The sequence below is a fragment of the Myodes glareolus genome, chromosome 5 (genome assembly GCF_982192425.1).
Source record: "Myodes glareolus chromosome 5, mMyoGla1.1, whole genome shotgun sequence".
Lineage (NCBI taxonomy): Eukaryota > Metazoa > Chordata > Mammalia > Rodentia > Cricetidae > Myodes > Myodes glareolus.
In genome coordinates this window covers 50,413,131-51,566,563 of record NC_142030.1, presented here as the reverse complement: position 1 = coordinate 51,566,563, position 1,153,433 = coordinate 50,413,131, and the positions used below count along the sequence as shown (strand labels likewise).

Here is a 1,153,433-nt window from a genome sequence, read left to right as displayed (position 1 = left end):
GAGATGCTTCCAGAACCCTGAGGGGGCTGCTGACTATTATCCTTACAGGAATATTCAAGCTGAGCCACCCTCCTTGCAAAACAGCAAATGAGCTCACTCAAAGTATCCTCAGGAAAAGGATAGCCAAGAGGGCAAGCGAAACGATTATCATACAAACTTAATTTCTGACCAACTTCTATAATCACCTTCTCTCCTAAAAGTCAGTGAGGCAGGATCTTGTCAATCACACAGACCTTGGGCTGCATGCCGACATCTCAGCCTAAGGACCGTTTTGAAAAACAGATGCGTTTTTTCCGACCTGTATCTCCATTTTTCTGCAGGCAAGGTCCACCTGCTGGAACACAGTGCAGACTTAGACAATGATGGTTTAGGGGAGCTTTTAACATTCACAATATGATGCTCAGCTGAGAAACTAGCATGTCCCACTTCCTCCAGAGAGTATATCAACATAGAGAACTAAGTGGAAAAAGCATCCGAAGGAAATAGTTGGTGATCTCTGCAGAGTTGGATTAAGAACAGTTTTGATTTTCTTCTCTTTTACTGATGTGGCTCCTAAATATAAAATTCAAGAGCACTAGTTACAGAATAAAAACAGAGCAATTATAAGAGATTTAAAGATATAGAATGTCATTTACAAAAAGGTTTTCGATTTACAAAAAAGCAAAGAAGAAGTTCCACTAAAATCAAACAAGTGACTGGCGCCACTGGGAAGGAACTTCATCCTAGTTCAGGCAGCTTCATCACCGCCATCACTACTTCCTAAGTACGTGCTTCATGCAAGTCCCTGTAGTTGGAATCAGTAATCGTGTAAGCAGTTCAATTGGTGACGAAGTTATTTACATCACTGGGCACTCTACCAGGGATATTGAAGACAGAGAACCCGAGAAGCAACATTCAACGGGTTAATAATACAGGTCTGTCTGCCCTGTATTCCACCTTCCTTGGAAAGTCTTTTGCAACCTTGCCAAGTAAGATGAAGGACAATGAAGTAGGCAGCCAGCAGTCAGATATACTCTGGGCCCTGAGTCACAGCTGACTCCAACATGGGGAAAGGCCTGCACTAACCCAAGCCATTCAAGGAAGGATGTTAGGTGCATAGACAACAAAAGAAGCACCCACAGAAGAGACACAGGACCCATCCCAACAGTGACTTCCCATCTCTCTCCTTCTACACATTAGGCAGAGTCCTGCAGTGATGGATTCCCTGTATCATCTTGAATGCACCAAGGCTGACCTAATTAAATGCTATTTTGGGGTGTGTCAATGTTTCTGAATGAGATTAGCATTTCAGACGGTACACTCGGGTAAACAGGCTGGCTTCCCCAAAGCAGTTGGGTACCACTCAAACCCTAAAAGTTCCAAACAGACTAAAGGAAGGGGTAACTGTCTTTTCTTCTTCTGCCCTGCTATCTGAGCTGGGACACATCTTCTGGTCCTCTTTGGTCCTCAGTCTGGAATCTGCACCCCCAGCTATACTGCTTCCCAAGCTATTGAGCCCCTTGCTTTCCTGGGTTTACAGCTTACAGATGACACAGCATGCAAGTTCTCAGCTTTCCTAATTATGTGAGCCAACTCCTCATCATAAATAAGCAAACAGATAATTAATTTATTGGTTCTGTTTCTCTGGATAATCCTGATGAACATCAGCCTAGTTGTATTGCCTGTCCTCCCTCTTCAAAGCCATGTACCCAAGTAAGGGTCTGTTTATCTCCCATAAGGAATAAACCTCATTGCTTTAAAACAGAGAAAGAGTTACTGTTGCTCTAATAGCCACCCTTCCAGTTCCTAGGACAGCTTGACCAGAACCACCTAGTACAGGAGCCTCTTACTCATTCAAAGGCACACACACACACACACACACACACACACACACACACACACACACACCATACGCACACATATACCACTTCCAACTGTGGGTAGCCTTTCCTCTTTATCTAATATGCTGCTGACCAAACTATTTTCTATAACCCACAACAAAATAAAGTTGATAAGGCACTTGGTGATCTTGGCCAGTGTCTGACTTGGGAAAGAATTCTGGTGCTGCTGGTAGTTAAAGAAAAAACTCTGCTGTTAAGCGGAGATAGATGAGAACAGTCTCTTTGGTCAATGGTGCTGTCATATCTGCTTGAGGCTCACCAAAAAACCAAAATGAAACAACAACCAGAAGACAGCTGGTCCAAGAAGGAAGTCAACACAGCAAAGGTGGAAGAGGGGAAAGAGCAGGACATGGGGATTGTGATGACATCACTGAGCCAGTGACCTACAACCAACAGTGACATCCTCCAGCAGGGATTCCGTCCTGATAGAATTCACCTTTCTTAGTCTCCTAGGTTTGGATTTTTGGATTTCAAAGGCAAGTCGGTAGAGCAATTCAGAAAATGCTTGTCGGGGCTTAGCAATCTGTCACTGGTTTACAGCCATCCTGTATCCAAGAGGTGTGACTGGTGGACATGGAGGGAGGAAAGCTTTGCCTTTTAACGCCCTTATTTTCTTAAACCATTTCAAGCTGACTTTTTGATTATTTGCAGCCAAAAACATCTTCAATGATAAATCTATCTGCACATAATTAGCCGGAAATTTATGTATCCTCCTTTGAGTGAAGACTCCAGAGAAAAGGTAGAGAGATCCATAATTCTGCCAACATTCTCCCAAATCCTTAAATGATAGATCCTAAATGATTCTTTTCCAAAAAAAAAAAAGAAAGAAAGACAAGTAAAAAGCCAGAAAAAAAAGGTGAATTATGCAACCACCTAACCCTCATCTGAGATCCATAAATCACCCACCTAGAGACACCTTGCCTTTCTCAGCATGGAACCAGGCAGCGTCATTTAGAAATTCCAATCTGTGTGGTAGATCATCCTTTCTGGGAATAATCTCCCTTTCTCGTTTCAAGAGCTTTAACATACTTGGCCTTAAGGGAATGCATAAAGAGAAAGTTATCACAGGCAATCCCAACCCTCAAATCCTGTCACCAGTATGGATCGCCTCCCCTCCAAGTCTTAAATACATTGAACGGGACGTGCCAGACCCCACAAGGGACAACAGATAAAGACAAGTGTAGGCTGTTTCTGCTTTCCTTAAAACCCACCCTGTTTCCTCTGATCTTGCCTAGGTAGCCAACTGCAGGAGAGCGAGAAATGGGTTTGCCTGATATTGGAGAGAAGCTGAAAGTATTCTGGCTCCTTAAAGGAGTGGTGACTGTCACCCCCATTCCTGCCAGTACTTTCAATAGGCATAGTGACAGGCTGCTGAGAACATGGAGACTTTGACCTTGAAGGCACAGTAAAGAACACAACCTCTTTTGACTAGAAACAACAAAGCTGTATTGCACTGGGCAGGCAAGAGGCCCCGAATGTGATTGGTGTAAGATGGAAAAGATGGAAGGGCCTTTTCCTCGACGTTCTGGGCCATCTCAGGCCTGATGTACTTTTGCACCAACGACCACAGATCAGTATACAGGTCAAATAGCACCGAGTCGGCTTTTCCCAATATTTAAAGGGAAACTATGACCAGGTCTGTGCCTATGCATTATTAATTATTAAAATTGTGTCGCTCTTCCCTCCAGAATACAACATACCCTCCTGGGGAGTGGGGTGAGGGGTGATCACATGACTCACATAGCTCAGTGGCCTTTAAGACTCACAGTGCCCTTTCCCAGGGTTATATAAGCAGTGTACAATTGCTTCTGAAGAAGAGCCATGCATAGAGGGCCGGTGCCGTGGCTTCTGGAGTTCAGCCATAGAGCTGCAGTGGGGTTTTCAGGGATGCGGGTGCTCCACACCTAGGCTCCCCTGAGCATGCCCACTAAAGGCACTGCTTCACCAAGCTGGCACGGCTGGACTGGGTTCTTGGCGGTCTGCTGGGAAGAACAGGCTGTTGTTAACATGTCCCCAGGAAAAGTCACACCACAAAAGTCACACGTGTAAGATTTAAAACAGTTTCTCAAAATGACACTTTTAAGTCAGAATGCGAACTCCACGTGTATATTTGGTTGGTTTGACATGTCCTCAGTTTCTGAAGGATACCATACCCCCAGGACAGTTTCTCCTTAGTCACTCAGCATATTCATCACTACGCTTTGTAAAGGGAAAGCTAGGAAACAAGGGGCCCCTCGGATGGTGAGCAATGTTAAACGTGATTAAACAGTCACGCCAAAGGTGACGACAAACTCCTATCTTAATTCTCTTACAAAATGTCCCACCCACTCATAAGAAGTTGCTTGATTCTCAATGTACCGGGCATTAATGAGGAATGAACGCAAAAAAAAAATGAAGTGCCCTATACACACAGGTCTTAAATTGTTGAGGTTCCCAAACAATACCAAAGCATTTCAAGTCACACATGGGATGGAACGTGAAAACGTCCTTAGAGGGATCCATCTCTAATAAGACTTACCTACTTCAGAGAGTGCTGCGCAGCTCTATTAACACCAGCTGAACACTTTAAGATCTTCAAATAAAATCGTGGTAGAAATGCAAAGTATTATTACTATAGCTCTGAAATAATTTCACACCTAGGGATGAGAAAACCCCAGGCCAAATTTTACCACTTCTCTTCTGCCTGATAAACAAGAAGTGCCAAGTATGGAGGTGGTGACAGGCAGAACAAAGACATCAGGGATCCTCTGTCACCAAGGTTTTATATTTTCCGCCATGTCACTGTAGGGAAACTTTCAGAGGAAAGAAAGACCCTTAAAGGGGAGGGTTCAAATGGGGATAAACTTTTCATTGTTTTTGTACCAGGCCAAACAATAAAGCTAACAGAAGTAAAATCATCTAATCCAGTTCTCTGGGGCACATTCCCTCCAAGCATTTCCCAAATTTAAAAATGGTGAGACGCATCCTCACTCGAATCACCACCAGTATGATGTCACTTACTAGGTCTGAGAACAGACGTTTTAGCAAACATCAGTGTAGTATGATGGCCTGCTTGTTGGCGTTTCTGTCCCGCCCGGTACCCCACAGTCGGCAAGCAACAAAGAAAAATCACACACAGGACTCCATAAGGTTATAAACTGATTGGCCCATTAGGTCAGGCTACTTATTAGTTCTTATGACTTATTTTAACCTATTATTCTGATCTATGTTAGCCACATGGCTCCATACCTTTCCCAGCTGGGCAAGTTACATGCTGCCTCTTCGGTGGTCTGCGCAGGAGTGGCTGAGGGAGCGTCCTGCTTCCCAGAACATTCCTGTTCTCATCGCCCCACCTCTACTTCCTGTCTGGTTGACCCACCTATACTTCCTGCCTGGCCAATCAGCGTTTTATTAAAATACATGATTGACAGAATACAGACAATTCTCCCGCACCACACCAGGACTGCTACTTGGCAACTGAGGGCACCAATCGACACAGCCATACATCACGGATGATGGTAACCGTGGTGACTGACAGTGAGTAGCATCAACGGAACTATGATAGAGGAAGGACAGAACACAGACCTGGACACTGCCTGTGGGGCACACCCCCCACCCTGTGCTAGTGATCTGGCTACGGCCTTGAGAGTGCCACACAAGCACGCTCTTGCTCTCCCTCTTAGTCCTGCTGATTAGCATAGCGACGGAAGGAAGTGACAGCATCCATCACAAGTGTCTCGATTGGGACAATTAATCCTTCAGAGAGCTGACCCTAGTTGTGCTCTGGACAAACTACTTGTCTTAAGCCTTACTTTCCATATCAATAAAATGGAAACATTTCCTGGCCCATCTACAGCTACCTTCTTCATAGGATACTTAGGAAAATAATTTTTGAAACCATGCATTAATTATAAACTATATTAGAATTTACATATTACAAGAAATAACCAACTAGCCTATACCTCCTGGCTCACTGTGGAAAAGCAACATCATTACAATGATGCAATAATTACCTACAGATTTAAGCAAAATTTGGGATATGACTGTATTAGAAGGCTGTGGGAAATGGAAGTAGCCAGAATGGGAAACATCAGAAAGCTAGTGTTAGAACTCACATATAAGGAAAAGGTGATATAGATATTTTATTAGAAACAGAAAAGGGAATAGCAATAGAATCAGAATAGAAAGAGGTTAATTTAGGGAGATCCGAGGAAAGGGAAATAGGTAGAAAGGAGAAAGATGCTGCAGCTTTTCATCATTTGCTTCTTGATGCAATTCTACTTAAAGAATGTAGATATGTTGTTTTTATTAAATGTCAAAGGACAGTTCACAATATAAGATGCAATACTTCTAGGCCAGGCGGTGGTGGCGCACACCTTTAATCCCAGTACTTGGGAGGCAGAGGCAGGCAGATCTCTGTGAGTTTGAGGTCAGCCTGGTCTATAAGAGCTAGTTCCAGTACAGGCTCCAAAGCTACAGAGAAACCATGTCTCAAAAAAACAAAAAACAAAACAAAACAAAAAAAGAGATGCTATATCACTTACATTTTAAAGGCTGATAGAACTAATTATACACAGTTCTTATGCAGTTCTTAAGAGTGTACAAAATAGTTAACTTTACCCCAGGTAAACCATATCCCTAAAAATACATCTGTTGAATTGACTTGAGAGAGTGACAGAAAGTCATATACTTTATAATTTGCCAAACATGTTTATGTGCATGATTAGTACGTGATCCTCACACAGCCCTGTGCACTGCTAAGTGACTGACTCTGTGGATGAGGAATGGGAACTGCAGGGAACGGTAGGACTGTAGGACTGTTGCCCAGAGCCCAAAGCCAGCAAGCTGCAGAGCCAAACTGGAAGGCATTCTTCGTTTAGTTGAGGCTCTTCCTAGCATGCAACCATGTGACTTAGTAGCAACAGGGGAGCAAAGATGATGTCCCTGTGTCCCTGTGAGAACAGTCACTAAGGATTTTTGTTCCAGGACTTGCCCCAAACAGAGAAGTAGGCAACAAAGAAGACATAAGGGAAAAACTGCCCGTTGTATTCTCAGGAAACCATAAGAATGTCAAAGACCCAAACAATGAAGTTTTCAACCACATTTTACACATCAACCAAAAGGGGTTCCATGGAACACAAAAACCAAAAATGGTATTGAAAAGAGAAATTAAAATTCAGGGAAAAGTAAAAAACAAACAACATTGTTTTATTCTGAGATGTTGAGGTAAATTGCAGCCCTTCCCAAGTCTAGGCCACAAGGAGCTCAAGACCCTAGGCATTAGATGGGTGCCCTTCCCATCTCTCACTATGTGTGTGAGCATCCTGCATTCTCAGAGAAGCCATCCGAGCATCTGTATCAATGGGGGTCATCGGGAGTGCACCAAAATAGTGTGTTTTGAGATCTGTGTTAGTAGTCTACTGTAAAGCATTCTGCTCTTACACAGAGTGAAAGAAGGTAATGGATGCTCTCTTCATGAAATCTCCAAACAGGCACTTAATCGAAATCTTGCTCACCAATGTCTAAGCTACTAGTTAGGGTTCTCAAATTGTTAGCAAGATAAACAAACTGGCTATATTTAGATTAAGAAAGGCACCTGGTGGTTAGATAAGGCATGGAAAAGACAAAACAGACATGGACGCTAACTACCGGGAAATGCTATCTGTGATCTCATGGGTAGGGCCAGGCCAGAATGTCCACCTGGGACAAAGGAGAATGTTTTAGTAAAGATCTGAATCCCAAAGAGCAAGCATGCTCTTCAACGAGCTTGCAGCCGCCCTGTGTATAGGACTGCATCACCCTAAAGGAAATGAAAGCTCTGAAGAGAAAAAGTACAGAGCAGAGAGAAAATGGGGGAGGGTGTTCATCTACACTTACCACGGCTTCCTTCAAAAATTGCTTAACAAACTACCAAGCAGTGGATCACTAATTCCGAAGAAGATAATTTAAGACTACTGTAATTAGTAATTGGCCATGCAGAGCCAAAAGGTCTATCTTCCTGACGCTCGCAAAACTTAACCTGTTCTTTTCTTCTTAAAGTTTCTTATATTTCTTTTTTATTACATTTTACTGATTCTCTCTCTCTCTCTCTCTCTCTCTCTCTCTCTCTCTCTCTCTGTGTGTGTGTGTGTGTGTGTGTGTGTGTGTGTGTGTGTGTGTTTGGCCATGGTATAGGATGCAAGTAGAGGTCAGGGGGATAGGAATGGTAGTGAGTTCTCCTGCTGCACCGTGTGAAGCGTGGTGATCAAACTCCCGCCATTGGGGTTGGCAGCAAGCATCTTTATCTGCTGAGCTGTCTTAACAGACCCATTCCTAATCACCTATTCAAAGTAACATTCTCCTTTTGAAAACATCCTGAAAAATCTTTGAAAAAAAAAGCAGGCACCAGAGATTGTTCAGAGCATAGCAATGATTGCTGCTCTTACCGAAGGCCCATTAACCAGGCCAGGTCAGGCAGCCAAAACTTACCTGTAACTCCAGTTTCTGGGGGATCTGACACTTTTGTCTTCCACAGGCACCTGTACTCAAGTGCACATACTCACACACAGGCACACACATACTTTCATAACTTAAAACAATTAAAAAATTAATCATTAAGACTATAAAAAGAATGGCCATGGCTGGAGAGATGGCTCAAGCCATAAGGAGCATGCTGGACAAGCAGAAGGCCCTGAGCTTGATCCCCAGCATCTACACCAAAAAGGCTGCCATGCGCAATCTGATTGCTAGAGAGGCAGAGACAGGAGGATGCCTGTGACTGGCTGGCTAACCAACTTAATCCAATAGGTATACTCCAGACTAAGTGAGAAGGTCTCAAAATACAGTCAGAAAGCCATGGTGGAAGATACCCAATGTCACCCTCTGTCCCGCACACATGTACACACACACATTTATGAGCATATGCACACACACACACATACAGATGCACACACATACACATATAAACACATGGATAAATAAAAAGAATATACTTTTCAAAATATCTAATAAATTTTTAAGGCTGCCATTGCTCATGACAATGGGGATCAGGAGGAGGAAGGGACAGTGACAGCAGTGACAGTAAGCAGCCTCTGCTTGTCATGGACCAGGACAGGCTCTTGCACACCAACCACATGAGGTAGAGTATATCTTATCATCTCCATTTCACAGACAGGGAAGAGAATGAACACTTTGTTCATGGTCCAGTAACCAAAGTAGGGCCAAACCCATCCACAGTGTGAAAACACTCCCTCCTCCAAAGGACCGCAAGCACCACAGCTACACCATCTAACTGCAAAGTCCTCGAAACGGCCTTATCACCACTAACTCCAATGCTATCGAGTCCTGCCAGGTTCCAGGAAACGGCTCAAGGCTGCAGGGATTTGAATGATATATGGAAATGAGGATCATCCGCATCTTCTGGTATTTTCTTCACAACGACCACCACTATATCAAAATCCCAAGGCAGCCAGGCTTCATGCACCAGAACTTGACCACCCCAAAGCAAATCCTCCACACAGGTTTTTAAGGATGTTTTCAACATTCCAAAAAGATCTCTCTCCAATTTCTTTGTAAAACTACACTTTACTCTCAAAATGAACATTAAAAACTCATTTGTCATAAAGTTAAAAATAACTTAAAATAGAAAGTAAATCAAAATTGCTTTTCAACTTTAACCAAAGTGGTCACGGTCATAATTACTATAATAAAAATGACAGAAAAAAAACCTAAATTTGTCAAAAACATAATTGATGATGAAAACAATTGTAAAATTATGGCATATTTCACCCTGGCCACCACAGCCTCCTGATGAAAGTGCAGCCCTATAATTCCTCAGAGTGAATTCTCTAAATTAAAATACTTCATGCAGAACAGAAATTAAACAATGAATCAAAGAACACTGCTGTACAGAGGTACGCTTATAAATACACTTGCGAAGGAGAAACAATTACATTTTCCCATGCAAAAACCAACTCAACCGTAATGTTTCACAGAACTGGTATTTTTGGTATTGCTTTGAACTTGGAAGTTCACTTCCTGTAACTCACTTAGGACCCAGTGTGACTGGTGGAAAGGTAATTAGCCCCACCAAACTGGAAGGTTGCCTCCGTGACGCAAAACCAGCTCTTCCACTCAACCACACGACTGCCTTCCGTGATAAATTTCATCCGACCCAACTGAAATGCCACTCTGCATTTTATTTTAAATGCTTTCGTTGGCCCGCTAGTTTTATTTAAATATTGACCAGATATTTAAAAGTGCATTCTTCTTCCATCTAGCATTAATCTTGGTAAACCTAGCTCTATTGAAATGTCTTAGGCGCTGAAAAGAAAGCAAAAGTCAGCAAGCACACAATTGCGTTTGGCCACCCTCAGCACATCATTCCATTTCCTCCTGCTCTGTGCTGACTACTGCTCAGCACTTCTGCCTGTGAGGGGAGACGAGCAGGTGGTTAAGGAAGTTGTCCTGTCAGCTGTATCTTTAATCCAAGTGCTTAAATCTCCGAATAAAGGAAAAATCAATGTGGTAAAGGCAATGTTTGTCAAGGCCACGTAACAAATACACTTACCTTTACAGACTGTTCTCGGTGGATTTTTCCTTCTTTGCTGAGCTTCAAAGCTACGGAGAGATAAAAATGAAAGACTGAGATGCTTGAGAGCAAACCACCAAATGTTCCTTTTCCGCGTTTCTCAACAGAATTTCCATGGGCCGTGGTCTATGGCGCTGGCTAAATATGCCATCGATGAAACTCGTGCCTCACACCTGTCCAAGAGGCCAGCCAGGCACTGACAGCTACAGGTTTTAACGTGCCCCAGTGCTCCATGTGTCAAAATTTAATTTCTATCACGAGGCATGAAGAGAATAAAAACTTAATCTGAATCTGGTTAGAGGAAAGGATATCAAGAGATCATTAGGCATGAATAAGGTTACTAGGGTAAAGGCTTCGGGACTGAATTCTTGATCCTGATGGCTTTTATAGAGAGAAGGAAAGAGACTAGACAGTCATGACAAGAGGTGTGTGTGTGTGTCCACATCTGTGTGTGTACATGTGTGTACATGTGTGTATGTGTACATGTGTGTATTGTGAAAGAGACCAGACAGTCACGACAAGAGGCATGTGTGTGTCTATGTGTGTGTATGTGTCTGTGTATGTGCATGTATGTGTGAAAAAGATCAGTCAGTCATGACAAGAGACATGTGTGTGTGTGTTCATATCTGTGTGTGTCTACGTGTGTGTATGTGTGTATGTGTGAAAGAGATCAGACAGTCACAAGAGACATGTGTCTACATGTGTGTCTATATGTGTGTATATGTGTATGTGTGTACATGCGTGTATGTGTGCGTACATGTGTGCATATGGGAAAAGATCAGACAGTCACGACAAGAGACTGTGTGTATCTATGTGTGTGTGTGTCTACATGTGTATGTATGTGTGTCCATCTTACTAAAGGAGTATGATCTGTGAAGACAATGCACACATTGGTATATATGGACACACACACCTGTACTCCCTGTCTCTTGGTATGCGATAATCTGCTGGCCTTGGTGTTCTGCCACAAAGACACCATGGCTAGATGGAGCCCTTTGACCTTTCACCTTCAGAACCACGATCCATATAAACCTTTTAGATTTTTATAATGCCCCTTCTGCTGTGGTGTATCATTAGCAAAAAGGAAACAGGCTGATACAGATACAAACTGAAAACAGCACACGGTTGCTGGGATCTGCACCACCCAGACTTGGTCACATCTACAGTTCAACCTTGCAGGATGTACGCACCTCAGCAGTGAACGGCGCATGAACTGTGTGGTGACGAGGTGCATTAAACATCAGGATGGCACATGCGACCTGACCAAGCACTCATGTATGTTTGGACCCTTTTCCTACCATGATTTCCACCTCCCACAGGAATTTTGAGTTCTGGAAGGTTGTTCCATTCCTTGAAGGCACGTGGGCCAGGAGCTCAGCTCAGTGTTGTTGTCCTATAAGAGAGAGGGTGGTAGCTGCCCACACAAGCACAGTCATCTTCTCTCCAGGAAGAGTGCAGCTTATTTTTAGGAGAAACTCACAAGAGAGCAGAAGGTACAACTTCGTATTTCAGATCAAACTTCTACTTGTTAACTTCCCCACTTATCCAAATATACTATATGCTTGCCACCTCCTAATCAATGAGATCCGTGAAAACACCTGCAAAATGACAGCTGTTGACAAATAATGACAACCTATGGTTTGGGGAGGCTGATTCTGTAGCGTCCAACACCACTCACATAGTCCATGAAATTATTGTAATTTGCCTCTTCTCATATCTTGGCTAGGTTCTCATTCACCCTAACAATGTAATAGTTGAAAAATACAAAGCTTTTTTTCTTTTCAATATTCTGAGTGATGGTTTTAAGTCTTACAGAACTATTTCCCTCCATGTTCTCTAACTCCACCAAAGAATAGGCAATATTCACAGGCAACGCTATAAACCTTAGAATACTAATGCTGGCCCCTTGATGGAAAAGCATAAAAAATTTTTCTCAAGCCCCTCCTAACTCCATGCAACAGCAGGGTTGGTAAAAGCATAATTTGGTAATAAATAAATGAAATTATATAACATTTCCTTTCGTGAAACATGAGAAATTTATGGTTTTTAACCCCTTCTATTGAAAATACATAGAAATGCTAAGTAAAATAAAGAATTACAAGTGGCTGGGGCTGGAGAGATGGCTCAGAGGTTAAGAGCATTGCCTGCTCTTCCAGAGGTCCTGAGTTCAATTCCCAGCAACCACATGGTGGCTCACAACCATCTGTAATGGGGTCTGGTGCCCCCTTCTGGCCTGCAGGCATACACACAGACAGAATATTGTATACATAATAAATAAACAAACAAATAAATAAAAAAAAAGAATTACAAGTGGCAAGGAGAAAGACCAACATGGAACAACAATGCATACCAATTTTCTAGAATGAAAGCCATGAGCCCTCGTAAAAAGCACACTGAAATCATACGATAAATACAAGAAAAACCTAACTTAGATACATCCAAATGAAACTACAGGACATCAGAGACAGAATGGCAGCCCTAAATTCAATAAAGAGTACACCTACAAAAAGCAAGTTACCCACCCATAAAATGAAAGCAAGGTAGTGATGGTGTAACATGTTCAAAGTGCTGAGAATGAAAAAGATCAGTAAACTACACTCATGCCAACTCTATCATTCAAAATGGTATAGAAATAAGGACATTATTCAGATAAAAAGATTGCTATCCATATACAGTAGTTTGCTTTCACTGAAAAAAATCAAGGTGAACTTGAATCCATAGAATTTATCTCAGAGGGAAAGGATGATGAGTAAAAAGCAACGGTGACCAAAGAAAGTCCATTGAAGTGAATTATTAATGATGAAAATTAATAAAAATTCAGATTGTAAAGAAAATTATAATCATAATTCTGGTTGTAAAGAAAAGGGAAATTGATGTGGGATTCCCCTCTATGTGCTGTGAATACCATTGGTTAATAAAGAAACTGGATGGTCCTTATAGGGTAGATAAGTGGGGAAAACTAAACTGAATGCTGGGAGAAAAGGAGGTGGAGTTAGGGAGAAGCCATGGAGCTGCCACCAGAGACAGATGCACTGAAATTTTGCTGGCAGGCCACGACCTCATGGTGATGCACAGATTAATGGGGATGGGTTAAATTAAGATGTAAGAGTTAGCAAATAAGAAGCTAGAACTAATGGGCCAAGCAGTGTTTTAAGTAATACAGTTTCTGTGTGATTATTTTGGGTCTGAGCTGCCAAGCAACCGGAATGACCAAGGGGCCTCCTTACAACAGGAAATATCAGTGATGATGTCTTAGCCAGAGTCACTGTTGTTGAGATGAAAGACTGTGACCCAAAAAGCATACACTTATACATCAGTGTTCATCATCAAAGGAAATCAGGACAAGAACTCAGGCCGGGGATGAACCTGAAGACAGAGCTGATGGCAGAGGCCACGGAGGGTGCAGCTTTCTGACTTGTTCCCCATGGCTTGCTCAGCCTGCTCTCTCACAGAACCCAGGACCACTTTCTTACAGCCAGCCCAGGGACAACATCACCCACAGTGGGCTAGGCCCTCTCCATCAGTCACTAATTAGGAAAATGACCCACAGCAGAATCCTCTGAGGCATTTTCTCAATTAAGGTTCCCTCCTTTCAGACAATGCAAGCCCGTGTCAAGTTAACATCAAACTGGCCAGCTCAGAGGATAACAACTGCTGCTTAGTGGGTGGGTAAATGCAGCTGAGAAGTTTACCCCAAGCACATGGAACGTGGTAAGAGAGAGAAGGGTTAGAGGAAGTCAGAGTGTTTACATTACATGTCAACATGTGTGAGTTCTCTGAAGTTACCTAGCCGTTCCTTATCCACATAACCACAGACTCATGCAGCCATGCTCACATCCATACAGAAACTGTCCAAGAACACCATGGATAAAAACAGCATGGCAAAACACGGGAAACAACCCGAATATCAAAGCAGTACAATAAAATGTTCACAGATTTTTTACATCGAATAACATACGAGCCAGAAGAGCTGATGGATCCATCATCAGCATTAACAAGGATGGGGGAAAGCAAGGCATAGAAGACGGTCTTCCATAGTATCATTCCTCTGCACACATCCCAAAAGGGAAAAATAAATACCAGGTTGTTTGAGAGTATAACATAAGTAAAGAAAAGCTAAAAACGAAAGCAAAGAAATGTCTTACACAGAAGTCAGAGTCCCTGTCTTGGAGTATGGGTACGTATCTATGGAAGAACATGGGGGTTCCGAGTATGGGATGGTTCTGGTCTGAGGGAAGGTAGTTAGATGATTGTTTTATTATTTTCTTCCATATATTTAAACATTTTCATAAAAAAATCTACATGTTAAAAACCATTTGTGTGTATATATATATGTATACACACACACACACACATATATATATATATATATATGTATATGTATATATATCCTGATCTCCTTTGTCCTTTTGTTGTTTTCCTGAGAAGGGGTCCTCACTACATGCCCCAGAACTGGCCCCCGACTCCCAGAACTTCCTTCTCATTCTCCTGAGTGCAAGGACTAAAGCATGTCAGATGTACAGGCAAGATTCCAAAGGCGTGTGTCCCAAGACAGAGCCAGGCAGAAGTTACCATTTTTAGGACAAAGGATCAAAAGTCACACAATATTATTAGCAATCTCACAAACCCCACCTGACAAAGACATGCACCTGCACCTCCAAAGGGTGTCACACTGTAAGATCACATGGGCTGTGTACCTGTGTAGGGGCAAACATGTTTGGGGAATACACTGTTCCTCAATATTCAGTAGCAAACCAACCTGTAGTGAATGCTCTCTTCTCAGCAGGCAAAGGCACCACAACCTGAATTGATCCTTTAGCCTCCACAAAGAACAGAGAGAAACAACCAATGCCTACAGGTCAGCCTCTGACCTCCACAAGCATGTTGGGACACACATGAACCTACAGACAAAGCCACACATTATACGTGAACACATAAATAAGCAAAAGCATTCTTAAAAGTTCAAAACTCAGTCTTCAGGGCAGCTTCCCTTCAGAGACTAGTGGTGGGAGACTGTCTTAAACAGCTTTGGTGTCCCGTGTAACATCCTGGGATGGATATGCAAGATATTATTTGAAAGTATTATGTTCTGTGTACTTATGTTCTCTGATCTTAAACAGATGTTAAACCTATACCTGCCATTGTTCAAACCCGCCTACCTTATGCTTTGTGAGCCCGAGATTTTATCACAACATCCATAGTCATTCATTAAAACACTTGCTGGACAGGCAAACGTTAGTGTAGCCTATATACAGCTTTTATAACATTTTTTGTGCCTGAAAGTGTGTGTGTGTGTGTGTGTGTGTGTGTGTGTGTGTGTGTGTGTGTATGTGTGTGTTCCCATGTGGGAACAAGTCAGGACCCAGAAGATCTTATTCACCGTGCCCAAAATGCCAATCTCTAGACAAAAGTCAGAAATCGCCACTCAGCATTAGCCTTCCCTTTCCTTTGGCTCGGTCCAGGGACCTACACTTGCACGGCCTGGCAAACGTTCTCCTCTGCAGCTGCAAAGCTGCTCCACTCCCCACTCTCCCGACTCGTTTCTACAGCAGACAGTGCCTACATCCTTCAGATGACCTTCTGCAAGCCATAAATTAGATTTAAATGGATCCAAATAGGATTGGGCTTCAGCTGCTCCTCAAAGAAATAAACAGGGAGCCAAAACCGAACAGGCCAATGAGAAACCGATTTATCTTGGTGTTTTCTCGCAGCTTGACAAACCCCAAGCTCCTCGAACCGTGACCCACCCCCAGATCCCTTACAAACTGATCTGAACTAAAAGCAATTGCCTTCCCGAGGCTGCGTACAGCCTTCCCAAGCACACAGGTGGGCTTTGACTGTGGCCCCGCTTCTCGCACTTGAAAGCTATTCCTAAGGAGCATCCAGGTGTGCCTTGCTGCAGAGAGAAGGCTCAGAACTGGGGCATTTGAGCTGCTGTCACATTCTGGAGCCCTCACCCGACTTAACTGCCATGTTGAGGGATTGGCTATTGACCTTTAAGTCTGTAACAATTATCTCCACAGCTCGGGAAGAGGCTGTGCGTTCAGGTACAACAGTGAAGACACCGAATAAATTCAGTGCTCATTTTCATTTTTATGCAGCATTCACTGAGCTGTTACTGCAGACAAATTACTGCGACAGGCTTTCAAATGATAGCCAATTTCGACGAAGAGAAGATTCTTAAACCACTTTCTAAAACCTTTCTCAACATATCGGTAAAAACCAGGCGGCGGGGAAACAGGCCTGGGTAAACCACCTGATGATAAATGAATAGTCTTAAATACATGGAGTTATTTAAGAATTTATTTAATACAATAACTTAAAACAAGGAGTTATTTAAGTTATTTGATAATCTGCACAGTGATTTAAACATCCACAAGAAATAGCAGCAAGACCCCAAACCCTGACACATTCTCCAATACACTCTTGGAAATTGTATTTTAACTTATATGTATATATTCTATATGAGCTATTCTGAGACTTTGTGAAACTTGGGTATACTCGGGGTTCGGAGTAACCTTACCTTTGTGATTTAAATTATGTTGTAAAAATAAGAGGAAGTCCTTTCAAAAAATCTGTAACTACAATAACGATTTGATCAGTGCTGCATCTACATCTTCTCTAAGCATCTAGCAAGTAGGAGGCACTCAGCAAAGCTTGCTTAACACAAGAGCATGTTTTCACTGCTACTAGTACACAGGAGTGCATCCTCACTCTTACTAGTATACATAGATTTGCAATTCTAAAGCCATGGTTACTTTGGGGATTTGTTCTTTGTTTTCATTTGTTCCTTACTTTCTCCTACTTTGAATTTCAGTTTCACAAAAAGGAAGCACTCTCTGCTCAATCCTGCCTCCCACCACCTGCAGCATTTTCACGTGCATGCACGCATACACACACTGCGCACCCTCACCATGCCTGGTCAAGACGGTCGTATTTGATAGGCATTATTGCAAAGGTAAACTCGCCAAGGAGCCTGAGATCTGAAAAGTACGGCGTGACATCTGAGGAACAGAATACCAAGCGGTCAATAATGACCACCTCAAAATTTACCGAATGACAGACAAATCAGATTCCATGAAATCTCGGGGAGTATGACCTGAGCTGGGTAAGTGCCCTGAAAATGGGGGGGGGGGGTCAATGAATTTGTCTGACCACCCAGACAGGACTAGACCATACGGGACTTATCTCAGGAGGAGACAATGTGACAATGTGGTATTTGCTCAGGGATGCCCTAACATGCCCCCAGCATGTTTTCTCAGAATGAGATGACATTTCAAGTCAAACAGCTCTGCTTCCAACAGCCCCAGCCCTCCCCCAAACTTTACTGAGAAAAAAGAAGTTCATCTGTAGAAAAAACTGAGGGTTTTTCTGTGTGCTAATTCAGACTTAGAACCGTTCAGTTTCTAAGATGCCAAAGCAGACACAGAGCAGAGCCTCATTGCTCTCTTCCTGGCATTCCTTAAACAGCAGTCTAAAAACTCGCTCTCATTTGAACACATTCTTCCTCCTGGATTCCCACACTGGATACTTTTCAGAGTATATTGAAATTAATTAGAAAGCAGTGTTACCAAGAGGCAGAGAGAGTGGCTGTCGGTGTGTTGTGGTCTCACCAAGCCCCTGCTTCCCAGAGAGGCTGTCCATGTGACATGTGAGTCAGTCTAAGGACCAACAGCCCCTGCTCTACCCTTCCTAAAGTCACCTTTCCTGCCCGGAAGAAACTGGAGATGCTGAGGATGCCAGCTCCCCATTATGTTTCTACACTTGCCAACTCTAACCTCTGTGTGACTTGGGAACTCGCCCTGGAGCAAAGACCAAGAAGAGGGAGCCAACACCTCCCAGACTGACAAAGCCCTGGGGTAAGGGTGGTGCCTCTACCACAGAGTCTATGTGTACCCCCACTGAATCTGCTCCCACCCAGAAACCATAATGCCTGTTCTGCCAGACCCTGCGCTGCTTTAAGACCAGAAAACAGTCTGTGCATCTCCTGGCTCCTGGCCAAGGGCTCAAATGACCCAGCGACGTCACTGGAAAAGGGAGTCTGGCTGTGCCCTCCTCTGAACTCTCCATCTGGAAGGTTCTCTGGCCTCCTTCCCTCTCATTTTTAATCTGACAGACACTGCTGGACAGGGACACTCAAAGCAGACCAAAGTTCATCTTCCCGTCTCTACTTCTCAGCCTGGATAATCACAGGGGCAGAATGAGGTTGGCATGGAGCAGGATGCCAGGAACTAAATGAGGATCCCTGACCACTGGACCACATCAGAGCTGCCTTCCAAAGTCTTAATTGGCCCTTCTCTGCCTGGCACTCCCTTGTCCCTCTGGAACCCACTGAGGTGGCGGGCTAAGGTGCCATGCTCGCAGCAAGCATTCAACAAAATACTTGTTGGGGATGGCAATCAAAGCCTATTGGCTCATGACTTGGCAAAAAACATCAGTTTGGAAGTCTGGGCACCGGCAGCAAGATTTTTGCTCCCTGTTCTGAAGTAGGCAATTCTACCAGCTTTATTCTGGGTGATAGTCAGCCTCTAGCTCAATTTGGAAGCAAAATGATCTTAACAAACAGAGGCAGACTTGACAGACAGGCTTCTGAGCCTGGGGACCAAAACATGGGATGAAAAGCAGAAGAGGGGAAGGATATGGAGCAGAAGAGAGGGAAATGGTATTCAGACAAAGACAGAGCAAAGGGCAATGAGGATGAAGTCAAGGAAAGGGAATGGGACAGACTATCTTTGGAATTTTGATGCCAAGACAGACTCAGTGGCAGCAGTGAACAGATTCATTTGAGACTTTTCAAAAGACAATGAGTCTTAATTCTGTCCTGTTTTGCAACTCTTGAGCTTCAGTGACACACTGAAATTTGCTATTTTTCTAAGAGGACATTGATAAATACAATGGAAAGTCTGAATACATTTTCCCCTCTGCATTCATTATCTCTGGCCCTTATCCACGGGCCTATTGCAGACTAAATTGGATTTTGGATCACTGGTACTAAGGCACTGCAATTAATTAACAATAGAAACATAATATTTATATCCAGGCCTAACAACATCTGACATTTAAACTATTCCGCCAGTCGGGCAAATTCCATTCGACAAATTTTCATTTTAATGAACATGGCAGGCCACAGTTTACTTGATAGGCCAAGATGCAGAAGCAAGTTGATTTCTTGGCATGTGCGTCCAAGGACTGGTCATGCCACAGAAGAAAGAAGATGGGCAATTGTCAGAATAACAAAAAGACCTGGTCCCCAGTCCTACCCAGACATACCAAGGACCTGCCACCCTTGTGACTCTCTTAAAACGGCCCTGGACAAGGCTATCTTCATTTCCTACATGTGCTCAAGATTAAGTCCCCTTATACCACCCCTTATGATCCTCTGGCTAATGGTTCTATCGTTGAGCTACTGATATTTTCTTGGGGGCACTAAAATCCCTTAGTCCTTCCTAATTAAAAAGTGATAAACGGTTTTCAAGGCATGCAATAATGTGCAAAATACACGAGAGTTGGATCTGACACAGCTTTTTCAGTTGGCACAAACCGGCCTTCCGTATCTTGCCAGATGGTGTATCTCAGTAAGTCCTCGATTTCTGACTCAAGTGAGAGGCACTGTCACCATGATGCTGACGCAGAGATGGTCTTAAATGCTATCTTGTTTTGCATTACGCTAACACTATGGACCCAACATTTATTCCTGCTGGAACCTTCACAGATTAAAGAGGCTTTCGTTCTCCTGTGATTCATCAGTAATGCTAACAAAAGATGGCACAGATAAGAACCTTCCACCTTATAGGAGCCACATAAAGTATCTGGTCTCCAAGGTCCATCATGGAGCAAGGGCATCTCAATGTCAAGGGCAAGGTCAGCAAGCAGAGCTCACAGCCCAAAGTTTTCTTGTTCTTTCATGGCTACAGGGCTAAAGGAAATGGGTGAAAATGGTGTGGATTTACCCAAAGCCATCACCACTACTCCCAAAACATGCATGTAAAGAAAACAAAGATGAAAAATTTAATCACACCATTACAAGATGGAGAGAAGCTTCACAGACATGGAAGCAAAGTATAAAACTAACAATGGTCTTTATAAAGGATCCCTTCCTAATGGAAGTGCAATATATTTCTAGCTCAGGTATCTAAAATACCCATTATCTAAGTTTTAAATGTCACTGTAGATGAAGTAAAATAAAAAATGTGTTTTATAAATAATACTTCCTTGGAATACGGACTTGGCTCATAAGCTACCATCAGCACCTGAAATATCCATCTTTGTGGTGGTGATCCACTCTCAGGCTATGTATGTGGTCACGTGTGAAATAGGAACTAGGCTCCATGTCACGTTTAGATATGGCCAAGACACCAGACTATTAATTCCTGTAAAGATGAAAGCGTTTCTTTTACGTGACCTAATTTAGAATCAGCGAAATACTTTTCAGACCAACAAAATTTTGAATAGGGACAAGCACAAACAAGGTCTGCTGTGTGTGCTATCAGTACTGTTATGAAGTCAAGACACAGTGAGGAAAGGTACTTACAACTACGGAGTCCTCCTAAATTCAAGTCCAAGGTCTGAGCATTTAAATGGAAGTGTAGGGAGAAAGCTTGGTCCCTCTCCCTCTTCAGCTGTGAGCTCCACAACACAGTGGCATATGACAGCATCCACAGGGGAAGCAGCATGAAAGAATCGATTCTTTTTGCCAATAGTCAGAATATCTTTTAAATATCAGGTATGAAACATTTTCAGACCACCAGATGCTTATATAATTTTGAAAAAAAATCAATTTTATGGAGCTGCGACACATAGTTTCATGTTTGTTAATGCCTGGTTATATTCTTGTAGAAGTAAAGGACTTAGAAATCTGAAAATGCCCGTTTTTGAAAGTCAGGAAACAAAACAGGACTCAGACAGAACTGAATGGAAAATGTCTGGCGGAACACAAATGAATAGTCTACGACGTTACCATGCCATTGTGGGTGACATGTTCTAAAGTGGCCATATCGAATGCGGAACACAAAAGACTTAACATGCTTATTGTTGTAAACAAAGGCATTCGGTTAAATGAAAGTTCCATCAAAGGATTAATAACTGAATTCAAGTGGGCACAAAGTGAAGGGTTATAAACTTTCTGTGGTTTCAGTAATAGCTAATCTAATAATGACAAATGGAGGGTTATTGTTGATTCCTTTGCCTCTGGTTCATAAATTAGATAAAGCAACCTGGCAGTTACAGTACTTTAGAGTTTTATTCGACTAAGTGATTTCCAAGCTATCTTAAAATATAACAGAGTCCTGACTTGAATGGCTGCTGAATTGCACCTGGCTTCATGTCACCACGTTCAGACTTTTCACCGGTGTGAGGTGAAGCCTTCCTGTTAACTAAAAACAACTCCATGAAACATAGCTTCTGTCTACAGGGCCGAGCCATTTAGACAGCAAATGTCACTGATGCAGTATTATGTGATGCTCCGTTTCATCAGGGCCAAGCTTGTAAAATACAAACGGTAAGGGCAGTCAAGTGTTATTTATTTCCTCTGAATCAGAACTCGGGAACAGTAGAATTTCTCTGCTTAATGATTTCTCATAGTACGTTTCCCATTTCTCCCCGACAGTTTATTGATCTGGAATGCTAAAGCGGTTTCTTTTCCGACTGAAGAGTACACAGAGCCTATGACCAAGGTTCCTTTGGATGTGTCTCCCAGGGACAATGAAAGGGAGATCTTATCAGTCAGCCAAGGTGCCCTAATGTGAGCCAAGGTGTTGTACTTGAAAGCACGCACCAGCTCAATTTCAAACCTTTTGATAACAGCACCATCCTGGGCCTGTGCAGTTGGACCTGAGGCTCAACTCCTGCGGTGGGGACCTGGCGAACTGCCCCCTCAGAGGCAGCCTGCTTTCCCATACTTTCCCCGTGTGCTCTGATATGGTTACTTTCAATTATCATGAAAGCCCAACAAGAAAAGCATCCCTCCCTTTGTATCGAATGCACATCATAAGAATTTGCGAGTTGTTTTGTGTGACGGATGAGGATTGCGCACTGAAGCAACCAGTTCCGCCTGTCAGCTCCCGAGAACCTACAGCCATGAGGTACAATCACGATGACATTACTAGAGAAGTGGGTCAAACGCATTGTCACTTGAAAACAGAACGTCAGTCAGTCTTTCTACTTCAGTGACTTGAGATGGTGATGCTCAAAACACACTCGGAGAGAAAGAAAGAAGAGAAAAGAGTCCGCACCAACACAAACGAAAGCACTGCTCAAACGCTGCTCCCGCTCCCCTGCACCCCAGAGCAGGCTTTCCGGCCTCCAGCCGGTGATTCCAGAAGCATTATTGGCATCAAGTACGAGCCAGACGTGGAACCAGGAAGAGAATGTTGAAGACAGACACAGCTTCTGCCTTAGCTTAGATCACAGGCAAAGGAAAAGGACAAGCGTTGACGTGCACCGGAGATTCATGTAAAATAACATGTGACGTAATGACTTGAAGTACAGGACCCGAAAGAGGGTAAAAAGCTAAAAACCAAGTAAGTCACGTGGGTCAGAAAAGGTTTTCCTGTCAGAGGGACATTCGAGCCGAGGACAGGTTAAAAAAAAAAAAAAAAAAAAAATGAAGGGAAGGCGACTTTCCCTTAGAACGTTTCCTTTCAAAAATCCAATGAGATAAAGTCAGGAAAACCAGGTAGAAAACAAGCCAGTAAATGAAACCGTGTGGTCCATCCATCACTGGGGGAGTTATCATTTCTTGTTGTTAAAACTAGCTTAAAAAATTAATTAAACAATTTAAATGTCAGTATAACTTTGTCCTGTCTTGTCACATAAAATCAAAAGTTATCCCTTAATGTTCAAAGACCAAGAAAAAAAAATTAAAATCAAAAGTTAATCATAAACATATTTCCTCATTGATCTATATATGTTAGGTAGATTTTATTTTTAAAAATCTAATTTATCTTGACTGCACAGATTAAAATCCACAGGTTATTTTTAAAAACATGTTTTGACAGCAGCGAAAGTCGCAGCACATATAATACTAAGAGCAGAAAATGTGTTCAGAGTACAAGTCCATGAAAATTAACACAGCAGTGGTAAATATAATTCACTAAAAAATAGAGACTGTGCTAGAATTTCAAGTGTTATGTAATATATATTTATATCAAAGTATCACATGGTACCCTATGAAACATAAAATCTTAAGCGTTAATTAAATTTTTGATGTTAAATAAGTAAATGAACAAAATGACTGCAACCATCTACAAGCCATGATGGGTAGAAATGAAGAAGAAAAACGTTCTATGGCTTCATATTTGATCCTGAAAACTCTGACTTCCTCTTGCAGAAAGTTGTTTTAGATTATAATCCATGTCTTTCACAGTGCATAACTTTCTTCCACGAGATCTACAAACTGGAATGGAGAGGGAAACCGAACATATTCATGAGTGTGCCTGCCCTTTCTGCTAAACCCCAGAGTGTGCCATTTGGATTATGCCATTTGGTTTTCCTAACTCAAAACCTGTTCTCATAATCCAAAATCAATTTTAAAAATTGTATTAGCATAACCAAGGGTTGAGTCTGGCCCTAAAAATTCAATGTCTGAGTTGAGCTAACATAGGAGAGGTTTTTATTTAATGTCTATAGTTATTAACTGCCAGAAATGACTTCAGCAGGTGCTTTCAAATGAACAGTGGTGGTGGGATGGAGGAAGGGTGGATATGGGAGCAGGGAAGTAAATATCTTAATTAAGGGAGTCATTTTAGGGTTTACAAGAGACTTGACTCTAGAGGGGTTCCCAGGTCCAAGGAGAGGTCCCCAGATTGTTCCTTGGGCAGCAGAGGAGAGGGTGCCTGAACTGGCCTTGTCCCATATTCACACTGATGAATATCTTGCATATCACCATAGAACCTTCATCTGGCAATGGATGGAGATAGAGACAGAGATCCACATTGGAGCACTGGACTTAGCTCCCAAGGTCCAAATGAGGAACAGAAGGAGGGAGAACATGAGCAAGGAAGTCAGGACCACGAGGGGTGCAGCTACCCACTGAGACTGTTGGACTGATCTAATGGGAGCTCACCAAAGCCAACTGGACTGGGAGTGATGGAGCATGTGGTCAAACTGGACACTCTGAATGTGGCTGGCAATGAAGACTGACTGAGAAGCCAAGGACAATGGCACTGGGTTTCGATTCTACTGCATGGACTGACTTTGTGGGAGCTTGGTTTGTTTGGATGCTCACCTTTATAGACCTGGATGGAGAGGGGAGGACCTTGGACTTCCCACGGGGCAGAGAACCCTGACTGCTCTTAGGACTTGAAAGGAAGGGGGAGGGAAAAGGGAGGCAGGGAGGAGGTGGAAATTTTTAATAAATAAAAAAAGAAAAAGAAGAAGAAGACACCACAAGGTGCCCACCAGGAGGATTAACAGTCCCATTCTTCCTGTAAGTGAAGGCAAACTATCCCACCCAGTACACAGCTTTAACACAGGGAAAGGGACTTTAAAAATCAGCAGGTTTGTCTTCGATACAAGGAAGTAGTACCCCGGGCCAGAGGCTGGAAACAGAGGTGATTCTGGACAAACAGAATCACACTAATCCGCGCCACTTTTCTTGCTGGTAATTCCCTCAACCCCAAGTCCCTTTGCCCTGCCACACTGTCACCATTCTCTGCTCTTCATCCAATCCTGCTTAGAAATATTCGCCCCAACTACATCTCTGGAACTGGGTTTCTTTATGAAGCCCCGATTTCACCGAAACATTAAATAAGATGGCGTGCTTGCTCCAGCTCACCTCTCCCTGCAGTCCTCCCTGGAGTTCCGTCAGAAGGGCACAGCTTAGGAGGAACAGAAGCCAAACTTCTCAAAAGCGAAAAAAAATCAACAGGAGGACCACACAAAGGGGAGGGAGTGGCTTTTCGGACCTCACATGAGCAACCTGGATATTCTGCCTGGAGTAAACCGAGGGAGACATGAAAAGTGTCTTTATCTACTCAGCCTTTCTGTTTGAGTGGGTGCTTCCTCTCAGCAAGGCCCCGTGAGCCACAATGCAAGGACAACAGCGAGGGACAGAGCCAGATTCTGAGCATGGTGAATTGAAAAGAACTTGGATGTTCCTAAGCAGCTCCGCAGAAAGCTGTGTGAGCACAGACTCGGAAGCCAGCTCTGGAGTCAAAGCCTGAGGCAAGGTGAGTGGAGGCTCTGGAGCCCGCTGACACATAGATACATACATAAAACACACATCATGTCTTCTGTCTGTACTTAGTCCAACCGAAATCCGTTTCAATCTCATGTCATAGTTCCTGAAATTCTAGAGTTTGGGAACTCCTACAAAAACAAAATGACCGACCAAAGTTCTAGTCCGGCATTAGCATTTTCCATTTCTGGGGAGTTTAGAAGTGTGCAGAATGGCCATCAAAGCAGTGTTCATGATAAAGAATCATCCCTTACAGGATTCAAAGATGCACTCCAGAAAAAGCAGATAGGACCGGATCTTCACAGAAGACTAGAAAACCCCCAGTGAAATAAGTAGCTCCTATCCTCATTACCATCCTGGGTATGGATGGTAAACTACAGTTCTGAAACTGTTCTAATTAGAAGAAACTGGTTGAACTGTGCCCAGAATTCTTTCTATCCTGATCTTACGCATGCATGGGAACGTGTCGTCTGAAAGGAATTTCATTTAAAAAAATAATCTGAAAGTTCTTAGCTATGTTTACTGATCAGATTTAAATAAGTGCCAGAGAGTGCCTTTTATATGTAGTATTTTTAACAGCAGTTAATTAGTTCAGCAAATATTCCTAAGCATTTCTTATGTGCTAGGTCCTGTACTAGGCAGCGAAGTCCACTGGCCAACCTAGCCCTTCTGCTCTACACTGAGAAAAGGGGAACAGATGCCATCTGCACGTTGTAAAGAGTAGCAAAGGGAGAGAATACAGAGTAGGTCACCGAGGAGGATCTGGGGGGGCTCACAAAGGAAGTAGTGCATACTAGACATGCAGAACCACCTCCAGGGGACTACACGGGCAGAGAAATGCCCAACTAGATACCCATTTAGGGACATGGCCTTACCTCTTCACCCTTCATCTGGCATAGCTCTGAATAACGGAAGACCATACTTTGGAACAGGTAGTGGGGTGCCCTTTGAGTGACTGTCTTAGTTAAGGTTTCTATTGCTGTGAAGAGACATCATGACCACGGCAACTCTTATACAGAAAACATTTAAATGAGGTGACTTACTTACAGTTTTAGAGGTTCAGTTCATTGTCGTCGTGATGGGGAACATGGAAGCATCCAAGCAGACATGGTACTGGAAGTGACAGCCCTATATCCTACAGGCGACTGAAACATGGGGTGGTATCCTGAGCATAGGAAACCTCAAAGCCCACCCGCACAAGGACACACTTTCTCCAACAAGCCCATATCCACTCCAACAAAGTCACACCTCCTAATAGTGCTACTCCCTATGAGCTTCTGGGGGCCAAACACAGTCAGACTCCCACAAGGAACGAGAAGGAAATCTAAGGTTTAAGTTCACGTTTGGAGATACAAGATGGTACAGATGTCAAAACAAACCACTTGCTACACTCTGTGAGATGAACTTCCTCAAAAGGCCCCCAGTGTACAACTTCCTGTCCTGCACCAATGTCTCTGACCCCTGGGAGGAGAACAAAGGCCTTGGCTCACTACCCAGAATAGAATATGAGAGTGTCTACTAATATAAGAGATTAGGACAAAAACCGGGAGTCTACAAAGAGCATAAAACCACCTGGAGATTTTGTATCTCAGACATTGCCAGCCACTTACTGTGTGTTGTTAGATGCTAAAGTGCGCAAGAGCCCAGGCAGCAGGATAGGAAATGAAGACACAGCTGCCTATGCCTCTTAGTGGAACAGCCGCAGGGCCAGAATACTATGGCTCACTTGGGCCCAGTCTGGCTGGAAAGACATGGGTTTCAAATAAGACTAGACAGGAGAACAGAAAAATAAAGCTATGGAATAGTCACATAATGGAACATTATACAGCAGTCACGTCAAATAATGCAACGCACAGAACCATGTGTATTGCTCATTGCTCTCTGTACAAGGAAGGCAGGGAAATAATGTCTATTCTTTTCCCAGTGAGTGCTTAGAAAACAGTGAGAAGATATCAAAGGAAGCTACTTTTCTTAGTGCCTCCCCGAGAGAAGAGACCAGAGGCTAGGTTGTAGGAAGAGTAACAGAAAAGAGACTTCAGTTCAAAGATTCTTTTTAATGTCTGAGTTAATAAATAGGTTACACACACACACACACACACACACACACCACACCAGAATGCTATCCTCCTTCATCTCACTAAGAATTAAGAACTAAAAGAAGGCTGCCGCAACTGGCAGATGGTGGGAGCACAAAGCAGAACATCCTCCAAGGCCCTGTGGTGACGGGCATCTCCAGCCACCGGGTTCAAGCATGGACCTGGATGTCGATCACAAAGACTTCTTCCAAGGCAGCACATGGATAACCTTAGTTTCTCTGCATATGGGCATGTCTAACGAGACGAGAAAGACAGACATCAGAACCAGAGCAGGGATTCCCTCCAAGTGGCAGGACCACAGGTGAGAACATTCCTGCAGTGAGCATTGTCACCGCTGCAGTGAGAGATAAATGGAGATATATGTGTTCCTTTTTGTTCCACCGCAGACTACCAACTCCCGGGACAGAGGGCATGTGACACTCATCCCTCTCTTCTGTCACCTCTTCCTGGCTCCCTGCATATAGCTGCTAGCTATCCCAAGACCACCAGCAAGGGGCAAGAGAGCACTGCAGACATTCCTTTGTATCTCTGGCTGGCTGAGCAGATACCCGTTTCTAGATTTTTCCTTATGGATGAGTCACACCCTCTGTTTGTTTCAGCCAATCTAAACTAGGTTTTCTGTTACTTGCAGCTGAAGGCATTCTGCCACACTTAATACATCATATATATGTTAGGGTAACATTTTTAACTAGCAATATTCACTAATCCACTATTAATAAATAAACCATGGTAGCAGATTAACATATTAAATAATATATGATTTCTTTAGGCTGAACAACCAATCCAGCATGTTTATTTTGATCAACCAGCAGAGCCTGGAGAGAGATGTGGCTAATTGTCCCACCAGCCTCAGGCTTTACAGCTCTCTTCTGAAGTCCCTGCAAACCGGGGCCCGGGGAGGGGGGGGGACTGTTAAAAGGATTCTAAGTCTATAAATGAGGCCTACCTGCAGGAAAATGGGGCACATAACCCTGAAACTTACAATGTGGCCCAGAATCTCCATTTCTAGGAATGCATCTTAAGAAAAGGGCCATGGCTGATGACATTCACGTGCAAAGAGTCTTCATTAGTATGTACCAGAAAGAACGGGGAAAAAAAAAGATGGAGGAAACCTAAAAGCTTAATAATTTGGAAAGTTTAAAAAATAATGTTGTGTTCGAACAAAGATGTACTTTGGAAACAATAAGGAAATGTCAATCGCCCAGTTCACTGATGAGTGAAAGGTGACCCGTCTGCATGTGGAGCACGAAGAAGAAACAAGTGTAGCTGAGCGGTTTCAAAGAAGGAAAGGCGCTAACTGAAAGCATCAGTGATGCCAGATAAAGGTAAAACGCCAATGCCATCTTATTTAGAGAGCATTTCTGCAATGAGAAACATCTAAAATAAGTCTACTTTCTTATGCGTTAAGTAAAATGAGTGAGTTAGCAAGTCAGTTTAACAGCAAAGTATTATAGAATATTCTGGGCCTTCTGACCAAAATGTTGGCCTCATAGACACCAACTTTGCCTGATGTTTGCCCATAGACTTAATGGAGTTAGCAAGAAACAATTTATTTTTGTGTCTTAAAAATAGACTGATGCCAACAGCTGCAAGCTAGGCTACAAAGAACGATAGAGAAATTCGATGTTTACTAGGGAATCTGCCTTACATAAATGCAGTATGTTTCTTTAATTTTATAAATACAGTTTAGATGTTGCCAATTTGAGAAAAACATTGACATTTCCTTAAATAAGTCTGTTCGCCCTCTTGTTTGAAACTGAACGATCTTGAAAACAATGAGAATGGATGTTGACGTGCTGTGTCTCCGAGGGAGAGCAAGCCTGTCTCTAGGCCCGTCCCTCCCCATCAGACTTCATCAGACAGAGAGGGCAGCTAGCAGGCCGGTCACCCTTCTGATGGCATCTGCCGGGAGAGATCAAGCTCCCTATTCACATGGCCTGGAGGCCTGCCCGGCACTGGCCAGCTGGACATCCTGGGCATTTACTCAATTTCTCGGGGGCTTTCCTTGTCTCTCCTGTGAAGTCGTGGTAACCAGTGCCTCCGACTCAGAGTCACTACAAGGATGACATGAGACAACATACAAAGGTCTTGTATTCACGCCTGGCACACGGTAATCTGGTAAAAGGAAGAGGCCCTAATTCATTGTTTATGCTTATGTGAAGACAGACAGAGGGCCTGGAACTTTAGACTGTATGAAGGCCTCAACATTCTGCTTAAGAGTTAACGCTGGGTCTTGATTCCCCAGTGCTGTTTTGACACATTTATTCCACAGAACACAAAATAAATGAGACCTTTAGGACAAATATTTTGGACCATAAGTCTTGTTTTTTTCCAGTTCCTTCATATTTAAAGTATCTTGATTAATAATAAAAATGACCCCCCAAATGATTGCTAACACGTATTTAGTGCCTGCTGCAATCCAGGAAGCACCCTATGTGGTTTCATATGCTTTCTTATGTAATCCTCAGACTAACCAGTGAGGCAGTGTGTCCTACTATAATTTTCAGATGAGGAAATTGACATATGAAGAGACACAAAAGTGCTATCAAAATACAAAAGTCGTCTGCAACAACATGCTGCTGCATACATGACATATAATAATCTATATTAATGTTTTATCATATAACAGCAATTACAACATCACTGCATTATCAATAAATCCTATGCTCTGCCCAATTCAGCACTTGATGCTACAATGCTTCCCAGAAACATTTTCCCTTGTCTACAACACCCTTGCTCTCTCCTCGTGTGGTAAGGCAGCTAAGGGCTCATGTGGGGTACCAAAGACACAGATCTACCTAGCCCAAAGTCAGCTGTCTTACCCTTCTGCAGACCATGAGGAAAGAGCTCATTCAAGCCCAGAACTTCTCTACCCATGTCCCTGCATGTTGGAGAGTGACGGGATTTCAGGATGATCTGTTCCAAATCCTGGCTTCACTAAAATGGAAAGTGAGGCCCAACCAAGGGAAGACATGCGTGCCCAGCGAGAGCCAGAGTTGGCCCCCAAGGCCTCCCAATGACTCTGCTCTTTGGTGGCAGAGTAATGCTCGCCCGCTGTGAGTTTGTGTCCTTGGTCACTAGGAAAGCAAAGACAGGTCTGGCCACAGGCCAGTGGGGACTGCAGTGTGTGCTCCCTGTCCCCTGAGACTGTGAGATGTGTTTCCAGGCACCTTCAGAGCTGGCCAGAATGCAGAGGATTCGCAGCCAAGACAAGCAGCACCAAGAACTTAGGTGGTGATCCGTCTGGATCCCAGCTCCAGTGCCCTTCTCCTGCCACAGATCCAAGACCAAGGTAGAAGTGTTGGCTCAGTTCCAGGGTCTCTTTCTTAGACAGACACAATATACACAGCTCCTGCAGACATTATTTGAATCAGCATAACACCTGAATTTTTAAATGAAAGGCACATCTTTCTTACTTATGTAGTAGATAAAAATAGCTTGCATCATAGAGAATTTTTTTTAATAGCGGTCTGAGAGAGCTGAATTAAAAATGCATCCAGCATTATGTAATCCTTGAAAGATAACAGTTGTTTACTCTGCTTTGATTTCTAAGCTTTCTCTTTGATGACAAATATTAATATTTATCATTTTTCTGGTGCTGGACTAATGAGAATCTTAAGTGTTTATGAGAAGGCATTTAAATATTACAGTACTGCAGATGTGTTTATTTTCTGATTTATATTCCTGTCTGTTGCATCAACCAGCATTTATTTTTTATGCTGAATCCTAGGTGGTGTTCATTGACATTTCCAGTAAATTCTACATGCCCAGCACTGATGGTCTCTTTATTTATTGGACGATAAAGGGAATGTGAAATTTTACCAACTAACACTGTGCTAGGAGCACAGCTGACCTATGATTTTCAATGTGAAGACTGACAGGCATGTAACTATTAACCAGCAACTCTAGGCAGACAGGTTTAATAATCAACATTCCATATCAGGCAGAATTTGCTGAGTGCTGTGTCAGGCACTTCCTGTGGTCTGACTTACATCCATTCCCTTGGTACTCACGACACCTAAGCTTAGTGGTGTTATCATCTCAGTTTACAAAATTATTGCACAGCTCAGAGAGGCTGAGTACTTTGCTCAAAACAGCACAGTAAATGAGAAACAAAGTCAGAAGTCAATCTTTAGAGCACGGTGGCAGAGACATGTCTTAAGAGTCCCACATCGTCAGGCCAGCATTGAAAATTCCTGTTATCTGCTCAGCATAAAGAATCCATCTGCCAGGATCAACAATCGTCAGAACAGACAAGCCTGACTTTCAGACCTTGATGGTAAGAGCGAGGCGTCTTTTTGTCTATGCATGGAGACAGAGGATAAACGGAACAGCAGTGGTGACCCTCAAGGAGCTAGAGAGCGAAGACAGACAGTACTCATATCATTAGCCAGTTCTGACCCCTGACACGGGAAGGGAGCAGGACTGTGCAAGTTCAGAGAAATGGCAGGAACGACTCCTTACCCCTATGCACCGTGCAGGTAAAAATCAATTGACCAGAGAAATAATTCACAGCCACACAGACAGACAGCACAGACATAAACTGGGGTGGTATAAAGTTCAACAGTGAACTGAAGTTAGGGACCACGGTGAAGAGATGGTCACGGGGGAGCAGGCACTACTTTTGCCATCTTATAGCACTTGCATTCTGGAGCAGATAAAGGTTCTTGGTAAGACATTATAGGTAAAATAAAGGCTGGTTTTTGCTTGTGGGTTTGGGGGTTTTTGTTTGTTTGTTTGTTTGTTTGGTTGGTTGGTTGGTTACTTGCTTGCTTGCTTGAGTTTTTTTGTTTTGTTGCTGTTGGTTTGTTCGTTTAAGTCTAGTCTAGAAGCTTAGGAAGTAAAATACAAGGACCTAGCTCAGAATAGAGAGAGGTCAATATGATGCTACTGACTCCATCCATGACACCATTGAGTCACTCATTCACCTTAGAAGCAGTTTTCTTAATGTTCAAATAAGGACGTGGAGCTGTGAAGCTCTTTTCCCAGTGTGTCTTAGGGCCATGATGAAAACAACATCTTCCTCCTTCTGTCAGCAGATCCTGAGCTCTTCCCTCCATCCTGCGTTTCCCCTTCGACTGCATCCCTCCCGCAAGGCTCTTTTCATGATTGCTGCAGCCATACGGAAGAGAAACCAAACAGGAGTGACATACATGTGCTGCCCCATCGGGAGCAGAAACAGGCGGAGCAGACACTGAGCCGAGGCAGGTGGAGGAAGTGAAAGCGTCCTGGTTGTACATATGGAGCTTAACGTTTACTAGTGTGTTCACAGAACAGCAGTCTGTGGAGATGGGAGGTGGTATATACCCTCGGCTAGAAACAAAACTGATGTCCTAGCAACAAGGAAGAAGAAGGAGTCTAGGAGAAGATGTGGCAGATGAAGAAGACCCAGACATCAAGAATTCAGCTCCAGCTCCAGCACTGAAGTCCGGGTACCATTACCCAAACTCGATGCTTCCTTCTCAGGCCCTAGGGAGCCTGGGCTTATGGGCAACCTTATCCAGTCTATCTAGTCAACCCCGACAGTCTCTACTAACCACAGATGTCACCTTTAAGCATGGCAAGTTCTTTCCACCTTAACAACTGGTAAGGCTGTTCTCCTGCTAAGAACACCATTCTACAAGCTGTTCACATGGCTGGCTCCATTGCATCCTTTATGTGAGTCTCTGCTCAACATCCCCATATCCCCAGCTGTTTTATCTAAAGAGAATACCCAAACCCCCTTTCATCGCAGTACTGTGCACCTGTCCTTCTTGGACTTGAGGGCTTTTAATCACATTTTCTGAGTGTTTATTTCCCGGTTCTGCCACAACTCTCTATCTGACCGCTCCATCCATACCTAGCACAGTATCTCACACACAGAAGTTACACAACATTCTTAAGGAGTTCCCATTAAAATCTACATTTTAAGGATGAGGAAATGGAGCCTGAACCAAGTAACCAGTTCAGACTCATGCAGCTGGTGATTATTAGTAAGACCCATGTTTGGGCTTAATATATCTGGATACTTGAGCTCAAAAGAGTAAACATGTAAAATATTTTAATAATTACATTTATCAGGTGCTTACTATACAAAGGGTGTTGTGAAAATTCATGTTTTATTAGTTATTTTTGCATATCTAAGAAAAGGCCTGGCAAACAACATAAGGGAGGAAGACTCACTCTGGCCCATGGTTTCAGAGCATTGTGATAGGAAAGGCTTAGCTGGGCATCTCAGGTCACAGGAGCAAACTGTGTGCTGAAGGCCATTTACATCCCAGCAGGCAGGAAGCAAAGAATGATGCCAGAGCCAGGGGCAAGATACCTATCAGCAATATCCTTCTTCCTGCAGGCTCCACACCTTCCCAAACTAGTGCAACCAACTAATAAACAGGCATTCAAAATATAAGGCTGGGAGACATTTTAGGTTTGAACCACAATTACCACCAAATTCAGACCTACTAAATAAAGAGTATACCATTCCATCCATCTTATTGAGAATACCTACAAATTGAAACAACTTGCTCAATAGTCCTTGAATATGTATATATATATATACACACACACACACACACATACACATGCACACAGAGAGAGATTAATAGCTAGCCAGATATATTAGATTTGTGAATTATAAACAATTTTTCCTCATAACATTAAAACAGAATGATAAACTCATACAGATTATACAGACTAAAACTTTGTTATTTCAAGTGAGGACCACGGACTTCATCATGAGCAAAACCATGGAGGAGTTTGCTGAAAACGCAGATGCTTCTGGCCTCCCTGGGACCCATGCATTTGGCTCCAGCCAGCCCTTGACCCACAGGAGTTGGGCCCAGCTGTTCCATCTGCACTAGGAAGCCAAGCCCAGCCAATTCCTCTCGGCCAGGGAAACCTTGGCCTCCTGCCTCCTGGAAGTTCAGGAGGCCAAAGGAAGCCTAAGCTTGGAGGAAGCTTTATCCCTGCTCCACAGAGCCAAGAGGGGGCCTCAGCTGCAGATTTATCTGTGGCCATTGGCAAATAAAGCTGCCTGGCCTTTCTTTTACCCCCTAAGCCAGAACTTCGCAACTAGGATGTCAAGATACAGTAGTCTTATGTCTCCCGTATCATTAACCCTCTGCTCAAAGTGTCCCCATCTCCATGTAATCAGACTGCCTCTGTATTCAGACACACAAGCTGTGCACACAAGGCAGTCCTTTCCTACTTCTTTTGAGCCAACCTCTCGTCTCAGAGCTGGGAGTGTGCCCCCAGCCTGGCCCATCCCAGCATGCCTGACTCTGGGGACAGGAATAGTTCTAAGTGGTAGGTTCATAACTCAAGCTGGAACACCTTCAATCTATTAATTATTTGGATATTATGCTCAAGTGGATATATTTCAGCTAATAAAAACTGAGACTCTAAATTTGATGGTAAATCTGAAAACCTTAAAATACGTTATATCTGGTATGTTTTATAATATGGTTAGAATTTGAAGTTAGCCTGATCATAGTTGCCACGTTTTTTTGCATATTTTAACCTATGTGGACTGCTTTCTAAGCAACAGTTTGCATGTGGGATACAACTTAAATGACCAAGATCCTAGGTGATTCAGAAGGGCTTGGTATCTCTCTCTGGCAGTCAGATTTAAGACACTGTTACTAGCACCTGAGAGAAACTATTTTAACAACAGAAATTTGTAAATTGACTTGCAGTTTTGGAGACTTAGTAGAGTACTTGGCTCAGCAGTTCGGAGCCTCTGGTGAGGCAGGAGCCCTCACAGGAGTGTGTGAGCAGAGGAGGCTGGTCATATGGCAGCAACCAGCAAGCAAAGACAGAGAGAGGGGGGAGCTAGGGGCCAGATAGGCCCTTCCTTAAAAGGCACACCTCCCATGTGTCCTGCCCCTCCAGCTAGGCCCCACCTCCTAAAGTTACCAGTGCTTCCTAGTACTGTTACCTAAGGAAGAGTCTATCAAGAGATAAGACCATTGATTAGGTCAGAGTCCTCAAGCACCGCCCTTCCCTGAAGCTCATTGGTTGGTAACCAGTCCCATAGCACAGGGTCCTTTGGGAAAAATCTGTCACATCCAAACCAGAGGCGCACTTTATCTTCCACTCTCCTAGAAGATAACCACTCATTTCTCTACCACGTCTCCCCATAATTAAATGTGCCAGTGAGTACCTGTTAAATCAGACCATCCAGAGAGTGAGCCCAGCTCAGTGAGAGGAGACCTCTTTCGTATGACACGGAAGGAGCGAAGCACGTTCCTTCCTGCTCCGCTCAATCTCTCTACTGCTGCTGTTCATACCCATGCACACACCTCTCCTTTTTTTGTCTCCTTCACCCTTCTGTCCTCTGTGTCCTCCCACCACCTCCTCGCTGCGGGCTCATCCCTGGGAAGGTGAACTGGAATTGCCAGTGCTCCAGGGTTGACATAGCCTTTATTTTAGCAGGTCCCACCTCTTCCCTGTACCTGTCCCAAGGGCTTTGCTTCTGTCTATAAAATCCTGCTGCCATGGCTTACACAGCTCCCGATACAAGGGGGAAAATATCCTTTGGGTCATGCAGAATCTGAGGACAAAGCCAAAGTTTTATTGTTGCTTTATTTTGGTGGATTTTTTTTCCAGAACTGAAAGACATGGGAAAGAGACTTCAAGCCTTGCAGAAAATGAAAATTTTGTTCTTACCACATACCACAAACTTCACTGATTAAATGACTACAGGCTGTAATCTCCTCTAACTAAAATACGCATGCATTAAACCTCATGGGGAGTACTGACACCTCAACATTATCTATGATGGGTTTAACTCTAGTAACTGTGAGTCTGAGAAACTGCGAAATACATTGAATTTTAATAGGATTCTGATTGCTAATAGAAATAGGCAAACCTGAAAGAGGGGGGAGGGGGGATTGCTAACAAACACACAAAAGACCTTTCCTGTCTTTACTTTCCAGAACAGTCAACCGTACCTTCTGTGAACTTTCTTAGCACTGCCTCAGACTTCTCTTATTCATACTTAATTCATCGTTAAAAGGAAACACAGGCCAAAACTCTAAAAATGTCACGACTCTTACGTATGCAATGTTTCACTGCTAAGCCCAATGGCAACAATCTTCTTCTTCCCGCATTTTCTCTTCCTCTCTATGGTGTCAACACACCAGGAAAACAAAGCTACCACATTGTGAAATAGCCTCCCACTGAGTAGAGACTCCAGAAATGCTGCCGAATAACATGGTGTTGGCTAATATACATTCAGGCCGGGAATGCTTCGAGCCGCTTGAGAAGGTTTTAAATATAAATATTCAAACATAAGCTTGTGCATTTTCTATGGGGGAAAAAGGCTTTTAAAAAGAGAGTTCTGGCAGTGATCAGAACCTGTCTGCCCCAAACACACCACCTTAGAAGAGTTGCTACCTATGTGATGGTAGTTAATCAGCAGCCCAGGGAGGGAGGGTTCTTTCAACACCTCCCCAGCTAGCTGAAAGCAGGGTGTACATTCTCTTTGTGATAGAGACGTGTTTGTAAGGGTGTGCCCCTCTCCCGACCAAAAGGAGCATGACTATGTGCACAGCAAGCCTTCATTTCCCATCCATTTCTGTAGGCACCTCCTCCTAACTCGCCCTACCACCCATCTCTCCTCCTTAAGCAAGTCACCTCTCCCTCTGTTCTATCTGCACAGGGCATGCAAGCCCCAGCCTACCTCCTCTTCCCAGTGTTCCTTCTCTAAAGTCTTCCACATGCATACCTCATAAACAGCTTCCCCTTCGCAATCTCCCCCTTTGTACGCCTAATTTTAGGGCCCTAGAAGCAAGACCTAAGAGGGGAGAAATTTTCTTCCTCTTCATATAGATAATTCAGAAAATAAAAGGCATCTAATCAAATTATCTTAATTAATCTGCCAATGGAAAATGGGAGTAATTATTTAAGGAAAGGAACCAAACTTTCGGAGAGGCGGCTCTGAGGAAGCCATGCATTTCGGACAGCTGCACTAGAAAGAAGTATTCACTAGTAAGAGCGGCTGGTACTTTCTCGGAATGATCCTTTAGACCTCTGTGCAACCCTCCCATGGCTTCTGAAAATTTCTTCTAAACATAGTTGCCATGAGTTGGTTGCTTCTTGTTGCCAGTTATTTAGAATGAAGCAAACTCAATACCAGGAAGAGAACCCCAACCTGAAAGTTCCCAGTGGGAGAATCATGACTGGGATAAGCAAGGCTAGAGATACAAAGAGGGGCGGGGAGGAGGCATAGCAGAGCGTGAAATGAGGACATAGCCCAGGGTACCACCACCTCTACTTACTCACTAATTCCAGAACTTTGGACGAGACTTCTCATGTCTTTCACCCCAAGGCTTCAAATGCTACTTTCCGTGTATCTTTCTCCATAACTATGACATGGTAATCACTTGAGAAACTTTCAAAAGAAAATACCAACCCTGCCCCCTTTGCCAATCTGACTGGATCCATCTGCATGAGAACAGCCAGTCCCAGGTGGGGATGGGGGAATCTAAGGGTAACTAGACAGCCCTGAAAACCACATATTGGAAAGCAATCCAAACAGATTAATATTATAGAAAGGAGAAAGAGATTTCCATTTCAAAGCCTCAAAGTCCCTTCTTAATAACGGAGCTTTGACTTGAACATGGTATGTTAAGGACCTTGGGTTTTCCCATGGAAACCAAAGAGGCTCCACTACAGTCTGAAATCCCTCTCTGCCCATGGTGGGATGCACAAATATGAGAAACAAGGTTTTATTGTCAACTTCTCTCCTTCTCTCCTGAAGCAGGTTATAAAATTTAGGCAGGATTTTCAACCTTCTCATGGAACAGGTCATAAAACCCTCATGAGAAATAACCTCCCTCTATCTGAGGAAGGACACATCCTTATCTCTGAAGAAAGGGATCATGATGAAGAATTCTATCTAACAGGCCCTCTGTTTCCTTCAGGGTACTGACATCACATAATGGTGAGGACAATTGTTTGTATTCTATTAATTATGTTTTAAATAAATGCTGATTGGCCAGTAGCCAGGCAGGAAGTATAGGCAGGACAACCAGACAGGAAGTAGAGGCAGGTCAAAGAGAACAGGAGAATTCTGGGAAGAGGACGCAGTCCTGTCCTGTCACAGAAGAAGCAAGATGTGACTGCCTCGCACATCTTGTACTGAGCCACATGGCTAACATATACTAGACTAATGGGCTATATAAGTTATAAGAGTTAATAAGAAGCCTGAGCTAATGGGCCAATCAGTTTATAACTAATGTAGACCTCTGTGTGATTTCTTTGGGACTTAATGATTGTGGGACCCAGCAGGACAGAAAACCGCAGTCAACAACATCACACTGGTTTTATATGGCCCTATTAACCATGACTCAATCTACTTCATCAACCCTGGAATAAAAGTACACGGGATTACGGTCTGCAACTCATTGTTACCTCATAAGGACCCCAGTTAATGTAAAACTTACAGTACACAAATTTGTAACTTTTTGAAAGTTGTTCACCAGTCTTTTGTTTAGGGGAATGGGGAAGTAGGGGGGCTCCCTTGGCCATGAGTCTAGGATGAATGAAGGAAAGATATTTCAATTTTGCTGTACCAGTAATATTTAAATCGATACAAATTGTTGGAGAACCTCTAGACATGGTTTGTGCCAGGGGAGCTAAAACAATAAGGTTAAAGATAATATTCCATCCAATGTTCAATTTATGATAAGCAAGGAAACATGAAATAAAATGCACCAAGTTGTGATTTTATTTATTTATTCTTGGTTAGTTGACTCTTTGTGAGTGTCTTACTTGGTAAACTTACAAGTCACTGTATGACCCAGGCTGGCTTTGAATTCATGATCCTCCTGCCCCTACCTGTTGAGGACTGAGACTACCAGTGCTTGGCTACCACTGTGCTTGGCTACCACTGTGCTTGGCTATCACTGTGCTTGGCTACCACTGTGCTTGGCTACCACTGTGCTTGGCTTATGGGGCTTTTGTTTTGTTTTGTTTGTTCGTTTGGTTGATTGATTGGTTTTTGTTTGTTTGTTTGGTTGGTTTGGTTTTTTGAGACAGGGTTTCTCTGTGTAATATGTAATAGATATAGCTGTCTTGCAACTAGCTCTTGTATTTCAGGCTGGCCTCGAACTCACAGAGATCCGCCTGTCTCTGCCTCCTGAGTGTGCTGGGATTAAATGCATGTGCCACCGCCCCCTGGCAGCTTGTTTTTTTTTAATTACTGTGAATAATAATAACAAAATGAAAAGTTACCATTACTGAAGACAGCTACTGGTTAAACATTTTCTATGGGTCATATGGAAACTGAGGCTGAGAGAAACTGGAATACTTTACCCTGAGTCACCCAGAGGGTGGGACCAAGATTAAGAACCAAAGTCCTTTGTTCTTTCGGTCTGTGATAAGGTAAATGAGAATGACCTCCATAAGAACCTGTGCTGGGATACTTGGTCCCCAGTTGGTGAACCTGGGAAGGATTAGGAGGTGTGACTTGTTGGAGGAGATGTGCCCCTGCGAGTGGGCTTCGAGGTTTTCAATCCCAGTCTTCTTTTTCTGCCTCTTGACTGCAGACCAAGATGTGAGCTCTTAGCTGGTCCTTCTGCCTTTGCTCTGCTATTGTGGACCCCAAGCCTATGAGACTGTAAGCTCAATCGAGTGCTTTCTTTTACCAGCTGTCTTGCTCACAGTGCTTTGTCACAGCAATAGAACAGTGGCTGAGACAGGGTCCACTCTCTCGCCTACTCTCATCCCAGCTCTCACCAAGAACCTAAGAACTGCCTGAATACTTCCTACTCGGAGTACAGGTCATGAAGCAGTAGCAAGAGTCTATTAGACAGACTAGTTTTCTGCTTTATGTTTATCTACCAAATCGAAGGACACCGGCACATGCCAATGTCCAAAAAACACAGATCTATGTATATCAGCCCTTCGAGGCTCAAGGAACATGGCAGCAGAGGGGATCATGGGATGAATGAGCGCTCCAGGAAGATGTCAGCTCAATAAAACATGGCTGTTACACTAATGAACTCATGGGATTACCTCCACAAGACTGACATAAGATTACAAGATTGGGCCCATCAGCAGCATGTCTGCAGGAACACGTGAGGGGTTCATAAGACCTCACCTCTCCTTGGACAACTTTTGGAAATTAATGTTTGATATGGGGTGAGGTGTCAGTCTCCTCAATGGTAAAGCCACGGATAAGCTGCCAATGCTTTAATAAGTACCCTTCATTCACACTCATGCAACTAGCCATAATTAAACACAATGACGTCTCTCTCTCTCTCTCTCTCTCTCTCTCTCTCTCACACACACACACACACACACACACACACACACACACACAGTAGGAGAAAGACTTACTGGGAGGAAGATTATAACGGGGGTAGAAATTACCAAAAATTCATCATATATGAAACTGTCAGGTGGAGGCAGCAAGCACATTTGTAGATATTTTTTTTCTACATTAACTACTGCCTGTCACTGATTTACCTTACCCATTAGATCTATACTTTTAAAACTATGCAAACATTTCATTTCCTCACTTGAGACGGGTAGGTGATTTCCCAAATTCCCTTGGAATAAATTTCATGACTCTCGCAGAGGCTGGGCGGTGTAGAACATTATTGTCCTTGTTTTCTTTCTATTGCAGTGATGAGCAACACGGAGAGGAAGGCATTGATTTTCTCCTAAGGCTTCCAGTCCTTCAGGTGAGGGCAGGAACTGAGGCCGTCTGTAGGGGGATTATGCTTACTGGCCTGCTTCTGGTGGCTTGTTCAGCTTTCTTCCTATAACAGAGGATCACATGCCCAGGGTTGGTACCGCCCACAGCGGGCTGGGTCTCTCATGTCAATCATTAATCAAGAAAATGCCCCCCACAGACCAGCCACAAGCGAATCTGATGGAGGCAAGTCCCCAGCTAAGGTTTCCTCTTCCTGGCTAACACTGCTGTGTCCAGGTGACAGGAACGAAGCAGCACAGCTGTCTGTGCATCCTCGCCTTGTCAGCTTCTGCATTCAGTGGACATCATGCTTGGGTACCCAGACCTCCATTCCAGTCCCCAAATCCCGGCAATTTCTTTCTTCCTTCCCTCTAGAATATACCACCACTCACCACCATGAGTACCTTCCTATGTATACATTCAAAGCTCTCTACAACTGGTAAGTCGCGGAGGGCCTAGAGGACCCAGGAGCACACTTTCTGCGTGTGTTCAGTGTTTAGGATCCTAGAGACCGCTACCTTTCCTTTGTCCACTTAGCCCTTCCTTCTTCGTTTGCCCGTGATCCTCATCTCTGGTCCTCCTTCTCTATCACGGAGTCACAGATAATGATGTCTTTATCAGCACCATCAACTTTAGAAACAAGCCACCAGCTGCTGCCCCCGAATTACGCACCAGCTGGAGGACGGTTGCCTCTGCTGAACCCTGAGGATCCTGGCACAGGTTTTCCTCCTTTTCACAGGTAGACAAAAGGCCTCACTGACACAAACCAGCTGCTCCTCAGTCTAAATTTAATATCTGCATGGAGCCATGGGTCAGGCTTCTCAGCAGGAAATTCTCACATTCAGTCTTTACCCTCTCCCTGCCCGGAAGAATACCACTGGAATGACAAGACGGGTTTTCAAGAGCAATAAAAATTTTGTACTTTACATATGATGGCCAGCCCTTCCTCCTTTAAGAGGACAAATAAAAAATTATTTTGCTTTCACATATCAAGTTTACATAGACAATGACAAACTAAGACGTTGTATTTATCTATTTACTGCAGGCTCCTGGGAGCCTGGGAGCATGCTCAGAGTTTGAAACTCTCTTCTTATCCTCACCCCATTAGGCAAAAATGCAGAGATGACACAAGCCTCACAGAAGCTTCAGAGAAAGATCTGGGATTTAAATCCCAGGACGCCACGTGACTGAGATGTGTTGCCTTTATCTAGATGCCGTTTCATCTGAGAAGTCAAAGACATGGACATGGCCACATAAAGCCCTTTGGAAGATGACCTCAGAGGCTGAGATGTCTCTCTGCCATGTTCACGTTGAAAGTAACATAACCTACATCTTATCTTTCAAAGCTGCATTTCTACCTTAGAAGAGACAAGCAAGATGGGAAAATGCCGGGGGAGCGGCACTCAGGGGCGCTAATGTATGCAAATCCACAGACCTGCTCTCTGTCTTCTTGTGGTCAGACCTGTGGGGTGGTGTATGACCAGCCTACCACGTGGAGATCATGCAGGTGGCTGGGGAGACCTTTGTGCATAGCAACTTGCTCTGAGTGTTGAGTCAGTGATGTTCAAGGCTGTGATGTCATTATCTAATTATCCAGAAATCATCTCTCACATGGGAAAAGGTGAGAGGTGCTTGCTCACATATCTGTGAATACATAACTGAAGGGCCCGTGTGTCTTCTCGAACCGAAGTTCTGGGAAACACACACAGTTTGTGTACATTTCCAATATTTCATCTCATACAGAGCATCTGTGATATCTGTGAGGGTAAACACAGCACCAAAAATGCATTCTCTCCTCTTCGGAGGAACAGAGGAACCTTGGGAACCAAGTCAAAACTAACAGAAATGGAACATACCGAAGCTGCTTGTACATATAAATTAAGATGAGAACACGGAAGCATCCCTAACACACGCCATCAGATATTTGCAGGAGGGATGTGGAGTAGGGACATCAAGAGGAGGCAAGCAGGCAGGCCTCTGACGATTCGGCCCTGTGAAGCCTCAGGAAACCCTCTTTTTGGCCCAAGACACGAGAGGGAGACTGTTGGCCCACTTCTCTACAGAATGGAAATGATAGAGATGATTCCTACGAACTTCCAGCTCTAGCACACAGGGCACCTGTCATTTAAACAGCCCTTGCACCTGGAGAGATGAACATATCTTTATATGTTTAAAATGTTTCTCAGGAAACATTTGTTGAATTAATGAAATCGGGCAACTTTAGCCATGAGAAAAAATCTTGGGAACAGAGGAGGATAACATTATCCAGATAGCTACACATCCACTGTGCCTTCTAGCTTATTGCTTTTGCAAGTAAGATTCTGGGGAGTAGTTTCGTCTCTCTCTTAAACCAACAACGTGACCCCAGGCAAACTGCTCTGCCTCGGGGACCACAGCTTCCTCATCACTGAAATAAAGGTGCGCTCAAGCTATACATAGCTACCATTTTTGAAACCTCGACTGCCAGCAATTGTTCTGAACTCCTTGCCCTGGACTTGAAAAAGCTCAAAAGGTTTTGCAACACTAGCATTTAGTGTCTAATTTCAGAAGTGTCATTGTGCAATTGAAAGGTTTTGTATTCTATAGTCCAGCAGGCCAGAGTCTCAGAATGCATTCTGTGAGGTAGGTTCTTTTGCTAGGAAGAAACAAACTAGCAAACAGAAGGCTCTACAAACCCAGTACTTCTATTATCAAAAAAAAAAAATCTCTACCATATCGCTCTAAAAGAATTTAAATTATAAATGAATCTATAGCACAATTTTGCTGCAGCTATGAAACCATGACAGCCATCTCAGCCATCTTCTCAAGCTTTGTATTATGGGAGATACAGAATTATTTGAAGACCGTGTAAGCATGCATTAACAAAAACTTCATACCTAATACTTTGCATAGCATATGCAATCAGAGGGGGAGAAAAAGAGATTGGGGTGTCTTCTCTAAACCTTTACCTTTAGCCCCATCTTAATTAAGCAGATGGACAAAGAAGGCTGCCAAGAAGGGAGGGCATGTGGGAGTCGTAGTTCTACAGGACAGGACTACCTCCTGGGATTCCCGAGAGTGAGACTTCAACTCCCAGAAGACATTTCTCCAGGTCAAATGGCACATTGGGAGCTGAAGTACCAGGCCAGCAGAGTGCACGGAGAAGGACTGCAAGTCCCAGAAGCCTCCGCAGCCCAGGTCTTGGGTCATAAAAGGGAGTCAGGGAAAAAAAAAAAAAATGGAGCTTTCAGTTGCAATCCGTTTAAGCACAGGTTTGAGCTGGGCTGCACCTGGCAGTCCAGGCCTCGCCCTAGTTATGCCCGAAACAACCACCGGGTATTTTCAGCACAATTCTGAGCGACCAAAAATAAGCCCTTTTCCACTGACAAACTTTCGCGAGCCTGGCCTCAAGGTCGAGTACAGCTCTAGGCAGCTTCTCTGGGCCACTAGAGCAGGAAGCTGATTTTTTTTATCCACGTGAGGACCGCTGGGCCGGTGGTCCAGAGTACCAGGGCAGAGGCAAACCCGCCTCCTTCCTTCTACCTACGTTTACAGCTTCCAGGTCCCCGCGTGTGAAACCCAAATTGAAACGCACGGAGGTGTTAAGGTCCGACGAGTGACGCGTTCTCACGCCACAGGGAACGGATGGGAGTTTGTCGGCTTTTCTTTATTTTGCTTTCACACTTATCAAAGGCAAATTCTTTCCGGAAACATTGTGCTCGGTGTGCCCGGCTCTGCTGCTGCCCTGGCACCGGTTCAGATCTTTGGGGACTCTGGAGCTAGGTTATCTGTTTAACCCAGACCTGTTTGAATCAGAGGTCCCTGACACTTGTCTACGGAACTGACGAACTATTAACCAACTACACCTCGAGGACCCGCTGGCGCGACCCCGTGCCTCAGTTTACCCCGAGGGTCTTGCAGGTGCTGGCCTGGCCCCGCCCCGCCGGCCGCAGGGGTACGCGCGTGGGAACCCAGCCCGCGCCCCACGTTCTCTTCCACTTGGGCTCGCTTCCCGGGCCCCTACCTTCCAAGATCTTGGTGGCTGGAATGAAAGGCAGAGGGCGGGAGCGCCGCCTGAGTGGTTGCCCACTGGGGTGGACCGGGGAGCTGAAGGGGGAACGGTCCCGCTGCTGGGCCAAACGGGACGGACTACAATCCCCACAGCGCCTCGCGGCAGGGGCGGGATCCAATAGGTGACAGGCGCGGGGACCAATCGGTGAGAAGCACGAGCTTACGCCCTGCCAATCGGAAGCCAAAGGGCAGTGACACCAAGTCTTGGAGTAGATTGTCTAAGGTGACACTCCCTTTTGAAAGGGGATTTTTGTCATAAATCACACAATATTTGGCTTTTTCCAAAGGAGAAAAGGAAGCACGATTATGTTCTCTTGAAATGAAAGCCTGCCCTGTACGTTTGCTTTCCTTCCTTTCGGAGCTGATCTAACGATGCTGCGTCTCCTCTCCCCCACCTTGGCTCCTTCTTGTTTCCTTAGGACCTTTGTATTTCTCGCAGAACACATTCCCAAGACCCCCAAAGCCCTACTTGATCCAGCATACGGCTCCCTTTGTCCTCCCCTGGCATCCTGTCAAAAATCACAGCACAACCTTCCCATGCCTTTCCCCCGCCTTAATCCTCCGCCTGTGCATTATTTTCAACTAGGCTCTCACCAGCGAACACTGCACGTTACTTATTGGTGCCTTTTATTGTCTTACTGTTCCACCAGGATTCTTGAAGAAGTAGATTTTTATTTGGCTGCCGTATTTCTTACACCTAGGGGAGCGAAACGAGTCAAACATAGTAAATAAGTTTTGAATAATTGAGTGATATCTAGAGATGACCTTCTCTTCTCTCTATCTCTCGCTCATATCCATTCAACTCATCTCTGATCACCACGGGTCTTTTATGCCTGCTCTTTTTCATTTTTATTCAATCATTTCCTCGGTGTATTCTTTACCAGATGCTGCATGAACGGCGGAGAAATCGTTGACTTAGCCGATTCCAAACCTAAACACATTCCGGGTCTAATAATGGATGAGAGAAACAACTTAATTTCCCAATGAATGCAGTTGCAAATTGTGGAGCGACTATATGGTTGATACATGATCATGCAGCTCCTTAGCAGGGAGTAGAATCTTCTTTCTTTCTTCTTAGAAATGCCCCTTCTGCAAGGCAGTGGTGGCGCATACCTTTAATCCCAGCACTTGGGAGGCAGGCAGAGGCAGGCGGATCTCTGTGAGTTCGAGGCCAGCCTGGTCTACAAAAGATAGTTCCAGGACAGACTCCAAAACTACAAAGAAAGAAATCCTGTCTCAAAAAAACTAAAAAAGAAAGAAAGAAAGAAAGAAAGAAAGAAAGAAAGAAAGAAAGAAAGAAAGAAAGAAAGAAAAGAAAAGAAAGAAGAGAGGGAGAGAGAGAGAGAGAGAGAGAGAGAGAGAGAGAAATGCCCCTTCCTCTTTCTTCCATTCTCTCCCAGATCTGAGTACGAGAAAAGAAAGATATTTGCTAGTCTTCTTTAATGTTTCTAAACAACGAGCAGTAATGATATGTCGCTGTCTTCTGCGGCACAGGACCCTTCCCCTTGCCGTTCTTTCTTGACTTTCAGCAGGAGGTGGTACAAGTCTCCGACTGCTCACCCTTTCAGAAGTTTGAACCCCATGCAGAGTATCAAGGTGTGCTGTAAAGCATCCTGGTAAGAAATACTGATGTCCTTGGAAACTACTTTGGGAGAATGTCACACAGGATGCTTGTCAAATACGACTATTAACACTGAGACCCTAGGCAAACTATGAATGAAGGTGAAACATAGAAAGAATAGCAGTTAAAACAGCAAGAATGCAGGTCGATGTGTACGCAGAACTAATCCTGTGCATAGGGATTAAAACCCCCTCCGGGCTTCCTCACACAGGCTTCTGTCGGCTTAAGGTTATTTTCTATAACACAACAATTCTTTTTAGCTTCTATGAGCAGCATAGGGTTGGCTCCCCAGTCCCAGCTTTGCTCTAGCTGATCAGCATGAGAGATGTCACCACCTGTGTCTACTATGTAGCAGAGTGCCAAACTAAATGTGGAATAAAATCCCTGGGCCATAGGAAGCTGGGAATCATAACACTTAAACCCCTCCCAAGGAAGTATCAGCCTGTAGTCATTACATTTTCTACTTAAAGATGAATATGAATACATTTAAGATATGACATTGTGTGCTCTGATTGTTATAGCACTGGCAAACAGCTTATTAACATAGCTATATGAATATAAGCATTCGGCTGTGAATGTTTCTGGGTTAAAGGTGAACTGCCACCTTTAGCAATATAAAGAACAGCAAGAACACCAAGACATGGTCTTGGAGCTTGGACTTTGGATCTGGTCTTTGATCCAAAACTTCTTTTTTTTTGGTGTGTGTGTGGGGGAGTTGAGACAGGGTTTCTCTGTAGCTTTGGGGCCTGTCCTGGAACTAGCTCTTGTAGACCAGGCTGGCCTCAAACTCACAGAGCTCTGCCTGCCTCTGCCTCCCAAGTGCTGGGATTAAAGGCGTGCACCACCACCGCACGCCTTCTGCCAAGATTCAAGACTTCTAAGCACCAAGACAATCAACTGGAAGGTTACAATCTAATCTACAAACTGACTGAATAATTCCTTCAGGGTTTTCCAGAAGCATGTCCTGAAGTACATATTCCACAGAGAGTTGTTTATCACACAGTACTTACAGGAAATACCAGAAAAAGAATAGGAAAGTGAAACAGGGAAGAGAAGACACGCTCCCCACCCCCCACCAAGTGGACCATCCATCATTTCACTTGCGGTGGCAGCTGTAGTCAATCCTCCTGCGGAATCTTTAGAAAACTATACTGAATTGATTTGTCCCAACAGGTAAGTAGAAGACCTAGGTTACTGAAGCACTAATTCCCGTCCCTCAGTAGGGGATGCTTTAGGGGGTATTTATGTTCTGAGCTGTCAGACCTCTGGGAACACAGAAAGTTAGAAAGTAAAGTCATGCCATTGGAAATAAGAGGACACAGCACTGAAAGATCCGCCACTGCTGTGTCATGGAGACCAATAGAATAAGAATAGTTCCAAAATGAGGTCAATATGTGCCAAGGTGTGTGTGTGTGTGTGTGTGTGGCAGGGTGGGAGGTGACTCATGCACACACACACCTGGTCATGTGCAGTCCAAGCTGCTTACTGCTTTACCCTCGTACCCTCTACCATGTGAACAATTAAAATAGACTATCCTCTTTAACAATCTTCATTAAGGCATGTAAACCAAACAGTAACTCTGGGAAATAGGAACTCCTGAGGACTTTAAGAGAAGTCCTGGTGAGTAGGGTACATAGAGGAAAGATCAAGAGATGTGGAAAGGAGACTTAAAGAACATACTGCTGAAGACATGCTCATTTTTTTTTTGTTGTTGTTTATCTCATTGTTTATCTCATGATCTTAAAGAAACACAAGAGCTTCAGGGCAAGGGAAGAGAGGCAAAGATCGAGGTAATGTGTAGACCTAGAGGGCATTTCTTGTAAAAGAGTTCTGTAAGTCATACTTCCACAGTGTTTCTTCAGAGCAAATAGCTTTGCTTAAAACTGTAGCCACTGTTTGTCATTCTGCTCTTCCCTTGTCTCCTGCTATGCAAACTCTGAGAAGCAAGCACTTTCTGTCGAACTTCCTCCTCGATGGGAGTCAAGAAAGGAGCATGCCACCATAGCCATGCTATAACCACAGGACGCACACAATGAAGAACTAGAAGAGTCCCAGAGTATTAAGCGAAGTCAGGAAGCAAAGGCATCCAGACGACCTCCCTGTAACCTTCCACTAAAAGAAATACAGGATCATCCTCCCCTGTAGGGAGCCTGAAGATCACATAATGGAGTCCCAAGAGCATCCTCTTCAAGCTCACGGGACCCACAAAGAAATCTTCACTGTGGAAAGTCTCAAAACTAAGCAGTCATTGGCAGTCAAAGAGTTCAGCCCTCTGCATAATTCATTTTAGCCATATGTTACAGGTCATAAACTAGACAGTCAGACAAGCATTCTGAGGGCATTTATTTGAGAAAAATACATCCAAAATGAAACTATATTAACCCAAGGAAAGCAATGTTTTGTTTTTATCATCCAAACTATACAGAGACTGGGAAATTCAGCAGTCCTGAAATGCTCCAGTCTCCTTCACAAATCCCGGCTTGTAATCCTGGAGATTTTCTGGCTGTCAGGGAAAATACAGTTGCTAAAAAGAGCAAGAACCATCTTATGACATACTAAATATTGTCCAAATTTTCCACGCTCTCTTGTTCTGTCACTTTGTCCTATTTATTCTTTTGTTTTCACATGTTAAATAGATTCCTCGGGTAGATCTACTCATCAGACATTGAAGAGATCAGTATATTCCCTATAGTTAGAGAACATACGGACGCTGTCTCTTTTTAACTATGCCTCATAAATAATCACACTTAATCCTCCTTGGTGCCATCTTCTGCAATCATCTCCCGGTTACCTAGAGCATAAGGTGCATAAAACTAAGCTCAGTGTCCACGCTGCGCTCTCACCGGGGTGGCTCAGAGAAAAGCTGTGCCTCCTCATCACTCTCCCTCAAGACAGGATCCATCCAGACACAAGGTCCAGGCTCACTGCCGCGTTAAAGGCGTTCCATCATTCAGGAAGATTAAAATCCATTCAAAACATTTCCCAAAAATTAAAAAGCTGTATTTCTTTAGTAGAGGACTGTCCTGGTGTGCCTGCCTATTGCTGTGATAAACACCACAAACAAATGGATTTATTTTAGCCTCCAGGTTACAGGTTCTTCCCATCTTGGAGGGAAGCTCAAGAAAGAGCCTGGAGGAAGAAGCTAGAGCAAGGATAACTTCCTGGGTTGTTTCCCGACTTGCTTAACTCCCTCTCTCATGTGGCCCAGTCCTGCCTGCCCTGGGGTGGCACTGCTCACAGTGAGCTAGGCCCACCCACATCAATCAACAGTCAAATACAGTCTGTGGCATAACAGTCCAGTGATCAAGGAGACAGGGCAATCAGAGAGGGCCTCTCAAAGGAGGTGACATTTGGATAAACGTCTGTTTGTAGAGGCATGAGTCTGAAGAAATGAGGAGACAGACCCCGAGGAAGTCTGTGGAAGAAAGTTCCAGACAAAGGAAACAGCAAATACAAAGTCTTTAAGATGCAAACAAGTTTGGCATGATAGTCAACAGTCAGTCTTACTAGTGAAAAGTCATGTTAATGAAAAGTAAAACGATAGGAGATTAAGTCAAAGTCTTAAGGGAAAAGGCTAAATCGGTTCATAAATACAGTTGCCAGACAGTGCATATATAATATCCACTTGTGTAAGCCTGGAAAGATTAGGTATTGCACAAGGATACACACACAAACAATTACTCATGTCTCTAAGTACATGCATAAAGCTTTTGGAGCAGGTGTATTTTGGAAACTGATAAGTTTTGTAGACAAGTATCATACCTATACTCCCTGGTGTACCCTGCTCAGGTCCTCTTGGGACAGCATCCTGTCAACAGACATTACTATGTAACAATCCATGGATATAACAAGCAAGTGCATTAAAAATACTCAGTCAGGCTAACCTTTTCGCTTCCAGAGATTGATTGATTGATTGATTGATTGATTTGGACTTCATAGTATGGATCTGTGCTTGCACTGGCAAGGAAACTCCTGGGAGAATCCCACGTGATTCTGAAGAACCCCTAGGAGCTCTCCAAGTGGGGTGATTGAGTCAGCACTGCTGTTAGGAGACTCTGTCTTTTGGCTGCACACTATCCTAAACTTCTGAACATTTTCTTAATATTTTTAACATATAAAGAACATGAAATTCTTTTGCTATTAAAGTGGTACAAATTTGAAATTTTTAATGAAGATATAAAGGTTTTTAATTAATGTACTATTTGAATGTTAATAAAATAAATTAATAAAATGCATAGTATTAACAGAAAATGTTCTCAACAAAAAAAAAGCTTTTTTTCTTTTATGTGTGTGTATGTGTGTATTCAGGACTGTGTGTATGTGAGAGGATTCTTATGTGTGTGTGTGTACTCATGTATATGGAGACTGGGGATCATCCTGGGGGAGGAGGCTGTCACTCCTCAGCTGCTGTCTACCTTGTTTTATTTTGAGAAAGAGTCTCTCTTTTGCTTGGAGGTCACCATTAGACTAGGATGGATGGCGAGTGAACTCTAGGGATCTACTGGCTCCTGCCTCACAGAGCTGGGATTACAAGCATGCACCACCACACACAACATTTTTGCATGGGTTCTAGCACTGAGCTCATGTCCCTCTGGGTGTATGCTAAGCACGGTGCTCAACCGGCTCCCTCTCCAGACTTAGAAATGATTTTTAACATGGATCATGAAATCATTTCTAAATTTGAATTCAACTTTTACTCTGTACTTTGCCTTTCAGACCTTTGTCTTCTAAGTTTGGCTCTGTATTAGAATCATAGTAAAAATGGGTTTGAAAGGAAGATGAAATCTGTGTATCAAATTCAAAATAAAGCATTCTTTAAAAATTTATGTAAATCATAAGTAATAGTAGCTAATGTCTGGAGAAGTTTTTTCCATTCTATTCTAAAAGGTGGTCCATTCTCAGGATTTGGGATATTTCTGTTTTATTTTGTTTTGTTTGTTTTTAAGGCAAATCTCTGGGACTTTTTTTTTCTGTTTTGATAACAAGATGTCATGCTTGTGATAAATACTCGCCTGAAAGATATTTATAACGTAAAAATCCCCTAAAATATTTAGACATTTTAAAACTGCAGTTAAAACCTCCCTATCTTCTACCACTCTTTCCCCAACAAAAAAAACGCAGAGATGTATTTAACAGACAGCGCATTTCATGGTGAACATTATTGGCTGTGTGGCTGAAAACTGTAATTAGCCATGCCTCACTGATTCATACATGAATCATTTTGAGGTTTGTTATTCCACTGGAATGTTAATGAGCACGGATGCAAAGTACTCTGAAAGCTTTTCTTTTTATCCTGGTAAAGTACATATGGTAAAGCAGGAAAACAGGAAAACATTTAAAATAATTAATAAAAAATATTTCATGTATATGAGTAGCCCAGTGATGTTTTTCAAGTAGTAAGGAAGACTGGATAATTGATCAGAGCCAGTTCTCTGTGATATGGGCAGTGCTTTTGCAAATATTAATGAAGGAAGATTCCAGACTCTTCCAGGTAAATGTTAATAAAACCCAGGAGCCCTAGTTCTGACCTCACTCTTGTTTCCAGGTAAGAAATTAGCTGACTAGGATGCTTCTAGATCTTTGAATGAATTATGGGAATGAAACCAACATTCAGAGTTCAGATGTCATTTATAAGTAGCATTCTCTTACGAACCCCATTGGAAATAAAAGTAATTTAGGAGAAACGGTCAGCACCGCTTTAATCTAGCAGGGATTTTCCTTGTGAAACAATTAAACACAGACTGGAAGTGTGACTTAACGCATCCTGCCTCTACACTTAGGGTCACTAAAGCATACTGTAAATGGAAATCAGCTTGCTTTAGAATCCAAGAACAAACTCTGCCTTTGACCTTTAGAAAGCGCGTGATGTATATGCCCACAGAATAAACAAAATAATTTCTAAGCAAATTCGTTGAGTGTACCTGACCTTTGAAGCAGAGCGGACGATGTTAATCAGATTTGTATAATATTAATCTAGCTCATCCTCCATCCCTCCGTGTAGTTCTCAAATATCATAAAGAAGAATTTCACACCAGGGGATCTGTGCCATCAGAATCAATTCAGATATGCAACAGAATGTACGACCTGGCTTAAACACTAACGTGGGTAACCCAAACGCAGAAGCAAGGGAGCACTGTGACTATAAATCTATACCATATACACCTAGGGGGGAAATGACTTTGAAAGCCATTAACCTGAGTACGTTATAGACAGTGTCTCAATAAAACATAGCTTGAATCCTGATACTGTGCAAAAATATCATTAGGTCAACTTTGAGTTGAAAATTGCCTGCATATTATAAAAAGGTAGTCCTTCTGCCTTCTTCTTCCTCCTCCTTTCCCTCCTCTTCCTCTTCTTTAGAAATATTTTTTGCATTTTGAGATTTCAGTGTTTGAGTCACAACTTTTTTGAATACCCTATTAAGTAACTTGGTACATATACTCCTTTGTTTTCAATACTACCTCACAATGATAATCAAATCTGACCTCTTTCCAATAATAAAACTCTACCCGTGGCTGTGATGGAGCTGACCATGGATGTTCCTGATCTATGTAGCTATGGCAGAGCTGACCATGGCTGTTCCTGGTCCACATGGCTGTGGTAGAGCTGACCTTATCTGTTCCTGATCTCTGTAGCTGTGGCAGAGCTGACCATGTCTGTTTCTGCAGAAGTAGAAATGAATACAGAGAAATTCACAGCAAACAAGCTTGACCAAAGCATTAAATGCCACCTGGCTAAAATGATTATCTCTGAGAAGACAACAACCCCAAGCTAAGCCAATTTCCTGTGGTGTTTTGTCACAAAGATTATTATTTTTTGTTTTTTTTTCATAAAATGATACCAGTGTGAAGCTGCTGTTTAACTTGTCTACCTAGGAATTAAGTCCAGCAGGGCAAACCAAGGGCAAGAGAGGGCTAGAGAACTTAGAGAATGGCCAAGGATAGCATCTGAGAGAGCAGCTCTGCCCAAAGCTACTCCTCTACCCGAAGCTACTCCTCAGGTTTGTAGCTTTTCTGAGCTTCTTCTTGTGTCAACTAAGTTGCATTCGATTTATACTTTCAAGCACAGGAGTTCTGGTCAATGAACAGTTCAGCTACCAAACTTTTAGCTGATCCCATTGTATTGCACTTTGGGGGATTCCTAGACCTGGAATCGGGCTAGCCTTAGCTCTACTGTCCAGAAAAGCATGCCCAAATCTCACTGTATTCTTCTAATAACTGCAGGTACCTAGTCTGTAGACAAGAATACATGATGGACCGTGGCTCTCAACCATCTGAGGGGTCACTTCGTGAGAGAAGAGCCGGGGGCATACTGTGGGTCTCCGTGTACCACTGAAATACTCTCCCAACAGAAGTGTTAACTTTCCTAACAACAAAAGCCATGTCTGCTTATACTGGAGTCTATCACCTTCTTTCTTTCTTTCTTTTTTTCTTTTTTAAGGTGATGTGGGATTTCCCTCTGCATTCTGTGATTACCATGAATGAATAAAGAAACTGCTTTGGGCTCATAGCAAAGCTAGAGGGGACAGAGTTAGGCGAAGAAAACTAAGCTGAATGCTGGGAGAGAGAAGATGAAATCAGAGAGAAGCCATGGAGCCTCCGCTGGAAACAGATACACTAAAACTTTGCTGGTAGGCCACGACCTCGTGGTGATGCACAGATAAATGGAGATGGCTTAAATTAAGATGTAAGACTTAGCCAATCGGAAGCTAGAGCTAACGGACTAAGCAGTGATTTAAATAATACTGTTTCTGTGTGATTATTTTGGGGCTAAGTGGCTGGGAACCAACAAGCAGCCCTCCTTCAACATTAAGATTTTAAAAAATAATGTCTATATGTCTGTGTATGTAAGTGCAGTACCTATGGAGTCCAGAAGAGGGCGTGTAATCCCCTAGAGCTGGAGCCACAGGGGGTTGTGAGCCTGGCAAAGTGAGTGCCAGCAATAGAAGGTAAGTCCCCTGAAAGAGCTGTATGTGCTTGCCACCACCGAGCCATCTTTCCAGCTCCCTCTACTACTTCTGTTAAGTGAAATTTCCTCGAATGACTTTTAAGATGACCCGTATTCCCTGATTGTAACTGCATTTCATGATGGCCATCATATCTGTATTAAAAACTCCCCTCAATTTTCCAACAAATCACAGATTTCTATAGATTTATCATATAAAAGAGGCAGATGCACTGAATGCAAGTGTGCATGCATTCATTCTCTGTGCCTTTGACTGCACGTGTGACTAGCTGCTCAGGTTCCTGCCACCATGGTTTCCCAGCTAGGGTAGACCATCCACTGGAACTGAAAGTTAAAGCAAACCCTTTCTCCCCTCCTTTGTTTTTGTCATGTATTTTATTAAGCAACAGCAGATGATGCTAAGATAGAGGTAATATTTGAACAGTTTAAATTATAAATAAGGCTTGGTTTAGAGCAAACAAATCATGTGAACCAACACTTCACTGAACTCTGACTTGGAAAATATCTGTGCCAATGATAATTTCTTTAAAACCATGGAAGTGTAATATAGTAGCAGCCTATCAAAGTATCTGCAATGAAATGAAAATTTTTCTGTCTTTAGTGTTTATAGGCATATAAACAATAAGTGGCAATACAGGAAGAGTTACCACACGTTCTCGGGCAATGAATGCAGGCTCCTCCTTATCAGTTTTCCATACAACCGTGAACTCAGAGGGCCCATACGCATGGCATGCCTGTTCTCTATGGCATTCATTTGTGGACTTCCAATGTATTTTGTGCTCTCAAAAAAAAAAAAAAAACCACCCAGTACCTAAGAAAAGATATGAAAATGTTACTTGCACACAAGAGTTGCCACAGCAAAGCAATGACATCATTGCAGATATGCAAACGCGAGAGTTAGAGGTTCAGCTACCTTTAAGAATTGTTTGAAAAGACAGAACCAAGCAACAAGGATCAAAAGAGTATCTGTTGGCACTCCAAAGGAGAGCTTGAACACTATCCCAGACCAATCACCAAAGATTGCGTGAAAGCTGCTTTAGAGAAAATTGCATCAGAAGAGATGTCCATCCTTCAGAAGGTTAAAGAGCACAGAAGCATGTTTGCCATGTAGAGGAATGTGCACTTCTCCGGGACAATGCTAAGGAACCCCCACTGTAATGCTGGTCACAACAGCACCCCCAGCTCCAGGAATGGAGCATCCCCACCCAGCTTGTACCTCCTCATTAAACAGACTGTGGGTGCCGAAAACCCAGTGAGGAAACTCATCCAGACAGAGGAAACAAAAAGGGCAACTTATAGAATTGGTAGTTTGGAAACCGTAAGTGATTCATTGATACTCAAGAGGAGAGGAGAGGACAGCGGTTAAAAATGAGATTGAGACTATATTCAAAAGATTACAGGGTGGAGAGATGGTTCAGCAGTTAAGAGCACTTACAACTCTTGCGAAGAACCTGACTTTGGTACCTAGCATGCAGACAGCAGCTCTCGACTATAACTTCAGTTCTAAGGAAGCCATAGCCTCGTCCGACCTCCTTGGGGCCTACACATATGGCACATGCATACACTCAGACACATACACATAGAAATAACTCTTTTTAAAGAGTTACTAAAGTGCTGATAAAGCATTCTCTAGGCCTAGGGCACTTGAAAAAATAAATGCAGGGTTTCATCCCGCGAGCAATACGATCAAGCTTATATTTGTAGAAAAATCTAGAAAGATTGTGGAGACTTACCTGGAATGGGATATAACCTGGGAGAAAATAAGAGAAGGAATCACTATGAGCAATTAGACAAATTATTTGACTTTTCAAATTACTAAACATTAAGTAAAAATGAGTAGTAAGCCAGCCAACAGCTGGGGGTACTCGTCTTTAATCCCAACGCTCAGGAAGTAGCGGTAAGTGTATCTCTGTGAGTTCCAGGCCAGCCTGGTTTACAGAGAGAGTTCCCAGACAGCCAGGGCTACATAGAGAATTCCTATCTCGAGGTGTGTGTGTGTGTGTGTGTGTGTGTGTATGTGTGTGTGTGTGTGTGTGTGTGTGTGTGTGTGTGATAAAATAGGTCTCGTTAAATTTCTAAGAAGCTTTTTATAATAAAGTTTTGTTGTGAAAATTTAAGATGCTCAGGCTGAAAAACTTATGCCCTTTGACCTACCAACTCAATTTCTATAAATATGTAACAAAAAATAGGAGATACACATAAAACCAGATACACATAAAATGTTGCTGCCATTACAAGGCTTCCTGTAACCCCACTGCCAAGAAACATTGTCCCAGGATTTGTGTCAATTCGAAAAGCAAAGCACAGCAGTCTACATATGGCAGGAGCCTAAACTCATGTAAGAGTATAAAATACAGTTGCAGTTTTCCTCCGGGTAGTGGTGGTGGAACTATTTTTTTCTCATATTTTTCCCATTTTAAATCATTGTATGAATATGTACAAATTTCATAGGTAACTGCTAGTCTGAGCCATTTAAAAATGCTTACTAGACACTAAATCGTAGTCCCACCCCAGTGCCTATGTTGAAGCTCTGACTCCAAGTTTGTCTGGATTTGGGATAATTTCCTGGATAATTTTGATACTGTATGTCATTGGATTCGGATGAGGTTTTGGGAGGGTGGGACTCATGAGGGGACCATTGTCTTTATAAGAAGAGGAAGAGGTGACAGAACTCGTCTCTCTTTTAGACAGAGGAGGAAGAGGCTAATGAGTCGAAAGTAAGATGATTGTCATCTACATCCCAAAGCCTGAGATACCATGTTGGTAAGCTAGTCATGGATTTCCAAGCTCCAGAAGTTCAAGAAAATAAATTCCCATTATTGAAGCCTATGGTGTTTGGTAGCATTTATCTACAGTATTCAATAGTAGACTAAACCGATTAAGACGATGCTTATCTGATTCCAGAAATGGCAATTGCCTATAATTAAACCTACACAAAAGCGAAATAAGACAAAAGCCATTTATTTGCAGTTCTTTGCGGCAGATGCTAAGAGTCAGGACAAAAGCCACAAAGGTAAAAATACAAACTTGGGGTAAGGTTGACAAGGCAGGCTTGAGGAAGAAGTGGGGGCTTCTAAAAACCGTGTCCAGAGCTTTTAACAGTATGAAACTGGGTTCCAGAAGGAGCAAAGAACATTAGAAATGCCTGCCTGGTAGTTCGTAGGTGGCCTCCAATAATCAGTCCCTACCTGCTGCTGTCCACACCTTTGGGAAGGCCTTGTCCTCAAGTTAGCTTAGCCCTGCACATCGTCTCCCACTTCTCGCCGTTTGCTGTATGGCTTTGTGAAATGTCTGTTGTCGTCTCACTTTTCAACTTCACAACCGCAGGACAGAAATACACATTCAGTGGGAACCATCCTCGACCTTTTTAATTTTAATACTTTTTAGGGCTAGCAACGCACACCAGAATACTCTGTCAATAATAGATGGGCAGTCAACAGCCCTCCACAGGACCCCGCCCCCTCCACTCAGTCGGGATCCTTATAGTAACAACTGCTACTCTAGACAATGCTTCATCTCCAGTGTTTGCTAACTACAGACAATCAATCAGCTCATTAAACCTTCAACAATTTAATATGAAACAGGTGTTATGTCAGATGACTGGGTCAAACCCTAGGCGAATGAACATGTTCTTGGGACATTTAAGGAAGGCTAGACTAGACAAAAATGCTTGGTAGGCATATTTAATGTACTTGTAACATAATGAGACTTTCAACTTAACCGATTAAAGAAAAAGATCCTAAGATACAACCATTCAGGAAAAAGATTTGTTTGAAAAGCAATCTGATGAATGACTTTTATTCTTGACACAGCTTTCGGGACCCATGGGGCTTACGTGTGTACTTTAATAATTGTGTATGTTCTGGAAGCCCACAAACTTCCAAATGCTCCTAACTGCAAAATTCTAAATCTGCACTTTTTACTTTGCTAGAATAAACTTTTTAAAAAATGTGAACCTATACATTTTTTTTTAATTACAGAAAGACTTAACAAGATAGTTTTCTCCAAATTCTTTTCAGTGCCTGAGGTAATTCGTATGTAGTGATTTCGTATCAACTTCCTTTCTTATTCTGGGCTGTCATGGACATTGACTTAAGGTTTATAGGTACAACTATTAACTCAAGCTTTTATAGTACAGTTCAGCAATTATATGATACACAAATCAGTCCAAGAAAATCTAGTCTGCTGAGAACCATTGATTGCCTTTTATTGTCTGGTCCTATTAATGACAAGATAATCCAGAAAACAGAAGCAGAAGAATATGTAGTGAAGAGATTTGGCTCACGAGACCCACGTGCATTAACTACAATGCTTAATCTTTAAGTAATTTCTTGCTAAGATAATGCTTTGAACACACACACAAACACTCACATACACATTTACATACATTAATATACACACATTCACAAAAACACAGACACACACATATAGATACACATATACACACATAAGTATATAGACACAGATACACAAACATATATATATACAGACACATATATACATATACACATAAACACATAGACACACATAGACACACATAAACATAGATACACACACACATATATATATACACACATAAGAATATAGACACAGGTACACACAGATATATATATACAGACACATATATACATATACACATATAAACACATAGACACACATATACACACATAAACATATAGACACAGATGCACACATATATATACAGACACATATATACATATACACACATAAACACATAGACACACACATATACACATATATACACATAAACATATAGACACAGATACACACATATATTTACAGACACATATATACATATACACATAAACACATAGACACACATAAACATGATACACACATATATATATATACACACATAAGCATATAGACACAGGTACACACACACATATATACAGAAACATATATACATATACACACATAACCATATAGACACACACATACACACATATACACACATAAGCATATAGACACAGATGCACACATATATTTACAGACACATATATACATATACACACATAAGCATATAGACACAGATACATACACATATATATAGACAAATATATACATATACACAGAAACATATAGACACACATGGACACACATAAACATAGACACACATATACATATACACACATAAGCATATAGACACAGATACGCATACATATATGTATAGACGCACATCTATACATATACACACATGAACACATAGACACACGTATATATGTATACACACATAAGCATATAGACACAGATACACACACACATATATATACAGACACACATATATACATATACACACATAACCATATAAACACAGACAACACATATACACACATAAATATATATACACACACACACACATATATATATATATATATACACACACACACACATAAACATATAGACACAGACACACACATACCTCCTACTTATCTCATCACAGTGTGTCCAGCAAAAACTGTGGAGAATTCCTGAGTCTCCGGAAGCGCACCGAAAGCATTCATTCATGCATCAGAATGAAATGTTTATAAATTCAGGGGTATGATTCAGAGTTAATTATTACAATGTAAAGCTAGAAAATCTCTTGCTCTAGCCAAATGCAAACTAAACCCATGGGAAACACTCAGGTACCAGGCCCAACCCACAAGAGCAAGGAAAGAAGAAACAGGAAGCCTGGGGTGTGAACTGAGGTGTGAACTAGGGCTTGTCCTAGGACAGCTGGATTCCGTGATCCTTTCTCGTTTAGTGCTGTTCTACAGAGCTGACAGGTCTCAGTCAACTGCCTCTCGCCAATCCTACTGCAGACTTTCCGTTATATGCAGTGGTTAAGTTCCCATCCCTGGGCTGTCTACGTGACTTCCAATTGGGTATGGAGGGTGGGCCTGCTTTTCCCTTTTTTTAGTATTTCGTTTCATGTCTCACTTTGATTCTCCATATACTTCTTGCATATAGTTTGCTACTTTCAAACACTGAATGAGAGTGAGTCTTGCCGTCTAGATTTCATTTTACTAAATCATAGGCAGACGCTCTTTCAGAAATGAAATGGCAAGAAACCTTTGAGCTGTCTTTGATGTAATTAAGCTAGTATCGTCGATTGTGTCCCATAGAAAATACAATAAATAAAATATGGATTGATGCAACGAATTCATGCATATTGGGAAGTAGATAATCGGGTAATTCTCATCCTCTGTCTCAGTTGGCTAGTAAGAATCTCAGCTGTGTGACCCCTAGAAAACCTTGTAACCTTTTTGTGCCTTGGTTTCTTAGTCTAAAATAGGATAACAATTCTTGCCTTTAGGATTAGCTGGGATTAGTCTAGGATTAACTTGGATTATGTGACTCTCATGACAGTATGGATGATATCATTTTTAACATTTCCCACAATCTTCTGAACTTCCTTTTTCAAAAAGATTTTGCAACATCTCTGGAACTTGAATATCCTCACCTAATGAGTATTATACAGAGTTTTCATGACATTGTTATCCATTTGAATTAGAAGCCTGAATTGGGTTGCAGCATCCCCAATTGGTGGCTGGTATCTAGTTAGCACTTAAAATGTAGCCGGTCCTTGTATGAGACAGATCCCGCTGCTGTAGTGAATAACAAAGATCTCCAGATGAGAAAGACTTAAACAAAACAGAATCTTTTCAGTCCTCACTGAGAACCAACAGGATGTTGGTTCCACGATGTCCAGGCTTCTTTCATCTTACACTGCTGTAATCCGTGGGCATCTTCCATCTTTGGATGTGAGAAGGTTGCTTCATTTCTTCCACTTCCCCTCATCTCAGTAATGGAATAGAGAGGTCGTTGAGTTTTCAGGCTATATATTTCCCATCATAAATATAAAACACATAGTGACATAACACAGAAATTACGGGTTCTTGGAAAGGGATTTGGAAAAAGCATAGCCAAGATGGCTCCATGTTGGGACTTTGGCATCAGGGACTTCATCTGGGAAGAACTGAGGATCAGATGAATCAGTGGCTGAGGGATGTAACCACCACCATGCTTTCCTTAATGCCTATGTCTGAGGGTTAGTAGAGCTGTTTCCTGACATGTATGCAGCCTGGAGTCCAATCTTCAACCTTACACACACACACACACACACACACACACACGCACACACACACACACACACACACACACACACACCAGCATATATGGGGCTGGGGAAACATGAAAGTCTAAATTATTATGTAATCCTCAGAATGACAAAAATTCCTTGACTAGGGGAATAAGCTTAGACTCTGGGAGAGGCCGCTGGGTTGGACATGAGGAAGGTATGGTGAATACAGTAGGGTCTATGGACACGTTGGATGTGAGGTAGGAAAAAGGAACATAGAAAGTGGTGGTAAGGTTGGAGGCTCTGGTTTGTGTTGGAAGCTCCCCAGGCATCCAAAGCGAAAGGTAAAGATGTGTAGCACTTCTTGTTTCCTGGACAAAAACTCAAGGTCAAGTGCACAGATTGGAGCATCCCAGCAGTGATCTAGAAGGCCTTCCTCACAGTCTAAAGGCAGAAATAGCGTCACCCTGAATGCTAGGGTGGGGGCAGGATTAAATTTTTCAGATGGCTAAGGAGAGAAGAGAGGTGCAGGGGTGAGCCTGTAGTCTTGAAGGTTATTTCTGCAAGAGTAGTGGACACAAAGGAACTGGGCATTCAGGATCCAAGCACAATAGAGCTCTGAAGAAATTGAGTCCCTTAATTCCCTCAAAGTCATGGCCTTTGCTTCCTTCATGCCAGGTACCCAGTAGGCAATCCCCAAGTACCAACGACCACAAAAACGATGTTGCCAGCCGAGCAGCACAGCCTCTCATTTGACCAATTATTTATGATTGTTCAGCTGATTTCCTGCTCTTGTAATGGCCTTCAATTTTACTGCAAACACAATTAGGGCATGCCAACAATCATGCTTTACCACCACGGAAATAGATCTTACCGCCCACTGGACACCTTTATGACTAAATCTCTGGCTACAAGACATAAGAACAAAGTCCTAGGTAAGGCTTTCTTGCATGTAGAGAAAAGCCAGTGTGCTGGAGTCAGCCCCCGAAGTTGGAATCTCTATCTTCATTCTTCCCGTCTTTGCTTCATCTGCTTATCATCGTTTTGTTTATAATATCCACATCTTTAGAGGTTAAAATACGCATTTTTTCCACTTCAAAAACCGAGCATCAATTGATCCAAAAGGCATCGTCTTAGCATTTTGGGTTTTATCCCCCCCCCCATTCCATTTCTCTCTACAAGCCATATTTAAGTCAAAATGAGAAGAAAGGGGTTTGAAATCACATTATGTCCCTAAGCCAGGCATAATCCCAGCATTCTGGAAGCTTGAGCCAGGAGGATTGAGACTTGGAGGCCAACCTAAATAGTATAGCAAGACCCTATCTCAAAAAAAAAAAAAAAGAGAGAACAAAACAAAAAAGTTAGCTACTACATTATTTCCTGGACAAATGCCATTGGATTTTTTTCCTCTGGGAATACCTATTTTTCCATTTCCAGACTTTCCCCTTTGTTTATCTCTTCGCTGTGATTATGTTCTTACTTTTTGTTATCAAAAGATTTTGCAACATAGAGCCTATGCATGGTTCGATCCTTCCCCTGCCAGTCTCAGCTTTCCTTTTGTCCAGCTCGGCTCCCACCCACCTCCACTCCTGCTCCTGAAGGTGCTATCAATCCTGAGGATAAACAAGAGCCTAGAAGAATTCCAGAACAAACAAGAAATGAACTCTGAATCATAAAATCCAGAGCCAAATGAGGGAAACAACATATTTTGGACACCCAAGCACCATTGATTAGCATGACTAATCGATATTTGATCTGTTTTCTTAAAATTGAAGCACAGGTCTTAACCCTTACTGCAAAGCTGTCTAAGAAGAGCGTGGTAAACAACACCCTACTGATGACAGCAACTCTTGGGTGTGAGGACCTGTCTTGTATAGTTTTTTGTTGTGTTTTTTGTTTGTTTGTTTGTTGTTTTGTTTTCTCCTTAGAGTTGTGTTACTCTTGTGTTTCTGCTTTAACTTTTAGACCTTTGGTAAAGGAATGTTTTTGTCCATTGAAAGCTAGTTCTTCAAGTGTGATTGTAATGGTCTCTCTTGTCCCTTTAAGAGACAAGCCCCACCCAATCCCTCCCCTGTATACCAGCTGGGGAAATGTGGAACCCTGGGCTCTAGAACCAGGTTTCTTTACAATAGCTCTGCATCCTATCTGCCTCAACACCGACCTCTACACCTCTAGGCACACCAGCAGCTTCGGTGATGAGTTTTTCCCTTCCAGGTCCCAACCACAGACTTCACAGCTATGGTTGAGCCCTTTGCTGGCATTCATCTCTGGTTGCTTTCTATAGCCCAAAAACATGACCAGACAACCCAGGGTTGGTCCTCCCATGCTAGCACTGCACATGCTGTTCAGTGAATTTGATTAGGAGCCCAGGGGTGTTGTGGGAGTAACTTCCGCTGCCTCAACCAATAGTCGCTGAAATACGAGCCCACAGTGCAGCGGGGAGCGACTTCCGCTCCGTCAGCCAATAGCTGCTGAAATACCAGCCCACTGGGGCGTGGTATATTTCTCTTTTAAAAAGAGAAGCAGATCCGGATCAGGCTCTCTTGGTTCCGGCTCTTGGTTCCGGTGCTTGCTCCCGTCTCCTGCTCCAGGCTCCTGCTCCCGGCTCCTGCTCCAGCGACTAGGCTCCCTTCCTGACGGTTTATGGTGTATGTAAGTTTTACCCCCCAAAATAAATAACCCCTTAAAACATAACTGGTGTGGGATTGATTCGCCGATACAGGGTTTCCCCAATTTTTCTTTCTCTTTTATTTTTTTATTCTTTTCTTTTGGACCACTTGTAAGTGGTCCAAGCCATGAGAGACCATTCAGAGCAGCCTCTAGCCTCTCTGGCTTCCAAGTCGCCTGGACCGAGTCAGTCAGGTTTTAACACCCAGCCTGTAGAGAGAGGATGTTCTTCAATAGGCCTTGTGGTGTTTTTGAAGGTTTTCACATTTTCAGCTATGGTATAAACCCTCAAACTATCCGTCACCCACCCGTGAGTGTTCTGCCAGTGTCCCACCAGCTCTGCATTTCCTCAAACTCTCCCTGCCACCTCTACCACTGATCCCACAGAAACTGGTCTGCAAGGAAACTGTCTTCAATTCCAGTCTTTGCTCCCCGCTGCAGCTTGTGGTATGGTAGCTAGGCAACAGGGCAAATCACGCCTCTAGGTCTCTCTTCCATATGACATGTGACTTCTGCCATTTTGACGGAGGTCAGGTGACCTTACCACCATCTTAACTGAGAGCCAGGTCAGGTAACCAAGTCCTGCCACTTTTACTGAGGTATTCCCTGCCTGGTTCCCTGGTATTGACTCTGTTACATGTGTGTTTTGCTCGGTGGCATGTCTTTGGAAGGGCCCACCAAGAGCATCCACTTTGAATGATGGATGGATAGATGATAGACAGGATAGATAGATACATAGATAGATAGATAGATGATTGATAGATAGATAGATGATAGATAGATAGATAGATAGATAGATAGATAGATAGATAGATAGATAGACAGACGGATAGACAGACAGACAGACAGACAGACAGGTAGATAAACAGACAGAGAGGGTCTCACTGACTGGCCTGGAATTTGCTATGTAGCCCTGGATGGCATTAAACTCACAGATATCCTCCACCTGCCTTTGCCTTCCTAAATCTGGGATTAATGCTATGTGATGCCATGCCCATCTTCATCTTATATTTTGTATTCAGGGTTTCTCACTGAACATGGAGCTCATCAATTTGGCAAAGCTGGCTGGCCAGTGAGCTCTAGGAATCCATCTGTCTCTTCCCACCTCCACCACACATGTATTCACATACACCACACTCATCACACATATGTACTCATTTGCATAATACACACATTCACATACATACACATTCACATACATACACAATTCACATACATACACACTCTTTCACATGCATACACACATTCATATGCATACACACATTCACTTGCATACATACACACATTCACATACATACACACTCATTCACATATATACACACATTCCTATACATATACACACTCATTCACATACATACATACTCATTCACATACATACACAGTCATTCACATACATATACACACATTTACATGCATATACACATTAACATACACACATATTCATTCATATACATACACACATTCACAGACATACTCATTTGAATACATACAAATATACATTCATATATACACACATTTACATAATACATATACACCATTCACATACATATGTACACTCATTCACACACACACACACACACACACAGGGGCTCTAGCAAGTGTGTATCTGACTCTTTATGTAGGTGTTAGGGATCCAGACTCAGGTTTTCATATTACACGGCAAGCTCTCTACTGAGCCATTCCCCAGCCTCCTTATCATAGCTTCTGCAATTAGCACTATTCCCACATTTTATAGACTAGAAAGTAAATCTCAAACAAAATGAACAAAATGAGCAACTGATTAATAAACAGTAAAGCTAAAAACTAGGCCCCGGGAAACCAAATTTTGTTTTGTTTCTGCGTAAACACAAATGAGTCTTTTTAAAAGTGGTTTTGCTAGAAAGAATGATGGGGTAAAACATGTGTGAACTGGAATTTAGACATGTATCTTACCAGACAAAGTATCCCACAGTTTCCCCCATAACGCTAATCAAGAGCCTAAATTATTATATCATTGTCTTCATCCGTTTCGGTTGTGCTTTGCATCCTATTAACACATTAGAACATATCAAACGGATGTGGAGACTGTTAGTCTCAGCGTGGCCTGAAGATTCCCCCTGTAGTGAAATTCTTTTCCATTGTAATGAGTTTACTGGTACCATTGTTTACCAATTTCATTTTCTATTACTCTCACACTGACTGTAAAAATCTTAGCAAGTTGCCTGGAAAAATTAACTCAGAGCATCTATATCATTAGAGGTAAAATCATGTCTCTGTGAAAGAACCAGCCTCCGTTTCTGAGCGGAGCCGTGTGGAATCACACTCGATCTCAGCCGTGACAGATGTTGTGTCTTCACCATTAAAACGACGTCAGATAACTTTGGTCAAAATAATGCAATAAAACCTAACACAATTGCCTGAAAAAAAATCACGCAGTTGTAATTTTTTCATATAAAAACTGATAATTACCGAGGCTTTCCCACCTTCACAAGTGGGGAGTTTTCTCCAGTTTGTAAAATAAATGACCCCGAATGGGTGACTTCTGCTGAGCTATATTATTATGTTTCTTTCTCTAACTTCATATTCTGAAGCTAAATGAATCCTCACATTTCTCAGCCAGGGGTCTCGCTGTCTCACATTTTATTTTTATGTTTCTTTTGCTTAATAGCAGACTCTTTTGCTTTCACATTTCAATTTGACACTCCAGATTGTTCAATTTGTTGAAAGACAGAAGGCTTAAGAAACACATTAATCTGTTTTTCTATAACGGTGGCACGCCAATAGTCGCCTCTAAATTTTTCTTAATAGTAGCTGCAATAACTCTGCAAAATAAATTTTCCCTCATTTAGTGAGCAGAGAATTTCTTCTATACTTTTCATTGCAAATTAACTCAGTAACCATCTGATCAGTTACTTTCGAACATGCATAGTTCTACAGCAAGAATTCTAAGCCGGCTAGACTACATGTGATACCCTACTAAAAAAATGTTCCAGAAAGTCCAGTTATTGCATGGTAAGTCCCTCTATGCAGTCATCTGCAGCTGACCTATGAACTCTACCATCTTTCAGTTAGCTTGTTATGAGATTATTTGTATAAATATTTCATTTAGAATCAGAGTTTGAGGAGACCTGCTCTTTCAAATGTTTGACTCTTCTTAAGGTCCTAACCATCTTAAAATTAAATTATCTTTCAGAAATGATCTTTAGTGGAATTTTAATGTCACAGAACTTCAATCCATGTTTAAAAAAATATGAAAAATTCGCAGTGCCACAGCCAGTTTCTCAGAGATCTCGTTTGTGAGTTCCAGCTCTTCAGTCTCTTGTGAGAGAACCATACGCAGAATTTGACACTTTTCTCCCATTATAGGTGAAACACACCTCTCTGCCCTGTTGATAAAACCCCCTGGGGACAATGAAATGGAAATAGCAGCCTTACAGGTGCTTGCCTCCTCCATTCTGCTCATCATCACTAGAGCATCGTTCACAAGGAGCTGAGACAGGCTGGGACGTTACATGGAGGAAATCTAAACCTAACACTTGGGTCTAATCCGAGTTCACCTCGTCCTCACCAAGCACAGCAAGGCCTTAGACACACATCCACCAGCAGAACAAAACCGAACGCCTGTAGTTGAGAGACCCTGATGTTTTGGATTGTTTGTTACATGGCGTTTCTACAGCAGCTGCTGCCTGTTACAGAGTCCCAGGTCACCTCATTAGTTTTCCTTTGTGAAAAGATTAAAAGAGTTAATGAATTTCAAGTGTTTCTCTGTTTTCACTCTTCGTAGTCCTGCTCTGGCTGAAGGTTTACGTTGAGAGACTCATGTCTCCAACTCTCCAAAACTACATTGCCAAGGCAGGACGAGGTCATTCATACTTACTCTATGGCAAAGTTTATGGTTCTGTTGATTTCAAAGACAGATTAATTTCATTAAAGGGAAATTGGGTAGTAGTACAGAAAAAAATAAAACAGAATCTAACTTCAAACACTGAGAAGTGGATTTCTGGAAATCATAGACAAGTGTGGTTGTGCAGGGAAGGTAAAAGATAGAGTATTAATATAATTCTGTTTAATTACTAATTCAGCTTCAAAAGTCTATCTATAGAAACTAAATGTTGCTATCTCAGCTACACACAAAGATTTATCTCTACAGAACCTTGGCATTCTTTTAGAAGGAAAAATAATGGAAACAATGTAAATATGTAATAAGGGATTCATTAAATAAATTTTGATATAAATAGGATAGAACGAAGCCATATAACTTTCCTGCTGTGGAAAAACAATGTATAGTATGGAAGATTGCCCATTATATGTGACTTTAATAGAAAAAAGCTTATAAAGTATTATTGCAGCTCAACCACACTTCTTTTTAAAAATACATATTTAGCAACCCGAAAGGATATTCAGCTTCACAGATGTAAGTGAAAATGCAAATTTTAAACATTAACAATCATTCCCACTTATGAGTGTGTCAAAGACCCAGTGTCCAATCCCACTGTGTAATGAGAATTAGAGATGCTATGCTCATCCACTCCTGATGAGATCTAGGTCGCAACATTTATGGTTCATATTTTGGCAATATTTATCAAGATGACATATTCACCATTTTTGACTAATCAGTGCTACATTAACATTCTAGATATTCTAAATTTCAGAGTCTAAAAATTGGTTCCAAGCTATACTCTTTTATTGTAAAATGACTCACTAAATTTGGATGTTGAAGGCCAATCTTTAACACCTCAGAATGTGACCTTATTTGGAAATAGTGTTTTGGGGGTTTGTTGTGTGTGTGTGTGTGTGTGTGTGTGTGTGTGTGTGTGTGTGTGTGTTGTGTATGGGAAGGGATATTTGCACAAGAGCCCATTTACAAGTCAGATCAACTCCTCAGAATATGTATTTTTGCCATAGGTCCTCTCACTGGCTTCTGGAGCTCACCGATTAGGCTGGGTGGCTGGCAGCACACACAGGAACCCTCCTGTCTGTCTCCCAGCACCGGAATGATGCCTAGTTTTCCATGTGGGTTCTGGGAGTGGAAGTTAGGTCTTCAGGTTTGCAACTATATCTCTGTGACCTTGGAAAGAGGTAGTCACTATGGCAAAGACTAATAAATATAACTAATGGAATCCAAAAATATAATCATAGAAAGAAAATGATGAAAGGGGATACAGGGAATATGTAAACATCTACAAGCCAAAAGGAGAACCCTTCTCAGAACACACAGGAAACGAATCCTGTTGATACCTTGATTTGGGGTCTCTAACATCAGAAACACTGGATGAAATAAAAGTATAATCTTGGGGCAGTGAAATAGGTAGATTGTTTTGTCTTAACATTTTTAAATTATTACCTTTGCAATTATTATAATCACTGTGACATTACAATATCATGCCATTTAAAACAGAAACTCAGAGACCCAACGAAAAGGAATGGTTCATTTTCTTTGCTTTTTAATCAGTGTGCTAGAAAGCACATTAATAGCAGGATATTAGAGAAAACCTTCCAGTTATATTGTGGCCAAACAACCAGAAAACAAAAGCAATTATTAAATAATTCTCATGGCTATCTTCACTTCCATGTACAAAGCCAAGGGGGATTGTTTTCTTACAACAGATGCACATGCAACAACTTATTTCAGTTAATTTGCTTGGAATATAAAGACTTTTATTCACCGGGATATTATTAAAAGAAGGCCTCTGTGTGCTTACTCTGACTGTCAGCCTTCATGGAGCTAACAAAAGACCAGCTCCACCAAGGTAAAGAAGCAGGCGCCTTTCCTTACCATGTAGAAGATCATTAATAAACCAGACTATATGTGAAGGACCATCTCTCTGAGGAGAGAGATGGAATTGAAAGCAGGTATTCAAGCCCTTGTTGGTTCACCAGTGAACTGACAAACTTCTCTGTATAATGAATCATAGAGCCCACTAAGATAAACCCAGCAGTCATTCTACTGTACAAAGAGCAAAACAGCTCCCACAGGCATGCTCTAAAATAACCCATGAAGAAGAAAGCCTAAATAAAGTGGACTTTAAGGCAGGCTTTGAAAAAATTCCATTTTCCTATGGGATAATCTGAGTTAGTGGTAGACATTTGTAGACTTTCTACTGTTAAAATCTAGAGAAGGAAATTACTTTTAAGGGGGGGTGCACAATTTCTAGTCTTTTGATACGACAAAGCAGACAATACACCCTCATATTTATCTTTAATGTGCAACTATCAGAGAATGTGTCTTTTGCTGTGTTAAAATCTTGCACAATCAGCAGCGATTTTACAGAGTACTATATTGATTTGAGGGTCCAGGTGAATATGCCAATTGTTTGGGGGCAGGACCCAAGTGCTTATTAGTTCTTATTCCTTTCCCCCTATAGAAGTTGGCATAAAAGCATCGGTTGTCCTTTATAAAAGAAGTAATATCCTGGTACGTTATCCTGGTCCTTCCTAGAGAACACAGAGCAAAAAGATGTCTCCACACAACCCACAGTCATGAAGGATGCTGATATATCAGGACAATGGATAGCTACTAGAAATTATATCTTGGGCAATTAGAAGGTATTTCCAAGTGACCAAGGAAGGCATCTTATAATGATTTTAAGTGAGCTCTAAATGATCACATGGCAGCTGGAGAGCTGGTCCAGTTGGTAAGGGTGTTTGTTGCTCCTCCTGAGGATGAGAGTTTTATCCCAACACCCACAGCAATGACTCACAACTACCTGCAACTCCAACTCTAATGTATCCAACACCCTCTTCCGGCCACTGTGCAAACCTGAATGCATGTGCTCATACACAGACACATATACACACAAGTAAAATAAATTAATAAATCTTTATAATATGAATTTAGCTTAAGACAACCCCAGGAAAGGTGCTGTGCAGATGCTGCTTCTACTTTATACCTTTTGTTTGTGTACAATGAGGAAACACAACAGAAATCGACTTACAGACAACCATGTTGCTCAGAACACCATGTACAGATACTCGGGTAGACAGCCTGGCTGACCTCCCAGTCAAGCGTTAACCTCAGCTAAAACCATATGGCTGAGGCAACCTTGCCTGTCCTACCACCAAGTCTCCAGACTGCCATAACCCTGGCTGACATGAAGTATAAACACACTTAAGATCCCAAAGAAAAACTGCCCAAATGAACCCTTTCTTCATTCAGGGTCACAGAAAATTAATTCTAGGTCACAGAAAAATGAAGTAGGTATTGTAAGCTGTTTACGTTTAGAGTCATCTGTTGCACTGCAAAAGTAAGAGTCCTCTGACAAGATCATAAAAATGACACACAAATTTAAGCCATCAAAGTCTTTTAAACATAGGCCAAGCAGTCACCCTTTGATCTGCAAGAACATTTGGTACTTTTCCACTCAATTTCAGGGCATCTCAGCTCTCAATACCCCACTGATACTTGGATCTAGAATGCAGACTGGATGGATAGAGATGTCAATAGCTCTGGGAGCAATTGTTCTTCTCATTTAAGAGCCAATGGGACAAATGATTCCTGAAAGCTAAACAAATGCTGCTTTAGCAAGAAGTCAGTATGGAGAGGAAGTCATTGCTCAAGTCGTGACCAGGAGTCAGGATATTGACTACTCAGAAATACCTCACTTGAGCACACATGGGACGTCCATATCCTTTTTATTCTTTAGCACTCTTCTTCCTTTGCCCATATTATTCAAGGTCAGTCAGAGTAAGGTCTGAATTTCTTTACTTTGGTCCACAAGCCCAGCTAAGCAAACAGTACCAGACACACCCTGAATCCAGCTCACACAAAGGGGGCATGATTAGACAGCTTTCGTGGGTTTCTGTCCTCACCAGACTTGCCAACAAAATCAATTGTTCTTCTTGAATCGGGAGGGACTTCTACAAACGATAAATGACCGAGCATCTTAACTGCAGCTACTCAGATAACCTCCATGTCATCCTGGCTGGCCTTCACAACCAAGTCTCGCTCCGGCGTGACACTTGCCTCATAATGATAAATTCTTACGCTGATAAGCAGGGGAACCATACCTGTCCCTATGCTAAGAAGTGAAATTTGAAGTCTTGCCTGAGTTACAATGTTTTATATGAATACTATTTTAAAGGTATTCTGTTGCAAAGAAATTTAGATTTCTTTCTTGCAGATGTTTTAATGATTTTTTTTCTATTACCTAACCTCTTCCTACATTACTTCTATACATCATGCAAGAGTCAAGCGCCTGGATATGAGATGTTATTCAAAGTTATCAAAAGAAGAGGTTAATCAAAATTATAAATGAGTTTTGGTAATTGGAGACCTTTAAGTAAAGAGTCCTGTAAGACATCAATGACATGGTTCCTGCTCTCTGAAAGATTCATATAAAATAAAAATCTTCCAGGATTTTCTTGATTAACATTTACTCCTATTCTGCACAAAGAATCTTGGTTTTCCTTGGAGAAATTGACCTTTCCTCATCCTTAGCTCTATGTTTCGTATAGGTAACTCTCCCTTCTACCTATTGTGTGCATGATCACACACTCACCAGGGTTTGCCATCCAGAACACTCTTAGAATAATAAAGGGAGACAGGGACATTCAGGGAGCTCACATAAGCAGATACTGCAAAGCACTATCTACAGATTAGTGTGGGGAAAATCCCACGGGATGTGGAGTACAGGAGACGAAGTGAAAAGTGAAAATCATCCAAGAAACCTTTGGATGGCTTTAAGGGAATTTGACATTTCTCCTGGGACCAATCCAAGGGCTTCTAAAAGGGAAGTTACGAGGTCATTGCTATACTGCTGTTTTTTAAAAAATTATTTATTATGTATGCAATGTTCTGCCTGCATCTATTCCTGCATGCCAGAAGAGGGGACCAGATGTCATTTATGGATGGTTGTGAGCCACCATGTGGTTGCTGGGAATTGAACTCTGGACCTTTGGAAGAACTGCCAGTGCTCTTAACCTTGGAGCCGTTTCTCCAGCTCCTCATGGCTATATTGCTATAACTAAGTCACCCAAGCTTGCCTTCAGTCCACTCTGTAGCCCAGGTGTGGTGCCCGAATCTGCGAAACCCTACTCTCTGATATGGGTGCGCCTCCCGTATTGAACCGCGAGTCTGGATCAATATCCTAGGAGTTAAACAGACACACACACAGAGACCAGGATCATTTGCCCAAAGGGTAAATGTCGACTTTATTCAGCACATGTCGGGTTTATATACTTGGGGGCAAAAGGACGAGAGCTTCCTCCCACCTGGGAGTGAGATCATAGTGTTGATCGCTTGGCGCCAAGTGGCAGAGCAGCCAAGCAGGGGGTATGGAGCTGGTGGCAGTGTCAGAAGGGGCAGGCACCGCTATGAGAACCTTTGCTGGCAGGTGGAATTACCATATCAAAAGAGGACAAAACTCTCTAAGCTAATTCCCCTAGCCGGAGGAGTGAGCAGAGGAGAAGACAGGAAGCTAGATTGGTAGGAGATACAGCCCTGCATAGCGCCTCAAAGAGCCGGGAAAAGCCTGGGTACCAACACCCAGGCAGGTCTTGAACTTGCTATCCTCCAAGCTCAGTCTCAAGACCAGCACCTGGGACTATACACTTGTGCCACCACAGCCAGCAAAAAGAAGTAGAAAGGATGTCTGTCAATTTATCTTGGTTATCTGTTCCAAGGTGCTGAGATGAAGAAATGTTACAAGGTACTTTCTGTTGGAAATTATTACAGTAATATTTTAACAAGATAAAAAAAAAACCCTGACAGAATAAAAAATAGCTGTTAACAGGCCACAGTCAAACAGGGAAAAGTAGGGTGCCAGGAGGTAAAAACCAAAACACATGCTATTTAATATCTTTATTAATGATCTGAAGCACGGAGTATAGATTGTACATTATTCTTATTTGTGGAAAATCATAAACGGTGAAAGATAGATCAACAGTGCAGCATAATACAGAGGCCTTGGAGAGGCCCACCGGTTCAAGTGAGCTGGGTTCAATTTATAAGAACATAAAACAATACGCTCTGAGAGAAGCCATATGAGACACAAACAAAAACCGAGAATTCTTCTAAAGAGAAAGCAAAAAAACCAAAGAAGATTTGGGGGTGATAGTAGAGCGCAAACTCACAAGTGCTTAAATTGTACACTAGGACCATTTTATAAAAAAAAAAAAAAAAAAAAAAAAAAAAAAAAAAAAGGCAGGGGCTGAATATTCGAGAAGCGGAACAGCATGAGATTAACAGTGAGAGCTGAATCACAGAAGTAGTAATCTCATGACTTCAAATCACCCTGCCATTTTGTAATGTCTCCTCTAGCAAAGCGTCTAGCAAAGACAGCCCTCGCTGTGACGAAAATGCTCTCCCCAACTTCATACTTCTAAAACAGCAAGTCACGTAAGACATGAGGCTACCTTCATAGGAATAAACTGGGTGTTTGCCGCAGCGGCAGTAGAACTCCCCCAAGCCAATTGTCCTTCGAGGACGTTGAGTGAGCAGAAGCACAACATCGTTGTTACACACGCTGGATTTCGCCATGGTTGTCTACAAAGGAACATCAAGGCAAATTACATCGCCTTGGTGCGTTTCCTCATCCACAAAACCTCATCAAGAAAGACTATCAACGATAATATGCAAAGGCGTACATATATCTCCCAGATGTAGAAAAGGGAGGCGCTGGTGAGGCGGCTTAGTGGGTGAAGTGCCTGCATCACAAATATGGGGAGCTAAACTCAGACGCGCAGAAAAAATGCTGAGGGTGACAATGTGCATTTTGACAACCGGTGCCAAACCATTAAGGGATGGAGAGGGATGGTGGAACCTTGGATCTCACTGGCCCGCCAGTCTACCTCAACTGATATGCTTCCAGTTCAGTAAGAGACCCTGTCTCTAAAAATAAAAGTGGGGAGTGACTGATGAAAGATACCAGTGTTAGCCTCTGGCTTCCACATACACACACACACACACACACACACACACACATGTGCATGCTCACAAAAACACACTGAATGATATGTAATTCTGGAATAGACCCTTGGCTTATCCTGTAACCTGGTGTGGTAAGTCCAAAAAGAACACAGTACATGAGGTCTGCGCAGCAGGAGCAGCAGTGCCAGGCTAAGGCACAAGATGCTCTCAGCTGCGTGTTAAGCAGGTACCATGCCCAGTCTGGGAGAGGCAAGAAGACCCTGTCCAGTCCTTAAGGAATCACTGAAGAGTGCTAAGTCACAAAGGGATGCAGCGCATAAGCACCACTCTGGCAGCCGGGTGGAGACTAAATTATTTGAGGGAAAAGATGCCACTGTCTAGGGGTAGGGAGCTATAAGAGACATCTGGTGCTTTTGTCAGGGCTATGGGTGGACAGAGCACCTAAATTCCTTCCAGGAAGTTCTTTCCTTGCTAGCTGTGTCTTTGGTCAGAAAGTGGATGGATGTTAAGATGAACAAGGCAGAGTTACCATGTTTCCCACTATTTTAGATTAATAAGTATGACCAGGAATAGAATCACATTCTCTTTTTTTTTTCCTAAAAGACTATGTGCCAAGTTGCAATTATTAAAAAGCCTGAGAACTGGCAAAAAAAATAGAAAATATGTAACTGTTTCAGATGAGCTACTCAAAAAGTTGTTTAGGAAACTTTTATCTTTGAGGGGTAAAGCAGTTTAACACTCAGAAATATTGCGTTTCCCCAGTTAGCATCAGATGCTTGAAGCCCTGTTCCAGACCTCTAAAAACATAAAATCAAGCCATGACATCATGAGAACTATTGAACGGGGGACTCCCCAAGCATTCTCCCTAAGGGAAAATGGGGAGAGTGCTTAAAATGATTTTTTCCATTAGGTACAGCAATGAATCAATCTGAAATTATTGAGTGGCCGACACGGTAACACAGAGGAATAATGTTCTGGAAGTCTCTCTTAAATTACTGACATCAGATATTAGAGAATGAATGGATGTGAAATGTGCCCACAGGTAAGACACCGTGTATGCAATTATTCTTTTAATTTCAACTAGGGAGACGTGCTTTTAAAAGCTCAAAATGAAAGTTTTTTAATTACATTGCCCATTGTATGTGTAATTGTGCAATCACGAACACAGGGCCCTTCGTTTCCTCTAATTGGAAATTGCAAAGTGAGTGTATCCTCACAGACAAGTTAAGTATCAGATAAAGGCAAGGGTCAACCCTCACTTGTGTCCCCCATCTTCAAGGACTCTGGAACAAGTCTTGAGTCTTTGGATGTTGCTCTCGGTGGCAACTGGCTTGTCAAGGGCATCCAAGCCATGCTCAGTCCTGCCCCAGGACCCCTTCTTTTGTACAATTCTCCCACTGTTTGCCTCTCTCTGCCCCTATTCAGTCCATGTAGAAGGATATACTCGGTATCTCCCTCTATGAAGAGCACTACAGTCATTCAAAAGACCTGACCTGGGATTAACCCCTTCCAAATTTACCCTAAACTCATCCTTAACAGTTATTTGCATTGATCAAACATCTCATTGTAGTAGCATTTCATTTGTATTTTAATAAATAAAGCTGTCCTGAAGATCAGAGAGTAAAACAGCCCCACTGGCCAGCCTTACACACCAGGTAGCAATGACACACACCTTTCATCCCAGGAGCCACACTAGTTTGTCATAGAAAGCAGGTGGTAGTGGTGCACGCCCTTAATCCCAGAACTAGAGAAGATTATAAAACGGGAGGAGACAGTTCTCAGTCTCATTCTCTTTATGAGGTCTCCTGGAGGCAGGATCACTATTTTCAGACTAAGGTCGAAGTAAGAGCCAGTGATTGACTGCTTTGCTTTTCTAGTCTTCAGGTTGAACCCCAATATCTGTCTCTGAGTTTTTATTAATCATGTAACATCTCGTGTTGTTAATCTTTTAACTATATAATCTCTTACTATGCCTGTAGCTAGACCATGCACTCCTCTATCAAATATTCCCTTACTCCTATGTACAGACATGGTCATTTGTACAAAAATATCCCAGCTGGAGGGAAAACTAGACACAGATGTCGTCTAGTTGGAGGACTAATGCTTTAAAATATTCAAATAAGAAGTATGTTGCTAAGAATAAAATTATTGTGAACACTAAGACAGCTTCAAGCACATGACAGGAAGAGCATGAATCCATGCCGTCTCCCATCGGAACTTATTTGGTAGGGTGGTCCTTCCTGCTCTCAAGTACCTGGTTGTTCTGCCTGATTTCCCCTGAATCACATCCTTGCTGTAGTTGTCCAGCCCTGGAGAGCAGGCCACTGTTCAGGCAGCTTGTCCAGGTCCGTAGAGACAGACCAGGCACTAGTCAGCAAATCTTGGCCACAGGAAGTACTGTCACCAGTACCACCCAGCATACATCCCGTGTTATTTCATCGGCTTATGTTGGGTTATATACCCAACCTTTTAAAAAAAAGAATTATTTATTTCTATTATTTGTGCGTGTGTGTTTGCCTGTTTGTGTGTATATGCACCATGTGTATGCCTGCTGCCTTCGGAGATCAGAGGAGGGTGTGAGATCCACTAGAATGGAAGTCATGAGTGGTCGTGAAGCAATGTATGGGTACTGGGAATAGATCCCGGGTTCTACGTAAGAGCACTTGCTGCTCTTAACTTCCGAGACATCTCTCCAGCCCCATATACATGAGATACTCAAGGAGTGTCAGCAAAGCAGCTGGGACCATTAACACAGTCTGGACTCAGAGGAGCAATCTGAAGCATAAGCATTTGCATGTTAAAGCCTTGGAATTGAGTATCCAGACAGACATAGATGGAGAAAGGCATGAGAATCATGACTGCAAAGTTGAGGAACTCCAATATTCAGTGATTGGAAAGAAAAGATAACTGGGAAGGGGATGGAGAAGGAGCTGTCATAAGGCAGTCTATTATAGACTAAGTGGGACAGGGACCTTTTTATACTCCACCTGTCTCTTAGGTTGCATCTAACACAGCCCCTGCACCCTGCAAGTGTTTGTATCATCTTTTTCCGATTAGCAACAATTATCCTTTCCATTTAAACACCATTAATTAATGACTATCATGATTTGTACCTTAAAAATATTATTACTCTCAAATTGCCTCTAATATACAATTTATCACTTCGTGATACCCACACACATTAGGGCCAAAAAAAAAGAATTGCATAGGGCTAGAGTGATGGTTCGGTGGGCAGTGTTTTCTCTACAAGCTTGAGAACCTGCGTTTAGATCTCTGGCGCCCATGCAAAGACCAAGGCAATGTGGTATATGCCTGTAAACCCACTACTGTTGCAGCAAAGACAGACAGATCCCCCCCCCCCCCCCGCCCCCGGAGCTTCTTGACCAGTCAGTCAAGCCAATCCGTGAGCACTAGGTTCAGTGTGAGACTCTGTCTCCAAAATTAAGGCAAAGAACAGTGAAAAAGACCCCTGCTAACCTGCAGACTGCACGTGACCTCAGAAGAACACGAGCACGTGCCCATCACGCACATACACACGCACAGACATAAAAAGAATTCCACATTTACTATGTTTCTACTTGTTTCAGCAACCAGAAGATAAATTCTTTTGTAGATCTTATAGCCCCTTTATCCTCAACGCCCTAGCTCAAAAGTTTGCCCATACTAGTTTTTCAGGAGACTTTCAGTGAAAATATCTTTATTTTAAACGATTTCTGGCATTTTCTGCACATTCCCAGTGTCTTTAGTTTGAGGGTATGAAACAGTCTTACTGTCTTTGCATTGTGCTTAGAGCCAAGTCTACCCTGTGTGGTGGTAAAGAGAAGTAAACCCAGGAAACAAAGCATCTATTTCTAATCCACACCCATCTCACTCCCAAGGTCAAAACCATCAAACAGCATTTATTTTTACTAACTATGCCTTTGCCATTTAATCTACAGCTCCTCATTATTTTTTCCTAATGGAATGGTTAATAATTTACCAAGTGCAAAAATGAAGATTGTGACTTCAAGGAAACATGCCCTCCTCCCTTTTTTAACCAGATAATTGCTAATAACATTAGACTGCTGTCAATCAAGCCACCCCATTCCAATCCCATGTTCCTAAAAGGCTTTAGGATTCATTCGCTGTCAGTCTCTTCGATGGCCAACATTTCCAATTAATTCTGGAAACTCTCTCAATTATGTGAAGGCTGTCTCACTTCTAAGAAAGCTAGGTCTTCAACACGACCTGTATGGACATCTGCTTACTTTAAGGTACCCAGCAGCTATGCTGTGAGCCCATGGAATCATTGTAAGTGCAGAAGAATGAAGAAAGGCCACTGCACAAGTATTAAAATAAAAATATTTCACACTCATCCGTAAGAAAAAACAAGTCACATCCGAGCCAATGACAAAGAAGAAAGCTGGTAGCTGAGAGCAGTAAATGAAAGGAACAGCGCACAGCTAATATGTCCAGAGATGCCCTTTCCAAGAAAGTCCCTTGGACTTTCACAGCAACGCCACTGACATCTTCAGTGGAGGAAAAAGGCCTGGCCTACCCCTTACCGTCTTTTGAGAACTCTCAAACAATGGGATGTAATTACAAGGAGAACTGGGCCATCTTGCAGTTTACCTGCTTTGAAGTTTAAAGCTTTGAGCCTCTCAAGCTGTCAGTTAAGCTGCCAATCAATCATCAAAGCCCACATTGAGTGCCTTCTGCAGGTCCATGTGGAGAGGAGGCGAGACTGCAGTACCCGCTTCCCAATCTGGCGCCTTTCATTAAATTACAAAGACACTTGTCTTTGTCTCTTGATTAAAAGAAATTAGTCTATGTCCAGTCTTCCCTTTAAAAAGTGACAGAACTCAACCATGCACTATTCATTAGTTCCTTTTGGCAACTCCATTTAGTTCATGGAAAATCAGGTACATTCATGTGCAATTATAAGATACTGAAAAATCATAAAATGTCTAACTTTCCTTGCTACAGCCCCACTCCCAGGTTTTCCTCTATCCTTGTGAAGAAACACACCCAGTTGCAATATGTCAATGGGCCCGCGTAGCGTTGGCAAGTGTTCACCTTACTGAGTTCCTGTGTGGTGTGAAAAGAAGCCAGAATTGTTCCTTAGTTTTTTCCTTCACAGATCTGTACCAGATACGTTCATGTTTATTCAGAGTAGGTAAAAGTTTATGAGGAAGGACAGGGTTGGGGGACTATAAATCAGGAAGGTTGGGTTGGGGAATTACACATCATTCTGTACGATGATATTCAATTGTATGTAGGTGTCAGCTGGAGTGAGCTAAAGGCTACTCAGACACCTGGTAGAGAACTATTTCTGGTTACTATTTCTGGTCTCTGAGAGTATTTCTAGAAGGGACTGGCATTCAATTTGGTGGACTGAAAAGGGAAGACATGTTGTCCTTCAGTGTGGGTGGGTTTCATCCAATTAGTCAAAGACAGATACCGAAGCAAAGCTCACAGGAAATACGAACTTTTGTATTCACTCTCTTCTTCCCTTCCTTTTCCCCCAGGCTGACACATCTGCCCTGTTCTTGGACCTCATAACTCCAAGTCCTTGTCCCTTTGGACTCCGGGCCTAGTTCCTTCCTACCACCACTCATGAACACACTCCTAATTCTCTGATGTTGCTCACTCTAAGGTACTTTGCACCTGGAGTGAACAATGCTATTGCATTCCCTGATTCTCCATCTTGCTTGCAGTGTTGGCCTTCACAGTCTCCACACTCCTGAGTCATTTCCCCTCATGAGTTCTTCTTATCTATGCAACTCTGTCCCTTTCTCTCCCCTTCTCTTTTTCTTCCCTTTGCATGACTTCATTTTTAGAGAATGCCAAGCACTACAGACAGTTCCTTGGCAGAGCCATTACAGAACCAGGGCCTAGGAGAGAGGAAGGCATTGGTGGTTCAGTGTTCATTGTGGAGCCATAGAGGGTCACTGACGGGATCTGAGCCGTGTGTCTGAGTCTCAGGATCTTCATGTAGTGGATAAAGACAATACTAGAGCAAAGTCAAGTATTAGGGTGAGAGAGAAGAATAAAACATAATAGAGTGCCCAAAACCAGGAGGCTAGATAAACCATATTTTTCTATAGTCCTTTAACAATATCAAATTGACAATATGCAACTATGTTTCGTTGTTTTGTTTTTGTAAATCAGGATTTATTGGGATCATGACCAAAAATAGGCTCCAGTAAGTAAGCGTCATCTAAGTGCAAGGTTGGAATAAATCTTTATTTAAAATAATGACAGTTGATTCAACATGTTTTGAGGGTTTTTTTTTTGGTTGTTGTTTGTTTGTTTGTTGCATTACCTTTGAGTTTGTAAAGCATTGCATGACAAGATTGTTTTCTTGGGTGACTGTGTCTTTGGGTCCTCACTTGCCTTGCCTTTGTGCTGACTAATTAATAGATGTCTACCACATGGTGGGAACATCTATCTTTGTACAATCTGAGTGGGCAACATCCAGTCAGCTGAAGACTGGAATGGAGCAGAGGGGCAGAGAAAGGAAAGGTAAGTCTGCAGACACTCCTTCCAGCCATGGAAGGCTGGAAGGCTTTGTACTAGGAGCCTGTCTCCTCTGACTGTGAGTTTCACAGCTGGGGGTGAGGTAGGGGTGTCAGCCAGTCAAAGGGGTGCACGGTTGTTAGCATATATCCCCATTTAACATATAAATATTTCCTTTCCTAATGCGAGGAACAGTAAGAACCATAGTGAGGCAAATGAAGTGCTAGCTTCCCAAACAAAGTTTGAGGAGATGCCAAAGAGCCAGGCTCCAGAGAGCATCTTCAGGTCAGTTTTTCTTCCAAACAGTGAGCTGTAAAACTTACAGTCAGCTTGGAGTCATGCTTTTGCTTGTTTTGTTTTTAATTTTTTTCTTATTTATTCTTTGTATCTTTTACACCGTGCCTCCCACGCCCACCCATTCCCCCACACACAATAAAACAAAATAAAACTTAAGAGAAAACAAAAAGGAAGGAAAATCTCATCGTGAAAGACACAGTGTGACACAGGGAGTCACACAGTAAACCCCTTATCCATGCATCTTTACATACAGCCAATCATCACAAAGAATCATTGGTCTGGTTTGAGACCCCTAGTCTCTGCTACACCCTTTACCCTGGGCCCTCACTGGGACTTTTCCTGGACATCTCTTTGCTGCCCTGTGTCATGGAGATCCCGTAACCCTGGATCTTCAGGGCTCCCCACCCAACCCAGTGACCCAGCAGCTCACAGATGGGATGAATGTTGGGGTGGGCCAACTTGTAATCTTGGTTCTGGGCCTGTTTAATCGCCAGTGTGTCAGCCCACCAGCTCTCCCCTATCTTCACCACCAGGGTGCGTTCTCCAGCTTTGCCCTGGCTAGTTCATCCCAGGCAGTTAAGAGCAAGGGGCAGGGCCAGTTCTCCAGCTTTCTTGTCCTCGGGGTCTGCTCTCCCACACCTACACCCCTTCAGGGTAGTTTTCACACACAGAGGAAGACCAAGAGCAAAGGGCTACAAGGGCCCTCTGGGGAGCATCATGGCAATAAAGGAGGAGGAGAAACGAGTCAGCTACTGAGATTCCACTGAGTGAGCTGCTGAGAACATTTTTCCGTTTGTTTCTCTAGAACCCATTCCTCCCTCACAGAGAGCCCCATTTGGCCCTGGGGCAGCCTCTCCTCACGTTGTCTTTGCCGTCCCAAGAGGTAGATGAGTGTCTTTTACCTTCCTATCTGTCATTTGTTCATCTATTTCCTCCCTGTGTGGCAGGCAGATACACTTTTTCCATTGTTCATTTGTCTGTTGCCATTCGAATTCACATACACCCAGCTAATAATTGTAGGAGGTGAGAAAACTTTTCTCCTCCTTCCCACGATTATTTAGAACTCTGTAACTGCTTCAAAGTGTAACTGATCTGAGGCAGGTTGGTCTGTTGCTCCCCATCACAACACTTCGGGAAGAAAATAAAGATAGATACTTAAGAGTTTCCCAAATGAACCACAGAAAGGAATAAGAGAAGAGGAGGAAGAACAGGAGGAGGAGGAGGATAAGAAGAGGATGAGGAGGAGGAGGAAGAGGGGGAGGAGGAGGAGCAGGAGGAGGAGGAGCAGAAGGAGCAGGAGGAGCAGGAGGAGGAGGAGGAGAAGAGGAAGAAGAGGAGGAGGAGGAGGAGGAAGAGGAGGAGGAGGAAGCAGCAGCCACCTTCTTCACCTGGCCAGGAACCATCTTTACCCTCCCCCCTACTCTCAACAGAATAACATCACTATGTTATCTCACATATGAAAATTACGATGCTTTTGCAAACCAGATATAACCAAACAAATTTGACCCAACGCATGATTTCCCTTTAGCCTAAAAGCTCTTCTTACTCTGTTAGCAGACAAAACCAGACCCAAATAGAGGAAGCAAAAAGGTCTTAAAATAATAACATTTCTCCAATTCAGCCTTGTTTTTGAAGTCAGGTGGAGCCTGTTAAGAACTCCTTCTGTGTGTTGGGTGTGGTGGTGCTTATTCATAATCAGCGACGTCCTACAACACAGAAAACCTACCCATCAGATTATTCTCCTCTTAATCCTTCACAGCAAACAAGATTTTAATCTCGCCCTTTAGCCTGGCTGTGTTTACCTCGCTGCTTTATGAGCCGAAAGTTTAAGCAAAGCGGTGCCCACAGCCAAAGGCGACTGGAGAGGTCGCCTGGAGTGGAAAGGCAAGAGAACTGTAGTTTGGTTTGCATTTCCGCTCTGAGGTTTCCATAAAAGGCATGCTTTTCTAAAACAAATAATCCTGGTGGGCTGAGCATGGATATCACATCCAGATCTTTGCTCTGTTGGACGGGCCTCTTCCCTTTCTACTTGAGGTCTCTGCCATTCCCTAGGAATATTGAATTCACCCGAGCAGCTGCGTCTCAGGGAGCTGAGACCCTTCAAGCTGGAACACGGTCTTCCACTTGCATGGGCTTTTCCCCACGGCTGCTTCTGGGATTGGCTCGGAAGAGCAAGAACGTGCGCCAGCCAGCAGGACTCTCATGGCTGCGCTCGCCTGTCAGTCAGGGAGTCACACTGATTCCAGCTTCATCCTATTTGCATCTGAAATCTAGGGACCCATTCCTACTAAGACTCAACAGGGAGAAACGGTAGTGATGGCCTCCTAAATTCAGCCACATTCTGCCACCCTGGGTATAACTACAACCCATCGGAGTATATCTGAACGTTTTAAAAATTAAAAGTTGGTGTACAACTCAACAAAAAAAACTTGAAAATGAGCATTTCCTCCTGCTCAGCAAATATATCTTATTAAGATAGGCGAACTTAACGTAAAAGGAAGCCTGTCCTAATACAAGTTAGAAATCGAAACTCAATAAACTTTGCAGGGGTGAGAAAATGCATTAGGTAAAGTGCTGACCGTGGTTTGCAGAACTAAAGTGGGTGGGTGCTGGGTTATACAAAGGCACGAAAATGCAACCAGATCACCCAAGGCCGAAAGCTGCCTCTGAATAAAATATTAAATAACTTTACACACCACAAAATGCAAGCTGTTCCCATGTAGGGCTAAATCGGGTGTGAAGAAAATAGACCTTAAAAACAAGTGACGGCCAAGCAAGGGAGACAGCTCAGTTGGTAAGACGATCGTCTTGCATGCAGAAGATCCAAGTTCTGCTAAGTTTAAAAAAAGCTGGGCATGGTGACCCATTATCCTAGTATGCTTCCTCTTGCTCTGATAAAACACCTAGCAAACCAACTCAGGAGAGAAAAGGGCTATTTGGCTACTGCTTCGCGGTCAGTCAGGGAGGAAAGTGGGAGCCAGAACCATGGAGGGACACTGTCCGCCGCCCCCCCAACCCCGCTTCCCCTGGCTTGCTTTGCTACCATTCTTAGACAGTCAGCAGGGTGAGAGGTACACAGTGAGCTAAGCCCTCCCCTATCAGATGCACCACAGACTTGCCCTCTGTCTGATCTGATAGAGACAAATCTTCCACTAATGTTCCCTCTTCCCAGGTCCATCTAGGTTGGTATTTATCTGTTTTGCTTAGGCTGTGTTTTAGCACAACAGAAAGCAAACTAGGGAGGTACACACAACCTGATAAAAACCGTGACACACTTCCTTGTAGTTCCAGTGTTGGGGACAAAGACAGGTAGATCTCCGGGGCTCACTGTACAGCCAGCCTAGCCTGTATTGGAGGACTCCAGGCCAATGTCAAAAATGTCAAAAATGAATTTGGAGGCTGGAGAGTTGACTCCGTGGGTAAGAGCACTTGTTGCTCTTGCAGAGGATCTGACATCAATTCCCAGCACCCATATGATATCTCATAACTGTAATGCCAGTCCCTGGGAACCTGATGCTCTCTGTTCTCTGTGGGTACCAGGCATGAGGAGTGCATACATACATGCAAGCAAAACATGCAAACACATAAAATAATTAAACAAATCTTCAAAAAATTTTATTAAAAAAAGTTAGATGCCCTCTGTGGAATGACACCCAAGGTTGTCCTCTGGCCTCCCCACACACTCTGCACACATGTGAATGTGCAACACACATGAACGGGAATAAGTACGTGCACACATGTATAAACATATGCATGCGAAAGCGAGAGCTACCACGCCCACATGATTCCCTGTCTCTTGTCACAGATGCCGTGTACCACTTGGGACTCTGCCAGCAAGGAGACCGTAACCAGATGTGCCCCCTAACCTCACAGGTCCAGAACTACGAGTTGAAGGTGGAGTGCAGGTCCCGGCACACGCGAACTGTCAACAAAATGTTTAAACGATGACATAATTATAGCGTCCAAAGAGAGAGAGAGAGAGAGAGAGAGAGAGAGAGAGAGAGAGAGAGAGAGAGAGAGAGAAACGAGAAATTTTATCTTTTGGTGGTTTTTTTGCAGTGTCTCCTGGTTAGACTAGTTGCTGACTGGAGTTTGTGAGCTAGCAGCAAGTAAAACTATTTAAATTAACATGAGCTGGTTTGCTTTTTTCCCCCTCTCTGGAATCTCAGCTGCAGTCAGAGAACCCCGCTGCAGGCAAAAGTGAGGACAGCCTGGCCTGCAGGCCCCTCAGCATCTCAACAGAAGGACTAGGACACGAAAGGCCCTTTTCTCGCACCCTCTGTGACTTCAGGCTCCAGAGAAGCTATTGCCCTCCATAAGGGGACCGCTGGCCTGGCAGGAGAGCTCTGGGCTCAGAAAACCACCAGTGAATGGATCTGTTAGCATCATTTTGGAAAGATCTCATTTTCAGGGTAATTGCTTCTTACCAGCCAGTGGGGACAAAGCAGGAGTTTAACAAATAGTTGCTAAATAAAGCTCCTTGCAGATTTGGGTTCTTCACTAACAGTGTTTGTGACACTTCATGTCCAGTTATTCTTTTATCTGTGTACACCCACACACACCATGAAATACACACTGCTTTGTGTCAGGAAGAAAATCCACAAGTGAACTACTTTCAGAGTAAAAGTCCAAAATCAAAGACATTGGCCAGACTATGAAAAGACTCGTGAATATCTTGTGGAATAGATGGAGGGGTGCATTACCCAGGTTGCTCCTGGAAGGACAGAGTCTAATGAATCTAATCAACCAGAAAACTCTCACCCTAGTCCTTGTGGAGAAGTTTCCATAGCTTGCATTTTCAAAGAGGGAGATGCACTGCCCTTACCTTCCCTTTCCTGGAAGATGTGGACACATACACTGTCAGTACTGAGACACAGCAAAGACACAGAAGTATGGTCCAATGATGAGTCTTGGCTACATAGAGGGTTGGGGGTGAATCCAGATCACCCCAATACCCTTCCGTCTCCTTTAGCACTACTAAGATATAAGCAATGACTTAAGCTAGCTTTTTTACACTGAGTTAGGAAAATTAGGGTTCTCCTAGAAACAGAGCCAACAGGATGAATACGGCTAGCAATGGGGCTAGCTTGTGTGATTACGGAGGCTGGCAAGCCCTAACTGTGTAGGGCAAACTGGCAGAGTGGATGTTACAAAGCCCACAGGTTGTCTGGTCGGCCAATTCACTCCGGGGATTTCAGTCCTTGTTGTCTTAAGACTTTCAATAGGGTGAGGTCCGCTTGATAAAATGCAAACCACTTTTGCTGATTTTAATGTCAATCTCATTTTTCAAAATTCCTTCACACCTCACTTAACATTTGATGAAATAGCTGGGTATTGTGACCTAGACAACTTAGAGAACTCTGTCATTCTGAAATGACATGTCTGCTGCCGTATCAAAATCAGAGTGGGAAACTCTCACAGGATTGGGCCCATGAATATCCCCTCCTGGATAGAAGACAGGGCTTGTGAGTAGCCTCAGAATCACCAGAGTTCATACACAGAACCCTGCCTCTCCCTGAGGATGTACAAGCAGTAAATGGTTGCTGGGGATGGGAGGAGCCTCGGGAGCTGTGTTGTGAATTCACCAACCTCCTCCACACCCTTCTCACACAGGCTGCTGTAATCTAACACAACTAAGTCCATTGGGTCATCAAGCAAAACTTGGGTGGAATGTGTCTTTTGTGTATCATTAATGCCCTGTCTGGTGTGAACAGACCTGTGTTCACACCTCCGCAGCAAAAGTTAAAGCAACACAAATAAATGCACAAAGTTAACCACTACAAGGAGGACAGGGCAGAGGCGGGGAGCTTGAGGTTTCGTTAGTAGGCTTCACTATAATCGATCCTTGCAAAGAGAGAAGAGATCAGAAGGCTGATTCTAGACGTATTAGCAAAGGTCTTTTTTCTGTGAATTGCAAACTGGCTTACTCTATTCATACATCAAAGCATCAGGTCTGCATTAACTTTTCTACTATCTTGCAGTCTTGCTCTGAGGCACTAGGAAGTATCTTTGAGGGGGTGGAATGAGGTCCATGAATAGGAGTGGGGGCGATCACTAGATACTTCCCACGCTTGACAGTGTGCTGTCCTCCCAGCAACCCTCAGAGACAGATAGATACCTGTCATCCATCTTTCACGGATGAGGAAACAGGATTAGAGGTGACGAAGCCATTCTCTAGAAAGCCAGGAAACACGGGGCAGAACACTGACTCAATGTCCATAGTACCACAAAACCCCACACCTCTCTTTACGCTGTATTACACAACACCTGTGGGGTTCCCCACGAATCTCAGGTTCCTATAGTTGTACAAATAAACTGTGAGCTATTTAGGCTACTGGAATAGGAAATGACAAACAGAGAACAGTTGCTGGTCTGCTCCCTCCCTTTCTCTACTGTTTTCTCATTTAAGGAACCCAGCCAAGCCAACCCGTGCTTGCCAATAATATTAAGTTGCTGCCTCATATATTTCCTTCAGTGGTTCCTGAAAAATAAAATGAAGTCATCACCCAGGTACAGAAAGGCAATTTATGAATAAGCAAGCAAAATGGCAAGGGAGAGAGATGTCTGACATGGGGGGTACCATTCTGGGAAGGGTATGAGAAATTACCCTCATCAAATGGGCACAAATAGCTCCATTGCTTAGATACTCACCTAGAGTGAGTCAAGGATGCCATGTACGCTGTGCCGTCACAAAGAAGAGGGCAAACTATTTCCCCAATACAAATAAGCACCAACAATAATGTTCCAGGGATTCCCAGGAGGTGAACAAACCCCTAAGGAGCCTGGCAGGTAGTTCAGTGAGTATAGAACTTGCTGCCCAGGCACCGGGACCTAAGTTCAGATCCCCAGAAAGACCTATGGTGGTGCATGTCTCCAACCTGAGTACTGCGAGAAAGTGGGGTGCAGATAGGAAGGTCTGTAGGGCTTTCTGACTAGCCCGTCTAGTTAAATCTATGGTCTCTAAGGTTCACCGAGAGACCCTGTCTTTAAAAATGGGGCAGAGAGAGTGATGAAGGAAAATGCCCAGGGTTGACCTCTGTCCTCCATGCACACACAGTGACATGCAAACACACACCATGCATGTGTGCACCAAACACACACAACACAAACACTATACAAAGATGACAACAACAGCAATAATAATCCTTGGTCTTCTAGATACTCTAAGAAAACTTTAAGAAAAACAGCAAGTCCTTGGGCATGAGGCAGTAAAAACCACTGACATCTTTGGAAAAAGGTTGAAAGTACCATGTCTCAGGTAGGAGCCCCCAGCTCAGGCATACCCGGGTAGCAAGCTGCTGTGACTTCCTGACTGGTTCCTCTTCACAGTCCTCGCTTCTACAAGTGGCATCCAAAACAGTAAAAGTGGAGGGGATTCTTCTCCAGGTTAAGTTCAGCAAGGCAAGATCGCCAATGACTGTGGACTCTGCAGACTGTCTATGAGTCTCTGGGGATCAGAACAGTTGATTCTGTCTTGGCTTCCTCCTGAGTCTGGGTACAGTATATACCCGGCACACAATCAGTGTTCAATAAAGAAGTAAGGGAGTGTCACCACCATCCAGTGAAAAGCCACAGGGTACCATGGAGATGTTGTTGACCTTTGTTGTGAGCTCTTCCTGTGTCTTCTCCATCCCCATCATAGACAGGTTAGGAGGTGTGTTTTCTTATCTCAGAGGAAGTCTGAAGCCAGCAGCAACTGTCTTTTGTGGAAACCCTGCAATCACTTAAACTTGTCTGTGTGTTGCCTTGAGCTTTCAGAGAAAGGGAAGCATCACGTTAAAGTCTATAGAGAGAATGACAGACATTCGTCAAGAAAGACTGAAGAAAGGTTGAAGACATCCTTTAGATAACCAGAGCTAGTACCCGGGACCTCAGAGGAGGAGGATGCTAGGCAGGCTGGAAACTCAGCTCCCCATCTCCTGCTTAACCCCAGTTCTGGTACTCTAATCCCCAAGCCATCTTGGGGGCCATACAGTGTTCTCATGTTCTCCGCAGAGCCACATGAAGCTTAATCTGTCACACCAGGGCTATAAGGAGAAACAGTGTGTGTTCATGACAGATGTTAATACTAGACCCACACTCCAAGGAAAGGTTGGAACACTTCTCTTTAGTCTGGTGTATGACTATGTAGTTAATATCTAGCATGCTGATGGGATGTGGTTGGCCATGGTCACCACTTGGTGGGTAGCTGTAGTATCATAGCATAGTCCCTACAGTTGTCACCTCAGAGTAGAGACCGTGTAAGGATTCCTATTTTCCAAGTGAACACAGGAATCCAGAGAGATCATGAGACTTCTTCCACTTACGGGATAGAGATTGGCAACTGTGGTCTAACTTTGGCTTATCATTGCAAACTGTAGATGTTAAGCCTCATTTGGTGACACACTTGCACCCACAACCGAAGGTGAGTTAGTGAATACCATTTTGCACGCAGCATACTGATTCAGGGCCCTGCTAGAGTACAGTCCCAGCATTGGCACTGGGCAGGAAGGCCTGACACACCCCTGGGACTTGTTGCTTAACAGCAACCAAACTAGAAAAAATGATGATAAAAAACAGCAAGAGTAGACTTAACGTCGCTGTAATGTTACAGAGAACAGACTAACCTCTTTGTATAGCTCAGTGGCATTTCCAGATGAAGAAATCGAAAGCTACAACTGCTCTAACCTGCCACAGTACGGCCTCAGCATCTATAGGTCCAGTGCTGGCTAGCGATCTCTAGAGTCTACCTATGTTACACAACTAAACTCCACGCTCATTCGTAAGCCAATTGCCCTAGTCACTTCTCTCTATACTTCGGCCACCACAGGTTATTTGTTTCTTTGAATTTGAGCACTTTTACATAGAACACATGCGGGTATTTCTCCTTCTGCATCTGGCTCACTACAGTTGAACATAATATCCTTCCAGGCTAATTCAAGTTTTCAAAAATGAAGAATTCCTTGTTTTTTTTAAAGATAAATAATATGCCATTGAGTATATCCACATATATACAGATCTACACACATATATGTCATTTTAAAACTGTAATTGCCTAATTATCTCCACACTTTGGCAATTGTAAACAATCCTGCAAATAATCATGAAAATTCTAATGACTCTTTAAGATCCTGACCTGCAGTCAAGAACGCTATTTCTGGCTCATCTAGCAATGTCCTCTTTTGGTTTCTTTTGGCACTACACTCACATGATTTATCTTCACACAGCTACACACGTGTACATGCACACACATACATACACACACACATGCATACATCTTATAAAGTGCTGCAACATTGTATATCCCCTGTATAAGAGTCTCAGTTTCTCCAAATGCTCTCCAGTCCCGTTATCTTCCAGCTGTGTGTTAACAGTTATCTTAACACATGGGTGATAACATCTCATTGTGGTTTCAATTTGCATTTTCCTGATGGTACCCTCTGACCATAAGTATGACTTCTTCAGAGAAATGGAGTCCTTTACTTATTTTGATCTCTTTGGTTACTGAGTTGGAGGACAGAGTTCATAGTTTTAAGTTTACAGAATATTATTTAATATGCAATTACAATGACCTCTGCTTTCTGTGACTTCAGAAACTCAAGTCACCACAACCGGAAAATATTAAAAATTACCCATAAGTTTTGGGTCAACAGCCGTTCCCAGCATTACAATGAACTCTTGTTCAATCCCACGCCATCTTGCCCAAGGTAGCAGTCATTCCACGCTATGCATGCTACCGGCTCTCAGTGGCTCAGGTCACCTTGCTGTAACATGATCTGGTACAGAACTACAGAACTGTATTCAGGAGAAAATGACATGAACCTTCATCACAGATATTTACATAGAGCATTAACCCAGCCTGCACAGGGTTCAGCACTGCCTATGGCCTCTGGCATCCATGAGGGGGGGTGTCTCAACTGGTAGTAGCCCACAGTTGCTCTGTGGTTTGGTGGTAAACATGCTTCAAGCCACAAAGACCCATAAAGCCCAACCTTACTACATCCTAAAATCCCAGTTTTCTACTGTCAGCGAGGCAGGATCCATGTCCTTCTCTATACCCTTGCCAAAATGTTCTGTCCTTAAGCATCCCTTCTAGTAAACCGGGGTTCTTCTCCAGTGCCATAAAGGTGGCATGTTACTCTTCCTGCTAGATGCAGTACATTTACCCTAGTGAATCCCAAGTTCCAGTTAACTCAGTGCCCCTAGGCGACAGACACCACATTCACAGCAAGAAGGAGCTTGAGGTGTATATGAACACACACACACACATACACAGTATGTAAATGTTTGATATTAATGTATGCAATACATGATATTAATGTATACTGTGTGATATACAACTTTTATATTGTTATATTAATATAGTGCAAGCTTGATTTGGTTTGCACATGGATAGTGATGTTTAATGCAATGAGAACATTTAAATTTAGAAAAAGTATAATAAGTACGCAATAGGATGTTCTACTATGAGAAATATAGTGACAAACTTATTGAATTATTCAAAAGTGTAAGATTGTCAAAGATCAAAAGGAAATTTGGATAAAAAAAATACCTTTGGCTGGGAAGATGGCTCAGTGGGTAACTGGGCACTATGCAAGCTTGAGGACCTGAGCCTAGATCCTGAACACCCACATAAAACAACATCTCTGCAACCCTAGTGCTGGAGAGGACCTGCAGGAAGATTCTGGAGCTCATCAGCCAGCCACTGAAGCAGTGAGCCCAGGAATGGAGAGGGACCCTGTCCCCCCAAATAAAAATAAAGTAAAAAGTGATGGAGGAAGACATCTAAGGTCAACCTCTAGAAGACAGAGAGGAAAAAAAGGGAGAGAGGGAGGGAGGGAGAGAGGGAGGGAGGAAGGAAGGGAGGGAAGAAGGGAGTAACAGTGGGAAGGAGGGCAGAGTAAAAGGGGGAAAGAAAACAAAACAAAAAGGAAATGGGAGGAAAAAAAGGAAACTACTTCACTTCTTGCGGAAAAGATTTCTCCAAAGCGAGTCTCATCTGGATTTGGGCTGTCAAGCTCATACCTGCGAAGGAAGTGCAAGGAAGTGACTGACCGGTGTGGGGAAGGAAATTAGAAAGTAGGAGAGAGCTGGGGAGGAGGCAGCCCCAGGATGCACAGAAGTCACCCCTTGTTCAGGGAAACTGCACCACTCAGGGGTGGCTCACTCTGGAGCATGTTGGGGGGCGGGTGGCAGGGGGCAGTTCCTCTAGCAGCAACGTCACCATCTCTTGGTGACTTGCCAGAGCAACAAATGCTTAGGCCCTGCCCCTGACTGCTGCTAAGGAAGAAGGGTGGAGCCCAACTTCCCGGGAAAGGAACCTCCTGAGACCCTGAGCTGGCTAAGTTGCAGGTGCAGAGCCTGCAGGGGCTGTTAATGTCCCACACTATGGGCAGAGACCCAGCAGGTTTGGGAGGTACTGGCTGTGTCTACCCACAGCTCCGACACTCTGTTTTTGGCAAAGAGGTCGATGGTACTAAGGAGACTTGCCCAAACCAGATAATTCATCAGCATCAGTGCCAAGATTCAAATCCGGGTCTACTGCACTCCAAAACCAATCGGTTAACCAAAACATCCCAACACTCCAAGGCAGGGGTGGGGAGAAAGGGCAGGTGCCTGTTCCCTGTGGCTGCTCCACACCTTATTTCTTCCCCAACTAACATGCACAGGATGAATCAATTACCTAGGCAAAATTCAGTTTGGACAGCAACCCGCCTATCAGTGGTAAAATCACTTCCCTCGTTGAGAGAGACATTATCTCTAACCCGACAGCTCAGTAAGGATATACAAACTTCTTTTTCGCGAAAAGATGGGAGGACGATGCAGGCAGGTGGGGGATCAGTACCAAAACGGAAAAGCTTGCCTTTGGGCTCAGTCCATATGGATGTCTGTTTACACACTAATAGAAAGCAGCATATAAAAGGGGGATTTTATGGTTGTTTTCTAAGTATCCCAACAGAAGTACCTAGAAAGAATCATGACCCACACAGGAGTTCCTAAATAATGGCCTATCTTTTTGTCAGTGTAGCAAGAACTAGCAAAGCTTGGAGAAAGCGACTTCATAAATAAATGTGTTTCTAAGTGCAATTTATTTACAAGCCACGAGACATACAGTGGACTGCTACCATGCCTTTTCTGAGGTTTCACAGGCAAGAATTCATAGATTTTGCATTACAGGTCATCAGTTATACAAATATTTCATACTTTCGTAAGAAAAAGGCCTTACCATCTATAACAAGAAGACTTAAGTTTCACTATGAATTCTATTTCCTGGTTGAAACACAGCTCAATCAATCAGGCTCGAGAGACTACTACGTTACTTACAATAATGTTTCTTTATTGTTCTCTTTGGGACACAGTCTGTGTAGCTCAAGGTGGCTTTAACACGACGATCCCCCTGCCTCAACTTCCCAGTGCTGAGATCACAGGCAGGCACCAGCACATCTGACTGTTGTTGGTATTCGACAGTTAATATCCTTGGGTGCATTCTGTGAGTTTTGCCTCTACAACGAACCCCTCTGCTGCTCAATGAGAACCACTGTGAAGATGGAGCCTGGCTTCTCCGAATATGGATTTGCACCAGCAACACCTGCCTGCATCTTTTAGGAGACTTTCGGAAATGTCAGATCTCAGGCGCCACCAGTATCTGTTGAGGCAGAGTCAGCACTGAATCCCAGAAAAGACCTTTGGAATCGAATCCCAGCAGCAATAGTTATGTGTATTATTTAACCTTCTGAGCACCAAAAGTCTCACGTATAGGTGAAGATGATATCAAGTTATACCCTAAACAGTTGCAGTGAGGAAGAGCGACAGAGTGCCCATAAAAATGTCAGTTACACAGTGTAATCCAGAGCACTCAAAACAGCAATAACAGAACACTGCTTTTCATAAAGATGGTTTTTTATTTTGCCAAAGGAGGAAGCATCATAAATACCCATTGCCAATACTGCCATCTACATTTGCAGAATAAATATGTGGGTTTCCTACTAATTTGTTAATGGCTGGTAGGCCCAGTATCGATTGCTTAATGGCAATGTGTAACCTGAGAGTTTATCAAATTCTGTGCACAGTCGAAGTCGATTTCCAGAAACAGCGTTTAAGCTCAGCTTGATAGAAAACTACGTCTGTGCATAGAAAAAAAAAATGAGAAGATCGAATTGGAAGCTCTCCTCCTGGCAGACTGCTTCTACACGAAGACTCAGTACACGCTACTCAAATTTACATCTTTTCTGCGAAACCTCTTTATCACTGACTTGCGTCTTCGAACTCTGCCTCGTGCCCAATTCAGTGTGACAGAGATGAAGCCCCGTCAACAGCCTCATCGCATCATTATGGCAACTGTCACACAGCTGTCCTGTTAGTCGCTGAATTGTAAATATCCCTGGTTTGCAGGGAGACCCCAGTAGCTCTCGCAGAAGGCTTAGCCTAGTGTCGAAAGGGGCTGTGTGTGATGACGATGGGAGTCACGACAACTTCACAACATTTTACAATTAGGCCTCCTTTGCAGTTCAGCTTATTTTCCTTCCCAGAAGGCCATTGGCGGGGTCCCTGAGTCTTCACAGTTGACCAGACGTCAGCTATGAAAGCATCAGATAGGACTTGGCTCTCCTTGTAAAGCCCAAAACAGGGCACTAATGCCCAAGTCACCCAACAGAGTGACTTTCAGATGGAGCGCTTGGTGTCCGTCAGGTCGCTGGATTGCAGCATGAAGAAGAGGGGAGCACTGAGGATCACGCCCATCTTTTCCAGAATACACAAGGATTATCTCATACTTTATTTCTGTGATATTGAACTGGAGTGGTCCCTGAAACAAACCAGGCGTTTGGGGAGTGCTTGGACCTACAGCTGTATTCAGAGCTCAGTGAGATGTCTGAAGCTAAAACCTTTACTCACAAAACAGCAGAATTACACGATTAAAGAGCCTTAGCTGAGTCCTGGATATGAAATGTTCAGTAGCTATAGGATATTATTGGGACAACTCGGGGAAATTCTACAGTGTGCTATATATTAGACAATCACTTTAAATTGAAGTTAAATGATTCAGACTAACTGCATGGTGGTCACAAAAGAGAAGGTTCTTGCGATTATAAGTCTTAGTTATAGTATCTGTAAGTAATTCTCACATGATTCAAATATATATATATACATGCATTATATACAAACACATTTATTCATATGCATGGAACTATGAAGACAAATGTGGTAAAATGTTAACAATTGATATGTTTAGGTACAGTATATAGGGCGGGACACTACTATTGTTTTTGTATTTTTTTCTCTTACCAGTAAAAAGCTGGAAGAAAAAATCCATTATGATGCAAAGCTTCAAATCTGATGGGAGAGAAATGGAAAAAAATAAATATACAGGTATCAAGAAAACATTATAGCACAATGGTGTGCAGAACATATAAAAATTTCTTGGAAACCAAAAGCATCCATGTTACAGTGGTCTCCATAGCGATGATGTTTGACCCATAGATAGATAGATAGATAGATAGATAGATAGAACATACCTTTAAAATAACAGAACTAGAGGGAAATGACCCAAGACAGCTATGCAAAAACCAGAAATAGTCATAAAAACAAGTTGAGAGAGGAGGGTGGGTATTTTGGACCTCTTGTCTCTGGGGATAAGTCTACCCGTAGGTGGCTGGCAGAGTGGGCACCCTGGCCTTCAGGCACTCCGGTGAGCAGTGGCATGCCTTGTGGCCTTGCAAGAGCTGAACTCATCAGCTCTGACGCTAAACACTAGAAGAGAGTCAATAAGCCAACAGAGTTCTCACATTCGTCTTACATCTGATAAATATCCCTTTCATTCATGTCTATTCTTGTTTTTAAAAGGTTGTCTTTTGTTTTTACAAAATCTGATCAACCCACTTCCTCCAGATACATTCTTCAAACTCATCGGCGTGCAGTGTAGTAAGTGGAAAACAGGACGGTAAAGTGAGCCCCGAAGGCTGAACTGCCCCAGTGCCGCCTTCTCAACCGCTCAGTCTCGGGGTCCCCATCTGTGAGATAAGGAAGACGATGCTTCACTTTAAAGCATAGGCATTCTGATCTTATTAAATTTAATAATGCCTTCAGAATAGGACCACACACTCGAGATACTACACAAATATCAGCCAAGATTACTGATGACTTATTTCAAAGTATCTGCTTTCATTTGTCTCCCCAAACAAAAGCAGAAATATTTGAGGGCTCTGCCTAGAACTCCAGAAAAAAAAAAGCTACTACACAGACTCACAATTGTCTAAGGTCCCTAGACATTGCATGGGAAAAAATACCATGGATTCTGGAATTTCTCAGAATCTGCCTTTGACTCTTTAACCACTTCTCTTTGCCTTTGTGTTTACTGAAAACACCCATGATCTCTCTAGATTTCTGTGTTCATTTGGAAGATGGGAATCAGGACACGGTCTCTGCTCTGAGGTGACAGCCTGCAGCTACCCACCAGGCGGTGACGATGCCCACCCACATCCCACCAGCTGAACAACACAGTCACACACCAGTCTTAAAAGAAGTGATATTTCAGATAGCCTCCCCTGTGGCCACAGCTACTGAAAATATCACCACTTCCAAGAACTGGCTTTGGAATCATGTGATTGTGTTCTTTCCTTAAACTGAAGTATTAAACACATGGAAAGCCTTGCCAACTCTTTAATAACACTCTTCGCAAACATACACCTGGATGAACTGTCCAAATACGAGACTAGTCCCCCACCACGAGGTGGGAGAATTTCTAGCATGGTCAAACCAGCACACACCCCTGCTCTGACCACAGCTCAGCTTGCTTTGTCTTGAGCCGCTGTGAATATCATGGCGCAGTGCATTCCCTTTTATTTTCTTTTTTGGTGGACACTGCCTGCTCTTTAGAAAACACATTAAAATGTCCAGGGTGTTTCTGATGAGACAAATCCTGGTTTCTTCCAAGAGCTGTTTTATTATTTTATGTTATTGGGAACCTCCTTGTCTTGGTTTCACGCTCACTTGCTGTTTGTTTCAAATCAATTCTCTGGACATGCTCCGAGAGAAATGGCCTGTATCCAACCATCTTTCAGGAACTAAATGACGGCTTCTGCTGTTCAGCTGAAATGAAGAAGGCCTGGGTGTGGTCATTCAAGTACAGCTTCCGGCGGGGGGGGGGGGGGAGACACAGGTGGGTGCTGGGTACTTTTATCTAACCAGCAAGCACGTTCAGATATATGTGGCTCAGAGCACCAATGTTTCCTGATGTGTTCGGGAGGGGCATGGAAATCCAATTATGTAGGGTTTGGGGGAAAGAAACCTCAATAGCAAGAAGAAGCAACTCCAGAAGACAGCAGCCAAGAGGGCAGAATTACAAAAGCAGAAGCGGTAAGAGAGGAGGGCAAAGGTTTCTGGAAACACAATAGGATGCTACACCCAGGGAAACAATGGCTGCTTTTGCTAAACCAGAGGCAAAGGAGATGAAGAGAGACGGGAACAAGTGTCACTATTTTGTCTCAGTCTTTAGCACAAGAATGAGGCAAACAAGAGATCAGCAAGATACATATTAACGGGTCTCTGGGAATACGAAGAAGCAGAATTAATAAGAGATCGGTAAGAGAATGGTTATACAGTTTTAATATTTATAAATCAGCAGAGCTAGGTGAGAATCGGTTGAACATTTCGACAACACAGCTACGCGGGATGCACTTCCCCTGCTATTTGCTGCGGAGACTTATGTACCAGGGACATCTAAGCAGGCTGATTTAGCGCTGGAGATAAAGCAGCCACAAGCAGATCTGAGAAGAGGTGGGCTAGTTAACGTTTCCAAACCACCAGTCAAAATCATGAATGAAATCATAAATCAGCCCGCTAACACCTTGAGGAAAATAACATGGTAAGTAACGGCAGAAGAGGTTCATAAAAACAGTCTGTCAAAGCAAGTTAATCCATTTTGGGATAGGCTAAGAAATTCGGGGAGGCAAATGGATATTACAAACATGGTTTAGGGAGTCCCCACAGAGGCCACCAGACAACTCCGTTAGACCAATCTTATTTAGATGACGGCTATTGCTCCACTATTTCCAACAGAGGGAGGAGATTTCACTCACATACTTAATATGCAGCGAGATGACTCCTTATTCATTCCCCCATGACACCACCGCATGGGGTTTAGTTACTGGGTAAATACAGTCGTGCCCAGGAGTACAAACTAACTGTTTCCCAAATGAGACTGATAAAGATTGGTAATTTTGGAGCAAACTGAACTGACATCCTTTGGAAAATCAATGTGTGTGTGTGTGTGTGTGTGTGTGTGTGTGTGTGTATGCATGTTGTATGCCCATGTGTGCAGGATAGTTAGCAAAAACAAATGTTTTTGTTTGAATTGTTCATATGGTTTTTGAAAACATGAGGGATTGTATAAATACAAAGACCTTCATAAATATAAAGGCTGTATAAAATATAAAGACCCAAACAGATCATCAGGTCCCTCTGATGATCTACAGTGACTTTCCATTGTTCCTTGGCCAGAAGCCCACCCCTTTGACAGGTTCCCACCTCACCCCCTCCACATTCCTCGGCTGTCTGAGGAAGCCAGGCCTCTTCTGCTCTTCGGAAACTTCCTATTGCTCTTCCCTCTGGCCATCTGCAAATGTTGGCCTCCCTTTCATTTGCTTAGGGTTCACTTTTTTCCTCAAATCCCGCTTTGGGGGCGGGAAGGCTTTTTAAAATTTCAAGACCGTATGATTTCCTTTGGACTTCACTCTGGCAAGACCACAGCTCCTTTTCTAGAAGCACTAATTTTAAAATACAATTTTACACACGTCCTTCAAGAGCGTCGGCTTACATAGCCCTCCTCCACTAGCCCACGAACCTCACAAGGACAAGACTGGGTACATGTTATTTGAAAATTTCATCCCAGGACTCAGCACGGTGCTGAGCACAATAAATGCTGTGATCCAATCTCAACCCTAGGAACCCATATGCAGAGGGCTCCCTTTGGAAGCCTGCCGGGGAGAGTATCTCTCCTTCCTGGGTATTATAACATTCTCTTCAGCCTCTCTTTCAAGTACCAGGGAGAAGTCTTTAATGAGGGTCTTGTTGACAGAGGTGTAAAAACAGGAGGCAGCTAAAACTCGGATTGTCGGATTCTGCATTTGCACATTTACCTTTACCTCTGATGTGTTCCAAAATTTCATTTCGTGGCGATAATGAATCTGTAGGAAATTAGCAATCCTATCACTCTTCACAGGAGAGTGTAAGAGGAGGTTCACGAATCAGGGGGGAAATAAAACATTTTTCAGGTATCCAACTCTGCCACTTCCCTCCCTGCCTTGACAGTGTTTGTCTCACGCCTCAGAGAAACGTAAAACACCAAAGTACGAGGCACCATGAAGTTAGTGGGGTAGGGAGATCACATTGCTTATTATGAGCAACAGGGAACTTTCTTTTGCTGAAATGTTTAGATGCCTGTCTGTATTTTTAAGTAAGAATTGTTAAGTTAAAAAAAAATCAGTGACGTTTTGACATTTTCAAGGGCATGAAGAAAGCTGTGACCAAGAGAGTATAGAACAACAGTTTCTGATCGCAGTCCCTTGACTTTTCTTGAGTTCCAAATGAAACTGAATGGTTCCCATGAGCTAGTGACTGTGCTAGGCAGTCAGGAAGCAAAGGTGAAAGTGAAACCTAAATCTAATTAATCATAGCAACAGAAAACCAGGAGTCAGATATCGGGATAAAAACCCGGAAGATCAGAGAGCCGGGGACAGCTGTCACTGCTTCTTTCCTCTCTCCTTCCTCGGTCCGAAAATGCTCAGCTCCTGTCTACACCCCTTCTTACCACTTCGTGTCTCCGCCTCCTGAGTGCTGGGATTAAAGGCCTGAGCTACCACCGCCTGACTTCTATGGTTAACTAGTGGCTAACTCTGCCCTTTGATCTCCCAGGATTCTTTATTTGTCAGAACACAAACAAATACCACACAGCATGAAGGTACTGTCCTTGTGCAGCGTGGTCCCCTGCGCAACCGCAAGGGGTGATACCAGTGTGGCCACTCTTGGTCCCTAAGTCACATATCTCCACTCTCTACTGTGGCTACAGCTGAGATAGGAAACTCCTCTGCTGTGGCTACAGCTGAGATAGGAAACTCCTCTGCCTGCCTACTGGTTTCCCTCCTGTCTAAAGAGTCTCTGTATGGTTCACTCAGCGATGGGCCTTAAAGCCTACAAGGAGTGGTGACTCATCCCTGGAGGCAGCCATCATCCCTGAGGGACTGAGAGTCACTGAACAGACGCCATCTTTTCCCTCCATCCTTCTGAAGGACAAGTCTGAGGGTCACCCCACATTTTCTCCATTGTAATAACCAGCTCCACACTGTATCTCCACTGATTTTTCTCATTTCTATTCTCTTTCCCATTGCTCCTCACAACTGCTTCCAAAAACAGGAGCACCAATGTGTAATGTCTCTGAACAGGTGAGTACAGGGATGATTCTAGAGCCATAGCTACAAACTGAAACACCTCTTCTTGGTTAGCCACACAGTCACTCCACATGGATTAGTTTTCAATTCTGTCTTACCTGCATGAAGATTGTGTTGTGAAGCACTGAGAATAAAGATGAAGCGTGGGGCTGCCAAGTCACGGGCTAATCACCTTGTTAACTAGAGACGCGTATAGGGAAGAAATGAATGTAGAAGCAGAGAAGGTGAGGCCAGCACGCCTGCCATACGAAAAGAACGGGGAGGATAAATGATAAACAACGAGATGCCAGAAGAAATCTGGCTATTGGGAGCTGCCCTTTTGGAAACAGACGTTGAAGCTGTGTAATATGTTATGAAATCCCTCAGGTTCTTCCCAGGCATGCAATGGACCCCGGGCACTGCTCTTACTCATGAGACTGTATACTCAGGATCATGGCTTCACAATCACTTCTGTAACCTGAGCTGCAGACAGTCCTGGGACTCGCTGTGGCTTACCAAGAACCCCCAGCACACAAAAGACGATCCAACAAAGGAGAAGTCAAACAGCAAAGGTGTGCTCAAATGTCCACGCAGGGCTGACATTTCTTAGGTTACTTATTTGTAGAACATGCCTATAACACAGAAAAAAAGAGGCAGAGTCAGGGAAATCGTCCCAATCGGCATAAATCAGGCCCAGAGTGACTTGCTTATGAGGGTGCCCTTGAGTTAGGGTGACAGCTGTGTCAGGGCTCCAGCACCCAGCATGGTGCCTTACAGATCAGTACTTAACACTTAATTGTGAACCAAAACAGGGAATAACAGGAAGAAGGGAAAAAATTGGATTAGATTTTCAATTAATGGGTCATCCATCAAAAAGATTTTAAACAATGACATAAATTCCAGATGGGTTCACAGACCCCAGGAAATTAAATCTTCACAAGGAGGAAGACAATAACAACTCAGGGCCTTCCTGAGTCCCTTTGATTAGGAATGGGGACCAGGACTGGAGTGATGGAGGGAACGCTGTGTTTGCACTGAGGAGGGGATGTTTGTCCTGCACAAAGCATCAGTGGGTAAGACGGTGCTCTTTTATTGGTAATGAGCTTCCTTCCAGAAAGAGTGGAGTCTTCCAGTGAATCTTGTGCCCTTTGACGGGAGCACTTCTGGGAAGACATCAGCTGAGAAAGAGCGCGAGAGACATTTGAAGAGGCCATTCATGTCCTCCTCTGCTGTGCCTTTGATGCACACAAAGGATTTAGCCCTGGACGATGACAATCTCATCCGTTTTGCTCTTCCCTGGGGAAAACTTGTCTCTGTATTTCTCTGTTGGCATATGATCCCAATGAATAGGTGCTAGATAATGGGGTCTTCTGACTATCCAAGTGCTCATTATTGAAATTCCCATAGGCTATAGATTGCACAGAAAAGCAAAACTTATCATAGCAAAATTATTTACCTATGAGATTATTGCTTAAAATGTTATCCCCGATTTTAAGATTCTTTGCCAACTACAAATAACTAGACAACGCTGAAAAGCCCAAAAGCCACTCTGAACAAATTGCACCATTCACAACAGATAGTAGCATCATGAAGTCGATCAAAGTGGTTGTGGGAATCATCTGAATATCAAAAGGGCTCCTTAGGGAAAACGACAAAGTGAGTATTTTTTTTCAAGACGCCATTTAATAAGACTCGTGTCTAAACTTAAGCGTGACATGAAAGGTATCGGTCCATGCTTCCTAAGTCTGTCCTGACAAACTGGGCCTCGGAAACTCCAGTCTACTTCTACATTTTAAACACTAGTTCATAATTGTGGGGACTCGCTACATAATTTTTGATATTACAAAAAAACCCCTCTGATTTTGGTTTTGTTTTTCAAGCGGAGTTCCAACTAAGTCTTTGGCCTCACTAGTTACTGAAGAATGGAGTCTCTCAATCAAATGGCTTCATCTCCTCTGTTGAGCCCCACTGTCCATCCTCCACTCCTGCTTCTGTCTGCTTCCCCCACCATCAGCCCACGAGCAGTTCACATAGATAACTACAGCAGCCTCCCCTTCTGTCTCCTCCTGAACCGCCTCTGATTTTCCTCCCCTTTGTGGTCAGAGTTTATCTCTGTCCTATCTGCAGTCTTTTCAAGGGGACCATTCAGTTCAGTGTACATGGTCCTTTATGACCGAATACCTGTTCTCTCTCCTGAAACCTCAGCTCCTGCCCCATCTGGGTGATCTCTCCCTATAGTTCGCTACCTTCTCTGGATGCACCGTTGCCCTGCACCTCTGACTCTTAAACCACCTTAATGCCGACTAAGCTTTCAAATCTCAATTCAGACAACCTGAGTTAAGAGTCCATCCTTTATGGCCCTGCAGCGCTGTGTGATGCCCAGCTCTCTGTAGGCTACCCTGGGCCTCAGGCTTCAGGAGGCTTCAGCACTTACACAGTATCTGAGTCGGAGCAGATGTCTAGGAAATGTTTAATAAAGGAATGAATGAATACATTTTGAACAAATAAATGGCGAATAGAGGAAGCGCCAAGCAAACCAAAGCAGAATGAATGACATGTCGTGAAAGGAATTCAAGCATGCTTGTTAGGCTGAAACATTTTCAATTCTAGTGGCCACAGAAAAGTGAAGACATCAAAATTGTTCAGGCTAGAGATATAGCTCAGAGGTGAAAGTCTTGCTTGACATATGCACAGCCCTGGGTTGATTCCCTAGTACTGAACAAGATGCTGCTGCTGATAGTTATGATGATGGTGATGATGGTGATGGTGATGATGATAGTGATGATGATGATGGTGAGGATGGTGATGACGACGATGATGGTGATGATGATGGTGGTGGTGATAATGATGGTGATGGTAGTGATAATGATGGTGGTGGTGATGATGATGGTGGTGGTGATGATGATGGTGATGGTAGTGATGATGATGGTGGTGGTGATAATGATGGTGATGGTGATGATGATGGTGATGGTGAGGAGAAGGAAGAGGATGACCTGTTCCCAGTACTAGTTTCTAGAAAACAGAATGAAGAGAGTGTGAGGAGGGAATTTCATTTACAAACAAATCTAACAATTGTTTGCCATTACCCTAAGTATGCGTTATCATGGTAATTAAAGATTTTAAATAATAAATTCCCACAACTACATGGCTTTTGTTGGCTTTAAATTAGAAATTATAAATTTCTAATCACCTTCTCCTACTTCTGAATCTGAAGATTTGTTTTTGTTTCCCCTTCTAAACTGCATAAAAATAGGAAACCTTTAAAACTGCCAAAGAAAGTAAGTGGTCTGCACACTTAGCTTATTTGATAAGCAATATTTGTGCAGAATCTCAAGTCTGGCCTAAAACTCACAAGCCCTCCTGTCTTATCCACCCAAGTGCGGAGACTATAAGTATGTACAAGTATAGGTGTGTACAAGCCAGGTTTTAGAATGTTGGGATTGTTTTTCTTTATCATGTGTGTGTGTATGTGTCTGTGGACATGTGTATGTACATGGGTGTGAGTGGTGTGTATGTGTGTGTGTGTATGTGTGTGGCGGGCCATTGAACAAGGTTGGGAATTAATTCTTACCTTCCTCCGTGTTAGGCAGGGTCTCTCTTGTCCCTGAGACTCCACACAGTATACTTCATGCTAGCTGACCCACCAGCATCCTGTCCCTTCTCCTGTCTCCTCCTCCTATTCTTCAGTACATATGCTGAGGTTACAGGTTGGTACCACGCATGAGAGGCTCATATTAGGTTGTCAGGTTTGCAAGTGTTTTTACCCACTAAGCCACTCTCCAGCTCTAGAATGTTTTTAATAGCAATGTGTCTTAAGAAATGAATGCTATTCCTTCAGTGATATAAGCTTGACAAAGAACAGAGACAATTTTGAGAGGATTTCTACTTTCCACTAAATATTATAGTGGGAATTGTTACCAGGGTTCCAAAGATAACTCAGTGGATAAAGCCCTCATTGTGAAAGCATGGGGACCAGAGTTCAGATCCCCACAACCTGAAGAAAGCCAGATGCAGCAGCAAGTGTTTACAATCCTAGTTTGCCGAAGACAAGATGGAAGGCGGAGATGGAAATCTCCAGATGCTCTTGAGCCATTTGGACAAGGGTAATCCAAAATGAACAACCAAGAACCCTATTGGAAACAAGACAGACGGCATAAAGCGTACAAAGCCATGCTCTGACCTCCAGACATGTGCTGTGACCTTAAGCTCACACTGAAATGTATACATACACAACACACACCCAAAAATGGGTTTTTTAATTGTACAAGAAGCTCATATTACTTCCACAATAAAATAAAAACTAATTAAAAATGTAAGAGCAAATACTGGCAAACATTTCATGAGGCTTTTAAAAAATGCATTAACACTCCTGGCAACAGAAAGGTAGACATTACCTTCATTTTAAAGATGAAGAAACTGAGACTCCAAGAAATTCTGTGACTTGTCCAAGGTCATAAAATTAATAAGCTGCAGACTAAGGACTCCAACACAAATCTGATTTCAAGGCCAAGGTAAAAGTCTTTAAAGGGAAACTGTGCAATGTTTGTTTTGTTTTATTAAAGAAGCAGATAGCGGTGTGCTCAGAGGGTAACTGTGTTATTTGAGGGGTGGAGGGAGATTTATTTCCTTAGTTTAGGGCAGTAATAAAGCTTAGGGATACAAAATAAATGCTTTCCTGGCCCAGGGTACCCTAAGAGGAATCAGATTAGCTGCCAAATTGAAAACGAATTTCCTTCTAACACTATTATTAGTATCTTAAGCATTGTAATATTTCCTCCATGCTATCTCTCAGCTTTGGCAACAATAAAGCCTTAGATGTGGAGCCTTGCATGTAAGAAGATATTGATTCCGATTTTAGTTCTGTAGAGTATACAAATGCCTATATCTAGATGCATGTATGTGTGTATTTTCACATGCGTATTTGCGTATTTCAGAAAAAAAATGTACACCAAATTTCAACTGTTATTGTACTCAAAGAACAAATTATGAATTCTCTGGAACTTTGAGTATTTCATTAGTCTGAAATTGAGGGGGTTTAATGCAAAGTATGCTTTCTTTATTTCTTGTGTTTACTTATTTGCAGGGTTATCAAGGGACTCAGTATAAAACATACAAAAGCCCTTAGCACATTCAAGACCTTTGATAAATTAATCTACCCCTTGTAAATCCATGTAAAGGTGGGAATGACTCTGTGTGTGTGTGTGTGTGTGTGTGTGTGTGAGAGAGAGAGAGAGAGAGAGAGAGAGAGAGAGAGAGAGAGAGAGAGAGCATTTTTTGTGCAGAGGCCAAAGATCAGCCTCAGGTATCATTCTTCTGGAATCATCCACTGTTGTCGTGGTTGTTTTTGCTTGGTTTTTTGTTTTGTTTTGTTTTGTTTTTGTCTTTTAAGAAAGTGTCTCTCAGCGACCGGGATCTTGCAAAGTAATCTACTCTGGCTGCTGAATGACCAGTGAACTCCAGGGTGTAGTTGGAGGCTGCTCGTTCATTTCCTGATCACCCAGCCCCCAAATAATCACACAGAAACTATATTATTTGCAACACTGCTTAGCCAATGACTCTGGTGTATTCTTAGCTAGCTCTTACATCTTAAATTAAACCATTCCTATTATTTTATATTTTACCATGAGGCCCATGATTTACCAGTAAGGTTCCCTGCCTTTCTCCTCTGGCAGCTACATGGCATCGTCTTTCTCCTTCTTTCTCCCAGCATTCAGTTCAGTTTTCCCACATAGCTCTATTCTGCCCTGCCTTAGGCCCAAGCAGCTTCTTTATTCATTAACCAACAAAAGCAATACATATGCAGAAGGACTTCCCACATCACCAGAGATCCTCCTGTCTCTGCTCCCCCACTGCTAGGATCATAAACACCTACCAGCATGGCCAGCCTTCTTACATAACCATGTACTAAACTGCCTGAGCTATCTCCTCCGTCCCCTCAAAACCTTACTCCCCACCCCAGTTCAACTTTTTAATGCTTACTTTCTTCAAGGAGAGCATCTTCCAAGATGTTATGCTATGATTCTCCTTTGTAAAATATGGAAACCAACCATTGAGAGCTAATGTGGCTCACCCTGGGTCACCCACACAGAAGAAGCAGGTCTGAGGTTGAACTCGAGTCATATGAGTCTCCAAACCCAAGTCCTCTACTGCTTCTAAATACCACTAGAGTGGAATATCAACTCACATCAAACAAAATCTCAGTCAGCAAGGGTTCCCAAGTCTGCTTCCTACCTTCCACCACTCAGAGGTATGTGTGTGCCTGTGTGTTTGCATGTACATGTGCACATGTGTGTGCATGGGTGGGTTTGTGCATGTGACGGTCAGGTCAGATTGCTTTGACAGCCTATGGGAATCCTTGAGGCAAATGTCAGCTCTGAGCAGCAAGAGCCCCAAAGGGTTAACAGCGTTGTTCCCTGAAGGGCACCAGAAAGTCAAGCAAGCAATTCTTGACCTTTCAGAAGCTATTATGGGGAAAACATAAAGAAACAATTCTCCAGGCTTAATGAAGGAACGCTGTGAAAAGTGTAATGGGCTATTTGTGCAACATCTCAAAAGCATCATGTAATTTGGCCCAATTGGCAGCCTATTCTCCAGTGTGGCCAAGCAGGCTGTGTTGCTACTTAGGCCCAAAGTGCCTTGGCAAAGCCAGGTCCCCACCTCCACCCCTGCTCTAAAGCCCGGGGTGTCCCATGATTTAATTTTCAAGGCTTAAATATCAGCCGCTGTAATGAGATGTGGCACAGGTTCACTTATTTTCCCCAAGTGCAAAAAACATGTTTTATATTTCAAAATGCGAGCCCTGTTTTGGTTGGATCCCCCCCTCCCCACAAGTCTGGAGCTCTTTTTCTCTTTTAATAACATTTTCAGGCAATTAGTTCATTACGCTGATGCAGCTCTTCATGATGTCGGTGGGAGTGGGGGCTGGCGGAAGACCGAGGTGGGAAAGTACTTCATTATTTTTAAAAATGGTTATTGGCCGCGCTCGGTTCCCATATTTCACTCCTGATTTCATAAGGGCATTTCGTATGCAGGCTCTGTGCGAAGCACCATCAGCTGCTGCATGAGCAAAATGGCTCTTCTTGGAGCCATAACGGTCCACTCTGGAAATGATCCGTGGATTATGTAAGTTTATAAGGTCGGATACACTTACAAACAAAGACTTTTTTTTTTACCCTTTTTCATTATTTATTCCTCATTAGGCTCCCCCACCTTTTTTCTCTCTTTATTGTGAATGCAAACCGCACACTCATTGGCAGTAGCGGGAGACGGGAAACACCCCCACGTAGTTTTAACTAAAGCTCAGAGAAGAGTAAGGATGCAATGGTTACAGTTAATACTGGCTACACGTGTGCTTCTGTTCACACTCCGAATGTTCTTCCAAAGACGTGACAGAGCATGTGGCATCCAAGGCCAAGGCTCTCTATATTATCCATTCCCATGTATTTCTGGGCAGGGCTATCATAGGACATCCATGGGGTTGTCCTGTTCATAGTGAATGATCTGAATTTACTACAGGTTCTCTGTGTTCCCAAACAGGAGCACAAGTGGGGGGATCAACAGTGACAAGATGTGAAATATTTTAATCAAGTTTCTGTAAAACTGAGAAGCTTGGTCTCATGATGGCAGACAGAAAAAAAAATGTCTTCAGTGAAAGGCTGGGATGGGAGCCCACATTTGGGAAAGCCATTTACAAAAGCAGCAACAAAAATGAATCTAATGACAACATAGCCATGCCCAGGACAGCTGTCACTGCTCATATTTGATTGGACGATATTTTACTAGTGGTACAGCCTTGCCCTTCACTTCTGACACCAGGCAATAGATCGTTTCCTTAGGAATGTAGTAGTCAAATGCAAGGTGTCTTGGACATCTCTGGGAACATATCCATCAACAGCTGAGCATTCATCATCTCTCCCTTCCAAGACACAGAAACTGATGGCAAAAGAAGAAACCCATAACCAGGACAGACGTGAAGGGGAGGCAATTCATGGATGAGGCACCTCACCACTTTTCAGACAGATGGGAGGAAAGTGGGGGATGGTGGTGGATGAAGGCAGGTGCAATGAATGTATGCATCGGGAGGAAGGACATACCACAGAACCGGTTTCTATTGTTGTGAAAAGACACTGTAACTGTGGTGACTCATATAAAGGAAAACATTTAACTGGGGCTGATTTACAGGTTCAGAGGTTTTAGCCCATTATTGCCACAGTGGGAATCCTAGCATGCAAGCAGGCATGGTGCAGGAGAAGGGAGTTGAGAGTTCTATGTATGCCTGGATTGGCAGGCAGCAGGAACAGAAAGATACTGGACTTGGCTTAAGCTTCTGAAACCTCAAAGTCTACCCCCAGTGACATACTTCTTCCAACAAAGCCACACCTCCAAATAGTGCCACTCCCTCTAAGCCTATGGGGGGCATTGTTATTCAAACCACCACCTCCCTGTTCCAGCCCTACCCCAAACATTGCAGCATTATGTTGATGGGAGATAGGGGCTCCCATGCTACCTTTCCCATTCCCCAACAAGCCAAGATAGAGTCCACACTACAGCCACTACCTTCCATCACCAGCAGTTTTATCTTCGGGCTGAAAAAAAAAATATCATTCAAGACAAACTGAAGCAGCTGCCTGGAGAGGAATGAATGATCAGGTGCACTGTGGTGCTCCTCAATACAGTTTCCTGCCAGTGGGTGCCCTGTGGTGCTCCCTGATACAGTTCCCTGCTGGTGCACTGTGGCATGCCTCAATACGATTTCCTTCTGGTGTTTGCAGGCCTTCTGCCTGGAAAACAGCTCCCTGTGTGTTTGTCTTGAAGTAAAGCCATCCCAACAGTACCCTCACCTGCATCCTCAGACCTACTAGACAGCATCGTAATCCTCGGGATAACAGTACCAAGATTCCATGGACCAGATAACAGATGTCAGCACTACCATCATCTTCTTCAACACTTACTGAGTGCCATGTGACTTTACATCCTGCATCTCTTGAAGACTTTAGAAGTTCTTGCCCAAGGAAAGCTCATAACCCTGCCCCAACTCCCACCCTTAATGGCTCCTCTTCCAATATGTCTTCTCTCCTCTTCCAATATGTCAACAGGGCACCGACTGTATGACATACACTGATCTCAGCACACCACAGGATAGCAGATGAGTATATAGAGATATATAGATAAATTCATAGATACACAGAAGACAAATGTCAATAAATTGAAGTGGTGGTTAGTTGTAAAGCTTATCCCATTAGGGAGTTAGGTTTTATATGTGTGAAGGAACTGTGGTTATGTTTTTTAATACATGGTCTCATCAAAAATTTAAAGAATGGCTGCACTTTAGCAATGTGCATATGCTAGGAGAAAAGCTGAGCCTTGAACAGATTTTTGCACAAGCATGTCTCCAGTAGCGTCATATGCACAGCAGGCAAAAGGTAGAAATCACCTGCATGTCCCTCTGAGGCTGAGAATGAAAGAATAGCTTGGATACATACAGTGTGTGCATATGGCCCATACAAAAAGTTCAGCTTTTTATAAAGGAAGAAGTTCTGCAACAAGAATGAACCTTGAGGGCATTATGATGTTGAGCAAATGACAAATTCAGAAGAACCCACCTCGAGGGGGCTGCAGAGGTGGTTCCCTAATTAATAGTCCTGGCTGGGTTTGATTCCCAGAATCTACGTGGCAGTTCACAACAGGCCAGAACTTCAGTTCCAGGAAATCTGACACTCTATTCTGGCCTCCACACACACTGTATACACATGGTACATTTACATGTATGCACGTAAAACACTCATACACACTAATGAATATAAATCTTTTAAAATACGACTGTAGGAGTACCTGCAGTAGAGGAATTAGAAGTACAAAGATGCTAGCTGGGGAAAGACAGAGTGAGCAGTTATGGCCAATAAGGTGTAGAGTTTCCATTTTGGAAGCTGAGAAATTCGGGGATATAAAGGTGCTTAATAACTCTGAATCATACTCCTAAAATGGTTGAAATACTACATTTTCTGTTGTACATATCAGTCACTTTTTATATTTTTATTAACTATGAAATTTTTATATAATGCACCTTGATCATACTCAACCGTCAGCCTTCCTAATTCAGATCCATCATCCATCTCCCTATCCCTCGCTACCTTTATGTCCTCTTTTCTTTTTTTCATCTACCCTGTGAGCTCAATTTGTGTTCCCCACGTATTCACAGGTATGGAACTGTGTTAGTTACTTTTCTATTGCTATGACAAAACATCATGACCAAGGCAACTTATAGAATAAAAAGTTTATTTGGACTTATGCTGTGGGACAATGGTCTGTACCCTCTCAATTGTATTTTAATAAAATGCTGATGGGCCAGTAGTCAGGCAGGAAGTAGAGGTGGGGCAATGAGAATAGGAAAATTCTGGGAAGAGGACTGAGTCTGCAGCCATCACCTAGATGCAGAGGATGCAAGATGTGACTGCCTCACCAAAAAAGGTACCAAGCCATATGGCTAATACAGACAAGAATCATGGGTAATGTAAGATGTAAGAATTAATTAATAAGAAGCCTGAGCTGCTAGGCCAACCAGTTTATGATTATTGTAGACCTCTGTGTGTTTATTTGGGACTAAATGGCTGTGGGACCTGGTGGGACAGAAACGTCAGACAACAGGCTTAGATTTCCAGGGGATCGAAGTCCATTATGGCAGGAACAGTAGGGTAGCAGGTAGCAGACATGACAGAAGGAGCTGAGTGCTCACACTTTGAACCACAAACTAAACTGAGGATGGCATGGGGCTTTAAAACCTCAAAGGCCTTCCTCAGTGATGTATTTCTGTAGCATTAGGGCCTGCTTGTTGGGGTTTCTGTCCTGCCCAGTTCCCACTGCTGGTAGATCCCAAAGAAAATTATACAGAGAGTCTATATTAATGATAAACTGATTAGTCCATTAGCTCAGGCTTCGTATTAGTTCTTATAACTTACATTAACCCATTATTCTTATCTATGTTAGCCACATGGCTCAGTACCTTTTTTTGTGGGGTAGATCACATCCTGCTTCTTCCGTGATCTGAGCAGGACTGAAGGAAGAGCTTCCTTCTTCCCAGAATACTCCTGTTCTTATTGCCCCGCCTCTACTTCCTGTCTGGTTTTCCCACCTATACTTCCTGCCTGGCTACTGGCCAATCGCCATTTATTTAAAACATAATTGACAGAATACAGAATTGTCTCCCCATATTTCCTCAACTAGGGCCACACCTCTAGAGCACCACTCAACAGAGTCACTAACTGGAGGTCAAGTATTAAAATGCCTAAACCTCTGGGGATCATTTTCATTTAAATCACCAGAAGGGCCATTCACTGGGAAGTGGTTGATCTACCAGGGCCCACTGACTCTCTGAATCACCTTCCCCTAGAAGCCTTTAGCTGTCTATCACTCTTTGGTGAAGAATGGGTCTAATGAGCTCTTCCCCCTTCTGTGGCAGAGTATTGGCTTGCTAGGTCTTGTGCTTTTGTAATGTCTAGAAAAGAGGTTGACTCTGGTCCTCAGGCTTTAAAAAAATATCTCTCTTCTCTCTCTCTTTTCTTTTTCCCTCCTTCTCTCCCTCTTTTCTTCTCTCTCTCTCTCTCTCTCTCTCTCTCTCTCTCTCTCTCTCTCTCCTGTCTCTTTGCTGTTGTTATTTTTTGCTCTGTTTTTTAAGACAAGGTCTCACTGTGTATCTCTGACTGTCCTGGAAATATGTAAACCATGGTGACCTTGAACTGGAAGAGATCCACCTGGTCTACCTTCCAAGTGCTGGGATTAAAAGTGTGTGCACCACCAGTCCCTGGCTTAAAAATTCTCTGTCTTCTTTTCCTTGATGATCCCTGAGCCTTAGAGGAAGGTATGCTAGAGAAGCCCCATTAGTAGTGAGCACTCCACAGATGTTTATTCTCTGTGCTTTGACCAGTTGTGAAGTTCAGCACTGACCACCAACCACTGCACAAAGAAACTTCTCTGATTAGGTCTGAGAGCTGCCCTAATCCACAGGTAGTGACATGAATTTAGAGGGAAGTTGGATGATGTGTCCATTTAGCAGTATTCCCCCACCAGGGCTTCTTGGCAAGGTGTACATGGTCAGGCATGTGTTGACACTGTAAATCTGATCAGAAACCCCTTAAGTTACTCTTCTTGTTATGGCAAAACCCATGATAGAAACAACTTCAACAAGGCAGTGTAGCTCACAGGGTCAGTTCATCCTAACAGAGAAGTCATTGCAGCGAAGACATGTCACACTGTAACCACAGTCAGGAGGCAGAGAGGTAAGAACACTGAGGCTCACACTTTCTCCTTCCCACCAGTCCAGGATCCCAGTCCATGGGATGGTACCATTTGTACTTAGCATGCACAAAGGGTGGTTGAACTCAGTGATGAAGAAGACAATTCCAAGATCGCCATTACTGAAGTTAGTGATGCGGGACACAGCGGGTGTGAGGTGAGGGGACCATGTTTTCCATTGGGAAAACGTTCCACCACCTCCTACTAGGTACAGAACAGATCTGCCGCTCTAACTTTTCTGATAGAAACAGGAGCCTGGAGAAAAATCACTGCCCTCAGCTGGGAGAAGACCCCTCACCCTGGAGAAGACCCCTCACCCCACAGACTTTCCAAAGTAAGAATTTCGCCCACAACACTCTCAGGGTCTTCCCTCCCAGCAGCAGTCATTGCAAGCTTTGGAGACTGAAATGAGCCCCCGCTGGACTGTTCTCTGGGGAAAACTTTTCTGTCTAGTGAGTCAGGAAAAAAATGTCACAGCAAGACAGTGTAATCGAGGGTTTTAGCCTTAAACAGGCTTATCCAACCCTGCAATGAAAAGGGCCCATCTGAAATCATAATATTAAGTTGGTCTTTCTCTCCTCTGGTATTACGATTATTTTGGTTTGACACTCATATCGATGACGACAAACACGCATTTATTTATACTTCCACCTGAGACAAACAACCACAAATTGTAATACGAACCCTTATAGTAAAGGCTATGAAGTCTCTACTGTCATCATCTCAGAGAATCAGTTCTATCTGGGGTCCCCACCCCACCCCACCCTCCACAGATACACAAATTTCAAGGTGTCTTTGTTGGACAACTATGAACGATGGCTGCTTCACTGATTCACATTGCAGGACATTTCTTGCGTACTTGCTCTGGGTCAGGCATAGTAGTTGGTGCTAGGAAGCGAGGGACATTGCAGACCCTGAGTAGATACAGAGACAACTCGGAGAGCATGTGAGATTTACAAGATGCAGAACGAAGCCTCTGGAACTTCCCCTTATCTGACTAAGCCCAGAAACTTCTGGAGATGAGGCTGTCATACATCCCGTCTTTAGGGCAGCATCTCTTCCAGGAAGGAGACTTTGCATACAACTGACATAAATCCCTCTGCAGGGAGTTGACAGTAGCCAAGGAGAAGGTAGAAAGGCTAGGCTGCTTTGTCTGCATGAGCAAACATCACCACAGACCTTTTCTTGACTTGTTCTTCTGAAAGTCCATTCGTCCAGCAGAGAAACTCACTTGCTCTCCCCAGGGAAGACTTTCCTCCCCCATCAGCCTTTTCCCCTTATTATAAAGGCTATGAAGTCTCCACCTTCGCCATCTCAGAGAGTCAGTTCTTCCTGAGGTCCCCACCCCCACCCCACTCTCCACAAATACACAAATTTCAAGGTGTCTTTCCTTTGACTAACCTACTTATCACCATTTGAATTCAGAAGCTCTCAAGCACTGAACCCAAGAAACTAGAATAAAAGATTTTCTTTCCCAAAAGATGAGGACAGGCCAAAGTCTCATTCTTGGGAGAACTATTAGAGAATGCACTCAGAAAGAAAGAATACGTGGATAAGTACTTAGAGGTTGGAATTTCTGACACAGACCAGTCAGATGAATTCATACAAACTGCTACCAACCCAGTGATCCCCAAGATAAACTCACTACTGGTGCCATGTAGGCATATACAGGTGGGTGGGATTTGTCCCCCACCCATTAAAGCCTCAAAAGGTAGGAAAAGTTTGAAAGTCAAGCAAAGCCAACATTTAATTCAAAGAGGACCATTGTATTAGAATATAAACTAAAAATTCAGGGCAGGCAAGATGTAAGCCAGGCCTCCCAAGTCAAGCAGGCATGGAGGGCCGTGGCGCGGCAGAAGGCAACGTGCGGTGATGGTGGTGGTGAGGTTGAAGAAAGAGCGAAACCTAACCTGTTAGGAAAGCCTGAAAGGTCAGAGAAAGCAGCATGTGTCACAAAACTAGATAGAAAGAAGTAATTCAGAAAAGCAGGCAGACCACAGAGCAGCCACCTGTCCTCTGTAACATTGCAATAAGGGGCGGGGAAACCCATAAGGGAAAGTAGGGTATCTCATTAGTGGGATGACTGCTACACCCATCTCTTCAGCATGGCTTAATGTGAGCCTGCCTTCCTAGGAGCGGTTCCACCTTTCCTGAGGGGTGATTGATGGCCCCAACTGGACTAATTCCCAGATTAATTCATTTGTATTTTGAGCAGCACGGGATACTAGGTCTCTATTTGTAGGGAGCCACCTGGAGGCACAGGTGGTCCTGCAGTTTGGAGGTATACAAGTCCATACCTGGCTTAACCACGTGGGGCTGAGCACCCTTGCTTGCACATGCTCAGACCAGCAAATGGCATTAACCAATCAGGACAGCATTCAAGCCTCTCCACCGTTTAAAAGCAGCTGCCTCTGGGCTCTACTTCCTCTCTCTCTCTAAGCTTTCTCTTGTCCCTGCTCTCTCTCTTCCCTTCCCCCAATTTTCCTCAACCGAATGCTCCGAATAAAGACGTGACCAGGGAAGGAATTCTCGTTTTTAGTGGCGTTCATTCCTGCTGGTCAGGAAGCGCGTCACATCTATTCACGCCCGACATTTTGTCTTAATCAGAAGGAACTAGTTTTACCTTAAGCAGGTCTTTACTGTTTCTGTATCACGGCTCGACAATACAGGTGCCTGTTCTGATTGGCTAGCTCCTATGTAGTTCTGTATCCAGAGCATCCTCCTGCCTTGCAACCCCGTCCAGACAGGTGACACTTAAGGCAGTGTCCAAAAGCACAGGGAAGAGCCAACTTGGAGGAAACAGAAAGAAGAGCATTCCAGGAGGAACAAGGAGGTTATGCGTTCAGGGTAGAGGGCCACACAGGACTGCAGAACAAATGAGCATCTCCACCAGCACCCCTGGTCCATGCTGGTGTGTTCAGAATGTGGGACATAAAGTTTTCAGGCTGATAAGAGAGATGTGAAGTTACAAGAGACCTCGGGATACTAAGTCAGAAACTCTGTCCAGTAAATATGAGCTAAGCCATTCAAAAGCCAGGAGCAGGTGATAGTTACAGGCTTCAAATAAAAAGTGGAATCTCCCCAACCCTTAGTAATAGGCAAAGGGAAGAATGCTGGACATCTGAATAATGGTGAATGTGTGGATGAAGCTGAATCCCGAAGCAGAAAATTAAAAACCAAGGCATTCAGCAGCTTGTGAAATATGGTCCCCAAACAGATCTGACACACAATTGTGTGTTAGCTTTCCCTTCTATAGAATGTGGATAGAAAGACAGGGTCACATATTAATTTTTAGACTCGAGAACAATAGAGAACTCGAGAACAAATGGTCTCGTCATTTGTTCTTACTTAATTTCTGTTACTATAAAAAACCTTGACAACAACTTAAAGAAGAAAATTTTTTGTTGCTGTTGTTTTCTTTTTTGTTTGTTTTTTTGTTTTGTTTTGTTTTGTTTTGTTTTGGAGACAGGGTTTTTCTGTGTAACCCTGGCTGTCCTGGAACTCACTCTGTAGACCAGGCTGGCCTCGAACTCACAGTAATCTTTCTGGCTCTGCCTCTCAAGTGCTGGGATTAAAGGTGTGCACCACTATGCCTGACTAGAAAGGTTTATTTTAGCTCAGAGTTCAGGTGCAGTCTTTCATGGCCAGGAAGTAAAGGTAGCAGGAGCCTGAAGCAGCTGTCACACTATCCACAGCCAGAAGCAGAGAGTAATGAATGCTTACATGCTTGGACTCAACTTCTTCCTCCATCTTGCCAGTTCAGGGTCCCGTGTCCAGGGAATGATTCCCCCATCCACAATAGCAATGAGTCTACCCACATCAACTAATCAACAAAATCCTCCACTCATCAAGGTAAGTCTAGAAACTGTCATGTTAACAACACTAACCTGCATGCTTAGGTCATCACGTGCACACTGTCCTGACATCACAGAGGACAGCCCTAACGCCTCAGGCCCCTGAGTTACAGAGAAGACTGACTGCCTTAAAGCGGCGTTTACAGTGTCAAAGGGAAAAGCATCCCAAGCTACATGACTCTTATATTCCTAGAATTCTGTCTGGCACCGTTTGCTGAGGACTTGGATTTAATTTTTTCTAAAGAGAATGAATTTTATGTCATCCTCGAGGAAACACGGTATTTAAGGTTAACCTTATTACAGGAGGGTTCCTGGAAAGACATAATAGAAAGCAACAGTTGGTAGATCAGAGCTGGAGGTCACTGTAATTAAGAAAGGAAAGACTAAACGGAATGCAAACAATCCTATTTCACACTAAACAATTCAACGTGGGGAATCATTTGAACGTAATGACTCAAGGGCAGATTACATCCTCAGATGGGCAGGCACAGCCCCTTTTGACTTTCAGCGTAGACACTGATGCATAGCTAGGAACAGTCTGGGGCCTGCGGGCTGCTGAAATAAATTGTGTGAGTCAGTTTAAAATGCAGCCAGATGTTTTTTACTCTGAAAATAAAAAGACATGGGATCGGGTGGGGGAAAACCACAGATGGCCCTCAGAGCAGAATGCTGGCCCAGGAAGCTTTTAACGGTCAGGTGTAGCTGGTAAATGTGACTTCTCATATCTTGCTATTTAGTACCTTCTTAATCACATGTTCATTTCCTGCCATCTCAATTACCTGCTAAGAACTGCCGTCCAAGCATACTAACTCAGGAGCTCCACATATGAGCAATCCACAGACAGTGACTTGCAAACCCTTCTAGATGAAGTCTTACCCTGACCTTCCTTCTCTCTTGGGTTAGAGCCATTTTTGTGTAGAGTGGATCTGAGCAGTATATTCTACTCAGCTACGAATCGCTTGGCTTCCATCTTAGTTTTCAGAACAACAACCTGGCACCACAAGGCTTGCATGTATTTCAGAAACCCAGCTTTGCAAAGGTCCCAAGTTTAGCAAATTCAAGAGCGGTGGTGCTGGTAACTCGGATCTGAAAGAAAGATACCATAAAGTTTATCGTAAATCTGTGTACCTACAAAGAGTGGAATTCTACCATAGGGAAAATATTATGTAGAAAGTGTTGGCTAGTGTTTTAGGTGCCAGACATCTAGTAAGAGTGTGTTAGAGGAGAATAGTGTTCTCCATTAAACAAAGAAAGGTAAGCATTTTTGGAAGGTCCTTCAATTTTAAGTCACTCGAATGAAAATAAAAATCGAGTGACCTGAATCTGGACTTTACAAAGCTCAAATGCTGGCTAAAGAAAGGATACGATACATGTGCCTGTAAGATCAAACAAGGGCAGACATTTGGGTGATAACTGTGAAAAAGAGAAAAAAAGGGGGGTTGCCTATAGACTAGAAGTTTTATGGAATTTTAGGATAATATTATGGTGTTTAATATGTTCCAAATAGATAACTGTTGATACTTGATGATAAAAATAGAGTACCTATGCTGTGGAATCATTCTTTTGTATACTGTGAGGATTTGTCACTCCAATAAGTTTAATAAAGAACTAAATGGCCAATAGCTAGGCAGGTAGAGATTTGTCGGGTATGGGTGGGAAGGCAAAATTTCCAGCCAGACACAGAGGAACTAAGAGATGAACCTGCTATGCTATGTGGTAGAGTGTAGATAAAGAAATACACATTAATTTAAGTTGTAAGAGCTAGTTAGTAACAAGCCTAAGCTAATGGCCAAGCAATTATAATTAATAAGTCTCTGTCTCAGTATTGGGGAGTCAGCTGGTGGACAGTGATGAATGGCAGAACAGAAAACCCTGCCTATAAATGGCACCCAACACAGAGCCCATATTTTCAATTGGGCCCTTTGAAAGCTAAAGAGAGAGAAAGAGAGAGAGAGAGAGAAAGAGAGAGAGAGAGAGAGAGAGAAACAGAGAAACAGATACAACTTCCTTAAGAGACTCTGCCATACAGTAAGCCATTGAGTAGTCAGTCTTTAAGTAGAAATGAAAACTTAAGTAAAAATGCCTACCACAGTGAGAAGCACCAATTTCTTAGAGCTGGGGGTGGGGGTCGAACATTTCCTGGTCCCACACCTCCAACCAGCCAGCAAGCTGAAGTCTAGGCTCTTACAGACCCTAGAATGGGATGGAGCCAGCCACCAAAGCCATGGCAGAGGATCCAGTGGTAGCTCAGTAGTTTATAATTTTGCTCATGCAGACAGAAAAGGCTAGAGATACGCAGTCAAGCAGGTTTAGACAGAATAAAAAAGAAATCTCTAAAAAGGTTCCAGTGTATTTAAAAATGTATGTGGGCTTAAGAAAGAAAAGAAAATGGGCATAGACACTCATAGAAAAAAATCAAATAGTTTATAAATCATAGAAAATAAGCTACACAGAGACGAGAAATACACATGGAGTCTGGATCCTGTATGGTATTGTGTTGTCTTTGAATTTTTAATTGCTGCTGAATGAATGATAGCTGCTAAGAGGCATTGAATTGTGGAAGCTGATGTAGTAAAGCAACTTATGTATTTTAAAAAAATATCTTGATTTCAAAATGGAGATCAAAAGGTGTGTTGCTTTCTGAAAGATGCTAGGCTTTTTCTCCCACAGAAAATGAAAATCTTGGATTCATTCAAGGTTGAAGATAATCATGTTTGATGAAGGAAGACCCCTGAAAGTCTTGGAAATAAACAGAAAGAAGTAAACTTAGAAAAACAACAACACATGTAACACACATTTTACATACTCAAAAATAAACAAAAAAATCATCTTTGACTTGTGTACAGCCCACAGTCTACATTTTTATTAATGAGGTTATATATATTACCTTTGAAAGTTTATGTATTTAAGAGCAAGGGTACCAAACACCAATAAAAAGGAATGGCCTAGCTGATCCAACATCTCAGGCCATGTCTGTTGCAGGTTCCTCAGAGTTCCAGATTTAGAACAGTTTCAAGGCTGTTGGTTGAGATGGTTCAGTCTCACAGGCTATGCCAGTAAAGACTTAATCATTATCCTAATTTTCTCAAGGTTCCCTCACAGATGCCAGTGCTCCCAAACAACAGGAAGCAGTCTAGAAAAAATGATACCCACATTTCCAAAAGATGGGTTATGGGTATTTATCATCATTGGGGGGTGGGGTGGTACAAGTTGTTATTGATCATGTTCCCCCCCAAAAAAGCTAAATGAAAGAGTTAGATTTGAGAATCTCTTTCTGAAGAAAAAGGAAAAGTGAGAATATTAAAATGATAGAAAAAAGAGTAGATTATTGAATCTACTTTAAAAAGGGGGAATATAGAAATGATAGAAAAAAGGTAGATTATGAATTTATTTTAATCCAAAAAGCAACCATTAATCTCAAAATATTTTATATTGGTATGAATTTTTGTTTATTGTTAGAAATTTAAAATATTTTTTGTTATTCTGTATGTATGTTTCTACTCTTGTTTAAGGTATTATGATTATACAGATCATTTAAAATATAATATGTAATTAAGAAATACAGGTTAGTAGTTAGTTATTTATGATAATCAAATATGTAGTCATATTAGGTATATTTTCAAGGTCAAACAGATATAATTAGATAGGTGATTTTCAAACACTTCAAAGACCTACAGAATATGGCATTTAAAATGTTTTGGCATAATGCTTTTTCTTGACAAGAGGATGTATCTGCTCTTGGCAGCACCAATTTACTTCAGATAAGATGATGGGCACTGAAGCAACTTCATATGGAGTTTTCTTTCTTTGTGGCAAAAGCTAGCCACTGGGGTCTTTGATGGTGTTAAAGACTAAATAACTAGACTTAAAGTTTTCTTTAGTTATGATAAAAGGTATATTAGGTATAAAACTTTAGACTCACAAAGATAAGGTACATAATAAAGCATTTTCTCTAATTTTGCCAAATACAAATAAACTGGGTATTGTAACTATAATTCTTATTGATAACTGTTTTTGTTATATGTAGCTTTACTATTTAAAATTAAAGACTTCCTTTTTAATTAGACAAAAAGGGGGAAATGCTTTGGGATAATCCTTTTGTACAATGTGAAAATTTGTCATCCTGATTAGTTTAATAAAGAGCTAAATGGCCAATAGCTAGGCAGATAGAGGTTAGGCAAGACTAGTGGGGATGGGGGAAGCATGGAATTCATGAAGGAAGTCAGAGTTGCCAGCCAGACACGGAGGAAGCAAGAGATGAACATGCTGTACTGAAGAAAGGTACCACCATGTGGTAGAGTGTAGATAAGAAAAATTCATTAACTTAAGTTATAAGAGCTAGTTAGTAACAAGTCTATTCTAGCAGTTGAGCATTTATGATTAATAATAAGTCTCTGTGTGGTTATTTGGAAACTGACTGGCAGGACAGAGCTGAATGGCAGGACAGAAAACCTCATCTACATACCTAACAATGACAATAAAGGCTAGGGATATGAGTACTTGCCTGGAATGTGTGAGGCTCTAAGTTTGTATTCAATTCTAGAAGAAGTAAAAAAGATTATGATTAAGTAGGAGTGGTGATTTACTAAAAATGATGGCTGGTACCTATAATCCTACATTCTGGAAGTTGAAGCATGAGAAATACCTCAAGTTCAAGGCCATAGCTATAGCTAGTATCAAACCATTCGGGACTATATAGCAATGGATTATCTCAATGATCAAAAGAGGGTGAGATAGTTTGTAGCTATTTAAAAATAAGGTACTGAAGAAAATATTTAAGAATTTGGAAACTTATTGAAGAACCATCAAGTAAAAAGCAGTTAGCTAAATGTTATCTACACCTGAGTTCATTTTTAAATGAAAGAAACATATTTTCACATTGGTTTGTTTGCTGAGGGATAGAAAGGACATGTATCATTAATGCTTACTTACTCATACTATAATTAAGAATTCTGTACTTCGTTTTGCCTTTTTTCATATGCATTTTCTACACTAAATATATGTAAACAATAACTGTTGCAGAATATTTAGCTAAGTAAAGATGTGCTTCAATTTTTTGCTACAGAATATTATTTTAGCTGTGTAAAGGTGTGTTGCATTTGTTTCTGTTGCCTCTGTTAACAATGTAAAGATTGCTACGTATCTTTATGCTGCATTTGTTTAACTATATAATGATGTGTTGCTGTTTCACTTTGCCTGCCTAAGGCACATGATTGGTCTAATAAAGAGTTGAATGGCCAATAGCAAGGCAGGAGAAGAATAGGTGGAGCTAGTGGGCAGAGAGAACAATTAGGATAAGGAAGAAGAGAATGAGGGAAAAAGAAAGGTCTATACTCAGTGCCTGAAGCCAGGCAACTGTCATTCAGTCAACATGAGAATCAGTGAAAGTAAGATATACAGAAAAAAAGAAAAGTAAAAAGCCCCAAGGCAAAACATAGATGAAGAGAGACAGGTTAAGTTATAAGAGTTAGCAAGAAATGAGCCCAAGATAAGGCTGAGCATTTATAACTAATATTAAGTCTCCATATCATGATTTAGGAGCTGGTTGGTTGTCCAAAAGAAAAAGCCTGATATATTTAATCAAAAAAATATAAAAGTATTAAAATGGGTTTTTTTTTAAAAAAAAAAAAAAGGTGTGAATATGGTACAAAATGGGAATGCAGGCATGGACTGGGAGAAGGTAGTGCTAGAGCTGGTCTGTGGTGGAGGAGAAAAGAAGAGAGGCTGGGGAGATGGCTCAGCTGGTAAAGTGCCTGACATACAATCATGAGGACCTAAGGTCAATCCTCAGCAGGTATATTAAAGTCAATCATAATTAAATACATATAACCCAGTGTTGAAGGAGGCATAAGGATTTATGAAGCTTAGAGGCCAGTCAGCCTAACTGAATCTATGAGCTCAGGTAAGGGAAAGACCCTGTCACAAAAAAATAAGGTGGAGAGAAATTCAAGAAAGATACACAATGCTGACTTCTATTCCACCCAACAGACCCAAGCAAGTACACACAACACATAACTAATATGCCATACACATTGAAGACTCCTATGCACACACACAAAATGAAATATACCAAAAATCTAGCATTTACCTCTGTCATGAGAATCTTATCATGCCCTTTGAGTAGCCTGACTTCACAAAAACAAGTCTATGTGGCCCTCAGCAGCTGTGGGTCAACTGCCAACAGGAAAAAAGGTGTGTGTGTGTGTGTGTGTGTGTGTGTGCGTGTGTGTGTGTGTGCGTGTGTGTGTGTGTGTGTGTGTGTGTATAAATTCATTTCTGTGAATTTCTGTTCACTTTCCACAGCAAATGTGTAGAGGACGGAAGACAACCTCAGATGTACAGTATCGCTTCCCACCTTATTGGAGACAGATTCTACTTGTTGTTTCTCTGTGTCAATGTTCATGAGGGAGATTGGTCTGTAACTCTCTGTCTTAGTTGCATCTTTATGTGGTTTTGGGTATAAGGATAGCTGTAGCTTTGGGAAAAGAGTTTGGCAATGTTTCTTCTGTTTCTATTGTGTGGAACAATTTGAGGAGTATTCGTATTAGTTCTTCTTTGAAATTCTGGTAGAATTCTGTGCTGAAATGATCTGGCCCTGAGTTTGAATGTATGGGTACAGGAGATCACTTCCTAAATATAACACCAATAACACAGACACTGATAACAAAAATTAATAAATAGGAACTCCTGAAACTGATAAGCAAAGAACACAGTCATTAAGTCAAAACAGCAGCCTACAGAATGGGAAAAGATCTTCACTAACCCTACAACCTCTGTGACTAATTTCCATAATATATAAAAAAAAACTTAAGAAACTAGACATCAAAATACAAAATAATTCAATTTAAAAATGGGGTACAGACCTAAACAGAGAATTTTTAACAGAAGAAGGTAACTATTTGATTAATAAATAAATCAATAAACTTGAAAGTTATATAATTGCAGAAAATATTACCATCCAGGAACTTAATAACCTTTTTGCTTATACTATGGATGGTATTCTTATATGGTTTTTCTGATACATCCATTTATTGGATATTGGGACATAGTTTTTTTTTCATATTATATCCTTAAGAAAATGGTTTGATAACAGAACCAAAAATAAGGCACTTTTAGAAATTATGCAATCTTTACAGAATAATAATGAACATCTAGCTGATAGGAATAATACCATCAAAAATCAAAAGTTAGCTGAAAATTAATACCATTGAAATGAACAAAATTTGACAGACAAAATTCAATCCATGCCAAAAGGGTACAGAGAAATTATCTGAAAGAATTCATACTGTTGAATTTGATAATCAAAATCTATTAAAATGTTATGATAGGTTAGCAGATAGAGTATTTCTCCAGGAAGGCAATATTCACACTATCCAAATAATGTCCATGAATGAGATTTTATCTTTAAAGGAAAAACTTGATACCTTGGAATCACATGTGCAGAATGAGGACCAGAGGCTAGATACCTCAATGAAATCACTAGAAGTATATACAGGCCGAGAGAGTCAGGCTTTACAAAAGACAGTAGTAAAAAGATTTGAAAAGATTGAGGAAATTATTAGAACTGATGAGCAGGGAGAGAAGAAAAAAGGACAGGATTAAACATCACCAGTACCTGCCAGAGTGAGAGATGACTTACCTAGGGTTTTAGCTTCCTACATTGTAATCAACTCTTAAAAATTATCAAGGTCTAAATACCCAAAAGGATCCAAATAATGTTGAGGCATAAATGATCTAAAAGAAATTAAGCAAGCAGTAGTATATCATGGTTTGCATCCACCATCATTTAGGGGGATTGTAAAGACATGGGCTTCTAGTCATAAAGCAACCCACATGTTTGGCTTCAATTAATTTCAGCAGTCCTGGAAGATGAGCCACAACTACTGTGAAAATGTTATTTGTGAAAAAAGTAAAAAAATTTAGAACAACATGGAAAAGCAAAAGGTCTTGAGAATTTTAAAGTCTAATTCTTGGCAAGGGCACTTACGCGGACCCACAGGATCAAGCTCTTTATGATGAACAAATCTTGTCGTTATGCCACAAAGCAGCCTTAAATGCTTGGGACAGGATTCAAGAACTAGGAAAATGGGGCCAGAGAGAATCTTTTAGTGACTTTTTACAAAGATTAACTAAGGCTGTACAAATAGGAGTAATAGACCCAAATGCTAGATGAGTACTTATGGAATCTCTGGCTTTTGAAAATGCCAACTTAAAATGCAAAAAGATACTTGGACCTTTAAAGATTAGATAAGCACCAACAGATGAATGGAACCTGCATACAATGAACATCGAGACATTTCACTATAGTACTGAGACTTGGGTAGGAGAAGCAATTTCCACACGTATGAGAAGACATCAAAATGCCAAATATTTCACGTGTTGTAGAATAGGACATCTGAAAAAGGAGTGTAGACAAGGAATTCCTAGAAATAATGTCTCCTCTGGGAATGGAAAAATTAGAAGGTCTCAATCTTCTGGATTATGTAGAAGATGTGGCAAAGGCTGGCACTGGACAAATGAATGTAGAACAACAAAAGAAAGACAAGGCAACCCAATACCATCAGGAAACTCCTTGTGAGGGCCTTCCACAGGCCACCAAGTCAAACATGGTTCAGTCATTCCCAGTCACTGTGGAGGACATGTCACACCAGGAAAATATAAAGATCCATTGCCTGTTATTTAAAAAAAAAACATATTTTTCTGGATGATGGAATAAACATGGATGATGAATCAGAAATTCCAATACGAAATAGGAAGCATATATTTTGGCAGACTTCTATAAATGATCAAAACCCAAAACTAAGAGTGCATATAGATAACATTGTAATTGAGGGATTACTAGACACAGACGCAGACATAAATATCATTAATTCAGACTCTTGGCATCTGAATTGGCCTCTTCAAGAGGTAGATGTTCAATTCCTAGGAATTGTAACCCTATGCCAAGTGAAACAAAGCATGAGATGGGTTGAATGCATAGGGTCAGAAGGACAGAGAGGAAGGCTGAAGCTATATATGGTTAATAGCACTTTGAATTTATGGGGTCATGACCTGCTGCAGCAAAGAATACCCAGTTGACATTACTTCAGTCCCAGAAACTCATGTTTCTGTGAAGGATATGATAAGGTACAACACACAAAGTTTACCAACCATCCAGGCTATAGAAGATCACAAAGAAACTACCAAATGTTTAGAGGTACCAACATCTCTACCTTTAAAATGGTTAGCTGAGAAACTAATATGGGTTAAACAATGGTCTTTGACAGAAGAGAAACTGTAGGATTTAGAACAGCTGGTACAGGAACAACTAGATGGTCACCATATTGAAAACCCAATCAGTCCTTGAAATTCTCTTGTATTTGTTGTTAAAAAGAAATCTGAAAGATGGAGAATGGTGATAGATCTAAGAGCTGTCAACAAGGTAATTCAACCTATGGGTATTCTACAATTTGAAATTCCTTTGCCTTGCCTTTTGCCTTAAAGGATAGCCTCTTATAGTTATTGATCTAAAATATTGTTTCTTCACTATACATTCACAGGAAAAGGACAGAGAAAAAAATTGCCTTCACAATGCACACTTATAATTCTCAGCCTATTAGAAAATATCAGTGGTGATGTAGGTGGGCCTTGTTTTTATGTGTTGCTTTCATTGATTAATTAATAAAAAAACTGCTTGGCCTGATAGGTCAGAACATAGGTGGGTGGAGTAGACAGAACAGAATGCTGGGAAGAAGGCAATGAGGCAGACGCGATAGCTCACCTCTCCAAGATGGATGCAGGTTAAGATCCTACCCAGTAAGCCACCACCTTGTGGTGCTACACAGATTACTAAATATGGGTTAAAGTAAGATGTGAGAATTAGCCAATAAGAAGCTGAAACTAATGAGCCAGGCAGTGTTTAAAAGAATACAGTTTCCGTGTAATTATTTCAGGTAAGCTATCCCGGACCTGGACAGGAACATAGACCACTCCTTCCTTCTACAGAGTGGCGGTGGGAAACGGCCATCCATTCTTTTTACAGAGTGGCGCCCAGCGTGGTTATGAACTCCACGTAAAACCTGAGAGGGCTTTAAAAAAAGGGGGCAAAAGAGTTTTACACAACTTTTTCCTGTTTGCTAGGACGTGCCATAGAGAGATTTCCTGTTTCAGCAATAGCGGCAGAAAAAAAGCTGCACCATTTTAAAACGAGGCTTCCTGGGCCCTGCTCCAGTGCAAACTCTGACTATGGAGCATTTCTGGGCCTGGACGTTTGTGTGCCCACTTGGGGTCAGGAACAAAGTAGCTGAGACCATGCCGGTGGCTCAGCTCTTCCTGCCTGGGTAGACAGCTGGATCAGGTCTACTAGAAAGTGGCAGTTTTGAAATATCAGTTTCTGTGCTGTGCCACCATCGCAATCTCTGTCTGGCTCCTGCGGGAGATGGAGCTTTTGAATGGAACATTTGGAGTAAAGTGATACAATTTGTTTGATGGCAACTAGACTCACTGTGTGCCCAAAAGGGGGTCATTGCATGCTGCAGCTCAGAGGCACAAGGGCCTCCGCCATGCTAGCCATACAATGTGCAAGGCTCAGAGGCAGGAGCAGCTCTACCATGTTGGGCTGGGCGGGGCAAGCAGGCAGTACCTGTTTTTGACCTAGGAATGTCACAGCTTAGATTCTTAAATGCTTAAATGATTTAAAACAAAAATACTCCTAGACAGTAAAAAATTACAGATTCACAATGGAAAAATTTAGACATAAAAGACCTCTAAATGGGTCACAGTGTTGGATGAGTGTACGTAGGCTTGGGAGAGAGAAGAAAAAGAATATAGAAAATAAAGCTAATGCCTTAAAAAAAAAAAAGGTAAAGTCTTTAAAGAGACAGAGTACAGATAGTTAAAGATTAAAAGACATAAATAAAAATAAGCCACATAAAAATGGAAAATTCACAGAGAGTTTGGATTCTGTATATTGTGTTTTCTTTAACATTTTTGACTGTGAAGGAGCTAAGTACAGAGAGACATTTCATTATATGGGCTGCCAAACTAAACCAGAATGGATATAAGGGTATTATGACTTCAGAATTTGGATCTAAGGATATGATACTTTGGAAAAGAGATTCTTCTTTTGTTTTCACAGAGGATGAGACCCTGTGGATTGCTTCTATCCCAATATGGTATGATAGACCACGTCCTCCTGAATGGTTGCTGTGAACACCCTCAAAAAATTACTTCATTCAACTGCCAACTGAGATGAACCTAGCACACAGGTTTTACCATGAAAGACCTGATTAACAGCATCCTCATATAGCAGGAAGCAGTTTGGAGAGAAAAAACTGTGCCCATGTTCCCAAATATTGTTTATAAATGTTCTTTTACATTTAAACGGGAATATGATATAGATATGAATAATTTGCATTGGTATGGATTTTAAGGTCAATTTTGTTATATGTATACGTATTTCTGATCTTGATTAAGGTATTGTGATTGTGTAGTTCATTTAAAAATGTAATGTATAATTAGGAAATACAGGTTGTTATGAATAATTACCAATAGTAATCATGCTTGTAGTAATGTTAGTCAGATTTTCTAGATATATAGAGATATATATCAGTAAGATATGCATTCTTCATATCTTTCTAAGACTACAGAATATGGCATTTTAAATGTTTTAATAACTTAGGGCTTTTCATGACAATGAGACACGTCTGCTTCTGGCAGCACCAATCTACTTCAAGAGGAAGATGGGCATTGAAGAGGCTCCTTATGGAGTTTGATAGCCATTTGGGCAAGAAACTGCTTTTGCCTGGACTGTTGCATAAACTAGACACAGAGAACCCGCAGAGAGAGGACTGTTGAACTTTCCTAAAGGTGAGATGGTCTTTCAGGGTTCCTGATTCATGAAAGAGTCTGTGAGACATTCTACAGGACACAGCAATAGTGACTGAACTGTCTTTGAATTTTCCTGCTTCATGGAAATGTCTGCTGGATACTATGGGCCTGTAGGCTGAAGATGGATGCCCCAACAGTATAAAAAAAACTTTAGGTAACTATACAGGCAGCGAGATGTATCTATCATTTCTAGAGTTTGAAAGTTGCTTATTTCTTGTTTACTTAGGTAATATTATATTCTTCTAGAGTCTTTGATGGAGTTGAAGAATGGTTAGTTATAGTTATAGTTTTCCTTAGTTATAAAAGATAAAATATAAATATTGTATCTGTAATTTTTGCTTTATAACTGTTTTGTTATATGTAATTTTACTATGTTAAAGTTGAAGCCTTTCTTTTTTGTTTAAACAGAAAAAGGGGAAATGATGGAGGAGGGTCATCTGTCTATGTGTTACTTTCATTGGTTCATAAAGAAACTGCCTTGGCCCTTTGATAGGACAGATAATTCGGTAGGCAGAGTAAACAGAATAGAATGCAGGGAGGAAGAAGGCAGTGAGGCAGTCGCCATGACTCTCCTCTTCAAAACAGATGCAGGTTAGGACCTTTCCTGGTAAGCCACCACCTCATGGTGCTACACAGATTATTAGAAATGGGTTAGATCAATATGTAAGAGTTAGCCAATAAGAGACTACAGATAATGGGCCAGGCAGTGTTTAAATGAATACAGTTTCCATGTAATTATTTCAGGTAAAGCTAGCCGGGCAGGCAGTGGGAAGCGACCCACTGTTCTTTTTACACAGTGGACTGTCCTCCCACATGAAATGCTCAATATCCCCACCCAGTGCCAATATTTTGTAAGTCAGCCATTGGAAATAATATGTAAACAATTCCCTAAATCTATAATTTACCATTACATGGATGACATTTTGCTATCAGATTCAAATGTAGACACTTTAGAAAGAATGTTTGAAGGAGGAAAGTTTAGCCTAAACGGGGATTACAAATTGCTCCTGAAAAAATACAAAGAGGAGATTCTGTCAACTACCTAGGTTATAAAATAGGTTTGCAGAAAATTAAAACACAAAAGGCACAATTAAGAGAGACCAACTGTGTACCCTTAATGACTTTCATAGATTGTTAGGAGACATTTCAAGTCTATGACCAGCTTTTGGAATAACACCAGATCTAATAGTTTATTTAAACAAAACCTTAGGTGGTGATAAAGGTTTAAATAGTCAAAAGGAATTAACAACTAAAGCTGAAAAAGAATTGATTGTTGTTGAAAAGAAATTACAGGAGGCACATATGGATGGGGTAAATCCAAATCTTAATTGCATTCTAGTCATATTGCCTTCCAGAATTTTCCCTATAGAAATTTTAATGCAAAGGGAAGCTATTATCTTAGAATGGATTTTTTTTACCACATAAACCAAGTAAAAAATTAAAAACTTTTGTGGAAAAGGTCTCTGAAGTAATTACAAAAGAAAAATTGAGACTTCATCAACTAGCAGAAAGAGACTCAGCAGAGATTATAGTGACTTTTACTACTGATATAAATTATGAAAAGACAATGAAACATGGCAAAGAGCTTATACTATTTTTTAGGAGAGATTAATAGCAATTATCCCAAAAGTGATAGAATTAATCTTATAAAGAGAACTACTTGAATCCTTCCACACATTGTACATGACACACCAATAACTGGAGCCCATACATTCTATAGTGATGCAAACAAATCAGGAAAGGTAGATTACAAATCAGATTTAAGTAAGGTGAAACAAAGTCCTAATATTCTGTCAAAAAGGCAGAATTATATTCAATTCTCAAGCTACTACAGGGATTTTAAAGAACCTCTTTATATAGTTACTGATTTGCAATATGCAGAACTATCTTGCATATTGAAAACACTGAATTTATACCAGATGATACAGAATTGACTTCATTACTCATTCAGGGTGAAGATATAATCAGGAGTAGTCTTTGTCCCATATACACATCTGATCCCATATGAGTCTGTAGGTCCTCTAGCACAAGGTAATGCAGAAATTGACTGATTATTGACTGGATATGTGCTGAAGACCTCAGAATTTCATAAGAAACATCATGTCAATAGCAAAGGTTTAAAGAAAAAGTTTTTATTACACAGCATTAAGCTAAGGAGATTATAAAGAGATGTCCTACTTGCTCTTTTTATAACCAAACACCATGACCTGCAGTAAGAAACCCAAAGGATACACAAAGGAATGAAATCTGGCAAGTGGTTGTGTTCCACTTTGCAGATTTTGGAAAATCAAAGTATGTACACCACACCATTGACAATTATTTAGGTTTTCAATAGGCAACTTTTGAGCTCAGTAAAGGCTGATTCAGTAGTCACACATTTATTAGAAGTTATGGCCATCATAGGTATACCTGCACAAATAAAGACATTGAAGAAGGGGTTTTGCTCTTGTTTCCACAGGAAAAGAAAAGCTATGGATACCATTAAAATTAATAAATATTCAGTTTGAAAATGAGAAACCTCTTGAGAAGGAAATATGACAGCTCATTCATAGAGGTGACAACCACATAAGTGGTAAAGAAACCTCATAAGGGTTGAGGAAGGGTTATGTTCTTTTCTTTGCAGGAAAAATACTCATCTTCAGGCTGGAGAGATGGCTCAGAGGTTAAGAGCACTGGCAGCTCTTTCAGAAGTCCTGAGTTCAATTCCCAGCAACCACATGGTAGATCACAACCATCTGTAATTAGTTCTGGTCCCCTCTTCTGGCAAGCAGGAATACATGCAGACAGAACACTGTATACATAGTAAATAACAAAATTAAAATAAAATAATAATAAATAATAAAATTTTAAAAAAAGAAAAATACTCATCTTCAAAAAGTCAAGAGATTCTGGGCATCTAGATGCCTAAAAAGGAAAAGATAGCTATTCAGATAAGACTACCAAGTAAAGAGAATTATGACTTATGAGGACAGGTCATCTGAGGAAAATTACTGAATATATTATACACACATACATACATACAAACACACACACACACACACACACATATGTGTCCACTATAATAATAGTCATGACTCCCTTAAAAATCAAAGTTAACTTTGGAGTTGGACGATGGCTCTATCCTTCTCTAAATCAAAACATGTTGTTAAAAAAATTCAGAGTTTCTGTCTCATGTCAGGAACCATCTGGTATGGGAGAGAAATAAGAAAGAATTCAGAAAAAAAATTTACTTTTCTCCAATACCTATTTTTGTCTTTATCATGTCTTGCATTGAATATATGTCTATATAATTAACGTTTATATTTTCTACAATCAACAATGAATTTTCCTGCAATAATATTTGAAGTTTCCAGGAAGAAGATGCAGCTCCACAACAATGACTCTACCTAGTTGATATGACATCATGATACTGATAGCACTACTATAACAACAGTTTTGGTTACCATCTACTCAAGATGGCTCCAAATTAGTTAGCTGAAATGGTGAACCTTTTTTACAACATTCTGGCCAAAATTCCAACTAATAACCTCAGAAAACCCTATCAAATACTCACAGACTATTTGCAATTATAACAGACAGTAATCTTGAAACTTACTCATCATTTTACTTTCACAGGATCCCATAGAAAGAACATCACCCTCATGACAGCTGGAAGTAATTCTAGAAGACGATGTCCCTCTCCCAACAAAGTTTGTCATCAGGGTTAGGGACATCAATTAGGGGTTGATTATAACTGGTATAGGGTTGGGGGTTGGGGTGCAAGTTATTTAGGCTCAGAGATCTTTTTGAAAAAAAGAAAAGAATAAAGGAAATTGGATGGGATAATAGGTAGATTAGTATGACCTTACTCACACTAATAATTATCATGAATAGTAGAGTGAATACTTGTGAGCTATTATTTGATGTGGGATTTCCCTCTGTACGCCGTGAATACCATTGGTTAATAACTGTTTTGGGCCTGTGATAGGGTAGAGTAGAACTAGACGGGGAGGCTAGGCTTAGTGCTGAGAAAAAGAGGGCAGAGTCAAGGAAAAGACATGGAGCCACTGCCAGACACAGACATGTTGAAACCTTGCCAGTATGCCACAAGCCTCATAGGAAAATGTAAAATAATGGAGATGGGTTAATTCTAGATATGAGAGATAGCTAGCAGTATGCTTAAGTAATTGGCCAAGCAGTGATTTAATTAATACAGTTTCTGTGTGGTTATTTCAAGAGTCTGGCAACCAGGAAACAAAAAAGTGGAGGGCAGTTGGGAACATACTAGCTGCCTCCTACTACAAGTCGGTGCCCAATGTGGGGCCAACTAAATCCACTTAAAGTCTGAGAGAGCTTGAAAAAGAATTCTAGACACTAAAAGAAAAAAATTAGCCACATTTTTTTTTCAGGATGGGTTCTGCTTGCTGGCAGCATGCTGTGGCTCCTTTAAGAGAGGTTTTCCTGATTCAGCATTAGCAGGAAAAAAGCACATTTTTTTTTTCAAAACAACAACTTTCTGGGCTTTGCTACCAACACAAAGTCTGGTTCTTTCAGGATGTCGAACATTTAAATGGAGTTTGTGGGCAGTGTGTTGTAAGTTACTGGGTGGCAGTATGAGCCAACTGGTTATCAGAGTTGAGATGGTAAGGGAGGCTTCCACCTGGTAGTCTCAGAGGCAGTGAATGAACTTCTGCCATGTCGGACTGGGCTGAGCAAGCAGACAGCACCATATTTCCCCTAGCAACACTGCAGCTTAGGTTCTTAAGAGGTGCTTAGCATTTTAAGAAGTGCTCCTGGATGGAAAAGTATTTCAGATATACAATAGGACAGATTCAGACATAAAAGACCTCTAAATGAGATACAATGTATTTAAAAAATGTGCATAGGATTGGGGGGAAAAATAAAATATAAAGAGTTATTAAAAGAAGTAAATGTTCTTTTAAAGTAAAGTCTATAAAGAGACAGACTTTTTGCAGTCATAGATTAAAGGAGTAAAGATAATAAAATAAATATTAAGTAATAGAGTTAAAATAAATAAGCCATGTAAAGATGGGTTATAAACAGAGTGTCTGGATTATGTATATTATTGTGTTTTCTTTGAATTTTTTGACTGTGGAGGAGCTAAGTAAGTGACATATATACTTTAAAGGTATCTTGTCTTCAAAATATGTGCCTAAGGATATGTTGCTTTGGAAAAGAGGTTCTGCTTTTGTTCCCACAGAAGATGAGAACCTGTGGAATTAATTCCAGACTATTGTGGTTTGATTAATCAAGACCCCCAGAAAGGTCGCTGTGCACACCCCCCAAAATTTACTTTGTCCAACAAAAAGCCAGAAGCACTTTGGAGATAATTATGCCCAAATTCCATAAATGATTGTTTATAAATTATTGTTTACATTGAGAAAGAGATATAATATAGAGATGAATACTTTGCATTGGTATAGATCTTGGTTTACTGATACAAATTCAAGGTCAATTTTGTTATAGTGTGTATATGTATTTCTGTACTTGATTAAGGTATTGTGTTTGTACAGCTCATTTAAAAATGTAAAGTATAATTAAGAAATATAGGTTAATAGATAATCATCTGTAATAATCAAGCTTGTAGTCATATTAGTTAGGTTCCTATATAGAGTTATATTTCAGATATATAGGTATTCTTTAACTACTTCAAAGATCTTCAGATGGCATTTAAAATGTTTAAGAACATAGGACTTTTCATGACAGTGAGACACATCTGCTTCTGGCAGCACCAAACTACTTTAAGAGGATGATGGGCACTGAAGAGGCTCCTTATGGAGTTTGTTAGCCATTTGGGTAAGAAACTGTTCTTGCCAGGACTGCTTGATGCTATGTTGTATGAACTGAACATGTGGGACCCAGAGAAAAATGACTGCTGAATTTGCCTAAAGGTGAGATAATCCTTGAGGGTTCCTGCTTCAAGAAAGAGTCTGCCAGACATTCTGCAAGATACAGAAAAATGTGACTGACAAAATATCAATATAGATGGAACTGCCTTTGAAATTTCGTGCTTCATGGAAAGTCTGCAGGATTCAAAAGGGGTAGTAGACTGAAGATGGGTGCCTGCAACGTTACTGAAGAACTTTGGGTGACTGTCCAGGCAGCAAGGTGTCTCTGTCAATTCTAGACTTTTGGAAGTTGCTTACAATGTACTTCCTGTTTACTTAGGTAATATTATATCCCTCTGCGGTCTTTGATGGAACTGAAGAATATATAGTTATAGTTTTCCTTAGTTATGATAAAAGATAAAGTAGATATACAGCCATATAGGCCAGGCAGTGGCGGCACACACCTTTAAGCCCAGCAGCCACAGCAGTTAGTCACAGAGTCCGGGCGGTGGTGACACATGCTTTTAATCCCAGCTCTAGAGAGGAATATAAAACAGCATGTGACAGGAACCCTCTTTTCAGTCTAAAGGTTTCATAGGTGTGAGTCTTGTGCACTTTTCCCACTACATTTTTATATAGAATTCCATAAAAAATTGACATAAGAAATATAAAAAATCATGCCCAAAAGAATTTTATATAGTATTAAAAAAATACCATCCCTAAAGGCTAGAGAGAGAGCTTGGCCCTTAAGGACATTTGCTGTCCTCCCAAGAACCCAATCTCGGTTCCTATTATCCACCAGAGGTATCAGGTGTCTCCCAACCACTTGTAATTCCGGTTCTAGGTGACCCAACACCCTTTTCTGGCCTCTGTAGGTACTTCCACATAAATGTTGCAGGCTCATAGAGACATAAATAAAATTAAATCTTTATAAATATGTAATATAATATGCATATGGAACTGGGAAGGTAAATAAAACAGGCCAAGTCCCTCGGTCTCCCTTTTCCTGATGCCAAGAAGCATATAGGATAATCATCACTCTGTCACCTCTTAACTCTACCATGAGGAAAATTGTAATACTCATTCCGTGAAAAATGACTACTGACCCCCTAGCTTCAGTGCTCACTGACACTGGGGACTGTTGAGGACATCTGGACAAGGATGAACTCCTGGCCCTCAGAAGAAACTCTCTGCTCAAGGCCAGCTGTCACTGCCACTGGAAAAAGTGAACTCCACACTGTTACAGTCTCCAGTTTTCCAATACAGGAAATCCACGCTCTCTGTGATACGCCCCGATTGTTTAATACTGTTGATTAATTAAATTTAATTTTATGTCAGGGACTGTAACACAAAATAACCACCAAAGGGAAAGGACAAGTCAAAGACAGAAAGAAGTTCGGTGGATAGTGCTGGAAAAAGTGACTCATAACATGGAGGAAAGGAAGGCTGGATTTAGAAAGAGTACACACAAATCCTGGGGAATGGAGGGTTCAAGGGTAGAACACATGTTTAGCATGTGGGAGACCCTGCATTCAATCCCTGGCATAAAGACAAAACAGGGAAAAAAACATAAAAATTGAATCCCGATGTGAATCGCCATATATATAAAGAATGCAGAAGCTAATGCAATCAAAGCAACAGGAAAAAAACATAGGAAAATATCTCTGTGACCTCAGCATAAAGGAAGAACTCTTCGGCCAAACTTCAAAAGCACCACTCGAACACACGGATGGATGCAATTACGTGTCACTATAAACAGAGTAAATGGGTCTGGCGGTGCAGGAGATGCTCTAGTGTCTATCAAACACAGGATTCATGCACAGGATGGAATGGAATGAGAGACATGGAGATAGTCTGCAGCAGGAAATAAAAGTGTGCTGTTCATTTCTAAGATACATTTTTCTATCAATCTTTTCAATACGTTTTTATAAAATGTATTGCTCAGATTTTTTACATCTTTCAAATCTTAAATGTACAAATTTTTATGCATGCTTTATGCTAATGGCATGTCTCAATTCAGACTAGCCAAGATTCAAGTGTTGAACAGCCACATTTGACATATATACATATATATATATGTATATATATATTTAATCATGTTGGAAAAGTCTAGAAAAGACAGGATTCTTCCAATAAAAAATAATAACAATTTTTTCAGGTGTCATGGCGCACACCTCTAACCTTCGTGTCCAGTGGGCAGAGACAGGCAGATCTCTGTGAGCTCAAAGCCAGCCTGATCTACAAGGCAAGTTCCAGGCCAGTCAGAGATACACAGTGAGACCATGTCTCAAACAATAATAATAATGCTAGTAACTTGATGTCAACCTCCATAGGAAAATGAACAAAGGATAAGAACGGCTTAGTTGTATACAGGGAATATTAATGTTGTGAAGAGAGGTTCAAATCACTAGTAATTAGGGCTAGTGAGATTCCTCAAGTCTGATGACCTCAGATCCCTGGATTCACATGGCAGAAGGAGAGAGTATGCTTCTACAAGATGTACCCTGACCTCTACATAGGCACCATGGACATGGCATGTGTGCACCTACACCCATCCTGCATAATAAAAGTTGTAAAAGCATTATCAAGTCAGAAAGCATTACATTAAATATACACATCAAAAAAACTCCCACAAAGTTGGGTATGTTAATAGTTTGTGGGAATATTGGTATATAGATTTCTTTCTTATTCGCCAGGGGGAGGCAGACAAGTACAGACACTGGGGATGCTCATTTCATCAAATTAAATGGATGACAACAATTAGTTTTGCTGTTGAGCATAGATCCTAAAGAACTGCTTGCGCAGCTCACGTGTTTATTTTTGTTATCTGCGTTCCTTGGTGTGATGGAAATTCAATCTAGGAAAAAACTTCTCGTCAAGTCTTTGAGGAAGTTTCTAGATCAGGTTCAGGGAGGTGGAAGCACCCACCTAAACACTGGCAGCGCCTTTCCCTAGGCTGGGACTCAGACTGAACAAAATGGAGAAATGAGCAGAATGTGTTGGTGTTCTGCCCTCTGCTTCCTGACTGCGGTCTCCATGTGACCAGCTGCCCCACCTTCCAGGCGCCATGTGTTGTACTCCCTCAAACTGTGAGCCAAATAAACCCTTCCTCCCTCTGTTTGCTTTATTTGGGATAATTGATCACAGCAGTGAGAAAAGTAACTTATACAGCCACTGAAAACATAGGATATCAGAGATTTCTGTACCGTTTTCTTTGTCTCAGTCTTGATTCATGGCAGACACAACTCTTCCAAGGATGAATACTGAAGTGCAAAGTGGCCATCCCCGACACTGTGTCTAGGGCCAGCCGAGAAGGCATTAACACATAGTCTAACAGCCTAGACCAACTATGATTGGTCCATTCTGTATTTCCACGTGGCGTCTTGACCATTTCAAACAGAAAGTTGGGTTATAAATGACTGCAAAGGGCAACACTGTTACAGTTTCCAGATTAGATCAGAGCATACCTACACAGAGGAAAAACTCCCTCTCCACTCCTTCAGATCTTCTTGGGTTATGCTTTAGCTAGAGATTTTATTTAAAAAAAATGTTTTTTAATAAAAAGGAAAGTAAGGGAACTATGACCAATGTAAAGGCTTTGTTCTCCTGCTCACATTTAGCATTTAATAACAAGGTAGACAGTCTCAGACAGACACAAATCAAAGCTTTCTTCTGGTCCTGAGTGTTGAAAGGGTTAATGCTCAGCCTCTGCTTTGTATACTATGAATTCTTGCCTTTTTCTTTCTCCCCATAACTCTGATCAGAGATCTGGAGGAGCTCATTTGAATACGTACTTCATTTTCTGAGTTCTTTTTGGCCTCCGTTCCCTGTCAGGTTTCACCCTACGTGGGTACAAGGGCCCACTCCACACCACCACATATCCTCTCCACCCACTATTTCATGAATCAAGCACTAACTAACTCTGAAGCAAAAGCAAATCCGTCTGGAAATTGGCATTTCTACAACATGTTTTTAAAACAGCTGCTCATCGCTCTCAGTATGTACACACGTGTGAAAAATTCCAAAGATATTTAAGCACGAAGCACTGGAAAGATTAGGTGCACATTTAGAAGCCAGACTGCTTGCCACAGGGGGAGGGCATATTTTTGAGGGTGACGAAGACTGGCTCACACTTGTATCAGGTATACTAAATATTTGACCAATTTGACTAAATGCTTTTAGTCTGAATGTATTCTATACTCTGTTTACCTAAAGATTATCTCCCGATTGTAAAAAGGATTACTGTTGCACAAAGTCCTAACACAGATCCCCTTTCTTCATTAGCTAATTAATTTATGCCCAGCCCTGCTTTTTTCACAGGAAGACTTGAGGTGGCCTATAAAGAAATTGATGGAGTGGATTATCTATGGAAAATCTCTTTCCAACGCTGATTCCCTATTTCCAAGCATGTGACATTACTAAAAGTCACCACAAAGCAATGTTTCTGAATTAGTAGCATCCTTGGAGTGTCTCTTTTGTGCCACATTCTGCACAGTGTAGGTTTTTTTTTTAACTTACACAGCCATTACTTTTTTTTTTTAACTTTCTCTGTAATTATTCTCGGTGTCTTTTACATCATGCATCTCCATCCCATTCATTTTCTGCCCCTGCATATCTGTCCTCTGTCTTGTAGCAACCGCCTTCCCCCAATAAAATCTAAGAGAAAAAAGAACAGGAAAAAAAGAGGGGGAAAAGTCTCATCATGGAAGCTGTAGTGTGACACAGTGAGTCACGCAGTAACGCCTTCTCTCCATATAGCTTTACTAGCAAGTGTTCATTGCAGAGTCCTTGGTCTGGTTCGAGGCCTCTGGTTTCTGCTACACTGTCAACTGCATGGTAGATTTTCCACACATTTTCTCATTTAGCCCTTATGATACTGAGATCATACGCCCGTTTTATTTTCATTCACAGATAGGAATATTGATTTTGAATAAGAAGAGTGCACAACTACATGTAACAGAGGGAGCTGGTACTGGACACCAAATCTGTCCTAGAAAACCCTCCTGCCAACCCTTTCCCACTACTTTCCTGATAAGAGATGGAAAGGTTCCTGGTCCATCCCTTGGGTTCAGGTGACTCCTAAGTAATTATCTAGAAAGACAGGTGACCAAGACTGAAGAAATAAAGAAGAAATATGTAATGACCTCTTGTTGCTCATGTTGGGTAACAGGGCTGTCAGTGAAACATAGTGACCTATAACCTACTGCTGGGGCCCAGGATTCCAGCTAGACTTCAAGGCAGTGACCATACCTACTTTATGTACCATTCTATCTCCAATCCATTGCATATGACTGGCATCCAGCAGATGGTCACTGAATATTTGTACTTAAATTAATATACCACTGAGCCACCAACTCAAAAAAAAACCCGTCTGTGTTCTGTTTTGTTTTCTCTTTTTTTAAATGAGAATATCCTCCGTAGGGTCACATATTTGGTCTCCAGTTGGGGGTGCTATCTGGGGACTTTTAGGAGGCATGGCCTTGGCAGAGGAAGTATGTCCCTGGAGGCAGACATTAAGGGTTTAAAGACATACCATTTTGTCAGCTGTCTCTCTGCTTCATGCTTTTACATATGTGGTTAAGATGGGAGCTCCCAGATTCCTGCTTCAGCTACACGCACCCCTGCTATGCCTCCCCACTATGATGGTAAGGGACTCTTAGCCCCTGAAACTAGAAGCCCAAATAAACCCTTCCTTCTATAAGTTGTCCTGGTTGTGGTGATCTGTCACTGCTACAGAAAAGCAACTGACCCTCTATCTCTCAGGGTGAGAGTATATAAAGAGATGCTATCTCCAGAAATCCAAACACACAACAGAACACAAACGATGGGCCACTTCTAAGGTACCCCTAGTGATCCCCCCTCCCGATAACCACGTTTTGTGGAACACCCACCCTTTGATTGCTGGCCAGATTTTCTGGCTGCTTATAAGAGAAAGCATATGGCATAAGGGATAGGGTGCCATTTCCAAAATTAGGTAATAAATAGACTGGAGCTTCTGAATTATTCTCTTCTGTCCCCCCAGTTCACTACTGTCACATCGTGTGGCTACTCAGGCAGCCTATGGAGTGTCCATATGGTATAACAACTCAAGCCGCAAGCAACCGCCCAAGGAAACTGAGCAGATTTTCAGAGGCCTGTCAACAGCCACGTCAGTGAGCCTGGAAATGATTCTCCAGCCCACCACATGAGTCTACAAATGACAGCGGCCCCAACTATAGAGAGGATGACTCACCCTCACAAGACATCACCTCAAGCAGAAACCCCCCCTCCCTCAACGATCTCATGCCCTTGCTCCTTACACACAGGAACTGGAACATGCATAGGAAATTTTTGTTGTGTTAAGCTGCCAGATGTGGGGGACACTTTGTTATGCGTCAATAAATCTCATCCATAAAGATCATCGCTCCCCGCATAGCGTCCATGTGTATTGGTCCTTACTTCCTGGCTTACCTCCTCATAGCAATGGGCTATGGCAAATTTCATACAGAAAAGGACCGCATGCAGGGGCAGCAAAGAAGTGAAGATGACTGGGAACACTGAGCCTCATTCCATATAGTTATATTTTTGTAAAGGGAAGAAAGGCAGGCATGGAGAACACAACTGTTGGCCCTATGGAAACTTCTTGCTTCTCCTAGTTTTCTAAGCATGGTGCTTGGGTGATAGATGGGGGAAGCAAGGTTCAACGATAAGCAAGGGAATGTCAAGGAACGACGTATTAAAGGAAAAGAATGCCTTTCTCTGTCATGTAGTAAGTCACTTGAAAACTGCTAGGGCACTCTATGATGCCTTCTGAAACCAGGTTCTTGGTGTCCATGCTAAAGGATATGCATGACAGGCAGAGTCACTTTCATAATCCAACATAGCTACTTGATTTCTGAGCTTAAATCATCAACCCATCAGTGGATGGAGGGAAAGGCAAAGAAAGGCACACTCATCCTTCCCAGAGCACATGGCACACTGGCCAGGTCGTATTTCCACAGTGTACCTAGCTGCAAAGGAGGCTGTGAAGTGCCTCACTACAATAAAATGTTTCTCTATTAAAAAGAAATTAGAGAAGAGATAGCAGGAACTACTTAGGACTCTCCACTAATAATGGGTTATGTCTCAACCAAACCATTGTAAGCTGAAAAGATATTAAGTCACAAACATGTTCTCTATGTCTAACCTGCTTCGCACCATGGCTCAGCCGCATGGTACACTGCAGAGTGTCAATTATGCACCCCGGTGACTATATGCACACTTGGAGTCCTGTTTGTTGTTGTTGTAGAGCACAACACCCATGAGAGGGGATTGTACCACTTATCACTACCAAGGACAGGAACAAAATTCAAACTGACAAGTATCGTTCCTGCCGAACAAACGTTGTTTCGTAAGTGGAAAATTTATGAAGTCAAACCACTGGAGGCCATCTGGATACCTTAACCTGTGATCAGATAATGAGATTAACAGAACTCCAGAGGGCTTGTCATTCTTTCAGAGGTGTCCCTGATGGGAACCACCTCACATTTCCAGGTTTACCCCTCTTCAATCAACCCTTCTGAAGACTGAGCTCTCCTCTACGCCTTCCGTCTTTAATCCTTTTGTCATGTTGGCCCTGCTGATGACACTCAACCTGGAATAACTGACTCTAGTATCACACCCACTGTTACTCTGTCTTCCGAGCTCTCCTCTGAAAACACACAGTCTTGATTTATATACCTTTAACTAAGCCATAGCTTTGCGCAATACCTTAAGTGCTTGCCAGTGTGTCTCAGACGTGGTCTTTCTGGTTTCGTTACATGTATCCAATGTATACTACATGCTTGACATTGTTCAAGGCATTGTAGCAAAAAAAGAAATCCATGATCCCTTTCTTATGAGAACTGAAAAAAAAGAACTATGAAATAAGAGCATCGTGATATAAACCACAAAGAACTAGAGTAGCAATGCATACAATGTGATCAAAATCCTAAACCTAGTTTTGTGTGGTGATGTAAGCCCTTTATCTGAGTGCTTAGGAGGCAGAGGTTGGCAGATCCCTGTGAGGTCCAGGCCAACCTGGAAAAAACATCAGCTATCTACAAAGGCTCAGAGGTGAAGAAACAGAATACAGCTTTTATGATGCAAGAAGCAACTTGGTAGGACCAGAATTTAGTACACAGAGTTAAGAAAATAGAGAATCCCCATGAATGCCTGGGGCAGATGGGAGAACTGACCCTGAGGTCACAGGAGTAGGAAAGCTGTCCCTGCACCCCACCACTAGCTGAAATTCTTGGGAGAACAGGCCCTGCACCTCACCTTAGAAACACAATAGAGCCAACCCTGTAGGCAGAGGTGTGGGTGAGTCAGCCCTGAAGTTGAAAGCGGGGGCACTGTCCCCACTACTCATTTGTCATGCAGCAGCAGGGGTGAGGGGTGCCCCCTTACTTCTCGACCCCTACCACCAGCAACAGACTAAAGAGCTGACCCCATTTCCAGCTGCAGCACTCAGGAAAGCAGGCCCTGTCCCTCACCTAGACAACACGGCAAATCTGGCCTTGTAGTTAGATGTGAGAGTGACCCATCCCCCAATGTTGTGAGCAAAGGAGAGTTGTCCCTGTTCCTCATCTGACATGTGGAGCACAGGCAGAGGAGAGCTGCCGACCCATTACCCCAACCCCCATCAGCACCTAAAACAGGTGGAGGAGCTCACCCTGGTGGTGAGGACAGGGGAGAACTGGCAGGCAGACCAACCATGCAGCTGCCCAGGCCCAGACCCAGGGTTAGGACTTGGCCTACCCCAACACCCACCCCATCTATGACCTGCTAGAGCATGTGAAAGGACCTGATCCGCAGACCCAAAGCTACAGGATCTCCACAGAACAGGGTAACAGCAGGTTATTCGAGAAAAGTCCCAGTGAGGGCCCAGCATTGATAGTGTAGTAGAAACCAGAGGCCTCAAACCAGACCAATGACTCAGTAATGAACATTTGCAAGTAAACATATATGAACAAAGGGGCTTACTGCATGACTCGCTGTGTTGCAGCTTCCATGACAAGATTTTTATTTTTTAACCTTTACTAAAATTTAATTTTATTTGACTTTTTATTTTTCTCTGTTTTTCTTTTCTTTTCTCATAAATTTTACTTTACTGGGGTGGGTGAAGGGACAGAGGGCAGAGGCAAAGGGACAGGGAAATGAATAGAATCAGGATATATGATGTAAAAGACACATACAATAAATAAAAAGGAAGAAAGAGAGAGAAAGAAAGAAAGAAAGAGAGAGAGAGAAAGAAAGAAAGAAAGAAAGAAAGAAAGAAAGAAAGAAAGAAAGAAAGAAAGAAAGAAAATAAAGGATCTTGTTAGAGGTAGATATGTGTCCCCAATTCAGTAAGGAGCTACCTTCAGATGTGATGGGTCCTCTAAAGGAGTTCCTTAAGTGAATACAAATTTATTTTTCTAATCAAACATGGTGTCTAAGGCTGGTGTAGATGTCACAAACCCGTGAAGGATTTGGGGAGTGTCTACTGCACTACAGAGCCTCTCTGAATGTGGACTTGACCCGTGTAGTCACATATGATGACTCTACCTTAATATCTTGTCTCCACACTGGGCAAGAAGAAAAGCACACAGGAAAAGCTAGGAATCAGGGAGCTCTGCTTGCCTCTCTGAGAAGTCCATTACTTGTAATTGGCCAAAACAAAGCCTTGTGCCTCTTAGAAAAGTCACAGCTGCTGCAGATTCTGGTAAGGAGAGCTGTAGTGGTGCTCATCACTGTCCTTCACCATCAGGATTCTGTGATAAGGGATTGTGTGGGGGTAGCCAGCCGGGAGTTGAACCTACTTTAGCCCAACAACAGCTTAAAGATAATCCCTCCATCATGGAGAAGGAGTGGGCCTAGTTAAACAAGGGGGCAAGGAACTGACCAGATTTGCATTTAGAAAGCACTACCGCTTAAGAAAAGATTGGGGGTAAGAGAAGGACAAAGCCAGAATGGCCAAGATCAAAAACACTGATGACAGCTTATGCTGGAGAGGATGTGGGCTAAGGGAAACATTCTTCCATTGCTGGTGGGAGTGCAAACTTGTACAGCTGCTTTGGAAATCAGCATGGCGATTTCTCACAAAATTAGGAAACAACCTACCTACCTCAAGATCCAGCAATACCACTTTTGGGTATATACCCAAAGGATGCTCAATTGTACCACAAAGACACGTTCATAGCAACATTATTCATAATAGCCAGAACCTGGGAACAACCTAGATTTCTTTCTCAATTTCTTTATCATTTGTATACAGAAGGGCTACTGATTTTTTTTTTTAGTTGTTCTTGTATCCTGCCACATTACTGAAGGTATTTATCAGCTGTAGGAGTTTCCTGGTAGAGTTTTTGCAGTCACTTACATATACTATCATATCACATACAAATAGCAAAACTTTGACTTCTTCCTTTCCAATTTATATTCCCTTGATATCCTTTTGTTGTCTTATTGCTCTAGCCAGAAACTTCAAGAACTATGTTGAATAGATATAGAGAGAGAGTGGACAGTCTTGTCTTATTCCTGATTTCAGTGGGATGGTTTTGAGGTTCTCTCTGTTGTTGTTTAATGTTGGCATGTTCCCCGAGCAGCCTGCAAGCCAGGCAGAGGCTGCCGCCAGAGGGGTGCAGGTTCCCTGCGGCGAGCAGCAGAGCTGGTCCCACCATGTGGCCCAGAGAGCAGGCGGGTGGGTGCGGCGGACGGCGGAGTAAATAGACATAAGGCTGAACATAAAGCTAAACATTTATTACTTAAATAAGAGGCAGAGAGACAGAGAGAGAGAGACATAGAGACATAAAAACATAGAGACAGAGGAGACACATGTGCACATGCCGAGAGAGGAACAGAAGAGGTTAAGATGGCAATGGAGAGGTCAGAAGTGGCTGGGAGTGGGCGTGGCTTGCCCTTAAAGGGACCAAACCAAGAAGAATAACATTCTCCATTTAATTTGATGGCTGCTGCCAGCTTGCTGTATACTGCTTTTATTATGGTTAGATATGTTCCTTGTATCCCTGATCTCTCCAAGACCTTAATCATGAAGGAATGTTGGATTTTGTTGAATGCTTTCTCGGCATCTAATGAAATGATTACATGGTTTTCCCCTTTCAGTTTATTTATATGGTGGATTATACTGACAGATTTTTGTATGTTAAATCATCCCTGTATCTCTGGAATGAAGTTGACTGGATCATGGCAGATTATTTTTTTTTTATGTGTTCTTGGATTCAGTTTGCCAGTATTTTATTGAGTATTTTTGCATCAATGTTCATGAGGAAAACTGGTCTATAGTTCTTTTTCTTGGTCGAGTCTTTGTGTGGTTTCAGTATCAGGGTAACTATAGCCTCTTAAAAAAGAGTTTGACATTGTTCCTTCTGTTTCTATTATGTGGAATACTTTGAAAAATATAGGTCCTCTTTGATGTTCTGGTAGAATTCTGCACTGAAACCATCCAGCCCTGGGCTTTTTTTTTTTCTGGGAGGTTTTAATGACTGCTTCTACTCCCTTGCAGGTTATAGGTCTATTTAAATTGCACACCTGGTCTAACCTGGTCTTGATTTAATTTTGGTATGTAGTAACTATCAGAAAATTGTCCGTTTCTTTTACATTTTCCAATTTTATGGAGTATAGGCTTTTGTAGTATGACCTAATAATTCTCTGGATTTCCACAGTGTCTGTTATTATGTCCCCCTTTTCTGATTTTGTTAGTTTGGATGTTCTCTCTCTGCCTTTTGATTAGTTTGGACAACAGTTTGTCTATCTTGTTGATTTTTTTCAAAGAACTAGCTCTTTGTTATATTGATTCTTTGTGCTGTTTTCTTTGTTTCTATTTTATTGATTTCAGTCCTCAATTTGATTATTTCCTGTTGTCTAGTCCTTCTGGGTGAGTCTGCTTCTTTTTGTTCTACAGCTTGCAGGTGTGCTATTAAGTCGCTAGTGTGTGATTTCTCCACTTTCTTTAGGTAGGCACATAGTGCTATGAACTTTCCTTTTAGCACTGCTTTCATAGTATCCCATAGGTTGGGGTATGATATGCCTTCATTTTCATTGAATTCTTGGAAGTCTTTTATTTCTTTCTTTATTTCTTCTTTGACCCAGGAATGGTTCAATTGAGCACTGTTCTTTTTCTATGAGTTTGTAGAATTTCTGAGAGTAGTGTTGTTGTTAAATTCTAACTTTAAACCATGGTGATCCAATAAGGTTCAGGGTTTTTTCTAATTTTTTTTGTTATCTGTTGAGGTTTGCTTTGTACCAAGTATGTAGACAATTTTAGAGAAGCTTTCATGAGGTGCTGAGAAGTTATATTCTTTTGTGTTTGGGTGAAATATTTTGTAGATGTCTGTTTAGTCCATTTGAGTCATGACATCTGTTCTCTTGTTTCTCTGTTAAGTTTCTGTCTGGTTGACCTGTCCTTTGGGGAGATTGGGTGTTAAAGTCTCTTACTATTAGTGTGTGGGGATTGATTACTATTTAACCTTTAGTAATGTTTCTTTTATATATGTGGGTGCTCTTGTATTTGAAGCATAAATGTTCAGGATAGAGACTTCATCTTAATGGATTGTTCCTCTGATGAGTATAAAGTGTCCTTCTCCATATCATCTGATTGATTTTAGTTTGAAGTCTATTTTGTCCGATATAAGGATAACTACACCTGTTTGTTTCTTAGGTTCATTTGATTGGAAAATCTTTTCCCAACCCTTTACTCTGAGGTAATGTCTGTCTTTGAGGTTAAGGTGTGTTTCTTGTATACAATAGAAGAATGGCTCCTGCTTTTGTATCCATTCTCTTAGCCTGTGTCTTATTGTAGGTAAAGTGAGTCCACTGATATTAAGAGATATTAATGATCAATAATTGTTAACTCCTGTTATTTTTCAGTAGTAATGTTTGTGTGTTTCCCTTCTTTGGGGTTTGGTGATGTGAGGTTATTTTGTGGGTGCAGTTAGCTTCCTTGGATTGGAGTTTTCCTTTGAGTACTTTATGTAGGGCTCATTTTGTGGATAGGTATTGTTTAAATCTGGTTTTGTCATGGAATATCTTGTTTTCTCCACCAATGATGATTGAAAGTTTTGCTGGGTATAGTAGTCTGGGCTTGCATCCGTGGTCTTTTGGTGTCTGCAGCACATCTGTCCAGGACATTCTGATTTTCATCATTTCTATTGAGAACTCAGGTGTAATTCTGGTAGGTCTGCCTTTATATATTACTTGGCCTTTTTCCTTTGTAGCCCTTAATATTCTTTCTTTATTCTGTATGTTTTATGTTTTGATTATTATATGGTGAGGGGACGTTTTTTAGGTCCAGTCTATTTGGTGTTCTATAAGTTTCTTGTGCCTTCATAGGGATATCCTTCTTTAGGTTGGAACAATTTTCTTCTACGATTTTGTTGAATATATTTTCTGTGCCTTTGAACTGGAGTTCGTCTCCTTCTTCTATCCCTATTATTCTTAGGTTTGGTCTCTTCATGGTTTCCCGATTTCCTGGATGCTTTGTTAACACAAATTTGTTGAATTTAACGTTTTGTTTGGCTGATGAATCTATTTTCTCTATAGTATCTTCCACATCTGAGACTCTCTCTTCTATCTTTTGTATTCTGTTGGTTATACTTGCCTATGTAGTTCCTGTTCATTTATCCTGATTTTTCATTTCCAGAATTCCCTCAGTTTGTGTTTTCTTTATTGCCTCTATTTCAGTCTTCAAATCTTGAACTGTTTGCTTCACCTGTTTGATTGTTTTTTCTTGGTTTTCTGGGTTTCCTTAAGAAATTTGTTGATTTCTTCCAATGTTTTCCTTATCTTTTCCTTCATTTCATAAAGGGTTTTTTTTTCATTTTCTTTTTAAATATCTCCATCATCCTCATAAAGTTACATTTAAAATAATTTTCTTCTGATTCTTCTGGGTTAGGATGATCAAGTCTTACTGTTGTATGACCACTGGCTTCTGGTGTTACCATGTTGCTTTTTAGGTTGTTGAATGAATTCTTGCATTGGTGTCTACCCATCTCTTCTTCCAGTTGGTGCTGGCAGTGTTTGTGCCTCTTGGTCCAATCCTTGCAATTGCTGTCTGTGTCTTTGGAACCTGTTCTTGGTCTGCCCTGTACTGCCACTGTCTGTCTCAGGGAGATACTGAGGTCTCCCTTAACCTGCTCTCTTGGTCCACTCTCTTGGTCCTCTCTATGTCGTTGCAGCCTGTGCTTCAGAGTTCCTCTGAGGTCACAGGAAATAGGAGGGTTTGGGGGCAGAGTAGGACTTGTAGCTTACAGCATCTGATCAATGGGATGGGGGTGTTGGAGCAGCCTACCTGCAGGAAGATTGCCTGCTGGCTCTACCTATTAGTCATTAGCATGTCTATTACATATGCTTAAATTAGTCATATTAAAGAGGGATTTTGGAGATAAAAAAAAAAAGGGAGAGAGAGAAAGACAAAGCAGGAGACCAAATGATTACTGACAGGAATCTGTTGTGGGAAGAGCTGGAAGTCACAGTGTAATCATGGGTGAACAGGTTAGTAGTGGATTCATCTGTACCCCTCACACAAAGCTAGTGTCCACCAACAACCTCAAGTTAAAGTATTATTCAGAGAGTCTTTGAAGGTAGAATTAGGTAAGGATTCAAAGGCTAGGTCTTTATGGGGTGAAAATATAATGAGAATTTCTTCAAGAAATGTGAGAGGATGCAAAAAGACACAGAGAAGGACCTGCAGTGTCCTGCCTGGTATGGAGACACAGAGAAGGACCTGTGGTGTCCTGCCTGGTATGGAGACACAGAGAAGGACCTGAGATGTCCTGCCTGGTATGGAGACACAGAGAAGGACCTGCGGTGTCCTGCCTGGTATGGAGACACAGAGAAGGACCTATGAGACAGAAGCAAAGATGGAGTGATGGACCCACAAGCCGAAGAACATTGAGAATATCCAGCAGCCACACAGACCTTGGGAAGGACCAAGAACAGTTGTCCCTCAGAACCTCTTGATTTGGGCCTTCTGGACACCTGACCTAAAAAGAAATTGCTTTTTGCTGTCCTAAAGCCACCCTGCCTCTGCCTATTTGCCATAGCTGCTCTCGATGATGGACTCGGGGACTGAAAACCATGAAGAAGATGGCATCAACAGGAGGTGTGAGCAGGCGCCAAGACTCCTTGGCTTGCTCTTTGGCTAGCCGAACACATGTCAGTGTGTTCACGGAGGTGGGAACACGAGGAGGGACAAAAGCGATAGAGAACAGGACTGGGTACAGTGTTTGCTTTTGAAGCACCTGAGAAACCTAAGGGGACAGCCTTGTGGTGAAGACTCAGACCCCTCAGGGAAGACACCGTCCTTCGATCGCCCAACATTTCCTCTCAGAAAGATGAGTCTTTTATACAAGAAAGAATTCAGGAACATGAGTAGAGAGTTTGAGCTAAATTGCTAGAATGTGGAGTAAATCTATTTCAGGAAACTTGAATTAAAGGAAATTAATTGTGAGGTGGACAGAATGGCCCATATCTCCATGTTAAAAAGCAAGTTGTCTCCATTATTTTTAAGAATGGTGCAAGCCTACCATAGTCTCTGGCTAAAGTGGCTGTTCTAGTTCAGAGACCAGTTCTATCATATGTGTGGGGTAGCACAAATTTGTAATTTGTCTTAATAATGAAAACCTAGAGTCAGATACGGGAGTTAATGCTGAAAGACCAGAGCAGCTGGGCAGTCAGCCACTAATTCTTACCTTCTCCGAATCCTCAGACCAAAGGAGCGATCCTGTCCCTATGAATTCTCAGACTGAATGCCGTTTCTATAAAAGCTCAGGCTGAATCCTTAGCTCCTGTCTCCTCCCACCTTCTATCCAACTCTCTAGTTCTGGGATTAAAGGTGTGAGCCACCACCGCTTGGTTCTGCTTCTCTTTGAGACTGATCCAATCTTGTGTAGCCCAGGATGACCTTGAACTCACAGAGATCTGTCTGTCTTTGTACCCTGAGTGTTGGGATTAAAGGTATGTGCCACCACTGCCTGGCCTCTTTGGCTAACTAGTGTGACTAGCTCCACAATCTGATCTCCAGGCAAGCTTTATTTGTTGGTAAAGCACAAACAAAATCTCAGCACATGGAGATGCTCACAAAATGTTAGAAGTAGAAATCACATGTCTTGTCCAATCTCCTCCCACATGGAGGGAGTCCATCGGGTTGTGGGTAACTTGCACAAACTTGAACACAGGCTTGGCCTCATTCCTGAAAATGACATTACCAAATGCATTGTGGGAGAAAAGGGGGGGGGAAAATTCTTCTGGAGGAAAATGAGATGTGGCTTCATCTCTAAAAGTCAAATGATGAGAAAATGAGCAGACGAAAATATAAATCTTTTCTTGGCTTCAGATCCAAAAGGCCAATGCACCTATGCATATCAGTAAGAAAACTTTGGGGTGGGGTGGGGTGGGGGAACCCAGCGAGTAAGAAAGTGATTGGTTGGCATCATTGACTAAATCCATTGGTAGGAAGGTCTTTGGATGTGGTCTGAACAGAGTTCCAGTGTTGTTTGTGCTGTTTCCCAGGCTCGGCCCTTTTAGCACCACCCCCGGGCTGGTTTCCTAGAGAAGCCACACTAAGGTCTGTCTGGCGGTCCAGAACACAGAACTTCAGCACAAGGCCATATCAAGATGGGAAGGTGGCACTCTCCTCGGTGGGGTGAGCAACAAAAAGTTGTACTAAGCGCAGAGAATTTTCAAACAACAGTAAAACCAACAAAATTGGGTCGACGAGCATCATGACCACACGGTGGCAATCTGAAAAGTCAGGGAGAGAATGTTCCTCACATCAAGCCAACTGTGATACTCATTGTGCTACCCCCAGAGCCCCAGTAACTGGCTGGATGACGTCATAGTAGGTGGGGGCACAGAATGTGCTGACTGACTAATACCAGAACCAGAGTAACTTGCTGGATGATGTCATGGACCTGAACCTTGAACAGGTCCCTTGGGCAATTGTGTGACCCAAGTCCCTGTTATATCTTGAGCATTTTATAGATGTACAAACCCATTTAGCCCAACACCATCCACTAGATATAGCTGTTGTGATTATACTTGCATATTTGCTAGGATTCCCAACAGAAAACATATAGTAGGCACAAGATTAAACTGTTAGGAGGGTCTCTTTACAGAAATGCTTGTCGAGCCGGGCGGGGGTGGCACAGGCCTTTAATCCCAGCACTCAGGAGGCAGAGGCAGGCGGATATCTGTGAGTTCGAGGCCAACCTGGTCTGCAAGAGCTAGTTCCAGGACAGGCTCCAAAGCCACAGAGAAACCCTGTCTCGAAAAACAAATAAAACAAAAACAAATGCAGAAATGCTTGTCATAAGGGTGTAGGGACCTAGGCTCCATCATCATTCCTGGGTCTATACTGTGTTATCTAAACCTGTTCTCATCAAGTTGATCAAAGCTGGTTTGGACAAGTTCAAAGTCAACCCACGGTGACACCTTCGAGGTGGGAACCTTGGGAAGAAAATACCATAGATTTCCTCCCCTTCTGCCCTCCTAGAGGAGGACCAAAGCTGCCCACTGGCCAGCATGAAAAGGAGCAGAGGCCTCAATAGTCCATTTTAGCAGAAGTTGATTTTTTTTAAAGGAAGATGGGTCAAGGAGAAGCTAGCTATCCAACACATTCCATCCTGCAGACGCGGACACAGGGACTTGGAGAGGTTGGGTCACTTGTCCCATCTAGAATATGTGTTCTTTACCACTCTTGCAACTTCTCAGAACAAGACACCAAGCAGAATTGTGTGTGTGTGTGTGTGTGTGTGTGTGTGTGTGTGTGTGTGTTTATTTCACACATCAAGGAGGTTCTTTCTCTACTTCATTTTAGTTTTTGCTGCCAAAAAAAAAAAAATTACTGATGAAATCAAAGTCCAGCTTTTCACCAGTCAGCCAGTGAACTAAGCCCTCCTCCCCCTCTGGGAGAAGCCTGTGTCCCACCACCCACAGGGTTTCCTAGAACCTAGGGACCACAATATAAATGTAAAAGCATGCTTCTCTGCCTGCCTTTCTAAGCTAACTTGAATTGCTGGCTGTACCACAGAAATAAATCAGACTGTGAGCGTCTGTGAAGAGGTTCCATTCAAGGTGCAATTGATTTGTTGCACAATGCATGCAGCACCCCGAGCCACGCAGACTAAGTAAACAGGGTGACTGACAATGTGCACAGATGCCAGCAAGCACTGCCTACCGATCCCCTCTCTCGAAGAAAATCAAAGCTCTCCACTGCCGTCTCCCTAATCCAATTCAAGCTCGCCTCGCTCTTGTCAGAGGGTGGGTGGCAGGTATTATTTATCATCCCGGTGTCAGTGCTAGGCTCAGAAGGGTGACATGATTTAGCTATTGTCAAACCAGTTTTCATAACAGCTAACTCCGTTTGACACATTCCTTTCAGCAAGGCAAATACGCTGTCGGTCCATACCGTGAATGTGTCAAAATAACTTGCAAGCAACACCCACAGCCAGGTCCCATTTGACACAGTTGGGTTAGTCACTTGGGGGAGTTACTCCGGAGGTTACTCGGAGAGGACGAAATAGGTGTTCAGACACTCTGTCTCACATCGGGGAAGCTGAGTTTACAGTAATGCCATATATGGAGCACAGTCTGCAGCCGGGGCACCACCACCAAGTCCTGGTTCTTGCAAACTCCCATACGGACCATGAGGGTGCTATGGAGGGGATCAGACTGTTCTGTCTTACAGAGGAGGAATTTGAATCTAGAGAAATGGCTAAAGGGCTGGGAGGCAGGGCTATGAAAAGGATCTGCACACTATACTCGGCTAGCACTGTTTGAACACACTAGGTGCTAATTTAGGCAGCAGACTCTCAGGCTGAGAAGCCAGCAGGACAAGATTCTGGGAGGTGCTCAGTCCAACAGGCCCCAGGAGGGCTGAGGGAGAAATGCTCTAACACATGATGGGAGCTGAAACAGGGCCATAGGTAGACTGGACCCGACGTGGGGCGTGGAAGCTTGGATTTGACGTTCCTGCTGTGGGAAGCGGGGAAGTAACGAGAGCTGATGCACATCTTAAGGAGATTACTCGGGTGATTACTACGTGGAGAACAGATTGAGGAAGCAGGGACGCCCAACAAAGCACTGTGGTAAGCCGCTGTACTCTTCACAGCTCTCTACAGGACAAATGGGACAAAACTCAGGGATGCTAGGAAGGCATCTGGAGAGCCTACATGCAACTGTGTGTGAATTGCGTGTATGTGTAATCTGTACACACATACACACACGTGTAGTGTAAGGCATCTAAGGAAAAGCCACATACAAGTGATTTGCAGGTCGGAGATGTGTGAACGAACACACACACATACAGATATATTTCAATGTGAAAAACCCAACCAATATGTTCTGCACCAAGTTTACATCCAGGATATTAATTCGTGGCATGGATTGAACTTGTTTCTATGTAACCTAAGATTAGAATTCCTTTACCCTCCCTGCTTGAAGAGCCTCGGGGATGGTCTAAATAAGATGATTAAGGACAGTGCCACCGTCTATTGTCTGTTTGTCTGGCAGTGATGGGGATGCAACCGAGGAACTCCTGTGTGCTACTAGGTAAGGGCTTTTGTGGCTTTGTTTCTTTTTGTTTTATTGATTATTTCAAGTTAGCGTACAAAGTAATGGGTTTTCCCATGATGTGTGTGTGTGTGTGTGTGTGTGTGTGTGTGTGTGTGTGTGTGTGTGTGAGCGTGCATACACAGGAGAAGCCAAAGCAATGTCTTCCTTTATCGCTATCTTATTTGGGGGACAGGGTCTCTCAATGAATCTGGAAGTTACTCATGACTAGACTGGCTGGCCAGTGAGTGCCCAGAATCTTCTTATTGCCGCTTCCCCAAACAGAGCTGTAGGCATACTCTATCACGACAGCTCTGTACATGGGTGCCACAGATCTGAACTCATGATCCCCAGGCAGGAACAGCAAACACTCAACTTGCCTTCTCCCCAGTTACCTTAAACCCATTCTTCAGACTCTAATAGTCTATAACCCGAAGAGAATAAAATGGCAGCGGAGCCCATAGACGCTCCCTTTATCCAAAGACGGCGGCTTCACAGTATTTCTCAGCTTGTCTGACTGCCTTTAAAGACAGGAAAATGCTTTTAATTTTAAAAATACTTATTTTCCAGATTAAAGTAATTATCCGTCCATATATCTACAATGTGTGGAGGACTGTTGCGGCACAGCGGAACTGGAATCAAACAATAAGAAGGCGAAATCTGCTTTCGTGGTGTATAGAATCCTAAAGTCACGGGACTCGGTGTAGGCGCATGTCAAGGGAGAAATGGTCTGCTTCTAAAACCAAACTATGAAGTGCTCAGACTTTCTGCCCAGCTTTTTGTTAAAAAAGAAAAATGCCCAGTAAGAGCAAATCTTTGGCCATTTTAAAATGTCTTTAAAGGGGGAACTGACACAGTCTTAGAGGTTTCTGTCACTGACAAGAATCAAAGACTGTGGCTCTGACCCAGCGGGGACGTTCTTACGTATAAAATACACCTGCCTATTAGAATGTACAGCTGGCCTGTTCTTGAAAAGTGTGCCAATAAAAGGATAATTAATAAAAACAAAGATTTCTATAATGATAAACGTTTATAATCAAGTCTGAGCCTGCAATTAAAAAGGAAACGGGGCTGCTGCTGTAGGCATTAAAGTGTGTCTAAATCCAAACTCTACCTGAGATATTTATTTTTCGCCCACACCCTCAGCTGTTGCTGTTAAGAGTTTGTGATTGTCAGCATCACCATGGCAACCTGTTTGCGAGGGGCTGGGGAAAAAAAAAAAAAAAAAGATGTACCTCAGGCTGCCTTCGAGCTGGTGTTTGCCAACCAAGCTCACATCCTTCAAATTAAAAAGGTGAAGTTCAAATTCTTGGGGCAACCAACAGCCTGTACCAAACAACGTGGTCTTTTCCTTCCTTCCCTCCCTCCGTTCCTTCTTTCCCCCAGCCTTCTTTCTTCCTTCGTCCTTCCTCCCTCCCTTCCTTTTTTCCTTTCTAAGAAGATTATCTGATAATTAAGAAAATCATTGAATTCTAAATATGATCTGAAACCTGATAAGATTTCACATTTGTAATCCAAACACGGCGAAAGATCTGTCAATAGAGCACGGTGTGCCGATCATATTACCATAATTGTTGACTGACTGATAGATGACACGAGCAGTCTCAACACAGATTTTCTTCCCTTTTTAAAAATTCACTCTTAATTCTAACGTGTGGCCTTACCGTGTGAATTTTGAAGCCACTAATTTAGAATTTGTGATTCAAATTCAATCAAAATGTATTGAGTGCCTACCAGGTGCCTCTACATGCATCTTTCATTTAATTCTCGGAGCTACACAACCATTCTAAGAAGTAGATATTATCACATCTATTTTGCAGATGAGTAAACAGAAGCTGTTCGAGGTTCAGTAAGTTGCCCAAGGTCATCCGATAATAAGGGAAACGCTGAATCGAGTAAGACACTGGGATCTCTCTCAGACCCCAACCAACGTCGACTGCGGCTTGCTTAGCAGTGTTCCCATAATTACCTGCCATAAAACGCTAGGACAGGCATTAACGTAAAAGAGGCGATTATTTTCAATTATTTTTAACTCTTTAAATATAATTCAAATCCCTACAGATTTGACCCTCCCAAATAGCTGATTCGTTTTAGGTAACCCAGAGATGGTGCTTTCAAATATTTGGCTTATTGTTGCAATTATGTGATGACCTTGGGAGAACTGCCTTGCGTATCCTGTTTGTTCCTCCAAACCCACCCTCTACCTGTGTCCATCTTACCGTCCTGCTCTCTGCTCTGGAAACCCTTTCTGAACCTAGGAGACTTCCCTGTCCTCTCTGTTCCTAAAGGTGTCCTTCAATGGTAGGGAGACCAACAAGCACCTCCCTAAAAGCTAGCAGCAGGCACAGTCCTCCAGCCAATGCCAAGCCCTACCAGGCGAGGTGTCGTCGTCTCCTACAACTGCAGTTCCCACTATGATGCAGCAAAAACCTCCCCTTCTCATCCTCAAGCTCAAACCCGGAGAGATTCAAGCTCCTGCCGCAAACCCTGGGGAGTCACTGTCCTGTGCTGTCTTTTAACCCTTTTCTTTTTATCAACAATCTCTTTTTTATTTTAGGAATATATATTCTGAAAATGATTCAATAATTCTTGACATAAAATTCAAATATGGTTACAGGATAGGAGATCCTTGATATAAACAAAAGAGATCGCTTAAATAGGTCTCACATTTTTAGATGTGTGTGTGTCTGCATGTGTGTCTGTGTATGTATATTTTACAGAAACATACTCCTAGTTCCTTTAAGATACTAGTATGGAAAGGTAAATCAGATGAATCTACATTGACTGACTATAGTCATCTCTGACTGTCTATAGGATGAGTATACATGTAAATTTGGGGTTTTTTTTTTTTGCATCTCTCTCAGGGGCTCTCCTTTCTCTTCAGTATTCCTTATTGCTCATTTTCTCACTACTTATAATAAAGTGTTGATATTCTGGCATTTAATATACCATTTTTGCCTATCTTTATCAGTTCTCCAAGATAAAACTTACATCAAACCACAGTGCACACTTTTTTTTTATAACAAACTGAGAGATGGAGACATCACACTTTTTAATTCCACGATTATCTTTTCAAAAGTGAAAGAAATGACGAAAATTGATTCGCGGCTTTAAAGGACTTCATGCTACCGAGTATTCCATTTTATTACCGTGCTCGGAAATCACTTACTGAGACAAAAGAACAGACGTCACTCCTAAATATTCATTGTATTTTTTCTAATTTCATGAAAACTACTGCTAAGACTGTGACTTGGGCCAGTTTGCAGATGGTCTGTCTGAGTTAGTTCTGCTGTCGATGTTATTTTCATCTCCTACATCTTCTTCATCACCACCACCCACTAGGTCCCCGGGCTCACACTGTATTATACCAGGGAGCCAAGGAATTCAGACAGCACTCTTCCATCGGGGCCATATCCAACCCAGGCTCTAAAGAGAATCCGCAAGGTGTCATTCCGCCTCTTTCAGGTCACTTGTAGTGGGTCCCTTTCCATCCTCCACAGTGACTGCCTCTTAAAGAGTGTACCACAAGAAAGTGCCATCCCTGGACCAGGTCATCCCAGAGGCACAGAAGGAAGGAAGACCGGAGCTCCGAGCTGCACACTACATGGTCATGGTAGAAGCTTGTATTGCTAACTGAGGCCTTATCTTCTTTTTCTTTTTTCTTTCTAAGCTGACACATTGTAGCAATACCTATTGGTGGAGAACATTGTGGCTTTGTTACATGGCTTGAAAAGCCAGTTCAAGTCAGCCAAGACATGTATCACTTCAAACATGTGAGGTGTTACATGATGACATTTAAAATCCACTGTCTCTGTAACTCTAAGATGTAAAAGAATTAGCTATACTCATCTCTATACGCAACAACCCCCAACAAGGGGAAAGAAGGAGCGGAAGGGAGGAAGGAAGACAGGTCAGAGGTGAAAGGGAAGCTCTTCCTCCCATCTCACTGAGGTCTGGTATCCTGTGAGGATCTTCTCAGTCTCCGGTGAGTCTACTCTGTTCCCCAGTCCAGTCATTTCATAACCTACATATGAAGGAATCTCCTTTCTGTTTGGCTTCTCTCTTGAGCACACTTCCGGTTCCATTCATGCTGTGCAGATGACAGGAATGTTCCTCCTAGCGCTGTGCCTTCTCTCTTTATCTGCTTGTCTACTGGTGGACACAGGACTTGATTCTCCAACTTACCTACTATGTTCCTTCTTTATAGTTTTCACTTGTTTCGAATAAGCCTTTGCTTGGAAGTTAATACAAGGTTTTCAAAAACAAGCACCCTGCTAGTCAGCTGTGTTACAGTGATAACCTGATTATAATGCTAAGAAACCAAAAAAGAAAGAACAAATATACTAATAAAATGCATTAATAATAATACTAACGCTCTGATAAGAAGATACCAATGCAAATTACACATTTGAGCTCCATTGTTCCGACATTTTAAATGTTTGATGCCCCATTTTCCATCTTTGTGGGCTGTTTATATCTAAACATTAATATCATCATATTAATGTAATCATTTTGGTTTTTTAGTCTTCCCTCTAAAGATATAAATGCTTAGGCATCATGCTTACAATATTAACAGTTTGAATTTGTGGTTTCTCCGTAAATAATTTTTACACCTTTTAATGTGTACCTTTTACTCATCACACTCGCTTTCTTTTAGTTTAGAAAACTCCATTTAGCAGGGTTTCACTGTAGTTTTAGAGTCTGTCCTGGAACTAGCTCTTGTAGACCAGGTTGGCCTCCAATTCACAGAGTTCCTTTTGCCTCTGCCTCCTGAGTGATGGGATTAAAGGCAGGTGCCACCACCCACCCAGCATCCATTTAGCATTTCTTAAGTTCTCACTACTGATGTATTCTCATTCATCTAATTGGTGGAGGAAGGCCCAGCACACTCTGGGCATCACCATTTGCTGGGCAGGAGATTTGGGGCCATAAGAAACGGAGCTAAGAGTGGGCCTGAACGAGCCAGCAAACAGTATTCCTCCATGGTGTCGGCTTCAGTTCTTGCCTGAGCTCCTGCCCCGACTTCCCTCAGTGATGGACAGAGACCTGGAAGCATAAGTCAAATAAAGCGTTTCCTCCCCTACGCTGCTTTCGGTCAGAATGTTTTATCAAAGAAGCAGAAATCAGATTAGAACAACAGGTTTTCTCCTTCGGTGTGGAAATGTTATGTCCCTGTCTCCTGGCTGGTGACGGACGTCTCTGCTGAGTTTACCCCAGACAACCTGACAGCCTTCCCTCTTAGATTTCTCCCAGGGACTTGAGGTGTTTTTCTTCATCTTTCACTTTCAAGCGTTGGTTATACTGAGGCTTCCGGTGGATTTGGTTGAGTGGAATCTGACGGGTGAGTTTGGAACTTCCTGGAAGCAGGTACCCTCCTCTTTCTCTGAGTTGGGGAAGTTCTCTGTTATTAGCTCTTTAAACAGCTCTCTCCCCTTTGGAACTGGCTGAAGGACTCTGCAGTGAACACAGGTCTCCAGGCTTTCTTCAACATACAAACAGTGCTATAGAATATTATTTTAAAGTGTGTTACATTTGTTTATGCCCTGAAACATTTGTTTAACGATGTAAAGATGGCTTGCTTTCGTTTATGCTGCATTTGTTTAACTCTGCTTAAGCTACGGTTCTTTGCCTGTCTAAAACACCTTACAGTCTAATAAAGAGCTGAAAGGCCAATAGTGAGGTGGAAGAAAGGACAGTAGGTGCTGGCAGGCAGAGAGGATAAATAGGAGGAGCAACAAGCAAAGCGGGAAGGAGCAAGAGGAGAAGGAGAGGAGGGCATCAGGGCCAGCTACCTGGCTACACAGCAAGACACAGAGAAAGAAGCAAAGAAAAGTATACAGACATAGAGAAAGGGAAAAGCCCAGAGGCAAAATGTAGACGGAACAATTTAAGTTCAGAAAAGCTGGCTAGAAACAAGCCAAGCTAAGACCGGACATTTATATTTAACAATAAGACTCAGCACATGTGATTTATTTGGGACCTGGGTGGCAGGCCCCCTCAAAGAGAAAAAGAGTAAAACACAACAAGAATCAAGTAAAAATGTTTTCGATAAATATTAGGTGAGATTACTTCATCACATGCTAATTCTCTTGGTTTTTTAAGGACTTTTCATACTGTGTTCCAAAACTGATAAATTCGTTTACATTCCTTCCCACGATGTGTGAAGGTTTCCTTTACTACATCCTCACAGAAACACTTAGTATCTTTAGTGTTTTTATTAATACCTATGCTAACAGATGTATTTTGTCTCTTCTTTCTGATTATTACTGTCAATCATTTAGTTCATGGGTTTGATAGCTCGTCATACCTTCTCTGTTTATAAACATCGTCTATCCGGGTCCCCTAGTACAAGGCGCTCTCAGTGGGACGGGGTCACAGGAGCAGCCTGGAGGGGCCTGGAGGTTCAATGGGTCAGAATTAAAGAAGCGGCTACTCTACTCAGTAGAAATACAAGGTTGCTCTTTGCCTCCCTTCCTGAACAGGATCTGGGGATGACTGTGGGGTTAAGCTCACGGATACTGCAGAACTAAAGTCTGCTTGTTGGGAAAAGGTTCACTTTCCAGTCTTCTCCCTGTGTGACCCCAGTGGTCTGAGGAGAGTCCTGGGACTGACCAACTAGGGTTCCAAGGCGGTCAGGACTCCCCGACTCTTTTGGGCTCTGAGGACGAACTCTGCTCTTTGCTGGCACTGACTGCTGATCAGGTGCACCTGCTGGCAAACACGCTGAACTTTCATCAAAATCTGCTCACTGGGTTCTCCAGGCTCTACCACCATGCTTTGTTACATGACTTCCGGTGGCCTAGCAAAGCAATTTCATCCTAAATCCTTAAACCCTCGCATGGTGAGAACGGGTAGCACTCCTAAGGAGCTTCTCAGAGGGATGGAGAAGCTGGTACCCATCTCCCTGGTTCTCCTTCACCCTCCTAGAAACCAAGAGCCATGGGGAGACTTTTTAGGGTGTTGTCTTGTGGGGGGGGAAGGGGAGGAGAGAGGAGAATACAGCAAAGGCGGTGGTGTGCCTACAACTCTGTACCTGGGGTGCCATGTAACTCAGGCCAGGGGTTTTTCTGGTCCTCTCCATAATGTTATTATCTGTGGAGAACTGTCATTTGATACTTCTGAGAAAGTGAAGCTGCCTCCTTCTGCCATCTTGATGACATCATCACGTTTGACTTTTCCTCTTTCCTGATGTAAGCACTCATGCTGTCTAATTTATCTTTCATCCCTGCTTTCACTGTGCCCCCTGTGTTGTGAGACGTTGTATTTTCATTGGCTTCAAAGTATGCTTTACATCTCTGGAGGCAACGTTGTCTACTGGGTTATTTAGAATCATATTGTTCAAGTTTCAAACCCTGGGTGCTTTTTCTACTTTTGAGCCTGCTGCTGGCTTCTGTTCTGATTCTATTGTGGTCAAAGAAAACCACTCTCTATATGATATCAGTTTCTGCACTTTCAGAGGTTGGTTTTACGGCTCATGATGTAGTTCACTGTACCACGGACAAGAAACACAAACATGTGTGTTCTGTTGCTGATGGGCAGTCTGCTGCAAACATCTGTTTGATTCTGTGGGTTGATCATATTGAGTTCTATTTGCAGGCTTTATGTCAAGGAGTTCTCCTGTCAGTCTTGAGGGAAAGACGTGGAAGTTTTCAGCAATCACTGTGGATTTGTCTATCTGCTTTGCAGCTTTGCTGATTAATCTCTCCGCTGTTGCCTGGAAAAAACAGGACCCTCTGGCTTTCTATTCAGCATTTGCTTAGAGAGAGATGGGGATGGGAGGGAGGTCAACAGTTTTTTTCCATGATGTTTGTCCACTATTCAGTAGGTGCTATCCAACCATTCTTTAACAGGTGGCCCTTTTCCTCATGTCTTGGTTAAAGGGGGGAGCGGATCCTTGTTGGAGGTTTTTAATCTGCACCTTTTGGCAGAAGTAAGTAGCTAGTTTCTCCAGTGTCTGATCTCAGATACAGGGATGGTGATCATGGGACAATGCTCACCATTATGTGAGTCCTGATATCCCTGTCTAGTCTGCCTCCACAGCAACCTCATCACCATCATCATCCTCTTCTTCCATCTTCATCATGCCCCTATCTCACAGTCCTCTTACACATGTTTCATGTATAGTAGCCAGGGTTTTCAATTATATTTAGCAAAAGAAGCAGGGTAAAGTATATCTAGTTCATGTGCTCGTAAGTAGGAGCATTCATATTTGGTAGGTTTTTATTTTAGAGTGTGTGTGTATGTGTGTGGATATATATGAGTGTGTGTGTGTGTGTTTCTGTGTGATTTATTCATTTTATATGTATGAGTGTTATCCTACACACACACACACACACACACACACACACACACACACACACACACATATATATATATACCATGAACATTCCTGGTACCCATGGGGAGTCAGAAGAAGAAATCAGAAACCCTGGAACTGGAGTTACAGAATGGTTATGAATCATGAGTGCTAGAAATTGAGCCTTGGTCCTCTGAAAGAGTAATAAACACTCTACACTACCAAGCTACCTCTTCAGCCCTATGTCTGATCATTTACAAAGGAATTTAGTACAAGGAACTCTCTGCCAAGATTGAATGAGCTGGAAAGCCAAATGGGTAGACTGAGGCAACCCGATGATTCGCAAACATCAGAAGTGATTATCACTCTAGGGAAAGTTGGCCAGAGAGCAGTCGGATAACCATGGCAAACTGAGAAGCTAGAGGTCTAATTTCTAATAAGAAACTGAACTAGTAAATTATGAAAAACAAGCATTTTAAAGACTGCTTTCAAAGTGTCACTTTTAATAATAAATAATTACTACAGTGATCAAACGTCTTAGGTTTTTACTGGTATTTTTGGAAACATATTCCTAACTCTGAGAGCAATAAATCAATATTTTATTAAAAATACCTCATAACTCAGATACGTTAATAAATGTCATTCAGTGGGTTAGGGAATTACTTCTATGCTGTATGGAGGAGTGTGCGTTTAAGAAAAATACATTATGTCTATTCTTTCTTTTGCGTGTGTGTGATTGGTGTGTGCATGTATACATGCACAAGTATGTGTTTGGAGGCCAAACAGCAATGTCTTCTTCCATCATTTCCATCTTAGTTTGAGAGGGGCTCTTCCCTGAACCTAGACCTCATGTCTGGCTAGCTGGCTAGACTGTAAGTCCTAGCTACCCATCTCTATCTCCCACAGCGCTAGCATTACAGAAGTGCACAGCCACACTCAGCTTTACCCACGGATTCTCAGATCGAGCCTCAGCTTCTCATGCTAGCTCAGCAAGCCCTTTTCCCACTCAGCCCTCTTCCCAGCCTCTAATTTTCACTCTTTCAAATGAGTCGCTTCCTTCATCGGTAGGATTTTCTTAATTATCACTGCAAACTGTAGCTATTCGAAGTCAATGCAAGAAGTCTCCTTTGACTGTCAATCAAAACGAAGTTTGAGAAATAACTCAATATGGAGTTGAGGGGGCAGGCAAGCACAGTGTGTGCAGCTGTTTAGTAATGCACAAGGATGGCCAACACGGTACTCAAACAAGATGGGGGTGACAGAAGTCAATTAAAACCTTGAGACAGTTTCTGAGATACGGAATATTAATTACAGGAAGTCACCACAAAATACTGGCAACGCCAGGCACACATTTGAGATCTTGTTTGTAGTTCATGAAGTCATTTTTAAAAGAGCACTTGAGAGACTGAAAGGAGGCATCTAGAAAAGAAAGCAATTAAAATAATTCAGAGCTGGAAGATGTTAGGTCGACTTGGCCTGTGCAGTCCGCGAGGACATGGTGGTCAGCGGGGCTCCCCGGGAGACTGTCGGCACAGCTGCTGCTGTTAAGCTCTGGTGTTTGTGTTGTCTGGAAAAGGGCCACTCAGGAAACAGAAACACAAGAAAGGCCGTTACGAGTGTGCAGCCTTGCCCACTGTTATGAACCACCTCTTTTTCCAAATGTAAGCGAACACAGGGCCATTTCTGAGCTGGTTAAGCAAATCCTATTTGTCTGCAACAGGATTAGGGATACCACAGACTGGGAGGCTTGGCTTGTTTCTGTGGCCCAATATTTGCCCTGCAAAAATAAAAATAACATCTTTTCGGGGAGTCTTTGCATGCCAAGCACTGTAGCATGGTTTATTTCTTCCAGAAGGAACATAGCATGGAAGCAGGTAAGCTTGCTCATTTTGAGCATTCTAACTGCATGCATGTCCAGTACCTGGTATGTTAGTTGGCACTCAACGAGTATTTTGGTAACGCATGGTGTATCTATAATGAGTGGATCTTTGTGTGTGTGTGTGTGTGTGTGTGTGTGTGTGTCCAGATTACTTCTGTATTCCAGAAAGAAAATGAAATTGTGACTTTGCCACTTCTTGGCATCCATGCCTTTGAACAAGCTCCTGGTCTTGGGACAATCTAAATGTAGTACCCCACTTGAAAAGAACGGAATACAGAAAAATTCATTCAATGTCCCTTGTGAGACTTGAGCCTCCATCTTGCCCTCTTTTCTGTCTCACTTGGCCATGTGGGAGAAGCTGCCATTTTTGAACTACCCTGTAAAGAGGCCCAGATTGTCGGGACTCAGGGAGATAAACAGTCAGAGAGGAAGTGAGACTTCAGGGCAACGACCTATGAGAGGCTATGTCTGGCTGATAACCATGTGGGTGAACTCAGAAGCAATTCTGGGCCCTGGGAGAACCCTGAGGGCACCTCAGCCCCAGCTGTGCTCATTTGTGAGCCACCCTGAGCCAGAGTTGCCCCCAACCACCCAACCCACCCCTGGATTCCCAGCATGCTCTACCTAATGGGTTAAGTATTGGTTGTGCTAGACTTCTCAATTTATAAGGTGTCTGTCTGTTAAAAAGCCAAAGGCAGCTAATGTGTTAATCTAGAGAAGAGTTTTCTTCCTCTTGTGTTATCATTTCTTATTTTCTAATCTTTATGGGATGTATTGTTTCTCAAAAGCTGAGCCTGCGCTGGCGATGTGCTAGAAGCTGCTTCTCCTGTGACCAATGGATAGGGATAATGTTATAATTAAAACCTTACTTTCTCACTCTAACATGCGACCCTAGCATGTTGACAAAGAGATCTCTAAACAGTTCCAAGGAAACCAGCATTGAGTCCAAGAGGGAAAAATAATTTGAAATCCATTAGGCTTGTATAGCATAGCATTGCATGTATCACAGTGATACTGGTTACTAAAATTAATGTCTAAATACCTTCCTGCGGAAGGTAAATAGGCTTTCACTGTCTAGATCCATTTACAGCAATAATGATCCCATCTGATTTTGTATTTGTTTTTATAAAAGGAGCAAACAGCTGTACAAATGAGTCCTGTGGCTTCACACCAGCTCGGCATTCCATCTTAAACACAGTTAACACCTTATTGTCTGCCCCCAAAATTCCAACAATGCCAATACATTATATTTCAGTTTCACATTGCCAACATATAAGCTCTCAAAATCTCTACGTCTGGTACTATAATAGAAGCAACATATTCATTATTTGAACTTAAAGGTTATTGTGAGTTTCCATCTTTATATAGTAAGTCTTCTTATTCTAGGCAATTAATATGGACCTCTTATCATGTAATTTTATATTGGGCCTTTTATTTATTTTCCACTCAACTATAGGTTTTATCACTGAACAGCACCTGACATGTAGCACACTGTCAAAAGCACATGCTGAAGACAGGGGTGATGAGGTATACCAGTAATTCCAGCACTCAGAAAGCAGAAGCAAAGGATTGGTACAAGTTCAAGGCTGACCAGGGCTACATTGTGAGATCCTGTCTCCAGATAGAGAATTGTATGCCTAATAAATTAATATACAAACCCTGCCCTCATTCATCCAATCATTTATATCATTCTAGGCCCCATGGACTGGTGGAGGAAAAGAAGAACTACATGAAATAATAGAAGACAGCAACAATTGCTTTGTAATCATCAAAGTAATATTAGGGATTTCTTTTTAAATATGATAATCCTTAGGGGTTAGCTGAATGTTTAACTTTACCTTGGTTTAAGAATCATAGATCACAGGGCTGGAGAAATGGCTCAGCAATTAAGAGCATTGACTGCTCTTCTAGAGGTCCTGAGTTCAATTCCCAGCAACCACATGGTGGCTCACAACCATCTATAGTGGGATCTGATGCCCTCTTCTGACCTAAAGTCAATAGAGCACTCATACATAAAATAAATAAATCTTTTAAAAAAATCATAGATCACAGAGCTTGACAACCTTTTCCCTATAACCGTACAGAATCAGGCATGACCAACCTGTAGCCATGGGCCACATGTATCCCTGGATAGCTAGGGATCAGCACAGCACATTTATACCTTAAATAGTGTTTAATTTTAGGTGGTTTGAAGACCATCTAACCATTGTTGTGGATACTCAGTCCTACCATTGCAGTGCAAAAACTACTGCTAACTATCAGAGTGGATGCACCTACATGCCAATAAAACTTCATTTACCAACACTGAAATCTGAATTTCACATACTTTCCTTGTGTGTTCTTTTTCTTTTTCACTTAGTAATCAACCTTGACTCTTGGCCTACACAACAGACAACTGCTCAGTCTGGCCTTGCAGCTGTTCTTTACCAGCCTTTGGCGCAAACAGCACAGGCTCCTGAATCTTCTCGGCCTCAGTCTGTGCTGCAGCCCTTCTGTTGTCTGCCTGGTGAAATGAGTGTGGTATTTATCCATGGAAGACTTGCTCTTCCTCCCCTAAGACACAAGCAACTGTAGTAACAACACCTTCATCCTTGACGTAGCAAGAATCTTGAAGGCCAAAGAGAAGCAGAGGCGGGCTAAGAAGCCTGTGTGTTTTAAAAACAACTGCGCTGTTTGAACATCACAGTAAACATGTTTTCTTCTTACGTGCCAATCAGGGAGCTAATCTGGACATGGATTTAATTAGATGCAGTCGGCCGTGTTGCTAATACACCCCTCTCTCTTCATCATATTCTGCTACACAGCGGTCATTTCTCTCTGGCAGTTGTTGTTGTAATGTGATGAGACTTCACCGTAACATGTCATGGGGTGTACCAGGCAGCATCTTTTATTTTTATATGACTAGATTTTAATGGGGTTTTACGATTCAGCTCTAGGACATCTAGCCTGCCAAGTCATTCAGCAAATGCTAAGGAAATTGTCTTAACTAGCACACTACAAGGAAATGGTTTAATTTAATACATCATAAAAATAATAAAAAGAAGAAAATAAGATGGATAGGGACGGGGGAAATTGTTTTGGGGGAAAAAAAGTCTGGCTTTCTCCTAAATTAAGGTTTTAGGAAATAAGGTTTATCTTTCATTTCTGACAGAGTTTATAGCTGGTGTAGTCATGATTTTCTACCGCCACCCACAAGAAGACAGATCCTCCGTTTAATCACATTTCCTTTATATGGTACTCAATAAGCAGTAGGCTAGTCTCGTTTCAACAACCTGCCAGTAATGAAGCATCATAAAGGAACAATGCTTAACTAAAAGAATGAATGTCCAAACGGCACAGTTAAACTCATCGAAGTAGGAGCAAGAGCACCGCGATGGGGGCCGAGGAACAGAAGAGCTGAAGACAATATGTCTATATACGTGTGTATGTATATGTATAAGCCCAGTCATTCTACGTGCAGACCCAGGGAAGGGATACACGTGTGGTCACAGAGTGTGCCATACTCCTGACAAGTCACAGATCATGAAATCCCGAGAGCTGACTCCCGTCGGGCTTCGTGGTGGTGGCACAGTCACGCTGAGCAGGCAGCAGAGAAGGTGGATCTGGGCTCAGCCCAGGATTTCTGGTTGGGACTGTACTAGAAAATGGTGAAAACTCGTAATCATGTTCAGCATCATTGTGGTATGAGAGATCGATATTCAAAAGTCAATTGTATTTCTAGATATTAGCAATTAAGAACGCAAAACCAAGCATAAGAAATAATCCCGTTTATAATAACATTAAAAAGTGAACTGTTATACTTTGGTGTAAGTTTCATAAAAGTGGAAAATGTAAACCCTAGCAATAGAAAACACTTTAAAAGAAATTTAAGATTTAAATAAATGGAAAACAATTCCAACTCTTAGATTAGAATATTTGATGATAATAACGAAAGCTTCCAAACTGATCTACAGATTCAGCACGATCCATATGGGAGTCCCAACTGTATTTTTTTTTTTCATAAACTGGCAAGCAGATCCTAAAATTCATCTGGGAACACAAGGGACACAAAACAACCTTGAAAAAGTGAAGAATAAAGAATGAGTGCCAATTTAAAAATGAAATACAAATGGGCAGTAATCAAGTCAGCATGTTATGTGTCTATCAATGGGCTAAATCAGGAATGCAGAGTAAGGCTAAGAAGATGGCTCGGTGGTTAAGAGCACATACTGATCTTGTAAAAGACTTAGGTTGAGGTCTGAGCATCCTTATTAGGTAGCTCAAGCCATCACTCCAGTTCCAGGGGATCCACAGCCCTCTTCTGGCCTCTGTAAGCACCTGAACATGCATGGTGTACATAAACTCAATGAAACAAACACACATATACATAAATAAAAAATAAATGAATATTTTTTTCATCTTTCCGTTTCTATGTGTTGCTTTTCCGAAATATTAAACACTCACCTCTTATGAAATACTGACAGGAACTCCACATATGTGTCACTCAGACATTTTCTTCTCTATAATAAAATATCTGACAGAAACAGCTAAAGAAAGGAGAAACTATTGCCCGTGGTTTTAGAGATGTCAATCAACTGAGAGAAGGGTGGGACAAATTAGAGCCATTCTCATCATAGCACAAGGAAACAGCATGGATATCTGGGCTGATGAGATCTCCTCTTTCCTGTCTGATTCCACTGACTCCCTGTCTATGGAATGATGTGTGGATCCATCCAGGTCTGGTCTTGCCTGCCTAGTTAATCCTCCCTGAAAAAAACCTGTGTAGGTCTCCTCAGATAACATGTACATGTCTTACTCCTTATATAACCTGTGAAGCTCTCACTCCTTGTGTAACCTGCATAGGCTCTGACAACTTGTATAGGTCCAACTTCTCTGTGAAAGCTAAGTATCTATTGGCAGTGAGGGAAGGAGCTATCTGGTCCCTTCACCCTGCACTCTTCACCCCAGTTAGAGTGTTTAATGCACTTTAAGCTAATCCTTAAACAAGTGGGATGGTCCAGGGCCAGGAATCAACAGCCTTCTTCTTCCCTTTAGTCCCTTTTAGTCATTGTTCAGGGAGGCAGTTGGTTGGTTTGTTGTCGTTTATTTATTTATTTAGAAACGGTGTCTCACTATGTAACTCAGGCCGGCCTCAAAGGCAATGTCCTCCTGCCTTACCCCTTAAAGGCTAGGATTACAAGCGTGTGCCCATCATGCCCGGTTTGACAACCATCTTCTTAAAGGGACAGATAGGAAGCACTTCAGGCTTGCAGTCACACATAGATTGACATAGTCCAGGGTTCCTTTAAGGTGCCATAGAACTTAATCAGGTGGGTGGGGCTATGTGCTACCCATAAGCCAAGGATCTCAGCCCCTGACCAACGGAAGTTTTGCATTATCTTAAAATCGAGCCTCCTGACTTCCTTGGACTTTTGGAGTACCTTTCTTCTTTCTTCTCTCCTGCCCGAAGAGCCACAGCTCTGGATTCTGGAGAACTTGGCTTTCTCTGCCTCTCTAGAGAGTGGAAGACTTTGTTTTATAAAGCCTCGAATTACAAAGCAATATTACGATAATTAAAATACTGGCTGACATTTACTGAGGGCTTTACTAAGTCTCAAGCATGGCACAAAGACTGTCTTACGACAATTACACGAGGCCATCCCGCCCCACCACTGTGGAAGACTGATGGCTGCGCCCATCGGTGAGGAAACGGAGGCCTGCCGAGTACTAGTATACAGCTCCAGAAAGAGGATGATTTCACCCCAAGAAGCCAGAGTCTAGAGTCTGTGACCCTAAAGGTCATGCATTTTTAATGTTAGAACTGACTGGGCCTCATGGAGGCGTCTTCCAAACCTAAAGAAGGGATAGTACCTGACTTCAAAGAAGGCTGGATTCCCCCTAAAACCAAGGGAATAGAAGAGATTACAAAAGGCAGATACTTGGGCCCCATTGCTCCCCAGAACCAAAAGCACAAGATCCTTTGATGGAGTAAGGGAGTGGATCCCTGGGCACTGAGCAACGAGCTTTGCTAAGATGACATGAATTCCCAATAGCCATTTCTGCACGGAAAAGAAGCCTTTAAAACTACCTTCCTTAAAAGAACCCATGCTGGACAGAGACAGAACGGTGATCAATTATTTTCCAGCCCTTAGAGATACAAATAACCCTAATCAGACTCCATACCTAACAGACTAACAAGGTGGAGGTTGGTGTAGTTTAACTTAACAAACTGAAATGAGAGTTGGCTAAGAGCTATAGGACAAATCCAGCATTACGTAGGTGGAGGCAGAGGGAAGAGATACTTTCACAAAAGATGCTGAGGAAATGGATGAAAACACAGGAAGTTTAACTTCTTGTTTGGAGGAGCTGGTCATATGAGGCACGGTTTTGAAAGGTAAGAAAGGCATGGCTAATCGAATCCCATCTTCGTGATGACAGTAGGCGTACTTACTACTCCAAGAAAAAAGACTACTCTGCTCTGTTTCTTTGCTAAGCTATAGGACACCAAACCACAATAAATTCAGTGGCTTGCTCCTGAAAAGACTATGAACTGCACTAGTTATACAATGAAGTTGATATGTTTGCATCAAATTCTCATCTTTTGCCCAATAATTTCTGTTTGACAAGATTTGCTTTAAAGGTCCCCCTAAATCCTATCGTCTCTACAGATAATTCCTTTCCTGACCTCCCCATCTAAGACACTAACTACTAAGGGCCCCTTAAAAGTGTTCTTTCTTCCTACCCCTGTCAGTCAAATTAGTACAATTCTGACCAACAGGTCTTCCTAAAGATTTCTGGAATAGGATGGAAACCAAAGACCAAAGACGCAAGGTGGATCCATTAGCGCTGGATAGCCACTGGGAATTGGAAAGTGTTTCGGTGGGGCTTGTTGTTGCCGATGTTTGTCTGGATTTATGAAGGAAGAATGGAAAGGATCTCCCAGCACAGGGAGAGACTCCAAGGGTGGAATATAACTTTTTTAAGTTCTCCCTCCAGGACAATGGAAAGAAGCAATAGTGAGGGAAATCACAGCGAAAACATTATTTGAAGGGGGAAAAGATGGGGATTAACTGTAAGGGGGAGGGAGACAGGCACAGAAGGAGGGGGAGGCAATAACAGTGAGGTTATCTAAAAATCTCTTAAAAATCATATTATTGTCGATTTACCTAAAATGACACATAATACATATAAGTCTGTGCATACACATATGTGCTGGGTCAACTTGACGCAAGATAAAGTCAACAGAAAGAAAGAAACATCAGTGAAGAAAATGCCCCCATAAGATCGAGTTGTAGGCAAACCTGTGAGGCATTTTTTTCAATGCCCAATGGGGAAGGGCCCAGCCCGTGGTGAGTGGTGCCATCCCTGGGCTGGTAGTTCTGGGTTCGACAGAAAGCAGGCTGAACAAGCCATGTGGAGCAAGGCTTTGCATCGGTTCCTTTCTCCAGGACCTTGCCCTGTTTGAGTTCATGTCCTGACTTTCTTCGGTGATGAACACTGATAATGGAAGTGTAAGCCAAACAAACCCTTCCTTCCCAATATGCTTTTCAATCAAAACATTTCATCACATCAATAAAAACTAAGAAAACGTATGTAGTTTATTTCTTAATTTGATAAGGTTTATTATAAAACTTTATTCTTAAAAACCTGCAAATAAATAAAAAAAAAATTTCAGGCCAAAATTAACCAGACCCAAAGTCTATATAATTCACTTCACTCTATACTGTTAGGATAGGCATTAGCAACAGAAGCTGTGGGGCTTCTCCCTAAGTTACATATGTAATCTAAATGGAATTCTCTCACCTGGGCTGGCTACCCTCAGCCAGACATGAGAAGCCCTCTTACAAATTGCTGGTCAGGATAGTTGAAGAGACTGCTGCTGCCCATGGTTACATCCTAGAGGCTGAAGGCCAGTTCCCATCGCTGAAGACACCATGCACTTTGGACACAGAGTCTGAAGGACCTGAGCTGAATCTGATCTGAAAGCCCTCTCCTTGAGGACTAGCTTTTATGGTACCAAATGAAGCATGCAGGCTACCAAGGGAGGGGAGCAAACAATAGTCCTATGTAGCTGTGGTACCTCCTAACCACAACAATGACCAGCATGGCAGGATCTCGCTAAGAGCACAGTGCTGGTACCCATGCCTTGGAAGTCACCAAAATATCTCTAATTGTGTTTACACCAAAAGGGAGATCATGCCTGATGCTGAAAACCTAGCCAACTAGCCACAGCTAATGAACCCATGGATCTTCAAGGAAACCCTACAACCACTTGCTAAGCCAGCATAACCCCAACTACCTTTTGAATATTTGTCTTTATACACACACTTACATGCAGCTTCCACACCCATCAAAGAAACTTCTCCTTGCAACAGAACAACAATCCTGTCACTACAGAAAATGGCAGCTGACCAAAATGCAAAAAGCAAGAGACTGTATGGGGCCCAGTCACACCTGATCCATCTATAGGACGACTCTTCCAACCAAGGCTTAGGGAGCATTTCGGAAAGACCATAAGAGCCAGAAGGAAAGAAAGTCTGCTTTGAGATCGCGCCTCCTAGAAATGTCAGGAAAGCTACGCCCATGGAGTCACCCCAGCATGGCTGCCTACATAAGACCTGAGCAAGGAGGATGCCAAACAGACATTCTAACAGAGAAGAGTGAAATAACACAGGACACTAGCCCTAGACAACTACAGGCAACTGAGGAACGCTGGAAGTGGGAGAGCATTCCCCTCAGAATAGAAACCCCCAACTGGTTAGCCAATACCAAGTGGTCAGTCCTGAAACTGTTTACATAGATAGATTTTATGGACTGAGCAGACTGTACTTATATATTCAGGAATGCACAGAAATGCATGTGTGTGTATATGTGTGTGTAAACAAAAGATGCAAGAGGCCATGAATTTGAGAGAGCGTGGGGAGAGGGTGACTACATGGTGATATAAATATTTTGTAATTAAGAAAAGTTTCCAGTCTGATGGTGGTGGCATACGCCCTTAATCCCAACACTGGAAATCAGAGGCAGGCAGATCTCTGTGAGTTTGAGGTCAACCTGGTCTATAAGAGCTAGTTCCAGGACAGGCTCCAAAAAATCTACAAAGAAACCCTGTCTTGAAAAACCAAAAAGAAAAAGAAAGAAAGAAAAAAAAAAGAAAAGAGAGAGAGAGAGAGAGAGAGAGAGAGAGAGAGAGAGAGAGAGAGAAAAGAAAGGAGAAAAAGAAAAGAAGTTCGCCCTCTAGTGTCAGGGAGGGGTACAGCAATGGACAATTCCATTCCATAACCCTTCATACCAATAGTAATTTAAATCATGTGTTCTTATTGCTCCGACAAAACATAAGACTCTAAAATATTGGTAATAATTACACAGCAGCTATTAGACTATTCTCCCCGGAGTCCAGCACTTTTCTTTCTAATTTAGCCCTAAAGCAAAACAAGCCGGCCTAACAGAGTAACAGTACAAGGTATGACCATTACCTGTTGCGTGAATGTAAGAATTATAGAATGGGAGGCATGTCTGCCTATCTAATGGGTGCAAAGGTGCGAGAATGGGAAATCTTGCCAGGGTCCACTGTGTACCCATCATGTGCAGTCCCGTTTCCTGGTAACGACTGGTCCATAAATCAAATCACCCTCCAGGGGTTTAGTCCTGGGTCTCCTTCCACCTTTTCCTCTGCAGCCAACTTCCTCTCTGAACTCACTATCAATGAGACCCAGAGGAAGTGGCAATCTTTCTTACAGAACACGCTTTGTTCCCGAGCCCCAATTATTTTTTAACCTTAAACCTTAGAGAGAAAATTACCTTTTCAGATGGGGAAGCAGAGTTTCTGTCTCTGTTCAGCTTTAGTTTGCATATGAAACACTTCACTGAGTAGGTTCTGTGCTCAGAGCTGAACATTTTGAAGATGGATGGGAGAACTCTGAGGGGAAGGAATGAGTGGGTAGAGAGGTTTTACAAGTAATACGGAGGTACATTTCCACTCGAAAGACAAGCATGCGTATCAAAAACTTGTGAGAACATGGACGTGTAGACATGGCGCGTGGCTCAATTGTAGAGCATCTGCAAAGCTTCCATGAGGTCATTTTTCAATCCCCAGTGCCATGAGACTGGAGAGGGGAGAACCAGAGAAAACCAGGCGGGGAGAAGGGATAAGGAAAGAGGCAGGAGGCAAGCAGAAGGATGTGGAAGGATTCTGTCTGGACGTCCATCCTGAATACCTGGCAAAAGGGCAGGGAATATCTGCCAGGTCAACTCACTGAGCAGAATTAGGTCGGATAGTTTTTAATCACAAAGGCATGGCTCCTATATTTTTAATTCAGTCTCTGACAGGAGTGGAGGCTAGCAGGGATGCTACTAAGAGTTCACTCAACACCCCTTCATTCAACATTTGAGCCCCTGAGTGGGTCGGCCGTGCTAGAGCCGGTGAGGATGGAAGTCCTGACCAAGCAAGCTTCTAATCTAAGGCTCTGTGACGAGCAGGCACGGCTGAGTAAACAGACAAGAGAAAAATCAAGTTCAAAATGAAATTACATCTGAATGGTAGACTTTCTACCTCTTAAAACTTATCTTTAAATGACAATAAGAAGTAACTAAATTAGAAAATATACAATGATGGTAAATACCTGTTGCATATTCGTAATAAGACCCAGCACTTAGGAGGCAGAGGCAGCGGATCTCTGTGAGTTCGAGGCCAGCCTGGTCTACAGGGCAATTCTCCTTAATAAGAAAATTTATTATAATGATCTATATAGTTTTGTGGGTTTTTTAAATTTTCTTTTTTTATAATTTATTCAACTTTATTTTATGTGCATTGGTGTGAAGGTATCAGATCCCCTGGAACTGGAGTTACAGACAGTTGTCAGATGCCATGTGGGTGCTGGGAATTGAATCCAGGTCCTCTGAGAGATGAGTCAGTGCTCTTAACTGCTGAACCATCTCTCCAGCCCCGTTCTATATAGCTTTGCCATTAACAAATAAATATATCTATAAATCCCCATAAAGGAGAAAAATATATTTTAAAAGTCAGAATATTATGGGTGAGCAGGCACACAAAGAACAGAGACATCTCCCCCCACCACCGCCACCAGGCCCCTTAGTCTGGGGTGTGCAGAATCAGTCACGAACCTGCCCAGAGCCTCTGGTGCTGAGTGGCCAGGCAAAATGAGTATAAGATGAGGGCATGGGAGAGAGAAAGAGGCAGAAAGACTCATAGCTGGGAAGAGAGGTGGAACTGGGGAGGAAAGGATGGTGAGGAACAGGTTAGTAAAGGTATCTACCCTGCTTGCTGGCCAGAGCCATGATGACGTCTGGGTCTGAGCTGCTGCCAGGGGCCATGTCTTTGTGGTCCTGATGCAGTGGCAAAGGTCTGTGTTGATGTCTGTGGCTCCTGCTACCACCAAGGGCCCTATGGACACATGGAGTGACCAGGTTGGTGTGTGAGGGATGTGCCCCTACAGAAAATGCCTGTCTAAGAGGCCTCCACTGCCACCCAGAACTGCTGCCAGGAGCCACAGCCCTCCTGTGGTTAGGCTCTGAATTGACATCCTTGGCTTCTGTTGCCACAGAGGGCCCAGTAGAGACACCAGAAGCATGCAGTCTGGGCATGAGGCCCTGTTGGTCTTTGAGGATCAAGCTGCCTCTGGTGTCATTTAGACCTGGGAGGCCTGAGCTGCCACCTGAGGCCATAGTGTCTTCATGGCCAAAGGCCATGTCTGGGTCAGTGGCCCTAGCTTGACTGGAGTCTGTGTTGATGTCCATGGCTCTGGTTATCATCAAAGGCCAAGCAGATGCCCAGGATCTGGGCTGCCACCCGAGGACATGTTAGCACTCTAGGGCCACACCATCATTGGCGCCATGCCCATATGGATGATTTGCAATGCCAACTTGGGCCATGATGAGATGATATTCAGGTCCCGGCCCCTGCCAATGACCATGTCTGGGTCTGTAGGTCCTGCTGAGTCTACGTTGATGTCCATGGCCTGTGCTGTCACCCAAAGGCCACATGGAGAGCCAGAATCCAGGCTGCCATCTGTGGCTATGTTGGTCTCAGAGGGCTGTGCCACTGTCAGTCCATACAGACTTAAATGATAATCTGCTGCTATCTGGGGCTATGGTGTAGTATAGTCCATGGCCCTGCCACAGCCTTCATCTGTGGTGAGCTTCATGGCTCCTGATGCCACCAAAAGCAGTGAAGATAGGGCTACACAGAGTCGGCCCCACCCCTTATCAACTACAACACTAGGTAGGGAGAACTGGCCTTGCCCCTCACCAACTGCAGCATGAGGGAGAACAGGCCCTGCACCACCCGAGAGCAGCACAGTTGAGCTGACTCTGTTGGGGGAGGGGCAGTCCCACAGGTTATCAGCCTCCTCTAAATCTCCCCACCCCTCATCTGCCATATGCTGGAAGACCTCCCCCTCCACCTCTACCCCTTACTTCCCGTGGCAGGTGGAAAAGTTGGTTCTATCCCTTACCCGGTGCAGCACACAGGAGATCAGGCCCTACACCTTGCCTGAGGAGCACACTGGAGCTGAACCTCTAGTTCAGCAAAGGTGAGCTGATCCTGTGGGTACAAGAACAGGAGAGAGACACCAGCCCCCTCCTGCCTCTGCCAAGTGATGGCATGGGTGGAGAAAAATGCCCTCCCCTCCACACCACTTGCCAACTGCAGTAGATGGGAGAACCAACCTTGGGCTCATGAGAATGGAAGAATTGGCCCTGTCCCTTACCAATGGGGAGAGCAGGCCATAAACCTTGTCTGAGAAAAACAATAGAGCTAGCTCTGGTGGTGTGAGCATGGGTGAGCTGGACCCAAGGGTATGAGCGGGAGAACAGGCCTGTCCCCTGCTTTCTGCTACATTGGATGGGCTAGCTGGGGCAGTGCTGGAGAGCTCGTCTGGTGTGACAGTGAGGGAAAGCTGGCAGTCTGACCAATCCAGCTACAACCCAGGCCCAGAACCAGGGCTACAAGGAAGCCCACCCCAACATCCATTTCATCTGTGAACTGCTGGAGCTTGTGATGGGGCCAGACCTGCAGATCCAAAGCTACAGGATCTCATGACACAGGACAGCAACAGGACATCCAGGAGGAGTCTCACTGAAGGCCCAGTATCAATAGGATAAAAGAGTCGAAGGCCTGGAGCCAGACCAATGATATATGGATTAAAGGGTACACTGTGTGACTCCCTGGGCCACACGACAGCTTCCACATTGAGATGTTTTGCTGCTGTTTTGGTTTGGTTTTTCTGGTTATACTTTTAAATTTTGTTTTGTTTTTGAGGGGAGGTCACAAGGGCAGAAGGCAAAAATGAGGGGGCACAGAGATGAGTGGGATGCATTGTGTGAAAACCATGAAGAATAAAATGATTTTTAAAAGTCAGGCTATTAACTGTAAAATTTTTTAGAATTAGAAATTACTTGTTTTCATAGTCTTACTTTTCTGGTTTTTCAGTTTTTCTATGCCAGATATACTTTCTTTAAGTTCTTCAGAAGACTTGTGTTTCTTCTTTACTGTGATTACATTTATTTACTCTGTGTGTGTGTGTGTGTGTGTGTGTGTGTGTGTGTGTGTGTGTGTGTGTGTGCAGGCACGTCTCAGCACACATGTGAAAGTCAGAAGACAAACTTTAGGAACTGGTTCTCTCCTTCCATGTCAGACCTGAGATCAAACTCAGGTCATCAGGCTTGGCAACATATGCCTTAATACATGGAGCCCTCTCACCGACTCAGAAAGGCTGAGTTTTAGAGGAGAGGATCACCCTCATAATTCTGCATATACAAGATCATCAGAAACCAACAAGGCCAACAGGCTTCCACAAGTGTACCAACTTGTTCTTAATACCACAGGACATTATTCTCGCATCTCAAATCTTATCTGTGGGTGGCATGAGCGTTGCTAATCCACAGAAAAGAACCATATCGTCTTAGGGTTACAAGTGCTATCGTGAAACACTGACCAAAAACAAGTTGTGAGAGGAGGGGTTTATTCTACTTACACTTCCACATTGTAGTCCATCACTGAAGGAAGTCAGGACAGGAACCTGGAGGCAGGAACTAACGTTGAGGGATGACTGATGGACGTTGCTTAAAGGCTTGCTCCAGATGCTTTCCTCCGCCTACTTTCTTGGAAAATCCAGGACCCACCAGCTCAGGGATGGCCCCACCCACCATCGGCTGAGCCCTCCCCTATCAATCACTAACTAAGAAAATGCCTTACAGGCTTGCCTAGAGCCCAGTCTTACAGAGACATTTTTTTCAACTGGGGTTCTTCTCTCTTAGATGACTTCAGTTTGTGTCAAGCTGACATAAAATTAGCCGACACACGTGCCAAGCCATCTCTGGGAAGAAGACCAAAAAACCTCTACAAGAGATCAAGCCTGGAAACAGTCAAGAACTCGTTCTGGGGAGCCAACACCTGGAGTGGCAAACTCGGCGAAATTACACATATCTTCAGCGGTTGTTAATTGGCCTCTTGTTTTTATTCAACAGTTCCCAAACACACAGAATTTGGGATGGTGTAGTGTGTGTTTATGTTCTATCCAAAGAGACTGTTCTTCTAAACATAAACAGAGACAGGCGCTAACAACTGTAATCATCTCTGCTTTGCCAGGCTTGCTAAGACCCTGGCGTGGGGTTAGCCATCACACACACATTAGTTCATCCTGAGTCTCGTGAAGCAGGTCCCATTATTCTCCTACTTAGAAAGGAGGAAACTGAAGAGAGGTGTAGAAGGAACTCACCCAAGACCGAAAACAGAAGAGGTGGCTTCGCAGCAGGGACAGGTAATTACCACTGCTTCTCTTTCCTTGGACCACTAGGACATTTTCAAGCCGCAATAATGGATCTTTTCCTCCAAAAACAAGGTCATGCAAAATGGAAGTTTTAATAACCTCTGTGTATCCTTTTAGCTAGCGTCTTATTTTATTTCCCCCAAGAAAGTAAGACTGAGAGGAAGGAACCATTTTAAAAATAATTTCTTTTAGGGTGGCAAAAAATAGCTGTTATATATTATTTGATTATTTCTCCATATTTTATCTTGAACTTGATAGTTAAAAAAATGTATGTTGTGCCATATTTGTCTTTCTCAATAGTCTTGAGAGATTCCATATAGAAAACCTTGTAGGTAGAAAAATATTCCTTCTGATGAATTCACTGTTGTTTATTATTCCAGAAAGCCATGGAAAGATTCTTCCTGAGAGTCACAAAGTTTATCTAAACTGATCCAATGCTTGTTTTGTGTATATTCATTACACCAATAGCTAGCAAGTGGTTGGGAAAGGGGCTATAGTGTGGAAACCTGTAAAAAAAAAAAGTCATAAATGGGAGCAGGTTAGTGTGAGCCATGCTCAGGTAAACACTCTGTTGTCCTGTTAGTTCATGTGTGGCCAAGTGCTGTGTTGGTAGGATGTGCTTGAGTAAGATGCCACATTCTTATTCAAAGTCTTCGAAGCAGAGTGACTCTCACTGATCAAGGTCTCTTAAAAATGAGACTCACTGGCTTCAGCTTCAGATTTTCTGTCTGCCTTGCGCATCTGGAGACCTAGATAAAACAAGATCATAATTCAAATGTAGGTATCACATGATCACATGATTCAAACTTTCAGAACTACCAGCGTCGAGACGATGAATCAAAACACATGATCCAGAGGTGGCCAAGTCTAATTTTAATTGTAGACTCCCTGCTTATACACACAGTGTCTCTGACTTCAGTTCCTACATATGTGAAGTTGGGGAGATTGAAAGATGATTTCTCAATGTTGTGAGAAGTTCTGAAAATTAAATTGTTATATAAAACATGTTTGACTTTGCTGTGACTATGAAATCCCCCAAGTTTCTGTAAAAAGCCTTATTTAGGGATTCAAATCTCTCTCTCTGCAGTACAAAATATGCTCAGTTTGACCTTAATTGGTGCAATAATTATAACTGGTCTTCCTGGATCCATTCATGCAACAAACAAATAAATAAATCTCACAGCACAGAAGACAAATTAATTTCTTATCAAAGTAGTCCACACTAAACTGTAATCTTTTCCAATGTATTAGTTGGGTTTCCAGCTTTTAAGGCATCGAGAGCTTTCCCACCATCGATAGTAAATGACTGCCAGAGGCTGACACCACTATTTTCAGGGATGGGACTCCCTAGTAGGCTGCCCACGCTCCAGTGCATCGTAATACTCCCATGGGCATATGGACACCACTAATTGGCCTCCATGAGTTACAAAAAAAATTAAGAGAACAGGAAGTTGGGAGGATGATGGGGGCTCTGGAAGGAATAGGAGAAAGGGGAATGAGCAATCAAATTCAATTAAAATAAACATTTTATAAAGGTATGAAATTCTCAATAAATAAGTTTTAAAAGAAAACTTTATAAACTTGCATTGGTGTGTTGATAACTAAACTTCAGGCTTGGTTTGAATTTCTCTAATCTTTTTACTATTGTGTCCTTTTTCTCTTCCTTAATCCCAGCTAGGCTACCACATTCTCATTAGTCATCTTGGGTTCACTCTTCTTGGTTTTCATGACAACTTTAAAAACTGTATTTTGTACAGTTTATGAGTTAAAAAACTCAATTTGAGTTTATGGGATTACATGATTAGGTGGGAATTAAAACTGTTGCAAAGGAATACTCCTGGCTGTGTTCTTATTGGGGTTATGTAATGCCCCTGTGACTCATGCTTGAGACGTTCACCTTGAATCCATGGCTGTTTGGCAGCTTTGGTTCCTCTATAGAGTCATTACCTTTCATTTCCCACTCTGTTTCCGGGGAGTGAGTCATCTAGGTGGATGTAATGGGACATCTTCGCATCTGAGTTTGTAGTTTATGAATCTGGATGTGATTTTTGCATTGTATGGTACCCATGTGTCACTTCCTTCTATGGTCAGAGGAGAGGGTTAATCCGAAGGAAGAGTGGGTTGCAGTCCAAGTGTATTTAATCCACATCTCACAACCCAATTAAAAATGATGACTACGGGGACAATGAGAGAAGAGGGCAGACTACCAGGAGTTAAAGGATTTAGCAGGGGTGGGGGCAGGGGACAGGTGAGAGAAAAAGGCCATAGATGGATCAACCAAAAATATATGAAGAAGCTTTATGGTTTCCCACCAGTTAGGAAGCTAACATCAAACTACAACAATAAAAAAGAAAGGGGGAACAAAGTTCAAATAGAATCATCCTGCATGGGTAGACAATGTCACTCCCCCAATGATATGGGTTAATTAATGAATGGGAAGGCCCAGGGGTAGCCAGAACAGCACAGGGCATGTGCCACTGCTCTCGATCACCCATCACAGTCACAGGGGGAGTCCCTGTTGCAAAAGACACCACACACTTAGGCTGTAGCACATGGAGATGTCATTCTTAAATCAAAACGAAGTTCCTCCTTGCTGACTGGATGTCCTAGTGCTGGAAAGTGCTATGCCCAAACCCAAACGCTACTCAAGCCATGACTTTTTAGTTCAGCCTCGCTCAAGTCTTCAGGACATAGGCAGAACACAGCCAAATTCTTCGCCAAAATATAATATATTGGCTCTGAAGTCTTACTCATTTCTCCTGGAAACCAGTTCAAAAAATGTAAGAACCACATGGTCAAGTTTGGTACCAATTTTCTATATCACTTATTTGTCTCATCATTGTGACCAAATACTTTGCAGAAGCAATATACAGTAGGAAGATTTTATTTTGGCTCACGGTTTGAGGGGACACAGCCCATTGTTGTGCAGAAGGCACAGTGGCAGGCAACTCTATAGAGGCAGGAGTGTGCCGATGGGGATCCTCACACGTCAGCAGAACAAGAAAGAGAGGATAAGCCAGAAGTATGGGAACAGGCTTTAAGGGTCAAGGCCCTGCTTCTAGCAGCCTGCTTACTCTGGATAGACCTCCAAATTCCCAATGATTCCATGCATTCCAAGACAATACCATCAACCAATGTCTTAGTTTCTTTCCCTGTTGTTGTGATAAAATGTCCTGACCAAAACCACATAAGGGAAAAAGAATTTATTCTGTCTCACAGTGTTCTCAATAGTTTTAGGTCAGCTTGATACAAGCTAAAGTCATCTGAGAAGAAGGAACCTCAGTTAAGAAAACTCCTCCATAAGATTACACTGTAGGGAATTTCCTTACATAAGGAAATTATGTAAGGTCCTGGGAAGGTCCACCCACTATGGTCCTGGGTTCTACAAGAAAACAGGCTGAGCAAGCCATGAGGAGCAGCCCAGTAAGCAGCACCCCTACATGGCCTCTGCATCAGCTCTTATCTCCAGGATCCTACTTTGTTTGAGTTTGAGTTTCTGTCCTGACTTCCTTAGACGATGAACAGTGGTGTAGAAGTGTAAGCTGAATACTCCCTTTCCTCCCCACCTTGCTTTGTGGTCATAGTGCTTCCTCACAGCAACAGAACCCCTAGCACGCACACACACACACACACACACACACACACACACACACTATGGAGGCACTGTGTGTGGTGGGAAAGTCTAGGCAGCAAGAGCTAGAACATCTGGCCGTGATGCATCCATAGTCAGGAAGCAAAGACAAATGCTTGTACTCAGCTCATTTTCCTCTTCCTCTTGAGTTCAGTGCCAACCCCAGAGAATAGAACTGCCCAGTGTGTGGGTCTTCCCATATCAAGCAACTTAACTAGGATGATCCCGACAACCAGGCCCTAAGGCTGGCTCCCAGGTGGCTCTATATATTATCAAGTTGTTTTTATTAGAGATTAACCAATTGAGATTAATTATCACACTAGTAACTGAGTGTTCAAATACATAAATCTATATGGAAGACACATTATATTTAATGCTGTGAGACAATGGTCTATACCCTGTCAATTATATTTTAAATAAATGCTGACTGACCAGTAGCCAGGCAGGAAGTATAAGTGGGACACAGGAAGGAGAGGCGTGGCAACGAGAATTCAGGGAAGAAGGAAATCTCAGGCTGCAATCATGACCCAGACGTAGAGCACACAAGATGTGATTGCCTCACCAAAAAAGATACCAAGTCATGTGGCTAACACACACAAGAATAATGGACAAATATAAGACGTAAGAATTAATAAGAAGCCTGAGCTAATGGGCCAATCAGTTTATGATTAATGTAGATCTCTGTGTGTGACTAAATGGATGTGGGACCTGGTGAGACAGAAACCTCAGACAACAATTTAAAACATGACAGTATGCATACATGTGTGGATGGATGGATAGATAGAAAGATAGATAGATAGATAGATAGATAGATAGATAGATAGATAGATAGATAGATAGATAGACAGACTCAATTTCCTATACTTACTTTAAGGTGATCTAAATATTATATCCATCGTTACCTCATAACTTCCAACTTAGTATAATTTCCCTTCTAATTATTGTACAACCCATGTTTCCTTTTAGCAAATTCTTCCTAGTTCTACAAAAATAAACCACTCATGCTTATATATTAGCACACAGGGATAAAATGATTGTAAATTATTTTTTCCTATGATATAAAGGGCAAGATACCTCTTTTCCTGAACTTCATGAAGTAGCCATGTATATTTTTATTCACGAAGCATTTGCTAAGATACCTATTTGGTGGCCCCCAAGGACTTGGAGATGCAGATGGTTCATTAGGATTCTTTGTTTATTTCACCTGGAAGAATTTACAGAGTGCATGATTTATTAGGTAGCTGTAGCAAACACATCTGGTGCCCTGAGTCACATACATCCACCCTTTCATCTGACGGTAACCAGGTTGGAACAGATAATTCCATCCAATACTAGACTGGTAAGAGCCTTTCTCTCACTCACACTGAGAACTTGGTCTGCCCCACCTGTCTTGAGTGCCAATAAAATGCTAATCCATACATACACCCACAGAAAGAGTAGGAGACAATCTGGATCAATGGACAAGAGCTCCCTCTGAACCACTGTGTGAGTAACTTGAAAGAGCACCATACAATCCAACAGAAAAAAAGAGCCCTGCTGCCCAAAACCTCAAAATATATCCCCCCTCCTTTTCTGTCCCCTCTCACCATCCTCCTCCCTCTCTCTGTGTCTCTCCCACCCTCTATCTCTTGTCTCATTTACAACCCTGAGACCATCTTTTGGAGGAACCTATATGGCCTACCATAAAAACCTCTTCTATTTAAAATATATTGTCATTTAAGTCCTCTCAAGTTCAACTTCACATTGATAGCTACTCTTAAGCCCCTGTTTCTATGGCATGAATTCCTAGACCATAAAAACAATGAACCAGTACATGTGTTCTATTACAGTGCCATCTAGTGGCAAGGATGAATCAAAGCTCATGCATCTAAGTGACCGTGGTACAGCTATTAAATAGAAGCACTGGGGACTTCACATGACATTAGATAGTTAGGTGCATTCAAGGGCCGGCAATCCTACTGAAGGTCAAAAAGATAAATGCTTGAGGGAGGATATTAAAAAGACGGGGTAATTTTATGATATGTGGGTAACGCACCCTAAGACAATAATAAAAATAATCAAATCTCACGCGTGAAAAAGCAAAAGCTAGCCATGGACAAGGTCAGGTGGAGCTTTACCTCTGTGTTTCAATTGAGTGGAAGGCTAAGCCACACAACTGGCTCTCACGGTACACAAATCTGCCTCCAACAGTCAGGGCTAAAGAGACATCTGCAGAGAGTTAACAACTGATTAGTAAGATGTAAAGGTAATAGCAGTTACCATCGAATGAGTGTGTCTTATGTCCTGGTTTATTGCTAAGTGTTATATTCATGTGATCTCATTTAAGTCTCAAAATAGCCTTGGAAGATGAGTATTACTGATGTCTTATGATGGATAACTTTGGCTTACCCAGATAGAATATGAGGAGATGAGGAAATATTCCTCAAGTTTCTCAGGTCACAGATGTGGTGAAGAGCACAGGGGTCAGGTGAGACACTGTTTGGATACAAAAGCTGCTCCTCCACTTAGCTCATGATTCATGCGGCATTAAAAATCCTGACTAATTTTTTTTTTTTTTACCAAGTACAAATTAGTTAGTGATGGGAGTTATCTATGAGGGCCTCTTCATTCTGCAAACGGAGTGCTGAAGCAGTCATGGTGATATATTGCCTCGGGTTAGCTTAAAATGGACTGCTGAAATTAAGATTTCTTGCTCACTGGACTCTAGTCAAAATATATACTCTTTCTCATGACTGACTTCTGCCAGCAATTAATTTATAACCTCAAGCAAATTATCTGTTTGCCTTATCTGAACTTTGTGGGACTGAAAATGCTATTATTAGATAAGATAATCTACAGAACCATGAAGAAACTTCACTCCAAAAAATTTAACTCAGCGCCATCTTCTGACAAAGAGTTTCAAAGTTCTGCCAAGTTGAGGGTGCATTACAAGTAAGCTGTCAGCAAGTTCAGTCCTCAAAGCTCCCCTTAACTCAGCGATGAGATGGACTGACCACCATGGTCTGTTTGAACCTCACTATGTGAAGAGAGCATCTCTCAGGTAGGAGAAGAGTCTTCAGGATGCTATTGAGAATCCATCCATCAGCACAGCCTTGGACACAATAGTTAACCTATCTGGGACTTTGTTCTGTATCGTGGGTTGAATGAGAAAAAAAAATAAAACCAACTTCACAAAACAGTTCTAAGAATTTATCAACATAACCCAGAAGAACACATTATACATAGTGAAACTTATAATTTTTTTCTTTTCTTTTTTTCCTGTTTCAAAAAGAATTTTGATGTTGCTTCAGAAAATGATCTCAGTAGTGTCATCTCTCCTCCACTTTCCTCTAGCCCAGTGAAGAAACACTTTTATAGCTAGTTGAAAACCGTATAGCACTTCAGAAGTGAACACTACTGAAATAGCTAGGCTTGCCAATGGGGAACCGTTGGGCACAGCTAACAACTTACAAATGCAAATGCTGTCTGATCTAGCAGTCCACCTATGGGAAATTATCCTACAGATAAATAATGTATTACAAGACTATGCATTGCAACAATAATTTCCATAAGAAAAGATCTTTTGAAATCTAAATGTCCATCAGTAGAGGCTTGGTTATTTAAATTATGATGCATGAAAGACTATACAGCAAGAAAATACACAGCTAGAAAAAAATCCAGGACATAGTTTTGAGTGAGAATAGCAGATAATAGAACATTATGTATAAGATGCTACTATCATATAAAAGGAGGGAAATAAATATGTTAATATTTGTTTATATATGTAAAGAATAACTAGAAAGATATTCAAAGAATGTGGAGTTCTCGGTACGGTGAGGGAAAACTATACCCAAGAATGAAATGGGTGAAAAGGAGATTTTTATTCTATCTTGTTTTTTGTCTTATTTTGTTTTTTTAAATGGCAAGATGCAGAGAGATAGCTCAGCTGATGAAGGCACTTGCTGTACAGGACTGATGACTTGATTCAATCTCTGAGCCCATGGGGGAAGGAAAGACCTGATTCCTGGAAGCTTTCTTCTCATGTCCACTTGTGTATTGTGGCACATGTACGCCCAAAACCATCATACACATACATGCAACATCAAAAATAAATTTAAAGACACTAGTGTCAAAATTTTAAATAAATCAGTTCTAAGTACAAAAAATATTTTTAATTAAGTGTGTATCTGCTGTCAGTATGCTGTCTTATTTTACATAGCCACTGTCAGAGTTAATCCTCATTGTCAACTTGACTTGGATTTAAAATTATTATGAAAGCACAATTGTGTTTATGAGGGTGTTTTCAGAAAAGACTAACTGAGGGGAAACAACCCACCATGAATGTGGGTGGCCCTATTCCACATTATGGAGTCCCAGACTGAATGAATAGGAGAACTTTTTGATTGCCAGCATTCATTTCTCTGCTTCCTGCTGTGGTCAACCTGACTCTGTTTGGAGCTGGGCTATAGAAGGAAGGTAAACGAGATGGAGCTGTGGGCTTGAGGCACCTAGAGATCTGTAAACAGTACTTCATAATCCTTTCTTATGGGAGTTTGGAAGAGCAGAATGTTGAGAGAAATGCAGACCTTGGAGGCTTGTTCACAAAAGTACAGTGAGAAGCAAAAACTGAGTTGGGCTAGAGTTGACTTGTTACTATGTAGCAAGATTCTTTGCTTTATTCTGCCCATGTCTTGAGAACTTGGAGTGGGGTGAGACTGGAAAAAGTGGGCTTACTTCTATGGCAGTGAAAAATTCAAGACAACATAGTGTTCAAGACTGTGTCTTGGCTTCTGCTCACTGCTCTCATTCAGATCTACAGTGACAAAGAGCTTTGGGTGTAAGAAAAAGACATGAACATAGCAAGAAGAGGGGTGAAAGCTTGACGCTGAAAACAAGCACACTGTAACATGAGGGGCTGGCTTGTTGGGGTTTCTGTCCCGCCCGGTACCCCACAGCCAACAAGCCCCAAGGAAAATCACATGGAGTCTACATTAGATTATAAACTGATTGGCCCATTAGCTTAGGCTTCTTATTAGCTCTTATAACTTATATTAGCCCATTACTTTTTATCTATGTTAGCCATATGGCTTGGTACCATTTTCAGCTGTAAGCTCACATGTTGCTTCTTCGGAGATCTGGGCAGGAATGGTGGAGGGAGCTTCCTCCTCCCTAGCCTTCTCCTATTCTCATTGCCCCACCTCTACTTTCTGTCTGGTTGACCCACCTATACTTGCTGCCTGGCCAATCAGCATTTATTTAAAATATGATTGACAGAATACAGACAATTCTCCCGCACCATTTCCCTCTTTTTTTTTAAACAAAGGAAAATACCCATAGTCCATTTGTTGGGAATGTGGGCGTAGTATTTCAGGATACTCCCTGCTGGTTGGTGGTGCTGATAATCCTATGGGGATCTAAAGAAAATTTAGAGTTATATCAAATCAAATCCTGACTGGAGTATCCTGTGAGTCTCGATCATCTCAGGAAGCAGTCTTGAATCAGCTCTGGATGTAGAACAAAGACATCCAGGCCACCTGTTCCTACCAGGGATTTCTCAGATGGTCTTCCTTGATCAAATCTGATTTTTCTCAGAAATTTTAGCTCAGAATGAATCCACAACCTCTCATTTTCTGTGGAAACAAAAGCAAAATCTCTTCTGCAAAGTAGCATACCTTTTGACTTCAATTTTGAAGCCAAGGCATTTTCAAAATATCTATCTTGAATTAATTCATCAGCATTTATAAGCAAATAGCTTTTAGCAGCTGTTGCTCCTTCCTCAGCATTCAAACAATTTAAAGACAGAAACCCCAACAAGCCAGCCCCTCATGTTACAGATGGTGCCCAATGTGGTTAACTAAATCCACTTAAAAACCTGAGGGGGCTTTAAAAAAAAAAGGGGGCAAAGAGAGTTTAACACAGCTTTTTGCTGTTTGCTAGGACGTGCCATAGAGAGATTTCCTGTTTCAGCAATAGCAGCAGAAAAAAAAAGCCAAGCCATTTTAAAACACGGCTTCCTGGGCCCTGCCGCCGGTGCAAACTCCGGCTATGGAGCATTTCTGGGCCCGGACATTTGTGTGCCCACTCGGGGTCAGGAACAAAGCAGCTGAGACCATGCCCATGACTCGGCTCTTCCTGCTTGAGTAGGTAGCAGGATCAAGTCTATTAGAAAGTGGCGGTTTTGAAATACCAGTTTCTGGGCTGTACCGCCATCGCAATCTCTGTCTGGCTCCTGCAGGAGACAGACCTTTTGAATGGAGCATTTGGAGTTAAGTGCTATGATTTGTTGGATGGCAACTAGACTCGCTGTGTGCTTAAAAGGGGGACAAGCACCTCCGCCATACTAGCAGTGCAATGTCCAAGGCTCAGAGGCATGAGCAGCTCCACCATGTTGGGCTGGGTGGGACAAACAGGCACTACCTGTTTTGACCTAGGAATGTCACAGCTTAGATTCTTAAGCACTTACTGATTTAAAACTGCAAAAACAAAAATGCTAGTAGATAGTAAAAAAATTACAGATTCACAATAGGGCAGATTCAGACATAAAAGACCTCTAAATGGGTCACAGTGTTGGATGAGTGTATATAGGCTTGGAAGAGAGAAAAAAAAGAATATAGAGAATAAAGTTAATGCCTTTAAAAAAAAGGGTAAAGTCTTTAAAGAGACAGAGTACAGATAGTTAAAGATTAAAAGAAATAAATAAAAATAAGCCACATAAAAATGGAAAATTCACAGAGAGTCTGGATTATATACATTGTGTTTTCTTAAAAATTTTTGACTGTGAAAGAGTTAAATACAAAGAGACATTTCATTGTATGGACTGCTATGCTGATCCAACATGTATGTTCTAAAGGTATCATGACTTCCAATTTTGGGTCTAAGGATATGATGCTTTGGAAAAGAGTTTCTTCTTTTGCTTTCACAGAGGATGAGACCTTGTGGATTGCTTCTATCCCAATATGGTATGATAGACCACATCCTCTTGAAAGGTTGCTGTAAATACCCTCAAAAAATGACTTCACTCAACTGTCGACTGAGATGAACGTGATACACAGGTTACACCATAAAAGACCTGATTAACAGCACCTCCATACAGCAGGAAGCAGTTTGGAGAGAAAAAAACTGCACCCATGTTTCCAAATATTGTTTATAAATGTTCTTTTACATTTAAAGGGGGATATGATATAGGTATGAATAATTTGATTGGTATGGATTTTTAAGGTCAATTTTGTTATATGTATATGTATTTCTCATCTTGATTAAGGTATTGTGATTTTGTAGTTATTAAAAATGTAATATATAATTAGAAAATATAGGTTGTTAATGGATAATCATCAATAATAGTCAAGCTTGTAGTCAGGTTAGTTAGATTTTCTAGATATATAGAGATATATTTCAGTTAGATAGGCATTATCTAACTGAAATATATGATATGAAAGTCTTCATATCTTTCAAAGACTACAGAATATGGCATTTTAAATGTTTTAATAACTTAGGGTTTTTCATGACAATAAGATACGTCTGCTCCTGGCAGCACAAATCTACATCAAGAAAAAGATGGGTATTGAAGAGGCTCCTTATGGAGTTTGCTAGCCATTTGGGCAAGAAACTGCTCTTGCCTGTACTGATACATAAACTGGACACAGAGAACCCACAGAGAAAGGACTGCTGAACTTGCCTAAAGGTGAGATAGTCTTTCGGGGTTCCTGATTCATGAAAGTGTCTGCGAGACATTCTGCAGGACACAGCAGATAGTGACTAAACAGTTTTTGAATTTTCCTGCTTCACGGAGATATCTGCTGGATACTATGGGCCTGTAGGCTAAAGATGGATGCCCCAACAGTACAGAGGAACTTTGGGTGACTGTGCAGGCAGCAAGATGTCTCTGTCATTTCTAGAGTTTTGAAAGTTGCTTACTTCTTGCTTACTTAGGTAATAATATATCCTTCTGGAGTCTTTGATGGAGTTGAAGAATGGATAGTTATAGTTTTCCATTATTATGATAAAAGATAAAATAGGTATAGGTATTGCAATTGTAATTCTTGCTTTATAACTGTTTTGCTATATGTAATTTTACTATGTTAAAATGAAAGCCTTTCTTTTTTGTTTAAACAGAAAAAGGGGAAATGATGTAGGTGGGTCTTCTGTATTTCTGTTGCTTTCATTGGTTAATTAATAAAGAAACTGCTTGGCCTGATAGGTCAGAACATAGGTGCGTGGAGTAGACAGAACAAAATGCTGGGAAGAAGGCAATGAGGCAGACACCATGGCTTTCCTCTCCCAGATGGCCATGGGTTAGAATCTTCCCGGTAAGCCACGACCTCATGGTGGCATACAGATTATTAGATATGGGTTAGTCAAGATGTGAGAGTTAGACAATAAGGGGCTGGGGACAATGGGCCATGCAGTGTGTAGTGAAGGGCTGCGGGCAGGCCTGCTTTTCATCCTGCCCGGCTCCCACACAGCTAGCTTAGCCCCAGAAATAATAACACACAAATTGTATTCATTTAAGCACTGCCTGGCCCATTATCTCTTAGAGAGTTAGTTACTGACTAACTCTCATATCTCTTGATATTAACCCATTTCTAATAATCTGTAGCACCACGAGGTGGTGGCTTACCGGAAAAGATTTAGCATGTCTGACCTGGTGGCTGGCTCCATGGCGTCTGGCTCATAGCCCTCTTCCCAGCATTTTGTTCTGTTTACTCCGCCTACCTAATTTTCTGTCCTATCAAGGGGCCAAGGCAGTCTCTTTATTGACCAATGAAAATAACACAATAGATAGATAACCCTCCTCCATCAGCAGTGTTTAAATGAATACAGTTTCCATGTAATTATTTCAGGTAAAGCTAGTCAGGCAGCCGAGAGCCGGGCAGGTGGCAGGAAGTGGCCTGCGCTCCTTTTACAGCACACTGCAGAGAAAGCATCTGTAGTGGTTAAGGTAGTTCATGCCCATGAAATTATAAAACCTCACATTCTTCACTGGAGCAATAGAAAAGCCCTGAGGGTAAGACCCCTCTCATTGAGATCTCCAATGCACAAACTGCAAATCCATTTAAAGGGGGAAAGCCTGGGTTGAGGATGGGATTACCTGCTTTAACACAGGTCTAGGGAAGCGTTTTCTTGGGTTCTTCCCTGAAAGCACACAAAGGGCACAGCAACTCTGTAACCCATGTCTGTCAAGGGTGCCCGACATTTTAACACTGTGAAGTTCCCTTGTGATCTGTTAACATGTTAAGTCTCTTTCATAGCTATTCTGGGATTCATGGGGCCTACAGACAGAATCTTCCTGCCATCTAGCCCAGGAAGGCCATGGTCCTTTTGCTTCAGCCTCTCAGATCATAGGCATGGGTGACAAATCCCTGTCAAACTGTACAATGCATTCCTAAATAATCCATGCTCTATTTGGAAGATATTTCAAATTAAATCACATGAAAATTTGTAGTACGCTAAAGCATTGCTGAAAAGTGAAAATAAATGTTAAATGATGAAGATCATAATGAAGAAAATGCTAAAATCAAAGAGTGAATTCTCACAATAGAGAAAAACAGAATTTTATGCAAAATAAACAGAAGAAAATAAATCAATGGCATAGAAAACAAAAAACAATGAAAAGTCTATGTACAAAGTAATCAGACCAATAAGACCACTAGTGAAACTGAGAAAAATAAGAGAGAAACCTGAAAATCATTAATATCAGGAATGGGTAAGGAATGTTTTGTGATTTTTTTTCATTCTGGATACTAACAGCATGGTACAGAATGTTACCAACAGCTTTACACCCACAAAGTTGATGAGCCATACAAAAAGAAAAATTTTCTCTTCTTTATTGCATTTAGTTATTGTGATATATATATATATATACATATATATATATGTATATATATATATATATATATATATAGAGAGAGAGAGAGAGAGAGAGAGCATAAACATGCACATAGGTGTACAGGTGTGCCATGATATGTATATGGAGGTCAGAGGACAACTTGGGGAAGCTGGGTCTCTCATTCTGTCATGTGAGTTCAGGGACCGAGCTCGGGTCATCAGGCTTGGCAGCAAGCACCTTTATCTGTTAAACCCCCTAGCTCCCCCCCCATTAACAGACTTTTAAAGAAGACTACTCATAAAAGTTGACGATGAGCCCCCACCGCAAAAAGAAACAGTCGAGACAGGAAACCACTGAAGAGAGTCCTTAAATTTGAGATAAAGATGCTGAAGTATAGCTCCTAACAGTTGATGGCTCTCTAGGGGTTGGGGTGGTTGAGGGCATGGGAACAATTCAGCTTTCTTTACGGGAGTAGCTACTAGGAGTTTGACCATGTTCCAGTGAAAACACAGACTGAACTTGGCATTTTTTTTCCTTTTGGGGGGAGGAGGTACCTGGGAGGATGTACCTGGGAGGAACAGGAAGTGAGCATTATTGAGGTGTGTTTTATATGATCCTCAAATAATCAACGAAAAAATATTATGTTGGAAAAAATTGATAGAAAAAATATGCTAAAATTTGAATGGCCCACGATTAGTAAGAATGTAAATTTGAATCTATTATTTTTTAAAAAAATCTTTCTACAAAGATAGTTCTTGATCCAGATGGTTTCACTGGTAAATTTTATCTAACATTTAAAGAAGAAAAATAACCATCTTAAGCCCACTTAGAGAAGAGAGAATTTCTTGTAGCTCATTTTATCAAGGCCCTATTACATTGATACCTAAACCTAGCAAAACGTCCTTTAGAAACTGCAGCCCAATATCTCTCATGAATATAGATGTCAAAACCTTCAACAAATGCAACTGGTCTTTGACTTAGAATAGTCTGACATTGTTTTTCACTTTATAGTACTGTGGGAAGTCTACGCCTTCAGTAGAAACCAAACAGCATTTTTACATCTCATCAAAGCAGATATGCAAATGTAAAAAGATGTTCAACGACATTAGTCAACAAGGACCATTAAAAATCACAACACACTGGCCTTAGAAAGTGGTTAAAATCAAAATGACGTAAACAGCACCAGATTATTGGCAAGCCTGTTGGAAGAATGACAGATTGATACCCTGCTGGTGGGAATATAAAACAACACAATGACGTCACAAGATAAAAATTAAACCCTGAGAGGGCATAGCTCAATGGTAGGATACACACTTAGCATGCATTAAAAGTCTTGGGTCCAATCAATAGAAGCAAAATTGCTAGGCATACACAGAACCTCAAGTTTCACAATTTGAACATTGTTGGTCTGTTAGATCAGCCTTTGCCGATGTGATGTCTCAGGTACCCAGCACTATGCTGGCCTCTACTGGGTGCCAGTGATGATCATAGATGTCAAATGTTCCAGACACGGAGGAAATCCAGAGAATCATCAGGTCATATTTCCTAAACCTGTACTCTACAAAATTGGAAAACTTAAAGAAAATGGACAACTTTCTGGGTAAATATCACTTACCAAAATTAAATCAAGACCAGTTAAGCAAATTAAACAGACCTATTAACTGCTAAAGAAATAGAAACAAACATCAAAGTCTCCCAACTAAAAAAAGCCCAGAGCCAGATAGTTTCAGCTCAGAATTCTACAAGATTTTCAATGGAAAACTAATACCAATACTCCTCAAATTGTTCCACACAATAGAAACAGAAGGAACATTGCCAAACTCATTTTATGAGGCTACAATTATCCTGATACCCGAACCACAGAAAGGCATTACTAAGAAAGAGAATTACGAACCAATCTCACTCATGAACATTGATGCAAAAACACTAAATAAAATACTGGCAAATCAAATCCAAGAACACATCAGAACCATCATTCACCATGATCAACTTGACTTCATCCCAGAGATGCAGGGATGGTACAACATACGAAAATCTGTCAACATAATCCAACATATAAACAAGCTGAAAAATAAAAGCCACATAATCATCTCATTAGATGCCAAAAATGCTTTCAACAAGATACAACCTCCCTTCATGATAAAGGTCTTGGAAAGAGCAGGGATACAAGGAACATACCTAGACATAATAAAGGCAATATACAGTAAGCCAACAGACAACATCAAACTAAATGGAGTGAAACTCCCAGTGATTCCACTGAAATCAGGAACAAGACAAGGTTGTCCATTCTCTCCATATCTATTCAACATAGTTCTTGAGGTCCTAGCTAAAGCAATAAGACAGCAAAAGGAGATCAAGGGAATACAAACCAGAAAAGAAGAAGTCAAACTCTCACTGTTTGCTGATGATATGATAGTTTATATAAGAGATCCCAAAAATTCTACCAAGGAACTTCTATGATTCATAAACACTTTCAGTAATGTAGCAGGATACTCAAAAAAAAATCAGTAGCCCTCCTGTACACAGAGGATAAAAGGGCTGGGAAAGAAATCAGAGAAATAACACCCTTCACAATAACCACAAATGGCATAATATATCTCAGAGTAACTCTAACCAAACAAGTGGAAGACTTGTATGGCAAAAACTTTAAATCTTTGAAGAAAAAAAATTGAAGAAGACACCAGAAAGTGGAAAGATCTCTCATGCTTCTGGGTAGGCAGAATTAATATAGTAAAAATGGCAATCTTACCAAAAGCAATCTACAGATTCAACACAATGCCCAGCAAAATTCTTAAGACTTCGAAAGAACGGTACTCAACTTCATATGGAAAAGAAAAAAACCCAGGATAGTCAAAACAATCCTGTACAATAAGAGAACTTCTGGAGGCATCACAATCCCTGACTTCAAACTCTACTACAGAGCTACAGTACTAAAAACAGCCTGGTAATGGCATAAACACAGACAGGAAGACCAATGGGACCGAATCAAAGACCCAGATATTAACCCACACACCTCCGAACACCTGACTTTTGACAAGCAAAAAATATCAAATGGAAAAAAGAAAGCATATTTAACAAGTGGTGTTGGCATAACTGGATATCAACATGCAGAAGAATGAAAATAGATTCATATCTATCACCATGCATAAAACTCAGGCCCAAATGGATCAAAGATCTCAACATAAAGTCAACCACACTGAACCTTACAGAAGAGAAAGTGGAAAGTACACATGAATGCATTGGCACAGATCACTTCGTAAATATAACCTCAGCAGCACAGACACTGAGAGAAACAATTAATAAATGGGACCTCCTGAAACTGAAAAGCTTCTGTAAAGCAAAGGACAAGGTCAACAAGACAAAATGACAGCCTACAGAATGGGAAGAGATCTTCACTAATTCCACATCAGACAGATGGCTGATCTCTAAAATATACAAAGAACTCAAGAAATTGGTCATCAAAAGAACAAATAATCCAATAAAAAAATGGAGTACAGACCTATGGTGCAGGAGAATTGTCTGTATTCTGTCAATCATGTTATAAATAAAACGCTGATTGGCCAGGCAGGAGGTGTAGGTGGGAAAACCAAGCAGGAAGTGAAAATGATGCAAGGAGAGCATTAGAATTCTGGGGAAGAGGAAGTTGATTCCTCCCACTCCTGCCCAGATCACTGAAGCAGCAGGATGTGAGCTGCCCCACTGAAAAAGGTACTGAGCCACATGTTAACATAGATCAGAAAAATAGGTTAATCAAGATGTGAGAGTTAGCCAGTAAGATGCTAGAGATAATGGGCCAATCAGCTTTATAACTTATAGAGATTTCTGTGTGGTTTTTCTCTGGGACTAAACAACTGGGGAAACTGGGCAGGACAAGAACCTAAACAAACAAGCCGGCCCCCTAATGTTACAGACCTAAACAGAAAACTATCAACAGAGGAATCTAAAATGGCTGAAAGACACTTAAGAAAATGTTCAACATCCGTATGAAAATCAAAAAAAAAAAAAAACTCTGAGATTCCATCTTACACCCGTAAGATAATGGCCAAGATCAAAAACACTGATGGAAACTTATGCTGGAGAGGTTGTAGGGTAAAGGGAACACTCCTGCATTGCTAGTGGGAGTGCAAGCTGGTATAACCCCTTTGGATATCAGCGTGGTGATTTCTCAGAAAATTAGGAAACAACCTTCCTCAAGACCCAGTAATACCACTTTGGGGTGGACATCCAAAGGATGCTCAAACGTACCACAAGGACATGTGCTCAACTATGTTCATAGCACTATTGTTTGTCATAGCCAGAACCTGGAAACAACCTAAATGCCTCTTGACCAAGGAATGGATAAGGAAAATGTGGTACATTTATACAGTGGAGTCCTACACAGCAGAAAAAAATAACATCTTGAAATTTGCAGGCAAATGGATGGAGCAAGAAAACATCATATTGAGTGAGGTAACCCGGACCCATAAAGAAAATTATCACATGGACTCACTCAAAAGTGGCTTTCAGACATAAAGCAAAGAAAATCAGCCTACAAATCACAATCACAGTGAACCTAGACAACAAAGAGAACCCTAAGAGAAACATACATGGATCTAACCTACATGGGAAGTAGAAAAAGACAAGATCTCCTGAGTAAATTGGGAGCCTGGGGACCATGGGAGAGGGTTGGAGGGGAGGGGAGAAGTAGGGAGGAGAGAAGAGAAAAATTATAGCTCAATAAAATAAATATAAATAAATAAATGTCAAATGTCCCATAAGTGAAAAATTTGCTTCCAGATAAGAACCTCTATCTACTCTGCCATCTAACCATTGCACAGCCTATTTGCTTAAGAAAGCAAAACCATATCCCAAGAGAGATATTTTGCAGTGAATACATGTACTAACAAATCCATAGTGTCAAGAATTGATATCTAATATGATAGAATTAAGAGGTAAGGCATTTGGGTTACATCAAAATGAGTGGCATTAAGTGCCTGCATAAAAAAAAAAGATTCCAGAGAGTGCAGCATAGTGGCCCCATGCCTTTAGTCTCTGGACTTAGGAGGCAGGAGCAGGTGGGTCTCTGTGAGTCCAGTGCCAGCCTGTCCTACATAGTGGCTTCCACTCAGAGCTACATAGTGAGATCTTGTCTCTAAGAAAGAAAAGACCAAAAAGCTTTCTTGCCCTCTTTACTTATGTGAAGACATCTGAAGTCTGGGTGCCAACCTGATGCTAGACTCCCAGCCTCCAAACCAGAAGAAAAAAATGTTTGCTGTTTTACCATCCATGCCACTATCATTACAGCCTGAACTAAGGTAGATTTGTGCCCAGACATTTCTATGAATCTTATTCTCAATAACTGAAAATGGTGGAAAAATACAAATTCACTCAAAAGACAGGTGATTGAATAAATTGTAGTGAGCTCATGCAATGTATTAATTCGTGTATTTTCTCCGTTTCTCGTGTGTCACCACCTAACCCCTGTGTATATGAACTTTCCGTGAGAAAAGAGATGGCCACTGTAGTCCCAATGTGACAGAGAGACGGTAGTTCCTGGAGCACGGTAGACACAGATACTACACTGAACGAATGAGTAACTTTCAATCTGTCTCCTGACGTCAGTTAATCCCTCTGTCTGTTTCTGACGTATGTCACATCTCCCTCTGCCTAGAGCATTTGTGGTTCTCAATGGTAGTTCATGAATATAAAAGAATTTGTTGTTGTTGTTTTTTTTGTTTTGTTTTGCTTTGTTTCATGACAGAGTTTCTTCGTAGGTTTGGATCCTGTCCTGGAACTAGTTCTTGTAGACCAGGCTGTCCTCGAACTCACAGAGATCCGCCTGCCTCTGCCTCCCGAGTGCTGGGATTAAAGGCGTGTGCCACCACCGCCCGACCACAAAAGAATTCTTATCCTAACATTAAGATATTTGTTTGTTTGTTTGTTTGTTCAATATTGGCATTGCCACTAATGGTTCTGCATCAATAGTGACTAAAGCCATCTTTTAGTGCCCAGAGTCACTTAATGTTCTTACTAAAAGAACAGAAATGCAAGTTGGGGAAGTGGCTCTGTCCATAAACTATCTGCTGTGTAAGCATAAGGACCCGACTCCTGAGTCCATGGAGAAAACTGGGACCAAGCTGGAGAAATGACCCCCTGTTAAGAGCAAATACTACTCAAGTAGAAGATCTGAGTTCAGTTCCCAGCACCCACATTAGGCAGCTTATAACTGCCTGTAATTGCAGCTCTATGGGCACCTGTACTCACAGACAGACAGACACACACACACAAACACACACACACACATGCATACACACACACATGCATACACACACACACACACACTCACACACACACACACACACACACATAATTTAAAATATGACTCTGTCTCAAAACAGCAAGCAGTCACTAGACACCGGCTTCTGGCCTGTTTCCACACATGCGTGACCACACATGGACAGGCAGACACACAGAAAGAATCAGCGATCGCTTACTTTAAATTTTCAGCCCGAATACATGTAACTTCAATATTCTTGCGACAAAATGGAAAGGACACCCACAACTCTTGATGTTGCATAGTGAGCTCAATGGTCACAGCCAGGAACAGAAGTGCTGCACTGGACTGGATGACAAACCAAAGGAGCCGTTTTCCTCATGAAATAAGGTATAGACGTTTAGACTTCAGAGTTGGAAGACCTTGCATGACAACCTTATTTATGTGGTTTTGGATGTTGAAGATTGAACCCAGGATCTCGTGTGTTCTAAGCCTGTGCTCTTCCATTTTGCTGCATCCCTAGTCCACTGTGTTCTTAACAATGAACACTGAGTGTCTGGAGAAAAGGCTCGTTGGTTAAGAGCACTCACTTTTCTTACAGAGGACCTGGGTCCTCTTCCCAGCAGCCATGGCCACTGGCAAACACTTGCAACTCCAGTTTCAGGGATTCAATGCCTCCTGCTGACCTTGGGGAAACCAGGCACACATATGGTGCCCATACATACATGCAAACAGTACAATCATACAAACAAAATAAATAAATCTTTAAAAAAAAATAACACAATGAATTCATCTGTTCAAAACAACCAACAATATGTGTTGCCTGGCTTCTCATAATTTACTTGATCTTTAGAAAAAAGTTACATTAACCCCCAATGCTTTTATTCTTTTAGTATGAAATGAAATAATGAATGTGATTTTTTCCATTTTAATTTTGAATTCGGCAATTAGAGATAAATGTATCTCAAGTAAATAAAAGCTCTTTGGGAGCCTTGATTTCTTTCTTTTATTTTTTTCTTTAGTAGTACAATAACACATAAATAGAATAAAATGGATTCTTTTAATCATTTTTTGGAATATAATTCGATTTCAATCACTGTATCGACAAGCACTTATCAGCGCACATTTGTAGAGCTTTCAATCGTCCCAAACAGAAGTTCAGCTCACCACTCCCCTGCCTTCAGCCTCTGGGAATCTCTGTTCAGCATCTCGCAGCTACTCTAGGTGGAATCACACAATTTGTTTTTGCTCTTGCTTGTAGCTAACGTTTTTCAGTTAGCATCATGTTTTCATGGCTCATTCATTGTCTGACTTGGGTCAGAATCTCGTTCCTTTTAAAGACTGAACAGCATTCTATTGTACGACATCCTGTGTTTGTTTATCCATTCCCTTGTTAACAGACATTTGTGCAAATCTGGGTTTATGAACCTTGCTACGCAAGTATCTGAGCTTGTACCCATAATTCTTTGGAGGGGGATTGCAAGATCACTTAACAACTGCAAGGAGTACATTTGCTTTGTTTTGTTTTTGTTTGTTGTGCTTTGTTTTTTGAGCCAGTGTCTCACTACACAGCCTAGATTGGTTTCAAATTCGCCACCCTTAACGCCTCAGTCCCTTACAATGCTAGCGTCTCAGTGTGAGCCACCAAAACTGGCTTATATGTTTTCCTTTTGAGGAATCCTTAGCAACTTTCAACAATGTCAAAGAATCTAAGGCCAAAACCAAAAGTTAATAGTTGTGATTCTAGAACATTCCAAATTTTGTGCTGATAACCCCTGCTTGTTATACAAGACAAAGACAGCTTCAGGCTGTCATGAGGTTCCTCTAAGTGATGCATCTGCTGTTTTCTGTTTTCCCTCTCTAAACTGAAGTTCTCTGAGGGCAGGATTCAGAGTTCTGCTATTTAAGCTCATGTCCTCTGGAACCTGAGGGCACAGTAGGAACGCCAGTGGTCTATCTTCAAAAGAAATAAAAGATTGTTGTATGCTGTGGGATATTAATTTAAGATGCATTACATTTGTTCATGCTGTGGATCATTTGTTTAATGGTGCAAACGTGTTGCATTTTTTTTTACGTTGCACTTGTGGAACTCTAAAGCTATGCTACTGTGCCTGTCTACAACATCTGATAGATCTACGGAAGAGCTGAACGGCTAACAGCACGGCAGGAGAGAGGATAGGCGGGGCTGGCAGGCAGGGAGAAAAAACAGGAGGAGAAAACTGGAGAGAGGGATGGAGGATCAAGAAAATGAGGAGAGGAGGCTGTAAGGGGCCAGCCGCTCAGCTACACAGCAGGCCATGGAGTAAGAAGTAAAGAAAGGTACACAAAAATAGAGAAAGATAAAACCCCAGAGGCAAAAGATAGATGGGATAAGTTAAGGAAAGCTGGCTAGAAACAAGCCAAGCTAAGGCTGGCCATTTATAAGTAAGAATAAGCCTCAGTGTGATTTATTTGGGAGCTGGGTGGCGGACCCCCAAAGAGCCAAGAGAGTAAAGAGTAAAAACTACAAACGGAAGTTGTGTGACATGCTCTATAGGAAGATTCGTAAATTTTTACCGGTATGTCATTGTCTATCCACACTGCCTGGAGGACTGTGTTGAATATATTCTGAGGTCATGTGGAGGCTTATGGGAGGGAAGCAGGGAGTTATTAGCAATACAAGTGGAGCACAGAAGAGCTGCTTTTGCAGACCTGATATTCCACACAGGGAATGTTATTGCTTGGGCCTTCAAATCTCATTCTTAATACTTTATCTGAAGAATCTGATTCCTCTCCTGTGAATATGATGGCTGTGGCCATGCTGCAAAATCCACTCGTTTCCAAAACACGCATGCTGACATTCCCCTTTCAGACTGCGTCGGCGTCCCAGGAGCCCCCCAAGATCAAGAGTTCCTTCTGGAATTCTTCATGGAGTTTTCACAAACACATCAATGCCATCTTATGATAATATGAGGCAGTTAGACTTGAAACGAACCACACTGCTTTCATCTAGGGACGCATTTCTTACCCAAGTAGCATTCAGAGACAAATATATACAGCCCGCATGTTCACTTTATTTCCAGTTTCGTGCCTTCGGTTGTGTTTATAAAAAGCTACACGTTGTTCAAAAATGAAGACTATTCAAATGTGCATTATTACATTATTTTTACAATCTTCGGTGTACAAATGGACTCCTGTCTGACATCTCAGAAATTACAGGCTGTGATAAAAATGAATGCTGTTGCAGAAGAAAGACTAATGATATACAATAGGATTGGGGAGTCTAGAATCATGATCGCCTCCATTTCAGAAAGGAGAAAAGCAGGGAGGTACCAATGAGCTAATCCACGAGGGTGACATCAAAGGTTGTCACATCACAGCATTAGCTTGCCAAGGCATGGCTGCACATGTGTGGAAGGTGGACTGAAGATGTGGCACCCAGAGATGACCTTTCATGAGTGTTGTCTAGATTTGTGTAGACATTACGAGGCCTCGGAGAGCATGCTATGTGCTTACCTTAAACTCACCCCACAAGATACAGACAACAAATGGAGAACTGAAATTTATATTCAAATCTAAGTGAAGGGAAGTTGCACATTCTTGAAGAGGGGGAATGGGAAGTGTGGGACTTCTTTCCCAAGCACACATGTGGAGCAGCACATTAAGGGAAGACAACATTATGACTAAGGCGTTAGTATGACTAAATCCCAAATTTTACAGTGCTTTTTCCTTACAAAGACACACTCATGTGTTATTTCATCTTATCCTTCTAAAGAGCCGGTAAGGGTAGCGGGCAGGTTTGCTGCTCTCCAGATTTGTGCAACACTCTTACCACTGCCGTTCTAGAAGGTTTGCAAATGCATTGGAGAGTATTTGTATGGGAGCTCTGTCTGCTGACTCACAGGAAATGAAAAAACAAATAGACTGTTTTACTGCCCAGGGATACCATCTCTTACCTTGGGAGTCGAACTTCCCTTATAAATATTTAACACAAAAATTAACAGCCTGGCAGTAGAGACATGTGCCTCTAATCCCAACACTGGGGAGGCAGAGGCAGGCAGATCTCTGTGAGTTCGAAGCCAGCCTGGTCTACAGAGCTAGTTCTAAGAATGTCAGGGCTACACAAAGAAATCCTGTCAGAAGAAAAGAAGAAAGAAGGAAGAAAGGAATGAGGGAAGGGGAAATGAGGTAGGGAAGGAAGGAAGGAGGGAGGGAAGAAGGGAGGGAGGCAATGAGGGATGGAGGTAAGAAAGCAAGGAAGGAAAATTAGCAATAAACATGTCTGTTCTGCTGAGTTATAATGAATATCACCACACAAGGTGTTCCTATGTGGCTAGGACAGGAGCTAAGCCTGGGTTGTCACCCTAAGAACCATATGTAGCATAAAAGCCACTGATAGAAATTCAGGTTGGACTGGGATGAGGGCGTTTGTTTTGGTTTTTGAGACAGAGTTTCATGTAGTCCCGTCTTGTCTCAAACTCACTATGTAGCCAAGGATAACCCTGAATTTCGGATCCTGCTGCCTCTAGCTCCTGCATGGACCACTGCAGCCAGTGTTAAGAAGCACTTGGGACCCACCCCAGGGCTTCCTGCATGCTGGATAAGGGCTGTTGTAACCAAGAGGCACAATCTCCTTAACTCCATACCAAATGTTTCATTCTCTCGGGCCTCTAGATCAAAAACCAAGAGGAGAGGAACATATTAAATGAGGCAAAAAAAAAAATGACAAGCGACTCTCCTGTATATACTGAGCTTAAATGAAACTTTGTTTCATTTAAAATTAATATATGTATTAGTTTGTCTGTGCCTTATCCAGAATATGAGTGAAAAGCCTTTATTAAATGCTAGAGAGACACTAGGCAGAGTAAAACACTTGCATTTAACAACACTAGCATGACCTCTGTGTGTGCTCTTCCCTGTAGTAAATATAAGCATTCCTCCTCAGCCGGTGATGGGCAGGACCCAGGACCATCTACTTGTTTCATATTTTGACTTCCTGTTGAGCTGAGTGGAAACTGTTAATCATCTTAGCTACAACTTCTGACATGAGTATTGGCTTTTATATTTTTACCTTTTTCTACATACTTGAAATCAATCCTGATGAGTTATTTATAGATGGACGCATATACCTCAGCCATATGTACACCTGTAATGTGTATGTAGGAAGACAGACACTGTGAAACGTTTCATCTTGGTGTGTAAGAGGGAAGGGGCCACTATTTCTTGCTGGAGGCACTAGTTTCTGAACACCCACAGCACTCCCTTTAAGTTCAGACCTTGACTGAATCAGCAAAAAGACTTTCTTCCTCTCCCATTGTGTTGGATTTTCACCACTGCGGTAAAGCTTGGGAAACGCGGCCTAAAGGCAGAACATTTATTTTGGCTCAGTTTTGGAGATTTTGAGTCATGCTCGTCGGGCGCCTTTGGGCAATCATCATTCTAACAATGACTACGGCAACCACAGCTTCCTCGCTTGTGAAATGAAGGTACTAAGGACCTAGGAGGTTAGAAGAATTAAGAAAACTAGGAATGGGGGGGCGTGTAGCACACAGAAGGTCTCAGTGTCAGGAGGCAGCTGGGCCTCTAGATAGTTGTACTGTCCTTGACCCCAAGAGCAGGTAACTTATGCCGGGTGGAAGACACTGGTTTCAAACTTTATTTCCTGAGTTCTTCACTACTGACCTTTCCAGGATATACAATACTGATATCCAGAACCACATTAAAATTTGTTTTTCAGCCTGAGGGTATAGCTTGCCTGGTATAAACGGTCATTTCCTCCTTCTGCTCTGCAGTACCTCACACACCTGCGTGTCCATGATTTTTTTCATCCTGGCTCAGAGAATGACCATCTGCGAACAAAGATCTTTTCTTGATCGTTAACTCTGTCTCCTCTAGCGCCTCTGAAACGTTCCCACATTGAGGACCTGGGGTTTCCTGGTGCACATAACAAGTCACGTGGCTATGTCTCCTGTAAGCAGAATTTCTTCCTTCTTTTCCTCTCTGCTCAGCCTCCTATGTCTCCTGATGCAGGAAGATTCCCGAGAGAGCTAACGAAAGGTATGAAAAACAAAGTATTTTGACTCATGATTTGCTATCTATCTTTATTTTTAAATATTCTTGCCATGAATGTATATGCTCCATTCCTCGGGCCACCATAACTACGTCTATCAACGAGGTAGTCCAAGTGATGGAATCTTGCTGTGTTCTGGGTCTGAAGTGAGGCATACAGACTGAAGGTGCGGGCAGGACAGGTGCTTTTCTGAAGACTTGGAGAGAGAATTGGTTTCTTCTCCAGCTTCTGGCTCCGACTCAACTGTTGGCTACCTAGCCTTGTAGAATCGCCATTCCTCTTCTGCCTCTGTAGCCACCTGCCGTTCTCTCTGTGTTTCTGCTCCTGGCACTCCCTCCGATCCTCTCAGTTTGACTGTTATTCTAACAAAGTATCACAGGTCGTGTAGCTTGAACAACAAATATTTGGTTTTGGAGACTGACAGTCTCAGGTCAGAGTGCTAGCGTGGTGGTTTCCACGATGGCCGTCTTCCAGGTTACTGACAAACAAACTTAGATGTTCAAATGGCATCAAGAGGATGAGAAAGATCTCCGAAAATCCCTTTAAAGGGGTGCTAATTTTACTCATGATGCCATTTCTTTCCCAAGTGCCCCATCTCCCAACACTATCACATTGGTGTTAGGAGTTCACCATGGAAGCTTTGGAGGAACACACATTTTAGCCCATTCAACCCATTACAGTGATTGTACCCAAAGAGAAGGGCCTTAAAAGAAGTAATTGAATTGAAATGAAGTCATAAGGGCAGGGTCCTAAGCCAACATCAATGGTGTCCTCATACGAAGAGAGAGAAGTGAGGGGGAAGATGATCAGACACAAAGGGAAAGTCATGTTTTAACCCAGCAAGAAGGTAGTTCTTCTGCAGCCCAAAGAGAAACAATACAAGAAAACAGCACCAAAGAACTACGACAGAAAACATTTTGGTGGCTTTAGCCTTCAAGCCCAATGGTTCTCGACCTTCCTAATGCTGCAACCCTTTAACACAATTCTTCGTGTTGCCGTGGCCTGCACCCATAAACTTATTTTGCTGCTAATGCATAGCTGTAATATTGCTATTGTTATGAATCGTAATGTAAATATCTGATACGCAGCCTACAGAGGGGTCGAGATGCACAGGTTGAGAACCACTGTTCAGGTCTCTGTGTGGTAGACCAGATGGACTAAAACACTGTACCATTTAGTTCTCCTCTTTGTGCCATTGATCCCTGTATCAGCAGATCCAGTCCTGGTCTCTCAAGGGCTTCAGGTAGGCTGCCAAAGGAAGTCGCTTTTAACATGTCCACAGAAAAACTGTCACTCAAATGTCCTACTCTACCTCTGCCCTGCATTGAAAACCACTCCCCCCAGAGACAGCCCCCCTGCGCCAGACCCATGGGCATCTTCTCCCTGAACTTGCATCCAATCACAACCCTGCTGAATATCTCTCGATAATATTGCTCATCAAGTTCTATCTTCCATGCTCTCTCTCGCCATCACATAGGTTCAAGAACTCATTATCTCATACCTGTGCCATTGAGCAGCCTTCTAATTGGTCCCCCTGCATCCAGTCTTGGTCCTGTAAGACCATCTCTTCCAAAAAGCTAGAATTATTTACATAAATTGCAAGTTGTATTTTCCTCCCACCCCCAGCTCCTTAACTTGCTCACAAAACCATCTCTTACGTGTCTTTCACATTCTTGCAGTCAAGCTCTTGCCTCTCCTCGTTACGGAACTAGTATCAAAGTGCTTACAGACAGCAGGTCCTGTGTCTCTCTTCCCCCATGTTAGTCCCTACAGGAAAACCAACTTCCGCTCTCTTCCTTTTCTCAACCTTTGAGACACAGTTCAGATGTGTTGTGCCCTTCAAAAAGCCACCTCTGAGAGCCATGGATGAAACAAAGCATTTTTTTAATGTGTCCAGAGCTCCCTAATCGGATTCAAGCAAACACCTCAGTGATAAATATAGTTATCATTTTATGATGCTTTAAAGTATTTTCGTATTTTATTATGAGACTGAAAGCCACAAGGAATGGGGACGTCTGTCTGTCTTCCTGGGTACCTGGAGCTGTGCCTGGGCATAGATACCAATAAACACTTCTACAGCAGACCATGAGGGCAGAAGTCCTGAGTTCAAAGACTTCCGCAGTGCAGTGTGAGAAAAGAGGGCTGGAGAGAAACCCAGATCCCTGCAACCTCCTGACCGTAATTGTTCAGTGCCAAGGGAGGGAGGGGCTGGTTTTGGTTACTGAGGGGACAGAATCATAGCATTTATTCATTCATTTCCTGTTTGCTTATAATGAACAGATACATGTTCCACTATGTGGGTTCAGGGGATTGGACTCAAGTTGATGGCAAGTACCTTTATCCACTAAACTATCTTTCTGGACCCGGATATTATTCATTTTAAAACATATATGTTCAGTCTGCTTCAGAAAGCAATTGCTAAAGACATGGTGTCCAAAGACAGGCATAGTTAACTATTCTAGAATTCCTTCAACCTGTTGGTTAACAAAGAAATGGCCATTTGGATAACTAAACATCACAGTCCTTACCCTATTTTGTATAGATCAAAGTTTCTCAGTCTTGGCACTTATGACATTTGTGCTGGGATTTCCCCGAGGACAAAAGTCCTAAGCATTGCCGAACACTTCGTGGCATCCCCCACTTGCCAGATGTCAGCAGTTTCTCACCTCCGGAGTGTGACAACAGAGGGAGGTCCCCAAACACTGTCAGATGTCCCCTGGCCAGAGAAGAGGGCAGAACTGTGAAGGTACAGGGAAGTGGGACAGCCCGCAGCACAGCCTGACCTTTAATGTCAGTTCAGCTTGCCATAGTGCACTTCTGAAGGCAAGGATTCCCAGAACACTTCACTTGGTCCCTCAGGAGAGCATTTATTCTTTATAAGAATGCATCTGCCAGGGTTTATCATATGTTTTTAAAGGCATTTAAATCAACTGCATGTAAAACCTTTAAGAGTTTTTCTAATATAATTACCTTGTAAAAAGATGAGATCATGTCATTTATTGTTCTATAAAAAATGTAGGGTTGCTTTAAAAAAGCAACCATGTGCTGATTCCCATTTGGAACGGAGAGCGGTCTGTAATTTAATTTGAAAGCTGCTCCCCTCTGCATAAGAGGGAGGGAGAGAACCGAGAACAAAGACCAAAGGAGAGGAAGGGAGAAAAGGGCAGTGGTAACGTTGGATCCAAACAGGGAGAGGGAGCATCTCTCCTAACTACCATTCCCTTTGCTCCCTGTCTGGTTGTAACCCATTGCTCTTGATCAATGTGGTCAGCACTAAACACAGCCCGAACAGGTAGTCTAATCCAATGCTCTGATGGACACAGTTCACATACTCAAAGTATTCTATTATTGAATACAGCAAACAGGGAAACTAGACTAACACATTCCGAAAATTATTTGAGGTAAAGAGGCTCCTGCCTGTGCTAGGATATGTGGGGTTTTATTTTTAACGCCCTGCACAGATGTGAACTCTATTCTCTGAAAGTTTATTATCTAGTTGGGGAATATAAAAATTAATGAAATAGTCACACTGATGGGGGTATAATTACAAACTGAATAAATGCTAGGCAGAAAAGTAATTAAGGAGCCTGACCTAGACTCGGGGAACTGACACTGGAATTGAGCTCTGAAGGAACCCGGATTTAACTAAGAGCTGGAAAAGCAGCCACAGAGGGACGTGACAGCATGAATAAATGTCCTTGACTGGGAGAAGCAGCCCAGGGAACTGAACTGAGAGCCAGGAGGAGTGGTGGATATGGGGACATGACTAGGGCCTGGTAGTTTGGGTAGAAGGGCTAAGAAAGCACCTTGAGTGTGCCGTAAAGAATGACAATTTGTAAAGCTGGGGGCGGGGGAATGCCGAGAGGGTTTCATGTCTCACATCTTGATCCTGGCTATTCTTTCCAAGCTCAGGCAGAAATCTCTCCACTCTGTATAAACTCTGAATCACTGGGCCTGAAAGGACCCACTGACCAAGTCAAGGAACCTGTCACTTAGACCACCGCATGTGAGACATCCAGACACGCAAATCCATAGTGAGAGATAGAGTCTGGACAAGGATGTGACTCATTTGGTTATAGGTAGAAATTACCTAGGGTTAGACAGTGGTAATGGTCGCAGTGCTTAATATACTAAATATCAATGGATGGAACGCCTTCTGGCACCTGAATCGCATCCCAATAAACCTATTAAAAAATAAACATCATTGTGTTTTAGGACAAACTAAGTTCTAAATTCTAGGTAAATATAAGGTCAAGAACTAGCTTTCATAATTTCTAATTTTAAATTCGTGTCTTTTAAAACATTTTTTACATCCTAAATTTCAAACAGGCAGAATAGAATATGGATGCTTCTAAAATAGAGACATTTAAATAAGAACAGCTGATCAATGATTGACAGAGAGCTCTGGAATTCCCAAATCTCACTTTTTATTAAGAAAAATTATAACAAACCAACTACTGGGAACGCGATCAATTGGGATTTTTCTACTTTGCCAGTACAGTCAAATGGTGGATTTTAACTTTGAGCACGGCTGCCATTTTCCACCCAGACAGTCACTTAGCAGATGTGTGACATCAATACTGGTCTCCAGCCCTAGCTTTCTGCGTGAATTCCACAGGGAAGTGATTGTACAAGAATGTGTTTTAAAACGCAAATCTCAATGACCTCATCATTACCTCCACAGTTGGCTAAGTCACCCGGCCCTTGTGTTAGACCAGATCTCACTAACACGAATCTTTTAATGTAAACCACACAGAACGTGTGTAACTGCTCTAATTGCTATGACCACGGCCTGTCTTTAAACTCAGATTTACACTGATATTAGGAACAACACAACAACAAAAAGAATCCTATATAGGGACATTGTCCTGGTCAGGATTCATTCTGATATGACAGCAAACCCAACTCAACATAATGTAACTGGAAATATGTAATGATCTTTAAACGCAATGTTCAGGGTTCTCAAACCTCTCTGCTGTAGGTACACAGGTTCCCCATTTTTCCGAGGCGCTATGCAGGGCCGTTCTGCTTCCTGGTTCCACTGCATCAGCTTGAGGGTGTAGCATAGAACTGCCCTCTCTTGTTATGTTAATTTCACCTACGGCCCAAGGGTGTAGCTTAGAGAGAACTCTCCCTCTACTGTCATGGTAATTCCACCTGCAAGCAAGGTTCTCGCCCGCAGGCAAGGTTTCCCCCCACACACCCGGGTCAGCTTTTCTCTGAGCCTGAGCACGCCCACCTGGCTTCCTCTTTTCTCTGTTCAGCTGCTCTCCGACCTTGGGTGCGGCCCCCTGACTTTTCTCTTTCCTTGTTCCTGATGGGGGGCTGGTGTCTTTCTGCCCCACAGTATATATACCCGACTTATGCTTAATAAAGCTGCCATTTGCCACTTGCTCCTTGGCAGATGAGCCCGGTCTCTTTGTGTGTGTGTCATGTATTTTAACCCCTAGGACAATCGTCCGTTCTCGTGGGCTCGAGTCAGGAAAAGCGCGCGCCTGTTTCGAGGTTCGGGTGTCCACAGAAAAGTGCGGAAGCCTACACTCTGCAGCAAAGTTGACTTAATCTTCCAACTCAAGTGTGTCCCTGGTGGAGAAGCAGAGCCTCCCCTTACATCTCTACAGTTCTACAAAACAAAGAAGAAAGACTTTGACTCCTAATGGAGCCTGGTGCTCAGTCATAGATCAATGTCAATCAATCCCAATGTCCGTGAGGATTTGTCGTCCTAGAACCCGAATCCCACTTACTTACCACATACAGATTGGGAATACTCATGTAACTATTGCAGATGGAAAAGGACACACCCCTACAAGGAAAGCAAGGATTCTGATGGAAAGAGAAGACTGGGGCTAGCCAGGAGAACGACAAATTCCCATTTTATTTCCTGTTAAAAGACCAGCCAAGCCCAAGGGAGGGCAGCAAGAGGCCAGGGGACAAGAGCTTCCTTTTGGGGCTGCAGTGGGTAAAAAATTTCCTTATTGTATGACCTAAGATATCACGTCGTCAGTTGTAGATAGAACAGTCACAGCCGATGGGTAACACTTGATCCCTAGCTGAGAGCTATCACAGAGTGAGGTGGGTCGGGTGAGAAATATTCAAGTCTCTAGAGGTGTCCTCAACAGGGATGTGGGACTCTGGTCTCTTCCAGTTTCCCTTTGTCTCCCAGTCATGAGGTGAGTGTTGTTGTTGTTTCAACATCGGCTTCCCCAAAGTCACAGAGCGACTGACCATAGACAGACTCACAAGATCCTCCAAAACTGTGAGCCGAAATAGCGTCCTCTTTAGATGTTCTCTCCAGTAGCTGTGATGTCAGAAAGACGGACTCATGCACCGTCCTTGTGGACAGCTAAACCCTGCTGATGGCTTTGCCAATAATACCTTGATGAAAGTCTTCAAGGATTACCTAACTTGATTGCACCATCTATTTCCTGCTGAGGTTCTCCCTCTCTTACACACACACATACATACATACATACACACACACATGCACACTCTACCCAACCATGCACACACCATACACCACACTATACCTATATACCACACACACACACACACTCACCAAACACCACACAAACTACACACACACACCATGTACCACACTATACCTATATACCACACACACACACACACCAAACACCAAACAAACTACACACACACACCATGCACCACACTATACCTATATACCACACACACCACAGACACACATACACACTCATCAAACACCACACACACTATACACACATACCACACATCACCTCTCATACACCACATGCACACACCCCATATATCACACCATACACACATACCACACACTACACATACCACACACTACACATACACACACTCACCAAACACCACACACACACTACACACACACACACACACACAAGCAGCCATAGTTTACTGTTCAACATCATTTAACCCTTCCTGATCATCCCCATAGTTTTCTTATGAGGTCGGTATTCTGACTGCCTGTTTGACAGATGAGGAGGCACAGTCAGCGAGGCTCAGTGACTTGTCCGAGGTCGCACAGCCAGTAAGCGCCAGCTGACACTGGAAGCCAAATCAAAGTTCTTGTGGTTTTTGTTCAAAGGTGTCATCTCTGGTCCGAACACAACTTCCAAACCTGCTCTTTCATAGTTTTACCCCACACAGCAGCAAAAACCCTACTCTTCTGTAGACCTAAAGAGACCGACACAGGGGTTTGTTAGTACAGAACAGTGAAAGCATAGCTCTGTGACTTTACCTTCCATATATAGTCCATATATATGGGGCATATTCACATATTCTGAATGTAACTATTACATAGTATGTTCATACTCAGAATTTGACTCCTTAGGTTGGGAGCAACATAAGAGGTACTGAACCTAGGGATCCAGTTTTTCTGAACCGGGCATACTTATCTTCTCCTCTAGAAAGCCTTCTGCCATGCCAGTGTGGGTACCAGCTCTGCCCTGAGGTACCTGTCTCTACCCTGGCATCCATGGCAATCCTGTCTGCTTGCCTCCATGTCCCACATGCTTGTCTATTCACCTGTCTCTCTTAACCGACAGGTTCTAGGTTATGAGAAGTCTGTCATTCTTTCTCATACATATGTGCAAAGTGCATCAAGGCTGGCCATTGAAAACAGTCATTAAATCTCTTCAAAAGCATGGACTGCAGCAGCAGAGACTGTACCCAAACTCAGTCAGGGATTCAGAATATCAGGGTACAATCTTATTGGGTAATGAGTTTCTCACATGGCGTGTGCTAATAAATCTTCAAGTATCTCATATATTTTGGACCAACCATGATCAAATACCTAAATATACTGGAGATAATAACCAGATTAATCACTGTTGGAGTAAAGACTTCAGGACACAAACTGATGAAATTCAAATGAGGCCTCTCATTTAGGCAAGCATACTCTCCCAGTGTTAATTTCTTGGTTGTGATAATTGCACTGGTTATGCGATCCGTCAACTTACGGAGAACTGGGTGGAGGCTCATAAGCAAGTTTGCGGTGTTCTCCCTTCCTGTGCATCTTCAATTGCAGTTCAAAATGAAACTGGCCAACAGCACAATCTTCTAAACCGGACTCTTAGCAACTGATATGGAGATGACACAATTTCACCAAGACTTTGGTGGGGTACAGCACACCGTGGTATGTAGGATCACAGGAGCTTTGACTTACCAGTGACCGCCCAGTGTGCTGTTAAGGGAACCTTCTTCAGAGTCCCCAACAGCACACAGCCTTTACCAAGCCTTCTCTAGGGACAGCAGTATACCACCATCCTAAATGGTTGCCAGAATTGCTGGCGATGTCTTCCCACTTCATCCCAACAAGTCACAATGTGTCTGTTGTTGAGTCTATAGACCCACATGGTAACTCTTCAGAACAGAGAGGGCCAGCATGGCGCTCCTGTGGTTTATCTCCTCCAAAAGAATAAGGACGCAATTGTGCACTAAAGGGGGCCTCTGAGCTTGATGCAGTAGTTTCCAAAGCATTTCCGTCAGCCACAGAAATCCTCATCAACATAATTCTCATGTGGAAGTCTGTGTGGAAAAGGTATCTTTGAGACAGGCTCTCACTCTGTAGCCAGGACTGGCCTTGAACTCACAAAGAGCTGCTTGCCTCTGTCTCCCAAGCACAGGGATTAAAGGTATTTGCTACCATACCTGCAATAATCAGAACCTTTAAAAACCAGAATAAAATGAAACAAACTTCTTTAAATCAAAGTTGCACGAAGACATAGGGTCCTCAAGTCTCAAAGTACTAACAGAACATGCTTTCTGCTTCCCAATGTAGCACAGGTACCACCCTGACATAAGCATATGTTGGGCCATACACGGTGAAAGGCCTAATAATTAATATCTGTGAGGTTATAGGAATTGACTCAAGGAATACTAAGGCACAGGTATTGAGACCATCCCATTTTACAACTGAGCAAGCAGGCACACAGGTAAACCAGCATACCCAAGAAAAGTGACAGAACTGAGCTTTTAACCCTAATTTCTCTGACTTCCAAGTAAGGGCTTTAGCCACTGTGTTCCTGGTCTCTTGGGTATGGATTATGGGACTTCAGACCACTCCCATGGACAGTCCCGTGACTATCTGGAACCCCTTTTAAAGAAGATTGGTGGGGATGAATCATAAAATATTGTCCCTGAGATCAGTCTCATATGCATACAACTGTGCATCCCTGTTACAAGGAGGGCCACTTGTTGGTTCCAGTTGCTAGGACCAGAAATAATCACACAGAAACTGTATTAATTAAATTATTGCTTGGCCCATTAGCTCTAGCTTCCTATTCGATAACACTTACATATTAATTTAACCCATTTCTATTAATCTGTGTGGCCTTGGTTTACTGAATAGTCTCATCCAGCTCCTGCGGGGCTACATGGCTTCTCTCTGACTCCACCTCCTTCTTCCCAGCATTCAGTTTAGTTTTCCCCCACATAGCTCTGTTCTACCCTATCAGGTCAAGCCAGTTTTATTTATTCATTAATGGTAATCACAGCATACAGAGGGAAATCCCACATCACAACCCCTTTCCTCTTTAAATAAAAAGAAAGGTTTTAACTTTAACATAGAAAAATTACATACAACAAAACAGGTATCAACAACTTCCAAAACTTGAGAATTGACAAAGACATCTTGCTGCCTAGATAGTCACCCAAAGCTCTTCCGTACCATTGGGCAATCCATCTTCAGCCTAAGGCCCATAGTATCCATCACTTTCTTCTATATCCTGCAGAGTGTCTAGCAGACTCTTTCTATTCTTTTATGAAGCAGGAACCCTGAAGGACAGTCTCACCTTTAGGCAAGTTCAGCAGTCATTTCTCTGTGGGTCCTGCATGTCCAGTTTATCAAGTAGTCCAGGCAAGAGCAGTTTCTTGCCCAGATGGCTAACCAACTTCATAAGGAGCCTCTTTGATGCCCATCTTCCTCTTGAAGTGATTGGTGCTGTCAGGAGCAGATGTGTCTCATTGTCATGAAAATTCCTAAGTTCGTAAAACATTTTAAACACCATATTCTGTAGTCTTTGAAAGGTTTGGAGAATGCCTATTCATCTGAAATATATCTATATAAATCTAGAAAATCTAACTAACATGACTACAAGCTTTACTATTATATATAATTATCTATTAACCTATATTTTTAACTATACATTTTTAAATGAGCTGCACATACAATACCTTAATTAAGGTCATAAATACATATACACAATATAACAAAATTGACCTTAAATTTGTACCAATAAGCCAAGATCCATACCAATGCAAATCTCTATAGCATATTCTCTTTTAAATGTAAACAAACATTTATAAACAATATTTGAGAATATGGACATAGTTCTTCTCCAAACTGCTTCCTGGTTTTTGTTGGGCAACATAATTTTTTAAGGATGTTCAAGGCCACCTTTCAGGGGGTTTTGTCCATCAAACCACATTAGTCTGGAATGATTCCATAGGTTCTCATCTTCTGTGAAAACAAAGAAGAACCTCTTTTCCAAAGTAATATATCCTTAGACCCAAATTCTGAAATCAAGGTACCTTTAAAATATATATATATACTGGCTTATTTTAGCAATCCCCAGAATCAAGTGTCTCCCTGCAGTCAAAAAAATTCAAAGAACAATAGTATACATAATCTACACTCTCTTGCATATTACCTCTTTATGTGGCTTATTTTTCTTTACTCCTTTTAATCTATGACTGTCTGGACTCTGTCTCTTTAAAGACTTTGCTTTATTTTTTCTCTTTATAACTCTCTATACTCTTTCTTCTCTATCTTAAGTCTATGCACATTTATCCAACACTGTGACCCACTTAGAGGTCTATATCCGTCTGAATCTGTCTTTATTATGAATCTGTGATTCTTTACTGTCTAGGAATACTTCTTAAAATGTTAAGCACTTCTTAAAAACTTAAAATGTGGCATTACTAAAGTGTATATGGCACTGCCTGCTTGCCCTGCCCAGCCCAGCAGAGCTATTTGCTGCCTCTGAGAGCCATGCTCACAGGCCCATTTTTAGGCACACAGACAGTCTATGTTGCCATTAAGGAAGTTGTAGCACTCTGTTCAACACTGTGACCTATTTAAATGCTCCATAGCCAGACCTCCAGAGAGAGCCAGAAATCCCCCTGGCAGCATAGCCCAGAAAGTCAGCATTTCAAAGCTGCAGCTTTTCTGCTACTACTGAATCAGGAAAACCTCTCTTAAAAGGAGCCACAGCATGCCACCAACAAGCAAAGCCCATTTGGTAAAATGAATGCAGCTAAACTTTGTTTTGTAGTGTCTAGGATTCCTTTCCAAGCCCTCTCAAGTTTTAAATGGATTTTAGCTGGCCACAAGGATGCCAATTTGTTGTAAGGAGGCCACCTATTGGTTCTGGAAGAGAATTGAACATCTTGAGTATTGGAACATGGTCTAAAGAATGATGCATGGTTTAACAACACTGTGGGGAACTGTGAGAGAGGCTCCAGGAAGAAAGGCAGGCGGAGGGCCTTTACCTCAGGTGCATTCTCTTCCCTGGATTGTTCTCTGGTGTAATTTCTTGTCCCTTGTGTTTACAATTGAATTTACATTCAATTTATAAGACACGCTCATTCTTGTTGGATGTCAGAACGTAGCTATAGAACCCAAACTGGTCAGTGTACCCTGAATCTGGATATGGCCTTCTGCCTTGCTTTCATGCTTTCCCAGATCTAACCAATAGTATGTACCAAGTAATTGTGTTTAAATTGGTCTGTCCTGGGAAAGTTCTAAGAAAGGGCTGTTGATAATTAGTATGTGTTTACTGACATTTATTTACATGTTTTTCTGAACCAAACAACCTTCCTTGGATCATTGCTTTCATTGTTTCATAACTCTATAAAAGTACACTGAACCTGAAGTAAGGCTGTCTACATCATTAGACTATAGTCCATCTCATTCTTTCAGGCCCTAAGATCTCAGGTCCAGCAGACAAGGATCTGCATAGGTTGAGAAATGTCAACACAGAGGTTTAATGCTTTTCTTTCCTTTTTTCTCCTTCCTTCCTTTTCTTCCTTTTCCCTTCCTTCATCCCTCCCTCTGTCTTCTCTTCATCCTTCTTTTTTTCCTTCCTCCCTCCATTGTTCCTCTGTCCTTCCTTTTTCCTTCCTTTCTTCTTCCCTCCCTCCCCCTCCATTGTTCTTCTGTCCTTCCCCCTTCCTTTTTTCCTTCCTCCCTCCATTGTTCTTCTGTCCTTCTTCCTTCCTTCCTTCTTTCCAACAGCTTTCTTATTGTATGTAAGATCTACTCAGTAAGAGCTGTTGGTTACCACCAAGGTATGCATGCCACTACTACACCCTTAGAGTTATCCTGCCATGCTGGTCATTGCTGTGGTTCATAGGAATCATAACTGCTTAGGACTACTTCTTGCTTCCCTCCGTTGAATGCTTGCATGCTGTCTCATGGTATTATAATAGCTAGTCCTCAAGGAAGAGACATTCACTTCAGTTCCAGCTCAGGGGCTTTGACTCCGTTTCTGAAGTACATAGTGGCTTCAGAATAAAGACTAAACTTCTACCTCCTGAGGGCAACCAACCCAATAGTAAAAGCCTGTAATGTTTCAGGAGTCCCTTGAACAACCTAAACCAACAATTTTTAAAGAGTTTTTATGCCTAGTGTTGCTTGGAGGTTTTTGTTTTGTTTTGTTTTATGTTTTGTTTGTTTGTTTGTTTGTTTTTGGTCATCTTTGGCTCTTGATGAGAATATTATCAGCCCAGATGAGGAAATTTCATTTAACCCGTACATATATATTTATACAGAGACTTACCCCTGTTAGCAGGTGTTTTTAACTCTCCTCTTGTCTGTATTTATCTCTCTCACACCTCCCTAATTAACCCACAATAGTGTGTATATCATAGTCTCTTACATTTATTGCTTTGTAGTATCTTATGGTAAGAATGTACCACAGTCTGTATATCCATTTACCTGTTAGTAGATTCTTGTATTATTTTCCAGTCCCAACTCTTAAGAATAAAGTACCATCCTGGTCCACAACTTCAACAAAGTCCCCTGTTTTATGAGAGGTCATGCCAGTACTCAGAATTCCAGAACCCCAGAAGCAACGCTGGCACCCAGACCTCCAGAGGCCACACCAGTACCAAGAACCCCAGCAGTTACTCAGGTACCCCCAGTGGAGGTACCCTACCACATTAGAGGACTCACCAGTCACCAGTACTGCAAACCACTCAGGCCAGAAGACCAGAGAGAAAACATAAACAGAGGGGGGGAACACCCATCTAACAAAGACAAACTCAGAAGGTTGCATCTAAACTTATAATCACCCAAAACCTAGATGCCTAGAGGCCAGTATAAGAACACAATCAACAACAGACAGGGCAATATGGAATCACCAGAGACCAGCTATCCTCTGACAACAGGCCCTGAATATTCCAGTACAGCTGAAACACAAGAAAAAGACCTTAAAACTAACTTTATGAATATGGTAGAGGTCCTTAACTGGGAAATGAATAAATCCCTTAAAGAAGCCAGGAAAACAGAAACAAACAATTAGAGGAAATGAATAAAACTATTCCAGACCTGAAAATGGAAATAGAGGCAATAAATAAAACACAAACTGAGGGAAGTCCGGAGATGGAAAATCTAAGTAAGCAAAGTAAAACAGGAACTATAGATGCCAGCATGACCAAAAGAATACAAGAATTACAATGCAGAATCTCAGATGTAGAAGATACCATAGAAGGAATTGATAGATCGGCCAAAGAAATTTTTAAATCTAAAATATTCCTAACACAAAATATTCAGGAAATGTGGGACACTATGAAAAGACCATGACTAAGAATAATAGGAATAGAAGAAGGAGAAGAATCCCAGCGCAAAGGTGTAGAGATTTTTTTTAACAAAATCATAGAGGAAAATTTTCCAAATCTAAAGAAGGACGTGACTATAAAGGTACACGAAGCTTACGGAATATCAGATAGTTTGAACCAGAAAAGAAAGTCTCTTTGCCACATAATAATCAAAACACTAAACACACAGAAAAAAATATTAAAAGTTGCAGGGGGGAAGGCCAAATAATATATATAGGAAGAATAATGCCTGATTAGAATAATTCCCAGCTTCTCATGAAAGGGCCTGGACAGAGGTCCTGAAGACTATAAGGGATGATACATGCCAGTCCATACTTCTATACCCAGCAAAACTTTCAATCACCATAGATAGAGAAAATAAGGCAATCTATGATAAAGTCGAATTTAAACAATATCTATGCACAAATCCAATCCTACAGTAGATACTAGAAGGAAAACTCCAACCCAAGGAGCTTAATTACACTTATGGAAGCACAAGAAATAAATAATTTCACACCAACAAAAGCAAAATAAGGAGGCATACACATACACACAAAACCAAACAAACAATTTTTAAAAATAACAGAAATTAGCAATCGTTGGTCATTCATATCTTTCAATATAAATGGACTCAACTGCCCAATAAAAAGACACAACCTAACAGAATGGATATGAGAACAGGATCCATCCTTCTGCTGCATACAAGAAACACACCTCAACATCAAAGATAGGTGTTATCAGAGAAAAGGGTTGGAAAATATACAACAAGCAAATGGACATAAAAAACAAGCAGGTATAACCATTCTAATATCTAACAAAATAGACTTCAAACCAAAATTAATCAAAAGGAAAAAAGAAAGATGGAGAAGGGCACTTTATGCTCATCAAAGGAAAGATCTACCAAGATGATCTTTCAGTTCTTAATATCTGTGCCCCAAATACAAGGATACCCACTCCTGTAAAGGAAACATTACTAAAGCTTAAATCATCCATCAACCGCCACACATTGATAGTGGGAGATTTCAATATGCCACTCTCATGAATAGACAAGTCATCCAGACAAAAACTAAACAGAGAACTATTGGAGCTAACAAACATTACTGAACCTAGCATATTTCCACAGAACATTTTGCCCATACCCAAAAGAATATACCTTCTTCTCGGAACCTCATGGGCCCTTCTACAAAAGTGACAACATACTCAGTCACAAAGCAAGTCTCAACAAATATAATAAAATTGAAATAACTCCCTGCATTCTTCCAGACCACTAAAGATTAGAGCAGGATTTCAAAAACAAGATAAACAAAAGAAATTCTACAAACTCATGGAAACTAAACAACTTTCTATTGGATCAAGGCAGAAAGAAAGAAATACTAAAGACTTCCTAGAATTCAATGAAAATTAATGTACAACATACCTAAACTTTTGGGACAAAATTAACGTGGTACTAAGAGTTCACCATGCTAAGTGCCTTCATAAAGAAATTGGAGAGATCTCATCCTAGCAACTTAACAGCACACCTAAAATCTATAAAACAAAAAGAAGCAAACTCACCCAAGAGGAGTAGAAGGCAGGACGTAAACTGAGGGCTGAAATCAATAAAATAGAAATAAACAGAACAAGACAAAGAATCAGTGAAACAGGAGTTGGTTCTTTGAGAAAATCAACAAGATAGACAAACCCTTATTCTAACTAAAAGACACAGAGAGAATATATCCAAGTTAACAACATCAGAAAAGAAAGAGGAGACATAACAACAGACACTGAGTAAATCATCAGGTCATACTTTAAAAAACCTGCACTTCACCAAACTGGAAAATCTAAGAGAAATTGATAGATACCACTTACCAAAGTTAAACCAAGATCAGATTAACAATTTAAATAGATCTATAAACTCTAAGGAAATAAAAGCAGTCATTAAAAGTCTCCCAACCATAAAACCCAGGGCCAGATGGATTTAACACAGAATTCTTCCAGACATTCAAAGAAGAGCTAAAGCCAATTCTCCTCAAATTATTCCACAAAACAGAAATTTTCTTATTAGTGCATTTTATGAATTCTTTATGTGTACTAGATTTAAATCTAAGATGTGTGACTTGCAAATATTTTTTCTTGTCTCTGGTTGTTCCTGTCTTTCTCACACCAGCACATTTGAAAGACCAGGTTTTAGTTCTGGTGATGACTGAGTTCTGGATTTTACTGGAGTTTTGCTCTTCTATCTAATTTTGTCTAGCTTCAAGTCAAAAAGGTTTCGCAGCTGACTTCTTGTGGAAGCACTTACTATTCGGTTTCATACATAGGCCTGTGGTTCACTTTAGGCAAATATTTAAGTGTGACGGGAGTTCTGGAGTGTGATACATTTTTGTTTACATGAATATTCAGTTGTTGGAGACTATTTTTTCAAATATCATTCTTTGAATTGCCTCTGTATAAAAAAATCTATCAGTTAATACATTCAGGTCTATTTCTGGACTTTCTGTTCTATTCTATTGATCTGCTTATCTATCTTGACAATAATACCAAAGCACTGAAATTACTATAACTTTAAAATAATTTTCAACTTCAAATAGTGCCATTTCTTCATCTCTAAAATTCATTTTCAAAGTAATATAGGCAATTTTTAAAAGACTGTACAGGTAAGGTGGTTCAGGAGGTCAAGGTCCCTGCTCCCAAGACTGACAACCTGAACAGAATCCCTGAGACTCACACAGTGGAAGAAGAAAACAGACTCTTAGCAAGCCTCCCTCTGACACACACCCCACACACATACACATGTGCTCATGTGCACACGCACATGCACACACATACACACATGCATGCACACATGTAAAATAAGTAAATGTAATTTTAAAATATTTTTTTAAACAGCCTATTGAGATTTTGGTTAGTTTGTATAAATTTGTTGGGGAAAATTCACATTTTAATAGTACTGAGTCTTTTGACCCATGCAAAACTACCTAAATCTCCCCCATTTCTATTTTTTAAAACTTCTACCAGAAATGGTTTACAGTTCTGGGTAGATCTTAAGCATTTTGTCAAATTTGTCCTAAGTATTTATTTTTGCAATGTTACTCTAATAATCTTGGTCTTAAATTTTCAAATTTCCAGATATTTATTGCAAAGTGCGACTTCTTCTTTTCGTTTAAGGGAAGATTTTAGGATTCTTAAGCAACCCCAGAAAGTGCTTTCCTGAGTCAGGAATAAACCCCGTCCAGTCATCTATAACCAGTCTGGAATAGTGAGGTATAGCTCACTCCCCTCTCCCACCTCAAGGATCAGCCTAATGTCACTTGACCTAATGAAGAATGGCCCTAGACTCACCAATTCCATGCTTTGACTAAAATTCCCACTAACAAGAAGAACATTTTGGACTGACTCCTCATGTTGTATTTTTCCATTTTAAAGCAAAAAGCCTCCCCATGGCTAGGGTGTACCAGCAAAAGGAATCTTACTCTAAACCTCCAGCTTTATCCTGCTGGCAGATCTAAATACAGCCATATGGTCCTAGAGGCCAGAGTGTTACAAATCCCACCTACAACAGGAAAGTCTTCGTTCCTGGGAGACCATATGTCTAATGATGCATCCCGGCCCTTTAATTTACACTGTGGTCTGCCAACAACTTGCTTTTCACTGGTCTGAGGAACACAGAAGGCGGCATAGCTAAAGGGACCCGCCGATGAATACTATCATGGAGGAGAGATGCAATTCTGGGACTCAGCCTCCACCCACTAACACATCTAAAACATCCTTCTGAATCCACATCAGTTTCAGAAGGAGGTATCTGAAACTTTAGTTTTCTCTGTTAATTATGATATTCTTCCTGTTAGTCCCTGTTCCTTGGTTTTAACTTTTATTTTCTTACATTGATTCATCCAACAAATACACATACAGAAGGAATTTGTGTCTCAAAGTCAGGATAGCAGTGGGGATGGGAAAGAATAAACAGACTTAGAATAGAGCCAAGAAGATGGCTCAGTCTATAGAGGGCTTGTCAAACAAGCCTAAGGACCCAAGTTTGGATTCACAGCAACCACATAAGAAGTAAATCATGATGGTATACACCTGTAATGCCAGTCATGGGCAGATAGAGAGGAGGACCCCTGGGGCTTGCTTGCTATCCAGTCTAGCCGAATTGGTTCGTGTTGGGTGCAGAGAGATCCTATCTCAAAAACTAAGGTGGAGAAATGGCTCATCAGTTAAGGGCACTTGCTGCTTTTGCAGAGGACAATCACACATGCAAATACAGTTAAAATAAATATTTACAAAAATAAAGCTGCAAACAATCAAGGAAGAAACACAGTGTCAAATGCTGGTCTCCATATGTACATGTATGCATGTTCATGTTCACACATACTACACATAAACAGTACAGGTGTGTGCACAGAGAGAGAGAAAGAAAGAGAGAGAGAGAGAGAGAGAGAGAGAGAGAGATTGGTAGCACAGGATTCTCACACATTGTGGAGGAAAGAAAGACAAAAGCACACTATAAATACATACTTACATACAGAACACTGTACTTTATGAGCTGCAAAGCACATTCAGTTAACAATTATTTCTTTATTCAGAAGAAGAGACTGCTGTGGAGAGTGGGGAGTAACCCTGCATGGCTTCCCAGAAGACAGACAAACATTCAGTCTGAATTAGGTAAACGGGAGTCACCTTACAAGGAAAGAGTTTCTGTTCTGCCTGATCCTTCCTTCGGAGCATCATCAATTATATACAAGGAACCTGGAGAATATGTGGTAGATATCTATGGTGGGTTAATATTTTCCAAAGATGACCAACTTCTCCACCAAGAGATGGGATCACTTCTCCCCGTAGCCCTTTGCATTCAAAGGAGGAGAGACAGAATGCAATGTTATAAAAGGAGAAGGAGGAATAAAGGGGGTAGACTGGATAAAGGGGAACATGAATGAGGAGGGATCACTAATACTAAAGACCTTCTGAAAGATTATGTGAAAAGCTAATACTTAAGAAGTTTCCAAAATATTAACATATACATATATTTTTTTCTCTTTTTTTGTTGATTTTTATTGAGCTCTACATTTTTCTCTGCTCCCCTCCCAACATATACATATATAAAGAGTTTAAATGGAGTTGCCCTCAGGTGGGCAACAGTGCCCCTATTAAACACCCCAGACTAACAAGTAGAAAGTCCAGAGTCAGGGAAGGGCTATCCCTGTTAGAGTTGCTGGCCAGTGAGATCCCATAGACACCCACATGTAACAGGCTATGGCTATTGCTCTGGGTTACTCTCTGAAATATGACAGTAAGATCTTGTTGCTGACAATACCACATACTTGAGTCATAGGACACACACATACACGCATTAAGCTGGCAATGACCTGGAATCTTATTAAAACTGACTAGTTTTCATAGTGCTGGAAGGTGCTCTGTGTGTTCTCAGAGGTGAAAAGGGATCTTCTATCTTATTCAACTCTGAACCCTTCGAGATGTACTAATGACCTGCCTACTGGTGCAATAGTGGCAGGAAGGGTCTAGAAGTAACCAACTTTACTACTGATTTAAAGACTGCTCTACAAGATAGAACCCAAGCCTGGTAGAGTCATCAGGACCAAGAATCTGTGGCTAGGACAGGTCATGGCCCTAGGAGAGAATCTACTACCATTATGATGCTAAAGGGATTAGTTGTATTAATCCAACTCCTAAGGACTTCTTGTTACACCAATACATTAGTACATCTCTCAAGTTTTGGTTGTGAGCTTAGCCTTTAGCGGCTGAGTCATCTCTCCAGCCCTAGCACAGCTCGCAGACCTCATCAGAGATGCTTCTTTTTTGCAATATGATTCTTAACACAGAGATCCCCAAGTGATCAAGGCGCAGAGAGTAAATGGGACATTTTATCACACACACACACACACACACACACACACACACACACACACACACACATACACACACACACCATCCTCCCAAGGCTCAGATGACACTGAAGAAGAGGGGGTGGCAATACTTTAAGAGCCAAAGGCAGTGAATTACGACACTAGATGGGTGGCTCTCAGACACAGCGGGGCAGATGTACATATGAATGCACCGTCGTTGTAACAGCAAGACTTGAGTAAACTCAAGCTAGACAAAAATTTCCAAGTGGAGGGTGGAGCTGGGCACAAGGTCCTAGCCCTAGCTGAGAAGCTGTGGGCATTAGCCACCAGGAAGGAGAGAGTTAGCTTTCTTTAAGGGTGTGGACCGTGGTAGGCCTAACACGTCCCAGTGAATGGCGACACACCTCAAAGAATCTAGGTGGCATTACTGGGTGGGGGTCAGTGGGTCTTTCAAAGAAAATGAGGACACAAACTTGGGTGAGCATGGGATGGGCAGGGGACCTGGAAAGAGGTGTGGAGAGGAATGAAGGCGACTAACCTACAATGTATGAAATCCCTAAAGAAGCGGTAGAGATTGTAATAGCGAGTTGAGCATTGCTTCTGAATGGGAACTAGGTTTTGTGACTTTGGCTAACAGAGTGTAGCTGACAAAACACCACCGTCTTGGTTCCTTCTTGTGTGCGCTTCAGAAGGCAAGAGTGATGCCGTGCTTTATAAAGAAAGGTGGCTCTTTCGGGTCATAGACTGGGTGACACATCTTACAAGGGCCTCACAATACATCATGACTGGCTTTGGAAAAAGCAGAAGGTGAACAGGCATAGGAACGTACAGAACTAACAAATCACGAGGGCAGTCTCACTTCCTAATGGCCCACTCTTCAGATGACTAATCCAGTCCTGAGAGAAGGCATTAATCCTCCTTAATTTAATTGCCTCTTGGAAACACCTCCTCCCCTCTTCACCACAACAGCAATCGAATTCAGCATCCTTTTAGAGGGGACAAACCATAGTAACTTCTTACAGCATTAAGCTAACAATCCAAAAACAAAATTTCATTTTCTCTCTGTTACCTGGCACATACATGTGGGAGCCCTGAACTGCCCTCTGCGTGTTTCCTCCTCTTGAGTGCTCTTCGTGAGGGAAGCCTTCCTCAGCCACGCCGAGAACTTACAACCAAGTCCCAGGGCTCTGTAATGAGAGAACAATGCCTGGGTAGTCCGCGCTTCCCAGCTCCAGCCATCATCTGATTGCAGTTCAGACCTGCTCAGTTGAGCTCTCCCCCAATTTCTGACCCACAGAAGCCAGGAAATACAATAATTAGGATTGTTTAAGTCACAAAAGCATTAGGGTGATTGGTTAGACAGCAACAGAAAAGCAGGGCAAAGGGGTAAGAAAAGGGGACCATACCTCCCCACAGAAGGAAGCAGAAAAGCCCACCCTCCGTTTGGCAACATGCCAAAACATACCTGAGAGTATTGGTTTTGATATGAAACAGCATGTAACACAAAAACGAGATAGCTCCAACAATGTATAGCATAGTTACGTTCATACCTACTAGGACAACTGAACAGGACAGGCTGAACCAGCAAATATGGGCCCTGCTCTTTCAAGTGAAGAAACAGCCCCAATATTATTGATAGTTTAAAGAGACTTTAGCTTTGGAGCCTGCCCTGGAACTAACTCTTGAAGACCAGACTGACCTCCACAGAGATCCACCTGCCTCTGCCTCCCGAGAGCTGAGATTAAAGGTGTGCACCGCCACCACCCGGCGTTAAAGAAAGTTTCTTAAGAGTGCGTTGCAGGTCCTGACATCTTTGACCTCTTGGCTCTAACAATCCTCCCACCCTGGTCTCCCAGGTGCCTGAACTAGGGGTTCACAATACTACGTCCAGGCTCTGCTACTTCAAACCCATCAGAACAACGCTTTATATCGGGTTTGGTTGTATAAATAAATGTCCGTTCATTATTCATTTATTCATTTATTTGAGGTAGGGTCTCACTTTGTAAGCTATTCAGGACTCAAATTCACAATCCTTCCACCTCAACCTCCACTGGGCTATGATGGCCAGTGTGTGCCACACCATGTCTAGCTTGGGAAAGTGTATTATTCACTGAAAACCTAGTGTGTCGCTGGTGTGGCATTACATTCTTTCCAACTCCAAGTCCACTTTGCTTCTAAATAACCCTAGGAGGTAGTTGCTCTTGTCATTCCTGCAGGTAACCACAGGCAGTAAGCGCGACTAAGAAACTTCCAGGAAGTCGTAAGTGGTGCGGACATAAAGGCCCACAGTCTGGCTCCACGGCACTGCAGAGCTCTGTGCGCTACAAAACTCTCAGAACAAGGGACCCGAAGGAATGACATGGGACTAAAACTTAGCTCAGTTGTTTTCAATCTCTTATCAGCACGCTACCAAAAGACGACTGAGACAAATAATCTTCCAGAACGACGAGCAAGCAAACAGAACAATAATTGCAGGGTTAAGAGGGGAAAGGGAAGGATCCAGAGCCCAGCCTCTCTCTATTAACATTATCCATTCTTCCAAAGGCTAGAGGAAATGCAGAACGCAAACACATACCAGAAGAAAACAAAGTTATCACTGGGTAATTGGTGTCCTTTACAGGAAATAAGGGTGCCAGCGAGAATGTCCTTCCAGGATATTATCTTGGGTTTTCCTCCTTTGGATCCGTCTTAGAACTGCATGACTACATGCATTTGGTTCAGCACCTCTTTCTGAGGCACACTTCATTATATATTAATTTAGATCTGCCTAGGGAAGGATTACCACTGAGACATCAGAAGAGGTGAGCATTAGAGCTGTAGCTGATCACCCTGTCTCCTGTGTTTCTCCCTCCACTCTGAAGTGCGGTGGGTTCTACTCACACATTTGTCACTAGAAATGGGGCTGTCTCCAGTATGTCCTTATTTCCCTCCCACGCCTCCCTTTCTTTGACAGCCCTGGGAATTCGGACGGCTCTGAAGTGTGAGGGGTGGGTGGGAGTTGCTATCCAAAATCCTCCATCCCAAACTGCTCCAAGCTGCTGTAGATTCCCCACCCCACCACCCTCCACACCGACCAAGGCAAGAGCACAAAGAGCTCCATGTGTTGAAATTCATTTCTCCTTTATGCTCATCCTCCGAAGGAGCACAGTACGGTTAGATGATACGGTCACCTGATGAAGGGTTAGTGAGTGTGTAATTGCTCCCACAGTATTTTCAGAGTGATGCTCCTGCTGGAAGGAACCAAGTTTGCTAGAAAGAATCTCACTAAGCCACCCAAAGCCTGTAATTCCATCCATCCATGACCATTTTACTAGCATCCCAAAGACTCTGGAGCCATTTATCCCCTCAGCCTCACTTCAGGCAGGCCAGCAAGCTCAAGTGTTGATGGTCTCTGTCTCTGAGGGTGAACAGCTGCTGACATTAGTGCTGATGACTCTGGAACCTTCTTTTCTACAGCAGAATTTGCTAATATTTAGATAAGATCTTCGAGGTCTGGATTATAGACAAAACCTCTCTGCTGTAAAAGATCACGTTCGTAGAGTGGGAGGGATCCTACAACTCTTGATTTCTGCTTGAAGAAATCTTTTTACCTGAGAAGTTTTCACATAACCCCGTGAAAACTATTGTTACACAAATAGGCATACAAATGAAACATTTACTGGTTATAAACCATAAATTTACTTCACAATTCTTTGTTAGGCATACAGTTTTACCATTTAAAATGAACACAAATCTACACGCTAACAAGATGGTTATGCTCTTTGGCTTTCACATAAAGAATAGTCCCCTTGCTGAATACTTGACACTGTAAGACAGCATATCTTCAACATATTCAGAGTTGATTAATATTTGACTTTATAATCAATAGGGACATTGCTACCTTATATAAATATGTAGTACAAAATGGCAGAAATATGTTTAGAATGCCATTGCAGGCAATTTTAGAACTTCTACCTCAATCCCAAGCCACGGTTCACTTAACAGCTTTTTTGTGGAACTCAACCCAGCAATTCAAAGAGGGATCTTTAAAATTTTTATTCCAAAGATACAGTAATTTGACACACACTGAAGAACTATGGTAGGAAAACATTAAAAGTCTTTTCAATAATTAAATCATTCTGTTTCTATAAGAGCAGAAAATTATATGCAAGGTTAAAGGGGAAATACAGTGCACTTCACAGCATGCCAGGATTAAATCTGAACTGAGGTGTTGTGGCAGCTTCTCTTATTGGTATTACATGGAATGGCTGCATACACAGAGCAACATTGAACACACAATGTTGCATGTTCAAAACAAGGGTTGCACGGAAGTCATGTATGACCACCCAAGTGAGAATTCACAGACACCTCTTGGATTCATTACACATGTGATCTTGAATTAGGTTTTCATGGTTGTGCTTCACAAACATACAGCTGCCAGATTTTTCCACATGGAAATTTTCAACCCCATGGCCCCTTACGCCCTTGCAAGTCACAGCTAAGGACGACATTCTCTATTTCACAACTCATACAGCTGAAAATAGAATTTCTGTGAGTGCTAGCTACTGCTCTTCCCATTCCCCCCCACAATGCACAGCGACTAGGCTAAGCTTACCTGTGGTGAGGTGGCCTACCGATGCATACAGTCAGCCTTGGTAGACAGGGTCCTGTCCAAGCTCTCACCGGTACTAGCATCCCTTTTAACCAGAACTCTGCCAATTTTCCACTGTCTCAGCATTTATATGAGTTTTTCTTCTTCACCACCTCCCCCTCTAATTTCCATGACTTTGCCTAGAGAGTGCCAGCGCTTGAGGGAATTGGGCTCCTCATGTCTCCAAGTTCGGCTCAGCAAGAATACGCAAGGCTTCTATGAGAGTCTCCCTACTGTGCGCCCTTGTTAGGACTGAATTACGGGAGTCATAGCATGGATACCCAAAGTGTGGGAAACGCTTCCAGAGTGGATACACGGAGACTTCCGGTTCCTTCCTCGTTTCCGCCCACGGGATTTTCACTTCCTCTGGGAAGCACAGGGTTAGTAGTCTTTCCAGTTCACTCCCTTTGGAAGGTAGTTTGGTGAGGAAAGAAAGCCTTGGTATGCCTGCGGCTCCACAAGGCAGTTCCAGAAGGAGACAGCAGTGTTCTGGACTCTCCAGTCCGCTTCTGGGAAGCCAGGCAGGATTAAAGGATGGGCTCTGCCCGTGTCTGCCATCACTTCCTTCCAGTCACTCAGAATACAGAAGGGTTTTCCGTCTCTTTGCATTTCTTTCCCTGGCTCTACAATTTTAGCATTTTATTACCGCCAGTTAAGCCCTCCGTTTTGTCACTATAAACGAACCACTCACGGCACAAATCGCTCAGTTTTACTATGATTTACTTCTCAGACTTTGGGGACAGAATTGGCATTGGGTTAGTCTTTCGGTATCTATCTCCATTGTTGCCTCACGCACAAGAGGAATGCATCATTGTGGGCCTGACATTATCTCTTTTCTCATATTTATTTTGTGAGCTATTTTATGTATATTTTTTATTCCTTCCATGTTACTCAATGTAACTGGCAACCCTGGGAACATACACTTACTACAGACCCACCGGGTGCTTCTCTCCTTCCCAACATCGTTCTAGTGGGATAAGCTGGTAGGCAGTCAGGAAGATTCTTAAACAAGCAACAAACAAACAGGTCTATTAACACATTTTTTTCCCCACTGGTGAAATACCTGCAAGTAAGTTTATGCAGAATAGAGACTTTTTCAGCTTACAGTTTTAGAGGGTAGAAGTCTAAGTTTTATTCAATCCCTTATGTCCACGGCAGATCACAAGAGAATACAGCTCTGAACCAGCACTGGGTTTGGCGTTTATAACATCTTGCTTTTAGGCAAAAACTCCCTTCAGGCCATTTAGTATGTCCTTCTGAGGAAAGGGTCCTCACTGACCTAAGGATGGGTCTTATTCCACACCTGTTAAAGGATCCATTCCACCTCCCTGTATGACCACACTGGACACCTGTTCTGGTTTGGCTTCTGTGGCTGTAATAAACATGGTGACCATCTATGGTTTCCATGTAGTGGAAGGGTTTGTTTGTTTGTTTATTGGAAGGGTTTATTTTATCTTACAGCTCCAAGTAACATTTCATCACTGAGGGAAGTCAGGGCAGAAACTCAAGACAGGCATTTATGGAAGAAGAGACCACAGTGGACAGCTACTTCCTGCCTGGTTCCCTCTGGCTTGTTCAGTTACCTTTCTGTTAAAGACCCAACCCTCTTGCCTACCGATGGTACTGCCCACAGTAGGCTGGGTCCTCCTACATCAGTCAAGAAAATGCTCCAGAGACACGCCCACGGGCCATCTGAGGAAGACAAGTCTTCAACTAAAGTTTCCTCTTCACAGATGTCTTTAGTTTGTATTGAGTCAATAATAAAAATTAACTAGCATAAGACCAAATTCCCTTTGGTAGAGGGGAAAATGATTACAGAGAAAATCCCAGTAATTTTTAAACATATAGATTACAAAGTCAACTATGGAAATTGAGAGGAGAAAGTAGGAGGATAAAGTGGTGTCTGCAGTTCCCTGTAGATAATTCAATGATTGGCTCAGTTGTCAGAAAGAAAAATGTAGTAAATAAAAGACAATGGAGAAATCCAATTTACAAGCTCAGAGTGAGGTTTACATGGAGTGATTGCCAATCTGTAACGGGACAGTCTCTTTTCAAAACTCCTCTGGTTACAAGCAGCGCAATTCTACTTAGAGTCCCTCTAGTGAGAATAGGACCTGGGGGCCAACAGTGATGAGACAGCCACTTCACAGTCGGAGGAGAAGAAGGAAGTCACTTGGGACAGACAGCCACTTCACAGTCGGAGGAGAAGAAGGAAGTCACTCGGGACAAGCACATAAGCAAGAATGTGCAGGACAGATGCCCAGGATGTCTCAAGGTGTCTTCTCACACTTCTGTGTCTGAGTCTGTTCTCCCCATCCTCTGTTCTGCCTCCCTGCCAACTTACCTGACACACACTCCAGCAGAGACAAATTCAATCCCCCAACATGACTTGTCCACCTGTTCTAGTGCCCATCTTCAACACCACCTTGCCAGGCAAATCTCTGGATCTCCGTGCTTGACTTTGAGAAGTACCTTAGGAGTTACATATGCTTGCTAACCAGAGCTCAGAGGCAGGCAGACTTCTACGAGTTCAAGGTCATCTTGATCTATGTAGTGAGTTCCAGCCAAGATCTCACAATAAACCAAGGGAATAAGAGGAGAAAATAGAAAGTGCCAGAGGTGAGAGAGACAAGAAAACACACCTACTAATTTTGGGGGGGGGTTGTTGTTTTTGTTCTTGTTTTTTAGTTTCAGTGCTCTTTGAACTTACTGGTTTTAGGAACATTGTTTTATTTATGGTGTGCTTGTCATCTAGTTGAAAGACTAGAACATTGGAGCCATCCTTTACCTGTTGAGTGATAATGAATGCATGCATCAAACCACCCTCTGCAAGATACAGTCACACAGACAGACGTAGCGATAATCAGAATAACACAAAGTAACAAGTGCTAACGAGGATACAGAAAAGCTAGAGTGCTCATGTATTACTGAGAAGAATGTAAAATGGCCTATTTCATTTGGAAAACAGTGTGGAAGTCTCTTTATAAATGTTGAATATGTCACATGTAGTAGCCACGCCCTTCAATGACAGCACTGGGAAATAGAGGCATTTTTCAACCCCATCATTTATCAACTTGTATGAACAGATAAACAAAATGACATCGATTCACACAATGGAAAATAATTAAAAAACAAACTGGAGAGAAATGTAACAATGTAGGTGAAGCCCAAGTACACAGAGTAATGCTAAATACCAAAGACTCCATGCTATGCCATGTCATTTCTGTAACTATTTTCTCCCAGCGACTCTACAGAAACGGAGGGTGGGTATGAGAACAGAATACCAGGAAAAATGAGCACAGGGGGCACTGCAGGGAATACCCCAGAGTTAGATTGCTGTGGTGTTGGCACAACTATAAAGACCCTAAAGAATCACTAAATTAGACACTCAAAATTAATGCATTTTATGACTTACCAACTATACTGTCTTCAAAAATCTGTAGGACCAAAATGACCCACGTAAATTACCTGTGACTACCAAATCCTCCTAGCCAATCAATTGCCTTCCTCTGCTTTGGAACAGATTTATACCTGGACCACTGAAAGTTTCACATCTGCCATACAATCCAACAAGTGAGAAAATGAACCTCACAGAATCAGAGGGATGAGCCTATTTATTCTGGACTTTAAAGACCAGCTGAATTACACACAGATAACATCACCAGGGACAGCTCAGATGGTATCCAGTGTGGTGGCCTGGTCTTCATCTCTGCGGCCTGCGTGACTAGAAAAGACATTCTCCACAATATGGACAACTCACTTATCTAGAGAGGTATTACACAGGGTTATGATATGGACCATTTGCTTGCCTGAGAAAATAGAACCAGCTGGTCATTTAGGCATTCATAAAAACTACAGCGTTGTAATTGGCTGGTGCAGAATGTAACTTCACTGTACAGAAATTGCTGAACGTTACATCCTTCACTGGCTATGCCATGATGTTCCATAACCTCTTTAACATAATCTTTCCCACTGTGAGTATGGGGACTCATTCCATGACAAGTATGTGGAGTTGGAAGACAGCTTCGGGGAGCCGGTTCTTATCCTTCACACTGTCAGAGGCAGGGTCTCCCTTGCTGTCCACTGACTTCACTGTGAACTCCAGGCTGGCTAGCCTGTGCGCTTCTGCATGCTCCTATCTCTGCCTCCCATCTTTATCCCATGGAGAAAGGACAGAGAAGACGTAAAGATTTAAAAAGAAGCCAAAATATTTCTCAGTATTGAAGTGGTTTGAATGAGAATGACCCAAATCGGCTCATATATTTGAATACTTGGTCCCAGATGGTGGAACTGTTAGGAAGACTTAGGAGGTGTGGCCTTATTGAAAGAGGTGTGTCATTAGGGGTGGGTTTTGAGATTTCAAAATAGCAGCCTCATTCTGAGTTAGTTCTCTCTCTCTCTCTCTCTCTCTCTCTCTCTCTCTCTCTCTCTCTCTCTCGTGCTCATGCTTAAGGATTAAGGTGTTAGCTCTCAGTTACTGCTCCAGCACCATGCCTGCCAGCCTGCTGCCATGCTCTCTGCCAAGATGGTCATGAACCCTCACTGTAAGCCTCTGAAACTGTAAGGCCCAAATAAACTCTTCTATAAGCTGCGTTGGCCATGGTACTTTATCATAGCAATAGAAAAGTAATCAAGACAAGTGACTAGTCTCCTTTTTCCTTGATGGTAATGGAAAGACCGTGGTGAGGAAATATATAGTTTTAAATAACTGCAGGACAGGAGATGGATCTGTGGGCAAAGAGGCTTGCCATGTAAGCCTGATAGCCTGAGTCTGGATTCGCCTGGAACCCATGTGATTGCACACATCTGTAAGGATGGCACTCCTACTTTGAGATGGAAGGCAGAGACCGGACAAGATGCAGAAGTGCACAGGCCAGTCAACTTGTGGGACACAGTGGCGTCAGTGGACAGCAAAGGAGACCCTGCCTCATACAAGGTGGAAGATCAGGATCAACTCCCCAAAGCTGCCTTATGACTCCACATACGTGTCAGGGAATGAGTCCCCACACTCACAACTGTAGCATACACCACACACACAACAACATGGTTATACCTTCATATCTTATAGAAACGTTTTAGGTCAATAAAAAACTTACTTGTGTCCATTTAAAACACCACCACAATCCCTGGCACTCACAGAGAATTTGAAGGTATGATTTAATATAAGGGCTTTTTCGAGTCTTTTACCTTTTCACTTTTTCCAGAAAGTTTTTTTTTTGCTAAAATAATGTGTCTTTTGTAAGCTTTTACTTAATTCCCTAGCTGGTTCATAAATTATACCCAAGTGTAAGTTAAGGATAACTCACTTCTATTTAAATACCCTATGAGTTCTCTAGACTGCCTGATGATTTATCTGAAGAAGTAAACATCTTCATGCACATATGTGTAGACTTCTGCACAAGTCATTTTGAGCCAAATATCTGGTGAGTCCCCGTGGAGAAACCCTTGTTGTGCACGTGCAAACAGGAGGAGGGCCGCGCACAAGCCCTACTGGTGACAAAGTGATTTCAATACAATATTGCAAGGGTTACAAATTTTTGAATTTTTAAAATTTAATTTCTAAAAATTTTTTAAAAACAGCAAATAAGTGCAAAAAGAGAGGGGTAACCACACAAATAGCAACTATACGCTGTGAAAATGCATGGCAAAAGATGAGCTAAGAATTCTTTAATGGAAAATCAAATGATAAAATGTTTGTTAATTAACCAGAACGCCTTATACATATTGATTAGAACTTAGGAAAAACACTAAGCCTGGGCATCATAAATCAAGCAGAACAAAAGCTTTAAGACATGACAGGCAAAAAATAATGCACTGAACCTATTAAACGTCGATGGCGAAAATAAAGGAGTTCTTATGGCAACCTGTTCCTGCTTCCTGGTTATCCTGCGGTCACATGAAATAAAACTCGAAGCGTATTCTCTAGAAGCTGAAATCCTGGTCTTACTATACTGGTAGGGGAAATGAGAAGGGGTCAGTAAAGCTCAGTAGATAAGGGTGCTTGGTGGCAAATAATACGGCCTGAATTTGCAACCCGGAACTCACATGGTGAAGGGAGAATAGATTCCCACATGCATCCTCTCTGACTTCCACATACACACCATGACACATGTACAGCCATGTACGTGTAGGCTGACGCACATATAAATACATTATGCACACTTACATTGGCCCACTGGATAAATGAATAGAAAAGAAAAAAATCAACCATTCCAAAGTACTATATGAGTCACTAATTTTTGACAATAATAGGAATATTAATAATAACTTGATACTGGAATGGGAGTCTGTAAACAAAATCAGGTCTGAACTTGAGGAGTCTGTATTTCAGAGAGCGTTTGTGAGGCTGGAAATGTAGCTCGGTGCTGCAGCGTTTGCCTAGCGTATGTGAGGTCATAAGGTCAATTCTCATCTCCACGGAGAAAAAAAACAAATGTAATAAAAGGGAGGTGTTATTTGTTTTAAGTTTGTTTACAAGGTGTTTATCTTTACTGTGGTTGACTTAGAAAATATCTAAGCTTAAATCTTAAGATGAAAAGTTCAGAAAAGTCACGTTTTTTTTTATATACTGAAATTAAAAAAGCAGATTTTGAATCAGGTGGGAATGGGGAAATAACTATTCAAGAGGGTGTGCTTTGTGAAATCACACCGCTTTTGGTTAATGAGAAGAAGGGCAGCCTAAATTAGCAAAATATTAAATTGAAAGTATTTTAAAAGAAAACAAATGCTGTTATTTTTCTAGGTCAGGCCCTTGAGATGAAAAAAAAAAATTACAACGTGTTGAACCTGATATTATGGCTGGTTTTAATTGGCATACAAGACTGGTTCACAAATATGCATTAATTGGTTTTCGCGCCTAGACTAATCACCAGATCGTTACTAAGTTCCTTTCTCCATGCCCACTTGCATACAAAATGCTGGGGCAGACATTCCGAAACAAGGCAACTTCAGAAATCTGGCTTCCTTGGGGAATCAATGAATTTATTGACTTGCCTGCCCAATTAGAGTCAAATAATTCTTAAAAGGTCACAGGTACCTCCATCAGTACAGAAAACAGACTTCACCAATAGTCACTATTAAGGGCGTCTGCTGCCCTGAAGTATCGCCCGGTGACTCTCGTGAGCTGTGAGGGAGTTCTTCAAATATTTTCAGGTTGCTCTTGAAACGGAAAGGTACCCCCTCAGAAGCCTGAGTGCTTGCACAGCTGGTCCCCAGCTGGCTGGTGGTAAGTTTGGGGAGGGTGAGAAACAGTTGGAGCAAGAGGGATGGCTCTCGCAGAAGAGTCTTTAAGAGACAGAGGTCAACTCTACTCCTGGGTCAAGCTATTCTTCTAGAGTGTCACCCAGGAGTGAAGGACCAGCCACAAGCTCCAGCTACAGAGAATCCCACCGGATCCTCCCTCCCAAAATGTATCCCTTTCTATCTTTAAGCTGCTTCCGTTTGGTATCTTATCACAACAACAATAAAAATAACAAACATGCAGGGTTTGGTAATGTCTCTGATCCTAATTCACCGCTTATCCTCTATCGAAATGGAAAACCTGACTATGTGTATACACATGAGTACATGCTAATAAGGAATAAACCCATGGTTTCACATATGCTAGACTAGACAAGTACTTTCCCACCAAGCTGTACCTTCGACCTCTTTTTGAGGTCAGATCTCAAGCAGACTTCAAACTTTCCATCCTCCTGCCTCAGCCTCATGAACACGCTGGAATAAGTCCCTTATTTTCCTCTGAGTGCCTTTCATGGAATAGTTGAGGCAGACATTCCTGCATGGCAGCTTCTGAGCTGGTCTGCTCTAGTGGGTACCTGATGTTTGCCTATTGTCATGATCAAGATTTTACTTTAAGGGACTTTCTGTTCTTTCCTTACTACCCAGACACACAGGAGTGAGCAAGAAGTAGACACAGGTAGTTAGTAGAACAGCACATATTTTATTATGCTGAGGGTCATCGCACACTTCAAATTTCCAACTGCCGTCCTAAGCCTCTCATCCCAAGGTTGCTCACCTGTGTGTGGTATCTTAGCTGAAGGTTGGGTCAAGTCTCTTACAGTCTCTGATTCAAGGGGAGACTCTCCAGCCCCAGGGCACATCAAGGTGACATTTCTGCAGAGCAGAGCGTTAGTTACTCTTGGCCTCTGCTTACCCACTGTCCAGTGGATGTCATGGGGTTCTAGGACTGTGTCTGGATATCTTGAGTGAGTGATGTCACTGGGTTCTGGTTATCAGGTGCAGCCTTGGGTGTAGTGGGGATCCCGACTAAGCTATTTTTACATGTATAAAAGACAATTTTTAATCTGTTTATTACAAACATACACATACACACACATTCTTACAGTATGTAAAATTTAAGTCTATGGTCACCCAGTTTTGGCTTCTCAAACTCATCTGCCTTCCTGACTATAGCCACTGGCAAGAAATGATGGGCAAATCCATCCAGGCTAGTCCTGGGTTTTCCAAAACTACTAAGAACGAAAGCTTCCTTCTTTGGTCTGCTACAAAGACAGCATGACATTGAATCCTGATTGTCAATATTACTGTCTCAAGAACCACCTCAGATACTGGGAAGCACACTTCTAAGCTGTTGTTGATGAAGGTGTTTCCATAGAGATTGCTCAAGACGATTTGTCAGGAGCCCTATACCATAGAGTGGGGCCTGAATGGAAAGGCATCCCCTAACATGAGATCCCCTGCCTCTCCTTCCCCTCTACATTCCCCCCTCTTCTTTTCCCCCTCCTTCCTCCTCTCCCTCTTTTCCCCCTTCTCTCTTCCTCTTCTTTTCCCTCCCTCCTTTCCCTCTCCCTCTCCTCTCTATTTTCTTCCTGATCACCCAGAAGGCGGTCTTTATAACCCCTAAAACTGTGAGCCCAAAAGCCCTTAAAATTGTTTCTCCTTTAAACTCTGTCTTCAAACCTGTCTCTGATCCTAATTAACTGCTTACCTTCTATATCTAGAATTGCTGGGAAGACAAGAACAGCCTCTTAGACGTGAATGCAGACACACCTTTCCTAATTAAATAATATTCCATGTGCCTTCTAGCTTCATCATATCACAATATTTACCTAAGCAGGATTAACTCCAAGTCTTCACAGTCACTTAAGGGCATGGATTGCAGTACCAGGCACAAATGTTTCGTACAGCACTGACTGCTGAGTTATGGCTGCTTTAGATCTCCGCCAAGGTTAGTGGACACACCTCACCTATGGGTCTCACTCATCCTTGGCAGGCCCGGGTCATTAGGCAGATGATGGGGGACAGAGGCAAAAGTAAACAGAGACATAAAGTGTCAGTATGGCTGTGACAATGGATGACTCTACAAAGCTTCTGTCCCAGGAGGCAAATCACTCATGGAGAAGCTCCACAAATCAGCTGCACTATTTAGCATACATAAAATATGTGCAATCTTAATAATAGCTTTACTCATGAAGGCTTGCTGGAGACCAGCCTCTTTGCTGGGATCTCAGCCATCTCTATCACATGCTCATAGCCATGCCCACAAAGCTGTAGCCAACTCTACCTATCAGTTCCTGGGCTAGGGAACAGGCTCAGTAACCTGTCCAAGGTGATACTTTCAAAAAGAAAAAGGGGCTGGAGAGATGGCTCAGCCATTAAAGGCTAGGCTCACAACCAAAAAGAGGAAGGAGGGCTTCAGACTTTATGGCTCATTGTCTCTGGAAGCTAAGCCCATCACATTACTCCACCACTAGAAATGGCCTCTGGGATACAGTTTGATTCAGCTGTACCTCCACTCTACCCTCCTCTATTCATGTGCATTTATGCACCTATATGTATGACGGTTCATAGGTATGTTGTGCCAAAGGTCAAAGATGGATCTCATTCCTCAGAAAATATCAATCTCACTCTCTTGAGTCAGGGTCTCTCACAGGCCTGGATCTGGCCATCAAGGCCCATTCTGTCTCCCAATGCCATCAGGTCTGGTTCTTTAACATGGTAATGGGTATCAAACTCAGGGCCCAACACTTGCAAGGCAAGGAATTTACTGGCTGAGTGAATTCTCCCTCCAGCCCTCTGTTGACTTTTTTTTTTAATGGTCACCAAGTACACGCAACCATTTCTAAAGGTACGTTTCTGTGTCATTAGTACTTGTACACTTCTGTACACATCACCCCAAATGGACACTGTTTCCTCTCCTTTCCATATTCCATGGCATGTGTGTAGGACACTTTGCTTATCTATTCCACAGTCAATGGACTTTTGGTTTGTTTCTACCTTTCTGTTCTTGTAAATAATGGTGCTGTGAACAACGTTACATAAATATCTAGGTTCCTGCTTTCAGTTTTATTGGTATAGACATGGAGGGAGGGGTATTAGGCAGTCATAGGTCACATGACAATCCTATGTTTACTTTCTTTAGGTACCACTACACTATTCTCTATAACAGCTACACCCTTTATCTTCCCACCAACCATGGACAAAGTTTCTGATTTATCCATACTCACGCCAACACTTGTTATATACTGGAGTTCCTTCGGGGAGGGGCAGTTTTCCAGAACAATTATCCTAATAGTGGTGGAATTCTTATCCTGGACCTTATTTACGTTTGCCTAATGATTAACGAGGTTGAGCGTCTTTCATGTGTTGATTTTTTTAAGACTATACCTTCTTTGAAGGTGAGGCCTTTGCTATTTGTGAACTGAGTTGTTTGTTTGACATTTGCTGTGATCTTTAAATATTTTTCAGATTAATCCACTACCAAAAACTTGACTTGCCAATCAATATTTTCTCCAATTCTATGAGTTGCCTTCTTACAAATTATTTCTTGATGCAGAAGGATTTTTAATATTTATACATACATATAATGTGTTTTGATCAAGTTTACCCCAATTACCTTGCTTTCTTACAAATTATTTCTTGATATTTCTTGATGCAGAAGGATTTTTAATATTTAATATTCATACATACATATAATGTGTTTTGATCAAATTTACCCCAATATCCCCTCCAACTCCTCCCCATCCTCCCACTACTTTTTTCTCCAAACTTCACATGCTTTTTTTTTTTTATAATTTAATACCAATTGAGTCCATTTGGTTCTGGCCAGAAGTACATGGTTGTGGAACCATCTACTGGTTATGGATAACTCTCCCAGCCCACATACCTGAAGAAAACTGACTCTCTGTCTTAGTCACTATTCTATTGCTGTGAAGAAACACCATGACCAAGGCAGCTCTTACAAAGGAAAGCATTTAATTGAGGGCTTGCTTATAATTTCAGAGGTTTAGTTCATTACCATCATAGTAGGGTGTTATCTGAGGTTTTTGTCCTGCCTGGTTCCCTGCAATCATTAAACCCCAAAGAAATCACACAGAGGTCTATATTTGTTATAAACTGATTGGCCCATTAGCTCAGGCTTCTTATTAACTCTTATAACTTACATTAGCCCATTATTCTTATCTGTGTTAGCCACATGCTCAGCACCTTTTTCAGTGAGGCAATCACATCTTGCTTCTTCTGTGGTGGGCTAACAACTGCAAAATGAACTTCCTTCTTCCCAGAATACTCTTGTTCTCTTTGACCCACCTCTACTTCCTGTCTGGTTGTCTCGTCTATACTTCCACCTGGCTACTGGTCAATCAACATTTATTTAAATTATAATTGACAGAATACAGACCATTCTCCCACACCAGTAGGGAGTATGGAGGGTTTCAGGCAGGCAGTGGAGTCTTAGTTGAAAGCTACATCATGATCCATAGGGAAGGAGAGAGACTCTGAACTTAGCATAGGCTTTTGAAACCTCAAAGCTCATGCCAGTGACACACTTTTCCCAACAAGGCCACATCTCCTAATCCTTTTAATCCTTTCAAAGGCTGACACTCCCTGGCGACTAAGCATTCAAACATATGAGCCTATGGGGACCATTCTTATTCAAACTACCAGGTTCTGCTCCCTGGCCCCTGTTGACTTCTAGCCATATCATAATGCAATATGCATTTGACACAACTTTCAAAATCCCCATAGTCTTTCAAAGTCTCTTCTGAGACTCAAAGCAATCTCTTAACTGTAACCACCTGAAAAATCAAAATCAAAAAGCAGATCACATACTTACAATATACAGTGGCATGGAATATACATTTCCTTTCCAATGAGGAGAAAGGAAAGCATAATGAAGAAATACTGGATCAAAGTTGGACTGAAAACCAGCAAGATAAATGTCACATACTGAATCTCCATGTCTGATGTCATAGAACTCTTCAGCCAGCTTTATTGACTGCAACACACTTCTCTCTCTTGGGTCACTTGCACACCCAGTCTGTAGCTTTGCTTGGTAGGTAATCCACAATTCTGGCATCTGCAACATCTTGGGGTCTCCAACATCTTTTGGTCTCCAAAACTGTCCAAGCTTCACCCTCACAACTTCATACAGTGGTCTTTCTGGGCCTGCCAGCAGGAACACCCCTGGCATATGCCTGGCCGCAGCATCTTTTCTTTGCCAAGGAAGGCGATTCTACAATCCTTTTCTTTTATTGTTGACACTAAAGCCAGAACATGTGGCCAAAGCTGCTTGCTTGGGCTAGAACTTGACCCACTCACTCAAATGCATTTACACCAGCCTTCTGGTTTTGACTGTGTCCTTCACTGATTAAGCTTTCCTTTACTTCCTTTGCTCAAATTAGATGGTTAGCTGGGTGGAGTCTTGCCCTGAGATTACCACTCCCTTTATTAATTTAGTATCTGGCTTTTGTTTTATCTCCTTGAGCACTGAACTTGACTCCAACATTACATTTCTTGGAGCTCCTTTTCTTCTTAAAGTGTGCATTTTGCTTGCTTTGCTTGCTTCTTTTCAAGCAAAGATATTCCTAAGAGTGACCACTAATAACCAATTGACACAGTCAGAGTAGGATGTCTTGGAATCTCCTCTGCCAATGCCATTAATCCAAAAGTCATCCATTTAACTTCAGGCAATTTTTTAGGACAGGAGCAAAAAGCAGCCACTTTCTTTGACAAAATAAGATGATAATGGTCTCTAAGCTACTTGCTAATATTCTTCCCTTCTGAACCTTCTTGAATTAGGCCCCCTCAGTTCAAATCCTCCTCAGCATTTTCCTTCATGCCTCTCCTAGGAGAGCCCATTAAGCTCTGTTTAAAACAACCAACCACTTTTCTAGTCCAAAGTCCCAAAATCCCAAAGTCTTCCTTCTTCCATATTCAAAACAGCTGGGGTATTACTAGGGCACCAACTTTTGTCTTAGTCATTATTCTGTTGCTATGAAGAGACACCATGACCCTGGCAACTCTTGCAAAAGAAAGTATTTAACTGAGGACTTGCTTACAGTTTCAGAAATTTAGTACCCTACCATCATGGTGGGGCACTGAAGCAGTGGCTGAGAGCTACATTATGGTCTGTAGGCAAAGAGAGAGAGAGAGAGAGAGACTCCAGGCTTTGCATGGGCTTTTGAAACCTCAAAGTTCACCCTCAGGGAAATATTTCCTTCAACAAGGCCACAGGTCCTAATCCTTTTATTCTTTCAACGGCTGCAGTTCCCTGATAACTAAGCATTAAAATATATGAGCCCATGGGAGCCATTGTTATTCAAACCACCACACTTTCCTTGCCCCAATAGCTATCAATTGCCAATAGCTCCTAAGACAAGGGTGAGACTTCACAAGCTCTTCCCCTATCCATACTGGTCTGTTGATTGTCTTGATCTTGTACAGGTCTCGCACATGGAGTCCTAGCAGTGATGAGTTCGTGTGTACTATTGCACTGTCACTCTGACAAATACTGTTTTTCTACAGATTTCTATCCCTTCTGGCTCTCAAGATCCTTCTGTCCATCATCTTTGATATCTACTGAGACTTAGTGGGAGGAAAGCTGGGCACTCCTCAGTCTTTTATTCTCTTCAAGTTGACTGTTGGTAGGACTCTGTATTAATTGTCATCTACTACAAAAAGAAGCTTCTCTGATGAGGTTTTAGAAGTGCACTAATATATTAAGATATGTAATGATATAAAGATAAGAACTTAGGGGCCAGTTTCTTACTATGACCTTTGAACAGAATAAAATCCCTGGGTTCTCCCCCAGAGTCTATAAGTAGCCATGGGCTTTTAGCCCAGTCAACAAAATCAAGTATATGTAACATGTGAAGTGAGCTTTAAATACAATCAGGAAGTGGTTGGTTTCTCCTGTAATACAGTATTACTCAAGCGGTACTAGCTTGCAAAGTAAGATACTATTTTTAGCATACAGGGTCTCCAGATGTAAGATATTGATGACTTTTCCCCCTCGCCATGAAAAAGATCGCCAGTAGGGTTGAAGACGACAAGTCAGCGTTCTTCCATGTATTGTGATACCAGTATTGCTGTCTTCAGCAATGGGGTCTTACTATCAAGGGTAGCAAACAACAATGCAATAGTCTGTAATGTTTGAGGCATCTGTGGGATCCCAATGGTTACCAGTTCAAAAGAAGGTAACCTAAAGTTTTATCACTGGGCGCTTTGATAGCCTATGGTGCTGAAGAAAAGGATCACCCCTCCTCTTAAAAAGTTAGTCCATTTAAACCTCTTTATTTGTGTGTATTTTAGGAAGTTTCTACAGTAGTGGGTTAGTTATCCTACCCCACACCCTCTCCTCTGCATTGCCCTCCCATCTCCACCCAACTTAACCCTTCCTATGGCATTATTCAACACCCCTTCTTTATACCACTTGCAGTCTAACCTAGCACCCCTGAAATTTTTCAAACGGCCCCTGCCTAGTGTCCTGTTTTCTGATACTCTAATTTAAACATACATATCTCAAGATTCAAAGCTAACAACCACAGGGGAGAGAGAGCATGTGGAATTCATCTTCCTGAGTCTGAGTCACCTCACTCCAAATGATGATTTCCAGCATCATGCATTTACAAGCAAATTTAATAAATCTGGTTTTCCTTGTAGCTGAATAACAGTCTCCTGCATATATCAACCACAGTTTCATTATCGTATTCATCATCTGATGGGTATCAAGGCTGTTTCCATTTCCTGGCTATTGTGAATAGTGCAGCAATGATCATGGATGAGAGGTACCTCGGTAGTAAGACAGAGTCCTTTGGGAATATGCCCAGGAGGGGTAGAGTTGGATCATGTGGTAGATAAATTTCTAGCCTTTTGTGGGACTTAACATACTGGTTTCCACAGTGGCTGCATCAGTGTGCACTCCCACCAACAAAGAATAAATGCCCCCCCTTCCTCCATATCCACAAAAGCATTTCTTGTCATTTTTTTTTAACTTTAGCCACTCTGACTCAGGTAAGATGAGATCTCAAATTAGTTTTAATTTTCTTTTCCAGAATGATAAAGGTGTTGAACATTTTGAAAAAACTTTTCTTGTCCATTTGTAATTTTGTTATTTGAAAACTCTCTTAGTTCCATGCTTCTTTATTTTCCTCTTTTGTTTTGTCTTGTCTTTTGAGACAGGGTTTCTCTGTGTAACAGCCCTAACTGTCCTGGGACTCACTTTGCAGATCAGGCTGGCTTTGAACTCACAGAATTCTGCCTGCCTTTGCCTCCCAGGTGTTGAGATTGAAGGCGTGAGCCACGGCCACCTGGTCCATGCCCCAATTTTTAATTGTGTTGTTTGCTTTCTTGCGCTTATTTTTCTGAGTTCTTTGTATATTCTAGACACTAACTCCCCTTCCGATGTATGAATACCAAAGACTTGCTCCCTCTGTAGATGGCCTCTTTACTGAAGGGATGTTTCCTTTACTGCACAGAAACGTTTTCATCTTGTGGATGTCTGTTGTAGCTTCTACTGCCTGTGCTCTGCAGAGAAAGTTCTTCTTTTTTCCTGCAAGTGGAAGAGTGTGCCCGTCTTTCTTCCCTGTCACCTTCAGAGAATCAGGTCTCATACTGAGTTCCTTTCTTTATTCTGCATTTTTAATGTTTGAATTATAATTTATTGTGGAGAGTTTCTTTTCTGTTTATACCGACTTGCTGTTCTGTAAGCCTCCTGTATCTGAGTGGGAATCTCTTTCTTCAGGTTTGGGAATTATTTTTCTGTGATTTCATTGAAAACATTCATAGAAGACATTCACATCTTCACTATGGTGACCTGCTCCTCCTCTTCCTCTTCCTGCTCCCATTCCTCCTCTTCCTCTTCCTGCTCCCACTCTTCCTGCTCCTCTTTTTCCTCCTCATCCTCTTCTTCACTTGCCCATAATTCAAAGACTAGGTTGTTGTATGGTGTCCCAAGGTTCTCCCACATTCTGGTCTTTGATATTTTTGTGGTAGTGGTGGTTGTTTTATTTCTCACTGATTTACTTAATGATCTGATTTCTCTACTTTGCCTTCCAGCCCTGACTCTCTTCTGCCAATGAGACTTTCCAATGAAGGCATTTGTTTTGGTTTGATTTTTGTTTGTTTGTTTGTGTATCATCCACAAATAAAGTTCAGCAGGAAGACAACCATAGTCGTTGCTGGCATCTTTTTTCTGGCCACTTTTGTGAGCTAGTTTATGTGACAGTTGTGACAAGAGTCACGAGGCTCATGAGGTTGAAAACATTTACTATGCGACTATTTCAGAAATAGTTCAGAAATAGTTCAGAAATAGAAATGATGTGTGCTTTTAGGTTATGTCATTACCAGCCTGAACTGTTACCCTAGCAAAAAAATAAATAAAAAATAAAAAGGATCCCTGTCACTTGAGACAAAGTGCTTTCTGAAAAATTCCTTCTTGGGTTTAAGGATAAGTAACATGATATTTCGAGGGGATGTGTAACTGTCTTGGAAGCACAGGTGATGACAGAATAGAACCTGTGCCCTGGTCTCCCACAGACACTAGCTTCACGGATGTACAACCTGAGTGACCACATATATCTGTGAACGTCAAAAGAACCTGGGCTTGGTTATGACACTATCAAACCTTAAGACTCTTAACCATTTTTGAACAAGCCCTGATTTTTGATTTTTCACTGAGCACTGCAAATTATGTCACTGGTCCTGGGCCTACCCATGCAACCTGCCCGACCCCACCAACCCTGCCCTTTGCCAATCGCATTACACTTCATTACGATTTCAGTCACACCTACCACAACAATGTTAGAGAAACTGATACCACAGCAGCTTCTGAGTTTTAATTTGAACATGATTTATAGTCAGAAGCACACGTTTTCCCATCTTTATAACGAAATTAATTTTATCCAAGGTTCTAGTAAAATAGCTGTAATTTTATTTTTTCCCATGTGATTTGATTATTCTCATGATCATAATTGATTTCTATTTATTTTGTGTTTTGCTTGTACTCTGGGAGTAGTGCAGCTGAGTGGATAGATTTAGAAAGTTCATACACTGGGACCAGGATTTGAAGAATGGTGCCTGTTAGAGAAACAGCTGGCCGTGGTGGCGATGAAACTGAAAACTTATCTAAAGTGGATAGATATCCCCCAGCAGAGGATTAGACAAACATAAGGAAACAGAAAAAGGAGGGAGAGCTCAGAGAAAAGCAGCAACGCCGTTGTCCACTCTTATAAGCAGCCCTCTAACCATGTTGTCTTAGGTTAACGTCCCCTGGGTTCCTCGTTTGTCTTCGGTCCCTACCCCTTCTCACTGTTACCGTTTTTATAAATAACCCAAACCATATATGGCTATTGTAGAATATTTTTCAAGCAAAGGTGAGGAAATTCATTAACATGAAACCATTTTTACCACCCAGCAGTCACTACAGTTAACATTAATTTTTGTCATTTTTAACATTTAGAGTATGTCTTTCCTACTTGGTTTTCTATGCATGTAAAAACTTTTAAAAATGGCATCACATGGTACCCAGTGTTGGTCTGTCACACGTGTGTGCTTCCCCATGCCATCATTAGTTTTCTGCGTTGGCATTTTAAGGGGTACACTCTGCATCATCTGTATAACAAGTTCCCTGTTGGGCTTTTGGGTTATTTTCCATTTCTCAGCCATTTGAAGAAACACCTCCACAAACACTCTTAGAGTGATAGCTAAACTGTGTCTCTTTCTTTATTTCATGTTATGCTAAAGACAAAGAGAAGAGATCTGTAATCTGCATGGCTACACAATTTCTCAGGCCTTCAGTCCATTTTTCAGGAGCATGGGATGATGGAGTCAGTGCACACCTGGCAGGACCATGGCTTTTTAGCAACCTACACGAACAAAAATGGCAGCTTTGCCAATTTGAGGATTTATCTTCATGAATTGGCACTGCTGGACCTTCAGAGTTATGACACTGATGCACAAGGCAAACAAGAAACTGACAGGCTTTTGAACAAAATAGAAGAAAAAAATGAAAGAACTGAGTCAGGACAGTACTGGGCAGGTTTACCACCCATAGTTCGAGGACAGATACTGGCCTACTGTTGATGGACGCCTTGTTGAGTATGACATAGATGAAGTGGTGTATGATGAAGATTCACCTTATCAGAACATTAAAGCACTCAAAGCAGTTTGGAAATATTCTCATCCTTAGTGGTGATGTTAATTTGGCAGAGAGTGATGTGGCATATACTCGAGCCATCATGGGCAGTGGCAAAGATGTGCTGATCCTGGGAGGCGGAGATGGGGGCATATTATGGGAAATTGTGAAACTGAAACCAAAGATGGTCACTATGGTAGAGATTGACCAAATGGTAATTGACGGATGTAAGAAATTCATGCGAAGAACATGGGGAGATGTCTTAGACAATCTTAAAGGAGACTGCTATCAGGTCCTCATAGAAGACTGTAACCCAGTACTGAAGAGGTACGCCAAAAAAGGGAGAGAGTTTGATTATGTGATTTGACAGCTGTCCCAATCTCTACATCTCCAGAAGAAGATTCCACATGGGAGTTTCTCGGACTGATTCTTGACCTGTCAATGAAAGTTTTGAAACAGGATGGGAATCACACAGGGGAACTGTGTCAATTTGACTGAAGCCCTGTCACTCTATGAAGAACAGCTGGGGCCTGTATTGCCCTGTGGAATTCTCAAAAGAGATTGTCTGTGTCCCTTCATACTTGGAATTGTGGGTATTTTACACTGTTTGGAAGAAAGCTAAGCCTTAAAGATGAGCATCCCCTGAATGTCGTGTGCTGCAAACCGCCTTCCTGACTTCCATTTGCCCTGTATGCCATCAACCGAGTCAGGCAACTGGTCATGAATTCCTTCAAGTGTTTTGTTGTTGTTGTTGTTGTTGTTGTTGTTTGTTTGTTTTTAATTATTATTTTTAATTTTAAAAAGCCAATGGAAAAAATGTATATTTTGATGAGCTAGGGTGTTAATTTTTGAAAGTCAGCTGAAGGACAATTAGACAGCCCAGCGAAGACTGCGGAATGCACTGACCCCCTAGAATATGACTTTAGGATCTATCTTTTTTTTCTCTGTGTGGAGTTTGGGTTTTAGTTTTGGCTTCAGTAGACTTTAATTTGGACATGTGGAGGAATGAACATCATTGTTTGTCCTGGAGAGAAGTTTTCCCCCCAACCTCCAAATTGACTTAGATCTTAAAATTTGGTGCTTTCAAAAGACATGATTAACAGTGCTTCAATTAAAATTATAAGAGAGAAAAAAAAAGAAGTGTGTAGCATAGAGCCTTGGCCAACAAATGATGGCAGCTAATAGCATCCAGGGTACAACCTTCCTTGTGCCAAAATCAAAGGACAATTTTCTTTAGCTGCCATTTATGATCCTAAACATATCTTTTTAAAAGAGATCTCAGAGTGTATTTTATCACGCCATAGAAGGCGAATTTCATTAGTTAGTGCCCATAAGAAAAAACAGGATATTCTTTTAACTCTCAGTTTCAGTTTCATTATTTTATATTTCAGAATTGGATAAATCATGTGTGTATGTGTGTGTGTATGTGTTTGTGTGTGTGTGTGAGTGTATGTGTACATGCAAAAACAGGCATATAGAGGTCAGAGGGCAGCTTCAGGTGTCAACCCTCACCTTCCACCTTGCTTGAGACAGGGTCTCTCTTACTCACTGCTGCATACACCAAGGTAGCTAGCTTGCGAGCTTCCTGGAATTCTCCTGCCACTGCCCCCCCCATATCCCCATAAGTGCATTGGAATAACAGACGCATGCTCTCTAAGTTCTAGCTTGCGTGTGGGTTCTGGGAATCAAAACTCAGGTTATCAGGCTTGCAAAGCAAGTTTCTTTCCCCACTGAGTCATCTCCCCAGACTAAGAAATTCATCCTAGGCAATTCAAAGGAGACATAAAACCTACAAAGTTATGGAGACATATTTATATGCAAAACAGAGCTCTTTGGGTTTTTTTTAATTTTGCTACTTTTAGAAATGAAGATTCAATTCCAAGTTCATAAAAATTAATAGATGGGATTCAGGATTTTCCATTTTTATGTTAAATATGTCTGATAGTTTATTATAACTGGCAGGTAATTTTAATTTTAAAAAAATAGATTAAATACTAATAATAAGAGGATTAAATTTCTTTCCCATTTGATCCAATGTTCTACAAGGGACTTGTGTCTTTTTGACTTTCCAATAACTGAGCTTACAAGAGGGTAAATTTTCATTTAGGTGGCAACACGGAAGCCCTGTATATGGCAGGTTTTCTGCAAATCCCTAAAATACTAATCACTGTAAGCACATTGAAGCTCCCTTTTCTGAGCGCCTAACATACAGAGTACAATAAAATTCTACTGATAAATAAGTGAATCACTCAAGGCCATCAGATATTATCAGTATTGTTAACAACCAAGATAATTTTTACTTATTCTCTTCATTTATAAGCACCAGAAATGCATGACCTCTTTGGTTCACTCATCTGTACACTCAGCGCAATGGTTATAGCCATGGAAACATATGCAAAGAACATAACACTAAGTACGGCACTCAATAAGCTCTTAAAACTTAGATGGTCCCATTAACCATTACCCACAACATACACATCATCACTACCGTCATCACCACTATCACCAGCAGCAGCAGCATCATTACCACCATTACCATCATCACCATCACCACCATCTCCATCATCATTATCATCGTCATTTATACAAATGCTATCTTCCTTAATTTTTAAAAGCAAATTTGAACTTTATTTTCTCCTTGAGAAAAAGGTTGTTCTGTTATCGTCTGGATTCAGAAATATTCCTTGTCTGGAAATACCATACAGAAGACAGTCAGTGAGGAGAAGTAGAGAAAGAGAGCCAGATATTTTGAGAAAAGTGAAATATTCCAAAATGTCTTAGCCTAGTGTGACAGGAAAATGGCCTCTGCAATTTCAGTGGGTTTGAAGCTTGACTTCCATGAAGCCAGAAGTTGGAACTGTACAATCAAACAATTCAAAACTGTCCAAGGATCACTTTGTATTGCCTGAAAGTGGATTACACACAAGACTTTTTATAGAGAGGCCCTATTTGGCGTGAAGTCTGAGGCAAGACACAGGATGTAACAGGCTATCAGCAGCTAGGTTGAGCTTGAAGAAAAGGAATCAGAAATGGTACATCAGTATAATATGAGCAAAGCGTAGGAGGAGATAATGGTGGTATTATCCAGAATAAAGAGCATGGGCTCTGTAGACATCACACTACAGGAAATATGGGAGGAGGGTGCTTAATTTTTTTTTTTTTTGGTACACTGACTTTTATTGATTTAATTGGTTTGGAGAAAGGCATTTAACATTCCAATCTGGATGGAATCATTCATCAAGATATTTATGAGGAAATCTGTCATTAAAAAAAAAAAAACTTTTAGGGGGGAAGTGGTTCAGTGAGTAAAGCTTGCTACCAAAGCATCCTCAGCAGTCACCTAAAAGCTAGGTGCAGTGGCATGCAGCTGCAACCCCAAGGATGGGAACATGGAGACGGCAGATCCCAAGGGCTTGATGACCAGCCAGTCATGCTGCAGGTTCAGTGAGAGAGCTCCTGTCTCAAACTCCAGCGTCAACCATAGGCCTCCCATGAACATGAGTGGACAAGTGAACACACACACACATTCTTTTCTCATTTCTGAGTGGAGAATAAATAAGATTTCAGGTTAGAGAATGAAGACATGGCAGAATGAAAATTTCCCTAATTTCCAAGAAGAAGAGAAGGAGGAAGAAGAGGATGAAGAGGTAGAGGAGGAGCAAGAGGAATGTAAAAATGTTTTCCGCTAAAATCCACACCTGCAAAAGCTACTGTATCCATTAACAACTGATGGCTGATAAGTAGGGAGCCTTAAAAAGCTTACAGTTCAACACAGAAACAAAAGCACATACATGTTCTGCCTCATTGGCAGGATGCTACTGCAATTGCTGACCTCAGCTGCATGCTGCTCCCTGGCTTCAGGACAGACCACTGGCTGATCCACGAGATTTTCACGTTCTGATTTCTGCAACAACCATCGCCATTTCTCATCCACTAGAATTCAAACTGTACAAAATGTCCTAGGTGACGAATCAGAGCTGTATTTTAGGATGTTTAGAAGCCATTTTTTCTAGTAAAACAGGTAAATTATGAACTAGAACAGGACAACAGCACTAAAATTCAATCCATCATCTTCCTGGGAACATTCGTGCTGATTTCTGGCAGTAAGTTACTCCAGGTTTACAAAGAATCAACACCGTGCCTTGTGATTGCTGTCTCTGTATCAGCAGAAAGCATCTTCAAGAACTAGATGGTTTCCATATTAACATGTTCTAAAATGCCTGTGATTGGACCATGGTCTACCTGCTGGGGTTAAAAACCGAAGGATTCTTTCTGGTAAACTCTTTGTTGCTACAGTGGCCTGCAAAGGGAATGTTGGCTGCAGCCCCAGCCATTAGCCTTCCAGTCATCCTGAGAGGGCCGTCTGAATGATGCCTTGATTGCAACCAATTATCTCTGCTCCCACTAGCACATTGACACACAGCCAGTGCAGATTCTCCCATGGGTGCTGGAGCCCTCTTGATGAACTGAGTGGCCTTGCTACCGCCAAGCTCACTTCCTTCAATCAGTCCTAACCAGAACTATCAGACAGTATTTGAAAACAGGAATTGGGTATTGCCAGCACCTCACTTGAAAGCACACCCATTGCAAGCCCCTTTCCTTCCAGACTTAAGTTCAAAATCTGAAGACTAACAATTTAAAACTCGTGTGCTGGTTATTTTATAAGCATTCCATTTAATATTGCAATATTATTATAATTATCAAACTTAAGATTTCCCCTTAAGTCATGTAGCCTGTGGTTTTTCAATTGTTGAATAAACAGTTCGATTTTTTTTTTCTGAGCAGCAGATACACATCACAGTAGTGGTTTCCCAACAGGAACAACGTAGCCTGCAGGGGACATTTTGATGGTAGAACTGGGAAGAAACAACCCGTATCTACTGTGTGGAAACAGGAATGTTGCTAAGCATCCCACAGCGGGACAGGACAAGGCCTAACTACCAACCCCAAGTGTGAACAGCGCCAAGGTTCAGAAACTCTGCAATAAAACGATTTGTTAAAATGCCACTGAAGCTATGGCCGTGAAATTCAAGTTTGACATCTCATACTATAGAAGTGGACGCGGGCAGCTAGTGGATGACTGCTTCGGGGAGCGATCTTTGGCTTTGTTTGGGGTTATGGTGGCTTCTAAAGGAGAGGGGACTGCACTGTATCAATATGTATGGCATATCAGGTGGGACGATGTCTTTAAATGAGTCAGACAAGCAAAGGGGACAGAAGAAATTGGAAATTAATAATTAAAGTAGCAAAGAAGCCCCCACATGTCTATCTGAAGAATGCAGGTGATGTGAGAAACTATTCTTTGGAGAGAATGCAAAGGGAAAAAAATCTACTGAAACTAACGATCTACTGAGTCCCTTGCCGCAGAAGTCTCCCAACCCAGCTCCTTCTGGTGGAGCTTCCAACTGTCACCATCCTTGTAGGACAAAGATATGCACGCGAGATACTGCTCTTGGGAGTCAGACTGAACTGGGCAAGAACAAAGGAATTCTAAAATCTCCCTTTAATCTCTCAGAAGTAAAGCATTGCATCTGAAGGAATTTCCCCCTTACCGCAAGCCAGAGATACCAGGACATCAAGATGAGATTAAAGGACATTTGTAGCTTCCCAGGCAGGAAGTTAAGAAGGATGCCTGTATAGTTGGGAGACACGTGTATAGAGTATGTAGTGTGTAAAATACGGGACCCGGAGAAAGGATGAAAAGAGGCAGCAAACTAGAGTACGGGCTCTCCTGGAGGTTACGGAGCAGAGGTAAGGCCATGTGAGAATGATAGAGGAACTGATAACGTTTGGTTTTGGGTCACACTTCACACTGCAATTCTGGAAGGGGACCTTTCACAGACTGCCTCCGACAGCTGCGCAAAAACGAAGGGACAGGAAACACAGACAGATGTGGCAAGAGACGATATGACATAATCCAGATGTGTCCATATATATCAGTAAGGAATGTTAACGTGCTATTATAAGATCAGGGGTCAGGAGTTAAATGAGAGGTGATTTTATGGTAGAGACTGGGTGCGCTCAATGTTTGGATGCAGGGGTAGAAGGCTCTGGGGTCGGCACTAAGACGTTCCTATCGACGTGAGAAAGGGAAACACAAAAAGAACACTAACCAAGAAAGCATGATGAGCCTTTTACCATCTTAGAATTCAGCGGATGCTGCCAAATGGAACTAAACATATCTTCATAAATTCGACAAGTCCAGCAACATACCCAGGAACCCCAACCCTGGTCCACAGCAATGTACGGAGTAAGCGTCCAGCAGACATGAGCTTAGGAGAAACAGTCAGCATCTGAGAGAGGCAGACCTGGAGATCTTTCAAGTGTGAGGAAGAGGAAGGAAATGGACACTCATGGATTTGGAAGAGAGATGCGGAAAATCAACAATCAATCAGACTCTAAAAAGCTAAATCACACCATTTAAAGCATTAACACCTAGCTGCAATTACAAACTCCTATTTACATAGGATGGTTATATGCAAAAATGAGAAGCTAGTACATTCCCCACATCAGAGTCAGTAAGTGGAGAAGCCCTGACCTCCAAAGATCTCTCTTCTGTGCTTCCTTTTTATCACATTCCAGAGCATCTTGGTGCCTGGCCCCACCCTTTCCTGCTTCCACAGGTCATAACATCATGCCTTTGTCTTCAGCACAGGTTTATTCTGCAAACATACCATGCCTTTCCCTTTTTTATGGTTTTGGGGGGAAAAATCTTGCTGCTTCTCTGTACTTCCCACATACTCCTTTTCTCTCTCCAACTTGATTTCCTCTTTTACTATAACTTAAACTACTTTGGGGTAAGTTGAGGCCCTCATTAAAGATACCAAGAAGCAAATTGACAAACTCTCGTTTCCCACATCATTCCCAGGAAAAGCACTACTATTTCTCCTGTTTGGTTTTCCTCTGAGCAGAACGACTACCGTGTTCACAGACTTGGCAGTGTGGGGTCACACCACTGTTGTGGTGGTTTGAAAGAAAATGGCCCTCATAAAGAGTGTCACAAATAGGAGGTGTGGCTTTGTTGAATTAGGAATGGATTTGTTGGAGGAAGTGTGCCACTGTGGAGACGGGCTTTAAATCTCCTCTGTTCATTTACACTTAGTGACACAGTTTACTTCCTGTTGCCTGTGGATGAAGATGTAGAACTCTCAGCTTCTTCCCCAGCACCATATCTTCCTACATGCTGCCATGTCCCACCATAATGAAAGAAAAATACTCAACTTCATAAGGAAAAGTAAAATTCCAGGATGGCCAAAACAATCCTGTACAATAAAGGAACTTCTGGAGGCATCACAATACCTGACTTCAAACTCTACTACAGAGCAACAGTACCAAAAACAGCCTCGTACTGGCATAAAAACAGACAGGAGGACCAATGGAATCAAATCGAAGACCCGCTTATCAATCCACACACCTAGAAACAGCTGATTTTTGACAAAGAAGCAAAAAATATCAAATGTAGAAAAGAAAACATATTCTACAAATGGTGATGGCATAACTAACTGGTTATCAACATGTAGAAAAATGAAAATAGATCCATATCTATCACCGTACACAAAACTCAAGTCCAAATGGATCAAAGATCTCAACATAAAACCAACCACACTGAACCTCATAGAAGAGAAAGTGGGAAGTACACATGAACACATTGGCACAGGAGACCACTTCCTAAATATAAACCCAGTAGCACAGACACTGAGAGAAACAATTAATAAATAGGACCTCCTGAAACTGAAAAGCTTCTGAAAAGCAAAGGACATGATCAACAAGACAAAATGACAGCCTATAGAATGGGAAAAGATCTTCACTAACCCCACATCAGACAGAGGTCTGAGTTCCAAAATATAGAAAGAACTCAAGAAATTGGTCATCAAAAGAACAAATAATCCAATAAAAAAAATGGAGTACAGACCTAAATAGAGAACTCTCAACAGAGGAATCTAAAATGGCTGAAAGACATTTAAGGAAATATTCAACATCCTTAGTCATTAGAGAAATGCAGATCAAAACAACTCTGAGATTTTATCTTATACCTGTAAGAATGGCCAAGGTCAAAAACACTGGTGACAGCTTATGCTAGAGAAGATGTGGGGTAAAAGAAACACTCCTGCATTGCTGGTGGGAAAGCTAACTAGTACAGTCACTTTGGATGTCAGTATGGCGATTTCTCAAAAAATTAAAAAACAACCCTCCTCAAGACCCAGCAATACTACCTTGGGGTATATATCCAAAGGATACTCAATCATACCACAAGGACATGTGCTCAACCATGTTAATAAAAGCATTATTCGTAATGACCAGACCTGGAAACAACCTAAATGCCCCTTGACTGAAGAATGGATAAGGAAAATGTGGTTCATTTACACAATGGAGTACTATACAGCAGAAAAAATAATGACATCTTGAAATTTGCAGGCAAATGGATGGATCTAGAAAACATCACCTTGAGTGAAGTAACCCAAACCCATAAAGAAATATATCATATATACTCACCCATAAGTATCTTTTAGACATAAAGCAAAGAGAAACCAGCTTACAATTCAAAATCCCAGAGAACCTAGACAGCAATGAGGACCTTAAGAGAGACATATATGGATCGAATCTACATGGGAAGTAGAAAAAGACAAGATCTCCTGAGTAAATTGGGAGCATGGGGATCATGGAAAAGGGTAGAAGGGAGTAAAGAAAATATTAGCTCAATAAAACAATTTTTAAAAAGTTGCTGTGGTCATGGTGTTTCTTCACAGCAACAGAAACCCTAGGATTTTTGAGTGCTGCAACCATGTCAAGGGAATCATTCTAGATTCTCAAGTTTTCAAAACTTGGATCAATCTTCCTGCTGAAAATAATAGTGGAAATCTGGTGTGATGTGCACAGGAAGGGTGAGCTTAAGCTAGGTAGAGATAATAAATTTATCAGCTATGTGTTGTTTTCTTCCACATCTCTTTTTCTGGAAGTCTCTATGGCATAAGGGAAATATCTTTTATTTCATAAAACATACAGGGATAAATGATGTATATTCTAAGTGCTAATGAGGCCTCCATAGAGGCCAGCATTAATTGCAATATTTGAACTATCAGTTATCAAATGTTGGAAGACGACATGCCTGGAGGACCAGTTCTCAGCACAGCTGTCTTCCATAACATACACAAACACCAAGGCCCGTTTCTGTAGATTCCTGCATCTTCCCTATAGATTACTCTGCTGAGTGTTGCTGCCACTCCGGTCTCCTCATATCATCATGCCAAACCTTAGCTACACTATTCTTCAAGTGCGAATGATAATGGGTCACATCCATGATTGAAATCCATTGTTAAGATCCCTAAAATGAGCTACAAGGCCTGAGTGATCTGACAACCCTACCCAGCTCCCCAGCCCCATCTCTTTGCACACCAATGAAGCCACACTAGCCTTTCTGTGGACCCTCATGGTCTCTACACACTTCTGGCCCCAGAACAGTCATAGTTTTAGCACATACTTTGTGAAGCTCTCCTTTAGCCTTGCTAATACCAGCTCATCCATCCATTCTTAGCTAAGGCATAATTTAACAGGGAATATGTTCCTGGCACCTGAGCAGGCACAACTCTCCTTCAGTCAGCAGTGCATCCCTCTTCAAAATCACTTTCCAGCGAATGATCTTACTTGAATTTGGATCACCCGACACATGTTGGTTGTCACCCCCAAATGCTTAATTCTACATAGACGTGAGCTACATCGGCTTTCATTTAGCATTTCAGGACTCAATACCTAATGATGATTGAAATAATGAATTACCCATTGATGTGCAAATTTTTATTCAGTATATAGGCTCAGTAACTAAATATCACTAAAGATTACAACTCATGGTATCTGAAGGCTGTAACATGAGGGCCAGCTTGTTGGGGTTTCTGTCCTGCCTGGTACCCCAACAAGCCAGCAAGCCCCAAAGAAAATCACACAGAGATCTCCATAAGTTACAAACTGATTGGCCTATTAGCTCAGGCTTAGTATTAGCTCTTATAACTTATATTAGTCCATTATTCTTATCTATGTTAGTCACATGGCTCGGTACCTTTTCTCAGCCAGGCAAATTACATCTTGCTTCTTCCGTGATCTGGGCAGGAATGGGAGGAATCAATTTCCTCCTTCCCAGAATTCTCCTGTTCTCATTGCATCATTCCTGTCTTGTTTTCCCGCCTATACTTCCTGCCTGGCCAATCAGTGTTTATTTTAAACATGATTGACAGAACACAGACAATTCTCCCGCACCAGAAGGCAACAAGAAGTAGGTTCCCAGTAAAGATAAATACATCAGTCATACTATGACTCTAGGGGAAGAAATGACACGTAGAAATCTTAGGGCTCGAGAGGCAGAGTTAGGAGGCTCTCTGCAACTTGATGGCCAACCAGTCTTGCTGAATAGGAGAGCTCCAGAACTAGTGAGAGACCTTGCCTCAAAAACCAAGGTGGAGGTTTGGGGCTGAAGAAATGGCTCAGCATTTAAGAATATTTGTTACTCTTACAACAAGACTGAATTTAGTTCCCAGTATCCACACAGTGGCTTACGATCCATAACTCTAGCTCCCAAGGATCCAATGCCTTCTTCTGAACGTTGAGGACATGTTGATGGACACACAGACATAGGCAAAACACTCCTGGACATAATTTAAAGTAAATATCTTTTAAAATCATAAGACAAAACAAAATAGCAAAACCCAACAAGGCAAAAAAGTCTAGTACATGCCTTTAATCACAAGACTCAGAAGACAGAGGCAAGAAGTCTAGCCTTCTCTACATTGTAAGTTCTATGCCAGCCAGGACTTCATAGCAATAACTGGTATAACACATGTATATATAAACAACAGTAAGTGAACTCAATAGATAGATAGATAGATAGATAGATAGATAGATAGATAGATAGATAGATAATAGGTAGAGATGATAGATATAGATTAGATAGATGATAGAGAGATAGATTATAGATAGTAGATAGATAGATAGATAGATAGATAGATAGATAGATAGATAGATAGATAGACGTGTGTATGTGTGTATAAAACGATAGTAATTAGAAAAGAAGAGGTCAAGAATTCAAGAGGGACTGTGGTAGGGACATGCAGTACCTGAGGGAAAACCGTTGTTTAAATGTCTGGTGACTGATCTTGAAAGGACAATTTTCAGCTTCATACAAAAACACAACAAACCAAGTCTAGAAAAAACCAATCCTGAATAATAAAAGAGCTGTGGGCAGTGTCACCATCCCTGATTTCAAGTTGTACTACACAGTTATAGTAATAAAAGCTGCATGGTATTGTCACAAAGCTGGATACGATTAATGAAACGTCACTGAAAACCCAGATATAAATCCATCAACCTATAGACATCTATACATATCAGAAAAAAAGACAGCACCTTCAACAAATGGTGCTGGACAAAGTGGATGTCTGCATGGAGAAGAATCTAAATAGATTCAGACCTCTCACCCTACACAAAAATCAACTCCAAATGAATCAAAGACCATAAGGTAAAACAAGATACACTGAATGTGATAAAGAGAAAGTAGGGAACAGCCTTGAACTCAGGGACACAGGAAAAGTTTTTCTGAACAGAACACCATTAGCACAGGCATTAAGATTAACAGTTAATAAATGGGACCTCAAGAAACTAAAATAGTGCTGGGAAGATGGCGCAACAGTTAGGAGCACTGGATGCTCCTTCAGAGGACCTGGGTTCAATTCCCAACACCTACATGGCAGCTCACAACTGTTCTAGAATATCCAGCACCCTCATATGGACATGCAGGCAGGCAAAAATGTCAATGCATATGAAATAAAAATAAATAATTACAAAGAAATTGAAATGTAAGACAAAGGGTACCACTTGGACAAAGTGGCAGCCTACAGAATGGAAAAAGATTTTTAGCAACTGCACATTTGATAAAGGACTAAGATCAAAAATATTTAAAGAACTCAAAACAACTAGATACCAAGAAAACCAATAACACAATTTAAAAATGGGGTATAGCTCTAAACAGAGAATTCTCAAAAGAGTAAACAACTCAAAGGCCTCAGAAACACTTAAAGAAATGTTCAACATCCTTAGTCATCAGGGAAATGCATATCAAAACTACTTTGAGATTTCATCTTATACCCATGAGAATGGCTGAGATCAATAAAACAAGTGATGACTCATGCTGGTGAGGATATGAAGTAAGGGAACACTTATCCTTTGTTGGTGAGAGTGAAAACTTGTCCAGCCACTGTGGAAACCAGTATGCTACTTCCTCAGGAAGATGGGAATCAATCTACCTCAAGATCCAGCTATACCATTCTTGGGCATATACCAAAGGATGCTTCATGCTAACACAGAGACAATTGCTTAATCATGATCAATATGCTCTATTCCCAATAGCTTGTGTCTGGAGACAACCTAGATATCCCCCGGCCAAAGAATGAACAAAGAAAATATGGTACGTTTGCACGATAAAGTATTATCCAGTCATTTTTTAAGAAAAAAAAAGATATCATGAAATTCAGAGGTAAATGAAAAAAAAACCTAGAAAAAGACATCATCCTGAATGAGGTACCCCAGACCCAGAAATATTAATGTGGTATACATTCATACAATCCATAGAACCCCAGAGGGTAAGTACAAAGTCAGGGACTAAGTACAGACAGATCTTGTTAGCAAATTGTAATATAATAGATAGTTACAGATGGATGGAGTAGGGGAGGGCTGGAATGGGAGGATTAAGTAAGGAGGGGGAGGAAAGAGAAGAATGAGGGAATACAGGAAGAGACAATTAAAATTCAGGACCATTTGAGGGATAATATGAAAACCTAATACTTAATGTGAAAACCTGAAAGTAGAAGCTTCCTACTGTCTACAATGTCCAGGGTCCTGACAACTAGACCCTCCTTGTTTAAGGTCAAGCCAATTTCTATTACAGCTTAAGAAACCCATGGCCACTGAAAATATGATGAGCTCAGTTTAGAAACAAGCTCACCCAACTAGGAGACGATAGCATTGGGTTAGAACCTAGTAAGTCTAATTACAGAATTCTCCTCATTGCTGACAGAGCAGATTCCCAAGTGCTGGGTCATTTCCAGCAGGTCCTATGCTAACCTGCTTGGTTCAAAACTTCATTCTTGAGTCACTAGCAACTCCAAAGCATCCATGTTTCCACTCTTTATTTAGAAGGGCTAAAGGATCAGCTGGAGCACAAATATGTGGACTGTTCACCGACACAGGTTTTACAGGCCTGTAAATAGAGCCAGCCAGTTTCTAACGCAGGCTGGACACAACGGCAGAAGGGCTAGACCCAGACAGTAAATGATTTTCTCTGAAGAGTGACCAAAGCTGACCTTGGGCCTGAGTCAGCGTCCAGTCTGAGTAACGCCCCCAGTTCTCCTGTCCTCTTCCCAAACCAGAGGCTTTTATCATTCTGGGAACAGGGAACATCCCACAAGAATGCATCTAAAATTTGTATCTGACGCTTCTGCCTCTCAGACTTTAAGACATCGATGATGCTTCAAAGTGAATGAGTCACTCTTGAGAGAAGAAAATGGTTTCAAGGGAAAAGGGAAACCGCATGGGGGCTAGGAGCCCGACCCTGTTGGGGTTCCAATCATGCCGGTGACCTTTCTCCACGGGAGCACACTGATGCACAGTCGTGTAAGCCCACGGCAGAATAAAATGCACATAAACACATTGTTGGAGTCCAGTGAAGAACTCAAAGCATTTCTCTGCCTGTGTTGATTACAGCTCCCTCACACATACAATAACAAGTTTCTGGTTTCGCTGGCACATATGTTTGAGCAATGTGCTGCTGCATCCCCGACAGTTGGTGACATTTCCTTCGCAATCAGCAGGATTCGTACAGAGGCTGTGTGTCCAACGAAGAGATTAACATCCTGAGTCCTGCATTTGCTGTTAGTCATCATTTGCAACTTTATCCCTCCTCTCCCCGCACTCACTGAACATCTACTGGGGGCTCAGCCCCCTTCGATGCAAAGACACCCAAAGTAGCCTCCGCCCTCTCAGAGGCATGATACATGCACCAAAATCACGATGTTGCTCACTGCCATTGATAGTTAAAACAGGAACCGGGAGAGAGCCGGTCAGTAACGCACCTGCTGACCAAACATGAGGATGGGACTTTAATCCCCAGATCCCTAGCACCTTCAAACACACCTGCCTATCATCCTAACGTTGAGGATGTGGAGAAATACAGGTCCCTGGGTCTTGCTGACCAGCCAGCCTAGCTTAATCTAGGAGCCTCTGGTCCCAGTGAGATGCCTTATCCAAAAACACAAGAAGTGATCCCTTCAGTTGGCCTCTGACCTCCACAGGCACCTGCACACACACACACACACACACACACACACACAGAGAGAGAGAGAGAGAGAGAGAGAGAGAGAGAGAGAGAGAGAGGGAGAGGGAGGAAGAGAGAGAGAGAGACAGATAGGCAGACAGAGACAGAACAGTTGCAATTAACATTTATTTAAAGATATATTTCAGAGACAGTCTTAAGTATTAAGCATGGAATGTTTCTCTTTCAGTCTTCAAACCAGTGTTACTATTACACCCACAGATTAGAAACAGCCAGCATGGTGCCACGTGCCTGCTACCCCAGCACTGGGGAAACCTAAATCCAGAGCACTGAGAGTTCAAGGCCAGTCCAGGCTATATAGCGACACTCTATCTAAAACTTAAATAAAATAACAATAAGGACCATGAGGAGGCTTACATTTCCCAAAATCATACTTGAATAGCAAGAAGGAGGCAGAGGGGAGAGGTCGCAGCCCCTCAAAGCCACGCCAGGACGGCTCAGCAGTGGAGACTGCGGGGGAGCCCATACAGCCGCTGCACAAATGGCATCGCTCTGTTGAGGAAACACGAGCCTCTTTCTTTGTAAACCTCACCTTCAAGGACCACTGTTAGCCTACAGCCTTCATCAGAGAGACGCTCACGAATCTGCCGCTGCTGATAACAGGCTTAACAAGAAGATCTTAGGCTTCTATTGATCTCTTTTCAGAGCTTGAAAAAGTTCATCCCATTGGTCTGTTGTGTTTGAGATCTGAGAACTCAGCGGGTCGATTAAACACAGGAAAGAATTATCACAGAGTTAGAAGATCATTTGAAGAAACTGATACCGGACAAATTTACCTACTGGCTAAAAATCCATTATATAACAAAAAAAAAAAGTCTCCACTGGATGAGGCCCTAGACATAAGTCAGTCTAATACTTTAATTTTAAAAATGAAAGAATGGAGACCATGAATAGTCAGGAGAATCCTCCAAACATGTAGTGAGTGCAGAGAGCGGTCACCAGAGTCTTCTCGTTCTTTCAACAGTGTGCGTGCATACGTGCGTGTGGGGGCGGGTGTGGGTGTGTGTCTGTGTGTAGAGACTAGAGGTTGATAATGTTTGTCTCTCTCTCTCTACCACTTTCCATCTTCTTTGGGAGGACAGGGTCTCTCTCTGAACCTGGAGCTCACTGATTCAGCTAAAGTATCAACCCAGTGAGCATCGGGGGCTCTCCTCTTAGGATTATAGACAATCGCAATCTGACTTTTACACAGGCGCCGGGGATCAGAACTTAGATCCTCAGATCCCCATGCTTGAGCCCTTTCCCCAGCGTGTCAGCTTGTGTGTGTGTGTGTGTGTGTGTGTGTGTGTGTGTGTGTGTGTGTGTGGAGAGAGAGAGAGAGAGAGAGAGAGAGGTTATCGTGTTGGCTTATGTGATATTGCCTAGGTAAGTCAATAATGGCTGTCTTTACAATGGGAAGACTGAGAACACATTAACTGTTCGGTCCACAGGGCCGAATGCCTCAGTGGATCCAGGCTGGGATAAAGTCCCAGACAATTGGTGTCAAGCCACTGGTCTTCAGTACACATTGGAAGGATGAAGAAGTTGAGTTCTGATGTCAGCAAAAAATGGTAGCCACAGAGATGAGCCTATCATATAGTAAGATGCTATAGTAGATGAACCCGCCAGCACAGGAAGGCAAGCAGGCAAAACGTTGAGAGTTTTTTCATTATGGTTTCTTATCTAGTGTTGCTTTATCTTTGGCACAGTGGCTGTGCCTTAACCTACTGCTATCTCAGCCAGCAATTGAAACCCGACAGTTACCAACCTGCTTCTCTGGCAGCAGCCTGTCTGCTCAGGCTGAAGCCTGGAGGAAATTCTGTTCCCACAGGCACCAGCTCTGTCGCTGCTGCTAACAGTAGCTTTAACTAAATCTCTAACCAGTCTATTTATAAATAAGACTCAAGATTCAAAGGCTGGGGTGAAAACCTACAAGCTCAGAGAGGTTGAGTAGCAACTAACTAGCCTTCTCTCCTTGCTGGCATCTTCCAAAAAACAAACAAACAAAAAAATGTCCTTCGGTTCCACCAAAACAAAAAAAGTCACGCCACTCAGAATCCCTCCACGTTACCTCTGGTGCATCCATCTCTTCCAGATGCCCTCTGATGCTCCATGATTACTTCCTGTCAACTAGTTGCTAACTCAGCTCCTGACCCAAGTTTAATTTTATTTAATTAACATAACACAAATGCTAACTCAGAGTTTACAGCATAATCAAATATCCCCCAACAACCTAGGCTGGTGTTGGAAGGTGCTATTCATCCCTCAAGAGGACCATTGTACAGAATCGTAATTGAGGTATTTAAACCTCATTTTGAATACACAATTTGCTCCATCTTTCGTGTGTATCATGCTGTGTGTATCTCATATATGATAGTGCAGGCACATGTGTGGAGTATCTGTGAAGGTCAAAGGACAACCATCTTCCACCTGTTTTGAGGTGGGGCTCATTATCACTCACCACAGCATAAGCGAGCCTAAGACACTGACCTAAGACGCTGAGAATTTCATGTCTCTCTCCTGTCTTTCCACAGGAGCATGGGGTTAACAGACATACTGTGGCTGGCTTTTATTTGAGTCGTGGGAATCTATCAAGATCACCAGCCTTGCATGACATGTCCATTAAGCACAGAAACATCTCTCTGCCCCTACAGTCTGTTCCATTTTAACACATAATGATTCATCTATGAAACCATCACCACCAGGAAGATAAACATTGTGACGGTTCCTAAAATTTTCCTTATGCCTGTAAACTGCATTCCTAGGCAACCACTCATCGGCTATCATTCCGCACTTACATTTTGACAATCTTATGTAAATGAACTCATATAGTATATGCTAGTTGGGGCTGGCTTCTTTCACCCACATAAGTAATTTGAGGTCTGCTCATATGTCTGCCCACAATTAATCCCTATTTATTGTTGAATAGCATTCAATTATAAGGCCATGACTTATTTCATCATTAACATGTTTAAAGATTTGTCTTTATTATTTTTAATTATATGTCTATGTGTGGGTGTGCACATATAAGTCAGGCACCGTCAAAGACCATAGTCATCGGGTCACCTGAAGCTGTTTGTGAGTCACCCAGCATGGGTGCTGGGAACCAAACTTGGGTCATGTGTAGGAGCTGCAGGTGATCTGCATTGCTGGGCTATCGGTCCAGACACTAGCATTAAGGCAAAATTTGGGTTGTTTCCATTTTTAACAATCATTGCATGAACAAACCCATAATATACAATTCTATACAAGTGTCTATGTGGGCATATGCCTCCTTATCTCTTGGGCAAATATCTATGGGTAGATCTATTGAACTATATGCTAGGTTTATCTTTTAGAGGAAATGCCAAAATGTCTCTCAAAGTTGCACCTTCTTACACCCCCACCAGTGTCTGTGACTTCTAGCTCTCCATAGCCTCCAACAGTTAACACCAATTGTCACAGAATTATTCTTAGCTAATGCTGATCCCCATCGCAACTGATGTGAAACGATTTGATGCTACACTGGTCAGGGGATCCACTAGCTGTCTTTGGTGGGATATAATATTTGATTTCTAGTGGCAATATCAAGGCAAACTATAGAAAGGCCTGGTTTTCTTCGAGATGCTCCTTCGTGGTGACTATGGCGGAATAGAAAGTCTTATCATTTAACACATAGGAAGAAGGTGTCACTGCCACCACTCTGGCGTTAGATGCAATATTCACTCAGAGGCTCGGGGACCAAGGTCAGGTTTCAGGAAGGTTCAGAGGTATGAAAAAAAAAGGAAGAGAGTAAGAAAGTTTACCCACCTTCTGCTTTGGAATGCTCTCCACGGGCACTGGTGACCTTTTTCCTTCCCTAGACCCTGAAAGGGGACCCCCACCTCTACATCATCCCTCTAAGTAACCCGTAAATACATATTATTAGTTGTCTGATTGTAATAACTGTTCCCATTACTATAGACCTCATGTCGGCACAGTGCTGAGAATTCCACACCCGCTGCCTCATTCTTGGCAGCTACGACATGCCTTTTTTTCCTGGCCTTATTTTACACAGGAGGAAATTAAGTCACAGTGGAAAACACAAATATCACGTTTTCTCTCCTGTGGAATCTAGACGTGGCCTCTTTGTTCTTCGGAAATGATAGTAGAAGAGGGACTATTAGGGAGGATGAGGAACTTACCAGAAAGATGGAGAGTGAGAGGGGAAATGATCAACTTATATAGCAAGCATGTCATAAAGTCTATTATTGTCTATTATTTTATACAGTTAATACATGCTGCTGGGTCATGTGATCAGTCCATGACTCCCAGTCTTACCAGAAGAGATGTATTTGAAGTCACGTCTCTCTGATTTAGGAGCCCAAGCTCTTAACCTCCAGACTCTCGATCTTTGAAATGATTGGCTACAAATGCACACTAATATGAACCCTTTCAGACCTGAGCCTTGAGGGATCTACTCTGCAATACCTGGATCACTTGAAGGAATTGGCAACATGCAAGGAGTTCTTTCATTCTTGAAATGTTGACTAAGAGTTGGTCCTTTGGGCACCTGAGAACAACCTGCAGGGGAGAAAGAATAAACATTTAGAACTCAATTACTAACTCTACCAATATTTTCTGCCTGGTTTGTTTTTCTGTTCTACTATTCCCTTCAAGCTAGTGTTTCATCAATAGCCACTTCTTCTAAAGGATCTGAATAAATATCTCCCAACAGCCCAAGAGTTTCAAAGGCAAGGTCCCTAGCTTATAGTGCTACTGGGGCATGGTAGAACACAAGAGCTGAGGCTTACGTGTAATTCATCTGGTCCAACAGTAGTATGTCCTTGAAGGAGATACTGAGACACACAAACCAATACCACCACCACCCCTGATGCTACCAGTTCCTTCTCTTCCAGCCCACCATGAGGTTATTGGCTGTTTCCACCCCATGTTCTCCTTCATAATAGTCTGCATGGCAACAGGTACAAAAGGCTTGGACTAATTATCCACAAACTAGTATCTCTACAACCATAAGCTGAAATAAAACGTTCTTGTATTAATTGTCTCAGGTTTGCTGTTTCACTGGTGGAAGTCTGTGTCACAGTATACCTCCCCATCGCCCCCACAAGTCTCACCTGGGGAACCTCAGCCTCACAAAAACAGAGGTGTAACACCCCTGCCCTCTGGGATTCTAACTCAGTGACATTGTTGTTAAGCCTGGTACCTGTGTTTCCAGCAAGCACCACACAGATACGGCAGACACGTTTTACCTTGTGTCTGCCAATCATTTCATTCGCTGACCTGAAACCAACAGTTTTACTTAGAGGGACTGTCCCCAAGATCCTCTGAATTCTACAAATTCCCTCCTATTTACTCAAATACCTATTCTAAAAATACAGTCTTTCCTATTAAGTTAGTACACCGTGTTGTGATGTTTGCAATCAAGGGTATCTTGGGAAGTTTTTATACAGGGATCCAAAACCCAGCCTTTAGAAAGTACTATGCTTGAGCCGGGCGGTGGTGGCGCACGCCTTTAATCCCAGCACCCGGGAGGCAGAGGCAGGCGAATCCTTGTGAGTTCGAGGCCAGCCTGGTCTACAAGAGCTAGTTCCAGGACAGGCACCAAAAACAACAGAGAAACCCTGTCTCGAAAAATCAAAAAAAAAAAAAAAGTACTATGTTTAATTTTCAGAGACTCTCTGCTTGATCATTCTTGGTAAGGGCAAGTTAGCTCAACTATCATTAGCCATCATTTCTGCAGAAGCAGTAGTAAAAAATATTTGCAAAAGAAAAAGGGGTAATTCTATTATAATATTTTATTCTTCTTTTTTTTGGCCAGCATATAGTCTTTTTGTGTAATGTAGAGTGTCTTTGGGTGTCTTTTTTTTTTTTTTTTGAGACACTGACTTAGTTCCCAAATGCTGTTCTTGGGCTGTCAAGTCCAGAATGATCCTCGCTATTTTCTTTCCTTCTGCACCTCAGAGCCCTCGCTAGTCTGAAGTAGAAAAGAGTTGGTTGGGAGAACCAAGCAAGCAGCTGACAAGTCACTAATTAGCTGCCGGGTAGAGTGTTGATGTGGCCATGACCTCAAGAAACTGGGTACAACACAAAGATCTATAGAAAAGCCTGGAAAACCAAAGGAACACCATTATTAGCAACTCCCGATGAGATGATGACACCCCAATGGTAACAATAGATGCTAATTGTCCCTTCCAAGGAAGTTCCTATGGTGATAAGCCCTTGGTCACAGATTTGTGGCTAAAGAGTTAGTCATTGCAGAACAAATTACAGCAGGAAAGAATGAGGGCTGTGACCCCCTTCTCCCATCTCACGTAATCTTATTTACTTTGGTGTTACGTAGTGTTGTCAGCAGCAGTCCTGTTGATCTTCAGAACCCGGGACTTACAGTAGAGAACCAGTTTCCAAGGCTTTTGACAGACCAATGTACATAACTACCTCTCTCTCAGGATGGCATCCCAACATGTCTCTAGGATACCCAAATTCTCCCATCATTTCCTATGTCATTTTAATGAGCTGGCATCATCTCCTTAGTTTCCAACACAGGCTTAGTTACTGGGGACATTTAGTTTCCCTGCATGTGACAAAACCCGACCGATAAGAATCAGCACTGAATGCCCACTAGAGCTACTAAGAAAATGGGTTTCAGCTCCAGACAGTTCTTCTAGCACTAACAGAGAGGCCATGAAAGAATCAAACCTGCTCAGGGGAGAGGAAGGCCAAGAGACCAAAGAAGGAAGATGCTCTGATATCACCAAGTGAGTCCTTGGCTCCTGCCATGTCTAAAGTACCACTTCCCTCTGAGTTTTTCTATGACAGCAGCAATAAGGCCTTTTCTGGTTTGGCTTAAGGAGGTTCTGTCACTTGGAACCCCAAAACCCTGATACATAGACAGAGGGAGCCATACACTGGTCTCTACAAAGGTAATTTAAAGAGGCAGATGATCCATTCGCCTAGAACTTTCTGTTCTTCTGTTTTGAGTCCAGAGGGTGAAGAGATCTAGACATAAGAAAGGGACAAGAAGCTCTTATAATTGAGTCCTCCCACAACAAACACTTGCCCACACATTTCCTAAGCTTTGCAGGAAAAATCTTATTTCCCCGCTTTCCTTCTGCACAATGTTTTCAAATTCAGAACATATGCTGGAGCGCTCCAAATGAACTTGACTTCTGCTGTTTCTCTTTCTCCAGGAAACCATTTCCATTTTTATGAAGTAGCTGGCCGCCCCCCACCATCTTGATGCCTTTCTTCCAGCTGTGATTTCTCCAAGAAATTCTACTTGGCCAAGGCCGGGAGCCCACCCATCACCACCCAGGCTCTGAACAGGCTTTCCCTCCCAGTGAATCAGGGAGAACGCACATCGAACTTGCCTCCCTGAATTCAATCCAGTGTGCACACTCTGCTCCCTAAAGAGCTCCTACACAGTAGGGAATTCCAGTCTCTTAATATTTGATTGCCTCTCTGGTAAGATGGGACGGAACTACTGAGCATCCCAACAAGCCTCACTAGCTCAGAGTTTTAAAGTCAGTTCGCAGCCTATTGGCATCCTTGACTCCTTGGAAGCAATTTATTATCAAACCCTCTGATCTCTGTGCACAAAGAACTTCACAACAAAATGTATGCTGCTAATGAAAAGCACACAAGGGGATTTTCAATACCCCCAGATTGGGATCTGGATAACCCCAAGATCAGTTGTAGTAGATCTAGAACAAAAATAAAGTCTGAAACCTTGTGAAGACTGGTGACAACTGAGGACACAGAAGAAACACGAGTATTAAGAAGACTATCTGACGGCCATGCTGGAGGGTCTCCCTCTGGAAGTCAGGCATCGAGGTAGAAAGTAGACAAATACTAACAAACACAAAAGAATCTTAACATGAATATGAGGTTCATTTAGAAATAGAAATCACCACTGCCTGTGTATAAAGATATTGAAAGTTTACCCGGGTTTTTTTTTTAATTTCTCTTTAAATTTTTACACAACATATTTTGATCCTATTTTTCTTCCTTTCAAAGATTTATTTTAATTTTATGTGTTTGAGTGTTTTGCCTGTGCACTGCATGTGCGCAGTGACTTCAGAAGCCGGTAGAGGTCATCAGATCCTCTGGATCTGGAGTTGCAGATGGCTGTTAGCTGCTTTATGGGTATGGGAACCCAAGCCCAAGTTCTTGTAATCACTGAGCTATCTTCCCATTCTCCTCCCTACCTGAATAGACACTGTCCATAATATTCAGTACAATCTGTTCACTTAAACCTTATAGTTTATTGTCACCCTCCAAACCACTAAAACTACAAACATTTCAACTCTTTTATCAGCTAACTACTTAATATTTGAGAAATAGCAAGTATAAAGAATGGAAATAAGGATAAAGGACTGGAGATATAGCTCAGTGCAAAGTATTTATTCAGTATATGTGAGGTCCTGGATTTAATCCCATGCAACACACACACACACACACACACACACACACACACACACACCACAATTATACAGTGAACATGGAGTTTGAGAATGAAATCATAAATGCTTTGGAAGTATCTTATATATAGTATATAGAATGCAGTATAGTATATAATAAAATATATAATATTCTCCTAGATGGGATTCTCCTCTTTGCCAATAGTAACTAACCACTTGAGCATTAAAAATGATCTATGTTTCTCTGTTGCAAAATGTTCCATCATAAACGTGTATTGTACTCTGTGTCATGAAGATAGATCAGTGGATAAAGGTGCTTGACACTATGACTGATGACCTGAGCTCCATCCCTGGAACTCACACCGTGGGAAAGGAAGAATGACTCCCACGAGCTGTCCTCTGGCTCCACTCTGTGCCACACACATGATAGATGATAGATAGATAGATAGATAGATAGATAGATAGATAGATAGATAGATAGATGGATAATGGACAGACGGACGGACAGACAGACAAATAGATACATAGATACATAGATGGATGATAGATGGATGGACGGACAGATGAATGGACAGACAGACAGACAGATATATAGATAGATAAACAGATGATAGATAGATAGATAGATAGATAGATAGATAGATAGATAGATAGATAGATGGATGGATGGATGAATAGATAGATACATAGATACATAGATACATAGCTACATAGATAGATACATAGATCACTTTAATGTACTAAAATCTATTTAACCAGTTCTTCAGTTGATCTTGGCATTGAGAACTGATTGTGGTGAACTAGCCCAAATGTCACCAAGCATTTGAACTTCTTCAGATTATACACAATAAACAATGCTGCAGTAAACATCATGATATACACCTTTTCACACACACACATCTATGGCTGTTTCCTATGCTATTAGTGTTTGTAAACTGAGCGTGAACTAGTATCATGTGGGAAAAGGGACACTCAGTTGAGGAAATTCCTCTATCCCATTGCCCTGGAGTCACGTCTGTGTGGCATTTCCTTGATATTTTATTGAAATATAAGACAAGTAGTTGAATGTGTTCCTGAAAACAATCCAGTAGCTTTCCTCTTCGGTTCCTGCCTCTGTTCCTCCTGGAGTTCCTGTCCTTATTTCCCTCAGATGACCTGTGACGTGGAAGTGAAAGCCTTCCTCCCTAGTTGGTTTTGGGTCACAGTATTGATCTCAGCAAAAGAAAGCAACACAAGGACAAACTCCTAGAAGTGAGATTGTTGTCGCTCAGTGTTGAGAGCATTTTCCTGATGACCAACATTACTGACTTCCCCTCCTGGGCAGTTCTAACCAAGTTGACCTCTGACCTTCTTATGCATTCAGGTAGCCTCATGCACATACATATACATACACACAAAGAAAAGAATGAAGCTGGGGAGCTGGCTTAGTGATAAAGTGCTTACGTAAGCATGAGGATATGGGTTCCAATCTTGTTGTATAAAAGTTTGTCATAGTTGGGGACATCTCTAATTTCAGCACCAAAAATTCAAAAACAAAACAAAATTGCCCTCAGTAACTTTTCATTCTGGTAACAGACTGACAAGTGTTTTATATAACTCATTCACATTTCTCTAAATATGACTAGACATTACTGGTCTGTAGAAAAGAACAATGAAAATTTTATTTTATGATTAATGATAGACAATAACTACAAGACAGGAGCAAAAAATGAAAATTAAAAAAATAATAAAAGACAGGATCAAATAAACCAAATAAAAAATAAACCAGGTTACTGAGCATGGTGGCATACACCTATAATCCCAGCACTCTGGAAACTGAGGCAGGAGGATTGTGAATTTGAAGCCAGCTTGGATAGCAAAATCCTGCATAAACAAACAGGCAAACTAAAGCAGGTCAAGTGACCCTGAGAAAAATCTAGCTGCTTCAGGATCAGAACATATCTACCCTTCCTGGCAAGCTTCTTGTGCTAATGACTTCCTACAGACTGAAGCATTCCCTACTGGGGGGAGGGGACAGCTCTTTAACTCAAGAAATAAAGGAACCTCACAAGTTCCAAGCAATTCTTGAAACATAAAAAAGTTAAATAAGCAGAAGCAATTGCTGGGGAGGGAGGACACCCCATCTGGCAGGGCTGCCTGTAAACTGTGCACAGAGTCCTGGGGATGCAGTTTCCCATGATGCCCTGGCTGGTTTCCTGATGCCACAGCTACCTTTGAATCAGATGTGCTCCTGGAAGTAACTTCCCCAGCCTTATTAATTCACTGAGCTGGACTTGGATGGAACCAGAACTTCGGTATGTTGTTGGTGCCCTATCTGGGGTGAATTGACATTTGCTCTCATCTCTCCGGGGAAAGTCACGGAACAACTTGAAAGGTTTGTTTTGTTCAGGTTCCAACAGTAAACATTGCAAGTTTTGCAGCCCCTGGGTCCCTGCTACACTCACTCAGCAATGCCAACGCAGGGTCAAAACAGCCTGAGACAAAGCGCTGGCAGAAACAGACCATGTCGCAAGGTCATTTCACAACACACCTCCTCCACCCTGTTGTGAAAGAGCACCCTTCGCCAAATGTTTTCACCATTTAAAGCCATGAAAATCAGCCCTCGCCCTTGGAACTGATTTGGCCCGTGGGTCACAGATACTAATTTCTGATTGAAAAACCTACATATTAGCCCAGTCGTGGATGTTTCAATATATTTTCACTGATTTCTGTTGTTCAGATTTGAATGTAAAGTGTCCCCCATGGGCGGGCATTCTGGGTGCTTAATCCTGGAGGCACTATTCTGAGAGATGGTAGAAACTTTAGGAGATGGGCTCTGTCTAGAGGAGTGGGTCGCTGGAAGCATGACTTTGAAAGGTTTCCCTGATTATTCTCTCTCTCTCTCTCTCTCTCTCTCTCTCTCTCTCTCTCTCTCTCTCTCTTCTTCCTATCTACTTTGAGGTGACTATGCTCCTCTACAAAACCTGACACCATGATGCTCTGCCCACCTATATGGGAACAAGCCTCCATGGACTGATCTCATGGAAACAGTGACCCCAAAAAGATAAAAGAAATCCCTCTTCACCCACATTAGGTCTCCTGTCAGGTGACGAAAGGGCAGCTAATACAAGCCACTGGCAAACCTCTAGTCATGTCTAGCTTTTCCACTACACACAGTACCTGGATGGTGTCACTACACACACAACCTCTGCATCCTTTCCAGGCCTCCCCAGCCTGTATCGGAATCGCCCATGTCCCAAGCAGCAGCCCATCCGACAGTGTTACAGAGGAGGATTCTCAGGACGAGATCAGAGCAATCCAAATGCAGAGGCTCTTTTATTCCTCACCCTAATTATTCTTTTGTTGTTGTTGTTGTTGTTGTTGTTTTAAGATTCTACTATTTGGTGAATAGGAGTGTTTACCTGAATGTACATAAATGCGCCAAATACATGTAGTCCTCGCAGAAGTTTGAAGCAAGCCTCCGTTTCTGTTCCCCTGGATTCCCTGGAAATAGAGGAACAGATGGTGGTGAGGAGGAATTTAGCTGCTGGGAAGTGAACCCAGACCGCTGGAACTGCAGCGAGTGCCCTTAACTGCTGAAGCATCTCTCCAGCCCCCAATCATTCTGTTCTTCAAGGATGTCAGATTCCTACGTCTTTCCTGACGAATCCTGCAGCTTCTGTTCACCGACTTCTCGTCCTCACAACCATTTGCAGAGCCATGTTGATCCACAGAGACGCTTCTCCACCCAAGCTGGACCGTGCCTGCGTGTGTGCCTTGAGCTGTCCCCTGCTGGTTGAACATGACCACTTCTGTCTTAAGGCAGAGCTGCCACGGCTAACTGCACAAGACCCTTCTGAGGTCAGGCCTGTTAAGCTACGCAGTGGATGGGGATGAGATCCTTCGGCACTATAGCTGCAGGTGAGTGAGACATGCTGGGGAGTGGAATGTTCTTGGAGTCTGGCAGTCTTTGAGGAACCTGTAAGTAATCCCTATAAATACAAATCCTGATGAATTCACTGGTCCACCAAGCTGGGCTCGGCAGTCAGTGCCTTCTGCGTGGGGCAAGCAGACATTTTCTTACGTGGTTCCAGGAAGTCAGGCAACACAGCATCCTCCACCAGGCATCCCTACCCATCTTCATTTTTGATAGCTAGTTTGATACAGTGTTTCATCCCCTCTGCTGCTACATCTCAGGAACCTACACAAAGGGTATTTTTGATTTTCTTCCCTCCCAAAGATCCTCACACACCTTCTTTTTTCCCCTTTACTTCAAAATTTTGAAGTAAATATTTTAATTGAAGAGAAACCATAACCACGGCAACTCTCATAATGGAAAACATGTCACTGAGGTGGCTGACATCTTCAGAGGTCTAGTCCATGGTCATCATGGTGCAACATGGTAGCATGCAGGCAGACATGTTGCTCAAGAAGGCATTGAGAGTCCTACATTTCGATCTGCAGACAACAGGAAGTGAACTGAGACTCTGGGCATGACTTGAGCATACATGAGACCTCAAAGCCTACCCCCACAGTGACACATTTCCTCCAACAAGATCACACCTATCCCATAGCAGTGCCATTCCGTATAAGCTCATAGGGGCCTTACTTACATTCAAAGTACCACAAGCATCAAATAAAATCTTGTTCAATACCATAGAGTAGAATGAAGGTCCTTCCTTCCTGCCCCACCCCTAACGGCACCTACTGCCAAGAGGCAGCCACTGTTATCCAACAAACTGAGATCTAACTACAGAATTGCATATCTGTAACTACCTCCATTAAACAAGACACCTCACTCCTCTGGACCCTGGTTTTGTCATTTATAAATAATGGTAATTCTTTCTTAACTGCGTTAGCCAGGGTACTCTAAAGGAACTACATTGATAGAGTGTTATATATATTGAGATTTATTAGCCTGGCTTACAGGGCGTGGTTCGAGTTGTCCAACGATGGCTGTCTCATGACAAGAGCCTGCTAGCCATCGGGTCAGTGAGGTTAAATGTCTCAGCAATCACAGTCGTAGAAAAATCCTACAGAGCTGTGAGTCTTCTGTCTTGGCCTTTCACCTTGCTCGAGACAAAGTCTCTATCTTGTTTGCTGCTACACTGCAATTGCCTGCATGCAGCTTGTCTCTGCTTCCCATCATGCAACAGAAGCCCTGGGATTATACCACCCCACCTGGCTTTACATGGATCCTGGGGATTTAAACTTGGATCCTCATACCTGTACAGCAAACATGTTATCCATTGAGCCATCTCCCCAGTGTTAAATGTTTTAATCATTATTTAAAGTTTTTGTCCTTACATTTTTTTCAGCATAATAGTGTTTACTGATTCTTTGGGGATTTCACATCATACACCCCTATCACATTCTTTTCCCAGTCCTTCCCTATCCAACACCCCATCCTTGTGACCTCTCCCCAGCAAAATAAAAGAAATCAGTCCAATTTATGTTATCTATATACTCACTGAAATATATCTCACTCAATGGTCTGCTCCTTAAATAGAACCAAGTTCTTCCCCTTTCACACTGCTACCAAAAGTCACCTATTGAGCAAGGTGACACTTCAGCATCCTTACCATGCTTTTTAAGAGTTCTCTTTGATGGCTTCCTGTTTAGGCTGTTACTTGAGGGGTGGAGCTGGGGTGCGAGGGGTTACCAGAGAAGCCTTCCATGTCCCTCTTAACTGTTTGCCTGCAGCTATCATTACCATAGCCAAAGTAGCATATTTGTTCTTTATGGTCAACAGGAACATGGATCGTGGCTTTCCACATGGTTTCCGGCATCAGAAGAGACCGAGAACAGGGCTCCTGGCTGCAGCAGGGCCATGGACCCAGACAAGGACCTTGGACGCAATAGGTACTATCGGCGAATCAATCCCACACCAGTTATGTTTTAAGGGGTTATTTATTTTGGGGGGTAAAACTTACATACACCATAAACTGTCAGGAAGGGAGCCTAGTCGCAGGAGCCGGGAGCAGGAACCAGGAGCAAGCACCGGAACCAAGAGGGCCTGATCCGGATCTGCTTCTCTTTTTAAAAGAGAAATATACCACGCCCCAGTGGGCTGGTATTTCAGCAGCTATTGGCTGACAGAGCGGAAGTCGCTCCCCGCTGCACTGTGGGCTCGTATTTCAGCGACTATTGGTTGAGGCAGCGGAAGTTACTCCCACAACAAGGTACCATCAACATCTCCATGGCCTCAGGCTGCAACATAGACCACAGACATTCGCCAGGCCTTCAGTGGTGACACGGGCCACAGGCATCAGCAGAGCCTAGCTGCAGTAGGACCAAGAACCCCTTTATGATCCTCAGGAACAGCATCAGTTGAGACCATCACTATGGCCTCAGAGGCAGCAAAGCCCACCCACAGACATCCACACGGCTTCCAGCTGTAGCACTGACCATTGACTTTATGGTCTTCAGTGGTAGCATGGGTCACAGACATCAACACAGACCCAGCCTCAGTAAAATGCAGACCGGGACATCCCCTCTGTGGCAGCAGGGACCCGGACATCTCCATGGCCTTAGGCGGCAGTGCGGGCCGCTCGGTTCATTATGTCCCCCAGCAGAAGCACATTTATTTGAAGTTTTTAAAACAGATCTTTCAACGCTGGAGGAGCTGTCTTGGAACATAATGAATTGAGTATTTCTAGGAATATTCTCTTAGGATGAATTCCCCAAGCTGGAATTGCATCAATCTGCAAAGGACATTTTTATTCTGATAAAATGTCCTATTTTTATACATTCAAAATGTCCTCTATTTATTCCAAGAAAAAGGTCATCCTAAGTCATCTGCCCAGATTCCACAATACTTCAGGCCATCGGCCTTCCACACTTCCCAGGCCCTTGCCTGTAGAAAGGCCTTGAACATTAGTCAATACTGTAAGCACAAACACCATTTTATTGCTAATCTGAAACCTTAATTCCTCTGTCTCCTCCCAAGGGGATGCGACACGAAGCTTCTCCACTGACCTGGATGCTGCAGTGAGTCCACTGTAGACGCAAACCTCAAACGACAGCCTAAAACGGACGGCATGAGCGAGGGACAGACACTTGTTTAGGCCACTGTCACTTAGGTGGTGCTGGCCACTGTGGCATAGCCTGCGGCAGGCACCGTCCAATCCACGCTCCTGCCAAAGAGGCGACTACTTTCCATCTCTTTCGCAATTTTCTTCCTGTTATAGATCTCTCTTTTCCACTAAACTCATTAGAGATGATCAGAAAACGCCGTGCAATGCCGAAGCCACTCGCCAAGGCTTTATTAATATCACACCTGCTTATTAGAAAATCCTGTTTTCCTCAAAAATATCCTCCCATGCTAATAGGCAACTAAAAGCCTTCTTCTCATGCTCTTCGGTTGCTTTTTCACCCCGCATTATCCAATTCCTTTTTTTCTGGCCTAATCATATGTTCAATGCCTTAGAAATGTGCTACCATCTCTCCCCTGGTCATGGTTTTCACCCTGGCCCACAGAGAAAGTAGCATGCACTGTATTTTGTATGCGACCATGGTGAAGAGTCCTTCTGAAAAACTCACAGCAGCTCCTCCAAGTCGTTCGCATTTTTTAAATAAGGAGAAATAAATGTGAGGCCCTTTATCTGTTGTGGTCTGGATTTTAAGTGTCCTAGAAATATTTCTGGTCTTAAAGTGTTGCTCCTCAGCTGAGAAGTGATTGGATGTCAATGCTGGGATCTTATCAATGAATTAATCCACCGAGAGATTCCTAATTTCATGACATCATTGGGAAGGGTTGAAAGATCGGGCAGTAGGAACTATTAGAGGAAGTGGGTCGGTCAAGGGGCGTGTCCTTCGAGACTACATTTTGTTCTATCCTTCTTCCTCTCTTTCTCTCTGCTTCCCACCCACCAGGAAGTGAAAAATGTATGCCCTTGGTGTCCTCTCAACCAACCGTGGTTACTTCTCCCTCCTCAGGCCCAAAGCAATGGAGGCAGTCGGCCATGAACAGAAACCTCCAAATCCGTGAGCCACGATGCTCTCGCCTCCTCTGAAATCTCGCGGGGATTTATCACAGCACGGCACTCCAGCCTCCAACGCCCACAGATGCATCTCCCTACAGGAGCGGTCCCTTTGTGTGCTCAGCTAGAGACCAATCCGGGCCTCCGCAGTCGAGCATCTTTCTCCTGACTTGCAGTGCGCGCTCACCGCCGAGCTGCAGTTACAGGAGCATGCTTGTTCTGCCCCTTGTACCGCTGCATTACTCCCTCATGGGAGTTACATTGCAGGGACTGAGCACAGCTCTGACCCAGAGGCTAAGGAAAGCGTGTGGTCTGTACACAGCAACGCGTTCCCAGGAAGGATTTGGAAAATCCTTGATTTTTATGCTGCAACCCCATGTGGAAACTAGCACTCGCTGTATTTTATATGCGACCTTAATGGTCTCTTTTGGAAAAGGAAAGAAAAAAAAAAACTCATTTTGGGGATCCAGTCTGTTTGGATACTCACCTTCCTGGACCTGGAGGGAGGGGGGAGGAACTTGAACTTCCCACAGGGCAGGAAACCCTGACTGCCCTAAGGGACAAAGAGGGAGGAGGAGAGGGAGTGGGGGGAGTGGGAGGGTGTTGGGAAGAGGGGCGGAAATGGAAACTTTTATAATTTAATAAAATTTACTTTAAAAAAAAAAACTCACACCATCGTTACCAAAAAATTTACTTTCATCCTTTTAATAAGAAGAAATAAATGTGAACCATATATCTATTATGGTGTAGATTTAATTTGGTCTTAAAATACGAGTGATCAAATTCTGAAACTCGAAGGGTATAGGTGAATATATTTTTCTGTGCATTAAATCATTCTGCTGACTTGGAGCTGGAGAAATGGTTCAGCAGGAAGGAACACTTGTTCTGGCAGAGGACCTGGGTTCATCTGCCAGCATCCACATGCTGATTAACACCACCTATAATTCCAGTTCCAGGGAATCTGATGCCTTATTCTGATCTCCACGGGGCTCCAGGCATTTGTGTGACACACGGGCATAAAGGCAAAATACTCACTTTTTTATACTATAAAATACTATAAAAAATATAAATACTATAAAATATATTTTTTTGTTTTTTTGAGACAAGGTCTCACTATGCATACTTGGCTGGCCTGGGGCATACTACATAAACCAGGTTGGCCATGAGCTGATAGATATCTGTCTCCATCTACCTCCAGAGTGCTGAGGATATTAAAAGAATGTACCACCACACCCCCCAAAAAAATCTTTTTTAGTTTCTTATTTTATATTTTTGTTGTTGTTTTGTTTTGTTTTGAGACAGAGTATCTGTCTGGAGCTCCCTAGGCTGGCCTTGAACTCACAGAGATCCACCTGCCCTGGCCTCTCAAGCACTGGGATTAAAGGCGTATGCCACCACCATCCAGTTTAATTTTTTATTTTAAATAATTGTTCTGTCAATTAAATCCAGGGCTGAGGAAGGGGGGTTTTGATGTGCATAGTGTTTGAACCAAGACTCCTCTGGATAGACACTAGCTGGTAAGAATGTTGTTAGACAATGCAAGCCAAACAAGGCCGGACTATTGAGATAAATGCAAAGATCAGAGTTATCTAGAGGATTTAAGATTTTAAAAAAAAAAAGAACATTATCGCTGTTCAGTAATTGTTTACAACATGCTTGGATGCAAGACAATGTACTACATGCCCCAAATCTTGTTGCAGTAAAAGCCAAGTTGATCTCAAATCCTGTCACTCACAAACACACATCATTGGATATGCATTTATCTTCAAGCAGGCAAAAACAGGAGTCACACGTGCCCATGCCAAACCACCTCATAGCTCTTTAGCCTGTGTACCTGACCATTATTTTTGCATGAAGCAGAGACGGACAAAAGCACACTTTTAGGGATCATCCAGCTAAACTCGTAGCCAGCACCAGGTAACTAGAATCATCCAAGTAGGTAGATGAGGGTAGGGTCACATTACAGTCAAGCCTCACCTAACATCCTGAACCTGGAGAGAGCTCTGGAGTTCAACATCCTGTTCATGAGCAATTTCGAAATGGCTCAAAATATTATAGTGTATCTACTTATCTTGAATACCAGTCATTTTGCTAAGGAATTCATCTTTTAATATTCATCATTATATATGACCTGTGTTGTTGGTCAACAATAAATATAACTAAAGTTTAAGTTCACCTGAAATATAAATTTAGGAATAAACACCTACTGACCACCTATGAAGCATATTCCCTATATGGGAGACAGCTATAAACCACTATCACCGTGATTTAACTTAAAGCTCATCAATACGTTTAGATCTCCTGCTCTCTTTCTCCTCCAAAGCTCAATGTAAAATCAAGTACAGGAGCTGAGGATGTGGCTCCATTGGAAAAGAGCTTGCTCAGCACATGCAAAGCCCTGGCGACATCAGCATAGCACAAACACTAGCGATGATGCTATCCACCTGTAATCCCAGTACTCAGGGGGCGGAAATAGAAAGATCACAACTTCAAAGCCGTATTTGTCAATATAGTGCATTTGAAGCCAAGGTGGGCTGGACTACATGAGACCTTGTCTCAAATAAATAAATAAATAAATAAATAAATAAATAAATAAATAAATAAAACCGATCCACATCTCCTGTGGATCCCACAAACCGTTTCCTCTTGACTTCGCAGAACTCAGCACCTGGACTTATAATCACCCCAAACCCAGATGTGTAGGTGTCATCATAAAAATGAACACAATAACAGCCAGGACAATATGCCTCCGCTAGAGACCAGTTATCCTACCCCTGTAGGCCCTAAATATTCCAACATAGGTGAAGCACAAGAAAAATACCTTAAAGTCAACTATGTGAAGATGATAGAGGTCCTTAAAGAGAAAATTAATAAATCACTTAAAGAAAGTCGGGAAAACACAAACAAACCATAGGACAAAATGAATCCCTTAAAGAAAGACAAGAAAAAAGAAACAAAGAGTTGAAGGAAATTAATAAAATTGTTAAAGACCTGAAAATGGAAGCAGAAGGAATAAAGAAAACACACACTGAGAGAATTCTGGAAATGAAAAGTGAAGAGTTTGAAGAGGAACTACAGACACAAGCTTCATCAACAGAATACAAGAGATGGAAGCAAGAATCTCAGGCTTTGAAGATACGGTAGATGAAATGGATACATCAGCCAAAGAAAATGTCAAATCTAAAATTCGTGACATAAAACACTCAGAAATCTAGGGCGCTATAAAAAGACTAAACCTAAGAATAATAAGAATAGAGGAAGGAGTATAATTTCTGCTCAAAAGTACAGAAAATAAATCACAGAAGAAAATTTTCCTAACCCAAAGAAGGAGATGCCTATAAAGGTACAAGAAGCATACAGAACATCAAATAGAATGGACCAGAAAAGAAAGTCTCCTGGCTACATAATAAGCAAAATACTAAATTACAGAACAAAGAAAGGATACTGAAAGCTGCAAGGGAAAAAGAACAAGTAACGCATAAAGGCAGACCTATTAGAATTATACCTGACTTCTCAATGGAGAGTCTAAAACCAGAAGATGTCCTGAAGACTCTAAGAGACCAGAGATGCCAGCCCAGATTACTATACCCAGCAAAACTTTCAATCAACATAGATGAAAAAAAAAACAGATATTCCATGATAAAGTCAAATTTAAACAAGATCTATCCACAAATCTAATCTTACAGTACTAGAAGGAAAACTCCAACCCAAGGAGATTAACTACACCTATGAAAAACACAGATGGATATAGCAAGAGATGTCAAAGAAAGCCAGAAAATCATAAGGGCATACTTTAAAAACCTGTACTCCATCAAATTGGAAACTCTAAAAGAAATGAATAATTTTCTCAATAAGTACCACTTACCAAAGTTAAATCAATATCAGATACACAATTTAAATACACCTATAAACCCTAATGAAATAGAAACAGTCATTAAAATTCTCCCAACAACAACAAAAAGCCCAGGGCAAGACAGTTTTACTGCAGAATTCTATTATCAGATTTTCAAAGTGTTGATGCCAATACTCCCCAAAATAGAAACAGAAGGAACATTGTTCAATTCATTTTATGAGACCACAGTTATTCTGATACCCAAACCACATAAAGGCTCAACAAAGAAAGAGAATTATAGACCAATTTCCCTTATGAACATAGACATAAAAATACTCAATAAAATGCTTGCAAATTGGATTCCAGAACATATCAATGGATCATCCATCATAATCAAATAGGCTTTATTCCAGAGACACAGGCATGATTCAACATACAAAAATCAGTCAATGTAATCCACCATATAAACAAACTGGAAGAAAAAAAAACATGATCATTTATCTAATTATATGCAGAAAATGGCTTTGACAAAATCCAACACCATTTCATGATAAAAGTTCTAGAGAGATTAGGGATACATGGGACATACTTAAACATAATAAAGGCAATGTATAGCAAATCTCTAAATATTATCAAATTAAATGGAGAAAAACTCAAAGCAATTTCAGGAACAGGGCAAGGTTTCCACTTTCTCTATTTCTATTCAGTATAGTACTTGAACTATAAGTGATAAGACAATTGAGAGAAAACAAGTGGGTACAAATATAAAGGGAAGAAGTCAAAATATCATTATTTTTCAGATAATATGATAGTATACATAAGTAACCCTAAGAAATTCCACTAGGGAACTCCTATTGGTGATAAACACTTTCAGCAAAGTGACTGGATACAAGATTAACTCAAAGAAATCAGTAGCCCTCCAATACACAAATGACAAATGGACTGAGAAAGAAATCAGAGAGTCACAACCTTTCACCATAGCCCCAAATAATATAAAAGTAACTAACAAAACAAGTGAAGGACTTATATGATAAAACTTGAAGTCTTCAAAGAAAAGAAATTGAAGAGGATTTCAAAAGATGGAAAGATCTCCCATGCTCATGGATCAAAGGGATTAACATAGTAAAAATAGCCATCCCTACCAAAAAACAGTCTACAGATTTGATGCAATCCCCATCAAAATTCCAACACAATTCTTTACGGATCTTGAAAGGACAATATTCTACTTCATATGGAAAAATAAAAAACCCATGATAGCCAAAACAATCGTAAGCACCAAAAGGACTGCTGGAAAGAACATCAACACTGATTTCACATTGTACTATAGAGCTATAGTAATAAAAACCACATGGTACTAGCATAAAAACAGACAGACTGATCAATGGAATAGAAGTGAAGACCTAGAAATAAATCCACACATCTGCAGATATATGACAATGAAGCTAGAAACGCGCACTAGAAAATAGCATCCTCAAACAATGGTGCTGGTCAAACTGGATATCTGCATACATTAGAATAAATAATATATTCTTACCACCCTGCACAAAACTCAAGTCCAAGTGTATCAAAGACATTGGCATAAAACCAAATACACTGAACCTGATAGAAAAGAAAGTGGGGAATACTCTTGAACATATTGGCACAGGAAAAGAATTTCTGAACAGAATGCAATAGCACTAAGATCAATAATTAATAAATGGTATGTTATGAAACAGACATGTTTCTGTAAGGCAAAGGACACTATCAATTGGACAAAGCTTCAGTCTACAAAAATGAAAAAAGGTTTTTAATAATTCTATATCCAATAGAGCTCTAATATCCAAAGCATATTTTTTAAAAAGTCCAAAATAACAAATAATCCAATTTTAAAATGAAACAGAAAACTCAATAGAGGAAACTCAAATGGCTGAGAAACAAATGTTCAACATCCTCATTCGTGAGGAAAATGTAAATCAAAACTACTTTGAGATTCCATCTTACACCTGTCAGAATGGCTAAGATCAATAGTAAGTGACAGCTTGCTATTGGAAAGGATATAAAAAAGGGAACACTCCTCCACTGCTGATGGGAGTTCCAACTAGCATAACCACTATGGGAATCAATATGGTGGTCCTCAGGTAGTTGGGAATCGATCTACTTCAAGACCTAGCTATACCACTCTTGGACATAAGGACACTTAATCTTACTACAAGGACACCTGCTCAGTCATGTTCATGTGGCTTTATTCTTAATGACCAGAAAGTGGAACCAACCTAGATGTCCCCCAACAGAGGAATGGATAGAGAAAAATGAGGTACATTTACACGATGGAGTATTATTAGTCAGCTGTTTTAAAAATGACACCATGAAATTCAAAGACAAACAGATGGAATTAGAAAAAAAATTAGCCTGAGCGAAGTAATACAGACCCAAAAAGCAAACAAGATATGTACTCATTAATAAATACCTATTAGACATTAAGTAAATGATTATCAAGGTACAATCCAGAGACCCAAAAAGGAGGAATTGGGGGTGGGGGGAGTAAGACTCTGCTTGGGAAGGAAAAATAGAATAGATTTAGTAAGTAGACTCAGGATGAGTGGGGACAAGAGAGGGAGGTACCAGGTGGTGGGGTGATGAGACAAAGGGGGAAAGTTTGGAGAAAGATGGTTAGAATGGGGAGGGTACAAGGGAGTGGGATGGAATTCTACTTCAGGGGAAACTTCCTGGATCTATAAAGGCAACCTTAGTGAGGGTTCCTGGTAATGGGAGATACGGAATCTGAACTGGTCATCTCTTGTAGGCAGGCAAGGTTTCCAGAGACAGTGCTAGATTGTATTAGGTTGAGTTGTTGGTCAAGGGTCCCAGGTGGAGATTTCCCCAAACAACCCAGGCTAATGCTAGGACAGAGGGTTGCTCTCTGCAAACTGACAGTGGGGCCCTTTGCCAAGGACAACTCCACACAACTTATTAAACGTGGAGAGGTTGAGTTGGTGCTTGTATGACATCTTTACCCCTGTATTCTAGTCTCTTTGGTGCAGAAAGGTATTCACAGGCTATGGAAAGAGAAACCTAAACACCAACCCAGTTACAATTTGACCTTTGACCTACAATCTGTCCTGCCTGCAAGAGGTGCTGGGGCAATGACTGCACATAACTTGTGAGGGTGACCAACCAATGTCTGATTAAGCATGAAATGAAATGCAATGAAATGATTCCTAATGATCTATATCATGAATTGGTGCATGGTCCAGTTGTCATCAGAAAGGCTTCCTCCAGCGACAGATGGGAGTGGGTGCAGAGACTGCACAGTCAGACATTAAGAGGAGAGAGAGTCTATATTGGAAGTCTCTATCAGGTTCCTCCCCCTCGGAGCTCAGGGAATGCCACAGAAGAGGCAGAGTGAAAAAGGACACTTCAAAGAAATCCCTCACTAGCTCAGAATTAAGCATAATAGAGGGTTATTTATTTAGCAGTAGACTCACAGATCACAATCCTCTGCTGGAACAAGGTACAGCAACCAAATCCCGTGACCGGAAAAGAGTCAAGACGCAGACTTTCCATCAGCATATATAGTATAAAAGGCCACACCCAAGTGGGCGGGTAACTTAAAGGCTATTGGCTGAATGATTTCCTACAGCACCTCCCCCTTTTGTTTAAATAAGAAAGTTCTAAGCCTAATACAAAGTTATATACAATAAGAACAAATAACAGGTATAAAAATTAGAATTACAACCAGCATAAAAAATATCAAGCAAGAAGCATGTAGTAAATGTTTCAATAATTATCCTATCCTAGTGAATTTAAGTCTTGTATAATAAATAACTTGGCCAAGTCATGAGAGGAAAGTAACTACAACTATCTAGCCTTCAACCCCAACAAAGACCTGAGAAGGGAAATAGTATTACTTGAGTAAGCAGGAAGAGCAACTTATAAAATGTACAACAAATGACAGGGACAACTGGCTATCTGGACAATCTCCCAAAGTCTCATTTGCAACGCTGGAGCAACCAACTTTGGCTAAGGCCTAGGGTAACTGACAGACCATTTTCAGAGACAGGGGATTTTTCAAAACTGTTTTACCCTGGCGAGATTTGACAGTCATTTTTCTTGTATCCTGCTTGTCCTGTCCAGACACCATGCATTTTATCAGTGGTTGATACATGGGTAGTTCTTTGCCCAAAGGCCATTTTTGCCAAAAAGAAAACAAGCTCCAAGTGGAGTGTTTTCTTTAGTGCTCAACATTCTCTCGGGAAGAGATCAGTGCTGCCAGGAGCAATCTGGCAATTCTGTCTCACTTCAACAGAACCCAAAGTTATTTAAATGCCATATTCTACACCTCTTTAAAGTAGTTGAAGATTGTCTATCTACACAGAATACAATCTCTATGTACCTAAAGAACCTGATTTGTCTAATTATAAGTATGGCAAACATGGATGACTATTGACCTATGAATCTTAATACCTATATAACTTAAAGACTAAGATTTCATATTAGAATGTTAAACAATCTTTAAAATACTGTTCAACAAATGAGGATAATGATTTCAAAATGTATAAGTATCTTGATTGGAGGTAGAAATGTATATTGCAATATGATAAATATATCCTAAAATTGTATAAATATACAAAATGTCTTAAGCAGAGGTAGAAGCAAGCATGCATACAATATGACACAGTAACTTTGCTTAGATATACAAATATTGTAGATTAAAATAGGAACATATTCAATATAATTTAAGTTTGTATCAATATAAAGAATCTATACCATTATAAATTACCTATAAATAATAGCTCACAAGTACTCACTCCATTACACACTATTATTATTAGTGTGAGTAAGCTCACACTAATCTATTTTCTCATCCAATTTCCTCTTTTTTTTTTCAAAGAGATCCTGATCCTACATAATTTTCCCCCAATCCTATACCAATCATAATCAACCCCCAAATGATGTCCCTAACCCTGAGCACAAATTTTGTTGGGAGAGGGGATGACATCTTCTAAAATTACTTCCAGCTGTCATGAGGGTGATGTTCTTTCTATGGCATCCTGTAAAAGTAAAATAATGGTTAAGTTCCAAGATTACTATCTGGTATAATTTCAAATAGTCTCTGAATATTCGGTAGGGTTTTTCTGAGGTTCCTATTTGGAGTTCTGGCCAGAACGTTATAAAAAAGTGCACCATTTCAGCTAACCAAGTTGGAATCATCTTGAGCAGCTGGTACCCAAAACAGGTCTTATAGGAGCACTATCAGCAGCATGATGTCATATCCACCAGGTGGAGTTGTTGTTGTGGGGCCCAATCTTCTTCCTGGAAACTTCAAAGATTACTACAGGAAAATTCATTGTTCATTGTGGAAAACTTAAACATTATTTATTTAGACATATACAGACATAGATATTCAATGAAAGGTACAATAGAGACAAAAGTGGATATGAAGAAAAGTAATTTTTTTTCTAAATTCTTTCTTCTTTCTGTCCCATACCAGATGGCTCTTGACTCTGAATTTTTCTTTTAAAGACATGCTTGGATTTAGAGAAGGACAGAGCCATTGTCCAACACCAAGTCCAGCTCTATATATTCGTGTGTGTGTGTGTGTGTGTGTGTGTGTGTGTGTGTGTGTGTATGTTTTGATCACCTGTCCTTACAAGTCATATTCCTTTTATTTGATGATCATTATTGTATAGATACTTTTCCTTCTGTCAACATCCAAACATACAGGGTCTCTTGAATTTTTGAACATGTGTATTTTCCTGTAAAGACAAGAGCAGAACCCTGACCCAACTCTTTATGGTTTCCTTACCACCTGTATGGTTGTCACCGTTGTGGATGAGCTATCATTTCTCCTTACCAAGAGATTTCTCTTTTTCAGAGTAAATCTTTATTAATTTTGATGGTATCCATAGTTTTTCTTCTCCTGTGGAACCAAGAGCAAAACCCATTTCCTAACGTAGCACATTTCCTGGTTTCCATTGTGAGGTCAACACATTCTTAAAATACACGAGCTGATTTAATTCAGAAGACATTTCTATTATCCAATGTCTCTCTGCTGCTGTTGTCCCTTAACGTTAAGAAAATTCAAGGTTAATAAAGCATTATATAATCTATTTCTGGGGGTATTTTCCATCCCTTTCTGTTTGTTTAACATATCCTTTATAGTTCAGTTTCATCTTTCTACAACTGCCTGACCTGTAGGATTGTGTGGTATACCTGTAATATGCTTTATGTTATAATAAGCAAAAAAATGTTTCATTTTCCTAGAGACATAAGCTAGACCATTATCTACCTTATTTGTGCAGGCATACCCATGACGGCCATAACTTCTAATAAATGTGTGATTACTGAATCAGCCTTTTCTGAGCTCAGGGCAGTTGCCCATTGAAAGCCTGAGTATGTGGTATTTGGTTATAGAAAGATCAAGTAGGACATCTCTTTATAATCTCCTTAGCTTGTTGCCATGTAATAGAAAACTCTTTCTTTAAACCTTTGTTATTGACATGATGTTTCTTATGGAATTCTGAGGCATTCAACACACTTCCAAAAAGTAATCAATCAATTTCTGCATTACCTTGTGCTAGAGGACCTGGCAGACCCATATGGGATTGGATGTGTGTTATGTATATGGAACAAAGCCTATTCCTGATTATATCTTGAACCTGTATGAATAATGAAGTCAATTCTGCATCATCTGGTATAAATTCAGCTGTTTCAATAGCAAAACAACTTTTTCTGCATATTGTGCATCAGTAAATATATTAAGAGGTTCTTTAAAAATCCCTTATAACCATGAGAATACATATAATTCTGATTTTGGGGCAGAATTAGAAGGGCTTTGTTTCACCTTACTTAATTCTTCTGATATGTAACCTGCCTCCCCTGATTTATCTGCATCAGTATAAAATGAATGTGTCCCAGTTATTGGAGCATCAAGTACAATTTGGGGAAGAATCCAAGAAGTTCTCTTTATAAGATTAAATCTATCATTTTTGGGATAATTGCTATTAATTTCTCCAAAAAAAATGAGCACAAGCTCTTTGCCATGGTTCATTGTCTTCCTGTAACTTTTTTATTTCATCAGTAGTAAAAGGTACTATATATAGTCTCTGCTCGGTCTATGCCTGCTAATTTACCTTTTATAATTAAATTGATAAATTATATAAGTCTCAATTTACCTTTTATAATTAATTCAGAGACTTTTTTCACATGTTTTTAATTTTTTTACTTGGTTTATGTGATAAAGAAGATACATTCTAAGATAACATCATTCCTCTCCATTAAAATTCCTGTAAATTCTGGAAAGCAATATGACTAGAATACAATTAAGATTTGGATTCACCCTATCCACATGTGCTTCCTGTAATTTCTCCTCAACAATTGTCAATTCCTTCTCCACTTCAGTTGTTAATTTTCTGGGACTTTATCACCGTCTAAGGTTTTGTTTAAATAAATTATTAGATCAGGTGTTATCCCAACAGTCGGTCATAGACTAGAAATGTCTCCTAACAATCTTTGAAAGTTTCTCCCAATTTATGCCTTTTGGGATGCTTTTCCTCCTGTCAGGTTGGCATGTCCAGCCTCAGTGTGAGGGCTTTTGCCTTGTGTTACAGATAGTCTTTTTGTGTGTGTGTGGTTTTGGTTGTCTCTTGGAGGCCTGCTCTCTTCTGAAGGAAAACAGAGAGGGACTAGATCCAGAGAAGAAAGGAGATGGGAGGTGTGTCTGGGAGAAGTGGAAAGAGAGTCAAATATGGTCAGAATTGCTGTAGAGAGAATAATATTTAATAAAAGAAACCAATTACAGACTTGAAGATGTGAGTTCACTCATATGAGATCTGAGAGCATAAACCTTAGGATACCAAGCCCAGCTCTTAGAGCTCATGTTGGGCATGAGTAGGTAGAACTCCTTATGTCTCTGGTCATATTGGCTTTTGTTGCAGTGCAATAAAGGAGAGATGATCGCCCCCCAACACAAATATTTCTGGGGCCTGTGTGCTATGGAGAACCTACCAGGAAAGATTTTGGCTCTACAGAAACCAAGAAAAATTTTCCCCATGTACCGCCTCCCTCCACCCCTCATAGCTCCTCGGATCTATCACTGGAACACTTGCAAGGATACCAAGATTTCCCATTTACCTCCTGCCATATCCCATGCATAGGTTCCCTAGATACCAACATCCCCCCAGCAAAAGTGTTCATCTCTTGGCTGATGCACCCACTTTGGCACATCGTTATCTCACAGTGTTGATGGATTGAGGGATGTTGCTACCCATTCTAAGGGTCTAGAAAAATGTTTAAGGATGTCTATGGTGTGGGAGAATTGTCTGTATTCTGTCAATCATGTATTTTAATAAAACGCTGATTGGCCAGGCAGGAAGTATAGGCGGGTCAACCAGACAGGAAGTAGAGGTGGGGCAATGAGAATAGGAGAAGGCTAGGAACGAGGAAGTTCTGCCCAGACCACCAGAGAGGAAAGATGTAAGCTGCCCCCACTGGAAAAGGTACTGAGCCATGCGGCTAACATAGATAAGGATAATGGGGTAACATAAGTTATAAGAGCTAATAAGTAGCCTGACCTAATGGGCCAATCAGTTTATAACCTAATGTAGACTCTGTGAGATTTTCTTTGTGGCTTGCCGGCTCTGGGGTACTGAACGGGACAGATACCCCAACAAGCCAGCCCTCGTGTTACATGTCTATACAACATTTCAGCTCCATATGAAGTAGTTGCACTAACGTGCAAATCCTCTGTGTTCTGCTATTCATACCCCTCTTTCTGGATTCCACTGATCTTATTAACCCTCTCCAGAGCCTTAATTTTTCAAGGTCATATCAATGGAATCATATATCACTTATGCAGCTTGAACAGAACTGGCTTATGTCTCCTTTAGAATCTTTAAGAAGGCTATAATGGGCTGGCAAGATGGCTCCATGGGTAAAAGTGCCTAAGGCACAAGTCCTGTGACCCTGAGTACAATCCCCAGAACCCACATAAAAAGCCAAACACAGCAGTGTGCATGAATAATCCCAACACCGCAGGAGTACACAGCACAGCAGAAGGAAGACCCTACATCAAAGGCAAGTGATGGATGGGCTAGGGAGGCAGCTCAGCAAGTAAGAGCATTGACTGCTCTTCCAAAGGACACAGGCTCAGTGTCTGGTACCCACATGGAGGCTCATAACTGTCCACAACTTCAGTTTCATGAGACCAACACCAACTTCTGAACTACATGGCTGGAGGACACATACAATTGTTCCATATGGGCCTAGGAACCAAGTTCCAGTCCCCTGGATTTGCAGGAAGTGATATTAATCACTGAGCCATCTCTCCATCACCTCAACCACCCTCTTTGGTGCCTCTTGTAGATGTGTTTTATGACAGTCCCAAGAATGACACTAGACCACACACACAATAATATTAATATTCTTCCTTTTCCATCTTGGTCTCAGAGAGGCAGCTTCTGTCTCTCTTTCCCCTCTCTCTCTCTCTCTCTCTTTCTCTCTCTCTCTGCCTCTCTTCTCATCTTCCCTTTTCCTTTCCCCTCCATAACCCACTAAATAAATATCTAACATCACTCTGCAAAGAAAATTAATATTAATAAGTAATAATAATAGCAATACTCAGCTTTTCAAAGGGAGTATATAATTGCTCATGTCTGCAATCTCAATACAGGTTGGGGCAGGAGCACAGCCATGAGTATGAGGGCAGTCTGTGCTACAGAGTGGATCCCAGAACAACCTAGCCTAGACTGAGGCCGTCTCAAAACACAGAAACAAACAAACCAAGAAGAGGATGTAAAGGAGAGCAGATCCTGTAGGCCTTATTAGCTTCCTGCTTCTTGTCCCCAGTCTCTATCTCGGTTACTCACTATGTGCATGGAGCCAGAGCAGATGTGAAGTTCAAAGCAAGGGTTCTGGACCATTCTCACAGTCCTCTCTGCCCTTCCTTGCACTCATCACTCCTCTCTCTAAAGAATATTCTCTATGCAGTGTTTTGTGTAACAAGGTCCCCGTAACTCTTCACAAGCCAAGGGTCAGTATCTGAAGGTACGAATGATTACACACGCCCTTTACGATTTCCTCCGTATTTACATAATGCCGTTAAGTGTTTTTTAAATGTGTTTTGGGTCAGTGTTAATGGATGAAAAGTGTTGAATGGTGAGGCTCTAAGTAGGTATCTAGATTTTTTTTTTACAATAATTCTTATGGAAATAATTTCTCATTATAAATCCTTGCACTTTAAGTTACATTGTTCCCGGGAAATAGCCTTAACATGTGATACAGGCCCGTTTTCTGGCATATTTTAACCCCCATTAGAAACTCCAAGGGCAGGATTTTATTCTACTTTATCTCTGGATGTCTGACATCTAGCTATTTCCATGGAGCATAAGAGACCTTCACTCCGTATTTGACACAGACACATGTATTTGCATGGTATATGTAAACCCACGAAGGTGGATGGGAACTGGAGGGATTGTGAGTAACCATCGGACATTAGTGGTTAGTTTGATCATTCTTCAGGCCATGGTTAGACTTAACCTTTTTCTCAAATTATATTAACATTTCAGTGTGTTTATGTGGACTTTTATGCATATAAAAATAATTTAAAATATCTTAATTTTGTGTATGACTAATTTTGTATTGTCCAGATGCATAGAGGGCATTGGGCCAACCCTACAAATGTTTGCCTGAAACTTAACCAGTAGTTTCCACATTATTAACAGACTCCAAATTGAGGGTACAATTGGTAGCTAAGAAGCTTGATAGCTAGAAGAAACTTTGGAAATTATTTCATAATATGATGTGTGTTTATTTTATATTCACTATGTACACAGCTGTGTGCCAAGTACCTTGCAAGCATGATTTCATTTAATCCTGCTTCCCTTCTGCCTTGGGCTCTGACATGACTTGGCAGACCATCATTACCGATTTTGTCTTATTGAAAAAAAATGTGTGTTTGCTCCTCACGAACTTTTGTAATAATTTTGATTTTTCAATCTTCTCTCTTGAGATTATTGAGGTTAGCAAGCCCTCTCTAGTTTTGAACCATCTTCCAAGTCACAGGCTCGAAAGGCCAACCTTCTATCTTTGTCACTATAGGGAAGAGGAAAGTGGGGGTCAGAAGGGTGGCACGGCACCGTAGTTTATGGGGGGGCAGTGACAGTGTAGTAAGATCAGATTCCCAATGTCTTAGCTTTCGCACATAATTTCCCAGATGAGGGAACTCAGGATGTGCAGAGGAACTGAACAGCTCTAGAGAAGAGTCATTGTACAAACCAGGATTCATCTCCCCCTCGACCGTGGCAGAAGGAGCCCCTGGGTGGAAAGCAGCTCCATTATTCTCCAGGCAGCACTGACTGCAAACTTCATCCTTTCTGCAACTCTTGATGAGTCATTACCTAGGAAAGCATCCAACACTCTTGGCCTAATGGTGATCAGCTTTTTAGCACAGAATTTGGAGAATGTTCTTGGAAGGCATTCATTCCTTCGTTTCCTCCCCCAAGACTCTGGGATACACTGTAGAATATGAATCTAAATGGACAAAAGGGCACATATATACAAGTAAAACCTGGAGGGCTGTGGTAACAGAGAAAGTAGAACACAACTGATATCAAAGGGGAAAAGGAAATGAGGAGGAGGAAGGGTTAGATGAGGAAAGGAATGGGAGGGTAGGGCTGAGGAGAGGTGGGTTGAGGAATTAGTAACACACGGAAGTTTGAGAAAACTTGTTATTCAGTAAGCTTCATAAACTCTCTCTCTGTCTCTCTCTATCTCTATCTCTGTCTCTCTCTATCTCTCTCTCCCTCTCGCTCTCTTTCTCTCTCTCTCTCTCATGAATGTGTGTGTGTTCATATAGAAGACTTTAGTTGGAGTTACCTTACACAGGGGATAATGCTCCTCCCAGAAGACATGGGTTGCCAACTAAAAAGCACAGTGTCAGATTATAGAGTACCTCCCCTATGTTCTTGGTCAACAGTCTCCCAGAAACATACCAGAGCACAAAAGGTATTGATTGTCATTGTCCTTACTCCTGATAAGACCCCAATTGCTGAAGACACCACATCCTTTGGTCACAGGACACGGAGACATCAAGTTGCTACTGATCAGGAAGCTCCCTCCATGTTGTACTAAGGTCACTTGTTCGGTTTTCTGACCCCTAGCAGCTCAGAACTGAAACAATCACACAAAAACAATATTATTTAAATCACTGCTTGACCCATTAGCTCTAGCTTCTTATTGACTAACTCTTACATCTTAATTTAACCCATTTCTATTAATCTGTGTATCACATGACTATGGCTTACTGGCTAAATTTCTGGTGTCTGTCTTTAGCAGGGCTCCATGGTTTCTCCCTGACTCTGCCTCCTTTTTCCCAGCATTCAGTTTAGTTTTTCCTACCTATCTAAGTTTTGCCCTATCAGGCCAAGCCAGTTTCTCTATTGACCAATGATATTCACAGCATACAGAGGGGAATCCCACATCACCTCCGTGCTGGTTACTTTTCACAGTACTGGAAAGTGTGGTGAGGCTGCAAAGGGGAAAAATATCAACAATCCTACCCCTCTGTGAACCCTGTGAACTACAATGATGATTCTCATCACAAAATATCCCCATATATTCAATGCTGGTGCAGCCAGAATGGGGATAACCAAGTACATTCTGCTTAGACTTAAGGCCACCTCCATAGGAGGAAATGCATACCCACTACTATAAGGCCAGCCAAAAACCTATGGTTGGGGAGCTCACAGCGAGTGAACTACCATTAGTCTGCAAAATGGACCTAGTGTCAAATCTTCCTCTGATTTGTGTCTTTTCCCCCACATAGTCACATGTGCCTCAGACCTAATCAGAGGAGATTCTTTATTCAGTGAAAGATAGTTAACGAAGAAGCTCACAACTGGTCCAAGTGCAGAGAATAAGAGTCTCTGGAGTGCTCATTACAAACGGGACATCTATTCCACCACCTCTGCCCCCTCCTTCCACCCCATCCTGCAAGGCTCAGGCACCTCTTCAGAAAGAAGGGGAAGAAAGTTTGTAAAAATCCGAGGTGGGGGAGACAGGAGCAAAGTACGTCTTCTGGACGTGAAAGGCCCACTCACTCATTGCCTCATAAGAGCTGTGGTTGACAGCACACACAAGAGCAAGTCAGTCAAGGTTCTCACATGGAGGCAAGAGGGTCTCATGAGCTCTTCTCCCTAACTGAGGAGCTATTCATAACTGATGGAAGAGAAGGGAACGTCAGGTGCTTTCTGAAGTGTGTGGCCCCCAGAAGTTAGACATCCCATGCTCCAGTAGATAGCCCCACACTCATGATCCTCCTGCCTCAGTCTCCCTAGTGCTGAGATTATCATAAGCATAGACCACCACACCCAGCTCATTCATTCACTGTAAATGTCTGATATATGACAGATTATAAATAAAGGGATGAAAGACTACAGCCTTTTTTCTAAGAACATAGACTTTCTGCTCTGTCTACCAGGCGACCTTCCAGAGAGAAACCTGCTTATCCCCGAAAGAGACCTGGTAGGAAAGCAGAAGTATAGGGGGTAGAGGCTCCATTGAACAAGGAAACACATTCTCTCTCCATTGGCAGCAATAAAAAGCTACTGCAGGCTGGTTATGTGCAGCTTCTGCTATTTGCATCAGCTTTTTCCTGTGCCCTATGCATAGATTATAGGTAAATATAAGGATTGATGACTAGATAAAACACACAGCTTCAATTACGCCCCAAACTGGAGAGAAGTAATATAATCAGCAATACGCAAAGTCCAACAGCACAAGCAGCATCTAAGCAACCAGTTATTTCATCAACCCCTTGCTGAGGACACTGAATTCAAGCCTTGCTACGGTGTTGGGGATCGGAGCAATAGACTCAGTAAGAGCTGCTGGACCCAGGAAACGAGTTACCTTCAAGAGAAGGCTACGCCCCTGTCGTTCAACTCTGTCTCCTGAGCTAAAAGCCATTTCCATCTTAGTCAGAGTAGCTGGGACTAGCACAAGAGACCCTCAACATTGGGCCTCTTGGTGTTCCCTCATAGAAGGGGGCTTTGCAGGGGGTTATCCTCCCCTGAGGGATCAGCCGCTCCTTTCTGCCCCTTCTTGCCAGGTGTGTGTAATTCACCCAGCTGCTCTGGTCTTGCAATGTGGCAAGGGGGTTGACTAAAAGGCAGACTCCATCCACGCAGCTATGTGGAAGTTATCATCCATACTGAGGTGAGTCTTTTCAGTCAGATAGTTATATGGGGTCACCTACACACCTTCTGGGTGACGTAAGAAAGCCCAATAAATCTGTTAGCTCACCTAAACAGTATGGCTACCCAGAATGTGCAGTACTTGAGCGGGTGTTTATAGATCACGGTGTAACATGAATGTGAGATTGTTTTTTCAATTTCTCAACAATTTGTATCGGTGGACTGGATATACAGCTCATCAGTGGAACACGTGCCTGGTCTGTATGAAGCCCCTGTTGCCACCACCAACACCGTCACAAAAAATGGCAGCTACAGAGAACACTCCTTGCCAGCCACCTTTTCTCAAGACTTGAATTCTTGAATTTGCAGCGGGGATCACAGCCCCTGGCCAAACCTCCACAGAGCTTCAGAGAGGTTCTGGGAGTTACCGGATTTTGTCTTATTTCTAACAAGACCAAGAGAGCTAAGACAGATTTGGAAATGGTTACTGGATCTATAGCCTTCCGATCCAAGAGTCACTTTATTTGTAAACAAACCTTCGAAAGGCCATTTAAGAGAGCAATTCAGAAGTTCCATGTCAACGGGGCAGCGGCAAGATAAACAACACAGCTGAACGGAACAAGAAAAGGGCTGGGTTAAAACATAAAAATGTCTGTTTAAAAAGTGCTTTCCCGGACCGGGCTGGAGAGGGGCCCTCTCCAGAGGCCAGGAGCTATAAAGCTGGAGGGCATCCCTCTGAGACCCAGACCTTGAACTTCGGCACACACAGCTGCTCAGAGTGGGCAGGAGCGCAGAGTGGGCAGAGTCGAGGGGCAGAGTGCAGAGAGGAGATAATTTGTTATTTCCGCATAAAACTGAGTCCCTCCGAGTACAAAGCAAGGAGAAATGAGCCTGTTTACTAGCGGCAATCAGACAGAACTCTCTGGTCCATCATTCACCTCTTTGTCTCTTCGGCCTAATGTGTAGCTGTGTCCAGGCTGTTGGCACTACGGCCCAATATTGTGGGCTACAAAGCTCACGCTTGGGAAGCATGTACTTAAAACTTTATCATTATTATTATTACTTCATACTGTGCTGGGTGATGTTGACTGGTTTTGAGACAAGGTCTCACTGTGTAGCCCAGCCTATCCTGGAACTGGCTACAAAGCACACACTAGCCTCAAACTCATGGCAACCCTTCTGCCTCAGTCTCCCAAGTCCTGAAATTAAAATGTGAGCTATTTTTACTACATGTGGCACATTTTTGGAATGCGTTTAAGGCAACCTACAGTAGCAAAACGCTTGGAGGCAATGTGATGTAAAGATGGGCCTGTTTTCCTTCTTCGTTTAACTCTTTCCTTTTTCTTTTGTCTTCCATAGAGAAGAGAAAGATTGAGTCTGTTGGAAGTGCTATGAGGCTCCTCATCAATGTGCTAAGTTAATGGCAGGCAATCGCTTAATTTGCCTAAGCCCAGCTGGGGTAATAGAAGACATCTTCAGACATTTGACACTGGGACGACCTCAAATGCCTTTCCAAGAAAGGTGGGCAAGAAGGAAAAAGTTAGGCTCTGGAAGGTAGTTAGGTCACTAGCAAAAGACAACAGTCTTTAGGTACTAGAAAGACAACAGTCATCTTGGCATGACAATGTCCCCCTTGGCAATCGAGCTCAGTCTCCTAGATGCTCAAATTGTTTATTTGTTTAAAGGGCCCCATGAAGTCCATGAAGAACACTATTAAAATAGCCTTTTCCAAGCAGTGTCCAAGTGGATCTTCCCCCACCCCACTGTTTGCCTGATCTGCGTTATTTTTTCCCAGACATTCTTCTATGTATAATATCAAGTATTCAGATCACAATGGATAGATAGATAGATGATAGATAGATAGATAGATAGATAGATAGATAGATAGATAGATAGATATCTGTTAACAGATAATGGGATGATACTACTGCTTCTCAATGCAAAAATAATTGTCAGCTCTATTATGGGAGGAGGTCTTAGTAGTCGTGCCAGAACTACTTTAAATCTAAATGAACATGTCTCAGCATGATGATAATATATCTGCATAGGATTTCACTAAACACAGAGGTGCTTCACTGATAGATCCAACCTGGTTCACTTTTCAGAAGTGTTGTCTTTTATAGGCCAGAGTAGAACTCACGTAGCACAGAGCAGAACTCACCTAGCACAGAGCAGAACTCACCTAGCACAGAGCAGAACGCCCCTTCTTAGTTTGCTACCAGTCTAGAATAAGGAGGAGGGTACAAGGGTAATTCTCTAACTCAGGTTCTCAGACACAGAGATCTGCTTACCAAATGACATTTAGTCAAGAACAGAAAAGAAACACGACTTACAACCAAAGAAGCAAGCTAGTCTTGTGATGCAGGCCTGTTATTCCAGCCACTCAGGAGCCTGAGGCAGGTGGGTTCCAAGTTCAAGGCCTACCTGAGTTACAGAGTTGAAATTCATGGTCCAGCAGATGCAGAGCCCCCTGCCTTTATTCTCAGCACCATAGAAAGAAAGGAAGGAAGAAAGAAAGAAAGAAAGGAAGGAAGGAAGGAAGGAAGGAAGGAAGGAAGGAAGGAAGGAAGGAAGGAAAGGAAGAAAGAAGCAATTACATTAAATTAAAAAGAAGACCCCAGCACTTGGGAGACAGAGACATGCAGAGCTCTGTGAGTTTGAGGCCAGTCTAGTCTCAGCCTGGAAGTTCCAGGCCAGCCATAAATACATAGTGAGACCCTATCTCAAAAAGATAATATTGATACATACAATGGGGCTGGAAAGATCACTTGCTCTTGTAGAGGGTTCAGTTCCCAGTACACACATGGTGGCTATAATCATCCCTAATTCCAGTGCCAAGGGATCTGACACCCTCTTCTGAACTCTGAGGGCACCAGGCACACATATCATACAAATAACACAGGCAGGCAAAACATTCATACACACAAAATAAAATAAATAAATATAAATAAAAGCAGGCATTTTGTGAGAACACTTGCCCACCTTCATCTCAGAACACATCGCCATCTTGTTTTGACAGGACCCCAAAGTCTCCATCACAATCCAACACAATCTTTGGCTGGGATTGAATTCTCGGAGAATCCTGGAGTAGCTTCCAACTGACAGTTAACCAGAACACATGTACGTGTGTGTGTGTGTTTGGCACTGGGTATCATTCTGGAGTCCACGATGGCCTGGAACTTACTATACAGACAAGACTGCCTAAAACCAACAGCGATCCTCCTGCCTCAGTCTCTCAAGGGCTAGGATTACAGGCGTGAATTAGCAAATCCAGCGAGAATGCCAGTCTTCAAATGAAACTGATGACATAGGAAGAAAGAATAAGGAAGCCAAGCCGGTTCTGCGGGGCGTGTCTGCAACTCTGCATCAGTCTACACCCGAAGCCAGCGTATCTTGAAAATCTCTGCTCAATAAGCAGAGAGATCCTCCTATCATGTGAGCTAATGTGACTCAAATTTTCCATTTCTTTGCAAACATGTAAATCTGGTGCCAGATTAGAGGCCATAGGCCCTTAGAAAACTTCAAACACTACTGAAACTCTCTACATTGCTTAGGGATTAGCCGCTTAGATGGAGTAAGACATCTTCGTCAACAACGTTGCTGTTTACTAAAGTTGAATGTATATTTTTTAAAAATATTTTTAACACTAATGAAGAAAAATCTATTATTTGTGGCAGAATGGCAGATTTTGTTCAAACATTTCACCACGGGAAAGGAAGTGGAAGAGGAAATCATTGCCTTCATCACCTCCATGGCAATTTTGAAAGTCTCCATCATAAGATGGTTCCTTCAGTCAATCACCCACAGTCTTGGTTATTTAGATGGCTGGTGGATTTGAGAAAGAAAGATGGCAAAATTAAATAGAGTCTCGAGACTTTAGAGATAAAGACATTGTTTCCTCCTTTCTTCTGAAGGTCATCAAGAAAATAGCACACTTAGAAGCACAGGTCTCAGGTGGTCTAGCCCTTGTCTCCTCCTTTCCCTTGGTCTGCATCCACAAGGCTGCTATGTTGCTTTTCGGGCAGACATGATTACTTCACAGGTCTATTGTTGACATCCATTTGCTACACCAGGGGTTGCTGCCTTTTCTACTAAGCCTTTTTCACTGTAAGCTGGATTTAGAACGGAGACTCTCAAGTGAATTCATGCCATGAGAAGGCTGGTCTAGGACATACCATCTGTAGGAATGGGTGATCAGACTAACCCATGAAGATTGAAAAACTGAGAAATCGCTGTTCAGTTGTTTGTTTAGGAGAATTCAGTTGTCAGTTTTGAATGGTTACTAACTAGCAGGTGCATTACCTGCTTCATGCTCCGAACTGTTCGTGAAGAAGCCACTGTTACATCCATTCTACAGACAGACAGTAAACCTAGGGTGAGATTAATCATTCAAGATCTGAGAGATAGTAAATGACAAAGTCAACTTCAAGTTCAGGCCATCTGACTTCGGGCTATTTGCTTTAAAACTCAGTGTCTCAACGCAGGTGTCATTTTGGCTAAAGTTTCATTGTGCCTCTTTTTGTGAAGATCCCCCAGTATTTCTACGAGAAAACGTCTCTTATAGCTTAAGTTGGTTTCTGCATTTTACAAGTAAAAGTGTCTTAAAGAGAGTATTACTGACAATTGGGAATCAACATTTATAGTTCCCAAGAACTCAATAAACAGTAAATGGAAAAAGCAAACCGCACTCAGTCACTCTGTAGGCTTCAGGACATCGTAAGTCAACCGCTTCCAACTCAGAGGCGCTGAGCAATGCTTGTGGTCTGTCCCCTGAACACAGCAGATGCCCCATGCCTGGGCATTTTGGTAGTGGGTGGATCATTTCCTGGATCTGGAATGCATTCAGGAGAGGAAACACAGACAATGCCCTCCCTGCAAAGCTTGGCATTTTGAAGGACAGATTTGGGACTCAGTTCTCAGTTAGAATCCAGAGGAAATTGCATTGAGATTGGATTTTGGAAAACAAAGCCATCCTACTTATGGTGAGATTAACTCAAGGCTGAGGATCCAGATCCAGAGTGAAGCAAATTGGAATTTGAGTGCTGGCCAGCCCCACCCGGAACAGTTCTGTGACAATTAAACAGGCTTCTGAACATGGCTATTTCGAAGTTTCGCAAGTTTTAAAATATTACTTTAGGAATTGAACACAGACACCCAAGTAAGCACAAAAAAGAAAACAACCCGCCATATTTCTTTCAGAACAAGTGTCATTATATCGTGGCTCCCTGGCCCCTGTCTTCTCTGTTTGTTAAGCAAGTTGATTAATATGGGAAGTCACCCAACAGTGTTCATAAAAATTACTATTCATTATGAACATAACAAACAGAAAAGCTCGTTTTTATCAGCCAACCTCCCCAATCCAGAATTTGTCTTCTCATTTACATTTGGAATACACACACACACACGTAACCAACCCTCACCTTCATAGATACAATATAATTTGATAAATATATATATATATATATATACTTATTTAGCTTCCATATAAATAGAGAGACTTCCATATTAACTTCCATATATATGTATGTAGATAGACAGACAGACAGCTAGAGATAAATGCAGTTGAGGAGGTGAGAACTGGCCACATAGTTTGATAGACTAGATAAAAATAGAAATACTTTCAAAGATCAGCTTCACCTTAGTCTTTAAGTAGCATATTTAATTATATTTGACACCAAGTAAATAAATGAGAGAGGCTAGGTGGCTTAGCAGGTAAAACGTGCTTGCTGCTAAGCCTAGTTTACCTGAGTCCAACCCATGGGACCCACAGAGTAGGAGAGAGCAGACCACCCTGAGCTGTACTCTGACTCCACATAGTGCGCACACACATACACTCACACTCACACCGCACACACACAAACACCATACATGAAGAAATGGAAGTCTAGAAATTTTAATAAATCAAAGAAACTGTAGATCTCGAAATGTTCAATTTCTAATTTTCAATTTTTATTATTATTTTATCATATTATGATGAAGGGTGTTTTGCTGCCTGTGTGTCTGTGCACCATGTGCATGCCTAGGTCCCGCTGAGACCAGAAGAGGGCGCCGATTCCCCGGGGACAGAAGTTGTGTGTGGTCATCTGGATGAGGGGAACAGAACATGGATCCCCTGAGCTGACTTTCCGTCCCTCTCCTTTTTGTTGTTGTTGTTGTTGTTTTGTTTTTTCGTTTGTTTGGTTGGTTGGCTTTTGGTTTGTTTGTTTGTTTTTTCTGGACAGGATCTTACTCTGTAGGTCAGGCTGGCCTCAACTTCAGTATCATCCAACTTCAGCCTCCCACATTCTGAGGTCACAGGTATCACCACCACACCCCCACTTTCTAATCCTCCTCCTCTTCCACTTTTTAGCTAATGGACGAGAAATAGGTTTGATAATTTGCTCTTCTTTATTTCCGCTCCTTTCCCCCATCTCTCCTCCACCCTGCACCCGTCTGCCTGCCTCCAGTAGACACTGTTCTGGTTTCCCATGGCAGCTCTGCCACCAGTTACCCACACTCACCCACACATATGTAAATATTAAAGGCTAGGAGCCGTGTGTGGGAGAGAACATGTGTCTCTGAAGCTGACTCACCTCACTTAATAAAACAATTTCCAGATCCATTTACTTTCCGGTCAGCTTCTTAAGTTCCTGTTTCCTTGCGGTTAAACAGGATTCTGCTGTGATATGAACCACATTTGTAGTATCCATTCATCTGTGGATGGGCATCTAAGTTAATTTCCTTTCCTTGGGGTTATAAATTGAGCAACAATACAAATGGATATGCAGGTATCTGTGGTAGAATATAGTCCTCAGGGTATGAGCCCAGCAATGGGACAGCTGGATCATATGGTTTCTGTTTTAAGTTTTTGAGAAACTTCCACACTCCCATAATCGCTATACCAGTTTACGCTCTCACCGGTAGTGAATAAAAGCTTCCACACATCCTTGCCAGCATTTCTTGTCCTTTGGTTCTTTTGAAGGAGCCATTTTCATCTGGGTGAAATGGAATTCCAAAGTGCTTTCAATTTGCATTTCCGTGATGCCTAAGAATGTTGAACAATTTAAAAAAAATACTTATTGGATATTTATGTTTCTTCTTTTGAGAACTGTCTGTTCATTTCAGTAGCCCTTTGACTGACTAGCTTGGTTACTTTTACTGAGTTTTTGTTTTGTTTGTTTGTTTGATGTTCTGTTTTTACAGTTCTTTTTTTTAAATGTTATAGCGTTTATTTATTAATTCATTCATTTACTTATTTTGTGCATGCGTATATGTGCATGGAGGCATCCACGGCTCAGTGCGGCTGTGGAGGTCAGAAGACAATAAGAAGGAGTTGGTTCTCTCCTTTCACAGTGTGGGTTCCTTGAATTAAACCTGAGACATTAGGCTTGAGAGTCAGTCACAGCTGCTGAGGCCCTATAGTTGGTCACATGTCCCAATGCTGCCAATCGGAAGTGTAACTGACAGAGGTTTCCTCCCGTTCTGGGGCCACCTGTTCAGTTCACTGCTAGCTTCGCTTGTGTAGACACTTTTACTTTCACGTGGTCCCTAATGTTTAAAGTATGCATTCAGCGGCATTCAGTCAATTGGCCACCGCCACCTCATCGTCTCGGAAGGATACCCTGTGTCCATAAGCTTTCACCCCCAGCCGACCTCTCCCTCGGTCCTGACAGCCAAGCAATGGCTTTCTTGCCCATGATGAGCAATCCTTAAATGAAATCATGGTGCCTGCTTTGTCGCCTGGTTTCTCTACTCAGCATTTCCCCAAAGTCCATCTACGTTGTAGCCTTTGTCGGAATTTTGTTTACTTTTCTAGCTGCACACCCTTCCACTGCATGGACGAGCCGGCTGTTTACAGTGTTTCCTATCAACAGTTAGGTGTTTCTGCTGCTCCTACCTTCCAGTTATCATGAGTAACGCTGCCGTTGACAAAAGTTTTGGGGGAGACTTAGGCTTTCAGTGTTGCCGCTGCTCCTATTGTTTGTTTTAAGGGCTGGTTTTGGTTCATGTATCTCAGCTCAGCCTCCATCTTGAAATGTCTTGAAATGGCATTAAACTCCTGATCCACCTTCCTTACAGGTGTCTACTACCCAGCCTGGTTTACACAGTGCTGGGGATCAAACCCAGCATGACCCAAAGTCGGCAAACACTCTACCAACTGAGCCGTGCGTGCCTAGTCTGTCAGTTCTCTTGGGCATGTACCTCAGGGGAATTACTGACCACATGACAATTGTGTTGGTTGTATTGAAGTATTATCAAACTTCTCTGGAAGCTGCACCATTTCACATCCTGTTTCCATCACTCATACCGCACCTTCATAGGCATCCCCATGAAAGTAAAAGTAAATTCCTAAGGTCAGTTCCAGGACTGTTTCAGCCATATTGTACCATTGTTCTTCTCATGCTTGGATGTTCATGATTACAGTCAGGCAATTCTTCTTCTTCTTCTTCTTCTTCTTCTTCTTCTTCTTCTTCTTCTTCTTCTTCTTCTTCTTCTTCTTCTTCTTCTTCTTCTTCTTCTTCTCCTTCTCCTCCTCCTCCTCCTCCTCCTCCTCCTCCTCCTCCTCCTCCTCCTCCTCCTTCTTCTTCGTTTTCTGAGACAGGGTTTCTCTGGCTCTTGTAGACCAGGCTGGCCTACAAACTCACATCCGCCTGCCTCTGCCTCCTGAGTGCTGGGATTAAAGGCATGCGCCACCACAGCCTGGCCAGTCAGGCAGTTCTTAACCCAGCATCTAATACTTTCTTTCTCACTGTCTGCCCGTGTATAAGCTGCCAGTTGATCAGCCTTCTCTGTAACCCATCTTATACCACTGCCAGTTTATTACTGAAGAAACAAAAATTGAACTTTTCTCCAAGTGGAGAGATGGTGAAGCATGCCTTTAATCCCGGCATTCAGGAGGCAAAGGCAAGCAAATCTTTATGAGTTTGAGGTCAGCCAAGTCTACATACTCAGTTCCATACTGACCAAAGCTAAATAGTAAGATCCTGCCTTAAAAAAAAAAAAAGGAAGGAAGAAAAAAGAAATAAAAAAGAAATAGAGAGAGAAAGAGAGGGGGAGGGAAGGAGGAAAAAAGGAAGAAAGGAAGGAAGGAAGGAAGGAAGGAGGGAGGGAGGGAGGGAGGGAGGGAGGGAAGGAAGGAAGGAAGGAAGGAAGGAAGGAAGGAAGGAAGGAAGGAAGGAAGGAAGGAAGGAAAAAGTTAACTCGATTCTGGAAATAACCAGGCTAGCTAAAAGATAAAACAATTACATTTTTATTTATTATAAGGGGGAAAACTCACAAAACAGGAATGAGAAATCCAAGCTCACCTGTGCCACAAGGGAACCAACCACACATAGAGAGAGCACATTTGGGTCCCAGAAAACCACACCTTAACTTGGTCCCACTTCTTAAAGATAATTGGTTAACAAGGCTTCCCCATCAAAGGAAGGAAGGAAGGAAGGAAGGAAGGAAGGAAGGAAGGAAGGAAGGAAGGAAGGAAGGAAGGAAGGAAGGAAGGAAGGAAAAGAAAAACAACAACAAACTAAACTCTTCATTTTCTCCCACACAAGTTTTGTATCAGCCATCTTTCAGGCTTGGAACTCTCATCTCCTGGCGTCTATGACAGCTGCTTGTTTTCTTATTTCTTTGTTTTTGTCTTTTATTTTATGTTTGAGATTATAATCATATCCCATCCTTGCTCTCCTTCAAGTCCATGGCTTCTTTTTCATTAATTGTTGTTGCATAAATATATGTACAACTATACATACATATATAATCCTAAATACAACTTGTTCAGTCTGTATACTGTTCCTTGAATGTGTGTTTTCAGGGCTGAATGTTGAATAACCAGTTGGGGTGCTCTTCCCTGGGGAAGACTATTTCTCCCACCCTCAGCACTAACTTAGTTGCCTGAAGTTTTTTGTGTAGGGTCAGCCCCAATTAGAATGTACTGTTTCCGACCTCCCTGAGGTGAACTCCTTGAGCGGCCATGTTGTCTGATCCTGCCCCACAGTTTGCATCCATTTTGTGTCTCTTAGATTTTATGTGTATCCGTCCAAGTTCTCGCCACAACTCACATGTTTCTGAGTCTGGTGAGAAACAGACGAGTGAGCAAAAATAGGGTTGATTAGTCATCAATGAGATACAGGCTTGAGCTCAAACTTCATGAGATACTCCAGCTGCCTTACTCCCGCCCCCAACTCAGGGATATCTCCATTTCCCCTCCTGTGAAATGGGGGACAGTGCTGACCTGTGATGATCCTTATAGTTAACACTGTGAACGCCACAGGCTACCAAAGGGTTGTAGAGACAAAGAACAACAGAGTTTGTCTTCACCTGTCTTCTGTCTTTCTCTGGTCACAGACAGATGTTCAGACACCACTACAGCATGTGGTAGTCATTCCACACTTACCTGCCAGCCTTGGGGGAAGGTTGACAACCAGGAGAAGTCTCTTCTTCCACTGTACTTGCCAGCATTGTGTATGAGACATATCCGTTTGTTTTTCGGGTGTGTTTTATAGCCATATCATCCAAAACGTTGATGAGACGCAAATATTCTCTTGTCTGAGCAGATTCTTCCCCAAAGCCACTTCAGAATATTAATGGAGACAGGAAGGTGCCACCGGCCTGTCTTTCAACCCAGTGAGTTCCTAAGTAACAATTCAATACAATAGATCTCAGCTGCCCTCTGCTCACAGACCTTAGGCACAAGCGCTGACTGAGTTTGCCCCAGTTGTCAACAACCCTAAGATAGGGACGGGCCCCTGCCACCAGCCCTCGGAAGTAAGGAGATTGAAGGTCAGGGTCATCTTCTCAGTAGGCTCGGTGGATGGAATCTGAGCATTTCAACCAGCTGCCTGCCAAGTCCTTTCTCTTCATTCTGATCCTGTGACACGGGGCAAAAGATTTGGACTCCCAAAAGTGAGCAAAGGGGACCTGGTCAGGAAGATTAGTGTCTGTATAACCTTAATGAGGGACAGGGGACATGGTGAAATGCCTGACCTGCTAATACACCCAGCTGGAGTCCTTCAGAAGTTGGACAGGACAGGAAGTCCTCACTTTGCCTAAATATGTACCAACTGGCTTAACAGTTGTCAGGCCCACCCCACCCCCAATATGTTTGAATAGTAGTAAAATTTGGTATGCTTATGCAGTTTTTCAAGTATTGGACCAATATTCAAGGAATATTATTCAGTGGGAAAGACTAAACTTGGCATGGGATGTTTTTTGATCTGTCGGAAGGGAATTTAATTGGAAAGTTTGACTATTAAGTGTGTCATATATTTAGGAGGGCCATTGTGTTTGCAGCAGACACTCTGTCTTCTGGACAGACTGGTAATTAGTTTCTCAGAACGAAGTTAGGCAGGGCTTGGTGTTACATGTCTGTCCTTTCAGGACTCCGGAAGCAGAGACAAGGGGAGTCCAAAGCTAATCGGAATTAAATAGTGAGACTCTATCTCTACAAACCGAATAATTAAACCCTCAAAAATGTGACTTGAAGAAACTGTCTTGCCACTGGGCAGTGGTGGCACACGCTTTTAATCTCAGCACTTGGGAGGCAGAGGCAGGTGGATCTCTGTGAGTTCGAGGCCAGCCAGGACTATAGAGCAAGATCCAGGACAGCCAGGGCTGTTATACAAAGAAACCCTGGCTGCGGAGGGGGGGAGTGGAGGGACCCTGTCTCAAAAAGAAAGAAAGAAAGAAAGAAAGAAAGAAAGAAAGAAAGAAAGAAAGAAAGAAAGAAAGAAAGAGAAAAACAGGAAGGAAGAAAGGAAGGAAGGAAGAAAAGAAGGAAGGAAGGGAAAATGAAAAGAAGAAAAGAAAAGAAAAAGAAAAGCTATTATCTTTATTAAAACCTCTTAACAGTATCTCCATCAATATTATTAAAATTTGATTAATTCTTATCATTTTTCTAATGTGAAAATCAAATGTCGGTTATGCCTAAGCATCCAACATATTAAAGACATCAATCCAAGCATTATATTAAAATGAGCCCCCGCACGCCCCATGTTCTCATACCCCTGCTGAGGTATCGGAATAACAGTCTCCAAAGATAACCAAATTTTAATCCCTGGAACGCATGGCTATGTCACAGCCCAAGGAAAGGGACTTTGCAAATGCAACTCTGTGGTTTCAGGGACAGGATCAACATGAGATGGCCAGGCACATCCTTGTCATCGTGAGGGTCCTTACTAAGAGAGACGGTAGGTTAGGTGGAGAGAGGCTGAAGAGACAAGCTAGGTTTGGGGATGGATACCGGCAGCCTTCCAAAACTAGGAAATCTCTTCCAGCATCCACAGGTGAAGAGCAGTGTTTGGACTTCCAGAATTACGATGCAGGTTCCTGTGACTTTACACCACTGACCATGTCCATTTGTTGCAACAGTCCTAAGAAACTTCCAGATCAGCCTCTTTTAAATCACACAATACCCCCATGTTCAATTCTGACTGAATGTTAAGACATAACATAAAATGACGTCACTTTTAAAAAGAAGTATTCTGGCCTAATATATAAACGCACTTGCTGCCCAAATCCTGTCAGGGAGCAGGTGAGGTGAAGATGGAGGTGCAGGAGGAGTGCAAGTGGGTGCAGGCAGGTGCAGGTGGGGTGCAGGCAGGAGCAGGCAAGGTGCAAGTGGGGTGCAGGTGGGGTGCAGGCAGGGTGCAGGTCAGGGTGCAGGTGGGTGCAGGCAGGTGCAGTCGGGGTACAGGTGGGGTGCAGATGGGTGCAGGCAGGAGCAGACGGGGTGCAGGTAGGATGAAGGCAGGGTGCAGGCAGGTACAGATGGGGTGCAGGCCAGGTGGTGGTGCTCAGTGTAAAAAGTGAGATGCCAAAGCATTTGTAAGGCCACCAAAGCATTTGTAAGGTCACAATTCCGGCGGGAAGATGGGGAAGGGTAAGAAAGTCAGTCAGACAGGGGTTGACTGACCTGGACTATGCTGCACAGTGACAGAAGCAGAGAGTCCCTGCCTCAACAAGTTTGGCGGGTAAGAACTGACTCCTGAAATTTGTCCTCCAACTGCCACACATGGACTGCACACAATAAGTTTGGATTTTGGGAAGGGGGAGTGGTTTTGTTGTTGTTGATGTTGTTGTTTTCATTTTAATGGACTGTGTTCTTTATGATTAATCTCCAAGAAAACCAAACCTGTCCTCCGGTGACAGTAAAAGGGAGAAGAGAAACAGAGGCGGGTGATGTGCAACTGAACCTTTCTGAGGAGCGGAAACACCATCTATAAACGTGAGGATAGTGGCGATTCAAAGGCTGCTCTTAGCTCTACACACACCCCTGCTCTTCTAAGGGACCTGGTTTCTACTTCCGACATTCACATTGGGCAGCTCACAGCCACCTGTTGGTGTAGGGGCGTCTTCTTTCTATGTGTTGCTTTCATTGGTTGAATAAAGAAAACTGCCTTGGCCTTTTGATTAGGCAGCCCCACGTTGGGCGCCAATCTAAAAAGAACTTTAGGTGACTGTACAGGTAGCGAGATGTCTCTGTCATTTCTAGAGTTTTGGAAGTTCCTTACTTCTTGTTTACTCAGGTAATATTATATCCTTCTGGAGTCTTTGATGGAGTTAAAGAACAGATAGATAGTTATAGTTTTCCATTGTTATGATAAAAGATAAAATAGATATAAATGTTGTAACTGTGATACCTGTTTTGTTATATGTAATTTTATTATTATGTTAAAGTGAAAGCCTTTCTTTTTTGTTTAAACAAAAAAGGAGAAATGGTTTAGGAGGGTCTTCTTTCTATGTCTTGCTTTCATTGATTGAATAAAGAAAACTGCCTGGGCTTTTTGATAAGGCAGCCCTTAGGTTGGCAGAGTAGACAGAACAGAATGCTGAGAAAAGGAAAGTGTGGCAGATGCCATGATTCTCCTGCCCCAGACAGACCCTGGTTAGATGCATGCCGGTAAGCCACAATCAAGTGGCGATACATAGATTTAATGGAAATGGGCTAATCAAGATGTGAGAGTTAACCAGTAAGAGGCAAGATATAATGGGCCAGGCAGTGTTTAAATGAATACAGTTTCTGTGTAATTATTTCGGGGCTAAGCTAGCCGGGCAGCAGGACATAACCCGCTGCTCCTCCATACTACAACCTGTAACTCCAGCTCTGGGGTCATCTGATGCCTCTGCCATCTGTGGGAAACTGCACATGCACACACAATACATACAATTTAAAAAGGAATCAAAGCCTAAAGAAACATAAAAACTACATAAAAGGAGGGAAAACACAATCTCTTCAATTTGGTGTATTTTCTTTTATATCAGTGCCTTAAGACTTAAATGCATGGAACAGAAGGATGGCTCAGTGGTTGAGAACACTTGGTAACTCTTCCAGAGGACGAAAGTTGAGGTCCCCCACATCCTGATAGGACTATTCACAATTTCCTGCAAGCGCCAGGGGATCCAATGACCTATTCTGGCCTCCCAGACAACGCACCAGCACCTGTACACACATAACACACATACACACATAAAAAGTTTTTTTAAGAATTAAATTCAGTAATAAATTAGAAGTGTCCAGTGTAGCTGGTCAAATCATAAGCACCAAAAATGTTCAGGAAATACTAGCTCTTGTCTGTTTTCTAGAAGAGTACAACAGCCGCCAAGACAATAGCATCTCAGCCTTCCACCCAATATCTGCCTCCACTTTTGAATATTTCAGTTATAAAGTACATCCACCTGCCGTCAGGTGGCACATTCCCCAGAACAGGAGGAATAAGAACCTCTAAAAAGAAACAACCCATGAGAACATCATTAAGTTCCAGCATTTGACTGCTGAATACTGAAAGCTCCAATCAATATGTTTCAGTACTTGGACAAAATGTTTATCAAGAAGTAGTCACAATGTGTTATGAAGAAAATGATTTTTACTAGTTTTTAAGTATTTATTTTTCATAAATTCTTCTGTATTTTTGTTATACAGAATTTTAATTTTCTGTATGTGTTTTGAATTGTGGTACAATGCACATAAGATAAAATTTATATTAACTGTTTCTTCCATTTATTTTAAGCATGTGTGTGTGTAGTGTCTATGTGTGGGCATTAGTCTGTTGAGGCATGTGTGCGTGTGTGTGTGTATGTGTGTGTGTGTCTGTGTAGTGTCTATGTGTAGGTATGAGCCTCTTGAGGAATGTGTGTGTGTGTGTATGTGTGTGTGTGTGTCTGTGTAGTGTCTATGTGCAGGCATTAGTCTGTCGAGGCATGTGTGTGTATGTGTGTATATGTGTAGTGTCTATGTGTAGGCATGAGTCTGTCAAGGAATATGTCTGTGTGTGTGTGCACATGTGTATATGTGTAGTGTCTATGTGTAGGCATGAGTCTGTCAAGGAATATGTCTGTGTGTGTGTGCACATGTGTATATGTGTAGTGTCTATTGTAGGCATCAGTCTGTTGAGGTGTGTGTGTGTGTGTGTGTGTGTGTGTGTAGTGTCTATGTATATACATGACCTGTCGAGGAATGTGTGTGTGCACATATGTACATATGTGCATGTGTGTAGTGTCTATGTACAGGCATTAGTCTGTTGAGTCATGCATATGGAGGACAAGGACAGCTTTTTGAATTCAATTTACACCCCCCCCCCGTCCCCAACCTGGCTTGGGTCCTGGGGATTAAAGTTGGGTCTTCAGGCATATATAGCAAGTGCTTTGCCCACTGAGTCATAGAACTGTCCTAATTGCACAGCTCAGTGGCATTGGCTGCATTCACATCGTAGGACAACCATTAGCACCACTACCTCCATAAATGCCTTCATCTTCCTTATCTGGAACTACATATTACACAACCACTAGGGTTCTCCCCTCCAGCAAGGCACCAGGAACCAACATTCTACTTCCTGCCCCAGAAAATTAGATTACATAGTTCACGTAAATGGTCAACTAGTGCTTGTCCTCTTGTGACTGTCATCTTTCATTTAGCATGTTGTCAAGGTTCACTCTGTAGCAGCACATTCAAGAGTAGTTTTCCTTTTCAGAACCAGTTAATATTCCATGGCAGCCCATCTCGTATGTCCTTTTAGCAATCAATGGATGCCCGATCCTTGGCAGCTGCCTTGCGTGTCTTCTTATCAATCCGCAGTGTGTTTCCACCTTTGACTTTCAATAAAAATGATCTTCAAATGCTGATATTTGAATACGTGTGTTTTTTTTATGGGTTGCTATTGTTTGAGACAGAGTCTTACGGTGTAGCCCTGAGTGGGTGGAACTCCCTAGATCAGGCCTGGCTCAAACTCACAGAGATCTAACTACTCAGTCTCTTGAGTGCTGGGTTAAAAGACAGGAGCCTCCATGTCAGCCGCCAATTTAAATGCACTTGTCATTTAAATACTTAAACCACAGTGACTGAAACTCACCCCCATGCCCTTTTACTTTTGTAGATATTTAATATGACATTCAAAATTTACTATTATTGACCTGTGGAAATATACAAGTCAAGCTTTCCTGGAGCAAGAGGAAACAACCGGCAGCCAATGTTCATGTGTAAATGGTAGTGCTCTGAGTCAGCCTAGTCAATGCGATCCTAGGCAAATGCTTTCGTCTTCTAAAACTTTGTCACCAAGTGAAGAATTAACTATGCTCTATGTGTTGAGGGGACCACTCCACATGCCGTACAAAGACTGCGATCTGCTCGAAACCACCCTGCCTGGGTCCTGCCTTTATCATTCGGAACAGTAGTCGAGGGTGTGCATTTGGTAATATCTAGTGCTTCTACTTCCTGGGACCTGAGTTAAGCCGATTAACCATGTATTTATTCCCTCCATTGTGAAGCAGAACTGACAGTGGCATCCTAGGGTGCTGTTATCATGATGAGGTGAGAGGGTGTAAGAGGTGCCCTTTGGAAGAAGTATTCATCTGCATTGCACATTAACCTTTGAAGCTGACCCTTCACTCAGCACAACCCCATCTATAACGGTCATGCCTTAGGAGTACATGAGAATTAATGGTAATATTAGCTGAAATCAAACAAGGTTTGGTAAGTCACCTACCCTAGGGTTTCTATAGCTGTGATAAAATACCTCAGCCATAGAAAACTTGGAGAGGAGAGGCTTTATTTCATCTCACAGCTTCTAATGCATCATCCAAAGGAAGTCAGAGCAGGAACTCAGGGCAGGAAGCTGGAGACAGAGGCCATGGAGGGTGCTTGCTGGCTTGCTCCTCATGGCTTGCTCAGCCTGCTTTCTTTTCTTTTCTTTTCTTTTTTTTTAGATTTTTATTATTTATTATGTACACAGGGTTCTTCCTGCATGTATCCTACAGTACAGAAGCAGATACCAGATCTTATCATAGATGGTTGTGAGTCACCATGTGGTTGGTGGGAATTGAACTCAGGACCTCTGGAAGAGCAGACAGTGCTCTTGACCTCTGAGCCACCTCGCCAGCCCTCAGCCTGCTTTCTTACAGAATCCAGAGCCACGCTGGGCAATGGTGGCACATGCCTTTAACCACAGCACTCGGGAGGCAGAGGCAGACGGATCTCTGGGAATTTGAAGTCAGCCTGGTCTACAGAGTGAGTTCCAGGACATGTAGGGCAACAGCTAGAAAAACTGTCTCAAAAAACCTAAAAGGGAGAAGAGGAGGAAGAGGAGAAGGAGGAGGAGGAGGAGGAGGAGGAGGAGGAGAAGAAGAAGAAGAAGAAGAAGAAGAAGAAGAAGAAGAAGAAGAAGAAGAAGAAGAAGAAGAAGAAGAAGAAGAAGAAGAAAGAAAGAAAGAAAGAAGAAAGAAGAAAGAAGAAGAAGAAAAAGAATCCAGAGCCATTTGCCCAATGAGTGGCAGCACTGCTCACAGTGACAATGATCTGGGGCTTATGCCAAGTTGACATGAAAACATCATATTACCTTTTAATTTATATAAAAACAATGTAAAAAATTAAATGGTAATATTTATCAAGTTGTTTCCTGTCCTCATGTAGATTGTGGCAGCACTGAATTCGCAGGGTCCTCTCTGAGAGCCAGACCAGCTTGGACTAGTTGCTTAGTCATGGGGCCTCATTTCCTCCTGGACAGATGTGGGCGCAGAAATCAGGTATCACTAAGGTTTCCTTCCATTCTTCTCAAAGATGCTCATTGTACCAATCACCAGAAGACCATGGAGGTAACCATGGATCTTTTGACTTCTAGGACGTAATGTGAGCGATTTTATTTGCATGGCATACCCTTTCCAAGGGAACTTGTACCAGTTCCTCTGTTTCAGTACAAATCCCATGTTACCCAATGACACCTCCCAGATTCTGATCAGTTGTAAGGTTCTCTTTCAGGGAATTTCCACTGGTTAATTTACACCTCTTCCTTGACTTTTATCTTAAACTGTTTTGTTTGGTTTATAGATGTATATCCAGGAACCTTGTCTTCTTTATCTTTGGGATATTCAGGAAACTTAGGACAGCATCTTACAGTTGCATAGAATTGACTATTTGGATGCTATCTACACTACTACACTACAGCATCTACCTGTAGAATTGAATCTACTATTTGGGTTCATGGGGTCAGATCTGATAACTCAATGTATGTGCTTTCCTTGTGTACCTCACGCCCATCCACAGCTTAGACAATATCCAAATGGGTTATTTTTCATCCCAACTCTGTCTAAATCTTCTTAGTCAGAAATAGAGAATAAGAAACCAGGAATCTGAATAAAAATATTTTTTTCTTTATTCTGGATAAAGAAATCTTCTCCTTACACTGGATTGGCACTGTCCCTGATGACCTAATGAAAAGAAAAGCTGACTTTGTCTGGGATGACTTTATTAACATGCTGTGAAGGTCCTAGAAAATAATCAAAAGAAAGTCATTGTGGATAATCATCATGAATACTGAAGTGGACCTATCCCATCAGAAGAAGAAGAAAAAAAACCAACTTTGAGTATTAGAAATAGCTGGAAGCATGCAGACATGGACCCATACCAACTGCAGCTGAGATGAAATGGATGGCCTTTTGTATTTAGCAAAGCTATTTATAAAAGTCCACAGGATTAAGGATTAAAAATAAAGTACTAAAGAACTGGCAAGGAGTAAAATCCACAGGCTGATGTCCAGACCTGACGGTTCACCTTATCAGTTCAGAGGGGCCCCTGCATCTCCCTTGGAGAACCGAATGGCACATGGTGGCAAAGGCACAGGCACCTTGGGACCAGACCTATCACACGGAATATAAACAAAGACGTCAGCTGGCAGGCAGTATTTTCCATGAATAATTTAATCTAGGATTAGCAGAAGCCAGTCTCCAAGTAGCTCCTAGATGAAAAACCAGCATACTAAAGAACCTTAGGGGACGTTTCCCATGTGTTAAATGTGAACCACAGTCTAAAGACTGGGCCGGGCTCCTGGAAAGAGAAGAAACTGGCTAGTTTCTGATGCTAACTCCAAAGCACTGTGGCCACCTGCTCAGTGATTCGGAAGCCCAGTCTTTCTATTTTTTAAGTAAAAATGTATAAATATTAAAAGACGGGTATTTCTTTTTATGCATCCATACATATTTTGGTATGTTTGTGTGCAAATGCACATATGCTTGGGTGTGCATATGAAGACCAGGGTTTAACTTCAGGTGTAAATCCCTCAGGAGTCATCCACCTTCTTTTTTGAGATCTTCCTAGATCTGGTGGTTTAACCGCATTGCCACCATGCCTAGCCAACTCAGGTCCTCATGCCTGCATGACAGACGCCCTACATTTGCAGCACCCAAGACCTACACATGTTATTAAAAGTGTCTGTACTTTCAGGCCATGCATAGTGAGATGACATCGCAGAAAATAAATAAATAAGCCATGTGTGGTGGCACACGCCCTTAATCCCAGAAGGCAGAGGCAGGCTGATGTCTGTGAGTTCAAGGCCAACCTGGTCTACAGAGCAAGTTCTAGAACAGTCAGGGCTACACACAGGAAAATCCCTTCTCAAAAAGCAAGCAAACAAACAAACAAATAAACAAATAAAGATAAGATAAATAAACAAGCAGAACTAAATAAATAGATAACTGTACTTACTTTAAAGAACCCAGAGGTGACTAAAACAGTCTCCCTGCAGTGTGGAGAGAGGGCACAGAGGTTAAGAGGGCTGACTGTTCTTTCAGAAAATGGGGGTTCTAGTCTCATCGGCCACATGGCAGCTCACAACTATATCTAACTCCAGTTCCAGAGAATCCAATGGCTACACTTTTCTGATCTCCTTGAGCATAAACAAATGCAGACAAAATTCCCACACGCATCTGTTGTGGGATACCCTTCTGCATGCTGTGAATATGTTTTGTTTCCATTGACTAATAAAGAATCTCCTTTGGCCTATTGCAGGGCAGAATATAGTTAGATGGGAAAGCCAAACTGAGTAGAGGGGAAAGAAGGCAGAGTCGGGGGTCACCAGTCGTTGCTGGAGAAGCAAATGTGACATAAAACAAGCCATGAGTTTCGTGGCAAAATATAGAATAATATAAATGGGTTAATTTAAGTTGTAAGAGTTAGTTAACAATAAGCCTGAGTTAATAGGCCAAACAGTATGTAATTAATTAATTAATATTAAGCCTCTGAGTGGCTATTTTAAAAGCAACTGCAAGACCAGGTCAGATGAGAAACCTTCAGTTACACATATTTTTAAAAAAAAAAAAAAAAGTAGAAAAATTTTAAAGAGCCTAGAAAGTTGACTCTGTGGTTCAGAGCACTTCCTGTTCTTGGAAGGGACCTGCGTTGAGTTCCCAAGACTCATACAGTGGCTCACAACCATCAGTAACTCCTGTCCCAAGGTATCCAGTGCTCTCATCTGACATCTGCAGGCACCAGGCACACATGTCATGAACCAAAATACATGCAGGCAAAATGCCCATATATATGATAAATATAAATAAACATTTTAAAATAAGTAAAATTTTTTTAAAAATTTAAGAAATATTGTATGTGTCTCCATTTATTTAATCATCTTTAAAATTTTCAGAAATATTTTCAGTATAAAAGACTTGGGAGATTTTTAAGTATTTTATGTTCAACAGAAATAAGTAAATAGAATTTCAATTATTTTCTGTTTGTGACTTCCATATAAAACTGTTTGTTATATATTAAATTATCTATTGATACTATACAAATGCTTGTTAAGAGTTTTCTTTCCTGGTTTGTTGAAAGGAGGAACTGATCTAATTGATTTTCAGATACTGAGTAAGTCTTACACACCTGTAATAAATCTCAAAGGACATTGGGTATAATTCTTTATACATTGCTATATTTTTTTACTATTTTGGTAGTTATTTTTTATACCTGTTTACAAAATATGCTATTTTTGGTTTTCTTTTTTTCTATTGTCTTTCTTAAAGATTTATTTGGATGTGTGTGTGTGTGTTGTGTGTGTATGTTCATGTGTATGTATGTGTGCAGTGTGTGTGTATGGTGTGGTGTGTACAAGTGTGTGGTGTGTGTATGTGTGTGGTGTGTGTATATGTGTGTGGTGTGGTGTGGTGTTGTGTGTGTGTGTATGTGTGTGTGGTGTTGTGTATGTGTGTGCATGTGTGTATGTTGCATGTGTGTTGTGTGTATATGTGTGTGTTGTGGTGTATGTATGTGTGTGGTATGTGTATGTGTGTGGTGTATGTATGTGTGTGGTGTGTATGGTGTGGTGTGGTGTTGACTGTGTGTGTATGTGCATGTGTATGTGTGTGTGGTGTGTGTATGTGTATGGTGTGTGTGTATGTGTGTGTGGTTTGTGTGTATGTGTGTGGTGTGTGTGTGCATGTGTGTATATGTGTGTGTTGTGTATGTGTGTGTTGTGTGTATGTGTGTGTATGTATGTGTGTGTTGTGTATGTGTGTGTGTGCGTGTGTGTGCATATGTGTTCTTCTATGAGCTTATGTGCATTGCATGTGCTAAGGAACCCACAACGGACAGAAGAGGGCACTGGATCCCCAGACCTGGAGTTATAGGCAGTTGTACTGCTCTGTGGGTGCTGAGATGCAAACACAGACCTCTCAAGAGCAAGCGATCTTAATCACTGTGCCTTCTCTCCAGCTTCTTCTCGGAGTTTATTCATCTGCATTTGGTGGAAGAGTCATAACTTCAGAAATAGAGGCCAGCTTCTCTCTAATTTTGTTACTTTTCAGTTTTCCTCACTGATGTTTGCTCTTTTTATTTTCATATTCTTCCCTGTGCTTTGAATTTATTTTGTTCGTTTTTTTCTAATTTCTTGTAGTTTCCTGATTAAAACGTAACCGTTCAGGTGACACCTGCCCTTCGGAGACTGAACAGATCAAGGACAGACCCAATCACAGGGCAAGCCTGAGGTCAGCCTAGGAGATTAGACCTTCCCTCCATTCTACCAGGACCTCTCCCTCTGCACACTGCTTCAGGAGCATTCCATGTGTTCATTTTCCTTGAGTTTAAAATATTTTCTCTGGATGCTTCCATTGTGAGCCATGGATTATTTGGAAGTGTGTGTTTAATTTTCGCGTTAGTGAATTTTCTGTTATATTTATGCTGTTGGCTTCTACTGTAAATCGTTTGTAGTCAGAGAACATACCTTGTGATTTCAATTTTGGTATTTGTTTGGTATTCTGAGGATTAAACTAGAGCCTTGAACAGGACAGGAAGCCTGGTCATAGAGCTGCCTTCCCATCCCTTTTAGTGAACACACTGAGGTCCATTTAAGACTCAGGACATGGCTTGTCTTGATGAATGTTCAGTAGACTCTTTGCTCTTGTGTTCATAGGAGGGATGTCCAACCTTTGGCAATGTGATGTGTTGTTACCTACAAACATGTTGGGCTTGATTCATAGTCATCAGGGAACATGTGTGACTTGAACATAGAATGATGTTGTGATTTTTATCAGTAAGTAAATATTGTTTATGATGTTTGGGAGTACAAGGATATTGTGTCTATCTATATAACTCCTTTTCTCTGATCTTTTTTTCCCTGTGCTCCAAGAGTCCTTTTTAGTGTTATCTTCTTGCCTAAAAAGATCTTTAAGCCAGGCTTCAAGATTAACTCTATCAACCCCAATTTTTTAGGCTTTGGTTTTTTTGCTTTCATTTTGTTTTAACGGTAATATTTTTATTTGCCAAATCATCTATCATATTTCTACCATTATTGATAGATAGTTGCTTAATTTTAAAATCTAAACAACAATAACAACAATGATAATAATAACAATAATAAGTAAGGTATCTTCTGGCCTCTAGGATTTGCAAGTGAGGATCAGATATGTTACCCACAGTTAATTGTGAAACATCTTCCACAGACTCCTAGCTAGAGGAGGCTCGTGAGGGTCCTGGCTATCAACTCTGCTTCCTGGCTGGTACCGTGTGAGCTGCTGTACCATGCCCTCTCTGCTATGGTGAGCAGAAACCTCTAGAATACTCTCTTCCCTCACGTTGTTTGCTCCAGCAGTTCACTGTAATGTGAACGGGCATCACTCGACTCTAACTTGCAGTAACCCTGACCACTTTCAAGGTTTCCTTTGTCTTTAGTTTGCTAATGTTCAGTTGCAGTGTGTCTTTGCAAAGGATTTCTTTGAGTTTGTCATGTTTGGAATCTGATCAGTGTCTTAGGCTTTTTGTTGTTGTAAAGAGTGACCATGATCTCAGAAACTCTTAAAAAGAAAACATTTAATTGGGGTGGCTCACTTACAGTTCAGATGCTCAGTTCATTATCATCATAGTGGGACATGGTGGTGTGCAAGCAGACATGGTACAGGAGTAATAACTGATAGTCCTGCATCTTCCAGGCAACAGGAAATAGACTGAGACACTGGGCAGTATCCTGAGCATAGGAAACCTCAAAGCCCGCCCCAATAGTGGCACACTTTCTTCAGAAAACATACCCACTCCAACAAAGCCACACCTCCTAATACTGTCACTCCCTATGAGATTATGGGGGCCAATTACATTCAAAGTCCCACAATCAGCTTCTTGGAAATGTAGATTTGTGTCTTTAGCCAAATTGTACCTCTTCAAATGTTAACCTGGCCCCATGCCCTTCCTCCCACCTTCAGTAATTCTGATAACCCAAATGTTAAACCTCTGCTGTTTTCTACAGGTCCTCAAAAAGCATTTTTTTCTTCTATTATATCTTTTTTATTCACATAGAATTAATCTTATTTTACTGTCTTCAAAGCCATTCGTTCTTTCCCCTTCTTCCCCATGTTGAACTTGTCAGCCTACTCTTTTTATAACTGTTTTTAATGAGATTTTTGGTTTTTCATTTTGTCTCAAAAGAATTTGTATTTAATTTTTGAAACACTTTTAGACTGGTTGCTTTAAAGATCAGACCTATCTTGATATTATCAATTGATTATATTTCTCGTTCAAATTGTAATTTTTTTTCTTGGTACTTGGTTACTCTAAGCGGAAATTGTTCTTTAGTTTCCCATCTGCCTAGACCTGAATAATCCCACAAAAACTATATTAATTACAACACTGTTTGGTCAATGGCTCAGATATATTTCTAGCTAGCTCTTACATCTTAAATTAACCCATTTCTATTAATCTGTGTATCATCATGAGGCTGAGCTTTATCACTAAAGGTTCTCTCCTTTGGCAGCTACACTGGTGTCTCTTTGACTCCACCTGCTTTCTCTCTCTCCCTCCCTACTGTGTTTAGTTTTCCTACCTGGCTTTACTCTGCTAAACCACTGGCCAAAACAGCTTTATTCATCAACCAATAAAAGCAACACATACAGAAGAACATCGCACATCACAGAGCATCTGGGCAGTTTCTAGTTGTATCCTATACACTGCTCTGTTTTATTAGGAGACTATGGGTCACACATACATGTTTTTACTTTAGTACTAAACCATACTATGTAGACTTAGCATGTAGATCACAGTTGGCCTTGATATGCTGTGATTTCTATGGTGATTTAATTAGCAGACTTTGGCAATTTTACCTGCTTTGTTTATCTCTTGCCTCTGTTGGTGGTGGAGTGAGAGAAAGACTTTTCAAGGCCACACTATTCTTGCCTTTTAGTGAGATATGGAAGGATGTACCCAAGCTACACAGTAGTACAAGGGCGCCTGCTCTCTCATACATGCATACATCCCATACATATACAATAATAATAATAAAATAAATTTTAAAGAACAAATAAAATATTTTTGAGAACAGAGTATAACTGTGTAGATGTGGTTGGTCTGGAACTCACTGTGTCAGCCAGGTTGGCTTCAAGCTCATAGTCTGCCTGCCTCTGTCTTGTCATGGGGGGATTAAGGCTTAACATTAAAAAAAAAAAAAAAAGACAGAAAAAGTTATAGGATTATTGAGATTTTTCTGTTTCATCTTGTATCAGTTTAAGCAAGTTGTGTTTTTAATGTAATAATTTTTACTGTCTTATACTTCTTAAATAATTTTATTATTTTATAAATATATAAAATAATATATATTATTATTTTATATATAATAAAATATATATAAAATATGTATGTATATATTTTATACATACTCATTATGTATGAGTGTTTTGTCTGCCACGTGTATGGTGCCTGCAGAAGTCAGAAGCAGCTCTCAGTTTCCCTGACACTAGAGTTACAGACAATTATAAGACAGCATGTGAGGGCTGGGAATCAAACTCAGGTCCTCATAAAAGCAACAAGTACTCTTTTTCTTTTTAAGTTGATATTTATTGAGCTCTGCACTTTTCCCTGCAAGTAGTTAGCATAAAATTGTAAGACTGTATTTTTAATGCTGGTAGGAGTTGTAACAATGAGACCTATTTAATTTCTCAGACTGCTGATTTGTGTTTTGTTTTTCTTCTGATCATCTAGAGGTTTGTTGACTTTGTGTATCATTTCCACAAACCGATTTAGCTTTCAGCTTGTGTGTATGAGTGTGCACACTGTGTGTGTATGTGTGTAAGCCTGAATGTGGGAATATGCATACTGTGGAGCATGTATAAAGGTCAGAGGACAGCCTCGGTGTCAGTTCTCACAGCTACGTTGTTTGAGACAGGCTCTCTTGTTTATTCCAGTGCCTGAGCCAGACTGGCTGTGCTGCCAGCTTCCAGAGATCATCTGACTCTACATCCCAGCCCTCCATAGAAGCACCCAGATTACAGAGGCAAGTCTAGCTTTACTCCCATCCTGGGGACTCAAGCCCAGGACTCCACACTTGCATGGCAAGCACATTGCTCACTGATTTGTCTTCCAAGCCTCCAACTTCTTGATTAATTTTTGGTATTGTTTATTTGGATTTTGTTTTTCTCACTGGTATGCTTTTGAGGTAGTTATTTCTCCCTTCTACATGTTTGGGTTTACTGTGGTTTCCTTAAGTTGACTTGATATAAGTATACCACAATGATCACTGGTGTAAGAATTTAAAGTTCAATCTTTCATCTAAATGCTTTTGTAGTTTGAGCCCACAAATTCTGACACATTATATGTTCATTAGCACATATTTTAAGACACTAAGTTCCCTAGTGATTTCTAACAGACACATGAATTATTTAAACGTATGCTACTTGATTTGTGAATGCTTGGAGCTTGCCTTTGTATTGTATTAATTTTTAATTTTTAAAAGCATACTTTATATAATTAAATTTTCCTAACTATATGGAGACTTGGTGACTTAACTTTGATAACCTGATGTATGACCCATTTCTGTCAGTTTAGGATAAGTCCTTTAAAAGAGGCTTGTCCTTTAATTTCTGAAATGTCTTGTAAATATCAGTTCAGTTGATTTAGAAGATGATGCTATTCAAATTTTCCAGTTCTTTCTTATTTGGGGAGGTCTAATTTGCTATCAATTGTTATGAGGTCATAAAACCTGATACTATAAGCACGCAATTGTCTATTTCCTTTTAATCCTATTGATTTTTCTTCATGTATTTTGTTGCTTAGAAGTAGAAAACGGCAGGATATAACTAGTAAATGTTCAAATTTTGGTAAGACCAGGCATGGTGTAATATTGATATTATTAATTTTCATCTCTATTAAGTAATGACTGCATGGGTAGCAATAACAACATTATCATGCTGGTTTTCTCTCATGCTGTAAGACTTTATTACAATAAAAATAGTTTTATCAGGAGAATCTGCAGGCTCTTCCAGAACAAAATATCATTAGACAGAGTGTAGATGAGATCTTTTATAGAAAACAGTTAAAATATATAAACATAAGCAGGAGGTATCATAATCATTATCATTATAAAATCAGAGACAGAATCCCCTTCCAACCACATCCATTCAGGGGCAGGTTGCTTTCTCCAAAGCCTTTAGTACTGACAAAGCCGATCAGAGCTGTTTTGAAAATACACACAGAGCCATCGCTGTGTTAGCAAATGGGAATACTTCTGTTGTTTTATTTTTTTAAGGTGTTGGGGGCATAATTCCGGCATCATCTGATCAGTCCACTGAGCCACACGTCCCCACTCCTGGAAGCACTTTTATGAGTGGAAAAATAGAAAATATTCTAAAAATTACAAAAGGTAGTCGTGTGGAGTATACCACGATGAAGAAGAATGAATTCTGTACCACAGTGATCAGAATATATTAATAAATGAGAAGGAATGTCATTTAATGTGGTCGAACTTTCTTTGGAATGCCAGCTTCCAAATAATGGCATGGAGACTTCTTATTAAGTATGAGAGCTTGGCCTTGTCTTAGGCTTGTTCCCAGTTAGCTCTTAAAACTTAAATTAACCCATCTACATTACTCTATGTTCTGTCACATGGCTTGTTACTTTGCCTCCATAATGTATGTCCAACTAAATCTACATCTCCCTGACCAGTCTCATCTCTCTTCTTCCCAGAGCTCCTATCTCTCCCCGAATGTCCCGCCTATCCTCTCCTGCCTAGCTATTGGCCATTCAACTCGTTTTGAAAGCAATCACAAGGTGTCTTGGCAAAGACACATCACAGTGCACAAAAAGATTATCTAACAACAGTTTAGCAATACATAATTGGGGAGGGTTGCGCAGTTCAGGGATTGTTTTGTTTTGTTATGTTTCGTTTTGTTTTGTTTTGTTTTGTTTTGTTACAGGGTCTCTCTATGTATCCCTGCCTGTCCTGGAACTTGCCATATAGACCAGGCTTGAACTCAGAGATCCATCTGGCTTGCCTTCTGGAGTGCTGGGATTAAAGGACCACCACACTGGTCCAAATGTTTTGTTTTGTTGTTTTGTTTTCAAGCAGACAGCTTCACAGGCATGTGTGAATGGATAATGAAATTGTTAAGGACAGACAGCTCCGCAGGTAAGGACTTCAGAAGGGTGTCAGCTTGCATGCAGGGCAGAGAGTGAGAGACAAAGGAGACCAGGAGTAGGACTGCCTCTACTTTTTTACTTTCTGTAGCTTTGTGTTGTTTCTCTTCTCTTCTATAGCCATCATGTATTATTAAACAAAAACTCTATTTTAAGTTTGAGCAATTATCCTAAAAGTGATAAATACTTACTAAAATAAGGACAAATTTTCAAATATTGGGATAGGTTAAAATCTTGACGCTTGGTCATGAGGGATTCCATATGAATTCTCAAGGCACTGCAGACTTCCACACCTAAGTTTTGCTCTAGCTGGAAGCTTCAATTCCCAGGCAATTAATAATAATAATAATAAAATCATAAAACAGCTAACATGGGTTGAGACTCATCCTAAGCCAGGCTCTATTTTAAGTGCCTTCATGTATTAACTCACAAGTCTATGAAGTAAACACTTTTATTTCTTCCTATTTTCGGGAAACTAGTGTACTGGGTAACTCTGCCTGCATCTCACATCTCGGAGGTAGCAGAGCTAGGCTGTAATCCCTGGCATTTTGGCTCCAGAATCTGTGCCCAATGCTTCCACAAAATGTCCTCTTAGAAATAAGCTCTCTTGGGGCTAGAGAGATGGCTCTGAGATTAATAGTGCACCCTGCCCTTCTGGAACTTCAAAGTTTGGGCCCTGCTACCGACATAAGGCAGTTCACAATAGCCTGTGACTCTGGGATTAAATGCCCTCTTTTGACCTCTACAGGCGCCTGCATACACATGACACACACACATAGAAACAAATTCAAAAGTAATGTTTAAAAAAGAAAGAAACAAGAGCTGGGAGTGGTGGTTCATTCCTTTAATCCCAACACTCAGGAGACAGAGGCAGATGGGTCTCTATGAGTTCAAGGCCAGCTCGGTCTACAGAGGGAGTTCCAGACAGCCAGGGTTCTTACCCAGAAAGAAACCTTGCCTCAAAAAACAAATAGTAATAACAATAACATAATAGTAATAATAATAACAACAGTAATCTTAACAATAACAATAATATTGATGATGATATTAATAATGATAATAAAGAAGCAAAGTCTCAGAAGGCAAAAGGGAGGAGTGACCTGAAGAGTGTGTACTTGTTACAGGACAAGTAAAGTCTTCCCTTGTCAGCTTTGCCTGTGCTTCAGGCCTGCACTGGGCTCTCATCTCCAAATGGCCAGTTTGCTTTTCATTTGGTGTGTCTGTTAGTTCAACAGCCAGAAAGTATCTCCATGTCCAAGGTCACCGCAGCAAGGCAGTGGGGTGCCCCTCCCAGAAAGGACGTCAGTTCCCAGGTCTTGGTCATTGAGAGAATGTCCCACACTGTAAGAAATGGATGTGGGGTCTCAAGTAAATGACCGCACAATCCAAAGCATGCTAGCAAGGCAAAAAGTTTACTTCAAAAGAATACTGCGTAGGCACACCGTTACAAACAAGCGCATCCACTTGGGGTGTTGGGGGCACTGGGTTTGTTTTACTAACACAAAGGAACCTTGTGCCTCCATTGTGAGTGGTCAGAGCGTGGCCTCACATTTTTATGTGATTTAAAGCCACAGAGTTGATGAGCAGAATACAGTTCTCAGCGTTGAGGGCAATCTTTAGCACACGTTTTCCTTTCCAGATGTGCTGACCCTGGAGGAAGTTGAGTTCCTGACAAGATGATAGACAATTTTTTTTGAATAAAGTTTTCTAGAGCTGGAGAGATGGGTCAGAGGTTAAAAGCAATCTTCCTCTTTCCAGAAGAACTAGATTCAATTCCCACCACTCACATGGTGGCTTCCAACTATCTGTAACTCTAGTTCCAGGGCCATCTGACACTTTCTTCTGATCTCTGTGGGCAGCAGGCATACACATGATGCACAGACATCATATAAGCTCAATACCCATACACACAAGATAAAAATATATTTAAAGTGTTGTCATATGTAATCTTTTGTTCTTAAGTTTCCCACAGTCACCAAATCATTCCAAGTTCAATCTCAGTGCATTTCTGTCTTCTTTTGGCAAAAGCACCAAGGCAGGCAAAATTCATTCTCCATTTGGTAGGGTGACCAACCTCTTTCCCCAAATCTCTGCCTCCCAGTACCCATCCCTTCACCGCTTTAGCTGTTGGCTTCGTGATGCATTTCCTACTGGATAGGTTGGAGGTTCGGGAAGCCATCTTTCTTGTCAATGTTTAGAGACAGTGGGCTATTATCCTTTTGGATGAAAGTTTAGTTATCCTTTATTGAAAAGGAGCGTCTTAGTCACTGTCCTATTGTTGTGAAATAACACCATGACCTAGGAAAGGTCTATAAAAAGGATGTACGTAATTAGGGGTTTGCTTATAGTTTCAGAGGTTCAGAGCCCATTGTCATCATGGCAGGGAGCATGGTGACAGGAATGGTGCTGGAGAGCAGTTAAGGGCTACATCCTGATCCTAGAAAGACTCTGGGCCAGCTTGAGCTTTTGAAATCTCAAAGCCCACCTCCAGTGACACACTTCCTCCAACAAGGCCACACCCTTCTACTCCTTCTAATCCTTTCAAATAGTTCCACTTCCTAGTGACCAAGCATTCAAATCTATGAGTCTGCAGAGACCAATTGTAGTCAAACCACCACAAGTCGTCATCAGGAAGATGGCTTGGTCATCAAGGTGCTTTCCACACAAGCCCAAAGAACTGGATTAGGATGCCAAACTCCCATGTGAAAACCAAGTATGAGGGCACATGACTGTCATCACAGTGGTAGGGAGTAGAAAGAAGTGAACTCCTGGGACTCGCAGGCCAGTCACTCTAGTCAACTTGACAAGTTCAAGGTTCAGTGAGAAACTTTGCCTCAATAAATAAATAAGTAAATAGATAGATAAGGCGGGGGAACCTGTAAGGTGGATTAGCTTGTAAAGGTGTTTGCCACCCAACCTATTGACCTGAGTCCCACCTCTTCAACCCACATGGTGGAAAAAGAGAACAGACTCTCACAAGTTGTCCTATGACCTCCGCACCTCTACCATTGCATGTGTACACTCACAAGTTAAATAAACAAATAACATACTTTTTAAAATTTAATTAATAAGGTAGTGAGTGATTGCGGAAGACATCCAACATTGATCGTTGACCTTTACACACCACACACACGTGCATGCACATGATTATGTTTGCATATATAAACCATATATACACATGTACGCTTACACACACACACACACACACACACACACACACACTCACAGAAGCCACTGAGGGATAGGATCATAGTAAAACTTCCACTTCCCAGTTATTTCTTTCATCTGAGGACAGCCTGACCACTAACAAGAGACCAGGTGCCCGTGCTTCTGTTTGTTTTCCGATATCCCCTAGGAGCAACTTTCACAGTGAGGATTCCTAGGATCAACAGTGTCACTACAACTTCCCTAATGAGACAACAATTCTCAACCCTAGATATGATCACCAAGAGACAACAACAACAAAAAAAAATCAGGACCACGCCCCAAACCAATCACATCAGAATCTCTGGAGGTACCGTCTGAACAACAACATTATTGAAAGCTCCCCCGGCAATCTTCATGAAGTAGAAAATCATTTCCTTAAAATAACATGTGACCTTGTTGTTAAAATATCCCACTTTCAAAAAGATAAAATCTGGATTCTTATGCAAATGTAAAGCACGCATGTCGAGCTGTTTCAACTCATCAATGAGGAAGCCAGTAATATGTCAAAGACGGTTCAAAGAGCGTGTGAGGAACTAAATATTTATGGGCAATGTTAGTATAAGGTTGTTGTGTTAGAATCAAAACTAATTAATGTCATTTCCTGAACCAAGTTATAGATTCAGTGCAAACTCGATCAGCATTCTAAAGCTTTGTTTGTTTGTTTGTGTTTGTTGGTTTTGAAGAATTGGGGGTTCCTTAAAATTCTTCAGGAATTATAAACGACCCCAAGTCACCCAAACGATCTTGGAAAAGCAGAAGGTGAAAGGCTCACATTTGCTGATCTCAACCCTTGTTAAAAAACCATCCAAATTAAAAAGTGGTGTGAAACGGTCATAAAGACAGACAGATATTGCAGTGGAATTGAATTAAAGGTCCAGACAAAAACCTGTTTCTCTACAGATGTTTGAATGAAGAAATGACTGTCTTTCCAACAGTTGACACCAACACAACTTCACATGGAAGAAAACACACACACAAACAAACAAACAAACAAAGCAAAGGTAGAGTCAGGAATGTTGCTTGGTTGGCAAAGCATCTGTCCAGCCTACAGGGAGCTCTGGGTTCAGTTCGGTCCTGATCACTGCATAACAGCAATCCCAGCATTTGGGGGGTGGAGGCAGGGGGATCTGATGATCAAAATCACTTTCAGCTACATAGCCAGTTGAAGTCTGCTGGGATTATGAGACCCTATCTCAAAAGATATGAAGATGTGGGCTGGCTCAACAGCTAAGCCCTGAGTTCAGTTTCACACTGAGGAACTGACAGCGGCCTGTAACTCTAGTTCAGGAGTATACGCACTCTAGTTCAGGTTGGCCATAAAATCCCCCAAAAGGAAAATAAATGTTCAGAAAGATTTGGGGAAATTAGAATCCCCATTCATTACTGCTAGGAATGTTAAATGACATAGCTGCCATGAAAAAAAGTTTGGTATTCCCTCAAAAACTTAAAGGCGAACTGGATGTGATGGCCCACACCTTTGATCACATCACTCTGGAGACAGAGGCAGGTGGATCTCTGTGAGTCTGCGGCAAGACTGGTCTACACAGTAAGCTCCAGGACAACCATGGCTACATAGAGAAACCCTGTCTCAAAAACTAAATGAAACACAGAACTAATACAATACCCAGGTGTATGCCAGGTATTTGCTCAAAAGAGCTGAAAACTGGTATTTAGAAAAATACCTGAGTACCATTATTGATGACAGCCAAAGGTGATAACAATCCAAGTGTTCGTCAGGAGATGAACTGAAGCACAATTAATAAAAACTCAGGGTCAGAAATTTGGGTTCAACCTGAAGATCTGAAAAGCAAAACAGCCATCCACTGGCTCTTACCTCAGCCTGAAATGGCGATACTGCTTCCAGGAATCTTAGAACGAGACTGTGTCTGAGAGCTGTCTGCCCTGTAATTGGCTGTCCTGTCCCTTTAAGAGACAAGCCCCTCCCCCTCCCTTATTCTCTGCCGAAACAAGTGGATCTTCCTTCTTCAGCTTCCAGCCCATGAGCCTTCCTTTCTATTTCTCTCTGCTGAAGAGGTAGCTTCTCCTCTCCCCACCCCACCCTCTCAATCTCCTTGTCTCCCTTCTCCCTCCCTCTCCTCTTTCCCCTTCCCTTCAATAACCCACTAAATAAATATTCAACCTCACTGTCTCTTTCCTGCTGCAGCTTTTTGTGGAACCGGCTGACCCGCCAAGGTCTCTCACCTGCAGCATGGCTCCCTGCCTGGGACCTGCTGCCCCTCATGGCCTACGGGCCCCTCAGGGAATGGTGTTGCTTTATTTTTACCATTACATCCCCCCACCCTCCATTTTATATTCCTCTTTAGGGCTGAGATTAAAGGCATACACCACCTAGTTTCTATGGCAACTAGTGTGGCTATTGGGATTAAAGGTGTGTGTTACCATTACCTGGTCTGTAAGGCTGACCAGTGGGGCTGTTTTACTCTCAGATCTTCAGAAAGTCTTTATTCATTAAAATACAATTAAAATGCCACTACAATGAATGACTGATGGACTACGGAATACCATCCAGTCAACAATAGGAGTGAAGAACCAAGAGATCCAAAGCTACCACAAATACATCTTGAAAACATTGTTCTAAATGAAAGAAGCCAGACACAAAAGGGTTGGTGTCATTTATTGAAATACTCAGAGGAAGTCAATTCTTGGAGACAGAAAATAGATTAGTGGTTGCAGGGATTGGAGTATGGTAGAATATGCAGGGTTACTTTGGGGTAGTGACGAAAAACATTTGCAACAAAAATGGAGATGGTGTGTGTGGAAGATTCCAAATGTCTAACACATCACTGAATTCTACACTTGGAAATAGTTATTTGGGACAAAAAATAGTGGTTCAGTGATGAAGAACACTTTCTATTCTTACAAAGGACCGTGGTTCACTTCCTAGGACCTACCTCAGGCAGCTCAAACCTGCCTGTAATCACAACTCCAGGAGACAGTCTTCTGGTCTCCATGGTGCACACGCATGTGTGTGTACAGACACACACAACACACATGTGGAGACCCAAAACTGTGAGCCTATTTCCACCTTGACCAAAGGTCAGAGAATTGGAACTTACCTCTATTCCTTCAAGGTTATTGTGTTTCTACCTCAAACAAAGGTCTAAGGATCCAACTAAGGTTCCAGTTCCTTTAAAGGGATAACATTGGAGTCTACTCAAGGAGAGGTTTGCCTACAGAACGCTTTGGTCTTTTGGTCGATGGTGTGAGTGTGACTTGTTTTGTTCTAGCAACAGAATGTTTAACTATGGATGTAGCCTGGAACCTTCAACTGGTCTGTTCATTTCCTAGTATCATGTTAATACAGTTTTTTTTTTTTAAATCTTACACCTACCTCTTAGGGTCAGGGTATTTTAAGCAAGTGGAAATTAAACGTGGGCGATTTCAGTATTCACTCCCTCCCAGTACTATTCGATGGTTTCTGTTTTATTATTTTAAACACATCTCCATATTCTTTACTTATATCTCTAAATCTGCACACCTGAGGCTGGTCCATGACACACACACACACACACACACACACACACACACACACACATATATATAAATAAATAATGAAAATAAATCTTTAGAAAAAAAATCATTCTTTTCTAAGATGGACATGGTAGTGCATGACTGTAATCTCAACACTCAGAAAGTAAAGATAGGGGACCAGGCCAGTCTCCACTACAGATCAAATTCAAAGCTCTCTGCACCTCAAATATTATATGAATAAATAAGTGGCTAACTTTATGCTACATAAATTTGACTCCAATGACAGGGTTACAAATTATAATCTGAAGGGTGACCCATTCTTCCTAATAGAAACTAATTTAACCTGGTTAGATTCTGTCAGAAAAAAAATTAAAAACAAACAAACAAGAGCAAAAAAAAAATCTTAATCTCAGCCCTGTGGATTGTGATGACCCTGGTGACAGAAGGTTATCTCTATCCTAAACTAAAAAATAAGGGAGGGAGGGAGAAGGAAGGGAGGAAGAAAGGGGAGAAGAAAGGAAGATCAGAGAGGGGTAGGTAGGTAGGTAGGTAGGTAGGTAGGTGGGTGGGTGGGTGGTTGGGTGGGTGGATGGATGGAAGGATGGTCCATAGGCAGGTCCTGGTTTTTTTCTGACTTCAGCTCCTGCTCAATCTTCACGAATACTTCACAAGTACCCACTTTCACCATTAGAAATATACTGAGACTCGGGGAGGAAATGGCTGGGATCTACATTTCTTTAATCTCTAAAAACTGTTTTCAGCCTTTATGCAAATTCACTCCGTTCTTCCCAATAATCAGAGACCCTCCGTGTGCGGATTTATCTGACTACGTCTGGAGGCTGTGTTTATCTCTGTCCACAATGGGGAAGGCAGAAATGTCTTTCAGCATGTCTGCAGAGCTGGGTTCTTAGCCCTTTGAAAGCAAAAAGTACACAGCCTCACCAAGCCGTGCTGGGGAAGAGTGAGGGAAAGGGGGAGGGGACGGATGAAGCGATGTCAGATAAGAGTTGACAATGGACACATTGGCGTGTTCATTCCTGAAATTTCCATTATACTAAACATTTGGGCATGGCAGTACTGTTAGAATTTTTAAAACAGGGGGAAAGAGAGAAACAAGCCATCATGGGACAGGGCTCAGGGAAGGATATTTTATTGGGAGAAGGGAATGGGAAGTCGGGTAGAGGAGGGAGGAAAGGAGTAGAAAAAAGGAAGAGGTGGGCAGAGCTTGTGGCTTAAAGGGGGCATAGCGGATACACAGAGACCAAGTAGTCAGAACCCTGGGCAGACCAGAGAACCAACTGAGCGTGCATGTGTCCTGCCAGGTCCCCAAGGACAGGCTAGTGCAGGTGCCTGACTGCTAACAAGTACTTCTTGGGAATTTAAAATACATTGAGGGCTATAGTTACATAAAAACAGACATGGATACATAAACGCAGAATTTCATAGATAGTTCAGATGATTTGGACTTCAGAAAGATTGTTAGGTGAGAAGTTCCTCCGAAAGCCAGTGGAATGGCCAGGGTAAACCCTTTAAAATGCTCACTGTTGAAGTTGGGACTGCAATTGGGTGAATAGAGTGCCTACCTAGCGTGAATAAAACCCTGACTTGGGACCCCAAACTATCTAAACTGGGCACTTGGGTGCCAGCCTGTCGTTCCAGCCCTCAGAGGTGAAAGCAAGAGACACAAGGTCATCCTCCGCTACAGTGCTCAGTGCGCATGACTGACCCATCTGTACACAAAACCTCTAGTCCGTAGCTTTCGTCTATTTAAAAAAAGATCCACAGGAAATGCGAAAGTGCTCCTTATACTTGTAAGTTCTGAAATGAAGGACTCCAATTGTGAACAGGCAGGAAACCATGAAGGAGGGAGCTTCTTTACAGACTTCCTTTTCTCGGGTGTGTTATTTTAACTAATTAGCCAACTACTGTTAAAAGACATTCATTTTGAAAACCTTATTTATTTTGCTCTGCCACATTGATTTGCTCAGAGCCACTCTTATGTGCATAGATTACTGGTTAATGAAGTCTAGAACGGCTTACCCAGCATGCCCTGCGATCTAGTCTGAGAATGCAATGTGCCCTACCAACTTCTCACTGAAATTAATCGTATTCCGTTCTTTTCTCAGCTTGACTACTTTTTATAGCCCTACTACCCCTCCCGTTCCAAAACTCATTATTTTCATCTGCTAATTTACTTTTTTAATTACTTATTCAGCCACAGTTGCACAACAACATCCAGTAATTCCAGTAAACCTTGGGCTATTTCACAGGAAATGAAAGATGTCAGAATGTGTCAGAATGGTTGTGTTTTGTTTTGCTTTGTTTGTTTTTTCTTTTGAGGGGAGTCTAAAGTTAAAACCAAGATTTACTTTGCATGTGCCATTAAAGGTGATAAATCTCTCAGCTTCAGTTAAGAACATAATAGCATCAAATGTCATGGAAATTCCCTCTGTACAACACTTATGTCACTATGAAGTCTAAAGTAGAATTTAAGGTCTTATTTTTTGGAAATAGCCTAGTTTGGGTGCACAATACTTCTGTGAAACTGAGGAAAGAGATACAAAACCAGGCTTGGTAATTCGAGTGCTGATGGGAACCAGTATGGACTGATCCTTCTGCTTATTTGGCGTCTTATTCTGACTGGTTAAAGGTTCAAGGTGACCAGTTTATCCCCTTTCTCCTAGGATCTCTTCAGGTTCAGCACAGAAAATCCAACATCTCCTCCCAGTTCTCAGGAAACTGTGACAGTTGGCCACCCTAGTTGCCCTTTTCAGCAAAAACTCAGCAACAGACACTCAAAATCACCCCAGTCCACATTCTGTAAACAACTGCCCCCCACCGTGTTTGTAATATACTCCAGAAAAATTGTTTTAATATGCTCAACTTAAAACACATTGAAGACCAGAATGGAAATTGCGTGAATATTATGTCAGAAAAGCCTCGTGGCAGGAAGGCTCATTTGCATTGGCATTTACAATGGGGGAAATTTACATATTCCTTGTGAAATTAAAGAGTTTCTTAAAAGAGTCAAATTTGGAAATCTGCCTATCAAATGTTAATCTGAGAATAGTAAAGAATAGAATTTTCCTGCAGCTCGGATTTGTTGTTGTTTCTACAATTTAATTATATTCTTTGGAACAGATAATAAATGTATATAAAATTCAAAAGGAAGGCAAAGTTAATGCACAATGAAACATCCTTCCCTCTTTGTCCCCAGCCATTCAACTGTCCGAACAGTTAATTTCCAGGCTATTGTTGAGAGATAGTTTACAGAAAGACAGACAAATACGCAGAAGTTTTACTAAGTAAAAAAGCAGAAATGGAGGGCTACCAGGCCCTAGCCTGGGGCAAAGGTTGGAGAAGTCTCACTCCGCTGCCAACTCTTGGGTCAAGGGGCATGAGACCATCAAGTTGGCAGGGCAAGGGAGCTCAGAGACACAGCTGGAAGCTGAAGGGACTCTAGCCAGCTCAGGCTTGGCAAATAAGTCTTCTGGCGGGCTTCCCCCCCCCCCCCCCCCCCCCCCCCCCCCCGCCTTGCAGATAACCAGATAACCAGTAGATTACATTCCTAAACCCAACCACCAAGGTCTATTCCCTTATTTGGCCACTTCCTCCTCCTAAGGTAGAATACCAGGGTCCAGCTATCAAAGTACTGAAACCCAACCACGACAACAAAATAAAAACCTTTGGCTCACCTAATCAACATGCCCAAATAAAATTAATCCCCTCACCTAGGATGGAGGGAGGTCCTCCTTTATCTTTGTAAACTGTCATTTGCCTTGGTCACATCTGTCCAGAGGCTGTCTTTTGTCCCTCCCTGCAGGGACAAAAAAAAAAATCTCCCTTTCTCCTGTTCCCTTCCCCTCTCCCTTGTTCTCTATCTCAGAAGTTTGTCTCTTCCCGGCAGAGTAATCTCCTTTGTGATGAGAATTTGATCTTGGGGAGTCCTGGACCTATACTGATCTCTTACCTTTAAAGGAAAGCCGCTAGAGAAAGGGCAGGGGGAGATGGGTGTGGAGTCAGCAAATACACCAGCTTTCTACAGAAAAGCAGTTTTTGTATTAGAAGGCTGTGGGCTAAGCCGGGCTGTGGTAGTACAGGCCTTTAATCCCAGCACTACAGAAGAGGGAAAGGCAGGTGGGTCCTGGATTTCAAGGCCAGCCAGACTATAGAGTGAGTTCCAGGACGGCCGGGGGCTACACAGAGAAACCCTGTTTGGAAAAACAAAACAAAAACAAAAAAGTGTGGGTAAAAAGAAGTGGACTCAGCTCACCTCAGGAGGCAGACAGGGGAAATCCTGAGAGGCAGTTCAGTTGCTGCCAGGCCAGGGATGGAGCGACCCGTGGGCAGCAGAAAAGGTTTCTGCGTTCAAGACCAAACCACGTTTTGGCCTAGGCTGAGGAACCACAGCAAGGTATTGACAAAGTTAAATATTAAAGGGCATTGTTTCACCAAGGGTACCCACCCCCCATCCCACCCACACCACACCCCACCCCACCCACATCCTCACCACGCCCCACCCCACCCACGCCCACATCCAGACCCCACTAAACTTCCTGATGCAACCCCAGATTTCTAAATTGCGGGGAAGGGTCTCTTCCAAGCTGCCCCACCTCCTCCAATTAGGGCTCAGCCCTCCGATTGACTGCGACCTTTCAGAAGACATTATTTCCCACTCACAAAACTCCTGGGAAAGACGAGCGGTCCTCCCTTGCCCTTGGCGCTGCGAGGCAACAGGGTGCCGGCTGCTGTCAGCTGCGAGAAGATTCCCTTTGCTCAGCCAGAGAGCAGGAACTCCCGCTCTCAATGGAACGACTTGTCCCACTGCGAAGTTGATTCCAAGAAAGCAAAGAAAATTGCCAAGCTGTGCCAGGCAGGAGTCCTCTAACTTGGCTCTGTATTAGAGTATCAATGATGCTTTAAAAATTTTTTAAAAAAAACAACTAGATATACTATGTCAGAAATGGTAAAGTTCTGCTTTTAACATCCCTGGGGACATTGGGATTGACCATAGGGAAATTCTGTCTGTAGAGGAGGCTTGGACTGAGTCTTCGAAGAATTTGCATTGAGCCTGTCGGAAGGCTTCTTTCTGGTGACAATGCAGCCTGAACAACTCGCTAGTCTCCACAGCAGGGAGAAAACAAACCCGTGTTGGGACACATCGGTGACGTTTAACGCGATAAATGTGTTCCACAGAAGGAGTGAGGAAAGCAATATTTTACAGAGTATTTTAAATGGATAAGGGGACCTAGAATTGTAGAGTGGTTTTAGCGGCGTTTCTCAGACCATGCAAAATATCTACACATAACAAAAAAATAGAAAACCATGAATGTAAAAGCCACTTCTGTCTCATCTATTTCCTCCCAAATACTCTATTTTTCTTTATATTATACTCATTTAAGTAAACTGTATTAGATTTTATAAAATCTGAGTGCTTCTCTTTTCCCCTTATTTACATATGATAATGCTAGTCCCTGTTAGGAGATAGACAATCCCTTATTCTTGCACAGGTAGAACGCATGTACCATATGTCTACATATATGTAACTATTCCTCTTCTCATGGACAGTCCCCACCACCACCACACGCCAATATCAATCGTCCAACAAACATTCTGAAAAATATATCCTTGTTAATATACCGTTGGTCACATATGAAAATAGCCTGGGTTTTGGTCCTGTAAGCATATGCTGACAAAGCAGTAAATCGTAAAGAAAACGTGGGGGAGACCACTCAGCACGGAAAGCACCTGACGAATTGGTTTAACCAAAGGAAAGAGCGCAGACTTTGCATGGTTTTCTCTGGTTTCATGTGCACTGCCATATGTGCAGGCATGCACATGCAGAGAGATTAAAAATTCATAGAATTTAGCAAATTTAAAAATTATTTTTGGCTCGCAGTTTTGGTGCAAGGTTGAGAGAGAGGCCATATCTAGCAACGGCTTTCTTGTTTGGCAGAGAGCCAATGTGGCACAGGCCACCACATGGTAACGAACAAGGAACACATGTGTATACATGTCCTTTCTCTCTCTCTCGTTATTTAAAAAAAAAACAACATTTTTTCGCCAGGCGGTGGTGGCGCACGCCTTTAATCTCAGCACTTGGGAGGCAGAAGCAGGTGAATCTCTGTGAGTTGGAGGCCAGCCTGGTCTACAAGAGCTAGTTCCAGGACAGGCCCCAAAGTTACAGAGAAACCCTGTCTCGAAAAAAATAAATAAATCATTTTTTCAGTCATGGAAAAATGACTGAAAATGACTTAACCCTGATGACCTTATCTTAGCTCTGATTTAACACCCCAAAAGCTCTACTTCCAAACCCTGTGGTCAAACTGTATTCAAACCACGTTAGCAACTGATTGGACAGCTGCAGGATAACATACCAGTAAGATCCATCTCCACAAGTAAAACTGCTATCTCCTCATCAGATTCAGTAGACAGTCCCAAAATATATTCCAGTCCCCAAAGACACCAACGTCCACTCCTGAAGGTACGTGTGGTGGTCTTACACGTGTGCATTCATGTGTGTGTGTGTGTGTGTGTGTGTGTGTGTGTGTGTGTGTGTGTGTGCTGTGTGTCTGCTGGGAATTGAAGGTAAGGCACTCATGCACACGGGGCAAATCCTGGCTACCATCAGCCATTGCATGCAGGGCTTTCCGACTGCTCCAGAGACTGTTGTTCACACAGCCCAGTCAGAGTGAACAGAGGCAAAAGTAGAGTTGATCGAATGGTGCAATATTGCTGAGATAATGTGGAGTTTAATAAAGACTGACTTGCCAACTCTGGGACCAAGAATGTCAACATGGATAACTCAGGCAGGCGTGTTCTAGACAAAACTGCCGTGAGCCAGCACACAGGCCTCAGGGACACTTGGGTTTTCCAGGTAAGCATAACAACATCACTGCATGAAGACGGATTTGTGCCTCAGTCAATTACCCATTGCCTCTGTCTGCCACAGGGTTCCCTAAACACTCATTTGATGGCGGCTTGCTGAATGAACAAGGGCTGGGTCACAAAGCAGTCTTGAGCCTGGAGAAAGATTTCTATTGGGGTCCCCGCCACCATGGGCAGAAAGAGAATCCTGCTCCCGGGGCGGGGGAGGGGAGAACGGGACTCAAGTATTAAAGTTCAAGGACAGAATTTCATGGGGAAGGCACCATAAATGGCAATCACCCTGGGCTGTTTTGTATCCTTATCAAACAAGTGGAAAAAAGACATTCATCTGTAAAGCAGCCATATCAAATACGAAAACTGACCCTCACAGATCTAAATAGTTCCCATCAGAGAATACATACAGCCGAACGGTACCCAAATCCATGTACTGGTTTGAAAATGCTCACTGTGGACATTTTTCATCCCACTGAAGACCATACCAACTGGAGATGGGGCCCCTCTTTGGTACTCTGGAGGGTGTCAACAACCATCCCACCCTGGCTAGATCTTGCCTTAGCAGAATCATCGCCTGCTTTAACAGGCCACTAACTGCACGCTATACCCACACTTTACAAGAGACTAGAAAACAAGGTATGTTTGAAAATGCTTGTAATTCCAGTACTTGAAAGACAGAGGCAGGAGGATTAACACAAGTTTGAAGCCAGCCTGATGGTCTGCTTAACAAGTCCCAACCCATCAAGGGTTCCACAATGAGACCCTGTATCATTGGGAGGTGTGCTGAGTTCCAGGACAGTCAGAGCTGTTTGTTACACAGAGAAACCCTGTCTGTCTTGGGCGGGGGTGGGGGAGTGAAAAATACATCAAGATATTAATTAATCTGGCAATAAGAAGAATGATTAAAATTGTGGTGTTTTCAACAGATAGTCAATATTTTCAGGGATTTCTGTCCCTTTGTCATTTGCACTTTTCAGAATCGTGGAACAGAGGTGATAGACTCCCTTTCAAAAATAAGGACATGGAAGTCTAGGGCATCCACACCAGAAAGGTAGAGTCAGAATGACTCTAGATGCTGATGAGGATGTGGAACAAGGGGAGCACTCATCCATTGCCACTGGGAGTGCAGCCACAATGGAAATCAGTGTGGCAGCTCCTTGGACGCTGGGAACAGATCTGCCTCAAGATCCAACTACACCACTCTTGGGCATTTACCCAAATTACCCTGCACCCCACTACAGAGACACAGGCTCATCTGGGTGCATTGCTGCGCTACTCATAATTGCTAGAAGTTGGAAACAGCCTAGATACCCATTAACAGATGAATGGTTAATTTAAATGTAGCACATTTACACAATGGAATATTACTCAGCTGTTTAAAAAAATAAAATCATGGAATTTGCAGGTAAATGGAATTAGAAAAAAAATCTTCCTGAGTGAAGCAACCTAAACTCTAAAAGGCAAGTATGGGATGTATGTTCTTATATGCGGGTGTTAGATTTTTAAGCCTCTGATAGGCCACAATCCATATAACCATAGATATTAGGTATAGAGTATTGAGGGAAAGGAAGGATTTCCTGAGGAAGGGGAATAGAATATATAGTCATGGAGAGACATGGGAGGAGGTAAGACTGGAATGGGGGGATTAAATGGCAAAAGAAAGGGAAGAGGGAGGTAGGGGAGAGAATACAGGAGGGACGGTTAAAACTAAGGACCATCTAAGGGGTCAATACAGAAACCTACCATAATAGAAGCTTCTTATAAGAATATATGAAAAAGCACATAAATGAAAGACATCTAAATGGAATCACCAAATAACAGGGAGACAGAGCCCCACCTAGACATCTCTTGCCATCAAATGAAACCTCCAATATCAACAATCGGTTGCATCTTATTGAGTTGTTGGCCAAAGGGACCCCTTGGAAACCCCCAAATAACTTGGGTTATTTCCAAGTCTATTGGGTGCTCTCAAGAAACTGAGGGTAAGTCCTTACTGCTGAAAAAAATATCAACATAACTCACTGAACACAGAGAAGTCAATCTGGTGCCTGACTAGATTCTTTGTGCCTATGGAATAGTGTTCATGATACTGAAAGGTACTCTGTAAGATACTTAAGAATAAAGGTGAATACCAACCCAGATATAAACCCTTCAGTCTATGATGGTGACCTGCCTCCACAATATACTGGTGCAATAGTGGCACAGAGGTTATGGGAGCAACCAACCACTATCTGATTGAATTTAAGGTTTGTTCCATGAGATGGAACCCATGTCTGACACTGCTCAGACAGCCAAGAATCTGGGACTATATAGATCATGAACCTAGAGGAAACCCAAATACTATTGTTCTGCTAAAGGAATATAGCGATAAAATAGCTCCTAATAACCTTCTGCTATACCCATAGATCAGTAGGTTGCTCAGCAATCATCAAAGATGCTTCCTCCTACCTCAGACAAAAACAAATACCCACATTGGACAGTGTGGAGAGAGTAAGAGACCTTTGAAACCCAATCCTAAATAGAATGTTTCCACCAAATCATTCCCCTCAGAGGTCAGGGAATCCCAAGAAGAGGAGGTGGAAAGAATGTCAGAGTCAGAGGAGATGGAAGACACAATGCCTTCCAAAAAAGGAAAAATGGATGCACCTATGAATTTGTGCAAATGCGGACATCATACATGATAGTCTCCATTGGTCCAAGTCAGATAGAATCCAGCCCTGACAGGGGATGTGGACATGTTTTTCCAAGCCTAACCAAGAAGTTATCTCCAACTGACAAACCTCAGAAAGAAAAAATTAGTTTTCACCAATGGAGTGTCACTAGGTATATAAACCACTCACAAGGGCAGGCCCCATGTCTAGCTATAGATGGCCAACTCAAGGGTATTTGAGAAAGTTGTTGCTTGTGTGGTTGTTGTCTCAGAAAGCTTATTGTGGACATTTGATTTTGACCTTACTGGTCTTTTGCTTATTCAGTGTGGTTTCTGAGTTTGTGTTTTTAATGAGCTTTCTTTGCATGACTATATATGTGCTTCTCATACTTTTTCTTTATTTTGCTTTTCCTCTCTGTTTTTTGTTTGTTTTGTTCTGTTCTGGTTTGTTTGTATTTTATTTGCCTGCTTGTGTTCTAAAGAGAAGAAGGTGTGGCGTTAGGGGGTGAAGAAGTGGGGAGGATCTGGGAGGAGATAAGGGATGGGAAACCATGATCAGAATATAATCTATGGGGGAAAATCCATTTTCAATTAAAACAAACCAAAAAGGCGGGAGGGGATGCGAGAATGTTCCTGGAATACAAGCTTTCCAGAGTATGCCCATGTATTCTTTCTGTCACTACCTTCCATCACGGAGGACAAGGTCAGTGTGCTCTTCTGATTGCCCAGAAGGTGACACAGACTCACTGAGACAAAGTTATCAAATGAGTGTTTGTGGGAACGGTGCCCAGAGCTGCCACCTGCCAAATGGCTTGGACAGTGAGTTGCAGGAGACACTCCTGGCTCCCTGGTGCCTTCGCCAAGGTCAGTCAACATCAAAGGGCAGAAGAAAAGTTCCAAACAAACTCTAGAAGGCTGTTTACCAACAAGTAGAGATGAAACTGTAGGGGGCTGACCAAATCGGGAAAAGAAGAGCCAGTGAAAGGGATGCTCAGGGGACCTTCCCTTTGTTTCTCCCACCCAGTTCTGGTATACAGACATGCATGCCAGACACATGCGCAGACACGACAAGATAGCCAAGTCAAAAACAGAAGACTTCCCTTTGGTCATACTAAGAAATCCCCAAGACACTTGTGACAACCAAATATTTCTATTACTCTATGCGTACCTACAGATGGGACCGCTCAGCATTTGCAGGACCCCTACCCCACCTCATCCCCAAAATTGCTCTTCAGTCTTTTTCTTTTCTAAGTCTTGTAATATATCCCTGATACAGCCAAGGATGACCTTGAACTTCGGATCAGGCAGGCCTGGAGCCCAGATTCACCTGCTCCTGCCTAACAAGTGCTGGGATTAAAAGGATGGCCACCACACCCTGACCAAACTTCTAATCTTCTTGCCTTCGCCTCCAGAACAGAGAGATGAAGGACAGGCACCACCTATGAGGCTGGTTTGTGGGATTCGAGGAACCTAACCCAGAGCTTCCCGCAAAGCAGAGCAAAGCTCTAAGGACTCTGCTCCTGTCCCAGCTCCTTCCCCACTTCACCAGTTAAAGACTGAAATGGAAGATCACATAAGTAGAGGCCATTGTCCAAGAAAGTCCACCTCCCAAGCCCATTCCCAGTCAAACCAGTTTGTTCCCAGCGAGGAAGGCAGCCAGTATTTCTTAGGAAAACAGTGTGGTGACTAGTCAGACAGCGATGTCCTCTCCAAGACAGGTCCTACGACTCTGCTGGGGAATCTCATTAAACCACGCCTATGCCTGCACCCCGCCTCCAACCCGCCCTGCCCTGTGCCTGCTTCCTCAGATCCCCCAGTCCTGTAACACTGTGTGTTTGTCTTCTAAATCTAGGGTTTCTATTTCTGTTGAAAAATGTTCTAGGTGACTCTGCTGAGTCAAGAAGTTTGGGAAACCCTGCCTGCAGGCACTTCCTGTTTCTAAGGCTGCAAAATAGAACACCCTTCGGCTAGCAAACGCAGATTTGAAAGTTAGCTTCTTGAAACATATAGTCAAAGGGTTCTTCCTTCTTATTAATGTCTCTAAGGAAAACAAAACAGGAAAGCAAGCTTTCTCCAGAGATCTGACATCCATCAGGGCTGCCACGCTATTTAAGGGTGCACCAGAAAAAGGAATATTAAGTGGTAGAGAGACGGTTCAATGGTTAAGGCCACTGGTTGCTGTAATGATCTGCTCTGTCTCTTTAAGAGACAAGCCACGCCCACTCCCTCTGCAGTCTGCTGAGAAAAGCTGTTAGATCTTCAGCTTCCAGCCTGAGTTCCTTCTCTTTTCCATCTCCGTCTCAAAGAAGCAGCTTCTGCTTCTCCCCACTTCTCCCCTTCCCCCTTCTGTCTCTCCTTTCTCCTTCCCTCCCTCCCTCCCTCTCTCCCTCCCTTCCTCCCTCCCTCCCTCCCTTTCTCTGCTCTTCTCCCCTTCTTCCTCTCCCCTCCATAACCCACTGAATAAATATCCAGCCTCTGTCCACATCTCTGTCTCTTACCCGCAACCACGTGTCTCCCGCTGCCCTGGACCAGCCACTGCTCGGGGACCTGTAGCCATCCCTGCCTGGGACTGGTTGCTCTCAGAGCCTGCTGCCTGCCACCATATGGTCCGCTGCCACCACTTGGGGACCTGCAGCATTTCTGCTGCCTGTCACCACTGGGGATCTGCAGCATTTTTAATTTTTTTCATTACAGTTGCTCTTCCTAGGTTCAATTCCCAGCCTACATGGCAGCTCACACCCAAGGAATCTGTATCCATGGGCATCAGGCATGCAAGTGGTATTACCACATATATGCAAGCAAAACACCCATATGCATAGAAATAAATAAATCTTTTTTTTTTTAAAGAAAGCCAGCCTACAAATCACTATCCCAGAGAACCTAGACAACAATGCGGACACTAAGAGAGACTTACATAGATCTAATCAACATGGGAAGTAGAAAGTAGAAAAAGACAAGATCTCCTGAGTAAATTGGGAGCATGGGGACCTTGGGGGAGGGTTGAAGGGTGAAGGGGAGAGGCAGGGAAGGGAGCAGAAAAAAATGTAGAGCTCAATAAATATCAATAAAAAATGGAATATTTTGTTAAAAACAAAACAAAAGAAAAAAGAAAACTTAAGAACTGGCACAGCCCTCCTTGAAAACCAGGCTAAGTGTACTGTCCTGTTTCCCAAACGCCAATTCCAAAGGCAAACAACACAGCAACTTGCTCAAGAACAGAACAGTGACTTGAGATGGGGTGGGTAAAATTACCTGGCCTTGAGTGAGACCACTATGCAGGTCTCCAAAGGCGGCTGATCCCTGGTACTGGGCAGGGAGACATGCGGCTTGCGGTGGCAGGCAAGAGATTGAGATTGATAGGCACACCATGCAGAGTGAAGTTGGATATTTATTTAGTGGGTTATGGAGAGGGGAGAAGGGGAGAAGAGCTGGGGGGGGGCAGAGACAGAAGCTGAGGCTTCGAGAGGGAGACCATAAAGAAAGAGACTCAGGCTGCAAGCAACAAGGAGGAAGGAAGAACTGTCTGTCTCAGCAGAGGGGTGTGTGTGGCTTATCTCTTAAAGAGACAGGACAGACAGACCATTACAGTGGGGACTGACGAGAAAGGAAGACTCTGTTTGAAACTATCATTTGTAATAATCTAATCTCAGTTTAGAAATATTATCTTAAGGCTTTTACAAATTATCAGACGTCAAACTATGGAATTAAACTAAGTGTCCACCGTGAGAGAAGTGGCAAAGAAGACCTGGTGGTTGTTGTGCCCAGATTGCGGGGTCCCCCCAAAACCACCATGGAGTCCACACTCATATGCAAAAGCAAAGAGCCTTGATTCAAGCTCAAGCTTGGGCCCTCCATCCATCTAACATGGTGGTGAGGTCAGAGAGCCACGAGCCCAGTCGGGGTGAGGAGGGGATTCCTGAGGTTCAGGACCCCTGACTGGCTGACCTTTGTCTAGGAGTGTCTTGGTGAAAGGTGATGGGTGTGTCCTAGGCTAAGGGACTTCAGGTGATCCTATCTAAGATGGTTGGAATGTTAGGTATTTACCCTAACATTACATAGGTGTTAGGTATTACATCACCCTCCTGGGTGGTGCCTGGGTGGTCTCTGTTGAGCCTACCACAACTGGGCCCTACAGGGGTGTGGAGAGATAATGAACTATTATTCAAATATTAAAAACGAAATCCCATCATTTGTGCAACTTGTTTGAGCCTGGAAGAGACGGTGCTAAAGCCAGGCACAGAACTAAAACTGCCCACGTTATCACTCATATGCAGAAATGAAAAAAGTTGATCTCACAAATGTGGAAATAGCAATAACTAAGGTCAGTGGGGGTGGGGGAGTTGATGGGTACAGATTGCAATCAGATGGGAGAAGTGCCAGCATTCTGCTGCACACTAGGTGACAACCATTTAAGAAGGAGTGCTCAACATCATAGCGCAGGTTTGTAATCCTAACATGCAAGGGGTGGAGGCAGTAGGATTATGAGTTTTAGGCAAGCCTGGACTACAACAACCTGCCTCAAAAACTTAACAAGGAATGGTGGGAGAAGGGTAGAGGAGGAGGTGGGAAGATGGCTGGGTCTGTAAAGTGCTTATCTTATAGGCAAGAGAACCTGAGTTTGAATCCCAGAGCTGGCGTTTAAAAGCCAGGCATGGCAATGGAGGTTTTTGATCCCAGCATTAGAGATACAAAGTAGATACTTGGAGCCAGACAGTAGTAGGACATGCCTTTAATCCCAGCACTTGGGAGGCAGAGTCAGACAGCTCTCTGAGTTCAAGGCCAGCTTGACTGACTGAGTAAGTCCCAGGACAACCAGGGGTACACAGAGAAGCCCTGTCTCAGAAAACAAACAAACAAGCAAACAAACAAACAAAAACAAGAAGATACTTGGGGTTCATTGGACAGCCAGCTTAGCCTACTCAGCTGACTCCAGGTCTGTGAAAGACAATGTTAAAAGAGAGAGAGAGAGAGAGAGAGAGAGAGAGAGAGAGAGAGAGAGAGGAAGAAGAAGAAAAAGAAGAAGAAGAAGAGAGAAAAGAAAGAAAGAAAGAAAGAAAGAGAGAGAGAGAGAAAGAGAGAGAGAAAAGAAAGAAGGAAGGAAGAAGGAGGAGGAAGGAAGGAAGGAAGGGAGGGGTCTTGGGTGTAAAGACCAACACTGGAGTACTGGAAGGTGTCCTTTAGCCTCCGTGCGAACACAACACATAGGCACAGACACACCTGGTCCCCAACCCACACCGCGGAAAAATGATTGATTGTACTTCTGTTTTATCTATGTGTGGTTCTGATCACAAAGGGTCAGCTTTACAAGAAAGGGTTTTGGCTTCTGCATGAACACAGGCATAGCCACTCTATTCTTAGAAACATTATTAAAATAACTCCTGGTATCAGTTGATTAAATGTCAATGTGCTTAAGAGTCCCTTTTCCAGCTAGCTACATGCAGGTTCCTAGGCCTGAAGTTTTAATTCGTTTATCAGTTCTGGAATGAAGCTGTGGAGAGTCTCACACTGAGGACCCATTTCTAAGATTCTTCACCAGCATAACGTGTGTACTTCTTTCGGTTCTCACCACCCTCTTGCACTCCAAGGGGAACTACTTTTCTGTTTAACACAGCACTGTCTGGGGTAACTCAAAGAGCTCAGGGTTTCAAGAAAATCAGGTGGCCTGCCAGTCATGATTTAGGAAACAGCTGGGCTAGGTAGATCGGCGCCCCCTTGTGGAGCGTCTTCTGTGGCAGGTGCAAGCAGGGTAATTGAACCACTAGTCTAGGAACAGAACTGGACAACAGTTCAAGCAAGAATATTCTTCTAGGACTTGGAACTCTGGGAAAGTCCGTTGACTTGCTGTGTCCACCCTGACTTCCTTTCTTTTCTCTTCTTTGGTTTTTTGAGATGGGGTTTCTCTGAGTAACAATCTTGACTGTCTTGCAACTCACTTTGTCAATAAGGCTTGCCTCAAACTCACTAGGATTCACCTGCCTCTGCCTCCCAAGTACTGGGATTAAAGGCCTGTGCCACCACTGCCTGGCTCTCACTTGATTTCTTACATCTGAGCTGGTATTTGGATAGCCCATCCTCCTGATGGCGGGAACAGAATTAACCGAATTAGCCAGTTTCCAATTTCCATTTGCACAAACCAACTCGGCATTTAATTCCACAAAGTCTGCTTTTCTCAAAGCCCTCTATTTAAAAGGGGAAAAATCCCTAGATAAACAATCCACCTTCAAAAAAAAAAAGTTTTTCCCTTTGCTGTTTCCAAAGACAGATAAGTTAAACGAATTTTTGTATAATAGCTTCCATCATCATTTCTAAAACAAATATTTTTTTCGAAATCTCTTAATTCTCTGGTAATCTCTTGTAATGTGTGTTTGCTGTATTATTTAAGATTACTCAATTCGGCAGTGTAAAGTAAAAGAGGCAAATAAGAAGAGATGAAACTAAACACAGAAGCCACATTGACGATGCATTGGAACACAGATAAACCAGGCAGAGCGATGTCTCCACCAAACACAAAGGAAGGGACATGATAGCACACAAGCACCAGGTATCCCTGCTACCAAGATACAGGCAACATTTTCTTCTTCTTTTTCTTTGTCGCAAGGTCTCCCATTGCTCAAGCTGGCCTCCCACTCACATACTTGAGGTTGACCTTGAACTCATGATCTCCCTGCCTTTGTTTCCCAAATGGTGGGATTCCAGGCCCATCACATCAATGTGACTGGATTGGAGACAAAATTTGGAAAGGGATGGAGGGCGCTGAAGAGATGACTCAGTGGTTAAGGACACTGGTTGCTCTTCTAGAAGATCCAGGTCCGATTCCCAGCATCCATATGGCAACTCACATCCATCCATAACTCCAGTTTCAGGGGGTCTGATCCCCTCCACAGGCACCAGGCATGCACATAACGTAGGCAAAACACCCATTCACATGGAGTAAAAGTGAATACATCCTTTCTTTTAAAAAGATTTGGAAAGGGGATGCTATGCGGAATGCATCGGTTGTCTCCAATGACAGGAAGCTTTCAATCAATATTCTGTGAAGTCTTAATTGGCTTCTATGGTGATATCCATTCCTGCCAGGTTATCCCTTTCTATCCAAGAATGATTGTGGCTACCTATTTTGTTTATTTTGCGAGTTATGAATGTTGGCCAGGGGTACTGTCCAACATGACTTTGATAGAGCAAGAGCGAACCTTGATCCCAGAGGTCTTGTCTGTTAGGTGTCCTGCTCAAACCTCCGGTCCTGATAAACATCTAACCCTAACCCTAACCACCATCACTGAGGATACCAATGCGGCTGAAAGAGAGAAGAGAAGAAAAAGACTACAAAGTCTCAGGAATTTGGATAGCATGGGATCTTCACCCCATAGAGGCCCTGGAGGAAGCACACAACCTGGTCCAGCATTCCTTCCCTTATCAGAATCTATGTGTGGCTGATTCCGTGAACCATATGACCTGAGCAGCTCAAGCTGCAAGTGTCCCGTTAGCTTGCCTAGTAGCACATTCCGGAGCTACGGGGACAACTAAATTCCCCAAGTGTCTCCTGTTCTTAATCTTAATCCTGTTCTTAAGCTTGTTTTGTTTGACTTTGTTTCTATTTGTTTGGTTATTTGGCTTTTGTTGTTTTGTTTTGTTGTTTATTGTGCTGCTGGGAATCCAACCTGGGGTGTTTTCTATACATGAGGCAGGCTCTCTATCACTGACCTGCACCCTTAAGCTTAAACATTATTTTAAGGTCCATCAATAAAGACTGCATATATGCTGGGTTAACAGTATTATCACATTACTACAGCCCCACAAACATTAATATGGAAAGTGTACTAATTAAGAATCCATAGACAGTGAGCGTCTGAAGACCTACAACTAGTAACCTGTTGGGGAATATTATTTTCACATGTGTGACTTTTGTTTATGCTGCATTTGATTAACTGTGAAGCTGGGATTCTTTGCCTGTCTAAAACAGCTGGTGGCCGGGCAGTGGTGGCACACGCCTTTAATCTCAGAACTCAGGAAGGAGAAACTGGTGGATCTCTGTGAGTTCCAGGCCAGTCTGGTCTACAAGAGCTAATTCCAGGACAGTCAAGGCTGTTACACAGAGAAATCCTGTCTTGAAAAACAAAAATATAAATAAATAAATAAATAAATAAATAAATAAATAAATAAAACACCTGATGGTCCTAATAAAATGATGAACAGCCAATTGTGAGGCAGAAGCAGGGATAGGCGGGGCCAGCAGGTAGAGAAACAGGGAGGAGAATAAGGAGAGGACATCAGGGGCAGTCACCCAGCCAGTCATGAAGTAAGAAGGAAAAAAAGGTATACAGAAATAGAGAAAGATAAAAGCCCAGAGGCAAAAGGTAGTCAGGATAACATAAGAAAAACTTAACATAAGTTAGGAAATAAACCAAGCTAAGGCTGGGCATCCATAAATAAGAATCACCTTCTGTGTGTGATTTATTTGGGAGCTGGGTGGCAGGTCCCCACAAAAAGCCAAAAGAGTAAGACTTCACACAACAGTAATCAATGCACCAGAGAACTCCTTACCTAAGAACTTCAAACTCCCCATCTGAATCCTAAATCAGCACCAGAAGAACACGTGTGTATAAGCGTGGGGTACATGAGTGTAGGTGCACACTCGATGGTACTGACATTGGCATCTTCCTCAGATACTCCTCCGCCTTATTCTTTGAGACAGGGTCCCTCCCTGAAGCTGGAGATTAGTTTCAGCACCCTTGGCGGGCCCCCAAGCCAAGCACATCAACATGCCTCTCTCCCCTAGCTGAGTTACAAGCATTCACCTCCATGCCTGGCTTTTGTGTAGGTCCTGGGGATCCAAACTCAGAGCCTCATCCCTGTGCACCAAGTGTTTGACTCATTGAAACTCACAACTTTTACAAACGTTCATTTGGTTTTCCTTTGTTTGTTTTAGAGATGGAGTCTTGCAGCGCACAACATTTGTCTGTGCTCTATGCGCTACCATACAGTTCATGAGCTTCGGGCAAGGGGCTGGAGGTTGAAACACACAAAGACTCACAGAGACAGAAACACAGACATGGACCTCTAGTCACTGTTAACAAGCCCTCTATTCAATAGCACCACAGAGGCTTATAATACCCAACATAGTCAAGTGGGCCAACAGGTGAAAACCCTAAAATCTGATCCTCAAGGCAAGGCAACACGTGCTCCTGAAGCAGAGCTGGTAAACAACTTTGACACAGCCTTTAGTAACTAAAATCAGAGGGAAAGTAAAGATCTCAAGCAGAGATCCACCTGCCCCTGCCTCCTCCTGAGTGTGTGTTGCTGGAAGATGTTCTATCCTGCCTCTTATTTGGAGAAGAGTCACATACTTTGTGGTCCTGTTATGCGCCTCAGTTGGTAGAGTTCTTCTCTACTGCTCTACCTGGCACTCAGTCTCCAGGACTGAGGGCACCAGATGTGACGGCACACGCCTGTGGTCACAGCAATCGGCAGGTTGGGGCAGAAAAATCAGACCTTTAAAGTCATCTTTGGCTACCCAGCAAGTAGGAGGCCAGCCTGGAATTCCTTTTCCCCTGTTCTATGGTAAACTATGTTTACCATAGTTCGGTAAGTTGATTAAAAATGAAAACAGGCCATTGAAATGTCTCAGTGGGTGAAGTTCCTGTCACCAGGGCTAACAACCTGAGCTTGGTCCCCAGATCTCACGAGCTGGAAGGAGGCGCACGCAAGCGCGCACACACACACACACACACACACACACACATACACACATACATTAAAACCCTCTACAAGGTACCTATTTGACCTCAGCTTCATGAAATAAAGGGTATGTTTCATCCCTTCCATTTTCTTACAATAAATATCCATCAAGTATTCAGTCCATGGCAGCCTGGTCATGGAACACAGAGCATAGCAGATGCTGTCTAAGCTGGCAGGATGGAGAAGGCCGCCTGGCCAGGACAAACCCACGTGTGGGCAAAGGGAGGTGCCAGGTGTGAGGACCTGGGACTTATAGCGACCTTGGAGAAACACTGAGTAATTTCCTGTCCACAGTGACATCTATGACCAGTATCCCAGGAAGCAATATAGGCTCTGGATTTCCAGACCTGGTTTTTCGAAAGAAAGTGGGAATGTGTGTGCATCTGTAAAATCCTGAATTTCTTTGTTAGCAACTAATTCAAGCTATTACAAAACACTATGAGAAAGAAAAAAATGCCAGTGGGCCTAAGATAATTCCAAGTGTGACATTCTGCCATGTCTAAATTTAAAAAAACAAAAGAACAAAAGATTAAAACTCTGATGATTTCAAGATGATGTCAGCAAAAGTATCAGAGGGTTTTAGATGTCAATGGTAAAGTAACAATTCAGTTAAAGAGATGAAAGTTCCATGCATAGATATCAAATAAGCAGAATGTTCACATAAAGTAATAAAAGCACAGATAAAGTTTCAGATGAAGGCTCTATTATCTTAGTGGTGGGAAGACTTTGAACACTGGGAGATTCGACATTTTCAAATGATGTTAGTGCTTTTTATAAAGCTCAAACACAAAAATCGTGAACTTCCCAGAAAAACAGACTAGAAGCTGTCTTCGTGTGACATGGTAAAGATACGATTTTGAAGAAGGAAGGAGAGAAAGAGCTTTGGAAACCCACACACACAAGGAAAGTTAGGATAGCAAAAAAAAAAAAAGTGCAAGGAAATGGGGGGCTAGCAAAACAGGTGTTGAGGGTGCGGAAATGGGGGGCAGAAGCCTCACCCTAGAGGCAAGCCAGGCAGGCCTCCCACCGGACAAGCCCACAGCCCTCACAGCTGTACAGATTTCTCCTGAGGGATGGGTCGACAGCGGAGAGTCCCTCAGCTCAGAGTAACAGTGGCCCTGAGCCATCCTAAAAGAGAATCTGTTGTTCAAAACTGAGCTATCCTTGGCACTTGGGAACAGGTAAAACCCACAAAAGCATGAACCTCACCTGTCAGAGCCCCAAGGTGAGAATCAGCCCTAGGAGGCAGTTGAGGAGAACTAGAATCCGGCCGGACAAGCTAACAGTGCAGGCATCAGGAAGCTGCTGCAGGCCCTGAAATGTGTAAGCAACGATAGAGCTGCACTCACCGCCTGACAGGAAGTCTCGTCACCAAAGAATAACTCTGGAACGTGTGGAGCTACCTATCTATGGTGACAGCTCTGGAAGGCCTGTGGACGACGGACACCTACAACCTCATCCCTCCTGTGGGGTCATTAATGTTTGATGGGTTTTAAAAGCATGAAGACAGGTCTACCTGAACATGTATCTTTGGAGAGTTTCCTTCCTCCCTTCCCAATGCATGTGGGAGACACAGACACTGCACACAACTGTAACGTGGAATCTCGGCATGGGGGACTCCACCCACCCCAGAGATCACAAAGGTAAAGGGCCAACCAGTACACAAAAAAGGGAAACTAAACAACAATCCTGGTGGACACTGGACACTTTTCTAACACAGGCTCAGCACCAGCCTTCTATTCTCTTTTCCTGGCCACCCGTGTCATCACTGTTTCAAACTGCCACTGTACTTTTAGTGAATTTTAGCTTTCTTTCTAAAATTTTTTCAGGAAAACTTTTATTTTCTTTTATTAAAAAATAATTTTTACTTTTATGTGCATTGGTGTACATGTATGCCTTGTGAGGGTGTCAGGTCTTGAGCTCCAGACAGTTGTGAGCTGCCATGTGGGTGCTGGGAATTGAACTTGGGTCCTCTAGGAGAATAGCCAGTTCTCTTAACCACTGAGCCATCTCTCAAGCCTATAGCTTTTATTGTCATGCTCCCCTTCATACACTTATTTAGTTTGGGTTAATTTTTTATTATTATTTTAAAAAATCTTTTGCATTATTACTTCTTGTTTTTCTGTTCCTTTGGTTTTTTCTTTTCACAATCTTTATTTTGTTTTGTTGTTTGTTTGAGATAAGATCTTCATACACATCCTTGGTTGACCTGGAACTTGTTCTGTAGTCCAGGCTAGCCTTGAACTCATACAAATCCTTTTGCCTCTGCCTCTTACCTCCTGAGTGCTGGGATTAAAAGAACATGCCACCAAACCCAACCTTCATGGTATTCTTACCCTCTCCATGTAGTTTCATTCTGAAGAGGCAAGGATGGCTCAGCATACACAAATCAACCAATATAACATTGGACATAAACAGACCTAAGGGCAAATTACACGGTCCTCTCAATAGATGCTGAAAAAAAAAAAAAAACCCTAACATCTATTCATGGCAGCCTCAACAAACGGTGCTGAGAAAACCTAAACAGGCTATCCCATAATAAAGACTGAAACTAGATTCATAAACACCAGTTCCAGAGGGATTACACACTTTAAGGCAGGATCTGAAACTTCAAGAAAGAGGCATAGGAGAGATGTTCAGGAAAGAATTCTTGTAGCACAGGAAATAACCCCAAGAACTAACAAATGGAACTATATAAAATTTAAAAATACTTAGCGGAGTAGTCACTAGAGGTGACTCAGTGATTAAGAGCACTTGCTGCTCTTCCACAAGACCCCAGCACCTATCTGGTGGCTCACAACTGTCAGTAATCCTGTTCCAGGCCATCTTCGGGCCTCTGTAAACACCAGACACATATAGTACCCAGACATAAACGCAGTCAAATACTCATACACATTAAAAAGGGGGCAACTGTTAAAATATCATCTAGACAACTAATGAGCCAAATAGACAGCTCTCGCGGGGAGAAATAGGAAAGAGGAGTAGCATGGAGGAGCACAGATGATCGGAGAGTAAGAGGGACAGCACGCTGGGCTGGAGAGGGTTTAGTGGAGACTGAGTAGGGGATCGGAGATAATGGGGTGAGGAGGGAGGTTAACCAAAATGAAAGGGGGATAGAAAAAGCTATATAAAAATCAATTTAAAATATAATTTAAAGAAGTTTGGGGCCAGGTGTGCATGCTTAGCATGCAGAGACCTGCCCTGTGGTTTCACGACCAGCTAGCATTACATTGTGAAACCCTGTCTAACAAAACAAACAAACAAAAACCAGAGTTTAAAGAGAGACTCCCTACTGTGGAAAGCCAGGGCCGGCTGAGTTTTGGGTCCAGGGAATCCCGAAGTCTCCCCAGGCTATACAAACTCTTCTCCTTCTTTTTGGTCACCAACCAGACTCAGATAATAAGGGCCTCAGCAGCAAAGACACCGCATACCACAAACTTTGCTCAGGAGATAGAGAAGCCAAGAGGGAGCTGAACCAGAAGCTGGATTTCACAGTTTGACAAGTGGTGTGTGGGAAGGTGGTGTGCACACAGCTGGGGAGAAATGTCACCAGTGGTCTTTCTTACCCAGAAAACTAATATACAAACTTGCCGGACAAATAGCCCTTCGGATGCAGTAGAGGCAGGATTGTTCTCGAGGTAGTCTGCTGCTTTTTGGTTAGATTTTAACCCTCAGGGGGACTCTATACCTATTGCAACAAGCCCAAGGCACGGCTAAGACGGTCATGGGCCCTCAGGGGGACCCTACAACTGTTGTTTCACTAAATGGACATGATGTCAAACTACCCTCTAAGTATTTATTTGTTTGTGTGTTTGATTGGTTGGTTGGTTGGTTTTTCAAGACAGGGTTTCTCAGCGTTTACAGACCTGGTCGTCTTGAAACTCACCCAGCTATTGAGTGTATAGCTCAATTATTTTTTTTTTAATAGTGCTACAGTTAGCTTTGGTTGGAGAACTGCTTCTTACACTGGACAACAAACTGTCTTAGTGTTCTGTCTCTGTGAAGAGACACCATGACCATAGCAGCTCTTATAACGAAAGACATCTAACTGGGGCTGGCTGATATTCCATTATCATCATGGCCGGAAGCGTGGTGGCACGCAGGCTAAAGATGCAGCTGAGAGTTGTACTTCTCAGTCGGCAGCGGGCAGAGAAAGACATTAGGCTTGAGCATTTGAAACCCCAAAGCCCATACCCTGTGACACATTTCCTGCAACAAGGCCCCACCTGGTCCAACAAGGCCATACATACCTCCTAATTCCTCTCAAGTAGTCCCACTCCCTATGACCAAGCATTCCGATCTATAAGCCTATGGCGGAGGGGGACGCCTATTTAAACCACCATACTAGTTAACGCAAAGTCTCATCACTGGTCGGAGAACAAGTGACTCCTGAGTGCTCAGGTCCAGATGAGGCTGTCTGCCTCAGCGCTCTGAGGCTCACGAATCATTGCAGAACAGGACAGGACGTGCTCTAAAAATACTGTCTCGTGGACATGATTTACCTGCTCCACCCAGGAACGCAAGGCGGCAGTGGTGTGCACATCACTGGCCCACCAACATTCCGTCCTGCGTGGGAGAGGGCTTATCAGGCCTCGCCCCTTGCTGACAAGCTACAGGCAGTAAGAGCCTGGCAGGAGAGGGAGTCACAGTCCACACTGGTACGCTGCCCTTGGTCAGTCTCCCATCTCTGTTCCTGCAAACAGCTAGAATTAAGTGTAATATGTCACAAAAACAAATGTGGGAGATGACAGATGAAATTGGGGAAACTTTGATCAAAGAACATATATATGTATATAATTGTGAAAGAATAAAAACAAAATATAATTATTTGAAAAATAATACTATATGTGTGTGTATGTGTGTATATATATATGTATATATGTGTATATATATGTGTATATATATATGTATATATGTGTGTATGTGTGTATATATATATGTATATATATGTGTATATATATGTGTATATATATATGTATATATATGTGTATATATATGTATATATATATACAAACATATATATATGCTTTTATGCTTTTGCCCATTGGTGGAGAAGCTGGGCCAAGTGGAATTTTGCAAGTTTGCGGCCAGTATGGGCTACAGAGTGAGATCCCAACTTAAAAAATAAAAATACAGAGAAACCCTGTCTTGAAAAGAAATTTAAAAATTAAAATAAATAAATAAAGCCATATGGCAGCTAGTGAGATGGCTCAGGGGATAAGGGCACTTTCTGCCACACCTGACCATCTGAGTTCAAGCCCCAGGGCTGCAGGGTAAAGAAACAGACTCCAACAAGTTGTCCTTGGACTTCTATCCCCTCCCTGCAGCATGTGCAAGCATGCTTGCACACATGCAACCACCACCAAATAAATATAATTCAAATTCAAGAAGCAATTATATTTGCAAAAAAATATCAATGAGGATATAGATCTGTGTACATTGTCCAGTCCTTGCTACTTCTGACAATTCAAATTTAGATCTAAGAGGGCTAGGGTACGGCTCAGTGTGAGCATGCTTGCTCAGCGTGAGCAAGGCCCCATGTTCCGCAGTACCAAAACAATTGCTTCAAATATTTGATTTTAGCTGGGAGTAGTGGCGCATGCCTGTAATCTCAACACTTAAGGGATGGGGACAGGAAAATCAAGAGTTCAGAGTAGCCTCAGTTATGTAGGAAGTTTGAGGCCAGTCTGTGAGAACCTACCTCCAAAAAAGCAAAAGTAACTTAGGGGCAGAGGACTTACATATAGCATGAGAAAGGCTACAGGCTCGGTAGTCAGTACTGGAAATGGAATATTCCTGACTGACCATCATCCCCACCCCCTATGTTTTTATCCTGTTATGAATCTACAGTTTACAATTGGGAAATAGAAATGGTGATGTAGTTGCCTTGCTTTAGTAATATAACTCAAAAGTCAGAAAAATCAAATCTGCCAGCCATTTGAATTTAAATAAAGAAAGCCATTATGACTGACATTCTGAAAATGAGGCTGAGTGGGTGTGGATATTTGGCCGCACAAGGTGAGAAACTTTCCACAGATGAAATCACAATATTTAAACCAAGGGGATATTAGTGAGTTCAAGAGTTCTTAATACAAACGTTAGCCTTTGACCTTAGGCAAGTTATACTTTTCCAAACATTTTACTTTGTAAAATAAAGATCATTAGGTAAATGTCCTGGTTAGCTTTTTGTCCAAACTTGATACAAGCCATAGTTACCTGGAAAAAGAAACCTCAGTTGAGAAAACGCCTCATCAAATTGCCTATAGGCAAGTCTGTAGGGCATTTTCTTGATTAAAAATTAGCCCAGTGGTGGTGGTGCACGTCTTTAATCCCAGCACCCAGGAGGCAGAGGTAGGTGGATCTCTGTGAATTCAAGGCCAGCCTAGTCTATAGGAGCTAGTTCCAGGACAGGCTCTGAAGCTACAGAGAACCCCTGTCTCGAAAAACAAAACAAAAACAAACAAACAAAAAATTAATGAGTGAGGGCTCAACTCACTAGGGGTGGTGTAATTCCTGGGCAGGTCGTCCTTGGTGGCATAAGAAAGCAAGCTGAAGAAGCCATTGAAAGCAAGGCAGTCAGTAGAGTTCTGTCATGGTCTCTGTTTCAGTTCCTGCCTTGGTTTCCCTCAAAATTGAACTGAGATCAGGATGTGTAAGCCAAATAAACCCTTTCGTGCCCAAGTTGATTTTGATCATGGTGTTTATCATAGCAATAGAAAGTAAACTAAGACAACATCTCTCAAAGCCCTGAAGAAATGATGAGATTGTGTAACATCCGATCACACCCTCTGTAATCAATAAATGCCAGTAATTGTTATCAACTGGCCACCGGCCTTCCATATGGCGGTCTGCCGGGAACAGAACTGGTTTGCCTCCTACAGATTCTTACCCTTAAAGTCTATGGGACTCTTTTTAGGTCACAGTTGGGGCCAACAGATGGCTTCTTCCAACGTAGGTCTGCATCACTAGGTGGGCATTTGTTTAGTCCCTGGGAAATTGCTTTAATGGGCCTCCCAGAAGACCAGATCCCGGTTTTCTCACCACGATCTCTTCTCTCAGAGGAGGGTGAGCCCAACTCTCAGCTTGTTTGCTTAGAGATAAAAATAAAAGGTCACGTCCCCAACTGTAATATTAATTAGTACCAGCTAAGTGTTTTAGAAATGTGAAAATATGGTTGCATTTTTAAAGGGTGAAACATAAATGTTAAAATGGTTGGGATTTATCACACAGTGGAGGGAATGCGAGGATTTTAGTATTTTTTTTCGGCAGGAGAACATTACATGGTGGTGGTAATAACATTTCACTCTCAGAGGCTGAGGCTCGGGGGTAGCAGAGCTGAGAGGAGCCTCAAAAGATGAGGTGACCCTTTGAAAGCTGGGCTAGGAAAGCACAAAGAAACCAGGCGTGGTGCAGGGCTGCATTCTCTAAGACCTCTCCAGGGAAGTGAGCTTGCTCCTAGTTCCCGGCGACTTTTACTCTTGAGTGCCTCTAGTTTGATTATGGAATTATTTGCACTCAGATTTTTCTCTTCGTCACCAAGAGTCTCCCTGTTGTATCTAAAACTGCTCATTTCACTTGTGGGAATGAGGGTCCCTGAGTCACAGGATCAACATAACAATGTTCTATGAGCTGGCTCCTTAATATAGCAGTGAGTTGTTCTAAAATCAAGATTTGCCTAAGGACTATTGGATTCTTTTCTTTTTGGCAAAGCAGAAATAGTATCCATTTGACCGATAATATTCACATAGGATTTCCTGATAGACAGAGAAAACGACCATGGCTCACCTTGGGGTAAATGTCCATCACAAACAAGAGTTACTAGTTGTTCTTCTCTTATGAAGAATGATACACTTTATTTTTATCGTGGAAGATTTCCTATGGGGTAGATGGACATTCTCTCCATGGCTGGGAGGAAATTGGGGCATTTGGGTGTGGTGGCGGACTTTTCCTGACTTTGCAATGGAAGTTAATGAAAGAGCCAAAATTAGAATTCTCAAGTTCCGGCCCACTCTTTTCGCTCCAATAAAGCTACTTCATTCCAGGCAGCCTCCCTTCACTATTTCCTGTTTGCTCTCTGAAGGCTCAAGGCTATCCATATGGTTTTTTCTTTTGTCTGACTTTCCAAAGACAGGAATATTTATGAAAGCCCTCCTTCCAAAAGCTCCGCTAGTCACCAGCCATTTGGGGATTTTGTTTATGGGACAGGTGACATCCGGCTTTGGTGGATTAGTCTGATTGAGACACTTGCCTCTGCAAAGGGACCAGTGAGGGCGAGAGAGCTATAATGTGGACCCGGAATAACATGTCACCGTCAGTGAGAAGAGGAAAACAGGATCTCAGGAAGATTGTGAGTAGTTTGAATGAGAATGGCCCCCATAGGCTCATATGTTTGAATATTTGATGGAACTGTTTGGGAAGGATTAAGTTTGGCCCTGCTGGAGGTGTTATGTCACTGGACGGAGTACAGAGTGGGGCAAGTGTTGAAAATACTCACCATTCTTAATGTTTCTCTCCCTGTTTTGCTGCTTTTGCCACCGTGTCTTTGCTCCACTATGAAGGATTTTAACCCTCTGAAATTATAAACAGCAACTAAACACTTTCTTTTTATAAGTTGCCTTGGTCATGGTGTCTTATCATGCCAACAGAAAGGGAACATGGAGTATTAAGGAAAAAGAGATAGTAATTGGTGTTGTACAGGATTGAGAACAGAGAACAGAACAAAGACTGAAGTTCCTAGAAAGAGACAAAAAGAGCTGTGTGTTGCTTGCTGGTGCTGACCAGAAAATGTATAGCTATGATGGTGATGATTATGATAATGGTGAGGGTGGTGATGGTGATGATGGTGATGGTAGTGATGGTGGTAGTGATGGTGATGATAGTGGTGATAATGATGGTGATGGTTGATGATGGTGGTGATGGTGGCGATAGTGGTGATGATGGTGATGGTAGTGATGGTGGTAGTGATTGTGATGATAGTAGTGATGATGGTGGTGATGATGCTGTGCTGATGATGATGATGGTGGTGATGGTGGTGAGGTGATGGTGATGATGATAGTGATAATGATGATGATGGTGGTGGTGGTGGTGATACCTCTCAGGTTTGAATGCAGTGCTGTCTTGGAAAAATAGAATGGACTAACGGAGTGTCTAAGAATTGTTTCTGTTCTGTGTTCAGAGAGAGTGTTGGAAGTTAACACAGATGCAAAGACATTGTTCAAATGCAAATTCTGACTTGCATACCTAGCATTTTTCTTTCTTTCTTTCTTTCTTTCTTTCTTTCGTCTTTGTTTTTTGATACAGGGTTTCTCTGTAGCTTTGGAGACTGTCCTGGAGCTAGCTCTTGTAGACCAGGCTGACCTCAAACTCACAGAAATCCACCTGCCTCTGCCTCCTGAGTGCTGGGATTAAAGGCGTGCACCACCACCGCCTGGCTCAACCTAGCATTTCTTTCAGTGAAGGTAGTCTGTACATGGGAACACGTTCACACAGTGGCCAATGGTCAGTGTTGGATATCTTCTTCAGTAACTGTCTAGCATATTTTTTGAGACTGACTCTCTCATTGAACTTGGAGCACACTGTCCAGTTGAGCTTCAGAGATCTGCCTATTTCTTCACCAACAGGCCTGGGATTGACAAGAGTTTTTTATGTGGGTGTCAGAAATCCAAACCTAAGTCCTTATGATGTGTTTTCAGTCCCTTTATTGAGTCAGCCATGTTTTCAGTACCTTAGTTCATTTCTAACAGAGGAGTCTGTTGCTGGTTTTCAAGGAGTAGCACTATTAGAAGATGTGGCCTTGTTGAAGTAGGCAAAACAGTCACAAACCTAATGTTAAAAGAAGTCTTGAGGCTAGAGAGATGACTCAGAGGTTAAGAACACTGACTGCTCTTCTAGAGATCCTGAGTTCAATTCTCAGCAACCACATGGTGGCTCACAACCATCTGTAATGAGATCTGGCGCCCTCTTCTGGTATGCAAGCATACACACAGCCAGAACACTATATACATAATAAATAAATAAATCTTTTACAAAAGAAATCTTTAATAGCATGCCCAAGATATTATATAATTACCATGTACTATGTAAGATTCTTTGTATTCCTCCCCTTTCACCTCTACTAAATTTGTGAAATCTGTTTTATATTTCACAATTACAAAACATGTCAGTTTGGATCCTTAACATGTGGTCGAGGCTAATAGCCTCTATATTGAGTGCACAGGGTAAGACAATGAAAGCAACAATTTGAGAGTGTAGAGACATAGTACTGATGAACAAGAAGGGGCTGAAGTCATGATGGGAAACAGGCATTGCTCTAAAAGAAAGGCATGTGTGTCCCTCCATGCCAAGAATGGAAGTGGTGAAGGCATGATGGGACACAGGTGATGCTCTAGACTCTAAAGAAAGATGCTTGTGCCCCTCCATGGCAAGAATGGAGATGGTAGCAGCCAAGTGGGACTTCCCAGGAAAGGACTTGCTACCTGTCTCACTTCTGCGTCTTTTGGACTTTGTCCTGTGGCTTTCTGCAGATTACAAGACTACTCCAGGCTCAACAGAGAAAAGTTAAGTGCTTTGTCTCCCATACCTGCCATATAAAGAAAGCCACTGTCTTTTAGTGATTTCTGTTGTCTTATTTCTTGTGGAATACCCAGAAACTAAGACTAGGTTATGAACTGGAGCACTTGCCTCCAGAAACGCTAGTGGCAAACTGAAAACAACTGTCCCTTCCAACCCCAAACCTTTCAGGCCTGATCCACAGAGGACCAGAAGCATGAGGAGCTCCATTATTTCCCAGCCATCTCTGTAGTCCACACTAGATTGCAACTAGTATGATTATATTTCTAGATGAGGGTTGATACAGGGGCCTCCGCAATGGCCATGGTCATAAGAAATAAAACAATAGGTCGGTTCAACACAACTAAATAGCCAGAGTTAGATCAAACTTCTAAAATAGCTACTGTTGGTTTAAACTTCAGGATTCTGGCCCCTAGTATGGTATTTTAGGTACATTTAAACACAGTACAATTTGATGAAAAATTTCTCTGCAATAATTAGCTCAATCCAATGGGCACAATAAAGCTTGAGATGTGACCGCACCAAAACTCTTTGTAAAGTACATGTGACATCTTCTATAATGATTGACTCCATGTGACACCTTCCAAAAACATAGGTTCTATAGATTGACAAGTTCACAATAAGTGTCTGGGGGGAGGGGGGAATCAGTGTGGTCTCAGCCACATATGGCACAAAGGTCACCAGACTATTAACCACAGATGCTGGGCAGATACTTGTTGTCTGAGATTTTCTGTCCTGCCCAGTTCCCACAGTCGTTAAGTCCCAAAGAAATCACACAGTGGTCTACAGTAGTTATATACTGATTGGCCTAGTATCTCAGGCTTCTTATTAACTCTTACAACTTATATTAGCCCATTATTCTTATCTGTGTTAGCCACGTGGCTCAGTACCTTTGCAGCGAGGCAGTCACATTTTGCTTCTTCTGTGGCTAGGACAGGACTGTAGAAGAAACTTTGTTCTTCCCAGAATTCTCCTGTTCTCATTGACCTGTCTATACTTCCTTTCTGGTTGTCCCACCTATACTTCCTGCCTGGCTACTGGCCAAACAGCATTTATTTAAAATATAATTAACAGAATACAATTGTCCCACGCCAGATAATAGGTTTTGCCTCTCTCCCTTTGAAGGGACAGCCCTGTGTGTTTAGCATTCCTGGTTCCCCTAATGCTTATCTGTGAGCACAGAACCGCTCTGCCTCCCATTTGTAATCCTAGGACTCAGGAGTTTGAGGCCAGCCTGGGCTACAAAATAGCCCACTTCAAATATATGAAAAAGACATTGACTATCTATGCACCAAAACATAGAGGAATCATGGTCCTCTTCCTTTTCCTTGATGCCACTGTGTTTTCTATAGACAGGGGGTTTGAACTATTTGCCTCTCTTTCTACACTGACTGTGTTTCACTTACTCTTACATCCCTTTTCTTCCCTAAAATCTAGCATTCATTGCTAGAGAAATGACAAGACCCAGAATCCAAGGGATTCTAATTAGAAGGAGAGTTTTCCACTCTTCACCCTGTGCTCCATATGGAAAACACGAATGAACATTGGAATCACAATGTCTGGTTCTCTCCAGACTTTAGAGTGTGTTAGCATGGGGTGTACTCAGCCTGTCACGAGTCTTGAAAGCTCTTAGGAGGCTCAGGCCAGCAGCAATGGTGGAAAAGAGCTGAAGTGGACAAGCCACAACTTGAAACAGGCAAGTGTTTCATCAGAACCTCAAGATCTGCCTTCTGGGTGTTCCCTGGCCATTCTACCCACTGCACACTTCTACTCCAGAGAAACCCTCAAAAGCTTACAAGGTTTTCTGGCAAAATAAATTTTTATTTTTCCTTTTAGAATTTCTCATGTATAGCACCTTGCTGAGAATTAGCCATTTGAGAAGGTTTGAGAAAAAGAAAAAAAAAAAAAACCACCCCTGCTCCACTTCCAGGGACACTGATATAATTATTTGGGGTGCCCCCTGCAGTCTTTGGTTTCAGCCTCCGCTGGTTACTCCATGCAAGGAGTAACACCCATAGCAGTGCCACTCAGTTGCATGAGCGTATGCATCGTCTGTGGATTGCATTAAAGATGCAGATTCTGCATCTGCAAGTCTGGACAGACTCAGGTTCTGCATCCCGCAGGGAACAATAGTAGCGAGAGTGCCAGTGGTTAGTAGCCCTGGAAAGCACTGCCCTGGCTTTCCACTTCTGCAACTTTCTAGCCCCGTGGCTTCCCACCAGCCCCTTCAGTTCTCAGAACCTTTTCCTCATCCACAAAGCAGTAAGACTAATAAGACCCCACACACACACACACACACTTTAGCCACGGTAAAAAGTGTCTGCAGATGTGAGCAACCTGGGTAGCTGAGTCGGAGGTTGAGTCTCTTGAAGTCATTTCCCACTGAGGCCAGATCATTTCCAAGAAGTCTGTTTGGCCTTCTCGCTGATCCTTTGCTGTAACCAGGAGTTCAGGGCATTTCAATAAGTATTCCAGACCCAGCATCCCGATTGCTCTGCGGCTGTCAGGCTCTTTGCTTAGCAAAGCAGAATTGGAGGTTACCCGTGACCTGCGCTGTCTCTTCGCTGCTCATCCTCATTACCTCTGGTCGCTATCCCACCCACTTCGCCTCTCCCCAGCGCTCTGGATTAATGGCCTCTGTGTCGTCATAAATCACAGCAAGCACCTCGTGTTTCTGCGACCGTTTCGAAATAAAACTTCTCCTTTCTCATCATCTGCATAGCTTGCCCTCAAGTCTGAATCCTGCAAGTTCTCAACCTCCACTTCTCAGCGCTCAGAACACACACTAAAAAAGCACCCCGTCTTTGAACTGTATGATTGTGCAAATCCTTTTCTTTTAGCCAAATGTGGCTAATGGAACGTTGTGTATCATGTGACTATAGATGTCATTAAAACAAAACAAAACAAAAAAACCAAAACTCTTCTCAAATAAAAAGTCCTCACTGGTGGCACACACCTTTCATCCTTGCACTCAGGTGGCAGAATTAGGTGGATCTCTGAGTTCGATGCCAGCCTGGTCTACAGAGTGAGTTCCAGGACAGCCAGGGCTACAAAGAGAAACCCTATCTTGAGAAACAAAAAAACAAAGCAAAACAAAAAAGCGTTTGTGCTACAAGGCTGTGGTGAGTGCACCACATAAGAAATGAATGAACACGTGTGGTGCGTCTTCCCACAATGTCACGATGTATTGAATACCAAGTCCCTGAGGGACAGGGGTTTCAGCGGCAATAACTTACCAAATACTCTGGCTTTCTCTGATGGCCCTGGCCAAAGCAAAGGCAGATTCAACTCTTCGGGTTTCAGGTGCTGAGAGTAAACTCTCAGAGCACACCTGACCCACAGCACAGCGATTGCATCTACACGTGCACAACTAGAGACTGCAGAATAGTCTTCACGTAAAGAGGTCAAAACAGAGTTCAAGGACCTCCAAGGATGCCCGGCTGCTGACAGGAGGGAGCTGAGCTGACCGGGATTGGGAGCCTCTGCTCCAATCAGATCCCTGCCTGGGCTGGAGGTCTGTGGCGACCACCACAGCTGTAGAGTCAGACTGCTTCCCGGTCGCAGGTTTGAGCAGAACTACAGAACGGAGCCCAGTTGTGGAAGGGAGATACAGGACCATAGTGACTGTAGAGCCAAAGGGAAGGTCCAGGTCTAGGCAAGTGAACCTGTAGACTGATGAACAGCAGGTCCAGATAGACGTCATCAGCAGCCAGGACCAAATCAAGTTAAAATTCCTAGGATGGTGTTTGCCATCAGTCCTCAAAACCAGAGATCTGCCTGTGTCCGCCTTCTTAGTGCTAGAATTAAAGGTTTGTGCCACCCTGGTTTTCCTGACATGATTTTAAGATGCCACGTGTCTCTGCAGAGCCACTTGGTGAATGTGTAGGGTGGCACCGTTTCTACAGTTAGAAGGATGTCACTGATCAGTCTCCATGTGTGGTCCTAGGCAGACGACTCCATTCTCATGTCCTCCAAGGTGCAAAAATATCTTCCATCCTCAAAATGGAATCAAAGGCCGCTAGTGAGCTGGTAAGATGGTCAAGAAAGGCACTTGCTACACAAGCCTGCACTCTGAGTTCAATCCCTACATAAAGGAGGAAGGAAATAGCTGACTCCATTAAGTTGTTCTCTGACCTCCACATGTGTGCCATGTCACACATGTATACACGCATGCACACAGACATACACACACAAACACACACACCCGTTAAAAGATGTATTTGGTTTTTTTTTTTAGGTTGTTAGTAAAATCTTTCAGGACAGGGCACATGCATGTCTGTGTACTACTATACGTATGTGTAATTACTGTTTCACAATATGGCACAGCTTGAGATTAGGCTACAGCTTGATCTCAACATCTGTAATCTCATTCCTTAGGAAGAAGAGGCAGGAAGATCATAAATTCAAGGCTAATCTTGTCTCCCTAAAGACTTTGGGTCAGCCTGGGCTACATGAGACCTGTCTCAAAAAAAAAAATGTTTGCTTTGTCTTCTGACAGTGCTTGTCAGAGGTGTTTGGAAAGTTAATAGCTCCCAAGGGATACTTATCACCTCTATTAGTGTTTTTTAGTTCAACAGAGGTCTCCTATCTGAGTTACTCTTAATGTGCGTTTCTTCCCACTGCTCCCCATCCAAGTATCTAACTCTCAATTTCAAGTTCTTGTCTTCTGAGGGATCAAATAAATCAAAAAGCCTTTTTATTTGCTTCCCTGCAGAGATGTCCTTATGGCTGAAAATGTGTTTTTGATTCAAATTACAACAAGAAAAAAATATACAGCTTTTCCATACCAGTGACTTAAAAGAGGCCTTCAGGGTTGAAGAGACGACTCAGTGGTTAAGCCCAAGCATAGTGATTAAAGAGACCCCGTGAACACCAGGTGGGTATAGCAGGGAGGGCCCACTTGTTGGTTCCTGGCCGTCCGACTGCTCAGCCCCGAAATAGTCACGCAGAAACTGTATTAATTAAATCACTGCTTGGCCCATTAGCTCTAGCTTCTTATTGGCTAACTCTTACATCTTAATTTAACCCATCTCCATTAATCTGTATAGCGCCACGTGGCAGTGGCTTACCGGCAGAGATTCAGCATGTCTGTCTCTGGCAGTGAATCCATGGCATCCCTCTGACTCCGCCCCTCTTTCTCCCAGCGGTCGGTCCAGTCTCCCCTCCTACTTAAGTTCTGCCCTGTCAACAGGCCAAGGCACTTTTTTTTTATTCATTAATGGTGATCACAGCACAGAGAGGGGACTCCCACATCAGATGGGTGTGACAGGTAGTAGTGTATAAGAGGCAAGGGATCCCCAGAGCAAAGCTAATCATGCAGATGAGTTCTAGGTTTGATTGAGAGTCCCTGCCCCAGTGGATGAAGTGGAAGATGGTCAAGGAGGATTCCTGACATCAACTTAGTGACGCCACACACGTTACACACACACACACACACACACACACACACACACACACGAGAGAGAGAGAGAGAGAGAGAGAGAGAGAGAGAGAGAGAGAGAGAGAGAGGAAACTGTCAGATGATTCAGTGCACAAGGACGGGGTCTACTGGGTTAGGAAACAGAAGGCAGGGTTGGCAGAAGAAGGAAGAAGAGGTACAAATCTAGTCCCTGTCCCAAGGGCTGGAAACCCTGGAAGGGAAGGAAATCCACACGCTTGAGCACCTTGGTGTGCACACAATGACAAAGACCTTTCTCACAGCCTTCTCAGGTCCCCGGGGACCCTTCCTGGTCACAGCACAATAGGACTCATTGTGTCCAAACCCCCGGTTGGTCCCCTAGGGAGGACTGAAAACCGTGAGGTCAGAAACCTTATCTGCATATCTCTTCGAGGTCCTGCAACACAATGGCTGCTGATGAGGAGGGGGAGGGAGAGAGAGAGAGAGAGAAAGTGAAAGGAAGGTGGGCTGGGAGGGGGGCCGAGGGAAAAAGAGGCCAAACAGCAGCGGTGGGGACTGAAGACTGAGAAACGGTGCCAGTGGCGCAGGCGTTTGGGCCTGTTGATGGAGGTGCAATTTAAGTCAGACTTTTCTAAGGCCGGATAAGTATTACACTGAGCCAAAGGCCCTCCTAATATTGAGGCGGGAGAGCAAAGCCTTACGCAGTCAGCCTGTGAGCAAAACAAGGAGACAAAGAGGAAGGCAAACACGTCTCACTCCACCCCCCCCCCCACACACACACCCCCTATGCAGGCTGAGGGAGACAAAGACCGGCTGGAGCACCAACAGTCACAGAAGCACCCGAGAGCGTCAGGGACGTACCTACAGGTCGCTTTTTAATACTGAAGTGCGCACCCAAATGCTAATGAGACACGCGACGCATGAAATTGTATGTATAACTACATGTAACCCCGCTGGAGGTGCCTTTTGGACACCAGTGTCACCTGGCAGCAGAATGACGTGTGTCCCGTGAGCCTGTGATTCCAGCATTTGGAAGGCAGACGCAGGAGGATGGCAGCAAACTTGAGGCCAGCCTGGGCTACAGAAGGAGTTTCCAAGCCAGCCAAGGTGTGATGTTATCTCAAAACAATGAGGAGGGGGAGGGAAGGAGGAGGAAGGCTTTAGGGAAGGTGTGGTAGCCCACGCTCCACTCTGAGACTGAGGTGGGGGGCGGGGGAGGGCGGTCAGGAATCCAGGCCAGCATAAAGTATGTAGTGAGACTCTTAAAAATAAAAACACAGGCTGTGGAGTCAGCTCAGAACCGAAGGGGCAGTCTGGGTCCCCATAACCCAGGTAAAAGCCATGCGAGTGTGGCTGCCCACCTATATAAGCCCAGCCCAGCAGCCTCCAGGGGATCCCTGGAAGAAGCTGGCTGACTAGACTAACAATCTAACTCAGTTCAGCAAGAAACCTTGTTTAAGCAAATGTATGAGATGCATGAAGAGCTTATGGGATGGCTTAGGGGTAAAGTCACCTGCTACTCTAATGACCTGGACTTGATCCCAAATAATGGTTTTCTGGGAGCGTGAAACACAGTGGGTGCTGAGTGAGGAAGGGAGGAAGGAAGACAGGAACTGCAAGGTGGAAGGGGGTTGTTCTCTGACTTCCATTTGCACCCCCTCCCAAAATAAATACATGTAATAAAAAAAACTGAAGTAGAGAACAAACAAGGAAGATACCCAATACCAGCCTCCAGGTACACTCATTCACACACATACACACACACACATACACACACATCACACACACCACACACATCACACGTACATCACACATGCACATTACACACATCACACACACATCACACATACACACACACATACACCTACATCACACTCACATACATCATACACACACATCATATACACACACATCACACACGCACAGGGGAGGCAGGGAGAGAGGGGAGAGAGAGAATTTATTTTTAAGTTATATGAGAAGGCCAGCCAGATGGCTCACATGGCAAAGGTGCTTTCTGACGAATTTGATAGTCTTACTTTACTTCCCAGAATCCACAGGGAAAAAGAAGAGGACCAGTCAACTCCATGTGCCCACAGTGGCACACGTGCACCCACCCACGCTCACACACAAAATGAGTAAGTGTCAAAATAAATTAAGAAAAAGGAAGTCGATACTCAAACTGTTACACACACGTTTAGCATGCCTGAAACTCTGGTTCAGCCACTTTCCCATGGCTGTGAAGAGACCCCATGACCAAGGTACCTTAGAAGAGAAATTGGGGTCTTGTTTACTTTTTTAGAGGGTTAGTCTGACATCATCATGGTGGGGAACATGGAGCAATCAAACTGGTGGACATGGTGCTGGAACAGAAACAGAGAGATTACATACAATCCACGAAATGGAGACCAAGGAAAAGGGACAAAGACTGGGCTTATTGTGGACTTTTGAACATCAAGGCCCACCCCCAGAGACACACCTTCATCAAGTTCCACAATTCCTAAATCTTCCAAACAATTCCACTAGCTAGGACCAAGCATAAGAGCCTGTGGAGGTCATTTCCATTCAAACCCCCACAAGGACAAAACCCTTCATGCCTTTTCCTCACTAACCCAACACGTATTACTCTATGTGTTGAGCCCATTAAGGTTCTATGCAGGCTGTGTTCTGGGTTCTGGGGACCAGAACAATATAGATCTGTGAGTTCCCTGCCTGGGTGAGGCTTAAACTCCAGTGGAGGAAGAAGGTCGCAGTTTTAAACAGCAGCAGGGCCATGCAGATGTGACGTGGCAGGCGTGGCCCCTCATTGTGAAGAGGACAGTGGTTTGTAATAGTCAAACAGGAAGTAAGCATCTCTGGGGCTGAATTTGGAAGAAGTGAAAATGCAGCACCCCAGAGATGGGGTCGATACCTCCAGCTAAAACACTGGGCTTAAGAGGGTAGCATTTGGTTCCACAGGGGAATACTAGACGGTGTCTGGAGATAGTTTGTTTGTCACATGCTGAGTGGGGCTTGCATTCACATGTTGTAAGGACCCAAGTTTGGATTCCCAGAACCCACATAAAAAGCAAGACATGGAGGCAAGCATCTGTAACCCTAGTGCTGAGCTGGGGTGTGGAGAAGGTGGAAACGGAAAGATCTTTGGGACTTGCTGCCAGACAGCCTACCCAGCTAGTGAGCACCCCATTCAGCTTGCCAAAAAAAAAAAAAAAAAGAAAGAAAGAAAAAAAGAAAAAAGAAAGAAGGAAAGAAAAGAAAAAAGGAAAAGAAAAGAAAAAGTAAGTTAGTGCATAAGAGGGCTTGCTGTGCCAACGTAAGGACCTGAGTAAAACCCCAGCCCAGAAACACACACACACACACGCACACACACACAAGCACACGCACGCACGCGCACACACACACAGAATTTTAAAAAGTGTGTAGTGTAAAAGTAACTCAGCTGTTAAGAGCACTGGCTGCTCTTGCAGAAGACCTGGGTTCAGTTTCCAGCACCCACATGGTGGTGCACAACCACCTGTGACTTCAGGTCCAGGGGATCTGACCCCCTCTTCTGGCCTCCATGGGTACCAGGCACACATGTTTTAGATGAACACTCATCTATATGATAAAAGGAAGTAAATATTTAAAAATATAAGGTGAATTGATGGAGGAAGAATCCGATAAAAATCCCCACCATTCCAAGTGCACGTACATACAGCACGTGTGGGCACAAATACACACGCCCCCACCGCACAATCACAGAAGAATTATTTGACCCAAATGTCAGTTGTGCCTAGGATAAGAAACCCCGAGCCTGCAAGGGGGGCAACTGCTGTGACCTTGAACTAGGAACTGAAGAACTCTGAGGGCAGCTGGCGTCAGGAACCATGCAAGCAGTGAAGGAAGATGGAGAGGCCAGGCTGGAACCTTCTGGGGCTTTCCTGGTGGTGGCAATGAGTACATCATCTTATCTGAGTCTTCAGAACAATTAAACTGGACCCCATGGTTTCCACATATTAGGGTTTTAGGTGGATAAGTTATTTTCTCTAATAAATTTAAAATAAATAAGTCATTGTATGCAGACAACTATTCCCAGCTCTCTGCTATTCCAATAACAGAGGGAAAAATGATTTCAGTACAATTTTCTTCTGAGAGATTGAAGAAAAGGACTCCTAAACAATCAGGCCCTTCATTCTGAGAATCAACAAAATTGCTGCGGCAAAGAGGGTCCCAGGAAATGGAATCTTGTTTAACCTTGCTTAATCCAATTCTCCGGTCTTCTGTCATACAGCTCTATGGCTCTTTCGCCCACCTAAATTGCTAATGTGGGAAGAAAGACACCTTCATTATCAAGGGCTCAGAAGTGATGGATGGTGAAACAATGATTGATTTGCCGTCGGTAGAAGACTGAGCCACACATGTCAAACCCACAGCAGAGAGAAGCAAGATGAACAGGTGTCTGGCTCTTAACATGGTTGGGGAGAATCATGAAGAAAGGAGCTTTTGGAGGCTTCTGATGTTCATGCGAATGCACAGTCAATAAAAGTATTCACAACCGTCAGTTATCACTCACTCTGTCTTGCACGCTATGCTACCCCTGAGCTACTGCTGTTCCACACAGGAAAATGTGCATGGTGCCACAAGGTAAAAAGGAAAGTAAGGAGAAATTGGTTCTAATTTAGAGTCGCTAGCAAGGTGTCACATAGACAATGAAGTACAGCATAATCCAGGATCAAAGAAATGCCAGGCTGAAGCTGCAATCATCTGGAATTTCTAGCCTGCCTACACACAGAGACAGCAATTTTGGCTTTTCTCTTTGGAGATGGTCTTTCTCTCAATCCAAGGGGATCAGATCAGGGTGGTAAGGTTTTTCTGGACAGTTGTTTGTTTGATGTTGTTGTTTTTGGTTTTAAAAGTTTTGAATTTTAATTTTTATTTATTATTTGTGCATATATGTGCATGTGTGTGTGTGTGCATGTGCTCATGCACATGTAATGGTTGCTTCTGTGGGGGTCAGAGGACAACCTGACAGCCAGCACCCACCCAGTCGCATCACTGGCCCATTGGCTTAGAGCTCTAGGATGGACTGTGATGGAGACACTATTGGCTTAGATCTTTAGATGGGTTGTGATGGAGACACCACTTAGCTCTCTAGGACAGTTTATAATGGAGACACCATTGGTTTAGATCTCTAGATGGGTCATGATGGAGACAACATTGTCTTAGATCTCTAGGATGGGTTATGATGGAGACACCTTTGGCTTAGATCTCTAGGATGGATTGTGATGGAGACACCATTGCCTTAGATCTCTAGGATGGACTGTGATGGAGACACCATTGTCTTAGATATCTAGGATGGGTTATGATAGAGACACCATTGGCTTAGATCTCTGGGATGGGTTATGATGGATACATCATTGGCTTAGATCTCTGGGATGGATTGTGATGGCAACACCATTGGCTTAGATCTCTAGGATGGGTTATAATGGTAAATGCTCTTATTTGTCACCCATATATACTCTTCTGTGTTTTTTTCTTTTTAATTTTACTGTTAAATCTTGAGAAGCATTTGTTTGTTTCTTTATAAATCAGCAGTGTTGGGGAGTTAAGGTAGAGACTCATACAGGCAGACAAGTACAATGCCACATTCTCAGCTCTGAGTCTTGGCATTTTTTTTTTTTCTTTTTTTTTTTTTTTCTCTCCTTGGCATTTTTTTTTAAAGAAAATTCTACATACCAATTGTTGGATATCTAGTTTTCAAATATTTCATTTAAATCCATAGAAGTGAGCAAGATGGCCCAGCACACGCCGGCACTTGTCACCAAGTCTGATAACCTGAAAGTTCCATCTCTGGAGCCACATGGTGGAAGACAGGACCAACTCCAGAAAGATTTCTGCTGTGTACACATACATAAATAATAAAAATTAAATTGGGCTGTGGTGGCATACACCTTTGATCCCAGCCCCCAGGAGACAGAGGCAGGTGGATCTCTGAGTTCAAGGTTAGCCTGGTCTACTGTCTGAGTTCCAGGGCAGCCAGGGCTACAGAGAGAAACCCTGCCTCAAAAAACAAAATACAAAATAATAAATGAATAAATCCATAGTCCACCTTGCCTGTATCTTTCTCAGAGTAAAACTTTTTAGACTAAGTCCCTCTTAGAAATTTTTTTTTCTATTGTGAATTTTGCTTTTGATATCTTATTGGGGAACACTTTGTCAAATGAAGTACACTGCTCTCACCAAGAGATAAATGTGTTCTATGGTGCTTTGTTTTGCATTTAGATTTATGGTACTTTTGAGTTAATTTGGAGCAAGATCTAAGTTTGTAGGTTATAGGATTATCATTATTATTTTGGGTAAGATCTTTGGATCCCAGATTGGCCTGGAACTCACCTTGTAGGTCAGGCTAGCTTTAACTTGGGTCAATTCACCTGCTGTGTCTTCCTAAATTCCAGAATTACAAGTACTGGTTACCATGCCCTACAGCACAAAAAATTGCTTCTTTTCCTCGTTGATGCTCAGCTGGTCTTTTACTTTTGCTGGAAAAAAAGTACCATGTTAAATCCCTTAGTGTCTCTGTAGAACTCAACTGGCCAATGGGCAAATTTTGGAATTTTCTATTCTGTTACATTGTTTTGCATATGTAAAAGGAGCGGCAGGCTGCTTCTCACAGCCCGCCCGCCTAGCTTTACCCCAAATAATTACACGGAAACTGCATTCTTCCAAACACTGCCTGGCCCATTATATCTAGCCTCTTATTGGCTAACTCTCACATATTTACTCAACCCATTTCTAATAATCTGTATCTCACCACTAGGTCGTGGCCTACCAGGAAAGATTCAGCATGTCTGACCTGGCAGCTTCATGGCAGCCGGCTCTCTGCCTCTGCCCCACTCTGCTTTCTTTCTCCCACAATTCTGTTCTGTCTTCCCGGCCTACCTATGTTCTGACCTATCAGGCAAAGCGGTCTTCTTTATTAATTAACCAATGAAAGCAACAGATAAATAGAAGACCCTCCTACATCACGTATGTCTATGCCTCCACTGATACTATATTGACTTGATTAATATAGCTTCAAACCCGCGACTGAGTAATAATGGTATCCAGTTTCCTTTAGCTTTCTCGTAATCACTTGGCTATTCTAGTTCCTTTACTTTCTCATATAAATTTGGGATCAGTTTGTTTGTTTCTACAAATATTTCTTCTGGAACATTGTTGGAAACTATATAAATCCATGTGTTTGATGGAAATGGAGAACCCTTGGTAACATATATGGGTGAACAAGTGTGTGTGTGTGTGTGTGTGTGTGTGTGTGTGTGTGTGTGTAAAGGCTCCAGGTCAAGGTCAGCTGTCTTCTGAAATTTCCTTTCTATGGTGTTTGTTGAGGCAGGGTCTCTCGCAGAGTCTGGAGCTCCCTTATTAGACTAAACTGGCTGGCCAGCAAGTTCCAGAGATCCTCCTATTTCTAGTTCCCAGTACTGGGATTACAGGTGTGTACCACACCACACCTGGATATTTACGTGAGTGCTGAAATTTGAATTTGGGTCCCCACAGTTGTGTGGCGAGCACTTTGTTCACAGAGCCATCTCCCCACCCATGAAAACTGACATCTTTAATGCGTCTACTTCATGAGCATGGTAGTTATTAGTTATTTACTGTTTGGGTCTCAGGTCAGTACTTTATAGTTTCCAGCATACTGACCCTGCAGATTAACGGTTTATATTAATCTACCTTCTGCCATGTGGCTCGTTACCTCTGCGCAGTGCCCTGTATCTCTCTTCTCCATGCGTGGCTGGCGAATCTCACCTCTCCTCAGAGTTCCTATTTCTTCCCGGAAGTCCTGCCTATCTTCTGCCTAGCTATTGGCCATTCAGCTCTTTATTAAACCAATCCAAAGGTGCCCTGGCAGAGACACATCTTCACAGAGTACAAAGATTATTCTACAACACCCAAATGTGAGGCTCATTAATCCTCTGGGTGACTCTCAGTGCGCTCACCCTGACTATCAAGATTAACCGAGATTAACCCTCTATCTCCCCGCCACACACACACACACACACACACACACACACACACACACACACACAGGGTTTCTCTGTATAGCCCTGGCCATGGCCTGTCTCTGCCTCCAGAGTATTGGGATTAAAGAACAATGGAATTAGGAATGTTATGGGGATCCTAACTCAATTTATTGGTCTTGCCAGAAGGCCATGTGCCAACTGAGCCATCTTCAGTGTTTTAAAAGCTTATCTGTTAGATGCTGCAGTGTTCTTCCCTGAGGAGACAAATAGATGGTACCCCTTTTAAAATAAGCATCTCCCAGAAACTCAGTCTCCACCTCCCTTGCATCTGCTTCAGTCTTATTGGTCAGAAAGGTATCATGTGACTATCCTGAGTTACAAAGCAGGATGGGAAAACTGCATGTATGAAATGAACCGGGCTAGGACTGCACCCAGTGCTACCACACACTAAACCGGAGTTCTCTCTGCAGGGATAAAGGGCTTGAGGAGCCACGCAGACAGTGAGCACTGTCCACCACAGTGTAATGAAAACCTATGACTAAAGCAAGTGATTATTGTTCTTTAACATTTGCTTTTAAATTGCATTTATTTATCTGTATGTGTGTGCATGCACGTGTCTGGCTCATAGGACTTGTGGGAGTTGATTTTCTCCTACTATGTGAACTTCAGTGATTAAACTCAATTGATCACACTCTGCAGGGAATATCTTTACCAGCTGGGCCGTCTTCCTGGCATAAGTAAACTTGTGGATGACTACTAGCCAGTAAGACTATGACTAAGGTTAATAGTAACAAGTCACGTGACTTTCTATTAAACAAGTCCACTCGGATACTGTGTGTACTACGGGAGCAGTAATCTTTTCAGATATGACGTCTAATGTTTCTGGTAATTTTCCTTAAAACGACTTGATTTGCTAAAACGAACTCTTAGTTTTTCTGACATGCCCCTGTTTGATATGCTGAAAGGAATATGTTCCTGGGGCTTTTCAAAATCCTCTAATGAGTGCTGGCTGAGCAATGAGCCTCGTAGTGTCACATAAGAATGAGAATGAGGTGGGTTGGCGGTAGAGTTAAGGAAGCCGTTATTTGACTTTCTGACTACATTTTCTCTGTCAAAGCCAGTTTCATGGGACTTCATTAAGGCAACGAAACTCTAAAAATTTTTTTTTCAAGTGACTGTTTTAGCTCAACATTTTCAGGACAAGCGCCTGCAGTTTCCATCACGTTGGGGTGACCCACAGTTGCCCTTAGCGCCAACTCCAGGAGACGGACGCACTCTTCAGGCCTCCGTAGGCACCTGCACCCAAACACATATACACACATAAAAACACAAAACTTAAAATTGTTTTTCATGGCAGAGAAGTTTAAAAATCTAAGACTCTAGAAGAGAAAATAAAACTGACTGACGGTTTTGGTATCCTGAGAGGACCATATACACATTTTAGTGCAGTCATTTCCTGTTTTTAATTTAAGTTTATTTTTAAGACAGTAGCTCTACTTATTTTTTTTATTGTCGCAATCGACGTGAGAATAAACTGTGAGGAGTTGGGAAGGCAATGCCGTTCCAGAACGGTGGTGACAAGGTGTGATGCAGCCCTGTACCATAGGTTAAAACCGGCTTTCCCCGCAGAGGGCACAAGGGCGGCAGACAACACAGTTCTGGGTGACGAGATTTCTGTTAGCATCTGCCATCTGGGATGTCTGCATCAGTGAGGGAGTTTCAAAACAAGCGACAGGAACCCTGGGACAGGAACCCTGGGTCCTGATTACCGCATAACCATCAGGTATAGGTGAGAAGCCATCAGCACTGCCTTAAATCCCTCCCAGCACATAGATCTATAAAAACAAACTTACAATCATGGCTGTCAAGCAGTGTAAAGTTTTGCTCCTTGCGGGAGACTCTCATTTTATGATCTTTTAGCAAGCTTTTTTCTTGCTGGGGGGTTTCCTTCGAGGGAGTAGTAATTTTTTTCCCCTCCAGGCTTAGTTTCCTTCAGTTTTGATTTGTCAAATTCTCTACTTCTGACAAGTCCGGGCTGCCATAAACTCTTCTTGACTGCTGACCCCGAGGTCACGCGGTAGGATGCAGCCGACAGGTCAGACTACCCCTGGCTTGGGGCCAGGCTCTAATTCAATGCATTTTTTAAAGAGACTTCTTTATTTTTATTTTATGTATAAGGGTGTTTTCCATGCCTGTGAGTCTGTGCACTACCTGTATGCAGTACCCTTAGAGTCCAGAAAGAGAGCATCAGAGCCTCTGGAATGGGATCCTTGCTAGTCACCACATGGGTGCTGGAAACCAAACCCAGGTCCCCTGGAAGAACAGTTTTGAACTTCTTTGAACTTCTGAACCATCTTTCCAGTCTCATTTAAAATTTTTGAACATGTGTTTTTTTTAAATAGTGTTTTTCAGATAAAGTTAAATATGCATTAATTAGTCCTGCCCGGTGGCCACTGAGTCCAGAAAAGGGCTTATTGGATCCCTTGGAACACAGACGGTTGGGATCTGCTGTGGGGGTGTGGGGGACAGAACCTGGGTGTGAGAGCAGTCAGTGCTTTTAACCACCAAGCCCTCTCAGTCCTTTTGTCCTGATTTTTTATTCTGTCTCCATCAACATCATTGTAATGGCAATACCACGAGACACTTGACACTGGATTCTTTTAAAAATATATTTTTGTCAGTTTATAATTTACTATGTCAATATGCTAAGACTACCTTCACAGACATTTTTAAGAAACATCAATTTTATTTCCTAGGCCAAATGACAAAATGTTTGAGGCTTCTGATGAACACCATTGTGACTGAATATGATTTGTCCCCTCACACCAGGGCAGGGTTGACGCTCCACTGTGGAGTATGGGGAGGAGATGTTGGGAACACTCATCAGTTGTCACAGCAGCAGGCTATTCCCGGTCCACAGCATCTACACAATCCTGTTACTCTGCTCGGCCTTTCATAGTGAGCTCCGCTAACAAGACTGCAGGACTCACTTCTGAGCTTAGGGTGTCTAGCGATCACATTGTCCTCCAGCCGTTGGTTATTCCATTCTGGACTCACCTAACCTTTTAGGACCTTAGTTTCCCCATCACATATATGATTACTTATTTGTTTGCTTGTTTGTTTTTCAAGACAGAGTTTCTCTGTCGCTTTGCTGCCTGTCCAGTAGACCAGGCTGGGCTCGGACTCACAGAGATCCGCCTGCCTCTGCCTCCCTACTGCTGGGATTAAAGGTATGCACCACCACTGTCTGGCTAATAATTTATTTTATATGTATGTATGTTTTGCTTGCCATGTGCTTGCCTTGTACTCATGGGAGAGGGATTATGAGATCGTCTGAGGTTGGAGTTACAGACTGTTGTTACCTGCCATATGATTGCTGGGAATTGAACCCAGGTCCTCTGGAAGAGCAGGCAGTGCTCTTAACTGCTGGTGCATCTTTTTAACTCCACTAAAAAATTACATATTTGCTGGTCCCAGAACTCATTTTGTAGACCAGGCGGATCTCGAACTCACAGATATCTGCCTGCCTCTGCCTCCCAAGTGCTAGGATTAAAGGCGGGCGCCACCACCGCCCAACACCACTCCTATTTTTTGTTTTGTTTTGTTTTTTGTTTTTTTTTTGTTTTTTTTTTTAAGTCAGTGGCTGGCTGCTTTGCTTTATGGGTCTTGAGGTTGAACCCCAATTTCTCTCTTTAAATTTTATTAATTGTGCTTCAGGCATCAGATCCCATTATAGATGTTGTGAACTATCATATGGGTTCTGGGAATCAAACTCAGGATTTCTGGAATCAGTGTTCTTAACCACTCCAGCCCCTGTTTTTTTTTTTTTTTTTTTTTTTTTTTTAAAGACAAGATTGTATGTAGACCAGGCTGTCCTGGACCTCAAACTCACAGAGATCTGTCTGTCTCTCCCTGCCCTCTGAAGGTGGGAACTAAAGGTGTGTGCCATCACTACCTCCCCACTTTTTGTTTTTTTGTTTTTGGAGACAGGGTTTCTCTGTATAACAGCCCTGGCTCTCCTGGAAGTAGCTTTTGTAGACCAGGCTGCCCTCAAACTCACAGAGATCTGCCTGAGTCTGCCTCCCCAAGCGTTAGGATTAAAGGTGTGCGACACCACCACCTGGCTAACCCCACATTTTTAAATACACTTTTAAAAAGATTTATTTTATTTATGCGTATGAGTGTTTTGCACACATGTATGTCTGTGTCCCACATGCGTTGGCTGGTACCTGAGGAGGAGGTCAGAAGAGGTCATCAGATCTCTTGAAAATGGAGTTTCCAGACAATTGTGAGCTGCCATGTGAGTGATAGTCATTTTGGCCTTGCCTTTCGTCTTTCTTTCTTTCTTTCTTTCTTTCTTTCTTTCTTTCTTTCTTTCTTTCCTTCCTTCCTTCCTTCCTTCCTTCCTTCCTTCCTTCCTTCCTTCCTTCCTTTCTTTCTTTCTTTCTTTCTTTCTTTCTTATTTTTTCTTTTCTTTTTGGTTTTTTGAGACAGGGTTTCTCTGTAGCTTTGAAACCTATCCTGGAACTAGCTCTTGAAGATCAGGCTGACCTCAAACTCACAAAGATCTTCCTGCCTCTGCCTCTGAGTGCTGGGATTAAAGGCATGCACCACCACCACCTGGCTTCTTTTCTCTTAAGTTATTAATTTTTTCAAAATAAATACACTTTACTAAGTTTTAGCTTTTTCTTTTTTTGTTTTTCTCTTCTTCCTCCCCCTCCCCCTCCTCCTCCCCTCCTCCTTTTCTTTCTTCTCCTCTTCCTCCTTTTTCTCCTCCTCCCCTTCTCCTCTTCCTCTTCCTCCTTCTCTTCCTCCCCCTCCCCCTTCCCTCCTCCTCTTTTTTGTCCTCTTCCTCCTCCTTCTCTTCCTTCTCCTCCTCCTTCTCTTCCTCCTCCTTCTCCTCCACCTTCTCCTTCTCTTTTTCCTCTTCTTTTTCTTTCTCATTCTCCTCTTCCTCCTCCTCCTTCTCTTTCTCCTCCTCCCCTTCCTCCTCCTCCCCCCCAGGGTTTACAGAGCTCAGGCTGTCCTTGAACTTCCATTCCTCTGCCTTCACCTCCTGGGGGCTCATATTAGAAGGGTTACAGGCATGAATCAACTTTTGATGGCTAATAAACTGCGGAAAGCGTCTGTTATGGTTTTTCTCATCTGGTTGTTTGAAGTAAGCAGACCTGCCCTAAGTGTCTCCAGTGACTGTGGACATCAAAAGTGGTCCACAGGAAAGCTCTGCTTTTGCTTTGCTCCCGTAACATCTGCCTGGCAACCTTATCCATCCCGTTGCTATCAATACTGTGCTGTTCCTGCTGCCACTATACTTTTTTTCTCTTTTATCAGTAGCGCACACCTTTAACCTCAGCAATTCGGAGGCAGAGGCATGAGGATCTCTGTGAGTTCAAGGCAACCCTGGCCTAGAAATTGATTTACCTTAAAGTGATCCTGGAAGGTAGACCCAGAGTCAGTGGTTGAGATGCCAGTGCAGGCGTGAACTGGCTGTGTGTGATGAGGATGCTTCTGCAGCACTTTTTAACAATGTAGTAATGACACTTTTCTCCGTGTCTGCAGTTCCAGCACACTCGTTTGCCCATATTAGGACCCAGCTTTATGAGGCTTTCCAAGATGACTTGGAAACCAATGGCTTTCCAGGAGCTCCTCAGGCTTTCAGCATGAAGCTGGGACTGCAGAAACATCCAGCCTCACAGACTGAGGGATTACTGGATTCTCAGCCTCTCTAGTGGGAAGACAGTCTTCTCAGACTACCCAGAGAATATCGTGTCAGGCATTTGTGATGGCTTCAATGACAGTCGTGCCCATAAGCTGATTTGTTTGAATGCTGGATCTCCTGTTAGGAGAGTTGTTTGGGAAGAACTAGGAGGTATGGCCTTGTTGGAGGAAGTGTGACACGGGCTATCCCCAGGATGTTCTCTTGGCTGCTGCTCCAGCCGCCTGCTGTTGCTTCCCCCACTCTACTCTCAGGGACTCTAACCCTCTGAAACTGCAATTTGCAAAAAAACTCTTCTCATGGAGGCTGCCGTGGTCACGATGTCTTATCAGAGCTGTAGAACAGTAACTAACACGGCAATCTAATGCAACCTATCTTTGTCTCTTTGGTTTAAATTCTCTCTCTCTCCTCCCTCATTCCTATCTCTCCGTCTCTTTCCTGTCTTTCTCTGTCTCTCTTTCTCCTCAGTGTCCTCTCTCTCTCTCTCTCTCTCTTTGTAGTTTTAAGGAAAACTTGTGGGAAGCAGGTCTCTCCGTCCACCACGTGGATCCCAGGCATTAAACTCAGGTTGTTAGACTACAAGCACCATTATCAGCCAAGCCATTTCACAGGCTCAAATACTCTTTCAATATTCAATTGTTTCATCGTTCCCTTGAGAACCCTAACTAGCACAGCCACCCTATCTCACTTTTAATTTCTTCTGCACGGACATAAGCTTTGGGACGCGTAGAATTGGTTCGCTGTTTCACAATCATTCGTTCGTGGAGGTGAAGATGTGGAAAGGATCCAGCCTGTCTAACCTTTGGATGCCATGACTACAAAATCAAGTTTTAGAAAGGAAATTAAAAAAAGTCACGTAATGTTTGGAGTGAGTTTGTGACTTTGTGGCGTTTGTAGCTGTCCCGAGGCGCGAGTGTGCCATGGGTCACAGGTTAGGCATGCCTGATGAGCAAAGATGGTTCATGGGCTCTGTGTTAGTTCCCTCGGACTGGATCACAAACTGGGTGGTTGACAGTGATAGAAACACACTGTCCTGAAGTTCTGCAGGCTGAGTCCAAAATCAAGGTGCAGGAAGAACTTTGCTCCACCTCAAACCTGCAGGAGAATTCTCTGCCCACAGCCCGCTATCCGTGGGCTTTTACTGACCATGCTACCCACACAGCTGCATTCCTTCACACTGTTTTCCCTGTGTGTTTTTCTGTCTCTGGGTCCACATTTCCTCCTTTTATATGAAACCCTGTCATATTGGCTAAGAGCCCACCCCAACTATGTCCTATTTTTGATGGACTTCCACTGTAAAGATCGAATCTGCAAAGACGGTTGCATTCTGCTGTACCAAGGGTTAGCGTTGTAACTTGTCTTTTTCAACACATCTTCATCAATTCAATCCCTAACAGGTACTAATTAGTTCTACTGTAGATGGAGTGGATCCTTTGGGGGAGAGGGCCACATTACTTCTTCCCACCCACACATGTAGATGGAATGGCGGGCTGCGTTCCCGCCCGCCTCCCAGCTAGCTTTACCCCTGAAATAATTACAAGGAAACTGTACCCGCCTGGCTCCCGCACAGCTAGCTTTACACCCGAAATAATAACACACAAATTGTATTCTTTTAAACACTGCTTGGTCCATTATCTGTAGCCTCTTATTAGTTAACTCTGACATATTGATCTAACCCATTTCTAATAATCTGTGTAGCACCACGAGGTGGTGGCTTACCAGGAGGATTCTAACCTGCGGCTGTCTTGGAGAGGAGAGTCATGGCGACTGCCTCATTGTCTTCTTTCTCCCAGCATTTTGTTCTGTCTACTCCACCTATCTAAGCTGCTGTCCTATCAAAAGCCAAGACAGTTTCTTTATTCACCAATGAAAGTAACACATAGGCAGTTAGCCCTCCTCCATCACACACATTCAAGTCCCATCCTTAGAGATGAACCTCAGTACTCCCTCCCGTCAGGCCTACAGTCTGCTCCACACCCTCTGCCGGGGCAACGTGGCTGGCTTTGATAAACAACACACATTCTTGGATCATTTGTACCAACTGCTCTAAGGCTTAGTCAAGGTCTCCAGATGCCTTGTAACTTTCTCTTTCTATTATCCGGTGATCTTTCTGTGAGTCTAGATACCACTGGCTAAGCATAAGGGAAGCTGACCCTGCACCCTAGCATTGACACTGCAGACTGACCAGCAGGACTGCCCAGCTACACCCAGCCAAGACTGCCGGTCTGTAGCATCGAGAACAAATAAAATGCATGTTGTTTTAAGCTTCTAAATTTCGGAGTGATCTTCTGTCCAGCAATGATGATCTGGTGTGAGAAGTTTGAGTCTTCTGTTGCTCACCTTCCAATCACCTAAACCAAATCGATTAATTTTTTTTTTTTTTATTTTCGAGACAGGGTTTCTCTGTAGTTTTTGGTGCCTGTCCTGGAACTAGCTCTTGTAGACCAGGCTGGCCTCGAACTCACAGAGATCCGTGTGCCTCTGCCTCCTGAGTGCTGGGATTAAAGGCTCCAAATCAGTTAATTCTAACAGTTCCTGTGTTTTGCTTCTCTGGCACCATGGAACCCTGATTTCAGGTTTTTTTATTTCCTAGGTAAAAATCCAACTAAAGGGCTAGAGAGATGGCTCAGAGGTTAAGATACTTGTAGCTCCTGTGCAGGAGCTGGGTTTGGTTCTCAGCACCCACATCAGATGGCTCACAATCAGGGGTTTGTAACTCTTTTTGGGGGGATCCAACACCTTCTTCTGGCCTCCATGGACACTCGTATACATGAGGTGCATATATAACCAGGCAGATACACACAAGATACATGATGAATGCATAAATAATTTAAAGCAACAACAACCCAACTCCAAGAGCCACACATAGGGAAATTCATCAGCTCCAGTGAGTGAGAAGCCCAGGGTATGCTACAGCTTCCAGTATAACTTAATTCAAGGACTTGTATGAAAATATCAGAGATCCGCTGGCCCTCTACTTCTTTTTTCTGCTTCCCTTTGTAGGTCTGCTGAGATGTTAGACAACCTTGTTCTACCTGAGGCTTGTTTGGCAGTTCAAAGTTGAAGTTCATCCTGTTTGGCAAACCTAAGAGAAGGCTGGATGTGTGTACATGTTTATGTGTGTGTTCATGTGCTTGTACATATTTATGTGTGTGTTCATGGGGGTACATGGGTATAGAAGCCAAGGGTCAACATTGGTCCTTATTCTCCAAAATCATCCACCTCATTTTTTCTAACAGACTCTCACTGGGTCTGGGTTTCTTCATTTGTCTAGGGACTACCTTTCTAGCGAGTCTCTACACTCCATGTTGGTGCAAAAGAATTGTCTGTATTCTGGCAATCATGTATTTTAATAAAACGCTGATTGGCCCAGCAGGAAGTTTAGGCGGGTCAACCAGACAGGAAGTAGAGGTGGGGCAATGAGAACAGGAGAAGGCTAGGAAGGAGGAAGCTCCCTCCACCATTCCTGCCCAGACCACCGAAGAAACAACACGTGAGCTGCCACGCTGAGAAAGGTACTGAGCTGTGTGGCTAACATAGATAATAATAATGGGTTAATATAAGTTGCAAGGGTTAACAAGGAGCCTGAGCTAATGGGCCAATCAGTTTATAAACATATGGAGTCTTGTGAGTGATTTTCTTTGGTACTTGCCGGTTGTGGGATACCAGGTGAGACAGATACCCCAACTAGCTGGCCGTCATGTTACAAATAGTGCCCACGTGGACAATTGTATCCACATAAAGCCTGAGAGAGCTTGGGAAGTAATTCTGGACAGAAAAGAATATAGTAAAACATGGCTTCTTGGTAGTAGCAATTTCTCAGGTCTGTGCTGCTTGCTAGGGGCAAGCAAGCACTCTCACCTAAGAGAGGCTTCCTGACTCAGCTTTAGCTGCAAAACTTTGCAGCTCCTTTAAGAGGTCCTGCCGCGAAACACTTAAATGGTGTTGATGAAAAGCTGAATGCGTGCTTTTCGGTTTTCAGCCGTAGCAGGAAAAAAGCTGCGCTGTTTTAAAATGCCGGCTTTCTGGGCTGTCCTGCCAGGACAAACTCTGACTCTTGCAGGCAGGCAGTCCAACTGAGTGTGGTCTGTGAGCAGAATGCTGCAACTTGCTTGCTGGCAGGGACCTTGAAACGTAGAGTTGTGACGATAAAAATGACTCTGGCGGTACTGCTGCCATGAGACTGGAAAGCTAGCAGCCATCAAAGCCACGGTTTTAGACTCATGTGGTCAGAAAAAGAGAGACATACAGTAAAGAGAGATTGAAAGACAAAGAAAACTTCTTAATGGTTTACAGTGTGTTAGACATATATGCAAGATAAAAGTTAAAGTTCTTAAAGTAAAGAGAAAGAAAGAGAGTAGTTGGGTGTGGTAGTACACACCTTTAATCCCAATGCCTGGGAGGCAGAGGTAGATTGACCTCTGTGACTTCAAGGTGTGGTAGCACACACCTTTAATCCCAATGCCTGGGAGGCAGAGAAGAAAGGTCTCTGTGAGTTCAAGGTGTGGTAGCATACACCTTTGAGCCCAGCACTGGGGAGGCAGAGACAGAGGGATCTCTGTGAGTTCAAGGATAGCATTGTCGACAGAGTTATTCCAGGACAAAGATTTATACAGAGAACCTGTCTCAAAAAGCCAAAAGTTAAAAGAAAAAATAAAAGAAATAGAGGTTAAAATAAATCACACAAAGATGGAAAATACACAGAAAATCTTGATACTGTATGCTATTATGCTCTCTTTGAATTGTTTGAATGCTAAGGAAGGAGCAACAGCTGCTAAAAGATTTTTGTTTATAAATGCTGCTGAACTAACCCAAGATAGGTATTTTGAAAATACCTTGCCTTCAAAATTAAAGTCAAAAGGTATGTTACTTTGGAGAAGAGATTTTGCTTTTGTTTCCACAGAAAATGAGAGGCTGTGGATTCATTCTGAGTTAAGAAAAATCAGGTTTGATAAAGGAAGACCACCTGAGAAATCTCCGATAGGAACAGATGGCCTAGATGACAGAATTCTTCATCCAGAACAGGTTCAAGACTGCTGCCTGAGATGATCAAGACTCACAGGATACTCCAGTCAGAACTTGATTATAACTCTAAATTTTCTTTAGGTCCTCATAAGATCTTCAGCGCCCCCAACCAGCAGGAAGTAGCCTGAAATACTATGCCCACATTCCCAACAAATGGACTATGGGTATTTTTCTTTGTTTAAAAAAAAGAAAAAGAGGGAAATGGTGCAGGAGAATTGTCTGTATTCTGTCAATCATGTATTTTAATAAAACGCTGATTGGCCCAGCAGGAAGTATAGGTGGGTCAACCAGAAGTAGAGGTGGGGCAATGAGAACAGGAGAAGGCTAAGAAGGAGGAAGCTCCCTCCACCATTCCTGTCCAGACCACCGAAGAAACAACATGTGAGCTGCCACACTGAGAAAGATACTGAGCTGTGTGGCTAACATAGATAATAATAATGGGTTAATATAAGTTACAAGGGTTAACAAGAAGCCTGAGCTAATGGGCCAATCAGTTTATAATCTTATGGAGTCTTGTGAGTGATTTTCTTTGGTACTTGCCGGTTGTGGGGTACCAGGTGCGACAGATACCCCAACAAGCCAGCTGTCATGTTACACCATGTCTCCAATTCCCCAGCACGAGGACCCAGCACAAGGATTACATGTTTTGTTTTTTAAAAAATGTATCTTGGGTCTGGAGAGATGGCTCAGAGGTTAAGAGCATTGCCTGCTCTTCCAAAGGTCCTGAGTTCAATTCCCAGCAACTACAGGGTGGCTCACAACCATCTCTAATGGGGTCTGGTGCCCTCTTCTGGCCTGCAGGCATACACATAGACAGAATATTGTATACATAATAAAATAAAATAAATATTAAAAAAATAAAATAAAAAATGTATCTTATATTTTGCCTGCATGTGTGTCTGTGTACTACATGCATGCCTGGCACCCATGGAGGCCAGAAGAACCCATTAGATCCCCTGGGACTGGAGCCACAGATAGTTGTGAGCTGCCATGTGGTTGTTGGGAATTAAACCCAGGTTCTCTGGAAGAGCAGCAAATGTTCTTACCCACTGAGCCATCTCTCCAGACCCCCCATGTCTGGCTTTGAAAATGGATTCTGGGGATTGGTTGTAGGTCTTCATACTTGCTACAAGGGCAAACAATTTACCAACTGAGCTATCTTACCAGTCCCAAGAAGATTTTTTTTTCTCTTTTTTTTTTTTTTTTTGATATAGGGTGCCATGTCATTGAAGTTGGCCTCAAACTTGCTACATGGTGGAGGCTGGCCTGGAAGTTTTTATACTCTTGCTTCTGCCTCCCAAATAGTAGAGTTTGAACGTATGTGCCACCAGACCTGGGTACCAGCAAGAATTCTGACCGTTGTTGGACCAACTGGCAGTCAGGCCAGAGGGAGGAAATGTTCTTGGGGTCAAGGTTAGGCACCTGTCCACGCTGAGCTGGTCAGTGGACATGGTGGGGGGAGGCATAGCCTCACTGCAGCCATCTGGGAAAGTTTTTCACGAAGGAGAACGGGGAAGGTATTTCTAGAAGAAAAGGAAGCTGAGCAGCTAGAAAATAACAGATGTTCGTTCTCTATCGTATTGCGGGGTGAACAGATAACAGTAATAGCTTACATTTATTAAATACTTATTAGGTATCTGGCACTTCTCTAAGTACTTTATGTATATTAATTCCTTTTAATCCTCTCAATTTAGGAGCAGATGCAGCTATTTCCCCCTGTTATATACGGGGGGGGGGGGGGGGGAAGCTGGGGCACCAAGCGGCCACCCTGCCTGTCTTTATGCAAATATACCCAACAGGAGACCCGCCGAACCTGCCTGACAACTATTGCCCCTAACCACCAGTCTGCACAGAGAGATGGTCCTTGATTTAGGATGGAGTTGCGATGTATTGGCCGCAGTAGGAAAGCAACCAACATTCAGCAGAGACCATATTTAAATTTTTAACTTTGAACTGTGTTCTTTTCTCTGACTAGCGATGTGTCGTATAATTCTCACTGGACAGGCTGGGTGCCCTCAGGTCTTAGGTGACCAGTGGGTCACAAGGAGAAACGGTGCGCTGGCTACTAACTCCAGTGTATTCATCATTTTGTAGACAAGCTAGGGTCATCTGGGAAGAAAGAAGTTAACTGATGAAGCGCCTCCATCAGATTGGCCTGTAGGCAAGCCTGGGGGGTATTTTCTTGATCAATGACTGCTGTGATGGGGGGGGGCCCAGCTGACCTTGGGCAGTGCGACCCCTGGGCAGGTGGTCCTGGGTGTACTAAGGAAGGTAGCCGAGCATGCTGTGGGGAGCAAGCCAGTAAGTAGCTCTCCTCCATGGCTTCTGTTTCACTTCCTGCCTTCAGGTTCCTGCTCTGGCTTTTCACCTCTAGAATTGATGGATTGTGATTTGTCAACTAATTAAAAGATTTCGTCTCCAAATTTCTGGTGTTGTTCTTGTTGTTGGTAGTGTTTGTTTTGAGACAGGGTTTCTCTGTGTATCCTTGGCTGTCCTGGAACGTTCTCTCTCTGTAGATCAGGCTGGCCTTGAACTCAGAAATCTGCCTGCTTCTGCCTCCTAAGCGCATGGTTCCAGGGTGATGTTGAGCAGTGTTTAATCACAGGAACAGAAAACAAACTAGAACAGGGTTTCACTGTGTAGTTAGGTGAGCCTTGAACTTGTGATCTTCCTACTTCAGCCTCTGGAGTACTGTGATTACAGGTGTGTGGCAACAAACCAGGCTGGTATATATAAAATTTATGATGGATTTATTGGGCTGTAAGACATCATTCAGCAAAAGGCACTGGTACTCCTGCTAGGTCACAGAGCCATGGGAGACAGAATTCTAATGTGGTTTCCAAGATGCTCAGTCTCTGATATGTAATACCCTCTTCACGAAAGTGAGACTTCCCATGTGTCTGGATAGCTACTCCCTTAGTAGGATTGTATTGCAGTACAAAATGGTGGAACAGTCTCTCTCAAAGACGTCTAGTCAAGAGAGAAGTTTCTTTTACTGGCTTTGAAGAAGGAAGTTACCAAGATTCTAGAGTAGTGGTTCTCAACCTGTGGGTTGTGGTCCCCCCCCCCCAACCGCCCCGTGGTCACACATCAGATATCCTGCATCTCAAATATTTACAATTCATAACAACAAAATTACAGTTAAGTAACAACGAAATAATTTCACGGCTGGGGTGGGGGTCAAGACAACACCAGGTACTGTATTAAAGGGTAGCAGTGTTAGGGAAGTTGAGAGCCATTTTGCTGGAGGGATTCTAAATGAAAGCATCCCTTGGCTAAGAGCCAGTAAGGGAGAAGATTCTCCTACAGTCATTGGGAGCTGAGTTCTGTGCCGATGAGATAGGAAGAGAACCCTCCAGCCTGATTGACACCTTGGTTCGGTCCCAACGCCTGAGCTCTGGCCACCTTCCCTTCCACCCCCTCCCACGCTGAGAGAAAACCAGTGTGTGGGGAATTTGCTATCAGTAGTAGTGTCTTTTCTGTGGCAGTTTTTAAGTGGTCACCATGGTGCCAAGCCCCTCCCTCCAGCTCTGATCACTGCACTACCTCACAACATCTGAGAGAGGAGTGCTGCCTCACTGGCGCCAGGTAGAAGCCCAGGTGTGTTGCGAGATCATTTTGTGCCTTGTCAATCGAAAACAGAGGTTTGCTATGCATTTGATTTGTAGAATGAAAGCGAAAACACATTTGTGTAATAGGCCCATGGATTTTTGTGGTAAACTTAAAAAACCTTTTCTGAGACAAGGTCTTGCTATGAAGTTAGGCTAGCCTTGAATTTGTGATTCTCTTGCCTCTGCTTCCCGAGGACTGGGATTACGGGTATGTGTTGATGTGCTTGGGTAACACTTTTGGATGTTTTGGGAGCCTCTAGACCTTGAGGTGTGCTTTCAATATCCATTTGTGTTAATCTTCAGCCTGGGGTCCCAGCACAGGCAACAGTCAGGACAGACTTAAAGTCATGTAACTAATGAGCACAGGGCCCCATACACTGCAAGGGGCATGATCTGGAAGCTGAACAAGCTGGGGTCCTGGAACCCCTCCTTTGCCGGTCACATTTAATGTCTTCTCAACCCCTCCCTCCTTGGACTTCCCAAGGTGAGGCAAACAGGCTGGCATGTCTTGGTCTCAGTATATCCAGCCGAGCGGGTGCACAGTCCACTTGCTGAACCAGCAGGGTATAGAAAGAACCCAGCATTGTGCAAAGGGCAGCTCCTATGACATCTGTTCCACAGATAAAGCTCAGTTGAGGACGCTGAACCTCCTGAGATTCAAGTCCCACCAACTGGGCGATGAGGAAGGGGCAGTCATTTCCATTAGGGTCATTTTAACCTATCTTACTCTCATTGGCACCTGAATATCCTCCAACACGTCTTTCAAAATAACTAGTCATCACAAGCATTCCCTTGGTCCCTCGACTGCAATAATGTCAGGAAAGACCAAATTCCAAAGCAAGCATACCGGTCTCATTGCCCAGCCCCGGGTGGGCGTTCGCAGGTTTGGCTAAACATAGAGCTGCGGGCCCTGCTCAGAAGCTTCCTGGCTTTTACTAGTTTGTCACCCCAAACCTAACTTCTCAAAGGCTTTTCTTTGCAAGTGTGGGTGCGAAACTGCTTTCCTAATCACACCATGCTGCAGGCTTTCAGAACATCTGTATATTATTTGAAAACCGAAAGAACATCCGGTTGGGTTGTTCGGGTGGGTGTGGGACCATGCCGCGGTGGGATGAAACAGCAAGGGGACACTTTAAAAACATGTCCACATTCTTTTCAAAGAGAGGCAGAAAAATTATGGGAAAAAAACCCTTACAAATTACGTTGGTTCAATTACAAATTTATTTTTTATTTTTTTAAAAAAGCGAAAAGTCAAAAGTCGGTCTTCCTCACTTTTAGCACCGACGTAGGAGGAAAAAAATAGGTTGCTGGGAAGCCCAAGCGATAAAGATCTCAGTAAGAGCCAAGGGACAAAACTCATTACAGATAAGCCTAGTCCTCGCATTTCCCCCGGATGCCTCTCCCTTGTAGCTTACTTAAAGCGTGGCTCCTAGGGAAGCTGCCGGAAAATCCAGTCCTGCCCTGCGGTGTTGCTTTCCTCTGCCCCGGGTGAGAGGCGCGCTTCACTCGTCCACTGCTCAACCAGGCCACGGTGCAGCCACCTTCTCTCCAGAGCGAGAGTTGGGTAAACTCTGCCACAGACCTTCGCGGCTTGTGGAAAGCGAGAGTAGAACTGGGGCTGGATTTTGCAAGCCCGAGATTGCCCCCCCCCCCCAATCTTACAGCCGTAGGCTCGGCCAATAGAAGCTCGGAAAGGGGAAGGAAAAAAAAAAAATCAAATCTCAAAGCAACCCGAGTGCAAAGGCCGCTGGGCTTTGTCTCCTAGCCTGGAATGCACCAGGAGAGGGACGTAGGGGGTGCAGGCACGGTCAAGGAGGTAGGGCCGTACGGAAGTCCCCTCTCCAAGAAAAAAGGTAGCTGCCGGCCCCTCCTTCGCCCCCAGATTCTAACCCCGCTACCCTTCCCTTCTCCCCAAAGTCCCGGATCCACGAGCTACGCCAGCCAGGGATCTCTCCGAATCCGCGGAGAACGCTTCGTCTTTAAGAGCTCGCAAATGGAGCAGAGCCACGTTGACCCCAGAAGACAGCGGGTCTCTACGCTGTCCTAGACCGAACCACGGCTACTAGTTCCCCTAAACGTACACCCTTTGCCCTGGGCACGCCTGGAGAGGCCAATAGTGCAAGTCCTTGGAAGCGTGAGCCCAGCGCGGGCGCTTTAAGAGAGTGCAGCGCGCGTGCCCGCCGGCGGCAGCCCGGGGATGCGCGTCCTCGCGCGCCTGTGCTCGCGCGCCCCCGCCGCCGCGCGCCCCCAGCTCGCTTGCTCGCCCGCTCGCCGGCTTTAAAGTCTCTGCCAGGATTCATGCTCACATGTTACTTCCTGTATGGAGGCATGGCCAGTTTCCAGCCCCGCGCTCTCGGTTCCTCCCCAGCCTGCGCCGGAGCCACAACTTTCAGGAGCATGGACTGAAGGCGCCCTCGCCCCGGCGCCCCTCTGAGATCCTTTGTGTTTCTCTGCGCTCCTCCGGCCGTTTCTGTTCTGGGGGGCTCTGCGCTCCGCCCCGCCGCTTCCCTCCCTTTCCCCGCTCGCAGACATGCCTCCTTCCTTGCCGGGGCCCTGGAAGGAGCTGCCCGCCTGAAGCCCGGAGCCGCCGTGCAGCGCACAGCCCCGCCGTCGCCCGCCGGTTCTCGGGCTGCGCTGCGCTGCCGACTCAACTTGGGGCTCTTCCGCTGCTCGCCGCCGCCACCCGCGGTCCCTGCCTGCCCCGGGCCCCGGGCGCTGCCGCCGTGCGCCTTCTCCTCGCCCTGCCCGACCGGCTGAATCGTGTCTGAGCAGAAAGCCGCCCTTCTCTTCCTAGAGGATCGTCCCTAGAGTGGCTTTGCATCCCCGGTCACTTTTTGAGGTTTTCCTGGGGACGCTTGGCAGCATCCAGGATTCCTGTGGGACCGGTCGCCGAGCGTGGGGAGCCTGTGTGGTGGCGAGCGAGCCGAGAAAGCCTTCAGGTTTAGCGGAGCCTCGCTCGGAAGCAAGAACTTATTCAACAAGTTTACCCCCCTGCTTTTCTCTTTTTCGATGTGCGTTTTCGGACATGCGGAGGTTACTGGAACCGTGTTGGTGGATTTTGTTCCTGAAAATCACCAGTTCTGTGCTCCATTATGTGGTGTGCTTCCCGGGTGAGTGAGGGCCGCCGACGGGACACGGCTCCGGCCCGCGCGCGCGGGGTATGCGGAGTTGTCGCCCGGGCGCGGAGCTTGGGCGCCAGTCTAGGGACCGCGGAGAGGGTGAAGGGGGGCCGGGCTGCCGGGGAGGAAAGAGGGATCTGCTTCATTGGCTCCGGCAGTGTTCTAGGAGGCTGGTAGTCGGGGAGGGCAGAAGCAGTGGCGGGCTGGAAAGGATTGGGGACTAAGATCTGCTCTGACTGTAGCTTGGGAAGCTTGGAGCAGCTTGAGTCGAGGGGTGGAGAGGTAGGGGGATTGGTTTGCTGATCCGGAGCAAATCCGGAGGGCTAGAGTTGCAGGGTGTCTGGGGAGACTGGCTGTGGGAAGGATGCTCTGTTGGTTTAAGTAATATGGGGTGCTCCCATTGCTCCGGCGGGGATGGACGGAGCTCATAGCGGAGGCTCGTTTTGCATTCCTCTGACCCTTTGTAGGGGGGTGGTGTTTGGCGGAGGCTGGCTGCAGAGAGGATTCAGGATGTGAGGAGCAGTCCGCGTTGTGGTCGCCGGGGCCGGGGCCACCTCCTTTCAGCCTTGCTCCGGGCTGAGGTGCGGGCTACGCCTCAGTGCCGGCGCGAGACAGCTCTCTGGACGCGGGGTCTGGGGGCTGCTGGAAGACAGGGAGCAGGGGTTTTTGGCTAGATCAGTGCCTCTTGGGGCTCGCGGCCCCTGTCAGTACCACTCTTAAGGTCTGGGCTGCGGGGTCCAAGTGCAAGGGGCGGGTCGGCGGTTGGGTTGCTTTTGGCGTCCGGGCGGATTTTTTTGCTGTCTGGCGCGCCCTGCCTACCTTCGTCTTTGCCCTTTTGCAGGCTGAGTGTGCCTGCCAGATTCAGACCCAGACCCACTCCTTTTCTAGGCAGGTTAGGACTGGAATAATATTGGCCACTGACGACAATCCTAAATCACTGCACGTAGCGGTGTGCCGCCGGCGACCCTCCACTTCCAGCCTTCAACCTCCCTCCCCCGCTTCGGTGAGGGCAGAGGCCAGCCTCTTCTCTTGCAGAGTCTGAGGGCTGCAGCTCCAAGCCTCCCTCAGGCTGCCCAGATCCTTCTCTGTGGGTGAAGGCCACGTCCTCTGTCCTGGCTGGGGGAAAAGGGTGGGAGAGGGTGCGATTTGCTTTTCTTTCCTCGATCACCTAAGGACAGAACACTCAGTTTTTCTGCTTTCTCATCCGCCCGTTCTGGGATATTTGGAGGCGGCGGTTATTCTAATCAAGAAAAAGATACGTGCCCCAGTGTTTCCGCTTTCCCTGGTTAATAACCGCTTGTGCTTCGGTTGCCAGAGCGCGGGGTTTTGGTGCAGCGGGTACCCCCAAGCCCGTCTTGCACCCAGGAGCCAGGCGTGAGGACCCTCGCTGCCCCCAGGGACCCGCTCGAGTGGTCCCTTTTTGGTAGGTTCGAGGATGGTTGCAAGGAGCAGAGGGTAAAACACTGCGGGTTCTTATGCCGCCTTTTCCCTCAGCATATCCTCTGGTCTCCGGAGCTGTCCAGAAACCCCGCTCGGAGGATCGGTCAGGGTATGAGTGCCTACTCACTTGGAGGCCCAGGGTTTGCATCCTGGGGTCCTGCCTCTATGGAAGTAGACACCGAGGAGCATCTCCTTTGAGAATCAGCACTTCTCTCCCTTAGAGACCATTGAACAGCATTTGTTTTTATCATTGTCTCTGACAAGATTCCCCCCCCCCCTTTTTTTTCCCCAGAGACTTGCCAGCTGAGTGCGCTCGAGTGCACTCGGGGTCGAGCCTAGTAGGGGACACTTTTTAATAGGGGCGGTGGGAGGCAGTCTTGCAAAACAGAAATTTCCAAATCCGTTTCTGGCTGACCCCTCCGGGCTGTAGCCAGTGTTTCTACAATGCCTTTCTTCCTTCTGGTGCCTGAGGAGGCTTGCAACCCAGTATGGGACCGCTCGGGATGCCGCCTTGTTGAGGCTTGAACCATCTCAGTTCTCATTTTTGTTCCTACCTAGGCTTCGAGGCAACTAGCCCTTACCCTCACCCCAGGAGCCGAGGGAGGTTTGTAAGAGGAACGGGGAAGGCAGCTTTTGGAGTCAGGCAAAGTAAAAATATCACAGCCCTGGGAGATGCTGGTTTTAGGTTTGCCGAGGCCGCTGGACCTCCAGGGGCGCCCCAGAGCCACCTGTCAAGCTCCTGCTTCCTCTAGATTGGCTCAACCACCTGCACACACCAAAGGGTCCGGGCGCACGCGTCCAGGTGCCCTGGCTGGGGGTTTGCGACATCTGGCGCTAGGCGGTACCCACAGCTCAATGCTGCCGCCCGTGGTAGGCTGGAAAACCCTTGGGGACCGGTCGCTTTGGGACCTGGCACTTCTTGCTGCCATAGCTTCGGAAACATTTAACGTTTGTCTTGGGATACATTTTGTTTAGCTTTTGGTTTTCATCAAGGTACTCCTTGTGAGTTCTTAACTGAAATTTCGTGTTGGTTATTTTTATTTTTTATTATCCCACCGACTTTTCGGCTGCATGTGAGCCCCCAGCTCTTGTTCAGAACTCAGAGTCGCTGTGGTTTAGGGAGGCCTTTGGAAGTAGCTAGGGCTTGGGTGTTTTCCAGCGGTCGGAAGCAGGGTTATGGCTCTTAACGGCGCGGCAAGTGTGGAATCCGGGCCACAGCTGGTGCTACAAACGATGCCTTCAGAGTGCCGAAGGAAGAATTATCAAACACGACAGTGGGCACTTCGCATTTTTTTTTTCTAATTCTAAAATATTAGTGTGGAAAATCATGAGACGACGTAGTTGATTTTTTGATATCTCCTCTGAAGCCTCAACAGTTGTCCGTGATTTCATCTAGATTCTCAACCTCCTCAGCACACTAGTGTGTGTGTGTGTGTGTGTGTGTGTGTGTGTATGTGTGTGTGGGTGGGGGGGTGCCTGGATTGGGAAGGCAAAGCTTACTATCTAGCTCAAGCTGGCCTCTAACCTGAGCTGGGTGAGGTAGGCCTTGAATCCCCGATCCTCCTACCTTCAGGATTGCTGGGGTTACAGGCCCATTGTCAAACGTAAGATTTTAAATACAATTTTGAGTGGTTGACATAACTATTTTGTCTCTATCCCCAGGCACTGGGAACTGCATCACCTCTGACAGGATGTAAAGCAGATTACTTGAAAGGGTTAACTTTTGCCCCCCCCACCCCCAAATTAATTTGCACTCTTTAGCTGTTCATACAGATTCATGAAAACCAATTTCTTTTGGCTGTTAGAGTCCTTCTCTTGGATTCTGCTGGCCTGTGTTGTGATGACATTATATCTAGCAGGTTGCTACTGGAATACTTCAGAAGGAGGAGCCTGACTGCTTTTGTCCTGGAAGGGTCAGAATCCAGTGATTGACATCCGATGTCCTGTGAATCCTAGCTGGTCCAGCAACAGGCTTCTCTAGCTGCTACGTATGTGACTTGGGCATTTCAGTGGCCATGCCTGGGACCTCCTCAGGCAGAGACTAGGGCAGAGTTTGGAAGTCTTCACTCTTCGTCTTAGAAGTGAGGTCTGACAAGTTTCTCACTTCCACGTATTCATGTGAGAAAGACTTTGTTATCTCGTCTGTACACCGAGTCCCGCTGACATGATTAGAATCAAATCTTCCATCTCTTCTTCCAGACATTGCTTTTGGTGAGGATAGCTGAGGTTAGAACCCAAACACAAACAGGCATAAATACGCAAAGGCGTACCTGGGTCTTTCCAAAATAGAGGACATTCCCGTCTGAAGAAGGGGGCATTCTGTAGAAGGGCTTTGAATAACACTGTTTACACTGAAGCAGAGACTATGTTGCTTAAATAAATGTCCAGGAAATATTGATAATTTAATGCTGTGAGAAAAAGCAAATACAAAATAGAAAACAACCACCAAGCTAAACCGACACCCCCCCCCCCCCTTAACATTTCTGTTGTTTCCTCTTAAGTTGTCATTACAATCTCCTGGAGGAGTTGAAAGGAGTGTCTGTGCCACACGGTGCCCTGTACTGCCTCTTGTCCCTGCTCTCCCTTTCTTGCCTCCATCTTTAGCCACAGAAGCAATCTGGCTTCTACCTGCACCTTCCTGAGGCTGGAAAGGCCATGGAACCAAGTAGGCAAGCTGGCCTGGACCATGCCTTTGGTGGTAAACTAAGCCTTTGGTGGTGTTTATTCTCTTTCTGTTCAGTGTTCTAATGGTAGCCCGGGGGGCCATATGATGCAAGGTGCTGATGACAGGTGTGTCTACGATCGACACTTTCGTCTCAGGCTGTGTCTCTTGTGTTTATAACTTGGAGCGTTATGGAAAGACCTAAGGATCCCAAAGTTCCATCTGCAGTGGTGACGTCCTCCTGTCGGCCTGTGATCTGCCTTGGTGCCAGGTTGACCACTCTTGGGTCCTGGGTGGTCATCTGTGACCTTGGGATTCTGTCTTTACCCGTGCAAGGAATAAAAGCCACTGTGTTTCTAGTGATAGAATGAAGCTAAGGAAGAAGTCCCTGTGCTCAGTTTCCCCGCTGCACTTGATCTAGGTCAAGGTAGTAGCCATGTGCAACAGAGGGAGGGACTTGGATGTGAAGCTGCTCTCAGCAGAGCGTTCTCAGCAGGCCTGAAGTTGGACGTTGGTCTCTGGCTTGGCTCAGCACTAAGTGGGCACGTTTTCCATCACGGTCAGCTACTCTAGATCTGCAGGAAGTCATGACAGGGTTAAAGATCACAGACCTCCATTTCCCATCTAAGAAATGAGAGCAACTGTCGTACCTGTTGAGAACATCGTGGGAAACCATGTCAGTCAGTCCCCTGTGCCCTCAGAATCAGGTGTCGTTGCATGGAAAAATTACCTGTTTCCAGCGTCATTATTTATTTATTTATTTATTTTTGCGTTACATTTATGTGGTATTATAATTTTAAAAAAGTGACTAAATAAAAAGACATTTTACTGTGGCTTTGGGTTCGGTTCCTAGCACTGATAAAAGAAATTTTTAAAAGGTGACTGCATTTCAAATCCTGTATTTGTTACAGCCCTTTCCCCCTGTTTTTTGAATTCTCTGGTTCCAAATCCTCAGGACTGGCCAAGTATTAATCTCTTTCAAAGATAAGTATCTTGTAGCAAGATTAGATGAATTACACTTGGAGAAAAGACCCTGGTGGGCTGGGAATACAGCTTAGTCGGTGGAGGGTTTGCCCAGCGTGAAAGAAACTCTGGGATAGACCCCAGCATGTGTAAACTGGGGGGTGATACTTGGGAGGTGGAGGTGTCAGAAATTCAAGGTCATTGTAGTTATACAGAAATGTTGAAGCTACCCTGTGTGTGTGTGTGTGTGTGTGTGTTTAAGGAGAGCATGTAACAGATTCATGGTTTGGTCATACTACGGAAAGGTCTCACTAACTATCTGGCTACTCTGCAGCTTGCATGTAGACCAGGCTGACCATACGCCCATAAAGGTCCACCTGACTCTTCCTGTGCACCCCGATGCCTACCTGTGAGAAGAGTTCTTAGCGTTCTCCACGCTGGCGGTGCAGTGCAGCTCTATGTAGCTAGAGGGTTGAGTGAGCCCTTCAGGGACACCTAGCCTTGGACCGGCCATTTTACTTGGTATAGTTTGTAGCAAAATATTTTGTATTTTGACAGAAGAACAAAACAAAAGCCTGCTTTAACACAAGGTGTCTCTAGGCCTATGCAGGCTTGAGGGTTTTTGACAGCTGCGTTTGATAGGACGAATCTTTAAAAAATATTAAGGAAATGCTTCTTGGAGGGAGAAGAAGGAAAGCCTGCTGATCACATGCTGTCTGCGATGTCTGCTCTGTGGGAACCGGGGTATGACTGCTCTTCTTGGATTGAGGTGTAGGAGGCAACTCCGACTGCTCAGGAACTTTGGTTTCTGTCAATCATTCAGTGAGAGCTACCATACTGTTTAATAGCACAAAGCAAGGAAGGCATCTTACAGGAGCCTGGAACTTGTTAATACTTCCTTATTATTGTTCTTATCGTTATTATTATCATTCTCTAAACTAGGTTGCCATTGAGAGTTGTACACGAACGGAGAGAAGTCAGTAGGAGTTTGTCCTCTAGAGCCAACCTACCTCTCCCTAGCTGTGTACCGTAGACAAGTGATTTCTCTCTCATGTGCCTTGTTCTTCTCTCCCCATTAGTGCCAAGGAATAGCGCTGGTACCACGTCTCCTTAGGCCTTTATGCAGTGTGCAGGGGAAAGTGCTCAGAGATTTAGTGCAATGTGTGGTAAATAATAACTCAATAATTTAACCGTTTTTTCTTTTATGGATATGAAAGAGTTTGGATAGGAGTATACGGAAAGAGGAAACTGGACCAAGAAAGGATGACAGCTTAGTTACGTGTCTGCCTGCTTTGATAAGAAAATGTACAATGGGTTTCTATTTGGCCCTTGTTGTTGGGCGGAGGAGGCAAGACAGCATGGAGGGCACGGCCAGTGGAGGTAGGAAAGCTGGCTGCATTTCACCTGTTCGAGTCTGTGCTGGTCTTGGTCTGTTCTGCATTCTCAACTTCATGTGTTTCCCACAAACCTGACACAACAATCTTTCTGATCCCTGGGTACAAGGAGTGGCTTGGTCATGCACCCTGAGGCGTGAGAGAGAGAGAGAGAGAGAGAGAGAGAGAGAGAGAGAGAGAGAGAGAGAGTGTGTGTGTGTGCGCATGTGGAGGACAGATGTTGGTGTTGGGTGCCTTCCTTAATTATTCTCTTGTATTTTGAAACAGGGTCTCTTAGTGAAGCTGGGGCTCCCCTCTTAGGCAACCATGGCTGACAGGCCCCAGCAATCCTCCTGTCTTGGCCTCTCCGGGATTGGAATTACAGATTTGTGCCCCAGTGGCAGGCTTTGCGTGCGCATGCTGGGGATCCAAACTCAGCTCTTCGTGCGAGTGTGGCAGGCACACACACTACCAGTGGTTCACCGTTGCTCCAGCCCCCTCCAACAGCTCTTAGCAAGCGTTTCTGTACTGTTTGGACGTCATGGTAGCTGATAAACCCTTGCTCAGTGATCATCTTTTTGGGTTTTTGTGGGCTGGACTAAGGGAGAGCCGGCAGTGGTATTGGGTATTAGCTCTTCTTTTGGACCTGTGCTGCGCTCTGCCCATTAATGTCACTGTTTCAGGGACTTGGACCTGCAGCGTGTGCAGGAGACACGGTGCCAGCAACAGCTCCTGCTCTCTGGTTCCAGTTCTGAAGGCTCAAGTCAGACTAGCACGGGCTTTTCTGGCCAAACAACAGAATGCGATTTTAAACCACTCAGTTGAGCTATTTTGGGGGAGTGACACAGTTGGCTGCTGAAATCTAACTGAAAAGGAAGAAATGAAAGCGCAGTTCATGGAATATGTAACACTTCCTCAGAGAAAATAGGGCAGGCGCTCTTATTTTGGGCCTGTGATACTATGTTGCTGACTTTGCGGCAGAGCAGAGAGGCAGGCTGTTGGATCGGGCAGTGGGTATATACTTTTGAGGAATTCCTATCAGTTACTGTGTGAATTTGAGAGCTCTCTGGCTTCTCACGCTATGACTGCGCCTGAAGTCTCCAGCGCATTTGGAATATCATCTGGAGGAATTTGGATAAAGGAGACAACCGTTAGCATTTTACTAGGCATAGAGCTAGTGTCCAGATGAGCGAAGGCATACTGTTCTTGTTTAAGATCGTCTTTTCTCTCTTAAAAACTTACTTGTTCCTTTAGTTCGTATGTATTTGTGAGTGGGTGTGGGTGTGCCCATGTGTGTGTGCAGGTGCCTGTGGAGGCAGAGGGCATTCTTTGGTTCTGCCCCTTAGGCATCTCTACCTTGTTTGTTTTTTTTTTTTTTTTTTTTTTTTTTTTTGAGATAAGGTCTGTCTTTTGGCCACTGCCTGCCTACTGGAGGAGGCCAAGGAGCCTCTGGGAGCCACCGGTCTCCACCTCCCTAGCACTGAGTTCACAGATTCCTAACTACACGCACATATCTTGTTTACCTGAATTCTGAGGACCAGACTCAGGTTCTCTAGCATGGAAGGCAAATACTTCACCAACTGAACCATGTCCCCAGTCTCCCCAGATAGTCTTTTTAGGCTTTTTAAGAATTGTCAAGAGAGAGGCCTAGTTTTTTTTCCTTTTTCTTTTCTTTTCTTTTCTTTTCGTTTCTTTCTTTCTTTCTTTCTTTTTTCTTTTCTTTTTTTTGACTGGGGAACCATTTGGGACTTTGACTGTTGTGCCTTTTCATTATCCTATATATCATGTGAGTGTGGAGTGTGGGCTGCAGGTTCTGAATCACCCAGCACTGGAGGAGCAGGGTTGACGGAGGTAGTTAGACTTGGCAGGAGATAATGCGGGTTCTGGATTTTTTTTTTCCCAGAGTGTAAAACTAGCTTCAAGGAGCCTACTTACCAGCTGTGAGATCTTAGTCAAAACCTTCACTTTATTTTTCTTCCTTCCTTCCTTTCTTTCTTTCTTTTTCTTTTTCTTTTTCTTTTTCTTTTTTTTTTTTTTTTTTGTGGCCTGGGTTGTGGTCTCACTTAGCCCAAGACGGCCTTGAACTTGCATAGCAGGTGAAGATGATCCTCAACTCCTGGTCCTCCTCTGTCTCCTAGTTATAGGCATGTGTGTGGTCCTGGGGGTTAAAGCCAGGGCTGTTTTCAAGCGGTCACATTCCCTGCCCAGACTATATTTCTTTGAGGTTTTTTCCCCCTCATCGTTAGCTAAATTATTTCTAAAATTCTTGGAGTTTTAAGGTTCGCTGCTTCCACACTGAGTTGTTGGAATGATTGTGACCTTTGCATACTAAGCTAGTCAAGTGTTCAATGCATCCAACGCTCTGTGGGGGCATCCTGCACTCTGTGGGGGCATCCTGTACTCTGTGGGGGCATCCTGTACTCTGTGGGGACATCCTGTACTCTGTGGGGGCATCCTGTACTCTGTGGGGGCATCCTGTACTCTGTGGGGACATCCTGCACTCTGTGGGGTATCCTGCACTCTGTGGGGGCATCCTGCACTCTGTGGGGGCATCCTGCACTCTGTGGGGGCATCCTGCACTCTGTGGGGACATCCTGCACTCTGTGGGGACATCCAGCGCTCTGTGGGGGCATCCTGCACTCTGTGGGGGCATCCTGCACTCTGTGGGGGCATCCTGTACTCTGTGGGGGCATCCTGTACTCTGTGGGGGCATCCTGTACTCTGTGGGGCATTTGAACTCTGTGGGGCATCCTACGCTCAGTGGGGTATCCTGAACTCTGTGGGGCATTCTGCATTCTGGGGCACCCTGTAGTCTGTGGCATCTCGCATTCTGTGGCATGGTGCCTGGTAAACTTTTCCTGAGTTTGCTTTCTTGCTGTAGGATATTTTTGGGTGGGATGGCCTTTAGTTAGGGTTTCCCTTGCAATGAAGAAACACCATGACCATGGCAAGTCTTATAAAAGAAAACATTTAATTGGGGTGGGGGACTTACAGTTCAGAGGCCATCATGGGAAACAGCCGTTGTCACGGTGGGAAACAACCATGGTGGCATGCAGGCATGCTGCTGGAGAAGGAGCTGAGAGTTCTACATCTTGATTGACAGGCAGCAAGAAGTCTGTGTGTCGTACTGGTTATAGCTTAAGCATAATGAGACCTCAAAGCCCACCCCCACAGTGGCACACTTCTTCCAACAAGGCCACACCTCCTATTAGTGCCACTCCCTTATGGGCCAAGCATTCAAATGCATGAGTCTATGAGGTTTATACTTATTCAAAGCACCACAGGTGATCTGTGGGGCAGAGACAGGCCTGGTGGTACAGGTCTATAATCCTAGGTACTGGTGAGGTCAAGGCAGAAGCATCAGAAGTCCAAGGCAAGCCTGGGAAACTTAGTCTCTCTCAAGAGGTAAAAAGAGGGCTGGAGGTATTGTTCAATGGTGGAACTCTGACCCAGCATACTTGAAAGTCCTAGGTTTAATCCTAATCTTGAAAAGAAATAAGAAATCTCACTGGTAGTGAAGAGATGGCTCATGGGTAAAACCTTGTACTCCTTTGGTGGAGGAGTGGAGTTTGACTCCTAGCACCCACTATAGGCTGAAACTCCAGCTCCCGGTGGATGCAAGGCTTCAAGTATCTGACAGCACCTACAGTCATGTGGGCATTGACCCCTCATACACAGTTACAGATGGTAAAAATCAGTCTTTCAAGCAAAGGAATAATCTCTCTCCTTCTTGCTGTCTGTTTCTATCCTAGCACGCAGCATGCTGAGCAGATGCGGGTGCTCATGGATATGTTTTCCCCTGGTACTGGGAGTGAACCCAGGGCCTGTGGATGGCAGTGGAGCTCTCTGTGACTGAGCTGCAGCCTCAGGCCTTTTGTTTTCCTTTTCTTTGCAGGACCAGATCATTATGGGACCAGAGAGTTGGCTCAGTTGTTAAGGGCACTTACTGCTCTTGCAGAACTACCCATAACTAGAGTTCCAAGGAACTCAGATCTCTCTCTGGCCTCTGAGGGCTCCTTCAGGCACGCTCAGGCACACACACACTCAGGCATGTGAAAAAACAAAAAAGAAACCCAGATAATTGAGCACCTGTGGGACAGGGCTAGCGATCCAGCCTTGAAGAAGACCATTGTCTGACTCCTGCTTGTAGTGGCATTTGAGTTTCAAGAGTGAGATGCGCAGGGCCAAGCCATTCCAGGGCATGACGTCACGACGTAGTTCAGAACAAGAGCCTGAACCATATGAGATGGCAACATTGTCTAGCTGACTTCATCCTCGATGACTGGCAGAAATGGGGGTGGTTGGTGGGGGCTTGAATGTATCCCATGGCTTTCTTCTGTGAAACCAAATGAGCCGCTGTAGAGGGAGCAACACCGTGTGAAGGGACACCTAGTTGTGTTGACAAGACACGGAGGCAGCAGGATCCCCTAAATGTTGGCAGAAGTACAAAAGGGCAGAGAGGGGCTTGGAATCTGGGGCTGTTTAATCCTAGAGGCAGTTAAAATATTCCGATTTCTTCTTGGCCTCCGTTTCTTCACTGTTAATTTCAAGTCAGAACTCATCCATTAAACAGGATGTAAAAGCTGAGTACTTCAGTCTTTGGCCATTTATTAGTTTTACTAAAATAAAAAATATTTTCGATAGGGTCTTTCATATTCCCAACTGGCCTTGTCCTCACTATATAGCCAAAGATGGTCTTGAACTTCTGAGTGTCCTGCCTTTGCCTCCAGGAGCTGGGGTTACAAGACTTTGCTACCATACCCCATTATGTGGTTCTGGGGTTCTAATCCAGAGTCTGTGCATGCTGGGTAAGCATTCTACCAACCTAGCTACATCCCTGGTCCTGGTTTTCCTTGGAGACAGGGCCTCACTGCATAGCACAGGTTAGCCTAGAAAGAGTTCAACATCTTCTAGCATCTTTGCCACATGGATTCTAGATTCCAGGAGAGGACCACTATGCCTTCTTTACTTTTGACTTTGCGAATAAGCTTTCAATCTTATTGATCCTGAAAGGCAGTTCCAAGGATGTAAGTTTGCTCATGCCAACACAGTTCCCTATCACTTTTAAATTCTGTCTTATTAATCTGGATGTTTTGCCTACATGAATGTCTGTCTGTTCAGCACATTTGTGCAGTGCCAGAGGAGGCCAAAAGAGGGCGGTCAGAGCTCCAGAGGACCTGAGTTTGATTTCTAGCACCCACGTGGTGGCTAACAAGGGTCTGTAACTTCAGTTCCGTGGGATCTAATGTCATCATGGGGTCCACAGATTTACATGCCTCCCAGACACCCTTAGACCTAAACTAATCATTTAAAGAATAACAAAATAAAAGCTAAAAAAAAAAAAGAAAAGAAATGGGTATTTTACATTCATGCAGTCAAGGAATGTTTTCTGAGAATCCACAGCTTGCCTGGCAGTGTTGGGGACACGACAGAGACAGTGGGGGCCACATCGGCTGCAAGCTCCTGCCTGCACAGCAGCTTCCTACGAAAGGGTTACTCATTAGAAACTGAGAGGCTAAGAGTCCTGGAGTCCCTACTCTTGCTTGGCAACACCCGCAGGCACAGGCTGGAATTGCATGGAGGCTGCCCTCTGGGAATGGGGCACACACCTGGCCCACAGTGGTTGTTTACAAGACTAGGTTGGTCTCTTGAGGTGCTTGCTACTTTGGTGTGGGTGATTTCTCACTGAGGGACAGGTTTTGTTAGCTTTATTTTTATCCATCCATCCATACATCGAGCCAGCCAGCCATCTATTTTAACTTTGTAGAGTTTTGTATTCCATAGACTGGCTGTGTTTGTCTGGGAGCATGCCTGTATGTGCATGTGCGTGTGTATCTTTGAGTACATTCACTCTTGGCTGGTGATGTGACTTCACTCCTGTCCATCTGGCCTTTGAAGCCTGGGCTCAGCTGTCAGTTGTCCTGGTCCTCTCTGGCTTCACAGATGTCCTGCTGTTTGCATATCTCACAGGAGCCTGGTGACTTCTGTTGGCGACTTTAGGCAACGGTGGGTTTGATCAGTTAAAACCAGGGATCTGAGAAAATCTCATTTGATTTCCAAATTACCACCTGTGTCACCTTCTTATTAACCAACTCCCTGGGACTGGGTGGTGTGTGTGGTGTGCTGGGTGAAGGCAGTGGGCAGAGCAGGGAGATCTGAGTAGATGAACGTTAGTGGTGCACATTTAGTGGACTCCTCGCCACTTCGTTTTTTTTATACATAATCTCCACCCCTTCTAGGTTTTAATAAATGGCTTTCTAGTTAGTGATAACCATCACATATCTTGCTTTGTATTTGTGTAGGTGTGTCTGTGTGTCTGTGTGTGTGTGTGTATTGTATGTGCGAGTATGTGTGTTTCCACAAGGAGGCCAGAGGAGGACATCAGATGTCTTGCTTTGTCTATCATCTTCCCTTGAGAAAGAGACTCTCACAGAATCTGGAGAGACACAGATAGCCAGCAAACTTGGGTGATTCCCCACCCCTTCCAGAACAGCTCTGGGGTTCTAGGCATGTCCCAGCTCCCCCCTCCCCCACACAGGTGCTGGTATCTACCTCAGGTCCTCATGACTGCCATCAAGTGCCCTCTCCAGCCTGAAATCAAGAGCAGTGTGTGGATCCCTGAGCTTTGTATTGAGGTTGAGGGCAGCTTTTGACTGACAGATGGACGGTAGGAGGAGCCTAGAGCTTACTGAGATGCCCCCCCGCAGGCCCACATCCATGCAGAGTGGCAGCAGTTGTATTTGAGGGCTGACCGAATGAAGAGACAGCTTTCTTCTTCCACAGTACACCGGGATGTCTACTGAGCTCTGGTACCTTTGGACATATAGAAACTTACATGTGCTTACTTTATCCTCTTAGGAGTTGCATTACCCAAGGTTAACGTCCCTTAATAGGATTCCAAGGGTCAATGTTGTTACGATTGTTGGGATCCATCTTTATAAGGAAAACTAGCTGGGTGTGATGATAGACCACTGTCAGTTCAGAATATAGGGTTACAAGTTCTAGGCCAGTCTGTGCTATGTAGTGAGCCCTTGTCAAAAAATAAATATAAAAATAGAAAAGTCTGAATTTGCACCGTCTGTTGCTGGCCACCAAGGTGTCTAAACTGGCTATGTTCTGATTACAGAGCAGCTGTGTTCGGAACAGCAGGGTGATGGGATAGTGTCGGTGGCGGTACCAACGCTAGTCTCCCTTTCTTTCTGGTGAAATAAATAAATTCTCTTCAACCAGTGGTCATTATGTCAAGAATGACCTCGATTTTAGAACGACCTTGGTTTCAGGCTTGGTCAGAACTAGGCACTGTCAGTTCTGCTTTGTTTACTTAAGAAACATGGATGTGGGACATGTCCAGGCTAGCAGAGTGAGACTCAGCTGATGGTGGAACGCAGAGGCGGAGTTATCTGTTGTCTCTCGAAGTGGCTTTAGGCAGCTGTCCAGGAGAAGGGCTTTCCACCACTGCTGTTCCTCAGTGACAAGTGCTAGCTCGCCACCTAGTTTCTAGTGCCTTGGCTCTGCTGCGCGCTGGCCAGTGCATCCAGGGGACTGCGCACGTGTATGGGCAGAGACCAAGTTTTGTAGAGCGCACTAGCTGCCTGCTCTGTTTATTGCTCATCAGATCCCTGTCTTCTCCTCTGAAGCTAGCTCTTTTCTTTTACTCATGTGTGGATAAAGGCCGTTAGTGGAGGGCGTGCAAAATCTCTTGAGTTTTAGATGATCAGCCCCTCAGTTTCTCACCTGGCCACTTTGGAGGAAGCCCCTGAAGTTGTATCGCATAACAGAGGCAGGTATGTTGGTGTTAGGGTCTCTCCGCACATATTTCAGACTGTGATGTTTTTCAGTTAGTGAAGCTTCTTGCTTGATAGGAGGTTGCCATTGGTCTTCAAATTTCTGCCTTTGCTCTTGATGCAAAGTGGAGGAAAAATGGATTCCTAGAAAATTCTAACTAATGTACAGGTGCTCTTGCCACATAAACGAAGGAGAGCCATGGACATGTGAAATGCTTGATGACCTTTAAGCAAGATCCTGAGGGGACAAGAGAGCAGTGGTGAACGCATGCGTTCTGAGCTGTCTGGACTCAGGAGCAAACCTCAGCTTCGTCTTTCACCATCTTTGCCTAGCGGCTTCCCTCTATTGGTTTTTCTCCCCTTGAAAATGGAAGCAATGAGTTCCAGCCTCCTAGATTTTTTCAGAAGAAACAAGTGAGCCATGCGTGCAAATCACCAGCCAAGAGCGGCTTGTGTAGAATATTGTAAAGAGCCCTACTTCCAATAGGGCTTGCGCGGGATTTACTGTATCCATTAGCTCTTCTTCACCATGACCAAAGTACCTAACACAAACACTTTTGGGAGAAATTACTTATTTTGGCTCACAGTTTCACAGCATTCAGCTCATGGTGGAACAGATGGGGTGGCAGCCCGTGATAGGCAGGAAACAATGTAGATGGCACACAGGGACCCCGACACCTTGTTGCCCTCAGTGACACAACTGTAGCCTCCCCAGTGTTTCCTCAGGGGCCACCTCCCAGAGATGCCGTCACATTGTGAATCTATCCATGGATTGATTAACCTATTGATTAGGGCAGAGTCCTCAGACACGTCCAGAGCTGTGTTTTCTTAATCCCCCAAGCGTTTCTCATCAGGTCAGGCTAACACGCAGCGTCAGTCCTCACACTGAACAAAGGCTTGCCTAAGTATGCTTTCAGTTCCTGCTGTGTTGTCCTACGTGGGGGGGTGGGGGGGTGGATGGGAGCTGGAGTTCAGAGACAACAGAGAGCCCATAGCTGGTGAAGTAGCCGAAGACCTGGCTTTCTGGGTGCTGGCATGACCCGTCCAGCAGGCCAGATTATTTATGGGTCTCGAGGAGGCATCACCTAAGAATAATGGGGGGTGAAAGGGAAAGGGAACCAAGCGCGTAAAGAAAGACAAAGTCAGTCTGAGATGCGTCAAGGCTCCGTTTATTACAGGCAAGGTTTCATTTTTATAGGGCAGTTTTGGAAGGGAAGGTTACGGGCAGAGGGGAATGGAAGACTACTGCACCCTAGGTCAAAGAGAAAGTAGTTGTTTTTGTCCTTATTATATCTCATAGAACATCATATGGTTAGACCGTTTCAAGAACTTGCACCACAGTTGGGTGTGCTCTCTGCAGCAAACTTGTTCTCATGAAAAGGGTGTGGAAGATTGACCAATTCTTTTGGCCTGAGGGTCTCTTGGTCCCTCACACTGGCAGCCTTCAAGTCTGCTTTCCTTGGAGAGCAGGTAGTAGACCAAAGTGGTCAACATTTAGTGAGACGGTATTCTCAAGGTTTCTATGACCAAATATGTCAGTCAACTTAAAAGTAGAAACATTTTTATTTGGCTTGCAACTGATTCAGTAGGTTCTAGTTCGTGGTTGCTTAGTCTGTTACTTTGGACCAGTATGGGGGTGGAGTGTCGTGGTGAGGACATGTGATGGGGAGGTCTGTTCATAGTGGGGTGGCTGAGAAGCAAAAGACAAGAGGAGAGGACAGGGTCCTCATATTCCCTTCCAGGACATGCTTCTTCCAGCCCCTAGGGTACATCTAACAGTGCCATGGAGGGGTGACCAAACCTTTAACATACGGGACTTTGGAGGGAATTTTAGCCTCTGGCTGTAGCTGCTGCTAAGGCTTGAGTTGATCTCTTTAGTTGTCGGCTGGCAGGACAGGTTTGTGGGAACTGGCTTTCTCCTACTTAATGTTCTTGGTATGTACTGTGGCAACTGATGACTGAAATTATCTGTGTGAGTATGATGCTTCCACCTTCGGAGAGAGCTCATCCTGTCCTCAGGGTGCACAGGGACAGGAACATTCAAAGAAACTTTAGTATCTTATGTCATGTCTTCTTCCTGCATTTTCTACACGGCGGCCAGGCCAACAGCTGGTATTTGAGCTCAGGGTTCCCATTCCTATAGTAGTGGCAGACATGGCTAATCAATCACAGAGCTCTTTGCTGCCGAAGCCTGAATGAGAGCCTATAGATGGCTCGCCGGAGGACTTTTTCAGCATCCCTGTGCTATACTAAGATACAGCCAACCTTCAAAACCGGCAGAGTAAGGACAAGTATATTCTGCGGGATTTTATACCTTGTAAATATGTATATGGCTAAGTGGGCCTTGGTTAAGATTTCCTGGTCCATGCGATTGATTTGGTTTCCTATCTGACTCAGGTTCGTTTATTCAGGAACAAAGAATACAATCTCTTGACGGTGGTTACATCATATTCTAATTGGTGAGATCCACGGGTAGAGGCCTTGGGATCTAAACCTACTCACCTTTTTTTCCTTCTTCAAAGCCCAGAGGTTTTGCATCAGATTCTGGTTCTTGTTGGTCTGTTTGTGTTCTGAAGCGACACCATTTGGAATCCTTAGCTATTTAAGTAAGTGTTAAATATGGGCTTAGCGACGGCAGGGTTTAAAACTGTGACTGACTTAACGGATGCCGTTCCTCTGTTTATGCCTGGTGAAGGATTGTGTGTTTACTGTGAATAAATTCACGACTACCTTTATGGTCGCCTCCCTCACAGGATCTGATTGGTCCTCGGATGGGCGCTGCTTTTGTGAAAGGGAACTGGAGAGGAGAGACAGGAGTGTGAGGAGTCCCTTTCTGTGACACACAGGTGTTTGCTACTTACCAGTTTCTTAGATGACATTCAACAGTCTCGTGTTTGCTTCCCAGATGCGGCTGTCTTCCCAAAGGTCCCTTCTGGTGTCCTTGGATTATGTCCTGCAAGCCACTTGAGCTGTGTCCACCGCGGTGGCCACTGATTTCACGTGCCTGCTGGGAGGTGAAGTACACCTCATCTGAGATGTGCTTCAGTATGAACTACACGCTGATTTCAAACACATAGGGAAAAAGTATATATATGCTATCTCATTAACATTGAGCTGGAGAGATGGCTCAGCCGTTAAAGGCTAGGCTCACAATCAAGATAGAAAATGTTACATTGCAGGATTGAGGAGGTAGCTCAGTGGGTAAGTGCTTGTCACATAACGTGAGAACCTGTGTTTAGTCCTTATAAATGGTATTAAGAAGCTCATAATATCAGTTCTGGGAGGTCGGAACTGCAGGGTCCCCAGGCTTACTGGCCTGCCAGGCTAAGTTGAAGGTCAGTGACAGACCCTGTCGTAATAAAAAAGGTAGATGGCTCCTGAGGAATGGCATATCCCATGTGGCCATCTGACTTCCTCACACATATGTATCCTTCCACACATGAACATATATACGCAAGCATTTATATTGCTTGCCTATTGAAATGATAATACTTTAGATATATTAAAAAGAAAATGCTATTAAAAATTAATATTATCTGCCTCTTTTTATTGTTTTACACTATTCCATAAAATTAAAATTACTTATGTGACTTGCATGCAATGCCTGTGTCATATCTTCATATGGCATTCGTAAATTCTATATCAGATGGCCTTTGTCTAGAGTCCACTTGAAGTCTGTCTCACCCTCCCAGTGACAGATCCTGTGGTCCTCTCCAGTGTGACGCTGGCTCCCTCATTTTCTTCTCAATTTCAAAACTTAGGGCTTATAATAAGTGGAGCCGCTCCTTACAACAGTGGCCTTAAAAGCAGAGGCGTCAGTGTTAATTTAGAGCATTGGGGTCATTTGCCTTGTCTGATTGTCTGCCTTTTGTGACATGGGGCAAGAGTCCCAGCTCTGTGATGTAGCCTGAGGAATGAGGTAAACCACAGGACACACAGCCCTGACCTTTGTAAGCACTTGAAAGTCCGGACCACTATTGTTACCGCTTATGAGCAAGAATACTGCTAGGTTCTGGCGGGGTGACGATGGGCCATGGGTCTTGCTGCTTCTGCCACTGAGGATACCCAGAGACATCAGAGAACACCTTGGACATTCTGACTGAGCTGTTCAATGATCTGAAACGCGGAGCCTTGCAGGTCTTCAGAGAGATCTCACGCAGCCCGCAGAAGCCTGTCGGCAGAGGCGCTAACACACCACAGTGCTTGGCCAGCCTTCCTCAGCAGCACTGCAGGCTCATGTGTTGCTTTCCCTGGGAATTCTGTCTGATCACAGGTCAGGCGTGCATTTGAGTGCGTGCACTGCCAGGCAGAATGCAAGTTCTGGGCTCCAAGTTACTTTCGAGGTGCCAACTCTGATGGCATGGTGCGCTCTTTTATCAGTAGAACGAGGTTGTGGCCTCTGCATCCATATAGTGTATCAGTTCCTTTTCTCTTGCTGGGCTAGAATACCGGGAAGAATAACGTCAGAAGAAAGTCTGTTTTGTGCTTCTAGAGAGAAAGTCCACAGGGGCAAGGAAAGCATGGAAACAGAGAAGGAAGAGGAAGCTGTCCCATCACATCTCAACTGCACACTGGAAAAGTGGGACTCAAATATAACCCTCAAAGCCCACCCCCAGTGATGAATCTCCTCCTGCAAGTCACTACACCGTGCACGTTCCGTAATCTTTCAGAACAGTGCCACCAACCATGAACCCACATTAAATTCACGGGCCTATGGGGCGTTAGCATTCATACGACCACAGGTGGTGACATCTCATCTCCACGCGTAGGACTTTTGGTTCTGTGGCTAGCACACGGTAACCCTAGTGGCCCTTTCAAGCAGTACATGTTCTGTGCATTCCATCCTGCCTGTGATGCTCTTTGCTCTGCATCTGTGGAGACCGTGTCCTGTACTCCCGCATGTATCGCCACACATGTTCTCCTGTGTGTCTACAAGAGTGGCCCCAGGTTATTTTCTCAGAAGGGTTATACATGTGATGCAGAACACATCAAATGGGGGGAGCACAAGTCAAATAATTCCAAGCCAACTCCGAATAGAGTGTTCTGAGGTTTCTCTTTATTAAAAGGGAACTCAGAGATCACAGCGAGGAAATAGGAATGGGGGCTGACATCCAGGTGTGGTTCGCGGGAAGAAGAGACTGAACGGGGTGGGACTGTGACTTTCCGGTACCCAAAAGCCACACCTCAACCTGGTCCAGCCTCTCAAAGGCCATTGGCTGGAGGAGGTTCCCCATCCTACATGCAAGTAATGGTATTTGTTGGTGTTGTTTTCTTAAAAACTGGGTCTTACCATGTGGTCCTGGATGTCCTGGAACTTGTTACATAGACTGCTGGCTTCAAACTCACAGGGATCTGCCTGCTTCTGCCTCCCTAGTACTAAAGGCTTGTGCCATAAGTGTTAAAAGGATTCTAAAACTCTGTGTGAATTAGAGAACTCGAAAGAAGATTGCTAAAGTAGTTTGCTGTGTAGCTATGTTCAAGATGGAGAAAATAAAATGCTGAAATCCCGATCCAAACCCCAGGTGTCCGGGGACCATAAAGAAATGCAATAGGATACTGTATCCATTGCTTTTCTTGGTTTGGTGATAAACTATCTGACAAGCACCTACAGGGACGAAGGGTTTAGCTCCCAGTCCAAGGGTACAGCCCATCACCACAAGGATGTCATACTGGCAGGAGCCTGAGGCAGTCGCTCACGTGGTACCCACAGTCAGGAAAGCTGAGGGAGAAATCCTGATGCTAGCAGGCATCTGGAACGCTGCCTTCCACATTCAGGGTGTGTCTTCCCAGCTCAGCTAGCTGGTTCTAGGAACTCCCACACAGATGGATGGCCAGAGGCTTATCGTTCTGTGGTTCAAGATTCTGTCAAGTTGACGGTCAGAATTAACCTTTACAGATGCCTCCCAGGGAGAAAGTGGTTTATAAACACTCGGAAGCCTGGCTGGTATTTCCTTTGTGCACAGGGACTAGGGAGCTGGTCTGGCGAGGTAGTGGTGAGCCTGGGAGGTAGCTGGCCCTCGGTAAATTGGCTTGTTCCTAGGACTGGGTTGCAGGGCTTCAAGATGTGGGCCCTTGCCTGCTTTGTATCTTAGCGGCTTCCTCAGGGTGTGCGGGTGTTAGTTATCAGTGCCTGGCCCCTGCACATGCTCAGTGGAGAGAGCAAGATGCCTGGGAGCTGGTGCCCGCATTGACTGGATCTCAGCAGCCAGGTTCAGGCATTTGCACCCAAGTCTTCGGCTGTGGAGACCATAAAATAACACCTCAAAAGACTCCGGGACTATCGCACTGGTCTTCAAAATGAGACTTAAGTAGTTGCTAGTGTTGTCGTGGACCAGGGTTGGGTCTTTTGTTTCCATTTTCTTCATGGATAAGATTCAATCAGAGTCCAGTCTCTGAGTCAGTTGTAAACAAGCACTATGTAGTCCATAGCAGGCACATGGCTGTTATTGAAAACTAAGTATGTAATCAGTATTTTTGTGACTCTGTGACAATGTAGACCCTTCTTTCTGTGTTCACATAGGCCCCTCTGTTGACCAAGGGGCTCTCTTCACACCTAAAGGGAGGGCAGTACAAAGACCAGGCTATGTTGGGCATCCCTTGCCCCTCTGGACTCCAGTGTTTGAGCCAGATGATGTGAGATTCCATTATTTCTCTCAGTTGTTAACGCTGTTCCGGTCCTCACCCTGTTTAATGCTAGGTTGATTGATTGGAGTAGATGGCCATAATCCTTCCAGTGCCTCTTTTCAGACCAGTTTCAGCCAGGGTTGACTTTGGTCATTACTCAGCAAAAGGCACCAATATTAGCTGGAAGGCCACAAGAGGATTGATACATAGGTAGGCAGTAGGAGTTATCTCCTGCCTGATGAAGTCCTTTACTAGTGGCTTTTTTCCTTATGCTTTGAGCCCCAGGTTTAAGAGGTTTTCAGCTCTTAAAGAAGCCAATTATTATTATTATTATTATTATTATTATTATTATTATTATTATTATTCTTTTGGTCATAGGGACTGACAGCCTCTCTGAGAAAATACGCGGCTAGTACTTCGCTCTAAATGCTTCTCTTGTTTTTATTTGTACATGAGACTTCCAAGAATCTGCAAGGAAGAGAGTAAAACTGAGCAACATTTATAGCTTGGATTAAAATAATAGAAAGAGTCCGTGATGGTAGGAGGCCCTAGAGGGCCAGAGTGAAGCGGTCTGCACCTGATCCTCGAGGGTGGGGAGGATGCTGTCCCTGTCACACCTGATCCTTGTTTTAACTTACTCGTAGACCTGAGGTCAGGAGAGTGTCAGGTTCCCTCCAGAGCTTTGCGCCTAACCATATCTCGTCCCGTGCACTCTCCTTTCTCGGCATTATTGGACAGCAAGTGTTCCAACCTGAATTAAAATCAATAAGAAGCAATTCCATTTGTGTTTAACGACGAAGACTAGCGCTTCCAACAGAACATTGTGCTTTTGAGTAAAGTTCGGTTTTGTTCTTTGTTTCCTTCTGATTTAAAAAATAATTCGTCCTGGCTGGTGCCTTCCAATGAGATTAATTTTCCGTGATCCCTGCTTTGATTTAAAGTCGTGCTCACCGCCGTGTCTTTAAAACTTAGACTGTTGGTGTTGGCGCTGTGTTTGTGTATATAGATCCTCCGCAACACAGCATCTTGGCATCTGGACCGTCAGAGAAGTGTTGTCGGAGATGAAGGTCCAACCCTGCCCAGCCCCGTGTGTGCAGGCAGCTGCCCTGGTCTGCTGTGTTCCCACACATGGGAACATCCTGTTAGGAGGTCATTTGTGATGTCAACACTGAGTCATGACTCATGGTTTACCCCTTGGTTTGTAATATTTTGGTGAGTGGCAGATTTCTGAGCATCAGAATCCTTGCAGAGGACTGGAGAGATGGCTCAGGGGTTAAGAGCACGTACTGCCTTTGTAGAGGACTGGAATTTCCAGCACCCATGTCAGGCAACTCACAGCTGTTTGTTGCCTTAGCTTCGAGGTTTCCAGCTTCCTCTTCTGGCACTGTATGCATGTGTACATGTGAGCACGAATGTACACATGTAAACGCACATGTGCACGCATCCCCCCCCCCCCAGCAAAATAGGAGTGGGAGAGGCGACTCAGCAGTTGCGTACTTGGCTGCTCTCGCCAGAGTCTAGGTTCCTTCTCAGCACCCATATGGTAGCTCACAACTACCTGTTACTTCAATTTCAGGGGATTTTGGCCTCTGAGGGCTCATGCATGCATGTGGTACACACATAAACTCACTATGGCACACACACACACACACACACACACACACACACATCAAAACCTTTATAAAAGGATCACATTGTAAATTTAGAAATAGTTTCAATTATAAAGCTTCATTATTTAGAAAAAAGATGAAGTTTCAAATTCCTCTTTGACCTAAGGTGGGAGATTCTTGGAAAACTGGTCTTCTATATTATTTACCTGTAGCGTTCATTGTGGCCCTGATATGCCTTGCCCACTGACTTCTCATGAAACTATCTAGTTGCTAATCAGAAATCCTGAAAACTTTAAGGCACTGATCAGAGTGGGAAATTTTTACACTTTTTGTTGTTGTTTGTTGAGGCAAACTTCACGACGTAGACCAGGCTGACCTCGAACTGACAGAGATCTGTCTGCCCCTGCCTCCTGAGTGCTGGGACTAAAGGCGTGTGCCACCACGTGTAGCTATTAACACTTTGGTTAAACTTCTGAGCCATTGAGCAAAAACAGTTATAGATAGGGTTCTCTCTCTGCTTAATTTTCCTATTATTTAATTCTTTCCTTGCTTTGCAAGCATGAATTCTGAACTAATTGCTGTTTTAATTGCTTTCATTAGGTGATAGATTCTTCTGATTGAGTAGACCCTTTCCATCTCAACATAGCCAGGATTTAAAACTTAGCGTCCAGAAGGCTACGTTCTTTGGTGAGGAAATTTAAACGGCGATTAATAAAAAGGGAGGCGGTAGTCTTGGCCGCAGAAGCTTGTTAACTACAGCTGGTCGTTATCCGTTTGCTAAGGGTTTCTTGTTGGACTCTGGTGGGTGAGATGAATGGCGAGGAACACGGGAGAGCTGCCGAGTCAGTGTGGGGAGTTGGGGTGTCCTTATGCCCTGTTGCCTTGGTGGCCACACTTGCTAATGGGAAAACCTACAGCATCGTTTCAAAGGTGTTATGCTCACAGGCCTGGGAGCGCTTCACAGAGGCCCAGGCTATGATGATGGGGCATAGTGGCAATGCCCTGGGTTCTGGAAGCACAGGGCTGGGAGATTCATGGGGCCAGCAGGGCCTGGACTCTTCTCTTTGTTTTGTCTAGGACTGCCACTTTTCCCAGGAAAGGCTCCGCTTGCATTTAGTAATTACTGTGATAGGAAAATGGAAGAGTCACACCACCCTGCTGCCCTTTCTGCTCATCCTTCATCTCTCTAGGACCATGTGCCTCCCAGGTGTGTCCTCTGGCCACAGGTGGTTACAGAGAATAATATTTACTAGGTGGCGTCAAGAGTGGTTTCCTATAATGGGGCTACCTTGGGGTTTGGGGCACGTGAATTCTTTTTTGTTGGGAACAACAGATACAGTCCTCCAGTTCTGGGGGCTGAACTCAAAGTGTTGTACATGCTACACAAAAGCTAAGCTGAACACCAAGTCTTCAGCAGGCACCATTTTTCTTTCATGCGTGCGCAGGTTGTGTGCACACATGCTCACACAGGCCAGCGACAACTTAGGAGTCCTCTTTGGGAACCCTGTCTATCTCCTTTGACATGATTTGCCTCTAATTTGCCCCCAGCTCACCGAATACACTTCTCCATCTGGTCAGCTCGGGGACCTGCCTTCGAGCTGGATTACAAGCAGAGATCTGCCATGCTCAGTGATTTTTGTATCTGTTCATGGGGTCAAATTTGGGCGACCATGCTTCTTTGCGCTTACTGATTCAGACACGGTCTGGATGTTAACCTGTTTGCTGTACTGAACAATCAGGAGATGTGAGTTTATAAAACAGAAACTCAGAAAGCAATTGGGCTTTCAGTGTAAGCTTGTTATTGTTATGGGTCTTTGCCTCCTTAAGTTTTTAAACTCTGAAATAATTTCTGCTTTCCAGAGAACTTACAACGCTTGGAGAAATAGTCCCTGAGGTTCCTCAGTATTGAGTTTATCATGTTGTTCTTTTTCTTAACACACACATAATAGTGTTTTCTCTCTCTCACACGTACATGTGTACACACCTACACAGTTTATGTGCACACACAGCATTTTTTCTCTTTCATGCATGTGTGCATGCATACACACACACACACACACACACACACACAGATTTTCTCTCATGTGCCCACAGCGGGTTTTTTTCTCTCTCTCTGACATGCACACACTTTTTTTCTGGGTGGTTTGAGAATAAGGACTTGGACATGATGCTTCTTCGCCCTAAAATACCTATGGCATGTTTGAAAGGAATATGTTGGAAGTGCGGCATGGTTTGATTGTGGTATCTAATTGGTAGGCTCTGTTCGTATTTACTCAGTTATTACACTAATTCCCTTTGTAAGAAAACATGTGTTATGTTTTCTGTCATGACCTTTTAAGGCTCAGATTCTGTCTGTGTTTAGACCGTTTCCTTGGCTGTCTCAATTCTTAATTCTTATGAAATCCAGAACCTTGGGGCAAGGTAGATGGCTTATTTGGTGACGTGTTTGTCACGGCAAGCATGAGGAAATGAATTCAAACACCCAACACCTACAAAAAGACTGGATATAAGCCAGACATGATGGTGCATGTCTTTAATCTTAGCACTCAGGAGGCAGAAGCAGATGGAGCTCTGTGTTTTTGAGGCCTTCCTGGTCTACAAAGTGAGTTCCAGGACACCAGGGCTGTTACATAGAGAAACCCTGTTTTGAAAATGCCCCCACCCTCAAAAACAAATAAGACAAAACAAAACAAAATCCAACAAATTGGATATGGTGGCCTACACCTATAGCCCCATTGAGGGGAAACTGAGGCAGATGGATCCCTAAAGCTCATCATTCAGGCTAGCCAATCAGTGTGCTCCACATTTAATGAGAGAATAAATTGGCTTTCTCAAAGCAAAAAGGGAAACTGATGGAGGAATGACTTCTGATGTGGACCGGTGGCCTGTATGCAGGCACACATACCCCAACAATAAATAATATTAAAAAGTAAATTTGAGGCTGGAGTAGTGGCACACAACTTTAATCCCAGCACTGGGCAGGTAGAGGCAGGTGGATCTTTCTGAGTTCTAGACTAGCCTGGTCTACATAGTAAATACTAGGTTAGCCAGACCTTCCCGTGAAACCTTGTCTAGTTGGGAGGCAGAGACAGGCAGATCTCAGTGAGTTTATGACCAGTCTGGTCTATATAAAGCAAGTTCCAGGACAGCTAGGACTGTTACACAGAGAAACCTTGTCTCAAACCCCCCCTCTTCCAAATAAAAAGCACCCAAGATCCAAAAACCAACCAACCAACCAACCAACCAACCAAACAAACAAACAAACAAACAAATATATTAGAAACTTTATCTTTGTGACCTTTCTTGCCTTTGAGCACAAGCTCCTCAGTTTGAATCTCCCTCTGTTGGGCCTTATATGATGTTGCCTTATGGTTCTTGCTGTCCACTCTTTGTGAAAGCCCCCTGCCCTGATTCTGAAAGGTTCTTGTGATACTTTGGGTCTTTGATCTGACACTGTTTCTGAGGAGAGGAGATTTTGCACACTGTCCTAATGAGCACCTTTTTCTAAATTAGAGATGTACTGTTGCACAATACAAATTCCAAGAGCCATTAATATTTCTACAAGATGCATATTGGTGTATGCAAATAAACACCCGTGTGTTTCTTTTGAAGCAGGCCAGTGCCTGGGACTTCAGTCAGCTTTCCACAGGCAAAGCATTTGTTGCATTATAGCCTGGCATTTCTTTTCTCCTCTGCCTGTCAAGGAACTCCTTTAATACAGGGACCAGGAAGCAATAGCCTGGGGCTGTGGCCCTCAGCTTGTTTTGTACTGCAGCTAGGTTATAAAAATGATACTGTGTAGCCAGGTGTTGTGGTGCAGGCCTTCCCTCCCCCCACACAAAGTATATTATACATATGTTTTTACATATTTTAATTTTTTAAGACTTATTTTTTAATGAGACTCTAAAGCAATCATTCAAATTGATTCTTTAAACATTTATAACTTGAGGGGCTAGGAGATAGCTCAGCAGTTAAGAACATGGTCTGTTCTTCCAGAGGTCCCTGGTTCAATTCCCAGTACCCATGTGGTAGCTCACAACTGCCTGCAACCCCAATTCCAAGGGATCCCATGGCCTCTTCGGTCTTCCTCCAGCACCAGACATGTATGTTGTTCATAGACATACATGCAGCCAAACACCTTTACACATAGCATAGTCAATAAAAGGAAAATTTAAAAAAATGTAATTTAAATTATGTGCCTGGTTATGTGCACAAGAATGCAGGTGCCTGGAGAAGCCTCTGGAATCAGGTTTCCTGGGAACTGTAGTTATTTGTAGTTATGAGTTATTTGATGTGGGTGCTGGGAATCTAACGTGGGGCCTCTGGAAGAGCAGGACCTGCCAGCTCCTCAGCCCTGAAATGAAATTTTAAATCACTTAAAGCAGTCAAAGTCCTATGCTATTCGAATTTCAGACACAAAAATAAAGTTTTATTGGAACTTGTCCATAGCCTTGGCTTCTAGGAGGCATCGTGGTGGTTAAGTACTACAGCTATTTATAGAAGGCTGCCAACTCCCACTCTAAAGCCCTAATTTGATGTGATGACCACTGCGTTGTTAATGAATGACATGTTCCAGACCCTGAAGTTAGTCCCTGGTGTGTGTTAATTCAACCCTTCAGCAGCACCACAATGTAGGGATTTCATAGGTTGTTGAAAGTGTCTGCCGTATAGAGAGAAAGATTCTTCCGGTTTGGGGCCACATTGCCATATACCTGAGATAGTTGTTTGCTGCTACTCTTTTTCCTCTTGACCCCTGGGTCATCTTGAACTTTAAGGATTCAGGTGGCTGGTGGGGGCTGGAGACGTCAGTTTGAGGAGCTCAGGACACTGGGGTGAACAGTATGGTCAGAACTGTGGCTTCATGGTTTTCTCTCTGAGTAGATGTGGCCACTGGTGAAGAACTGAAGAGTGGGTACCCAAGTGGATTGTGACTCTGTGGACAGATTGGTATCTCAGCCCACTGTGGAAACCGGAGCAGAATAAAGGGCACATGGGCAGGGCTAACTATTGGATCAGATTTACTGAAAAAGTCTCCTCAAACTGGGCTTTGGCAAGAGACTCATAGCCGCGGGGACTCTGTGGAAGAAATAGCACTGGGCAAGAGACGAGGTGGGGAGTCAGAGGGCATTAGAAATGTTTGCCTCATGCACGCCACCCGTGGGGAGTCAGTGAGGCCTCCAGTCCCCATGGATTCTTGTCTCTGGTCTGCATTTTGGTTTCTGATAGATGGGAGTAGCCAGGAGTGAGTATCTCCCCCGAAGTAGGAAACGGGTATTTTTCTTTCTTGAAGTAGGATTCTGTCCCTAGTTTGTGACTATATTCTTTGCCAGGGCACTTCGGTGACATCTCAAGTCTTTGCACCTCTCTTCCACAATAGGAAGCCAGTTTAGCAGATTTACATTTATAAATATAGGAGCACAAGATGATTTTTATACAAATAATACTACATTCATCATTCTATCACTTGCTCTTTTATTCAACAGCAAGTTTTAAAAAAGCATGGTTTATCTCATCTGTTTACACAGTCTTTTTAATCGCTGTGTAGTAGTCCAGTGTTGAAAACACACCTTAGAGTCATAGATTTTTTTCCCTGCTTCTAGTCATTAAGACCATGTCACAGAAGTTCTCGTCGGCATCTCCTTGAGTGCGCATTTCCAGTATTGGCTTAGAGTGGGGCCACAGTGTCCTAGGGGGCCTTGGCGTAACCTGGGTCTTGGGTAACATCCCGTGTCACCCTGCAGTGTGTGTTCTTCCCTGCTGATGGTGAGGGGACAGAAAAGGCGAGATGTGCAAAATCAGGACAAATCAAGGCGAATATGCTTCTCTATAGCTTCCTCACCTGCACTCTGGGGGCCTCCATCCCCCATCCGGACAGACACCTCTGCAACCCTGCAGTCCTTTCAGCCTAGGGGTCAGCATTTCCCGTGTCAGCTTAGGGTGGGGAAAGGGGGGAGAAGAAGGGAGGGGGTAGAGAATTGAGGGACCATGGGTGGGAATTGCTCCAGTCCCCTCAATCAAGTCCGCACACAGCTCCCGCCCCCTTCTTAGCTAAAGTGCACCGACTTCAGAAGTTGGGCTGAATGAAGTTTTCATCATAATCTCTTGCCTTTACCCAGCAGCGCTGTTCTCTGTTTCTGTCTGATGGAGGCGTATTTAATGAGGAGATGGTTAGGAAGGGGGAATACTGGTCAGGGAAACTGAAGAACACAGACATGCACCGTCAGGCCGCATACCTGCTCTCAGGACTGGAGGTGACTGTTAAGTTGCGATTAGTAGGCGGCGGGTCTTCCTCGGGACCTGGTTTCTTCCAACCTTGACGGCCACGGGAAAGATGCACAGTTTGGTGTATTATCACAGCAAGTGGACTCTTTTTTCCCCTGAAGTGTTTAGAGCCTTGTCAGCAATGTAGACAGAAGATGGGCAGCTGTGTTTAAGAACACTGTGCACTGGAGTGAATATGTATTGATTGGTAGAATTATTTTTAAGGATGCCATTTCAAAAGCAGAGTTAGGTACTAAGCCAGCATGTTTTTATTTATATTTATTTGGTGGGGGGTTGCATGCATGCATGTGTGTTTGTAGGCCAGAGTCAGACTTTGGGTATCTCAGAGTTCACAGATTTGGTTAAACTGTTAGGCCAATAGATCCCTGGGATCTGAGTGCCTCTTCCTTCCCAGCACTAGGAGGACAAGTGCGTGCTGACACACCTGGCTTTTATGGGGACTCGGAAGTTAGGTCCTCATGCCCGCTCAGCAGTCTAAGCATGGTTAACTGAGTAGCTGACCTATTTTCAAGTGTTTGGATAAACAAGCTAGTCCTTGAAAGCATCATGGACAAATCAGAATGTCACCAGCCACACTGGATTTAATCCCGGAGAGGCTGAAAAATGAAAAAGTTCATCCGGGAGGGATAGGTGGCTCGCGACCCAGGGAACTGCCCCTCACCTGTGCAGGCACACTGGGGGTTGTTACTTATAAAGACATTGATTTCTTCATTCTGAGGCTGATGTAAATTGAGCTAGAGGCTAGAGTAACCGCAAGGGTAGGGCAGAACCCTGTTGTACCTCTGGGACACCAGGAGTCCACACAGGTTGTCAAATGCTAGGTGTTTGTAGGACAGGACCAACTTCAGGGGCTGAATGACTGCCCACATCCACTGCAATTCAAGATTTGCTGATGCACACCCACGGGGTCGCTGGAGGTGCATGGTGTCTGCTCCATGCCCCTTACTCTGTGCTACAGGGCTGTGCTGCATGGGTTGCAGGGGCTTGGACCTGGGTAGCACTTTGCTTGGTTCTGACTTACTCTCTGCTTATCATCTGGATGCCTTACTTTCAAGCTAGTTCTTATCAATGAAGCACAGCAGAGCGGTCTGCCGGTATGCTTGGGGAAGGAGTTTACAACAGGAGACACAATGTTGAAGCAAAATGGCCTGATCTCAGCAGAGCCAGGCCTGAAATCCAGAGTGGTTACAGCCAGCTCACCTTTGAAAAGAAAAGCCATCTATTGCGTGCCGTGGGAAAATGAAGGCAGTTTTTCTCAGTCCGGGTGAAAAGGGAGAGGGGCCTTTCTGTGTACAGATGCTTGCCATTTGTCAAAACACAGATGGCGTCTACTTTTCAGTTTGCATCTGGATTGCTGTATGCATAGAGCAACAGTGATATCTCTTCTCTGAGCAGAAGTAACAAGTCACGGGGTTGCTTTTGTGCGGTGCCTCACCTTCTGCTGTGAGGAGTTGGTTTGCTCGCTGGGCAGCACATTCCCCGGAACGTTTAAAGAGATTCCTTCCTGATCGCCCTGCCTTCTGCAGTAGGAGAAAGCTGGCCATAATAAGCTGTGCACAGAAGTTAGGCATGAATATAACACGGATTATACAGCACAAACAAAGAACAGGAACATAAGGGGATGAAGAAGGAGTGGGCGCAAGTCAGAAAAGAGGATAGGAAGGTAATTGCTTTTCTAGTTCTAATTTTTTTCGTGGATTGTTTGGTTTTGGTGATGGATAAGTACATAAAATGTATTCAATACTGAAAGTCTAAAATTTAATGTGGAGCTCCATAGCGTCTATTTCAAGTACCAATTCTGAGTGTTTGGCAGTTTGTCGAGTTCTCTAGACTTAGGCTTAGGTTCCTTCTGCTGTGCAATGCTTTTATTTTTGTAAGTTTTTTTTTTTTTTTTTAAAATAATTGTCTTAGGGTTACTATTGCTGTACTAAAGCACCATGACCAAAGAAACTTCAGGAGGAAAAAGTTTATACTTTGACATCACAGTTCATCATCAAAGATTGTCAGAACAGGAACTCAAACAGGGCAGGAGCCTGAAAGCAGGAGCTCATCAGAGGTCGCGGAGGCAGCTGTTGTTGGCTCGTTTGCCATGGCTTGCTCAGCCTGCTTTCTTACAAAGAGTCGGGTCCCAGCTCACGTATGGCCTCATTACATGGGCTGGGGCCGTCCCTGTCAATCACTAATTAAGAAAATGACCTACAGGCTCGCCTGACCTTAGAGATGCCACCCACTCCTCTCTTATGGCTCTGGTTTGTGTCAAGCTGACATAAAATTAGCTAGGGCACCAGTGAAGCTTGACATTTTAAGATGTTACCTAAAGTAATGCTGTATAACACCTTGATTTTATCTGTTTGTTTTCTTTAAAGGTTTATTTTTATTTTATGTGTATCAGTGATTGGCTATGTGTATATAAGTGTATCCTGCTCACGCAGCGGCTGAGGAGGCCATAAGAGGGCAGCAGATTTCCCGGAACTAGTGTGACAGATGACCTTGAGTGGCCATCTGGGTGCCAGGAAACTGAGTCTGGGCTCTCTGCAGGAGCAGTTGCTCTTAACTATTAAGTTTTCTCTTCAGCCCCTGAGAATACTTTCAAAAAGTAAATTCTGCAATCTCCGTTTACTTTTTCTGTTCCTTGCTCTGGAGACAAAAACCTCTGGACAGGAAGATGGTTCATTTTAGAGAAAAATGTCAATGGTCGCAATGGGTATATTTGGTTTTAGAAATGGACAACACATACTTTAATAATTGATTTTTCTGGGGCTGAAGAGGCGGCTCAGAGGTTAGCCCACCAGTTTTTACAGAGGACTGGGGTGCGGCTTCTGGCTCCAGTTCCAGGCATACACATAGCGCACATGCATGCACACACTCAGACACACAAAAAATAGATAAATCATCTATAAAATTGTTTTTTCTGGAACGCTAGCGCATAGATATTTCAGAGCAGAGAGCTCTTCCCCATTTCATTTACTGGGAACCAAATCGGGCTGTTCTCTAAGCTGAGTGTGCACTGTCATCGTTTGCTTTGAGGATGAATAGTCAGGGACCTGTGCTTACCTTCTCATTCTTTATGGTCTCTATTGAAACAGGCCTTAATGTGTGGTCCAGGCTGGCCTGGAGTTGTAGTGATCCTCCTGTCTCAGCCTCCCAAGCGTTGGGATTGTTGCTATCCCCTGCTGGTTCCTAAGATCACTAAAATTTCTGTGAATATGCACTTGTAGTTTAAGATTACCTAGGGCTTTGTGTTAGCTAAGTGTTACATTTTTTGTGTATGACTCTAGATTTTGGTCCAGTGAGCCTTTCTCTTGTTCCTAAAGAGAGGACTGAGGTCAGAGAAGTCTGGGGCCCATTCGAGGTCACCCCCAGGCGGTGACAAAAGTGGATCTGAAGCACAAGTCTTTCAGCTGCTACTTTCTCTGGCCCTAGCTGTCCTGGAGTTCACTCTGTAGACCCGACTGGCCTGGAACTCCAAGGGCTGGGACTGAAGGTGTGCACCACTGCCTCCTGACTCCATTGCTGCTTTCTGGTTGCTTGTTGTCGGATGGAAGAATACCAGGAGAAGGTGATTACATGGAGGAACCTGCAGAGCCTTGGTGATTTCTCCACCAATGGTCATTCTCTTAAGGATTTTAGCCTTCACTCCACTGGACCTCATTCTCTTTTTCCCCTTAAAGATTCACTTTTGTTTTTATTTATGTGTGAATTTATGTGTCTGTGTGTGTATATGTCATATGTGCCTATGGAGTCTGAAAGAGGGTGTCCAATCCCTGGAAATTGGAGTTACAACAAGTGGTAGTGAGCCACCTGATACTGGTGCTGGGAACTGAAGCTGGGATCTCTAGAGCAGGAGTGCTCTTAACCAAACCACTGAGCCATCTCTCTAGCTCCAACCTAATGTGGGGTTCCCCTCTGTATGCCAGTAAAGGACTGCCTTGGACCTATAGCAGGGCAGAACTTAGCTAGGCAGGAAAAACTAAACTGAATGCTGGGAGAGAGTCAAAGAGAAGCCATGTAGCCCCGCTGGAGCCAGACGGAACTTTACCCGGTAAGCCATGGCCACATAACGATACACAGATTACTAGAAATGGGTTAAATTAAGATGTAAGAGTTAGCCAATAAGAAGCTTAAGCTAGTGAACCAAGTAGTGATTTAATTAATAGAATTTCTGTGTGATTATTTCAGGTCTGGGCAGCCGGGAAATGAACAAGCGGCCAAGTGGCTCTCATTATTACACCAACCCTTATTCTTTGCCACTTTCGTTGTTGTAAGAAAGTACCTGAATGGTTCATTTGTAATGACCAGAGAGTGTTGGTTCATGTTTCTGGGTATGTGAAGGCCGGTGAAGGGGTTGTATTTGATAAGTCTTGTCTGCATGCTTCAGGATATTACAGGGATGAGGGACTCAAGGAAACATGACTCGCCAACTTAAACCCATCCTTTTGAAGTAGCTAACCCACTTTCACGGTAATAGCATTAATCCATTATCATGGGAACAATGCTCTATGACCCCCACTCTTCCTGTTATGTAATCCTGTTGAGATCACTTTTGTAACCCATGAGCTGTGGGAGACACAACCAAATCATAACCCTGTGTGTGTGATTGACATAAATGATATAGAATATGTACAGTTGAATTTTGCTTTTCCTGGTCTGGTGGCTTAAGACCATTGTTTGCCCGTAGAGTCTAAGGGCAGCAAATGTCAAGGTTCTGATGTAGCCCTTGTACACATAGGGTTTAGTGCTGGGCTGTTACCTTAAATGTGTGTTAATATTTTGTTTGTGTGTGTTTTCTCTATGTCTCGTGTAGTCCTCTAAAATGGATGATTTGAGGAAGATTGAATATCCTGTATTTGGAAGGATCTTTGATTATTGGCCCACGTCTATATTCATATGAAAACATCAAGGCAGAATGTCTCGTGGTGTTAGTTGTCATTGGGTCATTTTGCTGATATGAAATGTATCCTCTGAAGACACTTACAAATACCCGAGCAAGAGAAAACAAACTGAACATTATTCTCCATGGAAACCCCTTGATAGGTGCTCCTAGTCTTTTCTCCTTTACCAAGCCAGACATGGTGCTGCAAACAGTGCGGTGGTTGGGGGAGGGCACTCCTAGCTCTGATGGACAGAATTCCAAGCTCCTCTCTTGTTTGGACATTGACTAGGCTCAGTGTGAATAAGCTCAAAGTGCAGCAATGCCACCTGCCAGTCTTCTTGGTTCTGTGTGGACTTCTTAAGGAAGTGTGTCGCATGGGTGGAGCCACAAGCTCCTGTCTGAAGGAATGCGGATGGGTGGGATGGATCTATACATACTATGGGGAGAGGCGTGGGGTTGAGAAATTGAAAATATCTTGCGTAAGGCATGCAGCTGGGGGGGGGGTCTTACCACAAGACACCTTTGTAGTCTGTGGCACAGGGTGTGAATTTGTTACCCTGACCCACTCCTTCCTGGTCTGTTTGTTTTAGTTTTTTTTCTTGCTGAATGAGCGAAGGTGCAGCAGTGTCCCATGTTGGAAACATGAGAAATTGTAACTCCTAAGGATAGAGAAACTACATCTTCCTTTTGCCTCTCAGTCTTCTCCCCGCAGTTAGTGTGGTGATTAATGGATGGGAAGCAGTTAGAGCTCGAAGCTGAACCCTAAGGAAAGATACAAAGGCTTTCACCAGTCAAAGGGTGTAGCTAGGCTTTGGGCAGTGGGTTTCCATCCCAGGAAACCCCTGAGGCAGGTTTTTAAAAGTAGCAGTTCTATGCAATGGATTATCACCGTTTTCCACCGGCCCATCTTGAATAAGAAATGATCTCTGTAAAGCATACCCTATAAAAATGTACAGTTGGAGTATTCAGTTAGAGCGCTGGCCAAGCATCCCTGAGGCCCTGGGTTCCATTCCTGTAACTCGACCATCCAGATGTGGTGGCTCACACCTGGAATCCGAGTATGAGCGTGGAGACAGGCGTATCAGGTCATTTTTAGCTACCAAGTGAGTTCAAAGCCAGCATGGATTGTGGGAGGTCGCGGCTGAACGTGAAATCATAACACAACCTCCATGCTGAGGATGAAGGTAGCCTAGGTGAGTGGCCTTCTCCCAGGAAAGGACCAAGGACATTGTCTCTCAGCTCAGTGGACACATCATTGTTTTAATTTAATTTAATTTTATTTTATTTTTATCGCATGGTTTCCTGTAAACTGTAAAACTGCCACAGGTAGGCTGTTTGACTGAATTCTACACGAATACATTTTCCTTTACCTGTTTCTGTTTCCTAATTCCTGTTGAACTATGAGGAAGGTAAGGAGGTAGGTTATACATCTGATGGTCTGGTAATACAGAGGTCAGAACATGCTAATGCAGTATAGCCACCTCTAAGCTCAGTTCAGTGGCGGTGGTTCTCAACCTTCCTCATGCCGCAAACCCTTTAATACAGTTCCTCATGTTGTGGTGACCCCCAAACCCCCAACCATAAATTTATTTTTGTTGCTACTTTATAACTGTAATTTTGCTGCTGTTATGAATTGGGATGCAAATATCCGTGCTTTCTTAGGTCTTAGGTGACCCCTTTGAAAGGGTCCGGGGTCATGACCCACAGGTTGAGAACTGCTCTAAGTCTGAGACTATTGCCCAGGAACTTGGGTGTTGACAACCATATTTATAGTGAGGACATGAGCAGCAATGTAACCGTGTTTGGTGGGTAAGTGTGCCTGGGCCTCCATAGCAGTGTATCACTCTGGTGATGCACCAATTTGGTGATGCCAAAACAATAAAAATGCATCAACTCACTGTTCCAAGATCAAGGCGTGGACTGTGCTGGTTGCTTCTGCCAATCAATGGCTTGCCTTAGCTTCCGGGACTTTATGGACGACCTTTGAGTATCTGAAGAACTGCCTCTGTATCTGCCTTCATGGCCATGTGAGTGTCCCTCCAAACCTCTCCATTTTGTTTGTTTGTTTGTTTGTTTGTTTATTGAGACAAGGTTTCTCTGTAGTTTTGGGGCCTGTCCTGGAACTAGCTCTTATAGACCAGGCTGGCCTCGAACTCACAGAGATCCTCCTGCCTCTGCCTCCCAAGTGTTGGGATTAAAGGCATGCGGCACCACCGCTTGGCCAACTTCTCCGTTTTATAGGAATAACCAATCATATTGGTTTACGCTGATCCCAGATGACTTAATTAAATTAATAAGCTAATCTAACTAACTTATCATTTGAGGTCAGACTCCGAGGCACTGGCAGTTATGCCACAGGAAGTTTGGGGGACACAGTTCAATCTGTAACAGTTACAAGTTTAACTAGCTTTTGTCTCTAGACTCTCTGATAAGACTGGCCCCAGTCGGGCAACCTACACATTCAGAATTAGTGAGCACCTGCTGCGTTATGAATCTTCTCAGTGTTTTTACATGCCTTGCATTCTTTACCACAGCAAATAAATGCATCTGTGTTTCTAAAACCTGCAGAGGTCTCATTACTAGAATGAAAGCGAATGAACCCTGGAGACGAATGGACGCACTGCAGAATCCGCTCCTCATCTTTTTCTCCCGGGTCCCCAAAGCCTAATAAGTGTAACCTCCAGACACACGCGAGAAGACTCTGATTTCAATCAAGCTCGGTGGGTGGCAGTTACATCAGAGCAGGCAGTGTGCCATTCCAGAAAATGTGGACTGTACATTTTGGACGATCCAAAAGATTTGTCTAGGGTAATTTTGACAGGCTGATACTTTATATAATAGACTTTTTGGGTTTTTTTTGGAGGGTGGTACCCAGCCTGGCCGCAAACTGGCTGTGCTCCCAAGGATTGCTGTGATCTCCTGATTGTTCTGCTTCCTGGTTCCCAGCCCGGGATTACAACTGTGCACTGCCACACCCAGTCTCTGCAGGAAAGGGCATCCAACCAACGGCAAAGCCAACCATGGTAGGCAAATACTTTACCAACTGAGCTACACTGCCAAGCCCCAGCTAGACACTGACTTTTGACTTGAACATCTTCCTGTAGTGTGGTGATGCTGTGCTTTCATCTTCTAGATGTCTCCATGATGGCATTTGGTAGTAGAACCTGTTTTGTTAATGAAGTCTTCCTAGGTACTGTAATGAACCAGCTATTTAAACAATGGATCATCCCTGGTCAACCTAGGCTGCTATTTTGAGCTCACTTGTCCAGAACAGTCATGAAGACACTGAAAAGCTATAAAGGGAAGGTGTGTTTGTGTGCCCTGGGCAAGTTCAACACCTAGAGGAAAATTAGGCGGAGTAAATACATTGTGTAATATGCTTTAGGTCATCTCAGGTCTTTATCCATTCCAACTGGGGCTCCTGATAGATATCTACCTATTATGCAGCAAGAACAGTGTTGTTTGTATCAGATGGAGGCTCAAGGATCAAGAGGATGCGCTTCTCTGTGGGAGTCTTTTCACTTCTCTGTGTATCTGCTTGCCTGGCGTGCCCTATGTGCCGTGCCCCATTTTAGACATTTGGAGAACTGACAAAACCCAAGGGATAATACCTGGAGGATGGAGACAAGTGTCAGGGAAGAAGTGAGAGGGATAAGGGAAATCGGGAGTGTGGGGGCACAAGTGAGACAGGTTGCCACTTGTTTTGAATGGGCCTCTCTGAAAACAGTTGACAATAAACATTTCAAAAAGGAGGAAAGTTAAATCTGTGGTCTTGTGGAGGCCTTGCTTCATTATCAGGGTGCCCTCAGAGGTGATGCTACTCAACCATGGCGACCAAGCACCGTAACCATGGCGATCAATCGCTGTAGCCATGCTGGCATGCACCTGGAATTCCGCTGCTGTGGAGGCAGCCAGATCCCTGGGGCTCATTGACCAGCCAGCCTAACCTCCTTGATGAGTTGCAGGTCATTGAGAGATCGTCTCCAACAATGAGGTGGACATCTGCCTGTGCACGCTAACATGCTTGTGCATTCCCCCGTTGCTCACCCATGTGCACACATTAGTGGTTAAGGCTCAGGTCTCTAGGGAATGGTAGTAGAATGGGAGTCTGTGCTGACTCTGAGCTGCTGGCTCCTTTGTGTTGCTGGGCTGTGCCTGCCAGAAGGATGAGAACTATGTCTGTCTTGCTTACATGGGTCTCCAGGGTCCCTAGCTCATAGTCATTGCTCACTGAACATGTGTTGGTTGAATAAGGAGGATAAAATAGCACCCCCCCCACTTGTAATTAGAGGGAAGCCCAGACACCCAAGAAAGAGTTGAGAACAAAATCCTTAGGAGAGTAAGACCCACTTCCTCAAGGTGCCCTATTAGGGACATATTCCATTCTTCTGAAGCTGGGGGACAGATAGCTACCGCCTTCATATAGGCTTTTCATTTTCATGGTGGATCACACTAAACAGTCCCCTTGCTCATCCAAGAGAGGGAAATTGATTTCAAATTGCTCCCATTTTGATTGAAAACCTAAGCTGCCATACATGCTTTATGGAACTGGGGAGAAGGTAGGGCCATGGTTTCAGCCGCAGTAAAACTGGTCTAATCAACTGAGCACTGTGTGCCACTGTGTGCCACTGTGTGCCAGCTGGTGCGACCCCACCTCTGCACAGCGGCTGAGTTGGAAGACGACAGCGTCAGGGCCAGGAAGAGAAAGGCACTGTTTCTGTTACCGTGGGGTAGTGGGCATGGTCTCTGTCCTGCACAGGGCTGGGCTGGAAGACAACAGTGTCAGAGCTAGGAGGAGTTAGGCACTGTATCTGCGACTGTGGGATAGTAGACATGGTCACTGTCTTACGCAGCCTGGGAGCCTGTGGAGTGGATGACGCATTCTGTTAGCTTCCCCTCTGCGCTCTGCCTCTGCCTCTTTCGAGGGTCACTGGACCTGAGAGCAGGTTGCTACATGTTCAGGAATTTGAAAGCTGGTTATTAACCACAATCTTTTAAAACACCCAATTGTATAAACTTTCAATTAAGTTATGTTGAAGAAGTAACGGATACCCTAAATTCATCAACCTTAATTAAATCTTGCTGCATGCATGTCTCGGATCCAGAGCTGTTCCTGTGGCATGCTGTGGTGTGCATTGTCATGACGCCACCATCTCTAGGCACGCTCCTTGTGTCTGTATCTTGCCCAGGCGGTCTTCCCATCTTGTCTGTTCCTCTCAATATGGTGACCGGATTCTTTGCCTTCTTGTGTTACTGTGACCAACATACCTAACACGGACAATCTGGGGGAGAGATTTATTTGGACTCTTGCCTTTGGGTGGTTCAGTCCACGCTTGTGTGTCACCCTTCACTTGAACAGGATACTGTCACAGCCAGTACACCTGCAAAGAAGAGCGACCGTCTCACAGCTGACCAGGAAACAGAGAGAATAGGTCATTGGTACCAAGCATTCAGAACATGAGTCTATGCAGATAGCTTCTCATTGGCCCTAACAGGGTTCAGCCTGCTCTGGAGCCTCTCTCTCTGTCTTGAGTAACGAAATCTACAACCACCCTGTTTTCAAACCCCGTCACGTTCTGAGATGTTGGGGTGACAGAGTTAACATGTCTTTTGCAGGAAGGAGACGTAGTTCAATCCTTAGCGTGACTCAGTGCTTTCAAGCTTCCTGCTAGGACTACTTCCTCGTGTGAGAAGAACTCACATAAGAAAAGTAAACATTAGAGCCTCGTAATTATGATTTCAGTGGCTTCTGGCACATCTTTTGCACATGTTCTCACAGATCTGTCTCAGCTGCCCAGTCGTGTACTCACCATTACTTCCTGTTTTAAAAATATATTTACTTCTTTTTTTGCTACGTTAATCCTTTTGATATAAGCTTGTGTGTATGTATGTTTATCCTGTATGTATTTATGTGTCCCATGTGCATGCCTGGGGCCTGTGGAGTTCAGAAGGGAACCCTGGATGTCCTGGAAGTAGAGTTAGGTTATTGATGAGCCATCATGTGGGTGGTGGGGATCAAACCCCAATCCTATGCAAGAACGATGCTAAGCCATCTCCAGTCCCTTCCTTATTTATTACATTGTGTGTGTGTGTGTGTGTGTGTGTGTGTGTGTGTGTATTTAAATCTCTGCTCCACTTATCAGAAAATAATGTAGTATTTGTCTTTCTGAGGCTGGCTTGTTTCATTTAACATAATGTTCACCAATTCCACCTGTTTTTACTGCAGATGTTAGTTTCCTTTGTTTCTTTCTTATAAAACTTGTCCATTCGAGTGGAGCTTAGTGCTTTGATATGTGTTGCTGCATGTATTTCTCATGCCAACATTCTGAAGGTGTTGCCCCAGTCCTAGGGAATGGATGGGTGGAGAACTTTGTCCCTGCGCAGGAGCATGGACACGGAGACACCCACAGACCCTCCTTCGTAGATTCTGCCGTAGTCTGGCGGAGCAAATGCCACCTCTCAGGCACCTATTGCTGACCCTTCTTGTAGAAGATTTATTTCCCCATCTCTGTGTTTTTCGTTCAGTTGGTAAATGCCAAGAAACCCCCGGTGGTGCCTTGAGTGTGGGCGTGACTTGTAAGTAATGTCACCGGCTCATGCCTGACAACAGGAAGCTGCTAGGTCTTTCATGGCCACCCTTCCTGACGAGGACAAGAGGTCCTGCTTCTGCTCCTGCTGTTCTGCTGGTGGCTGTCACTCCACAACAGATGATAAAAATCCCAGTCACAGCGTGATGTAGGATCATGAGTTGGGCATGAGCTGGGGATCCTCTGTCAGGCTGAGGGCCAAGTGTCAGCTACCCTTTGGGCACACATGAGGCTTTGGGGCTGTTGGTGGCATTTAGTGATCTGTGGTTACAGGACTGATGTGCCATGTCTCAAAGCCAAGCACCTGTGTAACCGATAGTGTCTCTACCGTATGGCCACGTGCTTCTTTAAAGGTCCAGTCGCTCTTGTTGTTGGTGTCTCGAAAAAGACTCAGCAGCCAGGCCACTGTTCCACTGTGAATCGGTTCTCATTCCAGTAAGTAAGTCAGCAATCAGGGACTTGAGGGTATTGGTAAAATCCCTTCTTCACTTTTGCCACGCGTAATGGCTGGAAGTGAAACACAGGTTCATTCGTGGCGTGGGATAGGGATTACGTAAGACAGCAGTGCATTGAATTTCGAATTGGAAGGGAGAGAACGTGGCACACCATAGCCTAAAGCAGGTAGAGCCCATTGTCAGTGCAGAGTAGGGCAGGTTCAGGAGTGGCTGCATCCGACACCTCAAACCATGTGTTAATGCTGTTGTTTTTGTGTTTATGTTGGTGTGTGCACGTGTGTACATCAGAATATGTGCATTTGGAGGTCAGAGGTTGATGTCTTTGCTTTCCTTTATTGTTCCCTATTTTATTTTCTGAGACATCGTTGTTTGCTGGGCCGGTGCGCATCACCTGGGAGTGGGCTGGTCGGCCAATAAGCGCCAGGAGCCAGTGGTATCCCCCACCCCTCCAGTTAAAGGCCTGTGTCATCATGCCTTGCTTTTTTAAATGTGGCTGCTGGGATATGACTTTGAGCCTATGCATGGGGAGCAATACTTCATCAGATGGAGCCACCTCCACAGCCCGGTGCCAGTGGCATTTTTGTGCTGATTGCTCTGCTTTGAAAGCCTCTCTGATGATGGTGGAGGGAAAACAGCCACCCTCTCCTCGGAACCCCTAGAGCTGGAGTTCTCAACCTGTGGGTTGTAACCCTTCTTTCCTGCAATCAGATATTTACATTACGATTCATAACAATAGCAAAATTATAGTTATGAAGTAGCAATGAATTAATTTTATGGTTGCGGGTCACCACAACTGTGTTAAAGGGTCACAGCAGTAGGAACGTCGAGAACTGTATTCCAGAAGCTCACACGATACACACAGTTTCTTATTTGTAAAGGGTAGAACTCTTCCCCAGCCTCAGTACCTGCTTTCCTTTTCATGACTTGGTCCAAGAGGTTGTCTCCTCTTGCTTGGTCCTTAGCCTTGTGGAATGACATTTTCGTAGGAAGCAGGGGTCTTTGGCAATAGAAAAACTTCTTGGCAAATGACCACTTAGGAACCCAAAGTGATCAGGACACTCTGCAGAGATCAACTTCATTTAATTCCAGGGCTTTGGAATTGGTATTCTGTGCCTCATCTCACTCCACAGCACAGTGCCTAACATGGCCAGTTGTGAAGTTTAAGCTGACTGTTCAGTGGCCTTGGTGGCTAGGTGTTCTTTTTCTTTTTCTGTTTTCATTTTCTGAGACGCTTTCTCTGAGTACTGCGTAGCCCTGCCTGACCTGGAACTCACTCTGTAGACCAGGCTGCCTCTGCCTCCCAAGTACTGGGATTAAAGGTGTGTGTCACCACCACCCATCTTGGTTGCTAGGTTTTCTATGGGGCTTAATCCCCTGTTTTCTTGACATGGGCATCCTTTAAATTCTTAGGACTACTTTCTCTAGGTAATGACCACAGGACAGTAGGACTCGGATCTTACTGTATTCCTAGGATTTGTCTAAATTGAAAAGCCTTGGACTGCACATTAGCCAGGTGTCACAAACACGGCCCCCGGAGGTACATGCCCGATACTGTCATCTTACGGGATTTTTTCTTCCCCACAAAGAAGGCACCTTGCTCACTCTTAAACGTACATTGCTTTATTTATTATTGTTGTGTTTAAGGATGTGTCTGAGCAAAGATCCAGGATGTGGCTGAAATTGATTTAGCCTGGTTCTTGCGTCCTGCTTCTCTTTGGAAGTAAGTTTGGTCTGAGCAGAGGTCTGGAGGTCTGGAGGCAGTGGTATTGCTTAGTTTTAGCAGTTTGGTGAGCTATTTTTTCTCTCAGGTGTCTATCACAGGCAGATACTGGAGTTGCAAACCAAATAAAGGCCATCTGGCCCAAGGAGCTGAAAGGCCGACAGGGAGTGGCTGGACTCCAGCAAGCTGGACACAACTTGCCTCTTGTCCAGGGACAGCTTGGTCTGGCTTGGGCTGGTTATTTCCTTGCAGGAATTTGAACCAGTGCCGTGAAGTTGGTCTTAGGTTTCATAAGAAACTAGAAGTTTCGCTTGGTAAGCTGCAGCTTTTAAAGCGTGCTAGGGAATTCAGTTGTTTTTGTGTGATGTTGTGAACGATGAAGCCATTGCCTTTGAACCAGGTTTGCCCTAAATGTGGCCACCTTGCCCCTGTAGTCTGTCTTGCCGTGGTCGGAAGATGAGTGGAGATGCTCTGTGGGCCCGAAGCAGCTTCTCTTCCATCTTCCTTCCTCCTCACAAAGCCTCAGTTTTGCGCAGTTCTCCTTCCTCCTTGCTGCCTTTTAGCTAGGGGAGGAGCCAAACCCCAGCTCTGCGTTAGACTTGTTTGGGTTATTTAGATTTCTTCTTTGTGATTGGTTCAGCACTGAATGTGTGCTCTGACTGTCCAATGGAATGGGAAGATATGCTGCTGATCTCTCTTTAGGAAAGCCTTGTTTGTCCCCAAGGCCTGAAATGTCTTCCTGGGTTCTGAGTGTCACGTAGCTCTCTCCTTACAGCCTTGTGGATGAAGTCAACATTGAGAAGGGCTGACTGCAAGGGAAGGTGAGGGAAGAACCTGCTCTCCTGCTGAGATCAAATGGCATCTCATTTATATGAGATAAAAGTTTTTATTGTAGACTGGAGAGATAGCTCAGGGGCTGAGAGCATTGACTGCTCTTCTAGAGGACCCAAGTTCAGATCCCAGCACCCACATGTTGGCTCAGAACCATCTTTAACTCTATCTCTAGGGCATCTTGTGCTCTCTTCTGACCTCTGTGAAAACCAGGCACACACGCGGAACACATGCATAAATGCAGGCAAAGCACCCATGCACAGAAAGCAAAACAAATCTTCAAAAAAGTCTTTATTGCTTTTTCTTTCTTGCCAGAGGCAGCTTGTGTTGGCCTGAGCATGGACCAGGGGAGAGGCAGGTGAACTGTTGGCAATGAAGAAAGCCTTCTTGCTGCTGGACTTAGCTGCTACTAACTCTGATGACAGGATCTTAAGTCTCTATACTGTTCCCTTGGTGTTGGCCCTTTGGGGAGTTAGCCAAGTCAGGCTCCATCTTTCTGCAGAGAAGGAAGCCAAAACCCTATGGGCAGGGTAGGCAAGAGAAAGGAATTGGTCCCATCTTCCACAGGTTCAGGGTTGCCAGTGCTGAAACACTTGTGTAGGCCATAGAGGTCAGGGACCAGGGCAAGGGAGCCAGACTTGGTTCTGGCAACTTCGTCTCTGCAGATCAGATAGAAATTAAACTGGACTCTTTTCATTTACATAATTACTCTTCAGGATGAGGAACCTTCAGCCTGGAAAGAACCTCACCTTTCAAGGATAGGCTGACTTCAACTCTTTGTGTAATCCAAATAGTTTAGGTATTTAAACCAGTACTAAATAGAAAGCCATTCCTGCTTGGTCTATGGTCTCTGAAAGAAAACCCACTTCATGAAGCACCCTAAAAAAATTAATCATTCTGGGTATTTTTCACCTTCTGTATGTGTATTAAGGCCAGGTTTCAACCATAGGTCTTGTTTCTCAGGAGTCATTCACCTTATTTTTGAGACAGTGTCCCTCACTGGACAAGAGTTTACTAAGTAGGTAGACCAGATGGCTAGGCGCTCTCACACCTGACTTGGTTTTTTAATGTGAATTCTGGGTACAGAAGCCTGCATGTGTGTGAATAGCACAGATTAAATCTTGGTCACACACAACTCTTTCCTCTCCTAACTAATCACGTTCATTGTATACAGCATGGAGAGTCAACGAGGCACATGGGAGAGCATGTGAATTCTAATGCCTCCTGAGTTGGGTTTGAAGCCAAGCTACCCGCGTGATTTTTCTGGCTACCACACCTTACCAAAAAGCTCATTTTCTTTGTGGCTCAGTTTCCTAATCTGTGGAATGATAGCAGTTATGTCATGCTTCTTTAAGCATGGGGGAATTAACAGTTTAATACATTCCTACATTAAAGGTACTCAGAACTGTGCCTTGCACACTCTTAAGTGCCCTTGCACACTCTTAAGTGCCGTGTATGTTTGCTATTCTGCACAGTACAAATAGCTAATGAAATCCGAAGCTCACTGCTGGCTGACTCATAGAAGACCTTAATCAATTGGTAGATGTATTGTCATTGTCTTTTAGATTACAAGTGATTTATTGCAGGATAGAGAAACGGCTGTGGGAGGTAAGCTTGTGGGAGTCTCCCTGGGCCAAGGATGCAGGCTTCCAGCCAGCAGGCATCGTGGGGAATAAAGAGATTATATAGTGTGTTTGCCTGACTGGATCTGGCTGCACTCAGGGTGACAGTTAGCATTCCTTAGCGCTTAACACTAAAGCGTGTGGTATTTAATAAGACAAACATTTCTCTGTTAAGTGTCCATTCCTTTCAAAGGTAGGCAGTCTGTTCTTTCATTTCTTACTGTTATTTATTCTTTCACTGCCTCATTATCTTTTTCTCCACTTGCCTTCGAAGGCATCTTGGAGGGCTGTTTCCTTGCCAGGCCATGGTGACACCCTGTAGAACCATGGCCCTGTGAGCACTCAGTGACATCTTGTAGAGCTGTGACTTTATGAGGACACGGTGACGTCATGTAAGGCTGTGATGCTGGGATGGTGTGGTGACATTCTGTAAGTCTGTGGCCCCATGAGGACATGGTGTCATCCTGTAAGCTCATGCCCCTGTGAGGGCATGTGATAACCTATAAGGTCCCTGCGATGGTGTGGTGACACCCTGTACGGCTGTTATCCTGGAGTGACGTGCTTGCCGTCTTGCTGGGACATCAGTCCGGGTCTTCACATGTACGGTGGAAACACAGGTCTCTCAGAAGCTCCCTGTGGAGCACGTGGAGTCCTGTGTGTAAGGCAGCCAGCCTGGAGCTTTCTTTGTCGTGTTTTGCTTTCTTTATTCTGTCTGTTTGTAACCAGCATCTCGGTTTTCAGGTAAGAAAGCTTCAACTATAATTCTACCTGAGTTTTCTGGGGTAGGGCAGTAGCAAGGAAAGGAATAATACTCTTTTTTTTATTTTTTTGACTTTCTGTTTTGCGATCAAGCCTTTTAATGCTGCCCAGGCTGCCCTCAAACTAACAGCTGAAGAATTCTTCCTGCCTCAGCCTCCTGAGTAGCCCGCATTAAGGATACATGACTTTATACTCATTTGAGTCACTACACGCTTCTCGAGCATTTTTGGTGTATTTCGAGTGTTTCACTGGAAATTGTGGTGGTATAAATAAGGGTTTGTCAGGCGTTTTCTGTGAAGAGCTTTGGCTCTGTGTACCAACTCGCTCAACCCTTTCTCATTTGGATCTACAGCTCATGGGCTAAACTGCTGATGTGGCAACAGGCAGTGCTTCACTGAACATGCCTGGTTTTACTAATAAAACTGCATTTGAATTTCATGTACTTTTAATGCGTTATGAAATAGTATCTCTTAATATTTTTTCAACCACTTAAAAATAGTTGGTTGGGGTTTTTTTTTTTGATCACTATTTTATTAAAGAAAGATGGCAGTAGGAGTCTGCTGCCCTCCTGGGTTGGGTAATAAACTGTGTTAGACTCCATGCAGTAGGAGGCAGTCATTGAAGGAGTTAGTCCGGCCACACCTATTTTGGTTTTGTTTTGTTTTGAAACAGGATCTCACTACCTAGCTGTCTTGGAACTTACTGTGTAGGCCAGGTTGACCTTGAACTCGGAGATTCCCCCCCCCCCCACACCTCCCTGCTTCTGCCTTCTAAGAGCTTGGATTAAAGGTGTGTGCCACCAACGCCCTGCTGTGGTCACATCTTTGTGAAGCATCATCTGGAGGCTCCCGAGACATCTGGGGCACACCTGGAGGCTCCGGTGAGATCAGAATTGTTTTGGATGGCTTCTGCCAAGGTCAGGTGCACATGTACTTCCTTTGAATTAGACCCAGGTGATTCTAGATAGTGGTGTGTGGTGGTTCTAGATAGTGGCATGTGTGGCGGTTCTAGATAACGGAGTGCGTGGTGGTTCTAGATAGTGGGGTGTGTGGTGGTTCCAGATAATGGAGCGTGTGGTGGTTCTAGATAACGGAGTGTGCCGCCCGTTTTCTGTGTTGCGATGCCAGGTCACTCACTTCGGGCCCTCAGTTGCCTGACTGCCCCCGAACAGCTCCTGTCTCCACTTCTGTTGAAACGTTGGTCTCCTACCTTCCCCTGACTGTTTTGACCCTCTGCTTTCTCTCTCCTATCTCCACTGCATTAAAGGCACATTAATGTATTCTCAGTGCGACACTTAAAGAGTTCTTAGAATGAGCAGAGAGCAGTTCTATCCCATAATAGTGCATAATCAATGGAGAGAGATTGCCAGGCTATAAATCACCGAGGAGGTTTGATGATATCAACTTCAGGGATGGAATTGAGATCCTGCGGTTTGCTCAGGTTCTGAATCCTCTAGTTTCCGAAACTAGTATTCTTCTTCTTAATTAATTAATTAATTAATTAATTATTATTATTATTTTTTAATTTACAGCCATCTGGTGGAAAGGTGTCTGCTGTGAACCTGCCATCTGTGACAGCACAGGTCAGCTTTGTCCCCATGGCTGCTCCGTTCCTCCGTGTTTGTTTCGCTGCAGTGGGAAATGCTCTCCACACAGCTTCAGTGGGCACTGTGGTGTGGCTCCTGCTTGGCCTGTCAAAGACCAAAACGAACATCTTTCCCTCCCAATGCAGAAGTGAAGCTGACACCCGTTAGCCTGGCAGCCTCACAGCCGATGCTCTTGATGGGACTAAGAAGGGGTTTTAAGAGAGTAAAGTACCTTGCACTTTCTGGCTTAATGCAGAGAGCTAAAAATATACTAAAAACATTTTTTTTAAAGTCATAGACCAGAGACTTTTTTGAAGCCTTTTCATCTAGCAACGCCAGCCTCCTTTCCCTCCAAGCATCAGGATTGCTTCAATATTTAGGTATTAATATTCCCTTGTGGCTCAATCATCTCTTTGAAAATGAATTTCTCGGCACTGCTGTCATAATTAAAGACAGACATGCCGAGGTGAACGGGAATTTGTGTGTTTCTTAGATTGAAAGGCTCTGTCGAGTCGGATGAACATCCTCTCAAGGTTAAGTTCTCTATTTAAATCCCTCCCAATTACGGTGCCAGGTACAATCTTTGATGAGATGCAGGGAGGACAAATGACTTAATCTGTGGGAGAGACATTCTCCGCGGGAAGGGAAGCTATGAAATCAGAAGGAACTGGACAGTGTTTATTATCGAGGGAAAACAGTTACATAAATCGAGCCTGCCGGAGTCCCAATAAAACAGCAGTCACTATTGGGTTGCGAAGGTGTCATAATGGAAGACCAGAAGGACGGCTTTCCTTTTTACAGAGCAGATCTCAAAGGATGGGTTCTTGCTGTTGGTGCTCTTGGAAGGGTCTGTGTATCTTAAGGGCGGGGTGTGGTTAGATTACTGGGAGCAAGTTCTTGAGCGGGATTTGGGGACCCTGGCCCTTCTGTGTTTCCCTGCTACCTGGCTGCCATGTGGAGAATGATCCTCCGCCATGAACTCTTGCGATCCTGCACTTCTTGCTTTGACCCAGGCCCCAAAGCGGTGTGACCCATTAGCTATCAATGGGAATGTCTGAAGCTGGGAGCCAAAAATAAACCTGAAGTTATTCCAGGGATTTGTCCCAGGGCCAGAAAGTCGACAGCACACTGACTGTGCTCCTCAGAGGGGGGGGGAGAACTATAAGGTGGTCCAAGTTGCAGACTACCAACAGATGCTGTGATCCTCATGGGGATGCAGTTGTACTGAAAACGAGCTCTCAAAGCCTGGCTCTAGAATCATTCCCAGTCGCATTGGCTTTCTCTGTCGTAAAAATCAAAGGCTCTGGCTCGTGTCTTTCTGCTTGAGTTTCCGCTGACGTGGTTGGTCAGCTTTGGTGATCGGCCTCCTTGCTGTGAGAATGTTTGATACCAGCATCCGAAAATATCCCTTTTTGCCTCTGCTTGTCAGTTCTTCCGGTCTCTTCTCACTGGGTTGGGGTGTCCCGTGGGCTCCATTCTGTCTCACTGTCCGTTGTGATTAGTTGTGTGTGGGTTCCATGGATGGTACAGTGATCTAGTGTATGTGCTGGAGCCACACTGGTAGGTTCAAATCTTGACGGTGCTGCTCACCAACTTGTGTGCGTAACTAAAAACTTTCTGGGTCTCAGTTCCTTCCTTGTTGAGTTGGTTTTATATATAGCTTTATTTGAGCAATATTAATCCCCCTGAGATTTTTATTGAGAAAAAAAATGACGTAACGTGGAAAGAATTTAGTCCATTGATTTCTACTTAGTGAGATCTCTATATATGATGATGCTTGAATTAAAAAAAAAAGAAATCTCTCTCTCTCTCTCTCTCTCTCTCTCTCTCTGTGTGTGTGTGTGTGTGTGTGTGTATGTGTGTGTAGGTCAGTCAGAGGACAGCTCTGTCTTTGCTTCATCTAAGTGAGACAAGGTATCCGTTTACTTCTCTGAATGCCAGGTTAGCTGGCCCATGAACATCTGGGAATCCTCCGTCTGCTTGCTATCTTGCCATGGGAGCACTGGGATTCCAGATGTGTGCCACTGTGCCAGCATTGCATGTGTTCCGGGGCCCCAGGCTCAGGTCCTCATGCTTGCTTGGCAAATACTTTACTCCTTAGGCATCTCTGCGGCCCCAGTGTTCCTCTTTTACTGTGAAATATACATCATATGCCATCCTGGTACCTTGGAGTTGTACCTGGCTATTCCATCACTTGTAAATAATATCCTAAGCACCTTTGCTTCCTCAGTAACCTTGCTGTTTCTCTGGCCGGAGAGAGCCTGCCTCCTCCAAACGCTGTACTCTGTATCAAAGATGAAATTGAAAGAAAATGTTGCAACAGTAAGAGCAACATGAACTAACAGTTTCACCCTATTGACCTGGGGCTCATCCCTGTACTGATACATTGTCTCCTGGGTGCTTGAATGAATGTTTTCAGTAAGCAAGGATGTCACAATTTTAACCTTCACCATATGGTTCCCAGACACCATTCAAATTTGCCAACACCAGAAGAAGTTATCTATAGTCCTACATCCACTGTGTGTCTCCCTCGGATCTTGGGTGCTTTCTCGGGCTTTCTTTGGCTTTTCTGACCTTAATGCATTTGTAGATAACACAGCACTTTGTAGACGATCCCTTAGATTTGCTGTCTCTGATTGTTGCCAACCATTCCATTCCGAGTCTGGCATAGGGTAGAAGAACCACGGATACGATGTCCGTTCTTTTCAGTTCCTTCTGTTAGGTGGCACATCATGTGATTTCCATTTCCCTTTATTCTCAGTGTTCAGCTTTGGTCACGGATAGAGGCAGCATCTGCTGAGCTTTCCCAGTGTGAAGTCACTCCCCTGACCTTCTTTGTAGGAAGTCCCTTATGGGCAGTATTGATATTATGCTCTTTAAGGTTTCAGCCTGTTAATTTGTTATGATTGAGGACTCAAGGAGTTCCATTTTTTAATGGTGTATATAATTCCTCGTTGTTCTTTGGTATACAGATTGCTTCCCATTGAGATAGTGGCTCCTAGGTCCTTTTAGAACTGTCTGAAATAATTTTATTTGAATATGTTTGTACTCTGTAGACCAAGAAATTCTAGCCATACTGTCTTTTGCTGGACCCAGACCTGTTTTTTTCTGCCCCAGAACAGAGTGGCTATTCAGCTTATGATCCCCTTTAGAGAAGTGTGATGTATAGAAGCCGGCATCTAGACACTGTGTGTGCACATTGCTCCTGGGGTACTGCAACTCCCAGACCCCTGAGTAATTAACAGTTGTGTTCATTGCTGTAGTATTATGTGTTGTTAGCCACACATTCATACTGCTGTACCCAGCGCACACGGCACGGTTCATTTTCGTTTTCTCCTGTGGACCCCAGTGGCTCTCTTCTCCCATAGCAGAAACCTGACTCGTACTGACAGTTTTCCTCTTTTGTCCCACACATTTCAGGCCTAGTCCTGTGTGCAGATGTGTCTCTTTATTTTCTGGAGGCCACAATTCCGCGTCAAGCTCTTCTCATTGTAGGTATAGGTACCCTCTTCCTCTGGATGGGAATACCGGTTGGGTATTGGATACCAGTTGAGACAGATGACCATTGTACACTACAAAGGTGTACAGACTCTACCTATTCTTCCAGGTAGAGTACAGTACGGATGGCATTTTATCCCTCCTGTCAAGGAGAAGGGTGACAGGAAGTCATTCATCGCTCACCTTGGGTTGTACATCAAATGCACGTTTTTACGTAGCAACCCTGATGGTGAGTCCACGTCATCACTACTTGGGCAGTGGTGGCCCTGCTTTGGCGCGGAGGGATGGCGGCAGATGTGCCGCTTGGCTGTGAGAGGACTGGAGAAACACTATTGCTGGTGGCTCTGTGATCAGAATAGAATAAATAGGAAGACAAGGACTAGAATAAAGGCCTGGAAGAAGGGTTGGGGAGCGGCCTTAGGTTGTCTCTGAGACTCACTGCAATCCTGTGCTTGATATTTGAAGGACAATTACATGTTAGTGTGACCTTTAAGCCAGGCCCCAGGGCGACCCTGGAAGAAACTGCACAGTGGTCTGGCAATGATCCTCAATACCAGAGGCCATTCAGCTCATTAGATGGGGCAGTTTGCTCAACAGCAGCTAGCCAGATAGGAAGGAGAGGTGGGTATCAAAAGAGATTTCCACTCCAGCTAGGCTGGTCATGGGCTTTGAATCTTTCTTCTACCTTCTGGAGGAAGGACTACGGGGCTAGAGCAGCTTTGTGTTCCTGAGGGTGAATAGAGTTTTAAAAGATCTGCTTTTTCCTGCCTGGAAATTTACTTCAAGAAGATGGTGTCAGTCACATAGATATTTCAGGAATCAGATGGCCTTCATTTATTTCTCCCCGATCAGCTCTATAAAGCTAACCGTCCAACTGAGAAAGGCTTAATTTTACAGGCATGTAGGGGAGGCAGGCTTGTTGTTTCCAGCTTTTCATCCCTTTCCGCCTTCCTTGCCAGAGGCTGTGTTTAGCAGCAGCACCAGAATTTAACAGAAGAGATTTGAAAGTTGTGTCTATCCAAGGACTCACCAGGTACAGATAGGTCTGCGACATTTCTCTTGTGTAGCGCACAGCGCACCCAGTATGGTTTTCAGGGCCCTCAATATTCGCCACTGTTGCGTTTGCCATATTTGAAATGGCTTTGACTGACAGCAGGAAGTCTGTCTGGTTCTTTTCAGACAATGTCTGCATTAATGCCCAGTAGGCAACGGCCTGGTAAGTGCAGGAGACCATATTAAGAAATTATAATGCAAAAATTACGTTGCATAATAAATGTGCAGGAACACATTATTCTAACTAATTATGAAGCTTACAAAGAGGCCAAGTGGTACTTGGTAAATCTGATTATTTAGGGTGGTGGAAAAACTCCTTCTGCAGCGCTGGAAATGTTATGCAGAGTAAAGATAATGGTGGCTCGAGTACAGGATTAGCCATGTGCTGTGTGAAAGATGGCAGGCTTAAAAAATCCATTTGTATTTCTGGCAAATTGTCTTAATATAATCTACATGCCTTTCTAATTTAAAATATGAAAGTTAAGTAAAGCGTATGGAGGAGAGCTGTAGCCATTAAGGAACCGGGGAAGTATTCCAGCCATTTAAACCTAGACTATATAGTGTTAGGTGTGTGTGTGTGTGTGTGTGTGTGTGTGTGTGTGTTGGAAGGGTGTTTGTGCTGTAGTGTGAGGGTATATGGTATATGGACTCGTGTGTGTGTGTGTGTGTGTTGAAAGTGTGTCTGTGCTGTAGTGTGAGGGTATATGGTATATGGACTCTGTGTGTGTGTGTGTGTGTGTGTGTGTGTCCTCCTAACATTTAAGCTGTGAACTCAAATTGCAGCCCCGTGCAAGTATGTATTATTTTTAATGAAGACTGCGGCATGGTGGGGTGTTCTAAATTAGGCCTGATTATGACTACAGATGGCAATTGAGCTTTTGGAAGCTGTTTTCTTAAACTGTTAACATGAAAAAAATTGCCTCTTTTAGTGTTGGTTTGCCAAGTTCAGCACTTGTTTAGGGAAAACTTTATCTTTCGGTTCCCCCTTCCATTCACAGCGCAGCCATCTTCTCTCTTAAACCAGCTCTGAGGGGTTTAGATCTACAGACATCATTTCCTAAGACTTTTAAAATAATCAATTAAATATGATTTTGGCTCCCCTCCATGACGGGTGTTTTCCGAATGTCTTCTGGATGGTTGTTGAGTCCCAGCAGTCCTGTTCTCGTCGATTGTGAAAAAGTACGCTTGACCCTCAGTGTGTTTGCACTCATAACATCCTTAACTGCCTTCTGTCGAGAAGGCAAATTTGACATTATTCAGCCTTCCCGAAAGGATTGTGGATGTGAGTTGACATTAGCTGGGTGGCTTCTTCGTAGACTTTCCTGTCCAGGTCCTCTCTGTTAATAAGTATGTAGAACTGCTTGTCCAGGGTCCCACCTCTCTGTTAATAGGTATGTAGACCTGCTTGTGCAGGGTCCCATGATCACAATTTCAATTTTGCTTCCTCTAAGGAGACATTTGGTAATGCCAGGCCTCATATGTTTATGTGTTTTTTCTTTTATTTTAAACCTACATGTATTTAATTGTGTGCATGTGTGTTACACACACACAGCAGCCTCAGTGTTCCTATGGAGGCCAGAGAACAATTAGCAAGAGTGGGTTCTTTCCTTCCACTGTGTGGGTTGTCACGATCAAAATCAGGTCACTAGACATGGCAGTTGGTGCCATCTCCCTGGCCCTGACCTTTAATTTGGTGTTGTTGTTCTTGATATTTGTCAAGTAGGGGCTTGGGACACTTAAAAACCGCAGCGGAGAACATACAGCAGACTTACAATGTTAGTAGGGCAGCTGTTGAGAAACCGAGCGGTCAACACAGCCAATAGCACCTCCTTTGGCCTCCCACTGTACCAATGCGTGTGAGTTCTCTGTGGGTCAGGTGTGCTCTAATAATTCTTATTACAGTTTTGGAGTTGATTTTTATATTAGATATGAATACGTAAGAGATAGTCCTTTCTGGCTGGGGGTGCAGCTCAGCACTAGAGTGCTTTGCTAACGTGTAGGGAGCCCTGCATTTGACCCCTGGTGCCCCCATGCCCTCCAGCTGTCATCTGGCCAAAAAGAAAAAGTAAAAAGGAAGTCAAAGGTGAACCAGGAATCAGCCTTGAACCATGTAAAAGGCATCTTGGACTGTAGCTATTCTGGTCAGGTTCTGGGTTTGCTTAGGAGCCTTGGGGGAGCATCTGCTGTGACCTTTACCAGTTGTGCAGCTTTTCACCCCGTCAGTTTTTGCTCTCCCGCGTGAAGACTTCTTCAATAGGTTCCAATGGAAGTATCCGAACAAAAGTCATTCACTTTTGCTGTGAATTCTGCGTCTGAAGCCTGGAGGAGGGGCATAGCCACTACGCTTAACTCCATTACATTCTGTGTCCCTAGCTCAGACAGGGAGTAATCCTCGGAACTAGGCATGACTAGATTAACAGATAGACCCCTTTGAACGGTGACATTTCAAGGTTATTATCATCTATTTATTTATTTGTGTATATGTGTGTGTTGTGTGTCACGGTATGTGTGTGGCCGTCAGAGGACAGCTTGCTAGAGTTGAGTTTCCCTTTCTCCACGTGGGTTCTAGGGATTGAATTTAGGCCATGAGTCTTGGCTGCAAGTGTCGTTACTCACTGAGCTATCTCTGGCTTTTCGTGTTTCTTCTGTTCTCTCTGAATGGAGGAATTCAGACTTCACACCAGTGAACAGCTTACTTTCCAAGCATGAGGACCTGAGTTGATCCGCAGCACCATGTAGAATGTCAGACATGGTATCGCACCTGTAATCCCAGTGCTGCGCAGGCAGAGGCAGGAGGATTCCTGGAAAAACTGGCTAGCTAGCATTGCTGAGCGAGTGTAGTCCAGGTTAAGGGACAGACCGTCTTTCAGAAAAAATAGAGAATGCTAGAGAAAGAAACCCCATGTCAACAGGTTCCAGCCTCTGTGTGTGCCCACACATATTTGAACATACATGAATGTACACATGCTTCCCAACCCCAAACAGAACAAGTGGTTTAACATTGAAGCTTTAGTATGTAGTGGGAGCTTTAGACAGGACTGTTAGCATCAAAGATTGGAAGTTTCTGAGTCACCTGAGCTCACGGGTCCCTCATGTCTTATCCAGATACTGTGCCTTGGATGTGTCCTGCCCAGCTCACCTCATGTGTGTCTTTCCTTTTCCTCTCCTTTTCTTCTCTCCCATGCTTACTGTCTTTTCTTTTCCATGAGGTGACTGAGGCACTGTATATATTCTAAACCTGTTTTCTCTGGTCCAGAGACTGTGGGTTAAGAGTGTGGACCCTTCAGTCAGGATAGCCACAGCATTTGAATAAGTTAAAGAAATGAACGCTGGCCTTTGTTCAGGCTCCCCATGAGCCAGTTGGCAGATGCCTTCTCGTATCTGTAGACCCTGATAACCGGTGTGATTCTCTGGGGATTAAGTACGCATGTAAACCCCCAGCACAGAGAACATATTATATAAATGTCCATCTAATTTTGGTTTAACAGTTCCCTCAGTAGTTTCTGTCCTTGGACGAGCTGAAACTCTTAGTCCCCGTCTCTCTTCCTGTGCCCTGCTTCCTGCTTTGGTCTTAAGTAGCCCAGATTGGCCTTGAACTTTCCCATCCTTCTGCATCCTGAGCTATGGTCACAGGTATGTAACACCTTGGGTACCCCTTGAGATCCTGTTTTGAAAGTCTTCATTGTACCTCATAAAAATCTATATAGCAGAATGACTGACGGAGATCTACGTGGAAGAATGACTGACGGAGATCTACGTGGCAGAGTGGCTGATGGAGATCTACGTGGCAGAGTGATTGACGGGACTGCATGTTCCTGGCTCCAACCATTAGATGCTTTTTTCTCAGTAGAGTCAGCTTCAAGCCTCAGCCTGCCCTTGTGCTAGCTGGTCTGGCTTCTTCCCTGTCACTGTGCTTAGAGCATAATCTAATTCTTAGTAATCAGGTAGGGGAGCACTCCTTGGTCTATGTTCCTTAAACCTTGGCTTTGCTTTAATCAGCAGAGTCTCTTTAGGCTTCTAGAAGGTTACTTAAGAAGAGGGACCCGGAGGGTGGCAGGAAGATGGCTTGCTGTAATTAGTGCCGAGCAGAAGTTGCTACATTCCCAGTGTCACTCACTCAGTCACTTTGGATAGTTTCTTTTCTTTTGCTATTATTTTTAGGTGACAGATTGCAGTGCATATTTTAGGAGCTGCCACCCACTTTGATTTGGAAGATTGTGTTGTCGGAATGTTGAGATGCTGCAGGTAGAGACCTCGTTTTGCTAAACAACGGACCTCGGTGTCTTGTAAATTGCCTTTCTCTTGCAACCAAAAGTGTTTCTCTCTGATTCATTAGACAAATAACTAAATCCTATAACAGGGTAAAGTGAGACTTTTCATGTCTTTGAAATCCATTTTCTGGCTTAGCCAAGTCTTTAATAGCTTTACCTTAACAGACAAGAACTATAAGTTGTGTAAATTGCTACGCACACTTGAAGCGTGATACATGTTGGTTCTTTACAATTAGCAGCTGCCTCTTACTGAATCAGAAGATGCAATGCCTCTGTTATTCCCCCCGCCCCCCACGATGTTACTCTAGGAAGGGGCATTTTTTCCCTGAAGGAAGTACATACAGTATTCTCTCTTTTCCAGTTCTGAAATTATAGGGCAGCCTACCTTTCTACTATGTATGCTAATGGCAGGTACATTTCTTTCACACATATTCAGGAGCAGGGTTTCTTGTGTGCAAGCCACAGAGTGGAATGCGGCTTTGGAAGGACTGGATAGGTTTGCTACAGGTTAAAGCAAACTGTGGGATAATCAGACCTTGGTGAGGGGAGGAGCCAGCCCACGGGGGACTGATGGCTAGTGCATCAAGCTTCTCCACTGGGAGGGACCTGATAGAGCACATTTATAGATCTTGAGGGGATTTATTAGAGTGGCTTGCGGCTGTGGTCCAGCTAGTCTCATGATGGCTCTCTCGCAATAGAAAGGCCAAGGATCTGGATGTTGTTTAGTCCACGAGGTTCTGTGTCTCAGTGGGTCTTCAGTCTGTGTTGGAATCCTGAAAAAGTATGTTTTAACACTAGCGACGGAATGTCCCAGTTCCACGGTTGATGAACTTGCCAGCAATAGGAAGAGCAAGCAGGCAAAAGAACAAAAGCTTCCTTCTTCCATGTCCTTTTCTGTGACTGCCACGAGAAGATGTGGCCCTGATTCAGGGTGGCCATTCTGACCGCATATGATGCAGATTTAGGGTGGGTCTTCACACATCGAATAATGTGATCCGGAATATTCTCACACCTGTGCCCAGCTGCCCGGGTTTTAGTTGATTGCAGTTGTACTCAAGTTGGCAGTGAAGAGTAGCCATAACAGCTAGCTGGATCGGACTGGTCCCTATCAGATTCGATTGCAGGGCTGACACGGACATTCAGGTCCCTCCCTATGGGGGACAGGGCACCTGTATGGATATTGAAGGAAAATTGCAGCCTCTGACATTTCTCCATCCCACGGAGAAGTGCAAGATCCGTTTGTGAAGTCCCCCTGCCGAACTCTCTTCCTTAGACACTATTCTGCGCATGGCTTCAGATATATGGTAGAGCCAGCAGCCCCGAAGAGCGAGCCGCTACTTTAGGACTCTCAGCCAGAACTGCCTGTGGAGCTCAGGCCGAGTTCCACACTAGCGAGCTGAACACCAGTGAGTTCAGTTCCTGCGGGAAAGCAGACCTGTCATAGTTAAAGGAGGTGTAGGGGAGAAGTAGGAAGCTGTAGGGGAGAAAGAGTGGGGAAGGTGCCCATGTGTTTGGAAAAGGTCAGCTAAAGAAGACCAAAAAAACCTGTAGTTGCTGTTGGTAGAAACCAATGGAAGAGCTGCTTTAGAAAGATCTCTTCTCTTTAAGGGTTGTAAGAATCCTCGATCAAACTAAGCAGTGCAAGAGAGGGCAGCAGGCAGACTAAGACTATTTCCTCGGTTTGTTGTCAAACACCAAGCACAGCCTGTAATGTGTATTTAGAGACCGTCTTGGGCTGTGTGGGTGGGGGCCACCAAAAGCCGGCCCACGGACCCTCTCGTTTATCACTTTATATTGGCAGCTGTGTTAGTTTCTGTTCTGTTAGTGAAGAGATGCCATGACCAAGGCAACCTGCAGAAGAAAACATTTTACTGGCAGTCTGTTTCCCTTACAGCTTCAGAGGGCAAGTCCATTATCATAATGGCAGTGGGGGGTGGGGGGGCAGGCAGGTGCTGGAGTAGTTAGTAGCTGGGAGTTACATCCTGAGCAACAGGCGGGAAGCACACACACACACATACACACACACACACACACACACACAGAGAGAGAGACAGACAGACAGACAGAGACAGACAGAGACAGTGGGACAGAGACAGAAAGGGACAGAAGAGAGACACAGAGACAGAGAGACACTGGGCCTGGAGTGGGGTTTTGAGACCTCAGAGCCCAACATCTAGTGACACACCTCCTCCAGTAAGGCCACATCTCCTGATCCTTTCTACAAATTCCACCAACTGGATACTAAGCATGCAATATTTGAGCCTGTAGGGCCATTCTCTTCAAACCACCACAGCACTGCCCTTCCCTCACCTCAGCGAATCCACTGAGTTTGAGAGCGGCTCATGTGTGGACAAACCCCACCCAAACTGTCCTTTGGAACACATCTGGCCAAGGTTCTGTCCTCACCTCCAGACAGGGTTTCTCTGTGTAAGCTGTCTGACCTGGAACTCACTCTGTAGATCAGGCTGGCCTTGAACTCATAGAGATCCTCCTGCCTCTGCCGTGGTGTTGGGATTAAAGGTGTGCACAACCACTGCACAGCAAGGTTCTGGGTGTCCTGATGGCGCTTCCAGCTTTAGGTTTGACTGGAAGAGGAAATCAGGATTTGAATTCTGACTCTCAGTTTTCCTAATCAGGATCGGTCTCTCCTTCCTGGAGATGACGGTAAACCCTGCTCTGAAAAACCCTGTTTGCCAGATACTTACCTGTAGATGCTTGTCTGGGCTTCCTGAAAAGCTATCCTAAAGTGTTCTTTTAATCTTTATTTATTTATAATGATTTTTTTATTTGAGATAGGTAGTATACAGCGGGGTTAGAATAATCTGGAGTTCAATGGTAGTGTGCTTGTCTAGCGCACACAGGGCCTTGGGTTCCATTCCCAGCATACCATGGAGGGAGGAAGAGAAAAAAATGATGAAGAGGAAGAAGAAGAAATGGAAGGTGAAGAGGAGGAGGAGGAGGAGGAAGAGGAGGAGGAAAGGTGGCTCGGAGCTTTGGAAGCCATTTTGTGCCCATGAGTGAAAGGCCGAGGGAAACGCAGAGATAAAGCTCCCCACTGTTTTCCTGTAGCCCCCTACTTCCAAAATCAACCCTTACTGGTTAAGCCCCTGCAGTGGGTCTCTGTTAGTAGCAATGCCAGCAGTAACACACGCCTCTCCCCACCCCAGGTTTTCTGTTTGTAGCAGCAGAATAGGGCTGACCTCGTAAGGTAGCTGTGTGGCTGCCACGAGGGCCTGGCAGCCTGTGCAAGCTGCTTCCGGTTGTTTGGATGACTGTCACTGTCAGCTCATGGGATAGGCTAGCTGGAGTTCCTGAGGTCTCTGACAGCAGTTTGCTCTTAGTGGCTTACTGATTGGCCATAGACTAGAAGTCTGGTATCTTGTGTTGTAGGTTGGTTCATTTTGAGGGAGAGGAGGAGGAAGCTGCTTTTTCCCTTTTTCTTCCCTATCTCTACAGTGAGGGTCTAAGTGTTCTCTCTCTCTCTCTCTCTCCCCGCCCCCCCCCCAATGCAAAGACATTACTGTTTGTATAAGTCTGTCCTGTTCTAGGGTCTCGTAACTTGATTATTTCTATAAAACCCTGCTTCTACTTAAGGTCACATACTGAAATACTGAGAATTAGGATTTACACGTTGTCCTTGTAAAGGTTACTATTGACGTGTTGAAGCACGATGACCTTAAGCAAGCTGGGGAGAAAAGGGTTTATTTGGCTTACACTTCTACATTGCTGTCCATCACTGAAGGAAGTCAGGACAGGAACCTGGAGGCAGGAGCTGATGATGCAGAGTCCATGGAGGGATGCTGCTTACTGGCTTGCTCCCCACGGCTTGCTCAGCCCACTCTCTTAAAGAACCCAGAATCGCCAGCCCAGGGATAGCATCACCCACCAAGAGTGGGGCCCTCCCCATCAATCACTAATTAAGAAAATGTCCTACATTTGGAGCTTATGAAAAATCTTATTTTTCAATTGAGGTTCCCTCCTTTCAGATAACTCTAGCTTCTGTCAAGTTGACATAAAACTAGCCAGCACACATATGGTTCTTATTTTCTTTTTCTTAGTAGCATGTTAACAATGAAGTTTTAGTCTCTTGCTTTTATTGATTATAGATTCTCTCTCTCTTCCTTGTTTTTTGTTTTGTTTTGTTTCTTGAGACAGGGTTTCTCTGTAGCCGTGGAGCCTGTCCTGGAACTCACTCTGTAGACCAGGCTGGCCTCGAACTCACAGAGATCCACCTGCCTCTGCCTCCTGAGTGCTGGAATTAAAGGCATGCGCCACCACCACCCAGCTTGATTATAGATTCTCTTTTAAACACATATATATTTCCATGAGAAATTGCCCTTCCCTCTAAAGTATATTTTCTTAGATAAATGACTTCCAACATGCATATAAGGATTCTAGGTTCTCAAAACCTATGAACATCCTTCTCATTTCGTTGGCTTACTTAGGGCAGAGGGCATCCCATCTGTGACACCCTGGGCTTTTCCCAGTGCCTACTTTAGAGCATGTGACCGAAGACTTCCCTCTATGAGGCCACACTCTCTAGTGTTCTTTAGGATAACACTGTTGAGTGGCTGCCGATGTTCCTGGTGAATTCATCTGCTCTAGGTGTGGCAGAGTGTCACAGAACGCCGAAGGTAGATTGCCTCAGAATATTTAGGAATACAGTGCTTCTGTTGCGAGTTCTGGAAGATGGGACCCCTTTGAGTCACATTCCGGGCATGAAGATTAAAGATGCTGAAGTTTGCCCCACATACAGGATGTTCCCAACCCCCTTTTAATTTGCGGCCCCGTGTCTTACACTGCTTTCTTTTTCTTTGCAAACCTTTTAAGCACGGAGACCATTAAATCTCTGGAATGAAGCACATTACTCGTGTATTAAGTAAATAACATTCCTGTCCCAACAGGTTTTTTTTTTTTTAAAGGATCATTTTTAGGTCACATTATGTGTTTGCAGGGGCTTGTCTTCAAATAAAAGGCCTAATTGAAATGCAGCTGAATAGGAATCAAGAGTGCAATTCAAGTTTAAGGTGAAATGGTGGTATCCCTCACTGCTCCATAGATAATTACTTTATGGTACATATTTCCTGATAAAGCTCTTTAGAAAAACAGACAAGCATTTTTCTGAGCCGTAATCCTCCTTCCCATCTATCGTGACAGGATACAGAGGGAGGCCGACTTCCATCCCCCTCTCAAAAGTGATTGCAGAAATTGCTTGTTGCTTGGAAATCTATATTAGCCTGCTGGTGTGCCATTAAAAAGGGATTTGGTACCCTGAATTTCATTTTTTTTATTTAACATAAGATGTAAGGAGTTGCAGCAGATTCTGTGTCAGCATAACGTGGGGATGTGTGGATGACTTGAACATTGTCTTTCATCATTTAAGCATTACCATTCAAAACCCACTTAGGCTAAGGAGTTGACAATGCTTAATAAGCTAGAAAGAGCGCTTTTTCATTCTTTTTGTCTGCCATGGCAGTAAGGTCATTGCTGTGGCTGGGTGCCAGACGTGGGCAGCTGTTCCTCCACCAGTGCGAGGAGTTCAGGCTGGCAGGAGCGGGAGCCAGGACGCTGGCTGGTAAAACAGTATAGATGCCATCATTGCCGTCCCGTTTCACCTACACCAGGGTAGAAACTGAATTCAAACGCCTGGATCCAATACCAAAATAGATCACAATGTAAAACGACAGCCCTTGAATGCTATTAGCAGAGCAGACGAGGGGAGTTCGTGGAGATGGCCCAGTTCTTCAACCCACACGTCAGGTTATAAAGCAAAGAAAAGCCTTTGGGTTAAAGCAGACTTCAGTACCAAGGTCAGCCACACGCACCGTGAGGAATTGGGTTCTGATCGGACCAAATCAATATTAAAAGCTTATTTTTCAGTGGAGAAATATGGATGATGAACGGTGTTTGATTTGGGGCATTACCGCTCGTCTTTAGGTCTGGACTTAGTGGTGTTGGATTGGCTCAGTCTTGACAAAGTGCCTGATGCACCAGCAGGAGGATGCGAGTTTGACCGCAGTGTCTACATCAAAGCCAGATGTCACAGTATGCATGTGTTACCCCTGTGGGGAACATACCCTAAGTTGGCTTCTACCCTGTGCATTAGAAGTCGCACACACAGACACAGACACACACACACAGACACACACGGAAGAAGCCTTACCTTTTAAGGACAGATACTGAATCACTTATGGGGACCATTTATCATGTCTTTTAGCTGGGTGTGTTGGTTCACTTCTCAAACCCCAGCACTTGGGAATAGAGGAAGGAGGATCAGGCAGGAGTTGAAGGCTGGCTGTGACTACAGGAATCTTGTCTCCACTCCCCCCCCCCCAACCTAACCAAACCAAACAAAAATTCATTTTCCATAGAAACTGAGATGGTGTACAGAGAAATGAGTCGACATACAGGGCATTTTTAGGTGGAAGGGAATGCCTGTGTGGGCTCTGCTCTTTCTGAAGGTTGGTACACTTAAAAAATATAAAATAATAAGCCGGGAATAAGTTCTGTTCTTCCTGTGACCACTGACTTTACATGTCCTTCTTTTAAGTATTCTTTGGGTAATGAATATTTAAAGCTAGAACCTTATACCTCAAAGTACTCTTAAGTATAAATGTGGTCACTAAGTCTAGTAACCAAGTCTTAGAGAATTAATGGATATTTAATGACCCATTTTCCTTTATTTGAGCCCAGCCTCATGGAATAAAGGAGATGTTTTATTCAGCAAACTCTTTACTGATTCCTCTTATTTTTTAATTTTAGAGTGCTTTGTTGGAATTAGCAGGTGTTTAATTGTCAATGGGGGGATTATTTATTTGCTGAGTGCTTTGGAAAGTCATGACAAGAACTTTCAAATATGAAAGACTCAACTGGAAGGTGTGGGGTAATGCAGCCAGCCCTCTGCCATCCTCTGCTGGGTTCACTGAGGTCAAGCGAGGCGTGGCCGTGTGCTTTTACAGCCTGGCTGTAGGCTGAGCCAAAGTCAGATCTTTCTGTCCTTTGGTCAGACATTCCGGAGTGAGGAGAACGGCAGCTGGCATGGAACACTGCCAAGGTTTTGGGGTCACACTAAACGGGAAGTTTTGATAGTTGCCGTAACCCTGGCTTATGGATAGCTTTATGCTCTGTTTTCATATCAGGCTGCTATTTCTACTTTTTCTTTTTTTTTTTTTACATTTTCTTTTAAGATTAGTATATGCTGCAATGTCTTTCTTTAACACATTTTCTTTCTTTTTTATGATTTATTTTAACTATGTGTTTCCGTGTGTGTTGGCATGAGCACATGGCTGCAGGAGCTCGTGGAGGCCACTGGAGTTAGAGGTGGCTGGGAACTGTCCTTTGTGGGTGCCGGAAGCCAGACTCTGTCCTCTGCAAAAACAGTGTGTGCTCTTAATGGCCAGCCGAGGCTCACTCCAGCCTCCCTCATCGAATTTCCATGCATGGTTGATCGACTCCCGACTCTCCTTCACTTCCCTGCTCCCTCCCACTTAGATATCCAGTGTTCTCCTTTCTATTGCTCTCTCTATGATCCACCCTCAAATCTTGGTCCCTCTCTTTCTAGTTTCATGACCCTCTCCTGTTAGCGTGGGACTCATGCCCACTTTAATATGCACATAGAAAAGTTACATGTAAGGGTGCGAATTGGACAGAGAACATTAATATTCGGTTTTATTTTTTTTTTTCTGAGCCTGGCCTACCACACTTTAATATTTTCCAGTTCTCTCCACTTTCTTACAAGCTTTCTAGTTTATCATTGCAGTTTAAAATACCCTTGTGTTTTCTTTGCATCTTCTCCAATGATTGTCAAGGAGTGTGTGGTGTTTACCAGGTAGGTGCACAGCTAGAGGGGACTTTGCGTCTCTCTCTACCTCGCCTGGCCCTGCCTTGCTCCCTTACTCTTTCTCGCTGCACTGCGAGAAAAGGGTCAGCTTCAAAGGGTGCAGTGCCCTTGGCCATGCTCCGTCGGTCAGAAGCTGTGGTCCGGTGCAGGTGGCCTGGACACGGGTGACACAGAAGGAAGCAAGCCGCGATGTTTAGGTGCTGCCTGACCCGGCACAGCAGACTGCATGCAGAAACTTCTCATTTATTTCATTGAAATAATAATAATAAAAAAAAGTAATCCTCCAGAAGTCTTGCTCCCAGTTTGCATCAGAGGCAGGGAAATCCAGCTAAGGTCATGGTCAAGTTCAAGAGTTCATGACTCATAAGCTTTTTGTTAGTAAAGACTGAGTTAGGGCTTAGCTGTGTTTATAACCAATGCACATCCAGTATGATGGGTGATGGGGCTGTTTTCTCTCCTCCTCCTTCAGGATAAATGAATAAACAAATATTTATTATACATTATGAGACCTAGTTTCACGTATCCCAAGCTGGCCTTGAACTCCTGATCCTCCTACCGTTGTCTCCTTAGTGATGGGATTATAGGCCCAGCTTAAAAAACATTTATTTTTTTTGTTGGTGTTGCTTGTACTTAAACCCAGGGACCTGGATATACTAGGTTTCTGCCCTTCCACTTATACACACCCTATTATTTTCAGTGATAACCCTGCTCTCTGTTGACGTCATGGTGTGGCCTTCTATTAATTCCATCACGATACACTTAGATACAGGTTCCAGGAGGTATTTATATTGTCCAGCAATTCATCAAAGGCACCTATGTGAATATTAGGATCTGTAAATTTATAGCTGAAATATTTTTCTTTTTCTTTTTTTCCTCAAGATAGGGTTTCTCTGTGTGTAGCTCTGACTGTCCTGAAACTTGCTTTGCAGACCAGGCTGGCCTCAGACTTATAGAGATCCATCTGCTTCTGCTGCCCAAGGGCTGGGATTAAAGGCATCTGTCACCACCCATGGCTCCTGAAATACTTTCTAATATTCTCAGGAAATAGTGATAAGGTTTAGGTTGGCTGCTGGTGAGCAGTGACTATGTGCTCTTGCCTTTTGATGCTGTGACTTAACCTTGCAGCTGAGTCCATCCCTGTGATGGAATCTACAGGGATCTCAGTGAACACTTTGCGAGCCACAGGCAGCCACAGGAATACTGTGTGTTTTCAGACTTATGGCTGCTTTTTGGGGCCCAGGGAAGAGGGGATAGAAAGGGTAAGATTTTCTCTTTCCACTGGACGCTGTGCAGATTGCCTCTGGGAGAGACCTTCCCATTACCGTTTTGCTGAGTGGACCAGTCCCTGCTCAGAATCCTCTGCCCAAGGCCCCTCCGTCCATTAGACAATGAAGTCTGATGTTAAGCGAGGGTGTTGGCTAGCGTGGTGGGAGAGCCGCTGTGGAGCTACCGGACACTACATCAGAACTAGAGGAGGGAGTCATTCTGGGATGAAGCAACCACACCCACTGAACACGGCTGATGGCTGAGCTTCACTTTGCAGGGGTGTTTCTTGGCTTCAGGTGTAGTAGCTGGTCAGGCAGATGTGTGTTTTAAGTGGTTAAGGAGGGGAATAAATGGGTGTCGATAGAACTCTAGGCTCGCCTCTCTTCCTGCACATTATTCCTGGTAGTTTGAGTGTACGTGTGTTGTATTTTCTTTTTCCGTTTTTTTTTTTTTTTCCAGACAGGGTCACACTTTTCGGCTCAGGCTGGTCTTGAAATTGAGATGTTTGTGCACCAGCCTCCCACATCATGTTGTTCCAGGTGTGAGCCACCGAGCTTGACTCTCCTGGCCCTGTTAACTGTGGCGTTTACCAGAGCAGATGAGAAAAGCACTCGTTCGTCATTAACTTAACTCTCAGGAAGCTGCCTGCCTTGAGCCTGCTTATATCACAGGACCCTCACAGGGAGTGGCTGGCTTAGGTTTAAAGCATTACCCTGCAGAGTAGTTGGTGTGCTGCGTTATTCTTCCAAATCAAAGGTGCTCTCTCCGATCCTCTCCACCAAATAATAATGACATTCCCTGAGAGAGGTCTTCGGGGGCTCCATCCCTCACAGTTTTTCCTTATTTTTCTTTTCTTCAATGCTGGTGATGGATCTGGGTTGTGCTCTACCCCTGAACTACGAGCCCTGCCTGGAGGGGATCTTTTTCAAGATTGGCACAGCCAAAGGAATTTTTCAGTTCAGCTGACATTCTTTGAGATGCATTTGTGGTTTGGCATGGTTCGACATATTTACCGCTTCAGATCTCTTTGACAACAAGGGTAGAAAGCAGTTCTCGCACACCCTCCTCGCGGGGCTGTAAAAACGGAGCCCCTCCAGGACTAGCCCCCTGCAATTAGAATCCAGATCTTTAGAGGACCACAGCTGCCAAGGCCTTCATTCACTTCCTTAAAATTACAGAGTTAAAAAGGGTGCCAGCTTGTTGCCAGGTGTAAAAATCCTTTCAAATTTTTAAGTGTGGGCCTTCTTTTTTCCTTTAATTATTACATTGGTTAGATACAAATTCACATGGACAAGTTTTAAAGACTTTTGTCTTCAGTACTGTGAACACTTGCAGGTGATACACTCTTTGCTTGTGACGTAGGCACAGGAGGGGCAGGTGTGCCCTCCCCAGCTCTGATGCAGAGGTGCAGCTGTCTGTCCTGTTTGGGATGGGGGCGGGAGAGTGACCAGGTCCGCAGATGTGGCATTTGGGCAAGAATCTGTAGTTGAGAGAAAATGACAGAATGTGGACAGCAATTAGAAACGCTGGCTAGAATTGGGTGCAGGATGAACAGGCAAGGAGTCGCTAGAGGAGGAAACCAAAGGCTCTTCTGGATCTGCAGGGGAGTACTTCTGGTAAAGGCCCCATGCCAGGTGCTGCAGGTGTTCACCCCCTTCATATACACAGGACAGTAGCATTTGCTGGACCCTAAAGACATCCTCCTGTGCCTTGTAAATTATCTTTAGATCACTTATAGTTCAGTGTCAACGAACAGACTTTACCCAACAGTGAAACCTTTTAGGTCAACACAGAAATGCTTGTATGTTTTCCCTTATATAGTATATGTGATATATAAGGGATTTCTCTAATGTGCTGTTTATGGACTGTAAGAACAACAAAACCCTGCTGGAGGTTAACTGCGACTCTTGATCGGGCTAAGTAAACCGGGTTTACACCTACTCTGTTGAGTAGTTTCGCTTTTTAAAATCTGCGAATATTACATTTTGTCAAGCACTGGCTCGGCAAATAAACAAACAAACAAACAGATAGAATAGCATTCTTCTTTTTAAAAATGCCAGCTGTAGGTGACAGTTCCCATTTGGACCCTCATCCAGCCAACCCGGGAACGCACGGCCTTGTCTCCTGAGTTCACTTGGTCCCTCCTTAGGCCAGCGCCTGTTTCAGGGTTAGAAAACCTCTCCATCACTACACTGCTGGCATGCGGTGCCGCATCCGACAGAGACACCTTGGCTGTGTTTGTTTTACAGGCATAACGCTGTCAGCGCAATGTTGAGTGAGCCGATTTCCGAGCTGTTGATATAGTTCAGACCTTGGCAGTTGTCTAATCTCTTTGAAGCTTTCGTGTTTGATTGCGTTTGTCCGCCCTGCAAATAGTCAGCGGTGTAAGTGATCTCGAAGTGAGAATATATCTAAAGCCTGTGTTTATAATAGACAAGGTTCAAAGGAGAGCTGAGACCTTGTAAAATACAGGCATGGACTTCCTGAGCAGGGAATAAAGACTTGACTCTTCTCGTCAAAGCCTGTCAGGCAGCCACATTGCAGGCATTGCTTCGTTGCATAGAACAATAGAACATTGATTTTTAATGTACTGTTTTGTTTTGTTTTAAAGACTGTTTTTTGAGGTAGTATCTCACGTTGCCCAGGAAGGACTTGAACTCACTATGTAGCTAAGGCTGCCCTGAACTGATCTTTCCAGGTGTATAAGCCGTGATTGGTTTTATATGGTGTTGGGTGGCAAACACTCTACCAACAGACCTACACCCCTGCTCCTTAGATTTATTTATAAATTGATATATGAGAGCATGAAAATTGGGCATATTGATGAAATATCCCATGTGATATTTTAACATATGTCTACATCGTATTGAATCTTCTATCCTAGTGAACATACTTATTTTCTCAAATATGTATCATTCCTTTGTGGTGAAAATAATCAAAGTGTTTTCTTGTTGCCTTTTCCATTATATATTACACAGTCACTGTCTACGGTCATAGTGCGCCAGGCACTCCAGGATTTCCACTCTTCTGTGTTCCTCAGTACTCCTACCGTGCTTCCTTACCATCATTCCTTAAGGGTTGGTGAAAGACAAACCTGTCCGTCAGGAGACTGAGAAAGCATGGAATCGAGATAAAAAGGAGCCCTTACATTCCCCTTAATTATAAGCCGGCTTTCTGAAAACGTCCAGGTCAAGGCCCTAGATGCTTTCATTTGTGGTAACGTGGTTGCGATTGAATCCATGTATTATATAATCCACCCATCTCAAATGTTCTTTCTTTTTACTTTTGGTCTATATTTTGAGATGGGGCCTCGTTATGTAGTTCAGGTTTGCCTTGGACTCATGGTCCTTCTGCTGTGCTTCTAAGCTCTGGCGATACAGCTGTGCACCCGTTGAATGAGCGACGTTGGGCTGACACTAGCGCTGAGATGAACTTGTGACAGTTGCCACCGGTTCCATTGACTCAAAGTATGAAATATTGACTGATCAGTTGCGGGCAATCCATTCATTTAAGCTTGTGTCTTCTGCCAACTGGCGACATTGTTTTCTATCATCGTCTGACTCCTGGATCAGATTGTTCTGCAGACAGAGGCTCCCTGCCATGTCATAGCTTGTTTCTGTGGAGAGGGCCAGGGCTGTCCTGCTAGACACTGATTTGCGTGTAATTAGAGGTCTCACACTTCTTTATGTCGGTATGAAGCATCTATCCCCAGTTCTGGCCTGGTCACCACTCATTCAGGAAGCTCCTTGGAGCCTAGCTTATTTGTTTTTCTCTTCTGTACACAAGGCTAAGCCTCACAGGGTCATTGAGAGGACTGCGTAAGAGAGTCCGTGTATGCACACACATGCCAGGCATGGTACCTAGTATTTCAAGGAAGAACACGTGATCCAGGGAAGTCCCTGAGGTTCCTCAGAGGGAAAGTGAGCACTGCCCATATTCAGCAGAACACTTCTGGTGCCATGGCCGGCTTGTTCCCGTGAGATTTCAGTATCTGGGAAGCCGAGATGGTTGTAGTGTTGGTGCCCAAACCTATGAGCCCTCAGCCTTCTTAGGAGCTGACCGGATTTTCCCATTTTCTGCACTCTTGACAACATGGTATTTTGTGGGCATGTGTTTGTTTTCATTGGCCATGTTCTGAGAAAACTGCCTCCATACATGGTCTGGGACTCTGAGGAGGCTGTTTCCTTCTCCGTGTGGTGATATAAGTAGAACCCACCTTGTCGTTGAAGCCTGTGATTCGTTGTTTACTCAGACTGGAATACTCAGAGAACTAGCTGTGTGTAGTCTCTGTACTGTGACTGAATTCCAGTTATCACTGAGACCTGACACTCAGTCTCAAGGAACTTTAGGATGTCATTAAAAGCATTCTTGACTGGAGAAAGTTGGTTAGCTTTGGGTTTGTTGTACTGTAAGCTGTTCTTGTCAGAATTGTCCTGAGAAGTTATTAAAGGTTGAAAATCCCTTATCCTCAGTCCACGGGGCCCGAGTGCTTCTTGGTCAGAGGTTTTAATGGGGCATCTTCTTGGAATATTTGTATGTACTGACTTAGCATCCCTGACCTGAAAATTCCAAATCTTAGCTGCTTAAAATGATTGCTTAGAAAGCTTTAGACTTTGGGGCATTTTAAATTTGGTATTTTAGGATTAGAAATAATAATTTAACGCTAGGAACAGTGCCTCATACTTGTAATCTGAGTACTCGGAAGGCCAAGACAGGAGGATTACCATGAGTTCAAGGCTGCATAGTGAGTTCCAGGCCATCCTCTGGTAAGATTATGTCTGAAAAAGAAACCATCACCACCACCAAGAAATATGTAATGTATACTTCAGGTTTTTGAAAGTGGTCTTTAGAAAACCAGACAGGCTAAGGTATGAAGTATTCAGAGATAATTTTATTCAGAACTGATATGGAAATGGGGTGTGTGTATGTGTGTGTGTGTGTGTGTGCTTTGGTTTATCAGTATTGCTTTATCTATAACTGACAGTGAGGCTCCTCAGACACTTGGTTGTGCCTTTCCGGGTCTGCATTTTCTTTTTGCACCAGTTGCCTTGAGCCACCGCTGCTTTGTGACATTCTGACATATCCCTGTGCTGGCCTGTTGGGTTTGTGGTTCCTGATTCACAAAAGAAGGGGATACGTCTCAGTTATGTTGGCTGGATGTGGGCTTGGTGCAAGGTGACATTGCTGTAGTTTCTTAGAGCTACACAATCTCAGCTCTTTAACCTGTAGCAATCGATTCTATCACAGCTCTGAAGACCTGAAGCCGGCAATCAGGGAAATGGCAGCTGGACTCCCCCATGACTCCTTCCCTGTTCTAGCTGTCGGTAGCTGTTGACAGACCTCCACTTGAGGCTCCCTGTCTGTTTTCAAGGTCCCACCGCCTCCTCGGTCTTTGCTTGTCAGTCTCTCTCAGCAATATACTTATGAAGTGTCACGGTATTTAGGTCCCACGTGAGCAGTCTGGGATACACTCTCAGACTCTCCTTGGGATGCTCAGAGATTCTAGCCTGTAGGATGTGGATTTATCTTCCGAACGGGGATGGGTAGCGCTATGTAGCACACTGCCGTCATCTAAATCACCAGATTGCTGGTAGTGAGCAGGACCAGAAATCCCGAACACTTGATGCTGAATAGAAGATGGCCGTCTTTCCAGAGCTTTCTGTCACAAAGCAGGTGCACTGACTAGTTTTTTTGTTTATTATTTTTGTCATCTTGACATAAACTAGAGTCACCTGGGAAAGAGGGACAGAACTTCAGTTGAGGATTCGCTTCCATCAGACTGTCGTGTAGGCCAGTCTGTGGACATTGTCTAGATTAATGGTTGGTGCGTGAGGGCCTGGCTCACAGTGGATGGTGCCACCTTGGGCAGAGGGTCTTGAGTTGTATAAGAAGGCAGGCTGAGCGGGAAAGCCAATAAGAAGCATCCTTTCATAGTTTTCGCATCGGTTTGTGCCTCCAGGCTTCTCCTGCCCTGAACTTTCTTCAGTGATGAATGGTAGAGTAAAGGCTGACATAAACCCCAAGTTCCTCCTACCTTGGTGAGGGGCTGTGAACTGTAAGCGGAAATAACCTCTCTTCTCTGTAGTCCTTTTGGTTATCGTGTTTCTACAGTAACAGAAACAAGCTAGAAGTGGAGCAGGGCTCCCCCTGAACCTTCCTGCTACTGTGTCTCTTTCCTTGGAGAAGCTTAGGGTGTTGTCTCCTACCTTGAATTCAGACCAGTCCCTACCAGCTAGACATTTCCCTTACGTGGTCCATCTGCTTTCTCAGAGTTCTGCCTGTGGTCTGTGATTGACAGCTCTGTTTCCTGGTTGAATACTTCATATGAGCATGAAAATTCATAGTGGCCATCAGGGAGGGCTAAAGCCGACGGGGTCCCCAGAGGACAGCTATCACTGTCTTGCTTTTTTTCCCAACCAAAGCTGCTTCTTGAGGGAAATCAGAGAAGCCCAGGGGGACAGTCACCAGGATCTCTCCATGTGTGTTTGATGTTGCTCTTCCTCCTCTTCCTCCTATTGATGGGCACAACTTCCCGAATGTAAACCAAGAGCCAGGCTCTGTACCAGGTCCTTGTGTGTAATCCTAGTACAACTCAAAGGAGCTACCATTTTCTGCCCGTTAAACAGATGAGGCAAACACCGTGTGGAAGTAAATTACCTGTTGACATCATGTGGCCCGCAGGAGTCTATGCTGTGATTCCAGAGTCTGAGGATGAGCTGTGTGGCCCTCCTGTCTAGCAGGTTGATACTCAGGTGACACCTACTGCAGTGACTTGAGCCCCTTGCTTTGGGATACTTAATGTTCTGACCTCTGGTTGTTTCTTGGGACCCAGGCAGGTAGAGTTCCTCTTGTTCTCCACCAGTGTTCTGGATGAGATGGTCTTGTGTGTCTGGAGAGAAGGGTCTGGTGTGAACAGTGGGGGGACATTGAAGAGAGGCTTCTTCCAGCCTTGACTAGGGAACGTTCAGGCTGGCGATCTTCTTATTACATTGAAACTGGAGCGTGTTTACCGGGAAGAAACCTGCGGCTTGACCTGTGCGTATGTGTGTGTATTTGCACATGTGTGTGTTTGCACAGGCATGTGTTTGTGGTTATTCACACTAATGGATCTGCATGGGGAGCCCAGACGAGGGTGTTTTCTTCCTCTGTTGCCCACTCCCTGACTCTTGTGACAGTTTCACACTGAAGTCATTGTTTATGCTAGACTGGATGGCACGGGGCTCTCAAGCTCACCCATGCCTTGCTGCTTTTATGTGACTGGTGGGCATTCTAACTGGTTTCTGTCCCGTGTTCTTACCCACGGAGCCCTCTCCCTAGCCTGATCTCCTGGGAGTTCCTGGAAGCTTGGAGCCACTGTCATTCTAGTGCTGAGTGCAGTTCCCCCTCTGCCTCCTTCTTGCGCAAAGCATGCTGGGGCTGCTGCTGTGGACTGCAGCAGATGGACACCCTTCGCTTTGGGAAGGCCTCGATCCTGAGGACAGATTGCAGACCCCAGGCGGGTGGAAAGCTTAGGGCGTGGCTGTCCCATGAGCTGCAGTGACCGTGGGAGACCTTGGCTTAGAATCATCACTCCAGGCCTCTACAGGAGAGAGGAAAAGTCCACGTGCATTTTTCTCTTTTGTCCTCTTTTTAGCATCCCTTTCACGGATGGATTTTTAAAGAGAGGTCACCGAGCTGCTCTTCTGCCATTTGCATAGCCGTTTCCCACCCATTCCCTTAAGGCTGGACAGCTTCTGGCTGTCCCGCCTCCCTGCAGGTGGGCTTGTGGCTCTGTTTAAACAGAAGACCTACCATTGGTACTCAGACGCTTTATCCTGGTTTGAGAGTGACAGCCTTTGCCCAGATGACATCTGGTAATGATAAAAAACAAAAAATAAACAAAGCCCACTAATTCTTTCTGTGGTTTGGAAGGGTTCTGCCCCAATCTAGAGGGCAGGGGCTGTCATTCCAGGCCCTAATGCTGTTTAGAAAAATGAGAAACAGGAAGTAAGCCTTGCTGGCTGCCGAAGTCTGAGATTTGGAATGGATGGGTCTAATTTTGTTTTGCATTTATATTTAATGGCCCGGGCCCCTTTCCTGTGGGCTGGTGCACATTTTGCTAATGAATGCCTTCTGAGAAGACCTGGATGGCAGGGGAGGAGGGCCTCGCCGGCCTCCCTATCCGTAGCCTCAGAGGCATCCATACTCTTGTGGCTTGCTCTGGCAGGGTTTGTCCTGTCCCTGCTTCTCATTCTGCTGCATTGACCGTTTATAAAAATCAAAGCGCTGAGGCAGAAGCCCAAGCGCCGACCCCGAATTATTAGCTGGGCTCTCTGGCCATCATTCTCAGCCACAGGCTGTGACCCCGTGCCGGGGCATGTGGCTTCTCCGCCTTGGGTCCTTCCTCCTTCCAATTTGTAAAGTCGTCATTCAGTTGAGTTCAGGTTGGTGGTTTCATTTCTTCTGTATAGTTTATCCATGTGCACTGTTTTCCTGCCCCCGTGTGAGGACCTTTCCCAGCTCACCCCTCAGCTTGGGCTCAGGTCACAGACACCTGATTTGGTCTTGGGAAGCATCCCTGAGTTTTCAGAACTCTGAAATTCTGGAAATATGGACATGTTGTACCAGCCACCCTCTTCTGAAGGGAGGGCTGCATCATGCACAAACACTCGCGCGCGCGCGCACACACACACACACACACACACACACCTCTCCCATCCTGTGGTGTGTGTGTGTGTGTGTGTGTGTGAGAGAGAGAGAGAGAGAGAGAGAGAGAGAGCCCCAGCTGGAGAGAGACCAACCCATTGTCCTGAATAAAATACAGATTTGGGGATGGCCGTGGCGTTTTTGTGAATCTTCATAACACCCAATTTTATCTCAAAATGATCAGGTTTTTTGGTTGTGGAGTCTAGTCATATTTTTGTATTCAAAATTCTGATGTATAAGATCTGTATGTTGGAAAAATAAAGAATAGTTGGGCTGGCAAGATAGCTTAGTGATTTAAGTCACCGATTCCAAGCATGAAGATCTGAGTTCTGTTGCCAGAATCCACATGGTGGAAGGAGAGAAGCGACTTCTGAAAGTTGTCCTCTGACCTCTACAGGTGTGCCACGGAGCATGCACCCCCACACTACCACATTCATGTACACACAATGAATCAATGAAAGTATAAAAGAAATCGTAAAAGGAGAATTGGGAAGCAGAGGCAGGAGGATCTGAGTTCAAGGCCAGACTGTCTAATATAATAAAATCCATGGCAGAGCAAAGTGATAATAGCTCTTTGAGATAGGGTTATAGCTTAACAGTAGAATATGTATGACTTGGATTGCATTCTCACCACACCCCCTCATAAAGACAAAACAAAACCTCAAAAGCACAGTTCTGCTTTTCACCCTGGCTAGCCAAGACGGGGCCAAGTTTTCCTTAATGCCACTGTTCTAGGTAACTGGAGCAAAGTGGTGGAAATAGAGGATTGTTTCCATGAAGTTGCTGTACAGAAGCCAGCCAACCAGTCCCCTTGGTCAGGTGTAAGTTACCTGGGCAGGGACCCACCTTCAACAAGCATCACAGGGAAGGGAGCGGCAGCTCTCCTCCACCTGGAGGCTGTATAACTGAAACACTAGAGGAGGGAAAGAAGAGGCGGAGAGAAAACCTATAGGGGAAGGATTTTAGAGACTGGTCTGTTAGTAACGTCTTCTGGCAGTGTCCCTCACTGGCTGAAGGATGCTCATCATGGCAGGGATGCCTTGGCGGCAGGGACATGAGCTGTTGGCCACATTACGCCCGCCATCAGGACATCGATACGCTTGTACCACTCCACTCACATTCTCAGGACTCCAGCCCGTGAAGTGATGCTGCATCTGAGGTGGATCTTCCCACCTCAGGTAGTCTGATCTTGCCCAGGGCTTATCTCTACATGGTTCCAGATCCTGTCAAATTGACCGTGACCATTAGCCAGCACATTAATCTGTCCCTTGCTTGCACCCTAACCTAATAAGGGAGCAAAGCCTCTTTTTGGAGATCTGAACTCTAATTGGAATGCCTATTGGCAGTTTTAAGAGGTCTATCAATAGTTGTGTATTATTATGATTTTTTAAAGTTTCTATCTCTTACAGATTTCTGAATGAATGCATCTGAGGTTTGCTTCAGACGGTATCAGAGAATGTGGTGGGTGCTAAGAAGCAGGACTAGACATGAATTTATCATCGGAGGCAGCTCATGGGGACATAGCTTGGGCTTCTTTGCGCTATTTATCATAACACATGTTAGAAGTTTTCTGTAATTGAAAATTAAAAGAGGGAAATACGGCAAGATATCAGCAGCGAAGCCTGCATTGCTTTCCTTATATGAAACCACATATGTTCTTTGTAATACAGGTAAAGTGACTGGTTTGAATACTTACCAAATGTGTGTGCATTCGTATCATCCTGTTTTTAAAAAGGGAAGTGAATTCTGCTTTATGCTTTTGTCATCTGCCTGCTGTTACATTGATCTCTTTACTTTGAAAGCTGTCCTAGGCCATTAAATACTCTTCTGAAGCCCTTAGAATCGACTGTGGAGAAGGGGCGATTTCATGCTCGGGCCCTGATTTTACTTAGCTGTTCTCTTATTGTTAAGTAAATAGTGCTTACAATTTCGGATGTGATAATGAGTTCTGTGATGAAATCTTTCTAACTACATCTCAACGCATTTCCTTCTTTCCCTAAAATAAATTCCTTGGAAGTGCTAAGTTGCTATTTATACAGTGTTTCAGATAGCATTTGCGCAGGCTTCACTCAGGACCTGAACTTGTTTCTTCTTGTAAGGATTTACTTCTTGAATCTAGGCCCTGGGTTTTTGTAAAAATTGTATTATTTTTAATGGTGTATGTGGTGTGTGTGTGTGTCTGCCTGTCTGTCTGTCTGTGCATGTGAATGCTGATGCCTGTGGAGGCCAAAGAAGAGGGCGTTGAATCTTTTGACATTGCAGTTGGAGTTGGTTGTGAGCCACAGTTATAGATGCTGAGAGCCAAACCAGGGTTCTCAGGAAGAGCAGCTTATGCCCTTAACTCCTGAGATAATGCCCTAGCCTTTATTTGCTGTTATTTCTTTATTCTTCGAAGAAATGTTTAGATATTCACAAACATTTCTTTAATTGTCTTTGACGCCTGAAATCTTCAAGGGGATGTTCTTAGGAGAGATGGGCAGCAAAGATCCTGCCATTCTTCAGTATGCCTGTGAATTATCTGTGAGCCAAGGTGGGCATGAACATTCTCACCGCACTAAAAAGAATGAGTCCTGACGTAGGCGCTGCTGTTTATTAGTGAGACGGTGAAGTTTTCTTTGTAAACATGGGGTTCTATAAATGAACTGGAAGAAGATACTTATCAAGTGTAGTTCATGCAAATTTAGAGAAAGGGATGTGTATGCACGCGAGTGTGCAAGAGCATATCTGTTTATGTGGATGCAAGTGTGTGTGAAGCATCATACTGTGTGTATGGATCACTGTGAGCAATTCATTTGTATTTTAATAAATCAAACTTGCTTGAAGTTCAGAGAGTTAAATAGTCCCACTGATCAGCTTGACAGACCAGGCAGTGGTGACACACACCTTTAATCCCAGTAGCCTCCCTAGTTGCCATAGAAACCAGGCGGTGCATGCTTTTCATCCCAGTGGTGCACGCCTTTAATCCCAGCCCTAGAGAGGAATATAAAATGGGAGGAGACAGCTCTCAGTCAGTCTCATTCTGAGATTCCTGGAGGCAGGACTGCCATTTTCAGACTGAGGTTAAGGTAAGAACCAGTGGCTGGCTGCTTTGCTTTTCTGACCTTTAAGTTGAACCCCAATTTCTATCTCTTGAGTTTTTATTAATCGCACTTCAGGTCAGAAGACTACGTTTGCTGTTGGTCCTCAGGGCTCTTCCATCTTCTGTTTAAGACAACCTCCCTCATTGGCTGGAACTTCACCATGGAGGTTGCTAGCCAGGAGCTTCCAGGCATCCGTATGTCTCCCATCGCTCCAGGGCTAGGGTTATCAGTGTTCATACAGCCCCTTTCTATTTACCTTTGTTCTGGTTATTTGAGCTCAGATCTTCATGCTTGTGGGGCCAACCCTTTACTTAGCCTTTTCCCCAGCTCAAGGAAGAATCTCATAGGAGTCATTACCACTGTCTAAAATGTTTTGGTTTGATTTGGGCAGCTTGAGGGTAGCCGGCTGCGGTGTAATTTAGATCTGCCACAGAAAGGTATCTTGTGTTGAACACAACAGGGCAGTTCTGTTTTCTCTCTCCTTCACCCTGTGAGACAGTCCCATCCTCGAAAGATGGACATGGCGTATTATTGCTTTGCCTTTCTCCGTGCTCAAAAAGACTCGGGCTCCCCGTGTGGATAGGGGATGTTTGGTAGAAGTCAGGCCTCTCAACTCTGAAAATCAGAAATCTGAAACTTTGTGAGCTTGCTGGACACTGTGAGTGAAAAATTCCACACCTATTCCTTGTGATGGGTCACAGCTGAAATATAGGTCTCTGAAAGAACTGTATGAAATTACCTTCAGACTCTGTGTGTAAGGTGTATATGAAACACATTTCAAGTTTAGACTCGGGTCCTTTCCCAGTACCGCAATCTGTGGGTGCAAATATTTCATGGTCTGAAAAGGTCCCAAATCAGAACCTCTTCTCCGGTTCTTTCAGACAAGGGGTGCGCAGTCAGTGACTGCACCGTCCCGTGTTTGGAAGTGGGTAGATATGGGTGGAGAGGTTGCACTTTATGGTGGATTTAGGAGTTTATCGTGAGGCAGCATGAGAGAAAGACAAAATATCTTGTCTAAGATTATGACGTCAACATGAAAGCGACATTTTCACCTAGGTTTGGCCAAATGGACAGAGCACTGGGTCCTTCGCTCTTCTGTAAACCTGCCCATTTAACCTGCCCTTTTAAATTTTTATTTTTGTGTGTGGGGAGCTTGGGGGTACTAGTACAGTTGCCTGTGGAGACATTGGCCTTCGGAAGCTGGAGTTACAGGTGGTTGTGAGCTGCTCGCTGTTGGTGTTGGGAACTAAGTTCTCTGCAAAAGCCGTGAGCAGTGCTGGCTGCTGAGCGGAGTCTCCAGCCTCCCATGTGGGGCCTTGTGTGAGTCCTTGCAGGCAAGACTTGCAGGCAAGAGGTGCTCAGAGGCAGAAGTGGCAGTGGAGAGAACTCCGTTTGAGTTCTGGTTGCGTCTCACAAAATGTCTTCATCTTTGGCAAATTACATGAGTACCTGCCTGGGTTTCTCCATTTGTAAGTGATTGCTAACACTAGGCTCTACTTTACAACGAGGGTATTTGTCTGAAACGAAGCAATAACGTAATGTATACATATGTGTTTAGAATGATTAGAAGTTCAAGTGGCATGTGATAGTGTCTTTATAAAGGGTTGTTGTTGACATACTAATTTTTTACATGCTTTAAATTTGGTAGTGTGTGGGGATAGAACCCAGGGCTTTGCATATTCACGACCAAGCTACTACTCCAGTCTCTGCTGGCCTTGAACTCAAGCCCCTAGCACCTCAGCCTCCCTATTGCTCAGATTATTGACCCTTTCCTCAGTTCCCAGGTTCCTGATTTTCTTAGGAGCACACTGAGGTGTCTCATCTAACACAACACTTCTATATTGCTGACAGCCAACAGGTACTGTTGAAAGGGCAGATTGATGTGCCCTCCAATATTTAAATTAAATTTAAGTCTTGCAACTCTGTTAGAATTTAGCTCCTCCCACCAGGTGACCCCTTGTAGGATGGGACCGATGAGTTCTCTGGTTTTCCATGTTTCTTCCTCCAGGCTCTTTGAAACAAATTCATTATTTATACAGCACCTACCCTAACAGAGACGATCGTAATCACATTGAAATTACTCTGTGCACCTAGAGAGCTTCAGCAGATGTGTGAATATTAAGTTATTAATAACTAATTGGGTGCTAATTATGTGCCCTGTAGTTCTTGGAGCTGATAAAGAGGTGTCACCTGCTGTGTCAGGCCTCTGTCTTGTCAGGTCTGGAGAAATCATTTTTGGCAGACTGACGTTAACTTTAGGTTTTGAATGTCATTTCCTACAAGTTTGACTTTTGTTTTTTGGGTGCCTCAGGAAAAAAATCTTCCCATGAAACTGTTGCGGCCTCTGTGTGTTGAAATGCCGTTTCCCATGTACCAAGGGCGTGTGATGCTAGCTGGTGGTTTTCTCTCTGGGGAGAGAGGAACCTTGTGAAGGGCAGGAAAGCAAGGGAGGAGTCTGAGGCAGTCAAGCAGAACAGAAGAGTGTCAGGGCTGGAGAGCAGGCTCTGTGGGGGAGAGCAGTCACTCTGCAAGCTGGAGAAGCTGAGTTCAAACCACAGCACTCTGATGAAGACAGTGGTGCTGGGTCAGAGAGGTGGTTCAGCCATGCAGAGTGCCCGCTGCATCCTGGGTTGGTTCTCAGCCTTCAGCTGAGGGTCTCAGCTTTACAACTACCGGCCACTCCAGCTTCAGGGGATCTGGTGCTCTTTTCTGACCTCCCTGGATTCTGCATTTCTCTCTGTCTCTGTCTCTGTCTCTGTCTCTGTCTGTCTCTCTCTTTCTCTGTCACACACACACACACACACACACACACACACACACACACACACACGTAAAATAACAAAGTCCAAAAATCCTGGTGTAGCCAGGCATAAGCCTGGAACCACAGTGCTGTAGGCATGGGCACAGGGACAACTGCTGAGGTTCATTTGCTTCCAGCCCAGCTCCAGGATTGGTGAGGGACCTTGTCTCAAAGAAATACAGCAGAGGGATTGAGTAGGGTGCTGTACATTCTTCTCTGGCTTTCACATGAGAGAGAGAGAGAGAGAGAGAGAGAGAGAGAATGCAAAAAGGCTAGTGTAGTTCTTATATTTTTCAACACAGCTATGTCTGATTGGCCTTGAACTTGGACCTGTGACTCAGCTCCAGCTGTAACACACACAATGATATGTGTCTTTGCCTTGTCTCCTCCCTCCAATCAGTTCTTCTATGTCTGTCTCAGTTAGAAATATATTGGTGGTTGTTAGCTGGAATAAATCTGTGAGTTGAAAATCCTTGACTCGTGTCAGGGTGCTGGAGTGTGGTCTGGCACACCCAAAGAAGTTGTTAAGAATCAGAGAATTCCTAGATACAATAATTGAAGCATTATTTTCTTTTTCTTTTAATTTTTATGTCTAGTTACTTCTGATTCATGGGACTTTTTGCCTTCTCTTTTGTCAGGTAATTTATCTGTGTTAGTACGTCCTGTGAGAAAGGAAGGTGTGGCTTTATGGTCAACAATATACCTTTTCTTACAGGAAGTTCTTAGACTGTTAGGGCTGCCTGGCAGCATCCTTCTTTTAAAGTTAACTTCAGCATAAACACAATCAGAGAGGCTCTGAGTTGGCCATGTCACTTCCTAGCAAACTAAGAGCATCAGAATGAAAGCTAAGCATTTCCAGCCCAGGGATAAATACATAGCGTAGCAGGTAAGACAGAAAAGTGAGGTTACCTGTGTACAAATAGAAGAGTGGGCACAGCAAATATCGACAAGGATTAATATTGAGTAGAGCTGCAAACAGCAATGCCTGACTCATTTGGGTTATGGCTATGACCTCTGACCTCACTCTTCATGACTCTTCTGTGCTGTGCCTTTGCCTCTCTGCTTTCTGGAACCCCTTTCTGCATTTGCCGTTGCCTGCTTTGAGACCTGGTAAATGTGGAAGAATGGGTGTTATTCGGGTTGTCAGCTTCCCTTGCAGCTGTGTCTTTGGTCATGTGACCAGCACTCCACGAGTCACAGGTGTCTGCTCTAGTTTTGGAGTGATTGGTAGGTTGACTGTCTTGGGAAGAGAGAAGAGATGTTTTGGCAGTGGCTGCGTCTCATTGAGAAGAGCGGAAGTCTCCTTCCACTCTGGTATTTGAGCTTGGCTATCCAGCCCCAGGCGTGTGAAGTGTTTCTGCCATGGGACTGACAGTCAATACTTTAGGTGTAGGATAGGCAGTCTCTGCTGGAAACACTCAGTGATAGTGGTGTGGAAGCACTCATAGACATTGTGTGAGCTAATGAGCACTGGTGTGTTCCAACAAAACTTTATCGGTGAACAGGCAAATGGGTTCAATTTGACTCTAGTTTGGTGAGTTTCTGGTCTTGCCTGCCCTGTGAACCTGGTAGCTGAGCCACCTGTTACTTTTAAGAAAGGCTTGGTTTATTTGCCTTGCTGCTAGAATGTCAGTTTCTATTTCCAGGGTTCCTAGTCCTCATTTACTCATTGAAGAGCTGTAAATTCCTTTCTGCTTCATATAGTCAAAAACCGGTGTAAAGCGTCAGTTCTTGGGTTAAAATATAACTTATTCTTGCTCTATGAAGCCGATAATTTCATTATATTATATATATATTTTCCCAAGACAGGGTCTCCCTGTGTAGCTCTGGCTGTCCCTGAATTCACTATGTAGACCAGGCTGGCCTCAAACTCAGCCATCTTCCTGCTTGCTGGGATCAAAGTTGTGTGCCACTATGTGTGGCTCATTTTATTATTTTGAAATGATTTATTTATTTTTATGTGTGTGGGTACATTGTTCTTATGTAGATCTGTGCACCATATGTAAGCAATGCCTATGGAGGTCTAAAAAGGGTGTTAGATCCTCAGGAACTGGAGGTACAGATGCTTATTAGCTGCCATGTGATGTTGGAAACTGTACCTGGGTCCTCTGCAAGAGCAGCCAGTGTTCTTCACCACTGCACCCTCTCCCTGTTCCTCATTGTTTGAATCTTTATTGAACTCACCCTATTCCTCCAAAACTCTTACTGGAATTATAAATCCAGAAATGCTTCATTTGGTCACCCCCTCCCCCGCAGGTTGGGATTGTTCTAGAAGTCCCATATATTCCTGACCCAGCCCTTCATTGATGTAATGCTTAGCAGTGCATTCCCAGATTCGATTTGGATTGCATTAGTTTACCATGTTGTTTGTGTGCAGATGAAGCTCGAGATCTTTGCATCCTCCACCACACTCAGGAGGAACTCCGAGACCCCACGTTCCACTCCTTTATAGCCCTACCTCTCCCCATTGCTAATACCTATCCTTAGGCAAACTGATTCTATTTTGAGATTGTTGAAGTGGAACCATGTAGTGTTTAACCTTTGGGGATTGGCTTTCTTCCCTCATCATGATTCCTTTGACTCATCCCAGTTGCTTGCTCCTTTTTTATTTTAAAGAATACTCCACAGTATGGCTGTAGCATGGTTTGGTTAACCATTCAACTCTTGAAGGACATCAGTTTTTTTCTATAAGGGGTGCTTACAAAGCTACTGTGGGCTTTTTTGTTTTTATATATATAGACTTTCGAGTCAAGTTAACTTAAGTCAACTTAAGATAAATATTCTTGAGCAGAATTGCTAGGTCATATGATATGTCTATTTCACCCTTTACATGAAGCTGCCATCCCAAAGGCCATGTGACCGCTGAATTGGCAGTTATGAACTGGTCTCCTTGTCTTTCATTTTGTTTCCATTTACTGCTTTGTCTGGATTAGTTTTCTCAAAACAGTAATTGTAGCTTTCAAACCTGCTTGGTTTTACACTCAACACTTTACACATACTGTCTAATTTCTTAACGACTCCCCGGCGGAGGTCTGATGCTGTTATTTCTCTAGAGCAGGAAATGGATCCACAGGGTATATAATTAACTAGTTTAGATACATTCAGCTCAGTAAGGGGCAGAGTTAGAAACTCCAGCCTTGACTGCCTGTGGAGCTAGCATCATTAGATTGGTAAGACAGCCCTTAATGTTGGGTGTACTCCGTGCCTAGAGATGCTCGCTGGCAATGTGATTTTGACGCTGACCTTGGGGGTCATTCCTGACCTTGTACATTCTTGGAACCATTCGTGAACTTCTGTTGTTTTCCCTCTTGCCTTTACCATATCTGAATTCCCATAGTATCTCACAATGTCTTAAGCAGGACTCAGTATTTGTATAAAGAAGCCCTGCATATGGTCAGCTGGAGGATATCATAACAGAGGAACTGTTGCAAGGCTAGTGGACTATGACGGAGAAGAAGTTAAAGTTAATGGTCTCAGGACTGTACTGCAGGTGGACCCCTAGTTTCCCTAGTTTGTGGGTTCCCATACTACCCTCAGGAAAGTTATCTGTTTTTTCATCGAGTTCCTTGATGTGTTCAAGCATAATCCCAGTCTCCAAGGACATGGCAATTAGCTTGTTCCTATCAGGGTGTTCATGTTCATCACAAAAAAAGAGGAATGAAAACCAGCCAGTGATGGCCTTTTACAGAATCACCCAACATCAAATTGTTCAGGTCTTCCATCCTGATCCAAAAGCACTTGTTAAACCCCACTAAATGAGAGGTGTAGCAGTGTAGTAGCTCCCTGGCTAATGCATTCATTCCTTAAACACCCCTTTGATTGACACCTGGGAGACTCCCAAGAGACCATGAGAGTGTCTTCTGTGTTCTGTGTTCCTGATGTATTTCACCATCCCGATGGGAAGAGTAAAGCTGGTGATGGAAGGTGCTTAGTCCACTGCCAATGAAGATGTATACTTGTGACTCCCTGGAAATGATTTGTCACATTGTCTAGATGAATCGAGTGTTGTGTTGGTAGATAAACGGCCAGGTAAGTAAGTTTCCATTATTTGTCTATGATGCCATCAATGCGGAGAGAGCGTGGAACTGGTAGAGCCTAGGTTAGGAGCTGGGACCTTTTTTTACACCCTGAAGTCTGTTTTGTCAACCATGTACTGTTTAGTTTACCAAAACCAGGCGGTGAAGTGTTCCTTTTATGCTGGGTTTGGCATTTGGAAATGGAGGCAGAGAATCGAGAGCAATTTCAAGACCAGCCTGGGGCACAAGAGTGAGACCCTATCTTAACAGACAACCGAACACCTTTTACAAATGCTCGCCTGAACATGCTAGGAAGTGTGTTGTGGGTGTTGCTACGAAACAAAATGGAACACCTTTGGTTTCTCACTTTCCTCTGGTTTTCATTTTTCTCTTGCCTTTTCAAAAGGAAAAAGAAAATGAATGCACAGGCTGGGTTTGTGTGTCTAGCTTGTGTTAGCAAGCTAGAGTCATCGGAGAGGAAGGCGTTTCAGTTGAGGAAATGCCTCCGTGAGACCCAGTTATAAGGTATTTTCTCATGTGGGAGCGAGTATCAAGCCCATGGTGGGCGATGCTATCCCTGGTGCTGGTCCTGAGTTCTTTTAGAAAGCAGGCTGAGCAAGCGATGGGAAGTAAACCCTAAAGCAGCACCCCTCCATGGCCTCTGCGTCAGCTCCTGCCTCTAGGTTCCTGCCCTGTTTACGTTCCTGTCCTGACTTCCTTCAGTGATGGACAGCAATGTGGAAGTGTAAGCCCAATAAACCCTTTCCTCTCCAACTTGCTTTTGGTCATGGTGTTTTGTTGCAGCAACAGAAACCCTGACTAAGACAACGAAGAATTCTGTTTTAATTTGGTTTTGTCCCTGAACAAATGAGAATTGGAGAATGAGAGCCACAGCTGGGCATGCTGCTGAAAAACTCTCTTTTAATATAGAAAAATTACAAAACTAAATCAAGGAAGCCAGTTAAGGGGTGGGGTCCTCCCTGTTCTGTAATCCTAAAATTATCAGGTGCCAGCGAAGCATTACTGAATGCTCAGTTTCCACACACCGGGGTCAGCAATGGAAATACGTAATATAAGATTTTTGTGAAATAAGACTCATGTTCAAAAAGCATGGCGGAGAGTTCTGCACTAAACTGTTGAGATGCAGCCAAAAAGAAAAAAAAAGGCTCATGAATGATTGAGCCCTGGCCAGGAGGAGTGAAATTTGGCACCTGCCTTTATTAGCATGCAATCATGATCCAAGCATCGGATGCATTTGTGGCTTTCACCAGGCAATGTGGAGGATCTTGGGTGATGACTGAACGAGGGAGATACTAGTGCGTGAGCCCGTGCGCCTCTCACTAGGAACCTTTCTTTCCCACAAAGAAAATGTTTTCCAACACTAGAGTCGACATTTAATCCAATTAAATTAACATTTTTATCAACAAACATAGCCAAGTTTGATGTTAAAATTGATTAACGTGTTCATTTCTAGATGCCTTGGGTGGTGCGGCCCTTGGAGAAGATGCTGGGTTTGGAAGGGTCTTTCCCCACCGTTTGGCTTTATAGCTGGCTTTTCTTGTTTATGTTGTGAACTAATTTTAACTACCCATAAAAGTCTCAGGAATCCCATTTACATCTGAACAGTGATTCAGCAATTTGGACCCATATTTTTTGCCGTGGAGTTGTCTAGTAAAAAGTTTATATGATGCTGCTGACTCTAATGGTTCAGATAAATTATGCTTTTATCTCTCTGTGTGTTTATATTTCTTTCCTCTCTGCCTACACTTTCAGAACCCTATTTATCAACCTCAATTATATGGGTGGGTTTGAATATATTTTCTCTCTCCCTCTCTTCCAGGAAAAACATAATTTCTATATGCTACCAGATGGGTGTGATGGCTATAAGCAAAAGAAAAAGAAAGAAAGAAAAAATCTTTACAGGCCATCTGGTGTCTTGGTGGGGTCTAGTTGATTAACTTCTTAGGATTGGTTTTCAACTTCAGCACCAGAAACCAAGCCCCTCTGGGCTTTTAGCACTGTAAAAAATTGTCATGCCCCCTACCCCCATTGTTAATAATATACATTCCCGTACTGGCTGACAGGATGTCAAGAACAAGCCCGATGAAGCTGGAACACTGGGCTCTGCTCCTGAACTAGCTGTGTCTGGCAAGGTTAACAGGTCCAAAGGGAGTAGATCTTCCCTGGGTTTGTTGTCTCCGAAGTTGAACTTGAACACTCTGAACACACTACACCCTAAGGGGCTGGGAATATTTTGGGTGTGCGTACTTGTTAAGTAACAGCAGGAAGGAAAACAACTCTTCTGAATGAGCTAGACCCCAGGGATACGTAAACAACTTCAGGAAGTTCCTGAAACTGACCAGATTTACCAGGTCCCTCCCTGCCAGGGAAAACAGTACAAGCCATAGAGACCGTTCTCAGACAAGCCAATCTGCAGAGAAGACTCTTGCAACCTGACCAGCTGTTCCAGTGAGGTTTAGAACAACAGAGTCATTTGGAGGATACCTTCCAACCTGTGGAGTTGCCTATAAGCCAAGCAGTGTGCTTCAGGTTCTCAGCTTGTGGGATGTCATCCATGCTGGGGTGGGTTTTGGTGATGCAGCTGTCTTGGAGTCATCTCTGCTTCTGTAAGTAACCCCTCGCCCATGTTCCTGTAAGTAGCCCCAGTAATACTCAGTGGTTCACCAAGGTGGACTTTGGTGGTATCTGTTTCCTCTCTGGGTTAAGCAGATGTGTGTGTTGCATCTCTGTGAGAGTTTTGTCAGCCAACAGCACTGTATTCAGCAGGGTCTCCATATTGTTCTTCTGTAGGACAAGTGTCCCCTCGTTGAGAATGGCTCAGGAAGTGTTCATCAGTCATTTTTTCCCGAGTAAAGGAACAACTACAGGAACTGTGAAATTGTCCTATCAAAGTATTGTGTAGGGGAACACAGTGAGGAGCAACAGGACCGCTGGGTATTAGGGAATGCAGAAGGTATACTAGCCAACATGTTATTTATAGAGCAGTAATTGGAAGATGTCGGCCTTGGAATCTGTTGCACATTGCTTCCAGAAAGTCCATGCTGTATTGTTTACATAGGACAGATAAACATCCTCTTGGGCATGTCTAGCCATCCCTAGATTACCACATCAGTCAAGAGAAGTGGTTATTCTGTGTTGTTTAATAAGTAGTGACAAGGGGGAAAGTTCACATTGATTACAGACATGGTGTTTTCTCTTTACCAAGTCTTTTCTGTCTGTGGTTCGTTGGATCGGAGGAAGTGCAGTTCATGGGTAGGGAAAGCCAACTGCATAGAAAATTGGAAAGAGCACAGACCAAAAAAGATCTTAAAATCACCTCACAGTGAAGAGGAGCCTTGTCATGTGACCTGGCAGTGTGCTGTATGTTATTGTAACTTTGTTTCTGCTTATGTAGGGAAATGATGTTATTCCCTGCTGGACCAGACATTTCTGTATCGTGTCCAAAGTGGTTTACACTCTGTGTTTTCACTTGATATTGAGATTTTCCTATTTGTTCTTTTTAAAAGATGTATTTTTTTGTTCTTTCCCTTTTTCCCTTCCTTTCCCTTTCCTCCTCTCTCTTTTTTACCTTTCCTCCCCTCACCTTCTTCCCTCTTCTCTTACCCCCTCTTCCCTCCCCTCCTCCCTGCTCTTCCTTTTCCTCCCCTCCATTCCCGCCCCTCTTTGAGTCAAGGTCTTTCTATATAATCCTAACTGTCCTGGAACTCACTCTGTAGACCAGGCTGGCCTTAAACTCACAGAGATCCACCTGCCTCTGCTTCCCAAGTCCTGGGATTAAAGGTGTACACCACCACGCCCAACCTTATTTTTTTTTAAAAAAAAAATGTATGTTTGTATATATGCACATGAATGTAGGAGTTCTTGGAGGCTCAAGAAGTTAGGTTCCCCTGAAGCTGGTTATGAGCTGTCCAACATGAGTCTTGGTAAGTCATTTTGGGTCCTTTGGAAGAATAGTCACCGTTCTTAAACACCATCTCTCCAGATGTGCGCCCCCTCCATATTTTTTATATCACATTTATTGTGGGTAAACTTGTGAGAGTCCGTTTTTTCCAGCACCATGTATGTGGGTCCCCGTGTTCACCTTTATGTTGTCTGGTTTGGTGACAAGTGTTTCTCGCAGGTAAGCCATTTTGTCAGCCCAGATCTCCCCATTTCTTTAACGCATTCACCCCTTCATCAGTCCTCACAGTTATAGAGATAATCTTCAATTAATGGACTGACATCTATTTTTCCCATCAGTTTTTGGATAGACTTTTACTGTTTCCAGTCTTTATACACAATGCTTTGTTTTACACCATATCATTTCCAGGTACCCAGGGAAGAACAGTTTTGAAGCCCCTAATATGGATCTAGCTATATATTTAGAACTCTGTCTTTGCTTTGTTGGGGTTCATTTTGCCCAGCTTTTTGCTCCTTTGTGGACCCCCTTGCCTTTTAACTTCTCCTTGCTTACCTGGGAACATGCTTCTGGTGTAAGAGCTGGCTCCACTGGGTTTGCATGAGAGGTTACGTACAGTTGACTGTGGCTCAGAATGCTTGTAGATTTAGTGAAGTCGGTGGGAGCCGAAGCCTCCTGCAAACAGCGTTAACATCGGTGTCTTGCTAACCACAAGACCTGTAAAGGAGCAAGTGTGGCCAGTAAGGGACAGAAGTGTCACACAGTTTATTGGGTGGTGTTTCCCTTGTCCTGCTGACCTTGGGTATCCTCATTGGAGCCCAGCGCAGGGCATGGATAGTGGGAATCAATCACTCACTCTAGAGAGTGAAGCTATTCGTTATGACTTTTTATGATGTCTGTAGAGTGGCCAGGTGTAGGGTAGGAGCCACGTTTCTTGTCATTTGCCATCCTGTTCTGGATTCCATGAGTTCAGCTCCCCGCTGCTGACAAAGGAGGATCTATTGGTTGAGATGTGGGGCGGAAGGGGTCCTGATCAGCTACAGAAATTTGTGCTGGATGCCTGATCTTGGTGCTGCGACTCCCAGTGACAGGGGCCTCAGTGCTGTCCCTCTCACATTTCTCCTTGTTTTGAAACTGATTATGACTTCCCCAGCCTTTGGCAGCCCGGAAGCGGTGTTTTTTTTTTTTTTTTTTTTTTTCCTTCCTTGACCCATCTATGATCTCCCTTTACTCTGTAGGTTAAGATAAGGTCACGGGCACTGTACCCGTTCTACTCACTTGTGCTCATCTGGTCCTCGAATAGTGCCAGGCAACATCATTGGTACTTGAAAAGATGGATTAGAATAATATTTTCATCGAAATTTCTTAGACAAGAAGGGTCGCCCGCTGCCTTCCCCAGGAAGTCCTAATTCCTGGAAGGACGCTCTTCAGCGGCTGCACGATAGGCCACGTCACTGGGATGTTAGGCGTCATCTATCAGTTTCCTTACTTGAGTTTCTGTTTTCTGATCATTTGATCTGAAACAAAAGGTGAGGTGATGGGCCATGCTGCGTCTCTGATCTCGGGTTAGCGAGTAGAATTAAAAACCTCCCACAATCCCAATCCACATGTGAGTAGTGAAATCTGGAATCCTTGGGAATGTGGTGTACAAACAAAAAATGTCAGATGGGTGCATCTGAGGATAAGGGGACATACAGTCTGAAGTACTCGTGGCAAATTTTTGGCAATAATATTATACAAATTCCCTTCCATGGGTTTCTTCTCCACGTGTGTCCAACTTTCCATCAGAGCCTTTTCCTGATTTTGTTTTATGGCCTGGTTAGGACTTGGAGTCATTAGTATTCTTAATGTCCCTTTTAGTCATTTTATAGGTCCTGGGTCTCCGGGGTCATTGCCAGCATCTCCAAGCACGGACACTGTTTAGCTTCATTGTCCTTGTTTCCTGGTCTCAAATCTTCATTGTTTTAATGTGCTGTTGACTGTAAAAATATTTTTATCGCTTTTCAAGTAATGTAGTCCAGGCTGGATGTGACCTCTCCTCCCTCGCGCAGAGACAGAAGCAGTGCCGTCACTAGTCATATACCCTTCTTGTCTTGGGATGGGTTCTGTCCCTCAGCTACTTTTGCTCAAGATGGAGTGATTAAAGATGGAATGAATTTAGTAAAGCTTCGTAGCAGTTCTTTCCAGCTGAACCTCGTGGAGCAGTGGTGGCTGCTTTTGCCCTTCTGATTATGATGCTGCCCTGGGCACCCACCCCAGGGACACCCTGCTCTTTTGAGATGGAGAGCTCTAGGAACTGCAGGCTTTAGCACAAGATAGAAAGAGGGCTGATTGCTGGACTTGGGATTGATGCTCTTATGTCCTGAATTCGGTTTGTCTTCTACAACACGCTTGGACCTTCGTTGCCTTCAGCCTTCAAAGACTGTCAAATGATAGTCATAGAATGTTCTGTCTTGGGTTGAGCAGGTGCCAAAACCTACGTGAACCCAGGTGTCGGTGGCAAATGAAGTGTCCCAGGAGAGTGTCCAGCTGAGCTCTTGCTACCAGGGAGAGGGTTAGAGGAGGAGGCTGTGTGCCCTCATGATCAGGAGCCTTGGGTGCCTTTGGCAGGATTAGACAACAGCTTGTACCTGGGTCTCTACTTTGAAAACAGGGATCTGCTGTCATAGGTTTGCTCCCTGACTTTATGTTCTGCTCGCCTTGTCTCCACATTTTTCTTGTTTGTTTTCGAGCTTTGTTTGCTTTCTTGCCACGTTTCTCTAAAATAAGTATTTGTCATGTTGCTTGTTTCCCTAGCTGGGATGTGAGTCCTCTGATAGCCAAGGATTGGGACTGCCTGTGTGCACCTACCAGCTCCTGGTTGACATCTGTAGAGTACAAAGATGAATCTGGTGCTGGTTCGTGGTCAGGACCTTGTGTTGTTCCTTCTCATCTGTTACTTGGTCACATCCGGGAAAAGATCATCATTCAGTGACAAATTGCGCATCCTGTAACCAAAATACCTGGGATCAGAAGTGTTTCAGATGGTTTTAGATTATATAATATTTGAGCATATATAATGGTGTTTCTTGCAGGATGAACTCAAGTCTAAATGTAAAGATTATGTGTGTTTGATGACTATCTTATGTACATAGATGAAAAAAGTTCAGTATAATATTATATATATCTTTGTACATGAAACAAAATTTCAGCGTGATGTCAGATGTGGAATTTTCCCTTAGTGTTATCATGATGGACCTTAGATTTGATTTTTGGAGTATTTTGGATTTAGGGGTTTGGGTGAGGCATGGTCACCCAGTATACAGAGTAAGAACTTTAGGCATTGTGGAGTTTGCTGGCACTGTTTTTTTTGTTTTTGTTTTTTTTTTTCTTTTCAGGTCACACAGCTTGTTTAGAAGGATGTCTGGGAATTGTTGACAACCCTCAGCTTTGCAGTGTGAGCCCTGTTGTGTACCCTCCAGAATCAGCCCTGTTCCTTTTCTCAGACAGTGTCCTAGGCCCAGCAGTCTTCTCTGGGATCCCGTCGTCTGAAATCCTTGCTGAGCCCTGCTTTTGAGAGTCCTGAGTCATGACCTGGTTAACATCACACAGACTTGTGATTGTTTTATTCTTGTAGCTCCAAGCTGTCAGTCTGATGAGCTAGTCTCAGATTTATATAGGATATAGGATGTGTTTTTTCTCTTTGCCAAAGGCTGTGGTTGTACAAGTTCAAACATTGCTCCTCAGCCGAGTGTTTTCTCATTCAAGTTTTGAGAGCTCTTGACTGTGCCCCTGTTCATCGGAGAGGCGGATGCTTGGGTAATGTGTGTGCTTCTGAAAATGAAGATACCTTGTCTGAGCATCGACCCAGGCAGGAAGGAGAAGCACTGTGCAGCCTCCTGAGCTTGGTTCTTCGGGGACCCAAGATGTTAGCATTTGGATTGAAATTCCTTGCTTTCCCAAGAGTGTGTTAAGATCTAGGGTCACAGATAGAAGTCTTCTTTTCGAATGTTCCTGATGGCTAAGAGGGTTAGGGCCACGTAGAGCTCCATGTTGAGAAAATCTGAAGGTCCTGCCTTATTTGGACACTGTAGGAGGGGGGCTGGAGAGATGACTCAGTGGTTAAGAGCATTGGCTACTCTTACAGAGGTCCTGAGTTCAATTCCAGCAACCACATGATGGCTCACAACCATCCGTAGTGGGATTTGATGCCCTCTTCTGGCCTGCAGACATACATGCAGACAGAACACTGTGTGTGTGTGTGTGTGTGTGTGTGTGTGTGTGTGTGTGTGTGTGTGTAAGATAAATAAATTTAAATCTCTTTTTTTAAAGACACTGTTGTAAAGTCTCAAGGTTAGCGTGGTGGGATTTAATTTATCATAGTCTTTCACTTAAACTTGGTGTTTCTAGTTCTTTATTCGTGTGTTAAAAAGTTTCCTTTAAAATAAACTCATTTAACTTGAAGATGGAAGTCAGCGGTTTAAACAAGACTAAACTAGTGGTAGAGGGTGTGAGGCTCTCACAGAAATGAGGACAACTGTGTGAGCAAAATTGGTTCCCTAAGGAGATGAACATTAACCAGCCTTAAGGCTGTGCTTTGGGGTTTTGATACAGGTGGCAGCTCGTGCTCCCTAGAGGCAGCTGCGTGGTACTATGTGGGTAGACTTACTGACCGGGAGGTTAAATGAGCGGAATGCCCCGACTAGTCTTCAGAGAGCTTTTGTGGGCAGTGTGGAGACATGATGTAGAATAGGCTATCGGTTGGTGCAAGCGCCACTGGTCCGTGCACACATACCAGCTAAGTGGTTGCAATAGTTACGTTTCTCATTGCTGTGATAAAACACTTGACAGAAGCAACTGTTGGGCAAGGAGGTCAGGGCAGCAAGAACTTGAGGAACAGTCACATTGCACCTGAGGCTGGGTGGCAGAGAGAGGTGGGTTCCAGTGCTCGGATTCGTTTTAATTCGGTTTAGGATCCCAGTACATGGAATGGTGCCAGCCCTCATTTATGGAGGATTGCTCCACCTTACTCCTCCTAATCTAAGGACTCTGGCACGCACGCACGCACACACACAAGCATGCACAGGCATTACCCGTCACCTAGTAAAACTTTTTAACAGCAGCCATGGGAACACCACCGCCTACCTCCTGGTAATGATACAGGGCTAAAGGAAATGATGCAAAAAGAGCTTCCAGAGTCCTGCCTGGGTCTCTGCAGCAACAGTGCAGATGCGGCGACAGCGTGTATAAGGCAGAGGATGTCTTAGGTGGTCATTAAGCAAACATGAATATTTTCCTTCTGGTTTAGGTTTAGGGGGTAGATCCCAGGGTTTGTGCATGGTGAACACCCACTTATTATGGAGCTGTACCCTGCTTCCTTCCCATTATTTTGTGTGTGTACACACAAAGGGCAGACCTTCCTCATCTTGGTGCCATTCCTCATCCTAATGGACCTTATTTCTTTATTATTATTATAATTATTATTATTATTATTAATTCTACTGTTACTGTTTTGAGGCTGGTCAGGGTCTCCCTGAGTAGGCTAGACTGGCTGGCCAGCAACTCTGAGGGACTCAAACGTTTCTGCTGCTTCCTGCACTCATGCCCACACCGAGAAGCTCTTCATTGACCAAGCAGCCTCCCTAGTGTTCTCTCCGTCCCCTCCCCATAAAGGTGTTAGCTTCGCTGATTAGTGAGACCAAAGGCTTGTTAGTTGTATCAGCTTTTGAAGGGAAGTTCTTTCTGGGCAGGAGACCCAGGCTTGTGGCTGATATTTCTCAAGTTGTTCCTTTCTGAGCTCCCGTTTGGCCTGTGGATGTCTTGTTTATCTGGCTGCCTGAGGCGGTTTAGAATATATAAGCATTCACGCAGCTGAATATCCCATCCGATGATAGCATCCTCCAGGAACGAGTCTTTCTAGGGCAGAGCATTTCATCCTGCTCCAAAGACAGGAGCAGTGGAAACCAAAGAGCGAGCAGATTTTGATTTGTTTAAAAAACCCCATCTTCTTTTGATTAAGATACATCCTGTTTTAAATCACCCCTTCCTCCTTTTTGCTGTTTCTACGTGGAATATAGATAGCGTCTCTGTAGGTTATCTATAAGAATGCAGCCCTATATGCATAAAACCCCAGGCTCTGTAAGCTTGTTTGGAAATGAGGTTGTAGAAATCATGATAGGGGGGTTCCTCCTTTTAAAACATCCCAAATGCAGCAAGTGACATCTGGACATTTTGAGCATCAGAAAGGAATGTATGTTGGAGCATCTTAGATTTTTGATGTTCAGAGTGGAGATACTTATCCGAAGTCTATGCAAGTGCTCTAAATCCCCACATCTCCAAATCTTGAATGTTTCTGCTTCCTGTCCTTTCAGATAAGGGTGCTCAACCTGAAAAGGTTGTAATTTAGAAATGCTGGGTCTAGAAAGCCCCAAACAGTAACAAGGGGAGCTAAAATCAAGCCCCCCCCAAAGTCCTTTTTTAAGTATTGATAACATACAGGTTAAACACCAGACTTAATATCTCACTCAGCACCATAATTGCCCTTACTCTTTCTCTGATACAAATACAACTCTCCTGCTGACTAGACTAACCTGTACAAACAAATAAGAGTTTCAAATCTTTTGGTTTCCTGCTTTTCTTAGAGAGGGCTAAAAGATCACAGCACTTTAAAAACATGACAATGAATCTTGGGTAATTCCTCGGACGTTCCTATCATTCTCCCGTTATAGGTAGGCTGGATTTGTTGACTTGAACTGATAAGATTGAAGTGAGGTGAACTTACAGGCTTCTTCTCTCCGGCAGTGATTGTGGGGGGAAGCTGTTAGCCACATGGTGAACGTTTGGCCATTCAGTGGAGAGGTTGGGGTGCAGCTGACTGCTCACAGTCCTGGCGTGAGCCTAGACGGCGACCTCTGACCAAGTCATACATGCCACCTCATTAGAGATCCAAAGGCCAAACCCCCTTGTCAGAGTGAAGCCTGGGCTGCACACCAAGAGCGTGTTTGAAAAGATGGTGACCATGCCAGCACAGCTCTTAGCTACCCTGATCTGGAATCCTGACTTGCCCATATCGTGAGCTTGACAAATGAAATGGTTGCTGTTGGAAGCCTCCTTGGGGGGGCCATTTGTTAGGTAGTAATAGATAGCTGGTTCAGATTGCTGATGGGATTTGGACAGCATCTAATACACCAATTCGTCTATGATGTCATTTTCTTAGCATGCACACACATGCACCCCCACCACATACCCCTGCACCCCCCCCCCACCCGCACCCCCCACACTCTCTGCATGTGCACCAGCAGTGGTGGGGACCCCTGGCTAGTGCCTTTTTAGGGATAGAAAAGAGAATGTTTTGGGGTTACATGAAGAACACAACAAAAGATACCTTCTCAGGATGATTTTGAAAGAGTTCCCAGTTAAGAACCAGCAGCTGTACCTTGGTACATACAACTCAGAATGTAAGAGTGGTGGTGTGTTTGTGTGTGTGCGCTTTTATCTTTTCTTTACGTTCAGGTCAGTTAGCTTTTGGTGAGGCTTCTTAGTTTTCCAAAACAATTGGAAAGAGCAGGGACATTGAGCCCACTCGTGGTGGAATAAAATCTGCCTTTGAAGATTAGCGCCTCCGTGAAGGTCACTGTGTGCGCATGCGTGCGTGTGCGTGTGTGGTTCAGCCGCAATGCCTGGCATCGCGGAGTATAGAAGACGCTCAGGAAAGGTTCCTGTGTGTTTGTTTTAAAAGAATGGACATGTTGCATGGATTTCAGAGGATAAAGTCTTTTTGGGCTTCAGGAGACGGTTGTGTAAAGTGGCGCTGAGTGACTTTAGAGGCTTTCGGAAGGCCTGGAGTTGGTGTGTTTCAAGGACGCGAGCGATCATCCAGGCCGCAGTTGGTGGGCCTGCATTTCTCCTGCCCCTGAAGATTAATTCTGCTTGTGGCCAGAGGACAGTGTAAAGTTGAGGTCATGGCACACCTTCTGTTTTGCAGTGCCGGCATGAGGAGCCCGATCTCTTTCACTTCAGTCTTTCTTAAAAGCTTGAATATGGGTTTGAGCACCAGAAAAGTGATCATCTTTTTTTCCTTTGTGCTGTAAGTAACAGTGATGAGGGACACATTGCCTGCAGGTGGAAGAAGACATCACAGATCTATATTGAGTAGGATATTTGTCTGAATGCTGTGTGATGTTCAATGAGTTTGACGTCTTTTGGTTTTAGTTTATTTAAAGGAACGCCATTAGCGAGCGAAATTTTCTGATAAATCTTAGTACTCTAAATCAGTTTCTCTAGTCCTTTTGAATGAGTATCTCATATAAGCACTTACGTGTATATGTAAATATGTCATACTTATTATTTGTATGCAAGGGGGCTTTGTGTGAGGAGGTCAGAGGAGAACCTGCGCCTTGTTGAGACAGGGTCTCTCAAATGAATCTAGAGCTGGGCTAGTGGCCAACAAGCTCCCGGTGATGGTACAACCGTAGTGCCAAGTTACAGGCACACGTGGGTGGCTTTTTATGTTAAATGAGTACTTAGTATTTGAATTCAAGACCTGTACTTGCACAACACATTACTCTCACCCAAGCTGTCTGTCCATCCCAGAGGAGTCAGATTCAATGTCAGGTTCAGTTGTGGTCAGTTAAGTGCTGTGGTCAGGGTGAAGCTGGGAGGAGCGATCGCGTGCCTGCTCTTAGCTCACTACCGTTCAGAGCAGAGAGCAGGCTAATGCAGAAATATGGATTCCAGTCATACATCCTTGGGGCTTCTGTTTCCCTTTTACTAGAAATACGGTTTTACCGTCATTGCACGGAGCCGGCCAGATTTGTTTAGCTACTATTTTTCCATACATATGCAACTGTATTTTATAGAGACTTGGAATCAATTTGGGGCCAAGTTAAAAATTTCAGGGCAAAAGATTGTGTTTGTAACCAACAAATATATTATCTAACTCATTAAGGACTTTGCTTTCATGAGCATGAGCGTGCTTAAAATACGTCATATGTGTATGAAAATAGTCTCATGTAACCTACTACCACATGCAATGACTACACACTAATGAAAATTTAAAAGCACGTTTAAAAAAGAACGTGAAGGTGAAGCGCTTATTTGGAATTTGCATATGTAAATTTGAGAGGCCCAGGAAGTGAAATCAAAATTCGCTGTCTAAACTTGATGGCCCGAAACAGGTGCCTGGGGCATCTCCGCAGGTGAAGAATGATGTTAAGCTTTCCTGAATGCTGTGGCTATCGAGTTTGGGACAGAAAATCCTATAAAGGAGAAAGAGCTGCAGAGTGTAATAAACTGCCAGGCGCTTGATAAAACCTTCTTCCTCTTAGCCGGCCGGTCAAGTTCAAGGGCGTCGCTGAATGCTCCTTACTGGTGCGAAGGTGATGAGATTTCTCTTCTCCTGCTAGCTGTCTGAATTACTTCTGGGCTTGACAGAGACGCAGACTCCTACTCCATAGCAGGGCACAGACTTGGGCTATCTCATTTCCCTGAAGTTAAGCCTACCAGTCTTCATTTGCCCAGTAATTTCCCCCTCTGGCGGCCTGTGTGGTAAACATGACAAGCCTGTGCCCAGTTCCCGGCTTCTTACTTCAGGTTGTGGCTTGCAGCGGGTGGCCCCAGTTTCTCTGTGCTGTCTCTGCTGGTCTCTGCTGGTCTCTACTGACAAACCCAGGCAAAATTGTGTTTTGGAGGGTTGACGGGAAGGCCAGATGAGGTTGTAAGCACACAGTACATTTCAGGGAATCCCCTGTTACTGCATTTCTGTGTGTCTAAGATACCATTTCTCAATTGCCATCTAGATGCCGCTTTTGACATTTTGGGTCGGATGATCTTGGTGTGCTGGGCTCATCCTGAACATTAAAGGGAGGTGGAGAGAGATGTTTTGTTTTTTTTAATTTTGTTTTTTATGTATGGATATTTTGCCTGCATATCTATTTGTATGTGACCTGTGCATAGTGCCCATGGAGGCCAGAGCAGAGCATTGTATTCCCCTGGAAGTGGAGCTAGAGATGGTTGTGAGTGCTGGGAATTGAACCCAGGTCCTCTGGAAGATCAGCCAGTGTTTTCATTGAGCATTTCAGGCTGTTCGGCAATTCCTCTGACCTGTACCTGACATTCCATCTCTGCACTCTTTCCAGTTCATGATCTGGACAATTTTCCCAGAAAATATGTATTTTTGCCTACCGATAGAAATATGTCAGGCTTTTCTTCTTAATAAAAAAAGATTTTATTTTTATTTATGTATTTTTGTGGGGGGGGGGTATGTGTCTACGAGTGTCCCCAGAGGCCAAAAGAGGGCATCGTAAACATCGGTTCTTAGCTGCCTGTTATGACTGCCTGGGGCCAAACTTTTGTTTTTCTAAAGGAGGAATACACACTCCTAAGCGCTGAGTCCCCTCTCCAGCCCAGGTATTTCTTTTATTTAGGAATTGATGAGAGAAACTGGGAATATACCTCAACTGGTACAGTCCTTGCCTAGGAAGCACCAAATTCCAGTTTTCATTTCCATCGCTGAATGGATGTTGCATGCCTATAATCCCAGGCAGTGGAGGTGGGAGGACCAGAGGGTCAGTCTTGGCCATGTAGTGAGTTCAAGACCATCATAGGATATATAAAATATAGTCTGAAGATAAACTAATAAAAAGTGTCAGGGAACAGAAACCTAAAATGAATAGATGACTTCACTTTAATAATTGCTTTTATATTTAATGAAATTCCCTACAAATGCCTCTTGCTGCAAACTCCGGCCCTTGAATTTGTTTAATTCATTTAGCAGTACTTTGAAAGCATTGGCCCAGTTATCTCCTTCTTCCGATTGCCTAGAGCCAGCCTTAATATTTCTTGGATGGCTTTGAAATATCATCGGAAATGGTGTCTGAGCCTCCATCATAACACAGAACTCTACTCTTAAATAAACCACAAGTAGCTCACGAAGAAGCTCCAAACTGGAGCATGCCTCCAGCAAAGTTAAACTTATCACTTATGTGCGATTAGGTGTTCCAGTTCTGTAAACTTCTTGAAAATGTCCTGCTTTGAGGATTTGTGCACCTTGACATAGGGACGGAAAGAAAGGCTCTTCCTAGCTCTAGTTAAAAAAAATGTAGCGTCTTTGCCGTAGCCAAAATCAATAGCCAAACTGTGTATTTGAGCAGCATCTTTGGGAATGTTTTCTAATCAAGGTAACTGTTGCAGTGATGGAACACTGAGACCAAAAGCAACTTCAGGGGGAAAGAGTTGATTTTGCTTACATTTCCACAGCACTTTACATCATCTAAAGAAGCAAGAGCAGGAGCCTGGAGGCAGGAGCTGGTGATGTCCAGTCATGGAGGGGTGTGTCTACTGGCCTGTTCCTTTGACTTGCTTAGCCTGTTCACTTGTAAAACTAGTGAACCAGGCCAGGGGTGGCACCTCCCACAATGGGCTGGGCCCTCCCCCGTCAATGCCCATAGGTCCTGTGAAGGCATTTTGTCAACTGTCTGCTCTCCGGTGACTCTAGCTTGCATCTAGTTGACCAAAGCCAGGGAATGCAGGTGTTTGACAAACAGAGCTTGTGGGAAACGGATGCACAATGTGTACCAGCTACCGTTCTGTTTCGTTGCTCAATTTGTATGTGTTTGTGTGTCTGTTGTCCCCTCGCATGGCCATAGAAGATGGGAAAAGGCATCAGATCCCTTGGAACTGGAGTTACAGGCATTTGTGAGCCACCTGAGGTGGATGATGGGATCTGAATTCTGGTTCTCGCAATGGAGCAGCAGGTGCTCTTAAGCACCAAGCGATCTCTCCAGCCCTTCTTCTTCATTCCCGGTTTAATCCTCTCCAGTCTGTCAGTCTCTTTTCCATCCTCTTCCCAGAATGAGACTGCACGTAGTTCCAGTAGATCATCTCCCCCTGTGCCACACTGGCCCTGCTGCCTTCTGCCTGTAATACTGGCACTTGGGAAGCAAGGCAGGAGCATGAGAAATCTGCTCTCCCCCAAGTCAAAGGCAGTTGATCCTCCAAAGTCAGTATTCTTTAGCTTTTTTTTTTTTTATATAAAAAGTATCCAATCAGGAAACACTGGGAGGTGGACCCTAGTGGAGAAAAGACACAAGTAACCAACAGTAGTAGAATTAAAACTCAAGTAATCCTCCTGTCCTGGTTGGTACCAGCTGACTTGGTTTGGTTCCCTTTTTTGCAGAGTTTCCTTTTAGCTTTGTTCATGTGTGTGTTTGTGCACCAGTGGGGTTAGTTTTTATTTCTAATAGGAAGAACACACACAGTCAGACCTGGTTATCTACAATAGACTGTATATGTGCGTGTGCGTGTACGTGTGCATGTCTGTGAAGATGTACTAGGTGTTGAGGCAAAGTGTCCTGCCCAATGCTTTCCAGCTGATAAGTATTAGCCTGGTTCTGGGTTGTTAAGTTGATCTTATGGATGCTGTGATTCAATACTATGAACCATGTCTAATACTTGTTAAATAAAGATGCTTCGGTCATTCACGACTCTTTTTGGTGTCTTGTTATCTTGCTACATACTGATGTGGGATATCCTTCTGTGTATGTGTTGCTTTTATTGGCTAATGAATAAAGCTGTTTGAGCCAATGGCTTAACAGAGTAAAGTCAGGTAGGGAATTTAAACAGAGATACAGAGAGAGAGTAGGTGAAGTCAGGCAGATGCCATGTAGCTGCTGAAGGAAAAGGATACCAGAACATTACCGGTGATACATAGATTAATATAAATGGGTTAATTAAAGATGTAAGAGCTAGTGAGGAATTTGACTAAGCCATTGACCAAAAAGTGTTGTAATTAATATAGTTTCTGTGTGATTATTCAGGTCTGGGCGGTCGGGAAGCATAAGCACAGTCTCTGTTCACAACATGTCATAGCAATTTTAAATATATTTTGATCAGACTTTCTTGCCCCAGCCCCTCCCAATAGCAGGTTTTAATAGTTGATATGGAGACTACAGTGACTTACCAGCCCTAAAATATTTACTCCTCTGGAAATCTTGACATATATCTAAGAAAAAAAAAATCTGTGTACTGAACATGGAAGAATGTTCTCACTTACACATGTAGTCTAGAAAATTAGGACGTTTCAACAAACCACAATTCCACAAACTTTCAAATGCAGCTTAGTTAAAATTCATGTTATATTTGGATGGTGTAAATGTATGAAGCTATTCCTAGTGTAATGAGCAATATTACCGTGTGCCCAGAATATGTTTTCCTCAAGGGATTCCCAACGGTCTGCTTAGGAAAGAGCAGTGAAAAACCAAGTAAAAGATATCAAAACTGGGGTGAGTGTGACCAAACCAATTGGTGACACCTGGCAATGAGTGTGCATTGGACGTGCTGGGGAGATCAAAATAAGTTTGCATAGAATTTCTCTATGGAATGAGACTTCAACTCTACGTAAAATTGGAAAACAGCCCTGCACATTATCCATGACTCTCATTTTTTTTTGTTTTTGTTTTTATTTATGGATACGTTTCAGGATAGAAACTGCCATGGTGGTCTTATAGAAAACACACGGTAATTTCTGGTTCCTTCTGTAATCGGATTCCTGAAATGTGGAAGGGGAGATCAAGACATGAGTTTCCTTTCGTCAAATCAGAAATTATGCAAATTCTGTGAGAAACATTAGAGTCAATACGCGAGGCTGTAGTTCGGTTTATTGCTGCTTTATAAACGTTATTTTGTGAGCATTACCCTCTGCCCAACGTGACTGCCCCTTCCTGGAGTTTGAATGAAATCTTAGAGCTGAATTGCCACATATGTCAGAGTCCCTGAAAGTGGTCTTACCTTGGGCTGAGGCCCTTCCTCATTCTGTTACTCCACGACCGTGGCTTCTATCTGCAGTTAACCACAACTGCAGCAGGAAGCTGTCTGCTCGTGCCGAATGTACAGAATACTTCTTTAGTGTATGCCGAATCAGTGGTGGCCCAGATTTTTTTTTTTTTTGGTTCATTCATTATGCTGAACTTTAGTTAATATGGAAATACTTTCTAATTACAGCTCAGTCCCCTGGTAGATGGATGGTATGCATTGTATTTTTAGCCTTGGCATTTACTTTCAGGCCTCTCTGTGTGCAAAGAGTTCTGGGTTGCTTTCTAAGACTGGTGTTTTCAAACTTGGCTTTGGCTTGTGAGCAAACGGGGCTTGCCTCCTTCAGAAGAGATAAAAAGGAGCCTTGGTGTTAGCATCCTGCAGACAGAACTGCTCCACTCTTCCTATCCTGAAATGTCTCCTGTTCATTGAGCCTGAGAAGCAGAAGGAAGGACCCATTCCAAGCAGACAGCATAGGTCGTGGGATGCCCTAGTGTTACTACCTGCTTAGTATGTGGGAGCCCCTGGGAAGATTGACATGTATAGGGTGACCGTGGCAGCTTTTGGGAGCTCAGTGGTATGGTTTGTCCTTGTCATGTTCAAAGTCATGACTGTGGCCTACAGCACACATGCACAAAACCTCCCTACTGTGGTTTGCTTCGATGCCGGATGCTGAAATAAGAGACTTGAAGGGACACTGGTACCTAGCACCGCCCCATCTGCGGCCTGCCCCTTGCTCCCAGCGTGTGTGACATCTTGCGTTCCCACTCCTGTTCCCTTCCTCACTTCCCGTCTGAGCCCTTACCACGGCAGTCAGTTCCAATTCTGTGTCTATTTCGCACAGAGCCCTTTTAAACTTACTCAATTGAATGCCTTGTAGTATGAGTGACTGTTCTGGTTTTTCTTCTTCTAAGCAAGGAATTTCCTGCTTGGAAGCACACTGTGCTCACCGACCTCAACAGTCTCTCGGGCACGTGTCACTTTTGGGGTTGGCATCGTCTGCAAAATGGAGGGAAAAACCTGTTGTCCCGAAGACAATTGGCATGGACTGAGAAGGTACTGTGTCTACCATGGTTGGGGTTGACCTAGTGACAGATGGTCTTGGAGGTCTCAAAAGCCAAAATGTGCGCTGTCTGTGACTGCACATGATTGGTGAGCATAGTCTTTAGGAGAAAGAGGCAGCCTGACAAGGTGGCTGAGATTTTCTGATGAAACCCATGTGGGGTGACACAAACATGTGATCTTAGCGCTTTGTAGGCAGGAGAATGACCTAGGGGTTTGAAACCAGCTCTGTAGTGAGTACTGGGCCAGCTAGGGAAACAGGACAAAATTCTGTTCTCATGCTGTCCCAAAGCTCCAAACAATCAGTTTCAACCTAGGCATGGATGTGCGGGTCTGTGAGACTAGAATTTGAGAGGCTGAAGCAAGAGGATTATTCTGAGTTCAAGGCCAGTCTGCTCTCCACTTCTTAGGGTATAAGTTAAAACTGGGCCACATTGTAAAACTCAGACTCAAAAGAAAACAAAGCTTTTGGGGGTCTTTGCAGACCCAAGTTTCTGGCCTGCAAGCTGTTGAACCTTCTCAACTACTCAACCTCTTTGACTATGTTTTTCCTCCTGTTCTTTGATGGGTAGAAGTCTCATAAAGGTGTTGACTAGCCTAGCCGTGAGCTAGGAAGGCAGTTGGGGCTAGATCATGACTTCTCTGCAGCCAGATTGGAATGAATTCAATTGCAAAGAAACATAGATTGTCATCACTGACTAATGTGCAGATTTGGGATGCCCGGGAGAAGACGTGGCTTATCCCGAAATCAGGTTCCAGCGAGGTGTCATCTAAGGACAGCAGAGAATTAACTCCCATCAGGGGCACCGAAATGTCACTGTGCCTCCACGCACGCTGACTTGTTCTTAAGAGAGCCTCCTGTGGAAGGGAATGAGTGCATTTCATTATATTTGTTTAAAATTATGTCACAGTGCTTTGTAGACTTGTAATCCGTTTTCGGGCTGGAGTCCCCTGCCCCTCATACTGATCAGTGTCACTTCTGTCCCTTGCTTATCACACCTTTCCATATGGCTGTTCTCCAAAGCGAGGCCTCTAGGAGACCCACTAACTCATTAGCCTCTGACCAGGAGCCCAGACCTTCCAATGTGGTGTTGGCTAAGGGAGGCAGCTTACTCAACCCCCACTCCCAACCCGCCTCCCCCTGCTGTCCTTGCATTGCCCACTAGCCACACTTGTGGGCATTAGACCTGGTGCGTGTCATTGCCACACGGTGAGATTCGTCACGGGTGACTTTGTATCGCCATTTGAAAAGTCTTGCTGAGTTCTGTGAGAAATCATTGATTGTAGAAAAGAGCCCTTCGTCGTGGTTTGTGCAGCTCTGAGCTCTCCGTTCTGCTTGCGATTTCCCCACTTTGAGGGGTGGTGCAGACCAGTGAGGCAGGCCTTGGGCTCGCTCCAGGCGAGAGTGGGATGCAGATTCATAAGAAGATGGTTTGCTTTGCAGCCGTCCAGGGCTCCAGGAGAGACAAGTAGAGAAGAAAATAGGAAACATATTTTTTCCCTGGACCGTTCTTGTTTGGAAGGCGGCTACTGGGTACCCCCTGGCATAGGGTGAACTCTTTGCTGAGAAAAAACTGTTTCAATCAGTCACTCGTGTTTTGGAGTCTTAAGTTATTATTACATCGTCCCTCTCTTGTGAAACCAAATTCTCTGGGCTTTTTGAAACCCATACACATTTCTGACAGCTTGTCAGATGTTCTTCCTAAAACCCTGCATTAGAATTTTTGGTAAATTACAAAATACCTGACTGGCTCGTGGGCTAAACTACAGCTCAAGAAGCGCAGAGTTAAGCTACCATTAAGGTATATTTCATGGATGTAGGATAAGGCTGTATCAGCCTGGGCAGTGGAGGTCAGTTTGGTGTATGGGGGACAATGTGGCATCTGGCACCAGCTGGGTAGGAAATGCCTCCTTGGTAGTCTTCTTTCCAATCCTAGAATTCTGAGCAGCTCTTGATGGTGAAGAGGGCTGGGTCAGAACAATGCCAGCTCCTTATATTAAGCCGGGAAAGGGTTTGGTGCTTATAGCATGCGCAGTTTGAATCCAGCCCCAATGCCCTCTCTCCTGACCCCCAATACAAGGTCATAGTAGAACAAAGACAAAGGCCATGGTCTGAAGAAGAACCACGTGTCTGTGCCTGAGAAAACCCACAAACTCACACAGACACTTTGATTAATATTGGCTTGAGTAGTGAGATCAGAATACTGTTTTCATTTCTCCCCTCCCTCTTTCAGATTTTCCTATTTCCCAGTGTGTTTAAAACCACAATAGAATTCCATTAAGGATGTGTTTTTTTTTTTTTTTTTTTTTTTTTTAATAGAAGGCTGGGAAGCGCAGACTCCTTTGGCCCTGCAATGTGAGATTTGCTGTGTGTCTGGACTCCATTCTGTTTAGTAAATGTTTATCCTGCACCTTTGTTAAATAGGCAGAAAATGAATTTACAATAATTTTCTGTTGACCTTTTCCATCTGAAGCATTTACATCACCTCCTGAGGTGGCTGAGGAAGTTCTGGAATGCCTTTCAAACTCTTGGTGGGGGAATTACTGTTTAGAACGTGTCAGCCAGTGTCACCAGGTGACGGTTCCCCTCTGTGTGACTGTCATGGTTACGGTGTGCTTTTTTTTCCCCCCACTGAAAAGAACAATTATATTCAAGAAATTTCCTCGTGCATTTAAAAACAGCTGGGTGAAAGTCATTTTAAACACCCAGATCCAACACATTAGTTCTCTTATGCATTTAATTAAGCAGAAGTTAAAATAAATTAGAACGGAAGACATTCAGTGCTGATTGTTGAATCAACAAAGCAAGAAACAGCCTAGCATTACCCTTCCCCGGATGTCTGTCACTCAGCGCTGATGCCTTGTAAATTCAACCCTTTAACAGCTTCTGAATAGTGATTTCTTTTCCAGTAAAGGCTGGTCTATGGTATATTAACTAACAGAGGACTTCACAGAAACCAAACTTTGGTCTCTCTGTGTGCATGTATGCATATACCAGTTTTTCTTTTTCATGATACCTATATATTACTGGTCTGGAAAACTGTCTTTAATCCTACCACTTGGGAGGCAGAGGCAGGTGGATCTAGGTGAGTTTGAGGCCAGCCTGGTCTACAAAATGAGTTCTAGGACAGCTAGAGCTGTTATACAGAGAGAAATCGTGTCTCAAAAAACAAACAAAAAGGAAAACAGCAAAGTTTAGTAAAATATAGAAAAAGGAAATTTATCAGTAAGTTTGGGTTCTATTGATTGCTGGGAGTGTTATTTCGAGTACCAAACTATTCTTTTTTGACAGGATGGAGTTTAACCCTATATGCTGGTTGTGGAAGCAGAGCAAAATTACACACACCAGCCTAGCAACTCAGCCCTGTAAAGTTTTCTAGACTGTTCCCTCTCCCCTGCCTTCCTGCCTTAGTGAAGACAGTTACTCCTGAGTGTCGGACTGATCTGACCAGAAGACACCGGTGTGTTGGTCTAGCAGAGGCCAAAAGCAACAGTGCAGGGCCGTGTCCAGCAAGAGTGGATAGTTCAGAAAGCTCGCCCCTTTGATGACTGATGAGGGATGGACACCAAACTCCCAAATTAATTGATTTTGTTTCTGTGACTGTGACGGTGTAGACTACCTCATTCTGTTCAAGCTAACAGCCGCTATGTTCAGCGAGGAGCCCAGTTGCGGGTTTTTCAGGCAGATTGAAAGCATACGGGAATGCTACCCTGCGGGGGGCCATCCTGTCCCGCAGGAATGAACGCCACCAAAAACGAGAATTCCTTCTCTGGTCACATCTTTATTTGGAGCATTTTCTTGAGGAAAATTGGGGGAAGGGAAGATAGAGCAGGGACGAGAGAAAGCTTAGAGAGAGGAAGTAGGGTCCCGAGGCATCTGCTTTTAAACGGTGGAGCGGCTTGAACGCTGTCCTGATTGGTTAATGCCATTCTGCTGGTCTGAGCATGTGTAGGCAAGGGTGCAGGCAGGGGTGCTCAGCCCCACATGGCTACCTCCAAACTGCAGGACCACCTGTGCCTCCAGGTGGCTCCCAACATCTCCCCCTAATTATTGTCTTTAAGAGCAATAAGGCAAAACTATTTTCCAATCTGGTCCCCACCTAGACGCAGCATGCCAAGGATATCTCTGCTCCCACCCATCTCCAAGGAGGGAGAAAGTCAGAATAGAGTCAGTCAGAAAATTGTTAAGAGATAAGAGGTTGCACAGGGTGTTGCTCAAGTCGATGTTGTGAAACAGCTGCTCTTGGCACCGCCCAGAAGGTCATCTCTGCTGCCTCCGCACGAATCTTCCACAGCAGGACACTCAGCATCTACTGGGTCATCTTCTTTATCTCTCTGGTCGGTCTCGCTGGCATCCAGATGTATGTCAGCATTCCTAGAAAAACATAAACAAAACTCTCCTCCCAAATAAACATTTAAGAGTATTAAAAACTCTCAGTGTAAAAATTCAGCACAGTCAGTACTGGAAGTAGGCTGGTTTTGAACTTAGAGACCTGTAGGTCTCTGTTTTAAAAAGCAAATCTTGTTTGCCTGTACCAGCAAAATTTTGAATTAAAAATTAAGTGTATAGAATGCAAGAGAAATCCTTTCTCTGGGGGAAGCTGTCACTGGTAGTGTAGTCCCCCTCTATTGTTTAAAAACCAAAGCAGTTGTCATTGGGAATTGAACTCATAACCTTTGGAAGAGCAGGCAATGCCCTTAACCTCTGAGCCATCTCTCCAGCTCCCCTATTTAGATGGAAAAACCTCTAGGTAACATTGTTTATTTCATTTGTTGCCAGGGGCAATAGGTAATGATAACCAGGTTGACGCGCCTTTATTATGATAATCACGACCAGTTTTTTAAGGGAGAATGGGCGTAGCATCGATCTGGCTACTTCCTGTTGACGAAGGGACGTTGTTTAGGGGATAAATGTTTTTATCTGACTGAATTTTTGGCGACAAATGTTTTTATTTGACTGAATTTTTGGCGACCTTGACTGAGGGCGGCAGCAGCGGAGGGCGGCGGCTCCGTCTCTGAGGCGCGGCCCACCGTGGCGCGCTCCGCATGGCCCGAAGGCATGGCTCCGCCCCGCATGGCCCAAAGGCATGGCTCCGCCCCGGGCCGTGCGCGGGCTCGCCGGTTATCCCGTAACTGCGAACTGTACCTCAGCCTCACCTTAGGCATTGAATTTGCACCGCCAAGCTCCGGCGAGGGGGGCATCTGCCCACCCGTGGGGGGGCTTCTCCTGCCCGGTCCGCCCGCGCGCAGAGCCCCGTTCTCTGGGAACTCATCTCCGCCCGCCCATGATGTTATGGAAACACAGTTTTTTTGTAGAGCCGATTTAGCTCCTCTCTGTTTTCTATGGCGCCGCTGCTCACCACGCAGCTTCCGCCTCAGTCAGGCGAGTCCGCTCAGGTGCTGAAAAAGTCCTCCAAAAACCATAGCCCCGCCAGAAGGCCTCTGATGTCACACGGACTTTAGCCCGCCCGCGACCTGGCTATTCGCAGGCCTCCAGCAAACTCCCCGCCAGCAACTGGTTGCGTCTCCCTCCTGAGTAGCTGGGATCACAGGTGTGCACCACCGTGCCTGGCCCACTTCCGTGTTTCTAATCAGGCATTACCGCTCAAAGGCGGGCCGGCTGCCGCCAGCACTCTCAGCACGATCAAGCAGCTTGTCTTTCTCAGTCAAAAATTAAAGTTTTTTGTACGTGAGAGCCAGAGACTGAGCTCTCTTAACAAAATTAGGCGAAAATCACCTCCAAAAGCTCTGTGGCTCTTTAAGAACAGGGAAGGCAGTGATCAAGTTTGCCTCCCTACGAGACTGTTGCCTCCAGTCTCTATCAGCGAGTACGCAGGTGGACGGAGAGGGAGCGGAAGCCGCGGTCTCCCGTACCCCATCGTCCTCAAAGTCCCGCCTTAGTTACCTCGCCTTTTTTGCTGCTGTTTACATTCCTCCTGCACTGAACTTAAGGGATTTTTCTTCCCCGTTGCTTTCTGTACCTTCTTTCAGATACCTTAACTTTGATTTTTTTTTGTATTTTCTTTTCTATTTTAGGCCTATCCTTTGAAATTCCTTTTTACATTTCTTTTCCTCCCCTTTCTGGGGATTTCAACCGACGTCACTCACCGCTCCATGTTCTCAGAGTTCTGAAATTCAAGGCTCTCTGTGCTGGTGTCTGATCTCAGCTTTTTCTTCCGGGCTTTCAGGGTCCCCCGGCGTAGTTGTCAGGGTCCCTCAGCGTCCCGGGTTTCAGCACCAGTTGCGGGGGGCCATCCTGTCCCGCAGGAATGAACGCCACCAAAAACGAGAATTCCTTCTCTGGTCACATCTTTATTTGGAGCATTTTCTTGAGGAAAATTGGGGGAAGGGAAGATAGAGCAGGGACGAGAGAAAGCTTAGAGAGAGGAAGTAGGGTCCCGAGGCATCTGCTTTTAAACGGTGGAGCGGCTTGAACGCTGTCCTGATTGGTTAATGCCATTCTGCTGGTCTGAGCATGTGTAGGCAAGGGTGCAGGCAGGGGTGCTCAGCCCCACATGGCTACCTCCAAACTGCAGGACCACCTGTGCCTCCAGGTGGCTCCCAACACTACCCCATATCCAAGGACTTGTTGTACTTTGCTTCAAAAAGTCCCAAATACCTTAATGTGCTCTGGGCCTGTAAGCCACACAACGACCCCAAGAAGTGCACATGGAGCGGAGCATGTAGGCACAAGACTTAGACCCCCTCTTTGGTTTGCTGCTAAGAAAACCCCGGCCGATCGGGGGATCCTGGGATTTAGTGGCTTTTTATGGGAATCAAAGAGCAGTTCCTAGAGCGTGGAAACCTGTGACACCTTGCCCGTATCACTGTGTCCCACTTTCCTCGAACGGTCCCGCTCCTGGGGCAGGCTCACAATCTCAGTCATCTCCTTAAGCAGTGTCCTGATTAGACATTAAAGCTGTAGGCTCTCAGTCCCAGTGCAGGGTGAGTGAGTCTCACAGACGGGGCCAGAGAAGAACAAAGGTGTACCTGCTGCAGAGACTCAGAGCCAGAGTCCAAGCAGCTTAACCCGAGTGGAGTGGCCATAGTAATGCTGGCTTGTTCAAGTGTGTTAGTGTCAGGCTCGCTGTCATGGTCTACGGCCTGAGAAGATGATCAGTGGGAAAGGGCACTTATTGGGCATCATGAGGATCTGTGTCTGAATCCCAGGAGCCACTAAGGCCTGGCTAGGCAGCATGCATATGTGTGTGTGTGTGTATGTGTGTGTGTGTGTGTGTGTGTGTGTGTGTGTGTGTATGTATATGCATATGTAATCCTAGTTCTATTAACGTGAAGTGGGAGGTAGGGTTGGAGAATTCCCTAGAAGCTTGTGGACCGACTCCCCTGGTTAGGAGTGGCAAACAGCAATCTATCTCAGGTAGAACCTAAGGCTTGTTACCCAAGGTTGACCTTTGACCCCCACACGTATGATATTGCATATGTGTTCCTGCACTGCGCACACATGTGTACACGTATACACGTCTTGATGGGGTTGCAGTTGGAATAAGTGGTGGTAGGGAGTGTTTATGAAGGGCAGGGACCCCATTCCTGGAAGCAGCCCACACCCTGCTCTACCAACTTCACCAGGTTGCTCAGATAACCACGATCAATCCAACTGTGTTTCAAGAAAAGCCAGAAAGCGGGGATTTTAGGTGCCTGAGCCAGCCTAGTGAGTACTTTTGTTCTACACAGACACCATGATGCCTCACTTTGTGGCCCCCTTTGAGTGAAGGCTTACCCATTTCCCATCTTCGAGGCTTCCATGCCTAGGTTCTTTGCTGCTGTTTCCTTTGGAGATCAGCAAAAGGCAAAACCGTATAAGGCTGATGAGAATGGTGGCATGGAATCAGTGGCTGGTTACTGTGGACTAAGAGGGTCTGCCAGAATCCGTGGCCTGTTTTGTGGAGTAAGGTTATGTAGGAATCTGTGGCCTGTTTTGTGAACTAGGAGGTTATTCAGGAATCAGTGGTCGGTTATTGTGGAATAAGAGGTTATGTAGGAGTCAGTGGCCAGTTAGTGTGCACTAAGAGGTTCTGTCAGAGTCCGTGACCTGTTTTGTGGACTAGGAGGTTATGTAAGAATCAGTGTCCCGTTAATGTGGACTCGGGTTATTTTTGAACCAGTGGCCTGTTAGTATGGACTAAGATGCCATAGGAATCCTTGGCCTGTTGTGTAGACTATGGTTATATAGGAATCAGTGGCTGGTAGTGTGGACTAGGGTTATATAGGAATCTGTGACCTGTTTCGTGGACTAGGAGATTATGTAGGAATCAGTGGCCTGTTAGTGTGGACTAGGGTGACCTTTGAATCAGTGGCTTGTTAGTGTGGACTAAGATTACATGGAATCCATGGTCTGTTTTGTGGACTAAGAGGTTGCGCAGTTGAGCCTCTTTCCACGTAGCCGTTCCAGTTGCTAGTTGCCAGGATTTTGTGCAGGGTGCCTAGGGTGTCACAGGATAGTGTTAGTTGTGGGCCTCAGGCCAGCACCACTTGCTAGGCAGGGAAAAACATGTGCCACGTCAGTCCTGGGGCACATGCAGATGAGCGGTGCAGAAACCATCCTTCCAAACATGGCCCTGGCTTTTAGGTCGTGGATTTTTGTTCCACAATCGGCTTTGATGGTCAGCTTTGGTTTTCAGTCAAGTTGAATTAGTCTTATATCTTTATGTTCTTTAAAAAAAAATAGTAATAATGTCCTCACTTCCCCGCAGCCATTTCTGTCTCTGTGAAACAGGCTATTTAAGATCCAGCCAGTCCTAAAAGCTTTTAGCTTGTGAAAAGCTTCTTTTTTCGACTTTTAAAACCTTCACTCTGTGTTTAGAATAAATGGCATTCCTGGATCTGTTAAGCAGGCAGTTAATAATGCCAGTGAAGCTGCCCACTCTCCACCCAGCCATAAAACCCACTCGGAGGGCAGCCCACACCGTAGGTAGGATGTTATTTCCGCGTGACCCACGCCGAAAGCCTTCGATCAGCGTGACCCTGCAATCTGTGCTTCTAACTGCAATTATCAACGGGCTATTGATCTGCCCTGGTTTCCCCTAAAGATTGACTGGGTCCCAGTAATCTACCATGCCAGTCTGCCTGGGTAGACTGGCTTGACTTCTCCATTAGAGGAAGCAGCGTCTCTAGGAGAGCTTCTCTCGGGCGAGTTCTCCTTGCTCATCTTTAAAATGTGTGCTTAAGGGACTTCAGCCCTGTGGAGTCGTTGTGGGCTTCACATGAGGTTGGTCACCTAAAGATACTAAATAGGCCCCCAGGAAACTTTACCTATGAGAATTGTTTATTGCTGTATATTTAAATGTTTAAAGATTCTGAATTTGGGATCACTAATACTATTGACTATTGGAGGGAAATTGAAAAAAGATGTCTCCTTCCTGTCTCTCCTCTCTTCTCTATTTTCCTGCTTTCTTCTTTCCCTTCAGCAGGGTCTGACTGTGTAGCCCAGACTGACTTCATCCTCTTCCTCCTGTGCCATTCCTGCTCCCAGGTGCTGTATGTCAAGTACACATTGCCATGCTGGTGGCATCATTTTCTTGGTTCTTAACGCGTGACATAGTCGTGAAAACACGGGCCTTCGAACTTCAGATGGTCCATGCAACACCATGGATGGATTGCATTACTTATGGATGAAAGTTTCCATAGTTATTTTATTTGAATCGGTTTGTCTTGATGATTTTGGAGGAGATCATATTTGTTTTAGGAGGTTCAGTTGAGTATTTGGGACCTAAGGTTGCCGAAATCTAGGAATGGCTGTCAAGTGGGCGTGTATACTGTCAGACATACTTCCAGATGCTGGTTGTAATGGATGCGGGTAGAGGCTTGGGGGTTGTAATTTTCGATATCAAAACAGTAGAGTGGGCTGGAAGTTGGTAAATGTGCTGGGGAAAATGATGGGGATTTTCAGAAGTTTACGTGCAAAGGTGGCCCTCTCCCATTAGGCCTCTGGATCCCACTCTCCTCTCCCACCTACTGTCCTCCATTCCTGGGATGGTTGTTTGAAAAGGCAGCTTCCTTGTCCAGCCCTGGGTGCCCCTGCTGCTTTGTTTCCAATTCCTAGTCATAATCCTGTGCTCATGACATTATAATCATCACCACGAGTGGCTAATTGTGATGTCACAAATGGGGGATTATGACTCGAAATGAGGAATAAACAGCAGGGGCAGATTAATTCCTAAGCAACAAAAAGGAGTCTGTCTGGTGCAAATGCCCCAGGGTAATAAAATTTAAAACGGAAAATAGCAAGAGGAAGACAAAGGGAACATATGTGATCTATTAGCCAAATTGTCTTTAAGTGGGCAATCCCCCCCCCCCCTTTAATTTTCCATGTGGCATGAAAAGCTCCTCTGTAGGAGATAAATGGATTTGGTTTTAGGCCTGACAAAACTCAAGGTGTCTTGCTGACTGGTGGCAGGGATGTCACACCTGGCCTGCAAAGTGGGTCATTATGGAGCCATCGAGGTGTTTTTTTATTTTCTGTAAGGCCAAATTGCTCTTTGCGGTGAGAATTGCAAAAGCTGGGCTATAAAGACCAGAATGATGGCCAGAGACAGCTGGGCTGGTAATTGACAGCAGTTCCAACCTGGGAACCCGGGGCAAGGCCGGTAGAGCCTGAATGGCGCTGATCACTCGGGACAGTTTTCTGAATGGCTTGCATGTCAGTGGTGTAGCAGCTGCTGCTCTGAATTGGCCTGGAATAAGCAGACAATTCTCCGTGGAACTGGAATTTTTCAATTCCAGATGAAGGATGTCCTTTTTACCCCTTTAGGAAATGTCTGGTTCCCACACCCTTTGGTGAACCTAGCTTCTAGATTATTCTCTGCTGCAAATGACCCTCAACTACTCCTTTATCCTCAGGGTTATTTGGCTGTCTCTGTCTCCAGAGGGCTCTTGAGTTTGTGGCCTTTTCTCAAACCGCACAGCCAAACTAAACTGGAAATCCCATTGATTGTTCTCTGCCTAGGACATAGTGTTCTGTGCTTCCGTGAATTGTATTTTGTTCTCGCTTGTGTTCCTCCAGCTTGGACTTAACCCTCGCTTGAATGTTGGAAACCTTGGAAAATGCCCACCAAAGACTCAGAGCTTGAGTTGAGAAGAGCAGCGAGCCTCATATTGTTGAGGCATTATAATTTAGTTATTAAAGTTTTCTTATTGATAATAATAATAAGGCGCTTAACAATAGCCGTCATGCACCAAGTAGAAACTATGTACTTCCCACCTCAGGACTGAGATTCGATGTGTTGCTCTGTCGGTGACATTGTCTTGTGGTGGTGAGAGGAGCATGGCCACGTGCTTGGAGTTGGACACATCTGAGGTCCCTTTCAGGTGCAGTGTCCCCAGGAAAGTTGTGCTTCCCTGATGGCAATTTCCTCTTGATTCCCGGAGCCAGCAGAGACAGTTCCTGTGTTTGTAAGAGGCACTCATAGCCAGGTGTTGCCTCTCGAGCCATTGCGCAGCCCCAGAGTGGCCTACTAACCATGTGTGTGCACACGTGAGCCGAAGGTGGTTTGCTTGCTCCTGTGTCCATGCTGCTAGCTCATCCCTAGGGTGCATTACCAGCTTGTTGCATCTTTGATCCCATGTATAGTCAACCATTCAGGCGTTCTTAGCTCTTCTTTGAAATGGTACCTGTATTTCGTTGAATACTTTTGCTGTTTTGTGTGAGCATTTATGGCTTTCTCTCTCTTACTTTATGCATCCGTTTTGGTGTGGATTTTCTCAGAGTCACTGCCATGATCCGTTAACATTGGGAGGAGCCAAGTGCATGTGCTCAAGCGCAGAAGAACTCTCTTTCAACACATGAGAGGAACTCCGAAACCCAAGTGTGGTTTTATGCGGAAAGTCCAGCGCTGTGGGAAATGCAAGGTTCCAAAAACTGGGGCTCTGATTCTGGTGCACTTAACAGCTCTGTCTGGGAGCCAAAACACAGACCTTGTGCAACAGCTTAGGACAATTTCAAAACCAGCATTCAGCATTGGATTAATGGAGATTAAAACCTTCCTTCAAAATTCTGAAGGACTTGGAGATCTGACCTCATAATTTACCAGGAAAAGCTGTTTGAGTTGATTGAACTTGGGAATGAAGTTTGAAAAGTACCAAGAGAGGGTAGCAAAAATGACCATGGCTGTGGTTCTTAGAAGGTCCACAGTATAAAGGCCTTTTCTGCCCCAGAGGGGTGTTAGGATACATTTAACCCAGCTCTGGTCTCCAGAGGTTGCTTGGTTTCTGACTTACTCCTATTCTCTCTCCCAATTTAAAGTGTACTTCCTTTATATTGTCAAGTGACCCTGAGGGTTGAATGAAGCAACACACGTGAAGAATAGGGAAAAGGGGTCTGTGTGTCCTTATTTACTTATTATTTTGAATTTAGTATATGGTGTGTGTGCATGTGCATGTGTGTGTGTGCATGTTTCTTTACAGAGGCCATCACGGACTATCAGGTGTCTTTGTCTTTTCAGTCTTATTTCCTTGAGATGGGTCTCTCTCTGGACCTGAACCATCTTCAACTCTTGTGTCTACTCTTGAGTAGCAGGCCACAGTGTGGCAGCTCAACAGCTCACGAGGCAATATTTGGTCAGCAAGCCCCAGGGAGCCAGCTTCTCTGCTCTCACTGCCCTGAACTCTCAACACGGAGGGTCCAGATGTTTGGACCCTGCTGTTTTTGACACGGGTTTGAGAGTCTGAAGTCAGGTTCTCATGCACTGATCTCCACTGAGCCATCTCCTCCCCCTGCACGGATGAAGCTCAGAATTTGGAATTAGTCCTAGTGAAGAAGATATGTAACCTCTTGAAAGTTCTAGATGAACAATCTGAATGGAGTGGGGAGGGGTGCACCATGATTCTTTGTGGAGGGCAGGCTAGCCAAGCTAGGGTTGGACTTACAGCTCTGTAATCTAACATGTATGTGCTTGGCACGATAAGCCCCTGCCTTCAATCCCCATCCCCTAGTTAAAAAAGAAACCCTGAGAAGCTACAAGGTGGGTGGGGGCAGGAGATAGATGAAAGAATGTTGAGTTGGAAATGTCTAGCCAGGAAGGAGGTGGGAAAAGGTTTTCATTAAAATAAAGAGTGTTATGTGCTCGTGGAGATGAAACTGCCCGGTCTGTGTTGTGGCTTTGGTGCAAAGAACACAGACACAGTGGCGCAAGAGTGGTTTGGTAGTTAATAATGGTGGCAGTAAAGATGGGAGGCAAGGCAGTGAGAACCTCAGAACACCATGAAGATCTCACACAGTTGCAACCCCTGTCCCTAGGGTTCCATTTGTGAAATCTTTGGCTGGGGAGAAGCTTCATTTGACTCAAAAAACATGGCTGGATTTTAAGTGCTTGAAGCTTGCGTATCAGGTTCCTTCTAGAAGGGAGGTGGCAATGGGCCACCCTCAGGGCTGCTCTACCGTTTGAGGTAGGCTTCTTGCCATATCTCATTTCTGTCACATCCTCCTGTTTATTGCCTTCATAGCCTTGGGTCATCAGCTGTAACAGCAAATTGGTACAGTTAATCTCTGCCTCCAAGGTGCGGCCTCAGTTCGTCTAATTGACCTGCCATCTCACCAAGGCACACTGCCGGGGTGGCACCCAATGGGGCAGCTTTTGGCAGGCTGGCATGTGAAGGTGCCTGGCCTTTGGTGAGGTGATCTCTCGTTGGGGCTTTGCATTAGTGGCCATGCACACTGTTCTGCATGGAAATGCAGTTATTTTTCACAGCTGCTGACCTTTTCCCCCGACTATGCTTAGCACGTGGCTGTGTTTACTCATGGAGCAAGACAGCAGTGGAGAGAGAGGTATGAGCTTTTATTTACTTAGTGGAGCGAGTACACATGCCTGTTCTGACCAGTGAGGAAAGTGTGGCATAGAGAAATTCGGGACTGGGGCTCGCCCACGTCCCTCACCTGAAGAACGGATAGCGGGGGATCTTTTGATCTGAATCTGCCTACCAGGTCTGTCATCTGGGTTACTGCCTGGTAACAGATAGAGTGGACGGAGACCAACCCACACTGCACTTTAGTCTGCCACCGAGTGAATGGCCTTTTAGAGCTGGCCTGTGCCGTGACAAATGCCAAGGCTGTGGGCGAGTGAGTCCTCTTAGACTCACCCAGTCCCTCAGTGGGTGAGGGCTGTGGGGTTGTGCAGTTTCCGTGAAGGGACCGGGCTGTGCCCATCAATTCTGCATGCACCTACTCTTTGATCTGGCACCCCTGCCTGTGGGGCGCTTGTTCTGCAGATGTACCTTGTCCTCTAGTGCAAGCTGACACATGTCAAGGTTGTTCATCACGGGAGCGTTTGGACTTGGAGAAAAGTTGGAGGTAACCTGACAGCCCATTAGTTGAGGCAGCTTTAATAAATTATGCTCGCCCAAGTAATGGCGTTCGGGCAGCTCTTACAGCTAGCTAAGCAACTCCCTGTGATCAGATCCGTGTGCTTGTCGGTATCTATATCTGGATTGCCCTAGATTGTGTAATAAGATCTAGAGGAAGCCATGTTTTTGTTCGTGGAGGCCTAAGGACAGTCTCAGGGCTCGGATGTGGTCGCTCAGACACTGTCCTGGTTTTCACCCCCTCTCCAACTCTCTACAGACCTGGCATTCACCATGTAGCTGAGGCCGGCTTACCCTTGAGCCTCAGGAATTGCCCTGCCTTAGCCTCTGCAGCACTGGGGTTTCAAACATGGGGCCACCACAGACAGCGTGTTTGTTTTACAAACCAAAACAAAAAGCAAAAACATGCATTCTGGGGACTAAACTTAGTTGACTAAACCATCGCTCCAACCCAAGGGATTGTTTCTATGGGGTTGGCACAAGGTGTCACCAGGAAGTTTGGAAGAGGGGAAGGGAAGAGTAAGGATTTCACCACCCCTTTTCCCTTTGACTTTGCTTATTATATCTGCATGCATCAATTCAGAAAACAAATGGAAAAAAGGAGATTCCCCAAAACAGCTAAGCCAAAAGAAGGTAGACATTAGGCTGGGAAGAAGGTGCCGAGTGGAGAGTACCACCTGCAAGATGGAGCCTTCTTTCCGGGTGAAAGGACACTTAGGAACAGTACTGAATTTGAGGAACTCTGAGGAATAGCTTGACCAGAAGGGCTTGGCTCGGGTTCGCTTAGCATCTCTCTGCTTTCACTTTCGCGAGGTATCTGAGGTGACAGACTCTGGTGCCATGCCCCGTATCCTTTCATGGAAAGATTAGCAAGTATTTTTCTAAGTATTTGTGATGGTTAATTTTGGTTGTCAACGTGATGGGATTCAGAATAGCCCTAGAAATGACCAACGGAGGATGCCTGTCTGGGAGATCTAGCTTAGGTGAATGAGGCGAGAAGATCCACCCTAAAGGTAGGCCACCTCGTTCCCGTGGACTGGAGTCCCAGACTGAGTGACAAAGAGAAAGCAATGGTCATCTCTCTCTGCTTCCGGGTTATGGAGGCAGTGAGACCACAGGTCTTTCATTCCCGCTGCCCCTCACTTCTGCTCCATGATGGACATCAAAGTGTGAGCTCAGATAGACCCTTCCTCATTTAGTTGACAACCCCACCCCCATAATTTTGTCACAGTAACTGTAAGTCCTTAAGGACTTACTGCCAGGATGCTCACCTTCAGGGTGGGTTTGTCAAGGCCTGTGTCCCACCACGTCACCTGGCTTGCCCTCTGCCAGTGTGGCATTCGTCTTTCTGTAACGAAAAGAAATTGCAATCTTTATGTTTTGTTTCTCCAAAAGGATAGGAGAGGCTGACTTAGGAAATAATGAATTCTTTGTTCAGGGAGGACTTTTGTAGCTCTGCTGGCCGAAGAAATCTTTTTTATTAACACATTAGACAAATTCTTTAGAGTCCAATTTGCATTCACGCAGAAGCATCTGTGGGGGTGACATCGAACTGTGCGGCTATACCTGCTCCTTTCCGCGAAATCACTTTGTTAAATCGCCTTCAGAATGTGACAGCTTTATAGTGGGATGATGATTTTTTTTTTGTTTTCGTGTCTGCTCAAGAGCTGGAGAATAAGACAGTTTAATCGCACACCATTATGTGGATAGGACCGTGGGAAGCTCAGATTTGCCTCCAGAAGAGGAAGTTGAGACCCAGCTGGTTACGTCTTTAACAAATGCTCCTAATTACGCTGTTTGGAGACAGACCCATTCAACCTCTTCTCGGGGTGTCTGGCTTTCCTGAATTGTGGCTGATGTCACTTTTTCTTCTTCGGGTCTTGTAAGGTGGTTGTCGGGGAAGGGGTAGCACCAGCCTGGGAGAGAGGGAGGTAGAGATAGGAGGAAGGAAGTCTAGGATGCAATTTTTAGTTTCACCACATTTATTTTATTATTTACTGTGGTTAGGCGAGCTCCAGGATTTACACAGGTGTTACTTCAAGGCAAAGAGGACTTCTTTTGACAGGCCGAGGAAGGAGGGCTCCTAGAGGCAGCCTCTGGTGTGTCCAGGCATCTGTCGCCCCCGCTGGGGACTTTTATGGAATCTGGGCTCCACAAAGCCAGAGCTCATCAAGGCCCCTTTTTTTGAGACTCTGAGGCCACCAGCTGTGGCAGCAGGTCTCAGCTTTGTCGGTGATTAGCTGCCTGGCAGGGAAGGCTCTTCCAGCTCTCTCTTTTCTAGAGTCTTTGGTGGATTGGCACCGTCTAATCTGGCCCCTCACTGAGTGGGACACTGGCGACTCCAAGCAGAAGAAAGAGGCCAACTCCCTCTCCCCACCTCCCTGCTTTCCACCGCAGAGGACTTCACATTTGTGTTTGCAAAATTCAATTTCTTTAACCTTGTCGGCTGCTGCTTTAAGTTGTGCACCTTGTTTCTGGGTCACTGCCTAGAGGAGGGCAGGCTTTGCCCCCTCCTCCCACTGCTTCTTCCTCTGGGTTGTTTTGTATGAGTTGTTTTCAGTAGCAGAGGCTTAGGTTTGGTGAACTAGCTTTGCCCCACTTGGCTGTCTTCTCAGTACCACAGGGGAAGTATGTGGACTCAGCTCCTCCTTTAGCTTGACAAAGAGGCCAGGAATTGAGCAACTTTGGATCCATACTTGGTTAAAAAGCCAGTATGAGTGACTCATACCTTCCCTAGCCCTGGCACCTTGGCTTCTGTTTGAAGATGGTTTATTCTGTAAGGATTCATCACTTGGCTGGGCAGTGGTGGCTTCATCACTTGAGAGGCAGAGGCAGGTGGATCTCTGAGTTCAAGACCAGCTTGGTCTACAGTTCCAGGACATACAGGGTTGCACTGAAACCCTGTCTTGACAACTCCCCCTCCCCCCCAAAAAAGGACCAGAATCCGTCACTTTCTACATTATGTTCTAGGAGCAGAAGTTTGTTTAACTGTTAGTTTATGAGAATCATTGTCGGGAGGCATTGGAAGTTCAGGTAGGAGTGAGTGTTGTGTATATGAATGTTGGCTCTTTGTGCATATCCATGCACGTAGAGGTCAGAGGTCAACTTTGTGGCCCTTCTTCAGAGCTGTCCATCTTATTTTTAGAGACAGGGTCTTTCACTTGGTGCACATTGTTAGGCTAGGCTGACTGGCCAGCAATACCCAGCGAGCAACCTTTCTCCTCCGGTACGGGGTTACAAGTATACAACAGCAGTCCCAGATTTTTTTTTGTTGTTTTGTTTTGTTTTGTTTTAAATTTGAGTGCTAAGGATCAAACTCAGTATGTTAATGACATCGAGAGCATGTTTGTCGCTGTTTCTGAAAGTAGTTGATCAGAGAAATTAAGAGGCTCCAGTCAGCTCCATTAGACTAGAAATCTTGGGGCATGTCTGTTTGGATTCTGACAGTGTTCTGCCTGTAGAGTTTTAGCAGCCAGCAAATCATGGTCCTCCCGAGTGCATGGGAACGGAAAGCCTTCGGCAGGAGCATCGAGCAAGGGCTCATCTTCTAGCCAGTGCCCTTGTTATTTTCGCATTCTCGTGTGCGTACAGCTTTTCCTTCCTCTGGGCCCCGCCCACATCTTGCCTGGAGTAGGCCATCAGTGGACTTTTGCCAGACTGCACTCTGGCATTAGTTCCAGCGAGGCAGTGGCCTTCACCTGTTGTGACAATGTCACTGCCTCTCATTTTCTGCAGCAGATGGCTTGGAGCACAGTGAGTGCCTCCTGTGGCGGCCATCAGTTCTTGCAAGGGTGGAGCGTTTGTTCTGGAACCCCGCTAACCTTAAAAAGAGAAGACAGGGTCGCCAACGCTCCCTAGGGGCAGTGCGTTACCTGCTGCTCTCATTGTGTGTCAAAATAGGCAGTATAAAAGAGGGAGAAAAGTTACAGTGGCTCAACATCATTCAGACAGTTCAGCCATTTGGGTGGGACATCGTGGAAGTGGGAACATGTGGTCGAGGAGAGGTTCATATCATAGATGAACAGAGAACAAGTGGCCAGGGATAATGAACTCCAACCCAAACCCGGAGACCTAATCCTCCGTAAAGAGCTTCTCCAGAGCCAGGCGGGGACGGAGAACTCAGAATATGAGCTTGTGTGTGTTGGGGCGGGGGTGGGGGTGCATTTTGCTTCATCCTTTTTTATTTCTGGATGTCACTCTCCAGCATAGAAGGCAAACAAGTACTTAATTGTCCCCGTCCTAGATGTGGGTCTTTGTTAGAGGCAGCAGCTGTTGCAGGGGCCTTTCTGCCTGCCCACCTGAAGCAGGCAGTGAAACAGATGTGGGAGAATGGAGGACACGGTGAGAGAATGGGAACTGAAGTAAGTAAAGCTCGCGTGCCTAGCACACTCTGAGTGACTTTGCCCTGAAAGTTCGTGAAGGGATACATTTGGTCCTTGTCCTGTATCAAGGTCAGCGTTGTGCCATTGTAGATTACACGTCTTAAGAGGAGAGGAGACCACCAACTCCCAGGATTCCTCATATTGACTCCTCCTCCTTAAAAAAAAAACACGTGATTGGCTAGACGGAAGCAAAGCTGTTTGAGTAATGCAAACTGCCTGTTGGTTTTGGAGCTCAGGTCAGCTTTTTGCCAGAGATGAAATCCCCTCCCCACAAAGAAATGAATGGATAGTAGACTAAATGCCAGGCTGTTTCAGATCTCAGAAATGTCTTCCTGGAAAGCGTGCTTTTTGTTTTTTTTAAATATATTTCTCAGAAGATAATGCTTAGAGGATGATTGATTTTGGGGGGGGGGGTTGTGCTGTGTGAATGGAAAAAAATAATGAGGACATGCTGCTCCTAGGTACAACTGAGGAGGTTTATTGTGAATGTGAGGGAGAGCACAGCCAGAAGCAGGTGGAAAGGCCCAGACTGGACCTGACCATGGGTGGGGGGAGGCAGAGAGGAGCTAGAAGCCTAAGAGACCAGGAGCGAGCCAGGAGACCAAGATACTACATAGCCAAAATGGCAGAGGGTTCTATATGAATCAGAGAAGTTAGGGGGAAGGGAAAGGAAGCTGAGGGTGGGGAGGTTCAGGGTAGGGGGTGGGGTGTGAAGTACTGGCTAGGAGCCAGGCCTTTGTCACAGGCATTGGAGGTGATTACTGGTGGCCAGTGTCGTCTAGATCTGTTAAATAGGCACCTCAGCCATTTGGCCTGAGTTTAAGACTTAACATGATGTTTTCACATAGATAAAATGAAGCCACTATAGTTTCTGCCAATGCAGGACTAGCTAAATAAAGTATGGCCTCCTCGAAACGTAGAATATTAGGTAGCTGCAAGTATCATCAATCTGTGTGTTAATGCTGAGAGAGTTTAGCATGTGTTTGGGTGGAAAGCGCTGTTCCAGAAGAGGATCCTGGGGATTTGTGGATGCTCTCAGGACCAGCAGAATTGTGTGCCTGTCTGGGTATGTCTGTGTGATTTCTCCGAAAAGTAGCTACAAGGTACGCGTGAAACCACATTACTTTGGGCACATGGGGCATCCTCAGGGAGAGGGCACATAAAGGGTTTGTTGTGTATTCACACCCGTGTGTCACCCTACTTTTGTAGAAAGGGAATGTATTTTTAGTCTGTTGATGTATACGTTCCAAAATCTCTCAGTAAGGATAAGGTTAGTAATGCAGATGACCTGTTCTTATCAGGACAGGCGGTAGTGATGTTTGTGCTGATGGAAGGCTCTAGGGCCTGTCCTGGGAGCTGGCAGGAACAACAGGTCTCATGGGTAAGGGACTCTTTGCGTTCATAAAGCACTTGCCAATGGAAGGGAAGAAATGGAAGTTCTTATCACACGGGGCATTGTTAGGAGGCCTTCTCGTTGTGGAGGGGACTGTGCTGGCGAGAGAGCTCTTGTAAGAGCTGTACAGACATGAAGTCCTCTTCCTTGTTCCCCTGCAGCCCCAGCATTGGGGTGGAGGGATGTGCGTGCAGTGTGGAGACAGGAGAATCACTAGAGCTTGCTTGTTTGGCTGAAAACTGAGAAGCTTCAAGTTCAGTGAGATGTCCTGCTCAGAGGGATAAGGAGGAGCATGGCAAAGCGGGGTACCTGATGTCATCATCTGAGCTTTGCACATGTGTGCATACACTGCCATATACTCCTGACCCCCACAATGCACTCCTGGCCCCACAATGCACTGCTGACCCCACAATGCACTCCTGACCCCCACAGTGCACTGCTGACCCCCCACAATGCACTCCTGACTCCCACAATGCACTGCTGACTCCTATGCACTCCTGACCCCCACAATGCACTGCTGACCCCACAATGCACTCCTGGCCCCCATGTATTCCTGACAATTCCCCTTAATTTATATATACTTTACTCCATGTCTAATATAGTGCTCAGCACTGAACAAAACATGATTAATAGTGAATTTTCTTCGGTTACCAAGGCTTGCTTCCTTACGTTTCGTAGTTGAGGTACCAAGTCATGGCTAGAGGAGAGGTCGGATGTTACATCTATGTTGTTCAAACTGTTCTTTTTATTTACATGCCCCAAGGAGTGGACAGTGTTCAAGTGTCCATTGTTCAAGTTTGGAGGAGAAGTACATCTCGGAAGGAAGCCGCCTACTTGGGGGTTGTCAGCTACACAGTGTGAATAATAAAATGATTGAGCATCATAATGTGGCTGTGTACCATGAAATGGAACCCAAAATGTTCAGGGGCCGTTGGTGGTCCGTGCTGTATGTAGACGCAAGCTGCTGCATGGAGGAAGATTTATGATGAAAGTTAGCTCCCTTTTAAAAAACACGCGTCCATACTTTTTTGTTGATCATACATTTTCTTTTTTATTGTCTTCTCGGTCCTGCTGGTGGTGGTTGCTCTTAAAGGAATTGAATGTGATGTGAGACTAAGGATTTTTATTAATTGGTTGCTATTCCTTGGAATAAAAATGAAAAAAAGATTAACAGTGGACGGATATTAAAATTGCAATTTGCTCATTCATTACACGAGTGGTTTCAGTTTTATGGAGAGGTAGGCATCATATTAAGGTCCAACTATTTAGCAAGATGTATGAATGATTAATATATGAGAAATTGTGAATTTAATACCCGTCCAAAGCTTGTTAGAATAAATGATTTTTTATGTTTCCATTAGGTTTTGTGATGGGAAATAATATATTTTATGTAAGAGAAAATCCACATTCTTCCACTTCTTACGCTTGGCACTGGATTCTGCTATTATATTCTGAACGCCTTATCTTTAACTGCCTAGGTAATGTGTTGTAATTGAATAGATGCTCACACCAATAGCTTTTGCTAGCCAGTGTTCTGTAGATTCTGCTGACATTTTCTGTCCATTAGGTGCCTGGGCTTAGTAGTAATGGATCTGCCTCAAGGGCTGGGCCTTCCCTTAGAAGGTGGGCAAGGGTTGGAGGTGTGGATCAGTGGTAGAGCCCTGGCTTAGCCTGGGGGGGAGGGGATGCCAATGACTACAGACTGAACTGAGTTCCAGTCCCACCAAGACAGATAAGGAGGTGAGATAAAGAAAGCAGAGAGAGATAAGAAAAGAAAAGAAAGGAAAAATGCTCCAGAAAGGGAGACCAGAAGATAATCTAATCCAAAAAAAGGGGCTGCTGGGGGTTAGCGGGTGGGGTGGGGAGGAAGGCATTGACCTTTGACTCCAGGCCTGAATGTGGAGTGGGATCCAGAAAAACTGTGGGAGTCTAAGTGCTGTCTGTTTCCAAATTGGGTAAGGGGTGACATCACAGGGCTTGAGGGCCAGCCACGTCGTTTTAGAGAGGGAACAGTGTTTTAATGAGAGAGTGCATGCTAAGTCACGTGGGAACAGAACACGAGTTAATTCTTTAGGAAATAGCCGAGAGTACAGTGGACAAGCCCAGAGCGGTGGAGGTGGGAACTAGATTCGGAATGGCCTTTGAAGATTAGGGTGCCCTGCATATGTGTGTGTCTTTTTAAATGAAGCCTCTTACGTATTAAAATGACAGTGAGATCATATTGTTTCTGTCAGGGCGATTGGCAGAGATGCACACAGTTGATAAAATACCTCTGTCAAGTCCTTTATCAGCTCACTGCTGCTATCTGCAGTCACGCCCTCGGAAATAAGATTTGAGAACTCTCTGGGAAGCATTTGGTCAGTTTCCGGAAGAGAGTGGAAATACATGCTCTCTCTTTTCTCTCGGTGTGTCTCCACTTCAGGGAATCTGTTGTGCGTAAAGATCCCCATTCCTCACTGAGGTTCGTGGCTGGAAAGGCTCCGTGGACAGGTTTGAGACTTGACCTCAGTACCCATTGCTAGGAGATTTTATTAAATGAGACCTATTTGTGTGATGGGGTACGGCAAAGATGTTTATAGGTCAAAAAGCAAACCCATACACTGATCTAGAAGATTCTCAATCTCCACGTTGAATGGAAAGTCTGTGTATCTCTGCAGTGAGCTAGAGGGGCTGTTAGCAGGGGTGGGTAGCCTAGGAAGTCGGTGCCAGCAGGAAGTCTTCGCCTCCCCCCACCCCCCATAGAACCTTCTCTTGCAGCCTTGGCTCGCTACACTCTGGTACCCTAGAGTGTTGCAATGTGTGAACCAGCCGAGTTTGAAAGTCTTTGCTGCTGTATGTGTATTTTTTTTCTTTTTTTTCTTTTTGGTTGTTTTGTGATCTCAGAATTTCTTAAAGTGAGAGCAGGTTGTCTGGGACTAAAGGATCTTTCTTTGCCGTCATGGAAGTTCAGACTTGTTTCAGGCTTGGTTTGGTTTTTCTTTACTTTTCCTTTTTGGGAGTGTGTGTGTGTGTGTGTGTGTGTGTGTGTGTGTGTGTGTGTGGGTGGATGCGCTGACCTTGAACCCAGGGCCTCAGGGTTGTTAGCCAAACAGTGAATTAAGTGCCCAGCCCTGTGCTTTGTTCTGTGACTTAGAGTCACCCTTGGATTTCCTTGGAGAGGCGACAGGTCCTGGAGACTACCTCAGGTTGAGGTAGCATAGGACAGAAGGCAGTTGTCTGTTTATTGAATCTTAATTTTATTGTTTTTTTTCCACGGGAACAATATTTCTATTTAAAGCTGCTGTTGGTGATATAACGTCTCGTGTCAGTTTAAGAAGCACTACTGTTTTAAATGCACAATATTTTAAATAAATGTCAGAGGGCTGACTGAGCGTGGGTGTGTGTTGGCAGGGGTGGAGAGAGGCTGGCATTTAGATACTTTTAGGAGCATTGGACGCTCGCTAGAGTGAGTGTGTGAGCTGAATGGGACATGCTTGATCTTTCCTGTGTATATGTGTGTACCAGGCATGCATGTGTGGGTGCCTGTGAGCTTCTGTACATGGAAGCGAAGGGTCAACCTAAAGTATTGGTATCATTTCTCGGTCATCCTATACCTTATTTTTGAAACATGATTTCTTTCTCACTGGCTTGAGGCTTGTGTATTAGCTAGGCCTGTGGGGACAGGGATTTGCCTGCCTATCACTTGGTGGTGCTAGGCTTGCAAGTGCAGGTCTCCGTGACTTTTTGACATGACTTCTGTGGATTGAGTTTGGATTCCCAAGCTTCCTTTTCATGCATGATTGGGGTCCTGGTTGATCTCCCAGCTTTCTCCACTTGGAACTATCTTGGGACCTGAATGCACCGAACTTTATGAGTGTCAAACATTTTCTCCAGATGGTGGAGATGGGGGCGGAGTCTCACTGCTTGTGGGGGTGGTGTGTGAGATGCATTGGTTTTGTTTGGGATCAGGACACAGCTGCCTCCAAACCTGGTACTTGGTCATGTGAGACAGCATCATGAAGGGAACGGCCACCTGCAGGATCTCTCACCCTGTCCCTGCCCCTGCCCCTGCAGTAAGTAGGTGGGAAAACCTAGGAAGATGTCTCTGGAGAGTTTTATGCTGCGCAGTTTGTATCCAACCCCACTACTATGCTTGATCCCCCCCCCCCCCCGGATCTACCCTACCTCCTCTGTGACTTCCTGTCCTCTTAAAAAAAAATAGCAAAACTAACAAAACAAACCACTGAGACTAATTGGAGCTGCCATATACTCATGGGTTTGGGACAGCCTGGTTGACTTGTCAGAGACCACACCCTTAAAACTTATTCCTCGTTCGTTACCTAAGCCATCAGCTGTCAGAAGCCCTTCACTCAGGGTGGGGGCCCATAGGCCCCTTTTTCGTCACTGCTGGACCATTGCCTGGTCTTGTCCAGGCTGTCAGAGCTACTATGCATGCTTGGGTGCATCAATTCTGGCCTGTCCAGAAGACGCTGGGTTTGCTGGTCCTCCCTGATCGCTTGCTTTTAACAACACCCCCCCCCATTGCCCTCCACCCCCATTTTCAGGACCTGAGCCCTGGATGGTGTATGCCTGTGTTGTCCCGTTTGTGGTTGAACACCCCATTGATTCTCTGTGTACCGTCACTAGTTGTTGGGGGATGCACACTTTTTCGTCCATGTAAAGTGGCCGTGGTCCAGTGTCTGGTTCCTGGAGGATGGGCAGCTAGGATTCCTCCTTTTGTAGGCTTTTTAGGTGACGCTTTCTCTGCCAGAACTACTCAGCTTTGCCCTTAAAGAGTCCTAGGACACTGTGTAAATGCCTCGGTGTGGCTGTGCGCTAATGAGACTATCCACATAAATACACACAGTGCGTTTGGTGCCTTGAGTTGGTGGCTGTGAACAGCTGTGTGCCTTTGACCCTAACCAACAAGTGAGATTTGACCTGTGGGCTGACCCTTGAGCCTCAAATCTCCATTTGGCTCCTAAGTATTAGTGAAGAGGGAGTCTTGTTTGTATGGATTATGCCATGATAGTTTACCATTTTAAACCTGGATGCTGAGATTTAAAATCATCAGTTCATTCGAAACAACAATACTAAATCCATAGCGTGTTCACATAAAAGGCGTGTATTTATGAGAAATATTTTCCAAACCGAGAAGTCTTAATCAGAAGCATGCCTATGCTTCCCATTTTTACCAATCTCTCTTACATCCAGTTCAGCAGACAGACAGCTTTTACCTTCAGCCTGTGCTGGTGTTAAAAGTCATTCAGTCAGGGATATATCCGCGGTGGTGGTGCACGCCTTTAATCCCAGTACACAGGAGGCAGAGGCAGGTGCATCTCTGTGAGTTCAAGGCCAGCCTAGTCTACAAGAGTGAGGTTCAGGACAGGCTCCAAACCTGTACCTCCTGTTCCTTTGAAACAATCTTGACAACGGACGCCTGAGGCTTCTGTAGGGACCACGCTTTGATAATCTCCATTCTCCAGATGCCATTAACTGGAATTCATTTACCTGGCAGATGCCATCTATGTTCACCTCTGTTTTCGTCGTCCTCTTGTCATGCCTTTCTGAGCGTGGTGCTGTCTAGCCCACGTCCCTGCAGCGGGCACTTCGGCTGTGCTAGGAACCAGGACATAGGCTCGCTGTATTTTCCGAGACGGTTGTCACCTTAGCTGAAATGGCTCTGGCAGCAGCACAAAGCGTTTTCGTGAAGTGGAGAAACAAAGGGAGGAGACCGCCTGAACTCTTTGGTGGGAAGGGCAAGAAAAGGAGGCTGCTGTGTAGGAGGGTGCTGGAGAGGACGAAGTCGCCTTAGGGATGATTTGCATCCAAATGGAGCGGCTGACACTCTCCCAGGAAATTGGGTTAAGAACAAAAGTAGGCTGCAACACCTCAGAGGGGGCCGCTTCCTTGAGGGATGTGGGATTTAAAAGAGCAGGTGTTTCATAGTGGACTTTTAAGGACCTTTGGAGTCCAGGGTCAAAGAGACTTCAAGGTCTGGAGTTTTGGGGGTGAGACGGGTACGTGTCTAGCTTCTTTCACACTTCATCCTTACTCAGTGAGGAGGGGTTTTCCATGCTTGCCCTCCCTCTGCCCTCGCAGACTTGGTACACTGACTTATGTTTCCATGAGTTGACTTTCTAAACTAGAATCAGTCAGTCCACACGCGGGTTCCTGAGGCTGTGCTGGGAGAGCCTGCAGCAACCCTGTGTGTGCGTTTTTCCAGAGAGAAAAAACCAAATTATTTTTACCCGAATTTATTTAGTTCTTACCTAAGAAGTAGGTACACAGATTGAAGGCCAACTTGCACATCAGTTGAACATGTTCAACGGTGAGACTTACCTAGACCTGAGTAGGTGGAAGTCATCCAGCCCAGTGCTGAGAGCGTGGACCTAATTGCCTTTCTTTATATTTAGCTCAACTTTAAAGGAAATTTATAACTACATTGGGCTCAATGAATCCCCTGGTTGCTTCCTTTTATTACCCATTATAACATATTTCTGTTTAATTTACTTCTTAGAGCCGTGATCCTTCAGTGTATTTGGAAGACTTTGAAGTGAACTTGAGCATCTTTGGAGGCCCGTCTCGAGATGTGTAGGTTGATGTGTAGGATGTTCTAGAATGTTCACGTTCTGAGTTTTATCTTCAAAATTCAGGAGACATTCCTTGTGTTTCTTGTGGGTTTTTTTTCATCAAGTTCAGCTGTGTCATTTCCATTCTGCGCGCGCGCACCCCCTTCCCTGCTCGTGACATCTGTTACTTTTATATGCCACAGGAAATATATGTGAACCCTCCTAACCACTTTGATGAGAAACAAATGCTCATCCCTATCATTAACGCTACAGCTGTAGGTTTTGCTGCCATACAGAGCGAACTGCCCAGCCTTGTACGGAATCTCAGCAATTAGCAAAGAAGTGGTAGCCAGCGTTTGAGTGAGACTCCAGGGTTTCTGGAAACACCGGCCTTAGGAGATGTTGTGGTGGTGTTCCTCATCGCTTGCCCCCTTGTTCTGTTTACGGCTAGCCACAGATTTCTTCTTGTGCATTCCCTAGCATTCTACCATCACGCCATATGGGCCTTTTCTCTGGTGATTAATCAGGCTGCATGCTGGGTTCCCCGACTCCCCAGGGACTGTGTTTTCTTGTGGCCTTGTCAGAACATGCAGAACGGCAGCGTGATGCGTCTCACGTTCGCCCCCACTGCTGACAAGGCATCTGAAGACCCAGACTCACAGTGGATGGAAGAGAGGCTGATGCAGTCTCATTTTCCCGTTCTCTGTGGGGCTGTGTTTGAGGAGAGCCGAATCGCATTGCTCGATTGCTCTTAGGCCTCTAATTTTGTGTTAGACTGATAATAATAGTAATGATGCTGTTTTGCGGACCTCCCCCCCATTTTTGGCCCAAATTGGGCGGCAGTAAGCAAAACCCATGATCACTGGTCAGTTCATACCTCTTACAATGAAAAGGAGTTGAGCACTGTTTTTAATACTTGCTATCACTGTAATGATGTTGAGGGAAATAACAGCAGCCCATGTGCTTTCAGAAGCCAAAACACAGCAAACAGTTACAAATCTAATTGGCTTTTTCCTCACCATTTATGAACCAGAGCAGTGTCTGTCCTACAGAATGGAATGAGCACTCCTATTGGGCCCGTGGCCCAACAGTTGGCTTTCTAAGGAAGGAACAAGAAAATACAACAGTTTCCAAAGGCCGTGTGTTGCTTCCCAGGTTCCGTTGGGCCGTTTGCTCTCAGTAAGGATCCAAGCAAACAGGACTCTCATTTTTCAGGCACAGTGGGTCAGTTAGACCTCAGAATTTTCGATCCAAAATGCTCCTTCCATGAGTTAAGTCATTGGGTTTTTTTTCCCCCTTTTTTTCTGGGAGGCGACGGCAGATAGATCTGTGTGAGTTCCAGGCCCACCTGTTCCTACAGAGCAAGTTCCATAACAGCAAGGAAAAACAAAACCATACTCGCCTTCGCCTTCCATTCTAGTCTGTCCCTGTGTGCGCACGTATATAAAATACACAGATCTGTAGTCTGTTGCTAGATACCTTTGTATGGGTGTATTACTGTCACCTGAGTGACAGTCATCCCCAACATTCCCAGCATCATAGCCGTGTGGCTCACTGTCCCCACATAATCCATCAGGTGACCACTGACTGTGGATGATTTTGCCCATAGAACATCAATGTAAAGAGAGCTGTACTGTATTTTCATAGCGTCTAGAGGCCCCTGCAAACCCTACCGCTGGCAGAAAAACTTAACTGTGAGAGGCGAGAAGTAAACCCGGTTCATTATTACTTAGCTGGGCTGGTTCAAACTTCTGGTTAAACTGACCCCAAACAGTTTATTTTTGATATATTTAAAACCATGGGAAAAACGGTTCCTCGTGACAGTTACCACCGCAAAGTTCAAAGCCTGACAATATTGAAAGTGCTTTGCAAAGTACCCGTGACCTCTTTCATAAGAGTGGGTTCTATTGACTGCAACACCATGCTCAGGATGAGGACTTGGGAAGAAAGGCTTTGTCATCGGCATGATACCGAACTTTTTTGCTAAAGTCATGGGACCTCTTTCATAAGGATGGGGTCTGTAGCCTGGGAAACCATACTTAGGAGTCTGGGGAATTCAGATGAAGCCTGTCTCTACAGGATAGCAAAGATTACCAGGCTATAAACATCTGTCTCAGGCTTCTAGACAGAACAGGCATGCCTTCCTCCTGTTGAAAAGAAAACCTACATGTCTACCATTTATGGTTTCGTCGTACTGCCTATGAGTGGGGGGGGAGGCAGGGGCCGTGTGTCCTTCTACAGGTGTCCTGTGTCTTCTGCTCATGCAGTGTCTGTACAAATCACTCTGAGTGATGTGGGCTATGTGAATGTACAGTGATCTACCTGTTTTCTCATTGCTAAGCCCTTGAGTCCTTCTAGTTCAGGGCTTCAAGGTTTGGAGTGTAAAGAACATTCTGGCAGTGCCTGTGGGAGCCTGTTTATAGCAGTGTTTATTATCGGTTCATGGCTTGCCCTTGAACCTGGACTCTGTTTGCTAGAACTCTGACTGCTGTTATTTGTTGGTGGTGATAGAGTCTTGTTTTCCTCCTGTGGGATGACTTTGTGACTTTATGTGAAAGTTCCGTGAGCTGGCCCTTTCAGGTGTTTCCTAGCAACCAGTTCTGCCCCAGTCACGGCCGGCCGTTATACTCTTAGGAAGATCAGTCCTGGAGAATAGGAAACTCCTCAGTATTGCTTAGAGCTCACAAGCTTTGGAAAGAAGTTCTGGATACAGCGATGTGAGATTCTTCAAGACTGACGAGGAGAGAGATCTGTGCTCACCTTTCCAGATTGTATTCTAAATTTGGCTGGCATGATTTAACAGCCTTGCTGTTAAATGGCTTCATGAATGGAGGTCGGAAGTAGAATCGGTAGTTCGGAAGCCAGAAGTAGACCTTCTAAAACACCGCACAGCTTTGGGGGAGGTGGTGCCTCCCTTTTGTGTTGTTTGCTGAGAGTCTTCTGCAGCCACTGCCTTCTCCTGTCCTTTTGGGTGGGAATGGAGCTGAGTCCATTCCCTCCCTTGATAAGTTGAGGGATACTCTCTCACTTGAGAAATATTTGTACTAAATATAGTTTGTATAGGATTCTGTGAGCGTATTCATGCATATTGGCTTAGGAATCTTTGATCATAAAGGATATTTGCAATTCTAATGTTAAACAAGAGCTCTTCTCTGTCCTTCGAAGGAAAGTCTTTTCTTGCCATTGGGTTGTGGGTTGCTGATGCGTGGCCTTCCTGTCATGGAAGAGAGCTGGGTCTTTGTGAAGTGAAATGCTCAGAGCTGAGGTGCTTGACTAGGTACTCATTGGGGTGACTACTTCACCTGTATGATCTGTGTTCAGGTCACATACGTGGTTTCTCTTTCACCCGTGTGGCCGTTCAGATACATAGCACACACGGTTCTTTAAACCACGACCATCTTGAGGTGGCCTCGTGTTGCACGTGTAAAGTTAATGAGACATGGTCTACCCCGTCTCAGCTCTACCTTCCTTGAACACACTATGAGGGGCTTGGATTGGGTTTGGTGACCAGTGGAGAGGAGAAGCCAAAATTGGCTCACTGGGAGGCCAGGTAATATAGTGGGGAAAAGCTTTGGGTTTGAAGGTAGACAGACCAGGTTTGTATCTCAAATCTCTGTGGCTAGTTTTAAAAACCTCTCTCCTTCAGTCTGTCCGTCTGTGAGAAAAGTGTTCTAAGTGTTGTCTAGGACAGAGTGCTTTGACCTTGTTATTGTTTGAGTCTCTCTTTCAGATTACCGTTGTAGGGGGCAATGCTGGCCATGGCTTCTACCCAGTGGATTCCTGCAGTGTGACATAGAGAGCTGTCCTTAGCCATCGTCAGAATTCCTCACTGGGCTCTGAGGCCCTTTGGTCTCATTTTAGATTACTTAATAAATGTATGCTAAAGTTATTGGTCAAATAGCCTTTTATCTTTAAGGAAAAACGTTCTTTGGGGGTCGGCCAGCGTTCTCTCTGATTGCTTCTGAGAAACAGAAAGCCCACAACACACAGGGAGCAATGTCTGTCTGTCTGTCCCCATTTTCTGTTTCGTCCTGTCAATGTATGTCCTCTCCTTAGTGAGGTAGGATGCATACACAACACTGCTAGTGAATGATCGCTTCTGCCTGCCTGTTGTTCTGAACACTGCAAACAACAATCCCGTCCCCCGCACCCCCTAACACGCTAGCAGTTCAGCTTCCTGGGATTGCGTGCACAGCCTCTTGTTCCCGGGATCCATTTTCACAGCAGAGGTCTTAAAGGATGCTCAAGCCAGGCAGCCCTGCCGAGAGTGTGAGCAGAGGCTTGCTGGAGGTGTGGGCACAGGTGTCAGGCAGTGGCGAGCTCACTTGACACGGTGAAGGCATGGAAGGGCGCTGGGTGGTTGAGCCCGGGTATGGGTTCATCGCTCATTAGTGGTTGCACACTCAGACTTACGGAGTGGTGTTGGGCACACCTAAGGCGTGAAGTGAAGTCAGTGAAGATGCTGGGATGGGCGTGAAGAAGAGATAGAAGTTAACACTTGCAAAAAGGCAGATGAAGGTGGGGAGCCACACTGCAGCATCTGTCTGGGCTTTGATTATTTTGAAGAGGAGCTGGTGGACAGCTGCTTCCTTTAGTTTCTGCTTGTCAGTGAAGCCATTTTCTTACTGTTTGGGGCTTTGGATTTCACAGGAAAGTTAACGAGAAACCGAATGACTCCAGGACTGCTGTGTGAAGTAGCTCGCTTGTGAGTTTGTCCAGTAAGAGTTTTGTTTGTTTTGAGACAAGGTTTCATGTCTCCCAGGCTGGCCTCCAACTTGCTCTGTGCTTAAGGTTGACCTTGAACTTGTGACTCTCATTTTTTTTTTTCCACTTCTGTTACTGGGTTTGTCCAAGGACTGCTTTGTCAGCTTCAGTAAGATAAAAGATGTCATTCGATGTCACTGTTATTATTTAAAGTTTTTTTTTTGTCACTCAAATAAAATTAGATGGCTCAAATCATAACTGTACAATAAAGGAGAGCCCTGTAAAAGGAAGACTCACTTTCTGTTGCATCTCTAGGGGCCCCTTTGGCCTTCCTCACACAGTCCCCCAGCCCCTTTTCCTCTGAACCTGATAGAGGTGAATCCATTGAATTGCTGGTATTTTTGCTTATTGGCTTGGGTAACAACTCTGGGCTGAGCAGGAGCCATGTGGTACCCCTCATATTTGAGGAACTCTCAACAACGCTATTGTTTCTTCTCTAGTCCCTTCTCCATCCTGTGCCTCTGGACGCTTTCCCCCAGAAACTGGGTGCAGCAATGCCCAAGCTCATCCCCATTTCTCACCCCTTCTTCTAGCAAGGTTCTCGCTTGTTACAGTGATATCTCTGCCCTCCTCCCAAGTCCAGGGGAGAAACCTGCAGATGGAAGGAGATGGGACTCCTGCCAGCATAGACAAGAGGCAGCGCGTATCAGTTGACACTCTGACATGCCTAGGGCGCTCAGAATTAGAGCACTCCACTTTAGAATCGGGGCTGTTTTAACAGAAATCTTAACAAAAAAAAAAAAAAAATCCCTCGGAGAATGTAAGATGGAGCTGGGAGTTGTCTCAGTGTTGACGTGCCCGGTCTGAGCTGCGTCTTCAGTTTAAATCAAGGCTCTGACCTATTTTCTTACTAGTCACTGGAAAGTATATAAAGACACAGAAGCTATCAGATTGTTTGACAAGGGAGCGCCTCAGTACTGGCTTTGGAGACTATGTCCCAAAACTACATTGCTTCAGTTTCTCTCTGTGAATTTTCTTACCGTGATTAATATATTTTAGAAAATTAATGTTAAGATTTTATTTATTTAAATTAACGAAGCAACAAATTAACAGAGTGTTTGAGCATGTCTCCAAATAACCCCCTTCCTGATAGTAAGACCGTCTCAGAAGTCGGGGAATCTTGTGGGTCTAGACTGTGTTTATCTTCCAAGAGAAAGCTCATTTCCCGGTTACCCAAATGTATTCCTATTGTTGATACACTTCTCCATCTTTGGGTCTCTTTGAAGTCCTTGCAACCATTCTTCACCTAGTGGTCTCAGATTGTTACTCTACAGCCTTCTGAACATAGTAGTCTATACAGCCGGGTATCCTGGAAATGAGCTTTACCTCGGAAGAGTTCAAACACTGTTAATTTGTTGCAGAAGGGATTGCAGCATATCTGTGCTTGGTGGCAAGCAGGAAGGGTCAGGCTGAAGATGGGAGACAGAGTTCCCTCTTGTCTATAGAGCTTTGGCCAGTAAATCTACCAAGCACAGATAATGCTGCAAAGCCTGGGTTTTTACATGAATGCTTGAGATTTGAACTCAAGTCCTCGTACTTAGGCAGCATCTCCCTTGCCCTGGTCTTTACATTTTTAAGTAGTTGCATTTTTATTGGTTTCTTAAATAATCACATACCCCAATTTTGCTTCTTGACCTAAGAAGCCCAGGCTGGTTTGCAGTCCCTTCTGCATTTGCTGCCTCTTCATCACCTAAGGCTGAAAAGCAGTCTTTGCCACCTACAGGGCTAGTTAGCCAGACTTGAGTCTCCCAGAGGTAAGCATGGGTCAGGTCAGCAGGCCCAAAGGTAATCCAGACTGCCAGCCCTTCTGAGGCTTGCAGTGGTGTCTCGTTTCTGCCGGATCCTCAGGTTTTGCTGATGGTGCTATCTAGGGGAGCTCACAACCTAAGTCAGTGGGATAAGCTGGGATTAGGGAACTCCCAAGGAGTCTAGGGCACCTCATTTCAGGTGTCGATAAAGGGAGAGTAGCCCTTTCATGTTGGACCATAGAGTGCCCCAACTAAGCATAGCCAGGGAAGTTAGAATGTTAAGACCACGGTGCCGTGTAAATGGGGTAGCTAGCACCACAGTACTATAGCGTTCTCTTCTTATACTGTTGATAGACAGGTGGCCGAATAGGTGCTTAAGCCTCTCTCTTACTTAAATGGTAGTCACTAGTGTTAATTAGTGATGATTACCGTGTGCCGAAACCTGTACTGAAATGATGAATCAGTAGAGCACGCGGTGACATTGCCAGGTTGAATCGTAGGATCACCGTTGTGAAAGAGAGCCTACCAAGGTGGAAGTTCTGTGATTAGGATTCGAACCCAGGTTGTTCAGATCCTTGTACCTAAGAGAACTTTCCCCTTGACTTAGTCCTCCATCCCTGCACCAGATGCTTATAAAATTAGAGAAGTTTTGCTTTTGGGGAAAATGGCCATTAGGTATAGAGTTACTGATGCCTTTATTTTCATGGGAACAGCGCTTACTTCTGGCTTGTCCTGTCATCGATAGTTTGTTGTGATTTGAGTTATGTTACGAGTTTAAATGGGGGGGGACCCCAGACTCACATTGAGCACATGTTTCGTCACAGCTGCTTGTGAGATTATTTTCTGGTGGAGAAAACACAAGAGAATGACTTGGTCCCTAAACATCCATACCTCTTCCTTGCCTAGCCGAAGTGATATCTTGTTTTTTTCCGTATTTATGTATGCAGCAAAATGACCTAAACTTCGAGGAATCACTGGGTACAGGGACAGCCAGTGACCTTAAAGTAGGTGCTGTGTTGATTGTTGAGTGAGCCTGTTGTGTGAATTCAAACTTACTGGATATTGGGGATTGGACAGTGGGTTGTTGGTTGTGCGTGAATATATCTTGGTTGAATGTATATGTATGGATGTATGTGTATGAATATATGTTGTTTGAATGTATGTGTATGAATGTATCTTGGTTCAATGTATATGTATGAATGTATGTTGGTTGAATGCATGTGTATGAGTGTATGTTGGTTGGATATATGCTGGTTGAATGTATGTGTATGAATGTATGTTGGTTGTTGGTAGTCTTGGAATTTCTTTTCTCTAAATTAGGAAGTAGAGTCTGGCTGTGTTGCTCAGGCTGCCCTTGAACTCGCAGACATCCTTCTTCAGCTTCACGGATGCTGACCATACCGCTGTCTCTAGCATCTGGGATTCTCACCGGCACTTCTCCACTTTCTTCAGCATGTTTTTTTTTTTTTTCCTTGTTCTCTTTTGACTTCACAGTGTAGTGGTTTGATTTAGAAATGCCCTCCATGGGCTCAGGTATTTGAACATCTGCTTCTCAGCTAGTGGCACTGGGGGCGGGTACCATCTTGCTGAAGGACAAAAGTCACTGTGGGTAAAGTTCGTCACCTCACCCCTTTTCCAGTTTGGTTTCTCTGCTTTGTACATGTGGTTGAACACGTGGTCCCTCCTCCTGCTGTGATGCCTCCCTGCCTTGATGGACTCTTATGCTTCTGGAACTTTGAGCGAAAATAGATTCCTCATTGTGTACATTGCCCTGACTGTGTGTGGTCAGGGCAGAAGAAAGGTAAGGAATATGAGGAATATGTCCAGGCCGTTTGCCTTCCTAGAATGCATGTCCTTGAGGACCAGTTTATGTTCTTATCAGAGTTAGGGCAGATCCTTAGGGCCACAAGTTGGTTTTCAGACCCTGGTTGTGACTAATATCTTGCTGATAGGGAAGAAGAGACAATGAAAATGACCCCATGGAACCTGCCTGGGCTTCGGTCATTCTTTCTATTACCTTCTTAAATTTTAGTATCATATGATTTTTTTTTTAAATGTGGTAATAGCTGGAACCAGTGGAGACTCAATTCAACAGTGCTGTTCCCATCATCTCTGTGTGCTATAGACAGTGTGTTCCAATTCTTGGTTCATCAAGGGTGGTCACCTTGTCTATTACCCGGCAATGAGGCATCCACAGCTCTACTAAATGGCCCGCGACAGTTATGTGCCTGTTTCCATTTGTTATTAGACATTGTGCTAATTGCATGGGTGATTTAAATGTTAAAAAGGCATTAAAGCGTTTGTTGTAATAATTAACAAAGGAATCGGTAGGTTACAAATGAATGATAATGCCGTATTTTTAAAGAAGAGTATCGCCTCTCTTTGTCAAGTGTTATAGTTATGAAACATTAATATCCAAATGGGAGATTTGAACTGAATGATCTCTAAGATCATTGCGGGGAAGTCCTCTCTGGTTTTTGCTTATGTACTCTGCAGCTATTACCGGGCTTTGTGAGGTGTCAGTTCTGCCCATTTGTGCCCTCCTTAGGGAGAAGCCACAGCCGACCACCTTTTGTCCTGCACAGTACTGTTAGCCGAACTTGGAGAGTGGGCTAGAGACTGCTTGTCTCCTCTTAGTTTTCATTGATAGACAAACCTGGTGTTTTGTTTGTTTTTCTGGTAAACAGAGAGTTGTGAACTAAAGACCAGCTTTTAGCTTTTTTGTTATCTTTGATGTACATTTTGTCTGGTGGTCTGTCTGGGCAGTATGTCCAGAGGTTTCCTTAAAGGGAGAGAGGCATGCCCTTTGTCTCATTTTCAACCCTGCTTGCTGGAATGTGGACCTGGGACTGGATCTTAAGTTCATGAGGTTAGTGCTGTGTTTCAGAGCCACCAGAAGAAGGCAGTGGGCAGCTCGGCACGTCCTGTTGTGATGATGGCAGCTTCCTGAAAGGCCTCTGACTGTAAGGCCGAGAGCCTGAAATTCCAGCCAGACTCTGCTTTCCAAGTTGGGCACCTGAAGAAAGGCTGGGTGTGTCTTTTCCAAGGAGACTCCTGTGCTTGCTAACCATCTGCACACCAGAGGGACTCCCATCACCTTGAGGCCTACCCTTTGCCACACAATTTTGATACTGTTTTGTGTTCCAGCGTCACCGACTACCTGCTCTAAATTGTGTGAAGGAACTGTGTGAACGAACACGTGTTTAGTTGGAGCCTCTTTGCTCTGGTGTTGGAATGGGTCACTATTCCCTATCTTTGCAAGGTTGGTTTGGGTTCGCATGTTTGCAAACAGTAGGCAGTGAGTGTGTTGAGTGGAAGCCAACTGAACTATCAGGAGTTTACAGAGCATAGGGTAGAGGAAAGAGTTCCTGGGTGTTGGAAACACCAGAAATCGTCCAGGCTCCGAAGAGTGCCGTAGATTTTATGTTCAAACAGGTTAGGTCTGCTCAGAGCTGTGACTCCCAATACAGGGCAGTGATTCTCAGGAGGACATCTGCTCCTCCGAGACCTCACTTAGACTCAGCAGTGTTACCAGGCCTTGGTTATTCAATTTGCTCAGGGCCTGGAAGTGGGCCGTGGCCCTTGACCCCTAGTTTCTGTGGGTGGCTGGCAGCCCTCAGAGCTGACCTTTGTGGAGAGTAGAGAACATAACATTTTCCCAAGGATCAAAAGTACAGATTGGGTGGGGAATAGATGCCACACAATCAAAAGGAGAGAAACAAGTTTGTAATGATATCATGTGGTCACATCCCTGCAAGGATGGATTCTAGCGTATACTAGTTCCCTCCAAGTGACCTCCCCCCACCCCCACCCCTACCCCCATTTCTTGTTAATTTTCTACCATTAAGATGCCAGGGGGAACTCTCTGTGTCAGTCCCCAGATGGATTGGCAGATCCTTATCGATGCTCAGCTCTGTATAGTATTCTGAATATGATGTAATGTCGCAATGGATGAAGAGGGGCTCCCTGTGGGACTGTGTGGTGTCCACAGTGCTGGGTGGGTTCCAGAATCACCTGGTAGCTGCACAAAGCCACTCCCCTCTCCTCCATTACTCCTTCCTTATACTTGGTTAGTTCCTCTTCCAGTTGCTGTGGCTCATGCGTCAACTTTGAGGCTCTAACTTTTTGAAACTCGAAGAAGTTTCTGTCTTCCTCCAGAGGGCTATGTTTCTTGCAGTATCGGGGTGTTTCTTTGCAAACAATATAGTTGTGGAACCCCAGTGTCTTCTTTGCACAGCAGTGAATTTGCGTGTGTATCAAGGACAGCTGTTAGCTTCTCATCCAAAGGGAAGGAATAGGTTATGTACCCTCTTCCAAATGATCTGTTCCATAAGTGCTTTGCAGTCTACTTATTCTGATACTAAGTTCATGGATATTACATAAGCCGCTTGGGACTCTGTCTCATGAAGAAAATAGTATGTTTCTGTACTCTGCTTAAATGTGTGCACGGGAACTGTGCTGGTGTGCAGAATGCCCTCAGGCCCCAGTGTCTGAAATAAACCTAGACTTTCACTGTCTTATACAAATTCCTAGTTCTTTTTTTAGTAAGCCTCCCGCAACATCAGCTCTTTTTTTTAAAATAAGCCTCCCGCAACATAAACCATTTTGATGACTGACTTCTTTGTCTTCAGTTATTTGAGCTTTAACTAGAAAGCGTGTTGATGATGCTACTGTTTTTTTTTTAAACCAACTTACACCAGGCAGACTTCAAACTTAGCCATGTTTTAGCCTCAGTCTCTAGAGTGGCTGAGGTGGTAAACATGCGTTACATGCATTGTTGGTGCTGGTTTCTTACTTTCTGTATGCATTTCTTCCACACACTGACGTGTGTGTGTAGGGGTGGAGGGGGGTTATGCATGTTCATGTTTGTGCTCATCTTGGAGGGTGTGTGTGGAAGCCTGAAGTTGGCATTGAGAGTCTCCTGTTCACTCTCCTTGGTGCCTTGAGGCAGGGTCTCTTGCTGAATTCAACTCACTGACCTGGCTGGCTTCTCTTGCTAGTCAGCTTGCTCTCTTAGTCACCTTCTGACTGTTGGAATTAAGACCTGGCCCTTACTGGGAATCTGGTCCTCATACCCCCATGACAGACTCTTTAACTCCTTGAACCATCTCCTCAGCCCCACAGATTCTTCTCAATGTCTGGTGGGTGGCCCTTCTATTAAACCTATGGGGGGAAAATCTTGGAGTAGAAGATGAATGTTTCTCTGCTTAGCATATCAACCAACACAGCATCATGATGCCCAGCGTCATGAGAAGGAGCGGACTGTGCATTGTGAGCCCCAGAAAGTTAAAGGTTCAATTTCAGTGGTGTCTGGACGCATAGACTGTTCACATAATTGTAAGGGAAAACAAACCATGGTAGGCTGGGGACCGTATCTAAATTGTTCCTAGAATCACAGTCATTTTAAACTCTTAAGCCCCAAACCCTGTACCACCTGTTTTGACAATTCCTTGTGATGAATGTCTTACTGAAAGGGGAAGAATAGCAAGATGGATGGTAATGCTTATAGTTTCTTGAGTGCTTCTGGTCGACAGAGCGGTGCCCTCACAGCCTGGTGTTATAGAGTTCCTGGTCTCCAATCGCAGGAACTAAGGTTCACGTTCTCAGTACCAAGACCAGTCTCTGCTTCAAGAGGGATGCTATGCCAAGTCAAAATGTCTCCTTGCTTTCTTGCATCTGTAATAATACTTAAGGGTACAGTTAACCTTTAACTAGGAAAGCTAGGAGTTGTGCCGATGGTGGGCGTAGGATGAACATGCCTCGGCTGCTCGAAACGTTTCAGGTTTCAGATGAGGTCGGGGGTATATGTGCAAAGTCTTGAGTGATGCAAAGACTTCACAATCTATCCTCTTTGCGCTCAGAAAGCCCCCTTGTCCCAAGCGCTGCAGATAGATTCCCGTGCTGAATCAGGGTTAGAAAATAATTAGCTCCTTTTGACTCACCAAGAGACTCCCGCCCTACTCGCTTCTTGACGTGTCATCCTTGGGTGACATTACTTTACTCCAAAATGGTTTTCGTGTTCACAGCCACCGTTCACTCGGACCTTTTGTCTTGAGATGTAGGAATGAACTGAAAAATACCAGCTGGGCTCATGCCGTATTTTGAAGAAATGTGGATCTCCATGTTGTCTCTGTTTCCCTGCCCCCCTTTTCGGGGAGTGTGGGTGCTCTAGTGCTTTAGAAGTGGTGAGTGTTGCCAGGTGGTGGTGGCGCACACCTTTAATCCCAGCACTCGGGAGGCAGAGGCAGGTGGATCTCTGTGAGTTCAAGGCCAGCCTGGTCTACAAGAGCGAGTTCCAGGACAGGCTCCAAAGCCACAGAGAAACTCTGTCTTGAAAAACCAAAAGTGAAAAGAAAAGAAAAAAAAAAGAAGTGGTATAAAATTCTAAGACTAATTTTTAAAATCTGGGATTGTTTTATAGAACTGACGGCTGAGTGGAAGAAAGCAGGGAGAGTGAAGTTTTTGTCTGTCACTGTTGAGATGAAATAAGTCTGGAGTTCAGTGTGTCTGGGAGAGTTTCATGTATTCAGACTTCTGGGGCGTGGGACTCAGTTGCTCTTCTTAGGAAATGTGAGACCAGGGCCCTGGGAAAGGCAAGGGTGTTGAAGTGGCCTAGGGACTGCCCAAACAGGTTGCTCAGTAGATCTGGGCTAACCCTTTTGGCTGGCCACCCCACTTTGTTTCAGTCTGACTCTCTTGGTCACAAAAAGCCTGCCATTCAGTGCCACTGACTCAGAGCCGTCACTGAATTGTGCAGCACACAGTGACTTTGAAATTCGCTTCTTCATTTGAAAGAGGATAAACATTTAGAATAGTATCATTACCTGTTGGAACCCCAGTCGCTCCATAAATCATCCCTGACCATACGTCTCAAATGGTAGACCCTAGACACCACCTGGGTTGATAAAGTAACAGAAAGCCTGCCTAATTGTGCCAAAGCTTTCAACTCCTTCTCTTGCAAAAGATGTCCAGACAGCAAGGTTCCACTGTAAGACATCGTATTCTATTACCTGCTATAAGCTGTGGATTTTATTACACTGGGGACAGTTGAAATTCAGTATGAAATTTGCTGGACTTTATTTACCTGCGTTCTACATGAAAATGGAATGGAACAAAGTTCCTGGAATATAATACTTTTCTGAGAATAAAAAGAGTCAGATATTTGAAGGCATTTCAAATGCATATCATTTCAATGCATATCATTGAACTGGGAGAGTGTGGGGTGCCTGGTGTGGATTTTTCCTCCCTCCCTTCTGTCATTTGTGGTCCTTGGGTGTTCCTTGCTTCCCTTCCTCCTCCGTCTTTCTATTGTGGCAGATCTCTAATCTCTGTGGTGTCTCTGTGTCTCAGGACTTCTTCTGTAGGGCGCCCATGGTAGTCTCTAGCTTCTTCCTGGTCTCCACGTCTCCCAGCTTCTGTCGTGGTGTGTCTGTGCTAGTCTCCAGCATCTTCTGGGCTTCCATGTCAATCGATTGCTCTGTGCTGCACCTGAGATGGTTCCAGAACCTCTTCTGTGTCCCCGTGTCTCCAGCTTCCTCATGGTGCACTGCTGGTGATATCTTTGGCAGCAGGTCTGGTTGTGGCAGAGTATGGGGAGAGCGTAATGAAGCCATGTGTCTGTTCCCTTCTTCCTGTTGCAGTTTGTTGGATTTGATTCACGTTTGTCTTCATGGCTGTCATGTGTTCGCTGTGTAAGATATGAAGAGTGGCCTTTGACTGAGCCTCTCTGGGGATTGGAAAGGGATGCTAACATTTGCATCCAGGGTCTGAGCATCACTTTATCTATCTGTCTATCTGTCTGTCTGTCTGGTTTTGCTTGAGTCAGGCGGAGCAAGAGATTCCCTCTTTCTTACCTCTATTCTACTCAGACTTATAACACCAGGGATGGGTGGAGTGGTTTTTTTTTCCTCTATAGCAGTGTTTACATTTAGAACAGTGTTACCACCCAAGGGATCTTTGGCAATGCTTGAAAATACAGGATTGCCATCTCTGGGGGTAGGGCGTGTGGATCGCTAACATCTAGTGAATGGGCAGAGTTTTCTCAACATAAGGCACGAGTGATTCTCAAATCAAAGAACTCTTCTGCTCCAAGGAGTGCTGAGGGTAAAACCCTCAGAACCATCTAACTGGCCTTCACAGGAGCATTGGGGTGGGGGGGGGGAGTTGGCACCTGCATCCCTGCTGGCTTACCTGTTACCAACTTCCCCTGTATTTTACATTGCAAACTCTGTTTTAATGCAAAGCTAATGTCATCACCACCCAAAAGGGACACAAGTGACAGTAGTGGAATCCAGATTGGAGACTGAATGCCTCCAGTCACGTGTAACCTGCCCTACACTAGCCTTTTCCCGTCCAGTGCAGAGAAGTACAGTCTTTGAGGGTATAGGGATCTATTGAGGATTGGCGGTTGCTTTTGTGCCAAGCCGCTTTGCTGTTACTCGTCTGGTCTCCTTGGCACCGTCTGTGTATTGATTGACCTTCACCCTGCCTGTTACTTCCTCTGGAAAGTGAATACACTCCAGGGAGCGGCGTGGTGGGCGAGCGCTGTCTGAACACACACCTGCCAGGAACCCACAGATCAAGAACAAGAGCCTAATCAGCCCCTTGGGAAGCTCTTCACACACTTTTCCTCTTGGAGGATAACTACCACCCTGGCTTGGTGAGGTTTGGGTTGTTGTTTGTTTGTATTTAATTTTTTCACCTTGTGTCTGCCCAGCACAAGGTAGGTAGCACTACACATCAAAAGAGTACCTTAATCATAGGCCAAGAGTCCTGAACACCTCAGGATGCTGGTCTCCGTTTACAGGTTGTTCCCAGTCTTTGTCACATGCGGTTAGAGGCGTTTGAGGTATTACCTGGTTGCAAGGCACCAGTTATTATAACTTAGCCAATTAGTTTTGTCACTTGTTTGTGCTGTGGTGGCCCTGATTATTTAAATATTTTACCTGTGATCTCCTAAGGTGAACTCTCTTCAGTCATAATTTTAATTTATTGTCTATTCTGTTTGCCAGACACTTAACCAGACGACACCTCTCCGGTGATTGTCTTACAGGATTATTTAACTTCTTGCCTCTCACTACATTGTAAATTTATCCACGCATAATACATTTGTGCCCCGTTTTACCCTTCAGTCCCGCTTCTGTGCTGACGGACACGATTGTACATTTTTGCTGTGGTGACTGGCCGGTCTCTGGGGCTGTGCGAGAGTTGGCTGTTGTTCATGTGGCTGCCTGTCTTAGAATCACAGCCTGAGTTGTGGCAGAAACTGAAAGGAGTTGACTGCCAATTGGATCTGATGATATTGTTAATTGTTTCATCATGAGTTCCAGGGTACACGGTGGCTTTACTAGCTGTGAAGATGTCTACACTCGAAGGTGTGCCATTTAGCCCCTCCCTTTGTCTCCGATGGATGGAGTTGGTGGGGTTTTGATCCTGGAAGATGGCAGGGGAGTATCTAGAGAAACAGAAATGTAAAACCAACCAACGGAATCAAAATCTCCCAACAGCTTAACACTTGGCTGTGGAGCTTGATGGCATCGTGGGTACTATTACATACTCATTAAAACTCAAGAAAAGAAATGTATTGTGGGGCCCGTTTTCCTGTTTCTCATGCTGTCAGGCAATACTTACCGAAATTGAGTTGCTGCTCATAAATCCCAAAGACAGTATTGGCTGCAGCTGTCTTAAGCAAGGCCTGTCACTCACCTTTGGATGTTCTCAGTGGGAAGAAAGAAAGATGCAACTCAGAGAAAGAGAGAACAGACAAATTGGGGAGCAATCTCGAGGCCCAGAGGTCAGATGTTTCCAGAGACCCTGCACCTGGGGGTTGTCTCTGTCCTCTTGCGGTCACCTGTGTTTCAGATTTGACTGCAGAGTTCTCGCAGAGTAACCGTGCAATCTACTGAAAGCAGGGCACACAAAAGTGAGGCGCACCCTTGGAGCTTGGCTTAGTCAGTGTCACGCTGCTATTTCAGACTAGAACAGACAGGGTAATTTATGACGTGAGGAAATTAATTGTTCATAATTCTGGAGATTGCGAAGTGCATGACGGTAGTGTGTATCTGATGGATTGATTCCGGGCGGAAGGGCAAAGAAAAGGGGGTGAGAAGCAAACACACACACACACACACACACACACACACACACACACACACACGCAAAACAGTAGAGAGAAAGGGGTTAGATTCTTTTATTTTTGTTTCATGTGTATGTATGCATTTATGCCACATGTGTGCCCGGTGACTGTAGAGGGCAGAAGAGGCATCCGGTTCCCTGCACTGGAGTTATCGATGATGTGTGAGCTCCCACAATTCCCACTGGGTGCTGGCAGTTGAACTCTGCTCTGCTAGAACAGCGAGAGCTCTTTAACTGCTAAGCCATCCCTCCAGCCCCAATTACCTCTTTATAAAGCTATGTCTATACAAACTAACTGGCCACCAAGACAGGGTGCTAATCCATTCAGTTAAGTGATATGCCTGGGACCTAATCGCCTGCCGGTAGTCCCTTCCCAACCCCTTTGCACTGAACTCCAGCTTCCAGCACATTAACACTGTGGTGCGTGTTCAAGTTGTATCAGGGCATACTGCCCAGTGACAGGACAGTCTAGAAACCGAGCGCGTTCTGATCTGGAAGAGGGCGCAAATCAATAAGCGGGGAACTAGAAGAAAGATGGACAACCATTGAATTTGCTGGCCTTAGAATGGAACTTTCAGTGGATGGGAATGAGCTCTAGCCCCAGCTTGATCACCAGCACTGTATAAACCCTGGAATCCCAGCTTTCAGGCAGTGGAGGACCAGAAGTTCCGTTTTTGACTACATAGTGAATTCCATGCCAGCCCGGGCTACAGTAGACCCTGTCTCAGAAGAGCTGGTATTATAGCCCCGTCTGTGTCTGAGTCTCTCTTGTTGATCGACACTTTGTGCAACTGTATGAACTCTGGAAGTCAACTGCAAGCTTCTGATTCTACCCTCTTTTGGTTTTATGTCGCAAAGTGAAATTTCCTCTTGGTGTGCCGCTAATAACTCAGGCTTAAGTTTGGCTGTGTTTGCTCCATTTGATTGACTTGTAGTTCAGATGCTGTTTTGCTTTTCCTAAGACTGGGAAAACTGGCACATAACTGTTCAGTATGTAGCTGTTTAATCATGAGCATGCATTTTCTGTGCTCAGGTACTGTGTGAAGGTGCCAGGCTGTATCATGAAGGGTTGAAGGCAGTGTTTGAGTTTGAATAAATGGCTTGAAAGGTAGAAGTAGTGCTTCAGGTCCTATCTAAGGGGCTGGCTTGTGGGTATGTGGGTATAGGGGTGGGTAGGTAGGAGGGTGGGAATGTGGGTATGTGGGTATAGGGGTGGGTAGGTAGGAGGGTGGGAATGTTTAATGTTGGGGCATTGCTTTTGCTGCCTGCCCATGAATTAGAACTGTTCTTAGCACCAGACCTTGCCTAACTATTAGAACTTACCCTTCCTCCACCCCTTTATTTTCTGAACACACTATTGTAGAGGGTACATAATCCATTCCTTACTCAGTACAGCATTAGAGGGCCTGGCAATGCACGGTAACACATAATTCTTTTCGGGCCAGGTATTTTATCACAAGATCAACAGGAAATGATGTGTTTACAGTGTAGTAGATTTTCCACTTTTTAATCTCTCCCCTGTCACAGCAGCATCAATTTCATGACCTGATAATCTGTGGAGATGCCTTTGCAGGAAGGGGCCGAGGTCTGTGCCCTCCCATCCTGCCCACGTTCCCTGCCTTTGGATTTCATTTGACATAAAAGCGCATGAGTTCTCCACAGTCTTACAGCTTTCACCTCCGTGGTTATGATAGCATAGTTTCCATGTGGAATTCTCAATACCTGTTGGGGAAGGAGCACTCACTCATGGGGTGTGGAGGGATGATGGCTCAATAGTAATATAACAGCCCTTGCTGCTCGTCGAGAGGATTCCAGTCCAGTTCATTGTACCCACATCAGCAGACTCAAAACTACCTGTAACTCAGCGCCAAGGAATTCTGTGTCTATTCCGGCCATAGAGGAGCCTGCACATGCATGGTGTACAGCCACACACATTCACATAAAGTTAAATCAAGAGGAAAAAAAGCAAAACCAGTGATGCCTGGAGCATCTGGCAGAAGCCATATCTTGTTATATGCCGACGCTCTCGTATTTTCCAGATGTTAAATATTTTCTATGTGTAAAATGCGTCTTGCTCATGACTTCTAGCTTGGCCATACACCCTAGAGTGTCTCTTCCCCCTGGTGAGCACCCGGCAACTATGAAATGTGTTCATTGGCCCTGCCCAGCATCTTGGTTTTTTCCCAGTGTCTACCTAGCATGGAAACTAGGTTACAACACACAATTCCCAATATTATTAGCTCTACTGAACACATGCTGTTTCTATATCATTATAAAACTGATAAATTAATTGCATCCAGGATTGTCTAAGCTCCTGTGGAGATACGTGTGCCCCATATTTACCTATAGTTGACTTTTCAAGTTTCTACTTACTTACCAATAATGAGATATGTAGGGAGGTACAGAGGTTGTGCAGAGGTCAGGTGCCCATTGGGCTGTCTCCTGGTCATTCTATAGTGCCTCCTTATAGCATGACTTTGAGACTGCCGTGTGGACAGAATCCTGTGGTACGCAAGTGGCCCTTTTCACACAACACAATTCCATGACTGTGCCTATAGGCTGGGTGTGGTTGCCACTGGGCTAGCTTCATTGGGAGGTTGTGTTCAGTATATTGGGTAGCCCTCAACTTTTCTGTTTCTGGGGGACATACTGACTGTGCCCATTTCACGACATTTGTAAAGTTAATTCTTCATTCTTTGGGCGGTGGGGGGAGGGGTAAGTGCTCATGTCCACAGTTGCTGTGCGACTGGCAAATGTGAACATTTTTTTTTAAAAAAAAACGACAAAATTCTTCTGCAAAGATGGTTTTCTATACATACGACTATTCCAGTCACACTGGTGACCACCTTCTCTGCAGTTTGTCCCCAGCTCTCACCAATAAGCTCTTTCTCATTTCATCCATTCTGAGAGGTATGTCACGGTACTTCCAGGTGGCCCCGTCTGTATTTTCCCAGGGGACAGGCCGAGTGCCCCATGACTTTCTCCTCTGTATTGTGCCCACTTGCCTAGCAGCTCCCACTCCACTTACCCCCTTTATAAGGCAGGGTTTTTGCCTTGAACTCGCCGTGAAGCGGAAGATGGCCTCCGCTCTCAGGTGTTGGGATTACAGACGTGTGTCACCATGCTTGTTTGGGTCACTCTTTCCCTGCTGCTGGGCTTGAAGAATTGTATGCAGACTCTAGATAGTAAGAGCCTTGTCAGGTATGTGGCTTGCAATTTTTTTTCCTCATACGAGAGCTTCCTACTTCATTTGCACCCACAGCTTTCCCAGAACAAGCCCATGCTTGTCATGAAGTCCATTGCTTTTTTTCCCTCTGCGGTTTGTACGTCTCTTGATGTTCATTAAAAACAAAAGCAAAAAACTCATCCCCCGATCTCCTGCTCCAGCGAATTCTCTCCTCTATTATTCCATAAGTGTCACGTGCCCACTCTATATCTGCAAAGCCTTTTGATCTCCCTTCCTGTGTGAGATGTGAGGCTGAGCTGAGATTTCTCTTCCCAGCTTCAAACCTTAGCTATGCCGCTAGCTGGTCCAGCGCCCTGGCTGGAGAAGTGTCGCCTTGCTCCATGGAATGGCTTTTGTGCCATTGTGAAAACTGGTACAATCAAGTGACCATACTGCGTGGCTCTTTGTGGGGTTTCTGCTCTGTTCCCTTGCCCGCGCGCTCACACCATGCAGTCTCCATTATCTGAGCTAGGGAAGGCGCAGAGTAATTTTCCTTCCTCCTCCTCTTTGATGGTGTTGCCTTTGAAGGCTTGATTCCCTCACCCCCACCGCCTTCTGTTTTATTTTCACCTGCAGTGACCACCGTGTTCCTTGAGAATGACCCCAGTGCTCTCTGAGAAAGCCCTCTTTCTCATGGGGCCCATTTCCTGGAGGCCATTTCCAAAGGGCTGGAAATGTCTGCTTATCAACTATTTGGCTTTTCCCTTTGTCTGGAATCCAGTGTTGAATGGGATGACCAGGCTCTGCAGAGCCGCGAGGGCTTTGATCCCTGAGTTCGGATGGGCTCCTGGGGCCAGCGCTGTGGGTTATTCATGATATAGATAATAAATAAGGCACCATGGAGTGCCAGCTGTAGGCGAGACTGGATGTTTGTGACTGCCCGGGACGGTTGGTAGGGGACACACCTTCCCGGTTCTCATCTAGAGTCTCCAGCGTAAATACTCCCGAGGGAACCCTCACCCTCTGTGACCCTGTTGTGTAACTCTGTCTGGCACTGCACTTCAGACTTCATTCAAGTCTCATTGGCATGGTTTATGTGCCCCACCTTTGTCTTTTCCGTGTATTGTTTACCGCCTCCTGCGAGTGCCAGGTCTGTTGAATTCTAGTTCAGTGGGATTTTTCCCGCCATGGGTAGAGTGTGTGTATAGGTTATATGGAAAATACATAAACTTTACTTGTTTAAGGAGTTAACATCTTGGGGCATATAACTTTCTCAGTACTGGGGGAGCATATAGTATCAGATCTTGATTGAGATTTTAAGATTTTATTTTATTTTGTGTGTATGAGTGCATATATGAAGAGGCCAGAGGTTGATGTCAGGAATCTTCCTCCGTGTTTCCCGCCCTATAGTTTGCAGACAGAGTCTCTCACCGAACCTGGAACTCACTGATGTAGCTGGGTAGGCTTGGCGCTAGGACTCACTGTGTTTGCCCTGCACTTGGATCACTGGCACAAGCCACTGTGCCTGACTTTTTATATTGGTGCTGGGAATACAAACAGGTCCTCGTGCCTGTATGGCAGGCACTTACTCACTGAGCCATCTTCCTAGGCAAATGGCAAGTTTTTAAATATTGGAAATGCAGTTCTTTAAGTTGGTCTCTCTTCTCTCTTCCATACCTCTCTCCCTCTCCCTCCCCGTCACACCTGTGTGTGGGTGGTTTCTTACCTGGGGTACTAAGGATGCTTTTAGCACCGTTCAGTAATCCACTAACCACTGTCCAAAAGTTTGCTCATAAAATGGCTGCAGTGACACTATTTATTGATACTCAGTTTTGGCATCTCTGGAAATCTTCTATCTGGCCAGCGTTTCTTTGGAACATCCACGTTAAGATACTCCTCCACTACTGACTGCTCAGTTGAGATTGGGTGAATTTAGCTGGCTCTTTAGTGCTAATACTCTAAATTTCATGAAAATGAACAAGATTTTATTTATTTTTATTTTTTCATTGGGTCATTTTTTAAAGTTATCACGGATCTCTCTCTCTCTCTCTCCCTTTCTCTCTCTCTTTCTCTCTCTCTCTCTTTTATTTTTAGAATTGTATGACTGAGTAGCTCAGGTTAGTATCTACCCCGAATCCCCCTGCTTGGTCATCTCAAGGACTTAGCTTACAATCTGACATTACAGCGCCCAACTTAGTGCAAACTCCCTTCGAGAGACTTCCATACTTTAAAATCTCAGGCTTATTGATTATCGGCACACAGAAGAACAGTGGTTATAGTTATTTTTATTTTCTTGCTTATGCCTTTTATGTACTCACCCATCTCTTTAATGTACTCTGCTTATTAATGTACATTGCCTAAGTTTTCTTCTACTGCAAATAGTTATGGCTTTTATAATCGGAAAAAGCAATAAATGCTATTAAAAAAAGGATTTACCATGGGCATGCCTGGCCATGTGATAATAAGATTATTGATCAGTTCCCAAGAAAGCTGCCAACAAGCCTCTCTGTTTCATTTGCTGCATGAATGTCATTGGCCCCCTTCCTTTGCTTCTTGGATAAGTTAGCCAGGGTCTTCCCTGTGTCCTCAGTGATTTCTCTGACGTAATGGTCTGTGATCACCCGAGGCTATGTAACTTGCTGGGCTCCTCCCGGGCAGTTTGCCTGCAGGGGATGCAGTCTGTGCTGGCACAATCAGGGATTTGTCTTGCTGGGCCCTAGCCCGCCAACTGTTGCAGCTACAGCGTCCCAGCTGTTGTACTTTACACCGACTGTTATTAGCCATGCAAACTTTTAGGGTTCAAACCAGGCCACATCTGTTATGAAACCTGTGACCTTCGAATGCCGGCCAGACAGAACTGCTTTTTATCTCTGGCTGCTCTTTGACTGTACTGTGTAGAGCAAATTGTGCTTTCTGTGTGTTCCGTTAACGGTGGGCTAGATTTGAGCCGATGAATGCTGCTGCTTTGTTAACTACTTAGGTCTGATTAGACGTTTGTTAGCTTTTTTTGTTTCCTGGTGCCTCCTGTGAGAGCCCTCCTGAGAGGTTCGTTTGCATCAATGTATTTCATTTTTCATTCTTCTGCTGTCTTTTTCTGTATCCTAACCTAGTTTTGAACTCAATGTCCTCCTTCCTTCATGTCTCAAGTACTGATTGTGCACCACCACCCTGGGCTCCAGTAACACCAGAAACTTGTGACCTGGACATCTGGAGCATTTCCAAAGGCACGTTCTGTCTTAGAGAATTGACACAAAGTTAGAAGGACGCAGACCAAGGTGGGGATTTGTGACTTGGACACCACGGGAGTATCTAGATTTGAGGGTGTCTTTAGTTTTGCTAGTACACCCCATAAAGAAAGCACTTGTAAAACTGAGGGGATATAGGCCTAAGGTCCCGACTCCTGGAAGTGTTTGTGGCTCCTGCAGAATGATCTGTAATTGTAGGAGGACTATATTGGTTCATTTTAGTTACGTATCTCACTGGTAGTAATATGTAGAGTTGTTTTCTGTGGATGCTGTATGTCCTTCCAAGTTTTCTTCCTCTAGCTCAGCACTCTCCTGCTGCATTCTTCAATGCCAGGTGTCAGGGCCTCGAGATGGACTTAGGGAGTCTTATGATTTCAGTGCTTATTCAATGAAGAAACCAGGGAACCACTAAGCTGCATAAAAATACTACCCTCAATACCATTGAATTAGTGATAATCTTGGCTAGGAAAAGAACAGTAACAGAATAGTAGAAATCTTTGAATTTGCAAAAATGATATAGATAGAGAGCAATATGGGGTTCTGCCCAAGTTTTGTCCTTGGGGGCAGGAGCATAGTAGGAACCGTATCATGGACAAGGTGTGAAAGCTGACATTCACAGCCGTGCAAAGTTCAGACAGGTGTGCCTTGCCTATGCCTTGCCAGCCACATGTAGCCACAGAGAGCTGTGGATATGTCCCAACACAAAACTATATAACTATATATCTATTTAAAACATCACTCCTCCCTCCCTCCAGTCCGTCCGTCCGTCTATCCGTCCATCCGTCCGTCCGTCCGTCCGTCCGTCCATCCGTCCGTCCGTCCGTCCGTCCGTCCGTCCATCCGTCCGTCCGTCCATCCATCCATCCATCCATCCATCCATCCATCCATCTATCTATCTATCTATCTATCTATCTATCTATCTATCTATCTATCTATCTATCATCTCTGTCTGTCTATCTATCTGTCATCTATCTATCTATCTATCTATCTATCTATCTATCTATCTATCTATCTATCTATCTATCTATCTATCTATCATCTCTGTCTGTCTATCTATCTGTCATCTATCTATCTTATCTATCTATCTATCTATCTATCTATCTATCTATCTATCATCTATCTATCATCTATCTATCATCTATCTACTTATTTTAAAGACGAGATCTCACTGTGTAGCCTTGAATATCCTGAACCTGCCTTTGTAGGCTGGCCTCAAAGCTGACAGAAATCCACCTGCTTTTGTCTACCATGTGCTGGGATTACAGACATGCACTAGCATACCTGGAGATGTCGCAGTTCTTGAGCATGAGCTTTGTAGATGACGTGTGACTTGCAGTGTCCAAAGGTTGGCTATGCCCGTTGAGAGCAATACATTCCGTATGTGACGTCTTTGAACTTTCTTTCTACTTGTTCCATTATCTAATAGAAATACAGGGAGGCACGAGTAGGAACTTGGTGGCAGAGGAAGTGCTTTGCTTACATGAAGGCCTGAGTTTGATCCTCCAAACCCTCCATCCTTTCCCCGTGCCCAGAGTACCAATGTCTTTGTGCCCAGTTGTACTTGTGGAGGTCAGAGTGCCATCAAGTATCTCCGATTGCTTTCCATATTCTGTATCGAGGCAGGGTCTCTAACTGAACCTAGAGCTCACCAGTTTAGCTAGCCAGCCTGTCTTGGTTATCCCCTCTCTATGCCCCGGAGTCTTGGGATTAATCATGGGTGCACCATCATGCTAGCCGAACACTTACGTGGATGCTGGGGTTCTCAACTAAAGTCCTCATACATGCACAAGTACTTTTCCTTCTCTCCGTCCCTCAAGATACCGTTTCAGACGTTCAATAAAGGCACAAATTTGATAGACAGACATTCTGCCACCTTTTCCTTACTTGGTAACTGAAGTATAGCTGACCACCTTGAAGCCTCTGTGGCCAGCCATTGCAGTAGGGGACAGTGTGATTCTAAAGGCTTCTCATCCCCATTTCTCAGTGGAAATGTGAACATATGCCCGCATGGAACGTTCTCTTCTTCTGTTTTAGGGAAACTGGATTGTTTTCTCAGCAGTTCGTTGGCGTTAGCATAATGCCTCCCTGTGTAGGCTGTAGTGTTAGAATACTCTCTGCAAGCCTTGTAATGATTTTCAGGAATTATCGCTTTTATTATAGTGTATTTGGTATAGCCAGAAAGTGTTTTCTATTCAGTGTGAAATCTCTGAAAAGGACAGTCAAAACCACATGTGTTTTCTAGTGGGACATGGGGTGGAGCATCTTATTGCTCCATGGAGTGCTTGGGACTGGTTGGGTGAATTGTCCAGTTGGCGTTTTGTTTGGGTTTCTGTGCATGGTTTTTAAAAGGTTTTAGCTGCTCACTCTCTAGACTTCTGGAGAGAACGGGGAATTCTAATTGTCCGGCCGAGCAGCCTCTATCTGGGACTTGCCACGTACCGTGTCCTTTGGGTGGGCGACTTGAGCATTCTGTATTTTGGTGGCTTCTTTTGCTACCTGAGAAGGATGGAAGAGTTTACCCTTAAAGTTCTGGTGAGTCTGACATAAGATCTGTGTGGGCTCCTGGTTCACCCAGGTTTCTTCAGCTACTTAGGGAGCATAAAGGAGTGTAGAGTTTACAAAGTTTTTTTTTTTTTTTTTGAAGCACCCAGAATCTTCGGTCTTATTTTTTCCTCTAGATTTTGATTCCATGGTGTTACATATCAAAGAAAGTGTTAACCAGATTCTACCAGTGCAGGAAGACTTTGAAGAAGTCATTTATTTCTGGGACAAAGAAATGAAAATCTAAAAAAGTTTTCCAGATATGAATTAAAATTTTTTGTGGCTGAGTCTCTAGTCCTATTTTATCCTGGATAGAACATTTCTTTGCTTTGGATAAATTTCGTTATTCATTTTCAAAATTTAATCTTGAGACAGGTATTTTGCTATGTAGCCCAGACTCGCCTTTGCTCATGGTCCTTCTGTCTCAGTTCCAAAGTGCTCTGTTTATATGCATGCGCCACAAAGCACAGCTAAAAAATTATTAGACAGTTGATGTGTGTATGATGCCAAGAATCGAACTGAAAATCTCATACATTGTTGCAAGTGAGGTTCTACAGCTAAACAAAACTCTGCTCTTTGAATAATAGCACTCTGGTTCAGTCACTTTAAGAATTCTTTTACTTATTTTGAAGTGTGATCTGGATTATGTATGTGCATCACACGTGTATAGGAAGTGGAGGAAGCAGGATTGCTGTTAGCTACTATGTAGGTGCTGAGAGCTCAAGCCAGGTCCTTGGCAAGAGCAGATCTCATTTTTCAGTAGCATTCCATCAGTGAATGTCATTCAGTGTCGTTGCAACCCCCTCCCCCTGTAATGCATAAACTTCACACACCAGACACCATTGCTGCAACAGCTAATAGCTGTACTTTCTTTTTTTTAAACCCCTCCTGTAGTTTTGGATTCTATTTTTTTTTTAAACTGTCACAGAACAGATTGAACTGAACATGACTGGACTGGCTGAAAAGGGATTAGGAGGCTTCTTTCCCCTCCTCTTCGTTTGCAAAACTATCTCCACGGGGTCTGCATCTCCTGAGCAGGTCTTTGGGGGAACTGGGGATGTGGTGTGTGATGGCGAGCTTCTGCAGTCCTTTATTTGCACCATGGAAAGCAATGTGTGTTTCCAGATCAGTCTCTCTGACTGGCTTCTTAACACCAGTTTGTGACAGTTGTAGCATGTCCTATGTGCTACATCTTATTCCTCTGTGCAGAATTCAAAGGCACAATCTGTTTTATTCGATTTTGCCCAATAGTGAAGCCCCCCAAAATAAAGTTTGCTTCTGACATGAGTCTTTTTATTTTTAGAAAGAAGGCAGCTTATTTCCACTACAACCTCCAGGTTGATTGACTAGGTTGCACCGTTATAACACTGTTTAAATTTCAAGTGGACACCTTTACTAGAAATTGGTTTTTCTTAGATTTTTTTAATACAAATATTATGGGGGGTACTGAACTGAAACTTTGAATTTTGGGCTTAAGCTTTGCAAATCATAACCTGCTTTTCCCTTCAACTCTGGATGGGTCTTGCAGTATGATTGATCTGAGCTTGGGGTTTTACAGAAAGTAGAGACTGAAGAGACGAAATGGGAGATAAGCTCTGCCCTCTCCCCCCAGCCATTTCTTCATTGGAAAATGACATTTGCTTTAATACTCCCTCCCAACCACATACACACACATACACACACACACACACACACACACAGAGAGAGAGAGAGAGAGAGAGAGAGAGAGAGAGAGAGAGAATTTTCTCCTCGTTTTAATTATTCAAGCAATTGCTATTAGAGCTATTTAAACAGACTGAATGATAAGTACTTTAGCCATCCTGATGTGATCTGGCAAAAAAATTTTTTATAATGGTTACAGTTTTTTTTTAATTAAATCATTTTATTTAAGATTCTAATAGCTCTTTTAAATTATTTTCCTTGAGAGTTGTATTGTGTTATTTCAAGTTAATAACTCCCTTTCAAGCAAAGCAGAATGCAAGGCATTTCTCGGGCGATTTCTTGCTGTGTTCGAAAAGAACAAAGCTAGCCTCCTTCTTGCTGGAGTAGAAGCCAACTTAACACCTCAGAAACATGGAGATCAGGCAGATAAACTTATAACCTTGGGCCTCTGGAACTAGCAACATCAGTGTGGTTGCCTGGCAATGCTAACCAGTTCCTTGTGTTTTCATTTTCCCTTTAAATGCCATTGACAGATTTACATGTGTTGAACAAAAAGATGCCAGTAAAAGGCCTGTTTATTCGACTTTTGGGAGGGAGAAATGGTCCTGTAGACCAAGAGAGTCTATTGTAGTTGACCATTTATTCATTTCCGAGCAGGTCTTATTGTCCCTGGTTTTTAATTTTTTATTTTTTTAATGTACATTGATGTTTTGCCATGGAACTGGAATTACAGACAGTTGTGAGCTGCCATGTGGGTTCTGGGAATTGAACCTGGGTCCCCTGGAAGAACAGTCAGTGCTCTTAACCACTGAGGCATCCCTTCAGCCCTGTCTTTGGATTCTTATTATGTGACTTATACACAACCTTGAACCACTGCTAAAGATAAAATCTTCATTATCCTCTTTATGATGAATAGTCTTGATTTCATGTATTAGTTAGTTTTCATCTAAATGACTCTCTTTCCATGTACTTACATCTTGTTGTGGAAGAATGGGCCACCATTCCAAGACTAATTAAGGGTGGCAGAATTGAGGCCAAGGCCATGCCCTTAGGCATGTTTAAATAGTGACAAAATGGTTTTTAAAACTCTACCCAGAGCCTGGAGAGATGGCTCAGCCAGCAGTTAGGAGCACTTCTTGTTCCTCCAGAGGACCTAGGTTCAATTTCCAGCACCCATGTAACAGCTCACAGCCACCTTTAGTTCCAGGGGTCCAATGCCCCCTCCTGGGCTCTGATGCCACCTCCATGCTGGTGGTGCACATACAGACACTCAGGCACACACATCAAGCATAAAATAGATCTTTGGAAACAAGCAACCCTGTCTGTCGTTCCTATAAAGCCTATAGCAGTGTGCTTTGAACCTCTGGGCTTCAGGGTCATGCAGGTCGCCCCTCTTCTTGTATGAGGGTATAGGCTTTTTTAAAAACCATACTTACTGATCTTTTATATGTGTGTACAATATATTTCAATCATATTCGTGCGTATTCTCTCCTTCAGCTCTTCCCAGAAACCCCGTCCCCAACATCACCTCCTCTTTTAAAAAGAAAGCGGAAGTCCAACCACTGAGTCCAAATAGTGCATTGGGTCTTTTCCTGAACCACGGTTCACCTCTCAAGGATCACATTTCTCAAGAAAACTGGCTCTTCCTTCCCTTGCAGTCACCAGCTGTCAGGAGCTGGGCAGTTGGGTGGGGGAGACCCTGCACCATTCTACAGTCCATGCTGAAATGTTGACTGGCTTCATCTTAAGCAGGCTGCCATATCTACTATGAGTTCATGAGTGTAGAGGTCTGGTCATGTTAGGACACTGTTTCCCCATCACCCCATGGGCCCTGGAATATTTGTCTCCTTTTCCTTTTGTTCTTTGAGCTTTGAGTCACTCTGTACTCCACAACTGTCAGTCTCTTTATTCCAAGAAGCCTCTCTGTTGAGGTCCAAGGACTTGACTAATCAGTGGATGTAGCTGTGTTGAAAAAGCAATTTGATACAAGAGGGTATAGCTTTATGTAGCAGATATCACTTAGAAAAATGTAGTGGTGTTACTATTGCCTCTTTCCACTTTTGATTGGAAATTGTGTGTGTGCATACGTGCGTGCATGTGTATGCGCACACATGTGCATGACTATGTCATGGTGTGTCGAGGAGCCAGAGGATGACTTGGAGTTCGTGTCTTCCTTTCTCCATGTGGGTCCAGGGTTTAGAAGTCAGGTGATCGGGGCTGGAGACCCCTTCACCCACCGAACCTTCTGTCTCCATTTCTGTTTCTTTCTCTTTCACTTTTCTGTGTAGTTGTTTCTACTTTGGTGCCTACAACTTTTAAAATGTTGGGATGCATAATGAGCTTATTCTTCTTTGTTTTGTTGTAGTAAATATCTGACTCAGGACCTGCTGCACGCTATGCAAACACTCAGTCAGCAAAACCCTAGGCCCTTAGCAGTTTTTTTTTTTCCTATCTCCATTCAGGTGAAAAGGGTAACGGTGACTTGCAATGCTAGAAAAGAGCAGCTAAGTAAAGTTAAAAACCAGCCGGGACTGTTTCTGTTCAAGGGAGTGCGTATCTCCAGTATTTGCTTCTGGAGAACTCCACAGCCCTCAGCTGCGGTGCACACTTAGTATTGTGATCCGTCTAGAGGCTAGGTGTGAGTTCTGCTTGTGCTCAAGCCCACCTGCCTCTGCTGTATTTGCTACACAGCCGAGTCATTGTTACAGTTTCCATCCGTAAAAGCACCTTAGAGTTAGATCATCGCAGCGGCTGCCTGAGATTGCACTACAAGCCCGAGGTCTAAAGACCTGAGATTGTCTGACAGAGACTATCACCTGTAAGACCCACAAGTTGCCACTTGTGAGTTCGCCTACCCTTCCCAGTCTTCTTTAGGTCTTACATGAATCCTGTCTTCTTAACCTTTGTAGTAATCGTCATTGTGGTCGCCATCGTCATCCCCCACTGCCCAGCTCCCTAGGCTTAGACAGACTGGACTCTTGTGTGTCTACATAGCCTTATGTGCATGTGTGCAGGACTGGACTTGTGTGCCACATGTATAGAAGCCAGTGGAAGGGGTGGGGTATCTCGCTCTGTTTTTTTCCACCATTTTTTTTTTTTTATTTCCAGCCCACCAGTTCCAGGAATCCTCTTGCCTCCTCCCCATCCTTTGTGCTGGGGTTATTGGCATGCATGCTCATACTCACCATTTTATGTAGGTGCTGGGGTTTGAACTTAAGTCCTCGGGCTTGCATAGCAAGCACCTTTCCCAGTGAGCCAGTCTTCCTAGACTCTGCAGCCAGCCTCTTCGTGATCTTAATTTTCCATGTTTCTTTTTCTCTCTTTGTGCCTCCGTGACATCATCCAGCCTCAGGTTCCGCCACTCTTTCTGTGAATGCTCTAAATTAAAATACCCATTCTCCAGCTACCCTGAGAATATTCTTTGCTCTCTTTTCCATGGTAGTGTGTTGTGTCTCTTAACTTACTTTCCTGTGTTCCCAAGTCAAGTTCCAAGAGGACACAAGACTTTACACTGTCTCATAACAGGCACTGGAAGTCACAGGATTCTGATGATAACAGAATGTTATGAATTAGTTCTGCCTATGTTGTCTTTAGCAAAATGGTGTCATGGTTGCCGTCCACTCTGAACTGGATCCTCAAATCAGGCCGGCTTTGTGCGTATAATCTGTGGTTAGTGGTGGTTATCCTGGTGGCGATGTGTGTTATCTTGGGAATCTCTATTTTAGATTTCTTCCTGTTGGCGTAATTGAATTCCACAGAGTAGATGATATAGAAGGAATAAAGGTTTCCTTAGCTCTGTTTCTGGTGACTGAGAAGTATGAGAATTCGTTGTTGATGGCTGGTGATTGCAGATTTATGAAGGCAGATATAAATGACCCAGTTACCTCCTGACGATCCCAGCTCCTAACACCAGTACTATAGGAACTTGCGAGTTACGTTTCCAAACATGTGAAAATCGGGAGGCATTTTAACAGTAATAGCAGGCACTAGTCACCGTGTGCCAGAATTGTGAATTACTTGCTTACTGTTGGCATGTTTTGCTAGAGTTAGTGGATATGATGTCATTTTCAAATGGGTGCTAAGCCACGTGTCTGTTTTTTGATTTTACATCATAGGACTTTTGCTCTCTATGAAACCCATTTTCCTACCTCACTGATAATATGTACATATATAGCTAATCTGACTACATCAAAAGGCTACGTTATGGAGAATATTTCTGGTAAATAAAAATTATGTTAAGAAGTAAGAATTACGCATTTTAAGAGAATGGAATGAAGAGAATTTATTAGCCAATGTATCACTTTCTTTCTGTCTGTTTCCCCCCTAGAGACACATTGTAACCGTGCTGATTTGTATCTGGCATGGGTGACTGTCTTCTTATAGGCAGTAAGTAATGTTTGCACAGTTGTAATTGGCTCTTCTCCCCAGCATGATAGAGAAGTCACTCTCCATTTTCTGAGTTCTATCAGGAGCAGGCTTTTATCCTTGCTGCCAACAGGAGTAGGAAAAGTAGCCCAGACACTCAGTTCTTTTGAAATGGTTCCATTTTTAGTTTTTGAGGCTCTTGTAGTCTTGTAGATGTTTTTTTTTTTTTTCCTTCACTTTGAGCAAATGGCCTCACTGTTAACCCAGATACCTTATGGTGCCCCAAATGCAATTTTGTGAAAGATAGTGCAAGAACTGAGAAGGTAGTAGAGCTCTTGCCGAGGATATGTGAGGTCCTGGGTCCATCTCTAGCATTAGGCAGAGGAAAAAGAAAACAAGAATTATAATCTAGTGTCACCTCTAAAGGCTTGGAGATAGTGCCTGCTTTCAGGCTGTGTATCCTTGAACAAGTAACTTAGCTTTTTCTAAGTTACTTTTTTTCTAGACCATAGGGTTTCCACTGCATCACTTCCATGAGCCACTGTACTCATCTGTCTCCCTCCCTCCCTTCCTCCCTCCTTCCCTCCCTCCCTCCCTCCTATATAGTGTTCTGTATGCATGTATGCCTGCAGGCCAGAAGAGGGCACCAGATCTCACACTAGATGATTACCAGTTACCACATGGTTGCTGGGAATTGAACTCAGGACCTCTGGAAGAAAGAGCCAGTGCTCTTAACCACTGAGCCGTCTCCCCAGACCCTGTACTAATAATTTTTTAATAGTGCCTGCTTTGTATCAGTAGGGTATTTAGTAAGTAGCTTCTGATGGTCTGGGCTGTGATTGCAAATTCAAATGGCCATGGGAACACTATGTCAGAATAAAAACTGGTCAGGGGAGATGGAGGTGCAATGAGCTCCTATCTCAAAGCGCTTCTCCAAACAGGGGCCTACTCGGCATACATCATGTTGTTGTTGGGAATAAACTGTTACATTTAGAGAAGCACGCCTATCAGACTTCTTTCCTGAGTTTTCCCACCTTGGATGGACAGATGGCCACACACGCGCACCTCCCCCCCCCCACACACACATACACACAGACACACACACTTGGTGAAGTAAAACATCTAGGTGGGCAGCTGCTCAGCTTGGTGGCTACCACTGAATAAACTCTTGGTTGTATTTGCTATCTTGTGGATCACTAAAATTTTGTAAAGACACGCAAGATGATAAAAATCCTTGTACCTCACTGTCAGGTTGAATGTGACCACGATGCTACCTTGACAAGCCTTCATTTTCTTATTTTACAAACCTTGCAAGACTCAATTCTTTGGGAGCCAAAGGGTATTTATTATTCTAAAACAGGCCCAAAGTGCTGTTCACTTCACCTCTGACCGGCGCCATGAAGTCTTTGAAGCCAGGAACCGAGTCTTTCTTTTTCAGGATTGTGTGTCTGTGGCAGGGAACTGTCTCTTTCGGATTTTCTTTGCAAGGGGTTATTAAGCTGTGGGAAGAGTCAGCTTTTGAAGTGTGCCATGTGTGCCTCAGACCTTTTCGGAAGTGTTTTTAGTTTCTGAACTTCTCAAACTATGGTGGAGTTAATTATAGCAGAGGGGGTGGCTCTAATTTTTCTAGTCTTGATTTAAACGACAACAGATCCTGCCTTTTGGAATCACGCTATGTTATAGTTGTTCAGACTTTTGCGCCTCTATTTTATTCCAGTTTCCTGAGGCTGTTTTGTGTCTTCATTGCCCAGTAGGACCTACCACTACCGTGTGATCCTTTGTTCCCTAGAATTACTTCTGAGTTCTGATGGTTTATTTTACTTCAAAAGAAACCATGGCCCTATGCTAGGTCTCTTTATCATGTTAGATAATGAAAAACAATTCTTTGTAGTTAGGACAATAGGTGCATTTGAATATGGTGAAATAGACAATCTGCTGTAATAAGATCCATTGTATTTGTGGTTAGTTCAGTATCACACAACTCTACGGCAGGCTGAGGTACTGTGGCTGCTCAGAGAGAGGCACACTTCTTGATTCTGCTTTTTGGGACACTCACAAAGTACATCTCACCACAATTAATTGAAATGTAGCACAAAGGAAATCTGAGCCTCGTCAGAATATTTAATTACCTTTAACTATAATTTGATACATTTGCTCATTGTAGACACAAAGAAGATAAAGATATATTCATTTCAGACTATTGTGTGGAGTGTAATGTTCTTAAATGTTCTTTAAAATCTAGGGAAAATTGTGCCCGGTTTCATCCTCCTTGAGGGATCCTTAATTTGTTTGTTGTATGAGGAGTTATAATAGACATAAACAGCCTGCTTAACTATTTGTTGGCCACTGTAAAAATATGCATTCTTCACACAGAAAGGAAAGGGTCCATTGCTTGATTTTACGTGGGCTTTTTCCATGGGAGCTAGGGGGAGGAGCTAGGCTGCCTTCTTGTCCCTCATGTGTCATTTTCATTGTACCGCACTCAATTTTTCTTCTAATTTGTTTGTTGTTGTTGTTTCTAGGCTGGCCTTGAATTCACAGAGATCTGCCTGCCTCTGTCTCCCAAGTGCTGGGATTAAAGATGTGCCCCACCATTGCCTGGAGGATGTTTTCAATTTTTAATAAAAATATCTTCTCCCAGACCACCCACACCTTTTGGAATGTCCTAGAATTAGGTAGGCACCTAGGTAGGGAAAAATACTTTCATCGACGGGGTACTAGGTCAATCAGCATGTTTCAGAAGGTGTTTGGAATGTTCTTATGGTAAACCAAATTAGTTTCTACTGCTGTGTAACCTTATGTGATTATTAATGATATTAGTTAATTTTTCATTGTTGTGACAGATTTCTGAGACAAAATTTGAAAGGAAGAAAGATTAATGTTCATTTCTGGTTTCAGAGGTTATATGTCCGTGGGCAGCTGACTCTCCTCTTCCTGGACTGGGAGGAGAAAAACTTCATATTGGAAGGGCAAAGCCACTCACTTCGTGGCATCCAGGAAGCAGGGAGAGAGACCAGAAGTCGGAGACACAAAATTCCTATCAAAAGCATGCCTAATATTTTCAGTCAGGCCCTACTTCCTGCTAGTCCTTTTAGCTATAAAGCCAAGCATGGTTCCATCTATTGATGGAGTGGGTGTCTCCATGGTCCAGTCACCTCTTTAAGATCGGATATCGGGGTTAAGGAATAAGCCTCCAACACACAGACGTCTTGTATTTGTGTGTGCGCACACACAAACGAGAGAGAGAGAGAGAGAGAGAGAGAGAGAGAGAGAGAGAGAGAGAGAAGTGGGGGGCGACTTGATTTCACGTCAGAATATTTCAGATCATGAGTTAGCAGATGAAGTGGGCATTATTGGTTCAAGCTGGGAGTATAACCGATCCTGGAGAACTAAGCAGCATCTCCTCTGAAATCCTTTCTTCCTTGGTGGGCATCTCAGACCTCCATTTTTCATTTACAAATGAATATGCAAATGATTATTTTCATATTCAAACTGCTCTTGTGGCCAGAAAAGACTTCAGGTGCTTTGTACTTTTAGCCATGCCTTTCCAGGTTGTGAAGAAAAGCAGCTGTGTATGATAACTTGACTCTCTCTCTCTCTCTCCCCCCCCCTTCCTTCTCTTTCTTTCTTCCCTTCCTTCCTCCCTCCCTCCCTTCTTCCTGTTTTTAAGGCAGGATCTCACTGTGTAACACTGGCCGGCCTGCCTGGCTCTGCCTCCCCATTACTGGGATTAAAGGAATCCATCTTGATTCCTACCTCGCATCATTTTGGAGACACTTGCTTCTCTCTAATAGTGAAACTGAAGAAGACATTTGGGGCTGGAGAGATGGTGGTTAGGACCGCTCCCGGCTCTTGCAGAGGACACAAATGTGGTTCCCAGTGTCCAAGACGGGTGATTGACCACTGCTTATCATAACTGGTTCTAGGGGTTTGTGGTACTCCTTTCTGGCCTTTGCAGGCACCTACATACACTCATGGCACCCGCTCCCCTACAAAAATAATTACAAGTTAAAAATAATAAGTTATTTGTGTCAAAATATTACTTAATGAGTGCACAAAAATGTTCATACGCAAACACACACAGGGGAGTTACTGAAATTTAAAGTTCCTTCTCCTAAGACCAAGTTTCTGTGAAGCTCTGGGTAACAGAACCCTCCTAAAGATGCAGTTAGGAGATGGGTAATGCATCTGCTTTTAGAGTCCCATAATACAAACATTTATTCTCGTAAACTGTGTCCAGTAGCTCTGGGAAATTAAATCATGCACACAGGAAACTGTTGCGTTGATGTCTTCAGCAACAGGTAACTCATAGGATATTTTTATAGGAAGAGATTGGGCCTTTGGGTCTGAAACATTTATATCTTCTTCACTTTAGGCTGGAAATGAGGTAGGCTCCGTAGAAGTTCTGAGAGGAGAGAGCGTGTCTGGAAACTCCTGCCACTCATTTGGCGCTCTGCCTAGCAACCAAGTGACTTAAGATTCCTCCTGCTGAGTGAGAGGGAAGCATCATTGGCTAGTTAATATTGTTGGGTTTTAACGCTCCGCTTTCATCTTGTCAGGACTGGTAGACTGCGATGAGGGGAGTAGCTGGATTTGTCCTTCCTAATCATTCGATGATTAGCTACTCAAGACTCTTGAACACAGCTTGAGTTTGAAATTCCCTCTGCCCAGGTTTGCTAGCCCGTTGAGGATATGAATGTGCTTCTTAAAATGACATTAGAGTCAACCTCTTTCAAAAACATAATGTATCGGTGTACACATAATGTATCGGGCTTTTCTGTGTTGTATACAATGGCTCCAACAATTTGGAACTTTATATATAACACAACAAAAGGCCCTTCTATGCTTCCAGCTGACAAATGACTTCATACCCCTAAACCATGGGGGGCTCGGTTGTAGAACTTGCTAGAGTTTATGTTTGTGTAACACCATCTCCTCCTTCTTGTTATTCAAGTAATAGCCATAGGCAGATTTATGCGTATTGTCTGTTCCGAAGGGTGAAACCACACATTTTCATATAAGCACGCTCCATTTTTAATTGTGTAATTAAGTTGCTGACATAAGCAAGGATGCAATTTCACATTAAGGTAAGGATCCGTAAAGGCATGCATTTGCATAATTTAATTTTCTGCACAGAAGATATTGAAAATCAATAGCATGATTCATAGCCATACCATAGCATCCCATGCTGCGGCCGCTCGACTGCTGGAGCTGAGGAGAGGACAGAGTATTAGAATTGATTGAATTTGGCGTTGCTGACTCTAGCTTTCCTTGGGAGCCAGAGACTGTTACCGTGTGCAAGCCTCTGTTCCTTTAATCAAATAGGAAGTTGCTTTATATACAGTATATATATCTTGACTGCTATTCAAATAGTTTTAAAAATACATTTAAAAACCATCTCGTCTTTGATTGGAAGATTTGCGGTGAGGGCTTTAGATTGTCTTCCTTAGTTTATACAGGTGTCGTCAATACACAGTTCTGTCCTTATCTGGAGGTGGGATAAGGAATCACACATGGCTGCCACAGTGGAAAGGAATAGTAAATATAGTTACTTTTAATGAGCTGGTCGTCTGTTGAAAAGAACGTGACGTCCAATGATGGAGTCTTTGCTTCCCTGGTCATTTCAAATCACCTCTCCAAAGGCCTTCCTCTGGGATTCTCAGGTCCTTCCCATCCTTCTTTGCATTTTCAGTGTTTGCTTTCTGGTAGGTGAGCAGTGGTCCTAAAAGTGGGTCAGTGGAGGCAGAAGGTGACTTTTGGCTGTACACACACACACACACACACACACACACACACACGCACGCGCGCGCGCGCACAGGTGACAGAAGACAAGAGTTTTACATTCTAATCTGTTCACTGTAACTCTCCATCTCTCCTCTCTAGCTTCCCGTTGGTGCTGGCCAGGGCTTAATGCTGTCAAAAGAATTGGTCTGTGCAGTCTGCCTCCTCCCTTAGCTCCAAGTTTTGTTATTATTGCAACTTTTGCTGATCCCATACTTGGTCCTTAGCCCGCCCTACCCGTTGTTAGGTGTTGTCCCAACATCTTCATGGACACATTATGCCTAGCACTTCCATAAGCAAGGAAGACTGGCTGATACCCTTGTACCTGATTTCATCATGGGGATTTTCAGGATGCTGGTGTTTGGGGACTCGGTGGCTTAAGTCAGAAGAGGGCAAGCCATGTGCTGGGAGGAGAAAGATGGCTGGATTGCTGTGGGTAAAGGGAATGGGCTGTGATTGCTACAGAAACAATGGCTATGGAGCAAATTCTTATTGAGAGGGTGCTGAGGGAAAACATCTCTCAAACAGTTCAATTTAAATTGAGTCGAGTACACTGGAGCAGAAGAAAATGAAAAATGGTCTGCGAACCTAATAAACACCCAGAACAAGTTCTGAGAAACCATCCCCCTGCGAGCTCAGCCATCAGTTATAGAGAAAGGGGGGGGGGGAACGTGGAAGTCACTTGAATGTGGGCCTGAGGATGAAGCTAAGGAGGTAGAGCTCTTGTCTAGCACACGCAGAGTTTAGTCTCCATTACCCAGTGAGTTGGGTGTGTTGAAGTACACGCTTGTTATCCTTAGACTGGGGGCATGGCATCAAGGGCGCTGATAGTTCAAGGCCGTCTCGAGCTACATGTGACCTTGTTTTTCAACAAGCACAAACCAAAAATCAACTTCATGGGCTACAGCTGTGGCAGTCCACCAACCTGTTGGTCACACCTTCATGCATTCTAGACAGTTAGCTTCCTGCAGGTTCTTCTGCGTCCAGCAAGAGGTCAGTTAGGAAAAGTAAATTCCCGAATCATTTGTTCTGTTGGGCTTGGGGCTGAGCTAGGTGCTCTGCTCCCAGTAAGTCCTGTTGTCTCCTGAAGGGGCCCTTATTTCACACGCAAGTAAACTTAGGTCATACCAAAGACCCCCTATAGTCTTGGCTTTTATCCGTCACATTGTCAAGATGCTACTGTACCCCTTGTCCTGATACAAACAGAAAGGCACTAGGTGAAGCACAGTAAGCAGGCAACACATTAAAATCTTGACACATGCCCCAAAATATGAACTGTCCAGTGTGAGAGAGTCATGAGAGAGCCGGGGAGCAGATGCTGTGGTTTCGATCTTAGGTGAGAGCTTGCAACTCATGCACGCTCTGCGCGGCTCACCTGCAGAGCTGATGGCTGAGATGGCGAGTGGCCAGATATTCATGGCATATTGGGAGCATCTGTGGTCCAGCCCTGGCTGTGGGTCTGAAACTAGTTCTCACAGTTGCAGAGTTTGTTATTGGCAGCTTCCTTCTCATCCAAGCTAACACCCTCGTGCCCCCATCGCCGACCAATCACAGTAGAAAATGTACCGTCATATGGCGTTCCTGTCTGCATCCCAGAGCCAATGGATGTGTCTCCTGACCATTTTCTTTGCTTCCTGAAAGTAGACTTGATTTTGTTTGGGTGCCTTTGAGTATTAATATAGGCGGGTGGTGTGTATTGTTTGGGAATCGGGGCACCTGTGATGTTTATCCTTGTACACATCTGTGCATTTAGGCGTAGGCTCATCACTGGAGGCAATTTGCATTCGATGGAGAGGATGCAGGTGGGGTGGGGGTTGGGGGAGGGCTTTGAAGGCTCTAGTGCACACATGGGAACTCTCCGTGGCAGTAAAGAATCCTTTTGATTTTCTTGGGTGGATTGGACTTCTTTGAGGTTTCAACAGTGTGTCACTGTTACGCCATAGTATGAGTATTGGCAGTGGAAGGTTGTGTGCTCTGCTGTCCTCTGTACTATGGCATAACACCTGTGGGCCTAAGGGTGTGGACCTGGAGGAGTCTCCAGTGCATGTCTGTGCTTTGCGGGGCAGAGGCCCTGGTTTCAGTGCTTCTGTTTGGCTCTCAGATCTGCTATGTGCTTTGTGGTGCTGAAGCCTAGTGAGTGTCTCTGCACTTGGACCCTCCCCCCAACCCCCCAACCCCCATATACCTGTAACAAACACAGTGAAGAGCACTTGTGCCCTGGAGACTTTTATACCCAAAACACACTTTTATTCAGATACTTAGAAACCAAAGCACACATTTCGGGTCAAATTTCATTGGACCTTAGGCAAGTGCAAGTCATCTTTTTGCTTGAAGCTTTTTTCTTCCACTGGAACCCTTGTGTGCATGTTTACTGCACTGGGTAAATACTGTGCCTAGTGAAGGTTCGGCTGGGGTTTATCCCTGTAATCCCAGCTGAGAGGGTGGAGTAGGAGGTTGGATGGGCATTTGAGGCTAGCCTGATCTACAAGGTTACTTGCAGGTCAGCCTGGGCTACAGGGTGACACTGTCTCAAAATGAACAACCAAACCAACTGCAAACTAAATTCAAACACAAAATCACATAGATGTGATTAATTGTTATATTAATAATTAATATTAATAATTATCATATATGATAATATTGATTATATTAAGCATTAATATGATAATGTCTTGCTTTGGGCTTTTCTCTAGTTTCTTTTGAGACAGGCTCTTACTTTGTAGCCCTGCCAGCCTAGGATAGGAGGCAATCTTCCTGCCCCAGCCAACTGTTGCGAGGACAGGCACAGGCACTGTGCAACAAGACAAAACTGGGGTTCTGTTCGGACAGCTTCTAAGACCTGTGCTTCTGTGACTACCTCTACTGCACGCAGCTGAGCATCTTCCCTGTGCCCCGCATCCACCTCAGCGTGATAACTGACTGTGTTCTCCCTCTCTTCCAGCATTGACTGAAGGCTATGTGGGAGCTTTGCAGGAGAGCAGACAGGGCAGCTCCGTGCAGATCCGCAGGCGGAAGGCGTCCGGAGACCCGTACTGGGCATACTCGGGTGAGTCCTCCTAAGTTGGTCAGTGTCCTGGAAGACAGGAGCATCAGGATTTCGTCTGATCCTTCTTTGGTCAGGCAGGTTTGGCTTTGTTAAACCTGATCCTTCTTTGGTCAGGCAGGTTTGGCTTTGTTAAAACTTGAAACGTTGAATCCCGCTCTTTTTATGTTTTCCCACTGCGCCCCGTCCTCAAAGTGTTGGTCCCTGAAATTACCTTGTTAAGAAGTCACTGTACCAGACATGTAACTCTTTGAGAGACAGAGTGTTGCCTTGAGGGTGTTGTGGTGCCCTTAATGTCCACCGAACATGATACAGCATTCAGTAGCTCGTGGATTTTCTCCTAAGCCATCATCCAAGAACGCAGCTTTATTTCTAAGTCTTGTGGTTGAGCCTATTGCCTCTCCCTGCCGTGTACCGAGCCCAGTTTTACTTTGCACGTTTGAGACAGTAACATGGGTAGCATTGCTAACAGTTTTAGTGTATATTACATCAGAGCTAGTTTTCTTGCATGTAGAAACCTTTCTGGATTGTTCTCCTTTCACTTAACTAAAAAAAACAAAACAAAAAAACAAAACAAAAAAAAACGAGGAGCTAGGTGGTTTGTTATTTTTAAAAGAGATGAGGAAACTCACCAACTTGTTGAAATCAGATCATAACAAATTAAGGAGGAATACTTGAAAAAGACAGACCGCTTTGAAATTACTGGGGTACTGAATAATTCACGTTCCTTGTCGGAAAGAGCTTGGAGGTGCGGCGATTATTCTTCCTAATGAATGTGTGTATTATACCGTGTTGTTGCATATGAAGCTGCTGTGATTCTCTTCAGAACCAGGGCTTCCTCCTCAATCCCCAATTTCCACCTGCAAATCTTGTTAAATTTATGTCAGTGTAAAATGTATAGCCTGATCTTTAATTACCCCTTATCTGGTGGCGGTTTGCATTCTCTTGTCTGCTGATAAATCTCCTGCCCCTGCAGGGAGAATGGCCAGATCTGTTTTGTTTGGCTTGTCACAGACTGTGATGGTGAAGTCTTCCATCACACCTCCCTCTTTGTGATTAGAATTATCTAATTAGAGCCTTTTGTCACCATTTTCTGATAAATGAAGGAAATTGGGAGATGGTGGCCAAAATTACATACATACAGCCTCTTGCCAAGACATGCGAAGAAAATTTATCATTGTGTGCTCTGTGGCTGTGGTATCTGTCATGAAGAGGCGTAAAGTGGCCCATTATTTACAGTTCATCAATTTAGAATAATAATGCACTTAGGCAGGAAATTGGAAGTTACAGGACATCTGTGCAAATGGCGGTGAAGAAGCAGAACTTCTGCCATTATTCAGGAGAGGGGCCGTGCATGTGTGGCACATCTGGGGAATAGCGCCATTATTGATGGACGTCCTTGCCTGTGGTGGGCCCTGTCGCATCTTTAGGTGTTACAGTGTGTGTGTGTGTCTGGGTTTGAGTTCTGCCTCCAGCTGAAGGCTGAGAGTTCAGGTTGAGGGATTGCTTTATTTACACCCATCTGGGAAGATCTAGATCATAAACATTCTAGACTTTTTCAGGACACAGGGTCTTTGCTACAGTACTTAGCCCTGCCAGCTTGTCACCAGAGCAACCATAGGTGACACTGGAGAGCCTGGGTATGCTGTGATAAAACTGTTCATGAGTACTGGAACTTGAACCTTATATAATTTTTATATTGCAAGAAAATACTTTCTTTGGAATTTGTTTTACTTGTTTTTGTTTAAATTGAGCATTTGCAGGTCTTCAGAAGCATTTGTCCTCACAGGTAGTCAGCTGGGTAATGTTCACAGGCTTTAGTTTGTCAATTCTTGTTTTAATAAATCTGAGACACCCCTCCCCCTCCCCTGAGTTAATTCACAGCAGACCATGAAGAACCTTGGGATGGATATGACCAGTTTGGAAGAGTCAAGCCGCTTGCCAGGGGTAATGAAAATCAGTTGGGAGGAGGAAGAAGAAGGATATGGGGTTCCTGTATGACCTGAGAAACTCACCTGGAATTGTTGGGGCCAGCGGACTTTGAGATGTTAGCTGTTTGCTTTTTAAAATGTCTCAGGGACAGAGCCCAAGTCCTAACAGGGTATTGTGTATTGCTATACCTAACACCCAAAGGTAATTTTATGCAATGACTTTAATAGCATTTAGGGTTTGAACTGCCACCCACCTCTTAAGGTTGGTTGTGGGATCATCCACTTGTTCTCCATGTCAGTACCCCAACAGTTCAGAACTTTTGAGTTGGGGTGCTCATCCTGTGTACATTCTTCGTACATTGAAACCACTTCCCTAATGATATCAGGGTGGTTCTTCTGTCAAGCGAGCTCTGTATTGGTTCTCATGTCAACCAGATTTGGGGTTCATCAGAGAGGCTGCCCCGTAGCTCCTGATGGATACAGGAAGGACAGGAATCAGTGAGACTTGGCATCTGCAGAGTTTCCACACTGCAGGCTGGTACGGACTGTGTTAGTCCCATTCCAGCCTATACCTTTGAGGTGTCAGTGAAGCTTAGAATGTGAACTTGAGAAAAGAAAGACTCTTTGTTGTGAGGCATTTTTTTTTTTTTTTTAAATTTAGGCCATGTCCGAAAGATCAGTCTAATGGACCAGATCTGAACACCATGCCTCTAATTCTGTAATCCATTTAGTTTCTCACAGGACGTTACCATTTGTTGGGGTAGCGCGTAGACTATAAATTTGTCCTGCCGTATAGACCTGTGTCAGATCCTGTTACAGTGCATCTGATTTTGGAGAGACTTTTCATCGCTCAGAGCCTCGACTTTCCTTCTGGGAAACTGGAATAACGAGCGGCCTTTCCCTGCCGGGGTGTTCTGCGTGTGTTCTACATGTGCCGTGAGCCGGGGCACAGCTTATGTTAGCGCAGTCCGTGTCCTCATGTACCGACTCTACTCGCTGCTCTTGACTCTGTTTCTGCATTACTTGTTGGTGTTTCTGAAAGTCTCCCCGAGCAGCCAGGCTTTCCAGGAATCGCTAGATAGTACTGAGGGCGAAGGAGCTGAGACAGGCATGGGCAAATTTACATGTTTCGCCTTTGTGAATTTCTAATGAGGTTTGTAGAAAGCATCATTGAGTTCAGAGGTGGAGAAGCTGCAGGCTTCAGCCTGAGTTTGTGCTTCAGGCTTTACTGTAAGACGACCACACTCATTACTTTGTGTGTTGTCTGTGGAGGTTCACTACAGCTTCTCTGCTAAGAATTAACGTGTGTGTGTGTATTTATATTTAATAATATGTATAGAGAGAACTATTGTGTGTGAGGTTGACATGCCTATGTGCACATACTCACATGTATGTGTGGTGGAGCCTGACCTGAGTCTAATCTGGAGCTACCCAGGCGTGATAAAGACGGCTTAGATTTCCTTGGGCTCCTCTTTGTCCTCACAGACTTCAGCATGCCTTCAGGGTGGCGCTTGCATTTTCCTTTCTAAGGAAAGGGTGTGGAAGAGACAAGATGATGGAGGTGGGTTGCGTTTCGAAATTGGTGAAGGAAACATGCGTGGGGTTCCATCATTTGCTGTATGGGGGTACGGTTCAGTTCCCATGCTGTCCGAGGTAGCCACTTCACAGAGTTCAAGTTTTCAGCTGGCGCTCGCATGTTCTTAGGCAGAGTCACTACTGTACTTCATTCGTCGAATGGGGACCTTTCAGCTTCCACTCGAGAGTAGGCATAGTTATTTGAGTTCTACTGATTCTTTTGCTGTACTACAGATCCCTGTTTATAGTTGATGTGTAAGTTGTCCTTCGACATACTTATCAGACATCTAGAATGTCAGCGTACAGGACTGTCGGTGGAGGAGTCCGCCTGTTCTCTGATTGTAGTCATCCAGAGATGGAGTTCCCCCTCTGACTATTGTTTGAGATACTGTAGCAAAGGGGCACAATGTCTATATCCAGGTGGAAACTTCATCCATCAAAAGTGAGGGACAGATGTTGGGTGGTAAGGTTACCTTCGAGGAGAGATCGTGCCATTTCTAGAGGCTTTTGGTCTTTATATTTTTTTTTCCTTACAGGTAAGGAAGAATTTCATGAAGGATTACGTATACCAGAGGGAAAATGCGGTTCTCTCATGTGTCTTACTGGAAATATTAACACGATTTGTCTTCTGTATTATAACCTGCTAAGAAACAGAATTTTTTCCTGTAACTTCAAGTGATGGTAGTTTAAGAATTTTGGAGCTGGGCCAGAACTTCTGTAGTTTTTACATGAAAAATACCATATGTTGGGTCGGTCGTAGTTGCTGGGAAGAGAAATAAGAGACAAGCCTGAATCGAGTCCAGGAGGAACTATGAAGCTTCCTTATCAACCTGCGTGTCTGTGTTCTCCCTTCCAAACACCGGAAGGAAGGCATGCTGTGTGGTCTCCAACCCCGGACTTTCCACACCTCCAGTCGTTTCTGTGGTGTATAAAGAAATTGTGTGAATCGGTCTCGGGTGGGAGTGGTGCCCATCTTCAGAGGAATCCAAAATCAAAACACGTAGTTGCCAACATTCCCCATGGGAAGCAGTGTCCTTGGACAAGTTGAAGGTCAGACAGGGATATTCTAGCAGGCATCACTTCTGCCTTTTTGGTCAGAGGATAGCTAAGACCTTTTTAATTACCTGTAAGATGGAGATGAAGGACTGACCTTACGGATGATTTAGATGTGAGGTTCATGTTTTGGGCATCTCAGTATCCACATGGATTTGGGGTTTTTAGGTTGGACCTGAAGACCCATTCTTGAGGTTCTTCATTATACCCTTCTCTTTGAACACATTTCTCTCTCTATGTAGATATGAGTCTCATTTCCCTAGCTAAGTATACAGGTTTTGAGGACAGATTCAATGCCTCTTTATGAGACAGGGTCTCACCACACAGCCCAAGCCAGCTTTGAATTGGCAATGCTTCATCTTCCTGGGTCCTGGGATTATAGGCGTGTGTCTCTAGGTCAGGCTTTAGTGTCCAGGTTTTATCTGGACAGACGGATGGACCTGATACATGAGAGTCTCTGCTCTAGAGCCCACGCCTCACGGCTCACTAACGGGCTCTGGTATTCAGATCAAAGAGTGGGTGATGCACAAAAGACTTTGCAGTTGGAGCCCTTTAAGTAACGAGCTCCCCTGTGAACCGAGGTTATAATTAACTTCTTTAAAATTACATTTCCATGCCTATTTTTAAGAATGTCTGTACAGGGTAAATCAAAATACTCATGCCTACAGAAGGCTGCTTTTGTCGTTGGAAGAATGGAAGGCGCTGTAGAACGTGGAGGTTTAATGTTAATATTGCTGTATTATTTACTGCTCTCCTGAGGCCCCCTACAGAGCCTCTTCAGGGAGTAGTTTCCCAGGATGACTTCCTCCCCCTCCCCCAGTGGATAGCTCCTGATTGGCTGAAACATGTTGAAGTTGGGCAGGAATGTAGTCAACCTTGGGTCCCCAGCTCAGAGGCCACTTTTGTCTGTTTCCTCAGCTTTGATTCGCCTCTCCCATGGCACCTAGCCTCTTTTTTTATCTACAGTGAACTTCTACACACCCCTGTTATTGTGGCTATATAGCCTATAAGTCAGTTTTTTTTTTTTCCTGCTCTGTTTTGAACTGTTCACTGTATGCCAGGTGTCAGGCTATCATGACAGACCCCAGAGAGGGTGGAGATGAAGCCTCGTTAATCTTGTGGAGGCTTAGCATGGGAGCTTCGAGAAGTAAGAGGAAAGAGCCCAGAGGACTCCATTACTGGTGGACATAGAAGAGGAAGTAGAATGAAGCATCTAGGGTGTTGCCAGGGTGACGGAAGATGACATCACACTTCATTTAAAATGAGAGAATGTGGAGGAGACTGATGGGTTGGTTATAATGATTTCAAAACCTTGAACTTAATCCTATCAAAATGTGTCATCGTTGTCTTTGTTCTATGTTTGCGCTGTTCTTTAGACTTTTATTTCATTGACTAGAAACTATGAGTAATCCTTTTTTTTCTATGTTCTTAACTCATTGTTTTAGGGTAGAAGGGACCTCGAGGTAGGGAGGAACTTGTAGGCAAGACTGTGCCTTCTGAGGGGTTGGTGTTTTATTTGCTTGTTTGTTTGTTCGTTTGATCTTTGGCTACAAGATCGAGGGTGAGCCAGAACCACATGGTCCAGCATTTACTGGCTTCCTATTTAAAAGCAAATTTGGTGCCAGATGCATGGGTTTTCCACAGTTAGTCAAATTTGGCTTTTTCTCTCTAATTGTTTAAAAGAAGTTTTGTGAACTGTATTTTTCTGTTGTTTTCCTTTTGAGTTTCTCTTTTCTTAGAAAACAGAAAACTAAAAACAAAAAACCTTTATTCTATTTTTTTTTTTTTTTTGGCATCATCTCGCCAGAGAAGGCTCCATGGTTTATAAAGTCGATAGGCACCAGTGAGCATCAGGAGAGGACCTGACTACGTGTGTGAGGGGTTTCTTGACCTGTCAACAAGCTTACCAGGGAGATGAAGTCTTTGTCCATCACTGCCTTGGTGTCAGGTGGCATCAGTTGTGAAAATTTCATTTGGCTCTAGTTGGGACATTTGAAAATGTGCATGAACAGGTTCATATTTGAGTTTTAAATTGATTCTGAAGGTCGCAGTTTTGGTAGAGTATTTTGGTGGACTTTGGTGAACATCTCTAGATTATGAAATATTAAAATATTTTATTTTATTTTTGTGTGTGTGTGCATGTGTGTGTGTGTGTGTGTGTGTATGTGTAGGTCATAGGATAACTTTGTGGTTTCTTTGGGTACAAGTTACACAGTGAGGCTTGGCAGCAAACACTGAGCCATCTAACTCTATCCCAGGGTTGAATACTGTTGTTCTCTCAGCACCGCTGAGTTCAGGAACCTACCTCTGAAAATGACTTGTGCATGTTCCCAAGGTGACACCATGTTAAGACAGTCTAAATGACCCCCCCAGAAGGACTTTATACCTAAATGCTTATATAGTAGCCACAAAAAATGAAGGAGTTGAACTGCCATGTGTATTCATGTAGTATCAATAATGTGGTCCCTTTATGAGTAAGCTGAGGAATGTGGACACCGTTCCAGTCCTGTTTAGAAATGAATGATATTGTCTCTGTGTCAATCTTTTGAAAATATTATTTATTATTGAAATATTTCTAGTGTACTTCAATTTGTCATACCAGTATACCCGTATTTTTTTAAAAAAGATTGTGTTTTAGGATAGATTGACTATGTATATTAAATTCGTACTGTGTACTATTACAATCTTGAGGGTACACAGTGAGGGAGAGAAGCCTTAGAAATGAATGAAGCCATAAGGAAGAAGCCTCTTTGGGGCTCTTGTGCTTTGTGTATCCAAATTTCTTAAGTGAAACATTCTATAAAATGCTGATATGAACCGAGTAGAAATTAATGAACTGATATTGACTTGGCTTGAAAATGAACACCAGGATTTATTGAGTAAAGCAGTAAATATTGACCGGGGCAGAGCTAAGGTCAATATTTACTTTGACATAGCATAAATCCTTATATTCATTAGTCCATAAATTCAGTGGGTCTGCACTAGGCCCAGGGTCAGATGGAAGTATATACTTTTCGTATCTGTGATGGAGCAAAGTCAGAATCTTTTCTCCTAGTTATAAATTTGAAAGGGTGGTATTTCTGCCTTTGACACTGACTCCTTTAGGAATGCTATGTGGGGGGCGGGCTGTGGATGAGTGGGAAGTTTTGATTGATCCCCCAAAGGAAGAGTCTCTCTAGCTCAGTGCATGCTTGATTGCCGTGTAGCAGTGCTTCATGTGTGCTGCGATACTCACTGAAGGCTGCTGGTCATCTTTCATACCCAACAACACAGACTCATTTATTAGATCGGACTCAGTTCATAAACCCTCTGTCTGATGATAGAAAACAAAGAAATATTCCGTCCTTCCCTCTGGACATTGTTACGGGATGGTTTAGAGCATTTTCATTGACAACATCCTGTTGGCTTATATCATCGTAAGTGCTACTTGACTGGCCTTTTTCCTGTTGAGGTTATTAAGCTGAATTGGGTTTCCATTCCTTATCTTGTTGTCTTTTTTTCCTGGTGAGGTGGTCTTGGTATCAATGATAAAGCATTGTTGTTTGACTGCATTAGAAACTTTCAAGATTGTGCATACTTGGCCGGACCAAACAGCGCTGTATGCTTTGAGACTGAATTGTCTTCTTAAACAAACAAAATGAGTTACATGATTAAGAAAAATCTTAATCATGAGCCTTGTGTCTCATACCCTGTTGGAGACTGACTGCAGTAAGAGCCGTATACCTTCTTTCTCATGCTTCTGTTGGTCAAACGTTCCAGGTGTCTGTTTCATTCACGAAACCTCATTTGTGTCTCATGCAACTAAGATCTGGGGTAGGCTATGAAATATAGCCGTAGTATCTACATAATGTAGAATCTTGTCTTATCTTTTTAAATTAGCCTATATAGCAGTAGGTTTCATTCTGACGTTTTCAAATGTCTATCACTGTTTGCCCGTCTGTAAGACCCCTTCGTATCCTCTTTGCTTCATCATCTGTGTAGGCCAGGTTGGCCTTGAACACATGAGCTTTCTGCTTTATGAGCACCAGGACGACAGGCTTGTTGCCACCCTGCCCTGCTTTGAGTCTTGCCGGCTTTGTAGTTTTTATTCTTCACACATGAGAGAGACGAAGGGAGGGAGAGAGGAAGGGAGGGAAGGAGGGATGGAGGGACAGAGGGAGGGAGGGAGGAAAGGAGGGAGGGAGGGGAGATTAGAAGGCAGCCTCCTATAGAACAGAGTTGGTTCTGTTTACTTTGCCCCTTCTGGGTTCAAACTCGGATGCCCAAGCTTTTCAGACCAGTGAGCACCTTTACGTGGTGACCCACCTCTCCGGTCCTGATGTTGCCTTCTTAAGAAACACTTTCTATTGGTTTTAGGAACCCTCCTTCTTCTCTGACGCCACTAGAGTGTAAAACAATATCTTCAGTGACTGTGCCGCTGAATTTTGTCGCTGCTGTTATCCCAGAAACGACCAGTTTTTAATCTAATGATGCCAGTCCTCTCGGAGAGGTTGTCTGTCAGGGAGAAATTCGGGGATTGGCATAAATAGGTCCTTCACGCCTCTCTCACTTGCTCAAGTATTTTTATAACGAGGAGAGATCTGTCTGGCCCCAGAGTCTTTAGCAGGAGTGTCTCTCCGAATGCTGATGCCATCGTTTCCTAGTTTCGTTCCTCTCTGGCAGGCCTGCTAGTTTTCTATGTGGGCACGTTAAGCTTCCTGTTACATTGAAGATGTACATTGAAGAGTTTATAAACATTGGGCCAATTTAAAGAGAAATTATCCAAACAGAACTAAGTTATCTAAACAGTAGCCAAGCTACCATTCTAACGTGGCACAGTCAGCTTCCTTCTGAAGGGAATATTGCTGTCACAGAGAAGCTGACAAAGCCAGCTGGCTGCCCAACAGCCAAAGTAATACAAGGTGGAAAACTCAAACAGTGTGCCTAGGTGCCTGGAGCTGGGCTGAAAGTCAGGGAACCATACAGATTCTGATTCTGAAATCATGGCTCAGTGGTTCTCGCTCAGTCCTATAAATAGCTCAACATCTTATGATTCGCACTTGGTCCTGGGCCCTCGAATTCTCTCTGTACACTGTCTTGGAGCATCTTCGTGTTTAGGGATCTCCTCAGACTCCTGCAGTCAATATCTCCCCTCGTCCTCTGCCAGCCATTGGGAAGCTCTGGTATGTGTGCGTGTGTCGAGGTGTGCTTGCATGTGGTGCGTGACCGGAGGACAACCTCAGGTGTTGTGGCTTGTGAACTGTACCCCTTCTCTGGTGATCCAGGCTTCTCGTCGACCTGTATAGTGAGCCAAGCTCCGTCTTCTTCACATCCACACCTCTGGGTGGTGGTGCTGGGGAATGAGTGAGCTCAGCACCTGCCTTTGCTGGCGGAGTCTTCGCTGAGCTTCAGATAGAGGCCCGGGGTTTGGTTTGTGCTTCCCGATGTCACTGCGCTGTGTGTCGCACTGGTTCACTCAACATCACCGCCTTCCATAGTGTGGAGAAGCCAGCACATCCAGATTTCTTGAGCCCATCTGTTCACACTCTTAGCTTGAAGGCCCTCCTCTTACATGTACGAAATTGTTCCTAAAGTCTGCATGAAACTCGTGCTCCCAAAGAATTTGTTCCCACGGGCTCAATTTCCTCCTGCTGGTTCCTCTGCTCTCTCTTCATGCTCCCTGGGTCCTAGTAGTAAGACAGCGTTGCTCCTTATAGCAGTGCCAGTAATCTAGTCAGTGTTGACTGGCCTTTGGGGAATTTTAGCTTGGGAAATTTTAGCATGAAAGAAAAGTGAATTTCTACTAGCCTTCTTGACAAGTCTTGACAAAGATGAGCCAGGCCATTTTTTGAGTGTTGCGGAATGTTATTTTAACTAGGCAGAGGTATCTTACATTTGTTTATGCTTCAGAATATCACTTTAACTGTATAAAGGTATGTTAAATGTGTTTATGCTGTATTTGTTTAATGATGTAAGGATGTGTATTTATTTATGTAAAGATGTGAAGTAATTGTTTCACCTTGCCTGCCTAAGGCACCTGATTGGCCTAATAAAGAGCTGACCGGCCAATAGGTAGGCAGGCGAAAGGATAGTCGGGGCTGGCAGAGAGAATAAATAGGAGGAGAATTATAGACTTGAGAGAAGAAGAAAGAACAAGAGGATAAAAGAAGAGAGAAGAGAACAAGGAGAAAAGGGAATATTCCTGGGGCAAGAAGCCAGGCAGCTTCCAAAGAGACAGGAGAAGCAGTGAAAGTAAGATATACAGAAAAAAAATAAAGGAAAAAGCTCTGAGGGAAAGGTAAAGAGAAACAGGTGAATTTCCCTTAAACGAGCTAGCCAGGAATGACCCCGAGGCTGAGCATTCTTAACTAATAAGAAGTCTCTGTGTTATGATTTGGGAGCTGGTTGGTAGCCCAAAAGAAAGAGAGATCCTGGTGGGTGCGGGTGGGGCGGTACGGTTCTACTTCTGGAACTTTCTATGACAACAGGAAGTATTTTATTCTTATTTTTGTTAAGTTGCTGATGGCCTCTTTTGATAAGTGATTTTGATATACCCTGAAGGGCTTTTAGTTCTTACACTACCTTCCTAATGAGCTATCTTATGACATCTTTTCCACGTCTGATTGCCCTTTCTCTCACCATCCACTACAGTGTAAAAAGGAAGTTTCTGTACTCAGGCTCGTTGGACTGCTCATGTGCAGAAGAGGAAAGAGCTGGTCAAGGTTCGTGTCCTGTGGGCATTGTGATGCCCTGCAGCTGGCAGTGTCCCTGAGACCTCCTACTCTCAATATCCCACAGAACTATCTTCAGAAGCATGTGAAAGTACCTGAAATTACTTGGGCATGAGTTAGGATGCATGACTTAACAGCAAAGGACAATTCTTTATATCCACAGCACAGATTACCTTTGGGCAGAGTCTCTGCTTCTGCTCTGCTGCTTCGAGGGCTTGGTGTTTGTTCCCCACACTTTGTCACACTCTGGGTGACTTGGTCCCCAGAACCCTTTCCTTAAGGTTTTGATATGGCATCAGTAGTTGCAGAGATTAGAAGGCAGCGTTACACAGGGTAGAGGAAAGAATAAAAAGTATCCCATGATTAGATCTCTTTTGTGTGTGCATACATGTGGAAGCCAGCAGTCAGGTGGGGTGTCTTCCTCTCTCCGTCTCATGGTTTTTGAGACTGCTTTTCTGACCTGGAGCTCACCTATTGACCTGACCAGCACCAAAAAGTCCCATGATTCTTCTGCCTGAGTTACAGGCCCACAATGCTGTGCCAGGGTTTTTATGTGAGTGTTGGAGATCACGCTCGGCTCTTCCTGCTCACCCAGCAGGCCTCTTAGCAGATACCATAAACAGTGTATCTAAGAGCCCCATCCCTGGGCAGTCCACCTTCGGTCTCACTTTCTTTCTGCATGCTCATGTTTTACCTGGTCACTGATGAGGATTTGGGATAGTTGGCTCAGCTCTGTGGATATGTAGGGTAAGCATTCCAGGCAGAAGCCAAGTGGAGGTACAGTGGGATTCAGAAGGGTTAACTGGTCTACCCAAAGTAACCTTCCTAATTAATGTTACTTCAGCCTCAGTGGGCACCTTCTGGTGTCAAAGGCCAATTTTGACCAAACTCGTGCGTTCTAGGATAGGAGGATTGGAATTATTAAGTAGATAGAACAACAATATAAGAGAAATAAGAGACAGAAACGGAATTGTTTCTGGAGGAACAGTCAGTGAATACTGAATCTGCCTCGTTTCTTTTCCACAGGCTTATACTTAATTCCAAAAGTGGGTAGGAGAGGCAACAGACTTCATTAACGTGATCTAAGGACTAGATTTGAATTCTCCAACCTTTGGTCCAGGTGGAGTGGATCCACTTCTACACCCAGAATATTAGTTATTAAAATGCATACCTGCAAGTTATAAAGGTGTGAAGACAAATACAAATTATCAGTTTTCTCTCTTATGCTGCCTTCCATAGTCTTAAAAATACTTTCTATTGTGCAGTACATCTGCCATAGTCATTCTGACATAAATATGCTATTGTTTATACAATGCATATGTCTAAAACTTACGTCTTCACAAACCCAAAGAATTCTTGTGAGTTCCAGGGAGCCAAATTGAAGGATCCACCTTAAAACAGGTCAGATACATTCCTATCAATTTCCTGGTCCTAAGATTTTTTGTTTTCCTAAACTTAACTTTCTCCTCTGTGCTGCCGATACCCTAAACAGGTGTGAGAGACACCAGACATTTCCATACCGCAAACACTGGACAGTAGTAAAGAGACCAGCTATGCCAGGATGTGACCAACACCCAGCCTTCTCAGTTCCCCCCCCCCCCCCCAAGGATGATGCCCACAAATAAGCAGGAAGTAATCTTGAGAATCTGCCTCCCCAATTTTTTTAAACTGTTGTGGCTAACCTCCCGCCTTTTTATTATAAAAAAGAGATGGGAATGTAATGGTTCTGTCACTTTAAGAGACAATCCCCGCCCACACTCTCCCATGTCAGCCAAGGCAAGCAGATCTACTTTCTTCTTCCATCCTGAGTCCCTTCCTTTCTGGCTCTCTCCTGAAGATGCACAGTTTCTGCTTCTCTGTCTTCTCCCCACTTCTCCCTGCCCTGCTCTGTCTCTCTGTCTCGCTCTCTCTCCCTCTCCGCCTCTCTTTGCTCTTCTCCCATCTTCCCTTCTCGCCCTTTTCTTTCTTCTCCTTATTGCACTGAATAAATACCTGCTTCGTCTTCTTGGCACGTCTCTGTCTCTCGCCCACCGCACTGATCACTGCCTGGAACTGGCTGCCTTCATGGCCCACCCTGAACTCAGAACCAGCTGCCCACTGTCGCCACTTGGGGACTTGCAGCGTTTTAGTTTTACCATAACAGCATGCCTTTCCCTTTTTGAAACTTCAGCAGTACAAGTGACAAGTCAGGCAGGTCGACCATTCCAGGAGTCTATTGTGACATCATAAGAGGAAGATCACACATAGTTTGATCATGCTGATGTCACACGGAGTGATGAGAGATGACTGCCGTGCAGCAGAGAGCCGGGGAGATTGCTTTTATTATTATTGTCTTACTTCCAGGTCCCTGATGAGTCTTCCATGTGTCAACTCTTTAATCTCGGGAGTTGTTATCAGATCATATCCATGTTAGTATCACTGATAGTGAAGGATTCTGAAGAGTAAGCTGGCTTACATTGCGGCACCATGAGAAAAATTATAGTCCGTCCCTCCCGTTGTAATTCTTCCAAATCACTGTAGGGCTACACAGGGAATAGCAACTTCCTGGGATCAGAGGGAGTGGGAAAGGAAGGAGCTGAGAGTGGTGACTGACAGGGCAGCATCACCAGCTTTGCCAAGTGTAAGTATCTTACTATCTGGTGAGTTACATAAATACGACAACAACCGTGGGTAGCTCCTGGAGTAGATTCCCCCTCCTCCATATGGATGAACAAGAGCTTCCCTGTAAGGGGTTCAAGTCCATGTTAGGTTATTTCGCATATCAACTTTCTTTCTCCACAGCAGGTCATTTCTCTCCCTTCTCAGTCCTCAGCCCTTTTGCACAAGTTTGATTTTAAATGTAGACATCATGGTGTTCCTGTCTTGTGCAGGTCTGACTCTGTTTTCTTCTTTTCTCTTTGGGAAAGGAAATCATAATACCTACGTCGACCACTCGCCGTGTAGGGTAATGATCCTGAAATACATGGGCTTGTCCTGAGCTCCACTGTGAATCACTGGGTGTGCCTGTGGGACTCTTGAGGAACTTCAGAGGGGGTCAAATCATCCAGATGCCATGCCCACTGAGGAGTGTGGATTTCTTCCGATTGGGTTGCTAGAGTGTTGGCAAAGTTTTGTCACTCTGGTTCTGATATTGTATTGATATGTGCACCTCCCTCCACCCCCATGTTTCTGAAGGTTAGATCAGGTCCAGAGGCTGATGATGGTGAAGGCTGTGGGAACTACACTTCTCTCCCAGAGAGATGTTAACCTTACTTCAGCTTTTTGCCCCCTCTTACTTGTGGATTCTTTCTCTGTTCCATAACTGTTCAAAAAAAAATTTAATTCTGTTACAAAGAGACTTCATTTCTGAAGATGAGTCTTTTTCATTGTTTGCTCTCTGAGATTTATGAGTCCAGCCTTGCAGTGTCTCTAGTGGAAGTACAGTCTGCTTTATGAAAGGGAGCTAAGCTCCGATCAGATCCGTTCTTTAAGTTCATTATTACATAGGAATGTTTCCTAAGTACAAACAGGAATGAAATAACTATTGATTATTAAACCACATGCCCTAGAAAGCAGAAGCTGCAAAACTGCATTTTTTCCTTCTTGTTTTAAATTTGGGATTCAGTCTTGCTAGGGTCTTGTACGTTGAGCTTCATGTCCAGTCCTCTTTTTACTTTTGGTTGCAGACAAAGTTCCCTTTGAAGTTATTGAGGCTGGTCTTGAACTTGCAACCTTCCTGCCTCTGTAGCTGAGTAGCTAGGATTAAAGACTGCTACCACTAGAGCTGGCTTTCCTTGTTTTGAAGATGAGTTGTTAGTGCCTTGAATGCTGTATCATGGTCTTTAACTCCCTTTTATTTCTGCACGTGCATGATGATACTCTTACACTAAATTATTTAAACTTCTCCCTCATGTAGAAGTTTCTCCAATACATAAATTCCTACTGAAATAACTAAGTGTAGCCTCAAATGAGCATGCCCTTTTGTTAATTCTGTTGTATTTTGTATGAAGAGCGGTTAAAGGATCTTTTCCGTTAATTGGCTGACAGTTATTTTAATCCACTGGGCAAAGGTGTTATACAAAAGATGGAAAACTGACACTTTCACTGTTCACGCAGGCGCTGAGGTGCTCTGTCGAACTTTTCACATGTAAGTTACGGGGAATAATGAGATGGATTTTGATCTCATTAAAGAGGAAAGATTTATGTGCTGGGAGGACAGGAAATATAATGATAGGAAGTGCATTATTTGATTTTATATTTTGCCTGTAAAATAGTGGTCCATAGATATACGTTTATTAGAGTTCCTGTTTGTGGTCTTAGAATTTGATGGAGACAGTCATTAATTTAAAAATGGAACAATCCTTACATTTATCATAACCAGCCATGGGGTTTATCTCTCTACAACTTACAGGTGTGATGTATGTCTTTTGAAGGGCGATGTTTTAATGCAAGAATTATTTTCAGACACTGGGAAGTTTTACAGCTATTTTAACTGTTTGCTACCATAATTTAAATAGCTTTTTATTGATTTATTGTGGTCGCCCCTGGACTACAGTTTCTTTCTGTGAACATGGTACCAACAGTGTGGAATTAAGTCCTTCTTTGACCATCTCAGCATTAGATCTCCATGAAGGTTGTTTCTGGTAAGAGCTAACTGAAGAAGGTCCCTGAGACCTGCGTGTACCAGCAATGCCGGCTGTTGACTGTTTTGTTTGTTTGTTTTATGGGAAGTGGCCTCTCTGGCCAAGGAAGATGGGGAAATGTTAAGGGGCAAACACTAATTTCTGTTTCTTTACTGCAGAAATAATCAGTCATGAATAAAGACTTAGATATACACTTTGACTGATCTCATGTATTTCTATGGAAAGGGAAGGACAGGGGAAAATGCACATGGTGGGCAAAGTGTTAGCAGGAACTCTGGATTGGTCCGTGAATGTAGGAGGTGGTTCTTATCAGTATCTGTCTGATGTGGTAAGTGGTTTCCAGACAGCTTTCCAGAGCTGTCCTGTTCCTGTGGATTGTGACAACAGGGGACTTCCAGTCTCTTATCAGTGAACTTCCTAAGTGCCCCCCACCCCACTCTGATGCAGCAGAGGGAGCAGCAGGACCCAAGTAGGTCCAAGGTGGTTTTCCTCTTCTTCCCCTTTTGGGAAGTGAAACACTTGGTCGTTTCCTGTGCTAATAATGCATGTTCCAGAACCTGTGAGCGCGTGCGAGCGCGCATGCACGCACACAGGTGTGAGTGTGAGTGTGAGTGTGTGTCTCTCTGTCTGTCTGTCTGTCTGTCCTTAAGTAGAACTGGCGACTTGGAAATTGACGGATATGAGTTGCCTATAATACTTAACCTGAGAAAGCAATGAAGCCTTTGAGAGTGTGGGATATTTGTATTTCATGCGTAGTTTGGAAAGAACAGAATTCCCACCCATAAACGATCAGATGAAGGAAAGAAACCTTTGAAGAATGCAGTTTGTGAGAACAAGCAGGTGGACCTTGAATGGCCGGGCTGTGGTGGGTGAGGGTCCATGAGGTTCCATGAGAAGAGTATCTTCCGAGAGTTAATTTTTAGGAGGGAAAAAGATGAGCATAGGAGGTTCATGTAGGAAAGAAACATTGAAACAAGGGTCCCTTGTTGGTCCTTGGTGCCTTCTGAGTGCAACCTCAGACGGACAACCAGAAATGTTTCCAGACATTTCCACTTGTCCCCTGGTTATACAGTCAAAACTATAGTCAAAAGCTGTCTCTCTTAGGATGTGTCTCAAACAATATTAGTCCAGGACAGTGACTCACTGGGAAAAGTCCCTGCTAATACAATCTTGATGACCTGAGGTTGAATCCCCAGGACAGGACTTAAGTAAAAGAAGCATTTGGCCATGTGGGTGTGTAATCCCACTACTGAACAGACATGAGACTCTGTGGACACTGGCTGGCTGTATCGTGATCAGTGGAAGACCCTGTCTCAGAAAGCAAGAGGGAGAAAAGTTGAGGATGACCCTTGGCATCTACCCCATAGAAACATGAACGTGCTTACAGAGATAATGGCAGTTAATAACAGTGCAGAGTGTGATACATAAGTGGTATTTGATGATATTTGAACGGGTACTTTCTTACTTTTAAAAACTAGATAGAGATTTATTCTTAATTGTGTGTATCTGTATGCGCGTGCGCATGAGAGAGAGAGAGAGAGAGAGAGAGAGAGAGAATGAATGAGTGCCTAGAGAGTACAGAAGATGTGTGTGTGTGTGTGTGTGTGTGTGTGTGTGAGAGAGAGAGGGAGAGAGAGAGAGAGAGAGAGAGAGAGAGAGAGAGAGAGAGAGAGAGAGAGAAGCACATCCAGAGAGAACAGAAGATAGTGTGGGATCTCGTGGAGCCAGAATTTCAGTCAGTGAGCTGCTGCATGGATTTCTGAATGGAACTAGGGTCTCATGAAGAGCTGGAAGTGCTCTTGAGCCCCAGCCATCCCTCCAACCCCTGACCTGACACGGGCATAGAGTGAGTCTAGGAGTTTCTTATTCTAGTTTGGCCATCTTTTGGGCTATGAGCCAACTGCTCTAATAAATGCAGAAAACTGTGCTTTCGTTCTTCTTAGTTTGTGCTTTGTCAGCCTTGTAAAGTGGGAGCTATGTCAATTGTAGTCACACTGCATGTGAGAGTCAGGAGTTTCCAGATTAACAGGTACCTGTGGGCCCCAGTCTGCACAGTTCCTTGTTTCAGGCGAGAATTTCAGAATGAGTGATGGGGTTTACTTTTTCTTTTCTTTTAACCTCAGCAGGATGGCAGTCAACAAGCTTGTACCTCATGCGTGTTTCCCTAAGTAATCGAAAATGTGCCCTGGCTTGATCAGAGCAGTTGGTGCATTTGTAAACTTCATTTCCTGAACATGTTAAACTCAGGATGCGCAGACACCTGTTCTTCATGCATGTGCATAGAATTAGTTTTCTTACGTACATACGTTGCTTTTTGAAATGATTTTGTGAAGGATTTTTCAATGAACTCTGACGAGATTTAAACTTCAAAAAAAGAAAAGAAAAAAGAAGACTTTGGATTTATTTGGATGCTTTTTATCTAGAATTTTAACTCAAATAGTTTTTAATTCTTATTTGTGAATTCCCATTTTATGTGTAGTTTGTCTTTCATGCATGTATGTCTGTGTATCATATGTGTGCCTAGTGCCCATGGTGTCCAGAAGAGGGCGTTGTGTCACCCGGAACCGGAGTTACAGATGGTTGTGCTGTCATGTGGGTGCAGGTAGTTGCCTGTGGCTTATCCAGAACAGTAACCAGTACTCTGATCTACTGAGCCATCTCTCTAGCCCAGCGAATTGCTGTCTTAATACAATTAAGAATTGGCTGCTTAAGTTTGGGTGTGTGTGTGGAGGGACTGGAAGGCCCCCTTTCATTGCTTCTCTTAATTAAATAAGAATGACCTTCCCTTGCTGGAAACTGGGTACCCTTTGCCATGTCTCTGCTTACTTTTTATTTAATGTTACAGTGTGCTGGTATGCTGGGTCTTCAGGTTTCACTTCTGCCTGGAAGGATCCCCCCCCCTTACACACACACACACACACACACAAACCATGAGGGAACTAAGGGAGCTCCTTCTCCTGGCTGTGAATTTCTAGCCACAGCATCTCTATGTCTTCCTCTCTTGTTCCCAAGGATTTTTGTGTTTGTTTTGTGTGTGTGTGCGCACATGCGTGAGTGTGAGAGTGTGTGTGTGTGTGTGTGTGTGTGCGTGCGTGCAGGCGCGTGCCCACACCAGCTAAGAGTGGCAGGAAGGGAGGCAATGGAAAGGAACTGGACTCTTGTTTTTTCTCTACTGCATAGTTCCCTTCCCCCAGCAGTACAAAGATGCATGATGATGAAGCTTTGACATTTTCCGAAAACGAAGCTTTTAGTTCCCATAATGTGGAGTGGAGGTCAGAGAGTGTGCCAAGCCTTTTACTCTCTGTTTGGCTCATGTTTGCCCTGGTTCCTCAGAGGACAGGGACAAGGCACTGCAGGAACTCCAGGTCTTTCTCCCCTCTCTCTTAATTTTTGTCTTTAAAACAAACAAACAAACAAAACCTCTTACGGAATTTAATTTTTTGTTGTTGTTGTTTTATTGGCCTTGAGTTTCATTTAACCCATAGGAACCAGTCATTCCATACCCATGTGCCAGCTCAAAGTTCAAGGTCACCGGATTCCCTCGCTTATTCCTTGAGTACTTTGGACCTTGGTAACTTGCTTTGTTTTTAGTTTAATTGCCATGGCAACCAGATATAAAGCCGGTACCCCCAAAGACTTAATGATGTCTATGCAATCACTGTTTTCCACCTCAGTTTTAGATGTTCTAGTGAATGTCCTCTGTTGGAAATAGTGGTAGATATTATGAAAAGATACCTCTTCTGTGTCCTCCCCACCTTCACCCTGGAGTTATCTTGGATGAGGTTTTCTGTCCTGCCTGGTTCCCACAGTCGTTAAGTCCCAAGGAAATCACACAGAGGTTATAAACTGGTTGGCCTAGTAGCTCAGACTTCTTATTAACTCTTGTAACTTATATTATCCCATTATGCTTGTCTATGTTTGCCACGTGGCTTGGTTCCTTTTTCAGTGAGGCTGTTACATCTTCCTTGCTGTGTGGCCAGATCAGGAATGCACACCAAGATTTCCTCTTCCCAGAATTCTCCTGTTCTCATTGACCCGCCTCTACTTCCTATCTGGTTGTATGGCCTACACTTCCTGCCTGGCTACCTGCCAATCAGCATTTTATTAAAATACAATTGACAGGCTGCAAACCATTGTCACCCAGCACTTTATTGAGCAATGGTAATAAAAGAGGGAATCCCGCTTCATCAGAGACTGACTGCAGTCTTTCAATCATACACAGCACAGCAGAACATGGCAGTCACAGACACTGTTACAATGTAAATTGCTTGTGGAGGGACAACTTCTCAGAGTAGTTTATCCTTCCCAGCAGGTGGGTCCGTGAAATGGAACTCAGGTCATCAGGCTTGGCAGCAAGCAGCTTTACCCACTGAGCCACTTTGCTGGCTCTCAAGAAAACATTTTTTTTTTTTGTGGTTGTTTTTAAAGTGAATTGTCAAAGAAAATGCAAATGCATTTGATAACTGAGAAATTCCCCAGTTGTGAGATTTGCAGCTTTGTCTGGCCAGCGAAGGAGGGAGTGTCCCTAGAGTGGGTCTTGGTAGTATGGATTCTAACTCTGTCTCCCCCACCCCACCCTCTGTGTTTGAAGTTTGGGCTTTTTGATGACAGATGTGAGAACTGGTCTGGAGCTGCTGTTTCAGAGTCCCATGCCTTTAGGAAGGCAGTCATTGCCTGCAGCACTGCGCTCCTGCTGGCCACCTAGGGTAGATTCCACTCTCAAGGCCTTTGCCCTTGTTTTCTCCTCCAAGTGTAGCTGTGTCTTGATTACTCTCTTGAGAGGTTTCAAAGGTAAAATCATTGTTTGATAAGTAGAGAACGTGAGAATCAGGGCAGAGGGTACCTCCAAAGGATGGTTACTGGGTGCTGCCTGCCTCAGTCACCACCTGTATGTACTGGAGGTTACTAAACACCTAGGCAAATGAGCATCTGGGTGGGGCTCACTCAACTAATCAAGGTTCTTCAGAAGCCCAGGCAGGGATAATCCATTAGCATATGCAGAGACAGGCCTACATAGCAATTCTGTCTCAAAAAAGCCAGGGCCTGGATATTTGTAGCTCAGTTGCATGGTGCTCTCTGAACATTTGCAGAGTTGTGGATTTTACACCTAGCACTGTAGACAGCAACCTAAACAATGCCCCTCTCCCCCAAGAGAGCTCTGTGAATGTTACTGGCTTAAATAAGGTTGACCCAGATGCCCACGTGACCTAGGCTTTCCACTGAGCTGTTCCCAAATCATGAATTTATTCTTTCACCAAGGCAAACTCCAATTCATTTCCAAATCAGACCGTTTTCTTAGGCTTTGCCTAATGTTCAGTTTCTAGCAGGTGACTTCTCTCCCTACCTGCGACTGTATTTGCTGAGATTAGGATTACGTGTGACTTTTTCTCTTTTAAAGACAATCCTTCCAGCATTTTGAAATTCGTAAGACTAGCCACGCATGCAGAATGCTGCAGACTGCCTCCCTTGTTAATTGTTGTTCTGGTTTTGTTTCCTCTTGCACTCCCCTGCCTTTCCTTACACCTCCTTCTTTTCCCTTAGCATTGCTTAGGGAATGTCTATCCCACAATGGAATGCTTGAGTTTCTTGTGTCCAGCAATGCTTGGTCCTGGAAAGCTGACTGGGAGCTGCTTGGGAATGAATACAGGACAGACATCTGTACACAGGAAAGCTGGGGGCAAGTGGACTTTGTGCTCCCTGATGGCGTGGAGATGTGCTCTCTGCTGGAGTGGAGGTGTGATCTCTGGTGGAGGGGAGGTATGCTTGCTGGTGGGGTAGAGGTGTGATCTCTGGAGTGTAGGTGTGCTCTCTGGTAGAGTGGAGGTATGCTCTCTGGAGTAAAGGTCTGATCTCTGGAGTGGAGCTGTGATCTCTAGTGGAGTGGAGCTGTGATCTCTGGTGGAGTGGAGGTGTGCTCTCTGGTGGAGTGGAAGTATGATCTCTGAGTGGAGGTGTGCTCTTTGGTGGAGTGGAGGTGTGATCTCCATTATTGTGGAGGTGTGCTCTCTGGTGGAGTGGAAGTGTGATCTCTGATGCGTGGAGGTGTGCTCTTTGGTGGAGCGGAGGTGTGATCTCTAGTACTGCCACAGTGGTTGAAAGGAAGGCTTTGCCAAGTCTGAGCCTGGCCTGAGGAAGACTTTGCCAATTTCTTATGGTTCTGAGGCCCATGTCTACAGAACACATTCACTCAGGGCTTCCTTGGCTCTCTGTACCTTTATGACAGTGGACCTGTTATTGTAATCGGTCTAATCCAGTGCTGAACTGTCTTAAAAACAGCCTCTCGTGAATAGTGCACTTCTGTGGAAAACAAGCGCAGAAGCTGTTGACAGAATTCTGAGTGTGCCAGCGGCACAGGTGGGTCTGACGATGCCACACTTTGAGCTCTTTTGCTAGAGTTGTGTCCTGGGGAGTGGCGCTCTCTGCCGAGAAAATGGTGCTGTTGCCTAGACTTCAACCGTTTGCTCATCGTTTTCCAAAAGTCATGAGCTTGGCTTCCATCATTAAACGTTCCGTGATGTTGTGACTCTGACATTCTCACTACTAACTGGATTTTCCCTTCAGTTCCACTGAAGAGATGCATCTGTCACAGATCTCCCCGCCTTCTTTGCCACTGTAACTCCTGATGTCATCCAGAGGGCCAGATGGTGTACGTTCTCAACATTTTCCCCTTTATCAGATTCGCTTCCAGGCCCAGGGAAGATGACAAGCGGTGCCATTGGTGGTGGACTAGGCAAGTTCCTCTGATCCGGGACCTTTGTGGGCTTGCACCCAGCTCCCTATAAAAGAAATTCTGTCCCTCTGCAGACTTAGGCTTTGGCACAACCTCTCTTCCATTTCTTTCTTTCAGCGTCAGAGACATTTGTTACTCTTCTCAATTTTTTTTTTTTTTTGCAGCTGAATCTTATTTTCTGCACATTTTAATCCTTCAATGGCCTCAGCTTGTCTGTTAAGATCTTCCATGTCTTTAAGGAGTAGTGCAGAAAGTTCTTGATCTAAATGCTACTAGAATATGAATATCATTCCATACTCCAGTTTGAATTAGTGATCACACCTCCATATGGCCTTCCTTGTTCATTATTTGACTCTGAATTGTAGCTGACTCTTGACTGGTAGGACTGTGTCTTGCTTTGCATAATTATTAGTGAAGTTTTTATGGGTCAAGATTAGGCCCATAGTCTTCCGTTACTCTTAATATAGTAACACACACACACACACACACACACACACACACACACAGGATCTTATATACATATTTGAAGCATTTATTGAATCAGGTATCTTTATAGAATGCTAGAAATACCATTTCTTCTAGCCAGTAAGTAATAGACTGTTTATCTGGATGTTGTGTTTTCTGAAGGTCTGTCCAGCGCAGTCCATCCAGCAGGACTCTACTGTGATAGAGATGTTCCATTCTCTGCTGGCTACCAGTATTGCTGCTGGCCACCTGTGACCATCGAACATTTGAAATATGGCAATTGTGGCCCAGGAAATGAATTAAATTTGATTAAAATTAAATTTAAGGACCACATGTGGCTAGTGACTCATGTGTCTCTCAATGCAGGCAGAGAAATTACCCATTTCTATCTTGATCATCCCCCCCCCTTCCAGCAGGCTTTATTAAGTGTCTATGTGGTGGCAGTATTTTTTTTAAGGCTCTGGAGCTACCAAGCAACATTGGCTTCTTCCAGGATTGGGGAGGCAGTGACAGTCCTGCAGAGGGACCGACAGATCCCAGTGCTCATTAAGGCGGGGCAGTAAATGTGATGAGCTAGGGCAAGCAGGCCACTGGGAGATACAGAAGAGAGAAGTTTAACGCCCAGGATTGTTTGCAGCCCAGAATTGGGAACAGAAGGCCAAAACTGGATAGGTCAATGACTTGGGTCATTGGAGTTGAATGTGTGTTAAGGACCTTGGGTGGATATCTTCAGCAGTTGGCCAATTTTATAGCACAGGATCACCTAGCTATTCTTTTAACCCATCTTCACTCTCAAGACAGGCTCTTGTTACAGGCAGAGCTTTGAAGGCCATGACTTTGTTTTCTCGCGGCATCAATGCTGTAAGAATTTTAGTATTTAAAGAACCATTCCTAGACCCCATGCCTCCTGCAAATACCCAAATACATGGAGTGCAAATACACGGAGCACTCAAAAGGAAGCATCTGTGTCACCATTTAATACCACATTATCTTTGGCAGCCTCTGATCTGAAAGAGATCTTACTAAGTCTTTTGGGTCCATGAGGGTCGCACAAAGATGGAGGACATACCACCATAGTCTATTAAACCAGAAACAAACTTTATTCCAGAAAAAAAAATTAAAAATTAAAAAAAAAATCTCCATGGGGCATAAAAAGCTTATCAGTTAGCTGAGACCACAGCCAGAGATGGACTTGTAAGGTTGTGGCAAAGGAGGTCTTCCCATCTCCCGCTGTTTATAGCAAGAAGCAACAAGCATTGGGTATGAACAAAGGAATTTTTACCATCTCAAATTAAAACTCAGACACAAGTTGCCCTTCTTTGCAGTTTCCATTAACAGAGTTTTTTAGTCAAACTAGTGTTTGTATTTCAGGTCATTGTTTTCTTCTGGCTCTTTCTGATGGTTGTTTAGCAAAGTTCTACATGCCTCTGATACTGCCAGTTCTGCATAGCTGAGAAGGGTATGGGACAGTACCAAACCAGTCCCATCATTTAAAAGTTAACTCAGCTCACTTAAGTTTCTGGTTGCGAGTGGCTGGGGGGTATCTAATAGCCGATTCTCAGTTTGCAGAGCGACCCTCAGTTTGCAGAGTGGCACTTCAACCTTGGAGACAGAGATATTGGTTGTAAGCAAAGTAACCCATTGTTAATCATTAATCCTTAAGCTGCCGAGAAAGCTGCTGACAGCCAGCCCTCCTAGGCTTACAACTTTATATTTCTTTAATCCTACATTCTTATTTCTGGAATCTGCATTTCTATACTCTTATTCTTTGACTCCTTTTACTCTTTAAGGTCAACGAGGCAAGCCAGGTTAGAGCCTTCCAGTGAACATCATGGTTGTAGTGCAACCATGAAGAAAATCAATAGGATTGTTATTGATCATGGTAGTCGATAACTATTTTATGGTGAGAATCACGCAATTCTGTAATCAATGAGGGGGGCAGGAAGATAATTTTGAGCAAGACCAAAGGCATACAGAGGAGAAGTTGCATGGGTTGTTCTAAAATTTACTTTATTCTTGTAACTGTGGAGGCTGGACAATAGTGAGACAGAAGACAGTGTTAGGAGATGAAGTCTTAGAGGAAGGGAGGAGCTAGGTCTTGCACTGCCTGACAGGATGTACCAGAGTAAAAACAGTTCTAGGATGATCGGCAAGCATTTCCAGTGGCCACTATTATTTTTCATCACCTCAAGAAGATGCTTCCATCTCCAAAGTTTGGAAACATCTAGTCTGTCTTCGAAGTTGCTACTTAACTTCTTCTGGCCAGTCCTGTTGCTATTTTGAGATCGTTTCATTTTGGCCAGAGATTAAAATCCATTAGGAAATTGCATTGAGCCCCACATTCTCCAGAGAGTGCTGGAAGCTAAGTAAACCAGGGGAACATCTGATAGATCCTTGGAGAGCCCCAAGTGGAGGAGATAATGCTGCACAAGTAGGTTGTGACTCCAGGTCTAATTTTAAGAGTGAGACTCCCTGGGAGAAGCAGTAATTGGCCAGAAGAATGTGATTGCTCCTAATTGCCTTCCTAATTATACACTTGGATGTTGGGGGCCTAAGGCTTGGGGTTTGGCACTGTACATCACAATTGACTTGTCCCTGGAGAGCTGTGGTTAAAATACCTCCTTAAAGATAAGCCTATTTTCACATCCCTCCAGCGGCAAAGATGCAGATAGAAGGGAAGAAAGAGGATTATGTAAGTGCTCTTGTAGGTAGACATAGCAGAACTTAGAAAGTAGACAGCACACAAAACCTTCTTGGATTAAGAATGTTGTTGAGAGCCAAGGTGGCGTAGTTACTGTTAGTTTCATGGCTGTGAATTCCTCTTTCATTTCTAGTCAGAGGAAAGCAGTATAATCCATCAGAAGTTGCTGAACATCTGTCTGTCTAACCAGTTCCTTTGAGGAGAAATGAAGCTAGAAAATATCCAGATCTTATGGTAGAGGATAGGTGGACATAGACTTCCCTGCCCCCAGCAAAAATTTTTGGAATGATTAATGAAACTTAGGAATTTTTCATGAAGTCCCTGGCAAAATAAAATTCTCTCACTTTGGTCTACAGCTGGCCTCTAGAAATTTTTGTTTGCCTTGAATTTTTATTTCCTACAATTGGTTTCCAACCTATAAAAATTGAAGAGTTTCATTTAAAAGTGCCACGTTAGTGCCTTTATGCATGTATCATAGCGTGTGTACAGACCAGAGAAGACACAGTAAATGGAGCAGTAAAGGGGGCCCATGTTGAAGCACATTCCTAGTGCCTTCATTTGCTGAGTCCCTACTGCTTTGGAAGAATATCCACAAGTCTATTCCCTGCTCTGGAGAGTAGAATTTGCATCTGTGATCTAAGAGTTTGTTTTCAGTTCATTAACTATTTGAAAGATTCAATTCTTAGGCACTGCAGCCAATTAGCCTTATATACAAAGATAAAGGACCTGTGAAATTAAAATGTGAGCCTGTGTCCACCTTTTTTATTGGAGAGGGTGGTCCACTTGAGGATTGCTATTAATTATAAGTTAATGGGATCTTTGTTAACCAAACATATTTTGTTAACCAGAAAGAGCCAGGAGCTCTTGTGGCAGTGCCTCCAGGGAGCGCTGGAAAGAACTTTTATAATTCTGTAGCTCTTGGAGTTGTTGGCTGGAATATTCTTGGTCTCTTAGCTGATTGAAGGTGACAGAAAGCTGAAGGATGAGAGAAATTTGGGACCAAGGATGCTGTTTCAGGTGTGGGAAGGCGGTATTGACTTACCTCTTCTGCATGTCTTTAAAAAGTTCAGAGTGAGCCATGGCTGTGTACACACATAGTCCCAGCATTCAGGGGGCCGAGGCAGGCTGATCTCCATGGGCTCAAGATCATGCTGATCCACATAAAGAGTTCTAAGCCAGCTAGGGCGATAGACCCTGCCTAAAAAAAAGCAAAACAAACAGAAAATTCCCCAAAGACAAACAACGTTAGGGTATGGGTGGGTTTCAGAGACTTTAGCATCATAAGATCCAATGAATTTGCCAGTTGTTATATATGAAATAATTTTAGCTATGAGCAACTTTTCAGATAAATATTAAAGGATGTCTTTTTCTAGAGCTGAGTGATAGACAGAATCTATAAGTGGCTTAATGATTCTGTTTTGGTCAACCGTTTTCAATCTTTTCTTCTGAGTTATATAGATCAACAACTTTGAAATGGATGTCATTCCTTCCCCATACTACCCCGTCCCTTCTGAATGACATTTTGTCTGTTACCAGGGTTTTCTTTTTGTTTTGTTTTTGTTTTTGTAATAGTACCATCCCTAATTGTTGACCGGCAGCTGGTTTCCAATTGTCCTTGTTATAAAGATGTCAATTGTTCAATTAACTCAATTCATTATTTGATTGATGGACTTGTTTCTTTTTAAATAGACAATGTAAATCTGTCAGGACTTAAGCCTGGCCTGTCATGACCATGCTGCTTCATCCGGTCAACACTGTCCTGGCAGTTCAGCAGGGCGACACAAGAGTTGCTGCTTCAGGTCTCTGAAATAGACGGGCATCACCGTGTGGTTCCCTGTGACTTTCTGAGACCAGGGGTGTAGTATGAGGCCACTTCTTCCCAGCTGCTCAGCCCCGAAATCACCACATAGATAGTGTATTAATTAAATCAGTGCTTGGTCTGTTAGCTCTAGCTTCTTATTGGCTAGCTTTTGCATCTTAGTTTAACCCATTTCTATTAATCTGTGTACTGCCACCACGTGGCTGTGGCTTAGTGACAAGGTTCCGTCCAGTGTCTGTCTCTGGCGGGACTACATGGCTTCTCCCGACTTACCTTCTTTCTCCCAGCATTCAGTTTAGTTTTCCCTGCCTAGCTCCACTCTGCCCTATCACAGGCCGAGGCAGATTCTTTATTCATTAACCAATAAAAGCAACACATATACAGAAGGACTTCCCACACTGCAGTGGGAAGACTCTCGTTTTCATCTCCCTACTCCCGTTACACTTTGCCAAGGAAGTCATGTCTTTGCTTCTCCCACCTCCTCAATGTCAGATGTTCATTTTCCAGCAAAATACTTGAGGAGTTTGACAAGCCAATCGATGCTATGTTGAAGACGGTGCTTTATTATTTTTCAGGACATTCTTATCCCACATCAATCAGTAAATTGAGTTTGAATCATTAGGCCAGGCAGATGGACTCAGCCTTCCTACATTTCATTGGTATTAAACATTAAATCCTTCACGAGTTGTGGGTTTTCCAAGTGCGATGTATATGATGTTTGATATGCAGGTAAATAAGAGTATTTAATGACTCAGAACGTGTGGCATTCGAAGGAGCTGATTAGATGACCTTGTTAATGGAGGCAATGTAAGTCTACCGAGATAAAGGTTAGAAGAGAATGTTGAAGAGTCCGTGCCTGCTACCTCAGGCCTGTTAATCTCAACTTCTCAAGAGGCCGAGGCAGGAGGATTGCAAATTCAAGGCCAGCCCAGGAATTTAATGAGACCTATGGATAGTAAAATGTAAAATGAGAGGTGGGGCTGTGCTCATGTTAGAGCATTTGTGTAGGGTGCATGACTGTGTGGGTTTGGTCCCCAGTACCACAGAAAACCAAAGCAGGAAAAGTGTCGCTCAGTTCATGGTTGCAATAGGACCTTTTGTTGGGAAGAGGATGTTTAAACCTGAGGCTTCTATCCCATGTGTGCTCTGCCCTTCAGGGTATTAACTGCGTTCGTTTCAGTTTGTGATTCTCTTTCTTAAGCATATCCAGCTTCATGTTGACTTGGTATGGCATTCTGGGTACTGAAGTTCTTAATTAGCGAATGCTGTAGTTTCCATGGAAGAAACACATACGATCGTGATAGTTCCCAGTGCTCCATCATGAGATGGCAGTGGCAGCAGGGAAATGCCCAGGTTCTTGTAGGACCTGTTGTGTGTCAACGATGGACGTGGAGGATTTCTGTGAGTGTTACTGGATTGTAGTTAAGAGGGCTGAGAATGTGTATGTCGAGAGCTGACATTGGCATCGTGTTTGGATTGGAGATGGTGGTAGCAGCATGTTCCTGCAGTAAACAAGTCTCAGCAAAGGGTGGAGACCAAAACTGTTATGTAATTCTTGCTGGGGCCCAGAGGGAAGTCAAAAGCCCTGGAAGGACTCCGAGAGCCCTCTTTAGAGGCCGCAGAGTTGGATCATGGAGAGCTATCATACTGGGTTTTGAGCTTGTAAAGGGGAACCATGAGAGGGGTCTATGCAGCTGGTTGTCTAGGTTAATTGGAAGTCTCACAGGATGTGCGGTTGGAACAGTTTCACTTATCGTTGACTATGCAAGTTTGGCTGCTGAAGAAATTGGGGATTAACTGAGGAGAAACACTGGGACTTAAGAACCTAGAAAGGGCAGAACTGTGCACAGCAGAGGGGCTAAGGGTAGAGAAACGTGCGTGGCGAAGTCATAGTGAAGTGAGCTAGACTCTGCCCTGGAGTGTGTACGAATGGAGCCTGGGAGTGGAGCCATATGCCCTGGTATCTACCTTTCTATTCCCGGAGGTGAAGTGAACGTGCTACTCAGTGGGTAGGGGTTGGGGGCAAGTTTGAGGAATGTCCTATCTGTCAACCAAGGGGTGTGGTTTCCTTCTCTTCCTCATTCATGCTTTCAGGTAATTTCTTAATGCCTTTGGCCACATGTGGTTATTTTTGATTATGCAAGGATGTGCTTTTAATTGGAGAAAGCTGATAAGGGGTCAGGAATGAGAAAGTAGAGGGGCCCACTATACTAAAGACATGATAAGAAATCACAATTTATTCCTGCTCCAGGTCAGGAGCTGGAGGATGAGCCAGAAGCTGGCACATCTGTCTTGCATGATCTTTGGACATGCACAAGCCAGTCCCCCCTCAGCTAGGTGTCTGTGTCATTGCCCCTTATTAAGTCTCCTGTGGTTGCTACTCAGAAATTAGAAGCTTGATAATTTCATCGGGCTGTTGTGATCTGTGTCTCCTGCCTTTTCTCGTTCACTTGCAGAAGCAGCCACCATTAACAAGCACACTGATCCATTAGCTCTCATTACAAGACAGAATTCTTCATGAGTTTAGTATGCTCATCCTTGACCCCCTTTTTTTGGAATTGGAAATTATCCTGAAAATTTACCTCTACCTCTGTAATTTCTACGGCGTGCTCAAGAACAGCTTAATAGTCTGAAAACGGATGAATTCGCAATGAGAGCTCTGAAGGTCGTAACCGAGCAGCGATACCTCAGCTAATGAAATATTCATTTCCAGCTCTGAAGTGGCACTGTATATCAATGTGTTGTCACCAACTGTCATTGTTACGTAGAGCACAAGTATATTTATGCATTTATAAATAGCTCGGGGGAGGGGGGGAGAGGCTAATTACATGCAGGAACAGGTACAGCAGCATCCATGGCCCTGTCTCTAACCGACACCTGCTTACCCGTTTCCCAAGGCATGTCTGTGAATTAAGTATAGGTTCCGCACATTAACCTCTGGTGTGTTTGGTTTTGCAAATGATACAATTAGAGAGAGAACAGTTCGGGAGATATATGTGCTTTTTTAGGTCATGTCCACACCAGGGGTTTGTTTATATAAATGTAAAACGGAGTGCGTAATTTAGCACTTACCTAGGACAATTAAACTGAAAACTGTTTGGTTTGAAAAATCTAGAACACTGGAGAAGAGATATATATTTATATAATTAACTTCGCCAATTAAGAATGGATTTACGTTAGTAAAAATCAATGTAATTATCCAGATAATTCAGGCTAATTAAAGTCCTCCCCGCATCCTTAGATTTCCATTAGCCACCGGTTTCTGGTAACAGAGAACTTTTGGTGTTAAATTAGTTCTATAATTTGTATAAAGTATCCTCACTCTGTTTTGCTAGTCTTCAGCCGACTGTGTGTATGTGATAAACAGATGTCCTTTAGGCACACAAAAAGGGACAAGTATCAAATATTGTGCGCCAAATCACAGCATTATGATAATTATACTGACAAACTTAAGTGTACAGTCTTTAAAAAAATGTAGAAACAGTTGTGTGTGTGTGTGTGTGTGTGTGTGTGTGTGTGGTGTGACTATTCTTGGTTGTCAACTTGATTACATCTGGAATTGACTAAAACCCAAGAGGCTGGGTACACCTGTGAGTGAGTTTTCTTAATTAAGTCAGTTGAAATTGGAAGGCCTAACCTTTGGAATGGATCTCTTGAAGGGGGATCTTTTCATGTGGCCCGCACCTTCTGGTGGCGACCAATATCAAGGCTTCGGAAGAAGGACACTTTTGCTCTTTGCATGTTTGCTTTCACCCTTGCTGCAAAGTCCATTCCTTCACTGGCATTAAGAGGCTACTTCTTTGTAATGCTGGTATACACTCAGGATCAGCTGAGACATCCAACCTCATGGACTCTCATGGTCAACTCCTGGATTCTTACGGTTGTTGGAGTAGTGGGACCGCAGCCTGTAAGCTGTTCTTCTCTCTCTGTCTCTCTGTCTCTTTCTCTCTGTCTCTGTCTGTCTCTCTCTATCCATCCTTTAGAGAACTCTAACTAATCCAGCATTCATAGACATGCATGTGAAGACCAGGGACTGACCCAGGGCATCTTCCCTACTCATTCTCAATCTATATTTTAAAATTATTTGATTGTCTCTCTTGTTTCTCTCCCCCTCCCTCCACCCACAGCTAACCATAGAGACCATCAGCCCCCTGGAGCTGGAGTTACAGGTGTTTGTGAGTGAGTGTTGGACTGAACTCAAATCCTCTCTCTGTAAGAGTGATACTTGCTACTAACTCCCAAGCCATCTCTCTGGCCCCTGGTTTTGGAAACAGGGTTGATCGCTGAACCTAGAATTCTATAACTGCTATATTGGCTGGCCAGCGAGCCCTGCGATTCTCCTGCATCCGCTTCCCCAGCCCTGGGATCACAGGTGTAGGCCCTCGGCTTTTCATTTAATACAGATGCTGAGAGGCACACTCATTTCTTCATGCATGTGCAACACACTTTACAGACTGAGCCATCTCTCCATCCCTCGCTACAGAATCTTTATATCCAGATATACTTTAGCAATGATGGGGATTTGATTAGAAATGGGATGGGATGTATATTCAGTGTTCTGAATTTAGTACAGAACCCCTAGTTCCAGTGCACCTATGAGAAGCCCCTACAGCTCTGGATCCCCTCTTGCCCCTTCCTTTGAACTCTGTACCTTTACCCTGACTTGAAAGTACCCACCTCTTTCCCTCACCTGCCTGCCTCCATAGCCTCTCAAAACCAGAAAGCAGCAGCCTCTTCTTAGGTTTATAAATAGATGCCACCTTAGGTGAATGTCAAGTGTAGATTCTCTTCGAACCTTGTGCGTCTTTGGCATTTCTTTACCATTCTCTTTGGAATTAAAAAAAACTTACTGCCTGCAATCTGAAGGGGTGTGAAGTGGGTGGTGTAAGATGGGTGTTTCACAGTGAGTGTTCAGACATGAAGAGAGGCGGATTTGCCTTGGGCAATTGGCATTTCGTCTTAGCTTGGAAAGTTCATTTTGTTGTTTTTCTTCTGTTCTTTAGTTTCTGTTTTTCTCTGTTCTTTAGTCCGAGAAAAGAACAGAGGTTACAGCCTGGGCTTGCTTCATAATGTGAAAGCCAACTGGTCCATGTGAATGAACGCAGTTACGTAGTGGGGGACAGGACTCTTGATTGATGCTGTGCCTTGGGTGTCATGAGCTACATCAGGTCTGTCTCGGGTCTTCCTCATATTTAAAGGACTTTGAGAAAAAAATGAAACAACTGGTCTGGTTATTATAATTACTCTATGTGTGCAGAAGTAGTTGGAGAGTCAAGATTTTGAAGAGTTCAGGAAGAGGAATCCATTTCAAAGCTTCATATAGAACTTAGGTTCTGTCAGAAACATGCAAGTATAGTGGGGTTTTTTTGGGGGGACCCCTACATTTGCTTGTATGCTTTTTCTATTTATATCCTCATCTTAATGATTTTTTTAGAACATCAAAAATGGCATATGTCTGTCAACTTTTGGAGCTTATATATTTTAAAATAATTACTCCCTGATTAGATCATGCTGATTTAGAATACGCTTACACTAAGGAAGATTCCCACTGGGCTTTTGAAACTCCTCCCTGGGAACAGAACCTGTCTTCTTGTAACTGAACTTAAAATATGGAGAGCAAGCAGCTGAGCTTGGAATCCCCCGGTTACTACCCTCCTCGTCCTTGGTCCTTGACTTACTGCTTTCCTGAGCAAAGCACACTTACCGCCAAAGAGAAGAGAGCTGTCCAGAGGTAGGGCATCTAGCAGGTCAGATGCTCCTGTCAGGCCTAAGAATTCCAGAATCCCCCTTAGGACGGAGTGGGGAGGGGAAGAGAAGGAAATGAATTATAGTGATAATTTCTAGTGACCTTGAATGTTCATTTGTTCTGTTGATGGTTTACGTGAAGGGAAATTACTTTGGATGCATTCCAGGGACTTGAAAAACCTCATACCAGGAATTAGGGGATTCAGGCTGTTGCTTCCTTCTCTGCCTGTTCCTGAGTAGATCTCAGGCAGCTGTAGCAAAATCACAGCCTCTGTTGGAAAACACGCCTATGCCGTGTTTTAGTGGGTTGACTGTGCGTGTGAAACTCTAAATATTGCAGATTCTGGTTCAGTGTTCCCCTAAGCCAAGAGCATCTATTTAATGTGCGGCAGCAGTGAGCAACTCCAGGCTGTGATCTCTTGGTTACGCCCTTCTGGAACTCTTGGTTGGTTTGGTCACTACTCTGAACACCACAGTATGTCTATTTACATGTTTTGGACCTTAACACCAAGTTCTAATTTGCTAAGATCCTTTGCTTTCCGCATGATGAACCATTCTTCCACAATGGCTCCTGTGGAGTTGTTAAAGTCCTTGTGTTCTTAGAAACTTCTTGTAAGGCCGATTTATTGACTTGATGGGCTGTAGAGCTGTTTTGCCTGATGAAGAGGATTACCTTCTTAGCTACATGTTTATGGCCATGATGGCTTCCATGAGACTCCTTGCCATCAGTGGAATTCTGTTAAGAGTTGCAGTGAGGCTGCCTGTTCTCCAAGGATGCCGTCTCTGCTGCTGTGCTTCTGTCCTGATGATGGATCCTGATGGAGAACTGACTACCAACTTGTGTTTAGAAGAAAGGATCTATTGTAGTAGAGTCTTCAAAGTCTCCAGTTTCTAGAATCTTCTGCCTCTTGTTTTTTTTTTTCCTCAGAAATGACCACATGAATGGACCAATTCTGCCCCACAGTTCCAGTGATATTTCACGTAATTCAGATGCTCCACACTAGTGTGTAACTCATGGGACCTTCTCATGAATAAGACAGGAACTTACTCTTAGGTGTGAGGGGAAAGTTTTGGTCCCTAGGATTACTACTAGATTGAAAAGAATTATTTGTAGTTCTCTCAACCAGAGTACATAGGATTACAGAGGAAACTCATTACATGGAGATACCCCAGTTTATCATTTGCGATTGGCAATATGGGGACATTTTATTGACATCTGCAAGATCTGGTAGTTGTCATGTGTCGCTGTGACCCCTTGAGAAACCAGCATCATCTGCCACCTGAGTGACAGTCAGTGGTGACATAGCCTTTAGTGTTGCTACCAGTACTATGACAATTTGCTAAATATTAAACTCAGAAACCAGAGTCTGAGATTGTCTCAGCATCCCAGGTCACTGGAATTCTAGCTAGTGTTGGGAATGTCTGTGTAAAGCAGAGGCGGGACATGGTTCTGACATTGTGAGCTGGGTAGTGATTGTTGCATCCATTCAGCTGGGTTCTGAAAGCTTCCATAGATACCTTTAAACAGTTGTTCTGTGTTTTCATAAGGCTTTATGTAGAAGCATGGTAGAGTTCTGGATTTGAACCATGATACTGTCCCTCGTTTGGTCACATCTTGTTTGGATGAAGGCTCTTCTTTCTCACATTCATCTGGAGTGGCATGTTGCCACTTTGGGACTTACTCATTGCTGCCATTCTATGTATTTTGACACATACATAGTCGTTTTGGGGTACTCTTCCTATACTGCATGCATAGTGTGTTTAGGGTATATTGTTTCTTGATTCCTATATAATGCATAGATGATAAAGACATCATCTCTGTCCTCATGTACCCTCCTGCTGTTTGGGTAGATCAACATGTATGGACAAGCACAGACTGTATCATTACTGCAGTAATTAAGCATGCACTGTTGCTGGGCACCGAGGATGGCATTGCTGGGTTTCTCTTCGCTTTGCACTCAGTACTTGGCACTAGACTATGTTTTAGATTGCTTTCCTTTCTAGGATCTGGTATCTGTAAAGATTACCATGGCTATATTTGAAATGTGTAGGTCAGGTGAGATAAAAATGATGCTTAAAATGCAGTCCACCAACCTGGGAGATTACAGGCCAGCAGGACTAATGAGTTTGTCTTCTGTGCTTCATATAATGGATGGTGTCTGCCTGAGTGTACAGAGCTAACAGGTCCTTTCTGTACTTGTTGATGGTAACTGTGTGAGCCTATTGCTCTGTCTGGCATGGGTCATAGAGAAGGACCGCCACAGTCCACACCTGCTCCACATCTGCCTTGAGATAGTTCCTCTGCTAAGAAAGTCCTTAGCCCCTAATGCTGCAGGACATGCTGTGGGGGTGGTAAACCCTTAAGTTCCCCATCCTCTAAGGGTCCACCCAAGAACCATCATGTCTTTGTAGTTGCCCCCCACAAACTATTGATTACGAACTTGTAGTTGAACCAAATGTGTTTTAGCCCAGTGATTAGGATGAAAACCAAACTTGATGAAGTTCAGATAGTGTGCTGTTTATTGAACCCTCCATATCTAATTCTCTAGAGTCTTCATTGCCAGATAAGAATCAGGAGAACAGAGTTACTGCTGATGCTTTAGTGACATTCATGGATAAAACAACTGCTTGGTTTTTGCATAAGTTCACGGGTAAGGTTCTGGGTGGTTTTGCCCGCACAAGCACACACATGTGTATCAGATAGAAGTGTCGTCCCGCAAACCCCAACCCTAGAGTCCCTTTCATCTATGAATCTCTGGCTTCTATGATTTTCTTCTCTCTTTACCATCCAGATGTTTGCATCGTGATTCAGTTATTTTATCTAAAAGTGTGTCTGAGGAAGTTGTTTATCTCTGCCATGTGTATGTGATTGATTTGTTCATAACTCCCTGAATGTCAATTATTTGGAGTATATGCCGAATCTGATGCTTTGATCTGTTGAATATTTGCAAGGAAATTCTTTGTTATAATGAATTGCACGTCGGCGTCTCTTTTACGCTCTCTCTTATGCTGTCAACATAAGACATTGGTCATTTGTTTATAATAACAGCTGTCTAATCAATAATTGTGATATTGCTAAATTATTAATGAAACAGGAGAGAAGTACGTTGTAATTTTTTATTTGACTTGGCGTCTCCATATATTTCTCTGTAATTGATCCTGAGCTGTTAGATTTCAATCTCTGGGGAGAGTTTTGAGAAGGCAGAAGTCATAATTTCTCAGTGGGCAGGAAAAACAGAGTCCCTATTAGTCTGGGGTATTTAGACTATGTCATGTTGTAGATTTGTAATTCAGCCTTGCTCCCACAGAGACAAGGACATTATTTCCTGGTGCAGAGATGAACACCTGGACATATGTTGTCCCAGCGTTTGAATCAATGTCGCCGAATGGCTTTGGGAACAGATATGATCTTATTTCTTAGAGCACCCGTTTGAGTCTAGGGTTGAAGTTAACAGGTCGAGGCTTGCTACATTTAATAAAATCATTTGTGATCCTCACCAACTCTCTGGGAAGCTGCTCGGTCAGTGCTAATTGGGGAGTTGTATAAGGTTTGCTCTTGCTTGCCGAGGCGTTATTTATTCATTCGTTTATTTGAATCTCATCTCAGTTTTGGTTTTAACATTTTACAAACTTTAGGGATGGAGAAAGCAGAGAAGCACATTCTTACGTAGCTTCATGTCTTGTCAGTGGAGCTGGAGTTCCAGAAACCGCGGTTTCTCTGTGGTCCGAGCTCCCTGCCCGCTTGGCTTAGGATTCTGTGATGTCCAACTGCTCCATCCGGGCAAGCTGGGAGGACAAGAGAGTCTGTTCTTACAGCTGGTCAAGTCTCCAAAGTGGGATCTTGTGCACGGACAATGACTGAGTCTCTGTTGTACTCTGCCCTGCGCCAGCTACCGTGTTCTTACGTTGATAGGTAATTCAGGAGTTCGCCTTTGACGTCTCAGATGTGTTTTGTCCAGGTTTCCTAATATACCCTACCCTTTTTCATGGCCAGTGGGTTGTTTGCTTGTTTTCAGGAGAGACTAATGAACTGATAAAGTGGGCACATGATGACACTGGGTTATTACTTTAGTTTTGTGAGGTCAGGTTTTGCCACGGGCCCAGTTTATCTGTAACTCAAGGTACTTTGGCCTCCACTTTTTTTGTTTTTGAGAACCAGCACACTCAGCTAATGCCATGGATTGATTTATTGATTGTGTGTGTGGGCATGTGCTCTCACATCCATTTATGTGTGTGCGTGCACTTGTGTGCGTATATGTGCTTAGGCCAGAGGTCATATACACACAAAATATCACTCATTTTTCTCCATTACTTTGATCTTGTTTTCCTTGTTTTTTTTCTTTTTCTCTTCTTTAAATTCTTTTGTATTTAAAGTTTTCATTATTTTATGCATAGGCATGTTCATTCTACACATAGACCCATGCAGCACTTGTGTGTCTGATCCCCATAGAGGCCAGAAGAGGGTATCAGATCTCCTGCAGCCAGAATTCCAGATGGTAGTGAGCTGCTGTGTGGGTGCTGGAACTTGAACCTGGGCTCCTTGGAAGAGAAGCCAGTGCTCTTAAACACCGAGGTACTTTTCCAGCCCGGTTTGCTTGTAAGTTTGCTTGCTTGAGACAGATTCTCACCATGTAGCCCCAAGAAGCTCCAGAGTGATAGAGTCAACCATCTCTAGCTCTTCTGCTGGTATAGAGTGTGTTCATTGTCCTGCCTAGCCTCTAACCCTGGACAACAGGGTCTCTCCCTGAACTTGAACCACACTGATGGCCAGACTGGTGCCCGGCCATTGAATCTTGGGGATATGTCTGCCAGGCCCTCCCATCATGGAATTACATGTGTCTCACCCTTTACCTGCCTTAAAAGCAACAGCAACAACAGAAAACAAAACAAAACAACAAAAAGAATGCTAGCGATCTGAACTACAGTTCTCAGGCTTGCCCATCAGACAGTGTCCTGACTAAGCTGTCTCTCCAGCTCAGCCCTGATGTGAAACAAAGCAGGACCTGAGCTACTGCTGCCGGCCTATGGCCTTCCTTTCTGGACAGACAGCATTTTCCAGTGCAGCCAGAATACATGTACAGACTTTTTCACAGCCGCTCTTCGCTCAGCTCCTCTCCGTGAAGGCGAATGTGGTCCCAAGTTTGGTGAGGCGGTAGGAAATCAGCCGAGAGCATCTTCTGCTCGGTTTCTCCCTGCCACACGTAAACAAACGTCTTTTTGCTTCTTCAGCTGATCTGATATTTTCCCAGGGCGCGTTGCAGTTATCTCTACCAGATCCCATGTTGGAGTAAGCTGCTTCTGCCGGGGAGGAGGTGACAGGCTCAGGGGTGGGCGATGTCGCCAATCTGGAGTGCCTGGGCTCCGCCGCAGGCTCGGTTTTTTGTGAGTTAGCCCAACTGCCTTGCCTGATCAGCAGGTTATTTTGTATCAGTCTCCCATCTCAGTCCTGTTTCTCCCACCATTTATCCCCCCTCCCAGTTCTCTCTTTTATCACGGTTACTTCTTGTGACTTGTGTTTGTGTTATTTTTAAAGGCTGTGTTAACATTACTATTATTTCTGAAATTCTCATCTTTATTTTTCTCTCGCCATCTGTTCATTTCAATATTCTCAGTTTGTTTATGATTTCAGCTTCCCATCCATACATTTTTTTTTTCTGGCATTTGGCTGTCCTTTCCTGACATAATAGGTCAGACTTTCGGAAATCTGGCCCCCATGGAATTTGACTTTTTCCATAGTCAACATACCGTCTATGCCTTCGGAAATCATTCATCTCTTAGGTCTTTGAGCAGATGTTAACTGTTTCAATATTTTGTTGTTTTGGTGAAGAGAAAATTGAAATATAAGATGTCAGTGATAGCACGCTTTGCTTACACCGCGGCAGATTGCAGCTTCCAAGTAGAATATACAAGTGTCTCTAAAACATGGAGTGTTTGTTCTCTTATGCATTTTAAGCACCGTCTACAGGTTTTGTGCGCTGAAGAAATGAGTAAATGCATCAGGGTTGTAAAGAGGAGGGAGACCTTGGTGTCTGCAGCATCTGAAATGGATGTTGAAATTCCTCCAATTGGGTTTCAGCTGTAAGAACTCAGCTGACTGACACGTCCATGTGAGAATGTGGAGTGGGAAAGAGAGTCTTAAGTTTCTTCTCTTGGTTGTAAGAAACTCCTTTGGCAAAAACACATGAAGAGAGAAACTCTTTACCGTGGCTCACAGTTCAAGAATTGGGTCCGTTGTGGTGGGGAAGTCCAAGGCAACAGTAGCTTGAGACTGATGCTCACCTCACTTGGCTTCCTGCTGCTCAGAGCCCTTTCTCCTTCTCTGCAGTCCAGGATCTCAACCAGGAACTGAGGCCACCCAGAACAGGTTGGACTTTTCACCTTATCAGTAAAATTGGGATAATTTCCACAGGCATGTTCAACTGTCCATCTCCTGGGTGGTTCTAGATTCTGTCCAGTTGAAAACATTAACAGGAAGGATGATTTGACCACTTGATAACTTGCTTCATATTTTATGGTTGAGACTTGTCTGATCAAAGTATGAATGACAGAAACAATGTGTCTGGGAGCGGGAACTGTTCTCCAAATGGTAGCTGATAGTCAAGATTGCAGAAAGGGACGTCGCTGGAAAGCCAATGATGCTCTCACAGTCTATACTTGGTTCCTCCTGGTGGATTTCTGAGCATGTGGTCATCCTTGCAGAAACAGGCGAATGTAGAAACCTGTCTCAGAACATAGATTACTAATATTTTTATTTTTTACACATGCCAAAAGGAGATTCTAATAACTAATGACCGACTTTGGGGTTAGTTGACAGAAGTCCTCCTATCTCACTAGCTTGATAGTTGTTGGTTCCAGAGCCCAAGTGGGCAGAACTTCATTCCTTAGAAAGGAGGGAAGCCAACAGAGCCCTCTCCAAAGTGTGCATGCGAGTCTGAGGGGGGCATGTGGCACTGGGGACTACTCCTTGTACTTTTGGTCACCTCTTCCTCTGCTCTCTTCTTTCCTTCTAATTTTCTCCCTCTTCAGATTACAGGCAACACGCTAGTGCATAATGTAGGTCTCCTGGGACTTGAGTACGTCCCTTAAATGTGTCCCCGTCTCTAATGTTGCTGTTAACTTGCACTTGATTTGGTTCCTCAGACACCAAAGCCAGGGTTTAGTTTGCCCCTTTACCCCCTCTTCCGGGTTAACCTGGGGCCTGATGGTGAATACTCATTATACAAAGGTATTTAGAACAGACATCCCTTACTGTCTCATTGCATGTTTTCTGGTGTGTTCTCTGTGTGGGCACGTCTGTTCCTGTATATACTGGGCCACTTCTGTGCACATGTGTTCCTATGTATACTGGTGCAGTTGTATGCATGTGTATTCCTGTGTATACTATTGCACTTGTATGTACATGTGTTTCTGTGTATACTGGGGCACTTGTGTGCATGCATGCTCCTGTGAGTAATGGTGTACTTGTGTGCACATGTGTTCCTGTGTATACTGGTGTACTTGTGTGCACATGTGTTTCTGTGTACACAGGTATACTTGTGTGCATGTGTGTCTTGAAGCCAGAGAACTAGCTTGATGATTAAGTCTCAGGTATCAACCTTCCTTTTTTCCCCTTAAAGTAGAGTCTCTCTTTGGCTTGCAACCAGCTTCTCGGGCTTTATTTGCTTGGAATCCCCAAGGCTCCACCTGTCTTTGCCTCTTCGGTGCTAGGATTACAAGCTCCTGCCACCTTTTCCAGTCTCAGTTGCCACCCCTCCCTCCAGGTCCTCTTCTTGAAAGGCATGCATTTTCCTGTGTAAACCTTCTCCCCTATCATCTGCTTTTGTGAAACCATTGTGACCACGACTTTGTCTTCTGCCAAAATAAGACAAAAATGGTGAGATTGTTTCCGAAAGTTTGGACATTCATACAGTATTTCTCTGAATTGCAACTTTTGAGTTCTCTCTTACAGAAATTAACTCATTTCTAGACAGAAATAATGGCTTTGCCCATGTAGTGTGGGGCTTACAGAGAGTGTCGGCCTTGATGCTAGAAAGCAAGATTTCACAAATGGAATCCAGGGAGAGCAGCAATGGCTGCAAGTACCCAAGTGCCACCTCCTTATTTTGCACCCAGCCTACTGTGTACGTCTTCCCAATACTTCATGCAGTGGTAAGATGACACCAGGTTATCGTCTCAGGGCGCTAAGGGTCCTTTAGCATTGGAAATACTGTCAGGCGTGCCTTTCTTTATGTGCTGCTCCACGTCCTTCCCTGCTCCTCGCTGGGCCTGAGCATCTGTCGAGCATTTCCTGGGAAGGAATATAATTTCCTTTTGTAGCTTTCTAACACATCAAAGTGTGGCCAGGTGGGACACGAGTTGCCGATTTTTCTTGCCAAGGCTGAATGGTCTTAAATGTTTTAATTTTTTTACCTTCATATTGGAAGATTGTCGGTGGAGGTGTTTTCTTTTCATTTGTGGGTGTCCTCCATAATTGTGGCTCGGAAACAAGTTCCCTGGTACCTCAGGAGTTGGAGGTGAGAACCAGTGAATTAAGTCACCTGGTGTGCGAATGAGAACAGTGGTCCCTGGACCAAAGTAAGAGCCCTGGCTCTCTGCTTGCTGTGTTGGAGTGCTGCGTGGGATAGAGCCAGTCCTTTTTTCTTTAGATTGCTTCACATTACCTCATGTGGGAGCCGTGAGCGCTTTCTGTCTTTCACACGTTTCTTCAAGCTATCTGGGATGTACTCCTTATGGTACACATTTTAACAGCTGAAGAGATAGCTCGGGTAGGTACTGACGTTTGCTGTGTGTGCCTGAAGACCTGAGTTCAAATCCCTGCATTGACCTGCTTTTCACCCAAGTGTTGTATGGGTTGGAGAGAAGAAGGTCACTGGGCTGACTTTCTGACTACAGCTTAGCTCACTGGCCTTCTGTTATGTGGCTGTGCACTGTGTATACACATGTATGTGCATGCACACACACATGCACACACATGAGCATGCTGTTCTAGTGTTGCACACAGGATATCACCCTCTTTGGCGTGTGTGTGTGTGTGTCTGTGTGTGTGTGTGTGTGTATGTGCGCATGTATGTTTATGTTCTTTTGTCAGACTTTGTTTTCACAGATGACCCTGACAGTTTTGTAGAATACTAGTCTGTTGTTTCTAGAAGCATCTGGGGAAGTTCTCTTTGTGGTTAGCTGAGGGTCTAGATTTTGGACAGAAGATACCAGAGATACAAAGGGCCATTTTCATCACATCCTGTCAAGGAATTCCAGCATATGACTTGATTTGGGCCTTTATCCCCAGCTGCAGTGATTATTGGGTTTCCCCGCTGAAACCTTGTCCTTCCCCCTCTGAACCCTGCCATCTCTGGAAATCACCTTGTCCAGCCTATGTTTGTGGAGTTTTTGGCATTATTCCCTTGAGATTATGGGCGTAACTCTTCTCCCAGAATAATGTGAGTTTATTAGCAAGGTATTACACACTAGAGAGAGTATACCATTTAGTCTGGAGTCTGGACCCTGAATGCAGATTCCAGTTCTACGCTAAGCCAGCCATGGACCTTGGAGAAGATTCGCTCCTTTCTCCTGTGTAGGATGCACCTGAGAGCTGAGTGTAAAGTCAGTGGAATCTATGGCCCAACATTTAGACTCTGCCTGGTGAGATCTAGTTGGCTGATAAATACTGTTGTGGTCATATAAGTTAGCTATTTTGGTAATGTGTGACAGAAGCATCACACGGTCTATATCGAGGTGTTAGCTGTCCCTGTGAGGCTAACACATGTGTTGAACCAGTTTCTTAAATCGAAGCAGATAAAAGTGTGGGTCTTTTATATCGTGAGCAGTGGCAGCCGGTAATGATCTTCTGTGAGCCGGCTGGTGGTGTGATAACGGCAGGCACGGTGCTCAGGTACAAAGGGTGGAGCGGCGGTTGGTGATGTCCAAGTCACCTCTAGATCCGCATGATGTTGGGCTGCTTCTTACCCAGTCTTAAGATCGGTATTTTCAAGTTGTCCAAGCCAAGTTTCGTTTTCTCACACGGTAGGCGTGGAGAAAGAAGCATGAGTGTATATGGACTAAACTCTGCACAGGTCCTTGATGGGAAAAAAGGAAAGAGGGTTTGAGGATGGCCTAATTAGCATTGTGCTTGATGCTCAAACATGAGGACCTAACTTCGGATCCTAGAATCCATGTAAGAAGCGGGCATGGTGATACTCACATGCGGTCCCAGCGCTGAGAGGCCAAGGAAGCCTCAGGCTTGCTGGCTAACCAATCTCACCATATTGGTGAATTTTAGGTTCAGTGGAAGACCCTGCTTCAAAGGGGTAAGGTAGAGAGAGACTAAAGAAGGCATCTGAACTTACTTCTGGCCACACATGTGTGTACATGTGCACACATACCGCCCTGCCCCGCTACACAGGGAAGAAAGGAAGCAGAAAACATGGAAAAGTTGTTCACAGCCTTCGGGGATGAGGTTCCTGCCGTTTCCGTGCTTGCCTTACCTGCGCCCCGGGAGGTAAAAAGCATGTGCATAACCAGCCGCTTCTGCAAAACCAGATGCAGTGGTATCTCGGGGGAGCGCTTGTCATGTGGGAAATGGCTCTAAGGGCCTAATTTAGCTTCAAAAGTGCACAATTTCTCATGCTTCCTCCCCAGTGCTGATGCATACACACCTACATACACACCTTTCAGGTACAAACCACTGTGCAAGTATTTTACACACATATGCACAGAAGAGGATGTAGATGAGGAAGAGTCAGCTAAGCCAGGAAGGGTGGAGTATTTTCCGTGAATAGCCTCCGTTACTGCGAACAGCAGGTGCTCATTAGTGTCAGCCAAAAAAATCAAGGTTCTGATGTCCGTTGGTCCAGCCTCCCAGGCCTGTTAAGAGGTTGTGTGTGTTAGTTTGGTTCATTTTGCCTTTCTGTGCCTTTGTCAGCCTGGCTCTGTATTATTGTGCATACAAGAGCACATTGCAGGGTTTGTTTGGAAGGAAGATTTTTCTCAGGAGAAGCAGACACTTGGGGTTTCAGGTAGGGTGCAGCTGCATTCTGTGATTCCTTCGTCAGTCGTATTCAGCATGAGCCACATGGTTCAACCCCAAGTACTGTTGGGAAGTAAGCAATTTTTTTTAAAGCAATTGTTTTTATTAATACCTAAAAGCCCAAGGAGTTATAGGATGAACCTCTCTGAATCCATGCCCCACTTTCATTTTTCAGACAGATCATCAATCCATGATTGGATAGGGGAGATCTGACCACTAGACTAAAGCCAGGATTTTTGCCCAGAAATAGAAATTGGGAAGCTGGCTAAAAAGAATAAGACGAGGATGTTGCGAAGTGGTTGTGCTGTTGGTTACCTCTGTGTTCAGGAGGCCCCACCCCGTTAGACATGTTAGGGACTTGTCTACTGTCAATACACGTTACAGGGGAAGCACCATCGACAGTTTCCTTAGCCTTGATATCTGTGTTCTGGGGGTTGTTTTTGGACAGTATTTTCACTGTAGGTTTTGTTTCCTTTATCAGTAAGATAATTGTACACATTCCCGTCAACACCCGCTTTCTAGACACAATGATTCATTATAAAATGTGTGGTCATCTTACTTCTCAGTGGCTCATAGGGATGCATTTAAGATGTTTCTCAGTCGTCACCTTAGTGATACCCGATCTACAGCAGATACGCCATGGCAACAAAGGACATTTAGATTCTGGCAGTGATGGACACTGAGTGCCCCAAATTCCCATGCCCAGTCTCAAGACATAACACTTCAAGATTTGTTTAAAATCTCTTTCTGTGTGTGTGTGTGTGTGTGTGTGTGTGTGTTGGTGAACTTCAAGCTATGGGGCCACTGGTATCATCTGTTTCTTCATAGGGCACTTAACATTCTGGAACTGGGGTAGACATAGTAGGGCTCAGAGGCCAAGTGCAACTGCCTTACGTTTTGCAAATAGACACTTACAGGAACTCAGTCACACCCTATTACCATCAACACTGACTGCTTTAGTACAGTAGAGACAAGCGTGTTCTACAATGTTTTCTGTAAGTCCATTAGAGAGAGTTTGCTAAACCTTCGGTCAAACACTGTCGTCCTTACAAATAAAACAACAATAGTCCCCACCTCCACCCCCACTAAAAATTACAGGAGCTTAAGGTTTAATTCTTTTTAAAAAAAATTTTAATTAAGATAAATTATCAGTTCATATGGAGTGGGTCCCCATAATTCTTATTCAGAGATGACACAATAGCGCTTGGGAGGCCAACCAGAGAGAAGGACGGAGTGGATGTTGGGAAGGTGGCTGCTGTTTCATTAAGGAGGCTCTGTCCTGCTAGGTATACTAGAATAGGAATAAATTTGATCATTCTCAGTTACAGCACACAAATCCACATTCTCTTGTGGTCTCACTAATTTACTAGAAACAAATGAAAGTGAATATAACATATTCTTTATCCCATTCTTTCTAAATTATTATCATTTTTAACACAGCATCAGTGAATCTGTGTACGATATTCTTGACACTGTCCCTGTCCTGTTCAGTGTCTGGAGCCCAGCACATATTCTGCAGCATCAGCATATTTTAATTTCCCCCAGCCAAGCCGCATGTCAGGTGTGTAATTGGCCATGCGTGCATAGGAGCATCTACATTGTGCAGCCTGATGCATGCAGGGTGTATGCATTTCTGTGAGCACTTGCAATACTTTCCTAATTTCTGTTTCTGTGTGATTGCATGCCTGATGAATGAATTTTATCTCAAAGGACTTTCAAGTGTGTTCTTCTGGAGGATACCAATATATTTATTTTAATGTATTGTTTTTATATTATTATTATTATTATTATTATTATTTTTATTGCGATGACGACTACTACTACTACTACTGACAGGATCTCTTCTTGTAACCCAGGGTGGCCTTGGATTTGTTTTCCCCCAGCCTCGGCCTCCCAGCCCTGAGAGTCCACGTCCGTTTTTGTGCCCTGTGTAAACTGTTATTCAGATGTGAACTTCTGGGATACTGGGCAGGTGGCTGACTAGGATCTCACTGTGGTGTATAACACCACTCTGTTTGTTTCTTGTATGTCACATGCCGTATCCCTCAAGAGATTTCCAAGTATCCATTTGTCTCGGATCTTCTGGATCTGCTAGAATATTCAGGAAGCTTTTGGGAAGCTACATGATACAATTCCAGGGTCTTTTGTGTTTCCTCTAGGGTGCAAGCTGTCAAATATGAAAAATCCACCCTGCCAAGATGCATTTGTTGAATTAATCACTCCCTTTCCCTTGGATTTGAATTGCGGTTTGGTGGGAAAGTCTAGGAGGTGCTTAGTGCGAGTTAGACTGGGCTCCTTCTTGGCGAGAATGCCCTGTAGGTTCAGTGAAGACAAAGAATGCCCAGTGCAAGGCAGAAGTTGTTGAGTCACGTAAATTCCCATGGGCTACCTGCTATTTTCTGTGTGGTCCTTCCGACATCTTGCACAAAGAGGCCAGGGAACTGGGCCAGCTCACTGTATTAAATGTTCTTTTGGATTGATCTCCACTCCCATTGTTTTCTTCTTTGGGTGATAGATAAAGGCTCCCTTTCTTCCTGGGAAATGGCCAACTCTGACACGCAATTAAGTGGGAACTAGCTGCTCTCCTCTTGGAGACAAGCCTCAGCACCTGAGCACCTGGTTGCCTGGTGAGGAGGGGTGATTAAGGGCTTCGCTTTATGTCTACCTGGTTCAGGTTGCTTCTCTGTTCCCCAAATGGAGCCCAAATCTTCTTGTCCTGATGACAGTTTGTGGGGTCACCGTTTTGGTTAACCTCTTCTGCCGAGGGTTGAAGTAAATAAATCTGTCTCATCGGTGTCTCTTTGTTAGACAGACTAAGAGTGAGACAGACTAATAGAGAGACTAAAAGGGCTGACAGTTGGCTTGCCTCATGCGTGTGCCCACTCGGACCCACCAAGTTTCCCACTCCTCTTTTCCAAAGTGAAGAAAAAGAGAGACTTTATTGATATGTCAAAAAGGCGAAAAGCTACTAGGAACATACTTAGACTCCCCCCCCCCCAACTTTTAAAAATAGGCCTCCTGACATCAGGCACTTTGCAGAGCAGCCATTTTGGAAGCCTAGAATTTTCCCTCCCCAAGCTTATGAAAGCTGAGTCTCGTTCTTTCTCCTGAGAACCCCTTGGGGGTTTGAGTTTTATGAGTGCGCAGTATGAGGAGTTTGATGGCTCCTTTAAGACAAAAGTCTGTTGTTTGTCTCACTGACCGTGGCTTCCAGCATATGCCAGGGTTGAGGGGTGGTGGTAAAGGCTATTTCTTTTGCTCTTAATCACTGTCTCCCCACATCTCCCACCCTGAGGTGATTTTACCAGTGATTTTTACCCCCTGGAGTGCATTGGTGCTATCTGGTTGTTTTGGTCATTATACTGGGACTCTGTAGAACTCTGTCCCGCAAGGCACAAGATGGTGCTGCTCATTGATGAACCCCGAGTGCCAGGATTAAGAGCTGTCCTAGAAGGAATGCTTTCAAGGATTGAGTTGGCCTTGTGCTCATGTCCCTTTCTGTTGTTGCTAAATGCTTTAAAGTCATGACCATTGCATCATTAATAATAAATGATATATTAAGGAAAATGCCAGATTTCCTCTTCCCCAAAGGGGAAAGGAAAAAATGCAGAAAATCAAAGTAGACCTATTACCACTTGCCCAGTGGTGACATTTCCACTAGAAGACTGTGTCTGTGTTTTGTTAATAAACACAGCTTGGAAGATGATGAATCTCTCAGATGTGACACTCCTCCAGGGTGGGGAATGGGACAGGGTAAAATTACAGGGGCTTGCAGGAATTGCTCAATGTAAGAGTGATTGCATTGCAGACAAGAAGACCTGAGTTCAAGTCTCCAACACCCACCTGAAAACACTGGGCCTGGCCATGCACATACCCTTAATCATTGCTCGAGCAGGGGTGGAGACTGGGGTTGGCTGCTTACTGGGATAACTTCTGTCTCAATAGAGAGATCATGACACCTGACGCCCACGCACGGGTGCACACACCTGCATGTGTGTGCATGTCCAGACACAGATTGCAGTTACCCTTTTGGTACACATGGTGTGTTTGCCAAGCCCTGGAGATCTGTTCTAGCAATTCTTGACCAGACTAAAGCTTATACCTTTTAGTTTTATGTTTTATTTCTTGTGAGGGGCACACATTAGTCAGTGTAAAAGGATGGAAATGGGTTTACAAATATCATATTGCAAAGTTGTGATGTGACCTTTGGTTTTCGTATTAGAGGCTGTGTTTTCTATTAAGCTGTCAGTCATATTCCCTCTTTGCCATTTAAGAACACAAAAACCTCTTTCCTGATTTGAGTCAGTAGTGACAATGTTTGGTGCACCAATGGCTTGTGTTTCTTGGATTGTATTTCTTTAGAATCAGAAAGCATCCTGGGAAATGAATGAAATTCTGCATTAATCCTTGTCTTCTAGAACTTCCCATACCAGTGCTCACCTGAGCTGTGACGTAGAGAAGATGTGAAATGAACATTCAGGAATAATCTTTTGTCTTTTCAAAGTGGAGGAAGGGAAAGACAGACATAATCTAATTATAACATGCATTCTTGGTTCAGTGTGTTTTCTTTGTGTGTATGCACATTCACCTGTGGGTAGATGCATGCATATCTGGGGAGGCACATTCATGTGCATTTAGTAGCCAGAAATCAAGCTTGCATGTAGGTCTTCAGAACCCATCTACTTTATGACTGGCCAGTGATACCAGAGAAACACTCCCATCATGTTGATTGCACGTGTGCGTCACTACACCTGGCTTTAGAGTGGGTTCTGGGGTATTGAGTTCAGGTTCTCATGCTTGAACAACAGGTCCTTCACCGACTGAGCCATCCTCCAGCCCAAGGTTCGGTTTTGAAGTTTATTGAACCTGTATCTCTCTCAGCACAACTGTATCCAGACTGACCTTAGGTCTTTTAAATGGTTGAGTTCAAGACTTCTGTTGCTGTTCCTCCTTGTCTGAGTCCTAAATACTTATGTCCCATTCTCCAAGAGCTTCGTTTTAGATGCTGTGAATGGAAGGTTTAACTGAATGATTTAGCCCCATTGGTTTCTGATTTCTGGATAATCTCATAGTTTTTCTGCCTTCTGGATCGACAGTGGACTATAAGACGATCATTATTGTTTTTCTCCTTAAATTACCTTAAAAGTTGGACACAACAGTCAGCCTGCTGCAGTGTGCACAAAGGAAGGAAAAGGAGGTGACATCCAAATAGCTCTGGGGCGCTGTTCTTTAATACTGAAATAGTTTTGTCAATTAGAAGCTTCGTGAAACGAGTCTCCACCATGCCTCTGATTTTGCTGTTGATGTAATTTTAGGAAATCAAATGAGCCAAGATGGAAATTAAGTTTCTCTGCGGTGGCTGCTATACTCTCCTACCTTCTATTAGATTTAGCACACGGTGTGCAGGTGGGAAGACAGCAGGCCCACAGCCTTCAGCATTTGGAGGACTGTTCGTTCGCAAACGTGGGGTTTGGAATCATGTCTTTTATCTTACCATTCAAACCTCATGTCAGGCTTCAGAATTATTTATCACACACACGGGGAGAACAACTTAGGATATTGTAATTTGTTTAGAATTTCTATTCCTTTATTTTCCCTGTGTGAATGTGTACATGCCACGGAGAACATGTGAGCATCAGAGGACAGCTTCTGGGGATCGCTTCTTCCTCCCCACCGCATGGGCTCCAGGGATGGACCTGGGTCATCAACCTTGGCTGCAGGGTTCCTTTCCCTCCTGAACCATTTCACTGGCTCAAGATGTCGAATTTTGAAAGTGAAAAAGAGAAGGTGTTCAAATTCCTCGTTGAATTAAGTGCACAAGCATCAGCTTCTAATTCCTGAGGCTACTTGTCAGTCACGGAGAGAGGGTCCATGCCCCCCTTGTCAGAGAAGGAGAGGAAATTGATGTTTGCTGAAGACCTGCAAGAAGGGGCTTCTGCTGAGAAACCTTGGCCTGAAGAGCCAAGAACCTTGAAGGTTCCTCAAGCTCAGCAGTAGCCAGTGCTTCACTGATTTTCTTGTGCTGCCCTGGGTCTTGGGGACACAGTGTCTGGTGCCATGGACAGTATTAAAATTTTGGTATGACCCTAGGGAGCTACGTCTTGCTGTTTGACCCTACCTTTCCCTGCTTTCTTTCATCTTAGAGGAATCCTCAAATTGTGTTGAATTCTGTGCAGCCTTATTCGGTTTAGACTTCATTGTACTGGGTTTCCTAATTTTATATTTCTAAGTGCATTTATTTATTTATAGCTAATGCTGCTTCACGTTCTTGACCTGTTCAGTATCTGTCTGGAAATAATTAATCACATATACATGTATACCTGTGTGTCACTGTAGACACGAAATGCCCATGTCAGCTCTAGCTGAAGGCAGAACTGAGCCAGGGAGTCACTGTGAATCTTCTACAAATGATGTTTCCCCTTTCAGACTGTATTTTGAGACTGTTGATAACATTCTTGACCTGAGCCCTCTCTGTTTTTCCATCCTGCAGCCATGCTCAGGGTGACTCTGCCTGTGCAGGATGAGGCCTGAGCTCTGACATCTAGACCAACAAAGGCTTCCAGACCCTGCATCCAGGGCTTACACCACTGCTGCTGTTAAAGCCTGTTTATCAGATTATTGAAGGGCAAGCTGCTCGCCTCAGAATGTGCTCCCTGCTCCCTGCCATTGTGTAATCCCAGCCAGGCAGTGTCCTGATACCCTTATACAAACAGGGCTCTCTGCAGACACTAAGACTCTTCAAAATGTGTAGCATGGGTTTGCTAGGATCAGGCCTTCTGTGCAGACATAATCAATTTCCCGGGCAGCCATAGCACTCGTAGTCCCTAGCTTTTCACATTGGGTATTTTTATGTCATGGCAGCTACAAGTAGAATAATGACTTCCAGAGAGAGAGGCAGGGGAGACAGGGAGGCTGGGAGAGGATGGCTACACTGTTACTGCTGGTTGTGAGAGTCAAAATCTTGTTTGCTGTTGCATGGGAGATTGACTACAGCTGGCAACAAAGCTTTACCCTCTAAGGTCAGCCTTGCAGAGGTCTGGCTGCTGTTACTATCAGTGATATATTTAAGCCCTTTCTGATCCTTACACATCCTAAGCATGTGTTGAAATTCTATTGGGCTGTGACACATGCTACCATGCCTGGCTTTTTTAAAAAAAAAAAAAAAAAAAACAAAAACCTGGATTCTGAGACTCAAACTCAGGTGCTTAGATCTGCACAGCCAACCAATTACAGATCGTCTTCTCAACCCCTACCTGCTAATTCTTATGCGTGTGGTCACTGGATATCTGAAGTAGGTTGCCAACCTCATCAGAAGGTACCCAGACAGGAATGAAAATTTTTTTCTGAGACATTTAAATTCCATAATGTGATATTGGGACAAATTTAATTATATAGGACATACCATCCTTCAAAACACAAAGGTTTTCAAGTTGAGCATAAAGTCTTTGGAACATACAGTACCTTGGGCACAGATTCCTTGGCCTAGATAATATTGAATCACAACCTTCTCTTTTCTGCTTTTCCACGTAGAAGTTGGCAAGGGAGCCACAGCGAAGGTTATTCTTATAGCCAATGCTGTTTGTGGCTGCCCGTGCAAAAGACTTTAAAACTTGGGTCCACTTCTAGTGAAGTCTGGATGCTCTGTGTCCTATTGGGTGAAAACAGAGGCATAGGACCCTCTAAAAGCACCCTGTCTTTATTTTTTCTTCTGTCCATGCTGCCTTCAGATCAGTTTCTCTTACCTATTAAACCTGACCTTAAACGGTGACCTTTCTTTCCCTCACACTGTTTGTCTGGAGAATGGGAACAGAATCCAGAGAAGTTACCTTAGGAATAAAGAACGGAAGTGAGCACTTTGGGCTCGCTGGCTGCCTGCATGATGACGTAGTCGCTCTGCTCTGTGACAGCCGCCATACAGTGTCAAAGTTAAGTAATGGCGTTTCTTCCTCAGAAGACCTGGCTGCAGTTGCTTTGGCTGTACCACTGGGGAAGGTAGCCATTCCGTGAAATGGCTTTATATGCCGAGCCTAAAGGATGGGACCAGCACACAGACTCCACGCGGAGAGGCAGTGAGATGGGGTGACCTGTGCTCTTCATAGTGAAATGAGATTTGGATTCTGGTTCTGTTAAATTCTGTGAAATGGGTGTAAGCAAGGACTTGTGAAGGGCTGGCTACAGGAAGTAAATACATAATAGTTGTTTTTATTTATGTGGTGGTGGAACTTACAGGTTACAATTGTACGAATGCATCAGATCGTGAAACCTCTTCTTAACCTGTATTAGTTGTATTACTCAGTGAGTTACATTGTAGCATTATATTTTCACTGCGTATAACATAGTTGTATTTTGTTTACCTCCCCAGTCCATTTTCTATTACCAGCTGTTCAGCTACTTTAGTAGATTATTTTTTTCTTTTTAATGTAGGTTGTGTGCTGGAGAGACGGCGTCAGGATTAAAGGCACAGCCTGCTCTTGTGTGTGCTCTAGTTCTAGCATTCATATTGGACTGCTCACAGCTACCTGTGACCCCAGCGCCACTGAGAGCCCGTGCCTGTGACCTCTACAGACACCTCCGCTCTTGTGTCTGAATGCACTACCCCAGTAATCTAGATTATATAAGAGGAAATAGTTGATATTTCCCCCCAAGTCTCACGTATTTCCATTTGCACAGCCATGTCTAGTTCCAGCTTTTGTCTGCTCCGAACTTGATGCCTTGCTCTGTGGCCCCAAAGTACTGCAGTGTGGTTGACAGTACCTCTTCTTCTGATGGTGAGCATTTCGGTCGATTCCATAACCTGAGTATTCTAAATGAACTTGAGTGTGCAAGTGTATAGGATGCTGATTTGGGTTCCTTGGGAGATGTTCTTATGAGTGATGGATTTAGCACAGAATAGATTTTGGTTTTTGAGGACCCTCCTTGCTGATTTTCATAGCGCCTGGGCTAATTTTCATCCCTGCTTGTAGCATAAGACTTCCTTTCCACCCACAGTCTTAGCATCTACTGTTTGTTTGCTTGATGGTCGACTTTCTGGCATGTGATGGGCAATCACAGTGTAGCGTTGATTGACTTGTGTCTCTGATGGGTAAAGGTGTTGAACATTTTCTCAGTGTTCTTAACTAGTCATTTGCCTCTCTCGTTTTCAGAACCTTTATTTGTCCAGTTATTGACTGATTACTTTTTTTCTGTTTGTCATTGATTTCTGGAGTTCTCTATATTTTCTGGATATTAATCTCTTGTCAGATGAATAGCTACAAAGATTTTCTCGCAATGAAAGCGTTTTAATCATAGGCTCAGAGATTTAGATTTTACCCATTTGATAAGATTGAGCTGTGTGTGTGTGTGTGTGTGTGTGTGTGTGTGCGCGCGCGCACGCGCGTACACATGCATAGAGATGTCTTCTACAGTTTTTCTCAAAATCACTTTTTGAGGCAGGATCCCAGTGAATCTGTGGCTTGCTGATTTGGCTAGACCGGCCAGCTGGGTAAGCCCCAGAAATTCTACCACCCCGTCTTCCCCAGTATTGAGATTCCAGGTGCTCACCACCATGCCTAATGCTTACTGTTTTGGGGGAGTCGAACTGAGAGTCTCATTCTTGTAATGACAACTGATTAACAACCTAGCCATCTCCTAAGCCCTGTGGAAGCTTTTTGACCAGGTGTATAGACACTGCAGTTCTTAAGTCTCGTGGATTCTAGATAACTCCTGCTTCCCTGTCTCCTCTTAGTTCCGATACAGGATGGGTCCATGCCTATCCCATAACTGCCCAGGGGGATGAGAGAGCAGTTAAACCCGTGTGGATGGAAGTACACGCATGCTGCATACACATGACAAGTGGCTCTTGGCTATGTGACCAGTGCTATATGGAGCCTAGATTACAATAACGTGTGGGAAGCAGTGTATTATATGTGGGGTGAGCATGGACAGAGGCAGATGTGATGGTTTTTGGATACAGCGTAGAGGATGGGAGAAGAGTGTCTTGAACTTTTGGCCCAGTGTACGTGTGGGGTGCTCGTCGGCTTTCCTGGAGGAAGTGACATGTAGACACATAATGGAGGACGATAGTATTGATTGAGGAATAGTTCATTTACAAGGGTAGAGAGAAATGGGAGAATCCTAAGTGAGGACAAATTTGGGAGGAATGAGCATGCGCCAAATAATTAGTCTAAGGAAACGGCCTCTCAAGATATCCACACAGAGAGTGCCAGTGCAGGGTGCTTCCTTCGTGTTCTAGCACAGCCACCTCTTTTCTGCAGGTGCATGACCATCAGGGAAGAACCCAGTGTACTTGCTGTGTAGACCCACTGGGAGTCCGGGTCCTGTGCTGTGTCCCTCTGCGCCAGGTTCATCCTGCTCGCCCCGGGATTCTGCACAGATACGTTGCTCAGTCTTCTACGTATAGGAGTTGGTTATTCCACTGTGACCTTTGATGGACAAGTTAACTTATACCCCACCAATCAGATAGGATGGGCATGTATCAAAGTTTGTTGTATGTAACTCAAGGACAGATGGAGCCCTGTCCCCAAAAAGGTCTGTAGTTAAGGCTCCAGAATTTGCCTTAATGGGCCGCCACTGAGGTGATATTACAGAGAACGTCTGGCTGTTTGGCTCCCTGCAAGCCAAGGAGTCATGCTCTTGTGTCCCTAGATACCTCTTAGCTCACCCACAGTGGGGAGCGAGGGGCTGTCAGGAGGGCGCTTGTCAAGGTGGCACTGGGTACTGGTAGAAGTCTTCAGATCTGATGCCATGGGGCGGACTCTTTACTGCATATCTCTTCTGTGATCTGCTAGGGCCATCTGAGGACATTTCCTGCCCATGACTGTGTGTTGGGCTCTGTGGGCCTCTTTGATCTTTGCCTGGAAGACGGGTGGATGAGGAGCTGAGACAGCTTAAGTAGAGCAGGGAGCAGGGTGACACGCAACTGCAGGTAGTCCCCGAGTGGCGTGTGTGTAGAACCCCCGGCCCCAGGTTATCTTGTGTTCTCCTCGTGTGCCCAGGTCCCAGTGAGTAAGCAATAAATGGTTCCCTGTTCCCCACCTTTCTTCCAATCGCACACTGTGGTTGCAGCAGAAGTTGGACCTATGCAGAGGACAAGTTGCCCAGTGTATGTTTTCGAATGATGCTTTGAGAGGAGCCGTAATGTTCAGTGATGTGTGGGAATGAAGCACTCTGGTCAGGGCTTACCCACCTCGCCTCCGTTTGTCAAAAAAACCCAAACAGCCCGGAATTTCTGTCTACCTGCATCCAGGACTGCATGACCTGCTTTTTCCCCCTTTCAGAACACAACTTGAGCGTCCGTGTTGTGATTAACGGAGCAAATATACATTCTTAAACTTAATTTAAAGGTGTAACTGGCTGTGTCATTGAGATAAGGGAGAAAATGATGGCATGGACCTTTTCCAAATTCCCACAGGCTAAAGCCATAAAAATTCACTTCCGCGTGCCGATGGCACACCTCGCTCGTTACTGTGGCGCCGTTCCTGTTTTGTTTCTCTGCCAGTTAGGGAATATCATTAGGTTACAAATCAGATCTAATGGTTTAGATTATTGCTCATCTCGGGCTCTGTGCTTTCTTTCTGTTCGTCGTGGCATAACAGAATAATTCAATTTACTAGCAGGCTGATCTTCTCACACAGCTTTCATATTCAAAGCGTGTGTGTGTGTGGACACCGCGAGAGAAAACTACGGGAATCCAAGATGTTTTAGGAGGTGAAACCATCACCGTATACCATGTTTGGGAATATATTTATGATTTTTGTATGGAGAGGTACTTGCAGCCTGGCACACCTTGTCTTCACCCCAAAGCATAGGTTGTTCTGGTAGCTATGATTGTTTCATTTTAGTGTGTCAAAATACTGATGTCAGATTTATTGTCGTGTGGGTGACTTAGAACAATGCCGACATTTATTCTCTCATTCATTCAGTTTATCAGTGCACCTGCCACCCAGTCAACTCCGATTTGCTTACTGTTGTTTCTGGGCATGACCCATTTTTCTTTACTGTGTCGTAATCTTTTATACCAATTGAAAATGATGCTTCATGGTCCTGTTTGCTTTCGCGGTAAGTGAAGGTACACTGCTTTAAATCAGACCTTTGAATCGCGGCGACGCATTTCCATACAGTGAGCGTCCCCGTTGCTATGGACACTGGCGGCTACAGATCGTCCTGCATAGGGGTGTACACCTTTGTTCACCAGCGTCGCTTCAGCATAAAGCTTAATACTCTGTACGAGAATTCCTGAATTCCAGACAGTTGCTCAGTTAGTTGCTTTTCACATGAGATGGCTCTAGGACTTTTTTGATCTCACCTGCGGGAGCCCCTCCCACACTCCCCTGGCTCCCAGTTCATGGCAGGGCATGGGAGAACATGGGTGGTGTGAAGGCAGATGAGAATGTTGTGAGCAGCTGTTGTGCCACTGTGTTGAGTGTTTAGTGTGTTCCTCCTGGCGTGGGATGTGAACTCATCCACGTGTTCGTGGCTCCCATAGGCTTGTGAGTGCTACCCCTGCTTCGTGGAGATCTTTAAATTTGAACTATTGTAAGCAGTGGTGTCATATGTAACATTTAATCCTTTATAGCACTAGAGCGTGTTCCTACTAACCATTGTTCAGCAAAGACGAGTGTCTATCTCTACAGGGGAGTGAGGAAGATCATGTTAAAAGTCTTCTGTCATGAGGTAGTTTGGGGAAGTAAGTTGACTTACTTAGTGAGATTCTGGTCTGGAGGCAAAAACCAGTTTAAGAACTAAAATGTATGGCTAGGAGCTGGCATGGCACTACTTCCAAGTCACCGTGGCCTGAAAGGCCTGGCCCAGTACCTTGCTAAAGTATGCGGCAAACCTGTCCTTTACCCCAGTGGCAACCCTAAAAAACTAATTAACAGTTTTAATGCTATCCTACAAACAAAGATTCTGAGGCTTATGCTGGGCAGCAGTGGAGATGCATGCCCTAAATTAATTATAGAAGGTACAGTTGTGCTACTAGTGTTTAGCATTTGTTCAATGTCTGCTAGATTTTTGGTTCTTCTCTATGGAGCATGAAGTTTGATATATCCCCAAATAATCCACAAGGAAGGCATTACTGATATTCCTCCAAGGAAAATGTAGCCAACTCTCCAATTTAGTTTATATTCTGGACATGGATAGAGTATTGAGGTGGTGGATTTTCTACACATTATATGGATGTTCTTTCATTTCACTCTTAGTCTATTTATTTTGATTTTTATGGGGACCATTCTTACTCTGTCGCCGAGGCTGGCCTCACTCTCATAACCATCCTGACTCAATCCCCCAAATACAGTTACTGCATGTGTGCAACACCATCGCTGACTCTCCATTAAATCTCCTTTTAGTGTTAACTGTTTAGTTCATTTTGATTCTCGCAGTAACATTAGATTCTGTTTATACGGCGAGGACATAAAGCGAGAAAGTTAAGTCCCTTGTCCTGAGTCATGTGGGGTAGAGAAGGGTTTCAGTAGGGCTCTGGCTTTCGGGCCTCCTCAGTGAAAGGCTCCTGCTCATGGCCTCCATAGTTTCCCACCTCTTGTGTCAAAGAACGAACCGAAGGGCTGGCTTTGCTGTCAACAGTGAGCTGCTCTGCCCACCAGGAGACTGTCTGTTGGTATTTGACTCGCTGCCGCGCGGCCTCTCTTTACTCTCTCCAGCAACCTGGTTTTCTGCTTGTTTGATTTTGAGACTTCAGCGCTGTCGGTTAAGAGCTTTTCAGATCTGTGGGAAATGTGAGTCACGTGAAGATTGCTGTGAAGTTCTGTAAAGTCAAGATTAGCTGCTTGGGGAGGCTGGTGAATGAGGGCAAGGGGAAAGGAAAGATCTTGCATTGAGATGCGGGTGCCTTGGAGGATGCTTGTGTTGTTTTCTTCCTCCTTCGCTCTCCTTTTTTCCTTCTTTTGTTGGGGGTGAGCAGGAAGGACTCAGCCAAATACATTTTATTTACATGACTCTTCTGGTCCAAACACCTTGCTAAGGGCATTGCGTATCTGTTCTCGTTTACCCCAATGGCCGCCGGTAAAGAAATAACGGCTTTTATGCCTGTGTAGAGATAAAAGCACTCAAGTTCAGGCAGGCTAGAGTCGAGATGGATTTGTGTGTACATGTATGTGCTATGATACGTTCATGTATGCATAGATGTATATAGAGCCCAGAGGGTGGTGACATTCTTCCTTAATCTCCACTTATCTTTTTAATTAATTTATTCATTTATGTGTATAGTGTTTTGCTTGTGTGGATGTCTGTACCACACATGCCTGGTGCCCACAAAGGTACAGGGACTGGAGTCACAGACAGTTGCGAGCTGCCATGTGGATATTGGGAGTGAAACTCCGTCCTCTGGAAGAGTAGTCAGTGCTCTTAACCACTGAGCCGTCTTTCCAGGCTGCCATTTATTCTTTGAAACAGGGCCTCTCACTGAACCAGTAGATTGGTTTAACTGGGTTGGCCGCATGGCTATCCCCAGGGACGCTCCTGTTACAACCTCTTCTCTCCTGGCATTACAAACTGGACATAATGATGCATGTTCTGCATTTCAGACAGAAGGCAGCATCTCGTGGTTCTTTGAGTTTGAGGTTCACCCAGGTCTATAGAGTGAGTTCTAGGACAGCTAGGGATACATAGAGAGATCTTGTCTAAAATAAAAACCAGGTGAATACCACCATGCCTGGCTTTTTTTTTTTTTTTTTTTAAGATCGGTGCCACAAATCCAAGCTCAGGTCCTTCTGCTTTTTGGGCAGTCACCTTATCAACTGAACCATCTCCTCAGCCCCCGCAGATATGTATGTATATGTTCACATCTGTGTAGCTGTGAATGCAGTCTCTGTCGCTCTCAGTGTGACAGCCTCAGACTCCGCTTCTATGAGATCTGCCTTCTGGCTTGGCCTTAATGGCCGCTGTTGGCTTTGATTTTGTTTTGTTTATTATTAAATGAAATCTCATTGTTTCATTTTAGTGTCTCAATTGACTGCCGCCGTGTTTTCCAGTGGAGCCTTTGAGGTGGAATACATTACAATGGGAATAACCATTTCCCAGTGTCACCTCTCGTTGGAGCTAATCAGACAATACACGCTTGTATATTGGCAAAATCCTAGGTATCCAGATGAGGAGGCTTCACTGCTTAACTGAATAAAAGTAGTTTCTCCATCCTTTATTGTAGGCACTTATGGAGAACCGTACTGCTGCATGGTCTCAGTCATTACCAGGTGATATGAGAGGCACAGCAGTAATTTATTAGGTCAAGGGAGGCCTTTGTGTCCATCTGATATGAATATTTATGAAGTGCTTGTTCCGTGCTGAGCACAGTTACAGGCACTGAGACACAGGGGTGATGGAGGCACATCAGGTTCTTTATGTATTACAGAAACATAACCAGTGTTTGGGAATTCTGAAAGAGACTTTTCATTACCATTTCCATTGCTTCATCTTGGGTTATCATCCTTCCTAATGTCAAATAATGTCAAATAATGACTGGCCACCCTAAAACCGCTGCTGACAGATGAAGACCTTCAGACTGTAGAATATACATGGTAAATCTGTATGTTCCTTGCCTGCTGTCATACGATGGATTCAGGGCCTGCTTTTGAAGCCTCCACTTTCAACCAGTGAAAATGGTGGACAACTCTATATGGTTCAGCTAGTACAACAGCCATGTTTTCAGTAAGAATGTTGACTCGACGCTGGTCTTGGTGCACAGAGTAGAAAACCCAGAACCCAGATAGGCTCCCCCACCATCCTCAGTCCAGCTCCAGGCCTCTCAAGCGTTGCTGCCTTCTAAGGACTTAGTATTTCTTGGACATCAGCTTCCCAGAGAAGTTCATTATGCTTAGATTGGTTTTGAAACTGCTTTGAAGACAGGCTTAAGTCTAACTGTCGCCTCACTGAGAATTGGCGGAAGTGTGATTTAGGGTGATAATTGGACACGCAGTGATGGGGGCAAGTGGGAGGCTTTGTGCCAGCGCTGGCTTCTCGAGGTACAGGTCGGGAGAAAGTCCCTTGTCCTTTGGTAGCATTGGTAGTAGTAAACTTGTTGGTCAGTAGCTATTTCAGTCATTTTCAACATTTATTTAATGGTAGATGTTCAAGTAACTATTACAACTTAAAACTAAAGCCACCAACCTTTTTATTTAAGTTATTCAAGAAAATAAAAAACTTAACAGCTTCACTGAAAACATTGGTAAGTAAGAACTTCTGATTTGGGGAAAGTAATTTTTTCCTTTGTTTTTGTTTGTTTTGAGGCAGGTTTTGCTACAGAACCTGAGTTTATTGCATGCCCTAGGATAACACTCTTGTACACTGTAAAGATTTGTCACTCATATTGGTTTAATAAAATGCTGATTAGCTAGTAGCCAAGAAGGACGTATAGGCAGGGCATCCAAACTAAGAGAATTCTGGGAAGAGGAAAAGAAGAGAGAGCCGTTCACCAGTCAGACGCAAAGGAAACAAGATGAGAATGCCTTACTGAAGAAAGATACCAAGCCACGTGGCTAAACACAGACAAGAATTATGGATTAATTTAAGTTGTAAGAGCCAGTTAATAGTAAGCCTGAGCTAATAGGCCAAACAGTTTGTAATTAATATAAGCTTCTGTGTGTTTCTTTGGGATTGAACAGCTGCGGGACCAGGTAGGACAGAAACTTTCCTTTACGGTCTCAAAATTGCTTTTCTTCTGTCACAGCTTTTCCCAAAGACCAGGATTATAAATGTACAGTACCCATGTCCAGTGGGAACTGAGATATTTTTGTAGACCTTTTGTTATTTCTAAGACAGGTAAAATGCTTGATGGTTTTGTCTTCAGAATCCCTGTAATATTGCCAGTTAATTCTAAAAGACTTTCATTACCGGAGGTGACAACTTTAGTCTTTTAATTCTCCTCGAAGGAACAAAAGCAACTCAGAGAACTAAACCATAAAATCCCAAACCAAATCTACAATAATTTTGCCTGTTAAGCATCCCATTCGCCTCAGAACATGTAAGGATGGCACAGAACACACAGAGCCATTCTGCTTGCCTGTGCTGGTAGAATAGACAAGAAACAGATTTGGGAAGCCTTCTGAAACAAAGCACGTGAGTTTATTTCACAAAAACGTGGGTTAAAGAGATAAAGAGCAGATTTAGAGGTCACAAGAGATGTAAAAGCACATTGTTTCATGTTAATTAATGGAGTTCATGTATATGGCGACTCAAGCAAACACACTGTAAAAACAGAAGGAAATTATATGATTGAGAGAATATCTTAATAATGTATTCTTAGGACTTGAAAATTTATATCTTTAAAAATATGTCATGTTTCTTGGCTTTCATTAGTAATAATGAAGAATAGATTAAAAGGGACTGGAGGATAACCGCAAAGTTTGAAATTCTAAATAGTTCAATTTGAGGTTTTAGCTGTTCCATCAGCCAGTCCTTTTCAGACGTATAGAACCCATGAAGAGATCTGTTACAGTTGAATCATCCCTGAACTGCTAGCCCCAAATCCGGCAGACTCTGAAACTGGAGCATTTGCAGAATTGACGCAGTCCTGCACGTGAAAAATGCCATTCCATAAAACTTTGTTTTTTGTCCCAAGGGAATAAAAATAACACGTGGAAAGTATCTTTGGGTTATGTGCAAGGCACAGCTGGCATGGCAATGAATCTTGTGTTTAGAATTAAATTCAGTCCCTAAGGTACCTTAATTACACTGCAGATGTTCTAGAACCTCCCAGAACCCACAATTCGAAATATGTGTGACCCATGTGGTTCCATTAGAAATGCTTTGTCAGGGACTGCATCACGTGATCATGAAGGTGGGGATGCTGTTAAGAAAATCACGACACAAATTGGTTCCTGTAGAAGATGCCAGAGAGTCACTAGTGAAAGATCCCGTCCCAAGAGCCCAGGGTCCCTCCTTTTCAGGCAGACAAAGGGAAAATTCATTCCCACTCCTCTTTCTGTTGTGTCTTGGCCTTAGCTGATTGAATGATGTTCAGAGGCGTTGAGGGGAGCCATTATTTTACTCCGTCAATTGATTCAGTTGCTTATCTTATGCAACAGGACTCAGGCAGCTTCCTAAAAATAATGTTTAACCTGATACCTGGACATTGTAAGACATAGTCAGATTCACCCGCGGAATTCCTCATCACGATGGACAATAAGGTTTTGCATTTTCATTGCTTTGCCCCCTTTCTTGCTTCATCAGCTGTAGGTGGCCAGACAGTAATAAGCTAGCGTTGAATTACTGGCTCTTGCGGTGGGCATGGTAGGACTGGAATTTGTCAGGTAACAACTCACTATGCTCATCTTCTGGGGATCCTGATTTCAAACTTTCTATGTTATGTTGGTAGGAAATCGCATGTGGGTGTGATTTCCTGGGGTGGGCTGGCTACTCTAGACAACCTTACTACTTCTTATTTTTCTAACACTTTTTTTTTTTGATGTGTTATTTTTTGATTGCCTGTGAACATTTGCTGGTGGGATCTTTCCTGTGTGTCAAACATTTCTGGTAGGGTTTTCCTTAATCGCCCTTTTTATTTGTCATGTTGCTCCTGGATATTGTCTCTCCTTTTATAATTCTCTCTTTAGTGTAGATTTTCTGTAGCTCCTAATAGCTTCTTGGTTGGTCTGTTTGGTGGTGCTGAGTATGGACCCCAGGGCTTGCTAGACAGGCTTGAGCCTACAGTACTAGATCACACTCCCTCTCTCATTAGTTCTTTCTCTAGCTCTAAGCATTAATATTTTCATTTGGGATGAGTATCAGAGTTAATACACATTGACCAACCCTCACTTGCATGATTGTCCCAAATTAACCAAATGTATCTCTATACATTTTATATGATTAAAATTTTGGGGTGTTGGTAGCTGTTGTCTTTCCCATTTGTGTCAGTCCTCAGAGAATTAAATGGCAAGTGATTCCGATGAATTACAGCAGTAATGGGGGAAGCTAGGGCAACCTCCAGGGTCCCAGAAAGAGGCGAGAAAGGAGGAGCAGAGGACGGGATAAGATGAAAGAGCCGTGAAGATCTGGGAGTAATGAGTTGTGAGGTGAACGCTTAGCAGCAAATGCTAATGAGGATACGGCTAGTGTTGACAGTGATGGAGAACATTTTCTTAGCGTTGCATCCCAGCATCCAAAGGACCTCCATGAGTACCAGCAACTGCTTCCTGCATCACACAGAGGCATTCTCAGAGCCACTGCATTTTGTAACTTGCACCGGCCTAGTCCTTCGCCTCATAATTGAAAGGCACCATGCTTACCTGTTTGCCTTTTCATCTGCCAGGGATCAGATAATTGTACCCCAGGCAAGTTTAGTAACTGCCTTTTATTTTGTTTTATTTTTATGTGTTGGTTTGTATGTATGTGATTATCAGAGGGCAACTTTTTGAGTCTGTCCATTCTTTTCTTCCATTTTTATATGTGTGCTTGGAATTAAGCTCAAGTTGCCGTGTGCAGCCTGTGCCTCTGCCCACCGAGCCATCTTGCTTGCTCTGGTAGTTACTGTTTAATGGCAGACTTGAGAAGACACCAAGTAGGAATTATTAGGACTTTGTCCAGTGAATTCATTTTCACCAGAGCTGCTCAGAGGCCACGTTTTTGTCTCCTTGCTGTTTCTTTAACTTCTGTGCCTTTTAGAACAGTGTTCAGTTTCTCTTTTTCTCTCCACATTTCTATACTGGAAGGGTTGAGTTTGCGTTGTAATTGAAAAAGGTGGAAGTCCTTTTGGAATAAATAATTCTAGCCTCCTGGGCATATTAGCGTAGTGTTCAGAGAATCTCTCTTGACCGTAATGTCGGATCAAAACCTTCCATTAACGAGAACAACACTTATCCCAATGTGCTGTCCCTTATAGCCAGCCTCAGCAGAGAGTGTAGAACATGGCGGACCTTGTAGGAAAGAAGGGAAGTCCCTATCTGTCCTCAAAGGAAGACTTCCAGTTTGTAAAGACAAGAACACAGAAAAGCCAAGCCTTTGAGGAAAAGGGCTACAGACTTGTGAGAGTTATACTAGGAATGATTCTCTTAGACTGGATGCTAACTTGCCAAATTAAGCTAGGAGGAATTTTCCATTGTGGACCTATTTTTACATGGCCACCAACAGGTTATTTTTGGTGCTGAAATAGTTGTTGGTCCTTCGTGTGGTAACCTTTTACCCTTTCAGTCAGATGTCTTTCTCTTCTGGCCATACGTAGTGGCAAAGTATTTCTTTATCAGCGTCTTCATGTATTCCCCTAAAAGGAAGCCAGGGTGGGAATGTGTGCTGTGGGAGAGAGTCTTACATAGTTAAGAGTATGTGAGATCATGTTCTTTAGTGGGAAAAGGAATTACAGCATTGCTGTCTGTTACCTGTAGCATTTGAGGGTCAGTGTCCGTCCCCTGATGCATATAACTCCCCAAGGCTAAATGTCCCCCTTTTCTCTCTCTTCTTTTAGATTTATTTGATACCCCAAAGTTGGGTGAATGGGATGTAGAATTTGAAACAGCTGTACAAGGGTTTTTCCTCAGTGAAATTGCATTAACCCATGCATAGATTCAAAATGAGTGGAGTTGTGGTAGGCTTTTTGATATACAGAATTTGTGCATTTAAAGGAAACCCATTTTGACTTAGCTGACTTAGTAGGAAACTGACTGTAGTCATTCATTTTATATTGAAGACTGTTAAGGTAAAAATTGTAAAAAAGGCTCTTTTTCACAGAGACACAATCTATACTGATTCAGAGAGGAAACAGAAAAGGATAAAGTAAGGCAAAGACAGTGAGGAATAACTCCTTTCCTTGAAAGTCTGTCCGCCAGCTGGTAGAGAGATGATGGACGGCGGAGGTCAGTGTGTGAGACCTGGGTGGGGACCGAGACAGCTCAGCAGCTACGCCCCATGTCCCTCGTTCAGTTGTTAGTAGGTTGGGCTCACTCTGCAAGCCTGGGAGCCAGAGTATTGACCCCAGAACCCACGTGAAAATGAGCAGCTGGATGCGGTAGCGTGTACCATCATCCCACTGCTGTGCACGATCCTGCGGCTCACTAGTTGGCAGCCTTGCGCAAACTACAAGCTCTGTCCCCTGTGAGGGACACTTTCTCAGGAAACGAGGTGAATGGCAACTGGGGAATCCCACTCTGACTCTCGGTATGTACGAGGTGACCAAAATTTTCAACAAGGATGACTTCCTTTGCAGTGGGAGAACCCGCCTCTGTGGGTGAGTCCACGGTTGGGATTTTCGGTCTAAATGGAATGTTTTAGTGAGATTGTACCTTTTTTCACAAGTAAGATTCTTGTGAATGGGGTAAACTACAACTTACCCATTTGCCTGTTGGGTAGACAGCCATTCGAGGGTCACAATCCAAAACTCTTAGGATCATCCCTTCATTCCATAAGTGATGTGATTTAACTCTTTGTGGCCCAGAATCTACCTCTTTGCCCTGGGGCCTGTGCTGAGAGTATGAGAGGGTCCGGATGTTGTGAGACACCATATAGATGCCCCTGGCTTCACATCAGCTACAGAAACATTTCTGAGTCCTTAGGGAGAGTTGTCCTTTGGTTTATTTAAGTGAAGTGAGCTAAATGTTTTACATCAGAGACTGTTTGTGCTGAACCCAAGAGTGGAGGAGAGCAGACAGGAACCTATCACCCACCAGATACAGACGTCGTGAGAAGGGCACGTAGTAAGGTAAAAGGTAACAATATGATGTCCATATTGATCTTTTATGTCTTTAAAGGATATTATATGTACCACACATAGCTGTAAAAACAAAAGCAAAAACGAAGCAGGTACTAGTTAGGAGGTTTGAAGTATGGTTCCGATGACAGCAGGATGAAAATATATTTCATAAAATTAGGGTAATACTGAGAATTGATCTTACAGTTTAATGATTCCATAGTCTTATTTAGTGTTTTTTGTTTGTTTGTTTGTTTTGAGATGGGGTTTCTATGTATAGTTCTGGCTGTCCAGGAATTCCCTTTGTAGAACAGGCTGACCTCGAATTCAGAGTATTCCTGCCACTGCCTTATGAATGCTGGGATTAAAGGCGTGTGCTACCACTGCCCGGCTTCATAATTTTATTAATTGATTTAAATGAGTAGAAAAAATTTTATGTCATTGAAATCATGTATGCAAATTTTTTGAGTTTGAGAGAGAAAGAGAGAGAGAGAGAGAGAGAGAGAGAGAGAAGGAGAAGGAGGAAGGGAGGAAAAAGAGACTGAAAAAAATTCTACTATTATCATTAAATAGACACATCAAATTAAGCTTGTGTTAAGTTGGAGTGCAGGCAGCCTAACCTTCTTCCTTCATGTCTTGGAGTTGTAGTGGGTGTCTGTTGTGAACTTTTACCCTCTTTGGCAGCCTCCCATCTCTCCAGGGAGCACCTCATATAGTGAATATCAATGTAAGTGCCCCAGCGTAGTGAAGCAGAAGGAACCAACCTTCCGTGACACTGAGTGGACATGACACCGAGTGACACGGACGCTGGTGCTGATTGATCAGATCAATGGAAGCCACTGGGTAATGTGTTTCTCCCTCCACCTGACCCTCCCACCCCAGCTTATTAGGTGGATCTTCTAGAACTTTGATGTCTAGATTATTTCCTCCTGTTTCCTTTTGTTGACTGTTGATTTTTTAACAGGGTCAGGATGGCTTGGCATTGCACCTGAACGGTTGTGATGCCTGGGAGTTCAGTTTGCTTTTGAGGGTGATTAGCTTGTGTGTGCTTATGTATCTTTCCCGTACCTCGTATGTTCTGTGATAACAAAATCTGTATGACAGGGTCCATGAATGTAAAAGTTTCTGAACTTGAATGCTGTTCTCATGGTGCCAATTCCTACCTGTCCTGAAGTCCTGATTAATATAGAGGTGTCTGTGTTCCAGGAAATGCGTTCAGCTCTCTTTCCCGACGTGGAAGTATCTCACCTTTGCCTGCTTCTACTTTGAGCCTTAGTCTTGAACATCCTCAGGCAACCACATAGTATTGGTGTGAGCCTGGAATTTGATCTTCCTCCCTCCTTCCTAATCCCATGGGTCATGTGTTGGCTGCCTGGGGAGCAAGCTGTGAAGTCATATGTCAGTCTGTACCTTCCTTGTGTTTCCTAAAGTCATCCTTGCTTGGCGGGAGAGCTTTCTCAGCCTGGGTCTCTGTTCAGACTTTGTCACACGGATGACCCAGGAAGCTTGGAAATATGGTAATTGGTTTTTCATTTCTGTGACAGAAATACTTGATAGAGACAACGTATGCTGTAAAATACAGGTGCGAGTGATTTTGGAGAGCTCTTTCCACAGTGACATGGTTCATGGTGGCAATAGGCCGCTTTACCTTGTAGTGGACAGGACTCAGGCAGAGCCTACAGCACGCAATCAGAGAAGTACAGCTCCCACAGTGGCTCCCGTGATCCTGCAGTGGTTCTACCACCTATCCAAACAGTGCCATCAGGAGGGGACACAGGTGATCCTATTAGGACATCTCAGTCATAACAATGACTGAGAAAACTCAGTCATTTAACAATCCCATAACAATGTATGAGAAAACTCGTGTTGTTTTTAAGTTCCTGTTTTGGAGAACAGTTAATTTTTGTTGAAAAACCTTGCTTATTCTGGGAAATATTAGGTCAAAATCATGTTTTGGAGGTTTTTTATTATTTATTGTATGCAGTGTCCGTTCGTTTTTCGCCACTCAGACCCGAAATAATCACACAGAAACTATATAATTTAAAACTTTGCTTGGCCAATGGCTTAAGCATATTGCTAGCTAGCTCTTACATCCTAAACTAATCCATCTCTATTAATCTGTGCATCTCCACAAGGTCATGGCCTATTGCCAAAGTTTTGTTGGGCTCCGGCAGATGTCTACTGCTGCAGCTACATGGCTTCTCCTTGACTCCACCTACTTTCTCCCAGCATTCACTTTAGTTTTCCTGCCTAGCTCTATTCTACCCTATCACAGGTCAAAGCAGCTTCATTAAACATTAATCAATCAAAGCAGCACATACTCAAAAGGACTTCCCACACCAATTTATAGTTTTGGACATGGTTTTCCTACTCTAGTCTCCCTGTCACCTGTACATATTGAACCATTTAAGCCCTGTCTTCCCCCTTATTATCTCCATAACAAGTAACATTCATTTGACAGGAGAGATACAAGGAGGGTGGGGCACGGGCCTCTGGTTTCTAGGTCCCATCTCACTCCTGCAGATGCATTCTGTGACATTCCTCAGCAGTTCCTCAATCCACCTGCAGTGGTTTGTGACTCTCTCCCCCCCAGTGCTATGCTTCTGTAGGTTGTCTATGAATGAAAAACAACTAACAGTCATGTTAGATAGGTAAAATATCAAGATCTTGTATTCTTGGATAGAGGTCCTGACAATTGACCATCTCCTGTGATAGCTGTGATAGAGATGTAGGATGTAAAGTATTATCCACTTAACAAACATTCCTTCATAGGATAGAGCCCATGTCTTGTTCATTGTAGAACCCTACAAATACTTAGGATAAGGTGTCATAAACCAGGATGTCACTTCCTATGTATCACTGGACAGATTTTGTGTTTTGGCAAATTTAGGTTGTCTTTTTGAACATTAAAGTTGCATTCTCCTTAATACTTTCATTCACTTAACTGGTGTTTGATGCAGTGCAATCTTTCATTGCTGACTCAGGCTTCAAAGGTATCAGCTTTTGTTCCTGTTTCTGCTGGGAAACTGATGTGTTTTGTTTTGTGTGTTTTATTTTTACTTGTCTTTGTTTTTATTGTGAATAGCTCGTCTCACACCACGTGGATTCTATACTCCAGGTTTGTTGTCGGGGTTTTCTGTCCTGCCCAGTTCCCACAATTGTCAAATCCCAAAGAAATCACACAGAGGACTACATTAGTTATAAAATGATTGGCCCATTAGCTCAGGCTTCCTATTAACTCTTATAACGTATATTAGCCCATTTTTTTTCTTTTTATCTGTGTTAGCCACATGGCTCAGTACATTTTCTGGGGGTCAGGTCACTCTTGCTTCTTCTGTGGCTGGGTCACAACTGCTGAAAGAGCTTCCTTCTTTCCAGAATACTCCTGTTCTCATTGACCCGCCTCTCCTTCCTGTCTGGTTGTCCCGCCTATACTTTCTGCTTGGCTTTACTGACCAATCAGCATTTATTCAAAATATAATTGACAGAATACAATTGTCCCACACCACAGATTTGCCTGTTGACATAAAACAATGGTCAGAGTTGAAAGCTTTAGCATTTAGGATGTGCTTTCCCATAAACACTTAGTCCCGTCTGACTGCATGGATATTTCTAGGTATGTGTGAGTGCTTCTGACCACGCTTGCACGTAGCAACATGTGTGTGTGTCATGTGTGGATTCTAACACTTGGCAATATCCAAATAGTGAAGTCCAAAGCCCTCTCTGCTCCATAGGTGGATTCCATCAGACTAGAGCAAGGCAGATGATGTCTTCTCTGCGCATGCCATGACCCCTCCATTTGCACAGGACTGGCTCATGGTTGACAGTGGATAATGAGGGTAGGGTCACAGATTTGCCCAGACGCCATGCATCACCGGGCACTTCCTGAATCTTCTTGAGCAGGTTCTGTGGGGGCCAGAGGATGTAAAGAGCTATGCTTGTCTGGGGTGGGATGCATTGAACCAGCTTCAGTTACGATGGACTTGGAATTGAGCCAGTGGGAAAGGACTGGGCAGAGATCTCCTGAGGAGAGGGTGACAAGCCCTGCCTGCGGTGACAGCAGCTGGTGTGAAGTAACAGGGCAAGGATTTTGAATCAAGAGGGGCCCTTTGGCTCTCATTTCCCTGATGGATTTGTGTATTGATGGAGCATCTTTTATAGGTCCGTTTTTCTTCTCCTGAGAACCAGTAGTATGGGGCAGTCATGTGTGTCACTGACCCTTTGCAGAGGTGAGGTCAAACCCAGACCGGATCGTGTGTCCACTATGTTCAGCATGGGCTTAGTTTGCCTCTGCTAACCTCCCAGACACATGCCTTAGCTCTTGGTTTTGTGATATGAAAGGTGATGTTCGGTATTTGTTGCATCCCAACCAAAGAGAAGCAAATGTGTCATAGTGTCCCACGTAAAACACGAAGCACTAAATAATGCCGAGAGCACCTCATGGAGCCTTTCACAAATAGTACATTAATGTCAAGGAAGTGTTAGGGAATTCCCAGAGAGCACTGTAGTTCAATAATGGCTGCTATTTATCACAGACGTGCACTCTGTTTGTTCACACCGGGTAATGAATGACCTTTCTGTTTCCACAGCCTGGGCCAAGCGGGCCTCTGTGGATGGTGGGTGCAGACTGGGGGACATTTATCATGCATCACTTAGCGCAATCACTGCCTAAAAGGATGCCACCTGGGAAATGCTGAAAGGATCAGCCCAGACGCAAACCCTCCTGGGTTAGCTGCTCCAACAGCGAGTGCTGCCCCATCTCCCCACTTCACTTTCTTTGCTTCTGTCTTCTCCGCCAGCCTCTTTCTCTCACCCCCGTCTTTTAAAATTTGGTTATAATTACGCGACATTGTTGTCAGCAAAAGTGAAAGACTCCACAAGAATGTTTCCAATGCCGGTGTTCTTGGAGGGCTTCATCCTGGTGGTGCTGCTGTACAGAACAAATTCTGTTTGTCTTTTCTTCCCTCTCTGCTTGTATTTTCTTTTCATGCATGTGTGTGTGTGTGTGTGTGTGTGTGTGTGTGCACGTACACCCATGAGTGTGTGTATAACTTTGTGTGTATGTATATGTGTAGGCCCGAGTATTTTCAAAAAGATTAATATAAATTTTTTATGCCAGTCTGTGTGTGTCCAAGTCTACATATCTCCATCATATGTGTGTAATTCCCCTTGGAGGATAGAAGGGAGCATCAGATCCTCTGGAACTGGGGTTATAAGCAGTTGTGTTCTGACTTATGTGAACCTATTCCTGGTACTCTGTAAGAATAGTAAGTGCCGTAACCACTGAGGGGGGGGTCTCTCCAGACTGCCATGGTTTGGTTTTTTTTTTTTTTGTGGACTTGGTCTCCCACTAAACCTGAAGTCACCAACTTAGCAAGACTAGCTGGAGGACGGAGTCCAGTGACCTTCCTGTTCTGCCTCTCTAGCATGTGCGACCATGCTCTTTGCTTTGGTGTTTGGAATTCAAACTCCAGTCTTCATGACTTCATGACAGACATGGTACTGTCTGATGGACATGGTACTGCGTGTGACGGGCATGGCACTACATGTGACGGGCATGTTACCATGTGTGATGGACATGGTACCATTTGTGACTGGAATAGTATTGTGTGTAACAGGCATGGTACTGCATGTGATGGGCATGGTGGTGTGTGACAGTGACAGGCATGGTACTGCATGACAGACATGGTACTACATGTGACAGGCATGGTACTGTGTGATGAGCATGGTACTGTTTGATGGGCATGGTATAGGAGATTCCTCTCCTTAGTTTCAGCATCTGTTTGTTGGTTAGTTTTTTAATTTAATTAATATGATGAGGAGACATACAGTTCTGTAAACGATTCAGTACTTTTCTGTAGCTTATATGTCAAGGTCCTGAACTTGGGGAGATTCTTACTCATGATCTGTTCTATGCCCTTGGTTTTGCACAGAGCTGAAGTACCCCGTTTATTTCCTCTTCATAATGCCCTCGTGCACATCCCAGAGGAAAAAGAGAAGCCAAAGCTTTGCTTCCACCGCTCTGAGTCCTGCAGTGTAAGGACAGCATTTGCTCACTCATAGATGGTGTCCTTAAAACTTCGATTTTCCTCAGATACTGTTCAAGATTATCCCTGTGAAAGCCGGGTCTGAGGAGCGCTATGATGTCATCTCACACAACCCTGGGAATACTGCCAGCCAGAGCTCGTGTAGCCAGTCAGAATTGCCGTATTTTTGGAAACTTCCCTGTGAATTTCGAGACTGCTGTGCTTTAGAACTGGGTGGTGTGAATCTTCCTGCTTTCTGTCTTACAATAACGAATGCTTCCACCTTGTGAGCTATCATGTTTACTTTAGGTGAATGGTGGTTATTACAGCCGTAAAACCTGAAGAAGAAATCCATCAATTCATCCATTTAGTTTCTCACACACAAAACCATCTATCCAGCCACCACCATTGATCTGTCCGTCCACTCACCCTTATATCCACCCACCCACCCCTCTATTTATTTACACATCCACACCCCCCATCCACCCATCATCCATCCACTAATCCATCCACTCACCCATCCAGATTATAAACTTAAAACCTTAATTTAATAATCTCAGACTCTGAAGTTATAACTGCAGTGCAAACATGACAGACTTTTAGCTTTAAAGTATGGTCTTCAAATGTGATTCTGGAACTTGACCTTTTGGAGCTAGGGCCTGTGTGCATCTCTTCTGCTTTTCTCAGGCGGCAGTTTCACACAAAACCAAGGACCCTCAGGGCTGATGCCTTGGGCCTCTCACTGAGACGTTAATGTGTGCGAATCTCTGTGTCAACCTTGTTGTGAAGAGCATACTATATGGTGGCTGCCCATACTTCTTAGCTTAGTGTGGAATAAATAGGGGCTAAACCAGTGCGCAATATTAAGTGGCATTACTTTCATAAAATCAGTGCGATCCTTATTTGTAAATCAAAAATATACCAAAAATGTGAAGAACCTTTAGTATGTTTAAAAAATAGTCTAGGGCCAGGTGGTGATGCACACACCTTTAATACCAGCACTCTGGAAACAGAGGCAGGTGGATCCCTGTGAGTTCGAGGCCAGCTTGGTCTACAAGAGCTAGTTCCAGGACAGCCAGAGGTGTTACACAGAGAAACCCTGTCTCAAAACCAAAAAGGAAAGGGAAAAATGATCTAGTGCCCTCCATGTCCCTTGATGCTTAAAGCAGGTGGGAGTGAAATGAAACTCAAGACTCTGTTGACCTCATTCTTGTGTTGTGAGTGGCACCTGTCACCTACTTTCTTACGGTTCTGAGTAAGTCTCTACCCCTTTTCCTCTGTTACTGCCTTGAGAGTTTTAGGAACACTAAGCTGACAAAATTCCATCAAAGCTTGAAACAGAAGCAGAACTCTAAAAGTATTTTTTTTTCCTTCTCCCTTGGATGGTATTTTGAGGCATTTTTCTCATTAAAGAAGGAGATAGTTTTTACTAAGAGCAGTTTGTTGAAACTGTGCACATATATAGCTACATGCAACCATACATACATACCTGCATATCTGTGGTAGATATTGGGGATGGTGAAATTTTCTAATTCCTTCAGATGAGAGACTGGAATAATTACTTACTTAAAGGCAAGATAAATGCATGTGTTAACTCATTGTCACTATTCTAGGTGGTATATTTAAAAATAATTTAGTATTTCTGCAATGTTTCTAAATGGATTATATTTATACATTGATTTATACATTTGTACCCCAGAAAGAGTCAATCAAGAAATTATATCTGGCAAAATGCATGTAATCATGTTGTTCAGCCAACAAGAGGGAGGTGGTCCTGCATGCAAAATCCCATGCAGACGAGCTCGCCTTACCCCCGAGTTGTAACTGGCATACTCTCCCACAGCTGTTTCCGGGTTTGGTGTGGCGGTAGAAGTGCCACTTGCAGAATTACTGGATTTGCAAGTAGAGCTTGGAATATTGGATTGCTGTCTGCAGTAATGACTTCCCCCCACTAGTGTCGTTACTTGTCAGGTTTTACTCAAGCTCTGTGTGCTGGTAGAATTCATTTAAATTTCCGTCATAACCCTAGGAGGTAGCTGCTGTAATCACCCTCCGAAGTGAATTTGGAGGCTCAGGAAGGGACATTTGGCCTCTGTCCACATAGCCAGTAAGAGACTAGTCTGGACTTGAACCCAGGCTTTCTGGCTTTGAAGCTGACATTTCAAAGACATTTAACATCTGTGGCCATAGAAGATGGTTATTATATACACTGTGCAGGTAAGAAAGCCAAGAGTCAGGGTAACTCCCCCAAGTCAAAATGTGGATATGCGTGGTTCCCTGTGTATTTGCTTGCTCCCTCCACCCCCACTCCAGTTTTGAGGGTTGGACCCAGGGTCCTACTGCATGCCAGACTAGCACACTGCTGCTGAGCTGCACACTGTTCTGTTGCTGCTTCTTATTGTGTAAATGGACTAGAGTTGGCCAGAGCTGGAGGGAGAAGCCATTGACTGAAATCTCTTAAATGGATTCTCCATGTTCTCTAGGATGTAGACTTGAAAGCTTTTGGTTATGCAGTATTTCTTGCTGTATGTCAAAACTAAGCACCTATATTTCGGCCCAGGAAATCTCTAAAATTTTGCTGAGGAGATCTCAAGAGGTTCTCCTAGTCTGATCAAGCGCATTCGAGAGAATGTATTTTATGCTTGGACATCATTTGTGGCAGACATGACACAGAGCTCCGGCAAGGACGTCCCAGCAGGTACAGGGAGGCGGGGAGGGAGGAAGGGATTTGGCTTCTCCTTCTTCAGCAGATTTCAGAGTTTACTCCTTTACTCTGGTGGTGGGGTAAGACTAGTTTGAGATGGGAATCTCCGGGACACAGGCTCACTTCAGACTCACCATGGATCTGAGAGCTGTGTACCCTGAGCCTCTCTCTCAATGTGCTGGGAATCCAGGCAAGAGCCACCATCTCCAGGTTTAGGCAGTTTGGCGCACCAAACCCAGTATCTTGTGCTTTCCAGTTAATCACCCAACAACCTAACACCAGGGCGCCTGTTGAGGCATTTGCTAGGGACGCTCTTGCTTGAAAGGAGAACACTCTCGGACTGCTAGACGCTCGTCTTCAAGGTTATAAGTTTTCATCATATCTTGTCTGTATTCCTGCTTCAATGAGTCATGGCACTGCCATTTAATAAATGTGATTCATAAAACAGAGATCGGCCATAGAGCTGTGAAGGAAAAGTACTTTTCTTGGAAAGCCACCACTACAAATAGCTTACTCTTGCTTTCTCGTTTTATGTTCTTTGTCCACCTAGACATTGGCCGTGAAAGCTGTGTGTTTGCCACGTGACCTTTCTCTGACTCTTGTTTTCCTGGAGTTATTTCTTCACACACACAATTCTCTGCTGTTAACGTTGTTGTATTGAGGTTCAATAAAGCTTGGGCTTGCCGTCGCCTGGAATACTGATGGTGTCAAGCACATTCATAAAGCTCTCATTTTGGTCTAGAGATTATTTTGCTCTCCAAGAGTTCTCATGTTAAGGTTCGATAATTTACATTATAGAATTTTCCTTCCTATTTAAGGTCTGGTTCAGATGGGAGGTGTGAATTTTGGCTTCTCAGCCTAAGTTGTTTTACCTGGACATATTGAGAGTCCGTGTAGACAGCTGGATTTTAATCCAGCCAGATTGTCAGTGAGGCCAATGAAGGCTTACATTTTTAAAAATTTGTTTTGTGTTTATCATGTTTTACTGTGTTCACCATCTTCAGTTCAGCTAAATGTAGAATTAAAATCCAAATATCCCTCAGGTTCAGCATGGGAAATGTCAGTTCTGGCAAGAGAGACTTTGTTTCGTGTTCAGAAGTATATTGTCGAATGTGTTGCTCACAGTGGCTTTCCTGTTGAAGACCAGGATGTCTTGGGCCCTTACAGACTTTCCCTTAGAGATGGAAAAGACCTTTGTTATTGCCTTAGCCTCCTGTCACCCTTCTTGCCCCTGCTCCAGGCACTTCTATAAATAAAACCAGTTTTCTTCGTGTTTCAGATCACATCACTGATCACTATCCACACAGCTTCATGATCCTGTTTGTTGGCAATTGAACATCTATATCCATGGTTTTCTAATTTCTCTTTCCGGATAGGATTATTCGAGCCTTTCTTTGTTTGAGTGCTTGGTTGCAGCGTTTTCGCCTCTCAGGTGCATTTAGTGACGGAGTTGAGAGGTGGTCAAAGAAGTAAAAGCCAGGTGTATCAGGCTCCTGGAGAAGTTATGCCTGCATACCCCAAACAGTGATGTAAGCCACACAGATTGACTTTGTCATAGTTCACAAGGGTGGAAGTTCCTGGGGAAGGTGTGGGCAGGTTGAGTGTCCCTTTAGTCCTCTCATTAGCCTGCAGGCAACTACTTTACCACCAACGCTATGTGATGTTTCTTCTCTTCTTCCTTCTCTTGAAGGAGCATCTGCCCTTCCTCATCATGGCTCCACCCTGTGACTCATTTTAACTGTAATTACATCCATAGAGAAACACTGTCTTCTGTCCCAGGGACCCTCACACACGATGATCAGGTTCAGGATTTTTTTTTTCAAGTTTATTTCGATGGGAAAGTGGTAAACATTCAAATTCTGAGTTCTCAATTTTGATGCTTTTTCTGATTTGTGCAGTGTGATAGCTCTTCGGATGCAGGGCGTGGATCGGTGAGCAGAGGGAAGCCGCTGAGATTTTGCAGTCGGCTTTGGCACTGTGGTTGGAGTTGGGTGAGGTCAGTGTAGCAAGCGCCTGTCTTTGGTCTCTAGCTCGCACCAGGTTTTCAAGGCCTTGGACCATCGGAGCTGGAGAAGCAGCTCCACATCTTCTAGGTTGGAGCTTGAGCATGAGAGAAAGTACAACCTAGGTGCCTTGACAACACCTGTAGAGACACAGCTGCTGGGTAGGCATGGTGGGTGGCAAGCATTTGGGGCAGGAAGCAGGCGTCAGTGAAGATGGCAAACTCCCCAGGGTCATCGCCTTGAACTAAGAAGCAGATAGCTTGTGGGATTGGGGCCGTCGGGTTGTCAAAGATCAGCCCAAGAACTGTGTTTTTTATGAAATGCATAGCAGGCCAGTGCCAGTGAGGTGGTTCAGTGGGTAAAGCCTTGCCGCCAAGTGTGATTACTTGAGCTTCAGCCCCAGAACCTGCATGGTGTAAGGAAAAGCCAACTCCCACAGTAAGCTTTCCTTTGACCTCTCTATGTGCCGCGGCACACCACACACTCTACACACGGCACACAGTTGCTGGGGGTGGAGGCCCACTAAGGTCCTTTTTTTTTTTTTTTTTTAAAGACTCCTCTATGGATTTAATTTCAAATTTATACTCCTACTCCTTGTAAGCATCCAACATCCTTCAGATTGGTTGTGCTGAAGCCAGTATGTTCAACTGTCCCTCTACACGGTTGCTCTGGAGTAGATAAACAGAACCTCTCTGATGAGGTGTTCTGACCTACAAGGTGATGAAAATGTGTTTTGCCTTTCCACTCTCCAGAGTAGTTCATGACTGTGAATACCTACGATCATTTCAACTCGAGGCAATTTGTATCTGCTCTTCAGCAAGAAGTCATTTCTGAGAATTGCCATCCGAGTCTTATCTCAGGAAAGTCATCGTGCCCCACAAGAACTGCCTGACCTGAGGGGAGCCTGGGTGCTCTCAGCATTTTCCCAGTGCCTCACTTTCTTTTCCCTTCTCCTGCCAACATCGTCATTTGGAATTAGTTCTTGTCTTGTGTTCCTGTAAATAAAATTGATAGCATGCTATTAGCGTCTTTGTGGCATTCCGACAGTTTGCGATTTAAAAGGAGCTATATAAAATCGGAGCCTTCCTGCTGAGTATGCTGGTCTTTAGGGAACAATGGTATGAAGTTGGCCCATGTTAATTACAGTGTCTGCAAAACCCCTGCTTTATGAATTCAGTGTAGACTGAGGGACGTCTGGCTAATTCTGATTTATTTGTTGCCATTGAAGAATTGTTGATGTTCTCGGCAAATCCAAAGCCGCCAAGGTAGGTCTTTCCGGATAGGAAGACAGCCTTTCATTCCAATAGGAATGTCAGAGAGATAAGGAATTTTTATTAATGGCAAGAAAAGCTTACTTAATGTATTCAATATATTTAAGTAGCTTCTGAGTGGATTGCATCTGAGTAATGTTACTGTTGGATTCGAGATTGGCTTCTGAAGAATGAATGCTGTTTTAGATACAGAGAAAACAATAGCAGAATCTTCTATAATATTCTTCGATTTCTTTAAAACATGTGCAGCTGCTCCTGGGAACACCAAATAAGCACGGAAAAGAAACACAAAAACAAGGTCCATTAAAAAGGTAAATATTCTCCAGCTCCCAGAAGAAGTATCTAGAATAGATAAGTTCCAAGAGGTGCGGTAGACAGTCTTTCAAACCAACCTTGATAAAGGTAGAGCTTGAAATGCAGTGAGGGGAATTTGCCTTTTATAGAGTACAATGTTGAGTAACAATATTGCCTTCTTCGGGGGGATTTTTTAAGAAATATATCTGTTGCTATTTAGTTATAGAAGTAATATGCCATAAATATAAACAATAAACAAAGAAAATGTATATAAGATAATTACAACAACGAGAAGTACTCTTGACCTGTTGTTTTCCTTTAGGTATGGTTTTCCCATCACCGCCCCCTCAATCCTCATGCCCACCCATACAGCATTTTCTGTATTAGAAACCTCTCGGCCCTCATAAAAAATCCCAGGGCATCTCAGCGTTGTGTGGCTTTTATGTGGCACTATTCCCTTTTCCTTCAGAAAAGCTGCTATTAAAATGACTGTATTTCAAAATTCATGGAGTCTCTGAATTAGGGAATACAGCACACATTTATGTATATGCTTAGAGTTTATATGCACATACATATTCAGATGTGTGCCTGCATTTCCCCCTTGACATTATATCAGAAGCCTTGCCTCCTACTGTGATGCTTGCTGTAGCCAAATCCCTCATACTTGATATGGTTTTCTTATAACTTAGCTATTTTGATTGCTTTTTAATTTTTAGCTAAATATAATTAATATTCTTAAGAAAATTCTTTGTTAATTTTTTTTCATCTGTCTGTCTAGGACCCCTTTTGTTCTTCATTCCTCTAGTTGCTAGATGTCAGGTAATGAGGGTTGTAGGTCTATCATAATGTATGAATTGAATGCCTTACACACTGAATTTTGATTCAGGCAAATGTATCTTATTGTTCTAGGGCAATAAAAAAGTGGAGCTTTCATATCGTAAGCTAATTGATTTTTGTAAACAGTTGAATACAGTGAAGATTATTGAGTGTAATTACAGTTGATAGAAAAATGCAAATTATATAACTCCTTGCTTTGGCCATGTCAGTGTGAGCCCTTGAATTCCATGTTTTATTTACCACTCTGTGTTGGAGTTGACTATGGAGAAGAAGGGGTAGTCTAGACATAATGTTTACGTGAAACAGTTTCTGATAGAGCCCAAAGGGAGACCTTTATATCCCTTCTCAGGATTGTTTTCTCTACTTCAAAGTATGGAACGCATATAAACACAAGAATTAGCACATTTTGTCTATTACAGGAGGGGTTCAAGGGGAAAAAAGTCATTTAAAAGCTGAATATGCATACACGCACGTGCACACAGACCAACTTTGTCATCATAGTTCAGAGAGGACAAAAAAACCTTCATTCTTGGTCTTGTAAATCAAATGATTGTGGTGATATTTCATTTGTATTTTCGTAAATGAAGCTTGCCTGAAGCTCAGAGACTAGAACAGTCACACTGATCAGCCTTACAGACCTGGCAGTGGTGATACACACCTTTAATCCCAGTGGCCACACTAGTTCGCCATAGAAGCCGGCGGTAGTGGTGCACGCCTTTACTCCCAGCACTAGAAAGGAATATTGGATGGGAGGAGACAGGTCTCTCCGCTCAGCCTCATTTGGAGAATTCATGGAGGCAGGATTGCCATTTCTGAGGGAGAGGTAGGAGCCAGTGGCTGGTTGCCTTGCTTTTCTGATCTTTAGGTTGAACCCCATTCGGGTTCAATGTCTGTCTCTAGGTTTTTATTATTCATGCTGCAGAGGAAAGTTAAATTGGGGACAGACAGACGGCCACTGTCTGTACATTTGTGGGGACAGACTGCCACTGCTGGAGTGTTTCCTGTGGAAACACATTAAGAGTGGATGGTTTTCTTTCTGATGATCTCAATTTTGTGGGGTTTCCTTTTTTCTTTTGAAAAGAGGGTGGGTACCTTTGTCCTGTAGCCATAAGGTCATTTGACTAATGGGGCCTTGAACTGCGTACGTACCTGCAGGTGGCGCTTTGTAAACCCTTTCATTGACTCCATTTCCTGGCAGGTCCAGCAAGATGTGACTAAATTTATCCTTCCTCCGTGCCCACCCCTGTCCTCAGAGTCCTGTTCTCGTGATTCAGAAGTGGAGCCACAAAGGAACAATCATGCGCTCTCTCTCTCCCCTGGCAATTTCCTAAGTGAAGCCGCAAAATGGAGAGGACAGTGTTTAAGATGGGTAACCGCGGGTAGAGGCGTACATGGAGGATGAACGGTGCTCCCGCAGTCTGTGCAAACAAGAAAGGACCGGACGTAGTTGAAAAGGGCAGTTCTGTTAGTCATTCCTGATAAGATTTGTCTGGCAGAGGGAGCCAGAGAGCAGGGGAGCTTTTGGAGACTCACTTTGGAGGAATCAGTATTTTTTATATGGTCCAGGACAGAACATGGGTTGTGGACCTGGTGAAAGCCAGTAGCTGTGCCACTGTGCATGGCCACAAGTCTGGTAATAGCCATTCAGTGTTGGTAGAAAATGGGTAAGAATGGCACAGCCTCCTGGGATGCTCAGAGCTTTTCTTGGTACCTTGTAGTCTGGTGGTGTAGGACCCTTGTTTAAATGCAGAGTTCCTTGGGAGACAGCAGCCTGAGGTGGAGGAAAGAGTAACATGGGGACTCAGGTATTGAAATCTCTCATAGCTGTAGCTGAAACTTGACGTGTTGCTTCTATACTACACAATCAGATATTTGGGTAGACTGAATTGGCTGACTGTCTCCAAGTTGACCCAGAGAGGCCCGAGCAATCTTGATGCACACAGACAGCCGGCACGTCAGTCATCCGACCTAATACAAAGCTACGGTGACCAAAACCGTGTTGCTCATAAAGACCACTCCGGCATTCTTAATTTTCAATGCAACTGAGTTGCCCATGAGCTGATGGATAATTTGTGGTACATCCGTACAGGGAAATCCAGTCCAGTCGTGGTACAGACGGATGGATCTCAGAACATACTGATTGAAGCAAGCGTTTTATATATAAAAGATGAGCACTGTGCACTCTTGAAAACCAGATTCAGGTTTTCTGGGCACCGGGGGTAAGATGGGGAAGAAACCATTGATGGGTTACAGCAAATTTTGTTCTTAAACAAAATTACTCGGGGTAAGTTATCCCTTATATTAATTCATTTTCTACTGATGCACTCCAGTACCCTGAGAAAAGCAGCTTAGGGTAGATGGCGTTTGTTTGGCTTACAGATCCAGATATTGGTGTCCATTGGCGGGGGGGGGGGGGGGGGGGGGTTCTGGCCGAAGCTGACAGGAAGTGGGGCCTGGCTCTCCAGCGTCACAGCCCACCCTGGTAATGGACTTCCTCCAGCAAGGCCTCACCCCGTAAAGCATCCATAGTCCATCCAGACAGCTCCACCAGCTGGGGATGGAGCTTTCAAACATGAGTCTATGAAGGAACATACCCGTTTAAAGCACCACCTCCCTTAATTACCCCCCTTAAAATGGAGCCATAGGTAAGTTTCCTTTCTTGGTTTCTAAAATGATAACTGGAGGGCTAGAGAGATGGCTAAGCGGTTAAGAGCACTGGCTGCTCTTTTGGAGGTCTTGAGTTCAATTCCCAACAACCACATGGTGACTCACTACCATCTGTAATGAGATCTGGCGCCCTCCTCTGGCGTGTGGGCATACATGGAGGCAGAATGTTATATACTTAATAAATAAATCTTTAAAAAAGTGATAACTAGAAGAAGAATTTGGCAAAGTTTCTTTGTAGAATATGTTCCTGAAGTTGCTGCCAGCAGGAACATAGACACTAACCGCCATATTAGACTTTCACCCGGTCGTGCGATATTTTGTGTATCAGTATTTTTAAAGAAACGTCTCTTTTTTACAAAGACTTTACTTTTATTGCTTTGCTCTGTCTGAGGATGTCAGATACCATGTGTGACACTGGCTAACAGAACATTCATGTTAGGGCTAAGAAGAAAATCTGGCTCTCATGTCCGCATTATAAAGGAAAAGTCTTTTCTGGTCAATGGAATGTTGCTAATAGAACTATTTGGGGCTTGGTAATAAAACAGAGGAACATTGCCCCAGGGATATCCTCTTGGATTTGGGAAGGAATGAAGAATTTGGAAACTGCCAAAGTTATTAAAATACCTGACATAAAGCCCAGTCAGCTAAAATATTTCTTCTTCACCCAAACTTTTCTATTATTTTTTCTTAGTATGCGTTGTCTCAGACCGCTCCCCGAGGGCAAGTTTTACCTCAGCCTTTATCTCGTTCCCTTTTCTGTGTAGATTTTATTTATCTCTGTGTGCCACATTGCTTTAAGTATTAACTTTAGGGCGTGCTTTTTCTTAAATATAGTTCAAGCACATGCATGCTCCACTGTCTGTCTCTCTGTCTGTCTGTCTGTCTGTTCTGAAATTTTTTATGCTGGTTCCTTAGTCTTTTGCAGTGCTAGTGATCGTGTGGCTTTTGGAAGTTTAAATTGCCATGAACAGCAGACCTGGATTTTCTTTGCAGAATGAATCAATATCAAATTGAGAAAGAATAAAAAAATGGAGACATTTCCCCCGGATGTGGGATACAGTATAAATCAGGCCTGAGTGGCCCAGCTGGAGGCAAGATGCTGGACATTTCATGAAATATAATTTGGATTTCCATTTGATTTGTAGTGTTTTGGACATATATTAATAGTGCTGATGCCTGTACCAGGCTTTTGATCTTTGGTTCAACATAATAAAAGTTTTTTTCCTGCCTCGTTCAGACCGAGTTATGTAGGTCAGGAGGCTCGGCTCCTTCTGTCATCCAGGGACTTTGTCATTTCTTGTGTTGTAGCTCTGGGTACTTGTCTGGCTTGAAAAATTTTTATAGGTCATACTGAAAGTATTTTACATCGTATGTGCCACATTCCATTGGCCTGAAGACATTTATCTGTCTGTCCCTGCTCAGCAGTGAGGAGTTTTGAGGAAGTCACTTCATCCGTGCCATAGGAAAAGAGATATTGTTTCCACGGTGCTCCCATGATAGCATAATTTAGACAGATTGTGTTTATAATGTAATGGGTTGATTTAATGTGGATCTTCACAATCTCCTTTTCATACAACCTTGGCATACAGGGAACACATTCAGTTCCTGTCTTTTCCTGGGGATCCCCCCATATTGGGCAGTGCAGAATGAAGGGAATTCCATGATTGCTGCCCACCGTCTGGCGTGAGTGTGCATGTGTTGGTGCTGTTTCCGTGTGAGTGTGCTGTAAGTAGCCCCAGCGCCTTTCAGGTTGCTGGGCAAAATTCCCTCTAGAAGCCGAAACTGGGTTCTATGATGGATGCACGGCGACTTGATAGATGCTTGCTTGGAGCAGCTGGCTTCTGAGCTTGGCTGTTCTGGATTAAACGCAGTATAGAGTGTGACAGCGTGAGCATGCTGTCACAAAGTCAGACCCATTGATATCTTGTCCTGTTCAACACTGAATTGATTCCTATAAATATATTTATCAGATAAAATCCAGGAATTGCTGACCCACAAAGAACAGGGAAACACTAAAACTTCTGTTTTCTTTCCCCTCTCTGTCTCTTTCTTTGTCTCCCCCCCCCCCCCCCATTGTCAACTGCTCAGCGTTGCTGTGTTCTAGAATACAGCAGTGCCATTCATTACTGGGGATGATTACTATGGCAGCCTGGGTCTTCTTGTTCTACCCCATGTACATGCTCTGGAGGAGTTGTATGTTGTATGTTCTACCCTTCTGTACATGCTCTGGAGGAGTTGTATGTGGTATGTTCTATCCTTTTGTAATGCTCCAGATGAGAGTTGTATCTTGCAGTTTGCCTCAAGTCATCATTGTGACGTAATTAGAAATCTGACACAAAAGCTTGTAATCCATGGTTTCCACACAGCTTAATATTACCAACTACGTGTTCTCCTGACTTATCAGGTGAAATATGGGATCTTTTTTTATATTTGAATTTGGAATAAAAAATATCTGGTTTTTAAAAATTTAAAAAATACCTAATTTAAAAATTTATTTCATGCGTGTGCATGTTTGGCTTCCATGTTTGTCTGTGCACCACTTGTGTGCCTGGTGCCCATGGAGGCTGGAGGAGGGTATCCCTGGAACTGAGGTACAGACGGTTGTAATCTGCTCCATGAGGGCTGGGAATTAAACCTAGGTCTTCTGGAAGAGGAGCTAGTGATCTTAACCACTGCGCCATCTCTCCAACCACACTCCTGCTGTTTTAAATACTGTAAAAAAACAAAAACAAAAACAGACCTAGTTTTTTATATAGGTTTATCATATTGGAAATTTATGAGATTGCTTTCCTAGTATGCAGGAAGCATTGGGCTTGACTTCCAACCATGTGCAAACCTGGGCAGGGGTGACACATGCTTATAATCCAATGACAGATACTGTCAGGAGGGTCAGTAATTCAAGGCCATTCTTGGATACATAATGAGTTGGAGAATAGTCTTTGATACATGTGAACCTACACCTCCAAAATGTGTATGTAGCATACAAATTCTTTTCATTTATATGACATTCAAGTTGCCATCTGCATTTTGTTTGCTAAGCCTGGCAACCCTAGTTTCTGGAAGTGTTTTGTGAAATAAGTTGGAAACAATACAGCATGGGTAGATAGTGTGTAGATACCTGCATGAGAAAATGGCGGTCGTTGTGAGGTATTGCAGCTCGTGGTTCTAGGACACGGCTGTCTCCTTTCCGTTCCCACTCTTCCTGAAGTGCTGGGAACAGCTCAGTGCTAACATTGGCGCAGGTCCTTATAAATGAAGAGAAATGGGACCATTCATTTCTCCATTTGTTCTCTCTCTCTCTCTCTCTTTCTTTCTCTCTCTCCTTGTCATAGTTCCTCCTCCACCTCACCCACCCCCACCGGTCATATTTTGCCTTGCAGCTTGTGTATCTCTCCCACCAAGATCGTTTTATGTGGCCCCTTCGTGTTTGAAAAGTATTCGTGATTGAAAGGACACTTGCAAGTGCCCTGTTCACCTGTAAGGAATTTTTAAATGGGTGCCAGGAACGGAGGGATTATTTATGAGAGCAGCTAGTGGATGCCACATTGAAATTTCCTGGGAAGAATTTCAGGCTACAGATAAGGACAAATCACCTGGCTGCGAGGACGATTAAACTGTGGGGAGGCCTCTTGTGGCAACCGGCGACCGCTGTTGCTTTTGGCCGTCGCAGGCAAATGTCTCCTGTGGGAGCCCATCTATTGATCTTATTATCCAGGGACCTGAAATAACACTTCTGTTCCTCCCGCAGAAACCCATGATGGCAGGTTTTAAAATCACATGCCTCATCCTTAAGCTTTTGTGCAAAGCCATTATTTGAACTAAACCTCTCCAGCTGGAAGTTTCTTCCTGGGAAGCCCTGAGCATAAAGCTGTGTATTGTGAGAAGGGAGAAAATCGTGCTGCTGCTCCGGTTTTCTGGGTAGAAGCTCCCAGGTGACTCTGTGCTGAGGCTGTGAGATATTCTATGCCGTGTAAAGTGATACCTGCCGTAGATGTTACTGGTCCCTAAGTGCATGGATGAAGTTAAGAGGCAGAGGAAGGGTTTGCCTCACAGCCCATGTGCGCTTTCGACCTTGATTGCATGGGACATGCATTTTTTCTGTCACCTTGGGCAAACAGGTCAGTCTTGGAAGCTTGGCTTGGCTCCTATATTTTGGTTCATATATAGAAGTGTTACTAAAGGCTCAGGGGTTGAGGCCTGATATCCAGATGGATATGTGACTGAAAACTGATTTTTTTTTCTTTTTAAATCATGAAGGTGCTAGCCTGTTCATCATGTTAACACAGTGACAGATTCACTCTTTGAACATATCGAAATGCACCGTGAAGCATGATTAATCAAAACTCAGTGACAAAAATTGGGGTTCAACCTGAAGGATTAAAAAAAAAAAAAAAAACAGCCAGCCACTGGCTCTTACCTGTACTTCAGTCTGCAAATGGCAATCCTGCCTCCATGAATCTCAGAATGAGACTGAAACTGAGAGCTGTCTCCTCCCATCCTATAATCCTCTCTAGTGCGGGGATTAAGGGCGTGCACCACTACCAGCTGGTTTCTATGGCAAGATACTGTGGCTCCTGAGATGATTAAAAGTGTGTGTCACTGTGGCTACTGGGATTAGAGGTATGTATCATTGCTGCCTGGTCTGTAAGCTGGCCAGTGTGGCTGTTTTTCTCTTCTGATCCTCAGGTGAGTTGCATTTATTAAAATACAAGTGAAATGCCCCTGCGGCACCAGAAGTTAGAACGTGCGTCTTACTTGGAAGAAGTAGTTGGCAGTGGGTCTGTCCCTGCCCTGTCACTGCCTCCTGTCACACACTTCTGTCGTCCCTGACACTTTGCCTACGGGTTCAGGCCCTCTGCAGCGGGGTCAGCCAACTGTGGGCAGAAGCCTCGGAAACAGCGAGCCAAGACAAACCCTTCTGCAGCTGTATTGTCCCAGCAAAGGGAAGTGTGTAGCCCAGACCGTAATTGTGAGACGCGAAAGCCTGTGGAAAGCGCTCACCTCAATGTCTAACCCCAGGGAAATGCTTCGAGATTTTGAGTTGCTGTATTTTATTTCTTATACAGATAATGTTTAAGAGATAATTATTGTTACATTGTTAAGACTCAAAGCTACAATGGCAAGTAATTAATCCGTACAATGGCAATTAATACCTGAGTGATGAACTGTCTTTCCGTAACACAGCTGGGAGTGTATGCGTGTGCCAGTGGCATGTTCAGGACACTGCCACAGGTTGCAAGAAACGCCGCTATGGGACAGCTGGAAATTTTCAATTATTTCTTGAAAGTGAGCTTAGTGATTTTTTGGGTTTGAAGGAAAGGTAGGCTTGACCTCTCTTAATCTTGGGTACCTGGTGGTATCAGCTGCATCTATTTTTTTTTTTCATCCATAGTCTTGCCAATTGGCCTGAAACTCGCCCCTCCCCCATGTTGCCCAGACTCAAACCTGCAGTCTTTCTGCCTCAGACTCCTGGGCACTGGGGTGACAGTCGTATACCAAACATCTTTCCTAGCTTGATACCTAAGTCCCTGTAGTGCCTAGACTATAACTAGAATAAAGGAAAAAATATGTTCCAAGTCAATTAAAATGAAATGAATATTATTGGTGAGTATAATTTCATACTCTTCTTCTGTGGTGGTTTGATTCATAGTATCCCACACAGAGTCTGGTGTTTGAACATTTGATCCCCAGTGGCTGACCCTGTTTGCAAATGTGATGTGGCCTTGCTGAGTTTGCTCTGGGAACAGGCTTTGAGAATTCATAGCATGGCCCCTCTTCCCATTTGCACCCTCCACTTCTGTGATGCTTCTGCTTCCTGATCCAGCAGCCTGCTTCCATGTCTCCCGCTGTGAACCTGTAAGTCCCTCTATTCCTCCTCCTTCCGTACTTGGTCATGCTGTATTCTCACAGCAACCAAAAATAACTCATACAGCTCCATCCATCTACTTAAACACTGAGCCCGTATACCCTAGAACGAAACATTAATAAGAAAGGAGGCCATTGAAGATGTAGTGAGATCACACACAGTTGTTCTGGATTGTTACTGGTGTCCAGATAGCGAGGGGGACATTTGAACAGAGAGATGACCACAGGAACTTGCCCGTAGTGATCCAGGGTCATTTTCTTACCCGTGAGGAAAGGTGAGATTCACTTGGAAGCGCAGAGAGACATTGATTCCACTCTTCTCCATTGCTGCCAAGACCTTGCCCTCAGCCTTCTAGTCTCCTGAACTTGAGGCTGAACACACCGACTTCTAGCTACCTAACCACAGCAGTGCTGATGTTGGAAGGTACTCGGCCCTAAGCATGCTGAGTACATGTTGTCTGTAAGGGTGATCGTGACGTGGGGAGCTTTGCAGAGACAGCCCTGGTGAGACTGTTGGGGACTCTAGACTGTGTATAGCCTTAAATGCAAGCTTCAAAGAATGACAAGAGCAGAGGCTTGAATGAGTTGTATGAAGTGTATTTATTCTTTTTCCTGAAACGCAGAGACAAACACAGAAAAACATTTAAAGGGAAAAATAAATCTCAGTCTTCAGGCTGGGCCGAGGCTCACCTTCCCATACTCATGCAGGGACTTCCTGTTCAGAGGAGGCAGAGACGGCAGCCAAGCCAGCCGTCTCCGCGCTGGGTGGCACTCTGTCAGCTCTTATGTAATTGTTGCTATATCCAGCTTCGCTCTGGATCCGGCTCTGCCCTGCCTGTCTCCTCTCCCAGCTCCACGAAGTATTCGTGAGGCTGCCTTGCTTCTGCTGAGGTCGAGGAGGGCTTTGCTCCTCCAGTTTGAGGAATGCACAGCTTCAGGTCCTTCCTGGTTTCAGCACAGACAACAGAACTGTGGAAATGCTTGTTTACCTTTGGCTGGAGCATGGGTGGCAGAGACCTTGTCCTTAGAGTGGCCTATGACAAGGGGCTGACAGGGAAGGTCCTCCTAGATACAAAGTAGCCATGGGAACTGTCTCCTTTCTTCTTTGGGGGGGGTGTGTTATTTAGCCTCAGGCGGCCATTGTGTCCTCTGTTGGGGCTGCAGTCCTGTCTTTTGCTGTCCTTCACTGCCTCTTTTCCTGAGTTCACACCCTGATTGCCAAGCTGACTGGTTCAAGGAGACTTGTTTGCAATCTGACCTCCCAGTGGCTCTTTGCTCTTGACCTGAGATGCCTCTGTTGGCAAGGATCACCTTGAGTGAGTCAGAGCTTGTTACTGTTTCAAGTGAAAAGTAGGGATACACCTTAGAATATATAATATGCCTTTTTATGGCAACTCTTGGGAAATGTATTGTATCCAAAGTGTTATTTCTGACTAAAATCTTGGCTAACCATGAAGTCATTCCTATAATGAGCATGGAGTTTAGGGGCCTCATCTCCCCTAAATAGCTCGATGTGCAGTGATTTTCCTTGTTTCATAGTTATTTTAATATCTAACAAAAATTGTATGTCTATGTATAAATTTATATGCACATTTCTCAAAGTTGTATTCTTACGCCCTTCTTATGTCTCAGGTACTCTGAAACACAGTGGGTCCATTTTAAGTTTTGACTGTTAACTGAACTTCCTAGGAAAGAAAAGGAGCCAAGCCTGTATTAAAGGTTGTAAAAGGTCACTGGGTGAAAGTCTATCATTGTTGAGTTAGAAGGCTGCAGATCCAAACCCAAATTCTGCCTCCAGACCTTTAGCAACTATGCCTTCCCTACTTCCTGTGACTATCACGTGAAAAACCTTTTCGGATGTATTAACAGATCCCCAAGACCTATGGTTCCTTAGGCTTCAGATATCATCGTATAGCTTCTGAAATCCCTAGCACAATTCTGTAGCTTGCTGTGACCTGCTGGCCTACCGGTATAGTCACAAAGTACGTTGATCATGACTTCCGTTTGCTCTTTTGCAGTAAAAACTTCAGTGAACTGTTTTCACGTCGAAACATGTTATGGGGTGTAACCCGAATCTGTTCCTGGACCACAGTCACTGATAGCTGGCTCCAGAACAAACTCTCTTCATGCCCTGTTGCAATGAGAGATGCCTTACAGCGACAATACAGTCAATCTTACAGAGACATAGATAATACCGTCATTCCCATTTTATCCTTAAAGAAAAGAAGTTAGTTTAGACCCTGTGGCGTGAGAAATAAATGAAGCCCTCCTCACACCCTGGCCTGCCCTGCCTTACTTGTGAACGAAACAATGGTTAAACTAACACTGTGCCTGTCCTGGCAATGTGGGGAACATTCTAGATGCTTTGCAGTCTGGACACACCATTTCCTTTCTCAGTGGAGACTCTCCAAGTCTCCCTCTCCAAACAAAACGCCCAGGATTATTTTTGCAGACTTCTGTGGAGTCATTTTTGGACAACACCCTAGAACAGGAAACCACAGTTGCTCCTAAATTTGTACAAGATGGAAATAGATAACATTCTTTAGAAACCGTGGCCACACTTAGTGCCTTCAGGTTTGTGGTGTGACTGATGGTTTGTTCAATGTATTTCATACCTGAACAACTTACAGGAACCTGTGGCCGGGGGTGGGGGGGATTTCCTAAGTCCAGAGGGCTTTTTCTAGAAACCGGAAGTGTGGTGATAATTGATTCAGGCTTTTGGAAAGCCTTCTCAGGAAGATGTGTTGGGAACAACACAGTACTTCAGTGCGAATGATGAGAACACAGTGAGTTGTGGTCCCTAAGGCCGGGTTCTGCCAGTGCCATTAAAGAGTATGTGTTGAACTTGGCATAAATGAGGATGTCGTGGGGGGAGGGGGCTAAAATAACGTCATGGGGTGGATGCCTTTAGACATTTTCATCTCCCTGTGTGAGAAGCCAAAACTTCTCATAGAGGATAGAAACCCTAGGCATATATCCACAGCAGTTGTGCAAGGACTGAGGCGTGTAACTAGTTAGCCTCGGACTGTGTGCTGAAACCAACTTCTCAGGACTAAGTTGATTAAAGTTGGATTCTCACGAATATTTTGTTTTCATGATCAAACAGTTAATCCTTGCTTATAAGTATGTCGTATGCATGGTTGTTTGTGTGTATGTGTGTGTGTATGTGTGGATGCATGTGCGTGCCTGCTTCCGTGTAGACCAGAGATCGACTTCGGTTGTCTTCTTTCTTCTCCATTTTAATTTTGAGGGCAGGGTCTCTCACTGGGTCCAGTGCTTGTCTACTTGGCTAAGCTGCCTGGCCAGTAAACTCCAGCCACCTGACTGTCTCTGGTCCTCCTGTCCTGTCTACAGAGAGACTTCGTGCAGCAGGCTTTTCACTGGCTGTCAGGCCCCCATGCTGGCACTCCAGACACCCTACCCAGTGGGCTGTAGCCCTTGTCCCATGATTCGTTCTTAATTATCATCATAAGTTGTGTATGAATGAATGAAGTACTTCTCACTAGCCTTGATGGCCCACTTGTTTGCCGATCCCAGCTGCTCTAACGGAAAGCACTAGCTGGCTTGATTTCCGTGTGTGTGCCAACCCTTTGTGCAATACTGACATCGCTTTCTGTTTTCTCACAGTGGAGAAAGTTTAATTCAACATTTTATGTATGTGTACAGTTGAACACTTTAGAAGGTTCTCTTCCTCACGGCTCATCTACGTGTGTTTGTAGCGTGTTTCTGTGTTTTAAACCACTGTGGCCTGTCTCCTGATGTGCCAGTCCTGTGTGGTTTGGTCCTCTGAGGGCAGTTCAGACCTTTCGGTGATGTTAGTTGTGAGAGTTTGCCTAACATCTACCTCCGTGGCTGTGTGCGCCACGGCCACGGAGCTACATTTAAAGTTGGCAGGTAGGAAAGCTCCACCTGTAGGTAAATCTAGGGATCATCCTTGCAAAGCAAATCATGTCTTTGTAAGAAGCCTAATAGACTTGAGCGGCGGGTCTCCATTTTAGATCCCCATGTTGTGTCTGGAGTGAGGCAGCTCCTGGGCTGTTTTCCGGTAGGTTCTTTGAGAGTCCATGCATCCATCAGTGATGTGGCAGGTTAGTCCTCGGTGTGTCCCAAAGCCGGTCTTCTTCTTCTCCTGCTCATCTGTGGCAATTGAGCACCTTCTATATGGTACTAAGACAAAATTCACACGTAATGCAATCCTTCCTCAGTCTGTCCGTCAGCCGGCTTATACAGAGATGATCTCGGTTGCTGCGAGGCGATGAAGGAAGCTGGAGAAGCTCCAGGGAAACTGAGGAAATCTCCAGCTTGCAGGAGATTACAGTCATTCATGACCCTGATATAACTTTGTTGTCCATACTGGAGAGACGGCTTCGGGGCTCGGAGTTTTCACTGCTGTTTCCAAGGACCTGAGTTTGAGTCCCAGCGCCCTTGCTGGTCAGCCAACAATGAATAGCTGCCATTCCAGGGGCCCTGGCTCCTCCGGCCTCCACAGGCACATACGCCCCATAACTGCCACATACACACATAATTGAGAAAATGAAATAAACCCTTAAACAGAGGGCTTCACTGTGAAAAGAAAAGCCCAGTCTCCTCGCTGCTGTGGATTGAGAGAGAGAAATGAAGTGGTCATCAGAAGAAAAGGGGCTCTCGGGGAAACTGTGAAGTCAAAGTATCCAACTGCTTTGAGCAGAGGGAGGGTGGCAAATGTCGAGGAGCCAGAAGATGTCCAGCATGGTCTGCCCATGTCATGAACTGGCTGGAAGAGACAGAGGTCGCCTGATCAATGTGAGCATCTTATGTTTTCACAGCTGATGCCTTTTATTTAATGGAAGGAGAAATTGTTTCCTGGAATCAGAGTACAATCCTGTGTGTTACCATTCAAAGTGCGTTCAGATTGTGAAATACCTGTGATTTGGCATCAGGAAGCATGGATCATTAGACCGCATTGGATGGGTTTGTTTTTTTATTTGAACTAGTCTGACTGGTGCCGGGTATGGCAGCTAGGATACTTCGCCTTAGGTAGCATCGTTTGAAGGCACAAAATCAGAAGATGCGGTTTAAAAAAAAAAATAGGTATTGAGATTTAATTGTCACTTTGAAGTAGAACCAAACAATTTATATCGTTTCTTATCATTGTAATTTGCCAGTCTTCAAACTTTGGTGTGATTAACATCAGTGTGACATTGATTGACTGTTGATTAGTTTTTGAGACACTCATGATTTCATGTCGCCCAGGCTGGTGGTGATCGCCTTATCCTCCTGCCTCTAGCTCCTCTACCTACCAAAAGCAAAAGTTCCAGGCATAGACACTACACCAGGCCTGATCTCAGTGGTTCTCAAAACCACTCAAGGCCAAGATGATTGGCTGTGTAGCAATGTATAATAAGCTATTGCCAATTTTCTGGCATGTGATTGAGCCATACTGCCATTGGATCCTTCAATCTAAGGACGGCCTTAGATGACTGTAGGTCCAGCTGTTATCTTGCATGTACCCGAGTTACAGACCTTGATGAGATTCACCCAGGCCTCCCTTGCGTAAAATTGTTACTATTTTTACTGATAGGGCGAGTTATTGATTTCTAGAAGATTTGGGCCTCGCAGCGTGTGATCGTTCTTTCATTTTACGTGCGTTGGTGTTTTGACTGCATGTTTGTCTATGTGAAGGTGTCGGAATCTCTGGATCTAGAGTCCATGGGTGCTGGGAATTGAACCCTGGTCCTGTGGAAAAGCAGTCAGTGCTCTGAACCACTAAGCCATCTCTCCAGACGTGTGATGGTTTCAATCCAGGCGATAGGAAAGTCTTTCTGTAAATTACCCTTGAGGGGGTAACTCTGCCCCTGGCATCTGTCTCAAGGCTGATTTGTTCTGAAGTGAGAGCTGTTTTCACCTCTCTGGACTCTAGGAATGGGGGCGTGACCCAGGCCTGGGTTATACAGGATCCTAAGATTGCTGTGACTGTAACAGAAGTGGACCTGTGGCCAAGGCCATCCAATCTAATCATCCCGTGCTTGCCCGTGTGATGGCACCTTTCTTTAATCCCAACCCTTGGGCGACAGAACTCAGTGGCTCTCTGAGTTCAAGGATTCTCAGGGCTATGTAGCCAGGGTAGACCCTGTCTTAAAAAATAATTAAGAATAAATATCCCATACTTTCAAAATGCCATGCCCAAATTCTTTGCATGTTGAAATGTCTGCTCTTATAGATACATTTAGTAATCCTAAACTTTCTAGTCAGTTCTGAGGGGTGTCACATCAGACAGAGAGCATGGTTTGTACCCGTTTTTATTTGACACCAAGCCTTTTCTTGGCTGTCTGTACCCCATCTCCTATGCAGGGCTCTAAAGGGGTCATCGCTTGACTCTGGGGATGCCTCTGCTTGCTTCACCGCTTGAGCTGCTACCCAGAGAGGGTAGGAAGTCCTCATAGCTGGACTATGGCGCTGCTTCATCTCTGTCTTTTTTTCCTGAAGGATTTAATTAATTGTCTCCGCCAGTTCCCTCAGCTCCTTGGACTTCATATTCTTCTCTTTGCAGCTTACACCTTCATTCTTTGGTAATTAGCTGCACTCTGCTCTCGCGATGTGGAGATGTTCGCATATTGCTTCCTCCTGCTATGGAAGGGTTCTCCCCCGAATCCTGTAATTCTTCAGAATTCTGTGGTTCTGTGGATTCTTGCAAGTTTTTACTTATCCATATTTTGGCCTTCTAGGAAAAACTTCAAAACTGAGTTTGAAGAATTCATAGAAATAGAATTTGAATGTCCATGTGAATGCAAGCTTTATGGTTCTATAATGCTTTCCTTGGATATATAAAATGTGGTCAAGCAAGCATTTTCCAAGGACAGTACATCTGCCCTTGTGGTGATTTCCCGCTTTGGTTCCTCTCTTGGCCTCAGTTCTCAGGTTGGCTGTGTACTGGGCCTTTTTTCCTGAGGCTTCCTGACAAGGAAGCCCTTTGAACTGTTTGAATACCTGCTTCCTGGATGTCTGGAGATGGGGAAGAAAGGCAGCCAATTAAGCCAGTGAAGCTTGGGTTGGGTGGACTGGTGCACATGGGTTGGTGAGGAAGTAGGAGACTGTGACTGCATTAGGGAGAAGCAGGTGCCTGTGTGTCATTTGGGGACATACTTCCCTTCCCACCCCTGGGTGCCCATCCTCTGATACTCTTCCTCCTCCATGTTTCCTTCATCATGGGCTGCCGTCCCTGCCTCTAAGACCAAAAATTTACTCAAGCTATGAAGTACACTTAACAGAAAATTTACCCTTTAAAGTGTACATTACAAAATGTTAGGGGTCTGGAGAGATGCCTCAGGGGTTAGGAGCACTGGCTTCTCTTCCAGAGGTCCCGAGTTCAATCCCAGCAACCTCATGGTGGCTCAGAACCATCTCTAATGAGATCTGGTGCCCTCTTCTGGCAAGCAGGTATGCATGCAGGTAAAACAAGTAAATAAATCTCGGGATGTTAGAAATACAGTGTAGCAATTATGCCCACCTGGTTTCATTGTTTCCATCACCTGGTTCAGAAACCTGCTCTGCACTGAGCCCCTTCATTCTCTCTCCAGTATCTCCTCAGCCTCTGGTGTCCACAGATCTTCCTTAGTTGAGGAGAAGAAAAAAAAAAACTTTCTTTCTTTCTTTTTTTTTTTTCTGAGACAGTTTTGCTAGATAACCTAAGCTAGCCTCACACTTGCAGCTGTCCTTCTGTCTCTGATTCCTGAGTGCTGGGATGGCCGCATGTCCAGCCACACATGGTTAGGACAGATCACACAGAAGGTATTTTCAAAGAGATTGCAAGAGCTTTCTTTTAGCCTGTGTTGTAAGCACAATCTGAATGGAATCTTGGCAGGCACCTCCCACCTCCCCATCTTGGCACCGCTCCTTCCTTACCACCGCCCTGGGACGACATGAGGTCTGTCCTTCTGCACTTTGTTCTCTGCCTGTAGAAGGATACGTTCATGGTGTTCAGTTCACTTCCTGGTTGTTTCTCATGATGGGATTAAAGGACGCCCTCCCCTCTTTTATGAATATGTATCCAGGGCCTTACAGAGAGTTCTGATGCATTCGCTCATAGCCCCATAAAGGGTCTGCCGTGTGGAGAGCCCATAAATTACTCAGTCATGGCTGCTCTTGGACGACCATTAACTATGTAGCGATTAATCTAGAGAAATTCCCATGGTGGTCACTGGACAGGTGAAATTGGTCCCCTTTGCATGTGAGGGCACTGAGCCACACGTTTACCGTAAGTCACAGAAATAGCTCTCTTTCGCCAAGCTGTCACTCAAACTGACGTCTTCCAAGTTAACTCTATCACAATCCAATCCAACGTGTTTCTTCCTCTGCATGTTGTTCCCCTGCTTTGGCGGATAAATACTCTTCTCGGGTTGTGGCCATTTCTTTCCCTGATGAATTCCCACCCTACCTATATATTCTTTTGTGTGCCTAATCTTTGTTCTTTACTGAAATAGTCTCATGTACTTAGTATAGACACTCCAAAGATTGAGCCACATAAATGGTGTTATGGGCTGGAGTCAAGGTTCCTAGGATTAGATTTATGCTGTTCTTGCATAGGGACACAAGTTTAGTCCCAGCACCTATGTTGATTGTTTCACAAGAGCCTACAACTCCCCTTTTAAGTTAGGACAGAGCTTCTCAGCCTTCCTAATGCTCGACCCTTTAATACAGTTTTTCATGTTGAGATGACCTGCAGCATAGCATTATTTCATTGCTACTTCATAACTATAATCTTGCTACTGTTGTGAGTTGTTGTGTTTTCAGATAGCCATAAGTTGCCCCAATGATAGGGTCATTCTACTTTCAAAGCAGTTTGAGACCCAAGGTTGAGAACTGCTGACTTAGGGGCTCTAATACCTCTGGCCTCTGTGGTATTTCTATTGGTGTGCACGTCAAACACCCTCCTGCACACACATAAATACATAATTTAAAAACAAAAATAAAAGCAACATTGTTACTTCAGAAATGTTAGATTGCAGATTGTACTTGAGAGTTAGGATTAGAAGGTCCTTTTTAGATCTACTAGTGCATGCTATGTATTCGACGCAAACATACCCAGAGAGTTTGAGTGGTGAACTGAAGTTCATCCAGCCCTTCTGTGACCGAGGCATGACTTGAATCTCCATCTGCTGAATCTGTATGCCGTTCTGAATGTCATATATATAATGTCTCCTTTAGCAAGCCTCATCCATTGGCAGTGGCTGTCTGAGCATCAAGAGACAGTAGCTCTGCGTCCTTGATATTTGACGTCTGTCACATATACACCAGGTACCTACAGTCTGAAGCGATATAAAAATTGTCTTTTCTATGGAGCACTGAGAAAACAATTGGCATGTCCAAGTCCACCTGCCTTAATCCCTGATTAGATGACATTTCCCTGTAAACACTCTGTTGGTTCTATGCTTGTGTGGTGGTTTATGTGATTACAGAGATAGTCTCAGCATAGAGTATTGGCAGTGATCGTTCTTGAATAGAGGTAGAAAATTATTTTAGGATTTTTAGGAGTCAACCTAGGGATCTCACACAAAGTAAAGTGAAATAAGTCTTGGTCTTAGTTGGTCAGTATTTGTTTTTATTTTTAATGTTGCAATAGTTGGGTCTTTATACTATACCCTTGGAAGGAGTAATTTATTTCCTATTACTTGATTTATGTTTACTAATTCCTTTTGAATATTGGCTTTTTGAAATTTATTTTATTCTTTAATCAAACGTAGTGTTCTGTCCTTTGAAAGCAATGACAGATCTGGCTGAACTGTGTGTAGCCAGGACGAGGACATCAGAGCTAGTGAAACCTGTTCCCAGTGGACTGACCTGTGTAACAGCATCCCTGGTCTCTACCCAGTGTGATCCACAGCGTCTCAGTCTTCCACTCTGTCTTTCCAGCATCAGCCACTGAAAATTTGCAGGACACCTTGCCAGTCCCCCCTGTGGGCAAGCTCATCATTGCCCGAGAATTGCTTATTCAAACGGGTCTGTGTTTTCAGTAGATTCGAATGGAGTTTTACCAGCTCATTTCCCTGGCCCATTGGAGTTCTGCTGGGTGCTGAAAAGCAGCAGGAGTCCATGCAGGAGTTAGGACACTCTCCTGTGGAGAAGGCTGCTTTTGTCCCTGTGGAACAGAGCAGGAAAACCTCAAATACAGAAGCCAGGGTTCCAGCTGTTGCTCACTCTGACCCGGAAGCCCCGTTCAGAAAGTGAACGCAGAAGAGTTTCAGGGGCCGGGGGCTTCAATTATTTTTAAAATATGTTATTACCAAGTCCTTTTTTCCTCCTGAACGGATCTTCGGCTTCACAGAGCTCCTAAAGCTTATTTCATTCTTTAAAAGGGGGACAATTTTGCCACTTAGTTTACAAAGCAAGCTTGTAAAGCAAGCAGTGTTATGATGGAAATATCGTATAATCAAGGGATTAAGCCAAGTGGGCTGGGACATGTCGATTATTTTCTGAGTGCTGTAGAGAAAGACTGCTTTCACATTGCCTTAGATTGTAGGTGTCTGGTGGATATCATTTGAACAAGCAAATGGGCGTTTGTTCTCTGGCAGTACTTTAATTAAGAAACACACCAGAGTAACACATGACTTCTCTAGAAAACAGGTCAGAATCGGCCAGTTTGGGGTGAAGTGGGGCTGAAATCTTAGCAGCTCCTCAGTTCCTTTTCCTGGCAATTTCTCTCTGAATTTTAATTCTGATGCCTTCATGTATGTTTGGAGGGAGACTATAAATAAAAATTTTAAAGACTCTAAACACAGTGCTTATATCTAGCATGCCAGACTAGATGATTACAAATTCCAAGTTCCTTTTTACCGAGCTGTCTCTTTACCAATTTAGAAATCAGTGTTGTTTACTTTCCCCCTGATATGAAGGCCATGATGCAGGACTTGGCAGTGAGGAGACCAGCAAATTTCTGATTGAAGATTTTTATTATTTTTCTTGCCACTTCTCTGCTTTACTGAGAAATCATTTAAGTACCATAGGGGCTAATCCACATTAATCTCAAAGGGAATGATAACATTTATTCTCAAAACCATGCTGGTTCAGTTGTACATGAATTCTAATGTTTTTCTAAGCGTTTGAAGATCTCTGGGTTCTTCATGATTGAATACCATTGACTGTTGGATTGAGTTGGTTGTGGATGTTGGGCTGTCGGTCAGGGTGCTAGACCGGAAGGCAATCTTAGTCCTATTGCCCTCTAAGTCAACAGTTGCCATCTTGGTTTCAGGTGATCTTGTCTTTCCAGGTGACCCGGATTTTACGAAACATCTGATCCCATCCCTGCCTCTGGAAACTACTGGTTGATGAAGGCAGTGTGGTGGTGATGCCTAGGGTGTAGAGCGTAGCTGACTTTCAAAATTGAAAATTTGAGAGAAATATTAGCTCCCTCTAGAAGACCAAGAGATCCCTTGGCTACTTCTCCCACATGTGTGTGTATGTATGTTGTCTGGTTATGTGGTTGCTGAACCATGGGAATGCTGCTCTCTTCATTCATAAACTTTATCATTTCAAAAACATGTATAAGGATCAACACAGTAAATTGACTGTTTGGGGCTAGTTTCTTTCATCTCGGTTTTCTGGAGGAAATCATCCGAGTTCTTGTGCGTTAGCAGTTTGTCTCTATTTATTGTGGTTTTTTTTTTTTCAAGTGCACAATGCCATCCTTAAGAGGATGTTTTGAGAATTAGCCTATAATACGGAGGGTTCAGTGACATGGCTGTAAAGGCAGCAGGCTTGCTGTAATTGTTGTGCAGTAATTCCTCTGAGTTCCGTTTTCTTTCTTTTTTTAGTGCAAGGGAGGGAAATGGTGTAGGCAGGCTTTGTCCGACCAGGGTGGAAAACAAAATCCCGTGAAGATATTGATCAAAGGCTACCCTGTAGAGCAGGTCCTTGAGGGAGGGAATGCTGACTGCCTTTTACTGTCTTGCTCTTGGCTGGTAGTAGAGCCCAGCCCTTTGTCATCAAAGCCTTGGAGAGCCGCTCCACATAAAGGGAGATGAAGCCGAGCTGCAGAAGATGCTCGCCTTTGTTGTTGTGAGTGTGCAAAGAATTGTTCTTTGCTATTGGCAAAGTAATTTGCAGCTCCAGGTGAGCCCCGATCGGACACAGTGGCTCTTGCAGGCCTGGTAGGGAGGCCTAGATTGGTGTTAATTAGTCAGAGGTGGGGATGGAGGGCTTGTGTTGGCACACTCCGTCAACACAGAGTTTGTCCTGGTGGCCTGGGCACATTTCTCAGCGGTCATTGCTCTGGCAGTCAGTTAGAGTTGCTGGTGCCTGTGGATTTTATTGCACTATTTAAATTTTCTGCCATGTGTCTGTAGTCAGTGTGTACTGCTGTTTCATTGATTCGGTATGAATTGTGAAATTAAATTAAAAGAACCTATGGGGTAGAATAGTGAGAGAATTAAAGCAAACAGGTCAACGTTCTTTCCTCTTAGAGTGTGTCCTCTGGTCACGAATGTAGTGAAACTCTTTGATACAGAGCCCTGAATTTGATACAGAGGCCCGAGAAACCGGGGCCTCCTGTGGATGTAGGCCCAGGAACCACTCCTAAGATGAGCGGATTGTTAAGAGTGTGGCTTCCTCCAAGCTCAAGGATTTCCCAAGTGTGGTAGAGGACTTTTACCTGTCACTGTCTGACCTTGTTTTCTTCCTTGCTTGTAACAGTTGATTTACAGGCTTCCTTCTTCATTTGTTTCTATCTAATGTCAGCCCATTTTGTGTTAAGTCGCTACCTCACATGCAGCTTTGAAGAGAGAACTCACAGGATGCAGTTGCCCAGAACCCTTCATGCAGGCAGAGCAGCTGGGTGCCAAGTGCAGGGAGCCAATTGAACAAATCAGTCATTGGACCAGGCACAGGCAGCTTCCCTTCTGCAAGGAAAGACTTGATGGGGGCCTAGTGGTTCTTTTTCTCTCCCTGCCTTCCCCTCCTCTTTCGTGTGTGTGTGTGTGTGTGTGTGTGTGTGTGTGTGTGTGTGTGTGTGTATTTTATGTGCCTCATGAAGGTCCTTGTGGAGGCCAGAGACTTATCCTGGGTGTTTTCTTCAATCACGTTCATCTTAATTTTTGAGAAAAGGTCTCCCATGGAGGTAGCCTGAGAGCCCCTGGATCCTCCTATGTAGTTGATTACAATAAAATCGTCCCACACTAGCTCAGAATGGAGTATAATAAAGGTTTCTTTATTTAGGGGTAGACTCACAGATCAACAGTCCTCTGCAAGAGTGGGAAACAGGAACTGAATCCAGCAGCCGAGAGGGGGATGTGCAGTTTTTTCTTTTGAATATATAGTACACGCAGCCACGCCTAGAGTAGGCCAATAGACTATCTCACCTTCCTTAGGCATCTTTAGTAGTCATTTTTTTTTTTTTTGGTTCCTGCATGTCCAGTTTATACAGCACACCAACAAGCAGTCCAGGCAAGAGCAGGTTCTTGCCCAAATGGCTAGCCTTGCCACATTGAAGGCAAATTTCGTAATGAGTTTCTTCAGTGCCCATCAACCTCTCTGAAGTAATTAGTGCTACCAGAAGCAGACATCTCTCACTGTTGAGAAAAGTCTAATTTCTTAAAACATTTTAAATGCCGTATTCTGTATGTCTTTAAAAGATTTGAAGAATATCTACCCATCTGAAATATATCTCTGTAACATGACTACAAGCTTGACTATTAATAGATGACTATCTGTTAGCCTGTATTTTTAATTATATATTAAATTTTAAATGAGCTGCACAAATACAATACCTTAATAAAGAGCAGAAATATACACATAACAATTGACCTTAAATTTGTATGAGTAGACCAAGGTCCATACCAATGCATAAGTATTCATCTCTACGTCTTATCCCCCTTTAAATGAAGCAGCCATTTATAAACAGTATTTGGGAATTTGGGCATAGTTTTTTTTTTTTTTAAGCTGCTTTTTTCTTTTTGTTGGGTGAAGTATTTTGGAAGGTTTATGGAGACCTTTCTATGGGTTTTGGTCCTTAAACCACATTAGTCTAGAAGGAATTCTCAGGTTCTCATCTTCCATGGAAAAAAAGCAGGACCTCTTTTTTTTTTTTTAAAGCAACATATCCTTAGACCCAAATTTTGAAGTCAAGATACCTTTAAAGGGGCTGGAGAGATGGCTCAGTGGTTAATAGCACTGGCTGCTCTTCCAAAAGTCTTGAGTTCAATTCCCAGCAACCACATGGTAGCCCACAACCATCTGTAATGAGATCTGGTGCCTTCTTCTAGAGAACACTGTATACTTAATAAATAAATTTTTTTTTTAAAAAAAGATACCTTTAAAATATATAGGTTAGTTTAGCTTAGCAGCCTGTACAATGAACTCTTTCTCTGTACTTAGCTCATTCATAGTCAAAAAATGCAAAGAACACAATAATATACATAATTTAGACTCTGTGTGTTTTTTTTATTTTTATGTGACACTACTACGGGATTATTTGCAAGCTGGCAAAGGGACTGGAGGGATAAACACATACACACACAGACAGTATGCCCCCTTTGTGTTCAGGTTCAGCTTATATAGGGCTCTGGCCATGCTCCAGCTCTCGGATCTTTCAGCTGCAGGCCCACCAGAAATCACTCCCCTGCCATCAGGGTCTCCTGCTCAGAGTAGCTGCAGGCTGCTCAGAGCAGAGGAAAACAAGTTGTTTACAGGAAATTCAGGGTCTGGTGGTCTGCAGTTCCCAACATGTGGCTTATTTTATTATCTGAACTTTTTAAATCTGTATGCTGTCTCATGAAAGACTTTGTTTTATTCTTTTTTAAGCCTATGTGATTTATCTAACACTATGACCCACTCAGAGGTCTTTTTTATCTGACTCTGTCTTTATTGTGTATTAGTAATCACTTTCTGACCAGAAGTGCTCTTTGGTTTAAATGTTATGCGGGCATGGCTAGGACCAACTCCACACAGTACAACATGGTGGAGACATGCCCACTGCCCCAGCTCCAGGGACACAAACCCCATTTAAGTGCTTGTGGCTTCCTGAAAAAGTCAGAGTTCATGCTGCCAGCACAAACCAGGTAGCCACTGTTTTTTGGTTTTTTTTCTTTTGTTGAGACAAGGTTTCTCTGTCATTTTGTTGCCTGTCCTGGAACTAGTTCTTGTTGATGAGGCTGGCCTTGAACTCACAGAGATCCTCCTGCCTCTGTTTCCAGAGTGCTGGAATTAAAGGTGTGTGCCACCTGGCTAAGCCATCTTTCTTATGCTGAGTCAGTAAGCCTTCTGCGAACGCTGCTGCCCCTCCCCTCGCTGCCAGCAGGCAACACCTATGTGAAAAAAATATGGCTACTAAGAAGCCGTGCTTAGCTCTGTTCTTTTGTGCGTAGAATTTTTAAAAACTCTCTCAGGTTTTATGTGGATGTAGTTTAGTTGCCCATGTTGGCGCCATTATTTAGACAGAGGCTGCTCATTCATTTCCCGGCTGCCCACACCCAAAATAATCACACAAAAACTGTATTAATTATAACACATTTGGCCAATAGCTTACACTTCTTATTAACCAACTCTTACATCTTAAATTAACCCATTTCTATTATTTTAGATTTTATCACAAGGCTTGTGGTTGCCCTGTAAGGTTCTGGGACTCTGTCTCCTTCGGCAGCTACATACCGTCTGATTCCACCTCCTTTTCTTCTTCATCTCTGCTTGAAATTCCCATCTTGCTCTATTCTTCACCACCAAAGCAACTTCTTTATTAACCAATGGTAATAAAACCTATTCACAGCATACCGAGGGGAACCCCACACTCCTACCCATTCCCCCTGGAGCGCTGGGATTGCAAGTATGATGCCGCATCCCTAGTGTTTTGGGAAAAACTCAGGTCCTCAAGCTTATGCAGCAATCACATCACCGAGGGAGCCATCTTCCCCACCCCCACCCCACCTCCAGTCGCTTTTCTGTGCCCTCTTCTTCTGTCAGAAGTGACATCACAACTTTAATCCCAAAGGAGCACTTCTATACAAATGACCCAGCTTGTGCTATGTAAAGCCTCATAGACGAACTGAAACATCATCACCCCTGCTCCCCTCTATCTAGGTTTGGCAATTCCCAACCCGCTAAATTCTGTCTCCTTGCTGGCATAGTAGCTACCCTGTGCCTTTTAAGGGTTCTGGGAGAATGAAGGCAAATTCTAGGGGGATTAGGGACCAGAGACATTTGCTTGTCACTTGATCTTTCTCTAATCAACTCTCAGTTTCAGCTCTGCATGGTGAAGTGAATTTGTTTCGGCCCCTTAATTTTTCGCCATGCCACTGCAATGATCGGGCTGTGTTTACCATCTTTAAATGCAGTTCACTAGCCATCCGGCACAGCGAAATAACCCAGGCCTGTTAAAGTTTTCACCTCTGCATCTGTGCTCGGAAACTGAGAGGAGGCCAGGATGGAGAAGCACATTGGAAAGAGGGAAGAAGTTCTGTTGCCTCAGGACCTGAGTGTGTATCTTCTCTTCCTATGAGACTGTTCCACAGTGTCCTCCACACATCTTGTTGGAATGCTTCTATAAGAGCTCCGTCGGAGTACTGTGGTGTCTTGAAATTGCCCAGCATTAAGATGCCTCTGTCATGGGCCTTTTCAGCCATCCTCTCTCTTACCTGCTTTGAGACTCTTTTCATGTATGCTTCCTCCAGTGTTAACTGCTCAAGCAATTGGCTGCATCTGGTGTCTGGTAATTGAGGGCCATCTTTGCTGATTGGCAGAGACGCTGCTGCTTTTGTCCCGGGGCATCCTGGGGAGTTACTCTGGATCTGTGGCCAGGAGGCAAATGCCTTTGGTTTTTGTGGAGTCAGAACCAGACGGATTAGAGTGTTATTCTCATTCTCGGTTCTATCCATGCACATCGAACAAGCCTAACAGTAATGGTGGCAATGGTGATAATAACAGTTCTCGGCAGTTGATAGCCACGCGTGAGGCCTCCGTGGAGGCCTCCTGTGGCTCGCCAGAAATTCCATAAGAGGTTTTTTTTCTATTTTATAACTAGAAAAACAGAAAAAGGGAGGAGGCACCTAGAGGTTCGTCCAAAAGATTTTTCTCATCAATAGTGAGCCCATGACTTCAACAGTACTCAGCCCTTCCTAAGGGTGAAGTTAATGTTGACTGTGACTTGTACCCTATTGTCCCCTCAGCTGTGGAGCACAAAAGGTCAAGGTCACTATCCTTCAGATGACCTTGAAACGGGTGGTCATCAGATCATTCTGTCTTAGAAGTAACCCCTCCTCTGCCCTGCAGACAGAATAGGAACAACAGGTGGCTTCCTGGCACGAACAGGGCAGAGTCCGCTCACCTCACCTCTGTGAGGCTCTTCCTCTCTGGGCCTGCACTTTCTGCTGCAGAGCCCAGATTCCGGAGGCTGCTACCCCGGGAGAGCACATTGCTGTGCTGGCTCAAGAGCCTGGGCAGGGCAGCCTCTGAAGGCTCGGGCCATGGGGTCCTTTTTATTTTCTGCTGGCTTCATCTTTCCTTTTCTAGAAAGTGCCGAGCTACAGCAGTTTCGGAGGACCCTGACAGCTAATTATCATCCGGCAGGCTGCTGCCATAACAGGCCTGCATAGTGCAGTCAGTCAGAAGGGCTGAGCTTCATTTACAGGCTTGTCTTTAGCTCCTTGACGCGGGGTGAGTAGGGGGGCGCATTTTGGGAAGACTGGCCAGGTACCTCTGAGAATGCCTTACAGCTGAAGCAGGGTTCTTCTGCCTCTGTGCCATGCTAATCTGTGCAGTGCTATCTTTCCAATATCTGCGGTGGTTGACATTCATCGGTCAACTCTCTAGACTAACTACCTACAGTGACCTTCGCTAGGGTGGTCACTTTCATTGCTCTGACAGAGTACTTGACACGAAGGACTTCAAGGAGTGGTTTATTTTGGGTCGCATTCCCAGCGGTTCCGTTCCATGGCCTGCTAACTTCATTGCTTCCAGGGCTGAGTTGAATTAGAAACATCATGGAGGGAAGGTTGCTCACCTCATGGCACCTGCAACCAGGAAGCAGAAAGAACACAAGAGGACGGGACCAGGGACAAGATTGTCTTCACCAGTGACCCATCACATCCACCTTCTTCCTCCAACTAAGTCCCACTTTCTAAAGGTCCATTCACCTTTATTCTCTTCAATAGTTGATTCCATTGATGTCCTTAGCCCTCCCATCAATGTCCTTCTTCAGATGACCTTGAGACTGCTCAGAATCAAATCATCCTGTCTTGGAAGGAGCCCCTGCCCTGCCCCGCAGACAGAATAGTAACAGCAAGTGGCTCCTGGCTCAAACAGGGAAGACTCCACTCACCCAGTTCAGATCTGTGGTTGTCTCCTCAGTCGAGAGACCAGCCTCCGATACTCAAGTGTGGCTGAAGCCCTTCCCCTTATGAGGTCAGAACTGGGATCAGTCTATCGTGGCAGAATGCCTTCCTAACTGTTGGATGCTCTCGTCTCTTCCATGCGCCAGCTAAAATTTTTTTTATTTTGTCCCTAGTAACACATAATTGTACTCACAGGGGACCGTGATCATTTTCTTCCGCCAGGCGCAGAAGGTAGATGGTGCCGGATGCTCCAAGACATCTCTCACTTCTTTGCGGACCTTTGTGGAATTAGGCCATTGATCATGCCTTTGTTCTAGAACACCTGGTGGTGGGGGAGGATGGGAGAATGAGCAGTAGATGTGGCTGCTTCTGCGGTAGCAGTTCTCATGTGACTTGGGCATTGGCTGTGCTTTTCTGCAGGGGGAAGTTTGTTTGCAGTGAGAGCAGACCCTGAGAGCCAGGGCCCAGGTTCACAGAAGGGTTCTGCTAGAGTCCCGGGGAGGGCGCCATCCTTCCGACGCGGCCTCTTCCCTCACCAGGCTGCTTACGTTTGGAAAGAGATCTATCTTTACCAGATGGCCGCCTGGCCAGTGAAGTTCCTTCTGGAGACGAGCAGGGCTCCCTGTCACCCGTGATTCATCAACAGCAGGTTTTGACGGCAGCCCCTCTGGTTGCCTGGCATGGCCGCTTACCCCCTGCTTTCCAGAGCTTGCAGCCTTCCTTCCTGGCCGAGGAGCCAGTGTGCATGGATACACATCAGCAGCCCTTGTTGAGCTGATTTGAAGTGAGAATGGTTAAATGGGTAATGGATGGAAGCAGACAGCCAAGGGAAGCCTGCGCCTGCTGGATAACTGCTTGGTTTACAGGGCTGGGCAGTGTGAGGAGTCGAAGTTGATAAGCTTTCAAGGTGAATCTTTTCCTTTCTTTTATTTTATAATAACTGCTTAATAATTGATGATTTTTTTCGGAACCATACTCTTTGCTTTCTAAATCTAATACTCATTCGATCCTTTCATGACTTGTAGCTTGCTATTAATAATGGGGAAAGGGGAGTCTAGTGGGGTGAAATGGAGCCTCCCCCGCCACACACACACAGTTTGATAACTGGTGGAAACTGGTTTGAAAACACGTCCTAATGGCTTCTCTTAAGGAACTCCGAGTTCAGACAAGCACTTGGTGGAATTCCTTACAGCTGACCTTGGGGCCAGCGCCTGGTTCCTGCTGTGCTCACGAAGTCTGTGTGCTTCAGTTAGTCTCCCCAGGGAGACTGAGCATTGACGGTTCTGCTGAACTCAGGACCTTTCCTGGGCATCCAGAGCACAGGAGCTTCCGTCTGTGTGACGCTCCTTGGCCTGTGGTCTAGCAAATAAAATTAGTGCAACACAAGTGGTATCCTGTGTTAGTATAAACCTCACGCTCACCCAGGGGAAGGATTATAAAGGCCAAGAAAGGGGCATGTTTATGGCCGAGTTTAGAGTTTTGCTCTTCCTTTACAGTGTTATTCACTTTATTATCAACCTTCTCCCTTATTTACTGAGACAGGAAAGGTTTCATGTAGTCTAGGCTGGCTTCAGACTTGCTCACTGGCTGAGAATGCCCTTGAACTCCTGATCCTCTTTTTGAAAAAAATTTATTATTTACTTTATATGTGTGGGTGTTTTTACCTATACGTATATCTGGGCACCATGTCTGCGGTTCCCTCAGGCCAGAAGAGAGTGCCAGTTTCATGGTCTGGAGTTTCAGATGGTTGTGGGCAACCTTGTGGGTGCTAGGACTCAAACTGGGCCCCTCTAAAAGGGCAACCCACGCTCCTAACCATGAAGGCATCTCTCCAGCCCCTCCTGACCCTCTTGCCTACATCTCTTTGTGCTAGGATTACAGGCATGTGCTGATCACCTGGTTTTATTCAGTGTGGGGCTCAAACCCAGAGCCTCATGCCTGCTTGACAAGCATGCTCTCGCTGACTAAGGACCCCATGGCCGCTAGGCAGTGAGACTCCCCTGACTGAACCTCTCCCCAGGCCTCACCTCCTCATTCCCATGCAGCGGGTCTGTTTAGAAAAACCACTGAAGTCATACTGGTTAATTCCACTTTGATGCTACCTACAGCTCTTTTTAGAATCTCAAACTGAACCCCAGATGTCCATGTGCTGGAAGAAAGATGTGCACCCTGGCCTCCTGCTTCCCTGCTCATCTCCCCTTCCAGGGTTACCATTTTCTGTCCTGTTCTCATTCTGTGAGTTGGATTTGGAAGGGTTTTTTGGGCAGAGTGAACACATTTGGCTTATGGAATTGCCTTGAGGGCAATTTATAGCAGAAAATTGTTAGGAGGGAGAGAGAGGGAGGGAGGGAGAGAGGGAGGGAGGGAGAGAGGGAGGGAGAGAGAGGGAGGGAGGGAGAGACTGTAAGAGCATGTGCACAGGAACACACACACACACACACACACACACACTCACACACTCGCACAGGAATAAAGCAAGCCATCCAGAGCTGAGGTCAAATATGATTTCTCCTTGTGCTCAAGGTCTCTTAATATTTTGAAATCCTTGGAGCATCAGCCTGTGTACCTGAAATAGCCTCATATTTAATTCAACGCACATTTATTACAGGGTCTGATTTGAAGGCTCGCACAGAATTCTTTGAAAGATCCTAGCAGAGTCATGAGATCTTTTGGCTCTTCGTTTGGTCACCTCCACAAACATATTTGGTCAGTCTGCTCTCTCTGTCATTCCGCTTTGCACAAGTCAGGTGGCTTCCCCCTGTGGTCACTGTGGCCTTCCCGCTGCTCACTTTCTCTTGACTGAGGATATCCCTGCTGGGATGCTGCCTAGTACCCCGATCTCTCCAGAGCAGTGGTTTTCAACCTATGGGTTTGCACGCCTTTGTGGGGGGTCAGTCAACCCTTTCACAGGGGTCAAATATCTGATATCCTGCATATCAAGTATTTATATTATGATTCATAACAGTAGCACAATTACAGTTAGGAGGTAGCCATGAGAATGATTTTATGGTTGGGATCACCACAACATGAGGAACTCTGTTAAAGGGTCAAAGCGTTAGGAGGTTGATGTATCTTTGTCGAAATCAGGATAGAGCTGCTACTTTTTTTTTTTTTTGAGACAGGATTCCTTTGTGTAGTCCTGTCTGCTCTGGAACTCTTGGAGATCCTTCTGTCTCTGCCTCCCATATGCTGGAATTAAAGAACTACACCACCACTGCCCAGTATTAGCTGATGCTTTTGTCCAAAGGGTATCTCTGTACACTCAGCTGTGTGTGGCGCTCGGTAAGAGGCGCAGAATGAAAGTCTGTCTTGTTGGTAGATCTTTGTATGAAAGGAACTCATGGTTCAGTACTTTGCATGACTAGGAAAATGTAGAGACCTAAAATGCTTATTCACCTCTCTCTTTAGTGCTGACACACTTTTGAGATAAGTCCAGTGGCTTCTTGGATGTATTAACCTTCTGTGTCCTGCTTCCTTCTTCTCTGCCTGCACATGACCATGGCCTCCACTTCTCCTCCCTCCCGCCTGGTCCTCCTCCTTGCAGTCCAAACTTTCCCCCTATTCTGTCAAACCACCACGTACTACTAATGGTCCTGAATCTTGACACCCTTTTCTTGGGGGACAGGGGTCAGCTTTAGTTTTGGTTGGACACCCGTATTTGTAACACAGTAGCATAGAGTACCCAGTATTGTTTATGGTTTCATCACAAATATTTATATAAGTGCTGTTATATAAGATATTATTGCTTTTATTCCCTTTGTTTGGGATGTTTATGTTAAGAGTATACAACCATACTTGTATACACATACACATATGTAATTACATACATATAATAGTGATGCTGTATCTTTCAATACAAAATGGATAAATATTTCTTCCTGTCAGTTCTGTGCACCATATGGTTCTGTGAGACCTATGAAAATGTTGTGTATGTTTGAACCTTGTAGCGTTACTGAAATCCTGGTAAAAATAGAGAAATAATAACAGTGATATTAATAACTGGATTGTGTTAGGTGTCTGTTTTTGGTTTAAGTAAAGAGTCTCAGGAAAACCTCAGTGTCACTGGGGTTCTCTCTTTAAATCACTGTGTGGAAGCAGCAATGGGGTAGAGCTGCACACAGAGGTTTGGAAGAAGTACTGACAGAGGTGGGTATTTTATACTGCGTCCTGCAAGAGTGGACAATAGAGCATCTTGGAGATGCTTCTTGTAGGTTCCTTTGCCAGTGTCCCCTTTTAATAAAGGGCACCCGGTTTTATTCCATAGAGCCCCACCCCTCTCCTGGCTCTGTTAGATCCTGTTGATATTGTGTGGCAAACTTGCTAGTGACCTCTATGCAAAGAGGAAGGTTGTGTTGACATTGAGAATTTGTTTTCAACACCTTCAGGCTTTAGAATTTACCTTGCACTCAGCTTTCCATTGATTCTGGCATAGCTGCTTCCAGCAGCCACCAAGGCCTTTTGAAATTGCAGCTCCTGAGCAATGCTGCCTCTTTGCCTTTTCCTTGCAAGGGAGACAAATTGCTCCCTCTGCGTCACCCCATTTTGTATCTCAGCAAGGCTGTTTAACTTTAAGGGCTGTGGGCATTAAGGACCCAGGGTTCTGTGTTTCTGAGCTGATGTTGTTTTTGCCCAGCCTAACCGAAGCCCAGCTCAGAGCCAAAGATTTCAGCAGCAAATCCCCTGACACCTGAGATCCCTTGGCTCTACTCAGTCAATGCAGTGAGGCTGGCTGCTAGGATAAGGGAGCTTTACTCGTATCCTCCATGGACTGTTGAAATCTCAGCAAGGGAATCATTTTTCAAAACATCTTCTTCTGGGAAGGATTGGGCCAAATAAATACATTTACTGTGGAAAAGAGCACACACTTAAAACTGAAGCAGGTCTTCTCATGCAGCTGGGCTTTGACAGTCAGAATGGGAGGAATTGGCTCTAGGACTTGGCTTGGTGTCTCACAAGGTTTTGATTGTGGGCATGTGGTTTATTGGTGAGCTTCAATGTCCATAGTCTGATGGTGCAGTAAGATGCTATGGACTGTGTTGTTCCGACTCAGGAACAGCCGGTTTGTTTATCACAACTCCCCAGGGAATGTGTTTTCACATCTATAGAAAGGGGCTCTGTTGTTTCTCTTGGTGAGTTTTCCTAGCCATCTTGCTAGGCACTGTGCCAATGTGTTCTTCATGAACACCAACCCAACTCCAGGCTGGTTCATAGTGAGTTTTGTATGTCTGGTCCATGTAATTCCAGGATAACTCAAGGCTGGTTCCTATGTGAGCCTTGTATAGCTCGTCCAAGTGATCCCAAGATAATTAAAGCTTGGTTCATATGTGAACCTTGTATATCTGGTCCATGTGATCTTAAGATAACTCAAGTCATAGCAGATGGAAAATTCCCAGGTCAGGAAAACCACTGCTTTGCACAGAGGCTTTCCTAATCCCTATCTCCCACCTCAGAGTTATCTTTAACCAATAGAAGGAGGACTGTGGCTAAGACCGATCCATCAGTGGGAAAATGAACACTCATCACGGAATGAAATGGAACTTGTAAAATCTTTCATATTTGTTTTCAGAGTTCTGGGAAAGAGGATAGAATGATAGAAACCCACATGTGAGTTATGTAGTAATTGAGTAAAGTTGAAAACCCATGTGCTTGACAATCAGGGAACTCATTTGTCACATAGAAGAGTTTCTGATTCTTCCAGCTGTGCTGGCATTGTGAGGACATTTATAATTTATAGTGGCATCTTGTTCTACGAGCTGCCACTGGAAGAGCCGTCACAGGAAACAGGTAAGCCAGGTTCCTGTCGTTATTGTCTGTGGTTCCTCCCAGCCCCGCATTCCTTTCCAGACTGCGGAGCTGCTAAGAAATAAGAATCTGAAGTCATTGTGAATCTACTTTTCTTTGCTTAAACTTCACATCTTCTTGTTACCACAGATAGCAAGTAAATGTGACAAAAAACTTAAATCTTGTCAGATCCCAATAATGACTGTGTAGCTGTCAGTTACATTGTTTCTGGGTATCTGTCATTTGCATTGTTTCTGGGTATTTGAACAGAGTTTCGACTTCAAATTGCTTGTGGAATAAAAGTGAAATTCTACTGGAAGGACAGTTGGCTGTACTGGGTATTTCCTGATACATTATATATGATATGATATGATATGATATGATATGATATGTTTTGTGTGTGACTCACGAAGTGCTTGGGTATGTTGTGGAGAAGAGTGCTGGCTAGTCCTACTGTACTCTAAACCATTGGAACTACCAATTTACTACCAATTCCTGTATCAGGTCCAATATTTTTAAAGTGAGACTCAACCCCTTTTCTGGCAGTTTCCTGTGTGAAGCTATCCACTAGAAGAGTGGGCATTGGGTTACCTTTTCTCCCCTGATGATTCAAAAGTCAACAGTGACAGTATGAGACCCAGAATAAATATTAGTTGATTTTTATCATTAAAGTTTGATAAAAGGAAAATGGTCATCTGGGATGTAGTTATAACGCCATACTCAGAGATCTCTGAAACAGAATGTCCCAGCTGCAGGTACCTGGAGACATTAGCAACACAAGGTGTCCTTTGGTCCTCATTCATCTTTGCAGTTCTTGTTCATTGGGCAACACATTCAGCACCTTCGGATGTTAAGGGACTAGCAACTTTGTTGAGTCCCTCCATCACCTTGAAAATCATCTACTCTCTCATCAAATGGGTTGCATTAGGACAATGCAAATATGTTTAGTGAAGCTGATGTTTGGGGTTACAGAGCAAGAGGGCATTTCACACTCAGGCTTCTGACATGAATTACATTTGGAGTCAGACAGGTAAATATCTCCCTTTTTGTTCAAATGCATAGAGCCAAACTCACTGCCTCACTCATTTCTTTTCTCCCTCCTTTCTTCCCTCTGCTTATTCTCCTTCCTTCCCCTCCATTCCCCCCTTTCTTTCTTATGCCCGCCCACCCTAAATGTTTAAAGACCAGGACGCCAGATGACTGGCCACAACCAGTGGTAGAGTTCCCTACTTACACACTTGGCAAAGTTTGAAGATGAATTTGATTGCTGATTTTTGGGGGAGGGGACCACAAGAGAGCACTATTTACGTATAAGGATCCAGGGATGCAGTAACATCCCACTGTGTATACAGCACAGGCATCTATTCCCCAAAGCAGGGAACAGCCTAGTGGATTCTGTCATTCTAAATTCTATTATGAATTTATGATTTTTAGCTTCTGAATATTTATGAGGTAGATGTTAGAGCAGCCTGACCCTTTATGCCCTGGACAGAGAATATTGTATTTTGGGAAGTGCTAGCCCATCTCTACCACCACCAGCAAGAAGAAGCTGAGTTGCATGCTGTCCAGGGTCCAGCCTTGCATCACACATTGGTCAGCTGTCCGCCCTCTTACCTGCTCACCGTGGTGATCTCAGCCCAGCATTAGGGCCTTCATTGCCCATCGTCAGTGATTCTGGCCTGGTAGTTAGATGTGGTTTCTGGCCTGTTTCTTTAGTCATTCTTCCCCTAGCATTCTTAGGGACACAGGTGATTTTACTGTTACAGTCTGATAAGGAATGATCTAGTCTGTTCTTGTGCTAAGGTAAGATGCTTGTTCAAAGGCTACCATGGGCGTGTTAGGCTAGAGCCTTTAACTGAAGTTCTGAGACCGCTTCCCATTGGTAGTGTCTCATTGTGGAATCTGTTGGACAGCATACAATTCCTCTTCTGAAGAGTTGTAGGACAAAGCCAGTCAGGAGGGAGCCAGATAAACCTGTCAAGTCTTACCTTTCAGGACTGCCCTTAGGTTCAGAGATAAGAGTGGGAAATGGGTAGCTTTTAAAGTGCCTGCTACCTGCTCCCCTCCCCCACTGAAAAGCGGTGATTGAGAGCGGATAAAGATCTCAGGAATCTTGGGCTTTGGTTTCCCTTCTTCCTGTCTCTTCTCTGGTGGGTCAAGATCCTGCATCAGACACGGGCTGTTGGGAGAAGAGAGCTCTGTTGCTGAGTGAGGCCACCATTCGTTCTGTGTTCTGGCGATGACATCCTGCTTTGCAGAGTACCTGGGTGTCTGCGACTCTGTCGGAGGCAGTTGTTTCTCCCTGCAAGGGAGAATGCCTCAGAGAATGGCTTCTCCACTGGCAGACTGATGATGTTTTTGGTCTTAATGAGATGGGTGACTGCTGGAATCCAGAAAGGCCTTTCTCCCTGCATGGGGGGAAACTGGGAAGTGCTGCCATAGATAGGACACCCACAGGCTAGGGAGAGGCCTTGATCTGTGTTTGAGCCTTCAGCAGCTACTGATTGGGTGTCTGTCAGGGGGGAAACTGTCCACTTTGAGGTAAGCCACAGTTGTGTGCATGGGTGGATACACACACACACACACAGACACACGTGCACGCGCATGCACACATACACACACGACTCTCTTCATGCCTTTGTCAAGCCTTCTATGTTATTTTAACATCCTTTATTCCCACAAAGCTCTAATAAGGGGGCAATATATATGGAACCTCTTGATCTCTCTCTTTGTCCCTCTCTCCCTCTCCATTTCCCCCTCCCTTCCTTCCTCCCTATATTTTCTACTTACTCAACTTAGAACTTTTGTTTGGAAAGAAGATTTAGGTATGCTTCATCCCATGATTGACTGTGAGTAGACTTTTGTTGTCGGTTAAACAATACACAGAATTGTAAATGATGGAGTCGAGATTTGAGTGTTTGACAGACCAGTGTCTGTCACTGAGAAGAGTTTCACAAATAAAAACTGCAATCAAAAGAAAAAAACAAATGTTACTCTGTCGTATTCTTCAAGCACATGCTTGATTTCTGCTCATGGGACTTCGTGGCCAATCCCTCTCTAAGGTTCTTGGTTAATGGTTACTATTGGAGAAAAAACCTGATATACCCACTGGCAGGTTGGCCATGCTTCTGTGATTCATACTTTACTTCTCCAAATTGGGAGGCTAGGAGCTGGGGAGATGGCTCAATATGTAAAATGTTTGCACAGGGTAAGGACCTGCGTTTGAATCTCAGTGTAAAAGGTGGATGCTATACTGCACCTAGGTAATTTCAGTGCCAAGGGTTGAGACAGAGACACGAGCATCCAGGGGCTCTATAGTCAGCATTTCTAGCCAGTGGCGAGCTCCAAATTAAATGAGAGAACCTGTCTCCACAAATAAAGTGATGATCAGTTGTGGAAGAACTCCAATGTCTCCCTGTGTGCTTATACGCACGCACACTCAAAAAGCATACATGCCTTGTACAAAACATGTTATACACACATATATTTTTAGAAGTTGAAAGGATACATTTATAGACTTGTTTGAATTTAATACTTGATCTTTTTTAAAACCATAAAAGCGATAGTTATATTACAAGGTTTCAAGTACTATATAGTAGAAATGAGTTTTGAGAATTTGAGTTATGCTTTCTTTCCTTCTCAATTTCTCTTTGCAGAATTCGGGTGGAAGGGATATGGGGGTTTCAGTTTCGTATATGTGGACATATGTACTGTACAGTGGATAGAATAGTATCATACTGTATATGGCTTTTATATCGTCCTTCTTCTGCCCCTGTGTTTGATTATGCCTAATAATAATATTTTTGATGTTTTTGTTAGGTAGATATTTTACTTTAAATAATTTTCTGCTTAAAACATTGCATCTTTAAAGTTGTAGCCTCTTATGCAGCCACCGCTGAATCCCTGCCGTCTTTTACGTTGAACATCATTCCATTGCTTTCCTTGGGTTTCCTCCTTGTCCTTTGTGCCTTTGGTTTCTTTTGCAGCTTTGTCCCTGATGCTCATATCCAGGAGTCTGAGATGTTTATTCTGTATATTGCCTTTTATTCTTCACCTCTAAAGTGCTACTTCCCAGATCAAATATCTGGGTCTCACCGTAAGGACGTCTAGGTTGAAGTCTCCAAGTGAGACAACCTGTATTTAAATTCTGTGACTTCCTGTGATTTCTAGTTGTTACTTGACACGGGGGGCGTAGAAGCCTTGTCTTCACCCTTCTGCATCAACCACATGGCTGGTACATGATCAAGGGTTAGGCCAATGTGCTGGCCCCATCCTCAGAAGCTAATTTTGTGTTTTTAAACTCCAATACGAATGCTTAGGGTCCTGGCGGGGGGCTAATAAGTGATCCATGGAGAAGCCACAGAGATGCCTGCTAGTGACTGTAGTTTATCACTAGGCTAGAAAAGGTGGCGGGGAGTGGGTGACCAAACAATTCACTGAAGTGCATTATGTTATCTTGGTTAATAACATCCATTAAACAATAAATGACCTTTTGTGCATTTTGACCGGGACATCATTACAGCCCCATTGGATGATGTTTCCTTATAGAAACCTCAGATTCAGGGGTTGGCGACTGAAGTTATGAAAATAGTGACAGTGAAGAAGAGAAACTATTAGATGGAGACTAACTATGGAAAAAAAAAACTAACCGTTTCTTTCTCCAGTATGTGCATTCCAAAGACTGTGCTGAGTTCATAGGGTCAGTGCCATAGAAGGCGTATTCTTGAGCAGAAGGCTCTCCTGATCACTCAGAAGGCAATCAATGCCCTCCTCATTCTTTGGACTCACTGATAACAAGATTAGCTCCTTGCACAATGGAATGTTCAGTCTGGAAGGCTACTGGGAGTCATTAGCGAACCCATGGCTTCCTGAGGCCTCTGTTGTTAAATGGGGCACTTTTTTATTTCAGTCATCGTCTCTAGTTGTGAACAGTTGTTGCTCACTCACTCTCTGGTGTCTATCTCCCAAGCGCGCTACACACTTAGCCTTCTCGGTTTTAGTGGTAAAATCACTTATGAATACTGAGGAATTTGCCGTATCCTGTTGAAAACATGGGGCTTCCAGGAGATTGGAGCAGCCTATTGAGTGGTACCCATTTGCTCTGAAGAGCCTTTCTGCTAGGGCAGTCATGGTGGACGAGAGCCGGTAGGATTTTCTTCACCTGATGCTGTATGTTGATACTGAGCCACAGCAAGGATGGGAAGTGCAAACGTTTTCTCCGTGGTTAACTTTTCTGTTTCGATCATGACTTGACTTTCTCCCCACGTTTGTAAAGCACAGTGCAGCCCTCCTACAGCTGTGGAGTGTGTTTAGGAAGTGCTCTGATGGACTGCAGCTGCGTTCAGAAACATTAAGGCATTATGGCTTAACTGGGGTTCCTTACCTCAAGGCCCCTGAATTCCATACAGTTGTGGAGGATACAGAAAACTAAACTGACTGGCCGTTATCGAAGGTAAACTCATCAGCAATGAATTCTGCGCAATTAAACCCTTCCCGTCCTTTGATGGAAAACGAGTCAAAGTCGTCAGAACACAGAACACCTTTAAATATCCCTCGGCAGTGTGTGCACCAGGACTGCCGTGTAGTTCACTTTGGTGCGAAATGGAAACCTTGAGCGTCATTGGGTTACACAGCACACACTCACAGAGTGTTTCCCAGGGCAGTTTTGAGTCTGCTGGTCACTGGACATGGTTGTCTTTCCAGACTTCTTTGGACAATAAATGTTCCCCGGTTACATTTTCTAGGTTTTAACACAGACTAGGTTTCTAGTCGTTGTTACATTTACTCCTGTTTTGTTTTTCTCTTTGCTCCTTTGTTTCATTAATGTTGCTACTGAGAATTGAACCAAGCTTTCATGCATCAACAGCCAGTGCTCCATCTATGACCTTTCCCCTCAGCTCCAATTTGACCACTTTGGCACCCCCTGAATAGAATTATGTTCCCATTTTTGCTCGAGGTTTACAAATTGAGCCTGTCACATGGAAACATTGTCTTTATTAACTCCTTATTTCTGTGGGTCCCTTAGGGCTTTCTGTGTGTGTTCTGTCTTTTGCAAGACCCACCACTTAACATTTTGCCTTCCTGTTCTGCGTTTTTTACAGGTTTAGTTCCCAATCACAGTCCATGAAACATACAACAGTGATGAGTTGATGTGGGAGCACTAGTCAGCTTTGTCTTCTAATGTGTTTAGTGTATGTCTCCCACTGCTCAGGCCCGCCGTTACCCCGGATCATATGGGCCCAGTGTGTGTCTGTGATCTTGGATGAGAGCAAGCATATTCAAATCTCTGAAAGGCTTCTCTGCTGAGCCTCATGGTGCGTACTGAATCGGGAACGAAAGCACCGCTTCTGTTCTTAGTTCTTCTCTACACCTTCATTGCATGACAGTGTTAAAAAAAAAATTACCTGCCTCTGGCTCCGTTAATAGAGCTGTCATATCTGGCAACCTAATAAGGGTGTTTTCATTCATTTATTCATCACCGATACCGAGCATAATTCATGTTTCAAAGAAATAAATAAGAAGAAACTTAGCCTATTTGCTGGAAGCAAAGTAGCAATTAAGTTGATAAATGTGAAATTTGTTTAGAATGTTTATCTCCATCCTTTCCCTGGATCCCTGTTCTAAGATCTCGCTGGTAAATGGCTCTGAGCCTTGGGAGAGGATCTGAAGTCTGGGAATATGAGTGATTTCACAGATTAAACACATGAAAAAGGACATTGAAGAAATAAAGGGGTAGTGGTTTCCGCCATTTCCCCTCAAGGCATGGTCACATTCGGAATGATCCCAAAGCAGACATTTTCGTTAACACATGAATAATAGGTTTTGTTAAGACATTTTCATACAGGAATCATACTTGGTTATTATTCACATTTCTATTACTCTCTGTTGTCTTTTGTCCACTGTCCTTTGGTCCTGTCCTACCTCTCACATAGGCTCACGTCATTAAATTGGTACACGAGGAAACGGTATTTTTCTAGATGGTACTTTGAATGCTCACAATGGAAGAGCAGTGCCCGTGCTCGCTAGGAGGAGCTTCATCTCATGTCCACGACCCTTCTCAGCCATGCTTCCGTGTACCCATCTACTGTACCAATGCCTCCAGTGTGCAGACGTGAAGACTCTTCTCTTCCTTCCCTTTTGGGTTCTTTCTGTTGTCTCAGCTCCACAGGAGTGGCTGGACCGTGCAGATGTCAGTAGCAGTCACATTGAAAAGGTTTTCAGACTTTCCCAAATACCCTCATGGAGGGGTATGTATGTGCCCGTCACACTTGGGACGGGTGCAGAATTATAGGGTCTACATTAGGAAAATATTAATACCTTTCAAGCGTTAAGTGTCTAAGAATAGGTACCAGTTTTGAACGAGAAAGCATAGGCCTTGGCAGTCATGCATCTGGCTTCTAGAACTGTTTGTAAAGTGGATTTCAGGAACTCATTTCTCTTCAGACTCATGAAAAGAAAGTAATTCACAGCATATGGGAGTATGGGGTTGAAGGTGCAATGTAATAAATACTATAGTAGGTGGTTCAGAATCTTTGGTTATGTTTCTTTCAGACACTTTTTTTGAGTAGAGAGTTTCTAAACATTTCAGAAACTTCTTTAAATACTTGTCTATTTCAGGGTGTGAGTCATTGCCCATCCTCTCCTTTCACAGCAAGCATAGCAGCACCTAGGCACTGCCCATTCCCCGCACATCCGTGGGACAGCGTTGCCGCCCTCTCCCTTGGAGCCTTATGCAGGGAAGGAAAGGTTGTGGGCAGGTGTCCCACATCTGACTAACACTATGAAGGCACCAGCCTGGAAGGCGTTTCCTCTGCTCGAGAAAGTGCATGCCAAACCTCTCATTTCCTGGGAACACAATCTGGGAACAGTTTCCAAATGGAAAAGTGATTTGACATTTTGAGTCTTAGTTAAAAAGCATCTGGGTAACTCATAAATTGGGGGTCAGTCCACTGTGTGTGCTGTTCACACAATGCCGGTGACTAGCTGGAAAGTCGTTCCCTCCACCGAGTCCCTTGCTCAGATGGCATGCTTTCCAAAAGGCTGACCATGCTAAACAGCTTTATTGTCTATTTTCAGAAGGCAGAGTGTCCTCGAAACTGTAGGTTTCTATTTGACATAGTTTGAGATTACGTCAGTGCAGTTAACTGTGGACTTCCTCATAATAAATGATATGAAGTAGATGAGTCTTAATCTTGGAGACAAGGATTTGATTTGGTTCAGTCTTGGTGGCATAGTTAGTGTGGGTAGGAAAGGATTTGGAAGCTGTGTGCCCCATTGCATGTCTGTATTTTCATGAAAAAGTCAAGCGTATTTTCACAACTGTCAGATGTGGTGTCTTATGTTAACAGGTCACACCCTGTGCATATTCCCATTTTAATTCATGCAGTGTTCCTGTTTGGATTCAGTGCAGTCTGGGTTTAGCTCTCTCAGAACCCCCATGACACTCCTCTGCAAACTGCCTTTTGACTTGAGTGTTCCACGCAGTTGTCATTTGGTTCTGGGAGAAACTTGACAAATAAATGGATTTGATCACCAAACCAGCTGCCTGGTCTTCTCTATTCTGCCTTACTGACCCTTGGCTCTTATTCTTCATCTCGTCTCCTGCCTTCTCAGTCAGCTAGGGGATTTTCATGATGCCTGACGGTTGCTCGAGTGCCAGTCTTGCTTACCTCGTCCCCTTCAACTCCCATGCTTAGGACGCTCAAGGTGGTAGCCATTGCCACCACCAACATTCGATTTTCAGACAAGGTCCCGGACATTGAAAAGAAGAATGATTTCAAAGATAGATCTCCAGGTATGGAGAGGCGGCTCAGGGTCTAAAGTACCTGCTGCTTAAGCTTGGAAGCCTGAGTTAAAATTCCCAGGACCCATGCACTAAAACCCAGGTGTGGCTACACATGTCTGTCACCCTAGTGCTGGAGGTAGAGAGTAAGATGGATCACCAGAACTCACAATCACAAGACAGCCAGTCTAATCGGTGACAGACAGGCAGACAACTGGCATTGATCTCTGGCCTCCATATGTGCCCACAGTGAGGGAGGGCCAAGGGAGGAAGGCAGGAAGGATTCTTTTCCTGATGTACTGGCTTCTGTCTGAACCTCTTCCTGAATTCCCCACTTTATCTCGTTCTTTTCTTGTCTCTTGTTGAGACTCCTGGGCTCTCTATTTCTGTGTGATTTTTTTTTCTCCTGTGGTTCTCTAGCTGAGTACCCACAGCCCTTTCTAGTATTCCTATCAGTGCACAGCTACTGTCCCGTAGAATCTGTTTCTTTAGTAATTGTTCCATGCAAATGACTCTCTCTGCTGAAATGTCCTTTTAAAACCTTCTAAAGGACATCCTCCTTATTTGATAATTCAAAATTATCCTTATTCAGGAAAGGGAATGAAAATTGCTTATGAGAATGTGCAAAAGTGAACAATAATTCCATACAAATGAGGAAATGTATCTTTGAGAATTAGAATATTGGTCGAGAAGTGATTGCAGTATAAATGTGGATGTCATAAAGTCTGATGGGCTTATAGTATTTTCTCATTGCTCTTTTACTTTGTGTGGTCCTGTTACTTTGAACTCGTCGATGAAGTAGGAAGTGGAGTGGCCACAGTTGAGGAGACAGCTTTGCAGCTGGTCCCTGGCATTTTGTGAATAGCACACACAGTTGACTGACCTTCCAAGGGAGAGAAGAAGATGAGTGGTTAGTACCCCAGGATGTCCTTCAGGGAACCAGCCCTAGCTCCGAGAGATTCTCACACCTTTCCCATGACACCGCAGGCTGACAACCAAAGTTTAATACTCAAGCTTTGTGGCTGCTTTAGCGTTCATCTTAGCCAGGCGGTGGTGGCACACACCTTTAATCCCATTACTGAAGCGGCAGACGTAGGTGGATCTCTCGGAGTTTGAGTCCAGCCTGGTCTACAAGAGTTAGTTCCAGGATAGGCTTCAAAGCTACATGGTGATGGAGAATTGTCTGTATTCTGTCAATTATGTTTTAAATAAACACTGAATTGCCAGGCAGGAAGTATAGATGGGAAAACCAGACAGGAAGTAGAGGTGATGCAATGAGAACAGGAGAATTCTAGGAAGGAGGAAGCTGATTCCTCCCAGTCCTTCACAGACTACTGAGGAAGCAGGATGTGATCTGCCAGCTGAAAAAGATACTGAGCCATATGGCAAAAATAGATCAGAATAATGGGTTAATACAAGTCATAAGAGCTAATAAGAAGCCTGAGCTAATGGGCCAATCAGTTTTATAACTTACGGAGATCTTTGTGTGATTTTCTTTGGGGCTAAACAGCTGTGGGAACCAGGCAGGACAGAAAATCCCAACAAGCCAGCCCATCATGTTACAGCTACAGAGAAACCTTGTCTCAGAAAGCCAGAAGAAAAAAAAAGATTCCTCTTAAAATCTGGGGGCAAGGAGGGGCACGTTGTAACAAATCATTTTCTGTTCCTCCAGCCAGCTCCCAAATAACAACATAGAGACTTCTTATTAATTATGAAAGCTCAGCCTGTAGCTTAGGCTCATTCCTATCTAACTCTTATGACTTGAATGAACCCATTATTTTATTAATTTGTGTTCTGCAATATGACTTTTATCTTGTGCTTCTGACTCATTCTGCATCTGGCTTGCTTCTCTGCTTTTCTTTTTTCCAGAGTCCTTTCTTTGACTGGAAGTCCTACCTATACCTCCTACCTCACTATTAGCCATATAGATATTTTATTTGTTTGTTCGTTCATTCATTCACTTATTTATTTTGGTTCTTTTGAAACAGGGTTTCTCTATGTGTTTCTGGCTGTCGTGGAACTCACTGTAGAACAAACTAACCTCCGATTCACAGAGATCCTCCTGCCTCTGCCTCCCTGAGTGCTGGGATTAAAGACGTGCACTAGCACCATCTGGCTCATTTAGTTCTTTATTATACCAATCATAGCAGTGTATCCTCACACAGTGTATTAATAGCCCACAGCAGCAAGTAGGATCAGCAGATGGATTAGATGATTGAAGTTATAGAAAATATTTAAGAGAAAAGAAAATTTGGGGACTCTTGCTTTACCTAGAGGTTTAGTTAGAGCCTCATGGCTTTTCAGCTCCCACCACTGTGAACACATGCATGTATGTTCAAGGTCTTTTGTTCAGCCCTGGAGTTTGTCCAAATGCTTCAGGACTGTCAGGGACTTACCTCAAAGAGGTAAGGAAGGCCCATGCAACCAGAAAAATGGTCAATTTGTTGAACTTAGCTTTTCTTATAAAAGTTGAAGTTCTTCAAGGCATGAGCTTCCCTTGTCTTTGGAAGCTCACCTCTCTGTCTCATTTCCCACCTTGCCTCTTCATGACCCGTGCTTGCCAGTTCCACTAAACTCTGTGGAATTCCTTGATTCCTGTCAGATTTCAAGGGACCATAGCAGAAGAAAACCTCAGAGAGAAAGCAAGGGTAGAGCTTTGGCAAGCGGGATGCCTTGGGCTCAGTCAGAATGCTTGCTCGCATCCAGGAGCCACTTCCAGATCTGCCCTGCATGTACAGTCAGTAAATACCAGATATACAGTGTGCACGTTTGTTGTCAACCCAAGAAAAATGTCATTTATTTTTCTGTCAATTTCAAAGCCTTGCTCGTCCATGAAAATACAAGTAGATGCAGCATAGAGAAGGGTTTCACTGCCTTTTTAACCCATCTGTAAATTTCATAGATCACATAATGGTTGGACTGTGACAGCCTGGCAGAGAAACGGATAGCACCAGGCAAAATGAGTTTCCCTGCAGTGCTTTCTTCTGGTTTTTTCAGAGGGAGGCAAGGGAGAAAGGAAGGGCATGAACTGTGAGTTTCTTTATAGTACTCTAGAAAATGCCAACAGTGCCGCGGAGCCTAAAGTCAATACAGTTAACCAGACTTCCACCATCACAAGCCCGCTCTTACCAACTGTTGTTCCGTGGTTTACCAACCTCCGAGTACTCGCGTGTGCACATGCATTGTGCTTATCTGTGTGGGCACTCACGAATTTTTATTATTCTTCCTTGTTCCCCACTGAGTCTTATTCCAGAGAGCCCTCACAATGGAGATGCAGATGGAGTGTCAGGTGAAGATAAAGCTAGACATATTATTCACGGGCATGCTGGGGTGGAACACAGCTTGGGTCATAGTTGGGTGTCTTTGCATCTCTTCAGGAGGAATAGTTTTCTCAAAGGGTTCCTTGGTGAGCCACTCCCTGGTATGAAATTTTATTTATTGTGACGTGCCTCAAAGAGGAACATGGGTAGATGGCGTGAGTGCATGCGTGCGTGCATGCATGTATGTGTGTGTGTTAGAGGTTGTACAGGGAAATTAGATTACTTTGGACATGCTGCATGGGGACAGAGAGGATTTCTTCAATAAACTTGCTCGTTTGCAAACCAGAACTGTAATTCTGCGTCTATGTTAGTTCCCCATTTGGAGTTTCGACTGAAAAGAGTCACCTTTCTTTCTGTGGAGAAAAGAGATGGAAAATTATGACTGCTCCCATCACGGGATGCACAGTAAACTTTCCTTTTTGGCCACTTGTGGATGTATATAAAATAAGCCTCCCTGTAGTGAGTTTTCAAGTCTCTATACCACAGCGAATGACCTTCTAGTGGTCCATTTAGTCATCTATTTTTATATGTTTTGTAGGTGCTGTTTTTTATTTCGTTGAATATTTAGAATTGAAGTCATAGGAAAACAGTTGCAAGGTCAAGGACCCTGTGCAGGCAGGATAGCGGCGAAGGACGTATTGTCTGATTCTGTGGGTCCTCATTTGATTCTTCATGTCAGCTGTAGCCCACCCCTTGCTGTTCAGATCTGCGAAGTCACAAAGTCACGTAGAGAAAGGAGAGAATCTTGAGTCAGGGAACTCACAGGATGCCTGGAGAATCACGTGGCAGGAGATTGCCACTGAGGATAAACTCCTCGGTTAGTTAAGGCCCACATCCATCGTGAGCTCTATTAACTAGCCCTTCCATTTTCCGCGTCTTTTCAGACGCCTGTTTTATAGATAATCTTCTTCCAAATAGAAGGGTTTTATTTTCTGCTTAATTGAGTGTAAACAATTGATTACATGTTTGCTTCACCAGCTCCCTGTATTGTGGCATTTTTCTGCTGTTGGGAAATTGATCAGAAGGGGACTGGACTTTTTTTTTAGTGAAGTTTTGATTAGGGAAGAAGTCAAACAGTGCAGTGTTCATGGACGATCAAGCAAGCCAATGAAGCATCTTGTGTGCCCCAGCTAATAAGAGGAAAACGGGTTGGCTTCCGAGTTTCTCATTGTTCTCCACTCTAAGGGAGTCTGTAAGTACTGCTTTAAAGCTCGCTGCGTCATCTTATCCTGAAGTGCTACTGCTCAGTCCTCACTTCTGCCCGGAGTTCAGGCCCTGAGAAGAGGGAAGGCTGGGAACGAGGATCCAGGACGAGCTCATACTATGAGCTTGTCCTGTGAATTCTAGCCCTCGGCAGTCATGTGTTTATGCGGCCCAAGAGCCATCATAACAGGCGTGGTAGGACCTTTTAGATGCTGTGAGGAATGATGCCACACATAAGAACAAGCTTGAACAGTTTCTGCCTACATGTTCTTGTATAGGTCAGTGCCGACCGCTTGCTTGCTACACGGGACAGTGCAGGTTCAGTCTCCAGTGGCACCAGGAAGAAGAGAGAGGATGGAAGGATTGGTTACTGTCCTATTTCACTATTTATAGATGTGTCTGTCATCTTGAAATGGATTCAGATTTCTTAAGGCTATGGGGCCAACAGACAATATTAATAACAACAAAACCACACATTTCCTTTTCCCCACATTCCAGAAGGGAAGTTTCTGCCAATTAGTAAACTCCTTGACTTTTGATGTGAGCTTCCTTTTAATCCCTGTTTACTTTGTTAGCTTTGAGCACTAACAACATTAATGAGTTTGACAACTATAGTTTTGCAATAGTATAATCCTGTATTATCAGTGTATTATCAGGTCATAACGAAGTCTGGTGCCCTCTGAAGTTAAAGCAAGAGCTGGTGATTAAATCCTCCGTAATTCATGTTGGGCAAAATAAGAGGATCTCACAGTCACTTTTCTCTTAAACCAGAATCAATGCTCCACTTCTGAGTTCTGCTGGAAATGCAAAAGAATGAGGAACAGTATTCAGAGTCTCCATTTGGAAGGAACACAATATGGTCCAAGGGGGAATTACAGAGAATAGAAAAATGAATTCAGATAGCACAAGATGTAGGGTCAGAAAAAACAAAAATCTGTCCCCTTCCCTCCCATTCAGTCCCAAGCTGTTGTGATTGTTTTGTATGCATGGAAGCTACTGGATTTTTCCAAGGTGATTTTGTTCGCCCTTTGAAGACATCTTTTTTCAAGGTAATTTTGTTCGTGTTTGTTGAAGGTGTTTATCAGTCCTAGCAGTTTTCTGGCGGAACCTTGGGGTCCTCTACATACAGGAATATGTTGTCTGCATACAGTTGGACTTTCTTCTCTCCCATTTCCTACCCCTCTTCCCCCTGCCTTGTGTTTCAGACATAGCATTTTTGTATGGCAGCAGCATTGCTTTTGTTTATGTCTCTGTCACTTTGGAGCCTGTCCTGGAACTCCTCTGTAGACCAGGCTGGCCTTGAACTCAGAGAGATCCACCTGTTCTGCCTGTCTCTCTCTGTGTGTGTGTGTGTTTAAGAGGCAACTCATACACAGTGAGTGTTTAGTCTCTGAAATACATGGAGTTCTTTCACCAAGTCATTTGTTAAGGGCTGCTAAATTAAGGCACTCTTTGTATATAACTTTTCTCATACATTTTTTAAAAGGTATTTTTGTTTTTTCCCCACTTAAACTTTTCAACAGGGTACATGGGACAGCTGTTGTGTTCACTTTAGTGGCAGAGTGTGATTCATTTTGCAGTCTGAAGGTCAGCTTTGAAACACATTTACAACCCTTCAATATTTATGGCATGGAGAACCGTCCATAGCTTGAAAAGTTAGGTTAACTGGACCCCAAGTTTAGCTTTGGGAACATTTCAGGAAAGATATTGTCATTTCTATTCTTTGGTTTTTCTTGTCTCTTTTTGTGACTATATTTTGGTTTTTGCCTTATTTAAGCCAGCCTTTTTGCTTTTTATCATGCAAAGCAGTGATGGCCCTATTTGTAGTCTCCTTTCTTCTCTCTCTCCTTCTCTCTCTCCCTCTCTCCCTTCCACCTCCTTTTTCTTCTTTATTTCATAGCCAAGTTCCTCACTTTTCTTTTCAGTTCCAAACTCAGTAAATCTATGCTGAGTACACATGCCTGGATGCTGTGTCACCAAGAAGATTTACAGGCATTCTTTGAAGTCATTATTTTAATCTCTTCTAGCCCGTTTTACTGTAAACTTGGCGAGCTTTGAAATCATCTAATCTAGGAGTCCATCTTGAATTGGCAAATCCGAAACAACATCTTCCATTCAAAAGTGGACCTCATTTTCCTCCGTTTTATTATTTGTCTTTGACATAAGGTCTCACGTGTCCCAGACTCAGCTCTAACTTACTAACTTGTGAAAGGTTCTAAAACTTCCTGGAGTCCTTGTTCATCATCCAGTGTTAGAATCTATAATGATGCTTGCCCTGTGAGAGCCGGTGGACAGTCTGTACCAACTCACTCACAGGAAGCATAGCTCATATTAACGTGACTGTGAGTAAGAAACTTTACATAGGTAAGAAGACTGTTTTTATAGTTAACATGTGCTGTTAGAAAAGCTGACAAATTTACCATCACATATAGTTCTAGGAGAAAAGGGGATGCTTTGTGGATAGGAGCTGGTTTCAGAGGTCTGTTACCGTTAAATTTCTTCTCATTTGATCTTTGACTTTTTCCTTCTCTGTTCTACCCTGTGTGTCAACTCAGATTCCTGCTGGGTCTCCTGAAATTGTAATCTTCCAGGGATATTTTGCCTTTAATTCATCTGCCACTATAAAATAAACTCTAGGCCTTTTGATGGGCTCAGAGCAAGTCTACTTGGCAAGGACCTAGACGATGACCAGTGAGATGGGATTGAGGCTTCAGAGAACCAAGTCCAAGGTCCAGAGCTTTGTACATAGCAGCCTGCCTTCTGGGAATCACGTGGGTATTGAGGACACCGAGGTAGTCAGGATTCTCTTAGAGAGGCTGGTGTTTTCTGATACATATCACACAGGGTGTGCATGGAATTTTCTGTAGTGAAGGAGTTGGATCAAGCAGTGTTCTTGAAACCCTATTCCCAGCTGGTAACACCGGAGTATTCAGATGTTCCTGTCTTGAAACCGTTATTGTGATAGATGGCCAGGCATCATTGCAGCCTACTCATGGCGTGTAGATGGATGGCTGCTGCAAGCCCTGTGTGGTAGCAAGAATGTTCTGAGTGATGTGCTCAGAATGTGGAAAAGTGAAGAAACCTATTAGCTTTTACTGGGTAACATATTTGGGTGTCCTAGTGATTTCTTTGATGGTTGGAGAACTCCAGACTGCCTGGTTGGGAAATGGCTATCCCCTTGCTAAGAAGGATCCTAAGTGACACTATCAACTGAACGCCAGGCACAGTTCTACTGCATTAAATACGGTAACTAATTGATCTCCCTAAGCACCCCATGAGGTGGGTTCTGTTAATATCCCTTCTATACATTCTGAGGAATCAGAACTTGCCTGGGCGGCTTGGGTATATGGGCTAGAGAAGGCCTTAGTGTCTGTTGTAACTACTGCAGTCCCTCTACCTCTGCTCACAGTACTGGAAGACTGGGTGGCATGTGCTTTCAAAATGCATTATGTTGTCCTTAGGCACAGACCTTCTGACCTTTGGTTTGTGGAGGGGAGAAGCCCTGTGCCTGCCTAGCCCATAATAGATGGCATCACTGGTCCAGTGGTTCCCTGCCAGCTAGCCTGTGTTAGCAGTGTGTCAGGGGTGCTTTCATTCTTGAGCTCCAGTGTTTACATGGTTAGAGGCCAAAGCAAACATTTTATTAACACAAACAGTTCTTGAGGAATATGAGGTGAAGTGTGTTTGCTTTGGATGAATTTCTGTCTTCTCAGAGTTGTCTCTTATCTGAGATGTTAGTGGATTCAGTGGCTAAGAGCCACACTGGTAGCATTACCCAGACAGAAACCAAAATGGCTCTATGTTGAGAAGTTAATTAAATATGGGTGGCTCTTGTTTGGCACCAGAAAGTAGTGAAAACAATAACCATGCAGTCTGAAAATGATGCCAAAAGTGAACCACCTTCATCTTCTGGCTGCTGAGATGCAGAGGAGTGTTGCAGGAGGCTACTTGTTCGTTTCCCAGCTGCCCAGACTCCCAAAATAACCACACAGAAACTGTATTAAATAAATCACTGTTTGGCCCATTAGCTCTAGCTTCTTATTGGCCAGCTCTTGCATATTAATTTAACCCATTTCTATTTAATTGTGTATTGACACCGGCTGTGGCTTACTGGGTGATATTCTGGCATCTGTCTCCGATGGGGCTACATGGCTTCTCTGTGACTCTGCCTTCTTTCTCCCAGCATTCAGTTTAGTTTTCCCTGCCTAGCTCTACTCTATCCTATCACAGGCCAAGGCAGATTCTTTATTCATTAACCAATCATATTCACAGCATACAGCGGGGACTCCCACATTTGAGGACTGTGGTGGGAACTGGAGAGAGATATTACTAAGAATATCTTCTGGATCTTCAAGCCATTCTTTGTTAGTTTCATTACTCTAACAGCTCTTATAGGGAAAACAAGTATTATTAATTAATTATTAATTCACTTTGCATAATTAAACTGAATCTTGATAAAGGTAATTGTCTTGCTTAATGTCACCCAGATCTTTCAAATTTAGTTTTCCTGTGATGTTTATGGCTCCAGAACAACCCTCCCTCCCTCCTTCCTTCCCTCCCTCCCTCCCTCCCTCCTCACCTCTCCCCTGCCCCCAGGGTAGGGGTGTATGGTCTGTGCTGTATGTGCTAGAGGAGGTTTATCTGGAGTCTTTTCTTTAGCTCTCCATCTCATGCTTTTGAGGCAAGAACTCACACTGAACCAAACCTGCCAACTTGGCCAAGGCTTTCTTGGCTGTGAGCTCCCCAGCTGGTGTCTAGGCATTTGCAGCCATACCAGGCCTTTGTGTGGGCCTGGGAATTTGCAGTCAAGTCTTCTGACTTTGACAACAAGCTCTTTTAGCCATTTTGTCCCCAGAACTGGTACTCTTAGAGGTCCTGGGTACCCTGGGTACTCTGGGTGAATTGAACATAAGGAAGTAAAAGGATAAGAATTGTCTGGGACACCACCTCCTCTTAATAGCTATAGTTGCTAAGCTGTTTTTTTATTTGGCTTTTCATGACTTGGAAAAAGCACCAGCAGTATACCATTTATAGATACGGATAAAGCTTACTGTAGCTCACAGTTTGAGGGGTGTGTAGCTGTGGTCGTTAGCTCTGTTGCTTAGGCACTTTGGTGGCATAATTTGTTTGGGCGGAAGCTTGTCTTGGAGATTGTTCTTTTGCTTCATGGTTGCCAAAAACCAGAAAGAAGGGTGGGGTGGGGTTCTTTGGTCCCAGTGTCTCTTCAAGGTCATGTTTCAGTGACCTGCCATCTCTCTCTTAGTGCCTGCCCCCTAATGTTTCCAGTATGAAGTCATCCCATTAACTGGCAAAGTTTCCTGATCCTCTTGTTTAATCATGTGTTTGTTGAACCGTTGGCAAATATCTGTGGATGTTAGAGATTTTCATCCTCGGCTCTCTTGAAATTTGTGACACCTTATTTCTTTGCCTCGGGGGCTGTCCTGAGCAGTGTCAGATGTTTTGCAGGATATCAGGCCCCTCTCCTCTTGAGTTGTTAAGACTCAAATTCTCAAATTACAAAGTGTTCCAAAGGAGTTGATCAGTGTTGGGGACGTCTACCTTGTAAATAGGTATGGATTTAATAGGAATTCCGAGACCTCCTTGTGCTGAAGATAGCTTACCCAATCGGCTCTTACCGCGTGTAAGGATTGTTGGACGTTCGAAGAGGAACCATGGATTCTGTGAAGTGATAGGGCTGGGTTCCTGTGGGGCTCTTCTTTTATGCCAGTACTGTCAGAAGTAGTCACGAGGAGCCAATCACCATGTCTGCTGATGTAAAATCCTATCATAATTGGAATACGAAACAGCACTATTGGATGACACTTTCCGACAGGCCTGTGATGCTCTCTGATGGCATGTTAAGCTTTTGGGTGGATGGAAGCCCATGGCCTGCTATGATAATAGATTCCAAAGATTAACAGATTCCTTTCAGTTAAAGGTTGTGTTTGTTGCTTTGGACACAGAGGTGGGCCTAAAATGGCTAACGCTAACCCAAGAGAATGAAAAGAGCCTCTGGACTTGCAACCTTCCAGTCTCTCCTCAGTCCCAATGTTCTAATCGGTCCGTCCATGCAAGCTCCGGTCATCTCCGGTTCCACAGAAGCCAGCTCTCGGGCTGGGCTACACTGCAGCAGTGAGGCCCATTTCCTGGCATGTGTGAGGCCCTGCTTTTGACCCCCTCACACTGCAAAGGTGAAGAGAAGTCAGCTTTGTTTCTCACATAGCTACAGAGCTTGAGCGGTGAGCGCTGAGTCATCTTCCAGCCCTGCTTCTCAGCTCTTAGGTCCACCGGTTTGTCATGCAGAGGTCAGGTTTACAGCCGAGCTCAAGAGGTGCCCAGGTTTCTCAGCTTGTAAAATCACATGCTGTGCATATAAATGTGTAGGAGTCTGACCTTATAAACTAAGGAACAATTATCCACGTGTCTTAAGACACAGCCACCTTTTGACTCTGCAAATACTACCCAGCGAGCATTTTGTCTTAGGAAGTGAGATCTTTTGTTGTTGCTGTAAATACCTGTTTATTGGCCTCTCCAGTTGCAGTTTTAGGGAAGGATGGGCAGGGAACAGGGCTTGGCACAATAGATGCTGGTGAAATTGAGGATTCTGTGACAGGATTCAGTTTTTATGTCACTCTTGCCTCCTGCTGCTGAACGGGAGCCAGCCAGGCTGGCTCTGGGGTGAGTCCTGCCAGCTTTCCAGGGGCTACAGCCAAAGCTCAGTTTAGAAGGCATTGTGTTAGCAGGTGATTCTGCTAACGAGCCCTTTGTCTTCCAAAGCCAGCTTTGCCGGAGAGGAAAGTGAAACCATTTCAAGTTGAGTTCAGCCGGCGGCACAGTTCCACAGCTAACCTGCTTCGCTGTCTTCTTTTTTTCTTTGGAACCTTAACTTTTGTTGGGAGGTAACACCGATGGTCATGAGGAACAAGCTTATATATACACGTTACTCAGTTCCCCAAAGGCTGCATGCGACAAAACAAGAGGGGGTTGCATTACAGTATCTTGTCATCAGTACCATCCCTGATCTTATTCAGATGTCCAGGTTCAGTTTTTATGTCTATATGTGTAGGTTAAGTTCTATATAACCTTTAACATTATTTTATTTTATGTTTATAGTGCTCTGTTTTTCATAGCATGTATGTATGTTTACCACATGCATGCAGTGCCCTCATATCTCCTGAAACTCGAGTTATGGATGGGTGTGAGCCACCTTGTTCATGTTACAGTGGATCCCAGGTCCTTTGGAAGAGCAGCCAATGTTTTTCCAATGACGCTCTCCTTCCAGCCCCAATCTTGCTATAGTTCTTACTGTTTATTGTATAATGAGGTTTATACCCGTGACCTCACACAAACTTATCCTCAAGTTCTGTAAGATTCATCACCACATGGTGATGTGATTATCATGACCAAGGACAGGATTCGGGAGTGAACAATCTCTTTACTGTATGTCCCTCTTGGTTCTTTCTAGGGAAACATCATCTTCGGCCTCTTTCTTTACTCCTCAAAGTTACTGATTTGCTTCCATTTCTAACATTTCTGTCATTAAAAAAAATGGCAGAAATATCAAATTATAAAGTATTGGAGATTCACTAACTTTCAGGCAGAATCATCGCCTGGATATGATCAAAATTCTCACGTGTATCAGTAGCTGGTTCCTTTAGGGGGAGTGGTTTTTGGATTTTCAAGACATGGTTTCTCTATATGACAACCCTAACTGAACTAGCTCGGTGCAGCAGGCTGGCCTTGAACTCACAGAGATCCCCCTGCCTCTGCCTCCTGAGCTCTGGGATTTAAGGTGTGCGCCACCATTGCCTGGTCCAGCTGATTCCTTTTTATTGCTCAGTACTATTCCAAGGTGTTGTGTTCGTTCTACCCTTCGCTTTTTTGAGTTTGTTTAAATCCCATCTGTCAGAATTTCCTCCAATGGATCTCAGTATTGGTGCCACCTGCAAGAACCCTTTGTTTAGCCCTTACATTCTGAAGATTCCCTTATGCGTTCTTCTGAAACTGTTGCATTTTAAAATCATTTGGGGGTTAATGTGTTTTTGAGGTGTGAGGTTTAGATCCGTGTTCTTCTGTTTGTTCTTTTGTGGTTTCTGCCTATGGGGCAGCGAGTTACTCTAGCACCATCTGCTGAGGATGCTGTTCTTCTGTCATTCATTTTCCATATGAAGCACAAAGGCAGCTGAGCATGCGTGTGTGGGTCTGTGTTACCTCCTCAGCGGCACTGATTCATGTCCTTCATTGCACCACCATCACCGTCTTCCTGGCTGCAGCTCTGCATAGTCTCAGGGTGGCAGCGAGTGGCCTCTTTATGTTGTGATTGCGGTCAGATGTTCTAGCGCCTGTGTTTCCCATATGAAATTTATAATCTAGATGTATATGAAACAACAATTAGCACTTGGCGGTGGTGGCGCACACCTTTAATTCCAGTGCTCAGGAGGCAGAGACAAGCGGATCTCTGGTCTACAGAGGGAGTTCCAAATCCGGTTCCAAAGCTACAGAGAAAACTGTCTTGAAAACAAACAAACAAACAAGCAAACAAAAACAAAAAAAAAGCCACAGTCAGCATTTTGATATGAGCTGTATTAACAGTATAGATTAGCGAGCAAAGACTCATTGTCAGCTTTACTATGTTGACCATACAGTCCAGCACAAGGCACTGCCTCTGTTTATTTGTACTTTCCTGGATTTCATTCATATCCTTCTGGCTTTCAGCCTCCCTTTCTCGTCCTGCTTTCTTTAGTGTATACCTCAGTGCTTCATTGATTCCGGGATAATACGTAGCATGATGCATGCTTCATTTGTTCATTGTAAATGTATAGAACTGTGGTGGGTTTTTCCGTTTGAACTCCTACTGCGCCAAACTTGGGATTGCTGCTTCCGATCCTCTGCATTAGACAAACACACTTCCTTCCTGCTGTATGAGTAGCTAGAATGTTGAGTGCTGGGACGAATCAGGTTAGGGGAGAGCACACCTTGTACTTACGTGGTCAGTCTTTCAGCTTTAAATTCAATGGCGCAGGTCAGGTTTTCTGTGGCAACGCTGTCAAGTCACAGTGATCCTTCTGTTTCCTGGGGCTCAGCCGTTTTCATGATTGGAGACTGGAGATTGTCAAATTTTTTTTTTTTTTTTTTGTCTGTCAACTGATACCCTGTGATCCGTCTCACTCTGTGCTTTTAAAAACTTTTTCCACATTTGTTCTCTTATTTGAATGTGTGAGAACACATGTAAATGTGTACAAGGCGTGCATTCAGAGGGCAACTGGGTCCTGGGAATGGAACTCAATCATCAGGATTGGAAGCAAGAACTTTTACCTGCTAAGCCATCTCATGGGTCTTTAGAATTTGTTTTTTACTAATAACTATAATTGGCTTCCATTCTTCTAAGCACTGTGTCGCCTCTGTCTTATTGCAGAGGCCCTCGTCCTGCTTTATTTAGCTTTGTCTATACATATTTGTTTTTCTTATCTGTGTGCTCCTCTTTTCTAGATTTCTGTGTGTTAGGGCGTAGACCACCCACACTCCAAGTGTTAGGAAGGTGCTGTCATGTGACTTTCCTTGCTTGAAAGCCGACTGTGACATAGATCACAGAGCTTTTCTTCCTGATCAGAAATTACTTTTCCTTCTTTTCAATGGATTCTCTTGACTCATTGACCAAAGACAATGGAGAAGCGTTTTCTTTGAATGAGGTTTTGCTGCTGAGAGGAACAAATACAGAGGAAGGAAGAAGTGGAGGAGGTTCCCCAGTGAGAAATATAGGTGATTATATTGTCTCTGAGGTTGATGAATCTGGCCTGAAACTGGATTCTAGACACTTGTCCTGCTGTGTTCCTAGACAGCCTCCTTAAATTCTCCTAAGTATTTTAATCTGTGCAGTCTTTCCGTTTGGATTAACAGAACTAATGCAGGCGAGCTACAGTGCCTGGTGCCTGGGTGCCTGGGTGCCTTCCACACCGGGGAAGGTGGCCAGATCTGTTCATGCTTCATGGGCTGTGTATGGAGGGAGCAGCATATTGTAGTATGCAGCAGAATGAGTAGTTAGAAGGTGGTGCTACTCACACTGAATTGGTATTATATTTAGGTAAAGGAAACACAAGGGAAATGTATTGAAAAATGAACACCCCCCCCCCAAAGACAACTGTGTTTGATCTTTAGAAGACTTGCAGATCTGATGTGATTTCCAATTGTTTTTGCTTTTAAAGCAAGAGAGTGTGTGGTCACTGGTTTTCCTGAGGTCTCAGCTTGGTTGTAACATTGTTGTCTTCCTATGGTGAAGCATGAACCTACCAGAAACCCTGCTAGCAAGGACGTCCCAGCCAGATCTCCCTGCAGGCTCATCTTGCACCTGTTACTGGGTTTTGAGAACCAGTTTCTGTATTCTGATTCAATAGGCATGGAACTGGGGGGGCGGGCATCAGGATGACGTCAGCATTTGGGATCTGGCAGCTGTAACAACATCTTCAGTTCTGTTGCCTGCGTTGCCTGCAACCCTAGGAAAATCGTTTAACCTTTTTGCACCTCCCTTGACTCAGCCTTTTGAGAGAGGCAGCGTCGGGCATAATAACCCTGACCTACTTTACATGGTTGTTGTTAAGAATTACTTTTAAAAATGACTGCAAAGCACTTTACAAATAGAAATTGCTCTATAAATGCCTTTTAAAAAATGTAATTTTCGAACACAGCTTTAAACACAAATAGTCTCGTTGAGTGCATCAGCTCAAATTACAAGTATCAGATGACATGACAGGATGGCCAGAACGCCTGCGTTCTGCTCCCTTTTTAAGTCCTTAAAGTTGGAAGCAATCAGGGAAGAGTGTGAGGTTGTAATATCTCCTTTATCGCTAAAAATTATGCTGATGCTGGCCTTAACATCCACGTTTGTTTGGGTTTATGTTTTTAATAGGCTACTCCCGCTGGCTTGAGAATTTAATTAGAAAAATAAATGAGTTCTTCCAATGCTGTCCTGGTGCTAATTCTTCCCACCCTCGTCTCTCAGTGAAGGGTCGGCTCCTCCTGCTAGGGAGTCCTCTGTGGATCTGTTAGTGGTCTACAAATGGATGTACATTTGCAGCGCTGGCAGACACCTTTAGTGTCTCTCTGATGCAAGTGTACTCAACTTTCCTTCCACCCACCCTTAAGGTGCTTCCTGAAACAGCCCAGAGTGAAGTCCCTAAACAGTCCTTCTTCCAAGGCTGAGACCTTCAGAGTCACGTGAGCACCAATGGGTATGAGGCAGGCTTGGGATTTACAGGCTCATTTTTCACATCCAACCTGTTGGGAAGATTTTTGGGGTAGCTCAGTAGCAGATGTGACAGACAGAAGAGTTCGTGGTAATTCAGGAAATGTTATGTTTTCTGTCGGTTATTGTCGTTATATGCTGTTTTGTAGGGGTTGGTAATTTGGCTCAACTGTAAAGTGCAATGAATTCTTGTACACCTGAGTTTAATATTCCTAGCCCTGGGGAGGCAGAGACGAGAGTATCCTGGGCTTTTCCTGGGTAGCCATTTTAGCTAATCAGTGAGCTATGTGTTCAATGAGCGATCCTATTTAAAAAAAAAAAAAAGACAATACTGGCTAAGTAGGTAAAATGTTTACTAACGAAGACCGAGGACCAGAATGAGGTTCTCTATAGTTTATATCAATGACAGTTAGGCTTGACAACTTCCATGTAATACTAGGGCTTGGAAAGCAGGGTTCAGACAAGCCTGGATCAAGCTGGCTAGTCAGCGTTCCTTGTGGCAGTGAGTTCTTAGTTCAGTTGAGAGACTCACTCTGTCTGACATGGTCTCTCTCTTTCTGACCCTCCCTCCCTTCCTTCCTCCCTCCCTCCCTATCTGAGAGAGAGAGAGAGAGAGAGAGAGAGAGAGAGAGAGAGAGAGAGAGAGAAGAAGAAGAAGAAGAAGAAGAAGAAGAAGAAGAAGAAGAAGAAGAAGAAGAAGAAGAAGAAGAAGAAGAAGAAGAAGTTGTTCTTCTTCTTGAAGAAGAAGACAGGACAAAAAAAGAGACTAATGATCAAGGAATGTGATCAGCATTAACCTCTGGCCCCCTTCACATGTGCACACAGTCACAGGACATGTGCATATTCCACAAAAGTACATAGACATAAAGAACATGAGAAAAGTGTTAGTTCAGGTGCTGGCACACAGTGTAGACTCCAAAGCTGAGAAATCTGCTAGGTGAAACTGTGGTACTCTTAAAGGGCAGGAGGAAACCCAGATAGACTTCTGTGGATTCCAGAAGTTGCAACAGTCTTCATCTAAATATTTTTAAACCCTGGTGTGAGCTAGTTTAACTTCATATATGCCTTATATTTTGCTGTATTTTCTCTTCAATCATATTTTGTTACTGTACTCGGACACGGATCCAGACAGCTCTTTTCGACAATGTGACAATAGCTCTTAACAGACAAGTTTGGAGGTTGTGTTGCAGTCAGAGAACTGTTTCAGTGTTTTGAGTTTCATCTGAAGACTTTTCTGCTTTTAATTACTACCTGGTGACAGTTGATGCTGAGAAAATGTTTGTTCTGGGTAATAATACGCTGGGATCGGGATACAGTTGGAAATTAGATTCCAGAAGGTTGGGTGTGGTGTTCTCGCCCCTTTTGGAAGGTATCACCTGAGAATGGCCTTCTGTTACACGTGTAAAAATTGTACACAGACACAGATAATGTATGGGGTAAGGTTCCTCTGACCTTCAGGCACATGTGAACACAGCCACAGGAACATGTACCTATACCACAAAGAGACACCAGCATAAAGGAGTTTAAAAGGGGTTCAGATTGCCTTTTGACTTGGGAAGAGGGCTGTGTGTGGATAGCCTCCCAGGCCTTGACTTCAGCAAGCCCCAAGCCTTTTCACAGTTTCTGCACTAAGCCAATTGGCCAAGTGCTCCCCTCGGGTAGCCACCTGTTCCTGGGGTCTGAGAAGTGCTGTTGAGGAGAAATTCAAGACCAGTTTGTAGATTGCCTTGCCTTTTTCTTCTCTTTTGAGTCATGTATACTGGTGCCCGAGACCCAAGCCTTTCAGCACAGCAGAAACAATGCATTCTGCTGAAAACACATTTATTTGAAAGTGTTTCACACCCCTCCTCCCAGGCAGGTTCTTGTCATGGATTGGAAACTGATGAAAAAGAACAAAATGGAGTCTGAGAAGGTGTTTCTGTTGGTAAAAGAAATGGCTTGCCTCCCAGTACTCAGCAGCCATGAACAGGGCGTGGATATAGGAGGTAGAGATAGACAGACCTCTGCGGCTCACTGGCCAATCAGTGTATCCAATAGGGGAGCTCAAAGTTCAGTGGTTACCCTGTTTCAAAACATACGGTCAAGAAAGTTGGAGGAATAGCTTGATGGCTGACCTATGTGACCTTGATGGCACACCTGTGTGTGCACGTGAGGATGGATGCTTGGGAAAGAGAAGAGCCCTACTGTGGTGTAGAGAGAAAGAAAGATACAGCCCGAGAGTTGCTGGTTTGTACCACGCATGGACTGTCCTTGTCTGCTTTCACAGACTTCATGTTGTCTACTATGGACACCTGGAGAGATGGAGTTTTCTTCTGGCTTCCAGCCGATTGAAGCTGTTTTCTGCACATCTTTTGGCATAAAGAGAAAGATGATTAGGGGAAAGATATACAAAGCGATTTTGTAGCGTGTGCATCCAGCTCATAGCAGTGTTGTTCTTGGCTGTGACACAGGAACTTAGGAGTCAGGTTCCTTTTAGGCTCCAGGGTTGCGTTTATCTAATTATTCTTCAACAATAAAATCTCAGGAATCAGATATCGGGGTCAGAACATGAATGATCAGAGAACCAGTAGAGTAGTGACCAGTGCCATGCCCCCTCTCTCTCTCCTCCATTCAAAAAGGGCAAGATCTTCACCAAGTCCTGCCTTACTATGTCCTCTCTCTCTCTATCTGTCCTCAGTCCTCTAAAACCTCTGTGGTTGATTTTGGTCAGTTACTAGGTAGCTCTGCCCTTTGATTCAAAGCAAATTTTGTTGACAGTGTTGGGAGCATCAGAATGCGATAAAAAAAAAGTCACACATTTCCCCCTTTTTGTCTAAAGAAAAAGGGAAGGTTTTAACTGACTCAGGAAAACATACAGTAAGAGCAATTGTGAGGTAAGAATTGCATTCACAATGTCCAGTCCATTTGGTTTTGGTACATTCAGAAGAAATATTCCGTTATCTCTTCTATTTTGGCGAATTTAAAGTTTTGTACCTAATTCACTTTTTATTGTTATTTATATATTATATATAACAATAAATTATATATATATATGTATATATGTATATATATGTATATATATGTGTATATATATATATATATATCACATCACAGCATTGCTTACCTGAGATCTATCAGCAGGCAGTGGTAACCAACATCCTAGCTGCCCTGGGTCCGGAACTCCGTACTGGTCACTCCTGAGCTTGTCTTGCCCTTCTTTATGGGAGACACTGCTTTCTGTGTCCTGTGGTTGGGGTGGAGAGTGTGTGTTGGTAGTGGGCACACAAGGAAGGGCAGTATAATGCTCTGTCTTGTCTCCCTGGGCACTTTCTGTTTTACCTTTCACTCTGGCTAAGCCAGTTGCAGACCTTGCTGAAAATAGCCCTGCCTTGCCCCCATCCTTTGGGGGTGTGCTGTAGCCCCTTGAGCTATGAACCTGCCACTTACCCTGCCCACGTGAAGCTGCCCCTTTCCTGTGTGTTTTCCCAATACCGCGCTCCCACTGGGATGCCTTTGGCTTCTTCCCCTCCTCATGGCTTGCTTCGCCTTTGCTTCTTCATCCGCAAACACTCAAAAGTTGCAGCCACGTGGATAATGACCCCCTAAGAAAGCCCAGTGAACAATAATTGTAGGCCAAGAATTCCTATTTTCATGAATTCAGAAACATACATTTAAAAATACCCTGCTACCTCCTTTCCCCTCTCAAACCATGTTCCCTGCGGCCCATTATGAATACCTTAGCTGGACTGCTTCAGTGAAATGTGTGCAGAGTCGTCCCCCTTTATCCTTAGGGAGTGTGATTCACGACTCCCAGGGCATGTTTAAAACCTGTGTACACACAGAAGCTGGAGTTTAGCTTGCATGTGTAGTGTGGTATGAGAGTATCAACCCAAACTGGCAACAAAACAATTATAATGCAGTGGGCATGTAGCCCTTGTTAGGATACCCTTTTATAATGTGCCCACCCTTGTCTGGGGATAATGTGACAGGGTGCCCACAGGAATGACATTTCTGCTTCTGCATATGCCTGAACTGCCAGCTTTACTGCCCCAGTGCTGTGGAGTCAGGGCAGATGCTATGTGACCAATGGGCAACGTCCTATGTGGTGTGAACATGCAGGATAAAATGTTGGTTCACTTGACATCTGCAACAGAGGACAGTGACGTTTTTCAGAAAGACAGGTGATTTTAATTAAGCTCATGACATCTTCATTTCTGGAATTTTCCATTTCAGATTTTCAGACTATGGGTTAGCCAAATGTAGAAAGCAAAGCATGCCAGCTAGGCTGTGGTGATGCATCTCTTTAATCCTGGCATTTGGGAGGCAGAGGCAGGTAGATCTCTGTGGCTGAGCTTGAGGCCAGCCTGGTCTACAGTGAGAGTTCCAGGACAACCAGAACTACACAAAGAAACCCTATTTTGTAGAGTGGGGGGAGGGGAGTAGAAAGGAAGCAAGGAAGGATAGAAGGGCATGGGTAAGGGAAGGAGCAACTATATTCTGCATTTTTTTTTAAAGATTCCATCCTGGATCTTATAATCTAAATATGTAGCAGTCTGTACCTGCTTCGTTATTTTTATTATTATTAATATAGGAAGCAAGTAATTAAATACCATTGCCCTTCACCCCACTCTCCTTCTCTCCCTGTGCTCCTGTTCTCATGTTTCTAGAAGGATTTGAGCCTGGCAGCCGCAAGGCGGATGTTGTGCAGACACTGGCAGGAAGAAGAGCTTCCGTAATAGTTTCTTCACATCTTGGTGTTGGGTTTCTCGGGTGGGGCTGAGGAAATTATGAACACTGAGCATCCTTTTCCTTGCTTAGGACAGGGTCAGCCGTGGGACTTTGTGCTCTTCCATGCTCCAACCTTGTCCTGCCTCTTGCTTCTGCATAATGATTTCAACAACCAAGAGCAACCGGGGAGCCCTCTCTGGGCTCCAGCTTGTCAGTAACTACTCCTTGAAACTGGACCTAGCTGCTTTCTCTCAAATTGAAGCTGAGTTTTCCTTAGCGCCCAGGAGACTGTCTCTGTAAAGGGAAAAGGGCATGCCCAAAGAAGGAAGTGCAGATGGCCTGCTCTCTGCTTGCCCAGCAGGGACAAGTGGTTTGCATGGCTGTGGCTTAGTATCCGACTAATTGTCTGTGTACCAGCCCAAGCAAATGTGGGCATGCCGACCCTGGGGGAGAGCAGAACAATGTTGACCTAAGATTCATACAGATTCTCACAGGCTCTAAAGCACCCTGTGAGTTCCCCAAGGCCTCAGACTCCTAGCTGCCTAGTTTCTTGGTTAGATTTCTGCCTCTTACATAATTCCTGAGTATACAGCTGGGCTTCTCACTACATTGGAATTGTTACTCAGAGTTTAATGTTGGCTTTCTAAAATGCTTTTCCTTCAGTGGTTTAAAAGACATGTAAATCAGTCTGTAAAAGCCTTGAAAGACATTTATATGAACACAGTTAGCATTTAAGATTTTACATATATATTTTTTTTCAGTTAACAAAAACTGGCCTAGCAATTCTTTTTGTTTTTGTTTTTGTTTTTGCTTTTCGATACAGGGTTTCTCTGTAGCTTTGGTGCCTGTCTGGGAACTAACTCTTGTAGATCAGGCTGGCCTCGAACTCACAGAGATCTGCCTGCCTCTACCTCCCGAGTGCTGGGATTAAAGGCATGCGCCACCACCGCCCAGCTTTGGCCTTGCAATTCTTACCCTAGGGTTTTCCTCTAGTGCAGTAACTAGTTAAATATTATGGAGGAGGGGGAGGGCTCCTCTGTTTTAAGTAGATATTTCTTCTTTCCTCTTCACCCTCCTCCATCTTCCCAGTGCCCCCCTCCCCGCAGTGTCCCCTTCTTGTCTCCCCCATCTCCCCTTCTGTATATTTGAGCAAAAGATACGCTAATCTAAGGAAATTTCTGGAAGTCAGCGGCAGGTTCGGATGTTTGCCCAGGTTTGCTGAATTTTCCCTCTCGCCATCCTGTGAACAATGTGCATGGCTCTCATAGAGGTTAGAGAACTTTTAACGCAGTCGCTAGAGATTAGGGCATGGTCAGAGGACCTTTCCCGTGTCTGTGTCCCCTTGACTCTTCTCGTTTGAAAGGCGGCATGTTTCATATCTGAACTTTGACTTTATGCAGCATTATCCTGATGCCCTCCTGAATTTCAGAGCAAACATTGTTATGAAAGACCATTCCAGTCATTTTTCCCACTCACCTGCTTTTATTTATTTATTTTTCTTATAAAGATATAAGCACATACTTTTATTTTCTGGCTTTCATTCAGTTTTAGAATTGATTGTGACAGAATTAAGTTTGAAGAGATCCTGTTGGGGCCATAGGATCATCCCTAGACAAAATAAGAGGCTCAAAGCTTTTCAAGGTTACCAGATTGTATGCATGCATTTTTGTTTATGTGTGAAATGTGTTAGATTGCGGAAATCTACCCTGTGTAAGTTAGACTTTGGTTGGAATTTTTGTTAGTTATTCATTTGACACACTCTTGCTATATGACTCGATTGGCCCGGAGATTTTCTTGTAGATTAGGGCACTTCAGCTCATCCACGGCTTCTGCGTCTGGAGTGCTGGGATGACAGACATACCTGGGTTAGAGTGTTCAGAGCTGTCCCAACCCTACCGTTGATTGCTGCTGGTGGAAATGAGAAGCAATGTGCTCCAGGTTTCTCTTCGGAACCGGATGTGTTTTCCTTTGCATGAATCAGAACGTATTGAACGAAAGCATTAAGCTCGTTAAAGTTGAACACATTAAGATAGACAATCTGGGATTTCAAAGTAGTATCTCAAAAAGTGTCATTTGGGTGATGTCTGTGTGTTCGCATGTGCGTGTGTGCGTGTGTGTGTGTGTGTGTGTGTGTGTCACTGCATGCTTCTTCCTCCTCCTCTTCCTTCTTTTAATATTAGCAACTTTGTTTCTGCAGAAATATCTATTGTAGAACAGTAACTACTGGCCAGATTTTTCCTGGATGTGCACTTTGTAACTTTACTAAGAGAAGCCAGAGATGAATGGCCAATTTTAGACTAGAAGCTACCTTTCCTATACTCAGAAAGTTTTCCTCTGGATCTGCACGCATGCCTCCACTGTCATGGAGATCGTCACTAATCTACAGTCTTGCCAGCAGAGCACAGATGTGGCTTTCTAAGTCCCAGTGGCACAGCCGACTTTCTCCTTGAGCCCTGCTATAATTGATAAAACTGCTTTTCATCTTCGAATAAAAACATTTTCTCCAAAGGTCCTCTTAAAGCCATAACCTTGTGCTGAAGGGTATGTGGGGAAATGTTTCTTTTAGGAACTAAATCCTAGTAAAGAAGGTGAGGGCCACATCCAGCAGAAACATAAACGAAGTGAATGGCAGCACCTAGGGCGAGGAGTTGACAGAGGAGGTCACAACAGGGCTCAGGTACCCTCACTTTTCCTGTCCGTGGGAAGTCATTCACCCTTCAAGTAGAACTTATTGTTGTCTCCCTAACCTTTGAGCTGAGACCTAGGTATAGGTCTGAATTGACATTTCAAGCCAGCATTTCAGAAATGGAAATGATGTAAAAATCTTTCAGGTCGTTGAGTCTTTGGCCTCAGTTCAGCACGCAAGCTTAAGAAAGCATATTGTGACTTCGAGTGGTTTCAAACCAGCAGTTTGAAGTTCAGAGCGCTGACCATCACACCTTGGGGTGGAATTGGCAGTTCAGTCTCGTATAATTTAGTAAGTTGGCAGAATAATAAACCCTGGCACCTTCCTTCTCTGTGTTTCTTGGGTTTGGGAACTAAGAAAGCAAGCATGACTTGGCATGGTGGTATATGACTTTAGTCCCAAAGCTCAGGAGGCAGCAGCAGGTGGACTTCTGAGCTCAAGACCAATCTGGTCTACAGAGGGAGTTTTGTACAGCCAGGGCTTCATAAAGAAACTGTCCTGAAAAACCAATTTTTAAAGAGAGAGAGAGAAAGGGAAGGAAAGAAAGTAAACATGAATTATTGAGACTTCTGTCCTTAGATGTAGTCAGTGTCTGTTGGGGAGGTGAAAGTTACCACCTCTGAGTGGCCTGAAGAGAGAGGATTAATGGGGTTGTTGTGATTGCAGGTTTAACCTTGCCACGGTTGATGCTGCTTTGCAGTCTCCAAGCCCTGGACTCACTGGGTGCCAAGTGCAGGCTGAGAGGCGCCAGAGGGCCCTGACTTCTCCCCCGTGTCGTCTCAGGAGACCTTTGCTGCGGCTGCTTTCTATGATGGCTTTTCTCAGAAATCCCGAAGAGGCTCTCGCCTGTCCCCAGAATAGGAACAAAATGCATCATTCCCCCTCCTTTCACTTTAATAACCAGATATTTTTAATTGACAGGGTTTTTCTTGGCTTCATTTCTTGGCCAATTTTGAGATCACATTTGGAGCACATTGCAGCCTACTCGCTCAGATGAAGCTCTTAAGCGAAAAGTTTAAAAATGAGCCACCTGGAGTTGCGAGTTCCTGTTTCAAAGGGCCAAGCAATGAGGAGTTAGGCATTTGGTGGCCCTGGGAAAGCCATTATTTCAGCTTTAGTGTGCCCTTCCCTGCTCACCCATGCGTAGCCCTATCAGCTCAGTCTCTCAAACCTCCAACTCTGTGGAGGGAAGTAAAGCAATCCTGCTTTTAAGAATGATCGGGGGAATCCAGGTCCTTTGTAAGGAGAGAATGGTTAAAATGGCGGCCACAATGCCCATACGTTGCCAGACACCAAGAGCGATTTTCTTTGCTGGTAAAGATTCAAGTTGGTTTTCAGGTCACTGGGGCATTTTATTTAGGAACTGTCTATCGAGGCACGTAACCCATGCCTTTAATCCAGCACGAGGAGGCTGAGGCATTGCTATAAGTTCAAGACCAGTGAGATCTACGCTCTGAGTTCTGGGTCAGCCAGTGCTACATAGTGAGATGCTGCTAAAACAAAGGAAAGTCCCCAGACTGTGAGGCAGCCAAGTCAGTTCCATGCTTGTCGTGTAACCCTGAGGCTCTGAGTTTGATACCTTGCACTGACATTACAAAAGCCATGGGTGGGCTTTTGTTACCATAATCTCAGCACTGGGAGGGGCTTCAGCACCCTGTGGCCAACTAATCTACCCTATTTGACAAGCCCAGGACCCAGTGAGAGACTGCCTCAAAAAAAAAAGAGAAAGAAAAAGAAAAAGAAAAGAAAAAAAGCAAACAAACAAACAAACAAAAAAAAAAAACAAGTGAAGGCTTTTGAGGAACAATGCCTGAGGTTGGCCTCTGGCCTGCACATGTGCTCACAGCAGTGTGGACACAAACATACAAAGTACAGGTGTCAAGTTCAAAAGGTTTAGCCAGTATATTCTTTATGATGTGGCATCTCTCCTAGCGTGTGAAGGACCCTCATTGATTCTGTTCTTTCCGTACTTTTCTTCTCTTAGGTCCCCTTTCGTCCACGGATACTCACTACTAGCTTGTTGCTTTACCTGAAGCCTTGCGTGTTCTTCCTCATGATGTCTCAGTTCAGACTTTATTTAGAACCATCTTCTGAGATCTGTCGGAGTTGCTTTATTCTTGTTCCTTGCCTTTGATTACTGTGCAATGTTCTCCATATGCATCCGCTTTTCCCATTGCGTGTCGCTGTTCCCAAAGTGAACGGTTTCCTTGGCTGCCTGTGTCTCCTGCTACCACACGCAGTGTTGCTTGAGGATTGTTACACGTAATACCCTCTGGATCTAGGGGTGTGCATGCATGTGTTTGTGTGTGTGAGTGTATGTCTGTGAGAGAGTCTGTGTGTATGTGTGATTGTGTGTATGTGAGTGTGTTTGAATGTGGTTGTACAAGTGTATGTGTGTGCACATACGTGTGTCTCTACATGAATGGGTGCCCTCAAGTATCCATATATCTATCCAGAAGTGCACCTTGGGAATTTTTGTTGAATTGCGGAATTTTAAAATTTACTGAGTTGGATTATTAGTTTGTGAATTTCAACACAATGTGCTGTTCCTACTTGCTGGAATGACTGAACAGTCTTTCTCCAGCATTATCCATTCACCTTGCTTTGTATCCTGATTTCAGAAGACCCAGTGGGTATGTCGGGCAGTAGAGTGTGCTCCGCCATTCTTGTCTCTGGATTTAGGAGAGTCAGTACCATTTTACACCTTTATCATTTTTTTTTTTGCTGCTCCAAATAACCTCTTTTATTTCTAGTGTCAATGTTCCTTTCTTGTCCTTGCATTTTCTTAACCAGATTGGTGAGCTTATGGGTGAAGACTATTTCAGTACTCAGTGTAATGAGCATCTTTGGGCCATTGGCCCTGAGATCGCCCTGCATCTTCTTTTGGCTGGTTCTTTCTTGCCTTATTCCTCATTTCCTTTCCCCAGATCAGCACTGGTGTTCCTGAGGGGCAGCCAAGTGCACACTGCTCAAAGCCCATGGAATCACTGGCTGATATAAACTGCCTTGGGTTCCAGTGGTTCTTGGATGCAGGTCTGAACCTCTTGGGAGTCTCGGGTTCTTCTACCAAAATGTCACTCTTGACTCTGCAGCATCCTTTTGCTGCTGCTTCTCAGGGTGTGGCCTTCGCTCCTTCTGCTCCCTTCCTTCCACTGCCCTCTTCCACTTCCCCAGCATCTTCATCGTTGGTCTCTCATGCCCCCATATCAATCCCCATCCCCCTCTTTGAAGTTTTGTTCTACACTTCATTTCTGCAAACTAATGATGGATATGTTGTTTACTTACAGATAAAAAGGGAGTGGAGAGTTGAGGCATTTCCCTTGTAGACTGCAGAAGCTAGGGTCCTGTGCCTTTGGTACTTTCTGTTGCTTTCCTTAATAGTTACTTCTCATCTCCCTGTGATAAAGTACTCTGACCAAAGGAATGAGAGGGAGGAAAGAAGGGAGGGAGGGCTTATTTAGGCTCACAGTTCAAGGATAACAGTCCATCATGACTGATGAATAAGGCAGCAGGAGCCTGAAGTAGCTGTCACACTGTCCACAGTACAGGAAGAGGCAGACTCACGCTCAGCCAGCTTCTTCTTTGTACAGTCTAGGGCCAGATCCTAGACAGCTGTGCTGTTTACCTTGAGGGTGACACATCCTGCCCCCAATACCTAATCAAGGAAATCCCCCACAGGCCTGCCCAGAGGTTATGTGAATCTAGACACCTCCCATGTGTGCCTAGGGCTTTTGTCTCATGGGTCTTTGGGAATCCTGGCAAGTTAAAAAGTCAAATTGACCATTAAATATTCTGAGTATACAGCTGGGCACTTGGGCCCAAGGGATGAAACTGTTGATGTTTTAACTACCAATTTTAGCACTTTGGCTTCCCCTATAAAAACATTTAGACCAAGGCATTCCTGTGAACCTGCTTTCAGTCTGTGTTTTACATTTTGTGTATAAGTACATTTCACTGCAGTTCTCTGGTGTGTGTGTGTCTGTGTGTGTTAAATATATGTATCTTTCTGTTAAATTGCCTTTAAGTATATTTTTAATGGAATATGTTGTGCATGTCTTTAGGAAAAATGCCATTATATACTACTGTGCTTTGTCATGGTTTTCCTAATTGTTTCCCTATGTTGAAGCATTGTTTCCAATTTCATTATTTTTTAATGATATGTAATATTTTTGGTCTAAATGACCACCCTCCCCCAACCCGGTTATTTCTTTGAAATTACTGCTATTGAACAATTCTTATTAAAGGCTTCTGGATCATCTAGGAAGATTGAAGCTGGCTTTGTGGCTGGCAGTGTATGCCTGTTTATCTTGGGCCCCACCAAAATTGGGTTTTATAATTTCATTGTGTTTTAATAGCCCTGAAGTATAATTTTAAAGTTCTTCCATTTTGCGTTTCTTTCACTGCAGGCAAACCTGTGCGTTTTTCACCAGTGATTTCCAACCTCCATTTCCTCTATTGTGCGTTCTTTGATGCCCTCCTTGGGTAATCAGATCTTTTCTTTTTGTGAGTGCTAGGAGATCAGGGAATCGGAGTCTTGCCTGGCCCTGCATGGTTTTGGCTTTTTTGTAGCATTTTTAGAGCCTCGCAGAAGGGGCTTCTTAAAGTATTCTTTGATTCTCTGAGAAACTGTGTAGCAGTCAAGAGTTAGCCTTGGAAATCTTGCTTCTTCAGAAGTGAAGTGTGGCCCTTAGCTTTTCTCCCGCCAGCAACGTGTGAGCACCGCAGTCATGGCGTTGTCTGTTGTCGAAGAAACAGCACATTGAGAATTCATTGTTCACATGGAGTGTGTGTTCTTGGTTCCCCTTTAAGTGTGAGAACTATTTATGCAGAATCATTTAGCATTTGCTTACTGACTCAAAGGCAGAGCTTTGCTTAAGCCTTTCTCAATTACCCTTTAATGTAAATGGAAGAAAAAAAAAAGGAATGGAAGAAAAAAGATATTCCATCAGAGTTTGTCATTATGATTGATTCTTGTGTGCAGAAGGCTGGCAATCTTTTCCAAAGCTTCCATGGCTCTTTTTTGATCTCTTGCTTTTTTGTTTGACTGACTTGAATAATCTGCATAGTTTTGATATTGAATTCCCCTTATTCTTGTCAATTGGGAGCTAGGTTTGGGAGGTTGGTATTTCTTTCTTCTCTGTGCAGTGTGGGGTTTCTTCTGAAGCATAAAAAGTCTGTAAAGCCTAGAGGCCTTTCAAGAGGAGTTTGATCCGGGTATTTCCACTTGCTGGGAAGCAGTGGACTGCCTGGGTGTGAATCTAGTCAAGCTTCATGCTTAGGTTTGAAGTTGTTTATATATATATAATTAATGCAACCTTTTCCATATGAAGGGATAGAGTGATCTCCTGGGCACGGTCTTTGCTGTGTAACAGTGCTTGTCCGCTGCTTTCCTGAGCAAGGGCCACCTTGCTCTAGCTTATTTTAACTCTGCCTGCTTAGCCGGTCTGCGAGTCTGTGACTTTAGCTGTCAATCACGGCTTTCCAGGTCTCCTGCTTGTATGGAATTTCTTTTCCTTCCTTTATGATTTTGTCTCTGTGGCAAAATCTTTTCTTTTTTTTTTCCCTACAGGATGTCTGAAAACCTGTGCTGTGTCTCAGTTTATTGCACCCTTAGCTTGGTCTGGTTTACTTGTCTTGGTTGACCTAATGTGAGGTACTCAGCTGTGCTACTCTGGAAAGGAGAGTGGTTCCCTGTTTCAGTTCCTCGCACAGCTTTCTCCTCACTCAGTGGATGTCTAGTTTGATGAAGCTCTGTAAGAGGAGAGGCTATGGTCTTCAGGAACAGCTCCACTCACAGAGATCAGTAGAAACCGTGAAAGAACCTTCTTTTGTGTTTTCTTTAGCGAATGAAAACGTGCCCTCTTAGCCCTAATTGAGTGTGTCTCAGAATGGGCTTACAAAGGCTCTAGTTTATTTCCCATCTGAATGGAAACCGTTGGTCATGGAGTTGGCTTTTTTCATCCATGTCTCTTCAGTATTTCCTGGCTTGAATGGAATAAGACTTCAGGCACATGTTCCTATAATTGCCTCCATCAGAAATCAGATCAGGGCGGAATAAAGTTTCCACTGGGCTCCAGCCCTTTCACTTTCTTTGACCCATTTTTTTTTCCTGTGCTAGAAAGGATTCACTTGCCTGCTTTGCCGTTCTGTATCGTGATTCCATGGTGGCGGCTGGAGTCAGGTAACGAACTTCCCTGATGTCCTCTAGCTGGCTCTCTTGCGTCAAGACCCAGATCCTTGTATCACCCTGGGAGACTTTACAGTTCTGTGGCCTGCTCATTTTCTCAGAGAGAGGCTCCGGAGCTTGGCTGGATTGGCTTGCTCCTTCCCATCTGGTAGTCATCCCTGTCTGTTTCTCTCTCCTGCTATGAATACCTCAGTGTAGGCAGCAGAGAGTGGCCCATCTCTGGGTTTTCATGTTCTGGGTTTAAGCATCTGAAGCTGTTCATCAATTAGTCAGCTTGGTCTTTATGAATAAGAATGTCTTGAAATGACCTCAGTTTTGTCTTCTTTGGAGTCTGTTGTCTCCTCAGCATCTCTAGGTTGGGTTTTTTCCTTGCTTACGACCCGGAAGTCAAATGGGGGCATAAAGGGCAGATGGCTGTGGACCCCTGCTTAAAGATGGCTAGCCCTTGGCAGGAAGCTGAGTGCCTGCAGGGTGGACTAAGTGGCAATCTTTGTGGTAGTGTTGTCTACTGCTTCCCCCAAACATTAGTGCCTTGTTCGGGTTCTCCAGTGTGAACTCTGAAGTGTGAACCGGTGCTATAGATTCTCTTCTCGCTGTGTCAGGGTCACCCATGTGCCCAGTTCTGTGTTTGCTGGCTCTCCCAGGACACCGATCTCCCTTCTCCTCTGCAAAGTGAGTGTGTGTGGCTGCAGCGGAGGAGGGAGCCGAGATCCTGATTAATGTGCAAGCGTTCCTGTGTCTTGACTGTTTTTAGCTGGAGACGGCTTGGAGTTGGCGGAAGGCGTTGTTGTTCTGCAATTAGAGCTGCGAAGTGCATCTTATTTGCCACCGTCTTCTTATTCCGTGGCCCGTCTCTAGAGAACCCCACAGTGAAGTTCCCAGAGCTGCTCCAGCAGCCACCTTTGGAGACTTTGTGGAGTGAGTCCTTGAAGGGACTTGTTTCCCTTGGGGGGTCGGCCGAGGTCTAAGAATTGTGGGTAGTTTTCAGATGCCCATGTAAATGGAGTTGAATTCCTCTCCAAGAGCACAGCACACAGTAGGAGGTTTTGTTAGAGTCTGACGAGCGTCACATTTTGTCAGATGGTTGTAGCCAGGCTGGATGCTGCACACCTTTAATCCTAGCACTCAGGAGGCAGAGGCAGCTGGACCTCTGTAAGTTCAAGGCCAACCTGGTCTACATAGCCAGTTCCCGGCCATCTAACGCTACAGGATGAGATCCTGACTTCAACAAACAAAGTCTCATGAATGCACTGGAGTAAGGGGTTTCACAGATAAGGATAAGGAATGTAAAAAAAATTACCACTGCTTTTAGAAGTCCTAGCTACATGGTATCCAGTTTGAAGCTACAGTTTATAGTTCCATACCTAATTGTAGCTGGTCCCTAAGTCATGTGCCCTGTGTGACTTAGGGCTTAAGAGACAGAGAGTTGTTGAGGAGGCCAGTCAATTGTTGGTCCTTTTGAGGGCAAAGCATACAGAGGGCTATTCAGTCATATTTGGCTACGGTGACACCTTAGTCTCTCAACCCAATTGGAATCAGAATTGCTAGCCTCTGGAGAAACTTAATTTTCCCTTTTTTCAAGAAGCTGGTTGAATGTTCCCTTATGACATTAAAAGTGTTAAAAGTTGAATATATGTGTTTTTTGTTTGTTTTTGCCAGTGAAGTTTTTCACAGGACTTCAGGCTTACTTTTGGTTATGTGTATAAAGCTATAATATTTAGTGAAAATATTATTTGCGTCAGACAAAATAACAATGCTACCAAAGGTCATTTTATTAGCCAGTTTATCTTAGCTCCTAGTTAACTTAGGAAATCATACTCTCAATAGGACTTGGCACTCGTGTCTTGGAAACCTTTCTCCCCTGTATGCTGAGACTGGATGGGGGTGGCTGCTTTATTTCTGTTAAAAACTTTTTTGGAAGAAAACTTAATTGTTGCTGTTAATTATATCCACTCTGTATTTCAGTTGTTGTCTATTTTTATTTTCTAATGTGTGCCGAATCCATCCACTATACTCAACCTTCATCCTACAGGATGCCTGAATGTACAGGCAGCACCGAACTCCCTGACTACTATGATTGCTCTGCTTATAAACCTATCATCATCACCCATGAGCAATAATAACACAATAGATACATATAACACATAAGCTGCTTTCATCCTGTGCTTTGGGGTCGCATCTGCGAAATCTAAGGGCTGCTTGGATACAGGCACTGTGACAATGGACTAACCTAGAATTTCCTGAGGGACTAGCAGATACTTCATGGGGATTCTGGGTGAAGGTAGGGTTCATGGACTGGTAGAATAGAGAGGGATGAGGAGAGATTTCACTGGGCCCATCCAAATTGCACTTACCCTACAGTGGCGTAGTGTTTCTCTTTTTGAATGTCTGTGTAATGTTTTCAAGGTGTGCTGGACACAGAGGAGTTAAAGCGTTGGAAAGCAAATCTGAGCAGAAGAGCTCCCGTGTGAACTCATCTCTCCTACCGGCCATGCGACGCAGGCTCCATTATCACGTCCATATGGAAAGTGACCTTTTTGAGTTACAGAAATATTAAATAGGAGGCCTTGGAATTCGCTGACCACTGTGTGTGCCTAATGTGTTCTCCTCATAGCCACCTGCCAATTACCCTTCCTTACCCCTTCTACCCCTCGGCTCCCTTCTTCTTCTCAGTCTGTTTTCATGTCTTTTTTAGTGACCCCCCGCCCCCAAATTTAATTAACGACATGAGGCTTTTTATTGAACGCATGTGAGCTGTCTATATGTGCACAACTGTGCCAGCATGGAGGCCAACAGACAACTTTGAATGTCAGTTTCAGAAAGGCTGTTCACCTGCTTTGAGACAGGGGCTCTCATTGGCCTCATGCTCTCCTAGTAGAGGAGTCAAACTGGCCATTTAGTCCCCGGGGTCCTCATGTCCTCGGCTCTGGGATTATACATGCCACCGTGCACAGAGTGTTAAAATGTGTTCTGGAAATTGAACTTGGGTCCTGTGTTTATAAGGCTGCTTCCCCACCCCTCAGACCTTGAGCTCTAGGCCTCTTTTTATAGAACCATACCTCGCTGTTTCATGGGTGGAAGCCTCAGAAATCAGCGAGACTTCCGAGGATGTCGAAACAGTGCCCTTTCTGTAACAAGTTTTTCTTGGGTTCCCTGCTTCTCTTGGGAAGCTTCCGACCTGCCTTTGTCCCGATGATGTAGGGCTGGGTGTTCTGGAATCAGCTGCTCTGGAATCAGCTGCGCTGGCTGGTAGCAGATGCATTTTGGGTCAAGGTGGCAGCCGGTCCTTTCTGAGCCTCCTGCAGCTGTTGAGACGCTATGAATCTGGGTGGTGGAGGACTGCCAAGTTCGACGCTCGGCTCCTCATTATGCTTTGGAACTCACAGCTTCCACAGCCCCCTTGCCCCGCAGTGGCTCACATCAGTGCAGGGCTGTGTCGAGCTGAATAATTCGCAGCATTTAGCACTTAAATTGGCTCATTGCAGACAATCCAATTAGAATAAAGTCTATTATCGTTTGGGTACCTTGGAATGAAATGGAGTGTTTAAGCGATGAACATGCCACGTTGCCTGGCAGTTGCTTCTTGTCTAACTCTTCCTCGTCTTACAGGTTCTCCGCGTCTTGCTAAAATGACACCCTGCCGTCGTGTGAGCCATGCATGAAGTTTGGTGGCACACCTTTCTCCTACACACATTGTATCCGGAAGCTCCTTGGCATTAAAGAGATAGCTCTTAAATGGTAGAAGTTGTCCTGCTCCAAAGGGACATTTCAAAAAGGTTGCTTTTCGGGTGGGAGTCTAGAATTCAAGTGGCCATGGTTTAGGAGGGTCGTAGATTAGTAATAACAGACCGTGGAGCTTAGAGATGGATCACATAGAGTGAAACAGTAAGAGCAGTATATAAGCTCTTATATTATCAGTAGAGAGACCAGTCAAGGGACATACTGATCTGAAAGTTCTGGATTATGACCAGGCCAGAAGACTGCAAGTTCTGGGATTACCGTGGAAGGGAAACATTTGTGCGAGACTAACTTAGAAAAAAATTGCTATCAAGTGAGTGACTGATGGATAGCTAGAGACATACATGCGTTCAGACCCATCACTCTTTTCCATCCGTGAGAAAGACACTTCTTATTGAATGGAATGAGCAGTGGATAGCATGTTGCATTATGTGTTTCTGAATTGCCTATGGTGGAACATGGTACATGTAAGTGCTACCAGGTATCAGAACCATCAGCCATGGACTTGATATTAAGCACAATGCTTTCCTTGCTATATGACCCCAAGGGTCATCCATGCCTCTATGACTTGTTCTATTTTTTTTTTTAATTGAAAAGTAGTTATAAGAATGGGCTGGGAAGCCCGGGTCCACTCCTGCCACCAGTCACAGTAGGTGAGTTGGCTTTATTCGCCTATACAGACAGTATTGAGGAGTAAGTAGGAGGTAGTTTGTGAAAGCTTCTTGCCTTCAGTGAAACCCACCCAATTCTTTCCCTTGTACTTCAGCCTACACTTAGAAAGCCCAGGGTCAAGTCAGTTGCTTTCTTTACCCCCCCCCCAAGATTCTGCAGGGCTGCCTTGGAATTGGAAGCTGTGAACGGACTTCAAGCAGGGCGGGGAGGTGCTGCCCCCATCCTGTCTTCTCCTGCTCCTTCCTTTTCGTTGAAGATACATTTTATATTGCTGGCCAGCTGATCCTCATTCATCTATCTTACACAGCGCATCACAAAGGCTACCTCATTTCCCGGGAAACCGTAGTTCTGTAAACATTCCCTTATCCTTCTGTAAATGCCATCAGTGGCTGCTCGAGCAGTTGTAAGAGTGGACTGGGAAGCCTGTGGGGTCTCCTGCCCCACAGTCGCAGTAGATGAGTTGGCTTTGAATGTGAATTCTCACATCACGTGATCCCAAAGGTCACTGGAGCTGATGCGGTTCAGGTATGAAGTGTGAGTTACAGCCCGCTGCTGTTCTCTTGGGAATCACCGTGGTCCAGCTGCCCCAAGGTGGTGTTTTTATGCAGAGAATAGCCACGCCACACTCCCTCATCCTCTACTTCCAGGAACAGGTAAGGTTGGTCCTTCACAGTCCCGTAAGGCAATGCTTGGGGCCGATGTAAGAGGGTAGTGTCCCTGCGGGGAGGAGAGATAGAAGTAGAAAGAACCTTAGACTTCTGCATGTTCTCCAACAGGAAGCCAGTTAGAAATCCAGACAGGGTCAAGGTGGTGACCTGAAATGTGCTCAGGTCTTTGCTTCACGCAGGAACCTGGGTCTGAACAGTTGTGTTCCTTCCTCACAAAACTGTGTCTCCTGTGTGATGACAGACCCACGCTGGGAGAGGCGCTAATCCACAGCCATTATAAACCAGCAGGGGAGAAGAAGTTGGGTAAATGGCGGTGGTTCCCAGCTAGGCTGTTCTGATCCCTTGGGAAACCTCGTGTCTTCTCGTTACAGGATGAATGTTTTCTGTTTGGTGTGTCTCTTACCCTTGTTTGTGTGAGCATCATACCCTGTCCATGGTGCTTTTCCACAAAATAGCCTCAGGAATTGACTAAAACGTGAAGTATGTCTTTACTTTTCTTCAGCCATGAGGCCTGTCCTTAAGGGCCCTCCTTCCCCGTCTTCTTCTTAAAGGCAGTCACCGGTAGTTGCTCCCTGCTACTTCAGTGGCTCTATCTTGTTTCCCTGAAGAATCTCAGGTACAAACGGATGCCTTCTCTTGCTTCCTATCCACCTCCAGGAAATGTCTGGAGCATGAAACTCAACTCTGCTCCAGGTGTAGACACGGTCTAGGGAGGTGCAGCCTGTCTATGTGTAAGTAGATGATTTTCCCTAGGGAGGTGGCTCGCACCTGCACCCCCACCCTACAGCTCTTGAGCAAGTCTTTCCTCCGCTCAAGTCTGTTCTTTGGGTGCTTCTAGCTCTGCACTTGTGGGGTTCTTATCCAGAGGTGCCCTTCGTGTTTCTCTTGCATGCTCTTTCCAGATGGGCCAGCGTGCTGTCTGAGAACGACAGACCCCTGCTGAACTTTCTATAACTGAGAACTCTACATGTAAGATAGGCGCTTCTTACGCGTTAGTTCTTAGACAGTTTTTAGGTGTTTGGACATAAACGTGGCGTCGTGCTGTGACATTGTTGAATGTGTGCATTTGAAGGTAGTCGTTTATAGTCCACTGGAGAATCACTGGCATTTATTTCAAAGTTTTCCTGCACCTTTAGTGTAGGAAATTCCTTGTCTATAAAGACTTGAGTTTGGTGAGATGCGCTGCTTTGCTTTGCTTTAGCTTATGCTGTTTGGTTGTAACCATTCCCTGGTAGAAGATCTTGTTTTTATAGATATTGGGCTGTAATAAGAGTTGCCTCATACACAAACTTAGGGTTGCAATATTTTCTGTGCTTTTGTAATTGATTTTTTTATGTCGCTGTGGGAGAATGGGGCGTCCTACCCATGCTAGGCAGGTGCACTGCCACCATGCTGCTCCCTGACCCTTTGAAGGACAGTTGATTTCGCTCTTCTTCCTGATTTCTTTTTCTTTCCTTTCTGCCTTCCTTTCCTGGTTCCTTCTCTCCTTTCTTTCTGTGTCCTGTGGACAAACAAGCTATTGTTGTATGTGTTGATGGCAAGAGATTTTGTTCATCTTTGGTGCTGCGTGAACTATTAGGATAGCGGTACAGATGCCCTTTCAGGCAGAGATAGCCACTGCAAACAGTGACAAAGGCAGTGCGGGCATTCAGAGAAGAGAAGGAGCAGAACTAGAAAGCAGCCACCTGGCTCGCTCGCCTGGCCCTTACTGAGCGGTGTTCTTACTGGGTTCTGTATTTACAGCTCAGAAAATTGATTTTCTCCTATGACCTCTTTGTTAAAAGCAGACAGCAAAGTTTGTGTATTGGAGTTATTTAAGCATATCTTAGTGTGCATGTGTGCGAGTGTGTGTGTGTGTATGTATGCCTGCCTTTCTGCCCCTTTATTTGAGTTTCTGTAGCCTCTGGGTATTTAATGTATTATGTTAGGCATCCATTTTTTTTGATGTTTTACATATGAACTATGTGTGGCAGAAAGGAAGCTGGGACGTGCACTGTGTACTTAGTTACCAAACGTGGAGCTTCCGTGGTCCTATGCCGTACTCGATCACATGCTTTCCACGTCATCATGTTCTCCCGCGTAACTGGTCACAGCAGCGTGCTGATTCTTCTCAGGTAGATGTCCCCAAAACCGCTCAGTGAACTAGTTACCAGATGCTGTGGAACATGCAGAAGGTCCTGGAAAACATAGTTACCTTAAAAATGGGCTCTGCTCTGCAGCACATATTTTATGTGCATGTTCCATGCTGTCATGCAGGCTTTACACATCTCTTGGGGGCATAGTCTGGAAGGAATGGTGGACAAAAAGGCTGGCAAGTGTGGTGTGACACCCAGGAAATCAAGCATAGTAGAGACTGGCACAGACTTCTACCAAGGAGAAGACTTCTTTGGTACAGAATCTGAAGCTGGTGGGTTTCTCCTCTGAGGCCTGTTTCCTTCCCTCCCTTCCCAGCTTCTGCCCACTGAAAACATGTTCAAGCTTAATTTTTCAAGGTCACGGTCTTGAGGACAGTCTTTGGATCACGTGAGCAGAGTTCTCTAGAGCGAATTAATACTTTTCTCTGAGGAGTGAGCACTGCCCCTCTGGGCGAGTGGGTTACCACAGCAAGGGAATGTTGTTGGACGCTCTCTGGACCCTCTGTTTCCGCTCACCTGCTTGCCCTTCCTTCTTCTGTGCGTTGAGGTTGCACATGACCCTTGCGAGATGCTCTTGCTGAGTCACGGACTTCCCAGGCTGCCACACCCATGAGCTGAAAATAAACCTCTTCCCTTTGGGAATTAATTGTCCAGTCTCAGATACTGTGTTATAGTCAGAAAAAGCAGAGCAGGTTCGGGGAGCAGGGTTACAATCGCACCTGTTTTGTGGGTTGGAAACTGTTACTGTACATGGCACCAGGCCAGGAAGTAGGAACCCATGTCTCGTTTTTTTCCCCCTCCCATTGCTTTGCTGTTGCACTAGAAAACTCAGTAGAGAAACTGTATTCACTGCTAGCCCTAACAGGGAAACAAATAGCCCTTTAAAAGTAACTAGTAATCTTCCCTTTACTCATGTTACCTTTCTCCAACACAATGTTCTAAGCGTCAGGAGGTGTCTCTGCCGTGTCCTGTGCTGCTGCTCCCCAGGAACCTGGAATGTTTTCTCTAAGGATCTCCTTCTTCTTCCTTTTCTTCTTTCTTCCAATGTTCATAATATATGTTTCTTCTGTTGCTCCCAAAGGTTACGTGCTATTGTTTGCTGTCACTGTGGAGGGAGCTCCAGTTGGCTGGACTGGGATCTTGTCATCCTGTCTCTGCCAAAGGGGTCTTATGGTCATGGATATTTTGACCTGCGTTTCCAGGTCCCGAGGGCCAACTGCTTCTGGATGTAGTGGGTCCGGATATGGAAGCTCCATTCCCGGCCTGCAGTGCCTCTGGAGGAAGGAAATGGGGTTCCTGGAGGGTGAAAGCAACTGGTTTTTATTATGGGAGGGCTATATTAAGAGCCGTCATTTTTAGCACATTGTAAGTGCCTTCAATGGGAGAGCCAGAGAAGGGAATGGAAACTTGGGAACATTCTGGCAAAAATGCAGGTGCTTAAGTGCAGCCTGTTCATCTCCTGTGCGCCTCCCCTCAGCTATGTCTGTGGTGTGATATGGAGCAAACTGACCAGCAGGAAGGATGAGCGTGGAACGTGTCATTACTCACACCGGAAACAGCACGAAAGGTGGGATGAATGGTGTGGGGAAGTGATCAAATGTTCCAGGGCTGGGCTCAGCAGTGTGTCTCTGAAAACGGCTGGAGATTCAATATTTAGACCTTGAGAGCCTCTGAGTGTCTTTTGTAACTTCTCACCGTGGTCACTGTAGCAGAGAATAGCAGCCACTGTGACCAGTGGCATAGGTGTACTGAAACTCACGGGTGTAAGCCCAACCTCAAGATGTTGGGTTGATTTTTTTTTTAAAGGTGAGGTCATGGGGAGGTAATGAAGTCATGAGAATTAGCCTCCCTGCCTGAGAATAGTGCCCTCAGAGGAAAAGCCCGCAGGGATGGGGGGGGGGATACTTTTTCTTTGTATTTATTTTGTGTGTTTGTGTGTGTGTCCTTGGAAGCCAGAAGAAAGTCTCAGATACCCTAGAGCTCCACCTATAGGCAGATGTTAGGCTGCCCACCCTGACTGCACTTCTGAAAAGCAGTATACACTCTTAACCAATGAGCCTATCACCCTAGCCCACCCAAATCTTAACCAATGAGCCCATCTCTCTAACCTACCCAGCTCTGACCAATGAGCTAACCCAGCTGTTTCGTTTTGCTGGGTAATCTGTAATCTCAAACTCTCCCACTTCGCCAAACTGTGAGAAGGTGATGTCTGTGGCTTCAGCTATGTGACGTCGTGTTTGTTAGAGCAGCTCTCTACAAGCAATTTATAAATAGGCACGGTTCTTCTCCAGTAAAACCTACCCTATCTGAAAGGACAATTGGCAGCCTGGATTTCATGGTAGCCTAGAGATTTAGCTGTCGTTTGCTGACCTTTTATTTGGCTGTCTTTCTACGTTCGCTCTGTGGTGTTCTTTTTATGTTGGTAATCTTCACTGCCTTGTAGTTCTGAGATTGCTACCCGAGCCTCATCAAGGCCCCACCCCACATGTCCTCATCCAAATCAGGTCAAAGAGATGGGGGGAATCACCAACACAGAATCAGCCGTCTCCCTTCCAAACCGGAATATTAGCATGGACTTGGATACAGGTGCCGTCTCTCTCTCTTGCAACACATTCCCTGGTTTGACCATGCTGCTGTCCAGTAGAGTTTTTTTCTTTTTTCCTACAACAAGAAAAAAAAAATCTGGCTGTGGCCACTGGTGAAACTTCCTGGCTCCTGGCGCCTCAACCTGGTCCTCTAACAGTAGCATCCCCTGAGAGCTTATTAGGCTTCATCGCCTCAGATCCCAACCCAGACCTGGGGCATCCCCAGGTAACTTAAAGACAACCTGGAAGTATGAGCAGTCCAGAGTGATCAAGGAAGGCCGTTTTTAACAAACATCCTCGAAGTGGGACCATGCAAAGTCAGTAGAGTGGTTCATTTCTCCCCTTGGCTCACAGTCATGTAACGCCACTACAATTCTTTTTGCATTTTATAATTAATAAAAAAATCTCAGCACATTTGTGGCGTTTCCTGTGGAATGGACCACAAGTATGTAAAGGGGGTCATTTCATCCTTTTTGCCTTCGGAGTGTTCATGTTGTTTGGTGATTGCAAATTTTAAACACAAAGTAGGATAAACAAAGAATGCCCGCAAGGGAGGGCAGGGGTAAAGCAGGAGAGAAGGCAAAAGGAGGGAGCGCGGGAAGAAGACGCAACAGAATGAAGATGAGGAGGACTTGTCTGTCTGCGCACGTTTTCCGCTGATACTGTTGCCCACGAGGCTGACAGAGCGCTTCTGGTTTTGATTTTGAAGGCATCACTCATGCCGTGCGACTGCGTGAGTGCATAGAACTGTCAAGTGTCTGGCTTCTATTTTTGTCTAGAGGCGACGCCAGTGTTAGGCAACTGCATTCCGTTTCAGAGTTCTGCTTCTGTTTTCTCTCCTGTTCATTCAGCCTTTGCCATTGGTATTGCATTCGCTTCCCAAGCCTGGGGAAATTTTGCTTCCTTCCCCATTGATTCTGCTCGGAACGCCGCGGGCTTCCCTGGAACCGAGTGCTGGGCTAAGTGGGAATGTGTTTGGTCCCACAGTTTATCTTCGGGGCCTGTAGACAGCACCTCTCGCTGCAGTGTCTTTGTGAGACGTTTGAAGGCCAAGCTCTCAGCTGTCCCTTAGAATGCCATTTAAGCGATGTGCTGTTGAGAGCAAAATGCGAAGTGAGTTCTATAGACAATTTTCCCTGCCATCTGGGCAGGTTTCCCACTTGGCTGCTTCGAGACTGGTTATATCCTGTCCTGTGGAAACAGGATGAACTTGGCTGTGAGTGTCGTCCAGAAGTCCTCTCTATCCCATTTCTGCGGCCTTGCTGGCTGGGCACTGTGAAGTGCATGACTTCACTTGGGAACTTGCCGCGGTCCGCTGCTAACCCTCTGAGTCTGCAAAACGATGTCTTTTCAGCAAGACCGGGCCAAAATAACTCTGGGGCTAAATTTGGTGTGGTTTATGCAGAAAGTTTAGACGCTCGCAATGGGATTTTCTCCCCTGAGAAAATTTGAACCTCTTTGCAAGTTATGTCCTTTGCCTGGTTTGCAAATGGGCTTATCTTCTCCTTGCCAGAGCAGTTGGTTAGTTACTAGAAACTCCAGAGGAAATTCCTCAGCAGAGATTATGTCTGCTTCTCCCCTCAGTAGACAAGAGCTTTTTACTCATGGAAGGGTGAGGGTAAGCAGGGTAAAACAGCACAGGGGTCCAGCATCCCTCTGTGCCTCAGGCCTGCTCTTATCTGTCTGTCTGCCTGCCTACCTGTCTATCTACCTACCTATCTATCCGTTAGGTGCGTTGGTGTTTTGCCTGCATGCATGTTTGTGTGAGGTTCAGATTGTTGTGAGCTGCCATTTGGGTCCTGGGAATTGAAACCAGATCCTCTGGAAGAGCAGCCAGGGCTCTTTAACCACTGAGCCATCTCTCTAGCCCCCTCAGGTCTGTTCCTCTAGCCCCCTCCTTTGTGAGAATCTTCTCTGCAGCGGTGGGAAGATCAGTTAGCCAGGTGGCGTGCTCTGCACCTGCTGTCCTCCTAAGATGAGATGAGGGGTGAGGTGTGAGTGTGAGTGTGTGTGTGTGTGTGTGTGTGTGTGTGTGTGTGTTGGGTAGCAGTGTAAAACAGGTGAATAACTCCTCCTTCCCTGTTGACAGCCCATGCTCTTGCTGCTCATGCCTCAAACTGTGGCCATTTCCTTTTCTTAGAGGCTCGAAATAATTAAAACCAACTCGGGGCCTGTAAAGTATACCTTTTTAAATGTCTTTCTAGAAGAAGGCCGGGCCCACAAGAGCTTACAGAATGCTGATCTAATCCAGTGCCTGCTCACCTCCCGGCGCGCTTACAGTGGGAACAGTTTCCTGTCTCGAGTGAGTGGGGAATGAAAAGAAACCCCATCACATTTTCAAAACCAAGCTTGCTATTTTGCCTGAGTCCACTTTTTTATCCTCTATTTGGAAGATCAAATTCATGTAATTTCCGAAAGAAAAATCATGGCAACTGTCAGATTGCTCGAGCCGGGGATTTGCTCATCTGGTGTGGGGCCAACCTTTTCTTAAACACGTTGCTAAAGTTTGGACCATTTCAGTTATGGGTCTTGGTACCTCTGTGATCATAGGCGCTTAAAGCCATGGAGGCACTGGTAGGTATTTTTTTTTTCTTAGTTTTGCTTTTAGTCTCTTTTGTTTAAGACGATGCTGGAAATATGGGGTTTAAAGATGCATTTTCTCTTTCCAGGCCTTTTCTTTGTCCATAAAAAGGTATAAAACAAAACAAAAATACACCCAAAGCGTTGAGGTGAAGTGCACACTCCCTTTCCCTGTGAAACAGTCGATTGGAGAGGCACAGGCTTCTCAGGCTAGTGCTCTTAACCTCCGCACCCTGGCCACAGTAGGCAATGTCAGGGGAGGTTTGTGGTTGTCAGAGGTGGAAGCTGTTGCTGGCACCCTACTTCCTGAAGTGCCCAAGAGCCTCTCAGAGCTCATTGGAAAACCTTCCTGTGTCGTAACCACAACTAAGTGTCTGCCCTGAGCTGTTGGACTTAACATAGCATTCAGCATCTCCAAACGTCTGTCAAAGATAAATCTGCCGCTCATCACAGGCAGGAAGCGTTATTTTCTAAGTAACAAATGGGAGCCTCCTGAACCCATGATTTCCAGAGGCGTCCTTTCTTCTGCAACGAAGACTAACTCGTTACTTCACATTCTGCAATTCTTGTTTACAGAATAATTAAATCTGAAGGTTTTTTTTTTTTAAGAATAGACTGCTTTTACCTAATTATTTCTCTGTGGTGAAATTTCTTACCATCTTCTGATTTTTTTATTCATTCATTCATTCATTTCAAATGATCTTATATTAAATCCCAAGGTTCCTTCCCAGCCCTGAAACTGGACATTTAATTGTGAAATGAGCTGCTCTTTCTGGGACCGTACGCTCTGCCTGTATGCTTCCTTTGTGAGAGGTTCATGAACTGAGCCCGATCGTCCTTGGGATGTTAGGTTTCCATTGTGCATCGCTGCTCATGATGGGGCAGACTCCTAAACTTCTCCTGGTTGGGCCTTGACTTTAACCGTAAACGCATGTGCAAACTGCTGCGGACAGTGCAGGATACAGGGTGAGCGTCCCCTCAGGCATTGGTGGCGACCAGGTGCCTACACTGTAGACTGAGCCACAAAGGAGTGGGAAATGACCCTGGGCTCTCCGCCTTGAGACCCATGAAGGCTGTCTGTGTATGATTTGAGATTTTTGATTTTCTTTGTTTCTTTTATAACATACGGGAATGCAATTCTGGATACTTGTTGAGACTAAGTAAAAGGCACTGTTTTGTCTGTAATGAAAGACCAAGTTTTAATTAAAGTTCTCAGTAATGTCCTCCTTTGCCCTGTATTCTTGGATATTGACATAATTAATAATAGAATAACAGAGAGTACATTATCTTCCTTTTTTTACTTCTCCGAATTGCTTTTAAGTTCTCCCCGATCTGGTTGACAACTGCAAGTGTAAGTATTTATAGAGGAAAATAGAGATGGAGCTACCTACACGGCGTCTATAAATACAGCTGGAGATGCAGAGCCGATGGTGACAGCCATCTTGACTGTATCAAATGTGCATGATCTTCAGATTTCAGTACAGAGGAATTGTGTCTGCACAAATCATCTGGTGTATCTCTTGTAGTTTTGGTCCAGTGACTGAGCAACGTTAATCCTAGCAAGATCCATCAGGAAGAATATCTGTAATATTTCTGGGAAAGGGTGACCATCCAGGTTACCTCTCTTCTTGGGATTGCAGCAGTTCATTTTGAGAGTACAAGTCTGTTACACATCAGGTCTTCCTTTTGAAATGTTATCAGCAACCCTGTTCTCACTAGCCAATCAGAGACAAATAAGAAAGGACAGTATTTTTCTGAGTAAAAATCTCAAGAGTTCAAAGCTGGGAGTATTCCTTAGCCCGTGTTTTTTTGTTTGTTTGGTTGGTTTGGTTTGGTTTTTCAAGACAGGGTGTCTGTGAAACAGTCCTGGCTGTCCTGGAACCCACTCTGTAGACCAGACTAGAGGTCTACCCCTGGTTCTTGGTGGGGAGCCACTCAGTGCACGCGTCCTCCATGGGAGTTCCTATGGGAAGTGACCCTGGCGATCATGTTGTCAAACAGTTCAGATCGAAAACATCCACAAGCATCCATCTGGCTGAATTATTCCCCCTACGGGTTCAGAGTCTTTCTCACCCGGTGGTTCATATGGCCTGGCTTTTGCTCGCATCCCCAGTGTGGCCATGTTCTACTCCTCTACCCCTTGTCTGCCTGTTCCTGTCTCCTCTTCCTTTTATCTCAGCCCCTTGGGCCTGACAGGGTCTGCAGAGTGTTGCTCCTTTCTCCCATGGCTTCTCCCCCATCCTTCAATCCTCCTTGTGCCCGGCTGCAGGCTGTATTTACCTCTGACTTTGGCGTTATTGTAGAATTGTTTATTGTTGTTTGTGGTTTTTGTTGTTGTTGTTTTTCATGTGGGTTTCTTTTCTCCCTCCGGCAATAGCTCAGCTAGTCAGACACTTGCTCCTCAGTGTAAGGATCTGAATTTGGTACCTGGGGTTACATAAAAAACACCAAGTGTGTCCTGGATCTGCCTTTGTTCCCAGCTCTTGGGAGGCTGAGATACAGACCTGCTTGGTCTGGAGAACAAGTTCCAGACCAGCCAGCTAGGTCCTGTCTGAAAAAAACAAAAACAATTGCCAGGTGTGGCAAGGGATAAGTGTTAAGGCATCCTTTGGCAGTTGCATGCACGTGAATCCCTGGGGCCAATTGGCCAGCTAGCCTACTTTACTTGGCAGGCTCCATGAAAGACCTTGTCGCAGATAAGCAATGTGAGTTGTGCCTGAGGAGCAAGCCCCAAAGTTGACCTCTGGTCTCCACATAGGTGTGTGTATTACACACACACACACACACACACACACACACACACACACACACACACACACTCACACAGAAACCTCAGTTTTGAATTTTTTTTTTATGCAAGCCCTCCTTAGGAATTTGAGGGAGAAACTGCCTTGCTTTGCCCTCCTCTTCATGGGTCCCTTGAACAGTGTCCAATAACTATTAGTTGAATGAATAGATACAATGTAATTTTAGCATTTGAAAGAATAGACTTTGATTTTTTTTTATGGTGCAAGCCCTGATATTGACTAATTGAAATTACTTCAGTTCAGGTAAATGATTTTTAGGTTTAAGTTTAGACTTTGAGGTGGTATTGTGCCTTCAGAGTCTCTTTAAAATTCTTCCTTGCTACATTGCAATTGTGCATCCTTCATGCTTCTTCCAGAACACAGTTTTGGTAGAGTCAGACTAACAATGAGGTCAAAGCCATGTACTTCCTGGTGCCTTTACAAAAAGATCCATCCCCCATCCTCCAGTGCTAGAACATGGTTTTCCAATGATGGCAGATTTTTCTTAGTTGTGCTTTTGTTTGGAATTGGGTGTGGGTGGGTGTGGGTCTGTGGTAGATCCATGTGCTCACACCCGTTCATTCACACACAGCGGCCAGAGCCAGTTGATGGATGGCTTCCGTGATAGCTTCCTGCCGTGCCACCTTGAGAAGGTCTCTCACGGAATCTGACGCTTACCCTTTCCATTAGGTTTGCTGGTCAGAGAGCCCTCAGGAGCTGCCCATCTCTGCTCTGAAATGCCGGGGTTACAAACACATGGAGCCATCCCTGGCTTTTTGTGTGATGCCTGGGATTCAAACTCAAGCCCTTCAACCCCCCCCCCCCCACTTTCTTTATTCAGTAGTAATACCTGTGAGTTGTGGAGTGGATGCTACAACAGGCATCTGTCTTTGATGCCAACAGGGTGCTTTCATTCTTAGTTCCAGTATAAGACTATTGTGCCTAAAGATTTTTGTCAGCTCCTTTGCCAACCATTGCTGTTCTATTTTGCTTCTTTCTTCCAACCTAACAATACTTCATGTACCCCTGAACATGCCAATTGTCTGCCGTTTGTATTTTTTTCTTTGTGTGTATGGGCGTTATGCCTTTGTACCATGCTCATGCCTAGGGCCAGTAGAGGCTTCATAAAAGGCCCTGCCGCTGGAGTTTCACATGTTTGTGAGCTGCTATCTGGGTGCTGGGAATTGAACCTAGGTCCTCTGGAATATCTATCAGGGCTCTTAATTGTTAAGCAATCTCTCCAGCCTCATATATTTTTACTTAAATTTTTTCTCTTCTCTTCAAAACATAGGAATTTGGTTACACTATTTCTTCCTGCCTCTGCCTGTCCGTCTGTCTATCTAAATTTTGGTCAGTCTTGCTAAGGATACATAAGGTGAGGCCCGCTAATGTGGAACTCACCTCGTGCACTGTGCTGACCATAGCGAGAGTACATCTTTAGATAGGGTGCTTGCCAGACTCTCGCTCCTCAGCGCTGCTGGAGTTACCACTCTGTGCACATGGGTGCTGCCCACAGCAGACCATAAAATTCCATTTCATTTCTGTTGCATAAACATAGGATCACAAATAGTGTGATTATTTTTGGCAGCCTCAGGCATCTTAGCTCAGAGGAAGATGTAGGAGAACATGAATACTTAAATATATTATAAGCTTCCTTGCATGAGCTGACCAAGTACCTTTGGCTCTAGCCTTTAAAAAGTCCAATATACAAGCATCTAATACTGCCATTTGCCGAGTTCTCAATGTGTGGGATTATGTAACCCAGAAACCACTGTTAATGGTGTGTAGTGTTCTTAGTCCACAACTGAGGGAATCTTGACATGTATGTTCATGACACTTGGCCAATACGTACATGTCACCTTCATCTAAGCTGGAGTCACTTTAGAAGAAGAGCCTCAATTGAGAAATTCCTCCCAACAGATTGACCTGCAAGCAACCCTGTGGTACAGTTTTTTTGTTTGTTTGTTTGTTTTTGTTGTTGTTTTTGTTTTTTGAGACAGGGTTTTTCTGTAGTTTTAAAACCTGCCCTGTTGTGCAGGCTGGCCTCGAACTCACAGAGATCCCCCTGCCTCTGCCTCCCTCCCGAGTGCTGGGATCAAAGGCATGTGCCACCGCCCCCTGCCCATGTTGTCTTGCCTGATGGTTGGTAATTGATGTGGGATGGCTCAGCTCACTGTGAACAGTACCACCCCTAGGCTGGTACTGGTATAGTTTTGGGTGCTCTAAGAAAATAGGTGGAGCATGCACTTCTCCACTGACTCGGGTTTAGTTCCTGCCCTGACTTCCCTGTGTGATGGATGTACTATAAGCTGTAAAGTAAAATAAACCCTTACCTCCGTAAGGTCATCATGACATTTTTTTTTTTTCTCAGCAGGAGAAACCCTAACTGAGACAGACAGTCGATAGACACACAGGAAAGAAAAGCATAGCTTAGGAACCCTTAGGAACCCTCATTTTTTTTTTTTCTGAAATTAAGACACCGTTTTGTTTTTCTTTGATTTGTTCTATTTTTTTCAATCATCGATGGACTTGCATTTGGATCCTGAACAGCGTTGAGTATGAGATTTGCACATATGCACGGGGGAGACCTGTGCTTAACTCCAGTTATTTTTGTCAGTCTCTCTCCGCCTTATTTTTTGAGACTGGGTTCCTGACTAAGCCCATGACTTGCCAATGTGAGTGATGCAACCAGAAGGTAACCCCCAGGGATGCTTCTGCCCCTTCCTCCCCTTCCTCCCAGTGCTGCAATGAAAGATGCAGCTGCCCTGCTCAGCCCTGGTCTCTGTCCTTGATTTGATGTTCCCTTGTGGACTTTGCAGGGGTAGCTAGCCAGCCACTGCTTGTCTCCCGTCTCAGCTGTCCTTCTTGTCAGGCAGTGGATGCCTCCGACCTGTCCGCAGGCTGTTCTCGAACAAGAGGTGGGAGAGAAGAAACCACCCACTCTACTTGCAGTTTTACTTCGAGCTAATGATGGTCAAGTCCAGAACGGCTCTAATGGCCGTCTGGAGTGGGACATCCAATTAAGAAACCCATATGGCTGAGAGTTTGTGGTCAGACAAGCAAGACAGTTTGATTACAGCCTCTGCTATGATCCTATAATTGGGGTCCTAGAAGCATTATAAATATGGAAGCCAGGAGGGGTGCGAGACAGACGGAAATGAGGGTGCCTTGGTCTCCTTGGAAGGTCCCCCACGTTTTCTCGCTCTTCAATGTCTTCTTTAGAAAACACTACAAAATCTTACAAGTGTGATGCTAGTTAGAATGTTGCTAGGATACCTTCTGTAGTTAGCATGTAGGTCCTTGAAGAGACAGACCTTGTCTTTAGTAATTGTTCTAGTTACTGGCTAGACACGTCGACACTCATTAAATATGTTAGAATTGATAAAGCTAGGTTTGATGCTCGTATGAATCCCAGCACTTGGAAGTGGAGGCTAAAGGGTCAGAAGCTCAAAGCCAGCTTCTACTCCATGTGGCTTTTGAGGGTAGTCTAGCTTTCATGAGAGCCAGTCTCCAAACGTAGGAGCAAATGAAAGGAAATTGGCTCTGGCTGAAGAATTAATCATTCCATCAATTTCAGTTTCTTCTCTAAAGTGGCCACTCTCCCAATTCACAGGTCAGAGGACAGAATGAGTCTAAACAGTCGTTGGGACACATAAATCTTAGTGGAAACTTTGAATGCTGGTTGTAATTTCCACCAGGTGATTGTTATTATACCGTTCTTTATATTCTACTTGGAAGCAATAAATGTTTGGAAAAGAAAAGCCCATCTTGAAATTAAGAGTTTGATTCCCATTGGCATTAATAATCGTTACCCATGGTATCCCCTCCCCTACCCCACGCCTGTTTCTTCTTTATCCAGACTATCTTTTCTATATATATATTCTGGGATATTTTTGTAGGTTCTGTCTCTCACCATAGAAAGTGCCGTGATCATACAATTCATTTCTTTCTTTCTCTCCTCAAGGATACCAGCCTTTTTCTTTCTTTGGCATTTATATCAAACATGTAATCAGGAAATCATCAAGTTTGGAAATAAGCGCTCCTGATGAAGCTCACCCCATTAGATTTTGCCTTCAAGCCCAGGGAAAGCTAATTTGCTCCCTACAAGGGAGCCACACATGGGTCGTCCAGGCCCTACGCTTTCATTTCTGCACCTGTGTTTTTGTGTCTGAATATTTTAGGGGCTTGTTTTGTGAGAGCATTTAGCATGTTCTGCTGGATGCTTGGCTTCTCAGTGAATGGAGGGAGGTGGATATAAACTACAATCTAGCTAGAGTGAGAAGAAAGTTATCAGTTTTATGTATAGTTTGTATCACATGTAGTTGTATGTATGCACATGTAGAGAGTGCATGCATTCATATATGTAGTGTCATTTTCTAAAATGACATATACTATCCTCCTCTCTCTCTAACCTTGTCCTGTTGAGGGTCTTATTATTGATGCTCAAATGAGTAGAAATATATGAGTGCCTGGAAATCATTGCTTACACTAGTGAATGAAATGACTCCCTTTCATCCTTGAGACATTGGGGTTCCAGAAAGATCCTGACTTTATGTCCGTCCTGTTTTTCTTTGCATCCTATGTGCTCATTGATTTGCCTCCATTCCCCCTGGGCTTTCCTTGGTTTGCAGACAGCTGCCGCATGGAGACCCTTCCTCTACTTTCCCAACTCGCTGCCTAGCACCGTGGTCCCCGTGAGTGCGGTGTACATTCCCAAACTCGGGTCCTTCCCCCAGCCTTGTCTGTCACCTCCAAACACATCCCAGTTTGCTCATTTGTCTTTCCAGTGCGATGTTCAGAACAAGCGCAGCTTCTCAGTTTTGGAAGTAACAGATGGACAGAGAGCGGTCTGCCTCCTGTGCGTTTGACGGACAGCCTGTCTTTCAGAAATTTTTGACTGTAGCTTCCTTTTGAGTGTCACAGAGAGTGGCCAAGATAGGGCTGTACACACATTCCTGCCCACACACCCTGACCCACTGAAAAACAACGCAATACTTGCCAATAAACGTGACGTAATAAACTCTCCAGATCCTCTCAGCACACGGGAAGGGCCTCACCTAAGCAGTAGACTCTCGGTTTGGTGTGTGCTGCTTTCTGTTGTATTCACCGCTTAGCTTCCAGGGTCTGGGCTGGTGTTTCATTTTGTTCCCTCACACCCACCTCACCCCACCCACCCACCCTTATTTCTGAGACAGACTCTTATATAGCCCTGGATAGCCAGACCTCTGCCTCCCTAGTGCTGGGATGAACAACTTCACCGCTGTACCCTGGCCTTTCTTTGCCTCTAAATTCACATTTTTATATTCTCATTATCAGAAGCCCTTCCCTTTTCTTAACTCTTTAATTAAAATTTCTCCATAATTGTATGCTGTCTTGTACCCAAGGAAAGGCTCTTTATATTTAAGTATGCATGTCTTAGCATTGTTTTTATATGAATCACCTTTACCAAACCCTCTGTATGTTCTGGGTACTGTTATCCTCAATTAATGATGATTTAACATGTATCTTGTATGTTCTCGGTACTAGTATCTACAGTTAATAATTATTTAACATGCATGTTGTATGTTCTGGATACTGGTAGCAGTTGATTATTTAACAAGTATGTTGTATGTTTTGTGTGCTGTTATCCATTGTTAATAATGATTTAACGGATCTGTTGAGCAGATTCCATTTCTGTCCTGTTCAGAACACAGAGGCTGAGAGAAGCAAGCAATCTGCCCCCTTTTCTTTTTCCAAAATTAGATTCAGTCCCAGGTGCCACAATTCCAGAAATGAGCCTCCTCTAGCAATCACTCTGCCCTAATGTTAGTATTTGTGACCTTGAAGCTTGACTGCCTACGTAGTTTACTAAGTAAATGTTTAATAAACAAGAGCCAGGAATGGGAACAGTACTAATCCTGTGTGCCTGTGCATCCACACACACCCGAATCATGCACAAATGGAATCAAAACTACTTTGTGCTAGTCGGGCCTGGCTTCCTTTGTGTCTTGGAGCCTGAGAACTTCCCCTGCTTTTCTTAGCATACCCACTGTGAAGTGAAGACAATCAGTCGCATTCCAGTTTTTAACTGCGTGGAACCTTCTGGATTGCAGCTCAGAGCCTTACCTTCTGGTTGTGAAAATTGTCTGTTATTTATAGCTGAAGAATGACTTACAGGTGACCAGAGGCAATAATGAGGAAGAAATGCCTTCTGCGGTAACTTCATTTAAAGCAATGGCTAAGAAAGTATCTTTTTACAAAAGCAGTCCCAAAACTCAAAGCTTGATGTTTGAAATTTTAAAAAGTGACGTGTGGTTAAAACTGCTCTTTAAGCTAGGTGGGGTGGCTGGTACCCGTGATTTCAGCACTTCGGGGACAAGGCAGTGCATTTGCCTTTGCATATCACCCTCCCATCTATACTGCATTTGAGGTCAACCTTTGCTATGGTGAGACTCTGCCCACACACAGATAAGACAAGTGGAAACCAAGGAAACCTTAGGGAAAGAAACAAACAATGCTGCCAGTGGGTAATGACACCTGCTGCAAAGTATAAGGACCAGAGTTTGATCATCTGAACCCACAGTGGGAGGTTAGGATTCACACCCGTACATTTTTCCCTCCATAAGTGTCTCTCTTTCTCTCTCTCTCTCTCTCTCTCTCTCTCTCTCACACACACACACACACACACACACACACACACACACACAAAGAAAACAATAAATGAAACATAATATTAAAGAAATATCATTTAGGGAAAAAGAAATACTGTTAGTCTGGCAACATATTAATAATCTCAGAATTTGCTGGCTAAGGCAGGAGTTCAATTCCAACCCCCTGTGTATATTACGTTTTAGGCCTACTTGGCCTTGCGTGAGACCCTGCCTCCTATAGGTAGGTATGGCTAGGTTGTTCAGTCAATGAACGCTTTTGGGTTAGGCTTTGTGGCACATCCCTGTCCTTGTAGCTACTCGGAGGCCAAGACAGGATCATGCAAGATGACAGCCCCGTTTTCTTCAGATGGTTTGGAAGCCCGACTCCCCAGTTCAGTGAGACCCAGTGTTAGAAGTGCTAAGGAAAAGGCCTCCTGGGACTATATGTTGCTCAGTGCCTGTCTCTTGCCCTGGATTTAATCCTCTGTTAAAAAGGTGAAATGTTTGTGTTGCAAATTCAGTAAGCAGGAAAACAGCCTGGTTCCTTTCAGCCATCTCCCAGATGCTGTGAACCATAATAGGAACCATAGTCTCCTCTGCAGTGTACTGGCTGTCATCTTCATTGCTGCAAGCTCATCATCTCAGTGGCTGTAAGTTTTTCTGGATAGATGCACACCTCGGGGGTCCTCGTTTGTTGCGTAGCTTTCTGGCAAGTCTGTCCAGTGCAGAAGGAACTAAATTGCTAACCCAATTGGCTTTCCTCCTGTCTCATTTTTAAGTGAGAACCACTGGTCATCCCCAAGTAACCCTGGTCTCAATGCTGGGGCAGTCAGTTCATCATTTTGAACTTGGGTTGCTTCTGTGGGGCTTGCTATGCTCCTTCACATCCTGAACTTGAAGAGCAGCAGTCCCCTAGACAACAAAGCCAGGTTGGGGGTCAGATCTGGAGCTGTGGAGCTTTGTGGGAAACACGAAGTAGTGAAAGCGAATCAGAAGTCCCTCCTCCAGCCAAAACCTTTCCGAAGGGGACTCTGACCGGCCTTTGCTGGCCTTTGATGGAGGCGGCTGAGGCCACCACACTTCAGGCAGTTCCTTCTCTCTTCTTTGAGGCCTGGAAGCTTGGAAACATTTTTCACAGCTTCCTGCTTAATTTAGAGGCAAGAAACTTGCAGGCAGAGTGATGACAGTTGTAGGTTTATAACAGGTGACGGCAAGAGGGAACATTGGGCGCGTCGCACTGTTAGAGCCTCTTCCAAGTCCCAGCTCCAGTATATTTATTAACATTTTTGAGTAGTCTTAGAACTATCTATTAAGCACAATTTTTCACCCTTTCTGACAGATTCCTGGTCCTGCCAAGAAGCTTTTAGGCTGTAAATGAAAAGAAAAAACACTCTCTCACTTCAATCTTGGGTCCCATCCCTCCCTTTGTCTGTCCCTCCCTTTGTCTGCCCCTCCCTTGCTCTCCTCCTCCCCCTCCCTTTTTCCTTTCCTTTCCTTTCTTCCTTCTCTCTATTTTTTTTCCATCTTCCTTTTCAGTGAATTATTTTAGGATACACTTGTTCCTTCTTAGGGACCTAAGACTCGAATGCCACCTTCTCTTTCTCTCTGGATGTCAGGTTTCCCATTGCTCTGAGGTTTCATTTAACATTACCTATGTTATCTGAGTAAAGGCTTTAAAAACAATTTCTCTTTGTATTTAATTTTTTTCTGTACGTACCCAAGCCTGAGTGATTGATGTTTGTCAATGTTTAGCGTTCCCCCTTTCTATACCTTTCTCCTTCTTCACCATTTTCTCTGCCTTTTCCCTTAATTTTTTACTTCCATCATACTTCCCAGACGTGGCTGGATTTATCCAGTTTTCTGCATGATCATCAATTCGAATATTGTGTTTTAAGGAAACATTTGAACCAAGCCACCCTGCATATTAGCAAGTGTCTGATCTGGAAAAGGATTTGGGGATGGCTCATCTAGTCTGTGGAGTTCTATGTAAATTGACATTTATTGTGAATCAGATTCTATCCTAGGTGTTCTTGTGGAATCTGTAAATGCCAGCAGAGAAGCGGAATTGATTTCACGTTGGGCAGCCCGTGATGAGTACCTCTGTGCTGGAAGTGTGTAAGGTCTCCCCTTAAGCCGTTATTTTCGTAATAACTTTTCAGAGGAGCCTGCTCCTTGTGTTGCCTGTTTCAGGATTTGGGGTTTTTGTTTGTCTGTTTTGTTTCATTTAGTGTGAGGGCGCGGCTCTCCTTACTGCAGAAGTGAGCCGTGGAAATGACTTTCTCCTAGAGTTGCCCGTTTCTGTAGGAATGATAAGCAGGAATATGTTCTGGGTTGGGAAGGATTTGCATTGCCTCATGTCTTTATCATTTATTATGGTTCTTATCATTAGATTTCAGATTTTTGCTTTGGGAGAAAAAAATTTGCGTGGCGCACTGCAAATCAGTGTAGAGGTGTCATGTTGGCGGTCAGGTGTGGCAACAGCTAGGTGGTCAGCTGTTGGTACAGGTGCAGCACCTGCATCCCGCTGTCAGGCTGTCTGGACCCTGTGCTCATGACACTACACTGATGGTCACTTTCGCACAGCGTTTCGAGCAGGCTTTGAACATACTGAAAAAGGACACCTTGGCAAATAAGATGCTGTCTTTCGATCCGAATCTGTCTTTATTTCCTCCCACGAGCACTTGCAGAACTCAGTGGAATAGCTTAACATCATAGGCCTCCCAGAGAACCTCAGGCAAGCTCCTTAGCGCTAAGCTCGGAGAGGGTGCTTGCACAGCAGAATTGAGTAAATACACGTCCGGCTGGTAAACAGCGCTCTGTGGTGGAGCCCGATGCAAAAGTCGGTGTTAATGAAATCTCTGCGTGGATTATTCTGCCGGGTCTGTTGTCATAGCTGGGCAAATACTGAGAAATTGCCTGAGATTTTACAAAGTTGTTTGAGTTTTAACTACGTAAAAGAATTAAGGGCATACGTCTTGAAGAACACAGTCCAACTCTGCTCCTGAAGTGATGAGCTAGTCCCTTTTATGATCGTGCAGGAAATGGATTGAGAGACATATTTAGCTTTAGTTTCCTTGTTATAAAGGGGTCAGTAATGTGCTGAATTTTACCAAAAAGGAATAACCTCTGTTGACAAACCAGATAGAAAACCTATTGTGTGAAATGCTCAGTCATCGGCGCTCTGCATGGCTGACTCACGTCGGTCATGCATTTGGTGGATGTCCACCCATGTGAGCTGCAGGAAGTGGGGAGAACTCTGAGCCCCTTGGAGCTGAATGGAAAGATGCTAGGCGTGACTTCGCATCTCAGCTCCATGACTTGTTTTTGGTGGGCATCCCTTAACTTATCTGTGAATGTTTACGTACAGGAAAAATCCCTCTCAGGAAGCTGTGCATTAGCAATGATTTCCTAAGTAGAATGTACCAGTTGCAAGGTTCATGCATGAATGAATAAAATAAAGGAAGCATTGAACTTTGAACTTCTGATCTCTTATCCGTGGGACGCTTCTAGAATAAATTCTAAGGCATTGTTTTTTTAGCTTTTCTGGACTCTGGTTTCTGCCCTAGTTGTAGCTGGTTTGGCATGCACCCCTGTGTATCCTGTGATAATTTTTACGTTTGGTCTGTCAGTAGGATTTTATATTTTACTAGAAAAGCTGCCAAATTTTATGTGGTTTAAATGGAGTCCTGTGTTCAACTGGTGCTTACTACATGGTAGTTAATTGTAGTTCAGTGAGCTGAGCTTCGTAATGGGGTTTGTACAAACTGATGTTGTGGTCTCAACCAAATGATAGTAGCCATCTTTCTTCTTTAGGAATTAAGTGAGAATTAGAAGTCCGTCCTCACAAATGTGTTCTACAGATCGGAAATGGTAATCCATGTTGATGTCACAGCTTTTGACATGCGTGCTTCCTTCCTCTGTAGTGCTTAGCCTACACTAAGGGTCTGGAGGCTCTGACTCTCACCATGGGGTCTCCCAAAGGGGGTTATCTCATGGACTTGGATGGTCAGTAAGAGAATTGTCTGTGGTTGATGATTTGTCCTAAAATAGGACTTAGCGTTCACCCCTAAAACTTCACCTACAGCCAGCCTCCTTTAAGACACTGTTTTAAAAGAGTTGCTGGTCTTTATTACTAAGGAGGAGATGGGAAGGGGGAGTGAGAGATGCAGTGCTGTTGGAAAGCAGAAGAGGACATCAGATCCTCCTGAAGCTGGAGTTGTAGCCATCTTGTGTGAGTGCTGAGAATTGAGGGCAGGAAGCTCTAACTGCTGAGCTATCTTTCCAGCCCCCTAGAAGAGTTCCCAACTCGACCATTCTGACAACCTGTCGTCTGTAAATGGTTTGAGAGTGCTGTGTTGCCTTGCACTTCATCAAGAGGGCTGTTTTCATACGCTAACAGCATATAGAAAGGAGGGGTGTTTTATTTTGTGTTGTTTTGTTCCGTCACCTTCACAGTTAGAACATGGATGACTGCATGGCAGAAACCAGTCTAGTCCAACCAGGCGTTGCGTCGGGTGTGTGCCCTTCCAGTGTTTGCTCCGCCCTCCAGTTCTGACTCCAAAGCCCCGTATCATCTGCTGTCCGTCGGTGCGCATCTACAGAGCCCAAAGAAACCGAAGTAGACGTTTCCTTTATTTGCTTACTAAATTAGTGACCATTATAAACATTAAGCTCTAAGCACCTAGAACTTTCCTTGATCCCACTGTTCACCCCTGGAAGTTTCCCAGCAGGTGTTGTTTGCCATTTTTCTTTACTGCTCTATCAGGTTCAGACCAAAGAGATATTCCTTACCCACTGCATGCGTGTTGGAATACCGCAGTTCTCCCTCAGACCTCTGGAGTAGGCGGTGTTGATGATGGATGCTTGAGCGGTTGTTTGATCTGCAGACACTGTGGTCCCTAGCCTCTTGCTACGGTGCTCTCAGACAAAAGCAGTTACTTTTGCCGGATATCCATCAGTGATTCATATCCTTGCTACAGAAACTCTACCCAGTGGTTTGAAATAAAAACACTACTTCACCTTCATTCTTTAAAAAAAAAAAGAAGAAAAATTCACTGGGCGTCATAGCTCCTGCCTTTAATTCTTGCATTCGGGAGGCAGAGGCAGGCGAATCTCCGTGAATTTTGAGGGCAGCCTGGTCTACAAAATGAATTCCAAGGCAGCCAAGGCTATAACACAGAGAAACCTTGTCTCGAAAAGAAAAAAAAAAAAGCAAGGAAAACAAAATCATTTCAGGAATAGAAATTGTGACTTTTTATGTAAAATCTGGAACAAACTTCCTTCCCATCCTTATGTTGAAAATAAACAGTAAGATTTCCTTCAAGTTGACATCTCAGGGCTCTGAAGATATCTCTATCTATCAATCTCTCTGTCTGTCTATCTGTCTGTCTGTCTGTCTGTCTCTCTATCTATCTGTCTCTCTAAACATCTATCTAATCGGTCACCGACTGTTCTTGCCTTTCATGACAGTGCCCATGTATACATGTGTAGATGGTACTTTGCTTGGCAACATCATACTCTCAGCTGGGCCAGTGGGTGGTTTCACAGTTGAAGTGAATTGCATTGGTTTTTCATTACAAATTTTTTCCGTCTGTTACAGTATTAGCTGTAGGAAAATGCTTGTATCCAAAGCAGAAATTGAACATGGCTATTTTTTGTATGATAGAAATTGTGTTAGAGGTTGGCATTTGGGGACGTCCAGGCCCGAGGCTTTAGGTACACCATTGTATTAACAAACCTACTGTCTAAAAATAAGGATGCATATACTGTTCCTTGTCTTGTAGAAGTGCAGTGCCTGTCACAGGGTGAAGAGCACACTGCAATGGCAGAGTTTCTCACACGAGGGACTTTCCAGCAGACCACTGACTGGCCTCTGCCATGTCCTAAAATGTCAGGATCTGCTTCATAAATGTGCTATGGAATTTTGTGTTCTGGTCTCCTCATGTGTATCTTTGGATGAAGTATGAATGGAAGGCTGGACCTTCACTTACAGAGGATTGGCCAGCTGCCATTTAGTAGATGTGGTCAAGCTACGTCACACTCATTTCAAACTAGCAACCTACTGTGAGCAACAGGAATGTAGTTGGCAGCCTCTTGTCTCGCACTGTCTTTCCCTTGTTGTCTTTAGTTCATGTATGCTGGGAGATTCGTTCCATCATCCGTTATTACACAGCTGTGGTATGCTTGAGCTCCAGAGGCAGACAGAGCTTCCTGCGTCGTGTTAGGAATTATCAGCCTGAGCAGTAATGACTTCCGGAGGGGCCTGAGCAGAAGTCATCCCTGGTACTTACAACAATCAAACCTCCCTGATATTGTCCAAATGTTCCACACAAAACAAAACCACAGTCCAGATGCCCACATAATTTTTCCAGTTTTCACATAATTGTGGCATTGTGATTAGAGTTTAGCCTTAGACTTCCAGAATAATCACTGGCTGGGTGCGTCTCTGGCATGTGACCCCTCACAGTGGATGAACCTGATGCTTGAGTAACCCCACTCTCAGTGCCCACAGTGGCCCAAGATTGATAGCTGTCTGGGAATGCTGTCAGAATGAATCTAAGTCCCTCTCAGCTTACGTGATTTTGTAATATCACTGCAATCTGACGCTCCTTTTATCCAAGGGACCAGAGAGCGTCCTGCAACACTGGGATCACAGTTTGATTATGAGCCTCGTCGATTCACCAGGGAAAGGCTAGGACAGTTGTCAGTCTGTGCCCTGTTGCCGTATGCTAGTTTTGTTTGAAGACTTTTTGTTTCTATTTTATGACTATGAATATTTCTCCTTCTTGTATGTAACTGCACCATATACAGTGCAGAGGCCAGAAGAGGACACCAGAACCTCTGGAACTAGAATTGCAGTAGGTTTGAGCCATCCATCAGGTGTGTGGAAACTGAACCCTGTTTTTTTGCAAGAGCAGCAAGTGCTCTGTCTTAACTTCTGACCCAACTTTTCAGCGCCTTGAATTTTTAAAATTTTTAAAAATATTTAATTTTGTTTCTTTCTGTGTGTCTCTCTGTCTCTGTCTCTCTCTCATTCTCTCTCTCCCCCGTGTGTGTGTGTGTGTGTGCGCATGTGTGTTAGTTTTAATTGCCACCAGAGTTTAACATTGATGTGCATCATTTTAGCTCCTTAGTCGATCTTTTTTGGGAATCCCAGCGACGATGTCATTGCCAGCTGCCTTCTCTCCTGTTACCCAGGCTGCTCTACAAGGCACTTGTGTTCCATGAGATGTTCTTGAAGGCCTTTGCTGGCAATGGATGAATATTTACCTGGCCCATCTGTGTTTCCCGGAGGCCTCGATCTGTGCTATGTCGCATTTCATTCCTTATTAAATAAATGAGCAGCACTGGGATGATTCAGGTTTGTGACGGCCTGAGACTTAGTGCGTTGCCTGACCTGTCCTCAAAATAGTGCCTGTGATCCTTCCTGAGCTTCCTGAGTCCTAAGATTACGGACCTGCACTCACACACCTGGTATGACGACAAACTCCAGCACAGAACTAGGGCTTCTTTAATGTGATTGGTCCCTTTGACTCTGTCTGCAAAACTTGGCCTCCAGCTGTTATTGAATGTCATTAAGAACGAAAGAAAAGTGAGTATCAGAGCAGCAGGAAGATTGTATGAACTCACCCTGGCCAGAAAAAAAATATGCCAGCAACACATCATGGAAGTGGATTTCAGCTGATGCTTGGGATTCCCCTGCAGGTTGATGCGAGGAGGCATTCGTTACTGCCGTTGGAATGCTTCTGTGAAACATGGGCTGCTCTTCAGTGAGTCCTTGATGTGTGTTTAGGGCCTGTGTAGAGATTTGTGAATGAATAGTAGACCCGAGGACATTCTCCGTGAGAACAGGCAGAACGGTAGTATTAATTACCTTCACATTGCTGTGACAGAATACAGGACAAAGACCCTCAAAAGAACAGGGTTTCTTCTGGCTCATAGTTTGAGTACAGTCAGTTCCTTAAGGAGAGGGGTAGTTGGCTGGAGCACAAATTCACAGTCAGGATGCCCAGTGGTGACTGTAGGCTCAGAGCTTACACTGCCCTCTTTATCTTTTTATCCAGTCTGGGTGCATCTCTGGAATGCCTTCATCAACACACCACGCTTTTAGGTGACTCTAGGACCCAGTGAGGTTAACCAGGAAGATTAAGTATCACAGCAGGATAGTGGTTGCTATTCTTGTCCTGTCTGGAAAAGAAAGGGAATGGAAAGGTGGGATCTCATTAACCATCACTGTTGAAATGGACAGGTCTCTATCCAGCCAGGCTTCTTGACTCGTCCATTGATCCATTGCTTGTCTATTTGCTGGTCCATTTTTCACTCTTGTTTCTGTCTTTGTATCCCGCTAAAACTGTTGCTTGTGGTATTGAACTTGAGAACACACTCACTAAGCAGCACAGGATTCAAACCTGCTCTGGGGTGAGTTGTTCACCACAGGAGCGGAGGGTCCCTTGTCTGCCTCTTTCTGCCAAATGGTGATTCTATCCTGCCTAGTAGACTTTCAGACCATGGGAAATCGTACATTCTTCACATCCATGACCCAGGCAGTGTTCTGCAGAGGACCTCACAGTTGTCAGATGAACAGCAAGAGCGCACACCTTGAATTTGATCAATAAAAGTGTTAGTTCCTGTTGTACCTGTGCGGTTTGGCGTGGTCCTCAGAAAGGATCTTATTTCCTGGAGGCTCGGCTTCCATGTTAAGGAGAGGAAAGTTCAGTAAGCCCTTGTTTTCTCCTGTGGAAGTGTTGCCCTGTGAATTTGTATCCACCTTCAGAAGACGTCCTTTGAACTCTGTGCGTTGCAGCGAGCATGTTGCAGTCCAGATGGGACACTCAGCCCACAGGTAAGCAGAGCCGGGGTGCGAGACTCCTTTGCTGTGGATTGGGGCATCCTGATTTTGTAATTGAGAGGCCCGAAATACCTGTGCTGGGTAATTAGTATCGCGCTCCGCATCGGTGTGCTATTTTGGCACCGCTCTCCTCTATTGCAGAAATTTGAAGACATCTGTTTACTCTCAACTCTCAAAGACCTTGTCAAGCACAGAGTCTGTAGGACACGAGCCCGTTCCTGTGTGAGGATTCTTTGCAGTATCTTCTCTCCGCTAGAACATTTTCACCCAATTGTTGGAAATTAGTGAAAACATTTAAACAAATTTAGACATAGTATGATGAGAAATGACAGCGTCTAATAATAAGCAGGAGCATTCCTCTCAAATCCCTTCTGGGGGGCTGTGAGCCTGGGGTTAAATAAAGAAGGCTCACACAGGTTTTAGCAGAGGTTTCTGGAAAAGGCCCTGATTTCTTTTTAAGAATCGCCAGAGTGGACCAACCGGGGTGACGAGGCTTTTATTAGCAATGTTAATTAGCTCAGCTAATCAAGGCTGCATTTAGGCTTTTGATCCCATGCTAATTTGCAGGCCTGCAGAAGGAGATAAACTAAGGTGGAAGAAAGGTCAGTGCTGTGGTTGGCCTATGGATTGAGTGTCTGTCTCAAGTGTAGAAAATCTTTAAAAGGGAGAGAGGCTTTAGGAACTCACTGACAAAGGAAAGGAAGGCACGGGGCTTGCACGTGAGAATCAGAAATTTCGGGAGGACTTCAGCAACAATGGAAATGATTGAGGTGAAATGCAGAGGTCTTTGGGGAAGGAATTCCAGTTATGTAGGGGTGCTGGAGTTTGCGCCTTTGCGGGGAGGAGGCGCATGTATGGGGGTACTCGAGCATTGGGTCTGGAGTATGTCACGGATGGTCCAGGATAATCAGGGCCAAGCGAAAACTGGAATTCTATGAACAGCTGCTGGCCCTGGGCTGGTGTGATTCTGGCTTTGACTGGATCTGCAGACAGCTGCCTGGCTTTTTTTCTTTCTAGATGAGACATTCGCTGTCCGTGTACATTCAGCACCTCTAGTTTCTCAGGACGAATCGTCCTCTAGCTTCCCAGGCCCCGCTCTAAGGTTTCCTGAAAGACTTAATCTAGACCAGTCACCCTCTGCATGTGGAGTGGTGTGTGTGTCTGATCATAGAGCTCCTGCTTGCTTCCTTTTTCAGAGGAGCTGCCAAGCACAACCCTTAGTGTGCCTTTCAGAAAGACAGACTGTGGACTGAAGACACAATTTGCAGAGATAAAATTTGAGCACACCAGTCCAGACGAGAACTTGTGCGAGCCAGGCAAGCACAACACCTGTTTGAAAGGGATTCACCAAGCAACCCATCCATCCGTTTCCTCATCTTTTCAGCAGAGAATAAATGAGCATCTACTATCCAGGCATTGTTCAAGGTACTGCGAGTTCAACAGGGTACAGAATATCTGTAATTGCTTTCTCCATGGAGCCTATGACATTTTTATACTGTTGTTGGGGTTCTCTTGTGGGGGCATGTTCTCTCCAGATCTGGAGTGCTTGGTTGCTATAGCTACAGCAAAGGGCAGAGGTGTGGATTGATTCTGGAAAGAGCTATCAAGGGAACAGGAGATGAGGCTGGTTGAGAAAGAAGTGATGGAGAGGGGTTGAGTGCCTCCACATGGGATGCCTGTGGGGTAGCCCTCCTGTGTTTGCATCTAGCACAGAGGGCTTCAACCTCAGTGTCCTGAAGCCGTCCTGTTAACTGGGAGTGGGAGAGTTGATGTATTTACTTCTGAGAAGGTGGCCATGATAGGGTGTCATGTTAGATCTTCGCCCTCCCTGGAAGGAGCCGGAAGTTGGTGATCTAATAGCGTGTTCGCACTGCTAATGTCTGTGATTATCTTCATCACAGTGGGAATAAAGCTGTCAGAGAGAGAGAAGGCACTTTTTTGCTATCAGTAATGCTGCTCAGCCTGCTTAAGTTCCAAAGAGGGGGAGACATAGCAAAACTACATGTTAGCAGACGCTGTCACAGGACCTTTCCATGTGGAGACTTCTACTGGTCTTGCCAGTGGTTTGAGAATTTCCCTCTAACAGGTTTCGTTCTTTAGCATAGGACCTAATTAATTATAAAATAACAAATGAGCAATAAAACCAAAACCAGAGGAGCTGGTGGAGTGAGCAGATAGGGGAAGGGTATTTATAACTGAAGGGGAGTGAATTTCAATGAATAGATGGGGAAATAAAAATAACCCACCTTTTCCTGCCAATGGTGGCAGACATAGGATTTATTTGGGAGGACACAGACATTCAGGAGGGCTATGCCGAGGCTTTCACACCCATCACCAGGGACCGAGCTACTGCCATCCCTGTTTCAAGTGCAGAAATCTCTGACAGAAAAAAGATTAAGAGTGTGTTTATACCTTTGACAGACAGCTGGGGCAGTGACACATGAGCACATTTAAAAACAAAAAAACAACTATTCTTACTATTTGGGGCGCGTTCTACGCTCTTCTTTGTTCTCTGTGTTCTGACCAGTACTTTTAATGCAATTGTCCCTTGGTTCCCAGCTGTAGTTGGTTCTCATTCCTTCTGCAGTTGGTAGAAGTTTTACAAGTATCCACATAAACACACTCTCTTGATTACTAGTAATCGTTTCTAGAAGATTTACAATTGCTTATACAATGTAGACATTTTATAGATAGTTGTTTCGTAGTTGACTGAGGAACACTGACAAGGAAAAGCTTGTTCTTTTTCAGTCTAGTGCAGGCATACAAGTGCCATGCGTGTTAACCCTGAAAGGACAAACAGAAATGTCGGGCCTTTTCTTCTATTGTGTTTCCAGACAGGGTCTATTCTTGTTCTTCTGCTTACTCCATGTTAGCTGCCTGTGAGCCTTTCGGGGATACTCTGGTCTCAACCTTAACCTTCAGCCTTGCCCCAGAAGCACTGTGGTTACAGATGTCCCCTGCCATGCCCCTGGCTTCTCCTGAGTCCTGAGGATTCAAGCCCTTACACTGCAAACACCTCTCTGGCCCCAGATATTATACACACACACACACACACACACACACACACACACACACACACACACACACACACATTTTACACATAAATGTTTTAACATAGCTTTTACAAAAGGCTTTTAGTCCACGATTGTTTGTTTCTGAGACTGTGAAACCCATGGATACACGGGCTGTCGTTTGGATGACCTGGGAACACAGCAGAGAAATCGTTGAGCGGTCATTTGCTCTGGGCAAACATACAGAACACACGTTCTGACTTTATGTGGACTGCAGGCATCTTTCTGAGCATGTTCTTGTAGGGCATCCTGCATCCTTTGCTCTCTGTCTTCTGCCTTAACTGCCACGGCTCGTAGATCTTCACCCTGCTGCCATCTTCCTGCCTCTTGTCCCTCACCGGTATTTGTGCCCTTGTCTGTGATTGACTCTCCAGACTGCATTTCTGAGCATCAGCCTAGGGGTGCTCCTCTGAGCCCCAGCCTTACTCATTGGCTTTTGACTCCATCCATGCTTTTATACAGCAAACGTACAGTGCAGCCAATGTTGAAAGGAAGAGCATACGTGGTAATGGAATTTCTCTCTGTCCTGAGGTCCCAAGTAGCAACCAGGCCTTAAGTGGTTTCTATTACTCTTAAGAAATAAAAATAAAATCACTGGCTATATATTCTGACTGGCTATATTTGGGGAGGATTGCCTCTCCCTTCTTGTGCCTCTGGTAATTACATGAAAAAGTCTTCATTTTCCTATGAAGTCTTGATTCTTAGCTGATTCAAGCCCCTTAATTATTTTACCATATTTATGCCTGCCACAGGAAATGGGGAAGTGGTTATTTTTAGATCTTTAGCTTTAAATTATTAATACAGGGAGTCACAACTGGTAAGAGAGCTGAGTTGCTGCATAGTGTGCTGGATTCCTACATTCTCCTGCATCAGAGCCGAATTCCTGAGCTCAATCTTGGAGGCTGTGCCGTTATCCTCTGTCCAGTGATGGGGATCTGCACTGTGCCATCTCTCCTTTCCAGATCTCTCTTTGAGGAATTTCTAGTGGGGATTTGGAACTTGACTAATTGTCATTGTCTTATAGTCTGCAATATAAATCTTATTTGCTGCCTAGAGGGATGCTCCCATTGTCCTTATAGCTGCTTCTGAGTGCCTCGGTCATATTGGAGAAGAGTCTTCTCTCCCCATTGAGCTCTTTCTCTTGGTTACTCTAATTGGAGATGACACGCGCATCTTTTTGTGGTGCTGTCTCAGGTGTGCTGTGGTCAGACCCTAAGGCCTTGCGTGCTAGGATGGCAGACACTTTACCTTTAAGCCACACCTCAAGCTTATGCTTCTGATCCATCCTGTTTTGTGTTTTATGTGTGGCATCTGTTGGAAGTTTTAGAAAACAGCATTGGCTTTCTGATTTGACGTGGGTATCCTTCTTCTGTGTCTGTGTTAGTAGTCTTAAGTTCATAGTCACTTCTTTCTTGACTCAAACAGTCCTTTCATTTGTGTCCAACTACTATCTTGTATCTTTACATAAACTTATAAAGATCACCTTTAACCAAATATGGTAAGCGAGGCATTTAGGCTGTGCATAAACATCAGCCAGGTTTTTAAGAAGCAGACTAGGTCATTGTATGGCTGATGGAGATCTCCACGTTTAGTTCTGGATGATTCAGTTCCAGGATGGCTTCCAGGCTGCCCTCATCTCCCTGAGGCGAGAGGAGTCATCTGATTTTCCGCTATCCCCATTGCTCTGTGTCTGCTGTGGATGAGGTTTACATAAGACATGTAGAAATTTGTAAAGCTTTCTTCTTGGTGATGAAAGTTGGCTAAGACAGAGGTTGTACAATGTCCATGATGGGTGTGTCCTATTGCTGGTGAGCTCTGTGGGTCTGTGAGGTCCTTTTTATCTGAGCAGTCTTAAGAAATCAGTTCCAAATAATACATGGCAGGTTCGGTTTCCTACTATGATTCAGACCTGAGATGTGTGATTGGTAAGTGTTGAATGGGACTGGAGAGGGCTATATACCCAGGGACCCAGGAATCTACTGCATTTTGCAGATGGGCTTTGGGCCACCCAGGCATCTGGTCTCTGAGCAGGAATCTGAAGGATTTATTGGCATTTTGCTTCATTGTTAAGCACTGAAGAAGGGGGGTTCTTCAGAGGTTTGTGATATGGGAGAGAGAACCACCATTTTCACCACGTCAAGGCTATAGACAATTTAAAGAAAAAAAAAAGGTTGAACCTTTGTCATTCATTCAATTTGTTCACAGTAGAAATTCCTCCATAGACCATCTGGAGGCGGTTTCTCTTTGTACAATCTCCCAGAAATCCTGATAGTAGCTAAAATTGTTATCTGTCCCCAGATCACCCTGAGATCTCCCTTTTTGTTGAAAGCTGTATAGCCTGTTTTTTCATTGACAGTGGGCACCCTCAAGGTGAGACAAATGTGTCTTCCTCAGCCTTGCCAACTCTGTAGTTTTAGTCTTTCCTGTTCCTATGGGTACCTGAACCACGAGTTTATTTCTATTGGCCTCAGTCCTCTCCCTCCCTGGTAGCCTTGCCTCCTTGCTTTCCTCCCAGACTCATTGCTGTCATCCAGTAGCAATGTCTCATCTCAAAACATCTTTCCAGTTCCTCCCTTGTCATCGTCCTGGTATCATCAGGGAAATCTGAAGTGTCTTCTAGAAGTCTATGTACTCCTTTTAAGGCAAAACACAACACTGTAACACACACACAAAGACCTTTCAATGGCTTCCTGGCATCTCAGGACACAATTTTAGAGGACCTGGCCTACCTTCTTCACAAGCCATAGATTCTTCTACATCAGTCCAGGGAATTTCCTCCCCCATCCCTGCCTTATTCTCCCAAGTGCCCTTGGTTAAGTTCCAGCTCAGGTTAAAATAACAAAAAATAAAGCCAAACAACAACAACAACAACAACAACAACTCACCTCAAGTTTTTCTTTCCTCAAGGAAGGGGGTAAGGGGTGCAGGGCTGTGATGCCCCCGTAAGGTCCAAGTCTGGCTTCTATCCTTACAGCCTGTAACACTTTGTAAGAAACAGTGCTAGACAAAGGTGGTTTTGTCATTCTGGCCCAAAGAAAGGGTTAAAAAAGTAGCAAAGGGGCTCCCATGCTGCTGTTGACTTTGTCCCTGAGAGTTTGCTCCCTGGAAGGAACTCAGCATCAGTACCAATGGGGACAGTTGCATCTCTGTAGATGGAGCAGCACTCTTGGGGGTTTACCTGGGGCTCCATCAGAAGTTAGTGATAAGCATCACAATTCCTGTGATAATGTGCCCAGGAGACAAAGCCTGTCTTTGCCACAAGCATTGGTTCTTTTCTGGAGCCTGCAGCTGCCCAGTGGGTAGATATGGTCAGGACATGACTTCTCTGCATGCATCTTGATTCTGTCTCCTTGGCCTCTTTTCTTCTGCACTCACCTGGGATTCTAGGAACAATGGGCCGATGGACAGACACCCTCAGACAAGACTTGCACCTTCTTTCCCCAAAGAAATGACTTCCTGTGACAAAGGTCCCCTAACTGACCTTGAAATAATGATCATCCACTCCAGTCAGAGCAACACTGATTAGCTATGCAAGCTTTTTCTGTCTCTCATTGTCCTCACAGGTCCAAGGTGCCTGGATCTCTTTGCCTTCTGGGAACTGAAATGAGGATTCTTTCTGGTTTTTCATCATTACTTTTTGAAGAGAGTACCCAGACCTGCTTTGTTGGGACCCCCAGAATTGGCTCTCTGGACTAGGACTAGCATTCTGGGCATAATGTTAGTTTGGGGAGCAGGGAGACCCTTCCCACAGGCTGACTCCCTACCCCACCCCACGGCTGTTCAGGCCCAAGTTTGACTGCTGAACCTTCTCCAAAAGAGAAGGACACATAGTCTTTGAACTCATCATGGCTAACTGTGGGAAGGAAGTGGGTCCTGTGGTGGAGATAGTGTGAGTTCTTTTCATGCTTTTCTCTGAAGCACCTGTGCCCCGAGAAAGTCGGGAATTGACAATAGATCCTGCTGATCCTGCAGCTTGACTGTAGCAGTCACCTTCCACGTTCCTGAGCTTTAGAACAAAACCTGTTCATTCACATGGCCATGCTGCAAGCCGGCTTCTGCACAGAGTAATCCCTGGACAGAGGGTTGAGTTGGAAGCCTGGGAGGAGACTCCATGGCACGTGAAATCTACCTGTGCCTAACTACCCTTCCCACCTGATCCTACCATACAGCCTGGTTCGGCGTTGAAGTTTGAGTGCATCTGGAGGTCCCTGCCTGCCTCTCTTGGGCCAAGGTCATTGCTCAGAGCCTTGAATGCTAATATACTAGGAGGCCAACTGCTCATAAACTAGTGTGTGTTTATTCCCAGGTGCATAAGGTGTTAGCAGACCCCGGGCAGGCGGCCTTCCAGGCTGGGAGGCTCAGGAGAGCTCTAAATATTGTCTGTTCGCATCACCTTGATGATCTGCAGGAAATCAAATGATAGATGAAGGCAGGCTTGACCTGGAGAGCTTTCCTACTGAGGAAGCAAGCAGTAGAGACCTGCGGAGGGTGATTCAGGGATGGCATCTATCCAGCTCTTAAAAAATGGCACAGTTTGGCCCACAAGATTAGAGAGGGGAAGCTGGGCTTCAGAGAAGCAAGGGGAAGGTTTAAGGAGATCTTCCAGTTAGCAACTCTGTTAAGACCCCAAACCCCATACCTTATATTCTTCTTTGAGCAGAATGATACAGTATTGGTCACAGGAAATATTTAGTGGTGTACTTACGTGTATCCAGTGGCATTAAAAAAAAAAAGAAAGAGAGGTCCTAAGGACAACATCTCAGTGAGACTTGGGATGAAGAATTTAATGAATCAGGTGGGGAAGAGATATGGGAGAGAAACCGATTTGGAGAGAGGGAATATATTCTTTGTGTTCAACTAAACAGTGCTAATATATCCTGGGGAAGTGGGTGGGGTTGACTACCTAATAATCCACTCATGGAATCAATTAGTGATACATTATTATAGGCATCATGTTGTCTCAATTTAATGGCCTTACAGAATGACCTCCCTCTGCCATTAATCTAACATTAACCCCCACCTTGGTTCTCAGATGTGAACTGTGCTTTAAGCTAGGCGTCACCACCCAGTTCCTGGGCTCGTGTGCGTTACCTTGAACTATACTCAGCTTCAGTCTTCTCTTGGACATCATTTACAAGGCCAAATCTCTATTCTTTGAGACCCAATAAAGGATGCTGGATCTTTTTAAATGGAAAATGTTAATGATCTTTCTTTTTCCTTATGGGAAGTAAATGTTACATAAATTGAATTTTAATGCTATATAGTCCTAGAGGATGATGGACATCATTAGCTAATGTTTCAATTGGTTTTAATTGAAAAATAATATTTATAGCCTGCAATGTCATGCTATATTGCAGTAGTTAGGAGGAAATTTTGTACGTTCCATAACGGTATGTGTACTGGGAATCAAGAATAGAATGGTACAGATAGACATATATGGCTGAAGCATGTTTGTATGTAAGATTGTTTCCCAAACAGTACCAGTCTATGTCTAGAACCTTGCCTGCTCAATTATCATGGAGTGTCAGATTTTCCTACAGTTCCCCATTATTATAAATATACTTTATCTTAAATTTACCTTGACAGAAAAGCGACTTGGGCAATTATCATATCGTGTTACTCTGGGGAATTAAAGATGCGTATTATATGCCAGTTTCACCGAAGTAACAGAAACCACAGGCACACACATATCCATGCGTGTATTCTGCTAGACTTTAGAAAGTTATGCCTGAACAAGAGATGATTTTAATAGTGTCTGAAATAAAATAAGAAAAAGGATTTTTTTCTATATCGCTGTAAAGTATCTGAGAATTCTTACTTTCTTCCTTCGTGTCCCACACAGGTAAATTATAAAATACATGGTGCTTATTAAGGAAGAGAATTACATTTTTAGACATTGCATTGTCAGGTTCATCATTTCTAGTGACTGTGTCTTCATGTAAGCCTGGGTATGAACCAGCGTAGCGACAAATGAAGTGTGTTTATCGAAAGACAGAATGTTCTGTACGTGAGTTGTCTTATATTTCTTTTTTCCAGTAGACCTGTGATTCCCCTTCCTCTGAACAGGGCCAGAAGGAATTAATTTTAATTTTTGCTCCATTAACCATGTGCGTGGAATGTGTCACTTCGTCGCCCACCCTGTCTCTGTGCACACACACCTCTGCACATCCTCAGGATGCACTGACATTTATTACACAGGAAGAAAAGCATGAAAGAGGCAGTGACTGGTGTTCCAGCTCTATGCTGCATCATTCCGGAACCTTCCATCTACATCTCTGGATCATTAGCCCTGTTGACCCTCAACCTCACTGCTATCCATGGGTCAGCAGAGCCTAAGAAGGCATCTCCTCATTCCTGCTCTAAGTTCCAGCTATCGCGTGACTTCGTGCGTCCTCCAGCTGCTAACCTGAGAGCTTAACTGCAGGGAGATAAGATGGAAATAAGGAAGCTAATACTAGGTTAGGATTGTGGGTAGCGGGAGTACACTTGTGATCCACACAACTTGTGATCCACACAGCTTGGGAGGAGAATGACTTGAGCCTAAGAGTTCAAGGCAGTCTGAGCACCATGGTCAGGATCTCCCTCTTTGAACGTTTTAAACACAAACAGTTAAGCTTAGGGCTTGGGGTTGGTTTTAGAGAACTAAGTATGAAGGAGGCCTTTGGTTCATTTTCCATCATTGAAGTTGAGGGAGGGTTATACTGATGTGTTGACGTTAATCCGTGTCCCGTGTCTTCTTATGGGCGTGTGTTGAGAGCTCTCCTTGTCCACAGCAGAGGGGCATGTGTGTGCTTCCTTTCTCAGAGTCTCGCTGGTGGTCATGTCAGTTCTATTTGGACCGGTCACATGACGTCTAGGAGGGTCCTCTCCCTGCTGGGGAATCTGTCTGGTGTTTTCTCCTGCGATAGGACCGCAGTGTGTCTCTTACCCCTGTAATGTGGTCATCAGTGAACATGGGTTTAAGAGTTCTCCACATTTTTGTCTCGAGCATTGCTTGCTGTTAACGGAAAGCGGAGTTCAAGATGTGTTAATATTTCATATTAATATTAGCTTAAAGTCTCTCCCTCATATCGTTAAATCACTCCAGATAAAAACTGGTTTTGTGATGCCTGTTGCTGTCTATAAATATCACCTGACAGAGAGCAAATAAAGCCGTGTATGTTTAACTGGGAACAGTTGAGAATTAATGCTAAATTAAAATATTGTCACACAGATTAGTAGAGGCATATACACACAAACAGTCGGGCTCTGATGCTTTTCTCTTTACTGTGAACACTGAATAATAATTATTTTATGAAGGTAGTGCATTGTAAATATTTATAAACAGAAATGTAAAACAGTGAGACCACAGTGAATAAATTATTTTGAAATATTTTAAAAATCTCATTTTTATATGCTTTTTAGTAAAAATTATTCATGGTGATCAATATTTCTTTCGCACTTGCCATCTGCTCCGTTTCCCTGGCGGCACGGTTCTAGGTGAATGATGCAGTGTGCTGTGTCGCGTGCTCCGTAGATTTGTGCATTTGAAGGCAGCATCTGGGTGGAGGGCAGGCATACATGTAATCACCTAACATAGGTCTTATGCTGTCAGTAATTGCCAGTTTTACCCCCTCCACCAGCACAATTAGGAGACCGCGGTGTCTCCTCTGCTCCCTGAGATCTATTGCCTTTGAGCAGCTTCTCTGAGCAGAAGAGATTCATCCCATATAGTTCTGGAGTGCCTGGTCTGGAACAGGACCTTGGAAGCTGCAGGCTGTTTTAGCATGTTCCTTTGCATCTGAAACAGCCAGGCAAAGAGCTCCTCCCTCTCTTCCTTTTCCGTCCCTCTCATGGTGCCCAGTGGGTGGCACTCTTCCAAGAGAATCAAAACTGTAGCATCGCAGGAGGCGGTGATCCCTGGGGACAGACTTTGAGAGTTTAAAGCTTCAAGTCCCCTGATCTTGTAATTGTTCCTTCACTGATAGTTTACATGGAGCATGTCAGCTTAGCATGCAGCTTATACACATAGGTTCACAGAGCCACACACCCTGGCTGTGTTCCCTTTTATTATATGGGATCTCATGTAGCTAAAACCAGCCTGGAACTCACTATACAGCCAAACAGGATTCTGAACTTCTGATTTTCCAGCCTTCTCCAGAGTGCTAGGATTACAGGCATCCCCTACCATACCTGCTTGATAAAGTGCCGGGAACAGAAAGCCCAGCCCCCTGAGTGCTAAGCAGGCAGTCTGCCATCCGAGCTACACTCCCAGCCCTGTGTTCTCTTCTAATTCCATTTTAAGTGAGTCTCTGCAGCCAGTTTTACACAATGACCTTCCCCCACACACACCTGAAAGCCTCCCTGGAGTCTGTGCCAAGGCAGTAGCAGTTGAGTTGGTTTGACTGTTCCTCCCCCACCCTCGAAAGCAGGAGTCTGTAGCCAGTGAATAATCTGGGCAACTCTGGAACCTTATTATTGTCGTTTGGCTTGGGGGATTAGCTGTACTGATCTTTTGCAGTCTGCAGTTTTGTTTGACACAGTCCTCGTCAAAACAAAGCACTGTTGACTCTTCTATATTCTGTTTAATTTCTGCCTGAAGCTGGGCTGGTCACAAATATTCTAGAAACTCTTCTGAATAGGGCAAAAGAATAGTATTAGAGTGATCTTGTCTTTAATTGAGAGTAGATATGGGTCAAAGTTTGTCTCTTCTGTGCAACCCTCCGTAACTCTCTTCAGTTTCCATTAACCGCCTTGTTCTGTGCTTTCAAGGCTATGGCTGTGTTCCTGTGCTCTCTTTGACGAGTCTGCCTTACATAAGTTGCCTTTATGAGTAGTTCCCCTGCCAGATGGCCGAGTCTACAAAGACTGTATCGAATCTCTAGCCATCTCCTCACTCCGCTGAACACAGCATATCCAGTTGATAATCACTTGTTAAATTGGAGATTCTCAGATTTCTCTCTTCTCAATATACTCTGAACTCTCATTGTACCAGGCAAGGATCATTTGGCGCCAAGAACTGGAAATCAGAGTTTCTTTGCGCAAATGTGAGGGTTTATCTGGAGAACAGAGGAGTATACTTCCAAGGCTGGGCAGCATACCTTGTCAGGGACTCAAGAAAAGGGTCCATTAATGGGGAAGTCATGGCACCCCGCTCTGTCCCGTGCCCCTCCAGCTGTCACTCAGTTCTGTTGCCGTCCTCTCAGCATGTCCATCTCCAGCTGTAGTGTCTGTCAGGGTTTCTATTTTATTTTTAGTTATTTGTAGGGAGAGAGAGTGGAGGCAGAACTTCTCTATGTAGACCTGGCTGGGCTGGAACTAGCTCTGTCGTCAAGGAACTCAGGGCTCCACCTGCCACTACCTCTCCAGTGTTGGGATTAAAGGCTGGTACACTTGGCCTGTCGTTGTTAACAAAGCATTTTGTTCTCTTCGTGATGACTGGGTCAGGAATGCCTCCAGTCCTGCTGATTCTAGGCCATGCCATAACTTTAGGTACTGTGTCTCGCATTCTTGTTGCCATCAGAACAATAATGGGGGTCTTTTTTAAGTCACAAATCAAGACAACTTAGAAAGGGTCACCCTATTCTCATGCAGTTTGTCTTAAGAATGGATTACAAGGGACAGAAATGGTTCCTAGAGACATGGGGCAGGTATCTACCATATTCTGGGCTTGGGATCACAGCCTGTGCCCCCACCAGGCAGGTTTGGTGGAGGTCCCTGGACACTTTTGTTTCTTTTCCCAGTGTGGGAGCGTCTAACCTCTCCTTCTGTTTTTCTTTTTTAACGTGACTCTTTTAATTGACTTTTGGAAGGCATATGATCCTGGATTATCGAGATCAAGACTGTGACACCAAGTCCAATAACAATCATTCCTGTTGATATCTCTTTCTCAAGGACTGGACTATGCCCTGCCTGTAACCTTAATTAAAAATGGTTCTTTTCTTTGTCCCAGGAAACAACAATCATGTCTTTGTTTCACAAAGTTTTTTGATCAATCTTGAAACCCTGCCTTTGTTGTAGAAGGTTTTTATATCCACCGGTTGTTATGACTACCTTGTTAGCACTGCTTCTTATGTTCTGCTTCTGGAATGCTGCCTGTTTGCCTGCCAAATCCTCCATTTGGAAACCTCTGTGTCCAAGACTGATCTCTTGAACCCTGACTTTAGGAGGAGACAGCCTGTGTACACAAATAAAGAAAAGTTTGCTTTAATTAATTTGGCTATGGTGGTGTCGGTCTTTCTCCTTCCATCTTTGTGGTTAACAGTCACACAAATAAATATAAGAAGCAGGGAGTAATGCACCGAGATAACTTCTTTTTGTCAGAGGGGTGTACTACAATGCAGATCCAGCTAGTAAGCAGCAGGCATTGTCAGGCTACTCTGCCTTATTCCTGATGTTAGACAGAGTGAGCCTACCTGTTGTAGCAGTCGCTTTTAGTCACCCAGTTACCTCCCTCCTCAGCTCCTGGGTCTGTTTTTGAAACTAGTTACAATGCAAGGATTTAGATACAATTTTAATTTGAGAGCTCCCAACCCACCCAAAAGGGAAGGCAGATTTTGCTAGACTTTCCCTTTAGCAGGCTTATCTGTATTACTAATTGAAATGTTCATTTTAAGCTTACTCTTGGAATTTTGGATTTGACTTTCAAATATTTAATTCTGGAAACTGAGGCTGAAGAAGTACCCGCTTTCCTGGATTTAGTGTAGATATCCTCAAAATGACCAAAAATATTTTATTAAATGCTCAGCACATTTCTGAACTGCTTTTGCTAGGCAAGCTTAGACTGTAGAATTAAGAACTTAATTTTAGGATTGACCTGTATGCTGCAATTCTTTTACCTTGGTCTATTTAAAATCTCTATTCAGTTTGGTGGTTGTTGAAGTGGGCTGGTTTCCACTAGGGATAGCTTCGGAGAGATGATACATTGTATCCTACATAATGTTAAGACACAGGAGGCGGGAAGACACACCTTTAATCCCAGCATTTGCTAGGTGGCAGTAGGCAGGTTTCACAAGTTAGTGCCAGCCATATCTCTACCCAGACTAGAGAGAACACTCAAGATCTCGTACTTTTGACCAGGGGAAGTACTTTTTCCAAAATGAGTCTTGCAGCAAACTCTGAGCCCTCTTTGCTTTCTTGCTATATTGTGTGGATCTCGGAAAAGGGAGTTTGCCACAGATGCACAGGGGACCGTGAGATGACGCCCCAAAGTGACAAGGAAGGGAGCCCCATCCTCAGTGGCCTGGAGCCCATTAGTGGCTGCCTCTTGTCTGTAAGTCTCACAGTTGTGCACTGTAAATCTTAATCCATGAGAAGAGTTCGTTCTGTGGCTGCTCCACGACCAGGGTTAGCTATAGTTTTAGTCCAAGTTGCTTTAATCGTAATGTTCATGTTTACTCTTCTCGCCCATACCACACACACCTCCATGTTTGATCAGAACTTCTCTGACCACTGGACCATTGTTCTTCATGAATTTAGAGATGAAATGTTCTATTCACATCCCACATATGATGCTCTGTGTCCTTCTAAGCTGGGCTATAGCTTCCGTTCATGTTTTTTCCTGTGATCAGACCCCTGCTTTATGCAGTCACCAGGGTAGTTTAGGCTCCCCCTCCACTCACACCTCCCGAAGCATCTTCTCCACTCACACCTAATGCAGCTTCTTCTCCTCCACTCACACCTCCCGAAGCATCTCCTCCACTCACACCTCCAGCGATTTTGTATTTCTATCAACTTGCCGTTATGTTCTTCTCTTCTGGTTTCCTTGCCCCCCTGCCTTTCTGCCTCCTGAATGTAAGCTGTCTCAGGGTGTCGTATTTATCCTGGCCATGTAACCCAGCCTCTTCTCGAACAACTGGAGCTGAATGAAACCTTGTCTCAGATCATGTCCAGGCGATAAATTTCCTGCTCGTATAGTCAGCTGCCCTGCCACGAGCGTGGCTTCCCATAGTGTGCACGATACAGTCGTTTAGCATTTGAGGTTGCTTTTCTGCATCATTTGATCCAGTCGTAAACCTAAGTTATGAAGTCTGCTTTCCACGGCACCTAAGGAAAACAAATCAGCGGGTTGTGTCTCAGGCTTAAGAACTTAATATGTTTTGCTTGCATGACAGCTGACTGCAGCCAGTGTCTCTGTTCCCCAGCTGCCAGACACAACGTCCAGATATGTTAAGGTGTAGTTTTGTGCAAGTTAGGCCACTCCGTTTTTGCATCAGAATACAAGATGATTTTACAGCCCTCTTCTTTGCAAGTTAGGTGTTATACGTTACAGACTCAGTCGGTGAGGAGCCTGCTATGTAATCATGGGGACCTGAGTTCAAGTCCCTTGCAGCTTTGTAAAAGTTGTGCCTAGAACTCAGCTGGGTGATGATGGCGTAGAGAGGTAAGTGGGTTCCAGGGCTTACTTACTCGCCAAGTAGCTACAATGGTGATCTCCATGTTGAGAAAGAGACCTGTATCCGAAAAATAAGATAGAAAGCTATTATCTGTGAACCCAGATATACAAAGGCAGAGGTTTTCATACAACCCCTTCCCAAACATACACACACATACATATATACACGGAGAGAGAGAGAGCCACAGACACACACAAATTTAGATTTGATTGAGTACTATTTTTTAAAAAATAGACAAGGAAAACCTAGTTTTATTTGAAGGTCTCCTAATTTCTATGTCTTTTCAATTAAATTTACTATGCTTATACTCATTTATTCATATTTTGGTGTGTGTGTGTGTGTGTGTGTGTGAGAGAGAGAGAGAGAGAGAGAGAGAGAGAGAGAGAGAGAGACTCTGACTGTGTGTGTAAAGGTCAGGTCAGAGCGTAATAACTTTTCCATGTTGGTTCCCCTTCCAGTGTGTGGGCCCCAGGGATTAATCTCATGTCATAGGCTTGGCGGCAGGTGCCCTTACCCACTGAGCCATCTGTCTGGTTCTGAGTGTCTATTTCTTCCGGAAGTGGTTTACTGGGTATCCGTGTTCTCAAAATGCAGCACATAACCTGGGCTTGTCAGAAATGCACATTTTGCTCTGTGGTATACATGTCGAGAATCCCATCAGTTTGAGACCAGTGTGTGCTTCTCTGTGAGTTATGCCAGCCCAAGCTAGTGATAGACCCGATTCTCATTCCTTCCCACCCCAGTGCATTTAAATGTGACTCACTGGGGGTGGGCCAGGCCCCTCCACCATGGGGGAAAGGGTGTGAAGCTCTCCACAGACTGCATCCTGCCATGCTGCCTTGCAAGTATTCCTCTCAGGGCGATGACTTAACCTTCCTAGCATGCAGAAGCATTTCTATTCGGGGACTTTAGGGCTGGGTTGTTTACATGTTGGTTTGTGTTCTGCCTCAGTGGGTCTGACACCTTAAGCTCCCTTAAGTCCTTTAAGCTCTCCTGAGCCTGAGTAGGAATACTTGCTGATAGGGACATGTCACTGAGAGAGTGCTTAACATTGTGGAAGATTGTTGACGGCTATGTTGACTCTCAAGACAGGCCCAGAATATTAGACTGTACAAAACCAATATGTTATATAAAGAACTAACTTTTTTTTTGAGGCACACCAGAAAACCGAGATTCAGCATCTGATGTCTTCAATTGATTTGTTCCTGAAGTTGCTTGGTTTGAGTAAACTTCATTTGCTTTGAGTTCTCTTATCAAATCTGTGAAATGGATATCACAGAGCAAGGATCTATAAATAGTGATCACATGGGAACTTTTATTTACCTAGTTTGCATATCCACAGTTATGTCTTTCTAGTTATTGTTAAAGAACAGTTCTGTATTCTAGGTGGCATAGTTAAAAACAGAAGGTTTTGCTTGTGAAAGATCAGTAACTTGCACCTGGAGAGATGCCTCAGCTGGTAAAAGCACTGGTTGCTCTTCATGAGGTCCTAAGTTCAACTCCCAGCACCCACATGACAGCTGAAAAAAAAGAAAGTAGCACTTGTCTGCTACCATGATCTCATGGGAATAATGTCGTATTCTGATGTACAGACATGCATGCTGACAAAACACTCATCTATGTAAAATGCACAAGCAATTTTTTAAAAAAGTCATATACTTAGTCATATATTGCACATGTATGTATATGTTTTTAATCATTTTAGAAAGTTCCATTTCACATTTTCTCTTCCAAAACAATGTTTCTCAAACTTTTCAACTTCAAATCCCCCCGTCTTTTTTCTTTTTCTTTTCTTTTCTTTTTTTTTTGCCTGAGAATTTTGTTACATTCCACAGTGGTATAGATGTATAAAATGGGCTTAAAATCAAACATCTACATTATAGAGAAATTAAAAGCAATTATGGGGATACATAGAAGTTTAACATCCATTAATAATGACATTGAATCCACATACTTTAAGATACATGTGATTATTTATTTTTCACATAAATAATTGAATCTTGGGTGAATATTTGGCACAATAAGATATAGGCCCCCTTCAACACTTTTTCAGAACTGGTGGATATTTTGGGTTTTAAAATTGTCAATTCTAAAGCACCTTTTCACATAAATGTACAAAACAAAATGGGAGAAATATGTTTAGGATCCTGTCAAAAATCATTGGAAATTTTGTCCCTGTCCTATGTAAAAATTCATTGAGTACTTTAAAAAATGAAACTCAACCTTAGAACTCAGAGTACAATCCCAGGTTCTACTGATTCAGTGTTCATGAGGAATGACGGTCAGAAAATATTGAAAGTCTGCATTCCATGCATTAACTTCTTATATATCCACAACAGTCAAAACTTTATATTTTTAATAAAAGCATTGTAATTCATAACATGATAGTTTCGAATCTGAGGGCTGAGGTGTATCGGGAAGCAGGGTTTGGTGTGGAGATGGCGTGGTCACTAAAGGACATCTGTTAGGTTTTGAGAACCCTGGGCTGCAGTGATGTCACAGGATACAGTATGGGTGAATGTGGCCGTAAACACCTCTGGTTTATTATCTGGTTTAGTATCTAGGCAGTAATGAATTCATGGTCCTTGAGAATTCAGAAACCTTTTACTATTGCCAAGGATTTCACACCATCACTTTTAGATCCAGTGTTGAACAGCACAGACTAGCCGGACATCTGAGCAAGCTGTCTATCCATCCTTGCTGTTTGGGTGTTTAAAGCGCAATTTGGAGAAAGAAAGGGGTGATAATGATCAAGTCTATGGATGATGGAATGCCGTGCTTCCCTGTGTTCCGTTAAGTGACATTCTGAACTACCACAATAACACTTGTTCAGCTCTTGCTTTGATGGCTTATACCAACCACAGAAGTTAAATTCAGACACATGAACTTGACTTTGGAAATGCGGCCTATGGTGTTCCTCTTGTCAGCTTTTCAGAAATGTGTAACTAAGTTACGGAGACCGAGAGAATAGTTTTATTCTGTTGTCCTTAGTGGAGATGTTCCCAAAGATATTGGCATGTCTTAGAGAAGATGGACATGCTCCCTAAATGGGGAAGTAGAGGACAAGGTAGTAGATCATTTCTTTTACACTGAACAGAATTCTCCGATGCCTCTCCCTTTCTTGTCCGCTCTTACATACATCGTGGAAGTAGTCATTCATTTTCTATGAGGTTGAGTCCGTGACCCACCCCCAACAGTGCAGACTGTGCATTGGGGTTTTAAATCTTCTGTCAGACACTGCAGAGGTTCATACTTCCAGACTGCCCCTTCTCAGAAAGGAGGTCGCCCAGCCCCTCCTGCAATTTTCCAGACACCCATGACACAATGCACCATTCCCACAAGTCTCTTGTCTTTACTTCCCAGGCTCCTGTCTCTCTGTCATAGTTCCTGGTTTTGGAACAGCTTTCCATGTCTGATTCGGCCTGAATCTTGGTGTTGGGTGGTTTATCTTTTTGTTTGTTTGTTTCTGGTTTTTCTAAGCTTTTTGACAAGTCACTGGATCATCTAATCCACATTATTGCCATATTAACCACATAGCACATCTCGTTGATCTTGAATTTTAGAAGCAGTATATAGTAGCATCTCTCATTTTTCAGTCTCTTACCTTTTATTTTGAAAAAGGCCGATGAAAATCAATTATCTGTAGTTAGTACAGAGTGTAGACTTATGGGAATGTTAAGTTTTGGGGGTGAGCGACTAATAGTACTGATGAGAGGGCTTATGGATTGTCCAAGTCTGTTCTTTTAGAGAATCAGCAAGAATGGTTTTATATGCTCAGTCATTCATAGCTCTTTCTTGTGATCTTCCAGTGTGTTCAGCATCAGGTAAAAATGATCAGACCATAGTAGCATAAAAACTTAACATACAATGTGTGATGTGGGATGTCCCTCTGTGTGCTGTGATTACCATTAATGAATAAAGAAACTGCTTTGGACCCATAACAGGGCAGAACTTAGCTAGGTGAGGAATACTAAACTGAGTGCTGGGAGAAAGAAGGGTGGAGTCAGGAGAAGCCCTGGAGCCACTGGAGACAGATACCCGGAACAGAAGTCACTGCTACGTGGCAATATATAGATTAATAGAAATGGGTTAAATTAAGATGAAAGAGTTAGCCAATAAGAAGCTAGAGCTAATGGACCAAACAGTGATTTAATTAACACAGTTTCTGTGTGATTATTTAGAGGCTAAGAGTCTGGGGACAAACAAGCGGCCTGCTGCTACAAATGTGCTGTTGGCATGGTGATAGTAAAGCACTGGACTTGACCCATGGCATGAGTTAGAGTATCCTACTGTTGCATAGTTGCATCCAAAATGCCTCCAAGAAAGGACTGAAGCAATGTACAGTTTTATTTTGGCCTACAGACTCTGGAAGTTCATTCCAGTGCCTTAGGGTTCATATTGCTGCAGCCTGTAAGGTGCGGTAGAGCACAGTTCTTCACATCATGACAGCCAGAAAATAGAGAAAAGGAAGTCACCTACTTCTGCCTTCCAAGCCCTCCTCACCTCTTCCTGGTACGGTCATCAGCTTCTGAAACTGCCAAGGAATTAATCTAGTCAGTAGGCCAGAGCCCTAAATAACCTCTGACAGCGTATCACAGACATACCCAGGAAAGGGATGGGTTTTCTCTTCTGAGCCTTTCTTAACCCAGTCAGGTTTCCAGTGAAGATAGAGCATCGCCTTTGGGCACTCATTAACAAGGAAGGGAAGTGAGGCCCAGCTAGGTTAAGTTGCCCAAAGTGGGGGGGGGGGGGTTCTTTTGTCCCATTTAAGTGTCCATTACCTTTAGATCCATGCCAGGCCGTGCATATGGTGTTTGCCTGTATTTAACTGACCTATTTGAACCTGGCCCACAGATTATGTTTTCAGTCCTTACAAGTACTCCCTTTCTTCCACGGCCAAAGTGTATCCCGATGCTAGCACCATCTGTACCACCACAGTCTATATGGATGGATTTTGAAGCAAGGGGTAACGGTACTTCCCCGTTATATCAGCAAACACACCATATCGACTTCAGTTACTAGTGATCTTCGCTTATCTAGTTTACCTTGGACAGCACGGTGAAGTTTAACTACCTGCTTTAGATGTGCTTCTCCCCTCTTTGATGTCATGGACTGTGTGAGAGCCAGCAGAGCATTGCCAGGTAATTACATGTGTGCACAGCAGGCGGTCCTGGAAACAGGCAGCCACCAGCAGCTCCTCTCCTGGATGAGAAGTTACTTGAGACATCCGAAATTGGGCCTTTAATGAACCTTCTTGATGAATGGGGGATGAGGGATGTGAAGAAAAGCCAGACTGCACTCTGTCTCAGGGTACGTTTGGTCTCATGTCACATGAGTGCACTGTGAACCAGACCTTTGTAAGCTGGGGTGTGAGGTTGTGTTTTGGGGGCACTACTAGAATGGTATGAAGGGATTTTGTATTTATACTTTAACACAGAAAAACGCAGTAAGAGAATTAGACCAAACAAACTTGAATTCATTCATTCCTTAGTCCTTTCTCATAGCATGAATTTCAGAGAAGTATTTGGTTATTCGTTTGGTACCAGTGTTTTTTTATAGTCTGAATCCAAAGGCAACAACAACAAAAAAAAAGCAGTTGGCATTTGGATTTGTAAGTAAGATTTCACCAGAGAGACCAGAGAGATGACTCAGCATGTAACAATGCTTGCTTAATAACATCTCCCCCTCTTCCCAATGCCCTTGGTTACTCTTGGAATGGTAGCCCCAGCTCTCAAAGGATGAGGGGGGAGGTTGAGAAGGATCAAGCAGATACTTAACTAAACAGCTCCAATAGTGGAAGAAATAACAAGAGAGACCCTGCCTCAAAAACAATCTGAAAGGGATGTTTGATGGAATTGTAATTGTTCTATTTAAAATTTTTATTTATTTTATGTATACGAGAGTTTTGTCTGTATCTATGTGCACCATGCCTGGTGTCTGCATAGACTAGAAGAAGGTGTTAGATCTCCTGGAGCTTATATGCGTTTCTGAGCCACCACATGGCTGTTGGGAATTGAACCTGGGTTCTGCTGAAAGAGCAGCCAATGCTATTAACTGCTGGGCCATCTCTCCAGCTGCAGTTATTATACTGATAGTTCACTTTCTTCATGCGTGTGGTGCCTCTGTGCATCCATTTTCTTGCCCATGTGCGGGGAATACAATCCTCCTTTTGCTACAGGAGGAGTGAGGTATAATGTCAACAATGCAGGCTGCCTGTCTGGCTTGATTAAAGGGTTCCTTGTGAACAGTGATGACCCTAGCAAGAATGTCAGTAGCTCTATATTCCAGAATGTGTTCTTCGGACTGGAGAAATAGCTCAGTGTATTGGCTACTTCGTAGAGATCCCAGGTTGGGTTCCCAGGACTCACATTATAGCTCATAACCATTAACACCCTCTTCTGACTTCTGACAGTACCAGACAGACAGACAAAGAGGCAGACAGACAGACAGACACACACGCACGCTCACACACAGTGCCCTGACATACATGCAGATAGAAACGGAAACACAAAAAGTAAATCTTCAAAAAGAATGCTCCTCATGGAACAGAAAGCTTTTTCCCCCCACTGTGTGTTAGGCTGCTTGCATCGAGATTCAGTACATTTCTGGCTTGAGAATAGAGAGTGAAGCCCTTTTCCACCTGTATTTTATTTTCCAAACAGTATGCTCAGGTAAGGTGGCAGAGAGAAGCTTCAAGTCCTGCTCCACCTGGATCTCATATAGCATGCTCAAGATAAGCCTGAGATATACCGATGTGGGAATTGTAATAACCTAAGGGTAATGGGCCTTGTGTCCCATGGTTCTGGGACTTGCTCTCAGCTAGCTCTCATTGCTATTCCTGAATGTACTTTTTTTTTCTTGATTAATTGTGTAACTCTGCATCTCTACTTTAATTCTTTGCTTTGTTACATAAGATCCTAGCTAGTACTTGGGAAGGTAGCCTGGTGCTCAGATCCACACTGATAATGAATGCATGAAGCCTCAGGGTAGGGATGGGGTGCTGTGAATAGAACCTTGCATTATGAATATATAATAGAATTAGGAGAGACTTGGTATTTGTGAATAAATTAATTTTTCATGCAGAGTTTTAATTAACTATGCAAAATAATTAAAAATCATGTAAACACACTGTAGTTGAATGCTGAATTGTGTAATATAGATAGTTTCTTATGAAAACGCACTTAGGAAAATAGGGTTGATATCCAGGGAGGCAGGAATAGGGCACAGTGGGTAGTAGAGAATGACCAGGGAATAAAAGGAATTATTGTTTTCTGAAGCGTGGCCTATTCTCAGTGAGTTTCACTTCCTTCCTCTTTTTGATCAGTTCCCACCAAAGAAATGCAGAAAGCCAAGGGAAACATTTACAGAGACCTGTCAGCTACCCTTTCTAATTAAGTAATGGTTTTTATTTGTTTGTTTGTTCTTTAATTTTGGAAATTCTTTAGTGTTGAAGGCAATAGTGTGTCAGTAACAGGTGTGTAGGTGGAAGTTTCTGTCCTGCCCAGTCCCACAGCCATTCAGTTCCAAAGAAACAGACAGAGGTTTATATTAATTATAAACTGTTTGACCTATTAGCTCAGGCTTATTATTAGCTCTTACAACTTAAATTAACCCATAATTAATTCTTGTCTGTGTTTAATGACGTGGCTTGGTACCTATTCTCAGTGAGGCATTCTTATCTTTTTTACTTTTTGCCTGGCTAGTGACTGAATCTCTACCTTTGTTCTTCCCAGAATTCTCCTTGTCTGGTTGCCCTGCCTATACTTCCTGCCTGGCTACTGGCTAATCAGCATTTTATTAAACCAATATAAGTGACAAATTCTAATAGTGTACAAGAGCATTATCTCATAGCACATGTGCTCTTTGTTCTGAACTAAAAGAGGACATTTCTGTATTTACAAAATGTTCAGTGATCATGAGTGCCACACCATAGACTAGTGACAAACAAGAGAACCACAGCTGTTCTTCCACCCCAGAATGCTTTGACTGATCTTTCTTCCTGTCTTGAGATTTGCTTCACTTTGGGATGATATTCAGAGGGAGGAAAATGGCTTACTTGCATGTATTCTAAAAGAAATACCAATGAGAATATGAGGTTCTCATTGTTCAGGCCCACAGTATTCGGATATCTGTTTATATGAACTTGCTCAGCAAGCATGCTTAAGAGCCTGCAGCATAAAGAAACTGTGTTCCTATCAGAATTTTTTTTCTTCCCCTGAGTTCTGTGTTTACAGAGGGAGATGGGATACAGTCTCATGCTAATAAATGAAAACAGCTTCTCAGAATGTCCCCTTTACAAAGCAGTCTCGCAGTTGAGTTCCTGGCTGCAGAAAGAATGACAGTTGATTGCACGTGCCTCTTCCTTGTCCACCCTCTGAAAGTGCTTTAGTTGTGATGAAACCTTGTCAGCAATTGTCCTTTTTTCTGCAAAGAGGGCTTCTCATTTTCCCATTAGATCACGTGTTCAGAGGCAGGATCCAACTGTTCTGGGATCACTTAGTGTTTTCCTGTTTCCTGGGATCGGAGTGCTGGAACTCAAGAATTCCATCTTCCTTTGGTGTGGTGGACGGGGACTGCCATATGCTTGCGTTCTTCAATGTTCTTTTCTAGGATCTTGAATGTACTGCCCCCTGCTTAGTCACAACCAAGGGATATGCCCTCATCATTTCTTGCTCTGTGATTTTGATTAGTGCTTCCTTTAGTTTTCTTTCTATCTCAATCCCTCAGTGTAGATGGCATTAGTGTTTTGAAATGGAGCACTGTATTAGTTATTTTTCTACTATTATAGTAAAGTGCAATGGTCAGGTGCAGTCTAAGGAGAAAAGTTTCTTTGGGAGAGAGTCTGTAATGGCAAGGGTGTCATGGCAGCTGGGGTCAGGAACAAGAAGCTGGCTGGCCACCTTGTGTCTGCACACAGGAAGCAGAGAGAGCAAAGTGGAATTCGGGGGAGTCTATAAAACTTGCAAAGGCTGGCCCCAGTGATGTACTGCTCTAGCATGGTTCCGTGTCTCAAAAGTTACATAACCTTGCCACACAGCACCACCAACTGGTGACTGAGTGTCCCAATGCTGAGCCTGTGGGGGACACTTCTTACAGAAACCCCAACAGGTACTCAGGCCTGTTTCTCCATGATTAGCTGTCTTCAGGTATCAAAAACAGTTGCAAAATTTCCTCATTGTCTTCTATCTGTTTGCTTAACTTGACATACTTTCCACAAATACAAGGTTTTATTTAAAATGTCATGGGTAATTCTTGATAACAAGGGCCGTGGTCAGAGGTAACCCGTGAGTTCAGAGGTAACCCGTGAGTGGGTACCCTCCATTGTAGTTGAGCTCAACTCTTGGGAGCGCACCTGCAGGAGCAGTTCAGCTTGGCCTCTAGATGATGGCTGACATTAGACATGCCAAGAGCGATGGGGGCAGAATGCATAGGTCCAAGACAGGAACCCCGTTAGAGCTTGACTCTCCCCTCTGCTTAATGGAGCCATCTGAGTGCCAGAGAACTCATCTCTTCAGACTCCAGTTTCCATTCCTGAAATGAAGATAGTATCTTCAGGAGCCAAGAAGATGCATGTGACTGCTGGTCTGTGACTGGCAGCCGTAAATAGTACCTGTGAATAAGGAGTGGGTGAGGGGAGGGCATTGGAAGCTGTGCCTTGTTCTCTTTCTCTCACGTGCTTAGGCATAGTGAAATATATTTCAGAATCCAGATGTGGTCCTTAGCGATACTCGTTAATGTGTTGTTGAGTGTGCCAGTAGTGCGGTGGTAGCCTGATTTCATTGTTTGAAAAACATATATCACATTGTATACAATAGTTTATATCAAAAATCTCAGTATTCAAGATGCTGAGGCAGGGGGATTGTTGTGTTTGAGACCAGCATCAGCTACCTGATGAATTTCTATAGCCCAACTGAGCTATATAGTAAGAGTCCCTGTCTTAGAAAACCTGTCTTAGAAAGAAAGCAAAAGCCTCAGAACCCGCACCATGCACACTGATTTAGGGGCTAAAGAATATGAAGCTTTATTGTTAAGGAGACAGCACTATCTTGTTGCTGCTGCTGCTGTGATTGTTTGCTCTAACTGTATTTTGTATTTATTGTTATTCTGTAGCTCTATGTTTACGTGGGGCTGAGATCAAAGAACAATGATGGAGTTGCTTCTTTTTGCCCCTCCCTCTGTGGATGTTTTTGAGCGGTTGAGTTCAGGGATCAGGCTTGCCGGAGCCACCTGGTTGGCCTACTGCTTCCCATCTGTACCACAGGCTTCCTTACATTTCAGATTCAGAGTGGCGGGAGGTGACCATTGCTTACCCTAACCTGGGCTGATGAGGACAGGGGTTTGCAAATGTTGACAGAGCAAAGCGTGAGTTCTCAGACTAGATTGGCGCCTGAAGATACGCGTTTTCCTAGATGGTTCTAGTGTCTTTTCACCCAGTTAATGTTCTCACAGGTTTTCCTTTCATCTTTGTGTGATCGTTCATGGGTTTGCTGTGCATTTGCCTTTCTTCAGATGCTGTGATGTAATTGTGTAGTGACAGCTCTAATGCCAGCTTCCCTTCCCCCAGAGGATGGCGTGAGACACTCTTGCCTCTGTCTTAAATTTCTGTGCACTCTTAATACTTAACTTTTAAATCTGGAGTATATTGTGGAATTTTATATTTAGACCACATACGTGCTGTGTTAGTGTTTTATCATCTTAAAATGTGCTTACATAGGTATTTAATACACACACAGAGAAACACATGGCCATTTGTTTCTTTTTTCCCTTTTGCAGTAGTAGGAATTGAACCCAGGGTCTTATGCTTGTGAGGCCACTACTGTTCCTAGACCCTGTTCTCTGTGGTTTTTCTGTAGAATTTAATGAGTGAAAATATGCCACAATGCACATTGGGTTTTCTTTTTAGAAATATAACTTGAAGTCTGTTCTGGTTGAGCTTAAAGAACTCTCCTCCCTCCCTTCCTCCCTTTCTCCTTTCCTCCTTTCTTCCCTTCCTGTTTCCTGATTGCTCTTCCTTTTGCTGTTATCATAGTTAACTAACCTTTCTGTGACATGTACTTACCTTGATTTTAATTCTGGATATTGCTGATGATGCGGTCATTACCAACCTTACCCTCACAAAAGCTGCAAGTGTGTCTGTGGATTTGACACCCCAAGCAAAGGCGTGCTTGTTTGCAGTTCTTAGAGTCACTGCCTTCCATGGAGAATGCCTGCATAGTCCGGGTGAGAACACATTGTTTTAGAGCGGGGTTTTTCACTCTCTGTGTGAGGGTCAGAGTCCTAGCTTCTGAGCATCAGTCACCTCATCTATGACTCAAAGAACCAAAAACATACTTAACACAAGTTATCGAGAAGTTTTCATCACAGTGCATAGCATGAATAGTCTCCAGAAGGTGTGGTCCTGTTGCCATCTCCTTTTATGCCACTATGTCATTTAATACCTGGGCCAAGAATGGAGTTTCAAATAGTAAGCAAGAGAGAGTGTGTCGGTGTGTGCTTTTTTTTTTCTTTAATTTTCTCTGAGACAGGGTGTTATGTGGATATGCTGAGGATTGCCATGAGTGGCAACAGCTAACTCATAGCATTGCGGGGCCTGACCCCAAGAGAAGAAGAAGAAGTGGCAGCCCCTCATTCCTCTCCAAACAGGATGTGCAGCTCCGCTTAAACCAGACCTTCAGCGCAGGGTCTTCTTTTACTCGCTGAAAAGCAAGGATGGCTTTTCAGAATAGTTCACACTCACACCAGCAAGTCTTCCCCACATAATAACTTGAGCAGTGCAAGTCTCTGAGGCAGAGGACTGCCTCGAGAGATTACTGTTTCCTTTCCATCTTTCTTAGACTCTCCTCTGTGACCTCAGTGTTACCAGAGGAAAAATTTACAGCACGGAACCCCGGACCTTGTTTCCTCTACTTTTGTCTAAATGAGATCTTTAAGTCCTACCCCGGCTTTATGTTTCCCGTCTAGGGAATGAAGCTGTTGGAAGAGGTAGAAGAAAGGGGGAGTCAAGAGATGGCCTTATATATGCCAGCCTGCACGGACTGCTGATTATTATCTTTGTAATTTGACACTTTGGTCTTACTGATGGATGAAGATCCAACTGGTAGTCTTAAACCAGTGTTCGGATCATCTCCTTTCCTGTTAGTTCCAAAGAGCAGATAGCCTCCTCAGCCTGAAATACAAAGGCACTTGAAATGGAAGTGTCTAAAGATAAAACTTACATTCCGTGTGTGGTTTGGCGTGTTCAGGGCCCCGACCTATTATCCCTCAGCCTCCCGTCCCTGCCCTCTCGGTCTTAGTTTTCTGCTTTCCCCATTATCTTCTGTTTGCAGGGTAGGTCCCTCCCTTCCTTCTAAAGTCATATTTGGGGACTAGCCAGGTTTCTCCCACAGGGCCAGCCAGCCACACAAAGGCTGCACCTCCCTGTGTGAATAACATTCACCTAAATCAGATCCTGTGAGTAGCCAGCCCCATAGCATAATGGGTATAGGCGTTGGCCAAAACACTTCCTGACTCAAGAAGGTTGGGCCTCTGTGAGTTCCCCGTTTCTACTTGAGTGTTGTCTTGGTCAGGGTAACTGTTACTGCAAAGAAACGCCCTGACCAAAGTGACTTGGGAACGAAAGGATTTATTTGATTTTCATTTCTACCTTATAGTCCACCATCTGGGGAAGTCAGGCCTCAAACGGTGCAGGAGCCCAGAGGCAGGAGCTGATGCAGTAGCCCTGAAGGGTCCTTAGCCTGCTTTCTGTTAGAACCCAGGACTGTCAGCCCAGGGATGGCCCCACTCACAATGTCCTGGGCCTTCCCCATCGATCACTAATTAAGAAGATGCCTATAATCTTCCCTATAGCCTGATCTTAGGGAGACATTTTTTCCATTGAGCTTCATGCTCTCAGATGCCTTTTCATTTATGTCAATTTGACTTAAAAGTCCTCAGCACAGGTGTCCTTTCTGAAGCTGGGTCAGAGCCATCACGGCAAGTCCTGGGGATTTAGATGTGGATTCTTGAGAATATCACCATCAGTCATGTTTCTTGTGCACTTAGTACATGCCTGCATTTAATGTGTGATGAGGAGTGTGTGTGTGTGCGCGCGTACGCACGCGTATGTGTGTGTGTGTTCCTCATCACATTCCTGTGGCTACCTTTAGGAATGTGTCTTGTGTCATGGCGAGGGTGTCTGAAGAGTGTGAACAGAAATAAGGCAGACAGGGAGATGCCACACCTATAATCCCAGAAGTAGCCTGGGGCAGAAGCCGGTCCTTGAGATCAAAGCCAGCCTGGTCTACTTAATGAGTTCTAGGTCACCCTGACAGACCCTTTCTCCTAAAATCAAAACAAGACAGATGTGTCCATTTAATTGTTTTGAGTATTTCCAGATGTGTTCTCACAGAGCTTAGAACCTTTGGGAATTTTGAACTTTGTCTGATATAAGAGAAATGAACCTTGATCAAACGTGATTAACTTCCAACTCTTAATTTCCCAACCAGATTGGGAGTGGATAAAGTGAACCTGTAATTCAGCTGTTTTCCTTGCTGAACCCTTTTCAGACACTGCTAATGGATCTAGGCTTCTTGGATAAGCACACAGCATAGCTCTGCTTTCCCAAGATAGATGGTGAATGGAAAGAGCAAACCTGTAATTCAGTATATTGCCTCCTTCCCTGGCTGCAGCCAGTTCAGACATTGCTAATAGATCTGGGCTTCATGGATCAGCACGGGACACTAATCATACAGTGTGGGAATTATTTGTTTCCAGTACTCAAGTCTCATCTCCTTTTTTTAACCTCCTCGTGATCCAACTCTGGTCTCTCAGTTCTTCATGTGCTTCTCTTTCCACGCCTGTGATGGCTGCTTTGGGGTCTGTAACAAGAAGCAAACATTTTCAAAGCACAGGTGTTTTGCCGAGCAATGGTCGTTGGCTCCTGGAGGTGTGTCTCAGTTGAATAAAGCGGAATATTCTGGGTCTAGAACCAGTTTCTCTAAATTTTTCAAGCCTGTAAAATGCCGTGCAGGAAAAAAAAATAGGATGGCATCATTAACAATAACCAGTCCTTTGCTGCATCTGTAAGAGGCCAGAATAAAGGTCATCCAACTTGAAACCATGCCAAGGAGATTTGGAGGTATTGGGTAATCCCAGTTCAAGTTAGACATTTGTGTCACATTTTTGAATGTAGCACAGGCTCTCACTGTGACATGTAGAATTTTGATCTAAGATCCCTCTGAGCATGCATAGCGACAGGTTTGGACTTGGAAAGACCTTCGGCAGTCCCTGCTGCTCCTGCTCACACCCTGGCCTCCTCTGCTGTCGCTGTTATATGAAGCAGCCCTATGCGACCATAACCGCTGTGGCTCACGTCTCATGGATGGCAGTGATTACCACGTTACCTGTTTCAGAACAGTGGGGCGATGGTTCCGTGGCTAAGAGTATTGGCTGTTCTTTTACGGGCCCTGGGTTCTGTTCCCAGCAGCCCTGTGGTGGGCACGTCTGTAACTCTAGTCCTGGTGGATCTGATACCCCCTCTGGTGTCCTTTGTCACTACTGTATGTACACAGGGCAAGTAAAATACCCATACACATAAAATAGACGTTTAAAAATATGTGTATTAAGAGAGAGAGAGAGAGAGAGAGAGAGAGAGAGAGAGAGAGAGAGAGAGACAGACCACTGAGTCATAAAATAAGTACCATGGGAAACTGGACAGATAATTGTCGGCAGTAAGAAATGCACTTTTGGCAGCAAGAAAATCAATTACACTTTAGTTCTGTTGTCTGGTGTTATTTATGGTGTTATACCTGGTTAATGATAATTCCCATCATTAATGGGAAGTTGGAACATAATATTTTTATGCTTAAAATTTACAAACAAAAAGGCAGAGGCTAATTTTGTCATCTTTAAAGTCACTGTACATTTCTGAACCGAATTTGGAATGGGATGTCTCTCCTAACACAGATGAACAACTACGTAATTGTGCATTAATTAATGAAAGGAGCAGAGAGCAGTCTGAGTGCTTTTTTAGCACTTTTTCCCATGTAGAACAATAAATGCATAAATAGTAATTAAGTTACTAGTTCTGGTGTGAGGAAACACATCATAAACTGAATCTCACAAAGTGTTTTTAATTAAAAGTGGGATAATTTAAAGATGTGTATTAGATTGAGAGAAAAAGCATTAATTATACGTGGTTCAAAAAAATGAGCACATGAATTTTGAATTTTTACTGTTGGCTAAAAGTAGACAACAAGATGCAGAGTAATAAGCCTGGATTCAGGTAATGTTTTTAATAAAAGTTCCTTGAGGGGGGCATTAATAAACTTATTTGACTGGAAACAGCACATAACATGTATATTAGTTTTATTTTTAATTAGATTTAGACAGAATTCATTATTTTTAATGGCTTTTCATTAGCGAATGGAAACCATTATTTGAATCTGTTGTGGAAAAATAATTTCAAAATGTGTATTTATTTTCTGAAAAATATCATGTATGTATTTACGGAAGCCATTTTTTGGAATTGGGATTGTGTGACTTGTCTGCATTGTAAGTAAGCTGTCTGTGTCTCAGCTCTGCTGTTAAGAGAGTCTATATTGAATTGTGGTGCTTTGTTTGAAGTGTGGAAAAGTACATTTGTCTTCCCTGGACTTTAAAGTTTCTGATAATGGGTCATTCTAACTATGGACAAAAATTAAGAGAATATATTCTTTTCTCTCTCTCTGTCTCTCCCCTCCTCCCTGTTTTATTTGCATTCTGTTTGAATAATGGAATCAGCAGTATTGGTATAAAATTGATACCCATGGACCAGCAGCTCTTTGAAGATATGTCTGGCTTAAAAAGAAACCCTGAATGACAAACAAGCTCTGCTACACCTGCATGGGTTTGCTGAACTTTGAGCTACTTCTTTGCAGGGAATTCTGTCTGCTTTTAGCAGACAGTTGGAATGAGTCTCAGTTGTGTGATTTATTTTCCATACTGATGGAATCCATCTTCACGATGCTAGTGTCCTGAACTGTATTGTCTCACAGCGAGGCAGATACAGGGGCTTGTTAACGGCACACTCAGGAGGAGTATGTTATTTTAAGGCACAGATGATCCATAAATTAAGTTTAATAATGTTGTTTCTTAACTACAGTCTTTAAAGGTGAATTTCTCCTACTTTATATGCCATAAGGCTTTTTTAAATACGACTTTAAATAATGAAAAATTACCCTCTAGCTTGCTGAAGGCCCCCCCATGCTTCTCCTTTAGCCCCGCCTTTTTTACTGGACCTGTGCACATTCCATTCATGCATAATGACGTGCCAACCATTATCACTGCTAGGCCGTGACTAGCTCCCCAATATGCTCCGTAACACTGGAAACTGAACGTGTTTAACAGTGCTTACAGTCTTTCTCTGGCTTTTGTGCAAATTTAGAAATATTTCCTCTTTATACTGGCAGGTATCCACAAAAGAGTGACTTTTTGGTGGGTCATGGAGGGACACACCTGGAATTGTATACCAGTAGCTGAAGCTGGAGGGTCGGGATTTAGAGGCCATCTGGTCAGACTCCCGCTGAAAACACACAGAAATCCAAAACAAAAGCAACAACATGTCATATTGATGTTATGATCTCTTTCTTCTTTGGTGATCTGTGATGGGGTTTTATTCTGTCATGGTTTATTGTTGTTGCTGGTGGTGGTGGTAGTGTGTGCGTGCACGCGTATTTTGCTTTATTCTTTACCATTGATTGTTTTTAGGTGTGTTGATGAAGTATAAAAGTGGACTGTCTGATCTTGAGTTTTGCCCAATGCATTCTTCCTGATCAGGTCAGATGGTAATGGAATGTTTGAAAACCTACAACAGAGGTGATGCCCTCCCTACGGAACCCAGTCAGAATGTCTCTGACATAGGCATGTCATGTGATCGGTGATCTCTTCACTTGGCTGTGGTGATGTTTGCCAGGTTTTTCCAATGTGAAGTTACCGTTTAAAATCCCCCCTCCCTTTCCTCCTTTGGTTTTTTTAGGGGCAGGCAGAGGCTGAGGGCGGTTGTCATATAATTCAAGCTCCCCTAGGATTCAAGTTGGCCTAGGATTCAAACTCACTTAGGATTCAATTTCTTGGCTTCTTTCAAATGACTTCAAACCTCTGATCTTCTTCCTAGCGTACTTAGATTGCTGACTTGTGCCACACACTTACACAAGGATGGAGAGCCAGCCCCTTCTTTGATGCGTATTAAGCCCTCTGCCACCTGAGCGACATCTCCGACCTTGTTTTTGTCTTCATGCCTGTAACCAAACCAGATACAGCTAGCATGCACTTCTGTTTTCCATAGAAACAGCGATAGATACTAACAGTGGTAACAACACAAACTAAAAGCTCCCCGTAAAGTAAGACCCTGCAGCGGACGGATGACCTTGGCCTAGTAAACGTGGGCCTGAAGAAGTGATGCTACTCCGGTGTCACCTCCTCTGCAGGTCCTAGGAGGTGAAGATCTCCGTGGCCGGACTCTTCCTATTTCCCTTTTTCTAAGGCGGTTTCTTGAGAGTCATCTGTATGTTTTGTAGCCCAGCCACAAAACCAGTAGTTGTATTAGCCCCCCCCCCCCCCCCCCCCGCAAGCTATCATAGTCTGCTATTGCTCTAGAACGTGGCATGGGGTATTTCATAGAGTTTACTTACTGCCCTTTGATATGAGCAGCTCATCACTAGATGAGGCACTAAGCCATAGCAGCTTGTGTTGGCCAAGCTTATGGTGAATCCCTAGGAAAGTGGGCCCAGCACCGAGTGTGTTTTAAGTTCGTGTTTAAATGGATCACTCGGAATCAGCTTCCTCCCCCTTGACTGTCTTTGAATAGAGAAGTCGGTTAAATGATTCGAAACCATGAGAGAGTCAATGGTAACTAGCCAATGCTTCCCCATGGGCATCCAAAGCAGGTCCTGTTACAGCCTTCCATTAAAAGGCACCATCCTCAGGCTTGGCTTTTTCAGTTTGCTCATCATCAGCTCGCAGCACATCTTACCTTGTTGCAGTTCAGACTAATTCGATGTGTTAATGAAGCTAAGGAGTATTTACCTATGAAATTGGCATCCTGACCCTAGAGACCCAGGAAATTAAGGAGATTTATTAAACAGTCTGCAGATAAATGTACAAAATTAAAGTGAAATCATGGCCAGGAGTGTGCAGAGTGTCAGTAGAAGATACGTTGTCCCTCTTTTGTTTCTTCTTCCAACTCTTTGTTTTTCCTCTTAACGTATGCTTTAGGTCTTTACCGAGAAGCCTGCGCCAGGTGTGAGATGGTGGGAGGTAAAGGGAGGAGGTTCAGGAGAGACACATAGAAGGACCATCCTTTTAGGTGTAGGGTCTTGTTTTGGTTAGGTTTCTGCTGCTGTGATAGAACACCATGACCACCAGAAACATGGAAGGGAAGAGTTTGTTTCTTCGGGCATCCAGGAAGACAGGGCAGGAAGTGAAGATCGGAATCAGGAGGCTATGAGGGCTGCTGCCTACCATCTTGCTCTTCTTTCGTTTATAGAACTATTCCCAGATACAGCACCGCCCACAGGGGCTGGGCCCTTACTGGTCCATCATTAATCAAGAAAATGCTCTACAGATTTGCCTACAAGTAGATCTAGTGAAGGCGTTTTCTCAACTGGGAATCTCTTTACTCAAATCCCTCTACCTTATGTCATGTCAACATAGACTCTTTAATAAAGTGGGCCACACAGCAGGAGTCTGAACTGGTTCCAGTCCCACCTGTAGAGTGCAGATCCCTGTTCTCTCAGGGTACTTGGAGAAAGGACAGAAAGTGGAAAGATGATGTGGCTGACATCACCTGCTTTTAAGGCACACTGTTTCCTTGTTCTTCTAGTTGATGCAGGGGTTTGCGAAGCCCCAGGGATAGTTTGGGATATGGAGCATCCAGAAGAGCAGTAGCCATGGTTAGTATGGGACATAGTTGTGTTCATATGTCCTGTCCATGGCCAGTCTCCCGTCCGGCTTTGCTGTCTGGAAGGGCCCATTGTTTGGAGGTGGGGCAGTGATGCAGGTATCCTGCCTAGGAGATTTGAAGTTGTACTGAAGAAGAACCTTGTCTTATAGATATATTCACAAGTCGGGAAGACAGATATTTAGGAGCAAGTAGTAAGTGAGTGATAGTGATGGAGAGGCAAAAACGGAAGCAAGATTGCCTGTTGGAGAGGGCCATTTTTATGAAAACCACGTTTTTAGTCAACGACTTCCCATGGTCTCATTGCATTCATTAAAGAGAAATATTTTCATCCTAAACTGAATGAAGGATGTTACTAGATTCTCTTGGTATTTAAAGGTTGGCAGGGTGTCTCCATTCTGGTCTAATTGGTTGAAGAGTTTTAACAGGCACATTACTTTGGGCAGGGAAGAGTCAGCCTGTGGCCTCTTACCCTGGCCCAGCTTTCCCCATTGGAGAATGTGAGCCTGTCAGGAAGTTGCATTGTCAGAGGGATTAGCTGTGTGAAATGAATTGAGCTCCTGAAATGCAAATATCCTGCCCATTCTAAGTCTTTAAGAGACAACCAGCCTGCAAATGAATTTCCCATATTTTCATTGGGTAACGTCATTCCTTGAGAGGAAGCCATCTTGCTGGCGGCTTGTTTTCGTTCTGTTTTTTTCTCAGAGACCTTAGGGGTCAGATAACTTTTAAGGTCATTTTGTGTTTTCATTTGTTTGGTTTTTGACTTTGAAACGCTTAAAGTTCTAAAAGCCAGAAACACCCAACATGGTGAGACTGTGAATGATTAACAGTACGAACTTTTACAAAGCTCCACGGCAGAGAGACATCTACAGTGTGGATGGGCAACCGTGCCTCGAAGTGAAAATAGGTAATCGATACCTGTGAGCTTGGAGAAAGTGTTCTATTTCCTCCGCTAATGACATAGGGGGGTTTGCAAAGCAAGGGTGTCTGGAGCATGAAGCACTCCAAAGAAGAATTAATTTGAAAACTGAAGTGGAAGATCAGTTTCAATTAAAATTGCACTTGAATGTATATTGGCTGGAAGTGTGGAGGCAAGCATGCAGTCCGCTCGAACCCTTAGATTGTCGTGCGCGAATCCCACCAGTGTGAGCATTAATTATTTTTTTATAACCGCCTAAATTGTATTTCACCCACCTAATGTGGATGGTAAACACTCTGCTGACTTTAGTATTTTTTTTACCATAATAATAATGGTTATTAGTGTAGTAGTGGCGGTCTAGTGGGATAATTGTTAAGTATCCATTTTGACAATGATGGTTTGCCTCCATTATTTCCTGGGTGTTGTATATGTTTAGCATTAGGTTCCTATGGCATTGGTCATCACTCTATTGCACTAGGAGGTCTCTCTAAGGCATTTCATTTGTGGATGCCCATATACAGCATCCCATGTTTTGGGCATGCTGACCCTTCGTAGCTAACCATCAGTCACATTTGGGTTTCCATCCTGTGTATCAGCAGTTGGTTCACTCAGTTTGTTGATGTATTTTTTGTGGCCTCTGGAAGAAAACTGTGGCTGTGGCAGGAGACTAATTGGAGTCATTTGTTGCGTCCCTTCCCTCTGAACGCCTCAGCTACATAGAGAACGAAAATAAAGTTGGGCTGAAATGTTTGCAGAAGTACACTGCTTTTCTTTGTGACTCATGTTAGCCTCGGGGAACTTACACAAGAGGGGCAGTGTTCTGTGTGCAAAGCCCTTGACATTGCCCGCTTCACTGCTCTCTCACCCTAAGGAAAACAGCAATGTTGACTTTTTCTAGAAAGTATTAAACACTTGCAAATGACTCGAAAGTGCCCTAGGCTTATTATACCTTTTCCTATGTGTGAATGAGTTCTTTCTGATAGTCCATTCTTTTTTCTCTCTCTGTCTCTTACTGTTAGGGATGGGCATTTGGGAAAATGACCCAGCATTATGGCCAAGCTGAAGTATTTTCCAGAGGGCGAGGATATAAATCATTTTAAGCACTTATTCCAATTGCTCTGGCAGCTATGAAACTTCCAACTTTTTCTTTTCCTTTTTTTTTTTGACAGAGAAGATGTCTGTGGCTGTCTTATTTTTTTTTTTCCTGGTGCCATTGTCTGTGTCTGTTTTGAGCTGCATTAGGCAGAAGGGACCAAGGACACCTATTGGGGCTCTTATTCAGGAGGAGAGAGAATTTACTGTCTTTCTGCTGTTCCTTTCACACCAGCTAGTTGTGTGAGGAGGCACAGAAATGCCTAATTCACTTTTCTATCCTCCTTTTTCTATGTGATACTTAAAGAGTCGAAAACTAAGTTGCAATGGAGTGTGTGTATGTGTGCACGTGTGTATGTATATGTGTAAGTGTGTCATGTGTGTATGCGTGCTTGACTGTGTGTGTGCACATGTATGTATTGTGGGCTTGTGTGTGTGTGTGTGTGCATGTCCATGAGTGTTGTAAAATAGAGTTTTGTTTAACTATGTAAAGATGTGTTGCATTTGTTTAACTATGTAAAGATGTGTTGCTGTTTCATCTTGCCTGCCTAAGGCACCTGATTGGTTTAATAAAAAGCTGAATGGCCAATAGCTAGGAAGAGAAGGGATTGGTGGTGCTCGAGGGCAAAAAGAAAAGGGGAGACAGCCAGTGGCCAGCCAGCCAGCTACAGAGAAAGCAGAAGAACAGGGTGGGCAGTATGTAGATGAGGTAAACTAGCCTCAGGGCAGCACATGAATGAATAGAAATAGGTTAAGTTTTACAAAAAAGCTACCTAGAAACAAGCCAAGCTTAGACCAAGCATTTATAATTAATAAGTCTCTGTGCCATGATTTGAAGGCTGGCTGTCCAAGCCAGTTACACATGAGTGAGTGTGTGTATGTGTGCATTGTGCAGGTATGTATTTATACATGGGTGAGTATGTATATATGTGTGTATGTATATGTTCTGTGTATGCAGGTGTATGTATGTGTGCATGTGTGTGAGCATGGGTGCATGCATCCGTGTGTATGTGTGTCTTTGCTATACTTAGATACCTGTGGTTCCTCCTTTGATTTTGTTAGACTTTCTATTGGCCCGAGGCTAAAAGGATTCCTCTTCATCTTCTCAGCAGATTCATCTTTCTTTCTTTGCTGTATCAACAAGATTAAGTGCGAGGTCCAGAAGCAGAAAGCTCTAAGAACATGTCCTCCACTTAACAGCCATCATTAGCCTACTGTTTCATTTCAAATAAGGCAGGGCAGCGAATGCAATGTGTTTTCCGACCTTCTGCCTTATTGGGACCCATCTGAGATCTACTGTATTTTGGTTCTCTCTTTATTAGTGACGTGCATTTTCCTAGAAGTCTGTTATTTCTGAGTGCCGAGTCTCAACAGCAGTCTCTTCCTTCCATGGCGTTTTAGACAGAAGCTTGGGAAGGAGTTTCAGGCAAAACCTGTGGACAAGCTGAGAACCCTTCTGTACTCAATGAAGGTCTCCTCCATTACTCATAGTGATGTCCATCCTGTTTGATTGTATTTAGTCTTGAGTTTGTTTCTTTATTCTCTTGTTTTACTGACTATTGTGACCTAAGAGGAAGGCCATACTTGGGATATGGTTCTCGGTATCAAAACATGCTTAATTAAGCCCCTTTTTATGAATGAGCACTCAGCTTATTTTTAGGACATTTACTTAAACTTTTTCAAAACTGTGAACAACTCTCCAGACCCTTCTGCACAGCTTCCTGAATTGGATCATAATGAAGCAAGCAAGAGTTTGTTTGTAAATCAAAGACCAAAACCATCTCAAGTTCTCTGAGATCTAGTTTCAGTACTGGGCTGGTCTGTGAATGGAGTGTGCATGCGTGAGAGAGAGAGAGTACAACAGAGAGAGGTCCACATCAGGGTGTGTATGTGCATGTATGTGTGCACACATGTGCTTATGGGCTTGTGCGCAGGGCAGAAGGTCCACATATTACAGAGTTTCCCCTTCTGTTTTAACACAGAATTTTTTGTGTAACCTTGGGCTCACTCCACTTTCTTCTAATGTAAGGTGCAAACATGGACCACCATGCCCGGTCTGACATGGATGTTGGGGATCTGAACTCGGGTCCTCATGTTTGCTCTCAGCACTTTAGCCACCAAGTCCCTCCGCAGCCCCCTTAGCCATATATCTTCCTTGTTTAGATGCAGACTTTTAGGCCACGAGGACTGAGGTGTCACTTTTCTCTCCAGGTGCCTATGGTCCTGAGCACTGGGTCACATCTAGTGCCAGCTGCCGAGGAAGTCATCAGTCTCCTATCGACATTTCAGACCACCAAGCCCGTGTTGGTGAAGAATACCAGGAGCTTCAGCTTCATGGGTTCGACAATGAGTCCTCTAACAAGACCTGGATGAAGAACACAGGGAAAACAGGTAGACTCCTTGATTTCTTTATCTTTGTTGACCACCAACCAAAATCTGTGTTGGGATGTCTTTGGTGTGTGACTTCATTCCAGCTTGCTTCTTAAATAGTGTCTACTGCTATAGGCCACCTACACCAATCTTTGGTTTGACGTACCCCCATTGTGTGAATTCAGGCAAATACCTAATGATATTTTTGCCCTAGTTTTGACAAATATATAAAATATATACCATCAGATGTTGGAGGAGGAGCTGCTTGTTTGTCCTGGCCACTCAGAACTGAAATAATCACACAGAAACTGTATTAATTAAATCACTGCTTGACCCATTTGCTCTAGCTTATTATTGGCTAACTCTTACATCTCAATTTAACCCATTTCTATTAATCTGTGTATCACCATGAGGTTGTGACCTACCAGCAAATTTCCAGCATGTCTATCTCTGGCGGCAGATCCTTGGCGTCTCTGACTCTGTCCTCATCCTCTCAGCATTCAGTTCTGTCTTCCCATTTACCTAAGTTCTGCCCTATCAACAGGCCAAGGCAGTTTTTTTATTCATTAATGGTAATCACAGCACACAGAGGGAACTCCCACATCAATAAAATAATACCGATCTTAGAGGGTTATGGTTGTCCAATGAATTCAATGTGTTAGGTTCATAGAATGGACTTGAAGAAGAAACTTTCTAAGTCTAAACACCTGATGTGGCAGGTACTATTTACTGGGGGCTCCATTTCAATTTAAGTTTTAATTAAAATGTAAATAAAAGTTGGGCCTTGTGACCTTCATTTTTAACCTCAGCACTCAGGAGGCAGAGACAGGTGAATCTGTGAGTTTGAAATCAGTTTCAGGTTAACAGAGAGTGTTCCAGGACAACCAGGGATACACAGTACGATCCTGTCTCAGACAAACCATGAAATGAGATGAGACTGAGCTTCCTGTAGTAAACACGTCTGCACAGCTCAGCCGCTACGTAGATTCCTTGGCTACCATACCACATGCCCCATAGATACAAGAAACCCTGTGAGAAAACACTGTGCCAAGTGGACTGATGGAAAGATGCCCTATCTTCCTTGACAACGTGCTTTGTTCAGAATTGTTAGAGTGGCATGAGCTAACCCAGCCTCTATGGCTCAGTCCTGCTGCTTGAACCTTCTTCTTTCCTGAATGCCACCTGTCATCAGGGCTTGCTGAGGAGAGTACCATCTTTTCACCATGATAAGTCTACGGGTTAACTATGCCTGTGCAGCTACGGGTTTCCGGAATGTTCACAGAAGTCCCAGATGATGTTATGCTGTGCCCTCATCTCTGATGTCCCTGGAAACACTTGGGTGTGTATTATGTCACTGCTTACTGTAGCCACAGGTTAAGTTCATGTCTAAAGAGATTTTAATCATCATTTTACTTAACTGCTTATAACTTGAGTCCATTAAAATATAAGTCCTTACTCCCTTCCTCTATTCCCCCATTACAGTGAATCCTTTGTAACCAGTCAAGTCACTCTTAGTAATATAGAGGACCATCCAATCAAGTCACTCTTAGTAATATATAGGACCATCCAATCAGGTCACTTCTAGTAGTATAAAGAACCAACCAATCAACTCACTCTTAATAATATACAGTACCAGCCAATCAAGTCACTGTTAGTAATATACACGATCAACCAATGAAGTCACTCTTAGTAATATACAGGACCCCATGACCTGAGGCTCTATGTTGTGCTAAAATAAAGTTATCTGCCTTGTCCCCATGTGAGTTAGTGAACCTCTGTCTTGCGTTTCCTTTAAACCTCGTTGGTTACAGCTTTAGGGATGTATTTTCTTGACCAACCCCTGTCTGAAACTGCTTTGACTTGCTCACACAACTGTTGGCCATACACTCCTTACAGTGGTTCTCGGCATTGGCCTCTTTCCCAAAAGGCTCTGTGGACCAGTCCCCTTCTGCTCTTTACTAGTTACCTTTCTGTGGCTGGATGAGACGATAAACAAGCCAGCTTGTCAGACGAAGAGGTTACTTGGGCTTTTGGTGCCAGACGGAGTCCCATCGTGGCATCAAACAGGCATGGCACAGGAATCTGAGCGTTCACATCCTCATCTGCGAGCTTGAAGCAGGAGGCAAAGGAGAAGTTAGGGAAGCTGTGAATTCTCACATCCTGCCCTCAGTGACATGCTTCCTCCAATGAGACTGCATCACCTCCACAAACAGCATCACCAGCTGGGATTCAGATATTAGAGCTTGTGGGGGACATTTCTCATTCAAACCACCACAGGGCAGTGTAGCGGACAGTTGTTTCTTGGAACTTGATTTACCCACTTTTATAGTAGGTGACCCACCAACGTTACTTATTGATATCAGTGCACTGGGGTCTGCGTGCGTGCGTGCGTGCGTGCGTATGTGCATGTGTGTGTGTATGTGCGTGTGATGGTGGTGGTGTCCATATGCCCCAGCATGTGTGTAGAGTAGAGGTTGACAGACAACTTTTGGGTGTTGCTTCTCTCTATTCTCAACTTGGCCAGTCCAGCCATGTCACACACCGCAACAGTGTTATTTCCAAATGCCTTTCTGTCTCCTGTCTCCACCTTCAGCATAGATCATGGATTTGCTGTTTCCGCCCACTCCTGGGCCAGTGTCAGATTTTGTATATCAAATGTTAGTGTTCCTTGGAAAACCGTGATGCCATCTGAACACAGTGGGTGAGAGCCTTGTCATGCTCGGTGTAACGAGAGCTTGGAGTCAGTGCCACTTCAGTGCCTCATCCTTGAAGCCGGCCAGAGGCAGCTCACCGGGTGCCCTCCTGCAGTTTTCTCCTTGACTTGCAATGCTTGACAGCCTTCTGCAGAGATAACACGTTTCACTGACAGCCTTCAGCTTGGAATCACCAGTGAAAGGTTTCAACCGTGTGCAGGGTTCACTCAGTGTAAGTTGATTCATGACCTTGGCCTTCCCGAAGCTGATTAGCAATCTCTGTCATCCTGCCGGCTTCCTAGAGTGATGGGCTACCTGTTGCTCAGAGTGTGAGCCTCTGGGTTTGGAGCACAGCCAGTCGCACGCGGATACATCTGTCTGCGTGCAGAAGTGAGGTGCTAGGGAGAAGCAGGATGCAGTCCCTCATACTTCTTAGACTCCCTGTATTACTGTGGGATTCACGGGAGACTAGATGGTGGCCCTTAAGTTCACTAAGATGATGGAGGGCTGGGGGGGAGTGTTTCGAGTAACGCCCACTACCTGACATTTGAGATCTTAAAAGTTTCAGCATACAGTATTATCGAAACTTTGGTACTGAAACCAACTTGTATTCTTTTTAAATGATAAAGCCTAGATACTTTTCATTATGTTGATGTTAAAATTAAGTCCGCAGGTTTGTTAGTATTTTGGAGACATTTCCACCCCCTGAGGGTTCTGTTTGGATCATATCCATTTATATAATTCATGTGAATTCAGTACGCGTCAGCTCAGAGTCCTTTGTACCTGCTTAGTGTAAGTTGCTAATTTCCAGTGAATCACACTGAGACATAACCTGGAGCCTTCATGTTCTTTGGGGATGTTTTTGCATACATATTGTGAGTTTTGAAACATTATTCTGGGGGATATTATCTTTACCTGTTTCCTAAAACTAGATGTGAATCTATAATTACCAGAAAAATTAAGTTTATTCTTTTAAAAATTCATACTAGATAAGCCCTGTGGTCTGTTGTTGCTGTAGTCATATCTATCTTTCATACCTAGATAATGAAAACAATCTTCTCTTTCTCAAATCATTAATTTTTCTCCATTTATTTTGTTCCTAATGCTAATGATGTAACCCAGCTCTTTGTGCATTGCTAGGCAGACTCTCTCCCACTGTGTTAGATCCCTAGCCTTCAAAACATTATTTTTTAAGCCTATTTTTTTTCTTCTGTAGAAGTATTTTTACAAAGCTCATATTTCCAGAAAGTAAATCCAAAATGTATTCCCTGTCCGTCGAGATCTGAGGTTACTTATCTGTAAAATAGAATGAGTCCTGATACTGAAATATCAATATAGAAAGCTAATATTTAACACTTCCTGTTACATGGAGACAGTGGTTTCCTGGAAAACAGTCTTAGTCTTTGGATCTGTCTTTGCTCCTGACACACACACACACACACACACACACACACACACACACACACACACCCCGTTACAGAATGGCGCCCACGTGGACAACTGCATCCACATAAAGCCTGAGACAGCTTGGCAAGAAGCAGGCCCCTCGTGTTACATCCCTCTCTCTCTTTTCCCTCCCTCTCCCTCTCCCTCTCCCTCCCTCTCTCTTTCTCTCTGTGTGTCTCGTTCTGTAAATCATAGGGAGGCTTGGTTGCGCCTTTCCCACCCTGGCAGGTTATCTATAATACCCTGATTACACAAATGAGCCCTCTCTGTCTCTTCCCCAGCCCAGGAGATGTAACCGTCTGATTTACAGTTCTACTGCCCAGCCACCCGGTGTCATCCTCTTTGTTTGATTTGCATGGGATGAAAAGACAAGGTTCTATAGTAAGACTGCAGTGTAATCTTACTGTCTCGGCATTAATGTCTAGCAAAGTGATTGGGCTTAAAGCTCCCATGGGATTTCAGACATATTCTGATAAGTCTTCTCCTCTTATGATTTTTTAACTATTAGAGACTTTTATATAGTTTTGAATCAGTAGGTTTTTCAGTACTAGAACACATAGTAAACAAGTTTACCATAGACCATAATTCTTCCATTTTCCCGCTGCATTTTGATTTACTGTATTTTTTTCTCTCTGACTGTATTCCTAAATCTGAAAATAACATTGCACTTACTGTGGTCATCTTCAAATAATGGTTATGAGAGGCTGGACAGCTGGCTCAACAGTTAAAAGCACCAACTGCTCTTGCAGAGGCCCCAGGTTTGTTTCCCATTGCTCCTTGGTAGCTCACACCATCTGTACTGCAGGAAATTCATCAGCCTCTCTGGCTTCTGCAGGCAACAGCCACAAGCATAGTGCACATGCTTGTGTGCAAGCAAATGCTCACAGACTTAAAATAAAAAGATCATTTTATGTTAATAAAAATATTGACGGCAGTGAGCACATTTGTAGATTCATAGTTCACAGCAACTAATAACAAGAGTCAGAGACCATTCTGTTTACTTGAGTTTTCCTGACCTGGGGAACTTTATAGTAGAGCTATATGATAAGAACTGTAGACTTAAGAACACACTAATTGCTCACTGGTCTACAGAGGAAACCAGGTTCTTATTTATTTACTTCTGTCTGCCTGACTGCTTGACTTATGATAACGCCTCTGCAACTCCCTGCAAGCCTCCTGACGTGTCCCCTCAAATGAGTCTCCCATACTGAGATCTGTACCAGTTCGCTACAGAGGATACCTTAGATGTTGACTCTATGTATCCTGAAGAGTCATTCTTGCCTTGTCTTGAGGGAGACTTTGAGCTTAGAGCCCAAAGAAAGACCTTCAGTGACTGCTGCGGTGGGCCTGGACCTAGACTTCCAGGTCATCAAAAACATTGAATTTGAAGTCCCAATGTATCCCCCCCTCTGCACTTTTTCTGTTTTGATTTATTCACAGTCCTTGTTAGCATTTGGTCCATGTGAGCAGAAAGTCCTAGAAAATCCACTCACGTGAATGGCCCTCCCTCCCTCCCTCCCTCCTTCCCTCTCCCCCTCCCTCCCTCTTCCTTCACTTTTTCCCTTCCTCCTTTTTCCCTCACACTTCCTTCCCTTTTTCCCTTCCTCCTTTTTCCCTCCCCTTCCCCCTCCCTCCCTCTCTCCCTTCCTTCTTTGCCTGTTCCACCGTCTTTCTCAATTCGGGCTTCTGTCACAACACATTACGCAACAAGTAGCTTACCCGTTTTTTCACAGACATCAGAAGTAGAAGCCCAAAATTCAGACCTTTGTGATTCCAGTCTCAAGAGGGTCTGCTCTAACTGTGTCCTCCCCTGGGTGGGAAGGGCAAAGAGCCTCTCTCTGCATACTTCTGAGGGTACTCATTCCATGCGTGAAAACTCCAACATCTTGAGCTCGACTCCTTCCAAAGGCCTCACCATCTAATAAAGAACACTAGAAATGGGACTTTCCATGTCCCAAGCTTAGGTCCTCGCAGACTTTTCTGTTTTAATCGTTGCTTCCAGTATTGAAATGTTTACTTGCAGACTCCCTCATCCCTGCCTTACCAACATTTAGCTGTTATTTCTGTTGTTTTCATTTGTTCTTGTAGTATTTGTCACTTAGTCTTTTTCTTCAACTTTGATAATTTTATTTTCATTAAATAAGGTGATTTTTTTCAAAGAAAGCTTTGTATTCAAATCATAAATGGAAAACCCAGAGGTTCAAAACAGAATCTCTGTTTAAATTAAGTCTGTAATCCATGAAAATCAATCAAAGGTTCCTGTGTTATTAAGTTCTAGTTTAATATTTCCTCTTGAAACAAAGAGTGAAGTGAATCAGTAACGGATTTTCTTTTCAAAGAAAAAGGAAGAATTGAAATGATTTGTAAGAGAAAGTGTCTTGTTTCCATCTGTGTGGAAATGAATGAAAAGGGAAAGGGACAGTTCAGTCCTTCAGTTACCTCCCAGGGTTGATGTAGGCCTGCTTAGCTTTAGGTTTAAGTTCTGCCTTGTGTCTTTAGCTGGTTATGGAACCCGTGGCTTGAGCATGCTAGGAAGGGCTCTACCACTGAGCCACTTTGAAGCCCGAATGTAGCTCTTTGGAAATATTTAGCATCACACTTAGGGTGCCACAGCTTTCCCTCTGGACCTCACACGCTTTTGACGCAGATTCCTGCAGTGATTGATGGTAGTCACCCTGCCTCGCCATCTGCACGCAGGGTTCCAGGCAATGTACATGGTGCTTTGGGAAAGTGGTACCTTTCAGCCTCACTAGGTTGATACTGTTACTATACCCTTGTAAACAGTGAGGTAAACTGAGGCACAGAGAATTTGGAAACTTCCTTGGGGGTCCTACTTCTCTGTCATAAGACTTTTTATGTGAAACTATTATTTTATCCCTATTTCAAAATAGTGCTCATCATTGGCCCTTAGGAAAAAAACTGTCACAATATAGGTGGGGAGCTTTCTCTTCTTTGTCTAGTAAAATGTAAAAAGACATAAGCTGGTTTTGGAGGGCTGTATATGCACGGGCATGCTGTGTGTCTGGCGACAAATTCCATAAAATGAAAACGGAGATTAATGTTTCAGATACATAGTTCCCTAATTATACCTTTAATTATTCATGTATAACAAGTAAAATGACCCCTGACAGAGACATAAATGATTTAGGTAGAATCAAATATTCATGAGATGATGCTGAGTCCCTGGGTGTGTCCTAAAAGATAACACTCAAATCTCTGCTTCCGTCCATCTGAGCTGAAAGCATGTCTGTGGAATTCATAGCAGGCTGAGAATAACCCACACTATTCAAGACCCTGGCAGCCACATGCCTGAACACTGCTGGACACAGGCTTATATGTTCTGGTACTGACCTGAAAGACACATGGAGATGTAGAACCCATTAGGAGGCGTTCTATAATAACTCTGTACCCATCAATTAATACCCATAAAAAAACAGTGTGTTCAACTTTGTCGGGGTGTTCTGTGTAGCGTGGATTAGTTGAAGCAAGAAGGCACTCCAAGATGAAATTTAAGACCCATGTGGTAGCAGAAAGATCCAACCTCTCTGAAAGACTTAACCCCAAACAGCCGTACAAAGGTGTTTTTATTGATTGTTACACAAAGTTGGTTTTGGGGTAATGTAATTTTTCATTCTTAGGTCCTATCTAATCCATATGTATTACTAAAGGAACACATCACAGGCCCTCATGACTTCAGTCCTTTATTATGTATCATTTGCAATACCCAATAATCCAAGATCCTCAGGTGTGCCAGAGGCATCATGTGCCCAAAGTTGTGGAAGGCTGCAAAGCCCCTTCAGCAAAACAGTTCAACAAATCACAGAAAGCAGCCGGTGTTTCCTTCAAAGATTCTTCCCTGTTTACTGCAGTGATTCTTCAAGGTCAGAGTCCGGCTAGAAAGCAGCCATTCATTCTAGTGTTTACCCCAGATACAGTGACCCTGCTAAGTTCCTACAACACAGCTTCATAATAATTTTGATAATATTTTTCCACTTTGTGACAGGACATGTGCCCATTTTAATGTTTTTTAAGTAGATAAAGCAAACAATAGCTAGAGAAACGTCTTGGGCCTACATGTTTACCTGACAAGTATGGGCATCCGATTTTAGATGCCAGCACCTATATAAAGCCCAAGTGAGATGGTGCCTTCTTTCAGTCTCAGTGCTGGGAGACAGAGACAAGAGGAGTCTGGGCTCACTGGCCTTCTAGCCCAGCCAATCAGTGAGCTCCAGGTTCATTGAGAGGGTCTATCCCATCAAATAAAAAGAGCTATCGAGGACAGCATCTAACTTGGACCTCTGTCTTTTATACTCTTATATGTGTATACCCATGTACACATATGCTCTCTCTCTCTCTCTCTCTCTCTCTCTCTCTCTCTCTCTCTCTCTCGGAGAATACTTTGTGATACATACCAATTACATTAAGTTCAGATTTCAGTGTGATTAAATAGCACGTTTGTGCAATGAAGTTGCGTTTGTTCATTCCCATGTGGTCCCTGTAAACTTCCCACCAAGTTTCCACCAGGGACTCAGTGCTCTGCAAAGCCTAAAATATTTACTAATGGCCATTAAAGGGAAAAGTGTGCCGACCTCTATTCTAAAGCACACCCCCAGCAGGGCAAGGCTGGAACAATGCCATCGTTTGTTTAATTGGCACAAGCAATGCTTGCTTTTAAACTTCATTTTATTCTTCAATGCATTGTCCCGCTAATTGAACATTTACTGTGTATTTTTCAAAAGTTGGTGAACAAGTGCCTTTTGAAAGCAATAATAGGGGGATTTATGTGATCGGGGCTCCTTCTCTTGCTTTTAATGCTTCCTTTCCATAGCAAAGCACTGAAACTAATTGCCCTGTTTCAGAAATGGGTCATTAGTCTCGTCCCTATCTTTTATGTGGACCTAATTTTCATGCAGGATTCCTGCGTGAGGCTCTGCCTGCGATCGCTTTCGGAAGAAGAGACAATGAGAACCTGAGTGCCTTCCCATGGCTTACACAGGCTTGCCTTTTGATCCTAAGCCAGTCAGTGTATCTCTTGGCAGCTTCCATGTATTTAGCAGCCAATAAGAATTTGTTAAATGAATGAATGAATCAGCTTTAGGGGGTGGGGGATGGGAGTGAGAATATAGCAGTTGTAAAACTGAAATACTTTTGTATACTTTTACATAATCCCATTCCCCTTGGAAAAACTAGTTTGTGGGAATAGAATCCACATGATTTTTGAGTTCTTGTTGCTGGGGTTTGAGAAAGAAAACTATATTTTTAATATTTAGGATTTTCTCTGGTCGAGGCTTTTATGTTGCGGATGCTGTCATTTGCTGTCATCAAGTGAACGTAATTTCCTTATGCTTGGAGGTAAAGGGAGGGGGTACAGGAAATAGAATTAGGGACCAGGATTTTAGTGAAATACTAATGTCCAGGTTGTGCACTGCCTTTTTGGGCTGGTGTGTAACCCTAAAGACCTCCATCCACAGCTCTGACTGTCCACCCACTGTTGCTGCCATACTGTGGGACCAGCCTCCATAAACCTTTTTCATGCTCTCCTGCCTGAGGCTTGTTCATTTTATTTTGTTTTTTGGTCAGAGGAGCATGCAGGTCATAAGTTTCTTATTTGATTTTAGACTTTGAATCCTAGGGCAACCTCAGGAGTCAGTGCTTTAGCTGTGCCTTGCTTTCTAGAAGCATCTCGATTTTCTCCTCTCTGTCAAATGGAGAAGAGATTCTGCCACCTCTCCCTGGGAATTGCCACCACTGAGAACTGTTGTGTTAGCCCTTTGCCTAGGAAGATAAATGCAAGCAAATTTCTGTCTTCTGTCAAGGACATCAGTGACAAACTAGAATACATGCTCACCAGAGTCCAAATTGGGCAGTTGAGGCATTTGTTAGACGTATTATCAAAGCATGGAAGATGGACCACTTGGAAGGATGTGGGTGACCCCCAAAAGTGTGGATGCTGACCTCCCCATAGTTGTGCATATGTATAGTTCCCACTTTAGCTAAACTTCCATTTACTATGCTTCAGCACCCCTTGAAACCAGGGAGCTGGGCTCAAAGGGTATCGACTGGATTTGTAGGTGCAGGTCTTGTGTTGGTTCTTCTGTGAGGGAACTGGCCCATGGCCAGCAAACCTAATCTTCACAGCTCTTCTGATGAAGGTGATTGATGGCTGTTAATGCTCAAAGGAGAACACCACACAAGAACCAGTTGGTGGTTCAGGAGCGCTCTGTAGCTGCAATGCCTTCATTTACTCAAGCTGGTGGCTTTGAATCGTCTTATAAGTGTATGGGGAAGTCATTCACACCATGGTAAGTCGTGAACTCGACCGAAGCAGCAGAACGACCAATGGTTTGAAACTCACTCTCTTTTTCTTCTCTCTCTCTTCCCGTTTGACAGTTGCCATCCTTCTGAAAGACGATTATTTCGTGAGTGGTGCTGGTCTGCCTGGCAGATTCAAAGCTGAGAAGGTGGAGTTTCACTGGGGCCACAGCAATGGCTCCTCTGGCTCAGAGCACAGTGTCAACGGCCGGAGGTTTCCTGTGGAGGTAAGAGAACTGGGAACCGCAGGGTTCCCACTGTGGGCTGCTGTGTCCTTACTTTGGTCATTCTGCAGGTTAAATGGACATTCCCTGCTTTCCTTTCTCAGGAAACCCTGTATCTAGAGCATGGCAAAGGGCTCCCTCCCCACAAGACTCAGCTTTGCTCTAGAGGAGAGCCATAAAGAGTCCATGGACACAGCGACTTTAGCCTGCTCAGTGATGTCTGTCATCTTTTTCCCTTTTGACACAGTTTCTCATCTCTATCCATTTCTCAAGCCCTTTTGTCTGAAGGAGACTTTTCCTGTGACGCATAGAGGATTTTCCTGTCGCTCTTTAGAAAACGGCAAGGCTGGTGACATGTAAAGGACTCTCAGAAGCCTCTCTGAGTTGGGAACTTCTTTGAAGGGTTTGTTTTGTTTTGGTCCCTGCCAGCTGTTGGGACAGAGGACGTGACCACTGATGGCATGAACCCCTGTCCTCTTTTGCTAGGTCCCATGGTGACACTGCTTCATTCCTCAGTCGTTTTGAGTCCATCGTTTTGATGATCCAAAGTAGTGACCAGAAGGCCTCGGTTCAGATGTATAGAGTTGAAAAAGAAGTCCCTGTCATAACCAATCTCTTTATCAGTGTCACCTGGTACATCACGTGTGTTGCAGGCCTTTTTTTCTTTCTTTCTTCATACGTTTGAATTTTATTCTGTTAGGGTAATCTGTGCTGATTGGCTTGTTTCCCATGTGCTAAGCCTGATAGGTTTGTGGCAGATCTCACTAGATGTGGTAGTCTTTGGTTATATAAAACAGGGAGTCACTGTGGAATGCAGGAATGTTTTCATCCTAGGAACCAGATGGCAGAGTATCATTTTCAGCTCTCAATGTTTCTCAGTTTGTGTCCCGTTTGATAGCCTGATAAATATTTGAGACCCTCTTCATAATGAAAATACATGTATTCCCCGTGAATGTGTGTGACTTATAAAGTGTTAGGTGTATTACCTAGCTCCTCAGGCCTGTTTACTAACCTCCTACGAAGACTTGACCCTTGTGTGAGAACTTGTGCACATTGGGAAAGACATGGATATCTCCTCCGTGGAGATGCTTTTGAGGATAAATGGGACAGTGCATTCAACGCCAGCTTTTCTTACTGTATTCTCACAACGCAGACCACTTTAGATCCCAGAATGTGTGAAGCTTCCATCCCAATGGTGTGCGAACAGTTCTGTTGGCTGCTCTTGGCGTCTGTTCCTTTCCCTCTGCGTGGGTATTCTGCAGAGCCTACAGAAAACCTCATTCCTACCAGGCAACCCTTACTTCAGTCACAAGTTAATTTTCTAGAATAGCTCATAGAATTTAGGGAAACAGTTACATTTCACTAGTTTGTTGAAAATGATATTTTAAGGGTTCTAGAGCAATCTGTTAGAGGAAAAAAAATATAGAGTGGGTCTGTTATGATCCTGGACATGGGAACTTCTGACGTCACCATGAATGAATTCTTATTCTACCTTCCTGTGTGCCCCTTCCTTTCCCATTTTCCAGAGATCCCCTAGTTCCATGCCTATGAACAGTTGTTTTCAGATTTCATTAAAGTGTGAACAACACTATAGAAGCATGTACAAAAATTTAAGAAGGACAACCTAGCCAGACTTGTTTCTCCACATTCTTCTTGGGCTGGCTGTACTATTTTTGTTCCTGGACAGAGACCAGATCCTCCTGGTGGGAGGGTTAGTTATCCTATCAGACAAGGGAACAGTTTCCTTAAGGGTAGTTCCAAGACATAGTGTCTGGCAGAATGGCGGTTTTAGACTGACCTTGTAGGAGGATTCTCATTTCTTTTCTCTAGAGAAGCATTCTTTGTTTTGTTGGAAGATCAGAAGCCAAGAACTGTGGATGGAACATACACATGCATATATGTACACATCCATGTATATACTTACATGAATCACCATGTCACCTGCACTGGAGACAACAGAGATAGTTACTCTCAGAAGATGCTATGTGTTTTCTCTTGTTTGTTTAATGTGCAGCACCCACCTCTGCCCTGTGTGCCCTTGTCTGTGGGACTTCTTCTCCTGGTCACATGAATTATGTGATTCTGAGTACGGTTTTGACTTAATGGCCTCCTGCCCTGTGCTTGGGAGAATCATCTCTTAGAAGTACTAGGGTGGGTTTTTTTTGTTTGTTTGTTTTGTTTTGTTTTTATTACACATGACAAATTTACTTCTAGAATCAAATTTAACATGGTGTTTGTAAGTATGGGCTTTCCCTTCTGGTCTTGTCCTGTCCGCTGTCCCCATGTTCCCCATCCTCTGACCGTTTCTTATGTGCACTGGGAGTTGAGGAGGTGATTTGTGTCCTGCCAGCTTTGCTCTGAAGCCTCTTTGTCCCTAAATTGGGTTGCCATTCAATTGGCCCATGGCTCATTGACTCATGCTCAAAAGTTTAAAAACTTAATCTGGCTTGGGAAAGCATGTCTGTGGAGCAGGAGGGGGGAAACTCATGTGCCTCCTCTGCAGTCACACTCTCTGGTGCCAGAACAGGCTCTCCTGCCCATACTTGGTTCTAGATCAGTGAGCGGCTTGTCTGCAGTCACACTCTCTGGTGCCAGAACAGGCTCTTCTGCCCATACTTGGTTCTAGATCAGTGGGCAGCACGGACCTACATTTTCTTTCGAGGCCTTATGAATTTTGAAAACCATTTAGTCTTCTCATTGCTTCAAGAGTGCCATCAATTGCTGAAGGAATAAGCTATGGTATTTCTGGTGCCCAGACCTACTGTGTGCTCAAGTGACTTGGGTTCTTCGCTTTTGAGTGGCATCAGGTCATAAGCCTGCCTGTATTAACGGGGTTCCTCATGCCAAACTGGCTCATAGCTTAATTGCATAAATTGTGATAACATGTTGATGTTCTTAGTGGTATATTTGGAGGTACTTAAATTATGGGGATTAAAGGCAATTGGATCCAATTTAAGTGTAAAATATGAACGGGAAAGTTGCTCACTTCTGTCTCAAATATGTCTATAAATTTGGTGATAGCTTGCCTTCCTCAAACTCATTATTGACACTCGCTCTTCTGGTATTTCCGTGCTGTTGGGACATCAGAGTCGGCTCACTTCCTTCCCTACTGAGTGGAAGAATGCGGATGTTTCTGTTCTGGGTATAGAGTGAGGAGAACGTTTATTGTAGACTTGAGAGTGTAAACAGCCCTCAGGGGCATCTGGAAGAGTTCAGTGTGAACATGGCCAGCAGACCTTGGGAGTGAGAGAAAGTGAGAGAGAAATAGAGAGGGAGGGAGGAAAGAAGGAAGAAAAGAGAACTGGAGGGGGACCAGAAGCCAAGGCATGAGCCACGAGACCAGGAGAAAGGGAGACCAAATAGGCATGTGGATCAAGAAGACACCAAGCCAAAGTAGCTGAGTTGTATATGGGTGGGAGACAGAACCCCAGCAGAACCTAGAAGGGGAGAGGTTTAGGGTAGGGGGAGGAGTGAGAAGTGCAAAGTGGAGATATAAGTAATGAATGATTTTTGGGAGCTAGCCAGTGCCTGCTTTGATATGTTAATAGGCACCCCTGTTAGCCATTTGTTCAAGCTTTCCATGAGACCAAGTAAAGTTTCCAGTATTGTGGAAAATTTGATCTACAACTGGGGTATCATTTTGGGTGTGCCGTGTATCAGGTGACAAAATGTTACTGAAATTAGGTCAGAGCTTGGGTCCTTGCAGCCTTAGTAAGTCCTCAAATGGCCAGTTCAGCCAATTTTACTCAATGTCGCAGATTGGGAAGGAGAACAAAGAGGCCCGTTGAATGGTCAAGTCCATTATCAGGGTTCTGATATGAGGCCTGTGTTTAAATCAGGCAACAAAGTGCTGCTCATAATGAAGCTGCCCTAGTTCAGGCGTGGCCCTACCCCTCACCACTGTCTGGCCCCACTCCTCGCCACTGTAGTCTGGCTCCAGTTTCTCTTTCTAGGCAACTGTGGAAATGCCTTTCAGGGAGGTGCCGTAGAGATGGCTCAGTTGGTGTAGTGCTTGGGACCCAAATTCGGCCCCTAGGACCCAGGTGAAAAGGCCAGGCATCACGGTGGCCTGCCTTTGGAAGGTCAGTGCTAGGGAGGCAGAATCTGGTAAATCCTTGGTGATCTTGTCTAGCCAGTTGACAGTAACTGGTAAGTTCCAAGCCAATGAGAGACCCTGTGTCATAAAACAAGGTGATTAGTTCCTGAGCAGTGACACCTTTGGTTGTCTGGCCTCTACATGTATGTCTATGTATCTGCAGGCACACACACATATAGGTACCGAGAAATCTTGTTTTTGGGAAATAGACTCCCTGTCCGGGGTTTGCAGCCTTTTTCGTCTCCCTAGTGTGTAGTTTCTGAGGAAATTCCAGCATGAAGGAGAGCATTGTTTTAATAATCTGATAACTAAAGGGAGTTATTTTTAAGGTCTATTGAAGTACCTTTGTTTATGCCAGTGTTGAAGATTACGCTGAGGTTGGTAGAATGGACCCATCCCCACTCCCTATGACCCCTGCCAGAGTACATCCGTCATCGTCTCTGGACCATTTGGCCATCATCACTGTTGTTGGCAGTGTATGCTACTGGCTTCTAGTTCATTGGGGACAGGATGCTCGTAATGTACCAGCTTATGTGACAACTCTCTGTACCAGAAGCCCACAGATGTCATGAGGGTCACACGTTTGACACTAGCGCAGGACCAGTGTGCACTGGTGCAGTTGGGCCGCCCTGCATCCTGGTGGCATCCCTGTAAACATGGTTGAACACTGAGGGCTTGTTTCCAGTGTTGATTTAAAAAGTGGCGAACCTTGCTTCTTGAGATGCAGCACAGCCCTGGCAATTTCAACAACTCCTCCCGGCTTCCACCCTGCAGGCTGAATTTCAAGCATTGTCCTCTCAGAACCTGGGCCCACCCCCTGAGGGTAAACTGTAACAAAGCCAGCCTTGTAGATTTTGTTCCCTCCCACGATTCTTTAAGGTTAGCTATGACTTTTTTTTTGGCATGCACAGTTTAGACCTGTCTCTGTTTTCCTGGTCAATATCCTGGATTTAGTCTCACAGTATCTGTACTTAAAAACATCAACTCTAGTAGTTAACTATAAAATCATTTTACAATCCAGTGTTCTTCAAAAGCCAGCTATTTTTTTCTGTCTTCCCTCCCTCCCTCCTTCCCTCCCTCCCTCCCTCCCTCTCACAGTTAAACTTAGAAAAGCAAATGGGAGTGGCTGCCATGTTCTTTTGGGGACAGGTAACAGACCCATCAAGTTCCCTCTGTCCCTCTGCAGCAGCTTCTCTGCTAACTGAAGATGTTCTGCCTTAAAGATGCTAAGGTCACACAAGTAAATCAGGAAGCCACAGTCCCAGCCTGCTGGTGTCTGCGTTCTGCAGTGGATACCGAAAGTGAACACTTGCAGAGCTGGCGGTGTCCCTTCAGCTGTCATAGATGGACTCTGAAGCAGGGGCACGGTGCCAGGAGACAAAGGGGCTCGGTAGAGATAATGATGTTGAGAAAGATAAAAGGCTGGGTTTGAGCCTGTTGTTAGAACAGAACTATGCAAGGGTCCTGAGATTGGCGACCTTTTGTAAGGCCAGGGCGTATTTTAGTAGACCGAGGGGCTACTAAACAGTATTTTGAGACAGTCGTGTTAGAGTGGCCGGTTCTTTCTTGGCCACTTCCTGTTGTCAGCACCACCACCCTTCTCTCGACAATGTCTCTTTTCCTACTCTTGCCCTGCCCAGTATGCTTTCTTTGGCCTGTGGTTGGTCCTGTAGCGAACGCTGCCTAACACGCAGATAGGAGTTGTATCACACCGCATTTCCACTAATAATGGATGCTGGAGTGAATTCTAAGGAAAACCTCCAGACAGAACCTCTGAGAGCGCCATTAAAGTGGAGGTTCATTGCGCACTGTTGTCTATGGTAATTAAAATCGTATTCATTACAATAAGAGTTTGCGGGAATTGTTGATTCAGATGTACTGGTGCTTTACAAGTTGACGTCTTCAATAAGTTTAAATGATCCAAATTGATTGTCGGCTGCCTTTCCAGCTAGACTCACAGCTGGTTCGTTTCAGCTCTGGTTAGAGCATCTTGCCAAGTAGGGAGAAGCAAAGGAGGTCTTCTTCATACTCCCCATATACACATTACTGTATGGTTCAGGGTGGCAATTCCTTATCTCCGACTCTGGAGGCCAAATGGTTTAGAGTCTTCTGTCATTTTTCGAAAGGTTCTAGATTGTGTGTGGGGACATCTGCGTGTGTGTGTGTGTGTGTGTGTGCTACAGTTGATACTCATATCACGAAAGCTGTCCCTGAATAGAATGCCCATATTAAATAGAAATATACGTTCTATAAATACTTTCATGTTTCCTCACATCAGGATTCATCACCAAGTAAGTTTCTACAAAATAAAAATAGCCACAAAATTCTCTTTGGTCTCCGAGAGATGTCTAAGACTGTTCTGTGGTTCTTGTGCCCCCGTGTCCGGCTTCAGCATTTTAGAGCAGAATCCTTGGTCACTGGAGCCCTGACCTGGTATGTCGATCATCTTTCTGCTGGAAGGCTAGATGTATTTTGGTGTTCTCCTGATCCTTTTCTTCCACAATGTCATGAACATTCGTGGTCAAGATGAGGGACTGTCTAGGGAACAGGAAATGGTCCATCTTGGCTGACTTCGTTTGGTGCTCACTTCCCCCGGATTCTGTTTGAACTTGTTATCTGTCATTCCCCACCTGTGCTCCAGGGAAGACCTGTCTGCTCATAGCCTGGCTGCCCACATAGAGACAAACCAGCAACTTCCCGTGGTTGAAACATATCTTGTTTCTGCCTGCTTATGTGTGAAAGGAAAGAGAATTGGGGGGGGGCAGTCAACTGCTCTCAGGTGGACAGGTGGTGTAGACGGCACATGGATGTCTGTTTTCTGTGGAGAGTGCAGTGCTGGGCAAGTGGTGTAGACAGCACAGGGGATGTCTGTGGTCTGCGAAGAGTATTATGGTTGCCAAGACTGTCCAGTTAAGTCACTGCGAGCTGAACTGCCTTAGGGTGAATGTCACATGAACTGTGCGTTGCTATCCTGAATTTTTAGAGCCTGCATTAAAAGTGGTTAGAAGCAACAGATGATTTGATTAAAACTGAACAGTTTGTTTCATGCAGACATTTATTATTATTCATTATAAAAGCTATCACAATTTCATTGATTTTAATAAAATGTTTTATTTACCTTAATATTATTCCAGTATAAACCAACTACAGAAAGTTACGATTGAGATCTCTTGCATTTTGTTTTTAATACTAAATCTGTGAAACTCACTTTATCTTTTAAAATATCTTGTATAGGTGGGGGGCACATTGCCATGGTGTGTGTATAGAGATCAGAGGGCAAGTTCAGAGAGTTTGATCCTTTCACAGTGTAGTTTCCTGGACTCAAATTCAGGTCATTGAGCTTGACAGCAAGGTTCCTTACCCACTGAACGATCTCACTGGTTCCATTTTAAATATTACAACAGCATAATTCTGTTTGGACAAACCGCTTCTGTATTCCACATGTCCGCTCGCCACATGCAAATTATGGCTCCTAAGTGGAAACATGTAGACTTTCAGCTTCTCAGCCTCAGTCATGGAATTAGGTCATAAGTTAGCCGGAAACCAATGGAAGTTATTTAAGAGGAATTTTCTGTAGTAAGTAATTTGTCATTTTTCCTCTTCTAGCAAGAGCAGAAAAGGTCAAAGGACATAAAGTAGCAGCCATTGTAGACTGAACAAGTTGAAAGTTCTGATTCACAACCCAGCAATTACTGGTCATAGTGGAATTGTCTCCTAAACGAATGCCTCATGGCTGCTGTAGCCACAGGGGGCAAATGCAGGTATTCGTATGGCTTATTGGATAACCTTATGTGTTTCACTATAGTAACCTTTTAGATTTAGCAGTCATTTAGCTTTGTCTCGAATCTCATGTACACGCTTTAACTCTACACAATTAAGTGTATTAAAATACCGATAGATATTTACAGTTCTTCTATTTCATTTTGGGGTATAGCATCTTTATTACAGACTTCAACTGCAGGCATCCCAGAATTGATTTCTTCATAAGCTTTCTGGTTTTTCTCTTTTTCTCTTTCACAATCTTTATTCCCAGAGCTTTGAACGATGTTCTTTTCAGAATCCTTTTCCAACCTGAAAAACTCAAATAAAGCTGGCTGGAGAGACCTTTGTGCTATGATGTGGAGACCTCTGGCAGCCTGATCACATGTATTGTGAGTTCAAGTCCGGAGGATTTACTGGCATGCGGCTCACACCCCCCTACACCCACTTTTATTGTACCCTGTCAAAACTGGAGCTGAAAGGCTTCAAGCCATCCTAAATCTAAAGCCTTTAGCTAGTTCTTTAGTGCCCTCGCCACTGGGAAGGGACAGGCAAGAAGATTTATAGGGAATCGAAAGAAGTCCCGTTTGAAAGTCTATTTCCTCTCACTCCTTTCAGTCCCTGGCACAGAAATCCACAGCACCCCTGAATGGAGCAGGAAGGATATTCTGCAGGCTTCCCAAACTGGCTTGTGCTCCTGGCAGTGTGTTCAGTGCAGACTGTGTCCTGGACACATTTACAGGGATATAGGTACACCAACAAGGTGAGTGAGGCCAAACTCAATTATCTGGAAAAAAAAGGAATTTCCTCTCTTGAATGTTTGATGATGTCTTAAAAGATAGAACTGTAAAAGTCAGGTTAATATGTGGGACATAACTTCTACATCCCGGCTCTTACATTCGGATACCACCCTGGCTTCTGACTGTCTTCATTAAAGCCTGACAGCGCTACTTGAGGATGCGGATGCTTCGGGGACATTTCCCGGTTATCTTTCAGTATTTAGCATTCCAAGATCATGGGTGTCTTGGAACAAAGGTTCCAGTCTTCAGCCACCCCTGTGCTTGTTTCTGCAACTGTATCTGCTCTGTCCCTTTGTTTCTTTGTCCCCATATATCAGCGGGATAAGCCTGGGCTAGTGTGCTATAACTGTGTGTGAAACATACCATATGTATATTCCCTGGATCCTTGTTTTAGCCCTCTTTATGGAAAGTGAGCTTTAGTCTAGTATATTTACAAAACTCTGCAAAATGTCTCCTTCTGTTAGTCGCTTGATAAGCAGTAAATGTGTATGTCATCTCAAATAGTCCAGTGCAGAAACCTGCTTGGTTTTCCTTTAACCGTTTCACTGAGGACTTCCCAAATTCAGTTGCTGCTAGGACCCTGAGTATTTTTATGTCCTATGGGGCAGGGATGTAAAGCCTTTGGGGCAATGCTTCCTGGCTCTTAAGAAGGGAGCTCTCCCTGACTCTGTGGGCGGGTGGAGGCACTTGAACCGTCTCCTGTTTCTAAACTGTGGATGGCGAATGGCGTTGGTTCTTTTGGAGGCTTCACCCATCTCTCTGGAGTCCTGGTCTTGGGAATTTCACTTCACTAGGTGCTGAGATCCTAAGGCATGGATGCGCCTAGGATAACTGTAGTGCAGCTTCTAATCTAGCACACCCCCCCCAAGAGAGTAATGAGGGGCAGTGTCAGGAGAAGGAGTTACCCTCCCGAGGGAACCTCTGGCCTTGTAGCACAGGTGAGATGCGAAGCTGTTGATAGGTTGTTCTCACCAGGAACAACAGTGCTATTAGATGACAGTTTAGAACGAGCTTCTGGCCACAGTGGAAAGAAACTGGAATGTAGGCGGTCAGAGCTCCGTGAGAAGATGAGGGTTTACTTTCAGACATGAATGCTTGAAGCAGAGGTAAGGTGTTGAGAACAGCAGTTCTGACTATATGGAGAATAAACGTACCCACCGCAGGGAGATAACATCAGTGCTCAGTTGGATGATAAAGTTTGTATTTCTTGTTTTTTTTTAATAGGAACAATATAAGGAGAAAAATCATGAATAACTATCCAATCTAGCCATTAGGTCTTTTAAGGGGGGAGAAGCCTTTAAAATGTCTGATGATAAAGTGTTCCTATTCTGGTTTCATTACACAGTAAATGTTATACGCTGAAGAACAGCAGAGCACAGAGAAGCGTCTATTAAACCTAGTGTTAATAAAAGAAGGCCCCTTTGCAGGGTAGATTTGAGTTGATAGATGTGGAATGTGTGGAGCTGGCTTATTCTGAAACATGTTCAAAATAGGCAGGACGCAATTTAAGGTGAGTTGACTTAAACTTTTTAGTCCCCAAGAGGGTGTAAAAATGATAGGCATTCAGTATAAAGCCAGCTTCAAGTCCAAGTCTGGTCCCTGGGCGGGTGTGCAATCCAGTCCTTTCCAGGATGGACCATAGCATCCATGGTGTGCAGACAGCTGCAGCTCTGTTCTTGGGAAGTGCAGTGGAGAAGCAGACGTTTGGCATCTTAGATGGAGCAAGTACATCTTCTACCTGCAGTGTCTTATTAGAACAAAGCCCACTATCAACAACGGGACAGCTTGAATTCACATCCTGATTGCTTGAGTTTCCTCCACACGTTGGCTTGTCTTCAATCCCTCCATTTCTTTTTTAACAAGATTTATTTTTATTCTTTTCCTTTTGTATGGGCAAGTATGATCTGTATGTACACATATGTACAGTTGCATGTGGAGCTGGAGATAGCATTTTCTTTTATCTTTTTTGAGACAGTCTAACTGTATAGCCCAGACTGGCCTGGAATTCACTAAGCAGACTAAACTCACAGAGATCCTCCTGCCTCTGTCTCCCAAGTGCTGGATTCAAGGCATACATCAACACTCATAGCAAACAGGCTTGTGTTTTGGAATAAGATCTTCTTCTGGGACGTGGCTTGCCAGTCCTGCTGGGTTGTCTGGCTGTCTTTGCTCTGGTGTGCTGGGATTTGGTGGTAAGCCACCTCTCCTGGCTTTTCCTTAGGTTGTAGGGCTAGAGCCAGGCTCTGCTGCTCTTGCACAAGCTTTTTACTGACTGAGTTCTCATCCCAAAGGCCTTGCTTTAAACCCTTGAACTGCATCACATTTCTCCTTTGCTTTAAAATCTTTTATTAGTTTCCAGCTATCGTAAATACATCAGTCATCTCTCCTCACCTTCCGTGATCTACTTGTTAATACTCCTGTTCCGCTCCCACCTCTTGAGTGTGTTGATATTTCTCTGGTTCCAGAGTCTTCTCTGCCAGCTGTGTTGCCCGTTCCTGGCCCGACCCCACCCCACCCCCACCCATGAGCACAGCGTCATGCGCTCTCTCCTCTCTCGGCTCGGTCACTTGCTCTGCTGTCCCATGCTTTCAGTTTTTCCGCAATACCCATCACTTTCTGAAATTACTTATTGATTTGTTTACTTGTTTATGAACTCCCTCCGCCATCTTCACTGGCTGCATGTATACTTTGGGACACAAGGGGTTCTGTCCGTTTGCCGCTGAAGCTTGGCTCCAGCTAAGGAACACAATCCCATAGCAGGATACGTAGTAATACATGCTAAGAAGATGACATTTCTTTAATGTAACCTCTTCTTGTAGGCATACTGGTTTGCAAAGCAAAAAAAAAAAAAAAAAAAAAAAGATCCTGAGAATGGAAACTTTTCATTTATTCATTTAAAAGATGTAAAGGTGTTTAAAGAAGCAAATCTTTCCTTTATTGTGCCTCTTATATGAAGGATGAGAAAGCCCCCAAGTAAATGAGTTGTTTTCATGTAAACACATTCATCTGCTTGCCTCCTGCTTCAAGACTTGGGGGAGGGGGTTGGTCCTGCAGCCCGGGAAATGCTCTTTTTGAGACCTGTTCTTCCAGAGGATGGCTCTTCTATTAACAGCCATCACATCTCTGCATCAAGACAGATTGTTCCAATTAGTCAGTGAGGTTCAGATTTGTGGGAGCTGTTAATATGTACATGAGCAATTACTGTTGTAGAATTAAAGTGTGTGCCCGTGGGAATTTTAGATTGAGATTAGCAGTTTCGGGAGCTAAGGCAGAAGCCATGAAACTGGCGCACTGCTATTCGTTGTAAGAAGATGCCCTCGCTGGAAGGATAGGGAGGCTCCAGTGTTCTCTGCTCAGCTCCACCCAGTGTGCTCCCAGGCCATACCTTCCTACGGATTCGCCCCACACAAAGCCCTTGGACATGTCAAGTCACTCAAACCTCCAGTCCATTTAAGCTCTAAGCATGTGAGAACTGAGAGAAGTGAAGTGAACAGTGCTGCGGATTTACAGCAAAAGGAAGCAAGCATTGATTATTTTGTATACTAAACTTTGGCTGTGTAGTCAGTCACTTGTGCACTTGGTTCACAAGGGTAGGAGAATTGGAATTTGAGGCTATGTCTACTTGAGACAAGCTGAAGTCATCTGAGAGGATGGAGCCTTAGTTTAGAAATTGCCTCATAAGATCAGGTTCTATGCAAGCCTGTAGGGCATTTTCTTAATTAGTGATGGATGCGCTAGGGTCCAGGCCATGGTGGGTGAAGCCAACCCTGGGCAGGTGCTCCTGGATTCTATAAGAAAGCAGGTTGAGCAAGCCATAAGGAAGAAGCCAGTAAGCATCAACACTCTAATGGCCTCTGTATCAGTTTCTACCTCCCTGTTTGAGTTTGGGCTGACTGCTGTCAGTGATGAACTTTGATGACTTAGGATGGCCTTTTGTATATGTGTTGCTTTTATTGGTTGATAAATAAAGCTATTTCGGCCAATGGCTTAGAAGAGTAAAGCCAGGCAGGAAATCTAAACAAAGAGAGAAAGAGGGAGGGAGGGAAGGAGGAAGGGAGAGAGAGAGAACAGACAGAGTCATAGAAATGCCATGTAGATGGCTAAGTGGAAAAATGCCAGAAGATTACCGGTAAAACACAGTCTCATGGCAATATATAGATTAATCAAAATGGGTTAATTTAAGACATAAGAACTAGGTAGGAATATGCCTGAGTCATTGGCTAAACAATGTTGTAATTAATAGTGTTTATTAATTATTCGGGTGATTATTTGGGTCTGGGTGCCAGGGAAACAAAAGCACAGCCTCCGTTTACATAATGGCACCCAATATGGGGCATGAACATACGACGCTGGGGTTAAGAGTCTATCTCTGGGCTTTTATTAATTGTGCTACTCTGTAATAAGGAAGTGTAAGAGCCCTTTTCCCCAAGTTGCTTCTGGTCATGATGTTTCATCACAGCAGCCGTAATCTTAACTAAGACACCTGTCTCACAAAGAAGAAGAAGAAAGTAGGAAAGAAAAAAACATAAAATATGAGTATCTTACTTAATTTTACTATTGGCATGATACCACATCCTGACAGAAGCAGGTTAGGGGAGAAATGGTTTATCTCTGTTCAAAGCTTCTCAGTGCAGTTCATCATCATGGGTGGGGTGGGGATGGGGTGTCAAGGCAGCACCAGCCAGAAAGATGTTCAGAAAGCCGAGGGCAATGAATGCTTGCGCACAGCTCACTTCCATTTTTGTAAAGTCCCAGAACAAGGAATGGTGCCACCCACAGTGAGCAGCTCTTCGATTAGCATCACCCCGATAAATCCCTGGATTCTAGAGCTCGTCAGATTGGCATTTGAGATTAGCCAAGGCACTGAGTTAGTGCACCCTGCCCTGCTCATTCCTCATTACTGACAAATGAAGGCAAAAACACTAGTGGCTTCTTGTTGTTGTTTCTCCTATATCTTTTATGGGTATGCTTTTCTTCTCCCCATAGTTAGGCAATATTTACCGAGTTTACAAGACTCTCACAATAAGAATAGGGTCTGTAGACTGTGAAACCCACACTACTTTTATTCCAGTAGGCCAGTCCCTGAATAGTTTTAAGTTCACCAAGTGAATCTCAAAAGTATCAGAACGTTCGCCATGTGATCAGAGATGTGCCTGCCTGTGCTAAGCCAATCTAATGGAAGCAAAGCTGAGATTGTAGTTACAGCATGTGTAACCACATTGCACGTTACATTTGTGTCGTCCGCCTTAGTAGAGCTCACCAGGTGATGTTTCTGTGGTGTACAGTGCATAGGATCATGGTTGATCAGCTGTGTTAGGACACAGTGTGGGCAGACTGGACACTTCCCTGGGAGGGAGGGCCCAGATTTGTTGTGGGTGAGGATATGGACCGAAAGCAGCAAGTGTTAGATCAGTAGACACAGTGGTTCTATTTTTTGATGGCAAGTGAACTTGCCACATTTCTTGGGAAAATTATCAGAGTAGACTGTGCTGGACATTGTAGCAGCTTTGAATGATTCTCTTAGAACAAAGCAACTTTGTTTTATGCACCTGTGATAACTAATCTTGATTGTCATCCTGACACATGTGGAAAGAAAAATGCTCAGTTGAAAAACTGTATAAGGTACAGTGCCTTTTTTGAGGTATTTTCTTGATTGCTCATTGTTACAGGAAAGCCCAGTGCACTGTGGACAGCACCATCCCTAGGCACTTAGGTCTGGGATATATAGAGATGGTGTGGCTAAATGAGAGCCAGGAAGTCTGTCACTAAGTAGCATTCTCCATGCTTTTTGCTTCAGGTTCCTGCCTTGGTGTCCCTCAACGGTAGACTGTAACCTGTAAGATAAAGTAAACCCCTTCCTCCCCAAGTTGTTTTTCATCAGAATGTTATGGTCACAGTGGCACAAAGCAAACAAAACCAGCAGCCTTAGTGGAAAAAGGACCTAGAGAGGCAGACCATACTGAGGAATCTAGCTGCAGCTTCTCACACAGTTCCAACGGCATGTGCTGGTCTTGAGCTTAATGTCACATAATGGAAAGCAGAACCTCTAAGTCTGTAGTGTTGCACAATGGTTATAGTTAATAGCAATCGATTGTTTTCTTAAAAATTACTGAGAAATTACATTAGGTGTTTTTGGTGGCTGTTTTGTTGGTTTTGGTTTGTCATGGCTTATTGCATTGTTTACTGCACCACACTCAAAGCCCCTGGAGAATATACTTTACTCATCACGAGAAATGATAGGTGAAGTGACAGGTTTATTACTTAGTTTTAAGTCATTCTACAGTGATGTCCATATGCCAGAATATCATGGTCTATTCCACAAACACAAGTTTTATAAGTGTAAGCCATACGCAGACTTGGTGGTTTATCGCTATAACATCAGACATTTGGGTGGTGAGGCAGGAGAGTGCCAGGTGTTACACCCAGACAGGGCTGGCTACACAGCCATTTCGAGGACATCCAGAATTACAGAGTATGAACTTGTCTCAGGCAAGTAAATAAGTAACAAATGCTAAAAGCATGTAGCTTAATAGCACTTGAGTTTTTGACTTTATATACCCAGAACGTGTACATATGCTGTTATTTAATCGTCATTTATTTAAGAAATTTTTCTACAGAAGTAGCAATTAATTAACATCCACTGCCTCTGTTTTTCAGTTGTCTAAGAGAGGTCATTCTGATAGTTATCTCTAAAGAGCCTGATGTAGGTCTCTGCCAAAGCAGTCAAGGAAATTAATAGTCGGCCTTCAGGGTCACTTTTTGCCTTGACCACGCAGTGCCTGGCCGCTGGCGAGACATCTCTGCATTGCTTTGTAGTGTGAGGGAGGCTAAACACTATCAAAGTGAGTGTACTCAGAGCCCGCCTCACGACCTCCAAGGATTTTGAATATTTTCCCAGTCTTTCTGAATCACTTATTTTCTTATTTCTATCTCGCTGCATTCAGTAGGGCGTTTTCACAGTTAAAGCGGTTTAAGATGTGGGAGGGCCGGGAAGGGGGGACAAAATAGAACAAATCGAATCTAATATCATTTCTAAGACCTTATTTTTTAGTCACGAACAAGTAGAAACGTAGCATGCGAAAACATAAAAATAAAATTTCCAGGGGCTGGAGAGATGGCTCAGCGGTTAAGAGCACTGCCTGCTCTTCCAAAGGTCCTGAGTTCAATTCCCAGCAACCACATGGTGGCTCACAACCATCTGTAATGAGGTCTGGTGCCCTCTTCTGGCCTGTAGGCACACATGTAGACAGAATATTGTACACATAATAAATAAATAAATAAAAATATTTAAAAAAAATAAAATTTCCAAATTCTTTATGGTCTTTTATTACCAAAGTCATCTAACATTAGTTAAAGGGATTACGCTTTTCTTGAAAACATACAGAAATGCCAACAGGCCACACATGATTTTCTCTGCCTGCTTTCACTAGTAGATGGAGTCTTTCATTGCGAGAGGGAGCTGCCTACACCCAGGCAGTATCAACTACAGCTTCCAGAATTGGAGTTTGCAGTATGGTCAGTGCCAGTGGCCAAGGGGCCATGGAGCCAGCAGGCTGCAGCCAGCAGATCCTGTCACTGCTGCTTCCCAATGATGGGATTCTGGGCTACTCTTTAAAATCGTTCCCCTTCTGTGAACTGACACCCGGCGCTAATGGCTCATCTGATGGGACTTTTTATGGGAATTTACTACAGTGCTTTGTTGGATGCTGCATAACAGGCCATGTGTAAATGTTGTGTCTCCTCCTGTGATATAGATGCTGCCATCACTGGTTGTCACTTTGGCTCTTTCCTTCGTCTTTGTTATCAGCATCTAGCTAAGAAGATAGTGTATCTGGCTGGGTTTATCTCTGGTGACCCAGGGCCAGGCATCCATATGTGTCAAGGTGGGAAGAGGGAGAGTTCACTGATGATGCTTGGTTGGCATTTAGTGATATAAGCTCGCCTCAGTCAGAATGTCTGACTTTACCGACGAAGCCAAGAAGCCAAGAATGCATCGTTAGGTAGATGGCATACTGTCTACATTGCATTGTGTTGGCCAGCCTGGTTTATACGGTAAGTTCCAGGCCAGCCAGGGCTTAAACAATAAGAGCCTGTTTCAAAACAAAACAAATCTTTGCTAGTGAAGGTTATGAGTGTGCGTGTGCGTGCGTGCGTGCGTGCGTGCGTGTGTGTGTGTGTGTGTGTGTGTGTGTGTGTACATACCGCTTCCTGTGTGCAGGGACCATTACGGGACCTGTTTTGGTGTTGTGGTTTTTTTGTGTGCTTGTTTTATTGACTAAAGTAATGGAGCTGCTGCTTTTACTCTTCTCTAATTGAACACATTAGGGATCCTCCATCACAGATTTAGAACTAGGCGGTAACAGGCAACTGTCTTTCCACAAGGACACCAGCACCTGCACGTATGGCCGTTCCCCCCTCTCTAAACAGAACAGCAGAGTCAGTGCTTCCATCTGTTGGCCCGGGGACAAGGTAGAAGGTTCAGCAGGATTTACCCAGCAGGCTTTGTTCAGTGTAAGTAGATAATGTCACGAATGGTGACGGTGGCATTCAGAACTGGCAGGAACTGGGATTCGAATAGGAACTTCCGTCTATTTGACACGTCTCATGTTCTTATGCACGAGTATAGACCCTGGTTTTGGTGATATGTGCAAAGATTGGTGTCGGGATCGATAGAGTCTGGGCTGGATTAGCAAATTGATTGGCTAGAAGCTGCAGTGATACGCCTTTTGGATCTGAAACTCACCCAGCAGCAGCTTCAGATAACAATCCAAGTGGTGCTTGTATTTCAGAGTCATTTTGTATATGTGCTGGAAGTGGGTTTTTGTGCAACTATCATTTCTATGGAAAACAAAGCTATTTCCCCTAACAAAATAGGTAATTAATTTCTTGGTGAAATGGTATTTATCTCAGTCCTTTTCTCTGCCCCTTGGCTATTCATCTTTTAAAATGTCATCAGTTTTTCTATCTGTTTTATTAAAATAATACAATAAATAAATTAAAAAATGAATTCGTCATTTAATAAAGCTCTAATTAATTAAGTTGAAACTGAAAAAGCCACAGCTTAAACTGTACCTCCACATGTTATCATTAAATTACCTGCTCTAAATATTGAATAAGACAGAACAAAGCAAGAGCAGTGCATATTATTCCGTCAATCAACTTACACCAACGCAGCTCAGATCCACCCCAGCCACTGTAAATACGTCAGTAAGCATGCAGTGCAGAGATTACCTAACGCTGAGGAGACGCTAAGGAGAGCACAGCGTGCCTTTGGCCAGTGCGGGACTGAGCTGAAGCAGGCATCTAAGGACGTTTCCTTAACTGTCCTTCAGTACTCTTGGGGGCCACGGTGTGTACCTGGAAAATCAGCCGGAATCTTTGTTTCTTTGTTTCTGTTTTCCAGTCTTCCAATTTCAGTTCATGGCCGTGGTGCGTTATCCGGTCGCCTCCCTCCGCAGATTGTATTTTTCTCACCTCTTCTCCATTTCTTACTCTGCACTGTGATTGGGGTTTTTGAAGAAACGAGGTTTTCCTCCCTCTAAGGGTTAGCACCTGTGGATTAGGAGTGCTCCCATAGTAGTGGTTTGAATTCATCCGTCTCACAAACACTTCAGACTGGATCATAGCACCACGGTGAGGGGCTCCAACAGGATTTTGTCTTAGGGGTTTAGCTTTGGGATTTTCTAGTTCAGCAGATGGTAGGGAGTTGTCTCCTTTTCTATCGTAATCTATCTTGAAAAGGCGGTTCTACTACTGTTGCCTTACCTAGCCTTAGTAGCTTCTTATTTGATAGAATGAGTTCTTTCCACAGTCCGGAAGCCATGCTGTGACTCCAGTTAGAAGGGAGCTATTTATGCACTAGGCTAGGTCCAGGTGGTCTTTATGGACACGGAAATCAGAGTGAGACACTGGGAGATGGAGTGGGATGAGGCACTGAAGATTCTAGCATGTAGAATCCTGGCTGTCACTACCCACCTCTGTGCCGAAGAAATCGACTTATTTTTAAAAAAATTATAGGTCTGAGTGCATTATATATAGCAACACATGCTTTTCTCTCTCTCTCTCCCTCCCGCCCCCCAAGCTCTCCCTGGAAACTGAAACCAGGGCCTTGCACACACTAGACAGACACCAGCCCTGATAGGCCAGGTTGATGCTCCTAAGTTGCCTTCGGACGGCACAGTGGTCTTCCTCTTTGCTGTTTGAGAGGATAGTTTTGCCCTCTGAACAGACGGCTGAGAGGCCCAAAGCTTGCTTCTGTGCCTCTGTCTCCATGTGCTCTAGGAATCCTCACCTTGGTATGATTTCTTTCCAAAACGTTGGGGTGGAGGGATGCTGGGGATTGAGACAGGGTTTCTCTGTGTAGCGCTGGCTGTTCTGGAACTCACACTGTAAACCAGACTGGCCTCGAACTCCGAGATCTGCCTGTCTCCGCGTCCTGAGTGCTGGAATAAAGTTGTGTGCCACCACTGCCCAGCTTCAGAAATACTTCTTATAAAAACTGGATTTGTTTGCTGAGGTAAATTTGAGAACCCCCAAAAGTGTCTAAGGTTTTCTTTGTTTACACATATGAAACATTGTCTCCTTGAGTTCATCTCATATGCATCAGTTATTAACGTTTTCTCACAAAACCTGTCTTTAACAATTCCCAGTTTCTTAAAATTGTATTTTTACTAGGGTAAAAAAATTATAATCATTTTATGCTATGGTAATCAGTCTGAGTCGAGAATGTTGTTGGGGTGGGCCGGAATTCTCAGTGATGACATCACTAGTGTTTACCAGATGGAAGGAAGAGAATTACCACGTGACTTCCTCACTTCTTGGTTCGTAGGGACAGATCATTTTTATATTCATTCCCATATTTTACTGCTACGTTTAGAACCGCAAGTTTTTGAAAAGGTTAATAGGAATTGTGGGGCCTTATTGTCATGATGCTTAAGTGATTTCTTTTTCAATAAAGGGTATGTTATTAAGGAGAAAAATGATTTTGCAACCCATGCATTAGGGTTTGCGTGTCCCATCTGTCTTGAGCCCAGGCAATCAATGGAGTAAGTGAAGCCAGTTTATTTCTCGCAGATTTACTAGCGCCGCTGCATAAATAGCCATAATGGAATTGATTTCCTAGGCCGAAGCAGCTCTTATCACACACAAGGCTTTGATGATGACTGTATTATGCGCTGTCTTGGATTTTCCTGGTTAGTCTGGATTTTCCTCCAAACTAAAGTGTCAAAAATTTTCAAGTATTGAAGATACAGTCCTTTACCGTTTGCAAAACTTTTTACTGATCTTGTTTCACGTGTGTTTGTGCGTCATGTGGGGAACATGCCTGTGCGGCTGCTTGTTCCCCTGCACAGGCGTGTGAAGGCCTGAGGAGGACCCAGCGGTCCTGGTCTCTTGCTGAACCTGGTGCATTCTGTTAACCAGCCCTGGGATGCCAGCTCTGCCTGCAGCCATGCATTGTTTTTTTACATGGGTGCGGAGGGGTCCAGCAAGGCTCCTCATACCCATAGCAGCAAGTGATCTTACCACTGAGCCATATCCCCAGCCCTTGATGCTTTAATATCAGCTATGCGTCTTGACTTTTCTGCACCTCAGTAAATTTTTCTGGTTGCCACGGGCATCCTCCTCATGCTCATTTAGAGACACAGAGACTCTCATAGTAGGCCAGTGTCAGTGATTTGTTTTCCAATGTGCGTCTCCAGGACTCAGGCCCATGACTTTATTTTGGCAAGCCTCAGTTTTCTCATCTGAAAAGTAGGTATATAAAAGTCCCTTAAGTGTATAGGTAGCACATGGCAAGGTGCTCAACACAGCCGGTGGATGGGCGTCATGGTTACATTGGCTCCTGGACGATTGTCACAGCTACCGAGTCAAAACATTGCTCATCCCCGGTGGTTTCTCAGAAGCACCGTAGTAACCACTTAGGAAGGGACCTTTTCATTATATGTCTACCTCTTTCTGTCATTGTTCTCCACTCTGTTACAATTGAATAGGGTAAATCAGAGATGAAGTCTAGCTTATTAATTAAAAGCTCCAGCAGATTTTTAAGGTGGTTAATTAATATAAGAAAAAAACAATGGGGCTGGAGAGATGGCTCAGCAGTTAAGAGCATTGACTGTTCTTCCAAAGGTCCTGAGTTCAATTCCCAGCAACCACATGGTGGCTCACAACCATCTGTAATGAGGTCTGGTGCCCTCTTCTGGCCTGCAGGCATACACACAGACAGAATATTGTATACATAATAAATAAATATTTTTTTAAAAAAAAGAAAGAAAAAAACGACCTATCACCTGGACTCCCCCCAGCTCTAGAAAACCTTTAGGGAAATGGTGTTCCCCACAGTGCCCTAAGAGCTCCTGAGGGCTGTGTTCTATTGCTGCTCTGGTTGTAAGGACTAGAAGGCTTTCCTTCTACCTCAGAGCCTTTACCCCCACGTTCTCCTGCCCAGAGCAGTGGCCTGTGCCTAGGTCCGTCACCTCCCCAGCCCCGTGCAACCATGAGGACCTCAAACCTTCTGGGTCTTAGTTGAAGCCAGAGTCTGCATAAAAATAGCTTGCTGCTTTTGTGGAAATGTCGGTATGCCATGTTAACTGTAATTCCTCCAAATTTTTTCAAGTGTCGACTTGTGTTTTAAGCCAAGCAGATGACAAAAATTTACCTGTAGGCTAGCTTAATCAGATTTTACCCCAGTCAGAGACTTAGCAAAAGAAATAAACGTCCTTCATGAACACGGCTTTCCAAATCCATCAAAAAAAAAAAAGTGCCCCAGAGCCAACAACGACGGGAAAAAGAGAGAGAAAATGGCTAAATGATTATCCAGGAAATGTGTGTGCTCATCTTTAAGACAAGGCCAGGGGTTGGGAAAGAAGGCACTTTTTTGTGTGTCTCAGTGAGTAATTTTCCTTGTTATAATAAAAAATCACATCACTTGTTGGAAATCTGGAGTGTGTCGCTTGCTCCGGGCAAATGTGTCTTCTCATGATTATTTACTCCACAGATCTTTGGAAATGGGCTATGCGTGAATCAGCCCTGCCTGCATGTAAGACTTGAAAAATATCCTTTAGGGTTCCTAGGAATCACAGCAGCCATTAATTACGAAGGGGATGAGGCAGTGGTTTACTGGAAGTTGGAATCTCCATGTTCTTTGTTCTAAGGAGGAGAAAGGCATCTTGTGCAGAAAAAAAGATTTTTGGAAATATTTCTGTGACGGGCAGATATCTCGGTCATTAAAGTGCTTGCTGAGTAACACGAAGGTCTAATTTTTGGATCTGCCATACCCAAGGCTGGGCATGGCTGGGCATAACTGGAATCCTCTTGAGAGGTGGAGACAGGAGGATTCCAAATGGGTGAGTCACCACTAGTGAGAGACCCTGTTGCAAAAGACAAGTTGTAGAGCAGCAGGGGAAACACCCTGTGTCAACATCTGGTCTCCAGCTGCACCCACACAAAAATGCCCCTTTAATATTATCCAAAAACAGACAGTTTTTGTTAATATAAAAAAAAAAAAAACCTTTTCCAAAATGATCTTTCTGTGGTGACATCCACATTACACAGGAAAATTTTTTTGTTTTTTTGGAAACCGTACACTGATTACCACCTATACATTTTTAATAGTTTAATCTGTCATATTCTTGAAGAGGAAGGATTTTGATTCCAAACAAAACTGAAATGCATGACCAAACACGTTATGAAATGCGCGGTTTTTCATCAAATCCTGTCGTTAATTTTGCCAGGAGGAAGTCGCGTCGATTAAGCTAGGAGCCAGAGCTTGCTCTGATATTCATGTCACTCCTATCCTCCTCAAGCCTCACCACCATGTTGGGCATGCTCTGTGGATAGCCAAAGAAATTTCAGGTCACGCTCTGAAGGCAAAATCCAGTCATCTTTCCTGGCACTTCTACGCAGACAACAAGGAAGAGAAGTCAGCTTAAAAATCAACAGCTTGGTTACAAAGACCCAGAAGTGTCTTACAGAGCACGGGTCCAGATGTGGGCAGAAGCAAACAGCAGCCTTGTCTTATGGTGTCCAGTTCCTTTGGTGTCTTCACGTTGCCTCCTGCTCTGTATGCTCTGCCGTTAGTAGGTCAGGTGTCTGATCCATCCAATGTGTACCTGTAGGGACGGGGCTCACACTGGGCTCTTTATATTTAATATTGAAGGCCCTGGAAGTATCTGGTCCATAGAGTATAGAACAAGGGTGTCAGTCACAGGCTTAGAGCTGTGTGGCTGTTACCAGAAGAGAAGACACGGGGAAGGTTCCCAACACATACCCTCGCTCATCCAAGGAGAATTTTTCATTATTGCTTCTAGAATGCCACCTCCACACTGGGTCAGCATCAGTCTCAGAGATTACAGAGCTTCCTTTTAACTTCAGGATGGCCTGTTGCCTGAAGCCAGGCCCAAAGAGTCCCTTCCGATACACCATTCACGTCTTTCTCACAGGCTTGTCTCACGGTTTTCACAGGTTTCAGGGTTGCCTCCAAGAACTGAAAAGCGTATGCATTTTTAAAGACACACTCATTATTAGAAGGTAACGGATGGTGTCCCCTAGCACACCCCCAAAAATGCCTAGAGCACTAGCTGCTAGTTATGAACGAGTCAGGACTAGCAGCATGTCCTCTGAAGAGACGCTTGGGCTGTTTATTTATTAATTTATCCCTCTCTGTTGGAAAGCTTACCATCTGGATGCTGTCCACATTTTAAAAACACATAAATTAAAACCCATGGCAAATTGGCTTCTCCGTGGGTGACCTTCAAGCCTCCTGTGATCACAGCCGGCCATCTCCGTTCTGGCTAGGCTGGAATGTGGGAGAAGAAAGAGAACCATGTTCTCTGCTCGTCTTCATTCGGTGGGCTCAGGGCTTCTTTTCCGAGGCCTTGCATCTGCTTTAAACTTTGTATCATAAATGATAATAAAATGTGAATTACGACTCCATGCAAGAATACATTCCCAAAATAATGTGGTGCATTTCCTATTGTCTGGCCGTCTCCCACCTGTCACCAGGCATTGTCCAACCTAATTTTCCAACTTGCATTTTCTGGCTGTGGTTGAATGACTTCATAAATTGCTTTCATGATCGTCCCCATGTTCTATTAAAGGAGATGGGTTTGATGAACAAATATATTGTTTACAATTTGCCACTATCTTTCACATACCCTGAGTTAACTCAAGTTTTAAATTGCATAAGGCTTTGAGTGAAATCCAAGCCTAAGCAGGTATGTTTATGAAGATGTAGTCTATATGTGCATATAATTTTTCAGTGATGAAAACATTTTCCAGTGTTTTTCCCTTTGACTTTTCTGCACTTTTAAAATGAAAGTTTTAATGACAGACTTTCAAAGGAAATAAAATCTGCATAAATTGTTGGGGACCAGGGGAAACCTTTTTGATGCTGGCATGTATCTTGTGTCTAAGGTCCGCCTATCAAATTTCTCATAAATTTGTTGTTTCCACACAAATGATTTATTGTAATTGAAATATTGCTAAGTAAGTTTTAGACATAAGGAAGAAGACAGTATATACATACGACTAATTAGTATTTTTAATAGATGATGCAGCATTTCTAAAAACTTGAAGTTACAGCCTGGGGATTTATGGTAGAATGTGTGGTTAAATAGGTATTAGTCAGCTTGTGCCTGCTCCTTAATTACGGGTAAAGGGAATCAGGCTTTTACTGGAAATGTCACCAGTGATCAATCAGTTGATCAGCAAGGGACGGTTGCCGAGGAGGGGCCCTTGGAGTGGAAGAGGACTCATAAATCATGGCATGGGGATGAGGGAGCACTCTTAATGAGCAACAAGCAACATGAAATGAAGAATTGGGTTGCAGACAAGTCTGAGGATATGCTAGGAGTCTCAATTAAGGGATTAGTTGTGGAAAAACCTGCACAAGGAAAGGAATTGCTCTTGACTATATTTGGAATGATGGTTGATTCACCTCTGGAGTGGACAGGGAACTTGAGGTGACCCAGCCTCTGCGACAGCAGCTAGCCAACAAGTAGGGATTGAGGACTGCTGCATCCCAGTCCCTGTGCCAGCAAGTGACTTAGGTTACCCTGGAAAATGACTTGGTGACAAACCTATCAAGCATGGAAGCTGGGGCAGTACTTCTGAGGAGGACCTCTGAGTTCCCTCAAGCATGGAAGACACGGAGGAGATGGGTGGAAGATTGTGATAGAAGAGACCTAAGGAGAGGGTCTCAGGAAACTCTGGGTCACAGCTAAGGGAGACACTAAGGCATATGAAGTACCGACCAGATGGCTAAGGGCAGAGTGACGTCAGCGTCAGCTTGGCCTCACCAAGTAGATGGCCAGAAAGATAGACAAGCCTCACTACACTGATAAGCTAAGATTTTGTTACCCTAAGGGGAATGAGAATCCATTCAAACATCCTGAAATGGGAATTGACACATTTAGGATCTGTGTCTTCAAAGATAAGTGAGTAGCAATGTGGACACTGGGAGAGTTTCAAGAGGCCTGCCACCCAGTGTGACCTTGGGAGGCTCAGGAAACAGTACAGCGGAGGGAAGCTTGTTGTTCTATACCTCACTGGAGGCTTGGCCGGGCAGTACATTGGCAATGAACAATGCAGACAGAGGCTGTCGAGGCTTTGGGTTAATGCAACTGGGATCTTGGTGGTGCTGTGTTGAGAAGGTGAGCATTGATTGAAAGTCCTGGGTGAGAATACGAATTCTGTCTACTTACATCTGGCGACTGGGTCTCACTATACAATTCTGGCTGTCCTGGAATTCACCATGTAGACCTGGCTGCCCTTGAACTCACAGAGCTCTGCCTGCCTCTGCTTCTCAATTGCTAGGATGAAAGGCGTGTGCCACTATACCAGGCTGGATTCTGCTTTTCACATCCATGGTGTGTGCATTTGGGGAAGTGCGGGAAAATCATGATTCCGGTAGACCTGCCTTTCCTTGGACAGAGTAGAAACGCCGGAGGCCGGGTGGGGGTAGGTTTCACCATGTCCTGACCCTCTGGAGAGAACTGAAGGGGAACTGACATGGAGTAGCCGAGGAACAGAGGCGTAGAGCACCCTCCAGGCCACTGGGGAGAAGGATCAAAGTGGAAAACAGCCTAGTAGAAAGCTTCCCGGTGACCTCTGCCTAATCAGTTGCTTTCATTGAATCTGTGCAGATTTGCGTAAACATATCCAACCTACCGCTTGGCAAACAAGTCTAATGACGTGGTGTAGAATTGCAGGCAACTCCAGAGAGCGTCCAGGGCTGAACTGGTAGCCTCAAGCTGAGCCTCTGAGGCCGGAAAAGACGGAAGCAACTGGATTTTAGTAAAGAACATTCCATTTCTGCAAAAGTATCAGAGGAAGGAGGGAAGCCGCAAATCTGATTTAGTGAAGATGTTGTGCCTGACAGTGGGATTTACGCCTTGGTTATAAATTTTCCCGCGATAGAGACCAAACTGCAGCGAAAGTTAAATTTCACCTATATCTCATTCAGCGCCTAACGTGATTTAAATGACAAGATTTCAGAAGTGACATGTAGCCTTGGATCTAAATATATTTTTTTTATGGTGGGAAATTTTAATTTCAGATCAGTGAAAAATCATGACGCCTCCTCATGGGTAAGAGACTTCAAGAGCAGAGTTTTCAGCTGGTACAGATGGTTTTGTCAGGCAAAACTATTCATGCTGAGGGGGATCCGATGGCAAAATTTGCACAGGCTTTGTCTATCAAGTCATTCCGTCACAATAATATTGAAATGGATGAGTGGCTGGCCTAGTTCTGAGATGGAGACATGATGAGTTCATCTTGTTGTAATCGCACAAAGGTTGTTCAGTTTGCCTGACACGCTGGCGTGGGTGTACCGTGAGGCTGTGATATGTGCGTGCCCTCATGGCTGCCTGCTCTCCCAGTCAGTTGCATCTGGAGATTTTCTTCCCCACGTCTTGTCTGCTCCAGCACCGCTGATCTCCTTCTTTCGAAGGCTTTGCCGCTTTCTTCCTCTGGACTCCACTCCCAGCTTGTCCTTCCTCTGAGAAGCTGCCCTCTTCTATGTGACAACGCGAAGACTTCCCCCATTGCAAGTGTGCAAATTCACGAGAAAAGACAGGAGGAAGAATGAGCTTGCCATGTCTCATCCACATGAGTTCAGGTGTTCTAGAGGTCTCCGATCCCTTGGCATTGGAGTTACAGGTGGTTCTGAGACACCTGATCAGGGTGATGGGATTTGAATCCAGGTCCTTTGCAAGAGCAGTGTGTGCGTTCCTATCTCCTGAGGCGTCTTTCCAGCCCCTTGGCAACTCTTCTGGAGTGTCCAGAAACCCTTGTTAGCTGGTGATTTTCATGAGGACATTAATTTCAGTTAATATTATTTTCAGAGGCCGCTTCATGTGTGTGCCACACATATCCCTCTTATTGAAGTTGATTATTATAGTGTGTGTGTGTGTGTGTGTGTGTGTGTGTGTGTGTGTGTGTGTTCATGCTGTGGATTGTGGGCATACATATCATGGCACGCATGGAAGTTAGAGGAAGACTTTATGTGGTCAGCTTTCTCCTTCCACCTTTCCTCGGGTTCTGGGGATTAAACTCCTTCTGGCAGGTGTGTGTGGCAAGGGACTTGGCTGTCTGAGACCTCTTGCAATTTCCAATTTCTTTTTTAAATTTTTCTTATTTATCTGTGTGGGTAGTTTGCCTGCATGTTCATATGTGTGCCACGCCACTTACATGCCTTGAGCCTGCGGAGGAAAGAAAAGGGTCTCCCCTGGAACTAGAGTAAGGCAGCTTGTGAGAGTTAGGAATCCCAGGGCCTCTGGAGGAGCAGCCAGTGATCATAATCGCGGAACCATGTCTCCAGCCCCATCCAGATGTTTTTAATTCTCACAGGGGTTCTTAGTTAACAGTTTGCTCTGTGCTTGTCATACAGGGAAGCTGAGGCACAAAGTGATTCTTTACAAAAATTTTTTACAATACATGGAAATTAACCCATACCCTCTGGGATGTGTGATTGTTGTGTTTTCCTGCCTCCGCCTCCCCAGTGCTGGGATTAGAGGTGTGTGTCGCCATGTCACACCTGGGAGGTTCTTCAAAGGGAGCAGCCATTGCTGTGTTTGCTTCTGCTGATGGTCTGTCCTGCAGGCCCTTCCTTTGTGTTCTTCCTGGCTTGTCGGTTCGTCGTCCTTCAAGGTGTATGTCCATTAGAATTCACAGCAGCTGTCCTGTCGGATGACAAGAACATAGGAGTGATGGCGTAGAAGTCAGCGTCCGCACACTCCAAGAAAGTTTCAGCACACGGACAGTGGCCGAAGAAATCCATGCATGATTCAAACGTAAATAAAATCTAAGCCGTGGCTTTGATGGGTTTTTCATGCGAGGCCCTGCAGTCGTCTTGGCTGCCACTGCAGCCAGCCGCTCTAGGGCCAGTTCGATAAATGTAACGGGAGCTACCTCACTCTATTACTTTTGAATTAACTAGGTCCACGTGGCTGTCCTCATCCGCGGCTCCTCCTTGGGGAACAGGACTGCGCCACATCGATTCGGACGGTGGTTGAGAATATTAAGTGTTTGGAGACAGGACAGGCGCCTGCAGTGGGGTCCTCATCATAGGCAGACGTCTATGCTTTGGGGGAAGTTAGCCTCGCTGGGCCAGGAACAACCTACCTGCACACCACATCCCTCCATTTAAAGTTTATCTGTGAGCCCCGTGAGTATTGAGACTCTTTCTGTGGCTCCACAGTGGTACATGCTTTAGACTCCATTTGTGGCCTTTTCTCTGAGCAAGACCCTCTCTGAGAAGTTGACCCTGGTGATCTGGCTCCGCTCGTGCCCCAGAAACCTTGACATCATCTGCCAGGGAGGGACCTTACTGCGTTAAAGCCACCTAGGAAGGCTGTGGTTCAGCCGCTCTGTCCTGAGAAATGAATATGATGGGCTGGGGCTGAGGAGGTGTGCAGATCCTTCAGGGCCATTTCCGAGAGCGTGTACCACCAGTGCACCACCGTGTCCCTGGGCAACGTGATTGATTGAGTTTACCTTCGTTGGTCTCATTTGTTTGTTTTTGGGCCTTTCTTCACTTCCCCATCGACTATTTTAAAAATACAGCTAGAGCTGTTCAGCCCAGTCCCTGCTCGCTCTCTCTCTCTCTGAAGTCCTTTATTACTGCAAAGTGACATATGGGAAACCTTGCCACTGACATTCATAGACTTATAATCCAACTCCTTCAATTGCTTTATTAATGCTTTGGCTCTCAGCGTAAAAGCCAGCACATTGGAAACCGCAGAAAATTTCTGATTATGACAGTGACATCTATCATATTCCCTAATGGAGAAGCTGTAGCTTCTAGCTGGAAAGTTGGCGGGTACATCCACTGCGAGATTCTTCATCTTGGATGCGGTCCTAGTATCCTCTCGGGATCTGGATCATACTTAAACTTCAGACAGATGTAGGCCTAGGTCCAGCCATTTGGAGGGACATTGTTAGTTCTTACCCGTAGATTTTATGAGTGAGGAATTAATGTCATGTTAATTCAATGATATATCCACCCTACCAGATGCTATCTTTATGCTGGACATTGCTATATATACAGAAAAAAATACCTTCTGCACATGTTCTTTGCTAGATATTTTCTGTCTAGCAAAAGGGTAGTGGGTTGGCTCACTACATGGCTGAGAAAGCGAAGAGTGCTTTGGAAGAGGACAGTCTTCATTGAGGGAAATCATTTGAACTCTGTATTTTGCTACAGAGGTATAGTTTACCAGGTTCATTGCTAGACATTTAAGCTAAGCTTCTATTTAGTGATTTCTTTAGTTTTAGAAACCCCCCCCCCTGCAAAATGAATTCCATGTTAAAATAAACAATCATACCAGGCCTTTAATCCCAGCAGGCACAGGGAGGTAGAGGCATAGTCAGAGCCAGCCTGGACTATATAATGAGCTCCAGACACCCAGGTCTGCAGAATGAGACCCTGTCTTGGAAAAAAACAATTAAGAAAGGAAAGGGAAAAAGGAAAAAAAGACAAAAAACCATAAACTCTCCACGCGGTGGTAGCACACACTTGAGTCCTAGCACTGCCAAGGAAAAGGAAGGTGGACCTCTGAGTGCCAGAACAGCCAAGACTATACAAACAAACTCTGTCTTGGAGAACGAAAAGATAGATAGATAAGAACTAAAAAAAAAAAAACAAATTGAAATAATCTTAAGGAGAGCAAAGCAATCCCCATGATTCTAACTAAAAATGTATCCTCACCTTCTTTTGGCTTTGGGTTTTCTTTCCTTGTGTCCCCACACTATCATTATTTGGGGAGACGGGCCAGCACTTCCACCTGTCCTTACTACCATAAAGAATGGAAGGGATCAGAATCTGCAGATGTTCAGGAATTCAGCAGTTAGGCGACCTCCCACAGGCTCACTCCTGCCTTGTTTGCCTTGTGTTCAGTGGGTCCTGATTCCGCTTTAACAGTTCCTCTATGCACGCAGCTTCCTGGGAATAGGGGTGGGGAGATAAAACTGTCCCTAGAGCAATTTTACTGAGATTTTGTTCCAGAAAGGAACGGTATAAATAAACATCAAGAAAAGCAGTTGCTAAAGCTGTGTGCTCCAGAACAAGCCGGAAGACAAATGCTGGGTAATTTGTACCCTGCTCTGATTAAATGGCCTCCAGGGCACACTCCATTGCGCTTTGTTGTGGCTGGGAATGACACACGCGTGTGCACGGCTCTGTACTGAGATAACTCAGGCCGGGTTGTCAGGGCTGCTTCTCCACCCTCAGCCCTGCCGTCCAGGGTGCCCTTAATGCAGAGCCAGGGTGAGGTGTTAGTCAATGACATTATCTCTGTGCATGTTTTATCTTCCCTGGGACCTTATCAGCTAAGTGCTCGGTTTTTTATCTGCAGCCTACAGATATGGAGAGTTGGACCTGGGGTGATTACATTAGTGATACCAGGTATGTGGAGCCCCCAGCCAGGGAAAGGGCGGAACTGGTACGGATGGACCCCAGCACTCCAGCCTAGGAGGTACACATCCCTACACTAAGATTTATACGGTTAAATTGTTTCTGTTGACTTTACTGACTTACTGTAAGACCTTTGGGGCTTTCTTCACTCTTCCGCTTTCAGTACGCATCCCCCTTTTGTTTTCTGGGAGTTGAACCAAGGACACTGCCTGCTGGGCAGCCTTTCAGGGCAGCCTTCCTTTCCTGAGTACACGCCTTGCATAACTTCTGGGTGGGTTGGCTTCTCCAGCCCTCACATCTACCCCTGCCTTCTCATGTGTCCTGTATGGCAGATCTCTGGGCCCTGTGTACTCCCTGCCAGACAGTCAGGGTGTCTGTAGATGTTCCCAGACAGAGAAGAATGGATTCACCCCTGCTTAAGGGCTTATGTTCTATACTCTGAGGTGGTTTGTATCTGCTGTTGGTGTTAAAATTGTGGCTCGAATCATCATTATTCTGTTAGTGTGCCCAGACTGCTGCAATAATAGGATTTTATTTCTCTGTGGTTCCGGAAGTTGGAAAGTATCCAGAGCTGGTATGTAGGTATCCCTGTGAGGTATCTTCTCCACTCTATACAGGCATGGAGAAAGTGGGCTTTCCTGCCTCTCCATGGAAGGTTAAAAATTGCATTGTAAGGGCTCCACATACATATCCAACAGAAAGGCCTCTTTCTCGATGCCTTGTAGTTTGGGCTTCAATATCTAAATGAGGGAAGGGACGTAAGCATTCATTCCACAATTTGGAAATTTGGAGAATAAAGGAAAATAATCAGATACGCCTGTTTGCTCCTGGTCCAGTTCTCGGCAGTCTGAAACCTTTGTGCAGCCCACTTCGTGAACCGTTCGTTATCCGCATCGTGGGATGAACTTGAAACCATATGAAATAATCTCTCTCAAGACGTCTCTTTTTTATTTAACAGGAAAGAACTTTTTATTTCTTCTTCTGTTTCCTCTATAATCTCTCTGTATGGTGCCTAAGTGGGTGACGTGTAGGCACATTCATGATTAGAAAGATGAACTCAGTCTGTGGTGGGTACAGCAGACCCGCTGCAATCGATCCAGTCAGCAGTCACACACTCTTTCTTCCTCTTTCTCTCTTTTCTTTTTGTGCCATTTAATCAAACCCAGGACCCCATGCATGTCAAGCAAGGATTCGGCAGATCTTAAAACATTGTAAAGCCTCTAAGAAATGCTTGCTTGCCATCTCTGGTATCAGCGAAGTGTCCACATGCAGTAGGAGCCAGAAGAAAAAAATCTCTTTTTCTTACAACATGGTAGGCACCAAGTGAGAAGTGCTTTCTACAAAAACTTTCGAATGTTTTCCTGTTGATAGGTGTTTCTACGGTTTCCACCTTGTAATGACAACGCATGTCGTCTTCGTCAGTTTGAACCTAAGACTTCAGTTTTGGGTAGATCTAAAGAGAATTTGTGTGTGGAATTATTGCTTGTCATTGGTAGGTGTTAAACTAATAGCCGATTGGTTTAAACTGTGTATTAAACTTAACAGTGGTGTTTGGCTGGGTAGTTTCTATTTGTGGTTCTACCTCTCAGGAATCAAAGGCAAGAGGATTACAATTTGAAGCCAGCCTGGGCCACATAGGTCAGCCCATGTACCAGAAAGGGTGTAATGGGGGTGGGAAATCAGCCACGTATGAGTGACTGCCGCTAATTGGTTCTACCTCAGCCTCATAGGGTCGTGTCTAAGGCGAGCTCGGCTCCAGACACTTGGTGTTTGTTCTGTAATATTTACAGCCCTTCTCCCTGTCTCCTACCCAGCATTATAGTGTATGTAATACACTCATCACTACGCATGTTTAATACAAAATATCTTCTCAACTTGCAAGTGACTCTGTGTTAAGACATTCACTGAGCAGTCTTGACATTAAGTAGATTTAATGAGAAAGTGTTGGCTTCTGATGGGTCTCAGCATTATGTGTTTTGTATAGGTAGTTACTTTAGCAGCCGGCAAACCAAAGCTCGACGTCTTTAATATTTAAAAAATTGTCTTTTAGCTGCTTGGTGCATCTGCGTTTAAAACATAGTATAAGGATTCCTCTCCATTTCAAAAGACTCTTCCTAACGAACATAAGAGGAGAAAGCATTTTCATTTTATCAACATATTTATATTTCACACACCAACTAGATTCTGAGTTCCACAAATTGGAGACAGTTTTCCCCCTGAACAGCAGTTTGAATGCCTTGCAAGACACTGGATCACAAGACTCCCTTGAAGAAATGTATTTATCCAAGATTTCGCACCTGTGGGGACTAGTCCAGCCCTAATGATGAAGATGTATAATGCCATGTCCTATTAACCCTCTGAGACCTTACTGAAACATCAGCCCAGCTTCAAAGGCCTGAATCGAACTCAGATGTGGTGCTTATGAACAGCGTCTTTAGCACAACACAGCAGGGATGTAAAGGGGGGTTGGTTGGCAAGAAATCAGGATTGTGCTTTGAAACTGGCATGGCCTAGATAGGCACAGGTTTAAACACTTGGCTCCCAAGTCAAGGCAATATTGTAGCAGACCTCGGGAACATCAGGAGGTGGGGCTTTCCTGACAGAAATGGATCGCTAGGGGAGACTTTAAAAGTCGTTTCAAAGCCCTGATTCCTCACCCTGTAGTTTCTGGTTCACTGGGATGTGAGGAGCCTCTGTCCCATGCTCCAGTCACGATAAACTCTCCCCATCCTGCCATGCTCTGCAGACAGAGGCCCTCAGAAACTGGGAACCAGAATAAATTAATATTCTTTCTTTCCTTCCTTCCTTTTTTTCTTTTTGAGGCTATCTCTCTAGATAGCCCTGGCTGTCCTTGAACTCACTCTATAGAGCAGGATGGACTTGAACTCAGATTTCTGTGTACTTCTAGCTTCCCAGGGTGCTGGGGCATGTTGTCACAACAATACAAGAGTAACTGATACCATCTGAGACACCAGCCTGGTCTACAAGAGTTCCAGGACAGGCTCCAAGAGAAACCCTGTCTCGAAACACCAAAAGAAAACAGAAAAAAGAAAATAGTTGCTCTGGAGACTTAGAGGCTTCACTGCATGCCAGATTTGCTAAATCTGGACGATGGGTTCTTGTTTCTGCCCATGTTTTGGCATACTGTCCACGTTCAGTCAGGACTGGTAGCCTGATTGGATGATGGTGTTTTCGTTGTGTACCTCAGAACCTCTTCAGGAGTCGGGATAGGGTTGGTGCTGTCATGTGTATCTTTTGAAAGAATCAAATCATTGACTTACATGCAGTTGACCCCACATAGCACACATAAGTTTCTTGTTGAGGGTACTTCGTAGGGCCTATGTTTGTGGTTGAGTGACTGGTGTTAAGGCTGTCTGTCCAGCTGTTCAGATTCACCTGTCTGAAGAGTCAGACCTGAAGAGAAACAGAACTCAACTTCTTATTCTATTTCATTTCATCATACAAAAATCCCTCAGCAAATACATGTTTTGCATGAGGTTTCTCAATTTATGCTGTAGAATCAGTTCTGAAGAGACAAGCCTGTGTCTTGCTCTCCAGATTAAATGTTCTTTATTTTGGTGTCTTTTCCATCACTGTAGACAGTCGTTCTCAGTCTGTATGTCACAACCCCTTTGGGGGTCAAATGACCCTTTCATAGTGGTCACATATCAGCTATGCTGTGTATCAGATACTCACTTTACAGTTCATAACAGGAGCAAATTTGCAGTTATGAAATAGCAACAAAAATAGTTTTATGGTTGGGGGTCACCACAACATGAGGAACTGTATTAAAGGGTCACAGTATTAGGATAGTGGAGAACACCACTGTGTGTAACATAAGGGGGCCTGCTTGTTGGGGTATCTGTCCCGCCCAGTACCCCACAGCCGGCAAGCCCCAAAGAAAATCACACAGAGTCTATATTAGGTTATAAACTGATTGGCCCATTAGCTCAGGCTACTTATTAGCTCTTATAACTTATGTTAGCCCATTATTTTTATCTATGTTAGCCACACGGCTCAGTACCTTTCTCAGTGGGGCAACTTACATCTTGGCTCTTCGGTGGTCTGGGCAGAACTGGGAGGAATGGGCTTCCTTCTTCCCAGAATACTCCTGTCCTCTTTGCTCCACCTCTACTTTCTGTCTGGTTTTCCTGCCTATACTTCCTGCTTGACCAGTCAGCATTTATTTAAAATATGATTGACAGAATACAGACAATTCTCCTGCACCAGCTGTGGAACCTTTTAGATGATAAAATAAGGATGAGGAGAGCTCTTCCTTCCTGCCTTTCTCCCTCCCTCCCTCCTCTCGATAAGCTCTGGGTGTGTGGTGTGTGTGCACTTGTGAATGCACATCACGGCTGCAGATATCTGCATCAGATTTCCCGGAGCTGGAGTTACAGTCAGTTGTGAGCCATCTGATGTGGATGCTGGGAACTACGTTCTAGACCTTTGCAAGAGTGTTTCTCCAGCCCATATCCTCTATCTTTAAAGGGCAGATAAAATAACATTCTTGCATCTAAGCTCTCCTTATCCCTCTTTTCCCTTCTCTATTCATCCATCCATTCATCCATTTATCCATCTCTATCAGTCCATCTATGTATCCATCCTTCCATCCGTCCGTCCATCCATCCATCCATCCATTCATCCATCCATCTTTTTTCCCTCCCACCTCCCCTCTCTTTCTCTGCTCCTCCCTCCTCCCTTCTCTTCCTCCTCCCCTCCCTCCTCCTTCATTCTCTTTCTCTTTCCTATTAATTATTCAGTATTCAGGGTAGTATATCTTGTTCTTTAAAATTAGGTCATATTGGTTTAGCTGTGAAGAATAAGCATTTGCTGTGGGTCAGATATTTTTTCTTTGTTTTTCTGAAGTTTTGTTGCTTCAGTGATTGGACCAAATTAGTCTTTCTTAGATTCCAAAAAAAAAGACTAGAAAACCCAAACTTTATCAAAAAAGTGTTGCAATCTTGTTAGTCAAGAATAAAATCCTTAACGAAAAAAAAGAAGGAATTTGAGCTCCATAATCCCAGAACTTCATAGTCAGGAATAGGTGGATCCCTGAATCTCCCGGATCAGGCAGCGTAACCTACTTGCAAGTTCCAGGCCAGTGAGTGATCACATTTCACAAATATAACACCTATGGCTGTACATAAGGAATGGTGTCTGATAGTGTCCTCTGGCTTCCTTGTGTGTGCGTACGTGCTGACTTTGGACATGAATGCACACGGGCACACACACACACACACACACACACACACACACACACAGAGTTGTTGGAGTTTGAAATCATGCTAAGAGATCATTAGGTCAGCTCATCACAAGATGGTCATGGCTTCGTGCAGGTCCATAGTGATTATGAACTAAAACAAACACAGAATGTGAAGTCGGTGGTAGTTTTCAGTTCTTGAGCTGGGTATTTGGAGGATAGGCTTTGCTCCTAATAGGTACCACTTTCTACCCAACCACCACCCCTTCCTGTCTCTTCAGAGCACACATCCTTGAGCACCATGGTTTCAGTGTAGAGAAAAGCTACGGGGTCTCAGCTTTGCCTCTTCCCAAGCTAGATGGCGTTCAACAACACATCTGACCTCTCGTTATTTTTCTGTCTTTACCACTGACTTAACCAGTGATGCTTCCCTCTTGTGATTCCCGCTGTGCAATTAAAGGAGCTATTGCACTCAAACAGATAGTCCATGGTCTGGCATAGTAAATACAACTGAATCCTTAGCTGTGGCTATTAATAGGAAATAAAAATAATCAATAACATATGCAGTGCAGTATGTTGCCATCCTTTTTAATATCCTTCTGATCTCAGATGTCATCGCTGAGCCCAAATGCCAGCTCTTCCATTAAGCGGTCCCTCTTCCCCATTGGAATTAATTATCCTTCTGTATTCTTATTTACTCTTTCCTGTGTGTTTATTATAGCCCTTAATACTTAATGGATTTTATTATGTAAGTTCTGGAAACTTGGGGCCATTTCTCACCCATCCTTTTAATCCAGCCTGAACATAGTAATCATTTTAAATTGAACAGTATAATGATGGAGGAGAGGCTAAAAATAGGTGACCCTGGGCGAAGTGTTTTAATCTGCTTTTATTGTAAGAATGGAGAGTGGCGGGGCTACAGGGTTCGGTACCCATCATCGTAGTCTCAGAATCCTTTCCGACTGTAGCTGTGCACCGGAAAGTGGGCTAAGATGTGAGGTGTTTTTCATGTGTCGCACACTCTGTCTTAGGTCGAGTATCCGTTATCCAATTCACATAGAAGTTTCCCCAGATGGAAAGCCTTGAATTATTTATGCAGTGTTTATCTCTGAGTTTACTTCCCATCACAACCAATTAAGGCTATTTGGTTTCATTAAAAATAGCATTTTCTCATTTGGGAAAACATTTATCTGAAGGAAATTTAAATTTACCCACTTAGAGGCTCCAAAGCTGGTGATGAGCTAGCTGCACAGGCCTAAGCCAAAAAACAGAAATGGAAACCCGAGCTGATTTCTCTTTACTGGACATTTTTTCCCCTTTAAAAACCTTCAACATACGTGAACTAGTAAAATCAAGCTTCTTTTTTTTTATCGTCTTTTTATTAACATTCTGCAAATCAAAAACGTACACACCCCACGATTATCCATTCACTTGTCGTCTGGGCTTCCGCCATGACAGATGCCCTTTGGACTCACTGGGATCGCCAGGGCAGTGGACACAGGCTGCATTCACCCTGGGCCAATCATGACTTTGAATACGATGTTCTCAATCTTCTCCTCATGTTCTGATTTCTTCCTTGCTCATGATGCACACTGTTGAACAGTGACGCCACACTTTGCGCTCAGTCTTGCGGGTGATGTTGTTGAAATGAGATTGATCCCATATGATGAACCCAAAAAAATTGTGGTCAGTGATAGGACCAGACAAGACTGGAGCCATTCAGCCTGAATTTCTTAAAAGTGCTCTCAACAGGCAGGCCGTAGAGTCATCACAAAGAGGTGGTCCCCTTCCCAGCCTATGCTCTCTTGCTTCATTCCCTTCCCCAGTTGTCTAGTCAGTGTTCTGTTGCTGTGAAGAGACACCATGACCATGGCAACTCTTATAAAGGAAAGCATTTAATTGGGCCTTGCATACCATTTCAGAGATGTAGTCCTCATGACTGGCACATGGTGGCACACAGGCAAACATGGTGCTGAAGAGGCAGCTGAGAGTTCTCAACCTGTCTCTGCAGGTAGCAGGAAGAGAGTGAACCCCTGGGCCTGGCTTGAGCTTCTGCAACTTCAAAGCTCACCTCTAGTGACACACTTCCTCCAACAAGGTCATTCCTCCGATTGCCACTCCCTGATGACTGTCAGCCTTGGGAGGGGGGCATTCTTTTTCAAACCACTACAGCAGTCAAGTGTGCTGGCTAGGACTTCAATTCCAGTCCTGATTTCACCATGGTGCCTTCTGCTCAGGCTGAGTTTCACCAAATGGCAGCAGTAACTTGGTGTGTGATGAGAGTTTATCTGCACATTCTCTTTTACTCTGCCCTTCGAGGGACCCTTGGTTTCTTACTCATTTCACTTACATGTGTCAATCTACTGTGGCTTTTGTTGATGCTGCTTCTTCTCCGTGGACTAAAACTGCAGAATAAGGTGGAAGAAGAGTTGGGTACCTGTGTATTACCTCCTGAGTTCACAGTAAGCCTCACTAATTCATCACAGAGTCTCCTCCAAATTTGATGGGACTTCCTTATCTTCCCCAAAGGTCAGAACCAAGCAGCCATTCCCAATTAAGTCAACATCTACATGCTAGGTTAAACCTGTTTGCTACCTTCAATTTAAGTTAAGGTCTTCTTTGTCTGCTTTCGGGCTGCGAAATCTTTCTGTCTCTTACTATTTATTGCATGCCGAGGTTTTTAAATCCACCCTTACCTAACCTAGTCACAGTTCTCTGTGCAGAGAAATTGTGTAATCAGGGCAAGAATATTGACATGCCTTTTAATAAGATCTATCCTCAAATGTGGCAGAAGATGTTTTTATTTAAATGGATTGTTTTTGACTTTAATAAATGGATGCTTGAAACGTGCATGCAGAAAGGGGTGCTAATAAAACCTTCTCCCCTTTACTGGACATTTGCAGGGTATGATACGGTGCCCTGAGCTAATTATGAACATGATGTCACTTAATTCTCACCAGCGTGCTAAGTAGGTGATATTACCTTCTGTGTTCCAGAAGATGTAAGTGGGGCGTGGAGAGGGTAATTTGTATATAAGTACGACAGCCGCAGGTGGAATCTATAATGGAGCTCCATCCTTGCCAGGCTTTCAAGCTTCATTTCCAATTTCAGTCATACTCTCTCAGCTTCAAACAGTCTGCCAGCATAACCCCAAATACTCTGTCTCATTGCCCAGTGATGCATTTGCAGGCAGCATCCAGAAGGGGAAGGCAAGCTGTATCCATTAATTCTCATGCCCAAATTCCTATGATTTAAATAGTGTCCCTGAATGCCTTCCTCATAGATCCAGACGTGCATGAAGTCCCAAATGTATATAAGCCTCCTTTCCTCCATTCAGCTGCCACCTTCTAGGTACCGTCCCTCTTCTAAGTCGGTGCTTGGCTGCCAGCTATGACTTCCTCAGATGTATTGTGGAGGACCCCTTCATCCTTTGATAGAAATCATTCCAGCAGAGCTTTGAGTATGTCAGTGCAAGAAGCTTTTCTCATTCACTTCCCTTCCTCACCCCCTCTCCATGTTTTTTAAAAAATACATTTCAGGTTTAGATTTACACGGATGTAAAATAGCCTGCACAGTTATGTAGCCACAGCTTGCTAATTTTACTCATTTTTTTTAAAATGTGCATTAGCAACTCGACACTCCATTAATTACTATATTTCATATTCGGAGGCTCAACTTTCCTTTCTTTCCTCTTAGAAGCCCTGCTGAAAGTAAGACAGTTGCCTCTGCTAAAGTCTCCAAGTGTTTCATGCTAAATGAAGCATGTTAACATAAGTGTTGTTTTATAGAGATAAGGAAATCCTTACTTTACCAATTTTGAAAAACATGTATGTATGTATGTATGTATATACATTAACAAGGAGGCAGTTGATGTTGTTCTTTTCTGAGTTTAAAAAAGGTATCCGTATACCCATAGGAGGCAGTGTCTATAGATGCCCTCCTCCTCGAGAGCAAAAAACAAAAGAAAACAAAACTGTTTAGGTGGGTGATGGGTAATACTGTTATTTAATAATTTGGAAATTTAGAAATATTCGGCTACTATTACTTTGAGTTTTTTCATATAGAAGCAAAAAGTCTAAAATGTATCCATAGTTCTCCAAAGTCATGCTTGGCTACAAAATACATAGAGTGTAGCTAGAAAGCCAAGCCTTCTCCTGGAGTCATGGTGCACACCTTTAATCCCAGCATCCAGGAGGCAGAGGCAGGCGGATCTCTGTGAGTTCAAGGCCAGCCTGGTCCATACAATGAGTTCCAGGCTGGCTAAGGCTGCAAAGAGAGACTGTGCATCAAAATGTAAAGGGCAGGTGTCCTTGTCCTTGCCGTGTTGACCGAGACCGGTGGTGGCTGTTCAGAAGAGCTTCACCTCTTTAGCTGTGTGAAGACACCACAGTGGCCAACAGGAAGGGGAATCATTTCTATTAAACTTTCTTTGTCTTATTACTTACTTCTTAATCGGTGGCACTCCCCCCGCCTCCTTCTTCTCAACCCCCCCCCCCCCCCCCGCTTTTCACTGCTTAAAGATTCCAGAATGGAGGTAAGCTCCATTATTAGCGAAATGTCACTGTCTTTGCAATGTCCGTGTTCTTTGTTTTCCATCTGGAATGACACTGCCAGTCACATTCTGGGCTTGCTCTGCCCCGGTTCTTTATTTGGTCTGTACGGTAAATGTGTTCTACACCCTGTGAAGAACAGAGATGGTCAACGTTGTAATTCAGAATCTGCCCAGGAAAGCACATAATTTTCCTCTAATTAAAGGCGAGGCGGTAAAGGAGTCTGAGATAAGCTGGGACAAGTGGCCTGCTCGTTTCCTGTGCCCCTTTCAAAGGGACACAATATAAAACTGAATGCTTCATGAACTAAATGAGAAGACAGTAAAAGGAAGATAACTTGGAAACAAATTTGAAGTTGATAACCTTGAATTGGAATGAGAAGGTGAAAATCCTACGTGAGTTTTAATAATAAAAGCATATTTTTAAATGACTTTTATTACAACGCCTTCACGTCCTTTAGTTGGCACAGGCCCGTAGCTGTTCCCCGGTGGTTTGGTGTCTGTATAACCAGAGGAAGATATTGCTATACACCTGCTTTAGACTCTACAGGCTTTTGGACTTTTTGAATATCAGTTCTTTGGTAGAATTCTCCATTCCCAAGTAAAGCAATGAGGTGCTCGGCTATTTGGTGTTCTGGATAGAGAAGGGCTTGTTTAGAAATCAGTTTGTTACTTCCTTGTCAGGGGCAAGCATGGCTTTCTGGTTTGGTACGTACATGTCATTGCCCAGGGTTTCTTTTGAGTGGTGCTTGCGGTCCCCTGTGCTCACATACATTTACTCAGTAACTCCCATATTCCATCACATGTAAAGTTTATTGTCTTGCATCTGTTTAAAACAACAGACGCTCAAGCCATCATGTAGAGTGAGCATCTAGGTAAGCTGGAAAGGTTTGGAATGGCGAAACAGGTAGAAAGAAAGTTCTGGAGAATTTGCACATCGCACAGGCCCTGCCATGCTGTCCCTGCCTGGCAGGTCACAGCAAATACAGAAGAGGGCGTGAGGACGTCTGCGCTTTGAGCTGTCGAGTCAAGCGAACTGACGTTGCGCTGGCAAGTCATTTCTAGGTGGGACTATGTAGACTCTCTTCCGGACCTTGAAATCTGTCAAAATGGAGAATTAAGTGGGGGAAGGAAAGTAGAACTAATTTTATCCATGATATAAGTGATACTGGGGGAGTTTCGAAAGCTCCCAGTGGTTTGGGGAGTTAAGATGGCTGGGAGCCTTGACGAGATGCCAAGAGCCTCAGAAACGAGGCAGAATCTCAACAGAGAAATTAATAAAGGGGGATAGTAGGTGAAACTGTAAAATCCGTTCTGGGAAACAGAACATTTGATCCGTGTGGGAGATAAATGTAGGTGTAGGCTAGAAGAAGCTTGTGAGGCCAGCCCGTGCCAGCTTCTAAATAAGGAAATGAAGAAATACGGTTCTATAGTTCTCCCAAGGAACACAACCAATAGAATTTATTAGATCATTTCAAGTCAAGAGACCCCGGATCACATAACTGGAAGGCTGAGAACAAAACCAAGCGGTGATGCAGCCCCAGACCGTGACTGAAGGCCTAGAAGCTTCTCCCATGGCTAGTATGTACCTAATCTGAAGCCTAAAAGCTGAAGTCTGAGGCCTTGGGTGATGGAGTATTGGGAAAATTGCTTTACCTGCTGCAGAACAATCCAGCTCAGAGCAGAGGGTCCAGACTTTTGGTTTCTGTTCCATCTGTGTTCCCACCCTAAGGGAAGTGTCACTATGACACTTAGGCTTAAGGAGCATCCTCTCCATCCATTGGCTGATACACATGCCCGTCATCTCTGTAAACACTCTCATAGACTTGCCCGGAAGTACGCTTTTAACAAGTTCCTAAGATGACCTCAGTCCTGTAGTCAGCAGAGGGAAAAGCACTTCTGTGTGGTCGAAAATCACAGAATCCATCACAAGCAAGGTTAAAAAAAAATACTGTGAGCACATCGTGGGTCACAGAGCTGAAATCCCCAAGGATGCGATAGGCTTGCAGATGTGAGCACTAGTATCGGATGTCAGTGTCTGAGCACATCATGGGTCACAGAACTGAAAACCCCAAGGATGTGATAGGCTTGCAGATGTGAGCCCTAGTACCAGGCATCAGTGTCTGACTCCTTTCCTCCTGCATTGCTCTCAGGCAAGCTCTTGTCTCTGCATTTGCTGGCCACGTCACTATTTAGATCCTCACCCATCCACAGCAGTTCTCGGAAGACCCCTGCTTTTGTCACTGGACGTCTTCAAAGGAACATCCCCTAAAGGGTGGTGCAGGGATTCTTATCTGAGGGGAATCTAGACTTGGTTACCCAACCTGAGTGCAGCCTTGTGATCGGACATTTTCCTCCCAATTGTCCGGACCCAAATAATTGGCTCAGATGCTGAGTATTGCTCATACATACTCACTTGATAGCTCAGACTTGTTACTAGATAACTCTTACACTTAAGTTAACCCTTATTTCTATCTATACTTTGCCACGTGGCTTGGTGCCTTTTCTCAGTATTGCATTCTCATCCAGCTTCTCTGCCTTTCCTGGCCACCCTCTGACTCTGCCCTTCTTCTTCCCAGAATTCTCCTAGTCTGGTTCTCGAACTCAACCTCTTCCTGCCCAGCTATTGGCCCGTAAGCTTTTTATTAGCAAATGAGAGTAATACATATTCACAGTGTACAAAAAGATTGCTCTGCCTTCTGATGCTCCTTACACAGGGCATAGAATTACTTCAGGCCAAACTTGAGGACCATGTCCTCTGCCTTACCTTCCAATTTTTCATTTGGGACATTAATAAAACACTTAATGTTCTCCGCATGTGTTGGTGACAGCAGAGGCTGGGGCCTGGATGTCCTACTCAGCTACCATCTGGGCCCAGATCCAGTCCTTTGAGGTGGTCACCCCACCATCTCCCCTGTCTACAGGGTGGAGCGCAGGCAGGAGCAGCGCTGCAGGATCACTGTGACTCTGGCATCAGTGGGATACCCGAGATGAGTCTCAGCAATGGTCCAGTATTTGTGATGTTTCAGAAACCTTGAACCAGACCAATGATTTGCCGTGTTGAATAGCGTTGAATATTTGCATGCAAAGCTGTCTGGACTATTCATACAATACAAGTTGGAGCTCCTCAGAGTTAGGGACATAAAGTAGAGATTTAGAATTACCTTATTAAACTATGATAATCCTGATATTCTACCTTAGACCCATTCAGCTTTCTTATCTTGGGCTTAGGAATCTATATTTTCTTTATCTGCTCAGATAGGTGAATTTGGACATTGGATAAAATTGCCCTCTTATTTGAGGGAATGCACTAAATCAGTTAGGCTCCAGGGGAAAAGTATATGTTAAGAAGCTAGTTTTATGATATTTTTCAATTGAAAGAAACCATTATTAACATTCAGTGTATTTTTTACAGCTGGAATGCTCAGGTAGCTTGTGAGCCAGAGGAGGTCATGTGTATTGTTTGATATACATTCTGTGGAATGAACAGAATAGCAAAACCTATGTGCATCCCCTGCTTTCGGCATGTTGCAATCAATTGTGTTTTATGTATACTGTTACAGATAAATCTATGTACTAATACTATGTGCGTCACTAAACTACCACTCCCTAAACAGACAAATGGCTCGATCAACATATTTCTTCTTGTTCATTCTTTTGGGGAAAAAAAATCCAAAAAAAAAAAGCTATGTTGGAAGTAATCAAATCTGACATAGGGCAATCATGAAAATTATAAATTATTCATATTATTTAATACATGTTTTTATTATGCCCTGTCATTAACCTTGAAGCTCACCTGAAATTTATTTTGTGTGTTATTACCTGGTTGTAATGTAAATATTAGTGTGCTTCTTTGAAATGTTTTATTACTTTTACCATATCTGATATTCTATTTTTGAGATTAAACATAGTAAACACACTCTGCTAATACCATCGCGTACTTGATTTATCAAGAAACAAAAGTAGAGAGATTGTATGCACATGCAAAAAATTGCAACATTTGAGATGGGCATATTGTGAAGAGTGAATGTGTTACAGGGAAGGAAGGGATGGAGGAAGAGAGGCAGGCATGCACGCGGTCAGGCACATTATTTAGAATTCAGAAGAATTCTAAAGTATGAGCATAAGCCGTACTTTGGTACGTTTGTGTAGCCTTTCGCTCCCTTGTTATTTGACATTAGAAAGAGGAAAGAGGAGCTGGCTGTACAGGTTGCTGTTTCCAGACTTCTCTAAGCAGGCAAAGCCCAGCCCTGTTTAAAAAGGAAAAGGAAAACACCCTAAGAAATAATGATCTATTAGTGTTCGGGTCAAGCCCTAAGGAAAATATCTCACATGTGTTTGTATTGGTAAGTTTTTGTTGTTGCTTTGTTTGCTGGTAGTCAGATTCATTTACATACTACTTTATTAGCATAAAAGAGGGAGACTCCAGAGTAGCCATTGCTCGGTTCTTATCATGCATCAATTTTTAAACTATCCCTAAGTTTCTTCAATCCATTTGCTTTCCCAATTTCAATTCGCTTCGATAAAAGAAATATGTTAGCGTGCATTCAACTAAGTTTGAAAAAAAATTTCCCCCAAGGGTATGTCAAAGTCTTGACAGATAGTTGAGTGTCATTTTTCATGGTTTAATATAGACTGTATTCATATTTATAAATGTAATTGCACTCCAAAGGAAATCAGTAATTTTTAAGCGATTATCTGTATTTTGAACTTCAGTGCCTTGCTTTTAATACATTTAAAACTTCTCTGCCTGGTGCTTAGAATTCCAAATGCATGAATTTGTTTGCTGCGAGAAAGATAAGCATAGCATCTGCCTCACACCTGTGGTGCTGAGGATAAAGGGTCAGCACACTTCGCAGGATCCTCGGGGAACTGTCTGTGCTCTGAGATTTTTCTTCATCTAAATGTAAACTAAACTATGGACTCCTTCCTGTTGCTGCTCTTTCAGGGTCGTGAGTTTCCAACTGGTAGTTGATTCCCTTGACTTTCTAGCTCTGTATCCTAGCTGCCACGTAGTGAGAAGGTTCGTTCACTTTCTCTTAGCACAAGCTACACAGGAGCAAAGTGTTCAGATAGGAAGTGAGCAGCGTGACGAGCTGCACATGTGTGTACATCCATGTAGAAACCATTCAGAACCAGGCGTGCCCGGCCTACTGGCCAACAGAACACTCTAAGATTACAAAAGAGACATCTATTTGCAAGTTCGATTTGTAATTTGTTTGCACCTTTTTCCAGCTTGAATTCTGTGTATGTCAAAGTAGTGGGCTCACCGGACATTAGACCAAAATGTAGAGGAGGGTTTTTTCCTTTTAACACCGTTCATTCCTCATAACACAGAATTCAGTGCCTAGATGGTTGTAGTCTTTTTTTTTTTTCCGACCCTGCTGCCTGTTCATGACCCATGATGGCTGCTGACACTTTCATTGTTGGTACTATGTTAGAGTATTATTCTTGAAAAGTGTACAAGAGAAGCCTAAAATTCCCATAGCTCTCCATGAAAGGAACAAACCTGCTTGGCTGCAGTGTCTCCTGGAGCACCCATGGTAGCAGACAAGCTCCACTGTTGATAAAGCACTGTTAGAAATAATTAGTCCGTGTTTCCATCTGGCTTTCACTTGATCTTTATTGATCATTTATTTAGAAGAGTTTGCCCACGTTACTGTCTCTAGACCCATTTCGAAAGATGAATTGATCTGATTAGCTCGCCATTTCCTAGCAGTGTGTTTGCCGTCAAAGATAGATGCTCAAGCCAGGTGATTTGAGGAAGAGTCATAATAAGGAGGATGGCGGTCCTGTTGCTACTGCCTTGACTTGATTTGTCAAGATCTTACAGATATGGAAGATATCTGTAAGAGGCAAGGTTAACCACAGTAAAGACTGAGACAGCTGACTGGTTCTGTTGGGACACGATAGTTCTTTCATGCTTAGAAATGGTGGAAACACAGGAATCTGTTGTTTCTTTATAGAGTCCTGTTTCTCAGTCTGGACAGAACTGTATCATTCTGCCTTTTATCGAGCAGATGACAGCATGCGTGATAAGAGAGCCATTCAAAGACCATTTAGTATGCCCATACAGAGCCATACAGACTCTTACATGAGTATATATGGTATTTACAAAGACAAATTTATAGACCTTACCGGAAACAGAGGGTTTCCTGTGCTCTGGCATTTGTTGGGAAGGCAGGCTGGGACACTGATGCACAATGGGCAGGAAATACTCCCTCCTACACGGAGTATGCCCAAATTTGAGTTTTGGAACATGGTGCAAAGGAGCTTTCCAGGTAGAAGTGTATCTTAAGCTTCCCTAGTTTTGGTTTCTGAATTGATATACTCACATCATAAATTGCTATTGTGGTTAATATTGTAATTAGGGCTCAATTATGTTTCAGGTATTAGCAGAATTGAGCCCACACTTCCACTGCTTAGCAATTTTTAAAGTGGTGCTTATTATGGTGCTATTATTATAGGATGCGCGTTTTAAAGATGGCACTCTGCTTCCTTTTTTGAATTCTGGATTACAGTTGCAAGCTTCGTAGGAGAAACGGGCAGGTACCACAGAGGAGCATCCAGCTGCTAAGGGGCAAGCCACTTCTGTCTGTTAGACTTTAAGGTGGCTTCTTTTCTCTGTGTTTTCAGCTGTTTGTAAAACTTAGCACTAAATACTGCCACAATTCATCCCTTTGACAGATAGAAGACTAAGATTGTCCCGATCCCTTCAGCGACCCTCACAAAGCATTACCCAGGAGCTAAGTGAGACTAGAGGGTTTCCATTTCTGATTCCAGAAGCCAGCAGTTCAAGATGAGAGTGTTATGGCAGGGTCTGCTTTTCAGGTTAGCCAGGAGCGATGCCTTCCATGCTGTTAGCTTCTGACAGTGCGCTAGCAACTTTTGACACTCCATGGATCCTACGTATGTCACCTACTTTTATCACTGCACAGAACAAGTTTCTCCTAGTTACAAGAACACCATCCTGTTGAGCTCTGATAACTTCTCTTAACCCAGTCGGCTTCAAAGACCCTATTTACCAATAAGACAACAGCTGCTGTTAGAAAGGGCAGAAAGAGGGCATGCTGCAAGCCATAAATTTCCTAATCAAACTTCCTCGTGAATGAAAGAGACAGAATTCAATCTCCAGCCCATATGACTGTGTTCTGAAGGTTTGAACAACCATCCCATCATACATGAGACAGATGTATTCATATCCAAGGACTATGTATGTCCTCATCCAGCCATGGATAGACAGGAACGGTGGCATCCACAGCCTGTGTACATAGGACTGACTTGGTATCATCTCCTGGTAACAAGTGTTAGCTGATTTTTCTTTGTGGGATGAGAGCATTTATATGTATGTATGTATGTATGTATGTATGTATGTATGTATGTATGTATGTATATACTTGCTTTGTTCTGCGTGCAGTGGGCATTTGGATAGTGTTCTTTTAGTGTAACTGGGAATAGGATCTTGACCTCAGCACTGATATGTATAATTCTGATTTCATTGTATGATATTTAAAAGCATCCTTTGCACACTGTCCCTAAGGTGGCGCATCCCCAAACACTACCAAAGGCCTCCTGAGGGGCAGAGCCAGCTTGCTCGAGACCCCCTGACTTCGAAAGGGAGGGATACTATGGGATACTGTGGCTGACCTGGGCTCTCATGACGCTTATGCATTTCCTTGGATTTCACATCTGTTCTGAGTGGGTGTCTTGGGTGTGAAGAAGGCTTTTTGGGCTCTGAGACCACACATGGGCATGAGAAGGTGAGTCTCAGTAAAGATGGAGACCCCGTGACACCTGCGTTGAGCAACTTGATTTCTTCAAGGCAGGCACTGTTTGGAATGCATGGAAGCTGCAGACCCCTTCTCTGACCAGTGAGGGACCGTTCTTGCTTTCAGTAAAAATCAAATGAGTCACATAATTCATTTGTGATATATTTGCCGTTAGCACCAAGGTTCTAATGTGTCCTTGTCCTTAGGTGAAGGGTGGCTTATCCTCACCACACCTATAGGACCGTTTGTGAGACCAATGACGGTTTATATTGAGAAGCCTCAGCTGTTTGCAGATGGCTTTTGGTGTGTGGTGGGGAAGTTCTGCGTGGAGTCTGCCGTTGGATTGACGCTGTTTTTCTGCCGCTCAAGAAGGCGGTAGAGTGTTTCTGTTTGAGGGAGGAGTGCGCCTTCAGAGGTGACCTTGTTGGGACAACCCTTTCCAGTCATATGCATGGTACAGAATGGTGCTGTGTCCTTACACCAGCCAGTGTGCTGCCCTTGGCTACAACTGCTAATGTGGTTTTGTATACTGATCATAACTAAAAAGACTAAAACCAGAATGTCGAAGTCGAGCTGTGACGATTGCCAACTAGGAAGGAAGCGTGCCGGTGCCGTACAGGGCAGGTTTACACCCTGAGAGCCAGGGTACCAGTGGCCTGGAAAGAAGGCCTGGAGATGGAACTCAGCTGGTGAAGTATCCCTCACTCAAGACTAAGGACACAAGTTCAATCCTAGCACCTACATAAAAGCTAGGTTTGATGGTACAATTCCTGTTGTCCCAGCACTTGGGAGGTAGAGGCACATGGACTTCGGGGGCTCAGTGGTTAAGCAGTCCAGCCTAATAATCAGTAAATTTCAGGTTCAGTGAGACCCTTTCTGCAAGTAGATATTGATTGATGTTTCCTGAGGAGGAATAACCCCCACAATTGACTTCTGCCCTCCACCTGCCTGTGCGTTTATACATGTGTCCACTTACCCAGACACAAACACACACCTCAGGGAAAAGGAGGAAATACCTCGATTATCTATTAACATTCCTGAACCTCAGCCCAAGATCTCTGGATGAGTCTTAATATGCCTTTCAGAGCTCAGGGAACATAGACAGCTTCAAGTTTCCTGCCACTCTGCTCCCCAAGACTGAGAGGGGAGAGTGAGGTCTCCGTGCTGCGCAGACAGCCTGAGGTGTGGTGGAATCCATTGGTAGACATTCCTAAGCCAGTTGATTAAATACCCTGGAGGTGGAGGCAGCAGAAGTAATAAGGCCCAGTGCACCAACCTGAAGGTCAAGACATTAAACTGGGGTGTAATGCTTCGAATAAAAATCTAACCCCTGCCTGCCAGAACCCCCTCTGAAAACATGGCCATGTGTGTGTGGATGTGCTTCCCCTTTCATACGATTTCTCGTAGAGACAACCTGATTTCCTGTCTCAGCCCAATTCAGAAAGCACAGTGAGAAATCATCGTTATCCGGTCATATTATCCACGACAGTTGTGTCTTCATTGTGTGGCAGCTGGTGTACCCCATTCCTACCTTCACATAATAATTGGATAATATAAAGTTCTAAACTTTTGGATGAATAAATTCCCATACATCAGTACCGTGTGATATTTATTTGTAGCTTGTTGTATGTGTGATTTAACCATGAACGCAGTAGTGAGCAGTGGCTTCTCTTAAGGGGAAAATTGGGTGTTTGATTCTGTGTCATTTCCATGACAGCTGCCTGTCTTGCTTTCCCACACTCTGTTCACGCTCAAGAAGTATCTCTGGTGGGTTCTGCCTGCCTCTGTCCTCGCCTTGCGGGGAGTTGAGCTGCTTGCTCACAGGACATCACGGGTCCCATCCCGGGTAGAGTTGGTCAGTGTGACCCAGGTAGCAGCTGAGTTAGATCGGTTGGTATTAGTCACCGTCAGGTAGGCACAGCCAATTCTAACCAAAGTCATCCAGAGAGAGAGAAAGCGCGAGCGTGGGCGGCCGCCACTGTCCTTGTCTGCTTTCTGTTGCCGTGGCAAACACCGTGCCCGAAAGCAACCTCAAAGGGAAGCATTTATCTCCTATTATCCTTCCAGGTAGCAGTTTATCACTGAGGGAAACCAGAAGAGAAACTCACTAAAGTCGAGGTCATAGAGCTTACTGGCGTGCTCCAGGCTAACCTCAGCTTCCTTTCCCATACATCCCAGGATCATCTGTCCAAAGATGGCCTTGGCCACAGTGAACTAGACCCTCCCACGTCAGTCAACAATCAAAAAAAAAAAGCCTCATAGATATTGCCTGCAAGCCAGCCTCTTGGAGGCATTTCTTCAGTTGAGGTTCCTACTTCGGACATGGCTCTAGCTCCTGCCTCGCTACTTGAACTTGAGACTGACCTCAGGGCAGGAACTTTTTCTTCCTGAACTGCATCCAGGCCATTGTCATCACCTAAGGACTCCACAGCAAATGACCCTGCGCTGTGTGGGGTACGGCTGTCTCCAGGAGTCATTTCTGCTACGGAGGAACAGAAGTCTGCAGACCGTCATTTCCTGCTCACCAGCTGTGTTCATTCTTTCTAAGTTTGTTTGAGATTTTCATATGTGTATGTTTTGATCAGCTCCACACACCCCATTCTCTCCCTTCTGTCTCGTCCCATACCTCACCACCTCTTTTCCCTCCTAATAGTACCTATTCCTGCTTTTGTTTCGAAAGCTGCTCAGTCCACTTAGTGCTGCCAGTACGTGCATGAGTGTAGGACCGTCCTTCGGAGCGTGGGCAGCCTACCGGGGACCACATCTGAAGAAAACTGATTCTTCTTCGTCCCAGCAGCCATCACTTGCCAACAGCTCCTCAGCTAAGGGTGGGATTTTGTGACCCCCCATCCACACTGGCATTTTGGCTGACTTGATATTGTGCAACTCTTGTTAATGTAGTTAGCTTCTGTTGAGATCTTATGAGCAACATCCCTGTCGTGGTAAAAAACCACAACTGTCCTCTGCCTCTTGCAATTTTTCTTCTGAGTTTTTTTTTTGTTGTTGTTTTGTTTTTTGTTTTTTGTCTTTTGCTTTTTTTTTTTGAGAGGAGAACGTTGTGATGTAAATGTCCCATTTAAGTGTTACACATTCCCCATCTCTTGTACACTGTGCTTTAACCAATTCTGAGCCTCCATAGTTATCACCCTTTGCTATAAAAAGAAGCTCCTGTGGAGAGAGAGCTGCAAGGGCCACTAGTCCATGGGTATAAATCTGTGGGTATAAACGTAACCTTTTAGGGACATGTTAATACTGTGTCAATTTAGCAGAATGATCATAATCAATTCCTCCCTTGGGCCCATGACCTGCCCAGACACAGGTTCCTGACTCAGGTAACACTGCAAAGCGTGAGTTCCGACTTGTGACGTGGACCTTAGCTATAAACAAAAAGATACTGGCAACTCTGAAATCACCCATGTCGCTCTTAACGTCAATGGCGATCCCTTGGTAGGCCAGTCTTTATTGTGGCTTTCCGAGGTTATGTCCGGGTGCAAACTGTGCCCAGATGTGCTGATTCCTTTTCTTCTTCAGTAGCATGCACAGGACCTGCTAGCACTGAGAAGGCTAGCCAGTATGCATGAAGCTCCCAGGTCAGAGCCAGCATGTTTATCTCCAGGTCCTGTCAATCATCCATCAAGTCCTAGAAGGTAACCAATAGCTTGTGTTGTTTTTTGGGGGGTGGGGAGGAAGGGAGATGTGTCCATGATACTTCTGCTTAAGAACTGGGAGGAAAGAAACCTGTATTTGGCACTGAGCTTTTTGATAGCCTCTGGCCTCTGAGAGAAGCATCTTCCCTGTGTAGGATAACTTCATTTAAACTCTTTTTCAGTATGTATGTGCTTCAGGAAGCTTCTGTAATAATACATTTCTGTACAGGCTTCATAGATGTTTAGTGTTTGTGACCGCACCCCACATTCTGCCTTCCCACTCCCACTCCATTTAACTCTTCCTATCTCTTTATTCCTCACCCCCCTTCATACCACCTCTGCTCTGCTTTCTTCCCATGGCTCAGTCAGATCAAGAGAAGAAATGACAAACATTGACATGGACTTAGGGAATGGGGGACAGTGAGTCGTGGCTGGTGGAGGGGCAGGCTGGTGCAGCCACTGTAGAGATAGACCTGAAAATCATCATTTTGAGTGAGGTGGCCCAAATTCAGACAAATGCCAGATACTCCCTCTGCTACATAGATACTAGCTCTGAACTTTCAGATAGATGTGTTTAAGTACTGAAAGGTGTTCTTGAAATAATTCCTCGTCTGTCCAAACCTACCTTTCTGGTCTTTAGAATGATCGTAAGACAACTCCTCTTCCAGTGAGTTGTATGCAGGCAGAATTCTCCATAAAGTTTTCACGTGCGTTTTCCCAGACAGTTCACAGGCTTTAGAACAGAATGCACATGGGTCTTGATAACTTCTAGGTAGCCATTGGTAGTGACCAGATGACTACATTCTGTGACTGTAGGAGGCAGTAGTCCCCCAGCATCTGCATACATACTGGCTACATAGATACACTCTCTCTGAGACCTCCCCGGGGTTACTCAGATTGTCCTGGGACTATGGATTGGCCTATAGATACATTCATATCTAGTTCCATCTGACTATACATCCTGTCACCTGTGTAATGCCGGGTCCCTCTTCATCTATCTTTGAGGTTGGTGGCTTATATTGTTGATGTTTTAAAGAGTACTGCATCTCTCTGTTCAAGGTCATTTCTTCGTTTCAACCCTGCATTTTCGGGTCTCTGAAGAAGCAACAGTTAAATCTCTCAGCAGGAGTCTCTCCATCTCTGTGAATTTCCGCATCTCCCCCTTTATTTGAAAAGTGTGGATCAGACCATTCTTTTTCATTCCTGCTCTATTCTCCGTAGTACAAGCATTGCTCAATTGATCTAGTCATGCTCTTATTAATTGGCAGTGAACCTGGTGTTGGTCCTGCATTATTATGACTCATGCTGTTTTGAGCTCCTCTGTAATATCAGCAAGTACATCAATCCCAGTGAAGGCAGCCAGTTTTAAATATCTGTCCATTTAAACTCCCATCTGCTGTAATATGTTGGTCCGAAGGCTTTCAATGGTAGTTGGTTGGTAAGTTTAGAGATTCCGAACCCGGCTTCCTGTGCAGAGTTCTGGGTGTGAGGGTCTGCTTTACAGATCTGAGACAAGTCGAGGATACCTGTGTTTGAGCACAGTTATTGTTACCTGTCTAGACACTTTCTGTATCAGTCAGCTGCTCCGTAATGAACAGAGCCAATTGCAAGCATGACTAGGGGGCTGCCTGTGTCCTGTGGATGCTTGCCTTCATAAAGTCATGCTTTGATATTTCGTTGCTTTTAATCTCTTTGAACTTTATTTTTATTTCAAATTAGTAGCAACAACCCACTGAGATTTACCCTTCAGAACAATGGTTCTCTACCTTCCTAATGCTGTGACCCTTGGATACAGTTCCTCATGTTGTGGTGACCTGTGACCTTAAAATTACTTCATTGCTACTTCATAACTGTCAATTTTCTACTGTTTTGAATTGTACTGTAAATAGCGGATATGCAGGATATATCTGCTACCCCCAAAGGGGGTTGATCTGCTGCTTTAGAGTCCCAGAATGTTCTAGCCAGAGGGACTTCCACTCGAGCCTAGGAGACATTGCTTGGCTTCCTGTTAGCTCTAGTGTTGCTACTTTGGCAGTGACTGGGTATTAGAGAATGCCAGTGGGTTCTGCACATTAGCGTTCTCTGCCTTGCCGTATGGTGGATAGTGGGGTGAACTGTCTAAAAGGAAGTCTATTAAAATATTTTTCATGGGATGGAGGTGGTGAGCGTATAGGTGTTCATAGTGATGCTCTCCAGTCCCTGCTCCTTGTTCAAATTGTTCCTGATGAAACTTCGGACGCGAAGAGCATGAGCTGGAATGGGAAGGTCAGAAAAACGACCAGTGAAAGGCTTTGAGATGAGACAGTAAGTGGTTCAGAATTAAGTAATCAGATCAACAGAAATAGGTATTTTTAGGAGGTTTATGCTATACTGATAATTATGAAGAAGGGAGGAGAAGGAAAGCGTTTGGGATTCTGTAGCTGTGACATTTCTGTTTCCCTGTGGTGTTAAAAATCTTAGCCCCAGGCTTTTGAATGGATGCAGGGAAACCTCAAATCCGTTGAAGCTGTCCCCATTCACTGTTAGATTCCTCTCTGTTTCATTCAGAAATGGGAAATTGAACTGATTGCCCCTGATATCAATACCTAGTGTGGCAGAGCTTGCATTTAATTTTTTATTTTTATTTACTTTTCCCCAATGGATCGTTCTTATTTTTCAGTTGTAGTAAATTGCACATAACATAAGATTTACCATTTCAATTATTGATGTTATCGTTTCAGTTAAGCATGCAGTTCAGGGATGTGCACTCTATGCAGAATATCCACCCATTCTCAGAACCTTCTCATGTCTAACCAGAACTCTATACCCATGGGACATCAACTCCTCAGTCCCTCCCCACAAGCTCTAGTGGCGTCCACTTAGCCTTCTGCCTCTCTGGATTCGACTGTTCTGAGGTTATCCCAGCACGGGTTTTAAATTATCCTAAAAACAACTTTCTGCCTGGGTCCTACCTTCGTTTTACTCTCTTCTTCTGAGAAAATCCTTAGTTTTGGGTGGCATTTGCCCAGCTGTGCCTGCTCACTTCATTTCTAAGCCCCTGCACACACATGTGTGGCACACCCGGTATTGTGATGCGCGCAGCGTTGTGGGGCATGCTGCTTTGAAAATCGAATGTGCTCACGGTGTATTTAATTTGCACATTGGCTTTCCCCATTGACAGTGTACATTCGGGAACTTTCATTGAAGATTGATCGCTTCCTTTTCCCTCCTCAGTGGGTTGTTTTGTTAATTCTATGACACATTATGTAGAACAAGGGCTTTTTTCTTTATATAAACAACACTGAGGAGCGGGTACACATGTATTTGCCTTTGCACGTACAGGGCCTGTAGGAGAGCATTGATTTGCCTAAATAAAAAGCCTCAGTGAGTAATGAAATGGCCATCATTAGAAAAAGATGAGGGAAAGTCTTTATTCTAAGTGGCTATCAGAGCAATATTAAAGGAAATTAGAAACATCCATCCAGTGGCTGAAAGCTAAGAAAGTTCACGAATTCAAATTACCAATAATGTAAGAAAATGTGTGTGTACATGTGCTTGTGCGTACGTGTGTGTGCGTGTGTGTGAAAGACAGATGACATAGATGTACATGCAGGTGTGTGTGGAGGCCAGAGTTTGACCTTGGTGTCATCGTCCTCTTTGACTGATTTTTTTTGAAGATTTATTTATTTATTATGTATCCAACATTCTGCCTTCATGTATGCCCCGCATGCCAGAAGAGGGCACCAGATCTCATTACGGATGGTTGTGAGCCACCATGTGGTTGCTGGGAATTGAACTCAGGACCTCTGGAAGAACAGTGAAGTGCTCTTAACCACTGAACCATCTCTCCATCCCCTCTTTGACTAATTTTTACATTATCTTTTGAGTAAAGGTCTCTCATTCTCACTGAACCAGAGGCTCACTAACTGACTGGACCAGTAGACTGCCTTTCTTGCCTCCAGGCACTGGAGTTACAGATGCCCACAACCTGGTTGTGCGTTTACATGGTTGCTAGGCATTCAAACTCACATCCTCATGCTTCTAGGGCAGGCACGGTACTAACTGGCTCTATCCCAGGCCTTCTTCCCCATCCTTAGTGGACCTGTAAAACATGTATATTCTTCTCAAAGGATGCTTTGAGCCACTTGCAGGGGCCAGTGTTGTAGCCCGCACCTTTGTTCATCCTGGCATGTATTGAGTCCTACCTATTCTGGTATTCTAAGCCCCTCAAGATTCCCATGAAAGTCCTGACTGTAGGACCAGGACTGAATGTATGTGTTTAAAAAGTGTGTTTGTTAACTTTTTTCCTCCTGCTATCTGAATTAGTAAGGGTGTGTCAAGTTTAAGTTCCTGGTTACTGGGAATCTGCTGCCGCTGATGTAATAAGCCAATCAAACCGAATCAATAAATCTAGAGCACAGCATTCCTAGGTGGCCCCAGGGGAAGTTGAGGAGACCATGTGTTTGTTCTCTGGGGGCAGTTTAAATACCTAATGGGAATGGTCTTGAGCATCTCTAGGGAGGGGTCATCTTGGTGGACTATTTTTAGGGGCTGTGTCTGGACTGAGGCAGTGTCAGGGGTGGGGGTTTGGGTTGGAGCTTCCTTCCTCTTTGAATATATGGATGCCAGGGGCTGGAGTGAAGCCTTCACCCAAACCTTCCAGACTCTTCGGGTATATGGATGCCAGGAGTTGTGGAGATGCTTCCACCCAAACAGAGAGGAAGGGTTTATAGCTGTCAGTTCATCCCAGTGTGGAGGGTGTTAGGGAGCACAGCAGTTCATCTCCATGGCTTCCAGGAAGCAGAGAGAAGGGCATGCCTATGCTGTGCTCATTGTCCCCTTTGGTCATTCGTTCTGTCTGAATCCCCCACTTAAAGGACTGAGCTGTCCATATTCAGGGCAGCTATTTCCCCTGTTCTTAATCTTCTCTGAGACGGACTCATGCATGAACAGGTTACTTTACTAGTCTGCTAGATGCTTCTAAATCCTATTGTGTTGATATTAAAATCAAGCATCAAAAAGGGCTATGAGCACCTAGTTTTATGATGGAGACATCCACGTCCAAGTGGTGAGAAGGGATGGACATGGGCCATTGCCCTGCCTGGCCTTGGGCAGCATGGGAGGATGTGGGGAGCCTTGTTGGAAGGTGTGTCCAGAGCCTCACAATCTCCCATCCTGCAAGCATCTCTCTGCAGCAGTTGGTTCCAGTGAGTTGGAGCAGCAAGAAAATGTCTCTAAATGCAGAAATAAAATACATTTCCTGTTGTGTGTGTTGCATGCATCAATGCCCGTGACAACTTTGACACAGATTCCAGTGATCAAACTTGGTCCTAATACTTGTGCCCCGAGCAGCTTTCCAGATGAGCCAACCCTCCTCCCATCGTATCTTGCAGAGATCCTGCGTGTTGGCATTATGCTTTTCATGAGTACTAGATAACCAACCACATTGCTTATCTTTGCACACAACTCACGGCGAGGCCTCTGGCTGGAAGTAGGGAAGGAGTCACCACCAGTGACACGCCTGCACGAATTTTACTTCACTTAATTGCAATTTCCTAGCCTCCCAGTGTCACCCACAGCCATTATGGGGTTGAGAATACATAGGAGACGTAAGGAGTGAAGCATAGTGGGAAATTGGGGCGGGTAAGTCACTACTTGAGCTTTGGGCTCCTTACGTTCCCAGGTGGGAGACATATTGCCAATTCCTAGTTGGTACTGAATGATGGATAGCCTTTTATTTGTGGTGAGCGTTGCACTCTGTGTTGTCATGGAAATTCTATTGAATTTATAGGCCCATTTATCCAAAATGATTTTCCAGACTTCATTTCACGGTGAATCATGTGGCTGTTGCCGTCCAAGCACAAAGCAATTCCGACAAAGTTTCACTTTGTGAGAAGCACAGACACCAGTGGTTTTCCTGATTCTGCAAAACAAACGTGCTTCACATGTACCCAGGGATCTTCCCTGTTGTCTGTGCTTGGAGTGTGAGTCCCACTGGGCTTCAGAGCTGACCATGTGTCTGCAAGGAAGTGATAGCTTCTTGTTTGGTTTTGCTTTTTTTCAGTAAGTTCTAAAAAGTTGAACTCAAGGCAATCCTCCTGCCTCAGCCCCTCAAGCACTGGTGGCACTGGTATGTGCCACCTTGTCTATTTTTTATTATTATTTTTGTTTTAATTCTTCTTTTAAAATGTCTTTATTTATTTAATGACTCTGTCTCTGTAGGGAGATTGTGGACAGACATGAGATACAGTCTCCTTTGCATTTACTGAGCTGCCTCATGCCCTAAGCCCTTATCACATATTCTGTTTGCTCTGTAGCACCCCTGCTGGCCTTAAACTTGTGGCAATCCTCCTGCCTCAGCCTCCCTAGTGCTGGGGTTGTAGGTGTGAATTCTGCAGGGACAGACTTTGTTCACCTGGTCTCAACAGCGCAACTGCTTTGGTAAATACTGAAGCATCGTACATACAGGGGACAGTCCATAAATAATAGGCATGCAAGCGAGGTCTTTCTGGTAGTCAGAGAACTTAACCCACTGTGTGCCTTTCCGAGGTTCTGCCCTAGAGGGAGCCACTGTGATGCCTTTGAGATGTGTGAGGTTTCCTCTCCTCTCTTTTGTGTGTACACATGTGTGTGTGGTTCGGCTCTTTTTGTGAGATCTATCTGTTACTACGACTGGAGTGAAGTTTCGCTTTTTATTTATCTATTACACCCTTGGCTATGGATGTGTGAGTTCTTATCTAAGAACAGTGGAAGGTAGCACTTCCCCTGAGTTATTTGCATTTTCTTTCCTCATTCCTCTTAGACTGAATTTAAAGGCAAACACTGTGACTTGCAGTGTATAAGTCATGAGAGAAGGTGCTTTACCTGACTAAATCTGTTTGCTCTTACCTGTAGCTTGCTGCTGTAGTTTTTCTTGAGTGTACTCTTGGGAATGTCAGTAGCTTCCTTCCTCTCTGTCACGTAGCTCTTACCTGGGAGAGCCGTAGTTTATTGTCACCTTCCCTAAATGTGTGATAAGGGGTTAGAGCATGATCCAGTTCAGAATGTGCTATTCCGAACCTGCCTCATTGCTTTCCAATTTTTCTCTGAGCTGGAGGTAAAAACTTCATGAATCATGTGTCGCAAATTCCTGGGAAATGCAGCTTTCTTTTCCTCTGAGGATGCAGGTTCTTCTTCTTCTTCAGAGGAGAAATGCAAAGACTTGTCCCTGGATCGGGAGTTGTGAGGGCATCTGTAACAGAGTAAAGAAGTTATAGAGAAAATTGGCAGAAGACACTGTTGTTCCAGCTCCTGCTCTGCTGGCCCTTGGACTTTGTGTGCACTTTGGGATTATCTGCTCCAAAAACTAGAACTCCAGCTACAAATGAGCTGGGGACAGTTCCAGACTCGATGGCAGAAGCAGAAAGGAGTTACTGAAGATCAGGGTGTCCTGTACTGAGCTGTGCGGTATTAAGCAGGCCTTCAGAACATTTATGTGGACGTTCATTTGCATGTCACTTTTTCCACAGAGATGCTGTGGGCAAGAATTTTTCTTCAGAATTTAATTCTCCTAAAAATACTCTTTCGATGAAGGCTGCTTGAACTCACACCTTTTGGTGTGATTTCCTGGGAGGCTGGCTGGCATGTGGAAAGGATCGATTTCACCATCATTGACACATCGCTTCTGCTGGTAGAGATTCATGGGAAAACAAGAGCTGTCTCTTTTATTCTGACTTTTCCAAAGCATTGAGTAGCGAATCTTCAAGCTGCGAATGGCCTCCGGTTTTCTGATGGGAACCCTGAGTGGAGGATCTCATGAGGCCCTAGCCAGCTTTTCATGAGCAGTTAAAGGATGCTATTGGGGGAGAAAGATTTTCTTCAGTGACATAGCCACTAATAAGCTTCCGTTTTCCTGTGAATAACCCCACACCCATGCCCCTAAAGTAACTTTAATTAAACTAATTGGATCACCGAGCAGGGATATGAGAGTTAGTAGGTAGAAGACTTTGAAAGAGGCGGGGCATCAGCCAGAAATGAGAAATGAGAGGGCAGTGGGGGCGGATATGATCTGAGTTATTATATACACGTGAAATTTCATAGTGAAATCCATATTTTACATAATTAATGTATGCTAAAAATAGGTAAATGAGAACAAAATATTCAGTCAGCAAATGAGCTCTGATGCCACACCGAGCACCCACTTCCCCCCACCTCATGCAGTTTTCTCTCAGGCACTAAAGACCCAGGAGGATCTGGGTCATGACTGGGGATATGTTCCCCTGACAGGAGCCTGATTCTGGGGATGCAGATGTGCTGGTCAGGTCACTGGATCAGACTGGTTTCATCATGTGATATGCCCAGGTCCTTGTGGTTTAGTCTTAAGTTTGATGTCGCAGTCCTGTGTCCGAAGGCTGACGTTGCCAGAGACCTCATTCATACCTTTGATCAGATAAGACCCGTGTACCTCATGGAAGTCAGTCTGCTGGACTCGTAAATTCTCGTGGTTAAAATCTTAAGCATATGTGAAAAAAAATACTTTCTCATAACACTACCACAAAACATAATTATTCATTTAAAAAGAACTACCGGACCTGGAATGGTGGCTCCCAAGTACAGTTCCCAGCATTCTCCTTAGGTATCTCATAACTACCTGTAACTCCTGCTCCGGGGAATCAAACACCCTCATGTGGTCTGCAAAGGTTTCTGTGCTCATACACACACACACACACACACACACACACACACACACACTCATGCACAGACATTTTATTTACCAAAATAAAAATAATTCTTCATAAAATATTTGTCCAGGATCATTGGGAACTCTGTGATATGAATTATTGTGTAATATACATAGTGTATTTGTTTACCGTTTTCTTGACAATTTAAATGAACCAATCTTGTTTTGTTGGTTTGTTCATTTGTCTGAGCATCATAATCTTAGTCCAGAGTCAGTTAGAAAATGTTCAGTGTCTTGTGCCTTAAAGAAAATTTAATATATGTAATTTGTGTTTGCCAGAATCATACCTGGAGCTATTTGGCCACCTTATGATTTGTCCTATATTATTTCTACCTTTCCAAGATTTTATGTCAGAAGCTTAAATCTCTTTGTTCTTTCAGTGCTCTGATCCCACTTTGTCTCTTGGTATTTATTCCTTGACATATCAAGGAATGACACATGAATTTGTTGATGATTTTATCACCCCAAAATATTCATTCAAGTCACTTCGTGTCCCTACTCAGTTTATTCTTTCCAGAAACAATTTCATAGTCTTTGTACTAACCAACACTGTGTCAGGCACATCCTTGAGCCAAGCTGGCTTATGCTTCTCCTGCCTAGATCTTTCTAGCTAATGGTCTTGGGAGAACTGGAGAATTGGAATATGACTTCATGAATGTCATAGTTATACTTGATCATTAACTAAGTGGGATCTGGAGTCAGTCACCTGAGAGACAATTCTGTGGGCATGGCTGTGAGTCATTTTCTAGATTAGATTAATGAGGGTAAGAAGATCCACATTGTATATGAATGGTATCATTCCAGGGATGGGGGTCCTCGGCTGAATGGGAAAAGTGAGCTGAGCACATCATTACACTATTCTTTGGTGTGGGAAATCCTTCCATATATGTGTTGCTTTTATTGGTTAGTGAATAAAGCTCCTTTTGGCCAGTGGCTTAACAGTTAAAGCCAGGAGGGAAATCCAAACAGAGATGTAGAGAGAGAGAGTAGGCGGAGTCAGGGAGAAGCCATATAGCCGCCACAGGAGACAGATGCCTCCTCCAGAGCATGCCGAAACTTTTCTGGTAGGACACAACCTCTTGGTGATGCACAGATGAATGGAGATGGGTTAGTTTAGGATATGAGAGGTAGCTAGCAATATGCTTAAGCTATTGGCCAAGCAGTATTGCAGATAATATAGTTTCCAAGTGATTATTTCGGGTCTGGACAGCTGGAAACGAACAAGCAGCCTTCCCCATCAATTCTCTATTTCCTGACTGAAGGCAATGTGAACACCTGCTTCAATCCTACCTACCATCATGATTGTCTTATTCTGCAGTGCTGTACCCTGGAATTGTGAACCTTGAGGAAGCCTTCCTTCCTCAAGCTATCCCTTGAGTCTATATTGTTGAATACTTGAGTGTTGTGTTTGTATAATGTCTCTGCAGCCCAGCTTAAACTATCGCTGCAGTACAGCAGAAGACCTCGGATTACACTCCTCCCACCACCCAGAAGAAATTGGCTCAAAAGCGGACTGCACCGATAATGCTTCATTGTGTTTAGATTTTCACTTGCCCACTGCTTCATCCCAACTGGCTCTCTGGAGATTATCCCCTGCCATCATTAAAAGCCCACATTTGACTGCTTTCCCTCCTATACCTCTGCCTTCTATGTACTTCTGGGTACTGCTGCTGCCTGGTCAGACATTACATCGCATCTTTGACTCCCTCACCCCACCCCGAATTCTCTTTAAAGATTTATTTCATTTTTTTTCATTATGTACATTTGTGTCTGTCTTGGTTGGGAACATACACATAAATGTATGTATCTAGAGAGGCCATGAAGAGGGCACCAGATCCTCCCATGATGGAGTTGCAGGCTTTTGCAAAATGCTAAGTATAGGTCCAGGATTAGACCCAGGTTCTGCAAGAGCGTTATGTACCCATAGCTAATCTCTACAGTTTCTCTGCAGTTTTGTTCTGCAGCTTTTATCTGTGTGCTTTTTCCTGTATGAGAACTTCCAAGAAATCGCAGTTAACTGGATTCTTCAGTTACTAACCTTTCTTATGTGCTGTCCCGTCTCTGTCTCCTTATTCATTTCTCTGCAACCCCCCACTCTTTGCTGTGTATGGAGAGTAGGTAAGAGAGATAGAAGTTTTTAAGAGATAATATAAATGTAGCCCTTTCTCACCCAGGGTGGTGGCGCACGCCTTTAATCCCAGCACTCAGAAGGCAGAGACAAGCAGATCTCTGTGAGTTGGAGGCCAGCCTGGTCTACAGAGCAAGCTCCAGGACAGGCTGCAAAGCACAGAGAAACCCTGTCTTGAAAAACAAACAATGTAGCACTTTCTGAATCTGTGGAGAATTTGAGGGTTTTCCTCTCTTGACTTGGGGGTAGTTTCATTGTGTCCTTTGTCTGGGTGACCTGAGCACTGGCTTGGGTACACAGGTATGACTTTACAGAATGCATTGACCTTCATGAAGATGTCCCATCCTCCCCCTGGCTGGACTGATTTAGGCTTTGTTTTAACATGTATTTCATTTGACCACGACCTTAAGCTCTTTTTCCATGCATTTATCTAACTTTGGCATTCAAAGAAAAAGTTAACCTTGGCTCTTTCATGGCACTTTGGTCTTCCCAAGCATTTCCTGTGTCTTCATCTACCATGGTGTCTTACACAGAGTCGCCATTAAGTAGATATTCTTGCCAGGTGGAAGGAAGCAGCGTGATGCAGACCTTGAATTCTGAGGGTAGACGGTTTCTTTCCTATACTAACAAATGGTTTTCTTCTTTAAGAGCTTTGAAAAATTTGGACTCACAAACCCTTGTTTTCCTTGCCTGAGACTCAGTAATATCTTATTCACAGAGCGTTAATGAACAGCAGAAACAGGATTTGATATCCTGTTTCTGGTCAATAAATGTGTGAAAAATAGCAATATTAAGCTTGTTTCGGATTGATCATTCGTGGTTCATTCAACTTTACATGCACAGTGATGCAAATTGAAAGAAAAAAAATACATTAAATCACGTTGCACCTAGAGTCAATTTAAGTGATAGGGAAATTGTGCAATGTAGGAGGAGGGCTGTGAGTATCTTAGACTCTGTGTATGTTCCTTAGCACCCAAGGCCATGCAGGATGTCATCCATAACTGCGCCCACCCCACATGGCAGAGCTTGTGTTGGCATACCCCTGTATTACCAGGGCCGTGTGTCCTGGCCAGTGGTGAGGCTTCCTTGTGATTTGCTTGCCCTGTAAAGTTTTGATTTCTAAATGTTGTATGATGTCATTTGATGCTCTTGGTAAGACACGCCTGACCTGGCTACAGGAACCCCTGGCGGATGGTTCAGTTCTTTCAATCTACTTAGTAGACATGATCTGGCCCATCCTAATCACTCCTGGCTTTCAAGTGTTGACTAAGAGGTCTCATGACTATCCCACAATGAATTCCTTCTCAGTGGCTTTCTCCTTTAATTTCCTTCAGCCTCTCTCTGTGAGAAAGAAAGGTCATATGACATCCATTCACAGCGTTGGTTCAGCTTTCTGTCCTTTTCAAAATGGACACACTGGTCTTCAGCTGTAATGTATTCTTGAAGAACCAATTTGTTTGGGGGGGGTGGTTTTCAAGACAATTTCTCTGTGAACCTACTCCAACTATCCTGGAACTCACTCTGTAGACCAGACTGGCCTCATACCCACAGAGATTCACCTGCCTCTGCCTCCCGAGGGCTGGGATTAAGGGCGTGTGCCACCACTGCGTGGCATGATGTTTTTTTTTTTATTTTATTTTTAGCACATTTGGAAAATACTGAGTTCCCGAGTCTTTAAACCACTCTTCCCACCAAAAGAATCCAGTGTGTACTGGAATAAAATGGCCATTTGTTGTGGCAGGGATTGATAAAATTTAAATTATGTCTAAACCAGTGTGCCTGAACAGAAGGAGGGAGTTAAAGCTAAGCAAAGGAAATGATAGGCGCATAGTTGCGTGGCAGGGTCTCCTACTGGGCGAAGCTGGGGCATTTTGCACATCCAGATAATACAGTTACAAGTAAGTGTCATCGCGGATTGAATACAAAGTAAAAGCCACAAAATAAGTCTGTATGCACAAACACATACATGCGTAAACCTGGAGACGAGAAAGATACTCTTTGCTTAAAGAATCTCATTCTTGAATACAGAAAAAAAACAGAGTTAGAAAATCATTAATGAATGTCAAAACTGGTGGGTGAAACTAAGAAACCAGGGTAGGAATGTTGTTTCACCCTTTCTCCCCACAAAGATCTTTGCAATTCCAAAAAAATAAAAAGCCACAGTGTAGAAGATTGTCCCATGTCACCCTTGAAATAATTGGGATAAACAGTCCTAGTACTGGGACAAACCCATGTCATTCACTTTGAACTGGTACCTTGAATGAAGATGGTAGCTCTGTGTGGCAGTTTGCACAGAATGTACCACCGGAATGCCCCCTTGAGAAACTGTGATGAGATGAACCACAGTGCTGTGTAGATTATCCTGGGGGCATCTTATTCTCAGAGTCAAGAGTGGCTAGAAGTTGTTCCAGATGGCAGTGGGAACAGACAGTGCACATATGGTTCCTGAGTGCAGAGTTTAATCCCGGGTTGCATCCTGCACCCAGAACTGTAAGATGATCTGTAATGGGCTTTTACTGGGCACTTTTACTAAATTTGAAAGTGAACCGAGAATTGGATAATCGGATCGCATCAATGTGAAATTTCCTTATTGTAACAATTACACCTCGATCATGTAAGAGGATAGCCTTATTTTTAGAAATTACACGCTTCCATATTCAGTTCATGGGACACATTATCTCCCTTTACTCCCAGTGATAAAAGGAAAATAAGGATGTGATGGCCGTGGGTCATCTTCAGAGACAGTGTGGGACAAAATGTAAATTATTGGTGGAACTGGGTAGCAGACATGACACAGTTAGACATCTCTGTCACTGGGTGTTCCAGATCTTTCCCTCAGCTCAGGTGCAGCATGTGTCTTTGGCAGGAATTACTATGAAGCAAATATTCCCCCAGATTTATGCAGTCTGTAGTGGGTGTTACTTTTCCTGTTGTTCTTTATTTTGCTTTGTTTGTTTCAGTCAAGGTTGTTCCACATAGCCTTTTGCCTTAACCTCCCAAGTACTAGGATTATAGGCATGCATCCATCCCCCCCGCACCATGGTTTGGGTGTGGCTTTTGAAAATAAATGCAGAAATTGCAGATTCTTGAGGACTTGACATTGAAATGATAACCCGCAGGCAACGCTAAATCAGGACTCGGTATAGGTCAAAACCAGGGTCACAGTGGACTGAGTTAACCAGAAACGTTTGACAGCGTTGTCCTTGCAAAGTTTCTCATCAACCGCCAATTGCTAGACTCCAGTTGTCCCATACAACTTTATCCCTTTCTTTGCTTTCTTATCTTTCGACAGCATCACATGTTAGCATAATTCAGTAGGCTGCAAGGGAAATTGATATTTCCAAGCCACACAGGTGGTTTCTTTCGGAGATATTTTATTATACAGATGGGTGGAGTCTCGACTTAAACATGTTTTCCCAATATGCATTTCCATCCCGGGCTATATATCAGTGTGCCCTTGACGAAGTCTTAATGCGTTTTGTGTCCCCTGCTACTCAGGTGGTGCATTGAGCAATAGTGCCCCGTTCAGGGGCCGAAGGATAAACTTCCTGGAAACTACTTACTGAGAGAGTCTGAGTTCTAAAAGGCGGTGAAGTGTAATTTTATGAATATACTTGTGTGGAGGTTTTTTCCTCCTTGGTTCAGTGGCATTGAACCTGAAGCACCTGACTTAGTATTTAATGGTTTTAATCGGCATCTCACAGAGTGGATTTTTCTTAGTGTAACTTCATGATGTCTAAAGCTGTCCAAACCACCAGCATTGGTCTTAAGAAAATGAATTTGCCTTAAAAGAATAATGTCACAAAAGAATCTACCTCTTTCCCAGATCTACATAGACCCTGAATGCCTCTAAAACGTGATCTGACACAGTAGGCTTCGTCTCCCCCTCAGAAACTAACCTGGCACAATTTCCTCAGCATTTCTGTTCGTTCTGTCACGCAGACTCCATTCACCTTTGTCCTATATATGGAGTCACCTTGAGTTCACAGTGTCTTCTGGGAATTAATTGTTTCATATCAAATCTCTAAGTTCCTTGCTTGGATATGATCATCATTTCCATTGCATGCCATTTAGGAACTGGGATGAGTGGAGGTAGAGAAGGATGATATCTACCTAGGAGATATTTTGGGAATTTTTTTGTTATGTTTTGTTTTTCTGAAGGAGCAAGATTTCCTGGGAGATTTGAGTCCATCCATTCATTTTATGATTGTATTTTTTTGTTCAGTTGTTTTTATATGTTTACGAGTGTTTTGCGGCATGTATATCTATATATGACTTGTGTATCTGGTGCCCCAGGAGGTCAGAAGAAGGTGTCCGATGGAGAGTTACGGAGTTACAGGTGGTTGTGAGCCACCATGTGGATCCTGGGAATAATACCCATTTCCTCTAGAAGAGCAACCACTGAACCATCTCTCCAGCCCTCTCCCTAGGATGTTTAAGAAGTCTGCTGGTGTTAGTGTGTGCTAATGGGTGGAGTGCTGGGATCTGAGCACGGTGCAGTAATGCTGCTCGTGTGCCTTCACCTTCACAACCCCTCTGCCACGAAGAAAGGCTTGATCTTCTATGTCAGGAACACCGCCTTCCTGAGGGTCTCCTAGGCACCATGTTGGAATAAGAATGGATGTAGTTAGCTGGGTGCTGGTGGCTCATGCCTTTAATCCCAGCACGCAGATCTTTGTGAGTTCCAGGCCAGCCTAGTCTACAAAGCAAGTTCCGAGGCAACTTGGGCTACGCAGGGAAACCCTGTCTTGATAAACAAAACCAAAAGTCAAAACCAAACAACAGAAGGCGGTCACTTGTGTCGTCCGCATTTATGCTCAGTCCTTTCAATGATCTTAAGTTGATGCATCGGGATTTTGTGTTTTGAGTAAGAAACTCTAGCGAATACAAGAGAAGGTCTTTACCATTGGTATGAGGGGCCCAGAGTTGGTTCTCCCTGTGATGTTCAGCCTAAAGCAACTTGATGGGCATTTATTGAATCAGTTTTTCCTTGCCTTTAGCATCTGTCTTCCTAGAGCTTTTGAAGTACATTCAATGATCTCATGTGTGGAATAGCTCTTATGTACACGGTAAACGCTAAGACACGATTTCATAGTTCTTACCGTTAATTTTTTTCTTTGTGAAATTTCTCCTATCACACTTGAGGAGGTCCCACCATCTCCTGAGATCTAGCTTGGCGAGTCTCAGTAGTTATGCCTACATCGTTTCTCGTGTGATGATAATTTCCCACACTGGCTACCTCTCACAGGTAGCCATTCCCTACTTCCTTCCCTACTCACATGTGCTGAGCCGTGTTCAAGCTTTGCCCTCTTGGGAAGGTTTCATCATGTGCCGGGTAACCGCACTAAGAACGCCTCCGGAGTGGTGTGTCCTGGGCAGCGTGGATGCAGTTGTGTGGGAAGCAGAAGTGTGTGGGAAGTGGCATAGTGTGTGGATGTGTTCTCGCAGGTTTTACAAAGGAAAACTATGAATAAAAGAATAAATGGGTTATGGTCTCAGTCTGTGGAAAGCAAATGTCCTCTCTGGACTATTCTCTACTTAACAATAGGTGTGAATTTTTTTTCTGATACAATTTTTAACTATTTTGCAGATGCAGATTTTCTTCTACAATCCGGATGACTTTGACAGCTTCCAGATGGCAATCTCAGAAAACAGAATAATTGGAGCCATGGCCATATTTTTTCAAGTAAGTTAACAGCGGCTGAAATACTTCAACCAGAGAGTTCTTTGGGGGTTTTTTCCTTTAATTTGCCGAATTGTTCTATGTTTAATGAATGCATCTGTTTTCTAGTTCACACCTGTCCAAATGAAAGATATTTCATATTGTCTAATGTGTGATTTAAAATGTAAATAAGTATGTTTTGAAACATAATGAAAATTTTTGCATGAATTATTCTGATTTTATTGCTACTTGACTGGTGTGCAGATTGAAGAACACATTTATCATCTAACTTACTTTGCGGCAGCCCCGTCTTGAACAGGTTCCTTCAGCATGTTAAGAGGCAGATGAAAAAGAGGTGGTTTTCTTTTAAGCAACTTTGAAATTTGACATTACCTGAAGGAGCCATAATAAGTAGCGGCAGCCACTTGCTGGAAAAGACCCTCTTCTTTCCGTCTCCAGGTCGCCATGGCAACTCATCTTTGCTGAGACTCTTTCCAAGTTGGCTCACTTAGGAATCACCACTCTCCATCTCATCCTTTTGTTTGTTTGAGATAGAGTCTCAAATTACAACCCATACTAGCCTGGAAGTCACAGGAATCCCCCTGCCTTAGCTTCCCTGTGCTAGGAGTGCAGGTGTGAACCGCTACCCCCTGCTCTTTCTCTTACCCTTCATATGTTTATGTTGACTACTGCTCATATCTCCTGTATCAGGGTTTAAAGTAAGGTGGAAACCCTTCGTCCTACAGATAATGCTTCTCAGCTGTGTGCTGTGTGTGTGTGCGTGCACACACACAAGTGTGCACACACATATGTTGGTGTAAGTGCTCATGTAACATGTGTTCGTGGTCAGCGGGCAACTTCAGGTGTCATTCTTTAGCCATCTTCCACTGTTTGCTTGAGAAAGGGTCTCTCATTGGCCTGGGCCTTTGTCAAACGGCCAGGCTGTCTGGACAGCACATTTCAGGGTTCCTCCAGGCTGTCTGGACAGCACATTTCGGGGTCCCCCTGTTTCTGCCTCTCATCTCATGCCCAGATTTTTGTGTGGGGACCAAACCCAGTTCCTCTTGCTTATGAGGCCAAGTTTAAGAACTGAGTCGTCTCCCTAGACTGTGCTCAGGCTTTTGAAGAAGTCCATTCATACTAAAGTAAAATTTCTTTAAGAGACATGGTTTTTGTCTAGTGTGGAATGTTACTCGGACAGTACATAGGTGGTTTGCCTTTTTGTCTTCAGAATTCTCCGGAACCATCACGTGCAAGTGTTTCTTTCCTCAGGGGTCAGTGTTGGTAGTCGGTGCTTTCTCAGCCACTCGGAGGGGCTGCTAATCCTCTCCGGCATAGGTCGACCACACCTGTCTCTCTGAGCAGGCTGCTTTGCCATGGAGAAGAAACATTCTTGTTTGAGATAAGTTCATCCCACTGTTCCCTCTGGTGGGGAACATGCGATTGGCAAGTTTCTCCATTTTTCCCCCCTCTTCTTACTGCTTCTCTCCCTTATCCTGAATAAACACTTCAGTAGGAGATGTGTAGAAATCTCAGACACTAATATTCCTCCTGATATTAAAAACCATTGGCTCTGGACCAGTTTTCTTTTAAGACATTATTTTATTTTTAAGTATATACATGTGTAAGAGCAGATGTATGTGGGGTACCTGTGCAAGGGTCTTCTGGGGCTTGAATTACCGTTGTCATTTGCCTGATGTGGGTGCTGGGAACTGAATCCATGTCTTCTGCAAAGAACAGAAACCACTTCTAATCAGTGACCCCCCCTCTAGTTCCTGGCACCAGTTTTCAAATATAGGGTGCTATTCCACTGGACCATGAGACTAGTTAGGGATTCCTGGCAGCATTTTAAATATAGTGAAACAGAATAAGCTAAAATAGGAAAACAGCCCTAAAAATTTGGAATGTGTCATTCACAGTGACTTTTTCTTAGAATGTCCTTAGTTGTTTAAACATAGAAGTATAATCTAGACATGCTACGTTAAGCCATGAAGAATGCTGTTTATCGTCATCCATGGCCAGGCACTTTGAAGATCTTTGTTTATACTGCATATTGCTGTCTTCCGCTGGTCCTCAGTCCCTCTCTTTTCCGTGATTATACTCATTCATCAAAGCAGAACATAGTCTTTTCAGAGATTTTTTTTTCTTTTTTACTGGAGTAGGATCCCTTGTTTTTGAGCCCCACTCCTGCCTGACAGTGATGCAGTTAGCCTTCCTGAGCACAACACTCTTGTCTGTGAAGTGAGGACAGCACATCCCCAGCCAGCTAGTCCCTGGATTGGCTACTCGCGTGGAGGTGGCACTAGGTAACTGGCAAACACTCTGTATCTATCCCTATGGGGTTTTGTGGGCTGGAGACCCTTGTGATATCATGACTCTTCATGAGGGAGGGATCTCAGGTTCGGCTCTGCTGGAAGGATCACTGGGTTCTGTCTGGACCCCTCCTAGCTCCTGACCTGACCAGACTACAGTTGACAGCTCTGACATCTCACTCTAAGGCAGTTGCCACCTAGCTGTTAACCCATTGTTTTCTGACCTTCTTTGCCTGCTGCTTTTTATATAGCTGGCTGTCAATTTTCCACTTTCCTTCATAGCCACTGTGAGTAACCAGGCCCTACTTTGTGGGGTGCTGTTTGTGCAGGAAGGCGTGTTTGGAAAGATGCTTTTTAAGTATTGGAAGGATGCATTCTTCGCCAAAATGTTTGAATTCCTTTTCTTTTTTGATTCCTCCACAAACACTTGTTAAATATAGGACCAATTAGAGGCTTGGGCAGACAAAGCACCAAAATACTTGACTGTGAAATCTAGGTTTTGAGTTTTTGAAGTGTTTCTAGGACACAGCTCCTGTTTCATGTATGAAAAAGTTGAGCGTATATTTCGTTAGTTGGGACTTTTCCAAGTTTTGGCTTGCTGTCGTAGAGACAAGAAATATAGGGCAGATAATAAAAGGAACCATACTGTGTTGGACACAGCTGTGCGGAGTGGCCTTGGCTCCCCTCTGCGACAAACCACCTGTGTGCTGAGACATCGTAGCTTCACTTTGTCGTGTGCTAGAAGGAGAAGGTAGTATTGTTATCCTTCAGTCTGGCTTGATTTCCTTCTTTGATTCTTTTTTTAAGAATGATTGAGAGGGCTGGAGAGAAGGCTCAGTGGCGGAGAGTGGGTACCGACTAGCCTGAGTTCAGTTCAATTCTCATGACAGGTGACTTAGCGCTGCCTGTAACTCCAGCTCCAGGGGATCTGATAACTCCTTCTGGCCTCTACAAAGCACTGAGCTCAGGTGTCCTTACACACAAACACACCTATGCACATAATTTAAAACAACAGAAATTCTTCCTTGAAACACATAGTAAATTAGAATATTTTTGTCTAAAATAATAGAGAGGTCTTAAGCTGGTGATGTATGTGGCTTCATGGGTAAAGGTCTTTGCAAGTTACATGACCTGAGTTCCATGGTGAATCCACATCCACATAAAAAATAGGAGAGAGTTGTTCTGTGAGATTCACCTTATGGAGTGACACCTGTAACATGAGGGCCGGCTTGTTGGGGTATCTGTCCCGCCCGGTACTCCACAGCCGGCAAACCCCAAAGAAAATCACACACAAGACTCCATAAGATTATAAACTGATTGGCCCATTAGGTCAGGCTCCTTATTAGTCCTTGTAACTTATGTTACCCCATTATCCTTATCTATTTTAGCCACATGGGCTCAGTACCTTTCTCAGTATGACAGCTTACATGTTGCCTCTTCGGTGGTCTGCGCAGGAGTGGCGGAGGGAGTTTCCTCCTCCCTAGCTTTATCCTATTCTCATTGCCCTGCCTCTACTTCCTGTCTGGTTGACCTGCTTATACTTCCTGCCTGGCCAATCAGCATTTTATTAAAATACATGATTGACAGAATACAGACAATTCTCTCGCACCAGACACCCATGTATCCCCTACCCTGCCCACACATCATGTACACACACACACACACACGCACACACATACACACACACACACACACACACGCACGCACGCACGCACGAATAGACAAGTGTCTCACTCTCACCTTGTCTTCATTGGTCTACTGTTTGATAACCCAGGGTGATAGGGCAGACTTCCGAGTAGATATTCAGGGCCAAAGGAAAAGTGCACTTCCCCACGTTCTGGAGATTAGTCAAAAGCCAGCAGTCACAGCTTAGGAACTTGTGAGGCTGGTTCCCTTTCCCTTCCCACTGGCTGTCTGTGGTACCTATTAGCATCCTAAAGCACATGCTGGCTCCCAGGCTCCCTCAGTATCACAAGTAGAGTCCAGCTAGCATCTCAGCTCTTCCCTCTACCCCTACCCTCAACTTCCCCAGCTCCTGAGACTCCCCCCCCCACTACTCACTCTCCTGATAGCCCTGCTATTTCAGCAGTGCTCTCTCCTTTGCCCCTCCCCTCCATTCTGCTCTTCCGCTCTGTATGTCTTCCCACTTCCAATTTGCTCTGCTTCTGCTTCTCTCATGGTCGGGTCTAAGCTACTGGTCATTGTTAGTCTACTGTTTTCTCTCTGCTCCAGACTCTTCTAGATGCCTCTGGTGCCCCCCCCACCATCTACAATAAAAACCTTCCCCTTGACCACAACGTGAAACAATCATGTCATCATTGTAGATATAGATGTTGATCCTGCTGTTGACTCACTCTACACACAAATCTGTTGTTCTGAGTCCTTCTAGTGCCTTTTCCGCCTTCGCTGTGGTTCGATCTGTATGGTTCATGCCATTGCCAGAGCACCGTATCCAGCACCGGCCCAGAAAGTAGACCAAGTGATCCTGTTTGGGTTTAAACTTAGCTTTGTTGATCTGACTTTGTGACAGATCATTGACATCATTTGTTGAACTCATGATTTTCTTTTTTATGCTGAGTGTGGGAGATTTTATAGAAAATGACTTGATACTCTCACTATCAGCGAATCAATCCCACACCAGTTATGTTTTAACAGTTATGTTTTATTTTGGGGGGTAAAACTTACATACACCATAAACCGTCAGGAAGGGAGCCTAGTCGCTGGAGCAGGAGCCAGGAGCAGGAGCCTGGAGCAGGAGCCGGGAGCAAGCACCGGAACCAAGAGCCGGAACCAAGAGAGCCTGATCCGGATCTGCTTCTCTTTTTAAAAGAGAAATATACCACGCCCCAGTGGGCTGGTATTTCAGCAACTATTGGCTGACGGAGCGGAAGTCGCTCCCCGCTGCACTGTGGGCTCGTATTTCAGCAACTATTGGTTGAGGCAGCGGAAGTTACTCCCACAACATCTCGCGGTACTCAGGACGAGAAGTGTGTGACTGCATTGGAGGCAGGTGCCTCACCACACTGTAAGGTGTGCTTGCCTCCAGATGTTCCCATTTGCTCACGTTTGCCTGCTCCTAATGTGTCTATGCTGCGCGCGCGTGGACTGCTGAAACTTTGAGTGGCAGCTGGCATCTTTTGGTAACAGATCAACTCGAGAGTCTGTCTTAGCAGTGGAAGATGGCATAGCAGGCCTTCTGCAAGAGCTGCCTGGGAGCCCAGAGGAAGGGCAGAAGGACCACTACCAGGAGCAGAAGATCGAGAGTTCATCAGCCTCCCATGGCTGCAGTGCAGGCCCACAAAGCTGAGAGTCACTCTGTAGGCCCTGGCAGCCTGGCAGTCATAGATCCAGATTACATCCTGTTTTCTTTTGGTCACACAGATCATCCTTGGGTTCACAGCTCTTGGGATTAAAAAAAAATGATAAGTAAGAGTAAAGTTTTGTTTTAAAGGACTTTACAAAAAAAAGAGAGAATTTGAAATAAACAGCTTGGCAAAGGATAAAGGAATTTGTTGTTAAACCATTCCAAAGAATAAATAATTAGTGTAAGTACAAAAATTAAAATAATTACCTTGTTTTTTAGAGTAGAACTTTGAATATTCTCTATTGTTAACCTTGTTTGAATGCTGATAAGAATGTAAAACGCTCTGAGAACTATTAACGTGCTCCTTGACGCCTTTCTCTTATTGTAATGTCTCCCGTGGGTTATCCCGTGAAACAAGCAAGAATATACACATGCTTCCATGAGCTAGAATTGGGAGAATAATTGGGCAATTGTGGCAGGATATTTTGCTTTTAAAAATAATATGCTAAAAGATTTAATTGGCTTCACTTGGAGTTCTGAGAGGAGACTATCTAGAATTCACGATGGCCATGCTTTGTGTCGGGTTATATTTCCATCACGGCCACAAAGTTAGGTCCATTTTTGGTTTCTCAGTTATAAGCTGTTTCTTCCAGGGCATTCCTCCCATACTTTCCTGTTTCCTACCAGGGAGGGTGGTATTTTTAGCCACATGATCACCTGAAGGATTTCAGTCTGCCAAGTAGAGGCTCACTGGCACTCTCGTTCAGTCTTGATCACTTCTGCCTTTGCACAGAACGTCTGATGATTATTGACTTTATTGATTTTTTTTCTGGTGGACTGCCCCCAGTCATGTCCTTTTTGGTGGGCTGCCCCAATCATGTCCTTCATGCCTAGAATTCACGATGGCCATGCTTACTTACGCATGTATGAAATTGCTTTGATGTTTCATTGAGTCCAGGGAACTTCAGGGTGTTGAACACGGAAGGCTTGAAGGGCCAACTACAGTTAGACATTTCTTTCTCCTGTCTCAGTCTCTGGATAGGGTCACTTCTGAATCTGTCTCGAATGCACATATATAAAATGGTTCTCATATCAGGAGAGACATAGCCAGTTAGTGTATTTCTATGAAGTATAAATATGCTATGTTGCACTTATATATAAATGAGCTTTCTTGAAGTATTTCTGTTTTGAACATTTTTAACCTTTTAAGTTTATGTGTGTGTGTATACCCAGTTGGTGCAAGAATCTGTGGAAGCTAAATGAGGTTGTTGGAACCCTCCACCACACACACACACACACACACACACACACACACACACACCACACCCTGAGTTAGAGCTGGTTAGTGAGCTTGCTGGTATGGGCAGCTACCATTTCATTTGAAGAACTTGAGTCCTTTGGAAGAGCTAGTGCTGTCCATAGCTGAGCCGTTCCTCCAGCCCCCCTGAAGTCTTTCTTTTTGACAGCCCATCATCAGGAAATCGTTGGTGTCCTTTCTCCATTTCACCTTTGCAGTTCTGCTTTGTATGCGCCAGCGGAACGCCGCCCTTCATCCCACGACTTTCCCCTTTCTGTTTCCGTTCTGCCCAGGGTTCGACTACGCTTATTGGGGTTTTTCTAAGGTCTGTGCTGTCCTTTGACCCCTTTTCCTTTCTGCCCTCACTGCACCGTTGAAAGGAAACATCAGAATTCAAATGGCTCACAAGTTGCTAACCTATTCTTTATATCACGTCGGCACCGCAGACTGCTTAATTATTTTTCTCCATCTGGAGAGGCTTAGTAATTAAATGAAATGGCAGCACCTGGGGTTATTTATAGACATGGAGAAGGCAGGAGAAGTTCTTGGTGACTCATCCATCCAGAGCTGGCGCCAAAGCCTTTCTCCCCACCTCCTGCTTCTCCCCTTCCTCTCCCCAACCCATCAGAAGCAGGTATGACTTGTCCTTCTTTTGACCTGCTGTGGCCCCTAACCTTCCATCTCGTGGAGAAACTATTGTTTTGCTTGCCTGCCCTGTCCCCAGTGCCATGAGCTCACCCTGGACCAGCGGGCCTATTCATCATGGCATCGTTTGTATGTGACTGGTTTTGTGATTTGCTTGTGCAAATACTCAATTTACTGTCACGTCGAGATTCTTCGCGGTGGCTCGTTGCGGGAGATACTGGTGGCCTGTCAGTGAATGAGTGTTGGGAATTTTTACTGGGAGGTGTGCTTCCTGGAAGGGTGGAGTGGGAACTCTCTGAGGCAGGGGCCCATGGCTGCTGTTCTTTCTGTCTACCACCCATCTCTCTCCATCCCTCACGCCAATGCTTTGCCTCAGTTGCTGCTTATCCAATTAGAGGAAACCCCACAGAGCTTTGCCACCCCATCCGTGAATTGTGTTTTGGAAAAAGCATTGTCCAGAAGGCTCTTGTGCGTCGCCCATAAAGACACTGGTTTTATCAGAAGCGCATGACCCTTGAGATAGTCAAACTGTGAACGTGAGCGATGACAGTCTCATGGATCCGTGAGTCTCGTGATTGGCTTACACTGATGATTCCCCCAAGGGGCGTCACTGATCCACCTCATGGAACATTGTATTATAGGGATGTATTTCAGTATTTGTGCCCACAATCCTGAAAGAGCAATAAGCCTTAAAATTATTCACTACTGAATTCAAAGACCCAAAGGAATATTTTAGTACCAGGACTGCGCGCGATGTGTGTGTCTACGTCTGAGAGTTATTTTGTAATCCTTCCTATCAAAGTGCTTTCATCTTTCTCAATAGCAGGTGAGGCCTGGGCTTCTTGTCGCTTTGTGGGCTGGCTCTGCTGCCTCTTGGCTAGCTGCTCTTTGCGGTCTGGGTGTGGCCCTTGATGGCTGGTTTCTGTTTTAGTGCATCTGGTCTTCTTTGTTTCTTTTTTCTTTTTCTTTCTTTTTTTTTTTTTGACTCTTGCTGTTATTTGCATCTCTGGTTTTCTCAGATTTGCTTCAGATTTTTCCCCTTTCTTCATTTCTGTACCTCATTTGATAACTTCTTCATTCAATCTTCACTGTTTATCAGACAACTTTTCTGTCCCGGACCCCATGAAAATTTCAAAGGGAACCTAACAGTGTATCCTACCAGCAATGCAATCAGGGGCAGTAAGTTCCAATAAGGAATGGGTCTTGAATCCTTTCTTTACAAGTGACCACCATTCTGTCCCTAGGATGAAGGGCCGCCAGACAGGTCAGGTAGATAATACCAAGTGAAAAATGCAAATTTATTTTTCTTGTAATTTCACAGTGATGAACATTTCATGTGACGAGCTTGTAGTTTGCAGTTACGATGTTTGGGATTGGCCTCTCTGTTTTTCTTTTTCTTCTACTCTTTTGTAGATCAACTACAAATACTAAAGCATAAATCATACTTTTGTTCATGGTGTCCTCAGTAGGCATATTTTGAAAAACATATTCTCAAAGATTTTTTTCTGCCTTTTTTATTGTTGTTAATAAATTATTTATCATAGCTATAGCTAGTTCTAATTTTTCCCCACTAGTTCTGTGAAGTTAGGCGGCAGGGGTATGACTCAATAATTGTACCCAACTGCTCAAATTCCCCCACCATTTTTCTTTCTGTTGCCTTTGTTGGTTTGTTTTGTGTGGGTGTGGGTGGGGGCGATGGTCTCAGAGGTCAAACTCAGGTCATCAAGACTTGGCCACATTGTGCCTCCTTATTCTGAGAGGCCTCACTGACCCCCCCAAACCTCCTTTCCAGGGATTTAAAAATCCCCAGAACTGTTTTTGTGTCGGGGAACATGAGCTTGGACTGACGAACTCGTTCTTAGATGGCTTTGCGCACAGTCACACTAAAGCCATGTGCTCTTACCACCCTCCTTGCGATTTGCTGTCATTGGGCTCACACCCCTTCCCGTATTTTCCACCTCCTTGCTTGTATCCTGTCAGAAGTTCAATTCTTTTGCTCCATTACCTAGAAATGCAATTTCAGAATGTTTTGGGTTGATTAAGAAGACTTTTTTAATACACACACACAAATTAAAATACATATGTTCCAATTAAGCTATTTTAACAGCTAATTGATTTCATAGAACTTATCATTAAGGGAAAGCCAGAGTCATTCTTAATGTTGAGATGCAATTTTGGAGCTGATTTGTGGGTGCACAACACGGGATTTAAAGCCTTATCAGGTGTTTCGAGCGTATCGCCTGTCTGCAAATAGCCTGTTCCCTCCTAGCGGATGTTACCAAAGACTATTTAATTATTGGCAAAGCATTCCATAATTAAGAGACTTGAGTTCTTCGAATGTGACCATGTGAAAATCTATTTTAATTAAATCATTGCACTTCAAGGACGGTTACCGAGTGCTTCGCCTTTGCACGCTAAGCGGTAGTTGGGAATTGCTGTAGCCATTTGTTCTGATACATGTCACAGACGCTTCTTGTCTTCGACCTGGAGATCTTAGTCGCGCTGTCGTGACTCGCTCCACTCCCAAGGAACTGACCAAATAACTGAGGACAGGCCTGACTTTCTGAAAGGTTGAGTGAGTGACCATTGTCTTCTCCTAAAACCCATGGGAGTTTTCTCAGCCAGGAGCTCGAGTTTGATTGTTTGTTAGTTTGTTTTAGGTGCTGCACCCTGGAATATGTTTGTGTAGGATCCTTCATTGATCAGATTGCCCATCTTTGAGGCCAGTGGCGACTCCTTACCCCTCTCTCCTCCCCCACATAAACTAGTTAGTTCTGTTATGCCTGAGTCACGAGACACCCCCACCCCCAGTAAGACTACCTCGGAGCTGGGGCTGACTTTCCAATGCCATTATACAAGGTTTCTGCACACAGGCTTGCAGGCGGGAGTCCTGTCCCACATACAGCACAGATACAGCAGGTGAGGGAGACAGGCCCTAAGCTCACAGTGCAGGGGGTCTTTAAAAGAAAAATCACAAGCAGTGAGTTATGTGCCCTTGGCATTATTACATTGGGTAGGGGAATAGTTGGGTTAAGTCTAGAAGGGATTTTTGTAACTTTCTTCAAAAACATCAGGTAACCTTAAAAAAAAAGGTTGTTTGTCTAGCTTCTGATTTGTCATGAAAAAAAAAAATGTTTGTTAAGTCTCTGGGCAGCCAGGCAGATTTGGGGCCGGTTGTGGCTTTTCTCTGAATTCACAGGTCCATGGGATGGGACATGTGGGGTTGGGGTGCCTGCTAGGTTAGACTCTAACAAAGCTGGGGCCTGGGTTTAAAATGGCTTTAGTCTTGTCTTTTCAGTTCAAAAGCTGCTCCGGAATAGCACTAAGTACTACTGGCCATCTAGCACTGGGAACACTCATTCAATAAGACACTGAAGACAGAGCACCTGCTACACAGAATTTTTTCTTCTCTGTCTCTTCCAGATATTATTTCTTTGCAAATGTAGAAGCTAAGGCGTTTGACTTTTGCGAAACTTTGATCAGCTAGGGGCTGGAGAGATATTGCAGCTAAGAGCATTGATTGCTCTTCTAGAGGACCTGGGTTCAGTTCCCAGTACCCACACGGCAGCTCATCACTGTAGAGCCAGCATTTCTGTGAATGAAGTCTGTCTACACTGTTTGTGCTCTTTGAGGAGAACCAAATCATAAAGTTGGGTTCCACATTGCCGAGGTGGAGAGAGATGTGTTTGTAACCAGTCCACTCTTGTGTCATAGGAGTTTTCGGGGCCTCCCTTTATTTTGCAGATCTCTAAAGAGTTCCTTTCTCATAACTTTAAATTGTGTTCTGCTTCTGTTGTTCTTAGTTGAAGCCTTTGATCTTAAATTCCCTCACTCTGCACATATCATTATCTTAGGATTTTGTTGGCAGCCATTTTCCTTAGTTTCTTCCCTTCTTTTAAAGCTCTGTATAAGTATGGAAGACGCAATGTGGTTGAACAGGGAGAAGATGTCACTGGTCATTCAGGAACATCTTTTAAGGGCAATGGGGTAGGAAGTGTATGGAGAATTTTGCTCCCCAAGGAACATCTAGTCCTTTCTAAGGATACCATACCTTCTGACACCTGACAGAGGTAGCATGGGCATCCAGTGGCAGCTACTGGTTAGAATTCCTGGCTGCTGGGAAGATTCGTCAGGACACAGGGGAGTTCCCTGAACAAGGCCAGATTGTCCATGCTGTTTCAAGTTGGAAAATTCTGCTAAGTGACTGAGAACTCCAGAGTTTAATGTCAAAAAGGTACTCAGCTCAGGGTGGGTTGATGATGTCACGTACAGGTTGACAGAATTTCTGGAATGACTAGCACTCCCAGTCCTTGCTGATACAATATTAGATATCTGGGATTCCAACATAAAGAACAACAGTTAACAGGCAAAAAAAAAAAAAAAAAAAAAAGAATAAGAGATCTTTGCTTCTCTTCTATTTCTAAGTATTATGGCTTTCTCAAGAGCTCCTGTGGGTATTTCTTCTCAGGCAGCAATGCTAGCAACAAATGCAAGTTTAATAGACCACTCACTGAGATAGGGAAAAGTAAAGGGAGGTAAGGGTTTGCGCAGATTTCTTTGAACTTAAAATCACCATTTCAAACTCCAGAAAGGTTGTGTGGGTTGGGAAGCGACTCAGTGGATAAAGGGTTTGTCTCACATGCTTGAGGATCAGAGTTCAAATCTCTGAACCCATGTAAAAACAGAGGGGCCTCAGTGGCTGCTTGTACTCCTGGCACTCCTGAGGCAAAGACAGATGAGGCCCAGGGCAAGGTGACAAGCGAGATTAGCTACAGTGGGCCATCTCTGTATGCAGCCAGAGACCGGTCTTCAAGAACTTTACTGGAAAACAGTCAAGAAAGATGCTCTGCACACACACACCACTCGCATACACATTACACACACTCACATCAAATGAGTGAATGTATGAATGAATGAACAGTAAAAAATGAGCATCCCTTTTGTGAGGGCCATGGAAATGCCAAGTTAGTCTTTCTTCACAAACTACAGCACCCATTTGCTCCCTGTAGCAGCCAAGGATTGCCCTGGGGCAAGACTTTTTGTTGTTCTTTTCTTCCTTCCTTCCTTCCTTCCTTCCTTCCTTCCTTCCTTCCTTCCTTCCGTCCGTCCGTCCGTCCGTCCGTCCTTTCCTTCCTTCCTTTTGTTTTACTTTCTTTTTTCTTGAAACAGGATCTCACTATGTAGCTCTGGGTGCCTTGGAACTGGCTGTGTAAACCAGGCAGACCTCAAAATCAGAACTCACAGAAATCTACCTGACTCTGCTTCCTGAGTGCTGGAACAAAAGGCCTGTACTACCAAAGCCACAATCCCAGGCAAGCTGTTAACTCTGGAGGGGTTTCTTTTCTTTTACAGGTATAGGAAAAGGCATGCGACTTATTTCAATGTAAATTCTGCCACAATTGCAAAGACGAGTACATTGCAGAACATCACTTTCATGAATACGGTCTGTCCCAATCCTTTGTGGAGAACAGGGTCAGAAAGTAGGGTTTTCTGTTGAAGGAGGTAGAGGACAAGAAATGTGTACCTTCAGGTCATTTTTATCTTCTCACCTCTCCCTTCCTTCTTCTCCCTCCCCACCCTGTCTGTACTTGATTTATCTAGTTCAAAATCATAAAGCAATATGATTACGTCCTGCATAGACGTAGTTAAGTATTTCACTGTTTAAATCTTCCCCGCTGCCTGGCCCTTTGTGTGTTTGGACGGAATCATTAACTGTTTGACTGGTTCTGATATCCCGGCATGCAGTGCTGTGTGGTACTCACTGCAAAGACATGCATGGGTGGCCTTGGATTCTGTAGTTAGAGTTTCCATCGACACTGCTTTGTTTTCTCCATTTGGAGACGCAACATATCAGGTCATTGGAACCCAGACATAGACTAAGGCTTTTGTTTCATCTGCTCTGTACAATGTCAATCTCTCAATGAGCCTATAATCCCCACTCACAAAGCAAATGTCAGGAACACCGCATGGATTATATTTTAAAATGGACTGGTTTGCACAGGCATTTTTCTAGTTGAGTAGAAATGCATTCAGCTATGCTTTTTATATACTGTGATAACAAAAAAGGGAGAAAATTTGTAATGTTTTTGAAAACTAAAAAATAAATTATGTTGAGCATAGTTCTATTCCATAGTTCTGTTTGGTTCATATGATTGTCTCCAGGTGTGTCTACTTTTCTACAAATGAGGGAACTTTGTTCTTCTTTATAGATAGAAGCAGTTCCATCATGCGTATAAGCTATGTCTCCCTTACCTGTTCTGTTTTGGTACCTGTAGGGTTGAGTCTTTGGCTTTGCCAGGCAGTAAACATTATTCATGGGTCTTATCTGTTTGGCGATACTGTAACCAAATACCCAATACTGGAAAATACATAAAGAAAAGGCGTTTCTTTGCCTGATGATTGTACTGACTACACGGTCCAAGTAAGGTAGAACTGGTGTCTTAGGCAGGAGAGTCCCTGCTCTGAGCCATAGTGTGGCAGACAGCGTCAGATGGGGAGAGGGAGTGTAAACAGGAACATTGAGAAGAAAGCTGATGTGGTCAGAGAGTGAGGAGGAAGAGGAGGAGGAGGAGACTGATCCTTTTTATAGTCTGCCTGTTCTCGTGGAAACCCTCCTACTCCCAGGACACCTTCCTGTATAGGTGCTCACACGTGGTCACCTCCCACAGGCTCCGCCTCTTACAGATTTCACCGTGTTTCAGTGAATTTACGCCTGGGCCATGCTTCCTGCCTGTGCGCTTCTGCAGCATAAACCGTACGTACCGCACGACAGCACAGTGTGAGCCAGTTTGTGCCTTTTCTCTTCTTTGGTCTTTCTTTATAACCGTTGTTCTTGACCACAGTGATTCACCAGCTGTGGTGTTTTTCAAGATGTATCATCTCTTCTTTGTGAGGCATTAGGAGAGTAGGGAAAACTTCCCTCTTAAAATACTGTATTCTTCCAGGCATTTAACCTGCCGCAGGTAAGCATCCAAATGTGACGGTACAATAAGCAGGGTGTTTACAGCTCACATCATTTCTTTGTTATTACTGCAAGTGTCTTTTCAGAAAATGGTTAGCGTTCAAAGCCCCCATTTTGAGTTTTGTGGGCACTGTAAAGCATCCTTGTGCCTTGATTTTCCTGGGTATATTTTTACAGCAGGCTCTCTCTTTCTTAGCTCATATGTAATTGGAAGAAGTAAATGCTAGGCTGGAGAGATGGCTCAGTGGTTAAGAGCACTGACTGCTCTTCCAGAGGTCCTGAGTTCAATTCCCAGCAACCACATGGTGGCTCACAACCATCTATAATGAGGCCTGGCACCCGCTTCTGACATGCAGGCACACATGGAAGGAATGTTGTGCACATAATAAATAAATAAATCTTAAAAAAAGAAGTTAATGCTGAGTTACATGATATTTGTACATAAACACAAATTCCACAGATTCCTGGGTAGTTGTACATAATACAGGGGTTCAGTAGCGGGGACTTGAGATCAATATAACATGGGGGTATAATGGGAGTTTAGTAAGAACCATGATGCCATTCAGTCTTCAGCACTGAAGTCATGGATTTAAAAAAAAATCAAAATAATAGAAGTCATGAAATTAGGTCTTGCTTATTTGAAATTTGAAACTGTCCAAAGTTTTAGTAAACAAAGCCTTACTTTGCACTGTAAGAACACATTAACTAAGCACCCAACACTGTGACTCCAATAGCAATTGAAAGGGTGGTTTGGTTGCTGTACCAGCTGGACCTTGCCAATCCACTTACTTAGTCTTACTTCTTTGGTTGTATCAAAGGCCCCTTACGTGGCCATATAGATGACACTGATGTCCAGTGTCCCATGGTTAGCCTGCCCAGTGTGTCTGCACACTGCATTATTTCATCCGAAACAGGTCTTTAAAATGTGCTTTTATTCTTCTCTCATACGTTACATCCTGAATCCAGTTTCCCCTGCCTCTACTCCTCCCATTTCCTCCCCAATTTCCCCTCTGCCCCCAGATCAATTCCAATTTCTCCTCTGCTTCCGAGAGAGAGAGAGAGAGAGAGAGAGAGAGAGAGAGAGAGAGAGAGAGAGAGAGAGAAGGAATATTCACCGAACATAGCTTAAAAAGATTCAGTGAGCCTGGGCACCAACCCTCATCATGACTGGATATGGCAACCAGGTAGGAGAGAAAGAGTCCCAAGTGCAGGCAAAAGACTCAGAGACACCCCCACTCCCACTGTTGGGATCCCACAAGAACACCAAGCTACACAACCATAACATATATGTAGAAGACCTAAGTCAGACTCACACAGGCTCTGTTATTGTCGGGTCAGCCTCTGAGCCCCTATGAATCCTGCTTAGTTGACTCTGCAGACCATTTTCTCATGGTGTCCTTGTCCCCTCTGGCTCCTTCAATTCATCATCAGCGTCTTCTGCAGGACACCCTGTGCTCTGCCAAGTGTTTGGCTGCTTTCTCTGCGTCCGCTCCCATCATCAGTTGCTGGATGAAGCCTCTCAGATGACGATTAGCTAGGCACCGATCTGTAAGTGATCTACAAGCAGGTTAACATTAGGAATCATTTTATGTATGTATGTATGTATGTATGTATGTATGTATGTATGTATGTATTTGCCAGTCATGTTTGGGTCTATTCTGGCTCTCTGGGATGACCTGCCTCTGGTTCCTGACCTTCTAGGCACTGTCATACGTGGGCTTCCTCTCATGGCCTACGCCTCAAATTGAACCAGTCTTGGTAGGGCCACTTCCAGAAATTCTGTTCCGCCATTGCCCCAGCATGTCTCGTAGGCAGGACAGATTGTAGGTCGATGATTTTGTGGCTAGGTTGATGTCTCAGTCCCACTGCCAGTTCAGCCTCCATATGCCCCTCTAGGGTCACTTTTGTTGTGGCATTTCATTTTTATTTTAATAAGTAAATTTTGCCTGAAGATCGGAGAGTAAAACAGCCACACTGGCCAGCCTTACAGGCCATGCCTCAGTAACACACACTTTTAATCCCAGTAGCCACAATAGTTGCCATAGAAACCGGACGGTGCACGCCTTTAATCCCAGTGGTACACATCTTTAATCCCAGTCCCAGAGAGGATTATAAAATGGGAGGAGACAGCTCACAGACACAGTCTCCTTCTGAGATTCCTGGAGGCAGGATTGCCATTTCAGACTGAGGTTGAGGTAAGAGCCAATGGCTGGCTGCTTTGCTTTTCTTATCTTCAGGTTGAACCCCAGTTTCTCTTCTCTGAGTTTTTATTAATCATGCTTCACACTTTGCTAGCTTCCAGGGAGTTCCCACTGCACTTGATGAAGCAAATCTCTATTCCAAGTCTCCATCATTTCTGGGGATTCATGTATGCATCTTGCTGCAGTTCTGCTCAGCTTTGTGAGCTGTTCACTCTGACAGGCTAGCATCTCCAACACCCTTCTACTGAGCCTAGTGGCATGGGGGAGGCCCGTGAATTATTTCTAATTTTAAAAGCATTTTTTTTTTCAAAAGGTCACCCTGTTTTCTAATTTTATAGCAAAGCGTGTCCTTGTTTCACTAAAAGATGTGACAGGTAAAATCCTAAGTCTTTTGGGAAGAGCCGTCCATTGTTTGGTTTTTCTTCCCTGTAAATACTGTTAAGGGGAACAGTCAGTGATAATGCGTGTACCCAGCTAGTTTTGTCCACCAGGCATCCTGTGCAGCACTCTGAACTCCCCACTAAGAAGATTTTAGAAGCTTCCCAAACTCTAAGCGCTCTTTGACTGCGAAATCAGTGTCTACGCATTTGAAGTAAGATATTAGGTGCTAAAATTCTCAATTTCCGTTTGATGACATACTCCTCTCATGGGTTGACCCTTCCGTTCTCTCATCTACACCATGGAAGTACCTCTCTCTGATTGATGTATTGTAAACTTCACATGAGGTCATGTATAAAATCATTATGGAAACGTCTTTAATGCTCTTCATAGAAATCTCAAAGTAATAATAGTTTTGTGTCTAATATTTATTTCCAGTATGTGTGACTAGCAGAGCAAAGATGATTGCATGTTATTAAGACAAATAGTAAGGGCCAGAATAATAATGGTTTTGACGATGATAATCTGCAATGATTAGAAGTACAGTACCAAAGTGACAGAGGACACATTACGTTGTTACGTTTGAAGTCACAGAGAGAACACACACAGTGAAGGAGACGCATCTCCTCGGTTAGTGACTACACAGTGTACCCCTCCCAGCCTTCTTACATTTGGCAGACGAGGCCTCTCATCTGACTGCTTTGGCTGTGAGTCAAGGTCTTAAGGAGTTGCTATTGGTGCCGTAACTCAGTAATTCGAGAGGAGTTAACTAAATTCAGATTTCTCAAGGAGCATCTACATGTCTCTTTTACTGCCGTAAAGAGGGGCTAATGTAGTTGTCGCTACACTTTGGGTGGGGAAATAAGTAGTTATTGAACTGCGTCAGCCAGTTGGCTGGTAGAGAGACCAGGAGCACAGTGTTTTGGACACAGATGCCTGTCAGAAGTTCCTATTGGTTATCTCCCATACCCAAGGGATTCTTTATAGCTTAGCAGTGAGTTTTCCTGCTGTGTCGAGCATAAAAAACAGATTTACTTTGTGCTCTTATCGGTGCTGGGAATACAGTATAGCCTCCTCTGTGAGATTATTGGTCGTAGGCAATGCAGCAGTAGGGTGTGAGCCTTTGGAAGTAATAAATACTGTTCCAGGGTACAGCTTCCTGTTCTAGTGATGTGTGCCCTCAGTCCCTGTGTGGATTCAGGTACAGGATGGGTGTGGGAGCTGTGGTTCCTTTCTGCCTTGATTGACATACATACCTTGTGGGGGCCCTTTCTCTTGCTTATTCCCTTTTACAAGTATAAGGTCACTATGGTGTGCCATATGCAGTGATGAGTGTGAGTATTAAAGATAAAACATGGTCCCTGTTATTATGGATGCCCTGCTTTTGTGTGTATGCACATGCACACACACATGCATGCATTTGTGTGGGGAAGGAGCCTTGTTCTATGCTGCCGATATTCTCAATCACAGAGCCACTGAGATAAAATTGGTATTACTTAATCAGTTTTTTAAGATCTATATTGCACAGTTAAATCCCAGTCCTGGCAATTACTAGCAGTTAAGTTCTAGAAATTCCACCTGGTCTCTTTTTATCTCAGTGTCCTGGTCTTGAAAATAGGACTGGTAATAACCATTCGTTCTTGGAAAGTTGCTTTAAAGTTTGTATTAGGTCTCGTAGGGAAAATGAGCCTGTACGGGAACATAGCAGGTGAATGCCAGCTTTCTCTCACTCTGTGCAAACAGCACCACTTATCACCATGTGTGCAGTGGAACAGGTGTGGGCCTCGTCTGTGTGAGAGAAGACAGCCCTGCCACTGAGTTTGCCTTGCCTCGGTATCTTGTGTTCTTTCCAACGCTTTGGACCCACGAGGTAGAGAACCGTTGTCCTCTGCAGTGGCTGCATGCTGGGATCCTGGAGCCAGTTCTAATGACAGTAACGTTGGAATCCCATTGCAGGATTTAAATGCACAGCTGCCCCCCCTCCATGTTAGTCTGCGTTGCATCTGAACCAACAGCGCATTCAGTCCAACCGCAGATCTGACTCTAAAAATGTTGGAAGTCACATCTGTTCTGAACGTGAATCCTTGTTTTTACCATTCCTCCCTGCGCTGAGTATGACAGCTCTGTACGCAGAATTTCTGTTGTGTTTTATGTGATGTCGGAACCAGAGTTGACTGAAAATCAGTAAGGTATTTGTTAGACCATCGGCATCCCACACATTTCATATCAGGAGCTGGTGCATATGGATTTTGTCATCTTTAGATGGTCTCAGTGGCTCACAGACACGGAGGATGGCAGTGACTGGCCTAGAATATGGCTTGAGCGTGGCTGTGTTTATTCATTTCCTCCTTAATTTCAAAGTACAATGCAGGTTGAGAGCTGCTGGCCTTGGCCTGTTGAGTGGCCTCTCTTGGGTTTCTTCCATTCCTCTCGACCCTCCTGTCTCTGCCAGGCCTTCCTCAGGTTGCAGTTTTCTCAACGTATCTCAAGTCTTGAGATGCTGACGGTCCCTCCCCCTCAATCTCAGAGCAGAGTGAAATCAGCCTTGTGCCTCCCCAAGTCTACCCAGGTCTCCTGAGAATACCACCGTCCAGTTTGGACTGTCTTCTCATTTTGTGACCTGAAGCCCTGTGTTAGGGATTGTCCTTGTCTGTGGGTCACCTTCGTCCTCCTCTGAGCTGGAACCGAGTCAGCCCTGAGAGTCCCTTGCACATCTCGGGCAGATTAGAGCCCGGGATGGAACACAGACGTTCACAGAAGCCTGCCTGCTCTTCCCTCGTGCGTGATGAGCAGGCAGACGGGGCAAGTCCCGTTTGTCCCATTAGTCCCCAAACAAGTGTGAGGAGCAGGGACTTGATCTTGGGTCTACATAACACCTGAAGCCAGAGCAAGGTCTTCCCACCTCCGTCTTGAGTGTGGTCCAGAGATCCAGAGGCCACTCCAGAGAAAAGGTCAGGATTATTTATCCTTGGAATAACCCAATGCTAAGTAGATATAGGGGCCTGTGAAGTGAACTGGGCGAGGGAGAAGGAGAGGGGGCAATGTGTAAGATTTCTCTTAAACTCTGAGAATCAGTTAATGTGGGAAGCACTTGCCGCTGCTTAATTCCCTGGCAGTGGACAGAAGGACAAGCTCCTTTGTCCTCCTCCTCCTCCTTCCTCCTCCTCTTCCTCCTACTACCCCCATCCCCGCTTAGCCCCTCCCCTTCTTTATCAGGAAAGCGAGATAGCAGCGCTGTCCACGGGTCTCAAAACTGCACGATGGTCAGGTCTGCGCCGGGCCTTTCTCACTGTGCAGGTACGTGTTCTCATCTCTGTCACGATGTTATTCCACATCTGAATTTGCCTACCCCCTCGCTGCCCCCGTGTGGCATGTTTGTGTTAGGGTGGGTGCCCCCAGCAGGTGCTCATTCCACCTTAGGTTTAGCACCCTGGTGACCCTGCCTAGTACCTAAGGTGTTAGGCTACGAAGGACACAAGGGATCTTGTATGTATGATCGTGTTCTGCCAGTGCGTGCACCTAAGATGCCGGTGTTGCTAAGGCTGCTGCTTGGCTTTCCGCAGGCCTACATGTGACTTCAGTTGGTTGCTTATGGCACCTCACCATAAATTGGCTTTGTTGCCTTTAGCCAGACCGTCCTGTTGCTTCATCAGAGGATGCTGGGATATTCCAGGCACCTGTGGCACCGGCTGAAGAGCTTAGTGCCTAAAGCTCAGTCCCTCAGCCAGTATCCTCACCGAGGACACCGAGGCCCAGGGCTGTGACTTTATTTCTGCACCAGACCCAAGAAGAATGATAGTCTCGTGAGATGTGGGGGCCTCCGAGTGCTGTAACGGTTTCTTCTTTGGACATGCTAAAATGATTCTGCTAAATGGTTCAGGTGACATTGTCTCCCTGCCCCCGTAGGACCTTTGGGACTTGACAGAGAAGGAAGGCTGTCATAGGCCTGTAAAACCATTTATCTTGGGTGCCTTTATCTCCATAGCTCCGGTGCAGTCATCCCTGGCTGTGTATATGATGAGCCGTTGCAATGCCTTCCCGTCGAGCAAATGTAGTGTCAGGCCTGACTTCCAGCAGAGAGCGGTGCCTTCAATTACATCCTTGGTATAAAAGCTTCATTGAGAAGCACATGGGTCATAAAGCAGGGTGAGAACACAACTTCCCCTCGGCAGTTGTGTGCCAGCAGCCTCGCTGTCAGAGGAGACCCTGCTACACAGAGCTCTCGTGTTTGAGGGATATGCGTGTCCCCTGTGTGGCCTACAGTGAGGTGAAAGAATGCCTAAAAAGAGCTTTGTGTGATGCTGTCGGGATGTGGTCTGCCTGGGGAGGCACAAATCAACCCTTGGATTCACACCATTGCAGGAGATCATGGATCGTCCTGCCTTCTCATGTTTGGACCATAACGGAGCATCTTTCAGTATCCAGCCACCAAACGTGTCTCGAGGCCAAGAGTATGCTTCTGTGATACCTAGAGTCTACTCTGATATGGACTTAGTGGATCTTATCTTGTGCTATGTTGGCTCTGTGGCCATCACAGTCTACTGGAGGAATGGCAGTGATTGAACAGTGTGGTGATGGAGGCTCGGGAGAAACTCAGTTAGTGATGGAGGCCAGGAAGAAGCTCAGTTAGAGATGGAGGCCAGGAAGAAGCTCAGTTAGAGATGGAGGCTGGGAAGAAGCTCGGTTAGTGATGGAGACCAGGAAGAAACTCGGTTAGTAGAGTGTTTCATGAACAAGTATGGGGATCAGGGTTCAATTCCAGAATCTGTGTGAAAGCCTGGAGCACAGGTACTCAAATGTGCAATCCCAGAGCTCAGGAGACATAGAAAGGCGAATCCCTTGAGTTTGCTGGCCAGCCAGCCTAATCTATTTGAAGAGTTCCGTCCATCCCATCTCTAAAAGCAAGGTGGATGGCACCTAAGGAATAAAGACTCTGAGGAAGGACCCAGTAGGCTGACCTCTGGCCTCCACGTATAACATTGGCATGTGCATATGTAGCCATGTACATCCACATAAAGATGGTACATGGTGGTGGCAACGGTCCTATTTTAAATTTGAGTTAGCTCTAGGGAAGGAAGAAGTCACTCAGAGCTTTGAGAACCTGTGATGTCAATAGGCCCTGTTAGGCGTCAGGAGACCCTGCCCTGAAGAAAATAGCATTGTGCTATGGTCTGCTGAAAGGGGAGTGTTTCAGAGTGAGTGCTGTGGGCTTCTCCCACAGAGGGCACAGCATACAGATGGCTTCCCAGCAGAACTCTGTATCATGAGGGGCTGAAAAAAATGCTGGAAACTATCCTGATTTTACTGGAGTATTGACACTCAGAGAGCCTTGAAGGCCATCAGTTCTGAACTTTTCTCTGGTAGTCACGGCAAGAGGCAAAGTGACTGACCTGGTTTGCATGTTAGGCAAACTCGGGCGAGTGCACCCTCTGCAGAGAGGCGCGGGGTAGTGTGCCGAAATGGTTTGGTTATAAAGAAAAGAAATGGTAGTGGCTGGAACCTTGGGATAAGCAATCTATTTCTATTACCAAGATTGTAAGGATTTTATGTTCCTATGCTGGAGAAAGGAAATTAGTTTCAGGTTCTGGGAGCCTGCATTTGAGCAACTTGGTGACTAATGAAAACAGCACTTCTGAAGTAGGAGTGGGGGTTAGATGAGGATTCGTGAGCAATGCCTGGGCTTGTGGAAAGCACCCTTATTATTGTTCGGATACTTCCAGTTTTTGCAAGCTCTCTTCTTGCCACTTTTCTCATTTGGTGTTCACTTCTATTGTGTTTGTTTCTCTCCTTGTCTGTATGCATTGTACGACTCTCTAGAATGAGCCTTCTACCTCCTTTGGGCTATATTTTTATTTATTGGGAGCTAGCCAGAGAGGACAATGGCGGTCAGTTCATGTGTTGTCACGTACTATATCTTTAGATACAGCTTATATCACTTCCCAGTGTATAAGTTAAATTTGCACCTGTCATAAAAAAAAAACCTTTGAACTCTGGGGAGATTTCACTAGTGTATTTGTACAAGATAATCTGTAGGTGTCTCACGAAAACTTACTGTCCCCCACTCACGGTAACATATTCTCTCCACACCCTTGTGTGTGAGGTCAGATTGATGACCAGGCAGAAGCCCAATGACGATTTTCTGAACAAAGGAACAGATGAGGTAGGTTGCCTCTGTCGGCACTGGCCTTTCTGCCAGGCATACTGTGCACTTCCAATTTACAATTCCCATGACCTCCACTCTTATCCCAGTTACAGGAGTATGTAAGGATTTTTTTTTAAAAAAAAATATATATATATAGTTTAGCCGATTATCCTAAAAACACAGAACAAAAACCCAACTACCTTAAAAGTAAAACTACGGGGCCGGACTCACTTAAGATCTCACTATTCGAAGCTCTCTGTGAGAGACAGCGAAGCATTTAGCAGCCTTCCCATCCTCATGTACTTAAGTGAAGGGCGAACTCCCAGTCTCTTAGTAAGTAAGTGATTCCCTCCTGCCACTTAGTGCTATAAATGAGATACGGTTGTAAAAATCTAATACTATAAAATAGGTTTGGTGCAGGATGGCCTTTGTGCTTCTTTTAGATCTTGCTCATGCAATCTCCTGGCTGAGAAGGGAGCCTCTGCCTCCCCTCAAATGTAGTTCAGGATGTTCTGCCAAAGGCGACGTTACTCCAGACCCCGTGTTCAGTCCAGGAAATGCAAACCGAAAAGCCCTCAGCAGTTCCTCGTGTTTAAAGGGACTGTTGTTCTTAATGCACAGTGTGTCAGAGAACATTCTGGCGCACTCGCGCTACTGGTATATGAAAGTGAATTGAAGGGCACACTTTTTTTGAGGGCAGATGTTTCTCTCACCTTTACCCAAATGAGAAAAATGCTGGGGCTTATGGAGATCCCGCTAGAAAGCAACTTGATGACAGCATTCCTGATAGGAAAAAAAAAGTGTCACTCTTCTGTGCTGTAAAAATAGAACTTACAAAGTCCCAGTAGTTCAGTGGCTAAGCACACTGTCACGTGTGTGCTAAGTGACGGTGAGAATAACTGTGACTTATACACAGAATAAATAAACGTACACTAATGATCAGAAGCCTTAGAAGCTAGACATTTGCTTTCTCAAAGATCTCGTCTGTGCCGTTTTCACTGTTCTTCTCTCATCTCCTTTCCGGTGGGCTGATTAGATTACACATTTGTAACAGATAATGATGGCGGCTTTCCTCTGCGGTCCTTGTTCGGTTTCCTATTGTAGGGAACACCGAGTGTGTTGTGAGTGTTTAAGAACTGTTGTGTGAGAAGAGAAGCATGGCCAAACATTAGATCACAGCATCTGTTTTAGGCGGGGGCCGCATGGGGGTTTTCAAAAGTACTTTTAGTGAAGTATTTTTCCCTCATCACATGGGCCAGTCATTTGAATACTCACTGCCTGAGATTGTCTTTCTTTCCAGTTGCCCTTTGCTTTTGAGGAATCATGTGGCTGATTGCTAAAAGGGCATGAAAAAGATTTAATATCACTTTACTTCTCCATAATCCTTGAAATTTCATCCAGTGCTTTCACCTGTGTGACATTAGTTGATCCTTAAGTAGGCACGTAGTCATTGTGAATATTATTCTGCTTTTTCTGTGGCTTTAACCGTTTTCACGCTCACCTGGTTCTTTCTGTTGGTTTAGTCTTCTCTCGTACAATGCGACCACCGGCCTCCCCTCCCCATACTCCTCTCAGTCCCCTGTAGGTGGAGTTTTCCCATGCTGGTAGTCGCTTCCAAATGATCACACAGAGGCTTAATATTACTTATATAAATCCTCAACTGAGAGCTCAGGCTTGTTACTAGCTAGCTCTTATATTTATATTATCACATTTCTATTAACTTATGTATTGCCATGTGGCTTGTAGTATGTTACCTCATTTCTACACTTCCTGCTTTCTCGGTGGCTGGCTGGCATCTCCTCTGACTCCGCCCTCCTTTTTCCCATCATTCTCAGTTTGGCTTTCCTGCCTAATTTCCTGCCCGACTACTGTCAACTTTTTCTTAACCAATGAGAGTAATACATAGTCACAGTATACAGATTGGTTATTCCCCCACTTTACCTCCCTCAGGTCCACTGTTCTACTTCCTGTCAGAAAAGATCAGGCCTCCCAGGGATATCAACCAGACATGGCATTAACAGTATGCAATAAGACTAGGCACAAACTCTCACTCAAGTCAAGACTGGATGAAGCAACCCAATGGAAGGAAAAGGGTCCTAAGAGCAGACAAAAGAGCGGAGACACCCCATTCCCACTGCTAGTAGTCCAACAAAGACCCCAGGCTATCAAACACAATGCATATGCAGAAGACAAGATGTAGCTCACACTCATGCTGGATCTATGATGTTCAGTCAGTTCTTAATAAGCTCTGGGGGAAGGGCAGGTATTCAGTGGCATGTCTGGCACCACAGAGATGGCTCCAGCCCCCAGGCCCATTGCTGTGCCTTCCTGTGCTTGTCTCTGCTTCCCAGGAAAGCTGGTTTTTCTCCAGCTCTTAGCTTTCTTGCCGGTTTTCCCGAGTAGACAGGGTCAGAAGGTCTTTTCTAGACCATATGGTAAGTGTTTTGTGTTTACTCTCAGGAAGATAGACAGCTGAGTTTGCTAGGACCTAGCCTTCAGGCTTAAAGTGACAGAAATGAAACCTGAAAGGTCACAGCCATATCATGTGCTGGGACTGTAGGAATGGGGGTGTGCCATCCCAGAAGTAGCATACAGATCTCAGGATCACTGAGTGCACAAAATCCCTCATGATGACTTTTTCGTGGTGCCCCTTGTGCCACCTAGAGGACCCACATGGAAGGAGAGAACTGACTCCCTCGATTTGTCCCTCTGATACATGTGCACGTACCCTCATGAGCATACACAGAAATAATCAGTAAATGTGATACAAGTTCTAAAAGTGGGGGAATGTCCTCCATTGATTTGAAGCTCTTTCTTGGGGTCTGCCTTTGTACAGAGAATTTGAACACATGGTTTCAGCATAAAGCCCTGGATTTACTCAGGAGTCTCAAAAGGCTGAAGTATACCCTCACTGATAGACAGACAGACAGACAGACAGACAGTAGTCCTTACTTGTTACCATTACCAGTCCTTCAGAAATTGGTATTTTAAGGCTGAAAATTAATCTTATAAAAAGAATTAAAGCTCCAGCTGGGTCCAGTGTTAATATGCCTATAATTCCAGCACTCAAGAGGAAGGATAGGTGTGGGGGGGGGGGGGGCTTGGAGGTTGTACATGTGCCAGGTCCTGGCAAGGAAGTATAGGACTCCAGTGTCCAACATGTTGGAACTAATTTGAGAAGTTAGGCCAATCTTGGCCTTGGAATACTAAGTAATCATGAAACTGATGCTTCATGGAGACTTTTGATGGTATGAGGCACATTATCAATTTATGCCATAGGCAAACATAGCGATTAGGGTCTGTATACATGTTTGTTTTATCAGGTTTCCTGCAAGGCATTTAACGTCAAGTGACGTAAGCAGACAGACATGGATGAATGAGATACATCCGTTTAGAAACTTCATTTTAGATGAGGAAACTGGACTCTAGCCATTAATTCGTGTGGCTAGTAAGTGGATGAGCACCCTGGTCACCATAGCTGTGACCCCATGTCTGTGAGGTTCATAGTATATGTACATAGAGTATGTCCATGATGCATGGTTCTGTGTGTGATGTATTTGGAAGGGTGTGTGACAGGCTCTTTTCCCTCCTGTGTGACAGGTATGGGCTCTTTGTCTCTGCCCTATGGTGCCTTTGTCCTTTGGAAGTGGTGTGATTTCAGACCAGGAAATGGGACCCTCCTTTATCCTCTGCAATTTCCTTACCACCGAGTGAACACCCAGCCCTCCTATGGCTTTACCGTCCATCCCTTCCTGTGTCTGGTGCCCCAGAACAAACAACAGCTATGGCTTCCTTCCTCACCCGTGCTCTGGAGAGTGAGTCTAGACATAACCTGGACCTGCCTGAGAGGCTTCCTGCTCTCCTCCCCTGCATATGACAGAAGAAGCACGTTGGAGTGCTTGCCTCAAGAATCTGTGTCCCTAAGGTCCCATATCATTAGCTCTTAGTTGATTTGACTAAACGCTTGGCCATTTTAGCCATGGGATAAATACCTGTAAGGACATTATAGGATACATAATGGAGGGCATTTTAGCGGTGTGCATTCTGCAGAGAGCCGTGGACAGATGGGTTGTTTAAATGCTAGTTCAAGTGCTGTGCTTTTAGAGACTGGGGAGAGGCTTCCTTTTTCGTTGCTCCGCCCCATCTCTGCTAAATTTTCTGTCTTAGATGTTTGCCATAATTAAAGTGATACACAAAAATACTGAGGGAACCTGTCAAGATTTTTTGAAATGACCCCCCTCTTAGAAAGATATGAAGTGTTTGCTGGTGAAGTTGAGGACTTCAGCACAGAGGGAGACTTGTAAGGGCAAGAGAACAGAGACAGTCATGAAGTGGAGCCGTGGGCACAGGGAAGAATGCCACCATACTGAATCTTTCTGCTCCAATTTATGTTGAAAAATTATTTTCATCAAACCCTTCATAGACCCTTCACGGCTACCCCAGCAGTGTTTTTCAGCCATTCTGTGCAACAAATTGAGATTCCAAATGTAGTTCAAGAATGGTAGATAGAATTTCAGCTTGTGCATTTCCCTGCTGTTGCTGGGTCAACGTTACCCTTGGTCTACCAGGTGTGGCGGTCCATACCTTTAATCCCACTCCGCGGGAAGCAGAGGCCTGTGGTGCTCTCCGACTTCGGGGTCTCCAGTGAATTTCAGATCAGCCACAGGTTACGTGAAGTGTCTGTGTAAATAAAATAAGAATAAAAATTCACGGTTCATCATTGCGTCATTTGCATATAGGACCAGGCCAAAGTCGAATTTGTTTATTCTTCAGCTAGTTTTACAGTTATATTAGTGGGATTTTATCGGGGTCCAACACCAACATAGATTATCTCTCTGGACCGGTGTGGAGGTGTGGGAATAATTGAGACACAGTTCACACAGCAATATCTGGGAGTCACAGGGTCCATTCAAATCCTGAAGATCCCCTGTATTTATTCTCAAAACAGATTTTATATCCAAAGGTAAACTGGTGGGGAAGTTCATTAGCATTCTTTTTCCTGAGTAGCAGGACAAAGTCAAGTCCACAACTATGGCTGCTCTTTCAGGTAGCTTCCATTAACACCTCTTCCCAGGTGATCTCCATAGTTACAACGAAGGGAGCAAAACAATATTAGCATATCCTGACCCTGGCGACAGCCTGTCTGTAAGTGCTAGGTGACCACCCCAGGTACAAACTATGGCTTGAGAGCCTGGCCACCATGCAGTGTGGAAATATGTGGCCTGTATAATATTATCCCACAATTTATTTTTTCTTAACAATTTTGAAATAAAAACCTGTGCTTTTGTAACAGGATCTGCTTCCTCGTGAGCATTGAGCTTGACGCTTCTTACAGGTTGTTACTGCCCCACACTTGGTCACTGTTCGGGTGTTTGAAACGCTCACGGAGGGTGCAGGCTCTGAGACCAGTGCCCCCTCCATGCTAGTAGCATGTAGCATGTCCTCATCCAGGAAATGGCAGTTGCTCTCCAGTTCCTGTGGACGCAGTGCAGACGTGTTAGTCTGGCCCCAAACCATCCCTGCAGGTGGATTTCCTTGGCTGTGAGCACTCTCTCTCAGTGCACCCATATCATCCTAAGAGAATGAACTCCTTAGAACCTCTCCGTCTTTATTTCTAACACTATCCTGAAATGAGTTTGCTCTCCCGCCAAGTGCGTAAGCCAGTTTTCTGCACAGTGAACATTATTTTTAAACCATCTTCTGAAATGATAGGCTGCTCCAAGATGTGTCTCTTTTCTTAAAGGAGTCATGTGGATGGGATTTTTCCCACATATTCATTAATTTTTTATTCTTGTCCACTTAAAATGTAATTGCTTCTAACTTCCCTACTTTTGTATTGTTGAGTCTGAGGTTTGTTTTATATTTTGTTTTGTTTATTTCTCCCAGCAAGATAGAAGCTCATCCTTCACTGTCTGATGCCGATGGACCAATATTATCCCACCGTTTTGGTTTTTTTTTTCTTTTATCTTCAGTTCCTGCTCAGGTGCCTAACTCAGATCTATACTTAAGATAACAACTGTTACCTCCTTTGAACGGCTTCTAAAAACAAAGATAATTGAAACAAAACAGCTAAGAATGTTTCTTCTGTTGCTACCGCTGCGCTTCAGAGTAGGTACCGCTGTTTCTCATCAGTGCCCCTCAGAGAGGCCTGGGTGGGCAGTGGCTGCATCTCAGGATGGACTATCCTGAGGGTGAGCTCTGCCTGCTGGCCCTTAGGGTGAGGTAGGAAATGGGTCGTACAGTGCATGAAAATCTGGGCAATGTTCACATCACATGGCAGTAGCCAGTCGTTTCTCAAGCCATTGTCCAAGTGGACCAAAATGGCATGGCAAGCTGTGGGAAGACTTCCTTTTACTCTGGGTTAGACCCTAGATTGTCTTAGTGACCCCCCCCCCCCCACCACCACACACACACAGACACATACGACCACCACCTTTTTCTCAAACACGACAAACTGACAGGCTTTTCGGTTGTCACCCCCTGCACTAACTCCTGCCCTTCTTCACACGATGGCGTTTGCTCCTATGAAATCACTTTTTAAACCAGTTTCCTCATACATCCTGTTTCTTGGCAGCCTTCCTTTATTTTCTGTTCTCAGTTATTGAACAGTCAGCCTCGAGGCTCCAGTCTTCCTGCGACATTCTGGGACTCTCCCGTGGCATGCTGGGACTCTCCCTTTACACGTGGAAGCCATTGCTTTGCTCTTAATGCAGGCTCATAAATTAAACTCCCTCCTTAATATTCCCTGCCCCTATCTCTCTCCCTCCCTCCCTCCCCCCATGTGTATGTGGCAAATGAATGTCTGTACGTGAGGGAATGTCTGTAACTCTCCATCCGTACCATTTGGGCTCCTTAAACTCTCTTGATTATCATTGGTTGATTTGGTTAGCTTCTGTGCTGTAATTAAACACCCAAGAGAATTACCTTGAAGAGTAAAGGTTGCCTGGGGCTCACAGTCATGGAGGCCGAGACCTATATCGATTGGCCTCTACTTTTGGAAGCCTGTGGTGAAGTAGTACGTTGTCTTAGGAGTTTATGGCAAACAAGTGCTCCCTTCCTGCCAGGAAAAAAAAAAAAATTAGATCAGAGACCTGCTATCTCCTTCCAGGGCACATCCCCAGTGGCGTAAGTGTTCTTGCAAGGCACCCACCTCCTCCAGGTTCTATCGTCTCCCAATAGCTCCACCCTGTGGGCTTTTAGCATGAAAGCCTTTGACCGACTTCAGGATACTCACTGTAAACGGACATGGTGTTGCACGCCTTTAACCCCAACACTGGAAGCAGAGACAGGTAGATTACTGTTCATTCAAGGCCGGTCTGGTCTGTATAGAGAGCTCCAAAACAGCCAAGGCTCCATAAAGAGATCCTATCTCAAGAAAAAGAAATCCTAACTATAGAACCAGTAATGTGCTAGGCTGTAGTACAGTGCCTGTGTTAGCAGAGATAGATCTGGCTTACTTCTGGTTGTACGTTGTATTGCCTAGACATCAAGCTCTCAGGGCTGGGCTGTCCTCTGTGATAGGATCCACGCCATCCACAGCACAGCTTTCAGCTGTGGGGAAGGAGGTCCTGTGGTCTTGACCTCACATCTTTCTGGAGCTCTGAATGCCCCTTGTAGTGCTTGTTTAAAACTTTGTAAGGACCTCAGAAGCAGCAGCTGTAGTATATTTAACCGGGTGGTGGTGGCACACGCCTTTCATTCCAGCACTTGGGAGGCAGAGGCAGGCGGATCTCAGTGAGTTTGAGGCCAGCTTGTTCTACAGAGTGAGTCCCAGGACAGCCAGGGCTGTTAAACAGAGAAACCTTGTCTTGGGGGAGGGACACGATTTTATAATGGTTTCTCACAATTACAAATGGCAGAAGGACTTGGTTACTTGGCTGTTTCTCACAGCTAGTGGCTTGGGGGTGGAGGGTAGTGTCCTGGTGGTTACTGTGGGCTGTACTACTGGTCTTCCTTCTGCTTCTGTGATTGGCATGTGTTCTCTTCTTCCGCTTTGCTTTGTCCAATATGGGTTTTGGGGCTGACACCCTGAGTTTTAGAAATTCCAGTAAATGCTAATAGTGATGAAGTTGAAACCCTCCCAGAGAGTGAAAGTCCCACCTAAAGGGTTTCCATCTTGCCCTCTGGAAATTGCTTTTCTCTTGGTAATGACCTAGGCTTTGCATAGGTGTCTGTGCAGTCATTCTCTTAGTAATCGTGGATGAAGTCCCCCCATGTGTACCAGGCCCTGTGAAACCATTTTCCTGGTTATGTCAGGCCTGTGGAGAAATGCAGGCTAATTGGCTGGATCTTTATGAATCATAGATTTGAGCCTATTTCTTGCTTTACGGTGATTGCTTTAGTGAAGAGAATTAACTTCAGCTTTCCATTGGGAAGAGGCCTGCTCATACGCTGCTAGTAGTAGAGGAACCCGGACCTGGTGAAACCTCTAAGGTCATGTGTGACCAACCATGTCAAAACTTCAGAGCTCTGAAGTTTTTATCCGACATAGACTAATTGAATTATTATCTATTATATTTCACTAGGTTAATTTCTTTAAAAAAAAAACCAATCTAGAAATGGGTTATTATCCAAAGTGGCAAGTTTGTTTATTGAAAATGGAATGAATTTGTTTTCATAGCTTTCACTACTGATACTTTATAATTCCTTACCGTTAGCATGCCCTAGCCATGTAACAAAGAAATCTTCACTACTTCAATAATGTAGTTTCAGGGAAAGAAATATCTCACTTGAAGAAGCAAGGTCATCTTGGAGTTGTGAATGTAAGCTTTATTAATGGGTCCGCCTGATCTTGGGGGAGGAAACAGTTGTCCATTGATATTTATGACGGGGACTGCACTAAGATAATACGCCGTAGTCATTGTCAAGGGGGAAATTTATCGTATGTTCTGGGTATCTGCGCTAGCCACCCTGGCCAAACAGCTCTATAAATGTTCCAGTGAATAATTTGGAACAATTTTGTCTTAGTTTTATTAGGCCTTCTCATAAATTTTAGCAGATAAAACTCAGGAAATTCAAGATTGCTGTGGTCTCACCACCGATGAAGCTCTGGTAGAGACTGTTCAAATTAGCAGCTTTCCGCCACAGGGTCGAAGGTAGAAGACTCATCGTGCGAGCTTCTCATGGGAAGCCTCAGTTTGATTTTTACTTCCCTTTAGACATATGCCGGATGACTTGCCTACAGCTTTACTTAAGAGTAGAAGGCCTCCCCTTCGGGGAGAGACCGATGATGTTGTCTGGCGCAGATGAGAAACTAGTTTAAGGCAAAGCCAGAGGCCACAGGGAGTTGAGACTTAGTGTGAGAAGTGACATTTCCTGTATTGGCACTTTAACGAGTCCCACTGCTCTGGAGATGGCACAGAGCCTGGGCTTGTGATCCTGGAAGCCAGAGCCAGGCAGTTACCCGGTGACAGGCTGCGTAGGGTTTGTAGATCACTCTGAACCCCTCAGTCTTCTCTCGGGTCTGTCACTTCGTTCATTTAATAAACTCGCGGCTGCGTCTCGGATGCAGTAATTACCATGGCAGGTGTGATCTCTGCAGCGGTGTAAGGATTCTGACAGGATAGTTTCTGAACAAAAATTCATCAACTTGGAGAGTATTGTTCTCTTTTTTTACCCTTTCTCCTAATGCCGATTTTATCTCTCTAGATAACTCTACTGAATCAGTTCTTTATCTATAACTTCTATACTTTCTGTGTGAATGTGAATGGATGGAGTACCCCAAATCCAAAATGGGTGCTCACCTTTTGCATGCCAAGAGAAGGAAAATCCAGACCTGACCTCATATGGCACTGAAAAATGGGGGTGTACTGAAAACATGAAATCACCATTGGAAGTATATATATAAATAAATTATATATATATATGTATATACATATGCGTATTATATGCATGTGTAAATTATGTATGTATACACATATATACACATACATATACACATACACACACCCATCAGCATGTGCCTGTTATCTGGGTGCTCAGGAGACAGAGGCAGAGTCTCTAATCTGTCACCAGCCTAGATTGCATGACAAGGCACTCTTCCAAGAACAGGAGAGTGGGGAACAAGCTGTGTGTGTTTTTTTTAAGTCTAATAGCTGTGAGGGAGAGGCAGGGGAGGGGTGAGTTCTTGGATAGCCTCATCTACCTAGTGACTTCCAGACCAGCCAGGGCTATATAATTGTGTATGACATAAACAAGTTAGTTCTCAAAAGAGGAGGTTGTTGCAATAAAGTAAGCCCGGCTCCTCCATGTGTCTATACCCGCCTTCTCCCATTCCCTAGAAGTCTACGTTGGCACAATGTTCTTAGTCTCTAGACCTAAGCTAAATCTCATCTCTCTGAAAATTAACAGACAAAAAGAGGTATAGAAATAATAGATGAATTTCATATTTAAACATGAGTGCTATCTCCAAGATAACACATCGGGAATGTAGAAGTATTCCCAAATCTGAGCAGGTACGTAATCTGTAACACTTCTGGCTTCAGCCATTTTCGATAAGAAACTCCCTCCTGCTTCATCTCTTTAAGGGAAACTTTATTGTCTGTAGAAAATTGAAAAGGAGATGATTTAGACAGAATGTTTGTTTGCAAATGACGAGGTGTTGCCTTTAAGGGAATGACGGACTCTCAGTGGATCTGAATGGTGTCATGGGGACCGGTTAGTGGTTTCCTCTGCGTTACTGGAATCTAGGTGCAGGGTTGGATCATGCATCATAGAGCATCTCATCAGACTTAGCAGGGAAGTCCTGTGCATTCCTAACTAACCAGAGACTTAGGGGAGAAGGGAGAGACCTCCACCAAGTATCCAAGAACAAGGTGCTCTTTTTTCTAGACGGCATGTATACTTCTTGTCTAGTCTTAACCTGAGTTCCGTTTTGACTCGTTGAATCCCACCACACCTCTTGCAATCATTTGCGGATGAGACCCAGGACTTTCTGCTTGGTAGGCAAGTTGCTCTTCCACTAAGCTCACCCCAGATCCCCATCACCTCTTACTCTACAGTGTTTTTGATAAACCTGATGTTCCCATGGGGTGGGGGGAATACAAGCGATATCAGTGTCTTTCATGTAGCATTACAACAAAGCTTCATTGTAATTTTATCCTTTGGTAGTTCTGATAATCTTCAGGTGTTTGTCTTATATCCAATCTGCCTTGTAAGTTATCATTTGTTTCCATACGCCGAATCCAACGATTTATATCAGCACAAGAACCTTATTGAAGGCAAGAGTAGAGGCTGTCTGTTCTTGATCACCTTCCCTAGGAACTGTAACGTCAAACCGCTCTTGACGTTAAGAACTTGATTTTCTTTGTTGAACCAGTCCTCCTTACCGGTACATCAGAGCTGTTGAAGGTGTCCCAATTAAGATGGAGAACAAAGGGAAATGTGAAGCTGGCTAGAGAGATGTGTCTGTCTCCCTCTCCCGGTTGGCATGCCTCTGATTGATTATGTCTTCATCCGAATTTGTCAGCAGGCTTGGAAGCTCAGAGGCGTCGTGAGAGCTAAGTGTTACTGAGATCTGCACGGTAACTCACACGCAAACACATGCGTGAGGGGGGCTTGAAGCAGGAAGGTAGACGTGGGTGGAGCCTGAAACTTGCTCTCCAGCTACCTTAACTTACTTGGACATGGCACTCGAGGAAGGATCCCTAAGTTGTCTTCTGGCCTCTACACACACACACACACACACACACACACACACACACACACATGCACACACACACACACACCATATATTAAAAAATAGGTAAGTGCTTGACATATATCTTCAGTCATTCACTCATTATTTTTGAGACACTGGGAGCCTCAGCTATTTCCTCCTCTTTCATTCTTCTGATGGATGGAAAATTGAATCACGTCCTTATAGGATTTTTAGTGACTGTTGGCGGTATCTCTCTCTTCTTGCTGGAACTCTGCCGTGTGAAGTGCGTCACGTGGGACCTGTTTCCTCTCCGTTACAGGCTCTGCCATCCACCCACCTGCAGCCGACCCCTGTCGACCCCTGACCTTTGGCGGCTGGAGCGCAGTGGTAGGATTCTGAGCCATGCTTAGCAGTTCAGTTCCCATGGATTTTTCTGGAGCCTGTGTTTCCCAGTAAATTTCTCCATGGCCCCTGTGGACCACTCCTCTAGATGTCCTGCAATAGTCTAGGAAGCTTCCTTACTTTGGGGCGGGGTGGAGAGCTTTTCCCCGCTGCTGCTACTGCAGCAACAGCCTGCATCTGGCAGCCTCCTCGCTTTAGTAGCTAGCGTGTTCCTGTGGCATTTCTCCCTCTCCATAGCTCAGTGGATCCGCCTTAGGGGATGGTCCTTCTCCTTCATGTTTGTCCCCCACATTATTATTATTTCTTCTTTTTTTTCTCCCAGAGGTAATAGCCACTCCCTGCTCCAGCTTCCCGTCTCTCCAGGTCTCTCTTATCCACCCATTTTCAGTAGGTAACTATTTTTGCTTGCCAGCAATTCTTTGATTTAAAATGTTTCACGTTCATATTACTGGTGTGATTTCTGTCTCCTGATGGGACCCTGACCAGAAAAAAAAGGGGGTAACAGGAAAAGCCACCCACAAAAAGGAATTAATTGCCACTGAATTACCAAGTCGTGACGGGTGCCCTATTTTTCTCCACATGCTCAACGACTCTCTTGACTTTAGTCTGGATCACATCAGCCAGTCTGTAATCAGGTGCTGAATATTCTCACCAGCGTGCCTGCAGCAAGCACAAAATAAGTCAATATCCTTTTATGAGTCTGTAATATGAAGGCATTTATCTGTTCAACAGAGAGTAATTCAGCAGGATCTGCAGACTGGCAGTAGGGTAGGTGCTTTAAAAAAAAAAAATAGAGGACCCAGACTCAGGCCCTGCCTTGTAAGTTTGTTAGGGAGACAGGACCTGTATGTCTGAAAAGTTAACCAAAGAGGCAACTGTGCTTGCGGAGCATTCTGCATTAGCATTTGTGTGGCTTCATATTTCTAGACTAGAAGCTGCTGCAAGACATCAGTATTTCGCATTTCTAAGTGTCTGAACATTATTTGTCTTTTCAGTTGTTTCCCGTTTTCTCTCTGTTCATGATACTTGCTGCAGGGAATTACTGGGGCTGTGATTTGGTAGATCCTCAGTCATCAATGGCAAGACATAGTTTTTGACACTAGGCTTCTAGAATAGTGTTTACGTCTTGTCTACTTTGGGGCTTTGGGCCCCATCTCTTTGTCCATGGGGATTGCTAGGAGCCAGCTGATCAGAGACTGAGGTGGAATGGTCCGACCAAAGCTGTGTGCTGCAGAATGAAAATTTCCGGCTAAAATGGTTCTAGCATGGGTGACATTCTTGTTACTATATTGAAGGTGTCTTCTGTCCTTCATGCATGCATACATGTGCGTACGCACATACGTATACGCACACACTGCACAGTGATATATAGGCAATCGCCATCCTAGAATTGTTCCGGCCAGTCTCTCCAGTGGAACTGGGTTCTCTCTGCCGTGTCTCTCATCATGAAGATAAATCACAGTGACAAGTGCTGCCCTTGGAGCTATGAACCATAGCCGGAAGTGGCACTCTGGGTTGTCCCAGCCCCACTGTTCCTAGAAATGATCTTGAGCTGTGTGTGACTTTGATCAAGTTCTGGGAAGTACTGTCTAATCCGGTGTGTCTTCCTAGACATCAGCTGCGCTTAGCGGAACGAAAGCTCGCTGATGAATGCTGCCGTAAAGGGAACCTGTCATTTATGACGGTAGTCTTGAACTAGTATTTACCCTGCATCTTTTGCTTGCCCTGTATACAATCTGTTCCTACACTTAACTTAGAGGGAAGATACCAGGAATCTGACTGTTGCATCTGCCTGTGTTTCTCCAAACCATTGCCTGATGGTTAAGTTCATGTGAATCTATTATATGTTAATGTTTAAGAATATTTCTCATGGTCTCTGTCATCCTTAAGGTTTTGAAGATCTAAATAAATGGCTATGGGCTTTAGATGGAAACTGACTTTAAGATTGGGTCCAGTGGCCATGACTCTAGGTTGCAGCCACCACTACCTCATGCTTCTGATTGTGTCGAAGGCTCTCATTCTCCCTCTGGTTGTAGGAGCTGCAGCATGGGGAGATTGTTAGTTCTGCGTGGAGAATTGCCTGTTTCACGTGGAGGCTCTTGGTGTGTACTTGGTGCGGTGTTGCGTGTGGCCCTTCAAAGATCCACCAGGTGTGAAGTGTTACTTGACAGATGATTGGCTTCAGCCCTGGGATTGTTGGAGAGGCAAGGAATGAACCCTTCCCAGCCAGGGGTGCAGAAGACTAGCTCCACTGTTAAATGGGAAATATCGTAAGATGTGTACATACGTTCAGGCTTATGAAGAGAGATCCTGGCAGAGTAAGAAAGAAAAACAGCAACTCAAAACCAAGGTGCCCCCTCTGGTTTGCCCTCAGATATTCACCTTTGACCCATTGGGGTCTCTTTCTTTGGTCTGTCAGCACAGACTACTTCATGTAAAATCTCTTGAAGAATTACATGAAGGAAAATAAAGATTCCTCACTGAGAGCTCACACCCTGCATCCATCTGAGAAAATGGTTCTTGTTTCTAGAATGTCCTCTTTTCCTTGTCCTGGGGTCTCCATCGTCCCCCATGTTGTCCAGTGTTACCACCTTCTGTCTCTGCTGTGTTGCACATGGTAAGGCATGGAAAGCCATGTAACCGTATTGTCATGTGACGCTCTGCTCTTACTCCACTTGACACCATTTGAGCCACAGTGGCACCTGAAAACTGAGGCGCCATGTTATGCCCATTGGCCATGGGTTGGCCTTTACTGAAACAAATGTTTGCAGTCATAGGGATGTGGATAAACTAATTCCTTTTTAATTGACATATTTGGTACATGTGCTAGTTTCCTTTGTGTTGTTGTGACAAGCACCCTGCATAGGTGAAGAAAGGGTTTATTTGGCTGACAGTTCGAGATTCCAGTCATTCGTCGTCAAAGTGACTGACTGCATTGATAAGCAGCAAATCACCTCACATCCGCATTGCAGAGCAGGGGGGAAATGAACACCCCGTGTTTCCTCCTGCCAGTGTTCACTTAGCCTTGTCTGCACTTATAAATAGCCCAGGACCCCAAACTAGAGAATGGTGCTGCCCACAATGGCCTGTTTCTCTCTACTGCTACTAACAATCAAGATAACCCCCAAGAGACATGCCTACAGGCCAGCATGATCTAGACAAATCTTCAATGGAAACTGTCTTCCCAGATGATTCTGGATCAGCAGTTGTCTGTGGGTTGTGACTCCTTTGGGGGTAGCATATCAGATATATTTATAGTGCAATTCATAACAGTAGAAAAGTTACAGTTATGAAGTAGCAATGAAATAATTTTATAGTTGGGGGGAATCACCACAACATAAGGAACTGTATTAAATGGTCGCAGCATTAGGAAGGTTGAGGATCACTGAGGATCACTGTTGACAGTTAAAACTTAGCAATATAATCCACCCCATGTCAGCCTGAAGAATAAACACATTTAAAACCATAGCTTTCCAACTTTGTGTCTCCAAAGTCATGTGTTAATATCTTAATACAAACTGTGGTCCAACCTTAAAAGTCCCATCGTCTTTAAAAACTCCCAAATCTCTTAACTATGGGCACCTATTTTTCTTTCTAATTCCAAAATGTGAAAGACAGGAGCATACAGTAATCATACTTGGTCGCTGGCATGGGCAGTTTTTAAGTTCAGGAGAACGTCGTCGTCGTTGCTCACAGGTTCTTGTGACAACATCATGTCGTCCTCATTTCTCCCTGTCACAGCCGGCATCCGTCATGGACTCTCACTGTGCAGGTAATGGGAAAAGTAAGAACAGAATAAGAAATCCTAACCTCTAGACATAGAAAGTGAATTTTTAAAGCAATCTTTCAAACTCAAATTACGGATGGTGATTTATACTCTTGGGCTGTTCTAGGGGCATAGCCTTGCTGACATGGGGTTTAACTGAATACTTTAATTGTATAGAGACCCAGCCAGTGCTTATATAATAGATTCCCAAGGAATCCTTAAAATAGAGATTTTTTTTCAGGCTGCCATCATGCTAGTTTCTTCTCATAGCATCCTACCTCCTGATTATTCCGAACCCTCATGGCCTGGCTTCCAACCAGGCAGCAGTGAAATCTCCCTCAGATTCCACTAGAGATGGAGTATGAAGTATCTAAAATTCATAGATAACCTCCCTCTCGCCTTATCTCTTGACATGAATGCAGATAACTAAAATTCTCAGGCAGAAAATGCCCCGTTTGGGGGGAGATGAAAGAGTTTCTCTGGTGCAGGCGCTCAGCTAATTTGTGATCTCTGCTCTGCATCATCAGGACTCCAAGAGACAGAGATACAAGCAGGGAGGGTCTCCCTCCGAAATGCCTGCTAAAAGAGGAAAAGAACATGAACCGCATGCTTGATTTCTACAGAGCTAAGCTCAGGATCGTCATTAACTTCTGTTTACTATTTAGAATTTAATTAAATAAGAGGGCACAGCACTGATTGATCTACGGCGTTTTCTAATGGTCGGAGAGAATGTTAAGGAGAATGGTTGTTCAAAAGAAGTTCATGCACTGGGCGTATAATCCCAGTGATGGAGCCCATGCCTGCGTACATCACTGAATTGATTCCGCGGTACCAGAGGAAGGTGGGCCTTAGTGTGACGTCTGTCTTGCTTAGCAAGTCAAGCTTTCTGTATATTAAAAGCAGCTTTTCCAATTATAATAACAGCCGGTGTCATGAGGACCTTATTCTATAAATGGATTATTGTATCAATTCTCATGACAGCCGCTAAAGGTCTATTGTTGATATTTCCAAGTTAAGGGAATTAAGTCTTGAGGAGGTTAAGTCGTTTGTCTAGGCCAAATCAGGTCTTCGTTTTTGACCATGATGATCTTCCAGCGCCTGCAGTGATGAGGCAAATTGAGTCCTAGCACTAGGCATATGCCTTTTGGTGCCATTGGATAAGGTTCAAGTGGAGCATCATTGCCACACCGCCTCCCTTCTTACCTTCTGCTCAGATTTCTGTTGCACGCCACTCACTAAATAGTAATCACGGTGTATCTGTGTGATGGGATTAACTGCAGCATTTATAAGTGCCTCTGCCTTCTTGAGTGCTGGGATCAAAGGTTTGGATCTCCACACTGGTAAAACTAAAAGCCATTGTGTCTTCGAGTTGTTTCTTAGTAAAATTTCTTATTGCCACCCAACTTAAATCCGGTCATTTACCTGACCGTCTCAAGGAGCGAATAGGCAATTACTTTAAAACGTTTTTTCAGGTTCAGCAGATTCATTTCACAAGTCACTGAATCCAGCACACTCGGTCCTTGAGCACTCCCTGGGTTGTAAATGCGCTCACCCGCTGGGACGCTCAGCGTGGGAGCCCTTGCCCCGAAGACTTTTGTTTTATTCAAACGTGATCCTGCAAGGATGGCTCAAAAGACCCTTGCAGGGTTTTAATTTATTTAAGAAGTCAGCAAAACATGCGATGTGTTTTTACAAAGGTAGCCTCTAAAATCATAAGGATAGAATTGGAGAAGTTAGAGGAGGGTATCCCAGGATGCTGAGCAGCCGCTTCGGTGGGGCGAATTCTGTATACTGCCTGCACAGAAGACCCGCACTTCACAAATCGCATAAGGCGAATTCCCTCCATTCTCTATGCAGTCTCTCTGCATCACTTGGCAGGGAGTACCACGGTTTTAGGTATTGAAGATGTCCGTGATGCTCCTGGGATGCTCGTGAATAGGCACAGAGTACTATAACTGGGCAGCTTCTGTGTCATGGTTGGGAGACTCCTTGTTTGATAGCCAAACCTTTTGGAATGACCATCAGTCAGTCCTTCCTCAAAGATGTTTGGAACTGGGGAAGCACTTGGATTCCTGCTGCAGGGCATCATAAAAATCAAACAGATTCAGCCTCGACTGATCTGTTAATGCTGCATCTGTTAGGATATATCACTGTTGGTCATACTCAGGCTTTAAAGCTTGTGAGAGGTTAAAAAAAAAATCTTCCTTTCCTGGACTGGGGATGTGACTCAGTTGGTAGAATGCTCGTACAGCATGCAGGAGACCCCAGGTTCAAACCCCAGTTCTTTATAAAAAGTTATAGTAGCCTCTATGGGCAGGGGGTTCAGAAGTTCAAGGTCTTTATGCACTACATATGGCATTCCAGGGCAGCCTGTATACTTGACTCTGTTTTTAACAGCGGTGGTGGGAAGAAAGGGTATATATAATCTTCTCTTTCAGGTTTTGGGTTTTGTTTGATTTTTGCTTTTGCTCCAGAACCCTAGCTCCAACCCCAGGTCCAGGCAAACAGCGCTTTGCCATTGCTGTGTGTTTGCCCTGCTGATTTTCCTGGACGGGGCAAGAATGATTCCAGCAGAGGGTGTGCATGAGAATCCTGTCCGTTATTCAGGGTGGAGGGTATTGAAAGAACAGATGCAAAAGCCCAAGAGACGTGCAGATTTGGATTGAGACAGAAGACTCTATTAGTGACCTGTCTTACGGCTGTGTCAAAAATGCCTGAGTAAACAACCTTAGGAAGGAGATGTCTCCTTCTCGCAGTGCAGTTGGGGAGATTTCAGTCCATGGTCTTTGGCTCCGTTGATGTTGGGCCTGTGGTGAAGGCAGAGTTACAAAGTGATGGGGGAATTTGGAAGAGAAGCTCACCTAAAGGCAGACAGGGAATGGGGTGCTACAGGAAGTGATCAAGGGATGCCAGCCCCTGAGTACCAACCCAGGGGCCTATTTCTTCCACCTCTTGATAGCCTACTCAATGTTAAATCCATAAGTTCCTCATTGGGTGAGAGCCCAAACTTTCTAATTGCCTTTGGAAAGGCAATCGCAGATACGCCTAGAGGTATGTCTTAATCTCACTTCTCAGTTGGCAATGAAGGTTAGACACCACAGTCACCTAGGCTGGAGTCAGAAGAGAGGAGCTGGAGACAATACAAGCTGGATTCAGGATGTTCTCAGCGGGCAGCAGCAGTATCAGAAGCATCATCAAGAATGGGAAGAGTGAACATTCCGCCCAGCTTCGCAGACTTGATTCCCTGAGTGAAAAGCTGCTAACGTTCTCTTGAAGATCAAGATTAAAACAGTAGTGACAGAATTGTAACCAACTCACTTTTTCTCCAGAGAGAGAGGGGGAGAGAGAGAGAGGGAGAGAGAGAGAGAGAGAGAGAGAGAGAGAGAGAGACGTTGAAGAGCATACCCAGATTTCAAATCTTTATCTGCCAGCCTAGTTTCAAAATTTCTACACTTGGGCACAGATCATTCAGTTAAGTGCTAGCTTAAGGACCTGAGTTCAAATCTGCAACACCTGTGTCAGCCTCCAAGGCTGATGGCGCACAACACCCCTACAGCGTCCGGGCGTGATGGTGGTGTATTATAGCCCCAGTGCTGGAAGACAGAGCCCGCAAGGTCCCTGGGACTTGCCAACCAGTCTATCCAGTCTAGCCAGTAGCAAGCACTAGGCTTAGTTAAGAGATCTTATCTCAAAAACAGGACAAATAGCAATTGGGGAAGACACTTGATGTTGATGTCAGCTCCTGGCGTGCACAAACACATTTCCAGCACAAACATATATAAAATAAATTAGTTTATAAAGTCTTTGCACCTACTTACTAATATACTAAACCAGCTGCCTTAATGGCCTTGCTCTGTTGAGCTAAGGAGATCCATCTGTGTTTGTCCTAAATCATTCCTGCTCCTTAGACTCTTGTCAATGATAGGTTTATAAATGTTATATGGGATTTTCTCTTCCCCGTGGAGCGGTCCCTCCCTCCCCAACCAATGGAAGTAACGCTAGATCTAGAACACCGGAGTCCTGGTGCCTGAGTGACTTTATGCTCTGTGGAGGAAGTCGTATTATTTTCTCCGAGGAGAGAGAGTTGCCCCAGCGAGGCAGTGATAGCGGGAACAAACTTTCTGGTTTTCCGTTTCGTTCTGTTACAAATGGCGTGTTCTATCAATCAAAGCCTGCTGGGAAAGATTTTGTCTTTTTTTGTTGCAGTTTAATTTTACCCTCTGCTGAACTCAGGTACCTTTTTAAGTGCAGAGCTGAATTCACATTCATCGGAGTCCTCGCCAAGGTGGATCTAGATTCATTGACGAGACCGCTTGTGAGACAGGAATTCGTCTAATTAGTGGGCTTAGCTGTGTTTACCCTCATAGATGATCTAATTGTAATGTCCAAGGCACTGCTCAGCGGATGCTCTTACATCAGGTACCGCGACAGATTTATTGGTGGTCCTGATGCAGTTGTCACCGTGTGTGAAGGAAGTGTTACTGTCTGGATGAGTGAACAGGTTTGTTTCGAAAGACGGCAGCAGGGAGCTTGTGTCTCTCTTCTAGTGGCGGGCAGCAAGCCCTTAATGTGGGAGAACCGTGCGAAATAGGGGGTGGCCTATGAGGTATTGCAGAGGAGAGTGAATTGATACTTAATCCATCTTCAGACACTCCATTAATGGCGCCATCATTCAGTCCCGAAAGGCAGCCAGAGTAGAAATACCCTGTGCGAAAGAGCGCTGCGGTATGTAATGAGCTCCGCTTGGTTGCCGGGATTCTGAGCAGCTGTTCCTGCTGCTGCTCCGTGCCCTGTGCTATGCCCAGGGACACCTTTCGTGATGATGGCCTCGGATTCCGTGCTGCAACCCATGGCTTTCCTATGTTCGGTTAAACATAAAAGCTACTGAAATGTCTTTGTCTCAGAATTGATTATTGATGCTTAATTGCTCTGCCTGGTGACCCTTTTCATTATGGCTGCTCCGTTTCCCCAACCTGAACCTGAGGTATAACTGCTTTGCTCTACCCCAGTGCCAGCAGCTGAGGTCTGCACAGGGGCAAGAGCTAAGCCAGAAGGACGGAAACTACCAAGCCCCTTTTAGCCAACTGGAGTCACAGCGTAAGGACGATGACAGGGTGAGAAAAAGAGCCCTCTTGTGCCCTTGGAGACAGAACTAGATTGTCCGCTCTGCAAGCAGAGTGTCATCATCCACTCAGTGGCACATCCTAGTTAGCACTCAAGTTGTGGCATATGGTTGTCTGTCTCAGTGTAACGCGTTGTGAGTCTACCAGCTTAAACACAGCACACAATCATTGTCAGTGTTCTGGGCCCTCTGGGTCACGGTATCTCGCTGGTTCAGTTGATGGCCTTGGCTGGGACTCCTTTGGAACTTCACTTTGGAAACGGTCCTCTTCCAGACTTGCTCAGGTTGTGGGCCAAGGTCACACCTTCAGGAGCACTTACCTCTCTCCTAACCTGTGATTCCTTGTGACAGTGGTTTCTCCAAAAAGACTGTTAAGAAAGATCTGATGCCAGCCATCAAGATGAAGGTGAGGGGCTGGAGAGATGGCTTAGTGGTTGGGAGCACTGGTTCTTCTTCCAGAGGTCCTGAGTTCAAGACCCAGCAACCACATGGTGGCTCACAACCATCTGTAAGGAGATTTGTCGCCCTCTTCTGGCCTGTAGGCATACACGCAGACAGAACACTGTATATATACATACATACATACATACATACACATACATACATACAATTAGATTCTTTTATAACCACAGCAGAGAAGTGACCCCATTGCTTTGCTTCACACTGCTGTATCAGTGTAAGTCACTCTAAGGCCCAGGGTACTTGAGATTGGCGTTCCTGGAACCATCCTAGTCCAGCCTTCCATGGTTCTTCAGTACAGACTTGCTGAATGAATAAGGTTAAAGAGCTGGGTACGTGTAATTAGATTAAGAGCACTGTTCACTTACCTGTCACCTCGTCATACGGCTGCAGGTCCAGGTCAGTCTTTTGACGTTGTGAAACAGCATTGGCATCTACAAAATCCATATTTGAGAACTTTGCACAGGTGTCTTTGGTCAGGATCTCTGTTGCTGTGAAGAGACGCCATGATCACGACAACTCTTATAAAGGCAGACGTTTCATTGAGCTGGCTTACAGTTCGGAGGTTTAATCCTTTATCATTATGGTGGCATGCAGGCAGACCTGCTGCTGGAGAAGGAACTGCACGTCGCTCTCAGGCAGCAGAAGGAATCTGTGTCACCTTGGGTGTAGCTTGAGTGTAGGAGACCTCAAAGTCAGCCCCCACAGTGACACACTTCCTCCAGTGAGGCCACACTTACTAATAGTGCTATTCCCTATGAGCTCATGGGGGCCAGTTACAGTCAAACTCCCACAGCAGGGTTTTTGGTTTTGTTTTGTTGTTTTAAATCATGAGACCAGAGAGATGGCCCAGTGGATAGGGGGCTTGGAGAACCAGAGTTATGACACCCAGTAGCCTCATAAAAAGGCAGACACGGTTGTGCTTGCCTGTAACCTGAGCGCTGTGGAAACAGGAAGATCTCCAGGACTTTCTGAACACTGACCTTACTGAAAAACGTCAAATCCCAGGTTCAGCGAGAGACCATGAAGGGGCAGAGAACAAGAGAGTCTGCAGGAAGTCACCCAATGTCCTATATCCACTTAACGTGCACACAAAAGGTGCAGACAGCAGCATACACGCCACCACAGAACCGGCAAATGCCATATGTACACCACAGCATTTTTAAAACACCAACCAAAATCTATAAGATTTTATTTGGCAATTTTGTATCAGGCCACATTCACAGCTATCCTGGGTTTCATGCCGCCTTCAGGCCATGATTCACTGCCCCAAGTCATGTCATTTTAATATTTTATTTGCTTTCCTTTTTTTCCCCAACCAGTGCTGAAGGCATCACACTCAAGGCATTCTGGGCAAATGCTGTCCCAGTAAGCTACCCCCGAGGCCCCACTTAAATATTTTACACATGCCACCTCTCAGCTGTTTACCTATTCTTCCCGCCTTCCTAATAGAAGCAACGACATTCTCTGCTGCTAGAAAAGGATTTTCTGCTGCCACGAGGATCAGTCTGGCAGCCGTTTGATCCCGTACGCCTCGTTTCTTGTACTTCTCTTACTGCATACATGGTGGGGATTTACATGGGTCCCTACACAGCCCTTTCTGGATCCTTTCTGTCTTTTGTGAATCGAGTGCCTGGAGCAGCTTTTTGCTCGGAGGGAATGATAAAGCAAAGGTGAAAGTTCACATCGAATGTGTTTTTGTTGAAGTCTCTCTGTGCTGGGAAACGGCTGGCCCTGCTTTCTCTCCTCAGCTTTTGCGGTTGTCCAGGTTTGCGGTCCATGACGGGAGCATTGCCGAGGGAGAGTAGGGACCGTTCAGCGTGCCACACAGAACAGAGAGAAACATCTGGCCAGCTGTCGAGGTTGAAACACACTGCTCTTTCGCCCCAGGCTCCCCCAGATCACACACGTTTCCCTCTCCTTTTTAATCCAAAGGTCACAACAGTATCAATGTGAGACAGTGAACATTGCAGCTTAAGACTCCAGGTTGAGCTTTATGGGTTTGAGATTTTGTGTGTGCGCTGTATTCCAAGAGCCTACTCTCCTTGGAAAAGGCTAGCTTGGATGGGACAGGGCAGTTTTGGAACCATATCATCGACTGGTGGGAGGCACAGTGAAAGACATGGGACAAAAGCCCACGTGGCCCTGTGCTGGTACTGTTTGCCCACAGCCTACCCTGCCCACAGCCTCCTCCACTTTTGTGGCTTTGCATTGGGCTCAAGATGAACTGAAAGCCAAAGAAATGGGCTTGACCACTACACTCAAGACCCTGATACCCATGAATGTGGGACGCGGTCTACGTGGACAGCAAGCAAGACTGCCTTGGCATAGTCTAATTGGGCAGATTGGTGGCTTTTGGGGAAGATGACTAACTCCTAAACTAACTAGTAATTCCCAAGGATATTAGCTAATAGTAATTAAGCCATGTCAGGGCCTGAGCTCTGTCAGACAGACAGGAGTTTGTGCCCTGCTAGCGCACATCTCGTTTTGTGCCAATCCTTACTGGGAGCTGCAGCATAGAGACTTTTCATCTGCTTGGCAGCTAGTCCTCGAGGTCTGTCTGTCAAGTGCTGGAGGCAAGATGATAATCAAGGGCTAGATCCTTCCTCTCCCACGAGGGCGCTCTGTTCCCTGCGGCTGTGGTGACTGAAAGGCTAACACTGGAGTGCGCATGGTGTGCGGATGTGTTTGTTGTATTCATACCTGTATGAGGATTCACGTGGCTGTGTGGGTGTTCAGCTCTTTTGATCTCCACCTTATTCCCTCAAAGCAGGGTCTCTCACAGAGAGAAGCGAGGCTGCTAACCGGCAAGCCCCACTGGTCTTCCTGTCCCTACCCACCACAGTACTAAGGTTAGACCCACGCAGCTATGCCTGGCTTTTCTGCCATGCATTTATGGACCTGAACTTAGGTCTTTATCTTCATAAGTGTTCTTACCCATTGAGCTACCTTCCCAGCCCTTGACCTTGAAAATTTTACAGTCCCATTTAAAGCCGTCCTTAGGAGTAGGAAGCTACTCTTAGATTCTCCTGGAGACTGTAGTGTGCCTTTCAAGAAAGGTCCTACAGCCTTGCTGTACACCCCTCCCCGGTCCCCATGCCTGTGCCTTGCCTGGTTCTGAAGCTTGTCCCCATTTTCCTCCATGATTTCCTTGTTTGGTGGGGTGCTAAACACTTCAGCTACTCTGACAATGCTGTTAACAGCAGTGACAGCCAGCGGAGAAGATGGTGTTGAGGTGACAAAAGAGAAGGACCCCTGAGCATTCACAACTGAGTCCCAATAAGAGACTGGGGAAGGGAGGGTGGTTGGAGGGTCGCTTAGCAGGGACTGAGTTAGTGGGCATAGGCACCTTGCCTAAATTACAGAGACTGGGAAGATGGCTCAGTGGGTAAGACAGCATGCTTTTTAGTCAGAGCCTGAGTTCAGATCCCCAGCAGCACCCACCTAAAAATTCATGGGCAGCCACGCACATCCGTAAGCCCAGCACCGGAGGGCAGAGACAGAAGGATTGCCAGGACTTGCTGGCTATTATCTGTTCTTTTTAATTTTCTTTTGTTGTGCTGTCGTAAAGACCATGACCAAAACAACTTGGGGAGGAAAGGGTTTATTTGACTTACAAGACCAGTCACAGACCATCACTGAGGGAAACTGAGGCAAGAACAATAGCCAAAGCTGTGGAGGAATGCTGTTTCTTGGCTTGCTCAGCTTGCTTGCGTGTACAATCCAAGATTACCCCCCCAGGGGTGGCAGCACCCCAAGGACTAGACCCTCCTGTATCAGTCATTAATCAGGAAAACACCTTCCACAAACTTGCCTACAGGACAGTATGACAGAGACAGTTCCTAGCTAGGGTTCCCTCTTCTAGGTGACCCTGGCTTGTATATGGTTGGCAAAAGAAAATCAAACAAAAACAAACAGGAAAAATACACACACACACACACACACACACACACACACACACACACACACCATCACAACATCACAACATCTTAGCTCCAGGTACAGTGACCAGATTATGAAAGAGTAAGAAGACAAGATACTCAGCATCCTCTGGCTTCTGCCCACCACATGTGCACGCACGCACATGCAGGCACACACACACACAAAGAGTTTAATGTTAATAGCAGAAAGTAGTCACTCTTAGCTGCAGGTAAGGATTCCGTGAAATGCAGTCTTGGGGAAGAGGCCAAGGTGAAAACAGTTGGTACCAGGAAGCTCCTAACAGAAAAGTAGCCGAGCTGTGGTGTGGTAGTCAGAAGGAAAGAAACTGCGATCTCCTTGCTGTGCGGCTCTTAGGTAAGCGAAATTGAAGGGAAGGAGACTGATGTGAAATTGGACCTCATGGGAAGCGCTTGCCCTCTTTCTGATCAGGTGTGTTAGCCTCTGAATGCACAGTTACCTGCTAGCCCTAGGGCTGGTTGGATCGTTACTGCAGTTCAGGAAGGCTGTACAGAATCTCTGCCGTTTGACGCTTTCCCCCGCAGCTCTGGTTCAGTCTAGCTCTGCCCTCTGCAAACATGAATCTTTTTTTCCAGGAGGGTGGTTGTTGCTGGATAGGAGGTTTGTGGTAGGAAAGTAGCAGCTGCCAATGTCGGATTCGGGGCAAGGAAGTTGTCTTGGCCATCCTATCTACCAGATGGCCCGGACCTGATAGATTGACAATTATTAGAATCTGAGACAAGGGCCAAATGGCACAGGGTTCGGGAAAAGGCAGTAGGAGCCTCTTTGAATGCGACACACATGGTCTGCTGGGGCTGCTCCACGTCTGTTTTATTTTGCTCCAAGTTGGGGATAAGCACAGCCCATCCTGGAGTGCCTGGGTGATAAACATAGATAGACAGACGACTGGGAGCCTGGGGCTGCTAATTTGATGGTGGTACAAACCCAAGTGGTAAGTGACCACGTGCAAAGGAAATTTTGGTGGTTTAAATTTCAGTAGCTCGTGCCTGCAGTTAATCTCTGTCCCAAAGTCCATCCGTGTCAGTTTACTGTATTGGCGATATCTCCTTGTATTGGAGTTATATCTAAAGGCAACTGGAAGGCGTTGACTCAGAACCCTCTGTCATACTTGTGTGCTATCCATTTGAAGGTGACTATGGCTACAAAGCTGCTCAGAATTGGAAGTGCCAGGAGCTACACTTTTCAGTTCAAGCACAAACTGTGTGAGTGCATAGGGGGGGTATACCCCCCCATCATTTTTAAACTCCTTTGTGGAAGTTCTGGCTTCTCTGTGTTACCATGCAATTTCTTTGATCTTAAGGTGAAAGGAAGCAAGTTTTAAGAGCCAAGAAACCACCTCGTGTGGCTCTAAAAGGAGCAGCGTATTACAAAATTGAGTAGATGTCAAGCAAAACGTGGATCATTTGAAATTTAACTCGAAGTGGTTTTACTGACACACAGAGATGCCTGGGGAAGGACCTCTGCTGCTGGGTATTCATTGAAATGTGAGAGCTTAGGATGGATTGTTGTTCAGTGGAACCCTCCCCAGGCAGACACTGTCTATGCTGAACCCGGGGCGCTTTCCACTTCTTGTCCCCATTGTAAGGATGTGGACACGGAAGCTGTGAGGGTTCATGCCTGATTCAGAGCCCCGTTTTTCTCACCCTCTCTCTCTCTCTCTTTTGGCTGCCTTCTAGCTGGAACGGAAACCAGAATGTAAACATGGGTTGCTAAAACAGCCTTGTTCGCTGCCATCCCGTTAAAAAAGCTGCCCACGTTGCTTAGCTGATATCCACAATTTTGTTTAAGTGGCAAATTGATTGAAACAGTCAGTGGAAGGGATTATTTCAGTGAGGGCTTTGCCTTCCTGGAACAAATCCACTTATTAGCATGCGGTTTGGATTCCCCGCCCATGGAATGGAGAATGAGCTCAGTATTATTAGGCACTTTCTTTGACTAACCAACAGCTCCATTTCCTTCGCCTTTTCCTCGCCTGTCTTCTCGGCGGCAACTGAAGAGGCCGTATAGAGACTGCGATCGTGGGTTTCTCTGAATCCAGGGTCAGGCCTTTGAGCTGAGACGAGACCAGGTCTGAGTGGTGAACTCGGAGGTGCTGTAATCAGAAATGAACAGAAATGGAGCTTGGATTAGTTTGCCTGGTTATTTCCCACTTGTATGTTATCAGTGGGTGTCAGTCACGGAGGATTAGGAGCACCTCCTCTGAGCCTTCACACCATCAGACAGGACTAAATGCACCGAGGGGCCCCTGACTGTAAGACATCCCTCCTCATCTCGGATAGAGCGTCATGGTACAGTAATCCCCCTTAGCTGCAAGGACTGCATTCCGAGGAAACACTGCAGCCTGAAGGTCATACCAGACAAAACACAATTATAGTTTTTCCTACCCATGCATACCTACAGTAAGGTTCAACAAGCAGATTAATTAATTAATTAGTATACACGGTAAGAAATTAACAATAATATCTAATTAGGACGTAGACGTGGAGAATCATGCCTGTCATCTCATCACTTGGGAAGTAAAGGCAGGAGGGTCAGGAGTTCAAAGTCATCCTTAGCCACATGGCAAGTTCAAGGCAAGCATGGGCTACATGGGACCTTACTGCAATACAAATAAACAAAAAACTAATAATAGAATAACTATAGCAATTAGTTATTAATTAGTTAGCAATTGCTGGCATTTGGGGTCATTGGTGAGTAAAAGAAGGGCTCCTTGAACATAGTGCTACAGGGGCATCGGATCTGAAAGCTAAGAGGAGAGGACCAAGGGACCAACAAAAAGGAAACTGATCCCGTGTGGGCACACAGGGCAGTGGGCTCACTTATGGTCTAGACATCAGAAGATTCCATCCCCAACCCAGAACAGTGTTCACTTTCAAACATAGGAATTATTTATCTCTCCCTTGGGGTTCCTCTCCTCCTTGCTTGTTTGCTTTTTGAGACAGAGTCTTATATCCCAGGCTTTCTTTGAACTCCCTTTGTAGCTGAGGATAACTTGAACTGAGCCTCTTGCCTCAATTCTTAGTGCTGGGGTTGCAGACAGGCACCGTCACCACACCCTGATAGGACTTTCCCGTCTAATCTGTTCAGACCATAGTTGACGATAGGAAAAGGAAATACAAACAGCGAAACTTCGCCTACTGTTTCTAGAACATTGCCATCATAGGCATCAGGAGGGTGGCTTAATTTTGAAGGGTTGAGGCAGCTGAATTGGTCTGGTAAGGAGCCCCGTTTGGAAAACTGTAGAACACAGCATACAACGTAAGCAACATGCAATGGCAGAGAAAATTATCAGAGCCATTCCTGCCATTGCAGCCCCTGCACAGTCACAGAAGCTCCCTTATGTGCAGTTGGCTCTGTTGAAAGAAAAATGGGCCTGGTTGGTTGATATAACAACCATCTGATTATTCCTACATTCTGTGCATTGGCTCGTCAGCTCTGCTCGGAGGAGCTCCCACTCTGCATGGGTTGCAGGGGTTGAGCAAAGGCCACATGGCCTCGAGTGGACTTGCTCACCTCTTGGTACTGGCGAACTGGAAGGACATGAGCTGGAAGTGACCGTGTTCCTTCCTGTTCCATTTGAGTCTATGATAGGCAAGTTTGGGGTTCTCCACATATGGTGGTCTTATGGTCCCAGTGCTTAAAGAACATCTGCCTTTGTCACATTCACCAGATGAAGCTCTGACAAACCCCAGCTCTGGAGGAGTGTGTGGCAAGGAGGGGAGGGGTCCGTGGCCATCTTACAATCTCTCCACAGACTTTGAGAGTTTAGATACTTAGACTCACATGAACATTTCCACTCCCCCAAGTTAGCCTCTTGCTGCATAACAAAATACATAAGATAGCTGGCTTAAGAAAGATAGATTTTTGACTCATATTGTATGTTCCAGTCCATGACTGATTGCCCCCCTCTCTACTTTGGCCATTACATAGGAATGTGTAGTACTGCTAACCTCGTCACTCAGCAAGCCAAAGAGAAAGGGGGTCTAGTACCCCTCCAGAGATGGTCCCCAATGAGTAAGAACCTCCCAACTAGGCTACCACTCCTAAAGGTTCCACCACCTTCCCATAGCATCTCCTTAAAGACAAAACCTTAAACCTACAAGTAGAGGACACTTACACAAAACTCCCTTCTACTTCCAGCTTAAGACAGGGCTTTTCTTCCAGGCTCTTACTCTGTTCTGGGCTTTTGAAATGTGACACACTCACGTGATGAGATTCTCTTCGCCTACATGTAGTCTTGAATTGTGATTCTTTGGGGGGGCATATTTTAAATTTTTGATCAGTTACTTAAATATAATTTTGATTTGGTACATCTTATGGATATTTGCCATATGTTGGCTTTTAAAGAATGTTTTATGCTTTAATCACTGCATAGCCCTGGTCTGGGCTCCCTATCAGATATGGACTCAGTCATGGCAACTTTTAGGATTTTACCTGTGTGTTCTAACACTGTGAGTCCCCTACCACTGTCTGTCTTTCCTTCCTCCCTCCCTCCCTCCCTCCCTCCCTCCCTCCCTCCCTCCCTCCCTCCCTCCCTCCCTTCTTTCCTCCCTCCCTCCTTCCTTTCTTCCTTTCTCCCTTCTTTCTTCTGTAATGTTTACAGTGTAGAGGTGACTTTCTCATTATGTTATGTTACTAGTCTAGAAAGATCATACTGCATCATGGCCCCTGTGTTCTGAAGGTAGGGTATAACCCAGGGCTCCAAACATGGAGCCCTTCAGCACACCGCTGGCCTCTAACATCTGGTAATGCTTCATTGTAGGGTATAATCGTGAGCATCATTGATGTCTAACAGCATTCTATTCTTTCCCAGATAGATGTCAGGGGCTCTCTAGAATCCCGTACCACCCCCCTCCACCCACTGTGGTTGTGACAAATCAGAAATGTCTTGGGAATGATCACATGTTCCCTTAGGAGGGCAGAGGTGTCCCAGTTTACCGTATTGAGCCACTGCAGTGTCGTGGAGATGCTGGAGCAAAAAGGGAAGGAAATGTGTGAAGTGTGGATTGGTCTCCAAGAGAGCAAGACAGGAACAGTAGCTCAACAGGGATGGAGGCATCTCCCGAAGCTGGGGGTGGTGTGTATCCTTTGTAGTCCCGAGAAACTCAGCATAGGGCTGGCTCTGGATTCCTCTGCGTTAACTTGAAACAGCAAATTGGGTCTTGCTGCACATTGAAAGGTTCATCAATATCTCAACTTCATTATGTGAGAAGTGGATTAATAGGAAATGCAGTCCCTGAAGGGGAAAAAATGCAGGAACTATGCTAACCGCAGATAATGGATTTTGAAAAGCTCCTTATTTTTAGGGGAGAAAAAGGACATACATAGGAGTAGAAAGGATGTATCGTGGCGCATCCTATACCTGCCATTCAAGTCCTAAATGATTGATTCAAGGTCAGTCTTCCATCTCCCCACTCTCCAGTTGCTACCCACTCCTGAATTGTTTTAAAAGCACACTTCAGACATGGTTCTGCTTCATTAAATCGTTCCTTGTACATATCTAAGAGAAAATAGCTAAAATTATAACTCTAGCGTACTGGGGATATTTTCATCTACAAAAGGCAGTAATATACTAAGCAGTATCTAAAACCTGAAGGAATGAGCCAGTGGGGCTCACAGACCATGAGGCTCGGTCTGGAGTAGCATCGATTCTAGAAGGAAGATGAAGGTAGACACATTCTCTTCCTGCCACCCTGCTTTGATGGTTCTTACGAATGCCCATAGAGAACAGGGGTTTTTCCCAGGGAACTGGGGTCTTTGCAGAGGAGAATGAGCTGGCAGGGAACTGGACCATTTTCTAAGGAGTAGGGAAAATGCAATCAGCAGGGGGCAGTGACTGCTGGGTCCGTGATGGATTGTTCTCTGATGACTTTTCGGTGACTTTTTCTCAGCCGACCAGGAGCAGTAGCTTTTTAAGGCTTTGCTACAGAGGTGGTGTATCTCTCCTGTTAGAATGTATTCTGAGAAGTTTCTTTGTTGTGATTTAGACTTTCCTCACTTGATTTTACTGTGTCATAAATCTCCCACATTTGGTGAGCACCGTGGTACATGCGAGACCTGAGCAGCTCACTGGATGCATCCATTTCCTGCTTCTCTTTAGAAGATTAAACTGAGGCCGTTGCAGCTGATGCCAGAACAGATTTAACCAATCATGTTTCCTTTACATGTAGGTCAGTCCGAGGGACAATTCCGCACTGGATCCTATTATCCACGGGTTGAAGGGCGTCGTCCATCACGGTGAGTAAGCTTCCTTTAGCTGGAAAGTGAAGGGCTGGAATCTTCACCTGAAGGAATCAGGTTATCTTGCCTAGGACAGAGGGTGATGTCACTCCTTGCCCTCTACTTTGCAAGGGCTTTTGAGCCATTATCTTACGAGTAAAGAGCACCCGCAGTTATAACCTGCACAGTTATAACGGGCCTGGGTTCACAGCGAACCATTTGTTTCCCCTCAGGTATTTCTGTGAATGCCCATATTGTAAATCGGAGAGCTCTAAGATAGACGATTCTCGGGTGTTATATCTGCCATTCGTCTCCTGACTCTTCTCAAAATATTCCATTTTCAAATTCCTTGCCACTGGTGAATATTTTTGATCTGCCTCTCAGATTTAAGAGGGGGAATACAAGTAGCCAGGACAAGCCATTGAACTTCAGTCTGGGCACCAGCACCTTGCAGCTGCTGGCAAGGAAAGGGCAGGGCTGGCGCTCTCTGCACCAGACATCAGACCCTCTCCCTCTGGCGTAGACCTGGGAGAGGAAGGAAGATGAATGAGTTCTGTCTCTTCCAGCTGGTTTTATTGGCGGAATTTCCCTGCAACTATATTCTCAGCCATGCATCATTACCTGAGGCACAGAGACGCTCCCGTTTCGGAAGCACCCTAGCTTGCAGGAAGGTGTTGAGTCTGGAACTCATGTAACGATTTGTAAAGTTTTAACAATCTAATTAGAATTCCAAAGACATTGACAAAAATAGCCCTAGTCGCCATAGTAAATCTCCCTCCATTCCTTCCACTGTGATAAAATGTCTTCACACCTTTTGAGAGGATTGTCTTCCAATATGAGCCAACTCGGTAGAGCTTAGCAGATACCTCTTCCCGGGAAACTAAACTTGTTATCAGAGTTCGATTAAACTGGATTGAGCATTAATTGTTCTGTGCAGTCAGGCAGCAGGTAACAAGAATAAACCAAGCGAAAACAGCAAATCGGAGAGCCGGGCCATGGCTCAGTCGGTACAGTGTCTGCCTTACAAGCCTGAGGGTCTGCGTGCAGATTGCCAACACACACATTAAAAGCCAAGCTTGGCAGCATATGTCATAACTCCAGTGCTGGGGTGGGGTGTGTGCAGAGACAAGAGAACCCTGGATCGGACTGGTAGACCAGCCAGCCCAGCCTAGTCCACGAGAGACCCTACCTCAAAATTTAAGGTGGAGGGAGATCAAGGAAAATGCCCACCTTTGCCCTTTGCCCTCTACATGCACCTCACGTGAATCCTCACCTATTCATCTGCCATGCACATATTAAAGACACATACATGGACAAAGAAAGAAAGAGTGTATGACGATCCCATGACAGCATCCCATGGAGCTTTTTTACTTGAAGAAGCATGAATTGTTCCCTTCCAGATCTGTGTTAATAAAAGCACGCCTCCGGTTCTGGGAATGAGACCCAGGGTCCCACTGTTAGTAAAACTCCCGCATCGAGCTGTCTACACTTATCTCATCTGTGAGGATTCTTTCCTCAGCATCTGGATTGCCTTCCCCAAACCCCACCTACTGCCATTTCCTCGGGCATGAGGTATTCAAGGAAGGTGCAGACAATTCGCCGCAGGAACACTATGTCTGACTGAGGGACACAGTGATTCCAGGTTCTACCCTGCTCTCTGACAGGAAAGAGCTACACACAGTGTTTACCTCTCTCGAGTAAAAAACAAGATGCATGCCTGACTACAGCCAACCGTGGCTGGGGCGTAGATGGAGGCAGCCCCCGCCAGCTCTTAGGAGAGGAAGAGAGGCCCTGCCCTTCTCCTCCTGGAGTCTTTGCTAAAGTCTCCTCTGAAGTCCTCTCTTGGCACACTCCTCTTCCCCTCTTGCATGCTGACCGAGGGTGTCTCCATTGTATGCTCGCTAGTCTCGGTCAGATCTTGCCTGTCAGATGACTCCTCCCTACCCACCGCCGTCACTCTCAGTCATATCATCCAAGTTTCTTTCTCAAGCATTTATGGAACATCGTTTTTGCTTCTATGCCCATACAATACCTCCTCAAGGGTGAGCCTCAGTAAAGGTAGAAAGATGACATATCACACTTGGCCAACAATAGCTGCCCAATAAATCACAACTAAATGTTTGCGTCACGTAAAGGAACACACATTCAAGTGAAATATTATTGTATAAGAGTAGAATATAAAGGGGAAGCGGGGAACTAAAGACCACTGAGGTTTGTCTCCAGTTGAGAAGAGAAACGGGATATGCAAGGGGTTGGGAGGAAGGGGTCAGAAGAGTGTGCCATTCTCCCGGATGGGAATAGACATCTTGAGGAGTTGAGAAGAGCGCTTGTTGAAGCTGAGATGTGTTTTTCGTTGAAGGTCCTGTGAGGGATTCGTGCGATCTGCTGATTTGAAGGGGCGTAAATAATTGTGCTCTTCACAGCTTCTCTGGCTGGGGAGAGGTGATGCGCATGTGTGATGTGCGGAAGGGATCACTGTGGCTCTCTGAAGCGGTTTTTCCATCTTGACCTCTGGGGGTTGTATCTTAGAAAGTTAACTTCGTATGAGCTGACTATTTTTTTGTTGTTTAGCCAGAGGAGTCTTCTGTGTTCCTTCAGCTGAGATGCAATTATCTGGCTTTGGCTGCACCGTGTGCTTGGCTCATGGTCACAGGGGTGCTCTGTGAATCAGATGCCAAGGTGGGGTTTTAACTAAAAGAGAGATTTCCCAAGGGGGACGATGACCTGGGAACAAGAAAAAGGAGGAGAAGTGTGGTTGGTAAGAGTGTTCATTCACAGAGCAGAGAGAAAAGCCTGAAGCAGCCAGAGGCTCCAGAAATTCTTGGAGGACATCAGAGAACCCCAGAGCCATGACTGCCCCTGCAGGGGGACCTGCATAGGATGGTTAGAGACTTGTGACTCCCTGTTGCGTGTGTTCATTGACTAGGTCAGCATGGTGGGAGTACTCCATAAAGACAGAGAAAATCTAGGAGGCGTGACCTCACCTCAGTTTGTCTCTGGGAGGAGTGTTCAGGGCCACTCTCACAGACAGTGTAAAGCGCCTCAGCTTCCTTCCAAAGGCGGACACTTGGTCCCCTCTCAGTGGCCTTTCTACTTGCTTATTCTCTCTCCTAAAATGTTCAGTTCTTCCTGTAGTGATTGACACCACCGGACTAGGTGTCAGGCAGGTGGGTGCTTGTGGGTGGGGCTTCTAGGTAAGCAGGAAGTGGCCTGAGGTGTAGCCAGTTTCACTCAGACTTGGGAATGTGGAGGTGTCATATCTAAGGCCCAAGGGAATGCTGAGCAAGAGATGTTCCAGGCTGCGAACAAGCTCCAGATTCAGCACTGAAGTATGTGATGGCAGGAGACACCATGGTACCTTGGTACAATGGACATTTTTCTCCATTGCTGCAGGGATCAACTCTAGAAGCTTATGGGCCACGGGAAGTACTGTTTCTTACGTGTCCCTTCCTGATGTCACAATGCAGGGTGCAGAGGCAGCCATGCAGGAATGTTGGCATGTAAACTCATTTTACTTAACCGCTCAATGATAAGAAGTATGCATTTAGTTCAATGCTAAAAGTATAGATTTTTCCTAAATTTGGGGGTATGCATATTTTATTGACTCTTTAAATAGCCACCGAAACAGATGTCAGCACTTTCTTGTATATATTTTACACACACTATCAAAATTTATGGACGCACTGTTTCGTCTCTCTTATTATCAAAATATTCCACTTTTCTATTCCTTTCTTTTTCTTCTCCTCTTCTTGTTCTTCTTCATCTTCCTCCTCATCCTCTATTTTTTTTTTTTTTTCGGACAGGGTCTCACTATGTATCGTTGACTGACCTGGAACTCAATATGTAGACCAGGCAGATATAAAGCTGCCTGCCTCTGCCTCTCCAGTGCTGGGATAAAGGCATGTGCCATGGTACCCAGCTGTTTTTGTTTCTGAATGGAAACTTGATGCCAGTTTCTTACTTATTGAGCCTTGTTTGTTTGGCTCTCCTTTCCAAGCTCTTCTGACCTTGCCATCACTTTGTCCGTCCTTCCTTCTTTCCTTCCTTCCTTCCTTCCTTTAAGATTTATTTATTTATTATGTATACAGTGTTCTGCCTACACACCCAGAAGAGGGCGCCAGATCTCATTACAGATGGCTGAGAGCCACCATGTGGTTGCTGGGAATTGAACTCACAACCTCTGGAAGAGCAGCCAGTGCTCTTAACCTCTGAGCCATCTCTCAAGCTCTTGCTCTTCCTTCTTCATGTATGATGAGCTGCTTCTGTGCCCCATAAACAGGATGGTTAGGAACTGCATTCGTCCCATGCAGCAAAGCTTTGCACTGGCCATTTTCTGAGTAGCTGATGTATCTGATGTTCTCTGTTGCTCCCTCGCTGGATCCTTCCAAGGAAGCTATCTGTGAAGGGACAAATTCTGATCATTGGGAGCACACTTCTAGGATGCTCCTTCCAGATGAGGCTCTGGCAAGCTTTTCTTGTCAGCGGAAGTTATGGGTGGGACAAGATGCAGACATGTCTCTCAGGAGAGCTTCGAATGACCTGTCAAACAAAACAACACTGTGACAGACTTTCTCGGGGGGTGGGGGACTACAATACTCAGGTGTGCTCACCCCAGAAGGGGAGCCTGTGACAGGCCAGGATAACCGCTGTGCAGTGCAGTGATCAGTGTGGTGAACAACTAACTCCAAAGCAGCTTTGTTTTCAGAGGGCCAATTCCAACATGGGTGAAGATTACTGAAAGCTGCAACCCTGAACTTGCTGTATGCACCATGCGGGCAGAGCCACGGCCTGAGCACCCAAGCATACCCTTTCTTCTGGGTTTGACTTGTCTGGGTCACCAGCCCCAGCCACTGGTATTCCCTTTCATGCTGTTAATAGCTGCCCAAGTTTCCATGTTCCCTCCCCCTCCCCTGGAAGGGAAGTGCTGTCATTCAGAGGCACATGCCATACAACACTTGTGCATTTCCTGGCACATCTGCCTTTTGCATCTCCTCCTTTCCCCCTTGCCCTGGGAGACATCTTCTGCTCGGTCTGTGGACAGAGTCCTGTGATGGCTGGAGTCCTTCCAAACCCCAAACAGAAAGTGGAGTGAGCAAGTCAAGTTGTGCATGGTAACAGCCCTCAGCCAAGGTTTGCCACAAGCGGGAAGAGCAGGCACATTCGGTCTTTTTTCACATCGAACCTGACTCAACTGCTGTTTCCCCAATAAATAATGAACTCTAATCCTAGACGTGCCCAGACTTGGCGGGCTTCTGAAGCAGCAGGTAGGTTTCATCTCACAAGATTGTGATCTCATGGCTGGGCATAGTGAATTGGTTGGAAGAGCCCCTTCAAAAAGCCGTATTGTTCAAATGCCTTGCTCTCTGATCTGGCAGTCTCATGCTTAAATGTATACACCAAAGAAACAGCCACGCAAAAGACTTGTAAACAGTTTTGTTCTTAATAGGTACAGATTAGAAATACTGTGTGTTCACCAGTGGGAGCATATGTACTAGCCATGGTATATTTGATTGTAGCCTGTTATGTAGGGCAATTAAAAAATGGCGACCTACCAACCCACAGAAAGGGACAGACACTGCATGGCCACGTTTATATTAAGCTCAAGAACAAGACCATTGCTCCGGGGTGATGTAAGTCAGAATAGGAAAGTGAGTTGGAGGGTCAGCTCAGAGGGCTTTCCTTGGATTTCAAAATGCTCTTTGTTAACTCTTTATATGGGTATGCCCAACATTTTGAAAATGAGACATGATGTTGTCACACATAAGTTTATACCTGAGAATCACACCATTGAGTTTACAAAAGCACATTACCAAAAACTTACATAATTTCTGAAGTGAGCTTATACTTTTGTGTTGATCTGTATTCACACCTGTTTGAACACACCTAACAGAGGGTGACTACATAGTTACAAAACTGCTTCACCTGTTGATCCGTATTCACGCCTGTGTTTGGACACGCCTCACAGGGTGATTACATAGTTACAATACCTGTTGATCCATATTCACACCTGTGTTTGGGCACACCTTACAGGGTAATTACATAGTTACAATACCATTTCACCTATTGATCTGTATTCACACCTGTGTTTGGACATGCCTCACAGAGGGTGATTACATAGTTACAATTCAGTTTCTCCTGTTGATCCGTATTCACACCTGTGTTTGGACACGCCTCACGGAAGGTGACTACATAGTTAAAATTCAGTTTCTCCTGTTGATTTCTATATTGGAGTCTTTCTGAGTTAAAGAGTAGCTCATGTATTTGATACACTAATTTCTCAAATATGTGCCATCCACAAAACTTTAAGCAACACAACAAAACAGAACCCCTATCAGCCTGTGTGAATAGTATGATATGTAAACTGCCCAGAGTATTGAGTGCTAGGTATGGTGTGAATACCTAGAACTTTTCTACATGCTGTGTAGTAATAAGTCAGCATAGTCAGTCTGGAAAACCACTGCAAGGAGAAATTCAGAGATATGCCTGGCAGGAGTTGAGTGTGTGTGGCGTTGCTCATTCTGGTTACCCAAAGGCAGAAAAACCTCCAAGCCCATTTATTAGCAGGCTAGGTGGAGACATCTTAGCATAATGATACAGTTAGATATTTTGCCACAGTGAAACAATAAAAAGTATTCGAGAACCAGGAAGATTTCCATGGTGAGATCGAAGGGAGGGCAACATAATGGTTATTTCAAAATCAAAGACGTAGCTGCTGCTTGGGATGAGTGGGAGAGTGATTGTGTTCTGAGAGTCGAGTGGAGGCCACGTTCAGGAGTTGTTTTAGGACGATTGGCATTTGGTTCTGCACATCTCCGTGTTACATTTGCAGTCAAAGCAGACAGTGATTTGAATTCAACAGTGGGAGATTGAGAAACCTCACAGCGAGCCAAGAAGGGAGTGACAGCCACGTTTCTAAAACCTTTGTGCCGTAACGACCCTTGACAGGCTGCTTCTTCTTTGTGTTGATTGGTTATAGAACCGTGTCTGCCTCGGGATCTTAGCATTAAGAGGTAACTTTTGATGTCAGTATCTACTCTGCTCCTGGGCTTTAGAAAAAGCAACAAAGGAGGCAGGTGACCCTCTAAAGAAAAGCTGCTCACTTCCGTGTTGCTGCATGGTCATTTGACCCTCAGGAAAGGTCAGACTAGCCCAACAGGTACCATGGATGCTACTGAAAACCCTCTGACATTCAACTCGTTATCCCCATGCCGCAGAAACACGTGAAGTGGCCTTTGCTGGGAAGTTGGTCTAGGGTCGCTTCTTGAAAAGCGACACAGGTGTAACATCCTGTTTCTTCCAAGCTGTTGCTACTCCTTGTCACTGTGTGCCCCCATCTGCAGGTTTCAGTCTTAAGAGATCCCCACCAAATAGTTTCTATCAAAGGAACAAGTTAAAAAGTATTCAGAGGACTCTGCTATGTTGCTATGGCTCCATCACTGCTATGACCATGGCTCATACCTTGAAAGAAAAGTCTTAAGATCACTGTCTGGGGCAAACGAATGAATGAAAGCATCTGCACAAATTCTAGGAAGAAAGACTCGTGGGGTAGGGAGGGTGATTAGGACACAAATGGACACCTATGTCATCAGGCACCCGTATGACATCACAGAGATGAGCTGGCTTAGTTTGAGATGTCTTCCTTATTTTGTACCCATGAGCTTTAAGCATCTTTAGTGAGTCCATTCCTCCTTGCACAATGGAGTCCTGAAGACACACTAGTCAAGACACTGAAGTCAAAGGAAAAACATGGTCCTTTCATGTTGGAACCGTGTTCTGGTCATTCAAAAGTTTCCTTTCCATACTTGCCGTTCCTGGTGCTCCAGAGACTGGCATTTCAATTGCCTGTACAGTTGCTTCCTATGTCCAAATATTCAAGTGTGTTTTCATACTTTCCACACGAAGTTTGGCCCTAGGATCCAGCAGACATGGAGACGATTACAGAAGCACGTGTTGGTTCAGGCTGTCCTGGATTTGAATTCTGACTCTCAAGCTTAGAAGCTGTGTGATCCTGGGCAAATTGCTGTGTCTCTCGTTAATATTTCCATATGAGAAAATGAGAATAATATTGAGGCCGAGAAGACACGAGGAATATTGCCTGCTGTGTGCCCTCTAGATTAAGCACTCTAGATTAAGGCTCAACAAACTATCTGTAGACCAAATCAAATCTCCTGCTTGCTCATTCAGAGTTTGATTAAGTCACATAAATCTCGGCCCACTACTTGTCAGTATAAATAAAGTTTTATCACTCAGCTGTACTCATTTGTTCATGTATTATTTGTAGCTACTTTTGTCGTACAAACAGTACTTGTCACTAGCAGTGCATTAAGTCTTACAGAACTCTAAATATTTGCTTTCTGGCCCTTCTCAGAAAAAGTTTGCCAGCCTCATCTCAGAGGAAACTGGAGTTTTGTTTGCTTTCTTCATGGCACTGCTGCATCCAGTGTGTGTGTCTGTATGTATGTATGTTGTGTGTGTGTGTATGTGTGTGTGTGTGTGTGTGTGTGTGTGTGTGTGATCAAATACTCACCATGTAACAGTCTGAGCTTTTGTTTTGATCTTGCCCCAGTCCTCACATTCTCCAGATATGTTTCAAGCGAATTAATGAGGGTTCTGTTGGAATGTTTACCTGGAAGCAATCGTTCAAATGATTTTTCCCTCTTTCCAATGAGGGAGCCAGTGCTATGCTATCTGCGGCTCACTGATCGTTCTGAACATTTACAGCTCACTGGTGATTTTGAGCATCATAACACGCGACAAAATTTCCCGTTTGAAGTTTATGTTTCCAGCACTTAATTACATGGAACTTTCCTGAAGTGTGCTATAAATGTGCAGCAGCCAGCGCCTGGCTAATTGGCTTCTATCTTTTTATGGATTCAGGAAGACTGATGCCTATCTGAATGCCTTTGATCTCAAAATCTTCTAGAAACAGACAGGCTTAAGCCATTTCCAGTTTCCTGGATTTCGGTTTATCAGAACCTCCACCGTAGATGCGAGCTGTTTCCGTTTTCTTTTCTTGGCCAAGTCCAGGAAGTAGGATGCTGTGTGATTGCTATTTTATCACTAAATAGCATTGTTAACAATTGTGTTAAGACATAAAAAGGCCTCAGAAGTTCTCCTTCAGCCACCCTCCTTTGTCAATGTGTTATCATTTGAACAGGACCATGGGAGTTAGAGAAATATGCTTAGCCTTTTTTCGGTGAAATATAGAGAACAAAGGTTTAAGAAAAATTTCCAGTGATCCACTGGTCTCCCTTGGGTGACTTTTATACCAGTCTTCTCTGCTGTCCGTATGTCACCTTAATAGGAGAAGTCCTGTCACCTCCGGGCCAAGAGCACAGGATTTGGCTTTGAATATTATTTCTTCCTTTGACCAGATGTACAAACAAATCACTTACTTTCTCAGTGTCTCAGTTTTCTCCACTGTATGGTGAGGTCTTTGGTTTATCTTGGAGATACATTATCTCCCAGCACAGAGTGTCCCTGGCACATGGTAGGTGCTGAACATGAGCTGGATTCCCTCCTCTCCCTTGTCTCTTGTTGACTTACACTTGTGGGTAGGTGATGATGTCCTCTCGAGTGTTCTGCTTGTGTCTCCTCCATGGCTGTCAAATGTATGACGCTGGACTTTGTTGAAACATAAAAAACCTAAAGAAAATGAAGCCAGGCATGGTAGTAACGCCTGTGGTCTCAAGACTCAGTAAGCAGAATCAGGAGGATCACAAGGGCAGTCTGAGCTATAAACACAAGCAAAAAAGATCTAGAAAAGTAAAGGAAACAGCGAAGATGATGGTATAGAGGATCTATGCTAACCGGTACTGTTTTGAGTAGGGTAAAGAGCCAGAAGGTGGAAGAAAGGAAAAAGCAGATCCCTCATAGCTATTTGACCTGCACGTGGACTTAGCCCTGCCTTGGTGCTTTCTCCGGGTAGCCTTGTTTCATCCCTGAAGTTGCCCAGGAGATAACAGTGCTGTAGCAGATAGGGAACTGAGACTTTGGAGAGATTAGCTGAACTATCCAGTCCCCATAGTGGAATACTGACTTGAGCCCAGTTACACTGAATATACTGAATACTGAGATGCATTTTTTTCTCTGTCTCTCGTTCCCATCTCTCTTTCTTTCTTTCTTTCTTCCTTTCTTCCTTCCTTCCTTCCTTTCTTTCTTTCTTTCTTTCTTTTTTTTTTCATTAACAGGGTCTCAGTTTGTAGTCCCAGCTGGCCTCAGACTCCTAGAGATGTAGCTCTCTCTGCCTCCGGAGTGCTGGGATTAAAGGTGTATGTCAGTATGCCCAGTCTGAGATACCGTCTCCTGCTCTGCCGGGCTACCTTCTGGCATCACCCACCTTCTTGTTTATTGTCCGAATCAGTTAATTCTCATGTACCGTGTTTCTCTTTTTGTAAATTTGCTCTTTGCCTTGTTCAGAGGGAAGTCACGTGAGTGCATCACCGTGTCAGTTAAAGTCTCCAGGGCTTTACAGGTAGAGAAACAAGCCCTAAAACTGCTTGGGATGGTCCTGGATTTTGTCATTATATCATTCCTGAAACTTAAGTGCCACATCCATTTCTCTGATTGTGATCCTCATATAATTTCTGTTTTGTTTGAACATCAACTTTAGGTGAAAATGCCTTGCTTGGTCAGCATCATCATGGAGGCTAGCTGGCTCTGCAGTAGGGTTCTGTGGCAGCCATTATCTTCGGACTCTCTGAGTTTGCATTTAGGCATCCAGGCTCTTCAAGTAGGTTCTCCAACCTATAAGCCAATCTTACTTGGCCCTGACAACCGCAGCAGACATTTATGCGATTGTAGATGTTCCTAGATTTTTCTCTAGAGTATGCATGTTAGGGAGCCAAAATAAGTGATGCTGCGTTGTTCTTTCTTCTTTAGAATATCCCACTCTTCTCTATTGGTAGCAGTGTGCATCACCATGCTTGGCAAATTCCACAATTCTGAATGATATCACTGGTCTCCTCCATAAGTTAACTATTCAGCGTATTTTATGAAGAACCTTCTTTGTCCCTATGTAACCAAAGCATTGCAAATATTAAGTTATTAACACACTGAAAAATGCAATCAATCAGGTGATTATCATCTAATGTTTTAATGATCACATTTTTAATCCAATTATGCATGTTTGAATCTTTCAAATTTTCTTTAATTAAAAATTGCCTCTTGGCACTGCTATCAGAGAGAAGAAATTGAACAGAATGAGCCAGATATAATTTAATGTTGAGGGGAGCTGCAAGGATAGCTGGGCTGGGCTGAGCTTAATGGCTGACCGTGACTTTAAGGCCCTCATACAAAATTTCCTAATTGATAAGAAAAATTTAATCATCTTCGAATATACTTCATTTGCATTCAAATAAGGTACTCCTTTTTCCAAACAAACCTCCCCTAACTGATTATTCATATTGTCGCTCAAAATGCTTAAAAATGAAAGACAGAGTTGGGTGAAGTGTAGACTACTTAATACAGTGTGTATTTAATATAAAAGTCATGCATTATTCATTTTTGCAATTTGAATAACTTTGAATTTAGCATCCCTGTTCCTCATTTTTTTCTTTGATGAACAATTAATTATTAAAATATAATATTGTCTGCATACAGCAGCCGGGATCCTTGAAAGTGGAACAGGAGGCTTCTCCCTTTTCAGTTCTTTGATGTGGTAGTGCACACACCTGCTTATTCTGGCACAATGCAGGGCATGCTGGGAGAATTTAGTGTCTCGTATGTTTTCCTAAATTGGTAAGAGGCTGCAATAAAAATGCTTTGGATTCAAGTTACGAGTCAGTCTAGAAGTTGTGGGAAGTGTGCAGTTCTGAATTGGCGTGGAGCCATACAGCCCCCGTAAGGTCACAAGACACACAAGTTTCATCAAACAGCCCCTCTGGTCACTCTTGGTGCCCGGTGCTCTCCTAACCTCTTAATGAAAGTTAACTGGTTACTGCCCAGACTTCATTATCAGGGCTCTCTTATTCCTTGTCTCAGAGATATATCGGTTAGAGAGAAGCTGAGTTGTGATGCTAGCCTAGGTGGTCTGGCCGGAACAAGACTCTCTGCTTCCTAATAGCTACATTATTAAAGTCTTCTTCATGAAGAGCTAAGGTGTCAGCTGAAAGGAAACGTGTTCTTTTTTTTTTTTTTTTTTTTCGGTCATTCCTGGCATCAGAAATTTCACATTTGGGCTCTGTTGGTTCGGTCCCTATGGCTGAATAGACTGTGGGCAGTCCTGGAAGTTCTGCCACGTCAGAGGCCTCCATTCCCAAGTTCAGGACTATCCTGCAATACATAGCAAAACAGTGTCTGGAATACCAACCTTAAAGTCAATTCTGTTATGTAGTGTCAGCAAAATAAATGACGATGGCACCTGAACTCATGCATAGCATGTCTTCCCTGACCCTCTTGCAAGTCTGGCTCTGGCTTATCAGGGTGACCTTTGTGTCACATTGTGTGGGACTCCTTCCAGAACTTAAAGAATAGAGGTGGGCACATTTTGGACAGAAAACCCAGTCCTTTCCGCTGCCAGTTTTGGCACAGCCCCGAGCTTCTACACTGCATCTTTAATTAGGCAAAATGTTATTCCCCCAGCATGAGTTACAGTCTTCTCATTAATGCAGACATATTTTGAAGGGTGTATGCAGCCATTAGTAGAATTTAGAATGTCCTTAATCAGATTGTAGAAGTGATTCTGTTACATAAGTCCTAACATAAGATCTTTGATTTTTATCTCTGGGCCTGCAAAACCTAAAATATTTACTATCTGGTACTTGACGGAGAATGCTTGCTATCCTTTCTTAGAAACACAGCAAAGGCTAGCCTGGGGTTCTTTGGTGGTTGCTCTCAGATGAGGGTTCCCTTGAAAAATGAATGCTGACACTGGACCAGGCACCAAGTAGCTTCTTAATTGTCACAGCAACTCTGAAGGATATAAAAATCTCACAATTGCTATTTTATGGATTATAGAAATAGCCCAGAGAGGCTAACGCTTTTGCCCAAAGTTGCACAGCTTTTAGATATCATTGCATCCCACAACTCAGTTTACAGGCTTGGCACAGGCAAACATGTGCCCTGAAGGCACCAGAAGTCAGCTTGAAGAAGGAAAGGCTCTAGGCGAGGTGTGGATTCTGGAGCCATTGCTTTCCCTAATACTAGGGAAGAATTACCTTTAAGTTTCTGCTCTTCACAGGCTTTTGACCCCATCTCTGTTACTTCTCTCCCCTATTGTAATGGTCACAAACTGGACTAAATCAACAGTTCTGAGAGTGACTCTTGGTCTCCAACTCAGCTCTGGACACAGTGGCTTTGTTTTTCACTGTTAAGAGTTGCTGGGCTCCAGAGTAGGATTTTTTTTTCCTGAAGAAATGGTAGTCTCTCTCCCATAGCCCCTACCTATGGCAATCTCAAGCCTTCTGGGTGGGTGGAGTGGTGGTGACCGGATGGAGAATGGGAATCCAGCCCCTGGCTGCGTCTACCCGCTTCATCACAGCACTGAGCGTACCTTGTAAAGAGTCAAGGCCAGGGCTCTGTGCTGAATGTACAGCAGAGCCCACACTTAAAGCTCTCATGAGACCATGGGAAACTCCTGCCAGACTCGTATTGTCACATTGCATTGCCACCTCCCTGGCGGGACAGGTTGCTGCTGCATCTTTTCCTGCTGGGGCCGGTGTGGTGCCAAGGGAGACAGGAAGGTGACGGTTTTGTCACTCATGGTACCAGGCCCTGGACACCCTCTGGGGACTCCCTGTGTTGGCTGTTACATGGAGCAGGAAACGAGCAGAGGCCAAAATAGTCCTTCTCCCAGCCAGACCAGTCCCAGCCAAGCGCACTGTGATAATTGTCCCCGTGATTTGGCTCGCTGGAAACCAGGTAGAATTAAAGGTCAGACTTGCCAGGGGCCGGAGAGGCAAACCCTCTAGGTTTCTCCTTTTGTTCAGCTGGGACCGCTTTTTTCCCCCCATGATTTTGATTGTGAAACCCATGATTTAAAAACTTCTGCATTTATTAGGTAATTTTTATCCTTTAAAAAAATTCCGTCATGAAAATCCATCTTGAACTTCTAGGAGAATGGGCTTCTCTTGCTGATCCTCTGTAAGTGACCGCCATCCTCTGCCCTCTTCCGACACGGGAGTCTATATTTAGTGTCACGCTGCCTTGATTCTCACATCGCTCATGCATCTCAAAGTGCTTGCTTGCAGGATATGGAGACAGTTCAGTCAGGGAAGTGCTTGCTGCACCAGCATGAGTGTGGTCCCCAGAAGCCATGTTAAAAAAAAAAAAACACAAAAAACCCTACTGGGACAATGGAGCAAGTTTCTCATCTCAGTGTGAGGGTGACAAAGATGGGTTTACACCCTGGGTTCACTGGCTAGGAAGCCTAGCCTAGTTGGTGATTTCTGGGCCAGGAGGAGACCCTGTCACAAAAACAAGGTGAACACTACCTGGGAAGAGGCTGACTTTCAGCCTCTACATGCAAGCATCCTATGCATCCACAGGAACTGTGCTCTGTGCACAAAGCTGCATCCTTTATAGGCCTGTGTACTGCTGAGAATTATCATGGTCTGTTTCTTAGCTCCCTGCTTTGCCATTCTCTGGGAGTTGAGTGCATAATGGGACTGACTTGATGGAGGTTAAGTATCAAATAATTTAAAGTTTACAAAGCTTAGAACAAGACTTTCTACGTGTATTAAATTCAGTGAAAGTGTTTGCCATATGAACAGGGTATTGCCTAAAAGAGAGTATAACCCATGATGTCTTGTTTGAAAAACAGTGTCTCTTCTAGAAGATAGTACGGTTTCAGTGATTTCAGTGCATTTGCTTTCTACTGAGGTTCTGGCAGTTTCTACCAGGAGCCTAGACTTCTGAAGTGTGGCAGTCATACTGTGCCTGTTCTGGGTATTCTACATTGGCAGTGTCAAGACATGGAAAGGATGTAGCTACAGGCATATTGGTGTGTCTAAATGGTTGCTTGGAGATTTGAGTCTGCCAGCAAAGTCTGAGGAGCTGGGGTGGAAGCTACTTAGGAATGGAAGTGAACCATTAGCAGGATTTTGATAGCCTTAAGACATCTGCAACTTTAATTGGGGAGGTCTTCTGTTCTAAATTCAGGTCTTTCCTGGAGATGCAGACAGAGACTTGAACTTTCTTTGATTTGTAAAGAAAGGTCTATAAGCCACTAGTGGGGAGGATAAGAAGACTGTTCTGTTCAATCTAGAGAATGAGGTGTGGTTGCTATATTTTCAGTTTTGGATGAGTATGTTTATTGTTTACAGTAAATTAAAGTAAAAGAATAAATAGCAAGTGAATGATGATAGGTCATAGCTAGATGATAGGTAAATGATAGATAGATAGAGATAGATAGAGAGATGATTGATAGATAGAGATAGAGAGAGAGATAGACAGAGAGAAAGAGATAGATAGATAGATAGATAGATAGATAGAGAGATAGAGAGATAGAGAGATGATTGATAGGTAGGTAATAGATAATGGTAACTACATGATAGATAGATAGATGATAGAGGATATATAATATCTATTATATAATGATATATAATGATAAATAATTGCTAGGTAGATTATAGATAGATAATAGCTAGGTAAATAGATGATAGGTAGGTAGATGATAGATGGATGGATGGATGAATAGATAGATGATAGATAGATAACAAAACATTGTTAAAGCAAGTACATAAAACACCCAACACAAATTGACTGAGGAAGCTCCTATTGAGGCAGTCCACTAGAGTCCCAAATAGAGAGAGTCTCTGACAGTAGAGTGGTCCCTTGTTTAAAAAAATCTATCCTATACGATATTACAGTTTTAGTCATTTTGTGGTTTAGAATGGGAAGAACAGTCTTCAGCTCTTCATTAAACAGAAATGTATGGTTCACAAGGGGAAGGACAAACCGCCATAGGAAAATAGCATCAGATCAGATGCTCAAAGCATCTAACAGAAACCACCTGGATAAGTTGAGGCCCTCAGCAGAGTTCCCAATTGAGCCTTCTCTCCGTGGATGAGCATCCCGTGGCTAGACTGCCTTCTTCTCTCTCCCATAGTTATGGGATAGGTAGTGGTTACCTGTCGGAAATGGTTTGCCTTCACTGTTCTCAGGGTCACAGTTGTTTTACTCTTGAGTTGGTTCTGTCCTCCCTGTCACAGCCCATCCACAAACAAGGAGCCATAGAGGACACTGGACCATGTGACCGAAAGAGAGAGCAACCCCATGTTCATAGCCAGTTTCTTAGTGAGCTTATGCAGTACTTGGCTCTTTGCTAGTTTGCTTTTCTATGCTAACGGAAAGCAACTTGGGGGAGAAAAGAGTGTTTTTGGCCTACACTGTTGTATTAATCCATCATTGGGGGAACCCAAGGCCGAAGCCATGGAGGACCACTGTTGCTGAACTGGTCACTCTCTGCCTCATGAGTACTAGCTTTCTTATGTGGCCCAGTCTTCTCTACTGTACTCTGCCCATGTGCCTCAGCAGCACTCACAGTCCCCACTGCCTGAAATGTCCCCACTTTCAGTTTGCACCCAATTCGTTTTAGGTCCTTTTGTCAAAGCTGCATAGCCTCAGACAGACACCAGCTTGCCGTATGTTCTACTTTTCACAGTCAGATCTTGTCACGGTCATTGTCTCAGCCTGAATACTGTTATTCTCTATTTGAGCCAAGATTTCCCTCTCTCCTTCTTTTTTCCCTCCCTCTCTTTCTCTTTCTTCCCATTTTTTCTTGCTGCCTCTTTCTAGGGCCAACATTTTCCAGGCAGAGACATTCCCTGCCTAGGTTTCGCTTGGAACTGAATAGGACTTGAATAACATTACTGTTAAATTATTTATTTTTGTTTTCTGTTTATGGGTATGAAGGTGTCAGATCTCCCAGAACTGGAGTCACAGGCAGTTGTGAGCTGCCACGTGGGTGCTGGGAATTGTCGTACCTGGGTCCTTTGGAAGAGTACCCTGTCACCCCACCCTACTTTTTTTGTTTTTTCGAGACAGGGCTTCTCTGTGTAGCCCTGGCTGTCCTAAACTCACTGTGTAGCCCAGGCTGGCCTCTAATGCACAAAGATCTGCTGGTTTCTGCCTCCAGAGGTCTGGGATTAAAGGTGGGCACCATCATGCCCAGCTACTTTTTTCCTTCTTCTGAGCAGATATCTCACAGGCAAGGGGGGGAGGGTTTGTTGTGGCTCCGGTAAGAGTGCAGTCTGTTACATTAGGGAAGGAATTACAGGGAGGGCTGCTAGCACTGCAGCAACAAGCTCATCAGATTCTTGCCTACATCTTAGCTGACTAGAAATGGGTGGAAGGGGTGCCGACGCCCAGCTAGTTTTCTTCCATCCTCCCCGCTCCTGTTTTTATTCAGTCCTGAACTCCAGCCCATGCAGTATTACCACCCACATTTAGGGTGGTTGAGCTTCCCCCTGCCCCAGTCTGCCATCTCTGGAAACATCCTCAGAGACACACCCAAAGGTGTGCTTCAGTAATGCCCTAGGTATTTCTTAATCCCGTCAAGTTGACTGTGGAAACTAACTGGTGCATGTTCACCGAATTCATCATGATGAGTGTGACCCTTTGGAGAAATGAGCATCGCATTAGCTCATGTGGTTGGTCGGTTTGTTCCTTTGTTTTGTTTTGTTTGTTGTAGTAATTCTTTCATTTTCTTCCAAGTTTTCTCTCCTGGCTATTGGTCTTGAGTTGCTAGATAGAGAAAATTTCTGTGGTAAATAAAACAAGATTGGGAAGGGCTCTGCTATAGGACTTTCCTCACTATGCTGGAGAGTTCTGATTCCTGGAGAATAGGGAGGAACTGCCCTGCTGTGCCTATCCTGGCCTTGCTGGCTGGAAAACCTGATTTATAAGAAATGCAGTTTGGTCTGGTTCTGGTGTCTCCACCACCCCAGACTGACTGGCCACCTCATTTTCTGAGGTCCTCCTGCCACCAGGTGGCAGTGCTTCTGGGGGGAAATAGGCTGGGTGGGGGTCTGAGTGGGCCTGGGGTTCGAGCTGTGTATCTGAGGCTGTTGTGACCTTCTCACTTCTTTCTCCAAACAGAGAAGGAGACCTTCCTGGATCCTTTTGTCCTCCGAGACCTCCTGCCCGCGTCCCTGGGTAGCTACTACCGGTACACAGGCTCCTTGACCACACCTCCATGTAGTGAGATCGTGGAGTGGATTGTCTTCAGTAGGCCTGTTCCCATCTCCTACCACCAGGTGAGCAGCCAGCCTCCATTTGTGCTCTCCGTCCTGACTGCATTTGTGTTGAGTATTTATTGTTGCTAGATACGACTAGTGTGGGGTTTTGTTTAATTCTCTGCATTTCAATTGATTTCTTCATACAGTTTTAAACCCAAGGATCGCAGAATTTAAAATATGATTTCTCCATTGGGCTATCATGGTGCATGTCTTTAGTCCCAGCCCTCTGGAGGCAGAGACCGGCGGATCTCTATGAAGTTAAGGCTAGCCTGGTCTACAAAGTGAGTTCCAGGATAGCCAGGGCTATTACACCGAGAAACTCTGTCTCAAAAAGCAAAATCAAAACCAAATAAAAATATGGTTTCCCAATGCTGTCATATGGACATGACAGAATCAGTGTGGTCAATATCCCTCCCCCCTTCCTCCTCCCCCACCCAGCAACATGGCTTTGCTATTAGTACTCAGTCATGGATGCAGAAGAGGTTTACAGGGCCCCACCCGTCCCTATTGTCTGGATTCTGGAGAAGGGGCAGTCATTGTATTCAGCTGAGTACCCACCAAGGACCCCTAACAGGCTCAATGGATAGTTCCAAACACATGACCACGCAGATAGTCCCCGTTAAACCCAGTGGCTCAAGAGTGAATAAGTAAGAAGACGTGGATGTGGAAAAGGAAACTTTAGTGGGGAGAGAGAATGATAGGGATGGGGTATTAGAGAGTGGGGGTGGAGGTGGGAGGGACTGGGGAACTCAGAATCCGCATTATACACATGTGAAATTGTCAAAGAACAAATTCGGTCAACACGGTATCAACAATAAGCTCTAAACGTGAAAGAATATTCTCAGCTGAAGATTAACTTGCTGAGCATGGCAGACATGGCAGGAGGTATTGTCTGAGGTTTGGTCTTATGGAAGTAATAGCTGCCCACAGTGATAACTTACGTCAGAGGCACATATGTTCTTCCTGTGTGTTTTTTCATTCGTGGTCTTAGAAGGCAGATCTTATTTAAACCCTCTCTTTATGGTGGGGATAAAGACAGATCAGGGTCAGTGGCTTTCAGGATTCTACGAGTACCCAGCCTACCACAGCTGAGAAAATAGATCCCTGTGCACAAAGAAATAGCACTCCTGCGTTGCTTACTGAGCTCTCCGACCCTCGCTTCTTTTCACTGTCAGAAGATCTAAGCAGATCAACGTGAAGGAGCAAAGTTGTGATTTTACTGTTTCAGAGGGTTTCATCTGTGGTTGGCTGACAGAAAGCTACCAGCAGCAAGGACAAGTTGGGCCGTGACCCCAAAGGCACGTCACTGGGACCTCGTCCGTGGGATTACGTCACTGGCCCCTCGTCCGTGGGATTAGCCTTTGGAGCAGCTGGCATCCCCTTGATCCTGTCATTCATTTCTCAGTAGTGCCAGCACCTAGGGCGTGGTACATCTGAGCCTTCCTGGAAGCCCACACTATTTCTGAACAGGCTCCTTACATGTCAGTTGGATCAGTGACTCAAAAGCCTTGAGAGATGGGTACTGCCCTAGCGGGGCACACACAGGGCACTAGAGTGTAGAGGCATTGGGTACATGGGTGCTGCCCTAACATGGCACACACAGGGCGTTAGGGTATAGAGGCGTTGGGTACCATGGGTACTGCCCTAACGGGACACACACAGGGTGTTAGAGTGCAGAAGCATTGGATGTTTCTGACCCATTGTGTCACTGCTTTTTTTGATTTGGGTCTGAGTTTATCTCTTTGGAAGGTGAGACTCAGGCCAGACAGTTAACCATAGGAAGAAACTTGTGAAAGGAGCCTGGAATTTACACACTGGCTGAGGAGGAATGGGAGCCAGCAGAGGCGTGAGGGCCCTTAGGTCACATCCTGAAAATTGACAGAGTGAAGGGGAGACTGTTTGGAAATCATGTGTTTCTTGTCAAAAGTTCAGCCTAGAGTCCTCAACATAGTTCCGTGGGAAAGCCACTTGTAGCCACACCTAATGATGTGAATTCTGTCCCCAGGGTCTACGCGATGAAAAAAAGAGTGCCAACTCCCACACATGTGACCCTCTAACATAAATAATAAGTAAATGTAATTTTAAAAACTTAAAACTTCAGCTTGTACTGGGAAAATATAGTAGGATGCCTGATGTGTAGTGCCAGGAACAGTGGATAGGACATGAGAGAGCAGGATAGATCCATTAGCCAGAGATATCTGAGATGAGGGGCTTTTGGGAGGCTCTTCCCTACCCAGCTATAGTAGACGGTCGCTTGTTTGTTCCATACTGCCCAGACCCCCATAATAATCACACAGAAACTACAGCATTTAAATCACTGCTTGGCCAATTACTTAAGCATATTGCTAGCTAGCTCTTACATCTTTGGTTAACCCATTTCTATTATTTTATATCTTACCATGAGGCTGTGGTTTACTGGCAAGGTTCTGGTGCATCTGTCCCCAGCTGTGGCTACATGACTTCTCTCTGACTCCACCTTCTTTCTCCCAGCATTCTGTTTAGCTCTCCCGCCCCCTCCCCCAACTCTACTCTGCCCTATCACAGGCCAAAGCAGTTTCTTTATTCATTAACTGATAAAAGCAGCACATATGCAGAAGGACTTCCCACACCACCTAGCCACCCTCACAGTTGTGGGCAGCAGTGAGACAAAGGAAGGAGAAAGTTCTAGAATGATGTGGCAATGCCAGTATTTAACTAATAACAGAAGCAATAAAATTTTGATCCCTGGGGAATAGTCTAGAGTTTTGGGTAGAGACCAGGGGGTAGGCTAAAGGGTCAGGTCTTAGGCATGGGTCTGGCTATAAAAAAGAGAGTTAACCATTTCAAAAAGTTTAAGCAGATAGTGTATTTTGGAGACACAGTGAGTCAGGGCATTTTGAGGTGAGGCTGTGTAAGCCCTCTTACACAGGATTGACTTCTAACTAGGAAGCGAAGCCTGGGCTTTTTTTGTCTGTCTTGCCTCCAGAGGTCTCATCAATCTGGGAGCTTCCTGCATGGCTTTGCACTGATCCTGGGCTTTCACAGACTGCTCCTCCGGTTTGTTTGCTCTCGGTTTCCCGCCCCCACTGTGGCTGTACTAGTCCCAGTTGACCCTTAAGGTCAAGAGCTGGCAAGAGCTAGCTAAAGCCAGGTCTTCCATCCAGAAAAGATTCCTGAAGATGTGTCTGAGAACTCAGCCAACCAAAATCTGGCCTTGAGTCACATGCCTGTTCTTAAATAAGCCAGCAGAGGTGCTGGGTAGTGCCCCCAAAGCATCCAGTGTTGACCTTTCTCAGGTTACAGGAAACAGGCGCTGTAAGAGACTCAGCAGAGCAGCTCTTTATCCTCCTGGCAAAGCAGGGTGGCATGGTGCCAGCCTAACCTGGGTTTTTTCTGCTGTTAGCTTCCATTTTTTCTTTGAGGATTTTTTTTTTTAATTCACACCATGACAAAAAAAAGGAAGGACTAGCAATTTGGTTCCTCCACAGGATCTGCCAGCCGCAAGGAGAAAATGAAATAGAGACAAGTTTTCTTCCTCATGGTGAAGCCAACATTGTTTTGTTTTTAAAGAAATCAGTCCAAATATTTATTTCTGTAGGGGTGAGTAAAGAGTGTAGTTGATTTTTTAAAAGGGTCCTTTTTGTTACTTAAGATAAATGCTTCTGTCTTCAGATGTTTAAATGCTTGAGCTATTGAAGTTAAGTAATACGGGTTTTCCCACTTTCGGTGGGGCTCCTGGTGAAACGGGACTGAGGAGTGGCAGTTGGCTAACTCAGGAGGTTTGAAGGCTGTCAGCATACGCTGGATTGCTTTGGCAAACAACAAATATCTACTAGGTTCAAACAAAGCACACAGTTTTTGGGAGCGGATGCCTGCAGAAGTGTTTGTGGATCTAAAGCATTTTGACATTTGGAAACTGGAGCTTTTAGAAAGTGCTCTGTTGATACCTTATACGTCCTCTGGAGCCTCAGAACAAGGACACGCAAGGAAAAGAATGTAGGCGTTTGCTTTGCCTTCCCTGGAAGGGATTGCGTTACAGAGAAACAAAGAAGAAAGAAATGGGACTAGCTTTCTAATTTCTCATTACCAATTGCCTGCAGATAATGCTGCACCTTTTATCAGTCCCTTCTCCCTACATCACTGTCTCACTCCCAGGGGAAAAAGACAACCTCCTTTTCCTGTGGCTGCACGGGCTCCTTGCTGGCCAGCTTTGCAGAGGCTGCAGCTGCGGCACCCTATCCCCCCACCCTGGAAAGCAAGTGTCAGTCAGCCCTCTGAGTGCTCTTGCTTCAGACCTTCCTGCTCGGCCACTGCCAACATCCTTTCCGAAGCTAGCACAGAGCACGCATTTCAGGAAGGCAGAGGCCAATTTGGAAAAGCCAAGTGGTTAGGGATTTTCTGCATCCATCAGAAAGAAATCAGCCCAAGTCTTTGAGAATCTGCTCAGCTATTTCTCCGAATCCCCTCTCTCTTAACTCTTCTCTCATCGCTGTGGGTGCCTACAAGCAGCGAACAGAGTAAGCACATTTTTTGTAAGATGTGGTGATCAGCCCAGGAGTAGGAGCTGGGGGGGGGGGATATGGGTTTCTTTAAAGGCTTGCAGAGCACACGGACAGATTCTTAAACTGAGTCTTTTGTTCTCTTCTGTGAATCTACGTAGGCCTTCTCCCCAGCTCTTAGCCAGTGAACTCAGCCTCTGGCATGTATGATAATATAGACCGAAATTTGTTGGTTTTGTTTTTTTGTTTGTTTGTTTTGATGGAACCTAGACATTTTGGTCGACCGGTAGTCAGTGTGGTTTATTTGACTCCGCTATCCATCCATTGTAAATACCAGACAAAAGTCATGAGGTTGGGACTATGACTCAGCAGTGAAAACACTGATTGGACAAATGTGAGAACCAAAGTTCGGATCCCTGGAAACCATAAATATGCTGAGTGAGCACAGTGGCCTGCCTGTCACTGCCAACTTTGGAAGGCATAAACAGGAGATTGCAGAGCAAGCTGATTATCAAAACTAGCTATCTGGGGGAGCTTGGAGTTTGATTGAGAGAGACTTCCCAGTGAATGAATAAGGTGGAAAGGGATGGAGAATGATTGACTTGGGACATCAGTCTCAGGCGTCCAAGTGCGTGCACACACAGACGCACGCACACACAGGGGTAGCGAGATAAGAGACAGAAAGAAAATGGGAAATAAAGCGATGTCATCTTGTCATCCAATCAGAATGATGGCATTGCAAAATGATGGTCTGGGAGTAGGTGTAGGCCTCCGTCCTGGAGTCAGATGCCTGTAGTCTTTCTGTATGCTTTCATGCCTACATAGGTTGTATGGTCAGCACTGTGCCCTTGTGGTGAGTCCAGAAGATACTATTTTTGAGTTCACTGTGGCCGGACTCACTTTGTTCTGCAGCAGAGTCTCAGAAACGATGCTTCTTTGCCCATTGTCACCATCAGACCGGCTCCTCCTATGGCTTCAAACATGGCGTTACCTATCGTTTTCTACAGTGTAACTTTTTATATATTTGAATTTTATGTGTGTGGGTCTTTTGCCTACACATATGTCCATGGGCTACATGAACATGGTTCCTGGTACCTGAGGAAGTCTGCAGACAGCACTGAATCTTCTGAAACCAGAGTTAGAGACTAGAGTGAGCTACAGTGTGGGCAACTTGCAATTAAACCCAAATCTACTGCAAGAACAACACGGGCTGCTAACCACTGAGCCCTCTCTCAGCCCTTTACCATAAGTATGACTTTTGGGGGGATGTTCTCTAATATTCCGTAAATCTGAATGTCTTAATTAGTCTACTTTGGATGTTTGACCTTTTTCTCTCCATATCAGTGAGACAGATTGGAAAGGACAGGCTTATGTGTACTGCCCCTCTTAGGCTGCTGCGTGTCTGTCAGACTAATTAGACCATGTCTTTGGAGTTAAGCGCTTATGCTTTGCGGGCTGATTGCCTTCAAGTGGAGAGTTCCATTGCTGACTCTGTTCCTCAGATACCTTTCTCTACATTGTGCCTTCGTTTTCCCGTCTGTGGAACCAGGAAGGAAGGCAGAATGCCTCGACTTGTGCCTGACAGGAGAGGAAGCAGCTTTCTGTCTTCCTCACTAAACGATCACCATAACCAAAAGACTGCCCTGCCCCATTGACATAAAGCAAGCCATGTGTTTTGTCTAAACTCTATAGTGAACACATTGAAACATATACATAAGAACAGAAAATTAATTTAACAGTGCTTAACCCAGCACTCTGAACTCTCACTAAAGTGTGGGCGAGCTAATAGAAGAGCATGCCATAGCCCCTGATGTCACAGCGGTAGGGCCGTGCCAGTGTGTGTCGGGTATCCAGCAGGGTCCTTTCCAAGACCATGTGAAGTGCAGTACGTGTGTAGACAGAGAAGTTCAAAGTTGCAGGGTGACAATGTCATGATTAGTCCTAAAGGAACTGCTTTCCTTGTTAATTTTCTGAAGGCAGTGTCTTTATGTAGAGGGCCTATCTGTAATTGCCTTCCTGTAAAAGTGTCTGAGCCGCAGGAAGGATGCAGCCTTGCCTTTAGCTAGCAAGTCTCAGAGCATTTTCTTGCAGCCGTGGTTCTGAAGTGCAACCTGAGATGCTTAGGGTCATTGTCGCTGTCCGTTCTGTAATGGGGCAACAAACAGGACCCACCCTGCCGTTCCTGAAAGTTAAAGTCAAAAACCAAAGCCTCTCCAGCACCATAGATGAAACACTCCTAATGCTGTCCCCTGGGTTTAGTCTGAACTGCTTCTATGTACCCATCCCTTAAAGAACCACTTATGCCAGTGTTTAATGGCTCCTAATTCTATTACTTTTTATTTTCACCATTCTCTCCCCTTCAGCCTCAGTGGTCCCCTCTCCACGTCCTGTGGACCAAGAGCCCTGGCGGCACACACAGGGCATGAATAGATTTCAAGTCTCCTTTGATTCAGACTGACAGATTAAAAACTAATTATTCTCTGGAATACTTTTATAATAAAAACTAAGTTGAAATGATTTATATACACTTCCAGCCAACACATTTGCGATTCAAGGTTAAAATTGTTCTTGTAACAGCCCCAGTTAAAACGCAATTACAGCTCCCCGAGCAGGAATAAAAGAAAGAAGTATTTTACACTCTCTTCAAAAGTTAAAAAGTCAATTTAATATTATAGAAATAAAAACTTTCATTTATTTTTACTAAATGATGAAGACTTCATTAGTTTCATTAAAGTTAAGATAAACCCGAGTGTGTTCATCACCTCCTCCTGGAAATGGCTCAGGTGAATAGTGGTGAAGGCTTAGGGATGTGGGGTGCATGGTCCCTCTTGGCCGCCATCTTGTTCATGCCAGCCTGCTGGCCCTGGCCATATGTGGTTTTCCTCTCAGATGATACTGGGTCCTCTGCCTGAACTGGCCTTGGACTTAACTAGCAGGAATTGCTGGGGACAAACTGTCATCACATTGGGTCCTCACTGCTGGCTTCTCATTCACTAAATCATACTGTGGACCCTTTCACTGTGACATGGTGTGGTTGAGAGAAACCGAGTCACTTGGATAAGAGTTTCCAGTCTTCCCCCTTTGGTTCCTTTGAGTCTCAAGAGCCAGTTTCCTAGCTGGAGTCAGTAACAGGATTGCTAACAGTAACAATGGCCCCAGCCTCACGGGGCCTCTCTGACGACAAAGTAACAAAGCCCGTGCTACTTTGAGTATGGTGCTTGCCTATCATAAGTGCTTTGTAAGTCTTAGTTGCTGGTGTCAGTGTTTGCCTTAGCTACTGTTCTGTTTCAGTGAAGAGACACCGTGACCCCGCAACTCATAAAAAGACAACATTGAATTAGAGGTTCCTTACAGTTTCAGAGACTTAGTCCAGATCATGGTGGGGAGCATGGTATCAGGCAGGCAGGCATGGCACCAAAGCATTAGCTAAAGGCTTGCATCTCATCCAGAAGCCTGCGGCAGCGTGAAAGAGATATTAAGACTGGCATGGGCTTTTGAAGCCTCAAGGTCCACCCAAAGTGATGTGACTTCTCTAACATAGCCACACCTCTTAGTCCTTCCAAAGAAGTCTACCACTGGGAATCAAACATTCAAATACGAGCCTATGTGTCCATTCCTGTTCAAACCACCACAACAAAATAATAATATATTATTAATATTATTCTTTTAGGCTAAAAGTGCATTTTAAAACAGTGTGTCCTAGTGTTTGTTGAACTGCCTGGTATAAAGTTTGATAAAATAAGTAATAAAGAGAAGGAGGAAAGGGCAGATATGCCACGGTCTCATTTGTAATCAGAGAGCACAATCACCATTAGCTACAGTCTTCATAAAATAAAACTAATTGTGGTGAGAACAGTATTTCATGGAGACTTTGTCCCAGTCCAAGAATCAGAAAAGTTACTAATTCGTCAACAACCGCGGCCATTCTTACCAAAAGGATGGGCTACCAGCAATTTCCATTCCTTTTAGAGGAATGCCAGCATTTAGCGAATGCTGCCAACCTTCCTAAAGGCGTTTGCTAAGCCCGCTGAGCCTGTCCTCCCACGTGAGCCCCTTTGTGTGACTGTCAAGGAACGCTATGATCCAGTTGACAATATAATATCATTCGGGTCATCAGTTCACTCAAAACCGCCATGTCCTTCCTTCCAAATCTGCCGGGCAAGTTGAGTTAATGACAAGGCAGCCATCTTGAGCTTTTAAACTGTAGCGTGTCATTAAGCTGTAAGAGCAATTTAAAGGAAGGCACTTTTCTGTTTAATTCACAGCCTGCCTCTTTTTACAGTTATGTGACTGATTCTTTCCCGAGGCTTCAGAAGTCAACTTTTCGGGAGTGAATGCTAGCCGAGAAGGAAGTACATAGTCTAGAGAACAAACCAGGTTCTTCTCTTTGGCTCTAATCCCCCTCGGGAAAGACCGTCTCTTTCAGAAGACTTCCTGTCTGGCTTGGGTGTGGTAGCCCAGTCCACGTTAATAACACAACAAAAACCACACAAGCAAATTCCCACCCTGAACACAAAGAGATCCCTCCCCTTTATTCAACTCACATGGCTATGGCTTTTATTTAAACCTTTTATTTTGCCTTTCCTGGACCTGGAGGGCAGCTGGCCAGCATCTTCTACAAGGGCCTTTAATCACACTGCGCCTCCCTCACCTTTTCTCCAGGCTGGACAATTCTTCCTGTGGTCTTTCCCTTTGCCTCGCAGGATTTAAGTCTTCAACTTTTAATCATCTTGATTGGCCTTTACCTGGCCCTTCTCCAGCAGGTCCTTGTTATCCTTGTTAGTTCATTTCATAAAATTTTAGGAAGTCTCATTTCCTCCAAGAAAATCAGAAACCTGTGCATTCTCTCCCTCCCTCCCTCCCTCCCTCTCTCTCTCTCTCGTCATTTCGATCATCCTGTCAAGCTAGCAGCATCACTGGGCTGGGGAACTTTTAGCCCCTTTGTTTCCCTCTCATTGGCATCAACGGCACGTGTCTTCCCACCATCCACAGTCTAGGTGAAGGATTTCAGTTCTAAAAGTCTCCCTAGAACTGCATCTCTTTCTCACGCAAAGGAAGGAAGCCTCAAGTTTTCGGCAGTTGGTCATTTTCTGGGTCATTCTCTGAACTGAGTGTTAGGTCCAGACTTGAAGACGACTCCCCAACTGAGAAACCGCAAAAATTCAGATAGTATTAATAAATTTCAAAGTTTTTACATACTAGTCTTGATGGCCAGCTACCTAGCTCCCCAAAGCCTGCCACAGCTTCCAGCCCTCTGCTTTTCTGCCCTTTCTTCGGTGGCAAGAATATCTTTGTGTCTGATGAGAGCCATTGTGACAGCCAGTCAGTGCTCCATCTTTACACACAGAAGAATGACCTTTCTTAATGATGCAGTGCCGAGGGCTACAAGGAATCCATCTCTTTGGTCAGGATATGGTTGTGGGGTACTGAATTTTTTTTTTCTTTCTTGAAAAGTTTCATCAGTGTTCTTGTGGAAGATGTTTCTTCATGGCGATCATGACAGCAGCTGATCCTCTTTAAGCACCTATGTTGTTCCGGATGACCCACGTAGATTCCATCTTTTTGGGACCCTACATTGATAGGCATTTCACTGATAAGGCAGCTTGTGTTTTTAGAGAGCTTGTCTGTGACTAGCCAGCCATCTGGTAAATTTAGAACTGAGAGCAATTGGTCTTACCCACACAGCACTGAGCATCTTCATGACTTGGATGAAGTTAATTTGGAGCACATGCACAGAGGCTTATTTGTGAGAATTAACTGACTGATATATATAGGTTTTACAAGACAGCGTTTCTCTGTAGTTTTGGAGCCTGTCCTGGAACTAGCTCTTATCGATCAGGATGGCCTTGAACTCACAGAGATCCGCCTGCCTCTGCCTCCCAAGTGCTGGTTTTAAAGGTGTGTGCCACCACCGCCCAGCTATAACTGCTGTTTCTTAAAATGTTAGTGTATACTTTGAATGTTATATGTGGAGAAGTGTTTCGACATCAGTCCTGTTGCTCAAACTCTATCAGGTAAACACTATTATGATTACCACTATTTGTGGAAGGAGAGTGGAGGCTCAGAGGGTCAGGGGAAGCCATGCATGCAGGGCCTCTAGTTCATACCTAGGCAGTTTACCTCGAGGACTTGCCGTAACTCTGCAGTCTTCCCCGTAGTACTAAAGGTATTACTGGGACACTTTGCAGAAGGCATGTGCGGCTGAGAGCCCCATCCCACCCTCAGCTGAGAATGTCCCCCATTAGGGGTCAGGACAGAGATGAAGCCACTTGTGATGGTTGCAGAAGGCTACTGGGTAGATCAGCCTTGGCTTGACTACTTGCCACTTCGTGTTCTGATCGCCCCATAGATGCCCTTCGGATCACAGAGCTTTACTGATTGCGTTTTTCTCTTCCTCTCTCTGGTTCTTTGTCCAGCTTGAGGCTTTTTATTCCATCTTCACCACGGAGCAGCAAGACCATGTCAAGTCAGTGGAGTACCTGAGAAACAACTTCCGGCCACAGCAAGACCTGAACGACCGAGTGGTATCCAAGTCTGCTGTCCGAGATGCCTGGAACCATGACCTGTCTGACTTCCTGGACAACCCACTAGGGACAGAAGCCTCCAAAGGTAAATGCTGACTGAGTTCTCTAGCCTGGGGGAGGAAGGCTTCTCATCCTAAATGATTTTAAATTATAAAGGGAATAAAGACATGGATTTGGATCCTCCAACAGAAGAGCCAGGCTTAGTACCGTGCATCTGTAACTAGCTCCGGGAGTGGATGTGGGGTACAAAGACATGGAGAATGCACAGAGCCCATTGACCAGCCAGTGTTTCCAGTCAGTAGGCTTCAGGTTCAGTGAGAGACACTGTCTCAAAAAATAAGGTAGAGAAAACTTGAGGGAGACACCTGATGCTGAGCTCTGCAAACACACACACACACACACACACACACACACACACACACACACACACACGAGTTCAGAGTCAACCAAGAATTGGGACATGGTGTTAAGATCATATGTTTCTCTGCAAAAAGAAATTTGTCTAGACAGTAAATAGAAATGATGTGCGAATCATTTTGGTTAGCTTGTTTAAAATCACCCCTCTCACTAGCAGGAATAGATCAGTCATCCCATCCTCTTGTCTATTTTTATTTCCTACTTCCAAACTAATTAGTAATGTCTAAATGAAACTCTTCTTTAACCAAACTCTTACTTACTTGTGTGTTTTATCATTGTTGGTTTGTTTGTTTTTTGAGGCAGAGTTCCAGGTAGCCCAGGCTGACCTCCACTTTGCTGTGCGGGCAGAGTTGACCTTGAACTCTTGACATTCCTCCTTTTGCCACCTGAGTTTATGCAGTGCTGTGTATGGAACCCAAGCATTTGTGCTGTTGGGTTGAAGCACTCTACCACTGAGGCACAGCCTTAGCCCTGTCCTACCTGCTAGGCATTTCTCTGTTGCATTCCTGCTCACTCCCATGTTACAGGACTGTGACTCGGCTTTGACTGCTTCCCAGAAGCCACCAGCTTCTTAAACCAGTGACAAGTTGAGTTCCAATATCTGCTCAGGATGTGGGCATCACTCGCCGCCATCTTCCTTACATTTCTGCTTTCTCGTATGAAATAAACATGAGTTCCTCCCCCAGAAACCCTTATTATTCCTTTAATCTTATAATTTTTAATAATTTAATAATTAATTATTGTTTTTACAATAATAATATTATTAATAATTGTAAATCACAATTGTGAGTTGCTTCTTCAGAAACGTGGAAAACTAAGTCTAGTCAACGTCCTAATCCTGGAAGGCGTGGGAACAGAAATTTTTGCCTTGGTGTGATGATAGAGCTCTTTCCCAACCACACGCTTCATTCCTTTGGAGTTGTGTGTTTGGGTGGCACAGGAAGAGCTCACGGGCTTTGCCAGCAAGAAGACTGTGCTCTGTATGGCGCCGTGAGTGACGTGGGGAGTTTGTTCCAGGACTGTCTCCACCCCCATGAAAAAAGCTTTTCAGGTCCAGAGGAATAAGATTATAGTCCGTGATAACTGTGCTTGGATAATAATAATGAGCCCGTTTTCCAAGCCCTTGAGCCTGAGAAGGAGCTGAAGGAAGACAGCAGGTAGGGGAGTGTAGGATGCAATGTATGGAAGATCGTTTACCTAATGTCAGGGCAAGGCCCAGAGTTCAGTGCGTAGCACAGCATGTCAGGGGTGGGAGCAGAAATGAGTCGGGATCTGACCTGTCTGTCTGTGGTTTGGTATATAGCCCACTGGTTTAGCCTGGCGTGCTCACGAAAGGCTTGGGATTCAAGTCTAGCCCCTTTCCTGTCAGTAGCAGGACAATTAAGATGCTCACAAGACTATGAGATGCCTCGGGGTTGGGTTGGTATTAAAGAAATCCTCACTTGGGCTAACCTTTTAAACTTAGCTAAAAATAACTGAACTTGAAGGCCTTTCCCCAAGGAACTTGGTGAAAGGAGACTTCTTCTGGGTTGTCTCTCTGTGAGAAGTCTGTGCAGAGGTCGTGCAAGGGATGTGAAATCTGGATCAAGAGGCACACACAGTCTGCTAGCTCGGGAATGCTGAGCACACCACAGTAGCAGAGCTGGAAACTAGACTGAGTGGCTGAGTGAGTGACAGAGGAGCTGTGCAGAGAGACTGTGTGGCATCTGCTGTCTGTGAAAGTTAGAGGGTAGTGGTCTTCCTTCCTTTGAGTGTCAAAGTGGACAAGGCCCTCCACTGAAGGTGGTGGCCCAAGACTAAAAATGTGCGATGTGGTCAGTCAGTTCCTCATTCCCCAAAGCTTTCTGCAGATCTTGTACATTGGCAACTCTTCATATGTGTAATTATGAAAAGGATGTCTGGTATTTCTAGAGGGGTCATAAGGAGAGAAGTCGGGGAGGAGAGAGAGAGAGAGAGAGAGAGAGAGAGAGAGAGAGAGAGAGAGAGAGAGAGAGAGAGAGAGAGAGAGAGAGCTTTGCTATGCTGGTTGGATTTTTAGCACTATAGAAAGGTAAAATCATTGCCTTTCCCATCTGAGTGTTTGATAACTGAACCTGTACAAAACACTGTCGTAGGCATGGGTCTGAGCCCACGGGGCACCTATGGAAGCTTGCAGGTTCTTATATTGTAGAACAAAGCACTGGACCCCATGACACAGGGATAGTGGTGGATATGGGGACTGTTTATTAACGGAGAAAAAGGCACTCCCTGGAGCGGAACTGGGCTCGAGAGAGGGAACAACGCTGAGACCCCAGAGAGTGTCCCCCATTGTCTTGGTGCCTCTTAATGGCATTTTCATAGCACCCATCTGTCTTCCCCATCCCCCAGTGTGACTGTTTTTGCCCAGGGTCTGCTCTTTCCCATGTGACTCCAGTGGGGAGGGGTCTCTAGTGTTCCTTCCAGCTGACTTCTTTCATGTGTTAGTCTTGCTGTCTCTTTATCCACTTCCTCCTCTCCTGCTGCTACTGATGGTAGACACATGAATAGAAGCTGGCTCTAAAAATGAAGTACGTGTATTAGATGACCGCATAACAGAGAGGTGAGAACCTAAGTCCTAGGTCTAGAACCTTCCTCACTGAGAAGAGAGGAGAGAGGACACAGCCTCATCTTCCCTCATCTTCGATACAAGGGGCTCTTCCCTAGCTAGTGAGTTCCTGGGAGGAGATTTGTGACCACCCAGGAAGAGAACAGGAACCTGGGAAAGCCCCTCCCTGTACTTGCCATCCCACAGATGCCTTCAGTGTGAAGTCCAAGGCGGCATATTTTGGCATGGTTGCCCTGACCTCACTGGAGGTCTCCAGTTGTGCACATCTGGAGAAACAGGCATGTAACATGAGCACAGCTGGATGAAATCCCACAAACTATGATGCCGTGAACCAATCTCACACCAGTTTAGAATTAGGATAATAAAAGGGTTATTTATTTAAGGGGAAAACTTACAGATCACCGTCCTAAACAATAGTCTTCGGAGTGCAAACAGTCCTCTGAGTCGAGCCGCCGGAACAGGAGAGGGGGGCACATGGTTCCAGCTGCTTTTTAAACTATAAGAGACCATGCCCAGGTGGGCTGGTATCTTAAAGGCTATTGGCTGAAGGAGCATAATGTGCTTCCATAGCAAAACTAAATACACCTGAGCAGCAAGCATTCAGGTCAAGGAGCTGACCTCCCCACCGTCAAAGAATGATCAGTCCCCTCGCCCTTCGAGATGTGGACTCCCGGGGTAACCACTGCCAGAGAGTGGCATTGCCCTCCTGCGCTGGTAGAGTCACCTGACTAACTCGCTTTAGTGCCTTATTCCACACTGGTATCGAGAGTGTTACATGCAGTAGTGATTTGTTCGTTCTGAGACGATACTCTGTGACTAGTCCAGAATGTACTTGCTGTCCGCATGATTACACGATCTATTTCTAAGTTTCCGTGAGAATGAAAATGACTTGGGCCTGCTTCTTAGTGACCATATAGACACTGTCTGTTGTTTAAATGCCAGGCCTCATCCTCTGCTGTTCAGTTTTGCTAAGACTTTGCCCATTTCTTAGAGTGGCTGTATTCACCTTTTGCTCTTCTGCCCAGTGTGGGAAAGAGTCCCATTTAGTTGATGATTTCACTTTGAGCTGCTAGAGATTAAATCCAGAGCCCCATGCATGCCACAAAAGTGCTCAACTACTGAGTCACACCCCAGCACTCCAATTGTTTTTCCTCCCAACTTTTATAAATAATCTGGGTCAGTTTTACATGTCCATCCCACCGCGGTAAATGGACAGTTTGATCACTGCAGCCAAACTTTAGGGCATTTTCTTCACTGTGGATACTCACTCATACTCAACTTCTTTTTCTGTCTTCAACCCAGGCAACTCTAATCTCTTTTTCTCTTTCCTGTGGTATTAGGATGAGGATTTATTCCTGTTCTGCTGCAGATCTGTTGATCATCTTTTTTATTGCTGAGTTGATCCTCTTTTTATTTTTTTTTTTTTGCTTGATAACATATTCTCTCTGTGTGTGTGCGTGCACACATGTATGTGCTCACTTCTACTTGCTTGTGTGTGTACCACGTCTATGCAGGTTGGCCATATGGCCCAAAAGAGGGAACCAGTTCCCCTAGAACTGGAGTTGGCAGTTGGTGGTCATGAGCCACCATGTGGCTGCTGGGAATTGAACCTGGGCCCTTTGCAAGATCAACCAGTGTCCTTAACCACTGATCTATCTCTCCCGCCCCTCTGTTTGTTTTTAATAACAGCTTCATTGCGATTTAATCAATATGCCATAAGGTTTATTATCGTTAAGTGTCTACTTCGGTGGCTTTAGTGTGACTAAGTGTGACTAGCAAGTTGTATAGCCATCTCTATGTCTGTTTCTAGAACACTTTCATCGTTCTGCAAAACAGCAACATCCCTTTTAGCTACTATTCTTATTGCTCTTCCCATGATTTCCGCACCCACCCTTCCTCTCCCCCTGGCAACCACAGATTTCCTTTCTGACCGTCTAGGTTGGCCAGTTCTGGACATTCCTACCAGTAGGTCACAGAGCATCTCCGGCTTCTCTCACTTCAAGTACGATGTGTGGGAGCAGGAATCGGGAGCGAGCGAGGCGATGTGGTCAGATAATGTAGCCCTGCGTAGCCATGTTACAGTTTGTGTACTAGTGTATTGCTTGCTGAATATTTGGAGCTTCGTGTTGTCGAGGCTACCGTCACATCTGCATTGACGTCTTTGTGTTGGCATCTGCATTTACCTCCTTTAGATAGAGTCAGGCGTAGAGCATCCTGTTGACACCAAATCTCTAGGTGTGAGGTTGGGAGGACCGCCCTTGCATTTCCACAGTGGCAACACCCATTTGCATTCATTGATAGGGTGTGGAGTGAGTGCGGTGTCTTCACATCCTTGCCGACTCTCGCTACTGTGCATCTTCTGCCTTTGGCCACGTTAATGGAGCTAAAGTTTTTCCCGTTGAATTTTGTTTTCAGTTCCTTAATGACTAAAGATAGCTATGTTTTATTTTTACATGTCCATGCCGGGGCACTCTACCCGGCAAGTGCTGTACACATTGGCCTCTCAGGCAGAAGCCACGTACAGATGCTCACAGTCATCGGACAGCTCCAGGAGCTGATGTGGTTGGTCTTAGGGGTACCAGGCAAGATGGAATGCAAAAAAGAGTCTTTTTCCTTTCACTGTTCATCTGTGAAACTTAGGTCCCCTGAGAGTAGAATGGTGTGTTGAGATCTAGCCATGGTTCACGGAGGACAAAGCTCATCTGGCTGGCATTCTCTAGCTGCTCACCGTCAGAAGCCCTAGGTCCTCAAGGAAGAGATGGTGTTTTATGCGTTTGTTGCTGTGTTGTGACAGAAGAAAGAAAAATTAGTTATGTAAGTCAGGAGTCATCCTTCAACTATTTTGGCTGTGTGTCAGGTAGTGAATACTCTTGGCTCTGTGGGCCGTGTGGCTCCTGTTGCCCCATCCAAGTCTGCCATTCAGTCATGAAAGGAACCAAGGCCAATATATACATGAGTGGACATGCATGACCCTACCTTCCAGTGACACTACCTTCCCGTGACACTTTATTGAGCACAAATGAACCAAGGACAGAGTTGTCCTGGGAACATAGTTTTGGCCCGTGCTCTAGGGAACATGTAAAGTAAGATGGAGAAAGTGCCTGTTTTTTAAATATTGAATATCTAAACAGTGGTGTGGTTAAGGATATAGCTTAATGGTAGAGCATGTGCAGAAAATACACAAGACATGGGTATTCCGTTTTCCATTCCCTGGAACTTCCCCACCAATGGCGGTAGTAGTAACTATGAACTGTTTGGTTTTTACGTTCTGCTTCGATATTTATGAAGCTGGTTGTCCGCTACTCACTATTTCAACTTGGGGCCTGGCCATCTTCCCATCAGAGGTATAGAGCCTCCGTTGAATGCATGTAGTTCCTCCTTATTCCTGGTCCCATGGCTGTGATCTTTCATGAGAACAGTGCTGGTTGGGTGCCAAGGCAATGCACCCCTTCTCTACCTCTGTCATTGCCCTGTCTTCATACTGGTTGCAACTGCAGGGAGACAACAGAACGCTGCCCGTTATTGCCCCAGCACAAGAAGTGTGGTCATGCATGGCATCAAAGAAAGGGGGTGGAATGGTCATCCTAATCCTGTACTGTTGCCCAAGAAAGCCGTAATGGATACCATCCAAAGGAAATGTAAACCTGGTGTAGAAGGGTCTTCTTTCTATGTGTTGTTTTCATTGGTTGAATAAAGAGACTGCCTTGGCCTTTTGATATGGCAGAAAATTAGGTAGGCAGAGTAGACAGAACAGGATGCTGGGAAGAAGAGCAGAGTCAGGCAGAGGCCATGATTCTCCAACCCCAGACGTACATAGGTTAGAATCTTCCCTGTAAGCCATAGTGATACACAGATTATTAGACATGGGGCCAAGAAAGGGCGGGGAAGCGCACTCGCCAGGTTCATAGGTAAATTTTTGCCTTAGGACAACACGCCCCATGGACAGAATGTGATTGGCTGAACTCCCCTATCACATAAAGCCTTGGTTCCGGAAAATGGAAACAATGTTTAGGCTCAGTGGGTTGTTCAAGGGCCATCCAGTTTGCTACTCTGCCCTTTGTCAGTAAATAACTTGGACAGACCTTAGGATTTAATGGGCTGTCATCTCGGTTACTCCTCAGCCCACTCCGGGCACATGGAAGAATATCCTGTGATTAAGTGCTGAACGCTGTCTATTGTGAAGAAGTTCGGAATGGCAGTTGAAGAAAAATAACTTTGCCTCCAACAACAGAAAACATATGGTTTTACTAATTTAACAAAACCTGTTCAACCCGCAGTGGATTCGAAGCCACTTGATCTGATAATCTGATCTGATGGCTTAATTAAAGTGGCATGGTATAACGTAATAAAAGCAGAGGCAATAGAGAGGACAGTGGCTCCCCGCATGCCATGAGCATCGCAAACTTGTCCCTCCAATTGCAGGACATGGGTTCTTCTTCTGCTGGGATGTCTTTTTCAGCTTCAACCTCAGTGTCAACATTGCTTCCTGTTTGGCTTAAAAGTGGTTTTAAAAGACATAGCCTTAAGTAACGAGATGATTTTCAACCAGAATACGCCGGGACAGAACATCCCAGTTTCCACCAAAATGAGCAAACAAAGATAGAAACCCATGATTGCTGTAGAGAGAGAGTGACATTGAAATGTTGGTTTTGTGCTATTTTTGGAGAAAATATTAATGTTGTTCTATTTTCAGTTCCATCATCTCTACACACCACATTAATGAGCTACAATTACTTTATCTTATTAAAGGGGAAGTCTGATGGGAGGTTTCATTCCTTTGTAGGTAGCTGCTCCTCCCAGAAACCCTTCTGAAAAGTTACCTTGTTGCTTTCAAAAACTCTCAGGACAGGTACATGCTTCACAGAGGGCTGGTATTTAACTGTCCTCTTCCAAAAACAACTTGGCTTTGCTATTGGTTTTAGCCTGGGAGTGGCTAAGTAGCAAGATACAGGACTGATTGAAAACTCAGAACACCGCTGCATCGAACATTTTTAAATGTCCGACATCTCTCATTGCATGTAATCATATGTTTGTGTAGATTATCTTTTATTTTCTTTTTGCTTGCCGCAATGTTAGTGTTCTACCTACCCACTGTATTGTCTCTTTCCTGTTGCAATAGCACAATACTTGACACTGAGTAATTTGTTTAAAAACAACAACAAGGCTTATTTGGGATCTGCCCAGCTTCTGGTGAGAGACTCAGGAAGTACCTATCTGGGCAGCAAAGTAAGAGGGTATTGCTGAGAAGAGAGGGGACAAAAAAAGTGATCTGCCCCTTAAATCCTCGTTGCCCTTATACCACCACCTGGTTCATTGAGGACCAGGGCTCAACATGGGTTTTGGCAGAGACAAGCCATATTCCAACCACAGCTGACATTGCCTGTTTAACCTGCTGTTTGCAACCAATAGATTTACCTCCATGTATACCTCCAGCTGCCTTTGAAAAGATTACCACGAAGAGTATCTGTGCCCAGGAAGAGCTTGGTGGTGCCAGGTGCTGTGCTGGTCTCTTGGCACTCACATTTGCTGTATTTAATTTTCAGGATGCCTGCAGCCAGGACTTTGCACACATTTGTTGAGTATCCCCTGTGAACATCTAGGCACTAAACGTAAAGGCTGGGAATATGGGTCTGTGGGTAAAGGTTTTTCTTTGCCACCATGAAGACCTGGGTTCCAATCCCCGGCACCTGCCTAAGAACCAGCTGCTGTAGCACCTGTCCATAATCACTGCCCTGGGAAGTAGACACATGAGACCCCTGAAGCTCAGCCTCACCAGACTTGGTGAGCTCCAGGTTCAGTTAGAGACCTTGTTTCCAAATCCCAGGGGATGGAAGAAGCTAACCAGATGTTGGCCTCTGTGTATACACATTCCCCAAGCCACCCACCACCACTGCAGCACACACACACCCACATACACCACACACACACACACACACACACACACACACACACACACACACATAGCAAGGGGCTACAGGCAGGCCTGCTTTTCATCCCACTCGGCTCCTGCACAGCTTGCTTAGCCCCGGAAATAACAACACACAAATTGTATTCATTTAAACACTGTCTGGCCCATTATCTCTAGAGAGTTAGTTACTGGCTAACTCTCACATCTTGATTAACCCATTTCTAATAATCTGTGTAGCACCACAAGGTGGTGGCTTACCAGGAAATATTCAGCATGTCTGACCTGGTGGCTGGCTCCATGACGTCTGCCTCATTGCCCTCTTCCTAGCATTCTGTTCTGTTTACTCCGCCTACCTAATTTTCTGTCCTATCAGAGGGCCAAGGTAGTCTCTTTATTAACCAATGAAAATAACACATAGACAGAAGGCCCATCTACATCACACACACACACACACACACACACACACACACACACACACACACCCTACCCCTACCTGCTTACAGGTAGACAGACACACATGGTCACATTGTATGTTGTGAATTGAAGATGCAATGAGACAAACACAGAGCACAGGCCATCACGCCCACGTGTTTCTGGTTTCACGGGAAATCAGATCATGACCCAAGAGTCGGGGAGGCAGTGGGAAAGAGGTTTCCTGGAGCAGGGCAGAACATCATTCTTTACGTGCTTGCTGTTATCTGTTCTGCCAAGTTATGTTAGGTGTTCCATGTATAGACTACCAAGTCCCTGATTGTGGGATTGGCCACTAGGAGGATGCCTGAAGAGATCTAGAGGGGAAAGTCATTTGCAAAGGCCCTTGGGTATAGGGGGCATCATGGAAGGGTGAACAAAGAGGAAGCAAGATTAGACAGAGCAGGGAAGATGGACCTTTGTCAAGTCAAGAAAGTCAGTAGGGTGTGGTGATAGCAATGTCAGAGCCCTGGTATGGTGTTAGGAACAAGAGTGTGAGCTTCTTGCTTTGGCTTTCACTTGAAGAATGTCTGCAGAGCACTTGAAATAGAGTTCACAAGACTAGCAGAAGGCTCCGTGGAATTTTCTAGGTCAGGTGAAGTTATCAGGAGTTACAAATATCCAGATAGGCATGGGAGTCTCTCACAGGAGCTTGACATGCTCATTTGGATGAAGGCTGAGTCGGGTTAGCATCATAGCAGCTCTTTAAGAGTAGGGAGTCTTAGCCAGGTGTTCGTGGTGCACGCCTTTAATCACAGCACTCAGGAAGCAGAGGTGGGCAGATGTCTGTGAATTTGTGGCCAACCTGGTCTACAACAGCTAGTTCTAGGACAGCTAAAGTTCTTAAACAGGAAAACACTGCCTTGAAAAAACAAAAATAAAATAAAAAAAGAAGTAGGGAATCTTCACAACTAGAATTAGTGCCTTACATATAAGTTCACAGCCAGGAGATGGTCAGACAAAGCAGGGACTCAGGAGATTAAGATCTTTTGTCCAACTGCAGCATTGTAGTAATCAAGATTCTTAGAGAGACAGGAATCAATAGAATGAATAGACAGATGGTGGTTGAATGGGTAGATAGATGAAAGATGAATGGATGGGTAGGTTGATAGATAGGGATATATGAGAGATGATAGGTAGGTGGGTGCGTGGGTAGGTGGGTGGATGGATGAATGGATGAATAGATGGATGGAGATAGAGGATGGATGGAAGGAGGGAGAAAGGGAGGTCATAACCCATAGGAGTCGCATATCAGATAGCCTACGTTTCAGGTATTTACATTAAAATTCATAACTAGCAAAATTCCAGTTATGAAGTAGCAACAAAATAATTTTATGGTTGGGGTCACCACACGAGGAACTGTATTAAAGGATTGTAGCATCAGAATGGCGGGGAATCATTGGCCTAGAGTGTTGCTAGAGACCCACTGGTCCTCATTTCATATTGAAAACTCAAAAAAGCTTGTTCAAAATACCAGCAAAGGAATCACCAGCACCACCACCAACCACCACCACTAAGTAACTTTCTCCACTAAGTGAGGAGAAAGGCCAAGGGAATAAAGAGCAAATGTCTTTATCCTGTGTCCTTTTTATCTGGGCCACTACCAGAAACAGTGGGTGTTCTCTGTTCCAGTGTTTTCTGTACTCCAGGGCTTTCCCTCTTGACTGCTCAAAATTCCATTCACTGTCCTGATGGCTGACCCCATGACCCAGGACCTTAGTAGCCTCTATATGGAACACAAAAATGTTCACATTTTAGGTGGGTCTTCCTGTATCAATTGAGGTAGTCAAGGTAACCCTATATAGACATGCCCATGGGCCAGCTTGATGTAGACATTTCCCTGTTCCAATGATTCTAAGTTGTAGCAAGATGCTAATTAAACCACCCACCACAAAGCATGTCTGTTGTCGGGATTTCTGTCCTGCCCATTTGCTGCAGTCATTAAGTCCCAAAGAAATCACACGGAGGTCTACATTAGTTATAAACTGATTAGCCCATTAGCTCAATCTTCTTATTAACTTTTATAACTTATATTAGCCCATTATTCTTGTCTGTGTTAGCCACGTGGCTGGGTAACTGATTCATCGAGGCAGTCACATCTTGCTTCTTCTGTGGTTGGGTCAGGACTGCAGACCAAGCTATCCTCTTCCCAGAATTCTCCTGTTCTTGTCACCCTGCCTCTACTTCCTGCCTGGTTGTCCCGCCTATACTTTCTGCCTGGCTACTGGCCAATCAGCATTTATTTAAAATATAACTGACAGGATACAGACCATTGTCCCACAGCACATGTCATCATCATCATCATCATCATCATCATCGTGTGCTTAATGGTTCCTGCTTGCCAGCTTGCTTTGGGTTCTCCTTGTACAAGCTACTAAGGCCCTGGTCCTGGGGTCAACCCCTAGGAAGCCAGCATACCACTTCACCTGGAGCTTCTAAGGTGAAGGTCTTGTGCATATTTAAATTAGTGGCGCCTCACCCAGTACCCAGTGCTATAGCAGGTGTACAGCCATTCATTGTCCACTGACTGATGGGACAGCCTAGGGCAGTGTCAGAAACCAGGCTGGGGAGTGCAGCAGACCAGGCTCAGGTCCTAAGAGCGATGAATTTATCCTTGGCTGCGGTCATGAGACTCCTTGTCTGACAGTCTGTGGGATGGATAATATACAGTCTGAGTCATGGAATGTTCTCCGCAAACAGTTGTGCTTTCTGGTCTGTAGGTGAGCAGAGTTCTGTGCACATCTGGGGCAGCCTGTTATCTGTGACATGGTTGTCGGAGTTCACGTTTCAGCAAAAGGGCTTGTGGTCCTTGGAAGAAGTGTGAAGCCAGGCTGCGTGCAACTGTCGAAACCTCCCTGGGAAGGTTGGGGTTTCTGGGTAATGTCAGCTTGACAGAATATATTATCAGCTAGAAGATGGGCCTCTGGGCATGCCCGTAGAGAGCCATCTTCATTACGTTAACTGACGTGGGAAGACCCATCTTAATTGAGGACAAGACCATTCTCTGGATTTAGGCTGAAGAGGCTTAGGCTGAAGAAAAAGGTTTAAGTGAGCTGAATACATGTGTCCACTGCCCTGTATCCTGACCATGGGTGTGACATCACTTAAGTGCTTCAAGCTCCAGCTGCCTTGGCTTCCCAGCCATGATGGATTGTACCTTAAACTGTGGGCTAAAATAAGTTCTGTCACCCTTAAATTACTTTTATCAGAGTGTCTTATCACAGCAACAGGAAGGGAAACATAGACATTGTGATCTATGAATCCTGTCCCCTCCCCAGACCTGTCTTGCCTGTCACTTCCTTTGGCGTCAACTCTCTGACATGCACTGGACCCAGCATCCAGCTCCTTCTGCCTCAGGACACGTGACCTCCCTCTGCACCTAACTGATTGCTTCTTCTCAACCTTCACAGCTCTGCCTAAGGTGCAGTTCAGGGGAAGTCTCTTGGCTGCTTTGGTTTGGTCATTTGGGAGTGCACGCATACTTAATCCCTCATAGCACCTAGCACTACTGACATTTGTTTTTAGAGTATCTTGTTCTTCTGCTACCCTGCAAGTACCATGATGTGGTAAGACTCTGTCTCCTGGGGAGGTGGTACTGTGAATGCTGACAATGCTGATTCTTCAGTAAATATGGGGATGGGTGGGTGGATGGATGGATGGGTGGGTGGGTGGATGGATGGATGGATGGATGGATGGATAGAAGGTATATGCCACATGGCCAGGAATAAGCAATCCTTGCTGTAGTGCTGTCCCAGTCAGAACATTGCTGTTTATCCAGGCTAGGTTCTCCTGTAGCAGAAGTATATCCAGACACTTAGAGCATGCATCTGTATTGCTCCCCGAACCTGCAGCCAAAGAAGCTGCTTCTACCATAGACAGAATCCTCGCAAATTTGAGTGTTCATTTCAAAACGACCGTGAGGGCTTGCTTTGCTGTCTCAGAGATCAGCCTTGCAGCCCAGCGAGGAAGTGCTTGTTCCCAGGCACCACTACTATCTGTGCTTGGGAGTATTGAGCCAGTTCCGGTAGCAGGTGCCAGGGGCTGTCAGTCGTTTTCACGCTTTATAAATATTACCTAATTACTTAATCCTCTCTGTCTCCAGGCAGGTAGGCAGAACTGGAGCTTCGAGACCAACTTAGCAACCCTCCCTTCTACAGCTTCTTCTTTCTTTCGCTCGCCAGATAAATCCGCTCTGACATTGGCTTATTCATGTGGACACTGAGGTGCTTTTGAACAACTGTGTGGAAATTAATAAAGGCCAACAGTGTCCTTCCTCTCGGAGCAATGGACTTCCTCTTTCCGGTTAGCTAGCAGTTGCTGCTCACGAAGCATGGGGCTCCCAGATTGCAGGCATCTTTCAGGGTCTGCAGGGGAACATAGCTGGGAGACAATGTATCGCCCCACTCTTCCCGCCAACTATTCCTCAAGCCTCCTTGGGGTGAATGTGGGTGCTATTCTTTAATTGCTGTGTAGGAACATGGGCAGGACCCCGACTTTGTCATGGCCTAAGAAACAGCCACTTCCAATGCTGCTGAGGAGTAGAAGGAGCCATGAATGCAGCTTGGGTGTCCTTGTGAGGCTGACTCCTATTCAGTTTTTGCTCTTCTCCACACACCTGGGGCCTTACAGTTGTGGCTCTGATCTTGGGAAGCGTGTGTGTGTGTGTGTGTGTGTGTGTGCGCGCGCGCATGTGAATTCCAGTGCATTGGATTGGCTTGGGCTGAGATCCACGCCTTGACTACCACGTTTCGGATCTCTCCTTATACGGAGGAGGCACCGTTTAACTGAGTACGGTCATGTGTTAGCCGTATTTCTTGGCTGGTACCAGGAACAGCTTCTCAGAAGCAAGGAACCTTCTCAAAGAGGCATAGGCTGGCGTCATAGGCTGAGCGCTTACAACTGTTGCCAGCCACAAAGCCTGAGATCCTCAGAACATGTGGACCATTTGTTAGATCAGCCTAGAGTCAGAGCGAGCTCTTGTGTGTTTAGGATTGGCCATTTAAAATAGGGTTTCCCAGAACCTACTGCCCACTCCTAATCTTGACTCTGTACAAGTGATCCCCCACTTCCTAACTATAGTTATTCTAATGAAAGCCTGGCTAACCTGCCTGGGAGGGTCACATGTAATTTTTTTGTTATGTCTGGTGAGAAAACTTTAAGTCAGCTTGTAGGCTCTTAGACTGTCACACAGAGCGCTTCTTTGGCTGCTAAAGGCGTCTTTGGACCCCTATTTTGTGTGACATAGCTGTTTCTTCACATCTGTAACATCATCCTAGCAGTCAGAAATATGAGGCTGACCTTCAGGAACCCCCGCACAGAGCGGGGTCTCTGACAGAGATCCAGTTGTGAATCCATGTCTGAAGCAAGGTCCATGAGATGGAGGAAAATTAAAGCCACCACATGGAAGGGCTGCTCAGTTAAGGTAGAGCTGGTCCACATTGCTGTTTTGGCTCGATGTCAGTATGTTCATGGTAAGGGGAGATAGTTTCCCAGAGTGTGTTAAAGAGATCCAGTCTTATACTCAGGACTCAGTGGTTTGTTTGTTTTAACTGTGGCTTGGAAGATGGATGATTCTGATTTCTGCCACCTCCCTTAGTGTCAAGCCAAACAATGCTCCTTCCGGTACAGGATGTGGCCACCTCCCGTGGTCATTAGCTTTCAGAAGAAGAGGGACATCATAGATAAAACGGGCTCCAGAGCGGCAGGAGGGGCTGGGGAAATCCAGAATGCGCACTTGGAGTTCTGGCGCACAGGATGCCTGCTCTGCCTCCCGGACAGCCTGTTTGATGAGCATGGGACACAGTGCAGCAGTCACAGTTCTGGTGTCTGCAGGCCTCTGGCCGCTGCCACCCGTTCTAACCCTTGTTTGCTGAGAAGCAAGACTGTAGCTCAGGGTTACTGGCAGCGATGGAGGAGATGCCCTGGCATGGCGTAGGGGGAACATCCCAAGGCAGCACAGGAGGGAAGATTGAATGTGGCCAGACGGTGCTCTGCAGAACTCAGAGTTTTAAATTGTGACATACTTACTGTATCAGTTACTCTGCTGTGGCTGTGGTAAAATACCACAACCACGCCTCCTAAATTACCCAAACAGTACCACCAGTTAGGGACCGTGCACTCAAATATATGAGTGGGGGTATGGGGGTGGGGTGGGCGTTCTCTTTCAACCGCTATACATCTTTGCTTTTTAGTGATGCTTCGCTTGCAAGATTGAGCAGCAAGCCGTTCATCATTAGACTCAGCCACCAATTGGTGATGTCGCACCAATCCTGGGAGCATTGTGCCGCTTGCTGCCAGCGTCTGAGATGTAAAGACATAGGGCATCTTAGAGATTGGTGAAAATAACAGCGTCCTTTTCATCCAAGTCTGTGGTTGCATTAAATTGGAGCCCCAAGTTAAGAACTTGATTGTGCAGACTTGCTGATGGTTATCTCTTTCCCTGTCAGACTGTGATCTCCAAAGCATGTTAAGACTTCCTCCAGCCCATGTTCATCTTTTGAGTAAGTGAATAAGAGATCCTGTTAAGGCTAGGTCTCTAAAATAAGTTAATGGGGAAACTGGGAGCTCCATAGACTCATAATAGGTATCTCCTGGGTCAGCCGGAGCAGCACGAGGTAAGGTCCATGGATGCTCAGTGAGTTTCACCGCACGTGTTTATTGCTTCCCCGTGGTGGTTTGAAGGACCAGGACTGTACATGCATTTCTGACACGAGAAGAATGTCAGTTGGGCTGCCTTTGACTTTAGAGGGACTCACAGGAGTTCGAGACTGTTCTGGAGATATTCTAGAGACTCCCCTTTGCCTTTGTTACTAAGAAAAGGTGGCCTGAAGGGATGCATGGAAGAGAAAGGACCTTTTGGACCAAGTGTTGTTAGCCCTGGAAGAAGCCAGTGCTCCTAGTCTTCAATGTTGATGCATGGTGCCCACGGGGGACACTGTTCACCCCTCGGCAGTTTGAGCAGTGCCCCGATGTCTTTACCGCCATCATGTCGAGGGGACAAGAAGCAGGGACCAGGAGAACAGGCACAGCCACTTTACTGCCCCTCTGCCAGGTTCAAATCAGGCTGATTCCTCTCATCTGAATCCTCCCATTCATGTCTCACACTCTGCTCAGTGGCTTGTCCTCTCTGGGCCGTGGAGTCCTCAGTATGAATGGATATGCCCCTCCTGGGCTCAGTCACTGTGCCTGCATGGACTATCAGAGACGAGTGTAGAGCTTGCCCGCGGACAGCGCGGATGTGGCAACTCACAGCCCTCACGCCGTGGCCTTTGGATGATGGGAATGCAAGTCACATCAGAAGCTATGGCTATTTTAAGCTGTCCCCCAGCCCCCGTACCTTCTACAGAGTGGCGTGCTCTTCGTGAGCTCTCGGATGGGGAGGAAAGGGAGGTGACGCTATGAGGCAGCAAGATTCTAGGACTTTGGGATTTTGTTGTTTTGTCTTCCGTTTTGTGTGCTCTGCTGTGGGAACTCTGATACAATAACAGATCCCTTTTTTTAGGCCAGATCTCTGAAGAGTTCCCTGCATTTGAGGGTTCCTGCTGGGGTGTTGTGCCTCCCCATGTGTACATGGTAGCACCCCCTGGCATGGATTCGGTTGTCCTGGATAGCAGGATGTAATAGTAAACCCATGCCCCAGTGCTGTGTTTGAGCAATCTATGTCTCTCACTGATCCGCAGTTGGCCCATCGCCTCAGAAGTGGTGGGGCCTTAAGACGAGATCCCTGGAGTAGCCGTTTACTCAAACAACCTCAGACACTTGGGGGTTACACTGACTTTCATCAGAGCTGTCCCTGTAGCTTACCTGTGGCACAAAATGAGCAGGGCTGGGATCAGGAGAGACTTAGATTGACTTTTGTGACCCCTGGGGAAATGTCCTTGACACTGATGTAAAATCAGAGGACCTCGGGTGCCCAGCCGGAAGCCTCTTCATTATTTCACGAAAGCTGGGATCGTAATTAAAGGTTATTCAGAGTCAAAGCAGGGGTTCTCAGTGCTGCAAAGGAGTGTCCTCCTGGAAACCTGAAGAGCCATCAGTCCCCAGCGAGCCTGTCAGCAGGTCCTGGGAAGGGAAGGGCTGATGTCAGGGCCACTTCACAGGGGATGTTTGTTTAGAGAACCGGGTGGGGCACCTCCTGCGTTGTTAAAGGCTTTGATTTTTATACAAAGGGATGTGCAAAGATCCCAGTTTGCCTTGGCCGTCAGTAGGAAGGAAGGATGTGAAAATCAGCCGCCTGCCACTGCACTGCTGGCTTTGAGGGCTCCGGCATCTGAGGATGAGCGGGCTGTGTAGGAGTGGCAGGGTGTGGTGGGACTGGCAAGCGTGAACGCACCCATAGTCTTAAGGAGGCCATTTATCCGCTCTTCTAGCGCACCCGATTTAAACATCAGACTTCGAAGTAAAGGTTATGGGGCCTAAATGTCCAGCAGGCCTGAGGCTTGCAACTGTAGCTCATTTACCGTGTACCCGTCACCCCAACCCAAGAGGTTACAGCGTGCCAGTCACAATCACCCCAACTTTGTGAGGGTGCAACATGCCCATCACACTCCCCAAATCCTTTGAGGAAGCCATTACCAAATAGTGGCCCATCATACAGTTAAAGAGACCACAGAACACAGGAGCCAACATCCCACGCTTCAATATGCCAGCTTTTTCAAACTCTCCCATGAAAGCGTGCACGGTTTCCAATTCCTTCCTGGGCTAGGAAGCGAGACCTCCCTGATGTGAGGGTTTCCTAGAGGCACACACCTGCAGCACCTTAGGCTGGACTAGTCCCTGAGCCTGGACTAGGGCTCGCCGCTTCAGTGGAGAGGATGTGTTTCTGGAGCAGCGAGCATCCCCTTGCTGAGTAGACAGCATCTCTGTACAAGCAGAAGTCCCTGGATGTGGCTGCAGGAATGGACTGATTCTGTAGATTCTGAAAATCTTTTCTCATCAAGCATGACATCTCTGCCTGTGCCCAGGAACCTGGTGACCAGTGATGTGCTCCCCTTGCTGAGGTCCTCACAGCTCAGGCAGAAGCGTAGGGAAGTGAGCAGGTGGTAAGGAAGGACAGAGGGACCTGCATGGTATTGAAGGCAGAGAATCAGTAAGGCTGGAGCAGAGCTGGCCAAATACAGGCAAGTGAGGAGCAGGTGGAAACCTGGGAGGCTGGAGACGGAGGTCCGATCACACATACCCGGGACTAGGGAATGACCTAGGATCTTATGCCTTGTACCATCAGTTTGCTTGCTGTTGAGATGCATACGCACGGCAGCCACTGCTAGGGCTCAGGCAATGTATGGAGCATGACCCAAGAGGCACTGGCCACACCGTACTCTAGTGAGAAAGGCCGATTGTTCCAGATAGCCAGTGAAGCGGCAGGGTAACTCAAGGTGAGCGCTGCCAAGGGTCTAAGCTCTGTGGAGAAGCCGCCTGTAAGCCGTGCCAGGCATACAAACAGATGTGTTCCTTTGCACGGGGGACACCTCACCCACCACCAAAGTTTGTGTGACATAAACTGAATGTTAATACCTTAAAGCAGCACAGAAGAGCCAAGAGTGAGAGCCATAGAATTCATCCAAAGCTGAAGTGTAACACCGCTGTGTGCCTTCTCCCGGGCACAGCCAGGCTCACATTCTCACGGCCTCTGCTGCTTTGTGCTTTGAAGGCAAGAGAGACCACGTGACATGCAATGCCAAAAATATTTACTATCTACCCTTTTTATAGATAAGAACGCCAGGCTCTAGGGAGGGTATTGGGAGGAGGGGAGGAAGTGGAAATTATTTAAATAAATAAATAAATAAATAGATAAGGGAAAAAAATTAAAAAAAAAAAGAATGCCAGGCTCTATCCTGGGTTCTTCTGGTACGGTGCTCCCTCTGCAGAGCCCTCTTCCATCAGCCCCCCGATGTCCAGAAACCCACTGTCTCAGAACATGGGAAGCAAGCTTGAAAATAGAGAACGGAGAGAAGCTTCTGTCCTTGTTGCACTTTTCCCTAGCCAGGGACTGTTGGGAGGCGGGCCCCTCGGGCAACGTCTTCTTACCTCTGACCTGGTCTTGGGCAGTCTAGGGCAAGTATGGATCTAGAGTGACCCCTTAGCTAGAGAAACGCTTGCCTAGCAGGTGGTTCTGTCCCCTGAGAGCTTAGCTCTGTAGTTTGTAACTGATGGGAGATTCTGTACTTTCTACTCAAAGCAATGGCATCTAAACTCCATTTATTATAGGCACAACTGGCTAGCTACGACATCCACTTACCTACAGACCTTATGCCTCTGTTCTTCTTATTGGTCTGTTTGGGGTTTTGCTTCCTTTGGCTTTTGAGGCAGGGTCTGGTTGTGCAGCTTAGCCTGGTCTCAGACCTGAGAATCCCCTGCCTCATCTTGAGGATGTCTGTGCTGTTTGGCGTGTATGACCACGTCCACCTCTTTCTTACTCCATTTTTTTCCCTTACATTACATTATGTGTAATCCTCTTTGACCTATGCAGAAAGAGATAGATAATCTATCAGACATTGGATTCTAAGATGTTCACAATGGTTGTCTGAGGTTACAGTAACATTTGGGGTGAATCTTAGAACTTTCTCTTTTGTGTCCTATATATTTCAAGAAAACATGAATCATCTTCATCTACATAGAAAAGGCCAGACGTTTTCATTTCAAAGAAAAAATAAATAAGCATGGTGCATGTGGGTGCTGAGGGTATTTATGTCACTGTGATGTCACTGCCGGAGAGATGTGCCCCTGACAGCTCACCAGTAATTGCGGCAGGGGAGTTAATGGCTTAAGAACATAAGGAAAATAAGAATGTAGTAGGAGGTGAGAGATGTGGAAATTAGGTCATCTTTGTGGCATATAGAATATTACCAGTAGATAAACTTGGCCTCACTGCCAGTGTTAAGAAGGATGGAGATGTGGATCTCTGCTGATTTTCCCCCTCCCTTTGTGCTGTCTTGAGAAACAGAAGCCTAGTAAGTTGAACTCTTTAAAAGCAGTACCATGTCGCCCCCTAGTGTTCTTGTTCTGTTATGTCACCTTTGGCCACCCCAGCAGTCTTCATCGTCTGTATTTGAAATCTCTGCTCTGGAGGCAAATGCATGGTGGCTTGGTACCCACGCCTCAGGGTAGGGGGCATTCTCCAGGGCAATGAGAATGTCTCATCAATCCCCACTTCTTCCTGTTGAAGCCACGCAAAGCACATCTCTCCAATAGAGACAAGGAGCCTCTTGCCAGGCAGGGCTACAGCCAAAGCCAGCCATGCCTCTCTGCAGGAGGGTGACCATTGGCTTCAGAGGCAGCCTTAGGTTTGGGAAAAGAGGTGCGTGTCTCTTGGTGCTCTGTTTGGCAATATAGCTTCGAACTTGCCACTAGCCCAGCCACTGCCCTGACATGCAGAGAAGGCCATGCCCCTGCCCCTGGATAGCCCTCCCCCTCCCTCTTGGGATTCTGCTTTGGTGGAACCAAATGAGTCTTTGTCAGAACAACTTCTCCTTGCCGTCTGGCCTCAGGCTTTTCCAGTGGTTTCCAGGAGCTCGTGGGAGAAAGGCCTGAATTTTAATCTGGTTCTCCAGGCTTCTCAAACCTGGACTATTGCTCCTGGGTCCCTTCTGCGGACTTTGCTTCTTCCCCAACCCCACCCAGGTAGTCTTGCTGAGCACTCAGTTGAGAGGGCCTTCTTCAAGGGAGTCAGCCCCCAGCAGAGTCTCATCCTTCTCTGGAGAGCCTATAAGACAGTGACATTTTCCTTCCTGGTATCTGTCCAGACCTGTGTCCAATACCAACCGTACACAGGCAGTTCCTCCGAAATCTTCATCTCCCCTTGGCGACTGAGGGGAATCGGCCCCGAGGAGACACTTGTTTAGGTCCAGGGACAAGTGTGGCTGTGCTGCTGAGGAGAAGGGTGGCAGTCACTGGGCACCTTCAAGAGCAGCGAGTGCCCCAGTCTCCCCTCTGCAGACTGATCCAGAGTGGTCAAGACTTTAGTGAGTTGGCCCTAGACAGATGTAGCTCCGTCACATCACCTAAAGCTTTCCAGCTACACGGATGGAAAGACAGACTGGCCCTCAGAGGAAGCCATCTTTTTTGTGGGTGCCTTTGCCTTAAAGTTATTTAAAGACTGCATTGCATGTATGCGTTAATCTGTTTGCAATAAAATTTCATATGCAACCATAGTTAGTTGGATAGCCGTCCAGTCCAGTGTCTTAGCTTCCTCAAAGAGTCTGTTCTGAGGGCAAGTCAGGATAAAGCTTTATTAATAAAGGGTAACAAGAGAAGCGTAGCTCTAAGTGATTCTGAGGACAAGGGGACAAGTTTGAATATGGACATTGTATGAGATAATCCTGTTAACCTGACAGCTGCTTTTTTGTAGGTAGGATAATGGCTGTAAGGTTAGATGAGAGAATGTTGTTGTTCTTAGAAACTGCAGGCCAGAGTATTTAGGGCTGAAGTAACAGAGTGTCTACTTAATTAAAAGTGTGTGTGTGTGTGTGTGTGTGTGTGTGCACGCGCACGTGCATGTGTGTATTGGGGATGAGCATGGTAGTTCATGATTGCAGTCCCAGGTCTTAAGGGAATAAGGTAGTAAAACCGTGACTTTAGGGCTAGTCTGGACTATATAGCAAATCTATGTCTCAAAAAATAAAAAGAGGTGGGGCGATGGCTCAGTTAGCAAAATGCTCGCCTTGCAATCGTGAGGGCCCGAGTTTGAACCCCAGAACCCATCTTTAAAAAAATAGAAAAAATTGCCAGGTGTGGTGAAAACCCCAGTGCCTGGGACCTCAGCACTGAGCAGGTAGCCCTGTCCTTGGAAAGTTCCAGGCCAGTGAGAAGCACTGTCTCAAAAATATATGACGCTGGAGAAAGGACAACAAGGTCATCCTCCTCCTCCTCCACACATTCACACGTGCGGGTGCATACTTGTGTGCACACGTGCACATATACGTGTCCACATGTATGTGCACGTGCCCATGCGCAATGGACGACTAAATAGGTGAAGATAGGAAGGAATAACTGATATGGAAGAGAGTGTGGTTGGCTGGGAGTACATACTTCCTGAGAACCGTTTCCTGGAGTCAAGGGGCACACGTTTGAGTGGCAGGTGGTGCTGCTGCCCGTTCATTTTTACCTGTGTCTCCAGTCTGCAGCTCTCCACCCATCCACATGAAGGTGCAGCCTCTGAACCAGACAGCACTGCAGGTGTCCTGGAGCCAACCGGAAACCATCTACCACCCGCCCATCATGAATTACATGATCTCCTATAGCTGGACCAAGAATGAGGATGAGAAAGAGAAGACGTTTACTAAGGACAGCGACAAGGACTTGGTAAGACCCCCTGGGATCGAGACCTCTGATGGTACACAGAGAGCGTATCTCCTCCTATAGGGAGAGAGGAGATTGTGACAGAGAGCCCCGAAAAGCTGGCAGCTAGCCTGGCATACAGAGCAGTGGACAAGACCGTGTCTCGAGGGAGATGGAAAACAAGGACCACACCTAATATTGTCTTCTTCCTCCACACATACACCTCGGCGTGCACACATACACCTCGGCCCGGACCTATCACACACCCCGGTTTTCCCTTTTAAACTGGCTGCTTTCCATTCATCCCAAACAAGCCCTTTTCTTCCGATCAGGTTGTTATATGTATTAGGCGTGTTACCTAAGTGCACTGCGGGTCATGACCCTTAGTGAGCTGTGTTTGAGTGTTACCTCTCACAGTTACCCCACGTCCGCTTCCACCTCCTCGTCTCTTCTGCACACAACTCTGCCTGCTGCTGGCCACAGTCCTCACGGTCCCTCGTGTGTCATGGTTCTCATGTGTCAGTACACATTCTTGTTGCCTGATGAACTCCAGAGCCCGGGGCGCTTTATGCTCTGTTCTGTTGGAGATGCTGTGACATAATCTGACCTCATGTTGGCCACACAGACCAAAGCCAGCATCTCTTTAAAATGTACGTGGATATCTGGCCCCAGACGCCCAGCAAGACCCTTTGGGCATCTACTTGTAGAAGATCTACTCCCTCATTGTAAACCGTCCAACAAGCACGAGTCTTTAAGAAACTCAAAGTGACACGTGTGAGTTTGAAAGCCTTGCTGCTTTATTGTTAATCAAAGGGGGCCCCAGAATAATGAAGCCTGTAATTGTATATGCACATGGAAAATGCTTCTCCTCAGAGTGGGACTCTTAATGACTTGCCACTTTTTTTTCTTCTCCCAATAGAAAGTCCTCGGTGCTCATTCAATCAGTCATAGAATAATACTTTTCATATTCCTTTAGATGAAGATTCTTTTGCTTCATTGTCATTTATCTTTTCAATTCCCCTACTAGACATTGTTATCTGGGTCGCATCAGGGAGCACAGAGCCTCGTGAAATTGGAGAGGGCTGTGTTGGAAGGCACCCAAGGTCACGGTGTGCCTTCACCTTTCCCTTGCGCACGGGGAGTCCATCAGGGAGTCCTCCCCTTCCTGACGTCAGGCTTGCATTAATCTGCAGAAATCATCTCAGCGCTCCTCCTGTTTCTTGTTCAAAGTGGAAAATAATTAAATACGCGGGGAGGAAGAGATGCTGGCTTGGAGTGAATTCTAGTACATTCCACCTAGATGAAGTGAAGATTTTGCTCTGATTAGAAGATGGGGCAGAGGCTCAGGGAACAAGGCATAAATTAAATTCCAAAAGCGAGATGGGCAGAAGACTCTGCTTTGACGGCATGTTCCGTTTCACAGGGACTCATAGAGGCTTTTTTTTTTTCCTGTTGAGACACACAAAATTAAGTTTCTTATTTCTGCCACACGCCGTGAGTGCTGACTCAGGAGAGTGCTCTTTAGCTCACAGTTACCGCAAGGCTTGGCCAGCCTCCTGTCCCACACGTTCATTGCACCCCTGTGTTGGTGCTCAATGCTTTTTCTAAGAGATTGGAGTAAAGCCTAAGGAACTTGACCTTAACTGTAGACAGGGGTTTCTGTCCTGCCCAGTCCTGATGCTGTTCAGTCCCAAAGAAACACATAGAGGCTCATATTAATCATAAACCATTTGGCCTGTGAGATCAGGCTTATTATTAACTAGGTCTTACAACTTAAGTTAACCCATAATTTTGTCTGTTTAGCCACAAGGCTTGGTAACTTTCCTCAGTGAGGTGCTCTCATCTTGCTTTCTCTGTGTTGTGCTGGCGAATGACTCCCTGCCTTTCCTCTTCCCAGAATTCTCTTAATCTCGTCATCCTGTCTATACTTCCTGCCTGGCTTCTGGCCAATCTGTGTCTTATTAAACTAATATGAGTGGCAAATCTTTATAGTGTACAAGAACATTATCCCACAGAATTACCCCTTTCTTTTCAAAACAAATACTCTAAGTCTAACCTCCTCTGTTTGTTTAGCTTTTTTCTTGACCATTGTCCATAACAACGTGAAACCAAAACTCTAAACAAAAGCAAAAATCCCTAATCTATTTTTTGGGGCATGTAGGCATAGTTTTCTAGGCTACTTCCTACTGACTAGGAGCACTGATACTTTGGGAGGACCCAAAGAAAATTTAGGATTATGGTCAAGTCCTGACTGGAGTACCTGGTGTACTGGTACTGGTGTACCTGGATCATCTCAGCCAACAGCCTTGAAGCTGTTTTGGATGCAGAGCTCAGAAGAAACTGCAACAGAGGTGCTCTGAAATGTTAGATTATCTGAGCAATCCATTCCCATTGTAGATTTTTTTTTAGGGATCTTCCTCTATCAGATAGCCTTATTCTCTTAACCCAGAATGAATCCACAGCCTCTCATTTGCTGTGGAAACAAAAGCAAAACCTCTTCTCCAAGGTAACATATCTTTTGACTTAAAATTTGAAGTCAAGGCATTTTTAAAATATATAGATCAGATTAATTCAGCAGCATTTATAATCAAATGTCTTTTAGCAGCTGTTGCTCCTTCCTCAGCAGTCAGACAATTCAGAGAGAACACAATAACATCCAGTATCCAGATTCTCTATATATTTTCTATCTTTACATAACTTTGTTTAAACTTTATTTCTTTCATTTTTATTTTTATTTTTGTTTTATTGAGACAGGGTTTCTCTATATATCTTTGGCTATCCTGGAACTCACTCTGTAGATCAGGCTGTCCTCTTCGGCCTTAGTGCATCTATGCTCTCTGCTTGCTGCCAGAAAACAGAGCCTATCAGAGACAAAATGGTTACCAAGAATCTGCACTTGACTCTGGTCTTGTCTGTCTAGGATTCTTTTTTTCCTTTTTTAAAGCTTTCTCAGGCTTTATGTGGAAATTCTTGTTACACATTTGGGCGCCATTTGTAGACGGAAGTTTTTATCCCACCTGGTCTCACAACTGTTCAGTCCCAAAGAAACACACAGAGGCTTTTATTAGCTATAAACTGGTTGTCCTATTAGCTCAGACTTATTGTTAAGTCTCTTACAGCTTAATTAACCTATAATTCTTGTCTATGTTTAGCCACATGGCTTGGTGTCTTTAGTCTGTGAGGCATTCTTATCTTGCTTCCTCTGTGGTGACTGACTCTCTGCCTTTCCTCTTCCCAGAATTCTCTTAATCTGGTCACCTTACCTATACTTCCTGCCTGGCTACTGGCCAATCAGCATTTTATTAAACTAATATGAGTGACAAATCTTTTCAGTGTACAAGAGCATTATCCCACACACTTAACCCCCCCCCCCATTCCCATCTGGAAGTTGTTCCCAGTGGTAGCAACCAGTGTTGCCATGACTACATGCTAATGCCAAATGAGAGAATTATGGTGGCTGTGCCAGGAGAACCCTCTTGGTAGTTTCATTTGTACTGGCCCAGAGTACATACATCTGCCAGGAGACCTAGCATCCATTAGACGGAACCGTTGGAGACCAGTGGCATTCCCTGCTTGTTTCTCCAGAAACAATGCTGCCTGCTTTGTGGGTAATGCTCCATTTCCTCGGTGTTAAAGGTATGGAGAGGAAGCATTGAGGAATGGTGGTCAGGATGTGGCTCATGATGTCTGATGACAGTTGACAAACATTTTTCTAGAAAGGGCCAGGCAGTAATTATTTTAGGCTTCTGGGCCATATAGTCTGCCCAAACATTTTAACCTTGTCAATGTTTTGGTGAACATGTACAGAATACATGCACACACACACACACACACACACACACACACACACACACACACACCAATGACCTTGTCTGTGTGCCAATGAAACTTTATAATAACAGATGAGCTGCCTGATCTAGCATGCAGGCTGTAGCTTGTCAATGTTCAAGTGAAAGTAACTACCCAGAATACACACACACACACACACACACACACACACACACACACACACACACAAAGCCACAAACAGAAACACAATGGCCATGCCTGTGTGACAGTAAGAGATGGCCTGCTGGATCTGAATGCAAGCCATAGCTTGCTGACTGTAGCTGCTGCTTTGTTCAATGTTCCCAAGAGCGAAGTTTGCCTGGCCTGTGTTGCACAGCCCTCTTAGGTGGCCATGCCTGTCCACAGACTAGCAGAGGCTAGAAGACATTTAGTGCATGTTTCAGGGTCACCCAGCTAGAGAGTAGTGTGGCAAAGTTATGTCTTCTAAGTCTGTTGATTTTGTTCTTTGTGCGGAGGGCCTTAGACAGCAACAACAAGAAGAAAACCATCCAGGCAGAGATTTTTTTTTTTTGCTAATTTTCTAAAACTGACATGGCTCTGGAGTTCTTTTGTTTAATAACTGTGGAGGTGGTTGTGGAGAATAATTACAATTTCTGATGTTTAGTGATAACGACCGAAGTCGGGGCTTTGAGAACAAAAAGGCTCAAGACCTGTCCCAAGTCTTGAACCAGTTGCTGGTAATTCTTCAGTGTTGAAACAGATTCCCCTACGAGGTTATTCCTAAGCAGTCTCTCTCTAGAGAAAGCCAACCGTCGGAACTCTGGGATGCCCAGGTTTGGTCTTGGGTGAACCGCATCTGTGAGCTCAGAACCAACTCGGTACCTTCTCTTCCTTCCCCTGCAGAAGGCCACCATTAGCCATGTGTCACCTGATAGCCTTTACCTGTTCCGAGTGCAGGCCGTGTGTCGGAATGACATGCGCAGTGACTTCAGTCAGACGATGCTCTTTCAAGGTAAGTCTGGTTGTTCTCTTCATGCCAACCACTGTCCCTAACACAGCTTCTTTCCTCAGGGACTTGGTTCATAGAGGGTGTAAGCCGTATTCAGGGAGCTCTGGTCGTTTAGGTCTGTCTTTGGGGTTGGAGGTTTCAGAGGCCGATAGAAGGAGAGGGAAAGCAGGGCTATCTCTACACTGCTTTATTGGTGTTTTCCGGCTGTACCTCTTGTTTGAAGCTATGTCAGATGGTGTTGTCTCCTGATTCCTGCCATAGCTTCCTACCTAGACATCTAGCAGGACTGATCTTTGCCTTTTTAAGAACTGGAGCCCAAGATACATATTTTGTTCTAATTAATTAGTTAGTTTTGGTATTCTGTGACCAGGTTTTTCTGTGTAACAGCTCTCTGTCCTGGAACTAGCTCTGTAGACCAGGCTGGCCTCAAACTCACAGAAATCTCTGCCTCCTGGGTACTGGAATTAAAGGCATGCACCACCACCACCTAACCCAAGATATAAAATTTGTCCTTCCAGTTTGCAAGACACACAGAAAGTCTCTGTGTAGTACTTTCATGGTTCCCAGTCTGGAGATCTGTGTTCTATGCTGCCTGGGGACCTTTAGGAGGGTTTAGGGCCAAACTGAGGGTGAACCAAATGGAATTTTGCCTTCGTGCATTTTCTGGAGTCATTTTTCTAAAAAGCAATCAGTACAAAGGTTTCATGAATGCAATATTGGAATCTTATTTTATTTTGTCAGTATACGTGTTTTATTTTCACGCGTATATATGCACCGCATACATTCAGTACTCATGAGTAAGGCCAGGAGAATGTAAAGATAACCTGGAATTGCAACAGACACCTGTAAGCTGCATGTAAGTGCTAGGATCCGAACCCTGGGTCCTCTGCAAGAGCAGCGAGTGTTTTTAACAACTGAGCCATGTCAAGCTCCAGAACTTTAGATAGATAGATAGATAGATAGATAGATAGATAGATAGATAGATAGATAGATAGAGAATATGGATAGATAGATAGATTAGATAGATAGATAGATAAGATGGATAGATAGAGAAGATGGATAGATAGAGAAGATGGATAGATAGAGAAGATGGATAGATAGATTAGATAGATAGATTAATAGATAGATAGATAGATAGATAGATAGAGAAGATGGATAGATAGATAGAGAAGATGGATAGATAGAGAAGATGGATAGATAGATTAGATAGATAAATAGATAGATAGATAGATAGATAGATAGATAGATAGATAGATAGATAGATAGATCAGATCGGTTGTAGCTTAGTAGTGAAGCATGTGGCTAGCATCCACGAGGCTTAGGTTCACTCTCTATCATAAAAATATACTAATAACAAAAAATTATAGAAGTAATGGTGGGATATGATTTTTTTTCCTGCCCTAGTATTCTAATCCTAGTATTGTTTACAGAAATCAGCAGTCACCTGTGGTCCTTAGTTCATGAATACAGTTTCATAACAGAAACTAAATCCATCAGGAAACTCAGGGCTTCGGGCTCCGCACAGAGACTCCGGCCGCTCAAGCTGCTTACTTCTTCAAGGCCGCAGCCTTCTGTCTGTCAGGTGAAAAGCCTGCACACCAGGCCAGTGTTACCCCATTTTGCTTTGCATGTCTTTCTGCAACAGAGACCATACTCAGCTGATCCTTAGCTTCCGAGGTGTAGATCAGATTAAACATCTGGACTTCCCCCTAGAAAACACCACGGATGTGTGTGAAATCACAGACCCTTTAAGTCATGTGGGCAGGTTGCACCAGCACCATCTGAAGCCTCTGAGCTCCGCACGCTCACAAACCCTCACACCAACTACTTTTGAATCCTGGCAGTGGGGCCTAGCAATGTGAGTTCTAGCAAGATGGCCCTAGTGACTGACAGGCACGTTAAATGCTGAAGAATGCCAAGTTGGAGCTGGGCTCTGCCGAAAGGGTGCAGGTCCCAGCCCGCAATCATCAGCTGTGCCCTGCTGAGAACATGTGTTGTTTGTCTTCTCAAGGCCACTCAAGTTTGCCACTCTAAGGAAACGGGTAGTATTTACAGGCAGGCACATCCATGGGGGCCATTGTACCTAACACCATCGTGTCTTAAATAATCAGTGTAGCATAAGTCACAGACTGTGGACCAACAACTCCTGGTGTGTCATTGTGAAGTGCTTGTCTAGACCTTACCAGTTGGACATTCCACACCCAGAAATGGTGAAATCCAAATACTCCAGTATGTGAAGTCATTTGATCATCATGGGAGCGTTCATAAAGTTTCAGCCTTCATTAGGTTTGGTTGAAAATAGTAAACAATAGCTGGCGGTGGTGACACACACCTTTAATCCCAGCATTCGGGAGGCAGAGGCAGGCGGATCTCTGTGAGTTTGAGGCCAGCCTGGTCTACAAGAGCTAGTTCCAGGACAGGCTCCAAAGCTACAGAAAAACCCTGTCTTGAAGAAAAGAAAAAAAAAAAAAACACACCCACTAAACGATGAACCCAGGGGGACGTCCTCCAGCATAGATTTCCAAGGATCTGGAATGTGCGTGTGTCATTTAAACATTCTTGGCTAATGATTTCATCCTTCTGTTAAAAATTAACTAAAGTTTACCATAGTTTCATTTTTTTCATAAATAAATCTGTGTCCACACATTTACAAAAATGCATTATTCCATGTTGAGTAGGCTCCTTGGGCCGTGGCAGGGTCTGTGTGAGGCAAGGGGAGGGAGAAGGTCGGCCGGTCTGGGAGCTTGCTGCAGCCAGGCCTTGGAACTTCAGCCCCATAAATCATGATTAGGCCTCTTGTTGCCTGGACCCAGAGCCTGGGAGCTGCAGCAGGGTCTCCTTTGATTAATAGTCCTGGGCTGCCTGGCCTCTGAAAAGTTAAAGGTTTGTAACAACGCTATTCCGAAAAGGCCCCATCAGGTATAAATTCAAATCAGGAAACATCTTAAATGTCTGGTCACAATGGCTTGTTGAAAATGACTGGTGTCTGCACATGTTCTGCTCTCTGCTCAGACCGTTGGCTCCTTGTGTGCAGGGCATTCACCCCCATGTGTTGAATAGGAGCAGATCCTTGGTTCATACCTCCCCATACCACCCATGAAAGCCCTGTGCCCACCAACCCACACCCTCACCAAGGTCAGCCCGCTGCCCGTTTGTGCCCAGCCTTCTCCTACTGCTTCGGAGCAAGAGAGAGCAAGGTGCAGAATTCACCTCCTACTCAGACTCAAGGTTGAAGAATGAAAACAGGATCTTTGAGAATTCCAGAGAAGTCTTTTTTTTTTTTCCTATAACTGCTTTTTAAAAATAAATTTATATAAGGTGGGGCAGCATAGAAACTCACATGAAGTATTATTTGTAGTGATTATAACTGTATTTGTGACCCATATAATATGCCAAAGCTCTGGACTGGCGAAGCAGCTCCACTGGTAAAGACAGCTGCTGCCCAGCCTGCAGACCTGAGGTTGATCTCAGGATCTACCTGATGAAAGAAAGTAGATCTCTGACCTCAAAGCGTGTTCCGATAGCATGTACATGCTGTGACATGCACAGGTATACAAAGGCACATAAATAAGTAAATAAATTAATAGAGTAGAATAAATGCTAAGATACTAATAGCTGTCCTCAGCCACTGTGATCCATGTCTTAGCAGCCTTCATAGCAAGTGGCATTTATGGTGTGGCTCCCCTTACAGAGTGTCACCACTTCGGCTGCTTCATCCCGACATCCCGGGACAGTTTATCATGTCAGGGATTTGTGTGTGTCCGTTTGTTGGGGAACACGACCTATAGTTGTGGTTCGGTTTGGTTTTACAGATGAGGAAGTTATGTTCAGAGAGCAATCACCTTGAGATGAATCATTTAAGCTACTGCGTGGAGATCTGTGTTCTTAATCTCAGCTCCGTGGCTCATGGACAGCTGTGAACCACCCTGTCTCTCACCACACAAAGTCTTCCATGTTGACACCAGGCCCGATGGGCAGCTGCGCTAGCCACTGCACAGCGCTCAGCAGTCAGTCACCCACGGGGCTTCCAGAGCCTTCCGTCTGAGCATAAAAGTCGTCAGGCACATCCTCCCTCACAGTGGCCTTAAGAACTAAAATCCATCAGAGGGGAATCAGTTAAAGTCATCTACACTTGTCATAATATTTTAAACAAATCTGAGCTGCAGTGACGTGTGTATGCATTTAATGCAAGCACCAAGTGACAAGCCATTGGTCCTGAAGCTGCTGCCGTGTCGAGGAGCAATCACCGTCCGCCATTCTCAGAAATCACTGAGTCGATCCGGCAGTAGAATGGTATCAGATCTCAGGGACTGTTAAGACAAATAAAGCCAGCAGCCTGATGGAATGGCTGCTGAACCCATTGGCCTTCTCAGACCCCCTTTTAAAGCGCATGGACCACAGGGCTCCTGGGAGCCTTTTATCTTCTGTGAAGGAAGCAGGATGTGCATGCCTGTCTGGGTATATTTTGCCCCAGGTTAGAGTTGCAGCCTTAGCATCTTTATTTGACCTGTAATACAACCTGTAAGCAGTTGTATTGACTTGTAGATCCGTCTTCCCGGTTCTCTTTGCACACTGTACTTTTGCTTAAACAAAATGAATGCACTGTTAGGTCAGGGGTTGTGAACTCGGGTGTCCATGGGGCCTGTCGAGGGGCATAGGTGGTTAAGGGAGTAGCAAGATGCCAGGTGCCCAAGAAAAGGAGTGGCAGGCTAAAGTTAATAACACAGTCAGTGTTTCTTGTTGTTGTTGTTGTTGGTGGTGGTTTGGGGGCCTTTTCTTTTTATTATTATAGGGCAAACAAAATTGTGTAGGGCCCTTGCCATTTCTAGATTAGGTAAAAAGCATAGCAGGTACATTACTTGCTTGGTTGATTGGCATTTTTGGTAATGTTTTGAGGCTGTGTGTGTGTAGGAGGCAGGTCTTGAGTTTATAGAATGTTCTAGTTTTATTAGATAACCCCAAGAAGGCTGATGTATTTCTATTATAAGTTATGATGTCTAGCGTTATTCAGGAGCCAAATGTGCCTCAGCAAATGAATGGCTAAACATAGTCGGTAGAGACGCACAAGAGAATATTATTGAGCATTATAAAAAAGTAAAGAAATTCTGGCCCGTGCCTGTTTTGCAAGGGTGACCTTTGCAGACATTATGCTATGTGAAATACATCAGTCACCAAAGTACAAATGGGCATGATTACATTTACATGCACAATATAGAAGAGTCACACACGGAGATAGAAAATACCATCCAGTGGTGGTGGCTCCCAGATAAAAGGAACTGAGTTGGTTGGTTCGTACCCGGAGTTGCATTTTGCAAAGTGAGGAAGCTCTGAAGATGAATGGTGGGGAGGTCAGCTGCATGATTAAGCAAATGAACTAACTGAACATTAGTAGATCAAACACTAAGACTGGCTCACGTAGTAAATTTTATATTCTTCGCTTATTAATACAAGTTAACATATACTGGGTATATCTTTTATGGAGACTGCATGGGAGAGCAGAACTCTGCGAAGAAAAGAGCACAGGACAGGTGTGCAGTGAAGAGAAAATGATGTGACTATGTGGAGCATACCTTGGAGCCTATCAGGATCAAGCGGGAAGGGAGCACATGACAGTCCAGAGCGAGAGGAAGGCAATAGAATTATTGCAGGACACAGGAAAGGAGCTAATACAAGATGAACCGTTGGACTGGCAGGATGGCTCAGTTTGTGAAGACGCTTACAGCCAAACCTGATGAGCCAAGCTCGGTCCCACGTGATAGGGCAAGAGAAGCAACTCCACAGAGCTGTCCTCTGATCTCCACAACGTGTGCATGCACACACACACACACACACTCACACACACACCATTCCCTGCCTCTTCATGAAGGAATACATGCATAAATGTAATAACGGCCGAGAAGATGGTAAGCTGTCATAAGGTAAAGATGCATTTTAAAATCACTGCAAGGATGAGAAATGGTGACCCCACCCCAAAATAGATGAAACTCGGAAGCCCAACAGCCCTGGAAAATGCATCTGAAGGTCAGTGGAGTTTCACAGGCATTTGATGCAGCAATAATACAGCCGTCCGTTGCAGTTCTGGGCATCTTACTATTGTTAAAGTCCTGTCTCAGTAAAACACTAATAATCACAAGTTTTAAATGAATTGCTTGTGACGGGAACAGCTGGCTAGATCCCGATTGTCTGACCATGTCCGCATGACTCAGGAACTTGTCGCACATTGAAATGGTTGAAAAGCGTACAAAGGGCTACTAATCTGTGTCATGAAAAATATGTGTAGTTTAGATTCGTGTGTCCATAGCTAGGGTTTTATTGGAAGCACATATATACATTGTGTTTTGTTTACATTGTAACCTCTATTTTTATTCCCCCTCAGCTAATACTACCAGAATATTCCAAGGGACCAGGATTGTGAAAACAGGCGTGGTAAGTGAAGAATGCGGGTACGTGGTCCTTGGTGTTAATTTGGATGCAGTTAAAGCTCTTGCCACAAGGTGTCAGTATAGTGTTGTTGAACTGCGCTCACAGAGCGTTGAGAGACACTTGCTGTCTTAGCTAGTGCGCGAGACAGCAATATTAGTGGCTTCTGTTATATAATTTTGTCATCATAAAAAAATCTTCCCGATCTGTAATTATGTATGATTTCCTGGAATCAGATGATACAGGGATTACTTCATCCACAGCCCTCCACTTATGCTAAAATCCAGATGTCGAAACCCATAGCTACTGATCAGAAATTACCAGTGTTGGGGAGAATCTCAGTCGGAAACTCATTAGGCACATCCCAGCATCCAGATATGGGTTGTTCTGTTTGCATCTTCAGAAAGCCCAGGATGGGAGTACCGTTACTCCCATTCGACAGGTGAAGAAACTTGAGGCTTGGTGAGTTAAAGGAATAGGCACTTCGTCATGCAGAGCGAGGCAAGGAGTCAACGCTAAGCTGGAATGAAGGGCTTTTCTGTGTTTGGTGACTAATCTTACATGGCACTTGGCTTTCAGAAATGCGCTTTAGAACCCATAGTACCTAAACGGCTAGATTTTTTTTATGTTAAAGTCACGTGAAGTTCCAAAATATGTTCCGACTGTTGTTTTGGACTTGTATAAGTGATGAGATAGAATTTGGGGTTCTCTACACCAGCTCATAAGGACTTATTGTGCTATCCCAGGACATCTCCTGGTTTTGGTAGAAGATGTCTCCCTTGAGTAACTCTGCCCAGCTGAGTGTTGGGAAAGGATGGGCTCAGCTTAGGCCTCAGCAGCCCTGCCTCTGGCTGCGCAGCCACACACTTTGCTAAACTCCTAACTCCCTCTCACTTCTGCATCTTCTTTGCATGTAGAACAGGCTGCATGGCAAGCCCTGGCCCCAGGGTGGCGCTGTGGCGAACGCAGTCACTCTGAAAGACTGGGACCAGTCTGCGCTCAGCTTGAAGCTGCATCTCTAGAGCTGTGTCTGAGTGTGGCACCTGCTTCTGACCCTGCTGACCAGAGCCAGCTGTTTCCCTTTTGGTCTGCTGCCTGCCACGCTGTATGAGGGTGGAGTTAAACTCCATTTCGTGGTTCTCCACATCTCAGAGCTGGATAGTTCACTGGCGGAAATTGACTTGAAGCGTTGACTTCTGCTTCTTGCCCCACCCCTGCGTGCGTGTGCGCGCGCAAACACACACACACACACACACACACACACACACACACAAATGGTGGGCATCTGGCCATTCTATGACTTTCTTGTTGCTTGTCTTAAAGGCACTTTTAATGCTTCTGTTTCCCCAGCTAGCCCAACCCTGAGCCACATCAGTGAAAAGCTGAATTTGATACACCAGTTAATGTCTTAATTCAAACTGATTATAAAGCCACTGAAATAAAACTTGGTTACCCTGGGCTAGCCATTGTTAACTCATGAAAACCCATAGGATAGATGGCTAAAATTCTGAGGTTTTGCAGAGGGGCCTCACTTTTGTTCTTGATTACTGATACTGCCTTACTTTTTCCTTCACCTCCCTTCTCCACACCCTGGGTGGCCCTTTCAGCCGACAGCCTCTCCTGCCTCTTCAGCGGACATGGCCCCCATCAGCTCCGGCTCTTCTACTTGGACATCCTCCGGCATCCCCTTCTCATTTGTTTCCATGGCAACTGGGATGGGTCCTTCCTCCAGTGGCAGCCAGGCTACAGTGGCCTCTGTGGTCACCAGCACTCTCTTAGCAGGCCTGGGCTTCGGTGGTGGTGGCATCTCCTCCTTCCCCAGTACCGTGTGGCCCACACGACTCCCTACTGCGGCCGCGGCCAGCAAGCAGGCGGGGAGGCCGGTCCTTGCCACTACTGAGGCCTTAGCTTCTCCTGGGCCTGATGGCGACTCAGCTCCTACCAAGGACAGTGAGGGTGCAGAGGAAGGGGAGAAGGAGGAGAAAAGTGAGAGTGAGGATGGAGAGCGGGAGCATGAGGAGGAGGGGGAGAAGGACTCGGAGAGGAAGGAGAAGAGCGAGGCCACCCGTACAGCGGAGGAGAGGAACCGGACTGCTCCTGCCCCCACGCCTTCTTCCCCTCACAGGACTACAGAGGAGGGAGGACATCAGACTATACCTGGGCGTGGACAGGACCACACTGGCCCTGCAACAGACCAGCCAGGCCAGGTTGTCCCGGGCTTGGATCCCAATGAGGACACAGCCACCCAAGTGCCCCCAACAGCCACAGAAGAACATTATTCAGGGAGTGATCCCAGGAGGCCCGAAATGCCATCGAAAAAACCTATGTCCCGAGGGGACCGATTTTCCGAGGACAGCAAATTCATCACTGTTAACCCAGGTAAGTGTTGCTGGCCCACATTTGAGGGTCCAGGCTGCTATGAACAAACTCGACCTATTTCTAAAAGTTGGGGGCAGGGGAGTGAGGGGTGGGGAAGCAGGTAATACCTTTGGGATTGTGGGTATCCCTGGCGTGTCTGTGCCTACAACCATATCTACTTCTCTCATCCTGTAAGAAGCATTCTCTTCGTTGGTGTAATTCCTTCCTTGTACTTCAGTCTTTCCTTCAGAAGAACTCCACCCTAAACAGAGATCCAAATGAAGAAAGTGGGCGCCGATTCTGAGACATTTGCCCTTTTCTGTTCTAGTCCTGGGTACTGGTGGTGGGGGTAGCCAACGAAAAATGAACTGCTTGCCTTGAAAGCCTGGAGTCTGAGCCCCCGCTCTCAGGTTTAAAGAGAAGCAAAACATGGTGACATGCACTTGTAACCCCTTCCCTGGGGGGATGGAGCCAGGCAGATTCCTGGGGCTCAGTGGCCAGGTAGCCTAGCCTATTTTAAGAGTTTTATGTCAGTGAGAAACCCTAAAAAGCCAAGATAGGTGGTACCCGAGCAACAGGGTCCAAGGTTGTTCTCAGATCTTCACGTTCACATGCAGGTGACACACAGGTGTGTACATGTGTGGGCGCACACATTCACACATGTGCCTGTGCCCACGCAGACATTCTTATTCCTTAGTCATTCATTAAACACAAACAAGTCTGTTTCTGGATAGCCATCGTTGTGCCAGGCACTAGGCTGGATGTTCTGCCAGGGAAGCCCCTTGCCTGTGACCTGGGACAGACAGAAAGATGACTGACAGCTGTCTAGAGCACATTCCAGGGAGTTAGGTCGTGGGGACTTGGGAGAGCGAGCTGCTGAGATGGGTTTTTGTTTGTTTGTTTGGTTGGTTGGTTGGTTGTTTTGTTTTGTTTTGTTTTTGGCAAGTCAGGAAAGAAACTACCCAACTGAGATGTTTGATTGTCAAAGAGTAATAGAAGAGACGGTCACAATGTTGTGACGGATGATTATGGGGAGGATGGAGACCCACCTCAGGTGAGGAAAGAGGACATGTCCGGTCTGGGGAGTCCTGGTCTGAGTAGTCCGTGGTCCCAGCCCAAGCGGCCCTCAGGCTGGCTGTCCTCCAGCGTGGCTCCGCGAACTACCCATTCCTAGCTGGAGAAGCAGGCGTGGCTGGTTCGGCCTCCACTGGCTGTGACACCGAAGGCAGTGTTTTCCCTCGGTCACGTGCTCAGATCTTAATGAGCCATCATGATGCGGGAGCCGGAGCCGTGGCATGAGGGGCTGTTCCTGTTGCAAGGGCTTCTCTTAATAAGAAACCCTCCATGTTGCCAGACTGCAAGGCGTTTAGCAACAATGTTTTTTTCATTTAAGCTGTTGTGAAGTTATGAGTGCAAAGAAAAAAAAAGGCAACTGGTAAATATTTATTTGCTTTTCCGCTCGTAAACATTAAAATTCATCTAAAGCTGAGATCTCGTATGTTAAGATACAACGTAGAATACATTTTCATGTTTTGAATTACTTTCCCCTCAAGGCTGCTGTGAACTAATCTCTTTCTAAGTAGGGGTGTCCCGTGGGTGTCGTTCAGCACGGGGCAGTTTGGCAGCAAGGCTACAGTAGCCTTGTATAGGTGAAGAGTGTGTAGCCATCGATGAGACCGTCCTTGTGCCTTCCCTCTGAGAGGCTGCAGTGAACAAGTTGAATTTCTTGCATTTAAAGATAGCAAAGAGTATGGACTCCCTTCCCATTGTATGCCAGGCTCTCCAGTAGGCATTAAAGTGAGACCAGTGATGGAGACGCCTCTTCTCCCAGGGGGCACATGCTCATAGGAGAGGTATATTGAGAAGATCCAGGCAAACAAATGCGTTTAAACAGAGACCAGTGTGTGCAATCAGCCACTCACAGACACATGGGAGAACCTTCTGGGCTGCTGGAGTGGCGGGTCTAGAGATCCTGAACTGGGAATGAGCTTGGATGGGATTAGGTCCCTGTGGAGCAGGCCCACAGAGAGGGGGAGGGGTGGTAGTAAGGATTGAGTCTAGACCCTGGCAGAGCCAAAGACATGAAGGCGCCTTGGCCAGGCTGAGGGTTAGATTTTAATTGAAATGGCAAACCAGGGAGTTGATGCTAACAAGAGAAGTTGCTCATGTGATTCACTTTTTCTCAAGAACACTTACTTATACACGGAAATGGTAGTGGCGCGGTGGTCAGGTGGTTTGGGCCGGTGTGTTTCCTCTTTAAGACAAGGGAAGGAGAACTGAGTGGAGTCAGCCTGTTTCTGAAAACAGTGCCTGGTATGTGTTTGAATTAGGAGTTGGTCGTAGCTTTGGGAAGCTGCAAGGTTGGGCTCCAAGACTGATTCTGGTAAGAGGAAGCGAGAGGTAGACCTCAGACTCCAGGAAAAGGGAGAAAGACGAGCGAACCCTGGGATCCCCAAACCCAGCTTCCAGCCCCTTCCAGCCCAGCATCAGAAAGCGTTTATAGTTTGGCAGGAAGGGCGTTTGGCGTCAACTCAGCTCCGTAGCTCGACGCCCTCATTCAGTTGACCCTCAAGTGTGTTTGTGCCCAGTGACCTTGTCTGCCAAAAGCAAGTCACGAGAAATCCCCCAGTCCATGCAGAGATAGTGCTGATAAGGCTGCCTGCCTTTATTTTTTATTTATTTTATTATTTTGCAGGGGAAGGAGGAGAGGTTTGGAGACAGGGTTTCTCTGTGCAGCCCTGACTGTCCTGGAACTTGCTCTGTAGACCAGGCTGGCTTCCAACACGGATTCCCCTACCTCTCCTCCTGAGTGCTGGAATTAAGGGTGTGCATCACTACTGCCCAGCTAAAATTATTGGGATGCTCCAGAGGAATTCAGCCTGTCCACTGTGCATGAAGGACACGTGAATTTGTGGAAGTCACCTGTCCTATTAGCGCTAAGGAGGGCTGCCAGCAGCCAAATGCCGCATCACAGTGGGGACTTTGAGGGGGAGGAGTGAGTGGGTCTGTTTTGCAATCTGAATGAACATTAAAGAGCGGTTCCCCACTATCTGAAGTTAAAATGACCTGCGGGAGTTCGATAATGTAGCTAAATCGACAGGGTGCTTATTTATCATGCAAAAAGCCCCAGTTCTGACCCTCGGCACTGCATACATCCACTATGGTAGCACATACCTGTAATCCCAGCACTGCATACATCCGATAGGGTGGCACATACCTGTAATCCCAGCACTCAGAGGGCAGCCTGGGATCTGTGAGACTGTCCAGGAACCCGCCTCTGCTTTATCATCTCTGTAGTCAGAACAGCAAGGCTCATTTCTCCCTAAAACCACAGATCATGTTCTGAATTTCTGGGGATTCGAATTTGAAAGTGGTTCTGGGTTGAAATCATGAGTTGCAAACCTTTAGGAAGAAAAAAACCAAGTAGTGAATCGTGTTCATAGGCCACGGTTCTCAGCTCTCAGGTTCAGCCTTCCAGCGCACATAGCCATGGACAGAGCGAGTGGCTGTAACTGTATGCCAGACAATTCCGTTTCTAAAAACAGGTGGGGGACCTGGTTTGGCTCACACTCTGACCTTCTCCAGCCTCTGGTATAAAATGAAAAAGAAAAAAAAATAGTATGTGTCTGTTGTTTAATGAAGGATTTGAATAACCAGAGGAGGAACCAGGAACCGGCAAAGTGTGTAGTGTCCACGATCTTATGTCTTCTCCATCCGTCCTGCCATGTCCCCTGTCTGCTCTTCCAGCTTGGGTTTGGTTTTGTTTGAAGTGAAATAACCGTTTTTTGGGTGAGTGGCGATTGATCTGAGAGACTTTGGGAATATATTGTTTGTTCCACAGTTAACTTTTCTTCCCATGAAGTAAAAAAGTCATTGAATCAATCTTCAGCATCTTTGAAAAGTCAGTGCCCACAGTTAGCAGAGTATGTTGCGTGTCAGTCCGTATCCCTGAAAGGCACGCTTAGATTCCTTCCACGATGCTGATGTTGCTACCCTGCTGAAATCTTTCTGTGGAAGTAGTGGCAAACTCAAACATAGAAATAAAGATGAGGCATTTCAGTGTGAAAAAAGAAGTGTTGAGGGCAGTAGCAAACTCTAGAGGGCCTGCTGTTTGAGAGGATGGCCATCTCAGCTTCCACTGTTGCCATTGGAAACTCCCTGTGAGTCAGAAATCCTAGTTTTTGTGCGGAGTACCCCACTTTTGAAAATTGTAAAAACAATGTACTTTGGCATATTCCAAACTAAATGTGTCCCTGGGCCAGGTAGGAACACCCCGTATTTATCAACTACTGGAATGGTGGCTGCTGTCCTTGGGTCTGGAGGGGTGTGTGTGTGTGTGTGTGTGTGTGTGTGTGTGTGTGTGGCCGGCCTTCAAACCTTTTCCTAGCATTCTGTAGCGCCCAGGCCTCCTAAGGATCAGTGCTGCATGGACATCTAGTCCTCATTTTAGGGGCATAGCCTACAAAGTGGAGGCAGATTTGAAGTCAGCCAACATAATTCCTGGGCGGTGTGTGAGAACAGTGTGTGCCAGCATAAATATGTCAGAGTGCATGCCACCTGCGAGCTCCTCATTCAGGGCAGCGCTTGTCTGGGTTTGCCTCCTTAGGTGAGGGATGCAATGTTTCCCAAATCACACCCTGCTGAGACTCGCCTTACTGCCTCTTCCCGGCTGTCTCAAGCGGGGTGCTGAAGATGATGGTCTGGGTTGGGGTGGCAAATGACGAACTTCAAGACACATCGGATGTGGCCTGATGTTACGTGGCCCATGAGCTGTGAATGCTAGAGAGGAGGGACATAGGTAGTTCCTGTCTGGCTGCTCCGCTCTACGATGAGCCACAGTGCAGGATGCTGAGACCCAGACACCTCGCTCCTTTGAAGAAGTGTAGAAAACCTTAAGTTCTAAGGGACCCAACGTTACCAAGCTAGTTATTGAAACAACACCTTGGATTCGTGCTTGCTGAGGGCACTTGCCTGTCACTTATCCTAAGACACGCCCTTGAGGGCTTTGCTGTCGTGGTTACCACCAAGGTTTAGAAGGGTAAAGGAGCATGTCCAGGGCCCAAGACGGGCTTTGTTGATCCGAGGTGCATGGAGTCATCTCCGTCTGCTCCAGGGCTCCTGTGGGCTCTGGTGCTAGTTCCCGGATCACAGGAGGAGTCGACGTGAGCTTCATAAAGAACCTTCGTCGGAGGCTGCCAGTTTTCCATTCGAGCGGAAGGTCTCCCTCAGGTGTTCTGCCCCTCCCTGCAGGGCCATAGGAACTGTTGTGGTTGTCATGACAGGGAGCGTTCCTAGGATCTATTAGGAAGGGGCCAGGGAATAGCGCACACACCGCCCCACAGCGAGCGAATATCTGGCCCACAGTGTCAACATTCCAAAGCTCACAGGCCTGACTTGTGGTGTTCATACCAAGTTTCCTTTGAAGGAAGGTTAGTTGGGGAGGAGGCAGAAGAGTCACTGATCTAAAGGCAGAAAGCCAGTAACATGGCGCAGGCACTAACAGTGCCTGCTGTAACTCCAGTTCCATCCCCAGAACACGAGTAGAAGAAAACCAACTCCTACAAGTTGTCCTCTGACCTTCACCCTTACACGTGAGTGCACATACATTCTGTGCAAGCACATGTACATACACATTCATGCACACACATACCATAAGTGTAATATTTTCAAAAAATGAGTCTCACAGCAAGCTCTCCAGACTAAAGGATTCAGGAATGTTCTAAGCTCTTTGTCGGTTAGGACCTATGAGTGCACTTCATTTAAAATGCATGACAGGAGACCCTGAGGAGAGGCCACAGGCAGTCTTCAACCAAGGCTAGTGACACTGGACACTGGTCTGCTTCCTCCTGTGAGCTATAGCCTGTGTCTCTGCCGTTTTCCCGAGTGTCGTGGTAAGGACCAACTCTCTGTAGCAGGGTTCAGGATACCAAACATGGTTTAGTTTCCTCTCAGAAAAGAGTTGGATCCTCAAAATTTGCTCTTCCCCATACTCCATGTGATCTTTGAACTAGGAAAGTTTGTGTAACTCTTCATGTGAAAAACCAGACCCTAAGAAGGAGGTTGGAGTCAGGAATTGGGGTGGGAGTAGGGGCAGGATGTTGGATGTAAGGTTGTATACGTCTTCTGTCCACACCCAGCCTCAGGACCACATGGTGGCTCTGGTGACCTTCCTTCAGTCTTTGATGGGTATTCCGCTTGCTTCCATGTCTTGGCTGTTGTGCAAACAGTGTGACTATAATGCCCACGATGGCTCAAGCGTCCCTTGTTGTGATATGGTGGGTCAGGACAAGCTCTAATTGTGTGGCTTTGAGTCAGATCGGGAAAGATTAAACACCCTCGACATTCCAAGCACTCCTGGAGCTGACAGTTCATCCTTTGATGGTTGAGGTCTGGTACAGCAGGCCTGTGTGGAGAGGGGAGGGATCTTTGTTCATGAAAACTCTAGGCATGGGTACAAGTAGAGACAAATGGTACTCTAGTGTGGTTTACACATGCCAGTGGGTCACAGAGCCAGGCCCTGTTAAGGCAGACTACATGGGCACGTGCACATGGCATGTGCTTCAAACGGGCGAGCAGCTGGTTCTCTGGAACAGTAATGGAAGTAACCTCAGGGTTACCAGGAAGATAACCTGGGCTTGTAAAAGAGGTTACTGTTTCACAGTATTTTAAATAATAATGCATTAGTAAAAGTGTGGAGAAATGGTAACTGTTTTTAACACTCTTCGAGGGAAGATAAACAGACAATTGTTAGGAGAAACAGTAGAGATTGTTGTTTGAAAAATTGGACCTAGAATGACCACAAGACTCGGTAATCCCAGTTCCCAGAAGCAGCGTGAGGAGGCATTCTGCACGTGTGGGTTTTAACCGTATTGGTCACAGGACAAACAGCCAACCCATGAAAACAACTGGAATGTGCATTAGTGAAGGAAGGAAGGAAGGAAGGAAGGAAGGAAGGAAGGAAGGAAGGAAGGAAGGAAGGAAAGAAGGAAGGAAGGAAGGAAGGAAGGAAGGAAGGAAGGGAAATGCAACAATGCCTAGCCTTGGAAAGGAAACCCTGGGAATGGGGGTAGGGAGCAGAAGGGAGCCAAAGAAAACCCTGCCTCATACGTACCCTGGACAAGCCTTTGAGTATATTATGCTAAGTGAAATAAGCCTGTCACTAATACAGCTCTTGTGTGGGTCCTATGGAAGAACCCAGACCTGCCGATTCCTATGGGGAACAGAGGCTGGAGAGCAGGATGTAACTTACTAAGCACAGTTTCCTCTTTGTAAGATCAAAATGTTGGGGAGACGCGCTTCCTAGCAGTGTTGACATGTAGCCCTACTTATATACTTACATATACTTAGAAATGCTTAAGATGGTAAATTTTACATTATGTATGTACACACACACACCCCAGCAGCAGTCACCTTTCTTCACAATGGCTGGTGTTTAATGAGGTGTCCCTCAGAACAGCTGTAGCCAAGTCACCCACGACGAGAGCGGGCTGTATGTCGATGGTGGTGCAAACCCCTCTTCCAAGTCTCTCCCTGACAAAGGAACGCCTTTCTCCATCTGGGCGGTGCCCTCAGGAGGGACCTGGTCCTAGTCGTAACAGCACCGGAGTTCCTGACCCTGGCTGGAGCTGAGCCCTTCCTCGAGGCAGGAAGCCCTTCAGCTGGGTCCGTCTGATGTCTCTCCGCCTGCCGCATGTAAAGTACATTGTGCTCGGTTTTTTTATTTGCTTCTACTGGGACAAGAGCCAAGCCAGTAAAAGGCAAACAGCATTAATTCAGTGATGACATATGCCACTGAAAACTGTTTTTCTTTTCTTTTTTTGAATTTTTTTTTTAACAGAACGAAGGCACTGTACTCAATTGCTGCTGGATGCAGGGAGGAAGATGGAGAGGACGGGAGGTCCTTGCGCTCCCCCTGCCTCCCTTCTTCAGATGCCCAGAGCCAGTTAGCCTTGGTTCTGAAGCAAATGGCATCCACTGAGCCTGAGACTGCATCAGGCAGGATTCGTGGCGCTAGCTGCTAGAGTCCCTGGTCAAAAGCAGCGCTTGTGCAAGGTGCACACTCAGCAGTTCCTTGTCCTCAGAACAGCCCACGCCTGCAGTCCCATTACTCGGGTCCCTTCTGGAAACTCCTCAAGAAGTTTTGAACAAGGAGCCCCAGGGTTTCATTTGCATTTGACTATCCAGACATAATTTAGAGTCAGCTTTACCTAGGTAATCTGTGTAATCCCTGTTACCACCTGCTTTCCTCTAATAGAGGAAGGGCCCAGAGTCTCTGAGGTTGCCAATCATTTTACTCAAAGCCACACACAAACCTGTCAGCTTGTAGCCAGCTCCACCCGATCGGAGGCCTAGGAGCTTGCAGTCAGACGTACTGCCTCGGTTCAACCAAAGGTGTTAACAAGGGTCTTCAAGGCTTGCTTTCTGCAGTTTAAGTTTGTTACCACCAGCCAACTATCATCCAGACAAAACGAAAGGGAATTCTAGAGTTTAACAATTACAGATAGACAGAGCAGGCTGGCCTTAAAATCACAGAGCACTCTTTGCCTCTGCCTCCCACATGCTTGAAGGAAAAGCAGGCACTACCATGCCCTGCGGTTATGAGAATCTTGAAGAAATGTCACACTGTCTTAACTCCATGCTGCCTGAAGAGTAAATTCTCTCTGCCTCCTGAATGAATTCACCACCTAACACGTGCATTAGGTGCTTAGTTAGCAGATTGACGCTGCCCATTGTCATGGTTTGCATTTTGAAAACTAAGAAATAAGAAAATTTTTTCAGAAATAAGAAAAAGCTGTCATCCAAGGATGTTCTAACTGTCCTATTTTACTGTTATTCATACCTTACTCTACTCCATGAGTTGGACTTCATCATAAACTTTATGTATAGGAAAACCACAGCACAGATCGACGTGCACTGTGTGTGTGTCCTCCGGCAGCCACTGGGGGCCTGAACAGACTCTGATTCCTTGTCTGCAGAGGCACGCAGAAGGTTTGGGGGACCAAGTACCAGCCTGTGTGGGATGCTGTGTGTTCTTAGTAGCTCCTAGCAACTCATTCTTCCTCTAGAGCCACAGACCGAGTCAACACCAGGACAACTGTCTTTCTGGAGTAGAAAGAAAGTGATTGGTCTCCCCTCAAGGCCAGCCTTGAGGCTCCAGTACTTGACCGGTGACTTGCGATAGGCAGACTGTTCAAGCCGTGTACTTCTGAAGTGCCATGTGACCACACACTCAGGGAGGAGTCAGATTCAGCAACCATCCAGGGAGTGTTTGTTCCCCTTCCCTTAGGGGCTGGGCTGTTGCTGAGGAAGAGCTCAGTGATGGGACTGTTGGGGGGGATGCTCATAGTTCAGATGGTAGGAGTGATGGTCCCAGTGATGTTAGGAGGGATGCAGTGATGGGGACGGGCACAACAGCCAGTGATAGCCAGGATAAATACCAGGCAGCATTCTAAACGTTGTGTGTGTTCTTACTCCACAACGCGGGAGCCAGTATTATCACCTCCTTCTACCAGAGGGGTAAGCTGAGTCATGGAGAACTTAATGAGAGTAGTTATTAACAGTCGCTCATTTGTCCGGGGTTACTCACAAATGGAGATGGTAGACTGTCTCTACATTTGCCTGGCGTGGGTATGCTTCCAGGCATTCTACACACATCTTCTGAATGAGTTAGTCAAGGTTCTCTGAGGACATGGGACTGTCAGGATGAATCTATGTATGTAAAAACTGGATCTATTAGAGCGGCTTGCAGGTTATGGTCCGAATTACCCCACCGTGGCTGTCTCCTTACGGAAAGTCCCCAAGGCTGAATGTCTCAGCTGGTCTTCAGTGTACACTGGGGTCCTGAAGAAGTAGGCTCTAATGCCAGTTAAGGTATGAACTTGCTGGCAAGGGAGAGGACGAACAGGCAAAGAGCAAGCGCTTCCCTCCTCCGTGTCCTTTATATAGGCTGCCTCCAGAAGGTGCGTCCCAGATTTAAGGTGGATCTTTCTACCTTAAAGGATCCAGATAAAAGGCGGATCTTCCCACTTGAAATGTGGGTCTCAGTCAGGTAGACATGTCTGCAGTTCAGCAGGGCTGACTGGTTGGGCACTCCTCCTATACTCTCTGGGCAGGAACCCAGGGTTCAGGAGAGGAACAGATTGTGGGATTTTCACAGGCAATGGCGTCCCCTTCCAGGCCCTTGACGGACAAGAGAAGGCAGTGCTGTGAAGTTGGCGGCAAGGCTGACTGTCTCGTGTCCCATTTTGAAATCTAGTCCAGCCCTGTGTTAGGTGTTTAAAGAAAGCCCTGCCACAGGCAAGGATTGAAATCAAGCAGTGTCGGGATGCAAGTGTCTGCTGGTTGAGGTCTCCTGTGTGACAGACACTGCCTTAAAAGACACTGTCACACAACACCACACAATGCTAGGAAGAAGTGGCTCGGCCCGGCTCTACCAAAGCTGGCTGTGAATTCGAGGACTTACCCTGTCAGACATTGAGGAGCCCCTCGTCACCACCCTGTGTGGCCGCGGGCCTCTGTGACGACGGGGTACAAACCTGGGTAGTTTTGAGGAAAGGGTGGACAGAAACACCAGCATAGACCCACACTCAGTTTCAGGGACAGCTAATATACCACTGGTCCTCACAACCAACCCTACTCCTGTGTCTTCCCCTAAAGCCGAGTGGTCTTACAGGTTTAGAATGGCAGCAATATCAGTGACCGTTGAGGACTGATTATTGGGGGACCACAGGCAAGACTCCAAAAAAGACTCTGAGCACCCCCAGTTCCTGAGGTCTTCCCAGAGTAAAAGAGGAGCCGAAGGGTCATGTGGCCTCTGATACCAGCCATCCTGACTCTCCTCCCGTTAGCAGGACCTCCGGGTCTTTGAGATGCCCCTACCAGCAACCAGTCTGGTTGAACTGACCTCCGTTTGAACCCTGCCAAATTATTCTCATTTTGCACCCCTGGCTCCTCTGGGGTCGCTGCTTTGCACTTAAGGCGGTGTGTGGAGCGTGAAGGTGAGAAGGTCTGCCTTGCACTGTGAGGACTAAAGTCTGTGACTTTCACGCAGCCTCTGAGACCCCCGTTTGATTGACTTGTACTTTTCCATCCTCGTTCCCCCCCATACTTAGGCTCCTCCAATCACATGGCCTCTGTTCCGAGCACACTCGCCTGGCTAACTTCTCTTCACCCTGCAATTCTTGCTCTGAACCTCGCTCCCCTAGGGCAGTGTGAGAACTGGCCTGAGCCCTTGTACTTCCTTCCCCCAGCACCATGTTAGCAATGCTGTGATAAGCTCGTCAAAGGCCGACCTCCTAACTGGTCCTCCCTGCAAAGGCTGCTCCTGGGTGAGCCACTGCATTGCCTTCCTGTCCTCTGGAAGTGTGTCTTCGGGGAAGTGGTGGATTCCAGAACACTGAGAGGCTTCCAGAGGCTTGAATCAGTCCGGGTTGCTGCCTGTCTGTCCTTGCTTTAGTGTGCTGGGGAGCAACTGGGCAGCCCCTGCTTCAGGAGCCTGTGCCTAAAACTAAACACAGAGGAAATGCAGCAAAATACATTGAATCACACAGGAGCACACCTGGAGGCTGGGAGTCTTGCCTCTTTAAATATGTGCTCCCAAGGCCTATTTTCTCTTGCTTGCTTGACCCATCTCCCCTCCCTGGAAACACAGCTTGCATTTAGTTCGCGTTGCCAAGGGATACTTCTGGGCTGGCAGTGTCCTGGCCTCTTTTTTTGCCAAGCAGGTAGGATCCTTGCTGTTCCTAAGACAGCTGTTTGGGCACCCCTGGAGTGTTGGGGTCTTCCCTCAGAGGTCAGTGTTAATCCTGCCACTGGCTGCCTCTGTGCGTCTGGGCCTGCTCTGGGCTGTATCTCTGTCTCACTCGCATCCTTAGCCCTTCCCAGGCATCTGCCCCATCATTCAGGAGAGATTCAGCTGTCCTTCTAAGGCTTCTGGAGATAACAGATGCTGGAAAAAAGAACTGCTGGGTAAGAACTATTGGGTGGCCAGGGAGAACAACCCCGGTTGCAGGTTTGCCACCTAGTTTAGAGGCAGGAGTGTGCGAGCTGTGATCTGGGGGGAAGCCGATTCCTTATCCTCTCTTGTCTTCTTTTTTGGGCCTCTAGGGCTGTTTCCGAGTGCACCCGAAGTTCCCTCTGGGTTGAGAGCGTCCTTGGAGTGAAGCTGAAGTCTGTCTTCTGCAGAGCTCTCCTAACACATCCCTTTAATCTCACAAGCAGATCTATCTATTCTACCGGCCACTAAAGAGTACCCCACCTGCAGAAGAGTGGGTTAGGACAGCCATCTGCCCTTCTTGCCCTGCGGTGGCTCCGAGTGGCAAGGGCTCAGCCCTCCCTGGAGCGGAGCTCAGCATCTTGCCTTGCCTGCTGGCCTGTCACATCTGTCCCCTGACTGGCTTATTTCTCTCGCAGCTGAGAAGAACACCTCCGGAATGGTAAGCCGCCCCTCCCAGGGGAGGATGGAGTGGATCATCCCCCTGATCGTGGTCTCAGCCTTGACCTTCGTGTGCCTGGTCCTTCTCATCGCTGTGCTTGTGTACTGGAGGTGAGTGAGCAGGGGGCTGCCAGGTATTGACCCCTGGGGAGTTAGACACGGGGCTTCTGTCTTCAGAGCGCTGAAGCAGCGAGCGTTTGCGAGTCTCTTGTCTCTGACCTGGAGACGTTTTTATTTTGGTCTCGGGACGATGGCACAGGCCAGCACTGCATCCGAGGTCCAAGCATTTGTGGTAAACTCCACCGGAGAACCTGGGAGATCTCTACTCACACCTTAGCTCTGCTCCCCACTGGGTGCAAGCCCCTTTTCTGGTTTGAATTTTAGCTATCCACACCTACAGAAGGAGGGGGCAGGTTCCACAGGCTTCCGGCCTCTCTCAGACCATACTTTCGCCTTGCAGTGTTTTCGCAGTACATTAAGTAGCTTTTGTCTGTAAAATGTTTCATAGCCTTTTGGTGAGAAGGAAATAGGGTGATAGCAAGCAGTTACTAGGTCGTGTGGCATTAGGTATGCAGAAGGTAAGCGTGTCGGCTTGTGGCCAGCCTTCCATTATCACTGCTCTAGAGAGTGCTCACTGTGTCCCCCAGGGAGCCAGCTTAGAGCCTTTTCAGAGTTTTCAGCTAGAGTCTCAGCTACTTCAGTGGAACAAGTCAGCTAACCTAGACGGTGGGCCAGGCGGCCTTCATCACTGGTGACAGGGTTTAGCGGTGCGCTCCTTAGTTTTTCTCGACTTGACCGAAGCTAGTCAAGTCACCTGGGAAGAAGGAGCCTCAGGTGAGGCGTCGCCTCCATTAGACTGGCCTGTTGGTGTGTTTGGGGGGATTTTTTTTTTTTTATTGCTGATTGATGTAGACAGGCCTAGCCCCACTATGCCATCTCTGGGCAGACGGACTTGACTGAAGAAGAGGGATAGCTGAGAAAAAAGTCAGGGTGAGTAAGGCAGTGCTCAGCTGTCCTCCCTGGTTCCCACCTTTGCTCAGCTTAGTTCCTGCCCTCATTTCCCTTAGTGATGCCTCCAGTAGAGAGACATAAACCAAGAAAACCATCCCACCCACCAAGTTGCTTTTGGTCATGGTGTTCGTCACAGCCATCGAAAGCAAACTAGGGCACCAGCGTAATGGCTCATTCTGATCATCCACTTGATGCTATTAAATGCTTAGGAAAGATCCACCCTGAAAGTGGGCAGCACTACCCAAGGGGCTGGCATCCAGCCTGAACACAGAGAGGGAGAGGAGAAAGCTGGCGGAGTGCTCAAATTCCCTTCTCTACTGATTGGTAGAGAGGAAGTTGCTTTATGCCCCTGCTACCACATCTTTCCTGCAGTGAAAGACAGCACTCAAACTGAGAGCCCAAATAATCCTTCCTTCCCAAAGCTGAGTCTGGCCTTGTTGCTCATGGCAACCAGGAAGGGAGCAAAAGAGCCTGTGGCCCCAGGTATAGCTCAATTTCTCCTCATCTGCTTCCCATCAGTTCTCTTATGTTTGAGTCACAGCATCTTGTTGAGACAAAGCAACAGCATCAATCAGTGGCTCAGCCCTCGTGGCCTTAAAGTAATAGTGAGCATCAGTGGCTTAACCTTGTGGACTTAAAGCAATATCAAGAATCAGTGACTCAGCCCTCGTGGCCTTAAAACAGCAGTGAGGATTAGTGGTTCAACCCTTGGGGCCTTAAAGCAACAATGAGAATCAGTGGCTCAGCCCTGGTGGCCTTAAAGCAGCAGTGAGAATCAGTGGTTCAAGCCTCATGGCCTTAAAGCAACAGTAAGAATCAGTGGCTCAGCCCTCCTGGCCTTAAAGCAATAGCGAGTATCAGTGGCTTAACCTTTGTGAACTTAAAGCAATGTCAAGAATCAGTGGTTCAACCCTTGTGGCCTTCTGCTGTGGTGGAGACAGGCAAGAAGGCAGCCTCTAAGACACTCCTCAGAGAATTCCATGTGTGAGTTGGAAAAAACTACATCTGGGAAGAGGCCAGGTCATGCTGGGACCTAGAGTTGAACATTCTGAATGCTCGGAGTGACCATGAACAGCCTGATTGGGGCAGTCATCTGAGCAGAGACCTAATTGATGGGCTCCATCGTAGCCCAACCAATGCCCTTTCTAGCATAGGTAGCAGCAAGTGGAAAAGCCACCCCCATGTTACAAAAATAACCAGTAAGTGGGGATGACTGTAGCATTGGAGTACTGGAGAATGTCAGAGGCAGGCCAGGGCAGGAAGGGCTGGGTCTGGACAGCCTTTTAGCCTTTGGACCTTTTTTCATCCTGGTTTTTTAATACAGGGTTTAAAATACAGGTTTCTCTGTGTCACCCTGGCTTTCCTGGAACTCACTCTATAAACCAGGCTAGCCTCAGACTCAGAGACCCCCCTCCTCTGCCTTGTGAGTGCTGGGATTAAAGGTGTGCACCACCACTGCCTTGCCTGGACACTTATGTGAGTGGGGATATCTAGGAAAGAGTGTTGTGGTCTTACTTTAGAATTACTTGCTGCTGGGTTAAACAGAGATGGTGAGGAAGAGCATTCAGTGCCCAGGAAAGGTGTGCCGGGGACAGTGTGAGGTAAGCATCTATCACCACTTGTGTGCTTGGAGGGAAGGCTCAGCGGAAAGTGAGGGCATATGTATTGGCTGTCTGCCCTCAGGTCTGTTCTCAGCTGAGCAGGACAGGATACTCGTCTCAGGCTTCCCCAGGTATATGACAATAACCCCCGACATGGGAACACAGCACAGTAGTTCTCGACCTTCCTAACACCGCCACCCTTTAATACAGCGCCCCGTGTTGCGGTGATTCCCCAACCATAACATTATTTCATTGCTACTTCATAACCGTAATTTTGATACTGTTACGAATCGTGATGTAAATATCCGGTATGCAGGAAATCTGATATGTGTTCTCCAAAGGGGTCATGGCCTGCAGGCTGAGACCTGCTGGAAAAGCTCCGCAGCTGCCACTCAGCTGCTCAGCTGACCATGTCCTCCAGTCCTGCCCTGAAGGAGCATCAGGAGGCCGAGGCGGGTCAAGTTCTGAGTTCGAGGCCAGCCTATAGAGTAAGTTCCAGGATAGCCAAGGCTACCCAGAGAAACCTGTCTTGAAAAGCCAGGAGAAAGGCAGGAGCAGCAGTGTCTGGTGGAGCCGTGTAGGATGGGGCACACCTATAATTCTAGCATTTTGATTTTGAAGGCAGAGGCAGGAGGATTGCAACTTCAAGATCGGCTAGTACTGAGTAGCAATTTTGTGGCAGCCTGGGCTACCTAGGAAGGGGGTAGGAGGGCACTTGTACCGGACAAGTCCTGGGAAGGAAAACCAAAACAGCTAGATTATCCCAGACTGTCTTCTCTCACAGATCATGGAGACTGGGGTGGGGGGGGGGGGGCTGGGAGCAGAGCGGCAGGATAGGTGCAAATCATCTGGCAGCTAAAAAGTGCGTCTCCTGTGCACTTGGATTCCAAAAAGGGCTTGGTCCACAGGATGGACTGCTCTAGGTCATCGGGTGTTCTTAGCTTACTTTTCCTAAAGATTGAAACGACAACTGTTGATGTTTCTGAAAATGTCAGTTGGTCCAAATGGAAAATAGATTAACAATTCATGCCAAAATATTGTTACTTTCCCCCTAGCTTAAAGTGTAGAAAAAAAAATAGCTATAAAAGAAAAAAAAATCCTGACAGCAAGAAAAATGAAATTGCATTCCTGCTAAGATGGGTCCATTGGCAAAGCCTGGGAACAGCCTAGAAGGGACAAGAGCCCTTTTTCTGTCCAGCTTTTTCCCTGTGATTAATATGAAAGGAGCAGCACGAGGCGGCTCCCATAGAGAACTGGCAAGCACGACAGAGACGTGTGTCCCCGTGGTGGTGTGGCTTTGAAGCTAGGGTAGCCGTGCGTCTCTGCCTCTTCGGGCATGGAGACAGGATGGCTGAGATGACTGGCAGAGAGAATTGACGTAGGCAGACCCGCGAGGTTCATCCAGACCTCGAGAATCATGTCCTCGGGTGGCAAATTGTGTGCCCGCAGCGCCAGCCCACGGTGGCAGCAGCCTAACCCTAGGTCTAGTATTTTATAGCCAGAGCTCTAGCCTGAGTCCGGTCGGCTGGCGCTGGTAACGCTGCAACTTAACCGTACATGAAAAAGTGTAACAGTGAAGCCCAGGGTCTCTAGATTCTCTCTGTTTCCTGTTGTGCAGTTGGAGAGTGTGTTAACGTTCCTGAGGTCCACTGTGAGTGCCAGGCACTGTGCCAAACCCTTGGGCGGTAGCATCTCCTGCGGTTTATACAGATCGGTGTGGTAGGTGGGAGGTCCTTTCCTTTCTTTGACTTGGGGGGAGAAAGGGAACTGAAGTCTGTTGACTGGCTGCTGTGAGCCAGGCAAAGCCCAGTATCATCAGAGCGCCTTTTGGTTGTTAATTGACAGGCAAATCAGATTCCCTTAAGTCCAAGGTGGGGGGGGGGGCTAGTATTGATTCATTTCTCTGAAAGTTCCAGGGGCATCAGGTGTGACCGATCTTGGAAGAGAGGATAAGGCTGTGGCCGGCCGGTGTGGTTTTTTTCTTCATCGGAGCCCTCTGACCTATGCTAGACTTCCATCCTTCCATCCCAACAGAAAGGAACTTTGTCATCTCACAGTTCCCGGGAGGCCCCCAAATGGTGTGTCTCATGTCTTACTTTGATCATCTGGCCACCTGCAGAGTCTTCTGGCGGCTGAAGGATGGACTGTGCCCATTGTGCTTGGGTTTAGCTCTAGAGTCCAAAATTAGCCTTACCATTATCCTCAAAAATATGAGGTGAACGCTGGCTGGAGGTAGTTTCTCAGGGGACTGCCCAGGCTTAGAAAGGCAGCTGGTTTAGAGGGTTCAGCTAAGTATTCGGTTATTTATGCAGTTATGAAGCCATCTCTGTCGTTGCATGGGCATGGTCTTGTCTGCGACTTCCTGCTGTTTATACAATGCTTATGGAGTTGGTACCATGCATTATCATGCATTGTGGTGTGCTTGGTAATTCAGTCGCAAAGCCCTATGGCCCTCAGCATTCATTAGAGTTGGGTGTGTGACATACTGAAGTATGGAGAATGTTCTAGAAGGCTATAAGTGTGCATCAGGCTTCAGCACAGCCTGGGAGGAAAGTCAGGTCCAGAAGAAGCTCCCCAGGAAGCTGACAGCTGAACACCTAGAAGCCAGAGGAGGAAGCTGAAGACAAATGAGCCTGGAGACAGAGAATGGCCTCCAGCAAGCAGATGCACTGACTGAGTGTCATGGGAGCAGAGTGCAGGGACAGCAGAGGCACTGGAGGGACCACCATGTGAAGAATGACCAAAAGACACTCGGGGGGGTGGGGGGTGGGAGGCGGCACTGTAGGTGCAGGAGGCAGTACCCGAGAGAGGCAGTAACCTTATAGCAGCTGAAGTAGGAGCACAGGTCAAAGCCTGGATTTAAAGCCAGACCCTATCAGACCTATAGCCCCTGGGGACAGTGCACATACACGCATATATTCTTAGCAAAGGTTACTGTCCTTCCCAAAGGATGAAAAGGATGAAATTGGGTTCTGGGAAGCTGAAAAATTCTTTTGTATATAAAACACACACTCTCTCTCTCTCTCTCTCTCTCACACACACACACACACACACACACAGAGAGAGAGAGAGGGGGGGGGGTATAAAAGCTATTTTGGGCTTGGAAATCAGAGGACTGACCATCCATAATGGAAGCCTAGGGACATACTAGAGAGAGGTCAGTAAGAAGTACCACTTTCAATGAAGATTCATCTTCCAATGTCAGTTTCCTTACCTGTCAAGTCATTAAGAAACATGCCTCTGAGTGCACATAGGCAGGCCCTATAGGCTATGAGAAACATCTGCCCCGTGCAGCAGATGGGGACCAAGTACACACGTGCCATGATATTATACCAGATCTGACTTCATGGAAAATAGAAACATAATTCAGGGTCCTTGTATACCTAAAAGTGTTTGGAAGTGATAAAACAAAATCTATAGATGGAAATAAGTATCTTTTGTTTCAATAATTAACTGTGCATAGTTCCCAGTAATCTCATCATGGCATAAGACAGTATTTGGAAAAAAAAAAGTTAGGAATCTCCTTCTAGAGTTTATTCTTTGGAATGATCTCCTTATGCACAGTAGCCTAGAAATAGCTCAGTCATCAATTTAGAGCTAAGTATGGTATGAATGTAGGTTAACCAACTGAGCAGAATTCTTTTGAGCCAAAATGAAAGGGTGACTATAAAGTTAATAAAATTGTTTCGGGTGATACTCCTCATGGGCCTACAGGCAATTCCAGACGAGGGTGTCATGGAGTAGGAACAGAGTAAAGGCAGGCCCCTGCGCCCCCACCCCCACCCTCTGGAAAGAACTGTGAAGCCTGGGAGCATCCTTGCCTGCTCAGGGCTGGTTGGATTCTCGGAGCTTTATTAGCAGCTGCAGCAGCTGGTAGCCTACCAAAGAGAGGCAGGTGTACTTGTCACCCACGTGAAGTCGGTCAGGGTCAGGCTCTCCTCCCTGGTGGCCCAACTTTCTGCAATTTCTGCATGAGAAATGAGAATCAATTTAGCCCCGGGGGACACCTGTGTTTATGAAATACCACCATACGTGTCTTTGAGTAATCAGATCCCTTGACTCCATCATACTAACGTGTGTCTCCAAAAGGGACAACCTCATTACTTCAGATTTGCTCAAACAAAAGTAGCGTGCACAGACTTTAGAGAAATATGGGATAGAGTTCCCCCTGGACTACTGAGGAGCCATGGGGGACTGTTGAGCAAACATGGCTGCAAACGTGGCTGGTGAGACAGATCTGCAAATGAAAATGTACTTTGTAAAATTTGTAGCAGAGGTGTTGCAAATAGGATGCTACAGTTTGCTCTTGCAGAAAAGGAAAACCCCAAATCTGTAGCAGTCCAGAAAGTACCATGAAGGTCGAGAGACATGCATGCAGCAGGGTGGTTGGGTCAAAGGACAGGGTGACAGACCAGGACATAGAAAGGAAATCACCCGAGTTCACGTTCAGCTCCTTCAGTGAATGTCACCCAGTTGTGCGCATGAGAAATATTACGGATCTCACAATCTGTTTCAGTGGCTCAGAGCTTTTGCAAATGAGTCAGAACAACTTAAAAAAATAATAAAATAAAATCAAGAGTTCTTGAAGATGCCGGAAAAGGAAAATGTGCCATCTTGGCCCTTCCTACCCTAGATGGCAACAGCGCAGGCTTTGAATCGATAGCAAGGAAGCTCACTGCGAGAACTGTGGAGTCCCGCTTTGCCGGGGCAAGCTGCTTATGTGGCGTTAATGCCCTGAAAATACATGAACAACACAGCTGCTGCCACTCAGAAGCGGGACCTTTCAGATGGTACCTTTTCGATTTGCATAATTTGAGGGGGATGCTAGGCGAGGCGCCAGGTGCATTGGTTTGGGCCACTTGTTGAGCATCCGTGCTGTGGTGCAGATTAGCTGCCTGGAGCCGGGCATCAGTAAACACCAAAAATTACGATTGTCTTGAAGGCGGGTTTTGTTTGTAAGTTGCTTTTGTGTTCCTTAAGGCCTGAATAGCGCAGAATTTTTTTTCTAATTGACTTTTCTTTTCTTTTTTTTTTTTTTTTTTTGTCTCCGGCCAAGTCATGGTATAGATCTTTAGCGCGTGGGTCCTGGATTTGAACCCAGCCCACCTGACTTCATAACCCACCATTGTATGTGCTGCATGTGGGGGGGTGGGTATTCATGCAGAGACCAGAGGAGGCCAACTGATCCTTGTTTTTATTATCAGAGACATGACCTCTCTCTGAGCCTACAGCTGGTCATGTGTCAAGCAAGCCCTGGTGGTCCTTCTACGACGCCCTAAATTAGCACTGGTGGGGTCTAGAGCCAAGGGTATAGCTTTATTCATGGGTGCTGGGATAGGAAACAAGCCCAACAAGTGTTCTTGCCCACTGATCCATCTATCAGGACCCCAGGGGTCACCATCTTAACTGTTACATTCTGTTACCCCAGATCAGGGCATAGCATGCATGATAGGAACAATTTATTTGTACCTTACGTAACTTGCTTTCAATTATTTTTTATGTAGCTTGTTCATGTCTGCAGGTCAGACAGACACTGTGGACACAGGAACCGTTTAGCTACTACTGTGTGCGGTTTTCACCGTCATGACCACCTGGCCTGGGGGCTTAGCTAGGAATCACCTTGGCTTCTGAATTTGCCAAAATTATGTGGACGAAGCTTTTGAGAAACAGTTATATTTTCAGGTGTTCTGGGGACTCAGTAATGATGTTCGCATTCAGTTACATCTCTGTGAGTTTGAGAATTTGATGTTGAATAATATCACCTACTTTGGCTTAGTCCCAGCTGATGAATGCGGTGATTAGTTTAGTATCTTACTGACTGTAATTTTAGCTCAGGAAGGGACTTTGCAGAACCACAAAGCAGCTTTACTTCAGAGAGGCTCAGCTAACTTCATGGATTCTGGGACCCTAGGGCGTGAGCTTTGTTAGTGGAAACTGTGGCCTCCATCCCTAGTAGTACTAAAGTTGGATACTGAGAAGCCTTCTCTAATCTGGTAAATTCATCGTTCCCTCTTGATCATGTGACCGAGATCATACGACCAAGTCATTTGTAAACTTTGTGGCAAGTCCGCTCATGTCAGTGAGTCGTATCTGCAGGTAGAAAAAGGTGTTGCTTGTTTGTTTTTAACTGAGTTCCATCTTTAGACCTTTGTACATGTTGACGGCCTCCTCGTTAAGACTGCCATTCATGAACACAAGTGAGTTTTGTTTCCATTGCTGCATTTGTCTTCTGGAGGTTCCGTGGGAGACAGAGTGGAGAGGATATGAAAGAATCCACACGGCAGCTGTGTAGGGGATTTGTACGGGCGCAGTGGAGGCTCAGGCAGGCAGAGACACATGGCCAGAGAGCGTGGGCACATGAGAACATGGCACGTGTGCTCGCAGCATGGGCCAGTCACGTGTGCTTCTCTGGAAAGTGGGTCTTTCCTCCAGTTACACGGTAGTGACCATGGCAGGCAGAGGATCTGTGAGCAGGCCCACTCTGCACCTGCCTCTCCGGCAGTCAGCACTTCTCAGCCATTAGAGGTGGCTTTAGATGAAGGGTTTGCCTACTTTCCTGGCAGAGTCATAAGGCAGGGGGTCTACTGAGAATTTTCTTTTTCTCAGTAGGTGGCTGAAGGGGTATCAAATACAAAACTACTTGTAGAAGCCAACAGTAATAGTTGAATGAAAGAAGGCAGGTGTTACATCTCTTTTGCTGTGAAGTGCTGGGGATTGAACTCAGGACCTTGTGCATGCGAGTTAAGTGCTTTGACCACTGAGCCCAAACACATTTTAAAGATTTTTTTCAGTAGACTCATAGTAAGTTGCCTGACTTGGCCTCCAATGAACAAGTCCCCTACTGCAGCACGCTGAGAACCTGGGACAGCAAGCGGGCTCTGCCATTCCCTACATGCATGACACTTCTGATTCTACAGAGTCTGTGCAGTGGCCAGGGCATCAGGAAGGAGGTTATCCTCACTCCACGAGAGGAAACAGTTTCCAGAAAGGAAAGGAAGACTGACGAGGATCACACACCTCATAGTGTTAGCTTTTCAGACCCAGGATTTTGTGTTGCTCAACTAAGACCTGTGGTATGGTTGGGGGATGTACTCCTCCGTGTGTTCATACATTCCCTGGGGACTCCTCCAGGATCAGAATTCCTGCTTCGAAGAGAAATTCACAGCTTCGTAGAGGAAATGAAAAATTAAGTAATGCTCGCCACAAACCAGTGACCTATATCAACTGGCCCGTTTTTTTAAAACTGTTTTGTGCTATTTGAAAGTACCAGCTCACTCAATCCCCAGCAGGCTATCTCATAGAAAAACCAGCTACGGTGTTGTCACCTTTTTTGTGGTGGCACCAAGCTGGACAGAGCGAACCCTGCGGCTCCCTTGTCAGGGCCACTGTCAGGTGACCACCAGAGTCTGCTGTCCCTTCTCTTCCTGCCGGATTCCTGGATGCATTTGTGGGAACGGTGAGTTCTTTAAGAAACTTGACTGTGACTGGGGTCCAGTGGAGAAGCTTGAGAGCCAAGAAGGACTTCTTGGAGAGAATACTTCAGCTGCTGCAATGTAGAAAAAGCTGAGGGTAATTGCTCAGACAGAGGCAGCCTTGTAGATGCCCTCGGTCCTAGTGCAGTCAGTGTGGCCATAGGTTTGTCCCTCAAATGACACATCCCTCTTGTCAAGCAAAGGCACTTTCTTGGCCTTTTCTGGATGGTTCTGCATGTACAAAACACTGGATTCCACCCTGGCTGCTCAACATCCTCTTGTTCTAAGAAAATAATCAAAAGGTAGAAAACCCGAGCTTCAGTTATTTTTGATGGCTTCATGCAATCATCTTTATCTCTCCTGCAAGCATTCCATACATTGGTGTTTGTGTGTTTTTGTTGTTGGTTTTTTTTTTCTAAAACTTAACTACTGCTGGTGCAATTCATCTCTACCTAGAACTTCTCGATCTGACTGTTATTTTACGATTTTGAACCATGAAGAATAATTCTTACCATTCAGCTCCTTAGAGCCTGAAATTGTGTCAAACCTGTGGGGAGAGCTAAGACACATTTCACTGTGCCAAAATAAGGCTTGCCTTGGAAGTTTGGGATCATGATAACTCAGTGGTGTTAAACTGGCTTGTCCTGAGAATCTGAGAGGAATGGGGATGGGAACGTTTTGAGGTTCCCAGGTGTTCCAGGAAGTGGGCACCTTTGTGTTTTTTTTGTTTGTTTGTTTTTTTGTTTTTTTTTTTTCCTTTTTCCTCCCAACTGTTCAGGGAAAGCTGAGTCACGTGGCAGCTAATGCCTCCCATCCCAGGCAACTTTTTGCTCAATAACTGTTTCCCAAATGGCTACTCAGGGGCCTTTCAGAATTCATGAGAGCTGTCAGTTGTTATAGTAACCGACCCCCTGCTGTCGAGTTGGCCCTGAGATGCCAGTTGGAGCTCTCTCTGAACAGGCTAACACACAATCATTAGACAAAAGCGGGAGGGAAGCGCAGCTAAAGGTGGCCATTTAAACATGGTCCTTGATACTTCAGAGACAACTCAGGTTGCGCTGACTGATGCAGTTTTAAACAGAGCTCGCTTTCGGGAGAGCTGAGCCTTGGGTGTTTGTTCTAGGCTGGGTGAGCCATTTTTTTCCAATCTCTCAGAATCCACTGCCCTTCCCTCCCACGTTTAAACCCTTGCGCTTGCTTGGGTTACCCCTTGGTTGTTGGGGGATATTAGTTACTGGCGTTTGCTTCTCCCCGAAGTGTTGTCAGCTTCTGGGTGGGAGTCTCGAGAGCCTGTGATGGTGCGTGAGGAAAAACTGCGGAGAGATAGCCGGCTCTGCTCCAACATTCCTGAAAGAGTAAAGCTGGCAGAATTCAGAGCGGGGCTAAGGGTTGAAAAAAAAAAGTCTAAATATTTTAGGAAGCTGCAGACTTCAAGTTTTTATGAAAATTTGTAAAAACATTCGAACACACTCGTGGTTTCTTCAGATTAGTGTTCGCAGCCACACAGCTGACTCCTGATGTGTGGAGGACAGTCATTGTAGTGACAGAGCGGTTTCAACAGAGGGAGACAGGAAGTTCTCAACTGCGTACTTCCTCTCCCTCTCAACCTTGTTTCCAGGTTCTGCTTTCTGTAAAGGCTGGCCCCCATGACAAGCACTTTGACCTAATAGCCAGTCTAGTAATGACCAAAATAACGTATTAAAGTCTTTGGGAAAGGGAGACAAGAAACACCAACAGTAAAAGGTCAAAGGTGTTCATTCCTAGAAGGGAGTGGCCGCCGAGACCTGAGACCTGAGACGCAGAGCAGTGACCCTGGCATTACATTTCTGTGTGCGAGTCAGCAGGGTACCCACAGAAGAGAAGGTTACGTATTAGGGTTTAGCTTCCTTGTTCTGTGGACGGAACTTAAGAGTCATTTCAGCGTGACATCCTATAGCCCAGGTGGCTGGGGCCAGTCCCATCCAATCAGCCACCTGCAAGCGTTTGCATGGGTCAGAAAATGCATCCTGAACATAGCCAGCCTAGCGTCCGGTGCTGAGGTTTTTAAATGTTTAAGAGACTCTTGCCAAGTACTGGCGCTGTCTGCTGAGGTACGTTCTGTGTAAAAATGTCTATCCAGAAGTGACAGGGACACATGGGAAAAAGACGACACCCTGCATCTGTCTAGTGCAGAGAAATTGGTGGTGGAAGGCAGGCCACGCTGGGCAGTAAGAGACCCAGCAAGTTGTGGAAGTTCTTCTGAGCTGTTTGCTTGCCGGACAGCAGAGGTGAAGGGTGGGCATCTGAATGAGGTCGTAATGGTGACTCCCTGACCTTTGTCTGTATCCAGATAAAGCCACCTTCTGAGATGTAAGTCATCACTTTGGAGAACAAACCTGCCTGTGTTGCATTAGAGACTTCCCTAACACCGCAGCCATTTTTGCGTATGAGTGCTCCCTTTTGACAATGTTGTACATGATAGGCGGGTGTCCGCTGTGTGTGAGTGGAGGGAGGGCATTTGTGCAGAACTCTGGGTGGCCAATTCAACTACTGTCTTCTACACATGTTCTCTTTTGTTTTTTGTCCATTTAGAGGGTGTAACAAAATAAAGTCCAAGGGCTTTCCCAGACGTTCCCGTGAAGTGCCTTCTTCTGGGGAGAGAGGAGAGAAGGGGAGCAGGTGAGGGCGGCCCAGCTTAATGGGGAGTCTCAATGGCTGGGACTGGCTTGCGGAACTTCTGTCTTGTTGCTATGGGGGTGAAAGTCTTCTAGACAGAAACTGCTGATACTCGCCTGTTCCACCCCGCCCAGTAAGATCTGTAAAGTCCAGCTGAGCTTCCAGGTCGCTGCTGTCCCTTGTGGTAGCTCCTGCGCCTGCTTGCTTTGCTTTTTCTGTGAGCTGGGCTGTATTTTCTGTTCCTGTTGTTCCTACGGTGGGTGCACTGGATTTGCGTGTCTGTATGTATGTTGCATCCCTTTTCTTTAAAAAAAAAAATCAGATGTTGCATGTTTAGAGCTTTGGGTTGTTTTTTTTTTTTTTTTTCCAAAAGAGCATAATGCATGGTTAGAGCTTTGTTGGTTTTTTTTTTAAAAAAGCATAATCTTTATAAGTGAAAAATGTCTTAATTTATAAATAAGGGGTTAAAACTAGGAAAGACAGAAAATGAACAAATGTGGATATAACATGCTTTTCCATAAAAAAGCAAATGTGCATGAACGCTTAATACTTTGAAAATTACTAACCTAAAGAGTTTTATAGGAAACAATTAGAAGTTGTAAATGTGCTCTTCATGTCTGCACTTGAACCTCTTGATATTTGTATTGCTTATCTTACACAGACTGTTCAATATTAATAATCTTTTAATGCTAAGTTGTTAAGTAGGGCAGTTAATCAACTTCTGTTGTAAATAGTACATTTGTATTGTCAGTCAATCAATTTATAAAATTTACATCTAACCTTTTACATGGAATGGCTTGTCTCTGTTAGTTGTCATAGATCAGGTTACTGAGATGAAATTTCAGTTATATTCCCAGGATAATCAAACAGAGCTGTGATGATGGAGGAAGAATTTTGACGGGTTAATGAGAAAGCCCATGGCTGGCCCATCTTTATCTGGGCAGTTCTGGCCCTGTGCACAGCGCACTGACATACTGGTGATGTTATTATTCCTTTCTGCGATTTTTTAAAATTAATTTATTTATTATGTATACAATGCTCTGTCTGCATGTATGCTTGCCCACCAGAAGGGGGGCACCAGATCTCATTACAGATGGTTGTGAGCCACCATGTGGTTGCTGGGAATTGAACTCAGAACCTCTGGAAGAGCAGCCAGTGCTCTTAACCTCTGAGCCATCTCTCCAGCCCCTCTGTGATTTTTTTTTAACCCTTTGAAGTTTCCAGTTTCTCATATGCTTTCAAACCTCCAGCAACTTTTTAAAATATGGGACCAGAAACCTCTCTTTATAGCTTTCAATTCAAAGATCTTATCTTAAGAGAGGGGTCCATGGACATCACATGAACAATTTTATACCCTGTCCATGATGACATTTCTCCCATGGACATCACTTGAACAATTTTATACCCAGTCTGTGATAACATTTCTCTCATGGACATCACTTGAACAATTTTATACCCAGTCTGTGATGACATTTCTCTCATGGACATCACTTGAACAATTTTATACCCAGTCTGTGATGACATTTCTCTCATGGACATCATTTGAACAATTTTATACCCAGTCTGTGGTGACATTTATTCCATGGACATTACTTGAACAATTTTTAAACCCAACCCATAATAACATTTATTCCATGGCTATCACTTGAGTAATTTTTGTACCCAGTCCATGATGACAGGTCTTTACTGTAGTGCTTTAAAAGCCCAGCATGTCTCATGCACAATACAGATGTAAATGCCTGTCCGCTTCTGGGGCTCACAGATAGGATGCTCGGCCTGCTTAGATTCTTGACCCTTCCTTACATGGGAGCAGACTTGCTACAGGCACACTGTTTTGTATAGCAGATACCTCACGTCTGCAGTTTGTGTCAAGGAATCTGATAGCTTTGCTTAAGACCGAAGGAAATGTAAGTTAATTCCACCTACGTCCGTGCTAGAAATTATCTTAAAGAACGGCAAGTATTTACAGACTCAACCTGACTGTGAGTTGTGTAGTATAAAATGAATTTTCTACAATGTGCCTACAAACACGGATTGGTAACTTGAGCTCTACCACCTCCTGGCTCCATGACCAGGGATCCCTATGAGACTCCATTTCCTCATCTAAAAAAAGTGGGTTTATTCAGAACTCATCCTCTTAGGGGTGGCTATGAAGATTAAATCAGGCAGCTTATCTGGAAGGCTTAGTTAATACCCGAGAAGGAGACATTGAGACTCTGAGGAGGTAAGTGACTTGGCCAGGCAGTCCCGCGGAAGGGGATGAGTTGGGTGGGGCCTCCTCTCTAGACAGAGGAGCTTACACACGTCCTTTCTCTTCCACTCTGTGCTGTGCTCAGTACTTTACAGGGAAGAGCAGGGCCTGATAGAAACTCTGTCCTCAGGGTTTCTTATCTTCCCCCAAGGTTTCAAGCTCAAGGGTTTCTTATTTTCCCCCAAGGAGTTGCTCTGCATATGTGATCCCTCCACAGCCTACAGTCACCCACTCTCCTGTGTGTTCTGTATGTTCAAGGCCAGCAACCCACATGTTCTTCCATTGCTCCACGTTGTACCCACTCTCCTTAGCTGCTAACCCATCTCCATACCAAAGGAGGACGCTTAAAAGAAATCCCACACTAGCTCAGAATTGAGAATAATAGATGGTTATTTATTTAGGGGTAGACTCACAAATCAATATCCTCTGTTGGAATGAAGAACAGCAACCAAATTCCGCAACCAGAAAAGAGGCCAGATGCATGCTCTACATGGGCATAAATAGTAGTAGAGGCCATGCCCCAGTGGGCGGGTAACTTAAGGGCTGTTGGGTATAGGATTTCCTACAGCACCATACTATATAGTTTCCTGGTGCGTGGGCTGCAACCTCTCCTAGGCCTCCATTGGAGTCCGGGATGCACCAGGATGAGCACTTCCACCAACCTCCATGTCTGCCATCTTTGTCTATCTGTCTGTCTGTGTGTCTGTGTGTCTGTGTCTGTCTGTCTCTCTCCTCCTTCTCATCCTTCTTCTCCTCCTCCTCCCCCTCCTCCTCCTCCTCCTCACATGGCCTGTACTCATTCAGAAATGCTGCCTGGAATGAGGAGGGAGGAAAGCCTCCAGGGATGCTGAAAGAACAGCACTACACATAGCCACAGGAGCTGGCTTTGAGCCTGACGTGATAGCTGCCTGCTAGCCCTGCTTCTGCGTTGCTTTTCTTTTCTGTCTCTCTGGAGACACGAGGAAGGGCCACAGATCATGGAAGGTGTGAGCCAAGGATAAAACTCTGAAAACCAGACTCAAGTGTCAACGTTTTCAAAAGAAGTTGATGTAAATTTTGAATAAGTAATATTTGGCATAACTCAAAATAATGTTTGAAATCATGTATACCCTCACAGTTCTGTCTGCCTACCTTCCGTCCACCTCCTTACCACAGTGGCTCTTCTTTGGGAGTTTATACATTATTCAGGAATTTTTGATATCTAAACAGATATCTAAACTGTCTCTCTACCCCTTTTTACATAAGAAAGTACTGCATGTTTTACCCATGCCTGGCCTTGTTTGAGGTAACAGTTTTCTCTAGGCGTCTATACTTCCCCTGTTTTGGGGGCGGTGGTTTTAAAATAGATATGCCATGATTTGTTCAAGCAATCTTCTACGGCCGTCAGTTTTGTCACAACACAATGTAGTGCTGAATAACTCTGTTAGCGTGTCATTTTGCACATGCATAAATACAGCTGCAGGATAAAGTTAGGGAAACGGTAGCATCGGAGGGGGTTAGGGGTCTTTGAATAGAGTGACCCATTGGCCTCTGCCTCTGCCTCAAAGAGGTTTCTGTTAGCAGTGCGTGTCTGGAGCTACCCCTCCAGTCCTGGGCGTCATGGCCTCTCTGCTAACTCTTAAGAGATGGAGCAATAGTATCAGTATACTTCTGATATGTTGCCATTTATTGTAAGGAGATTGAACCATTTGTTTTTCCATTTCTCTAAACTATTCTTTAGAACAGTGATTCTCAACTTTACTAATACCGCAGCCCTCTAACAAAGTTTCTCATGCTGTGGTGACCCCCAACCATACAGTTACTATCATTGCTGCTTCATAACCATAATTTTGCTGCTGTTAGGAGTTGTAGTGCAAATGTCTGATATGCAACCCCTCCCAATGGACCATCTGACCCTGAAGGGGTCATGACCCACAGGTTGAGAACCACTGCCTTATAAAGTCTCTCCAGTCTGAGACACTTGTTCCCAAGTTCTTGTATGGGTACATATATACATATATATATATATATATATATATATATATATATATATGTGTGTGTGTGTGTGTGTGTGTGTACACATATATATATGTATATATATATATATATGTGTGTGTGTATATATGTATATTTAAAGAACCAGTTCTTGATCATTGGGAATGTCATCTGGATGACAGTGGGGTGTCTTTTGGCAGGAGGATACTCTCAAGTTTTACAAGTATTGCTACAATAGAGATAACCAGTAAAAAAACACACGGCATCTTCCTAGATCCTGAGATATTAAGGCCATTAAGAATATTACAGCAAGCCAGACATGGCACTGCACAGCTTTAATCCCAGCACTGAGGAGGTAAAGGCAGGTGGATCTCTGTGAGTTCAAGGCCATTCTGGTCTACATAGTGAGTTCCAGGACAGCTAGGGCTACCCTTCAAACTGTGATGAGCACCTGTAGCCTTATTCTGGGTGCTCAGAACATTCTAGGATAGGGTACAAAGGCACAACAGCTTTTCTCAAAGACCCTTTTCCCAGGGAGGTGAACTGTGAGGGGTTCAAGCCATTGGATCTGGCTGACATATTGAAAAAGTATGCTCAGGTTACTGGATGTGGCTTAGGAAGTGACCTCTGCTCTCCTATTTACTTGAAAGTGCCCTGCAGTCATCCCTAGGGACCTAGGAGGATTTCTTGGCAAAATAATGTTGAGCAACAAAGAGCATTATCTCAAAGTCACTTCTGTGTCTACAGTTCATTTTCTCCCCTTGCTCAAAGAAATTCACTACAGGCAGTGACCCATCCTACAGTGTTCTTCATGTGGAAATCAAACATTCTTGTGTGTGTCACTTTCTCCTATAACAAGGATGATTTAGGACATCACTGCTACCTGTGAGAAATCCCCAAGGCCTGGGAACACTTCCTCCCGAGTCTCTGTATTCCCTCTTTTGCCTCTCTATCCTCCGGGTGATCTCATTCTCTTTTCTCTCCTCCTCTTCCCTCCCTTCTTCTACTGCACACCCCACTTGTCCAGAGCATGACAAACCCTTGCCCAAGAATCCCAGCCACCCTGATGTGAAACACGCCACATTCTTACCCCCCCCCCCCAAAGCACGTCCTGATTTGTCAGATTTTTGTGTCCCCTTTCATGGCTTGGAAAATATGCCAACCAGAAGCATATTTTGGTTTCTGAGCCTTCCGTGCTGGAAGAGCCCTTCCGGAGACTACACTGTGTAAACTTTAGCTGCATGAACCGGATTGCTTAACAGGCAGTGAGGAAAACTCAACAGCAAGTGGGTTGTTGTGTATGAAAAATCTCAACTTAGCATTGCATTGGGCCGCCTTCCAAGCAAGGCCGGGAGTAGCTTCGGCAGACACTCCTGAGGGAAAGCCCAGCATTGTGCACAGTCTTTCCGTTCTATTGCTGTGTGTCACTTCTGTTTCTGGAAACGTTTTGCCCTAATAAATCAGTTGGAGTCTTTTTAGCACAGTTCTCAATCCCCTCCTTTGCCGGCCCTGTGAGTGTTTGCAGCTTTCCATTAATAAGTGGCTCTTAGGTTTACAAAGTTCACTACAACACACCCATTTACAAAAGTAAATATTAATGGGATTTCTGCTCTTGACAACATGAAAATAAATGAGATTATTAGCGAGTATGTCACTGTAAATTCAAATGAGGACTGTCTATGAATCAGTTAGAATTGCTTAATTAATATTCAGTAGTGGCTCAGCCAACTGCCCAGTATAGTCTGCAATTAGAATTTTGCCTCCACACTGCAAACAAACTCCTTCAGACTGTGATGTGATTATAAAACCATGGAACTTACTGTGAAGATAGTGACTTGATTTCCAGTCTCTGTATATCTAACTAAACATTTGTTTAGTTTGTAATTCTGAGTTTTCATTTAAGTCTAAAAACCTTGTTAGGATTTCCCTCCAGCCCACCGCCCAGCTTCCACAGAAGCACTAGAGAAACACTGTTGCAATACGCCAGAGACGGAGAATGGAAACCAGCTTGTCAAAAGGATGGACATGCTGAGCCAAATGTCTGGAAATCTCAGCATCACAGCATGCCTTTGGAGGGGACCTTTTGATAGACAGCATTGCCGAGTGCAGCTTTAGACGTTTCTAGACTCAGTATCGGCCCTTTGTTTCAGGAAAATGTTGGCTGTGTGCTTACTCTCAAATTCTTGTCGGGCAAGCAGAAAGAGGTAGAAGTAAGAAAATTGTTAGCCCCCATCAAGGGTTGTCTAAACAGGTACCTGGAGAAAAACAGAGACGGCACTGGGAGGGCGTTGGGCAGACACGCAGGCCTCCTGGGTGTTCTGCCTTGAGAACATGTCAGATGTCTGGAAGGAAATGGGGAAGGGTGTTAAAAATCTAGTTCCCCTGCTCATCTCCGCAGTTCGCTCTGCGTTGTTGGCAGAGCAAGACTCTCAAACTGGATTGTGCTATTGGAGCAGATGTTGGCGTGTGTGTCGTTAGTCGTGAGGGCCAATTAAAAGCGGCAGACCCTGCCATGTGCTAGGGTGTGTGCGCGCTTCGGTGGGAGCTCCAGGACGTAGAGCTGACAGCTGATGCGGGTCAGTGGCTGCTGCATCCTGCGTGCAGACAGCTGCTGCCGCAATGGGAGAATGCTTGAGTTATGACCGAGTCTCTTGCCTCGAAATACCCCCCGCCCCTTATTGGAAAGACGGGAAAGTTATTTTAGAAATGTTACCTAAAGAACAAAATTTGGTGACCCATAAGGCTCAAGTCTTAGACACTCATATACACACTTGTATAACAGCAACAAAAAGAAATCAGACATCCCATAATTCTGGACCACAGTGGTAGGGGGTGGGCTTGAGACCTACGAGCTGCTAAGAAGAATCCACACAGACTAGAAAAACTGCTAGAGAAAACACCCCCCACCGTACAATTTTGACTTCCAGGGAAGCCTTTCTTAGAAGTCATTCTACAATGTACAAGTCCGTGATAGCTTTCTCAAAAAGGATGGATGGATACAAAAGAATAGAGGAAAATCGTTCCCACCTGGCTACCTAGTACCTAGTGGAAGTGAGCCTAGATGGATACATTGGCCAGCCATAGTCCAGAATCTGATGATCTGATGCCGTTGGAGACATGCTTACCTTCAAGATGACTGTTTAAGTTGGAGACTGGCTCACTGTGTTGGGATGCTCACTACAGGAAAGACACACCAGGAGAAGCAACAGATACATCTCCCGTTCGATCTCTTATGCCCACTGAGTTGAACTGAGAGAATACCTTGTGGATTGGGTTGTCTTCCGCCTGCTACCACCTGACAGTGTTCAAACTCGGTCTACTTGTTTATTGATGGAGTTGGGTCATGGGAAGCCCTGTCTCCCTATGGTTTCCGGATTCTTCAAGGAACCAGACACTCAGAACTGAAGATACCAGAACGCAGCACAGTACTTGGTATTTAAGTAAATACCACAGACTTCAATTCCTTTGCGGAAACTAAAATGACTATTGTTATCGGACAGGCAAAGTAAGTGGCAAGGGTGACTTAAAAATTAGCCTCTTAGGAGGGAAAAATTGAGAAATGTCTTTTCTGTAATTTAGCCCCCTCCTCCCAAAAGACTTTTATTTAGTGTGTATAGAAGAACATTTTAGCATCCTACCCAGAATGCCATTCTATTGTTTTTGTTCGTTTGTTTTAGAGACAGGGTCTCAGCATGTAGCTTTGGCTGCCCTGGAACTCACTAAGTAGACCAGGTTGGCCTTGAACTCCCAGAGATCCACCTCTCTCTGTGTCCCAAGGGCTAGGAGTAAATGTGAACGCCACCACGCCCACCCATCACCCTGTTCCTGACACTCCATTCTAACAGAGGCAGAACTCTGAGGACTTTGACATTCTTACAAAGTATGTGCTGTACGGCTTCCCTCGGTGTACTTAATGTGATTGTTTTAGTACCTTTGCAGTCATAATGACTATTTCTCATGCCATACGGGATCCTGTAAACTCTCATAGGACTTTTATGGACACGTTTATGATACTGTCCACCTTCCATTTGAGGTTTTCTCATTTCCAGTGACTTCTTAGTGTGAGCAGCAGAGAGTGGCTGGAACCACTGTCCCTCTGGCTCAAGAAGTTCTTAACTAGGAACAGTGCAAACCAGCTTCCTCAGCGAGGGGCTGTGTCCCATCCAGGCCTTCTCTGGTGATGGTCACCAGGCATAGGATTTGTCCTACATGCCTTTCTTAAACCAACAAGATCGGGACTTCAGTTAGTTACCCCTGTTGACTGACAAGTTGTTATCACGGTGGGGAAACAGGCAGGTACATAGACAAACAGGTAGCCAGTCTGCCTTCAGGAACCTTCAAAATGCCAGAGACTCTCCAAATTAGAAACTGTGTCAGAAAAAATATTCACTGCTAGTATGGAATCGGGAAGGCAGAAGACAGTGTGGATTATCTCTACACCAATGATGTCAATCCAGTGGAAATACTGCGACCCAGTCTTAGCTCCTTAAGAGAGGAGGCGAGCTCCCTGGGGGGATGGGAAGTGAAAATACAGAATGCATCGTGGTGACCAACTAGATTATACTTTGTAACTAAACGTGTAAATACATTTCTTCTTTATTCTAAACATGACCTACTTCATTTTCCTATTTTTATAATAATACTCGCATAAAAAATACTCATGGTAAAGCAATTTTGGAAATGGCTTTTCACTATCCTGGAAATCTGATCGTTCAAGAAGGGATTGTTAGGCTATGTTAGTTGAAAGAGAATTGGAACTACAAAGAAAATTGAAACTGCATACTCAGTGCCATGCTTGAGAGCACTTGGAGAAATTCTGTCTCCATTCCCTTGGGCTCAAAAATCAGAGGCAGCCCTGCATCTCTGATCAAATCCACAAGAGAGGTTTGGAGGAATTGAAACTTGTGGATATTTTTCTCTTTGCTTTTTTTAAACCTTTTACATGGGATTTTTCAGAAATTAAAATACAATACCATGCAATACCTTTCTGCCTTATCAGAAAGTTAAAACCAAAGTATAGGGTTTGTACGCAAGAAAAGATGTCATTTGGGGAGTGCAGCGAAGGGCTGGTAGCAGCCTGGCCCCAGGATAGACTCTTCGCACGTGGTTATTAAAGCTGCAGTTCTAACAATGCAGTGGCTGGTTAGGCCAACATTGTAATAAGAATATCACCTTTCTTTTGTCATAAGGGATCTATGTTGATGATAGGATTGTAGTGTGTTGTTAATATATAAAGCAGGGCTGGAGAGGTAGCTCAGTGGTAGATCACTTACCATGGGTGAAGCTCTAGGTTCAGTGCCCAACACCATAGAATGTTCTCTTCTCTCTCTCTCTCTCTCTCTCTCTCTCTCTCTTTCTTGTTTTGGAGTGAACACAACAGTAGCCGTTGGCTAATCTTACCTTCTTGATAGTGTATAATCCGTCTCACACAGCAGCCCAAGTAAGCCTGTTCAAAGAGATAGCTAAAGGTGCGTCCCAACATAGGTTGGAGTCCTCGCTGGCTTTGCAAGGCTCTTAGACCCCCCCCAGGAAAGCCAACAAAGGCCTCCTGGGTCTTGTATGCTGGCGGCTCTTGCCCTTTGTCCAGCCTTATGGCTTGTGTCTCCGGTTGCCTTTCAGTTCCAACACCTGCCAGGTTTGCTCTGTTGTAAGATACTTTCTGTAGCTGCCGGCTCTGCCTAGAATGTTCTTCCGCTCCCACTGTGAGCCTGTCCTTCCCTCGTAGGTCTCAGGTCAAATCCCTTCTTTCGCCTTCATCCATTAACCCCTCTCCCCTTATGCTGTATCTCCTCATAACTGCTCACATATGTGTGGTTCTTTTCCTATGGAAACGTAAGTGGCAAGGAGGCAGAATCCTTGTCTGTCCTGTTTTCCCCACTCCCAGCATTATTGAAAACTACCAGAGACTATTGAAAAAGCCAATGTACAAAGGTGTGGAAGGGTAGTCCCCAGAATGAATAGTGACTAGAGGAAGGAGGGGAATTTGAGGTGATTTGAACTGATCTTTCCCTTTAGTTCACTTGTACCCGCTCATCTCTCGGGCAGGATCATCTCTTCCTATGTGGGTCTTTCTAAATGACTCCAGCGCTTGGCTAGGCTGAGGAGCTGGTTCTGAGGATGCCGGACAGGGGCAGAGTGTGCAGTCTGCACGTGCAACGCTCTGGCCGGGCCCTGAGCTGACTCCTGTTGTAGGTCATAAAACTTGCATTCAAAGGGAGGTGCTTTCCCCAGGTTCTGGGGTGGTGTGTCCACCCACGTCCCTGTGCCGGATCAAAGCATGGGGTACACAGCGAGGCACAGATGCGCACAGCTTTATCTCCCAGGTTCCCGACCCCGGCCCCACTCGCCAGCTTTGCTCTGGCAATCACGGTATCACTTTGCTCCAGGGAAAAGCCATTATAAACAGCAGCACATGGGGCACAGGAGGGAGATTTGCTTCAGCACACTGCTTTCCCCCCAAAGATAATGTGCAGCTGTCAGTCCTACATTTAACAGCAAGACAGACGGTCTGCCTGGCTTCTAGAAAATAATGATAACAATAAAATATAAATTAAATAATAGTCCGCCTCCATGGTCTGTACCTTCCAGAGTTGTCCAACTGTAATGGTAACAGAATTCCGTGTGCTAACCGCTTCTGTCTTAGAAGTGATAGGCATGGTAATTTGCAGTCTTAAAACCTGAAATCGTTTTGGAGACTTGTCTCACACTGGTAGCCTAAGCTGGCCTTGGGGAGTGCGGGGATCACACGTTTGCTCCTATTCCCCGCCCAGAAGTGATTGGGTGGTGGTGATTTTTGTTGTTCCTGGTCATTTGTTACTCTGTATTTTAAAGCTGAGCTGGAGCAGTGTGTGACTTTGCCTAAGTGACTTTGAGAACCTGTTCAGGCTTGGGAGTAACTGAACAAAAGCAGAGTTCCAATAGCTAGGACCCTCCACAAGTAAGACTCCCCTTCATTTGTACTGTCCATGGTCCATGTTTCAGCTTCTGGATTGCATTCTGGAAATCTCTTCATGCAGGCAGTGAGAAAAGGGGAAAAGAAAATCAAGAGTAAAAAAATGAGCAACTAGTTTAAAAAGAGAAAGAAGGTGGCATTTCAGATGTGGCAGTCTTAATTTTCATGTGAATATGGCACTATATGTTTAGGACCAGAGCCCCACAGTGTGTGTGTGTATATATATGTATATGTATACACACCTTACCCCAAGCAAGGTAAAGACTATTGAATATATATATATATAAGTATATATATATATATACCCTGTATATAGGTATATATACACCCTATGTATATATAGGTATATATACCTATATATTCAATCCATAGGGTTTCTACTTCATACACACACACACCACACACACACACACACTTTTGTATATAAATAAATACAGGTTTTCTACTTCTATTATAAATGTCAGGCACCTGCAGAATCCTGACCTTCCCTTGGCGTTCTTCGAGGCCAGTCCTGCAGTATATGTGGGGTTGAAGCCATTTATGTTCAGGAACTCCTATGCCTTGGAAGAGCAGTACAGACGGCTGTAAGGCAATACCCTTTCCATGTGAAAACACAGACTATTTAAAGAAAAAGCCTTCATTCTGGAATGAGTGCTCAGTACCCTACTGTGGGAAAGCTACATGTCTCTGAGGTCTCCTGGGTGTTGCGGAGATCTGGTTTGGTTTGTTTGAGTGACTGACTTTTCTCCCTAGTTTCCCCCACCCTCCTGCATTTCTTGGCTTCCTAAAAGCATCCCAGGGTTTTTGTTGTTTTTTTTTTCCCATTTGATGAGCAAAGATACCCTGAAGAAAAGTTGACTTATCCCTACTAGTTGGAAGACACACCCCAGATGATGCAAAGCCATGGCATGTAAGTGTCGCTTGGCATGAGACACAGGAGGACTGAGATGGAGCCTGGTGACTGGGAGCACCAGAAGGATGCCGCCCGCCTGGCTAAAAGACCCAGCAGTAGGGCCAGCTATTGTAAAGCCCCTCCGCCAGATGAACAGGGACCCTTCTCTGGTCACAATAGCCATTCACACTGAGCCGTCTCATTAAATATTCAGCCTGTGTTTCCGGCAGCTCATTAAGGCCTCAGCAAGCAGTGACGCGGATGCTGGAAAGCTGAGGGCTGGCAGCATCTCAGGCAGAGGCTGCATGAGCTCTGCTAGCCTTGCTGTTCACTGCCTGTCCTGTGATGACCAGTGTGTGTTCCCTGCTTTGCTTGAAGTACAGGTAAAAAACAAAGCTCCGACGAAGGCAAGCAGAAAACACCTGCAGGTTTCTGCCCCAGCCTTAGATGTTGTCTGGAAAGAACCTCTGTTTGGGGCATGCTTATCCTATTGAAACCCCTTGACCCCTTTAAAAGCTGTCTGAGGATTTGGGGCCTTGGCTAAGCACAGACAATGTGGTGCCATTATGCAGTGGGGTTGTTTGATGGCTGTATTGGGGAGGATTCAAGGTGTGGTTTTGAACTTGGTACTTGGGGGGCTAGTGAGAATAGCAGACGGTTCCTCTGTAACCCGTCAGCTGGAGAGAAACAGGGTAGAGTCCTCACAGCGTGTGCAGGAGGTTGCTCTGTGCCAAATTCTCACTTATTTGAGTCGTTTGGGGCTCTGTGGTTGGGACTGGCTGTAATAGGCAATGACCTCAGACCTTGGGGTTCCTCCAGTGTGCCGAACGCTCTGCTTTTGCATTTACCCCTTTTCCTTGGGTCTGCCGTCCGTGCTGTGTGATGTTTCAAGCTGGGGAAACTGTGAAAGAAGGATTTTGAGATGATAAACTCAGACAAAGTGTACTTCTGTGCTCACTGTCGCCCTCTTTTCCTTTTCCATGCAGAAAATGTTTCCAGACTGCTCACTTCTATGTGGAAGACAGCAACTCACCTCGGGTGGTCCCCAACGAAAGTATTCCTATTATTCCCATCCCGGGTAAGTGGGCACTGCAGCATCCCCAGTGGGTTGCTGTCTCTTTTGTTCTCTGTTTTCTGTGATGCACATGACAAAATATCATGAAGCTTGCCCGGTCCAAGGTTTATTTCACTAAGGCTAATGTAATAAAATTTGGCCCTTTTTCATATCTACAAAATAATAAAATCCTCATTGCAGAAGAAAATACCTATGGGTTAGCATAGGACAGTGTCACCGTAAGGAGGAAAAGTGGCAGCTCCAGAGTGGAAAATACACCGATTTTTAAGTCATAATGTATGAACATATTTTCAAAGGTGAGTTTTCCTCCAAGATTCCATATACTGTTCGTGTTTTTGGAACCTTGGACACTTGGGAGTGCTGTTTGTGTTACTAGAGTGGTCTGTTCCAACACTAGCCTAGAACGGTTCCAGTGTAATAAGGATTGCTAGGACACACTGGAGACAGTGCAAGGAAATGCTGCAGGTCTTGGAAGCTTGGAGCGGGGCTGGCTGTCACAGTAGGGTGTGGGGTTTCAAGATCTCACCCACCGTTTGTCTGCGCATCCTTTTCCCTTTTGTCAGATGTGAACTTGGTACTGCTGAGTTGTCGTGTGTGCGTGTGTGCGTGTGAATGCATGTATTTGGATATCTTATGCATCTTCTGACATTGCTTTCTAATACAGAGAAAGGACTTTGAATAGTGCTATTGCTCCATACCTGCAATATACCAGTCAGTCCGCTTCCTTATCACAAAGTTCTTTCCAGCTAAGCTATTTTACTTACTTGAGGTCACTTTATCTTCAAAGGGAGCTATATAAGGGTGAATGGGTGTATTTTCGGGGGCTATTAGACTACCTACCACATAGTGGGCAATTTATACTGTTAGATGGATACATGAATGTTAGCAAAACATTTAAAAGTTTACAAAAGCCATTGCATGGAGCTCAAGGTACAGCCATTCTCTGGCTAACCAAAAGCAACTGTGTGAGAGAGTCTCATGAGGTATGGTTGTGGCCGGGGACGTAATTGTCCCTTTCTGTGCCTGCGTATGTCGTCATTAGGTGCTGCTGGAATTGGCTTTATCTGGGCAGCCTTTCTCACTAGAGAGACAAGAGGAATAACAGAATGGCCTTGCTTGTTCCTGCTGGGTAGACAGCTGAAGGGTTAAATGCAGGTGGGGATGAGTCCTGTGATACCCTGGGTTCTTCCCACTAACTTTTATCCTTGATGGGGGTGGGGTGCTGCACCTGGTATGAAGAGCGGCAGAGAGAGGAACTAACAAGGCTCCATCACGATGGATGGTCCATCCCCTCGCTTTGCATGGGAGCAGTATGTATACTCTTTTTCAGTATGCATATTCACTAACAGGCTCCATCACGATGGATGGATGGGTGGGTAGTTCGTCCCCTGGCTTTGGCAGGAGCAGTGTGTATCCTCACTTTCCTCCCGTACCCGTATCGCCCAGAATATGTGGTGACTGCTGAGAAATTCCTGGGAGCCACTTTCTCCTTGCAAGTGACTCATCCGACAAGCACAGTTTTTAGGTTGAATAGACGTCATTTGTAAAGGGTCAGTCATGAGGCAGAGGAAAGGGCTCATGGCTTCTAGGCCAGCCTGTGTCACACAGGGGGTCGAGCCCTCCCTAAGCTCCACAGCACGACTAAGGGTGGGCATGGTGCTCATAGGTAGAATGCTTACCTACATTCCTCAAGTCTTGTGGTTGGATCTTATCACCACTTAATGTCAATAATAATAAAAAAACAAAATGACAAAATAACCAAACATCTGGAAAGTCGCTTTGTGTGTATGTGTGTATTTTTGTATGTGTATACGTACATACCTGTATGCATCTGAGATGCCAGGGATCTGCCATACAAGAATTCTACCAATGAGCTGCACACCTGGTCAGGTACAATTCTTCTGAGTCAACAAATGTGAGTAAGATTCTCATTAGTGATTTGTGAAGAATTATCAAAGTTTATGTCTTAGTTAAGGCTTTTATTGCCATGATACCATGACCATGACAACTCTTATAAAGGAAAATATTTAGTTGGGGTGGCTCACTTACAGTTTCAGAGGTTCAGCCCATTATCATCATGAAGGGGAGCATGTGCCATGCAGATAGACATGGTGCTGGAACTGAAAGGGCCACATCTTGAGGCAAAAGGAAGCCGACTGTCACACTGAGGGAAGCTTAAGCAAGAGACGTGAAAGCCCGCCCCTCCAGTGACATACTTCCTCCAAGGCCAAAGCTCCTAATAGTTCCACTCTTCTTGGAGGTCGTTTTCTTTCAAACTACCACAGTACATTGCCTCACGATTGTATTTACTATAGTAGATCATTCTTTTAGACTTGTGTTGTAGATAAGCATTTTAAAATTAGAAGTTAGTTCATGAAATTAACCCACTTCAAACCCTGGAAGAGAGTTACAGATATGCAGCATGTCAAAAACAAATGTCCTTAAAAACGCTTTCTCTGGAGAGCCTAGCTTTCTAATAAGCATATTACAAAACAAACTGTGGGAGCTGCCAATAGCCTAAGAATCTAGAAACGGTTCTGCTTTTCCAGCGGTTAAAATATAGCTTAATAATTTGAAGGTCACTGGCTTCAGCTGGGTGCCAGCATAGAAGAGGTTTTATATGTGCTGTTTAAACCTTTGGGATTAAATCAACCCTTTTGGCATATTTTATTTATACAAAGATTATCTCCAAAGGAGATTCATTGGCATTTTGACTATAATGAAACCCTTTCTTCGCTGACTTCATTGTGCCATAAATGAAAAGATTTCTTTTTATGTCAGGATATAAAATGCTCTAATCTCCAAATGTTCCTTACAGCCTAAGAGTTTGATTTAGACGAAAACCTATCGATTGTGCTCTTAACTCGGGGACTAAAATCTTGACTGTGCTCTTTTCTTTTGTGTTTGTTTCATCTTCCTAAGTTGATGCAGAGGTCATACTAAGCCTGGAACCTGAGACTGAACTCTGGGAGGCTGGAAGGGCAGTCAGAGGGGGAACTGGGCTCTTGCGATTGAGGTCTGTCCACTAGAAATGTGTTTATCGGCTCCTGGTAGTGCCTTGGTGGAGAGGATGGGAAAAGTATTTGAGCAGCGAGGATGTAAATGGAGCCCGGTGCTAGAATTTTACATGTTCTCACTGCTACGGGTGCCATTGACTGGAATTTGGGATATGGTTAGAAATCTACTGAGGGTTAAATAAACCTTGTACAGGGACTCCTCCTCCTTCTCCTCTTCCTCTTCTTCTTCCTCTCCTCCTCCTCCTCCCCCTCCCTTTTCTTTTTCTTCTTCCCTCCTTCTTCATTCTTCTTTCTTCTTTACTGAATAGATAACCTAAGGATTTCTGAAATCCTAATGTATCTGTGTATATGCCTATCCACTTCCCAAGCCAGCAAAAGGGATCTTTTCTTAAATAGAGCTTTAGCCAGTAAACCCAGCAGCTGGCATTTGTTAAGAAGGTACATACTTAGTACCTTTCATTACCTAACATCACCAAGGTGACCAGTGACCCAGTGTGAGCTTGTCAGGAAGCAAAACTTCCCATTAAAGCAAAGCATGTCACTTTGGTAATTTGCATGGGAAGGATCTGGTCAGATGTCAGGTCTGGAAGGCACTACACTCAGGGTGAGCCTGGCTCTGGAGACATCCTAACCCTGGCAATAGCTGAAGGACAGTAGGCAAGTGCCTTGTGTCTCTAGATCATTTCATCTGTCCCTTGGATCAGATAGTACAGAGAGAGGAAGTCGGGCCTAATGACACCTCATAGTTACTAAAGTCACCAAATGCCAAGCCTCTGGCAGGTCCTTACTTGTTATTTCTCAGAGCACTTAGTGCGGTGGCTCTCAACCTTCTCAATGTGGCAAACCTTTGATACAATTCCTCAGCTGTAGAAGTCTTTTGTTGCTACTTTGTAACTGTAATTTTGGTGCTGTTTTGAATTGCAATGTAAATTACACAACCGCTGTAAAAGGGTCAATTGACCCTCAAAGCGGTTGAGATCCACAGGTTGAAAACCACTGACTTAGTGACTAAGGCATTGTTATTGCTGCCATTTCCTAGATCAGGGAAGGGAATCCATGAGAAGCAGGCTTTGCTCTGACTTCTCTGCTCACCTCACAGAGTGGAAGTACCTAACCTGTAGAAGGAGTTAATTAGACGGGACCAGTAAAATGAGCTTCATTCTCCTGATGGCTGAGTAAGAGGCTGAAGTTGGGGCTAGCCTTTGCTATAACCAAAGATGACAGCAAGGAGGTTAACTTTTCTCTTTTCCTTAAGCTAAGGAGAGAGCAGATCTAGCGTGAGTGAATCGGTTTGAGAAGCCTAAGGTATTGGAGATTTGCCTCTTTGGGTTCTGAAGATGCAGGACCTTACCCCATGGATTTGTGAAGCGGATTTCCTTTATGTTCAAATGCGTTGTTCCTTTATTCCCAAGACTGGCGTGTGAGAACATCATTATCTGAGCTTTGGTGACTTCTCTGGACAAAAGTTGCTGTCCACACTCCATTCTAATCAGGGACTAGAATAAGGGGTTTATTGTGAATGAGCCCAGATGAAAACTATTTATAAAAAACCTTTTCCTGGTTTAATTCTCATCCCAAAAGCTAAGAATGATCATATTTGATAACAAAATTCACGCTTTAAGATACTGATTCTCAGTTGATTATATAAAACATTTTATAACCAAGGGGGTTAGTGAGAAGGAGTGGTGGCCTCATTTTCACCTAGCAAATCTCAGATAGCAGAAAATTCTACAAATAAAAAGACTAGCACAAAATGATTGCTGTTTCCCAGCTTCCCCAAGGTACTCTGTGCAGTGTCATGCTTCCCCTATTAACTATCCTAATTTTCAGAAACAGAGGCAGTCCAGGCTTTGACTTCACCAGGCCAAAGCTCAGCGCTGTACTCCCTTTAGAGAAGTGGCCTCAAGTATCCATAGGTCTGTCACAAAAACGTTTCTGTTCCATTCATCTGGTTCCTCTAAAAATAAAAAAATGCATTCAGAGTATTGTCGTGGGTTTTGGCAACCAGTACAGGCCAAATGGTTGCTCTCTTTGAAATGGTTTCCCCATATATCCTAGTACTTTCCTTCTAAGCCTGGAGTTTGCCCACCTTTTTTCTTCAGGTTTCTCCCATAATCTCACAGCATCAGTCGTCTTCCGTCCGCATCCAGGTTTTGACGGCAGTGTTCAATCTGTAGATTACACACTGATGTTTCCTTCCCTTTCTTACGTTGACTTGAGTTCTGACACAGACGCCAGCCATGAAACAGGGACCATCTCGCTAACTGCTGGCTGATCCTGGGTGCTCAGCCAGTAAATGATACAGTGATACCCACAGTGAAACATAAAGTTTGGGTTTTCCGTGAGCTGGAGCACCCTGTTATGCGTCAGCAGCCAGCTTGTCTAGGCCATGCCGGTCTGAGATGCCTAGTGTTGGTTGCCGACTTCACATACCTCGGAAAGGGGGACCCTTAATCGAGGAATTACCTTCATCCGCTTGGCCTGTGGGCACATCTGTGTCATATTTTCTTGATTGCTAATTGATGTGGGAGGCCCAGCCCATTACAGATGGTACCATCCATTAGTCATGTGGACCTGTACAATATAAGAAACGTAGATGGCCGAGAACCTGGAGCGACCCAGTAAGCAGCACCTCTTCATGGTGTCTGTTCCAGGTGTCTTCCTCAGTGCCTGCCTTAGCTTCCAACCTCCCTTCCCCAAGGTGCTCCTGGTCAGAGCGTCTCATCAGAGCCCCGGGAAATCAAACCAGAACACCATCCTTTAGGTCGTCTTGAAGAAATCATTTGCTTGTAAGAGGAGGCTGTGTGTAGTACCTATACCAGGGCACATAGAAGGTGTATGCAAAGCCATTAATTGGTCCTGCTGTCATCTGCAAGCGCACACGTTCAGGTAGAAATAGTATCCCGTAGAGAGCTGTTTTCCTATACTGAGCTGGATCTTTCCAGGTAAAAACCGAGTTGCTTGGGTCTGGGGTGCTGCTCAGAATGGTTGAGGAAACTTGATAGAAATACCATTCGAGAGGGAGTTGGTCGGGGCTTCTAGTTAATTGCTGTGCTATATTTATGGTAAGAAAGAAAAGATATATATGAGCCCTCTGCTGTTTGTCTTGAGTGAAGGACAAGTGATGTGTTATCTGTGTGGTTGGCAGAGGTCAGTGCAGCGTGCCTCTGTGCACATCTGCCTGTCCCCTACTTTCTTTATGGTTTTGGTGGTGCCTGGGACACCAGGGTGTGGAATAGGGATGCCTCAGTTTCCTTGGATAAAAATGCAAAAGGGAGAAATAGTGCATCATATTTTTCCATGGCAACCCTACTGAGCTCAGCTTAGGTGTCACTGCATCCCACCCTGGGGTCAACAGGCAGATGTGACATTAGGATGGGCACTACAGTTGATCACATTATAGGAAAAAGGTGGTTTACTGTGAAGTTTGAAGTATTTCTTTTAAGGATTTGCCATGTGCTGTGACCTTCAAAATGCCATATTTTTTTAAACCTCAGCATCTTGATGTCTTAAAAATCCTTGATGTTACATGTAAAGTACCAAAATATAGTAACCATAATTTTTTTTCTCATTTTGAACTGACTTCCATGTCCTTTCCTGGCACCATAACCTTCTGGGAACTGGAAATTCCGAACAGTGGTTGTGGAATAAAACCTTTCTATCACCCAGTTATTGTCTATGCTGCTCTGCCCTTGAGAACTGTTTATATTGTTTAAGTGCAAAGATGTGCTTATCCTTGGGTACTTACATTTTTGTGCATATTAATCTTTTTTTTTTCCAGCTTAGCCTCAGGGGCCTTCATTGCCACATAGCAGTTATTATAGAATTCACCAACTTCCAAACATTTTAAATGATCAGATAAATTTGGAAACTTTTCTTGAATAGCATTCTGCTAAATATTCTGGGCAAACATTTTGGCTCTTCTTAGTTTGTTAATGCTGGTTACATCATGGAAGCTATAGATTTCTTGGGCGTACAAAATGATTGCATATTCATGAACATCTTCAATCCTGAAATATTTGTAAATAACTTGGCAATTTTCTTCATAAAGTTTCCTTTTAAAGTGATCAGGACTTTAATCGTTCCCACAGAGTTTGTGTTTGCGAAGAACAAGCTATTCCATTGAAACAATGTTTCGGTGCTGAGCAACATAGGTTACGGACATACGAGTCACCTTTCTTTAACAGAGTTTAAGAGTGGCAACTTCCCACTGAAGAACGATTCAAATGTCAATAGATGCAAAAAGCCACCCTGGAGCTTTGCTCTCTCCAAAGAACGTAGAGAAGGAATGACACAGGCAATGTTAACTGTCACCAGATGAAGAGAAATCAGATTGTCAGGCCTGGATCTATGAAATTCCTGCCAAAGTAGGACCTCATTTACACATAGAGATCTTCATACCCTTTACTAAGAAAAGCATCTGCGGCAGTTTGGATGTTTGTGCCTTTGCCAAAGATCTTTCACTCTGAATAAAGTAAATGTCATGTCTGTTGTTTATCTCAAATTCAGCCGAACATTTTTTTTTTAAAGGGAAATATTTGTGGGGGAGGGCCGAGGGAGGAGGAGTTGGCAGAATGAGGAAGTGGGCGTGGCCATTTCACAGACACAGTCAAGGATCAGCCTGGATCTCTGTAAATAAACCTAAAACAGGCATTAGGCTCCTGAGCTGGAAATGTCCCTTCCGAGTGGCAATGCTATAATAAACTGGCGTGTGTAGCATCTTCCTGAATCTACACCTAGGCTGTCAACACCAAAAAAAAAAAAGTCAGTTAATTCCATCAAATTGATTCTTTGGCACCGTATAGGCACAGCTGTCTTGAACTAAGATTCTGAACACTTAACCATAGAAGGCTTTGCACAGCTGGCATGGGGTGTCTGTCCGAGTGAAGAAGACCATGCACATTCAAGCCCTAGCCACTGAATAATAATTAAAGTTTAAAAACCTAGGAAGTGCCAAATTTCTTGGCAAATGGGTACGCTTGGTAAAAGCAGACTTTTAGCGTAGAGTATTATATATTTCCTTTACTGTGTAAATTCTCTTCAAAATCAAAGCAGAGGGGTGTGTGTGTGTGTGTTTGAAATACCTTATTTAGCCTGGCTTAAGAGCAACTCACAATCCTACCGAGATCTTGATAAAATGAACTCCCAGACCTTTCTTCAGAAATTTATTTCAGTTGACAGAATTTTATCATTTTTGTCAAATGTTTGTCCTATGTAGGTTTTGCTTTTTCATTGCCGTTGGTTTTATGAACATATTCGGTGTGACCTGAGTCTGATTTTCTTCCTGCAGATGACATGGAAGCCATTCCTGTCAAACAGTTTGTTAAACACATCGGCGAGCTCTATTCTGATAGCCAGCATGGGTTCTCTGAAGATTTTGAGGTATGTTTCGAGACTGGAAACTAATTTTGAGAAAGTTTATTTTTATCTCATAAGGATTTTTGACAGCGGGGACTGCATTTATTCTAAACCTATCAGAACAATAACTCTGCCAGCCGGAGATGTCTTTCTCTCCTCACTGATGGTTTTCATCAACATTTTCTGAATCAGATGTAGAATGAGGGAGTTCGTTTCACCTGTCTGGCCCCCTGCACATCTATGGAAGACAGGACATGGAGGTTAAGAAGAGGACAATTACTGGGGATAGGTTTTTCTGGTTCTTCGTCTTAATCCTAAGATGAAGTCACACTACCTAGTCACACAGTGACACTGCCGAGCTCCCTGATTCTATGTCATTTCTAGGCTGCGCACGGTATGGTGGAGACAGGAGGTTTGGCACCAGAGAAAGCGCTGGCTCTGCCAGAAGTGAGCTTCATAAGGCCAATCACTCCGTCTCTGCTCCCCAGTTTCCTCATCCTTAAAAGGATGGTGCTAATGTCACCCGCATTCTAAAGTTGTTAGGCTAAAAAAAATAAATAAATAAGCATCCATGGAGTGCTGGGTTAATTATTAATTGATTGTTGTTGTTTCCATGTGTATTAATCATTGGAGAGAAGACGTGAGTTAGCACAGCCTCGTGACTTTAAGAGCTGGTGTGTAGGAAACAAGGTAGAGAACTGGCACGTCCCCTTCTGCCAGCTCTGGGTTCCGTGCCAGTTCAGCAGTGACAGGGTGTCAATGAGGAGCCATTAAACAGACTGCCCTTTTCTTTACTGAGGCGCATCCCTGGCAGCAGGGGCTGTGTGGAGCAGGGCATGCTTTCATGGCAGCTCAGCTGTCTTCAAGCCGTAGGGGTGAGTGGGTTTCTTCCTCTTTCCCTTTCTACTGTATAATGGGAATGATGGCGAAGAGCCTTTCTGGCCTGCCTCCTCACACAGTTGGTTATGGGGCTCAAATACAAATGGGAAGGAAGCACTCAGAGACCATCATGGACACATGCAGCCCTGAGGAGCAATTATTTCATAGGAACAATGAGAAAAAAATGGGACCAGAACCCCGTCTCTATGCAAATTTGGAATTCCCAAAGGTCACCAGAAAGGCAATTATATTGACATCTCAAGTTAAATCTTTCTCTGAGGTTGCGGTTATTGTGAGTTTTACGTTGTTTTTGTTTTGTTTTTTTGTTTTGACTTGGTTTGTGTTTAGGTTTTTATTGAGGAAAAAATGGTGGGAAAGGTGGTAGAGAGAAGACTAAACAAAAGCTCATCAAAGATTTAATGCTGCTATTGTATGCTGGTCCAGAAAGGTGCCTAGTCCACGACAAAGAACATGGCTTAAGTCAAACATTGTGTATTCATGAGGACAGCACATGTGTGTGGCGTTAAAGTGATTTAGCTCAATTGACTGTTGCCTGAATGACTGAGCAAGAATATTGAGGCATTTAACCATGTTGATGGTATTCAGGACAAACATTTATCCTCTGGAGGACAGAATTTGATCAGGATGATCAAATGCAACTCTGGTTTCTCAATTATTTATGATTTGAGACCCCAGCGCTATTCATCACAGCTGGTTTTGACACCATTTAATTATTCAAAATAATCAGCTACACCTCTGTATACTTGATCTGACTTAGAGATGGGCTTTGCTGTATCCAAATCACGCCTGTGAACAAATCCTGGCATTTATTTGTATCCTGTGTCTATCCTAAAAATATTGATACTGTGAGCTAACAGTTTAATCACCTCTACTGAACTTGACGGCTTCAGTACCGGGGCTGGTAGTTCATGGGAGGGGATGGGGAACCTATGAAGAAGCAGCCACTGTGGCTCCTCCTAGGGAGAATTGAAAGCTGGAGTCGCTTCTCAAATCAAAATTCTGAAAAAAAAATAGTAAAGCAGCAACATAAAGGGGAGAATGAGACAGAATAGGAGCTCACCAGTATACCTCTACCTTTAAAACTCAGCAAAACTTTGAAGTGGTTTTAAACAAAAGCATCATTCCTTTTTGGTGATGTTGCTTAAAAAAAAAAAAAAGGAAACATAGCAACAAGCCGTGTGAGAAAGTAAGCAGAGGTAGTAGCTGACTGTGTCAGGGCAGGAAATGAGATTTTATGTAGTACGAAGAACAATAAAATAATTTTTTAAAAAAAGTCTATTGTGGTCAGAGAGTAGAAAGCTCCTGCATGGATCTCCATCACTTGTGTGGAGTACCCAGGGCCCACAGTTAGCACAGCGCATCACTTCACTCCCTTACTTTATGTCGGCTCTCACTGGCCTCACTTTAAAGTTGGGGAAACATCATCCCTAAGAAAACCAAGATATTAGGTGGCCAGGTTTTGAAACGGTGGCAGCACAGGTTGAGACCAGCACTGCCAAACTCCAAGCCCTGTGGTTAACCCCAGTGCCTTCCAGACTCATATAAGTAGTGTCTTATAATGAGCTGGAGTCAAGAAAAATAAACAAGCTTGCCCTTGACTCATATGCACCTATGCCTTGGCAAAATATATATATATATAAGAGGGTATTAGGGGGCCCCTCTCCTACATGTATTAGGTGAGGAATACATAGTCTTTTTACTCTGCAGTGACTTTAGACCCAGTGTAGCTTATAGAAATCTGACTCAACATCTGAACAGAAGCCTCGAGTTAATCAGATCACTGGTCTTCTCGAGAGTACCGTTCAAGCTCATAGTCAGGCAAGGTAAAATAACTGAGTATCAACTATGCCCTCTCCATACAGAGATTAATTCGAATCCCTCACCAGAGCTCAGTCTGGTGGTGCTGGGAGGAGACCAGAGTAGAAATGAAAAAGAAGGTAAAACAGAAGTGGAGCTCCTCCGCGGTGTACATTTTGACTGGGTGCCCCAGTGACGATGATTCTCCTTACGCCGTTTAATTTTTCAGCTGTGGGCTTTTAAAAAAAAAAGACTGAGCAACTGTCATATTTTAATAATGTTGTTGCTTAAGCGGGGGAATGGGAGGAGCCTAAGTAACTGAGTGTGTCTAGAGGTGATGCTGGAAAACAGTGTTGTCGGATAAATTGTGAATGGCCTGTAAACCCGATGGCATTATGCCTCTCCAAGGTTCTGCAGCCAGGGGCAGTCTTATTGGTTCTTGTTTGAGGCTAGCGTTTCCTGGTTCCATTCTCCTGGCTGCCTGAAGTGGCCATGACAAGTTCCCTGGGCTTCCTGGACAGTGGCCAGAGTGGCTTGATTATTAAATATTAGAAATCACTTTCCCTGCCCCTATAATCTTAACACAGAAGGCTTCCTAAAGTACAGTCCTGGCACGTTAATGAGAAGGCTACAGTGGTCCGCGGACTAGTTCTTGGGGGTTGGAGGAGTCGGGAGTTTAAAGGGTGGGCACAGAGATGAAGCCAGAGGTCCATGGCCCTTGACACAGTCCTCTGGGAGATGACCTCTCCTCCAATTAACTACTGGGCTAAATGGGCACTGGTTGTTGTTCATCTTAAATCAGGAGCATAAGGCTCTGTCCACCTGAGCCCATGCGCCGAGGGACTCGTGGCCCCATTGTTTTGTGTCATGAACTGAGACGTCAGTGGCTGCTGATAACCGGGAGACAGGAACGTCCCCAGAAGGAGATGTAACGCTACACACAATGACAACTGGAGGATGGCAGAAACTGTCCCTGAAGAGCTTCTGAGCATACGGCAGACCGTGCATTTGCTCTGAATGTTAAAGAAACGTGCTTTAAATCCCTATTACCAAGAAAAATTCCTGTTTAAGTAGGGGCGTTTATAAAGAAGATGGGATAATTTCATAAACTTCTGCCTGCAAAAGAATTTTCTGTGGGGCGGTGGAAAAGGGCAGCCCCTGGGAGCAAAGACCAGGGATTTGGATTGCTGGGGGGTGGGGGGGGGGAGATAAATGGCAGATGTGCCTAGGACAGGAAAACATACACCTTTCTAAAAGGCATGGGTTTAAGGCTAAGATCAGAACATGAAGTGGTAGAAGATAATACCCTCCCTGAAAGGTTGGAAAAGTAATTTGGAACCCACCGAAAGGTCCCTGCCTAATGGAATCATGCCCAGCTCACAGCATTGCAAAATGTCAGATGTGATGGCCAAGTACAAGGTGGTGGAAGTGGGAAGGCACAGAGGTCCTCATCTCTGTTGAGGACCAGCTCTCTGTTGGACACTGTACCAGCTCTGGACTAGTCATGACCGATGCATTTCTTGGTCTGTAGATTAGCCCCTTAACACACCAGGTCCAAAATACTTTCTCCCAGGGCTCTTTATGGGTAATCTGACAGATGTGTACACAGTGTTTGTTGGAGCGGTGTCTCAGAAAGGTAGGCTAGCAGGCCATCCCATGCCCTCCAGATGGCCTCCCCCCTCCACATCTCCAAAGCAGGAGATTCAGCCGATTGCATCCCCCAAGAATTCTGGTGATAGCAAATGCTAGGATTTTCATGTTTTGTTTTTAACAAATTATCTTTTCTTTTAAGCCTCTTCTCCTGGCCCTCCCCTGTGGGTTATGTTTCTGTCAGTGTCCAGAATATCTACTTTTAGAATTCTAGGTTAATTTAGGCAATAAAATACAGTAAGTTTCATCTTAAACCTCTCATTTAAGTGTGAAATAGGTAAGTGTCCCATGTGCACACCATCGACTAGGGTCACTTTAAAAGGTTTTAACGCCTACTAAAATCACGTTGACTTTGAGATGCCAGTCTGGTAGAGCAAAAGATCATTCCGGGATCAGATGGTATTATCGGCTCCTGAATGAGCCAACTCATACTGCAGGAATTTACAGGTGACATTATTATCCTTGAGACCAAATCTGAAGGCTGTAGCCAGCCCCCGTGAGTGCTAAGACGGTCAGATGTAGCGTTACTTACATCCTTCCCTTGTTTTATGTCATTCATTGGAAGCATGAATGGAGGCAGCACATCTGGCCAGGGGTTTTAAATAGCAAAAGGCCCTGATTGGCTGCCTTGAGAGACTGCTTTATAGAAGCAACCCTGGTTCATTGCATTATATTCTGAGTCTCAGCCTCAGTCCATGGCTAGGGTGGTCCGATTCATATAGTAGGAGAGAGAAAAAAATTAATAGACAAAATAAATCTCTGACTAAAGAACTAAGGCTAAAATTTCTTAATATAAGCTCTCCAATCACCTCAGTCTTAAAGGGGTACCTGCCAAAAAGGATGGCTTTTACCCAGGAGCAGTGGAGTATTGACTTGTGCCTGGGATTTGTGAATAGAGTGAATTGATGCTATTCAGGATACAAATCCATTTGTGAAGTGTTCTGCCTTAAACTGGCCTCATGCTTTTAAGGCAATTCCAAAAGGCAGGTCCCCATAACCCAAGAATAATCAGCATCACCATCTTCTTGCCATTCTCAAGATAGCAGACTCATTATTTTGTACTCAGACTTTTTCTTTTTCCATTTTGGAGAAAAGAGCCAGAGGCAGCCTTCGGGCCCTTTAAACCACTGTTTGCAAAACTGAGTCATAAAACTAGAACAAGAGAGAGCAGACTTTATCCCTCTTCAGAGGGGTAGGAAACAGGTGAGAATCGCCATTGCACACTTTCCCCGGAAGACGTGGACCAGATTGACACGTTCGGGGTCTTTTCTTCGGGGACAGCTGGGAAGACCTTCAGTTACAAAAAGTTGAATGTGAGCTTCCAGGCATTGGAAACTCAATAATCTGAACAGATCATGACCCTTCATTTTTATACCTTAGGTTATTTGACTGCAAAGTTTCTCTTTGTAGAAAGGGAACTCCTCACTAGGAAGCACTCTGAGGTTCTCTGAGACAGTCAGTCCCCTGTGTTCACCACATCACTGCCCTAGATGTAGCTGCTATGGACACATACATAGCTCTTCTGCAGCTGCCTTGGGAAACACAAGAATCTGCCGTGGGTACAACATTCCCTGGCAGTTTTGTGACTTTGCGCCTGCTCTTAGTAGCAGCTACGCACTGATAATGGCTTCCTTAACTAGTTGGCTCCAGTATTTCTTTGTGTGTGAAGCATCCAGGGTAGAAGAATCCGACTTTTTCAGCAGCCTCATATTGAGCTAAGAGATGAGGCTTCTATCCAGGGCTGAGGCGGTAGTGCGGAGCTGCCTCTGCTGCTGCTGTGTCTCTAGTGCAAGTTCAGTTGACCAAAACCAGAGCCAACACTTCATCAGGACAAATGATATCTGAGCCAGTCAAGATAATTAATCGGCTGAGCATGACTATCTTGTCAAATAGACATTTTAGCATGGAGGGTTCTAACTATGAAATGAGGCCATGCGGCCTCCAAGCACATTGCAAATCCTGGTGGTTTTGTCCTTCTTGGAAATTCCTGTGCTTCCTTTAAGACTCAAGTGAATTGCCATGTCCTATTTTAAGCCTCCCTCAGATCCTCTATTTTTGTTCCCATATTTTTTTTTCAGGCCTCTTCTCTGTTGATCACATTTGGCTAACAATCTTTTTTTTTCTCTTATAGACTGTGACTTATTTAAAAAGAGATATTCTTTTGTATCTCAGCACTCCAAAATTGATACTGTTTTGTACCATCCCAACACCAGGTCCAAACTGGAATAAAGCAGATGAGCGATGAGCTAGTTAGGAACGAGACCATACCTAATTCACACTGTTCCTATGTTTGTGGTCATTACAGCAATTCTCAGATCTAAGTTCTAGGAAGTGATGGCACTGTAGGGACTGAGCAGATAGCTATATCTGTGTATGTATAGAGGAGGGGAGGAGTCGCACCATGTAAGAAGAGGTCAGATAATAAGAAGTGCCATATTGGGCGGTGTCATCATAATCCAAGCACCATAAAGTGTACTTAGACAAACCTAGACAGCGTGGGCCTGTCACTCAACATGAGCTCGTGGTGCAATGGAGATACACGAGAAGCATCAGAATTGAGGCCATGTCCAGTGCAAAAGATCACACTGCTTTGCTGAATGAAGCGCAGGAACACTGTAAAATGACAACGTTAAACTTGGCCCTCTGCGTAATGTGTTGCCCTGGATCTGACTGGCTCACTCTCGGTCTGTTTCTTCCACCATGTTTCAGCAGAGCAGTGTGTGCTAAAGTGTCTATAGCTTCCCTATCACTAGGCCGTAAGAATTCAGCTACAGCGTGCAGCGTGCATGTAGCCTATGCTGACAGAACGCTGTGTGATACATGGCGTCGGCTCTGTTTATTTTCCAGTGTGTCTAAAACCTTGTCGTTCTTCTCCTTTAGGAAGTGCAGCGCTGTACAGCGGATATGAACATCACTGCGGAACATTCCAATCACCCCGACAACAAGCACAAAAACAGATATATCAACATTTTAGCATGTGAGTAATTGAAACCATCTTCAGCAGTGGGAGAACTCAGTCTTCACACCGCAGGAAAAGCCAAAGAGTCAGAATTGCAACACCCAGAGAGGCTGGTGTTTGAAAGCCAGTCTATCACGAGGTAGCTGCAGCATGGACATTTGCTGCCCCTGTGGGCCATCAGAGCTCTGAGAGAGCAAATAAGCTGACCGAAAGAAACTTTTCTGAACTTTTCTATTTTCACGTGAGCTGAGGTTATGTCAAATCTTGGGAGACAAAGCATGAATATTATGGGGCTATCCTGACATTGTTTTTAACCAGTGGGAGGCGTCTCTTTTTAATACAGATTTGGAGAACTGAATCTAATAAGCCCAACTTCAGAACAGGTTAAAGTTATAGCTACAGGGAAATAGGCTTTGAACATGGAGGGACCGATTTCATTACCTTCTGTAATAAGAACCACATTATACAGACTTTTAATTGGACTGCTTAAAGTTTGAACACTGCTATGGATAGTTTGTGAATAAAATGTTGAGATTATCTACATGCCGTTTGGACTGTCCATTCACAGATGTTGTTACAACCACAGTCTAATGTTCAAGTATTTCTAGCAACAAGACACCCTTTCCCCCTGAAATTCATTACTACTTTCTACCTCTCAGGATTTGGATTTTCTGGACAGTCCCTATGGATGGACTCACATGTGAAACCTGTGTGCCTGGGCTCTCGCACTTAGCATCCTTTCAGAGTTCATCCGTGTTGTATCAGTGAATCCATTGTTAATATTCCAATTACATGCATATGGGATATCTTGCTAGGTGTTTAGATTTGATCCAACTCGGGACTCTTAAGAACAATGCTTTTAGAGTCAGTCGTGGACAAGACTTTTCCTTAGATCTGTTTCCTTCCTTCTTGGGTGCACACGTAGAAGCAGAGTTGCTGGTTTATAGATGAACTTTAGGAGCGCTGACAGGCTTTTTCCAGAGTGGCTGTGCTGGGTTCCATTCTCACTGGCCGTGACATAGAGGTCCAGCGCCCTCACGTTTTGACAGAAGCACCCTATTTGTTTTTGTTTTTTGAGGGGAGTGGGTCTTACTGATGGTTTGAAGTGGGAACCTCTGATAGGCATTTTTCTCGCGGTTGCCTGAGCGGTCAGTAGGATCAGTACATTGCCTAACGCTCATTGGCCATCTGTATATCTTCTTTCGGAAAAAGTCTGTTCTCATCTTTTACTTTTTCCTAGCTGAATTTTATCACTTTACTGTTGAACTTTGTATATCGTGGGATTCCATATATTTCTGCATATTCTTTGTGTTATCTTTTCCCTTTTTGTTTTTGTTGTTGTTGTTTTCATTTTTCGAGGCAGGTTTTTTCCATATAGCCCTGGCTGTCCTGGAACTAGCTTTTGTAAACCAGGCTGGCCTCAAACTCACGGAGATTCGTATGTCTCTGCCTCCTGAGTGCACCACCACCACCCAGACTATCTTTCTTCCTGGTGCTCTCTAAAATCTTCAAAAGTCCATCTTCCAAAGTTTGTCAATATCCAATTTAACCTAGTGGTGGTGGTGGTTTTAGAATCATATTAGGAAAAAAATTAAAAAAAAAATTTAGGAAGGAAAACCATGCCAAGTTTACTGCTGTGTTCTCGTCTTGAAAATCTCATGGTTTCAGCACTCCTGCTTACGTCTTTGATCCATTTTGATTGTGTTTTTATGTGTTCTGAGCTAAGAGCTATTCTTCATTTTGTTGCATGTGGGTATCTACTTGTGCTGTGGTTTAAGATTTAGGGCTTTCTCCTCAGTGAATTGGCTCAGCTCTCTTATGGACAGTTATCTTACTGTAAGGTATTGAGTTGCTGCTGGCTGCTGGATTCTATTCCTGGTGCTGTCTGTGTTCATTCTCCTGCCAGCTCTGCACTGCCGTAATTATGGGCAGCTTTAGTGACAAAGTTTGAAATTGGAAACTAAGATTCCCCTGTTCAGACTGTCTCAGCCCCTTGCATTTCCATATGAATTTTAGCATCAACTAGACTCATACTCCTAACACGGGGCTGGGATTCTGATGGAGATTGTACTGAATGTGAGATGGATCTGAGAACCATTGCCATTTCAATGTTGTCTTGGGGCCTTCATGAAGGTGAATGGTTTTCCCCTTAGGCCTTCCTATTTCTTTCAACTGTGGTTTACAGTCTCATTGTGCAAGCTTTTGCATCCTCTGTGAAGTTTATTCCTGCTTTGTTGTTTTGGGGTTTTCTTTTTTGCTTTGGGGGATTTATTTATATGAGCATGGGTATATCTGCCTGTGTAGATGTCTACACCATGTGCATGCAGTGCTTACAGAGGCCAGAAGAGGGCATCAGATTCCCCTGGAACTGGAGTCACAGACAACCACCTTGTAGGTACTTGGGATGGCACTCCAGTCCTCTCTATAAGAGCAGGAAGTGCGCTCAACCACTGAGCCATCTCTTGGCCCACCACATTTTATTCTTTTTCATGCTTGTTGCAAATGAAAATGCTTGGTGTAAAGAAGTACAGTTGATATTTGTATATTGATTGTATTTCATGAAACCCTGTTAGACCCAGTCATTCTAAAAGATCATTTGGGGGAACCCCTTTGGGCTTATATATATATTGGATCATATTGTTTATGAATAGAGATAGTTTTATTTGTCCTAATTTCTAAAAGAACAAGTTGTTCTTGAGTAGGACTCTTGGTCTCATTTATGTGAATGAGTAAAGAGGTGGGAAAAGGTGCAAAAAAAATGCCTTTTCTTTCTCTTCTTGTCTGTGCATGAATCAGCTTTCACAGCATTTTGGCTGACCCATTCAAGGTGGCTCACAGCTGTGAACCTTTGTCTATAGACATGGCCTTTTTTAGGAGTCAGGCAAGGGCACACATAGTGTCATCCTCAACCCGCAGCAGTCAGAAAGTAGGTGACGAAATACGAGAGAAAACCAATGTAGCATTTGTATGATGCACACAGGAATTGTGTTGTTTGTCTAGACAGAGTCCGTTTGTGTAGAACTTGCTGTGTATATCAGGCTGTTCTCACACTCATAAAAATCCACCTGCTTCTGCCTCCTGAGTGCCACCATGCCCAACTTGAAAGTATTTTTCTGGAAGGCCATCATCTCTCCTTCCCAAGTTCAGAGAGTTGGGTTTTTATGTTCTAACCACTCATATTCTGTACTTACTGTTTATCACATTCATCTGTCCCTTTGCTCATGACTTTATGTAGCAAAGGACACCGAGGAACTGTCACAGAAACCAGTAGAGTCAGGTCCTGAATGTGCCGGATTCACGACAGAGGAAAAGCTCTGGTTCGTTCCCATCCTTTGGTTCTGGGAAGTTGGCTAGACTCCATCCTCACAGAGCAGTGGAATACACTACACACATTATAAACTTCATAGAAAGTCACTTTATAAAAACATTTAAACTTTTTTCATACAACATGTTTTGATCATATTTTTTTTCTCCTCCAACTTTTCCCAACATCCTTGTCCTCACAACTTCATGGGTTCTTGTGTTCTTGTGCTTTCTCTCTCTCTCTCTCTCTCTCTCTCTCTCTCTCTCTCTCTAAATTTATAGTACTAGGAAGAGGATGAAAGAACGGATAATCAAAAGCCCTTAGTTTTCTTTTGAAATAGAAAAATGAAATTTTGGAGTGTCATACAATTTCTAGCAGTTTGAGGAGAACCAGTAAAGACTGTTGTTTATGCTCCTTGGGCCCTCTCTGGGACAGCCGCGGCCGTGCAGTGTCGGGATGGCGTTGAAGCTGTACTCGGGAGCTGTTCCTCATAACACCTGGTTGCCATGTGTTAAGGATGCTGCCGGTTGTTGCTGTTCTAATTCTACATTTTGATTTTGTCTTTTCTTCTCTGTAGATGATCACAGCAGGGTGAAGTTAAGACCTTTACCAGGAAAAGACTCTAAGCACAGCGACTACATCAACGCAAATTATGTCGATGTAAGTCAGAAAAGCTCTTAAGCTTGTTTCGGGAAATGGAAGCCTGTGGCAGAGGTGGGTGGGTGTATTTCACCACTACACGGAAATGTCACTCCAAACATGGCCTGTTCCACTTAGAAGGTACTTGAATTATTAACTGGTCTTCTGTGATACCCCTTTCATCTCTCTTTGTGCTGTGTCATCTCTGAAGGGTTACAACAAAGCAAAAGCCTACATTGCCACCCAGGGGCCTCTGAAGTCTACATTTGAAGATTTCTGGAGGATGATCTGGGAACAAAACACAGGAATCATCATCATGATTACAAACCTTGTGGAAAAAGGAAGGGTAAGAGCCTCTTCCTTTACTCTCTTTTCCTTTTGTGAATGAAAGTGAATTAAACACCTGCTGTAGGGAAGGCAAATGCACAGGTGTAGAGAATAGGCGTGCTCTCTCTGCACATGGGATTGCTCATGTTCTCTGAAACAGCTAAAGCATCAGGAGTGCAAATTAATATGAAACAGGCGTGCCGTAGGGCTACACTGATAACATAGGCATGGTGAAGAACTACACAGGCGTGTTTTAGGGGTGCAGTGAGACAAATGAATGCATCCTGTAGTGTGGAAATTTTAGAGAAGCCCCTATTTGAGATGAGAAACAGTTTAGTAAGAGAAAGGATTCCAGAATAAGAGATATCAGAAACCAGGGATGTTGGGAAATGCTTGGTGTGAGAGAGACACTCGGGGAAACAGAGGCTAACGCAGATGACCGTCGTGAAGAGTATAGTTGAATGCACTGTATTCTTAGTTTGTGGAGATGGTGCTGATGGGTCTAAAATAAAGACTAAGTCTTAGGACCCTTGACTGTGGAGTCCCGGTTTTGATGGTGACCCAGTCTTGTAACAGATTCCCAGCCTGGCTTCTGTAAGCCCAGCCCAGATGGTACTTAAAACTATTCTGTATCACAGTGTACTCATATTTTGTACAAGGTTCCCTCTTAATCTCTCCCTCTCCCTCTCTCTGTCTCGTGTGTGTGTTGATCGTATTTATTGGCCCATTTCTCAGATATTGTTGGACAAACTTATCCTAAGTTATGAACTTCTTCAGAGGGCACACTAACCTTTAAGCATTTCAGCCCATACTTTTTTAGTTTGAAAAAAATTTGAATATTATTATGTGTCTTAATACCGTTGTTTGAAAACCCTCCTTTTTTCCTTTCTGCAGAGAAAGTGTGATCAGTATTGGCCGATGGAGAATAGTGAGGAGTATGGAAACATCATTGTCACCCTGAAGAGCACAAAAGTACACGCCTGCTATACTGTCCGGCGTTTTTCAGTCAGAAATGCAAAAGTGAAAAAGGTGTGTGCACGCTGGGTGAGCAGTCTGGAGACACCTGAACACTGAAGGCGAATTCAAGCTTTTAGGACATTTTCTACAACTTTTTCCTCTTTCTTTCTTTCTTTCTTTCTTTCTTTCTTCCTTCCTTCCTTCCTTCCTTCCTTCCTTCCTTCCTTCCTTCCTTCCACCCTTCCTTCCTTCCTTTCTTCCTTCCACCCTTCCTTCCTTCCTTCCTCCCTTCCTTCCTTCCTTCCTTCCTTCCTTCCTTTGAGGTCTCAGAAAGAAATACAGCTCAGACTGGCCTCAAAGTGGCTGTGTAACTGAGATCCTTGAGTGAGTCCTCCCATCTAGACCTCCTGAGTGCTGGATTCCAACCTTCTGCTACACTACTAGGTTTACCTAGTGCTAGGAGTGTGACCCAGGGCTCTACCCACTGAGCTCTGTGGCCCTGTACCTCTTTGCCCAATGTCTGTGTGTTGTGTGAAAGGTGTTGGGCAAAGTGCATGAGACCCATTAGGGGCTCTGGCTAACTCCTCTGTCTTCACAAACCTGGCTTCATAAGTGTTGTCGGAAGTCAAGAATACAGCACGTCACGTGGTACCTGTCCATTGGTTGTTGTTTCCTGACAACTTCACTGCAGTGTTTCCAAAAGTGTATGCCAAGGAACTCTAGTCCTGAAAGACGGGTATTTAAAACTCATCCTCCACTGTTGATGAAGAGTGGAAAGAGGCTGCTATGTAATATGTACCCGCTTTTAGGAAGGGACAATGAGCTCAAGTGACTGTTATGTTTGAGTTCATGCTTGGTCATGTGACTTACCCGTACCAACTATGAACTCGTAGTGTTCCAAGAATCACGATGTGGAAATACTGCTTTCAAGTTATCTCAGTATCTTTCCCCCACAAATCCCCTGTCACAACAAGAGTCACCACAGCAATATTTTGGAATCTAAATAGCAACTCAGTGAGAAAGTACAGTTGCAACGCAGTCTTGAGTCTGACAGTTGTCTGAAGCAGTGCCGTTTGATTTCCGTTGGCATCTCAGAGAATGTAGTCCTAAGAAAACCCACATTTAGGCAGCTCTCAAGCCCACCAATAGCCCAGGATTAGCAGCCCTTCCTCAGGGTGGTTATGATTAGCACTAGGCACTGTTCTAAATCAGCAGCAGTACATGGTCTTTATTGTTTAGCTTCTGGGTGATTCAAGCCAATTAATAATCACTCTAAAATTTAGAGAGCTCCTAGGCATCCGTTTAAACAAGCCCAGTCACCCTGCTTTGATAATAGCTTAAGTGAGAGAAAGCAGTAGGAACTCGGGGTGCTCTGTGTTTGACCAGTGCATAGCAGGTCATCTGCTTGGATTGGTGAGATTGGAAAAGTTGGCTCCTAAATGGAAACCCACTCAACAGAAGTCACCTGTGAGAGTGACAGAGAAGCGAGGCTTGGCCCAGGCGCTAGAGCTCCAGGTTCTGTTTGCACTTCTGGCTTCCCCTCTATTCTTGGAGAGTGGGTGGCGGTAAGGAACCCTGGCTCGGGGTATCCAGACTGAGTGGTAAGGAAAAATGGAAATGGCAGATGAAAGCAAAGCAGACAGTTGGGCAGCAAGTCAGGAAAAGCAGGCTTTGTGGGAGAGTTCAAGGTGCTCTGTATTGTCTAAGTCCAAAAGCCTGGTATTGTTAAATGTTCATTCTTGGAGCGATTTTATTCTTCTCTTCTGAGCGCTGTGGATGTGGCCATGCAACATGGAAGTCGGTCACAAACAGGAAGTAATTTGTCCCCAAGACAGTAAGCTTAAGAACTGAGATCCAAGGTCCTGTTTCCTGCCAGCTTTGAACTGCTCTCATCCAGATGCTAACCCTCAGGCTTCAAGGTGTCTTTTTACACTTTCCTCCAGGGCCAGAAGGGGAACCCCAAAAGTCGTCAGAACGAGAGGACAGTGATTCAGTACCACTACACACAGTGGCCTGACATGGGAGTCCCTGAGTACACCCTTCCTGTCCTGACCTTTGTGCGGAGATCATCAGCGGCACGGGTACCAGACATGGGCCCCGTGCTGGTGCACTGCAGGTAGGGCCAGCATGAAGAGATGAAGCTGGGAGTGTGGGCCCATGCTAGTGCGCTGAAGACAGGGCTAGCGTGCAGAGTGGGGATGTGGGCCCCATGCTGGTGCGCTGCAGCTAGGACCAGCATGGAGAGATGAAACTGGACATGTGGGCCCCATATTGGTGAAATGCAGGTAGGGCCAGCATGCAGAGCGGGGATGAGGGCCCCGTGCTGGTGCACTGCAGACAGGGCCAGCGTGCAGAGTAAGATGAAGTTGGGGGTTGGAGCCCTGTGAACCCCACCTGTGCTCAAACAAAGCATAGAGAGAATTCGTGTGGCCCATGTCCTCTATGAACACGGCGGTGGGGAAGCGTGGTGCAATTATGAAAAACTATAATTTCGTCACACGGACGCATCATCTGAAAAAGAAGTCAAAAAAAGAAGAACTATGTAGCTTTGAGGAAAAACTGACTGACTTAATATCTAGTTTTTATGAAATGTTCTTGGTAAGCTCCTACAACTGTAGGGAAACTGGGGGCTCTGCCTAAGAAAATTGGATTATAAATGAGAAGGTTCCAGAGCATGTATTTATGACCTGGATAAAAGGTTCTTTCAGTTTTCTAACTTATATGTGCTGCATAAACGACCTCTTACAAAAAAACGCTTGAAAAAGTTCATATTTTCTCTAAACAAAACTCTTTAAAAAATTGTCTTCTCTCTGAACAAGCAAGAATTTTCTCTAAGCAAAAACTCTTGAAACAATTGTGTTTCCTCCGAACAAACTAAACCAACTCCGGATGGTTGTTTAGATGTCTCCACTGTCTGTTTTGTGTGTTCACAAAGTGCAACCTTGGCTCCCTCTATTTGAATATTCAAGTTACTTATTCTGTGGCTAATATTGCATCGCTTCACAGCATTTGGTAAGCATTTCTGTGGGGCTATTCTTATAATATGCTTTAACAAAACAAGACATTTGCAGGAGCTGAGACACATCCCGTGGTAAAGCCTTATGAGAACGCTACTTTTTTACTAACCCATTTTGCAACTACCAATGAAAAACAGTCTGCCAAACTGCCTGGGTATTGTGCTAGATGAGGAACCTCCTGGAGGCATCCTGCCAAAATAAGCCTGCCATTCAGTACTACAGATTCCAGTTCTTCTTAGCTATCTTTTAAAATATGAATTAGGAAAATAACTACAGGAAGCTAAATTTTCTGGGCATAGCATTCTCCTTTACGAAGAGGAAAATACCCCATCATAGAATTGTCTACTACTGACATTAGCAGTAGGAGTGACACTCTGCACGAAGCAGAGGCAGGCAGAGAAGGTTGTACAGAAAAGGGATTTTAGTCAAAGGGTAAGTTTCTAGATTCAGTAAGAGCCGTAAAACGAAATGCAATGAATGGCTGCCTGCCCAGGCCTCAGCTGACTGCTTCGTGGGTGAGGATGGCTGCTGCCAGGTGCCTCCAGCTCCATCCCTTCCTTAGAACTGCACGGAAAGCTTGGGTGGCCCCTGTGCCTCATTTGTCCTCGTAGAGTGAAAAGGCCTTCTGTGCTCTTCATCGATGCTAGATGGTGCGAAGTGTTCAGGCGATATCTGTATGAATAGAATAGCCTAGGTCATTTCTAGTAAGCGATCAGGGAAGCAGGCTGTTTCTTCGCGTGGGCGCTTTTACGTTTTTTTATCTTTCGGTCAATGGTTGAAAGCGCCGGCTGAGTGCCTTCGTCTCTTCCAGCGCCGGCGTGGGCAGGACAGGCACCTACATTGTCATAGACAGCATGCTGCAGCAGATAAAGGACAAGAGTACAGTCAACGTCCTGGGATTCCTGAAGCACATCAGGACACAGCGTAACTACCTCGTCCAGACTGAGGTAAGGAGTGGCGGTCAGGACATCCCAGCACCAGTTAGAGCGAGCTGAAGAGAAAGATGCATTCCCTTAGAACTTGAAGGAATACACAAGCTTGTGCTTGAGATTTCTGGAGATGAAGCTCTCTCTGAATCACGGCTTTCCCTCGTCGTCTTACTGTCTGGACACCGGGGTCAGCTTCAGTTAGGTCAAGTCATGCTTCCGATCCCAGGGAGTTAAGCTTACTCTCTGACAAACACGTGGGAAAAGTTGGACCTTAAGCCCTTTAGTGAACATATGTTTGCCACTGTGTGCTAATTATCAGACCACCTGGTCTAGACAGGGTGGAGAAAGACAGAGCTAAACTCAACGCGGGTCTCTACTCCAAAGTAAATGACAGCTCATCAGCAAGCGAATATTGGGGTCACCATGTAGTGACGGACACCAGAGAAATGCACCGTAGGTTCCTGTTCAGGGAAGTGTGGAGCTCAAGTCAACCTGAGGAATGGTAGCTGTCCCCGAGCAGACCCCTCCGTGACCGCCACACCGTGTCCTTGCAGGAGCAGTACATTTTCATCCATGATGCCTTGTTGGAAGCCATTCTCGGAAAGGAGACGGAAGTGTCTTCAAATCAGCTGCACAGCTACGTGAACAGCATCCTCATACCGGGAGTAGGAGGGAGGACGCGGCTGGAGAAGCAGTTCAAGGTGGAGCTCTGCGCGGTGCCTTTAGCAAAGACAGGGAATTGCAAAATGCCCTGAATTTGGGTTATGTCTTTTTTATATCCATGTAGCTGCTGAAATAGATTACTGCTTTCGCTCCGTAGTGTAATGTAAAAGGAAGTTTGGACCATGTGTGTCTGCTGATGTTCAAACAGATGGGCCACAGCACTTTATCTTCTCCTGAGCCGTTGATGACTCTCTCTGAACGTAGACACCTTCCTCTAGCCCGTTGACCTAAGACTTCCAGTCAGTTTTCTGGCCCCCAAAACACTGTGTTCTCCCCCCCTCCAGAAATATTCAGTAATACTTTTATTGAGAATGGTTGTGTGATCCAGGAGTGGTAGCACATGCCTGTAATCCCAGCACTCAGGCTGAGGCAGGAGGATCACAAGTTCAAGATCAGCTGGTACTGTAGAGTGAGAACCTATCAGAAAGAACGAGTTGGAAGAGAGGGGAGTGACTATCTGGGTACATATTGTGATCAAAATAGGCTTCCTTGAAAAACCAGAAGGCCATCTGGAAACCTAAAGGAGTTGCTATGTAGTCGAGATAAGCTTCACTCATGGTAATGGAACAGAAGGTCCAGTGGTTGTTGAGACTCGTGGGTAGTTGAAGGAGAATAAGACTACTGAAGTCATTAACTGTCTCTTTCCAACACGGTCTTCCCATTGCTTCCCCTTCTCCTAGCCCCTCCCTGCCTTTCTAGTTTTTGCACAATGTTCTGCACGCAATCTCCTCACTCCATAGCAGAATGGAAGGGACGGCTGCAGTTCAGGTTTTCATGGGAAAACTTGCCTTAGTCTCTGAAACCCTCATTGGAATCTCCACTGGAGAAATGAGACAGCCAAACGAATTATACAAAGTGGTAGGAAATGAAAAACAAATCAATTTTTACTGAGTTCAATCACAACACCAATTTCAAATTTCCTATTCTCCTCTAAACAGCCTAACAACTGTGAAACCACTTGAGGTAATTAGATGACACAGTGTTACTTTAAATGTGAAAAGTGGGTATCACAAAATATGGCATACCAAATTACATTTAAAATTTTCCTTTGTTTTTCATTTCTGGTATATTTGAAGATTTCAGAGTTTAGGGAAAGTTTGAATGTGAAAACAGAAGGGGACAAATTCATCTCATTGTGTCTATCTCGACACAAATGAAAACCTATTTATAAGGGCCAGAAAATAGAATCAGAGAATAATAAGCATCCCTACATTAAGACTCTAAACTCCAAAATGCTTCAGAATCTAAACCTCTGTGATTGCCTCCATGATGTCATAAAGGAAAGTTCCATACCATGAAATCATTTTTTCATGCTCAAAAGATATGTAAAAATACCATCATGCCATGATTTCTGTGCCTAAGATATCTAATTCTATGTGCTAAAAGATACACAAGTAACCGACAGACTGCTCCCAAATATTAGCTCTTGATCTATGTTTCTTTGTGGACACTTTTAAAAGATCTCACAGAGAAAGTTTCAAAACTTGGAAAGAAGCCAGGCAGTTGGCTCTTTTAAGACACTAGCCATTTGCAGAAACTCAAAAAATGAAAAGACCATCTAGGGCCCAGTCCAGTGGCAGTAAAGCACCTGGAGAGATTGTCCTCATGTGTTTCATGCAGATAGAATGCCTGCTCTCCTTTCTGCTGATCACACCATGTAATGCAATGGTAACATTGTATTAATACAATGTAACACCATGTAATACATACACTTCACAGCTCTGATGTTTTCTTCAGTGGCATAGTCACTGGTGAAGCTTAAATAACCTTCCACTCATACTTGTGCAAGTAACACTAATTAAACACACTAGTAGGGGGGTTTGTTGTGACAAAGAAAAGATTCAACAGCACGAGGAGGATGGTAAGAGGGTTGTAGGGGGTGAAGATGACCAGAATATAGACATGTATAAAAATGTCAAAGAATTGAAAAACAAATTAAAACAGAACACAGAAAGCTGCTCAGCCCAGTTACATAAACAGAAAGGGAAGCACTTCTGTGGTGTAAGGTTAAAAGCCTGCCATCGACAGAAATGTGCAGAGAATCAGTCCAAGTCTTTATCTTCAATAGGTATGATTATATCTTAATTAAATTAAGTAATATTACTGTATAGATTTGACTCGTATATGCTATTGAAGAATTGGAGACAAAATTCCCAATAGCAGTGCCATCGACAATACATGGGGTATTTACAGTGTTCAGTAAATACCCCATGCACGGTACCTTCATTCCAGACCCCCAGGGTCTGCCAGCAGACACAAGTTAAGGACACACCCAAGCCAGCAAGAGAAGGCCCATGAGTGAAACATTAATGTTCTTTGGGGTACAAAAAATATTCTTATTGCCTAATAGTCTGGATGGTGATTGATACAGTCTTCCAAAGTTTCAAGCAGGCACTAGCCATTGTCCCTTGGACTAATGCCCAAAATGCTGCTCCTTCCCAGCTCATCACTCAGTGTAATGCAAAATACGTGGAATGCTTCAGTGCCCAGAAGGAGTGTAACAAGGAGAAGAACAGGAACTCTTCTGTCGTCCCAGGTGAGACATTAGCTTCGCGGTTCATTCAGTGAGCGGACATTTTCAAACTAGATTCATGTATTGTGCGAGACGTAGTGTAGTCAGTCTGATGAAAGGCAAGTAGAAGCAGTGACTTTAGACACCAGCAGGTCACTTGATCTATCTGACATGAAACCTAGTTTTAAGTTGCCTCGAAATGCCACCATATTTCAACTTGAGAAAGTGATAATAAAGCCAGTATTCCTGTGGCATTAAGACTCCGGGTCTTCAATTAATCTGGACTAATTGGATTTATTAGAATTGTATCATTAAATTAGCTATTGAGAGCTGGGCCCTATTGGTCTATGGTGACGCCTGTATGCATATAACTAGAACTTATCAGGGAATACTTTGTAAACCCCATAAACAACGGGCATTTCTTGATCATTGGATATTGAATATTGGTATCTCTATTGAAAGGGGTAACTGCTCTCTGCCCCCATGATGCAGAGAAGGACACTAAGATGTTGACCGAGAAGAGCAAAGTACAGTGTATTGGCGTAACTGTAGCAGCATAAAAAACCAGGGTCAGGTTATCAGAAACGCTTTTCCGTGTTTATGCCCTAATAGGCTTTGAAAGCCTTTCCCACAGTTCAGTTCTTATCCTATAGTGTCTGACCTGAGTCCCCAGGGAAATTTTCATTGTATCCCCTCCTTACCAGATAACACTTAAGCTTGTTTAAATACATCAGCCGTAGAAAGGAGCCAGGGAGTCATGCCATTCACCCGAGTAGATGCTAGGAAGAATTGCCGTTTTCTTTGAACAATCAGGCAAATGTGGTGTTATTGTTTCTTTCCATATGATAAGCCGAGCGCGCTCGAGTGGGACTTGCACCATTGCCCGGAATGAAAGGAACAGATTACATTAATGCGTCTTACATCATGGTGAGAGTCAACCGTTAACACCTTTCAGCTTAATTGGCTGTATTTACGATGAAGGAGTACATACCACCCCTGGGACTGATTGCATTTTTCGAAGTAATTTCTCAATGTGTAACATCAAAAGTACGGAAATTTCTGTGCTTGGAACTTTTAACAAAAGATGCCTAAAGGGTAGGAATAGAAAAAAAAATATCTAAAGCAAAAGGCTTCTTAAGGAATTAATTTTATTGTTAATTCGCCCAACTAGCCTTTAAATAAATGTTGAAATTGCTGTTAAGTAAAAACAGCAGGGGCAGCTTGGAAGTGAATTGCATGTGGAGAGAAAATTGTCCGCATAATAGTCGCAGAAGTACAACTTAAAATTAGCCACACGGACCGAATGCCTCTCTCCGCTTTTTTAGTGTAGCCAAAATAATGCTGCCTCGTTGCATGAGCGTATTTTACCACCCCAAAGTGCTAGCGATAACATCCGTAGTCACTGCTCCTCCCTCTCCCTCCCCGAAGGGCTACTACAGAAGCAATGAATTCATCATCACCCAGCACCCCCTGCCGCACACGACGAAAGATTTCTGGAGGATGATCTGGGACCACAACGCGCAGATCATTGTCATGCTGCCAGACAACCAGAGCCTGGTGAGTAGGGACACGTCTGCCACCCGTCAGCGAGCCCATGGAGCCACAAACAGGCGTTCCTGTCATACCTCGCCATGGGCTGCTGTGTCTGTAGGCTGAGAAGGGCATCTTCATAGGACTGCCCCTCACTCTTGATTCCCCCGGGCTGGTTATACTGCTCTTCAACCACGCTGTACTGGATAAAGGCTTTGAAAGCCTTCGTTTAGGAAACTCCTTCCTATGACTTCACGCTGACTTCTTAGCCGGTGCATGGTACTTTCAGAAAATGGGTAACTTACTTCATGTATGGTCTATGGGACTGTGTTTACCTTGCATGAATTAAGTTATTTAATAGCTGGAGAAACTGAAAGAATGGCCTTGTCCAAGAGCGTGCAGTAATAATTAGACTCGGATTTGTCCCTAAGTCATCTGCCTGTTCAAAGTCCATGCTTCTAATCAGTTTACTGTTGGTCCCTTTGTACCATATCAGAGCGCTGGGTCTCAGCTAAGTGCCGGTAGTGTTTCCATCCACAGCTGGGTCCACAGCGGAGACGAGGAGAGGCTGCTTACATCCATCCTACAGGGAGGATTTAAGCTACTAGTTTTATTCCCTTCCTTCGTCCTTCTCTGTTAAGATTCTGTATAGGAGATGGGAAAGCACATTTAAAAACAATTCCATGTTTCTGTTTATATCTCCTGCATACATATGTTTCAGAATTAGGTGCATCTTTAAAAAGGTATTCTGTGAACATGGAGCCGACAAGGTTAGACAAAAGTTTCTGGTTAAGGAAGAACAGCCTGTGCTTGAACCCCTAGCCTGGATGACAATGTTTGGCCGTGTGCCCAGCCAGTAGAAACATCTGTGCTGCCGCGCTTGGCTCTGGCTTCAGGACCCGCGGCTGCTGCTGTCGGACGGGATGGCAGCAAGGTTGAGAAGCTTAAGCTTAGTGCCAATGTTCTGATTAGCTGGCAGCAGCGGCCCATTCTGGTTGGCCAATGGAAATGGAAGGCGTTTAGGGTTGAAACGTTCGTTGCCTGGGTGAGTCGGTATTAACAGAGGCCACTCACCACCAAGATTACTCCCAGGGCTTATTTGTGTGGGAAAGCTAGGGAACAGTTAGGCCCAGCAAAGAGAACCGTGTTCACCAGATAGAACCCAATGACTGACGGGGACTATGGCATCTCAGGGTCTCTCTGCAGCCAGGCTACAAGACTACCTGAAGTTGGCATCATTTTGTTGTGTTTTTACTACCACTATAACTATACAACACTCCAAGTTTTAATTGATTTGTAAGTCACTAATCTAATTAAAAAACAGTATCAGTTCCTTTATATCTAGATAATCTTATACTTTTATACCTAGATGTTCATATCTTTATATCTAGGTCTAGATACTCATATCTTTATATCTAGATAGTATTATATATTTATATCTAGGTAATCTCTAGAACTTGTGATATAGAAACAGATGGATCAAGACTTCAAGGTTACCATCAGCTACAAAGTCTAGCCAGTACTCCATGAGGTGCTATCTGAAACAAGCTATAATAAATAAATAAATAAATAAATAAATAAATAAATAAATAAATGTATCAGTGAGAAGGAAAGATGGACAATAGAGCAAGCAGTGTAAGACTCTGTGGGTCTTTATTTGGAGGGGAACCTGCGGAGAAGGTCTCTGTGAGAGTCAGGCTGTCTTAATCTTACAAGCTGGGGTAGGTACAGGGCAGAAGGGAGGGATAGAGAAGGAGGTGGAATTTTCCTTTGGGGCCCAAAGTTGGCCATTGATGAGGGGGCGGCCAGGAAGTTGTCAGTTAAAGAATGCCAGGTGATCAATAAACATCTTTCATGGTAGCCATTACTGGGGGTAGAACAGCCAAAAATCCAGGAAAAGTTACATTACTACTGGATACCAAATTGTCATTGTTAAGGAATTTGTCTCAAGTTAACAGATAAGTGTATGTATAAGTACACACACACACACACACACACACACACACACACACACACACACACGCGCGCGCGCGCGCGCCTGTTGAAATAAGAAGTTGCTCTTGGATCTGGGACTGGAGTTCAGTTGGTAGAGTGCTTGCCCAGCATGTTTGCAGCCTGGGTTTAATCCCCAGACCACGTAAAACTGTCTGTGACTTATGCTTGTAGTCTCAGTTCTTGGGGAGGGAGAGACTGGGAGGACCAGGAGTTCAAGGTCATCCTTGGTGCTGTGTAGCAAGCTCATGTTCCCTCTGGGAAAAGGTGAATTTAATTGTTCAATCTCTCAAAATGACTAATTACTCTTAATTCATTGTCTGTATTCAGGAGTTTTTTTTTTTCCTGCCTTTGATCTCTTTGACACCTTTAAACAAACTATATCATCAGTTATTCCTATTCTGTCTTTTGATAGTACAGGCTTGTTTTTTTCAGAGGTGTAAAGGCATGGGGAAATAGAGTACTAATAAATTAATCTCTGCAGAGTGGTTGGATTCTGATGTTTTGCTCATCTTAACTATACATCCTGAATCCGTTTACAGGGTCATACTTCATTTCCTCGAACAAAGCATAAGAAAACTCACGGTTGTTCCAGACTTCTTTTGTATAGACTAAGCCCAATTGCTAATCTGCTTCCCCTTATGCTGAGCTTTAAAAATAAGAATGTACTTGGCAATACTCTATATTGAAGCTTGAAGGGGTGATAAGTCTCATTGGACTGCTGGCTCATTTCTGATGCATCAATGTGAGCCCAAACAAAGTCTTCCTGGTTGTGAATATTACCCCTGACTTCTGGGATAGTAAGTAGGCATTCTGAGTAAGATACCTATACAGACCTCCTTCCTGCAGGCAAGTGGGAGTTTCTCAGTTGAGCTCATTAGAAAAAGGAGGAAGAGGATAAAGCCTCGTAATCACGTCTCATGGTCTCCTCCATTAGGTTTTTCTTAGGAAGCCATCATTTTCAGGGATAGAATTCAAATACCAAGCCTGATTTTCTATTTTTAAACTTAAAATAGATGAACACATACAGCTTGCATGTTCCAGAACTGAACGTGTTACCCCCTCTTCAGTCTGACACCACCAGGGTAGCTTGTCTGATAAAAGATGCCTTTTACCAAGGGCCTACCTGCTGTGAGTACACAGCTTCCTATCCAAAAGGTGCTGTCTCGTGCCCTTTATCAGCAACGTGATTTTGACAATCTATGGACATCTCTGAGTATGTCTTCATTTGTCAAGACAGATGGTACAAATCCTATATCTAGTGGCTATCACCCAAAACTTATAAAGAACTCTAAAAAGTGAGCATAAATATGTTTTCAAGTATGACATAAATGATAAGCAGGTATGTACAAAGATACTCAGTGTTATTATCAATTCTCGTATAAAATGCCACCTCCTATCAAACGGGGTGACTTAAAAAAAAACAATAACAAATGCTGGTAAGGAAGAATAGTAACTCTTGCTGGTGTCGTACAACATGGCTGTAAACCCAGCGCTGGGAAGGCAGAGGTAGGAAAATGGATGCGAGTTAAATGCCTTGTCTACAGCGTGTTTAAGGCTTATAACTGTCTTTAAGGATAAAGGAAAGAAAGACAACTCAATATGCATTGGACTATAAACTAATACAACCATACAGAAAACGCTATTCAAGTTACTAAAGAAATATAAAACACCTGCTGGGTATACACTCCCCCTAAAAAAATAAGCATCATGTCTGTACCCCAGTGTTTTCAGTAGCGTTGTGCACCACAGCCAAAAGAGAGAAACAACCTCAGTGTCTATACAGGGGCACGTTTTCTGGCCCTGAGAAAGAGTGAGGTCTAGTTTTTACCACAGATTGAGCTCAGAGAGCGCTGAGCTAAGTTAAACAAGCCTACACAGGCATGCTACACAGGAAGGAAACATTCTACACTCCTACTAAGAAAGCACAAAAGATGTGGAGCTAACAAGATGGTAATTGGGGGCAGAGGTAGGTTGAAGGACACAAACCACAGATTTGTGTAGAATGAAGACATCTAGACTTCATGTACCATCTAAGAATTATAAAAATAAAATTGTAGTATACTTAGCATTTATGGTAAATGATAGTATAGCTGTTGCCACAAAAGTAATACGTAATACATTTTTACATATATATTTTGCATATAAATGTATATATATATGAAAATTGATAATCTGTTCATTTACTTGACTTTGGTAAACTTTACTGTCTCTTCTATAACATGTATTATATTTCAAAAATACACAAAACTTATGTTCTAAACATCGTTACTAATCAAGTGGAAATGAAAGCGATTGTAGAATAACAAAGCTAAATGCACTGTAGTGGTTTGGCCATGTCTGTCATATGCTGAGAGCACTTGTCACCGAGGGGTCGTGCCCCCCCTGCAGAGCAGAGTTGGGGTTGCTATGACAAAAGAAAGACGCTATGAAATGGCTATTCCCAAAGTGCGATTTGTGATAGACAGCAGTAACATTGAAACCAACCAGATGGAGGATTAATTCTATAAAATCAATTGAAAAGGTAAGTTGAGTGGTTTGGAAGATGGCAAACATGATGGGTTGGTTTGCAAGAAAACTAAGAAACAAATATTTGATAACACTGTAAGATAATTTATTTTCCTGGCTCCCAAAGGCTGAGGATGAGTTTGTGTACTGGCCAAGTCGAGAAGAATCCATGAACTGTGAGGCCTTCACTGTCACCCTTATCAGCAAAGACAGGCTGTGCCTCTCTAACGAAGAACAGATTATCATCCATGACTTTATCCTTGAAGCTACACAGGTAACTTAACCCACATTTCCTTGGCAGTTGCCCAATGTGGGCCCCATATCCTTTTTTAAGTAATAATGTAATAAAGTGATTTTGCCACCTTTGGGAGAGGCTCAGCTGTTTGAGTAAGACTAACTTTAAATATATGCATTTCTGGTTTTCCTTCCTTCAAATATTTGCTTTTTCCAATTGGGTAGATGAAATGTAGCAGATTCTGGTTCAGCGTGCACACAAGGAGGTCTTCTGGCTTAATGATAAAGACAGTGTAGAAGATAATATTCAATACAGCAGAGAAATGCTGCTTGTTTTGACATCAGAACCATAGCCTCCCAATGCGTTAAGCAGACGACTGTTCCCACATATGATAGCTCTCTGCTTAGAAGGATAAGAGACATCCGTGTGTGTCAGCAGTTTAAATGATACCTCAGCCCTCCCTTCTTTCTTTTCTAGTATGAGTCAAATTTAGAATAGTGGGCAGAACATCTCTTACAGGGGTTTTGTTTTGTTCTGTTCGCTGTTGACCGGCGTGGTGTGTTTCGATGACCAGTGGGTCTCGTGCAGTTCAGGCAGCTGAACACTGTTTAGCATTTCCTGTGATAGATGCTTTCTAGGGAGCAGGCTCCGGCCATTTAGCTGCAGACATAGGAACTACCGGAGGAGAGGAGCTGTGATTCTCTTTTGTTGGTTGCAGGATGACTATGTACTAGAAGTTCGGCACTTTCAGTGCCCCAAGTGGCCTAACCCAGATGCCCCCATAAGCAGTACCTTTGAGCTGATCAACGTCATCAAGGAAGAGGCCTTAACCCGGGATGGCCCCACTATTGTCCATGATGAGTATGTATCTGGTTATGTGTATTAGATCCCAGTGCTGTTCTTACGGGAGTCATACAGAGGTTGAAAGGGAACACCTCCCTCTCTCTTTCGATATTCCATGTTATTCCTGTAGGGTGTACACACACACACACACACACACACACACGTATGTATGTATGTATGTATGTATGTATATACATATATATGTGCATATGCAACAGCCTTGCGATTGTGCTTTCATTGGTCAAATTTCGCATGGCTCCAAGTGTCCCTAGAGTGTGCATTCTAGAAGGGGGAAATTACTGCACTTCTGTTCTTCATCAGAATGTCAGCAGGCTCTTGCTCAAGGACAAGCACACGCTAACAGTAACACGTGACATTCTCACCTCGCTGTATTCCCCCTGCTCACGTCGGTTCCATTTCCAGGCTGGCCTGTCCTTCCCAGGATGCTTCCAGCACATAAAATCTTTGGAGATAGTTGTGGAGCAGACACCTGACTCAAACAACAACTGGTTTCTTGTGTAACTAAGCTAGTTTCATCTAATAAGTCTCCAAGTGTGGTCTGAGAGCCCTGTGGGTTGTATCTCCACAGTCTTTCCAGGAGATCACAAAAGTCAAGCTATATATATATATTATATATTAGAATATACATGTACAACAAAGAGACCGTCTGCCTTGTTCACTGCCTGCCATGAATATATAGAGATTTCCAGAGCTACTTGACATGTAATCAAACTGTCACTCAAGATTAGTAGCAGGCATGGGCTCTGCTGTAACATTTTCTAGTTCTAATTCCTAATATCTTACATTGCTTAAAGAAGTGAGAGTTTAGCTGTTATTATAATTTGGTCTTGAGATCAAGGACTGAAGACTGGTAAGGAATTCTGTAACAAAATACATTGACAGGTCTCTACTCCTCCTGATGCAAACACACCCATAACTGCTCAGAATGACCAAGAACAGGATTGCAGAGATGGCTCAGAGGTTGGGAGCACTGATTGTTCTTCCACAAGACCTGGGTTCAGTTCCCAGCACCCATGTGGTGGCTCACAACTGTCTATAACTCCAGTTCCTAACACCCCTACACAGGCATGCATATGTAGGCAAAACACCAATGCACATAAAAAATAAATAAATATTTTAAAAACTACCAAGAACATAATTTATGGTATTTACTCTGTGTTTGGGGAAAACAGACGTAGGGAGGAAGGGACTTACAGCCTAGAGAGATGTACAGTCCGTGCCAGCTAGCATCAGCCACACAATTGATGAGATCTAGTGTAAGATGAAAAAATGCAGAAAAAATGCCAAAAAGACACAAAGAATCTCCAGGGCTACTGTCAAGCTCTGACGTCACTCAGGAGAGTCTTTAGTGAGCAAGTCCATTAAGACACAGGAGACCAGCCCCGGGGCTCAAAGCCACCACCATTCCACACTGCCTTCCTCTGGTTTTACTGGGGTCCCTCCTGTTCCCTCTTTCTCTTTCAGGCTGTGCTGTAGTTCTTTCTGGCTTGTTGTTTTCATTTGCTTCCCACACTTTGATTTTAGATTGTGGTTTTGGGGTTTTGTTTATACGGGTTTTGTTGTTGTGAGACACGGTCTAGTTATATAAGACTGAACTATATTACTTTAACAGAACAGTGGTATTTGGTTTCCCCCCTAGGTCACTGGCCTATCCAGTCTCAGGTTCTCGCCAACCCAAGCAGTGTTGGGTACAGGCTCCATCTCATGGAGTGGACCTTAAGTCAAATCAGATCGTGGTTGGTTACGCCCCCAAGCTTTATGCCACTTTGGTACCAGCTCATTGTGCAGATGGTCAGCCACACTTCTGGGAAGTGTGACATTAAGGGCTTTCCTCATGGGTGAACATCATAGATATCCTTGCACAAACCAGGCCTACGTACCCTAGGCCTGGTACCTGTCCTTGATGGAAATACTAGACAGCATCTGTATTAAGAATGGCGAGCAGTCATCCAGCGATGGTGGCACATGCCTTTAATCCCAGCTCCTGGGAGGCAGAGGCAGGTGGATCTTTATGAGTTCAAGGCCAGCCAGGTCTATAAAGTGAGTTCCAGGAGAGCCAGGACTGTTACACAGAGAAACCCTGTCTCAGCCACCCCCCTCAAATAAAAAACCTCTGACAAAGAATAGCCAGTGGTCAGAAGGGGCAGCCAGCCCACAGAACGGCCAGCATACTCCACGAGCAGACCACGGTCATCTTGCTGTTCTGTCTGACTAGCTTGAGCTAATCTTTAAGAAGAGGTAGGAAAATGAAGAGGGGACTCCTAAGTTTAATCATTTAATTAGAACCAGTTAAATACATTTAAATTGTTTCCTTCATAAAATCGAATTAAGTACAAATGGTTTTTTTAAAAAAAAAACAATACTACTTGGAAATAAAGCCAACTTAGTACAGTGTAGAATCCAACAGGAGACAGCACAATGAGAAAGAACCAAAACAAACGCAAAGAGTAAACAAAATGGGGTAATCATAATGGATATTGAAATGATATATTTAGAGAGCTAATGGAAGAGTTTATGAAATGATCACAAACACATGCTATGAGCCAGTTAACAAAATTAACTCCTAAAAGTGAAAAATGCTGCCATGAAAAGTGAAGGAGAGCTGCTGGAGGCAGAACGGGTGAGGCCGACACAGATGGAGCAGAAGTCAGTGCACAGGGAGATAAAACCCTAAGAAGAACAAGAGCCAAAGTGTTGGAGAGAGGGAAGAGTCGAGTTCCAACTCTGAACCAGTTAGGAGCCATTTGAACAGTAGCATTCGGAGAGACCCTGCATAGCGCAGCTTCCCCTAGTATTGACGCAGGCACGTGTGCACTCAAGGGGCGCTGCGTGAGAGACAGTCTGTGGAAACACAAATGTGGAAGCCGCTTGTGTGGAAACTAGATCCGGAGCCACACACATTCGCCACAACACATTCGTATCCAAAATCCACAGTTAAATAATTCAGGGAAATTAAAATTCTTACATGTAAACTTATTTATAAATAATGTATGCCTTAAGCAAGATTGAAACTGAAAAAGATAATAACAAATGATCAAATATTAACTTTCTAAAAGAATCAAACTGTACTTCCCCTAAAAATGTCATAGCCCAATCTGCATGTATTGAAGTTCAGAAACAAACTTGGCTTTCAGTTTAAAAATCGAGGGGGAAAATAAAGCCGATAACACCGCTGAAATACAGATAAGTCACAGATGAAAACAGAAAGGATGAAAGGGAAGCAAAGATAGAAAGGGTTAACAGTAAACAGACCTGGCCTAAGGGAAGATACTATGGTGATATCCGGGGAGGTGACATACTACTACAGCCCCAGCGCTAAAGAGACAGAGGCAGGAGCCTCGTTAGTTCCCGACCAGCCTGGTCTCCACCATGACAAGTGATCTCGAGAGGGAGAAAGGGAGGCTGGGAGTGAACACGAACAATGAAGAAACCAATTTAGAGAAGGTATAAATAGGAAGGAACAAGATCTCCCATTTCTGTAGCGTCACCGCATCTGAGAATGATCTGTTTGAGCTTGTTCTTTTAGGTTCTTACCACTCATAAATTATTTATACAAGCTAATTGTAAATTAAACATCTGAAATTTACATATGTAAATACAGGAATAAGTGGTAGAAGGCTGATGTGGGATTCCTCTCTATGCTGGGAATGTGTTTTATTACCACTGGTTGATAAAGAAGCTGCTTTGGCCAATGGCTTAGCAGAGCAAAGTTAAGGCAGAAATGTGAACAGAGCTATATAGAAAGAGAGTAGGTGGAGTCAAGGAGACACCATACAGTTGCCAAAGGGGACAGACGCCCAGAACCCTTACCAGTAAATCACAGCCTTGTGGTGATACACAGATTAATAGAAATGGGATAATTCAAGATGTAAAAGCTAGCTAGAAACATGCCTGAGTCATTGGCCGAACAATGTCGTAATTAATACAATTCCTGTGTGATTATTCGGGTCTGAACAGTCGGGAAACGAAAGAGCAGTCTCTGCCTACAGAAGACTGTCCACAAGCTGCTGGTTTGTGTAGCTGAATGATAGCTTCAGACAGGACCTTGTGACAGTGTACTTCTGTGTATCTTGAACACACTCTGATTAAAAAGCTAGAAATAAATACATTTAAAAGGAAATAAAGCGAGGATTTGAGACTGTTTTCGTACAACATTATGTTAATAAACTTTAAGCGCAGGCAGTAGGCGGTGTTTGCATGGTATGTGCCAATCTCTGTTCCAAGCCACTTACATTTGCAAGCTGAAATTTAGCCATAGTCCCACCGTAAGACTCGCTGGCCAGTTACTTCACCTGAATATGCCTCTTCAACATCAAGTGACGACGACAACATTGTAACTTCATTGGGAAAATCAATTCCATGTATGTAGTGATCTAGAAAGAACATAGACCACATGAGCAGTGATTACCAAGACGTGAGTAGGAGCGAGCAAGCCCTCCAAGAGCCTGGGCCCCCCAAACTCTTCATTGAAGCTACATCGAAACCATACAACGAGAAGAGCACAAACTTAATTAAAAGGAGGATGTTAGCACCAGAATTGCCATGTACAGGCTAATCTTATGTATTTAAAAAGCATGAGTAAATACCATCCAACAAAATCTCGTATAAAAAGAGTTACATATTATGAGAAAATAAGCTTTATCCTAGCAATGTAACACTAATTAAGTAGTCCCAAAATGTATTGATGAATTCAAGATATTTTCAAAGGGGTTTTTAAAAAATGATCAGATAAAAATAAGTGGAAAGCGTCTATAATAAATAATGGAATAAAATGACAACCGTTCATACCCCCTACCAGTACCGTCAGCCAACAAAACAAAATAAGCCATCGCTCCTAACCAGTTATCACTTACAAGAAGCCCATCATTCATGGTTTTTTATTCCAAACTTGTGTAGTTTGACCATAAAAGACCATACAGAGCATGTCTGCTTCCAGTGCTGGCGCACTAAACATTCCAGGGTCTGACCAAGGCTGGAATACCAGAGACAGGAATAGACATCACGAGACAAAGCCCACCACCCGAGAGCGTGCAGATGACTAGGATTTCAAGAGTTCTGCTGTGGGACTGTCGACGAGCACACTTCGTCAACACAATTTATGTCTCTACATCAGCTGAAGACAGACAGCTAGTGCGGCAAGAAGAGGCCATTCTGAGGAGAAGCAGATCCTCTGAACCCAGGAATGAACCGAAAACACAGTGTGAAGGGATATAAAAGAAACTCTGAAGCCCAAGTGACCTAAACAGATGGAGAAAGGGCATGCTGTTCGTGAAGAGAAAAACTAAAAGTCCAGAAAAGCCTGACTTTTCTTGAACTCACCCATATAGTCATGCAAAATAACAAAAAAATCTTAACTACATTATTTGTTTCTTGATAGTCTGGTTCCAAAATCACCATAAAACTGGGGCAGAATGGAACATAAGGTTTACAGGTATTTTGAATATGAAGTGAAAATTTCCAGTATATGGGTTTGGAGATCTAGCAGCAGTAGGCATTTGTAACCTAGACTTGAAACACGAAAAATAAAATTAGAAGGTATAAAGACATCTTCACAGACAGAATTCTCAAACAGAATCCCCCTGCCCCAAAATAGAAGATGACCTACATTTACATCAAACTGAACTGTATTTTAGGGAGACAAAAATGATCATAACAAAGTTTATAAAAACTAAGGACTTGAAACATGTACTAGAAATACTATAAAATCATTTATAAAATCATTTGAAAGAAATAAACATAACAGATGTATCCAAAGTTTATTAATGAGGGAAGCTCAGAAGAATAAATGGGGATGGCCAAAAAAAAAAGCCTATTAGGAACCTTCCTTGTTCTTCATTATCCATCAACTTCCTGAAGTCTTTTAAGGTTTAAAATGAGGAGCAATTAGGATCCTACCTGGGAAGACTATGGAGAGGGGATGGTTACTTTGAGGGAGGGCCTATGGCAGGATCTTTGAAATGTAATGGGAAATTAGTTTTAGAAGTGGTGACGCAGGTCTTTAATCCCAGTACTCAGAGAGGCAGAGGCAGGCAGGTCTCTGGGAGTTCAAGGCCAACTTGGGCTACAAGAGCTAGTTCTGAGACAGACTCCAAAGCTGCAGAAAAACCCTGTCTCAAAAAACAAAACAAACAAAAGAAGTTCTGATTCCTTTTGAGTCACATATATTCATACATAGTGATAGCCATGAGCTCATAGAAATTCTCTTGTGCAAACATCACAGCGTGAGGGGAGCCCCCGCTTTCTCTATATATGACTGACATCAAAACCATCAATGTAAACCAGCATTGCCACAAGCACCGATGTGCTCAGCTGGAAGGCTTCTATGGTGTGATGTCACTGGCATTAGGAAGTCCCAGCTGCACAGCAATCTTACAGGCCCATCATAAATGTAATCTATGGTTAGCTAAAACATCATTATGGGGTGAATGATTTTTTAAGTCCAGTTTATCTGATTAAGGGATGGAGAAATGGCTCAGCTATTAAGGCTAGGGTCACAACCCAATGGACATTCAATATGCTTATGATCACTGAGAAATGAGGGCCTTGTAGCACTTTCTATTTATCTAATAGGAGGCAGTCACACTTCTCATGTTGGTGTTTTTCATCTTTTGTAATGCCTCTTACCCAACACCGAAGCTGCAATGTTTCCAAGTCTACTTTTGAACCTCTTGTTCCCTATGAGATGTCAGGCTGAGTTTCTATCAGAGCATTTGGCAAAAATGTCACCTCTATGTAAACTTCTAGATCCCTCCCCCTGTCTAATTCAGTTTTGTCTTCTGGAATAGGCACCAACCCAGCCTACTTAATTCCTAAGAAGTACGTGCTGGTACTTAGCGTCTACTGCATGCAGTCCATTCATACATCTGAGATTGCATCCTTCTCTTCTCCTCCCCAGGTATGGAGCGGTTTCTGCAGGAATGCTATGTGCCCTTACCACCTTGTCCCAGCAGCTGGAGAACGAAAATGCTGTGGATGTCTTCCAGGTGGCAAAAATGATCAATCTTATGAGACCTGGAGTATTCACAGACATCGTGAGTAGTTTGTGTCTATGTCAAACTTATCACATGATCCTCAGATCTGTACCATAGGCCAGGGATTCTCAACTACGGGTGTCGACCGGGAGACATCTGATAATATCTAGAGACTTCCTGCTTTTCACAACTGGATGGAAGTTCTGTAGCATTTAGTGTATAAAGGCCAAGGCTGCTGCTAAACACCCTGCCACACACAAGACAACCCTTGCCAACACAGAAATGTCTAGCCTAAAATATCAGTAATGTAGTTTTACAAAAACCACCACTAACAACAACAGAAAAAATCTTTGCTTAAGAGTAGAGTGTTGTCCAATTATAAAATAGGGATATTCCATTATCTTATGAGTACTGAAACAGGTTCTAGACCAGACGGATATGAAGAAGGTATAGAACTCAGTGATTCAAGTGCTTGCCTTTAAAGTTTCTTTATAAGATTTCTGCTGTTCCTGTCTCTCTGGGAGTGCTTTTTAGAAGTGTATTTCTGCTGTGGGAAGTCCTTCTGTATATGTGTTGCTTTTATTGGTTAATGAATAAAGAAACTGCTTTGGCCTGTGATAGAGTAGAATAGAACTAAGGGGAGGGAGGGAGAACTAAACTGAATGCTGGGAGAAAGAAGGTGGAGTCAAGGAGATGCCATTGGAGCCACTGAAGGAGAAAGACCTAGGCTACAAGCCTCATGGTAAAATATAAAATAATGGAAATGGGTTAATACTAGATGTAAGAGCTAGCCAACAATATGTTTAAGTGATTGGCCAAGTTGTGATTTTAAATAATACAGTTTCTAAGTGATTATTTCGGGTCTGGGCAGCCGGGAACGAACAAGCAGCCTTTCTAATACATATTTCTGATCAGCGTTTGCATCTTAGATAAAATGTCTGACCCGTTATTCTCCTCCTGTCTTCCAGGAACAATACCAGTTTGTCTACAAAGCAATGCTCAGCTTAGTCAGCACTAAAGAAAATGGAAATGGTCCCATGACAGGGGACAAAAATGGTGCTGTGCTGACCGGAGAAGAATCAGACCCTGCCGAGAGCATGGAGTCTCTGGTGTGACTGGACCCCTGAGAGGGCGCTTACTTTGTAAACTTCTGAGACTTGTAAAGACAGAACTTTTTTGAGGCCTTTTTTGCCAGACTCTAGGTTATACAATAACCCGGTTACTTTTTTACACTGATAAAAGTTTTGATATTTATTTTTTGCCATTTTATGTCTTAATGGTATCCTAGTGAGCATTTGCACCTGTTCATTTCACACAGTGAACCGCAACTTTACCCAGTTTGCACTATCTGATCAGTGTTACTGCCTATAACCTAATACTACAGCGAACCCTGATGTGACATTCCATGGCAACATACATGCTTCTCTTTAGTTCCGTGCAGTGAAAGTCTTGGTGATGACAAGGAACCTCAGTTTTGTTATTATTCTAAAGCGACTGCGTTTTCCTAGCAGGCAACACTGTCTTTTTCTCAGTCCCCCTCTGTTTTTTAGGCACCATTCAGTACTATATGCCTTCTGTTTTCATGGAGTGGATGGGCGTTGTTTCCTATTGCAGGACCGCAGGTTAAGGGGAGCCCCTAAGAAGTCTGCTCATGTCAGTTTCATGTTGAGGAATCCACTAAGAAGTGAAGAGGGCTTAAGAGTTGCTTCATGTGAACATCTCCTATTAGTTACCAAGTTATATTCACAGTTGAAATGTGTCAAAATAAAGAATCATTCTGTATTACAGATTTCACAGTAGCTATGTGGACAGTGTGTGTTATTTGCATTCTGACTCTCTGAAGTAGCTACACCCTAAAATCAGGGCTGTCTTTTACAATGGGAAGGTGGCACTACTTCGTACAGTTTTCTTAGGACACCCTTTGGTTAATCTCCTCTAAGACTTTTTGGTATAGTACCGTACCTCACAGTAGCTCCAACACCAGAAAAAATAGGTATTTAAATTAAATGTAGTATTCCAAAAAATCCCTACTAACTACTTCTATAGCAATCTAATAAAAAAAACTACCTATAGACAGCATTCTTTTCTTTATTGTTTTGCCAAATGTTTCATAATAAATCTCTGAATTACATACATACATACTCAAGATTGAATTGGAAATATATTTGGGAAATTCCTACAGCTGGAACAGTCTTATTTGGAGAGAGAAAATGAGTCTTAAAGAGAAGGTTCAGTTTTGAATGGAAGGTGACGTCTCCATTGTAGAGAAGGTTTCATGAGGAGGTTTGTGGATATTCATGAGCAGATACACTCCAGTAAAAAGTGGTGATGGTCATTAGTAAGTCCTAGGTCCAGCTGGAATGGCTTTCAGCCATAGTCCATTATGGGAAAACTGGAAGCATTATTATGAGATTTCATTTGAGTTTGTTTGCAACCAAACAAACCCCACTAAACTATTCACCAAGATCTGTATCTTCCTTTTCCTGTCTCCTTTTGAAGGTCAGCTTCTGTCAGACTTGAAATCATCCCCCAAGCTTGGGCCCGCGAAGAGAACGGGGTTTGGTTTCCTTATTATGCCAGTAAGCTTTACCTTGAGACCATGCAGCTGCTGTCACTATTGGGGCAGTATTGCAATGGGAAGGAGGCGTTGTTCTTTGTGAGCTGTTTGTCTAAAACTAGTCCCAGATGTATTGGAGAACCAGAGCTGCTAAGGAGGGGGTCACAGCCCAAGTCCAAGGGTTTCTATGCACGGGCCAGACCCAAAGATTTCCATGAAGATACTTTGTGCAGGCTAACCTAGGCTTTTGAACGCACAGAAAACTGAGAGCCTGGCTCTCATGGATGGCTAAACATGATCTGTAAGGTGTCTGTGCCAGATAGCACACTAAGCACATTTAACTATGCACACATGTGCACACACACACACACACTTGACCTCACTAGAGGTGTCACCCTGCACAATTCAAAGAAGGACTGACTGTCGGTACAGCTCTAGCACTGAGCTGGAAGGGAAAAGATTCAGACTGTGGAGTTTCCTAGCCAATTAAACAGAATCTTTGTGTTGTACACAGATCTGGCATTAGCTGACGCTCTTCAGCGAGATGCTTGGTGGCTCTGCCATTCGGAATTAACATTGAAGTTGGAGTTCATGGCCTCGCAACTTTCCCTCAATAAAAGTAGCCTTGGTTAGAAGACAAATAGCAAGTATTACTTTCTGTGCTGTTCACACAGGAGATTCGATTTGCGGAATTGCATGCTCCCCACAGCTCTGGGACTGTCTCCTACATGAGTGCGAGAATAAGGAGAAAAGAAGGGGATGAAACGCTCAAGTCAGAAATAAAATCAGGGCGGGGTAGAAGCTCTCTGTGGGCAGCCTGCATGTCTACAGCAGGCTTGAACCAAAGCCTGCAGATTCCAGCCTATTGCTATGTGCCCATTTTGCCAAAGTGGCCCGGACCCCCTTCGCTAAGGATAGTCACCATCAGCCGTCCTCAGTCCCTTTGTATCTTCACTAGTCTTTGTTATTGGCAAAAGGCATTTTTCATCTTTCCAGAGGCAGAGAGTTCCAAAGATGTTTTCTTTGAGACATAAGCACATTGCTTAAGTACATAATAAGGTTATAACCACGTGCAGTCAAAGGGAACGGATATGGCTAGTGTATAAGTCCCTAAGATGCTGTTTGCATGTAAGATTTACCTCTAGGGAAATGAAAGACACACACCAAACGAAGCTGAATTGTTAAAATTAGGTCAGGTGGACGCACTGGACATCAGAGACATTAGAGACCTCAGAAAAGTTTTGTACCTCAAACCATGAGGCCATCTTTAATGTTTCTTTTCTTATCATAAGTTACCTTCTGAGCTTCAAGAATAGAACAGTTAGTTCAGTGATTCTCCTAATCTTTGTGCAAGTTTTGAGAGCCCGTTGTGAGTAGAAGAGTCCAGTAGAGTGTTCAAGAAGGAAGAGGGCTTATGGTGCTCGAGGGACAATGAAATCCGTAAGTAACCTGAGTTGTTTTATAAAGGCACGGCACAGCTGCCTTCTCATGACTTTTTCTTAATTGCATATATACTATATTTAAAATTAAAATATAGATACCAATTTACCAAAGACACACATAACTAATTCTAAGCAAAAAAATAAAATAAACATAAAAACCCAAATGCATCGTAATTTAAGAAAAAGTAATCATAATGTAGTTGTCTTAAGGCTTTTGCAGTTCCACTGAAAAATGTATTTTCAACCCCTTTGTTCCAAAATTTCTGTTCAAATGGTGCCAGTAAATTTTTATATGAAAGGAAAATGCCTGCTTTTTTTTCTCTACAGCAGCTGTACTTTCACAGAACCCTTTGCATTTTCCCTTAGTTACCACTCACACACAATATTGGCTTTATTTAATCTCTAGAAAGAAGGCATGATAAAAATATATATATATATAAGAAATTATAATGACATTTGGCCTCTACTTTTGTCTTAGCTGTTAAAATGTTTTTAGTATTTTTGTTAAATATTTGCAAAGGGAAGCATTTTCTACAGAGGATAATTAATTTCAAGAAAATATCTTGAGTTTTAAGAAATAAACATCTCCAGAAAAGGAGACAGTCAATTTTATAAAATGTCGTAACTCTCCAACATTTGGGGTAGTGACTCCTCTTTTGTTAGGACATTTGAAACAAACTAGCAAGCAGCCATTGTTTCTAAAGATCCCACCATCATGTCGACACCTGTTTCTTTCACTTCCTTTCCAAATAGCTAAAAATCATTAAAACTGTAAATATTTTGTTGCTTGAGTAAGCATCTCCTGGGAACTTTGTATCTATGGTATATAATCATAGAATTTTATATTTTCATATAAAGCTAATTTTTTTCTAGTTTCAACTGTGTCATAGTTTTCTGTTATGTTCTGTTTTGTTTCCGTGGTGGATATGTGAACTTCTGTGTACTGAAGTAGCCAGAGCCATCTTTGCATTCCAAGAGAATCCAACGTGTGTTCCTCCTTTGAGGCCGTGGTTGTGAAAGTCGGGCTTGCTTTTTAACCCCATCTACCATTAGTGCAATAGCAGGTAGACATGACTAGTCCCTGAGTACATGTGTCGCACTGACTCATTTTGGAAAAAGTGATTTTTTTTTAAATGATTTGTTCCGTGGGGGCAGGGGTTTTATAACCTGGAAAATTTCCCTTTTTCCTTCTGTTTTAAACTATATCAAATCATTCTATTATAGTGTTATTTAATATGTAAATTGTATTGCTATACATAAAATAAAGTATGGTTTTTGATGTATGTCTTAGCATGGAGCATTTCTATGAGATCCCGCTTCCCTTTTTAAATCACCTTAACGCTCAGCAGCCCTCCGTCACGGTAGGAAATGAAAGTCAGCGGTGGCCTTTACAAGCCAAAGGTCATGCTCTTGCCCTGATTTACCCATACTCTTCTTTTCTAAGGAAACAAGACCAAGTCTCACCAGCGTCAAACATTCCCCCTACTTTGTGACGTCCGCCAGTAACGTCCACCAGTATCTCATCCACACTGGGAGCAACTTCCCCTCTGAACATTCGCTGTCTAGGAAGGAGGGTGGATCACAGCAAGACACTTGGAGAGTCATGGAGTAGACGACGTAGGATCAGTACAAGTCCTTCTGTGTCCACCATGAGCTCTTAGTTTCCCATTGTCATGTGCATTGGTGTGGGGAGGGGTGCAGCCGTCCTGGAAGAATGCACCTCTTCCTCAAGTTATACCCTTTGGTGACTCTAGTATCAGATTTCTACAAATTGATTGTCTATATAGATCCTGGTCAGACAACTGGTATATTTTATTTGGCCTATATTTGTTGTAATTACTATCAGTTACGGACATTTACAATCTCCAGTAATGAAACTAAAGTTCGATTTCTTCAAAATTCTTTTATCTGCAGGGCTTGGGGGGAGATGTTCTGTGGGTTGAGTTTGGTTCTCCAGCACCTATGTAGAAGTTAGGTGCTGTAGCACACAGTGCCGGTAACCCTGGAGCAAGAGAGGTATAGGCGTAAGCAGAGAGGGATTTCTATGGCTTGCTGGGAATTCACCGGAAGCAGCAGGCCCTGGAGGGAGTGAGAGACACTGCCATCATGGAAAACTAGGTAGGGACAAGAAAGCAAAACACCAACGCTGCACAAACCTGCACGCAACATCAAACAACAACAACATAGGTTTGGCATTTCGATAGAGATGGATTCTTAGGCAAAGGCTAGAGGGACAGTTTGCACTGCTGTGAGCAAACAAGTGACCTTCACTGCAGATGTTCTGAGCTGCACACCATGCTCACAAAATCCCTTTTATTCTATATTATTATTATTATTATTATTGGAAGATTTACCTGCAGGTGGAAAGAAAGGAATGAGAAATACGGAGTCGAATAGCCAAATTCTAGTCAGTTTGGCCACTTACTGACAAAGATCTAGGGAAAGTTACTCCATCTCTCCCCAGATGCTGTTTTCCTCTTTTGTAGAACACAAAAACTAATGTTGACCTAGCTAAGCAATTGGGAGAAGTAAATGAGGTTATTTGTGCAAAATTCGGATATGGTGCATAGTGGGTACTCAGTATCATCCATTATAAAATCTTATAGTTTTGTGTAGTTACTTAGTACATCTCTGATCAAACATGAAACAAAAATTTACTTTAGTTTGCTAATTTTCATAACAATGTTAAGAGGTTTCTATACCCAGGTATACCTCCTCCCATACCCCTTCTCCCTGTACTGGAGTTTGAACCCAGGATCTTGTATGTGAGACGGAAGGCTCACATACAATGTGATGTGTTCTTAGCCTTTTAAAAACAGGATATAGCCACGTTGTCTGGGTTTTGGGGTTTCTGTCCCACCAGGTCCCACAGTTGTTCACTCTCAAAGAAACACACAGAGGTCTACATTAATTATAAACTGGTTGGCCTAGTAGCTCAGTCTTCTTATTAACTCTTATAACATATATTAGCCCATAATTCTTGTCTGTGCTAGCCACGTGGCTTGGTACCTTTTTCGGCGAGGCAGTCACATCTTGCTTGCTCTGTCTCTGGGTAATCACTGCAGACTGAAACTTCCCTCTTCCCAGAATTCTTGTTGCCCTGCCTCTACTTCCTGCCTGGTGGCTCTGCCTCTACTTCCTGCCTGGCTACTGGCCAATCAGCGTTTATTTAAAATACAAGTGACGGGGTACAGATCATTGTCCCACAGCATAGCTAAGCTTCCCCACTCTGTGCCCTAGGCAGATCTTAAATGTTCACTGTTCCTGCTGCAGCCTGTAAAGAAGTTAGACTGCTTCTTTGAGTCTAAATCTCTCTCTCTCTCTCTCTCTCTCTCTCTCTCTCTCTCTCTCTCTCTCTGAATTTAGAGAAGGTATTTTTAAGAGAATAAGCATACCCATAACTTCAGAGAAGTGAAACGAAAAGTTTCATGATGTTTGATTCTTGAGCAGGAAGTGCAGAATGCAGTGCCACACTGTGAAAGGATGGGCTGTGTTTCTCTCATCAGCTGCAGGCTCCATCTTTCCCCTAAAGGTTTACTGTAGCGTGAATTCTAATTGGTCTTAATAATAAAAACCCCGAGTCAGAAATAGGGTACATGCTGAAAGATCAGAGAAGCAGAACAGACCAGCCTCTAGTTCTTACCTCTACCAAATCCTGAGACCAAATAAGTGATCCTGTCTCTAGGAATACTCAGATGAATGTTGTCTCTACCAAACCTCAAAACTGAATCCTGAGCTCCTGTCTCCTCCCACTTCATATTCCTCTCTGCCCAGGCATATCACTTCCTGTCTCCACCTCCCTAGTGCTGGGACCAAAGGTGTGAGCTTCCACCGCTTGAATCCGTTTCTCTTTTAGACTGATTCAATTTTGTGTAGCCCAGGGTGGCCTTAAAACACGGAAATCCCTCTGTCTCTGTCTCCTAAGTGCTGGGATTAAAGGTGTTTGCCACTACTGCCTGGACTCTATGGTTAATACATAGCTAATATAGCTAGCTATGTATTCTGATCTTCAGGCAAGTTTTATTTGTTAAAGCACAAACAAAATATCACCACATTTCCTATTTTTGTCTAATATAGAAAAAGGTTATAACTAATATAAAAAAACTATATACAATAAGTACAATAACTATACAATATGTACAGGCAATAAATAAACCAACAATGTCTAGTCTGTTTGCATTTGACAAATTTAGAGAAAATACTCCATTATCTATCCTATCTTGGTGAGTCCAATGTTGTACCTATTTTATTTTTTATTCTAACTTGCAATACCAACCCAAAATTATCTTTTTATGTCTCTCAACCTTATATACTTTAAATTTCTTTAGTGAATTTTTTTTCTGAGTCTGGTAAACAAGGAAAACTATAACTAGACCTATCTAGTCTTCAACTCCCAGAAGAGGAAATAATATTAACTGAGTAAGCAGAAATTGCAAGCAAATGACTTTCAAAAAAAAAAAAAATGTGGGAAATGACAGAAATAATTGGCTGCTCAAACAATCACCCAAGGTTCCTCTGTAACATTGGGGCATCCTTTTTGGCCTACAGGCCTAGAATATTCAGCAGACTTTTCGATGAAGCAGATTTTTGAAGGACTGTCGCGCCTTACCTTGGCAAGTTTTGGCAGTCACTCTCTTTTGTGTCCTGCGTGTCCAACGTGGACAGCATATTGTCAGCAATCAAGGCAAGTGCACTTTCTTGCCCAGGGGGTACTTTGGTCACAAAGAAAGCAAACTCCATTGTAGGCAGAAACTGCTTATTCATTTCTTGGCTGCTCAGACCCAAATAATCATGCAGAAACTATATTAATTTCAATACTTCTTGGCCAATGACTCAGGAGTATTTCTAGATAGCTCATCTTAAATTAACCCATTTCTATTACTTTATGTTTTACCACAAGACTCGTGGTTTGTTACCTCTTGTATCTGCCTCCTTGGACGGTTGCATGGCATCTCTCTGACTCTGCCTACTCTCTTTTTCTCTCTCTGTTATGATTTCCTGCCTGGCTTTACTCTGTTAAGCCATTGGCCCAAACAGCTTTATTCATCAACCAATAAAAGCAACACATACACAGAAGGGCATCCCACATCATGCCATGTGGAGTTTCTTCAACATGTCTCATTAAAGCGTTTTAAATGCCATCTTTTATAAGTCTCTGAAGTGTTTGAAGATGACCTGTCTATCTAAACTACATCTCTGTGTGATCTTGAAAACATAGTTAATATGACTACAAATTTGGTTGTAATAGGTGACCAGTTACTAACCTGAATTTTCTTATTATCCTAAATATTGACCATAATAACTTTCAAGGACTAGAAATTTGCATTGCATTGTTAAGCATGCTGTATAGGTGCAATATCTTGGACAAGATTAGAAATGTATGTATAATATGTTCTAAAAAAATCTTAAATTTTTATCAATATACAGAAATCTATATCAATGTAAAATATTTAATACTGGTAGTTGCTTTTTTGTATAAAGGTAGATTCAATAATCTACCTTTTTATCCAATTTCTGTGTCTATAATCCCTTTTTCTCTTCAAAGCAAAAATCCTGAATCTAAACTCCTTTGTTCATTTTTTTTCCTAACCATTACCAATAAGAACTTCTACTCAACTACCCTAAATGATGACAAATATCCATAACCCATCAAACAACCAAAAACCACTCACCCCACCTCTTGGGAATGTGGGTGTCCTGTTCTTGAATTTACTTCCTGCTTTCTGGGGAAAGGGTATCTTTAGAGGATCCTGAATTGAAAAATATGAGCTAAATGTCAAGATCTTGGAGAGGTAGCTGTATCATTTATTGTCCAGTCTCTGCATAATGGAAAAGTACAAGACTTGTCTCAAATCCTGGCTAAAGTTGTCTGTGAGGCTGGATCATCTCAGCTAGTCAGTCACCTCAAAATTGTCCTGAGTAGTTTTTGACCAAAGCCCATCTTTAGATGGTGTCTTTCAGCTCGGTGGTATTATCATAGTCCTGATGGAATCACTTTTGTGGGATCCCATCACCTTTTTGGAGACTTCAGAGATCACATTAGGTCAGAGTATACATTTTCTTGGTAATTTTTCCTGGTAGTTCTTCCTTCTTCTTTGGATCCTTATTCGTCCAAAGGTCTTTAAATTCCTCAAGTTGTTTCTTTTCATTTTACTGAAAAGACTAAATAAATAAATAAATAAATATAAACAACCCTGCCCCAACTCTAACTTTGGGGAAATGGCTAATCTAATCTTTATCAATTTTGATTTTTGGTTTCTCATGAAATTTTTGTTTTATGTTTTATCTATCTATCCAGATATATCTATATAACCAGAGCAGTATTTTTTTTAACAATAGGCATTAGGTTCCTTAATTGCTCTGGGAAGGAGTTTTCTCCAAACTGACAGGAAATGACTGAGCTGAATTTGACATGGGGGGGCCTGTAAGAGGCCCCTCAAGGCATTTCCCAAAGGCAAAAGATTATCTTGACTGTCCCTTGTTGATCTACATTCATTAATCCAATGCCTGCCCTTGCCACACATAATCCAGAAGGGAGGGGACATTCTGTTTGGATTATTCTTAGAAAAAACATTGTTTCTAGGAATGCCCTGTTTATAATCCCTTTTTAGGTAGCCGCAATTGAAACACTTGACATTTCAGTTTTTCTTCAAACCTCTGGATATCACCTCTCCTAGCTGTAATGTTAGGTTGGGAGCATCACCCCAGCACCTGGCATCCATCCAGGCCCCCTGGCCTGGGATTTGTGCTGGTCTGGACTTCAAATCCCAGCATGCCAGGTCCTGACCATGCCCACAGGGTATTTAAGTGGGCCTCCAGAAAAGGTCCCGGGTTTGCATGTGCTCCCCGGTTTTCTGTCTCCCCTGCCATGCTCTCGGCCACTCGAGAGCACTATACTTAATAAACCATGGGCATTTTAATTTGGTGTAATCTGTTTTAATTTGATTTTGTGAGCTCCAGAGCAGCTTGTCTTAGGATTTTTTTTCCTAGCACTAGCCAAGAATCATCATGATTATGAGATACAATATTGATTGTATCTCAGATTCATCTCTCCAAGAGTGCTGATCTTGCTTTTAATGGCCTAATTACCCTTTTGCATTGTATATTAGCACTTTCAAAAGCTGGAGTTTGAATTATTATTTGTCTAGCATCTGAATGTGGTATCACATTTACTGCTGAAATCAATCTTTATGAGAAATCCATGGTTTCTTTTTGGGCCTCTATTACTTTAGTAAATTCAATCTTCTTTCCTACTTCTTCAATTCTGTCCTAAACATTCTAAGCCGCTGCGTGGTATAAAACCAGGGTTTGGTCATCATATGGAGCTTGCCTTTCTACATTAGCATAATCTCCTACTCCAAGAAGTTGGTCTTGGGAGATTTACATACCTCTAGCCCTATTTCATTGCACGACGGTCTTAGCCTCAACTTTCCTCCAGGTCCTCCATTGTAATTGTGAACCAGGCTCCGTGACTGCTGTAACCAAGTCTCCACAGTCTTGAGGTATAGTTTTAGTACAAGATGACCATGAGTTTAAAAGTAGATTCAATCATCTACCTTTTTATCCTATTTCTATAATTTACAGCGATGATTCCTATCTCCTTAATTCTACTGTAAAAAATTTGCTCCATCTATCTATCTATCTATCTATCTATCTATCTATCTATCTATCTATCTATCATCTATCTATCTATCTATCTATCTATCTATCTATCTATCAATCATCTATTTGCAGTGAGTGCTACATGGGTATGTGGAAGCCAGAGGACTTTGAAGGGTCAGTTCTCTCCCTCACAGGATCTGGGAAATAAACTCATGTCACAGTCCCTAAACAAACTTCACTGTAATCATCGCTAATTTCTACACATCACATCAATGATCTTACACTCATTTATTGGTCACTGTAGATACACTTGGCCTCTTTGAGTAAATCTAAGTTAGAGTTATTTCCTCTTTTCCTTTTTCTTTTTTTCATCTTTTTTTCGAGGCAGGGTTTCTCTGTGCAGCTTTGGAGCCTGTCCTAGAACTAGCTCTTGTCAACCACCCTGGCCTCAAACTCACAGAGATCCGCCTGCCTCTGCCTCCCGAGTGCAGGGGTTAAAATCATGCACCACCACCACCCAGCTATTTCCTCTTTTTATAACATCCCTTGATCTTATGAAGTGCACACATGTAGTGTAGAGGATATTTCCACACAAATAAGACAACTTATTTCTTACACAAAAATTTTGTGATTGAAGAAACATTATATCAGTTATGGTCATTTCTCATAACTGTTGGTATTTTAACAATACATTTTACAATATATTCCAATACACCACATTTCCATGAATCATGACATTTCAAAAATGACTGTGTGAAAACTAACATGGGGTGAGAGTGTATAACAAGAAAATAAATCTAAAACATTTCTCATGGAAAAATGAATCATAATCATGAGACTCTAAGAAGAACTAGTCGCTAATATTCATATAGCCAAATGTTCTAATTGATTAAAAGTATGTGAGCTGGATTTTGTAGCCATCCTAAGTAGCTAATCAACTTCTTTACATTTCTTCAATGCTACTAAGTCAATATCCTCATATAGATAAAGCACTTCATACTGTACCCTTTTGTCTTTCTCATTTCTTAAGTGTCTTGTGTGAGTACATGTGTGTAAGCTGGCTGTGTACTTCCAAACCATCCTGAGTCATTTTAATTTTACTCTAGACTTTTTCTCAACACTACAAAGGAACTGCTAGATATTCTTAAAAACAGGTGCTCCGTGTCCCCTCATGACTGCAAACTCTGAGGACAGGCAGCTGGCCTCACCCTGTCCCCTTTAATAGCTCTCTCCTCCCCGCATCTGAAAATATCTTTGGCTAGACTCGTCAGTAGCCATGCCTTTTGAGGTATTCCCCGGGGCAGCTAGCATCTTCTCATCCAATTATAGAGCAGACACTCAAGCTAGAAGCTTGGTATCAGACACTGCAGAAACGCTCCAAAGAAAAATAAGGAAAGTCTTCATAACTCTATGCAATACCATGACACTTCCACTGCCAACTGCTAGCATATTACATAACAATATTCGAATAAGCTAGCTTCAGGCATTACTCAGCTAAATAACTTAGGCAAAAGACAGCTAAATGTATCAACTTCCCTGTATCCACAATATGCGTCTTCTTGTCACGATCAAAGAAGCATCCTTGTGGCCATGGAAGGACTTTTCCAACATCTTTCACTGCTCAGAGGTAGCCCACCCATGCCTTCAGGTCCTCTCAAGAACCTAGTGAATGCATTCCTCCTTTTCCTCACGTGAATGAAGTAGCTGTTTCTTTGCAAGCCACCAATCTTGCTACGCAAACATATAAACTTGCTCTTTACCCCAAGACTTCTTTTCCCTCACTGTAACCATTTCCTGTGACGGAGAACCTTCCCAGAAGAGGCAAGCCGCCTACCTCAGTCCCCCACAGCAGGAACAGAAGCAACTTCTTAGAAACCTGTGGTATCTATAACCACAAGTTCCATTCTTTTCCTCCAGGCTCTACTTGCCTATCCTTGCTACAGTTGCATCACAACCATCCCAAAACTCTTCTTTTCCCTCTTCCCCAATAGTCTGTCAGTCACTCAACTACTAGTCTCAGGAGGGAAGGATACGTTGTAAGTGTCGGGAATACATCCTTTACTTCATGGGACTTGTGATGCTAGACAATCATACATGATGAAATATTTAGTATATATCATCAAACAAAGCTGGATGGGGAAGGCAGAGTCATAAAAGATGACAGATAAATCGGTCAGTCATATCTATATGGAAAACTTATATAGAGCCTCATTCTGTGTTTGTTCTTGTCACATTTTCCTGACCTCACTTCTAGGGAACATGCTGAGAAATATCTGGGACCTCTCAAGTAGAACTATCTTAGCTTCTAAATGTTATTGAGTTACCTCAACATCTGCAATTTCTCCAGACTCCACTTTTCAATCTTATTTTTTCAGGTAAGCATTGGCATGCCGTAGGCTAACGTCTCCTTCTTTGTAAGCTGAGAGACAATTGGCACATCCTCATGTAATTATGCATGTCCACCAATCTCATGTAACTTTATATACATATCATCGTGCAACCATTTCCTCCGAGACTGAAACATTGCATCCTGTAGGGAAGCTCCTTGAGCAGAAAGGTAAACAACTCAGAATAGCATCAGGAAAGCCCTGGAACTTACTGTATTGACTAGCCCCTTCCCTCCCAAGGTAAGCAATAAAGCCTGAGAGGCCCTCTCAGACTGGGCAAAGCTGAGCTGCAGAGAAGACTCTTAAGCCAGGCCAGTTTGCCTGGAAGAAGCAGACACCAGCTGAGCTGCCTGGAAGAGGAAGCTTAGAACAGAGTGGCTTGGAGAGGACACTCTCCAACCTGATGCACCACCTCCAGGCTCTGTGCTGGGCTCCAGGTTCCCAGAGTGTGTGAGCTGTCACCAGCGCTGGGGTGGGCTAGTGTGATGCAGCTGTCTGTGAGCCATTCCACTCCTGTAAGTAACCCCTCACCCACACTCACGTAAGTAACCCCAAACAAAACTAACAGGTTCACCATGCTGGAATTTGGTGATATGGGTACCTTGGTTTGTCATGGGCTTCCTATCTGGGGTAAGTAGTTATGTATGCTGCATCTCCCCAAGAAAAGTTTTGTTACACAAAACATATATAGGGTATATATCTAGTCCCAATACAGACTTCACTGAGAACTCTAGAGTCATGTCCAGCTGGATATTTATTGCTTCCATTTGTAGGTCTTCACCAGCATCCCGAAGGTAATACAATAAAAGCACAGCTCAGACACAGCCTCTCATTCTGCTGCTCTCCGGGCACGTGTAAACAAACAGCAGTAGACTCTATGCAGGGCTAACCATAGACCTGGATTTCTGTCGATTCCCTGCCATCTTTTCCGAGATAGTGTCTTGCTGTATTGCCAAGGCTGGCCACAAGCCCTTCAATCCACGTGATCTGGGCTCAGAATCAGACTACAGGTTCGTGACACTGCACTGTTAGGGTTTTTGAGAAGTCCCACAAAAGACCACCATCCATGTATACAATCAGCAAGAGCGTTTATTATTCCAGCATGCTGGGGCGTGCCAGCCCAATCAAAGGCAAGGTGGTGAAGACCACAAGAGCCATATGGACTCCTTTTAAGCGCAGCCATGGGGAGGTCCTAAGGCAGCTGGGTCATTCTATCTATAATTGGCTTAAGCAAGTGGCAATCACATTACTGAGTTCTAATTGGCCAGGGCTAGTTGGGGGCTGGTCAGGGCTACAGTTTTCCATTTGGAGACAGGCCCCGACTAGTTCCAGGCTTTTTCCTTACTTGCTTATCATCTTGAGCTGCTTATGGCTTAAGCAACCAAGCTTCCTCATCCTTGCCACTTGGGGTGTTGGAAATTAATTTTGTTCATGGCTCTTGATCAGAAACTGCTGGCTCGGTCTCAGGAAATGGAAATTGAGGCTTGATGTCTGAGAGAAGACCGAGCAGCCTGTTATGGTGTCTACTTGGTCCTTTAATGCACCAAGCACCACTGGAGACAATACAATGTAAAGATAGGCAGAACAGCTCAACAGATACTTCTCAAAGATGTTCAAAAGAACACAACAATAAAAAAAACCTATAAAGCATGTACACACATACACACACACAACTCTCTCTCTCTCTCTCTCTCTCTCTCTCTCTCTCTCTCTCTCTCTCCAGTCAATAAATAGGCTAATGATCTGAGTAGACAGTTCTCAAAAGGCAAAAAAAAAAAACCAAACAAAAAACAAAGGGTCAATGAATATTCTAAAAGATGTTGAACACTCTTAGCCACCAGGGAAATAAAAATCTAAACTATTTTGAGATTCTACATCCCCCAAGTCAGAATGGCTAACACCAGGAAACAAATAACAATAAATTCCGTTCAGATGGAAGAAGAGACGAACGTATTCATTCACTGCTGGTGGAAGTATAAACCGGCGTAGCTACTATATAAATCGGCATCAAGGTTTCTCAAAACCACCAAGGACAATTGGCTCAGTGTCGAAGGTGCTTGCTGCACAAACAGGAAGATCTCAACTCGGGTCCAAGGCAAATAAGGAGGAGTGCAATTAAGATGCCTGATGCTATCCCCTAGCCTCCACATGTGTGTGCACAGGTACGCATACACACACACACACACACACAAGCTAGACACAGAACTACCATGCAATTTAACTACATTGCTCTATACCTAAAAGGACTTCCAAGTCTACCCCAAAAGGTACTTGCATGTGCTTAACTGCTCATCAATAGATGGAAAAATGCTGCATGTATGGAATTTTAGTTTTATTCAGCCATTAAGAAAAATAAAATCTTTGTATGGGAAGTATGAAAAGCCAAGATCTCCTGAGTAAATTTGGAGCATGGGGACCTTGGGAGAGGGTTGAATGGGAGGGGAGAGATAGGGAGGGGAGCAGAGAAAAATGTAGAGCTCAATAAAAATTAATAAAAAGAGAAAAGAAAAGTAAAATCTTGGCATGTAAGCAGCAATCGTTGGAACCAGAAAGTTATTATGTTAAGCAAAATACTATTGACACAGAAAAGAAACCACATCTCCTACATATGGATGTTATGTTTTAATCTTTATATATATATACAGGTATATATGTGTGTATATGTGGGGGTCAGGAAATAAGACGGGGAACCAAGAGAGAGGTAAATAGATCTAAGATGAGGGAAGGGGATACATAACACGTCTGAAATCAAAAGAGGCGCTATTGAGGGGAGCAACCCAGTGCCGGGTCAGGAGGAAAAGCTGGGCAAGGAAGATCAACAAGAGAGTGTGTATAAAGAGGCCATAACAAAACCAATTAACTTGTTTGCTAATTTCTTTCAAATGTTAAGATGAGAGCGCGGAAGATGCTCCGTCAGTAAAGCAAGTGTCCAACTTGCAGACCCAAGGGCCTGAGGTCGATCCCCAGAGATCATACAGAAAGTTGGGCACGGGGACAAGAGCCGAGGCTGTCCTCTGGCATCTACATACTCATACGTGGTTATGTACACATGCACACATTCACACGTGCACACACACACATACTCATACATGCACACATGCACTTACACACTCACACATACACATAAAAATATTTTTAAAAAATCAAATTGATTTAAAGTTAAATTCTCAAGACCACACTTACTTTAACACTTGTTAAGATGGACACTAAATAAGAAGAGTGTAAAGGGCTGCTGAACACTGCCACTCATTACCATGATGTAAAGTGACACCGCTATCTACCACGACAGAACCAGTGAACTTGAGGGCAGGGTCAGGCATGAACGAAAGAGAAATGTACAGAGGAAAAGAACGGATAAATACAGGATAGGGAATTCTAGAACTGTGACATTGTATCAAATGATGTGTGTACACAGAATTGGAATCCCTAAAAGAGAAGCATTTGAAGAACTACCTGGGGACATGATTGCGTATGGTTTATAAATCTCATGGCATGAAACCACATGTCAAGGTGTTGTAGAAAACTCTGATCAAATAACAGTACACACACACAAACATTGCTGGGGCCAGCCTCGACAAGATTACCTTTCTTCCAGAGTGGAGGTGTGGGGATCTAGAAATATAGTGAGGAACACGAAGACGCGGGAAAAAAAAACAAACAAACAAACACAGAAGCACATAGAATAGTATCAGGAGGAAATTTCAGTGAGTACTGAAAATTCGCTGTGTTTAATTTCCAACAGCTTAATATACCTCTGATTTCAAAAGATAGGAGTAGAACAAAAGAACTTCATTAACATAAGTTGAAAGTCCTGAGGGCTGTCCATAGCTCCTTGGGCACACCACTCCCTGGGTGGAATCCTAGTTATTTCCATAGAGGGAACAAGAACCTAGTTGGATCCTTAGACTTTGTTTTAGGTAGGAACCAACTACTTTCCCATTTCAGGAGCACGAGGTCTGGCAACTAGCCACACCTGTTTACAGAAGACTTGAGCGAGCAGAACTCTCGATTTACAACTAGGTGGGACTTTTGTTTGAGTTAGAAGCCCAACAATCTGTTTATAGAAAATCTGATCAGTAGGTCTCTATGTATAATTATCAAGTTAAAAACTGAGTTAGCAGTCAAAATGCCCTACTACCACCACCATAACCACCACCACCTTCTTCTTCTTCTTCTTCTTCTTCTTCTTCTTCTTCTTCTTCTTCTTCTTCTTCTTCTTCTTCTTCTTCTTCTTCTTCTTCTCCTTCTGCTTCACCTTCTGCTTCACCTTCTCCTTCTTCTTCTGCTTCTTCTTCTGCTTCTTCTGCTTCTGCTTCTTCTTCTTCTTCTTCTTCTTCTGCTGCTGCTGCTGCTGCTTCTGCTTCTGCTTCTGCTTCTGCTTCTGCTTCTGCTTCTGCTTCTGCTTCTGCTTCTGCTTCTGCTTCTGCTTCTGCTTCTGCTTCTGCTTCTTCTTCGGCAGGGTTTCTCTGTGTAGCCCTGACTGTCCTGGAACTTGCTCTGTAGACCAGGCTGGCCTTGATCTCATGGAGATCCACCTGTCTCTGTCTCTAGCTGCTGGGACTAAAGGCATGTGCCACCTGTGTTGGAGCTGAGGGCAGAGGTCTTATCTTGCATGTACAAGGCCCTGAGTTCAATTCCCAGCATCACACACAGACACACACACACTCCCTACACTCATATTCATGTTTTGATGGTGGGAAAACAAATTTTTAAAAATGAATATTAGAGCAAACAATCTCTTGAAAAGACACTCTCTCTCAGAATTTGAATAAAGCCAGTACAAAGCTGTGTTTGTGAAAGACCTGGATAAATCCAGATCCCCCTAGCAGGAAAACATAGAGCCAAAAATCTAAGCAGGGAGGGAAGAATCAGAAATCTAGGAGTAGCCGGTTCAGTGTTTCAGGAACTAGCTGAAGATAAAGTTAGATTGTAATCTTGAGAAACAGGGCGTTTCCCCCCTTGTGATTATCATTGGTATTTTTGGGATACTGTGTTTCAGGAACTAGCTGATTATAAACTTGAATAACCTTGAGGAACAGGGAGTTGCCCCCTTGTGGTCATCACTGGACCTCCCTACCCCTTTCGGATTACTGGGCTGTGGTTTCTTCCCTTAAAAACCCCTTCTCCCAGCTACTTGGGGTCAAACTCTTCCCCTGCGTGGGTTTTGAGTCTCGGCCCCAGTGCACTGGTTCCCGTCTTCCCGTCGATTAAATCTCATGTAATTGCAGCAAGGACGGTCTCTCGTGAGTTACGGGGGGGGGGGGGGGGGGGGGGGGGTTGTGTTATCCCGAGACTTGAGTGAGAGTCTCCCCACACTGGGGGTCTTTCATTTGCATCACTCAAAAGATGAGCCAATGGCTGAAAGTTGGTATCTTAATAAAATATGTGAAAAACATTTAGCTAACGCAAGGACACAATTCTTTTCGGTTCCCTCTGAACTGATTTAACCTCAGGAGACCTTGTGACATCTAACAGTTCTGTACGTGCCCGCTGTCTTTAAAAGCCCCATCTTTCCTCCCTTGAGTCTTTCGCTTGCCCCAGTCTTCTGTCGTCTTCAGCTCACACCCTGTTCTAGTCAGGGGTTTGTTCAGTCTGCACACGCCACTGCTTCCTCTCTACAAAGCCTGGCACTCCTCTCCCGCTGACCCTTGCAATGCGCTTCACACTGCTCCCCTTCCACACTCACACCACGGCTTTCTCCTCAAAGTTCTTTCCGAAGAGTTAGCTCAGAACATTTACTAGCAAGATTAACTGCTTTATGGTCTTGCTACCAAACTTAGTCCAGGTCTGCTCTTCTGAGGGATGGGGAAATGAGCTGTCTTAGAATCCCGCATGAAGAGAGACGATGATCACTACCAGCCCCTAGCAAATGAACCTCAGATTGGTTGGTTTTTCTGTTAACCCAATGGACTAACATAATATTCTGAATATGAGTATGGAAACTGAGGGCTTTCAGGAACTGCCAACTCCATGAAAGCAATTTATAATAACTAAACATGGTTCCTTTCCCAAATGCTTGTTTAGACAGTTTTGTCAAGAGTTTTTTCAACCTCGGAGTTTTGTTTTGCAAGAAAAAAAATGCGCTTAGGGTAAAAAGGCCTATTCCTTAGTTTTGAAGGGTGAATGAAAGCCAACTTTCTAATGAAAAACTACGCTATTAGAGAATGTACCTATCAGAACTATTTCACCAACTAAGGATGCTCACTGTATGCCTTAAGTTCTGTAGAAGACAGAAACAATGAATACTGTATGTATGTACATTAACACACACATAAAATATTCATATAAAATTTATTGTGTGTGTTTGAGTGTCCTGTATGTGAAGGTTGACATCAGGTATCTTCCTCTATTATTATTAATTATTATTCTGCAGATTATTTTTGAGACAAAGCTTCCATGGACCTGGGGCTCAGCAATGCCCATACACTGGCTGCTCAATACACCTCAGATGTGTACGTCTCTGCTTGCTTCACAGCAGCATGAAGATGTAACCATCAACTTCAGGTCCTCATTCTTGTATGGTGTGCACTTTGCCAAGTGAGCCATGTTAAGGGCCCCCAGATCTAAAACTATTTTTTTAATTTTTAGATGTTTTATTTAATTTATTTATATGGATGTCAGGCCTTAACACACGTATACATACTACATGTGTACCTGTTAGATCCCCTGGGGTCATGTGGGTGTGGGAAATTGAAACTGGATCCTCTGCAAGAACAAGTTTTCTTAATTACTGAGACATTTCTCCGGCCCTAAGTTTTAATAGTCGTGCACGAAAGTTTGCATTGGCCTCAGATAAATTCATATAGACAGAAGTGCTACAGGAGCTTCAGAGGAAAGTCCCAAGAAGATCATACTTTAGCTAGGCATCTAAAGATGGGTAAACCTTGAAAGACAAAATAGGTTAAAAAAAAAAACAAGGACACTCTGCATTAACGTTAGAGAAAATCTTGCAAAGCAAAATTTCATCTCGAAAAAATGGAATGAACTTGGAAAGCAGGAGCAGTTACCACAGAAGATCTCAGTTGCCATCTGAAGGAGTTTGAACCTCACCTGGCCTACAGGTGAGAGCCAGGGAAGATGTAAGCATCTTGCTGTTGTTGTCATGGTGACTAGGACACGGTCATATGCAGCCACAGAGATCTTAATCAGGCTTAGAGGAGACAGAGTACTGGCACATTAAGAGGTGGAAACAGTCCAGTCCTATCTTTGTGTTTTGTTTCGTTGGACTTTTGTTTCTGCTTTGTAGGTTTTAATTTGAATGAGTTTTTTTTGTGATTGTTTGTGGTTGAGTTTGATTTTATTTGGAGAATGGCTCTCCTTGATTCTCATGTATTATATTTGTAGCAAATGATGACCTTGAACTCATGCTCCACTTCCCCAGTGTTGGGATCACAGACATCCCCTAGAATCTTCATTTATGAAGTACTGGGAATTGAACCCATGACTGTGTACATGATGGGCAAATAATCTACCATCAGAGCTACACGCCTAGTATGATGAGTTATTATAAGTAATCTAAGATGATTTCCCTGGGAATCAAGATTCCTGCCTTTAATTGAAAAAAAAATCGGAAAGACTGCAGGCCAGCCACATTCAGAAAATCCAACCACATTCAGAGAATCTGGTTGGATCACATGCTCCTGGAGTGAGGGGGGAGGAACTTGGACTTCCCACAGGGCAGGAGACCCTGACTTCCCTTGGGGACAAAGAGGGAGGAGGAGAGGGAGGGGGGGGAGTGGGAGGGCGTTGGGAGGAGGGGCGTAAATGGAAACTTTTTATAATTTAATAAAATTACTAAAAGAAAAAAAAAAAAAGAAAAAAAATCAACAGCTTGGACACGTTTTCTCTTAAAAGACTACAAATTGTTGCAGATAAGCATGATTTTTGTTTTCATTTGTAGTTAAAAATTTCTAGCAGAATCACTTTATACAGAAAAATCAATTAAGAAAGCTAGGAATTGAAAAATCTTTTCCCAACCCTTTACTCCGAGGTAATGTCTCTTTGAAGTTGAGGTGTATTTCTTGTATGCAGTCAAAGACGGCTCCTGTTTTTGTTTCCTTTCTGTTATCCTGTGCCTTTTTTATAGGCAAATTGAGATCATTGATATTAAGGGAAATCAATGATAAGCTATTGTTAATTCCTGTTATTTTTTTCATTTTGGTAGTGGTAGTGTGTATGTGTCTCCCTTCTTTGAGATTTGCTAGTGTGGGATTATCTACAGCTAACTTCCTTGGGTTGAAGTTTTCCTTCTAGTACTTTTTGTAGGGCTGGAATTTTGGACAGGTATTGTTTGAATCTGTTTTTGTCATGGAGTATCTTTTTTTCTCCATCTGTGGTAATTAAAAGTTTTGCTGGACTGGCATCCGTAGTCTCTTAGTATCTGCATAACATCTGTCCAGGACTTTCTGGCTTTCAGAGTCTCCATTGAGAAGTCAAATGTTATTCTGATGGGTTTGCCTTCATAAGTTACTTAGCCGTTTTCCTTTGCAGCTCTTAATATTTTTTCTTTGTTCTATATTTATAGACTTTGTCTATGTGTCTATCAACAGAAGAGTAAATAAAATGTCCCATGAATACACAATACTGTTCCATCCGACAACAAAGAATAGTGAAATTATGTCACATGCAGGAAAATGTATGGAACTGGGGATTATTTTAAGCAAAGTAAAGCAGACTTGGAAAACCGAAATATTACATGTTTTCTCCCTATCTATAGAACCTGTGGTTTAAAATAATGCATGAAAACCGGAAAGGGGGCTATTTGAGAAGGAACCGGTAGGAGGCGAAGACAAAGCAGGTGGGCGGAATACAAGCAAAGTTGCCTAACGCACAAGCATCAAGATGTAATAATGAAACCACTGATGAGCGCAGCACACACAAGAGCATAATGAAGGAGGCAGCGCGAAAAGCTCTAGCAGAAATCTCTCTAAAATAAGCGTACAACCTGTAACTTTTAGCTTTTTAGTTAACATGGCTTCATGTGGTTTTTCAAACAGGAAAATCTTTTATCCTTATGCTTTCAGCTTCTAGTTAACATGACTTCATGTGGTTTTTCAAAGAGAAAAATCATTTATCCTTATGCCAACTGAAATGCATTAGACTGGCATATTCAGGAACCTGTCACAAACCAATACCTGCTGTCAGGAGCTTGGGGATAGCTTGAAGGCCATGGGGAACTTGCTGCAACATGACCCCATTGGTGTGGGAGGTCCTTCTGTCTATGTGTTGCTTTTATTGGTTAATGAATAAAGAAACTGCCTTGGCATGTTGATAGGGCAGAACTTAGGTATGCGGGGAAAACTGGACTGAATGCTGGGAGAAGGAAGGCGGGGAGAGAGACAGAGAGAGAGAGAGAGAGAGAGAGAGAGAGAGAGAGAGAGAGAGAGAGAGACCATGGATCTGCCACCAGAGATCAATGTGCCAAAACTTTGCTGGTAGGTCACAACCTCGTGGGCTAAATTAAGGTGTAAGAGTTAGTCAATAAGAAGCTAGAGCTAATGGGCCAAGCAGTGATTTAACTAATCCAGTTTCTGTGTGGTTATTTTGGGGCTAAGCTAGCCAGGTGGCAGGGAAGAACAAGTGGCCAGACCCCTCCTACACCCCATCTCTTGGGTGGATCTTACTGAACATTTATTCTCTAAGCAACCCAAACAGCAAAAACTGACTCCAGCATCTGAGGTTTTCAGGGGGTCCCAGGATCCAGGGGGCATATGTGACCCAGCATACATTTGGACCCTCACTACAACATTCCTTCCAACTTCATTAGGCCTACAGCAATGTGGACAGCAGGGCCAGGGTCTACGCAGTAATTCACTACTTATAGAAAGACCCAGCATAAATTGCTAAATGCAGAAATGAGAACCAAATCAACCGAACACTTTCAAACTGCATTCATTTTTTAATGCAATAAAAATGTCTTAAAGCTACGGCAACCTTTCTAGCTGGCTGACAAGCTGAATAAAGAGCTTTAGTTCTGTCTCATATAAGAACCTTTCTTTACCACTTGTCAGGCATCCAGACACTCAAGAGAGAGTTGTTTACAACTGTCTCTAAGTTCACGAACACACAGTCCACTCAAAGAGCAAGTACCAAGCATGAGCTAGCAAGGTGTTTTCTTTCCCTCATAAGTACTCTGAGAAACATCTCAACCATTAAACACCACAGTGCTTTTACCAATGGTACATGGTTTGACTTGGTAAAAAACCTGTACATGTAATGAAACCATACTGTGTGAAAAATTTCAGGCCAAAATACAATAGAAAGCAATGCATGCATGTAAGTCATGAAAAAAAAACCTGCCATGATAAGGCTTCCACTATATATTTAACATGTGCATAACAACATTTTACACACATCTTTTTTAGCAATATCAACTCAGGACTTTATTTAGGTAATAAAACTAATTGGACGGCAGGAACATAATGTGTGTTTTGCGACTTTTGTTTTTCTGTGTTTCAAAAAAATTGATCTTTGTTAGTTGTGTTTAGCTGCCATCTAGAGTTAAAAGGAATCCATTTCTTTTCTCCTCTGTTACTAATCTTCAAATTTTTAGGAATAAAGGCAATTACATTTAGCCCGTTTCATGTTGAGCAAATACCCAGACTCCAGATTTTCAAGAGATAACTAATTATCCAACTTGTCAATCATGGCAAGCATTCCCACCTGTTGCAGGCAGCATAGGGAGACTAATAGATGAGATTTACATTTAATCTAACAAATATTCTATGATTTGTTGTATAAACTTTTGGATAAGCAACCTGATATATATTTGGACCCAGGGCAACATATCAAAACATAGGTATGTTATAGTCTCTTTCTATTGCCTCCAACTTCCCTGGTCTCAGAATTTAAGAAAACCAGACTCAAATAAAGATATTAAAATTTTATTTTATTCTATTTTAATCTCTGAAAATACAATTATAAAAATTAGGGGCTTGCAATATGGCTCAATGAGTAAATTTACTTGCTGCCAAACTTGGTGACCCGAGTTCAATCCCCAAGACTCAAATAATGGAAAGAAAAAACAAAATTGAAAGTCATCCTCTACCCACACACATATGCCACACACATAGGCCCCCCCATACACACACTAAATACAATGATGAAAAAATTAACTAAGTCCCTACTTAATTTAATACTTTTATGTTGAGTGACATTTATAACAAAATTTGATGAGCTGATAAGATTAAACCACTTGTAACATTCACTTCAAAAGTATTTATAGGAAAGAAAAAGATAAAAGGAAACACTTATAAGTAAAATCAGATTTGAAAGTAAAACTCAATGTCCAGCAAAAGAGGGAGTATATTCACATGAAATCTTCAGTTAGGCAAAACATTTATTTTCATACAAATAAAGAACATAGGTTCCCCCCACCCCAAAATTTATCAAGCTACAACAGCCTTTCAGACAAATTCTTACTGTATCATTAGATCATAAATAAACAAAAAAGCAGTACAATTGCAATTCCTGTGTTTTTATCGTTTGAGGAAAATTTTTGAGTGGATAAATATGACAAGTAATACTGTTTAAGAAAACTTTCCAGGTACACAGAACCTTGAACGGTTTTATAAAACGTAACTGCATATTACAAAAGCCTGTGAAAGGCAGACGACAATGCTCACCAACTCTTCAAGTACCAGTTAAGGGGTTCTCAGCTACCCGCTCAAGGGAGAACTAATGATAAAGCCATCACAGGGCTGTACGAGAGAAAAAACTCCAAGAAATAGGCAGGAAGGCCGTGAGTAGAAAACACCCGTTTAGGGCTGGAGAGATGGCTTAGCAGTTAAGAACAAAGACTGCTTTCCCAGAGGACCTGGGTTCAATTTCCAGCATCCACATGGCAGTTTACAACTGTCTATAACTCCAGTTCCAGGGGATCTGATGCCCTCACACAGACATACATGTGGACAAAACATCTATCTGTACTCATAAAATTAAAATAAATAATTTTTTAAAAAAGGAAAAAAGGCCTACTTAAAGAAAATCCCATATCAAGCATTTCATAGACTAACAGATATGTATCAGAGGGCAATGAGAAATCAAGGACCCAGGGCTGGAAAATGTTTATAGACGATAGACAGCTAGAAGGCTATCAGAATAAGACGGGCAGATTGTGTGAGCTTTACATGAATGGATCTGGGAAGTGAGATGCATACATATTTAACAAGTATACAATACATAAATGATTCACTAAGAATCGTCATATATGCATTAAATGTAAAAACCCTAATCCTTTCTCCAATCAGTTTGAGAACCGGTAAGATTTTAAATTCCATTTCCCAGGAACAAGAGGGCATATACAAACTGTCACTGGACAACTCTGGAGTTAAACATGATTCTAGGAGCAAGAAGACATCATCTCGGTCCAGGATGTCCACAGCACAGGTCCCAGGTGTGATAATGATTTCTCCATTGTAGCATTTTGTCTGATTGAACCTAGATACATGCTGGATTCACCAGTAAGAGCTTCTAAAAAGATATGTGCATATAAACTTCTTTTATATGGTCAAAATCCATCAGGAGACAATTCAAAGCGTTTTTGTATATATTTTGGGTGTAAAATATCTTCGGTGGTAAAACAGACAAAGTAGGAGAACAGAACAGGTGAAGTAATTCTAAGGATTCTATTTAATGGAATAAAAACAGATATTTAAACCCATTTTAACAAATTTGTGAAAGAAGAAAAGTCAACCTCATTTAAGTCATGATTTCTTTAATTTTCTAAACATTGCCTAACTATGATACATTCAAGGGATGTCTGAAAAGAGCTCTACAGTATATGACAGAATTTATTGTTGGTTTTTTAGAGTATTGGAAATATTCAAGGATTCTTCCATTTTTTCATAAATTTCTTACTTTGCCATTTCATCGAGTCTTCCTTGTTCTCATTCCTACCCTCTGCTCATTAGACCCTCCTTCTCTAATAATCCTGTATATAATCTTGTATTACTGTCAAGCCTCTGTTTGAAATTCCCTAGCACTGGAAATACGATCTCCTAGGTTGGTAGAAATTAGGTGACAAAATTCTTTTCAATGTGCACACACACACACACCATACTTCTCTGAAAATTCTTCCCTTCCCCCAGAAAATCCAACACGACCACTGTACCTCTCACCGCCTGAAACATTCCATCTCGGAGACACGCTTCTTTTCCAAAATGCTATCCAGACTAATCAGCTCAATGCACTCTCTCATCTATGACCAGCCATGCCATCCGTCCACGTGATTCTCATAGTTATATAGCCTCGGTGTAAATCATGGTTCCATAGACCAGCTTTCTCTGCCATACGTTCTTATCATGATCTACTATTTTGCCACGGACCCAAAAGTCACAAGAGCCAACTGATCCTGTGCCGTAATTGCCAAAAGTGACTACGAAAGCCATCTTGTGACCATGAGGAAAAGCAAGGAATTTCCAACGTCCTTGTAACCCCTGAATAATATCAGCAACTGCTCAAATGTTTTACTTATTTCATTAGAAAAATAAATCTTAGTTCATGGGAAATTTCTATCAAACAAGCTGATACTCATTTGCAATGAGTGTGACCACAAGTCAGTAATTTCTCCAAGTATTAATTTCTTCAGCCATAAGTGTGAGTTCACTACCTATACTTGTTTAAGGTTGGGTGGAACTTGCCGGGTGTGGTGGCAGCGCACGCCTATAATCCCAGCACTTGGGAGGCAGAGGCAGGCAGATCTCTGTGAGTTCGAGGAAAGCCTGGTCTACAAAAGCGAGTTTCAGAACACAACAACAACAACAAACAAACAAACAAACAAAAACAAACAACAAAAAAGATTAGGTGGAATTCATGCCAAATGCCCAGAACAGAATGAGTAATAACAAATATTAGTCATTTTCTGTTGCCAGCTGCCATCCTCTGGCATTGTTTGCGCATACATTGAGGGCTCAGCTGGTCAGTAGGCTCTTAAAGGCATAGTATGCTGCATTACATACACCTTTACAGAATGTACTACTTAAAAGGTAATACTCCTGGAGCCGGGGACATGGCTCGGTGGCTAAGGTGCTTGCTGCACTTCCAGAAGATGCAAGATCGGTTCCCAGTACCCACTCACAACCACCTATCACTCCAGCTCCAGGGGATCTGATGCCCTCTGGGGCCGCCGCAGATACACACATTTTTCTTTCCCAAAAGGCAGTCCCTATACAGTGAGACTAAGGCAATAATTGCACTAAACTGGCGCACGAATCAGCACTAGGGAACATTACCTGCTCTACATATGTCCAGAGTACCCTGCAATGGGCCAGCTGCTAATTTAGAAGACCACACCGATTTGCAGGGTAAAGCTGAGTGTTTCGCTCCACAAACCACACTCGCCTAATCAAACACAGAAGCTGTATATGAATCGATACCCTCTGGGCAGTTGCTAGAGGTTTGTCCTCACCAATTAGTTGTCTCCTGGAAAGGGCCACCCATGTGCTTTGCCATACTAGAGGAGCTATCATAGCTGCTATTTGAGCAGAGGGAAAGCACTTCTCTCGGCTGCTATAAAGGGCCAGAGTACATCTACCTATCTTTAAGTTGCTGAGATATATTATTGGTTTCTAGTTCCCTAAAAATTGCAGGTTTTCCAAACTATCCCTTAGTTTAACATTAAGGCAGACAATGACCTGAAGAGGTGTGGCACTGAACAAAAAAATTGTATGTGGGCTTCTCCCAGTTGTGTTCCTATGCAAACGTAACCAAGGCATGACGGTACATAAAGTTTGTCATAAGCAACATGAAAACATTTGAATAGTCATGCGGTCCAAAACACATCTAAATAAAAAATTTATAAATCCTACAACACAAACAAGAAAGCATTGTGATCAACTAAACAAGTAACCAAGGCTCTACTCATTCATAGGTGAGCCCAGAACACCAGATCATTCAAGGGGAAGGGTGTGAAGTTTATCAGCTAAACAGATCTGTCAAGTAAAGGCATGGTGCTTTGAAGCCAGATGAAATGCAGCAAGCAAAAGAATTACAAATCCATTCAGTTAGAAAATACACAATAGCAAATCTAAGACAAAAAATGTTGGTGGTGGTGCTGGAGAGACGGCTCAGGAGTTATGAGCGCTGGCTGATTTTTCAGAGGATCAGAGTTCCCATCACAACATCCAAACAGATCTCCATGGGTATCTGAAGCTGTCTTCTGGCCTCTAAGGGCACCTAGACTTACTATGGCATATCGTGCCAACACCACACACACACACACACACACACATTTCACACACTACGGGAGCATCCCAGGGTCCCATCCGGATTCCCTGACGACTGTTTAACATGGGTTGATCCCACTTTTTAAAAAGCTTGAGCTATCAGCTGCTCTCCTTTCAGGCCCCTGAGGCCCCCTCGGGCTACCTTCCACCGAGCCAGAGCGGCTGACGTCACAGCGGAAAGGGCGGGACGCTGGCCGCCTGGCCACACCCAGGCCCTGCGCAGGCGTGGTTCGCGGCGCCTTCCCGGAAGAGCTCGGCGGTGGGCGCGGGGTGGCCGCGGCCTGTGGGTTGTGGGGCCGGCGGGCCGAGGTGGAGGACACTGTTCAGGGGAGAGCCAGGTGATGAGGCAGGGTCTCAGGCGTTTTCCCGGGGAGACAGGCGCGAGCTGGGCCGGCCGTCGGGCGCCTTGCTTCCAAAGGCCGAGTTTTCCCGTGTGCGGTCCCGCTCAGGCTGCCCGGCTGCATCCGACCCGAGGCGCTTCAGGGAATGAATGTTTAATTTCAGAAATTTTAGGAAAGCCGCCTTCTGTGAACGTCTTGACTGTAGTTTCCTCCCTCAGGTGGGGCACCTTTAGCTTTTTGTGCTTTTCGATGCAAGGTCTTGAGCCGAGGTAACGCTGCACCCGGTGTAAAGTGTGCCCTCGAAAAGAGTTTCTAAACTCTCCAAACGAGAGTTCCTACCTGCCAGGCTACACTGAGGGGACTGCATTGAGATTTTCCCGAGTTACACATGGAAAACACTTCCCTTGTTTGGAAGAGTGATGGTAGACCTGGGCAGTCTGCCAGGGAAGGAAAGACCATGGATTTCCAGTTGGTTCTCATACTTGATTGTCTTTCTCACCGTCTCTGCGCACATGCCCAAGGGATGGTGATATTCCTGTTTTGAATTTTTATATAGTTTTTTTTTCTTTCTGCCTGTTAAAATGTACACCAGTCTTATACCAACTCTTTTTTGTTTCAGTTCTCTTCAAGGTTAGAGTTTGGGTGGAGGTAGAAAATACGAAGTGTGTTGAGTTTACCTGATCCGTGGTATTTGGGGCGAATCTGGCAAATGCAAAGAACAAAGCAAAAAAAAAAAAAATCATTAATACAAATGGGTTTGCGTGCATTCTTTCCCATTGTACATGAAATGGCCAGTTTTCTCTTCTGAGAGAATCAATGAGTTGTCGCAGCACTAAAGTGATCAAATTGTAGAGTTTAACATAGGGGGAAAAAAATAACTGTTTTTATTATTTAGCAGAAAGCTTATAGCCCAGCTTTGATTAAAGATGACTTCCTTGTTCACTCAAGAAATCCACCTTTCTAAAAGGCATGAAGAAATGTAAGTTTTTGAAAAAGGTACTCTAAATATGGAGCGTGTGCTGGCTTTACTAGTGAGACATGCACAGGAAGACATGTTAAAGTATCATTTTCTGACAGGCTTTATTGGAGATAATTGCATTGTCTCTTAAGACTAAAAGGCACAATTATATTTTATATGTCTGTATATCTACTTACTTTAAAAAAAAACTAATATCAAAATTCGCCCATTCTGTGCTTCACAATAGAACGTTTTTGATGGCAGGGGCTCTCAAGAAAGGGTCTCATGTGGCCCAGACTGGTCTTGAACTTGCTATACAATTAAAACTGATCTTGAACCCTGATCATTCTGTGTCTTCTGAGTGCTTGGAATAAGGGTACTTACCACCGTACTTGAATCTTTTTTTTTTAAATAAAAAAAATTTTAAAGTTTATTACTTGAAATTTTCTCTCTCTATCTCTCTCTCTCTCTGTGTGTGTGTGTGTGTGTGTGTGTGTGTGTAGTGTGTAATTATACATGTGTGAATACACGGGGCTCAGAAGAGAGTGAGAGGGCATCAGAACCCCTGGAGCTAAGAGCTACAGGCAGGTGTTTACTGCTTGATGTGGGTGCTGAGAACTAAACGCAAGTCCTCTAGAAAAGCAAGAGCAATCTCTCCAGCTCCAAGCTTGGCTTTCAATAGACTTGAGGCCTCTTATCCTGGGCTGGCATTATGTTCATGGAGCATGACTTGTACAGCCACAGTCCCTGCATTCTCTCTAATGTTCTGATGTCATAGTCTAATCATTTTTCACTTGGTCCAGCATATTGTATAGATAGCCATGATCTTATTATTAATCTTCATATATCTGTGAGCTTTCAGATTTTTCTGTTGTCTAATTACCAAGTCCTGCCCTTTGCTGTTCTAATAAACTATTCTCATAAAAACAAAAATAAAGTGAATGTTCATCAACCTCGGTTTTTAGTTCTACATTCAAGATAGCCCCATGAAACAGTGTTCTTTGACAACCTTCATGACTTATTATTTCTCTGTATACCACTTATGTGTTTTTAATCATTGTACATGATTTCTTATCATTTAGAGGACCCAAAAACTTATAAAATGAACAAGAAACTTTTCAAGTGTATTATATATAATGAGGTAGCTAAACAATTTACTCATAACTTTCCATCTTTCTTCAGGCATTGGTTCACCTTGTGAGCATGCAGGCGTCCATACATACTGCCTCTCACTCATATATCAAACCATCATCTTTCTCTTGGAAAAAGAGATAAAAAATATTTTTATTGCTTCTTCAAACATATGGAAGTTTAGCACAATTCTAAATGTGTAACATGAGATTCAGGGGTACTGAAGTGTTAAGCAGAAGGTTTCCTATAGCAAGTTATAGCAATGTATATGTGTGGGGAGGTATATATAACTATGTGTACAAGGAGCTATGTATTACAGTTTGCATTTTCACCAAAAATTACATGTCTTCAACACTCTAAAATACTTTCAAAAGACCGCGGAGGCTAAAAAAGAAAGGCTTGTACTTATGACATATAAGAAGTATATGTTAATAAAAATAAAAATAATTTTATCCAGATTGACTTAAGGCATAGTAAACTATTTTTTTTATTGTTCCATTAGTTGATAAAATAATTGGCTGTCAATCATGGTCATAGTTGAGGTGAGATACAATTAAGAAAGAAATTTTATATACTGGTCAAGCAATACAATGTTTGCTTTTCAATTTTTTCCTCTATATAATCTCCATTTCTTTTTCAGAGTATCACGAAGATTAATGTTACTTCAGAAAATGAGGAATAATTTTGGTGATCAAAACACAGGCAGGGCATGTCTCCTCCAAGCCACTGAGACTGCTCTAAAGAGGAACCTCAGTCTCTTGCAGGTAATTTCCATGACGGGTATAGATGTCTTCCCTTTCCTGAGGTATTTACAATGCATCTTATGATTTAGATTCACATCATTTCTTTGTTTTTAGTAACAAGCAGACTTAATGAGCCGATGTCTTTTTCAAGCCTGTGTTAGTTGGGCAAATAGCATATGGATTCTTGCTTTTTAAAAATGAAAAAAATTGAAGTTTACATAAGCTAAATATTTTCTGTCAACCAAAAAATCAATGACGACAGGAAGAATATTAAGGTCACCTTTGTGCAAGAAGAAGCAGAAAGTGTATCCTTACATTTTCCATATTCTTCCACTTCAAGGAAGGACCCCAAAGACCTTAAGCTGTGATGTGTTTAGATCCAACTCAAATACTAAACAGCATGGAAACATGAACCGCTTGATTTTGCCCAACTAATTCCACAGAATTCTTTGTGTGAGAGCTCACTTCGCAGACTCCTTAGGATAGTTATGGAGTAGGTGGTCAAAGTGGATGATTGTGCAGGGCCTCACCATTTGGCCAATGTGCCCATTTGGAATAAAATCATATGTGTAACATTTTTGGCTGCTTGCTATACTGTGCTTCCAGAATTGTGTGGCTTCATCCATAATTAAAACCCTAGAGTTTGCTTCCATTCAAGCTTCCAAGAGATCCTATGACTAAAACATTTGGTAGTAAGACTATATTATTTAAGTTATAAAGCAGTGTTTTCAGTTTTTTATTGTTAAATATTTTCATCGATAGGCATGATACAGCTATCTTCTATCCTCACTACAGGATAAAGGGAGAGGAAAATTCAGTTATCTTCTCAGCTTCTGGCAGTTTGATCCACAGTAATTTAAGTCACAGCCATAGTGCTACCAAAGCATTCTATATTGCCATATGTCTTACTTGCCCAATGGTGTTAACAATATTTATTTTTAAATGGAAATATATAGGGTATTCTGGAAATTGCTGTGAAAAGTTAGAGAAACTAAATTGGAAGACTTGATTGCTACTACCTGTAGCAAGTGATGTGATATTTGGTTTTCAAGTATTTTCCTTTTAATGAGTGAGCATCTGATGAGTGCCTAGAGCTACAGTAGAGATGACAAAGTCAGAATAAATGGAGGGTTTGTTCAGGAAGGCTCCAGCCTAGATGCTGGCCGAACTGTGTGAGCTCCTCGTGACAGAAGACGGGCCCTTTCTGTGATCGCATACTGAACTACACGGGATAGACCAGAGACTGTGAAGATTCAGGGTAAAAAGGTGCTTGAGAGTCTCTTTAGGATGGAGGTTTCCCCACCTTTCCAAAGATATTTTGCATGGATTTATGATTTGGTATGATTTCTATGTTCTGAATATTAGACCTAATTAAGAGACAGAACTGATGTAAAGATGTTCATAGAGACTTCTGAGATGAGCCAAACCTCGTCTGTGTTAAATAGTTAAGATGCTTTACTGGATTCTTAAATAAAAGCAGTCAAGAACAGAAAGACGAACGGCCCTAGTGACGTTAGCGGGATTATGATCTAACAAGCTTAAGAATTCACAGGAGACAAAGTTGGGCATGTCAGAGACTGTACTGGTTTGAATAGACAATGCCTCTCAGAGGCTCATGTATTTGACCACTTGGTCTCTAGTTAGTGGTGATCTTTGGGGGAGATTTTGGGACCTTTAGGAGCTGCAGCTGGAGGAAGTCTGTCACTGGGGATGGACTTTAAAAGTTGACGACCTCACTTTCAGTTTTCACCCTGTGCTTCCTGTGTGCAGTTGCTGTGTAATCTCTAAGCTCCCTGCTCTGGCCGCTGCCATGCCTCCCCTCCGTGGTGGACTCTTACTCCTCCGGAACCATGAGCCAGAATAAATGCTTCCTTAGCTGTTTCCGTCACAGTGTTTCGTCTCAGCAACAGGAACAGTAATTGATACAGGAACCAGAGAACATAAGGCTCAGTATATAACTGTGATGTAGTCCTAGAAATATCTAAGTTCAAGAAGAACACAGATTTACAGAAGAAATAAACGGGCTGGTAAGATGGCTCTGCAGGCAGAGGCACTCGCCACTAAGCCTGATGACCTAGTTGGATGCCCGGGACCCACATGATAGGAGAGACCTGGTTAATATGCATGCACATGTATGCATGCACACACACACACACACACACACATGCACGCACACACATTTAAGAAAGACTGATCTTCTACTTAGATGTTTCAAGAATAGGGAAATAGGCTGGAGAGAAGGCTCAATGGTTAGGGGCACAAGCTGCTCTTCTAGAGGACCAGGTTCGATCCTCAGTACCCACATGGTGGCTTACAACCATCGTGACTCCAGTTTCAGGGAACACCTGATCTGACTGACGCCTCTTCTGACCCCAGTGAGTTCTTGCACACATAGTCAGACACTCAATCACACACATATACACCTAAAAATTAAGTTTTAAATAAATAAACTATTCTTGACACTAGTAGAGGTAAGGAGAGAAGCTGAAAAAATAGTCATCAAGACAGTTTCCTTACTTTTTTAATATTTATGTAAAACTCAGTTTTATATAAAGTTCAGTTTCCATTTTATAAAGTTCTACAAATTGGATGTGTTAAATTAATTCTGAGTTGATTTGAAAATCATGGGTCCATGGGTATAATCCCTCACAAGTGGATAAGTAAGGGAATGCACTGGTTTTCATAACTGAAAGAAATGAGTTTAGTATGCTGGTTTTTTCCCTGACCGTCATCGTGAAGAGAAGAAAGGACAGCACGCCCGTCTTCATAACGCCCTACTCAGTTTTTAAGCAGTTGCTGCATCCCAGCCATGGTGACTGCTGCTAGACATGCTTTGTGTCCTGCCTTTATTTTATATGCTTTAATCACATATGCATTTTTAAATCCTGTGTTGCTTTCATGGTTTAAAATTCCAAAACAGTATTAATGGTATTAATATAGGAATCAGTGTATAAAAGTAAGATAAATAGAATTTGATTACTGTGGAATATCGTGTTGAGAGATTTTCTCGGGGGAGACAGAGTGCTTGAGAATAAACCCAGGCCATCATAGATGTTAAACACACACTATCCGAGAACTGCTTCCCATTTCCCAAGAGAGCTCGTGTGTGTATAGGGGTTGAGGGCTGGGAGAGTGGGGATAAAATCCAGGATCTTTTACACGTGCTAAGCAAGCATTCCACTGCTGAACTATAGCCCCAACTGTTATTTTCCTTTTTATTTATATATTGGGTGGGGTGCCACATATTCTTAAGACAATCAGATGATAGTTTGTGGGAAAATTTTCTCTGTCCTCTGTGTGGATTCTGGGTGTGACTCAGGCTGTCAGACTCAGCCACAAGTGCTTTTACCCACTGAGTCATCCACTGACCTACTTCTCATTTTGAAATAGAGTCTAAGTTTCTTAGACTGCTCTTAAACTTACTCTGTTGCCTAGATAGACAATAAATGTGTGAAAAGTAATCCTCCTGCCTCAGTCTCCTGTGTAGCTGGGATTACAGTCCTGTGCCACCAGGCCCAGTTTATGGGAAAGATATTAAATAGCATGTATATTACATTAGATTCTCATTGAAAGGTCTAACATTCCTTTTACCATTAAATGTTTTTCCGAGGTTTAAAAATTAGATAAAAGTGAGCTTGGCCTGCCCTCCCTCTCCCATTCGGCCTTTCCATGGTCCCCAAGGCCTGCTCTCAAACTATAAAAACTGCTAGTCAGGCCCAGGTGTTTAGAGTGGTAAACCATAGTGTAACTACTTCCAGTACTTTGTCAGGAGCAGGGTAGGTTATCTCTAGGGCAGGCACCTTGGCGGTACCCAAAGCTTACAGGCGGCTCTACCAAAAGCATACTAACACAAGCCTGACCCCTCCTACTGTCTGATTTCGTCTTCCTTTGGTCTTCTGACTGGTGTAATGAACATTAACAAGGGATCAGCCTCTTTTGAAAAAGCATGAAAATGCACGAATTCAGATTTACATTTGCAATACAATTCTAAGCCACTTGGGAATTCTTCCCTGCTACTCATGATAGTATGAAGATATTACACTAAAATGTGGTATTCAAGAGAAAATTTAAGAAGACCTCATCTCACTGGGGAAACTCTTGTTTACTTATAGTCACTTATCACAAAGTTATTTACATATGTATTTTGATCTCTACAAAATTTGCAGTGAATTTGGTAACATTTATGTCAAGTCATTTGGGAGAAATAAGCTATCACAAACAGGCAATATGAAAACAGAAGTGGGGCCAACAAGGGGGAAGGAAGAGAACACAGGGAAGAGATGAAGAAAGACATGTATGTGCCCTGTATGTGTGGAAATGCCCTAACACATTGTCTTGTGTGCTAACTTTAAAACTTTTTCAAAAAGCAGTATCAAATGCTGGAGAATTTTTTTAAAGGAGGCATAAAGAAACAACTAATCCATGAAATATTTGACATCTCAGTAAATGAAGTGCATGTGAAGGAAGACAGTTCTGGGTCAAATTTCAGTCAGTAAATGCCACAAAAGATTGTGGACTTGGAAAATGCAGGCAGAGTGACTTTTCCTGACTACTATTCAATAGAATACCAGCCTTAAAAATAAGCATGATTGGTGTGCATTTGGAGGAGAGGGAGGACTTTGTTTGTGTAAATACTTCTGTGTTATAAAATACACTTCCGCCTCCCCTCTCAGAAAACTCAACCTTCCACAGAAAGACCATCCTGTGCTTTCAGAAGTTGTCCAGGCCCTGAAGGACAGAGTAGGATAGGAAAACATTACAGTCAGGAATAGAATGAGAGCCTCTACTGCCATCATGGGGCAGTTGCAATTAAGCAGGAACTTCAGCAGACTGTTACCCGGATGGCCAATGACAAGTACTTTTGATGAAGATAGGAGAAACAGCTGAGCCTGGCGTGCACCAGGCCCTGGGCGCCGTCCACAGTACCGTAAAAATCAAAAATGAGAGTTGTTATTTTTTTAGTACTTGTAAAATATCACAAACCTTTGCTTTCAAAAGTTTTTTTTTTTTTTTACCAACCTTCAAAATTTGGTATGCATTTTGTACTTAAGTACATCACAACTCAACAACCAGCACAGTTTAAGCTCTGGTCAGTTAGATTAATGGCTATAGTGCTAAGAGTGGAAATCTAGAAACCCCATCACATTTGAGTGTGGTATTTGAGGCAAGATCACTTCAGCATTCCTGATCACTGGCTGGACGTATTCTAAAGGCTATATCTATAGCTCATGGCTATAATTTCAGCCTTCAGAGGTACCAGCACAGAGTTGCTTCAAATTCTAAGCCAGTCTCACCAATGAAGCAAGTTTAGGCTAGCCAAGGTAACACAGCAGTACTTTATCTTAGAAAGAAAAACTCAAATTTGTGTTCCAGTTATTTTATTCTATCTCACGTGTGGTTTTTATTGGTTTAAAGAGAATCTGCTGCCCTTCCGTTACCTAGTTACAGATAGTTAATATAGGAAACAGGATACTGAATATGTGATTGCTTTTATGGGTTTAGATGTTTTTGTTTTATAGAGATGGGAATCAAATCTAAGTCCTTGTACATGTTAGGCAATTGCTGAGCCACATTTTCTGCCCTGTTTTGTTATTTCTTTTTTTAAAAGGTTGGTTATGTGCTGTGCACATGAGTGCAGGTGCTTGTTGAGGCCAGAAGGGGGCATCTTCACTCTGGAGCTGGATTTACAGGCACTTGTGAGGTACCTGATTTAGGTGCTAGGAACCAAAGCACTGAGCCATCTCTCCAGCCCCTGCACTTCGTTTTTAAAACAGGCCAGTTTCCCACCATTCCTCCAGGGTGACTTACGAGATGTTGCTTTGCTTTTAATTTTCTGAGATTTGAAATATTTCAGTTCTTTGTGTCTTTTTATACTTAGATTATGCCATTCTTACCAAATGGAAACCTCTCCAAGTTAGCCCTGAATGCCTTCGCCAATATAGTAACAGTCTTCTATAGTTTCCTTTCTTCCTGACCTGGAGGGTTCTTGCAGCCTTCTTGTATTTGCCATCCAGACTTGGAGTTGGTCATTGCTTCAAGGAGCTTTGGCTCCTTTTGGCAGGAAATATATTCAGAGCGCTCAATCTGGGCACTGGGGCTATTTATTGCAGCCTCTTTGATTTTCCTTTTTAAGATAAGATACAACAAGAGTTCCTATCAGTAATTTCAATTCAGTCAAAGGATTGCAATGCTTTTAAGTTAAAACCATTGGTTCTGTGTCCTAACTTTTCCCCCTTATCTCAAAACCTCAGTCCTGAACTAAGTATGACATCTCGTGCCTGTAATCCCAGTACTTGGGAGGCTGGAACAGGGCTGCTGTGAGTTTGAGACAAACCTGAGCCACAGAGTGAGACTTTGTTTTAAAAACCCAAATGCTTAGTCCCCAGGAGCTCCCAGCACCAGCGCACCTGTGTGCAGCAGTCTCCCTGGTCTTGGGGGGGGGGAGGTCCAAGACTTCCCAGCAGCTATCTGAAGCCACGGATAATGCCAGACGCAGTGTATACTGTTCTCCCTTATATTTGCACACCTGTAATGAGGCACAGAAAAGTTTCATGTGACATAGTATACACCTCTGGCCATGTATACAGCTGTCAGGAGGCCTCATATAGAAATATCAGGATATAGCTTGTTGCAGAATGTGCTAATCAAATCGTGGCATTTTTGTTCCGTTTGGTTTACTCCAGTCTGGCAAAGGGAAGTCATCCTTCATCCTGTTTACTGAGCTGATTTTGAATCTAAGGTATATGAGGATAAATTTCAAGTGGTTGTTTAACCAACAGATCAATCTTAGGACAGTTACAAAATAAAATAAAATATTCTCTTGGCACGTGTCAAAGCAAGTACTTGGTGAACACTTGAATGAATAAATTAGTAATAAGACCATGACTCTGGGCATCAAGTGGAGACAATGAACATCTTCCTGAAAGAACAGTCTAGGGAGCTTTGTGTTCCTGCGAGCAAGGCATCAGGTAGCGTTAGTGTGGAGGGTACACCAGGGCCACCTGGCCTTTGAGACCCCAGTGCCACTCAGCAAGGGGCTTTACCCAGTAGAGAAGTGAATGGCTCGGTAGAGGCCTAGCCCCCCTCTGCAGTAGTGGTTGAAGCTGTGTAATGCAGGCATGAAGGAAGACAGAGTAAACAAGGGAAGTAAGTTGTCACACATGTTAAGAAAGTAAACACCAAGGCAGCCGACGAGAAGTCAGCAGAGCACCTAGGAGCCTCAAGTCACTGGGGCTAAGGCAGCATGCAGTGATGTGGTATGGGGTGAATGCCACAGGATCTCCCTCTGCTGACAGCTGCACTTCTGTTTGCATATCTACTTCTCTGCAAGAGATACTCAGTGTCCCTGCTTTCTGTCTTTAGGAAAAACCTTGATAATATCAAAGCTGAGTGTCACACAGATCTGTCACTGACAGGAACAGTGCACCTGTTCTAGGAGTCCTAGCAGAACCGGAGGAATGATTATTTTCTGTTTTATTTTACTAATACAACTTTCACAAACCTTGTAAAATCTCAGTGCACATCCACGAGGAGCCGGTCTTCTGTGCTGTCATGGCGGCAGCATGTGTCTCCAGCATGTGTCTTAGCTGTAAGCTTCTGGTAAGGGATAGACATGCTGACATCAGCTTTTGTAGCCCTAAATTGTGTATTTTTCCTTCAAATCACCTTCCCCTAGACAGCAGGTGCATTAATGGTTGTGCAACTTTGGGGAGTCCCTTTAGGGAATTTCCTGTTTTTCTTTTTGCATTTCACACCCATTCCTTGCTCCCGCCGCTACCATCTGCTATCCTTTTCTCCTGTTCAGCATTGGCTTCTTCACACCCCACTCCCACGCCCTCTTCCATTTCTCTCCGTCTGTCCAACAGCCCTCTACTTAGATTGCTCTGATGCGTGTACATGGATCTGGAGAACTTTTTGCTAGCAAGCAATTCACTCAGCTCAAAGGAGACACAGAGTGTGCCAAGCCTTGCTCCCAGACCTCTGTGAACTTAGAATAGTAAGTGTGCTCTAGACAGCAGTGGTGCTGGTTTGAAAAGCAGTAACCAGACTCAAATGTTTCTATAACAACATGCAGAACCCTACATTTCTTTGCATGTGTTTAAGGTGTGTAGGAAAGAAAAATTATACCAGGTTAAGCTTAATTGCCCTGCTGTCTTTACAACCATAGAAGAAAATATACTCATCTTGAAATTAAACTGCAATTTAAGTGTAGTTCTTGAATGCTATTCTCTGAGTGATGTACTGCCTAGCAATGACACTTCCCATTGGTGAATGTCATCCACAAAGCAATGTACTGCCTGGCAATGACACTTCCCATTTAAATTAGCGTTAAAATCCAGTACTAAAGACAAGTAGATGCTCACAGCCTGAGGACTGCACATGGCCAAGGATAACTGTGATATCTCCCAACACAGAGTTGGAAACTTTTAAAGCATCATGAGATGAGAGTCAGGTAACTTGACTATGTAGTTCTCAAAAATGGCCTTTGTAGGTGATAGTGTTGCTTCAAAATGTCAAAAGGTTAAATGTGTGATGGCATATTTTAACAGCCCCATTAGAAAGTAGTAAAGTAACTCATTGATCAGCCTTAGCTATGTGAAATATTTCCATGGCATAACATTCTAAAACAGAATGTTGATAATGTGCCATTAATATGTTAGCCACATCCTCTGCAGAAACTAAACCCTTTACTGCATAGCTGAGTCCGAGTATCCAGTTTTGTCTCAGCGTGCCCTTATTTTATCACTTGGCCTGTTTTCAGGTGATCTTAAAACTAATGTAACTCATGCTCTGATCATTTTTTTGTGTGCTGATTTTTGTCTCAGGGTCTCCTTAAGCAGTGGAGATTGGCCTTGAACTCAGCCCTCCTGCCATTGCCTTCCCTCCCATGATCTGGGGTGACGGCATGCTTCACCACACCCAACTCTGAGCATTTTTAAAGGAAGCATGGTTTTTCCCTCCAAGTAATAACAGGTGTTTACCAGCTACTCAAAGTAAAAGGGTAGAACACAGAAGTACTACCAGTGCTCCCGTGCTACATAAGATACCCTGCGCTCTTGGTGGAAGTGGGTTAACTGCTCTGTAATCAGGTCTCTTCCTTCTGTGTCCCTCCATCACTGGATAAACTCACTGTGTATCCAGAGAAGGGCTAAGGTGAAAGATTTGGGGTACAGACATTGGGGGTGTGGGTGCCATTTATATTGAATGTAAACACACTTGTTTTAAATGCTGGTGTCTGTTGTAGGACATAGAAGCTGCAGAGAAGTCTTTACAGGCCAGTCTTAAGCCACACCCACAGCCTGCAGTGCGGTCTCTTGAGGTAAGACCCTGAGTTAACTGTAACGGAAGTAACAACTGCATATTTCCTACATGCTAAACAAGGGCTACACAGCTGTTATTGCCCAGCTTTACTTTGTCAGTAAAATAAGCAGGGAGGGTCTGGTTAATATTTTTATATCCACAGTACAATGCTTTATATATAGCTGGTAATTAAAGCATATCTTGAAAAAATTTAATCTGCATTCAGTTCTGTGTATATGTGAGTGCATGCATGTGTGCAGCACATGTACATATGAAAGTTCACGTGCATGATCACATGTTGTGCATGTGTGGAGGTCAGAAGACCACCTTCAAGAGCTGTTTCTCTCCTTCCATCATATGGATTCTGGGGATCGAGCTCAGGTCATCAGACTCAGTGGCAAGTGTACTAACCTGCTAAGCCATCTAGCTCTCTAATGGAATAATTTTTTAATATTTGAAGTCGTTGTTCTTGTACACAGATCTATCTATATCCCCCTACCTACCCCCCAAACACTTACTACTTTTTAAAATAATTTATAATTTTAAATTTATAATTTAAAATAATTTAGAGTTGCTCTCATGTGCATAATTCACTGGGATAGGGACACACCCACCAGTTACCACATTTTCAACAAAGAATGAGTCTCCCTTTCCCATCAACTGTCTACTACCAATAGCTCTTCAGTGCGCCACGGGGCCTAGAGACCATCTGCCTCATCCATGCCAAGACTTTGGCTTGCTCGATCTCGTGTGGGTAGCCACAGCAGCTGTGAGCTCATGGCGGTAGTGGTGATGTCACGTGCAGAAGACAGCATGTCACAGGCCTCACTCTTGCCCTCTGACTGTTACTTCCTCTCTAATGGAGATGCCCTGCAGAGGAGGTCAGTGCTGCTCCCAGAAGATGTGAGCTTTTCAATAAAAATTGGATATCTTCCTATGAGTTATTGCTCAAGAAGCCTGATAAGTCTCAAAGACAACAAAGCCTATTGCTATTGCCATCATACTTGGTTACCGACCATAAATGCATGGCAAGATTCTATTGTTGAAGACACCATATACCATACACTTGGCTTCCAGACATAGAGAAGTGTTTGAAATCAACAGGAAACTTCCTCCCTGCTGGCTAGGCTTCATAGTGTCAGAAGATGCTGTGCAGTCTGCTGGGAGAGAAGAGACATCAATGGTCTTACCTAGTTCTGAACCTCACATGCCGCAATACGAACCTGCCAGGCAAGCTGTGCTTCTTGCAGCAAGACTGAGACAACTATATAGGGTAGCTATCTAGTCTCTGATTGGGTATGAGACCTGCTCCACAGGATGAGATTCTTGCCCAATATTGAAATCCTAGTCAAAAGTCCTTAACAGTGGAGGTCGTTGGCCCTAGAGTATTGTTATTTTACTAAATAGGCATGTTGTCAAATTGCCTCCCACATGTTTATGCCGAGTAGGAGCTATTCGGCTGCTGTCAGCCTTGGTCAGTGGGCAGCAGTCAGTGCAGATGCAGAACTGGTCTCAGTGCTGAGAATGAGAGACTTGGTGCTCATCCCTAACTGGATGTCAGCATTAGCCAAGGCTCAGGAACATAGGGTGAAAATTTTATAAAACATTCTGTCTTCTTGTCACACTGAAGCAGCTGTCCTATTGAATATACTGGAGTCCTGAGGGACAGCGTGCCCAGCCAAGCAGTGCTTGCTGGAAATGTAAGGAGACCCTTACTTAGGCTGTGGCCCAAACCTTCCAGATGCTTATCACCAGTACACCTGGTAGGAGGTTGAGGCAGGAGACTGCTGTGAGTCTCCATTGTGATGGAGTTTACAAAGGAGGACTGAAGTGAAAGGAGGCAAATGTCTGTCCCCAGGCGGCTTTATTAGCTGTTTACAGAAGCAGGCTGTGGAGATGGTTGGCAAAAGGGAGCCGCACTTGGTCTATGGATGTTTGTGCTGGGTGGGATTTCACTACATATAGAATAGTTTCATTTTCTACTTCTAATGAGCTTCCTCAGATGTCATTTTCCCTTTTGCCCAACTGGGGATAAGAATAGACTCAAAAGTAGAGGCTGAGAATCTGCCCCTCAATTTTCTGTGTCATTTAGGGTAACAAGAAAAAGCAGTGATCAAATGCAGAAACTCTGGCACAGAGTTGTGCACTGGGTATGTCCTCCTTTGTTGAATTCACCAATGCCTTATTTTTAGCACATACAGGGCCCTGACAATAGTGGTTAATTCAGCCGTGAATGGCGCAGAAGCCCCCTGTCTCTGGCCTTGGATGGTATTCTGAGCTGCTCTGGCACAGCAGGATGACCTTTATCTTATGCATGTCAGGCTGTTTCTCAGGCCACATGCACAGATGTATAGATATTTAGAGTCTCTCACACCATCTTCCAACAGCAGAGCCACTGTATGTGTTCCTAGCGCTATCTGACTCAGCACAGAATCAGCCCCAGAACTGATCGTGTTGATCCAATAGAAATTGCCATCCTGTGTGCAAACCTTGGCCTCCTCGGCTGCCGTTCCCAGCTCATCAAAGTTCCTCCACACAGTGTAGCAGCACTGCTTGGATTTCTGCAGCCTGTAGACCATAGTCAGACATAAACAGCATCTCTGCTTGCAAATCATTTCCAAATGGGTGCACTATGGTAGTTCTTTTCTCAGCTAAAAGTCTGAAGAGCTGGAGAGATGATGCGGCAGGTAAGAGCATTTGCTGCAGAAGCATGAGGACCTGAGTTTGCACCCCAGCTCCCACTTAAAACTCATGCCTCTCACCCCAGAGCTGTGGAGTGAGATGGAAGAGGATCACCACTGGGGGTTAGCTGGCTGCCAGGCCAGGTCCAGGCTCAGAGAGGCACTGTGTCAAAGGAACAAGGAGGCAGAGAATGACAGAGGCCTCCCAATCTCCTTGTTTTCATGGGCTTGTGTGCATATACATGTGCACATGCACCACACATGTATGCCACATTCATACACAAGTTTAAGAAAAATGAGAATGTGTCATATCAAGTATTTTTTTTTTTTAAAGCTAGGTAGGTTACATAACATCCCACTCACCTGAGGAGCCAGCTTACCAGCTTCTTACATTCAGTCACATTCCTGTTCCTGGGTCCAGATCACATCATCTGTTTATTCTGAGGAAGTTGTTTGTGTATAATCTTCTGTGGTCATTTCCGTATGGGCGGTCCAGGCTACAGAATCTAGACTAGAAAACAGGAATATTTAATAACAGGTGCCGCAAATGACAGCACTGTTAATAATCACACAGCTGGCCACAAGAGGGCGTGCAAAATCACAATAACATTGAAAACCTTCCTTCTGCCGAGAATTTGAAAATTAACACTTAGTAAATACCGAGTTTCCCCCCCCTAAAATTAGCATAAAAATGTTCTGTAGAGGAAATATACTATACATATATGTGTGTTGGGAGTGTACATGTGTACACACACACACAAACACACTGAAGATAATTGCGAAGAGCTAAATTCAACTGCTTGCTATGCTTTCTCACTTTAGTTTTGTTTTGTGTGTAGTTTTTTGTTTGTTTCTTTTTATTTTCCAGACTCGTTACTGGGCATCAGTAGAAGAACATGTCCCCAAATGGGAACAGTTCCTTTTGGGAAGAGCCCCATACCCGACTGGTAGTGAAAACCAAAATGAGGCAGGAAACACCATTCAAAATGAGGCACAGCGGTAACCTCATGTGTAACTCAGAAAACTAAAACAAAATCAAAACCAACTACGTGACAAAACTATGTAAGTCCTGGCGGGAACCTCAGGGAATAAGTGTGCTTTGTTTTGTTCCAGTGCCACGTCAGTCTGAGACCCCACCGAAAAGTCTCAGGTCGGACTGTCACAGGGCCGTAGATTTGCCAATAAAAGTGTTAAAATCTCACGCTAAGACAGAATATTTGTTAAGGATGGTATTAAGTCAGTGTCATGTGTGTTGAGAGCATTCCGTATACCCTTGTGTGGTTGTCTTCGCTTATTCCCTCCGGAGGAGCAGAAGCAAGGTGCTGAGCGTCATGATAAAAGTCACCTTGTTTAGCTGCTCTTGTCCAAGACTCGTCAGAAAGTGGATCCTCAGGTCTGGGTGCCTCCGACAGACTTCTGAGATTGGAACTACAAAGGATTCAGTATGTAGGCAGTTTCAGCTCGGTATGGTCTTGAAAAAGACCTATGAGTGCTGGAAGTGACCACTGAGTTCTGACGGACTTGAGGACGCCAACCTTGTAAAAACCAACAACTCGCCCTCAGTTCTCTTTCTACTTCTCCTCTCCCCACCTTCTTTCTGTTAACTTTATCTCTAAAGCTTAAAAGTCAATAAAGAATAGACTCAGAAAGCTGTGGGTCACAGCCCCCAGCAGAACAGCTCCGAGGCTCTTTGGTTCACCACTGCTTGCTGAGCACTGGACAAGGAAACAAGGCTCGGTACTCCAACTGTGGAGGCGGCTTCTGGGGCGGCTGCCTGCGCCGTATTGCAGTGAACTGCTCTGAACTGCAAACTTGTGGTTTTGTTGTGCTGTTTAAGAGATTCTTCTTCCTTGTGTTTTGTGTTGCCTGTAAGACCAAGTTTCATGCAATAACCCACGCTGGTCTTGAAGTCACAGCAATCCTCCTGCTTCAGCTTCTAAGCACTGGGATTACAGGTCTGAGCCCCCACCCAGGTCATTTGTATTTTTAAAAGAAGACTCAGGTAAGTTAAAACTCAGACAAGCCCCACGTCAACAAAAAGCCAGTGACGCATCTGCCATGCAACACGTCCCTGTTCATTGCCGTCTTGGAAATGTCCTGTTGAGTGGGTGTTGGTGTGGGTAACAATAACATTGTTTTCATAATATGTGCTGGCAGATTAGCGCACGTCTCGGCAGTGTGAACAGTTGTAATTAAGGAATAAGCAGCACAGGGTGTCAGTCCGCTGACAATTTCATCTATAGTGTCACAATACAAAATGTCACACAATATTAGAGCTGTTACATAGCTAGAAGAAGTACCAGCTTAGAGCTGAAGGCGTCTTTAAGAGGAGATGGAGGAGGAGAAAAGAGGAAGGCTGACTTAGCGGCCAGACAATTTTATATGTTCTCAAGACTGTCATGAAAACAAATTGATAATTTTTCTGTTACATTGCAGTTTGGGCTCCAGCCATCCAGTTGATTTAGCAGCAAAATGCAGGTTTCTTAGCAGTTCCAAACTGGTAAACAGATTTAGATGCAGGAAGGAGCAGGAGGAAGGTTTTTTTTTACCATCCAGTCTCCCAGCATATGCACATAAGAAGGTGAATGAAGCAACGTGAAACTTATTTCTCTTCAGTCAAGTGAAAAAAAAGACTAAACATTTGTTAGCTAGTAAAATATTGTGTCAAGTAAGTAGGAACATTCCAAAATTAAAACAGTGGTTGATATGTTACCGTCCTCAAATATTTGAGCACACACTTCCTCTGAGATCTGTAAATTTAATCACCAGTAGGTTGAATTAAAATACAAAATGAGTGGCAGCTTCGCCCTCTCAGAAGGGCTCTATTTTGTTTCTCCTACCCTGACTGACTGGCCAGTTTGGTTTGCATGTTTTTTTAAAGATAATCTAAAAACACTAAGAGAAGGTGTTTAAAAGCTGCAGCTGAACTATCTCCCCATTTTGGCTAATACTTGACAAATCCCCACAGAGGACTTTATTCCTGGCCCTTGCAGAGCCACCCGTCCAATGGTAGCAGATAGCACCACATGGTGTCTATTTTTTAAAAAAAAAAAAAATCCCAGGGGCTCTGGATATCCCATTCAAGGGCTTTATAGTTTTCACGGCAAATTAGCCTAACACAGGAATTTCCCAACATCACTTAATGGAAGGAAAAAAGATGCTACAAAGTATCTTTTTCTACAGCTAGGACCTGTGAGAAGGAAAGAGGAGACGTCGTCTCAAACCTTCCTCTCCCAGAGCAGTGGCTTCTAGATTTTTATTATTTTTAGTTATGTGTATGTGGGGGGGGTATGTGTATGTGGGAGGGGTATGTGTATGTGGGAGGGGTATGTGTATGTGGGAGGGGTATGTGTATGTGGGAGGGGTATGCATGTGTGCAGTTGTCAAGTAGGTCAGAGGCTTTGAACTCTCCTAACACGTGGAGCTGCCCAAACTCAGTGCTGGGCATCAAACTCTGGTCCTTTGCAAATACAGCAGGCCCTCTGAACTGCTGAGCCATGACGCAGTCAACCAAATCAATATCTTAATCAGAATAGAATTCTCTATGAACATAATGCATTTGTTTTTTATTGTTGGTTTGTTTGTTTGTGTTCTAGGATAATAGTGTTTGAAGAGAAACTGTTGGTTTATTTTTTTTTTAAAGATCAGAGATTTCCCCCACCCTCACCCTCCACCAAAAGCCTTTCTAAGCTTGTTTGAAGCATAAATATTCAAAGCTCAGTTTCTGCTGGAACATTTCTGGTTATGAAATTGTCAAACTATAAAATGCTAAAATCAGAAGGAACTGTAGTTTTCCTCATACTTAAGAAATGGGGTTGGAGAGATGGCTCAGCAGTTAAGAGCACTTGTTAGCTTTGCAGAGGACCTGGTTTTGGTTCCCAGCATCCACAGAGTGGCTAACTAGTCTCCATGATTCCAGCTTCAGAGAATGCAATGCCCTCTTTCTGAGCTTCATAGGCACCAGCCATGAATATGGATGTGCACACGCATGTGTGCGGGCAAAATATCCATACACAAAAATAAAACAAACCTGAAAAGAAACTCCTGAATTATAAAGACTAAGGGAACACCTGCTGTGAGGTAGGCATCCGATCCTCTGTAAAGGGCAGAGTCCTGTGGACACAGCCCTGCCTCTGCCATGGGGCAGGGTGCTTTAGCTTCTCCGCTTATGGAGAAACTTCACCTGGTTTCCAGTCTTGGCCTCTGCCTCATTGTTCTGACCCATTAAGATAAATAAAGTGAGCATGGGGGCATATTTATGTTTGAATAAAATTTAAACTTCTATTTCATCACTTCTTGTGTGACTGGAACTGTGTGTGTATAAAGTTACCAACTTCAGAAGTAAGGACCAGACTTGGAAATCTGTGTGACACACATTCCGATACATAGAACTTAACATAGAAGGCCATGAAGCTGGCTTCTTTACCAAACAGATTTCTTCACTTTCCTTCCCTGCTATATTAATTTACTCCAAGCCAATTCATATCATTTTGTCTATTTAAAGAAGCCTCTTTTACTTAAAACAAAACCAAGTTTTCAGCTCACCCTACCAATTTCTCCTACTTTTCAAGAATAGTTTTAAGCATTTTCCAGCAATCACCTGTATTGTACTTCTCCTTTCATGGTGGTATTAAGGTAGCTTTCAGAGTTGCAGACGAAATCTCCCCTTCAGAGTACGCACTAGCCAGGTGGCATGTGCCAGCAGGAGTAGGAGAAACTGAGGAAGCAGAGGAGAGATGCTTTCTGAGAAAGCTTCAGGCTGGAATGAGAGGGCTCCCCCCTACCCCTCTCTGTGGTGTTTGTTTCCCTTATAGCTTAGGAGCTAATTTGTCTACATAGGAAATTTAATTCCTCATTGCTAATAAAGTTTTTTTGAGACAAACTTGGAGACATGTCAACCTTTGGCAATTCAGAAGAGGATTGATGTGGGGATTTGACAGCTGTCTTTGTGAGCACCCTCTCTAATGGAACTGAGATTATATCCTCACCAAAACCCAAGAAAAAGAAACCAGCTTCCACAAAACCAGAGGCTAAGAGTATTTCCGGACGTCATCTAACCATAGAGTTGAGTTTCCCTCTTTCCTCTTAAGTTACAGTGATGAGAGGCTCTTGGAATTCTGGAGACTCAGATTTGTCTCAGACAAAGGCAGAGACGGGGAGTCTGTGAGAGTATTAATAGCAGTAGCTTAACTGCAGTGAAAACGGTGATGCTGGGGGAAAACCCTAAAATACGCTTATTTTAGGAAGTGGCGTCAGCACCCTGGCCTTCTGAATAGTGATCATTTAACCAGGTTCATTGCTTTCATTGTTTTTCCTTTAGTCTTGGTTGCCAATGCAGGAAAAATTTTGATATTTTACACAACACAATTTTACAAAAAATAGGGCAAATGGGAAATTAAGTTATGCCTTTTGTTTAGCATATCTCTATTTTATCTCATCTCCCAATACCATGTAGTTATTTTTCATACCTGATTCCAGATACGTAAAAAAAAATGTATTTTGTACTAGACTACTTTATCATGGGCAAACAAACACAAAGATGCTAAAAGAAGCCAGACCCTGAGCCCTTTGAAATGCTAACTTCATTTGTAACAACCAGATACACATAAGCAAGGTTCATGCCTTGGAGTTAAGTACAGGCAGTTATTGCCCAATAAGGTTTCAGTGGATAATGGACCACATCCATGATGGCAGTCCTTTATACATCTCACATTTACTACTCATCATTGCCTCGTTTGCTCATGGACCATATTAATCCCATTGTTCATGGATTTGTTCATCATGGCCATAGACTACACTACACATGTACCATATAGCCTAGAGGGTAGAAGGCTCTACGATCTTTACACAGCTAAATAGTCTAACACAACACCATCACAGAGCATGTGTGGCTGTTTAAACAGTCCTACTGTTGAAAGGCTGGTGTTGGAGATATGCCTAAAAACTCCTCTAAAAGTCTCTTGTCCCAGGTCTGGCACCCACAGCTCCTTGGTGGGTTGAGTTAGAGCCACAGCATCTGGAAGTCCTTTCTGAATGCTGAGGATGCCAAACTCACCTCTGTCCAGTATCCCGACACCTGTTCATGCATGGAGCGTGAATCCTGAATACTGGAAATAAGTCTCATGCATTCATGCATTTGGCTTTCAAATATTATTTTAAGAATTCTTGGTGCAAATTAGGTACCTTTTTAACTTTTTTTGCATTTTGGTTTTTTGTTTTGTTTTGTGTTTTTGTTTTTGTTTTTTTTTTTTTTTTTTTTTTTGAAACAGGGTTTCCTCTGTGTAACAGCTCTGCCTGCCTGGAACTCACTCTGTAGACCAAGCTGGCCTCTAACTCACTGCCTGCCTCTACCTCCTGAGTGCTGGGATTAAAGGCATGCGCCACCACCACCCGGCTTCAACTAAATCTTATGAAACCACTACTGATGAAAAGATGGACATCTGCTACAAGTGTAAGATACATACTGGACTTCAAAAGCTGTTATGAGCATGATGATATGCTGGCTAACTTTTTATTGATTGCATATTGAAATATTTCTAATGGAACAGATTACCAAGATAATTTTACTTTTAAAAAGTTCTTTATCAAGTATCTACCAGAAAATTCAGGTTTTTCCTGTGACACATATCTCACTGAACACCATTAAACTAGACATTTCCTAAACGCTTTTGTAACTCTGAGTCTATAACTTTGTCATGATTTAACCACTTTATTATGTGATTACAAAGCCAATAATTGATATATTTGGGGGGAGAAACTAGATAAATATTTGATATTTTCAAACTTCACTCCCAAAGAATGGAAAAGAAAAATTGCAAGTAGCTAATGGGTAGTGGTCTTATTTTTAGTATTTTATTTTTGTTTGGTTTGGTTTTTGAGACAAAGGATCTCATGCATTTCAGCTGGCTTCCAACTTGCTAGGTAGCTAAGGATGGCCTTGAATTTCCTATTCTCTGTGGTACAAATCCAGTGTTGGGACTGCAGGCATGCACCACAACCATGATTTATGTGGTGCTAATGATCAAGCCTAGAGCTTTGTGCACCTAGGCAGGCTCTCTACAGAGTTGAGTAGTAGGGGATTCTGGGAAGCTCGATGCCTAGATGGTGTCAGGCATTGAGCAAATAAACAGAAGATTTGCAATTCAAGCACTCTTGTTTTAAGACAGAGTCTTACCTTGTAACTTTAGATGTCCTAGAACATGTGACCATCCTCCTTCTGCCTCTCCTATGCTAAGAAAACAAGCATGTAGTACCATGCCCCTCATGATGTTTGATAAAAACATTCATTAAAGTTGACACAGCAGGGGGCTGCAGCCATATAAAATAATTAGATGTTTGTCTCATACACAGAAGATAAAAAGAAGCTGGGTAGTAAAATCATAGGTTTGCTTTTTCTCAAAGAACCTTGGAAGCCTCTGAGTGTAATGGTAACGCTTGCTGGCAGCTAAACATCTTCCACAGCAAATAAATGCACACTGTGGGTTTTAGCTTTTTTTGCTGTTGTTTTCTGTGATACTGGAGATTAAACCTAGGGCCTCACACATGCTAGGCAAGTGCTCTACAGCTGAGTCCTAGATACAATCATCAAATTACTGTTGAGATATGGAAGCAGTGTGACATTAAGTGACTGGAAGTCACACCAGTGATTCCCTTTTTTATACCCGGGAACTCAAGGTTCTTTGTTTTCCTCTCTGCTTGCACTGCCACAGCAACGAGTGCTCCAGAGCAAACAGGGAGAAGCACTTACCACTTAAAACAGGTTGAAAAGAAACATGGCTTTCACAAAGACCTTCACATCAACCAGTGAAAAGAGTCAGTACCCTCCCTATCCCTCCATGTGTAGGAATGATTAGTGTAGATGATGCATGCATGTGAGGATACAGGTGTGTAGATAGTTGATGTGGGATGTCCTGTATATGTGTTGCTTTTATTGGTTGATGAATAAAGTTGTTTGGGCCAATGGCTTAGAAAAGTAAAGCCAGGTGGGAAATCAGAAACAGAGAGAGAGAGAGGGAGAGAGAGAGTAGGTGGAGTCAGAGAGACACCATGTAGCTGCCAAAGGAGAAGGACCCAAAACCTTTCTGGTAAGCCACAGCCTTGTGGCAATACACAGATTAAGAGAAATGGGTAATTCAAGATGTAAGAGCTAGCTAGAAATTATACCTAACTCACTGGCTGAACAGTGTTGTAATTAATATAGTTTCTATGTGATTATTTTGGGTCTGGGTGGCCAAAAAAAAAACAAAAAACAAAAACAAAACAAAACAAACAAACAAACGAGCAGCCTCTGTTTAAAAATGGTGCACTAGTATGGGTCAACTACATCCACATAAAACCTGAGAGAGCCTGGGATGGAATTCTAGACACAAAGGAACAGAGTTAAGCACAGCTTTGTGGTAGCTGCATTTTTCAGATAGGTTCTGTTTATAGGCCACAAGAAGAGGCACAGTTCCTTTAGGAAGCAGTGGCTTCCTGGTTTGTGGTCATAGCATGTACTCTGGTTCTTTTGGGAGGTCCTACACTTAAATGGGGTTTATGAGCAGCGTGCTACTAATTGCTTAATGGCGACATAGACCCGCTGTGTCCCTGGAGCTGGGATGGTGAGCATAGCTCACAAAGATGGTAAGCATACCTCTGTCATGCTGGACTGGGTGGATCAAACAGGCAGGGTCGTGGAGTTGGTTCTGGCCATGCCTGCTTAGCATTAAAAAAAAAGTGCTCCTGGTCAGAAAGTGATTACAGATGCACCATAAAGACAAATTCAGATTTTTAAAAAAGACCTAAATGGGTCACAGTGTTGGATAAATATACATAGGCTTGTGAGAGAGAAGAAAAAGGGTATAGACACTTATTTTTAAAAAAGTTTAAAAAATCAAAGTCTTTGAAGCAATATTAAGAATAATATAAAACAATTCACAGTCATGAATTAAAGGAGTAAAAATAATAAGTCACATAAAGATGAAAATACACAGAGAGTCTGGATTATGCATATTATTGTGGTTTTGAATTTTTTGACTGTATGAGACATTTGATTCCGGAGGCTGCTAAGTTAAGCCAACATAAAGGTATCTCAACTTCAAAATTTGAATCAAAGGATATGTTGCTTTGGAAAAGAGGTTCTGCTTTTGTTTCCACAGAAGATGAGAACCTGTGAATTCCTTATAGGCTAATGTGGTTTGGTGGAACAAGACTACCCCAAAAGGTCTCTGTGAACCCTAAAAATACTTTGCCCAACAAACTGAAGGAAGTAGTTTGGAGAAAACAATGCCCAAATTCCCAAAATGATTGTTTATGAATGTTTATTTTCATTTAAAGGGGATTGATTATAAATGATAAATGATCAGAGTCAATTTCTAAAATAAATGAATGAATAAATAATACATAAGGGGGATGTGATATACAAATGAATACTTTACATTGGTATGGATCTTGTTTATTGACACAAATTTAATGTTGATTTTGTCATACTATTTATTTATGTTTCTACTCTTATTTAAGGTATTATGTTTGTGCAGCTCATTTAAAAATATAATGTATAATTAAAAATGATGAACTAATAGTCATCTATAATAGTCAAACTTACAGTCATGTTAGGTTTTCTAGATGTACAGAGATGTATTTCAGATAGATAGGTATTCTTCAAGCCCTTTTAAGACCTACAAAATATGGTATTTAAAATGTTTTAAGAACTTAGACTTTTATCAACAGTGAGACGAGTCTGCTTCTGGCAGCAACAATTACTTCAGAGAGGTTGATAGACATTGAAGAAACTCTTTATGTAATTTGCCTTCAATGTGACAAGGATAGCCATTTGGGTAAGAAACTGTTCTTGCCTGGACAGCTTGATGGTATGCTGCATGAACTGACATGCAGAACCACAGAAAAGTGACTGTGGAACATTCCAAAAGATGAAGTGGCCTTTCAGAGTTCCTGCTTCACAGAAGAAACTGCCAGACATTCTTCAGGACACAAAAGAAAGTGACTGACAAACTGCCAAGACAGGCAAAACATCCTTTCAAATTTCCTGCTTCATGGAAAAGTCTGCTAAATACTATGGTTCTGTAGGCTGAAGATGAATACCCCAACAGTACAGAAGAACTTTGGGTGACTGTCTCGGCAGCAAGATGTCTCTGTCAATTCTAGAACTTTAGAAGTTGCTTACAATAGACTTCCTGTTTACTTAGGTAATATTATATCCTTCTGGGGTCATTGAAGAGTTCAAGACAGATAGTTATAGTTATGATAAAAGATAAATTAGATACAAAATTTTAGACTCACAAAGATAAAATATATGATTGTATATTTTCTTTAATTTTGCCAGATACAAATAGACAAAATATTGTAACTGTAAATCTTGTTTGAACCTGTTTTGCTATATGTAGTTTTACTATGTTAAAGTTAAAACCTTTTTTAATTAGACAGAAAAGGGGAAATGATGTGGGATGTCCTGTATATGTGTTGCTTTTACTTGTTGATGAATGCAACTATTTCGGTCAATGACTTAGCAGAGTAAAGTCAGGCAGGAAATCAGAACAGAGAGATAGAGATAGAGAGTAGGTGGAGTCAGAGAGATGCCATGTAGCTGATGAAGGAGAAGAACCCGGAACCTTTCTGGTAAGTCACAGCCTTGTAGAAATACACAGATGAATAGAAATGAGTTAATTCAAGATATAAGAGCTAGCTAGAAATATGTCTGAGTCATTGACCAAATAGTGTTGTAATTAATATAGTTTCTGTGTGATTATTTGGGTCTGGGAGGCCAGGGAATGAAAGAGTAGCCTCTGTCTACAGATGGTGCATGCATGTGAGTGTCTAGGTGTGTAGATGATGCATGCATGTGAGTGTCCAGGTGTGCAGATGGTGCGTGCATGTGAGTGTCCAGGTGTGTAGATGATGCATGCATGTGAGTGTACAGGTGTGTAGATGGTGCATGCATGTGAGTGTATAGGAGTCAGCATCTTCTGTCACTGCCTTACTGCCTTGACACAATGTCTCTCAGTAAATCAGAGATCTGCTGTTTTGGTAGGCTGCCTGGATCTACCTCTTTGACCTGCCCCCACTGTTGAGATCATGGTCATGCATGCTTTTCACATGAGTGTGGGGATTTAAATCAGACCCTGATGCCCACAGAATGAGTGCTCTTACCCACTGAGCCATCTCCTCAACCCCAGCTATTGGTTTTGGTTTTGGTAGTGGTAGTTTGTTTTGTTTTTCCCCCTTTAACAAACACACCAAGTCCTTAGAGTGCCCTGACAGAAGGCAGCAACTGTTGATGTGATGTCTTGAGAAATGGTGCAAAATTTTTGCATTAATGGGGTGAATGATTACTCATCTAATAGGCCTTATGTGCTTCTTTATATGCTTGTCAAACTCAGAAACTCTTTGTACCACAACCTTTAAAATGACTGAAAATTCAATTAAACACATAATGAATATTTAAATCCAGAATGGACTGGAATTATGAGTGGAGATAAACAAAACACTTACCTCACATGGGCAGAGCCATCTACATACACAAATAAAACATGCTATCAAAATAACCACCAGCCCCCAAATTTGAATAAAAAAGCCAGGCATGGTAGTGCACACCTTAATCCTAGCACTTGAGAGGCTGAAGCAGGAGGATCAGAAATCATGTTGTCTGGGCTACATAGTAAGACTGTCTGGAACTCCTGTTTGGAAGGGAGGTAGGGAGGGAGAGAGAGAGGGAGAGAGGGAGGAAGGAAGGAAGGAAGGAAGGAAGGAAGGAAGGAAGGAAGGAAGGAAGGAAGGAAGGAAGGAAGGAAGGAAGGACAGCAAGAGTTCCAAATCAACCTGAGTGGGTGGGGAAGTAAGGAAACTGGGAAAGAAAAGAGGAAGAGTGAGAAACAGCCAAGAGACTTCCCCTTTCAACCCTGACACCCCCCCCCCTTAACAAATGGGGTCTCTACCTCACCTCTTTCTGTCTTCGCTGATGTGCTCCAATGGAGGCCATCAAAATGTGGTCTTAGTAATTACAGTGTCCATCCTGTAATCATTTTCTCAATCCCTCAGCGGTGTTTCCACGGTCACTCCTGTGGTTGAGAGCCTTCTTCACTGGCTTCTAGAACCTGGACAATTCCTTAGCCTAGTACACCCCAGCGTGTCACAGTTCAGCTTTTGACCCTATTCCCGTCTATCTGATTCCTTCGGTAATGCCACCTAGCAGTTTTCACCTAGTTGTGGAGGGGAACACCTCACCAGAATTATCTGCCTTCTCATTTCCCCCCTGAGCTCAGTGTCTGCTTAACTCATAGTAACCTAGTCTCCAAGTTAACCCTGCCAAGCCAGAGCTCAAGTCCCCTCCCCTTAATCCTGTCTCCCTTTAGTCTTCTCTAACAATTGAAGTAGACATTCTGGAATTTCCCCGAAATCTTTCTCCCCCACCTCCCCTGCTGCTGATTTTCCACCACTCTGCACCTTGACCTCTGAGTCTCAGCCCCAGCTGCTTTCTTCCCAGGCTCCCTCCTCTCTCCTTATCTTGGCATCATTGTGAGAGCTAATTCTCTTGCAGGGGAAGCTCTTCCCTTTGATACTTTCTGCAGCCCTCTTCTGTTTAGTACAAGCCTCCCTTCAAATCTCACCTGTCAGTGAGGTCTTCCTTGATGGCCTCCTCCAAAGTGAAGCACCTCACCCTTAAACCCTAGGTGCTATTATCTTCCTGGCATCGTGTTCATAATGCATGGCATTCTGGTGTGCGTCCATTTATACTACATTGCCTGTTTCTCCCTTTGAATCTTGAGCTCCGGGAGAGGGATGATTTCATTGTATAACCACCACATCAACCCCTTCACTGTCTAGCATAGTGAGGGTACTCACTACTATATTTTAGATAAACTACACAGGAAAAAAAAACATGAAAAGAAATATCAGAGACTCAGAAGGAGCGACAAGTAAGAAGCCCCAGCAGTCATCCAGCACCAAGTGAGAAGCAGGTAAGCTGGGCCCAAAATAGGAAACAGTAGAAGTTGGAAGTTGGCTCCATCAGTAAAGCACTTGCTGGACAGCTGCTGAGGGGTTGTGTTTGATTCCCACCATGCAAATAAAAATTCAGGTGTAGCGGTGTTAGTGCTGGCGTGGAAGGGACAGGTGGCTCCCTGGACTCGCTGGCTACTGTAACATGAAGGGGCTGGCTTGTTGGGGTTTCTCTCCTGCCCAGTACCCCACAGCCAGCAAGTCCCAGAGATCTCTGTAAATTATAAAGCTGATTGGCTCATTAGGTCAGGCTACTTATTATTTCTTATGACTTATCTTAGCCCATTATTCTGATCTATGTTAGCCATATGGCTTGGTACCTTTTTCAGCTGTCAGCTCGCATGTTGCTTCCTTGGTGGTCTGGGCAGGAATGGCGGAGGAAGCTTCCTGCTTCCCAGAATTCTCCTGTTCTCATTGCATCACCTCTACTTCCTGTCTGGTTTTCCTGCCTATACTTCCTGCCTGGCCAATCAGTGTTTTATTAAATATACATGATTGACAGAATACAAATAATTCTCCTGCACCAGGCTACTCAGCCTAGCCTGCCTGATAAGTCCCATCTGAAAAAAGGAGAGCAGCTCCTGAACAATGACGCCAAGTTTGTCCTCTGGCCTGCGCGTGCACACCCATATGGGTACATGTACCCTATCCCCACACACAGAGAAGATACCACAGTAGCCAAGCAAGATGAGGAAGGGCGCTAAGTCTTAGAGACATCCAGGAAAATGGAAATGATCTCCAGGTAACATTTTTCCCTATCACATTAAGAATGATGAACAAAGTGTAATATCAAGCATTGCTACGCAGATAGGGAAATGAATGTCCTTTCGTGTGCTCCCGGGAAAAATACACTGAGGTAGCTCTCCTTTGAAGGATAACTGTTGTGCAGTGGTTCCCAGGCACCTGCGGTTCTATTTTCCACAGTTTCACTGGACAACAGCCAAGAACCATTACGTGAAAAGTCGTAGAACATTGGCTCTCAACCTTGGGTCATGATGTGTTTGGAACTGAACAACCCTTTCATGGGTATCGCCTAAGACCATGAAAAACACAGATATTTACATTACCATTCATAACAGTAGCCAAATTACAGTTATGAAGTGACAATGAAAATAATTTTATGGTTGGGGGTCACCACAACTTGAGGAACTGTATTAAAGGGTCGCAGCACTAGGGAGGTTGAGAATCACTGCCCTAGAAACAATTCATAGTTTTTATAATGTGCTATTTGAAGAGAATATGGAAGTCTCATATCACTTCGTTCCATCCTGCGTGAGATGTCAATCATCCCCAAGTCCAGAATATTCATAATGTGTGCTACCTGGGAATCCACTTGGTTGTCAGATTGATTGACGTGTCTTTGCATTGTAGTATGTGTGTATTCCTTACAGAGTAGCCAGACACGATCAGCACGCCTATGCCATTTACCTCATGGCAGCTCCTGTGCCCAGCTCAGCATCTCACTGCATCACAAGGGGGAAGGCGGTGCAAACTCATTTCACGTCTTACAACCTCTGTATATCCCGCTGTGTTTTACGTTGTTATTAAACTTTGTTGTCAGCCTTATTTTGTCTAATTTATGAATCAAACTTTATTATAGGTAATGTATAGATGAGAAGAAACATGTTTGTATATATATATATCTATATATACATGTATTTATTTTATATATTCAATTTTGTCAGCTTATTTTGTCTAGTTTATGAATTAAGTTGTATTATAGATAATGAATATATGAGAAGAAACAATATATAGCTTAGAACTATGTACAGTTTCAGGCATCCTCTGGGAGAATGTACACCTGTAGATACGAAGAGATTGCTCTGTCTACAAAACCCAGGAGGTACCTTCACTGTGACCCAATATTGCTGTTTATCCTAAAGAAATTTAACAACCGATTGGCTGGGTAGATATGAGAATGTGTACAGAAGCTTGCTTGATAATGCTTAAGAAATATGAACTTGGAAATTCCCAGTAGAAAGAATGGGTAAAGGCTTCATTTAGCCACACAATGAGATGCTTATCTAATACTTAAATGTTATGAGGCACATATACACGTGATGATATGTGCACCTCTCCAAGACACACTTCTCAGTGACAAAAGCAATCTGCAGATTCCATAAGGCATTTCTATAAAGAGGTGTGTGTGTGTGTGTGTGTGTGTGTGTGTGTGTGTGTGTGTGTGTAAACAACCCGCAGGAGTTGGCTCTGTCCATCCCCCATGTAGGCTATGGGAATCGAACTCTGATTGTCAGGCACACAGCAGGCACTCCAACTCCATGAATCATCTCTCCATCCCTTTATCTTTGTTTTTCTTTTGTGATAGGGCCTCCTCTAACAAGGACTGACCTCACCGAGGATCGCCCTGAACTCTCGACTCTCCAACCTCCACTTCCAAAGTGCTGCCACACCCGGCTCCCATTCTTAACTTCTTCATATGTGGATGCATCAGTCAGTCATCTCTTTCATATGCCCAACATTTTAGTTTGATAAGTGTTATATGCAGAGGCTACGCTAAGCAAAACCAGTTCCCTCCCTGATAGAACCTAAGCTGTTGGCAGAGGACCATATTCCATGGATTACTACAGAGGAGCATGGAAGTGAAGCAGTCTGTGCTGCCCAGAGGTGGCTCGGAATGTAGTGGAGGAACAGAACTAGGGAGATCAAAGATCTTAGCTTTCGCTAAGAAAGAGCAGATTGGAACCTGCAACGTGGTGGCTCACACCTACAACCCTCACCGTTGGGAAGCTGAAGTAGAAGAAAATGGGTCAGCCCGGGGTACAGCATGAAATCCTATCTCCAAAAAAGTGAGGAGAGAAAAGATTGAATTTAAAAGAAGAAAAGGAAAGGCCAGGAGAATTGGCAGTGGAGGGGGGAGTTGCTGTTGGCAAATGGAACAACAAATACAAAAAGCTTGAGCCTAGAAAGGTACAACACCAAGTTGTTCAGCCTAGAAAGGTACAACACCAAGTTTTTTTGTTTTGGTTTTTTTTGTTGTTGTTGTTTTGTTTTGTTTTTAGAGCTTGTGAACCTTTTATTCCCTCTACTGGAAATTCTAAGGCTCAGCAGAATCAGTTAAAAAAATAAATAAATCTCCCCCCTTTTTCTTTTTACTGAAAATAGATACTTTTCTCATACAGTTATCCTGATTAGTTCCCCTCCCTCTGATCCTCCCAGTTCCTCCCCTCTCCCCTCCCATCTGGATCACTCCCTTTCTGTCTCCCATGAGAAAACAATAGGCTTCTCAGAGACAACAACCAACCATGACGAAACGTAAGGAGATAAGACCACAAAAGGAAAACAGCCCCAGAGAAGGCACAGGAATCAGAGACCCACTCTCCAGCACACTCGTGAGTCCCATCAAATACTAAACCGAAAGCTATAATATATATGCAGAGGACCTGGTACATTCCCATGCTAGTCCCGGGCTGGCTGCTTCAGTGTCTATGACTTCATGTTAGCTTTCTTTGCTCAGTTGACTCAGAGAGACAGGTTCTCCTGGTGTCTTTCGTCCTGTCCTCTCTGGCTCTCACACTCTTTCCCCCTCCTCTTTTGCGAGGTTCTCTGAGTTTTGAGGGGAGGGATTTGATGAAGGCATTTCATTTAACGCTGTGTATTATAAGGTCCCCCTCACAATGAGTGTGTGTGTGTGTGTGTGTGTGTATGTGTGTGTGTGATGTCTGGCTTGTGGGTCTCTGTATTTGTTCCTATCTGCTGAAGGAGGAAGCTTCTCTGATACTAGCTGAATAAAGAAAACACTGGTCTAAGAGTTTAGCATACCATAATATCCTCAGGAATCTTTTTACCACTGCAGTTTTTTGTTAGTTGGTTGGTTGATTTTTTTATTCTACTAGTGTTTGGTTTTGCTCTAGGTCTCTGGGTGGTGCGAGAGAATTGTCTGTATTCTGTCAATCATATTTTAAATAAACGCTGATTGGCCAGGCAGGAAGTATAGGTGGGTCAACCAGACAGGAAGTAGAGGCTGGACGATGAGAACAGGAGAATGCTAGGAAGGAGGAAGCCCATTCCTCCCATTCCTACCCAGACCACCAAGAAGCAAGATATAACCTGCCTGACTGAGAAAGGTACAGAGCCATGTGACTAACATAGATAAAAATAATGGGTTAATATAAGCTACTTGAGCTAATAAGTAGCCTCAGCTAATGGGCCAATCAGTTTTATAACTTATGGATATCTCTGTGTGATTTTCTTTGGGGTTTGTAGCTGTGGGGATCTGGGCAGGACATAAACCCCAACAAGCAGGCCTCTTCATGTTACATCTGGGATATCCAGGCTTTGGTTCTCTTATGGAATAGGCCTAAGTCAAATCAGTTGGATACTCCCAAGCTTTGTACCACTATTACCTAGCATACTTTGCAGAAAGTACAGCATTGTAGATTAAAGGATTTACGGCTGGGTTGGTGTTAATGTTTCTCTCTTGGTAGCCTCAGAGTACCTTCCAAAGATATTAGGATGTAGACGTTAAGGTTTGATGTAGGCAACAGTTCCACCTCTCCACGGTAAATAAGTTGTGTGGGTATTCTCTTCTGTAATGGGTGCTTGCTGTCAGTTTGTGGAGAGCAGTCTTTCCGCTTGGTAACAGCCCCGGGGACTGCTGTGGCCAACAACTCCATTGGATATAACCCAGTCCCAGCACTGAAAGCTTCTTTTGGTGGCAACAGCTGACCAATCAGGACTCTATCTCTCCCATTATTTGGAGACTTCATTAGGATCACCTTCACGTGTTTCAGGAAGTCTCCACTGCACCAGGTTTCCATTTCACCCTTCCAAGGCCCTCAGTTCTAGGCCTCTCTCCTCATCCTCCCTCTCTCAACCAATTCCCCCTCCCTGGTCCCCAACTCACCCAGAAAATCTATTTCCCTCTGTCAGCGAGACTCATGTGTCCTTCCCCTAGTCCCTTCTTCTATACCTGAACATTTCTTTAAGTGTCTCATAGTCATTTGAGTTCCCCCTTTTGCTAATTGTTTAGATCTGTACCCCACTTTTTAATTGATTATTCAGTTTTTGATATTTAGCTTCTTGAGTTCTTTTCATCTTTTGGATATCAGTCCTCTTTCAAATGTACAGTTGATAAAAAATATTTTCCTATTCTGTAGCCTGTCCCTTTGTCAGAATGACAGCATCCTTTGCCTCACAAAAATTTTCAGTTTCATGAGGTCCCATTTATTAATTGTAGGTCTTAGTGCCTGCACTAACAGTGTTCTGTTCAGAAATTCTTCCCCTGTACCAATGTGTTCAAGACTCTCTTCTATCAGGCTCAGTGGATCTGGTTTTATGTTGAGGTCTTTGATCCATCTGGACTTGAGTTTTGTGCAGGGTGATTAAGTATGGCCTTAGAAAAAATCCAAAGGATCCATGAGCATGGGAGATCTCTCCATCTTCTGACATCTTCTTCCATTTATTTGTTCAACGTCTACATTTTTTAATAATGCAGGTATTTCACATACTTGGTAAGAGTTACCCCAAGATATATTATTTGAGGTTATTCTGAAGGGCGTTGCTTTCCTGATTTCTTTCTCAATCCACTTGTAATTTATTTATAAGAGAGCTACTGATATTTGTGAGTGAGTCTTGTATCCAGTTACTTTGCTGAAGGTGGTTATCAGCTGTAAAAAGTTCTCATGTGTAATTTTTAGGGTCACTTATGTATACATCATATCTGCAAATAAAGATATTTTGACTTATTCCTTTCTAGTTTGTATCTACTTGATCTTCAATTGTTTTATTGCTCTAACTAAAGCTTCAAGTTCTATATTGAATAGACATGGAGAGAGTGGACACTTTGTCTTGTTCCTGATTTTAGTGGAATTGCTTTGAGTTTCTCTATATTTAATTTGATGTTGGCTATGGGCTTGCTGTAAACTGCCATTTATTATGTTTAGTTATGTCTGTGGTATCACTAATCTCTCCAGCACTTTTATCGTGAAGGGGTGTTGGATTTTGTCTAAGGCCTTTTCAGCATCTAATGAGATGATCATGTGGTTCTGTCTTTTAGGTTTTTTTTTACATGGTAGGTTACATTTACTAATTTTTGAATATTGAACCATGCCTGCATATCTGGGATAAAGCCTATTTGATCATGGTGGATGATCCTTATGATGGGTTCTTGGATTTGGTTTGCAAGTATTTTATTGAGTATTTTCACATTTATGTTAGTAAGGGAAGTTGGTCTGTAATTATGTTTCTTTGTTAGGCTTTTATGTGGTTTGGGTATTAGGGTGACTGTGGCCTCACAAAATGAATTGGGCAATGTTCCTCCTGTATCTATTTTGTGGAATAATTTGAGGAGTATTGGCAGTAATTCTTCTTTGAAAGTCTGGTAGAATTCTTTGTTAAAACCATCTGGCCCTGAACTTTTTTTGTTTGAGATACTTTTTAATGACTGTTTTTATTTCATTAGGGATTACAGGTCTATTTAAATTGTTTATCTGATCTTGACTTAACTGTGGTAAGTGGTATCTACCAAGAAAATTATTTATTTCTTTTAGATTTTCCATTTGGTGGTATACAGATTTTTAAAGTATATTCTTATGATTCTCTGGATTTCCTTGGTTTCTGTTATTTATGAAAATGAAGACTTTTTCATTTCTGATTTTGAATATTTGGATATTCTCTCGATGCCTTATAGTTAATTTGGATAATAGTTTGTCAATCTTACTGATTTTTCTCTAAGAAACAACTCTTTGTTACATTGATTCTTTGTGTTGTTTCTTTGTTTCTATTTTATTGATTTCAGCCCTGAATTTGGTTATTTCTCACCATCTTTTCCTTTGGGGGGTGATTTCTTCTCCTTTTTCTTTCAGGTGTACTGTTAAGTTGCTAGTATGAGATCTCTCAAGTCTTATTATTATTGTTTTTTTAAATGTAGGTACTTAGTGCTTTGAACGTGATCTTTGGAACCACCTTTATGTGTCTCATAACTTTGGGTTTGTTGTGTATTTATCTTCACTCAATTCTAGAAATTTTTTAATTTCTTCCTTATTTCTGTGTTGACCCCTTTTCGTTTGGTAGAGAATTGTTCAGTTTCCAAGAGTTTGTAAGTTTTCTTTTGTTTCTGTTATTATTGATATTCAACTTTAGTCGGTGGAGGTGTATCCCTGATAGAATACAGGGAGTTATTCCAATTTTCTTGTATCTGTTGAGACTGGGAATGTGGTCAATTTTGGAGAATATTCCATAAGCTTCAGATAAGAAGGTATAGTATATTTCTTTGTTTTGGAGTGAAATTTTCTGTAGATATCTGCTGGTCCATTTGGTTCATAATTTCTGTTATTATATATTCTCCAACATTTCCCTGTTTAGTTTTTATCTAGATGATTTATCTATTGGTGAGTGTGAGGGTTTCAAGTCTCCCACTATCAGTGTGTGAGAGTCAAAATGTGATTTAATCTATACTCATGTTTCTTTTACAACTTGGGCATTCTTGTGTTTGGGGCATAGATGTTAAGAATTGAAATGTCATCTTGGTGGATTTTTCCTTTGACGAATATGCAGTGTCCTTTCCCATCTCTTCTGATTAGTTTTGGTTTGAGAACTTTTTTGTTAGACATTAGAATGGCTTCATCAGCTTGCCATTTAGGCCTATTTGTTTGGAATATCTTTTTCTAACTGTTTACTCTGAAGTGATGTCTATTCTTGATGTTGAAGTGTGTTTCTTGGATCCAGCAGAAGCATGGATCCTGTTTACACATCAATTCTGTTAATCTTTGTCTTTTTATTGGGTGATGAGATCACTGATGTTGGGACATATAAATGATCAATAATTGTTGATTCCTGTTACTTAACTGTTGTTGGTGGCAGTAGTAGTAGTAGTAGTAGTAGTAGTAGTAGTAGTAGTAGTAGTATGTGTGTGTGTGTGTGTGTGTGTGTGTGTGTGTATGCTTCCCTGATTTTGATTTTGCTGGTGTATGTTATCAGAGACTTGTTCATTTTCCGGCCTCCCTGACCTGAAATAATCACACTGAAACTATATTGATTGCAACACTGCTTGGCCAATAACTCTAGTGTATTCCTAGCTAGCTTTTTTTTTTAAAATTAAATCACTGTTTGACCCATTAGCACTAGCTTCTTATTGGCTAACTCTTACATCTTAATTTAACCCATTTCTAATAATCTGTGTATCACTATGTGGCTGTGGCTTACCAGCAAGGTTCCGGCACATTTGTTCCTGGCGGCGGCTACATGATGTCTCTCCGACTCCACTTTTTCCTCTCAGCATTCAGTTTAGTTTTCCCCACCTCTAGCTAGCTCTTACATCTTAAATTGACCCATTTCTATTAATCTGTGTATCACCATGTGGTTTTGGTCTACTGGTAAGGTTCCATCCGGCATCCGGCATATGTCTCCTGTAGCGGCTACATGGTTTCTCTCTGACTCTACCTACTCTTTCTATATATCTTTTCTAGCCTGGTTATAGTCTGTTAAGCCATTGGCTGAAAGGAGCTTCTTTATTATCCAATGCAATAAACTATATTAACAACATACAGAGGGGAATCCCATATCAGGTATGAGATTATTTATTTCCTGTGTTTTCATGGTTGTAATTAACCTCTTTTGTTGGAGTTTTCCTTCTAGTATTTTCTGTAGGGCTAGGTTTATAGATAGATGTTGCTTAAATTTGGTTTTATCATGGAATGTCTTATTTCTAGATGAATGGTGATTGAAAGCTTCTGGGTATAATAGTCTGGGATGACATCTGTGATCTCGTAGAGTCTGCAGCACATCTCTCCAGGCTTTCTGGCTTTTAGAGTCTCCATTGAGAAATCATGTGTAATTCTAATAGGTCTGCCTTTGTATGTTACTTTCTCTTTTCCCCTTGCAACTTTGAATATTCTTTCCTTGTTTTGTATGTTTAGTGTTTTGATTACTTTGTGGTAAAGGGACTTTTTTTTAGTCCAATATATCTGATGTTCTGTGTCTTTAAAGGCATTTTTAGCACAATTAAGAAAAACACAGAGACAGAAACTGTTTCTGAGAGCTGTCTCCTTCCATTTTATAATCATCTCTAGTACTGGAATTAAAGGTGTGCACCACTACCACCTGGTTGCTATGGCAAACTAGTGTGGCTACTGGGATTAAAGGTGTGTGTCACCACTGCCCGCCTTGTAAAGCTAACCAGTGTGGCTGTTTAACTCTCTGAGCTTCAAGCAAACTTTATTAAAATACAATTGAAATATCACTACAGGCACCCCCTTTTTTAGATGAGGAATTTTTTTTCTATGATTCTGTTGAAAATACTTTCTGGGTCTTTGACTTGGGATTCTTCTCCTCTTCTATTCTTTTATTCTTAGTTTTGGTCTTTTCATAGTGCCCCAGACTTCATGGATGTTTTGTGTTAGGAGTATTTTAGATTTAATATTTTCTTTGGCCAATGTATCCATTTCTTCTGTCATATCTCCAATGTCTGAGATTCTCTTCCATCTCTTGTGTTCTGTTGGTGTAGCTTGCATCAGACTAAAACCCTACATTTTTCATTTTCATAATTCCCTCAGTTTGGTTTTCTTTATTGATTCTACTTTATTGATTTTCAGGTCTTGAACAATTCTGTTCATTTCTTCCCATTGTTTGTATGTATTGTCTTGGATTTCTTTAAGGAGTTTATTCATTGTGTAAAATTTTTACACAGGGCGTTTTAAGGTTTTCCCTGTGCTTTGGCTTTGTTGGAGTATTCAGGGCCCGCTGTGGTACAGGGTTGCTGATGTTGGAGTATTCAGGGCCCACTGTGGTACAGGGTTGCTGGGCTCTAGTGTTAGCATACTGTCCTGGCTCTTACTGACTGTGTTTTCACATTGGCATCTGGGCATCTGTTTCCCTGACCTGCTCAGCTGGTGTGTTCCCAGGGAACGCGGCTGGTGTTGGAGGCTGGCAGAAAGGGATGCATGGGGAGAAGAATGCAATGGGGATGCATTGGTGGATCTTTGCGCTCAGCTGGGGATGGGGTCAGGGAAGAAAGGTGTTCTGCTACAGAGCTAGGGATGCGGCTGGGGGGAATTGGGACTCGAGGAGCAGAAAGGGGGTGAAGATCCACAGTCACCCTACTTCCTTCCCTGGCAGGAGTGGCCTGTGGGCCAGCAAGGGGTACCTGCTGGGATAAAGCAACAAGTTGGGGAGGGAGGTTAGGAGGGAAGATCTGTGGTATCCGCAGGGGCGGGGGAGGGGTGGAGGAGGGGAGAGGGCAAGGAGAAGGCTGCAACAGGTGGGTGCTCTCTTGCAGATGTGGAATAGACTGGGGGATTGTATCTGGAGAACAAAGGGAGAGGAGCAGATCTGCAGTCAGCCTACCTGCTTCCCTGGCAGAAGTCTCTATAGGCAGATTTTGTTTTTGTTCCCCTGCTAGCCCCCAGATAGCCACAGGGAGACTTCTTATTAATTATGATGCTCAACCAGTAGAAATAGGCATGTTCCCAACTAGTTTGTATAACTTATATTAATCCATATCTTTTCATCTACGATCTTTTAAGCGGTTCAGTTACCTTTACTCTGTACTTCCCATGCTGCTTCCTCTCTGGCTGGTGACTCCCTGTGTCTCTGCCCCTCTTCTTTCCTCTTCTGTGCCCTGAAAATCCTGCCTAGCTACTGGATGTGTAGCTTTTTAATAACTCAATCTGAGTGACAGATCTTCACAGTGAATAAAGAGATCATCCCACGACAGTCTCAATACCAAACTCTCAGTGGCTCTTTAAAAACCTAGTTGCCTAGGAAAGCTTCCTTTCTTGGTGTTGTTTTAAGAAGATTTTGTAGCCCGATAACCTCTCCACCAACACAATAATCAAAACCAGACCAAATCAAACCGAATTAGAAAAAGCCCAGGTTTAATACCTCCACAGGAGCAGGTATATAATGAAGCCTCCACTGAGGGAGCAGGCCAGACCCAGAGACCTCTGCAGACCAGGCCCAAGCCAGGGATATCTGTGGGAACAGGCCTGAGCCAGCAACCTCAGCTGGAGGAGGACCAAGGCAGTGACCTCAGTGGCAGCAACCCCAAGCAATCAACTTTCATCAGAGCAGACCTGAAATTGCAGAGTGACCCCCAGGAGTGCTGAGTGACCTCAGGCAACACCAAATAACCTCCGAGGTAACTGGAATTGTGGCCCTGACTGCACCACAAGGAGCAACCATCTGAGCCTTGGACCCACTGGCACCTGGAAGACTGATCACCAGAGACACAGCCCAACTACACCAATCAGTGGAAAATATGGGTAGACAAGGTAAGAACACACTCAACACACAGAGAGCAATGCGATGTCAATAAAAACCGGTGGCCCTACATCAGCAAGACTTAAACACCCCAAAATAGATGAAGCAGAAGAAAATGACCTAAAAAATTACTTTAGGAGAATGTTTGAGGCCCTTAAAGAGGAAATGAAAAATTCCCTCAAAGAAATGGAAGAAAAGACAAACAAAATTGGAAAACATCAACAAATCCCTTAAAGAAAACCAAGAAAAAGCAACCAAACCAATGAAAGAAACGATTCAAGACTTGAAAACTGAAGTAGAGACAATAAAGAAAACACAAACTGAGGGAATTATAGAAATAGAAATTATAAAAAAATTATCAGGAACTACAGATGCAAGCATAAACAGCAGAATAAGAGGAATCTCAAGCACTGAAGATACAATAGAGGAAATAGACTCATCAGTTAAAGAAAACATTAAATCCAACAAAAGCTTAAAACAAAATATACAGGAAATATGGGACACCATAAAAATACGAAACCTAAGAATAATAGGGATAGAAGAAGGAGAATAAGTCCAACTCAAAAGCACAAAAAATATATTCAACAAAATCATAGAAGAAAACTTTTCTAATCTAAAGAAAAATATGCATATGAAGATACAAGAAGCTTACAGAACACCAAATAGACTGGATCAAAACCAAGTCCCCTTGCCACAAAATAATCAAAACAATAAATATACAGAAGAAAGAAAAAATATTAAGAGCTGCAAAGGAAACAGGCCAAGTAAGATATAAAGACAGACCTATCAGAATTACACCTGACTTCTCATTTGAATCAATGGAAACCAGAAGGCCCTGATCAAGTGTTACAGACATTAAGAGACCATGAAGGCCAGACCAGACTACTTACTATACCAAGCAAAAGTCTCAATCACCATAGACAGACAAAAATAATATATTCCATGACAGAAGCAGAATTAACCAATACGTAGTCACAAACCCAGGCCTACACAACGTACTAGAAGGAAAATTCCATCTCAAGGAAGTTAGCTACATGCACAAAAACACAGACAATAGATGATCTCACAGCAGCAAATCCCAAAGCAGGGAAAAACACACACAACATCACTAACAACAAAAACCAAAATAACAAGAACTAGCAATCACTGGTCATTAATATCCCTCTTAACACTTCTTTCATACATGTATCTAATGTATATGGGAAGTAGGAAAAGACAAGACCTCCTTAGTAAATTGGGAGCTTGGGGACCATGGGAGAGGTAGAAGGGGGGGGGGGAGAGAAAGGGAGGGGAATAGAGAAAAAATATATAGCTCAATAAAAATAATTTTAAAAAAGAAAGAAAAAAAGAAAAGAAAAGAAAAAACCAAGTATTTCTCAGTGTCCACAGGGGGAAAAACAGACATTTTTTAAGAATTAATTTTTTAAATTTGTAATCTATTCAGTCTTCATGTAAGGAAACTGTACCCTATTCATGCACTACCTAAACAGTCCAGTAGAGGGCATTGGATCTCCTGGAACTGGAGTTACAGAGGGCTATATACTGCCTGGTGAGTGCTAGGAACAGAACCCAGGTTGTCTGACCATCATCTCTCCAGTACTAATGCTATATTGTTTACTTGTGTGAATGTGGGGTGTGTGTGTGTGTGTGTGTGTGTGTGTGTGTGTGTGTGCGTGTGTGTGTGTGTGTGTGTGAATTCATGTCTCATATGTGGTTGTGACCCCATGGAGGACAGAAATGAGTGTTGGATTCCCTCATTCCCAGCGCAGATGGGTATTGGAAACAAAATTCGAATACTTAGGACAGTGGTTCTCAACCACTGTCAGGGGACACATTTGGGGGTTGAACGACCCTTTCACAGGGGTTGCCTAAGACCATCATAAAACATGGATATTTCCATTGTGATTCATAACAGTAGCAACATTAGAGTTACGGAGTAGCAACAAAACAATTTTATGGTTGGGTTACCACGACATGAGGAAGGGTGTTAAAGGGGTGGCAGCGTTAGCAAGGCTGAGAACCACTGTCTTGGAAGCAGCCTGTGCTCAGAATGGCTCAAGCCACCTCTCCAGCAAAGTGTTGACATTGCTTCTTTCTTTGCTGTATAGAAATTCCTGACCTAAGACATGGGAGAGCTGGCCAGCTGACCAACCCTGCAAGTACCCAGGCCCCAAACCAGGTTTATGTATTGGCTCACCCCAACATCTACCCCATATGTGATCTGCCGCAGCTCAGGTGTGTGGAGGTTTCAGTCCTGTGGGCCCAAGGCAACAGGATCTCCATGACACAGAGCAGCAACAGATGTCCAGGAAGAGTCCTAGATGGGGTAGCAGAGACCAGGGGCTTTAGACCAGACCAATGATTCTTTGGGATGAATGCCTGCACACAAAATTATGTGAAGAAAGCAATAACTGATGGAGGCAGATGTTGCGATCCACAGCCAGGCACTGGGCTGAGCTCCTGGAGTTCAGTTGAAGACAGGGAGGAGGGATCCTATGAGCAAGGGCGTCAAGATCATGATGGGAAAACCACAGGGATGGCTGACCTGAATTAATGGGAGCTCACAGACTCTGGACTGACAGCTGCGGTTCCTGCATGGGACCAAACTAAGCCCTCTGAGTGTGGGTGACAGTTATGTGGCTTGGTCTGTTGAGGGAGACACTGGCAGTGGGACCAGGACTTATCCTGGGTACATAAATTGGCTTTTCGGAGCCCATTCCCTATGGTGGGATACCTTGCTTGGCCTTGATACAGGGTAGAGGGGCTAGGTCCTGCCTCAACTTGGTATTCCAGACTTTGTTTGACTCCCCAAGGGAGGCCTTACCCCCACTCAGGATGGGGCGGTGGGATGGGGGGAAGTAGAGGTGGAAGAAGCAGAGGGAGGGGAACTGGGGCTAGAATGTAAAACTTTTAAAACTTTAAATAAAAAAACTAGGTGGGGGAAGCGGGAGAAGAGGGAGGGGGAACTGAGATTGTTACGCAGAAAATTAATTAACTAATTTAAAAAAAACAACAAAACTCTATGGATAAAGGAGTTTACTCCATGACTTACTGTGTCTTGTAGCTTCCATGATGAGATTGTCCCCTTCTTCCTTTTTTCTTTCTTCCTTTTTTCTTTTTTCCTTTTTTCTTTCTTTCTTCTTTTCCTTTTTCTTTCTTTCTTTTTGTTTTTTGACACAGGGTTTCTCTGTGTAGCAGTCCTAGCTGTCCTGGAACTAGCTCTCATAGACCAGACTGGCCTCAAATTCACAGAGATCCACCTGCCTCTACCTCCCCGGATGCTGGGATTAAAGGTGTGTCTTTTTCTTTTTCTTTTTTCTCTAAAATTTTATTTTGGGGTGGGGAGGGAGATGGGTGAGATCTGGAGGCATGATATGAAAGACACAAAGAATAAATAAAAATAAATAAATTTTAAAAAGATAAACTGCTGACTAGAAGAGTCAGCTCCTTACTGCCTAACCCAGACTTGTGAGCGTCCTCGGTAGAGACCTTTCCGTATGTTTTTGCCTGTCACGCACATTAAAACATGAATGGGGGACAGGCGAGATGGCTCAGTGGGTAAGGAGATTGCTTTGCAGCCTGACAACCTAGGTTACACATAAAGGAGAAACATACATAGCTACAAAGGAGGTCATCCTATAACCTCCACAATTGCACTGTGGCAGCACACACGTGCCTACAATAAGACACACAGCACACACACACACACACACACATACAATAACACAATATTTTTAATTTACAAAAGTATTTCAAGGGGAGAGGCGAATATGGAAAAACATACAATGCTATACATAAAGTGAAAGGTTATAGTGAAACCAAAAGACATTGAAGTATATGGGGGGGGGTTAAAGAAAGTACCTTGAACTTGCTTTATGATAGTTCAACAAACAGCCACTGTTACAATGAAGAGTCAGTGTGAAGGGGCCAAGGTGGTCGGGGTCTCACCGCTGTGTCTGGGGGTGGGGTAAGGTGGGCAGACAAGGGTTCAAGACTCAGGCTGGACACTGTTGTGGGGAGCTAATTCTGCTCCTTCAACCAATAGCCTTTGAGGTACCAGCCCACTGGGGTGTGGTGTCTTTTGCTTTAAAAATAAGCGGCGGCAGCCCTCTTGCTCTCTTGCTTACTTCGGATTCCGCTTCTGACTATCAGACGCTTTTCCTGTTCCTGCAGGAGGCTGTTGTCTAGGACGGTGATCTGTAAGTTTTTCCTTTTAAATAAATAACCCTTTTATTAATCTTAATTCTGAGTTTGCGTGGGATTGTTTTGCTTTGTGACTCATTACATCAGGACACCTGTACAAGAAATGCTTCAATCACTGTGGCTCCAGTCTTGTTTTTATTTTAGAATATGTACATATAAGTAATGTACCCAAATCTAAATAGGAAAATGTACCGCTGACTTTCATACACCTGCTAAGCATGCAGGTGTGTCTATGGGACTGTTTCCATCCTGTAGGAACGGGTGTAGAACTGTCCACAGTGACATCCTGCAAGTACCCAAAGAAGCTTCAGATTTAGGAGCGCTTTTGCTTTCCAAATTAAAGATGCTATTTTCTCTACTGTTCTGAGTGCTTTAGGTCTTTTTCCCCCCCACAATAAAAACATTAAGAGCTGGGGAACATAGCTCAGTTGTCAGAGTGCTTGGCTATTGTATGACATTCAGTCCCCAGCACAGCATAAACCTACATGGTGGCGTGTGTGTGCAGTCTCAGCACTGAGGCTAGCAGGACCAGAAGGTCAAAGTCATTGGTTAGGTTCCACAGCAAGAAAGAACCCACCCTTGGATATAGGAGACTCTTTCTCCAAACAAACAAACAAAGTTCAAATTTCAGCTCAATTTTTTAAAACTAAATAATAGAAGGGAGTCATGTAAATGAGGAAGAACCTGAAAGGTGAGCTGGTGGTCACTAAGTTTGTAATGAATTGTAATGAACAAAGCAAATTGCTGGCTTCCATCCCTTCTCTGTATATATGGGATCAATCCCGCTCATAAGACTCCTGCTGGTCACTTGAAAGCAAATTCAAAGGGCTGATGAGATGGCTCAGCGGTTAAGAGCATTGCCTACTCTTCCAAAGGTCCTGAGTTCAATTCCCAGCAACCACATGGTGGCTCACAACCATCTATAATGTGGTCTGGTGCCCTCTTCTGGCATCCAGGCATACAGCAGACAGAGTATTGTATACATAATAAGTAAATAAATAAATAAATAAAAAGAAAGAAAGAAAGCAAATTCAAAATGGAAAGCCTTGGTTGCCTGTGCTTCCGGCTTCCAAACACGCAACGCTTCTTGACATTTCCTCGGTTGCCTCCTGAAGTTCAATGTGACTCGCGGCTGCTGCTTAGTGAGTTGCCCGATCATGTCTGTGACTGTACAAGGATGCATGCCTCCCTGGTGACATCTAAATGTTGGGTGTGCAAATTCTGCAGCAACGCATAATGAATGTCAAAGGCATGCCAGGAAGCATCAAAGCCATTTCCCCTCCAAATCTGGGTTTAGTCTAAATGCCAAACCAAATTTAAAGGAAAACAAATCACAAAGCTTATTTAGATGGCTTCATCTAATTAATTTTTTCCACTGGTAATATTTGGAACTTTAGACACAAAGAATGTTGAGTGCTTAATTTCCATTGTGACATGTAGTGGTTAATTTCCAAAACAAGTTGGTTGCATATGTGAAAAAAAAATTAAGACAATTTCTACTTTTCCCTAAGTGGAAATTTCTAGCATTAAATAAAACTATAGTGTTTTTATTACACCAGTGTATGTAAATTTTAAATGTTGCCACCTGAAAGCTGTATATCACTCTGTCTTCTTTTGCTAACCTATGAGGAGCTGTCCGTCAACTCTGATGACTCTCTGATATCTTGACTTAAGGTCCTTGTGTCTGTTTTCCCAGATCTTGTGTAGCAGACACCGTTGGCTGTATCCTGTTGCTTACATCACTTCTCCATACAATTTGCTTCAGCGCAGCTTGGTTTCAATCTGGTATCATCTTTTCAAAACCACTGCGCTTTCAGGGGAGTGGTCCCACCTCTAGTAACCAGATAGACTGTTGACCTAAACCAGCCACGTTGATCTCCTTCTCATCACTGAGTGGCTTTGGAAGGAACACGTGGTACCAACTCTGGCCTTAAGGTGGGAGTTAAATAACTCAGCTGAGATCACTTCTGGGGAAGAGTCCCCAGCCCCAAAGAGAGAGAAACATTTTGCTCCCCTGGACATCCTTAACACTGTACCTGAGGCTGGTCCCCGAGGAGAGTTCTTTAACCTGAAGGGAGACTGTAGAGCAAGGAGCTTCGACCTAGAACAATCTTATCAGATTCGAGTCCTTTCCTCATCCCCTCCCACACCCCCACGCTCCCCCACCCCTGCTTAAAATGCTAAATACTCAAGGTTGATGCATCAGCCCCTTGCAAGTTGGTTGCAGCTGAGAACACTCAGTGTCACATTCTCTGGACAGAATTTCAGGTATTTTTAGGGCATTTGTGACATGGACAACAGCTAAGTGAGACCCTCCCTCCCCAAATAGCTCATCATTGACATGAAGTCATGCAAGACTTGATATGATGTCAAAGGATCCTGATGGTCCAAATGTCTGAAAAGCCCGACTGACTACAGTGGAAAGGGTCGAAGAGAAGAAAGAAAGAAATGTAGATGATTATGCCCTGGTTGCCCGGTTAGTAGGACAGGAGGAGGACACATCACCCGCCTCAGTTTCATACATCATTATCTCTGCTGCATCCGGAGGCCTGACTAGAAGATGTCAGCTGCGACCAAGGCAGATCTTCAGATCCTGGCTAATTACGAGACAAGCTGTATTCTTAGAAAGGCTGTCCAGAGCGCCTAAAGTTCTGAGCACATCCCCTAATCGGGCTGACCTCTACATTTCACGGCGTGGTCCTGCATGGTGTATATAAGCAGATGACTTTAAGGTTGGATCTCAGCAAGGAGATGCTAATCCAGTTTCATATCTGGAAGCGGGAGGGACTACATCAGGACATAGAGCTTTTTACCATAAAGGGAAGGAGACCCTCGCGTTTTACCATCAGTGAGCAATCAGTAGGAAAGAATGTATCATCCTGGCTGAATTACTTTGTATCTTATCGTCACTTCTAATTTTTAGAAAACACACCTGGACAAGAAAAAGGTAGGCCTGACTCAGTCTCCATCACCAGGAAAGCGATCAGAAGATAATGTGCTTTAACTCCGAAAACACTGTAATTTTTAAATGGGAATAATGATATATTTTATGTAAAAGAGTTATATGCTTGGCTTGTGATATTTAAAGCAAAATGATCACGGCATATGTTTGTTTTATGTGATCTGGGGAGTGACATTCGATTTCAGAACATTGCCTGGCACACAGTAGGCACGCAGATACTGAGTGCAGAAGTATCGCTGGGGGAGGCGTTTGAAAGAATAAAGACATCTCTTGTTTCTTCATCTCAATAGGGAGGGAGAGAAAGCCCTTTCTAGCTTCTAAACTTCTAAGTAAGTTTAAAGTCTTTCTGCCTGCTGTAACATTAGAATATATTATTTCTATTATTGCCTGACTTTTTTAAGCTAACATTTTTTTTGGGGACTCGCAAATATATTTTTAAGCAGTTTCGAAAGCTAAATTAAGCTTGATAATTACGTGTAAATTAAGACGTGAGCGGCAATTCTATTTAAGCTCTGAAATCCATTCTAGACTTGCCAGTATTCTTAATACAACATCTGAATTCTAGAAGACGCCGAGCGGAGGTGATTAAGGCATAGTTTTTTGCTTTGGAAGCTTCCATGGATTTATTTCATAGATGCTTTTGTTTCTTTTTTTTTATAAAAAAATAATCTTGCAGTAATTCTAATAATTCAACATAACATTTATTAATAGGAAAATATGTTACAAGCACCATTTGAAATCACACAAAGCACATTTCAATCTACTCTGACCCGTACATGTACTATTTCTTAAAGACTTATCAAATCCAAGTCTTTGAAAATGCATACACTGTAACAGATTTTTTAAAAACATGATGGAAAATATATACCACCCAGCTAAACACTCTCTGGATTTAGAATCGAGGCCTATATGTTTCTATTTCCATAGTGACTATTGCTGTGGAATCGACATGTTTTAATTTAGATATGAGATTATAAACATCATTTGGAGACAGAATTTATTTTCTTCTCCTACAATTTCTGAAAATTGATCAGTCTAAGTCCTGAGCAGGAGCAAATTCTGGAGCCAGATTGAGCAAATATTGGTTTAAGGGTCATTTACGATGGAAAAAAAAAAAAAGGTCGGTTGTGTTTGTTTATTTCCTAGAAAGTTACAGATTTTTTTAGGCCTCAGAAATAACAGAATTTTCATGAGGTCCCTAACCAGCGCACCTCTAGGGTTAAGCTAACATCTCACCGTCTGTGGAAGAAACAATAAGTAGAGCTTCTATTGGCTTCTTTTAAAAACTGCATTTCTTTAGCAAAAAATGGAAATGAGACATTTCATGCATATTAAGTATGAACAAATGTAGTTAGGGTATAACTCATATTTAGGTCAAAGAGAAGTTGGCATCCTGAAGCTCTAATAAACTGGGGGGTGAGGTGGGGAGCATGCTGTTTTCCCATTTTACACTATTTTTCAATGAATTGTGTTGAGCTCTGCTTCCCATAGGCTGGTGCCTGCCCCTGGAGGGAAAGGGGACAAAGAGAAGACAGTCTCCTGAACCAGAAGAAGTGTGAGGGCCTCTGAAGACAAAGAGGATGATGGGTGGTGGGAAGGTCTTGGGGCTGCCACCGGAAGAGGACGGTTCTGTGCTTGAATGGGGCTTCTCAAACACAGAAGCAGGGACGTGCCCAGTCCTCGGAAACTCGATAAATGTGGTGGCGTCATTGAACTCAGAGAGCACAGAGGCAGACACCGTTGCCATCTTGTAAGCACATTCTGGCAGTGGTTGTTCTCAGGTGGAATCTCATCTCTAGTGGGGTATAGGAGAGAGGATCTTAAGTTTGAGGCTAGCCTGGACTACACAGCAGAACCCTGTACACACACACACACACACACACACACACGTGTGTGTGTGCATATATATGTTTATATATATATATATATATATATATATATATATATATATATATATATATATAAAAGAAAGACAAGAGCCCTATGCACTATCATAAGCCCTGAATTGTAGCTTTTGCTTTGGGTTCATAAGGTTGGAAAAGGCAAATCAATTTAATCTCTTCAATTCCTTCTGATTGCTTTATGATTTTCTTTCCTAAGAATGGAGACAAATCCAAGGCTTGTACATACAGCTCAAGGACTGCTAGAACTGGCCTACTTTGAGAAGTTGGCTCCTACGCCTGAGACAGAAGCCACGAATCCGTAGAGGAGGGAGACAGCAAGAGAAGACACTATTTTGTTATAGTGTTAGATTCATCATAAGCATCAATAAAAGGCTACCATACCGCTCAGCCGCAGGTTTCTCGGGGGTAGGTTTCCTCTGAGAGTCCCCAGGCATCTACAGTTGAGTGAGAAGAGGGAAAGAGCCAAGAGATGAAGGCACCGCCTCGTCAAAGATCTTCATGCCCTAATGAATTTTTATGTCAGTCTGATGCAGAGAGGGAGACATTAAGTAAAGCCACAGAGGCCGGAGGGGAGTATTTGTGGGAGGAAGAGGCAGAGGGAAAAGGAGAAAGATGATTTATTTGTTTTGTTTTGTAGAGAAAGGTTCAGTAAGCCTTTTACAATCCCAGAGCGATCAGGATATAAGCAAACACCTAAAGGAAATGAGAATGGGGAGCTAGAGGAAAGCATAGCTCACTCAAAGGTCCTGAGGAAGGCACTTGCTTGCTACAAAGGAGGCCACATAGTTGGAGTGGAGTGAAGGGAAGCAGGTAGGCAGACTCAGAAAAGTCCACACAGAGGGGTTGGGAGGGGCTGTGTTAGGGACAGTAAGATGCTTGCCCTGAGTTAGCAAGGGTAGCACACTGGAGGGCTTTGAGCAGTGGAGTAGCAAGAGCCAATGTTTTCTAGCAAATATTCACTGAACATCATATCCAAGAAGAAAAGAAGGAAAAACAAGAAAGAGGACCATAAAAGACCAGGTGAGAAGAATGCACGGGAAGTTTACATCCTGCAGGGTGTTTGGAGAAGAAAGTAATGTTCGATAGGAACCTTGAAGAATGCAAAGGAGCTAAATGTAGAGCCAGTGGGCTGAGGGCGGGAGAGGGATGGGAACATCAGGCAGAAACAAAGGGATAAGGCTAGCTGCAGGGATGGAAGCCAACAGTCAAGTCTCAGTGCAGATGAGGAGTAGGAGGAAGAGAGAGACTACAGCCCTCCGCTGGACACAAGCTAGGCTGCTAAGGAGTCTGAAATACGAAATTGGTGACCCAAGACCAAGAAAAAAAAAGGCAGCAATCAAAGAAGGCATACAGATAAAAAAGCTTTCATTTCCGAGAAAAACAAGCGCCCCTGAAAGGAGACCCGAGCAAATTCCACGTCTGTCCAGGTTGACGAGGAGAGAAGCCATCACAAGGAGGTGGACAGACCAAGATGTGGAGTCTATCGAGTGGGCTTCAAATGCCTGCTTAGCCAGTCCCAGCTCAGGGCCAGAAGGAGCCTTTCGGGAGTCTCTGTCTTCCCCCCTGAAACATGGCACGTGCCTGGCAGGTTGGGAAAAATAAAGATAGCACGTATCAAAGTCCATGCACACAGTGAATGTCAAGTAAACTATAATTATCACGATAAATATATGTTCTGTTCATTTCAGTTTCAACTCCCCAGTCGCGAGCAAGAGACATGCACTAGCTCCACTTTGAACCTCGCGTGTCGTTTGCCACTCGTGATTTGTTTTCTGAAGAAGAAAAATGTCGCCTTATTCATACCTTAGAATTACTGAGTGTCTACAATATGTCAGGCATAGGACTTGGCACTTGACACTCTAACGGCAACATAGCTTTACATAGCATGTGATACCTGGCACATTCTTAGGGGGCAAATTAAGAAGGAACAAGGATATATATGACCTATGATACATAATCAAGAAAATGAAAGGAAGCCATGGACCATGATGGGGGCAGAGAAGAACCAAGGAAATCCAACACAGCTGGTAAGTGGGAAAAATAAAGGTTGAGTCTCTCCAAAGACCTTTAAAAGCCAAATCTGGGCCAAGGGCAGCTCAACTGTGGTACTCAACTCCTTCAGTTCTGGGAGAGTCTTTTCTACAACAGGCACATTCCCAAGTGGAGCAGGAGACAGCCACAGGAAGGAAGAGGAGGCGAGAGAAGGATGCTTAAGCAGAGCGAATAAAATGGTACCTGCAAAATATCCGCAGTTCGCAGACTCAGTAGGACCTCAGACACTAGCAGAGAACTCGGGGATCCAGGCATGAAAGTTGGTGCTCATCTATCCAGCGACTGAGGAAGCTGAGGTAGGAGGATCTGGAGCTTAAAGTCTGCCTGGGTTACATATTACAGAAGATCTTATTTTAAGAAACAAGACAAAACAAACAAACAAACAAACACCTCGCGGGAAATGAAGAACTCCCAAATGTCTCCTCAGCAGCAGACAGAACACGTACGCATTTACTTTCTCAGAGGCGGAACCTACACCACTGACATCCAAGGCTATCTGCCCTCCCAGCCCCCATCATCTACCCAGAAGGCATGCCATGTGAGGGCTGTATGCTCAAAGCCACTTGTGAATTCTTCAAGCTCCCCTCCTGGGATGTCACTGCAAACATCCAGTACATCTTTTCCTCACAGTATTCTTTTGCAGGAGACAGTCAGGAGCCTTATGTCAATTTTATAGATTTGAAAGAAAACCATAGGGACTCTGTGTGTCTTCTCAACATAATCCTAGACCTACAATTGAAATCCCATGTTTGCTCTGTCTCACTCGGGACAGCCAGCTCCGATCCTGCTCTCATCCCTTGAGAAACCCCACACACTTTCTTATAGACGTGAAAGATACAAGAAATTTACCTGGGAGAAAAGTGCGATCAAGAGAAAGAGTCTAGTGAAGCCATGGGTCTTTATGAGTCAGGCACCATCATCAGGCAACTTCGGCTTCCTGCATCTTCCCCCTGGAAACCGTGCTAGCGCTGAATGCTGAACTTTGCAGCACCTTCCAGCTGCCAGGGCACAACCCAGCTGGTGCTAATCTGTAAGGAGCGGATCCTGTATGCGAGGGTTCACGGTTCGCGACAAGGCCTGAAGAGGAGCGAGCACACTTCACAAGGCTCAAGGCTGAAGAAATAACTGGAATGAAACTCTGAAAGAAGTCTGATTCAAGAAGCTGTTCAGTTTATTTTCCAGTGTCTCTTGAATAACAACAGGACAATACAGTGTATATTATTTTTGCTTTAAAGCCTTATCTATCAGGAATTTCAATGCTTGTGGAAGTATATCTTTTTCTTTGATAACCCCTTTAGCTAGAATGTTTCTCCTTGATTCCCTATTTGAAGAAGGATGCTTAAAAGAAATCCCATACAAGCTCAAAATTGAGAAATAGATGGTTATTTATTTAGGGGTAGACTCACAAATTAGAATCCTCTGCTGGAACAGAGATCAGAAACCAGATTCCCCAACCAGAAAAGAGGCTGGACGCATGCTTTACATGGGTATGTATAGTATAAAAGGCCCCACCCCAGTGGGCAGTTAACTTAAAGGCTTTTGGTTGTATGATTTCCTACAGTACCTATTTGGATGATAAACTTACTCAATGTGTGGGTTCTGAAGGGAACTACAGGATTGTGTTCCTGTAAAGAAAAGGGGTAAAGCTTCTCACTCCAACTGTGGCCCCTTCAATAAACAAAACAAATAGTTATGCACAGAGGTGCGTGTCTAAAATCCCAGATATCCAGGAAGCTGAGGCAAGAAAGAACATTCTGAGTTCAAGACCAGCCTGGGAAATTTAACACAGCCTGGACAAATGAAAGCAAAAAGGCTGGGATTGTAGCTCAGGCACAGAGTGTGTTTGTTCGGACTGTATAAGTCCCTGGATTCAATTCCTTGTGCAACCCACTCCCCTTTAAAAATATAAAATAAAACAAACAAAAGGCTTTTAGTACCAACGCTTGAAGCCAGACAGACCAGACAGACAGACAGACAAACTTCAAGCCATTTTAGGGTTTGATATCATTCAAATATTTCTAAAGTTTGTGCTAGCAGTACCCACACCCCACATTTTTATTTAGCTATATTTAACAAAATGTCACTATACCACAGGAGTCCTGAGTAGGAAAGGAATCACATTCTAAGAGGCCTTTCTATGCAAAAGATTTCAATCCAATCTCATCACAGCCGCCATTTCCCATCACTGTGGCCATTTTTAACCTCTCTCGTCTCTGTGACACCAACTCCCGTTTTTCCCACCTCTGCCAGATGACATTTTTATTTTGTTTTTGTCTTTGTTCTTGGCTTTGGTGTTTGAAGCATGGTCTTGCTAAGTAAACCAGGCTGGCCTCTAACTCATAGTATGCCTCTGTATTCTTAGTGCTGGCAATGCAGATGTGGGTTACGACCCCAAACTTATGTTTTGCTTCTTGAAAGGGGGGTTAAAACCCTTCAGAGAAAGAAAACCCATCCATAACCAAGTGTAGATTTGCAGGCCTGTAATTCCAGTTGGTCAGAAGGCTGACATAACTCCCAAAGGTTTACAGTCAGTTCATGCCACGTAGAGAGCTCCAGGGCAGCTAGGGCTACATAAAGAGAGCTCCTCCCAAATCCTCATCTCAGTTAGGGTTTTTATTACTGAGAAGAGACACCATGACCACGGCAACTCTTAAAAGGAAAACATTTAATTGAGTGGAAAGCTTCCAGTTTCAGAGGTTCGGTCCATTGTCATGGTGGAGAACATGGCAGCAGGCAAGCAGATGTCGTGTTGGAACTGAGAGTGCGATCTCTTGTAGGCCACAGGAAGTCAACTAAAGTTACACTGAGGGAAGCTTGAGCAAAAGAGACCTCAAAGCCTTTCCCCGCAGTGACACACTTCCTCCAACAATAAGCACCTCCTAATAGTGCGCTCCCTTGGGGGCCATTTCCTTTCAAACCACCACACACACTCCTAAAAGTAAAATGCACACATGTAAGAAGCACAGGATATTTAGTTTCTACGTCTCCAGAGATCTCTAGACATGATTCAGGTCAACAGAAAATGCTGGGAAAAGGTGTGTGTGTGTGTGGGGGGGGGGTGTTGTATGAGTATGTGACAACATATGAGTGTGGGGTGATGGAGGAGGGTGGGAGAGGTGTGTGTGTGTGTGTGTGTGTGTGTGTGTGTGTGTGTCAAGGGTGTGTGTAATAGGCATGTAATGTATACATGAAAGCATAAAGGTATATATGCCTGAAAAAAAAATGCATGTAGAAGCCAAAGCAGAGCCCTGGGTGTCTTTCTCCATCACTCTTTGCTTTATTACCTTCCAATAAGGTCCCTCACTGTCTGGAAGGCTCAACATTTTGGCTAGGCTGGCAAAAGATGACAGCAAAGCCTGACTTTTTATGTGGGTAAAAAGGATTCAAACTCATAGCCTCTTGCTTGTTTGTCTACCTGTTGAACCATTTCCTCGACCCAAGGCTGTGATCCTAAGCTTTCTCTGTCCCATTTCAAAGGACAGTCACAAGCAATGAATCACAGCGATTCAGATGACTGCTTCAAATCTTTCATTGCACACACACACACACACACACACACACACACACCCCAAATAACTGTTCTGGAAAATTCAGCGGTATGGCATGAGGCTGCATGAGAGGACAAAGGGAAGGTGACAATAGCAGATTTGGAAGGGCAGGAGTATGAGTGACGGGCTGCTCCATGTCTCCTCGGAATGTACAACCTTCACTTATTTGCAGTTGATCACCCTACTCAAGAGCTCAATTCTGAGAAAGCATCGACCTGACCTAGTCGGAGTCTCGCGTCTATCCCCGGCCCATGAGAAAGGAAGAAGAGGGCTTTGGCACCCCGTGTCACTGCCCTGCGCTCAGTGAGAAGGGCAATCAAGCAAAACCAGCATGCTCACAAGCCAGAAGAAAGGCGGGTGGAGGCTGGGCAGGCAGACACAAACAATGGAGCCATCCTGACAGTCACTAAACTCAGACACTCTATGAGCCAGCACCAAGAGCTTGTGTCACCCACCGTTCACCCCACCGTCCCCCTCCCCTGACACCGTGGCTAGGTCTCTGACTTTCTGCGACTGCAGGAAGTGTGAGAGAAAGAGCGGTATCCTGGAAAGCTCTCACCCAAAAGTCTGTTAAGAGTCTCAAGTTCCTAAGACAAGCAACCACCTTCTTGTGGGAAATATGGCCTACCCAATATAACTGTTAAATAGTCACATTTAAGTCAAGGATGTGTTGCTTCGGTGACTCCATCTGGAGACTTGGCTGGGAAACGCATGGTTGGAAAACATGGCAGCAATATCTCTTTCTATAACATTTTTCACTTTGATCAATTACCATTCCATTTGATAGGAAAATTGTATGTGGGTCAAAGGCCTGAGCCACCAGCTGCCCAGGGGGTTCGTGGCTTTCTGTTGGAGTCCCTTAGAAAAATCCTTTTCCAGGTTCCAAGAAAATTTAAGTTGGACCAATCAATGGGCAAGTTGGGCTGTGGGGGGGAGGGAGAGTTGCTTCCAAAATGAAATGTAAGTGGGTCAATTTGAGGGGACAACTGGAAGTTGGTCTGGTGCATCTTAGCTGTTGCATGCACTCGGGACTTTAACTGCGCAAGAATAGGAGGTATCACCTATTTCAAATAGCCTTCCCCAGAGTACATTCCATCTAGCTACCACATTTTCTCTTCTTCCCCCCTCCCCCTCCACATTCATCGAACTCTGAAATAATTTCACGTTTCCTGGTTTACCACCCATCTTCCGCCATTAGGACGATAATCCCCAAGATCGAAATCAGTCTTGTTCACCATGCCTGGTGCCCAGCAGCCTTTTAATAGGCCTTTGCTTTCTGACTGAATTCCTACAGGGCGGCTGCTTGTAAGACTGGATTGGGTAGCCATCCAACTCCTAGGAAGGAAGGAAAACCGGGTACGGTTGCATACTCACAATCCTAACACCAGGCAGGCCTACATAGTGAGTTCTGGGTCAGTCGGGGCTGCATAGCAGGATCCTGGGTCAATAGTTACAGCAGAAATTTCCATCTCAGTGCTGTTTGCTCCCATAAACATTAGCATAGAATGGTCATCCAGTGGACGAAGATTCACCCTTGTTCTTATAGCCCTTTATTTGCTAGAGGACACTGCAGCCCTACTTGCTTCAATGGCCAAGTTTCCCAATCTCTGAGTCATAATAACAGGAGCCATAATTAGTAGTGAAAGTAAGAGCTACCATTTATTCACCAGCCGCATGCCGGGCACTTTCCACATTTTATGACATTCCAATCATATGGCCATCTGAATAGTAAACGGTGTAAAGACAAAGCAACCAGGTCTTTGGAATGTTCAGAAATCTCACCCACCACTGGTATCACAAGGAGCCGATGCGTGTTGAAATCAACCTGTCTGTTGAAGTCCACAGCTCTGGACATTGCAACTTAGGGACACCCCTGTCCCTGGAAACAGGTAGGCTGTGTAGTCAGGCCACAGTTAGTAGGGTACACCTCATCTGTAGCTCCAGAAGACCACACCTTAAGACATTCAAGGAATTCCTTTGTTTTTGATTTTTCGAGACAGGGTTTCTCTGTAGCTTTTGAAGCCTGTCCTGGAACTAGCTCTTGTAGACCAGGCTGACCTCGAACTCACAGAGATCCACCCACCTCTGCCTCCCGAGTGCTGGGATTAAAGGCGTGGGCCACCACTGCCCGGTCTCCTGGAATCTTAAAATACAAACCAGTCACTTCCTCCGAAGACTCCAATCACCTCAGCAGCTGCAAGGGAGGGGTCGATGTCTGAGAGGACCTCAGACATTCTGCTTTGGTGGATGTTGCCCATACTCACTTTGCACAATAGAAACCTAAATCTTAGGGCAAACAAGCCTCTAACTCACAGTCCCAGGCATTCAGACAATTGGGCTTCACTGTCAGAGCAATTGATATCAAGCTCCATATACACAGGGACACTCAGATACAAAGAACTTGGGGCCTTCTTGGCTCAGGGGTTTCACTCCTCTGCCTAAGGGTTCCTGTTTATTTGTTTTGTTTTGTTGGCTTTACCATCATTCTTCCGGAGTTAACACCTGTTTCTCTTTAACATCTCAGGAACCACTCCCCCCCCCCCCCAGAGACATCTTCGTCTTCCCTATTTTCTCAGGGCTCTTAGGGCTTAGAGACACTATTTAAAGTAAGTACTTGAGAAGTCTACAGTAAGCCCACTTAGTCACACGAGGGTCAGATCGGGTGCAGCAAAAGATCTTGTTTGCCTGACTCTCCTCTCCTAGCACTCTCAGTTCAGGAAGATCTTCCCTAATAATGTAGCGAACAGGCCCACACCGGCGCTGCAGACCACGTTCAACCGAAGGAGAAAGTCTCTGCCGTGGCAGAAGTCCTGGGTGGGACCCTCACTGGCCCCCTCTGAGCCCCGGCTCAGGCCTGAGCCAGACCTGTGGGCTGCGGTGCTCTGATTGGCCAAGCCTGGGTCACATGCCAAGCGTGGCCGGATGGAATAGCTCCCACCTTAACCATATGGACTGAGAGTGGGGGGAGGGGTGACTTCTCCAAAGGAAATGTTGGATGTTGTTACCAGACGGGAGGATGATGCTCAGCAGGCAAAAATAACAGATGCCCACTACACATACCAACCCAGACTGGATTCAATGCCCAATTTTGTCTTCATAACCACGTATTGGGTGGAGATTTTTGTTGCGTGTGTTTTTCTCCTCTACTAAACGCTAAACTCCTTCAGGGCGGAGACCGAACCCTCGTCTTTATATATCTAGAACCCAGCACAAACTTGAAGCCCGAGAAGCGGTCAAGCCTTATTTACTGAATGGATGATCCAATGCATTCGTTTAACAGGAGCTGTTGTTGGGATCTCATCTTTCTGTGGGAGCCGGGAGAAAGAGCACAGACGCTAAGTCACTGTTTTTCAAAGTAGAGTCTGGGAAGTCTCCTTCACCAGCACAGAATCGCGAGCCACCGGCAACATTGACTTCAAGGCAGATGCCTGGGCCACCAGCAGCAGGGGCTTACTGGGCATCTCAGCAAAAAAAAGGTGGCAAGTTTAGAAGAAAAAAAACCTTCGGGATTCTTATGTACATTTGTATTAGAACCATGGCACCATATGGGAGTAAACCTCGTCTCCATTGTACTCTGATTATGTGAACTAAAGTGAGGGAGACAGGGTTGCATACATGTTCAGCTCCTTCGCTTGCTGCCCTTCGATGGGGAGTTAAGAAGTATGGGGATCCCCTTGAGTGGTAGGGCATGCACTTAGCATGCCCAAGGCCCTGCCTTTGATCTTCAGAAATAAATTAGTTGATAAATAAACAACAGACCACAAAAGCTACTGTGTCTAGTGAGGAGTCGGTACAATGATCCAGGTGGTTTCCTTATACAATGTTGGGGTCTTACCATTTCCAGTGTTTTCTAATAGTAGATTCTAGAATGCCTGGTGTGCACTTGTCGGATGCTGTTCTGGAGATCCCATTAGGTGTTTACTCCTTACCATAGGCTTGGGAGGCAGGTATCCTTAACATGTCTATTTGAAGTTCTGTACCGTACGTATTTGTTTCGTGTGTGCACACATGCTCGTATGTACTGGGGTGTGTAGGAAAAGGTCAGAAGAGAGCTGGTAGGATTCAGTTCTCTCTTCCCACAGTGCAGGTTCCAGGGATCAAGCTCAGGCCCTTGGGGTTGACTGCCCTCAACGTGCCCATTTTGTAGATCCAGAAACAGATAGAATCAAAGTCAGGTTGTGCAGCCAAGGCAGGTTTCGGGCTCAGTTACGTTGATATCAGTTCTGAGACTCCTAATTTCTCCTTAGAAATAATACTCTGCCCCCCCCTAAGAAGTTCACTAACCATCAGGAGCCACAGAAAAGAAAACTCTTGAATACAAAAAGCTCCAAATAAGACCTCTGATTAAGAAGGTTTAGAGATGGGAAGGATGCAAGGGCTATTGGTCAGATCTGTATCTCAGAAAAAAAAGAACACTGTTTACCAGAAAGTTGGTCTGGCTGCAGCAGAGAGCCCCCTGCCTTCTGCTGCTCCTAGCGCACCTCTCTAGGTTCTGTAACACCTCTGGGCTTTGAGAACCAGGAGTCCTCTTTAACCTTAGAGGACTGTTTTTATTTTGAGTTGCTGTATTTCTTTTTCCTTCCTTACTTCCAGACACCAATGCATTTGTCTCCGTGAAGCATGAGCAAAGCCCGAGGTGCAAGCCAAGCCCTCAGAAATGTGATCGCTGTTACCAAGGATCTGAAGCAAAGTAACAAAACCTAAATTCAAGATCAAAATGCTGTACTTTAGTATCTGGGGTGGCACCTATCCTAATCAGAAATTGTAAGCACGGGGGCTTTGTTCTGGGGTACGTGGTTGCTGGCCCATGCTGAGAACCCCTTCTCACCTGTGATTTTATTCTGGCTCTGATGGATACTGTGTTAAAGAACCTTCAAACATTCCTGTCCCAAGGAGTGCCTGGAAATTAATGTTAGTGAACACATATCCTGTCTCATACAGACATAGGCCTATTTTGTTCCTATAAGGACACTTTAAAATAAGACAGTTTCTTAAGTCTGATGAAGTTTTAAACACCTATTCGACAAAGCCAAGCATGAGGAAAGTCTTCCTGTTCTTGTCGCCTCTTCCCCATGCAGAATTGGGAAGCCTGACAATAGAACTGAGGTTTCTGAATGGCCCTGAGGAGAAAGGCTAGTGGACCACCTTAAGGAGGAGAAAGGTAATGGACCGATGGGACCCCCAGAGGCCAAGTGGGACCATCAAGAGGGAGGTAAATGTCAGGAGCTAATTATCAAATTAAAGGAATCTTGGGAGGTACCCCTCCAATGTGGGCCTGCTACATTCTCACTCCCGGACGGAATAGTCAGCTGGTGGGGGATGGGCAGCGAGCGGTTCAGCCCAGCACCTGCAAAGGTCCCGCCGGGGTGGGGAGGCTATCCTCCGCGGAGAGCCTCCTTTTCCCCTAATTTCCTAACTCTTGGCCTGTTGAGTTCCTCAGACAGTCTGTCCACTGTCCAGCAAGGGGCCTGGCCAGGGCTCCCTTTTCTTGAGCTCCGTACTTTCATCCAGTTTTGAGCAGCCCCGTTTCAGATTGGCCTTTTTATGTTTGATATAAAGAATAGTTGTTGGCCAATTTCATCTTTTCATCGCTGTTCTCTAGGCCGGAATCCAAGCGGCTTGTCAGATGCTCATTAACTCCCCCTTTGGCTCTTTCTCGTGTGTCTCCTAAGCTCATTGTGCCAAGAACTAACGCTTTCTTTTACACGATTCTCTTTCTCTGCTCCATCAGGGAGACAAATTACTTTCCAAAAGGGATCGCCAGGGATGGTTTAATGAGAATTTCTTTGGGGCTAGGCATGGAACGCAATGTAGTTAGCATTCGGTGGACTTAATTGGACTTTTCTTTTCTGCCTCTTTTAAAAAAAAATCTGAAGCTATCCTGTTAATCTCTCATTTGTAATCAATTGTGTTGACTAAACAAAAGTCTAGGTCGTCTTTTCTTCCTGTCCCAGACAATCCTTTGTTGCCTCTAAATGCCTCGTTCTCGAGTGATCCTGGTTCTGTAGATGGGCCCGATTGTTGACAGTTCATTATTGCGCTTTTGTCCACTTAATCTTTCTTGCTGTGTTTTGCATGTGCATGCCTTAATGAGCTCCGTTGGCAATTAACATGTTTCTGGGAGCAAACTGGTTGCTCAGACGTTTGAGAGGGAAGTGCAGGGAAAAGGGCAACGCAGCTGCCTTGAGGTTGTTTATTTCCCAGCATTTTCTCAAGACTCCGGGTACCCTCTTTGGCAGCACCCTCCTTTCTGCTCTCCCCTCCCCCAGCCCATTTGCCACCAGCACACCTGACGTCTTACTGCTCTAGGGTCTGGCTCAGGCAGCCCTCTCCCTTCCTGTGAGCCAAACAGCAAATTGGGGCCCCATGCAAAGCCACTTCTGCAGCCAAGGCAAGAGCATGCAGAGTGCCCCCCAAAATGTATCTGGATGCTGGCACTTCTCTGTGTCGCTCTTTGTGGAGAGGAACCTCTAACCCGCCTAAGGCAATAGGACTGTACAATCTGTTATGTACAGGGCTGTGGCTTTGGAAGAAGGCTTTTTTTTTTTGAGTCTTGCTGGCAAGATTGCTGAAGTGTGAGCAGTCATGGACAGAACAAACATCTTGTAGGGGAAAAGATAATTGGAGTCTTTTTTGTGTCTATGACAGGATTCCCTTCCCCCGCAATTTGATTTTTTTAAAAAAATATTTTTTCTGGGTGGCCTCTTCAATTTAATCAAGGTTAAAATATTAATATGCACTGGATGACTACCTTGTTTAAATCATTTATTATTATTGAAAGCTCCAAGTCATGCAAACAATTTAATATTAAGGAGGGAAAAAATGAGAGCAAGCAGCCTGTCGCCCACCAATTCCGATGCGTAAAGCTAAGAAGGAGGCAGGCTAAGATGGTCACCTAGAGAGCCTGGGGCTGGCTGTGGGAGGTGTTTAGTAACTTGGACAGTAGGTTCTTCTCTTCTGAGGTGAAGAACCTTTTTCTTGGATTCAACACCCAAACAAACCTCTTCAACCAGGGAACGACATCCAACCCGAGGAAGGCAGAGCTCAGGCGAGGTTCAGAACAACTGTTTACCTACAATTATGTCAGATGTGAAACGGTCTTGTCAGGTGAACACCGCTGATAGAAGCTGGAACAAGCAAGAGAGACAACCTCAAGGGGCTCCGGGATGTGAGGGAAAACCGGGCAGGTTCACCTGTCGTCAGAGGGCCAAGCAGGAGGGAAATGCCTTCTCCACCTGACTTGTAGGTTCCGTCCTTCTGAGTTGGCTTGGAAGCAGCCCCCATAGCACTTCAATATGGCCAAAACCTGAGAACACATTTCTCCAGTTTGCAAGATGGGAGATCCTTTTAGGAAAAGTTAAGGCGGCAGAAGACTTGTTCGAGGTTCTGTCACTTGATGGTTGAAAAGCTAGCCTTCTGGACGGCATACTCCCTCTTCCGTTTACCAGTTTTTCTTAAGAGAACACTTGACCAGATTCCCACCTGCAAGCCAACTCCCCTTCACCCATCCCACTCAGCATTTACCTCTGTATAAATATCTCCCTAAGGTATTTAAGAAGATATGTTTGATATGATAGTCTCTCCAAGCAGCACATCCGAAAAGGGGCCTCTCAGGGGAGAAAAGGAGGGGTAGGGAGAGGAGGAGAGAGAGAGGAAGGAAGAAGGGGGGGGAGGAAGAAGAGGAGAGGAGGGGGAGGGAAAGGAGGAGGGGGGAGGAGGAAGAGAAGGAGGAGGAGGATGAGGAGGAAAGAGAGGAGTAAGAGGAGGTGAGAGATGAAGAGGAAGAGGAGGAGGAGAAGAGACTTTTGATGGAAATGACAGTTACAGAGCCCTGAGATGCTCGAACTAAGTGGGGTGTAAGAGAGTCAAGCAAAGTTAATAAAAACACTTCGAGAATTATTGGAGGAGCTGACTTCTCAAATTCAAGCGGTCTTCGGGAACTAAGTTTGTATTCTCTGTGGCCAAGTCCTCCTCACCCCCTCGGGGGTTTCCTGGGATTTATAGAATGCAGAGAGAGTTCAAAGTTAAATCTGCCCGCTCCTGTGGGTCCCGATCTCTCCTCCGGGAACTTCAGCCAGAACAAGATAGCATTTAAATTCCCTCTGGCTTCCTCGTCCCCCTCCCCTGGCTGCGTCTTCCCAGACTTGAGGGAGGAGGAAGGGGAGGAATACAAAAAAACGAGGACGCTCTCCTTTCAGGAAATGGAATTCTAATGTACGCGTTCCTATTTCTGAATCGGAGGTACTAAAAATACCCCTGCGACAGCCTGAGGAAGCTGTCGCTGTCCTCCGTGCAAACAAAATCGACAATTCTCCTCAGCGCAATGGGTCTTCGGATTGGGACCGAAGGGCTGGCTGTGACCAGCATAGATCTTCCACCCCAGCCAGGAGCTTCTCCAGGCCACAATCCCGAGACTGCTTTCCATCAATGAAAACTGAAGGAAGCGATGGTCTCTTAGAAGCCCGGACTTTGGATCCCTGCCCTACCTCACCCCGGAACCCTGGGCATGTCATTCAAATGGTCTCTGCCTCTATTTCTTTCTCTGCAGAGTGGGAATAATCACACCACACACACACACACACACACACACACACACACACACACACACACACCCCACTCACCCCAGCTTGCAGATTGTTGCTAAAGCTGCATGAAGGTGTTGAGTGCCTAGCTGAGAAAGAAAGCCCTGGAAATAAGAGGATTTATTTTTCTCTCTCTCCTGGTGGAAGTCACTGGCATGCTCAGTAATGCGTGCCTACTGTATACAACACGTTGGGCTAACCTTCACTCGTTACTGTCAGAGTTACCTGGGATTGCCCTTTGCAGTAACCATCCTTCCCTCCAAACAGCCGCCACCGCGGTGGAAATCCGGGTGGGGTCAGCACTCAGCAGTCCTCGCCCCCTCAACTCGGAGGCTGCGTGGAAGAGCACTCCCGGGCCCCGCGCCGCGTTTCCTCTGGTGTAGAACAACGTTCCAAAAGACGTGGGCTGAATCACCGCACCGATATTAAAA

At 43.9% G+C, this 1,153,433-nt stretch overlaps 3 protein-coding genes, 1 long non-coding RNA gene and 1 pseudogene across 12 annotated transcripts in view; 3 read left to right on the top strand and 2 right to left on the bottom strand.

Annotated features, from left to right (window-relative positions):
- Positions 1-75,223, bottom strand: part of LOC146894901 (uncharacterized) — a 230,704-nt gene extending 155,481 nt beyond the window's left edge. The window contains exons 1-5 of the mRNA XM_087906642.1: positions 75,100-75,223; positions 73,957-74,071; positions 46,070-46,127; positions 45,384-45,597; positions 10,408-10,457 (exon numbers count right to left, since the gene is read on the bottom strand). Coding sequence (XP_087762768.1) covers positions 10,408-10,457; positions 45,384-45,597; positions 46,070-46,127; positions 73,957-74,071; positions 75,100-75,223 — 561 coding nt within the window. The remainder of the gene's footprint in view (positions 1-10,407; positions 10,458-45,383; positions 45,598-46,069; positions 46,128-73,956; positions 74,072-75,099) is intronic.
- A 140,109-nt stretch (positions 75,224-215,332) lies between these two features.
- LOC146894900 (uncharacterized) lies at positions 215,333-277,296 on the bottom strand. The gene is made up of 5 exons (XR_015001127.2): positions 277,207-277,296; positions 274,696-274,777; positions 267,345-267,437; positions 226,612-226,729; positions 215,333-215,859 (listed from the first exon to the last, which is right to left on the bottom strand). It is a non-coding gene; the product is annotated as an uncharacterized LOC146894900 (long non-coding RNA).
- Positions 248,230-249,289, top strand: LOC125391668 (spermine synthase pseudogene; annotated as a pseudogene).
- Positions 277,297-391,912: 114,616 nt separating the features above from the next.
- Ptprg (protein tyrosine phosphatase receptor type G) lies at positions 391,913-1,066,457 on the top strand. Of its 4 annotated transcripts, none has more exons than XM_048420806.3 (30): positions 391,913-392,764; positions 562,208-562,312; positions 781,398-781,577; positions 792,086-792,234; positions 860,381-860,476; positions 915,210-915,276; positions 933,298-933,455; positions 944,332-944,524; positions 966,934-967,118; positions 971,787-971,895; positions 978,269-978,318; positions 979,920-980,691; positions 993,082-993,214; positions 1,005,759-1,005,845; positions 1,018,898-1,018,989; positions 1,027,294-1,027,385; positions 1,034,589-1,034,685; positions 1,038,549-1,038,631; positions 1,038,822-1,038,956; positions 1,039,832-1,039,966; positions 1,041,838-1,042,010; positions 1,043,723-1,043,858; positions 1,044,395-1,044,541; positions 1,047,006-1,047,099; positions 1,047,926-1,048,002; positions 1,048,504-1,048,632; positions 1,053,233-1,053,379; positions 1,054,059-1,054,201; positions 1,061,100-1,061,235; positions 1,062,144-1,066,457. In XM_048420806.3, exons 1-30 carry the CDS (start codon positions 392,680-392,682, stop codon positions 1,062,288-1,062,290), a joined length of 4,332 nt encoding a protein of 1,443 aa, XP_048276763.1. In that variant the 5' UTR covers positions 391,913-392,679; the 3' UTR covers positions 1,062,291-1,066,457. The 4 variants fall into 4 exon arrangements, with proteins under 4 accessions (XP_048276763.1, XP_048276765.1, XP_085544067.2 ...); XM_085687941.2 differs by lacking the exon at positions 391,913-392,764 and adding an exon at positions 478,953-479,079; XM_048420808.3 differs by lacking the exon at positions 1,005,759-1,005,845 and having other exon boundaries at positions 391,914-392,764.
- A 24,147-nt stretch (positions 1,066,458-1,090,604) lies between these two features.
- Positions 1,090,605-1,106,742, top strand: Cep15 (centrosomal protein 15). Of its 6 annotated transcripts, none has more exons than XM_048421128.3 (5): positions 1,090,605-1,090,725; positions 1,091,627-1,091,707; positions 1,093,458-1,093,581; positions 1,102,805-1,102,879; positions 1,106,410-1,106,742. In XM_048421128.3, exons 2-5 carry the CDS (start codon positions 1,091,655-1,091,657, stop codon positions 1,106,542-1,106,544), a joined length of 387 nt encoding a protein of 128 aa, XP_048277085.1. In that variant the 5' UTR covers positions 1,090,605-1,090,725; positions 1,091,627-1,091,654; the 3' UTR covers positions 1,106,545-1,106,742. The 6 variants fall into 6 exon arrangements, with proteins under 6 accessions (XP_048277085.1, XP_048277086.1, XP_048277089.1 ...); XM_048421129.3 differs by having other exon boundaries at positions 1,090,606-1,090,725; positions 1,091,624-1,091,707; XM_048421130.3 differs by lacking the exon at positions 1,090,605-1,090,725 and adding an exon at positions 1,090,750-1,090,946.
- Positions 1,106,743-1,153,433: the final 46,691 nt, after the last annotated feature.

Bases quoted from the DNA above. Each gene is read 5' to 3' on its own strand.
- Ptprg (XM_048420806.3), top strand. From the start codon at position 392,680: ATGCGGAGGTTACTGGAACCGTGTTGGTGGATTTTGTTCCTGAAAATC. The intron at 1,034,686-1,038,548 runs GTGAGTAATTGA...TCTTCTCTGTAG, and splicing joins ATATATCAACATTTTAGCAT to ATGATCACAGCAGGGTGAAG. The intron at 1,061,236-1,062,143 runs GTGAGTAGTTTG...CCTGTCTTCCAG, and splicing joins CTGGAGTATTCACAGACATC to GAACAATACCAGTTTGTCTA.
- Cep15 (XM_048421128.3), top strand. From the start codon at position 1,091,655: ATGACTTCCTTGTTCACTCAAGAAATCCACCTTTCTAAAAGGCATGAA. The intron at 1,091,708-1,093,457 runs GTAAGTTTTTGA...TTTCTTTTTCAG, and splicing joins TCTAAAAGGCATGAAGAAAT to AGTATCACGAAGATTAATGT. The intron at 1,093,582-1,102,804 runs GTAATTTCCATG...TGTCTGTTGTAG, and splicing joins GGAACCTCAGTCTCTTGCAG to GACATAGAAGCTGCAGAGAA.